This window comes from Schistocerca gregaria, chromosome 3 (genome assembly GCF_023897955.1).
Source record: "Schistocerca gregaria isolate iqSchGreg1 chromosome 3, iqSchGreg1.2, whole genome shotgun sequence".
NCBI lineage: Eukaryota > Metazoa > Arthropoda > Insecta > Orthoptera > Acrididae > Schistocerca > Schistocerca gregaria.
Window position 1 is genome coordinate 435209820 of NC_064922.1, and position 1153433 is coordinate 436363252.

Here is a 1153433-nt window from a genome sequence, read left to right on the forward strand (position 1 = left end):
ATTAGAGTTCGGTATGCGAAATGGGAGAGGTGCAATGTAAACCATAGTATTAACCGCAAAATCTATACTTAATGCTCTCATAAGAAGAAATGTATCATAGGCATATTCTCAGGTCTTTCTATAGTTTTTTATACTGCCGACCAAAATTTTTTTTCTAAATTAGCTAGAATCAACATAAAGATAGTGAGTAGCTCATGACTGATTCCAATTATACAAGCCAATTATGTTAATATAGGAGTTTCTCAGAGTAGCACATTAGGACCACTGTTGGCCTGATATACAACAATAACTTTCTTAATAGCGTTATTCACGGTCCAGATATTATCTTTAGTAATAGCTGCAGTATTATAGTTACTGAAAACAAGAAGACCTAGCAAAGAAAGTAAATTAAACTCTCAAGGATGTTTGCAGTCGATCAGTATGCAGTTAAGTTAAATTGATCGTAAAGAAAACAAATGCCATGAATTACAGTTTGAAGAGAAAAACTGCTTGTGTAGGTGGTACCTCTAATGACTGCATTATAATCACAATATTTCTAAGAGTGAATACTGATTCTCAGGCGACGTGAGTACACAAAGATATTTGTCAATAGAATGTCATTAGCATCTTATGCCATTAGTCGTATTAGCAGTATGTAAACAGCATGTCTTTAAGTTACATTCTATACATATATGTACTCTATTCTTGGCTATTAAATTCTTCTCTGGGTAACAAATTCCTAAAATGTGAACAATGTTTCCTAATTCCAAAAAAGCCAGAAGAGAAATAGACAAAACAAGTAATGTGACTCACTCTAAAGATATGTTGTAAATATCGGAAATTTTAACCATACCATCAGAGTTCATTTAACTATCTCTCACATTCATCAAAAATAACCTTGGCAACTGCTGCATAAACAACTCTGTTCACAACTCTCAAACAAGAACTAAACTAAACTAATATTTAGCAAAAAGGAATAAAAGATCTCAGAATATCTTTTATACCAAGGAATGAAGTTTTACAGTACAATATACTGCCCAAGAGATTCCTGAAACATTTTAATGTGCAAGTGAAAACGTCATTTACGCAATAAATTCTATTCTTTGAACGATTACCTAAAATATATGGAGTAGGGACTTTGTGAAAAATGTGATACAAGTACATAATAATAATAATAATAATAATAATAAAACCCGTGGAGGCCCGGGAAAAGAATAGGCCTCCAGTATGTTCAGTCGTAAAAGGCGACAAAAAGAACAAACCACTAATAGGGCTAACCCCCCGATTTTAGTGTGATTAGTTAGTTCAGGACAGAACTAATGAAGCCTCGGACAAGCGCTGTCATGGTCAGGAACGAAGCATGAACACTATGCCCGTCCACAATGGTAACAACACTGCTAGCCACACAGAAAATAATTTAAATCCAAATAGAGGTGTTTTACAGGATATGCTTCCTGCAACCACTCTAGAAGGAAAACAAAGACAGAGGATGAGATGGTCAGATAGAGTTAACCAACACCTCATGTTCTGTTATTAGCAAGCAACAAACTTAGGAACCAACACAATTGGATACAGATCACAAGTATACTCAAAATGTATTACCAGATAGCCAGAATTAAAATTTTTAACAGAACAACGACTAGCTGATCAGATCTGTCTAATAATCAAAAATAACAGGACACCCCAGTCAGAATTAGAAAACATCAAACAACAAGTACAACAAGTACTGGAACAAAATAATTTGCATTCAGAAGAAGAAAATACAATAATGGACTCAAACAACACAGAGCAAACAAACAAAGAACAACACACATCAATTAAACGGTCAGAGGAAAACTAAATCTTAAGACAGCCACCAGAACAAGCACAAATACACTCCTGGAAATTGAAATAAGAACACCGTGAATTCATTGTCCCAGGAAGGGGAAACTTTATTGACACATTCCTGGGGTCGGATACATCACATGATCACACTGACAGAACCACAGGCACATAGACACAGGCAACAGAGCATGCACAATGTCGGCACTAGTACAGTGTATATCCACCTTTCGCAGCAATGCAGGCTGCTATTCTCTCATGGAGACTATCGTAGAGATGCTGGATGTAGTCCTGTGGAACGGCTTGCCATGCCATTTCCACCTGGCGCCTCAGTTGGACCAGCGTTCGTGCTGGACGTGCAGACTAAGTGAGACGACGCTTCATCCAGTCTCGAACATGCTCAATGGGGGACAGATCCGGAGATCTTGCTGGCCAGGGTAGTTGACTTACACCTTGTAGAGCACGTTGGGTGGCACGGGATACATACGGACGTGCATTGTCCTGTTGGAACAGCAAGTTCCCTTGCCGGTCTAGGAATGGTAGAACGATGGGTTTGATGACGGTTTGGATGTACCGTGCACTATTCAGTGTCCCCTCGACGATCACCAGAGGTGTACGGACAGTGTAGGAGATCGCTCCCCACACCATGATGCCGGGTGTTGGCCCTGTGTGCCTCGGTCGTATGCAATCCTGATTGTGGCGCTCACCTGCACGGCGCCAAACACGCATACGACCATCATTGGCACCAAGGCAGAAGCGATTCTCATCGCTGAAGACGACACGTCTCCATTCGTCCCTCCATTCACGCCTGTCGCGACACCACTGGAGGCGGGCTGCACGATGTTGGGGCGTGAGCGGAAGACGGCCTAACGGTGTGCGGGACCGTAGCCCAGCTTCATGGAGACGGTTGCGAATGGTCCTCGCCGATACCCCAGGAGCAACAATGTCCCTAATTTGCTGGGAAGTGGCGGTGCGGTTCCCTACGGCACTGCGTAGGATCCTACTGTCTTGGTGTGCATCCGTGCGTCGCTGCGGTCCGGTAACAGGTCGACGGGCACGTGCACCTTCCGCCAACCACTGGCGACAACATCGATGTACTGTGGAGACCTCACGCCCCACGTGTTGAGCAATTCGGCGGTATGTCCACCGGGGCTCCCGCATGCCCACTATACGCCCTCGCTCAAAGTCCGTCAGCTGCACATAGGGTTCACGTCCACGCTGTCGCGGCATGCTACCAGTGTTAAAGACTGCGATGGAGCTCCGTATGCCACGGCAAACTGGCTGACACTGACGGCGGCGGTGCACAAATGCTGCGCAGCTAGCGCCATTCGACGGCCAACACCGCGGTTCCTGGTGTGTCCGCTGTGCCGTGCGTGTGATCATTGCTTGTACAGCCCTCTCGCAGTGTCCGGAGCAGGTATGGTGGGTCTGACACACCGGTGTCAATGTGTTCTTTTTTCCATTTCCAGGAGTGTAGAACATGAAGTGACACACATGTTAGAAGAAAAAGAAAAAATTAAGCTGACATATATAGAATTCAAATACATAAATACAGACATTAGACCATTCTTGCATAGACCACCTATTAACCCACAAATCGAAACCACAATAACAACTATCAACACAATCATACACCACAAAATAAATGAAAATACAACTATGGAAGAGTTACAACTACTGGTTTATATAGGAGCACTCACTACACTAAATATACACACTAGGCAGAGATCAGAACCAACCAACACACAGAAGAAATCCACAAAACCAGCATGGCAACACAGGCTACAGATCAGAATAGAAAAACTGAGAAAAGACATCAGACAGCTAACACAATTTATAAGAAACGAAATATCTGACAAAAAGCAAAAAAGGTTAGGTAAAATCTCACAACAAGATGCGACAGAGAGATGAAAATAAGCAGAAATGACAAGCACTGGCCAGACGACTTAGAAGATACAAAAAAGTGAAAATAGAAGGAAACAAAACCGAACATTCAACACAAACCAAAAGAAATTTTACCAGACAGTAGATAACACACACATTAAAATAGACAATCCATCAAACATAACAGACATGGAACACTTCTGGAGCAACATATGGTCCAAGCCAGTACATTATAACAGGCATGCATGGTGGATACAGGCAGAAACAGACACATACAAGATGATACCACAAATGCCTGAAGTGATAATTTTGCAACATGAAGTCACCCGAGCAATTAACTCTACTCACAATTGAAAGCCCGTGGAAAAGATAAATTAGCAAATTTCTGGCTAAAGACGTTCACCTCAACACATTCACATCGAAGTAAATTATTTAACAGTTACATTGCAGACCCATTCCCATTCCCCGATACACTTACGCATGGAATAACTTATCTGAAACCTAACGATCAAGCAGACACAGCAAACTCAGTGAAATATCGCCCCATAACATGCCTACCAACAATATACAAAATATTAACTTCAGTCATTACACAGAAATGAATGACACATACAATACAGAACCAAATTATCTGTGAAGAACAAAAAGGCTGTTGCAAAGGAGCACGAGGATGTAAAGAGCAACTGATAGTAGATGCAGAGGTGACATATCAAGCTAAACCTAAACAAAGGTGGCTACACTACACATACAGTGATTACCAGAAAGCTTTTGATAGTGTACCCCACACATGGTTGCTATAAATATTGGAAATATACAAAGTAGATCCTAAGTTGATACAGTTCCTATACATAGTAACGAAAAATTGGGAAACCACACTTAATATCCAAAAAATTCATATAATATCACATCACAGCCAATACAGATTAAGTGTGGAATATACCAAGGAGACTCATTAAGTCCATTCTGGTTCTGTCTTGCTCTGAATCCACTATCCAACATGCTAAATAATACAAATTATGGATACAATATTACTGGAACATACCAACACAAAATCACACATTTGCTATACATGGATGATGTAAAACTACTGGCAGCAACAAATCAACAATTCAACCAATTACTAAAGATAACAGAAGTATACAGCAATGATACAAATATGGCTTTTGGACCAGACAAATGTAAGAAAAATAGCATAGTCAAAGGAAAACACACTAAACAAGTAGATTACATATTGGATAACCCCAGTGACTACATAGAAGCGATGGAAGAAACGGATGTTTATAAAAAACTAGTATACAGACAAAAAATAGGAATAGATAATACAAATATAAAACAAGACCTAAAAGAAAAATATAGACAAAGACTAACAAAAATACTGAAAACAGAATTGACAGCAAGAAACAAGACAAAAACTATAAAGACTTATGCTATACCAATATTGACCTACTCATATGGGGTAGTGAAATGGAGTAACGCAAAACTAGAAGCATTCAATACACTTACACAATCACAATGCCACAAATAGAGAATACATCACGTACATTCAGCAACAGAAAGATTCACATTAAGCAGAAAGGAAGTAGGAAGGAGATTTATCGACATATGGACAGGTAGACAATTTAAGAAAGTTCTTTATAGAACGAGCAGAAATTAGCAAAATAAATAAGGCAATCACTCATATAAATACATCGGCAACACCACTGCAATTTCATAACCACTTCTACAACCCTTTAGATCACATAACATCAACAGATACGAAGAAAGTAAATTGGAAAAAGAAAACACTACGTGACAAGCACCCATTTCATCTAACACAGCCACACATCGGTCAAGATGCATTTAACACATGGCTAAGAAAAGGCAATATATACAGTGCGACAGAAGGATTCATGGTTGCAATACAGGATCAAACAATAAAGACCAGATATTACAGCAAGCATTTTATTGAAGATCCCAATATCAGAACAGATAAATGCAGATTCTACAAGCAACAAATAGAAACAGTAGATCTCATCACAAGTGGACGTACAATACTAGCAAATGCAGACTACCAGAAGACATGACAATGTAGCAAAATAATACATCAACAACTTGCCATACAACATAAACTAATAAAACAACACGTTCCCACATACAAGTATGCACCACAAACTGGGCTTTTGAATTATGAATACAAATTATACTGGAACAGAACCATTATAACAGATAAAACAACACCACATAACAATCCTGACATCATACTCACCAATAAAAAGAAGAAATTAACACAACTAATCGAAATATCCATACCAAATACAACAAATATACAGAAGAAAACAGGAGAAAAAATTGAAAAATACATCCAACTGGCTGAGGAAGTTAAGGACATGTGGCATCAGGATAAAGCTGACATTATACCAATTATACTGTCAACTGCAGAAGTCATACCACACAATATCCACCAGTGCATCAACGCAACACAACTACATCCAAACATTTACATACAAGTACAGAAATTTGTAATTATTGATACATGTTCAATTACCTGTAACTTCCTAAATGCAATGGAAATTATACCGTACAGTTAAAAGGAAGTCTCACTTGATCAAGGTCCGTGTCACTTTCCATTTTTAACCAGACATAAAGTCTAAGAAAGGAAAGCAAGAATAATAATAAACATCTCTGTTATTTGGCGCCATAGTTTGGCATTATAAGTTTTCTTTGAATAATCTTACTTTAAAACTGTGCAATTGAGACGAAAAGGCCTTGGTCATACACAAAATGTAATCCAATGACTTCACTGCAAAACGTAATGGAATTTTATTTGGTACAAAAAAAGCTCCAGTCTGCATACAGTTATCCATATTTAGTAATTTCTTGGTTATCAAAAGTTACTTCAGCAAAAGTTGAGATATTCCTACTGGCAGGTCTCAGTCGACAATCTGTTCTACCTTGTGAATCTAGACCTGTAAGTGTGTCTGTATGTGTGACTTATGTTCCTTTCTTCATGTTTACTATAATATCACTACATGTGTAATATTAATGCAACGGTATTCTACGAATGAATCACTACCATTCCTGATACAGAAAACACCTTCACGTCATTTGCATTGTCGTACCACAGGTATGCTACTACAATAAACAAGACGCTACCAACAACATTTTCTGTGGCTCTACACCACAAAACATAGGAAGAGCAATTAACGTTGAGTTTATGACGATACAGTATCGATCACCAGTGTTTCCTCATGTATTACACTTAATATTTTTATTTTTTGTAGCATATATGGGACCAGATTAATTCAAGGCATGTAAATAGAAACAGTATGCCAAATCATTTTTCTTCAAATGATAATTTTCAAACTGTCATTCCAATGCATGTGATTTTATGGCACTCTTTTGTGACTGCAAAATATCTACTAACATAAATTTGTTTGTGGCAGAACTTCTTTTAGTGGTCATACCAAAACTGTATACGATATATATATATATATATATATATATATATATTTCCTACAAATACATTGTATCCACTGTTTTTAATTAAATATATAAGAAGTTTATATTTACCTACCGTGAATCTGAGGCTACTTCTATCTTACGCTGATGTTGTCCGTGTTCGAAGAGTACTGTGGTCAGTGTGTTCAACAAATTGCGAAACCAAGGTGCAACCACGTTCAGACGGTGCGATCACTTTTAACGATGAGCCTACGCGGCTGACAACACATGCATGTGCCAATATTAACACCAGGACAAAGGCAACTACAACAGAAATGGGCACGTGGCCATTAGCTCTTAGGGCTGGTGCCGTGGCTGAGGAGTGCATGATCTCTGAATCCTGATACCATAGTGCCTATGAGACCGCTTCCAGGGGAACAGCTCCTTTACACTTGTACTGCGGGACTGAGGCAAGCTGGCGGCGGATCCATTATTCTCTGGGGAACATCCACGTAGGCATCCATGGGACGAATGGAGCTCGTGCAAGGTGCCATGATAGCAAAGAATCATCGTACACTTGCTGCAGTCAATGTACACCCCTTCATGAAGATCAAGTTTCCCAACAGCAGTGGCACCTTTCAGCAACATAATGCGATATGATACAAGACCAGGAGTGTGACGAAGTGGCTCGAGGAACACAGTGGCGAGTTCCAACTGGTGTGCTGGTCCCTCCAATTGCTCAGATCTGAGTCCAATCCAACAAATCTGAGATGCGATAGAATTTGGTGTCAGAGCTCATCGTCCCCTCAGGAATTTATGTGAGTTAGGTGAATTACGTGTCCAGATGTGGTGCCAACTTCCTCCAGCGATCTACCAAGGCCTCATTGCTTCCATTTCACGACGTGTCGCAGCTGATATCAGTGCCACAGGCGGACATATCGGTGATTTTTAGGTGGTCAACGTTCTCGCTGATCAGTGTATATTTGTATGCATCGGACGTGTAAAATAATGTTACATTATTCAAAATAAATAATTTGCTACTTAATTTTGAACTTCATCAATCTGACCTAGCCATTGTTGTATCCCAAGGTACGTTGCGAAACATGAAAGACTGGAAATCAGTTATATTCTCCGCGTAAGTGAATTAGTCATGGATTTGGCTAACAAGGAGACGATATGACAATCAAACTGTTGAAACTTTTTGTGATTATGGTTCTGAATTCAGTTATCAGTCGCTCAAATCCGGTCGATGCGGCTCTAAAAATCTCTCGAGTAAATCGATTTTGAGGTTTTTAGAACTTCTTCAACATACAGAAATTAGGTCTATTTTCCGACAGACAACATCGCTCTCTCTCAGAATGCTCACCTGTCGCATGGGAGGCCTGGGCTCAATTTTTGGCCAATGCAATTTTTTAAACAAAGACACGTGTTCGTCAAGGGTTTCTATGAAGTATAAATTACATGAATATGGGAAAAACTCAGTAGATTTCAGGACTAGTAATCTGTGGATCATATTTAGTTATAATACCTACTTCACTGAAATATAAAATTAATCACCTATATACTAAGAAACACATATGTATCTGTCTTTTTTATAAAAAATGTGCATCTTCTTATTTATAATTAGATAATGCACACGAAAATCCAGGTTTGCTTTGGAAATATAAATTCTTAATTACTAATTTTTTATAAACGAATATTACTAAAGACTGTTATAACTATAAAAAACATTACATATTACGCTTTATTCATGTTCACTGATTTTATACCTTAGGGAAATGCACCTAGAACATACACCACCATCAAAAATTTACCATGGACAGGAATCATTCAGGCCTCACGTGTGGATGGTGAACATTCTATCATAGAGCCAACTGTCTGTCGAAAGACAGGCCTGACATTTAGTATTAAAGTTGCTCAGAGCAGTTTAAGCCCCATTGTCTCGGTAAATCTGGAGAGTTTCTTTCAGCTGCTCTGAGTGTTCAGTATTCCAATTGTGAACTTCACGTATCATAAAGACACCTAAAAACCACAAGAAACAGAACATCATTGAATCTCCTTGCATGCCATTTCCCCACAACATCCTTTCTTCCACAAGTCTCACTAGGTATGCTGGAGAAATTTGCGGAAGCATCGAAGGTTTCTGCTGGCAGTGAAGTTGTGAGGGCTTGGATAGCTTGGACATTTGCCCACAAGGAAAGATACACATTCCAATAGTTAATATGATAGAATTATTAACGCTCCAGGAAAAATGCAGATAACATTCTCTACTGCCAATGTTTGCAAAGCTAATTACTTCTACTTCTCCTTTCCTTTTGTTATGCTAAGTAGAAACTGTTACTTTCTGCAGCATTGGAAGCTTTCCTGAGAAGGCTCATAAGAGGGATGATAACTCAGCAGGTTCAGAGCATTATAAACTAGAAGGAATCTGTTTTGATGAGATAAGGATCTGAAAGCCACATGAAGCACTACGTCAATTTTCCCATGTTACGTCTGTGTGCAAGACTTTCGGATGGCTAGGTTTGGTAACTTGTCATGCAGTGGGAGAGTTTTATTGCGCTAATTCCTCCTGCACACCATTATTGGTTAACCATGACAAAATTCATGAGAAAAGGGATTTATTAAATCTGTTTGTAAAATAGTTATTGATCTGAACTTGCAAGGTTTGCTGCAATTGGTTTGCGAGATTCTTACTCTGACTGAACCAGCTCTGTTCCTGGAAGTAGAGTCAGAACACACTAGCTGCCAAGAGATCAATGATTACATCTGCTTCAGAGGCGCTAGCGAGCACACAGTTCACTTTAGACAGCCACCCCCTCCCCCCCTCCTCCCCCCCTTCCGTCACACACATACACAAACAGAGTGAGTGAGTGAGAGAGAGAGAGAGAGAGAGAGAGAGAGAGAGAGAGAGAGAGAGAGAGAGAGAGAATCTCCGATTTCGAGCAGACTACAGGGATCGATTCGGTCTGACTTTCCAGCCACCACTGTAGCAGTTTTCCACATACATTCTGTCTAAGTGCCAGCAATCCAGCTACCGAGAGAGATGAAATTTTGGAAATTTGTGGTAAGTTGCTATGGGACCAAACTGCTCAGGTCATCGGTCCCTAGACTTACATAACATCCTACTTAATGTAACTTACACCAACGTACGCTAATGTTAACACACACACCCAGACCCGAGGGAAGACTCGAACCTCAACCGGGGGAAACGCGCGAACCCTGGCAAGGTGCTTGAGACCGCGCGGCTTCTCAGCGTAGCCTAGTATGATGAAGGGTTATTTATTTTACATCACTGTTTAATTGCACATTTCTTACATTTGACTGCATCTGGTGAAACCCTTCATGCAATTATAGCGAATCTGTTGGTGCCAGTATTTGCTATTCCGGGGTTCGTTCTTCAAATCACTAACCGTTTTCGCAGTTGGCCGTATGCTTGATAAAGTTTCACACTATGCTTTCGTGTGTCCGCTCAACTGTGCCAAGACTACAGTTCACAATTATAATCTTCTGTGCATAAAAAAATATTTATGTGCCTGATTCAGTGGAAAAATAATTTTTTTAATGTTTTATGACAATAAATCAAGTTCGTGTAGTGCCCGCTAGGTTCCTTCGGTAGCCAGATTGACTCCTACGTTAAAATATCTGTGTGAGACGTGATACCCATAGTTTCTCGCTTAATTGGGCTATCCCTACTAGATTTCATTTCGTAAGAGATTAGTTGTGTAGCAGTGTTTCTCTTAAATTTGCAAAATCTTGTGAGGAACTTCTCTATTCATCACCGGAAATTGGACGTATTGCATCTGAGTGGTATGCTAAACAGCTCAATTGACATCTCACAAAAGATCCGAGGTTTGTGTCATGGTTAGGCACTTGGTACCAAACTGCCAGGAAGTTTCAACTAGTCGTCTGGTTGCCGTTTCCCGCAATCAGATTCCTCAAAACATACTAGGTGTCTCTCCAAGGAGTCGTCAGGCGCATTTCCCTGGTGTGTTTGCACTGTGTGACTGGAGACAACCCAAACAAACAGTGCTCATCACGTCTTTGATGGGACGCCCAGTGCTGATGGAAGGAGTCAGTTTGTTCCCCATTACAGACTAAATGACTATTAAAGCGGAATTTTCCTTCCGCATTCGATAGGGCGGTCCAAATCAGTCTACTGTGATATTTGTTATATCGATATGTATTAACAGGGACAGTGAAACGCGAAGTTTAACCGGTGCTGCAGCAGCTACACCACCGCCCCAATCTGCACTGACTGCTTCTGCCAGTCAGCAGCGCTACTCAGTCTCTGGTGGAGCACTGGTTCTTCATTGTGTTCTAGTGTCCTCGTTAATCCACAGCGATATAACTGATATGGCACTAGACTAATTTGGGACCGCTTTATCGATTGGGACTCTAAAATTCCACTTTAAAATTAATTTTGTTTGAGTCAGAAAACTAACCGATGTTTTTTGTCCACAATGGGCATCGCTTCACAGACGTGATGACGAGTATTTCTCTGGGCTGACACCATCTACACATTGCAAAACTAAACTGCTGATGTCTGTCAAAACATCAAAGAAAATACGCCTGACGGCTCTTAGAAGAGACATCCCATGTAATTCCTTTGACTGCTTAAGTGAATGTGCCAACTACTTCACGTTGTCTAACGAAATGACAGTAAAATTGGAAGGAATTTCCCACAAAAATTTTCGTCTTACAGGAAGTGCGCCCTTTAAAGTCAACAATCAGCAAGCTAAAAAAATATCAGTTTGACTTCTTGTCGACAGCGAAGTTGTTGAAGACTAAAAACGAATTCATTTCGAGTTTATTGGATTGGGTAAAGGCTAATTAATATATAGCCATCTCTTCAAGTCTGATAGCAGTATGACCCCGATAAAACAGAATACTGAGCAGCGACCTGTGTGCTGGCACACCTCATTAGTTCTACTCGTTGACCTAGACTGCGTCTCTACTCGTCTATTGGATATCACGACATAATAAAAATGCTCACGGTGGAATCGGTTATTTATAAACTGTCTTGCAGAGCTGTATTACAACACACACGAAGTACCTTCTAGCTTCTGGTAAACATGAAACTAATCTTATACTTACTGTTCCCCAGATCCACGCCACAATCATAGCATTTATTAACTTCCCAACGGATCTGTTATTATTTAGATAAGTACGTAGGCGTGCAGGAAAAACATACGGTATTAACATTCTATATATTTATCCTTCATACGTATATACGAGTTTGTCTACGGAAAGACGACCTCACTTCTGCTTGCACCACTTCATCGCTATCAAAGTGAAATCCTCGATGGTTTTCCTTACGTTATGGCAACAAATAGAAATCGGATGGAGCGAAGTCGGAGCTGTATGGAGGATGATCGGTGACAGTGTACCCAAGACGTGCGATTGTTGTGGGCGACTCCTTCGAATTCGAAACTCAACTAAGGCACGACATTTCTCACGCAGCAATATTTTTACGCCTTGTTCAGTGGCTGAGGGTTGCAAATACGTAGGTATGAAGAATAAAGATGTAGAATGTTAATAATGTCTGTTTCATTGAAAAAGTTTTAAGAGCTGTCACATAAGAAATTCGGAGGCGTTACTTTTCATTACTACCACGTGTGTTAACAAGACTGGACAGTTCTTAGCAGCAATAACACCATTTCAGCCTCATGATTTCCTAGATTCTACGCGCAAGTCGCCGAAGTAGTATCAAATCGAAAGACTTGCACCCGGCGAATGGTCTACCCGACGGGAGGCCCGAGTCACGCGACATTTACATTTATTTATTTTCTAGATAGAGCACATCTAATGTACATCGTTATCCATAGAACTGACGACTTTACACACAACTGGTCTGAATCATCATTAACAATCAGAATGTGAAATGTCGTGTTTTATTCGGTTTTATTTATAAAGCATCTTGCGTGGTTATTTCGCAAATTGGATACATATGTTTGTAATACGAGGAATGACCACAGAAGGTCCGTTACAAATTAAAGCGAAACTCGTCTCGAATAAAATTCTCTTTAATTAAATTGCAGTAAGCTTAAGGCAGAATAATTGATTTTAATAGTCGCTGGGAAAGATGGCCATGCAAACATATTAAATCAAATAATATTCTAAAGGCAGAAGGTCATAAAGAAATCACGTAATGTTCAGTTTTGGATCCACTAATATTCCTGCGGCAGAAAGACATTCCGAAAAAGGAATCTGAAGGCAACGGCGTAGATTCCGCTCGAATAAAATGGCAAATAGTTTTGGTGGATAAGACACATGCGTATGTGCATCTAGCCCAAAAACAAAAGTGTTCCATCTCAGAAAACTTTCGGAACACGTCATGATGTTCTTTGCTTCTAAAGAGTGGTCCTGCCTGAATACTGACCATTCCTCCAGGGACAGACTGTAGCGTGATATTAACTGAAATCATATAGTAACTAACTTCAGATTGTTTTTCCAGGAAAGGTAGAAACAAAGTCTAAGAAACACAACGGTAACTTTTCTAAATATTTCATTACATACACATCCAATAAAAATGTTAACAGAGCAAGGAGAGAATATCGCCGTTAAGAACTTTCAAGACGAAAGAGACGGAAATAATAGAAGATCTGGTGAAAACTCTTCGCAGACTCAGTCTGCAGTAGCGAAACTCGAAACCAAAAGAAAGCGAGTCGAGAAAGCCGTTTCTTAAATAGAGGTAAAGCGTGCCGCAGAGAGCCGGCAGTTACTCTCCGCGGAAAAAGGACATCACATTGGCGACGCTGTAGCACAGAGGAAGTCTGACGTATAAGACTGCCATTTTTGTGCATGACGATGTTATTATAGTATATCAAGGGAACGGATAGTTGAACCTGAACAACTGCAAAATACTTTGTGGATGGTACGATCCAGCTTCGTGTGTCAATAATGGCTTCCTGCAGACAGCGATGGGATTATAAACAGCGTCAGCTATTGATGGAGTATAGTATACACGAATAAACCGAGCTGTCATTTTGTGAGTTGCATTTTTATTTTGCACTTCGTAGCTTGTTTCAAGGCGGCTCAGCTCATTTTTAACTGGTATCACTTAACTAATAGTTGCGTTTCACCTGGCTCAATCCTCTCTGAAACGCCATGCGAAGTCCGCAGAATTTGTGGAATTGTGGAAAGGGGTAAAAAATGAGCTGCTGTCAGTTACACTGGAACACATATAACTTTAATTATTTGACCATTCATTACAGTACAAATTCTTGAAGTTACTTATCGTCTGAATACGCCACACTATCTTATGCCGTAAGGCCACAACCACTTTAATTATTAAAATAAAATAAAATAAAAATTGCTAAAAGCCATTAACTCAAAATTCAGACGCCAAAGAGAATATTTAGAGGGCAGACGGCCTCACGTTAAGTAAGTTTTACAATTTGGCTAAAGGCCAAAAATCGAACACTTGAAATGCAACAACCTTAATTTAAAGACGTCTGAAGACCCATGATTTAAGAATCAAGGTAAAATTAACTAAAAAACACACAGCAGAAGGCTTCATCTTCAGTTAGGCTGAAGGTCCCAAACGGACTGATGCTCTAAAGGCATAGATGCTTAATTTAAAAATGCCTGAAGGCCCAATGACTTAAAACGCATAATAAAATACATTTAAACAACAAAGGCTTATCATAAATTAAACTGAAGGTCCTAAACACTCTAATACTGGACAAGCAAGGAACTTTAATTTTAAAACGGGTGAAGGTCCATGACTTAAAAAGCAGCTAAAATAATTTTTAGTAGACAGGGGGCCCAAGGCTTTATCTATAAACAGTATACTCCCCGGGATGAGATTTTCACTCTGCAGCGGAGTGTGCGCTGATATGACACTTCCTGACAGATTAAAACTGTGTGCCGAACCGAGACTCGAACTCGGGACCTTTGCCTTTCGCGGGCAAGTGCTCTACCACTTTAATATACACCACTGGCCATTAAAATTGCTACACCACGACGATGACGTGCTACAGACTCGAAATTTAACAGGCGGGAAGAAGATGCTGTGATATGCAAATGATAAGCTTTTCAGAGCATTCACGCAAGTTTGGACCCCGTAGTGACACATACAACGTGCTGACATGAGGAAAGTTTCTAACCGATTTCTCATACACAAACATCAGTTGACCAGCGTTGCCTTGTGAAACGTTGTTGTGAGGCCTCGTGTAAGGAGGAGAAATGCGTACCATCACGTTTCCGGCGATGATAAAGGTTCGGATAGTAGACCATCGCGATTGCGGTTTATCGTATAGAGACATTGCTGCTCGCATTGGTGGTAGAGCACTGTTAGCAGAATACGGAATCGGTGGGTTCAGGAGGGTAACAAGGAACGCCGTGCTGGATCCCAACGGCCTCGTATCACTAGCAGTAGAGATGACAGGCATTTTATCCACATAGCTGTAACGGATCGTGCCGCCACGTCTCAATCCCTGAGTCAACAGATGGGGACGTTTGCAAGACAACAACCATCTGCACGAACAGTTCGACGGCGTTTGCAGCAGCATGGACTATCAGCTCGGATACCATGGCTGCTGTTACCCTTGACGCTCCATCACAGACACGAGCGCCAGCAATGGTGTACTCAACGACGAACCTGGGTGCACGAATCGCAAAACGTCATTGTTTCGGATGAATCCAAGTTCTGTTTACAGCATCATGATGGTGGCATCCGTGTTTGGCGACATCGCGGTGAACGCACATTGGAAAGATGTATTTGTCATGGCCATACTGGCGTATCACCCGGCATGATGGTATCGGATGCCATTGGTTACACTTCTCGGTCACCTCTTGTTCGCACTTGTTTGAAGAGTGGACGCTACATTTCAGATATGTTGCGACCCGTGGCTGTACCCTTCATTTGATCCCAGCGATACCCTACATTTCAGCAGGATAATGCACGACAGAATGTTGCAGATCCTGTACGGGCCGTTCTGGATACAGAAAATGTTATACTGCTGCCCTGGCCAGCACATTGTCCAGATCGGTCATCAATTGAAAACGTCTGGTCAATGGCGGCCTTGTAACTGGCTCGTCACAATAAGCCAGTCACTACTCTTGATGAACTGTGGTATCGTGTTAATGCTGCATGGGCAGCTGTACCTGTAGACGTTATCCAAGCTCTGTTTGACTCAATGCCCAGGCGTATCAAAGCCGTTTTTACGGCCACAGGTGATTGTTCTGGATACTGATTTCTCAGGATCTATGCACCCCTTTGCGTGAAAATGTAATCACATCTCAGTTCTAGTATAATATATTTGTCCAATGAATACCCGTTAGTCATCTGCATTTCTTCTTGGTGTAGCAATTTCAATGGGCAGTAGTGTATTAATCAGGCTGAAGGTTCAAACAATCGAACACCCGTGACTTCTGAAATTTTCCCGGCGTATTTGTTCTTCTAATAATTTCCGGGTATGCAGCCGGATCCCGTCGACATTCTGCCACGATATTTCGGCCCAGAGACGTCCGGCCATCATCAGGTGAGTACACAACTACTGAAGAGCCCAGGTGCAGTCGCGGTATTTATACCGATTCTCGCGCACGTGTTGACATGCGCGGCATAGCCGAGTTGTACGTGCTGCCCTCGGTGGTGAAAGTAAAAGATCATCTAGTCATTGAGTATCGAATGACGCTGTCTATTCCGCTGTGAATGTATAATTTTAATAACAGGATTCCAAGTTTTATCCAGTTGATAGCCGTTGTCACGATTTATAAGATTATCGGCAAGACGTATTTCCACTGATTCCTTGATTACGGAATCCCAAAATCCGGAAACCGGAGCTAAAATTTTTGTTCCATTGTATTCCATTGAATGTCCCAATGAAATACAGTGCTCTGCTACTGCCGATTTTGACGGTTGCCGCAGACGGGTGTATCTTTCATGTTCTGTACATCGTTCATGGACAGTTCTTGTCGTCTGGCCAATATATGCAGAGCCACATTCACAGGGAATTTTGTAGACGCCTGCTTTCTTCAGTTGTAAATCGTCTTTAACGGATCCAACCAGGGCCCGGTTCTTTGCTGGTGCACGGAAGATAACCTTGATTTTATTCTTCTTCAGTAATCGGCCTATTTTCGACGACACATTCCCGGCGTATGGAAGAAACGCAGTTGATTTAAAGTCGTCATCAGCGTCCTCAGTGCGCTGCTTCTTGTAATGACAGTTGCGCATGGCCTTTCTTATTTGGCGTGAAGTGTAGCCATTCTCTTTAAAAACCTTCTCCAAGTGTTCTAATTCTGCGTGGAGGTTTTCATCGTCCGAAATTACATGCGCTCGATGTATTAAGGTACTGAGAACGCCGGCTGTTTGTGCTGGGTGGTGGCAGCTTGACGCCTGGAGATACAGATCTGTGTGAGTCGGTTTCCTGTACACAGAATGTCCTAATGACCCATCATTTTTACGGCATACTAGCACGTCTAGAAATGGTAAAGTGCCATCTTTTTCAATCTCCATCGTGAATTTGATGTTCTCATGTAAAGAGTTTAAATGTTGAAGGAATTTCTCCAGTTCCTGTCTGCCATGAGGCCATACAACTGATGACGACTTTAAATCAACTGCGTTTCTTCCATACGCCGGGAATGTGTCGTCGAAAATACGCCGATTACTGAAGAAGAATAAAATCAAGGCTATCTTCCGTGCACCAGCAAAGAACCGGGCCCTGGTTGGATCCGTTAAAGACGATTTACAACTGAAGAAAGCAGGCGTCTACAAAATTCCCTGTGAATGTGGCTCTGCATATATTGGCCAGACGACAAGAACTGTCCATGAACGATGTACAGAACATGAAAGATACACCCGTCTGCGGCAACCGTCAAAATCGGCAGTAGCAGAGCACTGTATTTCATTGGGACATTCAATGGAATACAATGGAACAAAAATTTTAGCTCCGGTTTCCGGATTTTGGGATTCCGTAATCAAGGAATCAGTGGAAATACGTCTTGCCGATAATCTTATAAATCGTAACAACGGCTTTCAACTGGATAAAACTTGGAATCCTGTTATTAAAATTATACATTCACAGCGGAATAGACAGCGTCATTCGATACTCAATGACTAGATGATCTTTTACTTTCACCACCGAGGGCAGCACGTACAACTCGGCTATGCCGCGCATGTCAATACGTGCGCGAGAATCGGTATAAATACCGCGACTGCACCTGGGCTCTTCAGTAGTTGTGTACTCACCTGATGATGGCCGGACGTCTCTGGGCCGAAATATCGTGGCAGAATGTCGACGGGATCCGGCTGCATACCCGGAAATTATTAGAAGAATCGAACACCTGACAAGCAAGAAAATTTAATTTTAAAACGTTTGAAGGCCCATCACTCAAAACACAACTAAAATAATTTTTAGTAGGCAGAAGGCCCAAGGCTTTATCTATAAACAAAATTTTCATCAGGCACAAGGTCCAAACAATCGAACACTTGACAAGCTTGGAATTTTAATTCTAAAGCGGCTGAAGGCCCATGACTTAAAACACCACTAAAAACAATTCAACTTTAATTCAAAACCATTGGCTATGATGCACACAACAGAAAATAAGAAAAGCCACTCAGAAGTTTCGGGGGTCGGCCAGCACTTGAAATACTAACGATACCTTGAGTGACACAGGCAGTCGGTCCAACTATTCTCGATCCGACGACATCCCAACCAACAGACAGTCAACGGACGCACAGGCAAGGCACCTTGCACTCCACTCGACCAGCAACAACCGGGATATCAATGCAAAACCTAAAATGCATGGGCGCCAACAACCAAGCATACATTAAGCTGTCATACTACACACCGTGCTGGACAGCGACAACACGGCGAGGAAAGGATGCATCCTGAATTTACATCAACACCCCAGGCAGGTAACCGGGGCGTTAACGGCCACAAAGCAGAAAATTCCGCTGGTGCATTTCTATTGCAAATATCCAAATGCAGTTAGACTCCACTGGACGGCGGCTAAACCTTCGCCAACTCCCGCACACACATTGTTGCTCGCAGGAATGTCCCAATAGCCAACATCTAGAAACAGACGGCACAATGTGAGCAGTCTTATCTTGCTGATGCATGAAGTACTAGACAATACCAACAGCAGCGACTGTGCAATAACAAGGACGAATCACGAGCTGGCACACGCAGGCAACCCATAAGCGATCGCCTTCCATCATACTCGTCGTCCGACAATACGACCGACCGACGACCAGCCAAGGTGGTCTGCACTCAAGCGATATGTGTCGGAAACCATCGGATGAGTCACGGCTGTCCAAACCTCTACTGCAACTGCACCCCGACTTAACTTCTGCTGCGTCCTAATTCCAACATTGCCAGATCCAAACTGCAGTGCTAGCGTCTCCCAACTCACTGGGAGATCCGAACTAACTCCGAACACACGACAACCGGGAAGTAATAGCAGTCAGCAGAGATAATACGCCAGTGCTTATATCGGTGTACACTGTGTATACGCACAGATAGCCGGGCGGGGACTACTCAAGAGAATGCCATTATCAGGAGAAAGAAAACTGGCGTTCTACGGATCGGAGCGTGGAATGTCAGATCCCTTAATCGGGCAGGTTGGTCAGAAAATTTAAAAAGGGAAATGGATAGGTTAAAGTTAGATATATTGGGAATTAGTGAAGCTCGGTGGCAGGAGGAACAAGACTTCTGGTCAGGTGACTGCACGGTTATAAACACAAAATCAAATAGGGGTAATGCAGGAGTAGGTTTAATAATGAATAGGGAAATAGGAATGCGGGTAAGCTACCACAAACAGCATAGTGAACGCATTATTGTGGCCAAGATAGACACAAAGCCCATGCCTACTACAGTAGTACAAGTTTATATGCCAACTAGCTCTGCAGATGACGAAGAAATTGAAGAAATGTATGATGAAATCAAAGAAATTATTCAGATAGTGAAGGGTGACGAAAATTTAATAGTCATGGGTGACTGGAATTCGATAGTAGGAAAAGGGAGAGAAGGAAACGTAGTAGGTGAATATGGATTGGGGCTAAGAAATGAAGGAGGAAGCTGCCTGGTAGAACTTTGCACAGAGCACAACTTAATCATAGCTAACACTTGGTTTAAGAATCATGAAAGAATGTTGTATACATGGAAGAACCCTGGAGATACTAAAAGGTATCAGATAGATTATATAATGGTAAGACAGAGATTTAGGAACCAGGTTTTAAATTGTAAGACATTTCCAGGGGCAGATGTGGACTCTGACCACAATCTATTGGTTATGACCTGTAGATTAAAACTGAAGAAACTGCAAAAAGGTGGGAATTTAAGGAGATGGGACCTGGATAAACTGAAAGAACCAGAGGTTGTACAGAGTTTCAGGGAGAGCATAAGGGAACAATTGACAGAAATGGGGAAGAGAAATACAGTAGAAGAAGAATGGGTAGCTTTGAGGGATGCTTTGGTAAAAAGTCGAGGGCTAGTAGAAATCTATGGGTAACAGAAGAAATATTGAATTTAATTGATGAAAGGAGAAAATATAAAACTGCAGTAAATGAAGCAGGCAAAAAGGAATACAAACGTCTCAAAAATGAGATCGGCAGGAAGTGCAAAACGGCTAAGCAGGGATGGCTAGAGGACAAATGTAAGGATGTAGAGGCTTATCTCACTAGGGGTAAGATAGATACTGCCTACAGGAAAATTAAAGAGACCATTGGAGAAAAGAGAACAACTTGTATGAATATCAAGAGCTCAGATGGAAATCCAGTTCTAAGCAAAGAAGGGAAAGCAGAAATGTGGAAGGAGTATATAGAGGGCCTATACAAGGGCGATGTACTTCAGGCCAATATTATGGAAATGGAAGTGGATGTAGATGAAGATGAAATGGGAGATACGATACAGCCTGAAGAGTTTGACAGAGCACTGAAAGACCTGAGTCGAAACAAGGCCCCCGGAGTAGACAACATTCCATTGGAACTACAGACGGCCTTGGGAGAGCCAGTCCTGACAAAACTGTACCATCTGGTGAGCAAGATGTATGAAATACCCTCAGACTTCAAGAAGAATATAATAATTCCAATCCCAAAGAAATCAGGTGTTGACAGATGTGAAAAATACCGAACTATCAGTTTAATAAGCCACAGCTGCAAAATACTAACTCGAATTCTCTACAGACGAATGGAAAAGCTAGTAGAAGCCGACCTCGGGTAAGATCACTTTGGATTCCGTAGAAATACTGGAACACGTGAGGCAATAATGACCTTACGACTTGTCTTAGAAGAAAGATTAAGGAATGGCAAACCTACGTTTCTAGCATTTGTAGACTTAGAGAAAGCTTTTGACAATGTTGTCAAGAATACTCTATTTCAAATTCTAAAGGTTGCAGGGGTAAAATACAGGGAGCGAAAAGCTATTTACAATGTGTACAGAAACCAGATGGCAGTTATTAGAGTCGAGGGGCATGAAAGGGAGGCAGTGGTTGGGAAGGGAGTGAGACAGGGTTGTAGCCTCTCCCCGATGTTATTCAATCTGTATATTGAGCAAGCAGTAAAGGAAACAAAAGAAAAATTCGGAGTAGGTATTAAAATCCATGGAGAAGAAATAAAAACTTTGAGGTTCGCCGATGACATTCTAATTGTCAGAGACAGCAAAGGACTTGGAAGAGCAGTTGAACGGAATGGACAGTGTCTTGAAAGGAGGATATAAGATGAACGTCAACAAAAGCAAAACGAGAATAATGGAATTTAGTCGAATTAAGTCGGGTGATGCTGAGGGAATTAGATTAGGAAATGAGACACTTAAAGTAGTAAAGGAGTTTTGCTATTTTGGGGAGTAAAATAATTGATGATGGTCGAAGTAGAGAGGATATAAAATGTAGACTGGCAATGCCAAGGGAAGCATTTCTGAAGAAGAGAAATTTGTTAACATCGAGTATAGATTTAAGTGTCAGGAAGTCATTTCTGAAAGTATTTATATGGAGTGTTGCCATGTATGGAAGTGAAACATGGACGATAACTAGTTTTTGACAAGAAGAGAATAGAAGCTTTCGATATGTGGTGCTACAGAAGAATGCTGAAGATTAGATGGGTAGATCACGTAACTAATGAGGAAGTATTGAATAGGATTGGGGGGAAAAGAATTTTGTGGCACAACTTGACCAGAAGAAGGAATCGGTTGGTAGGACATGTTCTGAGGCATCAAGGGATCACCAATTTAGTATTGGAGGGCAGCGTGGAGGGTAAAAATCATAGAGGGAGACCAAGAGATGAATACACTAAGCAGATTCAGAAGGATGTAGGTTGCATTAGGTACTGGGAGATGAAGAAGCTTGCACTGGATAGAGTAGCATGGAGAGCTGCATCAAACCAGTCTCAGGACTGAAGACAACAACAACAACAAGAACGGTGTATACGCTTCCCTGTTACGAATACGAACAAACGAAATATGGTGTTGTCCGTCGGCGTAATGAGGCGGACGAATATTCTATACCACATCTCTCTCTCTCTCTCTCTCTCTCTCTGTCTGTCTCTCACTCTCCCTCTTTCTCTCTATCTAAATATCTGTACCACTAGAAGGGGTTATCATTATGCACTAATTGTCGGAAGAGCAATAGCTTCGCGAATTTTCTCTGGCGTCGCGCTGTCTTCGTAAGGTTCTCTTTGCTTTGTCGTCCGCACTCTCGCGTAATCGGTGAGTAGCCTGAGAATAATAAGAACATAATCTGAGTGCGGCGACTTGAAAAGACGCGCGGTTCAATCAAAATTGCGGACGTTAAGGTGGTGTGAATTCTGCGTTCTCTGGTGGCATCAGTAGCGCCATTCGACGTTCGGCGAGCCACCTATGGCAGCGGCCTGCCACAGTTGGTTTAAATGTTTGCTCTGCACAGTGGTGAACGTCCCAAATATAGTTACATTTCTTCGAAAGTAATAGAAATCTGAAAGTAAAAAGAAAGCCTTCTAAAGACGGAAACATACTGGGCTTTGCGCCTGAGAATCTCTAATGTACCTCGCATCTATGGTGAATATTGCCTAAGCTATGCCTCACTATTAACATACACACTTTATACTCATTTCGATTGGACAATCGCTTATATTACTTTGGATTCAATCCAAAATAAATATAATTTGCAAGAGGTTTTCCTAGTTATCATCACATGTCTTCTATTTAATGTAATTAAAGCCATATTACATTCCGTCAACCATGGTAAATTTTATGTTTTAGAGCTCGTTCTTTGTTTATGGTAGGAGGTTTCAATTTCACTGTTCGCTCAAACATGAAGTATTAATACAGGGTATTTCAAAATTAACATATGGGTTTTAAGGATCTGTAGCCTGTATTATATCCAACGTACAATTATAAAGGGTATATCAAATGAAAGAGCACCATTCGTCACACATCAAGTCGATAGGCGAGTTTATCTGAAACCTCGATCATTACATTTGGAGTAAGTGCTGCAACAATGCTGTTTCAAAAGCCATTTAGATCCTATATGAACAACCAAAGGTGAAAATCGTATGGCGTCAGATCGTGTGTAAGTGGAGGTCATGCATATCAAGGCTCTGTCATCCAGCCCCTTTCGGCCCGTCTAACGGTCGGGTGCAACCTTGTCTAACCAGACGTTTACTAATTTATGCCAGTTAAGCGGTGCATCATCTTGCTGCTAAATAAATTACTGTGGTTCAGCTTCTTCTGATTAAAGAAAGAGCCATACTTCTAGCGTATCAAGATAATAACAGTTAGAACTGATGAGTCTCACGGGTTTGCAGCCGGGTTCCATCGTCCTGACGACAACACGATATTTCGATGGACCATCTGGCCGCCATCTTCAGGTGACATTGAGTGCACAATCACGCCAGAACTGAAGAGACCTCAGATTCGGAGGCTCCTGTATACCGCGGGTACTGGCCGCTGCAGGTGCGCGAGCACCGGAAGAGCTGCCCTCTATGAGGCGAAGAATTGGCAGCGACGCCAGCGGTGAAAACTGTCAAAAGCGAGGAATCGCAAAATTAAAATGCAGCCCATCGGAAACCCCGACCTTACCGTTGTTGTTTTATCTGTGATAAAATAGGATTCCACGTCTTGCTTAACGGAACACCTTTACCTCTGTTAAGAATATCATGAGACAGACGTATATCAATTGATTCTTTCAAGACACAATCCCAGTAACGGGAAGCCGAGGCAATAATTTGCGTCTCTTTGAAGGACATATTGTGCCCTTTATTAAGACAGTGTTCAGCAACAGCTGATTTTTCCGGCTGGAGCAGACGTGTATGCCGTTGATGTTCCACACGTCGATCTTGAACGGTAGGAATAGTCTGTCCAATTTAGGTCTTGCAGCAGTGACAGGGAATCTTGTATACCCCATGTTTCCTCAGTTCCAGATCATCTTTAACCGATCCAAGAAGGGATCTAATTTTGGCCAAAGGCATAAGGACGCTTTTAATATCATATTTCCTGAGGATTCTTGAAATTTTCGAAGAAATACTTCCCACGAAGGGTAAAAAGGAACAGATTTGGAAGTGTCCACCGTTGGTACTCGTGGGGGTCCAAATTTAAAAGCACAAGTAATTTGGTGATCAGAATTTACATTCTGCTTGAAAACAACCTTAAGGTGATCCAACTCCTGTTTCAAGTTATCGGAATTCGAAACAGCATAAGCCCTCTGGACCAGTGTGCGTAAAACTCCCAAGCGTTGATGTTGTGGATGACAACTTGTGGCATGGAGGTAGTAGCCCGTATGCGTGGGTTGTCGGTGTACACTGCGGCCCAAAGTCCCATTTTCTTTCTTATGTACTACAACATCCAAAAAAGGTAATTTGCTATCATTTTCAATTTCCATCATAAATTTGATTCGTGGATGAAGGCAGTTAAAATTATCTAAAAATCGATGGAGAGATTCCATTCTATGTGGCCAAACGATGAAAATATCATCCACGTATCTCAAAAAACATGTTGGTTTAAGAGAAGATGTCCTATGTGCCAAATGCTCAAAATCTTCCATAAAGAGTTTGGTGACAATAGGGGAAAGAGGACTCCCCATAGCCACACCGTCAGTTTGTTCAAAAATTGCTTCATTAAATAAAAAATACGTCAATGTCACTACATGGCGGCACAGCTCATTAGTTTTGTCATCTAAGAGCTGACCAATTAGCAATAAAGACTCCTGCAAAGGTAACTGAGTAAAAAGTGAAACAACATCATAGCTCACTAGATGGTCAGATGTTCGAGGACGTAGAGACGTCAGGCGTTTGTTTCACTTTTTACTCGTGCTTTTCAATTTGGACCCCCGCGAGAACCAACGGTGGACACTTCCAAACCTGTTGCCTTTTTACCCTTCGTGGGAAGTATTTTTTATTTCTTATTTTATCACATATAAAACAAAAGCGGTCTGGTTTCCGACCGGCTGCATTTTAATTTTGCGATTTCTCGCTTTTGAAAGTTTTCGCCGCTGGCGTCGCTGCAATTCTTCGCCTCACAGAGGGCAGCTCCTCCGATGCTCGCGCACGCGCAACGACCAGTACCCGGGGTATAAGGGAGCCGCCGAATCTGAGGTCTCTTCAGTTCTGGCGTGATTGTGCACTCAATGTCACCTGAAGATGGCGGCCAGATGGTCCACCGAAATATCGTGTTGTCAGGACGATGGAAACCTGCTGCAAACCCGTGAAAATCATCACTATTTGATACGCCGGGAAAATCTACGTTATCACAACAGTTAGAACTGTTTCACCGAAAAAGAAAGGTCCATAATTTTCCGCCAGGATATGACAGAAAAAACATTCAATGCAGGAGAGTCTCGTTGCAGCTGCACGGTCTCGTAGGGATTTGATGACCCCTAGATGCTTATAATTATGTTTGTTCACATTTTCACTTAAATGAAATAGCGATTCATAACTGAAGACGACACGATCTAGAAAATCTTCTTCATCGTGCAGCAACATTTGCTTTACAAAGTTGGCACATAAAACATAGTCTGTGGGCTGCGGAGCTAGTGACAACTGCCAACGATAAGGACGTGCTTGTAAGCGTCTCCTTAAAAGTCTGCATAGAGACGTCACTGGAATTGCTAATTCACGACTAGCTTTCCTTACTGACTCTCACTCGTTCAATACGTTCATCAGTCACTCTTGACCGTTCCATACTCTTCCTTTGCGCACAAGTATACAAAGAAAACTGTTTGTGTTGCTGTTTCATTTGCTGTATTATTTTTATAATTGTAAAATGAACGTAATAAATGCAAAGTTTTAAAAAGCAGATACATACTTCTTGTAATTTAATGGTTACATGTGACTGAACATCAGTACCGAAATTATTTTTGTCTAAACTATCTTGAAAATCTGAGTGAAACAAAATCACAGCCAGGTTATATATTATCTAGCATATTTTCTTGTTTGCTTTGAAGTGGTAGTCTGGGTATACAATCAGTAGTGCATCATTCAGGTCTTTAGTGCCATGCTTGTTATTATTTCTAAGGGGGCAGTTTGCCTCCTGCCGTTAGGACGTTTGTTTGGAGTGGTGTTCTCCTGTTATTGTTTTATCAAATTCCACACATGTTATGTGAGTGTTCCTCATACAACGGAAATAAGTCTGAAGGCAATTCGAAATGCGAACCAGTCTTGTTTCTCAATGCATTTTTACTCAAGATAACGAAAGAATACAATATATTCAGGTACAGCTACTCTTTTACCCAGTCCACGTTCAAACTTATCCATTTTTCGAGGCGTTCCACAAGCTTTCGTATATCTTCTGCTTACTTAGTTGTGATCAAATCGTCGAATGAGTTACTAAAGTCCTCTTCAGGTCAGGAAATTGAGCTGATCATCAGTTCAAAGCGTTCTTGGCTGTTAGAATGAGCCTCGTATACAGCGCCATTAAAAAGAAAATTACGTTGGTACGTCACCACAAGTCAGTGGCTATAAAAGACAAAACCTAGTTAGTGTGTCTGAAATTTCGCCTCATTTTTCGTGTCAGTTCAGAGAAAACCGCACTTCGATGTATTTATTCGTTTGACACATGTTTTTTTTCTGCGTCTTCTTTTATCTGGGTCCCTTACGCAGAAGGCATCGCAAGATAGTACGTCCGTTGGCAACGTTCATCCCGATCGCCACGATTTTGTCTGTTGAGCTTTTGGCAATGAGTAATTAAGTAGCTTTGGGATGCAATAATATTTTTTCGTTACTCCCATACCACATTTTATCACAAGCATTGTGAAAGTAATGACACACCTGAAAAAGAGTAAAACACACTCTCGCACAATGCACCTCTTTTTCGGTGTGCTTGGTTAGTCTACGATTCATCGGAATTTAAAGTGAAACGTCCCGTTAGAAAAATTGTACAAGACTTTGCTTAAGCTGACACACAATATTTTTAGCGCAACGCAATCTGACTTTCAAAAATCCCTACAAAAGAATGGCCCTGACTAACATTAACCTATACGTTTCACAAATCACTTACCTCACAAAAATCTTCGTTACTCAAGCTACTGCAATAAAGCGAACGCCACTATTGCCAGCTAACTAAAAGATTCTAACTACGGAAGGCACTAACTACTGATAGGCATAGTTAGCAAATGAAAGATTTTAATAAAGAACAAACAATGTATTTACCTTAATACTCATAATATATATAGCAGTTCATGACATCCAGTCTTACAAATTTCAAAACTCCGTCATCTCTCTCCCCACATCCACCACTGCTGGCGGCTCACCTCCAAGTGCGCAACGCTACGCGCTGTTAGCATCCAGCTGCCGCTGCCCAACATTACAATGACAGACAACAATGCAAACCAGCCACAGACTGCACATGGCACAGCCAGTGATTTTCATACAGAGCGCTACGTGGCGGCAGCGTTACCAATAAAGAAACCTAAACAGCCTACTTACAAAAGTACTATTTGTTTACAAGTATATCACATCTAAAGACGGATGATAAATGAAAAGATACACCATGTGATCAAAAGTAACCGGATTACCCCGAAAACATACGTTTTTCACATTAGGTGCATTGTGCTACCACCTACTGCGAGGTACTCCTTATCAATAACCTTAGTGGTCATTAGATATCCTGAGAAAGCAGAGTGCGGCGCTCTGCGGAACTCACCGACTTCGAACCTGGTCAGGTGATTGGGTGTCGCTTGTGTCATACGTCTGCAGGCGAGATTTCCACATTCTGACATGACGGTGAAGTGGAAACGGGGACACGTACAGCACAAAAGAGTGCAGGCCGACATCGTCTGTTGACTGACAGAGACCACCGATAGTTGAAGAGGGTCGTAATGTGTAATAGGCAGACATCTATCCAGACCGTCACACAGGAATTTCATACTGCATCAGGATCCACTGCAAGTACTATGACAGTTAGGCGAGAGGTGAGAAAACTTGGATTTCATGGTGCAGCGGCTATTCATAAGCCACACATTACGCCGGTAAATGCCAAACGACGCCTCGCTTGGTGTGTAAAAAGTGGATTATTGAACAGTGGAAAAACGTTGTGTGGAATCACGAATCACGGTAAACAACGTGGCGATCCGATGGCAGGGTGAGGGTGTGGCGAGCCCCGGTTTATGTCATCTGCCAGCGTTGATGATGATGATGTTTCGCTTGTAGGGTTCTCAACTGCGCGGTCAACAGCTCCCTTACAAAGTCCCAATTTTTTCACAGTTCAATTTTTACACAGTTCAATTCAGCCACTGCCACGAACGATGACGATGATGTCGATGAAATGATGAGGACCACACAAGCACCCCTTCCCCGGGCAAAGAAAATTCCCAACCCGGACGGGAATCTGATCCGGCACCCTGTGATCCAGAGGCAGCAGCGCTAGCCATTAGATCACGAGCTGCAAACATCTGCCATCCTTTGTAGTGCCAACAGCAAAATTCGGAGGTTGTCGTGTTACTGTGTGGTCATGTTGCTCATGGAGGGACTTGCACCCCTTTACGTGTAGCGTGGCACTATCACGGCACAGGCCTACATTTATGTTTTAAGCATCTTCTTGCTTCCCACTATTGAAGAGTAATTCCGGGATGGCGATTCCATATTTCAACACGATCGAACACCTGTTCATAATGCACGGGCTGTGGCGGAGTGGTTACACAACAATAACATCCTTTTAATGGATTGGCTTGCACAGTCCTGACCTGAATTCCATAGAACACCTTTGGGATATTTTGGAACGCCGACTTCGTGTCAGGCCTCACCGACCGACTTCGATACCTCTCTTCAGTGCAGCACTTCGTGAAGAATGGCCTGCCGTTCCCCAAGAAACCTTCCAGCACCTGGTTGAACGTATGCCTCCAAGGGTGGAATCTGTCATTAAGGCTATGGGTGGGCCAACACCATATTGGATTCCAGCATTAGCGAGGGAGTGCGCCACGAACTTGTAAGTCATTTTCAGCTATGTGTCCGGATACTTTTGATTATTTACACTCACCAAGTTTCTGGTACATTCCACAAAGTTCATTTCGTGCATCTTTGGTCACTCGGTGCACATCCAAACGGTAATCCGTTTCCGTCATTACATCCACTATCTTGTTTCCGTCAGTGTTCGTCACAGAGTAGTTAAGCGTTCCTGTAGTTATTGCAGTTTTAATGGCATTAGGATACATAAGCTTAGTATTTAACGTAACCTCACAGGAAGAAGTCACGTGGAGTGAGATCTGGCGACCTGGGGGACAATTTCAATAGAGGAACATGATCCAAACCAGCGCTCTCTACTCAGTGACATGGCTGTTATCCGTTGAAAGAGGGAGCACACTTGTTTTCCATTGAGGAGGAGTCCTGTCCTGTTGAAAGCTGGAAGTTGAGAAGTCAGTATTGAATAAGTCCAATACATTCAGCTACTCGGTACCTGTCGCTGCTGGATGAAGATAATGGGACCATACAACATTTTCTTGGATGCAGAACAGAAAACTTTCACTTGTCTCGAATTCCTATCCACTCTACATGGGCATGTGGCATTTCAATATCCCACAATCTCACATTATGAAAATTAACTACAGATGGAGAGTCACCTAGTCTTTGAATATCAATGCCCCTGCAAAGTCATCACCATCTTCCATACCTTGCGGCATTCAGGTAGAAATCTGCTTTCGGCTGATATTATCATCTGAAGTCACCCGCTGTAACAACTGCAAACATTAGGATTTGAAACGCAACCGCTAACGCAAAACATTCCATACTGTTTTGCGCGTAACGACCGATTCACTGTTTATGCGAACAACTAATTTTTGTGGACTTTCTCACGTACTCCACTATTTCATCGGAGACGCGCTTCCACCTTGTGCTTTTTCCTTTACACAGACAACCAGAAACTGAAGAAACCCACGCAAAATGCTCTGGTGACCATTTGCAGCTATTCCAAATTTCCGTACGAATTTTCCGTCGTTTCACTTTTTCTAACACACAAAAGGATCCTTCTCCTGCATTTTCGCCATTTGTGCCGTCACAGGTCTGCCATGTAGCGAGGACGCAGGCCACGAGGTGAGCTTTAAAACTAAATTTGTCTATCTTTTCATGGGCCACCCGTCTTTCTACGTCGTGTACTTGTCAATAAGCAGTGTTCTGAGTGTAGCAGCGGTACCAAGACGAGACATCCAGGTGGGCTCATGGATTTGGAGTCATTATTACCTCGGCTACGGCCGGCTGCAAACCTTTGTACGTGAGGGACATGTACTGATAGTAGGAGCGAGTTGTGTGCTTCCAGCGAGCGACCGGAGCTGGAGCCCGACTGCGGACCGTCGTTATGCTTAAGTTATTTGTCGGCTCCAAGCTGTCCTTTCTGGATTTTGTACGGATATGTCTGGTGAGCTTACGATTTGGTTTCTCGGATGCGAGTGAGCTGATCACCAGAAGTAAAAATACCTTTCGACACCGTTCTTTACAAGCGTCTTCTAACCAAACTGCTTGCCTATGGAATATCGCCTCAGTTGTGCGACTGCACTCGTGATTTACTGTATCAGCTCCTAGTAATGAACGGAAAGTCATCGAGTAAAACAAGTGATATCCGTCGTTCCCCAAGGGAGTGTTACGGGCCCTCTGTTGTTCCTAATCTATATTAACGACACAGTAGACAATCTGAGTGGCCCTCTTAGATTGTTTGCCTGTGATGCTGTCATTTACCTTCCTGTAAAGTCATCAGATGACCAAAACGAATTGCAAAATGATTTAGACAACATATCTGTATAGTTCCAAAAGTGGCAATTTACTCTGACTAAAGAAAAGTATGAAGCTATTCACATGAGTACTAAGAGAAATCCGATAAATTTCGATTACGCGATAAGTCACACAGATCATAAGGCTGTAAATTTAGCTAAATACAATTACAAAATACCTAAATTGGAACAATCGCATAAATAATGTTGCGGGTAGAGCAAACCAAAGGCCGCGATTCAGTAGCAGAACTCTTAGAAGATGCAACTTGTATAGTAAAGGGACTACTCACATGTAATCTTAATTATTAAGTGTGGTGGGACCTGAAATTGAAGCGTCACCCATCCACCAGTGTCAGCCCAATTTGCAGGTGAATGTGAGTTTGAGTTAGTGTTTTGTTTAGGTATTTTGTAATATTTATAATTGTTGTGAATTATCTAAAGTTTTTGTATTTATTTTTATGTTTAATGTACGGAGAGGGCGGCGCAACGAACGGAGACAGCATCTTCGCTGCCGGACCAGAGAGAAAATTGCTGGCCGCGGGTCGATAGCCAAACAGCAACAGAAGATCCTGAAACCGAGTTGTTGCGTCGTGCTTCTAAAACCTGAAAAATAACAATTTGTAATGTTTCTACAACAATGTCGTCATAGAAAGTTTAATCATGTTGTAAATGTTTAGTCCTATCTTGTCAAGGCTCAGGTTCACGTCTGTATGTAGTATATAGGAAGATAATAAACTAGTGTATACTACTAAAGTTTAAATACGTGTTCCGAGGATTTATTTATGATGAATTATGTTAAGGAAGAGGTTTAACTAACTTATTTGACAAGATTATTAATTTTTGACAACGTTGGTCTTGAGTTTGGGTCTTGAAAGTTTATTCAATGTAGTTCTAATATTTATTAAAGCCGATAACTTCCATTAATATAATTTCTGAGAAAAAACAAAAGACATCTAAATTTTTAAAAAAAGTTTGCGCAATCCAGTTGGACTGAGTGACGTAATTCTGCGCATACGACTCAAATGATGATGTTTGAATTATAGTTTCGTTCAAGAACTTTTCAGCGACCACTTATAAAAAGAGTTTAAATAATTCTGTTTTGTAACTGACGTTGGTGACGAAGTCTGCACATGCTCATATGTCAAAAGAAAATTATTTATACAAAACTAACGTCGTTACACTACATAAGTCTGTCTCAGTGAGCACTTTATTTTGCTTTTGTTACTACTATATTATATGTGGCAGTAATGTTATTGAGAGGGTTATGTTCTATCTGCTATGAGCCAGTGGTTCGTTAGCCAATCGAGAGTGTTAGATTGGGGTATACAGCTCCGCTGGCGTGGCGGTTATTTGCTTAACGATCGCCCACGTTGTTCAAGTATGGTACAGTTTGTGGCTGGCAGTCGAACTTCCTGCTAGATAACTTTGTTAAAAACTGTGACTAGGTTTTGGCCACCTTACAAGTTACATTGATGCGACTCCGTTAACGCACTGAAAAATTATTTTCTTGTTTTCTGTAATTTTGACTGTCGTGCGGCAGCGTTCGGTCTATAGTAGAGCCCTGGCTCAATTCCTGTACTAAATTCTATATTTCTCTGTTAATTAGGCAACCACCTGTGTTTCTCTTGGTGGGCCTTGGGAGAAATATACCTTGTTGATAGAACAGGAGCAGCGTCTGAAAGCGGATTTCGACCGTGCAGACAGTTGTGAACAAGTGGTCCTGCACCACTTGATCGCTGTAAGCCATTACGCCTTCCCAAGACTGGGCTGTATAGCAAGTCAATGTAATCATCTGTGTATTAATAATTGCGCTCTTTCTTTGTTTGTAGCTCATGTAAATTGGTGGTGTTAACCGCCTAATTTGCCAGTTGAGTAATTACTAGATTTATTTTCTTAAATGTGTTTATGCAAATGTGGCTCGGCCAACTGAATGGTTATCAATCTTACTCCTTGTATTGTAACATGTAACTTTAAACTAATGATTCAACTTATCAAACTGACAATAGCTTGAAACACATCTGTTAGAATGGGAATGGTATGGAACATATATATTTTCTAGTCGCTTATGCACTTTGCCCTAACGAAACTTTTTTGACTGCGAAAAAGTAAACTGTCAATAACTTTAAACCAAACCAAAACTGCATGAATTTACGTGACACAAAAACTGAATCTGATGAAATACTACTGATCTGGAACTGACACTGGTAATTATATATAAAAAATCTTCATAAGTTTGAAAATAATGGTCCCTGTGCTTAATGAATGCTATCCCTGAAATAATAAAATTTTTACCTTTATCCGCGCAATGGTAACGATCTTCGCATTGCTCTCTGTTAGTACTTTAAATTGTATAGATAGCATCCAGCTATGGCGCAAGGCTGTTTCTTAGCATACATTGTCTCAATCATCACTTATCTATACGAGCACTACATTTGTAACAAAACAACTTTCTTTACCTTAACTATTTCGAGTATGGTATCTTGCAAATAAAAATCATTACTGCCCGTAACTAGAAAGTATATACCCAGCAGACAACATACAACACGCCTTCACACTTCAGAGTCCTCCATACAACCAGCTATCTAAAATCACTCTCACGCATTACCCATAATACCTTGAACCAGCGATTGCTGCTGAGAAGAGACGCTACTACACAATCGGAAAATTCTAGCAGTGGATCATACTCGTAAACAAACGAATGTAGCATACGATAAAAACGATAAAATTACAATCACATTCACGCAGTAATTTACTTAGTTTCGAAGTACATCTAAACGAACTGTAGGTAACTAAAATAATGAACAAGAAGAATTATAAACAAATTTTCATGTCTGGTAAGAAGTATTCTCGTAATTTATGCGACAAGAAAAGTACAGATAACCTTTAAGTTGCATTACAGTAAAGCACATGGTGAAGTCATACTGAGCGTTAATTTTATATTAGTTATTGAACCTAACGGAAGAACAGGAAAGTGAAAGTTTTGGGAGGGGAGAAACTAGAATGCATCAGGAAAACTTAAAAGTTAAATGAATGGCAACAAGTGTGAAACAGTAGCATAAAACGTGGAGAAACCGACACACTAAATTCTACAAGAAAAGCCAGTACATAACAAACGAATATATACAAAAAATACAAAATAGTGCAATCGATAACCAGAATTAACCTACGTAGGTAAATTGCAGTTACAGATTCCAGTTGATCCATCATTCATATGTAAATTATTTTTGCAGTTGTATGCACTGAAACGTAATACCATTTCTGCATGTATAGTTGCCCTTTAAAACTACTGCGGTGTATAACAAAAACTGGAATCGGAAACCAGAACTGATGTTCTATATAGGTCAATTCTAGTTACCGATTCTGATATCAGTAACTTTGTTGCAGTAGTTCAGAGAGCAATTACAAATGCAGAAGTCATATTACCCTACATTTTAGTGCACACACGAGCTAAAGGACGACCTAATTAACGAACCACTGAATGGCTGGAATCGGTAACTAGAACTGACCTTCAATTCTAGTCTCCGATTCCAAATTTTCGATGCTTGATCTCAGAACTACTACGAAAAACTAATAAATTTTGTAGGTACAGTTTCCAAATTTTTCTCTTTTTCATAGAAATGAAGGTAGTAATACCATATGTAGAAATCCTGTAACTTTAGTGCACAGACTTGTTGTTAGAACGATCTAAATCAAGAACCGTGGAACGATTGGAGTCGGTAACTAGAATTAACCTATATAGGTCAGTTAGAGTTACCGATTCCAGCATTTGTTGGACCCTACTTTTTTGTCAATTTTCGTTACTTGTATACTCGTCCCGTTATATTTAACAATTAGTATAAAAAACTAATGCTGATTAATAATATTGACTTCACCATGTGCCATACAGCGCTGCATTTAAAGGTTCTCTGTGCTTTCCATTCTCGCATAAATTGCAATGATAATTTATTTCAGACATGTATACTTCTCTTTTTCTGTTCTCATATATTTTCGTCACCTTTAATTCTTGTCGTTATAATTTTTGGCTAAGTAATTAATCACGTGAACTGTATTTCTAATTTTATCGTATGCTACATTTGTTTGTTTACGATTACGATCAGTTGCTTTCAATGACTGCCTCTATGTAGCGTCTCTGCTTTAGGTACGACGACAGTGCTCAAAGCCGACGGTGGAATCGCCCACGAGAATTGATCCACACAATCTATACTACACTTGACCATATATGGTTCGTTAGAAAACTGTGTATATACTTTTCAACATGCCAGGCTGGTGGTCTTTTTTTTTTTTTTTTTTTTTTTTTACCTGGCCAATCACTAGGAGATGTAAAATCTGTTAATTTCATGAAGGTTCTCACTGACTATTTGTACCATTTAGGATGTAATATTTACCATTAATGTTGTATGGTTATTTCTCTTGTGGGACTTACTCATCTCTGCCATACGGTGATAGAGCAGTTTTCTGATACGATTCTTATATGTGGACTATACTGATCTATTCATTGTAAATCTTGAAGTTTCTTCCGAGAAATAATTTTTTACTCTTTCATTGTACTGCTACAGTTTTTCTATTATCGTGTTTAACCTGCCTGCTATTAATCAGTCTCATTCAGTTTTATGACTGTAAATTATTCTGTTTCTTAGCAAACAACAGCACTGAAGTTGTTTCTCCTATAGCTGTTTAGTAAATTTAACTTAGTGTATTGTTTTAAAATAAAGAAGAAGTTTGTAACACGAATTATGTTCAAATTCCCTTAGACCCGCCCCTTCCTACCGCAGACATCCTGATACTGCGATTGTGTACCATTTTGTTAGCAAGAGCGTTGTTGTCTTGTTGTGAAGGATTCAGATCTATCTAGCACCAATCGTGTTACTACATTTACATATAGTTTAGTAATCTATTTTGTATCCTTCTAGTTTTGATACAATTGCTGTTGTTTTGAAATTTGAGTTCCAGATGCATTTTGTTCCACATGGGGTCTAGATTCGTGGTCGGAGGGGGGTGTTTGAGGATGAAATAGCTAAGTTGAGTGTCGCATCCGCGGATTAATCGAAGATGGAGGCGCAATTCAGGCGGCTGTGTGGGCTCCATCGACGTTACGACGTTGCCGACAGGGTATAGGAGAGGTGAGCGCCGTCACCCCGTGTGAGCATCTCCCCCACTGTGTGGCGGTTGGTTGGCCAAGCTTAAGGTTTATCTATTTAATTTATTTACCCTGTCTCAGAACATGGATGACGCAGTCTGAAATTATCTAACGCTGAGTAGATATTGATGGATATATTCCACATGAAATTTCCACTACATTGGTACAGCTGAGAACAAGTGGCGAAACTGTGAATCTGTTTGCCCTAACAAGCCAGAGCAGCAACACAATAATCCTTTTCTGATGCGTATTGCTGCCTCAGGTGACAATTTTGGTGCAAGTATCGCCAGAGTAGTAATGTGTGGCACCTGTAATTCATTATTGCAGACATGGAATATGCACATTGTTGAACAGGCAATCTGTCAGATGGACGGCAATTATTCTGTAACAGGGCCGTGAAATCTCAGAAGATTCCAGTGTGTGTGCCTGTCATACCACAGACAAATTTGACTCAGATATACGGCAGTGTCTACAAGGAGATCAAACGTCTAGGTGACAGACCTGATATGAACAAGACTGTCCTTGACACAGCAGGTTGCCTGAGATGGTTTACGTCCAAACTGTCAGTACAGCTATGGCTTATCTATAGCCTCCCCATTCAGGACCAGAGCCGGTACCAAGTCACGCTCAACATGTGCGTCCCAAGTGAAACCTATTCGTTACCAAAGTCAAGACCAGAATTTCCTCTCCCCCCCAATCTGAATCAGGAGATGAGTATCCTCCCCACCCATTTCCATCAAAAGTTGGTAAACTCGAAAAACGCACCTATGCAACTGCTCTCACAGGAGAATCATGCCAATCACAAGACTCCACGAGTTCTACGGCTCCAATTTGGTTCGTCTCCTCAACCTCTTCAGCCAATGCTAACGGAAGTTAATAACATTCTGTTCCCTGCTGGACAAGCAGCCACTCCCTAACTCATAAATTTCCCTGTGGGGTGGAGAAGACATTATGCTCCCAAACTGTGTTTCCCACAGACACTTTGAGCAGCATGTTTTAGAGTTCACATTTACGCCTAAAGTGAGCAACACATTTATCACAGAGATCGTTATCTTAAATGGACCAAGCGCTACTGCATGTCTAACAAGGGGCCTTGACTCTCCTAAGATAAGTGCTTTTGTGTCCCAACATAGACCACTTCAGACCGATCATAAATATTGAATCCCATCCGAAAATTCTTCCAAAGGTCGAAGACTTCATAAAAAGCTTAGTAGTCGGAGGGACAACACGATCTCGTGTTTCCCTCTATAGTGTCCGGTCCAATGGAAACTCAGAATTTTGTGAACACCAGCCCTGCATACAATGGACATTTACGACAATGTCGAAAAGCGCCGGCCGTGTAGCCTACTTTCTATCCTGCAGCACTGTCCTTGTCATAGCCAGAAACATCTAACAGCAAGATCCAGATAGGCCGTTTCTCGTCTTTTCGGCCGAAAACACTGTTTGCACACCATGCAAGAAATTCTTGGTTCCAGCATTCTGTCTCCTTTAAGAGTTTTGAGATATCCCTCTTCCTAACAGCTGCAAATGGCTTCCAAACTGTGAATGTCTACTGCAACATTTACTCTTAAATAACGAAACAGCGTGCTTGTTCTCAACTCCAGAAAATATTATTCGAAGGAGAGCTGCCATAAAGTTCCTGCATGTATTAACAATGCACGACGTCCTGTCGTCTCACAGAAAATGTTGTCGCCAGCCGCGGTGGCTGAGCGGTCCTAGACGCTTTAGTCCGGAACAGCGCGACTGCTACGGTCGCAGGTTCGAATCCTGCCTCAGGCATGGATGTGTATGATGTCCTTAGAGTAGTTAGGTGTAAGTAGTTCTAAGTTATAGGAGATTGCTGGCCTCAGCTGTTAAGTCCCAAAGTCCTCAGAGCCATCTCAACCAAAATGATGTCTGGGCTGTGACAACAACTTTAAAGAATCGTCTTGAATATGAAACTAAATAAGAGTGATATGTCCTGTCTCAATCCCCCCGCCAACCTCCCCCACGCCCCACCTGCGCTTGATTTTCACATAGGTAGTATCTCACTGTCAAATAGTATAATGTGGCTCGGAACAGAGGAAATCATGAAATGGTACTTAAATCTTGCAATGATAACGTGACAGGGGAGACCTAGCCAACAATGACTGCACATGAAAAAGCCATCCAAACTTGTCTTCATTGAGCACAGGAGTCACCCACACAAAGGTGCATGCCTACAAGAACAACATATGAACATTACTGTCTGTAATCAGATTCACGTGAACCATAAAGTACACCACAGCCTTCGGATGAACAACTACTGAGCCGTTACAAACGTCTTGCAGCAGTATTCTTTTTACCCGCTCATATAATTTCTGAGGTCAGAAACGACTTATATCACATTAATAATCTATGAGGTTTGAACGTTTCTCTACCTCAGTGATTTACTCTGCTCAGTCACCCTTAATTCAGAAACAAAAATTAATTATAATTTCAGAAACCCACTCACTCTCAAAATCTAGTCAAGCAAGCAACATGTGTCATCTGTTGTGCTTATTTCCTAGAGCAACGCAATATTATTTCAACTACCTACAATACTTTTATGTCTAGCGTTTCAAATAGATTTTACATATATGCATGAAAATTATCTTTACAAATATAGCTGTATCAAAAATTAAATCAGTTTCACCAGAACATGAAATTAAGAGTTACAAGAAACACCTTATCGCTCCTTCTGTGAAGGTCTCTGTGGAGTCTATTTACATTTAAAAATTCATATGGATAGAACACTGTGCTAGACACTTGCTCAAAATGTCTCTGCACTGGTTGAAGCATCAAGGTGCTGCACTGTTGCGCCAGAGTGAGGATTGTCTTTCACTCAGCGCCTGATGTAGGAGAAGCAGCATCTGCAGCTGCCATCTTATCCTTGACAGCATTTCGATGGCAGCTGGGCAGTTGGCATCACCTCGACCTGACAGAAATCGGCAGTCTGGCATTCTGTCGGGTATGATGGATGTGTCATCTGGTAGGAGGAAATGAAACACCAGTGTTGATGCACGGTTCCAAACTCAGGTAGTAATGTCTCTGCCTTTGTCTCGTCTCTCGACCCGGTAGCTAAAGAACTGCAGTCTTCTCTCGGATTATATGGGGAGTCAGTATTGCGTTTTATACACAACAAGTGTCCTAACGATGAGTTCTTGTTTCCCAATGCACCTGAGGGTGGGGTGAGATGTTTCCACAGTCACAAGCAAAAGCCTGCATCGTAGTGCAGGACTGCAGGAACAATCTATCCAGATAATGACCAACAGATTCCGCATGCCACCTGTAAATGGGTGTGCCCGCCTGTAGGATTTCTCCAGAAATTGTTTTGGCGCAGGCTTGTCTGCAGGTCCGTCAAGGGTGTGGTGCGATGTCAAGGACGAACCTCTTATCCGGCAGGCATAAATGACAAGTGTTCTGCGGCTGGTTGCTGTCAGCTGTCAGTTTCGCAGCGCCAAACCGTCTGCAAAGTTTTTGAGGGTGTGGTGTGATGTCAATGGCGGGCCACTCTTGTGCAGCCGACCGCCTCCAATTGTTGCTGCCAGGGATGGGCTGCTTGGGGCAGCCGTCGCGCATGGCGCAGGTACCCCTCGGCTTCCACTGTAGTTTGGCCGCTAAGGCAGCTGGCTTGCCCCCAGCTGTCCCAGCGTTCATTACGCGCTGCAGTCTGGCCTTCCACTCAGTGGCGTTCTGGGCTGTCCACACCACAAACATTTTGTAAGTAGGCTGTTTAGGTTTTTATGTTGGTAACGCCACGTAGTGCTCTGTATGAAAATCGATGACTGCGCTCTGTGCAGTCTGTGGCTGGTTGGACTCATTGTTGGAATATTCGCTTGTGTAGTGTTGGGCAGTTGGATGTGAACAGCGCATAACGTTGGGCAGTTGGAGGTGAGCCGCCAGCAGTGGTGGATATGGAGAGAGACATGATAGAGTTTTGAGAAATTACTATAAGCGAACGATTTGGACGTGTGTCCGCCAGAAAAAGGAAATTTGTATTAATGTCATGAATTGATGACTTTTGAACACTATAAACGTAAATACCATGTTTGTTCGCTATAAAAATCTGTCATTTGCTTACAATGCCTATCAGTAGTTAGTGCCTTCAGTAGTTAGAACCTTTTATTTAGCCGGCAGTAATGGCGCTCGCTGTATTGCAGTACTTCGAGGAACGAAGATTTTTGTGGGGTAAGTGATTCATGAAAGGTATACGTTATTGTTAGTCTGGGCTATTCTTTTGTAGGGATTATTTAAAGTGAGATTGCGTTGCGCTAAAAATATTGTGTGATAGTGTAGTGATGATCAGAATGAGTAAAGAGAAAGCTTTTCGAGTACGTTGAGTTTTGCTCAGCTGTTTGAAAATTAAATAACGTGGGAGTTTACCAGCACAGTTATTCTTAATTTTCAAAGGGGACGTTTCAATTTTCCTTCAAGCTACCGGGTGGTCATTGTGGCTGGCTGCAGGATGTTGCTTCGGCACGCTGCAAAGGACACATCGCCACTGGGTTTGAAAGCTTCCAAGATCTGCACAGTCCTCGTAACATGCTTGGGTGCCATGTCCTTGCATTGATTTCTTTCGGGAACAGTTTCTCATGAGTAGAACAACCACAAAAAAATGAGCTCTTTGAATAAATAATGTATGAACACATATCTGATTATCTGAGTAACTGTAATAATATGAAAAGAAGAAATAAGTGTTACCATATTGACTAAACATGTCATCCTTAACATTTACAATTGTCTTAAAAACAAGTGTGTAGAATCTCTGGTCTATGTGTGATAATTGTATTAGAAACATTTACGTCATGCATATCCATATGTTAGGCCAGTACTACATCCACTAATCACTCAAACATATTCACACCATACAACACTTAATGTTAACTATTTTGTTTACGTAACACCTGTCAATCTTACCTCTAAACCCTCCCTTCTCTTACATTATGACTACGCTATATATACTCCACCTGTTCTTAGTACTCTTGTATGGTGTTGTCACCCAATGTCGCAGTGGTCCGAAACCGCGCTGCCATTCGTCTGCATAAACGCCCTGTCTTGTAACAACTGCCGCTGGATTCGCCCATCTGAAACTTAAATGTCATTAGTTCCCACGAACGTGCTGCTTAACATGTTACAAAAATACCTCCTGGCTTCCTCATAATGGATGTCCGCTGTAATAAAATACAAAAATTTGAATTAATTCTGCAATGTATGTTGATCTTCGTCCTCAACAATGGTCACCTCCCTTTTCCTGAGCCGGAGGTACGCCACACCACACTGACTCGCACTTTTCTTCGTCACGCCTCGCAATATACAGTTCGCCCACGACGCTCTCAAGGCACCGGCAAAATACAGAGACCTCAAGAATGACTTCGTCGCACGACTGCCAATGGTCCGGAATACCAGCAGAATTAGCGTCTCGACGCACCTAACGTGGGCAGCTAAAATAACTCACAAGACATCAAAAAATCGAGACAAACATGCACAGTAGCATGGTCGGAATCTCGCCACCGCGAAACTGCGGATAGCAACATGCACTCGCCTGCTGGGCAGTGTACAGGATACCGCGAAAAAGAACAGACATAATCTCACAGCCCACAGTGATATCATAGAAGAAACTGATACGAGAATTACACATCTGAATTAGGTGTTCACACTTAGATCGTTTCTTGACTAGCATTCTTCCTCTCCTTGGAGGGTGATAGCAGACAACGACAATATGGCCGAAAGACATAATGGCCATTTGTAACAAATGTAAAAAGCTAGCTGACAAAGAGCTTCATTCATCAATATGCATGGGTTATCATGCCACATGAAAGTGCCAGTTCACACGAGGACTCGTCACTTGTGACGAATTTCTGTTCAAGACTGACTCTTATTTTCAACCAGGCAGTGTACGCGTTGATACGATGATGTAACAGCCACGCATTTCGAACTCGGGACCTTTGCCTTTCGCGGGCAAGTGCTCCACTGACTGGGCTACCCAAGCACGACTCACGACCCGTCCTCACAGCTTTAGCAAAGGTCCCGAGTTCGAGTCTCTGCCAGGAAGTTTCATATCAGCGCACACTCCGCTGCAGAGTGAAAATCTCATTCTGGGAACACGCATTTCATTCGACCACATTTCACAAAGAGTCATACCGTAAACTAATAAATGGCAAGTACAAACACAACAAATACAGGAATTCAATTAACAGATAATCTAGACGATGCTATCCGGTACCACCAAGAATTTGCTAATCCATTGAAGTTCTAGGTACTAACTAATTATTCACTCTGATCTAAATGAACTGCTGCATACACCTATTCTACAAATCTCGTGTCTCCATATTCTAACATATGTTGCTCGTTCCGATAGCTTCCGCAGCCTTGTTTGGAGCCAAGTCCGCAGCAGCCGAGCACCTGTCTCTGTTTAAACTTCTGCTACGTCTCCACAGAGCCGGATTAAGTGGCATAATTTGGATATTTTGATCTTCTTGGGTACATTGCTGACACTGAATGTTGTTCTCCCAGTTGTTTCTTTGCTGCTGTGGTTCTCCGGCATCCCGCTGGAACTGTTTTGGAATTTGTGGTTCACTCCAGTTTCCGCTTTTCTGCTCGTCGTACTTATTGTTCTAATTGCTTCATCTACCTCTGTTCTCTGACAGTGGCTGGTTATTCCATCGAGTTTTTGTTCCCCTATGACTGATATTCTCTCCCGTTTTGCCTGTCGTCGTTCCTTTTTGACGAGTCTTTCCAATTGCGGTCATTGTTTCTTTTCGAATGTCTTGCGTTTTGTATTTTGTCTCTTGAATGATTCAGTAGAATAGTCGCACCGTCCGAGAAAGAATTGCTGGTAGTGCAGAGATAATTTGACGCAACAGTGCCTCTTAATTTCCTTGGGACTGTACGGCTGGTCCAGGAAAACGATTCTTCTTAACTATCAACTCAAAGAAATACACGGGACTACGGAATCCGGACGCTTCTAGGCCTTTGCCCAGCAAAATCTCCTGCTTGATTTTTTCTTGCATGTCCTGCAAAAAATGTGTTAAATAACGTGTCCTTTAACTCTTTGTATGAGCGACCACACTCCACTCCGCTACACTGCGCATATGTCCCGCGACTTACCCCTCTAAAGATCCGCAGATAAATTACAGTTTGCATTTCAGTATCCATGATTCTGGTAGCACTTTATCGTACTGAGCTATCCAACTTTTTGATCCAATGTATTGTTATTCTCCTTGTACACTTGGGAACTTTGAATGTATGACCGACCGAGGTGGCTGAGCGCTTCTAGACGCTACAGTCTGGAACCGCGCGACCCCTACGGTGGCACGTTCGAATCCTGCCTCGGGCATGGGTGTGTGTGATGTCCTCAGGTTATTTAGGTATAAGTAGTTCTAAGATCTAGGGGACTAATGACCTGAGAAGTTAAGTCCCATAGTGCTCAGAGCCAGTTGAACCATTTTTTTGAATGGATGAGAAACGTTTGTAGTCGAATGGTTCATTTCCTCCCAACGAATTTTCCCTCGTTTCTCCACACACTGGTATCCGGACGATCGTTATGCAGTGTTAAAACCTTCTCTTGTGTCTTGAGATTCACAAAATAATGTTTCCGTTTGCCTAAGACATACACAGCAGTGTTCTGGTTCGGTTTCTGTCATATTTTGCATCAAAGAAGACGTGCGCTGTGGAGTGCGCCAGAAGGCAGACTATGTAGCCTATGTAGCCTCATAATGTGCATCCAAATGTCGTAATCCATGCTCTTCTCTCCCACCATGATCACGACGAAGTGCTGCCGTGGCAGACTGTGATTCTAATTGCGCTACCGCTCGCCCACTTCCTGGACGTCTTTTGTTTGTTCATTTTGCTGTGAGGTGATCCGATTCCTCTCTTCTTTGACTCCCGATATTCCTGCCTGATTACGATTCCTGGACGGTCCTTCTTCCCTTTTCTGTTTTTACAGAGATCGGTTTTGGCCTGTTTTATTTGTTATTTAGCTAATATGGCGTCTTTGGGTGCACCATGGTCTATCAACCACGCCGCCCTGGCATCGTGTATTTCCTCGTCTGTGGCCTCTCGCATCTCTGTTGATGCTATCTTGAGGTTTTCTCTCTCTTCCTTAACACCCGCTATTTTCTTCTTAACCTGCTCTATACATTCAGCAAGCTATTCAGGTACCACTCGTATCTCATCCGTCTCCTTAGTGATTAATGTTGTATCCTGCCCACTGTTCGAATATGGGGTGCCCAGGAAACCTGCTTTCGGATCGCCAGGCGACAGTTCAATCAAATCGTATTAAAGAAGTTTATTACAGAAAATAAATGGCAGTGCTTAGCTACGAGGATTTACAATGACGGGTCGCAAGCAAATGGCGACAGACAAATAAGAAGTCTCGACAATATAGACAATGCCTAATACAAACGAAAGGGTACAGTCGTAACTCCCTACTATACAATTCGTAGAACGACCAGTGTTCAATTGGGGCCGCGGCCAGGCTGCGCGACGCTTTTATTCTCTTCGTCTACTGACCGCTACTGTCTCGGTGTCGTCCTAGAGAGGGCCGGTCAGCGTACTATTGGCTCACATCGTCTCCCAGCTCTCTCTGCTTTACCGTTCTTGACCGCTAGCGGCGCTCGACGTTACGCCGGAACAATTAATTCATTCAACTCATTCGTGGCTATCTTCTCTCTCTCCTTTCTTCTCTACTTCTTCCCTGTTCCTTTCCGTTTCCTGCACGAATCGCGCGAGGGCCACGAATTGAGATCCTCCACTAATACCTCCAGGAATAGATGAACACCATTTCATCGCTCTGTAACGTTGTGTTCGTGAGTCTGCTCTTCCACTCTCGGTAGCAGAACGTCTTGCCATGCCTACATGGCGCTCTGCAGTGGCTTCACCTTCGCTTCATATGTATTTTATTAGCATCATCATTCCTTTGTTCTATGTTTTAAGTTCCACGATTTTTTCGCCATGTTATCATTCAAGTCTCCGATTTTATCGCCTGTTTTCATTATTTATTATGTTCATCTTCTTAAAACAAAATCTGTACGCTGAAGAGCGTTATACTAAGCTGCTGCCTGCCTGCTCCCTTCGGGGGGAATCGAAACTCAATAAAGGAAGAAAAAAACTTCACCCTCGCTGACTTTGCCTGACTGAATATTTTTGAGCCATGAGTCGTCTGAATAGTTTGATGCAACCCGCCACGAATTCCTCTCCTGTGCCAACCTCTTCATCTCAGAGTAGTGCTTGCAACCTACGTCCTCAATTACATGGTGAATGTATTCTAATCAATGCCTTCCTGTACAGCGCCCTCTAGTACCATGCAAGTCATTCCCTGACATCTTAACAGATGTCATATTATCCTGTCCCTTCTCCTTAACAGTTTTTTCCACATACTTCTTTCCTCTCCGATTCTGCACAGTTCCTTCTCAATCCTTACCTTATCAGTCCATCTAATTTTCAAAATTCGTCTGTAGCACCACATTTCAAAAGCTTCGAGTCTCTTCTGTCCCGGTTTTTCCACAGTGCTTGCTTCACCAGACGTGCGCTCCAGACGTACGCTCACCGAAATTTCTTCTCAAATGAAGGCTTATGTTTGATGGTAGTAGATTTCTCTTGGTCAAGAATGCCTTTTTGCCAGTGCTAGTTTGCTTTTGACGTCCACCTTTCTCCGTCCGTCATCGGTTATTTTGTTCCGTAGAAAGCAGAACTCCTTAACTTCATCTACTTCGTGACCATCAATCCTGATGTTAAGTTTCTCGTTGTTCTCATTTCTCCTACTTCTCGTTACTTTCATCTTCCTTCAATGTAGTCTCAATCCATATTATTTCTTGTTACACTATTCATTCCGTTCAGCAGACACTATAAGTTTTCTTTATTTTCGTTCAGGATAGCAAGATCATCAGAGAATCGTGTCACTGACATCCTTTCGCCTTGAATTCCAATTTCACTCCTCTACTTTCTTTCATTCCCATCATTGCTTCTTCGATGTACAAATTGAAAAGTATGGGCGAAATGATACATCCCTGTCTTACACCCTTTTTTATCCGAGCAATTTGTCCTATCTCGTCCACTCTTATTATTCCCTCTTGGGCCTTCTACACATTGTATATTATGCGTCTCTTACTACAGTTTAAGCTTATTTTTCTCACAATTTCGAATATCTAGCACCACTTTACATTGTCGAAAACTTCTTGCTTCTTCCAGGTCGACAAACACATTAAACGTGTCTTGAGTTTTCTTTAGTCTTGGTCTCATTATCAACTGCAACGTCAGAATTGCCCTCTGGTGCGTTAACCTTTCCTAAAGCCAAACTGATCGCCATCTAACAAATCCCCAATTTTCTTTTTCAGTAATCGGCATATTATTCTTGTCAGGGACTTGGATGATTGTGCGTTAATTATCGCATTTATCAGCTCTTTCGGTCTTCTGAAATATGTGGACAACATTTCTTCGAAAGTCAGATGATACGTTGCCACCATCATACATTCTACACACCAACGTGAAGAATCGTTTTGTTGCCACTTCCCCAATGATATTAGAAATTCTGATGCAATGTTATCTATATTTCCTGCCTTGTTAGATCCTAAGCCTTCCAAAGCGCTTTCAGATACTGATTCAAATACTGGGTCCCCTATCTCATCTAAAAAGACTTCTGTTTCTTTGTTCCATCACATCAGACAAATCTTCTTCCTCATAGAGGCCTTCAATATGTACTCTCCACCTATTCGCTCTCTAGTCTGCATTTAACAGTGGAATTCCCGTTGCACTCATAATAGTACCACCCTTGCTTATAATTTCACCGAAGGTTGTTTTCACTTTCCTATATGCTGAATCCGAGCTCCCGTCTACCATGTCTTTTCGATTGCTCCATATTTTGCATGTAGCCATTTCGTCTTTGCTACCCTACACTTCCTTTCTATTTCATTCCTCACTGACGTGTATTTCTGCATTCCTGAATTTACCTGAAAAATTTGTACTTCCTTCTTTCATCGATCAGCTGAAATACGTATTTCTTCTGTTATCTAGGGTTTCTTCGCGGTTACGTTCTTTGTACCAATGTTTTGCTCTCCAACTTCTGTGATTACACATTTTAGATATGTCCACTCCTCTTCAACTGTACTGCCTACTGAGCTATTCCCTACCGCTGTATCTACAGAGTTTGTAACTTAAGAGTATCTCGTCGTTCCTTAGCACTTCTGTATCCCACTTGTATGTGTAGTAATTCTTCCTGACTAATCTCTTAAACTTCAACCTACTTTTCATCACAATGTATTGTGATCTGATTTCGTAATCTCTGTCCCACCACGATGAAATGTAACTGAAATCATCCGGTATCACCCAGCCATTCCACTGATTTTCATTGCCTTCTGCATCACCATGCCGCTGATCATTGCTATTCTATCGTCTTCAGAGGAGGTTTCTAACATACAACGCCCAGAGAGTGCTCTTGATCTCCCTCCGCCCTTTTTGACAAGGCCGTTGGCAGAATGAGGCTGACTTCTTATGCCGGAAGTCTTTGGCCGACAATGGTGATTACGAGTCAAAATTTGGGTGGTGGTGGGTTTCGAATTCTACCGCTAGATGCTGCTCGTAGACGGCTGGTGATTGAGTTATCGTGACATAACAGAAAATTCTGTGTTCGACTTATCCTTAAGGGCTCTGCTACATTCGACTGCGAATTCTCCACAACTTTCTCTTGATCAATGCTACCGATATCACGCTGATCCATTCGTGACGATGTTCGAATTCTTGTACTAATTTGCAGCGAAAGTGCCATGTTTCATGTAAGTATGCATTCAGATCCCTTCACCCGAATGGTTTTAGTGGCATCTAATCGCAATGTTACAAATTCTATAATGAAATCTTCTCTAGCGAGCAGCTGATTCTAAATCCCTGACAACTCATATCACATAAAAGAAATCGCACAAGTTAACACAACACCGTTCTCCATCAGGAATAACCATCAAGTGACACAGAAATCACAACAACAAATGAATAAAACAAAACTAAAATATTATAGATCATTTACATATTTAGCGCCAGAAATTGTTGTTGCTACGCGAATCTAATTTACTTCAGTGCACCAAATGAATTTCAACATGGTAAAAAAGAAACCTTGTAGCGGAAATCACATCTTATGATTACAGCAGGTTCCGTCAGTTCGGGATACTAGGCAGCGGTCGCCAAAGTGGAAGACTACGCTGTTCTTGCGGTTTGCTTTGAAAGACAACAGGTGTCTGCAAGTTTACCCTCTGGCAGCAGTCGATTTAATATATAAGCCTTCCAACTTCTACCTGTCCATGCGTCTGAAAAATTAAACCTGCCCTGTGATAGTGATCATTATTATTATCCGGCATTGGAGGTTATCACTTCTATCACAATCTTAAATAAAAGATGAATAATGATAAAAATTATTAAAATGGTGGCCCCATCATTATTGTACTCAAATCGTAACGGGTGATTAATATTCTAACACAGGTTTAATCTTTTGTAGAAATAACATAAGTTTATTAATCATAAAATAGGACAAACAACACAAGTTAAGGAAGATGACAAATGAATCATGACCTTTTGGGAAGACAAATGGAAGCAACACATAAATAGCACTCCACTGGGTAGCGTTTAGTAGGCAAAGACTAAGGTTCATCTGTTTAATCTATTTGCCCTAGCTCAAAACATGGATGATGCAATCCGAAATTATTTATCGCTGAGTAGACATTGATGGATTTATTCCACACAGAATATACACTACATTGGTGCAGCTGAGAACAAGTGGCGTATCTGTGAATTTGTTTGCCCCAAGAAAGCGGAGCGGTGACACTATAAGCCTTTGTTGATGCGTACGCTGTCTCAGGTGATGGTCGTGGTGCAATCAGTAGAGTGGTGATATGTGACGCCTGTAATTCGTAATCACGGGCTCGAAACGCGCAAGGTCATGAGAATGCGATCTGTCAGATAGATCGCAATTACTCTCTAACGGAGCCATAGAACCTCGGCAGATTCCAGTGTGTGGCCTCCCGTTTGCCGTCATACAACGGACCAATTTGACTCACTTATGGGCACAAGAAGATCAAACATTAAAGCGGCAGTCATGATACGAATAAGATTGTCCTCGGCACAGCGACTGTCCGAAATGAATGAAGTCCAAATTATAGATACGGCTAAAATTTCGGAACAGGCTCCCCATTTGGGACAAGCGCCAGTCCGACGTCACTCTCAGGACGAGTGTCCCAAGTAAAACTCACTCATAATCAAAGTCAAGGCCATAATTTCCTCTCCAGACCGAAATCTGAATCAGAAGATGAGTCTCCTCCCCACCCCTTCCTATCAAAACTCGGTAAACGCGAAAAATACACCAAAGCAGCAACACCTCACATTAGTTTCATACCAGTCGCAAGACTCCACTTGCGCCACGTCTCCCCTCTAGCTCGTCTACTCAACCTCCCGGCCAATCACAACCACAGCTGATAACATTCCTTTCCCTGTTGGAGAAGCAGCCAGTCCCCGACTCGTAAATTTCCGTGCAGGGAGGAGAAGGCATTAGGTTCCTACACAAAGTTTCTCACCGCCACTTATGGCAGCATGTTTTGAGAATTTTCGTTAGGTATAAAGTGAACAACACATTTATCACAGAGATCATTATCTTGATGGATTGAAAGTTACAGCATGTCTGACCTGTTTTCCCGGCGAAATTGAGGAAAGAGCATTTGTGTTCCAAAACAGACCATTTAAGAGACATCATAAATGTTGCATTCCATATGAAATTTTTTCGAAATGCCCGACTCTTCACCCTCGGCAGGCAAAGAGAAGACAGCACCTGATGGCTCCATTTGTAGCATCCAGTCCAAGACGAACATGGAAACACACGTTTCTTGTGGGTGCTTCTGTACGCAATGCGCATTTACGACTGTGTCGAAATGCCTCAGACTGGAGACCTACCCTCTCTCTCGTCCCTCTGTCCTTCCCGTGGACAGAAATCCGTAATACGTAGATACAGGTAGGCAGTTTTCCACTTCGGCCGAAAGCATAGTTTGCACACCGGTGCTACAAAATTCTTGGGACCAGCGTTCAGTACTCAGTAAGCCCTTTGAGATGTTCCTTTCCCTGACTGATGCACGTGGCTTCCAAGCTTCGAATGTTCACTGCAACATTTTCTGTTAAATAATCAAACCATATGGTTTCTCTCAACTGCAGAAAATATATTCGAAGGAGAGCTACCATAAGGAGCCGACATCCATTAACAATGTACCTGCTCCCATCAGTGCCTGCGCGTGTTGAACAACCTCCTGTCCTCCCACAGAAAATGAATATGAAAATAAATGAGAGATTGACTTGTTCTCTCTCAAAATTAAGGAACTCTCCTACCTTGGAGGCAAAGTTACCCATGAGAAGCAAAGCGAGGAAGACGTAAAACGCAGACTAGCACAGGCAAAGAAGGCTGACCAAGAGAAGTCTACTGGTAGCAAACACATACCTTAATTATAGGGAGAAAGTTTTGAGTATGTGTGCTTGGAGCATTAGTATTGGATGCTAGTGAATCATGGACAGTGAAAAAACCGAAAGAGAAGAGATTCGAAGCTTTAGATACGTGATGCTACTGAAGAATGTTTAAAATCAGTTGGACGCTAAGGAAGGAGATGGTTCTTCATACGGTCAAAGAACGAAGGAACGTGTGGAAGATACTGACAAGGAGGGACAGGATGATATGACATGCTTTAGGATATCAAGTAACAACTTTCATGGTACTAGAGGGAGGTGTATAGGGTAAAAACTGTAGAGAAAAACAGACACTGTAAAACATCTAGCGAATAATGAACGGCGTAAGGTACGAGGGTCACTCCAAAAGAAATGCACACTGTTTTTGTAAAACTACAGTTTTCATTCTGCATGTGTGAAAGTTTTACGGTGTGTAGCTACATCCTTTCCGCTTGTTTTCAAACTTAGTCCAACCTGTTCCCGTGGGTGGCGCCATCACAACATCTCTTCAAGATGGCTGCTACATTTGACGTTCGTCAGAAGCAACGTGCTATCATAGAATTCCTGTGCTGTGAAAACGAGACGTAAGAAACATCCACAAGATGTTGAAAAAGGTGTATGGAGATGTTGCTGTCGATCGCAGTACAGTTAGTCGGTGGACAAGTAGGTTATGTGATGAAAGCGGGCACGGCAATATTGAGGATTGTACTCGCAGCGGCAGGCCTCGTACTGCACACACCCCAGACAATTTGCACAGAGTTAACGAATTGGTGCCTGCTGACAGACGCATCACAGTGAACGAATTGTTACGCTACGTTGGTATAGGGGAAGGAAGTGTTTGCAGAATACTGAAAGTATTGGCGTTAAAAAAGGTTTGTGCCAGATGGGTTCCCAGGATGTTGACATAGGCTCACAAAGAAACAAGAAAAACGGAATGCAGCGAACATTTGGAACAGTACGAGAATGGTGGGGATGAATTTCTTGGAAGAAATGTGACAGGTGATTAAACATGGCTCCACCATTTTTCACCAGAGACGAAGAGGCAATGAATTGAGTGACATCATGCAAATTCACCCAAGAAAAAAAATTCAAAACCACACCTTCTGCTGTAAAAGTTATGGCTACGGTGTTTTTCGATTCCGAAGGACTCTTCCTTGTGGACATCATGCCAAGTGGAACCACCATAAATTCTTATGCATGTGTGAAGACACTGAAGAAACTTCAAGCTCGACTCAATCATGTTCTACCACATCGGCCAAAGCAGGATGTTTTGCTTTTTCACGAAAAATGCACGGCCACATGTCAGTCAAAAAACTATGGAAGCGATCACAAAACTCGGATGGACAACACTGAAACACCCACCTTACAGTCCTGACCTGGCTCCATGTGACTATCATCTCTTTGGGAAACTGAAAGACTCTCTTCGTGGAACAAGGTTAGGAGATGATGACTCCCATGTGCACGCTGCCAAACAGTGGCTCCAACACGTGGGTCCAGAATTTTACCATGCGGGTATACAGGTGCTGGTTCCAAGATGGCGTAAGGCAGCTGAGAGGGATGGAAATTATGTGGAGAAATGAAAATATTGTTCTTAATTATGAATCTACACATTGTAAAACTTTCAAACATGTAGAATAAATGATGGATTTTAAAATAATAGTGTGCATTTCTTTTGGAGTGACCCTCGTATAAGTGCTACTTTGAGATGAAGAGGTTATCCCGGGGGAGGAATTCGTGGCTGAACAAATCAGAAGACTGATCACTCCGGAAAAAAGACGTGAGGAAGTCTTTTGTTGGTGTCATAGATAGCACCATGTCACAGCACTCTGCAGCAACCGCAATCTCCTCGAATTCCTCAGTGCAGGTGGCTGTTCCGTTCGATATATTGCTCCAGCGCGGGTGTGAGACCGTCGCTTTGCAGAGACGGCAGGTGTCACAGCTCAACGAGGCGTCCAGGCGACGTGAAATCTCCGGGGAATAGCCTCCAGCCTCAGCCCCCAGCCACCTGCTGTGAGGCGAAACATGCGTCCCGACACACCGCCTCGCCTCGCTGGCTCGCTCCGCTGGGCGGCGGATATTGGCTGCCTGCTCACAGCCTCGCTGCCTTACAACGGGCCGCACTCACTGAACACGTGTCACCTCCTACCTCTTCGCTGGACTTACAAGCTGCCCCTTAAAAGGAGAAATTTGGTCACTAATCTCCCTCAGGAGATTCAAAATTACAGTGTCGTTCAAAACTATTTTTTAATGAATTCGAAAAACAAATTCCTTAGCAGAAAATTTAAATGAAAGAACTTAATTTCCAAATCACTATAATTTGAAATTTATTTCCTTGCACGTGTTATGCAATTCTAATCTTTGCATCAATAATAAACACAAACAAACAAATTACGTAAGCTCAAAACTATTTTGTTATAACTAAACACAAGGCAAACAGTCATGAAGTCTTGACCCATTAGATTTTTGGCTTAATAATTGGTTGCAAAGCCCTTTGCGTGTATTACTGCAGCACACCTGGATAGCATTGCCCCTGAAGAGTATTCTTCCATTGCTCACACAAATCTTTGTAGAAAGACTCCTTCTTAATGCACTTCTGTTAGCGTTCATTTCTATCTAGCTAGCCTCAACGGTGCTCTGTGGGGTTCTAGTCTGGACTTTGACTTGGCTATTCGAGTACCATTACTTTGTGTTGCTTCGAAACTGCATTTACGAAGTCTCAAGTGTGTGCCGTATCGTTGTCATGTTGCAGTAGTCAATATGAGGCATATTTCGTCCTCTATGAGGTATCATAGGATCCGTTAATATTTCACCATTCTTAGGATAATCCATTACACCCTTAATTTCGACGAGAGGAACTGCACCACTTTGTAAGAGCTCCACATCACGATACTTCCTCTTCTGTACTTTATGTTTTTATCATAGGTTTTCGAGAGAGTTGCCTGCCGTTCACATCTATAGCTACTAAGCGGTGTTTAACTGCCGAAACATGGACTTTTGTCCCCTCTTTTACCTGTAGATCGTCACGTACTGTCCGGGCTGATCTTTTGGGGTTAGTCACCGATTGCCTTCAGGTGGCCGGCCCTTTAGGTGATTTTTCGGTTCCGATCACACCGTGCGTTGTTCTCTGTCGTCCCTCTTTATTCTGAAGATGGGTTCGGACACTCACAAGCTGTTGTGAAATGCCAAACATCTTAGCTGCTAAGGACTGATTTGGTCTTGACTCAGTGCCGTCTGAAAGCTACAGAATATTCTTTAGTTTTAGGCATTGTTGTAAGTAAATAAAAAGATAAAAATGAAATTTGCTTTATATAATTAGGTTTGCTGCAGTCTTCCCATTCCATAAAATACTTGTGAACCCCTTGGTAACACTTTTTACGGCTTAAGTCCATGCTTACCTTCACTCATCAATCAATACATTTTCATTCCGCTTATAGATAAACACGACTACCAAAATATTAATTCAACTACAAAATATTTTCGAGGGGTACTGCATCTTACAGGACGGAAAGTATCGCTTATGATTACAAACACTCAAAGTGCGGGAGTGTGTGTGATTCCATTGCTTTCTCCATCCTAATGAGTTAACCACTGCAGAGTCCTCCGCTTTAAACGAATGTTCTCATTCTCTTCCGGGTCTATGTCACGTTGCCATGGCCGCTGTCAGAATAACGATAACCACTTACACAAAAAGTCCTGTCATTGCTGATTATTTAAACAGTGGTCAGGATCGAACACGAGGCAGACCATGTTTTGGAAAGCTGTCACAGACGCTGCATCCTGCACCACGTCCCGCGAGATTCCTTTGCTCAATAATGGTCAGGAAAAGTTCTGAATTTGATTCTGCAGGGATATCAAGCCATAGCAGCGGTCTAGCACAATTTCCATTTTACAATTATATGTTGAATCTAGACATTTTATTATCCAACCGAATTGTTTGTTCAGCCTATTTCACATCTCAGGTTACTGTTGAGCTCGTAAAATTCCGGACACATCGCCTGGTGCAGGTACTGCAGCAGAAGCTTTTCCTATCTTGAATATTTATGCCAGTTGTAGTGTGAACATTCAGTCTTCTATCAAAGTCCATTTACTCTGCCATTAGGTTACTTACTAGTAAACCTGGATTCCTTAAAGAAGTTCCAGAAGTGTAATTACAGATGGGCTAATGTTTTAAGTATCTGACGATAAATTAGGGCAGTAAAAATTTAGAAAAGTTTGATCCTGTGCTTAAAGTTTGTTGGAAGCCAATATTTTTTTTTTCCTTTATTGATTTGCAATTTCACTCAAAGGGGCCAGGCTGACAGCAGCTTAGTACACCGCTCTTCAGCCTACAGAATTTTTTAAAACATAAGAAGAAGATAATAAACAATAAAATCAGTCGATAAAACAGCGACTGAAATTGTAAAATGGTGGAAAATTGTGGATAGTTAAAATATAAAACAAAGGGTTGGCGGTGCTAATAAAATACACAGGAAGCAGACAGGTAGAATAGTAGACAGACAATTAGATAGACATAGCGTCAGTCTGTTTTTTTTTTTTTTTTGCAAGGGATATAAAAACCACACCCAGAGACAGTATAATTTCCATTCGCAACGCTTCAGAAAAGAAGCACAACACTTAACACTCACTGGAAACACTGCACTAAAATGTTGGCACGAAGATGACACACACAGCCAAGGGCAGTTGGGGGGTGGGGAACCTGGACAGATGAGGGGAAAAAAGGGAGAGGAGAGGAAAAATGAAGAGTGTGGGGGGGGGGGGGAAATGATGGAGGGAGAGGACTCATAAGGGGTCAAGTCAGATGTGGGAGTGAATGGGGAAAGGCAGAGGAGGGAAATGCAAAATGACTCGGGGGAGAGATGGGAGGAAGAGAGAGGGTAGGCGAGGAAAAAACAGGATGGAAGGGGTGGGAGACGGAGCCCGGGAAAACTACAGAGGAAGGGTGGGGGAGGTGAGGATCAGAGTTGATAGGAGGGGTAAATGGAGGGAGAGAGGGCATCATCCAGGAGGGGGTGTGGATGGAAGCCACCTTTGGAAAAGAGATGAAGGATGTAGAGATGGAGGGTAGGGGGACACCACAGTGAAGACGTGGCAGAGGGCAGGGGATGGAGAGGAGAGGATCAACCAGAGGATGAGAGGGATGAAGGCAGCAGGAGGTGTAGAGTACCCTGATATGTTCAAGGAATAGGAGCAGATAGAGGAAAGAAATCAGGTTGTAGAGGATCAGCTTGGGGTATGGGAGGCATATGCAGAATGCAAGGTGGAGTGCATGGAGCTCGAGGATCTGGAGGGGGGGGGGGGGGGTTATTTAGGTGGGACTAGCATGACAGAGGATGGGACGGAGTACGGGTTTGTAGGTGTGGAGGATGGTAGAGGAGTTCAAACCCCACATCCGGCCATAGTTGGAAGCTAAGTGCTCTCATTATGAGTACCGAACGAAAATGCCTTGGATAATACGTTCTCAGTTTCAAGAAAGAGCAAGTTCTTCTTAAAAAGGTCTATGGCTTCATAACTTCTGTACTACATGTCATAACATTAGTAATTTTGGTTCCTACTGGCATCAGATTAGTTAAAATTTCGTCACACAATTTTTCTCCACCCCGTATAGTCTTCCATGCACACTACGACATCTATGGGTACTGTCTGCAAAATGTGCTGAAAATAGTGACGATGGTAAAGGTGTAATAATAAATGAAAATGTCATTCCTGATTTTGAAGTTTTACTGCTCACCATTTTAAGCAAAATCTAGTTTTTCATCCATCTAAATGTGTATGACGTCATTTCTCCTGAACTGTGTGTCGTACCATGATAGAATTTTGCACACAGTGTACAATCAGTGGTATATATGAGGAAACACTCTGCAAACTGTGAGGTCAACAGGGTTGGCTGTAAAGAGTAATAAATTAAATCGTCGTGTCTGATGCTGAAGTTTTACTGCAAGAACAACGAAAATGTAGTAAGTTATCAACATTTTCCTTTCGCTATTTTGTCGCTAAGCACACTGTTTCTCAAATACTGGATGACTAAAATTATTGTTTTTATGTGTCGTAGAACTTAAACAAAAAGTACAGTATGAGAGCATTTTAAATTTTTAAGCTCGGTCAATAACAAAGCGAAATACTGAAAAAAATTGTTGTCTGAGGAAGTTGTGAGATAGGCGATCTCAAACTGATGTTTGGACTCCAGATTTCTGGACAATCACTTAATTTTATAGACTCTCGAATTATTACTAGGAGAAACTCTAAGTCATCTGGTTAAACGATAGGATAAAACAGTTAAGCCTAGGTCGAATTGGTTTATCGTAGTTAGAATTTACATTCATTAGGATAAACTGGTACGTCCTAGTCTGAACTAACTTTGCCTAGGCGGAACGTGTGTCGCTGCCTGTACGAACGGGGAATCCCTGAATCATCTATGGCTCGCCGCTCGCGCCTCTCAACTGCTCTTCGCTCGCAGTGTTCTTTGTTTTGAACGGCATTTTGCATTGACTAGTGCGTGTGTTAAGTAGCTGGTTGCGTTTAAAATATGTTATTATTGTCCTAGTATAGTTATTGTGAGTCATTTCGTCATCGATGAGCCTTCCTATAATAGACAAGCCAATCAAAATATCTGGAGTGAAAAGTTTCTGGTGAAAATTTTGCAGAATGAAAACAAAAAGTCTTCTCATTATAATGCGTTAGCAGTCGACGAATATGCGGATTTTGTTAAACAAGTAGAAGACGCGGAAAAGTTGGGAAGGAAACATCATTACAAAAGAGAATACTGAAGCGATTTGCTGTTTTGATAATTGGTGATGTCAAAAAAACTCATTGCACGGTGTGAAAGGAATACAGAATACTTTGTTCTGCCTGATGTTCTTTATGATGTGATTGACACAGCTCATGTAGCTGTGGGTCAAGGTGGTCGCGATAGAATGTTAGCCGAGACATCAAAAGAATATGAAAATACCACAAAGGAAATGATATGCCTCTATTAATCAATGTGTGATGTTTGTCAACAAAAGAAGACAAAAAAGGGAAGAGGGCTAGTTTCAAAGCCAGTTCTGCATTCAGAAATGAATAGCAGATGCCAAGTCGATTTGATTGATTTCCAAACACAACCAGACGGGAATTTAAAATTCACTCTAGTTTACCTAGACAATCCCACAAAATTTGTTATTCTGCGTGCGTTAACATTAAAGAAGGCTGAAGAAGTGGCTTACCATTTGAATGAGATATTCCTAACTGTAGGGGCGCCGTGCATTCTTCAGTCTGATAATGACAGAGTATTTGTCAATAATGTTATAAGTGAAATCGCAAATCTTTGGTCAGAACTGAAAATTGTGCATGGAAAACCAAGGCACAGCAAAGTCAGGGTTCTGTTTAACGTGCCAACAAAGACATTGAAAATATGATAAGTTCTTGGTTAAAGGACAGTGGCCGGAAGGATTAACGTATGTCCAATTCATGAAATATCTAGCTTACCACTGTGCCATTTAAAGCAGTCACCCTACAAAGCATTATTCCGAATCGAACCGAAGGTAGTACTTTCCACTTCCTCGTTGCCTCAAGAAATCGTAATTGATATTCAGATGAAGATGATCTAAAGAAGGCAATCGATTATGACAGCAAAACTGAACAGTACGAAGACAGTGATGACGATAACTCTGAACATTGACGCTAACGACATTCAAAATGCTAGATAAATTGCGGCAGAAAATTTAAAAAAAACAAGGTAAAAGAATGAAAGCTTCCTCTGACAGACACCATCCACCAGCTGATATTGGAGACAACGTAACCATACCCATACCTGATGTAAATAAAGGCATAGGTGACCTTCGAAGCATAACAGGAGTAATATTTAGAAAGACTGGTGAGGGCCTCTACAGAGTTAGTATCAAATAGGGAGTACTTAGAACCATTACTTTAGTCATAATTTTATTAAAATTTTCCATAATCTTTTTCTAATAAAAAATTTAAAGTATTTGTTTTTACTTCTTTTTTATTTTTTTAGAACTGGTTTTGACGTCTGCAGTTAGACGTTTTTAGATGTGGAAGGTATTAACCAGGATACTGAAACATCTTTAAAGACTGCACCCACAAAACATTCTGTTGAATCAGGGCAAGGCTTTTTGAAATGCAGATGAGAAACTGAACAACAAACAAATGCAATTGTAAGAAAAACAAAGTACTTTACAATTCTAAGTAGCACCAAAGTAAACCATGCAAAAATAATTAAATAAGCAAATTGCAGATGAGGTGGTTTCTGTGGATGGACATATGTAAGTTGAACTAGTGATAGATGTGAAATTACTGATTAGTTAATAAATAATTTTAACGAATCGTATGCACTATCTTATTTATATTACTTTATTCAATCTACTTTGAAAAGCTTACAGAAGATACAAACTAGGGGAAATTAGTTCAAACTAGGACGTACCATGTAAGGTGTCAGGCAAATCCAACACCTTACATGAAAACCCTGACATAATAAGCAAATCTAGTAGTATGCCACATAGCTCGGAATAAATCGTGACATTAAATTAACCAAAGTAATACGAGTAACGAGTGAGCAAATGGAATACCACAGACTAACACAAGAATACCTAAATGCATGTCGTACCTTCCCACCGTGAGGCAGACGCAGTTCCGAGGGGAGAAACGAGAACAGAAGCCGAGAGCAGAACCGTGTTAAGCTAGAAGGCCCTACGATAAGGGAGGGGCTGGACACTCACGCCGCCGGACTACCTGTACGATTACACAACCCGCCCGTTTTAGCGTGAGGCTTTTTCGCGTCTCAGCAGTATAGATCTGACGATAACACAAAAAGGGTCACTACCAGCTGCAAGTTTTAGCGTGACACTTTTTCGCGTGTCTGTTACATTAGGAGAATCCTCCAGCCCATGTTAAAAGATAGAGCCCTCCAGAAGAACAGTATAGATCCCACGATAGCGCTAAAAGGACCACACCAGCTGCAGATTTTAGCGTGAGACTTTTTAGCGTCTCTCTTACGTTGCAAACTTTAAAAACATTGCCCCACCACGAAAAGTATAACGTTTCTCATTGGATAGACAGAATTTTTGTAGGCGGAGCTTGAGGTTAACATTGAGACCCTGATTGGTCAGATGAAAACACAGCCAGATAGCTTTTTAAATCTACTTCGGTAAATTGTAGTAAGGAGAAGTTAGGGGAGAGTTGGTTCCGAGACGGCGAGCTGGATGGCTACTGCGCCGGCCGCTGCCGCCCTGACGCTGCTTAAACACCGACAAGGTAATGAACGCACGCGATGCCGCATTTTTGAGCACATAAGGCTTCACTCAGAGCTGCAGAAGTCTCATCTGTTACACCCCTTTTTTTGCGTAATACTAGTGTCGATCGTTAATTAAAACTCATGGTGTTCACATTTGCCACTTGAAGTAAAAATCTGAAACGCGATAATTTTTCTGTTATATAGTTATTGAGAAGCCACATCAGCCACTGTAATTTACGACAAGTTAGATAAGTTATTAAAGATAATTGAGGGTCACTGTAGAGCATTTTGATAGTTTTCTCTTTTGTGAAACTTAATTTAAACCTAGATTATAGATGTGATATGGCATAGGTCATCCTTCGATCGATTGTAGAACTTGGAAACCCATTTAGGGAATATTCGTTCACATTTTTGTTGAACGCAGTTGGTTTTTGCCATCCTGTATTAAAACATTTCCTTTTATCAATAGTGCAATCTATAAACAATGTTTTGTGAGTAGAATAAAATTTACAATGGTAAACTTAACTGCTTTTCCGACGTTATTTTACCAGCTAACTAAAAATAGGAAAGCCTTGAACCCTTTCCACTAAATTTAGTTAGTATTAAGATTCTTTTACAGGGAGTGCAGTGGAGCTGACGCTGAGATCATTTAGTATTTGGTTATATCATCGCTAGTCTCACTGAACTCTTCTGAATTCTACATATCATGTGTGGTCTGGCGTCTCCTTACCAGCAGTAGGTCCCAGGTTCAAACTAGTTAATTCCCTAAAAAACACACTCAGAGCGTCGATGCGCGAAAGTGGTAGGGAGACACGATATAGAACAAACAGACACCACCATGAATGTTTAGAACCAGTTTATCCTAAAGCATGTACATTCTAACTAGGCTAAACTGTTTTATGGACAACATGGTTGTGGAGATTAGTATGATTAATCAATTATCTTCTGGGGTCATCTTCTGGGCGCTTACATCATTGGTCGACTGCTGGTGGTGTCACTACTGCTGTCCAAAAATCTATGTAACCTACCAAGTCAGGTAGTCGGGGATTTAAAGACTTTTAGGAACAGGAGTAACACCACCAGCAGTCGGCCAATGGTGTAAACGCCCAGAAGATGACCCCTACGTCAGGTTGAAACCGGTTGGCGGTATAGTAATAATAAATGAGATTAAGACTGTTGTTGAATAATTGATTGATCTGTTTTATCCTATCAGTAACAGGATGGAGGAGTTCGACCTCGACGAAACTAGTTCATCGTAATATCGGGTTTGGTCGGTAACATATAAACGGCTGTTCGAATCACTCACTGAGAGTACTTCCTTTTTTCCTGTATGCAGGTCATAAGTCCACGTCTTCCAGTTCCAGAGGAGATAATAGTGGCCACTCTCGGTGAGTAGTTTCACGGATAGCAGCTTTGGCTGGACCGTTATTGCTCGTGGCCGCCGACTGTTTTCCGTCCCTGGACTCGTCTCACAAACAGGCCTCATCCGAAACATTAGCGGCCTTCTCGCCGACCAAGCCGACGATCGGGAGCTGCCGCCAGTCCGTCAGTATTCTGGGCGCGCATTTATCTCCGTCTCCGGGACAGCCGCCGACGCCTGCTTTGAAGAAGGAGGAGGCGTCATGGGGTAGCGGAGTCCGCCCCGGGCGGTTTTCGCCCAACAAATTGCATCATCTCCTTCCGCTGAGGAAATTCTCTCATCATATCAGCTGCCGCAGCTGAGACCTGCTGGCTATTAATCACGTCAGAACCCATTAGAGCGACGTCGACTATTTGCGATAAACTCACACCTCAGGCGAATATTTCCTGTCACACAGAACGTAGCCTATCCGTCGTATAACCAATGCGTGCGTGACAGCGACAGCTGCTCATATGTGAGTACGCTTCCCTAGACAGTTGCTTTCCCACGCTTATGTCAGTTGTGATATATACCTACATCTCTGTATCCATCAGGCTGCAAATCCTATAATAAAAGCTCGTTTAGGAAATGCTGTAAAATGTCATGCAATAGCGAAAAATTCTTCACATAACCGCCCTGAGTTTATATTTCGTAACTAAAAAGTTAATGTAACCAAAATATTACTGCTAAAATATATTTCTTATCTAGTGTCTCTTAGCCAAGTAATGACATTCAGACATTCCTTTGACGGATTTTGTTTATAAACTAATAATTAATATATTTATGTAAGGACTACAACATGATACTTTATTATTAAATTCAAAACACAAAGAGAAAATTTCTCCCATGAGGGTATTTGAAAAATTAAATTATTATTACGTCAAGCCAAGTAACTTTTACTGAATCGTGCACTACACATCAAATTTAGATAATTACTTGTATCCGCAGCTCGTGGTCTCCCGGTAGCGTTCGCGCTTTCCAAGCATGGGGTCGCAGGTTCGATTCCCAGCGCGGTCAGGGATTTTCACCTGGCTCGAGATGACTGGGTGTTGTTGTATCATCTTAATCATCATCATTCGTCCCTATTAAGGTTGGAGGAAGGCAATGGCAAACCACTCTTCGCTAGGACCTTGCGTAGTACAGCGGTGCAAGACTCCCGCATCGTCCCTTACGCTCTGTCAATGAGTACGGGACTTCATTATCATCACTTGTATCTGATAATAGTTTGTAACATAGTAACCAGGTTTCTGTAAACAACCAGTAAGTAACCTTTTTGTATGTTGGCAGCGCTGTAGACTGTTTTAGCTCAGCGCCCTCGGCAAGAGATTCAGTGGTTGGACGGAATAGCAATTAGCGAGTATATAGAGAGCTGAATGGAAATGATTTTCTTAGTGGACACTCTGTTTTGGTATGACAAGCAATGAAAAGTGAGATGAAATTATGTGTTTATAAGAAAATGTGCAAGGGAATGTATGATGATGATGTCGCTGATAATCTTTGGGTAGTAGAATTATCGACAATTATATAATTTTTGGAACTGGATGTCACATGAATAAGGTGAAATTTTCTTAATACACTATTTGCTATTCATCAAAATCTTTCTTTTTCTAATCATGTGCCTCCTAGTAGTTCCGGTCTATAGTAGTGAGAGTCATTTTATTCAGCCGGCTGTTGTTGCTACTTCCTGTAATTGCTGTAGTTCATGTTATGAAGATTTTTTGTGAGGTAAGTAACTTACGAAAAAGAATGGGGTTTCCACTATCGGGATTCGTGATTGAAATGAGTCTGGGCAATTAACAGAGGTGGAGGTAATTTCATTTTTCTTAAATTTCATATTTTTTGGATTTGTGTTAATGTTAGGATTTGTTGCAATTCAGGACCATTCTTTTGTGTTGATTATTGAAAGTCATGTTGTGAATAAATAGCAGTCAGATTGTGTTGGGCTTGTATATTGTAGGTACTAAATGAATAGGTTAAATTTGAGTTGTCTTGTCAGGGAATACTCTGTGGGTCTGTATTCAATTAAAAATAATTAAAGCCGTAGTTTCAAACCTTCTACCAGTCTGATGTCAGTCCTTTACTTATTTGACCTAACTTTTTTAGCTCATGTCTTTCTATCATCTCTCCACTGTAACGTTTTCTCATGAAGATGGCCTTAGTTTGTATAGAAACCAAGTCAATGGACTGAGGTTTGTGTAACCGGTTGGATGTTTTTATAATTCACTAAAATTTAAGTACGGTTGGTGACCATCAGCCATGTTCAAGCTTGTTCTACCAGTCGTTCAGTTTCTCGACGACAGAAACCGGCGCCTTGGTCATGGAGCCATTCGAGAACCACTGTGTAAATATCTTCATCGTCGGAAAATCTGCGACCACTGGAAAGTATTTTCTCCATTGCCTATATATTGTGACTTGTAGTTTCTGTTGATGACCTTCCTTTCCGATGAGCACCACCACGTCTGTGCAGTCTTGGTGAAAGTGCTGGAATCATTTCACTATCGCATCTGGAACAGATACTGCCAGAATTTCACGGTGAATATGTGTACAATATAGACGTTTTGCCACGAGAATCTTACTGTCCCGCATATTTCATCTTCAGACCACTTTCCGTTTAGTGTGCTATTTCACTCCCACACTTTGATGCACTTGTTATCTCTACCGCAGGGCAGATGTGTCTACATGTACTATCTTCTGAGAAAGCGCCACTCTACAACAGTGATCGTAGTATGGGATTACAAGCGCTAATATGCTTTTTTGGTTCGTTCTGCTATTTTTACAGACTTCCAGAAAACAGTTTCTTATATTCTGCTTTACTATACAGCACAAATGTGAAACCGGTGCATCCATGTAAGCCACAATTTAAACGTCTTTTATATGTTTAATTCACCATCTGAGGTAACTGCAAGAAATGGAACAGCTTTGGTATTGGTACTTGGGTTTCTCGAGCGTATCCTCATTGAAATGACCCATCTCTAAAATGGTTCAAACGGAGCAGCCACCTGGACTGAGGAATTCTAGGAGATTGCGGTTGCTGCAGAGTGCTGTGACGTGGTGCTAAAAAATGGTTCAAATGGCTCTGAGCACTATGCGACTTAACTTCTGAGGTCATCAGTCGCCTAGAACTTAGAACTAATTAAACCTAACTAACCTAAGGACATCACACACATCCATGCCCGAGGCAGGATTCAAACCTGCGACCGTAGCGGTCGCTCGGTTCCAGACTGTAGCACCTAAAACCGCACGGCCACTTCGGCCGGCGACCCATCTCTGTCTTCATATCCCTTCTCTTCTTCTTCACGTTCTTCTTCCACTTCATTCTCTCTTGTTGTGTGTAGACCCAGTGCTACATCGAAAAAAATGTACCGTTATATTGTTATGAGGAGATGATAAATACTGGATCTAGCAGACGAGTATATGAAAAATGCGCACAGAGGTGGTTCTTTGTGGTACTACACTGATTCGCTTTACTCATAGTTTCCCTCACATTTTCAAAAACATCTAGTTCGTAGTGATATGTGAGCAGCTGTCTGATGAAAGATATTAAGAAAACTCAAGTGTCCCGCTGAAAGCGGACTGCAAGGCAGAAACGCAGTAAGTTGTCATGCTGACCCCTTATCAAAGCTTAACAACATTTTTATGCTGGAGTGGTGAATTAAAGATAGTCGTATACCCACAGAATATTTTACTGATATCAGTGAATTTGTGATAATATCAATGATTTTACAGTCGATGTCACCTAGTCGACGATGGGTTTTAATGTTTTCGCAGCGATATCCGTTAGTAAAACATTCTCGTGTTTCAAGCCTTATCAAATGGTTACTGCCCACAAGATTTTGGTAGAGATCTCCTCTACCACTGTCAAGTGGATGACATCCACTTGACAATGCCAGAGGACATCTCTGCCGAAAGCTCGTGAACAGTAAACCACTAGACACGGCTGTATTAAAGGACACAGGAAATCTGCCTTTGTGGATATTAGGGACTTAACCGAACAACGTTTTATGTTGTTATATATTTGCAGACAGCACATACTCCTACCATGATAAGCCGGGATAGAAACAGATACCTGTGAGATCAGTTGGGACAATAAAGTTTATGCAGTGGCAAGCGACACAGAGGTTTCATCTTGGTTGAAAAAGGTAAAGTATAGATTAGCTTTCGTTATGCAAAGTCATTTAGCTACTTGGTTTGTAAGCTGTCGCCGCAGAAACCATGATTAGGGAGCACAAATACATGTATAGCTTCACACATGTCAATCGTTGCTGTGCCTCTAGTTTGCTGGTAGATCTTTTTGCTATGTTGGTCGAACGCGAATATTTTTTATGAAACTTCCTGGCAGATTAAAACTGTGTGCCCGACCGAGACTCTAACTCGGGAACTTCACCTTCCGCGGGCAAGTGCTCTACCATCTGAGCTACCGAAGCACGACTCATGCCCGGTCCTCATAGCTTTACGTCTGCCAGTATCTCGTCTCCTACCTTCAAAACTTTACAGAAACTCTCCTGCGAACCAGGAGGATAGCGCGTGAGTCTTTGCTTCGGTAGCTCAGATGATAGAGCACTTGCCCGCGAAAGGCAAAGGTCCCGAGTTCGAGTCTCTGTCGGGCGCACAGTTTTAATCTTCCAGGAAATTTCATTCCATATTACGCTGCAGAGTAAAAATCTCATTCTGCGAATATTTTTTGTTTTCCATGCTGAAAATGATGACATAGCGATATGTTAGTAGGAGAGATAAGGCGGTATGTGCGCAGTTATGATGTCAAATCATTATGCAAATTAGTTAATTTAACCAATTAATTACCCCTGAAGCACGCTCGTCACCCCCCTCCACAGCCCCACATGACGTCATGTGTTTTCCTCAGCTGGCAATTGGTTCCCACTCTCTGCCCTGCTCCTTCCCCACCAACCGTATTGGTGGGAATATTAAATTTTGGGGTGAATTTCAAATTTTGGCAGGAATTTCGAATTTTAGCGGGAATTTCGTTGCGTCAGCACTGTGGTGACACTCCACCCCCCAGCCGGAAATCGGCAGAAAATTAAAAATGGTGGTACCCTTCCCGCGACTCGAACCCTGGTCGTTCTGGATGTAAATCCCAACTGCACCCCTCAACACGTGATAACTGCCGATATGCAGAAGAGGAAGCTAGTTTAGTGTGCTTTATTTACTTTTTTTGGAATCTGAAGTGAAGATTGGTACTAATTACATAATTAAGTATAAAAATCAATCCTAATTACACAACTATATGCATAGCGCTACACAAGGACTTCCTAAAATCGCAATACAGCTCAATAGCTGATGGTTACACAAACTGCAGTTATCTTGCGGGGGAAATTTCACAACACTATATGAAACAAGTGGCAGAAGTACTCAGACTCTATCCTTCACCTACAAGCTGGCGGGAAAGAGGCTGGGATATAAGGGACTATCATTATTTGCATCAGCAGAAGTCAACTCCGTACATACGTCAACTCCCTGTTGCATGTCAGTACGTGAATGAACATGTAGAACTGTGCCAGACTTCCAGTTTCCTTCAAGTGCACCTCTACATGAGTCGCCAGACAAGCTCTGTCATGTGTCATAGCAGTTCAAGAATTTGTTACCAGACTACGAGTTTCCAGTATGCAACACTCGTTGAGTCTTAGTTAGGTATGAAGAAAATATTACTATACTTTTCATGATCTTCCTGTCCAACATGCATGCATGTAGATCACCAGAAAGAGGGGAATACTTAGAATTATTTGGTAGGCAAATATCCTCATATAAAATCAAACAACACATAGGTATGCCGTCAGTATAACCATATGCTTACGGAAAAGTATTAAAAAACTGAACAAATGACCTAAAATCGGAAAAAAATCGTGGAAAACCTGGCATAAAACCGAAAAATCGATGGGGAATACGTAAAATTGTGAGAAATACGATCAAATACGTACCTCGGGACAAAAACTTACTGAATTACTTATACTGACTGCGAATACATAAAATTAGAGACAGAGTACCATGAAATGCGGGCACCTGAGGTGGGTTGGGGTACCCAGACACTCAAGACCAAGAAAAGGTTAAAAATTATGCTCTGGCTGCACTCACGTTTTACCCTCTCCCTCCCTCTGTAAAATATGTGGGTATTCGGAACACATACATCAACAAAGACAACATAAGTAATACATAGAAGGGCCATATTAGAGCATGCAAAATATATGTATCCCAAAGCATGACTTTGTTCTCACACATACAGTAGGATAACGATAATACTGAATTATGCTTGGTTCTCCAAAACAGTGTCATTCCTTAATTATTAAGGAGCAGAATTAATGCAATTGTCAGACTTTAACCATTCTCTAGAGTGCTCTGGAGGAGAGTGGACCAATGTCATACTCGAGAGACATGGTGTTACGACGAAATTTCTCTATTGACCTACAGCTGAGCAAAGCTACCTGTCATCAGCCCAGGATTTCTTTCTGCAAGAGTAATGCTACCAGAGCTGTTGTGATGCTACTGTAAACAGAAATAAGACAGTTACGTCTCCTCTGGCTACTGATTGTGGTGCTTACTCCCTTGTTAGAAGTTGTTGCCTCTTAATGTGAATTTTCACAGACCATTGCTTGGATGGTACCTCAATGTATCACCTATCGAAATTATTCATGTCGGTTTTTCCTCATTCCACTTCCCAGTGAGACATATCCGCTTCCATTAAAACCAATACTACTACTACTACTAATGATAAGCACAACTGTCATGGAAAGTATGATTAAGGGTAAATACGTTACCGACTTAAAAAGGCGTATGAAATCCATAAACCTCCTTAGAGACAGAAGGGCAAACTCCAGACTTCGTTCTAGTTGGTTTACAAGCAGCATCAACGGCGGGTATACACTGATGGTGTCTTCCTAGGATACCGGAACAATGTAGAGGAAAGTAGTTTTATCATTATAAAGTTTTTCACCATATTGATTGGATTAGGATACTTGTAGAGTGGCTGTATGTTTGATGTTGGTCAAATACATCCTCCATTAGTGTATTAGGAGCATTGCATTGCATTGCATTGCATTCTGCATGACTAATATTTCAGAAGCCATATGGCTTCGACAATATACCATTTTTAACTGCAGAATCATATAACCATTGGAGCGTGTGTTTATGCTCTATGATCAATTATCCCATACCAGTACGTTACTGTTACTGGCTCCAGACAGTGGAATAATGCTTCAGAATTAATAGCAAGGTTGATTTGTGGCAACTGTCTCAAACTCCATCTGTATGGAATGTATAAACCAACCCTCTCTATACACCGATAAGAGGTGCTATCCACCTCGACTCGCACGCATCTGGAGAAATCTTGTGCATTTGGATTTGTGCCATGGGTGAGATTGATGGTCCAGGGAGGATTGGTCAAGGAAATGTGGGAGGGTTCTGTGGTGTCACCGCCAGACACCACACTTGCTAGGTGGTAGCCTTTAAATCGGCCGCGGTCCGGTAGTATACGTCGGACCCGAGTGTCGCCACTGTTAGTGATTGCAGACCGAGCCGACTTTGCTAGCGATGGTTCACTGACAAAATACGCTCTCAATTGCCGAGACGATAGTTAGCATAGCCTTCAGCTACGTTATTTGCTTCGACCTAGCAAGGCGCCATTATCACTACTATTGATATTGTAAACCATGTATCGTCAAGAGCGACGTTCGTCATTAATAGATTAAAGCTAACTATTCCACCAGGTACGTCCGTTTTTCTCAATACTAATTCCCTTGTTATCTTCCAGACCTCACGCCAGCCTGCGTGAGCTGAGACGCGTGCATTTCGGCCTCGTTTAGTAACACGGGTTGGCTCTCCTGCCAACCACAACAGGTTCTGACAATCTCCGACTTTAGCCTACGAATGCAAGAATACTCTGTGATGCCCATCGACACAGGCAAAGATAGCCAGTCATAATCGTAAATTCTGCATTATGATTGATGCACTGGGAATCTATAGATAACCTTTAGTGTATATTGTCGAATGGACGTACTGCACAGTCGTCTATCTGCAGTGTAGTGGAGAGGTGATTTATCGATGATACAGAAATTGGGAAACATTCTGCCGTGTCATTGGCTGGCCCCGAAACTGCGGAACAACTGGTAAAATTGATCATGCTATCAACTACAGTGCATATTACGGTACATTCTCCCATTCAGCAGTGTCTTTCCCATCCCGTACCTGCTCTGGTACACTGATGAATACCACATAACAATTGACCGAAACCACTTGGTTCTGGAAGGAGGGAGCCTTGGCAGAACACTGGATATCTGCTACTTGTCATTGTGGAACATGGGATTGAATGTAGAGATAATCACTTTCAGAGAGTTGTTTGGAACTATTCCACAATGCCTTAGACTCATCCTATTTCTATGTGCTGTGATAGCCTCCACATGTTTTTCTTTTCACCAATAAGAAAACTGTACCCCTTTCCATTACTACTACCTCACACGAGTTGTAAACATTACCTCCCCATGATGGTCAACATCAGGACAGTAATCATGTACATGACTGAAAAATGCTGTGTGCCCGACCGAGATTCGAACTGGGGACGTTTGCCTTTCGCAGGCAAGTGCTCTACTATCTGAGCTACCGAAGCACGACTCAAGCCCGCTACTCTCAGGTTTACTTCTGCCAGTATCTCGTCTCCTACCTTCCAAACTTTACAGAAGCTCTCCTGCGAGCCTTGCAGAACTAGCACTCCTGAAAGAAAGGATACTGTAGAGACATGGCTTAGCCACAGCATGGGGGATGTTTCCATAATGAGATTTTCACTCTACAGCGGAGTGTGCGCTGATATGAAACTTCCTGGCAGATTAAAACTGTGTGTCTGACCGAGACTCGAACTCGGAACATTTGCCTTTCGCGGGCAAATACTGGCAGAAGTAAATCTGTGAGTACCGGGCTTGAGTCGTGCTTCGGTGGCTCAGATGGTAGAGGCAAAGGTCCCGAGTTCGAGTCTCGGTCGGGCACACAGTTTTAATCTGCCCGGAAGTTTCATATCAGCGCACACTCCGGTGCAGAGTGAAAATCTCATTCTGAAGAATGCTCTTTGAAATGGAACACTCAGAAATCTGTTAATCCTTTGCTGTGAAATATGTGATTATCTGTATAGTTCATTACCTTCGTATAGCTGTTGGAAACGCTATACAACGTCGCAAACCCATCCTATTTCCATGTGCTGCAATAGCCTCCACAAGTTTTTTCTTTCCACCAATAAGATAACCGTACCTGTTTTTATTTCTACTACCTCATGTGTGTTGTGAACAGTATCTTCCAGCGACAGTCAACACTGGAACAGTAATCATGTACATGACTGCAGAATGAGGAAACAATGCTTTTCAAAATGGAACACCGAGACATTCACTATCCTATTGCCGTGGAAGATGAGATTAACTACATAGGTCAGCTCCTTTGGATAGCTTTTGGAAACGCTCTTCAATGCCACAAACTATGCTATGTTTTCCTCACTTTCATAACTGAGAACCATCACTTCCCTATCTTATTTCTATCAATCTCTGTGTGGGAAAGGGGGGGGGGGGCAGCTGTATAGTTTACACGATGTGATGTCCAGCTTTCTGTGAGAGTCAGTGGATCGAAATGTATTAATCTCAGTGTAGCACCTGCCAGAGACCTCGAATACATGGGAGAAAAACAAAGTGTTTGGCACTGTACAGACCTGTAGTCGTTCACTGCTTGAATGTGTTACAGCCAGAAAAACAATGTATTAAACTTTTTGTGAAGAAACAATACAGGAACCGTCTCTTACGCAGAAATGTGCAAAGGACACCGACCACTGGCCACCTGCCCCAATGGAACGATGTGTGTATTTGTAATATGATCAGTGTAACATGCAGATGGTATTTGTTTTTCGGTGTATTGGAAGATAGAGGCGCAGTAAAATCTTATAGGAGCTCCTATTACAAGGAGTGGTATGACTGTTTAAAGCTTGGATGCAGATAGTTCTCTCGAAATTACACCGATTTTTCTCATAAAAGTAACAGAAATCGGGTGTATCAATTCTTGTGGGATTTTCACTGTTTTTATTGTCATCATCACAACTGCGTTTTTAAAAAATAGGTTTCCTGCAATTCCTGTGTTATTTCATAGCTCATAACCTCTAATTACAAAGTAGACACCACTTGAGTTATAGCACATTGTGGAACCTAAAATGATAGTGCTTTTTCCCGACATGCCAATAGGTTTCCTGAAACAGATCGTGAGGATCAGATCGCTGACAAAACGACAATGCGAGAATCTGTTTATGACAGAGACTTTACAGATGTTTCGGTAGCGGGGAATTATAAAGCAAAAAATGTCAAATGTAAGCACGCTGATGATAATTGGTTTCGATGTAATGGAAGAGAGAGATGTAGTGAAATCTTATAGAAGTGTTTATTAAAAACAAGCTCTCGCAATTTATTTCGTACATATTGGTGTGAGATAGCTTTGCATTGGTGAAATAGGACCTGCCATAGTGAACAAAACAGCAACTTCCTCTTGAATTAGAGCTTGTTGTTGTTGAAGGTAAAGTGATTGTGTTTTTTCGACATGTGAAAATATGGCGTGAAAGAGTGTATTATGTAATGTTATTTCCCACGTTTGAAATGTTTTTAATACAAACGTGCATGACAGTTTATTTACAGACACTGATTTGAACGCGAGAAGCGCTATCACCTCATCTAATTTGTCCCTCAAACTAAAAGGAATTGCTTAATACGTAATTGCTGCAGCAAAATAGTGGAATTTTTTTTCCACATTTACGCAGGGTGTACATGTATAGGTGTTTGTATTGTGATCATTTGTAATCGATGGTGATGCACTTTGCTGAATGTCGCAAAATACTGAGATGCGAACTGTATCCTGCAGTTGAACAAAAAACTATCTCTTTTTGTTCATAATACTAAAATAAAATTAACTGACCCTATTTTCTTTGGAAGCGATTGTGTTTCCCTTTTTAAAAGATGCTCGATTATTGGAAATGCATGGACGTTAAATACAACTATAACAGTGCAGTCTTCTCCATCGCAGAACAGAGGTCGCTTGCGCAGGGATGGTCTGAGGGTGGTAAAGTGCATATGAGACTACCATTGCAGCTGCGTTCGACCAGGGAGCGGTATGTAGAGTGGGGTGGTGTCGCTTAATTTCCATTTTATGTTGATGGATCTTCATCACCACAAGGAAACCGTCATCTTGTGGCATGCCCTAAGCATGCTCTGGCCACAGATATGGCTGGGGATCTGACTGGCAGAGATGATGATCTGCTTTGTTCCAAGCAGTTGATGTTTGAAAAACTGATCTGGAGAGTTCCCCAGAATTTCGTTTTTGTTCCATGTGGGGTTCAGTCTTCCTGAGAAATACGTTTAAAAGATTTCAGGAAGCATCCCCTTCTTGTCTTTTGTCTATCTGTGACTGGTTTCCACAAACGGGGGAAAGGATGGTGCACTAGGGCCTTCTTCCCAGAAGCACTAGGGTTTGAGTCCCAGAAAAGGTAACGCCATTTGTAATATCCTCTCTATTCTCAGGTGAGGTGTGGGTTGGAACATCAACACAGGTCTGGGACAAAGGAATTCCCGCCAAAGTTCTAAATTCACTCAAAAATTCCCGCCAAAATTCGAAATTCCGCCAATATGCTAGGTGGAGGAGGGGTCGGATGGGGCATGTAGCAGGCAGGAAACCACTTGGGGCTGAGGACATCAGGTGACTTCATCGGAAATTGGGGTGGGGGCAGGTGTGGTCAGTTCAAATGGTTCAAATGGCTCTGAGCACTATGGGACTTAACTGCTGTGGTCATCAGTCCCCTAGAATTTAGAACTACTTAAACCTAACTAAGCTAAGGACATCACACACATCCATGCCCGAGGCAGGATTCGAACCTGCGACCGTAGCAGTCGCGCGGTTCCGGACTGAGCGCTAGACCACCGCGGCCGGCAGGTGTGGTCAGATGGTGTAATTAATTGATTAGTTTAATTAACTTGCATATCAAATTTGTGTTCGTGCCACCATCTCCCTACTACTTGTGTTCATGGAATAAGGTAGTTTCTGTAACATAAGGGAGTGTTGTGTAGCGCTGGAGGTAAATCTAATTTCTGAATGAGTAAAAAGTGTTGGAAACGTAGGGAATCAAGGGAACTAAATTATGTGAAAATGACGTTTAACCTAAGTTCCAGTGTTATTTACTGTGACATCTCTTACAAACACTATACAAGGACTTCGATACATCTATCATTATTTACTGTTTTCTCTAACATTTAAAAAACCTACCTCCTTGGCCATTCACAGCACTGAATTTCCCATCTGGTCTGGGCCTCACACACTTTGCTCTGACTGTATTGTATCACATGTACGTGTTGTGCCGTGAAAAAATCCCTGATTTCAAAATTAAGTATTTCGAAAACAAGATAGTTAGACGAGTGTAATAACAGGTATGTTTATTGCAAAAACTGAAATAATTTAATGCAGCTGTTTTACAGAATTTCAAAATACTTCGAGACGCTGTTCATAGATGGAAATTTACACTGTGCATTTCGTACCGTATCAGCGTACATAACTAAACTCGTCCTCAACAAGGAGTCTTTGCAGCCACAATCTTTTCAGAATGTCCACCACTGTCGGTATGGAGGTGATGCAAAAGTACAATAAAATTTTCCACGGCATCCTGTAGTGCCTCATTTGAGATGGATTCAGATAGCACGCACATCACTGATTCAAGCCCGTCCAGTGTCGTAGAATGGTTCCAGTAGTGTCCTTCAATGCCCCCCTCAAAAAGTGATCATTAGTTGACAGATCGGGCAAATACTAAGCCTAACCGATCCTAGTGCTAGTAATTTCGCAATGCACTGCACTCTACTCCCTAAGTGTTTATCAAGAAAGCGAAACACCTGTTCAGTGCAGTGTGGTGTGACCCCGTCTTACACGAACCACTCTGGGTCTGGTCGATTCTCCAAAACCAGCTGTGTGGCAACAAACTGTAACCGAAGCTGCAACGTAAGATTCTTTAGCAAATCTACTGCTTCATTGTTAGTCACCGTGAGAATCTAGTTCGCAATGTCAAACCCCTGTCTCACACTTCGTACAGGTATTGCCTGGTGGCTTTAGATCTTGAATGAAAACATTTGTAGGCTGTGTCTCAGTATTTTTTGTGTGCTGGAATACATTCCCTGCGAAGCGCCTGTGAATTGTTTTCATATTGGGTCATTTTTGAACATTATATCGTGGTTGAAAACCGCGCCTTGTTGCCACAGGACTGTGTTCCAACCTGTGGTATTCCTGTACCAGGAAAACATGTTCTTCAATTGTATACATGATTTCAACCATTTCCTTCTGTGCGCTAAACTCCTTGCACGTCTCACTGTTGGTGCTGATCACTCCGAGTTGCGGCGCGATATTTCTAAGCACTCCGTATTGCAATTACAGCGCCGTCTCTTAGAAGATTTCCTAACAATTTCGAAACTTTTCTATAAAATTCTTACAGCTTTCGTGAGAAATATACGGTTTGTTGTTATCTTCTATCGATCGTAGTTTTCGAGATATTTAATTTCGAAATTGTGCATTCCATCGATGGGAGAACAAACACAGCAGAGTGTGTATGAAAAACAAGAAGCTAAAGTTACCATGTCAGACGATACGTGTCGAACTCTCATATTCAGATTAATGTCTGAAAACGCACCGGTTCTCGCTATACCTTTACCAAAACTTGACGTTATGTTGGCTTCAATAGAGTTAACGAAGAGGAACCTAAAAAAAATGACCAAGGAAACGTGGGCGGGACTATACGCTCAAAACAGAACACATCATTCGTGCAAACGCTCTTCATCTGCACTACGGGATGAACAGTATCTCGAAACCTATTAGCCGACGTTAATAAGGGGTTTGGCTACCTCCCACCTACACGTCGGCTTGAACTCTGGGACTCATTCACTGACGCGCATGAACGTGTGCGGAGAAATGGCAGGCCATTCTTCCTCATAGCAGGAATCAGGGAAGGAAGTTTTGAGGGACGCTGGAATGCAGAGAAAGGTCAACGTTCTGACTCACACCAAAAGTGTTCCATTGTCTTCCGATCTGTGCTCTGGGTCAAGAATGTTATTGTTCAACATCCATTGCCGCACAGATGTTGCCCTGACAGGTCACATTATTATGCGGGTACCATCGTTATCTCGAACTGTTGCTCTACTGTGCTCAGTACATAATGCTGTAAAATCTGTTCTTTCGCATTTAGCTTTCTCCCAGTCGCAGTAAGAGGACCACACACTTACCATGAAAACCACCCCCTATACCCTAGCACCACCTCCTCCGAATTCACTGTTCGCGCTACACACGATGGGAGACAAAGTTCTTCAGGCACTAGCCAATCCCAAACCCTTCCATTGGAATGCCACAGGGAATAAAGTGATTCCTTACTCCAAATCACTCGTTTCTAATTATCCAGTGTCCATTGTTGTAGCTCTTTGAACCAAATGAAGCGTCCTGCAGCACTGAGTACAAAAATATATGGCTCATAAGGGGCTGCTCGACCATTGTAAACCAGTCTTTATAACTGTCTACGAACACTTACTATGTTACCTAGACTACTGGTAGCACCTTGGAACGCACGAGTGATACCTTTCGCTGATTTCATGCGATATTTTTACAGCCGCTTTCCAAAATGCTCTAGGCAGTGTAAGACGACTGCCTGACCTAAGATTAGCTGCGGTTTTTCACGTTTCCGCTCCACATCACATCACAGACAGTGGAGTTGGCCAGAGTTAGAAGGGCTTAAATGTCTCTTATGTATTTTTTTCCCCTTCAGGTGACATGCTAGGAATAGTCGACGCTCGAAGATGCTGCGCGACTCACTCAGCTGTTGCTGCTTGGCTGCTCACCATGCAACACTCACCGCCTTCTTTTATACCGGCGAGTCTACCTCTCGTGACTTCTAGCAGTCGATTGCGCCTTTCACAGGAGTGATTGGATACTTTTCATCAAGTGGTTTACGAGTTTCCTGCAGCACTGTTCGAGTAACATTCGGAACTTAAGTTCGCGTTGGATATTGGGAAACGTTGAAACGACGTTGAAGAAAAATATAGCCACAGTCAGTCTCAAACCTGATTCAAAGGCATGTTGTAGCTGCTCTTCGTTCAAACGGTTTTGAAAATACATAATATTTTACGATGTTTCAGTAGATAACGACCATCTGGAGATCCCTACACTCAAATGTGCTACTGTACCTGAAAATAAAACAGTACGACACACACGCCCCTTGAGCCAACCGTCTTAAAACCACGGAAGAAAAGTTGAAGCGCGCGACCTCTGGAGCTTTCCACGACAGCGGTCGAATAATATCTTCACGAAGGTCACAAGAATTCCAAAGATATTACGAAGGCAAACATAGCGCACTATGGCAACAGGCATCTAGATTTTTGCAAACATCTATCTATCTAACATTGAGGTATACTCTTAGACCTTGATAATATGCTGTGACAAAGATAGTATGAGTATTTCAGATCAAAATGGATACGTGTGTTGTTTTCCGTAATGAAGTCTTAAAGCCGTCCTCACACAGGCAGCGTTTCCCATTGCCAAGCATCCCAGACGTGGTGTCCGTCGCGGCTGCTGCAAGCTCTATACGTCATAATACATATCGCGGAATATAATGTGCTTCTCATCGTCGTGTGCGATCTCAGCGCTCTCCAGCGGCAGTCTGTGACATCTTGCACGGCTTCTGGCGCATAAACCACAGTTTCTTTACGAAACTTAATGCGCATGAAACAACTGCTTGACCTCTGTTAGCGACTGTCGGTGAAAAACGGAGGAAATTGTGAAGAACGTTCTGGACTCGTCGATGGCTTGAACAGCGAATAATGCTGTACAACGATCAGCATGCATAATAACGGAAGTTATTCACTAACTCAGACGAATTTTCATCCCATTGTCCCCAGATGATGCCCTCTCTCTCTCTCTCTCTCTCTCTCTCTCTCTCTCTCTGTCTCCATTTATCCCTCCTATCAACTATAATTTTCAGCTCCTCTCCCTCCGTCTGTACTCTCCCTGGACTCCCTCCTTCTCCCCCTTCCATCCTGTTTTTTCTCCACCTAACCTCTCCTTTTCAGTAGTTGCAAGGGCAACAGTCTGGATGACTGACTGATCTGGCCTTGTAACATTAACCAAAACAGCCTTGCTGTGCTGGTACTGCGAACGGCTCAAAGCAAGGGGAAACTACAGTCGTAATTTTTCCCGAGGGCATGCAGCTTTGCTGTATGATTAAATAATGATGGCGTCCTCTTGGGTAAAATATTCCGGAGGTAGAATAGTCCCCCATTCGGATCTCCAGGCGGGGACTACTCAAGAGGACGTCGTTATAAGGAGAAAGAAAACTGGCGTTCTACGGATCGGAGCGTGGTATGTCAGATCCCTTAATCGGGCAGGTAGGTTAGAAAATTTAAAAATTGAAATGGTTAGGTTAAAGTTAGATATTGTGGGAATTAGTGAAGTTCGGTGGCAGGAGGAAGAAGACTTTTGGTCAGGTGAATACAGGGTTATAAATACAAATTCAGATAGTGGTAATGCAGGAGTAGGTTTAATAATGAATAAAAAAAATAGGAGTGCGGGTAAGCTACTACAAACAGCACAGTGAACGTATTATAGTGGCCAAGATACACGCGAAGCCCACATCTACTACAGTAGTACAAGTTTATATGACAACTAGCTCTGCAGATGATGAAGAAATTGAAGAAATGTATGATGAGATAAAAGAAATTATGCAGGTAGTGAAGGGAGACGAAAATTTAATAGTCATGGGTGACTGGGATTCGTCAGTAGCAAAAGTGAGAGAAGGAAACATAGTAGGTGAATATGGATTGGGGGGAAGAAATGGAAGAGGAAGTCGTCTGGTAGAATTTTGCACAAAGCATAACTTAATCTTAGCTAACAATTGGTTCAAGAATCATAAAAGAAGGTGTTATACTTGGAAGAATCCTGGAGATACTAAAAGGTATCAGATAGATTATATAATGGTAAGACAGAGATTTGGGAATCAGGTTTAAAATTGTAAGACACTTCCAGGGGCAGATGTGGACTCTTACCACAATCTATTGGTCATGAACTGTAGATTAAAACTGAAGAAACTACAAAACGGTACTAATTTAAGGAGATGGGACCTGGATAAACTGAAAGAATCAGAGGTTGTAGAGTTTCAGGGAGAGCATAAGGGAACAATCGACAGGAATGGGGGAAAGAAATACAGTAGAAGAGGAATGGGTAGCTCTGAGCAATGAAGTAGTGAAGGCAGCAGAGGATCAAGTAGGTAAAAAGACGAGGGCTAATAGAAATCCTTGGGTAACAGAAGAAATATAGAATTTAATTGATGAAAGGAGAAAATTTAAAAATGCAGTAAATGAAGCAGGCAAAAAGGAATACAGATGTCTCAAAAATGAGATCGACAGGAAGTGCAAAGTGTGTAAGGTAGATACTGCCTACAGGAAAATTAAAGAAACCTTTGGAGAGAAGAGAACCACTTGTATGAATATCAAGTGCTCAGATGGAAACCCAGTTCTAAGAAAAGAAGGGAAGGCGGAAAGGTGGAAGGAGTATATAGAATGTTTGTACAAGGGCGATGTACTTGAGGAAATGGAAGAGGATGTAGATGAAGATGAAATGGGAAATAAGATACTGCGTGAAGAGTTTGACAGAGCACTGAAAGACCTAAGTCGAAACAAGGCCCTGGGAGTAGACAACATTCCATTAGAACTACTGACGGCCTTGGGAGAGCCAGTTATGACAAAACTCTACCATCTGGGGAGCAAGATGTATGAGACAGGTGAAATACCCTCAGACTTCAAGAAGAATATAATAATTCCAATCCCAAAGAAAGCAGGTGTTGACAGATGTGAAAACTACCGAACTATCAGTTTAATAAGTCACAGCTGCAAAATACTAATGCGAATTCTTTACAGACAAATGGAAAAACTGGTAGAAGCGGACCTAGGGGAAGATCCGTTTGGTTTCCGTAGAAATGTTGGAACACGTGAGGCAATACTAACCTTACGACTTATCTAAGAAGAAAGATTAAGAAAAGGCAAATCTACGTTTCTAGCATTTGTAGACTTAGAGAAAGCTTTTGGCAATGTTAACTGGCAAACTCTCTTTCAAATTCTGATGGTGGCAGGGGTAAAATACACGGAGCGTAAGGCTATTTACAATTTGTACAGAAACCAAATGGCAGTTATAAGAGTCGAGGGGCATGAAAGGGAAGCAGTGGTTGTGAAGGGAGTGAGACAGGTTTGTAGCCTCTCCCCGATGTTATTCAATCTGTATATTGAGCAAGTAGTAAAGGAAACAGAAGAAAAATTTGCAGTTAGTATTACAATTCATGGAGAAGAAATAAAAACTGTGAGGTTCGCCGATGACATTGTAATTCTGTCAGAGACAGCAAAGGACTTGGAAGAGTAGTTGAATGGAATGGGCAGTGTCTTGAAAGGAGGATATAAGATGAACATCAGCAAAAGCAAAACGAGGATAATGGAATGTAGAAAAATTAAATCGTGTGATGCTGAGGGAATTAGATTAGGAAATGAGATACTTAAAGTAGTAAAGGAGTTTTGCTATTTGGGGAGTAAAATAACTGATGATGATCGAGGTAAAGAAGATATAAAATGTAGGTTGGCAATGGCAAGGAAATCGTTTCTGAAGAAGAGAAATTTGTTAACGTCGTTTCTCAAAGTATGTGAATGGAGTGTAGCCATGTATGGAAGTGAAACATGGACGATAAATATTTGGACAAGAAGAGAATAGAAGCTTTCGAAATGTGGTGCTACAGAAGAATGCTGAAGGTTAGATGGGTAGATCACATAACTAATGATGAAGTATTGAAGAGAACTGGGGAGAAGAGGAGTATGTGGCAGAACTTGACAAATAGAAGGGACCGGTTGGTAGGACCTGTTTTGTTGCATCAAGGGATCACAAATTTAGCATTGGAGGGCAGAGTGGACGGTAATAATCGTAGAGGGAGACAAAGAGATGAATACACTAAGCAGATTCAGAAGGATCTAGGTAGCAGTAGGTACTGGGAGATGAAGAAGCTTGCACAGGATAGTGTAGCATGGAGAGCTGAATGAAACCAGTCTCAGGATTGAAGACCACAACAACAACAACAACCACTCCTTGACTCCATTCTCCCCCCCTCTCCCGAAGTCCTTTTTCTTTCCCTTCCACTCTCTTCCCCGCTCCTTTCTAACATCTGCCCTGCTGACCCCCCCCCCCCCCTTTCTCTGCGCCCTCTCCCTGCATCGGCTCCCATGTGTGGGCCTTCCCCCCCCCCCCCCTTCCAATATGCCTTTATAATCTATAATGCAGTGTTTTCTGTGAGTGTTCATTATTGTGTGCCCCCTTTTTAAAGTGCTGCGAACAGAGACCAGATTTTCGCCGTATTTTTTATTTGTGCCGGTCTCTTCCCTAACTGTTTATAATGTCTCCTAATTATAGTTTTTAACTTTATGTGTAGGCTGCAGACCGGCGTATTACACTTCAGCCAGAACCCCCCCCCCCTCCCCCCATCTGGTAGGGGGAGGGAATCGAAATATAGTAAAGAAGAAAAAATCCCATTTTCGATTTTAAAATGAATATAGTTAAAGAATAGTGTCTAATGTCGGTTTTCACATTCATAATATGCATATTGTTGATGTAATGTGCTTCATGACATAGTTTTGAAGATAGAGATTCTTTTCGTAATTTCTTTTGAGTGTAAGAGGAGATTTTTTCGAATGTGCTCACCATCGTAGGAAAAGATATTTACTGACAAGATACAAATATGAAGCAATCCATAAAACCAAGAGATAGGTATAAGCACTGCAGCGCCAAAGAAACTGATACAGGCATGCGTATTCAAATAGAGAGATATGTAAATAGGCAGAATACAGTGTGGTCAACAACGGCTATATAAGAAAACACGTGTCTGGAGCAGTTGTTAGATCGGTTACTGCTGCTACAATTGCACTTTATCTAGATTTAAGTAAGTTTGAACGTGGTGCTATAGTCGGTGCACGAGCGATGGGACACAGCATATCAAAGGTACCGATGAAGCGGGGATTTTCCCGCAACGGCCATTTCACAATGTATGGTGAAGTTCAGGAATCCCGTACATCAAATCTCCGACATCGCTGCAGCCGAAAAAGATTTTGCAAGAACGTAACTGGACCAACGATGACTGAAGAGAGTCGTTCAAAGTGACAGAAGTGCAACCCTTCCGCAAATTGATGGAGCCATCAACATGTGTCAGCGTGGGAACCACTCTACGAAACATCATCGATATGAACTTTCGGATCCGAAGACCCACTCGTATACCCTTGATGAGTGCTCAACACAGCGTTTTACGCCTCGCCTGGGCCCTTCAACACTTACATTGGACTGTTGATGAATCTAAACAGGTTGACTGGTCGTATCAAGCAGATTGTGTCGAGCGGATGGACATGTACGGGTATGGAGACAGCCTCATTAATCCATGGACCCTGCATATCAGCAGGATGGAGGTTCTGTTACGGTGTGAGACGTTTGCAGTCGGAGTGAAATGAGACCCCTGATACTTCTAGATACGAATCTGACTGGTGAGACATACGTAAACATCCTGTCTGATCACCTACATCCATTCATGCCCATTGTGCATTCCGACGGACTTGAGAAATTCCAGCATGACAATGCGATACCCCACACGTCTATTATTGCTAAATAGTAGCTGCAGGGACCTTCTTCTGACTTCAAACACTTCCACTGACCACCATGCTCCCCAGACATGAACTTTATTGTATAGGCAGCTATTTCGCCGAAACAATTACTTACGGAATCCATATCTCGTCACCTATAGGATTATACGCGACAACTATCATCATGTAAGTGTAATAGCAGCTGCGAGAGAGCCGAATCCCTGTCGTGAAAAGAAATTTGGTCACCAAAGGGGGATGAAGTTGCTGTAAACTGCCAGCTTTCACATCAGATCCAAATTATTCTAGAATTTTGAGGAAAAAGGCTCAGTGATCCATCAACCTATAATCTTCAGTCTTCACTAAGTATTTAATCTCTCTCTTGCACAGAGTTAGTGGTCATACATTGCTTGTCTGACCGTGTATAATATCCGAGACACTCACCACCAAGGTATCCAGGAACTCTTGTACTCAAAATTATCTTCAAATTGGCGCAAATTTAGCGGACATATCAGTGATGGTTTTGCTCTTAACTTTTGACCTTTACTTCTGGCCTATGTTATTAAACTGCTATGCTCCCTTCGTAGTAAGTATTATATATTGCAGAGACCATTAAAGAAAGTGTCCGACGAGTCGCAGCGCGGCATGGCGTATTTACTGAAACAAATTACATATTGATGCACAGAAAAAACCATTGCATATTCCTCTTTCACATGTAGTATCTACGAGACTGGTGAAATGCCATCGGACTTTCGAAAGAATGTCTTTCAACAATCAAGAAGGATAGATGTGAAACATATTGCTCACTCATCATGACAGCTCATGCATCTAAGTTGCTGTCTAGAATAAGAATGGAAAAAAGCTGAAGGTCTGCCACATGGCTACTGGTTTGCCTCCAGGAAAAATTAAAGCACCAGGGAGCCACTAATGGCAGTGTACTTGGTAATGGAAGCAAGGCATGAGAAAAGTGTAGGCATTAACATGTACTTCTTCGGCGGAGGACAAGCGTTCCACAACATACAATTATGCAAAACGTTGAAAACGTTCTGAAAATACGTGTAAGGTACAAGGGGAAAAGGGTAATTTAGAATAAAATACAATCGCCCGTTACACAATTGTTTTTATTTCATTTACCAGTTTCTACAGATTAATTTGTTAGCTTCATAACCCTAGAAAATTTTGGAAATTAGAAATCATTAGACCTTGACCATATTTTTATGTGAACGACAAGAGGTGTATTATAAAAACTTACTTGGTATTGGTTTAACAGTTGTCAATATCTTCTCCACAGTAACATAAAGCCATGAAATTCCAAAAATGTACTTATTGTGTGTGATAATAATTATCACAGTTTATACATATTTACAATTATTGTAAATACGGATTGACAGACTGATAATCTGTGTAAAACGAATCACATTTTGATATACAATACAGTTGTTAGCAAGCAATTTATATATATATATGCCGTTTATAGAGTGACTGAAAGCACACCGCAAACCATATAGGTGTGTTTCAGAGTAGGTTGTGCTGAGAAATAATTATTAAGAAAGAAATTCGATTAGTCGCTCCGATTCATTTAAGTTAAGCCATCAGGACGTTGTGCGCAAAAATTCAAGTCTCCCGCCAGAGGCGGTGTTTGCAAATGCCTCTTAGTGTGGTTTACTGAGCCCGAACAAGCGAGCGATACAGAAACTGGAAGTGGAACGGTAGTAAGGATCGAACCCAAGCCAAAGGCTGAGCAGTCTCGTGCGCTGTCATATACACCAAGAGAACAATTGACGCTATTGGATTTGGCGGGCCACTTGAATTTGCAAACATCAATGCTAATTAAATGAAAACGTCATAACGTACCGAACTTTTTTCAGAAAATTTATTTCTCAGCACAATACCCTTAGAAGCTTTTTAGACTGTTTCTGATAACCCTATGTGCAACTACAAAGCAGAAATTGTAAGAATCAAAGAGGAATAGAGATAAATGCTTGCATTAAATTGGGCGTAACGTAGTGAAGCAATCTTTTACGCCCACTGTTCAGCCTATGTATGAAAGAAGCAATTGCAGAATTAAAAATAAGTTTCTGAAGTGACAAAATGTAGACTGACGAGGATAGCACTAAGATCCTCGGGTGGTATTGCTATACGCAGCGATAATCAGGAAGAATTTCGGGACCTGTTGAACCTGGTCGAATGAGCACAGAACTGGATCAATAATAAACAAAGGAAAAAATAAGATGTTGAGAAGCAACAAACAAGACAATAGCGATAAACTTAGCAGAACTGCTGGAGAGCTTGTTTAGACTTAGCGAAGGGATTCTGATATCTTGTAAGAGACATGAAACTTTACGGGTGGAAGAAGGAAATTAAAAAAAGACTGAAACACATTTGGCACCATAAAAAGTGCTATTTCACAGACTTTCATTTAGTCGTAGGGAATTTCCCACTTCGTTGTAAATGCTGGAAAATCGTAAGGTGCTATATATTGGTGTATGACTATTATGTAGCAACGCCAGACACATAAATTCCACGGTTTATGAGAAAAGTGATAATGAATGGCGAATAGCTGGCGGTGATTTACCAGCGCGAGACAACAGCGGCCGGCGGCCACCACGTTAACGACCGCCGCTGCCAGGGTAGGCAGCCTGTGAATTTAGATGAGACTTTCCTTTAATTATACGCTTGCTTTGGCACCGACTCCGCTCTTCCAAACAGCTGCTGGGTCCCCGTATCCATTGCATGCCGCTGTGCCCTACGCTGCAATGCCGCTAATGTCCAAATAAAGTTCGTTAATGCCATCCGCAGCGACCAAGGCACTTCCTGGGTAGCTGCCATTTACGCAACCGCAGTCGCTACTCCCCCCCCCCCCCCCTCTCACCCCCCCGCGGCTCCATACGTTTTCGGAAATAATGCAAGGGGAACTTCGGCACACCACGCATGAATTGCGTTACAGAATTGGATTGAGAAGTAGAAATAGCAAGCAATGCTGAGTCACTCTGGTGTCTTCACATACCGGCTGTTTCAAGAGGAATTCCAAATGCTAAGTCTGATAAATGTTGACGTACACTGAGGGAGACGTTCCTGATATCAAGGGAACAACTTTCGTAAGGTATCAAAAGCCTTTATTTCGGTTTTATGTCTTTGACCGTCAGTTACATAAAATTTACATTTCTTGTTGTTGTAGTAATCGGACCAAAGAGTGGCTAGAGGCAGCTCTCCAGAGTAGGAAACTCGCATCGGTCTTTTCTTATCTGCGTATTTTACACGACCGTTTTTAACGAAACTGTCCAATAACTTGGCGTAAAACGTGTAAGGAGGAACCAAATCATTTCAGAATAAACTAACTTCCGGCAGTTAATAAAATGTTAATCAGAAACCGTATTGCCCATATTTAACTAATTAGGTTCAGATTCCTATTGTCAAGAGCATGCAAAGCAAAATGAGAAGCCACTGTGAAAGCAAGTAGAATTCCGCGGAGATGCATAGTAGGGTTATGAACTACAGGAAGTCTGTCCCATTCTCCATAAGCAGAATCCCAACTCGCCTCTGTGTGAGAAGAATTCCAAGGGAGGAATGATGTCAGGACGGGCTGTGTTTTGAAAAGAGGCCACCTTGGCACCAGCGCTTCTAATACTGCAAATTACATCTTCAGTATGTGAAGCATGACTGAGTCTGTGTGATCACAACGCATTCGCTAAACGGCGAAGCCCCGGAAAAACTGCTGTTGTGGAGAAAACAGAGGGCAGCCAAAATTCTCGAAACAGTTCGGAATGATAACACAACATCTTACAAAGTGGAATCGGAACAAAAAATTTTGGACTCCTTTGCAGACTGTAAGATGCCAACACATTGTCCAGATGGCACCAAAACCAAATAGTACAGGAAATATAAAAAGACCTAAAGCAGGTTCGTGTACAGAAGTTAGAAGTGGGAGTAAATTCTGTAACTGTGGTTACAGAGATTCTTCTGTATTGCCCAGTGTCCAAACATAGGCAGAAAATGAAGACAGTTGAAAACACTTTGGAACGCAAAGTCTAACACTTCTTGTAATCACTTATCTACCTGAAATAAGAGTAAGGGAGGCGGACCAGAGTCTTGTGAGGTAACTGTTTAGTGATCGGCTGTCACAAGAATTATTACTCAGCCGCTGAGTTTTTATTGTTGGAAGCACTCTGCAGATAGTTATTTCTGCAGCGAACTTCTTACTTTAGCATCTTGATGGGCTATTGTCTCCGTGGGGAGACGTCACTTCTAGATGACTTCTCCATACTCGTCTAGGACTAAAAGCTCTTCTATCTCTGTACACTAACTTTCAGTGACCATGGACCCCTCCCGTGAATGTAAATGTTTCGTGCACATACGCCTTCACTTTAACCGTATTCAAGAGCCCATATCCAAATTCCAAGGCGCTTCTGTTCTTATTTTAATGTTTGATCCATTTACATGCACCCAGAATGCAACATTTCCCGCGAAAGGCAAAGGTCCAGAGTTCGAGTCTCGGTCCAGCACACTGTTTTCATCTGCCAGGGAGTTTCATTTGAATAATGCTGAAGATAAGATGAGTAGAACGCATAACTAATGAGGATGTACTGAATAGAATTTGGGGAAAAGAGGAATTTGTGGCACAAGTTGACAGGAAGACGGGACCGGTTGGTAGAACATGTTCTGAGGCATCAGGGGATCACAAATGTAGCTTTGGAGGGCAGCGTGGAGGGTAAAAATAGCAGAGGGAGACCAAGAGATGAATACACTAAGCACATTCACAAGGATGCAGGTTGCAGTAACTACTGGGAGATGAAGAAGCTTACATAGGATAGGGTAACATGGAGAGCTGCATCAAACCGGTCTCAGGACTGAAGACCACAACAAGAACATACTAAATTTTATTATTTGCATTCTTAATGCACTGTGGCCCTTGAGAACTTTGTATGATTTCGTAGTTTGACGAATTCCTTTCTCATTGATTTGATAGGTTATTATTTACCTTTGCCAGACACACAGGACCAAATTAAGATATTCAGTTATATATTACAGTTAAGGTAATACATCCATATGTCACACGATAGGGTGTAACCTTAAACATAACTTCAGTACCATACATAAATTTGAATCTTGTTACTGTGAACAAGAATTGGTCGTCCTCTAAATTCTTATCCCAAACTCCAGGCATTCACCAGACCTAAAGCCTTCCCTCGAATTGCCACAAGGTCTAAAACGATCCATCGCTCCGAACCGCTTGTTTTCTGTCATTAAATGGCCAATGGTGTAGCTCCTTACACCACCTCAAGCGTCCCTGAATACTGATTGCAGAAATTTGTCGTTTATGAGGAGCTGCTCGACCATTGTACCACAATATTTTCAGCTCCGTACCACAGTCACTGTATTAGCTGCGTTGTTGGTAACACCTTGAAGCTTACGGTGATTGTTTTGCTGATCTAGTGTGATTTCTTACAACCACCCTTCGTTGTGTTCGCCAGGTCTTGTGTGTCAGTACATGAGACTCGCCTAGTCTTCGATTAGTGTGTTTTGCCTTCGCGTTTCCACTTGACAGTCACATGACGGACAGTCGACTTCGGAAGCCTTAGGAGGGTTGAAATGTCCCTGGCGGATATTCTAAGTAGGTGACATCCTACGACTAGTCCACGTTCGAAGTCGCTGAGCTCTCCTGGCCGACCATTCTGCAGTAACTGTCTCTATACTCTCAATTTGTATTCGCTGGTCCACCTCTCGTGACATTCAGTCGTCAATTCCGTATTACGTCGGGGTGCCCGGACACTTTTGGTTACACAGTGACTTTGATGGGTGGAGGTACGAACGAATCAGAGGTGTGCAGGGCCTTGTGGTCGCTCTGCAAGCCCCCTTTGATTGAGACGAAACTTCCGGCCGGACTACTCACTGTGTTTTCGACGGCTTTCTACGATATACTCTTACGGTGTTCTAGGCTGTTCCTTCCGCGTGTTGGCTATGGACGACTGGTGTAGTGAATGGAAGCTGGCCACAATTGCACTACGATACATAAATTTTAACCTCGTGAATGCAGCCAAGAACTCTTCTCCTATCTACAATTTTTATCTAAAACAAGACGCTTTCGCAAACCTAAACCCTTCCTTCGGATTTCCACAAGGTGTAACACGAGTCGTCACTCCAGATCACTCGTTTCCTGTCTTCCAATGTCCAGCGGCCTGTAACGTTCACTGGCAGCACACACAACATAAATAAAATGAAATGACAGTGTACTATGTACTATGTACGCCGCTATGAAGCAATTCGAATGTACTGTAATTGTTTAACAAAAAATGTTATTTAATTTTGTACAAAGGACGTTGGTTATTATAGTAATATTTTCTGTAATAATATTCTCGATGTATTTACGATTGTAATATTTCTATACTCATAATGTAATTACGAAATATGCCAATATCTGCGATGAAAAAATATAAAATATAGCCACAGAGGAAAATAATGTAAGATTACAAAGAGACATTCACAATCACCAGTAGTATAAAAAGCGCTACATAATGTGCATTCTTTAGTCGTCTTCCTCTAGACCTGAGAGAGAGAGGAACCTGTGACGTAGACTTCGTTTGTCTGTTTCTATCTTTAGCCTCCATTAGAGGAGAAATCATCAAGGTGTGTAATTTTGAGTATTGTTATGGTGTAAATACATTATAATTTATCAAAATAGTGTATTACTAATGTAAATTAGCTTGCCCATGTCATCTATAATATTTCTTTTAAAGGATTTTCAGCACTTTTAGCGATTATGGTTGCTTTTGCTGCGCTGTGCCGCGACCGAACGATTTGCAGCGGCGGCACATTTAAAAAATTGTTCCGCTATAAAATTAACCAAACCCGTACATCGGGAGAAGGTAAAATTAGCAGTGAATTACGAAATATTTTTCTTCTACAGCGATCACGAGGCTGATTGAATTTATTACTGGTTTTACATTTGTGCATTCATAGGCGGATAATTATCGTTGAAGTTGTTAATCTGTTGGTTCTTTCCATTTCTAAAGCAAATAACTTAAACGTATAGTGAAGTGTGTTTTGTCAATGATAATTAAACGTTCAGGTCGGCTTGGCAATATTTAACCATTTTATGCTAACAGAGACAGTCTTGTGTTCTATAGCTAACGCCGGGAAAGAATTCAGTAAATATTTAAAAAACCACTGCATCTAGAAAATGTGTGCCAAGGCCGAAATACGAAAAAAACTTAATTTAAATAAGTTTCAAATAAATGTTATTAATCAGTTAGTTTAAATTTATCAGCATGAGAGGGTTGCTAAGGTTCACGTAATTTTAAATGTGCTTAATTCTGTCTAAATGAATTTTTATTAGCACACGTAAATAAGGGGTTCTACAACAAAGTTCATACTGAAAGAGTAAATAACATAAATATTTAAAGCCATTTCTCCCCCATTTTCATTTTCATCCATTTTCATTTTTTACATAATAAAAATATTTCTTTTATTTTATTTTATTTTTTTTTCGTCAAAGGCCGTTTTCATGGAGCAAGGGAAAAAGTATGGCACGACTGCGGGTCGTCCGCTGCAGTGTGGCACAATAGTTGTTTCGTGCGTTTTTCGGATCTTTAAAGTGTTTTTACCTGTTTCCAGACTTAACTCCTTTGTTCAGGCAGATAGATAGCTTTCGATAAACATAGCACAGAATCGGTTTTTCACTAACCCATCCACATTTAGCCGTGTTGGTTACATCACACTCGCGTTTGCTCCTTTGTTCCATTTTTTTTTCTTATGTGATCGTCCTTTATTCCAAGTGATCTATTTACGGACAAATGTAGTACTACATGCATCAATAATAATGATGTTTGGTTTTTGGGGCTCTCATATGCGCGGTCACCAGCGCCCGGCCCGTACAAAGCCCCAATTTTTACACGGTCCAGTTTGTACACAGTCCAATCGAGCCACTGTCACGAATGATGATGAGGATGATGAAATGGTGAGGACAACACAAACACACAGTCCTCTCCAGTGAAAATCCCCAACCCGGCCGGGAATCGAACCAGGGACCCCGTGATCCAGAGGCAGGAACTAGACGACGAGCTGCGGACTGTTGCATCAGTGGTTACGCTTTGATTCCTAATAATTATACAGGTTGCTTATAATTAAACTTTCGCATCTGGAGCCATTATAGACAGAACAGTATTTACCGTTCCGGTACCATAGTTCATAGATATGATGTTGAGACGGTGAGCAACAGAATTTTCCTTATTAGTGAAGCTAATTTCATGACTTGAGGTTAGGGGCTGGTATCGATACGGCGACGTAGGTTGAAACACAAGCATCCGTGTGTATTTCGTTTGCAAACACTCAATATGGGGCAAGCAAGAATGAGTACACCATTACTCATGAAGCTGATTTATCAAAACAACAGCAATAGTGCTGCTGCCCTTGGCGAGTATCGATACTTTAAACGAATATGAAGAGGTCTTCTTTCCATATAGTGGTCGAGGAACGTGATTCCGATGTTCAGATTAACTGGAGTCTTGGAAATTGTTTCTGGGAGAGGCCGACGACCAATTGTGCCACAAGTTGTTGAAGAAGTTACAGTAGCTACGGCCGATAATGCTGGACGCAATGTGCGGTCATCAAGCAGTGCAGCTATTCTGTCACGACAGCTGAACCTTCCGTGGTCCACCGTTCGAAAAGTTCTGCGAACAATTGCGAAACGGTATGTCTAGTGCGGTTCCAGGCTGTAGTGAGTGCAGATGGTTGTCAAATCGAGCAACGTTTGCAACTAAGACATAAACACGGTACGTAAATAAAGAATGCTGCAATCTTATGTGAAAATTAAAGTCTTTTACTTTCAGTGCTTTATTTGTGATTTCTCTTTCCCATGTCCTTACAAATTCTTCCACAAAGCTCCATTCTCATTCCGGCATTCGTTTTTCATTGGGGTGAGGGGAATCTCAAGTAGGGGAAGGTTCATTAAAACCACTCTGTACACTGAACTGCATTTTTTCCCATTCCATTATCATTGGTGGAACAGTGTTTAAAATACTTAAGTGCCGTAGTATGCTGTTTGCAGGCTACACGTAATTTCAGACAAGGACTCCAATCCATGCTCGAAATTCACCAGGAATGTTAATCATGTAAATTAGCTATGAAGCAGTCACTATAGGTTTTTCAGAATTGTAAGCAACAGAAAACTTTGTCTACTATTTGCATGATTTACAGCATGGAAGGTAACTGACGGTGTGGAGATTCCGAAACGGTTCGCTGCTTACCAGATTATGTTCGATGAAGTTCTACATCTTTGTTATTTAAATTTTGTACGAAAATGTGTTAGGTTATCAGACAGAACCAAACTTGGTCATGGCACGTAATTCGCCTACAACGTGGATCATTAACATGTTCATAGAGTCACATTGTGAATTTACTAGAGGTAACTGAATTATTAAAATTCTCTCAAATATTATTTCATTTCCGCATTTCTTACCGAATCGTGGGGTCTACCTACAATTAAATGCGTTTTTGTAAGGCGGTCAGATTGCGTTATGATTTTTTAAAATCTAAACTACTTGTAAAAAGACGCAAATATTCTTGAGCTTTTTTTCTAATTTTCGTGTACTCAGAATGCTAAAAAATAGAGAAAAAGAGTAGATGAGTTACAAAATGAGTTCCTCTAGAACTAAACTCTTTCCTATGGTAGTCAATACCGCAATATGTGCAGGTTCAGAGAACCACAAACTGACGTCTTCGTTCCTCACTCCTCTGGTATCTCACTACTTCACACAGTGAGTTTTCATGGCTAATCTCTTAATGGTCGGGCTACTCTTCACATTTACTGACTTGATACTAGAGTCTATACACCTCCTCGTAAGATGATTTTTGAACTTAGAATCTGCTGTTACTAGTTCTAATTAGGAACCGTATAATTATTAGATTATGACCTCCTTCCGTCTATTTACTTACTTACTAGTTCCCTGCCCTCACATAACCTCTCTATTTCTCTGTCTTTCGGTAGTTACATCGGCATGTAGAATGTAACTACACTTGTTGGTGCTGGTTTGGTGTTGATTTTAATTACAACTATTCGCTCCACGTAATTGGTGACAGTAATTCTTGATTAGACCTTTCTTTCTTGTCATAACGAATGCTACTTTCCTGATCTTATATTCTGCTGATGATGATAATACCCAGTATTATTCTCTCAAATATTGTTGTGTCCAGTTTTCACCGAGCCCTACTGTACGAGTATTTAGACTGCCTACCTGTTTTTAATTTTCTGGCTGCCTTACCACATTTCAAACTTCCAGCATCTCACGCTCCAACTCGTAAAACTATAACTTTTTGTTGTTTGTGCAAGCATTTTCTTATGGGCACCATTTTATCAGAGAGTCCAATGAGACAAATTCGGACGCTTTGCTGGTAGAGAGGTTTTCATACGACTTCCAGAATTGGAACTTCCTACTGTGTACCCGAACTTTGTCTTTAGCAGGCAGTTGCTCTACGAAGCACATCTGACGACCGTCGTTGGCCTAAGTGGCCGAGCGGCTCTAGCCGCTACAGTCTGGAAGCTCGCGACCGCTTCGGTCGCAGGTTCAAATCCTGCCTTGGGCATGGATATGTGTGATGTCATTAGGGTAGTTAGGTTTAAGTAGTTCTAAGTTCTATGGGACCGTCGTTGGCCTAAGTGGCCGAGCGGCTCTAGCCGCTACAGTCTGGAAGCTCGCGACCGCTTCGGTCGCAAGTTCAAATCCTGCCTTGGGCATGGATATGTGTGATGTCATTAGGGTAGTTAGGTTTAAGTAGTTCTAAGTTCTATGGGACCGTCGTTGGCCTAAGTGGCCGAGCGGCTCTAGCCGCTACAGTCTGGAAGCTCGCGACCGCTTCGGTCGCAGGTTCAAATCCTGCCTTGGGCATGGATATGTGTGATGTCATTAGGGTAGTTAGGTTTAAGTAGTTCTAAGTTCTATGGGACCGTCGTTGGCCTAAGTGGCCGAGCGGCTCTAGCCGCTACAGTCTGGAAGCTCGCGACCGCTTCGGTCGCAGGTTCAAATCCTGCCTTGGGCATGGATATGTGTGATGTCATTAGGGTAGTTAGGTTTAAGTAGTTCTAAGTTCTATGGGACCGTCGTTGGCCTAAGTGGCCGAGCGGCTCTAGCCGCTACAGTCTGGAAGCTCGCGACCGCTTCGGTCGCAGGTTCAAATCCTGCCTTGGGCATGGATATGTGTGATGTCATTAGGGTAGTTAGGTTTAAGTAGTTCTAAGTTCTATGGGACCGTCGTTGGCCTAAGTGGCCGAGCGGCTCTAGCCGCTACAGTCTGGAAGCTCGCGACCGCTTCGGTCGCAGGTTCAAATCCTGCCTTGGGCATGGATATGTGTGATGTCATTAGGGTAGTTAGGTTTAAGTAGTTCTAAGTTCTAGGGGACTGATGACCTCAGAAGTTAGGTCCCATAGTGCTCAGAGCCATTTGGACCATTTTTTTGACGACCGTCATCACAGCTTTATATCCGCCAATACCTATCACCGTATAATCTAAGATTCGTAAAAGTACTCCTGCAAACATTAAAGGAACAATACACTGGATATAGCAGAGAAATCGTTTCCAGGTGAGTGAGTCGCGAGTCGTGCTTGGGTAGTTCAGTTAGTGGGCACAGTACCTCAGCGTGTTCGGACAGGTACCGGGCCGCTATGTGTAATAAAAGCTGAAAATTGTCATCGATGGAATTTGTAAGATGTCTTGCAACATGTGGGGAGAAACACTAAGAATAAAGACGAATATTGAAATCGAAAGAAAGAAGAGAAAGGGAAAAATATGTTGGAATACCTCAATGCGAAATACGTAGGTCATAGGTTTGAGTCCTGCTTTAGCAGATAGTGTTAATCAACCAGGAATATTTAAATCACAATTAAAGCTCTGGCCGGCCGCTGTGGACGAGCGATTCTAGGCGCTTCAGTCTCGAACCCCGGTGCTGCTACGGTCGCGGGTTCGAAACCTGCCTCGGTCATGGAGGTGTGTGATGTCCTTAGGTTAGTTACGTTTAAGTAGTTCTAAGTCTAGGGGACTGATGACCTCAGAAGTTAAGTCCCATAGTGCTCAGAGCCATTTGAACCATTTTTTGTACACCCGACGTCTTAATAGGACAATCAAACCGGAAAATTTAGAAGAGCTAGTGCAGAATTTTCACGGTGTGAACTATGTAACTGCTCTTGACCTCCGATCATCTTACTAGGAAACTAAACAATCTGAAAATTTTAGAAAATACACTGATTTTGTATTTACCGGAAGAAGCTATCAATTTAGAGTGATATCTTTCGGGTATCTTTCGGGTTAAACGTTAGTGGAGGAGTTTCTATGACCGCGCTCGACATGATGTTTGGTTACGATTTACGAGAGAAAGTGACCACTTACATGGATGATTTGCTAATAGCCACTGCTAGTTGGGAAGAGCACGTTGATTTGGTGACGAGGGTGTTAGATAAGTTCAGTGAATACGGTCTAACTGTAATCTAAGTTTGGCCGAGATAAAATCAAATTTCTCGGGCATATTATTTCGCCGGATGGGATAGTACCTAATCCGAAGAAACTGGATGCGATTAGAGATGGTCCACATCCTCATAGAGGATGACTTCAGACTGTCTGGAAATAATTGCTGTGGGGTTAAGAACCACGTTCTAGCCAAAAATGTAAGGATGAGCCTGAAATAGTAGTGTAGCCAAAGACTCACAAATAGCTAGATTTTATTTGTCCAGTAAATGAAAATGAGAGCACTTAGTGACTTGCAACAAACGTTGCACATAATTACAAACCTTTAAGGAACTTTTTTCTTGCTAATAAGGAAAAGCGTGTCGTTTACTACATTTTCACTGTGACGGCAGTGATACTGTTGCATCAGGCATGCCGATTTAATTTATTATTTCTTTGCTACTAAAAGTGTTCCTGACACGTTTTGCAGGCAGTTTCCACATACGTCACTGAACGTAACTACAAAAATATGTCACTTTACGACACGTCACTCAGGAAATATGACGCCATGAAAATTGAGTGGAAACAAAACTGTCACTCCGTGGGGCGCGGTCGCTGTTGCCCGCATCGTGCTGTGAGGCTGTCTCGTCCTCGCAGTTTCGCGGTCTGCCGATAAGTGAAGCTGTCGTCGTCGTAGCCAGCTGGTGGCCAGCCAAATGGAGCTGCAGTAGACATTTCGGAGATCCTCCACGAGATGTCGAGATCGACGGCCTCACTGTAACCGTTATCACCTGCAGTCGCTATAATAACCGTCCAATGTAGTTTGTCTGCGTTGTCCACGATCCTTGCCCAGCCTGCTAGAACGTCGTGTAGTCACCTTACTGTTGTATGTTCTTTGGTCTGGCTGCTGCGTGGATCTGCATGATGATTTAAATAGCAAATCTAAGGGTAATGTGACGGTAAAATCTTCTCTGATATTCTGGTGCTGAATATTTGGCCTATTTGGTCGCGATCTCGTTCACACGTGCCTCTCGTTAGTATTCAGTTTACACTGATCGTCGTTCAGATTTTAGCGTTTACCTTTGGTAACACAGTTTGTTGATAGCGTTTCTGTTGTCTGAAATGTGGAAGTCTCTTCATTATTATGAGATTATTGTTTCCTTCCCCGGTTTTTAATTTTGCACGCTACTCGGAAGTACACAGTCCGAAGTTCGATACACGTTATTATTCATTTCCATTCACGTTAACTACAATAAAGCGTTACGTATCGAAATATTGTTATTAACTCAAAATTTTGCATTTGTTTGTGCACCAAATTAAACGTTATGTTCTGTATTCCTCTTCGACCGTAAATTGCAAACGTTTCTTAACGGAAAGCCACGATGAAACATTCCCGTTTGGTTTGGATATCATTAATCAAAGAGTGGCAGCCTAATAAATAAATTATAATAGCCGCGTCCTAAGGATGAGGGTCTGATCGGCTGATATTCCTGTGGGAGTTTTTTCGTATCAGAATTGAAACAATCAATGACATTCTGTCGTAATAAAAACTACTACGGTGTTCCACTATAATTGTGATATTCTTGACTTTACACAAATGTGAGGCAGTTACTCTCTTCGTCTTACAATTTAATTATGACTATACTCATCACAGGTTACTCTTTGATATCCTCACACGCTGTAGAATTAATCAGTACCAACATACCACAATCATCGCTACAGTCCAATTGTAGATGCCCGGCGTGGTTCACACGAAACGCCTAATCACAGTACTATGTAGAAATTAATAAAACAAAATAAACTCTTTCGTCACAATTGGTAAGTTTCTGAGAATCAACCCGCGGCGTCGGGGACACGCTCAGTCGACAATAACTATTTCGAGCGATCTTTCGCCATTACACCAAGTCCTGCACCACAACCGGGAAACTGGAGTTGGAAAACTATGATAATGATGGTGACTACGTCCTGCTCCCATAGAGATTGCCACTGTACACTGCCTGCCCTTCAGTTACTAACAGTTGCTGTATCTCTCTGACGCTCGTGACAAAACGGTTCAAATGGCTCTGAGCACTATGGGACTTAACTTCTAAGATCATCAGTCCCCTATAACTTACAGCTACTAGAACCTAACTAACCTAAGGACAACACATACATCTATGCCCGAGGCAGGATTCGAACCTGCGACCGCAGCGGTCGCGCGAATCCTGACTGTAGCGCCTAGAACCGCTCAGCCACTCGGGCCGGCCGCTCGTGACACTTGACTATCGATATCTAGCCTACCTAAACCTTTGTAGGGCAACACATAAGGAGCTGTGGTCCGCTTAGACGCTGCTTAAAATTACAAAAATCGTCAGTATTGCCGACCAAAGACATCCGGTATCAGACAACACTCACCTTCTACCAACGGGCTTGTCAAAGAGAGCAGACGAGAGCGAATAGGTTCGGGACTGCCTCTTGCCCTTGTGGTGAGAAGCTACCTATAATTAGCAAAAGAATTAGTAATGAACAATAAAACGAGGAATCAGCAGGCACTCGAAATCACTGTATTAAAGACTCAAAATGTATATTCGCAAGAAACGTGACCCATAATTGCAAAAATGTGATATGGTGCTCTACTTGCTAAGAAATTGTGGATTACTTTCAGATTCATGTATTTTGGAGGAAATTGCCAATAGGGATATATACATGAGGAAAAAAGTGAATAACCAATGCAACCGAAACTTTCTAATAGACATTATAACAGAAATTCGAAAGTGGTGGAGAAACCAGAGCATATGAAAAGGCAAATGCATTGGGTCAACATAGCTACAACTATATTGGTGCAGTGGTGGAGGAGGGGGGGGGGAGGTTCAATGAAATATTGATCGGATTATTTCAATTAGCTCAGTTGTGTACCTGCCATTGTCACAAAGAGAAGGAGAGAGAGAGAGAGAGAGAGAGAGAGAGAGAGAGAGAGAGAGGAAGTATGAGAGAATACTAAAAGGGTAATTCAATATGTAATGGGACACAATAACCTAAGAAAGATTGGAAGAGGGGGGGGGGGGGGGGGAGAAGGGGAGGATTGGAACACGGTGATATGGGAGGGAATAAATGAAAATGTTACAGGAGAATATGGTGTCTGTATTAGGAATGACAGTGGAGAAAGATTTATTGAGATTTACTATCAAGTTCAGCTTGTGATAGTACTGTTTAAAACTCACAAGAAAATCAGATATATTTGGAAATAGGCCGTAGACAGCTTTTATGTATGCAAATATAGGCACAAGGAAGGTTATGATGGAGAAAACTTGTGAGGCGTGGCACCTTATTTTGCTCATGTCTAGAGCCTGTGTATCTGGAGAATAACTCTTGCCTGCATGGTGACAGATGGTCTGAAGCAGGTTCAGTAGACTTCGTAGCTCTAATTTTTATCTGCTAGAGGACAGTAGTGCACAGAACATTCAAGAAACAAGTCAACAAAACGTTTTCTTCGATTGTTCTCTTTATTTCTTGAAAGCTTTTTTGTTTATTTATGTTTGTACAATTTTTTGACATGCTTTTAGTAGTGTGAAAGATGCATGAATGTGGCCTTAAGTAAATATATAGATCATTTTTGTACTGATAAACGTTATATGACGGGGAATTTTCTATCACAATATGTTAAGTAAGTTTATGGTAAAAGGAAAGCTAATTCTAGTGCAAATGAAAATAATTAATAACGTAAAATATAAACAAAATATTTATTTCGGGGAAAAGGACAGTTAGAAAAGGAGAACAGTGTTTCAAAAACGTGTGTGAAATCCTATGGCTCATCAGTCCCTAAGCTTACACACTAGTTAAACTAAATTGTCCCAAAGATAAACATGCTCCAGGGAGGACTCGAACCTCCGCCGGGACCAGCCGTACAGTCCATGAATACAGCGCCCTAGACCGCTTTTTTTTAGGAACAATAATATTTTATTTACTCATTTAATTTTAATGTCCCAAAAGAAAATTTATATATAAAAAAGAAGAAAAAGAAATATAAGGCTGAAGTGACATCCTCGTCACTTCACTGGGAGTACATCCTATCCCTCGAAACAACGTAAACCTGGGACTCCCCACCGCTTCGGGGGTTATGAAACATGCTAACTAGAAAGTTCGCAAAATGCGTTTTATATTTAGAGTGGCGTCGGATGATTTCGTGTTGTTCTAGTAGATAATGCCAATAGTGCATGCCCGATATCAAGGTCCGCGAGAGCACGTAGTGTGATGCGTGTCGTCCAATCCATCGGATTGCCGAAGTTTCTTGTGAGGGGGAAAATACAGCGTCAGGGAAAAATAAAGCGTCCGTCGTGATCGTGGATTCGTCGGTGCGTTGGAGGAGGGCCATGATGCGTTGCGTCAGCCGCCAAACATCCTTGGCTCACCGCACTGCAGAGATTGTTCATCGGTGTCCTGCATGCCACATATAAGGCAGAGAGGGGAATGTACCATGCGAATGTCGCACAATCGTGGCGGTTGACGGTCTTGCGGTTGATTAATGTATACCATGACGATTGCGCTGCTGTGGTGAGGAGAGGGCATGGACAGCTCGCCAAATCTGTCGCCAGTTTCGTGTTGGGTGTTTAAGTTCGACAACATTGCTGCCATGATGACGCCGCAATATCGATATATCTCACGGGCAGTGGGGATTCTTGTAGAAGGTATCTGTAGCTGAACGTCACTAAAATCAACAAAAATACGCGCTACGTGAGAAAACGAGGGCGAGATTGTGCCTACCGCCACCGGTGGTTCAAAGGACGTGGGAAGAAACACATCCAGGATGGCCGACGTGATGGCGTGTTGCCGTTGGTTCCAAGTGCGTAGCGTCGCTCGCAGGTATAGAACTAGAGCCTTGTCCCGCACATCCGTGAGGTTAAGTCCTCCAGAATGGTGTGGGAGAGTTAAAGTTTCGTATTTGATCTTAAACAACATTCCTTGGCTCACATAGTATCCAAAGACCGCCACTAACCTGTCAGCAATGCAATGTGTCATTGGCAGTACCTGTGCCAGGTGCGGCAGACGCGAGGCCAGGTGAACATTAGTGTAGTCCACCCTTTGGAGCAGGTCGTGATTTCGGAGTGAATTGTTGCGTATATGCAGTCGGACTTGCTGGAGGAGACGTCGATAACTCGCCGCCGCTGATTGCTGTAGCGAGCGGGTGAACAATACACCTAAGCATCGCAAGATGTCCACCGTCGTAAACGGACTATGCAGAGCGTCCAACACTCGACCGATGTGTATGATCTTGGTTTTATTCATGTTGACCCTGCTTCCCGTAGCTACTCCGTACGTAACAAGAAGGTTAACCACCTGACTTACTTCGTTCTCCGACAGGACGAGTATCATCAAGTCGTCGGCATATACACGACACGTGAAGGAGCTCGCACGGAGTCGGACGCCTGTTAGAGTCTAAGAGTCTGCATCAATGGTTCGAGCGCTATTGTAAACAGTATCATCGACAAGGGACATCCTTGCCTAACTGAGCTGCAAACAGGAATCGGTCCTACCTCCCTGCCATTGACTCTCACCGTCGAAGAAGCGCCGCGAAAGAGGCGCATGAGGACGGTAATAAAATCCTGTGGTTTCGCCATGCGTCGCATGGTCGAGTCAAGGAAATCATGGTTGATCCTGTCAAAGGCACGATCAGAATCCACCGATACGAACGCCACTCGCATGCGACAAGCTTCCGTCAGGGAAATTACGCCACGGTATTCGCCGAGGATGGAATGTATGTTGCTCCGAACCCCTAGACAAGCCTGGTCTGGTAGTATTGTCTTGGATATTACACTCTTGAGCTTTGCCGCCAACATTCGCGTAATGATCCTATAGTCAGTATTGAGCATTGTGAGCGATCTAAATTGATGGGCGCTGACACTCGCTGTCGATTTCGGTATTGGTATAAGCAGTCCCGCCATGAACTGCGACGGAACGTCCATGTCAGGGCTCAGTAACTCATTATACATCAATACCAACTGGGACAACATTAAATCCGCAAATGCACGGTAACATTCGAGTGACAACCTATCTGGCCCAGGGGATTTATGCACCGCACCCTTCGCGAGTGCGCCCCGGATGTTATCTTCCGTTAGGGGTTCCAATAGCGCCTCTGCATCCGGACCATCCACCTCCGTTTGCATCTGTCGCAAAATTTCTTCTCCTGTCCGATTGTCCGTCGGCGTCCCGTTGAAAAGGAGGCGGTAATGCTCCAGAAACTCAGCAGCAATGTCCTGTTGTGACGTCAAGGGCCGACCATCGTCATCATGGAGGACTGTGATTAGGGATCAGCGATTACGTGCATGTCCCTTGGACACATGATGAATGCCAATACGTTCCCCATCGAAGTTGCCCAAGCACCGAGCACGGATCGAAAGTCCCTCCAGTCGACGTCTCGTGATCGATAAAATGCAGGGTTGAATGCGATGGACTTCCGCTTGACGCTCGGGCGGTGGGGCCCTGGAGGACAGGTCGCGGAGCACCATGTAGTAATAATCAAGTGTATCTCGGAGCCATTTCGCTTTTTCCTTGCCATACGTTATGAGAGCTCTTCGTATCGCCGGTTTTGCACACTGCAGCCACCACGAAAGAACCGTACGGTGCAGCAGCAGACGGCGAGTGCAGTCTACCATGTTTCTTCGATCCGCTGGAGACGTTCGAGATCCACCAATAAGGATGAATTAAGTTTCCAGGAACTACGACTCCGCCAGCCCCGCTGCCGTGGGAGGGTTAACGTGCATAAATATGCAAGGTGATCAGTAAAAGCTGTGGGCCAACGTTCAGCAGCCAACACGTGATCTCTTAATCCGTCAGAAACATAAATCCGATCCAACCTGCTCGCCGAGTGGCTAGTAAAATACGTGTAGCCCTCACGCTGTCCATGGATCTTTTCCCACGTGTTCATAAGGGCCATGTCCCGGCAGATCGTGTTCAGTGCGTGGCAGGAGCTGAAATTTGGAGTTTGATCCTTCGGTGTGAGTACACAGTTAAATTCCCCCCCTACCAAGATGTGGTCATACCTCCCATGGAATAGGGGGGCAATCTCCTCCGAGTAGAATCGTGCACGCGCCTGGCGATTGTCAGATCCGGTTGGTGCATAGATGTTGACGATACGAATGCCGTTACCGGTCATAGCCAAACCCCGAGCCGAAGGAAGGTAACCGAGGTCACACATCGGAATCCCTTCCCGGACAAGTATCGCTGTGCCACGTCCCCCATCTGGAGTCGGCGCTAGGTAAGTGTTATACCCATGCACGTCGGGAAAAGCAGCATTGCACGTTTCCTGCATCAGCAGAATATCAACGTCTGTGGCGTAAATCATGTCCCGGAGAAGTTGCATCCTTGCAAGCCAACGTGCGGTGTTAATGTTGACTGTGCCCACCTTATATGCTTGGTTCGTCGTCGTTTTCATGGTCGTGTCATGTCATTGAGAACTCCAAGGGCTTTAGTCCACTATTCGTGCTCAGAGGGGTGCCCGCCAACGCGTGGCCTTCCTTTGTTGCCGGTCCGTGGTGTGGATGCTGTAGGTGAGTGGTCATCACTTGGGGGTGGTAGTTCCTGTGTGTCTTCGATTGGTTCCGCCCAGTCACAGTGGTCATCAATCCGAGAAACGTCCTCTGATGTATTTCGACGTGTCTGCCGAGACATTGGTGTCCCTGACTCCTTTGTCGGCAGCGCTGAATCAGTCGATGTCAATGAAGAGGGACCATCTGAAAGGCAGGTCATCCGGTCACCATCTGACGGAATCCTGTCAGCGTCATCTAAAGGCACGTGTTCTGTGTCAGACAGTTCTGCGGCTAGGATACCTTCCGTGTCCCCTAGGCTACGGGGACGGGGGACGTGTCACCCTAACTATGGCGACGCTTTTTGCGACGCTTCAACGATCGCTGTTTGCGTGTCCTGCCCTCTCCTGCCTCACTGTGTTCGTCGATCGATCGTTGGTCCGTTGCCGGCGCCACTGTCTCGACCTCTACTTCCACGCCGTATGCTACTTGTGTGTTTTCGGAAGGTTCCTCCCTCAACTGAAGTGACGTGGGTGTAGGGATATTCTCCGAGTCACCTCCATGCTCCCGTAACTCGGTCTGCTCTTGCATAAGCACGTCGTTGTCACGCTCCGAACTCGGCAACACCTCCCGGCGGGCCACCGACACGTACGTCATCGGCAGTTGCGTGGGAACTTCTCGCTGTGACGCTTCTCCATATGGCAGCTGCACGACGCGGCGTTGTATGCACTCCGAGCTGATATATCCTTTTCCACCACAGCCAGAACAGGTGCGTGGCTGGCCATCGTAGATCTCAATAGCTCGACATCCTCCAATGTATAAATAAGACGGGATATGTTTAGTAAGGACGATCCGCACCTGTCGGACGACGTTTAGCACAGGATAGGTGCTAAAACTTGCCCAGCGTCCAGGCGTATGGCTAAGTACCGATCCATATGGTCGCAGCGATTCAGTAACCATCGATTGTGGCACCTCAAACGGCAATTCATAGATCCGAATGACCCTCACACCCAATCCTGAAGGAGCTACTGTTACACCACTGATATGGCCATCAGAGGGTCGAAATTTAAATCCTCTTTGAGCAGCGGAGAGAGTTCTTTCACGCGCAGCTTCATCGGTCATCTTTACGTACATTGTACTGCTGACAATGGACAGGTGTATTCCAATTATGTCTGCAGCAGGTAAACGAACTTCTTCCCTCAAAAAACGCTCTACTTCGAAAGCTTTTGGTCTGGCACATTCGTTGTCGAACGTAAACTGGATCGTAGTCTTTCGAAAATTATGTGTCATGGCGATTGAATCAGATAACAACACGCGCGAGTACCGGCGGTGTCAACACTTCCTCGTCCACGCGAGCCCTCGGCCGGGACAGCAGGTCCGTGCCGCTCCACCGACTAAAGCAGACTTAGACCGCTCGGCTAATGCCGCGCGGCGGAATAATATTTTTCTATTGGCCTTCAACAAAACTGACCAATCTGAACCGAGTATCTTTCTTGGAGATATAGAATGCTTACAGCAGTCTAGATAGTCGGAGCCCATCCTTTCAATCGTACGGTCGTGTGTTGTATGATCTCCGAAGGAAGTTACAATTTTCTGGCTTTAGTTGTGCTACATGTTTCAAAGATGTTTTAAAGTGAACACATATTTATTCTGCTGTGTTTTTTTTACAAAGTTTAGACTTTTTAAGTAATTTTGTGTATGAGAAAAGACAGTAATTCCGGTTGGCATGGTGAGCAGATCGCTGACTAAAAACCTGAATGCGATAAATTTAATAATATGGCGAGCGTATTTATTTAAGAACAATGCGTGCTTAGTAACTGTTCAGATTTCGGGAAATACGTTACCATAAACCTGCTAACGTGAATGAAAGGGTTTGTGCATGACAGTGTTAAATTTAGCAAGGGATTGGCAGTGAAAGTGTACATTTTCAAGGTGCAGAATACACCGAAGTTTACCAAAATTTCCACCTTTCATTCAAAATTGAGACCGTTTCCCGTTTCTTGGAATAGTTACGTTCTATGTCGACTGGTTGCATTTGCAGTATGATAGGTTTCTGCTGGCCGGCCTCGGTGGTCTCGCGGTACTAGGCGCGCAGTCCGGAACCGCGCGACTGCTACGGTCGCAGGTTCGAATCCTGCCTCGGGCATGGATGTGTCTGATGTCCTTAGGTTAGTTAGGTTTGAGTAGTTCTAAGTTCTAGGGAACTGATGACCATAGTTGTTAAGTCCCATAGTGCTCAGAGCCATTTGAACCATAGGTTTCTGCTCAGCTTTCCTACCGGCGATATGTTGCAACAAGTTCACAGGTAGGTGTAGGTAAAGGATGAAAGGAACCGCGCCTCCGTACTTGGGTAACAAATGGTTCAAATGGCTCTGAGCACTATGGGAATTAACTGCTGAGGTCATCAGCTCCTAGAACTTAGAACTAATGAAACCTAACCAACCTAACGACATCACACACATCCATGCCCGAGACAGGATTCGAACCTGCGATCGTAGCAACTTGAGTAACAGAAGAAGGACTTTTACTGATGCCCAAAAGAAACAAGTACAAAAATGTTCATGTTAAGTCAGGAATTAAGCAGCAAATGCCAGTTGGGAATGAAATAAATAGTAAATGCAAGGAAACCAAGACGAAAAGTCTACAGGAAAGAATGTGAAGAAATTGGAAAACATATGGTCATCAGAACCACTGATTCAGTATATGGAAAAGTGAAAATGACCTTCGATAAAATTAAATACAATGATGTCAACATTAACTGCACAATGAGAGTTCCACTGTTAACCGCACAGTTGAGAACAGATAGACTGAAAGTGTACAATGAAGTCCTCTGCAAGAGCGAGGACGATTTTGATGTGCTTGAGGAAGAAATGAAACACGCAGGAAATCTAATATTAGAGTCAGAATATAACGGAGCTTTGAAACACTTGGGATCAAATAAGACGAAACAAACAGATAATATTTCTTCAAGATTCTTAAAACTGTTGGCGGCAGCGGCGACCAAACGCCAATAAAAGCTGGTGCGTAGAATCTATAACTCCGTAGGCATTTAATCAAACTTTAGGAAACATATCATTGACAGAATGGCGAAGGTAGCAATAGCAGACACGTTAAGCTGCTATCTCACAACCAGCTTAACATCTAATGCATCAAGTTGGACCAGAATTATATAGAGAGGGATAAAAAGGTAATAAACGGTTAGTTAGATGAAGGTAAGTTTATCTGTGGAAAGGTACAGGCACCAGAGAAGTAGTTTAGACATTGTTCTTAGTATTTGAAGTAAGACTTCAGATGGTTCAAATGGCTCTGAGCACTATGGGACTCAACTGCTGTGGTCATCAGTCCCCTAGAACTTAGAACTACTTAAACCTAACTAACCTAAAGACATCACACACATCCATGCCCGAGGCAGGATTCGAACCTGCGACCGTAGCAGTCGCACGGTTCCGGACTGCGCGCCTAGAACCGCGAGACCACCGCGGCCGGCTAAGACTTAAGAACAGTCAATATACATTATAGGATTTGTAGACCCCGAAAAAGCTTTAGACAATGTAGTGTGATAGAAGATGTCGAAATTCTGGTAAGGCAAGAGTAAGATGCAGGGATAGAAGGGTAATATATAACATGTACAAGAACCGAGAAGTAATAGTAACGCTAAAAGCCCAAGAACGAACGACTCGGTTTAAAAGATTATAGGACAATGATGCAGTATTTATCCCGTATTCTTCAACCTATACATCGAAGAAGGAATGACAGAAGCGAAAGAAAGTTTCATGAGTGGGATTAAAGTTCAGGGTGAATGGATATCAATGATATGAATTGCTGATGACATTGTTGTTCTCAGTGAAAGTAAGGAATAATTTGGACTTGCCTGGCTGGTCTAATGAGTGCATAATATAGACTGAGAGTAAACCGAAGAAAGGCGGAAGTAATGAGGAGTGGCATAAACGCTATTAGCGACAAACTTAACATCTAAATTGGGAACACCGAAACAGTCGCCGTTAAAGTATTTAGTAACTTGGAAGCAAAAAACGCTAGACAGACGAAACTAAGAGGGTATAAAAATCAGACTTGACAGTTAGAGTGTGAGGTCCTGGCAAAAAGAAATCTACTAGTTTCAAACATAGGCCGTCAAGTCATGAAATTTCTGAGCATTCGACGTTGGAACACAGCATTATGTGGTACTAAATGAAGGATTTTGGGACACTTGAAAAAGAAGAGAATCGACGCGTTCGTCATATGATACCACAGAGGGTAGTTGAAAATTAGGTGAACTGGTAAATGAGGAGGTTTTCCATAGCACTGACGAAAAAGAAATACGTGGTGAAAGTTGACAATATAAACAAATGAATGAGAGGCTAGGGATACGAGTTGAACCATCAAGGAGGGAGTTGTAGGGGGTAAAAACTGTACGGGAAGACAGCAACTGAAATAAATCTCATAAATATTCGAGGACTTAGGGTGCAAGTAGTTAGGCATAAATAAGTTTTCCTTCCGGGTCGCATCAAACTAGCCAGTATTTTGATGCCTCCCAAATACAGCATCACGTCAAAACACAATGAAGCGTATGCCATTTATGGAACTGTCTCTCTTATTCCTACTCTGATCTTCGAGGTAAAGTATCAATTGTTAACGAAGAAACAAACAAAACGTGCTATCAGACGGTATTTCGTGATGCAGGCGGAAAACTGAATAGAAATTACCACAGCTGATGATGCTTTACGAAGATGAGAGTTCTAATTGTTGACCTGATAATGGCAGTTGCGAAAACATTGTACAAATGAAAACTATCTAGAATCATATTTTTGCATCAATAGTAAAAGCTACCAATAGAGGATACTCGGTAATGGTGTTCTAAGAAATTCATCAAATACAAATACCACGTTCGTCACGGATGTGTACGAGTAAGAAGGAAAGGTTCTGATTCAGTAATCTGTCGATTAGGACACTACACGCCAAGTACAAACTCGTATTTGGAAAAAACGGAGTAGCAACCACTTCCAAAGTTCCTGAGGGTATTTCTGTTCCACAGAATCCAGTATGGGCATGGGTATTCAAATAAAGAGATATGTAAACAGGCACAATACGGCGCTGTTGTGGGCAACGTATATATAAGACAAGTGTCTAAAAAATGGCTCTCAGCACTATGGGACATAACTTCTGAGGTCATCAGTCCATTAGAACTTAGAATTAATGAAACCTAACTAACCTAAGGACATCACACACATACATGCCTGAGGCAGGATTCGAACCTGCCACCGTAGCGGTCGCGCGGTTCCAGACTGTAGTGCCTAGAACCGCTCGGCCACCCCGGCCGGCGACAAGTGTCTCGCGCAATTGTTAGATCGCATACTGCTGCTACAATGGCAGCTTATGAAGATTTAAGTTAATCTGAACGTGGTGTTATGATGGCTCAAGGGGGATGGGACACAGCATCTCCGAGGTTGCGATGAAGTGGATATTTTCCCGTACGACCATTGCACGGGTTTGCCGTTAATGTCAGTAATTCTGTAAAACATCGAATCTCCGCCATCGCTGGACCGAAAAAGATCCTGCAGGAACGGGAACAACGACGACATGTTACCTGGTCGGGCGCGTCTCATTTGAAATTCTATCGAGCGGATTGACGTAACACAACCTCATGAAACCATGGACTCTGCATGTCAGCAGAGGATTGTTAAACCTGGTGGAGGCTCTGTCATGGTGTGGGGCGAGTGCATTTCGAGTGATATGGAACACTTGATACTTCTAGATACAACTCTAACAGGCGGCATGGTTAAAAAAAAAAAATGGCTCTGAGCACTATGCGACTTAACTTCTGAGGCCATCAGTCGCCTAGAATTTAGAACTGATTAAACCTAACTAACCTAAGGACATCACATACATCCATGCCCGAGGCAGGATTCGAACCTGCGACCGTAGCGGTCGCTCGGTTCCAGACTGCAGCGCCTAGAATCGCACGGCCACTCCGTCCTGCTAACAGGTGACATGTACGAAAGCATCCTCTCTGATCACCTGCATCCATTCTTGATCATTGTGCATTCCAATGGACTTGGGCAATTTCAGGAGAAGACGGAGACACCCCACAAGTCCAGAATTGCTACAGAGTGGCTCCAGAAACACTCTTCTGAGTTTAACCACTACCATTGGCCACCAAACTCCCCAGACGTGAACATTATTCAGCGTATCTGGGATGCCTTGCAACGTGCTGTTCAGAAGAGATCTCCACCCCCTGGTACTCTTACGGATTTATGGATAGCTCTGCAGGATTCACTGTGTCATTTTACTCGAGCACTACCTTAGACATTAGCCGGGTCCATGCCACGTCGTATTGCGGCACTTCTGTGTGCTCGCAAGGGCCCTACGTATATTAGGCAGGTGCACCAGTTTCTTTGGCTCTTCAGTGTACAATAAAGGTCGTGTGTCTCTCACTAGACGCTGGGATTTTCGCCTACATCAGGAAACGCAATCTGGTAGCACGCATCTGGTTTCCTTTTTGGCCAGAGACTGATACTTGTCGTCTAATTGCGCTGTGAAAACCTAAAAAACTGCTTAGTTCTGCAAAGCAGCGAAAAATTGGAGGATACGTATCAGTGTCTAACGAAGAAATAAATCGAGGACGTGCTAACAGACGGCAATTCATGATGTAGGCGAAAAAACAGCCAATAATTACCCCCACTGATGATGTTTTACTTCAACGAAGCGAAACGCGACTGCTGAGGAAATAACACATTTTCATTTTGTTTTCACGAGAGAGCAAAACTCCCCCCAGGAATTGTAAAGCAACTACTGTCAGCATGGCCACACAGATGAAGAAACTCCTACAGCTGTCATATTTTGCGATGGAAATAACGAAAGTGTCTGGATTGCTGACTGTTAGTCGTCCCCAGTTCCATCGGTTCAAATAGTGTATGCAGTGACTTAAACATTCCAGCATACCAGTGTGATTCATTCGGTGATCAGACACCTTCATTCATTCGCTCGCTTATTCAAGTTGAAAGCAGACTGCAGTGAGTTGACGTTTATGTCACTAAAGAGATAATAAAGAGTAACACTTGGAGATGTAACATGAATCCCGAAGTTTGGACGACGTTTGGTACGTGTTTGAGCGGCTCGCTGTAAGTGTGCGTGTGTGTCAGACGATTGCAGGGTAATGCTGTTGCGACGGGGATAGCTCTGCTGCCCCCCCATGGGCCGCACTTTCCTCGCCCGGCGCTGCTCTTTAGCGGCTCTCCGTGGACGGCGGTCACGTGTCAAAGGTTGGCCGCTGTCCGGCAATTTGACGCGCATTACGGCCGGCTGATTGAGTTGCCGAGTCCATCAGCGCGCCGACCCTCGGGATATAATGAGGCCCGCCAAGTCCCATCGCTGGGGGCGCGATATCTAGACCCCCGCCGCCGCCTTTGAGTGGTGACACGGAGACTACGCAAAGGCTGCATGTTGCAGCTGTTCCTGTTAACAATGGCTGACACTCCACTTGCTTCAAGTATAAGATGCTATTCACTTGTTTCAAATATGGTATACTATAACTTTTCTTCCTTTTTCTCCGGAGTTAGTTTGCTATTGCATTTTAGACAACCTTTAAGCAGCATGCATTCAAAATTGTTAGTAGGTATTGTAAAAAAAGGAAGGAGGAAATACAAACAATTTAACATAAGTAAGATACATATACTGCAACAATCACAAATACCGTCATTTTTCTTACTGAAAACAATTGCTGATAGAATCATACACTGGAGAGATCCTGCAAGAACGGGACATACGACGAGTGAAGAGAATCGTTCAGCGTGACAGAAGTGCAACCCTTCCGCAAATTACTGCAATGCTGGGCCATCAACAAGTGTCAGCGCCAGAACTATCCAACGAAACATCATCAATACGTGCTTTCGGAGCCGAAGGGCCACTCGAGTACCCTTGATGACTGCATGACACAAAACTTTATGCCTCACCTAGGCACTTCAGAAGCGACATTGGACTGTCGACAACTGGAAACGTGTTGCCTGCTCGGTCGAGTCTCATTTCAAAGTGTATCGGCTGGATGGACGTGTACGTGTATGGAGACAACCACATCAATCCATGAAACCTGCATGTCAGCAAGGGACAATTGAAGCTGGAGGAGGCTCTGTAATGGTCGGGGGGGGGGGGGGTGTTCAGTTGAAGTACTATTTTACCCCTGATACGTCTAGATACGACTCCGACAGGTGACACGTACGCAAGCATCCTGTCTGATCACCGTCATCAATTTATGTCAATTGTTCATTCGAAGGACTCGGGCAATTCCAGCAGGACGATGCGACATCCTAGACGTCCAGAATTGCTACAGGAGCACTCTTCTGAATTTAGCCACTCCCGCTGGCTACCAAACTTTCCAGATGTGAACATTATTAAGCGTATCTGGGATACCTTGCAATGTGCTGTTCAGAACAGGTCTCCTCTTCCTCGTACTCATATGCATTTACTTACAGCTCTGCATGATTGATGGTGTCAGTTCCCTCCAGCGCTACTTCAGACATTAGTCGAGTCGATGTCTCGTCGTGTTGCGTCCCTTCTGCGTGTTCGCCGATGCCTTACGCGATATGAGGCAGATGCACCAGTTTCTTTGCCTGTTCAGTGTATAAGCAACAACCTCACTGTCCACAAAACACCTTTTTTTGAAGTAGGTTGACTGCTTCTTGAGTTCCTTAATGTCACACAAATCCCTGCGCTAATTCTTTGCACTTTCTGTCTACGCTCCATCTTAGTGTCTCTGGGGCGCTGGATTCGTCGACACGTTCTCACGTTCCAAGGCAGGTAAAAACGGCTGCTACGAGTCGTAACATTTAAATGCCTCCGCGTGTGCGTTCTTGACGCTTATGTGTCAGTGTTCCGTCCCAGTGGCTGCATGTGTTCATCAGTTTTCGGCATGCTCCTCACTGTCCACCAATGTCTGCTTTCTCTGGGCAGCGTATACTTCCTTGAGCTAGGCTGCGTGTTTACCTGATGCTTTTGGAGCTCGCTATATGGGGTCTACCTTTCCCTCGTGCTGGGCCGTTCATGCTGTGAGTCGACGAAAGCGGCCATCAGCTTAGATACCACAGTGCTGAAAGAGATTTTATTCAGTCTGTGTACCATGCATGGGACAACTGACAATTTCTGGGTTTGAGGGTCATAGGTTATGCCATATACACTGCAGAGCCCAAGAAACTGTTACACCTACCTAATATACGCAGTGCCTTCGCGAGCACGCAGAGGTGTCGCAACAGGACGTGGCATGAACTTGACTAGTGTCTGAAGTAGTGATGGAGGGAATTGACACCGTGAATCCTGCAGAACTGTAAATAAATCAGTAAGAGTACGAGGGGATGGAGATCTCTTCTGAACAGCACTTTCAAGGCTCCCAGATATGCTCAAATATGTTTATGTCTGGGGAGTTTGGTGGCCAATCGTAGTGGTTAAATTCAGAAGAGTGTTGCTGGAGCCACTCTTTTGAAATTCTGAAAATGTGGGGTGTCGCATTGTCCTACTGGAATTGGCCAAGTCGGTTGGAATGTACAATGGACATAAATGGATGCAGGTGATCAGACAGGATGCTTACGTACGTGTCACCCGTCGGAGTTGTAAGTAGACGTATCAGGGTTATCATATCACTCCAACTGCACTCGCCCAACACCATTACAGAGCCTCCACCACCTTGAACTGTCCCCTGCTGATATGCAGGGTCCATGGACTCATGAGGTTGTCTCCATACCCGTACATGTCCATATACTCGATACAATTTGAAACGAGACTCATCTGTCCAGGCAACATGTTTCCAGTCATCAACAGTCCAATATCGTTATTGCCGGCCCCAGCGAGGAACAAAGCTTTGTGTCTTGTAATCATCAAGAGTGGTGTTTCGTTAAATGGTTCACACGCTGTCACTTGTTCATGGCCTATCATTGAAGTATACAGCAATTTGCGGAGGGCTTGTACTTCTCTCACGTTGAACGATTCTAGTCATTCGTCGTTGGTCCCGTTCTTGCAGGATCTTTTTCCGGCAGCAGCCATTTCGGAGTTGTGTTGTTTTACCGGGCTCCTGATATTGACGGTACACTTTTGAAGTGGTCGTCCTGGAAAATTCCCACTTCATCGCTACCTCGGAGATGTTATGCCCCGTCGCTCGTGCACCGACTGTTACACCACGTTCAGACCCAGTTATCTCTTGATAACCTGTCATTGTAGCAGCTGTAACAGATCTAACAACTGCGCCAGACATTTGTTTTATATTGGCATCGCCGACCACAGTGCCGTATTCTGTCTGTTTACATATCTCTGTATTGGAATACGCATGTCTATACCAGTTTCTTTGGCGCTTCAGTGTAAATCACGTACGCCAGCATATTCTAGAGGCCTCATATAGAGCTAGCCCTTATAAAGAAGTGTTTTGTGGGTGCTTTCTCAACAACTTAGGAATGGAGAACAACTTCAGAACAATATTCAACAAACTCTGGGGACGGCCTTGACGGTGAAAACATAACAAAGACGCCAATGCTCGAGTCACACACCAGTCCAAAGAAGGCAGAAAATTCCGTCCGGCACTGACAGGCATGGCCATGAAAAAGGTGATCAGTCAATGGGTGGCAATGCAAATTTCGTCTGCAGTTGATAAATCCTAGCTTATCAAGGTGAGAAGGAGGGTAGTTGCAGTTGATAACTCCTAGCTTATCAAGGTGAGAAGGAGGGTAGTTGAGGAGGCAGCACACGAGCAACAGGATATGGGGGCTCCTCCATTCCTCGCCTTAATCTCTCTCCCGACACCGTGATCCTGTACCTTTGCCCACCCAACCTACAACAAGGTGTCAACGTGCAGACTGGTCCGGGCCTTCGTCGTAAGTCCGGGTGTCGCCGATGAAACCTGTCGACTCCCGCCGCACAGCTGCACAGTGACACGCTAAACAGACCGACGACATCCCTACACGACAAGTAATGACGAAGCGATCAAACTCGGCCCTGAGATTTGTAATTTTGTGTTGATGGAGTGCTGTAATAAAAGCTAATATTTCATGTTTTAATGATGTAAACAATTTGTCCCATTCGCTCATCAGTCCATTGATCTCTTACCTTTTGCTGTTTGAGTTTGCTTAATTATTTATCTCGATCACTGCCTCCCTACGTGGGGCAATATAATTAGTAACCTGGGTGTCAATTTACGCAAGAGATCACAGAAGTCTCAGTTCACAATAATAGAAAGAATTGTGAAAGAAAACTAGGGACAATACAACTCAAAGTCAAAAACTAAAGATCTAACCATATAAAACAAAGACTCAAACACGAATGAAAGTGCAGCTGCCAAAAAACGAAACTAATCCGAATGTTATTGACCACATCGTATTGCAAAGCTTGCTGTTTGGCATGTTGAACACTAGTTGTATCATAAACTTAATTTTACCTATTGCCACTGTTTATATTATAATGTCACACAGTCTCTATTAAACCTTCTAATAGATCAAACAGACGCACAGGAATTGATTTGTTACTTTCATTCACCTTAAAAGATCCATAAAGGTGTTAATAAATCAGATTTCCGCAAAACTACTAGATGAATATTTAATTTACGAGCAGTGTTAGTGAAGTATCAGTCTTACATAGTACGCAATAGGAAAGGAAATACCTCGAAAAATTCAAAGAAACTAACAGAAGTTTACAAAGTATAGTGAAATCGTCGAGGGGATCGAGCGAAAACGTTAGGTATAATGTAAAGGTTCACGCCAATACGTCGGTTAGTGGACAGACGTGCCAGTCTGTACAGTCTCTGTTCTTTCATTATCGAGCACAAGTAAGTTTTCAGTCGGTGCAGGCAGCTAAAACTTTGCTCACTGCTGCAGGTTGATACACGAAGGACAGCAAATACACTCCTGGAAATTGAAATAAGAACACCGTGAATTCATTGTCCCAGGAAGGGGAAACTTTATTGACCCATTCCTGGGGTCAGATACATCACATGATCACACTGACAGAACCACAGGCACATAGACACAGGCAACAGAGCATGCACAATGTCGGCACTAGTACAGTGTATATCCACCTTTCGCAGCAATGCAGGCTGCTATTCTCCCATGGAGACGACCGTAGAGATGCTGGATGTAGTCCTGTGGAACGGCTTGCCATGCCATTTCCACCCGGCGCCTCAGTTAGACCAGCGTTCGTGCTGGACGTGCAGACCGCGTGAGACGACGCTTCATCCAGTCCCAAACATGCTCAATGGGGGACAGATCCGGAGATCTTGCTGGCCAGGGTAGTTGACTTACACCTTCTAGCGCACGTTGAGTGGCTCGGGATACATGCGGACGTGCATTGTCCTGTTGGAACAGCAAGTTCCCTTGGCGGTCTAGGAATGGTAGAACGATGGGTTCGATGACGGTTTGGATGTACCGTGCACTATTCAGTGTCCCCTCGACGATCACCAGAGGTGTACGGCCAGTGTAGGAGATCGCTCCCCACACCATGATGCCGGGTGTTGGCCCTGTGTGCCTCGGTCGTATGCAGTCCTGATTGTGGCGCTCACCTGCACGGCGCCAAACACGCATACGACCATCATTGGCACCAAGGCAGAAGCGACTCTCATCGCTGAAGACGACACGTCTCCATTCGTCCCTCCATTCACGCCTGTCGCGACACCACTGGAGGCGGGCTGCACGATGTTGGGGCGTGAGCGGAAGACGGCCTAACGGTGTGCGGGACCGTAGCCCAGCTTCATGGAGACGGTTGCGAATCGTCCTCGCCGATACCCCAGGAGCAACAGTGTCCCTAATTTGCTGGGAAATGGCGGTGCGGTCCCCTACGGCAATGCGTAGTATCCTACGGTCTTGGTGTGCATCCGTGCGTCGTTGCGGTCCGGTCCCAGGTCGACGGGCACGTGCACCTTCCGCCGACCACTGGCGACAACATCGATGTACTGTGGAGACCTCACGCCCCACGTGTTGAGCAATTCGGCGGTACGTCCACCCGGCCTCCCGCATGCCCACTATATGCCCTCCCTCAAAGTCCGTCAACTGCACATACGGTTCACGTCCACGCTGTCGCGGCATGCTACCAGTGTTAAAGACTGCGATGGAGCTCCGTATGCCACGGCTGGCACTGACGGCGGCGGTGCACAAATGCTGGGCAGCTAGCGCCATTCGACGGCCAACACCGCGGTTCCTGGTGTGTCCGCTGTGCCGTGCGTGTGATCATTGCTTGTATACCCCTCTCGCAGTGTCCGGAGCAAGTATGGTGGGTCTGACACACAGGTGTCAATGTGTTCTTTTTTCCATTTCCAGGAGTATATTTCATGCAGTGTTCGAATTGTTGAGAAGGAAGTCTCTGAGAATGTCCCTAATGTTTCGACTGCTTTCTTCAGCATGTCACTCTGTCGACGTTTTCCCTCCCACCTCCTCTTCCATGTCTCGAATTTACTTTTTACAACAATTTCTGAACCTATGAGGTCACTACTGTAGGCGGGAGTAGTGGACTGTATATCAGAAAAATTGACTTCAGTAATGAATTTCGGGTCAATGCGATGCAACTTAATACACTCATTCTGATGTCTGGAAAGAAGTTCTGACAATTCACTGCGAACACAGTGTAAGGGATGCAAAGACTAATGCGAAAGTACTCCTAAGGTGTCGAGTGAGAACTGTTCTCATGGTGTAATAGTCTCCCAACCAGACGCGGCAATCGGATGTCAACATTTAGCCCATGACCGTGCTTTGAAACCTGTGGATACAGGTGATGGAATTGTTCATTATCAGTTTGCTTTCTTCCAGTCGGTATACAGACGACAACTTCAAGCTGGAACCAGGCAAATTTAGTATTTTTATTTCTATGAAAAATTCTTCAGGTTACTAAGGTAATATAGCCACTTATACAAATGATGGTAATGCGTTTCAGCTTAGACTCAGTACCTATTTTGAGAAAACATATATAACAATTGTTTGTGTAAGTAGTATGATAAAATCTAATTTGTTTAATGTGCACATAACATTTTCCAACGTCAACTACAGAGCAGTGGAGTAATGATGTGCAAAATAGCAGATATTTTTAGGTGATTTAAATAAAATAAAAGCGCCACAAATAAATGTGTTTACCTGTTTTGTTGCGTCAGTAATGGCAAGCTGTGGAGACCGCAACTCTGCAGAGACTGTAAGCGGATGTGAAGCAAATGATTCGATGACACACAACGCACCAATTAATTCAAGATTATACGGTGCTATTAGTAGCTCACTTGCATATGATGAACTAGTCCAGCGTTCTGACTTTCATTTTCTAGAGTAAGAAGTTCATTAAATATTATTATGCCAGAGAGGTTTTCAATGAATCTGGTAGCACAATATGGCTTGACACGCTTCCTAGCAACTTCGGGTGAGATGTCAGAAACATTATTTGTGATAGCGAAAACCCGAACATATCTGCTTTAGAGAAAAACACATATTATTTTCATTGTTGGAAGTGCATTCACAGCTGTGAATCAGTGCAAGACTGAACACGTTGTCCGAGAAACGAAGGTACAGTGCTGGTAGACACTTCTTCATTTCTGCTTGAAGAGCCTTAAATTGACCATTAATTGTATTGCAACTGTCGTATCTCTGTCCGCCCAGATATGTCAATATGACAGCGTTAAGAGTCTCCAGCGAAGTTTCTGCCAACCCATTGTTTTCTCGGTCAGTTACTTCAACAAATCTGAGAAATCGTTCACGAAGAAGGTTACACTTTATTAAGTGCAGTGCAATGGAGATCTGATGTTATTTCGCAATGTCTTGAGTTTCATCTGTTAAGACAGAAGAACTTTGCTGCTTGAACTTCAGCAGCTACTTGTTCCAATATGTTGTCCCACAAGTTGAAATAAATTTGGTTCTGTGTTCGCCAACTCAAATGACTTGCATGTTTGGAACCTGTACCTGTATCCACGGGAGACAGTAGATGTGTATCACCACTGTAAATTCTGAATCTATCAAAGAACAATTAGAATATTAAGAACACGAAATGTGTGTATCAGTGTCAAATGCAATTACTTCATCTTTAATTTTTTTACATTCTAATTTTAATTGAAATCCCTAATTTAGTGTGGTTTTAGCCATCCTGGAGACAATAATTTGTCTCAAAAATTGTGTATATTTCTAAAATAAATTTCAGATTTTGTCAGAATTCCTTCACTAGGGTGCTTTTGGAAATATGTTTCACTTCAGCTTATACTGTATGCTCAGTCAAGGCTCTTAGAACATAAATGGCGTATGCCACTTGGATTTGCGCTTTAGATTCATTGACACTTTCTCTCTCTCTCCAATCGAAGTGTCACAACCTTGTTTATTCTCAAAGATGCTAGTTTCAAATACATGCATGCCTAAGTCTGCAAGGAAGAGACTCTTCTGTGATGGTTGTGCCTGAAGGCCTACACTAAGGAATTAATGAGTTCGTATCTATACAGTGAGAGCAGCAGTTGCTAATCCAAGTGTAAGACAGTTAAAAATTATAAATATCGGCCTACTTCCCATTCATAATATCGTATAAGCCACAAAAGAATGTGGCAGATATGTGGGAATCGTAATTTGCACTGCACTTTCTCACAACAGAACAGTGGTGGATCCCTCATTGCTATCCTGATGTCACACTAATAAGGAACTAGAAACAACTGTGGATCAATTTTTATCATTAAATTACAAAAATTAACTGAAGCATTGTTTATACATACACTAAAAGTCCCAAGAAACTAGCGTCGTTACCTGATGAGAGACCGAAAGTTTCAGCCATTTCGAATGCTCCATCTGGTAGTTTTTCGAAGTCGTTAGTACCATGTAAAGCAGTATTCTGCCTTTCGCAGAAAATGACAGTTTTAATGATAGTAATAAATTGAAGTGGAATTAGGTATATAACTATTGAATATTATTTGTTTATCTAACAATTTCGTTGCCTCCGTTACATCTTTAAAAAGACGTTCACAAGATAAATACTGATTCATCCACCTAAATACTGTTTATTGGCATTTATAGTCTATTAATGCATATTTGAAAAGTTAATCAAAATAGAAAAAATATATATAAAAATGACTGTTAACAATCCTCTTGGAATTCTCCTCAACCAATTGTTTATACCCAGCGCATTGTTTGTTTGACAACATTGAACGTTGCTTCCTATAGCAGGTAATAAAATTTTGGGCATTGACCTCAACCTTGATAATTACAGGTCTCTCGAAATTAAATAACAGTTCAATTCAAAATGAAAAGTATGGGTTTAAAAATGTATTAAAATTGTAACTTTATGTCAGTGTAGAGAATGCAGACGGAATTATTCAGATTACATAAAAAATAGTACATATAAGAAAATTTCGTTTGGGTATCATTCTTAAATTAAATACAATAGTATTATATGATAACAGATGTAGTGGGAATCGATATTAATATTTTCCCATAGCAGTTTTTACAGTAGCTTCTGAGAAGTATGTAATCACTACCTGCCTCTTATGGAAGCTGTTCTCAAAGTGATGAACTCTTAGTATTTCCATAGCGTCCTTATTTCGTTCATTCGTGTTCTGATATATGTCTGTAATTTTAGATGTGCGTATTTACCAGCAGTTACTTTTGCAAATAGAACACACTTCAAACAAAAGGTACCCTCACTAACGGAGCTGTATGCAAGCCACGGAATCAAATCCAACCATGAGAGTTGGAAATAACTGCAAGTAGGTGATAATTGTATTCAACATTCATAATAGGTATACTAATCTAGAATTGAGTGATCTAATTAGGTTATAGTTGGAAAATTATCTGTCTTGCTAGGTTGCCGACAGTTTTTTGGGGGCTCAAACTTTACGCTGTAGGGTATGTTTCATTTTCCAACGCAGTGACATATGTCAAGAAGATGAAATTCGGACGGCTGCTTCCCTTCTTTCCCCTGTACTTCTACATCTGGATCACAAATGTCCACCTGCTTCTTTTGTAAATCTATTCTAGTGTTTGAAGCTGGCAACGCTGTTTTAATTCCTTAGGGTAGGCCTTCAGACACAACCATCGCAGAAGAGTCTCTTCTTTTCCGTGTTTCAAGAAACAGTTTAGTCAACGACAACTGTCTTTTTTCCTCTCTCCTTTTCACTCGTTCTGAAACTTGCACATAGCTATTTGATTACTGGGCTTACTTCAGTAGTTGATAGAGAAAGGCTGGATTACTTGAGCTGCTTACCATTCATATACCACTTGTTGATTGCGACACAGAATTAACAGACGCATAAAAACCACTTAAGACTCGAACTCGTCACACTACCACCAAGCAAAGATAAACGATTTGTCTGTAACGTCTCTGTATGATTTAAATGAAGTTCCTAAGCGAGGCTATCGGCTCAACGTTTTTAAAGAAATGATGGGAAAATAGTATACTATAGCCATTGTCACGTCAGATGCATTATTCGGCTATACGTATTGCTCATCAATTAAATTTAGCCATGACAGTAGGGCAGGTTATTCATAGAAAAAGAATTTTATGGGTCAATAAAGTTTTGAGTGTTTACTTACACAACCTTCAGATGCTAACAGAGACAATTTGCAGCATATTTCTCGGCGCTACGTCGTCTTATAAACTAAATTTGCACCTCATCGGGTATTACGTATGTATTTTATGAGTACAAGTAAGGTAACCATGAGCCTCCCTATCTCGGAAATGGATACGATGCCAAGAAAGTTTTGTAGGTTGCTGTAGATCGAGACCTTACGAATATAACGCAAAAATTCCTGCCATTTGCTGTGCATATCCGTCTTGTAATCCGCCGCCCGGTTCTGGTACCAGAAACCCCAATCTTTGGGGTGTTTCTCGATAACAGATACAATTTTTGAAAACGGGAAGGTGTCAGTTCTAGATTAATGCCCACAGGAAACACCGTGAAGATTTGAGCAATTATCTGCGGTTAGCTATTTAAATATCCACTGCTGAAAGAAACCGTCCATAAGCTCTTAAAGGTGCACCATAGAATACATCTATTGCAAAAAGATCCAACCGATTTGTTCCGTTTGCCTAAGAAGCAGGTTGTGTGTAGTATTCAAAAATCGGCTCTATACTGTAGGATGGTTACAGAACGACAGTCCGTCTGCTGGATGTACAAATGCTACCTAAACCCATGGGCTATACAAATCACTTGACCCTATCTTTCTGTCACTATTATAATTCGAGGTATGAGCTACGGAAAAGTTCCGTTTATATGCGTGGCATTTTGGAGCTTGCTGGTTGCGCATTTTTCACATGAGTAAACCCTCTTTATTTTATGCGTACAGCAAACTTGCACAGAGACTGTAAGTGCTTCGTAAATAAAAGAAAATGAATCTCTTACATGATGAAAACGGCGTTATGTTTACAGCATACATGGCTCTCATTTGTAACTTTACAATGATAGCAATAAGAAAATAGATAGCTGATGCCAGTAGTAACCAAAATTACTAATGTTGTGTAGGTCGACAAGATACAACTTTTAAACTACGGAAACTTGGCGCTATGAGCTGCGATTGCCCGCGGAATTACGCTGTTACCGGAAGTTCTGGACGATGTATGACCGCGAATGCGTTGCATTTCGGAGATCGCGATGTATCCAAGGTTGCCAGCGCGCTCGGTGGTAGCGCACCAGCCTTCGACTCTGTGGGCTGGGGGTGAATCTGCCGGGGTCCCGACACGTCAATTGTAGTTTCATGATTAAGACGTACCGGGAACAAACCCATCAACAGCTGTTAGGTTGCGTACAGAAAGTCTTTTACAAATTGTGTCGACACTGAAAAGGGCGTTTTTTGTAGCTTGGAAATTGTTTACTTTAAGCAGGTGCTCTGACGCGACACAAGCTTGGTAACGTCGAAAGGTGTTTCACAGAACTCTTTCAAAAATACCTGCGATTGCCCAGATGTGATTGACGGAATGTTGAATTCTAGGTGGTTCGCGTCCAGGCGGATGAACCAGAATCTTGAAGAATCCCCACAGGACAAAGTCCGGTGGCCTGAGGTCTGTTGATCGTGGGGGCCATGTCGTGCGAGCACCTCCGCCGATTGCCCACTCGTGTCAGAGTTCATTTAAATGTCTGTGCACAGCACGACTGTCATGTGCGGTCGCCCCGTTATGCTGCATCCATATGCGTAACCGTATGTCCAGGGGAACGTCTTCCAGGAGGCCAGGTAGAGTTTCTTGCAAAAAGTGAAGGTAATTTGCCCCGGCAAGTCGAGGATATAGACGGACCAGCCCAATAAGATAGGTACCCACAATGCCGCCCAAATGTTGAGCGAAAATCGTTCCTCGTGTCCGTGGAAGTACGTGATGTCAGAATTTACCCTTGCCCAGTAATGAACGTTTCAAGAGTTGTCAAGGCTATCCTGATAGAAGGTGCACTCGTCGTTAAACGACGCAACGGCGGGGAATTTGGGATCTCGTGCAACACGTCACAGAAATCTCCGGAAAAACCCTAGCATGAGTTCACAGTCCACCAAAGGGTTTAGGTCTTGGTCAGGGTGGAAACTAAATGGATGCTGGCTGTCACTTTTCAAAATCTCCCAGACTAACCGATGGGTGACCCCAATGTCGTGTCCAACAGCTTCAATACTTGTAGTAGGTGCTTCCTCGAAGAGCACGAAAACCTTCTCTTCAAGTACAGCATCCAATCGTGTTACAGATATTCCAGCATCACCATGATATCCTGCTAACGAGTCTGTTTCGCCAACTCGCCGGTGGATTGCTGTAAATGTCAGCGAGTGTGGGTGGCGTCCAGCTGGGCACCGTTCCTCATACAAACGTCGAGTTTCATGTGCATTACCGTCGGCTAGTGCATTAAAACAAAATTTAAGAAAAATTAAAAAAAAAAACATCACGTTGGTCTTCAAACGAATACTGTGCCGCCAAGATTACTGTATGACTAAGTCGCAGATAACGTGTGTGTGCTCCGAAGCGAAGCTTACGTTTGAGTGCCTCTCACGTGAGGTGGAGACAAACAGCAAGACCTATTCGACACGTGTAAGTAACACATTGGGCAATGACGGGGCGAGGGTAGCTTGTATGTGTGAACGACAACCACACCAAGGCAATCCCACGGCACGAGCAACTATGTGGCTAATATGTAATCAACTGCTTGATCGAACTGGTAATTTTACCTCCCAGTGCAGCTTCCATTTAATGTATCATATATGAGGCATGCATCTTAACTAAAAAAAAAGGCCATCCACATACAACAGAGCGAATGTACAAGCCAAGTCACTACTAAGGAAGCTTCTTTCCTGTAAATATTCTCTCAATATATGCATCCTACGCATGCTTAAGTTAGCACGTAGCAATTTTCCACTACGTATTGCTAAAATTGCTCTGCGCACATTAATATATGTCCTTCAATATCACGATAGTTAAGACTTAACATTTATGTACCACCACTTACATACTTGAAAAGTGTCAGAATTAAAATATTTCCGCAATGGAATCTGACATCCAAGTACAGAGATACAAACTGTTACGAAGACAACCTAAATAAAGTTCTTGAGACATCACCTCTGGTTATTTGTTCCGCTGCTAATAAATGTTCAGTATTATATACAGATTTATGTCAGTTTGTTTCTTTGGTAAACCTTTTAGAAATATTATGACAAACTCTAGTATATTATGATTAATCGTAACGTTTCAATGTCACTTTCTCATGAAACTGCTTGAAAGTGTTAAGCTATAAGACGCTAGTCCTTGAAATTAACCCTCTTCACTTGTATCTATTTTGAATTCAATTGTCTGGATCCAGCTCCTCACTCGGGTCTGCTTACCCTACCTGTTAAATGTCAGAACTAATACTTTTACTTTCCTCTTCAAATTCTTTCCCTTTTCCAATCAATTGTAGCAAAATCGTAGTGGGTTGAAAACTGGCAGACTAAACTTTATTTTTGAATGGTCAAAGTTTATTTTATATGAAGATATAAATGTTTTACATCGACCAAATGTCTACTTTGAATGGGTGACTGCAGGAAACTGATAGTTCCACACTAAGGAGGCAGTCGCAACGCAAAAAAACGGAAAATAAATCCTAGGTGCCACCACCACTGTGTATATCAACTTGAAGTTCAGATTTTCAGAATGTAAGCCTCTTGAGGTGTTGGTCTCTCGCGCTCCCTCTAGCATATCCTAAATGTAATGTCGCTCATCACTTTTATTACGGAAATAATAGTAGAAACTGGAATTTCTGCTTTGAAATGGTTCAGCTAGAGCAATGTGGTCGCAACGGTTCGCCACTAACAATAAGCAGGTGGAATATAAACTGTCTGTAATAATTTTCCTCCGGTACGTGTGTTCCTTGATTTTGATTCCCCTGTGAAGAAAAGTTTCGGCAATACCACTGTTTCTTAGCAGTTAAAATAGAGAGTCTCTCTAGCGGCTCTTCTAGTGGCCATTTCGCCCGGGGAAGATGACTAGCGCTTCCAATCTGTGCTGTAGACAAACGATGTACGGATGATCTTTGGTGTCTCTGTATTAGTACTTCCATGGCTGAACATAGTACCGATTTTTCAGTAACTTATTCATCAACACAGACTTTATTTACAACGGAATGATAAATATCATATCCTTTTCCTTGACTTATCTTACTTCTTGACTGCTGTTACGATAAACTGAAACGATGAAATTAAATCTTAACGACAAGAAAACCGATACAATTATTTTGGTCCGTCACAACAAGACCCATTGCCATTAGTTGATGATGAAGGCTTTGATCGGACATTGACACTAACACTGAGCATGCGTTCCGGACTTGTAAAGCGTGCGAAGGAACCCATTTATAATGATGTTTCTCTACGTTGCGTAGTCTAGATTACCATGTGGTCATGTGCACAAATACTTTGCAGGACCTTTCTTGGGGGCGGCTTCCCTGACTTCCTATACGTTATCAGGAGACAATCGCCCTTATCGGCTGCTACTTCGGGAGCTAGAGACGATATTAGTCGTAGAGGTAGGGCCACAAACCACAGCATAAACAAGTGTCCACAGTTAAAACCGGGTGATATCCATTCATTCAGTAAAGGCATTGCGTAACACGTCTGACCACCGCTGCTTCTAATCCTGCGTCTAACTCTGAAGCACATCGGTTGGTTAGAACTGAAAAAAATGATAACGGTAATGTCCTGATATGCTCCGTCTGCACTGACATCCCGTACACATGCTGCTCAGATACAAGCACCGTACCCCTCTCAGTCCGCTGCACCCGACCCAGCAACCCCTGCCCACCTCAAAATAACGTCCGTACCATTGAGGATATCTAGTCTCGAGTTCCAAGTAGGGCAAAACTTCGGTGTGGACCATACTGTTTTTCAAGTCTGCCTGTGGCTGTAAACGAAAAATGTGATCAGTACGGTGTGTTCTTCAGTATATTTAGATACCTAGTCCGCCATTCTCGTCCGTAAGTCAAAGTGGATATTTTCGAGATTTCAGTTCATTTTACAGCAGTAACTCTGTGTGCGGGTTTAATATTCATCATTTGAATCTAACGTTCATCAAATAAATGCTAATTAACACATATCTATTATTTTTAGAAATGTACGCCTCCTCTGATTACGTACAGCACAGAAAATTCCAGTTTTTGTTTCTAATATAAATTCATAATAACAGATCCTATGTAAAATATTGTCACTTAAGATTGTTTAAATTTAAAAAAGCATTACACATTAATTTTTCTTAATCTTAATTTATTTTACGCTTTACAGAAATGCTTACAGAATATACACTTGTGCTTAAAAACTTGCCACAGTTAGGAATGGAACCAGGGTCAGTCACATCACAGTCAAGTACTCTATCACAGTGTACTCGTAACGTGGTCCATCGAAAATTCGTTACAGCTTTAATGAATTACAGATGGTCAGAAAACTACAAAGTCGATTTCATGGAGAATATTTTAGAGTTGTGTCGAACTGATGTGGACGATTCATACTGGAGTCCTGAACTTGATGTGTCTTAATTATCAAGAATTACATAAATCCGATGGCCGTCAAGTCTCCATGTTAGATTTCGTCTGCCAAGAGATTCTGAAACTTGTATAAAATTGATGTTTTTCTTTTCATTTTTTAAAATTTATTAGCTTTCCGTACTTTTACTTACAGTCATCTCAACAGCGGAAATATGATACGACAGTATTGTGGATCGAGAATTCACAAGATGCATCAATTTACGGCGCATCCTTGTGCTAAGTTGCGTATGCTTAAGACTATTTATACTATACCATACAGACGACTTCGCGTGGACTGACGACGATACGAGGATAACACCTAGTCCAAGAGAGGGGAAAATCTCCTTGTGTGAAGTTAAAAACAGAATATATGAGTAAAGGACGTTCTGAATCCAGCCGAAGAAACATGTTAGTTCGCTATCTGGTAGAAGGAGCATTTGAGAGAACAAGTGTAATGGCAAATAAACAATAGAATACGCGAGCCGCGTCAGAGAGAATGTAGGGTGTAGCATTTACGTGGAAATGAGAAGAATAAAACGAGAGAAGAACAGATGGGTGACAGCATCGAATCAGACAGAGAAGTGGTGTCACATAACATATAAGAAAAAAATACCAGACTTCCTTATATCTTTTCTTGTCTTACTGGAACTGTTAATTACGAGACTGGCAGATCATTTACTCTTATGCTGAGCTCTGAGATGGTAATTTAATTCTAAAAGCGTTTTTGAAACTGATGCAGAATGAGGAAGAAGATTTTTTAACTGATAAACTAACTGTGGGTATCTGGTACTTCAGACATACACCTCTTGTTGAACTATCACGAGTACCGGAGGAAACGCTTTACTTGCTCCGTAGAGACATTATATCAGCATTTCCTTGCTTTCATAAATTCGATAAAGCGCTGATAAATTACAGAACTTCCACCGACACTGAGAGATAGCTTCTGCTCTCCGTGGTCATTAGGTTTGAAGTTACATGGTGAAGTAAGACTCGCTGAAATGGTGTGTTAAACGATTGGCTTCTGATGTAACAAAAGCAAAGAGATACTCAAGAGTGTAAATAAGAAGAAGTATTCGGCAAACTCGCCCGTATATCTAACGTTGTTGGCAAACAAGTCGCTGTCTTCGACGCGCGGGTCGTGGCAAAACAAACGATGCATAAATCTACCTGTCGACCGCGGAGTACTGCTTTTTCTAGTTCTATTTGAGGTAGCCATGGAAGAAAATCCGAACGGGAAACTTGAGTTTCTTCCAGCTTGTAAGATTTTCAAATAAATTAGAGGATTACGGCCAGCTGATGCCTTTGAAACCGCCGATATGTCGACAGGCACAGTTATTTCAAGTGCACAAATCCTACTCTATGGCCGGTCGGAGTGGCCGAGCGGTTCTAGGCGCTACAGTCTGGAGCCGAGCGAGCACTACGGTCGCAGGTCCGAATCCTGCCTCGGGCATGGATGTGTGCGCCGTCCTTAGGTTTAAGTAGTTCTAAGTTCTAGGGGACTGATGACCTCAGCAATTAAGTCCCATAGTGCTCACAGGCATTTGAGCCATTTGTAAACCGACGCGATGGCTCTGTGTAAGGAACATACATGCCATGAAATTGACAGGGTGTGCACCTGTCGAAAGATAGATGGTTCCAAAGATGTCACCCGGCTACATTCCCGTAAGTTATTTGAACAAAATCTGAATACTTGCAACACAGTACTCTCGTATAAGCTCCCGTTTTAAACGCTGCATGAAGTACAAAAGTAGAGAATATCCACTACGGAAACTTTGCCGTGGTATGTATTTATATCCACAGAAAACTGGTGCGTTTCTTCAGAATAATTATCGTTAGGTTTACACAGAAAAATATTGCAGATGTACAGTTCCGGAAAAATAACTTAATTTAGAAACCCATACAAAGTCGTTTTAATACTATGTTTTAGTTTCAAATGGAGAAATGAAATACTACGAATTTTCAGCAAACGTTATTACGAGAAAAACTAGGTTCTGCTTCACGGGAAATTAATTAGGCCCTGGCTTGTGGGTAGCACTTGTTAGTTTTCTATTGATGCAGAAAAACAAGGAAAACATTAATTTCGCGAAAAGCACATTGGCTGTGTCGTAAGGCTGTTCTGAACCACTTACGGTACAACGTATATTACGATGAGATTTCGCAACACTTTAGAGTTATTTACAAACTGTGTAAGATGAAGACTTCCAACATATGACGGCGTTAACCAAGTCTTAATCTGCCTGCTATAATTTACTACTGAATTCCGGAAATTTATCTTTGCTTCATGGCAGTCACCAACCGCATGACAGAAATATGCTAAAATCGCAACTGCGGACAGCGTAGTGTAGAAAAAATCATGGATAAAATTTTTGAGTATATTCGAAGCTTTAGGGTTCTCCTTATTTCTTCTTTCTATTTCTGTGCTCTTCGTGATAGTTACATTCATTGCAGATAAAAAAATCTTAATTTTAGTATGCGGTTAACAAGGCTAACATTCTTTGGACCATTTCTGGCATACAACTCAGATGATCTTTTAATTGAGACCCAGTTTAGACTTCCATTCAGGCACTGCCTAGGGTGTAGATTCAGATCTAGAAAGTAACTAATGTTTGCTGTAGCGCCAAAAAGTAGCGAATCGAACAGAAGAAGATTAAATTGTAATTGTGCGTGTGTGTTTTCGGAGCTTATGGTCACTAAACAGGCGAGGTTATCAGCACTCTTTACTCATTAACAAAACGTATGTTCGTAAAATATCTAAAATAGCTGCACACAGAAAACAAGGAAATTTATAAAATTACACTCATTCACCAACTGCTACCTTACTAGCTTTGAACCACGCAATCACTGCATCTCGCACGCCTGAACTATACTGAGAAAGGATGGAAGGTGCTGCAGCTAAGATTAATACAGATGTAAAACCATACAAGAGCTTAAAGAAAGACACAGGAAAATGGATAAGTCAGTCACACGGGTAACACATCATAAACGTCTCCCTAAAGCTTTCTGAAAATAGTGGGGCAAATTACAAAACTTTAAAAGCCTCAGTTCACTCGTTTGAGCGTCACCTTCGTTCGAAAATAAAAGACAGTCCAGCATAATGTGGCACACAATGATTTGTATGTCGAAAGCACCACACGTTGGGAGTCCTCTAGCCGGAGGAAAAAGCTATACGTCAGCAAGAAGACATGCGCATGGCTCTGTACGTCAATAGTGAGGTGACAGCTTTCAGGGGAATGGCATACAGAAATTACTGAGAATGACAACACGGTTTCTTGGCTTCTACATTCGCCCTTTCATTCCCCGCGACATCCATGTGTCCTGATATCCAGCCGAAAGACACTTCCTTCCCGATCCGTTCTAATCGCAGGAGGGCGTTCTGGATATTCTGGACTTCTTTATCTGCTGGGTACAAGCGTTGTAAAGAGGGAAGGGCACTTAGAGTATCGGAACAGACAATGATTGCAGCATTCTAAGCACCCACCATCATTTGCTCCAGCTTCCGCAAGATCGCAAGTGTCTAAGCAAGCAAACTGAAAATTTGTGGTAAGTTCTTACGGGACCAAACTCCTGAGGTCATCGGTCCCTAGGTTCACACACCAGTTAACCTAACTTAAACTAACTTATGCTGAGGATAACAAACACACCCCTGTTCGAGGGAGGACTCGAACCTCTGGCGAGGAAAGCCGCGCGTACTGTGGCAAAGTGCCTTAGACCACGCGGTTACCCGAAGCGTGTATTACTGGATTTTGTCGCGATAGGGGAAGTATCACGGCTCTCAGACAGTGCCGATTCTAGCTCGCGCGCGGAGAAAGGGCAGTTGTAAGACTCATAATTGTGGGATCTAACATCTGACCTGCCCCTCTCTGCAGCCACACGGTAGTGGCGAAACGCTGGAACCTTGCTGGCATTGACAGCAGTTGCTGCAAAACGCTTTGCCATCATCTGAGCGATGTCTCTGCGCGTTATTTGGAGACACCCCTGTTTCAGCACTGCTGGTATTGGTGCTACCCAGTATAAACATTTCTTATGGCTTCCCATATTTTTTTAGTACAAGGGAAACGGGTGATGAAGTCCTGGAACACTTTCCATGATCTTTTCTTGCTCTAATTACACTGGCTGTCGCTACACGAAAGGCCTTCAGGTTGTCTGTTGTTGGTCTGCATTCAACCGTTGAAGAGCCATACGCCTGTCCCGGATTGCTGAACCGCACTGATCGATCCGCCAAGGCACAGGTTGCCCTCTGATATCACTTGTAGAACATAGGATGGATGAGGAGGAGAAGGAGGAGATTAGTGTTTAACGTCCCGTCGACGACGAGCTCTTTACAGACAAGCACAAGCTCGGTTTAGGGAAGGATGAGCCGTGCCCTTTTCAAAGTACCATCCTGACGTTTGTGTGAAGCGATTTATGGGAAATCACGGAAACATTAATAAGGATCGTCGGATGCGGGTTTGAACTGTCGTCCTCGAAAATGTGAGTCCAGTATGCTAACCAGTGTGCATCAGTCGTGTGATGTGGTCCACCCATTCACGGATGTTGTCGAATTGTTCAAACACTGCCAGCTGGTTGACCAGCGTCCCGTTAGCCCCGCTGATCACCCATTTCGGTAGCTTCTTTTCCAGCAATCCTCCATCTGGTAGATGGATCCACAGTGGGAAGTGGTCCCTGGAATGAAGGTGATCAGTGACCTGGGTCTCCAAGGCTGGGAGAGTGTAAAAAGAGGTTGATAGGTGAGGAAGATCCAGTAGCGGACACGAAGTGAGTAGGAATGCCCGTTTTGAGGATGAAAACCTCCTGAGACATTATGTTCTCCAAGACTCGAACCTACAGCAAATGTAGCTCGAACCCCATAATACATTATGAGAAATGAAACCACACGGCAGGAGAAATGGGCCGGGTAGGGGGGGGAGAGGGGGTCTTATTCATTAAGGGCTGTGAGAGCCTCACAATCTACACTCCTGGAAATGGAATAAAGAACACATTGACACCGGTGTGTCAGACCCACCATACTTGCTCCGGACACTGCGAGAGGGCTGTACAAGCAATGATCACACGCACGGCACAGCGGACACACCAGGAACCGCGGTGTTGGCCGTCGAATGGCGCTAGCTGCGCAGCATTTGTGCACCGCCGCCGTCAGTGTCAGCCAGTTTGCCGTGGCATACGGAGCTCCATCGCAGTCTTTAACACTGGTAGCATGCCGCGACAGCGTGGACGTGAACCGTATGTGCAGTTGACGGACTTTGAGCGAGGGCGTATAGTGGGCATGCGGGAGGCCGGGTGGACGTACCGCCGAATTGCTCAACACGTGGGACGTGAGGACTCCACAGTACATCGATGTTGTCGCCAGTGGTCGGCGGAAGGTGCACGTGCCCGTCGACCTGGGACCGGACCGCAGCGACGCACGGATGCACGCCAAGACCGTAGGATCCTACGCAGTACCGTAGGGGACCGCACCGCCACTTGCCAACAAATTAGGGACACTGTTGCTCCTGGGGTATCGGCGAGGACCATTCGCAACCGTCTCCATGAAGCTGGGCTACGGTCCCGCACACCGTTAGGCCGTCTTCCGCTCACGCCCCAACATCGTGCAGCCCGCCTCTAATTGTGTCGCGACAGGCGTGAATGGAGGGACGAATGGAGACGTGTCTTCAGCGATGAGAGTCGCTTCTGGCTTGGTGCCAATGATGGTTGTATGCGTGTTTGGCGCCGTGCAGGTGAGCGCCACAATCGGGACTGCATACGACTGAGGCACACAGGGCCAACACCCGGCATCATGGTGTGGGGAGCGATCTCCTACACTGGCCGTACACCTCTGGTGATCTTCGAGGGGACACTGAATAGTGCACGCTACATCCAAACCGTCATCGAACCCATCGTTCTACCATTCCTAGACCGGCAAGGGAACTTGCTGTTCCAATAGGACAATGCACTTCCGCATGTATCCCGAGCCACCCAACGTGCTCTAGAAGGTGTAAGTCAACTACCCTGGCCAGCAAGATCTCCGCATCTGTCCCCCATTGAGCATGTTTGGGACTTGATGAAGCGTCGTCTCACGCGGTCTGCACGTCCAGCACGAACGCTGGTCCAACTGAGGCGCCAGGTGGAAATGGCATGGCAAGCCGTTCCACAGGACTACATCCAGCATCTCTACGATCGTCTCCATGGGAGAATAGCAGACTGCATTGCTGCGAAAGGTGGATATGCACTGTACTAGTGCCGACATTGTGCATGCTCTGTTGCCTGTGTCTATGTGCCTGTGGTTCTGTCAATGTGATCATGTGATGTATCTGGCTCCAGGAATGTGTCAATAAAGTTTCCCCTTCCTGGGACAATGAATTCACAGTGTTCTTATTCCAAGTTCTAGGAGTGTATTATATCAAGTGGAAGTAAATATTGACTTCTAACCCACATGAAGTACAACAACTACTGCTTGTAGGTTAGTATCCAAGAAGAGAGCAGAGGAGTGATGTGTGCTATTGAATAACACAACAACTCTTAACTCAGCTCTATTTCCCGTAAGGTCATCCTTTCAGTGAAGGACATAACCCCGTAGCACAGGGGCATCACTATCTTCAAAATGTGTTTCTTGTTAAACACAGGCACAGGGGGCATTTCTGTGTTAGCAGATTCATTTCCTCCACTTTTGTCCTGAACCGATTAATGTTCCACTGTAATACGGAGTCAACCATCACGAGGTCGCACATTCATCCTATCTTTACGCCGTGGGGTAGGGGGGGGGGGGGCATATAATGGGTGGAAGCTCAGTCATGGGGAGAGATACTTGTCCCACTCTAACAGCAAGGCCCAGAACCTCTGCAGAAGAATCATTAGCGACGTCAGAGAGGATGATGTCAACCTCATCGGACTGTTACTTTCTGACTCCAACGGTGGTGCACGCTAGACCTTTGAATTTTTGCCTCGGGCAGGTTTCGGAGCGGCGACAGTGGCAGAGTAAGGGATTGGGAATGGTGGACGGTGGACCAGACTGAACTACTGCAGGAGCACGGAGCTCTGCAACGTCAGCTACCATGGGCTTGTTTGATGTTTTGTGAGGAAGTGTAGGCTTTTAAGTAACTGTAGCAGCACAAACACAGACAAACGTAGGTAGTAGTGTTAACAGTAGCGACCTCCGTTTATGTAGCAGCATCAGTTATCTAACCGGGTCGTTTAACAGCTGAAGCAAATTAGGGAGCGAACGTGGGGGCTGCGTGGTCTTATAAATCATTCTGGCCTCACCATATGGGTCTTCTGGTTTTGATCTTCTGTATGTTTCGTTCTCAATAAAGACAGAGCACTCCCTACTCTAGACAGAATGAGCAACAGAGCAATTCGCACACTTCAGAGTAAATGAACATCCTACTCCTTCGTGGGCAGCCTTACCACATTTGCCACAAGTGGCATCTCCCTTAAGTCCAAGAGTGGTGCGCCTAAAATGCTGTAATTTAAAACAGTGCATTGGGTGAGAGACATGGGGCCGCACAGTTAACCGAAAAAAAACCTGCCTTAATATGTTCTGGGAAACTTATGCTATTAAAAATGAGGATAAATGAGTCATATTTAATCTCATCGCATTGGACACTTTTCATAATATTATGCACGTCTAGAATGCTTTCTTGGTCCCACTCAGCTTTCAGGTCTTCTTTGGGGATGTCCGCCAGGTCCTGGCATGTCACAATACATTTACTGCAATTCAGTGTGTTATGGAGCTCAGCGGCAGTCTCAGTGGCATATTCCCTAAGGTTTTTTGTCTTCTCCACGTTTGTCAGTTGTCAGGAGCTTGATATTTCCATCAATAGTATCCCATTTCGCAACCGCTTTACAGATTTTAACGTATCTGTATTCCTCTCCAAACCTTTTTGAATGTGAAAGCCTGGGATTTCGTCAAAATTTCCCTCTTTCCTTTTCAAATAATAATACACATTCTGATTACCAGCTTGTATTCTCTTACAATAAAAACTGTAATTCTGAAACAGTTCTGATTTGGGAGGCTATGTGAACCTTCTTTTCAGACTGGGTGTGAGTACCTTCCAGCGGCTCATTCTTTCCGTTGGGAAGAAGAGAAAACTTATAAGGATCCATCTGGGTCACATGAGCACCTTTGGAAGTAAAGGTCCACTCAGACAGACCCTCGTGTGCCTGAGTAAGCCTTATACAACTGAGGTACAACAGGTACCCTTTCAGATTGTCACCTTACGACTGTTCCACCTCGTCAGCCAAGCATCTCAACAGCGCACAGCTCACATAGAGACTGAAGGATTTTTATAGCTTTTACCAACCTCGCTATCCTGGTGGCAAGCCAAGATACCAGTTCCCAGTGACACACAACGTTACACCAACGCCCAGCACGGTGGTCTGTGAAGCATGCACAGAGATTGTGGTGACAGAGGACTAGCGGTGCGTACCAGTCACCAGGTAAGGCACCCCAGGGTCACCAAGCCTGTACACAGCAAACGAATGTGGAGCCCCTAAGGCCCGAACAATACTTATGAGTGTAACTAGCATACCACGCATAGTTGCATATCACCAACATACTGAAAATATTTTGTATTGCCAGAGGTCGTCCAGTGTGGCCGATCAGTCCTAGGCGCTTCAGTCTGAAACCGCGCGACCGCTACGGTCGCAGGTTCGAATTACTGCCTCGGGCATGCATGTGTCTGATGTCCTTAGGTTAGTTAGGTTTAACTAGTTCTAAGTTCTAGGGGACTGATGACTTCAGATGTTAAGTCCCATAGTGCTCAGAGTCATTTTTATTGACATAGGGGTAAATAGGATTTTCTCTACCTAAGGAGACGACAGCAATAACTACTACACCACACAACTAATAATAATAGCTTATTTCGAAATTACACTATATAATGAAGTAGCGTATCTCACATAGACTGTAGGAGAAACAGGGTTGTATTTTTAAATAAGGTTTTGGGAGTGTTTGATTGTCTTTACACGCAAATGACAAATAAGGATCGTAAGATACTCGTTTAGAAATTAAGACCTTGGAAAAACACCTCAACAATTTCTCTCAAAATCGAAGAGACTGTTTTCACATTTTTTGGACGAGCTGGACGTCTACAGACATAGCTGATCCATTCTTTCAGCAAACTGTATTTGATTAAAGTTATTACTTTGTTTATACATACGTTACTGACCATATCTGGCCGGCCGGAGTAGCTGAGCGGTTCTAGGCGTTACAGTCTGGAACCGCGCGACCGCTACGGTCGCAGGTTCGAATTCTGCCCCGGGAATGGATGAGTGTGATGTCCTTAGGTTAATTAGGTTTAATTAGTTCTACGTTCTAGGGGACTGATGACCTCAGAAGTTAAGTCCGATAGTGCTCAGAGCCATTTGAGCCATTTTTCTTACCATATCTGCAATGATAAATTATGTGAATGTACTGTTATTTGGGGCATTGTTATGTCTAATCGATTCTGCTATTTCATGATTTCTTCAAAGCTTCACTGAGTAGTGGCACCACCGTTCAGGGTGAGGAAAGTTTTTTTTTTTCGATATTCTGAGCACAAGTTAAAGCCAGGTGTGGGCCGGATTGCAGTGAGTTACGCATACCAACAGTTGCGAAGTAGAATAGAGGCCACAGGGCCATCAAATTGCTGAAAGAGTATAAGTAACTGTTTGGCATTTCCCAAGTCACAGACAAAGAAGCCCACTGGCCAAACTAGCATGTTATGAGTACATGACGTGAGGCAGAGCACTTGGCAAAACAGAGGCGCAGAGCCGAGTATAAATAGGTGCCGTATCCTAACGAGATTCATTCAAATGTGGCAGCTCTCCTGGATGGCAGAGCATGTCACACCACTGGCTACACACATCAGCAGATGGGGCGCCAGTGTCCCAATCCATGGTGGGTCATTGATTCGAACCCCTGAGGCTGATGTGAGGTCCATAGCTAGCCAGCCAGAAGTGGGTCTCTCCACAGCTTACTACCACGGGCAGTCGTCCAGGCTTCTAACACAAGCTGGAGGCATCCCAAGGCGAGGGCTGCAGAATTTGATGCCGGATCACGGGCTCTTGTCATCGCTGCGATCTCAGCCATGCCAGCAAGTAGAAGCAGCTGCTGGCCACCTGCGGCTCACACCGAGCAATGATGAGTCGGCAGGCCACAAGACCGCTGGGTCAACTGTCGGGGAATCCTGACACCATTGGAACTCCGCAGCTATCCAAGGACAGCACGACACAGCTTTGTGTTGCACGGGCCGCTGGGGTGCTTCCTCAGCACAGCAGGGGTCTGTGATGAAGACCAAGAGGAACGAGGGCACTGTAGTTGGAAAGAATAAACCACTTTCAAAGTTCTCATCGAGTTTTCATATGGCACCTTCTGGCACCAGCCACTACATTTGGTGTCAGAATAGCGGACGTTGACTGTACATCTTTATCACGGTCACAAAATGCGGTGACTATTGACCAATTTTCTTATGAGTATTGGACGTTTTCTTGCCTTTTTTTTTCAAGTATGCCTCCTCGCAAGCCGCATTTTTGATGTTTTGTGTGGCCATAGTATTAATTCTTGTCATGTGTTAGTGTATTTGGGGCAGTAAGATTTATTTTTACGTGGAATTTAATTACTTTTGTATTGGTTTGTTTATGATGTTACTGAGTATGATGATGCTGAAGTATAGGGAGTCATGTTGTACTTAAATGTTTTGTTTTGGGACTAGCTGGGAATGAAAGAAACACAATGGCAGAGTCAGGGATGCAAGGTGTGTCAGAACCAGAGGCGGCGTGGATTTTGATGGGAAAGATAGCACAATTGACAGCAGACAAAATCCAGTTGAGAAGTGAATTAACATCTAGAAGTGAGCGGCTTATCGCATCGGGTCAGTCATTGTTACATAGAATGCTGCAGCAGGAGATTGATCCAGCTGCTGTGCGTTTGATTATTCTATTTTCTTTCAAGGCATCTGAGGATGTGCGTTAGTTTGTGGAGGATTTGGAGACTTCAACAGTGATGAATGGTTGGCCTGATGAACAGTTGTTACATGTAGCCAAGATTAGATTAACAGGTGAAGCGAAGACAGATGTAAGGAGTTCTGAGGTCTTAAGGAAGGCAGGACAGTTTAAACAGTTAAAGTAAGGGCTTTTACAAGGGTACAAAAAACAGAACAGCTCTCGGTACTTTAGAGAGAGGTTAAGTACAGTGAAAAACAGACAAGGGAAGACGACGGAGAAATTTGCGGACAGGATAAGGGAAATTAGTGAGTATTCTTATTCGTTGGGTACGAGCGATGAAGCGATTAGTGTTCTGTTCCAGGAAGCCTAGCAAAGGGCATTTGATGTATTTTTGAGAGGGTTACCGGCGCATATGTAATGAAAAGTGCGTGAACGGACTCTGAAAGATTTGTATTCGGCCATTCAGCTGGCAATTCAATGTGACGAAATACACGTGGCAACATTGTTTACAGCGGGTATAAAACGTTAAAAGTGTGGTCGTACGTGACATGTGCATAGGCAATGTACCCAGTCACCAAGGAACACAGGAACGGCTGGAAATCAACAGCTTGGAGGATGGTGAAGTGGAGATACTAGAGGTGGACAGGCGTTAAACGGCAGAGGGGGCCCAAGACCCACCTAAGGGAGCACGTGTTTAATTTGAATGCTACGAATACGTATCCAGAGGTGGAATGTTCAGTGGTAGGATCCATAGGAATTAAAAAGTTTAAGATTTTGTTGGACACAGGGGCGCAAGTGTCAGTTGCTACTAAGAATATAATCGGATGAAGGAAGTTAGTCCCACCACGTTATAGGTTGCGTGGAGTGGGGGATAAGGGGGTCACACCTTTGGGGTCGGTGACAGTTGGATTTCGAATAGACAAAGTCCGATTTAATGCATGCGTGGGTAAGCGAGCGCTATGACATGATCCTAGGAGTAGATTTATTGCATCAACATCATGCCAAAACTGACCTTGGACATCGAACTGTGGAACTTGGTGAAATGTTATTTCAGCTAGGGGAAACTTGTTTTCAATGCAGAGCTGTCGTGAGGGGCGTTCAATGCAATGAACCAAACCAACTCAACCGTGTGCATAAGCATTAAGGCTTAATTCGCATGAGTGTGTTTCTAGTGGCATCAGGAAGTCGCTTTGGGTAAGTGTCGAGTCAGATCTACCTGTGGGTACGGTATGTGTTATAGAACCATTGGAGGATAATGAAGTTTTGGGTTCACTGGGTTATTTTGTGAAACGTAGTGTTTTACGCGTACAGGAGGGGAACGACGTGCGAGTAGTTCCGGTGAACGTATGCGCGAATTTGAGGAAAGGAGTTTTAGTAGCAAATTTGGATGTGCCAGATGACGAAGTCTGGTGTTCGAGAAGTGGGCGAAGCGATAAACCACTAACTGCCGATAGAACTGCATTGCGGGACAAAATTAAGCATTTGAAAGGAGGAGAAAGAGAGCATATCGAAGAATAATTGTGAGAATTTAAGGATTTGCTTTTTCCACAAGGGCCGTTGCGGGCAACTCCATTAGTTCAACATAGGATACCAACAAGGAATGAAGCACCTGTTTACCGTAAACCATACAGAATATCGAGGTATTTGCAGGCGATTGTGGAGGATTTTATTGATCAGCAGCTTGCGGACGGTATTATAGAGCATAGTAATAGTTGCTGGGGAGCGGGCATCGTCGTTGTGCCTAAAAAATCTATGGATGGATCTAAGAAATACAGGTTCGGTTGTGACTACCGGTATCTCAGTAATAAAACATTAACGGACACATACCCCATTCCAAACATATCGGAGACTTTGGATCACTTAGGACAGTGCCAGTACTTATCTACGATGGATTTGACAAATGGTTATCATCAGTTAGAGGTGGCTCCAGAGGATCGTCCAGAAACTGCTTTCTCTACACCTGGAGGCCATTCCCAGTACATTAGAATGCCATTCGGTTTGAAAAACGCTCCGGTAACGTCTCAGAGGTTGGTACACAGTTTCTGAGGGGTTTGGTACTATGGAGCAACATAGACAGCGGTTAAGGGAAGTCTTTATGAGGTTAAGAGCAGCTCGTTTGACGTTGAGCCTGGAGTAATTTTGCATTAGAAAAAGTAAAATATTTGGGTCATATTATCAGTAAGGACTGAGTGCGAACAGATCCGAGGTTGGTAGAGGCTGTAAGGTATTTTCGGGAACCAAAAACAGTTAAGGAAGTGCAGTTATTCATGGGAATCTGCAATTTCTATCGAAAGGTCGTAAACGGTTTTACAGATTTAGCACAGCCGTGGACGCGATTGTTACGGAAGGGTGTGAAATTTGAGTGGAAAGAAGTGTGTTAGAAAGCATTTCACAAACTGAAAGAAGTGTTAACATCATGTCTGGTTCTTGTGTTTCCAGATTTTGAAAAGGAGTTTACACTAACATGCAATGCATCGGATCAAGCATTATGGTGTGCTCTTAGTCAGGAAATTGAAGGGAAGGAACATACTGTAGCCTATGCGTCTAGGCAGTTGAATGCAGCAGAGAGGAATTACTCAACAACTGAGAGGGGCCGAGCGGTTCTAGGCACTTCAGTCTGGAAGCACTACGGTCGCAGGTTCGAATCCTGTCTCGGGCATGGAAGGTGGTGCACAAGCCTGTGAAGAAGCACGGTAATGCACGGCAATACAGTAAGTAGGAGGGTGGGAAAAGTAGAAGCCATAGCTTAAGACCTAGTATTATGGCAAGAATTATAGGATGCTGACAACGATTGTAAATTTTATCGGACACACCCACAACTTAATATGTACGACGGTCTTCTGTGCAGGGAAACGAAGTTAGGGCCAGTGAAGTTGAGAGATCAGGTCTTAAAGGAAGCACATGATCACGTGTTACCTGGTCATGGAGGGTGTAGAGCGACGAATTGGAGAGTGGCGGAAAGGTATTGTTGGAGAGGTAGGAAAACAGATGTGGATCAGTATGTCAAGAATTGTACAGCATGTGCGCAGAGAGCAGACTGAAGTCGGAAACAGATACAGCTACAACGAGTACCAGAAGCAACAAATCCATTTTCTTTGTTGAGGATTGATGTCTTAGGACTTTTTAGGCGAACACCATCGGGGAGCAGATTTGTTCTCACAATAATAAATCATTTTACGAGGTATGTATAGATGATGGCTGTGCCAAATCAACAGGCAGCAATGGTTACGCAAGCGTTAATAAACAACTGGATTTTGAAGTTTGGTGAACCAGAGATAATAATTACTGACCAAGGGACCAACTTCATGTCGGATTTAATGAAGGAACTGTGTAAATTGTTGAACGTTAGCACGTTGCATCCACAGGTGAACGGAACGACAGAACGGGTACACAGAACAACCGGGAAGATGCTGAGTTTTTATGTGAATTACCATCACCATGAGTGGGACGAATATTTGTATGCGCATACAGTGCAAAAGCCCATACAAATACCTGTTTGTGTCTTTATGATGCAGTTTACGGGAGAAAAATGCCGTCACGGTTTGATTTAGTGAAGCTACAGAAAGAAAGGACCGGTGAATCGGTACGTCAATTCGCAAGGACAATTCGGAAAGTTTGGAAACGTGTAAGAAACGCGAATACAAATGCTTTGGAAAGGCAGGAGGATGCAGTAAAGGGGAAAGGAGGTTTACCGCAGTACAGAGTGGGGCAATGGGTAATGTTGTCAATCCCTACAAGCAAAAAGGGAAAACGAAGAAGTTCTCCACGAGGTATTAAGGGCCATACCAAGTTGTTGAAACCACGTCTCCCGTTAATGTTACGCTTCAGATGCCAACTAGAATGACGATAGTAGATATTGGCGGTTACGGCCATTTAAGGGTTACCCTGACGTGATTACAGGCGTGTCACAGGAAGGAAAGAGGAATGAAAGAGAGAGTGAAAGAGGTGCTAAGCACAGAAGGAACCAGGAAGATAGAGCACAGCATGAAGTACAATATGCTTTACGATCCAGAAAGTAGTAGAGTATTTGTAGTTTTTGTTGTATTTCTGGTTATGTATGCATTGATTTCATGTGTGTTTTCGAGTATTGTGAGCCTGCTACGGGCAGCAGTCTTTTTGAAGAAGGAGGGAGGGTGATGGTGATCCCTGTCCTCAAGTCACTGAAAAGGGGAGTGTAGCGTCTGACGTATGTTGAGCGTTGTTGGAGGAAAAACGATGTCAGAGTCGTACGACTTACTGTTTAATTTTTTAGTTATCGACAGTGCTGTGTCAGGAAAATCGTGTTTATTGCACCATTTCATATAATTTAAATTAAAGGATGAGAGAAGTCACACAATCGGTGCTGAGTTTAGATCAAAAATAGTGAATGTTGGAGAAAAATCTGTGAAGATACAAATATGGGCGCACAGTGCAGTCATTTTTAGCCAGGGGAAAAGGAACAGACTGTCCCAGGGACAACGTGAAACCAAAATTGAGCTTGCAATGGGTAGGGGAGCATTGGATCTTCTCCACCTACGAGAATTTGTGGTAGTAGCAAGTTGTTTTGAGCGGGGAGTATTTGCAGAGACAAAATGTATAGAGGTCGAGGGAGCGGAATTTTAATCAATGGAACTAAGTGTAACATAATAGCCTTCTACCTTCCAGCATCAATTTCAGGTTCAAAAAATGATTCAAATGGCTCTGAGCACTATGGGACTTAACATCTATGGTCATCAGTCCCCTAGAACTTAGAACTACTTAAACCTAACTAACCTAAGGACATCACACAACACCCAGTCATCACGAGTCAGAGAAAACCCCTGACCCCGCCGGCATTCGAACGCGGGAACCCAGGCGCGGGATGCGAGAACGCTACCGCACGACCACGAGCTGCGGACTCAATTTCAGGAGTCATAGAATTGAATGTTACGCAGCCACAGCTGTACTGGCCGGAAGCCACTTTAGAGTTTTGCTATGGCTTAATCTGACCTTGTTAAATCAAACTCTGGAGCCAGGTCCGTTGAGATCCGTAAACCATTGGATGTTAGAGCAAGAGGGGCGCATTTCAGCTGAACAGCTCGTGCAACATGTCGCTCAGTATAGTGAAAGGCAACGGCAAATAACGACCATTTTGAGCACCTCTGGCCACATGTCATCGCAGCCTTAACTTTGTTATGTGTTGTTTTCTTTCTGATCAGGCCGAGAGAAAATTCCAAAAGGGAACCAAGGGTAGTCAAAGTCCCAGTGGATTGGATACCAAGGGCGTGAGACGAGTAGGTAAGGGGTTGATCAAGCAGTGGTCGTCCAGGAAGGAATTTTTACGTTTTGTTTCATGTCATGTTTTTAAGAGGGTAGTAGACCACATTTAAGTGTTCTAATAGTACGGTAATGTGCCATAGGAGCCGACCCAAACAAGTAAAGGGCTAGTTAATGGTCGACCCGGGGACCAGGTCTTTCCGAAGAGGGGAATAATGTATCGGCACCACCGTTTAGTAGGGAGAAAGATAGTTTTGTTCGATATTCTGAGCACACATTACAGCCAGGCGCGGGTCGTATTGCAGTCAGTTATGCATACCAACAGTTGCGAAGTAGAATAGAGGCCACAGAACGGTCAAATTGCTGAAAGAGTAGAAGTAGCTGTTTTGCATGTCCCAAGTCACAGACAAAGGGGCCCACTGGATAACCTGGTGTGTTATGGGTATGTGATGCAAAGTGGCATGCTTGGCAAAACAGAGGTGTACAACCGAATGTAAATAGGTGCCGTATCCTAACGAGATTCATTCAAATATGGCAGCTCTGCTGGATGGCGATTCATGTCACACCACTGGCTACACACAGCAGCAGATGGGACACCAGCGTTCCAGTGCATGGCAGGTCGTTGGTTAGACCTCTTGTGGCCAACACGGGGTCTGTAGCCAGCCAGCCAGTGGTGGGCCACTCCATGTCTCGCTACCGTAGGCAGTTGTCCTGCCTTTGTACACACACCAGAGGCATCCCGAGGCGAGGGCGCAGATTCGGATGCTGGATCACAGGTGTTTGTCGTGGCTGGATCTCAGCCATGCCAACGAGAAGAAGCAGCAGCTGGCCACCTGTGGCTCACACCGAGCAGTGCTGAGTCAGCAGTCAGCAGGGATGCAGACCACTGGGCCAACTGTCAGTGCATCCTGACACCACTGGAACTCCGCAGCTGGCCAAGGCCAACATGACACAACATTGTGTTGCACAGGCCGCTTAGGTGCTTCCTCAGCATTGTGGGGCTGTGTGATGCAGACCAAGAGGAACGAGGGCACTGTAGTTGGAAACAATAAATCATTCAGAAGGTTCTCACCGACTTCTAATATAGCACCTTCTAGCACCAGTCACTACAACTGCTACAACTTTCAACACACAACGTTAACACAATGCAAGACTTAAACGAAATCGGTGCCACATACAAAATCTACCATTCTGGTTGTAGGGCTAGTTACGTTGGACAAATGGAATGAATTTTAATACACAACATAAAAATCACACAATGTAAGAGCATAAACATATAAAAGTGTCCCCCATCATGTTTTTTTTTCTGCCTGTATGTGAAAGCTAATCTCAGGAACTACTGTAGTAATCATGATACGGTTTTCACTTATAGACAGTGTGAATAATTTATTATCACAGCGACAGCAAGTCACCCGATCATAGTTATTTAGCGTTACCTATGTGAAGCAGCGACAGGTTGCTACTAGGAAAGAAATTCCTCTTAGCCGTTTGCCTCATACAGACTGAAAACAACCTCGTTATTCCTGATGCAATGACGAAGTGATACTTTATGGACATGAATGAAGGAACTGAAGTTTGTGTTCATCCACAATAATCTAGAGTAAAGACGTTCTCCGTGCAGTCCACACTAACCGACACCAGTCAACTGGAGATGCCTTTTAAGGCAAGGAAAAACACCGTTCTCTATACATGGAAAAGAGTAATAATCTCAGAAATGTCATTTCGTGGACATTCCATAGCCAATGGAACGTACTTCACAATGTGACCCCTATTCATAGCATACGATGTGCGGTGTAGCCTTGTGGTCTGAGGCGCCTTGCTATGGTTCGTGTGGCTCCTCCCATCAGAGGTTCAAGTCATCCCTTTTGCACGTGTGCATGTGTGTGTGTGTGTGTGTGTGTGTGTGTGTGTGTGTGTGTGTGTGTGTGTGTGTGTTGTGGCTAGCATAAGTTAGTTTAAGTAAAGTATTGTGTAAGCCTAGAGACCGATGACCTTAGCAGTTTGGTTCCAAAGAACTAACCACATATTCACATTCGCAGCTCACCTTCACAAACTGGCGTTTCTTTTGCAACTGGAACAATATTATTGAGTGCTTAAAGTTGCTATTACATTCTCAATTTCAGATTTTAGTATTGGTAAATAGTATGAATAAAGTCATTGGTTAAGGAGCTGTGTTGGCATGGTATTTCCAAAGAGGTGCCTTTGACAACTATTTCTGAAGTATTAATGATCATTGTAGAGTGCAATTTCTAAATATAATATACTAAGCTTAGCTCTATCGTGACCTCTACTGTCTTACTTGAAAAATACCTGTGCGTGTGTAGGAGGCGGTCTTGTAAACATTTGAAACTGCGGAGGACTAATGCTACTGAAGAAAATTTCGTGAGAATAGAATTCATGTTGTGGATGATGGATGGGATACTAGGGTACATCTGCGTAAGTTGTACTATAATCTCAACCCCCATAGGTGCCAGAAAGAGGTAGATGCAGTAGTAATTAGTGTAGTAGAGGCTCTAAAATATCATGGAGTTTATCTTATCGTGTGATGATCCCATGTCTTTCAATAAATCTTGCTGTTGTGTTTTCGTATTCATTTTGGAATGTACCTCACCAATGTTGGTCCAAGCATGTGAAAGTAATATGGGAGACCACACATAACAGTATGCAAAAAGTTTGTCAGGAAAATTAAAAAAAGTAAGTGCTCAATGGGGAGAAAATTTTAGTGACTATAAACACATCTGAAGGGACATCTTGCAGCATTCAGCGTTTTACGCCCATATATGTGAATCTCCTCCCACTAAACAAATATAAAACAGGTTTAGTATTTTTTGAGGACAATACACAGAATATAACTGATCCTGTTAGAGAGAAAGCAACAGAGAAAATTCTTAAAATATAATTTTTCCTTTTTTAATACATCATTAAGTGGTGTAAATGGACATGAAAGAAAGAACACACACACACACATACACACACACATACACACACACACACACACACACACACACACACACACACACACACACACACATGAACATACCCATACAGTGTATTTTCTGCTGTACAAAAAATGAAATAACACCAACATTAACGTGGTATGTGAACATGAGATGGTAAATAGTGAAGAATGTGTCAAATTTTTAGGTGTACAAAATGCAGAAAACTTGAACAAGAAGAAATATTTTGGTGAACTACTCAAACAACAAGGTTCAGTAAATTTTACTCTTGATAAAACTACTCGTATTCGAAACAAACAGTAACATGTTTCTTGTAGTGGCCATTTTCGCAGCAGCTGTTTATATATAGCAGTTGTTTGAAACAACTGAAACAAACAATGTTACATTTTAACACACATTACCCATTTGCACACATGAGTTACTTGAGGCACAATGGTGAGGTCTACTCATCACTAAGAAAAAAAAAATTAATCAGACAGAAGCAAGCATTGCGAATAACACCTTGTTTCATTCACTATCATCTTGTAGTCAACTCCCGAATGAGTTTGGTTGGTTATCTGCTCGGTAGTGGTAACTTCTGCCACCGAATGTATCAGGATGACCAAATGTAGTGGGAAGAGGTAGAAGGCACCATATTATGACTCGCCTGATCTTACCTAATGATTTATTTGTTTCCAGTACAGTGCCCCGTTGGCCTCAGTCCACGCCGCAGGATCCTGCAATGATGAGGCCATCACCCCAGCGACCCAGTGCAACATGCTGCAGTGTGTCAGCCTTGTAGGGCTACGTCATCAAGGCCGTGCCGGCAGCCGACTCTGCGGTCTTCTTCCCCATTGACACAGCGCCGCTCCGCTGCGAGCCGCTGAGCAGCTCGCTGTGTCCTTCATTGCTGACATAGCTGAGATCGCGCCGACAACAAGTACCCACCGTGTGGCATCCAAATCTGCGGCCCTCGCCTCGGGATGCCTCCAGCGTCTGTTGGAAGCCAGGACGCCCGCCTGTGGTAGCGAGCTGTGAAGTGGCCCGCCACTGGCTGGCCGGCTACAGACCTCACGTCGGCCTCAGAGTATCGAACCAGCGCATGCCGTGGACTGGAACACTGGCGCCCCGTCGACTGCTGCGTGTAGCCCGTGGTGTGACATGTCCAGGATGGCTGCTATACTTGAATGGATCTTGTCTCACAATAACTGCCAGTGTTAAGTGTGGTCCCAGCGATTCAGATCCGCCAGCGAGGTGAAAGAAGAGGTTCATAACATTATAAACAGTATGGCGGCGAGCTGGTATGACATGGGCATACAAAAACTGCCACAGCGTCTACAAAACTGCATTGACAGAAATGGTGATTATGTCGAAAAATAGCATAAAGTTCAAGCTGTAAACCGATGTAAACCATTGTAGAAGTAAAGAAGTCTATGTACCTATAAAAGGTAGGAAACCTTATTTTTGGGATTACCCTCGTTTCTTAAACTGTGATGCCACTTCAGCTCCTTCAGAGTGTGTGTATTCTCCAATGAAATTCGTCTGAAGTAATGTTTCACGTGTTAAGAAGAATAGTTTGGGCCACTGTTAAAGCACTAGAAGAAAATATTGCCTTCATTGCTCACTAGTAAAAGTGATAGTGGCTCAGAAGAAAGATAAGTATGTAGCTACAAAAACCTACATCAGTTGACAAATAACTTGAAGTGACTTACAAGTAGTAAAGCAAATTTTAAATTTGTCCTGAGGTAACTGCTTTACGACAAGACCCTTTGTTCCATACATGACCTTTTATTAAGGTTTGGGACTACGTTTGGCTAAGCAACTATATTTAAGTGTACCGATAGTTGTAAGACTTATTTTAAATGCTAAAAAGATAATTTATAAAAATTACAACTAACTTTCTGTTTATTAACATATAAATGGCCAATGTTTATGCACACCCACAAACAAATGAAGTACATGTAACTATTAGACTCCCTCCTTATATTTTGTGCAAAATATGTAACGAAAATGGAGTTCTGTAGCTTGAGATATTAAATGGGACAGACACTTCTTTAAAAACTTATCTTGTCCGTTTCCTACCAACATATTCCAGATAAGTTCTTGTGATAGTAACACTGTGACTAGAGATATTCGAACTCTATTTCAGCAAACGTGTTGCTCTTCTGGTACTTCATTAAAATGCTATTAAAAACATTCCAGCTTTAAAATAGTTAATGTTAAAAGAATAACGTAGTTAACTTATACAGGATACCTGAAACAGTTTCTCGTAAACATTTCACCCATAACCCTGAACCGTGCGCTTAGTGACATCAGTAAATTCTTTCTCTAGCGTCGCTTAGCTACAGATTTCTAGGAGTCCCGGAGTGGTAGCGTCTGCGCGGTTCCGCAAGGAATTTATGCAAGCAAGCGCGCAGCTCAATTGCGATCAGCTGAGATTTGACTGTTTCGATGGAACGTCGTGTTGATGTTTATTTCGTTGGCGGACCCATCGCTTACTGGAGTGTTCCAACTCTATCCCTCCCCTCCCCCCCCCCCCCCCCATTCCATCTGAGCAATGACGGACCATAATCTGCAGTTGGCCTTCGGGCACGTTCGTGCTGCCTTGGATGGTGGACGTGGGCACGTACACTGTCCATTCGGCTTCATACAGGAGCGATGAGTAGCGACGTTTTTGAGGAAATTAAGTATTGGTCAGGATTCGCGAGAGAACAATCCCTCCCCGTGCAGTCCATTCTGAGTGTCGTTTGCTACTTGAACATTCAACTAATCCGGATGGTTCTACTGGCCTGAGCTTTTGTGCGGATCAACCGCTCCTAGTAGTAAGAATCTTCACTTGTAAGAGTGTCAGCTTCATGAGGCGTATGGTATTTTTCTTAATGTTTATTTTCTTACTTGATACTAGCAAGCCAGAGAGACTCAGTTATATACTAGGTGTATTCAGTTTGTGTTTAAATTTAATGTGTACTCTGTGTGTATGCTTCTGAATGTTCAGACAACTGGCTGGCAGATCGACACAATGATTAGCTTTTCAAAGCATACACCCAAGTTTGGCGCCAGTGGCGACACCTACAACGTGCTGACATGAGGAAAGTTTCCAATCGATTTGCCGCGCGGGATTAGCTGAACGGTCTCAGGCCCTCCAGTCATGGACTGTGCGGCTGGTCCCGGCGGAGGTTCGAGTCCTCCCTCGGGCATTGGTGTGTGTTTTTGTCCTTAGGATCATTTAGGTTAAGTAGTGTGTAAGCTTAGGGAATGATGACATTAGCAGTTAGGTCCCTTAAGATTTCACACACATTTGAACATTTTTTTCCAACCGATTTCTCATACACAAACAGCAGTTGACAGGCGTTGCCTGGTGAAACGTTGTTGTGATGCCTCGTGTAAGAAGGAGAAATTCGTAACATCACGTTTCCGACTTTGATAAAGGTCAGATTGTAGCCCATCACGATTGCGGTTTATCGTACCGCGACATTGCTGCTCGCGTTGGTGAAGATCCAATCACTGTTACCAGAATATGCAATCGGTGGATTCAGGAGGGTAATAAGAAACGCCGTGCTGGATACCAATGGCCTCGTGTCACTAGCAGTCGAGATGACAGGCATCTTATCCGCATGGCTGTAACGGATCGTGCAGCCACGTCTCGATCCCTGAGTCAAAAGATGGGGACGTTTCTAAGACAACAACCATCTGCACGAATAGTTCTACGACGTTTGCAGCAGCATGGACTATGAGGTCGGAGATCCTGGCTGCGGTTACCCTTGACGCTGCATCACAGACAGAAGCGCCTGCGATAATGTACTCAACGACGAACCTGGGTGCACGAATGGCAAAACGTCATTTCTCGAATGAGTCCAGGTTCTGTTTACAGCATCACGATGGTCGAATCCGTGTTTGGCGACATCGTGGTGAACGCACAATGGAAGCGTGTATTCGCCATCGCTATACTGACGTATCACCTGGCGTGATGGTGTGGGGTGCCATTGGTTACACGTCTCGGTCACCTCTTGTTCGCATTGACGGAACTTTGAACAGTGGACGTTACATTTCAGATGTGTTCCGACCCGTAGCTCTACCCTTCATTCGATCCCTGTAGGATAATGCATGTTGCAGGTCCTGTACGGGCCTTTCTAGATACAGAAATGTTCGACTGCTGCGCTGGACAGCACATTCTCCAGATCTCTGACCGATTGAAAACGTCTGGTCAATGGTGGCCGATGAACTGGCTCGTCACAATACGCTAGTCACTACTCATGATGAACTGTGGTGTCGTGTTGAAGCTGCATGGGCAGCTGTACCTGTACACGCCATCCAAGCTCTGTTTTACTCAATGCCCAGAGGTGGTTGTTCTGGGTACTGATTTCTCAGTATCTAATCACCCAAATTGCGTGAAAACGGAATCACATTTCAGTTCTAGTATAATATATTTGTAAAATGAATACCCTATTATCATTTACATTTCTACTTGGTGTACCAATTTTAATGGCCAGTAGTGTATATATACATTGTGCCTGTATGAACCTTTTCAATTCTACATTTTATGTAACTGATGTTTGTTTATATGAAAATGTACTTGAAAGACAAGAATATTGATTCAAATTTTTGCTGTCACTGATTGTCCAAACTAGTGAGCTAAGAATTTATGCTGCTGGCTTTCCTAGTGTATGTAATTTTTTTTTAATTTTTGGTGTTTTTTAATGTTAGTGTCTATTCTGTATCTCTCCTGCTTCACACACACACACACACACACACACACACATATATATATATATATATATATATATATATATATATATATATATATATATATATATATATATATATATATATATAGCAGCCTGCATTGCTGCGAAAGGTGGATATACACTGTATTTATTTATTTATTTATTTATGCATTTATTTTACCTGGCAAGATTAGGGCCTTCAGGCCCTCTCTTACACCTAACCAGGCATACTCAGATTGAACGAGCTACAGTTTCTACTTAACATTAAGGACATATAGCCTATTATGCAGTATTGATGTTAAAGAAAAAAATAGATATTATAACAGTAGTACAATGATAATTATAACAATAAAAAATAATTATAACAATCAATAATAATAATAGTAATAATGATAATAATAATAGTAATAATAATAATAATAATGTCTATGTATATGAAAGTAAACATACTTTTCCTTTCTGAATGTCAGTCACATTGTTAGTTGGGAATTTTCTCGTTATGTTCTTGCAGCTTGTGAGTTATTCTCATCGAGCACAGACATAAGACGATAGAATGGGGTGAAAGAGATATATAAGAGGTAGATAGGTTAGAGGAAGAGAAATAGAACGGTAAAATTCGAAGCTGTGATGGAGAGGAGAAAGAAAGAGATGGGAGGGGCACAAGAATGGTGGCTATACCGTCCCTAATATGTATGTTATGAGTTCCCTCTTGAATGTTGAGTAGTTCTGGATAAGACGCAGATCACAGGGGAGCGCGTTCCATAGTCGTATGGCTGAGATGGAGAATGACACGGAGAAATATTTTGTGTTATGTAAAGGTACAGCCAAGATGATAGACGTATCCGATCTGGTGTTGCGATTGTGGAATGATGATAGGTGTTTAATGTGAGAAGATAAGTATCGGGGGCACCAGTGGCTAAGAAATCGATGAAGTAAGCACATCGTGTGGAGATCGCGTGCCGTATGTGGGCGTATCCAACCTAGCTGGGAGTATGAAGGACTGATATGATCATACAACCGAATATTGCACACGTATCTAACGCAAGCATTCATCACTAGCTCGAGGCATCTAGAATTTTCACTACTTGTGCCGTGTTGAACTACATCGCAGTAGTAAAGATTAGGCAAGACTAGTGTTTGGACTAATTTTTGTTTAACATGGGTTGGAAATATTTTTCTAAATTTTTGAATTGCATGTAGGGAGGAGAGCGATTTCCGGCAAGCTGTGACTGTTTGTTCTTCCCAGTTTAGGTGTTCATCCAAGATTATTCCAAGGTCTTTTATTGTTTTTTGGTATGGTAGTTGGGTACCATTGAGGAGTATTTTAGGGACTGTTTCGCGAAAGTACCGGCTGATTAACTTTGGATGAGATATATGTATGACCTGGGATTTCTTGGGGTTTAGTTTCAGACCTAGGTTCTGTGCCCATCGAGAAACAGAGCAAAGATCTGCGTTCATTCTCGCTACTGCGCCAGCAATGTTCTTGGGGCTTGCACTTATGTACAGTTGGATGTCGTCGGCATAAAGATGGTAGTTGCAGGAGTGAATCACTGAAGAAATATCATTAATGTACAGTGAGAAGAGTAGTGGACCAAGGACGGAGCCTTGGGGAACTCCAGAGCGAACGCTTTTCCATGATGACTTTTCCGACCCACAAATGACTTGTTGACTTCTGTTTCTGAGGTAGCTGTCGAACCATTGTATTGCGCTGTTTGAGAAATTCAGCTGTTTCATTTTAATTAGTAATATATCGAAGTCAACTGTGTCAAAAGCCTTGCTAAAGTCAAGCAGTGTTAGGATAGTAGCTTCACGTCTGTCCATAGCATGTTTAATGTCATCAGTTACTTTGATTAATGCGGTTGCTGTACTATGGTGCTTTCGAAAGCCTGACTGATATTCGTCATGGATGTTATGAGTTTTGAGGTAATCCGTCAGTTGTTCATGGACGATGTGCTCTAGGGCTTTAGAAATTGCAGGTAGTATGCTGATCGGCCTGCAGTCACCTGGCGACTTAGGGTTGTCAGTCTTGGGTATAGGCTTAATTAAACTTTGCTTCCACTCCGTAGGATATGTACTACTGACAAGAGACAGGTTGAAGATGTCTGTGATAACTGGAATAATAGTGTCTACGACGTTCTTAATCATGCCAATGCTCACTCCATCATTTCCTATTGCCTCGGAAGAGATTCTCATAATTGCCTTGTGTACTGTGCCGGTAGTGACATGTTTTAGGAAAAACTTGTCTCTCGAGAGATTGATATCTTGGGGCTGGTAATTTGTCGCTCCGTGGCAGTTTGCAGCTGTTGAGAAGAAATCGTTTAATTCTTCTGCAGACGCTTGATAAACAGCGTCAGATCTTCGCTTTCCTATACCGAAACTGCGCAGCTTTTTCCACAGTGCATCAGGTTTTGATATGCCGCATACGACAGAGCGGGCATGTCTGATTTTGGCATTCCTCACGCTTTGCTTGGTTCTGTTTCGGAGTTTCCTATAAGCTTCGTACGCCTCGGGAGTTGGGTTACGCTTGAAGGCCCTATGTGCAGCATCACGTTTATTCATTAACTGACGTAATGCAGTGGTGAGCCACGGAGCGGGACCTCTCTTTACATTAACAGTGCGTTCAGGAGCATGTTTATCATACAGTGCAATAATTTTGCGACATAATTGCCGAATTTTTTCGTCTAAAGTCGGTTCATCGCTTATATCATGCCAAGGGATGTCTGAGAAATCCTTTTGAAGAGCGTCATGGTTAACATTTTTTAAGTTTCTGTAGGTTACCAGGTGAGATTTTTCTTTGGTAGTATGCACTGAGTAATTTAAAAATATCACGTCATGAGCAGAGAGTCCCGGAGCGGATGTCTGATTGGCGCGGATTATTTTATCTGGTCGCTTTGTTGCTATTATATCTATGATTGTGTGGCTGTGTGGCGTGTGATGAGTTGGGTCCAGCGGTGTTAAACTCATATCATTGGAGTGGAACAGTCGTCTTAGTTTTTCGGCAGAGGGAGATTTTAACTGTAAGTCGATGTTTGTGTCGCCCATAATGATTATGTGTTCATACTGTGACACGAGTGAGGACAGGGCAGACTGAAAGGAGGACATGGCACCGACGTTTGGAGGTTTATAGATTACTCCAATTAGCAGTTTCTGATTTGATGTATTTATTTCGAAAAACAAGAACTCTGCTTCTCCTTCGCCCTTTGCATCCGATGTGCATAGCACAGTAGGTGCCAGATCAGAGCGAACATAGGCACCCACACCACCCCCGCGTCGTGTTTCACGATCTGCCCTTAGGAGAGAGTAACCAGCGATTCGGATAGCGTCGGAAGAAATGTTTGGTTTCAACCAAGTTTCAGAGACGAGGATAATGTGGAACAGCGATTGGCAGAACAGGTCACAGAACTCGTCGAAGTGAGCCGTTAGCGACTGCGCGTTCGCGTGGGCCACAAAGAGCCCGCCGCCGGAACCGGTCCGTCCCATTGTGGCCGCCTGTAGGACCGAACGCGCTCCGTTTACCTGCTGGCCGGAAGAGGGACAAAAGCTGGATTTCGCGGGGCAAGACATATTTACAGGTGTGTCCAAGGTCGTGACTGACTCAAGCGTCTGTGGACTAAAGGTGAAAAACACGCTGGAAGTATCGAAGAAGGGAGTGAAAAGAAAGATGGAAAGTGGCAGTAGTAGTTACGAAAAAGATAGTAGTAGTAGTGGTAGTGGCGAAGATGAAAATAACAGATATAGAAAGGCGGTTGTAAGGAGATTCCTGTTAATGGAGAATGTTAATTCCCATTTGACTGACAATATGAATATACATGAGCACTTATAATAGACAAATAAAGAAACAATATTTTTGTGAAACAATTGACTGATTTTAAATAGAGTACTTATGGTACTTATAGAAATAACGGAGCAGTATTTAAGCTAAAAAAATGAAAAGAAAGAATAAAAAAAATTAACTTATATTAGACAGATTACAATATGAGACTTTGTGTCTCGCGAGATTTCGCTCAGTCTTTCAGTTCGAACATGTTTGTCACCGTTTTCCTCCCTCCTTCCGTCTTGATTACGATCCTGCCATCCTGGGTCCATACATTTTGAAGGCCAAACTGTGTGATCGCAGCGTTCAAAACTTTTAGTCTTTCGCGCGTCAGATCTTCCCTCAGGGTAACCCCACTCTTGGCGAGTTTTCTTTTCTGAGCAAACACTTCAGCTCTTTTCCGGTAAGACACAAATGTAATTATTATGGGCCTGGGTTTCATGGCACCTGGTATCCTGCACCCAACACGGTGGCTTCTGTCAATATCGCCCACGTCGATCTGCACGCCAAGTTTCTCACTCACGAGGCTAATGGCCAGGTCGTCGGTGTTTTCGCGATCGTTTTCAGCTACCCCGAACAAGCGCAAGCTGTTCCTTCGCTGATACTGCTCAATTTCGTCGGTGGCAGCAGACAGTTTAGCATCTAGGTCGGCGGCTTTTTTCTCTTGTGCGGCCAGGAACTTTCTAAGAGACTGGATTTCGGTGCTGTTGCGCCCGACAGACTCTTTTAGTTTGTCCATGACAGCGGCCGTCACGGAGTCCGTGATGGACTGGACGATTACGTCTAGCGTGTCTTTGCTGTGCAGCGCCGCACTCACCTGGGACCGGACGAGCTCCCCGATGTCGGGAAGCGGGGCCTCACCTGCCGCCGGAGACCGGGCGCCCGCGCTGCCTGCGCCCCTGTAGCCTCGCCTGCTGCCGCTTACTCGTGCTCTTCCCATTTTTCACTCACTTATCACTTATCACTTGTGGTAATCAACGGAGAACAATACACCACGGCAACTAACACTTGTTTAGTCAGATGCACACGTTGTGGACTGCCGCACTTCTCTGTAACACCTTTAATGAGCGGAAAAACTCGCGAGCCGAAGAAACGCGCGTCACTCAGTGGCCGCCATGTTTATCTTATCTTATCTTATCTCTACTTCTCTACTGCCGACATTGTGCATGCTCTGTTGCCTGTGTCTATGTGCCTATATATTCTTATTTCATATATATATATATATATATATATATATATATATATATATATATATATATATCAAATAAGAACACCGTGAATTCCTTGTCCCAGGAAGGGGAAACTTTATTGACACATTCCTGGGGTCAGATACATCACATGATCACACTGACAGAACCACAGGCACATAGACACAGGCAACAGAGCATGCACAATGTGGGCACTAGTACAGTGTATATCCACCTTTCGCAGCAATGCAGGCTGCTATCCTCAGCAAGTTCCCTTGCCCGTCTAGGAATGGTAGAACGATGGGTTCGATGATGGTTTGGATGCACCGTGCACTATTCAGTGTCCCCCTCGACGATCACCAGAGGTGTACGGCCAGTGTAGGAGATCGCTCCCCACACCATGATGCCGGGTGTTGGCCCTGTGTGCCTCGGTCATATGCAGTCCTGATTGTGGCGCTCACCTGCACGGCGCCAAACACGCAAACGACCATCACTGGCACCAAGGCAGAAGCGACTCTCATCGCTGAAGACGACACGTCTCCTCCATTCGTCCCTCCATTCACACCTGTCGTGACACCACTGGAGGCGGGCTGCACGATGTTGGGGCGTAGCGGAAGACGGCCTAACGGTGTGCGGGACCGTAGCCCAGCTTCATGGAGACGGTTGCGAATGGTCCTCGCCGATACCCCAGGAGCAACAGTGTCCCTAATTTGCTGGGAAGTGGCGGTGCGGTCCCCTACGGCACTGCGTATGATCCTACGGTCTTGGCGTGCATCCGTGCGTCGCTGCGGTCCGGTCCCAGGTCGACGGGCACGTACACCTTCCGCCAACCACTGGCAACAACATCGATGTACTGTGGAGACCTCACGCCCCACGTATTGAGCAATTCGGCGGTACGTCCACCTGGCCTCCCGCATGCCCACTATACGCCCTCGCTCAAAGTCCGTCAACTGCACATACGGATCACGTCCACGCTGTCGCGGCATGCTACCAGTAATATCTCAGCTTGTTCAGAACGCTGTGGTTGAATTTGATGATAATAAGCATCCATCTTTATTAGATATCATCTTCATCAATATAATTCCCGCTCATGTTATTCTATCCTCCAGTCTGTTCACTCTCATTAATTAGTACAGCACATTCCCCAGATGCCTTTTTGACATGAGAATTTCTAATCGTTTAGTTCAGTAATCAAATATAAATCCACAAATAAATAATCGTCACTGTGTGGTTTTACAGAGACAAGTTTATTTATCAGATGTGCACTTAAATTTCTGAGACATTAATTTCACAATGGTCGAATCTATACATTTAAAATGTTTCGTATCAGAGTGCAATACACGTAGTGACTATTTAGTTGACAAATCTGAATTATTAACCAAAAATCAATAATACGTGGTGGAAAAGCTGTCTCCATGAGGTACGGCGGAAAACGCTGTAGAATTATAGAAGTTCACACCCATATTAGCAGCCCCCTATTCGCCCATAGCCTTTTTCTGGAGAGCAGGAACCTCTTTCAGTTGACGATGTATTAGAATGTCGAGTTTCATGAAACAGTGTACTTCTTTTACTGTAATCGTACGCGATGTGGGGCATAGCTTGTTCAGCCTCTACGTGCGGTTGCCCTTTAGGCACACCGGAGCACAGTATTCCACAGCTGTACACGAAACCCGCTGCAGAGCAGCGGACCGTTTCTTCTGTTGATACCGACGAGATACTACTCAGCTTTTGGAGGAGGTTGTTCCTAGGGGGAACTTCGGCTGTTACGTTAGTCAAGTCTGACCAGTAGGTCAAGCGTCCGCAAGCCTAACACCCAAATACTACACTGCTGTGAATTGTTTCTTTCACTAAATTTCCACTAAAAACAGGGCGATTTGAATTAAAAATACAGTTTCAAAATAACGTGAAAAAGTGACAAATACTAAGAATAATGTAAAATTTCGACGGGATGTTATCGAATAAGTGGGAAATGTTACGGAAAAGAAAAATTAAAGAAAATGTTCCCCACTAGGTGGCGGTGTAAGCATCATAACTTTAATGGGTTGGGCTGAAAATGACAGATGAATCGCAGTACGACAGCTATGGTGTGTGTTGCACGTTAAATCAACCGTGCTGTGCCATCTGCACGATCTGAGTTTGTCATTCAACAGATGTTGCACTGTTAGGTAAGCCCATCCACGACGGCAACGTCGTGCCACATCTGACTGGAAAAACTCGTTTTTAACGGTCCAGAAGCCAAAACCACATAAAAATCAACATTTAAATGAATAGTTTTTATCTTCTCTTGAGACTGGCGCAACACATTTTTAGTATGCTGTACACCATTTTTTGCCGCACGTTGAAATCGAGTGAAACAGTGTTCTGCGACAGATTGGGGAGTTTCAGGGATCACGTTCAGAATGTGTGCAATTTGTGCCTTCAGTTGAGCTACATTTGTAATTGAAGCACTGAACACATCATAGCAAGTGGTTGCAATTAATGTGCTGCTACGGTACGTCATACCATTACACACCGACATCATTGCTGCTACTAAAGGGGCTAAATATGGCGTCCATCCAGAAGACTCTGACAGCTCAGGATTGCATTCTGCACAGCGGAATGAAGCATGTCCATAGGTATGCTGGTTACCTCTCTGGATATGTTGCGCTTCAGTTTGGTACATGTGTGAATGTTCGCCCGGTAAACCGTGTACCTTCAGGCAGCCCCACAACAAGAAATCACAGGTAGTGAGATCAGGTGAACGTACCGGCCAAGCATTTGGCAACGATCAACTGATAATTCGATCGTTTAAAAAAGTGTTTCAGAGAAGCAGGTGAACTTCAAGAGAGATGTGCGGTGGGGCCCAACCTTGCATTAAAACTATTGAGTTCAATGCGTCTCCCCCCCCCATGAACCATAGACCTTGCCGTTGGTGGGGAAGCTTGCGTGCCTCAGCGACACAGATAGCCGTACCGTAGGTGCAACCACAACGGAGGGGTATGTGTTGAGAGGCCAGACAAACGAATGGTTCCTGAAGAGGCGCAGCAGCCTTTTCAGTAGTTGCAGGGGCAACAGTCTGGATGGTTGACTGATCTGGCCTTGTAACATTAACCAAAACGGCCTTGCTGTGTTGGTACTGCGAACGGCTGAAAGCAAGGGGAAACTACGGCCGTAATTTTTCCCGGGGGCAAGCAGCTTTACTGTATGATTACTGTATGATTAAATGATGATGGCGTCCTCCTGGGTAAAATATTCCGGCGGTAAAATAGTCCCCCATTCGGATCTCCGGGCGGGGACTACTGAGGAGGACGTCGTTATCAGGAGAAAGACAACTGGCGTTCTACGGATCGGAGCGTGGAATGCCAGATCCCTTAATCGGCAGATACATTAGAAAATTTAAAAAGGGAAATGGGTAGGTTAAAGTGAGAAATAGTGGGAATTAGCGAACCGGTGGCAGAAGGAACAAACTTTTGGTCACGTGAATACAGGGTTATAAATACAAAATCAAATAGGGGTAATGCAGGTGTAGGTTTAATAATGAATAAAAAAAATAGGAGGTCGGGTAAGTTACTACAAACAACATAGCGAACGCGTTATTGCGGCCAAGATAGACACAAAGCCCACGCCTACAACAGTAGTACACGTTTATATGCCAACTAGCTCTGCAGATGACTAAGAAATTGATGAAATGTATGAAGAGATAAAAGAAATTATTCAGGTAGTGTAGGGAGACGAAAATTTAATAGTCATGGGTGACCGCCATTCGACAGTAGGAAAAGGGAGAGAAGGAAACATAGTAGGTGAATATGGATTGGGAGTAAGAAATGAAAGAGGAAGCCGCCTGGTAGAATCTTGTGCAGAGCATAATTTAATCATAGCCAACACTTGGTTCAAGAATCATGAAAGAAGGTTGTATACATGGAAGAACCCTGGAGGTACTAGAAGATACCAGATAGATTATATAATGGTAAGGCAGATATTTAGGAACCAGGTTTTAAATTGTAAGACATTTCCAGGGGCAGATGTGGACTCTGACCACAATCTATGGTTACGAACTGTAGATTAAATTGAAGAAACTGGACAAAGATGGGAATTTGAAGAGATGCGACCTGGATAAACTGAAAGAACCAGAAGCTTTAGAGAGTTTCAGGAAAAGCATAAAGGAAAATTGACAAGAATGGGGGAAAGAAATACAGTAGAAGAAGAATGGATAGCTTTGAGGGATGAAGTGGTGAAGGCAGCAGAGGAACAAGTAGGTAAAACGACGAGGGCTAGTGGAAATCCTTGGGTGACACAAGAAATACTGAATTTAATTGATGAAAGGAGAAAATATAAAAATGCAGTAAATGTAGGAATACAAAAGTCTCAAAAATGAGATCGACAGGAAGTATAAAATGGCTAAGCACGCATGGCTAGAGGGCAAATGTAAGGATGTAGAGGCTTACCTTACTAGGGGTAAGATAGATATTGCCTACAGAAAAATTAAAGAAAAGAGAACAACTTGTATGAATATCAAGGGCTCAGATGGAAACCCTGTTCTAAGCAAAGAAGGGAGAGCAGAAAGGTGGAAAGAGTATATAGAGGGACTATACAAGGGCGATGTTCTTGAGGACAATATTATGGAAATGGAAGAGGATGTAGATGAAGATGAAATAGGAGATATGATACTGCGTGAAGAATTAGATAGAGCAGTGAAAGACCTAAGTCGAAACAAGGCCGCGGGAGTAGACAGCATTCCATTAGAACTACTGACAGCCTTGGGAGAGCCAGTCCTGACAAAACTCTATCATCTGGTGAGCAAAACGTATGACACTGGCTAAATACCCTCAGACTTCAAGAAGAATATAATAATTTCAATCCCAAAGAAAGAAGCGTTGACAGCTGTGAAAATTACCGAACTGTCAGTTTAATAAGTCACGGCTGCAAAATATTAACGCGAATTCTGTACAGACGAATGGAAAAACTGGTAGAAGCCGACCTCGGGGAAGATCAGTATGGATTCCGTAGAAATATGGTAACACCTGAGGCAATACTGATCCTACGACTTATTATCCTTAGAAGCTAGATTAAGAAAAGGTAAACCTACGTCTCTAGCCTTTGTAGACTTGGAGAAAGCTTTTCACAATGTTGACTGGGACAATCTCTTTCAAATTCTGAAGGTGGCAGGGGTAAAATAGAGGGAGCGAAAGACTATTTACAATTTGTAAATCTGGTGATGGCAGTTATAAGAGTAGAGGGACATGAAAGCGAAGCAGTGGTTGGGAAGGGAGTGAGACAGGGTTGTAGCCTCTCCCCGATGTTATTCAATCTGTATATTGAGCAAGCAGTAAAGGAAACAAAAGAAAAATGCGGAGTAGGTATTACAATCCATGGAGAAGAAATAAAAACTTTGAGGTTCGCCGATGACATTGTAATTCTGTCAGAGACAGCAAGGTACTTGGAAGATCAGTTGAATGGAATGGACAGTGTCTTGAAAGGAGGATATAAGATGAACATCAATAGAAGCAAAACGAGGATAATGGAATGTAGTTGAATTAAGTCGGGTGATGCTGAGGGAATTAGATTAGGAAGTGAGACACTTAAAGTAGTAAAGGAGTTTCGCTATTTGGGGCAAAATAACTGATGATAGTTGAAGTAGAGATGATATAAAATGTAGACTGGCAATGGCAAGGAATGCGTTTGTGAAGAAGAGAAATTTGTTAACATCGAGTATAGATTTAAGTGTCAGGAAGTCATTTCTGAAAATATTTGTATGGAGTGTAGCCATGTATGGAAGTGAAACATGGACGATAAATAGTTTGGACAAGAGGAGAATAGAAGCTTTCGAAATGTGGTGCTACAGAAGAATGCTGAAGATTAGATGGGTAGATCACGTAACTAATGAGGAAGTATTGAATAGGATTGGGGAGAAGAGAAGATTGTGGCACAACTTGACCAGAAGTAGGGATCGGTTGGTAGGACCTGTTCTGAGGCATCAAGTCATCACCAATTTAGCATTGGAGGGCAGTGTGGACGGTAAAAATCGTAGAGGAAGACCAAGAGATGAATACATTAAGCAGATTCAGAAGGATGTAGGTTGCAGTTGGTACTGGGAGGTGAAGAAGCTTGCACAGGATAGAGTAGCATGGAGAGCTGCATCAAACCAGTCTCAGGACTGAAGACCACAACAACAGCGTCTCTCTCGTGTAGGGCGGGTATGACATGCTGGCGAAGTATATCGCAGTAACGGTTAGCCAGTCACGCTGCACTTCTTTGATCAATGAGTGCCAAACTGTTGAAAAAAAGAATGGGCTAATGATGAACATAGCCGTGAAGCCACACCATATGATAACATGTTCACCATAAAGAGGAGCTTCATGACAGTGACTGGAGGTGAAGATCCCTACACTCGGAAATTCTGTGCATTCAAATCACCCATCAGAGTAATATGAGCTTCGTCTGTCTATAGGATTGTTCACGGCCAGCCCTTGTCAACTTGAATCCTTTCGAGGAAGTGGAGAGCGAAATGAGCACGTCGTTGGCAGACTCTGGTACTAGCTGCTGTTAAAATATGGATTCTGTGCTGATACCATCTGAGAATGTTTCGAAGCACCTCCCTTACAGTGGACCATGGAATGTTCAACTGTCGTGACACAGCACGCACACTGACACAATGGAGAATTGCGTTCAGTGTTGTCTGCCATAACGACAGCGATTTCTACAACCACCTGTGGTGCAACCTGTCGCCGGCCTCTTCCCGGTGTGACACCCACTTCTCCAGTTCATTTAAACTTCTTCATTGTGCTCCTCACAGCAGGTGGAGAAAGAGAACCCTCTTGTAATCCTTTCAGCCGCCGATATTCTCGAACTGAAGTTGCAGCACTGCTGTTGTTTTGATAATTGGGCTCCACCAATAGTGCCCTGCAACTTTTGTCCAACCTCATGTTGCCACGTCAACAAGTGCACTGTGGTTCATCAAGACTGTGAGACTATGAATCACGATGACTGATCACGGTGCCTGATGCCGGTAATTGGAACTGGACGGTGGTGCTGTGACGTATGGAAAACATGCTCCCCATACACTTGACATTAATGCCAAAAAGTTTGATACGTATGCTGTAACTAGTTTCCATGTTATAATGTGTGAAATAGAGAAAGTTTAATTATAACCACGTGGTATTTCAGATAATCCAACAACCAGAAGTCACAAGAATTTAGATCAGGTGATCTGTATGGCCAGACTGTAGGGAAATGTCCACTGATAATTCTAACATTTGCAAAATGTGTCTGCAGCACCTGCTTCATTGGCTGTGCAAAGCACGGCAGGGCGCCATCTTGCATCCACGCTGTTGATTAGGTGGAATGACGTTAAATGCGCAAGAGACTGTCGTAGTGCTTAGCAATGACGGTACAGGTAACAGGACCAGTAGGATCTCTGTCCTCGAAACAATGTGACCATAAGATAAACGATGCTGTCAACCCGAACCAAGCAGCTACCTTTGCAAAATGAAGCTGTATCAATTGCTGTGCGAACGGCTTTTCCGCTGCCCATATTTTTCAATCATGTGGGGATGTAAATTGGCTATGTCTGTTCACAGAATGTTCCGTAGCTTCTCATTGCACACTTCCATGCAAGAAACTCTAGAGCAAAAGTTTGTCGTGCTGCCAGTTCAACAGAAGCAACTCCTGAACACTGATAATTATGTATAGATAACAGTGCTAAATGTTTCGTAGAACTTTATCCACAGTGCTCCCAGGCATGTCCAAAGTTCGAACACTTCTCAGTGTACAGCATGTTTGCGCACTACCGCTCGACCCCAACTGCAATGCTGTAGCCACATCTTATACTGACGTTGCGTCAATTGTTTCCCTGCCTCTGTCTCACTGCAATTCAAAAGAGCCTGTCTTTTTGACTTTCATAATCATTTTTTCAGAACCTTGGCAGACATCATACCATTTCCTTTTTTTAATGCCCCTGAGAGCCCAGAACTTCTGCGGAGTTAGTGGCGCACAGTCACCGTTCTTCTAAAACATATTTACTAGTAGTGCTCCATATTGCATTGAGACAGTAATATCGAGCGTCTCACTTGCAAACTATGGGACAGCTATGTGTTCCGCGTCTATTATTTTGAATACCCTGTCGGTTACAGAGCCGTCTAGTGCTAAAATTTTCGTGGTTTTTTCCCATAACTTTCCATTGTTATTCGATATTGCACCCTTAATATTTGACGTCATTTTGAGCAATGGTTGTTTTTTACAATGTTTGGAACCGGAATCATAATAGCCAACTGTGGGTCCACATCCGATTATACTGAGACAGGGAACCAATGCTTGGAAATGCATCTATGTTGTGTTGTGGACATACACAGCTTACATCGCATAGCAACAACGCATCTCACAGTTATTGTTCAAAGGAATGATCGCCAGTGTCAGCTCATGTATTGCAATGGCGAATGCAGCGATGCCGCACTCTCGCAAAGATCCCGGTTGTCTGTTGTACACTAGGACAGGCAGGGTGTTATACACAACAAACACCCTTGATCACCAACAGACATATTGTACACAACTTATCTCATAGCATGTATGTCATGGGAGGACCACATGTATAGCACCTGCGCATCAACCTGTGGCGCACATGCAGCAGTATCCCTGACGTCAGTTCTCCACTGCATCAGTCAGCTTGTGATGTGTCCGTGGTGAGCTGTGTTATTGTGTACAGTATATGACGAGTAGTTTAAGCTGGAACGTTACTCGTCATTGGAGTCATACGTGTAATGTAGGGTGCGCCAGGTTGTAGTGTCCGTAAAGCAGTGCGAGTGAACAGAGAAGATTTTTCCAAATGGCTTCATCCTAACTTGAAAACGTGTATCTTCTTTGACACCAAATTACGTGACACAGGATCGTTCACACCACAGATAGCTGGCCAAACCTCCCAGCAAAGACAAGCCTGTACACCAGACATTGAGAAGATGTTGTTTGATCATGTGACCAACCACGCAGCTATAAACACCAGTGAACGTGGCCGTGAAACGGACGCTTCGAAGGATACAGTGTGGAGAGTACTGGTGGAAGAGGCGCTACAGCTTCATCATAAAGAACGTGTCGAAGCACTGGGACCAAAGGATTTTGAGCTCCTCTTTCACTTGTGTCAATAGATATCCACAGCAATGCTGTATTATCGAATATCGTACAGTTTGTATTGTCATGGATGAGGCCTCATTTACCTGTTATGGTCTTTCCAACAGCCGAACAGCGATGTCTAAACCGAGGACAATTCCCAGGCCACTCACACCGTGGCCACTGGCAACAATTCTCTGTCAACGTACGGAGGGGGAGGGGGTTGGGGGAGGGGGGGGGGAATTGCCCAAGATCACTTAATATGACTTTTTATTTGCTGCCTCTCCGTTTGACTGGTCCACGTTACCTGGTATTGCTGCGAGATGTGCTGCCACAATTGTTAGAGACTGTACCCGTTGTTGTCCGCGATAGGATGTGGTTTCAACACAACGGTGCACCATCCCACTTTGATATTAATGCGTATCAGCACCTGAGCAATGCGTAGCCTCATCGTTGGTTTCCAAGGAGAGGTCCTGTCCCATGGCCAGTACGATCACCGCATCTCACACCACTCAATTTTTCCTGTGGGGTTACGTCAAGAAGTGGGTGTATGAAATCGCTGTAGAAACGGATGAAGACCTGCTTACTAGGGTCCGACCTGCCTGCCTCCTGTGACAAACGACTCCGTGGATCTGTAAAAGAGTGGGGTAAAACTTCATGTGCCGTCACCATGCATGCATTGAGACTGGGCAAGGTCACTTTCAACACTTACTATGAGCAAAGTTATTTTTATGCGGTGTACGCTATATACATCAGTAAATCAATAAATATGCATTTTCGTACGTTGCTTCCCTATCTCAGTGTAATCGAATTTTGACACACTGCCACCTGTTTCAGTTTGACCCAGAAGGTTTAAGACACCACGTACACTCCTGGAAATTGAAATAATAACACCGTCAATTCATTGTCCCAGGAAGGGGAAACTTTATTGATACATTCCTGGGGTCAGATACATCACATGATCACACTGACAGAACCACCGGCACATAGACACAGGCAACAGAGCATGCACAATGTCGGCACTAGAACAGTGTGTATCCACCTTTCGCAGCAATGCAGGCTGCTATTCTCCCATGGAGACGATCGTAGAGATGCTGGATGTAGTCCTGTGGAACGGCTTGCCATGCCATTTCCACCTCGCGCCTCAGTTGGACCATCGTTCGTGCTGGACGTGCAGACCGCGTGAGACGACGCTTCATCCAGTCCCAAACATGCTCAATGGGGGACAGATCCGGAGATCTTGCTGGCCAGGGTAGTTGACTCACACCTTCTAGAGCACGTTGGGTGGCACGGGATACATGCGGACGTGCATTGTCATGTTGGAACAGCAAGATCCCTTGCCGGTCTAGGAATGGTAGAACGATGGGTTCGATGACGGTTTGGATGTACCGTGCACTATTCAGTGTCCCCTCGAAGATCACCAGAGGTGTACGGCCAGTGTAGGAGATCGCTCCCCACACCATGATGCCGGGTGTTGGTCCTGTGTGCCTCGGTTGTATGCAGTCCTGATTGTGGCGCTCACCTGCACGACGCCAAACACGCATACGACCATCATTGGCACCAAGGCACAAGCGACTCTCATCGCTGAAGACGACACGTCTCCATTCGTCCCTCCATTGGAGGCGGGCTGCACGATGTTGGGGCGTGAGCGGAAGACGGCCTAACGGTGTGCGGGACCGTAGCCCAGCTTCATGCAGACGGTTGCGAATGGTCCTCGCCGATACCCCAGGAGCAACAGTGTCCCTAATTTGCTGGGAAGTGGCGGTGCGGTCCCCTACGGCACTGCGTAGAATCCTACGGTCTTGGTGTACATCCGTGCGTCGCTGCGGTCCGGTCAAAGGTCGACGGGCACGTGCACCTTCCACCGACCACTGGCGACAACATCGATGTACTGTGGAGACCTCACGCCCCACGTGTTGAGCAATTCGGCGGTACGTCCACCCGGCCTCCCGCATGCCCACTATACGCCCTCGCTCAAAGTCCGTCAACTGTACATACGGTTCACGTCCACGCTGTCGCGGCATGCTACCAGTGTTAAAGACTGCGATGGAGCTCCGTATGCCACGGCAAACTGGCTGACACTGACGGCGGCGGTGCACAAATGCTGCGCAGCTAGCGGCATTCGACGGCCAACACCGCGTTTCCTGGTGTGTCCGCTGTGCCGTGCGTGTGATCATTGCTTGTACAGCCCTCTCGCAGTGTCCGGAGCAAGTATGGTGGGTCTGACACACCGGTGTCAATGTGTTCTTTTTTCCGTTTCCAGGAGTGTCTTTGCAACTCAGGATTGCCCTCTGTGTTACTGAGATGGAAAGACCAGCATTCTGTTTTCGTTGCACCGGGTTTGGGTCACATCTTACTCATAAAATATCCTTCAAAACGATGGAGAATGGGGTCAGCGGGTTTCAGGTTCACACCGTTACATCTCCAAAGTACAAAAAAGACAGAGACATGTTTTCTGCTCCAGTGCTATGACTGTCGGTTACTGATGCCATGAATGCGCGACTCGCTGGTGGGAGCATCGCTGGCGGGTCTCCTGCAGTAGACTGAAGTGGGCACTCTGAGCTGCAGACGGCGCGCCGCCTCTCTGGCGCTCCCTGGAGCCCGCCTCCGCCTCCGTTCCACGCATGCGTGGCCGCTTTGTGCGCTCCCCCAGCGTCGCTCGTCATCAGCATTATTAATTCAGCTCTATTAGCAAGATATGTCCTCCGCCGCGAGCATTGTACTAAAGGTGCCATCTCAGAGGGATGGGACCACTCGTTCTGAGCAACCTCCGTTGTTTTCATTTTCTTTGTTTACTGAAAATACGAGAGTAAGAATATAAGCCGTCACCTCAGCATCCCTTTTCTGAATGTGCATGCAGTAGACATCATTTAGCACACATTACAATTCACTAAAAACATAACTGGTTTCCTGTGCACCCTCGGATAGCTCCCCATGTCTTCAGCGAATCGTATCATGCTAATTTTCAAAACACTTTCTCCATATCTACGAATTTTCAGTATTTTATTTTCTAAGCCTGGCTTCTATTACTAACCGCAATGCTTAAGTAGCTTGTCAACCGCTATGACGAACAGTTTCATCACAGAGAGAGCCCTCTATCTATTTGTGTAGGAGTGTAATTATTTCACCTGAAAAGATTAGGGCCTCCCGCTTTTCTTACATCTAACCAGACATCCTGAGTCAGTCAACATCAGTATTTTCATAATACACGAGCAATAGATAATAGTGACTTGGTGCGTAAGTTCGAAGCGTTTTCCCATAAACACTACAGATACACGTAACAGAGAATTTAGTCATTAGTAATATATTTTCCTTGACTACTTGCGAGTGTCTGCCCATGCCGGGAAACTTTTAGATTTGTGACTGTAGAACCCAGGTTGTTTTGAGGCGAATAACTCGTCGAGCCACGTTCAGAGCGTATTTTCATCCGGAAAGGAGGTTCCATGAAATTCATCCGTCAGAGAACGGGAAAGGTGAAAATCTGAGTGTGAAAGATCAGGTGAAAAAGGTGGGTGTGAAACGACCCGCCAACCCACCTCCAGTGTAGTGTTTTTTGCCAGTCTACCAGAAAGGGGGCGGTCGTTATCGTAGAGTAGCAGCACTTCACGCACTTCTCCTGGTCATTGTTCTTGGTGAACAGTGGTGTTATAGCCCAAGGATGCAATTTGTAGTACGTCGTACCGTCGCTGTCCCATCACATGCATAACATTATCTTATGTTGATGTGCATAGGTCTTTGTACTGGAGACACTACTCTGTTTCGCTTCAACGATTTATTTGTTTCCTTATGGTAACATAAAGACACCATTTCTCATCATCAGTAACCACACACGATAGGAATGGTCGGTGTTGTCTACAAATCAAGTGATGACGAGCAAGCAGAGATTCAAGTCTAAGCACCCGCAGAGTTTTGTGATTTTGGCTTGGGGCATGCGGTACTTGTACACTCAATTTCTGTACACGTCCCATTGCATGTAAATGTCGCACGGAGTTGGAACGACCACAGTTCATCGCATTTGCCAGTTCTCGAATACACTGACCTGATTCATTGTGGGATAATGCGTTTAAATGATCTCCATCAAATTCCGAAATTCTTGAACGTGGAGTCACTAATGTCAATGTGATTCTCCTTAAAACGAGAAAACTGTGTGTTTCCATGCTATCTCCAATGAAATTATCGCCATACACGGCCCAAATATTTCTGGCTGCCTCCGTTGTTGTCATCCCTCTGTTGAAGTCAAACAGAGAATACATCAGAAATGTTCCGAATTTCCACTTGGCCCTTCATAGTCTAGCGTACACAGCTCCACTCATGATCACAAAATGTCAAAATGGCAATTTGTAAACTCAAATAGCGATAGTGAACTACAAATAAAAGTTGACAGCCGTTGAATGATCTCATACCAACCTAAATACTAACCTTCAAGACCAAACACCTAAGAACATACGCTCCAACCGAATAATAACAATAATAAAAGTGAGAGCGGTCCCAGTGGTTCTCAGCTCACTAGGAACACTGGAAAAAGATCTTAGCGAACGCTTCAAAACATTTGACATTTGTGAATTATTCAACACCCAACTGCAGTTGGCCACTTTACTGGAAAATCCGTGAATTATCAGCCAATACAACATACAGTCTCAGACGCTTGCGAAGTGACAAATTACGAAAAAACGAAATCCATGGTAGTGAACTAATTTGTTGTGTTTACTGTTTTATAATAATACTAGTACAACATTTACAGTAATGACTATGTGAACCTTTAAGAAATGCCAGTGTTACTTCACGTTCTTGTCGAAGGTGAGTAATGGAGTCTAGTAGAAACATGTGGAAACAGTACAAACGCCATGAATGTAGGGAGGATGACGTCAGAGAAAGAGTGAGAAATAGCAGAGTAAGTGGAGCAGAAAAGATGAAAGAAATAAATCAGAAATGTAAAGGGATGAGAGAAGCATAGATACCTGACGTGGAGAAACAAATGGAAACACCACGAGGAATGCATCCTTGAACAGCAATGAAGCTGGTAGCCAACCCCACAATGGCATCAATGCAATAATGTCAATATCTTGCAAGAGCCAGTCGTGCTCGTAATACTGTTCTGTGCAGCTGTGTTTGCATTATTTCGGAGCTTAGTGCATTCAAAAATGGGAAAATTGTTGGTGCTCATGTAACACATTGAGCCAAAGTGTTTGGTCTTACAAGGAACATCAAATCTATGACCTGTCTATACTGCATACAGTGAAAGAGGGCAGAAATGTGTGTTGCGTGATCGTTAAGGTCACTGTAGACCGTTGTGAGGAAAATGAGAGGGCGACAGTTGCAACCGTCATTTCTCAACTGTATGCAGAATGTCGTACTCGCGAGCCCTGTCAGCAAAAAAGCAACAGGAAGGGAGCTAAAATTGTAGGGGACTGCAGGCCGAGATCGTACTCTGAAACAAAAAAAAAAAAAAAAAAAAAAAAAAAAAAAAAAAAAAAATGGTTCAAATGGCTCTGAGCACTATGGGACTTAACATCTGAGTTCATCAGTCGCCTAGAACACAGAACTACTTAAACCTAACTAACCTAAGGACATCACACAGATCCATGCCCGAGGCAGAATTCGAACCTGCGACCGTAGCAGTCGCACGGTTCCGGACTGCGCGGCTAGAACCGCGAGTCCACCGCGGCCGGCTACTCTGAAACAAGTCATCAGTGATGAAAATAAACGGAATAGCAAAACGTGGTCCCGAAGGCACAATGCATAACTGTGGAGCAATGGAAGAATATCATTTGGAAGGGTAAGGCTTGCTTCACACTGTTCCCAGCTTCTGGCCAACTTTACGCCCAAAGTGTGATATACGGCTGGGGTTCACTGACGTGATTTGCGCAGCCATATCATGGTTTTCCATGAGCACCATGCTTGTTCTGCAGGATTGCTATAGACAAGGGTGACCAGTTTGGTTCATCAGATTCATTCCATGGTACTATGTTTTTTCCCTAGTGGTGATACTGTGTTCAAAGACAACACGCCTCTGTTTCTAAACATCGCATCGACCAGGACTGGTTTTGTGAGCTAGAGGATGAGTTTTCACATCTCCCTAAACACCACAGTCCCAATATCTCAATATTATTGAGCCTCTGTGGTCGACATTCGAGAGAAGGTTTTATTTTTATTTATTTACACTTCAAGTTCCGTAGGACCAAATTGAGGATCAAATATCCAAGGTCATGGAACGTGTCGGTACATGAAATTACCACAGATAAAAATCAAATGTTTATGAGCCCGAAATGTCAAACCATAAATGTAACTAAGCGCAATCAACAATCCAACAACAATCAGCTTAATTTGTAAAGGAACTCCTCGACAGAATAGAAAGAGTGGCGCACGAGGAAACTCTTCAGTTTCGATTCGAAAGCGCGAGTATTACTGTTAAGATTTTTAATTCTTGTGCTAACTTATTGAAAATGGATGCAGTAGTATAGTGCACACCCTTCTGCACAAGAGTTAAGGAAGTCCGATCCAAATGCAGGTTTGACTTCAGTCGAGTATTAACAGAGTGTAAGTTGCTTGTACATAGGAATAAGCTAATACTGTTAACAGTAAATGACAGTAAGGAATATATATATATATATATATATATATATATATATATATATATATATATATATATATATATTGTACCTACCAACCTAATGTGATCAGCAAACAGAAATATTTTAGAGTTACCCATAATACTAGAGGGCATATCATTTGTATAAATAAGGAACAGGAGTGGCCACAACACTGATCCCTGGAGCAACCCTCCCCCCCGCCCCCGCCCCCCATTTGGCCGTACCCCACTCAGACCCCACATCACAGTCATTCTCAACTCTTTGAATAATGATCGTTTGCTGTTTTTTTGCTGAAGTAAGATGTCAACCAATTGTGAGCTACTCCCCGTATTGTGTAATGGTCCCATTTCTGGAGCAATATTTTGTGATCAACACAATCAAACGCCTTAGTTAAATAAAAAAAAGGCCTAGTGTTCAAAACCATTTGTTTAACCAGTCCAGTACCTCACAGAGAAATCAGAATATAGCATTTTCAGTTGTTAAACAACTTCTAAAGCCGAACTGTACATATGATAGCAAATAGTGTGATATAAAATGATCAGTTATCACTACATACACAGCCTTTCCAATAACTTTAACGAACGCTGATACATAGAAATAGATCTAAAATTTCTACATTATCCGTCTCTTCCTTTTCACAAAGCGGCTTTACTACTGAGTACTCCAATCATTCAGGAAACTGACCATTCCTTAAGGAAAAATTACAAATATGTCTAAATACAAGGCTAACATGTACAGCACAATACTTTAATATTCTGCTAGGCACTCCGTCATATCCATGATGGTCCTTACTCTTCACTGATTTAATCATTGACTCAATCTCCCACTTGTCTGCATCACAGAGGAGTAATTCAGACATCAATCTCGGAAAGGCATTTGCCAAGAGAGTAGGAAAAAAATTTTTATTTAATTCACCAGCAATGTTCAGAAAATGATTGTTAAATACTGTACAAACATCTGATTTATCAGTAACAGAAATATTTTTTTCTACGAACTGACTTTATATCGTGGACTTTGTGTTGCTGACCAGACACTTCCTTCGAACTGATCATACGATTTTAATTTTATCCAGTTAATTAGCTATTCTATTTGCGTACCGCATACTCTTTGCCTTCCTAATAACATTTTAAGCACCTTACAATACTGTTTGTAATGGGCTGCTGTAGCTTGAATGTGACTAATGCTTCACATTTTGATATAATTCACACTTTGTTCTACATGATATCCTCGTCCAACTAGTCAGTAACCCAGGCTACCTTCTATTGCTACTACACCGCTAGAACGTTCTAATGGAAAGCAACTCTCAAAGAACATGACAAACGTGTTAAGGAAAGCATTATATTTGTCATCTATGTTATCGGCACTATAAACATCCTGCCACTCTTGTTCCTTTACATGGTTTAGAAAACTTTCTATTTCTGTTGGATTAACTTTCCTACAAAGTTTGTAATTATATGCGACATTGTATGAAAATCACTGACTGTACTGTTTGCAGTCTGTGGCTGGTTGTCATTGTTGAAATATTCACTATTGTAGTGTTGGGCAGTTGGATGTGAACAGCGCGTAGCGTTGCGCAGTTGGAGATGAGCCGCCAGCACTGTTGGCTGTCGGGAGAAAGATGGCGGAGTTTTGAGAGCGAATGATCTGGACGTGTGTCCATCACAGACAGTAAATTTGTAAGACTGGATCTCATGATGACTTTTGCACACTATTAAGATAAATATATTGTCTACATCTACATCTACATTTATACTCCGCAAGCCACCCAACGGTGAGTGGCGGGGGGCACTTTACGTGCCACTATCATTACCTCCCTTTTCTGATCCAGTCGCGTATGGTTCGCGGGAAGAACGACTGCCAGAAAGCCTCCGTGCGTGCTCGAATCTCTCTAATTTTACATTCGTGATCTCCTCGGGAGGTATAAGTTGGGGGAAGCAATATATTAGATACCTCATCCAGAAACGCACAATCTCGAGACCTGGAGAGCAGGCTACACCGCGATGCAGAGCGCCTCTCTTGCAGAGTCTGCCACTTAAGGTTGCTAAACATCTCCGTAACGCTATCAAGGTTACCAAATAGCCCTGTGACGAAACGCGCCGCTCTTCTTTGGATCTTCTCTATTCCCTCCGTCAACCCGATCTGGTACCGATCTCACACTGATGAGCAATACTCAAGTATAGGTCGAACGAGTGTTTTGTAAGCCACCTCCTTTGTTGATGGACTACTTTTTATAAGGACTCTCCCTACGAATCTCAACCTGGTAAGCGCCTTACCAACAATTAATTTTATATGATCATTCCACTACAAACCGTTCCGCACGCATACTCCCAGATATTTTACAGAAGTAACTGCTAGCATTGTTTGATCCGCTATCATATAATCATACAATAAAGGATCGTTCCTTCAATGTATTCGCAATACATTACATTTGTCTATGTTAAGGGTCAGTTGCCACTCCCGGCACCAAGTGCCTATCCGCTGCAGATTTTCCTGCATTTCGCTACAATTTTCTAATGCTTCAACTTCTTTGTATACTACAGCATCATCCGCGAAAAGCCGCATGGGACTTCCGACACTATCTACTAGGTCATTTATATATATTGTGAAAAGCAGTGGTTCCATAACACTCCCCTGCGGCACGCCAGAGGTTACTTTAACGTCTGTAGATGTCTCTCCATTAATACAACATGTTTTGTTCTGTTTGCTAAAAACTTCAATTCAGCCACACAGCTGGTCTGATATTCCGTAGGCTCTTACTTTGTTTATCAGGCGACAGTGCGGAACTGTATCGAACACCTTCCGGAAGTCAAGGAAAATAGCATCTACCTGGGAGCCTGTATTTAATATTTTCTGGGTCTCATGAACAAATAAAGCAAGTTGGGTCTCACACGATCGCTGTTTGCGGAATCCATGTTGATTCCTGCAGAGTAGATTCTGGGTTTCCAAAAAGGACATGATACGCGAGCAATAAACATGTTCTAAAATTCTACAACAGATCGACGTCAGAGATATAGGTCTATAGTTTTGCGCATCTGCTCGACGACCCTTCTTGAATTCTGGGACTACCTGTGCTCTTTTCCAATCATTTGGAACCTTTCGTTCCTCTAGAGACTTGCGGTACCCGGCTGTTAGAAGGGGGGAAAGTTCTTTCACGTACTCTGTGTAGAATCAAATTGGTTTCCCGTCAGGTCCAGTGGACTTTCCTCTGTTGAGTGATTCCAGTTGCTTTTCTATTCCTTGAACACTTATCTCGATGTCAGCATTTTTTTCGTTTGTGGGAGGATTTATAGAAGGAACTGCAGTGCGGTCTTCCTCTGCGAAACAGCTTTGGAAAAAGGTGTTTAGTATTTCAGGTTTAACCGTGTCATCCTCTGTTTCAATGCCATCATCATCCCGGAGTGTCTGGATATGCTGTTTCGAGCCACTTACTGATTTAACGTAAGGCCAGAACTTCCTAGGATTTTCTGACAAGTCGGCACATAGAATTTTACTTTCGAACTCACTGAACGCTTCACGCTAACCCTCCTTACGCTAACTTTGACATCGTTCAGCTTCTGTTTGTCTGAGAGGTTTTGGCTGCGTTTACAATTGGAGTGAAGCTCTCTTTGTTCTCTATCAAAATCTCTCATTTGCTAACTATGCCTATCAGTAGTTAGTGCCTTCAGTAGTTAGAATCTTTTATTTACCTGGCTGTATTGGCGCTCGCTGTATTGCAGTAGTTCGAGTAACGAAGAGTTTTGTGAGGTAAGTGATTCATGAAAGGTATAGGTTTTTGTTAGTTAGGGCCATTCTTTTGTAGGGATTATTGAAAGTCAGATTGCGTTGTGCTAAAAATATTGTGTGTCCTTTTATTGATGATCTGAATAAGTAAAGAGAGAAATGTCTGTGCACGTTCAGTTTTGCTCAGCTATTTGAAAAGCAAATAACGTAAGGGGTTTATCAGCATAGTCACTCATAAATTTTTCTAAGGGGAAGTTTCAGTGTTAAAATTCGTGCATCATGGTCTGAAAAGCCATTCACCCTTTTAATAACAGGATGCCCATCTAGTAATGAAGACTGAGTAAAAATATTGTCTATGGCTGTGCTACTGTTCCCCTTCACCTTAGTTGGAAAAAACACATTCTGCATCAGATCATATGAATTTTGGAAATCTTCCAATATCCTTTTTCTTCCACCGTCAAATAAAAAATTGTGCGCCTCCCTGGCGTGCACAACTGGTGGTTGTTATTTCGCGGTGCTTGACCTTAACCAAGTCTATTACCAGATACCGCTGGCCGAGGACTGCAAACAGGTCACTGTATTTTGCACCAGTTGTGAAATACATGAGTTAAGTCGGGCGCCTTTTGGCTTACCTACCGGGGCCGCTGTGCTGTTTCGTCTGTTATATCATGTTCTGGACAACATTAAGTTCGCCATGATGATGATCTTGTATAGAGCCATTCACTTTACGAACTTTGTTCGTGTCGAGAAAGTGTTTTTACGGCTTAGACAGATGGATTAATCGTTAATCCGCCTAAGGTTGCACTGGCTAGGCGACAAATTTCTTTCTTGGGTCGCCTTCTGCTAGCGATGGAATTAGATCACAATCGTACCTCAGTCTTATGACTTCTCCTCCTCCAAGGAACAAGAAAGGGATAGCTGGATTCATTACTTCAGGAACGTTCTTCCTCGTTCTGCTCATCTCACCGCCCCTTGTACTAGTTGGCGTAAAAAGCGAGAGGCTGCTTTTGAGGGAATTCATATCGCCTTGAGTAATCGCCCACTCTTGCTCATAGCGGGCACCGAGAAAGGCTTCATTGTCCAGAATGACGCGTATAATGCTGGTGTAGCGGCCGTGTTCTCACGGGAATGTTCCGGAAATGCGTCTCATCGGTTACGCCACGAAGAGTTTAACTGTAGCTTAATTAAATTATTCCTTTTACGATTTGAGGCCTTGGCCGTACTCTTCGCCCTTAAGGGCCGACTACATGGGGGGTGTGTGAACTATTTAAGATAAGAAAACCCCATTAATCCCACCCCTCTTTCACTGAAATGGTGAAACGTTCTGTCTCGGGGAGAGGGAGTAAGATTTGAAACGTTCAACCAAGCATTAAGCTGAATCTTAGCATGACCTACAAAGGTGTCGATACGGATGTACCCATTCTGCTTCAGAGTTCGGTACATTTAGGGGCCGTCGCACTTCGATTCATGTTCGGGGAAGGCGACGAGGAAGTAGGAAGGTGTCACCCTTCGACCATAAATCCTGTCGACCATGAATCCTGTTTGTAGAGTCTTGGACGAGGTACCGGAGCATTTTGCCGATCATAAGTTCAAGCAGGGCCAGGACCCCCATTTGGAGCCCATTACAGAACATCTGCTGGCCAAGAAACCGATAGTCGGTTAGCTGTAGAAGGGGGAAATTTGTTGCGAGTTTGGGAGATCTGCTGATGTTGGGATGTGCTGTGGAGCTTGTTATTTACATTTTTCATTACTTTATGATTCTTTGCTTTGCGGTTGGGGGGGGGGGGGGCGGGGGAAGGAGGCATGTGGGGCTTCACAATACCATCGCTAAGATGGGGGAACACTTCACCTGGTCATCACTATGTAAGGATGTCAGCCCGACTGCATAGGGGGAGTGTGAACTATTTAAGATAAGAAAACACTATTATTCCCACCCCTCTCGCTGAAATGGTGAAAAGAAACCTCAAAGCCGCTCTTAGCCGCGCTTAGCAGATCTCGGAGCAAATAGGATGGCTGACTCCTATGGATTAACTTTTTTTTAAAATCTGGTCAACTGTAGTGGTGAAGGCAACCCTGGCCTCCTTAATGTTTGCCTACCCCATTAATGCCCCTCTAGCTAATTTGTGGAAAATGTTCAAATTTGTGTGAATTTGTAAGGGACCAAACTGCTTAGGTCATCGGTCCCTAGACTTACACACTACTTAAACTAACTCACACTAAGAACAACACACACACCCATGCGCGAGGTAGAACTCGAACCTCTGGTGGAAAGGGCCACGCAGTCCGCGACACTGCGCCTCTAACCGCGCCTCCACTCCGCGCGGCCTAATTTGTGGAGCGTCATTGATCTTTTGCTTCAGGATATAACTCCAGAGATCACGAAACGGAATTCGTATAAGGTTACGCGCAATGTAGTATTTGATCAGCTTTGCGAAATGAGGAATTTCAATCAGGGCAGGTAGCAATTTCATGCCAAAGCTAGGTGTGGTTTTTCCATAAGTTCAATTGCAATTGCGGCAGGCATGCGGCTATTTCTAGGATGCTTGTTCCGAGTTTTGTCCGGTCTTGCCTAATTCTTGGAGCCAATTAATCTTTTCGCTCGCAATCGTCCCACAACTAAAACCTTGACCGTGCACGTCAACACTACCCCCGCGTTACTGGAAATAATAAAGTGTTCCTTGTTTCACTGTGAGAGGTTGAACCGTGTCAGCTTGTATCGATAGCGGTTTGTAAATCGGATCTCTGGTTTGTTTTCCCTTTGGACGCCGGGCCGTGCTCTTGCACCAAGCCTTCCGGTTTGAAATGTGTACGAGGCGGGCGGGCGGGCGGTGGAACGGACAGTCATCAGAGGACAAGGAAGAGTCTGCAGCTCGTGGTCGTGCGGTAGCGTTCTCGCTTCCCACGCCCGGGTTCCCGCGTTCGATTCCCGGCGGGGTCAGGGATTTTCTCTACCTCGTGATGACTGGGTGTTGTGTGATGTCCTTAGGTTAGTTAGGTTGAAGTAGTTCTAAGTTCTAGGGGACTGATGACTATAGATGTTAAGTCCCATGGTGCTCAGAGCCATTTGAACCATTTGACAAGGAGGAAGGAAATAGGTTGGGGGAAATGTGTTTTTCACATGGAGGTGGTGGGTGTATTGGTCGATTTGCTCTGAGGGAACTGTTGCAGGGGGAACGACCTTGGTTATCATTACTGGATTCCCGTTGCCAAGCTGTGTTGCATGATCTAGGTCGGCAGCATTAGCGGGCTCTGTTGTTACCACCCCGCGCTATGTGATGATTCTTCCCTGAATTGTGAATTTCTGCTTTCCGCGAGGTTTGGATCCGGTGTAGTGTGGTCTGTGTCGCTTACATAAACTGTTGAGCCGGCCCACCTCAGTGTTCGCCGAGGGCTCCGTGTTGCTTTCCTGAAAAGTAACTTCGTTGTGATCCCTGGGTGTAATGATTGTGGTGTCAGTTTTTTAGGGTTTGGTTTTAGTAGTGTTCCTTGTTGGCAAATGACACCTAATATTATTACGGTCACCGTCTGTGCAAGCTGTGGGAAAGTGATGGTTGTCGCAGGTGCTACTGGTGCTGGCCATATCTATTAGTATACCGGGAGCACTGCTGTAGAGCTGTAAAATTTTATGTGTTGGTTCCCTTGGGTGTTGTTGAACACACCCAAAGATGTAACAACTATGCATGAATAGCGCCTATTGGACGGGGTCCCACAGCCAATCAGTTCCAGTCATTCGACCAGGAAGAAGGTACATGGCTCGTGTTGTCTCTAGTTCAACGATGCCTGGACGGTTTCATCGCGTCCGCATTACTACTTTGTGCCAGGAAGGGCTCTCAACAAGGGAAGTGACCTGGCATCTAGCAGAGCACCAAAGCGATATTGTTCGGACATGGGGAAGATAAAGGGAGACAGTAACTGTCGATGAAATCCCTCACTCAGTCCGCCCAAGTGCTACTACTGCACTGGATTATGGCTCGGAGGATACCTGACAGCAACGCCATCATGTTGAATAATGCATTTCGCGCAGCCACGAGACTCAAACTGTGCGCAATAGGCTGCATGATGCGCAATTTCACTCCCGAAGTCCATGGTGAGGTCCATCTTCGTTACCACGACACAGATGGGCCCAACAACAGGCATTGACTGCTCAGGATTGGCATCACATTCTCTTCACCGTTGAGTGTCGCATATGCCTTTAACCAGACAATCATCGGAGACGTGTTTGGAGGCAACCCAGTCAGGCTGAACGCCTTAGACACATTGTCCAGCGAGTGCAGCAAGGTTTAGGTTTCCTGCTTTTGGGGTGGCGTTATGTGGGGACGACGTACGCGCTGTTGGTCATGGAAGGCGCCGAAACGGCTGTACGATACGTGAATGCCATCCTCCTACGGATAGTGCAACCATATCGGCAACATATTGGCGAGGCATTCGTCTTCATGGACGACAATTCGCGCCCCCCATCGTGCACATCTTGTGAATGATTTCCTTCAGAATAACTATATCGCTCGACTAGAGTGGCCAGCATATTCTCCAGACATGAACCATATCGAACACGCTTGCGATAGATTGAAAAGGGAGTTTATGGACGACCCACCAACCAGTCTGAGTGATCTACGCCCAACCACCGAGAGGAGTGGGACAACCTGGACCAACAGTGCCTTAATGAAGTTGTAGACAGTATGCCACGACGAATACAGGCTGGCATCAATACAATATGACGTGCTACTGAATATTAGAGGTACCGGTGTGTACAGCAATCTGGACCACCACCTCTGAAGGTCTCGCTATACGGTGGTCCAGTATGCAATATGTGGTTTTCATGTGGAGTAAAAAGGGCGGAAATGATGTTCATGTTGATCTCTATTCAGATTTTCTGCACAGGTTCCGGAAATCTCGGAACCGAGGTGGTGCAATACTTTTTTTGATGTCTGTATATTTATAGGTTGGTTTTGTTACTCGTGGTTTTTGCCAGTGTTTGAATTGTACTATTCCTGAAATTCTTAGTTTAATCTGTTAATCGGCATTTGCCGGGGTTATTCTATCTTATTCTGGATTGCTTGTTTAGTTAGTTATTTGCTGACCATGTGTTATCGTACTAATTGACCTGCTGATGTTTCTAGGTATCTTCTTGTCGTATGTCGCTTATTTTACTAGCGCCCTGGTGTTGGCTAATGGGTCAGGTACTGTACGATTTACCGCTGCCGCTACCCTGTGTGAAGCAGCTCTTTTTCATGGTAACTGTTCTTTAACTTTTCTCTTCTCTCCTTCACAGCAATCTAAATCTCTTCAGAGGTCATGCATTTTTGTCTTTTGACTTGGATCCCCTTTGTTTCGTCCTTTCGGTATCTAGTTTTCCCTAGTCTTCCGGTCCATTTCTGGCCCTCGTGTCGCTCAAATTCGTCAGCCGTCTGAGACGGTGTCAAATTTCGATTTGTTAATTTAAAACCTTTGTCAGCTTGAACATTTAAATTTGTTTATACCTGTTATTAAATTTGTGCTAGTCGTTGTTATATTAGACCTTGAAAAACTTTGCTCCAAATTTGTCAGGATCGCCTTAAATCATGGGTCTGGGTTAGCGTGGGATCATTTTGCTATTTCTAAACGATTATTTATTTATGTTTTCTTATCATTGTATTTTTAAAAAAGAAAGTCTTATGAATGTTACTCACTTGGCAAATAATCAATGTCATAACTTCGGGCCTAGTCCTTTCATGAATTCCTGTTAGCTGGCTGGCTGGAGCATTCACAAGAGAATTCTACAATACCTGTCAATAAAATTCTTCTGGGCTGTTGGCCGGTTTGTTATTCCTGAGCTCAGCACAAAGCCCTGAGATGGCCGTTTGCAATAGTGGCCGAAACGTCGGGCTATTTTATATATTTACAATGCCTTCAACAGCCCAGAAGAATTTTATTGACAGCGACAATGGCCGCGGAAGCTTACGCTTACAATCCTATAGTCAGTTCCGGACAAAGTGTCGCTATCTCACGTAAAAATACAGTCATTTTCGTACATGACTGACCCGTGCTTGGAAAAACAGATCACTCCTTATATGATAGGTTGTATGTCGATGATGTCGAAATGGTTACACGTTCATTCAAAGTAGTTCCTCCAAAGTGTATGCCGATATGTAAACCTGGCGACGTATACTTTCGCTGACAGGTGAAGAATTATGTCCGCCGATTCAAGAAGTGCCGTAGTCTCATCGCACAGTAGACTGAAATTGCAAGTGGAAACGATGCAAATAGAATAAACAGCTTGACCTACAATAAATTTCAGGGTCTGTCTTTCGAGGAAATGCTTCGATGCACGTGGTTTTCCACGAAATTATCGCCAGGCCGCGAGGTTTTTTCCCTAATAATATTCACAAAAAAATATGAGTGGCATAACTGCCTTCGCACGTTATTCGTGTGCTCCAATTTTTTTTTTTTTTTTTTTTTTGCTTTGAATGAACTTTATGACAATACTGGTCCTGTAGAAGCGTAGAAGTAAATTACAAATCAAAAAATGAAATAGTAATATTTTATGTATTCCCTTTCGATTACTCTTAGTCAAATCTTTTATTTCTATATATTCATGTCCTGACTACTGACTCACCATTGCCCAACCCGAAACGCTAGGGCCAGAAAATTAAAATTCGAGAAGGTGTGGATCTTATAGCACAGGTATCGTTTATTTTTTGGAAATTACAGTTCTAAGGGGTGAAATAGTGCATGAAGTGTTTTTCTGAAAAAATTCGTTATTAAGGCAGTTTTGAAGCTAGACCTACAAAAATTGATATTTGGTTTCTCGGTTACAAATAAAAACAATGTCTTCTAGTAATTTTGAAAACTGAACCCCTCAGCGGGTGAAATACGGGAAGGGAATTCTTATGAAAATTTTTATTATTAAAGCATTTTTAAGGCTAAATCTATGAAAATTTAAATTTGACGTCTTAGTTAAAAATAAAAATTTTGAAATTATAAAAATACATGCTTCACTCTTTTTATAAATTCAGCCAAAACCGCTAAGGATAGAAAGTTGAAGCTTGGAGAGGGTCTGGATCTTATACTGTAGGCATCGTTTAAGAAGGGATTGTTCGAAATTACTCCTCTTCTAAGGAGGTGAAATATGGGATGAAAGCTTTTCTGAAAGTATGTCGCTATTAACCCCTTGTATGCTGTAGCTTTGTGTCCGGCTGCCCGTGTAGAGCGCGCCCTTGAGGTCGTCTAATCCCTTTACCTGCGCTAACAGCCATCTCCGCGGACTGCCGTCTGTACTTCGCTCAGCCCACCTTGTCCTGTGTTGCGTATTTCTGGAGTCAGGGCAGTCGCGACTGTCTGTCAGTCTGACACTGAGTGTGACGAGTTTTATTTGACGTACTGATACTCAATTATCAGATTTTTGTACGTAACATATGAAATAAACGCTGGAGAGTCGATCAAACGTTGACGTTCGTCTGTGCTAGCGCAATAATTCGACCGCAAACAACTTTCGAGGGATGTGGCGAGACAGACTTTGGAAGCTAATCATTACAATTTGAGCTCATTAAACCAATAAAGTATCCTCTGGAAAACTTCAAAGCCAAAAAAGTAAAAGTTTCTGAATTATTTTCATACGTGACGCAACTGTTATTACACAGTTTCTACACCATTTAATTAAACTTAATTCGGAATGAGTTCTTGCAGCTGACCGTTTTTTAAGGTTATATATATATATATATATATATATATATATATATATACTCTGAGCGTTAGTCTCACTAAAACACGAAAATGGCTTTGACCGATTTGGATGATTCTCTGTTAGTTGCGTTCGTAATTGTTGTTAACGGAACGTTTGTGTGAAAGATAAATTTGAAAAGTTGGCTAGAAAACTGGAAAATTCAGGAACTACTGAAAGAGATTTTCGTCTATGGGATTTTTACGATTTTCGCTATTCACGATTGGAACGAGTGATATGAATAATTCTATTTTTTGTTTCGTTCATGAAGCATCCAATCTGCGTATCTCAGCACAGACTGGATGTTTCACATGTTCGTACCTAAGGTGTTCGTCAGCACAGTTATTCATGTGGAGAGGCTCTTTAAGCTCAGATAATTCGCTGTTTTTATTTATTTATTTTGCCCAGTTAGATTTCCCATCCTTCTTTCTCAGCCAGGCTTCGGACCGACAATGGCGAAGTTAAAAATATATTTTCTTAATTTTTTACTTGTTTTTTTTGTTTGTTGTTTTTTAAACTTTTTAAAGTTTAAAGAATTCTTTCAGAAGTAAGTACTTAATTTCATCTTCCAGATATAGAAACTTGGCTAAAACTTCTCCTTTGTGTGACATTTTTCGATACGTGGTACAACACACAATGGTAAGTTGCATGTTTTGTAGTCATGTTTCGTTTCTCGGCTCACATTCTCTTTCGAGCAGACTGCAAATCTACTCCATAGTCCGCGTTTATGGACTGGTAACTTGGAATGACATTTGGAAATTGCCATCCAGTAAAGTGCAGAGTATTCTTGTCAACAGAGCGTCTTCCTTTCCTATCACTTCTCCGTTCTCGTACTAGACATAAAAAAATGTGCTATTAGTAGTTTTGTTTCATTCACTGATCTGTGAAGAGAGTGAACATTTAGAACACAAAGGTCCTAAAGTTTAAAAAAAATTCTGTTTTACAGATTTACGCACAGATCCAACTGATCTTAACACCATGTCAAAGCTGTCTGCTGCGCCCATACTTGCATTGTAGTGAATAACACATTGCGGCTTCATTACTTTCTCGGAAGTCTTCCTGTTTGTCTTTCCCGTGTCACTCATTTCTGTAGTGTTACAGGCAGTCAACATCAACGTTTTTCTCTTGTCGCATCACTTGATGGCAAGCATTGTGTCAGTTGACACAAATTCGACTTCTCCTCGTTTCAATTTCTTTTGTATCTTCGGCAAATTTCGCCTGTTGCTACGTGCAGTACCGCATGCTACAGTTCTACGGTTGTGAAGCCAGAGGAACGAGTGTGGACTTGTATACCAATTGTCGACACACAGGATATGTCCACGTCCACAATATGGCTTCGTTAGTGCTGCCAATATATCGTCGGATTTCTCCAAATTAGGAACTTCAGTTTCTGTTTGTGTATATAATAAAATCAAAGGCGTATCCAATTTTACAGTCGCACAACACAAATGTCTTCATTCCAAATCTACTTCGTTTCGAAGTAATGAATTGTTTAAAAGATAAGTAACCTTTAAATAATAATAGACTTTCATCGACACATAGCTTTATGTATGAATTGAACGCACTGCGGAGCGCCGTACAAACTCTACTAATTATTTTCCTAATTTAAAAAGAAACTGTCATCTCCGCGATTGGCACAGTTGTCACGAAAATGCAGCATTCTCAAATGTAACGTAAAACGGTCACTGGACATAACTTCGCTGAAAAATGGAGTGCTCAGAAGTACATATCTGGATCATTATTCCCTTATCCTCAACTTTTTGATACGGGCCGTAAGAAGCCAAGTACCCTGAAGCAATATAGTTCCTCAAAATCGGTATCTTTCCAAGTGGACAGTCTCAAATGAACTGATTCACGCATTTTCCATGGTGAAAGTGTACAATCGGTTCGTTTCAAGCGCTATAAATTTCACCATATTTTCTGATTGAAATACCATGAAAAAGGATGGAACATTTGAATCATGCGCTGGCTGGCTTTTATGTCCTGAGAATGAGTCAACAAATACATGCAATGCTGGTATGAAATCACACTTTTGCCAATCGAATTGGTCACTAAAGCGTGGCCTTTTGAAGGATCGATTCGTCTTCACTTTCAGAATCTGCAGAAGAACTATCCAGGGGAGCTCTGCTAGGGGAAGTACGTGGACGTGAATTACTGCGAGATTCTACTGAAGAATCATCATCATCGTTACAGTCATTGAAAATGTCACACCCAGAGTCACTATAACTTCTTGTGAGTATCTCCAGTATCCCTTCGTCAGTGCAACCACACTGACGTGCCATTTTTTTGACTCAAATGTGATAGCTAATTACGGACTGCGGAACGTTCGGTGCTATTTCCCGGCCTAACTCTCGACGATGGGTGTCTTCTCGCAGGCCATACGCCGGCCTACATACTGCTGATGCGCGGACTCGTTCAACCTGAGTATGCCTGGTTAGGAGTAAGAGAGGGCCTGAAGGCCCTAATCTTGCCAGGTAAAATAAATGCATAAATAAATAAATAAATAAATAAATACTTCCGAGAATGTGACGTGCGGAGGGAAACGGTACGCGCCGGCTGCACCTCTTGTTGAAGACTGGATCGCCGCCAGAAGGCAAGAGACCAGCACCTGAAGAGGTGCCTTCCCGGGTTCCTGTCGATAACAAGTCGCGTAGCTTCTGTAGTTGCTGGTATGCTCTTAAGGACTTTTGGGCTCGTAGCCCTCCTGCAGACGTCCGAAAGCAAGTGGATGGCACCTGAAGCTAGGCGACCCTCGAGACGCGGGTATGCTGCGGTTGGTGTCAGCTCGGAATGTAGGTGGGGGAAAGCACTTTCAACAACTCCGACAGATGAGTCATAGCGTACCATCAAAGTCGCGTCTACAAAGACACTCTTTACAAGCTACTCTCTAGTATTGAATAGCTTGTTCCGGAAAAATAAAGCATGGATACTGTAACCGATTGTGTGCTTCGTATGGTTATGGCGCAGTTGATAGTTGTGTAGGGAAGTGGGTAAAGAGAGTTAAAGCATCGGGCATTGTTGAACAAAGCGCCGTGACTGGCCACGATCGAGACGTCCTATCACAGCCACTGTTCCAGATACGGTGAAAAGTACGAGTGCCGTTAGTGGGGCAGAATGGGGCTTCACAGCTTGACAACTGGCTATACAACTTTCGGAGAGCTCTAGAAGTGCCTTTGCAATGAAGCTTGAATATACGAAGGTGTGCTCAAGATCGGTTCCACGATTTCTTCCAATAGCCCACAAGGTCCAAAGAAAAGCCATTTCACCTGAACTGCTGCAGTTGTTTGGCTGTCAATGTAGAGATCTTTCTATCACGAATCGTTACATGGAGCAAAACAAAATTCAAACCATGCGTGCAGCACTCTAGGCCAGAAAGAAAACTTCAGTCAATGGAGTGGCATCATCTACAATCCGACAGAAAAGAAAATCAAAGATGCAAAAGTGTTATTCATTGGTACTGTCACCAAATGAGAGCTCTTCAGAATAAGGATGGACTGAGAAATACTTTTGGGCCATTATAAAGTAAAACTAACACAGGAGTACTGGATGAAAAACTGGAAGAGGTGTTTCATATGAGAGTTGAAACAGAAACAAACTAAAAGATAAAATAGACGGTTGTAATAGGAAATACATGAATCCGGTGGTATAAAGGCTTTCTCTTGTGGCAGAAGATGTACATAGTATAAAACTACTGGATATAAGCAGTGTATACAGTCGCAGTAAAATAAATAAAAACAGTAAACATGGAGAAACAGAATTGAACAGACAGTGTTTGAAACACTGGAAATCTGTTGGGATTAAGTAAAGCTTAGAAGAGGTAAAAGTATTTAGCTGTGTTTCATTGTTTAATAGTATATCAGGACCCTGAACCGAGAGTTTTTTGATATCCAGTCCTTCCAACAAATTAAGTTCTCGGTCTATGTATGCTAAGTATAGGATCGTGGCTGGTATCTATTAACCTCACTCATTACGAGGCAGAAAATGTGGACACGTAAGTACACAGTTTCTAGCTGCGTCTTTTCTTTTTCAGCCAGTCTAGTTTCTATTTCTCTGCGTGATCGGCGAACATAGTGCCTAACACAAGTAGGACAAATAGATTGACTTGACTTAAATTTACTTAAATTTCATTCTTAATTTGATTTAAAATGTTGCATACGAACAGTGTGTCGCAGTTTAGTGTTAACAATATCTTGGTTTGTTCCGTCCATACTAATTTCGTATTTAATGTTTTTAATTACACTACCACTCCAGTCTAAAAGATGACTTCTATTCTGTGTTTCTACTACAATCTCCTTTGTAACGTCTCTTTCAATGTATCTTTGACGCCGTTAGTTAATTAATGTCTGACGATAGCCTAAGCCCAAAATCGGTGATAAAAGGATAAGTTAATATAGCAGAACATACAAGAATACTGGAGGTTTCATTTACCCTATGGAAATACAATTTACTTTCAACGCACCATTGGATTTGATTTTCAACGTAATATATCAGATATTTTTGGACATTTTACGTACAGGGCTTTTGAAACTTGCTAGTCCGTGCACCTAGTATGATCCTACCTGTCGCCTGCCTGAAAGTAATTACAGCGACGAAAATCCCTGCCCGCTAACCGGTATTTAAGTTAGCCCTCCCTGACAGCACGAAATAGCAGATTGAATGAACTGCTCCAGTTATTAAAACTGTAAGAAATATTTCTGTTCAGACACAGAGCTACAGTGAGGGAATTTGCTTAATATCTCGTAATATAAATGTCATTTTTTGCGACACATCGTTAAAATTTACTATCTCTATACGTTTTTATTCTTATTGTGTGTATCTTTCGTAAGAAAGGCCATTTAGGCGAATGTGCAAAACCATAAGTACAGCGAAAGAAAAATACTGACAGCTTCAGATCATAAATTTCTGTACATATTTCATAAGACATAACTGCGCTCCTAATGCTGAAGTGTTCCTGTGCAGCTTGTCCGCTGAGTTACAGAGTTTATCAAGCTGAACACTGTTATTTCTTCCTGTAAACAAAAAGAAAATTACTGACGTAAAGCTGGGTAATATGTGCGTGTAGCATTGACCACTCGTTTGACATCTAATAATATATCAGATAATTGAAAAACAGTTTGTTAAAGAAATACTTCACCTAAGATCCTCAAGCCAAGTCATTTTTTAAAAAAGTTTCTCACTCAGTGATGTGTAGAAAATAGTTAGTTTGTTGCCTGTAGCACTGAACCAAGCTATCAGCAACTGTAATTATAAATTTTGAGCTGCCGCATAGAGAACAGCAGGCATCGCGTTTCCAAGCAGTTACATTACGAGGTAAGATATTTTCATTTCAGGATCAGTATGCTACAAAATAACCTCCGGGTACCATTTCATGAACAGCAATATTGGGCGAACCATTAAAGCACAGGGACCACTTTGTTCAGGATTTAATCACATTGCACTTTGAAGTATTATGAAACAGGGTCAAATTCGTGACGTATTCTCGCAGGCCGATGTATTTGGTTTCAGAAATGCCCAATGTCACCCAAAACTAAACAATAGTAAAGTTACAACCTACCATCCAAGGCAGTAAGAGTTCAAAGTCAAACGAAAACAATTTTTAAAGGTGACTTTCACTATATAATGTGGCTCTACAACCTCAAGGTCCTAGAACACCATAGGTTACGAGGACTCCTTTGCAATGATATTTGATTTCCACTACTATTCAACTGTGCATTAACCATGCATCTTTTTGCCTGCATCTGCATGGAATCGATATTTACGGTTTTCCAGCATATGTGCGAGACTCAGTGAAAAGCTAATGTAAATCACATTCTGTTCTCCTGTGTCTGATTTGACAGTGAAAAATCTGAAATTTTAGGAAACACTCATGAATATGGGATTTTACCTCCCTAAGAAATCTTCTGTTTTGTTTATCAAAGGCTTCAGACTTAAAATGTGATTGTCTATTTCCCAAGCATTGTGAAGAAAACTTTATAGATTTAATGGTTTTCTTATTTACATTTCTTCGTATCGCTTGTAATTAAGTTGAAAGAATACCGTGTAATGCACATATGTCTTATTTACTTATCATTGTGAAAAAAAAATTGTAATATTTTGAGCTTTTTAATCTGTAAATATGCATTTATGAATTACAGTCATACATTTAAATACATAATGAAAACTTGCGTTTAATTGGATATTCAGAGTAATAACTCTGGAGGCCAAATCAAATTAAAAACAGTATATCGTCGGTACTGATCTGAGCTCATCAAATGTCTCAGACGGACAGATCGTAAAGTTAGAACATAACTTTACCTGCGCACTGGATAAAACACTATTTCTTTTAAATTTCTACGAAACTGGTTTTAATTCCATCATCTTATGTTATATTTCACACTCACTGTTCATTAAACAATTATCATTCCCTTTTTATTTAATTTCCGTTTGTTTCTCTACACGACAAAGCACGCAAGGAAAATGTAAAAAATGAAACATAACACTTAGTAGGGTTTCAGTCATCATAGGAATAATTATCACGTCATTAATATTGTATGGAATTGCCTCAGATAATTTTACCCCGCATATTTACCACAGATATTAATGTCTGAATTATATATCCGTCACTTATCTGTACGAGTTTCTTTATTTTGTATTATTACAGGGGTTTAGGCCTTAAGCCATTACTAAGTACATTGAAGTTGGGTCTAATTGGACTTTGTGAAGTAATCGTCCTTAGCAAAGTTTAATAGTACCCAACATTGGTGCCCACGATAATGGCTTACGGCCGAAATCATGACAGTTACGCTAGATAACGAAGTTTGTACAGTCAAATGGAGGAAATATCATTCAAATATAATGACATGACTGTAGCCGCATGCCGGTGTGCCCGAGCGGTTCTAGGCGCTTCAGTCTGGAACCGCGTGGCCGCTACGGTGGCAGGTTCGAATCCCGCCTCGGGCATGGATGTGTGTGATGTCCTTAGGTTAGTTAGGTTTAAATAGTTCTAAGTCTAGGAGACTGATGACCTTAGATGTTAAGTCCCATAGTGCTCAAAGCCATTTGAACCTTTTGACTTTGCCCCAAAATATGAAAAGATTAAAAACATTAATAGTTATTTACTAAATTGTATTTGTCAGTATACTTTCCAATAAAATACATACAATGCCTTCATATAATACTAAAAATATATTGTTTGCTCCACTGTTTGGTACATTACTTAGGCGTAACTTCCATGAAATTGCAATGTAGAGAAATGCAACTTTGAAGATACTGCATTCACCGATAATTTCGACAAGCACGTTAGTCTTGCAGTTGTTTCAAAAACTAATCTGGCACCAATTATCACAACTTTACACCACAGACTGCAAGCTATGCTTCTGCAAGAGTGCAAGTGAGGAGACAATTGTTCCTTTCTGTCGTTTCGGCTTATTACGGGAAAACCAGTTATTTTGGGTTTGAGGAGCTGGGGGAGGTGCTTTGCGGGGGGGGGGGGGGGGGGGGGGTTGGAGTGAGATGGAAGGTCTTTCCCTTCCTGTCTTCCGTTATTCAACGTACTGTGATTTACCATTTCCATTCGCCTACAGTCTCAGATTTTTGCTTGCATACTGCAAACTGGAAAGCTCTTTCACCAGACATCATTCACTTTTTTGAAACAGCTGTGGTGGTTAGACGTTAGAATTATGCATAGTTAAAACGCATTTCTATCTTTAGTGACTTAGAAAAGTTTTCTCTTAAGAACGTTGTCATTGGCTCTACCGCCACAGCTGAGAAACGCAGGTAAGAAGCAACAGCAGAGCACCTATTGCACGGTGAGAACGTTCACAGATATTTGGTAAGCTATAAGTCATATAAAGCTCATGCCACTTAAGTAAACTGTGCAAATAAGCAATGCATAATGAGCGATAAAGCTCACTAAGAAGGCACAAAGAAATGAAAGCAGAAAAAGTAGAAAGGAACATACGCTACGGTAAACTCTTTAATAAGCCATTCTTAAGCAAAATTTTATTTATTCCAGAGTAATCGTAGGAACAGTAATTTCTACCCACAATAAGTTATAGAACAATTACTACTGATGCTTTGTCCACAAAAGTGAAGACGGACGGTTGAGACGCTGAGTTTCCAGTACGGTTATGATAGAATCAGAAAGAGCAGAAAGGTTCTGCAAAGCATTGGCTCGCAGGTGCAGCTTAATCTTCCTTTACTGCCTGATAATTTCATATTAACGATGCCTGTAGGCTACCACAATCCAATGAGACAGTAGCCGAGAAATAATCTTTACAATAGACTGCTGGGTTATGTAGTAATTAGCGGTGTAAGGTATCGGTTATTGCTTTGATCTCAAGTCTTGACGCATTCGACATGGTTCAAAATAAAGTCTGTAGGATAGTGTACAGGTGTATTAATTCATTCAAGATAGCTCTTGCGCACAGTTTACGTCGCTACAGATATTACGAGGTGCTTTCAAGTTCTAAGGCCTCCGATTTTTTTTCTAATTAACTACTCACCCGAAATCGATGAAACTGGCGTTACTTCTCGATGTAATCGCCCTGCAGACGTACACATTTTTCACAACGCTGACGCCATGATTCCATGGCAGCGGCGAATGCTTCTTTAGGATTCTGTTTTGACCACTGGAAAATCGCTGAGGCAATAGCAGCACGGCTGGTGAATGTGCGGCCACGGAGAGTGTCTATCATTGTTGGAAAAAGCCAAAAGTCACTATAAGCCAGATCAGGTGAGTAGGGAGAATGAGGAATCACTTCAAAGTTGTTATCACGAAGAAACTGTTGCGTAACGTTAGCTCCATGTTCGGGTGCGTTGTCTTGGTGAAACAGCACACGCGCAGCCCTTCCCGGACGTTTTTGTTGCAGTGCAGGAAGGAATTTGTTCTTCAAAACATTTTAGTAGGATCTACCTGTTACCATAGTGCCCTCGCAATGGGTAAGGATTACGCCCTCGCTGTCCCAGAACATGGACACCATGATTTATTCAGTCCTGGCGGTTACTCGAAATTTTTTTGGTGGCGGTGAATCTGTGTGCTTCCATTGAGCTGACTGGCGCTTTCTTTCTGGATTGAAAAAAGGCATCCACGTCTCATCCATTGTCACAACCGACGAGAAGAAAGTCCCATTCGTGCTGTCGTTGCGCGTCAACATTGCTTGGCAACGTACCACACGGGCAGCCATGTGGCCGTCCGTCAGCATTCGTGGCACCCACCTGGATGACACTTTTCACATTTTCAGGTCGTCATGCAGGATTGTGTGCACAGAACCCACAGAAATGCCAACTCAGCAGGCGATCTGTTCAGCAGTCATTCGGTGAGCCCCCCAAAACAACTCTCTCCACTTTCTCGATCATGTCGTCAGACTGGCTTTTGTGAGCCCGAGGTTGTCGCGGTTTGTTGTCACACGATGTTATGCCTTCATTAAACTGTCGCACCCACGAACGCACTTTCGACCCATCCATAACACCATCACCACATGTCTCCTTCAACTGTCGATGAATTTTAATTGGTTTCACACCACGCAAATTCAGAAAACGAATGATTGCACGCTGTTCAAGTAAGGAAAACGTCGCGATTTTAAGTATTTAAAACAGTTCTCATTCTCGCCGCTGGCGGTAAAATTCCATATGCCGTACGGTGCTGCCATCTCTGGGACGTATTGACAATGAACGCGGCCTCATTTTAAAACAATGCGCATGTTTCTATCTCTTTCCAGTCCGGAGAAAAAAAATCGGAGGCCTTAGAACTTGAATGCACCTCGTATTAATCACCTGTATTTTTTTTTTTAAATTCAGGTAGAGAAGTAGTGCGAAACCGTAACGACAAAAACACATGGAGATAGTGATACACAATATGGCATACCCATGGCCAAACGTGAAAAATCGGTTGGGAATTCGAAAATGGTAAAGCACCTCGTTTGCATGATACGCTGAGGTAACAAAAGTCATGGGGTAGTGATGTGCATGTATACACTTGGTGGTAGTACCGGGTACACAAGGTATAAAAGGACAGTACATTGGCAGAACTGCCATCTGTATCCAGGTGATTCATGTGGAAAGACTTCCAGCCCGCATCTCGTGGTCGTGCGGTAGCGTTCTCGCTTCCCACGTCCGGGTTTCCGGGTTCGATTCCTGGCGGGGTCAGGGATTTTCTCTGCCTCGTGATGGCTGGGTGTTGTGTGATGTCCTTAGGTTAGTTAGGTTTAAGTAGTTCTAAGATCTAGGGACTGATGACCTAAGATGTTAAGTCCCATAGTGCTCAGAGCCATTTTTGAAAGACTTCCGACGTGGTTATGTGCTCACGACGAGAATTAAAGGACTCTGAAGGCGGAATGGTAGTTGTATATAGACACACAGGACATTCCATTTCAGACTTCGTTATGGAATTCAATATTCGGAGAGCCACGGTGTCAAGAGGGAGCCGAAAAATCAGGTTTCAGTCGTTACCTTTCACCACGGACAATGCAGTGGCCACGACCTTCGCTTAACGACCACGGGCAGCCGCGGTTGTGTAGAGTTGTCAGTGCTTATAGAAAAGCAACACTGTGCCTAATAACCGGAGAAATCAATGTGAGACGTATGAGAAACGTATCCGTTAGGACGTCAAGGCGAAATTTAGCGTTAATGCGCTATGACAGCTGAGGACTGACGCGAGTGCCATTGTATGCAGTACTAGGTGTGCGCGTCCCCGCTGGCGCGCCGCCAACGCCGGGCGATAAGCGTATTTACGTAACAAAACTGTTGCATCCTTGAGCCTCAAGTTCTAGATGTACCCTTGTCCGGTTAGTGGCTGACGCTACAGATCTTTATTTATGGAAATATAGAGTACAATCAGCTACAAATTTTACATATTCATTTACACCTTTACCTTTAACCCAAATAAATACAGACTCATTTTGATTACTTTTTCTTTTTCTATGAGTATACAAAACAAGCGGAGATGTAGAGTCATAAGCCGATTTACCAAAATCTTTACTACCAATTTCAAACATATGATACGTACGATAAGCAATTACATCTCTAACATTAAAATATGCCCTACAGGAGTTATTGTCATAGCCGCACAACTGTCTACAAAACCATAGAAAACATTTAACTTACAACAACGTCAGCAGACAAGAAAAATCGCATTCCAGTGAAGAGTGTTGCAGCCCACGCCCTCGTCGATGGACCTTGTGTATTTCTTGGATGTTCACTTAATTTTTAGCTTGGACATAAACGACACTTTCTCACATGGAAATGGATGGGTCAAGGTAGCCATGGTGAGAGGTGGTAGCGGAGTTCTTAGTGTACCTGGTCGTGAAAGTTTTAATGATAGAGATGTAATTGCCTATCGTAATTATCATATGTCTGAAATTGGTAGTAAAGATTTTGGTAAATCAGCTTATGATTCAACGTCTCCCGTTGTCTTGCATACAAGTAGCAAAAGAAAACTTATTCAAAATGAGTCTGTACTTATTTGGGTTAAAGGTAAAGGTGTATGTGAATATGTAAAATTTGTAGCTTATTACACTGTATATTTACACAAATAAAGATCTGTTGCTGGAGCACCTCTTCTGGTCTCCATATCGTGGCGCCGCGCGATGTAGCCGCGCGGTCGGAGCCTTGTCACGGTCCGCGCAGCTCCCCCGTCGGAGGTTCGAGTCCTCCCTCGGGCATAGGTGTGTGTGTCGTCCTTAGCGTACGTTAATTTAAGTTAGATTAAGCTTAGGGACCGATGACCTCCGCAGTTTGGTCCCGTAAAACCTTACCATAAATTTCCATTTCCATATAGTGGGCTAGTCAAATGAATCTCGATTTCAGTTGGTAATTGAACATGCAACACGTCAGCCTCAGTTTCAAATAGACCTTCTCCAAAAGCGAGTGACACTAAACTATTGCATGCCAAAGTTTGGCCATGCCAAGTATAAAACTGTAGCACCGTAGTAACTGGTCACAATCTACATTACTTGGGCTGAATAGAAACTGCAGAACCCACTGCGCCGACGAAGTAAGTAGGCCGCGAGAACAGTAGTTTAGTGTCGCTGGCTTCTGGAGAAGGCCAAATTATTTTGGCGGAAACCTGGGTAAAGTTTGGTCTATTTGAAACTGTGACTGACGTGTTACATGTTCAATTATCAGAGTTGCTGACAGGGACGCACAATGTTAAAAATTCTTTCAGTTGGTAATGATAGATGGTAGGGGTAGACTGTGGCTGACCCCACGAAGCCTTGAACCCAAGTTGTCGACAAGATACTGTGCAAGCTGTCGACGGTTCCATAATGGCGAGGGCTGTGGTTGCTTGGAATGGAAGCGATCATTGACTAGAAATGGTTATGTTCGCTACTTGGAGACTGTTCTCAGCCATTCATAGACTTCATTTTTATGGATGACAATGCATCATCTCGCGACTGTTTTGAAGTACATTCTGGACAGCTCAGGTGAATGATTTGGCTACCCAGATCGCCCGATAAGAGACCCAGTATACATTTATCAGATATGATCGAGAGACCAGTTCTTGCAAAACAGTTTCACAATTATGAACGGCTACAGAGGCAGCTTTGGGCAGTATTTCTGAAGGGGACTTCCAGCGACTTGTTGACGCCGTGCCACTTCATGCTGCAGCCCAACACCGGACAAAATGTGGACCGACAAGTTATTAGGAGGTATCCCATGACATTTGTAACCTCAGTGCGTGGTAAAAGAACAAAGTTAATGTTTCAGTGCCAAGACAAAACACTAAGTTTCCATAAGCTTCCCTGCGTTCATTCCCAACTGGTGACTCTGCAACTTATAAGTATCTCTCACGTCCTCTTTGAGTATTTGTGTGACTCACATTAGTAGATCGAGTTTACTCTAGCGCATGTCAACGTTGTCACGGTGCGATACGATATGCGGCTTTACTTCTTGACGCAATTATGCCATTATGTGATAAGTTATCTACAGACTCGGATCAACTCCCAGTACTTCGTTAACAACGAAATTGTGTAGATAAGATTCACCAGCTTCACCTTGTCCTTCGAGAGATGTGTAACTAACAATTGCAGACTGATTTCGTTTACCAAGTCCTGTCCTTGACACAGGAATATGCACAGCTTAACCACCATCTGGCGCCCTACGTTGTCACGAGAACTTCAGCATATACAGGGTGGTCCATTGATAGTGACTGTGCCAATATCTCACGAAATAAGCATCAAACGAAAAAACTACACAGAACGAAACAAACTCGTCTACCTTGAAGGGGAAAACCAGATGAATGTTTTAGTTGGACCAATTTTTTTCGCTTTGTGATAGATGACGCTGTAACATTCACAAACGTATAAGTACGTGTATTACGTACCCGCCAGTGCGGACGGTATTTGCTTCTTGATACATTACCCGTGTTAAAATTGACCGTTTACCAATTGCGCAAAAGGTCGATATCGTGTTGATGCGTGGCTATTGTGATCAAAATGCCCCACGAGCGTGTGCTATGTATGCTGCTCGGTAACCTGGACGACATCATCCAACTGTCCGTACCGTTCGCCGGATAGTTACCTTATTTAAGGAAAAAAGGAGTGTTCAGCCACATATTTTAACGTCAACCACGACCTGCAACAAATTATGATGCCCAAGTAGGTGTTTTAGCTGCTGTCGCGGCTAATCCGCACGTTAGAAGCAGACAAATTGCGCGATAATCGGGAATCTCAAAAACGTCGGTGTTGAGAATTCTACATCAACATCTATTGCACCCGTTCCATATTTCTATGCACCAGAAATTGCATACCGACGACTTTGAACGTCATGTACACTTTTGCCACTGGGCACAAGAGAAATTACGGGACGATGACAGATTATTTGCACGCTTTCTGTTTAGCGATGAAGCGTCATTCACCAACAGCCGTAACGTAAAACGGAATAATACGCACTATAGGCCACGGAAAATCCACGTTGGCTGCGACAGGTGGAACATCAGCGGCCTTGGCGGGGTAATGTATGGTGCAGCATTATGGGAGGAAGGATAATTGGCCCCCATTTTATCGATGGCAATCTCAATTACTACGTAATGTTTTACCGAAGTTACTACAAGATGTTTCACTGCAGAATGGCGATGTACTTCCAACATGATGGATGTCCGGCACATAGCTCGCGTGCGGTTGAAGCTGTATTGAATAGCATATTTCATGACAGGTGGATCGGTCGTCGAAGCACCATACCACGGCCCACATATTCACCGGATCTGACGTCCCCGGATTACTTTCTGTGGGGATAATTGAAGGATATTTGCCATCGTGATCCACCGACAATGCCTGACAACATGAGTCAGCGCATTGTCAATGATTGTGCGAACATTACGGAAGGCGAACTACTCGCAGTTGAGAGCAATGTCGTTACACGTATTTCCAAATGCATTGAGGTTGATGGACATCATTTTGAGCATTTATTGCATTAATGTGGTATTTACAGGTAATAATGCATTCTCAGAAATAATAAGTTCACAAAGGTAAATGTATCACATTGGAACAACCGAAATAAAATGTTCAAACATACCTACGTTCTGTATTTTAACTTAAAAAACGTACCTGTTACCAACTGTTCGTCTAAAACTGTGAGCCATATGTTTGTGACTATTACAGCGCCATCTATCACAAAGCGAAAAAAGTGTTGCAACTAAAACATTTATATTTCTTTACGTACTACACGAATATGTAATAAAAATGGGGGTTCCTATTTAAGAAATCGCAGTTGATACCCGTTTGACCTATGGCAGCACCATCTAGTGGGCCAACCATAGCGCCATCTGGTTTCCCCCTTCAAGGTAGACGAGTTTCGTTCTTTGCAGTTTTGTCGTTTGATGCTTATTTCGTGAGATGTTTGGCCCGGCCACGATCAGTGGAACGTGCGTGTGCGTGTGTGTGTGTGTGTGTGTGTGTGTGTGTGTGTGTACGTTTGCGCGCGCGCGCGCGCGTGTGTGTGTGTGTAATGAGTTTCAATGAGTTTCATAGCAACCATCAACTCCCATCGCTCTGTAAGGCTGTCTTCAGTTACAACATTGTGACCATACGCTGGAGTTATGCAAGTGTTCTGCGTAGTTCTGAGGACATTACGCTGGAGTTAAGACAGTTCGAACGTAGACAGCTTGTTAGCATACGAATGGAGGGAGCTTCTGCAAGCCAAGTAGCCGCACTATTTGGGTGATTCAAGAGGGTACGTATGTAAAACTCATTACAATACCAATGAAGTTGGAAGAATATCTCCGGCCGCTGTGGCCGAGCGGTTCTAGGCGTTTCATTCCGGAACCGCGCTGCTGCTACGGTCGCAGGTTCGAATCCTGCCTCGGACGTGGATGTATGTGACATTCTTAGGTTAGTTAGGTTTAAGTAGTTATAAGTCTAGGAGACTGATTACATCAGATGTTAAGTCTCATAGTGCTTGGAGCCATTTGATTTGGAAGAATATCATCCGCTAAGTTACAACGCGAACGAAACATTTTTGTGCGTTATCGTGGCATAGGGTCACTGAGGAGAATTGTGATGAAAAATAAGAGGACGATAGCTGCAAAGGTCACTGCAGAACTGAAAGTCGCGCTCGAAAACCCTGTCAGCACCTACACAACAAAGAGAAATCTCCAGCAGCAGTGCCAGAATGATATTTTCACTCTGGAGCGGAGTATGCGTTGGTATGAAACTTCCTGGCAGATTAAAACTGTGTGCTGGACCGAGACTCGAACTCGGGATCTTTGCCTTTCGCGGGAACTTTCTCGGTCCGGCACACAGTTTTAATCTGCCAGGAAGGTACACTCCGCTGATGAGTAAAAATCGCATTCTGGAAACTTCCCCCAGGTTGTGGCTAAGCCATGTCTCCGAAATATCCTTTCTTTCAGGAGTTCTAGTTCTGCAAGTTTCGCTGGAGAGCTTCTATAAAGTTAGGAAGGTAGGAGATGAGGAACTGGCAGAAGTAAATCTGTGAGGACAGAACGTGAGTCGTGCTTGGGTAGCTCTGTTGGTAGAGCACTTGTCTGCGAAAGGCAAAGGTCCCACGTTCGAGTCTCGGTCCGGCACACAGTTTTAGTCTGCCAGGAAGTTCCAGCAGCAGTGAATTTAATGGCAGGATTGAATTCCAAAACCATTTATCAATCACTAAATTCCAACAGTATTTAGCCTCTGGTCAGCTCTGCAGAGAAATGTGTGTGATCATTATTTATCGCTATTTTGCTGGAACAATAGTGTCAAATTTCCTTTAATACCTTACAAGGACTTTGTTTTTTCATTCCGGGACTGCTGTAAACGGTTCTGAATCCCATAGGGTTTCGTACACAATATTATGCATGGTAATGTGTTGTGCCCGCCCCCCTCCCCTCCCCCCAATTCCCTCGCCAAAATGGGGAGCCAATCATTAATTGTATACACACATGGGGTCCTGAAGCTCGTTAAATTCTGTGAAGCTCTTATAGTTAGTAGCAACGTTAAGAAAAATCATATTTGACCCATGAATCAAAAAGTGGTCGATAGAAATTACCATTCTGTTGCTCTAAGCTCATAATAAATGAAGTTTTATAAAGTAGGTGTAACTACCTTCACAAGTTACGGCATCGAGATTGCCAGAAGATATATGAATAGTTTCGAGAATCGTATGTCACATGAGATACTCGCCCTTTGTAATTGAGATTTTGACACTAAAACATGACTTGATCTGTATTTCGATCTTCTCATACCTACTAACTTAGCCATCAGTTTTCCAGTGCCATGAAACCTTGTCTCTCAGTTTATTCCATGGAACAAACTATTGAATCATCAGTAATAGTTGTAGATTTTTCAGTACCACGCGTTCGTGGCTTTCTGGCAGGATGTGTTACTCATTCAGCGGTTGCGTAACATGCCCCAAAGGAAATAGCTTTGTCCTCCTGACAATAAAACATCTGAAATGATTGTAGATTTGCACCTTCGTTACAGGATCCTGTACCAGTACTTCTGATTTGATTTTTTTCCTTATCGTCTCACAATTAAATGAAGTGTTAAAGTAAATGCGGTTAATGGGTATGGAGAACATGCTTCCATTCTTCCAACCCGATAATGCAAAACATATTGACAGTAAGCAGTACAAAAGCTATTGTGAACGAATAATTGACTGGTTTAATTTACATTGATTGCGTATTTAAAGCGAATCTGCACCTAATGTCTATCACTAAGCATCATTGTTAAGAATTGTGTTAGTTTGGAATCACAAAAGACCGTCATCAGTTTACGCTCCCTATAGTGCTGCACCAAATGCATTTCTGCACTTTCCCATGACTATGGATCGTATAGTTAAGTCTCACTATGACATAAGGTATTTCAGTAAATCTGAAAGAGGATGTCAATGATTGGTTTTAGGAGTAATTTGTTCCTCTCCCAAAACTCGTGAACCCATTGTTTTACCATTTATCAATTTATTAATGACTTTTCGGGTATTTCAAGTTATGTTCTCTATGTGATGGCCCGTCTTCATTCCTATTTGTTGTCTAGTTTTGCTCTTATTAATGTGACCCAAAACGTTTATTTTGAAAAAGAACTGGTTAGGAATAAATATTGGAGTAAAGTGAATGTGTCCAAGAGATATCTGGAGGGTTTTTGACTGGTTTGTAACCTGTCGAACAGTTCAAATATTATAATTCAACAATTTTTTTTATTTAGCAGTTGGAACATTTTTCTGCAGTATTTCTTTACTAGAAGAATTTACCGAAAACTTAGAATTCTATATGAATGAAATAATATTATATTGTGCCCATGCTTACAACGTATGAGAAACAACATATCAAGTGGGGGAGGAACGGGTTCAGATGGGATGCATGGTGGTGTCATAGTCTGTCACTCTTGTTTTTCACCTCCACGATGAGGTGAACACCTGCTCTGCAAGAAATTAAACCGTCGGCAGAAAAGTTTAGCATAGGCCATATTCTTGCAAGTAACTAGCGCATGGCTGGGCTGTGTTGTGTGTGAGATACAAATGTTTACGTACTCTTCACCCATACAAAAACACTGCCAGAAAACAAATGTGGGTTATATTCCAGGTTTCAACAACTGCCGATACAAAATTGTGGCCGAAACGTTGATTTTCTCCATTAGGTACCATACCCAGAAAACTTTTATGTTGAAAATTATGGCAGTTTGTTGTAATGAACTGTTGTCATGTAGAAACACATTGCAGCGCTGATTCCATGTCATTGAAGCCTTCAGCAGAAATAGCGTCAATATATATGTAAAGTAGCTATTTATGATTCACATACGAAAATGGTATTATTAGACAGAAAATTTAAAGCTAACTGCACTGGCTATGGACCATCGCTTTGGAAACGTGCGTCCTGCTACGCTAGTCGAATGTCTTACTGCTATTCGATGTCTTTCTGTCACAAGAATACTGCAGATTTAACGGCACATCCGTCACGAGGCTGTCACTGTTACGGACAAGACAACAGCAGTGATTATTCTGTAATCGTTACGAGTAGTAGTTACTTTCCATCTTGTGATTATCATGGAAAATTGTACTGAAGAACATTATGTGACATATCAAAATTAAAGCTAACTGCACTGGCTATGAGCCATCGCTTTGGAAACGTGCGTCCTGCTACGCTAGTCGAATGTCTTACTGCTATTCGATGTCTTTCTGTCACAAGAATACTGCAGATTTAACGGCACATCCGTCACGAGGCTGTCACTGTTACGGACAAGACAACAGCAGTGATTATTCTGTAATCGTTACGAGTAGTAGTTACTTTCCATTCTTGTGATTATCATGGAAAATTGTACTGAAGAACATTATGTGACATATCAAAATTAAAGCTAACTGCACTGGCTATGAGCCATCGCTTTGGAAACGTGCGTCCTGCTACGCTAGTCGAATGTCTTACTGCTATTCGATGTCTTTCTGTCACAAGAATACTGCAGATTTAACGGCACATCCGTCACGAGGCTGTCACTGTTACGGACAAGACAACAGCAGTGATTATTCTGTAATCGTTACGAGTAGTAGTTACTTTCCATTCTTGTGATTATCATGGAAAATTGTACTGAAGAACATTATGTGACATATCAAAATTAAAGCTAACTGCACTGGCTATGAGCCATCGCTTTGGAAACGTGCGTCCTGCTACGCTAGTCGAATGTCTTACTGCTATTCGATGTCTTTCTGTCACAAGAATACTGCAGATTTAACGGCACATCCGTCACGAGGCTGTCACTGTTACGGACAAGACAACAGCAGTGATTATTCTGTAATCGTTACGAGTAGTAGTTACTTTCCATTCTTGTGATTATCATGGAAAATTGTACTGAAGAACATTATGTGACATATCAAAATTAAAGCTAACTGCACTGGCTATGAGCCATCGCTTTGGAAACGTGCGTCCTGCTACGCTAGTCGAATGTCTTACTGCTATTCGATGTCTTTCTGTCACAAGAATACTGCAGATTTAACGGCACATCCGTCACGAGGCTGTCACTGTTACGGACAAGACAACAGCAGTGATTATTCTGTAATCGTTACGAGTAGTAGTTACTTTCCATTCTTGTGATTATCATGGAAAATTGTACTGAAGAACATTATGTGACATATCAAAATTAAAGCTAACTGCACTGGCTATGAGCCATCGCTTTGGAAACGTGCGTCCTGCTACGCTAGTCGAATGTCTTACTGCTATTCGATGTCTTTCTGTCACAAGAATACTGCAGATTTAACGGCACATCCGTCACGAGGCTGTCACTGTTACGGACAAGACAACAGCAGTGATATTTCTGTAATCGTTACGAGTAGTAGTTACTTTCCATCTTGTGATTATCATGGAAAATTGTACTGAAGAACATTATGTGACATATCAAAATTAAAGCTAACTGCACTGGCTATGAGCCATCGCTTTGGAAACGTGCGTCCTGCTACGCTAGTCGAATGTCTTACTGCTATTCGATGTCTTTCTGTCACAAGAATACTGCAGATTTAACGGCACATCCGTCACGAGGCTGTCACTGTTACGGACAAGACAACAGCAGTGATTATTCTGTAATCGTTACGAGTAGTAGTTACTTTCCATTCTTGTGATTATCATGGAAAATTGTACTGAAGAACATTATGTGACATATCAAAATTAAAGCTAACTGCACTGGCTATGAGCCATCGCTTTGGAAACGTGCGTCCTGCTACGCTAGTCGAATGTCTTACTGCTATTCGATGTCTTTCTGTCACAAGAATACTGCAGATTTAACGGCACATCCGTCACGAGGCTGTCACTGTTACGGACAAGACAACAGCAGTGATTATTCTGTAATCGTTACGAGTAGTAGTTACTTTCCATTCTTGTGATTATCATGGAAAATTGTACTGAAGAACATTATGTGACATATCAAAATTAAAGCTAACTGCACTGGCTATGAGCCATCGCTTTGGAAACGTGCGTCCTGCTACGCTAGTCGAATGTCTTACTGCTATTCGATGTCTTTCTGTCACAAGAATACTGCAGATTTAACGGCACATCCGTCACGAGGCTGTCAGTGTTACGGACAAGACAACAGCAGTGATTATTCTGTAATCGTTACGAGTAGTAGTTACTTTCCATTCTTGTGATTATCATGGAAAATTGTACTGAAGAACATTATGTGACATATCAAAATTAAAGCTAACTGCACTGGCTATGAGCCATCGCTTTGGAAACGTGCGTCCTGCTACGCTATTCGAATGTCTTACTGCTATTCGATGTCTTTCTGTCACAAGAATACTGCAGATTTAACGGCACATCCGTCACGAGGCTGTCAGTGTTACGAAGAAGACAACAGCAGTGATTATTCTGTAATCGTTACGAGTAGTAGTTACTTTCCATTCTTGTGATTATCATGGAAAATTGTACTAAAGAACATTATGTGACATATCAAAATTAAAGCTAACTGCACTGGCTGTGAGCCATCGCTTTGGAAAAGTGCGTCCTGCTACGCTAGTCGAATGTCTTACTGCTATTCGATGTCTTTCTGTCACAAGAATACTGCAGATTTAACGGCACATCCGTCACGAGGCTGTCACTGTTACGGACAAGACAACAGCAGTGATTATTCTGTAATCGTTACGAGTAGTAGTTACTTTCCATTCTTGTGATTATCATGGAAAATTGTACTGAAGAACATTATGTGACATATCAAAATTAAAGCTAACTGCACTGGCTATGAGCCATCGCTTTGGAAACGTGCGTCCTGCTACGCTAGTCGAATGTCTTACTGCTATTCGATGTCTTTCTGTCACAAGAATACTGCAGATTTAACGGCACATCCGTCACGAGGCTGTCAGTGTTACGGAGAAGACAACAGCAGTGATTATTCTGTAATCGTTACGAGTAGTAGTTACTTTCCATCTTGTGATTATCATGGAAAATTGTACTGAAGAACATTATGTGACATATCAAAATTAAAGCTAACTGCACTGGCTATGAGCCATCGCTTTGGAAAAGTGCGTCCTGCTACGCTAGTCGAATGTCTTACTGCTATTCGATGTCTTTCTGTCACAAGAATACTGCAGATTTAACGGCACATCCGTCACGAGGCTGTCACTGTTACGGACAAGACAACAGCAGTGATTATTCTGTAATCGTTACGAGTAGTAGTTACTTTCCATTCTTGTGATTATCATGGAAAATTGTACTGAAGAACATTATGTGACATATCAAAATTAAAGCTAACTGCACTGGCTATGAGCCATCGCTTTGGAAACGTGCGTCCTGCTACGCTAGTCGAATGTCTTACTGCTATTCGATGTCTTTCTGTCACAAGAATACTGCAGATTTAACGGCACATCCGTCACGAGGCTGTCACTGTTACGGACAAGACAACAGCAGTGATTATTCTGTAATCGTTACGAGTAGTAGTTACTTTCCATTCTTGTGATTATCATGGAAAATTGTACTGAAGAACATTATGTGACATATCAAAATTAAAGCTAACTGCACTGGCTATGAGCCATCGCTTTGGAAACGTGCGTCCTGCTACGCTAGTCGAATGTCTTACTGCTATTCGATGTCTTTCTGTCACAAGAATACTGCAGATTTAACGGCACATCCGTCACGAGGCTGTCACTGTTACGGACAAGACAACAGCAGTGATTATTCTGTAATCGTTACGAGTAGTAGTTACTTTCCATTCTTGTGATTATCATGGAAAATTGTACTGAAGAACATTATGTGACATATCAAAATTAAAGCTAACTGCACTGGCTATGAGCCATCGCTTTGGAAACGTGCGTCCTGCTACGCTAGTCGAATGTCTTACTGCTATTCGATGTCTTTCTGTCACAAGAATACTGCAGATTTAACGGCACATCCGTCACGAGGCTGTCACTGTTACAGACAAGACAACAGCAGTGATTATTCTGTAATCGTTACGAGTAGTAGTTACTTTCCATTCTTGTGATTGTCATGGAAAATTGTACTGAAGAACATTATGTGACATATCAAAATTAAAGCTAACTGCACTGGCTATGAGCCATCGCTTTGGAAACGTGCGTCCTGCTACGCTAGTCGAATGTCTTACTGCTATTCGATGTCTTTCTGTCACAAGAATACTGCAGATTTAACGGCACATCCGTCACGAGGCTGTCACTGTTACGGACAAGACAACAGCAGTGATTATTCTGTAATCGTTACGAGTAGTAGTTACTTTCCATTCTTGTGATTATCATGGAAAATTGTACTGAAGAACATTATGTGACATATCAAAATTAAAGCTAACTGCACTGGCTATGAGCCATCGCTTTGGAAACGTGCGTCCTGCTACGCTAGTCGAATGTCTTACTGCTATTCGATGTCTTTCTGTCACAAGAATACTGCAGATTTAACGGCACATCCGTCACGAGGCTGTCACTGTTACAGACAAGACAACAGCAGTGATTATTCTGTAATCGTTACGAGTAGTAGTTACTTTCCATTCTTGTGATTGTCATGGAAAATTGTACTGAAGAACATTATGTGACATATCAAAATTAAAGCTAACTGCACTGGCTATGAGCCATCGCTTTGGAAACGTGCGTCCTGCTACGCTAGTCGAATGTCTTACTGCTATTCGATGTCTTTCTGTCACAAGAATACTGCAGATTTAACGGCACATCCGTCACGAGGCTGTCAGTGTTACGGAGAAGACAACAGCAGTGATTATTCTGTAATCGTTACGAGTAGTAGTTACGAGGGTCAGTCAAAAAGTAATGCCTCCTATTTTTTTTCTACGTTTAATTGTCAGGAAATTTAAATGCAATTACATAGGTTGAAAACCACAACATTGAGGATCATTTTGTCATTTTTCAATGTAATCTCCGCCCATCTCTACAGTTTTGGTCCATCTTTGAACAAGGGCATGTATCCCAGCACGGTAAAAATCACAGCTCTGCTTCCTAAGCCATTGACGCACGGAAGTTTTGACGGCCTCCTCATCTTCAAAATGAATCCCACGATGAGCTTCTTTTAGTGGCCCGAACAGATGGAAGTCTGATGGTGCCAGGTCAGGGCTGTATGGGGAATGAGGCAAAACTTCCCATCCAATTTTGACAATCTCGTCAGAGGTGTGACGACTGGTGTGTGGTCTTGCATTGTCATGCAAAAGAAGAACATCTGCCATTGATTTTGTAGGGCGAACTCGCTGAAGACGTGCTATAAGTTTTTTGATGGTTGTGACGTATTGAACAGAATTTATTGTGCATCCCTGCTCCAAAAAATCAACCAGAATCACACCCTCTGTATCCCAGAAAACTGTTGCCATAACTTTCCCTGCCGATCGCACAGTTTTGAATTTTTTCTTCCTCGGCGAGCTTGTGTGACGCCACTCCATTGACTGCCTCTTTGATTCGGGTTCAAAAAAATTCACCCATGTTTCGTCCCCGGTCACAATTTTTTTCAGAAACTCATCTCCCTCCAAACGGAAGCGCTGCAAGTGTTGGAAGGCTATTGTTTTCCTTGCCTCTTTATTCTGATCGGTTAACATTCTTGGAACCCACCGTGCACAAACTTTTGAGTACCCCAATTGTTTAATAATCGTGATCACACTGCCTTTACTAAGAGAAATAATGCGACACACTTCATCTGCAGTCACCCGACGGTCACCACGAATGATGTCATCAACTTGCTGAATGTTGTGTGGAGTCACTGCACTCACCGGCCTGCCGCTCCGCTTTTCGTCAGTCAACGGTGTTTGCCCTTCAGCTTCCTTACAACGACGAACCCATCGTCTAACAGTGCTGACAGCCACAGTCACAACACCATACACCTTCTTCAGTCTTTCATGAATGCGTATGGGCGTTTCACCTTCTGCATTCAAGAATTCAATCACACAACGCTGTCTCAAACGAACATCGATGTCGGCCATCGTACAAACTTCTGCTGTGCTGCCACCTGTTGACACAGAAAGTTACTACTGCAGTGGATTGCAGAAGAAGGTTTGAGGAATGGCGCCAAATTCAAATTTTTCACTTAACTTAATTTTTTTAAGTAGAAAAAAAATGGGAGGCATTACTTTTTGACCGACCCTCGTACTTTCCATTCTTGTGATTATCATGGAAAATTGTACTGAAGAACATTATGTGACATATCAAAGAATGTACTGTGAGGGTTTTACAACACCATATTGCGCTTCTTTGGTCATCATACATTGTTTATATGCACAATTTACTCGATTGATATTTGACTTTATATTACCTGTAGTTTACAAAATATCTTTGAGGATGTTCGTGTTTTGAAGTTAATGCTCTGTTGTTATCTTCTCATTCGCATTCCCCTGTTTTGAGGGTATTGCCAATGACAGAATCGTAAGTAAAAACCTATTTACGTCTGTAAAGATCAAAGGATGTGTTAGCTACACACAATGTTTACTCCATATCAAGCACTGATGCTTCCAAAAATGAATCTTCTGGTAAAGAGCTTTCGATTTTTCAGTGCCTTTTAAGAATGAGAAACAGTAGTAAGTTTTACAGCTCTTGACTTTCGATATTCAGTTCGTCACTGCCGTCTGAGTGAGGCAGCAGTACTAGTACGTAATATCTGCAGTTTCGCTCTTCTTTAAGCGAACTACAAACTGACAGACCAGAAACTGGGTAAAAATCTTAACATTACTTCTGAATTTAAAGTCAACTTGCAAACTAGATTCAATGAAACTGGTAGGGAACTTAATTTTTTCTGTAGCAGACTGAGACCTCGTTATGGAGCCAGTAAATAATTGTTCCTGACTCTCACCACATCTTGAACCCCTCAGTGGGCGCATGGATCGTAACAAACACTTGGGCACCAAGCTAAGTACACTGTGTTTTCCTATTTTTATTTGTTTCTAAACGATACACAGACCACTAATAAGTGTCACAGACGTTTTAGAATAAGTTTGCGTTCTCATTACTTATATGTACACGTATGTGTATATAGCCAGACACAGATCAACTCTTAACAATTGAGAATTAAAGAAATAGTTGCGACAAAGGCCACCAGACTCATCATGGACGAGAATAAGGGAATGTCAACACCCATACATTTGTGTTAGCTCCGTACCATTGTGATTACATTCCGTTACATTCCTATGTCCCAATGCTAAACAGGAAACATACATTGTTATTGTGTTCCATTTAGCCCCTAAATCGTATCGCTAAAAAACGTCATCAAAAATCTCAATTAAAAAGTCCCAGGACGAATGTGGAAAGGAAGACCATCAAACAGTCAGAAAAAGTTAAACACATTAGTTCTTATGCAGACAATATAGCTCATTTTCTTTTTAAGAAGTCGTAGCTGTTTTCTTGATAAAGGTACATTCTATTAATAAGATCAGTTTTCTTTAACTCGCGACAACTACAGCACACTAAAGTTTGAACTACACAGTTAGCAAGCAGCAATTGGTACGGATCTGCCTCTGTAAAGTCTCCTGTTTCTGCACGAAATAAAAAGACTCACCTTCAAATGTTGGAAACTGCCACTGAAAAGTTAACTTTGTTTACGTTCGCACTGTACACAAAACGGAGCTTGTCAAATACCCATTAATTACTGATGTGTTGAGAAATCGATATACTGCCTAAATTAACCACTGTGCCATGAGTCTAACCTGGACGCTGAAACCTCCCTTCCACACATCCTCGACTCGTGTGTGTGTGTGTGTGTGTGTGTGTGTGTGTGTGTGTGTGTGTGTGTGTGTGTCTGTGAGCAAGAGTATGCGAGTCACCTTGTATGTTCGTGGCCTTGTTCTTAAGAGAGTCAGAGACGGAGAGAAGTAAAGGAAGAGGGAGAGAGAGAGAGAGAGAGAGAGAGAGAGAGAGAGAGAGAGAGAAGAGAGAGTTGGGAAGAACAAGGAAGGAAGGAAAACAGAAGGGTATCATCATTCCATTTATTTTAAAGAAAAGAGAATAATTAGTGAATGAAAGAGAGAAGGACAGAAATTAAATCAAAAGCTTTCGTTACTCTTACATTCGATTGCCTAGTTTGAGTTACATTTTACTGTTCTTTTCGTTTCAGTGAATTCCCTAGCTGAAACTATTAAAATCTATGCATTTTCATACCACAAATCCACTCCTCAATCAATTACAACACGGGAAGACAGAGAGGAGAAAACGTTCTCCTTGGTCACAAGCATTCGAACACTCTTGGCAGGTACATTTGGCGGTAATCTGCATTCCTAAACGTGCGAGACTATAATTTCAGTTAACAAAATTCGAAAGTAGGCGATTTTAGGAAAAAACATTTAGGTAATACAGGTCCTTAATTTTATTTATTTTCTGTTGAACAGTGTGGCCTGAATGGTAGATAGTGTTCCCATAAAAACACATTCTTCAAACTTTTATAGCTACCGTGGCTCTTATGTGTTGATATCCAGTAGCTGTCGCGGTATTTAGGCGTTCAGTCAGTTCCTTCTCCTAGCTAGCAGCCTTTCTGCAGCTCCCTCCTCCACCCTGTCAAGCAAGCTATCCTTTCTTGCGGGGCACTTACAGAGTGAGCGTTACAGATCTCACATTTCTTGCTTGACGTTATGCACTGGAGTAGTTTTTCTGCTGCATTGCCAAATAGCCAGAATTTTCTGCCGTTTTATCGGCAGTGACTTTTTTTTCAGAGGGAGTTCAGGCCGTGAATGCGTGGAATGCTTCCTGCAGGCGGTCAGCTCGCAGGCTCATCTACGTGGGCAAGCAACTAATAAATATCATGTATGAAACATACCACATAAAATTTCTAGAATTCCTTGCCATTTAACAGATTCATTGTTTTCATGCTACTTCATTTCCCGAAAATTAGCTGCGTAAATTTGCATACTTTTAAAAATAAAAATAAAAACGCCTTTACTGAAATGATTTTTGGGTATCATGACCCCCTACGACAATCTACAACACCCACTCTCCTCGGATCGCCGCCTGACAAATGCAGCTGGAGAATTCGGGAGTGACTGAACAGTGCCTAGTAAACGGAATGAAATATAACTTCAAAAGGCAAGTTTTCTTAGTCTGCATGTCATCTTATAGAGATTTAAACACATGCCAGCTGTCGGAGGTTAAACTGATTTGCAGTAATTATTCGAATCAGTAAGTAAGGCACGAGTACCGACATTTGACACCGAACGGAAGTAAAGACGAAAACACGGTGCTTATAGGCAGATGCGAATGGCAGTTTGGGTATGGGAGCACCATCTTGCACCACCTAACGCCGTTCTCTTCGACATCGGGCCACAGCTACAAGCGGCTTATCATTTCTCCGTCATGAGCATACCTCTTGTCGGCCTTCCCGTGGAAGGTTCCAGATGCCGTTGCCTCGAGCTAACAAGCTACCAAACAAAGCCAATTTCGATATTGAATAGTTTCGCCGCTGAAATTTCGCGGAAAATGTAGAAATATCAAGAAATAGTTAGGCTTGGATAACGGGTACACATTACTCGGAAATACTGTACAGTTAAATCCTCAAAAAACTATTGTTACTATTACTTTGTGACACTTGGATACTCAGGATAATTTATTGTGTCATCATACGGGTTGAAGAGTGAGATTAAAGGATAGCAATGACAGGATTCGTTGACGGTATTGGTACACTAAATGCAAGTGAAGAAGCATTACTGGACCTGTTGAATGGAATGAAGAGTCTAGTGATAACAGAATTTGGACAGAAAGTAACCGAATAAAGGCGAAAGTAATAAGGGGTACCAGAAACATGATTGACAATAAATTTGCATCAAAATTAGTGACCACGAAGTAGATAAATTTAAGGAATTATTCTACCGCGGAGCCAAGAAATATATAACGAATGCTGTAGCCGAGCGGTTCTAGGCGCTTCAGCAGGCGATCGCGCTGCTGCTGCGGTCGCAGATTTGAATCCTGCCTCGGGCATGGATGAGTGTGATGTCCTTAGGTTAGTTAGGTTTAAATAATTTTAAGTCTAGGGCACTGAGACATCAGATGTTAAGTCCCATAGTGCATAGAGCCATTTGAATCATATAACAAACGTTGCAAGATGGACTTAGAAAGGCAAAGACGGTATTCCTGTCCAAACGAAGTCTAATAGTATCAAACACAGGCTTTTGTTTGAGGAGGAAATTTATAAGAATGTGCTTTCGGAGCACTTTATTGTGTGGTAGTGAATCACTGACTGTGGGTACATCGGAAAACACGACAATCAAAGCATTAAGGATGTGGTCCTGTAAAGGTATGAATTAGGTGGACTAATGAGGAATGAGGAGGTTCTACGCAGAACTGATCATGTAGAAGGAAAAGGAAAGAAGATTGGGTATAACGTCCCGTCCACATCGAGATCTTTAGAGACGGAGCACAAAGTCGAATTGTGTCAAGATTCAGGAAGAAAATCGGTCGTGTCCTTTCAATGGAACCATCTCGATATTTGCCTTGACCATTTAGATAAATCACGGATAACCTAAATCTGGATATGGCCGGAGGCTGGTTTGAATCGTCGTCCTCCAGAATGCGAGTCCAGTACGCTAGCCACTGCGCCATGTCGCTCGGTTGCTCATGCACAAAACATTGACAAAAAGAAGGGACAGGACAGCAGAATACGAGGCAACATGGAGTAACTTCCATGGTACTGGATAGAGCTGTAGAAGGTAAAAGCTGTAGGGGAAGACATCCAGCAAATAATAGAGGGCGCTGGGTACCAGTTACAATCTGAGAAGGGGTGGTTGGTGCAGTCCATAAAACCAGTCAGAAGACCGATGACTCAAAATAAAAAACACCACTGCCATGGAGAAATTCAAACAAGAAATACTTCCTTTCCGAATTCGCGAAAATAGATTATGGCGTTTTAGTAGCTAAGTGGCAAACGAAATAAAATCCTTCTCTTACGTTCCAAGTTTTCGTAAATCATTTCAAGCGAATTCCTCTTCTCGGTCTTGTATAACTTTTCTTTGGAGCTAGCGCCACGTCTGTGATAACACTAACATTGAGAATATATTAATTTCTTATCCTAGCTTTCTTTTGTTCGATAAATAAGATCAGAGACATTCTCGTCAAATAAACAAAAAACATTTAACGAGAAGCAGTGGAACGTGAGGTTGCACTAAGACTCGAATGCACATCCATATAATCGAGCTAGCTAAGTACTAACAATCCACTCGTTAAATGGATCCAGCGTTAACGAGCCGAAGAGACAGCAGATTTGTGAGTGGGGATACGGCAATAGCAGGCGACGCGAGTGCTTCGCCGAAGGCAGTCAGTGCTGGTGAGAGGCGTGACGTCACGGCACTGTGGAGAACGCACGCGCGCTGCGTCTAAGGCGGTCGTTAAGCGACGGCACAGTCCGAAATGGAGAAGGGACCCACCCAAGCTGATCGGCGGTCGCTTCGAGACGGAAATCACTGTCAAGAGTACGCTGAGCCTCCCGCTGCAACGTCTTGTTGATAAAAGGTTGCTGCCGACCGCTGCAATTGGTAGATCATACATGTCTGCAACATCCTCTGTATGCTAGCTATAAAACGTACGCAAGCACTAGCTCCTTTCACCAGGATCGGAGATCTCACTTGTGTGGAATGCAACGTATGTTAAGCCGAGGTTGACCAAAGATGTAATTCATTCTTCGACTGGTGCTCGCAGCCTTGAGTACGTTTTAAAAACACGCCACGATGAAAATCAATAGTTCTGTCATTGAAACAAGATGTAAGAAATATCATTGTGATGCACAATTAACGATTTAAATTCTTTATATGACACAGCAATGTGCCTTGGCCGTTATTGCTGAACCGCAAAGTAATCTGAATCGTTATGCCGCGTAATATTCGTCTTCAAACGTCTACAGTGTTCAACATTTAGAACCCTCTGCTGGGATCTTCTTCAGAAATCAATTGATGTCCGCACATGGCCGAACACTCTTGAGACGCAGCGTCGTGTTTACTTATAAAAGCCGGCCGCGGTGGTCTCACGGTTCTAGGCCCGCAGTCCGGAACCGTGCGACTGCTACGGTCGCAGGTTCGAATCCTGCTTCGGGCATGGATGTGTGTGATGTACTTAGGTTAGTTAGGTTTAAGTAGTTATAAGTTCTAGGGGACTAATGATTACAGCAGTTGAGTCCCATAGTGCTCAGAGTCATTTGAACCATTTACTTATAAAGCGCCATTTTCCGTGCGTCTCCGCAGAAGTGGAGTTTCTGGCTTTAACTCGTCAACTCGTCACGCTGCCATTGGTTGGCTGTAATCGAAAAAAATGGTTCAAATGGCTCTGAGCACTATGGGACTTAACATCTGTGGTCATCAGTCCCCTAGAACGTAGAACTACTTAAACCTAACTAACATAAGGACATCACACACATCCATGCCCGAGGCAGGATTCGAAACTGCGACCGAAGCGGTCACGCGGCTCCAGACTGAAGCGCCTAGAGCCGCACGGCCACACCGGGCGGCGGCTGTAGTCGTTGATTAGATAATACATTCAGATATATTTCGGTCAAAGAAAGTGCAAGAAATCGGAAGGTCCTTTTAAGAACCCACAAGTTCGCAAAGAAAGGTAATTGCCAAAATATTATTACCATTGTGTTGCCTCGGAAATAGCGCAGCAGTTTTTTATGCTTATCGCTCGGCGCGGTAGGATGTTTACTTGGTTAATGGTGGGAAGTAACGTAGAGGGAAGCCTGCTGCCGTCACCACTTTTAAAACTGCACTCATTTTCGATATCTCAACTGCTGCACAGACTTTCCTTCTATAAATACTACCTTTTATGGCTAAAAATCGTATGTTCTTAAAATCCACCACTGGCAACCTGGAAATTTGTAGGCATTAACTTCACTTCTCCGGAAAGGCGTGGGAATATAGCCTTCCCTAAGCGAAAGCGACGTTGCATTTTGACAGTATTCAGTCACCCAGGGACACCAGTGGAATCCTAAACTCGATGTCAGCACGGGCATCGAAACGACGAATTTTGAAGATGTTTGGAGAAAAATATGACGCGATCAGACACATAAAATTTTATAATCATTTAACTTCTTTAATACGTCCTTCGATATACTAACTTACTAACATACGACACTGATGAGGAGTGAAGCTGCAGCAAACCTTACTTTCCTCCAGCAAATATACTTTTTAATTTCCTTTCTACAAGTAGTAAGTTCATACTGTGGCATGAAACCCTTTTTATGTCTCCAGTAAACATTATCAGTTATAATGGTTCAGTACTCACTGGCGGTATTAGTGAACGGGGCAGAAACAGTGATTCGATGAGGCTTTTAGCTGTTCTCTGCTCCACACTGTGGAAGCAACCACAAGAGAATTAGGGTCTCATTACCGTACAACGTACCTGTAGGCAGTATCACAAATACACCTTCATTACGATGTATATCGCTGCACGACCATGTGATTTTATCAGTCCCACTCTCATTGTCTTATATAATGATACTAGGGGAACATTGACAGTTGCCAAAACTCTTATCTAGATATATTCGAATTAGTCTGTATCTAACCATGTGGGGGTTTAATTAACAGTTTCCAAAGTAATATCGTGTGGGAATTCGGAGGAAGTTAGATATCAGTCATGAAGGCTCAACGTGGAAAAAATTCCTCATCCTTACCAGCTAGGGAGCAATAATATACTTGCGATACTGTAAACTGTCACTCCATAATGCGCCTTGGGTTCGTCTTCATGGTTGTTAAGAGATCAAGAATCAGCATCTGACAACTGAAGGAACAGAACTCTGTACAACCTGGACCTGAATTCAAGTTACAAACCTTCGCAATATTACAACTACGGGGGTTCGACATGAATGTGGAAACACCGTGGGAAATGCATGTTTCTACACTTGAACGTAAATGCAGATGGTAGTCAAGCATGCCGGTTGCGTAATTGCATTTAACCACGAATGGTAGCTGTGCAATGTCCTCAGTACATTCAGCTTTTAACACTACCGCCCACTACTGTTATACTATAACCTCAAAGCTGGAGGCAGTTCTTATGGTGAAATTATTAAAGCAATTACAGTATAAAGCGGCAGTGCAGTGTTACCCTCTGAAAGGAATATTGTTGTGTTGACCGTGATGTACCTAACGGAGACCGAGCGAGGTGGCGCAGTGGTTAGCACACTGGACTCGCATTCGGGAGGACGACGGTTCAATCCCATCTCCGGCCATCCTGATTTAGGTTTTCCGTGATTCCCTTAATCGTTTCAGGCAAATGCCGGGATGGTTCCTTTGAAAGGGCACGGCCGATTTCCTTCCCAATCCTTTCCTAACCCGAGCTTGCGCTCTGTCTCTAACCACCACCACCACCACCTAACGGAGGTGACATCGGAAGTGTAATTCAGAATTAAGTAAATATTTAAACAATAACAAACGATATTTAACCTATCCACACTGTTCAAGGAATGAGGAAAACGTTCGCCAGCCTAATTAGGCATGACAATGATTAAAATTCTTGTTCAATAAAATAGATATGAGTAACTTTAATGGACAGACACAGCCTATACTTTATCACACTAGTGGAATGAACTCCGTCACTAGCAGATATTGACGTTAAAGAAAATGCTAACAGTTAAAGAAGAACAAGGCTATTTACATAAACACAACATATAAAGACACACACATTCTGGGCTTAGTCAAACGGAATAATTTCAATAACATTATTATTAAAGCTTACTGTATAATTATAAAATTGGACATGCATTTAGTCCCTCTTTACCAAATACATTTTTACTTGACATGAAATTAATAAGTATTTCACCAGCAAACTCCTCTGAATAAAACAAATTACTATTTTATTAGAAAATGATCTTCCAGTCAATAATTTTCTATCACTGAGCAAATCAGACCATCTATTGGTCCTGTGGCACTGGTAATAAGCACTTTCAACAAATACAAGGATCAAGAATTTAGCAAGTATAGGTATATAAGTTTCAGTAGTGACAGTTTTACACTTTTACTACAATGAGACACAAATTGACATAGTTATAAAACAATGACTCACATTTTGCAGTATTTCAATAGATTACACAATAACTGTTTACTAAGAAGAACATTTCTAGCCAACCTTTAGTAATATTTACTTTTGAAACTAACGTCAAGATGATTTATTGTCTGTCTTTATTACCACAGTCTTTAGTTTAAAGTCAATGATTAAACAGGTAACTTTCAAATCCACAAAACTTTTAATTGGATTGTTTCTGTCACTGGGAGGCTTTCACATAGCTACATGTACTACCCCCCACAATTTTACCAAATCCACAGTAAATATGAATACTATCTTCTTACCAAATATCAAACAACATTACTTAATTAACTGTTTGGCTTTGAGACTTTAATTTTTCCACAATAAGGACAATCGGTAATCATAGTTCAAATGGAGAAAAAAAACTGAGAGGTGTTGTGATAAGGAAAAAATCAAGTTAGGTTCATTGATTCAGGTATAAGTTACCTTATATCTGAGCACACCATAACATCCAATGAGTTGATCCTTCACTTTTCATATTTACAATTCCTCCATTCCGTTACAGTGATTGCGCAATGTGATGGCGAGTACATCATGGCAGGTTGATTTACAGTTGGTAATGATAAACCTACGTCTTTGGTGGCGATTATAGATACCATTTCCAAAACAGATCTAGCTTACAAATCCATCCACCCATCCGAGGCTGGCACATTGGACAGTGGAACAAAAAGCCTCTCTCGGCACCAGCACAATACACGACCTGTACATAAGCTGTTGACAGTTTGGCAGCTCGTCCTCGACTAGCTCTTGGTTCCATCTTTCTATCCATGCCAACCACATTTTGCTCACGCTGCACGATTCTGTTCCCTAGGGGTACCACAACACCTTTTATATGTATAAAGTACTAAGAACCACAAGTGAGGATCAGCAATTAATAACAACAACAAACATATTAAATAAAACGGAACATTTGCACATATTAATATTTCTACAAAAAAGTATTGACACAGAAATTACAATTATATTCACGAAGTTTTGATCCTCTCCAAATGAGGCAAATAATTTAAATGATAGATACACTAAACTGCATAGAATCAAACCATGAAATCAAAGTTTTTACAAAGGAAAAAGCGAACACTCTTGTGTTATCGGTATAATAAAACAATATTTACAACAGTTTAGCTACAGAATGATAAACAAAACACAAAAAGTCACAGAAAATTAATAGTGTTTCAGAGCTTTGGTGTTACAAGCTGTCAGCCATGGTGATTTTGTGTAGTGTGAGTGCAATATGTAGGTGCTCCGTGCGTTCGAACGAGGGCAACTGTTCATGCTCATATTGTAGGTGTTTCCATAACCAAAAGAACCGAAGTAGCTAGTGTTTCTGGAGCCAACGTATGGGAGATTTAAACTGCACACAGTGTAGCATTGCTCTTGGGAGGCAAAAAGAAAAAGAATTGTTATTTTATATTTTTTTAGAAAATTGTGGAAAATGTGAATATTTTGGTGGGCCACTTGGCAACAGAATCAGGTATTGATTACACTATTATAATAACTTACGTTGAGCATTAAATACCTGAAAAAGAGAAACATTATCATTTCTGTGCATTTTTTTATTCGCGATGTAGTCATACCCGGAACAACACTAAGGGACCAGAAGATTTATAGACTTCAAAAGAAATGCAACACTACACAATTAAAAGAAAAGATTGGTTCAGAAATAATGGGGAAACGATAATGTTCCTTGTGCCTCAGCTGCGTTCGGCCCATCAGCGTCATCGTAATTTCTGGTGATGAAGTAACATAAAATAATTATCAATTGAGTAAATGAGGAGATGGATATCATCAAGGTTAATTTACTAAAATAAGCACACTTATCTTTAAAACACTTTTTTTATGCTATGTACCTTTTCATATTAAACTGCAATAGATGACCATTGTAATTAAATACTTCATACATAACAGTCAAAATGTCCTCTTGAGTAAAATACTTTATACATAACAGTCAAAATGTCCTCTTGATGCTGTCTGTTCGTAAACAGTTACAAGAAACTACATTTTCTCTGCTTGGAAAGATAGCAATTAGCATATTCACTCAATATTTTCATATTAAATATAAAATACCGTTGCGGAACGCAGCAAGTCCGAGTCCGTCTTTCATGGAATACAAACACTAACAAACACTAACAGGTGAGGCGCCAAATGCCTCATTTGCCTTGAAACAACAGAATTCTTTTCTATATCATTAATCGATTAATTGTAAGTAGGCTGTTTAGGTTTTTATGTTGGTAACGCCATGTAGCGCTCTATATGAAAATCACTGACTGTGCTGTGTGCAGTCTGTGGCTGGTTTGCATTGCTGGAATTTGCTAATGTAGTGTTGGGCAGTTGGCTGGATCTGGACGTGTGTCCATCAGAGACAGTAAATTTGTAAGACTGGATGTCATGAACTGATATATATATATATATATATATATATATATATATATATATATATATATATATATATATATATATATATATACTTTTGAACACTATTAAGGTAAATACATTGTTGGTTCCTTATCAAAATCTTTCTTTTGCTGACTATGCCTATCAGCAGTTAGTCCCTTAAGTAGTTAGAATATTTTATTTAGCTGACAGTAGCGGCGCTCGCTGTATTGCAGTAGTCGAGTAACTAAGATTTTTGTGAGGTAAGTGATTCGTGAAAGGTATAGGTTATTGTTAGTCAGGGCCATTCTTTTGTAGGGATTTTTGAAAGTCATACTGCGTTGCGCTAAAAATATTGTGTCAGTTTAGTGTTGATCAGAATAAGTAAAGAGCGAAATGTCTGAGTACGTTCAGTTCTGCTCAGATGGTTGAAAATCAAATAACGTAAGGGCTTTACCAGCACAGTAATTCAATAATTTTTCTAATGGGACGTTTCAACTTGTACATAGAGATTTACAGGCAGCGCGCAAGAACGGCAAAGATAAAGAATAATAGATTCTGTCGCTGCTATGCGATGGTTTACTATTGGGCGTAAATTAATGTTTGTGAGGCGAAAATTACTAATATGACAACAGGGAAAGCGGAAAGCATCATTCTCTAAGTCACATCGCTGATGAAAACGCGTGTTGAGAGGTCGCGACACAGGGTCACTGAAGAGGCTTATGACGAAAAATAAGACTACGGTAATTGCAAAAGTCACTGTAGCCCTGGAAGCTGCATTCGCGAACAATGTCAGCACAAAAACAACAGGAAGGAAGCTGCAGCAGCCGGAAATTTAAAGACGAGAGCGAATTCCAAAGCCACCCATCAGTGCCACAAATGCAGATAACAGGAAAACTTGAACTGTGGAAGGGAGTTAGAATATAGTCATATAGTCCTACAACCGTTTAATAACATGTTGTCGAAAGCTTGACGAGCCTATAACACTCAATTAAAATGTTTGTTGGTTGGTCGTTTGGTGAAGGAGACCAGGCAGCGTGGTCATCGGTCTCACCGGATTAGGGAAGGGTGGGGAAGGACGTCGGCCGTGCCCTCTCAGAGGAACCATCCCGGCATTTGCCTGTAGTGCTCTAGGGAAATCACGGAAAACCCAAATCAGGATGGCCGGACGCGGGCTTGAACCGTCGTCCTCCAGAATGCGAGTCCAGTGTCTAACCACTGCACCACCTCGCTCGGTAATTAAAATGTTCTGAAGATAGTTATTCAGTAGCTGAAATCAAATTTTGTTGTACAAATTTACAGATTGGATTTGCGATTGAATGTTGAATCGCTTTTTCTTTTTTCAAATGTCATTTGGTCGAATGAATTTTCTTTCATGCTGCTCCAACTTCTGGCCGAGCTTGCCTCTCATGAGTGAAACATGGCGGGGTTTCGGTGATGTTTTGGGTAGCCACGAGGCAGTATTCCATAGATCCCATGATTACTTTACAAGATCGCATTACTGCAAAGGAATAGGTGCCTATTTTGACTAATTACGTTCATCGCATTGCACAATAATTGTTCTCGAATGTTGAGGCTATGTTTCAAGACAACAGGGCCTCTGTTCGCACAGCTTGCTGGTGGTGGATTGGTTTAAAGACGAGGATGAGCTGTCCCATCTTCTGTGGTCATCATACAGTCACCATATCTTAGTATTATTCCATCTTTGTGCTCAACCTTTGTGAGAAGAATGTGTGATGCCTTTTCACCTCCATCATAGATACCTGAACTTGCCTATATTTTGCAAGATGAATGGCACAAGATTCGCTTGAAATCGTTACAGAACCTTTATTTATCCATTTCCTGAAGTGAGGAAGCTGTTTTAATGCCAATGGCTTTCATGCACGGTATTGGGTATTAGGTATGGTGATATGTCGTGTCTGTACTGTTTCTATGAAGGTCGGGTAATATCAGTCAACGGATTTTATCGGCAGGGAGCTGTTTCTAAGGTCTAAGGCTGATGACAACACATGTCGCGCCAATGCAGTGTGAACTAGGGATTATCGAGACTGCTCAAAACAAAAGTGCATTACAGAGTGCCAACAACTTATCTGTTCCTAGTGAGTTGTTCACCATGCAAACTTTAATCTGAAATTTTTGTTTTCTTTGCAAGGTAGTAATACACTGAAGCGCCAAAAAAACTGCTGTAAGCATGTGTATTCAAATAGAGAGATATGCAAAGAGGTAGAAGATTGTGCTCCGGTCGGCAACCCATATAAAAGATAACAAGTGTCTGGCGCAGTTGTCAAATAGGTTACTTACTGCTGCTACAATGGCAGATTATCAAGATCTAATTGAGTTAGAAGCTGGTGTTATAGTGGGCGCACGAGTGATGGGACACATCGCAGCGATGAAGCTGGGATTTTACCACACGACCACTTCACGATTGTATCGTGAATATCCGGAATCTGGTAGAACATCAATTGTCCGACATCTCTGCGGCCGGAAAAAAGATCCTGCAAGAACGGGACCAACGATGATTGAAGAGAATCGTTTAACGCGACGTAAGTGCAATCCTTTCCCAAATTGCTTCACATTTCAACCATGGGTCATCAATAACTGTCATGCATACCATTCAACGAAACATAATCAAAAAAGGTTTTCGGAGCCGAAGGTCCATTCGTGTACCCTTGATGACCGCACGACACAAAGCTTCATGCCTCTCCTGTGCCAGTCAACACATACATTGAACAGTTGATGTTTGGAAACACGTTGCGTGGTCGAACGAATCTCGTTTCAAATTGCATCGAGCGAATGGATGTGTACAGGTATGGAGACAACCTAATGAAACCATGAATCCTGCTTGTCAGCAGGGGACTGTTCAAGATGGTGGAGGCTCTGTAATCGTTTGGGGTGTGTGCAATTGGAGTGACATGGGACCCCCCTAATACGTCGAGATACGACTCTGACAGGTGACACATACGTAAGCATTCTGCCTGAACATCTGCATCCATTCATGTCCAATGATCATTTCAATGGACTTCGGCAATACCAGCAGGACAATGCGATACCCCACACACCCATAATTGCTACAGAGTGGATCCATGAACACTTTTCTGAGTTACTTCCGCTGGCCTCCAAACCCTCCAGACATGAACATTGTTGAGCATATCTGGGATGCCTTGCACGTGCTGTTCAGAAGACATCCTTACCCCCTCGTACTCTTACGGATTTATGGACAGCCCTGCTGGATTCATGGTGTCATTTCCTTCCAGCACTACTTTAGACTTTAGTTGATTCCATACCACGGTGTGTTGCGGCACTTCTGCGTGCTCGTGGGGGACCTATACGATATGAGGCAGGTGCACCAGTTCCATTGGTTCTTCAGTGTATTACAATAAAGGTACCACTGACGTTATTATCTATCTTCCAGGCTGTGACAGCGTCTAGATCAAGGAATAACAACGGGGATTTTAAAGCACTACAACGGATCTTTAGGGTTGTATCAAAGAATGCAATTTCAGCTTTTATCATACGAAACAGATCACATAAAACATTTTTATTGTTATTTTGTTTAATAGTAGAAGACTGTGAAGTCAGGATGTAAATGCGATGAAAAGAACCTGACTAAAACCGTATAAAAAGTCCGAATTTTTGAAATGGTAATCAAGAAAGTGAGTGGGAGATACTTAATTTTTAGAAGTACATTATGTGATGGACTTCATTCTTCACGAGGCAACAAAGCAGTGGTTACGAAACCTGTATTATAAAATAATAAGTATATCTATTCTGTGACGAATGGGAAACAGTACTGTAGGATGGTTTTAAAAATTAAGATTGCAAGCTTACGCATTTGAGTAAAGTTGAGGTCTTAACCCACTGTACAAGTATTCGCAGCCACTGAAAAGAAAGCATCACTTAAATCAGACAAAAAAGAAAGCGGGTGAAGACTTCTATTACGATTTTATGAAAAAAAAAATTAAGTAAGGCTATGGTGAGCCAAATCCACGAGTATGCAACGAACAGCAGGTTTCAGCAGGGAACAAGTAGACACATTGTTTGACAAACTGGTTGAGCCGAGCGACCACAATACGTTCACAACATTTTCAATCCAATTAAACCCCTTCATGTAACAAAAATTACATTCTTCACAGGTTCATGATCCTAAAATTTAAACGAGCGAAATACAAAACGCTGGAATAAATTTTAAATTAAGTGTACTCTCATGACCTCGATTTTTATCTAATAATATTGTTAAGTGTGAATAATATTCCAATATGGCCTTCACAAAATATAATATTGAAAAACCTTACATAACCGATACCTTCCAACCTTTCAGTGAGCCTACTAGCCCCACATGAAAAGATTGAAAACTTCTGTGACGAACTAAAACAAACTCTCGATAACAATTCCTTGGTTTCAGAATCCGCCTAAAGTGGTTTGTGGTCGGAGTATACCAGTGACTTTTCAATAGCGGCAACTGTTTTCCAACATCAGTTGGACGTTGCTAATAGTTCTTGTAGAATGTACTTCTTTCTGGAGAAGTGGTATCAGTAGGTGAAGTGAATGACCAATGAACATGAGTGAGTACTGCTCCTCCTTCTGACCGACCTATAGGCCGGAAAACGTAATGATTTTGCAAAGTTCTTTGGAAGCTCAAAAGATTTGGAAGTGATTCACCAGTCCTCTTGGATGCAGGAGGAAAGTCGTGTTCTCTCTCGGGTGGAAATCATTTAAAAAAAAATTAAAAAGTCGGTTACATTTCTGAAATCTGTAGACCCTACTCCGTGTCCTCAGCTATTAAACAGAGTTATGTTTCCTAAAGTGAAAAGCCTTCCCATATGCAAAGAGCTTTCCCATGCTCATTTTAGCATATTCTCGGGACAGGGCGCTGAGTTTCAGGTAACAAGCAGACAGAGGGCTTACATCAATCGGGTGGTTATCAGTAGGCTGCAGGTTGCAGTTGATGAAACAGATGAGCTTGGTGAGGTCGGATTAAAGGGAATAAAATACGCTTCTTCCTGTTAATAAGTGAAGTATTGATCTGCAACGTTTAAACTGTTGTGAACACTTATACCTTTGAATAAAATAATTTTTGGTATTAGGCAGCGACGTTGTACGTCACCAAGGCAACTGAAATTTCGATGATTAAACCAATGCAACAGATCTCTTTAGGGCGGTTAACGGCTGATACTGATGAAGATCTCAATCTATTTCATTTATCTCGTCGTTACTAACGGCGAGTATCTGAGATGCGATAGGAAAATTTGATGTGAAGTTGCTGCGTGGAGCGAGGTTTGGGGGGAATGGCAGTACGGTAGGCTATTGCCTACGTTTTTCTGATAGGTGACTGGAAGACGAATCTAGTCGGGGGTAGGCAACAGCGAATCGGAATGCGGGACTAAGGATTACCATCTGTGAGAAAGCTCAAATTTGGGATTGGATATAAAATGTGATGGCACAACTCCTGCCACACAGTTTAAGGTACGCTGAGGTGACAGAAGTCATGTGCTACCTACTATTTTGTCTGGCCTCCTTTTGCCGGCGTAGTGCAGCAATTCGACGTGTGGTGATGGACACAAGTCGTTGATAGTGTCCCGCAGAAATATTGAGTCATGCTACCTCTATAGCGGTCCATAGTTGGGAAAGAGTTGTGGGTGCAAGATTTTGAGTACGAAATGACCTATGGAGTATGTTTCATAACTGTTAGATGGGATTAAATTCGGGCGATACTGTTGGCCACATCATTCGCTAGAATTCTCCGCAATGTTCTTCAAAGGAATCACGAACAGTTCTGACCCGGTGAGAAAGCACTGTCAACCATAAAAAATGTCATCGTTATTTGGGAACATGAAGCCCGTGAATGGCAGTAAATGGTCTCCTAGTATCCAAACATTACAATTTCCAGGCAATGGTCGGTTGGACCAGAGGACCAGTGCATTCGATGTAAACACAGCCCACACCATTATGGAGCCACCAGTAATTTACACAGTGCCTAGGGTCCATGGCTTCGTGGAATCTGCGCTACACTCGAGTCCCACCATTAGCTCTTGCCAGCTATGAACGAGATGTCGTCTAGGATGTGACATATATGGTAACGACCCCAGGAGAGGAGCTGGAGTCGATGTCGTGCTGTTGGCAAAAGCACTCGCTTCGATCGTCTGCTGCTCTAGCCCATTAACGCCAAATTTTGCCGCACTGTCCTAATGGATACATTCGTCTTACGTCCCACATTGACTTCTACGCTTATTTCACGCTGTGTTGCTTGTCTGTTAGCATTGATAAATCTACACAAACGCTGCTGCTCTCGGTCGTTAAGAGAAGGCCTTTGGCCACTGAGTCGTCTGTGGTTAGAAGTAATGCCTGAAATTTGGTAATCTCGGCACACTATTGGCGCACTGTATCTCGTAATATAAAGTTTCGTAACGATTTCTGAAATGGATTGTCCCATGCGTCTAGCTCCAACTACCATTCCGCGTTCAAAGACTTGAATCCCATCGTACGGCCATAATGAAATCGGAAACCTTTCCACATGAATCATCCGAGTAGAAATGACAGCTCAGCGAGTATACCGCCATTTTATATCTTGTGTACACGATGCTACTGCCACCTGTATTTGTACACATCGCTATCCGATGCCTTCTGTTGCCTCAGTGTAAATGCTTCAGGACATGTGATGATGATGAGGTCTCATAGTCCGAGCAGCGTAGGGAACGTTGCGGGAGACCCACACAGCACACTAGACAAGGTCCTAGCGGAGGTGGTTTGCCATTGCCTTCCTCCGACCGAAATGGGGATGAATGATGATGATGAAGACGACACAAAACCCGAGGCAGGTGAAAATCTTTGACCCTGACCGGAATCTAACCCGGAACCTTGCGCGCGGAAAGCGAGAACGCTACTGCGGGCTGACATGTCGAAAGTGAATATAGATTAATGTCGGCATGGTACCCATATTATAAATGACATAAAGCTCACTGCCCAGAACATGGGATAGAAATCAGAGCTATGAGCAATGATTAGACGTTTTCCCCATATTCTACTACTTCGGTTACGTATCAAGTGTCCCACCAACCTGCTTCTTCTTCTCGCTAGGAGATTTCCACAGACTTCTTTTCGTGCGTTTTTTCTTTTGTTATTCTTCATTTCGTGCTTGATGTATCAACATAATCTTTTTCTTCAGTTGCACCAAATTTAAACGCTTCGAGTTGCTTCATTTCCTTACATCTGACCGTCGATGGATCACTTGTGCACAACGCTATGCTCCAGAAGTACACATTCAGCAACTTCATCCTCATTTCCATATCAAGATCCGATATCACAACAGCGTTTCCACTGGAAAATTTCTCTGTGCCAGTGTCAACATACTTCAGATATCTTCCCTATTTCGACCGACCTGTAACTTGTTCCCTATATAAAAGAATTTTTCCTCTTCTCTATTTATTTTGTTTTATCGAATTTTATGGATAAGCAATATTCTTTTCCACTAAGCATCATCAGATTTTTCTTTGCATTGTTTAATTAGAAGTAGTTATGAAATTGCATTTATCTTCAAGCCTTTCATGCTGGGACACTTAGCACCTCTCGTCAATCTTATTTCTGATGGTCTGACTATGTGACGCTGTCAGGTATGACCGCAGCTTTCGTGTTTTTTGGTACGTTATGCTGTAACATTTAGTTTTAATTTTGTCCGAAGAAGGTGTCCCTTGTGGCACCGAAACCTAGGTCACAAATTAATTGTGTTCGCGGCTGATGGGTGTGTTTTTCAAAATTTTGTAAAATTCTAAGGCTTCCATGACACGGCGATGAAGAGCTTCAGCGCCCGGGTGGTCTGTACAGAGGCCGATTGTCTACGGCGACCAGAGATATTAATGCAAAGGATTAGGGTCAGAGGAATGTCCAGTCCATGCAAATGGTCCTCCTCTACCTATCCATCTGTCGTGGTAGATACCAGCCAGTGCATCTCGAACACTGAGACTGAAAGGTGGTGCACCTCAATCGTACATAAACAACAAGTATCTTCTTATTTGCAGAGGTACATCTTCTAGCTTGTCTTGTAAGGCGTTCCGAATGAAGTCTCCATAGACAGCACATGTAAGAGGTGCTGGGAGACATGAGGACCTGCCAGACACTCACCTGTATTTCCAGCCCAGACATTAATCTTAAACTCATACAGATGTGTAGACTGTACTGTGGCACAAGGATTGCGATCGGCCCATTTGTGTTGGTTGTTGAAATTTGTTATTCCATCTCTACTAAGCGTCTGTAAATAAAACTGGAAAGACAGACAACCGATTGGAAATTTTTGCAACAGACCGCCGGAAAAGTTCTCCCTTCGTGGGTGATAGGCAGGCGTAGAGAACTGCACACGTTGAAGATGTGAGGGGTACACGAGTTGCTCGTATCCTCCAGGCTTAATTTGGAGATGCACCAGACGTCAGGGCCACCTGTCTCGCACTGATACCCGTCTCTTCTTCGACAGCCCGTGGAATGCGCTCTTCCTGGTTACCAATACGTGGTCTTCCTCGGTCAGTTGTCCGTGGAGCAACGGATCCTGTTTCGGCAGCGATACTATACACAATACCAGATGTTGGATGACATAGCTGTCTTCCGTCTGGCAGCAACGCCTGATACAGCCATGCAACCTCGTGTCCATTGATATTCGCACGACCCTTCGACGAAATGAATATCCTGTCATGTTTGAATGAAACATTTTCAGTGAACTCACTATCTGTAGTAAATGTATAGAATGGACACGGTGAAGACAAATGAATGACGAATGGAAACGAGTCACATTGGCAACACAATGCTATCTAGGATACAATGAGTCAAACAGGTCCACGCATAAGTGAATCGGTTGGATGTACACGGGAAACCAATGAACATCACCTTTCATTAATAACGCTGAAACGAACTTTTTTCGTCTTTTAGTTCAAGACGCCAGTTCCCGAAGTTAGTAAAAAGTATTTTTGAAATACTTTTTGTAATATTTCGATAACGTCATGTACGATATTTACTGACTTTGTAAGCAATGCTCCTTAAATTGTACTCATCAAATGTTATCACATTATGCCTTGCCACTTTGTTGTGTATGAGTGTTATTGGTTTCGGTTTCCACCTTGTACTTGAAAATGGCCCTGCAACCGAAACCGTGACAGCGAAATAAATAAACACCATAAACATACATTCACCTGACGTCAATGACTTAATTTAAAAAGTTTCATTTGACTGTCGTCCTTAACCAAGGAAAAGTCATCAGGTAGTTCAGTATTTCAGCATTTTAAGTAATTTTTAAGATGACACGGTACACCCGTAAGGTTTTTTAACGTAGGTAACACCAGGCGCGGAAACATACGTATTTATATGAGTCCATAGAGTCTAGCAAAGTAAAGAGGTACCTAGCCCTATGTCAAAGAGAAGGGTCACCTTAAATCAACTTTCTGAAAAATGAATTTTATGTCTTTTTATTTAGGGCTCGTGTTGCTTTTCTTTGGCTGAAAAGCGGATAAGGTTCATTTCCCATGAGGTTAGGGAGAAAAATCTGTACATTTGAAGAAATTGGATAACGTGACAATTTTCAGTAACGGCCCGATGTATTCTGCCGGAACGATGTCGCCTTACTGTCTGAAACACAGGTCAGCATCTCGCTGTTTCTCGCGCCCCATTAGTTGTCTCTCACAACACGACTTGCTAGTGGAGTTAGTTACTTTCCAGCAGAGGACGTACTCCGTGACCCCAAGAAGCTACGCAGAGAAGGACAGGGCAGATACGTTGCAAATAACAGTAAAATTAATTTATGAGACAGAAAAATAAGCGGAGTATCCCTGAAGAAACGTGGAATATGCCGTAAAGAAGTCGCACGAAGGAGATGAGAAGCACAGCGGATGGCGTGGTGTGGGGTGGAAGCGAACCGCCTTTAAGCTTAAAGGGGTGGCGCTGCACAGAGAGGAAACGGGCCTTACACCATTGTAATAACTTCGCTCTCTTTCGTACATCGTTAAGTCAAGAACAGTTTAACGAGGAAACGAGTTGCTGTACAATCATGTTATTAAAGTTTCATTTACACTCCGCTGTCTAAGGTGGCATCATTTTTTGGGGCGTTTGTTGATTTGAAACGTCCGCTCTACAAGCCTTTAACAATTTCCTGCGGTCGGGAGAAATAATTACTCCAAAAATTAAAACCATGTTTCGCTTTGTCAGACAATCCGTCTGGACAAAATACAATCGAATTAATGATATTTTAGTACATAAGTTCGGCGACAATAAAAAAAAATATTTTTATAACGAAATTTAAGAAGAGACTGCATAGTAAAAGAGTAGAATTTAATCTCACCGGTGATGATCCGTTGACCAAAGTCAAAATACATACACATTTCATGTAAACGTCTCATGCATTAAGACCAACGCTTTGACGACATGAAGGGCCATTGCAGAAGGTACAGAAAAAAATATTGCGCTAGGACTGAGTAGGACATCTTTTGTGGTCTTATCAAACAGAATTATCGCACTGTCAGTTAAACTAAGAGAATTAAAATACGAGATAGCTGGACAGTGACTTGGACGTTCCTTATTCTGAATACGAAAATACTGTCTTAACCATTATGTCACTTTCAGGAATATGATTAACAGTTCCCTTTCTTGGGCTTAAAATCGGATAGGAACGACCTATTGGCTATTTAAAGTACGGTAAAGATCAGCAAGACATTATTTTTGGAAAAATGTTGTGCCTTATCCACTGATGTGCTTAAAACATTAGTTTATAATGGAATTGAAGAGAATATAATAGGTGGACTAAATGCTCAATTTTCCCGCTATCTAAGCTTTGTGCCTACTTCTTCAGTCCGTGACACGCGATGAGCATAATATGATAAGAATCTGTACTCCACAAAGAATTTACAATTACGTAAATGTCAACATAACTGCAGTTTTTGTGACGATTATTTGCTTTTCCAGCTACTATTGTTAAATAAATGCTCGCCCCTACCATGAAACTCCAAATATGTGTTTACAAACTGCCTTGTTACTTATTTTTGCCTCAGATGCAGTAATGATTTTGTTTTCGTTTCCGAATCAGACTTGACAGTTGCATCACATTTCATCATTCATTCTTTATAGGCTGCATCTACTCCACAGGTTTAAAATTATCTAAACGTATCTCTCAGTTTATCTCTCATATTTCACCAGTCTGTCGGTTTGCCTCATCTCAGTTTGCATCTCTTACCGTTAGAACAAATTAATACTGTGTACTACAGCTGGTCACACAAGTTTTGACTTCTGTCTGACCTTAAAAAGTTATGTGTAACTAAATTTCTTCGTTAAAACATCACTTGTCTCTCTATATGTGAAAATAGTTTATTTCTTATGACAGCATACTTTCATTATCTATCCTTTCCGTACAAATATTTGATTTTCATTTCTGATGGTAGGTGAGAGCTTCATTATGTTTTTAGAAAAACGTTGGGAGTGTTTTTCTTTTAAATGATAGTGGTAAAGAATAAGTAATTGACTTAACTGCTTTACATAAATGAAACTGATTTAATTAACATCGTTAAAATACCAGCTGTACGAAGTACACTTTTATGACATAACAAAGCTTTCTTTAAGAAATGGTACCCCGAAGTTAACATCGTAATGAGTCGTAACTTGTGATGAAGGACGTTCCTATAGTCACCACATTGGATGTAATATTTATTTTATTTTATCAGAATGTCACAGAGTTGATTGTCCATAGTGAATCAGTGACCAGATGTGAAGAGTAGAAGGCCAAACATATTTTTACGAAATTTGTATCATATGAGAACCAGAATAACGTTCGAATTTTTAGGGACATTTTTAACAGTAATGCTTCATGCTGTAGTATAAAGTGCTTGCATTTATACTGAAAAAAAGTTCGTTTGGTGTGGCTTAGAGAAGATACAAACGCTCTTTACAGGTTATATTTAAATTTACGATCAAGGAAGATGCGACTTGATACTTAAAATGGCATAAATGAGACTACTGTAATAATTACTACAATTACTACAAAATCATCTAGGTGCTCTCACAGTATTCATAGTAAAAGCTATTGAGTACAAAACAGGACGATGAAAATGCTGTTAAGTTTCTTCTTTTACGATTTCTCCTCTCAAAGTGTTGTTTCAGATTTGCAGTTTCACGTATTTCTTCCACGATTTTAGGCCTGAAATTTACACAAATGGATTTTCTCTTATTAATGTCCATTTGCTGTATTTTTATCTTTCACTGCCCTTAAGTATTTATGTCAGTAACAAATTTTCTGTGACTGTTGGCTTCCTCGTTAACAATTCACTTCTTATCTATCACATTGGGGCCTGCATCCACTGCAACTGATAATAGCCCTGGTTTTAGATGGAGTGGGGTTTGTGCTGCAAAAATGGATTAATATAATGATTCAATAAATAAACACTTCCTAAGAAATACGATAAATATATTTTCAAAAAAAAGATTCTAAGATACATACATTTTAGGCACCACAATTTAAAAGATTGACAAAAAGAGCAAGGCAACATTTTTCCTTCATCAAACATACGTTTTAGGGCATACATTCGTAAATTTTCTTCAGACTGGTCTTCTTTCACTTACTCATGTAGACTACTACGTACAGTTAACAGAAAAACACTCGTTTGTATTAAAGCAGTTAGTTTGTGAATTAAGTTTAATGGCTACCACTCGTTTTAGATCCTGATGTCCTCTTGTAACATAAACTGGGCTATGACATCATAAGCACTCTTGGTTGCATCTCCAAGAACTGGTATAGTGTGAACTGGCAACTTGTCACTGCTCTACAAATTTGAGTTGTTAAAGTCAATGTTCCCCTATAGGTGATGCCTACACCTGTTAACAATGTGTTACTAGTCGAAGGTATCAAAACATATAACATACTATAGTTAGGTTCTTTCAATTAAAAAAGTAGGTACAGGAAATTACATGTATCGTTGGTTACATGTGTCAGAGGATTACTTTTCTTTAGGGTGGAGAGGGAAGAAGGGAAACGAGTTCTAGGAGAGTCTAGGGTTGAAAGAAAAATTGAAGTTGAGAAAATAGCAAAACAGCAAGCAGATTTCACAATGCAAATAGAATTTGTCAGGAAACTTTGTCCAACTAGTTGTATTTGAATCAATGTGCCCTAATTACATCAGAAGATCCGCGGAATCAGAAGTAAAATTGGTGAATTACTCATCTGTGATCGTGAAATAGATCTATCTAACCTAGTTGTCATAATACGCATGGCTGAACATCATGTGTTAAGTGATACACATACATTAACCTTTCCAGGATTTAAACTAGCTTATTACTTCTGATGATAAGACTTCAATATATAGGAAGTTGCCACATTAATTAGGAAATTCTTTAAATTCAAGAGCATTCACATTAACAAATTACACTTTGAGAAGTATTATAAGAACTTTCAAGAGAAGCAAAATTCCCTAGAGTATCCTTCATAGCAAGTACAGATATATTCTGAGTAATTGTATGAAATTGTAACTTCACGAATCGCCTTGAAACTCTGTTGGCTTATTTACAGGATAAAAGAAAGAAATCGTTGTTGATCATGTATAACACACATTTTCATAAAAATAACCTCCAGCAAATATTGTCATTAAATACAATCCCTATAATAAACTTTCCATCTACAATAGTTGGTGTTCTAACACAGCCACTGACAATATCTATATAAACAATCCCAAAAAGCAGAATTATTTCACAAAAAAATAATTAACAGACTATGACACGCAATGTCTAGTTCTACGTGTAAATACCAATCAGGTTAAAAAAACACTAAATCTAAGTGCAGCATAGTTAATCTGCTAAAAATTGAGCATTTCAGGAAACTGCAGAGATGTTTACAGCGCTCGTGATATGAATTGAAAATGCAACACATTCATTGATATAATAATTTCATTGTTTGAAAATTGTTTTGCTCCAGAAGTTACATTAAACAGAAGTCTTCACTGCAATCCTAGGTTACTCAAGAAATAATGGTATCTTATAGCACAAAAAATAAACTATATCTGTCAGCCAAGAAGATCTTCAAAGTTGATCACACAGCTCAATTAAAAGAATACTAGAGAATACTATGGATAACTATGCAGATATCTCTGAGAAGAAGATAGAAACATCAAATAACAAAATGAAAACAATGTGGGACACAATGAAAGAAGAGAAATATAGAACCAGAAATGAATAGCAACAGACAGAATAGTTGATACATTGGTTAAATATCGTTGTAATGGGGTGAATCTCTACAATAAGTGTATATTTTACTGACAGCATGAAATTGTCAGTGCCAATAAATAACGTTGTGAAACATCTGAGAATATCTGTAACAAATAGCTTTAGTTACATAAGTGTGACACTCAATTCACCAAATCAAATAAAATTGATCATAAAATCTTTAAAATCAAAGTAATGTAGTGGTTATGTTAAAACTCAACAAATTTAATTATGTAGCGCACTTGTGTTTTTGGTAAAATCTTAAGTTATTTATGGAGCAAGTATTTTACCACAAGACAGTCCTTACAGAGTAAAATATGATTAGCAGCTGCTCGAGAAAGGTGGTTAAAAAAGCCAAAGATCTACATACAAGTTTCACATTTGCCAGCATTCTTAGAACTTTATAGAGTAGATAATGTACAGGCTCATTATTGACCTTCTGATCGCAACACCCTGTCCAAGAGACACATGCGAATTGTCAGAGATTCCTATTTTGAGAAGATTACTAACATAGTTAATTTGAATGTACTTAGTAGATAATAAATTTGTAGCTGCAGGTATTTTCTGTGATTTGTCGAAGGTAACTGACTGCATGAATCACAGCATACTTTTAAAAAAATTACAATGCTGTCATTTCAGTGGCAGTGCTGCAAAATGATTCAGGTAATATCTCGCAGGCAGGAAGTAAAAGATGTTAGGTAGATACATCAATGAATTAAGGTATCTGTGTTCGTCAGATTGGGACGCAGCTAAGCATCGTTTACTGTAAATTAGAGGGCAGATAAGAGATGGGATAAAGAGAAATGAAACTCCCAAAAACGTTCTGTGCCATAATGTCGGACGACAAGTGGGAATATAATACAAAGATACGTTTCTGCACGTTGGTAGTGAACCAATCCTACAGGACAACTGTAAATCTCAATAATTGCTCAGTTGTTGATTTGTTTACTCTACGACAAACGTCAAACGTGGTGCTGAATTTCTTTATTTCGAACGTTATCTGTAAGTACCAATCTAAATTGTATCGTTTTAATTTAAGTACATGGAAAAGAAATCCACAAATACACTTCACATTTATACAATATCCACACATAGTGTGTAATCAACTTGTACATGTGCATAGCGCACAATTGTATATACAATTACAACAATCAGATCAGGCATGCACTTATGACAAACAGTTCATACAACAATTCCACCAACACAGTCACACACATCCACTATTTACAAATAAATATCCATCCACACAGTTACTTGAATGAGTAGTGTAAGTAGGAAAGGGTCCCGACCCCATCCTCACAGTTGAGCCACTTGCCATCATAAGAAACCAGGCAGACTTTCAGTTGTGTATCGGTATGTATCTCATTATCTTATGACTGAAGGACTACTTGGCACACCATAGGTGGAAGTTGAGATGGAGGACCTCCAACGCCAAACAGTAGAGTTTACCTGTATTTTCAACCCTGTAATCTTGGCGTGACCGTGGGTAGCTTTCTTATCTGTACTGTAAACATACGTTTTGGATTGGAGCCATACAAACTCTACAACCTACTAACAACTTGTCTCTTGTCAGGCTGACGAGAGGTTTTATTCCATAAGAATAATTGACCGCATATCCATAAGTGTCACATCCATCTGATGGTATCTAATTACTTTATATAGCTTGCACACTTTCATCCAGTAGATGAAACTGTTTCTATTCGTATAAAGTAACTTGGGTTCAACGGAGTGTGGTTTTGCAAACTCGTTGTGTAATCAGCGTATGTGGAGGTGGCAGATGTCCAGAACACACATGCCGCCATTCAAACGCTTCATGAACTGCACCGAAATATTAGTCATCTCCACGTCGACTAGTACCTGATAGAAGGTAGTGACTCACTTAAAAATTTCCCCGGCGACTTAATGCCTTAAAATGACTTTCAAGATGGTTTATTACATTTTCAATGGTTTTGTGGAAATGGAATTCAAAGTCACACATCATAACAGTACTCTTTTACTACTTACATCTATGGAAATGGAGCATTATTCTTGGTGTGACTTGGGTTCAAAACTTAAATGTAGTTCACTACATAGATATAACACTAACATACCTTCTTCCAAAAGGGTATCACTCAAGTACTTAACTTGAAAGTGAGCATCATGCACACTCAAATTTTGGAAGAAAATGATTGTGGGTCATGGTAGTTGAAATTTCAAATTGTATACATTGTGATCTGCACTGCAGTACTTCCCCACATGACAACAGTCGGCCATAAATGGAGTTCCCGCATTTGTATCCTATAGCAGCCAACAATTAAGACAGTCAACTGCCTACTCGTATAAGGGGTTATTCCGCTATGAGTTGGTCACGATAATGCTTTCGCCAAATATAGCAACGACACATGGTGCAAATTTTTCGAGCTCAGAGAGTAGCTGTCTTGAAGGGTTATCCTTGACATGTGATTCCAATAGACTGAAGTTAGTGTCATACAATATAACCCTTGGATGCGTGAGAGTTTGGACTGACCTTAATACGGCGCAGGGGCATCATAAACCATCACTGAGATTTCTATAGATAGGCCTATCGTTATTTTTCAGCCTTGTTAGGTTTTTTCTTTTTTTTTAACTTACCGTTTTGATCCAGTGAATGCCGTCTTATCATATCTGTAGTTAGTTTAAATTAACAAAACATTAAAGAAATGGTTTGGACATTAATGTCGATGAAAAAGTTTCAATCTAATCTTCACTAATTTTATTATTTTGCGTATAATAACTTATAATAATATTTATATAAACTAGGAATTGCTCACTTCAGAGGTAAAATGCAAATCAATATGCATGAAGACTCCAAACACAAGACGGAAATAAAGAAAATGGCTAAGTTACACATTACAAATTCGCCACAAAAATTAAGCTCGAAGTGGCTACATGTCGCAAAGGTCTGCACATTACTGGAAACAATCTTCACAAACAAGCACGCTATTTTCATCACAAATATTATTAGAACTTTTGAACAACACTGAGCAGTCTTTCTTTTCTATTCATGTGGACACAAAAAGCGTCTGTTCTGGGCACTTTTCCTTGATGTATGATATCCATTTCTTGGCTCCTTTGTCAAAACACCTAGCCAATTGTTGTAGAACATTTCGTTAAAAATTTCGAGTTTTGGCCTTGTACTCAATGTGCGGAGAAATACGTTTTAGGGCCAAGTCCTTCAAGAAAACGCTCCTTCTGCGTGATTTTCCATTGTGATACTTCATTGTGATACTCTGGATGTTGATTTGTGAATAAACAGAAAGCATTGATAGGGGCAACATACAGTACATTAGCACATAAACCACACTCCAATTACCTTGTCTGTCTTTTGCAAACTGTAAGTACGTACTTTTGGTCAAGAGAACCCACACCTAAGTTTATTTTGTTATAAGATAAAATCATTTCTGGTTTCTTCTTCTTCTTGTGAGTCTCTCCAACTGCGACGTCGTAATGCATGGAACTTAGCAACAGCACAGTTATTCGTCTTTGGCACATAGCTCACTACAGTCAAATCATCTCTGAATCCAAATGTGGAAGAGAGAACCACTCATGTCTTACATAGTTTCTTTTCAGGTGAAATTTGTGGTTCACGGAGGAGAGTACAGATCACTATAATTTTGTCCATCAATAAATCGCCAAATGTTGGTTAAGTAGTTGCCCTTCATGATATTGGCAGCGTCTTTACTGCATGAACTGCAACATTAGCTTAACGAGGGATCTCTCTTTTTTTTTTTTTTTTTTTTTTTTTTTTTTGAGAACGCTAGACCATCCACAGCGTATGATGTCAAAGAATAGCGTAGTTTGAGTATCTTTATTCAGTGCTTTCCTGGATTGTTTGGAATGAATTAATTGTAGAACTCAGCAACACCGTCAAAAGACAACACTTACTCATCTGTTCTGGAGCACTCTCCAAGACGACATCTTTGTCTGCAGTTGTTTATGAATGTTTGTCACACAATGCAGAAAACTACGCACTATATTATCATCTTGGCTCCTAGTTTGTCGGGCACGTCTGTCGTCGAAACTTAATGGCTCTCCTAACTTCTTCAGATCTGTTTGTGGAAAAGAGTTGTCATATAAACAGCGTTACCAGTAGAGCCACTAAAAGTTCTCTAGTAGGAGCATCCGAGCTTCTGTTACTGCAAGCTAATACAATGCCAAAAAAAACATTGATCTCCTCGTTTGTGACATTAGGCCATATTTGACCATTTATAGCTGCTGAGCTTCGTCCTTCCAGATTTGTGCAATGAATTATTTCATCCACAATATTATTTGTGATGAAGTAACTCCGAGCATCTTTTGGTGTTCGTGTATTTATTTCGTTAATAGAACCTAGAGAAAATTTCATTTCATTATGAGTAAGCGTTCTGCTAGAAGGAAGTGGTGTTTGGCTTCACTGAGTTCCGCCATGTCCGATAAATAAGTTTGCAGGATAGGCAGGACTTGCTGTATTATTTTCATTTCCAGGCTGTGTTGTGCTTGACATACTGTTTTTGTTTGCAGGTTGTGGTGTACTTGCCACATTATGTGTATCAGCAGGCTGCTTTGTATAGCAGGTCAGGGTGTTCTGAGTAAGCCTGCCTCATTTACGTCCCAAAATTTATCATTACTTTCTTCCGATTCTGAGTTGTCTGACCTGCATCTTCATGCACGATCAGTTTCATCTTTTGAATCAATAACAGATCCACATCGTTTAACAATTCAGAAATAACTGTTGAAGCGTTTGGATTATCTACATTTGTAGTATAAGTAGGTTGTCTTTGTGTCTTTTTCGAGAAGTATTCGATGATTCAGTAATGTAAGAAACGAACGTTTCTTGTTTAGAAAGAAAGTCTAAATAGCTACTTTTTCACAGAAAGAGAGGAGAAGGAAAGACAGAGAATAACAAACGTATTGTGGTAGGAGTAATCCATCGAACTACAGACCTATATCATTGACGTCGGTTTGCAGTAGGGTTTTGGAGCATATACTGTATTCAAACATTATGAATCACCTCGAAGGGAACGATCTATTGACACGTAATCAGCGTGGCTTCAGAAAACATCGCTCTTGTGCAACGCAGCTAGCTCTTTATTCGCACGAAGTAATGGCCGATATCGACAGGGGATCTCAAGTTGATTCCGTATTTCTAGATTTCCTGAAAGCTTTTGACACCGTTCCTCACAAGCGACTTCTAATCAAACTGCAGGCCTATGGGGTATCGTCTCAGTTGTACGACTGGATTCGTGATTTCCTGTCAGGAAGGTCGCAGTTCGTAGTAAGAGACGGCAAATCATCGAGTAAAACTGAAGCGATATGAGGTGTTCCGCAGGGAAGCATACAGGGACGTCTGCTGTTCCTAATCTATATAAATTACCTGGGTGACAATCTGAGCAGTTCTCTTAGGTTGTTCGCAGATGATGCTGTAATTTACCGTCTAGTAAGGTCATCCGAAGACCAGTATCACGTGCAATGTGATTTAGAAAAGATTGCTGTACGGTGTAGCAGGTGGCAGTTGACGCTAAATAACGAGAAGTGTGAGGTGATCCACATGAATTCCAAAAGAAATCCGTTGAAATTCGATTACTCGATAAATAGTACAATTCTCAAGGAAGTCAATTCAACTAAGTACCTGGGTGTAAAAGTTACGAACATCTTCAGTTGGAAAGACCACATAGATAAGGCGAGCCAAAGGTTGGGTTTCATTGGCAGGACACTTAGAAGATGCAATAAGTCCACTAAAGAGACAGCTTACACTACACTCGTTCGTCCTCTGTTAGAATATTGCTGCCCGGTGTGGGATCCTTACCAGGTGGGATTGACGGAGGACATCGAAAGGGTGCAAAAAAGGGCAGCTCGTTTTGTATTATCACGTAATAGGGGATAATCTGTGGCAGATATAATATGCGAGTTGGGATGGAAGTCATTAAAGCAAAGACGTCTTTCGTCGCGGCGAGATCTATTTACGAAATTTCAGTCACCAACTTTCTCTTTACAATGCGAAAATATTTTTTTGAGCCCAACCTACATAGGTAGGAATGATCATCAAAATAAAATAAGAGAAATCAGAGCTCGAACAGAAAGGTTTAGGTGTTCGTTTTTCCCGCGCGCTGTTCGGGAGTCGAATGGTAGAGAGATAGTATGATTGTGGTTCGATGAACCCTCTGCCAAGCACTTAAATGTGAATTGCAGAGTAATCATGTAGATGTAGATGTAGAATTACTTAAGTCAGCTGTGAGAGCAACAGTTTTCACTCCTGAAGTATTGTGTGTGGAATGGTGCCATGACAGGGAAGCTTGAACAGCTGCCGAATGATGTTCAAATAAGTTCAGCGACGAGTCGTTGTTTCCCGGTACGCTGGGGGATCATCATCGTCTGGTTTGTTAGCGACCTGGGGAGTGGTTCAAGTGCTCCAAAGTTTTGGAGTGGCTGAGAAGTCGTGGCTGGTAGTGACTGAGGAAACTCTGAATGCGCAACGGTACTTCATGTACATCCCGCATCCTCATGAGTTGTATCTCAAGACAAGCAGCATTGGTATATTTTTTAACTGGGCAACAGTCGCCCACAGATTACTCCTAGGGCCAGCATGATCCATAAATCTCACCGGTAGAACATGTTGGGAGTGGCTTACATGACAAATCCGTGCCATTGCCAGTATCCAGGATATCAAAGATCAGTTACAATAGTTGATGGCCATCACGTCTCAGGAGAGTAGACAACCTCTTCCTGACACCCTTCTCTAGTGCATCAAGGATAGAAGGGATGCATACTGACAAGTGGGCTTGTACTAAGAAGTTCTTTGCAAATATGACTTGATGTTGTAATCACTGAAATACCTCAAACGTGCTCAACCCATGACGTTATATTTTATGTCCTTCGCTACCTCTGGGTGCTTCCCTTCATAGTCAGACTGTGTATTTCTGTTTCTCTCTTCCCCTACAGTCTGCGCCCTCTACAGCTTCCTCTACTACCCTGGAAGTTTTTCCCAGATCTCTTGACACATGTTTAATCAACCTGTCCCATGCTTTGCTGAGTGTATCCCATATGATCTTTTCTTCGCTGATTGTGCACAGAACCTCTTCAGTAATTATCAGTTCATCATCTACTGAACATATTTCTACAGCCACACACCTTAAACGCTTTGATTCTCTTCTTCCGCGGCTTTTCGGCATTACATGATTGACTACCATACAATGCTGTGTTACAAACGTACTTTTGCTAGTTTCAGTCCTGGCCGACTTTCTCTAAATTTCACGTGGTTTTATAATCATTAGAGTAACATCAAACGCCCTCTGAACCTCTGGAATTTCATTTTGTTTGTTCTTCCCTTATGGGTGCTTCCTGTTTTCTTGGTCAAGCAGAGGTGACTTATAATTCTGTGTCAGATTTCTATTTGTAAAAGAAAATTCTATACCTTGAGGTGTCTGTTAGCAAATATTGTAGTTATGTTCCTATAACATCGTCACATTTTCTTGCACAGGTACTGCACTATCACCACTCTATGTTACTATTTTACTGCACGCAGAAACTCTCCATCCATTTCACTGCCGGTGCCTCGGAAAGCTACTCCGCCTTCTATATTGGAATTCCTGGCTTTCGCCAGCGACAATGTTTCTGCCTTTCTCGCCAGAGCAGAGGCCATTATTTAGGAAACGAGGGCGCGAAATGGCCCGTACGTCTGCCGCTCGGCCAGTTTCCCGACTGGAGTGGATTCTCTTATCGTGCTTAGGCGCATGGCTCTCCCTACCCGCGAGCCGGAGCTGCACGGCCTACTGAGTGGTGAAGCCACGTCCTCAGCCGCTGGTGGCGCCAAGTGCGTGTCCGACGTGGCGCTCGCTTAAGGGCAGTTGGAACGCCCTACCCTGATAATGTTAAATTTAGTGACTTGGCGTTCCTGTATTCAGGAGCCACTGTAGATCTCTTACAGGACATTAAACTGTATGTTTTGAGTCTACTGAACTACAATAGTTGCACAGACACTGCTTTCGAAAATGCAATTTTTTAATTACACGGTTAAAATTTTGTGTACTTTTTGTACGTTATCCCAAATAATTGTAAATATACGTAACATTATGTTCTTCTTTTAGTTCACTAGACTCAGGATATGTATGTTATTAGCCCCAGAAAATTTCAATACTCTACTCGAAGTGGTTTCTGAGATTTAGTGGAAAATGCAACAGAAAATGTAAATTTTCAGGAACGGCGTATAAAGTAACGTAATATATGCTTAATGTTTTTTTAATGACTCAGAAGTACCGTGCAACATATTGTTTATCATTCTCTTGATCTTTTCCTAAGTTTTTTCTTCTTTTCTCCTTTCTGGACTCCTTAGTGATCAACTGTGCTGCATACTCTGCTTTATCATTGCGGACCTTGTCCATTCGTTCAAGTTCTCTGTTGCAGTTTCCCCCAGGATTAATTCCCATATGCTGTAGCATTTTCACCCTACCAACGTTGCCACCATTAAAAGCAATAGAAGCATCATTGACCTCCCACTTTAGTGTCTTCATTACAACAAAAACATTTTTTGGTAAGCGAGTCCATATAAGATTACTGAACGACTCATTGGGATTTTGAGTCTGACACTACAGACACTTCTTCAGTAATTCAGGATTTGCCACATCTCTGTAAATGGGTTTTATAAAACACACAACTACTGCTGGGATGGAATGTTTATGGTTGTATGAACTGGAAACTGGTCATTACGGTAAATGCACCATGAATAAAGTCCGGGAGTGCAATGGTGGTGTATTGGTTTTTCATCAGTTCTGTGGAAGCAGGTAGCCTATACTGCCTGCTTCATTTTCAACAAATCCCCAGTATTATTTCTAATGACCATCCCATAATACTGCTGCAGTTCATCAATCATTTTGTCTGTCTGCCTGCGTCTTATGGTTTTACCATCAGAAATCTTCTTGTCTCTCAAACTTTCTTTCAACTTCCTCAAACTGGTGCCCACCCTCTTCTGGACATGACCTTTATAACACAGCAATCCACAGCTGTCCATATAAAAAAATTAACGATTTTATTAGATCTTGAAATAATGCACGTAAACATTTCAACATTTTTAACCAGTGTTGATTAAATTTAAAAAAAAATACAATAAAAAAGTGCTTGTCATGTGAGTTTATAATTGATATTATATATATCACTTTATTCGCGAAATTGCAAGTTTTACAATGAGATAAAAATCCAAAAATGTGAAAAAAAAATTTTTTCTAACTCCCCTTGAAGAGGACACCTCCTTGTACGCATGGTGCTTGGAAAGATTTTACCTGCGAATAGTACGAGAACTTTGTGACGTACTTCTATTTTGTTTTTCTTTTTTCATTATACACGGTGTTTCAGAATGACTCATCGTATTTCACCAGTCTAGTTCTTCTACATCAGGGGTTCCCAAAGATTTCCAAGGGGTTGACATAAACGAAAACTGATTTTGGGGGTCGACGACTAAAGATAGGCCCCCTTATTCATAATAGTCTGCTAACTTGAGGCATTGCTAAATCTCACTCTGTCTTCTTCTGTTGACCTAAGTCAGAATGAAAAATAACATTCTGTAGCAGATGTTTTAAGTTAGCGGACTATTTTGAATAAGGGGATTGACCTTAAAAGTAGGTAATTGGGCCATGGGGGTCTGAGGTAACAGTTCATTTTGGAAAAGGGGTCACGTATCCAAAATAGTTTGGGGATCCCTGTTCTACATCGTTACAGATAATATAGATATAGTTCAAGTGGCGTTCAATAAATAATCTAACACTTTTTTTCTGAAAACAAGTCCGTTTTATTCAAGATTCCCATACACCATGTTATTCCCCACTCTTTTGACCACAAAACCCTACACTCAGTGCTATAGAGTTACACGACCTTATTGGGAGGGCGTGTATGCCCGTATGGTGCCACTCTTCTGTTCGACGTTGGAGCCAACTTCTTACTGCATCAATAACCTCCCCATCATCCGTGTACTACTTCCCATGGAATGTATCCTTTATGGTCTTCTGTTAGATAGCGAAGAATACAGTGGAGACACTCCTCTGAGTACCCCAACTGGAGGACGAATGTGTTAGCAGTACCAACATTTTCAAACGCTTCCCCCCTCTGACTGGCTCTGGCTCCCACAAGACGTGGTCGATGCGGTTTCGGACGTCAGACCGCCATCGGCTTTGCCTGGAAGCTCCTTCTCCCTTCCGTATGCTGCTCCAAGCAGACCTTAACCAACATGCAAGCTCTTAGGCGCGCCAGGAGCGCTTGAGGCGTGCTGTGGCGAACTGTTGCGCACGGTTGGGTGTTCTAATGTGCTGTGAAACTGCTAATTAAAACGAGGAGGAGGTTAGTGTTGGGCGGTCCGACCATAGCGAGGTCCTTGCCGACGGAGCAAACGGTCGATTTCGGGAAGGGTGGGGAAGGAAATCGGCCGTGGCCTTTCATAGGAACCATCCTGATTTAGGGAAATCTCGGAAAACCTAAATCAGGATGGCTTGACGCTGGTTTGAACCGCCTTCGTCCCGAATGCTATTCCAGTGTTCTGGACACTCCGGCACCTCGCACGTTGAAACTTCTCTTTCGCGTTACAACAGACTGTGTTTATTAATGTGTTACTTGCGCCATTACTGGAATTATTTCAATACATTCTCCATACAGCGCGATTCAGCTGCGCCTACCGATGAAGTTTTATGAAACCCGCAGTGCAATATCTGGCCTCTAAAAATTTCGAGCGAGATATTCATTTCCTCTCGTACACTGCGCGCTAACTATTAGTCCTGCAGAAAAAAATAAACAGTGCCATTTTATAGCAAATTTAATGTAGCTAAATTTTGTACGCGAATACGTTACCGCTAGAGGCCGAAGTTTTCGAGTTATTCTAAAGAAACTTACAACAGTTATCTTCAGATACATCCCCATTCCAATATTCAGTCCCACCGGTCATGACTTCTGGTATGTAGTTCAGGACACTCCCTCCTACCACTGCACTGAAAATTGCGACTGCACGAGTTATTTCCCTCATTAGATCTGTGGGCTTGTTAAGCCACAGCTTACTCGAGCATTTATAAACTGTGAAATTGACGGGGGTGTGAATTTCACCTAACCATTTCGTGAACTTCAACAATATAAAATAAACGATTACGCCGTCGTATTTGTCAGGCATTCTGATTACGACACTATTGTATACATATGATTTAAGTTTCCATCAAACTGTCAACGTAATTACTTTTACCTGAACGTTTACAAAAGTCTCTTTTCTTTAGTTACCTGATGGATGCGTTTAAATTAATAGCGTTAACGAAATGTCCGAACAAGAATTTTAAATTGGATTAGAGATCACATGACTGAGAAATTACACAGTAATAGATGCAATTTGTATAACACAGGTCTGATAAAGCAGATATGTAGTGGTTTCAGCTGATAAGCATCTAGATTATTAGAGCTTGTTGTACACAACATGTTTATTGGCAGGTGGAAGGCCGAGACAACTATATGGCAGGAGGTGTAATGATGGCAACAAAACGGGCGTAGAATACCCCGATGTACTGCTGAGCTGCAAGGGTACCGAGGATAATAGCGAAGGGGTCCTGCTATGAAAATAAATGGCACCCCAAACCATAACTCCCACCAAGAGTCAGGTTGAAGACCCACCACTCCCCGGGTCATCTCCAGACATGTCTTCGCTGGTCATCGAGGCTGAGTTCCAGACGAGTCTCATCACTCAAGACAAGTCCACTCTAATTAATGACATACTAAGCCGAAGACATATCTGGAGAGAACGCACACAGCCGATGGGTATCTGCCTGAATTTCGGCTACCATATAGCCCAACATGAGGGAGTGATGGTTTGACGTCCCGTTTAATTTCGTAGCAGGACCCCTCTGGCTGTCAGCCACGGCATCCTTACAGCACAGTGGTACACGAACGATATCTAAGCCCCGTTATGTTGCCCCTCATGGCAAGCAACCCTGGGCTTATATTTCAGCAAGATAATGGCCGCCCTCACACGGGTACGGTTTCTATTGCTTGTCTTCGTGCTTGCCGAACCCTATCTTGGGAAACGAGGTAGCCGGATCTACTCCCAACTGAGATCGTTTGAAGTATTATGGACGGGTCCCTCTAACGATCTCGGGATTCTGACGATCTAGGGCGCCAATTGGACAGAATTTGTCATGACATCCTTTACGAGGACATCCAACAACTCCAACAATCAATGCCAAACCAAATAATTGAATGCATAAGGGCCAGAGGACGACCAACATGTTACTCACTTGCTCAATACGTAAAGCTCTTTGTCTTGAACTAATCATCCACTTTTTCTGAAATTCTAATCCTTTGTTAGTCTGCAGATGTACATCACATCTACCGTATCCGTCCTATTCGGTCTTTTTTTTCTTTTTTGTCTTAGAGTGTGTATTAAGTTATGCGTAAAAGTGTTAAATACAGCTCTTAGCGACTTCGGTTAAATACAGCTCTTAGCGTCCTTTTATACAGGAGAGTCGTGCACTATCGGTCGGCTGCTTTGTGTGCTCTGAGTGTTTGATGGTGTTGCTGTAGCTCTTACCACAAGGAACATATTTTGTGGCCTGTGGTACACGTCTACAAGCTAAATGGTTAATTTCGTTTGTGTATTTCGGTTATCTATATTATGCAACGAACGTCAAGTGACAAACGTTTCTTGATAATTTCTACAAGAAGACGTACGATATGACTAGACCCTACTGCGTGTTTGTTGTGCAGTACAGGCCACCCGATTGTTATTCAGCATAAACCAGAAGTAATTTCAATTTTTCAATTATATTTCCTTACTCTTACAACTTTGTAGACTGAAATGGCCGAAAACGAGGAAAACGTGAGAGGGAAATGCAATGAAGAGTTCATGAAAACGGCTGTCAACAATATTATGTCTAACAAAATGAGCAAAAGAGACGCATCTTAAGTGATTTCAACTATTACAAAAAAAGGCGCTGAAGAGAAGACAATAAAATCAGAAGGAATAAAGTGTGAGAGAGGATTTAAGAAAGCTGAACTTTAGTCGTGTGTCCCAAAATTAAATAAACACTCAAGGGGTGGCCATGGAAACACAAAGTGCAAAGAACAGGTGTATAAATTTACTTATCTGGGCAGTAATATTACCAGGGATGGAAGGGACAAGGCAGAAGCGAGAAGTAGAATTGCTCAAGCAAAGGCCGCTTTTAACAAGATGGAAAACATCTTAACATCTAAGAGCATCAGCCTTGAAATCAGCAAAAGGTTAAAAGGTTTTCGAAATCATATGTGTGCAGCGTGGCATTCTATGGGTGTGAAACATGGACTCTCGAGAGACAAAAGGAAGACCAGAAGCTAAATTCTTTAGAAATGTGGTGCTATAGACGCATGCTCAAAATAAAATATATCGACAAAGTCACAAACGAAGTGGTTCTGGAAAGAGCAGGTGAGAAGAAAAGCTTCTGGAATTTCATTGTTAAAAGAAGAGTGCGATTTACAGGTCACCTATTGAGACATAAATGGCTCCTGAACACAATCATGGAGGGATACGTCGAGGGAAAAAGACCAAGAGGAAGACCACGGCTGAGGTACATAGATCAAATCGTGAAAATTGTGAGATGTAACACCTATAAAGAAATGAAGGCAAAAGCTGAAAGACACACAGAATGGAGACAAGCGGCCATTGTAGCTGTTGCAAGCCAATCCTTGGATTGACCACTACAGAAGAAGAAGAAGAAGAAATGCATCAACAGAAGAGACTGAAGTGTGGGTTACGTGCTTGGAGTCATCTGAGGAAGACTTGATGCTGTGTACCAAGTGTAGAGGCTGGACACGTGTTGGATGAATAGGTCACGAGCACATTTTGTTGTAGTAAGATCCGCAAAACCCTGTGCTAACCATTCGTGAACTGAGCTGATATTGTGACATTAAGTTCCAGTGCTTATGTGTTCTATTATTATTCAATAATTGTCAGTACAGAGTGTCATCAACAGCCGATATTATCGCAGAAATGACAGTGGCCGATACTGTAAGGCACTTTCCGCAAGCCTTGTAATTATAGCTCCTTTACTTTGGATGTAATTAAGAACTGAAAATAACAAATCAAAATCATTACACTCTAACATTCATAGAACATGTTTTCAGGTAGCAGCAAGTATGGTTCAAATGGCTCTGAGCACTATGGGACTCAACTGCTTAGGTCATCAGTCCCCTAGAACTTAGAACTACTTAAACCTAACTAACCTAAGGACATCACACACATCCATGTCCGAGGCAGGATTCGAACCTGCGGACGTAGCAGTCGCACGGTTCCGGACTGCGCGCCTAGAACCGCGAGACCACCGCGGCCGGCTGGCAGCAAGTATGTTAATGTTTCGATTAACCAGGGCAGCTACACAGTAAACTGAAAAGACTTACGGCAGCCGATACTCCATGACTCTCCCGTAAACATAATTTGCTTTAACTACAGCGAAGAATAATTTCAAGAGAAAATAATATTTTTTGAAAATAATTTGCTGTGTTATTTTCCTTCTGACTATTTTTCTTTCTCAATCTATACTGATAATTTAACTAAACTCACAATTTGTTTTCACTCTAGTAGGAAGAGTCAGTGACTGCCACAGGCAGTGTGTGTCACCTGCAAGAGGACGGGTGATCTCAAAAGCAACCCGACGCCGCCGTCGCCGCAGCATGTCGAGGTGTCGGGTTGCCGCAGCCTACTGAACGTCCATTATGGTGTAGCTCGCCCGCCCTGCAGACGCACTTTCCGCCCCCCGCTACCCCTCGTCACCCCGATCCCTCACCCCTGGACCCTCTGCCGCGAGGGACCGACAGACCGCGAGCCTCGTGGACAGCACTGAAGAAACTTGCCTTTTCCCGTGAATATTGCGAGTAATGCGCATGAAACTTTGTAGAAAGCAGACAACTCGCAGTCTGCCCATTTAGCTTTATCCAACTTCTCTCATAAGTAAATTAGAGTCTTAATGGCACAATATCTGATCTTAGGACAGTGGAAGTAGAAACGTTGCTTTGTAGCAACGAAACTTTGTGCATGTCTTTCAAGCTTTTTACTGTTTATCTCATCTCGGTAACTCTTCTTTTATTACTCATTAAAATATAAGAGTACATTTAGCCTGAAGCGTTTCCAAAGAACTTTTTCGAACAAGTCGTTAGCTCCCGAAGAAGTTTCCCTCAAAGAATTAGCCCGGGTGCGAGAATGACAACTTATATGGAACACATATCTTGTTTTTCCCACACGATATTTAGAAAACCTAGGTAAACTGGTAAATGCCGTCTTGCTTAATTCCCGAAATGTAATCAAGAGTGCACTAGTGTGCAAGCTGTCACGAGGCCTGAAATCAGCATTACTCACAGAGTTTACGTAGCTGAAGGGGTAAAAACGTTGAGGGGTACATCAGAACTATCCAAATGGAACACCTGTTATGTACAGTATATCCCAAAAATTGTTCCTTATCTCCTGTTTTTCCAACTTTTGTGCGTTAACTGTATTTCTGTGACGTGGTATTTACTTTTGACATATTCCAAGAATTTGTATACATAACGCTTTACTATATTGTGTGATTGTGAGTTCCCGTATGTATGCCACTTTTATTCCGGTTTTCAGCAACCGATGATGGCAGCGCCCGAAACACGTGATATGCAGTGAACGCAAGTGATCTAGAACGAAATTATAAATTAAAATTACAACAGCTTCTCTGGCTCTTATTCCGAATTTTTATCCCCAATAACAAAAATGGAAATATCCTTTCTGTCAGGAGAATTCTGAGAAATTTCAGTGTTTTTGTGATGTATGCAAGACGCTTGTGTCACCTGCTCCTAATTCACAGAAGAGCTGATACAACTGTAACATTACAGTGCGATCCGCAAGAAAGATATGTGCTACTCTCGAAATGAAATCAACGCTGTACTAAGGAAAGACTATTGATCAAATTTATAGATCAGATATTTGAAAAAAACTGAACTATATTTTCATCGCCTCCGTCTCATATTTTGCTAAAGTATCATTGTTGTGGCCTACAGTTCGAAGACTGTTTGTATACAGCCAGTCATTATATTCTATTAGTTAAGAGATCGACCCATCCAATCTTCAGCATTCTTCAGCAGCACCAGATTTTAAAAGTTTCTATTCCTTTTTTGCCTAATCTGTTAATCGTACACGTTTCACTACGCTCCAGCCGCGCGGGATTAGCCGCGCGGTGTAAGGCGCTGCAGTTATGGACTGTGCGGCTGGTCCCTGCGGAGGTTCGAGTCCGCCTTCGGCCATGGGAGTGCGTGTTTGTCCTTAGGATAATTTAGGTTAAGTAGTGTGTAAGCTTAGGGATTGATGACCTTAGCAGTTAAGTCCCATAAGATTTCACACACATTTGAACATTTTTTTTGCTACGCCCCACAAAAATACTTTCAGAAAAGACTTAGTAGTACTCAGACCTATATTCGATCTTAACTAAGTTCTCTTGTTCAGAAACGATTTTCTTCCCATTGTCATCGTTCATTCATTGTCAGTTACTTTGCTGCCGAAATAGAAAAACTTATCCAAAAACCCGCACCATCCCCTGATTAAATTTGATTACATCCCATTATCCTTGTTTCTCTTTTGTTAATGTTTATCTTATATCCTTCTTTCAAAAGATTTCCCATTACTTTCAACTGCTCTCTCAAGTCGTTTGCTTTGTCTAGCAGAATTACAATGTCATCAGGAAAAATTAAAATTTTTATTTCTTCTACCTGAACTAAAATTCCTATTTAATTTTTTTCTTTGGTTTTCTTTACTGTTTGTTCAGTTTACCTGCTGAATAACATCGCGGATAGGCTACAGACCTGTCTCACTCTCTTTTTAACCACTGCCTCCCTCTCATGCCCCTCGACTCTTATAACTGTCGTCTGCTTTCTGTAGAATTTGTAAGTACCCCTATACCGCTTTCCTCCTTGTATTTTAACCCGGCTACATTCGGAATTTCTAATACAATATTACATATTGTCAAAAGCTTTCTCTAATTCTGCAAATGCTATTACCGTTAACATGGGATAAGTCGTAGGCTCAGTATGGCCACAAGTCTTCCTACATTTCTCCGTAATGTAATCTGATATTTCCCGACGTCGGCTTGTACCAGTTTTTCCATTCTTCTGTAAATGATTCGTGTTAGTGTTTTGCAATCGTGACTTACTAAACTTATAGTTGCGTACAATTGACACCTGTCAGCACCTACTTTCTTTGGAACTGGAATCATTATATTCTTCTTCATGCCTGAGGATATTTCGCCCCTAGCAAACATTTTGCCTACCAGATGGAAGGGTTTTGTCATGTGTGGCTCTACCAAGGCTTTCAGTAGTTCCAACGGAATGTTGCCAAATCCAGGGCCATGTTACAACTTCAGTGATCTGACAAATTTTCTCGCAGTATCGTATCTCCCATCTTATCTTCATCGACGTTATCTTCTATTTCTATAACATGGCATTTAAGTTCATCTTTCTTGTGCAGACTATATACACTCCTTCTCACTTTCAGCTTTCCCTTATTTGCTTAGGACTGATTTTCCATTTGAGCCTTTGATATTCATACAGCTGCTTGTCGTTTCTTCAAAGGCTTCTTCAGTTTTCCTGTGGGCCATATCTATCATAAGCTTCTAAATCCTTGCACTTGCTCTCAATTCATTCCTGCTTAGCCATTTTGTACTTTCTGTCAATGTCATTTTAAGACTTTTGCATTCCCTTTCACTTGTTTTATTTTCTGATTCGTTGTATTTTCTCATTACATGAATTAAACTAGGAAATCTTCTGTGTTATCCACCGATTTCTATTATTTTATGTTTTTACCTATAGGATCCTCTGCTGTCATCACTATTTCATCTCTAGAAGCTACCCATTCATCGTATACTGTATTCTTTCCCCTGTTCTAGTAAATCGTTGCCTAATGCTCCCTCTGAAACTCTCAGCAACCTCTGGTTCTTTCAACTTATCCAAGTCACATCTCCTTAATTTGCTACCTTATTTTTAATTTCTCCTGTTCTAATTTAACTTTCATAACCAACGTTTGTGTTCAGATTACACACCTGCAGATGGGAATATTTTTCCATTTAAAATCTGATTTCGAAATACCAGTCTTATCAATATATAATCAATCTGAAACCTTCCTATGTCTCCAGGTCTTTTCCATGTATAAAACCTCCTTTTATAATTCTTAAGCCAAGTGTTGGGGCTGATTAGTTTGTGCTTTGCGAAACATTCCACCAAGCGGCTTCCTCTACAGTTCCTTTCTCCCAGTGCATATTCACCTACTTGTTTCCTTTCTGATCCTTTAACCACTGTGAATTCTAGTCCAACATCACAATTAAATATTCGTCTTTCTTAATTATGTAAATAATTTCCTTGTCTTCTAATGCAGTTCTTCAATCTCTTCATCATCTGTGGAGCTATTTGGCACTTAAACTTGTACTACTTTGGTGGGTCTGGGAATTAGGTCTCTCTCTGCAACGATATTGCGTTCACAATGCTGTCCATAGAAGCTTACCCACATTCTTATTTTCTTATTAATTTTTAAACCTACTCCTACATTACCCCTAATTATTTTGTATATCTAAGCCTGTATTTACCTGACAAGAAGTACTGTGGCTCCTACCACCTAACGTCACTAATTCCCACTATATGTGACTCCAACCTGTCATTTCCATTTTTAAACTCTCCAACCTGCCAACCACATTAAGGGATGTAACATTCCATGCTCCGTCCCATAGAATGCCAGTTTTCGTTTTTCTTGATAATTAAATCATCCTGAGTAGTCCGTCCCCGAAAATTTGAATGGGGTACTATTTTACCTCCGGAATATCTTACCGTAGAAAGTGCCATCATAATGTAACTGCACAGGAGAGCTGCATGCCCCCCCCCCCCTGAAAAATACGGCTATAACTTCCCTTTTGCTTTCAATCGTTCTCAGTACCAGCACAGCAAGTTCGTGTTGGTCGTTGTTACAAGTCCAGATTAGTCAGCCATCCATATTGTCGCCCCTGCAATTACTGAAAAGGCTGCTACCCTCTTCAGGAACCACACATTTGTCTGGCATCTCAACAGATACCCCTCCGCGATGGTTGCACTTACGATACGGCTATTGTATCGCACGCAAGCCACCCAACCAAAGCCAAGGTATACGGTTCACGAGGACGGGGGCGGCGGTAAGTACCATGACAACAAAAAAATGGAGAGCAGGTCGCTTTCTAGGCATGGAGAACATCGTATTTGTGTCCCCCTAGCGCAATTGGGACAGAAAGTCACATTGTTTAACATGTATCAGCTTCTCCTTACAAAGACTGCATAAAGTCATGCTCTGCGTTGTTGAATGTTGATTGGTGCACCGATCTTCAAAATTATACGACAGCATGCTGAAAAAGAATTCCTTCAAATTTTTTGTGTCACAACTCGTAGAACTTTTTAAATAAATAACCGTTATTAATACTGTACATCTTTTATTTTTGTCAACTTATTTACAGCCCTTTGCCGCTATATGACTCCGAACTGTTAAGTATAACACGACGGCGCGAAATGCAACTAAATCGATATGTGAGAAACAATATGCTGCTATCGAGTTTCGAATTCTAAGAGTCGGTCCACACATGCAGCGCTCTGTCCTTCAGCATGACAATGTCATATCGTACGGGGCGCTGCGGCAGCTGCAACAACCAGACGCTTTGGGTTCACTGTCGTCGATTATCCTTCACACAGTCCCGACTTCGCCCCATCCGAATTTTATCTGTTCACAAAAGTTAAAGAACGCCTTCGAGGACTCCATCAACAAACACTCTATAGTAGTGGTATCAACAAACTAGCCTCTCATTGAGAGAAATGTATTCGTCGCCAGAGTGAGTATGTTGAGAAAGAAATGCTTAGGAATGATGAATAAATTTTAGACTGTTAGTAAAGTTTGTTTTATTTAAAAAGCTTTATTTGTTTTGACACAAAAATTTGGAACCGTAAGTTTTCAACATGCTCTCGAACACCCAAGATTTTCAGTCACTATACAGGCACTTCCAAAGCCATGGGAAAAGCGTAGCGCCAGTTCTCAAGATGTGATGCGCCGTTCTGAGATAAATATTCCAGGAAGCTTGCAGTCTTGAAAGTATAGCTCGTGTAAGGCATGTGGTTGTAAGCCGATTATGTTGAACAACTAATTGTAAGAAGTTCCTGCAGTGTAGCCGTTAGTGGTAGTAATCTGAAAGATCGTATGAGGTGTGGCGTCCAGGGCCTATTTGAAGCCCAAGCGACACAAGCTGCTGCTCGTTACGTCAAACTAATAGGGCCACCATAGGTGTCAAGGCGTAAAATTTTGTGTCATAGTTACTAGGAGAAACTGATAAGAATGCAAAATGTTGTAGTAGAAGCAAAAACGTTCCAGGAAGACTGAGTTCACGAACGAGTGAGATAACAGCGAATGCGTGGTCGCATGCCGCAGCTGCCCTGAGTAGCACACATCGTCTACTTGGTATATGGATTTGGAACGTAAACTTTTAGGCTAATTTCGTGATTAATTGGGTTCAAATTTCACCCATGGCCTACGCTTCCTTATATTACGCTGTTAGCGTTGGAAGTAGTTTATAAAAACTCAAGTTGGTGAATGTGTACCTTAAGTCAACTCAATTCAACTTTTGGATAAGAAACTTGTTGATAAGTTAAAGGCTATAAAAACATCAATATATTTTTTTACTGATCGGAATATTTAATAGTAGGTACATATATTAAACAACTCTTAATCATGACTTCATTGAGAAAATATTTCTCTTTCGTATGACACAAAAGATTGTATTGTATGCACAAAAATTTTGACCGCATTCATCAACTTCCAACTAGTTTCATAACACATTTTCTAAAATTTATCTTCTGACGAGTTTTCTTCACGTATGATAAGGTCTTACGACGTAAAACTGCACCTTACATTTCAAACACTAACATAAACTTAGATGAAATTTTTGCATCTCTACCCCGCTGTTTTCGACAGAAAGTTAAATTATTCGTACATTACATAATTAAAACGTTTCAGCCTTAAACTAGATAAAAATCTGAAAGTTCAGTTTAATGAATAATACTTTTTTACTAAAGCTAGCTCTACTTTCACTGATAACTATCAAAAATTCCTGGGATTACTATCAATAAAATTTGTCGCGTGTTTTGCAATATTTAACACTGGAATAAGATTCAGGAATTTTATGTTACAGATGAATATCTGGCTAGTACATACGTAAAAAGAAGCAGGCCTCTTCCCTGATCCCTAGATTTAGATGTAATTTCAACTGTTTCTAGCTACCACTCTGTTTAGATAACAGTATCTTGGTGGAGAATGCAAATGCATGATCTTATTTACCTTAACTGATTTTGACCCATCACTCATTCTTCTAGTCTACAAACAAATTGCAGCTGCGGAACAGTTGGCTGTTAGGAGACTTGTTAGCTCCTGTATAAAGAAATGACTGTAGCTAATGTCAACTGCATCAAATGAATTAGGTGACAAACGAGTTACCTTTGAAATTTATCAGCGTATTCTTCAAAATATAGCTCTGCTGTACCGGCACTACTTATCTCAACAGTTACAGAATGCAGCCAAGTTCGTAAATACCATTCTTGAAGTGCCCCTTGCAACTCAGGGATAACTGATCAGACTGTTACATCTGCAGTGCCTTTTCACATGTGGTCTGGTATTCCAATTATTTTGCAGTACATGACCACTTGTTTCTCAGAAGATATATCGCACACATTCTATGAAATCGCATCTGGGTCACGGTCTCCTCACCCTTTCGACTCTAAAACGGAACGGCCTCCAGTCTCGATACCCAAGACCTGCTTAATCTCCGTTAGCCCCACTATTTTTCTTACCATTTTTCTTATTGATTGCCGCTATTGTCTCTTCCCTATCATGTCACTATGTTGTGCTGAACCGCAATACATCACGATTCAATACGTCTTTCGACCAATCGGCAAACGACGATAAAAAGAGTTTGATAATAAATCGTTCTCAGAGGTGGAGCAAAATTATATCAAATATTATTTATTTAAAAATAATCGCTTCTCATAAAATATTGCATTAAAATGTATATATTCTTGTTAATGTAAGAGATAAAGAATTTGCACATTTTGATTTTTAGGTAAGGATTGGACATAGTTAAGCATGCTACGCTGTGTCATTAAATGTTCGTAAGTGTGATTTGGTGGAATTTCGGCCTATAGGTAGGCCGCTCATGGCGACAGTTTCATCTATACACCTGTGAAGATGCACCGGTGCCAGTCCTCTAAGCGCCACGGGCCCGGCTGGTTTACCTCGTCTTGTACGAGCTGCATGCGTTAAATATCTTCACCACTGTAAATCACGTACTACAGTCCGTTCGGTACAGCACCACTGTTTTGGTTCGATGAGCAAAGGTGAAACTTTCCTCACTACAAGTAATGTATGGCCAGACCTTCTTGCCTCAAACAGCACTTCTGCATTGAAGTCAAACGTATGTATAAAAATAATAGCTTAACTACTAGTGTGCCATTCTGAAGAATTGTCACTACGCATTCATTATTTGTGTAACAGAACATACACCTACGTACAGAATTGCCATTTTTCACTTAAAAATGCAATACATGTATCCCACAAGTATACCAAATTCTCCAGAATCAAAGTCATGAGAAAACTAAGAGAATTGAAATTAAGAAATCAAATAACCAGCTTTCTAACTTGTTACAAAGCAAATAAGAATACAATAACCTTAACTCTAATCACAGATTTAAGAAAATTTGCACAAAGACAACATTTTACGTTTACTATGCTTAATGTTTTCATCAACTACGAACAAAATTTGTTTGAAAAAGCAAATTTTTGTGACAAAAGTGGCCTATCAAAACTATGTACTGATGTGTTAATGAGACTGGGAATAAATTTATCGTTGCACTTTTGAAGAAAAAGCGCAAAAATGCACTTCACGAAAACATTCTTTTATCTTGTATGATGGACAAATCGATTTCCGACACATGTTGGTAGCTGGTTTTTCTTCTGACACGAGACGTGACACGGTCGTCTCACAAACGACGAATATTTGAATGTGTTTTCGGAATGAAATCTTTCCTTAAATATCGAACGTTAATGGATTTGCTCCTTCTCATTTTGTGCTGTTGTGCTGAAATCCAGGCACGTGGCACACTTCAAGATTATTATACTTTTTGCATGCAATCTTCATAGTGTTTCAATTTCAATGACCAGAAATGTAGAGAACCATCTTAACGAAGCACAATATTTTCAACTCCTCCGTTACCGGTTGCTGCAACGGCAACATGAACTGTTATCCACGTTCAGCGAGACCGAGGTCTTGAAATTCCTTAAGGCCGGTGCTAAAGTAGCTCTCTGAAAACTACTGAGCGTTGGGTACGCAAAAATATTGTCAAATAAACTATCCGTTCTGTGTTTGTTATGGAAGACTGCAGAAATCCAATCTTATTAGCAAAACATCTATATTAGATACAAACTGAATTGAGGTTGGGAGTATCAGTTTTTTAACCAAGTCTTACAGAGAATTTGACTGTTGATCGCTACCACCTTTACTGTTCTTATTCTTGACAATGTCTACAAACAGCATCTCGAAAACGATCATAACGAAGTATAGTTTTCCTATAGTTCTCAGTGAGAATGGTCTTTCCTTGCATATCGTGCACTACAGCGAAGCTCGATAAATGAAAAATCGCTATAACTATTTTGTGCTATTCAGTCGAAAACCGACATTTTGATCCCATGACTGTGTATAAAATACAGGTTGATTCTTGCAGAGTACATAACAGAAACCAGCCTCTTTGCATAACGCTGTTTATTTACATAAATAGCGCCGTTACCGGTTTCGAACGGACATATTCATCATCAGAAGGCGCGTTCAAGTATTGAGAAATGTATCTTAACGTGAACAAGCCGTCTGATAATGAACCTGTCGGTTCTAAACCTGTAAAGGCGCTATTTATGTCAATGAATAGCGTAAAAAGTGTTTAGTTGCTGTTATCTTCTCTGAAAATTCTACATTCAGAATGAATGTGGAATGAATAGTTAGTTAATTGGTCGTTGTAAGACATTAGAAAGCTTAATTTCCTGTAAGAACGGTGATTGGAGGTTTTGATTTGAAAACAACGACCTGTTGAGCCCCATTTGGTGGATATTTCCCTGGCAGCTGATGCCAGATCAAAACGAACTCGCAATACACATATGTGGTGAATAATTGCTTGTGTTCTAAGTTTCAAAGGCTGCTAACAATAAATTACGGAGCTTCAAGGTGTGGAATTGGAGTTTTTGTTTTGTCGTGAGGTGATGAAAGAACAGGTACAGCACAATGCTGAAAAAAGTTGATATCAATTGCTTTTATTGTTTTACAGAAACACTGAAGGTCTTTTTTACAAAAATACATCAATCCAAATAATAAATTGTTCTTACTCTAGTAATTCGGTACAAGTATGATTTGAACACACGTACAATCCAGTGCACCATGTAACCACATGCAAATAACGGGATGTAAAATTAAAATTAGAAAACTTGACACTTAATGATTTCTTTGTTTGTCATTATCTTTCCTCTGATATAAATATCTTTTAAACATATTTTCATCTACAGGATATTTTACAGAAGGAACATTTAATTGGACCAATTTATATTTCTCCATTTGTACTTTACGTTATCGGCACTCTTCAAAAACAGGCAGACCAAAGCATATTTTACAACGTCCTTAACAGTTTCTCTTCACGCTGAGAAAAGATTTGAACGAGACGAAAGTACGAAGACCTCAGTAAATGATGTAGTGATTTCTCATTGATTTCCACGATAGTATCAACAAGTATGAAGTGTAAGTATTTTATGTCTAATTCTGTCAGTTGACCTCCTCAAAATAAAAACAAATTTAAATGTAATTAAGATTACACATTTAGTTCTTGACAAATTTGTAAGCTATGTTACGTAACGATAACGAAACCATTGCGTGTTCGTTACTGATACGTAATTCTACACAATCATTGAGTAATATCCATTGAACCTAGGGAAGATTGTCATTTTTATTTTTTATCATCACAGTGGAATTATTTCTATGCCTCGCAATCCTAAATCCTTTCGTACAAAGTATTTCATTGGTCATTTTAACATCTGTCATATTTTGAGAGATTTATTTAATGTTACAATGAAGAATAAAATTAGATTTTTCCTCACTCGTATTTATAGCCACAACTACGCGGCCGTCTGGGCTCAGCGTATTAACAGTAGGGAAGAGATACAGTAAGAAACTAAAGACATTACGGTACATTTCAACATTTCTTTAGTACGACGCTATTTTATCATTTCTCTTGAATCGCATATATATTGGATCTAAGAATACTTCATTCCTCATAAAGATCATTTTATGGGAGCAGCCTGTCCTACAGGTCAGCTGGTGACAAAGCCAAAAATACTGACTTCTTTTGAAAAGCGCTAAACGTGCACTACTCAGCAGCACACTTTACTGTGTATCTTGTTCTTTTGGTTATGTAACGGTCGCAAATAATGGCATGATGATTTGCTGTGGAAAGTAGACATCAATATCAGAAGCTACACGAATGTACAGCCCAGGAAAAGACGTATCTGGATAATGCCGTCAAAAAGGCGGTCGTCTCAGTACCCTTCTCGGGATCATTAAAAGAAAATCTGAGAACCAGACATTTTTTACATGTCTAATTGATTTTACTGATAAGCCATGATCCACCATGATTTGAGAATTATTATGTATCTCATGTACCACAGGCATGACGTTATCATGGCCTGCTTACGGAACTCATGTGATGTGTGCAACTATATCGCATGACCATTTACTTTCTTTATGACATCTTGCTGCAAGATGTATTTAACTAACTAGCATCTTGCAAAGTAGGCCATTTCATACGCATTCTTCACACATCAGTGTGACTTTCACAATGACACACTCGCACATACAGTCCAACACACAAGTGGCAATTTCCACACTCTATACATGCTCGACTTGAAGAAGTCTGTTAACAATAACATATTACATATTGTAAAAGCAACTACTTTTATCGTAATGCAGTACAGAGATCATTACATGTAGAACGTTTGGAACTGAAATTAGTCTGCTGGATGCACAGTATGGAATAAATAAATGGAAGCGAGCAAATCTTGGATTATTAAAATCACAAGGAAAGAAGAGGGAAACAGAAGGTGTAGTGTTGTGATGTAATTTACCACAGAGATATAGAAGAAGTGTTTTATGAATACATTTCGTTATAATCAAGGAATTTATAAACCACACACACGAAAGCAAGGAAATCTGGCAAGAAATGTTTACAAGCGATGGATCTGCTACACAGAAGTACCGTACCGAATTCTTGTAAATAAATGAGATGTGTGTGTTAAAATGTGGTTCTTGGCAAAATTTTTACTTTGAAATGATAGAGAAGATACGCTAAAAGACAATATTCCAACAAGCTATTCATGGAAAAGTCCAGGAGAAAACTGACGTGTAAGAAAATTAAAAAAAATCTAAATAAATGAAACTGAAGAAGAACTAGACAACAAAGACATCGCTAAGAGTCGATGTGTTACAGACCTGCCAACAATCTATCTTTACCATTGGATGCTAACTTAAAAATTAAGGCATGTTATATACGACAAAGAGAGTGGCACTTTTAAAGATCTTCGAAGATTTCAGTAGAACTTCATATACATTCTCCAGCTATGTTTTACTATAGGTAGTAGGTCCTGATAAGGAATATGTTCTTGAAATATTGCTTGCAATCGTTGCAGATATTCCAAATTTCGAGAAAGTAGACGAACAGGAATCATGTTCATAGTTTAATATCCCACTAACGACGACAACCATACATATGGGAAAGAAAAGCAGTTGGGGACGTTAGTGAACGATGACATAAACTGGAGAAACTTGGTGAATGTGGTACTCATGGAAATTATTGCACAGGCGTCTACAGAACATAGTGACGCTGAAACGAAATTTAGAAAAAGGTTCCTGTGGTGTTTTGGCAGTGGTAGGAAAAATTTTAAATTTTATATCTGATGATAGCATCGCTATAAGTAGAATAAAACAAGGTCAAATATAATATAGTAGAACTATCAGGGCAATGCAGAAAATGAGTCAAATACAAATAAATTCATGATATTCGTTGTATTTCACTAGAACAGAAAATGGAGTGACTTTTGATGAAACTTTATTGTAAACCCTCGAATTAAAAATTATATTACAGATTATGAAAAAATATCTAACTTCAGAACAAGATACGAATTTATTATTTTTAAAGTATATTACATCAAAATCATTCTGGTCTACGCTTCAAGACGTCCTCAGTCTATTGAGGGGGTGGAATACTTCTAGGAAGAGTTACAGAAGCTGAGGCCAGAAAAGGTCACTACTGAATCACAACAGAAATCATTTTCAGAGTAGAATAAACACTAAGAATTATTCTTCACTGAGGTAGTTTATACATGGTACCTGATACTATAGAAAGCAGAATTTAGTAGAATTTTTCACGAAGAACAATGTAATGTCCCTAACAGATTTCCTAGAAATAACTAAATATACTGTATATGGAACTGGAGCTGAACAAATGGAATGCAAAACGGAATCTACAATTGTTAAAAGACACCACAAGAACTTAAAAGGTTTATTTCACTTCATACACCTTAAAATGAAGCTTCTTTGTTAAAAAAAGGATTTCTGGCTATTTGAATATTTATTGACCATTTTTATTAGAATAATATCCTCTCACTTCACCAAAATCTATAATAGATAAGAAACTGAAACTGAATATTTATTTCAAATAAAAATAGACTGTAGGAAGCTGATTTAGAATATCAAGACGTCGTAGGCTGGTTAGATACACAGAAAAGGAAGTGTGGTGATAGAAAGAAACAAAATGGCAAGTGATCAGATATTATCTAAGAATATCAGTGTATAAATTTAGTGTTTGGCAAAATGAGGGTTATAAGAACACAGACAAAGAGGGAAATTCTTTAACAAATTTATTTATGCAAACAGCAAAAGACGCAACAGGACGAAGAGAAGGGCAAAGGTAGAAAGTGAATTTCTTGTATTAAAGAGAATACACAATTTCCAAGTAAACAGTGGAAGTACATACTGAATCAGGGAATACTCCGAGAACTATCTTCGAGAGCAACGACGAAAATTTTGTAAGAAAAAAAATGAAAACAATGAAATATGACGAAACGAAAATAATAAAATGTTGTGTGGAAATCACATTTTATGTGCAAAGATAGCAGTCAGAACAGAGAGAAATTCATCCAAAAATCTCGACAGTTCTTTACATGTTTGTGTATTTCAAGAGATGAATCATAAACTGGGGCACTTGATAATGACAGTAACAATGTTTCAGAATTAATGACATATGAAGTGTATCAAGTCATTTGGGTTATTAATGAAGGACAAGGTCTGGAGATGACGGTGTTTCAGTAGAACTTACGAAAGTGGGAGCAATAAGCAACTGAAAACTAAGATAGAAAGTATTCTAGCGAATATCATGAAAGAAGGCGACTCCAGAAACCGGGAACAATGATGCACATTATTACAATGAAAGCCAGTTTCCTTGCAACTGTGTTTTCCTTTTATTTTGATGCTTGTCTGATTTATGTAAATCGACTTCAAGATATCATTGTCTGATCTTTATGTACCTTCTAGAGAGCAGAGAGTGTTTGACAAGAATTATTAAATCGTGTCCCTTGAAGGAATCACGGTCACAGTATTTATGGCACTCCATTCATGAAACAAGCGTAATAAATACCTGAAGATAAGGCAATGCTGTGTTGGAACTGATTGTACAGTAATGAGATAAACATCGAAGTAAAATAAAAAATATAACTGTAAAGCAACTGATTTTCTCGCTAGTAAATAGATAACAAATGGAAGTAATATTAATACTCAGTGGGGAGCTGATTCCACGAAAGTCGAAAATGCTACTCTTGGTCTTCGTCAAAAAATCGGGGATATACGAGGAAAAAAATCAATCAAACATACTAACCCCTTTCCCATGGTATAAGAGAAACTCAGTAACATTATACCAACAGTATGGAAAAAGCAAAAGATGTGAATCAAAGCAATAAGTTTGGTTCTGATGGTCGTAGTACAATTTACGTTTATTTATTGCTTAATTAATCTGCAGAAAGAAATAAGCAATACAAATGATTTGAAGTCCTAGAGACAGAATGGTTTCTACTGGGTGACAAAGAAATCTCAACCCTTCAAAAGCCAGACGCTGCTTCAACACCTTTTAGTGTACTAGAGAATAGTGTAGCGTGGTTGTCAGAGGGGAAAGAGGAAGGGACTATAAGAGTAATTCTTCATAAGCTTAAAATGGTAGATTAAAGGAATAAAACTTGTTAGTGAAACGTATCTGAACCATCTTCGGTCAACTCATGACACGGAAGTGTGTAATCAACAACAAATTAAAAAAATTACTATAGCAAGTTTTAAGGTAGGTTTCAAAATTACAGTAAGACTAAAATAATTCGGTATGAACACAAAGCAAAACTATACAGAATGACAATGAAGCCACAGAAACTTTATATATATTTCCACTTTTTTTTTTAATACGGGGCTTGAAGACAATGGCTTGATGGGCAATAAAAGAAATACACAGAAGGATAAAAATGGCACGGAGCGTAGTTGTTAAATTAAATAGAATTTTCAAAATAATCCATCGAAGTGTGGCTAACAGGAAGGTTTACTACAGTATAGTATCAAGATTTCACTGTGATATTCAGACTTGATATTTACTGTAAAAACCACACAACAAATCGAGAAATACTCACCGAGCAACGGAGATACGTGCGCTAGGAATTACTAGCAGGTAAGAAAGTACTAATGGATCAACCTGAAGATTTATATGAAAAACAGTTGTAGCATAATCAGAATTAAATGGAGGGGACGAAGAAACAAAGAATCTCTTTATCAGATTTCAAGAAGTGAGGAAAGGCCACGAAGATGACCTCACTGAAGATGAATGGACGTCAGGAATCATGGAGGAGCAACTTAACGTGCGTAAATCTAAAAACCTTACAGCATGAAAAGTGTAGAGGATGTCACAGCGGATGTCAAATAGCTGACCATGATGGTGATGATAATGACTGAAGAAAGTTACTCAAGATAAGTTCTTTACAGGATTCCATATTTTATGGCGCAATCAACACTAAATTCATTGTAAGATGAATTGAAGATGAGGAAAACGTGTTTGACGAAATGGGATATGAAAAGGCGGCAACCGTATTTTGTGGAAACAAAGCTGCCTATAGCAGTCAACGACTTCAACAATTATGTAGAAATATTGTTCTTTTCCTTATCGCTTAGATACTGTAGGTGGAACTAGTGAATAATATACTGACTGTCTGGTAGGACATATTCTATGGCATCAAGGGATCACTAATTTAGTATTGGAGGGCAGTGTGGAGGGTAAAAATCGTAGAGGGAGACCAAGAGATGTATACACTAAGCAGATTCAAAAGGATGTAGGTTCCAGTAGGCATTGGGAGAGGAAGAAGCTTGCACAGGATACAGTAGCATGGAGAGCTGCATCAAACCAGTCTCTGGACAAGACCACAACAACATACTGACTGTCTTGGCACTACACGAGGCATGTTCAGTTCAAGTATATGTGGTTCTGTCATTTATATTTTGTTCTTCACGCTGTGAGTTAGTGTAATGCTATAAGCAACTGCAATTTCTTTTGTACTACACCTTTTTCCCGGGAAGGGAGCTTCGAATTTTCATCATTAGATTCTCTTTAGGTTCTCCGTCTTCACACAATAGGCAAATTTGTTAATTAATAGGTTAGTGGCGCGTTTCGTATCTCATCCTTAATCTATCTGAGTTTGTACTCCGTTTGTTATGGTATTCTTGTTCTCAGCAGTTAAAACTTATAATTTGTATCGTTATTTGTTGGTATGATTGCACCAGTACAGTTTAGTATCACTGATAGCTCTGACAACTTTTCTTCGGATATCAGCTCCTGTGTAGCAAGCATCTTTTCATGTGTTAAACGGGTATTAATTACTGAAATATCCTATGAGTTGCAGAAATGTACTTTTAATATATCCTTGATTAAAACTGTATTCTTTGGGTATCCGCAGAAGCGTACTGTCGTAAACATTGATGTAGACGAAGACAATTTGTTGAACTATTGGTAACTAATTAGTTACATTGGGGGGCATTTATTACATCAGAGACGTGATGAAGTAGTGTAGTAGGTTTCCTTAGGCTCATACTTCACTCAAGGTACCGAGGCATACACATGAGAATCATTTCTATTGCAGCTGCAAAGTAGGTAACTCATTTATTACTCGGTACACAATCAACTGAATGAGTAAAAAATGATTTCTTTCAGTTCGTTTTTGAAGTCAATTACATTAACAGTTTTTGGTATTAAATACTGATGCACTGTACAAAATACGACATTTAGTATCATCAACATTAAGAAACACCAATTTACAGACTAATTTTAATTTTGGATCGTATAGGAGGGATGTGATGTTGCTACGTTTATGCACACGATCATGGTCAGTTTTTCCTGCACGCATTATAATGCCGTACAGAGCTCGTACGTAGCTCCCAAATGGGACAGCACCAGGAAATTACTACACAACACCTGGTCTCAAGTATCCTGTTGTTCTACTGTAAAACTATAGAGCACAAGCTGGACAGCATTGTGTCCTCGAGTATTCTGTTACGCTACAAACCTTGTGAACTCCATAGTACCTGGAAGACCTGGAATTTATGTCAGCAGTAGACAGACCTCGAACTGATACATCATGACACTGTGGCGGGGTGGGAGTGTGTATACGAGGAATAATGATATAGAACTGAGTTTTTCCCGTTATAATCGCGTGTATTGTAACGAAATGTCGAGGTCCGTTCCACGGCAGAGCTATACATTGCTGAAAGTACGCATGGGAAGTAGAACACACGATATTCTAAAAAGGTGGAACCCTTTTCGTTTTCGGCCACTCACTGCGTAATTTTAGGGCAGTTAGTATGATGTACACTGTGGTTTGGTGTTAATTCCACTACTGCACTTGATTTTCATATTTGTAGGTCCTGCCAACCAAAATACTGACGACAGCTATACGTACTAGTTGGTTCCCAAATAGGACAACACCAGCGAATTACTATTCGCCTGTATTGTCCGAGAGAGAGACAGCACGAACCACGTCTGCAGGGCGCCGCAGGAACACTTCCTCGCCACGTAGTGATGAAGCACGGTGATAGCGCACCAGCCGCTGAAGGCAGTGTTCCAGAGTCGCGGAGACGCTCAATTCCAGCCGGTGCGTGTGGACAGCCAGGCGATGGCCGGGGTGACGGCGCCGCCGCCGCCGCCGTTGACGTGGCTGGGGCGGGAGGCCGCCGCGCCGTCCGGCAGGTCGCAGCCGGCGATCACCGACACCCTGGACGCCATCCTGCCTCCAGGCGGTGCGGGGGCGGCGGCACAGTTACGGGAGGGCACACGGGACAGCACAGCAGGTCGTACAGCGCAACGAGCACGTAGGCAAGTGGAAGGAGGCAGGAAAGAGAGAGACAGAGAGAGAGAGAGACCTGAAGAACACTTAGATCACACTGTACATTCATAACACGAACAGACATTTATTTTAAATAACAGCTATGAAGGAAGAAGCTAGAAGTAATGCTCACAGATTTGGCGTATGCACTAATAATGACAAAAATGAGATACACAAGATGTCTCATTTATTGTGACCACCCCAAATACCTTTCTGTGCACATAAAAACAGGAAAAAAGTAAGAAAAGCATGGATACAGGAAATTATAGGTTTTCGCTGACAAGGGGCCATAAAGATAAGCTGAGGCACGAACTGGAGTTTCTATTAGAGAGGGAGACGTACTAGGGTAATGCGCGCAGCTGTGTTAGCCACAGAATGGGGGTGGCGCAGTAGTTAGTGCGTCTGTCTAGGAAGAGAGAGACCTCATTCAAAACCTGGCCTTGGTACAAGTTTTAATTCATTGCTTTGGCCAGTATTCATTGACAAGAAGAACAGCGTATCATGCAAAAGTTGTTCATCTACAAGACAGTCATCGACAAGACTATAGATACTCCTATAATGACTACTTCAGTTCGAGAGGAATAGACACGTCTAAAAAGAGCAGAGAAGACAGACATAGGTATAAGGATGGTAACTGGAAAGAAATCTTGAGTAAAAAAAGAAATACGTAAACGAAAGAATTAAGTAAAAAATTTGTTCAGAGATGTTTATGAACACAGCAATACAAGTCACACAGGAATGAAAAAAGAACTGGAAGTGCACCGAAGCTAAGGTGAAATGCACGAAAAAAGTGAAGACATCGAAAAAGAAATGATCGTAGGAAAGACTGATACATGAAATAAAAAAATAAAAACATAGTCCTGTGAAATTGAAAGTAAAGAGTGTCAACGTTAAGACTACATTGAGAATACCGTTGTTAAATGTAGAGTTTATAGGCGGAAAAAACACACATTTAAGAATTCTACCCGAACGAGGCCTTACCTGGTGAAGAAACTGAGGAAGAAGTGGGAGTCGATACGGGACACGTGGGAGATCCATTATTAGAGTCAAAGTTTCATAGAGCTGCGGAAGACCTGCCATTAAATAAGGTGGAAGCGATGTGTACCATTCCATCTACATTCCTGAAATAATTATGGGAGATGGCTGCCCAGAGTCTATTTTAGTCCGTGAGTAGAATCTTCGAGTGTGGAGACACACCATTTGCCGTTCGCAAAAATATATTCCACACCATGCCAAAGATAACAAGGGCCAGTAAGCTCAAGAACTACGGCACTATCACCATAACGACTCGTCCTCCATGTTGCTGACAAGAATAACATACAGAGGAATGGGTTTATAACTGAGGAACTGTCTGTTGCCGATCAGTTTGGTTTTGAGAAAGTTAAGGGCACCAGAGAGACAGTTCTAACGTTGCGCTTGATAATGGAAGCAATACTGAAGGAGACTCAAGGTGCGCTCATAGGATTTCTTCAGTAGAGAAATGTTCTATAATGTAAAATGGTACAAGATACTCGGAATTTTGAAACAGATATAGGGAAAGAAGAATAATAAGCTGTATGTACAAGAGACAAGACGGAACAAGAAGAATGAAAGACCAAGAACGACGTCACTTACATTAAAAGAATAGTATCGACGTCAACTGACAAATTTATTGGAAATCAGATAATAAGAGACGGAACGGATTCCCCTCAACACAGTTGCCTAACTGAAACGAACCTAAGGTCGCCAAGACAGGCAGTGTTTGACTGAAGTTGAAAACTTAGTACGTTCTTCAGTGAGAGACGCTATTAGTAGCTTACGAAACGAAATTATCTCGATCCAAAGAGATTATTGTCGCCTGGAAGTAAAACAGCAGCAAAACACAATCAATAACAATGACAGTGCTACTAAAGCCTGGTTGCTAAATGTGGTCTTCCGCTGCTCATTCACCAAAGGGGAGGAAGTAAATATTCAAAAACTCGAACAGTTGCCAACATGAGTAACTTGTGGGTAGATATCCTAGGTGCAGCAAAGCAAATTAAATCACTTAATAAAGACAAGTCTTCCAGTACACACTGTATATCAATTATGTTCTTTTCAGAGTATGCTGATATATTGTAATAGCGCTTTACTTAGCAATCATATAGCCTACAATCGCAAGCCTGACGAAAGATCAATACCTGATTACTGGGAAGTTTCGTAGGTATAATCAGTACTTAAGAAAGAAAATAAAAGTAATGCACTGTATACTGTGTTCGATCACTACGAATTATCTCGAAGAAAACGAATTATTAATGCACAGTCAACACCAGATCAGTATGTGTCGTTCTTGCGAAAGACAACTAGCTCATTATTCACACGAAGTAATTAGTGCTGTCGACAGGATCTCTCACGTTTCTAGATATCCAGGAAGCTTTTCGCACCATTCCTCCACACTATAAGTGTACTGCATGATTACGGAGTATCGTCACAGTTACGTGACTGGGTTTGTGATTTCCTATCAGAAAGGTCACAGTTCGTAGTAACCAACGGAAACCCATCAAGTAAGAGAGAAATCATATCTAGTATTCCTACAGGAAGGGTTATAGGTCCTCCACTGTTCCTGTTCTGTACAAACGATTTAGGAGATAATGTGAGGAGACCTCTTAGATTAGTTAGAGATGATGCTGTCGCTTATCGTCTGGCAAAGTCATCAGAAGATGAAAAGTAACTACAAAATTATTTAGGTAAGATATCTTTATGGTGCGGGAAGTGACAGTTGACTCTAAATGATGAACAGTCTGCAGTCATGCACATGAGAATTACAAGTAAACCGTTCAATTTCAGTTAGACAATACATCACACAAGTCTAAAGGCTGCCAATACAACTAAATAGCTATGGATTACAGCTAATAATACTTTAGATTGGAATTATCCCATAGAAAATGTTGTGGGAAGACAAAACAGAGACAGCGTTTTATTGGCATAGCAGTTAGAAGATGCAACAGGTCTACTGAAGAGACTGCCTGCACTATGCTTGTTCGTCATGTGGTGGAGTACTGCTGTGCAATACAGGTCCTTACCAGATAGGAGTGACTGAGGATATCGAAAAAGTAGAATGAAGAGGTCAAAAACATAACAAGCGAATGGAAGCGACACTCATTAAAACAAAGACTTTTTCGTAGCGGCGGGATCTTTTCACGAAATTATAGTCAACAACTTTTTTTCTCTGAGAGCAAAAACATTTTGTTGATGTCAACCTACATGGTCAACAAAAGTTTGGAATACTATCGTAAGATATCTATGATACTAGAGATCTCACTGACTTTGGCACTGGATGCATTACCCACTTAGCGCCCACACAGTGGATGGTGTTTACTACGGGCAGGCTTTGTTGCCGTTTACCAGTCATGTGGAAACACCGGTGCCGCAGTGCCACACCGCGAGCAGTCCAGAATCAATAACAGCTTCACTCAGCTTGTTTCCAGCACTGCAGTAACATGCCACGTAGAATATACAACACTTTCATAGAGTCAGGATGGTGGCTGTATTTTCAGCAAGTCATACGAAGCCAGATGTTCCCGACAACTTACATGTCACTCAAAGTGATGCGTCTAAGGTGTAGAGAAAGTACAGAGAGGCGAGAAAGGTGAACAATAGGCCTCGCAGTGGTCGTCCTCGTATGACCAGACCAACGCAGAATCGTTTCGTACAACTGTCGACTCGCAGGCGACCAACATCATGTGCCAGAAATATTGGAATTCTCTCGGGTAACTGAGATTCATACATCAGACCACACTGGGCGTAGGAAGATGCATCGGGGTTGTTTTTATTCCAGAAGACCAAAAAGAATTTTTGCATTGAACCAAAGGAACCGATGCACTCGAAGGACTTGGGCTCTTGCACATCAGCATTGGAACATTGCAGAATGTAGTAATGTCATGTTCGTGGACGAGACAAGGATTGATATGCGACCTCACTCAAGACGTGACAGGGTTTGGAGAAGCGCTAGAAGATACCAGTAAAGTATCGTTCGGGAAGTACATTCGTTTGAAGGTGGAAGAGTCATGTTGTGGGTGGAAATAATGATGGGATGGCGGAACCCTCTAATTCCCGTCTACGGCAATCTGACTGGTACCCCATACTTCCACGGTAGTAAACCCTATGATATTCCGAACTTATGTTGTAGCGTGAAGAAATGATCATCGTAATAAATTCAGAGAGGCTAGAGCTCTGGCGGAAATATTGTTTGCTTTTCCGGCGTGCTATTGGAGAGTGGAACGTTAGAGAAATAGTACGAAAGTGGTTCGATGAGCCCTCTGGTAGGCAGTTTGGTGTGAATTGCAGAGTAGATAAGCAGTGTAGACGTGGTCGGCCTAAATGATATGTAGTCCCTCACCCTTACATTTAAATCTATACATCGGGTACGCACTGACGGAAACAATAAAACGTTCAAGGGTGAGATTAAAATTCAGGGTCAAAGCATATAAATGATAACAACGATAACACTGATGACGTTACTATCTTCAGTGAAAGAGAAGAAGAATTAAGAGCAGAGGAGATGTTGAATAGAATGAACAGTCTAGTGAGTACAGATTATGAACTCAGGGTAAATTGAAGAAAGACGGAACTAATGAGGAGTAATGGAAACGAGATTAGCGATAAACCATAACATCAAAATCTGGGACCACGAAATAGACGGAATTAGGAAATGCTCTTACCTTGGAAGGGAAATGAGACATGACAGACAAAGCAAGGATATGAAAAGCAGGCTAGCACAGACGAAGAGGGCATTACCAGCCAACAGAAGTCAGCTAGTATGAAATGTTCGTTTGGAGCATAGCATTATATGTTAATGCACCACGGGCTTCGGAGAAACAGGGAACGACAGTAGAAACATTTGACTCGTGGTACTACGGAAGATTGTTGACCGTTAGGTGACTGATGCATCCAACAGTAAATTGAGGACGTATTGTACAAGAGAGGAAACCGTGGCAGGCCGCATCGAACCAGCCAGGAAGGAAAAGAAAAATGCAACGTACACGAACGAAGAGAGTGTAAGAATGCTATTCGTGTATTGATAATGTAAGTTAGCAGAACAGTAACTGCAATAATATTTCGTCATTTACTGTACGTGTACCTTTAGCACGGTGCTACGTTTTCATCTTATTCACACTTTTCCGTATGCTGTGAATGTAAAATTTGTTTTACATCGGACTATGACCTACGTAACTTCGTACCCATGGTACGACTTCAACTAATGTATGCTCTGTATTGTCAAATCAAACTCTAATATAACATTTACGGTGCAGAAGTGGCTGTGTGTGTGTGGATGGGTGTATGGACACGTTCCGAAAGCCAACAAATTAAAAAAGAACTGATGACTCATTTCACGATGTGCATTTTTTGTGTTTGCATTTGTTTACTGGCAGTTCCAGCAAGTGAACGAACACGATTCCGAGGGCTGCTGTACTGTGCGCTGGTACAAGAGAGTCAAAGTCAATTCTGTGTTACATATTTAATAATGTCATGTTTACGAGAATGAGTTCCACGGGTGTTGCACGGTATGTTGTCCTGAGAAATAAATGTTAGTAAAAAATCTGATTCTTTGCGCTGTTTACTATTTAGTTAGCACTGATGTTAGCCATCAGGACCCTGGCGTGCGCAAGTTCAAGCCCTCACAAGCAATAGAGTGCTGTGATAACAGAGTCCATGGGACAGTGAGTAACTAAATATTCACATTCTCATTTTAACAATTACAACTTTCCCGTTTTGGAAGTGACGAGAAAAATCTACATCTGTTCGGTTTGAAATATAAAGGAAATAAAAGTGTGGCGATTACGTCTCTGTCGGGCTGTTTGATTTGAACAAATATCTATCTGACTGGCTGGATTCAGTGTTAACCAAATTGGAAACGGCGCATCGATATTATTTCTTAACAATTATATCAGCACATTCTACCCTGCAGCACCCTTACAAGGTTTTTAGACCGTTTCTGACCATTCTGTGTAGGTTGTAGACGATAACTCTTTACAACGTGACACTGTGGTGTAGGGAAGGTCGAAACGAACAATTTGATATAAGACACTTCTGATCCATCAAGAAGCGATATAAACTTCAAAATGGCCTACAGAAGTCACCTAAGCTACAGCGCATGTTCGCCATGCGAGATTTTCAATATCGTCTCATACTCTTACGCTGCCGGTTTAGTTGACTATTTCGTAAGCTTTTCTGCGAAGATAATGAAAGAGAAAAAACTTTCGTAAATATTGCACAAACACTGAAGTGGTGCATTCTTCGATCCTAACTTGTCACAAGCATACTAGGTTCATGTGAAGAAGGCCCGACAAAGAAAACGATGTAACTGCTAATTTTATACCGTGACAATTGACAATATTTTGGGACAAAATATTCACAAAAGTTAATTTTAAATTTTGTAAGGGCCAGAACAAAGAGTTTTTGATATTCATGGGTGTTTTCGGTGAGAAAAAGTGAATGAACTAGCATGTCCCGCATTCCCATTAGCTTATCTAGTATTTGTACTATAGTTTGAGGCATTTTCCCGGCTTCATAGATCTCAGGTGTCCCATATCAATTTGTTCGGCTCGTCTACAGCTGCGCTACCATTGAACGTTGTAAACCGTTACCGTTGGGACCCTGTAAAGAGAAGTCGTAAAGCTAGAAAATTTAGGCAACATGCAACATGCACAACGACCTGCAGTGAATCGAGGCTTACTGAGAGACTGACAACTTATACTCAGGGTAAACGAATGTACTCTACTGCACTCACACAAATGAAAATACCCGTTATTATCTGATTACACGTTTCAAGAACAATTACTAGAAGCTGTCACAGTCACTAAATATCTGGGAGTATGTGTACAGAACGACGACCAAATAAAACTATCGTAATAAAGCAGATGCAAAAGCATGGGATACTGGGAGAATCCTCTGGATGTGTATTATACCCACGTAGGATACAGCTCACAAACCCTTTCTCGACGGTTGCTTGGTGATTGTCCCTCAATGTCTCGTACCAGAAGTATCTGAAAGGTGGGAGGATCCAAAGAGCAGCAGCTCGTTTCGCAACAGGGTGCTGCGGTAAGAGCCAAAGTGTCAGGGAGATATGCTCATCCAACTCCTTTGGCAGACGCTGCGAGAGATGCGTCGGACATCAAAGTGTGGTTTACTGTTAAAATACTGAAAGCGTACGTTCGTAGAAGAATCAACCAATACTTTATCTCCTGCTTTGTGTATCTCGCGAAAAGACCATGATGTTAAAAAATTCAGGGAATCGAGGTCACACAGACGTCTACCAAACACCTTTCTCCCTGAGCACCGTTGTCAGTTTAAATTTGAAAGGTACGGAATTGACACTGGTACACAAAGTACCCCCCCCCCCCCCCCCCCCCCCGCCTCATACTACAAGGTGACTTGAAGGTCCTTACTCCCTAAGCCATCAAACTGAAACTATAACTCAACGTTAGAGTGTAATGTTTCGGACGAGAGATTATACTGTCTACAAAAATGGAATTTGAGCCAAGAGCCTTACATACAGCTCTACTTAATGAATCATCCGATACCACCTTACAATTTCAGTCTCTAGAAGAAGTAGACCGATAAAACACGAAACGAAAAAGTATTAAAAGAAACAGGGGGAAGAAATCTGTTCAAAACACCTCAAATAAAAAAGTAAGAACGAGCTTACGGGAAAACTGAAAGGTAAAGGTGGTAGAGCGGTTCCCACGTAGTTCACACCGTTTCCTTCGGTGAAGTAGATCAAAATTAAGGTTCAAAAGCCAGAGACATTGTATGTTGAAAGTTCCTTGAAACTGTTCTGATTTAGGAGGGGTTTCAAGTATTTTTCTAAACCAAAAAGTAGCGCTTTTGTTAAACGCAATTTATCAGTCCCCCTTAAACTGTTCCTGGATGTCTTGCAAAACTGTTTAATAAGAAAACAGTTCGTTTAATGTATCACTAAATGAAATTATAAACCGTCTCCATAGTTATTCAAACGTCACTCACATTTAAATACATTTACTTCCTCACCTCTACGATATGAAAGTGTTTCATATGTATGGCTAATGATCTGATGGAGCCTAGATTGTGCAACTGTAAGGCAGAAGACAAATAGGGAAGAAAGACAAGATATTTATATTTTTGATACTCATTAACAGCAGAGAACATTACCACGTTCAGTTTCACTAGTAGTTGCCTCAGTATTAGACGCAGGCTATAATGCTGTACTATATGTGACGTCTTTCAGAGACGAGCATTGTACATTTTGTTAGTTATCAGCACCGTAAGTAGCTTCTACAGCATTATTATATACTATCATTAGAGAAAGGAAAAAAATGAGAAAAGAAAACAAGCATTTAAAAAGAAATTGAAGATAGAAACAAATTCGGAAGATGCTCATTACAAGAATAGTGAATGTTAGTTACATTGCGTACATTAAGTGTAGGACAGTACACACCGATACAATACAGAGTTCCACAACCAGGAAATGAGACACACAAACAAACGTAGTTTTATCGTCACTACACTTAGTCGTACGGAAGAATTTATAGTATGCATATAACAGGAAGGAAGAAGATAAAGAAGATGTGAGTGTGGAGCCCACACCAAAACCATGGATATATGACAAATGGTTTAGAACTGCAGGACACTTCAGGCTGAGTTTAAGTCAAAGGAATTTTTTGTTTACAATATTTTCGCTTCTGAATAGTATAATAACTATGACCAACGCCATATGTACAAAATGCATTATTCAGTCATTGCCACAAGACAGTTAGAGGCGAGAATAGCACCTGCGGTGGGTACAATAAAAACATATAGGTCGTCCTTTATCATGGGCACATTTTCGTCACATCATCAGCAAGAACTGAAGAGTTCTGAACAATTATCTGCTACGTGGTACTAACTATTAACATCACAGTTTAAAATACTATACATATACTAGCTAGCTAACTAGCACTGCAGGATTGGTGGAATTTCCAGGGAAACATCTCTTACCTGAAAGTGAATTATATAAATTTATGGCAAGCAAAGGCAACAATAAAGCACAGTACATAAGTATTTCGTGGCACAGGCAGAGATGGACATTCAGAGGCTTCAAGAAGTATTACTTAGGGTCATAAGTATAGAACACACGATTTAGTGTAAGAGTATTAACGGGGTATATGTGGACGGTCTCGCCTTCACCATATTTTTAAGGGTCGGAGCCGTCTGTCAACCTGCAAAACGATAAACGAGTTCACAGAGGAGAAACTCTATAAAATATTTCAATTGAATGATGATAAAAATAAGTACCAGTTATCATTGGATATTAGCATTTCATTTTAAGATCACATATCATATTACTATATCTGAATTTCTCTAATAATTTTTCAGGATATTTTTTATTGTTAGTCTTTCTTTCTCTTCTGAAATATTCTTCTACAGGGTGTTACAAAAGGGTACGGCCAAACTTTCAGGAAACATTCTTCACACACAAAGGAAGAAAATATGTTATGTGGACATGTGTCCGGAAACGCTTACTTTCCGTGTTACAGCTCATTTTATTACTTCTCTTCAAATCACATTAATCGTGGAATGGAAACACACAGCAACAGAACGTACCAGTGTGACTTCAAACACTTTGTTACAGAAAATGTTCAAAATGTCCTCCGTTAGCGAGGATACATGCATCCACCCTCTGTCGCATGGAATCCCTGGTCCGCTGATGCAGCCCTGGAGAATGGCGTATTTATCACAGTCGTCCACAATATGAGCACGAAGAGTCTCTACATTTGGTACCGGGATTGCGTAGACAAAAGCTCTCAAATGCCCCCATAAATGAAAGTCAAGAGGGTTGAGGTCAGGAGAGCGTGGAGGCCATGGAATTGGACCGCCACTACCAATCCATCGGTCACCGAATCTGTCGTTGAGAAGCATACGAACACTTCCAATGAAATATGCAGGAGCTCCATCGTGCATGAACCACATGTTGCGTCGTACTTGTAAAGGCACATGTTCTAGCAGTAGAGTATCCCGTATGAAATCATGATAACGTGCTCCATTGAGCGTACGTGGAAGAACACGGGGCCCAATCAAGACATCAGCAACAATGCCTGCCCAAACGTTCACAGAAAATCTGTGCTGATGACGTGATTGCACAATTGCGTGCGGATTCTCGACAGCCCACACATGTTGATTGTGAAAATTTACTATTTGATCACGTTGGAATGAAGCCTCATCCGTAAAGAGAACATTTGCACTGAAATGAGGATTGACACATTGTTGGATGAACCATTCGCAGAAGTGTACGCGTAGAGGCGAATCAGCTGCTGATAGTGCCTGCACACGTTGTACATGGTACGGAAACAACTGGTTCTCCCGTATCGCTCTACATACAGTGACGTGGTCAATGTTACATTGTACAGCAGCAACTTCTCTGACGCTGACATTAGGGTTATCGTCAACTGAACGAGGAATTGCCTCGTCCATTGCAAGTGTCCTCGTCGTTCTAGGTCTTCCCCAGTCGCGAGTCATAGGCTGGAATGTTCCGTGCTCCCTAAGACGCCGATCAATTGCTTCGAACGTCTTCCTGTCCTGACATCTTCGTTCTGGAAATCTGTCTCGATACAAGCGTACCACGCCACGGCTATTGCCCCGTGCTAACCCATACATCAAATGGGCATCTGCCAACTCCGCATTTGTAAACATTGCACTGAATGCAAAACCACGTTCGTGATGAACACTAACCTGTTAATGCTACGTACTGATGTGCTTGATGCTAATACTGTAGAGCATTGAGTCGCATGTGAACACAAGCACCGAAGTCAACATTACCTTCCTTCAATTGGGCCAACTGGCGGTGAATCGAGGAAGTACAGTACATACTGACGAAACTAAAAAGAGGTCTAACATGGAAATCAAGCGTTTCCGGACACATGTCCACAGAACATCGTTTCTTTATTTGTGTGTGAGGTATGTTTCCTGAACGTTTGGCCGTACCTTTTTGTAACACTCTGTATACGCATCCATCTCTCGCTGAATTAAGCATGTGTAGCTATATGGAACTGAGGTTCGTAGCCAAAATGCGTCTAGCAGGTGGAAACACGATATTACTCGTCCCCTATAGGGCATGGGTAAAACAGAATTCGACTTCAACAAAAGATATATCTTCAGGACAGGATGCTGAGAAAGAACATTCCTCACAGAGTATCTCTCGGAAATGCATTGAAAAAATATACTATTTTGATAGCATACTACCTCTTATTGCATTAGACCACTCCTTTTAAATATTAGAACTACGTGTCACGTTTTTCAAATGTATTATATGTAACTTCGTTATTTACCTTAGTTACACTTTTTATATGATCTTACATGTATTCCCTGCTGCTGACACAACAGCCTGAATGCTCATATATGTGATTCATTTAGTGTAAATATATGTGATTCATTTAGTGTAAATTGTCATTATGTCAATCTGTGTTTACAATTATCACGTACAACAAGTACAGTTTTTGACACGTCATGGCATCTGCTACAACAATACTAAACAAGTTTTTCTAAAGCATTTCTTATACATTACATAAATGTATGGCCATGGTCCTTCCCCATGAACCATGGACCTTGCCGTTGGTGGGGAGGCTTGCGTGCCTCAGCGATACAGATCGCCGTACAACCGGAGGTGCAACCACAACGGAGGGGTATCTGTTGAGAGGCCAGACAAACGTGTGGTTCCTGAAGAGGGGCGCAGCCTTTTCAGTAGTTGCAGGGGCAACAGTCTGGATGATTGACTGACCTGGCCTTGCGACATTAACCAAAACGGCCTTGCTGTGCTGGTACTGCGAACGGCTGAAAGCAAGGGGAAATTACGGCCGTAATTTTTCCCGAGGGCATGCAGCTTTACTGTATGGATAAATGATGATGGCGTCCTCTTGGGTAAAATATTCCGGAAGCAAATAGTCCCCCATTCGGATCTCCGGGCGGGGACTACTCAAGAGGACGTCGTTATCAGGAATAAGAAAACTGGCGTTCTACGGATCGGAGGGTGGAATGTCAGATCCCTTAACCGGGCAGGTAGATTAGAAAATTTAAAAAGGGAAATGAATAGGTTAAAGTTAGATATGAATGGAATTAGTGAAGTTCGGTGGCAGGAGGAGCAAGACTTTTGGTCAGGTGAATACAGGGTTATAAACACAAAATCAAATAGGGGTAATGCAGGAGTAGGTTTAATAATGAATAAAAAATTAGTAGTACGGGTAAGCTACTACAAACAGCATAGTGAACGCATTATTGTGGCCAAGATAGACACGAAGCCCACACCTACTACAGTAGTACAAGTTTATATGCCAACTAGCTCTCCAGATGATGAAGAAATTGAAGAAATGTCTGATGATATAAAAGAAATTATTCAGGTAGTGAAGGGAGAGGAAAATTTAATAGTCATGGGTGACTCGAATTCGAGAGTAAGTAAAGGGAGAGAAGGAAACATAGTAGGTGACTATGGATTGGGGCTAAGAAATGAAAAAGGAAGCCGCCTGGTAGAGTTTTGCATAGAGCATAACTTAATCATAGCTAACACTTGGTTCAAGAATCATGAAAGAAGGGTGTATACATGGAAGAATCCTGGAGACACTAGAAGGTATCAGATAGATTGTATAATGGTAAGACAGATTTAGGAACCAGGTTTTAAATTGTAAGACATTTCCAGGGGCAGATGTGGACTCTGACCAAAATCTATTGGTTATGAACTGTAAATTAAAACTGAAGAAACTGCAAAAAGGTTGGAAATTAAGAAGATGGGAGCTGGATAAACTGAAAGAACCGGAGGTTGTACAGAGTTTCAGGCAGTGCATAAGGGAACAATTGACAGAAATGGGTGAAAGAAGTACAGTAGAAGAAGAATGGGTAGCTCTGAGGGATGAAGTAGTGAAGGCAGCAGAGGATTAAGTAGGTGAAAAGACGAGGGCTATTAGAAATCCTTGGGTAACAGAAGAAATATTGAATTTAATTGATGAAAGGAGAAAATATAAAAATGCAGTAAATGAAGCAGGCAAAAAGGAATACAGACGTCACAAAAATGAGATCAACAGGAAGTGCAAAATGGCTAAGCAAGGATGGCCAGAGGACAAATGTAAGGATGTAGAAGCTTATCTCACTAGGGGTAAGATAGATACTGCCTACAGGAAAATTAAAGAGACCTTTGGAGAAAAGAGAACCACTTGTATGAATATCAAGAGCTCAGATGGAAACCCAGTTCTAAGCAAAGAAGGCAAAGCAGGAAGGTGGAAGGAGTATATAGAGGATCTATACAAGGGCGATGTACTTGAGGACAATATTATGGAAATGGAAGAGGATGTAGATGAAGATGAAATGGGAAATAAGATACTGCGTGTAGAGTTTGACAGAGCACTGAAAGACCTAAGTCGAAACAAGGCCCCGTGAGTAGACAACATTCCATTAGAACCACTGATGGCCATGGGAGAGCCAGTCCTGACAAAACTCTACCGTCTGGAGAGCAAGACGTAGGAGACAGGCGAAATACCCTCAGACTTCAAGAAGAGTATAATAATTCCAATCCCAAAGAAAGCAGGTGTTGACAGATGTGAAAATTACCGAACTGTCAGTTTAATAAGTCACAGCTGCAAAAAAGCCGACCTCGGGGGAGATCAGTTAGGATTCCGCAAAAATGTTGGAACACGTGATGCAATACTGACTCTACGACTTATCTTAGAGGAAAGATTAAGGAACGGCAAACCTACGTTTCTAGCGTTTGTAGACTTAGAGAAAGCTTTTAACAATGTTGACTGGAATACTCTCTTTCAAATTGTGAAGTCGGCAGGGGTAAAATACAGGGAGCGAAAGGCTATTTACAATTTGTACAGAAACCAGATGGCAGTTATCAGAGTCGAGGGGCATGAAAGGGAAGCAGCGATTGGGAAGCATGTGAGACAGGGTTGTAGCCTATCCCCGATGTTATTCAATCTGTATATTGAAGAAGCAGTAAAGAAAACAAAAGAAAAATTCGGAGTAGGTATTAAAATCCATGGAGAAGAAATAAAAACTTTGAGGTTCGCCGATGACATTGTAATTCTGTCGGAGGCAACAAAGGACTTGGAAGAGCAGTTGAACGGAATGGAGAGTGTCTTGAAAGGAGGATATAAGATGAACATCAACAAAAGCAAAACGAGGATAATGGAATGTAGTCGAATTAAGTCGGGTGATGCTGAGGGAATTAGATTAGGGAATGAGACACTTAAAGTAGTAAAGGAGTTTTGCTGTTTGGGGAGCAAAATAACTGATGATGGTCGAAGTAGAGAGGATATAAAATGTAGACTGGCAATGGCAAGAAAAGCGTTTCTGAAGAAGAGAAATTTGTTAACATCGAGTATAGATTTAAGTGTCAGGAAGGCGTTTCTGAAAGTATTTGTATAGACTGTAGCCATGTATGGAAGTGAAACATGGACGATAAATATTTGGACAAGAAGAGAACAGAAGCTTTCGAAATGTGGTGCTACAGAAGAATGCTGAAGATTAGATGGGTATATCACATAACTAATGATGAAGTATTGAATAGAATTGGGGAGAAGAGGAGTATGTGGCAGAACTTGACAATTAGAAGGGCCCGGGTAGTAGGACATGTTCTGAGGCATCAAGGGATCACAAATTTAGCATTGGAGGGCACCGTGGAGGGTAACAATCGTAGAGGGAGACCAAGAGTTGAATAAACTAAGCAGATTCAGAGGGATGTGGGTTGTAGTAAGTATGGGGAGATGAAGAAGCTTGCACAGGATAGGGTAGCATGGAGAGCTGCATCAAACCAGTCTCAGGACTGAAGACCACAACAACAGCAATGGCCATGGTCTAATAATTTATAGTCTTCCTAATTTTTAGGCTTCTGAAAACGACAAATTAATTTCTGGAAACTGATGAAGCGAAATAAAAATACCTGTGCAACTAACGATTGAATGAAATGTATACTACTGTTGCTGAAAAATTGACGGATGTAAATAAAATGATGGAGCACTGACTGGAAATAGACCTATGCCCGAACATTCATGTCACATAAGAAATTGTGTTCTCTCACTGGGTTACAATCCATGACGTTAACGGCAGTGATATGCAATTATGGAGACTTGTTACACTACTGGCCATTAAAATTGCTACACCACGAAGATGACGTGTTGCAGACGCGAAATTTAACCGACAGGAGGAACCTGCTGTGATAATCAAATGATCATTTTTTCGGAGCATTTACACAAGATTGGCGCCGGTGGCGACACCTGCAACGTTCTGACACGAGGAAAGTTTCCAACGGATTTCTGATACACAAACAGCAGTCGACCGGTGTTGCCTGGTGAAACGTTGTTAAAATGCCTCGTGTAAGGAGGAGAAATGCGTACCGTCAAGTATCCGACTTTGAGGAGGGTAATACAGAACGCTGTGCTGGATCCCAACGGCCTCGTATCACAAGCAGTCGAGATGACAGGCATCTTATCCGCATGGCTGTAACGGATCGTGCAGCCATGTCTCGATCCCTGAGTCAACAGATGGGGACGTGTGCAAGATAACAGCCATCTTCACGAACAGTTGGACGACGTTTGCAGCAGCATGGACTATCAGTTCGGAGACTATGGCTGTAGTTACCCTTGACGCTGCATCACAGACAGGAGCGCCTGCGATGGTGTACTCAACGACGAACCTGGTGCACGAATGGCGAAACGTCATTTTTTCGGATGAATCCAGGTTCTATTTACGGCATGATGATGGTCGCATCCTTGTTTGGCGATATCGCGGTGAACGCATATTGGACGCGTGTATTCGTCATCGCCATACTGGCGTATCACCCGCCGTCATGGTATACGGTGCAACTGGTCACACGTTCCGGTCACCTCTTGTTCACATTAATGGCACTTTGAGCAGTGGACGTTACATTTCAGATGTGTTACTACCCGTGGCTCTACCCTTTATTCGATCCCTGCGAAACCCTACATTTCAGCAGGATAATGCACGACCGCATGTTGCAGGCCCTGTACGGGCCTTTCTGGATACAGAAAATTTTCGACTGCTGCCCTTGGAAGAACATTCTCCAGATCTCCCACCAATTGAAAACGTCTGGTCCATGGTGGCCGAGCAACTGGTTCGTCACAATACGCCAGTCACTACTCTTGATGAGCTGTGGTATCGTTTTGAAGCTGCATGGGCAACTGTACCTGTAGACGCCATCCAAGCTCTGTTTGACTCAATGCCCAGGCGTATCAAGGCCGTTATTACGGCCAGAGGTGGTTGTTCTGGGTACTGATTTCTCAGGATCTATGTACCTAAAATGCGTGAAAATGTAATCACGTGTCAGTTCTAGTATAATATATTTGTCCAATGGATACCCATTTATCATCTGCATTTCTTCCTGGTGTAGTAATTTTAATGACCAGTAGTGTATTAACTGCACTTTGTTGAATGTGGAGTTACGTGTAAAATTTCCTATAACGGCTCCTTGTTGATCCATGACCAGGAGAATGCCTTAAAAGTGAAAAGCATTATAGATTAAAGTAGTAATGAAAACCGTTTCCCTGCTGATAAGAATCACGCGTCATATTAGAGCACGCAGAAGGAGGTGTAACGATAGGTCGTCTTAGGGCGTCTGCTTGAAATACTTACTGTGTGATCCGACTATACTGACGGTGGCAAGCTAATGCCATGGTGGATAGTCATATGTACGCTATGGAACCTGTTCGCTTGTTACACAAACCACAGTGAGACCTGTGAACCTCTTGAGTATTATTACTTTCCCCTAATCGGCCCTTTCATGGTTCATATTGGTCCCGGCTGACATTACATTTACCGCTGGTGGAATTTTCCACGAAAAAGACCATTATTGTAGTACAATGATCTTCGCATTATTATTATGACTAACTGCAAAAAATCCTGTAAAAACATTAACCGATTTGTCCTGTACTACAGTTCTGCCGAACAGGAAGCCTCTTCAGTACATAAGGGATGTAGCGCAGTATCATCTGATGGGTGAGAGTATATCACTTCGTAATATACACTCTAGGGGGAAAAATCTACGCAACGCGAACGAATCATACGAATGGCGCTCAACTTGAGGAATGTGATGTACGCCTACATATAGAGGGACAAATGATTACAATTTCGGAAAAATAACTTAATTAATTTAAAAGATAGAGCTGCACAGATAGAGCAAATCAATAAGACGTTGATCTACTACTGGTTCTTATACAAGCGGTTATTAGGCTTGGCATTGATTGACAATTCTGTCCAATGGGCACAACAGATCATCAGAATTACGAGATAGTTGCAGGACCCTGTACATTATGCCCCCACCGTTCCCAGTTGTAGAAAGATGAGGCGATCTCGGTGGTCAAGGTAGGGTTTGGCAAGCACGGAGACAAGCTACACAAACTCTTGCGGTGCGCGGATGGGCATTATCTTGCTGAAAATGTAAGCCCAGGATGGCCTGCCGTGAAGAGCAACAAAACGGGGCATAGAATGTCGTTGACCTATCGCTGTGCTGTAAGGGTGCCGCGGATGAAAACCAAAGGGCTCCTGCTATGAAATAAAACGGCACCCTGGACCATCATTCCTGGCTGTCGCGCACTATGGCCAGTGACAGTCAGGTTGGTATCCCACCGTTGTCCGGGACATCTTCAGACACGTTTTGCTCGTCATCGTAGCTCATTTCGAAGCGGGCCTCATCACTGGAGGCAGTTCTACCCCAGTCAATGAGATTCTGTGCCGAACGTGCCAGACACCACAGCAAACTGATTTGTTGGTGTACAGAGGTCAACGGTAGTTGGTGCAAGGGACGCCGTCAGCTGAACCACCTCTCTGTCAACCAGCCATTAACGGTCCTTGTGGTCACTGAAGCACCAGTTGTACGTCGGATTGAGGATAATGATGAACCCGGAGCTCTGAGTGCCTCTGACCATTTCTCTGTCCTGACGTTGTGTCGTCTCTCTACGTCGACCGCCTCCTTCTTGTCGCTGTGTTCGGCCATGGTTCACCCATTCGTGCCTGCACGGTCGAACAGAAGCATCGTCGCTCCTTTTCAATTTTCGACCGATTTACCGATAATTCTAACTGGCTCCTTGCAGCCCAATTACAAGTCCTCTCTCAAACGCTGACATCTGTGTATGTTACTCATGCGCCTATTTGCGAGGCATATGTAGTTACAGTCGGACTCAGTATACGGAATGAAATTTGATAATACCTTATGCCCTAGTATCCTCCTTCCTATCCTTGCAAGCTGCAGTCTGAAACTGAGCTGTAGCACCACACAATCATCCATCGGCCGCTACTGTCTACAATCTTACATTTTTGTTGTTGATCCCTGCATGAATATCAGTTTGTGACCAATTTGCATAACCCTTTCGCGGTGCTTCGTTTTTTGTCTTAGGTTGAACTTCCGCGAGATATGTTTGGACATCTGATGCCATCTACTGTATGCCATGTCGCATTGGCAGAAACTGTAGAGCTCTTTACCGACAAATTGCAGTTTTCTTTCACGCGAAATCTAAACCAAGAGGGATGAGTCAGTAAAAAGAGGGACCGGGAGCACTGTACTGTCACTAGAGAAACAGTAACGGCAGAATCGGACGGTCGGAAGGGCTCGGTTACTTCGGACGTGAACTAGCTATCGGGTGCCATATGAGTAACGACTGTCAGGGATCGTTCAATCCTAAGGCTGCCAAAGTCGACTGTTCATGATGTGACTGGTTGGTTGATTGGTTTGGAGAGTAAAGCAACTAAACTGCAGGGTCATCAGTCCCTTGTTGGTGATGTGACTGTGAGGGAGAAATCCGAGCTAAATAAGACATGGCAGACTCCATGTACTAGTCATTGTAGAGGGTAGTACTTCAAAATTGCCTGATATGAGCAGAAGGAATCACACGTGAGCTAGAAACTGCTAACAGCGGTCCAGCTACCACAAAAACTGTGAGCAGAGAGCTAAGAATAATGAAATTAATGGGGTACAGTGATCGTGCAACTCTTCATAAACCACACATTTCCGTAGTATTTGTTACGCAACTCTTGAGTTGACGTAAAGAGCGACGCCACTGGACACTGCATGACTCGAAACGAATGATGTGGAATAATGAATCACGCTATACGCTGTGGCAGTCCGATTGAAAGGGTTTTCTAATGGGTGGAGAACGCTACCAACCGTCATATGCACTGCTCGCAGCAAAATACAGAGGAGGTGGTGTTAGGGTTCGGAGTACTTTTCTATGATTAGTGTATGGTACCAATATTGCTCTGAAGAAAATTATAAAAGCGGGAGGATATGAACAGATGTTACTGCATTCTCTACTGCATAGAGTAGAGGAGACGATGATGATTGTATCAGTACAACAATGCAGCTTATGATAAATCACATTGTGTACAAAACATTCTTGAAATGGTCTTTCCTACCCAGATCGCGACCTGAACCCAATGAAATAGTTTTGGCATGAGTTAGTATGTAAACTTCGCTCCAGATACCAGGATCCAACGTCACATTACCTTCCATAGTTTTTGCTCTAGAGGAAGAATGGGCTACGATTCCTTCACAGACATTCCAGCATCTCACTGAAAGAGTCCCTTGTATAGTTCGACTAATCATGAAGGTGAAGGGCCATCTCACCCCATTTTAACGCCTGCTAATAGATGCCAGGATACTTTTGATCAGAAAGCGTAAATAAGAAATCTCAAGACACTGCTTTCATGTCAGCAGAAAATGTATAGAAAAACCAAGTTTTCAAACGAGGAAAAACTAAACCGTTAGGAGTGCCTTTGGGAGTAAATCCCAGAAAATGGTTGCTCCATTTAGGGCGTCATACTGGAGTGCCATTGCTTCATTTCACAGAGCTTCTCCTCTCTCTCCATACATCTCCTTCTCTTCCCAACCCCATATCTGTCCATCGGCTCCTTCCTCTCTCCCTTCGTCCTATTGCTCCTCCCCCCACTCTCATTTCATCACCTCTTCCCCATTCCCCTTGTCCATTTATTCCTATCTTCCTCTCTGAATTTTCCTTCATCCCTTCTTTCCGCCAGTCACCTGTCTCTATCGCCTCCTACACTCTCTCTACCTGTCCATCTCCCAGTCTCTATCCATCTCCTACTCACAATTCAGTCAGTGTCCTCATTCCCTTTTTCTCATCTCATCCTGCTGCTCTTCGCAATCATTTCATTCTCCTCCTGTCTCTGCTGAGCTATGCCCATCTGCACGTACAGACCCTGGTATTTATTGTGATACTACCTGGATGACATGCCAGTCATGCAGGGCAGTGCAGATGTCAGAGGTTAGCAACTCTTTAGGACCCGCAACACCACCCTTATGGGAGCTAGCTGGGACTTACCCCAAAACTGCTTCTTTCCACACAATAAGTAGCTTGTCTACCAGATATGGGTGGAATCTATCGATTGCTTTAGGAGGAGATGTGGAATACACATTCATATACGCGTACACACATAGATAATTTTTTTCTACATATAGATATTGCTGCGAAACCACGCTTTTGAGAAGCAATTTACTTTGCAGGCTGTAAAAGCGCTCAGCTGACACCAAATCTGATCTCAGAAAAAATTGTTAACTTCTATGTGTGACAATCATGTTTTAATTAATAGTTGTAAAAATTGGTTTTAGTGTTTTTCAGGAATGTTTGCAAAATATGGTGGCACAGTGGCCTGGAAAAGTCTCCCTTAATTTTTTCTCACAACAAAAATGTTGTGGAAGAGTTTGGGAAGAGTATATCACTTTTGTTAGAAATTAACAATTGTGTATGTTATGTTCGTACTTCAAGTGGCTCTGAGCACTATGGGACTTAACATCTGTGGTCATCAGTCCCCTAGAACTTAGAACTACTTAAACCTAACTAACCTAAGGACATCACAAACATCCATTCCCGAGGCAGGATTCGAACCTGCGACCGTAGCAGTCGCGCGGTTCCGGACTGAAGCGCCTAGAACCGCGAGACCAGCGCGGCCGGCGTACTTCAAGTATTTTATGGGTGGCCTATTAGGAGTCTGACTGAACGAAATTATGTAAGATCTATATTTGTTCGCCAGAACAAGAGGGTGCGAAGTGCGAAGTTTATCTTTCGGAAAAGTACCTACAGAAAAGGGCCACCTGAGTGTGCATAGGGTCCGTGTGCGCGTGGGTGTATGCGAGCTTTGCGACCAGGGGTCACTAGACTTGCCGGCAGAGCGGCCGCGCCGCCTCCTGCTCCGCCCCAGCGGCCGCTGCGCACCTGAGGCTCTCGGTGCGCGACCGCGGCGACCAGTCTTTGCTGGGGCGGCCGCCGCTGCTGCTGCGGTGCCGCCTCCGTGAGTCACGCCCCCGCGTCCGCAGCGAGCGAGCCGTCTGCCAGCTGTCCAGCCGGTGCCGCACTGCAGTCTGCACCTCCGAGTTCAGGAAGCAGTAGAACAGCGCCACCATGAAGCCCTGTCCAGCACAATAACCTGGCTCCGGATCACTGCCGCTCACCGCAAGGATGTAACACTCTAAAGGAAGATAAACATGACAAGGTCGTGTCCACACTATTGCTAGTATAGAGGTGATATTTATGAGATGGAATCCAAGAGTTCATAGCCATTAAAGAGAACTTGTAGTTGAGAAGGGACTGAGACAGGTTTGAAGCACGACCTCGACGTTATTCGATCCGAACATTGATGAAGCAGTAAAGGAATCCATAGAGAAATTTGTAATGGGAATTACAGTTCAGCAGGACGAAGAAAAACTTTGTAACTATCGGCAATGACGTTGTAAACGTCAGAGAGCAAAAAGCTTGGAGGACTTAGCTGAATAAATACAATTTTTAAGTGAATCACAGTTTGGGTTCCAAAATGGCAAAAATACGGAGTCAGCCATAGAAAAATTTGCAAAAGTTGCACTTGACGCTCTTGATAGATATATTTTTGGATCTATCTAAGACCGTTGATAAAGTTGACCACAAGATTCTATTAAATAAATTAGAAGCATTAGGAACAAGAGGGGTAGCTAATGATTGGTTTCGATCATACCTAGCAGATAGGGTACAAAGGGTAGAGATAACAAATACTTCAAATAGATCGAACCATTTGATAAAACACTTATGCGAACCAAAATAAAGAGGAAGGGGCTCCGCAAGGTAGCATATTAGGACCAATACTATTCCTGGTATACACTACTGGAAATTGAAATAAGAACACCGTGAATTCATTGTCCCAGGAAGGGGAAACTTTATTGACACATTCCTGGGGTCAGATACATCACATGATCACACTGACTGAACCACAGGCACATAGACACAGGCAACAGAGCATGTACAATGTCGGCACTAGTACAGTGTATATCCACCTTTCGCAGCAATGCAGGCTGCTATTCTACCATGGAGACGATCGTAGAGATGCTGGATGTAGTCCTGTGGAACGGCTTGCCATGTCATTTCCACCTGGCGCCTCAGTTGGACCAGCGTTCGTGCTGGACGTGTAGTCCGCGTGAGTCGACGCTTCATCCAGGCCCAAACATGCTCAATGGGGGACAGATCCGGAGATCTTGCTGGTCAGGGTTGTTGACTTACGCCTTCTAGAGCACGTAGGGTGGCACGGGATATATGCGGACGTGCATTGTCCTGTTCTAACATTAAGTTCCCTTGCCGGTCTAGGAATAGTAGAACGATGAGTTCGATGACGGTTTGGATGTACCGTGCACTATTCAGTGTCCCCTCGACGATCACCAGAGGTGTACGGCCAGTGTAGGAGATCGCTCCCCACACCATGATGCCGGGTGTTGGCCCTGTGTGCCTCGGTCGTGTGCAGTTCTGATTGTGGCGCTGACCTGCACGGAGCCAAACACGCATACGACCATCATTGGCACCAAGGCAGAAGCAACTCTCATCGCTGAAGACGACACGTCTCCATTCGTCCCTCCATTCACGCCTGTCGCGACACCACTGGAGGCGGGCTGCACGATGTTGGGGCGTGAACGGAAGACGGCCCAACGGTGTGCGGGACCGTAGCCCAGCTTCATGGAGACGGTTGCGAATGGTCCTCGCCGATACCCCAGGAGCAACAGTGTCCCTAATTTGCTGGGAAGTGGCGGTGCGGGCCCCTACGGCACTGCGTAGGATCCTACGGTCTTGGCGTGCATCCGTGCGTCGCTGCGGTCCGGTCCCAGGTCGACGGGCACGTGCACCTTCCGCCGACCACTGGCGACAACATCGATGTATTGTGGAGACGTCACGCCCCACGTGTTGAACAATTCGGCGGTACTTCCACCCGGCCTCCCGCATGCCCACTATACGCCCTCACTCAAAGTCCGTCAACTGCACATACGGTTCACGTCCACGCTGTCGCGGCATGCTACCAGTGTTAAAGACTGCGATGGAGCTCCGTATGCCACGGCAAACTGGCTGACACTGACGGCGGCGGTGCACAAATGCTGTGCAGCTAGCGCCATTCGACGGCCAACACCGCGGTTCCTGGTGTGTCCGCTGTGCCGTGCGTGTGATCATTGCTTGTACAGCCCTCTCGCAGTGTCCGGAGCAAGTATGGTGTGTCTGACACACCGGTGTCAATGTGTTCTTTTTTCCATTTCCAGGAGTGTATATCAATGACTTTTCCAGTAGTGTTAGTCATGGTGAAAAAATTCTCTCCGCTGATGACAGCATTATTATAGCCACTGACAAATCAACAGAACTCCTTGCTGAGAAAGCAAATGAAACTCTCAAGGAAGTTTATGATTGGACATTAAGCAATAAAGTGACATTGAACACAAAGAAGAATAATCCCGTGAATTACAGTTTAAAGAGAAAAAATGACAATGTTAAATGTAGATGGCACCTCTATAGACTTTGTAGCAAATGCAAAATTTCTAGGAATGAAAATTGATTCTCAGTTGAAGTGGTGTGAACACACAAAGATACTTGCAGACTGAATGTCATTAGCATGTTATGCCCTTAGAATCCTATCATCAGCGTGTAACATGCAGTGTCTTTTAGTTACGTATTATTCATATGTACACTCAGTTCCTAATCATGGCATTAATTTTTGGGGAACAAACGCACAAAATGTGAACAAAATTTTCAAATTCCAGAAAAAATACATTAGAATAATAACCAAAAATACTAGTCGAGCTCATTGTTAAGATCTGTTCAAAACACTAGTGATTTTAACTGCTCCATGTGAATACATTTACCAGTCAGTTGTACACATCAAAAATAACATTGGTAACAAACAACTCTGTCCATGACCGAGCAACAAGAGATAGATTCAACTTACATTTACCAAGAAAAAATAAACATAAGACTCAAAACAGCATTTTCTACCAAGGAATAAAACTGTATAATTAATTACCAAAATAAATTACAGATATTGCAAAAATAAACTTATTTAAAAAGGCATCTAAAAGGTGCATGTTATAGAACACATTTTATACGTTGAAGGATTACTTAGATCAAACAGAATAGGAGTTTGATAAAAAAAAGTTATACAAATAAATAATATTAACAATGATTATAAAACATCCAACATTCCACATAACACCATCACTTGAAATTTTTTTCATTATTTTTTCCATTCTAGAAATGCTAACCGCCAAGCTATGCATAGCACGGTACTAACACCTCTTCAACTTTCTGAGCTCAACACCTCACTCATTATGGAGGACTCAGTTTTTTCAGTTTTTCAGGATAGAAAATGGGAAGTTGCAGTACAGAATATGGCCTAGAGATCACCAGTGTGTGTGTGTGTGTGTGTGTGTGTGTGTGTGTGTGTGTGTAGTGAGCGAAGTTTTATGAAACAACGTGCGTACAGTGTGTGCAATGACTGATAGTGAGATATGTGTGAACAATGTGGCATTACATTATTTAATAAGTTATCTGTAAAAAAAAGTATTGTATACCAGGAGGAAATCTAACGATTGTCTCTAACTAAACGTCTGTAAATACATGTGTAAACGAATTAGCTTATTTTAAATTGGTCTAAACTTGTAAACACTTCGGACTTGAACAGAATGGGCAGTACCTTAAACAAATACTGTACGATGACCGTCAAACAAAAGTAGGATCAGAATGAGGGAATAAAGTCAAATTAAAGCAGGTGATGCGACAAACTAGGGAAATGAGACATTAAAAGTAATAGATGAAATTTGATTCTTGGGCAGCAAAATAACCGGTAACTGACGTGACAGTGAGGATACTGAATGCAAAGTGGCAGTAGCAAGAATAGCGATTCTTTTAAAAAAAATCACCTAACGAAATCTCCACTTACACCTTTACTGAATCCATAGCACATTCCAAAAAGCGATTCACAGATACATCGTCAAAAATATAAGAGCTTCAGAGAAGAAGGTACCTCCGTAAAACTGTTGGAAAATCTTAGACCAAATTTATTCAAAAAACTTACGCCAACCTTGACAGAGGTGTGGCAGGTGTAATATGTCCCGAAGACTGGAAATGTGCTCTGATTTATCCTCTGCACAAAAAATACAATTTAAATAACAATCGAGTAACTTCTCTTCTGAAAATTACATACAAAATTCTGTCAGCATATCTTCTCCAATTAGTCCAGGAGAACCTCGATTAAAAAATTAGTGAGCACCAAGCAGAGAGTTCCCTACTTGAAGTATTTTGCCGAACTCCATGAAACAACAGGTAGAGAGAAAATGACACAGAAAATTCTTATGCAAAAACTTAAAATAGCTTACAATGAAATCTACGCCTACAGCAAATTGTATGCCCACACACGCTAACATCTGTTATTATAACACACTTTTCGAGACTGAAGTCTTGTACACTAGCGAAGCCTTTAAACTATACAGAAAATGTGAACTGGAAGACATCCTAAAAAGAAGCTAACTTCTAAGAAATATACTGCACTACGATACAACAGAACATCGATACACATAGCAATCCCCAAAAACTGTGGTGGTATACATCTCGTGGTACACGTCTGAAAAAGAAGACTCATACCATATGAGTATATCCACAGATTCCCATCAACAAGAATTACTCACAAAACTGCCACATATTTTGTCTTTTTTTTCAGCTATTAGTCATCTGACCGGCCGGCAATTTCGATGCCGCCCCCCACGAATTACTCTCTTGTGATAACCTTTTCATCTCAGAGTGCTAGCTGAAACCGACATACTCAGTTATTTGCTGGATGTATTCAAACGTCTGTCTTGCACTGCACTTTTCACCCTTTAGAGCTCCCTCTCGTATCATAGATTCATTCCCTGATGTCTTAACAGATGTCCTTCAATCATGTCGCTTCTTCTTGTCAGCGTTTTCCATATTTCTTTTTCCGAATCTCCGGGGAATTTCATCATTGCTTATGTTATTAGTCCACCTGATTTACAATACTCTTCTGCAGCACCACATCTCAAATGCTTCGATTCTCTTCTTTTCCTGTTTTTCCGCCGTCCTTGTTTCATTGCCACGCAATGTTGTGCTCCAAACATACGTTCTGAGAAATATCTTCTTCCCATTAAAGCCTAAGTTTGATAACAGCGGAATTCTCTTGGTCAGAAATGCCGTTTTTAGCAGTGCTAGTCTGCTTTTTATGTCCTTCTTGCTCCGTCTATTATGGGTTATTTATATACCTTGGTTCCATGATTCCTTAACTTGATATGCTTCGTAGTCAACAATAGGGGAGTCAAGTTTCTCGATGTTCTCATTTCTGCTACTTATTATTTTCATATTTATGTGATTTACTCTCAATCCATATTCTGCACTCATTAGACTGCTCACTCCTTTCAACGGATTTCGTAATTCTTTCTCACTTTCATTGAGAATAGCGATTCTTGTCATTGATATCCTTTCACCATGAACGTCAATCCTATTCTTGAACATTTATTTTATTTCCATCACTGCTTCTTAGATGTATGGACTGAACAATAGGAGTGAAATACTTCATCCATGTCTAACGGTGTCTTCAATCCGAACACTTCGTTCTTCATCTTATTGTTCCCACATGGTTCGTGTACAAATTGTATATCATCCGTCTTTTCCTATAGCTTACCCCTATTTTTCTCAGAATTTCCGACATCTTGCGCTATTTCGCATTGTCGTACGCTTTTTTCGAGTCGACAAATCCTAGAAATTGTGATTGCATTCTTCTTCAGTCTTGCATCCATCATCAAGAACCACGTCCGAACTCCTTCAGTGGTGCCTTTAACTTTTCTGGTCGTCATCGAACAGATTCTCAATTTTTATTTCCATTCTTCTGTGTATTTATTATTCTTGACAGCAATCTGGAGGATCTGATAAGCTGGAAGTGCGATAATCCTAGCACTTGTCGGCTCTTGCTATCTTCGGAATCGTGGATGATGTTTTTCTCTATCTCTTCCTTGTCGACTCCTGTTTCTTCTTCTGACACGTCATCAGACAAGTATTCCCTTTCATAGAGGCCTCAGACGTACTCTTTCCACCTCATCCACTCTGCCTTGTGCACTGTACATCTGAATTTCCATTGCACTTTTGATGTCACCACCATCGTATTTAAATTCAAAAAAGGCTATTTTGACTTTTCATATGCTGAATCAGTCCTTGGGACAGTCATTTCTTTTCGAATTTTCCACTTTTTGATGTAGACATTTCACTATAGTTTCCCTGCACTTTCGACTTATTTCTTTCATAAGTGACTTGTATTTCTGTATTCCTGAATTTGCCTGAACATATTTGTACTTCCTTCTTTCATCGACCAACAGGAATACTTCTTCTGTTGCCTATAATTTCTTGGCAGTTTCCTTCTCTGTACCTACGTTTTTCTTTCCAACTTCTGTGATTGACATTTTAAAGATGTCCATTACTCTTCAACTCAACTGTCTACTGGGCTATTCATTATCGAAATATCGGCAGCTTCACAGAACTTCAAGCGTGCCTTTTCATGTCTTAGTACTGCCGTATCCCACTTCTTTGCGCATTGATTCTTCCTGCTTTCTCTCTCTTCATCATTATTACATTGTGATCTGGGTCTATATCTGCCCTTGGGTACACCTTAATTCCAGTATTTGATTTCTGAATCTCTGCCTGACCATGATGAATCTAACTTAAATCTTCCCTTATCTCCTGGCCTTTTCAAAGTATATCTCATCCTTTTGCGATTCTTCAACAGATTATCCGGTACTGGTAGCTGAAATTCATTAGAGAAATCGTTTAGTCTTTCTCCTTTCGTCTTCCTACAACCAAGTCCATGTTCATCCGTAATCCTTTCTTCTACAACCGTATTTCAATTCTCCATGACTATTAGATTTTCATCTACCTCTATGTGCTGAATTACCTATTCAACACTTTCACACACTTTTTCTATCTCTTCATCTTCTGCTTGCGACAGTGGCATGTGTGCCAAAAGAATTGTTGATAGTGTTGGTTTTCTGTTGGTTCTGATCAGAACAACCTTCTCACTGAGGTGTTCACAGTAACTAACTGTCTGTTCTGCGCTCCTATTCATAACGAATCCTGCTTCAGTTATACAACTTTCTACTATTATTAATATTACCATATAGTTATGTGACGAGAAATCCTTGTCTTCTTTTCATTTCACTTCACTGATCCACACTGTGTTTAAATTGAGCCTCAGCATTTCCCTTTTCATATTCTTAGTTTCCCTACCATGTTTAAACTTTTGACATTCGGCGCTCCGATTTGTAGAACGTTATTCTATCGTCAGTTATTCAATCTTTCTCTCATGGTCGCCTCCACTTGACCGTCCCCTTCCGCAGATTCGTATAGGGGACTATTCCGGAGTCCTTTGCCAATGGAGAGATCATCATGACATTTATTAGTACAGACCACAAGCCGTGTGGATACACATTATGTGTCTTTAATGCAGTGGTTTCAGTTGTATGCTGCATCCTCACGCCGTTCATCATTGTCGATTCTTCTGCCTTTCAGGAGCAAGAATAATAACGATGATAACACTAATCGTAATGATGATTTATACGGTAGGAAGTCTTGAATGAAGTGGAAATGGGTAATTAACAGCCGAAACAGGAATACAATACAAGCTGTTGAAGAGTGTCACTACAGAAGAATGGTGAATATTAGACATGTAGACGGAATACCAAATGACGAGGTTATTAATCGAATTGGTGGCAAAAGATAGTTATGGCACGGCTTGACTAAAAGAAGAAACTGGTTGATATGCCGCTGTCCGAGGCATCAAAGGGCCGTCAGTGCCATAATGAAGGAAATTGTGCGCTGGGAGGGAATGGAAACTGTACATGGAGACTAAGAGCATACAGTAAGAAGGTTCATGTGAGTGTAGGTAGCAGTAGTCATACAAAACTGGAGAGGTTTGCACAGTATAGAGTAAGGAATTGCATCAGACCAGTCGTCGGACTGAAATCCAATGATCCGAAAGTTCTAGAAATTTCAATTTTGCGAGTAAATGGTTACATGTATTCTAAAATGCCACAAGTTGTCTCCCTATACATTCTTCTTGGAGCAGTATGACAAGTGCTAGCGAGCTGAGTGATTTGGACAATAGTTGTTTACATGAGTGTGGTTTTACGACGACCGATCTTAAAGAGTTGAGTGCGTAACGTTTTCTTTAAAGGATTACAAAAACGGCTGCAGAGACGCATCAAATACTTCAGGAAGTATTAAGAGACAATGCTCTAGGTCCGATGCAAACTTATGACATGTGTAAATGATTTAAAAACGGACGGACGTAGACTGATGATGATGACCGCTGCCGTCGTACGCCAACTGTCATCACACCAGCAATATTCGGGATGCGAGGAATATGATTCTACAGTGCCGTAGCCAGGCCATCCAAGACCTGGAAGTAAATTATAGTGTAGGTGAACGTATTCTGTCGGGTGGGAACATAGACAGGATTGTCCCGAAGTTTGTGCTGTCATTGCTTCAAAATGATAAGAGAGGGATCGTCCATTCTTCGTCAGACGGTCAATAATGACGTCTGTCTCGAGGTTTTTATATATTTGAGGGAGGAATTGCGGAGGAAATTCCCACAGCAGTGGCGTACGAATGACTAAATACTTCATCACGACAATCCACTACCACATACGTTTCACATTATCCGGGAACTTTCTCCAAAAAACATGATGGCGTTCATCTCCTCACCTACCTCACTTGTTAGATTTAGTTCCGTGTGACTTCTGCCTGTTCTCCAGGATGAATCCCAAGAGGCGAAGCTTTCATAGAGTTAAGAAGATTCAAGCAAAATGATAGTGGGTACTGTAGATCTTAACAAGTTAGCGTACTATTGAATTCGGCGAAACATCTTGTGCATGTGAAAGGAACCACTTAGCAGGTCGGAAATCAAACCGATTTCAATTTCTCAAGTAAAGATCTTCGACATTATTTACGTCGATGGGTGGCCAACAAGAGTTTCCTGGTGTCATCATTCTGAGTGACGAAATTACAATTGAGAGATCGTGCAAAATAACTTGGCTTATACGATTAAGCGCATTTTCGTTCTCAGTGATGGGCGATCCACTTCTCTGTTCTGAAGGGGCGGGATTTGCTGGCTGCCTGCTGAGAAGTGAGCATCGTCCACTGTGAACGAAACATTATCTGGATGCCTTGGCTACACAGAGGGAATGGTTGTACGCAGAAGCCTGCCAGTCTGCAATCTTTATTACATAAATTAAAAAAAAAACATCTGTTTGGAAAAAGATTTATCCTGTGGCATTTCATAGTATCTTTCGTTAACTTCATGATGAACTGCGTATCATTTCGTTAATTGTCACAGTTACTGTGATATTTACATATCTTGTAAGGTGCTCTGCCAAATTTCTGCATGTTCAGTCATACATCGCTGCATACGAAATGCAGCCAAAATGTTGAACTTTTATTTAAACTTGAGACCAGCACTTTTCCGCAGTCTCGAGAAAACGTATTGAATGTAGAGCATACGCTTCCGAGCGTGCGCTCATACGACAGAGTGAAGCTGAAACATTCAGAACATCCTCAGATTTCAAAAACGGTTCCAGACACCGAAAGAAGTTTTAGGAAAATGACAGTATGCAAACTGAAGAGCATTTTCACATACAGTTAACACGTAAAACATTCTTATCTATTGCGATATGTGAGAAAGTACAGTTGTTTTAAATGAAATAGCATAATAATTTTAAGGGTCATCGATGGCAGTTGTAATTAGAGTTATTATAGGTATTTAGAAACATATGGGAATGAATCATGCTTTTATTCTTATACATTACATGCGCTTTTGATATGCTATTTACATGACTTGTCCTCAGTTGTTCGTTTGATAATAGACTGTTACAAGATTCTGTCATAATTGCAACTGCATTACCATATTATTGTGGTTAAGTTGTGTACTGTGTTTTGGTGAAAGAAGTTAATTTTAACTTGTCAACTAGAGAAGGAAAAAAAGGTTTACAGTTGACCCGAAAATAATTCGTTCCTTCTGTGGCAAATATAGCGTAATCCTGTAACCCACTACCTTTTCAGTAGTAAACGGTCTACTTGTCGAATTTTCCCTCTTACTGGCATAATCTATTATTACCTTCATTTGCAGACTCGCTAGCGCTGCGTTGAAGGTCTCCGAGATCGGCGTTTGTGTGAGTGCTTCAGTTGTACAACTACATTTCCCCTAGCAAGGTGGCCACCCGGAAAAGGAATGCCCTCCACTACTGTTGTGACCCCCTGCCCCAGCCGACTTTTCGGCTAGAAACAAAGTAACATTGTATACACTCTTCTTTCATTGCATATTACCCAGCTACTTGTCGACTAGATTTTTAGTCTTGTTCGACAGATGTTTTCCATTGAGACAAGCAACTGAAAATCTTTGTTCATGTGCAGGAGTATACAGCATGTTTAATGAGGCATGCTCTTCACTTTTAATCATAACTTGGATGTGTGTTAACTACAGGGTGATAATAATTGAACGACATAAAAGAAACGTAAATTAGTTACAAACCATGGCATGCACACAATTTATTCAACATGTAAACGTCACTACATGTATTCGGATTTACGTTATGGCATGCTCCACATGCCTGCCATGATTGGCAATGGTGTGGGGCCGACGAGTAGCGAAATCGTGAATGACCCGCTGAAGAGTCGGAACGTCCATGATGTCGATGACCTCTTGAATGGCTGTTTTCAGCTCAGCAATGGTTTTGCTGTTATTGCTGTACACCTTCTCTTTAACCTAGCCCCACAAAAACGGGTCGCAGGAGTTCAGATACGGATACTGTGGTGCCCAATCTACTCGAAGGGTACCCCACAACCAGAATGCGGCCCCTAGAGCGACATCAAACACTTTTCTGCTCTGATGTAATTGAGCTCCGTCTTGCATGAACCACATATTGTCGGTACCAGGGTCATTTTGGATAATGGGGTTGAAATCGTCTTCCAAAACCTTCACATACCGTTTGGTAGTCACCGTGCCACAAATTATTCCTTGACTGGATATCTCATCACACAGTCACCCATTGAGGGTGAAGAGAGTTCTCGATCGCGAAATGTAGATCCTCAGTCCCTCAAATGCGCCAGTTTTGCTTATTGACGTACCCATCCCAATGAAACTGGGCTTCTTCGCTAAACCGAACCATACCGCTCATACTAATTCTCATCATGGCCCGCGGCCAACCGTGCAGTTTGAACGTCCTGACGCAAACCGTTCAGAAGTTATGACTATTTTATTTCATATACACTCATGGAAATGGAAAAAAGAACACATTGACACCGGTGTGTCAGACCTACCATACTTGCTCCGGACACTGCGAGAGGGCTGTACAAGCAATGATCACACGCACGGCACAGCGGACACACCAGGAACCGCGGTGTTGGCCGTCGAATGGCGCTAGCTGCGCAGCATTTGTGCACCGCCGCCGTCAGTGTCAGCCAGTTTGCCGTGGCATACGGAGCTCCATCGCAGTCTTTAACACTGGTAGCATGCCGCGACAGCGTGGACGTGAACCGTATGTGCAGTTGACGGACTTTGAGTGAGGGCGTATAGTGGGCATGCGGGAGGCCGGGTGGAAGTACCGCCGAATTGTTCAACACGTGGGGCGTGACGTCTCCACAGTACATCGATGTTGTCGCCAGTGGTCGGCGGAAGGTGCACGTGCCCGTCGACCTGGGACCGGACCGCAGCGACGCACGGATGCACGCCAAGACCGTAGGATCCTACGCAGTGCCGTAGGGGACAGCACCGCCACTTCCCAGCAAATTAGGGACACTGTTGCTCCTGGGGTATCGGCGAGGACCATTCGCAACCGTCTCCATGAAGCTAGGCTACGGTCCCGTACACCGTTAGGCCGTCTTCCGCTCACGCCCCAACATCGTGCAGCCCGCCTCCAGTGGTGTCGCGACAGACGTGAATGGAGGGACGAATGGAGACGTGTCGTCTTCAGCGATGAGAGTCGCTTCTGCCTTGGTGCCAATTATGGTCGTATGCGTGTTTGGCGCCGTGCAGGTGAGCGCCACAATCAGGACTGCATACGACCGAGGCACACAGGGCCAACACCCGGCATCATGGTGTGGGCAGCGATCTCCTACACTGGCCGTACACCTCTGGTGATCGTCGAGGGGACACTGAATAGTGCACGGTACATCCAAACCGTCATCGAACCCATCGTTCTACCATTCCTAGACCGGCAAGGGAACTTGCTGTTCCAACAGGACAATGCACGTCCGCATATATCCTGTGCCACCCAACGTGCTCTAGAAGGTGTAAGTCAACTACCCTGGCCAGCAAGATCTCCGGATCTGTCCCCCATGGAGCATGTTTGGGACTGGATGAAGCGTCGTCTCACGCGGTTTGCACGTCCAGCACGAACGCTCGTCCAACTGAGGCGCCAGGTGGAAATGGCATGGCAAGCCGTTCCACAGGACTACATCCAACATCTCTACGATCGTCTCCATGGGAGAATAGCAGCCTGCATTGCTGCGAAAGGTGGATATACACTGTACTAGTGCCGACATTGTGCATGCTCTGTTGCCTGTGCCTATGTGCCTGTGGTTCTGTCAGTGAGATCATGTGATGTATCTGACCCCAGGAATGTGTCAATAAAGTTTCCCCTTCCTGGGACAATGAATTCACGGTGTTCTTATTTCAATTTCCAGGAGTGTAGTTCAATAACTGTCACTCTGCATGTTAACATTGAGCAAGATGCAAACGTTGTTGTTAATATGGCTATTTATTTTTCAGTATTATGGAAATGTCTGAAGCATTTAGCATTTATACTTAATTCTTTCAACTATAAAGATGAAGAAAGGTTTATCGTGACAGGAGGAAGATATATTTGGCTCTATGTACAGTTCTACAGATCCTACCTTTTTTATTGAAATAAATCTAGTCTTCAAGAATTGCCTCTACATGTTACGATTTAATACTTCTCTGTAATATAGGATTTCTTTAATTGTTCTTTTATATGAAACAGGGAAACAGTTAGTAATAAAAGAACATAAGTACACACTAGATTACGTTTATCTATTTAAAAGAGAAGAAATAATGTTAATAAAATGACTTCTTCCACGCCAATGGCAAGCTCTGAGACAGAATTTCTAGAATAACTTCACTGTATGAAGAGAAGGAACAATATATTGCAAATATCTGTAGGGAAAGACACATCAGTAATTACAAATATGCGCAAATTTACATTACAGTAAAATTACCAGAATAATAGAGAAGCTAAGAAAGGTGTCATATTTTAAAATGTCGAAGTGCACAAAAAACTCACATTTAACTCGGAAATTAATTCTCAAAGACAGCTACGCAAAATACTAGGTCTAAAACTTGGCTTCCGCCGTTTTTTTCGAAGTTCGAGACTTTATTGTGAAAAACTTACAAAATATTTTTGCGATTCAAAGTATTGGCCATTTTTGGCCACTGCTTTCTCCTAGCTTTAGGGCAGCATACGCATCCCGCAGTATATAAACTGGGTATCTTTATAGGGGAGCCATGAGTCGATCCAATTTTGCTCTTGTTCATGTGACCGCAAGTGCTGGTCCGATAGGTCGTTTGTCATAGATCGAAAAATGTGGCAGTCAGAGGGAATAATATCTGGAGAATACAGTGGGTGGTGTAGAACGTCGCATTTCAAAATTTCCAAGAATGTTTTGACGGGACTTTCGAGATGGGGTCGTTCACTGTCATGCTGCTAAATCATTTTTCATGTCTATCGCTGTAGGGTGGCCGTTTGTCTTTCAGTGCTCGGCTCAAGTACATCAATTGTTTTCGATAACGATCTCCTGTGAATGATGCCGCCGTTTGCAGTAGCATCGAAAGCTTTCTCTCTTTCATAACCATTCCGGTCTCCAACGTCAAAATCACCATTATTGAAGCACCTCGCTTGGAGCATAAAGAATTGGAATGGATTCTGCATCTATTCGGTACTGTACGGACTCTTCTTTGTTCACGGACTATGGTTGGATTCCATTATTGGTCTGTGGTTCACAGAGATCAACTCGGCTCTTGAATCATATTGTGGTTATATTTGCATCTCATTTTCTTTTGTCTCAACAGAATAATCATCTGAGTAAAGAGAATCATACATAGTTTCAAGCTCTATTGAAAAGCTGTGTGGTTTAAAAAAATACTTAGTATCGGTAGTTCTCTAAAACCAGATATTAATTAGTAGTCGTGAGATCATTAGAACGACTCTATTTAATATAAAGATAGACTACATGAGTTGGAGGTTTGTGTGTACGTACAGATGAAAATCTTAGATCACGAGAGATATAAATATATTTTTAGGTGAAATGATTTCATCAAGAATAAATTAGAAAGATGGCATGAAAGCTCTAGCTGGATATTTCCGTCAACTATAGTCACATCTGCTGAAAAAGTATTTATCAACTAATAACGGGAACGTAGTGACAATTAAGAATTGCAACATATTAATGTTTACTTAACCATAAAAAATCAAAGTGAGGAGAAGAAGTAACTGACTTCTTTTCAGCTGTCAGTCGGAACAAAAGGCCCTCCTCAGTAAAACAGGAATCTACGGCCAGTAATCTTGCTACCAAAAATGATGTTTAGCGAATCCGTACACTTCGGCTTTACAATATTTTCCTGCTGCAACGACTATAAATCATCAGTAGCTTTTCCCTTCGTGAAAATGATGGTGTGTCATATATGGCACTAACCGATGTGGGCTATGTGGACTGCCCTGCCTATGCATGTGGAACTCTGAGGATAAATGTGTTTACCTGTGGAGCAGGCTGGCTGTGAATGGAGGAGATCGGTGGTTGGAGAGAGAGAGAGGGGGGGAGAGAGAGAGAGAGAGAGAGAGGAAGGACGCAAGCACGGAGACGGGAGAAAACGGGGCGTGTGAGGAAAGCAGGGCGCCAAGCAAGTGCTCCGGTGTTTACTTAACGGAAGCTACGCTGGCACGAAGGAAGTTACGGGCACGGTTAACCAAAGCACATATTGTTGCATGCAGCATGTCTCAAGTGGCCATATACTCGGTGTCTTAATGCAGCCGCTGAATTAATGGGAAGTTTGGAAAAGGTACTATTAATCACTGATATTATAGCCTTGGTCGAACATTAACTTATGATGAGTCGGCATCACACTGCTCACTCTCGTGATCAAACCCTGGTCTCCTGCGAATTTTGCAGCCTTTGACATAGAGACTAAACGGCTGGTTACGTTGTGTTACAGTGTTTCAGGAAGAGGGGATGTCACTAGTTATGTAACTGCTCAATTGTGTCTGGTTGTCTATTAATCACGCTGATGGGGACTGTGGTGTCAAGTGACTGCAGTTGAAGCTGTCTGCCCTCTGAAAATAGTTGTCGTTTCTTGTCTGTGCTTCTTAACTGTTTGAGATGTAATAGATTATTTTGTCTTGCATTTATTTGGGCTATTCTCGGATAGAGCGCATCACAGTACAAAGTATATGCTGGAGCAATGGTTATGATACAAGCAAACGTTACTGAAAGGGAAACAACGTTCTACTTCTAAGTGTATTAAAATTAACGTTAGTGAGCATTAAGGTCAAGCATTAAGATCAACTGTTCATAGTTGAGTCTGCTATAGGTCGTTACAAAATTTGTATAGTCACTTTCATATTCTCGGAAATTCAAAGATTTAATAGTTGATTTGGTTATGCTTATTTTGCCTTGTGAGTAAGTGTGGAAAGGAGGCAGTTGATTGCTGGTTTAAGTGAGATTAAAGTAGCTGGCATTTCTGAGGAAGAACAGTAATTGAAAGATGTGCGTACGTTTCAGTTTCTTAGATGTTAAACTGTAAATATTGTTTTTTAAATATTCGCTTCGTTCAGGAAATAATTTCGTGGAAAGTATTCACGCTGGCTGATAACTATATTGAGTGTTGTTTCTGGGTTCTCAGTGATCAATTTGATGCGACTTAGTAATTTTAAAATAAATGAGTAAAATTCTAATGTTTTCTCTACTGAATCAATCGTTTCACCCTTTTCCACTGTGGCCCAGTTACCTGCCACAACGGTTACTTTGAGCAAATGAGTTCGGGCAGCACATTTTGCTTTATGACGCTCTCCACCGGCTAACGTTCTCATTTTTATTTATTCATTTAACTATATTAATACATGTCATAATGGAGTATTATCACTGTTTCTAAACGCAACTGCTTTTTGAAATAGTTCAAGATTTTTCGCTGTGCTTGTACTTCATAATTTCGCTCGAGCAAAACTTCATGTCCTTTTCTTCTGTAATATACTGGTTTTCCACAACGTGGTGGAGAGTAAATTACATGTACCCTTAATATGTTGTTACAGGAAACTGATAAAAAAAGTTACTTGAATCTGAGATGAGAACTGTTCTTAATACTTAGCACAAGACGTAAGGCAGCACATCGGTTAAGAAATAACGGGTTATGTATGCTTTCAATCATGGGTATGAGTCAGGGAAGAACTGCTTGACACAGGCAGAGCGATACTTGTAAGGGGGCTATGTGACCATAAACTGATAAGTGGAGTAGGGATGCAATGAGAATTGGTATAAAAACAACAAAAAGTGTTTGCAGTCAGCCAGGAACAATCCACAACAGGACACCTATCTTCAGTCTTATTTATGTCTCCTGTTTTCTACTTCCTTGTTTAAAAGGAAATAAGCACAATGCAGTATTTTACATGTCCTCCACATCGAGGTCTTTAGATTGAATCACAGAACTGAGTATGTAGCGTAAGGGAAGTAAGCTGTCAATGTGTGTAAAACGAGCCATCCGATTAGTCACTATGGTAAAGCCTACCCACGGTGTCTTCATGAGGGCGTAACTATGCTCCTACCTCCTTCTTCACTGTGTCACCAAGATTGGTTGATTTCTTTCACTTCTATTTCTTTTACTCTTTCTCCCTTTGTACAGAAAAATCCAAGTATAAAAGACAAACAGTAAGTGTTTGATTAAATCTCATTCCTAATATTATTTTTTCAGAATCCCATCTTAGTGTAACAGCATGAAGCACACAGTTAATACTGGAATAACAGTGTGTTTATGTTCAGAAATGTACAATATGGTTTGTCTTCAATGACCTTTGCTTCTTATTCTGACGTAGCTAAATGATAGAAGCGTAATGACTGTAAGTTAATTTGACAGCGCTATGCTACTAACTATCGGAATCCGCTGCCTCTTCTATTAGAGCGCTGTTGTCACCGTGTCTGGAATAACTCCGTGGGCGGTATTGACATTTCACAGCGCATACCAGGATGAAACTATGTAAAATTAATAACCGGCAGGAAGTCAACGCTGAACTCAGCACCGACGCTGTGATTTCATAGCAAGGAGGATCGCGTAGCAACATGCGATAGAGTGACAGTGATAGAGATCCGAGCGATGCTGCTCTGTAGAATCAGTGTGTGAACTAACAATGGGACCGTGCCTACTCGTCATCACCGATTTGTTCCAAATTTATGGTATATGCAGAGATTTCAAAGAAATGGATGTGGCCAAAGCGGGAGCAGTATTAAAGTGATTCCCTACCAAATGCACCCCGCTAGTGCAAACCTACGGTGTCTAATTTTATCGACAGGTAAAGAATTTGATCAGAAACCTTCAAAACTACTCTTACCTCATCGAGAGAGGAAACGAAATCAAATCCCGTGAAGACTGTAACAAAACACATTCCATTGCACATCACCCGCTCTCCTTGCCGATATGCGGCGAAAAGATGCGTTACGCATGGTTTTCTGCCAAACTGTGCAACAAAGAGAACGTTTTATTAACAGAAGCCAAGAAACTTTGAGGTAACCATGTAGTTATAAAATATGGCATATGTGACGTGTGCCACATGAGAAAATTACTCCGGCCCTGCTTTTATTATAAGTATCGTCCCTGCACTCGTGTAACATCTGCTGCCAAATCATAAAAGTACCTAATTTTGTATTTTAAGTTCTTGTACACGCCGTAAAATAGTTTCCTGCACATTTTTTGCAGTTTCAAGCTATCCTCTGCTTCCTCAAACTATCCTTCGCTTTTCCTTTTCATACCTTATACGAAAAGTTTAATCAATACAATAAACTCAACATTATTTCAGTTCTTTTCTTTTAAGGTTGAATAACAAGTAAACGGTTCTTGTTGTATTGATATTTGTTTATTTCTAGCTAGTGTTCGACTTGCTGGGATATCTTCATGAGACTACTGACCAGCTTCTATAAGGAACACTTGTTCTTAAGTAACCAGAGGTAAATGTTGGCTAGATGGCCGGTGTAGCCGAGAAGTTCTAGGCGCTTCAGTCTGGAACCGCGCGACAGCTACGGTCACAGGTTCGAATCCTGCCTCGGTAATGGATGTGTGTGATGTCCTTAGGTTAGTTAGGTTTAAGTAGTTCTACGTTTTAGGGGACTGATGACCTCAGATGTCAAGTCTCATAGTGCTCAGAGCCATTTGTACAATTTAAATGTTGGCTAACTGAGATCTCGAGTCCCTTGTAGACGCTATGCAGTTGTTTCCTGAACATGACCCAGTAAGTCGAAAACTATTTACAAATAAGCATACACGAGTGGAACAAAACCAGTGTACTAGTCATTCAACCGGAAGTATGGAACTGTTCGACCAAGAAGTAACGGAGGAGTTGATAAATAAGATATTTTCAGTTTATCTGCAGTGTAAGGAACGCAAAAATTAGAAATGAAAAACAAGTTTTCTTATGTGGACTCGTACCGGCGACCCTCGGAGTATTGTTCTGTAATCTTTCTGCAGCGTCAACCGCCGCCTGGAAACTACGCCACCTGACCCGCGCCAGAAACCCATCTTTCTCTAAACGCTACACTCTTCTGAAGCCCCCACCTACGTCACTTTCATTTCTGCCCATGGTCTGCGTATGCCATATGTCTCAACTAAGTCAGTGATGAGAAAAAGTCGTAGTCCCTTTCTAAGCGAAGGAGGAGCAACGCTCACATCTTCAGCTTCTTGCAAAAATTTGTGAGCGAACATGTTCATTTAAACACGAAGCATGTTTAGGGAAGCGACGACAGTAAAAGTACTGCTTAAATGCAGAACTAAAAAGACGTTGGATTCCAATTACCGCACTACATGTCGTGTACTCTTGTGTGGTCCGTATTGTGACTTTCGCGTCTTACAACTGTATATGCCGGAACAATCATAGCTTTTATGTGTATAACGCATTTCAGTTAGACTCATAATCACGTTAGCTAACCATAAGTTCAATGAAATGCGAGGATTTAGTAACTTTAATTTCCTACCGCAATGTACAATTCACAGTATTACATGTATACCATGTACAGTTTACCGTATTTGATAATAATGTCTCTCATAATCTTACTAGGGGATCAGGTCATTTAAGCGTATGAAGGTGTACTATGCCTAGCATCCTAAAGATTATATTAATTGCACCAGATCTAGATTATCTTGACCTTTAACCATACAGTAAACAGCGTTCCCTTAATTAATTGTTGCTGTGGGCTTCAGTCCAAAGACTAGTTTATGCAGCTTCCTACCTAAGATTATTCTGTACAGATCCCTTCATATCTGTATGACTACTGCAAACTACATCCATTTAAACCTGCTTGCCAAGGCTTAGTTTTCCTGTGCATTTTTGCTCTCTATTCCTGACACTCCGATCCATTATGTAAGCGACCTTAATTTGATGCCCCAGGAAGCGTCCTATCTACCGATCGCTAATTTTAGTCACGCTATGCTACAAATTTAATTTTCCCCTATTCGCTTCTAGATCTCTTCATTAGTTGTTTGATCTTCCACTCTAATCTTCACCACCCATCTGTAAGCCACTGGTCCAAAAACTTCTTCCCATTCTTCTCTGCAATGATCACCTTGCAAATTACGCGTCTGTGCAAAGCCACACTGCAGACAAACAGCCAGCAGCTGTGCCCGAGTGGTTCTAGGCACTTCAGTCCGGAACCGCGCTGCTGTAACGGTCGCGGGTTTGAATCCTGCCTCGGGCATAGATGGGTGGGATGTTCCTAGGTTAGTTAGGTTTAGGCAGTTTTAAGTCTAGGCAACTGATGACCTCAGATGTTAAGTCCCATAGTGCTTAGAGAGATTTGAAACCTTTTTGAGCAGACAACTACCTTCCAAAAAGATATTCTAAGTACTGAGGAAAAGAGAGAGCTGGTGCTGGCTGCATCGTTGCTAGATCTCCTGCATAGGCTAAGGTCAAGGTCAAGATAAAAGTCAACACCCTCCCTCCCTCTAACATCCTCTCATCTCACAATCCTGCATTCTATCATAAATACCATACATATTAGTGGTGGGACATTCAAATTGGGAAATGGGGCATTGTCCTATTGGCTGAAGCATATGAGCTCAAGCTACTTGGTCGCCCGATTTCCTATGTTTTTTTTATTATCTAATGTATTAGCTTCTGAATGTGCAGAGTGTTCAGAAATTCCCATTAGAAACCTCTACGGCTTGTAAAGGGAAGTGAGTAGATATTTTTAATTAGAACCAGTGTCCTAAAATACATCTTTTCCATACTAGAAACATTTGAAAACATGTTGGTAATGCGACCATTTTTACAATTACCTGATTAATTAATCACTTGTTTTACAGTTCCACTCATTAATAAGCAACAAAACTACTTGTGCATTCTTGGATAAGTTCTCTTCAATATAAAGCAGTACGGCCTCTTCCAGTTCAGGGAGCAGTGTCTCCCTGGAGCACCACGGTCGTGCCTGCTGATGGTGAAGGTATCCTTTCTCAAAGCTCTTTCTTCAGGGTAGGGGATGGAGTGGGACATTATGCAGAACGATCTTAAAGTGAGGAGCAGCTCTTCCATTACTGTGAGCTTCGTCATTCAGAAGGATAATGTTGGCGTATTCTGCCCCATGTACCACTAACACTCATAGGCATGTGGATGAGGTTCAAATCATGTCAGAGAGGTAGGTTAGATATAAAATAACATTAGATGATCTGACGTAACCATTCACCACCATGACTACCCCGCTGCATACCTACCCAGCAAACATGTTTTCAAATGGCTGTAGCCTGGAAACTGCACATTGCCTTACATAAGTCCCCTTTTGGAATGTTATGTATTTACTCCCCTCTACAAGTCATAGATGTTTGTAATGGAGATATTCTAAAACCTGTCATTTATGACCCTGATGCAATGATTTATAACCTGTCACTTTAAGCCATGTCCCCTATAGAAGAGTCTCTTGTTTATCACTATAATTTGTGTATTTAACACTAATAGAGGTAAGATGTGCTTTAATTAATGTTTAAACCATTACATGAATGTTTCACATGTTTCCAAAAACGTTAATAACATGTCTTGCACTACTGCATATGCTGCAGCAGTGGCCGCAGCTGGCTGCAGCTCATAGAGGAGGAACCCAAGTCAGAGCTCCCCCAGTCGCACTTAGCAATACACCCTCATGTGTAGAGCTTGTATCTTGCTCATACAGTTTCTGTCGAAAGGATAGTTACATATTCAGTTATCAGTCATGTACTGCGAAAAACATAAACTTTTCGGTGAACACATCACAGATACGTTTCCAATACACATCTCTATCTTTTTGCTGTGCGTTTAATCCATAAGACCTGTGGATCAATTGTCGTTTCTCAGTTTTTTTCCTTGGAAAGCAATAGGTAAGAAAAACTCCTATTGCATTCGAGACAAAAATTCTGACATTTCTGACATGTAAATTCGGTGGCACCTTCCACTACTGGAATTACTGTATACTTATCAACGCTTCAAAAGTTTCCATATTTTTTTCTCTTTTAAATGAACGAGTAGTATCTTGGTTTCGACTCATGGAGAGTAATTGGCAAGTGATGTAAGGTCTCTTGTGTATGTTTATAGTCCCAGTGGACACGTTGCAGAATGCTATTAGATTAAACAATAATTCTTTTAGTACTCTGAACACAGGATGCTGACCTATGTATGGCAGTATGTCAGAGTAGTATTAATTTAAACAAGCACGCAACAGGTGGTGGGTTAGGCCACTAAAGGCGGTGCTTGCTGTGCAAAGCAATGCAAGCCACAGCGGCTGGCCCTTCACTGCTCACATCAAGTGCTATCATGTGTCTGGAGGACAGAGGAAAGGAATCCCAACAATGAAAACACATTCCTCCTCCTCATCCCTCATGGAGGCTGCAGTCCCCTACCACACACCACCCCTCATCAGTGCCAAGGGCTCAGGCATTTTTCCTCCATATGGAAAACCATGGTCTTGGATGACAGAATGAAGTGCTCTATTTTTCATATGTTTGTCTTGACTCAGTTCTGTCGATCAGTTTATCTTCTTAAAGTGCTAATGTGCATAAAGAGAATAATATATTTACATATTATTTAAACGTGTACCCTGCTGCTCATCATGGACAAGAAGATAGGGTTTTGTAAGGCTGAGATGCACAGTCTCCTGCACAGGTCAGCCTGAGAACTATTTTGATTGGTTTCTGACATCTGCATATGCCTTATATGCCTTCCCTTGCTGTTTTGTCATCTCTACATCGTGGTATTTCATTACTTTACTTTGTTAAAAAAAATTAAACCACTCCGTTGACAAGCTCACCTTCATCCACAACTTATATCATCTGTAGCTCTATGTAAGCTACATATGTTCAGAAAGGACTTAAGTGTGATTTCGTGGGTGAAAGACAATGTAGTTCTAACGAAGATAGGAAAATTCTTAAGACTTATATTTGAGGAAGATAATGTGGAATGCGCATAACTGGTAGCAGAAGAGAGTTATTTTATAAACAAACCCACTGCAGCAGGTCCATTAACGTAAACATTTTACATATCACTAAGGCACACATTGAGCAGCAAGTGGTATTGTGCGCATTTTAATTGTTTCAAGTAAGTCTAGCATAACATTCTATGTTATTTACTGTCACATTATTGTTTCCATTTAGGAAAGATGGTATTTTTAAATTGACACCCTGTCTCACAGAGATGAATTTAGAGACTTTACCACATACATAATAAAATGCAGCACAAACTTCCTTTCCTAAAAAATTCTGTTACATGTGTAACACCTGCATGCCATTACGTGGTATATGGTGGTTAGTGCTTCCACTGTGTAAGCATCATCCTTCCTCCATTCAAGAATAAAGTGTAGAAATAATCCCAGTTTCTGGTATTTTCTCTTTGTGGTCATTTTGTAAGACATTTGTGGGAAGAAGCTGGATCTTACACAATTCTCCACGGAACTCATTCTAGTGTCTGCCACTGGAGTTTCTTTAGCATCTCCATAAAATATTTATTAAAGTGAGGTCATCCCCACTTACATTTTAGATTGACAGCTACATTGAATACTTGTGCAGTAAACCGAAGTCTACCGCATAGTTCCGGTCTATTTCCAATGTCTTCGATGACTGTGATCCCTTACAGAAATCATTTGCTGAATGCTGAAGCACCTCATTAATATGTAGTGTTCTGGATCACTGGTCCATATTCTGGGCTATGTACCACATTTAAAACATACTAACAATAATCCAGTAAGCCATTCTCCATTATATTATTTGGAGAGTATTGCTGTCATGCCACTGATTCCTACACTTATAAAATAAGTAATGACTCCATTTACGAAGAAAGGCTGATGCTGACTTACGTTTTTAAGAAAAGTCTTCCATTTATCATTGCATTTCATACCAAAGGTTTTACAGCCAGCAGATCAGTTTGCTACAGTTCCGCTGTAACATTGTCATTTCATCACTCTCTTCCAAAATGAGTTAGCTTTATTTTCAGACCAGTCAATTTTGTGTCGAAATCAACGAATTATGTACTAAAATCATTCAATTGTATATCGAAATCAACCAGTTTATTATGGAAATAAGCAAACTTTATGCTGAAATTAGTCAATGTTATGTCGAAAGCAGTCAATTTGCCACTACTGACGCAACCATGGTCCACAGCCGAAAAAAGTGACTCAAACTATGATAACTGACTTTGAGTCCAGCAAACACCAAGCAATAGTATTAGTCATGGGAGTGTCAAGACGAAAAGAGTGTGACCACTACAGGCTAGTCATTACATCCAAGCTGGTTAGGTGAATGGAAACCAATTTCTTCAATGAGTTTAGATGTATCTGTTACCAGCAGTTCTGGTACTGTAATCGAAGTATCCTGTTTTTTGCTTAACAATCTAGGACATTACCAGTAGTTAGCTATGGCTCCTATACATCCTTATATCCCTTTATGGTTGTGGTTTCTCTCGCAGAGATGAATCTTGATGATTTACCACTTAACTATTCTACTAGATGTGGTTTGGTTTCCTTAGCATCCAGCCATAATACAGATCCCCCCCCCCAGCCAGAGCATCCATGATGTACTTGTAGGTGCAGTTCTTCCTCCAATTGTTCGCCCAGGTATATCCATAAAAAACTCAACGCTAACTGTCAAAGCTAGCCCTCCTAGGCACTAAATAACATGGACCTTGATGGAGGTGGAATACATTACATAGAAATGCACTGTACTTGAGTGTGTTGGTTTCAGCTATTTTATATACAGCTTTATCTTTGTTCTTGTAAAATCTTTCTTCATACCCATCATCGGAGATCTGAGGTAGGATTCAGAGGTGAGTCTACTTGTGTTAGGTCTGGGATAAGACCCAGATAACCATCTACCTTCTTTAGGTCTGTATCTGGCTAGGAGATGCAGTCACCCTCGTTAAGACCGAGAGAGTGTTGGGACTACCCGTGAAATACAGTCCCTGACACACACTCACACACACACACACACACACACACACACACACACACACACACACACACACACACACACAAACAGTGGAGTGGAAGTGGACTAGCATCACCACAATCCATGTGCTATATTGTATATAAGGGCTTGCTTTGGCAGTTAGTATTCTGTGTTTACAGACGTTTCCATGGTGGATATTCAGAGGAAGAAGAAGAAGAGAAGGAGGAGGAGGAGGAGGAGGAGGAGGAGGAGGAAGTGCTCCTGCAAGCACTTTGTAGAGATTCTGGCTGGATGATGAGTCTGTATTATGGATGCATGCTAAACAAACGAACCCACTTCTGATAATGTAACTGCATGGTAGATTCTCTAGGTTCATCAGTGCAAACAGCAGCGTCATGTGGGTTACAGTTGAATGAAAAAAACGTAACGTTAATACGTGCATAGTAGTCACTTTCCTCTTATGTCATTAACCACCTGTGGAGACAAAAAGTACTGTAAACTGTTACTTCTACAACAAAGAATATTATTCCACAGTTCATAAGAAGAAGAAGCAATGCAATGAATAAATTAAGCCAGTCTCTATTTACTAAATTACTTCTTAAAGTACAGTTAATGCGGAAATTACAGTGACCAATGCCAAAAATACTGATGGAACTGAACTACTTGACAAAAAAATTTCACCACAAAGAATGAAAACCGCGCTCAAAATGGAACACGTCATTGCTGATGTGAAGCAACGCTCACACATTATTTTATGTGTGTTCTTTGATAAATATGAACCCCTAAATTTTTGCCTAGTGTATGTTTCTTGAGATAGAGTATATCAGCATACATAAAAAAAATAAAAATATTGCTTATAGTAATATGCAAGTATGACTGCTTATCTCTGGTAGCGAATGAAAAAATACATTTGAGAACTGTAGCTATGTCGAAACTGTCTGTATTACCTAGTGAAAAAATCATCTTAGTTCTGCTAAAATCAGTATCAATGTCATCCATATACAGGATGTTTGGAAATATGAAAAGTGCATTTGTATCCAAGCCTGAACCCATTTCAGTGTGTTTGAAAACGTTTAGCAGGTCGAATACAATGTTATGCCACTCTTACACAACACACTTGACACACAAAGAATTTCACTTCTTGGTCGGTTTATGTGTTAATAATACGTAAAACGTTTATTTTTATTGATCTGTCTTGATGGTGTCATATACAAAATAACTTCTTTCGGTTAGCAGTCACGACCTCACTTTTTAAATAATGTGAGCATTTCGACTGGCTCTTGATGGTTTTCATGCTCTCTACATCGTCTTCTTCATATACAGGCTCTCGAAATTGCATAAAACCGCTTCACAAAACTATGTTGTCTTTAGTTCCCAAATACCTTGGCTGTGAGAGAGCATTGCCTGAAATCAATGGGAAAGCTGAAAATTCGTGGCAAACTGGGTTTCCAAGCTGAGTCTCCTGCTTACTAAGCAGATGCTCTGACCACTGAGTCGCCAAGCACAGAGGTCATTGCAAATGCACGGACTACCCTACCACACCTCCTATCAGACGCAAATTCTCAATTTATCCACACACTAGAACGGTAGTGCCCCTTGCCCATCAACATCATTACTAGCACCATAATGATGCGAGTGAAGAGGAAAATGGGCAAAGGGGGCTAAATTTGTGGTGTGTGGATAAGTTGAAAATTTGGGTGTGACTCGAGGCGTGCTAGGATAGTCAGTGGAGTTGCAATGACCAGTGTATCCAGATGGAATGGCGGTCAGCGTATCTGCTTAGAGAAGAAATAAAAACTTCAAGGTTTGCCAATGACATTTAAATTCTGTGAGAGACATTAAAGGACTTGGAAGAGCAGTTGAACGGAATGACAGTGTCTTGAAAGCAGGATATAAGGTGAACAACTAAAAAAGCGAAACATCAATAAAGAAATATAGTCGAATTAAAACAGGTGATGATAAGAGAGGTAGATTAGCAAATGATACAGTTAAAGTAGTAGATGAGTTCTGCTATTTGGGCAGAAAAATAACTGATGATGTTCAAAGTAGAGAAGTTGTAAAATGTAATCTCGCAATGGCAAGAAAGGCATTTCTGAAGAACAGAAATCTGTTAACATCGAATAAAAATTTAAGCGTTATGAAGTCTTTTCTGAAGGTATTTGTTGGGAGTGTAGCCATGTATGGAAGTGAAACATGGACGATAAACAGTTTACATAAAAAGAGAATAGAAGCTTTCGAAATGTGGTGCTACAAAACAGTGCTGAAGGTTAGAGGGGGTCGATGACGTAAATAATGAGGGTGTACTGAACAAAACTGGGGAGACAAGGAATTTGTGGCAGAACTTGACCAAAAGAAGGGATCAGTTGATAGGACACATTATGAGATATCAAGGGATTGGACTGAATTGTGGATGGTAAAAGTTGAAGAGCGAGACCTGGGTATGAATACAGGAAGCAGATTTAGAAAGACGTAGTTTGCAGTAGTTATTCGGAGATGAAGAGGATCGCATCAAGACAGAGCTGCATCAAACCAGAATTTGGACTGAAGACCACAACAGAAATCACATCTTGTGAAACCGAAATTGGGGTCTAGGCCAGCATGTTCCTGGACGAGCCTCGAAAACCACCTAAAGACGAAACTCACGTTGAGCAGTATTGCAGACCATCAGTCATTAATCCGACGTGCCGGTTCTTTTCGAAAACTCACTTTCTCGCAAGCGCGCTGCGCATCAGGCTTCATCCGCCACTTGTATGACTGCCTTGTATGTGGTACTAATTTCCACCACTGATAAAATGAACGAGTATGGAAAATCATCAGCGTAACGGAAGTAATTGCTGAAGACCCATCTTCTGTTAGCAGTTGAACTGCATATCCCTGGAGTCTTTACTAAGTAATAAGTTTGCGCCTTGTAGCTAAATTTTTCTTGGAGCAGGAAATTCTGAGAGCAGCTGCCCCTTCACTCTAGGCTGGTGGAACACTGGCGGCCCACCTTCACCGCTGCCAGAAGATGGGCATTCCATATCTTGCGATTGCACCTAGTCCGTTAAGCAATACTTTAGCTGCACGGCAGTTGCACGTGTGAACGCCCAGTGGCGCAACTTCAGAGACACACCTTTTTTCGCCCCACAAAAAGTTCAATTTGCTTGTACATTGCTACGCCACTTTCCTTTCTCTAAAGCGCCACTGTGGCTGCATTTCGAAATACAAGTTGGTTGGTGGGTTTTTGGGGGAGGAGACCAGACAGCGAGGTCATCGGTCTCATCGGATTAGGGGCGGATGGGGGAGGAAGTCGGCCGTGCCCTTTGAAAGGAACCATCCCGGAATTTGCCTGGACCGATTTAGGGAAATCACGGAAAGCCTAAATCAGGATGGCCGGACGCGGGATTGAACCGTCGTCCTCCCGAATGCGAGTCCAGTGTGCTAACCACTGCGCCAAAAATACAAGTATTCTGTCACAGTTATTGTTGGGTAATTGCTATCTGCATTCCATCCGACTTAAGAGTATTTTCATTTTATTACTGAATAAAGTCCAAACAATGATCGGCAGGTAGTTCAAATGGCTCTGAGCACTATGGAACTTACCTTCTGAGGTCATCAGTACCCTAGAACTTAGAACTATTTAAACCTAACTAACCTAAGGACATCACACACATCCATGCCCAAGGCAGGATTCGAACCTGCGACCGTAGCGGTCGAGCGGTTGCACAGTGTAGCGCCTACACTTTCGCAATATCTGGAACTATAAGGACAACAACCCATGTTCAATTTTTTATAGTAGTGTAAGTGAGCCTGTGTGTGTGTGTGTGTGTGTGTGTGTGTGTGTGTGTGTGTGTGTGTGTGTATTTGACAACCAACGTTGTAGGCCTATCCCACCATCGTGAGAGATACTTGGATGAATACAATAACTTAAAATGTAACCAAAAACGCGAGTAGTATAACTTCATGATTTGTGAGACGAATCACTATATAAATTGTGGATTACAAGCTGCTACGGTCGCAGGTTCGAATCCTGCCTCGGGCATGGATGTGTGTGATGTCCTTAGGTTAGTTAGGTTTAAGTAGTTCTAAGTTCTAGGGGACTAATAACCACAGCAGTTGAGTCCCATAGTGCTCAGAGCCATTTGAACCATTTTTTGATTACAAGCGAGAAATACCAACCGTGTGCGATGTGGCAGCTGTTAAACTAGAAAGTAGTTCATCCAATTGCCTAGATCAATGAACACATTAAGATTACAAAATCACGAAAGAGTGGCGTGTCTACTTGTCTACAGATGATACTTACGTGGCAGCTATTATTGAATGTCTGATTAAGATCTTGCTGCATAGTACCTGACCAATACAATTTTTCTGCACCACTGGTAAATATGCATTACTGTCCATTAAAATTGTTACACCACGAAGATGCCATACTACAGACGCGAAATTTTACCGACAGTAAGAAGATGTTGTGATATGCAAATGATTAGCTTTTCAGAGCATTTACGCAAGGTTGGCGCCGGTGGCGACACCTACAACTTGCTGACATGAGGAAACTTTCCAATCGATTTCTCATACACAAACAGCAGTTGACCGGCGTCGCCTGGTGAAACGTTGTTGTGATGCCTCTTGTAAGGAGGAGAAATGCGTACCATTACGTTTACGACTTTGATAAAGGTTGGATTGTAGCCTATCGCGATTGCGGTTTATCGTATTGCGACATTGCTGGTCGCGTTGGTCGAGATCCAATGACTGTTAGCAGAATATGGAATCATTGGGTTCAGGAGGGTAATACGGAACGCCGTGCTGGATCCCAACGGCCTCGTATCACTAACAGTCGAGATGACAGGCATCTTATCCCCATGGCTGTAATGGATCGTGCAGCCACGTCTCGATCCCTGAGTCAACAGATGGGGACGTTCGCAAGACAACAACCATCTGCACGAATAGTTAGACGACGTTTGCAGCAGCATGGACTCTCAGCTCGGAGACCATGGCTGTGGTTACCATTGACGCTGCATCACAGGTAGGAGCGCCTGCGATGGTGTACTCAACGACGAACCTGCGTGCACGGATGGGCGAAACGTCATTTTTTTTTCGGATGAATCCAGGTTCTGTTTACAGCATCATGATGGTCGCATCCGTGTTTGGTGACATCGCGGTGAACGCACATTGGAAGTGTGTATTCGCCATTGCCATACTGGCGTATCATCAGCCGTCATGGTATGGAGTGCCATTGGTTACACGTCTCGGTCACCTCTTGTTCGCATTGACAGCACTTTGAAGAGTGGACGTAACATTTCAGATGTGTTACGACCCGAGGCTCTACCCTTCATTCCATCCCTTCGAAACCCCGCATTTCAGCAGGATTATGCACGACCGCATGTTGCGGCCCTGTACGGGCCTTTATGGAGAAAGAAAATGTTCCACTGCTGCCCTGGCCTGCACATTCTCCAGATCTCCCATCAATTGAAAGCGTCTGGTCAATGGAGGCCGAGCAACTGGCTCGTCACAATAAGCCAGTCACTACTCTTGACGAACTGTGGTATCATGTTGAAGATGCTTGGGCAGCTGTACCTGTACATGACATCAAAGCTCTGTTTGAGTCAATGCCCAGGCGTATGAAGGCCGTTATTACGGCCAGAGGCGGGTACTGATTTCTCAGGATCTATGCACCCAAATTGCGTGAAAATGGAATCAAATGACAGTTTTTGTATAATATATTTCTCCAATGAATACCCGTTTATCATCTGCATTTCTTTTTGGTGTAGCACTTTTAATGGCCAGTAGTGTAGCTGTACCATGACTTTTGTCACTTCAGTGTACAAAGAGGTCAAAGAGTTGCTATTGTTTCTGAGCATTTTCCATATCATGTGGAACCACTGCATAGTAACGCCCAGTGCATATAATTTTCTTATAATAGCACACCTGGGGGTAGAGTCAAGGCAGCGTTGCAGAAACAGTGGTAAACGGAGGTCAGAGCGAGCAGGAGGAACCAGGAACCGCACCTGAGTGGAGATGAGGATGGCCCTGACGTAGATGTAGCCGTCAGATGAGAGGCCCTCCCTCGGGCCAGCGATGACCAGGATGTAGGTGATGCCGAGCAGCGGGATCAGCACCAGCAGCGCCTTGCTGGCCTTCCGGTACTGCTGCGTCTCCACCGTGTTCGCCGACCGCAGCTTCGTGATCAGCACCTATGAACAGGCATCGAGCACTGTGCAAACAATCTGTTGAATTACGATCTGTGACGTGCCACATATCAACACACGGGTGCGCTATCCTGGGTGAAAGACAGGAACATGTAGGTACCAGTGACGTCTGCTCTATTGCACATGTCCGACAGAACAGTCATCACTCACTATGGAGCAGCGAATAACTAGCGTGAAAGGAATGGAAAGGAATCGAGATTTCTGAGAGTCGGAAAGAAATAATGACTTCCAGTCACACAGGACATTGCGGCAATGCAATGCCGAGAGTTGAAGATTTGTGTCGGACCGGGTCAAGAAAACAGATGCTTCGCTTCTCTATAACAGTTGTGGGGCGGCGAGCATGAAGCTGGGAGTCTGGTCTGACAGGAAGTGTGTCCGGATGGCCGAGGCACTTGAAGCAATTGTTCTAGAGGCGCTGAGTATCAGCGTTCGAGTCTCGGTCCGGCACAAATTCCTTACTCTCGCCGTAGCATTGCCACAATGCCCTCGGCGGCTGGAATTAATTACTTCTTTTCTGTCTCTTTCACATTGAGTTTCCTTTTCCTGTTTTTAATCCCAGTTATAAATCTAAAAGTCAGGAATAATTATATCAAATGTTGAATAAAGTTAACAGTCGAAAGAGCGCAGAAAATGAACTGTAAACAAAACGAAAAAAGATCAGGTCGTTACACCACAATTGGGCTCGACGTATTAGACGAAGTGAAGCATTTTTGATACCGTGGAAGCAAAGTAACGCATGATGGACTAATCAGATTAGCACAATGTCATTTTCCACCCGGTATTTCGGTGGTTAGTAGCGGCTGCAAATTTAATCACATGCAATCGGAGAATTTTCAGGCTTTTAAGTTTTTAAAATTTTCTTTTAACGGGGAATCTTAAGGAGAAAGAGGTGTAAGGTTTAGAGCTTTGAACGTATGTCTAGAATGAGTTCTATGACCCTCTTTCGATGAAAATACAGGTTTATTATATTCAGTAGTTAAAAGAAGTAATGTAAATGTAATCACTGTGTATTAGACTAAGTTCAGTTCGCATCTGCTCGGTTCGCTAGTTTAATACACTGTTTTCACTCTGTTTACTGCTGTTCTGGAAATTTCGTTGCTAAATATTAGAGGAAATCCCTTATTGGGACTCCTCTCTTTTTTCATTTCCTGCAGTGTATTTGGTAACGTAACGAGAATGAGTTACGAATGAACTTATAAAAATATTGTAAGATTCTAATAACTTTTCTTCGATATGTAAGAGCGTGGGCATGGATTGCCGAAAGGTGCTGTTATTAGACAATGCAGTCGAGCACAAGGAACAATGTGCTGAATCAGAGCAGGCGAGGAGTTCATAATAATTGCCACCGGAGAGCAGAAGCGGAACCAGAATATATCTGGAAAGCGAAATTTTCGATTTTACGCAGAATAGTGATGTAATCATGGAATTTACACAAAGAGTATATTTTTCTTGTAAGACGGAATTGGACTTTTAGAAGTACAGATAGACCTGCTGTAAATAAGACTGGAAACATAGACTGAAAGATAATGAGTATTGTGAAATGTCAAAGTAAATCCTACGTACATTTTATTTACTTTTAAGCGAAAATTTTAAATAGTTATATACCTAATAAATGTTATATGCAATCTGTCAATTTTTGTTTTAATTAAGATCCATATAGTCGGCTACTTAACGCATCCAGTACAATGAAATTTTATACTTTTCCTATTATCTCCGCAAACTCTTTTTATACCAAGACATTGAATGAGTAACAAGCACATGAAATACGACGTCTCCCTGACGCTATGCACGTGGAATATACATAGCGCACGGTCACGGGACAAATTCGTACCTGAGTCCATCCGTGATTTTATACATCGTATGCGCGAATAGGAAAAGACTTGATATTATGTTTAGGTCGAAATGCGAGAGGCCAGGGTTCACAGAAACTCGGTAAGAGTGTTGCCAATTCATTTTAACACTCTCTCCCCTACATGTGCGTAACTATAACTACTGCAAATTCATCAAAGAAAATTTCACAGTGATAGACTCGCAAAGAAATCCACTCATGCTCGTTAGCACACATGGAAAGCTGCCCACACTAAAAGTAGATATTATTGTTTCGAAACCTAATATTCACGGCTGCTGAAGTCATGCCTGTCCGAAACCGTCGTGTGATAATTTATTAATGGAGAAACTGGCTGTCGGCAAAGGATAGTTCGGGACCCCATAACGGTTCTTGTTTTTGGGCATGCTCTCGTTCTGGAAGTAATTATGCCTGGCCGGCCGGGGAGGCCGAGCGGTTCTAGGCGCTACAGTCTGGAACCGCACGACCGCTACGGTCGCAGGTTCGAATCCTGCCTCGGGCATGGATGTGTGTGCTGTTCTTAGGTTAGTTAGGTTTAAGTAGTTCTAAGTTATAGGGGACTGATGATCTCAGAAGTTAAGTCCCATAGTGCTCAGAGCCATTTGAAACATAATTATGTCTGAGATAAAAATATACATTGTTTCGACATAACCAACTGTTAGACAATGAACTTTATCCAGCGTTTTTCCGGTCATTATATACAAACACTGAAATATTACTCTGGAACTTTCATAAAATAGCCATCTACACATGACACGAGACTGTAATTCAACTGAAGCTGTTTCCCAGCCACAAACAGCCTCAGGTGTGGAGTATATAGCAGTAAAAAAAAGATGGCGGCAAATATACTGAATTTCATTAATTTGTAACTCATGTCTCCAGTGCCACGTTAACCCATGTGGAGGCCCGGGGCAAGAAGAAATGTGTGGCCGCTGCTTCTTTCGTGTAGGCCTAATACGTTTCTGTGGAAGTAAAACGGGAAAGGTATGGGAATACACCTACTTCCACGACATCAGCCATGCCGTATTAGATGACGATACTATGCCAATGGCATTTAATAAAACACAAAAAGTTACCTTATTATGTAAATACAACAAATAAAAAAAGAGTACAGACAAAATGTCTTTCCCTCGCTTTCGTTCTAGAGAAGTCTGTCACATCCTGATAGTCAAGACAATTGGTCACCTCATGTTCAGTTGATGAGGTGTCCCACCGACCCAATTAATTTTCGGTATTCTTCTGTAGTACGTCCGCCTTTGACCTTCATACAAGGCTACACCCGAGCCAAATATCTTCAAAAAAAGACTTCCTCAACTTCAATTTATATTCGGTGTTAACACATTTTGCTTTGTATAAAAGTTTTTCATTCTATTTCCAATCTGCTTTTGAATCATTTCTACTTCGGCTATCATCAGTTATCTCGCTGTTCAAACAGTCTTGACCGAGTTCATGTGTTTTAGATGCTTACGTTTTTGAAGAAATTTTAAAATATTGTGCATTCTTACATTCATCAATCTTGCTTCTCTGTTACTTTATATACTATTTTATTGGTGTTTTTAAATAATTTCAGTCAAGTGTACAACTGTTAATACTTCAGTATTACACTCTCATTATCACATAATTATTTAATGGCCACTTCTTTAGATTCGGACAAGACTGCCATTTTTGACTTGGAAGTTCATTGACTTGTATGTTGTACGTCACTTGCTGTCCTTGTGTCAATGTGCCATCATATTTCTATCTTGTTACAAATTTTGATTTTATATTATCTCGTCAATTGTGGTATCCTGTGGGAACTTACATTATAGCATGAATGACATGTGATACATCTGTGATGATTTTCGTGAGTATTTCGATCGCTTTAACGTTTTTTGCCACTTTCCTTATTTCGTTTGGCATTGTCACATTGGCAGCTTTTGTGTGCTGTACAGCTGCCGTTGATGATGGTTTAGGACTGAAGAAGGTAGGAAAGTAGAATAACATTATTACAGACAGCACAGTGTTATGCATATTCGAAAATTTGTACACGCCGTTGGCCGTCACCTAAGCATGATTACCCTTACTTTACTGATTTTGATTTTAAAATTTCAAGATGGCATCTGTTCCGTTCAACTGACCTTCGAAGCACTTTTTCGTGACTGACATAATTATAAAATCATCAGCAGATGAGGTTTTCCTTCTTGGCTTTCGTTAGTCCTTGTGTTATACCTGTAACGCGTAAGAGATTATCTGTTTATTCTTTGGAGGTGGACCTCTGACTTGTTAACACTTGTTGATAAATGTAGTTCTGTGACGAGAAACAAAGTTTGTCGTCGATGTAATACACTCCATCATAATACATATTAACGACGCAACATTTTTTTTTTCCAGAATGAGATTTTCACTCTGCAGCGGAGTGTGCGCTGATATGAAACTTCCTGGCAGATTAAAACTGTTTAATATTAGCGCACACTCCGCTGCAGAGTGAAAATCTCATTCTGGAAACATCCCCCAGGCTGTGGCTAAGCCATGTCTCCGCAGTATCCTTTCTTTCAGGAGTGCTAGTTCTGCAAGGTTCGCAGAAGAGCTTCTGTAAAGTTTGGAAGGTAGGAGACGGATACTGGCAGAAGTACAGCTGTGAGTACCTGCCGTGAGTCGTGCATCGGCAGCTCAGTTGGTAGAGCACTTGCCCGCGAAAGGCAAAGGTCCGAGTTCGAGTCTCGGTCGGGCACACAGTTTTAATCTGCCAGGAAGTTTCATTTTTTTTTTTTTTTTTTTGTCGTAATACGATACGGAGCGAGCCGGGAAGGAAAGTTCAGAACAACAAAGGAGAGCTGGACGACAAGGAAATGCAAGCGTTTGTCCTGTAACACACGTACGTACAGCTAACTCATCGTAATACTTTCATAGGCCTACGGAGGCTCTATGGCAGTAATGTAGTAATTTGATTCTCAAGCTATAAGCGCAGTCTGCTTTAGTAGGTTACCGAGAGACATGAACAGTCGTGAAATAAATTTTTAAAGCAGACGAATCTCACTGATTCACCGCCATAAAGGATGACTCATTTATAAAGAAATACTTTGCCAAGTTTATGACTACGGCTTGTATCACTGAAATCAAGAGAATGTAAACACATATTTAATGCACGAGGAGCATATATTTCGATTCTTAACTGTTATTATGAAAGCCTCTTCCTTCTTACATTCATACACTACACTCGACTTTCCAGTGCACAAATAGTTCAGTAAAGCCAATGTTTTTAATATTATTGCCGTTTGTGGGCCAGATGTAGTAACAGTGGTGCTATTGGTTTCTTCTGTGTTGTGAAAGAAGTTTTTTTTTCACGTCTGCGTGATTTTCTCTTCATCTACAGTTGTGATACTTATTTTGTACATTAAATAGTTAGACATTTCACTCCATACAATTTTCCTATGTTTCGCATGTACTGATTTGACGGGAAGTGTAGTAAACAAAACTTCACGTTGTTAAGACGATATACGACTTGTTTCCGCAAAGGTCAGATCTGTTGCTGTTAACTAGCCATTTTGGGTACTTAAAAGAAATATATATCGTTCAGGAAATATCTGTAGGTTACAAGAGCATCGTACATGAAGTGTTGTGTAACGTACCGTTTCATACTTCCAGGATCCTTAAGAAACTGAAGAAAGACAAATATGGTGTCATATTTCAGTTACTGTCGATATTTTATAGTACTACGTACACTCCCCATTACAAAAGCTATGCTTCCAGAATGAGATTTTCACTCTGCAGCAGAGTGGGCGCTGATATGAAACTTCCTGGCAAATTAAAACTGCCTGCCGGACCGAGGCTCGAACTCGTAACCTTTGCCTTTCCCGGGCAGGTGCTCTACCACATACTTTTAATGGCTCAAATGGCTCTGAGCACAATGGGACTTAACTTCTGAGGTCATCAGTCCCCTAGAAGTTAGAACTACTTAAACCTAACTAAACTAAGGACATCACACACACTCATGCCCGAGGCAGGATTCGAACCTGCATCCGTAGTGGTTGCGCGGTTCCAGACTGTAGCGCATAGAACCGCTCGGCCACCCCGGCCGACACAGTTTTAATCTGCCAGGAAGTTTCAAAAACTATGTTACTATACACGAACTATTACTTGACGTCTCCCAGCGAGAGGTGCGGGAAGCGGGCAGCGAGCACGATGGCTGTTTGGGAAGAGACGGGGTGAGGAGGGGATCAAGCTCCACCCACTTGTACTGCAAGCGCGCAGTGCAGGCAACACACACAAAAGCAGCTATGTGTAGAACAGAGTTAATCGTCAGTTAAATACTTCGTGCTACCGAAATTGAGATCACTGTTTGTACTGACATATTAAATAAAGACATAAACGTCCTACGTTATCAGTTACCGTATCAAAATAAATACGGAATTAGAAGTAGGTACAAGAGCAGTTTACGACACTAGAAACGGAAGATACTAAATTACTGTTTATTTTTTAAATTTACTGGATGCCACATATTTCAGCAAAGCTATAATAACATTCAACACAAATGTATAATAAAACAAGAATGAAACAGGCCAATTTGCTGAACCTTCTGATAATTCCGTTGCACTAACAGTTTCACTTTCGTACGCAATCGTTTTCTCTGGTTTGTCATTGGTATCTGAAGTGCCGACGTTGACAGTGAGGTTGTCAGTGGCTATTTCCATCACACCGCCATGCCTCCAGTACTTCTGCTCAAGCTGGTGTACGTTTTTGCAGTAACCTTTTCTGTCTTCCTCAGTGACAGCCTGAAAAAAAGCGCTTGCAAGAGTCCGAAGACTTTCAGATGACATGTCACCTGTAATGTGACCCTCCGAAAGAGTCAAATTGCATTTGAATATTTTCAGAAATGGGTTAAAGTGTACGATCAGTCATTACTATAAGCATCTGTCTTTTTACTGGCTCTATCAGTAAAAGAGTACACATTTTACATTAATTACAACGAAATGTGGAGCTTTTCTGAAGTATTCTCTAATAGGAATAGAACTGAAACCAATTTCTTCTTGCCAGGAGTTCCTGAAGTCTATGTGATTCCTGGCAAATTCTGTAACTCCTGCAGTACTACGCAGCCTCTTCCCAGGGTGCGTCGCAGCTCTGAGGGAAGACTGCCATATCAGGTACAACAGTGATTTTTATATTTTTTCATCATCGCAGTACGTTCATCATCATTTTACGACAACCGGTCCTTATAGCCAGATTCTTTTTGCAAAGTGGAGTCGACGGTAACTCCCGCGATGGGCCGGCAACCGGATCATCACTCATTTTCGAAGCACTGAAAACACACCTACTATACACTGACAGCAACAGCGGCCGACATAGCAGGCAACAAAGCAGACGACAAATGCAGTCTACGCCGCACAGTTGGCAACAGGTAAAAATCTGCACGCCACGCCCCTAAATCTCCCGATTGCTGCCGATAGTTCCCGATGTGGAACTAGGGGGCCCGCATGCCAAATTACAGTTCCCATACAGTGAAAATCAACAGATTTGACACTATTCGCTTTCATATAGGCACTATTGCAAAGTATGACAATAATGAGGAGGTGTGTAGTGACTGTTTATGTTAGACTGTGATATAAGTGGAACGACGCACATTCTTTGTGCTTCCGTCGCTGTTTAAATTAAAGCTTTTCTTCGCTTATAACGATAATACGCGCTTTTGGGGAATGCTACTGCGAATGCTCCAGCGCCTATAGCTAATGCTGCCATCGGACGGTTGTTCATTGTACTACTCAGACTAGCGATCTTCTGATTAGCCGATTGGTGGTAGCTGATCGCGTGCCGATGGCGGATTGGATGTGGCGCACAATACGGTAGCACAATTACAGGACCAACGACGAAATGTACGAGATGAAGCGCAAACACTACGGTATTCGTCGCGGAAGCTGAAAAGTTGGCTGACACTGCGGAACTCTAGGATTATAGATACCGTATAAGAAGACTACACGGTGTCTTGCACCGGCTCACCAACCTAGATGTGGCAACCGTTACGTGTTAGACGATGACGAATACCAGGCAGACGTTCGAAAATGCGAAGAGCATACAGACGCCGTAAAAAGCGCTATTTCATGACCCTCGCACGAGATACAGAACAGCTCAAAAAATCTGCAGCAAACTTGAACATTTCACTTAATCTCACAGTACAGTAAGTAGCAACGAGTGTTCCTTCAGTCTCAATAAGACCTCCACCGATCAAGTTTGAGTCCTTTTCAGGTTACCTGGAGAAATGGGCGCGTTTCTGGGAGCAGTTTGAATAGTTGTTCGACAAGGACCCGTCGGTAACTACATTCGACATATATTTACTTCTTCGCGGATGCCTTTCAGGAGAGCAGAAGAATTTACTTGAATTGTCGCGGTGACGACTGAGACGAACGCAGAACCGAAGAGGATCCTCCCATTTCGTTACGGTGATTCAGGGCCACTTACATTACCTAGAAGCCATAAAACCCATTCGATTGGCCGCCCCAGAGTAACTCAATTCGATATTCATTCAGTGCCAGGACTTATTCAAGCTCTCCGGGCTCTTGGGGAAGACTTGAACCGATATGCCCGAGTTCTCGCGTCGAGAATTCTCCGCCCTTTTGCGGATGAAATATGGCGCCGTTGGATAATTCATGCAAAGCGTACGGTACTATCCGAAGGGAATGCGCATACCACGCAGAAAATAGGCGATGATATTTCCACCACTTCTAGCATTGCCCCCACGGCTCCCACACTCCACTTACATGCGAATTCTAAAAGAACAACCCAGAAATGTACTACAGTACAAAAACCATTCCGCGTCTTTTGTAAGTGTCGCGACCACTCAGCGCAGGACTGTAAGATGTGTCAGTGATCGAACAGATAACGTGAAACGGGCAAACAAATGTTTTCTTTGTCCGCAATGTGGGCATATAGTTTCAGTTTGTAGGAAGAAGGCAAAGACTTGGTGTGCTACGTCTAGACAGGTCCACCGTAAGTCAATTTGTGACAAAGGAAGGGGTGCTAAGATTCTCGCGGTTCAGACTAACATTACTTCTGTGTAAAAAAGCTGTTGCTTCCCACGGATTCACGTATCTTCATATGGTGCAAGTATGCTTTTCTTCGTCTACAGGACTGAGTAGGACAGCTGGATGTGTCCTGGATGCAATCCTACTTCATAGTAAGATCGCTGACTGACGATTTGAAAATGCGGACTGTAAATCGATGAGAATTAACTGTTAATTCATTTGAATTATAGCCTGCATCCCCACGCCACGACAGATTTTTTCAGTTTAATATGAAAGCACTTTGAAAAATTCTTCGCTGTCACTCACTGTCTTTAAAAAGTCTTCATGTTCTTTCACACCAGCCACCTGTTCCACAACATGTAAGCAGTTTATCATACGCCCATAAGATTACACTAGCACATCCAAAAACCAATTCAACGCAAGTTACTCCCGTGGACGTTCACATAGCAGGTGATTTTTACTGGAAAATGCTGAAAGACCGTTTTCCAATACGTGGTTTTTGTATGTTTCATGTTAGTTCCTTCCAAATGTCTCTGGGTATTTCGTGAGACCAAGCCAAGATCCTGTGTACATGCAACTGTTGTGGTCTCCTTTACCATCTGCTAACAACTTCAGACACTCCTCGGACGTTAAGACTACAGGGATTACGACCTGTCCTCAAAGCTTTAATTCCGCCAGTACCTCGTCCGGCTCTTATCTTCCAGACTTGACAGAAACTCTCCTACCAAACTTGCAGAACTAGCGCTCCTGGAAGAAAGGATACTGTGGAGACATGGCTTTGCCACTGTCTGGGGTAGTGGAGTTCGAGAATGAAAATTTCACTCTGCAGTGGAGTGTGCGCTGATATGAAACTTCCTGGCAGATTAAAACTGTGTAAAATTCCCGAGTTCGAGTCGCGGTCCGGCACACAGTTTTAATCTGCCAGGAAGTTTCTTTGAGGTTGAGATTTCATCGTCAAGAAGCCTTTAAGCAAATATACTACGACGTAATGCTTGACTTCTTTACGAAAGGGCACGTTGTGCTCTCTCGCACTCAGCTCTCTGGGAGGGTACTATTTTATCTAATTCATCATACAGTGAGGAAAGAGGAACATGGGAAGACTAAGTGAAAGGTAGACATTGACGAGGCACCTCACGAAAGCAATGCACATTCTCCGAACGATGTTCTAGATCCAGACCTGAGATCCTAGAGATTTTACTGCGTCTCACACTAAATTCCATTGCTGTTGTCAACATTACGCAAACGTTCCTTCACCTGACCTTCACTGAACAAGACAAAGACTTATCGAGATTCTTCTGGTTCAGAATTAACCGGAACAAAACGGGAGATCTTTAGACGACAGACGACATAATACAATACTGCGTCACCAGGCTCCCATTCGGCGTAACCTGCTGTCCATTTTTACTCTCTGCAACTCAAAGAGAACACCGCGATAAGGAAAGGACATCATTTCCCACTGTGGCACTTTTCATAAACAGGAATACAAACATGAACAACTTTACGATCCCAATAGTGAGTGATAATTTGGCAATCACTATGTGCTGTCAACTTGTAGGCCTAATAATATTGATCAGTCTACCCCCTTATCGAAAATACCAACTCCTAATAACTTAAAATCATCTGCAAGGCAGAAGGGCAAGAATCCCACCCACAGAATCATGTTTTAGCTGTAGACTGAGATATGGAGGACAACTACTACTGTGTCGTTCACACTGAAATCACTCGAAAGTCATGAGAAGAGACAGCCACCGAACTATAACTCTTCTATATCTACATCTACCTGATTACTCTGCTATTCAAAATAAAGTGTCTTGCAGAGGGTTCAAAGAACCGCCTTCATGCTATATCTCTACCGTTCCAATTTCGAACGGCACGCGGGAACAATGAGCACTTAAATTTTTCTGTGCGAACCCTGATTCCTCTTATTTTATCGTCATGATCATTTCTCCCTGTGTAGGTGGATACCAAAAGAATGTTTCGCAATCGGAGGAGAAAACTGGTGACTGAAATTTCATGAGAAGATCCCGTCGCAACAGATAAAGCCTTTGTTTTAATGACTGCCACTTTAATTCACGTACAGTGGTACTATCCCCCTATTACGCGATAGTACAAAACAAGCCACCCTCCTTTGAACTATTTCGATGACATCCATGAGTCACAGCTAACGCAGATCCCACACCACACAGCAATACTCCAGAATAGGGCGGACAAGCGTAGACCTGTTGCACTTTCTAAGTGCTCTGCCAATGAATCGCAGTCTTTGGTTTGCTCTACCCACAACATTATCTATGTGATCGTTCCAATTTAGGCTATTTGTAATTGTAATCCCTAAGTATTTAGTTGAATTTACAGCCTTAAGATTTGTAGGACTTATCGTGTAATCGAAATTTGGCGGATTTCTTTTAGTACTCATGTGAATAACTTCACACTTTTCTTTATTTAGGACCAACTGCCACTTTTGCATCATACAGATATTTTATCTAAATCATTTTTCAATTCGTTTTAGTCATCTGATGACTTTGCAAGACGGTAAATGACAACATCATCTGCAAACAGTCTAAGACAGCTACTCAGATTGTCTCCTATGTCGTTAACATAGATCAGTAACAATAGAGGGCCTATAACACTTCCTTGCGGAAGGCCAGATATTACTTCTGTTATACTCGATGACTTTCCGTCTGTTACTACGAACTGTGATCTTTCTGACAGCAAATCAAGAATCCAGTCGCACAACTGAGGCGATATTCCATGGGCACGCAGTTTGGTTAGAAGACGCTTGTGCGGAACGGTGTTGAAAGCCTTCTGGAAAGCTAAAAAATATGGAATCAATTTGACATCCCCTGTCGATAGCACCCATTGCTTCACGAGAATAAAGAGCTACTTTTTCACAAGACCGATGTTTCCTGAATGCGTGCTGACTATGTGTCAATAAATCGTTTTCTTCGAGTAATTCATAATGTTCCAATACAGTATATGTTCCAGAACCCTACTGAAAATCGACGGTAGTGATATGGGCCTGTAATTCAGCGGATTACTCCTGTTTCTCATCTTGGATATTGATGGGACTTGAGCAATTTTCTAGTGTTTAGGTACGGAACTTTCTGTGAGCGAGTGATTGTACATAATTGCTAAATATGGAGCTATTTTATCAGCATACTCTGAAAGGAACCTGACCGTTATACTACCTGGACCGGAAGCATTACCTTTATTAAGGGATTTAAGCTGCTTTGTGACACCGACGATATCTGTTTCTATGTTTCTCATCTTGGCAGTGGTTCTTGATTGTAATTCAGGAATATTTATTTCGTCATCTTTGGTGAAGGAGTTTCGGAAAAGCGTGTATTATAACTCCTCTTTAGTGGCACTGGCATCAGTGACTTCACCGTTGTTATCACGCAGTGAAGATATTTGTTGCGTCTTGCCACTAGTGTGGTTTATGCATGACCAGAATCTCTTTGGGGTTTCTGTCAGATTCCGAGACAGAGTTTCGTTGTGGAAATTATTGAAAGCATCTCGCAAAGAAGTACGCACTATATTTCGAACTTCTGCAAAACATTGCTTATCTTGTAGATTTTGGGTTCTTTTAAATTTGACATGCTTTTTTCGTTGCTTGTGCAACAGCGATCTGACCCATATTGCGTACCATGGGAGATCAGCAACATCACTTGTTAAATTATGTGGTATGTATCTCTCAATTGCCGTCGATATTATCTCTTTGAAATCCATCCACGTCTTTTCCGTGCTTACGTGATCAGATCGGAAGGAGGGGATTCTGTCTCTTAAAGAGACGTTAAGAGCATCTTTATTCGCTTTTTTAAACAGATGTACTTTGTGTTTCTTTTTTATGGTTGGGGGTGTTATGGTATTCAACCCAGCAGCAACTGCCTTGTGGTCGCTAATCCCTGTATCCGTTATGATACTCCTCATTTTTCAAAGATTATTTGTTGCTAAGAGGTCAAGTATGCTTTCGCAACCATTTACGCTTCGAATGTGTTCATGAACTAACTCTTCAAAATAATTGTCTGAGAAAGTATTAAGTAGAATTTCGGATTACGGTTTATGTTCAAAAAAATTTGAGTGAAATCTTATGAGACATAACTGCAAAGGTTATCAGTCCTTAAGCTTGCACAGTACTTAACCTAAATTATCCTATGGATAAACACACACACCCATGCCCGAGGGAGGACTCGAACCTCCGCCGGGACCAGCCGTACGGTTTATGCCTTCCGGCGGCTTTAAACGTATAATTTTTCCAGCATTTCGAGGGTTGACTGAGGTCGCCACCAACTATATTGTATGAGTGGTGTACCTATTTGAAAAGAGACTCAACTTTTCTTTGAACTGTTCAGCATTTATATCTTCTGAGTTGGGAGGCCGGTAAAACGATCAAATTAATAGTTTAGTCCGACTGTCAAGTAGAACCTTTACCCATACTATTTCGCAACAGCTATCTACTTCAATTTCACTACAAGATAAACTACTTCTGACAGCAATAAATACTCTATCTTTTCTGAACAATGTTACGCCGTTTGAAAAAATTTCGGCTAAACTTATGTTCGGCTTTAGCCTGATTTTCGTACCTATAACTATTTGAGTTTCAGTGCTTTCTGTTAGCGCTAGGAATTCTAGTTCTTCCCAATACAGCTACGACTATTTGCAACTACAATACTGATCGTTTCTACAACTACCTTGGTGGGTTTTACAGCCCCCTTTAAATGGACACCCTTTCTGTGGTTCCTGATACCCTCTAACGTAAAAAACCGCCCAGTCCCTTCTACACAGCCTCCGCTACCCGTGTAGCCACTTCCTGTGTGTAGTGGATTCCTGACCTATAAAGCTAAACCAGGAAACCCACCACCCGATGGCGCAAGTCAAGGAATCTGCAGCCTACACGGTCACAGAACCACCTGAGCCTCTGATTCAGACCAAACACTCGGCTCTGCACCAAAGGACCACAGTCGGTTCTGTCGACGATGGTGCAGGCAACACTGTCAGTCTTTACCATTTCCACTAGCCGCCCGAAACCAGAGAGAACCTCCTCCAATCCAAAGCGACACACGTCTTTGGTACCGACATGGGCCACCACCTGCAGTTGGCTGCACTCTGTACTCTTCATGTCATGCGGAAGCACCCATTCCACATCCGGAATGACCTTCCCCAGTATGCACACGGAGTACACACTGGCTTCCTTCCCCTCCTTAGCAGCCATGTTCGTAAGGAGCCTCATAACGCGCCTAATGTTGGAGCTCCCAGCAACCAGCAAACCCACCCTCTGTGAAAGCCCAAACCTTTCAGACGAGAAGCTTGCTCTTGAACAGGGTGGACGATTTCATTCAGCTTAGAGACTTTCCCAGCCACAGACAGCATCCAAAACCAGTTTGTCAAATGAACTAGGAGGCCCTACGATCGGCCTCTCGGAAAGTCTTTTGCTGCCTGCCAGGCTTTGGAATGATCTCCCATTTGTCAAACTCAGAGCACGCATTAACCAGAGTGCCCACGGCAGTGGACCTATGGGGGGACATATGGGACGTGCTCGATGTCCCTCGAATCCCTGCGTGCGACCTCACACAGTGATGGCCCTCGGCAGCATCCTCAAGCTGTGTGATGGAAGCTAACACTGCCTGAAACTGTGAGCAAAGGGTCAACAACTGAGCCTTTTACAATGTAGGGCGTGTTCTATGATACATCTGGACTGTTCTCCCCTTCCCTGTTGAAAAATGTTACTACAGGACACATGGTATAAGGGAATTCACCGTGATGAACTGATGTGGAACTGTGGCACCTATTATAAACAAGAATAGAAACAAGGACAACTTTGCAATCGCAATAGAAAATGATAACTTGGCAAACATCATGTATTACCAATATGTAGCCCTAATGTTATTCATCAGCCTACCCCCTTATCGAAACTTACTACCAGCTCGTAACAACTAAAAACTATGGTTCTCTGTAAAACTCTCTCCAATCAGTTTTGTATAACATATAAAGTCCTATCAACAATTGATGTATCACTTGAGCACTAGTCGCTAAATAGAGAGCAGTGTTCCAAAGTGTTGGGTATACATATTGATGAAAACAACTTGTACTGGAAGAGGCATTTTATTGAAGATCTCAAACAATTAAGTTCAGTTATTAATGCTCTTCATATAATTTCTTGATCTTAGAATCAATATTAACTACCTCTTCACATACTTTGCGTATTTAAATTCAATAATGACTTACGAAATCATTTTCTAGGGTAACTCCTCATTTACGAAGAAAGTGTTGATTTCACAAAAGCGAGCAGTAAGAATAATATCTAATGTTTACCCACGAAAGTAATCTCAGTACATCGTCAAGGAGATAGGAATTTTAACTGCGATGCATACATTCGCTAATGAAATTCGTCATAAATAATCCATGACAGTTTCATATGAACAGTGTCCGCGCCCGGTAGCTGAGTGGTCAGCGCGACAGAATGTCAATCCTAAGGGCCCGGGTTGGATTCTCGGCTGGGTCGGAGATTTCCTCCGCTCAGGGGCTGGGTGTTGTGTTGTCCTAATCATCATCATTTCATCCCCATCGACGCAAAAATCGACGAAAAGGGCGTCAAATCGAAAGACTTGCACCCGGCGATCGGTCTACCCGACGGGGGCCCTGCTCACACGACGTTTTTTATTTAGGAAAGTGATATACATAAACATGAAACTAAAGGCAGACATTGCCTTCATTACCCATTGCTAAAGCTGCCAGTGGCACAGAAAGAAGAACTCAGCAACAAAAATTTTTGTTCATTTACCCAATAACTTAAAATATCTGACAGATAGCGCGGCAAGTCTTAAGTCTAGTTTAAAATCACTTCTCTTGGTCAGATCCTTCTCTTCCATTACAAAACCGGTAGACAGTTAAAAAATGTAGTTGTGAGAGTAGGACTAAAAATAACAATGTGTTCATTAATATTAACACTAATCATGCCTACATATCCTGTAAATTGCTGCATTTCTCATCATTTCAATAAACGAATAGTCCAAATGATCTATGGAACATCTAACCAACAGTCGACTGACTACCTCCTGAGAAGAAAATAACGAAGGAAACCCATAGCCAAGCTCTGTCTATATCTATACCCTCCAGCCTCATGAACCTATCTAAATTAAGCTCATACTCTAGGCTCGCTCGTACTACAGCAACGACTCTTTAGTTTTTTCATAACATTCGTCAGACGAAGAAATCTTCACGGGAGCTTGCAGCTACTGAACTATCAACTGCCAGACTGTCTTAGATATTGTTAGTCCCGCGAGAATCCTTCGCTGATGAGCTACAAGTACTGCAAAATAACTTACCACTCGACACGATTCCTCCTCTGATTACAGAAGTTTATTCGTCCAGGTCACACAAAAATACACAATGATTACTAGTTTCAGCGAAATTAAATAGCCATAGATGATTTTTACAGAAAAAAATTTACATAGGCAATCCATTCCGTTGACTGTTCACATCAATTGGACACAACTGTGATGTATGAGTACATAACGGTACAATTGTTAAAAATTCTAGCGCCAAATCAACATAAAATGCATTCATATTCAAAGTAAACATATCTTATAGAGACGACATTCCATATTACCACCTCTCGTCATTCAATAACAGAATGCGTTTCTTGCACAGTAGTTACAACTAAAATACATAAGACGTTTATAAAATGTGTTATTGTTGTTTCCTTGTTGATATCTGACAGGAATCTGTTTCAGGGCAGTTAACCTAACTCATCGTGTTCTGAAGCGCCAACAGACGCCAGCAGTCTTTTACAAAATTAAAACTTAACATTATGTCTTAGAAATACAATGTATATAAGTAAAAGGGTTATATACTTGGATTTTCAAATATATACGTCAAAAAATTATTAAAAAATTTCGTTACTGTATCTAAAATCAGTGCTATAGTCATCGTTACCAGATAAATAAAGTGGTAAGTATTAACGTTGCTCTAATAAATTCTTGATATACAGAGCTTAAAAATATGAAAACGGTGCTGTATGACTTTAGTACATGCGAGTGTAGAGTCTTATATAATAATTATATATTTTCAGTGATCAGCTGATATGAGCTGAATAGCCAGAGGTCTAGGTTATGTCCCAATGTAATAAAAAAAAGGACTCTGAGCATTATGGGACTTAACGTCTGAGGTCATCAATCCCCTAGAACTTAGAACTACTGAAAGCTAACTAATCTCAGGACATTACACACATCCATGTCCGAGGAAGGATTCGAACCTGCGACCATAGCGATCTCATGGTTCCAGACTGAAGCGCCTAGAACCGCACGGCCACACCGGCGGCCAATGTAATCAGCCTGTTATCTAAGTCATGGTCTAGGTTATGTTAAGTGTTAAATATTGACTCATTATATAAAATTATCGGTCCAGACTCCACATTTAAACTTAAAAAGGGGGAGAAGCGCTACTAGGCGTATCTATATAAACAACGGATATGGCATGTCGTTATTATCTATAATACACAATGTTGAGCTCAGTTTTAATCTATTGCAGCACCTTCCTGCGTAATATCACCTATAATTATGTGAAAGATAAAATATATAAAAAACTAACAATGCAGTATATAAAAAAACTTACAAAGCATACAATACCATATATCAAATCGCATGAAGATTAATATAAGTAGAATTTGGTGTTAATAGTGATGTACGAGTACAATTATGGAAAATTTTAATACCAAACCAACATGAGAAGGAATGTTACCATTTGACAAAGTGTGCCTCATATGACGTGATAGAAGTGAAGTAGGCCGTTTAATGCGAACAGTCGACGAAATGGCTTGGTCCCGTAAAATATTTTTTAATAGGAAATGATCTGAGGATGGCAATTTAATTTCTCTGAGGCTAGTAATTATTATGTACTTTTGTGCTATGTGGGCGAATAAACTTCTAAGAACAATCGTGTTTAGATTCTGAGATCGCTTCCAATACAACTATACTGTCCAAACTCCAAAATGTATGTTGGATCCTCAGAACTCGCCAAGCAATCACAAGAATCCTACACTCCTGCATTAGACGTAAGACCCTGAAGTACCCACGAGGGCAACAAAGTGAAGCACCGTCGCCATCCGAAAGAGCTCTGCATGCCAAATCTTTTGTAGGACGTCTACTCGTCAAAGCGGAAAGACAAATTCGCAAGTCACGTAACTTTCTTTTTACGTATGCTACAACACGAGCAGCGCACCTCAAACTCTGTACAGACTTGTCACCGATAATTTTCTCATGGTACTCCGCGATTCGGCGAAAGACATGGACTACCTCATACGATTTACACAGATAAAGTGAAAACACTTCAGGCTCCAAAGAGAAAATTAGCACGAGTTCGTAAGTCGTTAGCCATCACAAAGACTTATCAATTTCTAGCCGCCACCTTACCACATGGAAGCAGCTTAGTGGGAGGATGGTGGAGAAGAATGGCGGGCATTACAAAGCATTGTCCGCGGAATGTACTGGGATTCGCAAGGCTCAGTGAGGAACAATTGAATATTACTTTGACTAGTACTGAAACCCCTCTGAACTCAAAGTCCATCACACCAGAAGGCGATGCAGATGCACTGACTCTCTGCCCATTTTATGGTTCAAATGGCTCTGAGCACTATGGGACTTAACATCTGTAGTCATCAGTCCCCTAGAACTTAGAACCACTTAAACCTAACTAACCTACGGACATCACACACATCCATGCCCGAGGCAGGATTCGAACTTGTGACCGTAGCAGTCACGCGGTTCCGGACTGAGCGCCTTAACCGCGAGACCACCGCGGCCGGTGCCCATTTTATGCCTGGAGATAAATACACTACTGGTCATTAAAATTGCCACACCATGAAGATGACGTGCTACAGACGCGAAATTTAACAGACAGGAAGAAGATGCTGTGATATGCAAATGATTAGCTTTTTAGAGCATTCACACAAAGCTGGCTCCGGTGGCGACACCAACAACGTGCTGACATGAGAAAAGTTTCCAACCGATTTCTCACATACAAACAGCAGTTGGCCGGCGTTGCCTGGTGAAACGTTGTTGAGATGCCGCGTGTAAGGAGGAGAAATGCGTACCATCACGTTTCCGACTTTGATAAAGGTCGGATTGTAGCCTATCACGATTGCAGTTTATCGTATCCCGACATTGCTGCTCGCGTTGGTCGAGATCCAATGACTGTTAGCAGAATATGGAATCGGTGGGTTCAGGAGGGTAATACGGAACGCCGTGCTGGATCCCAACGGCCTCGTATCACTAGCAGCCGAGATGACAGGCATCTTATTTGCAGGGCTGTAACGGATCGTGCAGCCACGTCTCGATACCTGAATCAACAGATTGGGACGTTTGGAAGACAAAAACCATCTGCACGAACAGTTCGACGACGTTTGAAGCAGCATGGACCCTCGGCTCGGAGACCATGGCTGCGGTTACCCTTGACGCTGCATCGCAGACAGGAGCGCCTGCGATGGTGTACTCAACGACGAACCTGGGCGCACGAATGGTAAAACGTTTTTTTTTTTTTCAGGATGAATCCAGGTTCTGTTTACAGAATCAGGATGGTCGCATCCATATTTGGCGACATCGCGGTGAACGCACATTGGAAGCGTGTATTTGTTATCGCCATACTGGCGTATCACCCGTTGTGATGATATGGGGTGCCATCGTTATACGTCATGGTCACCTCTTGTTCGCATTAATGGCACTTTGAACAGTGGACGTTACATTTCAGATGTGTTACGACCCGCGGCTCTACCCTTCATTCGATCCCTGCGAAACCCTACATTTCAGCAGGATAATGCACGACCGCATGTTGCAGGTCCTGTACGAGCCTCTCTGGATGCAGAAAATGTTCGACTGCTGCCCTGGCCACCACATTCTCTAGATCTCTCAATAATTGAAAACGTCTGGTCAATGGTGGCCGAGCAACTGTGTCGTCACAATACGCCAGTCCCTACTCTTGATGAACTGTGGTATCGTGTTGAATGTGCATGGGCAGCTAGCTGTATCTGTACACGCCATCCACGATTTGTTTGACTCAATGCTCAGGCGTATCAAGGCCGTTATTACGGCCAGAGGTGGTTATTCTGGGTACTGATTTCTCAGGATCTGTTCCCCCATATTGCGTGAAAATGTAATCACATGTCAGTTCTAGTATAATACATTTCTCCAATGAATACCCGTTTATCATCTGCATTTCTTCTTGGTGTAGCAATTTTAGTGGCCAGTAGTGTATGTGATGAAGCCAGTAGTACCAGAGCCAGTCTTAAACATGAACATGGCGCCAAAATCCGACTCTTACAGCAACACTCCTCCAGCTTTTGGAAACTCTGGACGAGAGGGCTGAGGAACTACTATTAATTGAAACACCCACCAGGATGGTTCATCAAATTATGCCCTGCAGATGCCGGTCTGATACAAAAGGACATGCGCCCACAACACTTGTAGGAAGGCCAGACTAGAGAGAGCACAACCAGGGTGGGATGAGTAGGTATGTACAATGATCCTCCGCACACCAAAAGGTCCCACGACTCTGAGCAGTGTAAGATACCTTGTTGTGGGGAGGGTCAACAAAATGTTATTCAAATTAATTGGATTTATTTGTGTGTCAAAAGTTAAATAATTAACAATTAAGGCAAACACAATACTCATATAAGCTTACTGATAATTAATTATTCATACACGATAAAGGGAACCTGTGCAATTTCTTAATCAACATTTCACTATGGTAAACGATGTTATACAAATATGATGGATGTAACATAAGAGTCAGGGAGGAAAACTGAGAATAAATTATGCGAGTACTTAGTGATTCTCGTCAAACTGGTTGCACAGAATAGAACTGCTGAGGGTAATACTTGGAACTCCTGAGCGTAATGTGTCACTCATGTTGTTTATATTGGTAGCAAACTGTACACGACGTTGCAAGGCAAGTATTCAGAGTGAGGCTCTGAGATTGTACAATTATAAGTTGACTTGAAATCTCCTACATCTCATATAGTCACAGCTCTATCGCACCACAGTCTAACCGTCAGTGACTGATGTACTGAAATCTTAGTTACTGGGAACACCAGCGACACTCTCCTGTGTCTAAGTATTGGATAGCAGAAAATTTTTCGAAATCCTCCCTCCCTCCCCAAATGCATCAGATGAACTTGTGACTGAATCTCAAGAAGATAGCAGAATGGCAGCAGTTCCCCAAGATGAGAGGTAATATGACAAGATCTGAAGTTGACTAAGAAGCAAGAAAAGAAAAAGAAGGAGAAGAAGATAAGTTATTCCTGCATGAGAGCATCCAAAAAGGAAACCTCGCTTTGTCGCATTTTTCGATACACGCTCAGTTTGATTGGGTGGGCTACGAATCTTCCGAGTCCTCAGAGGGTAGGAGAGCCTTTCTCTGACTATGTTTAATTTGGTTAACTAATGGTTTCTTTCCTACCATTATCCTCTACAAAAAGTGGTTCCTCATTATTGTCGTCTCTCTCCTCAGCCAATGAGGCAGCTTCCTCTGTCAGTGTTTGCTTCTAGTCACTCTGGAAACATTTAGATGAACCAATTTTCGTATGTCTTATGCCCTTAACGTTGTTTGTAAGACCTATACATTTGGTGGCTCGTCACGGTTTTCAAAGACCTAGCTTCGGTCTGTCTTTTCACCTGCAAGATGGCGATCTACGGAGTCCTAAAATCCTTTATTCTGGGTTCAGCTGGCAACAGTGCCATTCGATAAAGATTCTTCCTCACTCCAACTAATAAAAACATTACCATCGCCTCAGGATGTCCTAACTATTCATCATTTGGTAGGTGCTTCTATGCGGCGTCACAGAAGTGAATAAGGACTCTGCAGGGTCCCTGATTATTCTGGTGCTTGGCTCTGCACCCATGTTGGTCAGCGTGCTTCCAAAACATTATCTTATTTCCATTACCAGCATGCAAATCTGTTTTCGATTACGATATGAACTGACAATAACTCATACAATTAATACCAATTCATTACACTGATTGTAATTAATTATCAAGATTGAGGGTGGATCTCTACAATGATTTTATATGAATTTGCATGTCTTGCGTGACTTTTCTGTAAAATGGCCCCATAACAGCAGCTGGTCATACCGTTAGAGGTCGACCAGGGTGGGGAGATGGGTTGTGGAATCAGATACCTGTTATAAGTGGAGACTACCTGTTTCATATTTGGAGGAGTATCTCTGACATTTTGATACATACTCAGGTGACAAAAATCATGGGATACCTTCCAGTATCGTATCGGACCTCCTTTTTCCCGGCGTAGTGAAGCAACTCGACGTGGCATTGACTCAACAGCCATCCGTAATTGCGAAAGTGTTGCCGGTGGCCGGCCGGGGTGGCCAAGCGGTTCTAGGCGCTACTGTCTGTTACTGCGAGACCGCTACGGTCGCAGGTTCGAGTCCTGCCTCGGGCATGGCTTTATGTTATGTCCTTAGGTTAGTTAGGTTTAATTAGTTCCAAGTTCGAGGGTACTGATGACCTGAGATGTTAAGACTCATATTGCTCAGAGCCATTTGAACCATTTTTTTTTCAGCACACTCTTATCACTGCGGATCTCGGAATATTGAATTTCCTAAAGATTTACGAAGTTGAACGTCCCACGCGTCTAGCTCCAACAACTATTCGGTGTTCATAGATGTTAATTTCCGTCGTGTGACCACAATGACGTCGGAAACTGTTTCACAAGTATCATCTGAGTACAAATGACAGCTGCCCAAATGCACTATGCTTTTATACCTTGTGTACCGTATGCCACCGCCTTCTGTATATCCCAAGACTTTTGTTATCTCAGTGTATGTCGTTCTGTAACGAGAAATAAAGTTTTTTGTGAATCTAATACTCTCTGTCATTACTATATATTAACGACAGAACAGCTTTGCCAATACAGGCTTTCTGAAACATCGAAGGTAGGCTGCAGTCCTGTGTCACTCACATCTCACCTACTGCCACCGTTGTGTTTATAAATTCAGAATGATAGTGACGCAATAATACCTTAATCGAGGCCTACGAGAAAGACGGGCCGCGACACGTACGTCAAGAGAATAGTCCTGCGCTCGCTCGCTCGTTCAGTCAAATCAGCACACAAACTACGCTTCTAAACCTGTTAACTCGTAACTAGGCGTGTCCGTAGAAACTAAAACTGAATCTTCCACTGGAATCCGCTACTGTTATTAGTCCTATAATGATGGAAAGTCCATTGGCCTAGTTATAATTTATTACGGCTCTACTGGCGTACAGTAAAATAAAATCATGTATATGAGTAGCATAAGCACCACTTACAGCATGTAATGAGTGCTGTTAAGCAGAAGAGACTAAATGCTATAAACACGCCGTCATACCATTTATATCGAGTATTGGTCTTAAATTAAATTTTGCTGAAGTACTGTTAATCAGTAAGCCTACATAATAGGAGATTCCAGTGGAAGATGCACTTCTCATTAGTACTTACATGCCCAGCTGCGAGTTAACAGTTTTAGAAACGCATTTTGTCTGCTGAGCTGAGCGTGCGAGCGAGTCCCGTACTACCTTAGTGACGTACGCGCCGCGACCTGTCTGTCTCGTAAGCCTCGACCTTAATCCTGATGGCATAGTGGAGTTGCAGACAATCCGGGGTGTCTCACAAAGGGGTTTACACTTATTGAACTTTCATAATTCCCACAAAAAAAATATGAATTTTTAACTCACATACATCGCCACGATATTACTGTATACGTTTTACTGATTAAGACGTCCAAAATGTCCTCCATCAGCAGCAAATAGCATCTGCGATGCTTATTGATACAAATGTGTACGGTTGCTGTTGGAGTGGATTCACAGGCAGCCACAGTGGCCTCTCTCACGTCGAACAGCGTTCGTTTCTTCCTGCCATTGACGCTGTCCGCAGAGTTCCCCACAGAGAGATGTATAACGGCGTTAGATCTGGAGATCTGGGCGAAAACTCAACACCTCCTCATCGGCCTATGCGTCTCTCAGCAAATGTTTAATCCAGAAATTGTCACACACCACGAGGGTAATGTAATGCTGCACCGTCTTGTTGGACAACAAAAAAAGTCTTCATTACAGTTCAGTTCATAAACACCCGGTACAGTTCGTTCCTGCAACATGGTAAGGTACTTTACACCTGCCACTGTTGCTTAAAAAAGGGATACAACTACAAGTCTTCTGACAGACAGAAGACACTGACAACACAGGAAGTCTAACAGGTCGTTCTTCCGTAACATCTAGCTTATCTCTTGCCCAGTGCAAACAGTTACGGTAATTGATGGTTCCATTCAATTTAAACGTCGACTCATCAGATCAAATCATGACATCCGTCAACTGTTCTTTATTGCAAACCCATTTACAGAATTCGAGGTGCCTTACCGGACGTTGTCATTCCCCACGGAAAGCAACAGGGGAATTTAGCTTTTCCACTTTGCTTGTTTCAAATTCTCGGTGAATATTTACTTACACCTGACTCCGGCGCAGCGCTGCCATATGGAATTCTTCGGGGATCTTGTGAAACCTTGATCCACTGTGTCCACTCTCTTTCACCTCCTACTGCTTTCCTCCCGCCACACTGTCCGTTCTTCAGATCACACACAGCTAAATCCCTAAGAAATTAGTCACCTAATTTAATTTATGTCACGGGTGACGAAAGTCACATACACTACTGGCCATCAAAATTGCTACGCTAAAAAGAAATGCATATGATAGACGGGTATTCATTGGACAAATATATTGTATTAGAACTGACATGTGATTACATTTTCACGCAGTTTGGGTGCATAGATTGTGAGAAATCAGTACCCAGAACAACCACCTCTGGCCGTAATACCGGCCTCGACACGCCTGGGCAGTGAGTCAAACAGAGCTTGGATGGCGTGTACAGGTACAGCTGCCAATGCAGCTTCAACACGATACCACAGTTCATCAAGAGTAGTGACTGGCGTATTGTGACGAGTCAGTTGCTCGGCCACCATTGACCAGACGTTTTTAGTTGATGAGAGATCTGGAGAATGTGCCGTATCCAGAAAGGCCCTTACAGGACCTGCAACATGCGGTCGTGCATTATACTGCTGAAATGTAGGGTTTCGCAGGGATCGAATGAACGGGAGAGCCACGGGTCGTAACACATCTGAAACACTGTTCAAAGTGCCGTCAATGCGAACAAGAGGTGACCGAGACGTGTAACCAATGGCACCCTATACCATCACTCCGGGTGATACGCCAGTATGGCGATGACGAAAACACGCTTCCAATGTGCGTTCACCTCGATGTCCCCCAACACGGATGCGACCATCATGATGCTGTAAACAGAGCCTGGTTTCACCTGAAAAAAATGACGTTTTGCCATTCGTGCACCCAGGTTCGTCATTGAGAACAGCATCGCAGGCGCTTCTGTCTGTGATGCAGCGTCAAGGGTAACCGCAGCCATGGTCTCCGAGCTGATAGTCCATGCTGCTGCAAACATCGTAGGACTGTTCGTGCAGATGGTTGTTTTCTTGCAAACGTCCCAATCTGTTGACTCATGGATCGAGACGTGGCTGCACGATCCGTTATAGCCATGCGGATAAGATGCGTCATCTCGACTGCTAGTGATACGAGGCCGTTGGGATCCAGCACGGCGTTCCGTATTACCCTCCTGAACCCAGCGATTCCATATTCTGCTAACAGTCATTGGATCTCGACCAGGGCGAGCAGCAATGTCACGATACGATAAACCGCAATCGCGATAGGCTACAATACGACCTTTATCAAAGTCGGAAACGTGATGGTACGCATTTCTCCTCCTTACACGAGGCGTCACAACAACGTTTCACCAGGCAACGCCGATCAACCGCTGTTTGTGTACGAGAAATCGTTTGGAAACTTTCCTCATATCAGCCTGTTGTACGTGTCACCAACGGCGCCAACCTTGTGTGAATGCCCTGAAAAACTAATCATTTGTATATTACAGCCTCTTCTTCCTGTTGGTTAAATGTCGCGTCTGTAGCACGTCATCTTCGTGGTGTAGCAATTTTATTGGCCAGTAGGGTAATTCCGTTGTTGTCACAAGTAACGGAAACACAGTATCTAATTCCGGCAGCCATCGTTCCTTTACGACTTTTGTGTTCTTACATATGCAATAACACTTTAAATCCACTTTCGTTGGTCCAAGGGCATGTTTCCTGTCACCGTGTTATTTCTGTGTTGTTACCGACAAACTAGTCATGAGAGCACCTTATAATCACAATTCTATCTGTTTATATCAATACCCCCTCAGCTATTAAAGTTCAAACAGCGTAAACTCCTTTGTGAGACACCCTGTCTCTCTCCAACTTAGTGTTGATTTCTTTGGACACGGTAAGGGCCCGTGATATGAATGTGTCAGTCAAAGGAGGCAGAAGCAGCGGCCACTCACCCACATAATCCTGGCGAGGAAGCCGAGGTTAGCGAACAGCACGAGCATGATGGGGCCCATGTGGATCGAGTCGTACGCGTCAACGTCCATCCACGGGCAGTGCAGGCGCAGCGGTTCGGCGCTCGGCACCTGTCACACACACAAACCATGAGCGAACGTGTCTCCGCCAACTGTCGCCCCCTCCCCTCCCCCTGTCTCTTTATATCTCTCCTCCTCCGTAACTCTTTTTTTCTCTCCCATCCGCACATTTCCCCCCTCGTTCTCCATTGCTAGCCCAGCTATACTGAACACAAATATACATAGAGTAAAAAATTAACAAAAGGCGTATATATAATATTTTAATGTAATGACAGCTGCAATCATCTGTTTACTGCAACTGTAGTTTCTAATTGCAGTGAAGATTTGTATTATGGATCAATACGCGTGGTTAGGCAATCTGGTAAAACCATTCGGACACCTGTTAGTGGACACTGATATGGTTTTGTCCAACTTCCGCCTTTACCACGGCTTCAATTCTGCTGGGGACGCTTTTAATGATGTGTCTAAATGACAGTGGAGGATGTGAGCCCATTCTTCCTCACAAGCTGGAGCGAAAGATGGTAGTGATGTTGAACGCTGGGGTCTGGACAGGCCAGTCCATCTGACGAAAGTCATTGTTCACAAATCATTGCCCTTAAAGATGCTACTTCTTGACATGTGTACATTGTCATGATGAAATAATCATTGTGTTTCTACTGTTGCTCTACCGTACTCCGTATCCAATGCTGAAAAATGTGTTCATTTCTTACTGTATTTAGCATCCTCTTAAGTGCAAATTATGGGACCACACCCTAACCACGTAAAACACCCCCATGCGAGTCATTCACTGTCCAGTCCAATTCAGTTTTTTCCAGTCGTTCCTGTTCAGTGACGTCGCTGTTTCCACCACCGCTAGGATCACTTCATACTGACTACATAAATGTGTAGTTGATGAGTAACAGCTACAACATTCTATGCCATTATGTAAACTCCATATACACATTTATTATGTTAGCCGGCCTTTTTTTTTTTTTTTTTCAACCACTCTCCGCAATTCTCGATAGTCTCTGTCAACCAGTACATGAGTTTTGGTTTATCAGTGGTTTTTTCCTTTCGTTTCCTCTTCACAACGACTTGGGCAGGTTCAGAAGGATTAAAGTGTCCCTGATGGATTTGTTTCTTAGCTGACATGCAATGACTATACCACGTCCGAAATCACAGAGCTCTTTTGAAGGTCCGATTTTGCTCTTACTGCTTGTTCTACTGACTTTGTTTTCTATTGAAGGTTCCGCTTTTCGTCTCATCTATCCGTCACCTTAAAATTACGTTGGGAGCCCGCGTACTTCTAATGTGATTGCAGATGTGAAGTAACATAAAACAACTCTCGCCTTTAGTGTCGGCTGATTGTTGAAGCCTATATAGGTAACGTACATGTAAGCCAGCTGCTGATTTGTGGTATAGCATGCATTGAAATGAACTAAAGTACATACTGTAAAAATAAACTCTCGGTAGGTGGTGAGATTTATTAGTTATTACTACCCGCGAAGGAATTCCATTTGAACCAATTTCCCGATTGACAGTGCCTGAAAATGACAATCCAAACTCTGTTTAGGTATGCTACACTGTGTTTCCCTAACGTTCCTTTTCATGAATGACTACCAGTTTCAATCTTCAGGGCTGGCTCCGAAAAATGCAGTTTGTCAACAGCTCTGTTATTCACTCGGAACCAGCTAACGCAAATAACCGAGTGACTTATAAGAGCCCACATGTTTAACCATAAAGTCAAAGATGTACCAGATATAATATTTGCCAGTATTCTCCTAGTTCCATAGCTAGCGACATTGTCAGGTGATGTGTAAAAATTCGGCAAAAATGAATATTCTGTTAAACAGGTTGTATGTTCAACTAAGTATAAATATTCATTAATTTAATTCAGATAGCTTTTTCAGATAGGGACATTCACAGTCACAGTGATGAACAATTTCAGTTTCTTGTAAATAAAGAAGTAAAAAGCCAATAAGCATGGAAAGTTCTTCTGCTTAAGAACAGCAATAATTCTGTCTACAAAACTAACGTCATTCCGACATTATTGGCCAAATATTACGTAAGTTGTCAGCTTAAAGATTCGATCATTCGGAGTAACAGTGAAAATACTATGGCAAACACTAAAATCTGCTGTAGTAGGAAAAATTACCGTGCGGTCTTGATTTTCACACTGGTGTGACTGAAATTTACAGTAAACAGCATCCAGAGAAGTTCCAGTATGTAAAATACGTGCAGTATTTAAATATTCACTTTCCCCTTCCCCTCCACACACCCACTGGACGACTCACGTATGCAGAATGTGTAGTCTTGAATAATTCAATCAGTGTCATGAATGGTGTCTATCTACTTTACCTGTAGTATATTATTATAATGTCGATGCCTTCGAATTATTGATTAACGTTTACAGCAGCAATCAAAATACAAGTGGTAGACACGTTGGTACCAAAGATAAGGTACACTGGAGATGATAGAATTGTACATGATATCTGAGTTTGACAATTTAACACCGTGTAAAGTCATCTCGCGTATCATCGCAGGCCTCTAAATGTCGTGGTGCATAACCGAGAAGGTTCTCGAGGTTTACCCTCTAGCCGAGTCCAACAATGTAGAATAAAATGTAACCAACGACATCTCAGACATTTATTGACGATAACTTGAAGAGCTGCATCAAACATAGGCACTAAAATACAGTGCTGTCCTAATTGCTCTGCACTCACATGTTTTATCTAATGGAGCCCCTGAGGATTGTACTTGAAACTGTTTAATTATTCCGCTCAAAAATTCTGGCCGACTTGTCGCAGATTAACTCTGTGCACGAAACTGTACGGTCCGTTAAAGTGTCAGACATCCCACGCCGTAGTCTCCAGAGAAACAATTACAAGATTCACTTAAGGAGATTTACGGAAAACCTACGTTTCGATGGCTAGGCAATAATTTGACTACTAATTAGAGGCCAGTGCCCCTAATCATTTAGCCACGTTTCTCCGTAGGTCATGCAGAAGTCTGCCACTAAACCCAACTGAAAAGTTTTCATATCACATTGCAATAAAACACTTAAGCGATAGTGAGATTTAGGGAAATCCACAAGCAGCAGTACAGCCGCTGTCTCGAATACTCACCGTGGGGTCTCCCGTCCCCGTAGTGAGACCTTTCGCGATGCCCCACGCGGTTATGATTACTAGTGGCACCCCTGGAAAAGAGAACAGTTCAGACAGCTTTAATTGTCCCATTACATTGTACAGTGAAACATGTGTGGTAATGGTGGATAAATTTTAGGTAGTAGTTTCTCTGGAAGTAACGGTTTAAGAAAAACACAGACATCAAATTGTACGAAGATTATCACTGTGCAAAATACGAAACATAAACAATTGACAAAGAATCGTAGCACATTATGAACTACAAAAATGAAACTTCCAGGCAGATTATAACTGTGTGCCCGACTGAGACTCGAACTCGGGACCTTTGCCTTTCGCGGGCAAGTGCTCTGCCATCTGAGATACCGAAGCACGACTCACACCCGGTACTCACAGTTTTACTTCTGCTAGTATCTCGTCTCCTACCTTCCAAACTTTACAGAAGCTCTTCTGAGATCATTGCAGAACTAGCACTCCTGAAAGCAAGGATATAGCGGAGACATGGATTAGCCACAGCCTGGGGGATGTTTCCAGAATGAGATTTTCATTCTGCAGCGGAGTGTACGCTGATACGAAACTTCCTGGCAGAGTCGTGCTTCGGTAGCTCAGCTGGTAGAGCACTTGTCCGCGAAAGGCAAAGGTCCCGAGTTCGAGTCTCGGTCGGGAACACAGTTTTAATCTGCCAGGAAGTTTCATATCAGCGCACACTCCGCTGCAGAGTGAAAATCTCATTCTATAAAAATTTCATTTAGGTTCGGTTCGTACTAGTTAATATTAAACTTCTACACCATCACGATTTGCAGTGGCGTTTTCTTCGGCTATAATGTCCCAAATCAGCTGACAGAGGTAACACTTTAATGAGGTCAGATCTGCACTCCAAGACTGATTATGTCTGGACAGCGACTGACTCCATATCAGTAGACTGTGTTTACACATGACGTTTAACAATAACGAACTATTCTGTTCATTAGTTGCTGTAAATAATATAGTAATTTTCTTGTTAATCAATTGTCTTGGTAATAGTTGATTTTGGCGAGAGAAAGTCATTCCATATCAGACTTCAGTAATCGTAATAAACAGTTTCTTCTTATAGAAGCCTGCATTCTGGCGAAATAATGTTTAGGTAACTTTTAAGTGAAGGTATTCCACAACGCCTCCCCCCATGAACCTTGGACGTTGTCGTTGGTGGGGAGGCTTACGTGCCTGAGCGATACAGAGTGCCGTACCGTAGGTGCAACCACAACGGAGGGGTATCTGTTGAGAGGCAAGACAAACGTGTGGTTCCTGAAGAGGGGCAGCAGCCTTTTCAGTAGTTGCAAGGGCAACAGTCTGGATGATTGCCTGATCTGGCCTTGTAACAATAAACAAAACGGCCTTGCTGTGCTGGTACTGCGAACGGCTGAAAGCAAGGGGAAACTACGGCTGTAATTTTTCCTGAGGGCATGCAGCTTTACTGTATAATTAAATGATGATGGCGTCCTCTTGGGTAAAATATTCCGGAGGTAAAATAGTCCCCCATTGGGTTCTCCGGGCGGAGACTACTCAAGAGGACGTCGTTATCAGGAGAAAGAAAACTGGCGTTCTACGGATCGGAGCGTGGAATGTCAGATCCCTTAATCGGGCAGGTAGGTGAGAAAATTTAAAAAATTAAAAAGGGAAATGGATAGGTTAAAGTTAGATATAATTTGAATTAGTGACGTTCGGTGGCAGGAGGAACGAGACTTCTGGTCAGGTGATTACAGGGTTATAAAGACAAAATCAAGTAGGGGTAATTCAGGAGTAGATTTAATAATGAATAGGAAAATAGGAATGCGGGTAAGCTACTACAAACAGCATAGTGAACGCATTATTGTGGCCTAGATAGATACGAAGCCCACACCTACTACAGTAGTACAAGTTTATATGCCAACTAGCTCTGCAGATGACGAAGAAACTGAAGAAATGTATAATGAAGTAAAAGAAATTATTCAGATAGTGAAGGGAGCGAAAATTTAATAGTCATGGGTGACTGGAATTCGGTAATAGGAAAAGGGAGAGAAGGAAACGTAGTAGGTGAATATGGATTGGGGCTAAAAAATGAAAGAGGAAGCCGTCTGGTAGAATTTTGCACAGAGCATAACTTAATCATAGGTAATACTTGGTTCAAGAATCATAAAAGAAGGTTGTATACATGGAATAATCCTGGAGATACTAAAAGGTATCAGATAGATTATATAATGGTAAGACAGAGATTTAGGAACCAGGTCATAAATTGTAAGACATTTCCAGGGGAATATGTGGACTCCGACCACAACGTATTGGTTATGAACTGTAGATTGAAACTGAAGAAACTGCGAAAAGGTGGGAACTTAAGGAGATGGGACCTGGATAAACTGACTAAACCAGAGGTTGTACAGGGAGAGCATAAGGGAACAATTGACAGGAATGGGAGAAAGAAATACAGTAGAAGAGGAATGGGTAGCTTTGAGGGATGAAATAGTGAAGGCAGCAGAGGATCAAGTAGGTAAAAAGACGAGGGCACCTAGAAATCCTTGGGTAACAGAAGAAATATTGAATTTAATTGACGAAAGGAGAAAATATAAAAATGCAGGAAACGAAGCAGGCAAAAAAAAAGTCTCAAAAATGAGATCGACAGGATGTACAAAATGGCTAAGCAGGGATGGCTACAGGACAAATGTAAGGATGTAGAGGCTTATCACACTAGGAGTAAGATAGATACTGCCTACAGGAAAATTAAAGAGACCTTTGGATATAAGAGAACCACTTGTATTAACATCAAGAGCTCAGACGGAAACCCAGTTCTAAGCAAAGAAGGGAAAGCAGCGAGGTAGAAGGAGTACATAGAGGGCCTATACAAGGGCGAGGTACTTGAGGACAATATTATGGAAATGGAAGAGGATGTAGATGAAGATGAAATGGGAGATACGATACTGCGTGAAAAGTTTGACAGAGCACTGAAAGACCTGAGTCGAAACAAGGCTAGGGAGTACACAACATTCCACTGGAACTACTGACAGCCTTGGGAGAGCCATCTGGTGAGCAAGATGTATGAAACAGGCGAAATACCCTCAGACTTTAAGAAGAATATAATAATTCAAATCCCAAAGAATGCAGGTGTTGACAGATGTGAAAATTACCGAACAATCAGTTTAATAACCCACAGCCGCAAAATACTAACACGAATTCTTTACAGACGAATGGAAAAACTAGTAGAAGCCGACATTGGGGAAGATCAGTTTGGATTCCGCAGAAATGTTGGAACACGTGAGGCAATACTGACGTTACGACGTATCTTAGAAAATAGATTAAGGAAAGGCAAACCTACATTTATAGCATTTGTTGACTTAGAGAAAGCTTTTAACAATGTTGACTGGAATACTCTCTTTCAGATTCTAAAGGTGGCAGGGGTAAAATACAGGGAGCGAAAGGCTATTTACAATTTGTACACAAACCAGATGGCAGTTATAAGAGTTGAGGGACATGAAAGGGAAGCAGTTCTTGGGAAGGCAGTAAGATAGGGTTGTAGCCTCTCCCCAATGTTATTCAATCTGTATATTGAGCAAGCAGTGAAAGAAACAAAAGAAAATTTCGGAGTAGGTATTAAAATCCATGGAGAAGAAATAAAAACTTTGAGGTTCGCTGATGACATTGTAATTCTGTCAGAGACAGCAAAGGACTTGGAAGAGCAGTCGAATGGAATGGATAGCGTCTTGAAAGGAGGATATAAGATGAACATCAACAAAAGCAAAACGAGAATAATGGATTGTAGTCGAATAAATCGGGTGATGCTGAGGAAATTAGATTAGGAAATGAGACACTTAAAGTAGTAAAGGAGTTTTGCTATTTGGGGAGCAAAATAACTGATGATGGTCGAAGTAAAGAGGATATAAAATGTAGACTGGCAATGGCAAGGAAAGCGTTTCTGAAGAAGAGAAATTTGTTAACACCGAGTATAGATTTAAGTGTCAGGAAGTCATTTCTGAAAGTATTTGTATGGAGTGTAGCCATGTTTGGAAGTGAAACATGGACGATAAATAGTTTAGACAAGAAGAGAATAGAAGGTTTAGAAATGTGGTGCTACGGAAGAATCCTGAAGATTAGATGGGTAGATCACATAACTAATGAGGAGGTATTGAATAGGATTGGGAAGAAGAGAGGTTTGTGGCACAACTTGACGAGAAGAAGGGATCGGTTGGTAGGACATGTTCTGAGGCATCAAGGGATCACCAATTTAGTATTGGAGGGTAGCGCGGAGGGTAAAAATCGTAGAGGGAGACCAAGAGATGAATACACTAAGCAGATTCAGAAGGATGTAGGCTGCAGAAGGTACTGGGAGATGAAGAAGCTTGCACAGGATAGAGTAGCATGGAGAGCTGCATCAAACCAGTCTGAGGACTGAAGACCATAATAACAACAACATTCCACAACCATGAATGTTTTACAGAATGTGATTTCGTCCCTTCTGATGAAAACAGAAGTTCTTAAGCCGGAATACTTTTACCTTCATTTGTTTTCTGCGTCTCAAGGCTATTATAGACAATGGTACACTTTCCGATGTTATACTCTGAAGTGATCAAGATTACAGTAGTCGGTGAAATCATTTTATAGTGAGTTTACGAACCTACTTGTATAATAATGCATAGCCAAACTTTTCCGAACCAAAAAGGGTAACAGCAATGGTCAAGTTGTTCGCTGTGATTTCTATTGTATTCGACCTCTACAAAGTTGCGATTTTTTTTATTTATTTTTTTTATTTGCAGCATTTACCTACACCTACACATTCCAGCAGCTGCAGATTCTCTAAATGGTTGCCAGGTGGACATAGATTTTTGTTGTCGCGTGGCACCAACTTCCCAACACCCTCGTCTTAGAAGTGATTTTCGTCAATTCCCTTCTCTGGCATGCCAAAACACTGCCGTCATAGCCAGCGGTTCATATAAGCAAACAGATAAAAATCAAAGGGAACTAAGTTCGAGATACATGAAGGGCTATCAAAAGTTCCCATCGAAAATGCTCCTGAGCATCTTCGTTGCGTTTGCAGTGTGCAACTGAGAATTATCATGAAGAAGATATCACATGACACTTACATTGTTTCGGGTGCACGAAATCAGGCGACATAGCTCAACAGACTTACCTATTTGGAGGGGGGCAGTATTTTCTAGGCGTCTTTATCCGCCTACTATGCTTTCAAAGCTGCAAAGTGCGACGTAACGCGATGGACGGGCATGGCAGAGACATTGCGCAACATGTCTGCCGGAAACTTTATTGGATTTTCACTCACGTTCTAATTTCGCGACTTTCCTATCCTCTTAACTCTACCACACAATTAATATCCCTTCGCGAAATTTCATAATTCAGAATTTACAATTATGTGAATACTGTAACTCCTCCATTATTCGATCACCGAGCTGATGTTAGCACAGTGGAGATGCATTCGGGAGGGTGATGGTTCAAATCTGCATCTGGTCATCCACATTTAGGTTGTCCGTGATTTCCCTAAAGCGCTTAACACAAATGTCAGGGTGGTTCCATTGAAAAGGGCAAGGACAATTTCTTTCCCCATCCTTCCATTATATAAGCTTGTGCTCCGTTTCTAAAGATCCCATTGTCAATCGGCCGCTATACTTCATCTTCCTCCCTTCCTTTCATTTGATCAAGCAAATGAGGAAGTGATCCTCATCTAGGTCTATCAACAGACTTTCAGATTATCCGCTGACTGCGTAATACACACAAAGAGATCACTGTTGTACCAAACAGCCGAAATTATTTTTTCAGCAGGTAAGTTGAAACGGAACTAAGACCGCAAAAGTAACCAGTAATGAATTAACGAAACTGACCTGCCTCATATCACAAAATTGCGGTCTGATGTAGTACAAACTGAAAAAGTAAATTCATTTTAAAGTACAGTTTCGTATATAATTTATATTCAAAACGTTACACCTGTGTCACAGAACAAATCCTACATCGAGAATATTTTACACAAGTTTTAGGGAAGAAATGCTTCCGATAATTATTACAGTATTTAAAGAACATCAAAATATAAACACGCTGAAATGAACAAACATTACATCAGATTACGTTAATCAATTTAACTGTAAAAAGCTAAGGAGCATATTATTAACAAAATGAGAAATGTGCAAAAGTGAAATACCAAAATGAGGACTTCTCAATTGGGAGTAAATCAAAAGAATCAGAATGGCTGAAAGAGAGCACAACAGCATGGGCCATAAACGAATAAGGGCTAAGCAACTAAGCAAATAAGAGACTAGGTAAGAATGAGATGCCAACAAAATTAGAGCTGGCCGAACTCCGTCGGCACTTACATACGGTTGCGCTCGTGGCGCCATCTAGCGGCGCGTACGCAAGTTGTGTGATTGCTGTCGCAGGTCGACCCTTAATCTATGATGTTACAGAAGGTAATGAGAGCTACCTACAGCGTCGTAAAACATACTTACTTGGCGTCCTAAGCCGAAAAGAGTTACGAAATCTATTGTTACTATATAAATTTCTGGACAGCGCTGTAGTCAGGAAAATTAAAGAAACTTAGAAAAATTAATCGCTACAACGAAACCTACACGCGATGTTTGAGTGTTGAACAAAGTGCGTGGTAGTTTGAAAACTACAGGGTGTTTCAAAAATGACCGGTATATTTGAAACGGCAATACAAACTAAACGAGCAGCGATAGAAATACACCGTTTGTTGCAATATACTTGGGACAACAGTACATTTTCAGGCAGACAAACTTTCGAAATTACAGTAGTTACAATTGTCAACAACAGATGGCGCTGCGGTCTGGGAAACTCTATAGTACGATATTTTCCACATATCCACCATGCGTAGCAATAATATGGCGTAGTCTCTGAATGAAATTACCCGAAACCTTTGACAACGTGTCTGGTGGAATGGCTTCACATGCAGATGAGATGTACTGCTTCAGCTGTTCAATTGTTTCTGGATTCTGGCGGTACACCTGGTCTTTCAAGTGTCCCCACAGAAAGAAGTCACAGGGGTTCATGTCTGGCGAATAGGGAGGCCAATCCACGCCGCCTCCTGTATGTTTCGGATAGCCCAAAGCAATCACACGGTCATCGAAATATTCATTCAGGAAATTAAAGACGTCGGCCGTGCGATGTGGCCGGGCACCATCTTGCATAAACCACGAGGTGTTCGCAGTGTCGTCTAAGGCAGTTTGTGCCGCCACAAATTCACGAAGAATGTCCAGATAGCGTGATGCAGTAATCGTTTCGGATCTGAAAAATGGGCCAATGATTCCTTTGGAAGAAATGGCGGCCCAGACCAGTACTTTTTGAGGATGCAGGGACGATGGGACTGCAACATGAGGCTTTTCGGTTCCCCATATACGCCAGTTCTGTTTATTGACGAAGCCGTCCAGGTAAAAATAAGCTTCGTCAGTAATCCAAATGCTGCCCACATGCATATCGCCGTCATCAACCCTGTGCACTATATCGTTAGCGAATGTTTCTCGTGCAGCAATGGTAGCGGCGCTTAGTGATTGCTGCGTTTGAATGTTGTATGGATAGAGGTGTAAACTCTGGCGCATGAGACGATACGTGGACGTTGGCGTCATTTGGACCGCAGCTGCAACACGGCGAACGGAAACCCGAGGCCGCTGTTGGATCACCTGCTGCAATAGCTGCGCGTTGCCCTCTGTGGTTGCCGTACGCGGTCGCCCTACCTTTCCAGCACGTTCATCCGTCGCGTTCCCAGTCCGTTGAAATTTTTCTAACAGATCCTTTATTGTATCGCTTTTCGGTCCTTTGGTTACATTAAACCTCCGTTGAAAACTTCGTCTTGTTGCAACAACACTGTGTTCTAGGCGGTGGAATTCCAACACCAGAAAAATCCTCTGTTCTAAGGAATAAACCATGTTGTCCACAGCACACTTGCACGCTGTGAAGAGCACACGCTTACAGCAGAAAGACGACGTACAGAATGGCGCACCCACAGACTATGTTGTCTTCTATATCTTTCACATCACTTGCAGCGCCATCTGTTGTTGAAAATTGTAACTACTGTAATTTCGAAAGTTTGTCCGCCTGAAAATGTACTGTTGTCCCAAGCATATTGCAACAAACGGTGTATTTCTAACGCTGCTCGTTTAGTTTTTATTGCCGTTTCAAATATACCGGTCATTTTTGAAACACCCTGTATAAGCGAGCACACTAACATTCTTAAAACAGAACTCTCAGTTTGGCTACTGATGAAATCAACTTGAAATTTAACTTGCACCCGTAGCTAGTAACTATATTTTTCTCAGAATACCATTGAACATCTTCTGAAACACGTAGGATTAAGGAGAAGAAAGTTTATTCTTTAAAATGCAGACTATAATAAACTCATAATATACAGTACATTCTGTACATCCAGCCGTTCAGTGCTAGAAATGATTTCGGTTACTTTTATGAACCCCAAGTTCTAATTAATGAAGAAATTACAAAGAAAATTAGAGCCTTTTTAAAAGTTCTCCCTACGTTATTACTATTACTACCATTTTTTATTGTTTCAAATATGTTGTAGGAAAAATGTTCTATGATTATTTCCTCGTTATAAACTAAATTATTTTGATTCGAAATTTATGGCAAAATTTAATATTACCGTTCCGTTGAATCACAGAAAACGTAAAACATTTATCCCAAATAATACGTCTGTGAATTGAAGACTACTCACCCCATCCGATGAGAATGTAAGCACGCATCTGCATAAGCTTCCCCGTAAACGTTTGCACCACCAGCATATACAAATAAAGTCCTGGAAGCAGAACATTAGTTGTCTACAATTAACAATGTGATTACCGGCACAGATAAAAATATCAAAGCGGTCATAAAATGTAGTAACATTAAAAAAAGTTCTTGTTATTTATTCTCACGACAGTCTCCAGTTACACTGAACAGACATACAACAGACATAGAACCTCTACATATACGTATAATGAGGGTTCAGTTCAATAGACAGGGATACACTGCCGAGTAGCAGTTTCATAGCAACATAGTAATGCTGTCGCAGTTTAACTTCCGTTTAAGTGAGAATATGAATACTTACTCTCGTGTTCGCAGTACGGCGATGTTAGTTCTGAGCAGATGTTAAAGCGTTGATGCCACATGTGAAATGGTGCTCCCACTGGGAGGAGGATACATCGTAACTGCTGTCTGTCTCTAGTCTACAAGCCAAGGTTATTTGCTTCACTTCTCGTACGTCGCAAAGTTGACTTATGTAACATAATGTAATGCAGGGAGTAACACTATTGGAAGTGCAAGAAGAATCATGACGAAATTGTCGCCGCTTAACCTTTCATCCTGTTAAGCTTTCGTTGGGCCCATAAATTGCAAATAGTCCGTCAATAATTTTCTAGGGAACATTTTTCGGGTGTTTGGTGGTGGGTTCAGAATGAGCTACAAAAGGCTTTCAAGGATTCAAGTATATAAAGAACAATAAAGCTGCAGACTAGGAACAATTATGATCAGATCAAGTTAAAATGGTTGGACCTGCTACAAAACAGTGGACGTTAAATTTTACGACTACCTGAATTTTAAAATTGTAAATTCCCCAGACATGTGGAGTACTAGCACGGCTTAAGCCTGTGAAAGAGCCAATAGACACAAAAGAATCTCTTCCAGTTTCACCTTTGTACAATTTGCATAATGTTCTGGAAAGAATGATTTTCAATCTAATATCAGAGTACGTTGAGAAAGGTCTCATGAAAATGCAATCAGATTTTCTTCCAGGAAGGTCTTACTGTGAACGTATCTTTAAGATGATCCAACATAATTCGGTTGCGTACGATTGTGGTCAAGTTACAAGTCTGCCTTCGATTGACCTCACATCAGCTTAGGATACTGTCATGCACCAACAGCTGGTTGAAAAAGTGCATTCAATCGCTAATGAGTACCGATTAACATCACTCATCCATTTCTCCAGATAAAGGCTTTTAGGAGGTGGAAATTAAGTTTACAGGAGCTCTCGATGACCTGTCTAGGTATTATCATGAAACCACTTGAAGGACAGCCCTAAAAAAAACCTAAATGTGTCCATTCCATCTACGGAAAAGGGAAGCTAAAATAAGTGGGCATCACTTGGAGAAGGGAAAGCTATTTCACGCTTACAGACCAAAAGATGGGTCGAACACACAGAAACGACCTGGGTGCTCAGTCAAAAGTCTAATATCTGCTCTGGAACGAAGTTTCTCCTCAGCAGAATATTCTGCATCAGTCTTAGAAAATTCTGAGAAAATTCGGTTCATGCCAAACAGACTGACAAAGGTTTGAAGAAGACTGCATGTATTGTGGCAGGCTTTCTACTACTAACTCCTGTTAGTAAACTGTATCAAATTATCGGTATAGCCTCAAGCTATATCCAAGTATTCGTAGGAAAGCAGTTGCTGAAGTGGAGAAGAAGAACTATGGAAACTTATCCCAGTCATCCCCTGTTTGGACACGAGCCCCAACGACGAAGACTCAGATAAAGGAAGAGACAACTACACCAATCCCTTCATCTCCTGGAATTCGTCGAGTGGGGTCTTGGAGAGATTGTTTGCCTGAAGCACACCGATCAAATGTCAAGGAGGAACCATCCGCAGTTTCACACCTGCCACATGTGACACGTAACACGCTCTACAGGTTCGGAGGTGAGGAGGCACGGTGCAGGACCTAAGAAAATGGGGTTTCAGCAGTGACGAAGAAATTTGGTAGCGCTATGATCGGCAGAGTCAACAACACAGCGTAGTCAGCTGCTGAATACATGTACTACCAGTGATCTTGGTGCAGCTAACATAACAGCATTCAAAACAGCCGATTTCTGGGCTCTCCACAGAATAGGAAAAGAATTATCTTACTGGCTATTTTATCTTTCTGTCCGTATTTTACAAATTCTTTTTCTTCTTTCGTTGCTATAAAATCTTTGTATGTAATGTGATGTAATGTGCGCATTATATCTGGGTCATTACAGAACTGTTAACTTCTTACTCTGATATATCGATATGCACATGTGTGTGAGTAAACCATGCTGCTCCGAGATCTTTGGTTGTTTCTCACAGTGAAAGCGTTATTATTAGTCGAGGTGTGTGAAAAAAAATGGCTCTAAGCACTATGGGACTTAACATCTGAGGTTATTAGTCCCCTAGACTTGGAACTACTTAAACCTAACTAACCTAAGGACATCACACACATCCATGTCCGAGGCACGATTCGAACCTGCGACCGTGGCAGCAGCGCGGTTCTTGGAGGTATGTGGAAAGCAAATTTGGAACTGGGTGGACTGAGCTGCTGAATATTGAATACAGATTTGCTGGAAATGATTAGGATGATGATGAGAGTGTGTATCGATTTAGAAAACAGCTTTGTAAATAAATGAGACTGGAGGTAAATTTTCACAAGCTGTGACATAATCGCGAATTGAACAGTGACCCAACAATAGAATAAATTTCCTTTACTTCACGTCTATGGTCACAATTTTTTTTCATCACACTACCGGTTGCGGGCTATAATAACCATCTTCAGATATACAGCAAAACATCGAAAAACACAAATATACTAGCATATTCTCTACAGTTTAAAACAATAAGATAAACCAAAACAATAAGATATACCAAATGAAAAGTATTACTAACATACATGTGCAACTGTGTGCAATAAGTATGAAGGGGCATACCTGTCCTTATGTACTGGAGCCATAGTGGTATCTCCAAATGCTAAACACAAAATCAGCAGCAGCATCGTTATATATGTGTAACTAATTAATTGTATACACTAGAATCATCTTCGCAGTAGCACTACTATTCAACACAGACTGCGGTACAGCAGCCAAGTGTTTGTGTCGCAGGTTCGTCAGATGTCGCTACAGTAAGCGAACACATATTCTTGAGTGATTAATTGTACAATGTAAAATAAAGAGAACACAATCAGTAAGGTCTCTAATGAGACTGTAAGGTGTAATTTTTTTTCTTTATTGAATTTCAACTCCGCCTCGCAACAGCCTACAGAACAGTTAAAAACATAATGAGGAGATATCAAAACAATAAAAACAGGCGATAAAACGGCGACTGTTTAAAACTGGAACATGACGAAAAGTTGCGAAGTGAAAATATATAACCAAAGGGTCAGTGAAGCTGATTAAAACACATAGTAATCAGAGAGGCACACTTAAAATACACGGCAAAATTCTGGTTTCTGTTAGCAAGAGTTGAAACACACACCTGGCGACAGGATGGTGTCTGTTTGCAACACTTGAAAAGGGGACACACAACACTGAACACTCACGTAAACACTGCACTATGGAGTAGACACGAAAACAAAAAAACGGGGGGAGTCGATGGAGGGAGAGGACATAGAAAAGGGGGGTCAGGATAGATGTGAGGAGGAGTAGGGCAGGTAGTGGAAGGGAAAGTAAAAGGACTTAAGAGGAGAGAATGAAGTCAGAGAGTGAAGGCAGGGGAAAAGCAGGATGGAAGGGGGGAGAGAGAGCACATTGAGAAGGACAAGGAGAGGGAGGGGAGGTGAGGATCAGAGTTCAGAGGAGGGATAAAGAGAGGGAGAGAGGGCGTCATCCAGGACGGGGACTTGACGGAAATCACCTTGGGAAACGAGATAAAGGGTGTAGAGGTGGAGGGTAGGGAGGACACAATGGTGAAGGCGCAGCAGAGGGTGGGAGTTGGAGAGGAGAGGAGCAACCAGGGGATGGGGGGGATCAAGTTGGCAGGAGATGTACAGGACTCACATATGTTCGAGGAAAAGTAGCAGATGGGAGAAAGGAATCAGGTCAAAGAGGATCTGTGTATGGGATGGGAGGTGTACACAGAAGGTGAGGCGAAATGCATGGTGCTCGAGGATCTGGAGGGCCTTATATAATTTGGGGGGTTGGAGGGGGGGCAGATATCCAGGGGGACTGTCATAACAAAGGATGTGACAGATCAAGGATTTGTAGGTGTGGAAGATGGTAAATGGGTGCAACCCCCATATGCAGACAGAGATGAGTTTAAGGAGATGGTGGTTGCTGTGGGCTTTGGACTGGATAGAGCAGAGATGAGGGATCCAGGTGAAGTGATGGTCAATGGTGAGTCCAAGGTAGGTGAGGGTGGGGGAGAGGCAGACAGGACGAGCGCAGATGGTAAGCGAAAATCAAGGAGCTGGAAGGAGCGAGTGGTATGACCTATGATGATTGTCTGGGTCTTGGAAGGATTGATTTTGAGGAATAAATGGTTACACCATGTGGTAAAAGATCAAGGTGATCTTTAAGAAGGCATTGGGACCGTTGAAGGGTAGGAGAGAGGGCAAGAAATGTGGCGTCATTGGCATAGAGTGGGAGTTGGACTGGAGAGGGGGGGGGGGGGGGTTGGGGCATATCTGCTGTGTACAGCAGGTAGAGGAGAAGGGAGGGGACAGAGTCCTGTGGCCCACCCATAGAGGGGTGAAAGATGTGGGAATCAGCATTATAAAGGGTAACGTAGGAGGGACAGTGAGAGATGAAGGAGGCAATCAGACAGATATATTTGATAGGAAGGGCATAGGTCTGGAGTTTAAACAGGAGACCATACTGTCATACAGGATCATAGGCCTTTTCGAGATCTACAGAGACAAAAATGACGGAGTGAGGAGAGTTAAGCTGGAGGGAAAGGAGATGTGCGAGGCGTTGGAGTAGGTCACCAGGACAGAACGAAGGTCGAAAGCTATATTGGGTGTTGGTGAGGAGGTGGTGATTGATATGCCAGGTAAGGATGGATTCCAAGAGCTTGCTTAACACTGAGGTGAGAAATATATAGCGATAGAAAAAGGTATCAAATGGAGGCTTGTTAGGTTTGGGTAACATCAGGTTATGGCAAGTTTCCCACAGGTCGTTGTAGAAGCCAGTGGCAAGGATTACATTGTAGAGGGGAGCCACGACTGCAAGGAAGGAAGGAGGCCAATGTTTGAGATGGCGTTTAGTGTGGAGTATGAGGGTGATGTGTAGTGAAGGGAGTATTAAGGTCTGATGGTAATGTGTTTCTCAAGTACTGAACGCTAGGAGCAAGGGGAGGAGTGGAGGCGTCTATACGTTCGATGGTGTCGGGGAAGAGAGAATAATCAAATTGAGGATCATCTGGAATGAAAAAGTCATCGAACAGGTGGGAAGCAAAGTGGTTGGCCTTACTAAAGTTGTCAGGAAAGGGGCGGTCATCAAGGAGGAGAGGGTACTGCAAGGTAGGGCGGTTCCCACTGAGGCGGTGGAAAGCAGACCAATACTTGGAAGAGTTTATTAGGAGTGTGGCGCTGAGTTGTGTACATGTCTGTCGCTAAGCACGGCATTTCTTCGCAGTAAGCAAGTTGTGGATGTGTCGTTGTAATAGTCGGTGGCGGGTGTGTGTATCCCAGCCAGGAGTGCAGAGGAAGGACTGCCGCATATAATCAGCGCCCTCAGTTAGCGCTACACCAGAACGCCGCATAGGCTAGATGTGATAAGAGGAACATGACTGTTAGAGCGCCTCTCGTACACTGCGGCACGCCGTTCCAAGAAGAGAATGGAAAAAACCCTGTAGCAGTGTGTGACCAAGGCTATCTATTTAATTAAGTGTATTATATAAACAGAGAAGGGACAAGAAAATACTAGAGCTATGCGTATAATGTAAGAAAACGAAGTAAATATGTAAGGAATTCTGTACCAGGTGAAACCATCAGCAAGATACATACCGTAACGATAAACTTATATCAGTTTAGACATTCCATTTTCAAAGTGCTGCGAACAGAAACCTGATTGTTGCCGTGTTTTCTAATTGTGCCTGTCTATTTCCTAAGTGTTTTTAACCAGCATCACTGACCTCTTTGTTTTCTATATTTTCCTCACAACTTTTTCGCTACGTATCAGTTTTAAACAGTCACAGTTTTCTCACCTATTTTCATTGTTATATCTTATTATTATGTTCTTTTAACTTTATCTGCAGAGCAGACTATTAAACTGCTGAAGCTCCCACCCCTCCCCCTCTGGGGGAGGGGGGGAGGGGGTATCGAAATACAATAAAGAAAAAAATCAATTTACACTTTCGATAGTTATTTTGGGGTCAAAAACAGTTCTGAGCTAGCAAATGAAATTAAGGCTATACACACACCAACTAATGCGACATTTGTATCCTTTGATGTAAAGAAACCTCTTCAGTAATGTCCCTGAAAAATAAATTATTGACATTATTAGACTAATCTCCTATCCAGTAACAAGATCAGTAACCAGTACTCCATAGCGTACAGAACTGAATTTATAGAATCTGGTTCAACTTACAGTTTTTTTATCTTCAATGACAAAACATTATCAAAAAGATGGGCTCGGGATGGGTGATAGTCTAGCTGCTACTTTAGCAGATACTTTTGTGAATAATCTAGAATGTAAATTTTTTCCCAAGTTTTCACAGCTAAAAGACAATACGATTGATTATAAACGGCATATTGACGACATTTTATCACTTATAGAAGGCGACACCAGTGAGTTCAATGGATTTGCCCAGGCGACACGACACCAGTGAGGTCAACGGATTTGGCCAAGCAATAGGAATCACGCCCACAAAAATAACTTTCAGTGCTGAAGATGAAAAAGAGAGTTCCATTGACTACCTTCAGATTACTATTAGGAAAGATGTCAACAAACAAGTTTTCGATTTTCAGAAACCTGCTTGTTCAGGTAGTATCATCATGCCAGTTCATGCCATTCGCCCCGATATAAAAAGGCCTTCTTCATCTCCATGATTACCGGCTCCTTCGTCTACATTTGGCCGAAAGCGAAATACGTGAAGAACTCAGTCTACATCTACATCTCCATCTACATGACTACTCTGCAATTCACATTTAAGTGCTTGGCAGAGGGTTCATCGAACCACAATCATACTATCGCTCTACTATTCCACTGCCGAACAGCGCGCTGGAAAAACGAACACCAAACCTCTCTGTTCGAGCTCTGATTTCTCTTATTTTATTTTGATGATCATTCCTACCTATGTAGATTGGTATTTTAAAGCAGATTGTGGTAGCTAACGGATTTTCTGTAAAAGACTTTCCGCGCCCTTACAGTGTGCAAGGTCTGGATGGCGTAGAGTACGGCAACGGAACAATGAGGGTTTCAGGTCGAAGTGTGTCGGGAGTGTTTTTCACGCTCGAGATGTTGCTGTAACATTTTAGGGGTGTTTCCCGTACCACAAATTGGACCAACTTAGTCCAGTTACCAAGACGATGAACGAGGATCAATATCCCCTCCGCAGCGTAGCTCTACGCAAGGTAACCATTAATTGGCTTCATCATGATTAGGAGGACGTGAAGAGACTTGTGAATTCTCTTCGTCTCTGAATTGTGGCTATTCTCAAGGCTAACAGTGTTGTTAAATGATCTCAACGCGACGTCTTCGGGGCTAACAGGCTTATTTGACCTATGCGCATGTCCTGTAGCCGTATTTCTTGCTTTATCTTGTTATTTACAATTCTATGTGCATAAAATCTCATCTCAGCTCCATCAAAATTATTCTCTCTAGTACTACAGGGAGAAGATGTCGTTAGAAGGGTCAGCAGCAATAGGAAGGTCTGGGGATTAACAAACCTTAAAGCATGTTAGTATCATAAAGTAGGGACAGGACTTTGATAGCCGATTCTACATATCGTGTCCTTATGTTATTGCATGTACGGCAGAATGTTCGTGCCAGTAATATTACTGGAGTGATTCCGAAGGATATTAAGTCTGGTAGAGCACTGAGAGCATAGTCAAAAATTAAATCTCGTAATGTATATCAAAAAACTTTTTGGTTTCCTTTACAAATCTGTGTCGACTCTGTTCCGAGTGGAGAACCAATAAAATTAATACGATGTCGAAGAGGAAGTCATTAGAATTGACGAGATAGGTCCGTTGGAGTAACGTGAAAACAGTAACGACCTATTAAAAGAAAGAACACAGCGTTAACCTTATACGATCAACTGATTCAAGATTACCACATGGTCATTTCTTTGAATTTCTCCCCTCGAGATCGCGAGCTCTGTTTCCTAACTACTCTGTCACCTCTCTCTATTAATTCGGAATCAGTTTCCTCGTCTGAGATTTATACATTACCCATTCCCAACTTTGCTAAAAACGTGTAAAAATATCACGGAAACCTCCTCCACAGACGCGAGAAAAGTACAAGGAAAGATAGTCACCGCCTTGGAAGCAGTTCCGAAAACGCTTACACCAATACATCTGCTCCGTGTGTCGTCTTGATTCTATATTTAGTGCTTGACTCAGTGACATAAATCGTATCGTGTCTCCCTTTTGAACATTAGATTTGCTTAACTGTTCCGAATTTCAGTGAGCCAGTATTGAGGCTACATTTCAAGTTTCTATAACTCAGATGGAAATTAAAAGCTCTTACCTTCTACAAACATCCAGAAGAAGTTAGTCATCTGAAAATAGTAGAAAAGTAGCACCAGGACGACGCATACAGAGCTACTCACTTTCTCTGATACCTGTAAAAAAAATAACAATGTGTAAGTAATCATAAAGAGCGGTAATCCTTGCTACATAAACATACATAAATCAGATAAAGCGCAGTATCCTTATATTGCCCGTTCAGCTAGCCGCGCTGCTGCTCCTGCAGAGGCAACTGCATTGAACGCTGCCAAGATGCCGTATAGAAGATATCGTCGCCGTTCCAAATACACAGTTTATAAAACAATCGAAAACATCGAGTTTGCTACAACAGCTGGAGACAAGAAGAATCGTATACCAAACAAGTCTATCGCTGCTCAAGCCTTGCTAGAGTCCAAGCGGCGGATTAGTGTCGAGGTGCGGTGCGCCGGTCAGCCGGTGGATGGATTTTAAGGTGGTTTTCCATATGCCTCGGCGAATGCAGTCTGGTTCCCCTTATTCCGCCTCCATTACACTATGTCGGTGATTGCTGTGCAAACACTGTCACCACGTAAGATTCCACAATCATTACTCTACCAAGCAAATACACTCCTGGAAATGGAAAAAAGAACACATTGACACCGGTGTGTCAGACCCACCATACTTGCTCCGGACACTGCGAGAGGGTTGTGCAAGCAATGATCACACGCACGGCACAGCGGACACACCAGGAACCGCGGTGTTGGCCGTCTAATGGCGCTAGCTGTGAAGCATTTGTGCACCGCCGCCGTCAGTGTCAGCCAGTTTGCCGTGGCATACGGAGCTCCATCGCAGTCTTTAACACTGGTAGCATGCCGCGACAGCATGGACGTGAACCGTATGTGCAGTTGACGGACTTTGAGCGAGGGCGTATAGTGGGCATGCGGGAGGCCGGGTGGACGTACCGCCGAATTGCTCAACACGTGGGGCGTGAGGTCTCCACAGTACATCGATGTTGTCGCCAGCGGTCGGCGGAAGGTGCACGTGCCCGTCGACCTGGAACCGGACCGCAGCGACGCATGGATGCACGCCAAGACCGTAGGATCCTACGCAGTGCCGTAGGGGACCGCACCGCCCCTTCCCTGCAAATTAGGGACACTGTTGCTCCTGGGGTATCGGCGAGGACCATTCGCAACCGTCTCCATGAAGCTGGGCTACGGTCCCGCACACCGTTACGCCGTCTTCCGCTCACGCCCCAACATCGTGCAGCCCGCCTCCAGTGGTGTCGCGACAGGCGTGAATGGAGGGACGAATGGAGACGTGTCGTCTTCAGCGATGAGAGTCGCTTCTGCCTTGGTGCCAGTGATGGTCGTATGCGTATTTGGCGCCGTGCAGGTGAGCGCCACAATCAGGACTGCATATGACCGGGGCACACAGGGCCAACACCCGGCATCATGGTGTGGGGAGCGATCTCTTACACTGGCCGTACACCTCTGGTGATCGTCGAGGGGACACTGAATAGTGCACGGTACATCCAAACCGTCATCGAACCCATCGTTCTACCATTCCTAGACCGGCATGGGAACTTGCTATTCCAACAGGACAATGCACGTCCGCATGTATCCCGTGCCACCCAACATGCTCTAGAAAGTGTAAGTCAACTACCCTGGCCAGCAAGATCTCCGGATCTGTCCCCCATTGAGCATATTTGGGACTGGATGAAGCGTCGTCTCACGCGGTCTGCACGTCCAGCATGAACGCTGGTCCAACTGAGGCGCCAGGTGGAAATGGCATGGCAAGCCGTTCCAAAGGACTACATCCAGCATCCCTACGATCGTCTCCATGGGAGAATAGCAGCCTGCATTGCTGCGAAAGGTGGATATACACTGTACTAGTGCCGACATTGTGCATGCTCTGTTGCCTGTGTCTATGTGCCTGTGGTTCTGTCAGTGTGATCATGTGATGTATCTGACCCCAGGAATGTGTCAATAAAGTTTCCCCTTCCTGGGACAATGAATTCACGGTGTTCTTATTTCAATTTCCAGGAGTGTATTTTGGGCTACACTCGACTGGTATGAGAGGTTCCCAGGGAGAGGGGAGGGGGTCCACGGGGACCGAACCGGACAATAACTCTGGGTTCGGTGTGGGCGGAGGTGAGGTGGGTGGACTGCTGTAGCCTGTTGTGGCGTTGTGGAAACACTGAGGGGTTCCGGGTTTAATACACAACTTCATACAGTCTTTATACACTACTGCCCATTAATGCAAATGATAAACGGGTATTCATTCGACAAATGTATTATACTAGAACTGACATGTGATTACATTTTCTCGCAATTTGGTTGCATAGATCCCGTGAAATCAGTACCCAGAGAAACCACCTCTGGCCGTAATAACGTCCTTGATACGCCTGGGCATTGAGTCAAACAGAGCTTGGATGGCTTGTACAGATACAGCTGCCCATGCAGCTTCAATACGATACCACAGTTCATCAAGAGTATTGTGACGAGCCAGTTGCTCGGCCAGCATTGAACAGACGTTTTCAATTGGTGAGAGACCTGGAGAATGTGCTAGCCAGGGCAGCAGTAGAACATTTTCTGTATCTACAAAGGCCCATACAGGACCTGCAACATGCGGTCGTGCATTATCCTGCTGAAATGAAGGGTTTCGCAGGGATCGTGTAGTATCACATCTGAAATGTAACGTCCTGTATTCAAAGCGCCATCAATGCGAACACAAGGTGACCGAGACGTGTAAGCAATGGCACCCCATAGCATCACGTCGGGTGATACGGCAGTATGGCGATGACGAATACACGCTTCCGACGAGCATTCACCGCGATGTCGCCGGCCTGTGTGGCCGAGCGGTTGTAGGCGCTTCAGTCTGGAACCGCGTGACCGCTACGGTCGCAGGTTCGAATCCTGCCTCGGGCATGGATGTGTGTGATGTCCTTAGGTTAGTTAGGTTTAATTAGTTTTAAGTTCTAGGGGACTGATTACCTCAGCTGTTAAGTCCCATGGTGCTCAGAGCCATTTTTTTTTTTCACCGCGATGTCGCCAAACACGGATGCGACCATCATGATGCTGTAAACAGAACCTGGATTCATCCTAAAAAATGACGTTTTGCCATTCGGTCACCCAGGTTCGTCGTTGCGTACACCATCGCAGGCGCTCCTGTCTGTGATGCAGCGTCGAGTGTAACCGCAGCCATGGTCGCCGAGCTGATAATCCATGGTGCTGCAAACGTCGTCGAACTGTTCGTGCAGACAGATGGTTGTTGTCTTGCAAACGACATCTTCTGTTGACTCAGGAATCGAGACGTGGCTGCACGATCCGTTACAGCTATGCGGATCAGATGCCTGTCATCTCGAGTGCTAGTGATACGAGGCCGTTGGGATCCAGCACGGCTTTCCGTGCTACCCTCCTGAACGCACCGATTCTATATTCTGCTAACAGTCATTGGATCTCGACCAACACGAGCAGCAATCTCGCGATACGGTAAACCGCAATCGCGATAGGTTACAATTCGACCTTTATCAACGTCGGAAAGGTGATGGTACACATTTCTCCTTTTTACAACAACGTTCCACCAGGCAACGCCGGTCAACTGCTGTTTGTGTATGAGAATTCGGTTGGAACCTTTTCTCATGTCAGCACGTTGTAGATGTCGCCGCCGGCGCCATCCTTGTGCGAATCCTCTGAAACGCTAATCAATTGCATATCACAGCACCTTCTTTCTGGCGTTTAAATTTCGCGTCTGTAGCACGTCATCATTGTGGTGTAGCAATTTTAATGGCCTGTAGTGTATTTGTTGATTCTTTGTTACTCTAATTAAATAAATACGACATCTCTTTTGTTTTTAAATCATCCAATTTTTCTGGTGATTACTTTTGTGTGCATACGATTAGCAGGAAGTTTAACTATTTAAAACACTAATATACACTTCAGCAGAGATTACTCTGTCATAAATATTGATAAGATTAGTTAATAGGCCCAATATCTACATCTACATACAAACTGCGCAAGCCACGGTATGGTGTGCGGCGGAGGGTACTCCCTACCGCGCTAGTTATTTCCTTTCCTGTTCCACTCCCAGAAAAGAACGAGGGAAAAAGGAATGTCTATATGCCTCCATATCAGCCCCAATTTCTCGTATCGTATCTTCGTGGTCCTTACACGCAATATATGTTGGAGGCCACAGAATCGTTCTGCAGTCAGCTTCAATTGCCCGTTTTCTGTATTTTCTCAATAGTGCTCCTCAAGACGAACGACACCTTCCTTCCAGGGATTTAGATCTGAGTTCCCGAGGCACCTCCCTAACACTTGCGTGTTGTTCATACCTACAGGTAACAAATCTAGCAGCCTGTCTCTCACCTGCTTCGATTTCTTCCTTTAATCTGAGATGGTGCGGATCACAAACACTCTAGTAGTACTCAAGGACAGGTCGAAGCCCAGAAATTTTCTCTGTCATCTTTTGTCCTCCTACGGTCACTCATAAACGGCACATAGAACCGCAGATTTCCGCCTACGCTGTCCGCCAAACGATTTATGCACATAGTAAATAAAAGCGCTCGTATCACTCTTATCTGGGTCACTGCTGTCGATAACTTGTCTCTGATTAACATCCGCCGTCGAGCACAACATACTGGGATTCAACGCTGAAGAAATTTTCAAGCCACTGACATATGTGGGAACCTATTCTGTAAGCTTGTACGTTCGTTAACACTCTCCAATGGAGTATCGTGTCATATTCTTTCCAAAAATATAGAAATATTGAATCTGCTTATTACCCTTCATCCATAGTTCGGAGTATATCATGTGAGTTAAAGACCAGCTAAGTTTTCCATGAACGATGCTTTCAAAACCGTGTTGATTCGTGGACATAAGCTTTTCAGTCTCAAGGAAAATTATTATGTTCGAATTGAGAATACGTTCTAGACTATTGCAAGAAACCGATGTTAAGGATGTTGGTCTGTATTATTGCAGGTTCATTATTTTACTCTTCTTTTATAGGGGAGTCACTTATGCTTTTTTTCAATCACTCGAGACTTTGCGATGGGAGAGAGATTCTTGATAGGGTCAAGCTACGTAAGGGGCCAATGCTGTAGCAAACTGTTCGTGAAACCGAATTGGGATTTCATCAGGACCCATCGACTTATTTTTTTAAAAATCTTTTAGCTTTTTCTCTACGACAGGGAAGTCTTTTACTATGCCGTCCATACGGAACTCTGTGCGTTGTCAAGTGACGGTATGTTTGCACGATTCTCTTAAAAGCTTCTTAAAAGCTGAGTTTATAGCTTCTTCTTTTGTTTTGCTGTCTTTAACTGTCACAACAGACAGGTCAACGAGTGACTGGACGGAAGCCTTAGACCCTCTTAGCGACTCTGCATATGACAAGCATATGCTCGTGTTCTCAGTCAGAGCCTTTGCTACCGTATGACGGTGGCTCTGTAGTTGTTTCATGCTTCGCGATATCTTTTCACATACGCAGGATTATTTACTATCTTCTGCCTGTCGTTCCTTTGTGCCTTCTCTTTTGAACCGAGAGAGCAACAGCCTTTGCTTCCTCAGCGTTATCTAAATTTCGTTGCTAAGCCACGTTGGTCTTTTCCGTCCTTATTCCACTTTCTAATCGCATACTTGCCCAGATCACGATTTACAGTCTGTTTAAATTTTGCCCGTAATTCCTCCATATCCATCATATTGGAATTAAACAATTGCAGTTCATTGTCTACACAGATCCTAAGATAGCGTTTTTAACGCATAATTAGTAAACGTTATAAAAATTGTGCAATTGCGAAAGTGGAAAAAGAGTTAATTTTAATAACAGACGTTGCAACTGACGCCTGAGTGGACTGATGCTGTCCACTCGGATGTGCAGGATGGTACGAGGCCTGTTACAAAAATTCCAGAACATTTGGAATCTAGCGCCATTCTTGTGTTGGAGCGAAATACGGTTGGCATCCTTGCACACATGTCTGCTGTTATTTTTCAGTGCTGCACTGAGTGGAACGTTTTGTCGCGCAGTTTGCGAATTTAGAGATCGCAGAGTTGCAACAGGAACGCGTCCACATTAAATATTGCGCGAAACTCCAGAAAACCTCTATAGATGCTCACAAAATAACGAAGGGGGCCTACCGTTAAGCTATACTTTTGTGTTACGACTGTTTCTCGCGGTTTAAAAAAGGCCAAGTTTGTGCGTCAGGCCAGGTCAAATATCAAAGCCACGGTGTTACGACGACTGCGAGAAAATGTGAGAAGTGTGGCGAAACAAGTTATGGCTGTTGCATCTCGATAACGCAACCACATATTCATCTTTGTTGGTGTGTTACTATTGCACAAAAAACTAAATCACTGTGCTGCATTAACCTTCGTACTCTCCAGGCCTGGCCGCTGCGGACTTTGTAAATAATAAAAAGATGCAAACGCCGCTGAAAGGACGAACATTTGTAACGTTAGACGAGATAAAGGAAAATTCGCAAACAGCTTTTCGACGATCCAGCAAGAGGCGTACCAGGACTGCTTCCGGAAGTGGAAACAGCGTTGGGAGCGGTTTATCAATTGTGGAGGGGAGTATTCCGGAGGAGACCATGCACGATGAGTAAAAGGTAAGAATGAAAAAATTTGGAGGAGAAAGTTCCGAAATTTTTTGACAAGACCTCGTACAGACGTGTCAGGTACTTTGGATCAGGGATTTGGCTTCCGCAAAAGACAGGTATCCACGAACCATGCGACAACGTTCGCAAGACCGTGAATTGTCGGCATAGACCCCCTGTCTCGGTTTCCCTTGATAGGGAAACAGGGAGAGACGCATAACGACCGTACTGTATACAAGAATACAAGACAGAGGAGTAGCACCAATTCACCTTTTCAGGCGAGTCTCGGTTCCGCGTACAGCATCGCGGTGGACTGTTTTGCGGTAACGAACGTTTCCCTTTTGATTCGTCATGGTCATAGGCGCCGAGATGATTGCGTAATGATTTGAAGATCTACTGGGTACACAGTGTCATTAACTCTTGTTCGCATAGCCGCTAGTTTTAAAAGCAAGCGTAACATTTCTTGCGTGAAAAGGGAAATGACTGTGCCCTATTTTCGGGGTTTCCGTGACTATCTTTCACCTCGATGACGCAGAAGCAGATCTTTCCTTCAATACCAGATCTACCACCCATTTAAAACATCTGGTCATGGATTTCCGTGAGTCTGGCATACCACCACTCATCATCCACTACGACTGATCCACTCTGGAATACTAGTGAAGCAACGTGGAATGACTCACCGATACCCGACATCCAGTTTTACTCGATACCCAGCCAAGTCAGAGCCGTTGTTGCTGTCAGGGATGAAATAAATTTCGCTCCCTTTATACCCACAACAAGTTACTGACAGGAAAAATACAAAGATGAATTGAAAAGAGAGTTGATGATCTGTTAGACGACGAAAAGTTTTGCTCTAGGAATGGTAAAAGCTCTAGAGAGGCCGTGTTGATGTTGCGCTTGATAATGGAAGCAGGACTGAAGAATCTAGACTCTCCCATACGACTTGTCGACCAACAATATGCGTTCTACAATTGCTGCTGGATGATAGAGTAACATAAAATATGTACAGAAGCCAAGAGGGAAATATAGGGTTGAAGAACTAAGTGCTCTGAGTAAAGAGGAGCTAAGACAGATACGTAGTCTTTCGACCCTAGTATTTTATCTATTCATCGGAAATAAAAGATAAGTTCTAGAGAGGGACTAAAATTCAAAGTTAAAGGATATAAATGATAACATTTGCTTATAACTGCTGTCCTTAGTAGAAGTGAAGAAGAATTACACGATGTCGAATGCAATGAGCAACGACTAAATAATATGGTTTGAGAGCGAACAGGCAAATGATTGAAGTAATGAAAAGTAACAGAAATGAGAATGTCGAGAAAGTTAACATAAATATGTGAACATGGACGAAGACAACCCATGACGGACGAAGCAAGGAGTACTTAAAAACCAGTTTACCACAACTAAGAGGGCATTCCTGGCCAAAAGAAGGGTAGTGTCATCAAACTAGGGCCATAATTCCAGGAATACGTAAATTTCTGAGAATGTACGTTAGGAGCACAGTGGTATAACAGGTACAGAGAAAAATCGAATCGTTGAAGTACGGTGCCTCAGAAGAATTTTGTAAACTTATTGGGCTGATACGATAAGGAATGGGAAGCTTCCGAGCAGAACGGGCGAAAAAAAGCAGCCTATCGGAAACGCTGACAAAAATGGTTCAAATGGCTCCGAGCACTATGGGACTCAACTTCTGAGGTCATTTGTCCCCTAGAACTTAGAACTACTTAAACCTAACTAACCTAAGGACATCACACACATCCATGCCCGAGGCAGGATTCGAACCTGCAACCGTAGCGGTCTCGTTGTTCCAGACTGCAGCGCATAGAACCGCTCAGCCACTGTGGCCGGCAAACGCTGAAAACAAGAAGCGACAGGATGATAAGACATTCCTGCAGACATCAGGTAATAACCTCCATGGTACTAGAGGGAGCTGTAGAGGATAAAAACTGTAGACGAAGACAGAGACAGAAAAAAAGCAACGAATAATCGAGGACGTAATTTGCAAATGCTACTCTGAGACAAAGAAGGTGGCACAGAAGAAGAACTCGTGGCAGGCGGCATCAAACCAGAGTACTGAAAACAATTAATCTGCAAAATTCATCTTGTATGCCTCCTACTACACTCTGTGTGGTGACACCGCCAGACACCCCACTTGCTAGGTGGTTGCCTTTAAATCGGTCGCGGTCCGGTAGTATACGTCGGACCCGCGTGTCGCCACTATCAGTGATTGCAGACCGAGCGCCGCCACATGGCAGGTCTAGAGAGACTTTCTAGCATTCGCCCCAGTTGTACAGCCGACTTTGCTAGCGATGGTTCACTGACAAATTACGCTCCCATTTGCCGAGACGATAGTTAGCATAGCCTTCAGCTACGTTATTTGCTACGACATAGCAAGGCGCCATGATCAGTTTCTATTGATGTTGTAAATTATGTACCGTCAAGAGCGACGTTCGTCATTAATGGATTAAAGTTAAGTATTCCACCAGCTACGTCAGTTTTTCTCAATTCTAATTCCCTTGTCATGTTCCAGACCTCACGCCAGCTTGCGTGAGCTAAAACGCGTGCATTTCGGCCTCCTTTAGTAACCATGGTTGGCTCTCCTGCCAACCACAACACTCTGTATTCAAAATATGTAGTGTTTCCTTATATGCTAAGTTTTCTGGTGTTGCAATACATATCTATATTTATCAGTAGTGAGAACCATACTCTGGAACAAATAGCACGCTCTTACCTCTACAATACCAGTCAGAATCCACCAGAAGTCGGTGAGGATATACGCCCACATGAGATTCATGTGGATGGCATTTCGGAGGCATCGCAACTCTCTGAAACAAAATAGGTGGCATAAAATAGTGTTTAATATTTTGTACTAAAACACACAAACAATGCCTAAAAGTCGCTAAAAAGGTGACATTATGGACTAACTATTAGAAAGAAATATCGTTAAATAATATGAGCCCTCGTATCCAGGCAGGCTGACTGCACGGATGTTGCTGAGCTTCTCCGAGGCTTGCGAGCAAATATGCCAGTAGGGCGCATCAATATTTACTTGTGCCGTTTCAAATGTTTCGCACTGGCCGAGGAACGAATGGAAATGCTTCTACCGCGATAAATCTCCCGGTTCTCCAGATGAGCCATTGGACGCAAATAGAAACTAAACGTATGTTTTCCTAAGGGTAATTTTCGAATCGAGAAATATATGTCAGTAAGGCACATAGGACTCACACAATGATGTCCAAAGAAACCTGTGAGTAGTAGCTGCTATTGTTTGAATGTATTCGTTATTCAAATTTGATTCACAAGAATATCCGAGAAAATTTTTGTCACATTACGAAGTCTACAACGTACGTCGCAAAGTACCTCATACGTGATATTCTAAAGTGATATAAAACACCGAAGTATTGTTTTCAATAAGTTGTAGAACTCAAACCGTACAAGTATTTTTTCCAGAGATAATATATGTAAGAGTTGTATCTTTTGATATAACGAGGGAAATAAGATCCGGTTCAGTAAAATGTTGTAGTGTTCCAACAGCATTGAGTAGTTCTCGAAAGTATGTGCACTCTGATACAACGTTTGTTACAGTGATAGTGAAAATGAGTAAAGCCGGAATAGTAAGTACACAACCTAATTACATTTTTTTCAAACGGCTTACGGGAATGCAGCCGGCTGACGTCTTCGACAACCGCTGATACTTCAAAAAGTGCTCATCCTGTTATTTTCAAGGTACAACATGCACGAAAGAGCTCTGTGGAGGCGTATGGTGCACGTATGCCGAAAGGCAACACCTGCCAACACACACACACACACACACACACACACACACACACACACACAGTAGACACACCACCTAATACCCAACTATGATCAACATCAGAAGCTGTCGACAGTGAATATTATACCAAAGGCGAGCGATATAGCTCTAAATTTATGTTGTTTGGCTAGGCACAAACGTGTTTCTCAGCAGAATTTAGGCAACAACCTCCATCGCTATTTATAAGGGCGCTTGCTAATTTAACCTCAAGTGCTTCCTTAATAACACTGTCCCAATACTCAGATGTGTATGCCAGAATTTCTATGTTGTTATATAGCATAAGAAGATTGTTGGAAAGGTAATGTTGTGCAATAGCAGATTCGCTCGGCCACTGTAAGCACGGGTGATGCTTATGCTCAAAAGACGGCTCCTCCGAGGAACTGATGGTCTGGCCAACACACGAATTGCCACAAATGCAAGGAGTACGATAGACACCTGCTTTACACAAATCAAGATCTTCCTTTTCGGAAGAAATTAAATTGATCCTAATGTTAGATCTTAGCCGAAAAATACATTTCACATGATGTTTCTGCACAATACGACCAATCCTATTGCAAACGATACCTGTGTGCGCCATAGAGGTAGTTGGTACCTCGTTGTTTTCACCCAATTCACTGTTAGTCTATAGCGCAACGCAACGCTCGTCCGATCTGTCTTAGCCAAAAACCATTTTCGCAAAAGGTGACTTCTGAAAGGGCTAGCTAGCTCAGCTGACTAACTTTCAGGATCTGAGATGACATGTGCCCTATGAAACAAGGTACGGAGTAACACTTTACTCTGAGCCAGGTGGTGACAACTGTCAGGTTGATGATATAAATCAGAGTGAGCTGGATTCCTATTCACGGCATTTCCCAAGTTACAATCCACCTTCCTCATATCATACATCGTACGTACAGTACATTTCTTACATTAAACACGTTTTTTGTAATAATTAGTAGACACTATGACACCGTTTACATATCTCGGTTTTTAGTTGTATAGTCTTAATATTTGTTAGGGTTATGCTACTACTGATGTACCTTAACGAGCAATGAGAGAACAAATCTTAAGCGTAGAACAAAGCTAATCGTAGAGTAACCTTATGTTAAACTGATTTCAATCAGAATTTCTGTATCAGCAGTCTCTTGAACTTGAGCAGCATGAAAGACCAGTAAGAGAAACTTGAAAAAAAATACGAGTATCTATTGCTTTGTGATAAAAGGTATTGGCTTGGAGACCTATCTCCGACTGTTCTGCTGCCTAGTCTAATCCTTTTTATTTGATTTGAGCCTCTTCGAAGACATACTCGTCGACGATGATGAAGTGATGGGGACAACACAACACCCAGTCCCCGAGCGGATAAAATCTCCGACTTGGCCGGGAATCGAACTCAAGCTCCACGTTCGGCATCTGCCGCACTAACAACACTTTTATCTTCATTTTGTTCGTTATCGTTTTCGTCATTTGTTCTCGGCGGACGTCATGTGACACCCCTTCAAGTCATCGCTGAATACTTCACTCCGTTCTTTTATTACTGAGGGCAGCCAATCGTCTGATCGAATATTCTGAGCTACCTTGCCGGCTCAGTTAACTACTCAGGCGGACTATGAGAAAAGAAACTTATTGTCACTGACGTGTACTACACCAGAGCATTGTCGCAGTAATCTTGTACAGGCCGATAGCCAACTGACTCCAGGAAGTATAGTTATTCACACAAATATCTAAATTACTCAGTTTCTAACAAACATCGTTATGGGTGGTAGTTCTTAATAAACACAGGCTAAATTAGATGACTCATAAAATTCCTTCGGATCCTTGTGGATAGATTTCCGTAAAGAAAGCCAAACCATGTCACCAACTTTAAAAAATGCCAGGTAAAATTGCATTCCATTCATTTTGTAGAGCTACTTACAGAAGAAGTGGCACATTTCACATGTTTAGTTTCTTCCACGACAGTCTTTTTTATTTCCTTCTGACTGGACTGACGCGCTACATCAAGAATTCTTCTGCTGTGATGACCTGTTCATTTCAGAGTAGCACTTGCATCCTACGTCTTAAATTTCTTTTTGTACCTACACCAGTCTCTTTATTACCGATAGATGTTGCCCACTGCAGCTCGCTCTAGTACCTTGGGAGTTATTTACTGATGTATTACATTAACTACCATACTGTTCCTTCTTCTTGTCAGTGTCCTCCATACATTTCTTTCTTCGCCAGTTCTGCGGAGAATCTACTCAGTCCTCCATCAGTCCACCTAACTTCCTACATCTTTCTATTGTGTTACGTCTCAAACGCTTCGATTCTCTTCCATTCCAATTTTCACACAGTCCGTGATTCCATACCTTGCCTACAATACTATGCTCCAAACGTACCTTGCGCTAACTTTTTTTAATTGTAAAATTAAGACCTACGTCTGATGCCGGTAGACTTTTCTTCGTCAGGGATATCCTTTTTGTATTGTGTTCGTCTGTACTTTGCCCTCCTTGTTTCACCCCTCCACAACAGTAATGGAATATAAATCCTAGCTACAAATCCATCCACACATTCTGTTTTGCAGTGTCGTAGAACAGAACACAGTATTCACGTGACACCCATACTAACGGATCACTGCCTACCAGTTGCTACCTCCTAAAAAGAGATTAGAACAATACCTCTGTAAATCATACATGGAGCTCTAAATGAGGATGGATGTTATGGTGCAGCAATCAAAACTAACATAATTACATTGGAATAAATAAGCTACGAAATGCATAATGAGCGAATGATTGAAAGAGCTTCTGCGATTCTAGAAAGACCTCTATGCTTGCCTTTTTTCTGACTGCACTCGCACTACTTCCGTTTGAGGTGCCTTGAGTCTAAGTGTCTCGTGTACAAAACCGAATAAATGTGTCTATAGCACAGTGCTGTCTCGGTGTTTTTGTTGACGAAACACGCTGTCAGTTCGTGAATTCTTTCTCTCCAGAGGCACCACGGTTTCACCGAAGTTAACAGTCACCATCATTTGCTCATCTGCTCTCAATCCGTGACATAATTCAGAATGGTTTGGAATTTAACCCAAGACCGTGTGGTCATAAGGAGCCGTGCGTTGTCAACTCTCTTCGTCTTGCCGGTTATGTTGACTACGAAACCTTTTTCACCTCAGAGCCGAGTGCCATTGCGCAAGACGTTTGCTGTTATCTTGGACGCTGTGGCGGGTTAGCTTGTTTATTGTAAACCTCCAGGATTCAAATGGTTCAAATGGTTCAAATGGCTCTGAGCACTATGGGACTCAATTGCTGTGGTCATCAGTCCCCTAGAACTTAGAACTACTTAAACCTAACTAACCTAAGGACATCACACATCCATGCCCGAGGCAAGATTCGAACCTGCGACCGTAGCAGTCGCACGGTTCCGGACTGCGCGCCTAGAACCGCAAGACCACCGCGGCCGGCAAACCTCCAGGGCTATCTTCTCTCACGTGATATGTGCTTGCGAATTATTGACCCAACTCTGTTAAATCACACTGGTGGAAAGAGTTTAAGCCATGGCGTTGGTCGATCACTGTCAGGTACTCCAGTAACCTGTTGATTAGGGAGGTCAAATTATTAAAATTAAGGACATAGGAGCTCCACAGCGAAATACCACTCAGTCAGTTGACTCCACTGCAACTCCGGCTGAACGAGTAGAGAAAGATTCAGCAAGAAGAAAGGGCACATGTCCTTCTGTAACAAATATTTTAGGAGAATATGGTAGGATTGTTCGACTGGCTCTGAGGAACAAGAAAAGTTGATATCCGGGTAGATGTTACAGGCAGTGTCACTACAAACACTCGGGAGCAGACTGTTATTGGAAGCAGGGCGCAGATCTCGAGCTGCCGTGACTTGTTTACCACTGACATCGTACCACAGTCGACAGGGACTCGCTTGGCGTCGAGCCGTCTTGAAAAGAGGCACTGATGTTCACAGATGAGTTTCACTTCTGTTTGTGGCAATCAAACCGACTGGAACGTGTCTGTAGGAAACCCTGTGAAAGATTCTCGAGGCCGGATGTACATCTTCGTCAATCATGATCTGGGGATCTGTTACATATGCCAACTGCACTGATCCGTTAATATTTACAGCGACACTGAATTCCATGTCAAGAGGTGATAAGAATGCTAAACCCTGTTGGGTTGGGTTGTTTGGAGGAAGAAACCAAACTAAACCCTGTTACCATAGCCTTCGTGACAAAGTACCAAATGGCGGATTCTGGGAGGGCAACTTACGTTCACACCACAAATGCCTTGGTGAAAGTGTAGATCCTTGACTGGCTCGTCCAGTCCCCTACTACATCAAATTTGCTTGGGAGACATACAGTTTAATGTCAGCCACCAGGAAGCAGTACTAATGAACCGACACAGCATATGCGACAAGCCAGCCAAGAAATTCCTCACGGTGACATATTGATTCTGTTCACTTCGACATCACAGCGAATACGGTGGGTATATTCATGCCCCTATGGATAGATGTACGTCATTTCTGAACTGAACGAAACTTTATTCATTTAATATTCGTTATGCGACGAAAACAGTCACAGAGTGTGATAAATATCGGTCTAGTGCTTCATGGTATAAAATACTACATTTATGTCAGTGTATAAAGTATCTGAATTAGGAGCCTAGTAGTCAGGTGCTGATAGAAGGCTCTGGCGTACGTAGTTCCGGCAGAATACTGTCTGTTATACGTTACTTGAAGTATAGGAAGATCGTGACGGCGACGACGAGGGCGGCGAGCGAGACGGAGTAGCCGGTGAAGTAGAGCGTCGTGGCCACCTCGACGATCACCTCGTCGATCACCTCGACCACCGGCATCTTGGGCAGCATCGCCTCGCACGACGAGTAGTTGCTGTAGCTCGACCACGTGCCGTTCGCGTGGCACCACCGGCTCGCATTTTCTGCAACAGTAGACACGTGGATAGTGAGAAAAAACAGCACGTGTTGTTCATCTGCGACAAAAATTCTGTTTGAAAACAGGAGATGATAAACACGAAGAAACCCAAAAATAATCGTGCTAGTGTATCGCCCCAATTAAAGACAAACGTGAACATGCAAATATTTGTTATCGCATTTCACCAACCAACTAGGTTCCAGGGACTTTTGAAGTCACCCTGAACATTTCGGCGCATATGCCGTTGATGAATACAACATCAAAGATAAACATATGATAATGTTTTATGAAAAGAAAATCTTCCGACGTGCGTCTATTTACAACGAGTCTGTCATCAAAGGCTGTTGAGAACAGAATGTGCAATACCAGTTTCAACTGGAACAGCGGCTGTAGCCTTAGGTTTGTTACAAACTTAAGCTGATGGTCCGCGCTCCGCCTCATGTGCGTTGTTTCCGAACAGTGCCGACGGTTTTCACAGTCGGGCGTGTGAACGTGATTCTGTGCAATAGAGGGACAGTGTAGTTCTGGCAGCTGCACATCCTGCACTTTGATCGAACGTATAGAGATGAGCTGCCCGCAATTAAAAGACACACTATCTGATATACATCATGCAACCAAATCAAAACGAGACAGATGCAAAAAGGAAGTAAACTGTCTGCTGTTTCAAATGTAATCGCAAAACCTATTACTACATTTACTCTACTGTGAGACAGAATAGCCAATGTCTTCATAGAAAAATGTTTGCGGTTGCCTGAACAATCTTGACTGTACCTCTTCTCCTTAAGTAAATCTACAGCCACGAATGAATTTCCTCAGGATTCCAAACATATGTTAATGACAGTGGAAGAAGTCGCCTGAAATAACGCACAATGGTATGAGAGCACTTGGCAAAAACTGAAGTTCGCCATCAAGTCCAGACTCCCTGGAATTCTGACGGACGGCATCACTCTGTTGCTGGATAATGCCTGCCCATATGTTGGCCAGCCGGTGTGGCCGAGCGGTTCTAGGCGCTTCAAAAAAATGTTCAGATGTGTGTGAAACTTTATGGGACTTAACTGCTAAGGTCATCAGTCCCTAAGCTTACACACTCCTTAACTTAAATTATCCTAAGGACAAACACACACACACACACACACACACACACACACACACACACACACACATGCCCGAGGGAGGACTCAAACCTCCGCCGGGACCAGTCGCACAGTCCATGACTGCAGCGCCTGAGACCGCTTGGCTAAACCCGCGCGGCTAGGCGCTTCAGTCTGGAACCGCGCGACCGCTACAGTCGCATGTTCGAATCCTGCCCCGAGCATGTATGTGTGAAATCCTTCGGTTAGTTAGGTTTAAGTGGTTATAAGTTCTAGCGGACTGATGACCTCAGATGTTAAGTCCCATAGTGCTCAGAGCCATTTGAACCATTTGAACCCATATGTTACCACGATTGTTTCGACCAAGCTGCAGACGTTTCGCCGGGAAGCCGTTATGGATCCTCCATACAGTCCCGATATCTTCCCAACCGATTTCCATGTTTTAGGGCCCTGAAGAAAGGCATTCCTGGCTGTCGATTTGCTTCGAAGAGATTCGCGGCTGGGTATCACATGGTTCTGTACGCAGCCGCAAACTTGTTTCCGTGAAGGCGCTGCCCGTCTTGTCTCACAGTAGGACAAATGTATTAACAGTTATGTAGATTACTTTTGAAATAAAAAGCAGTTTACTCACTGTTTCCATCTGCCTTGTTTTTGGTTTACTGCCCACACAAAAAGAGGAATTCCACACGCCAAGGAAGATTTGGATGCATCCCATCTTGGAACAAAGATGTACTAAACGTTCGTCACACTGTATTGCAAATTGCGTAACAACGAAGACAAATTGTATAATTAGTAACCTGTATCTATTCGTCCTTTTGCCGATCTTGTCGGTGGAATACATGTCACTTTCACACTTTAAGATCTCAAACGGATGCTTGTTACTCCGATAGATCGAGTAGCAGTAACCTTATGGTAAGAATATGAATAAGTTTATCAAAGATGATGGTGATGAAGTCCCATACTGGAAAGAGCGTAAGTGAAAGGTGCGGGAGACCCACACCACCGTAGTAGGCAGGGTTTTAGTGGAGGGGGTTTGCCATTGCCTTCCTGCGACCGTAACTGGGATGGATGATGATGCTAATGAAGACGACACAACACCCAGTCATCTCGAGGCAGGTGAAAATCCCTGACCCCGCCGGGAATCGAACCCGGGACCCCGTGCTCGGGAAGCCAGAACCCTACCGCGAGACCACGAGCTGTGGACAGTTTACCAAAGACGATTAACGTAAATGACATTTTTAATCATTCAAATTTTTCTTAATTTCGATCCTTTCGTATTGGACAATTTTACTGTTTTGTGTTTTACGTCTTAATTGCTATGATTATTGTCTTGTCACCCAAGATGACGTCAGTATTGATGGCACTGTTCTTCTCTTAGCTTCACTGATTAAAAGGTTATTAAAAGGTTATACTGACATTGTAGAAAATTTTCAAAGTACTCTGCTAAACAATCTTATTGCCTCTTGTGAAATACTGTGCTGAAATGAATTTTTCTTGAAACTTCCTTTCTGCCGGACCGAGACTTGAACTCGGGACCTTTGCCTTTCTCGGGCAAGTGCTCTACCAACTGAGCTACCCAAGCACGACTCACGACCCCTCCTCACAGCTTCACATCTGCCAGTACCTCGTCTCCTACCTTCCCAAACTCACAGAAGCTCTTCTGCGAGCCTTGCAGAACTAGCACTCCTGGAAGAAAGGATATTGCGGAGACATGGCTTAGCCACAGCCTAGGGGATGTTTCCAGAATGAGATTTTCACTCTGCGGCGGAATGTGAGCTGATATGAAACGTCCTGACAGGTTAAAACTGTGTGCCGGACCGAGACTCGAACTCGGGACCTTTGCAAATCGCGGGCACGTGCTCTACCAACAGCATAATATATTAGGAAACAGTTAATAAATTTAGATCTGAAGACTAACATACTAGGGTTATTCAGAAAGTAAGAAACGATCGGTGGCGAAATGGAAACCACACTGAAAATCCGATGAAGTTTTGCACAAGTGTGTTGGGAAGTGTCTCTAGTATGCCCGTCGATCACGTTACGTCGTTCTTGTTAGTTCTGAGATCACAGGGAGCACATAAAGATACCTAGAACAATAGTGTCTCCCAACAAGTACGAGGGCAAGGTGAGAAATTTTGCCTGAAGCTATGCATCCAACATTACATAACTGTCGTGCTGTTTCTTCTTCAAGACAATTCTCAGCCGCATTCTGCAGGAGAATGAAGATGGTCCTGCATCTTTTCCAATTGAAAATATTGGATTACCCACAATACAGCCCGTAATTGTCTCTCTCTGAGTTTTATCTCTGCTAACATTAACCGCTGGCTATGAAGACAACAATTTGGCACAGACAACGAGCTGTAGGCTAGCGTAGATAATTGGCAGGAAGCCGACATCGGTGGTCTCGCGGTTCTAGGCGCGCAGTGTGGAACTGCGCAACTGCTACGATCGCAGGTTCCAATCCTGCCTCGGGCATGGATGTGTGTGATGTCCTTAGGTTAGTTAGGTTTTAGTAGTTCTAAGTTCTAGGAGACTGATGACCACAGCTGTTAAGTCCCATAGTGCTCAGAGCCATTTGAACCATTTGAATTGGCAGAAAGCACTGGCGGCTGCCTTCTATAACGAGGATATTGGAAAGTTGGTACAATGCTACGACAAACGCCTAAGTCGGATCGGCGACTATGGAGATAAGTAGCTGGAAGTTGTAGCTAACTGTTGCAAACAAACAGTTTTGATTTTCACCGTGTTTCCCATTTCGCGACCTATCGTTCCTTACTTTCCGAATAGCCCTCGTATTTTCTAATTTTCACCAGCTGCCACGGAACCCATACATATTATAAAAATCTCCTCATGATTTGCTGGACAGATTTCCACCAAACGTCGTACACTTACTGCCTGGAAAGAATCGCTGTGGGTGTGAGAACCATCTACCGATCAGAAGGGTGGGGGTGAAAAAGAAGTGTAGCCTACGATGCGTGAATATCCAGTATTTGAGGACGAAAGCACTTTCACCCAAACCTCAAGACGTCAGACACTCAGTTCGGTACCAAACGTTGTATGTCGATAGAGTGTCAGCCAAAACTCCGATTTAGTTCGTACTAGGTTCTGCCATCACGCAGAGCGGGCGTATACATTAACTGAAAGTAAAACTTGGTTTACGGAGCAGACGAAAAGCATAAAAGTAAGTAAGTAAAGGTGCAGCTCTTGTTAATAAGTCGGCAGAGGCTGGGTTCAAAAATAAAGACGAAACTTTTTTTATTGTCTTATGTGTGAACGTGTTATAATTGACAAGATATTTACGATATACGAAAGGGCTTTTTGGAATTCACATAATTTTTTTTCTTGATAGTCTACTTTCGCTTTGCTTCTTTGAAAGTAGTAAACCTATAGATTATATTTGTAGTTTCATAGAACATGTACAGTAATTCGAACAGAAAACACTTGCATCCTAAGTTCAGAAGTAATAGCAAAAACCATAATAATAAAACTAATCGTAGTACTAATGACCAAATTAAAAAGATCAATAGTAAATACATAAAGTTCAACTAACAAAGCGAAGACAAGCTCCCAAATGAACATTGCTACAAACTCCGAAGAGTCTGTTTACCTGTCACGAAAATGTTCTACTATATACCAGTTTCCACGTAAACAGTTAGAAAAAATTCCTCAATAGTGGGATTTCAACTACTTACCATTCGTCTGACGATCGAACGTTTTACCAACTCAACCATAGGACATACACAAACTAGTTATTCGCAGATACTCTTTTCCTGCGTTCCGTAGTTCTGGTGTAACTTCTAATTACCTTTAATGCATGTCCTACCGGGCGATTTCACACAGCACGAACTAAATCGGACTTTTAGTTGATACTCTGTGGACATACAACATTTGGTACCCATCACAGTGTTTGACAGCTGAAGGTTTACGTGTTCCTGACTTGCAACGAACTTTACACATAATTTCAAACCGTTACGCAACTTTTCTCTCTGACAACCCCCACAAAATGATGAAAGGGAAAACGTTTATCGGTTACATCATTTTAAAACTACTACATGATGCATGGCTTATATATTACTTCTTTGCTACTGACTCCACTGGAAACACTTTTGGCGTATAGTTTCCACATATGGTCCGCCTGCGTAGCTGAGTGGCCATGTGGAGTATCGGTTCTATTCCCGGTACTGTTAAGAGTGGTCTGCAGTGCACTCAGCTTCGTGAGATCAACTGAGGAGCTACTCGACCGATTTGTAGCCGTAGAAATGTCAAGGAATCCGACAACCACCACGAGAATGGTGTGCTCTACACACACCTCTATTCCGCATCTAATGACGCCATGGCAGAGGATGACCCGGCGGTCGGTCAGGCCCAGCTGCCTTGTTTAGGGCTATAAGACGAACTTTTTCTTGCCCAGGTACGCTGGTGAATGTACTTACAAAATTATATCATTGTACGACTCATAATTCAGGAAATATGATATTACACACATTGAGCTACGTGAAAACCGAACTGCCGTGTGGAATACGCTAGAAATACATGTAAAATGTGAGTGAAGTATATTAAATATATGTGACACGTGAGTATGAGGGGAAAGATAAGGATAAAAAAGACTCCTCCTGAAACCTTGGATCAATTTCAGCCAAACTTCGTACACTTATTAATTACTATCTTGAAACAAATACTGCGGGGATGAGATACAGCAGCCGCCTCCTAATGGGGTGGGGATGATGTGGAGAAAGAAGGGAGAAGGAAGATACGGACAGAAAAATAGGGGCAAGGAAGACATGGAGACAGATACGAGGGAGGACGAGATGAACAGGAGGGTTGGGGGGGGGGGGGGGCAAGGGGAGGCGCAAAGAAAGGGAAGAGTAGGAGGCAGAGGGGTGGCGGTGGAGTTGAACCGAGAAACGAAAGATATGGAGATGGGGGAGTAGCTGATGGGCATTAGAGAGGTGTGGAGGCTGTGGACTGAGACAATGGGGAGAAGGAGATGAACACAAAGGAAGGTGGAGGAGATGCTCTAATGGTCTAATGAAACTGGAATACATACATACCTGGGCAAGGCTGTGTACACAGTTACAATAGTTAACTGTAAAAGTTGATTAACTGTTTTCTATCTGAAGACAAATATACGTTCTTACTTTTCGCAATAAAGAAATACGCCAACAAAATTCTTACAATGTAATTTCTGAAAAAAATTCTATATTTGTAATTTTCATCAAAGTTTCTAGTGGAATCTTCCAAATATTCCCATTTAAGTTTTCCGAGCACTTATGTTACGTTACACCAACCGGTTACGACTCTGTCAGCCCATCCCTAAACTCGATCGATCGATACCTGTGTCGTGCCTACGGGACAAGGACTCCAAAAAGTGGAACAGCAAACTAGAATAGGCCACAGTAAACGCTTCTTTGCAATTTGCCTTACAAGTTTACATCTATTTCACGGAAACCGCCCAAGAAATCTGTTTTCCATTCACCTTAACGGATGACTTTACGTGCTCGTCGCATTTCGTATTACTCCTTATAATTCCCGTAAATACTTAATACGGTGTGACGTGCTCACAACGTTCACCACTAGTCCTGTAATCACATACAATCGGGTTCTTTCTCATTGTTAGAGGCACTGACTAGTATTTACCCACATTTAAACAAAGGTAGCATTGATTATTGAAAGTGGAGATGTTATCCAAGTCTCTGTGCATTTCATTATGGTCCTCCATCGACAATGTTTCCTACAGACCACCGAATCTTCAGCAAACAGTCCTGCAGTGTTGCTGATACCATATGATAAATTATTTACGTATACTGAGCACATTAGTGGACCTATTTCTCTTTGGTGGTTACAAGCCACCAAATAGAAAACAGTGTCACACTGTCGACAAATTATTTATGTACACTGAGCACATTGGTGGTCCTGCTTCACTTCGTTGGATACATCCAATGTTACCTTAGATTCTGTAGGTCATTCACCGACCAGAACGGCATATTGAACTCTTATTTAAAAGTACGTCGAACCAATCGTACGTCTAGGAGTATATTTCGTATGATTACATTTTTTATACATATCGATGATGACGTACAGTATTCAAAGTTTCTCTGCAATTCAGGAATGAGGAATCTACTTGTCCGCACGCATTTTCTGATTGTAAGATGTCACGTACTAATACAACAATCTATGTTTCACACAAGTGTTTTTCTTCTGAAATCGTATTGATTCTTTTTGAGAAGTGTCTTTTGCTCAAGGAACGATATAACGTTTGAGCTCAGAATGTTCTCTACAATCCTGAAAAGACGGATTTAACCGTTATTGTTCTGACGTCCTGTGGATACCATCCTTTGTCCTCTTTCTAAACAGGACAACATGCAGTCCTGGAATTTCAAATATACACTCCTGGAAATTGAAATAAGAACACCGTGAATTCATTGTCCCAGGAAGGGGAAACTTTATTGACACATTCCTGGGGTCAGATACATCACATGATCACACTGACAGAACCACAGGCACATAGACACAGGCAACAGAGCATGCACAATGTCGGTACTAGTACAGTGTATATCCACCTTTCGCAGCAATGCAGGCTGCTATTCTCCCATGGAGACGATCGTAGAGATGCTGGATGTAGTCCTGCGGAACGGCTTGCCATGCCATTTCCACCTGGCGCCTCAGTTGGACCAGCGTTCGTGCTGGACGTGCAGACCGCGTGAGACGACGCTTCATCCAGTCCCAAATATGCTCAATGGGGGACAGATCTGGAGATCTTGCTGGCCAGGGTAGTTGACTTACACCTTCTAGAGCAAATTGGATGGCACGGGATACATGCGGACATGCATTGTCCTGTTGGAACAGCAAGTTCCCTTTCCGGTCTAGGAATGGTAGAACGATGGGTTCGATGACGGTTTGGATGTACCGTGCACTATTCAGTGTCCCCTCGACGATCACCTGTACGGCCAGTGTAGGAGATCGCTCCCCACACCATGATGCCGGGTGTTGGCCCTGTGTGCCTCGGTCGTATGCACTCCTGATTGTGGCGCTCACCTGCACGGCGCCAAACACGCATACAACCATCATTGGCACCAAGGCAGAAGCGACTCTCATCGCTGAAGACGACACGTCTCCATTCTTCCCTCCATTCACGCCTGTCGCGACACCACTGGAGGCGGGCTGCACGATGTTGGGGCATGAGCGGAAGACGGCGTAACGGTGTGCGGGACCGTAGCCCAGCTTCATGGAGACGGTTGCGAATGGTCCTCGCCGATACCCCAGGAGCAACAGTGTCCCTAATTTGCTGGGAAGTGGCGGTGCGGTCTCCTACGGCACTGCGTAGGATCCTACGGTCTTGGCGTGCATCCGTGCGTCGCTGCGGTCCGGTCCCAGGTCGACGGGCACGTGCACCTTCCGCCGACCACTGGCGACAACATCGATGTACTGTGGAGACCTCACGCCCCACGTGTTGAGCAATTCGGCGGTACGTCCACCCGGCCTCCCGCATGCCCACTATACGCCCTCGCTCAAAATCCGTCAACTGCACATACGGTTCACGTCCACGCTGTCGCGGCATGCTACCAGTGTTAAAGACTGCGATGGAGCTCCGTATGCCACGGAAAACTGGCTGACACTGACGGCGGCGGTGCACAAATGCTACGCAGCTAGCGCCATTTGACGGCCAACACCGCGGTTCCTGGTGTGTCCGCTGTGCCGTGCGTGTGATCATTGCTTGTACAGCCCTCTCGCAGTGTCCGGAGCAAGTATGGTGGGTCTGACACACCGGTGTCAATGTGTTCTTTTTTCCATTTCCAGGAGTGTATTTATACGGTAGTAGCTGTTAGAAACAGACCGAGGGCCGTTAATATTTTCATCACAGAGCAGCAACCAATACAGTGGTATGGCTGCAAAGATGTTCTTTATTTATAGGTTTCTTCCAATCTGAAATCCCTGCCTCGCCAATGCAGTTGACGCTGCAGGAACTGATATAGGGCTTGAATAATTTTGTTTGTATAAAATTAGATACCAAGCTGCCGGACACTGCAAATATTTTTCCCTGCAAAAGCACATACGATTACACAATACTCCAGCAAAGGTTACACTGTATTGAAGGTGGCTCTATACATCCTTCATACAAGGCCAAACCGAGCACCAAAGAATTCCTTGCTGCGGTTGTTCTTTGCACAATAGCACCAGCTCACGTTGGTGCTGGTGTTGATACTGACTCGTAACACGTAGGGCCATATGATCATTCCCCAGATCCCGTAACAGTATAGCGACAGTTTACTAAATATAGGTCACTAGAGGATGACGTGAATGAAACACCTAGCACGTCAATATTTTACTGACAAAATCAGGGACGACGGGGAAAGACCCGTTCACTCGTATGTAAGTGTACAGTATTTTCGCCGGGTATGTTGGCCAATTTCACACCATGGCTGAGTCAGTAATGTAGCTTTTGCGTGACCATTAATTATTAATAATTCCAGGTGATTGGTGATTGTACATATAACGCTCCCCCTCCCCCCCCCTCGAAAAAAGTCACTATTTTCTGTACATGACCATACTGCAGGATACCGTCGCTGAAACTATAATCAGAGCCCCAAACACACTTTGAGAATGTAGCGGCTACCATTTAAAATTTTGATACATAGAAGACACTTATTCCCGACAGAGCGGTTCAGGAACGCTATAAAAATGATTTGAGACTTGTGACAACTGTTCTGTTGTAACCAGTGGAGAAAGGTTGCAGAGCGGATGGTGCAATATGTTAATCATCAAAACTAAATTTCTGCAGTATTCCAAAACTCCCGCAGAGAAATCTTCCATTGAAGACATTCATTAACATGTCCAAACTGCTACATCCTTAGTCTTCAAAGCACTCATTCAGGACATCGCCAGGCTAGACACAAACAAAGCTTAATACAATGTACGTCAACCAGCGTAGTTGGGTTGGGTTGTTGGGGAAGGAGACCAGACAGCGAGGTTGTCGGTCTCATCGGATTAGGGAAGGATGAGGAAGGAAGTCGGCCGTGCCCTTTCAAAGGAACCATCCCGGCATTTGCCTGGAGCTATTTAGGGAAATCACGGAAAACCTAAATCAGGATGGCCGGATGCGGGATTGAACCGTCGTCCTCCCGCATGCGAGTCCAGTGTCTAACCACTGCGCCACCTCGCTCGGTCAACCAGTAGTCTGGGGACTTAATCCTGACTAGGAAGAATCCACGAATGGAGCTGCCCAAGGCTCAATCTTAGGTTAACTGTTGTTCCTCATATATGTTAAAGATCTTCCGTCTAACACACAAAAAGTGGGCCCTTTTTTTGCAAATGACACTGATATTTTAATCAACAATGATACATAGAGAACCAGAAGGAAAAAAATGTTCAAACGGCTCCGAGCACCATGGGACTTAACATTATAAGTCATCAGTCCCCTAGAACTTAGAACTACTGAAACCTAACTAACCTAAGCACATCACACACATCCATGCCCGAGGCAGGATTAGAACCTGCGACCGTAGGGGTCGCGCGGTTCCAGACTGAAGCGGCTAGAACCGCTCGGCCACACCGGCTGGCCTCAGTTCTGCACATCTATTGGAACTACACCAACGATAAGTGTAACACACAGAGAGGAATTTGTTTGGGTCACCACCAGCTACGCAACACAAACACGAAATTAAAGGTATCTGGTGAAACACCAGAGAAAATTCGCCTGATTACTCTTATAAGGGACACAATTTTGTTCATTTATATTAATGGAATCTTATATCGAAATGGGTTGGTTTCTCTTTAACAACTCATTATATTGTTATGTGGCCTCGTTCCCTGCCAGCAAACGACCGTTCCAGCTGTGCAGGATGATCTGTATTTTCTTCCTCTAAGAAAACTGTGGAAAACAGTTGCTAATATACTCCTTAATACTTCCTCTACCTAATATTACAAAAGCCAAAACGTCAGTAATAACATTAATAATAATGGAAAGTGAGATGTGAGAGAAAATGTAGAAATGAATAGAAAAGAAAGAAAATCAACAAGAAATAGATACGCCACTAGTCCTGAAACAAGAGGTAAAGAGCAAAATAATTATATTACTTTTTAGGTAATTTTGATCTCAGTGGCCATGATATTCCACATCCAGTTTAGCTTTTCACACTAGCTTCAAGAATATCAACGATCCGAAGTCAAGACGACTGTTTACAAAACTGCTGCCAATTACACGAGCTGTGCGACAGGCATTGGAGAACCAGTCTCGCTGTAAGACTCGTCTCCACATCCGAAAACTTGTTGATTGTTCACTGGAGGCTCTTCTCTTCGTCTGAAAAGTTCTCACCCTGGTATCGAGCCGTTCCCTTTCTTCTTGGCCTGCCGTGTCCCTCTGCGCTGAGCACGTGCTATCTGATCAGCACGCTCTTCTTAAGCAGTGTCTGAGAGAACAGCGCCTATTGTGTGCTCAAAGCTTTAGACTTCGCATCACACTGTGCCGAGTCGACCAGAGTTTAACGTAACATCATTATGTAAAACTTTCAACACGAGATCAAATTTTTAATAATAATAGTCAAACGGAAACAAAATGCAAACCCGTGCATGAAAAATGTGAAATGCCTAATATTCATGTCTCTCATTTCTAAAAGTAATGCAATTAAATAATTAAAATTTCAGTCTCTTATAAATACTTTACTACGAAGAATCAGACAATCTGTGATTCTATCCAACGCTACGATAACATTATTAAGTGACGGTGAAACAACTGATATCTTTCTAGTTATCACATTATTTTTGTGTGACCCTCCGTTTCATTGTGGGAATATGTAATATAAATAACTTCAATTCCACGATTACCGTAAACGTAGGCTAAATGGACAACCATGGAAATTAAAGAATATCTGATGTGTGCCGCAGCTGTCACTCACCCGTGTCATCTATGGTCGGTGATGCACCAGTGTCTTCGGCGTCGTTTTTTTGATAGCGCCATTTTGTCATGCGCGGTGCACTTTAACTACTGCGGCACGGGAACAGTCAGCAAACTTAGAAGTTTCGGAAATGCTTTGACCTCTGGCTCGAAAGTCAAGGATCATGCCCCTTTGTGCGTCAGATAAATCGCTCCGTTTTCTCATCACTGCACTGCATTCCGGGTTCACCCGAAAAGCTTTACATACGCTCCACTACTACTTTTCCCACCTGCCGTCTTTGCGTGGTTATTGGACGTCGAACATACGGTGGTCACGTGTCACAACAGCCCTCGAAGTACCAAGTGGGGGATAGTAGTGATACGTGGTGCCCACCTTTTGAAGGTATTGTAATCTACTCTGTTTTTCATGTTTTAAAATTCTGGAAAAAGGTATTTATTCTTTTTAATTAAATTCTTCTACCAGATACCATAAATATTTTACGTATTTCAGTTAAACTTAACCCAAGCCTTTTGAAGACATTGTAATCTATTCTGTTTTTTCATGTGTTAAAATTCTGAAAAAAGGTATTCATTGTTTATAATTTGTTCTTCTACCAGATACCATAAATGTTTAAGATATTTCAGTTAAACGTAACCGAAAAATTTAAGTCGTAGAAGTTGATGTCACTTTTCCAAATGAGTGTCATATTCAATTTTTTCAAGTTCAGGGCCTTACTTACACGTCAGTACTTCTTTAAAATATATATTGTGATCACAATTAAAGAAAAGTTACCGAAATTTGCATTTTAAAATTTTTGTTCTCGTCATAGTACAGCTGGCAGTACATGCCCGCTGATGAAAGGTACTAATACGTCATGTCGTGTTATTGCGCGGAATTTTCTCATCTGTTAACTGCGGCAATTTTCACACAACCAAATTATTTCCTTCTATTGCCCAAATCGATTGTGCGAGTCAGTTTTCCGAGACTGCTCAGGACCCCCACCGTTACTGCCAAACAGAGCAGCACTTCTAAAAAAAAATACTTTTCCAACCTTTCACTTTCAACATTTTGTTTATGCAGGACCAGCAACCTTTTTTAAAAAAATCTGGTAGCGTTTATTGATAAATCCTGTCACAGTTGCTGTGTCTATGTTTGGCGATTACCTTCTAACCAACCTGTTTCATTCTCAAGACTGACCTACTGAGGATGCACTGAATGAGTCTTATCTTGATAACAAACACCAAAATTCCTCTACATGCTTTAAAAGGTAATCGCAGATGACTTTCACTATCAACATGTGCCTACTTTGCATGTCAGAATCAAACTTGCTAGGTAGGCAGACTTATGTCGAATGCGACAGTCATCTGCCATTATTTTGTAAAGCGTTTGTTATTAAGATAAGACACGTTCAGTGCAGCATCGGTAAGTCAGGCTTGAGAAAGAACAAGCTGTTTCGAAACTAGCCGCCAAACATATGAGTACGTACTGCAACTGTGACGGGTTTCTTAATAAAAGCTTCACAATATACTTTTCCATTGAAACCGGAATAAAGGAGTTCAATACAGCGCAAAAAAATGAGGTCATCAGAGAAGCACCCCTTTCGTGGACTGTGGAAGAAGATCGGCCAGCTCCTTTTAGTAGGCAGCATTCCGGCGTTTGCCTTAACTGACGTTTGGAAACCACGGGAATCCTGAATCCGGATGGGAATGCCACTGTAGGTCTTACCACAGACCCACAAGTGCGTTTCCTGAGTCGAGGGATGCAACATAATTATACGATCCTGCAAGGCCAGGTGAATACGCTGTCCACTCGGGCACTAGTCGCGTGGGGCCACTGACGTCTGGCGTAACGTGGATTAAAGCTCTCTGTAACCCATATTTTCCATTTTCTCATGCCAGTATGAAATCCCTAACAACCCAAACGAGCAGCCATGTCACATAACAATAAAACGCTGTCTCGACAGGTCGTGATACAGATGCAGTTGAATTCTGACACGATATGGTAGGCATTTCTCCTTGTTACAAGAGGCATAACAGGATTTTCCCTTCAACAGCTAGCACCGAAATTCAATTTCTGAATGAAGACTCACTGCGAAATTTTTCTATATACACAGCATGTAGATGGCGCTACTCCCACGTACTCTGTAAGGTTCTTCTGAAGTACCAATAATTTGCATATTCAAGTTTGTGGTATACTATTATCAATTTAGTGGTTATTGCATGCGGCCTGCACAATGCTGCAACTTGAAGAGCCGGCAAAGTAAACTACTGGCCATTAAAATAGCTAGACCAAGAAGAAATGCAGATGATAAACGGGTATTCATTGGACAAATATATTATACTAGAACTGACATGGGATTACATTTTCACGCAATTTGGGTGCATAGATCCTGAGAAATCAGTACCCAGAACAACCACGTCTGGCCGTAATAACGGCCTTCATACGCCTGGGCATTGAGTCAAACAGAGCTTAGATGGCTTGTACAGGTACAGCTGCCCATGCAGCTTCAACACGATACCACAGTTCATCAAGTGACTGGCGTATTGTGACGAGCTAGTTGCTCGGCCACCATTGAACAGACGTTTACAATTGGTGCGAGATCTGGAGAATGTGCTGGCCAGGGCATCAGTTGAACATTTTCTGTCTCCAGAAAGGCCCGTACAAGACCTGCAACATGCGTTCGTGGATTATCCTGATGAAATGTAGGCTTTAGCAGGGATCGAATGAAGGGTAGAACCACGGGTCGTAACACATCTGAAATGTAGCGTCTACTGTTCAAAGTGTCGTCAATGCGAACAAGAGGTGACCGAGACGTGTAACCAGTATCACCCCATACCATCACGCCCGGTGATACGCCAGTATGGCGATGACGCAAACGCGCATCCAATCTGAGTTCAACGCGATGTCGCCAAACATGAGCGCGACTATCTTGATGCTGTAAACAGAACCTGGTTTCACCTGAAAAAATGACGTTTTGCCATTCGTGCGGCCAGGTTCGTCGTTGAGTACACCATCACAGGCGCTCCTGTCTGTGATTCAGCGTCAATGGTAACCGCAGCCACGGTCTCCGAGCTGATAGTCCATGCTGCTGCAAACGTCGTCGAACTGTTCGTGCAGCTGTTTGTTTTCTTGCAAACATCCCCATCTGTTGACTCAGGGATCGAGACGTGGCTGCACCATCCATTAGAGCCATGCAGATAAGATGCCTGTCATCTCGACTGATAGTGATACAAGGCCGTTGGTACCCAGCACGGCGTTCCGTATTACCCTCGTGAACCGACCGATTCCATATTCTGCTGACAGTCATTGGATCTCAACCATCGTGAGCAGCAACGTCGTGATACGATAACTGCAATCGCGATAGGCTACAATCCGGCCTTTATCAAAGTCGGAAACGTGATGGTACGCATTTCTCCTTCTTACACGGGGTATCACAACAACTTTTCAAATGGCAACGCCGGTCAACTGCTGTTTGTGTATGAGAAATCGGTTGGAAACGTGCCTTATGTCAGCACGTTGTATGTGTCGCCAGCGGTGTCAACGTTGTGGGAATTCTCTGAAAAGCTAATCGTTTGGATACCACAGTATCTTCTTCCTGTAGCAATTTTAATGGCCAGTAGTGTACTTTCTCGTTCGTCCCTCTCCTGCTCGTCCTTGGCTCGCATCCTGGCCCGCATCAGCGCGTGCCAGGCTGTGGGATGCAGGGAGCGTGCCGGCTGCAGACGGGCGCGCCCTCTCCGCGCTCGGCGGCGCCGGCGCCACGGGGTGACGTCACGGCGCCGGCCCCACCCGCTACGCGCCGCTGCTACCAGATGGCCGCCGCGCTGCACAGTGGCCGCGTCATTGTCCTCCCCGTCCCACACCTGCCGCCCAATCGCGTAACGCGTAGGGGACAGGCCGTGGGTCCGGAAGCAGTAAATCCGCGCGCCTAAGGCGCTCTGCGAGGCCTTTGTCGCGGACGGCCTCCGGCTACGTAATGAGGAACTACGGCACTGGCTACGCGATTGGAAGCCCGGCGCCCAGTCTGATGGAAACTGTCCCGTCCTGTCCCGTCCCGTCCATTCCCTTCCCAGCGGGCGCTAACCGGTCACGTGGCTTTTGGCCAAGAGACAACGGAGGAAAGAGGTTAAGAACTTACAGCTCAGGCATTGACGTCTATCACACTGCATCAGAAAAACACTAATAAATGGAAAATGTCTTGTGAGAAACAAGTCAACACATGCGCACAGTCACTCGCAGACAGCACACACACACACACACACACACACACACACACACAGACACACTCACACACATCCACCCTTCTCCCGGGAATACTCCGTGTTGTTTACAGTCTGCACTAATGACGGAGGTACCATCACTTGAACCATATGAAGTGCGTGAAGTAGCGCAAATATAACATAAAGGTGAAATTGATTGGGTTGCGGTTCAAATCACCAACCAGACATGCGGGCTTAGGATTTCCATAATTACCATAAATCGCTAGATGAAAATGCTTGGATGATTCTTATGAAAGAGAACGGCCGATTTTATTACTCAACCTTCCAAAATCCGAGGTAATTCTATAACAGTTATGTTGATGCACCTTTCCCTGTTACTCTGTCATGTGCAAGCTATTCATCCCCGAATAACTGCTGCAACTGACGTCGTTCTGAATCTGCCTGCTGTATTCATCCCTTGCTCTCCCACTACGATTTATAACCTACACATCTCCCTCCACTACTAAACTGGTAAGCATTTGATGTCTCAGAATGTGTCCTACCAACGGAACCCTTCTTCTAGTCATATTGCGCAACAAATTACTTTTGTTCCCAATTCTTTTTAGTACTTTCTCATTAGTTACGTGATCTGTCGATCTAATCTCAAGCATTCTTCTGTTTAACCTCATTTCAAAAGCTTTGAATCCTCTTCTTGTCTAAACTTTTTATCGCCCATGTTTAACTTCCAGACGCGGCTACATTCCATATATACATTCAGAAAAGTCTTTCTAGCACATAAATCTATATTCGATGTTAGCAAATTTCTCTTCTTCAGAAACGCGTTTCTTTCCATTGCCATTCTACAGTTTTTTATCCTCTCCACTTCGACCATCGTCAGTTATTTTGCTGTTCAAATAACAAAAGTCACCCACTACTTTAAGTGTCTCGTATCATAATCTAATTCACTCAGCATCATCTTATTTAATTCGACTACATTCCATTATCCTTGATTTGCTTTTGTTGATATTCGTTTTACATTTTCTTTTCAAGACAGTGTCCATTCCGGTCAACTGCTCTTCCAAGTCCTTTGCTGTCTCTGTCTTCGGTAAATCTCAAAGTTTTTATTTCTTCTTCCTGAACTTTAATTCCTACTCGATATTTTTTACTGCCTTCTCAGTGTACAGATTGAATACCACTGGGGATAGGCTACAACCCTTAACTCTCCCTTCTCAATCACTGCTTCAATTTCATACCACCGACACTTACAACGGCCGTCTGGTTTCTGTAAACGTTGTGAATAGCTTTTCTCTTCCTGTATTTTACTCCAACTGCTTTCGGAATTTCAGAGAGAGCATTCCAGTCAACATGGTCAAAAGCTGATTCTAAGTTTACAAATGCTACAACCGTAGGTTTGCCTTCCCTTAACATGTGTTGTAAGACAAGGCGTAGGGTCAGTGTTGCCTCGCGTATCCCTACTTATGATAAAGCAATTACAAACCATACAGCAGTAGTGCAGAACACCATTATCACATTACATCTACACAGCAACTGTCCAAACCAACAACAGCACCAACATAACTCCGTGTAAGGCCACCGTTGGCAGACATAAGAGATTAACTTTTGACGTCATGTCACGCAGGAAGCCTGTGAACATGATAGGAATACTTAGCACATATTCAACGTCGCTTTTGGTTACAATAGTCTTTTGTTGCTGAAACTCAGTTATTTGCGCGTTTCGGCCACAACCTTGACGTCAGAGTATCGGATAAAAGAGCTAAATTATAAAGTATTGCGTCAAGTGATAGCAGTCGAATCACTGATGCTCAACAGCACCAACGTCTTGGTTGATATCGCTTTACATAGTACTTTGTCTTAAGTTGTTTTGCTTTATATTCTGGCGAAGTATTAAATCAGAATAGCGCACATAGAAAATGTTAAACAGGAAACGGTTTGTGATTATTACCGATGAAGAAACAATGTTGGGGACGTTCTCAGAATCTATTAATGGGATATTCTTACTCGTGACAGTCGCATGAAAGTGCTGAATGATAATTAGTGGTATGCCGTACCATTACCCAGTAAGAAACTTCTGGTTCATTGACAGATTTTAGAGGACAATATTGGGGAAATGAATGCTTCTTTTTCAATTCGATCAAGACGTTTACGAATAAGAAACGTATTTTTTTTTAAAAAAAAATCACGTTCTTCAACTTGACAATCTCATATTTCATTAACTGTTTCCCCAGCGTTGACTTTCGAAATTCGTTTATATTGTTGTAGGGGTAAAACATACACGGTTTTCAGAGACATTCATCCCATTCACAACACTACATGCTCTGTGTGAATAACATAAAAACATCGGGTATGTTTTAACATACGCCTAAAAACTTAAAGTTTACTCTGGCGCCAGTAGTCAATTGCTGGTTCATATGTTTGCTGGAAACGGTCTGTCTGAGGATCCCTTGTTTTGCAATATATTTTGTTTTCTAACATTAAGGAATACGGGATCTTGGCAGACAGCTGAAGTAATTCGCTGCCTTAAGCAGCGCTGCAGAATACGATGGCAGCCATTCGGAAGCTGGTGGCCTCTAAGACAGTGTTCCTGATCGGACCATACGGCATTCTATTGAACAATTGGAGTGGGGAGAAGTATGCGAGCCCTGAAAGCGAATCTTGGTTGGCAATCAAACATAGAGGAACGACAGGTGTTCCGGCATGAAATTCAGAACTTTCTTTATTAAACGTTAGTTATGAAAGTCTACTTTTGAAATAGCAAATACTGTGCGGAGCCTACGTATCACCAGGGATTTAATACCATGTTATTGCTGTGCAGTAAACCATTTGATTCAGTTGACAAATAAATATTGCTTAATCATCCATCTCGCCAATCACCGACATGATGTGTTCGGATCCTCTTCTTATAGCGTAGTGAGTCTCACCATGCTCTCAGATTTTATTAATTTTTTGATAATAAACTAATCATAATGGCACCCCGGGAATTACTTTAAGTAAATAAGCAACCCGCTTGTCCACTTGTAATCACAGATAGTCCGCTTGCATCCTCTGAAATATCCATTACACTACAAGAGCTGCGTCGAGGGGGAAACAATTACGAGATATTAACAGGAAACAGGTAGAAGTACATCCTACGTGCCGATTCGTTAAGATAATCCACGAAAGATTGGCTTAACTAACACAGTCTTGGATTGGAAGTCACGACCAGTTACACTGTACCTTACTTATACCAAACTCAGAAACTTTTATATCGGTTTAGCACAGCGAGGGGATTTTGCACCCACCATGAGCTAGCTCACTCGACCGCTACCCAGTACGTGCCTGGTAGTTATGGCGATAGTTCAGCAACAAAAGGATTTAATCTGACACGTGGTAAAGTGCTTAAAGATCTCTAATTGCAATACTGGCCTCCATGGTCACCTGATCTCAAGGTATGTGAGTGTTATTGACAGAGTACTGGGAAACAACCAGTGTATGTTCTTCCCTCAGAAGCACTTTAGGTAACTGCGACGTTGCATAAAAATCAGTGAATTCATGAATTCCAGAATTGTTCATAAAAGTATAGACTGATTATCGTGCATCCGAGGGCTCATTCTACATTTGCGTGGCCCAAAACATAAATGTAAACAATACACGCTCGTTGTAAATGCATATATGCAAAACATACTTTGAGATCATTTTGAAAATAAAAACTTTTCACTCCTACAATTAACAACAAATTTATAAATTTGCAATAATATGTAACATTTTGAAACACCTTGTGTTCTGTAATATTTAAACCATCTTCGGTTGAGAATTGTTGTTGAGTCCGACGATTCTATTCGCTGTTCACTCGTCTCCCACTAACAATCCACTAACGCAAATTTCTTGATTTAAATGGCAACGCCTCGCTGTTACCACAGCTGCCGGTTTTTGGACAGTACTGAAGGCAACCTTTTGCACATCGAGCGTGAAAACAGACAAACTATAACGACCTTTCATTTGCCGCACGAAATACAGATATAATCGAATGCGGATGGACGGTCTTTAGCAGACTAGCCTTGTATTCAGGAGGCTCTTATTTGCATCAGCTTAATTTCTTATTTCTGCATCCCTCGATATGAAAATTCAAAATCTGGCTGATGACGATTAGTTTAGAAAAGGTAAAGGCATCATACAAGCACTAGTACTTGTTAATACAATCCCCAGTCACATTAATGCGGCTGACACCTATATTTGACGTCAACTTGCGACAGGCACTCGCAGACACCTGTTGGAAACTTTAGCAGTTAGAGTGTATAAAAAAATATGCCGAGCACTTTTTGGGCTGACTCAGCTCGCTTCTTGTTGTGTATGATACCGCCGCTTTACATTTTCTTCGCGTGGCCCACCTCACGTCTAAAATTCCGTTTCGTAGTAAAATCTGCGGCAGAACGTCGTATCTCCCTCCAGCCATCTCTTTCGATTCTGGGCTCTGGAAAATAAGCAGGCCTATTTAAAACTGCGTACTTGGCAGACAGATACAGGACGCCATCTCGCAGCGATATAAACTGTGGCCTGTAATGTAGCAATTTTGAAACTAATCGGCGCAGCTCGGTATGCGAATAAGCCAAGCAGCCGTTACAGAGAGCTGAAAATATCACTAGTACCAAGTTAATCCATTACTAACAAGATTTTCTGTCAAATATTTAGCAATGAATGTGAACTTCAGCTACCGACTGTTATGAGGCATTGAAACGTGTTTGTTCTAACACATCTACATTCAGCGTGCTTCACAAGCTAAGGTAAGCTACAGAATTCTTTGGAATGTTGTAATTTTGAATACAATAAATTTCCTTGAGAGGAAAAGTTTGTATTCACGAATAAACAACGATTTGGAAATCATCGATCGTGTCAAATTCAGCTTGCTCTTTCCTCACACAATTTGCTGCGAACATTGAATGAAGGACAACGGGCACATTCCATACCCATAGAATTCCGGAAGGTATCTGAGCCAAGTGCCACACTCCAGGCTGTTAACGTAGTTCCGAGCATACGGAATATCTTCTGACATATGTGAGTGGCTCAAGGCCTTAAGAGAGCCCGGTACTCCGTCTTGGACGGCGGGTGCTCGTCGGAGAAATGGGCATAGTCAGGAATGACCTACAGAAATTTTGATAAGACCGCTCTCGATGTCTGTATACATAAATGATCTGACGAATAGGGTGAGCACCAGTCTGCGACTGTTTGATGATGACGCTGCAGTGTACGGTACAATGGGGCTGTTGACTGACTGTGGGAGAATACAGGATGAGTAGACGACTAGGACGGAATTTCTATTTTTTGCGAAGAATGGCAGCTTGCTCTAAACGTAGAAAAGTGTAATTCAATACAGAAGACTGGCAGTTAATATTGTGTTATGTTTGAACACAGTGTTACTGGTGCGTTGTTTGGCACAGGACCGTCGGATAAATATCAGGGGGTAGCGTTGCAGAGCGACATGAAATGGAACGGTTACGTGAGATCCGTTGTAAGGAAGGTGAATGATCGACATCGCTTTGTTGGCAGTGTTCTAGTTAAGTGTGGGACATCTGTAAAGGAGACCACGTACAGAACACTTGTGCGTCAATATTAATGAGTTACCCTTAGTAACCAAATTGTTGTGGCCAACATTGTACATAGGTAGTTACTATTTAGTTAGCATGATCTGAGAATGATGCTGTTTAACCTAAAAGTTGCAGTTATATTTTATTGCGATCAATACCATTACAATTTTTAACAAACAGTATTGATCTCAGTGCCTCCTTCACTCGACTGCGCCACATCTTACGAATACTCGACTGATCGTTATTAATATTCATTTCTAATTAATCGTAAGTTTGACTGACTGAACACGCCAATACAATGTCGCTTAGTTACATCTACAATCTTCAGATCTACCGTAAGGAGAACTCCTGTTAATAATTTGTATCCCATATTACAATGATAGCAAATTAAAGAAGTTCTGGAAATGTCAGAATGAGAGCCACATCTCTAGGTAACAATTCAGTGTGCCTTTGACAACAATCGCTGCGAAGTTAACCATGGCGATAGAGAAATATCTCATTTATATTAGATAAAACACTACTTAAAAAACAAATACGTTTGCCTAATTTAGGATCCAGTGCTTCTGCTTCCGGCTTCTGTTACTGAACGGTTAATAGATTCATGAGTTATTACTTTTCTCTCCTGGTCTGCTGACTCCTTCCTGTGGATTAAGACACAAAATAATGAGGAGTTAGATATTAAAAATTCATCGTCGTACAATACGTTCTTCCTAATATCAACCAAGTCTAAAGAAAAACCAACAAATTCGTATAATTTTCCAATCTATAAAAAACAATGAAATGTTGCAAGATGATGAAATTCTCAGTAAAATGGAAGGCCAAGAACGAAGTGCTCGGATTAAAATGACTGTAAGAAAAGGAAGCACTCTATCAGTTCTGCTGGTCAATCTATACATCGAAGATGCAATACTGGAAATAAAAGAAAGGTTCAGGAATGGCTTTAAAATCCAAAGTGGAATAAGATCAATGATAAGATTCGCCGAAGACATTGCTAACCACAGTTAAAGTGAAGAAGAATTACAGAACCTCTTTATTTGAATGAACAGGCTAATGAATATATGTTACGGACTGAGAATAAACGTAGGAAATACGGAAGTACTGAGGTGAAGGAAACATGAGATTACCAATAAAATTAATACTAAAACTGGAGACACCGTATTAGAGGATTTGAAAGACTTCTTCTACCATGGGAGCCAAAATCACGTGACGGACGCAGTAACAAGGACATAAAAAGTAGACCAACACTGAAAAAGAGAGCATTCCTGGATAAGTGAACTCTACTAGTCTCAAAATTTGCCCTCAATTTGTAGAAGATATTCCTGACAGCGTACATTTGGGGCACAGCAAATGTATGGAAGTGAGTCATTAACGAGGAGGATATCCGAAAAGACGGAAATCAAAGCGTTTGAAATGTAGTTCTTGAAGATGACGTTTAAAATTTGGTGGGCTGATAAGAGATCAGGATCAAGAGCTTTACCTAGAATTGACGAGGAGACGGACTTGTGGAAAAAATTGACAAACAGAAGAGACAGATTGAAAGAACGTGTGTTAAGGCATCAAGGAATTCATTTCCTCTATACTAAATGGAACCGCAGCGACTAAAAACTGTAAGTGTATATTAACAGTGGAAGGTGAATGCAGGTGTTATTGTAAGATGAAGAGTTTGCTACAAAAGACTGATCATCCGAAAAAAAGAATAAATTTTACAAACCTGTAACTATGTTCTGTCTTATGGTAGTCATCAACGCTATCTGGAATGTATTGGTATCAAGTCATTTCTGTACGAATTAACGTGGCAACTCGCCAGTCAAATGATACTAAAGAGATGCTGGAGGAAATTGAGTTCTATTACACACTCGTCTCTCTGAAACATCTCAAATGTTTTACTCCGTAGAGAGTAGTACTCCAATAGAATCTTATAAATCGTAATGATCTGAGTTTCTTTCCAGTCATCAATTAAACAGGTAAAACGTAAAGCTATGCTACGTAAAGCAATCGGGTCCGACCGACCGCCGTGGCATCCCTTGCCAAAGACGTCGTTGATGCATTATGTATGGGCATGTGGTCAGCGCGCCACACTCCTGATCGTTGTCGGGTTTCTGTACCTTGGTACCGCTTGCAATCGGTAGAAATAGTTCCTCAGTTGGCCTCATGAGGCTCAGTGCATCCCATATCCCATACCAGTCCTTCCATCAAGGAGAAATCCGTGGTAGTACCGGGAATCGAACGTTGATTTCTAAGCAAAATGAATTTAACCTTGAAGGAAAAAGCTAAATAAAGTGTGAATTGTCACAATCCTACCTGCATTTGGGTAGTAAAATTCTTGAAGGTAACTCTAAACTGGTTACCATTAGAAGAAATACAGGGCACGTGGCTATGAAGCGACTGTGAACATCGAACCCGTGTGACAGCGATAGCCTCGCTAGCAGATACGGTAAAGGATATTAATTTAGTAGTGATTGCAGACAGCGCATCTGTTGTCGACCGACGCTGCGGCATTATCTCTGGCGTCAGCGCGTCTGTCCATTGTTTTTATCTCTGGGTGCCTGCATGCGTGGTATCGCAACGGATCAGAAATCGCTGATACCACACCAACTTCCGACCCGCATACATCCCCTTTGATCGGTGTCCGTAAACCGTGCGCCCACGCAGTGGTAGCCAAGTGGGTGCCATCTGACGTGCCCGCATTTAGTGACGTTTACTAACTTACAAGGTATTGCGGTGTATCTGGATACTGCTCGAAGTATTCCATTTAAGCTACAAATACGCGCAGTTAGTGACGTTTACTGACTTAAAAGGAGATTATATCTGCATGTTGTGCAAAGTTCTAAATACGCGGCGAATAACTCGAACATAATTGCTCCAAGACAATTCTTTTTGTCACCTCGTCGCTTCTTCAGTCTCAATTGCCTTTCGCTCCCGATAGGTTTCAACAATGAAGTTGATACACATGACTGAAATGAATGACGTCTTATTGAAAACAAAAACGAGTGCAAAAATCGGCCAACGGATGACGTTGGACTACAACTTGTCAGTGAAGTCGTATTAGAATCGGTCATAAAACGTCAGCGTGATGAATGCTAGGTATGCCGATACGTTGCAGATTCGCATCATCTATAGCCTGGCTGATAAACACGTGATGGGAGGCACGACTTTTATGTAGAATTTGCATTCCACCCCGTATTGCTATACGTGTGCAAAATCTCTTGGGCACACGTTTTGGTGAAGATCGCTGGCAGAGCCACCACTCCCGTCATGATGGTCTGCCTGCCCCCAGACCTCAGTCCATCTGATTACTGATTGTGGCGTTACATGAAGTCTCATGTCTACTGCGACCGTCCGACATCATTAGTGATGCTAAGACAAAGTCTGACGTCAGTTTCTCACCATAGCTACTGATAAGCGAACAATGGTGTTCACAATGTTGTCCCTAGACTACAGGTGCTGTTGATAAATAGAGGCCGACATGTTGGACTTTTGTCTTTGTTAAACATCAACTGTTATGCAAATTACACAGGTCTGCAAAAATATATTTTCTGAAAGTTGTTTGAAATTTGATAACTGACTTTTATGTATTTTTCAGCGCTGATTTCAAAACTGCAATCCATTTTTCTCTATCACGTCAGGTTTTCTCACAAAAAGGGAATATTTTTGAATATAGTAACAAAAATTTAAGGAATTTATCACATTTTTTCCAAAGTAAAAATTTTGTTTTATTTGTAAATCGTGTTCTAAACTACATTTACAACACACTTCCATTTCTCTTTAAGCTCATAAGGCCTTATAATAACGCTGTCGAAGCTTCTTTTATTGCTTTTCCGGCTGTGAACTCGATAAGGATCATCTCTTTTTATCATCCAGCAGTAGTCCGCTACCAAGCTTATGTTCCATCTTCCTTGACATCACCTTTCCATTTCTTTGATGTCTTGGTGGAATCTTTCGCCCTGCTCTTCACTTACATCACCAAGGTTTTGCAGGGAAGTAGTCAAGATGTGAGTAGAGAAAATGAACTTTAATGCTCATGTTACAGCCCAGCTTCTTCAAGTTGTCGAGCATGTCTGCGACGATTGTCTTGTAGTTTGGATCTCTTTTGTTTTCTAGGAAACCGGTAACAAATAATTTAAAAGATATCCATGCTGCCTTTTCTTTTGTTTCCATTTTGTCCACAAAGTTGGGATCTGTCATTAGTTTTCTAATGTCTGGTCCGACAAAGGTTTCTTCCTTTAGATTTGCCTCGGATAAACCAGGAAACTGTCCTCAAAGACATTTGAAACACTGCCCTTCTTTTGGCAGTGCCTTAACAAATTGTTTCATCAGCCGCAGCTTAATGTGAAGTGGTGGAAGTAACAACTTTATGTGATCCACAAAGCCTTCCTCTCAACATTTTTAACCCCTACCTGTAAGGTTTCTCTCAAGGGCCAAGATTTTTTTATGTAGTGTTGCTGTCTGTCTCTACTCTCCCATTCACAGAGAAAGCAAGGGAACTTTGTATAGCCACATTGTTGACCAAGCAGCATAGAAATCACTTTTCAGTCACTACGTAGTGTCCATTTGTGGTCTGAATAGCAGAGTATGCTTAAAACCAGTTCAAGGTTTTCGTAACATTCTGTTAAGTGAACCGAGTGTCCAATTAGTATAGAAGCATACTTGTTGCCATTGTGTAGAAGTACTGCTTTAAGGCTTCTTTTAGAAGAATCAATAAAAAGTCTCCACTCATCAGGAGCATATTCTATTTTGAAACGTACCATAGGTCCAGGAACACCACTGCAAAACACCAGGTCGCGTTCTTGAGAGAAGAAAGATACAAACTCCTTTTCCCTCGATCGATACCAAGAAAAGTATGTACCCGGAGCCAACATATGTTTATCTTTCAATCTAGATCCTAAAACCTCTGCCGATTCTTTAGAAAAGCCTAGGTCTCTAACTAAATCGTTCAGTTCAGATTGTGAGAATGTAATGGGATCGGTTGTGCCAGGATCGTAGCAATCTCTGTCTACTTCACTATCACCTTGCTCTGCCAATAGCTCCTGATCATCTGTATCAGCCAAAGAATCTATAGGAGAGGGTATTGGTAGTACAGGGCCAGTTGTTCATTTTGTGCACTTTGCTTTGTTTTAAATAAATTCCATATCATTTCAGGCATGTGTGTCAAATTTTTACCTCGCTGCCTACGTTATTCCATGAAGTATTACATTTTCAAACATTAGCGGACTTTCGAATCACCCTGTATTTCGCACATTAGTACTAACAAATTCATTTTCAGCAGTCTTTATTGGTTACCTTGGGTTTGTCTTTCTTGTTAAACAAATGAATTGTTCAACTATTCTTTCATTTTTGGTACAGCGCGAGGTCGCATATGTGTTCCTCAAACAACTGCAGCAGCGTGGCGGCCTTGTGACAGTGCTAGGTATCCTCGTAGAAAATGCCATCGCCGTTGGAGAATAAATCAAGCGTGAAGGGATGCAGGTTGTCCAAAATTGTGTTCATATTGTCCACAGCTGTCTTAATGGCGTCTATTACCCCCACAGGTCCAACGAAGACGCAGGTGACAGCACATCATAACGTCATACTGGCACTCTCATCCTCCGTCCGTGACGGGCTGCATGTTGAAGCAGAGGAAAGCTGGCTCTGAGCACTATGGGACTTAACAGCTATGGTCGTCAGTCACCTAGAACTTAGAACTACTTAAACCTAACTAACCTAATGACATCACACATACCCAGTCATCACAAGGCTGAGAAATTCCCTGACCCCGCCGGGAATCGAACCCGGGAACCCGGGCGTGGGAAGCGAGAACGCTACCGCACGACCACGAGCTGCGGACAAAGCAGAGGACATCCTGTATGTCTGTGGACGACAGTCAACCTGGTGTAACAAGAAACGCGTGATTCACCCGACCAGGGGACAAATACCACTGTCAAATCTAGATGATACCTGGCCCACTGTAATCGCAAATGATCATGTCCTTGGGTCAACAAGATAACACAGTGAAAGCCTCTATGAGGGGGAGGTTTTGTCTGATGTGATAGAAGATGAAACAGGAGTCGATTTAGAAGAGATAGGGGATCCAGTATTAGAATCAGAATTTAAAAGAGCTTTGGAGGACTTAAGAACAAATAAGGCAGAAGGGATAGATAACATTCCATCAGAATATCTAAAATCATTGGGAGAAGTGGCAACAAAATGACTATTCACGTTGGTGTGCAGAATGTATGAGTCTGGCGACATACCATCGTACTTTCAGATAAAATATGATCCACACAATTCCGAAGACTGCAAGAGCTGACAAGTGCGAGAATTATCGTATAATCAGCTTAACAGCTCATGTATCCAAGTTGCTGACAAGAATAATATACAGAAGAATGGAAAGAAAATTGGAGAAGGGTTAGAGGACGATCGGTTTGGCTTTAGAAAAGGTGAAGGCACAACAGAAGCAATTCAGACGTTTCTGTTGATAATGGAAGCAAGACAACAGAAAAATCAAGACACGTTCATAGGATTTGCCGACTTGCAGAAAGCGTTCGACAATGCAAAGTGGTGAAAGGTTTTCGCCATTCTGAGAGAAATAGGGATAAACTATAGGGAGAGACGGGTAATATACAATATGTACAAAAACCAAGAGGTAATAATAAGAGTGGATCACCCAGAACGAAGTGCTCGCATTAAAAAGGGTGTAAGACAGGGATGTAGACTTTCGCCCCCACTGTGCAATCTGTACACAGTAGAAGCAATGATGGAAATAAAAGAAAGCAATTAAACTTGAAAGTGAAAGGATATCAATGGTACCATTCGCTAATAACATTGCTATCGTAAGTTAAAGTGAAGAAGAATTACATGATCTTCTGAATGGAATGAACAATCTAATGCGTACTGAATATGGATTGAGAGTGCCAGTTTCTTAGGGTATGATAGATGAGAGGATACTAAACAAGAAGCCGGCCGGGGTGGCTGAGTTGTTCTAGGCGCTACAGTCTGGAACCGCGCGACCACTACGGTCGCAGGTTCGAATCCTGCCTCGGGCATGGATGTGTGTGATGTCCTTATATTAGTTAGGTTTAAGTAGTTCTAAGTTCTAGGGGACTGATGATCTCAGAAGTTGAGTCCCATTGTGCTCGGAGCCATTTTTTGTGTGGAAAATCGTTTCCATGTGCCTCAACGCGTCCGTGTACGGGACAGAGCATGTTCTGTTTCACACGTTCACATCGGCCGGGCTGCATCCAAACCGTTCGAAACATCAATGGCGCTTCTTCCAGTAGGGGAGGCAAAGTCACCCCCAAGAAACGCCGTTAGTTTCGGCTGTGTGGCGTGGACGGAAGCCACTAACTATCCCTGCCCATACATTCCGGCTGCACCGATGCTGATGATTCGCTGTCACTGTACCATGGGTGTTATGCATACTATCCCACAGATGAATTTTATGAATGTTGAAGGTACCATTCCGCGTAAGGGTGGCCTCATTTGTGAATAGAATGGATGGCAAAATCCTCGGAATCGTGGTTGCATAGTGAAGGAACCAGAACAAAATTGCTCCCGATATGGTTTGGTTCAAATGGCTCTAAACACTATGGGACTTAATACCTGAGGTCATCAGTTCCCAAGACTTAGAACTTATTAAACCTAACCAACTTAAGGGCATCACACACATCCACGCCCGACGCAGGAATCGAACATGCGCCGTAGCAGAAGCGCGGCGCCGGACTGAAGCACCTAGAACCGCTCGGCCACAGAGGCCGGCCTATGGAAAGTCTGTCGCTAGAAAGCCCTGCACACGCTGTAAGTGATAAGGGCAGTAACAATTGTCATGGAGAATGTTCCACACGGTCGTCTAGCTTTACCTGTACTGGCGGGGCAACTACCTGTTACTAACACGGCGATTGCCTTCTTCATTCATAACATATTTTGCTCCAAGTCTGGTGTCTGAAAATTTCAGGTACGTCGTTCTTGATTTCCTGCTTCCTGAAACGACCCTGTGTAAGACAAACGGTGAAACACTGTTGCAAATATTGAATACTGTGGCTGTTGTCGGCTGGGATCGGTCTCCTGATAGAACCTTGTTGCCTGCCGCCCGTTACCTGTTGCGTTTCCGTAAGTAAACACAATGTCGGAAAGCTCTCGATTCGAAAAGGGGACCATTGTGCGCAACACTGAATCACATCCTTTACAGGATGAGTCTGGAAGAGAAGTGAATCCGACACAACATTACCAAGTGCTATCACAGTAGAGGTCGCTAGGGCATGACGTATGGGGAACATTATAACCCCCCAGCAGGAAACCATGCATACTGTAACTGAAGCTGCATGGTACAGCGGGTATTAGACTGCAGTCTCTGTAACAAAGTATGACTGAATAAATGATCTCTAGCATGGAAACCATGCATTTCTGGACATAAGTTCTTTAAACCTTTTTTGTTCCGTATCCTTTCATCGATCAGTTCCTAGTGGTCGCACACGGTGTAAAAAATCACCTGTACATGTATAATACTTTTGTTTTGTCAGGTGAAAAAACTCTAATATTTCTTTTTGCGTTTATCTTCGTCATGAGAAAGATGCCCAGGAATTTCGTAGCTACATCCACTCAATAATTATAAATTTAAGGCATTGTCTCTTATTTCCGATAGGAACGGTAATGTATCACCAAAGAGTTTTCATTTTGAAAATCAGGTTTATCGGCACACTTGTTTGTTATGAAAAAACTGCTATAATGTCAATGTTTTAATTTTGGAATCCTGTTCAGTCCCACATTTACCAATTTTGTTTGATGTCGTCCGTCATGTGAGATACCTTATTGTAACTTCTCACTGCAGCTCAACTTCGTAATGTCCGAATCATGAAGGAGTGCAAATATGAATATTAGCTGTAAGTGTTTTAACTTAGATAGAGACTTACATTACAAACCGCTTTCGTCAGTCCATAAAGACTCCATACGTACTAAGAAACCGTTGATTTCACGCATACTCATTGCGAATTGGAGGTAAAAAACGGCGCAGTCACATCTCATCAGTCACAAATGCCGTGTATAGAGGCCTTCAAACGCCAAACATGGCAGAGCTCGAGAGCTCAAGTGCAGAAGAGTTCATATCTCAAATGACCGACAGTTTACAGAGGGAACCACTTGTGTATTTCCTTCGGTTAACTTGTACACTAAGAAGGACGTGCAAAGCTTGACAGTAAGTACCTCTGGACTATGGTTATTGGTTTCTAAAGCACATCTATCCACATGTACCTATGTATTGTATGTCACTCTCATTGTGACGTGTACTTGAACCTAAGGGTTCTACTACAGCAATGGAATGTGGCATTTCCGTGGTTTGTAGTTTGTAGCACCATACGTTACTGTGTATACCCGAATTTTAGTAAATTTATAAGATAGGGTAGCTTTTTTCTGGTAATTTGTTGGAGAATTTGGTAGCCCTATTCTATTTTTTACACTTCCTGTACTTATAGACTAGTGTCTGTGCTATTCTGTGTGTTCATTGCAAACACGTGAAGAAGCCATAAAAAGCAGACCTTTAAGCCAACCCAGAGCTTCATTTTCCTTTCATCGTTATATGTACCTTCTTTGTTTAACACTCAAGCATTTCTGCACTGCCTCGAACTACAGAGACCTGAAAAATCGCAGCCTGACCCCATCGCCATTTCACTCCCGTACACAGCCGTTCGAGTACCAATAAACGGATGACCTTAAATTCTCTGTCACCTCTTATCTGTGCGCGAGCTTCTAATCATGTCGCAATCCACGACAATATTTAAGAGTACTTAGCTGTCACGAATACTTTAAGTACACAAGTAATCTCCTTCTACCAACCCACAGACTCCGATGATACAGTTGCGGAACAGTTCAGAGAAAGTTTGAGTCTCGTAACAAATAAATACCCCACTCATACGGTTATAGTTGGTGGGGACTTCAACCTACCCTCGGTATGTTGGCAAAAATACTTGTTCAAAACCGGTGGTAGGCAGACAACGTCTTCCGAGATTGTCCTAAATGCTTTCTCCGAAAATTATTTCAAGCAGTTAGTCCACGAACCCACGCGAAATGTAAATGGTTGCGAAAAAACACTTGACCTCTTAGCCACAAACAATCCAGAGCTGATAGAGAGCATCATGACTGATACAGGGATTAGTGATCACAAGGTCATTGTAGCTAGGCTCAATACCATTTCTTCCAAATCCATCAGAAACAAACGCAAAATAATTTTATTTAAAAAAGCGGATAAAGTGCCACTAGAAGCCTTCCTAAAAGACAATTTCCATTCCTTCCGAACTGACTATGCAAATGTAGACGAGATGTGGCTCAAATTCAAAGAAATAGTAGCAACAGCAATTGAGATATTCATACCTCATAAATTGGTAAGAGATGGAACGGATCCCCCGTGGTACACAAAAAAGGTGCGAACGGTGTTGCAGAGGCAACGGGAAAAGCATGCGAAGTTCAGAAGAACGCGAAATCCCGAAGATGGGCTAAAATTTACAGACGCGCGAAATTTGGCACGTACTTCGATGCGAGATGCCTTTAATAGGTTCCACAACGAAACATTGTCTCGAATTTTGGTAGAAAATCCGAAGAAATTCTGGTCGTATGTAAAGTACACAAGCGGCAAGACGCAGTCAATACCTTCGCTGCGTAGTGCCGATGGTACTGTTATCGACGACTGTGCCGCTAAAGCGGAGTTATTGAACGCAGTTTTCCGAAATGCCTTCACCAGGGAAGACGAATGGAATATTCCAGAATTTGAAACACAAACATCTGCTAGCATGAGTCTCTTAGAAGTAGATACCTTAGGGGTTGCGAATCAACTCAAATCGCTTGATACGGGCAAGTCTTCAGGTCCAGATTGTATACCGATTTGGTTCCTTTCAGATTACGCTGATACTATAGCTCCCTACTTAGCACTCATATACAACCGCTCGCTCACCAATAGATCTGTACCTACAGATTGGAAAATTGCGCAGGCCGCACCAGTGTTCAAGAAGGGTAGTAGGAGTAATCCATTTAACTACAGACCTATATCATTGACGTCGGTTTGCAGTAGGGTTTTGGAGCATATACTGTATTCAAACATTATGAATCACCTCGAAGGGAACGATCTATTGACACGTAATCAGCATGGCTTCAGAAAACATCGCTCTTGTGCAACACAGCTAGCTCTTTATTCGCACGAAGTAATGGCCGCTATCGACAGGGGATCTCAAGTTGATTCCGTATTTCTAGACTTCCGGAAAGCTTTTGACACCGTTCCCCACAAGCGACTTCTAATCAAGCTGCGGGGCTATGGGGTATCGTCTCAGTTGTGCAACTGGATTCGTGATTTCCTGTCAGGAAGGTCACAGTTCGTAGTAATAGACGGCAAATCATCGAGTAAAACTGAAGTGATATCAGGTGTTCCCCAGGGAAGCGTCCTGGGACCTCTACTGTTCCTGATCTATATAAATGACCTGGGTGACAATCTGAGCAGTTCTCTTAGACTGTTCGCAGATGATGCTGTAATTTAGCGTCTAGTAAGGTCATCCGAAGACCAGTATCAGTTGCAAAGCGATTTAGAAAAGATTGCTGTATGGTGTGTCAGGTGGCAGTTAACGCTAAATAACGAAAAGTGTGAGATGATCCACATGAGTTCCAAAAAAATCCGTTGCAATTCGATTACTCGATAAATAGTACAAATCTCAAGGCTGTCAATTCAACTAAGTACCTGGGTGTTAAAATCACGAACAACTTCAGTTGGAAGGACCACATAGATAATATTGTCGGGAAGGCGAGCCAAAGGTTGCGTTTCTATGGCAGGACACTTAGAAGATGCAACAAGTCCACTAAAGAGACAGCTTACACTACACTCGTTCGTCCTCTGTTAGAATATTGCTGCGCGGGTTGGGATCCTTACCAGGTGGGATTGACGGAGGACATCCAAAGGGTGCAAAAAAGGACAGCTCGTTTTGTATTATCACGTTATAGGGGAGAGAGTGTGGCAGATATGATACACGAGTTGGGATGGAAGTCATTACAGCATAGATGTTTTTCGTCGCGGCGAAACCTTTTTACGAAATTTCAGTCACCAACTTTCTCTTCCGAATGCGAAAATATTTTGTTGAGCCCAACCTACATAGGTAGGAATGATCATCAAAATAAAATAAGAGAAATCAGAGCTCGAACAGAAAGGTTTAGGTGTTCGTTTTTCCCGCTCGCTGTTCGGGAGTGGAATAGTAGAGAGATAGTATGATTGTGGTTCGATGAACCCTCTGCCAACACTTAAATGTGAATTGCAGAGTAGTCATGTAGATGTAGATGTAGATGTAATCAGTTTCCATAGATTCACACGAAATACCATGACGGATCTAGTGCTGCATTTAAACAAGTGTTGAGAGGAGAATTAGTCAATGAAGTTAACAAAACGTTATAAAAATCAAGAGAACACTTTGTCACAAGACGGAGATATATTTGCCGCATGATTACAACACGTTCATCTCAGTGTCTTATTGAGCCTCGACAAGATTTTGGAGGGGAATTAAGAAATACAGGAAGGAGTGTGAGAGGTAACAGGTCAAAATTCAACATCACTTTGGTTGGCGGAGTGCAGTGTTTAGCCTGTGCTGTTGTAAAGACTTAAGCAGGTAAACTATTTCCTGAAGAATGAACATTAAACTCAATCCAACAGTTTCACCAAGGAATAAACTAGACAAAGGACATGAAATACATCACTAAAATGAATTTATTTAAAAAGGCTGTAGCAAGGCACTTGTTACTCAACACACTCTAAACAGTGAAGTATTACTTACACAACAATCAGTAGCATATCAGTAAGAAATATAAGACAAGGAAACAATAATAATGCTAGTAAAACATCACTTCACGCAACATCTTCACGCTATATTTTTCCCTCCTTTCTCTTTTCTGGAAAACATTAAATGCAAAGCTACGCAGAGTATAATACTAAAGCCTTATCTTCTTCGTGGGTTTGATGCATCACTTGTTATAGGGAGGAGCTGGCTCGGTTTTTCAGGCTAGCAAATGGGAAGCTGCAGTACATAACACGACACCAAACATAGCCTCTATGGTTCTGGTGGTCCAAATGGTTCAAATGGCTCTAAGTACTATGGGACTTAACATCTGAGGTCATCAGTCCCCTAGACTTAGAACTACTTAAACCTAATGAACCTAACGACATCACACACATCCATGCACGAGGCAGGATTCGAACCTGCAACCGTAGTAGCAGTGCGGTTCCGGACTGAAGTGCCTAGAACCGCTCGGCTACAGTGGCCGGCTTATGATTCTGATGTCGGCTGGTAGTGTGTGTAGTGTTAAATTATGAAATAATGTTTATGTGCAGTGCGTGTAGGGTTTACAATGGCTGGTAGTCAGAAATGATGAGAAACTGTGACGACGATGGTTTGTCACGTGTTAAGCGACAATATATGCTGACGGAAAAAATCCCAACACCAAAAAGTAATTAATGAAGAGTAATGGAATTACTGGAATACATAGGACTAACTTCAAAACCGTAGGTTAAAGTAAGCACTAGCTAAGTCATTGCATATGTGAAATGCTAGTACACTAATAACAGGTGTAACCGCCAGAATGTTGACTGCATGCACGCAAACGTGCATGCATTGTGCTGCACAGGTGCCGGATGTCATTTTGTGGGATGGAATTCCATGTGTGTTGAACTTGGTTGCTGAAAACAGGGACGGTTAATGCTGTTTGTGGATGATGCTGGAGTTGTCGTCCGATGACGTCCCGCATATGCTCGATTACTCATAGATCTGGTAATCGAACAGGCCAAGGCAACATGTCGGCACTCTGTAGAACATGTTCGGTTGCAAAGACAGTATGTGGGCGAGTGTTATCTTGTTTTAAAACACCCTCTGGAATTCTGTTAATGAATGGCAGTACAACTAGGTTGAATCAGCAGGCTGACGAGCAATGTTGCCGTCAGAGTGCTTGGGATGCTACGAGAGTGGTCCTACTGTTATAAATAGTATCGTATCCCAGACCATAACTCAAGGTGTAGCTCCAGTATGTCTCGTAGACACCTCCTCCTATCAAGCATCAGAAGAGGCAGAACCAGCTTTCATCAGAAAACACAGTAGCCCTCCACCCTATATTTCAGTGCGCTCTCGTCAGACACCATTCAAGTCGAAAATGGTCGTGGTCTGAGGACAGTGGGATGCACGCTTCAGGGCATCTGTATCAGAGTTATTCTTGAAGTAAGCGATTTGCAACAGTTCTTTGTGTCAGTGCGGTGCCAAGTGATGCCAAACTGCGGCTGCAGATGTAGTAGAATGCACCAGAGCCATACGCCGAACACGATCGTCTTCCGCCTAGGTGGCGCTTCCTGATCGTCCTGTGCTCGGGCCTTCTGTGACCGTACATTCTCGTGAACACAGTTATTACCAGTCATCTAGGATAGTTACATTCCTGCCAAGTCTTTTTGCAGTATCGCAAAAGGAACATCTGAGTATGAAAGGGGTGGTGTAATAGCGGAATGTTAAAACACCTCTTTCATACTCAGTGAAGCGTTGATAATGGCGACTTTTTCTTCTTAAAGGCATTCTTGACCAACATGAACTCCGCAAGTCTAGTCTCAAAGGTAAGGACCGCTGATGACCGTTGAAGTGTGTGTTTAAAGCAGACTTCATTTGCTCACTCATAGTGGCGCTACTGGCGCCACTCTTAAGCGACTGGCGCGAAACTGGAATAGACATCATGTTTCAGATGTGGAAACACGCCTACCAACGTTCGATTACGTCGCACAAAGCCTTCCTGGTGTTGCGAATTTATTTTCAGTCGGTGTGTATAGTCACTTTATGTTGTATTCTGGTAAACATCTTCAATGGAAAAGCCGAGACCGTGAATTCTGGCGTATTAGCTCTTGTTTTCCTCAGTTCGTGGAATGTGGCACTTGCAAGACTTTGGCAATGTGTTGACAATAGAGGAACTACGAGAGGCTTCCCAACAGCAGTTCTCACGGGCAGCAGTCTCGAGAGTAAGCCGCTTTGGGTGTCTCTAAGCCAGAGTGCTGTAAAAGTGCCTTTCAGAGCCATGTTATCCACGAGAAGAACTGAGAGATTTAAACAAAACCCACAGGTGTTCCAGAAAACGCTAGCGGAAAAGCTGGGGCGCAGCTACGTTCCCATTAACAACTTGGGAAGCCAGCTGCATTTATTTGGCCAGATATTTTTCCGCCAGTCGTAAGGCGAGGCCCGGTATTCTACCCACTTAAGCTATTTTAAAAGAGAATAAAATAAATGCTAAATGGAAAATTCTGTGGTCTTTTACTGTACGCAGGAAGAAAGAGGACAGGCTTTCAGTTGCCGCTGTGGCAAAAAATGTGAGGGAGAGTGTAGTCGGGGTTCGCTTGAAGTGTGGAGGTGTCGATTTTCCGGCGAGCGCACGACAGTTGCTTGTGTCTCGTTCATTGAAGAGCTGCTGTTCGGTGCACGGCTCCGGCCAGGCGCGCCTGTAGCGATTTTCCAGTAAGTGTCGCGTTTAGCGTTTGCGTTTGTCTTTGCATTGAATAGCTCAAAAGTTTAGAGTCGGTTTTGCAACTTGTAACTGCATTTTATCATTATTGCTTCGTCACATTCCTAAAAAGTTGATACTATCCAGTGTATCGGTGGTAGGAAATTACAACCTCGTAACCCAATTTTGTTAAATTTTTTATTAGAAGCGAGAAGGGTCTCTTAAAATACAATATAAAGTCATACAGATAAAGCTACTACAGGTGCAACTAGAAAGCTGAAGCCTAGTCATTGATATATTAGAGGAAGCCATTCGATTTCAAATATTTCATTTATAATGGAATTTCTGTTCGCTGGAATTGCGAGGGTTTCACAGACAGATGGAGTCACAAGGTTGTCATTGCCTACCATCAATATGTGCATTTTATGAGTTACCTAGACGTAGGAAAGTGATACGCACATTAATCTACAGTCTTCCAGAGAGCATTCAGGAACCTTCCACGCAGGTACAGCGCACGCTCTCTCTTCTCGATTGCTAATCACTTATGGCTTGTCTTATAACAGAACGTATTGTTACATTTAAAAATTGATATTTTAGTGATAAAACAGAGTAAAATATGTGTAAGAGTAGCCAAACATTTATGTATAAAAATTTTCTAGAAGTGAAGAATAGAAATATCTTGTTTTTGGAAAAGGAGATGAACTTCATTGTCGTCGCCGTATATCAATCTACAGAAATGTAAGTGTACAAAATTCACTAAAATACAGGAAAAGAAATGCATTAGCTCTGAGCACTATGGGACTTAAAAGAAATGCATTCTCTGTAGTTTTAATTAAATAAGTAAAAACCTCTCATAATTTCTTAATTACAGTTATTGGATTATGTTCTTGTCCGATAGTATGGTGCTGAACTCCACTGACCAATTTTGATGTAGCAGGACATGTAGTTTGAAGGAAGTTTGTGAGCCAAGAAATCTTCTTTTCTCACGTAAAGCAGATTGCTGTTTGATCTTATTTACTTACAAGAGTGGTCCCTTAGGTAGGAAAAGCTACGAAAACTTGGGCTCAAAGCTATCCCCAATACGGCCAAGTAACTAACAGAGTCGTATTTTAAACCTTAAAGAACAATAACATCCTCCAAATTATAATACGTCACCAACTGGTGCAGAAGCTGATCATTCAAGGAGGCACAACCAAAATTCAGGTACCAGTTACGACTTAAAGTAAAAATCTCAATCAAAAATCAATCTCTCTCTCTCTCTCTCTCTCTCTCTCTCTCTCTCTCTCTCTCTGTCTCCAAACACATTTATAAATATTCATATTATTAAGATAAAAGTCATTTTATACACTCTCTTGGTTATCCCACACACCCTGACTGCAAATTTGCACGTAAGTCTCTTGATTTGACCTCTTGTACTGCCATTAATAAAGAGTGTTAAAGGGGTTGTTTTCCCATGAGATAATGCTCGCCCACCTACCGTTGCTGTAACCCAGTATGCCATACAGAATGCTGACATGTTGAGCTTACCTAATCACCATATCTGACTCTAATCGAGCACATATGACACATCATTGGACGCAAAATCCAGCGTCATCCACAAACAGCACTACCCGCCCACGTATTGACCTGACAAGCACAAAAGGCACGGAACTTCATCCGACGAACTGACATACGGCACCACCACATCACAATGCATGCACGTTTGCATGCTTGCACTCAAAACAAAACAAAAAAAAACTTCAAATGTATGTGAAATCTTATGGGACTTAACTGCTAAGGTCATCAGTCCCTAAGCTTATACACCACTTAATGTAAATTATCCTAAGAACAAACACACACACACACACACACACACATGCCCGAGGGAGGACTCGAAACTCCGCTGGGAGCAGCCGCACAGTTTGCACTCAGAATTCGGCGGTTACGTCGGTAATTATCGTACCAGCATTTCACATTTGGAATGGCGTATCTCGGGCTTACATTAAACTGTGGTCTTGCAATGTTAATCATGTACATGTGTTAACTAGACAATTGTGTTACAGAAAGCTCATTACTTTACGGTAAATCCTTTTTTGCGTCAGAATATAAATTGAGCTATGTTGCTAGCAAATTCCACTACACGGTTTGTTTTAAATTACTAATGTTGGCAACTGTTCTTGATTATGATTCTGGAATATTTACTACCTCTACTTTCGTAAACCACGTAACATTCCGATGCGCTAAGCCAAACTGAGTCACTATTTAATAACGATTCCCACGCCTGGCCCTGCTTTCTGCATTTGAGCGCACCCACCTTCGGCGACATGAGAGACCGTAACAACTCAGCACCCACCTTCGGCAACACTAGAGACCGCAACAACTCAGCACCCACCTTCGGCAACACTAGAGACCGTAACAGTACAACAGCCAACTTCAGCAACACGAGAGACCGTAACAAGTCAGCATCCACCTTCCGCAAAACGAGAGACCGTAACAAGTCAGCACCCACCTTCGGCAACACGAGAGACCGCAACAAGTCAGCACCCACCTTCGGCAACACGAGAGACCGCAACAAGTCAGCACCCACCTTCGGCAACACGAGAGACCACAACAACTCAGCACCCACCTTCGGCAACACTAGAGACCGTAACAGTACAACAGCCACCTTCAGCAACACGAGAGACCGTAACAAGTCAGCACCCACCTTCCGCAACACGAGAGACCGCAACAACTCAGCACCCACTTCGCTAACACTAGAGACCGTAACAGTACAACAGCCACCTGCAGCAACACTAGAGACCGTAACAAGTCAGCACCCACCTTCCGCAACACGAGAGACCGTAACAAGCCAGCACCCACCTTCGGCAACACGGCACACCGTAACAACTCGAAACACGGCTACGGCGGCGTCCCGCGTCCAGGCGCCACACGGCAGCGAAGCCGGAAGCGCCGGCCGGCGGCCGCCTCTGAGAATAGCCTCGCGGATTCACGGCCGGCCTGCGCATCCAGTGATAGACGGCGCGGCATGCGGATCTGCCGGCGGTGTGTTGCGGCGCGGCCGTGTGGCCTTCAGGGGGTCCGCGTGGCTACCGGCCTTGACGCCGGGCGGACAGCTGCAGGCACATGCTATTACTACTCTCGCAGGAGTTGTGTCATACTTTAATAATCGATTATAGAAACAAAGTAAATCGCAACACTTACAAAAAACTCTTTTGCTCCAAACGGAATTAACGTCAAGTGAATTCTACTTTCTTTTTTCTCTTCTATGACGGCTTCTTTTCCCAACTTCGATCACTGCGAAGATAAAACCACAAAGAAAATCTGACGAAGTTTCGCGCAGCTGTGTTCTGCACTGTTTCTAGTATGCCCGTCGATCGCATCACGTCGTACGTTTCAGTTCTGACTTCACAGGGAGCATGCTAAGATGCCTAGAACTACAGTCTCCGCCAAGTGCGAAACGCGTACTGTTATTCTATATCTTCATTCTGATGGTATACTCCTGAACACGTGAGGCAATACTGACCTTACGACTTATCTTAGAAGAAAGATTAAGGATAGACCAACCTACGTTTCTAGCATTTGTAGATTTAGAGAAAGCTTTCGACAATGTTGACTGGAATACTCTCTTTCAAATTCTGAAGGTGGCAGGAAATTTACAATTTGTAGAGAAACCAGATGGCAGTTATAAGAGTCGAGGGACATGAAAGGGAAGCAGTGGTTGGGAAGGGAGTGAGACAGGGTTGTAGCCTCTCCCCGATGCTATTCAATCTGTGTACTGAGCAAGCAGTAAAGGAAACAAAAGAAAAGTTCGGAGTAGGTATTAAAATCCATGGAAAAGAAATAAAAACTTTGAGGTTCGCCGATGACATTGTAATTCTGTCAGAAACAGCAAAGGACTTGGAATAGCAGTTGAACGGAATGGACAGTGTCTTGAAAGGAGGGTATAAGATGAACATCAACAAAAGCATAACAAGGATAATGGAATGTAGTCGAATTAAGTCGGGTGATTCTGAGGGAATTAGATTAGGAAATGAGACACTTAAATTAGTGAAGGAGTTTTGCTATTTGGGGAGCAAAATAACTGATGATGGTCGAAGTAGAGAGGATATAAAATGTAGAGTGGCAATGGCAACGAAAGCGTTTCGGAAGAAGAGAAATTTGTTAACATCGAGTATTGATTTAAGTGTTAGGAAGTCGTTTCTGAAAGTATTTGTATGGAGTGTAGCCATGCATGGAAGTAAACGTGAACAATAAATAGTTTAGAAAAGAAGGGAATAGAAGCTTTCGAAATGTGGTACTACAGAAGAATGCTGAAGATTAAATGGGTAGATCACATAACTAATGAAGAGGTATTGGGGAGAAGAGAAACTTGAGGCACAACTTGACTAGAAGAAGGGATCGGTTGGTAGGACATGTTCTGAGGCATCAAGGGATCACCAATTTAGTACTGGAGGGCAGCGTGGAAGGTAAAGATCGTAGAGGGAGACCAAGAGATGAGTACACTAAGGAGATTCAGAAGGATGTAGGTTGCAGTAGGTACTGGGAGATGAAGAAGATTGCATAGGATAGAGTAGCATGGAGAGCTGCATCAAACCAGTCTCAGGACTGAAGACCACAAAAACTCCTGATTTCCATGGAGCCCACAAACGTACCTGTTATGAGTGACAACAAAGTGCGGCAATGGTGCACGAACTTTGCAACATGACGTACATCTACATGGATACTCTGCAAATCCATTTAAAGTACCTGGCAGAGGGTTCATCGAACCCCCTTCACGATTCTCTATTATTTCAATCTCGTATAGCGCGCGAAAAAAACGACCACCTGTATCTTTCTGTATGAGCCCTAAGTTCCCCTATTTTACGATGGTGATCGTTTCTCCCTACGTAGGTCGGCGTCAACAAAATATTTTCGCATTCGGGGGAAAAAGTTGGTGATTGAAATTTCGTGAGAAGATTCCTCCGAAATGAATAACGCCTTTGTTTTGATGATGTCCTTCCCAAATACTGTATCATTTCAGTGACACGCTCTCCCCCTATTTCGAGATAGCACAAAACGTGCTGCCCTTTTTGAACATCTTCTACTATCTGGTAAGGATCCCACACCGCACAGAAGCATTCTAAAAGAGGGTGGAGACGCGTAGTGTACGCATTTTCATTAGGAGATGTGTTACATTTGTAACTGTCCTGCCAATGAAGCGTAGTCTTTGGAGGTCCTTCCACACAACGTTTTCTATGTGTTCCTTCCAATTTAAGTTTTTCGTAATTATAATTCTTAGGTATTTAGTTGAATTTACGGCCTTTAGATTTGACTTATTTATTGTACAACCGAAATTTAACGAATTCCTTTTAGCACTCATGCGGATGACATCACACTTTTCGTTGTTTACCGTCAATTGCCAATTTTCGCATGCTACACTATGTGATCAAAAGTATCCGGACACCTGGCTGAATATGACTTACAAGTTCGTGTCACCCTCCATCGGTAATGATAGAATTCCATATGGTTTTGGCCCAACCTTAGCCTTGATGACAGCTTCCACTCTCGCAGGCAGACGTTCAACCAGGTGCTGAATGGTTTTCTGGGGAATGGCAGCCCCTTCGTCACAAAGTTCTGAACTAAGGAGAGGTATCGATGTCGGTCGGTGAGGAACGGAACGAAGTCGGCTTTCCAAAACATCTCAAAGGTTTTCTATAGGATTCAGGTCAAGACTCTGTGCAGACCAGTCCATTACAGGGAAGTTATTGTCGTGTAACCACTCCACCACTGGCCGTGCATTATGAGCAGGTGCTCGATCATGTTGAAAGATGCAATCGCCATTCCCGAAATCCTCTTTAATAGTGTGAAGCAAGAAGGTGCTTAAAACATCAATGTAGGCATATGCTGTGATAGTGCCACGAAAACAAGAAGGGGTGCATGCCTTCTCCATGAAAAAACACGACCACACCATATCACCACCGCTTCCGAATTTTACTGTTGGCACTACACACGCTTCCAGATGACGTTCACCGGGCATTCGCCATACCAACACCCTGCCATCGGATCGCCACATTGTGTACAGTAACCACACAACGTTTTCCCACTGTTCAATCGTCCAATGTTTACGCTCTTTACACCAAGCGAGGCGTCGTTTGGCATGTTTGGCTTATGAACAGCCGCTCGTCCATGAAATCCAAATTTCCTCACCTCCTGCCTAACTGTCATAGTACTTGCAGTACTGCCCTGATGCAGTTTTAAATTCCTGTGTGATAGTCTGGATAGATGTCTGCCTATTAAGCATTACGACCCTCTTCAACTGTCGGCCGTCAACGTCAGTCAACAGACGAGGTCGGCCTTTATGCTTTTGTGCAATACGTGTCCCTTCACGTTTCCACTTCACTATCACATCGAAAACAGTGGACCTAGAGATGTTTAGGAGTGTGGAAATTCCGCTTACACACGTATCACACAAGTGACACCTAATCACTTGACCACGCTCGAAGTCCCTGAGTTCCTCGGAGCGCCCTACTCTGCTCTCTCACGATGTCTAATGACTACTGAGGTCGCTGATATGGAGTACCTGGAAGTAGGTGGCATCACAATGCCCCTAATATGAAAAACGTAAGTTTTGGGGATGTCCGGATACTTTTTATCACATAGTGTATCTTTTCTAAATCGTTTTACAATTTGTTTTGATCTTTTGATGACTTTCTTAGTCGATAAACGATAGCGTCATATGAAAACAACCTAAGACGGCTGCTCAGATTGCCTCGCAAATCGTTTGTATGGATAAGAAACAGCAAAGGGCTTATAACAGTACCTTGGGGGACGCTAGAAATCGCATTCGTTTTACTCGATGGCTTTCCGTTAATTACTAGGAACTGTGATCTCTCTGACAGGAAACCACGAATCCATTCACATAACGGAGGCGATATTTCATAAGCACGCGATTTCACTGCAAGCCGCTTGTGTGGTACAGGCCAAATGTCTTCCGGAGATCCAGAAGTACGGAATCAATTTGGAATCCCTTGTCAATAGCAATCAATACCTCGGGCGAATAAAGAAGTAGTTGTGTTTCACAAGAACGATGCAGGCGTTCACGAAAAGAAGCGCGTGTCAACGTACGATCTTTTTCAGCTAGTGGATCTGGCGATTGGATACAATCGTCTGCGAGGTATACTTCAGAACAGGCGTAGATGAATGTTGTCAGTACATCCTGAACCTGGCTCCTGATTTCAGTGCGTTGGTCACCTGGAACGCTGGCTATGAGGGCAGTGTTTTTGGCACAGAGAACCAGCAGCAGACCAGTGTATAGAATTGGTGGGATGCATAGGCGGCCGCCTTCTATGACGAGGGTACTGGAAATTTGGCACCACGCTACAACAAACGTCGAAGTAGGGTGTCGTCTATGTATGTATTGCTAAATATAGCAAATAAAACATATTTGATAGTCACTGAGGTTTTCGTTCCAGATTGATCAGACCTTTAAAAAATAGCCGTGGCACATAAGGCATATTTATGAAAGTAGCAAGATATTGTTAATTATTTGCTGATTCCACTGTTACTAGACAATCCTTCTTGAGTTCTATTTTAGGACTACTATCAGAATTCCATATTTTTACTGTTGAGATCAATTTGATATGTTACACGATATTTTGGTACTATGAACTGAGGATGGTTAATATTTCTAGACTATTATAGGATAATATGTTTCATGAAGGAGTAACTTATTTGGCTGGTCACAAAATCGTATCACATATTAAGGAAGGATATTGACGTGCAATTTTCAAATTCAATTACGAACTGCTTTTTCAAAAGTAACATTTATTCAGCATATGCTGGAAGAAAAATACATCATGTTCTACACATAAAAGCCTAATCCAAACGTGTCAAGTGAATTAATAGTAGTGAAACGTAAACAGTAATATTACACTCTACATAATTTGGTAAATACGACAGGCTCCCAAAATCTGAGGCTAAATTTGCAATCAGCACAAAAATTCCTTCAAAATGAGACTCGCACATAAATTCTCAATTATTTAAATTTCGAATAACATTTATTTACTTTATTTTGGTAAGATGGCAGACAGTAGTAAAATCAAATACGAGAACTCGATTTTTGGTGCTCGCTTTTCAGGTCGCAGTGTTGTGCTCGCTTCTCAGTTCTCACTGCTCAGTTCTGGGTGTGTGTTACGTTTCACAGACTAAAACGAGATCAACACTGTTGATTCGCGGATTTGTGTTTGTTTCTGTTGTGTGCACGCTACCTCTTACTAGAGGAATTTGTACACTTGCTAAAAATATTAGACTAGAACGATTCACTGAATGATGTATAGAAAACATAGGATATATTTTATTTGCAACAACAAATGCATAGAACTATGCCGCGAAATATGACATTAACTTTCAAAAATGGTTATCAAATGCGAGAATGTTAAATACTTTGAAAATAAGTTCTGATGAATATAATAAAGTCGTTTAAGTACTGACGGCATGGGAGACGACAGTCTCTATGAGCATTTCCAAGTGCAATTGAGTCGCCGTTTGTCCATGCATGGTAAGCGCTCAGTGGCTGTGGTCTTGAGGTAATGTCAGCGTTTCTTTTCTACACAGGCAGGGATAACTTGAAACTAGTGCGCTCCAAAAATTTGGACGAAACATTATCATCAATAAGTACGAGTCAGGATTATGTTTCAGCCTTCGCGCAATGTAATAAGTCAATAGTTCTACTGGATATGAAAATCGTCCTACTAGGAAATCGGAACCACACATTTTCTTGAATAATTTTATTGACTACGGTGACGTTATTAGTAAGCGCGGAATCAAACACCGTAGTTCGATCATCTGTTTCTTATGGCAGTCGCAAATTGTGAAGTGAAAAAGAATTTAATTCGTGCTGCCATCATATAGTTGTGTGTGCAAAAATTGCCCATACATCTGCCTTTTATTCAAAAATCGTAACAAGTATCATGTTATGTTTATGGGACCTATTGTATTTGTCTTTCAACTTATAAAGTATTATACGGTACATTGCTATGTTTATAATGTCAAAAATTGCAAATAAAAAATAAGAATTTTATGCCCAAGGGCATATTTGGCCCTCGACTGGTACTACATGCGACCATAACTTTACTGCCTTCCCTACAACCATCAAGCAGAATTATAAATTACCCGTAGATTTTTCATTTATTAAATTTCATTTGGCAACCTCGAATGTTAGTTTTAAGTGTCTGCTAAGAGTCTAACTGTTGAGTTTCATTTTCATTGTTGATTAATGGTTCAAATGGCTCTGAGCACTATGGGACTTAACATCTGTGGTCATCAGTCCCCTAGAACTTAGAACTACTTAAACCTAACTAACCTAACGACATCACACACATCCATGTCCGAGGCAGGATTGGAACCTGCGGCCGTAGCAGTCGCGCGGTTCCGGACTGAGCGCCTAGAACCGCTAGGCCACCGCGGCCGGCTGTTGATTAATAACCATTATCTTTAGAAGTTTTTCACAGTAGATCAAAAGTCTTTCTTGTGAAGCAGATTTTCAATAATGCGGTATAGATACTTGAACGACGCCAAAATTCTTGCTGAACTTTTAGTAGACAATGAATTATCAGACTTCAGTGATTTTTGAGTCGCATTACACAAAAGTAGAAGAGAATTCAAATGAAGAAGCGCAGGACGCTGAAGAACCAAGAATGCAGGTAACGCTTCAAACAAGTACAGGGTGTTTCAATAATGACCGGTATATTTGAAATGACAATAGAAACTAAACGAGCAGCGATAGAAATTCACCGTTTGTTGCAATATGCTTGGGACAACAGTACATTTTCAGGCAGACAAACTTTCGAAATTACAGTAGTTACAATTGTCAACAACAGATGGCCCTGCGGTCTGGGAAACTCTATAGTACGATATTTTCCACATATCCACCATGCGTAGCAATAATATGGCGTAGTCTCTGAATGAAATTTCCCGAAACTTTTGACAACGCGTCTGGCGGAATGGCTTCACATGCAGATGAGATGTACTGCTTCTGCTGTTCAATTGTTTCTGGATTCTGGCGGTACACCTGGTCTTTCAAGTGTCCCCACAGAAAGAAGTCACAGGGGTTCATGTCTGGCGAATAGGGAGGCCAATCCACGCCGCCTCCTGTATGTTTCGGATAGCCCAAAGCAATCACACGATCATTCAAATATTCATTCAGGAAATTAAAGACGTCGGCTGTGCGATGTGGCTGAGCACCATCTTGCATAAACCACGAGGTGTTCGCAGTGTCGTCTAAGGCAGTTTGTACCGCCACAAATTCACGAAGAATGTCCAGATAGCGTGATGCAGTAATCGTTTCGGATCTGAAAAATGGGCCAATGATTCCTTTGGAAGAAATGGCGGCCCAGACCAGTACTTTTTGAGGATGCAGGGACGATGGGACTGCAACATGGGGCTTTTCGGTTCCCCATATCCGCCAGTTCTGTTTATTGACGAAGCCGTCCAGGTAAAAATAAGCTTCGTCAGTAAACCAAATGCTGCCCACATGCATATCGGCGTCATCAATCCTGTGCACTATATCGTTAGCGAATGTCTCTCATGCACCAATGGTAGCGGCGCTGAGGGGTTGCCGAGTTTGAATTTTGTATGGACAGAGGTGTAAACTCTGGCGCATGAGACGATACGTGGACGTTGGCGTCGTTTGGACCGCAGTTGCAACACGCTGAACGGAAACCCGAGGCCGCTGTTGGATCACCTGCTGCACTAGCTGCGCGTTGCCCTCTGTGGTTGCCGTACGCGGTCGCCCTACCTTTCCAGCACGATAATCCGTCACGTTCCCAGTCCGTTGAAATTTTTCAAACAGATCCTTTATTGTATCGCTTTTCGGTCCTTTGGTTACATTAAACCTCCGTTGAAAACAACACTGTGTTCTAGGCGGTGGAATTCCAACACCAGAAAAATCCTCTGTTCTAAGGAATAAACCATGTTGTCCGCAGCACACTTGCACGTTGTGAACAGCACACGCTTACAGCAGAAAGACGACATACAGAATGGCGCACCCACAGACTGTGTTGTCTTCTATATCTTTCACATCACTTGCAGCGCCATCTGTTGTTGAAAATTGTAACTACTGTAATTTCGAAAGTTTGACCGCCTGAAAATGTACTGTTGTCCCAAGCATATTGCAACAAACGGTGTATTTCTATCGCTGCTCGTTTAGTTTTTATTGCCGTTTCAAATATACCGGTCATTTTTGAAACACCCTCTATGTTACAAGTTCTGGTAGAGTGTATCTTGCAGAAGCTCCAAGGAACTGCAAAACGGATTTGCCACAGTGGTCCATATATATCAGGGAATACCTACTGCTGGGAATGTAACAAGTATTTGTGAATCACTCAAGAAATTTTTCACTTCTGAGAAAGCACAGAAATTGTTGACAATACTAATGAAGAAGCTGAAAGAAAAAAAAAAACGTATCTCCTGCTAGTATTCCTGCAATATATGCTTTGATAGACATTTTAATTCTAATGGGAATTACCAGGAACCAATATTTCGTTACCTTATTTATGATCAAATTTAATGGCATGGTCCGTATATAGAGGAACTATGGGGAACACAAGAGCACATCAGCTATTGAAAATTCTTCGCTTTGATAAGGGCACCAGGGCAGAAAGGCGTGTAAGTGACAAATTTGCGCAGCTGCGTGGAGTGTTTGAAGAATTAAATGGAATATTCCCAAGGTACTTCAGTAGTGAACCCTAGAATACAGTTTATAAAATGCTACGTCTTTTTAAAGGTCGTTGTCCTTTCAAAGTTTTCCTGAAAGACAAACCTGGAAAATATGGTATACTTGTTAGAATTCTTAGAATCGCATCTGAACGCTACAAAATAAAAATGGCAGTTTATGTTGGAAAAGACAGTAGCCTCGCCTGTGAATGAGGTCCTCTTAAGATTATGAAGAGCAATAACTTAAGACAACAACAGGCAGAAAGCTGTATTCCTCCAAATTTGCATTTGCAGATCGATCTACTAAGAAGTCTCCAGTAACAATTGTCTCCCATCACAAAGGAAAAACAAAAAAAAAAATGAACCTGGTGATATTGCCAACACAACATCGTGACGCAGGAGTAGAAGTTGATGCACGAAAAAAGGAAACCCACATAAACCTGTATTACAATTATACTAAAGGATGAGTGGATGCCATAGATCAAATGGCTAGGACATATTCTACAAAAAGGAGTACGAGAAGATGGCCACTGTTAATATGCTAAGCCTACTTGATATAGCTGCAGTAAATTCATACACATAGTTCAAGATGAGTGCTCCTGAGTGGAACGAAGGGAAATCAAACGCCAGGAAACTGTGTCTTCATGAATCAGGCATCGAACTTTTGAAACCATATGTAGAAGAGCGATCCAAGGACTTGAAAGGCCTCCTCTTTACGGGAGATCCTTCGAAGAAAACTAGTAGTAACCAAAATTGCTGCAAATGATGGACCAACTAGGAAAGCAAGATCGTAGATTTCTACATCTGCGTGATTACTCTATTATTCACAAGAAAGTGCCTGGCAGAGGGTTCAATGAACAACTTTCAAGCTGTTTCTCTTCCGTTCCATTCTCGAAAGGCGCGCGGGAAAAACGAGCACATATTTTTTTTGTGCGAGCCCTGATTTTTCTTATTATATCGTGGTGATCATTTCTCCCTATGTAGATGGATGTCAACAGAATGTTTTCGCAATCGAAGGAGAAAACTGGTCATTGAAATTTCAGTAGAAGATCCCGTCGCAACGAAAAACGCCTTTGTTGTAATGATTGCCATTCCAATTCATGTATCATGTCTGTGGCAATATCTCCCCTACTTCGCGATAATATAAAACGAGCTTCCCTTTTCTGTACTTTTTCAGTGTCATACGCCCCAACTGATGCGGATCCCAAACCGCACAGCAACTTTCCAGAATAGGGCGAACAAGTCTGGTGTAAGCAGTCTCTTAAGTAGACCTGTTGCACCTTCTAAGTGTTTTACCAATGAATCGCAGTCTTTGGTTGGCTCTACCCATAGCATTATCTATGTGATCGTTTAAATTTAGCGTATTTGTAATTGTAATCCGTAGATATTTAGTTGAATTTACAGCCTTCAGATTTGTGTGACTTATCGCGTAATCAAAATTTAGCGGACTTCTTTTAGTACCCATGTGAATAACTTCACATTTTTCTTCATTCAGGGTCAATTGCCACTTTTCGCACCATACAAATATCTTATCTAAATCATTTTGCATTTCGTTTTATCATCTGGTGACTTTACAAGCCGGTAAATGACAACATCATCTACAAACAATCTAAGACGGCTTCTGAGATGGTCTCCTAGGTTGTTAATATAAATCAGGGACAACATAGGGTCTATAACACATCCTTGGGGATCGCCGGATATTATTTCCGTTTTACTCGATGACTTTCCGTCTGTTACTACGATTTGTGACCTTTCTGACAGGAAGTCATAAATTCAGTCGCACAACTGAGGCTTGAAGAATACAAGTCACCTAAGAGCCAGAGACAATACCAAGAAAGCTAAGCTCACATGTGGAAACCGTGGTCTCCATATGTGTAAGAGTCATTCAGAATCAACGATTGCTTGTACATGTGGTAAATATCATCTGTACATGACAGTATTGTCTCCAAGTGCAGAGTGTTTTTTGAAAGTTTTCAGTGTACCATAACCTGTATTTGTGCATGTATTGTTACTTTTGTTTTTGAAACTTTTCATAGAGGAGAAAACTACTATTCAGTTATTAGATCAAAGAGTGCACAGTAACTTTGTACAGCCTGTGTCATCAAGTACATACTTCATAGTCCATTAAATTTCGGGCTTGCAGCCGCGCCAATAAAAATTCTTCCAGTGATATTTGTGCCGTGTATCGTCCAGCCATACTCAGAGTAAGTCGAAAGAAATTTAGCGGACGGCGAAAAGTTGAAAATAAACATACTTTATGTTTCTAGTTTAAGTAAACTTTCGTTGTCCAAGATATGACCTCTTTTGCTTGTTATTTTCATCCTATGTGTTCGAAAAATAACTTTTCAGTTATGTTGTCAATGTTTCGTGTTACACATTGGAAACATAATTACTTAAAAATAAATACATATTACAAGATGTACAGCCTATTGCAACATGGGTAAAACTTGCCCTTGGTTGGTGCTCCGTGTAACCTAAAGTACCTTAGTGCTCCTACGATTAATATTAAGTATATCTCTGTGAATTTGTTATCTAGTGTTAGAAGATCGAAAAATTATTGCCTAAAGTACCTTCATTGAAACAGAGATACGTGGTTTCTCAATGCCATAACCACTCGATGACTGCAGTGGTTCCAAACAGGTATCACATTAACCTACTGTGCTGGTATACGAATATGCACAACCGCGGAAGTTGTTAGGGTCTTGTGCCCATGTTAAGGAGATGCAGACGTATGGTTTTATTTACATCTACATCCACGCTCTGCAAACCACTGTCACGTACGTAGCAGACAGTACGCCCCATTGTACCATGTACTGAATCAGAGGCTGAGACGGTTCTGCGACCGTGTGGGCTGCAGATTCCTCGACTTGCGCCACAGGGTGGCGGGGTTTCGGGTTCCGCTAGATAGTTCAGGCCTCCCCCCATGAACCATGGACCTTGCCGTTGGTGGGGAGGCTTGCGTGCCTCAGCGATACAGATGGCCGTACCGTAGGTGCAACCACAACGGAGGGGTATCTGTTGAGAGGCCAGACAAACTTGTGGTTCCTGAAGAGGGGCAGCAGCCTTTTCAGTAGTTGCAGGGGCAACAGTCTGGATGATTGACTGATCTGGCCTTGCAACATTAACCAAAACGGCCTTGCTGTGCTGGTACTGCGAACGGCTGAAAGCAACGGGAAACTACAGCCGTAATTTTTCCCGAGGACATGCAGCTTTACTGTATGATTAAATGATGATGGCATCCTCATGGGTAAAATATTCCGGAGGTAAAATAGTCCCCCATTCGGATCTCCGGGCGGGGACTACTCAGGAGGATGTCGTTATCAGGAGAAAGAAAACTGGCGTTCTACGGATCGGAGCGTGGAATGTCAGATCCCTTAATAGGGCAGGTAGGTTAGAAAATTTAAAAAGGGAAATGGATAGGTTAAAGTTAGATATAGTGGGAATTAGTGAAGTTCGGTGTCAGGAGGAACAAGACTTCTGGTCAGGTGACTACAGGGTTATAAACACAAAATCAAATAGGGGTAATGCAGGAGTAGGTTTAATAATGAATAGGAAAATAGGAATGCGGGTAAGCTACTACAAACAGCATAGTGAACGCATTATTGTGGCCAAGATAGATACGAAGCCCACACCTACTACAGTAGTACAAGTTTATATGCCAACTAGCTCTGCAGATGATGAAGAAATTGAAGAAATGTACGATGAAATAAAAGAAATTATTCAGATAGTGAAGGGAGACGAAAATTTAATAGTAATGGGTGACTGGAATTCGAGTGTAGGAAAAGGGAGAGAAGGAAACATAGTAGGTGAATATGGATTGGGGCTAAGAAATGAAAGAGGAAGCCGCCTAGTAGAATTTTGCACAGAGCACAACTTAATCATAGCTAACACTTGGTTTAAGAATCATGAAAGAAGGTTGTATACGTGGAAGAACCCTGGAGATACTAAAAGGTATCAGATAGATTATATAATGGTAAGACAGAGATTTAGGAACCAGGTTTTAAGTTGTAAGACATTTCCAGGGGCAGATGTGGACTCTGACCACAATCTATTGGTTATGACCTGTAGATTAAAACTGAAGAAACTGCAAAAATATGAGAAATTAAGGACATGAGATCTGGATAAGCTGAAAGAACCAGAGGTTGTACAGAGTTTCAGAGAGAGCATAAGGGAAAAATTGACAGGAATAGGGGAAAGAAATACAGTAGAAGAAGAATGGGTAGCTCTGAGGGATGTAGTAGTGAAGGCAGCAGAGGATAAAGTAGGTAAAAAGACGAGGGCTGCTAGAAATCCTTGGGTAACAGAAGAAATATTGAATTTAATTGATGAAAGGAGAAAATATAAAAATGCAGTAAATGAAGCAGGCAAAAAGGAATACAAACGTCTCAAAAATGAGATCGACAGGAAGTGCAAAATGGCTAAACAGGGATGGCTAGAGGACAAATGTAAGGATGTAGAAGCTTATCTCACTAGGGGTAAGATAGATACTACCTACAGGAAAATTAAAGAGACCTTTGGAGAGAAGAGAACCACGTGTATGAATATCAAGAGCTCAGATGGCAGCCCAGTTCTAAGCAAAGAAGGGAAGGCAGAAAGGTGGAAGGAGTATATAGAAGGTTTATACAAGGGCGATGTACTTGAGGACAATATTATGGAAATAGAAGAGGATGTAGATGAAGACGAAATGGGAGATACGATACTGCGTGAAGAGTTTGACAGAGTACTGAAAGACCTGAGTCGAAACAAGGCCCCCGGAGTAGACAACATTCCATTAGAACTACTGACGGCCTTGGGAGAGCCAGTCATGTCAAAACTCTACCAGCTGGTGAGCAAGATGTATGAGACAGGCGAAATACCCTCAGACTTCAAGAAGAATATAATAATTCCAATCCCAAAGAAAGCAGGTGCTGACAGATGTGAAAATTACCGAACTATCAGTTTAATAAGCCACGGCTGCAAAATACTAACGCGAATTCTTTACAGACGAATGGAAAAACTGGTAGATGCAGACCTCGGGGAGGATCAGTTTGGATTCCGTCGAAATGTTGGAACACGTGAGGCAATACTGACCTTACGACTTATCTTAGAAGAAAGATTAAGAAAAGGCAAACCTAAGTTTCTAGCATTTGTAGACTTAGAGAAAGCTTTTGACAATGTTGACTGGAATACTCTTTTTCAAATTCTAAAGGTGGCAGGGGTAAAATACAGGGAGCGAAAGGCTATTTATAATTTGTTCAGAAACCAGATGGCAGTAATAAGAGTCGAGGGGCATAAAAGGGAAGCAGTGGTTGGGAAAGGAGTGAGACAGGGTTGTAGCCTCTCCCCGATGTTATTCAATCTGTATATTGAGCAAGCAGTAAAGGAAACAAAAGAAAAATTTGGAGTAGGTATTAAAATTCATGGAGACGAAGTAAAAACTTTGAGGTTCGCCGATGACATTGTAATTCTGTCAGAGACGGCAAAGGACTTAGAAGAGCAGTTGAACTGAATGGACAGTGTCTTGAAAGGAGGATATAAGATGAACATCAACAAAAGCAAAACGAGGATAATGGAATGTAGTCAAATTACATCGGGTGATGCTGAGGGAATTAGATTAGGAAATAAGACACTTAGAATAGTAAATGAGTTTCGCTATTTAGGAAGCAAAATAACTGATGATGGTCGAAGTAGAGAAGATATAAAATGTAGACTGGCAATGGCAAGGAAAGCGTTTCTGAAGAAGAGAAATTTGTTAACATCGAATATAGATTTATGTATCACGAAGTCGTTTCTGAAAGTATTTCTTTGGAGTGTAGCCATGTATGGAAGTGAAACATGGACGATTACTAGTTTGGACAAGAAGAGAATAGAAGCTTTCGAAATGTGGTGCTACAGAAGAATACTGAAGATAAGGTGGATAGATCACGTAACTAATGAGGAGGTATTGAATAGGATTGGGGAGAAGAGAAGTTTGTGGCACAACTTGACTAGAAGAAGGGATCGGTTGGTAGGACATGTTTTGAGGCATCAAGGGATCACAAATTTAGCATTGGAGGGCAGCGTGGAGGGTAAAAATCGTAGAGGGAGACCGAGAGATGAGTACACTAAGCAGATTCAGAAGGATGTAGGTTGCAGTAGGTACTGGGAGATGAAGCAGCTTGCACAGGATAGAGTAGCATGGAGAGCTGCATCAAACCAGTCTCAGGACTGAAGACAACAACAACAACAGTTCAGGAGTCCACTACACGCAGCAAGCGGCTACATGGGTAGCAGGGGCTGTGTGGCGTGGACTGGACGGTTTTTTAGGTTATATGGCCTCGGGCAAGTACAGAAAGGGCAACAGCTTCAAAAGATGCGGGGCAAAGTCATTACATGCGGGGACCAAGCAGAAATCGGTATTGTAATTGTAAACTGTCGAAGCTGCATTGGTAAAGTACCGGAACTTCAAGCGCTGATAGAAAGCACCGAAGCTGAAATCGTTATAGGTACAGAAAGCTGGCTGAAGCCAGACATAAATTCAGCCGAAATTTTTACATAGGCACAGACGGTGTTTAGAAAGGATAGATTGCATGCAGCCGGTGGTGGCGTATTTGTCGCTGTTAGTAGTAGATTATCCTGTAGTGAAGTAGAAGTGGATAGTTCCTGCGAAATATTATGGGTGGAGGTTACACTCAACAACCGAGCTAGGTTAATAATTGGCACCTTTTACCGACCTCCCGACTCAGCAGCATTAGTGGCAGAACAGCTGCGAGAAAATTTGGAATACATTTCACATAAATTTTCTCTGCATATTATAGTCTTTAGGTGGAGATTTCAATTTACCAGATATAGACTGGGATACTCAGATGTTTAGGACGGGTGGTAGGGACAGAGTATCGAGTGACATTATACTGAGTGTACTATCCGAAAATTACCTCGAGCAATTAAACAGAGAACCGACTCGTGGAGATAACATCTTCGACCTGCTCATAACAAACAGACCGGAACTTTTCGACTCTGTAAGTGCAGAACAGGGAATCAGTGATCATAAGGCCGTTACAGCATCCCTGAATATGGAAGTTAATAGGAATATAAAAAAAGGGAGGAAGGTTTATCTGTTTAGCAAGAGTAATAGAAGGCAGATTTCAGACTACCTAACAGATCAAAACGAAAATTTCTGTTCCGACACAGACAACGTTGAGTGTTTATGGAAAAAGTTTAAGGCAATTGTAAAATGCGTTTTAGACAGCTACGTGCCGAGTAAAACTGTGATGGACGGGAAAAACCCACCGTGGTTCAACAACAAAGTTAGGAAACTACTGCGGAAGCAAAGAGAGGTTCACTCCAAGTTTAAACGCAGCCAAAACCTCTCAGACAAACAGAACCTACACGATGTCAAAGTTAGCGTAAGGAGGGCTGTGTGTGAAGCGTTCAGTGAATTCGAAAGTCAAATTCTATGTACCGACTTGACAGAAAATCCTAGGAAGTTCTGGTCTTAAGTTAAATCAGTAAGTGGCTCTAAACAGCATATCCAGACACTCCGGAATGATGATGGCTTTGAAACAGAGGATGACACGCGTAAACCTGAAATACTAAACACCTTTTCCCAAAGCTGTTTCGCAGAGGAAGACCGCACTGCAGTTCCTTCTCTAAATCCTTGCACAAATGAAAAAATGGCTGACATCGAAATAAGTGTCCAAGGAATAGAAAAGCAACTGAAATCACTCAACAGAGGAAAGTCCACTGGATCTGACGGAATACCAATTCGATTCTACACAGAGTACGCGAAAGAACTTGCCCCCCTTCTAACAGCCGTGTACCGCAAGTCTCTAGAGGAACGAAAGGTTCCAAATGATTGGAAAAGAGCACAGGTAGTCCCAGTCTTCAAAAAGGGTCGTCGAGCAGATGCGCAAAACTATAGACCTATATCTCTGACGTCGATCTGTTGTAGAAGTTTAGAACATGTTTTTTGCTCGAGTATCACGTCGTTTTTGGAAACCCAGAATCTACTCTGTAGGAATCAACATGGATTCCGGAAACAGCTATCGTGTGAGACCCAACTCGCTTTATTTGTTCATGAGATCCAGGAATTATTACATACAGGCTCCCAGGTAGATGCTATTTTCCTAGACTTCCGCAAGGCGTTCGATACAGTTCCGCACTGTCGCCTGATAAACAAAGTAAGAGTCTACGGAATATCAGACCAGCTGTGTGGCTGGATTGAAGAGTTTTTAGCAAACAGAACACAGCATGTTGTTATCAATGGAGAGACGTCTACAGACGTTAAGGTAACCTCTGGCGTGCCACAGGGGAGTGTTATGGGACCATTGCTTTTCACAATATATATAAATGACATAGTAGATAGTGTCGGAAGTTCCATGCGGCTTTTCGCGGATGATGCTGTAGTATACAGAGAAGTTGCAGTATTAGAAAATTGTAGAGAAATGCAGGAAGATCTGCAGCGTATAGGCACTTGGTGTAGGGAGTGGCAACTGACCCTTAACATAGACAAATGTAATGTATTGCGAATACATAGAAAGAAGGATCCTTTATTGTATGATTATATGATAGCGGAACAAACACTGGTAGCAGTTACTTCTGTTAAATATCTGGGAGTATGCGTGCGGAGCGATTTGAAATGGAATGATCATATAAAATTAATTGTTGCTAAGGCGGGTACCAGGTTGAGATTCATTGGGAGAGTCCTTAGAAAATTTAGTCCATCAGCAAAGGAGGTGGCTTACAAAACACTCGTTCGACCTATACTTGAGATTGTTCGTCAGTGTGGGATCCGTACCAGATCGGGTTGACGGAGGAGATAGAGAAGATTCGTCACAGGGTTATTTGGTAACCATGATAGCGTTACGGAGATGTTTAGCAAACTCAAGTGGCATATTCTGCAAGAGAGGCGCTCTGCATCGCGGTGTAGCTTGCTCGCCAGGTTTGGAGAGGGTGCGTTTCTGGATGAGGTATCGAATATACTGCTTTCCACTACTTATACCTGCCCGTGGAGATCACGAATGTAAAATTAGAGAGATTCGAGAGCGCACGGAGGCTTTCAGACAGTCGTTCTTCTCGCGAACCGTACGCGAATGGAACGGAAAAGGGAGGTAATGACAGTGGCACGTAAAGTGCCCTCCGCCACACACCGATGGGTGGCTTGCGGAGTATGAATGTAGATGTAGATGTAGATGTACGAGAGCTTATCCGCATTCCATTCACATATGAAGTAGGGAGAAGAATGATTGCTTAAATGCCTCTGTGCCTGCCCACAACAGACCAAAATTAAAGGAACTATTAACTTGTCAAACAGGGCGATTTCAACCTTCCGTGATCCTCCATACCTACAAAATCCCTGACCTCGAGCATCTTCTGCTATGCAAATCTGGTGTGGATCTCCGCCCCTCCCTCTTTCTATCACTTCTTACAGATCCCAGAATGCCGCACACTCCTCCCCTGCCCAAATCATCTAACAACTTACAAAATTCCTCACACACCCTGCTCTACCATCTTGAACATCTGTGAATATCCTAAGCTATCCGTAAACTCAACATTAATCACGCGCTAGTGCCCCTCATGCTATCATATCCTGGTAATCTGACATGTCTGTCCCTACATTACACCTCTACACTCCCCACGTAATCTCCCACGGGAAGTTTAATTGTCCCTTACCTGACCATTAAATCCTCTCAGATATACTCCCGTCCTATCACACCCAGGAGAACCCACCCTTCCTCCCTTTGTCAGGGGTCCGTTCCTAACCAATCCTCTCCGTCGAAACAACAAGGCTTGGTTTGGAAACACATCCCTCTTCATTCTCCGAATCTCTCTGCCAAACATCCGTCCACAAAAACATCTGCCTGCACAGAGCCGCAAACGCTACAAATGCCATATCATGTTACCCTTCCACTTTCAGGCTATGTAAACTCTTTACTTCATTCGTCTGTGTACATATCTTATTTAATCAGCAAATCAGGTTTTTACTTTATACAGCTGACGACCTGCAATTTATTTTGTGAAAACACTTATTTTTTTAACACCTAGCATAATTTTACTATTTTTTACATTTTAAACATCGATTGACAGAAGAGTTGCGAACTGCAACTGATGGCAGCCCACTCCCCAATAAGGAAGAAGATATATATCTGTCTAATACTCGATCTGATCCATTTGCTCCTATGTAAATTTTGAGTGGATATGTGCTCGAGTTTTACCAGTTCCTCCGAATTCATGAATGTCATGCAATCCACCTTGCTTTCTACATCTGTCTACCATACGTCCTGTGGATACACTATCATTTTATCAAATTCCCACCCATCCTCACTCTCATCGAACACATCTACGTATCCTAAACAATACACACAAAGTAGATTCCAATAAGCCAATTGCTTCCCCTCTGATCACCAATCCTGGTACGCTGCCTGCCTTTACAAATACAGCCACCAGTGTCTGCACCTACATACACACAGAATATCCTATGCCAACGTAATTTCAACTGACTCCTTTTCCCAGATAGTGAAACCTGATCTGATATTTCTCTGTTCCATCAACCATAATTTCTTACCTATGACACTCCATTTCAGAGCGCCCATCCCCTCCCTATACTCTCCCCATCTCTACCCATCGCTTCCCCTCTCAATACCATGGACCTGCTCACCCATCAAACTCCCCCTCACCTTCTGTCTTCCCACTGGCCACCGTAACACAGGCTCTCATTTTCTATAGGTACCAATCAACAGTATACATGTTTACACCGGAATCCGCCCCCTACAAAATTTCCACTTTTTTTCTCTCCCATCTCCCCACAACCACTTTCCCCAGTGCAGGTCTTTCAGGCTTTTCATGTACTGTTACGCCAGAGAGTAGAGAAGCCGCAAAAGTTAGAATTCTTCTAATATACACCTTGGTACAGCCACAGGCAACGCCAGGGAGAGGTGGTGACATAGCAGTGCAGCATACAGAAACAATCAACACTACCAGTCGACCACATATGTGAACACACATTACTACATTGGCACAAATCGCCAAACATATTTCAAAGACTTTGTAAGTAGGCTGTTTAGGTTTCTTTATTGGTAACGCCGCCGCCACGTAGCGCCCTGTATGAAAATCACTGGCTGTGCCGTGTGCAGTCTGGGGCTGGTTTGCATTGTTGTCTGCCATTGTAGTGTTGGGCAGCGGCAGCTGGATGCTAACAGCGCGTAGTTGGAGGTCAGCCGCCAGCAGTGGTGGACGTGGGGAGAGAGATGGCGGAGTTCTGAAATTTGTGAGACTGGATGTCATGAACTGCTATATATATTTTGACTATTAAGGTAAATACATTGTTTGTTCTGTATTAAAATCTTTCATTTGATAACTATGCCTATCAGTAGTTAGTGCCTTCAGTAGTTTGAATCTTTTATTTAGCTGGCAGTAGTGGCGCTCGCTGTATTGCAGTAGCTTGAGTAACGAAGATTTTTGTGAGGTAAGTGATCTGTGAAACGTATAGGTTAATGTTAGTCAGGGCAATTCCTTCGTAGGGATTTTGGGAAGTCAGATTGCGTTGCGCTAAAAATATTGTGTGTCAGTTTAAGCACAGTTATGTATAATTTTACTAAGGGGACGTTTCAGCTTGACAGTGCAGTTAACGGTCTGTAACGAATTGTTAACCGAACACTGTGGAACGTAGACTGCTGACTATTAGTAAGTAAGTGGGCCACACTCAGTCGTAAGGAATAGGCCCTCACATCATTACCACTTGCCCACGTCCACAAATACGAAACTCTGCAGCTCAAAGTGTAGGTGGTCGTTGGGACCACCTGATTCAATGATTAATATGGTGTAGTGCCATCCTTGTGTCAGGAGAATGCTGATTATCGTTTCCAAGATGACAGCACACAATTAACGGTCATCTGCTGCTCATAGGACTTCTCTTCAGCTGCCACATACCACATTGTTAATAGGCAGACTGAGTGTCTGAATGTATGCAACCCACAAAAACGAAGTGGTGTAGAACGAATTTTGTCCCATTACTGATATTCCTTAATTTTGCCTACTTCATGATCTGCAAGCCTGATGTTAAGTTCCTCGTTGTTCTTGTTTCTGCTACTTCTCTACTTTCATCTTTCTTCGATTTATTTTCTATTTTTGTTCTGTACGCATTAGACTGTTTATTTCATCCTGCACTTCTTCTTCACTTTCACTGATAATAGAAATGTCTATCAGAAAATCTTGTCATTGATAACCTTTCACTCAGAATTTTAATCTCACTCTTTAACCTTCCTTTCATTTCTGCCTTTGCATCATCTTCGATGTATATATTGAGCAGCAGCATCGAAAGATTACATCTCTGTCTTACACCCTTTTTAGTCCAAGCACTTCGTTCTTGTTCTTCCAGTTTTGATGTTCACTCTTGGTTCTAGACCATATAGTGTACTATTCGCTTATCCCTAGAACTCATGACTCGATTTCTCAGAATTCGCAAATTTTGTATAATTTCCGATTGTTCAACGCCAACTGGTATCAAATATGATTTGTCACTTTATTTAAACAAATGTACTTACGCTGATGTGTAACTGCGGAAGTAAGTTATGTGGATGAAAGACTCTTTACGACTGCGAGAGACAGATTACCTCTGACTCGTGATTTAAAACTTTGTGGATATAATGTGGAACATTATGTGTACGATGGACTTACATACTTCTGATTTAGCAATTGCGGAGAGCAGGATCGCAGCGTAACTGTAATCATCGGAATTATTGTAAGCTTCCATTTTTAATAAGTAATGTAATTTGACTAATTATGATAAAATTTCATCTCATACCAGAGGACGATATATCCTGAAATGTAGCTATGAAGATCATTTGTGGGAAAATATAGTGTCATGAATGGGAAACGTACGTTTAATTCTTTTGTGGTTTTAACTTTTTCGTTGTCTGTGGCTCAGAACATTATTTGGTGTGTCGTACCTCGTAGGGAAATTATTATCTTGAGAGATCAGTTAAGCCTGCACTGCGATCGGTTAAGCTCATTTTGAGAGATTAACTTCTGGACTTTTATCTAAATTAATACACAACTTGGACATTGGTCACTGATTCCCACGCTGCAGAATGAGTACCTCATAGCACCAAGACGGCATTCCCACGGCATACGATTTGCCTCTGGTCATTTTAAGAATTTTCAGAGTCGACGATCGCTGTAATTCTGCAGAGCCACGGAAATTTTATTCCAGGTGCTGACGTCGACAACGAGAGGCAGACAGAGTATGATTAGGGGCGGTAACTATCTAATCATTTTGTTTTGTAAACATGAGAATTCAAATTGGGAACTAAATTTGTGTTAAGATATTGGGGAAGGACTCCTCTTGCCCAAAAGTTTCCATTCAAGAACTATATATTATTCAGTCCTAATAACTTCTACTCACTGGGGAGAGAAGTTAAAACAGTCTCTTGATTTTTCTTAGGTCTTGCTCTTGTTATCAAACGCAGCTGACTGTCTTGGCTGTTTCCTTTCCTGAATTCGTGCTGATCGTCGTCAAACAGATCTTAAATTTTCTTCTTATTCGTATCAGTAACATTAATGCATGAGCTGTTAAGCTGACTGTGTGATCTCGCACGTATCTACCCTTGTTAGTTTCGGAACTGTGTGGATAATATGTTCCCGTAAGTCTGATGGTACGTCGCCAGTCTCATAGATTCTACAGACAACTTGAACAGTCATTATATTTCAGCTTCCACCAATGATTTTATAAATTTCGATGGAGTGTGATCTGTCCTTTCTGCCTTATTTGATCTCAAGACTTCTAGAGCTCTTTTTTCCTGTTTCTTCTTCCATCCCGTCTTTAGATCAGTTCTCTCTCATAGAGTTTTTCAATGTACTCTTGCAACCTATCCGCTCTGTCCTGTGCATTCACAAGTGGAATTCCCATTTCACTCTTAATGTTAAAACGCTTGCTTCTAATTTCACCTAACGTTGTTTTGTCTTTTCTATATCCTTTCCTGTAGCTATTTCGCCTTGGCTGCCCTGCATTTACTGTTTAATCCATTCCTAAGGGATTTATATCGCTGTATTCCTCTCTTTCTCTGAACAATTTTGAACTTTCTCCATTCGTCGATCAACTCAAGTATTTCTCGTGATACGCAAGGTTTCTTCGCTGTAGGCTCCTTGCACCTATGTTTGTCTGTTCGACATCTTTGTTGCATGTTTTAGACATATCCACTCCTCTTGAACTGAAATGTTTACTGTGTTATTCCTGAGGGCAGAATCTATTTCAAGCACACCTCCTGTTCCTTAGTACTTTAGCATCCCACTTCCTTTCAGCTGTTTCTTCTAAGCAAGTCTCTTAAATTTCTTAATCTTCATCGTTACTAAATTATGCTCTGAGCCTGTAAATGCACCTTGGTACGTTCTGCAATCGAATATCTGATTTCGGAATCTCTGTCTCAGTATGACGTAATTCAGCTGGGCTGTTCTCATGTCTCCGGATCTTCTGTAAATATACTTTCTCCTCTTACGATTCTTGAACAGAATATTGGCTATTAGTAGCTCAAATTTATTGTAGAACTCAATTAGTCTTTGTCATTCTTACTGCCACGCACACATTCTCCCAAAACACTTTATTCTACTTCTTTCCCTACAACTGCGTTCCAATACCCCACTATTATTAGGATTTTCATCTCCTTTCAGATAATGAATTACCTGCTCAATATTGTTATACGATTCCTTTCTCACCTTGTGTTCTGCTTGCGACGTTGCCGTGTATACCAGAACTATCGTTGTCGGTGTCAGTATGCTGCTGAATCTGATGAGAACAATCCTATCACAGAACTGTTCACAGTAACACACTCTCTACCCTAGCTTCCTAATCATAACGAATCCCGCTCCCTTTTTACCAATTTCTGCTACTATTGATATTACCCTCTATTTGTCTGACCAGAAATCGTTGTCTTATTTCCATTTCACTTCACTGAAACCCCCTACATCTAGATTGAGCTTTTGCATTTCCATTTTCTGAAGTTCTGGCTTTCCTACTACGTTCAGACTTTTGACATTCCATGCTCAGACTCGTAGAATGTTAACCCGTCCTATGTTACCCTATGTTTTTCTCATCGTTACCTCTCCCTTGGCAGTCCTCTCCAGGAGAACCAAATGAGGGACTAATCCGGAATCTTTTACCAATAGAGAGATCGCCATGATACTTTTCCAATTACAGGTCACAAGTCCTGTGAATACACATAATGTGTCTTTAACGCAGTGGTTTCCATTGCCTTCTGTATCCTTAGCTCTTGATCACTGATGATTCTTCCGTCTTTTAGGGGCCATCTCCCACCCTAAGCGCAAGAGAGTGCCCTGACATTTTGTCCATTGCTCTGAGCTCCTTGACAACGCCGTTGGTAGAACGACTGTCATTTGTGATGCCAAGTCTTAGGCCACCATTACTGAAGATTTTTATTCAAAATTCAAGCTCAGGTGACGTTCGAATCCAGGAAGTGTTGGTTACTTGTGAAACGTGCTACCCCAAAACCACTCCGAGATACTAGCCCCAAGACTTGAGAGAAACTGGTCACATAAGCCATCATTCTGTTAAATTTATTTCTTCGGCAACATCCATCACTGAAATGCAAATGGTTTGTGAAGACACTATTGGCAAACTGCACCTCCATAAGAAAACATGCACGGAGAGAGAGGAGTAGCTAGACTAAATATGAATGTTCATTAATATTTCTCATGACGTAATCCTTTTTAACACTTTTTCTGGCTCAAATATAAGATTTTTAAACACATTTTAGCAAATTTTCTATAACTGTCCTCATTCAAAGAGGTTACAACCTACTATCTGCGCTTGTCTAAAAAGGGTTGTAAAGTATTGCAGGTTTTGTTATTATCACAGTTATTCTGATACGAATACGTCAGAAGTTTCTAGTGAAGTTTCTGACCACTGCCAAAGTGCTGCCGCTATCAGACGCTGTACACTGCCTCTTGACTCCACCGCAAAAGGCCCTCTTCTCATTGAAGTCAAATGCAGTATCCTGACGTATTCGACACAAGACGATGCTCGTAACTCTTTCGCCGACTGTGGACCGAGAAGTGGAAATGACAGCGATTGTAATACAAGAAAGAAAGCAATATGACGGGTTCGGAAAAGTGTAAATGCCTCAGTTAGCTGTACGAATTGCTATTGAATTTTTGTGTGCAGTTTTAGCGTCCTAAGTCGTAACATGTTATTGTTATGTGAAGCAACCTCAGATCAGTGAACTAAAAACTTAAATAATAGGTATAACCAAAACAACGACACGTGGACACCTGCGGTAACTTGACTGAAATGAAAACGTGGAAGGCTATTTTCTAGAAAGAATTGACCACAGATAAGGAGATTTTGTCGTATCAATACGAACCTACCGCAGAACGAAAAAGTGCATAAATGCACATCTTCCATGACAGAACCATCGTCCACGCCAATGTGACACGGGAGCTGAACAACATCCAAAACAATGATTTTCCTGAAATTTTAACTTTATAATATGTACGTTCTCTGCGTTGTACTCAGGGGGGGGGGGGGGGGTGGAAGGGAGGGGAGGAAACAGTGTAGAGCATCTGAAACATTAAAATCACAATCTTAACGTCGCTATATTTTTATTAATCCATTGTAATACATTCTTGGAACGTTTTAGGCAGACAAGATAATTGTCAACTGTTGCCATGATTTTCCACAATCTAGTTTTCATCAGCGCCGCAATTCATTATTTACCTGCGAATAATATTTCTACTTACTCAGCTCGAAGAACATCCACAGCTAAACACCCACAGCTAAAGATAGCTATAACGTAAAAGAGCACTTACTAGCAGTCATGCCACTCAAGAATATTTCAGGTGTTTGCTACCTCAGAAAGATTCTTTCCAATCCACCCTCTTGGTTCGGAGACCACCGAGCGAGGTAGCGCATCGCATTCTGGAGGACGACGGTTCAATCCAGCGTCCGGATTTAGGTTTCCCGTGATTTCCCTAAATCGCTTGGGCGAATTCCGGGATGATTCCTCTGAAAGGACACGGCCGACTTCCTTTCCCATCCATTCCTAACCCGATGGGACCAATGATTTCGCTGTTTAGTTTCCTCCCCCAAACAACCGAAGCAACATAGGACAGGTAAACAAGTTAAAGCAAATTTGAGGCAGTAATAAAATAATGTCAGAGCGACGAAGAGTAGGGCCAATACTAGCAGATATATCTTCCTTATTCCATTTCAGAGGTAATTGGGGAATTAGTAGATAGACAGAACATTTATAAGAGAATATAGATTAAGACTGAAGAAACCAGTAGCAAATAGACCCCATCAGTAAACCATGATATGAGCATTATTACATAGATTAAATAGAGAGAAAGGAATCATTCGTCTTACTAAAGCGGAAAATCTCGGAAGAAAGTTGTAGTAAGGAAGAGAACTGAAAGAAAAAGACAGCAAGAGGAAAGGGTAACAAAAAACGAAGACATTCTTTTTGCCAAATGATCGCGAAATTGGCCTATAGCTGGAGATGTTTCTGAAGCAAACGATAGAAACTCATGCTATAATCGACAATTATGAAACGCGAAAGTCACAAAAACAGGGAAAAGAAGCGAAATTCGGAGCACTCTAAACTTGACAATTACAAACCTCTATAAACGTTATTCGAGTGTATGTTACACGAAATGAAGGAACAGTAGACAAAACAGCCAAAACATGATGTTACAGGAAACTCTTGACAGAAAGTAGGGGTAATTTATTCGGATATTTACTGGGCCATATTTTAAATCTGCAAGAGGGTCATTTGAATGATCAGAAAAGAGTCCAGTGTCGTAATTAGGACAGAAACGTTCCTTCATTTACAAAAGTCCAAAAACAGCACCCGCTTTTAACATCTATTTGCAAACATTGTCGTAAGAGCACTAATGTTCATAAGTGTAATACTGAAGCTAAGTAAAAGGCTAGACACGGTAATTTGTTTCATTGCATGGGACAGATACTAACAAAATTCTTTTATCTGCTGCTGAGTCTGAAACTATCGTTTGAATGCACAGTGTGAAAAATATTGCTTGAATTGTGGTGCTGAAAATTCGCTGTTGTATCTATATTTCAAACAGCGTACAATAAGTGGAGAATTTTTCACCGAGGGCACGTGCTAACGAAACGATCAGCCTGCATGGGAGAAACTGGAGGTGATTCTACGTGTGAAACAATAATACCTCAGGAGCAGTGAAACTGGCGCGAAAATGGGATCGAGAACCGAATAAGAGATTCTTGCCAACTGCTATAGAAAGCCGCTCTCCCGTAAAGGGTACAATAAAATCTGGATTTCGCGGTATTCCCAACGCTGCGAGAGTAACTGGCGCAATGACGTTGCATGAAGCGTGTGCGTAGCGCAGTAACAGGACCGCGCGAGGGATAGGGTGGAGCAGTAAAGCCTTTTGTCTGTGCGCCTGGCTGCAGACTCTTACGGCTAGCTTTACGACGAGAGACGCGAGCTGTTTACGAGAACACGACAATGTGGCACCGGACGGACCGCGTCACCATCTCAGGGGATCCACGGCCGATCGCATCTAGCCGGGTGCAGCGCATACCAGTATCTGCTGGCGTAGAACGCGTGTCTGTAACGGTGACACCGCAAATTCGCTACGTCGCGTTAAATTCACTCTGCCCCACTTCAACACCTTTATAGAGGAGGACTTTACTGAAGCTACACGTGATGCAAGAGGAAACGAAAGCTGATGTAAGTTAACGTAGCAGCTGCTGTAGTTTACTTCAAACTACGTCGCTTTCACGGTGTGGCTCCGGAACTTTACGCACTATAGAATTAACGGATTAGACCTTAGTCCTGGTTTGACTGACCTACTGCTAATTACAAGGCAGTACGACAAACCATTTAGGGTCGTGGGACATGTGATCACAATCTCCCCAACCCCACCACTGGATGAATCCTAATGATGGAACTGCGTCTTTATTCAAACAGTCACTCACATGATTCAAATGGCTCTGAGCACTATGGAACTTAACATCGGAGGTCATCAGTTCCCTAGAACTTAGAACTACTTAAACCTAACTAACCTAAGGACATCACACACATCCATGCCCGAGGCAGGATTCGAACCGGCGACCATAGAGGTCGCACGGTTCCAAACTGAAGTGCCTAGAACCGCTCTACCACACCGGCCGGCAACTCACATGACTTGACGGAGCTGAGTGGATCACGTTCAACATCTCCTTACCTCAGAGAAAGCGGAATGGCTACGGGAATCGAAACACGTCCATTCGCATCGAAAGCAAAGACACGGAACCACTCGGCTAAGGAGACACACTGCTTCGGAAGTTTTGTATGTACACAGTAAAAAGAAATAAAAAAAAGTGTGTGACGCTACAGCACGACGTCACCGTGCAGCTGGCAAGGCTGGTAAACAGCAGACATGTCGATACCAAGAAGGAAGCGGTTCACGCAGAGACACGAAAGAACGTGAGGACAAATTTGTCGATCGAGTAGTGTCAGAGAGAGAGGCACTCAGACCCCTGGATTCATCATTATCATTAATCCAATGTGTAACTAGTGCTTCACTGACCACAAGAACAGTTAACAGACTCCTCACAGAAAGGGGGCTGATCCCACAGTGCCTCTCGCGCCAACTACTGTTGACCTCGGTACACCATAAGCCCATCTCCAGTGGTTTCAGACACATTCGAAATGGAATCTCATTTTTCTCTCTGGAGACGCCCCAGACAGTGGTGGGATACCGAACCTGACTGTCGCCCGTTATACGGCCCGACAATCAGGAGTGATGGACGGTCTGGGGTGCCACTTCTTTTCATAGAAAGACCTCTTTGGTTGTCATCCTGGAAAAAGTGTTCAACAATGTAAAATGGTGCATGAAGTTCGAAATTCTGAGGAAAGTAGGTATACAAGAACCAAGGGAGAACAATTAGAGTGGGAGACGAAGTGCTCCGATTAAATAGGGTGTGAGAGAGGGCTGTAATCTTTCGCCACTGTTGTTTAATCAATACGTCGAGAATACAATGACGGAAATAAAAGGAAAATTCAAGTGTGGGATTAAAATTCATGGTGAAACCATGTCAGTGACGGGATTCGCTGATGATTGTTATCCTCAGTAAAGGGAAAATAGAATTAAAGAAACGGTTCAACAGAATGAACAGTCTGACGGGTACAGATATATGGATTGAGAATAAATCGAAGCAAGACAAAAGTAATGAGAACTAGAAGAAAAAATAATAGAAAGAAACTTATCACCAGAATTGTGGATTACGCAGTAGAGGAAGTCAAGATATTGTGATACCTAGGCAGGAAAGTAAGCCATAACACATGCAGCAAGGAGGACACAAAATGCAGCTTAGCACTGGCAACAGGGACATTCCTAGGCAAGGGAACTCAGCTAGTGTTACTGAGAACCTTAATTTGAGGAATATGTCTCTGAGACTGTACGTTTTGAGCACAGCACTGCATAGCACTGAGACGTCGACTGTGGAAAGATCGGAATAGAAGACAATCGGCGTATTTGAGATGTGGTGCTACAGAAGAAAGTTGAAAATTAGGAGCAAAAAAAAAAAAAATGTCTCCGAGCACTATGGGACTTCACTGCTGAGGTCATCAGTCTCCTAGAACTTAGAACTAATTAAACCTAACTAACCTAAGGACATCACACACATCCATGCCCGAGGCAGGATTCGAACCTGCGACCGTAGCGGTCGCGCGGTTCCAGGCTGTAGCGCCTATAACCGCTTGGCCACTCCGGCCGGCAATTAGGAGCACTTACAAGATAATGAATGAAGAGTTTCTCTGAAAAATCGGCGAGAAAATGAATATGACAAAAACACTGACAAGAAGAAGGGGTAGTATGATATGATACTGATTAAGCGTGGAATAACTTCCTTATACTAGAGGGAGCTATGGAGGGTAAGAACTGTAGAGGAAGACAGAGATTTAAACGAATCCAGCAAATAACTGAGAAAGTAGGTTGCAAGTGCTGCTCCGAGATGAAAAGGCTGGCACAGGAGAGAAATTGGTGGTGGGTCGCGTCTAATCAGTCAGATGACTAAAAAAATCTCCAATTGGACTTAATTTGGCACGATATCCATAGGAGGACTTCCAACAACTCTATCAATCAATGCCAAGCCAAATAATTGCTTGCATAAGAGCCAAAGGTGGACCACCATGTTTGTCTTGCTCAGTTTGTGAAGCTCTTCCTGTAGAATGAATCGTAGAATCCTTCCAAAGCTGTTATCACTTGTTTGTCCGTATAAGTACACCAAATGTCTCTATTTTGATTACATCAGGGTAATTCCTTCATCGTGTGTCCTGTTTTGTCTTATGGTGTACTATTTTCGGTGCACGTTTGTCCGTATTTAAAAATGTGACAGCAAACGGAATGTCAACGTGCAACACTCTGGCTTTCAAGACAGGACGGGGTTCATATGTGAATCGGATCTACGAACCCTATGAGGGAAACACTGATGTAATTCTGCAGCCAGCCGGAAGTCTGAAAGTATTGTCTACGGAATATTGGATCAAAAAATACAAAAGCAAATTATCGCTCCGCACAAAAGGAAGTTTACACTACTCACAAACAGAACGGTGACGGAACTTTCTTCCAATATAAATGGCAATTGCGTCGACAGTATTATTTGGCAGCAACATTATAACTGTAATATTACCATATCGTACACGGAGGACTGTTGATAGTTATTTCACCCTGAAGCGAAAGGACAATTACTGGGAAAAAAACTGTAGCGAAGTGGTGGCTCCGACTTCTGTTTGAGTGCCTTGTACTTATATCTGACGTAATCTACTCCCAAATGTTTAAGCTATTGGTATGCAGGCCATATCTATTAAATCACATTTACTATAAATTAAGGAAAAGCACGATTTTGTGCTATCAATTCGTACCGTAATGTAGGTTATTACCAATAATAACATATCATCCTTCCCCTCCACATCAGAGAAATTAAGAAAAAAAGATAGTTTTCTTGAAAGGAGAAGAATACGGAAATGAAGTTCATAAAGACTCTCTCATCAACCACGTAAAAATTATATCGGTCAAATAACATTCTCGGAAAGTAGCTTGGGATGCAAAGAAATGAAACACTTGGAAAACCAAAGAAAGACAAGCGACAGGAAAAATCATTATAGGAGATGAGAAGATATAATATTGCAAATCTTTGTTGTCTCTGAGGAAAAATTCCACATAATGAGTTGGATCTCAAAGCAGTGGACTCAGCAACAGGAAAAAAGGATTTTTTAAAAATTCTGCCAACATAACAAAGTTTTCTAAATACAGACTCAGACATCTAGGAAAATTTAAAAAACATCTTTGAAGATTTTAGAAAGGGAAAATGAGCTCTAGGTGAGACAGATCAGCTTATGGGTAAGTGTTTATTCTCCAAAATGTATACTCAACACGAAGGTAATTTACAGACAATTATAGTTTGCTGCAAATTGAGATGTATTTCAAAAGTAATTAAAAGATTTCCGATTTAGTACTATTCTTTTCTGATAGTTAAAGGCCCAGTTGCAAAGAATTTTGAAATTCATTTTGAAATATCAGCAGTTGTAAAGTTGCAGTCAGAGACACTATGCACCTCATTAACGACCACGCATATTTGTGTACGTCACATCTTTAGCTCATTGACTACTTTACTTCTATGGACTTCGTAAAGTACGATGGGCTGTGCAACAAAACTATCAGAAATTAACCATAGCAGGCAATCCTAACGACTGTAAAATTACGCAGATGTATTCAGACTCCAGTATTAGGACAAATGAAAAACAAGTGCAACGAGGATACCCAACAAAATCGACTCATTAAAAAAATAAAAAAAATGAAGGGTTACCCAGAGACAAAAATAATCAGAAAGTGGCAAATTTTCGAATCCAGACTGAGACATACACGAATATGTTATAACTCCGCCGTCTTTGGATGACTGAAGATAACCTTACAGTATTTCAATACACACATCAAAAAAGTTTTCCATCATCCCGGTTCCCAAAACTCCTGAAGATACACGTTGACTGTGGATATTGTATCACAGACACAGTCCCTTTGACTGTTCAGAGACGTCACTAAAGGACCAAAGGATGAAAACAACCACGCATGAGCAGCGCCTATTAGACGGAGGGGGTACGACAGCCGATCAGTTCCAGTCATTCCACCATGAAGCAGGTACACGGCTCGTTTTGTCTGTAGTTCAGTCATGTCTAGACGGTCAATACCGCGGCTCTATCGCGTCCGCATTGTTACTTTGTGCCAGGAAGGGCTCTCAACAAGGGAAGTGTCCAGGTGAACCAAAGCAATGTTGCTCAGTCATGGAGGTGATACAAAGAGACAGGAACTGTCGGTGACATGCCTCGCACAGGCCGCCCACGGACTATGGCCCGGAGGAACGCCATCATGTTGAATAATGATTTCCGTGCACCCACAGGACGTGGTGTTACTACTCAAACTGTGCATGATGCGCAACTTCACTCCCGACGTCCATGGTATTGTCCATCTTTGCAACACGACACCATGCAGCGCGGTACAGATGGATCCAACAACATGCCGAATGGACCGCTCAAGATTTGCATCACATTCTCTTCACCGATGCCTGTCGCATATGCCTTCAACTAGACAATCGTCGGAGACGTGTTTGGAGGCAACCCGATCAGGCTAAACGCCTTAGACATACTGTCCACCGTGTAGAGCAAGATGTAGGTGCCCTGCTGTTTTGATGTGGCATTCCTCAGCAGAAAACAGCTCCGCCACAGCGGCCCGCTCGCGTTCCATTTCCTGTGTATTTCCTAATGAAGTCTTATTAGGAGTGTGGGCTCTATACTGAGATAGTCCGAATGATAAATGTGCTGTTTTGATGTGGCATTATCTGTAGCCGATGTGTAGACAATCTGGACCAAAAGTGCCTTGATGAACTTGTGGGCAGTTTGACACGAGGAATACAGGTATGCATCAATACAACAGAACGTGCTACTGGGTATTAGAGGGACCGGTGTGTACATCAACCTGGACCACCATCTCTGATTGTCTTGCTGTATGGTGGTACAACATGCAATGTATGGTGTTCATGAGTAATAAAACGGGCGGAAATGATGTTTATTTTGATTTCAGTTCCAGTTGTCTGTACAGGTTCGGGAACTCTCGGAACCGAGGTGATGTGTGTATATTCCGTCCACGATGCTAATGGAGTGAATGCTGTGCTACGCTTCATACGCTGGAGAAAATCTTTTTGGCAGATTCCCACTGCTCCAAATCGCGTTGCTGGACCACGACGGACTGAAATTTAATTCAGCTTCTGTTAGTATGTTGAATATTCAGCTGCCGGAAAAAGTCTGCGCGAAACAGCAGCAGTGGTCGTTCTGCATGTCATCACAGGGCGACGCCGCTGCCGACCGAATTACGTGCTGTGGAATTATAAAGACGGCGTGCTCTTTCACTGCCTCGCCCCTTTGTACGTTAACACGGCTTAAAGGTGAAACCTGTTCCTGCAACGCCACTTACTCGGAAACGCTACGTGAAAGAACTGTCGACGAGTACAACGAAAATCCAGCCTGTAAAAGCTGCAAGACACAAAATAATACAACCTTTTTAGTCGTCAGAAGGGGAAGAATATTGCACATTCTTGTCCTGTCACTGATAACATTAACTGAGTCATTTATTAAGAGGTTCCCGTAAAACAAAATTTTATGATAATTGCACTGTTTAAGGTACTGATGGCCTGAAACAAGCCACAGGCAACAGTGAGGCATCGAACTATCTTATACCCTCAAGTAAAACATTTGGTTGACAATATTGCGCCAACTGAAATTTTCAGATAGTGCACTGGACAGCCCTGGGAGACATTTGACGAGCGCAGAGCGCATAGAGTTGCCTATGGGAATGAAACGTTGCCCTGGAAACAAATTCTCTCTTGTCATAGGAGTCACTCTTGGGCACTTTACTGTTTCTTCATGTAGCAGTGACTTTCCGATGTTAGCCTCCAGAAAGTACAATATCTGAGCCGATAACTTCCGCTTTACTTAAATTAAGGGATTTCGTCGCAAAATAACGACACCATTCTCTTCAAATTTGTTTTTGACTCTGCAACTAGTTTCGAGTAAAGAAGTCCTGTGTCAGAATCTGGATACCATGAACGAACAATAGCATTTACTGTAATTTTAAATACTCACATTTAACATTTTTATGATAAATAGCAAATGTCTATAATTCTATAAAGTAATCCACCATTACTTATCATTGTATAAGTATGTGGCCCTAATAGCACCAGTACGATAAACGAAAGAACAAGTGTTACATATAACAATAATTACATTTACATAAGCTGAATGAAGCAACAAATGAAAATTTGTACTGACACTAGGATTCGAACCCGTGTCTCCCACTCACCAGGTAGATGCTTTAACCACTACGCCTCCCTGCCACACTGGCTTTACACAACTGCACGGATTACCTTAGCATGTATCTCTCTGTGCAAAATTCTATCAGACGGCTTCTTCTTTCATTTCTTAGCCCCAATCCATATTCACCTACTACGTTTCCTTCTCTCCCTTTTCCTACTCTTAAATGCCAGTCACCCATGACTATTAAATTTTCATGTCCCTTCACTACCTGAATAATTTCTTTTATCTCATCATACATTTCATCAATTTCTTCGTCATCTGCAGAGCTAGTTGGCATATAAACTTGTACTACTGTAGTAGGCGTGGGCTTCGTGTCTATCTTGGCCACAATAATACGTTCACTATTCTTTTTGTAATAGCTTACCCGCACTCCTATTTTTTTATTCAGTGTTAAACCTACTCCTGCATTACCCCTATTTCTTTTGTATTTACAACCCTGTATTCACCTGACCAGAAGTCTTTTTCCTCCTACCACCGAACTTCATTAATTCCCACTATATCTAACTTTAACCTATTGATTTCCCTTTTTAAATTTTCAAACCTATCAGCCCGATTAAGGGATCTGACATTCCTCGCTCCGATCCGTAGAACGCCAGTTTTCTTTCTCCTGATAAAAACGTCCTCTTGAGTAGTCCCCGCCCGGAGACCCGAATGGGGGACCATTTTACCTCTGGAATATTTTACCCAAGAGGACGCCATCATCCATTAATCATTCAGTAAAGGTGCATGGCCTCGGGAAAAATTACGGCTGCTGTTTCCCCTTGCTGTCAGCCGTTCGCAGTACCAGAACAGCAAGGCCATGTTGGTTAAAGTTACAAGGCCAGATCAGTCAATCATCCAGACTGTTGCCCCTGCAACTACTGAAAAGGCTGCTGCCCCTCTTCAAGAACCACACGTTTGTCTGGCCTCTCAACATATATCCCTCCGTTGTGGTTGCACCTGCGGTACGGCTATCTGTATCGTTCAGGCACGCAAGCCTCCCCACCAACGGCAAGGTCCATGGTTCATGGGGTGGAAGTATCCCTCGTCATTCCGAATTCCCATTCATGCCTCAGGCGTGTGTGAGAATTGGGAATGGGGGGGGGAGGCCTGTTAGGGTAGTGTGTGCAGCTGTGCAGAGCCACTGTCTCAGTGTCGCGTATTGTTTAAAGCTTCTGCCTAGCGAGAGAGAGACGCTGGGTCGAATACCGACCTTGGTACAACTTCTGATTTATTACTTCAGTCTACATATACACATCAGAGATGTTTGAGACTTTAAAAAGTCTCTGGAACCGTATAGTTTCGTTTCATAAAATACAGTTACATTCAGTCACAATATACCTTGCATATCACTTGATACCGTCAAGTCTGCGACTGCTTTAGAAATCTACGCTCAGTATATTAACAGACCAGACAGGATGTCTTAGCTCTCAAATGTATATTATAATTAGCATTAAAAATATATATATAGTCATTACAATTTATATGTACATTAACTCAAAATACAATACATATTATCAAAATGTTATCAGAAACTATTAATTGAAAATTATAAAACGGTGTGTCACAAAATATACAAAAGTAAATGTTAATGAAAATTTTGTATCGTTTTTTGGCTGGAAAAACTCTTACCCACATGTCTCTTACAAAAAATGGACATAAATCTGCGAATCATTCTATTTTATAGCAGACGTTAGTGACATTTGTTATACACTGAACTTCAATTGTTATAATTTTCCTGGAAGAGAACCTGCCCTGCCTGTCTTTATCGCTCTCTCTGAGGCCAGCGTTTAACTCGTCTGTCAAAAGGTCAGTGCAATGCTTTAAAATCACAAGTCATAATCACGTCCGGCTACCACTTTAGAAAGTTACCTCATCTAAGTGCAACACTGCTTGGGGAATGCTAAAGGCTTTCTTATTCCGTGCAGCTCGCAAATGTAAAGTAAACGAGTCCAACACCAACGAACTCATATTTTACAATTAATCAAGCAACTCAAGTTGCATAGCAAATTCCGCTAATCGTGAGCTGTTGTGAAAGTGGATAGCGCTAATGTGGAATGCAACACTCACTTCAAACTCAGCAAACGGCGCTAGACCGCGTCAGTCAGCACCGGATAAGGTCAGCTGAGATGGTGGAGATAAACGCTTGCACCAACGACCTCTGAAACAAGAGTGCTTGAGACGGCTTCATCTCGAAAAGTTCCTCTCAACTTAAATCCCGACTATGTGAAAACTTTACATGGAGTGTAACACCGTACCATTTCCATAATGACCAGCGAGAATTTCCCTTCATTTATGTGAATATAGGAAATCCCTGCAAAAATATCTCATTAGTGGCTTACAGAAAGCATCCGAATACACATTAGGTTCGCATCTGCTGCTAGCGATGTTCCGCTCATTGGTCGAGCTCTTCACGCCCCAGCACTGTGGCGGTCAAGACTCACTTGATTGGATGACAAGATTTTGAGGACAAGGAAATGCATTTTCTCACGGTAGCCCAGTCTTAGATCTACGTACAGGGAGCTGAATTCGTTAGGGACATTTATAATGTAGGGACTTACAGTGGTTCAGCAGCAAGTGCCTTCAAAGGAGGAAACCACTTTAGCCGCCAAAGCGAGCTAAAGGGGCTTAACGGAACCGCTTCCTGGAACTACTGTGCCCTGTGTACCCATTTCCTTTCTTTAGAGCCTCTGAGACTGACATCCTCTGGTCAAGCAAGACCATGATACCAACATCTGGGCCCTCTCTTTTCTTGAGAAGAAATCTGAAGCGTTTCTGCAGAGTTACCAAGCCATGTACTCTCCTCAAAAATAGACAAGAAGTGAGCAGAAAAATACACTCCTGGAAATGGAAAAAAGAACACATTGACACCGGTGTGTCAGACCCACCATACTTGCTCCGGACACTGCGAGAGGGCTGTACAAGCAATGATCACACGCACGGCACAGCGGACACACCAGGAACCGCGGTGTTGGCCGTCGAATGGCGCTAGCTGCGCAGCATTTGTGCACCGCCGCCGTCAGTGTCAGCCAGTTTGCCGTGGCATATGGAGCTCCATCGCAGTCTTTAACACTGGTAGCATGAAGCGACAGCGTGGACGTGAACCGTATGTGCAGTTAACGGACTTTGAGCGAGGGCGTATAGTGGGCATGCGGGAGGCCGGGTGGACGTACCGCCGAATTGCTCAACACGTGGGGCGTGAGGTCTCCACAGTACATCGATGTTGTCGCCAGTGGTCGGCGGAAGGTGCACGTGCCCGTCGACCTGGAACCGGACCTCAGCGACGCACGGATGCACGCCAAGACCGTAGGATCCTACGCAGTGCCGTAGGGGACCGCACCGCCACTTCCCAGCAAATTAGGGACACTGTTGCTCCTGGGGTATCGGCGAGCACCATTCGCAACCGTCTCCATGAAGCTGGGCTACGGTCCCGCACACCGTTAGGCCGTCTTCCGCTCACGCCCCAACATCGTGCAGCCCGCCTCCAGTGGTGTCGCGACAGGCGTGAATGGAGGGACGAATGGAGACGTGTCGCCTTCAGCGATGAGAGTCGCCTCTGCCTTGGTGCCAATGATGGTCGTATGCGTGTTTGGCGCCGTGCAGGTGAGCGCCACAATCAGGACTGCATACGACCGAGGCACACAGGGCCAACACCCGGCATCATGGTGTGGGGAGCGATCTCCTACACTGGCCGTACACCTCTGGTGATCGTCGAGGGGACACTGAATAGTGCACGGTACATCCAAACCGTTATCGAACCCATCGTTCTACCATTCCTAGACCGGCAAGTGAACTTGCTCTTCCAACAGGACAGTGCACGTCCGCATGTATCCCGTGCCACCCAACGTGCTCTAGAAGGTGTAAGTCAACCACCCTGGCTAGCAAGATCTCCGGATCTCTCACCCATTGAGCATGTTTGGGACTGGATGAAGCGTCGTCTCACGCGGTCTGCACGTCCAGCACGAACGCTGGTCCAACTGAGGCGCCAGGTGAAAATGGCATGGCAAGCCGTTCCACAGGACTACATCCAGCATCTCTACGATCGTCTCCATGGTAGAATAGCAGCCTGCATTGCTGCGAAAGGTGGATATACACTGTACTAGTGCCGACATTGTGAATGCTCTGTTGCCTGTGTCTATGTGCCTGTTGTTCTGTCAGTGTGATCATGTGATGTATCTGACCCCAGGAATGTGTCAATAAAGTTTTCCCTTCCTGGAACAATGAATTCACGGTGTTCTTATTTCAATTTCCAGGAGTGTATATCTGGCAAGTTGAAGTCACCCGTTATTACAATAGCTTAATTAGGAAAATTACTAATGATAATCTGCAAGTTCTGTCTGAAGCGCTCTACAACTACATATCCTGACCCAGGCGGTCTATAGAAGCATCCAATCACCATGTTTGACCGTTATTTGATGCTCAATTTCGCCCACATTGATTCACATACGGAATCTATGATAACCCCGCTACATTTTATGGATTTTTTACTGCAATAATAGCGCCTCCACCACCGGCGACTAACCTATCCTTACGATAAACATTCCTGTCCGAACTTTTGTTATCACGGACGTCTGGTTTCAAGTAGCTTTCTCTTCCCAATACCATCCGTGCATTCTAACCTTCTGTAAGCGATACTGATTCTGGGACCTTCCCTTGAATGCTCCTGCAGTTTACTAAAATCATAATAATCTTTTCTATCTCTGATCTGGGAGAACCAGGATTCTTGGAGACCGCTGTGTGTGATTTAATAGGCAAATCGTCTTTGCTCCCAAGAGAGGGGTTCCCTAACCTAAAAAGGCGTATATTAAAGGGAACAGTACAATTCTGAACCCGACAGTGGAGGTCGAGAAATTCGCATTCGATGCCGTCGCAGAGCCGTCTGAGCCTCTGATTTAGACCTTCCACTATTCTCCAAACCAGAGGACCACGATTAAACCTGGGTACGATGTCTCAAATAGGCAGCTTAGCGTGCACCCCGCGTGCATTGCAAGTTGCCTTCACCAAAACAGCCAGCTGCTGAAAGGAGCCGAGGATGGCCTCAGAACCCAAGCGGTAGGCATCGTTTGTGCCGACATGTGCCACTACACGCAGCCGGTTGCACCCAGTGTGCTCGATGGCCGCCGGCAGGGCCTCCTCCACATCAGGGATGATACCTCTCAGCAAACACACCGAATGCACACTGGAACTCCTTCCCGCCTTGCCTGCTACCTCCCTGAGAGGCTTCATCACTCGCCTGACATTGGAGCTCTCAATGACTAGCATACCCACCCTGTACACTTGTCCGGACTGGGCAGAAAAATCGACCGCTGGCTCAACAGGAGAGGCATCCCCTGCTGGCTGAGAGTTATCATCAACAATGGGTAGCACCTCGTAACTGTTGCTAAGACGTAGGCAGCCGGACGCACGGTCTGCTCCCTCTTTCGCCTTCCGCCCAGTGACACGCTGACCCACCACTGATTGCCACCCACTCTGGCGTGAGGCACGACCGGTCGGATGTTGCATATCGGAAGCCGCAGGGACATCTGGGCCACCAGGAGACTCCAGTGGCACCAAAGGTGTCGCAGGTATCGTCACTGGCGCCCAGACGTCACCGCAACTTCGAGCATTAGCTAGAAGCTTGTCGACGGTAGCCAGCGCAGCTTCCAGCTGTGTACGAACAGCCGCCCACTCTCTTTGTGTCCGCCAACAACAAGCACAGTCCCTAGCCAAATCCTACTGTGTATAAAACAGATATAAGGTCTCAAATGGCGCTACTGAGTTTGAAGAAATACCGGACGAGAATAAAACGTGCGTCCGTGCGTCGCTGCGGTCCGGTCCCAGGTCGACGGGCACGTGCACCTTCCGCCGACCACTGGCGACAACATCGATCTACTGTGGAGACCTCACGCCCCACGTGTTGAGCAATTCGGCGGTACGTCCACCCGGCGTCCCGCATGCCCACTATACGCCCTCAGATTTCAGAATATCTCAGCAGTCAGCATTAAAAATTCGGTGATCAGAAAAAGATGTGGAAACAAATGAAAAAAATTGAAAGGCATCGTTCAATATACTCTTGACATGTACGTTCCGAAAAAGGTTTTAACAGATAGGAGAGTTCCACCATATTTTAATAGCCGTGTTAGAAAAGCGCCACGTAAACAAAGAGCACTTCATCTCAGTCAAGAGAAGTAAAAGCCTAGGTGGCAAACAAAAGCTGCATGAAGCGAAAATGAGCGTAAGGAGGGAGAAAAGAAGCGTTCAATAATTCTGGTAGTAAGTCGTTGTCAATCGACCTGAGTAAATACCGTGAGATATTTTGGTCGTATGTAAAATCAATAATTGGGTCAAAATCATCTATCCATTCGGTCTTCCGAAGTTGTTTCACAGCGGAAGATAGTAACAAATGGTTCAAATGACTCTGAGCAGTATGGGACTCTATGATCATCAGTCCCCTAGAACTTAGAACTACTTAAACCTAAGGACGCCACGTACAACCATGCCAGAGGCAGGATACGAACCTGCGTCCGTAGCGGTCGCGCAGTTCCAGACTGAAGCGCCTAGAACCTCTCGGCCACTCCGGCCAGCATAATAACACTGTCCCTCCTTTCAATCATCGTACGAACATCGAAATGGCAGATCTTGAGATAACTGCTAGCGGAACTGAAAAGCAGCTACAATCGCTTAGTAGTGGAAAGGTTTTAGGATCGGATCAGATACCTACAAGATCCTATAAAGATTATGCGAAAGAACTTGCTCCCCGTCTAGCAATAATTTATCGTAGATCGCTTGAGTAATGAAAGGTGCCTAACGAGTGGAAAAAGCACAGGTCATTCCCGTTTTTAAGGAAGGCCGTAAGACGGATCCATACAATTAAAGATATATTGTTGACGTCAATCTGTTGTAGAATTATGGGAAATGTTTTATGCTCAAGAATTATGACGTTCTTGGAAAATGAACATCTCGTATATAAAAATCAACATAGATTCCGTAAATAGAGGTTCTGCGAAACTAAGTTCGCTCTGTTCCTCCATGAGATCCACAGCGCAGTGAACAAAGGCGCTCAGGTTGATGCCGCGTTCCTCGATTTCAGTGAGGCATTTGACACCCTCCCGCACTGCCGTTTAAAAATACGAGCTTACGGAGTATCGTAGCAGGCCTGTGACTGTATTGAAGACTTTCTTGCAGAGAGAACTCAACACGTCGCTCTTAACGGAACTAAATCGACAGATGTAAAGGTAATGTCCGGAGTACCACAGGGAAGTGTGATAGGACCGTTGCTCTTTACATTATATAAAAACGATCTAGCAGAAAGCTTCGAATGCACTGTAAGGCCGCTCGCAGATGATGCAGTTGTCCGTAGCGAAGTAGCAACGCGAGAATTTGCAAAATGACCTGCAGAGAACTGATGAATGGTGCAGACTCTGGCAGTTGACACTGAACGTAAATAAATGTAACATATTGTGCATACATAGGAAATGAAATCTACTACTGTACAGCTATGCGATTGATGACAAACAGCTGGAGACAGCATTTGCCGTTAAATATCTAGGCGTAACTATACAGAGGGACCTTAAGTGGAATGACCATATAAAACAGATAATGGGAAAAGCAGACACCAGACGCAGATTCGTCGGAAGAATCTTAAGGAAATGTATGTCATCCACGAAAGAAGTGGCTTATAAGGCACTTGTTCGCACGATTGTTCATCCATCTATCTAGGATCCATATCAGATAGGACTGATACAGATAATAGAGAAGATTCAACGAAGAGCGGCGCGATCGTCACGGCATCGTTTAGTTGGCGAGAGAGCGTTACGGAGATACTAAACGAACTCCACTGGCAGACGTTACAATAGAGGCGTTGTGCATCATGGAGAGATTCACTATTGAAATTTCGGGACAGCTCTTTTCAGGAGGATTCAGACAACACATTACTTCCCCCCATATACATCTAGCGTATTGACCACGAGGAGAAAATTCGAGAAATTAGAGGTAATATAGAGGCTTACCGACAATCATTCTTCCCACGCACTATTCGCGAGTGGAACAGGGTTTGAGGGATCAGATAGTGATACTTGAAGTACCCTCTGCCACACACACCATTAGATGGCTTGCAGAGTGTGATCTAGATGTAGATGTAGATGCACTATCACAAATGATATACTGGTGTCTTTCATTGAGCATGCAGGAAATATAACTGGAGGTTACAATGAGCAAAGTATAAGCTCATGTCAGCATATGAAATGCACAATGTACACCATATATGGCAATGTGCAATTATGTTGCATACAAATGTAAAGGTCACAGGTATGTTTTGCAAATATTAGATTCCTGTGGAACATTGGATGTAAGTAGTCACAAACTAATGCCAAACACTGAATGTAAATTTTACTGCTCTTTGTCATGTGGAATGGAACATTTATTGTTGATAACACGATCAGTATTTTCAGTTAATACATTTGACTTCGAGCAGCTTTGCAGATTAATCATAACAAAAGGAAACCAAATATTTGTAGGTCACAAACTCAAAGAGCAACATTGTATTTGTGATTTTTCATGCTATTGATTGCATACGAAATAATATGGAGTGTCCATTTAAAAAAAACACAAGTTTGTGTTGAAAATAGTATTTGTGTCTCACCTAACACTACCACTTGAAATATCTCTGGAACAGCAATAGATATTCAAAAACGGTTTTCACTACCATGAACGTACGGCAGGGGCTGAGGAAACCAAATACTATGCGAAATTTTAAAACGTAAACAAATACTATTATCAACACAAACTTGTGTTTTTTAAATGGACTTCCATATTATTTCGTATGCAATCAATAGCACGAAAAGTCACAAAAACAATGGCGTTGACTGCATCGCACCACGTAAATTACATCCCGCGAAATTGCAAAACGAAGTTGACGCTTGAAACAAATGAAGTGCACAGCTGGCGCATGTCCTGAGACTCAAGCGTGCACCTCACGCTGCCTTTGTCAGGGGCTCACACAATGGGATGGTATGCAAAAATTAACAAGTAACACGTCCATCGCAAGTTAGGTTTTTCAAATTGTAAATGTATGTTTATTCTAGCGAATTAGAGATAACACACTTGAATTCACTTTTCTAAACACATTTACTTGCGCCCTGTCGCCCACAGAAACTGTATTGTTGTGCATTACATCCAGCATAGAAAATACACCCACATCTTGACCAATGAAACTGTGTCACGTCAACATATGTCAGGAGTGCTCTCCGTTTGCATCAATACACGCTTGCAGACGTGTAAGGAGAGAGTGTCCGCAGTTATACGAAGAGGGAGAGAACTTCCGTGATGACGTGACTGAGGAAGAAGTGGGGGTCGTAATGGAAGACACGAATATCCAGTTTTGCAAAGGAATGCAACAGAACTGTAGAAGACTTACGATCAAGTAAGGCAGAAGGGATGGATATAATTCCCTCCAAGTTTCTCAAACCATTGGGGAAAGTGACAACCAGCCCACTGTTCAAGTTGGTATGTAGAAGCTACGAGTGTGAAACATACCGCCAGACTTCCAGGAAAATGACATTCACTTAAACCCCAACATAGGAAAGGCAGATAAGTGCGAGAACTGTCACCCAATCAGCTTAACCTCTTACGTGCCCAAGTTGCTGAAAAGAATTATATACAGAAGAATGGAAAAGAAAATTGGGGTCTATTGCCTATCAGTTTTACTTCCGAAATTGTACGGCCACCAGAGAGGTAGATCTGACGTTGTGATTGATAATGGAAGCAAGATTGAAGAAAAGTGTGTCACTCTCTATGATTTGTCAACCTGGAAAAAGGGTTCGACAATATAAAATAGTGCAAGCTGTTCGTAATTCTGAGGCATATGCGAGTAAGCTATAAGGGAAGACAGATAAATGACCATGCTTAAAATAACCAAGAGGGAACAATAAGAATGGAAGAGCAAGAACGAACAGCTCAGATTAAAAAGGGTGTAAGAGAGAGATGCATTCATGCGAGTTTGTTGCTCAATCTAAGCATCGAGAAGCAATGACAGAAGAAAAAAAATTCGAGAGAGGCACTAAAATTAAGAATAAAATGATGTCAATGGCAAGGTTCGCTGATGACATTCTTATCCTCTGTGAAAGTGAAGAAAAATTACAAAAAACTACAGGAATTCCAGAATGGAACTAAATCTATTGAATACTGAATACGGATTAAATGTAAACCGATAGAAGACGAAAGCAATGAGGACCAGCAGAGAAGAGTATAAACCTAGTATTAAATTGGAGACCACGAAGTAGACGAAGTGCAAGAATTCTGCTACCTTAGAACCAAAATAACACAGGACAGACGAAGACCGGAGGACATAAAAAGCAGATTATCAAAGCAAGGAGAGCAGTCCTGTCCAAGGGACTTCTAGCAGTATGAAATATCGGCCTTGATGATGAAGTCTTCGGAAAGGTACGTTTGAAGCACAGCGTTATATTGGAGTCAAATGGCTGTGAGCACTATGGGACTTCACCTCTGAGGTCATCAGTCCCCTAGAACTTAGAACTACTTAAACCTAACTAACCTAAGGACATCAAACACATCCATGCCCGAGGCAGGATTCGAACCTGCGATCGTAGCGGTCGCGCGGTTCCAGACTGTAGCGCCTAGAATCGCTCGGCCACTCAGGCCGGCATATGGGAGTCAATCATGTGCTGTAGGAAAACCGGATAAGAAAAGGAACGATACTTTTGAGATGCGGTGCTGCAGAAGGACATTGATCGTTATTTGGAGTGATAAGGAATGAAGAGGATCCCCGCAGAATCGACTGAGAAAGAAATATACGGAAAACAATGACAATAAGAGGAGATGGGATAATGGAACGTGTGGTAAGACATCAGGGAATAACTGTTAAGGAAGACAGAGGTGAATGTAACATAAGCTCCGTTCACAGGCCTTGCCACCCCGTTGGTAGCGACTGACTGCCGTGTCATCCTCCATCAAAGGTGTCATGGCAGGTGGTATAGTGGCTCTTTGGATGAATACTTCTTCTTGAAGTCTGAGGGTATTTCGCCTGTCTCATACATTTTGCTCACCACTGGCTCTCCCAAGGCCGTCAGTAGTTCTAATGGTATGTTGTCCACTCTGGGGGACTTGTTTTGACTCAGGTCTTTCAGTGCTCTGTCAAACACTTCACGCAAAATCATATATCCCATTTCATCTTCATCTACATCCTCTTCCATTTCCATAATATTGTCCTCAAGTACATCGCCCTTGTATAGACCCTCTATATACTCCTTCCACCTTTCAGCTTTCCCTTCTTTGCTTAGAACTGGGTTTCCATAAAAGCCCTTGATATTCATACAAGTGGTTCTCCATTCTCCAAAGGTCTCTTTAATTTTCCTGTAGGCAGTATCTATCTTATCCCTAGTGAGATAAGCCTCTACATCCTTCCATTTGTCCTCTAGCCACCCCTGCTTAGAGATTTGGCACTTCCTGTCGAACTCATTTTTCAGACGTTTGTATTCCTTTTTGCCTGCTCCATTTACTGCATTTTTATATTCTCTCCTTTCATCAATCAAATTCAATATTTCTTCTGTTACCCAAGGGTTTCTACTAGCCCTCGTCTTTTTACCTATTTGATCCTCTGCTGCCTTCACTATTTCATTCCTCAAAGCTACCCATTCTTCTTCTACTGTATTTCTTTCCCCCATTTGTGACAATTGTTCCCTTATGCTCTCCCTCAAACTCTGTACAACCCATGGTTCTTTCAGTTTATCCAGGTCCCATCTCCTTAATTTCCCACCTTTTTCAGTTTCTTTAGTTTTAATATACAGTTCACACCAATAGATTGTGGTCGGAGTCCACATCTGCCCCTGGAAATGTCTTCAGTTTAAAACCTGATTCCTAAATTTCTGTCTTACCATCATATAGTCTATCTGATACCTTCTAGTATCTTCAGGGTCCTTCCATGTATACAACCTTCTTTCATGATTCTTAAACCAACTGTTAGCTATGATTATGTTATGCAAAATTCTACCAGGCGGCTTCCTCTTTCATTTCTTAGCCCCAATCCATATTCACCTACTACGTTTCCTTCTCTGCCTTTTCCTACTCTTAACTGCCAGTCACCCATGACTATTGAATTTTCATCTTCCTTCACTACCGGAATAATTTCTTTTATCTCATCATACATTTCATCAATTTCTTCGTCATCAGCAGAGCTAGTTGGCATATAAACTTGTACTACTGTATTAGGCGTGGGCTTCGCGTCTATCTTGGCCACAATAATGCGTTCACTATGTTGTTTGTAGTAGCTTACCCGCACTCCTATTTTTTATTCATTATTAAACCTACTCCTGCGTTACCCCTATTTGATTTTGTATTTATAACGCTGTATTCACCTGACCAAAAGTATTGTTCCTCCAGTCACCGAACTTCACTAATTCCCACTATATCTAACTTTAACCTATCCATTTCCCTTTTTAAATTTTCTAACCTACCTGCCCTATTAAGGGATGTGACATTCAATGCTCCAATCCGTAGAACGCCAGTTTTCTTTCTCCTGATAAAAACGTCCTCTTGAGTAGTCCCCGCCCGGAGATCCGAATGGGGGACCATTTTACCTCTGGAATATTTTACCCAAGAGGACGCCATCATCCATTAATCATTCAGTAAAGGTGCATGGCCTTGGGAAAAATTACGGCTGTAGTTTCCCCTTGCTGTCAGCCGTTCGCAGTACCAGAACAGCAAGGCCATTTTGGTTAGTGTTAGAAGGCCAGATCAGTCAATCATCCTGACTGTTGCCCCTGCAACTACTGAAAAGGCTGCTGCCCCTCTTCAGGAACCTACGGTACGGCTATCTGTATCGCCTGTATCGTTGAAGCACCCAAGCCTTCCCACCAACGGCCAGGTCCATGGTTCAAGGGGGGGGGGGGGGGGGGGTTGTATTTGTAGATAAAGAAATTAAGCTGAAGCTGGTTGACATATTTGCTCATTCGCTAAGGTGAGGATCTATGTTACATAGAAGAATACATTCTTTATTACAGGCTTCATGTTTGTAAAATTAGATACATTTCATATGGCCTCAATGAAGGATCTGTGGGAATCGCTGTCCAAACTCCATCAGTGTGAGCACCGGACAGTGTATTCACCTCTGTTAAAATAACCTAAGCAAAATTACAAGTGCAGCCAATAACGACGATACAGAACGGACTCGTTAGACTTTGAAAGAAACAGAAATATACCTTCCACTTAACAGAATAGGACAGATTAGCCAACCGAGGACAAAGAGATGACGAAACCGCTGACTCTAAGAAATATCGGTTTGGCAATGAAAGGGTGACTCTAACTGATGAGACAGTGTGATGTAGGTATGTATCAGATATTTATTAAAATTGTCATGATGACTATCGGTGACGGGAGCTCTTAAACCCGTAAGCCTCAATAAAGTAAACGACTTTGACAAAGGTCTAAATCGGCCGAAACTGTGTCTCACAGTTAAATAAAAATGACGTTTAGACTCACATAATTTTAAACTAAGATCACTGTCACCTTAGGCAAAGTGCCTCCAATCTGAGAATAAATACGACTTGGTTATAATTAAATTTTCTATACTTGAGAGGGTCCCAATGAAAAACGAGTCATCGTAGAACAAGGAAACTGTTTAGAAACATTTGAAAGCACAGCGGAAGAGAAATAACGAATAAACCATTGGAAGAAACACAGTTTAATCTCCACGTGAGAGAGTTGTTTGTGTTGTCTTCAATCCTGAGACTGGTTTGATGCAGCTCTCCATGCTACTCTATCCTGTGCAAGCTTCTTCATCTCCCAGTACCTACTGCAACCTACATCTTTCTGAATCTGCTTAGTGTATTCATCTCTTGGTCTCCCTCTACGATTTTTACCCTCCACGCTGAACTCCAGTACTAAATTGGTGATCCCTTAATGCCTCAAAACATGTCCTACCAACCGATCCCTTCTTCTAGTCAAGTTGTGCCACAATCTTCTCTTCTCCCCAATCCTATTCAATACCTCCTCATTAGTTACGTGATCTATCCACCTTATCTTCAGCATTCTTCTGTAGCACCACATTTCAAAAGCTTCTATTCCCTTCTTTTCTAAGCTATTTATTGTTCATGTTTTCTTCCATGCATGGCTACACTCCATACAAATACTTTCAGAAACGACTTTCTGACACTTAAATCTATACTCGATGTTAACAAATTTCTTTTCTTCAGAAACGCATCCTTGCCATTGCCAATCTACATTTTATATCCTCCCTACTTCGACCATCATCCGTTATTTTACTTCCTAAATAGCAAAACTCCTTTACTACTTTAAGTGTCTCATTTCCTAATCTAATTCCCTCAGCATCACCCGACTTAATTCGACTACTTTCCATTATCCTCGTTTTGCTTTTATTGATGTTCATCTTATATCCTCCCTTCAAGACACTGTCCATTCCGTTCAACTGCTCTTCCAAGTCCTTTGCCGTCTCTGATAGAATTACAATGTCATCGGCGAACCTCAAAGTTTTTACTTCTTCTCCATGAATTTTAATACATACTCCGAATTTTTCTTCTGTTTTCTTTAGTGCTTGCTCAATATACAGATTGAATAACATCGGAGAGAGGCTACAACCCTGTCTCACTCCTTTCCCAACCACTGCTTCCCTTTCATGCCCCTCGACTGTTATGACTGCCATCTGGTTTCTGTGCAAATTGTAAATAGCCTTTCGCTCCCTATATTTTAACCCTGCCACCTTCAGAATTTGAAAGAGAGTATTCCAGTCAACATTGTCAAAAGCTTTCTCTAAGTCTACAAATGCTAGAAACGTAGGTTTGCCTTTTCTTAATCTTTCTTCTAAGGTAAGTCGTATGGTCAGTACTGCCTCACGTTTCTACGGAATCGAAACTGATCCTCACCGAGGTCCGCATCTACCAGTTTTTCCATTCGTCTGTAAAGAATTCGAGTTAGTATTTTGCAGCTGTGACTTATTAAACTGATAGTTCGGTAATTTTCACATCTGTCAACACCTGCATTTTTTTGGATTGGAATTATTATATTCTTCTTGAAGCCTGAGGGTATTTCGCCTGTCTCATACATCTTGCTCACCAGCTGGTAGAGTTTTGTCATGACTGGCTCTCCCAAGGTCGTCAGTAGTTCTAATGGAATGTTGTCTACTCCGTGGGCCTTGTTTTGACTTAGATCTTTCAGTGCTCTGTCAAACTCTTCACGCAGTATCTTATCTCCCATTTCGTCTTCATCTACATCCTCTTCCATTTCCATAATATTGTCGTCAAGTACATCGCCCTTGTATAAACCTTCTATATACTCCTTCCACCTTTCTGCCTTCCCTTCTTTGCTTAGAACTGGGTTGCCATCTGAGCTCTTGATATTCATACACGTGGTTCTCTTCTCTCCAAAGGTCTCTTTAATTTTGCTGTAGGCAGTATCTATCTTACCCCTAGTGAGACAAGCTTCTACATCCTTACACTTGTCCTCTAGCCATCCCCGCTTAGCCATTTTGCGCTTCCTGTCAATCTCATTTTTGAGACGTTTGTACTCCTTTTTGCCTGCTTCATTTACTGCATTTTTATATTTTCTCCTTTCATCAATTAAATTCAATATTTCTTCTGTTACCCAAGGATTTCTAGCAGTCCTCGTCTTTTTACCTACTTTTTCCTCTGCTGCCTTCGCTACTTCATCCCTCAAAGCTACCCATTCTTCTTTCCCCCATTCTTGTCAGTTGTTCCATTATGCTCTCCTTGAAACTCTGTACAACCTCTGGTTCTTTCAGTTTATCCAGATCCCACCTCCGTAAATTCCCACCTTTTTGCAGTTTCTTCAGTTTTAATCTACAGATCATAACCAATAGACTGTAGTCAGAGTCCACATCTGCCCCTGGAAATGCCCTACAATTTAAAACCTTCTTACTAAATTTCTGTGAGAAGGTGATGTTTGTTAATTGAGTACCATAAATACGTACAAGATTAGAAATTTTACTCAATGTGACGACCATCTGCTTCCATCACAGCTGAAACTACCAGTTCACAACTCTTCGCAGCAGTTTTCGAACAGTGGACCACGGAAAATTCTGCTGTCATGACACACAGTATATTGTGTGTATTGAACATAACACAATGCGCCTAGGATTGTCAGCCATGGCACCAGTAACTTCTCCAACAATCCATGGCGCAGTTGGCTCTCTGCCTCTCCCAGGAGCGATGATTCCAAAATTGCCAGTTAAGTTGAACTTCCAAATTACGTCTTGCAACCTCGTTACGGAATGAGGACGTTTCCGTATTCTTTCAATGCGTCGTGAACAGGAGCATAATTGCTGTTGTTTTTATAAAACAGCTTTACGAGTAAAGCTCTCACCTTGCCCAGACCCGTGTAAACTGTCTGCAATTGTAATACGCAATGAAGCTCGTGTTTCAACCCTACGTCGCCGTACAAATATCAGCGCCTAACGGCAAGTCACGACGATGACACTATTAACAATGCACATCCTGCAGCATGCAGTCTAAACATCATGCCTATAAACTTCGGTACACGTAGGGTAAATATTTTCCGTCTGCACTGGCTCAATTAGTCGAAGTTTAATGAAAATCAGCCCGTAAATCAATAAACTGATGATAGCGTCAATATAATACCCAAACCAAACTATGATGGTGTTGCTGAGGCTCTTTTTTTCTGTCGTGTCAGTAACGTATTTTTCCGATCCTTTGTGTTCTAAGTTATAAGGCTGCCTTCCTCTGAAGATTTGCAAAGCTGTGCGCTGTCACCTGACACTGCAATATAGCCTGACTGTGCCCTCAATGTCTCGCCGTGCTGCTTCTCCAACGGTGCTTTGGTTACCTTGCGCTCGCCACTAGCTGACTAACGAGAATATTCGCCGGTAAAATTATCAAGTTTCTTACATTTCTTGCAATACATGTACTCTGCAAAACTCCTTCGTAAACGGTGCATTGCATTATCAAGAAAAAACCATCAAGTTTCAGTTTAACTGTATTCAGATGCGATATTCATTCGAATAGGTTCTACAGATTGAAAATCACGTAACACACCTTGAGGAGCGGTCTGTTTACGGAAGACCTGCTGTCACTAAGTACGAGTGCCATCGACCTAAAACACAGGGTGATTCCGGGATGTTATAACAAAGTACCGTGAAACATATCTGTTCTAGTGAAAAAAAAACTCCTCATAGCTCTTAAGCTGTGCATTTTATATCCCATGCTTACTGGATTTTTTCTTTTTTTTCCATTTTACCTCCTCCCAAGATATGAAAAGCCAAGTCCTTGTATTAGAAGAGGTCGACTGAGGCACCAGAACGATTTTTGCTTATAACTTTCGATTCGGCCGCTTCCAGACCAAGGTCCCTTACCTCCAATTGATAACTTATCCTTCTCCATCATCCCTGAAAGTTTCTAATATCATCGCGGTATCACCCTTTATAAACGACTCACTCTGTTCTCTAACACTGAAGCCCACAATTTACAGAGGGAAATAGGCTTTCTTAAAATCAGTGAATACTACATCCGTCTCTAAATTCCTCGCCAGTCCTTCTTCCGTAAGCTGTTTAGGCAATAAACATTGTTTGTTCACGATATTCAGGCACTGAATCCGCTCTGGTTTTCTTCACCCAGAATCTGTATTTCGATTTTCACCTCTGTGACTTTTCCATAGAATGTAGAAATTGAATTTGTTTCACTCATATGGTCGGAGCACTTTTTTCTGTCCAAATTTTTCTATGTTTGATATGTATTTTCCATTCCTGTGGTAACTGTGTCCCCCGCTTCCTCATCCCCACCCCTTCGGAACGCAACTTAAAATTGAGACACACCAGAGATAAAAAATTCACAGTCAACTTTTACAAAGAATTCTAGGTGGTTTTCAGTAAACAGATTCCCACAGTACTTCTTTCAGTCTTCCAATGGAGTTAAGGTAATTCGAAATTTTTCTGTCCTGTCACATCACAGCGATTTCATTGTTCTCTATGCTCCATTGCTTCGACCACCTCGAGTATACTGATCTATTGCCCCACACTTTATTCTTGTTATTCCTGAATGCTTTCTTCACCTATGTTCTACATTTGCATGGTTATGGCCATTGCTGTTTTCCTTGTTCTTTGCCTTTAACCATATACTGTATGTCCTCTACTTATACTAGTTTCTCAGTGTTTCATTCAAATATGAATTTCTCTTTTGAATCCCTGGTTTACGCTGCTGTATTCCTAAAGCTGTCTTAATTGCTTCCCACGTACATCTGACAATATCGTGATATATACAATCCCGAAGAGTATGTTAAGTTATTCAGTATCAGATCAAATCCAAGACTATACAGGAATAATGTTGATTCGTTTTCCAGTTTTTAAATTTATACTTCATTTTAACATCTCTTCATCATTGCATCTTGCCTGATTTATAAAAGATTTAGCTGTTGAGAAAAATATTATAGTTTTCAGAAGGTTATGGTCAGTACCACAATATGCGGCTCTATACATTCTCACGTCGAAAAATTTTCGGAAAAGTGTTTCTATCTGCCTCTGATGTAGTCACTTACAGACTTTCTTTGGAGCATAGACTGTGTCCATGTAGATTTATGAGCATCTTTATGATTAAAATAGTCATCTTGAATTCTAGGTGAGTATGACTTCGAGCGCTTGGTGAACTCTCTGTTAATAGATTGGAGATTGGTTCTGAGCTTTTATTTCATCATGTAGTACTTTCAGTCAGTTTTTTACTTTAGTCCTACGTTTTCATTTGATTACATTTACTTAATTTTCGCCTGAAGTAAACGACCTAGTGACATAGACTTTGTTTTGTGAGGGAGTGCTCCGACGTGCACCTAAAGGTTAGTGAACGGATTGTTTCGTGCTTTAGTTCATTTCCAAATTCGCTTGAGTATTTATTCCAGAAACGTAAAATCTTTGGTATCAAAGTTTATGTGACTTTAAGATCTATGATCGTTTCAGTGTCAGTCCGTTGTTGGTGAGCACACCACATGGTCCAGACTCGATTAAACCTCGTCCTGAATTGCTTATTTGAACGTATTATCATGTTAGCCATTTCGCCGACGCGCTTTTGAGAATATGTCCATCAGTACTGAATGATTTTCGCTGGATTCTGTATCTACGGATCGCTAGCAGAATCTTCCACTTATTGTTTATTTGGAACCAAGAAGTGCTATGCTTCATATTGTGGTACATAAAATTACAATTTACAAAAAGAAAAAAAATCACTAAATAACAGTATGTTTCCAGGAGTTATTTTATTTAGATGACCAACTTCTGCATCTTATTATCGCTATCTTCACGCCCCTATATAATCCATGTATAGACAAACAGACATATCGATACATGCATAACTGAAGCCATCAATATCTGGATTCGGTGAATTCGTACTTCTAAGACCGCTCTCCCGTATCCGCGATGGATCAACAGACATAAAATCACTGACCGAACGATCATCGACATGGGTAATGAATTTCTTCTAGTCAGGAATTTGTAGAATTTAATGTCATCAAACTTCGTGGCAGATTAAAACTGTGTGCCCAACCGAGACTCGAACTCGGGACCTTTGCCTTTCGCGGGCAAGTGCTGTACCATCTTTTTTTTTTTTTATACCAAGGATAGGGTTCGAACCCGGGTCTCCTGCTCCCTAAGCAGACGCGCTAACAACAATTTTTTTTTGGGCAAGTGCTCTACCAACTTTTTTTATATTGATAGTCGGGACGTCAATCCGTCACGATGACCACGTGTTTTTCTTTTTTTCTTTTATATGTTCGCCCCGACCGGGACTCGATCCCGGGATCCCCTGCTTACATGGGAGACGCTGTATCGATATCTTTTTTTTAACTTTGCCTTTCACGGCAAGTGCTCTACTAACTTTTTAAAATTTTTTTCTCTTTTTTTTGTAAATTTTTCTCTATCAAACGTTTGTTTTTATATGTTCAGTTACGACAAACAAAAGTAGAATGTACATCCGTAGTAACAACAGAACAAGAGTTCCTTCTAAACTACGAAATAGAATTCGAAACTAATAGTATGGTGATAGATAATAAAGAAAGAAATATGTAACCAAATCCCGCACGCCATACCCTGTGCATGGCTCATCTGCGTACAGATTCCATGTTCCAATTTGATGAAACATTTCGCAGCGTTTGGAGCTCCATGGCGGCGGTCATCCTCTGCCCGGTACTCCCCAACTGTGAGGGCGGTTATCGAAGACACTGCGCAAATAGTTCGCAAATAGTTGTCGGTATCTGGGTGTACACTCAAGTGTGCTATGGCTATCCTGGAGAAATTGCCAGTAATCAAGTACCATTTTCTCATCATCTCGAAAGAGGTAGTATATGGACATGCCTTTAAACCATGTGAGAGCGTGAGTCGTCGCAGGTGGGAAATAAGTATCATCTGGACAAAGAAGGAGCCGTGGCTCAATTGTGCGTGGCGCGATACGTAGGTAGCCGAGGATCTTATGCACTAGCAGCCATACCTCTAACGCCGATCCACATATTAAACGGTGTTCGTCCGTATCCACGAGGTGACAACGTGGGCAAAGCGTGCAGTCTTTGTTGTGTTACAACCTTCCCGTTCACCACCTGGTACCACGCTGCTTGTACCCGCGTCGGGAGAAACGGCTTCTGCACCGCTCTCCACAGTGCAGGCCATAGGGTGGTCGGGCTTTTCCTCTCAATCGTATTGCGAGGGATGGACCTTAGCAGCAGCCGGTAAACGTCTCTCGCCTTGGGAGTGCAAGTGTTGGGGAGGTCTGGGTGCACGTAACTATACTCAAGAATAAATGCCGAGAGGTGCGAGAGTGAGGGTGTAATGTGCGCAATCGTGACAGGTGGCAGAAGAGACGCCGGCAGCAATTCCTCTAACAGATGTCCCGTAAGGGAAGCATCTTTGTGGGTCCACAATTTCATCATTGTGCACAAGTATAACGCGGTAGCTCTCGCTCGTACATTTATAAGTCACAGTCCGCTATCACGCGGGGGGAGGGTGAGTGTTTCGTAGCGGACTTTGAATAGTGTCCGGCGGTAAGGTAATATCCAAACGCTGCTTGCAGTCTGTGTGCCATCGCTGTCGATATCGGTAGGACCTGAGCCATGTGGATCATCTTAGTCGCCAAGTGAAGGTTGAGGTATTCCACACGCTGTAGGAAGTCCATCTGTCGAAGTAGGTTCCGGCGAACTTCTGTGCGTATTGCCTGAAGTAATCGTGCATAGTTCATGGCAGCCGTGCAGCGCACATCCTGTGTAAATGTTATGCCCAAGAACCGGATCTTGTTGACTGGTGGGAGTGGGGCTAAAGCGTCCTCTTGTAGACCTCTCCCAATGGGCATCGCTGCCGACTTGGCCAAATTCATGAGGCTGCCCGCTGCCAATCCATAGCGATTTATCCATTGTATCACCGAGCGTACCTCGTCACCAGGTCGGACAAGTAACAGAAGGTCATCAGCAGATATCCTGCAGTGAAATGTGTGATCCCTCAATCACAAGCCCGAGAGCCTGTTTTTCAACCCTCCGACAAGTGGTTCGAGTGCGATCGCGTAAAGGATCATGGAGAGTGGGCATCCTTGGCGAACTGACCGTCGGATCGGAAAGGGACCCGAAATCCGTCCATTCACCAGTACACGGGATGCAGCTCCACGGAAAAGGCGCTGAAAGATGTCGAGAAAGTCAGGCGGGAAGCTCATGCGGGCCATAACGGACAGGAGGAACTTGTGGTGCACTCTGTCGAAGGCGTGTTCGAAATCAATGGAGATCAGAGTAGCTCGAAGGCGACAGGATGTGTCGATGGCTATCAAATCCCTGCATTCGTTGGTTGCCGTTTGCATGTTGGTCACTCTGCCCTGAGTCGTTTGCTCCAAGGAGAGGAGTAGGAGCAGAACCTTCTTTATGCGTCTGGTGAGTAGTCGGGTGAAGATTTTATAGTCCGCGTTGAGAATTGTAATTGGCCTGTAGTCCTCGAACGTCCGACCTCGGGAAGGTTTGTGTATCGGTATTAGGAAACCTTCCACGAATCCAGGTGGCACGTGGGAACCGGGGGTCATCAGTTCTTGGTACATGGTGATCCATCGGGGCATCATTAGATAGCAGAAAGTCCGATAAAACTCGAGCGGCAGTCCGTCTGGCCCGGGAGATTTGTTAAGTGCTCCCTTGTTAAGCGCGGCCTCGATGTCGTCCCTCGTAAGTCCAGCTAACAGCGTCGTCGCTGCTGCATCGTCGAGGGTGTGCGACACGTGCTGCAGTACGTCGAGGGTGTGCGACACGTGCTGCAGTACGTCGTGCCCATCCACTTCCTCTGTATTCACCTCGTCGTAAAACCGGCGATAGTGATCTACAAAGGCTTCTGTAACCACCGCCTGAGTCATTACGACCCTACCACTTGGCAATGTGAGGTCCGTGACCAGCTGCTGTCGGCGTCGGCGGCTGTCGAGCACGATCTGATGCATAGACGGGTTTCCTCCTTCCGCTCGGTCTTGACGTCACGATCGCCCGACGACCCCCTCCAAACGTTTCCTCGTAAGCGACAATATTTTCCCTTTAATTCGGCGGCTTTCCATTGGTCGGTTTGGAGATGGTGGTTGGCTGGCGAGTTCGCGGAGCATCGTGTAATAAAAGTCCAATGTGTGACGATGCCACGCTGCGATATCTTTTCCGAACTGTGATAGCACAGGCCGAAACGCTGGTTTAGCACATTCCGCCCACCATACTAGAGTCGAAGGGTATCGGGGAAGACGACATTCGCAATCCATCCATGTGTTGGCGATAATCTGACGGCATTCCGGGTCTTGAAGATGTGCCACATTCAGCTTCCAGGGTCCTCGGCTGCGCCATATCCGCTGCTGCTGTAGAGTGAGTGTGCATATGAAAGCGCTATGATCGGAGAAGGCAAGCGGCCAAAGTTCGGCGTCCAATATTCCCGGCGCTAGAGCTCGTGAGACATAAATGCGGTCTAGGCGACTGGCTGAGTGACTAGTAAGATATGTCGGCCCGGGACGGTCAGCGTGTAGTGTCTCCCACGTGTCGGTGAGAAGTATATCACGAACCAGGAGGCGAAGTTCTTGACAAGTCGAGAAATGAGGGTCTTGGTCTTTGGGGTGGAGCACACAGTTAAATTCGCCGCCGAAGATATATTGATCGAAGCGACTGATAAAGAGAGGGGCGATATCCTCGGAGTAGAACAGCGACCGTTCGCGGCGTTGGTTAGTTCCTGATGAAGCGTAATAGTTAATGATGCGCGTGCCCAGTGCTGTGATCGCCAGCCCCCTTCCTGACGGAAGGTAAGTCACTCCTTCGATGGCAATTCCGTCGCGCACTAGTATTGCCGTACCGCTGCCACTCCGGTCCGCCGGTGACATATATGTCACATAACCGTAGAAAGCAGGGAGGGCCGCTATATAGACTTCTTGCAATGTCAACGTCCGAAGAACGAAGCATCTCACGCAGCAACTGGATCTTCACTGCGGTTCGTATCGTGTTGAGGTTAATCGTGGCGATACGATAAACCTGTTGCCGAACCCCAGGTGCTAAGCTACCCATTAAGACTGGACTTACGCTTCGGACTGTATTAACACCTCCGCATCTCACCAAACCTCACCTGCAGTTATTTCTAGCGAGCCGGCGCCAATGGCGTGGGTCCTGTTGGCGTAACTTGCATGGTGGCGTCGTCGTCGTGGTCATCCGCCCACGTCGGGGAACTCAAGGCAAGATCGGTTTCCCTACCTGCCTCAGGAGACAGCATGGGTGCTTGCACTCCAGAAGGTGGTGGGCAGCATCTGTCTGGCGTATCGGCATCCGATTTTGCCACTGTAGATACGTGTGGTTTGTCCTCAGTTCCGTTCGCTGGTGCCACACTGCAGCAAATGGCGGCTGCCTCTGTGGTAGCGTCGTCATTGAAGGTGGAGTCGTCGTCCTCTGGAGGCTGTGTCGCATCCGTTCGGAAGTTGCTCTACGCCTCCGCTTCCGTCGCTTCGGAGAGCGTTGCTTCCTGGTGTGTCCTTCTGTGTCAGACGATTCACGACGTTCCGGCACAAAGGCAGCCGTAGGCACAATAAGCGAGTCTACGGCCATGCTGTCGTCATGTATCTTGTTATCCGTCGACGGGGGCGGCTGCATCGGAGTTGAATCCGTAGCTTGTAGAACTGGTGTGTCGTCATCGCACTGTATTGGAGGATGGAGCCGTGACCCAACAGTGGATGTCGGCTGTGGTGGTGAAGTGGTAGCTGTCGTGAGGGCTGCTGCGTAAGTCACGGGAAGCAGCGTCGGCTGCGACGGCGGGTTCTCGGTAGCCGGCGGCAGTTGAGTGATTCGCGTTGGATACATTGTGATCTGAGGTGTCCCTCCTTCCCACAACCAGAGCAGGTCTTCGGTTGCCCGTCGTAGATGACGACGGCACGGCAGCCACTGATATTCAGATATGAAGGTAGATATCTTTTAAGTTCTATTCGGACCTCACGGACTCCGTTCAGCACAGGATATGTCTGGAATTGCGTCCATTTTTCCGCAATATGATCATGCACCGTGCCGTAGGGGCGCAGCGCTGTCACGACGTCCTCCGCCGATAGTTCGAAAGGAAGTTCGAAAATTCTGATCGTGCGAAGTTCCAAGCCAGAATAATCTACGTGCACAGTCCCCACATTGCCATCATCATGGCAGAAACAGAGGCCCTGTTTCGTTTCCCGAAGGATACGTTCACATGTTGCGTCGTTGATGATCTTGACATATACGATACTGCTCACAATGGACAAGTGAATGCCGAGAATGTCGGTCGCCGGTATTTTAACTTCTTCTCGTAGAAATCGTTCGACTTCGAGTGCTTTGGGCCGTGCAAATTCGTTGCGGAACGTAAATTTGAGCGTCGATTTTCTGTACTGGTGCCCCATGGTGACCTACCTGTATATGCTGAGTACGGCACGTGCGAAACGGCCGAGTACGATGTAAACAACACGAGCGCTCGCTCCGCGGCAGGAACACAAAGAGCGCGTCCTCACCGCAACACAGCCAAAGGCCAACTGGCCATATGAGCTACCGAAGCACGACTCACGGCCGGTACTCACAGCTTTACTTCTGCCAGTACCTTGTCTCCTACCTTCCAAACTTGACAGAAGCTGTCCTGCGAACCTTGCAGAACTAGCACTCCTGAAAGAAAGGATACTGCGGAGACATGGCTAGGTCACAGCCTGGGGTATGTTTCCTGAATGAGATTTTTACTCTGCAGCGGAGTTTGCGGTGATATGAAACTTCCTGGCAGATTAAAACTGTGTTGCCGACCGAGACTCGAACACGGGACATTTGCCTTTCGCGGGCCAGTGCTCTACCACCTGAGCTACCAAAGCACGACTCACACGCGGTACTCACAGCTTTACTTCTGCCAGTATCTAGTCTCCTACCTTTCAAACTTTACAGAAGCTCTCCTGCGAACTTTGCAGAACTAGCACTCCTGAATGAAAGGATAATGCGGAGTCATGGCTTAGCCGCAGTGTGGGGAGCTTCTGTAAAGTTTGGAAGGTAGGGGGACGAGATAGTGGCAGATGTAAAGCTGTGAGTAGAGGGCGAGAGTCGTGCATCGGTAGCTCAGATGGTAGCGCACTTGCCCGCGAAAGGCGAAGGTTCCGAGTTCGAGTCTCGGTCGGGCACAGAATTTTAATCTCCCGGGAAGTTTCATATCAACGCAAACTCCGCTTCAGAGTAAAAATCTCATTCTGGAAACATACCCCAGGTTGTGACCTAGCCTCCGCTGCAGAGTGAAAATTTCATTTTGTAAATGTCATCACTTCGATATCTTACCGGCTATATGCAAGCACTCACCATTTTGTCACCAAAGAAAGTTCCATGGTAGTAACTAAGCATCTGTAGGCCCTTGGTAGTCTCTATTTGTCAGCACTAGTCTGACAGGTTTCGTGGGTTTGCATTAAATGTTTCTGGTACCACTGTTTCGCACCGTTTTCTCTATTCACTGCGCAGTATCCTCTTGCTGTTTAATGCGAATGATGAGTTATTTTAGGGGATCAGGTAATAAAGGTATTTTTGTCTCGTTCTACGCGTTTCATTGTCTACGGCCACTCTCAGTGTCTCTTTTACTGTAAAGATGCAGGCTGTGGTTGACTGTAAGAGATGACAAATGTCCAATACCGTTCTTGAACTAGTATCGTTCATTAACGAACCAACGATCCCATGTCCACCCTGTCACTCAAACTAACGTGTCACCCTGGTGTAATGAGTGCTGACAAGACAGATTATATTAGTCACAGAGATGCATGACAAGTTTCTCCATGCGCTAGTTCATATAACAAGAAAAGCTCCATGTTAATGCTGTCAGTGGCTAAATCAAAAGAAGTCAGATTTACATCATTTGCTTACACACTTGGATCACACAAGCTCATTGGCATGCAGATACCTTGTGATCTGCACTGGAACATGTTATATTTCGTTTATAACTGATTTAAATTCATTACAATCTAAGTTCTATTCCTGTCTGTTAAAATATTTGACGCTAATAACAAATAACCTCATTGATTCTAAGAATTGAGCTGCCTCTTTCCTGGTGGCAGTTTTGCGTGTGTTATTTTCTGTAGTTTATGAGACCATCACGAAACAAGGAAAAAAGAGAGCCACAAAGCAGCCACTGAGTCATTTAAGGCTCTCCCCCCCTCCCTCCCCACCCCCCACACAACTGAGAATTTCGCCCAGAGGAGCAAGCGAGGGAATGGGAATGTGGTAAATGTCTACTAGCGGCAGGTAGATTCCAACGGCGTCTGGGAGTTGCCTCCCGCCAGTTTTTCACATAGTATGCTAAGTGCAATATGGGATCCCGTCCTCTATGCAAAGAAGACATAACGTGCTGTGACGAGCACGTGTGCATGCGCACTTTGACTAGGAATCCTTTTCTCTCTTTTTGATAGCGATGGACTGACATTCTGGCACCACTCCACGTGCAGTGAACACGGTCCTGTCTAGTATGTCGTAAGAGACCATCTCATTGATCAGTCTTTAAAAGTAGCAGAGGGGAGGAAGTCAGGACTTGGAGACAAACACATTGGTCTAAGTGAAAGCTTAACAGAAGAGTGTAGTGTAATACAGAACTCTTTAAGACCTGCGTGCATGGGCGTTCGGCAGTTGATGAACATTGTAAAACTTTCGCGTGGTTGTAAGTTTATTTCTTAACAATTATATCATTGGCCAGCACTTCGCATAGAATTTTCATTCGCTCACGGAAACTGAGCGGTCTTGGTAGAGCGGAGAGAGGCATCAGCAGTTGATGGGCTTCAGAGACCAGCAGATCACGGAACTAGCAGCTATTTGAACTGTATTATGTAGGGCATGGTGAGAAATTACAGCTTAGGCGTTCGCTTGTATGTGCATCTTTTAGAGTGATATATGTTCCGCGAATCGTATGCTTTTCTTTAGTGATTTAGAGCTTAATCATACTCGGCCAGTGGTATTTTCACGCAGTAGTTTCCGTTCTTTTAGCGAAATTAGGCCATCACCTTGTGTACACCGTGAATTTGTCTTTCAATATCTGAATTATAATATGTCGGTCTTCCCCACTCAATTTACCCATCCAGTCTTTGCCGGTCATTTAATTGTTAGATCAGATTTCATGTTCAGCAACTGTCAGCTGCCGTGTTCTCTGCATTTGTCTATCTCGAGCAGACCCTACGATTAACTCTTGTTCATGTTTATGCCAGCAGAGACCTTCATAGTAAATTGGGATAATTTGGGCCATTATTTCCTTTTCGTTATTTTATGGGAGGTGCAACATCAATGACTCAGGTTTGATAGGGCCACCCTCCTCCTCTCACTAATACGTTGTACTACAGTTCTTTTAAAGAATATGAGCCCTTAGTGAAAGATCTGACTATAGGTCAGCTCAGCCGATGCATACAATTCCGACATCCACAGTGGTATATTAATCCCTGCTGGTGCCGTACATCTGTTACGAAGAGACGAGAAGTAAGGAGCCTAATTACATAGTATTTCCCTTTTGGGTACCCCTTTTTGCGAACAGAGTAAGTTAAAATATATTAAATACATCTCTTTTAACGTGGCTTAATTGGCATTTAATGGATCAGACACTTCAATTACAACCACTTGAGTCGTTTAGCGTCAAGCTCTACCTTTATAATACAACCATCTGTTGCATCCCAATGCTTAATGTCTTTACCAGATTTTTCCTTGGTAAGCGTGGAAACCCAAACTTTGCCCGGTCTTTATCGACACCACTGCGTAGATAGATATAACAGTCCAGCTGCTTACTTTCTTTCGCCTTTCGTTAAGTCTACGTAGGGGTCACTAAGTCGATTTGGAATTGTCTTACTTTACCCCTAACCTTTTCTTTTTGCTACAGGCCTTTTATATATTTATACCAACTTTTTTTCTTTGCCGTGGAATAACGCTAGTCTGGCTGTTACAGAATGGAGGGGGTGCTGGTTCGGGACCCGATCCACCACACAGTTTTACTGTATAAAGGCGTTTCGCCTATTTTATTTTGCATTCAATTACAGTTGCTACAACTGCTACTCCCTCCTGAAATAAACTTTTAAAGTTTCAACTTGATCCTTCCCTTACGCGAGTGTCAGCAGCAAAAATGGACACGGCGTTTAGAATATGCATTTCTGCGAAGCATGTAGTTATATAAGTCAAAAGTGCGGTGTCATGGCCGAACGGGGAAGGCCGCATTAAAAAGCAGGGTGGCTTTTGCAAGGAGCTCGTGACAGCCTTGCAAGGAATGGGAAGGAATAAAACAAGTCCGCTCACGTCTGAGAATCGCCGTAAAAAGTCGGGAACGCGCAGTAAAGGCGGCTATGCAAGCATCTCGGGTACCCCAGTGTTCCCTGCGCCGGCTAACCGAGCGCGGTCGAGGAACAGCCCGTTGACCCGCAAGTACACTCCTGGAAATGGAAAAAAGAACACATTGACACCGGTGTGTCAGACCCACCATACTTGCTCCGGACACTGCGAGAGGGCTGTACAAACAATGATCACACGCACGGCACAGCGGACACACCAGGAACCGCGGTGTTGGCCGTCGAATGGCGCTAGCTGCGCAGCATTTGTGCACCGCCGCCGTCAGTGTCAGCCAGTTTGCCGTGGCATACGGAGCTCCATCGCAGTCTTTATCACTGGTAGCATGCCGCGACAGCGTGGACGTGAACCGTATGTGCAGTTGACGGACTTTGAGCGAGGGCGTATAGTGGGCATGCGGGAGGCCGGGTGGATGTACCGCCGAATTGCTCAACACGTGGGGCGTGAGGGCTCCACAGTACATCGATGTTGTCGCCAGTGGTCGGCGGAAGGTGCACGTCCCCGTCGACCTGGGACCGGACCGCAGCGACGCACGGATGCACGCCAAGACCGTAGGATCCTACGCAGTGCCGTAGGGGACCGCACCGCCACTTCCCAGCAAATTAGGGACACTGTTGCTCCTGGGGTATCGGCGAGGACCATTCGCAACCGTCTCCATGAAGCTGGGCTACGGTCCCGCACACCGTTAGGCCGTCTTCCGCTCACGCCCCAACATCGTGCAGCCCGCCTCCAGTGGTGTCGCGACAGGCGTGAATGGAGGGACGAATGGAGACGTGTCGTCTTCAGCGATGACAGTCGCTTCTGCCTTGGTGCCAATGATGGTCGTATGCGTGTTTGGCGCCGTGCAGATGAGCGCCACAATCAGGACTGCATACGACCGAGGCACACAGGGCCAACACCCGGCATCATGGTGTAGGGAGCGATCTCCTACACTGGCCGTACACCTCTGGTGATCGTCGAGGGGACACTGAATAGTGCACGGTACATCCAAACCGTCATCGAACCCATCGTTCTACCATTCCTAGACCGGCAAGGGAACTTGCTGTTCCAACAGGACAATGCACGTCCGCATGTATCCCGTGCCACCCAACGTGCTCTAGAAGGAGTAAGTCAACTACCCTGGCCAGCAAGATCTCCGGATCTGTCCCCCCATTGAGCATGTTTGGGACTGGATGAAGCGTCGTCTCACGCGGTCTGCACGTCCAGCACGAACGCTGGTCCAACTGAGGCGCCAGGTGGAAATGGCATGGCAAGCTGTTCCACAGGACTACATCCAGCATCTCTACGATCGTCTCCATGGGAGAATAGCAGCCTGCATTGCTGCGAAAGGTGGATATACACTGTACTAGTGCCGACATTGTGCATGCTCTGTTGCCTGTGTCTAAGTGCTAGTGGTTCTGTCAGTGTGATCATGTGATGTATCTGACCCCAGGAATGTGTCAATAAAGTTTCCCCTTCCTGGGACAATGAATTCACGGTGTTCTTATTTCAATTTCCAGGAGTGTAGCTACACTACAAGCCCTCATGGCTTTACAGCGCGCATTGGCCTCCGACAGGAATTACGTTTTCCGACTTTGACGCTGTCCGCAAGACAGTACCGCGCAGACGGCAGCAGTAGGTGCCGTGAAACTTCTCGTCACCAAAAGGAGGAGGCCATCGTCTACGTAGAGACATGGGTGTGGAAAATATTTCACCGCAGTAACATCAGTCTTCACATCGCAGATTCTAATACTCTCACCAAATACTAACATATTTTATTCTCAGCGTATGTATAGCTTCACCAATACGAAATCTCTATCAGAAAATCAATTCTCCCCCCCCCCCCCTCCCTCCCCGCCGCTCCCATTTTCCTCGTTCACACTCCCATATGCCGCACACCTGGTAACATCCGCTCTATTGTTGCTCTCTAATTTGTAGTCGTTGTACGCTGTCATGCATCAATGAAATCATGACGAAATCTCACATACCGGCCTGTGTGGTCGAGCGGTTCTAGGCGCTTCAGTCTGGAACCGCGCGACCGCTACGATCGCAGCTTCGAATCCTACCTCGGGCATGTACGTGTGTGATGTCCTTAGGTTAGTTAGGTTTAAGTAGTTCTAAGTTCTAGGGGACTGATGACCTCAGATGTTAAGTCATAGAGTGCTCAGAGCCATTTGAACCATTTGAAATCTCACATAGACACATTCTTTCCAACGTAACGTCGATAGAATCCAATTTTAATAACAGGATACCGATCAGATCTTCCCGTCCTACCAACATTTCGTTTCTGCGTCTTTCATCAGCACCTCCTCCTCCACTTCATGGCTGCGTCCAAATTCTCTCCTACCTTGTGACCTAATTCTATTGAACCAGCTACTCTTTTTGTTAACCCGACATCAACTGCGATCACAATTTTTTTTTCCAAATCGAATGCTTGAGATGAAATATACTCTGTAGACTATAATCTAAAATTCTATATTATATTAGTTCGTGTGGATGTATGAAGGGCGATCAAAAAGTTTGCGTTTAAGGGCGTTGCTGCAGCACATGTGCAACCCAGCGCGACTCGGATGCAAGTGGACGGTGTGGCCTTCGAACTAAAACTTTTTGATCACTCCTTGTAATGTAGCACAAATTTTCGACCACTGCTGATTGAAATTCTCGGTACGTTTTCCTACCGTTCTTTTCACTTATATTTACTTTGAGATTTCCTCGTGTAGTTAAGGTTTTCGTATTAGGCTTTGCTTTGAAGAACTATCCCCAGCTTTACTTACATATTTTTGGCAGTCATGACTACCTCTTATTCGCAGTGACAAAATAGATTTTGCACGGTATGGCCTCCATCAATCAATCTTGCGTATCTGATATGAGAATACTACTTACCTTAGTCATGACGCTTTTTAAAACATAGCCTCTTGAAGCAATTAAGTTGTATCAGCGGAAGCATGGTGTCAAAATACATCGGTTCTCATAAATAATGTTACTTAAAAGCGATTTTTAATTGATGTTAATTTATTAAATTATGTTAATTTATTAAATTACCGATAATGATTCACTGACAGCTTTCGCAACACATCACTGAGACAAAATATAATTTCACTTTCGTAATCCCCTGAGAAAACTGGATCGTTTGCTACACATCATGATAGTATGGTTTGCTTTCTGCTTGGGATTTTTGCTAGTCATTTGTGTATTTGTTTGTTTTTAGCCCCTTCAACCGTTTTAACCCAGTTCAATCAATATATTGTAACCATGACTTGCATCTGAACAGAGGTGGCAATGTTTGACGTATTCCTAGCGTAATTCGGATATACTGAAGTATCTATATAATTGATCATCAGAGTAGCTTTAAATTACGTCAAACGTAATCTGATTTATGGAAGATATCATACTTGTAACGAAGAGATTGTGCGACGCCTTGAGGAGAACATAATAAGCCACCACAATGAAAGCAGCGGCCCCAGTGGAAAGCGGGAAATAGCGGCAGGTGACGGCACAGACTTCACACGATATCAGTGGGTGTAGCAAGCAGACACTTTGACAGCCATCACTACGCACGTCTTCAAGATTGTGCTGTACTGGTTTCGCCTAGAGTGTAGGAGGAAACACTAATGCAGCGAAATATTTCAGTTCATCTTACTCGTGTTATTCAAATGGTTCAAATGGCTCTGAGCACTATGGGACTTAACATCTATGGTCATCAGTCCCCTACAACTTAGAACTACTTAAACCTAACTAACCTAAGGACAACACACAACACCCAGCCATCATGAGGCAGAGAAAATCCCTGACCCCGCCGGGAATCGAACCCGGGAATCCGGGCGCGGGAAGCGAGAACGCTACCGCACGACCACGAGATGCGGGCACTCGTGTTATTATTTTGTACCGAACATAACCAACAAACATTACTCAATGCCCTGTTTGATTTTTTATAAAGCCAAGGTAACAATAACAATAAACTGGAACAGTGGACCTGCAACTCTAGGCAACGAACCATCACAGGATCCGCGGGAATTATGGGTATGACATTCTACATTATTTATTAGTAGCCCGCAGAAGTAGCATTTCAAATAAATTGCAGGTTAATCTCGACGTTCCAACCACAGCCCATTTATATTCTCTAACCCCACCCTCTCACGACTCGGAGTCAGAACTTTCCATTTCGCGAGCATGCTCTCACCGACAGAGGTATGCAGACACCACACAAAACTCGCCCTGACTGCCACAAATTAGGCAATACCTCTCGCTCGCCGGTATAATCATACCCCACAAGGGAATGTAAGCAAGCCCCTTCAAAACTGCACCTGCGATACAGAAGAGAGAAGTGTATTTTGTGTGGCCTAGGGTTCTGTCCCTTTTAGAGGCATCTACTTGCCCGTTTACGGTGAAAATTTAAAATAACTTCGCTTATGCACCTCTCCAGAGCAGACAAAACTTTCTCCTGTTACTTTAATGGTGCTGAACTGTTTGACTCAACTGTGCTAAAGAGAAGTTTAGAAGATGGCTGTGGATGTGGTTGCTCACGGGCTAAGCATGAAGTCTTTCCCTGATAACAAAAATTTATTTCTACGGAATCGTGCTGGATACAGCTATGAGGCTTACTACTTTAATCCTAACGGTTTTTTATACACTTCCTGATGCGCTCTGTTTGTTTCCGGAAGAACGTCTAGGTGACATTCAGTTTTTTTCAATGTCTTTGCCTACTTCTCTTTCGTTACCGACACTACCGACACTACGGCACCTCCCATTCGTGCCGTAAGTGTTGGCTCCTTAGGAGTTGGTGAACTGAACACTTTTCCTTAACGTAATGACACACAAGAAGTCAAGAAGGTTGTTTCAATATGCTGGACGGCTTCCATCGATCCATCTGGTTTGTGACCTGTTAGTGTTCATCGAGGCTACTACCGAATGCAATCGTTGCCGATTCACATTGCCTGTTAAAACGACAGCCACATTATATGACGAAACAAATATTCCCGCTACTGTCGTTTCCTCTACTTAAGCTAGGAATATGCATGAGACTTTTTCACTCTCAGAGAGTTCTTGCGAGTAATACGTGTTGTGTAAATAGCGCCGATTGTAGGCTCGCCGGTAGTGCCTGAGAGGGGGCAAGACAGGAGACAGACGCGGCCTACCATTTTAGACATCTCGTGTAGACATCTATCTGTACCTCCTGAGAGCTGCTAGCAGTAGCAGAGAACTGAGAGTACTCGAAGAGTAGTCAGCGGCCATAATGCGACATGGATTTGTGGCCTATTTCTCAATATGTTCGCTACCACATGTTGCTAATATCTTTTCCCGTTCTTATGTATACATTAAAGAAAAGTATCCACGAAACTCCGTGTTTTGAGCAGCCAGTAGGTGGCCCGTTTTAGTTTCTAAATGAACAGCACGAGCAGTTAGCCTATTTCGAAAGACAGACTGAAACATGCTACGCGACAAATAACATATAAACACCATAGACATATTATACAGAAGTAACAAATGAAACAAAATTGTCACTGAAGAGATTCGATTCCATGTTAACAAGAAATTACAAATTACGGAACAGCGCGTACCTACTGCTCCGCATCAACACTGCAACCACCCGTTCTATGACGTGCACCAACACTGTCGGGACAGTTGAGATTACTATCACGGTGGATACGCATTGTCATTGCACCCATGTGTCGGCAAATAGAAAAAAAAGTGATGAAGAAAGCTGCCAGGAAGAGGAAGTAAGGCATTTAATTAATGTGTATGAGGGAAGGCCTGCGTTGGAAAGTACATTAACAGTCGTTGAGAGCATGCTCGCGAAATGGGAGGTTCTGAGTTCGGGTCGTCAGAGGGTGGGTTTTGAGAATATAACTGGGCTCTGGTTGAAACGTCAAGATAAGAAGCAAAGTTTATTGACTCAAATGGCTACAGGCTAAACACCTCCACAGAAGAAATTTACCAGAATATGGGCAGTTGAAGGTATCAAGCAAATTAGTCTTTTAAAACAGGTTAATTAACATAGAGAAACAAGTGAAGTTATGTTTGAAAATAATCATTTTGGAAATCACAAAATTGTTATTTAACTTTAAGTAATCCAGCTAAATCTACAATTTTCTATGACGTAATATTTACTGATTTCATTATTATACTGGGTGTTGAAGAGAAGATCTTCAGTAATTTGCCGGCCGATGTGGCCGAGCGGTTCTAGGCACTTCAATCTGGAACCGCGCAACCGCTGCGATCGCAGGTTCGAATCCTGCCTCGGGCATGGATGTGTGTGATGTCCTTAGGTTAGTTAGGTTAAACTAGTTCTACGTTCTAGGGGACTGATGACCTAAGATGTTAAGTCCCATAGTGCTCAGAGCCATTTCTACATTTCAGTAATTTACTAGTCGTTCCGTAAGTCAATACAGTTAGAAACGTCCAAATAAAATGTATCTCCGGAGATGCTTCATTTACCAGATATGCACCTTATTTGGCCTTTGACGTGTATGGGCATCAAGATGAAATTTGTGTAATGTCATCTCACCATAATTGTCACTTTCCCAAATATGAAACAGACTAAACATAGGTGACGGTTAGTTGATTTGGAGAGAAAGGGACCAAACTACAGAGTCATAAGTCCCTTATAGATGATGCTAGGAACATTAGCATCACAAGCAATCTGTCTTTATTACTAAGGGATTTCCGCATAATGCTACCTAGATTGGCAACTTTGGATCAAATTAAAAAGAGTATTCTTCCATCTCCATTGCTGTCATTGTCGTAAAGATTATGTGGCTTTTCCATCACATGCCCTGTAACGAGGTTCTTGCATGCTCCTGAATCATCTAACAGATAATCCAGTCTCATCCCACAGGAACACATAGTTTATAATTTTTTTTCCTTTTGCATTAACATTATTAAAAGCGCAGCTGCAGCCTGAGGCTATTCTATCGTAACCTCTTGCTTCAGGAGCAGAATTACGACCGAAAAATCTCACGGATAGTTATCTATCAGCCTTCATGCACTCTCTCACCATTCTGTGTGGAAACGCTTCCGACATCTGCTCTCGCAAAATTCTTACTTACAGAAAGTACCCGCAAAAAACTATCAGACAGTAACTATCATCGAAAATTCTGCCCTAATTTAAATAATTCTGCGTGTGCTATCTGATAGAACCAAACTGCCTGATAGCAAAAAACTCTCAGGTGTATCCCAGCACTTATCCTTATCATCTTAATTTCTTTACTGTTTTACTCAAAAGCACGATACATACTGGTAAGTTTATCAACGAAATGGAATGATGAAAGGGGTTGTATGTTAGAAGAAAGATCTATAAAGCTAGGAGACAAATGTAGTGACGCTGTAGGTGAGGGCTGGGAATGTGACCGATCAAGGAAACTGTTTATTCATGGAGATGTGAGAGCGCCAGTAAACAGCTGACAAAACCCCCAATACCGTTCGATAACAGCAAGAGCGATGCGCCGCTGCAGCTGTCATATGCAAAAGTGATAGCACGGACCGTGTGTTGCAGTTATCAGCCACAAGCAGACGGTCCCACTGTAGAATGTCAATGCATTTATATTGCATCCGGAATGCGGGCTGCGCAAACACACGCGGCGCTCACACCAACAGCAATAACGTCCACGGTTTAGCAGAGTTTTTGGCCAGCTACAAACTATATGTAATTTTATTTGTTCATTATATTTAAAGCACACCTAAATAGTTTGTACACTTCGTCGAGACAAGACGTCGAAGTTACATTGATACAGATTGGCAGCAAGTTATACATTTGCGTAAGAGGGAAGACCGCAGATTTAGGGAAAAAATTCTCCGATGGTTCATTTCAGTTCCCACGAAAGAAATGTACATAGTTGAAGAGCTGTCTTCTAAGGCCAACAAGCAAGTGACAGTTATGAATATAACTGACGTTAATTTGAGGAGGGCAGGGGGAGATGTGATGCTATCAGCGGCTACACAAGACATATCATTGGGAAGTAATCTTGGAAAATTAACATTAGGAAGGCGACTACTGTCTGTCTAATAACGCTGTTACTATTTCTAATGTACAATTGTATATCACATCTTCATCATCAGGGTTTCCGTTGTTACGTTAGGAAATATTTGAACACGGGAACTTCTCAACCGAGGAATATTCGATATTAACCAAATAAGAAATCCACTTCAGTTGCCAGTAATAGGCCTAGCATATTTATTGCATGACCTGTTTCGAAGCCTGAACCGATATTTTCAGGTGCGACCAAATAATTACGGAAACATACATGGGTCGCAGTTGGGCCAGTCAGTCATGGGAATGGAGGGTCATGCACCCACGTCAAACAAACGCGTGGGACTGGAACAAACACGCTAACACAGAAGGCTTACACAGATGGCAAAACTAATATTTGCAAATAACTTATATTGTCTGAAAGGCCAAAGAAATTGCGTCACTTGGTGGATTACAGTTTAACCTGCCTTTTCTTAACTGAAGGCAACTTACATCTGATGATTGTATTGTTAAAAAGGTTACAATGTATTACAGTTCTGTCCGCTGCTAACAGAATGAGCAACGTTTACCTGCTGTAGTAAGACAGCAGCGAACAGTTCCTTAGTACCAACGTGTCTGCAGCAACTGACACGTTTATTTTTGCTTTTTTACTGTGATCTTACACTCTATTAACTTTTCCAATAGTGCAATGCAGTTTTCAGATTCTTTTCTGTCTGTGGTGCACTTGCGAAGGACTGGCTGTATCTCAAACACTGAGTTTCTCAATGAACGCCTGGTAAAGGCCGATATTCTAGCCATCATAGGTGTTTTACAATAATAGAAATATTGCTGTACTATCGTTGACATGGAACGTCTCAGTCCAAAAGATTTATGTAAGAGCTTACATCTACGACAGTTTAGTGACGTAGTTGTATTTTCATTAGACACTGACACACCTAAACATATCATAACACAAATTCTTCAATCACTGAATATTTTACTTATATTTGCAACTTTTAGATGAGTGTAATTATCAGTTAGAATCAATGTAAAATTCAGTGACGTGTTCTGTAGGAATGGAACCAGCCCTCAAGTTTATGTCCGGGAGCCCAGAACTCCAGCAAGGTTTGGGTAGTAGTACTAGAGAGATTTTCAGAGCCATACAAAAATATGTTGCTGCTGTTGGAAAAGCTGATGGAAACATTACAAAGTTATTTGTACAGTCTGTGATCTTCGACTTACTTTCGGGGCTGAACCCGAATTACTTTTCCACATTTCATGGTTATAAAAGGTAAATACGAGACAGAACTAACTTGTTTCAGAAGTGGATGGATAGCGAGATTTCCAGAAACAGAGTCCCGAATCTGAACAGAGATGCCTTCCTCCCGGTGTCTCAGGAATTCTGATGCATGGGATAAAAGTACGGACACTTAGTCATATGGATAATAATACACTCCTGGAAATTGAAATAAGAATACCGTGAATTCATTGTCCCAGGAAGGGGAAACTTTATTGACACATTCCTGGGGTCAGATACATCACATGATCACACTGACAGAACCACAGGCACATAGACACAGGCAACAGAGCATGCACAACGTCGGCACTAGTACAGTGTATATCCACCTTTCGCAGCAATGCAGGCTGCTATTCTCCCATGGAGACGATCGTAGAGATGCTGGATGTAGTCCTGTGGAACGGCTTGCCATGCCATTTCCACCTGGCGCCTCAGTTGGACCAGCGTTCGTGCTGGACGTGCAGACCGCGTTAGACGACGCTTCATCCAGTCCCAAACATGCTCAATGGGGGACAGATCCGGAGATCTTGCTGGCCAGGGTAGTTGACTTACACCTTCTAGAGCACGTTGGGTGGCATGGGATACATGCGGACATGCTTTGTCCTGTTGGAACAGCAAGTTCCCTTGCCGGTCTAGGAATGGTAGAACGATGGGTTCGATGACGGTTTGGATGTACCGTGCACTATTCAGTGTCCCCTCGACGATCACCAGAGGTGTACGGCCAGTGTAGGAGATCGCTCCCCACACCATGATGCCGGGTGTTGGCCCTGTGTGCCTCAGTCGTATGCAGTCCTGATTGTGGCGCTCATCTGCACGGCGCCAAACACGCATACGACCATCATTGGCACCAAGGCAGAAGCGAGTCTCATCGCTGAAGACGACACGTCTCCATTCGTCCCTCCATTCACGCCTGTCGCGACACCACTGGAGGCGGGCTGCACGATGTTGGGGCGTGAGCGGAAGACGGCCTAACGGTGTGCGGGACCGTAGCCCAGCTTCATGGAGACGGTTGCGAATGGTCCTCGCCGATACCCCAGGAGCAACAGTGTCCCTAATTTGCTGGGAAGTGGCGGTGCGGTCCCCTACGGCACTGCGTAGGATCCTACGGTCTTGGCGTGCATCCGTGCGTCGCTGCGGTCCGGTCCCAGGTCAACGGGCACGTGCACCCTCCGCCGACCACTGGCGACAACATCGATGTACTGTGGAGCCCTCACGCCCCACGTGTTGAGCAATTCGGCGGTACGTCCACCCGGCCTCCCGCATGCCCATTATACGCCCTCGCTCAAAGTCCGTCAACTGCACATACGGTTCACGTCCACGCTGTCGCGGCATGCTACCAGTGTTAAAGACTGCGATGGAGCTCCGTATGCCACGGCAAACTGGCTGACACTGACGGCGGCGGTGCACAAATGCTGCGCAGCTAGCGCCATTCGACGGCCAACACCGCGGTTCCTGGTGTGTCCGCTGTGCCGTGCGTGTGATCATTGCTTGTACAGCCCTCTCGCAGTGTCCGGAGCAAGTATGGTGGGTCTGACACACCGGTGTCAATTTGTTCTTTTTTCCATTTGCAGGAGTGTAGTATATCTGCCATTACCACGCTACAGTCGTGAGCCGAGCGACCGCTACGGTCGCAGGTTCGAATCGTGCCTCGATCATGGATGTGTGTGATGTCCTTAGGTTAGTTAGGTTTAATTAGTTCTAAGTTCTAGGCGATTGATGACCTCAGAAGTTAAGTCGCATAGTGCGCAGAGCCATGTGAACCATTTGCCATTACCAGCACAGTCTTCTCAGTCATCAGTCGAGACCGGATTACATGCATTTGCATGTTGCATATGCATCTGCATATTTGGCTCCTTTTCGCCGGTGGTTGATATATTAACTAACAGCTAGTGACAATTCATATTTTCGCCCAATGTTTACAATATTTTACTCGTAAAAATGTATTCGGGCTGTCTCTGATTCGGTCTAGTTTTGTTGTCTCACAAATTGATAGTTTTATTAATAGGACGGGTGAACTTTTACCAAAAACAATAAATGCAAACATACCACCCTAATTCAAATACTGCCCAGTTACCTCAGTTGCTGTAGAACGGTACTCCTCTGCTTATAAAAATGTTTTGAATGATCGAAGACACAATCTTAATCCCGAACATTTGGAACTGTACTTGGTCGCTTCTGTCTACAATAGTAGAAACATGTAAAATAAATTGAAATGATGCTTTGATCCAAAGTTAATGCTGTTAAAAAAAATTATGATTTTATGTTGTTTTTTAAATAAAATACTACCTAGTTTTTGAGCGTGCCCCTCGGCACGCAATAGATCTCGAAGTTTGTCCTGTACATATCGACTGTTTTGATGCGATTCACTCGCATCGCATCCGCTTGTTACCGATAGCAAAAGCAAAGAAGGAACAATTCTTCAAAGCGTCCCCATTTTGCAAGTTTTAGAAAATAATCCCAGAAATGCACCCTTCCTAACATGTACCATAAAGTACTCATAAAATGACATCAGCGTTCTAAGTGTACCAATTTTTTCTGTGGCCGGTACTCTTCCTCGTATTTGATATAATTCACGCAGTAACTATCATGTTTTCTTATTATTTGATCTTGCATATATCGGCGCTTTTTATGAATTTTCTAAGCATTTTTCAGGCATATTTGCATGTATATTTTCAGGTTTTTATGATGCATATAATTCGGTATATAGTCATCAGTCTTCTGACAGGTTTGATGCAGCCGATACTGAATTGCCATTCTGAACTGACCATTTCATCCTACATTAGCAGTTGAAACCTATGTCCTCGATTATTTGCTGCATCTACAGTTTTTTACCCTCTACATCTCCCTCTCTACTACCATGAACGTCATTCTCCGCAAATGGGCTCTCATTAAACTTTGACAAAACAGTATATACAGTTCCACACAGTAAATGGAATGACACCATTAATAAATATAGACATCGATCAGGAATCGGTAGCTAAGGTAGAATATTCAAAATTTCTAGGTGTATTCATTGATGAGGGGTTGAACTGGAAAAAACACACTGAGGATCTGCTGAAACGTTTGAGTTCAGCTACTTATGCTATTACGATCATTGCAAATTTTGGCGATATACATCTGAGTAAATTAGCTTACCACGCCTATTTTCATTCTCTGCTTTCGTATGGCATCATATCCTGGGGTAACTGACCATTGAATAAAAGAGTGTTAATTGCACAAAAACGTGCAATCAGAATAATTTCTGGAGCTCATCCAAGATCATCCTGCAGACACTTATTTAAAGAGCTAGAGATCTTCACTGTAGCCTCACAGTATATATGTTCACTTATGAAATGTGTTATTAACAATCCGAACGAATTCAAAAGTAATAGCAGTGTACAAGGCTACAACACTGGAAGAAAGGATGATCTTCACTACTCAACTTTGGCTCAGAAGGGGGTAAATTATGCTGCCACAAAAGTCTTTGGTCACTTACCTAATAGCATCAAAAGTCTTACAGATAGCCATACAGCATTTAAAAGGAAATTAAACGAATTTCTTAATGGCAACTTCTCCTACTCATTAGGTGAATTTTTGGATACAGTATTTGGGTAATTTCCCCAACCCCACAAAAAAATAGTAAGTGTCATGTAATATTTTGTGTAATGTAATATTTTGCATAGACACCTTTTATTAACCTGGCACGTTCCACATCATTACGAAGTGTCGTATTCATGATCCACAAAACAAGTAATAATCTAATCTAATCACTAATGTGCTAACAGAGGTTCTATCATCCTGTGCCTTCTTCGTAACAGTGTTTTCCACACATTCCTTTCCCCGCCGATTCTTCGGATGATCTTCTCATTCCTTACCATAATTTTCGATATCCTTCTGTAACACCACATCTCAAAATCACATATTCTCTTCTGCTCCGGTTTACCCACATTCTTTGTTTCACTTCCGTACGATACTGTATTCGAAACGAACATTGCCAGAACTTTCTTCCTATAATTAAGGCCTATGTTTGATACTAGTAGAATTATCTTAGCCAGGACTGCTCTTTCAGTCTGTGCTAGTTTGCTTTTTATGCCCTCCTTGCTCCGTCTATCGCGACCTATTTTGCTTCCTAGATCGCAGAACACCTTAACTTATTCTAAACTTAAGCTCAAATTTTAATTTTTAGTTTCTCGCTGTTCTCGATTCTGCTACATCCAATTACTTGCATCTTTCTTCGATTTACTCTCAATCCATATTCTGTACTCATTATACTGTTTATTTCATTCAACAGGTCCTTCAGTTTTCCTTCACTTTCACTGAGGATAGGAATGTAAACAGTGAATCTAATCATTGATATCTTTTCATCTTGAAACTTAATTCCATTTTTGAACCTTTCTTTTATTTCAATCATTGCTTCTTCGATGTATAGACTGAACAATTGTGGTGAAACACTACATCCCTGTCTCACACCTTTTTCTAAGCCGTGCACTTTATTCTTGGTCTTCCAGTACTGTTGTTCCTTTTTGGTTCTTATACATATTGTGTACCACAAGCTTTTTCCTATTGCTTCCCATTTTTTCTCAGAGTTTCGAACATTTTGCTCCAATTCTCACAGTCAAACGCTTTTTCTAGATCAACAAATCCCCTGAAAGTGTCTTCATTTTTCTTCAGTCTTGCTACCGTTATCAGTCACCTCTCCGGTGCCTTTACGTTTCCTATAGCAAAACTGGTCATCATGTAACAGATCCTCAGTTTTCTTTTCAATTCTTCTGTACATTATTCCTGTCAGCAACTTGGATACATGAGCTGTAAAGCTGATTGTGCAATAGTTTTCGCACTTACACGCGCTTGCTATATTCGAAATTGTGTGGAAGATAATTTTACCAAAGGCTGATGGTAAGTCGTCTGTTCCATACATTCTACAAACGAACGAGAAGAGTCTGATGGTAAGTCGTCTGTTTCATACATTCTACAAACCAATGAGATTAGTCGTTTTGTTAGCACTTCCTCTACTCATAATGGAAAATCCGATGGCATGTAGTTCATCCTTTTGCCTCATTTTATCTTACGTCACCCAGGTATCTTTTAAATTCTGATTATAACACTGAATCCCAAATCTATTTCCTGTCGACTCCGATTTATTCTTCTTGTCACGACATCGGTCTCGTAGAGACCTTCAATGCTCTCTTTCGACCTACCCACGCTCTCTGCTACATTTAGCAGTGGAATTCCCACTACGCTTTTAATGTTACCACCATTGCTTTTAATGTCACTGAAGTTTGTTTTGATTTTTTATACGCTAACGTAGTCCTTCGGACAATCACTTCTTTATCGATTTCTTCATACTTTTCATGCAGTGATTTCTCCTTAGCTTCTCTGATCTTCCTGTTTATTTCATTGGTAAGTGACTTTTACTTCTGTATTCCTAAATTTCCGTGAATATTATTGTACTTCACTCCTTCGTCAATCAGCTGACGTATTTAATATTTTATCCAAGGTTTTTTCTCAGTGACTTTCATTGTACCTGGTTTTTACTTCCAGCTTCTCTGATTGCCTTTTCAAAGATGCCCATTCCTCTTCAAATGGCGTGCATACTGAGCTATTCATCATCGCAGTAACTATACCCAGATAGAACGCTGTGCCGGCCGTGGTGGCCGAGCTGTTCTAGGCACTTCAGTCTGGAACCGCGCGACTGCTACAGTCGTAGGTTCGAAACCTGTTTCGGGCATGAATGTATGTGATGTCCTTACGTTACTTAGGTTTAAGTAGTTCTAAGTTCTAGTGGACTGTGGTCAGAGCCATTTTTTAGAACGCTGCGCATCAGTTCTCCCAATCAGTTTTTTTTTTTAATTTCAGCCTACCTGTCATCATTAGTAAATTGTGAAATGTGTCCGTACCTGCTCCTCGCTACTCCTTACAACCCAATACCTGAATCTCTTACAAACCGTCATGGAATTTTCCCGCATCTCCCAGCCTTTTACATGTATACCTCCTCCTTTGGTGGTTCTTGAGCAGGGTATTTGTTATTACTAACCAAAATTCCTACTACAAGCCCATATTCTCCCTTAACCCTTTCTTCTGCTCCTTCCTCCACAACCACATCTCAATCCGCCACGACTGTTAGATTTTCATCTCTCTTTGCATTCTGAATTCCTAGTTCAATGTCCTCATAAACTTTCTCTATCTCTTCATCTTCTGTTTGCGGTGTCGGCATGTAGACCATTACTGTTGCCGGTGTTGGTTTGCTGCCGGTTCTGTGGGAACAACATTGTTGCTGAACTGTTTCCTTCAGCTCACTCTCTGCCCTACCATCCGATTCATAAGAAATTCTACTTCCGTTATACCATTTTCTGCTGCTGTTCATATTACCCTATACTTGCCTATGTAGAAATCCTTGTTTTTTTTAAATATTTCCCTTCACTGACCCCCGGTTAATCAAGACTGATCTTTCGAATTCGCTTTTAAAATTTACTAGCTTCCCTACCTCGTTCAGACTTTTGACTGTACACGCCCCGAGTTGTTTAACGCCACCCTTTCGTTGGTTATATAGCCTTTTCCTTATGGTCACCTTCCCTTTAGCGGATCCTCCCACAGATTCGAATCTTTTGCCAATAGGGAGGACATTGTGACACTGCCTCAATAGCAGGCAACCTGGACTGTGGATATACATTATATGTCTTTAATGCAGTGGTTTCCGTTGCCTTCTGCATCCTCACGCCGTCGATTATTGACGGTTCTTTCACCTTTTAGGAGTAGCTGTCACCCAAAGGGCAAGAGAGAGCGTCCGCTTCACTGTCCTCTTTGACAAGGTTGTTGGCAGAACGAGGGCGACTTCTCACGCTGGAATTGTTCAACCGCCACTGCCCATATCTTATATTCGGAATGTAAGCAGCGGCGAGATTCTAACATAGGACGTATTGTTCACTAGGAAAATTCACGTCCCTGAGGTCATGGTTGCAATCTTTACATAGCCTATGTTTCGATAAAAAATGATATAACAAAAAATGTAGCTTCAGCAAGCGTCACATGGTCAACAATGAAACGTTAGTAATTATGAAAATACTCAGATGATTAGTGTTAGGTCAGATATTATTCATACCATTTTGAAATAATGCATACCAGCGTCCATCTGACTTTGGAACGAAACATTTATCTTTGCGGTACTATAAGACATTTGGCTTATACTCTGACATGGAAAGCGTCTTCCATTCAAGGTGATTCCATGATGAAGTTACAAACATTCATAGATAATGGAGGAGTGTAAGTTTATCAGTTTGAGTTAAAGAGACCCGGGCCCGGAAACGATCGAGTTGAAAGTTGTAACGGAAAATTGTGCTGATGCCTCTGACACTCTGTCTGGGAATACACGTGCGAGTACTTTCGGTGCTACGATTGCATGGTAGATAACATTCAGAGTTGGTAGTATGGAAAAAACAAAAAAAAAAGTCTAGTAAACATGGGCTCTAAAATGCATACCGTACCGTCCCTTGTATTCCAATGTCAGCGATGTCAAAAAAAATTTTCGCTTATGATTTTCGACTCGGTCGTTATAGGACCAGTGTTCCTTAGCAGATTGATATATTTAGTCTTGTCTGTCATCCCTAAAAATTTGTAGCATCATTTTGGGGACATAGTCTCTGTAAACACATTGTCACATCTTCTAGGGGCAGCATTGTACGATCTCATGTCGTCAGTAGCATGACGACTAATTTACTCGGAATGATTTCCGATAAATTCTAGTGTGAACTTCGATTGCAAGCAGTGATACTTCTCTGCACACTCGGGTTGTGAGCATCGCATTATGGGCGCTTTTCTTCGTCTTCTTATTTCTTCACGTGGACCCATATTACTGAGTACAAACGTCTGGTATGTGCGGGCTGTACTATCTCGACTCGGACGGTAGGAAACTTATCATTTTTTGTGCGAGCTCATTTTTCACCTGAAGAAGACAAATTCAGCTTTTATAAATGAGGACCTCCGGTTTTCTTAAGGTTCAAAGTTACAGCACTGTAATAAAATCAAGCGATTCTGAGACGCGTAACTCAAAAAGTACATACACCAAAAAAAGTTTTGCGTCACCCCGGTTCCCAGAACTTCTGAAGATAGATGCTGGCTGTGGATATTGTATCAAAGACACAGTCCCTTTGACTGTTCATAGATGTCACTAAACACGCCGAAAGATGCAAACAACCAGGCATGAACAGCAATTATTAGACGGAGGGTGTCTGACAGCCGATCAGTTCCAGTCATTCCACCAGGAAGGAGGCACACGGCTAGTGTTGTCTGTAGTTCAACCATGCCTAGACGGTCAATACCGCGTTTCGACGGCGTCCGCATTGTTACTTTGTTCCAGGAAGGGCTCACAGCAAGGAGTGTCGAGGGGGTCTCGGAGTGAAAGAAAGCGATGTTGTTCGGACATGGAGGAGATACAGAGAAACAGGAACTGTCGATGACATGCCTCGCTCAGGCCGCCCAAAGGCTACTACTGCAGTGGATGACCGCTACCTAAGGATTATGGCTAGGAGGAACCCTGAAAGCAACGTCACCATGTTGAAAAATGTTTTTCGTGCAGCCACAGGACGTCGTGTTATGACTCAAACTGTGTGCAATAGGCTGCATGATACGCAGCTTCACTCCTGACGTCCATGGCGAGGTCCATCTCTGCAACCACAACACCATGCAGCGCGGTACAGATGGGCCCTACAACATGCCGAATGGATCGCTCAGGATTGGCTTTGCGTTCTCTTCACCGATCTCTTCACCGATGAGTGTCGCATACACCTTAAACCAGACAATCGTTCGGAGACGTGTTTGGACGCAAACCGGTCAGGCAGAACGCCTTAGACACACTGTCCAGCGAGTGCAGCATGTGGAGGTTCGTTGCTGTTTTGGGGTCGCATTACCTGGAACCGATGTACGCCGCTGGTGGTCAAGGGAGTCGCTGTAAAGGCTGTACGATACGTGAATGCCATCCTCCGACCGACAGTGCAACCTTATCGGCAGCATATTGGCCACGCATTCGTCTTCATGGACAACAATTCGCGCCCCACCATGCACATCTTGTGAATCACTTCCTTGAGGATAACGACATCGCTAGACTAGAGTGGCCAGCGTGTTCTACAGACTCGAACACTATCAGACATGCCTGGGATAGACTGAAAAGGGCTGTTTATGGACGATATGACCCACCAACCACACTGAGGGATATACACCGAATCGCCGTTGAGGAGGGTGACAATCTGGACCAACAGTGTCTTGATGAACTTGTGGATAGTATGCAAATCGAATACAAGCATGCATCAATTTAAGAAGACATGCTACTGGGTATTATAGGCATCGGTGTGCACAGCAATCTGGACCACCACCTCTGATGGTCTTGCTGTATGGTGGTACAACATGCAATGTGTGGTTTTCATGAGCAATGAAAAGGGCGAAAATGATGTTTATGTTGATCTCAATTCCAGTTCTCTATACAGGTTCCAGACTCTCTCGGAACCGAGGCGATGCAAAACTTATACTTGATGTGTGTATAAAGCAAAATGCTTATATAAAATTGAAACTGAGTGTAGAATTGTATAGATTGTGTTGGTATGTATGCTGCTAGAATTTAAATTTAATGTAATTTTCGTCTGGCTTCAGATTTTATGAAACATAGAATTTGAAATGTAATCAGGATTATGTCCTATTCTTCAACATTTGATTTATAATCAATATTGGTAACCATTTTTACGATATATTTAGTACACAGAATACAAGAAAGCTAAAGTAAATACAAACAGCGGCAAAAATCGCTGAGGTACGCAATCTAGGCAACACAAAACTTTGAGGTCTGTTCCCACGTTAAGTGACAGACGGAAGCCCTTAGCAGACTAAGTACACCGCAACCGTAAGTATTCGTTTTAGACAAGGGCCTCAATTAAACTTAAAACTGAAATCAATGTGCAATAAAATGAGGTGCAAGACTATGTAACTTTAATCTCATTTAGCTGTTACCCGCCGTTGCTCCCCCATTGCAGTGGTTTTGTTAAGATGAGTTATGGCACGTAAGTAAGTAAGCCAGCTGCTGTACGTGCAGTAACGTCAGCTTCTGTCACCTGTGTGCCTGTTCGGGTAGGCGAAGCACGACGCATAGATGCGCCTCTCTCCCTCCTGCTATCCCTACGCACGACAACGTGCCACGCATGCAGTGTTGCTGCCGAATGCTGCATGCGGTCAAGCGTGGGCACGTGCACGCATCTGTGCGTCGTGATATTTAAGTACTTCACAAGTGTTGACTTTCCTTTTCACTTGTTCTTCTTCGTGTTTCGAGCTATCGCCATACCAAATTTCATCTCAATTTATTCGGCGTAAAGTCATCAAAACATAACAGAGCTACTTACTTATATACAGTATGGAAGTATGGAATAAGTACTTTCGGGATTGTGTAAACAATGTTTTCATTATTAATCATTATCAATCGTAATCAATCAATGGAACCATTTACACAAAAGTGATAACATTCTAAAGTCACAGAATAAATAGGCTTTTCAAAGAGTAAACAGGGTTCCACACACCTTATCTACATATACATACATACTCCACAGTCCACCATACGGTGAGTGGCGCAGGGTACCTCGTACCACAACTAGCATCTTCTCTCCCTATTCCACTCCAAAACAGAACGAGGGAAAATGACTCCCTATATTCCTCTGTAAGAGCCCTAATCTCTCTAATCTTATCTTTGTGGTCTCTCCGCGAAATGTAAGTTGGCGGCAGTAAAACTGTACTGCAGTCAGCCTCAGATGCTGGTTCTCTAAATTTCCTTAGTAGAGATTCACGAAAAGAACGCCTCCTTTCCTCCAGAAACTCCCACCCGACTTCCTGAAGCATTTCCGTAACACTCGCGTGATGATCAAACATACCAGTAACAAATCTAGCAGCCCGCCTCTGAATTGCTTCTATGTCCTCCCTCAATCCGACCTGATAGGGATCCATAACGCTCGATCAGTACTAAAGAATAGGTCGTATTAGTGTTTTACAAGCGGCCTCCTTTACAGATGAACGACATCTTCCCTAAATTCTACCAATGAACCCAAGACGACTATGCGCCTTCCCCACAACTGCCATGAAATGCTTGTCCCACTCATATCGCTCTGCAGTGTTGCGCCCAAATATTTAATCGACAAGACTATGTCAAGCGCTACACTACTAATGGAGTATTCAAACATTGCAGGATTCTTTTTCCTATTCATCAGCATTAATTTACATTTATCTATATTTAGAGTTAGCTGAAATTCTTTACACCAACCACAAATCCTATCTAAGTCATCTTGTATCCTCCTGTAGTCACTCAACGACGACATCTTCCCGTACACCACAGCATCATCAGCAAACAGCTACACATTGCTATCCACCCTATCCAAAAGATCATTTATGTAGATAGATAACAACAGCTGCACTACCACATTTCCCTGGGGCACTCCAGATGATACCCTCACCTCATATGAACACTCACCATAGAGGACAACGTACTGGGTTATATTACTTAAGAAGTCTTCGAGCCACTCAGATACTTAGGAACCAATCCCACATGCTCGTACCTTAGTTAGGAGTCTGCAGTGGGGCACCGAGTCAAACTTTATAAAGTAGCCTATGTACTTCCTCATCATTCAAGTTACCTCCACACTAAATTTTATCAGAATCGGTTCAGCGGTTTAGTCGTGAAAAGGTAACAGATGAACAGACTTTCGCATTTATAAAACTTTAAATCGTTGTATTATTTTTTTCTTTTTCTTTCTTCTTGATGCAGTTTTGGTGAGATAAATCCTATACGATGCCCCAACCAAGTTCATGTTACCTACTAAAATCTGATCAAAATTCGTCTAGTACTTTTGGATACTAGCGTGTTCAGACAGAAAGACAGGAAGGTTTTACACAAAATTTTAAATTCTGATGTTTAGTTTTCGTGATCCAATTTTTATGAAATAAGGTCTATACGTTGCCTCAAGATAAGCTCAACGTTACTGTGAAAAATGTAAAAAATTCCTTCAAGTAGTTTGGAGATAACCGTGTTCAAACAGACAGACAGACAGACAGACAGACACACGACTATTGTGGATAAAATTTTAAATTACGATGTATTTTTTCCCGCGGTCTGATTTCGAAGATATAATGCCTACAAATTGTGTTGTTCGGAAAACAAGCACAAACTTAATCGAATTTTAATTTGACAAGTAAGTTGCTTTATTTTGTAGGAAAGTTAATGATTTAAAAAAAGAGGCCAACTTTCTCATTTTTCGTCCTGTCTGAAATGGGATAGACCCCCTCGGATCCCTCCATCCCTCCCCCCCCCCTTCAAACATACACCTCTCACTAAGGCCACAAAAGACATGGGGTACCTTCTAATATCGTGTCGGACCACCTTTTGTCCGGTGTAGTGCAGCAACTAGACGAGGCATGGACTCAACACGTCGTTGGAAGTATCCTGTAGAAATACTGAGCCATGGTGCCTCTATAGTTGTCCATAATTGCGAAAATGTTGCCGGTGCAGTATTTTATGCACGAACTGACCTCTCGATTACGCCCCATAAATGTACGATGGGATTCATTTCGACCGATCAGGGTAGCCAAATCAGTGGTTTGAAATTTCCAGAAACATATCGCCGACAATTATGGTCCTGTGACTGGGCGCATTGCCATCCATACTCATTCAGTCAATCTTCGGGGACCCGGAGTCCTTGAATGGCAGCAAACGGTCTCCAAGTAAAGTAGACGAACATAAACATTTCCAGTAAATGGTCCATTAATTTTGACCAGTGCACACAGTCAATTCCATGTAAACACGGATCACACCATTGTGGAGCCATCACCACATTGCACGGTGCCTTGTTACAACCTCGGTCCTTGGCTCCGTGGGGTCTGCGTGACGCTCGAACCCTACCATCAGATTTTGCCGACTGAAACCTGAACTCATCTGACCAGGCCACGATTGTCCAGTCGCCTAGGGTCCAGCCGATATGGTAGCGGGGCCAGCAGATGGTGTCGTGCTGTTAGCAAAGGAACTCGCGTCGGTCGTCTACCGCCACGCCCATTAACGCCAAATTTTAACGCAGTGTCCTAACGGATACGTTCGTTGTACGTCCACATTGGCTTCTGTAGTTATTTTACGCAGTATTGCTTGTCTGATAGCACCGACAACTCTACGCAAACGCCGCTATTCTCGGTCGCTTTCCATGGTGAAAGTCAATGCCTTAAATTTAGTATTATCGATACATTCTTGACACTGTGGAAGTCGGAATATTAAAATTTGTAACGATTTAGGAAGTGAAATTCCCCACTGGTGTAGCTCCAACTACCATATCGTGTTGAAAGTCTGTCAATTGCATTATGCGGCCGTAACAAGGCCGAAAACTTTTTGACATGAATTAAGAGAACACAAATGACAGCTCCACCAATGCACTACGTTTTTATACCTTGTGTACGCAATACTGCCACCATCTGTGTATGTGCATATCGCTATCCCATAACTTTTGTCACCTCAGTCTATCCAGAATGAGATTTTCACTCTGCAGCGAAGTGTGCGCTGTTATGAAACTACCTGGCAGATTGAAACTGTGTGCCGGACTGGGCCTCGAACTCGGGACCTTTGCCTTTCGCGGGCAAGTGCTCTACCAACTGAGCTACCCAAGCACGACTCACGCCCCGTCCTCATAGATTTACTTCTGCCAGTACCTCATCTCCTATCTTCCAAACTTCACAGAAGCTCTCCTGCAAACCTTGCAGAACTAACACTCCTGAAAGAAAGGATATTGCGGAGACATCTCATTCTGGAAACATCCCCCAGCCTGTGGCTAAGCCATGTCTCCGCAATATCCTTCCTTTCAGGAGTGCTAGTTCTGCAAAGGTTCGCAGGAGACCTTCTGTAAAGTTTGGAAGGTAGGAGACGAGGTACTGGCAGAAGTAAAGCTGTGAGGACGGGGTGTGAGTCGTGCTTGAGTAGCTCAGTTGGTAGTGTACTTGCCCGCGAAAGGCAAAGGTCTCGAGTTCGAGTCTCGGTCGGGCGTACAGTTTTAATCTGTCAGGAAGTTTCACCTCAGTCTTTATCAATGGTGGAGGATCACACGATAGCCTGTTCTACACGATCTACCGAGCCCCAAAGTGACTGACGTTCTCTGTTACGTGTGTGACTAATAGTTCGTCCGTTGACCTTACAATTAGTCGATAAAAATGCTCAGAGTACTTACGGCTGGTGTCATACGGCATGCCGTTGAGCTCCGAGAAGCAGGGCATCAGCACAAGTGTGTCGGCCGGCGAGGTTGGCCAGCAGGTGACGCTGTCCCAGGCTCGGGGGCAGCTGGCCCCCGACACCGCCGCTTCCAGCTCTGCCCCCGTGGCTTCCGCCAGCAGGCACTGCAGCTCCTCCAGAGTAGTGTTCTCCAGCATCGGGAACATCAGCGATGGCAGCGCCATTGCTCACGTTACGCTTTGAAGTACTTTACTCAATAGGTGGGAGGTTCTCTCTGCAGGGAAAGGGATCTATACTGTCGTTTTGCGTGCTTATACACCAGTCACCTCTCGTCCCCATTATACGCCAACTTGTCGTCCAGTGTTCCTGCACCTCTGCTACCAGTGCCAAGATTAATTTGGTGTTGTCAAGTTAGGTGCTCACAGTACTATCCTCAAAACACAATAATATTGATCAGTTGTACTGTAACACGACACAACAACGACGCTTGCACATTAAACTCTTGCTCATAGACAAGCCCTTTTTCATTTCCGAGAGTCAGTTCACGCATAAAGAATAATGCAGAAAGTGTTTATTCACGAGGAAATTTGAAAGTGCATTACATGGTAACTTTTAGGCGTGGTAAACCGATTTAAAACAGCACGTTCGTCTGAAATGATCTACTGTAGAAAGCATAATGAACGAAGCAGATCTTGTAATTAATTGTACACTTTTTTTCTACGTGCTGTGTATCTAGTTCGTAATACAAACGAACTATTGATCTTGACACGGCTTCTCGTCATAGGCGTCAATGGCAGCTGCGATGCAGCAGACAGTATTTGGGAATGTAGCATCCAGCTTCAGTATGGGTGACTGCCTCCAGAAGCCCACCAACAAGTCTCCCAACCTAAAACAGAAGATAGACAAAACACCCAGGTAAAAGGTGTATTTTCAAAGAAAATAATACATAGTTAATACGGAGGTATACAGTTCCTGCTGTAACACTCTTTTATTTTCTAGTATCACGACTGCTTTCGAAATAACAACTGCCCTTCATCACTTGTTATGTTACAGAAAACAAGAAAGAGATGAAGCTAAACAAGAATTATTTACAAATTTTAGTAACCATAGGGCAATGCATACTAATAAGAGCTACCGTAGCTAAAACTTTACTTGTGGTCGGACAAGTTGCAGTGAAAAATAAAAGACATCTCGCGTAACAATGACGATTGGGGAACCAAGAATGGAAACAGAGAGGCATACGAGACAGAATAACAGGTTGAAACTTTCGTCTCGGGACTGGGTAGAGCATATGAGGCCATCACAAGAAATAGCAAGTCACGTAATGGCGCACACAGAGAAAGGAAGTCGATGTGGCGAAGGTGTTACGATCTATTACGAAGGTTAGCAAGCGAAAGTGTCTAGCCCGGTCCACATGAATTTGACAGTCTTCCACACAAATTAAGTAAGTATACTAAGAAATGATGTAAATGACGACGAAGGAGCATAAAATGCAGAAAGGTATGATACGAAAATCATCAAATTGACCAGGTTAAAAATGAAAGGTTGAAACAGCATACTATAAAGTAAGGTGATTAACTCCGAAGACATATAAAACGTAGAAAGTAAAATAAGATAGGATAATGGACCAAATAAAACACATTACAATAAGAAACCTCGTATTTTCAAGTCCATACATACAAACACAGTGAACAATCTTAAGACCCCTTCCCCAGTACTGAGAACATGATATTTAGTAAATAAACATTTAGTTGAGATGCTGCAAGTCTACAACGGAACGTAATGGAAAATTATCCGAAGCCAGAAAATAGAAGGGATGAAGCTGGACACTGTTTCAAAAAATTAAACTTATTCATTGGGTCATGTGTTTAAGCGAGGTTTGTTCATTCAGAATATGCAACGGGTCGTGGTTGGTGTTGCAGAGTATTGCGATTCCCTCAAGAATATTCAGGACATCGCCGTCAGGCTGGAGATGTAGAATGCTGCAGACAATGTTGATGTACGGAATACAGTGGCCATTATTTTTATGTGATTGATCAAGTTCGATTTTGAGTTGTTAAGATACAGATGCTCTCTGAAACGTAGTTTAAAGGAACGACCTGTCTGGCCTGTACAGATATGCCGGCAACCGCTACACTGAATCTGATTAGTGCATGACTAAGCGTAACGATTGCACTCTCTGGTTTTGTGATGTTTCAGTTGGAGTCCAACACTACTGGGGGCGTAGGAATCGGTTTCAGTCCCTGCTTTCCTAACCTACTTACTGATCCTATCAGATGCGGGACCCTAAAATTATTTTTTACAAGTTTGTCTGTGCTAAAGAGTAATAAAGTATCCTGACAACGGTTCTTAGGCGGGACTTTTAATTGCATTGTTCGGATGAGTGAATCAACGTCATTTGGTTGATATCCATTAGAATACGCAGTAAATCTAATTGTATCGAGCTCATTCTGGGAGTCTTGTTCAGAAGGCGGAACGTTATTGACACGATGAGGTATTGCACGGAGGGCAGCGATATTATGTTGTTTTCGGTGATTTGAAGAATAGTGAATAATACAACTAGTTGGTGTTTCCTTCCCCAATATTTTAAAATGGACTCCATTAGATCTCAGGATGATTTCTACGAGTTTTTAATAACAAACTCCAAGAAAATCAGGCTGGAGACTTCGGCTGTACTTTTGTAGTTTTGTATGAAGTTGATCGTGCGCAGAAAGCATAAAATTTTCTTTCCTTCACTATATGTGTCATATGTCCCTTCAGTCCCACGGAAAAATTTCTTGTGGAAATCAAAGAAGCTTTGAATGACTCGTATAATTTGTTTACGCCAGTTTTGCCAATGCACTCTAGAACTTCAACATTCAGAGGTGTAGTGACGCTTCATAAGCCTTACGCTCCTTTAAGGCCAATTGTTAATGCTATTGACTCAGAGATTATAGGCTAGCCAAAGAACTGAAATTATCCTAAGTAAACACTATGGTTTTCACACTGATCATACTATCAAAAACATTCGAATCCTGCCTCGGGCATGGATGTGGGTGATGTCCTTATATTAGTTAGTTTTAAGTAGTTCTACGTTCTAAGGGATTGATGGCCTCAGCAGTGAAGTCCCATAGTGCTAAGAACCATTTGAACTAGCAGAAACATGGTCGGCCTCATTAAACACCTTACACAGGTAAACATAAACAAGGCCACTAACTTGGCAAACTTGGATATCGCAAACATGCATCCAAATATCCCTTTTAAAGACATGCCTCATATCATCCTGTTCAACCTATAAAAACTTTTCTACTTAGATCCGCAAATAATTAAGAAATCCCTGACTTTGCTGCGAATAGTGATGGATAATAATTATTTCTCCTTTATTAACATAGTAACAGACAAACCCGACGGGATAGTTATGGTGTCCCTCCCTGCAAGCATACCTGCTTACATTTACGTTAACTGTATCGAACATACGTTCTTTTCCTCCATCCATCCTCAGCACCTTCAAAGAATAGTGTTATTATAAAACATACGTTGACGCATTATACTCTTGTACAATGGAATCGTTGCCCAAGTACAACTCTTTCAACAAGACTTTAATAAAACGCATCCTAAAATGGAGTTCTCTTTGTAACACCATAATGGCTTCACATTTCCATTTTTGGATCTGGAAACAACCCTACGAAACAATGTAGTCCACTTTACTACGTTAGTTCTATCATTCATTATTCTTCACATCACTCGGAACAGCATAAAATGGCTGCTCTCCATGCAATGCATCAGTCGCGTCCCATTTTCAGAAGAAGACCAACAGCGCGAGCTTAATACAATTAGATTTATCGTGCATTCTAATGGTTGTCAACAGAATCTTATTCAATCACTCATACAAAAAATTCTGTATCTTCCAGCACACACAGTTTCTTACAAATTCTTTGTAGTCTCCCGTATCTGTGTATCACATTTGATGAGATCGGTAAACGGCTTAGAAATAAATCTTGAGTAAATCGAAATACCCCGCAGCACCAACCACGACCCATTGCATGCTTTGAATGAACAAACCTCGCTCAAACACATGGCCCTACTTGTAACACCATAGCTTAGACACTACATACTTTTCGTTGATTCATTTAGCTTTCTATTTTGTTCAACAATCCATCGTTGAACTTCTGTAATTAGTGTACGATTAATTCGATACTATAATGAAATGTAATCTCTGTAATATGCACAATATGAGCAAATGATCTTTTGTCTTCCTCATATAATCTCTTTGGTTATCAATTAAATAATTTTATTTAAATAATTTTGTGTAGAACTACCAATATATATGCAAATCTTCTGTTCTATTTAAAATGTTTGTTTGCTGTTACGTAAATTGCTGACCTTCACTTATGGTTTTTATGTAAAAGGTGTTGTGGTTCCCCTCGAGAACGGAACTGTGTAGTGATTGGCCTAGGTAGAAAAGGTGGAACAAAGAGTCAGTCGGGGACGAGCTACCAAACTATCAACTGCTCTTGTATAAGTTGTGTGTTGTGCTGGTTCCGAGAGAGGCTTTTCCTGACGCTTTCCAATGCCTCGGATGGATGAATAAAGAGCTGGAACTATTCTGGAATTGGTATCCATCATCGCCACCAAGAAATGACAGAGTCCAGCAGTTCTACCTGCAAATCCACCTACCAACATGCAATCGCCACTACATTGTGCAATCACTATAATGGAATAGAAGAACTGTAGTAATTTACAGTGAAGGACAAGCTCATAGGATGTTATGGTGTACCCAAATATAAGATAAAATTTGACTGAACTCTTGTACCTACCGTGATTTATCCTCAGTCACATATCCACTTGGGTCCCTCCCACGCTAAAGTGTTTACCGAGTGTCCTTTATTGAAGGTATATTAAAATTAATATGACATTACAGTGTTCTAAAATTAATATTGTTTGTTTTGAAAGGATCTTACAAATATCTCAGATTTGTGTTTCACTGCAGTGAAAGTTCAGAACTAAAACTGTTGAGAGTTATATGTTCATGCTTGGAAGTACTTGTTTCTGTAGTGTACTGAAAGTGCGTTTAGTTTCCTCTGCAACAGTGGTCAAGATTACGGGCCCCCCTTCATTGAAAGTAGTTCAAATGCAAAAAGTTACTTAATTATGGAAAGTTTCGGTTACTCTTGCTATTCAAGCCAAATTCTGTACAATATTGGGTTAATAGAAAGAAAACTAGCTATGAAAACAGTAACTTCTTTATTCAAAAGACAGTGAGAAGTTATTTGTTAGTGAAATGCATTTGACTTTCATTGTAAATAGAAACGTATTTAGCTGAGGGAAACTTAACCTATGACCAGTTCATAATTTTGCAGTAAACTACATTTACAATTTTTTTGTCTGATAGGAAAATGTTTGAAAGGTAATACTGACCCTATGTCCAATTTATGATTCTACAGTGAATATTAGTAATAATGTTATAAGGACTATTCAGTTTGAATAAGCCCTGAAAGTAATAGTGTGTATTGTTATCTGTTATATTTATGCAAATAGTTTGGTCTGCTCTGTCAGATCCAACCTTACCGTGAACATATGCAGGTGTCAGAGTTCATTGCACTCACGTGTGACAAAAAGTATAGACTGTGTTTGTCCGTTAAAGCGACTCATATCTATTTTCTTGAACAAGAATGTTAATCATTCTCATGCCTAATTAGGCGGGCGACCGTTTTCTTTATTCTTTGAACAGTACGGATAAGTAAATTATTGTTTGTTACTGTTTGAATATTAAGGTAATTCTGACTTTCGCTTCCGGTAAGTTACCTCTGTTAGGTACAACACGGTCAACATAACAAAATTCCTCTCAGAGGCTAACACTGTTCTATTTCTTTATACCACAGTTGCTTTAACAAAATAGTTTTCATTTCACGACCCGCCTCCAACTTTACGTTATAGTATAGCTGTAGCAGACGGTAGTGTTATATACTGAAGACTTAAAAAAAATACAGCGTCCAACTTCATCCCTTCTCTTTCTTGGCTTCGGATGGTTATTAGATTATGTTTGGTTATAGGATTTTTGCATCTATCCTAACTGTATATTTTTACATGACACATTCTAAGTACTTGCAAGGTTTCTTAGGATTGTTTACTGTTTTTGTATGTACTGATATGAAAAAAGTGGCTTTCTTGTTATAATGTGTTCTGTTTCTGCCATTAGTCTCCCTTGTTACACCTCCTACATTTTACATGATTTTAGGCCGCGCGGGGTAGCCACGCAGTCTGTGGCGCCATGCCACGGTTCGCGTGGCTCTCCCCGTCGGAGGTAAGAGTCCTCCCTCGGGAATAGGAGTGTCTGTTGTCCTTAGGGTAAGTTAAAGTTAGATTGAGTAGTGTGTAAGCCTAGGGACCGATGACCTCAGCAGTTTGTTCCCATAGGAACTTACCACCACCAAGTGAGGTTTCGCCTTCTGCGTTATTCACACCGCTTTGTAATATACTTTTCCAACTTTTCATTCTGTAAATTGTCAGTTTCATGGCTATCATGTCATACTTTGCTTACGTTTTAAACGCCTTTGCCATAGTTTACTTCGTTTCATAATATACCTCCACAGCTTGTGGTTAAGACTGTTAGTTTCATGTGAACGGCCGGGCTAGTCGGTTTCACGACACCTCGTATTCGTCCTAATACATGACTATAGTTTCGCCCCGTCGACTTAGAAGCTCACCTATTTACTTCCCTTATCCATGTGCACCACTCCGTGCCCTCGCATTGCTTGAGGTGGTCGTCTCTGCGCTTCACAGGTCACTGTGTTCTGGGTCGCAAACGTGATGTAAGTTTCAACAGGTTTCACCGTATCTACTTGTATAGGCTCTGTTTCTATTCTTAGTTCTTCAATGACCACTCTTCTGCGATATTTCTTCTATATTTCAATGCATGTAGCCCGACCGCAGTTAGAATTTTAACTATGAAACCTCTTATTAGTATCCTTTGTCTTTCGCTTAGAAGCATATATAAATAATGCGTCGTTAGCGTCATCTATTGTTCGTTTACAGTAACGTTGCGCCACTTGTTAGCCCGAAGCCTGTCGTGATATTCACAGAAATTATAAGAAATGTATGTATGTACGTATTTATTTATTTATTTATAGTCCAACTTTCCTCCTAATCCAGTGAACCAAGTTCAAGTCAACTGGGTACACATATCAATTACTGTCTGAAATATTCACTATGGGGGTAAGAACCACCCACCAATCAGGGGGTAGGTGAAGGTGTTGAAAGAGAAGTGTAGTCCACCACAACAGAATACCCATACCTTAGTTATCCAGTATTTGAGAATGAGAGCATTTAAAGACTCGCAAGAACCTTTACACATTATTTCAACCTTTACGGAAATTTTACAAGCTGACGACCCCCAAAAAATCATGTAAGGAAATATGTTTATCTCTTAATACATTTCCTTTGTACATGCAGTAAAACTGCCACATGAAGCATGACGTTTTAATTTATCACTTCTTTGCTACAAACTCTATTCGTAACACCGTTGGAATACAGTATCGAAATAAGCCACTGAATGGTTCCTATACAAATGTATTATCGTATGACACGTAGTTCAGGACATGTTATGTCATAAACAGTGAGATGTGTAGAAAGTGCCGCAACATGTTTGACGTTTTAATTTATTACTTCTTTGCAGCTAACTCAATTCACAACACATTTCACAGACACTAGGTATATGTTGGATTTACCTGAATAACTGTATCACTGTACACCATTTAGTTCAGGAGACACGATGCCATAAGCAGTGAGCTGCTTGAAAATGACTCTGCAGGCGAAATTGCTAGACACAGGTGAAACTTGTGTGAAATATGTTAAAAATGTGTGACATTTATTTTACAGGTGCGTATGCATTCAAAGCTCATCCTAAACTGCCGGAACGATTTCAGTCATATTTCGTACACATATTAATCACGATCTGTAAAGGAATACTGTAATGGTAAGAACCACCAGCGTCCTTCTAGGAGGTGGGGGGGGGGGGAGGCGTAATAATGTGGAGAGGGAAGAGAGAATGAAGAGAGCGGCAGACAGCAATGTGGATGAGGGGGATAGGCACAGACAGGAGGGGGAAATGGACAGAGAAAGGGGAGAGGAGGAAGTGAACACGGAAAGGAAAGAGGAAGAAATGAACATAGTGAGAAAAAATGGAAGTTTGTGGTAAAGCCTAATGGAACCAAACTGCTGAGGTCATCGATCCCTAAGCTTACACAGTACTTAATGTAACTTTAACTTACGCTAAGGACGACACATACACACATGCCCGAGGGAGGACTCGAACCTCCGACGGGAGGAGCCGATCGGACCGCTCTTCTACCCTCGTGGCATAGGGAAGATGAAGAGAAAGACATAGGCAGAAAGGGGGTGGGGTGATGGAGTGGACTAAGAGAAGATTGGAATAAATACATGCCCGAGCAACGCCACTAACTCAGTTATTTGGAAAATAATATACTTTTACAATTGGAGTTGCTTAAGTACATACTTACTACGATACAACGTTGTGGATGTTCATTCAACAGGATTGCTTGCAGCAATAATGCAGTTCCCTAATTCTGTCTTGAAACGACAGCAGAGATGATGATGCACATTGTTTTTGGCTTGCAGCTAACCAATTTTATTTTTTATAACGTTGTTACAACTACCAAGTCCTAACAAATTTCGATTAATAATACCAGGAAGTACGAAGTGCATCTTAACAGCTGTCATATGTCTGTCTGATGATTCGTTATACGACAGGGCTCTCATATCAGTAGACAACTTGAAAATTTCTTCAACTACATACTGCCAATCTCTTGCGCTTCATAATCAGAGCCAATATAGACAATATTAATAATAACAATAATAATAATGAAGTGTGGAACGCTTCAATTCTACCTATAGAAATATCTTCCGCCGACCCCATCGACAGATTCATTGCACTAGAATCGTTCTAATTCCTAATCACGAACACATCATCATTCGACCACAGATTTTTGTAATTATCATTCTGATGACTGGTTTGATGAGCCTGTCACAACTTCCTCTGCTAGCACTTGCACTCAACGCCTTCAGTTATTTTCGAAGTGTATTCCTATCTCTGTTTTCACCTAAACTATTTACCCTCTACCGTTTCCTCAAGTTCCGTAGAAGTGATTTCCCTCACGTCTTAAAATATGTCCTACCATTCTACCCCTTCTATTAATCGCCAACCCGCGGAGAAACTCTTCACTTATTAGTTTCTCAGTCCACTTACATTTCAACATCCTTCCACAACATCACATATCAGACACTTAGATCCTCTTCCTTGCCGATTTCTACACAGTCCAAGATTCACATCCATATGGTGCTATGCTCGAAAAGAATGTTTTCGGAAATCTCTTCCCCAAGTTAAGACCTATGTTTGATATTAGGGCAGTTCTTGCAAGGAAGCTACTCAGAGGTATGCCACTAGAAATGTTATCGATGGCGGGATGCTGGTGTGCCTGTGTTAAGGACCGTTTTCCTTAACAGATCAGGCACCATAGTATCGTCTTTATCCGCCGATACCAGGCAACGAGTTTCAGTTGAAATGTTCTCCCCTGGACGGAAATTACATAATGTGTATAAGAGTCAGGATGTGACGCAGGAATGAGGAATTATGTAATTTTTGGTCAGACCATTAGGCGCGCACGGACCGCCAAAGCGCGCAAGGCACCGCTGGCGTAAAGTGGGTAATTAGATTTCGAGTCATGGTCAGGCACAAATTTTCGTTGTCTTCATTCCCTAATACAGCTGAGGGTTGTTCGTAATCGCGGTTGATAATATGTTTCATATATGCTACTGGTAGGTTCAGTCTACGTGCGAGTATTACTGAAATGTTCCTTAAAGACAAATAGAGAACCGACGTTTGACTATACTTTGCACAATGAGGGCTAATAGAAAAATCAGGGATAGTACAGAAGCTTATAGACATTCATTCTTCCCTCGATCTATTTTCGCGTGAAACAGGAAAAGGAATAACTGGCGACGTTGCAAGGTACCCTTCGCCATTCACCGAGTTTCTGAGTGTGTAGGTGCAGATTTAAATAGTTACCCCCCCCCCCCCCCTCCCCTGCTACTGTTTATACGTGCCTTCAGCTGCCGCTCGCTCTTTCTACACCAACCACGAAACTCGACGTCGTCCCGTCAATCTCCCCCACCTCCCCCTCCTACACCCAAGAGCTGTACGGTATTTACGCGAAACGCCGAGTGGCGCCGCCACTATCCCCGACTCTGAAGACAAACAACGAGCGGCTGAACACAGGCCAGCGAGTCTGAGCCGAGCGAGGCGCTCCTCTCACCGCTCATCCCTGCCCCCGAGGGTGAAGGTTTTTGGCGGCTGCAGGCCTCTTGCGAGTTGTCAGCCTGCGGCTTTTCCTGTCACACTGGCGAGCAACTTGCAGCACTGCGTGTCGCGGCGTTCCGGGGCTGCGGCGGAAGTGATGTGGGACTAACATGAGCCGAGGGCCCGTGTGCTCCTGATACGACAGGCGACGCATTCGCCACGCGACATGGTGAATTATCGTCTCCTCAGACTTGACTGAAATGTCACCGAGATCCGTACAGAGTTTACGACGCACCAGTTGAGCACACGTGAGATTTATTTAGCTTAAAAACACAGAAAGACAGGATTCCATTATCGAGTTCTATAAATAAGGAAATACGAATTATTGTTTTGAATTGCTTCACGTAATAACGTGCGTATAATGGATGTCTCAGTTGTTCCTGTAGCATTACGTGCCATCAAACCGTTATGCTTTCGGCAAAGATAAAAATATGCAACTAGCAAAAATGAATTTCATACATATAAAACGCTCCATTACAAATATCATGTGCTGGCATAAGTTGTCCTCAGTACACATGTGGGCAAATCTGTAGCGCGAAGATAGATAAGTGGGGGCAGAATCAAGTGCACCTATCACGAGAGAGGCAACAAACACACCGACAAACAACATGCCGCCATGGCCCTCTCGACATCAAGTACACATATCAAAAAAAGGTTTGCATCACGTAGGTTCCGAGGGTTCCGGAACCTGTACAACAATTGGAGTAGAGATCAACATAAACATCATTTCCGCCCTTTTTATTGCTCATCAAAACCATACATTGCATGTTTACCACCATACACCGAAACCTTCAGAGGTGGTGGTCCACATTACTGTACACACCGGCACCTCTAATACCCAGTAGTACGTGCTCTTGGATTGATGAATCCCTGTATTCGTCGTGGCATACTATCCACAAGTTCATATACACACTGTTGGTCCAGATTGTCCTACTCCTCGACAGCGATTCGGCTTATATCCCTCAGAGTGGTTGGTGGGTCACGTCGTCTATAAACAGCCCTTTTCAATCTATCCCAGGCATGTTCGTTAGGTTTCATGTCTGGAGAACACGCTGGCCACTGTGGTCGAGCGACGTCGTTATCCTGAACGAAGACATTCATGAGACGTGCACGACGCGGCGCGAATTGTCGTCCATTAAGACGAACGCCTCACCAATGTACTGCCAATATGGTTGCACTATCGGTTGGAGGATGACATTTACGTACTGTACAGCCGTTACGGCGCCTTCCATGACTACCAGCGACGTACGTTGACCCCACATAATACCACCCCAAAACATCAGAGAACCTCCTTCTTGCTGTGGTCGTTGGGCAGTGTGTCTAGGGCGTTCTGCATGACTGGTTTGCCTCTAAATGCGTCTCCGGCGATTGTCTGGTTGAAGGCATATGCGACACTCATCAGTGAAGACAACGTTATGGAAATCCTGAGCTGTCCATTCGGCATTTTGTTGGGCGCATCTGTACCGTGCTTCATGATGTCGTGGTTGCAAAAATGGAACTCGCCATGGACGTCGGGAGTGAAGTTGCGCACCATGCTTCCTGCTGCGCACAGTTTGGGTCGCAACACGACGTCCTATGGTGGCACGAAAAGCATTATTCAAAATGGCGGCGTTGCTGTCAGGATTCGTCCGATCCATAATCCGTAAGTAGCGGTTATCCACTGCAGTTTTAGCCCTTGAGTGGCATGACCGAGGTATGCCATCGACAGTTCTTATCTCTCTGTATCTACTGCATGTCCGAACAACATTGCTTTGGTTCACTACGAGACGCCTGGACATTTCCCTTGTTGAGAGCCCTTCCTGGCACAAAGTAACAATGCGGACGAAGTCAAGCCGCGGCATTGACCATCTAGGTAAGTTTGAACTACAGACAACACGAACAGTGTTCCTCCTTCCTGGTCTAATGGCTGTAGCTGGTCTAATGACTGGAACGGCTTTCGGACCCTCTACGTCTAAAAAGCGCTGCTCATGCATGGTTGTTTACATCTTTGGGCGGGTTTAGTGACATCTCTGAACAGTCAAAGGGACTCTGTCTGTGATACAATATCCACAGTCAACGCCCTTTTTCAGGACTTCTGGGAACCGGGGTACGCAAAACTTTTTTTATGCGTGTATTTAGGCCGCTGCTGCTGAGCAGTGCGCCTCACTCACTGACTCACTTGACCCGTGGCGGCTGGCGCTAGGGTGTTCTACTTGCATCGCTGATATCGATATTCTGCTCTCTTGCTATCTTTGACTGCCCCCCCCCCCCCACCCCCTCCGGCCGGTTTTCCGGGTGAACGTGTGACGGAGAGTCTCCGGTCGGCGTTCATCGAGCCAGCTTGTGTGGAAAACAAGCCAGCATCCCTAACCGTGATGCATGGGCCTCCCCGTACTCGCCGTCCTTGTCTTTGGAGATATAGCGCCTTGACGTGCAAAATTGTGGTGGGCTCGTCGTCCCACGCTGAACAGCTTTTTAGCTCATAGTTTGCAAGCTTCAAGTTATTTTGTGTTTAACTAAGACGATTGCTGGAACTTATTGTGGCATGGGTAGCTGCCGGAGATGGTTCTGAACTTGGTTCCACAGTGGCTATTTTAAGGAGGCTGATATTCCTCATTTCGTTTCTCATCATGTGTGGAGTGTGTGTTTTAAGTGGTTTTCATGCTAATTTTAATTTGTTTGAGGACATATTGGACATATTGACTGCTTGGGGACTGGTTGTCATTGTGTACACGCCGGCAGCCATAGAGTTAATGGTTTAATCATTTGTTACATCAGGATTTGGTATGTTTATTTTATGCTGAAATTGCCTTAAGGCTACTGCAAGTGATCTCTAAGTTTCCTGCTAATTTACTGGGGGACAGGTAATGTTAGAGTATTGTTCCATAAGAATTTGGGGGCATGCTTATTATATATTCCAGTGTGGCTGTGATATGACCTTGGTTTCATTGCAATATATTTGTACTGCAGGCCATTTGTTAACTCTACTCGTTTCCTGACGTCGGTGAGGTTATTGATTCTTGTCAGGACCACGCATTGTGAGGCCGGTTGGACTATATATAAATATATACCATCTGCTTGTGAGCCTGTGCACAATTCGTGGGTAGTGAACGCTCGTATTGCCTGCCGGACGTAGCGTTATTGCTTCCAAATACTGCTGTGGGCCTTAACGCTGTTCTCTAAAGTTAAGTGAGGCTACGTTCTTAATATTAGCGTTTCTGCAAGTTATTTTAGTGGTTATTACTAGCCATTCTTATTCAACACTTGCGTTAATCATTTGTGTATCTTTAATGAATGTGCAACTTGTTATTTTTCCTGTGTGCCAGCTTTGCGACCTTGGTGGGCCCACTTTGCATTTTTAGTATAAGCATGTTTCACTGTGGACCTTATGTGAGCAGTTTAGTTTTATTAAGCTTTAAGATTTTCTTAATGAAGTTGTGATATTATGTGGCTGTGTAACTTGGGGTTGGAAATTTATAGTGTTACTAGCCTTTTGTGATATATTTAAACAAGAACGATTGTTTATGATTGATTATTCACCGTGCCTACTATCTATGTTTTTTGTTGTGGATGCAAAATATGATTCATATTCGTATTTATGTAATTCAATTTAAGTGAAAATTTTTATCAGTAAGAGGGCAAATGTCCGAATTGAAGTTTATAATAAAGTCTGTTTGGGTCAAATTAAAATTGTAAATCAATCACAAGCTTGTCCATCACCAGTGATCCCGTGCTTCCTGTTTTCTTTAAATAACTGTGGTGAGATTGTAATATTGATTTTCTAAAGACTTGAGTAGTATCAAGGTTCACCATTCTTCCAGTTTAGCGTCCGCAAATATACTCACGCAGCGAGTATAATCCATTGCAGGTTACCACAGTACATAGCGAGCACATTAGTGAGACTAAACTTTGTAATAGCAAGATTACCGATACTCTCTGTAAGAACTATTACTGATGAGCTTGTACCAAAAGACATGGACTCTATTGAATATAAGTGAAAGTTTATGTAAATAAGGAACGGCATTAATCCACGTGTGCATTTGTGTTGTAAGAAGAGGATACCAGCTACCCATAACATCCTCTCCCTTGCTTCCTTTCGGTACACGACTCAACATTTCACGCTGTAACGTTCACAGTTATTAGATTCTCATTATCCTAATTCCACAACTGTTTGTTAGTTAATGAAAAACCGTTCCTGTTGTTCTTGAGAAGTTTGATTCTATACAGCACGGTGTAAGTCTTCTGCTCTACATCTAATTAAATTATACATATGTATGCCCTGTTTTTCATCTTCCATTGTATGTAGTGTTTCTATATCTGTTATATTTATGGCTTAAAATCAGTTGCGCCAACCAGTGATACAGCTATCGCCTAGAAGACTTTTGAACACGTATTTCATAGAAAACTTAAAAATATTCTCACCGTTATGTTACAATGTTTGCGTCTATAGATACTTGATAGAATATTGTTACATTCACTGTTATATCATCCCATATACACAACCCTTGGCAATCAATCGGATCCTCATGACAAAGGCTTAACCCACGTTCCAAATCGTGCTCACTACAAGCATTATGATTACAATCCAAAAAATTTAAAAAAATCCATGTTGCTACTAACGGACAGTCTTGTATGTTCGACTATGCATTTTCGCTGCTTCAATGTTTTTCATTGTGTCCCATAGTACAATAGCAGTGTGTAATAATACATGTAGAACATAGACATCCATTACACATACCCTATATGTGATTATGTGCGAAAATGGTTCACGACATTCTTGTTTATAGAACTCCTCCTGAAACATCAAGTATTTTTATATTAAACGAACATATTTGGACGAAAATACAGCCGCAGTGACAATACTGATTCAGTTTTTTTTATAGGGTGAGCAGAGTCCAAAAAATCTTGAAGAGTGTTTCTGGGTAGATTTTGTTGACACGTAACAGTTAAAAAATTGATATGTTGCACCTTTTACAAGTTAACTAACATTTAAATTAGCCAGTGAAACCGTTGCACGAACAAATTGCCAGAGCTTGTGTCAACAATCGAGTAATTCGTTTTGTTTTCTAAAACAGAACATGAATGCGATAGAAAAATTGGACATTGGGAGGTACCAGGGAGGGAACCCGGGCCAAAAGATCAATAGTCTCGGCCAATTGCCGGCCGAGTACAATCCGCCAATGACCGGACGATAACGGACAGAAGCATACTCGGAAGATAGGAGAGCAGTATCGCCCACTTGGTTATAGATCATCGTTCAAGACTGACTTAGACAGGAAACGTCGTTTAGTGAACTCTTAGAAGTGAACAGACAGTTGCTGTACTGTCAAGTTTACCTACGATTATTTGCACTTAGCCATTAAGGATCTTTTCGTGTTATATTACATGAAGTGTTCCGGAATTAATCATTCAACTACCTACAGAGGAAAGTATACCCTTTTTAACTCATTTGTGTGACTTTATTACTAATTTGTTGGAGTGTTGTAGAATCTATGTTTTGCTATCCTGTTACGCGACCCTGGGGCATAGCTGTGTAATAGTGGCAGGGAGACATTAGCTTAGCGGTGCACTGCAGCAGAAGCCGTTTCACAAAGTCACAATTTGGGCCTACCCCAATAGTGGCAACTCGGCCTCCACAGCAGTAGCGACGAGGTCTTTAAAAAACCGGCGACGATGTTTTACAAAAGGATGATGTTGCACTGTGTACTGACCATCGAATCTATGAACACGGTACTCTAACCGGTCAGTGTTACTGTGATTCTATACTCCTTCCCAATGTGCGTCTTTTCAGTGAAGCGTTCGGCTCTGACTTTATTTTAACGGACTGCATTGCGCGAGCGCATCGATTTGCGCAAGTGGGGTAGCTCCTGGAAAGAGAAGAGATTCTGCGAATGGGCTGGCCTGAACATCCTCCCCTCCCCCGACTTAAATCCCACCGAGCACATCTGGGATGCGTTGGAAGACTTACTGCAGCGACGAACCTATCCTAAATCCTGCTTTCCAAGAGACTGGAGCCTGTCAGTACGCCTCCCCCTGATTAAGTATGCATTTTCATTTACCATAAGCCTCCTTCTATGCTTACGCCAACTGCCTAACTTGGTCGCTCTGTGCATTTCTTTTCCAGTCCTCTTGTCTACCCTATTGTAGGGCAGGGTGTTGTAAAGGATAGTTTACAAAGGAACACATGATGTTTTCCGGGCAGTACTTCCGCCGAGTGCATGACTTTAGAATCACTCGGGGTCCAACCATTATCAGCTTTCACCACTGGCTACACTTTCTGTGTTGCAAGATATGAGGTTGTGTTTTGCACAGCATTTGTAGCTTAAATGTGTAGAAGTTCTGCATAGTATATTAAAGCTATTTGGAATACATTATCAGTTCTTCAGTTACACTGTTTTTTGGTGAGGAAAATATGTATTTTAGAACTATTTAAGTAACATGTGGACAGTTAAGGCTTTACTTCGTCGTTCGTGCACCAACTTTTACAAAGAAACATAAAACTGACTTTTAACATTTAAAACTTGTAACTGGCAAATGAGTTAAGTGTATTCTATTCTATTTCAAAACAGTTCTGGTAATATTTCTGATTCATTAGATTTCAGTTACTGATAGTTTGTGTGTAGTACAATAACACTGTAATAGACAGGCTGTTAAATACAGCATTGAGAAAATGTTTTCGATGCAGGGCTTTTAAAATACAGTCCAGTGTTTATGCATAGATACATAGCCATGGTGTACTTTGTAACATGTTTTCACATTTGGAAAAACCTTAATTTTTTGGAGTAATTTTTGTAGCTTCAGAATGCGACAACAGCACATAAAAATAGTACGCCAGCATTTAAAAATGTAATAATGAACTAAATTTCTATCACAGGGCCGGGTAGAAGGGAAAGTCTGAAAAATGTACCAAGCTACATACTTACCCATACCGTTCGAAATATCATTTCTGTGACTCCTTCTTTCCTCACGATCGACACATCACAACGGGCGGTAGAGTTTATATGAGTACATATTTATTTCCTTCATTTGATTTCCATTTGTTTTCACCATTTCCATTTGTGCATTTCCAATTACTGTTTCAAATGTAATAGATTCTGGTGTTTGGAAACCGACAGATGTTTGCCGTTCAATTACAAAAATTTTAGCAAGATTCTGACATAATGGACGGCTTTCTTGCTGCAAGCAGTCCCGCAAAAATGCTTCCCGCAGAAACAGTTTTATTTCTGCAAATACGAAAATCATTCCTCTTTCAAACCATGGTGTGTTGGTTACCACACTTGTGGTGCACCACACGTCATTCATCTATTTTCAGGATCATTAATATGTTTTTCAATGAATCACATTTGACGTCAGCTACTAAAATCAAATAATTGAGATACATTATAAAAATGCAGCACGGTGCAGAACATCCGTAGAAACGTTACTAAATCAGTTTATCACCTTCATTCCATTTTTGTTCATAAAACAGCTGGCAACCGTGTTTGAATCTGAAGATTTGCGAAACTACTATCACCTAATTAATTAATATAGACATATAAGGGCGATATTCCTATATGCAAAAGTTACTGAGTAAGAATCGCAGCTTGACACGGTGAGAAAGCATATACAGTCGAAAACATGACAAAAACGTAATATCTATTAAAACTCTGTTACTAACTTTTTTAAATAGTTGGAGTCGAAGTATCACCAGTGTGGCTTTAAATACAAAACGTGATCCAACATATGCAATTGGGACTTGCCTGTATCCTGCCTCCACACTGGTAGAACACTGAGATGAAGAGAACAACGAGAAAAAAAAGCGTAAGAACATAAAAAAAGGGAAAAGGAAAAATAAAACAGAATAAAAAAGAACAAGTGCGAGTAAGAGTCGCTGTCTAAGGGTTACGTAAAAAGATAATTGTGTATGCAGATAACAATAATAATAATAATAATAATAATAATAATAATTTCGTGTGGTTCAATGGCCTATTGGACGCCAGTTTGGCGATTTGTTTGTCCCAGACATAAGTCCATTTATCCGACGGGGAATGGTGACCTACAGTTCAAAGTCGAAAGTGAACTATGTGCTACTTCTGGTGACTCCCCACATCGGTGAAAGGTAAAAGCCAGATTAAAACGAAGACTGTAAATTCCGTTGTCCGATGAAGATTCGATCCCACGACCTCTCGGTTTCCGCGTAGGCACTTTACACCTTTTTATTTATTTTTTTAAGGGTTCTATCAATTTCTTTTATTTTTTTTCTTCCATCACTTTATTTTTCACATCATAAATTATATGGTTACAAAAAATTCCTTCCAAGAATCTAAACGGAAAGAAAAAAAGTGGTAGAAACAGTGCCTTCTTCGCCTTCTTACGTAGGGGGAGGGGGGGGGGGGGGTATCAGACAAGAAGATGTGTAAAAATCAAATTTTTGGGCCAAATAGTTTTTGTGGAATCGAATGATAAAGTGTGTCAATGCAGTCGAAACACCATGTGTCTGCACAGGCGAGCAGTGCAGTGATGACAAAATCGCGCACAGCGCGGAATGCGAGGAGCACGTCTCCGTAGCAGTGAAAGGGTTAACGCGGCCATGGTGGCTTTACTTCACAAACTGCGCGCTCACCCCTAAACGTAAGTTTGCCAACTATACTATGGCGCTGTTTCTCTTGGCGCGTGCAGCTGGCAACGCAGCGTCTGGGCGGGCATGCGCGAACCACCAAGATAAAGGAATTGAACTATAACAGAACATTATATTCACTTTTTTCGTCTAGCATCTGAAACACTCCAACTAACCGGAGGATCCGCTAATAATGCCCCCAAGTAATAGGCGAAACTTATTCTATAATGTTCGTGAAGGATCCTATGTGCCTCTTATAGAAGTTACCAAAATACCATTTATCCAGTTCGCTACGTTTGTCATGGCCGGAGAAAATGTGTCTCTTCGGGGGAGAGTAGGGCGGTGGCACAAATTGTTGTGTGCGTAGTACGCAACAACGGGGCTACCATTCTCATCCTTCAAAGCCAACAGTCAATCGCTTTTCCATAAATCAGATGTTGTCCGTCAGAGTCTGTGACTCCAAAGTTCGGGCATAGTGGCGTGTCTACAGGGCAGATGGCCTGTCGTGGTTGACGATTTGGCAATTTGCCGTTCACCACTATATATCACAGAGCACGCACCGCCACAGGAAGAGACGAGTCAACAAACCTCACGAAAAACGTTCCTCCATCGTATCGTCGAGTGTTCAAAATGTTCACATGTGTGTGAAATCTCATGGGACTTAACTGCTAAGGTCATCAGTCCCTAAGCTTACACACTACTTACCCTAAATTATCCTAAGGACAAACACACACACACCCATGCCCGAGGGAGGACTCGCACCTCCGCCGGGACCAGCCACACAGCCCATGACTGCAGCGCAATAGACCGCTCGGATCGTCGAGTGTTTCTGTTCAACCACATAACAACGTTGGTTTTGTCGTAGGAAGCAACGATGAACGTCTTTCGTTCTGGGCTGCTTGGTCACCGGCAAATGTTCCTGAAGGTAATTGCAGTCAACATGGAAGGCCCAGACGTCAGCGAACAGCGGCATATTGTGGCCGACGTTAACCGGTGGGCGAATCGATAATTCGGTCGACTTCGTCTATCACTGTACCCATTAAAGAGGCGCACTCGCTCCACCAAAATCGATACGTTGTACTAAGAAATAACACTCGCTCTCTGGCCCTAGTGTGGATAAGTCCGATGCCTCCGTCCCACGGTGGCGACGTCAGTGTTTCGTATCGGATTTTGAATACGAGGCCAGCACTCATAATATATCCGATGGGTGGTTGTAGCCTCGAGGCTATCATGGTGGGCATGGGCAGTAAGTGTGTGAGGTGAACTACTTTTGGTGGCAAATCGGTGTTAACATACTGTACTCTCTGCAGCATATCCATGGCACGAAGCACATATTGCCGCATTAAACCACGAATCTTTCGTGATAACCTTCAATAACGTTACGTGTTCCCATGAAACACTACGTCCAAACACTTATGATGGGGCACCTTAGTAAAAAACACTGGAGTCCCTGCTCGCAGCCCCCTGCCCAAATCCATATGACGGATCTTCTGCAGGTTAATTACGCTTCCCACCATCGCCCCAACGCTGCCTGGATTTCATTTCCTGTTTTGAGTAGGAGAACGCAATCCGTAGCTCTAGTCCATCGAGGCGTTGTCGGCGTCCATATGGTGCTAGCTCGAAGGCCATTGCAAACTAAAGGACCAACAGAGTGCAACCCTATCTCACCGAGAGCAGAATTTGGATCTCTTCAAGGCTAGAAATATTCACCAAGACTGGAGAATTAGCTCCATGAAACAGCTTCCAGATCAAGTCAATGAGCTGCCGGGGGATTCCCATCGGTTCCATGACGGCGCCAATAAAAACGTGGTCCATCTGGCTCAACGCGTGGTCAAACTCTATTGCCATAAGAGCGCCCCACAATCCGCAAGCTGACATCAGTGTCATGACATTCCTTGTGCGCCTGCAGCGTCATGTGTATGCTGTATCTTCCGTCGAGAAACGTTTGATCGAAATGTATCTTGTCTGATATTACCGAAGGAATGAATACGAAGGATAAGTGAAAGATATTGCAATCAGCGGTCAACAGCGGGGATGATAATCTTGCGGTTGGCTTCGCCACATGGGTTTTGGATGGGTCTAATTATGCTCTCCGTTAGCTCTGAGGGGATTTGGAACGTAGGCATCAGCGGTTCGTTGTACATCCGAAGCCACATCAGACTCATGAAAGGAGCAAAGGCCAGGTGGAACTTAACTGGGAGCCCATCTCGTCCTAGTGATTTGTTGCCTGCACCACACTTCAGGGTAGCCTCCAAAGCGTCCTGGTCCGCAACTCTCGCAGTTGCGTTCTCGCTTCCCGAGCACGGGGTCACAGGTTCGATTTCCGGCGGGGGCAGAGATTTTCACCTGACTCGAGATGACAGGGTGTTTGTGTTGTTCTCATCATTTCATCATCATCCAGGAAAGTGGCGAAATTGGGCTGAGCAAAAGATTGGGAAATTGTACGGGCGCTGATAACCACGCAGTTGAGGGACCCTCAAACTGAACATCATCACCATCATCATCATCATCAAATCGTTTTGGGTAATTTCCGCCAAGAGGTCATTCGATTCATTGGGGCAGTCGGACGCCGGTATGTGACGGATTGTGCCCGCGATCCCTGATCTCTCCAACTGGTCCTGCGCATTGAGGCTATAATGATGATGGTAGAATCACGTGCAATGGCCCATTGTGGTGTAGTCCCTATACCTTCCTTTGCTTCAACTTCCCTAACGTGTGCTGACGACACTCCCACTTTTCCGTCAAAAAGTAGTGTAACAGTGGTCTTTTGTTGCTTAAGTCATCGTGCACGTACCTTTACTCCTTCCAACGCAGGTCGCAGCAGTTGAGCTTTTATGCGGCGAACAGCTATCTGACATGCGGGGGATGGGGGTTGCGTTGCCAGCTCCTGTAGGACCGTGAAGTAAAGTTTGGTGGTCATCCGATGCCATTGTCACTTTTCACGGTCACATCTACGTAAAACCCTTCGTGAAGCCGGCTTCACCGGAGGCACCACGTAAGTGCCGAATCGTATACTCTTTGATGCCGTAGACATCTCTGTTTTGGCAGAGCGATGATGGGTATGTAAGTTTGGTGGCACGTAAATGCCGTTGGCCGCACCACAGCATCAAAGGTTGCCGCACGTAGCCCGCGCGTCACATACATATTGTCTAAGCGACTGGCCGAATGGATCATGATGTACGTGAACCCGTGGCCGTCGCCATCATTGAGTTCCCAGTTGTCGTGCAGAGCAGAATCCTGGACCAGTGCTTTTAGCGGTGGGCAGGGAACAAAGTATGGACGCTGGTCCTTGGGCTGTAGGACACAACTGAAGTAATATTCGATTCAATGGAAAAGTAATCCAGGACACAAAGAAAGTCACCATCGATCGTAATGTCATCTGTGCCTTTTATTGTGTTGCAATCTAGATTTGAAATCGCAGTGCACCTATCATCAGTGCTATAATCACGTATAATACGGGAATCAGACATCGAAACTCCGCAGTGACGAGGCGCCTTGTCACAGATACAATTCCACAGTCACATAGCGTTATAAGTCGTCATGTAAACTGCAGGTAGTTATAATGACACATGGTGCAATTTAACTCAGACACGTACAAGCATTACTCCTACTGAGGTCGCTGTTTACAAATTCATGCAGCTAAAATCGGTTTACGTCACAGTGCATAGCCACCACTCTGAATTTATTGCCCATATCCAAAAGAAAACGTTAAGCTGAACTAATGATACATAAAAATACAGGGAATTTAACTAGTAATTATAATAAAATACAATTTCATATGGAGGCAAAAAGTTTAAGACAAATGTTACATTGCGTCATACTGGACAGTCATGCTCCCTATTTTTTGCTCTTATCCAAAGGAATGGGTTATCATAAATTTTTATATTTACATAACAATATAATGAATTCAAATAACAATTACAATAAAATGCAGCTTTGTGTAGACTCCTGTCAACTCAAAATCATTACGACAAGTGTTAACTTACTCTGATCCTTAAAACATTGGATCAGGATTAACAAGTTAGTGTAAAAATTCTAATTTACCACTCTTAACTAAATTACATAGTCTATATGTAATAGTGATCGCCACTGTACTTGTTTGGAGACACTATGTGATGGAATTTTGTAACAGGTGTCTTAGATCTACTGTTAATGTGTCATACAGTAAAAGGTTTATGAGATGTTTATAAAACAATTTCAAGCAGCATAAAAGGCATTCGTTACTGTTAAAAACAATATTGCAAAATATACATTCTATAAATGCTCAGAAGATGGTTTAGATTTTTGTTATATCGCTTGTAATCGTTTGGTATACTATCAGAACGTTACTACACTACCGAAAAAACTCCAACTCCAAGGAAGAGTTGTCTGACATAAACGAAAGTTGGTAGCCGTGTTTCTACATCTGGAAGATGATGTCTATCCAGATTTCTCACCAGTCCATAGGAGTGGCATTGGTAGCGCCACTATGAGAAAGCAAATCAGGTTTGCTTTCAAATACACTCTCTAACGGTCGTCAGCATTAGTTACCTTTCAGAATGGACTTGATGTTCGTCAATAATACCTTCAAGGTGGCGAAGACGCTATTCTCAACACCTTCCTGAGTTTGAACGAGTTTGTGTAATAGGACTACAAGAAGCTGGATGTTTCTTCTGCGATATTACAGAAAGGCTTGGTAGGAATTTAGCCACTGCTGGCGGTATGGTCAGGAGAATGTACGGCTGCAAGAAGACTAGGCTCCAGACAGCGACGTGTCACTACCGAGAGGAAAGACCATCGTGTTCGCGTCGTAATGTCTCTGCACAGTCATACAACGGACAGTAAAAAATCGGCCACTTCAAGGACAGCTCCAAATCAGACACCTTGTAGCGTGCACTCCACTGACCCAAAACCACTACCATTTGCGACTTCAGAGCTGCCAAGTGAGAGCTCATTGTAGGGAAGAGTGGAAGTCTGGTGTGTTTTCTGGTGAAATCTGGCTCTGCCTCAGTAGCAGTGGTGGCTGTGTGTTGTGTAGGAGGAGGCCAGTTGAGAAACTGCACCTAACCTGTCTCCATGCTAGACACACTGAACATATACCTAACGTTATGGTGTGGGATGCGACCAGCAAGAGCACTGTCGTGGTTATCTCACCCACCCTGGCTGCAAATCTGTACGTCAATCTGGCGATTTGACGTGTTTCTTCATGAAGAGAGTTCCATGGGGATTTTTCCAACACTATAACGCTCGGTCACATACCGCTGTTGTAACCCTACATGCTCTACAGAGTGTTGACATACTGCCTTTGCCTGCTCGATCGAGCAGAAAAGGGATATCGCTGGACCATGACTCCAGCGTCATCCACAAACAGTTTTAACCGTCCCTGTAGTAACTGACCAAGTAGATCAGGCTTGGAACTCCATCTCACAGACTGACATCCGGTATCTGTACTGCACAATGTCCGCACGTTTGCATGCTTGCATTCAACATTCTGCCCTTTACAATGGTTATTAACGTACCAGCATTCGAAATTTACAAAGGCTTCTCTTACACTTACATTAAACTGTGATCTTACAATATTAATCTCATAAATATGTTAGCTAAACAGATGTATTTACGAAATTTCATTTGCTTCTCATTGCTAATTGTTCATTGAAAAGGAAAGGGTGAGAAGTTTCCTGGTGATGAAAAATCTCTGTCTTCTCCAATAAACCCAAATAACTAACTTTTTTCTCCCCTGTGAAGTAATTTCAATTGTGAAGTCGGAGCTGCAACCCTTAAACCATTTTTTTAATTATGGGCAATAAAAGTAGAGGGCGTTGGATATCAGTCTAACGTAAGCCTAGATTAGCTCTGCGGATTTGAAAACAGTGACTTCAGTTGGATTAATGCCTGTAAACGCCTGAGTTAGATTGGAATGTGTGCCGTTATAAGTAAGTTCGGTCTACGTGACATAACGATATGTAGTTGTGGAACTATAACTGTGTACAGTTGTGACATGGCGTTTCATCAGTGTGCTGTTGCTACTTCTGATTCTTGAATTTTTTGTATTTATCGCGCTGATAACAGGTGCACTGTCAGTTGATATCTAAATCTTAAATGCTACCAAAAAAAAGTACAGATGACATTACGACCGATGGTGACCTTCGTCCTGTCCTGCATACTGTAATGCTTCATACATTGTCCAAAGAAAGGTGCCACATCCGTCGTATGAAAGATTGTCCTCCTGCATCACTTCGTTGATTCTAACGGAGCATAGACGCTCATCAAACGGACGTCTCCTACAGTAAGCGCAACATCTCATATAGATGATAAATAGGTCACATCTACCGCCACCTCTTTTTGCCGTAATAGAATGGTTTTGCCTCTGCCACCTTCACCACCCTCTAAACTACAGACGTCATAACCATCAAACTCCAATGGGGTCGTGTTACTTATCTTCTGTTGGAACACAATGTCCATGTCCACTGCCGGCAACATGCCTTTAATCATTTGTGCTTTTATTAGGTTACTAAACAATCGACATTTACTGTTCCGACACAATAAGCCTGTGACGTTGGCTGGATCAGTTGTTGGTTCAAACAGCATCAAGTTGAGTCACTTGGAGGAGCTTCCTGTTTGGCTGTCTAACGTCCTACTAGTGCTTCATCACGAGTTTAACATAAACTATGCTGGAAATAATGCAGAAATGGATTCCTGTCAGCTCTCTTGGGTCGAGTCACACAATGTCACGTACGCAAGTTCAGTTTTGTATGCTTTTAGTCACGTATACTGTGCTTAAAAAGTGAACTTAAGCGTCGCTTTTCGGCAGAAAGAGCCACTGTAGTTCGAGTATTCGGCACTAGTATGTGATGCAGCATACAAATAAACACTGCCGTGCAAACCATGAGCGACCAGAGTGAAAACACGTTCTTAACGCTACACTGCCGTAGGCAGACTGGACAGCTAGGCCATGAGGCTCGACATCTAGTTCATCTATAGTTTTCGATGAGCGAATTAGCGAGTATCAAAATATGTAACATAAATATCCGTACTTTTTGACTGCGTTGTCTTACATGCTTAAATTATTTATAGCTTAAGGGAACGTAGACCCTGATATCTGACACAAATTTAAACCTGTTCCTGATAAAAGGGGTCTTAACATTCGGACGGATGGACAGATAGACAGCAAAGTGATCCTTAATACACACCATGGACTGACAATCAAACGGAAAATCCGGTGTAGTAGAAAAGAGAATAGCGAGAAACGTAAGATCATAATTGATGGTCACGAAGTAGAGGAAGTTAAGGAATTGTGCTACCTAGGCAGCAAAATAACCCATGGCGAAAGAAGCAAAGAAGGCATAAAACACAGACTACCACAGGCACTGAGAATGTGCGTTTGGAGTACATCACTGTACGGTAGTGAAGTACGGATATTTGACTTCGAAATCTCTGATTTTACGTGAGTCATCACTCGGATACCCTGTTTTTCTTAGAGGATGAAAATTATATAAGAAAACTGTTACAAATTGAAAATCCACCTGCCATACCAGCAGCTCACCTCATAATTGGCTGCAAGAGACCTCCAGTCGATAATAGGCCGGATCTCAGTCAGCACACTTAACTCACTGGAGCATAAGTGTTACGTAAGTCTGTATCGCCACTACGGACGCCATAGTCATTCACTCTTCAGTATTCTACGTAGAAATACTAACCACTTTATAATAAACCTATAAGGCAACCTAGCAATTCTGTGTGAATTCCAGTTGTCGAAATTAAATTGAGACATGTTTCGAATATCAGGTATGTATTTTATGAAAAAATTTTCTCATATCCAAAAGGAACAAACAAAACAAGAAAGAATTTATCTGCCGCTTGCTGCATGCAGACGCATATCTGCAGGTAAGTGAGGAACTAGTAAGGAAGACCCACAAAATTTTAACGTTCAAAACGGCGTAGGGTACTGGAATATACCTGAGCCACTTCTAGCGAAGCCGACGCTGCTCTTAGGGAGCTGATGTTCCGCTAAGTGCGCAAGGCGAAGAGGAAGATTTGTAACGTCTCAAAGTGGCTCGGGCTATTAAGACGCACATGAGGCTTTTGCCAGAGGCCACGCAACTAGCGGCGAGGTGAAACTCCACCTGAGGGAGTGGACGTTGAAAGGAGGATTTATAACGCCATAAACAAGCGTGGACTATAAGGATATACGTGAAACTGCCTCTGCTGTAGCAGACAGTTCTCTCTGGTAGGCGCAGACACGTACACGTATTTCACTTAGCCAGTTCCTTTCACTGGTTGTGTGGTGAAACTGCTAAGAAATATACTGCTCAGAAATGGAAGACCTGATGAACACTACACAACGAAATCAGAGAAATCTCTCTCAGGGTGACGTACCCGTATTTTGAAAAGGGAATAATTTGCTAACGTAACAAGCCTTACAGAACCGATATGTTCGCTTTAGAATTATTCTTACAGTTTGATGTGGTCCGCATTCCTCCAAATGTCATGATCTGCATTGAAAAATAGATGCGAGACTGTCACATCGTGCCGTGGTTAGTGGAATTCGAAGAAGAATATGTCGAGACTGATTTATCTACAGCTTATTGAATTATTTATTTACTTAACCTAATCAGACTAGGGTCATTAGCTCTTCCCTTGAATCATATCTTTGCTTACATCTGTGTGGCTGGTCCCGGCGGAGGTTCGAGTCCTCCCTCGGGCATGGGTGTGTGTATGTTTGTGTGTGTGTCCTTAGGATAATTTAGGTTAAGTAGTGTGTAAGCTTAGGGACTGATGACCTTAGCAGTTAAGTCCCATAAGATTTCACACACATTTGAACATTTGCTTACACCAGACTACAAGTAGTACTTTTTACATCTTACTGTAAGTTATTTAAGAAATTACAATACTTTTCATTTTACAGTATTAATTGAATTAAAATGATTTGAAAGAGATGAGAAAGCATCTAATGTCAGTGTGAATAACAGTACCGACTAAGAAGACAGGCCCTATTATTAATAGCGGTGTATTTGCTATTGCTGCTGCTGTATTGCTCCTACTCCTGCTGCTGTTACTAATATTGATAATAATAATAATAATAATAATAATAAAGAAGAAAAAAGAAGAACTAAAAGAAAAATATAGACAAAGGCTAACAAAAATACTGAAAACAGAATTGACAGCAAGAAACAAGACAAAAGTTATAAACACTTATGCTATACCAATATTGACCTATTGATTTGGAGTAGTGAAATGGAGTGACACAGAACTAGAAGCACTCAATACATTTACACTATCACAATGCCACAAATATAGAATACATCACATACATTCAGCAATAGAAAGGAAGAAGGATGGGGATTCCTCGACATAAAAAACCTACATTATGGACAGGTAGAAAATTTAAGAAAATTCTTTATAGAACGAGCAGAAACTAGCAAAATACACAAAGCAATCACTCATACAAATACATCGGTTACACCATTGCAATTTCATAACCACTTCTACAACCCTTTAGATCACACAACATCAACAGATACAAAGAAAGTAAATTGGAAAAACAAAACACTACATGGCAAGCACCCGTATCATCTAACACAGCCACACATCGATCAAGACGCATCCAACACATGGCTAAGAAAAGGCAGTATATTCAGTGAGACGGAAGGATTCATGATCGCAATACAGGATTAAACAATAAGCACCAGAAATTACAGCAAGCATATTATTAAAGATCCCAATAGCACAACAGATAAAGGCAGACTTTGCAAACAACAAATAGAAACAGTAGATTACATCACAATACTAGCAAATACAGAATACAGCAGAAGACATGACAATGTAGCAAAATTAATGCATCAATAACTTGCCATACAACATAAACTAACAAAACAACACGTTCCCACATACAAGTATGCACCACAAAATGTACTGGAGAATGATGAATACAAATTATACTGGAACAGAACCATTATAACAGATAAAACAACAGCACATAACAAACATGACATCATACCAATAAAAAGAGGAAATTAACTAATCGAAATATCCATACCCAATACAACAAATATACAGAAGAAAACAGGAGAATAAATTGAAATAATACATCCAACTGGCTGAGGAAGTCAAGGACATGTGGCATCAGGATAAAGTTGACATTATACCAATTATACTATCAACTACAGGAGTCATACCACACAATGTCCACCGGTACATCAACGCATTACAGCTACATCGAAAGGTATATATACAGCTACAGAAATCTGTAATTATTGATACATGTTCAATTACCCGAAAGTTCCTAAATGCAATGTGACATATACAGTCCAGTTAAAAGGAAGTCACGCTTCATCAAGGTCCGCGCCACTTTCCATTTTTAACCAGACAACGTCTGAGAATGGAAAGAAATAATAATAATAGATTTACATTTATGGACATATAAGAATGATAGTGTCTGACATAGTGAGTGATAATAGAGAGAAATTTAGGTACAATTGACAAGGTAAGGGATCTGGAAAACGAAAAATCACTGTTATTAAAGAGGGGATTTACTTGTAGCGGGGTTACCGGGTGCTTATAGGCGTGATGGAACTGCACACATGGTCTGGGGTTAGCGTCTTTGACTAGTAATCAAACATCCTCGGCACCAGGTTAGTACACTGCCACAGCTTAAATCGTCAATAAAAATCGCCATCAGTGGCGTCCGAGGGCTACCGACATACAAAGTCACCCTCATCGTGCTAATGGCCTTGTCAGAGAGGGCGGAGGAGCGGGCTGAGCTTAAAAAGCAGAAGAATCAGCAACGATCAACTAATACCACTGCTTTAAAGACACATCGTATGTGTCCACGGGATATGTGGCCTGTAACTGAAAAAAAGTCATGATGATCTCACCATTGGCAAAAATGACAGACTAGCCCCCAGTCGGGTCTCCGAGAGGAGACAGGCAAGGTGGAGGTTATAATGAGAAAAAAGACTGAATAAACAAAGAAAGGGTGAAATTCTACTGATCGGGATGTGGTTTAGGTAAGCTACAAAATCTGAAGAAGGAAAGGCAGTGACTCAATCCAGATATAGCTAGGGTTTGTGAAATAAAATGGAAAAAGAAAAGGATTATTGGTCAGCCAAGTATAGGATAATATCAACAGCAGCAGAAAATGGGAATGGTTGTGAACAGAAAGGCAGGGCAGAGAGTGAGTTAAGGCGAGCAGTTCAGCGATAATGTTGTTCCAATTAGAATCGACAGTAAACAAATACCGAGAGCAATAGTGGTGTATATGCCGATGGCGCAAGTAGAAGAAAATGTGTATGAGGATTCTGAAAGAGAAATTCAATATGTGGATGGAGATGAGAGGTCATGCGGCACTCGAATGCAGTTGCAGCACTAGAAGAAAAGCTAACGAGGGTATATGGATGTGGTAGCAGAACTAATCGAGTTCTACAGTAAATTTCAGCGAATAATAGCGAATAGTCTGTTCAAGAATTAGAGAGGTATTCTTGGAAAAGACCAGGAGGTATGGGAAGGTTTCATTCAGATTACATCATGGTCAGGCAGAGTCTTCGAAATCAGATATTGGATTGTAAGGCGTACCCAGGAGCAGATATAGACTCAGATGACAATTTAGTAATGACGAAGAGTACGCTGGACTTTAAGAGACTAGCCAGTAAGTGTCAGTGCGTAAAGAAGTAGGATACGGAAGTACTAACGAATGAAGACATACGCTTGAAGTTCTTTGAGGCCGTCGCCACTGCGATAACGAAGAGCTGTGTTGGTAGTTCAGTTGAAAAGGAATTGACATCTGTGGAAAGAGCGATTAAAGAAGCTGAAAAGAAAAACGCGTGTACAAGGAAAGTAACTCCGAAGAAGCGTGAGTAAAAGAAGGGATACATCAGATGATTGACGAACAAGGTGATACAGAAATATTCGAAGGAACTCAGCACTTGGGAATGAAATAAATAGGAATTGCAAGGAATCTAAGGTAAAATGGCTGCATGAAAAAAGTTTAGAAATCGAAAAAGAAACAGTATCGGAAGAACTGACTCAGTAAAAGGCAAAACAACCTTCAGTGATATCAGTAGCGCGGGAGGATAGCGAATAGACGGTAAAAGTACGCTGAAGAGCCTTGTTAGGTGGAAGACTTGTCTCATAACGTGATAAAAGAAGAAAAATGATGTCGACAGACAAAAGTGAGAGACCCATTGTTAGAATTTAAAAAAGCTTTAGACGATTTATGATAGGATAAGGCAGAAGGAACAGGTAACACTGCATCGTCATTTCTAAAACCACTGGGGAAAGTGGCAGCAAAACGACTATTCACTCTGGTGTGTAGAATGTATGAGTCTGGCAACATACCCTACGACATCATCCACTTCATTCCGAAGATTGCAAGAGTCCCGACATAGCTGACTTAACATCTGATGCATCCAAGTTACTGACAAGGATAACATACAGAAGAATCGAAAAGAAATTTGAGAATCTGTTAAATGAGAATCAGTTTGGCTTTAGGATAGGTGGTGGCACCAGAGAGCAGACAGGCAGTTCTGACGTTGCGGTTGTTAATGGCGGCAACACCGAAGAAGAATCCAGGCGCGTTCATAAGATTTGTCTACGTGGAAAAAGCGTTCGACAGTGTCAAATGGTGAAGGTGTGCGGAATGCTGATAAATGTACGAGTAAGGTACAGAGAAATATGTACATGAGCCAAGAGCTAGTAATACGAATGGAAGACCAAGAACGAACCGCTAGGATTAAAAAGGGTGTGATTGGGATGCAATCTTTCGCCCCTACTGTTCAGTCTATACACCAAAGAAGCAATGATGAAAACTGAAGGACGATTAAAGACTGGAATCAAAATTCAAGGTGAAAGGATATCAATTATAAGATTCACTAATTACGTTGCTATTCTCAGTGAAATAGAAGAAGAAGTGAGTGAACAACAGTATAGTGGGTTCTGGATATGGTTTGAGAGTAAATCGAATTAAGACGAAAGTAATGAGAAGTAGTAAAAATGTGAACAGCAACAAACATAAGATTAGGATTGGTGATCACGGGGCAGATGAAGGTAAGGAATTCCGTTACCTAAGTATCATAATAATTCATGACGGACGGAGCAAGGAGGACATCAAAAGCAGACTAGCACTGGCAGAAAGAGCACTCCTAGCCAAGAGAAGTCTGCTAGTACCAAATATAGGCATTAATTGAGGAAGATATTTCTGAGAACGTACGTTTCGAGCACAGCATTGTATGGTAGCGGAGCATGGATTGCGGGAAAATCGGAACAGAAGACAATCGAAGCACTTGAGATACGATGCTTCAGAAGAGTGTCGGAAATTAGATAGACCGGAAATGTAAGGAGTGAGGAGGCTCTACACAGAATCAGAGGGGAAAGGAATGTGTGGAAAACACTGACAAGGAGAAGGGAAGGATGATAGGTCACGTGTTAATACATCAGGGAATAACTTTCGTTTTACCAGAGAGCTGCTGAAGACGGTAAAAACTGTCGAGGAACACATAAAATACAATATTTTAAGCAAGCTCAAAAATCTCGTATCGGACAAACTGGAAGAATCATCAGCCTTAGAGTCAAAGAAAATACGAGGACATGTGAAACCAATCGGTCAATTTTCTATCTACGTCTTAAAAATGAAAATTACGAAACAGAACAGACTGATAACACTGTATAAATTTTACACAAATTATTTAAATCACGTACTATGAATATTTTGTAAGAAGTGAAATTGTAAGAAAAGAAATGAGAACTGCCCCGAACGACTTACTCAATGAACAAACTATCCTGAAATACAATAACTACATAGAAAATTTTATTGGTGTCTTTGACCACGAGAAAAGATAAACATATGGTGTCACAAATAAAACATATACCAAAAATAATTCAATCAAATGATATCTATGCAATAAACATTGCAACCCTGATCCCCAAAGATGAAAAGCAATGAACGTGCAGTATAATTATCCTTGCTATCGAATAGCTGTTAAATCATTATCTCGAAAAATTTCACGTTATACAAGCTACCTGATTATAATAATATTATTTCATGACAGGCAGCTCACTGTTAGCCCCTGGACGCCACATGATCTTCAACTAGACCTAAGGAAAAATGAAATGTACAAAAATGACCTTATCGGTCATAAGTAAGACGTAAATAAGATTCACTATTCACAGAACCCACAGGTGCACTTAATAATGACACTGCAGGCCGAATCAGGCAGGCCGGTTGCGCGGTTGCGCAGAAATCTCTGCATGCAAGCACATAAAGCTGACGCTGCAGCTACTGGAATAGACGTCTTATAAATTGTCATACTTCATCTTAGTTCATTCTGCATGCCCTAGTGACAAAAAATATGATACTGTGTTCACACAAAATAAAAATATTCACAAGTAGTTCGTTACTCAGTTTTAAGAATAAGCAAAGGTGAAAAAATTTCTGAACAAAAGATAAAAAAGGAAAGTCTGCTGTTGCTCTAACATTTTAAGGTTTTATCGTTTCCAGTTAATTACAAAGATAACTGGATCATGATTTCCTAAGGAGTGTTAGTCTACCTCAGAGGATGGCTGCTGTTAATTAAGTTAGAGCAGCGCCGAGAAATTGTGTCTGCGGAACTTGGCTTATGAAACGTTACGGATTTACACGTAGCATTTAGTTCTTAGCGGACCAAGCCACTGGATCCTGCTCTTTGCTCTATTTCCTCAGCTGTGGGTTTAGTTGTTTACAGTTACACTGTACAGACTCTGTCCTAACTTCACTGTATTTCACAAATCGTGAAGACTAATTCTCAGGCAACAGCTTATTTAGTAACCATAGGTGGCTACAAGAGAGCAAATTGAATTCGAACTCCTGCAGCCCATTGTTATTTGCGCTATCATTCTTCTGTCGTAAAATTTAATCTCTGTACGCTTCGGAAACATTATATCTTTGTTCTACCTTTTCATCTCATACTTTTGCATGATCTGCACAAATGGCGTCAACATCTCAAATAAATTTAAATCGTTAAAATTGCATTGCAAAACACACGACTGTAATACTTTATTTCTAACGAAAACACTCGTTTTCGAACCTGAATCAGACTCCTTTTTGGTCTCAAATGTTATTCAGCTATGTACTGTCCAATTATGCCACTAATAGAATACTTGCTTATTATTAACACCTGTCTCTGAGTAATGGTTATGTCACTGATGTTTCCAGGACATAACCGATACACACAGACAGCCACTGATAAAAATGGGACATTCTGTAAGCAGCATTTGGCACTGCAATTGTATAATAAATAGCTGAATAGCTTTTTTGGGAGTCGAAGATGATCTGATGGAAGAACAAGATCGAGTCACTTCAATTAAAATACCGTAGTACAGTTGTGTATTGTAGGATGCAACACCGCTTACAAGAAATTAAACTGCTTTACGTCAGACTCTGTGTCAACAAATAACATTTAGCTGTGATTCATCGTATCCAGATTTTTTTCTAGATTCTGTTATTTTTATACGTGCGGTATTAATTTCAGTTGCTTTTTTTACTTAAGCCCTCCTCATTTCCTCAAAGACCGTTCCAGCATCCCGCTTAATTAAATACATATTACATTTGATAAAACATAACCAGTATTGTCACACAATGATGAAACAAAGCAGATACTTTTGCTGCTACCACTTAACAAATGCGCCTACTACAATTACAGTTTCAAAAAGGCTCTATTGCACCTTTTTTCTATCATCTAAAATTTTCAATTTTTTCATTTAGTGCTTTTAGCAGATTGAGACCATTCATTTCATAGGGTCTGGTCCAACAGGTACACTATAGGATATGGTCACAGTTACCAGAAAGTAACACACAACAACAATAACAACAACAACAACAACACACACACACACACACACACACACACACACACACACACACACACACACACAATATTTTGGTGTTTTTCTTGGACAATAGATTCTATTATCCAGAAATGAATTGAAGGAGTTCTAGTCCACCACCTCGGGCCAATGTTTCTGGAGCATTCCGTTGCTCTGTTAGGCAAATACTGGAGCTGGTAATCCCTTCTATTTATTCGCAACTGTGAACTGCTGTCGTCCACTACCAACTCACCCTGGTTATTGACTGAAAAGAATGTTTCAGAGCCGGCCGGGGTGGCGCTACAGTCTGGGATCGCGCGACCGCTACGGTCGCAGGTTCCAATCCTGCCTCGGGCATGGATGTGTGTGATGTCCTTAGGTTAGTTAGGTTTAAGTAGTTATAAGTTCTAGGGGACTGATGACCTCAGAAGTAAGACCCATATTGCTCAGAGCCATTTGAACCATTTTTGAATGTTTCAGAAATAAAAACAGATCCAATCCCTCCAGTTCCACCCATTCCTCTGGGCAGTTTTCATTGGCTGTAAGGCAACCCTCGTACTAGAAACTCCCTCAAATAATCCCCTTTAGGAAACTCTCCCAGATGACTGGGGTTTTGATTGAAAGAACAGAGCTCTGATATGGGCCAAAGCCGAGAACACCTCCAATGAATCAGGGCAAGGAATTTTTCATTTGGATTTCCAATACGTATACCCGAGTTCATAACGAGTAAGTCGTCCACCTATCTCTTTGGTATACAAATGAACGATTTCACGTGAGTTTTCGCATCACCAGTCACATGCTAAAAAGAGTCTTTCATACTAAGTTACGCCGTGATGTACATTCACTGAAATTTTGTAAACGGAATGCCTAATTATTATGCAGCTGTACGATGCTTGTAGTGTGTTTTATCACATTGGAGGATGGCAGCCATTTATCGATACCGGGGATGTGAATGTTATATGAAGGCTGTTCAATAATGAATGATCATAATTTTTCTATGGTCATAATTTTCACTCTAAAATTTAATCTCATGATATTTTGTTAGCTTAATGTGCAACAAACACGCCGTAGTAGTTTCATTGTTGAGACTCCTGGTTCCCGCCTGTGATAGGCAGGCCAGGTCAGACATGTTCAATATCGCCTACCGCTGCAGTGGAGGTAACACTCGAGGAACAATATGCGCTTTGAAATTCTGCTTTCGTCTCAACAAATCTTCAACTGAGACGTATACAATGTTACAGGAGATCTTTGGATAGTCTGTTATGCCCTACAGCACAGCTCGAAGCTGGTTTAAAGAGGGGAGACAATCAGTTTCAAAGACCAGACTGGATGCTGCACCACGATAATGTGCAAGCACATATTGCCAATGTTTTTGCTGAATGTCCTGCAAAAATCAATGTGAAGTGCATCCCTCACCATACCTATAGTCAGGATTTAGCATCATGTGATTTTTTCTATTCCCTAACATGAAGAAATGCCTTAGTGGGTGGCATTATCAATTATCATAAGCAGTGGTGAAGGCGGCGGAGGCGATTTTGAAGGACCTCTCAAAAAATGAATTCAAGCATGTATTTGAATACTGCCAGAAACTCTGGGACAAGTGCATCGCATTCCTGGGAGACTACTTTGAGAAGGACCATTAAAATTGTGAGGATGTTGTCAAACAAAATTGTGATCAATCTTTATTGAACAGCCCTCTTATATTCGACGGATCATGACATAATGAATTATTGTGCAAAGAATTACAAATGTCACTTACTTCCAGTTAAAAATACGTAAATGTTTAAAGAGATAGTTGTTCCATCCCAAAGTGACAATTAGTTTCCACCTCTGGTTCCAACCATAACCTTAGTGCTCTTTTTGTCTACGGGAAATGTTGGTATTGGAAATCCCATAGCACGTATTTCCAATCGGAAATCCCCATTCCAGATTCCAGTTTTCTAGTACTCACCTAAAAGGAGTTCGCGTCTAAATGGATCCAGTTCTATGAAACGGCTTGCCTGCCCCCTTGAATATGGAATGAGCGATCAAAGAAGGCAAGGATTGGTAAATATCCAATATGACAATGAAAAGAAGAAAAGTCTGCAGGCTCTGGAATTCATTGAAGGTGATCATGGTGAAGAGATTTAGGGCACTCGTCGTCATGCTCTTCTTCCTCAATAAAATAATAGATAATACATAATCATTCTCTAAAGTACACAAATCTCTCATTATAAAAATATTTCTTGAATTCTCTAAACTTTTCATCTTAGAAACAAAGAGAGATGTTAGTTTGTAAACAATGTATGGGACTGACTATATCAGATCACAATTTTACAACTTCTTATCTTAAGATCATAGTATATAGGGTGACACTCTAAAACGGCTTTCACATGTAGAAGTCACGCATTCCTATTGTCTGCCTCGTGGACTATGCTCTGAGAGAGGACAACGAGTTCTCGGAACTGGTAAAACAGTTATGCCACGGTACAGTGATTATGTGAGTCAACTAATTGCTATAAAAATGTTGTGCCAATCACAGATTTCGACCTTTCAACCTTATGTCGGTGTATGTGCCATTAAAGTGGCTCTTTTGTCTCAGTTCCGAACAAAACTTTTCGGAACTTTGCGAAAGTTGAAACTAGATGCTCTTAACCTACTATTCGCAATTCAAACCTCTTGCCCAAGGGGTGAGAGTGTAAATGAAAGCCAGACAAGACCAGAGAGGCTGAAATGAGCTGATGTCTAACGATACCACTCCAACAAAATTGTGTAAGTACTGAAATCAACAAGAGCGTCTTCCACTTGTACACCATTGCTGCTAAAAAGTGTCGTCTGCAGCAATCGGAGACTCACGGACTGAAAATCCCTTGGTTCTTAAAACTTTGGTCCTCTTTTATCTTTATGTTTTGTAATTTTTCGAGATTTCACAATTTTTCTGTGGTTACTTTATGTGTTCATTGGCTTGAGAAGTGTACGGAAAACAATTTCTACCATGAAATCTGATATTTAATTGTCGCCCAATACCTTTTTAGAATTTTGTACAGAGCACAACTTAATCATAGGTAACACTTGGTTTAAGAATCATAAAAGAAGGTTGTATACGTGGAAGAACCCTGGAGATACTAAAAGGTATCAGATAGATTATTTAACGGTAAGACAGAGATTTAGGAACCAGGTTTTAAGTTGTAGGACATTTCCAGGGGCAGATGTGGACTCTGACCACAATCTATTGGTTATGATATGTAGATTAAAACTGAAGAAACTGCAAAAATGTGGGAAATTAAGGAGATGGGACCTGGATAAACTGAAAGAACCAGAGGTTAGACAGAGTTTCAAGGAGAGCATAAGGGAACAATAGACAGGAATAGGGGAAAGAAATACAGTAGAAGAAGAATGGGTAGCTCTGAGGGATGAAGTAGTGAAGGCAGCAGAGGATAAAGTAGGTAAAAAGACGAGGGCTGCTAGAAATCCTTGGGTAACAGAAGAAATATTGAATTTAATTGATGAAAGGAGAAAATATAAAAATGCAGTAAATGAAGCAGGCAAAAAGGAATACAAACGTCTCAAAAATGAGATCGACAGGAAGTGCAAAATGGCTAAACAGGGATGCCTAGAGGACAAATGTAAGGATGTAGATGCTTATCTCACTAGGGGTAAGATAGATACTGCCTACAGGAAAATTAAAGAGACCTTTGGAGAGAAGAGAACCACGTGTATGAATATCAAGAGCTCAGATGGCAGCCCAGTTCTAAGCAAAGAAGGGAAGGCAGAAAGGTGGAAGGAGTATATAGAAGGTTTATACAATGGTGATGTACTTGAGGACAATATTATGGAAATGGAAGAGGATGTAGATGAAGACGAAATGGGAGATACGATACTGCATGAAGAGTTTGACAGAGCACTGAAAGACCTGAGTCAAAACAAGGCCCCCGGAGTAGACAACATTCCATTAGAACTACTGACGGCCTTGGGAGAGCCAGTCATGACAAAACTCTACCAGCTGGTGAGCAAGATGTATGAGACAGGCGAAATACCCTCAGACTTCAAGAAGAATATAATAATTCCAATCCCAAAGGAAGCAGGTGCTGACAGATGTGAAAATTACCGAACTATCAGTTTAATAAGTCACAGCTGCAAAATACTAACGCGAATTCTTTACAGACGAATGGAAAAACTGGTAGATGCGGACCTCGGGGAGGATCAGTTTGGATTCCGTCGAAATGTTGGAACACGTGAGGCACTACTGACCTTACGACTTATCTTAGAAGAAAGATTAAGAAAAGGCAAACCTACGTTTCTAGCATTTGTAGACTTAGAGAAAGCTTTTGACAATGTTGACTGGAATACTCTTTTTCAAATTGTAAAGGTGGGAGGGGTAAAATACAGGGAGCGAAAGGCTATTTACAATTTGTACAGAAACCAGATGGCAGTCATAAGAGTCGAGGGGCATGAAAGGGAAGCAGTGGTTGGGAAAGGAGTGAGACAGGGTTGTAGCCTCTCCCCGATGTTATTCAATCTGTATATTGAGCAAGCAGTAAAGGAAACAAAAGAAAAATTTGGAGTAGGTATTAAAATTCATGGAGACGAAGTAAAAATTTTGAGGTTCGCCGATGACATTGTAATTCTGTCAGAGACGGCAAAGGACTTGGAAGAGCAGTTGAACGGAATGGACAGTGTCTTGAAAGGAGGATATAAGATGAACATCAACAAAAGCAAAACGAGGATAATGGAATGTAGTCAAATTAAATCGGGTGATGCTGAGGGAATTAGATTAGGAAATGAGACACTTAAAATAGTAAAGGAGTTTTGCTATTTAGGAAGTAAAATAACTGATGATGGTCGAAGTAGAGAGGATATAAAATGTAGACTGGCAATGGCAAGGAAAGCGTTTCTGAAGAAGAGAAATTTGTTAACATCGAATATAGATTTAAGTGTCAGGAAGTCATTTCTGAAAATATTTGTTTGGAGTGTAGCCATCTATGGAAGTGAAACATGGATGATAACTAGTTTGGACAAGAAGAGAATAGAAGCTTTCGAAATGTGGTGCTACAGAAGAATACTGAAGATAAGGTGGATAGATCACGTAGCTAATGAGGAGGTATTGAATAGGATTGGGGAGAAGAGAAGTATGTGGCACAACTTGACTAGAAGAAGGGATCGGTTGGTAGGACATGTTTTGAGGCATCAAAGGATCACAAATTTAGCATTGGAGGGCAGTGTGGAGGGTAAAAATCGTAGAGGGAGGCCGAGAGATGAGTACACTAAGCAGATTCAGAAGGATGTAGGTTGTAGTAGGTACTGGGAGATGAAGCAGCTTGCACAGGATAGAGTAGCATGGAGAGCTGCATCAAACCAGTCTCAGGACTGAAGACAACAACAACAACAACAACAACAACAACAACAACCTTTTTAGACATCCCATACTATACTGTTAGACCGAGCGAGTTGGCGCAGTGGTTAGCACACTGAACTCGCATTCGGGAGTGCCATCCTGATTAATGTTTTCCTTGACTTCCCTAAATCTCTTCAGGCAAATGCGATATGGTCAGTTTGAAAGGGCACGGTCGACTTCCTTTCCGATCCTTCCCTAATCCCATGCGATCGATGACTTCGCTGTTTGGTCACCTCCCTCAAATCAACCAACCAACTAGACTGTTAAAAACGCAGCATACCAGGAAATTACAAACACTAGACTGCACATCATTATTTTGTTGCACATTAAGCAGTTATTGACGTATTAACGCTGTGTGCAGCTGCTCATCTATACGACATGGGCAAACGCACGAGTGGTTGTGGTAGATATTTATGTGATCCATCCAACAGGAAGAGGAACAGTTGTCAGCAATCTGAAACTGCTGTAATTCCCACTAAACTTGTCGGATAAGTGGAAAAGGACTTAAAAACTAATCAAAACAAAAACTAAAAGTAACATAAAAATACGCTGTTGCCTTCATGTGATGTGCAGTATAGGTTGGACGTGTTGTAAATCAGATGCCATGAAACTAATTTCTATCCACAAGAAGCGAATCAGGAAGATATCAAGAGGTAACTTAGCAAAGGCGAATAAAGCTAATCTGGGATCGTTCTATCGAACGGTCACGTAAAATTCCGCTTTAAAATTAATTTTGTTTGAGAAACTGTATGAAAAGTTTGTAGGGGTGTTGCAGGGTTGGTTGTGCTGAGACATAATAGTTCCACCGTTTACAAACTAATTAGCACTGAAATTAGCGAATCAGTCCCTTGCTCACGCAAACTCAAGTGGCCCCCAGATTCCATCAGTGTCAGTTGTTCTCACAGAGCACGGGATACCGCACGCAAGCGTTCAGCCGTTGGCTCTGACTCGACCCTTCCTACAGTCGCATATCCAATTTTTTTTGTCACTCTCTTTTTCGGTATTAGGAAACCAAACGTAGTGCACGTTTGCTGACACAATCTGTGGCGAGCCGCTTCAATTTGCGCCCGAAATTGCCTGCTGGGCTAACTGCAATGCTACTTAAATGGGAAACTGGTCAGTCTACCGAATTTTTTTTAATGATTATTTCTCAGCGCAACTTACCCTGCGATACTCTTACGAGCTTTTTAGAACGTCTCTGACTTCCCTGTATATCTTGAGTGCCATATCTTGGAAACTGTTAAAGCTACAGCATCGTGATTTGTTGTGAAACTTTAACAGGTATCAAAGTTTGTTCCTTTTCTGTTTTTCTGCTGTGCCAGAATTTCATTGTAGGCCTATGACCAACTCGTTAGCCGTAGAAAATCTAGGTGATATCCTAGTAATGCTCATGTATGGGTCAACATTGTAACATCAACATTTCTGATTGTTTCATTGATTCGTGCACGAAGGGTAGTAACATCACTGGTACATGAGATTCTTGAAATAACCCCAGAAAAATAAGTGTAATGGCGTGACATCGGGCGTTCGTTGAGACGCAGGATGGGACCATCACAACGTCCCGGTAAATGAGTCATGCAGCGCATCCCGCACTTTCAGACTCCAATGTCGGGTTGCCCTACTGTCCTGGAATATGACGGATGGCGGCAGCCCTTCTGTGCGTGGTAGCAGAAGCTGTTCGAGTATGTTCAGGTAAACATCTCCCGTTACGGTTTTATCTGCGAAGAAAAGGGGCCTATCACTTTGTCGAGCATTAGGGCACACCAAAAATCAAACTTCGGGCTGTCACGGCCAGCTGCATTCAAGATGGCAGATTCATTCTTGCCTGGTCTGTCGCCATTTCGATTCATTCCAATCTGCAATCAAGGACAAAAGGAAAAAGCTTTTTGAACTTGTAAACGCTCTGCAACAAACCACGATTCTCTAAAGTAGTTTACAAGATACGATTTTTTGCAATAATGGGCGTCGGGCGTCGTGAACTGAATCGTCTCGGGACAAACAGTGCACATGTTAACTCTCGTGAGGCTTTAGCAGTGTCTCTCCGGTCCACCAGAGTAAGTTGGAGAGCTTAGTACATTTGAAAAGTAGAAATGGAGAGTTACTGGCAGAATAAAGATGAGATGTGAGACGTGACTGGGTATCTCAATTGAGTCATTAGTTCCTAAAAGAAGATGTCTCATGATTCATATATTGTTAATGAATAAGACATAACATTACACAAACATTTGTTTGTATTTTCTTTCTGCCGTGTTAAACAAACCATTCTCTTGGCTGCTTAAGGTTAATTACCTTGAAACTTTGCAGCAGATTAAAATAGTGTGCCGGTCCGAGACTCGAACACGGGAGCTTTGCCTTTCGTTGCCAAGTGCTCTACCGACTGAGCTACCCTAGCACGACAGTTTTACTTCTGCCAGTACCTCAGCTCCCAGCTTCCAAACTTCGTAGTTTGCGAAAGTTGTAGAACTAGCACTCCAAGAAGAAAGGATATTGCGGGGACATGAGTCAGCCATAGACTGGGGATGTTTTCAGGATGAAATTTTCACTGTGCGTCTGAGTGTCAGGTGGAATGGAACATCCTGGCAAACTGAAACTGTATGGCACTTCCATATCTGCAGAGTGAAAATTTCATCCTGGAAACATCTCCAGTTTATGGCTGAGCCATGTCTCCACAATATCCTTCCTTCCAGGACTGCTAGTTCTGACACTTTCACATGAGCGCTTCTGTGAAGTTTGTAACATAGGAGACAAGGCGCTGGCGGAGGTACAAGTCCGAAGAGAGTTCGTGAGTCGTGCGGGATTAACACAGTCTCCTAAGTCCGTGTCTTGGTCTGGCCTAAAATTTTAATCTCCTAGAAACTTTCACATCAGCGCACACTCCGCTGCAGAGAGAAAATTCCGTTCTGTAATATTACCTTGTTCGAAAATTTTTTGTAGCAGCAATCTTGAATTTTATCACCCGTATTTCTCTCCTTGTAGCAATAAATGAGAAAGCAGATACATTTCAAGGAACTTACTAAAATTAGATGAAAATACGAACGAATGACAGTATTTCAACTACAATAAAATATAAGGTACACACATCTGTCCTGAGCCAGTTATTATACGGTAAATGCATTATTCCTTCATAATCATGCCATGAAGTACATTTAAATGATAACCAAACAACTTAATATTTGTGAATCTTCAGGTTTTGGCGGCACAAAGACTCTTCCATTAAGTTTCGGGTGTGCAGCCGCAAGAAATCTCCTTCTTCTAATATTTCGGCTGTATACCGTCCAGCCATCTTCAGAGTGAAACGCAAGACTGCCGCTCTAGTGCTCGCTTCGTCCCTTCATACTGTTGTACCGCGTGACTGTACATGCGGCCACAGCTGCAAATGCGCCAGAGATGTTGGTCGGCGGCAGAGACGTACATAATGGGCGAGTTGTATCTATGACTCTGCAGTCGATCTCTGTTGTCATATCGATATATCATTGTGAGTCGCACTGTGACCACGTCTTTGTGAGTTTATTACAGTAAGTGCCGGATTCCATGATTTATCAAGATTTAAACCACTATCTCTATTAATTAAATTCGTCGTCAAGCGAATTTCAATTGCCTCCTTCACCATCGAGTCCCAAAAGGATGATGTAGTTTCCAAAATTTCGACCTTATCATACAACATATTGTGACCATTATCAATACAGTGCTCTGCCACTGCCGACTTGTTAGGTTGTAAAAGTCGTGTGTACCTTCGGTGTTCTGTACATCTTTCTTGGACAGTACGAGTTGTTTCTCCGATGTAAGAAAGGCCACATTCACATGAAATTTTGTAAATTCCAGATTTTCGTAGCTGCAAATCATCTTTGACGGAGCCCACGAGTGCAGCTGTCTTGCGTGGTGGACGAAAAATCACTTTTACTTTGTGTCTGTCGAGAATCCGTCCTATTTTTGATGAAAGGCTATCCACATATGGCAGGAAGGCCATCGATTTAAAGGTTTCTTCATCTTCTTCTGCTTTCTTTGTGGCCTCTTTCGGTTTCATTTTCAGTGCTCTCTGTATTTGTTGTGGGGAGTACCCATTGTCTTCAAACACTCTTTGTAAGTGGGGAAGTTCATCTTGCAGACTGCTTTCGTCAGAAATAATATGCGCTCTGTTGGTCAAAGTTCGGAGAACACTCATTGTCTGGGCAGCATGGTGGCACCTATTTGCACGGAAATACAGATAGGTGTGCGTCGGCTTCCTATACACTTCATGTCCCAAAGTGCCATCCTCTCTTCTTCCTCGCTGTAATAAACTCACAAAGACGTCGTCACAGTGCGGCTCACAATGATATATCGATATGCCAACACAGATCTACTTCGGAGTCATAGATACAACTCGCCCAATATGCACGTCTCTGCCGCCGACCATCGTCTCTGGCGCATTTACATCTGTGGCCGCATGCGCAGTCACGCGGTACACGAGTATAAAGGGACGAAGCGAGCACTGGAGCGGCCGTAGGACATTCTCCGGCGGTAATTCGCTTGTATACAGCCCTTCGATTGTGCTGTTGCGGTACCAATCGAAGTGATAGGTGTTGCAGGTGCCAGCCAGCCAGCCAGCCAGCCAGCCCGTCCGTCGCCGGCAGCGAGCAGCGAGCAGCGAGCGGCCGGCAGCCAGCAGCGGTTCCCGGTAGCAGCGGTTCCCGTAACAGCGGTCCCCGCCAGTAGCGGTCTCGCCAGCAGCTCGCGAGCGCCGGTCCCCGCCAGCACCGGTCCCCTGCAGCCCTGGTCGCCGCCAGCAGCCAGCGGTGGTCCTAGCTAGCAGCAGCAGCGGCAGCAGCAGCAGCGGAGGCGTCACCACCAGCCAGCCCACCGGGTCGCCCCCACCGCCAGCGGCAGCGGAGTGGGGCTTCGGCCCCAGTCTCCTTCGTTCTTCGTCACCGTGTACTCTGTCTCTCGTCACCCTGCTCGTCTCTCATTTGTTTCCTTGTCTTGTGCTGTGTTTCTCCTCTCATTCTGATGTCAAACTCCACCAACTCCTCTACAGCCACCACCACTGCCATCATCTACACGTACCCCTCAGCTGCTGCCACCACTATCACATGGTGTGCCGCATCACTCCCCCCTCAGTCCATCCCTCCACTCCTCACTCTCCCATCTCCCTCCCTGTTTGTCGCCCCATCCCTGGCTCCTCCCTCCCATGCCTCCGACCGATCCCTTCCCTCCCTTCCCTCCCCCTGCTCCTTCCGTTTCTGCGGCCCCCGCTAGGGTGGTTGCCCAGAGAGCTACAGCTCATTCTCGACTCTCCCCTTCGCCGTCGTCGTCATCATCATCACTGTCACCTTCGCCGTCACCCTCACCATCTCCGGCCCCGACTCCAGCACCGGGACCTGCCACTCCCCGCCACATTCCAGTCGTTCCCATCCCCCACAACTCCTCGGCCGCCAGGCGCCCCAGTGGCACCCTTGCCTCCTCTACTCCCAAAAAGGCTACGCCTCGTCCCCCTTCCCCAACTCATGATGCCATGGATGTCTCCCCGCCTGCCCCATCCTCCTCCTCCTCCTCCATCCCCTCTTCCTACCGCTACCTCCTCTCCCGTCCTGATCCCTCCTTCCTTGAAGCCCGGAACCTCACCCTCTTCCTTCGCCAGAATTTTCCTGGTGCCCCCATCTCCCTCCTTACTCCTCGCCGTGATTCGGTGCTCATCTCCTCCCCCAGCCCTACTCTCCACACGGACCTCCTTTCCCGCATCCCTGTCACCCGCTTTGGGCCTAATGCCTCCCTCACCCCTGCTCCTTCCCCACCTCCCTCCCGCTAACCCCAACCCCTGCGTCGCCTGCCGACCCTCACCGCCGTGATCACTCGGCTTAGTACTGCGATCACGGAGGAGGAGGTGTTGGCAGAGCTCAAGGCGCATCCTCATCTGGAGGTGCGTGCAGTTCGCCGCATTCATAACTCCGCTGGCCCCACCCGCCTTATGCGGGTCTTTTCCGAGCACGCCCCTCCATCGACCGTCTCCTGAAGGAGGGTGGCCTTCTCTTTCACCGCCGCTACCCAGTTGACCCTTCCCGTTCCCCTCCTCTATCCCTCCGCTGCCAGAGGTGCTTGCGGTATAATGCGCACCCTACATCTGAGTGCCACGAGCCCCCCCCCCCCCCCTCTGCCTGCACTGTAGGCAAGCCCACTTTCTCAGGCAGTGCCCCAATCTCCAGTCCCCCCCTCCTGTAATACCTGTAATCTCCCTCACCCCACTTACTCCCAGAAATGTAAAGCCCGACTCCCTCCTACCACTCCTGAGCTCACCGTTCCTGTCCGCCCTCTGGACGCCCCTACCCCTCCCGGCAATTCCCTTCGTCCACCCCCTACCGCTGAGGACATCATCAGATTCCTCACCATAGTCCTTCAGAATGTTCATCCTTTTCAGCGCCCCCACACCCTGAAACAGGTATCCCTCGCCGCCCATTCCGTTTTCCACCTCAAAATGTACGCCACCTACTCCAACAACCAGGCCCATTTCACCTTCTCCTGCGTTGACACCCTTGTCTAAATCCCTACCATGGCGCGACAGTACCGTATCCTTTTCAACAACATCTGCTCCCTTCCTGCCAACAAGAACCTCTTCCTGCACACACTTGCCACCCACCGCGTGGACGCCTTCCTCCTCAATGAAACCTTCCTCCAACCCCACCACACCGTCCACACTTAGCCATACCTCCTTCAACGTTCTGACAATCCCCTCCCGATTGCGCGTGGCGGAGTTGCCATTGGTCACCACCGACAGATCCCTGTTCGGCTCCAACCTCTCCTTCCCGACCCCACCGGACACCTGATCCTTAGTCTCTTCTTCCCCGGCCTTACCATTACCTGCGCCACCATCTATGTCCGCCCTAACGCCACTATTCCCTTCGACTTCCTCTCCCACGTTGGCCGTACCTTCTCCTCCTACGTGATCGCCGCCGACCTCAACATCAACAGTCGTTCCGCCGCCCGGCTACGGCGGTGGCATCGGTTCCTCTCCTCCCTACACGGCGACCTCATCCCCATCCCCCTCACACCCATCCCGAATCCAACTCCACTCCTGATGTTGTCCTTTCATCCGCCAACCTCCTTGGCCACATAACGGTGGATGTCCTGGACCCTATTGGTAGCGACCATCTCCCTGTTCTCCTCACCGTTTCAGACGGTCGTCGCCCCCGCCCTAACCCTCATCATGACCCTCCCCCTAAGTATGTCCATAACTATTCCCGTGCCAACTGGAATGCCTACCGGGATACCCTCTCCACTCAGGTCGATAGCCACCCCTCCACCTTCCGTCGCCCTGCCGATGTAACCCATGCCGCCACCTTTCTCCAGCAGACCTTGTCTGAGGCCGTGGAGGCCCACGTCCCTACTATCGCTATCCACCCCCACCATCCTACCTTACCCCCACAGGTCGTCCTCCTCCTCCATGAATCCCGCCGTCTCTACCATGCCTTCCTCCACACGCATGACCCGGACACACTACGACGCCACCGGCAACTCCAATGACACATTCGTACTTTGCTCGCGGCCAAGAAACGCCGGGACTGGCGACAGACATGCACCCGTTTAAATGCTACCCTCCCTATCAACTCATCCAAGTTCTGGTCCACCTTCAGTCGCCTTACCAGAACTAAACACTCCCCCTACTATTCTCTTCTCCATGATGATCACCCCTTCCCTGACACCCTTAGTAAGGCCAATCACTTTGCCTCCTACCTGTCTGATGTCTTTTCCATCCCCGATGATCCCCAGTTCGATTACTCCCTCTTCCCGGATGACCGCGATCGAACTGACACCTCTATCCCTCCCCTCGCACCTGGTTTCCAGTACTTGGACAACATTACACACACGGAACTCAATGCCCCAATCACTACACAGGATCTCATCGCTACACTCCGCACGAAACGCAACACCGCTCCTGGTCACGATCGTGTCACCAATCGTCACCTTCGCGAAGCTCCTGCCTCTTTCCTCTCCATCTTGGCCAGGCTCTACAATGTAGTCCTGTCCACCGGTTACTACCCCGACCTGTGGAAAACCTTCTGTATCCTGATGTTCCTTAAACCTGGCAAACCGCCATCTGCCGTCTCTTCCTACCGTACCATCAGCCTTATCGGTCTTCAGCAAGGTCCTGGAATCTATCCTCACCCGCCGCATCCACCAGCATCTCCGCCAGCACCGCCTCCTTCCCATCATCCAGTGTGGCTTTCGGCCGTCCTTCTCTTCCGACGACCTTCTCCTTCACCTCACTCATCTCCTTTCTGAACAGCTTTTTCCCGTCGTTCTGCAATCTTCCTCTCCCTGGACCTCGAACGTGCTTATGACCGCGTATGGCATTCCGGTCTCCTCTTCAAGCTCCAAACCTTCGCCCTTCCCATTAATTACGTCCGTCTGATCGGCTCCTTTCTCTCCCACCGTCCTTCCTACGTCACCATCCATAACACAGATCCCTACACCTTTTTTCCCTCTGCCGGTGTGCCCCAAGGCTCCGTCCTCTCTGTCCTTCTGTACCTTTTGTATACGGCGGACATGCCACCGCCGTCACCCCCGTCCACCTTCTCCAGTTTTCTGATGACACCACCTTCCTTGCCCTTGCCCCCACCCTGCAGCGCTCCCAACACCTTCTCCGATCCCATCTTGACCGGTTCACCGCTTGGTGCAACCAGTGGTTGCTCAAGGTCAATCCCTCCAAAACCCAGGCGATCATTGTAGGCAAAACCACCCATTCCTTCCGCCTCCTTGATTTCTATCTTACCGTCTATGGCCGTCTTATCGCCCTCACCCCCACCCTCAAGTACCTTGGCGTCACCCTCGACCGTCGCCTCTCCTGGACCACCCATCTCTGGATAATCCAAGCCAAGGCACACTCCCGACTCCGCCTCCTCAAGCTCCTTTCAGGCCGTACGTGGGGTCTGGAACCCTCCACCATCCTCCACACCTATAAATCCCTCATCCGCCCTATCCTCTGCTACGCCCATCTGGCCTGGATCTCCGCCCCCCTACCTTTTATAAATCCCTTCAAATCCTTGAACGCCATGCTCTCCGCCTCGCCTATCGCATCCGTCTCCCCTCCCCCACGCGGATCCTGTATGATCTCATTCCTTTCCCACACCTCCTCCTTTTCCTTGAAAGGATACGGATCCTGTACACCTCCCGCAAACTCGACCCTCCTCACCCTCTTGTCTCGCCCATCCTCTCCCACCCCCGCCCGCTGCCGCGCCTGTATTCCCACATCCCACCCGGTCTCCATCTCTCCACCCTCCTTACCCTCTCCCAAAGTGGCTTCCGGCAGCTCCCCCTCCCTGATGAAGTCCTCCTCCCCTCCATCTACCCCTCTTATCAACTCTGATCCTACCCGCCCCCACTTCCTGTGGCCTCTCCACTTGGCACCCTCCCTCACTTCTCTCTCCTTTTCCCCCGTCCCCTTCCTCCACCCCTCTTCCCCCGGGCTCCCCCCTTTTTTTCCACCCTCCCCCTGTCTCCCTTACCCGTGGCATCTGCCCTCCCCTCTCCCTGTCCCACTCCCCTTCCTCCTCCCCCTCCCTTGGCAGGTCCCCGGACTTGCACACGCTCAGTGAACATTCGCGCGCCGGAGATCATCGCCGTCAGTGTCTCGTGTGTGTGCCTTCGTTTTGAGTTCAGTGTCCTTTGGCCATCACGCCACCACCGTTCACGTGTGCCGTCGCAGTCATCCGTGTTATGTGCGCTGTGTCACCAAGTGTTAGTGTTTTTTTCTCATCCAGCGTGAACGGCTTCATGTTTACTGTTTTTTTTGTATCTACATTTTTTGCCCGCCGTTTTTATTGTATTGTCTGTGCCACCTACATGTTATGTTATTGTACCACTCGAGGCTGAAGAGCAGGGTAATATGCTGCTGCCAGTCCACCTTGTATTGGGGTGATTAAAATTACAATAAAAAAAAAAAAACACTGCAGCGGCAGTCTTGCGGAAAGAATGTCACACCTGCTGCCTATTCCTTTTTATTTTAAATCAATACCGATTTGGGCACCCAAGACCATTATCTGGTGGTATCTGTATAACATCAAACTACAAAGTACAACAAAGTTAGATAAATGACAAAGAATGTAGCAACAAGCATCATCAGCAACAAATCAGATATATAAATGTTCAAAACAACTCGCTTATAAACTTCATAAAAGCAATACATTAAGAACTATTGTAGTGTGCACTGCCTACTATTAAAATGGTTTTGTCTTAAGTAAACCACATAATGTTGAAAACCAACTTGTCAACAAACATCGTAAAAGTATCTTACTAACATAGGTACAGTTTGAAGTCAGCGCGATGTAGCAAATCAGTCTCCTAAAGATATGTCTCCTAGCTTGCATGGCAGTCAGGAGTCCTGAGAATACAGGACGACTGCTGAGACGTGCTAGGAGTGGAATTTAAATAGGGGAGAGGAAGTTACAAATAGGGCCTCTAGAGGGCTGGTAGGTAAGCAGGCAGAGGCAATTCATGAGATGCAAGGTGACCAAATGCTTTAAAAGTTAAATAAACTACAAAACAAGGGTTCATAGAATTCATAAAAAACACATATAAAAAACATTATTCCGATAAGGGGGAGCGCAGCAGACGATGCTCAGAGACTTTATGATAAACTAAAAGTTGGTTTGAAAACCAACGATAATAAATAAACGGAAGGATCAGAGAATATCTCTACATGCAAACAAGATGTTAATACGAGATGTAGCCATACGGAACTGAGCATATTCTGCTCTTTACAATAAATCAGCTTCCTTTATTATTTAATGAGACATTACAGCGCTAAAATTAACTACCTTACAAAGCACCAAATACATTCTGAAAGGCATCCAGAAAAACGTCTTTCAGGCTTTTGTGTTCGTTAAGAATATTGCTTTCACTATGCTGCACATGGTTGTACATATCGATTTCCTCACGAATACCCATACGGTTACTTTTGTCCATTTCATTCAAAATTATGAGTTTATAGGCAATATTAGTGATGCTCTGAGGTTTTGAAATAGAGATGCAAAGGTAGATACGTCTTCCGCATTCTTCTTCTCTACTTTAGTACTCTCTTTGAATCTAATTTGAAAGTTCCTGGCCGTCTGGCCAATACAAGGGCGTTGCAATCTGTGTAGCAGATTTTATAGATGCCTATACGTATTATATTGTTGTTTTCAGTTTTAATGTTGTGTGCAAATAGCCGCCGTAGTGTGTTTTGAAAGCTATTCTTACATTAAATATGCAAAATAAAGCACCAAGTTTATGGGAAATGTTCCGATAAAATGATAACGAAATGAATTTTTTTTCTGCCTCGTCGTCACAATGTCGCTTTCCGGGAACTGGGTGTTTTTGTTGTCCTCGTCAACCCATGATCATCTTTTGTGGCAGTGGCTTGAGTGGACTGTGAAAAAAAATGACTGTGGACCTTTGTACGGGCGCTGAAGAGCGCCCCACAAACCAAACAGCATCATCATCAACTATGTCGCCTCTGTCTTCAAGAACCTCAAGTTTAGATTACGTATATTATGAACTATGGAAAAATGGTAGCCATTTTAGAGGCAATTTGGCGCTATATATTTAGTTCTTTCTTAATTTCTATATTATTAATGCGTAATTTAAGTAATCTGCTTCCTTCTCTGCTCTGGGTCTTAGAAATAATGGCATCAAACGAGTGGCATTGATTGACCCAAATGATGCATAAATTCAGAAAATTAGTGGACGTACTTTGCTGACGTCCTACAGTATAGTGACTATTAGAATGTAGTTCATTTGTCTTACGAATTAACAGAGCAGGGTCATCTTTATCTCCTATGTACCACAACATAATGCCCTCTAAGTATCTTTTGTAATAAAATATTTTCTGCGCCTCTTGTAAATGCTTGCTCACGAACTGGCTTTCAAGATGGTTAATAGATATACGGGTAATAATGCCGACAAGTAGAGAGCCCATGCCTCTATAAATATTTATTTTTGTTGAAGGAAAAGTATGCTCAATTACTAACGTTAGTAATTCAATAAGTTCGACAATTGCACTCTGTGATAATTTTTCGTGAGTGAGAAGATTATCTGGAATGACCTCAATGTTTTCGTCCATGGGAATGTCTTTTTAGAGGTTGATAATACAAAACGAAGCAAATATATGTGGTTGTGGATTGACAATGGGTCTGATTGACTCAGCTACCATGTAGAAATTTTTTTCTCTATAAGTGTGGCGAAAAATGTAATGTGATACTACAGTATATTCAATTTTTTAGAAATTAAAGATTCTGGGTTGTTAATTCCATTAACAATCGATAATATTGGTCCATTTTCTTTCTTCACCATCTGAGCTCACAGTCTTTGTGTCAATGGATTCACCATCTTTAGAGGACATTTTTCATATTAATTCAGCAAGGAATTACGATTTTCAGTACCCTTTCTGATTTCAATTCGAAATGTGTTGTTAGGAGCAGACTTCGTCTCAATGATGTTTCCAGATAAGAAGTTGAGTGTCTTTGAAATAACGTCCGTTTCATGAATAACGACTGTCATTTTCAGTTATCTGCTTTGGATGTTAGACCATCATTGAGTGATAATTTACCACTGGTACTATTGCAGATTACGTGTTAAAAATTAGAAACTTCTTCATTATAAACAGCGTTAGAGACAATTTCACTAGCTTTGATTCCAAGCTTAACTTGCTGACTTATTAGCTTTAATTGTGACAACTACTATTTTAGTATGAGCAGTAATCTCTTTGGCATTGGACTGTGTCAGTTTATTACACAAGACTTTGCTCAAATTCTTTACCTACCATTATCATTTCTGCTTTTACAACAACCATTTTAGTCCTGTTGACCAAACTGTCAAAAGAAATGAAAGTGTTTGTGTATCCACGTTCTCATAAAGACTTTCTTCCGACTTTAATCACTTGTCTCCGTGTACCAACATGCCCACTTCAGACCCTACGTGTAACTTGCCTCTCCACTATTTAACGGCCAATCTTGGCACGCCTCAGCCTTCATCCTGTTTCCTCTCAGGACGCCTGACACGTAAATTCGATTCCTAGAGTTAACCAACTTCATGCAATATCTACACTCCTGGAAATTGAAATAAGAACACCGTGAATTCATTGTCCCAGGAAGGGGAAACTTTATTGACACATTTCTGGGGTCAGATACATCACATGATCACACTGACAGAACCACAGGCACATAGACACAGGCAACAGAGCATGCACAATGTCGGCACTAGTACAGTGTATATCCACCTTTCGCAGCAATGCAGGCTGCTATTCTCCCATGGAGACGATCGTAGAGATGCTGGATGTAGTCCTGTGGAACGGCTTGCCATGCCATTTCCACCTGGCGCCTCAGATGGACCAGCGTTCGTGCTGGACGTGCTGACCGCGTGAGACGACGCTTCATCCAGTCCCAAACATGCTCAATGGGGGACAGATCCGGAGATCTTGCTGGCCAGGGTAGTTGACTTACACCTTCTAGAGCACGTTGGGTGGCACGGGATACATGCGGACGTGCTTTGTCCAGTTGGAACAGCAAGTTCCCTTGCCGGTCTAGGAATGGTAGAACGATGGGTTCGATGACGGTTTGGATGTACCGTGCACTATTCAGTGTCCCCTCGACGATCACCAGAGGTGTACGGCCAGTGTAGGAGATCGCTCCCCACACCATGATGCCGGGTGTTAGCCCTGTGTGCCTCGGTCGTATGCAGTCCTGATTGTGGCGCTCACCTGCACGGCGCCAAACACGCTTACGACCATCATTGGCAGCAAGGCAGAAGCGACTCTCATCGCTGAAGACGACACGTCTCCACTCGTCCCTCCATTCACGCCTGTCGCGACACCACTGGAGACGGGCTGCACGATGTTGGGGCGTGAGCGGAAGACGGCCTAACGGTGTGCGGGACCGTAGCCCAGCTTCATGGAGACGGTTGCGAATGGTCCTCGCCGATACCCCAGGAGCAACAGTGTCCCTAATTTGGTGGGAAGTGGCGGTGCGGTCCCCTACGGCACTGCGTAGGATCCTACGGTCTTGGGGTGCATCCGTGCGTCGCTGCGGTCCGGTCCCAGGTCGACGGGCACGTCCACCTTCTACCGACCACTGGCGATAACATCGATGTACTGTGGAGACCTCACGCTCCACGTGTTGAGCAATTCGGTGGTGCGTCCACCCGGCCTCTTGCATGCCCACTATACGCCCTCGCTCAAAGTCCGTCAACTGCACATACGGTTCCCGTCCACGCTGTCGCGGCATGCTACCAGTGTTAAAGACTGCGATGGAGCTCCGTATGCCACGGCAAACTGGCTGACACTGACGGCGGCGGTGCACAAATGCTGAGCAGCTAGCGCCATTCGACGGCCAACACCGCGGTTCCTGGTGTGTCCGCTGTGCCGTGCGTGTGATCATTGCTTGTACAGCCCTCTCGCAGTGTCCGGAGCAAGTATGGTGGGTCTGACACACCGGTGTCAATGTGTTCTTTTTTCCATTTCCAGGAGTGCATATTATTGTGGTGTCTATACGATTTTGGTTGAAAAGTTGTTTTTCAGCAATATTTAGTGTACGTACCATATATCCATTTCAATAGCAGACGTGTTCGGACTATTACTGTTTTAATGCTTTTTTGAAGTGTGTGGACGAGCTTGTTACAAATTTGTGTATAAGTATCTAATTAGTTCTTGGTGATGATTTTTACTTCATTCTTCACCATTTCTCTAATTCAGTTGTACTCTGTTGTTCGATGCTATGTTCGTACCTTTATACAATGGCCTTCGGAGTCGAATTCGCTTGTGGTTTAAAATAAAAAGAGAAGTACAAGTGGGCTGACAATTTATTCAGAACCATTACCACAGTTACGGAATCGCCATCAAGATGTTTCACGTGACAGAAAAGAACTTGTCCCACCCTAAGTTTACACAGAAATAAATACAATGCCTGTGAGGAAAGGTGAGTTGTTCCACTTACTTTTCAGTCGACTTCATCCACTTCTGTTGTAAGTCACGACTTCAGCTGACTATAAAAGCCTTGATACTGTAGAACCGCATAACATGTCAGCAGTTTCTCAGTATCATCTTTCTTCTCCTTGTTCATCAGAACTTCCACATCATGTGCTTCTGTTTGATTAATTCCAATGTTCTTCTTGGATATAAATGTGCTGGCCTTGGCAAAAGTGAAAATATGGAGTTCGAGTTCTCCGATATAGGCCTTAAGAACCAATTCCCCTTTCTTTTCTGAACTATACTTTGCCCTAATCATCACACTAAGTAATCAAGGTTACCTTTCTTCCTTTCTTTGTTTTCTCTTTATTTATTGAAACTTCAAACTCTGAGCTGATCCTATTATTACCTGTGGAATGTTCATTGAAGTTCGCAAGAAACATTACAGTTTGGGCCAGCATAATTCTGGTTTTGTCACACGTCTCATTTCTCAAGGGCGATAACTAATAGATTTGTCTCCTCTTAGAAATAGATACAGGTTTCAATTTGCTCTCTAGAAGCCCGAGGGAGTGACGCCCTCCCGGTTTTTAGTTTATTGTCAGTCGATGTATCTATGTTTCAACAATCCGAAACCGACAATACCTGCATTTTCGATTTCTGGGGAGAAATTTTGAGAAACGCTCTTTAATCAAAACAAACGTTATTAATATTCTACAACTTTAGTCTCTTAATGTTTACTTATTTATTTCCCTACACAGTCGCACAGGCGAAGAACATACTTCTCGCAACAAGAGAACCCGTCTACTGTTACTGTCACTGCAGAATATTTCACACTGTTGACGGATCGACAACCTCATGTCTGCTTGCATCCCTTCCTCACTATCAGAGTGAAGTCATCTAGGGTGTTCTTTAAGCTTTCCAAATAGTTGGAAGTCAGATGGGCCCAAGTCGAGGCCGTGGGGATGATGCTCGATGGCAATGAAACCAAGGCGTCAGATTGATGCAGATGTCATACCAACTGCGTGTGGTCTGGCATTGTCATACTGAAAAGACAGTGCTCCATATGTCAATGAAATTTTCGAAACTCGATTACAGCGCCCTGTTACTCATGCGCTGACATAGTTACGTTACACACCGCCATGTTACACATTATAATTCGTAGTCCTCTAGCGGCAGGGAGCTGCAAATACTCTGAAGTGACAAGTCATGGGAAAGGGATATGCACATATACAGATGGCGGCAGTATCGTGTACATAATGTATAAAAGGACAGTTTATTGGCGGACCTGTCATTTCTACTCAGGTGATTCGTGTGGAAACGTTTCCGAGCTGATTACAGCCGCGCGACGTGAATTAAGACTTTGAACGCGGAATGGTAGTTGGAGCTACGCGAATGGCACATTCCATTTCAGATTTCGCTAGGTAATTCAATAGCCTGGGATCCACAGCGTCAAAAAAGGGGCGAGAATGCCAAATTTCAGACATTACCTCTAACCACGAACATCCATTTAACGACCGAAAGCAGTGGCTTTTACGTAGAGTTGTCAAAGTTAACAGACGAGCAACACTGTGTAAAATAATCGCAGAAATCAATGTGGGACATACGAGGAAAATATCCGTGTGGTCAGTGAGGCGATATTTGGCGTTAATGGGCTATAGCAGCAGACAAACGACGCGATTGCCTTTGCTAACAGCACGACATCGCTTGAAGCGTTCCTGACCATATCAGTTAGACCCTAGACGACTGGAAGACAGTAACCTGGTCAGATGAGCCACAATATAATTTGGTAAGAGGTGATGGTAGGGTTCGAGTGCGGCGCAGACCCGATGAAGCAATGAACCCAAGTTGACAACAATGAACTTTGCATGTTGATCGTGGCTCCATAATAGTGTGGGCTATTTTTACACCGATCATTGAGTGGAGAAGTTAATGTTCGACTACTTGGAGACCATCTGCAGCCATTGTCGGTCTTCATATTCTCAAGCAACGATGAACATTTTACGGATGGCAATCCGCCATGTCACCTGGTCCAAACTCTTCGCGGTTAGTTTGAAAACCATTCTGAAGCATTCTAGTGAATGATTTGACCACGCAAGCTGCCCGACATGTATCAAATCTAATATTTATGGGACATAATGGAGAGGTCAGTTCGTTCACAAAAACGATTCAAATGACTCTAAGCACTATGGGACTCATCAGAGCTCATTAGTCCCCTAGACTTAGAACTACTCAAGCCTCACTAACCTAAGGACATCACCGACATCCATGCCCGAGGCAGGATTCGAACCTGCGACCGTAGGAGCAGCGTGGTTCCGGACTGAAGTGCCTAGAACCACTCGGCCACAGCGGCCGGCCGTTCAAAAAAGCCTGCACTTTAGCAGTTATGGATGGCTATAAAGGTGTTTGGAAATAACTGTTACAAACTTCTCGGACTTGCAGAAGGGAGTGAGTATATCATATTTTGAGTAGAAACCCATGTCCGAGACGTACCGCTTCCTTTCTAAGTCGTTTTGCATCAGAGTTTTACCTCACCCATTTCCGCTTGAGCAACTGAATAGGCTTGATGCAAGACAATTGCTAGGTAACAATTCGAAAGGAAACATAACGAAACATGCATTTATCACTTAAGCATAGTTGCTTGTTTTAACACTCAAACATTACGCGTTTGCATTATTCCAAAACAAAACACTAACAATTAAAATATTAACCTTGCGACCGAAGGTGCAACTTGATTTTAAGTTCTACGAAAAGTTTTATGGTGAAAGGGTGGCAAAAGTTCTACAAGGTTGGCCAAGTAATACTTAAGATGCTCTACAGTACACAGATACCGCCTCTCAAGATCATAGACAATAATATTAAAGTTTCCAAGGATCAAAACATATTTCATGTATTAGGCCGTAACGCTCCCAGCAATAAATTCATTAACACACCAAATCCGACAAACATGACAGAGGCAGCTGCTAACGTGCGGTAGATCGATACGGAGATTACCGAACAACCCGAACTGCAGGTTGCTCTAACCCGCCCCTACTCCACAAGGAAAAAAACGGACCACCCAATTTATAAACAACCACCTTCCCGCGGGTGGAAAAACGGAGAAGAATGATGGGACGACCCCAAAGCAAAACGGCTGGTGATCTCACCAAGAAAACAAGTAGAATTTAACAAGAGTAAATCAATCACTTAACTTCTAATAAACTGCGATTTCTCGAGAAGACCTGGCACAGCACCCCCAAATCGCTCTCCCAAACCGTCCGCTGCCAGCCGCTTCAACGGACGCAGGAAGGCGTGCCGATCTCTCGTCTCACGGCGTCGCAGCTCGCACCGGCCAGGACGATGTCGTGGGTTGACTCCTGTTGCTCTCGTGTCGACCGCGAAGCCACTACCCCTCGCTATACGCCGCGACCCACTGGACTCATGTGGCGACCTCACATGTGCCGACGTTCAACACGGACAAGTCATCTTGTGTTTCAGTGCGCGACCGACCAACCGATCGATCCAACCGCCAGTGACCATTGCCTGAGCAAACTCCAGCAAACTGGCGCCCTAACGCACAGACTCAGATGCAGGAACTAAGCCCCGACTGGGCGAGCAGCCGGCCGCTGTGGCCGTGCGGTTCTAGGCGCTTGTCATTATGCTGTCTTTAAAGGTTGATCCGAACGACGGAAATACTAGCACTCCGAACGACAGACAGACACTAACTGCCTAACAAGTGCGGACGAGAGACAGACTAGCAAACTGGGAACGAGAGACTGACCCACACTGACCGACTGGCGAGCTCATAAAGCCCCTTTCCCAACAGAATGAGACACCAAAGCTGTGATTGCCACAGCGGCGCCACCGCCAGAAACGGAGCTTCACACTACGCGCTGCGGCGCGCTCTTCGAAACAACAATTTTTACCACCGCTCATTTTGTTTACATTGTCGTTTACTACCAGTTACTGTATTGTTCCAGTAAAGTACAGTTTTTGTTGTTAGTCCAAATCAGAAATAAGCGAAAAGTTCATATAATGTAGACGCAGTTCTTTGTTTTCATTTGTCTCGTCTCGTAAATAGTGCAAAGTTATTTTATTTAGAAACTTTCGAACTAGTCCTCTGTTTGCATGGAGTGTGCCTTCAGTAAAGTCCGTTCAGTTGTAGTTACGTAGCAGTTATAAATGTGTGTCGACGGACGCCTGAAGATAGACGATAGTGTTGTCTATCGCCGTTAGATGGTGTTGCTGTTTCCTATAGGTGGCACACTGCAGTAGCACTTGATCCAGTTTGGAAGTACGTTTGTTGACATCCGTAAGACAATATGGTAGCAGACAAGCAAGGGCAACGGTGGACAGTGTGGCTTCTGTGGAGGGAAGGAGTGACTGCTTCAGACAAGCACAAGAGGCTAGTAGCCGTATGTGGGGAAACAGCATGAAGTCGAAAATCCGTGTTTCGTTGGGATCAGAGTTCAGAGAGGGCACGGACTGTGCTGAGAAATGCAAAAGCAGTGGGCGTTCAGCAACTGTACGCAAATCAATCAGTCCCGTGTCAGTCAATGTTTGATAGTGAGGCATTAGCGAATGACGTCCGATGAATTACTTAAGGCAACATGTCTATCACGGGAACCCTCCACGCCATCATCCATGAGAATATGAAGATGAAAGTGTTTGCACAATGGAGCCCCGTTCCCTCACCATTTCGCAGGAACATAAGGTTGTGAAGATATGCCAGCTATTGGTGCAAAAGTACACTGAAGGTCCAGCGGAGTTCTTTGAGCGTCTGGTCATCGTCGACGCGTTACGGTTCTTCAAAGAGACTGCAGAAAGGGCACAATAGTCACGGCTGGGAGTATTCGTGCAGAAACAAATGGCGACGATGTTCTGTTGTCAGAAAGGGTTACTGCTGGTGGGCTAGCTCCTTCCCAATGTGACCATAAGCAGTTACTGGTGCTGCAGTTCACTGCAAGACACCGCCGACGCATTCAACAACTCTGTCGCGGAAAATGGGACCGTGACGCTCTGCTCCAACACTGCAATGCTCAGCCACATGCCAGTCTCTAAACCATAGCCACGGAAAGTGAATTATGGTCCATCGTGCTGTCATATCCTCCATATTCGCCAGATCTGGCCCCTAGCGATTGTTCCCTATTTGAAGCAACAAGAGAGGTCATGCGCAGTAAGAAGTTCACCACCAGCGACAAACGTTCTGCAGTTATCCTCCACTGGCGTAAATACGGAAGGTACCAGAAACATGGAAAAAGTTCAGAAGCATTGGAGGATAATACCTATAATATAAACTCTATTCGTTTCTTCAGTATATGGTTCCTGCGAACACACAAAAAAAAGTTATAGCGCCAAAGGTTTTCATGCTCCAAGCATTTATCACCACAAATATAAATACTGTAAGACATAACTTGAAGTTTCTTGTCGTTCACTTGTTACGAAATATTCATATTACGTTCGTCCAGCAAACAAAACTGCAGACCGCAAATGTTATGCCGACAAGAATTAAAGTATGAACTACAATGACATAATACAGGAGTCGACTTTCCTTCCATGTACTTCTCTACCCTACTTTAAATCTTTGAAGTGCTAGACCCTCTGGATCGTGGAGTATATTCGTTGGCCTCGCCATCCTTTCGCCGGCACTCGAGCGGCATCTCCTGACGTTAGCGGAGGGCCTGCAGGGGAGGCGAGAGCTTCTGCGATCCGTCACTCAGTCAACGTCAGCCTTCCCTGCGGCTGCTTCCCCAAGCAGGGCACTCAAGTTCAGGCGTGCGGCGAAGCTCGACCACCAAGAGACAGACAGCACGTGACTGACTGTTGGCTGCTCCCACCTAAGTTGATGCTTGATGGATTTTCAAGCTCCCTCTCTGTGCTTTGGTGCGCAGCATTATACGAATTGGTATGCATACTGATGAGCCAAAACATCGTGACCACCTGCTTACAGCTTGTTTGTCCCTCTCTGGAACGAAATACGTCACTGATTCTGCCGATCAGGGAACCGCCAGCTGGTTGGTAGGTTTGTGGACGCATGTGTCATTAGGTGTCTACGCACAGGTCATGTAATTCGCGTAGATAACGGGCCGTTGATAGGAATACGCTGTGGTGATGCCCGATAGCTACCCAGATGGATTCCATAGGATTTACATCAGGCACATTGGTCGCTGAGACATTAAAGTGAATTCACTATAACGCTCCTCACACCACTTTATCATGGATCTGGCTCCAAGACACGGACAATTATATTGCTGAAAGATGACATAGCCGTCGAAGAAGACATCAGTCGTGAAGGGGTGGAGGTGGTGCGCAGCTGTGAGCGTGTCTTAGATTACTACCACGGGTCCCATTCAAGCGCAGAGGACTGTCTCTCTTAGAATAATATTGCTCCCACCAGCCTACGTCCGTGGCGCACTGCACGTTTCGAGCCCCCGTTCACTTTGACGACGGCGTTTGTGGAGACGACTGTCGACCTAGAATAGCAAAAATGTGATTCAAGCGAAGAGATGACACGTTTCCATTAATCGACAGTCGAATCCTGATGGTCCCGTGCCCACTGGAATCATAATTTACGATCTCGTTGGGTCTACATATGATCACGTAGGGGTGGTCTGCTGCGGAGCTTCATGTTCAACAATCTACGATGAATAGTGTACTCCGAAACACTTATGCGTGCAACACCATTGTGCTCTTTCGGCAGAGATGCAACACATCACCATCTAGCCTACTTTACAGGCCAGACAAGCCTCCGAACCCGACTTTCTGTCAAGAATCGTGGACGTCCAACCATATGGTGCCTTGTGCTAGTTCTACAGTCCTTCTGTCTTAGAGTCTGGAACCGCGCGACCGCTACTGTCGCAGGTTCGAATCCTGCCTCGGGCATGGATGTATGTGGTGTCATTAGGTTAGTCGGGTTTAAGTAGTTCTAAGTTCTAGTGGGCTGATGACCTCAGATGTAAAGTCCCATAGTGCTCAGAGCCATTTGAACAATTTGAACCTTCTATCTCTTTCCTTAGTTGCTCACTACAGTAGCATTGTACATTTGACTAAATTCGCCGTTTCCGAGATACTCGTACACAGGCTCTGCATAATAATAATCTTCCGTCTGTCAAGGTTGCTTATTTCAATGAATTACCCCATTTGCAGCCCATATCTTTGCTAGTGTGTTGCGCCGTCCCCGTCTTTTCCTCTTACATAATTTTGTTACCGTGTGACGCGCCTCGAACGCCACTAGGCGGCATCCAACGTCGCGATGGGCAGCCATAATGTTTTGGCTTAACAGAATACAAATATGGTCGAATAGTTAGCTCACATTACTAGAGAAGTGGAGGTTATGGATTGCATTCCCAGTTGGTTCGTTGACTACTTTGAAGTCTTGGGATGCAACGTGCCCACCTGTACTCTTGGTGCGAAATGAGAAGGTGCTTGTGCAAATACGTAGTAAGATTTACGCTTTATATACGGCATAAAATCTAATGGTTTGGAAGGTTACAACGTTTATAATGTACAAGGAGGTGCTGAAAAGTAATGCCACAGAATTTATGTGAAAACTCTTAAAGATTTTCAAATAAGACAAACTTCATTATCATTCTACATCTTTATGCTTCATTCCTATATACACTGAGTTGGCAAAAATCACAGGATACCTGCTGTTACCTTGTCGAACCTATTTTTCCGCAGGGTAAGGCAGCAATTCGATGTGGCATGAACTCAAGTCTTTGGAAGTCTCCAGCAGACATGTTGCATCTATAGAACGTTCGTAAAGTCCCGTTACAATCTTCTATATTCTGTTGAGGGAAGTGAATACATAATATTTTGTGTAGGAATCCGTGTCCGGAAACGTACCATTTCCGTTCTAAGAGGGTTTCAGTTCGGGTGTGTAACGTCTTCATCTCTGCTGAAGGAAAGACAAAACTATCAGAGTTGCATTTTCTGGTATGCAGTAAGGTGGCTACGATGACGTGTATAATGTCTGTAATAACGCTGGTGATCGCCACATAGAGTTGCTGTTGTAATGCATCACTAATGTTCTGTACGGCCAATACGCTGGGTTCTTTTTTGTTTTGGAATAATGCAAACGCGTAATGTTTGAGTGTTAAAACAAGCAACTATGCTTAAGTGATAAATGCGTGTTTCGTTATGTTTCCTTTCGAATTGTTACCTAGCAATTGTCTTGCATCAAGCCTATTCAGTTCCTCAAGCGGAAATGGGTGAGGTAAAACTCTGATGCAAAACGACTTAGAAAGGAAGCGGTACGTCTCGGACATGGGTTTCTACTCAAAATATGATATACTCAATCCCTTCTGCAAGTCCGAGAAGTTTGTAACAGTTATTTCCAAACACCTTTATAGCCATCCATAACTGATAAAGTGCAGGCTTTTTTGTGTGCTTGTGTAAATTGTTAAAACTCTTAAGTAAAAGTTATCTGGTGTGTTGCAGATTTGCACCAATGTAGTCTTTCAGAGGCTGTTGTGAGCGGTCGTAACTACGGCTATGTCAAAAGGAAGCGGCAAGGTTCTCTGCCTGAAGGCTCATACAGTCAAAACTTGTTTCTTTATGACTCTGAATAAATTGTGACTTTGATAATTAGAGGGTGCTGCCTGATTATAGTTTTAAATCTGTTTCTTTAAAAAAAATGGTTTTAGGCACTATTAAAGTGAATAGAATTCCCATTTGTTAAAAGGAATTTGGTTATGATTTCATCAGTTACTACCTGGCAACTACTTCCATGCTTACATAGTGTGATTAAGTGTGTTAATGTTCTTGCTGAATCGCTAGTAAATAAAATAAATTCTTAAGAATATTCTTTGAAAATAAATCACGCTCCACAAAACTTACACCAAGATATCGTGTCTATGAAATGATTTCCTTTTCCGAAAAATACGCAAATAAAAATGAAACCTTCAATAGATGGCTTTCAATAGGTACTAATTAACTTATTTATGCAGATACGTAGTTACCAGTAGCTCACTTAGACAATGAACTGGCACCACTTAGTTCAAGTAAGATGGATGTAGAGGAATTATGGGAGAAGTTTAAGCCGACTGTTAATCTTGGTCTGGTGAGTTATGTGCGTATTAAGTATATAAAGGATGGGAAAGACCCACCATGGTTTAATAACGAAAATCGGAGGATGCTGAGGAAGCAGAGGCTGCTGCACTATCGGTTCAAAAGGGAACGCACAAATGACGCCAAACAAGGTTAGTAGAGATTCATGCGTCTGTGCAGATTGATAACGAAGGTATGAGCATATGGAATACGTTCACAGATATGTGAGTTGCTCCAGGACTTCTTAAGTAATAGAACCCAGCATGTTGTCCTCGAGGGCCAGTGTTCGTCAGAGACAAAGTATCGTTAGGAGTGCCCCAGGGAAATGGGATGGAACCGTTATTGTTTTCTATATACGTAAATGATCTGACGGAGAGGATGTGTAGGAATCTGTGATTGTGGGAAGGTGTCGCAATAGAGTGGCCTAGAAAAAATTTTTAGTTGGTGTGATGGATGCCATCTGGCTCTAAATGTAGAATAATGTAAGTTGATGCGGATGAGTAGGAAAAACGAAAAGAAATGTTACAGAGATGATTCGGAGCGCAAATTGGAATCCCTGGAGTGAAGGCGATGATCACTGCGAGGAGTAATATTGAGAAAATTTAGAAAACCGGCATTTGAAGCTGGCTGCAGAACGATTCTATTGCCGCCAACATAAATTTCACGTAGCGAAAGCGAAGATAAGATAGAGGAATTATGGCTCGTATGGAGGCATATAGACATTCGTTTTTCCCTCGCTCTACTTGTGAGTGGAACAGGAAAGAAAATGACTAGTGATGATACAGCCTACGCTCCGCCACGCACGTGCGGTGGCTTGCGGAGTATCCATATAGATGTATACGCAGGAACACGAACGCTCCTCAAATAAACTGTAAATGCAATTCAAATGGCTACCACACAGACCGCTGAGGCACAGTAAACCTCCGAAATTAATTTAACTAATGGTGAGAGAAAGGCTCTCAAAGACTTAAATGCAGATGAGGAGGTAGTGGTTCTTCCCGTTGACAAAGGCAATGCTACTGTTTACATAAATTAAGAAGATTATAGGAGAAAAATTTTGAATCTTTTAACTTCATGACAGTACAGAACAATTAATAAATACCACATAGCTAGTGGCGAAAACAAATACTCTGGTAAAATCAAGTATTTCATTTCATAAAGGGGACAAGAAAGCATATTAAAGACTGAAACAATGAGTCCCAGACTTTATTGCATACCGAAAATTCATAAAATTGGGGTTTCTCTCAGACAAATTGTTATTGCTATCAGTTCCCCAGCATACCAAATATCATGGTACCTGATAACTCGTTTACAAGCATAGACTTGTGAAAGTGACTCTTATATAAACGACTCTTGTGAACTTGGAGGACTAACTTTCGCACCTGAAGATATTCTTTTAAGTATCGACATTCTTTAATAACTGTGATTCTAGTTAACGAAGTAATGATTTCTTAACGGATGTTTTTCCAGGCGACTTCACTGCTCTTTTGAGTCACTGCCTTACTTCTAGTCAGTTCCAGTGGTACAGTGAATTTTAAGAACAAGTCTGTGGCGTCGCAATGGGAAACCCTCTGGGGCCAGAGATCGTCAATTTTTATATGGAAAAATTCGAAGAAACAGCTCTAGGAAATGATATTGGTTTGTTAATAATTCGTGGTATGATCAATCGGTGAAAAAGCTTTAGAAGAATTCTTTTGTTATTTGAATGATATAAATCCAAAAATACAATTTACTATGGAGACGGAAAAAGACAGCGCAGTAATTGTCTTGAATGCGTTAGTTATGATGCAGGCTGATGGAAGATTGCAACATACGGTTTTTCGGAAAGTCACGCGTAAGGATAGATATTTGCATAAGAACACCAACCAATCACCCACAACAAAGGAGAGGTGCCAGTAAAAGTCTTGTTGACAGAACCAAGAGAATTTGCGCGCTGAAACACTTGGACGCTGGATTAAAACATCTGAAGCAGACTTTCGAGAATTATGGGTATTCAAGCAAGGAAGTAAACCAGATCCTCGAGCGAATAACAGTAGGGAAAGGACAACGATAGAACACAGCCATGGAAAAGCACGGTTTCTCTCCGTTTTATCAAAAGCAAATAACTGATCAGGTCAGCAATATTTTAGAGAAACGTGCCACAAGAGCGATTTTTAGACTGACTTAGAATATACATTAAGCACTCCGATCTCTAAAGGAGAAACTCCCTTCACTGTCAACGATTGAAGTATGTAAGATCGTGATTACGTATGGAAAAGTCTACATTAGAACTGCCAACAAGAGAGTGAATACAACACCGAAAGAATATAAAACTCTTCGCCGACCAGGGACAAGAAATCAGCTGCAGCAGAGCATGCTCTTCAGTCATGAAATCATGAAGTTCTTCGAAATTTTATCTACTATGACAAACTGTTGTCCAAGATTATATACAGAAGCCATCGAAATATATAAGCATAGGGATACTTTTAACAGAAAAGAAGAAGCCATGAAACTTAGTGATATATAAACAGTGGCTCTGCAGAATCGATAGATAACTTTTATCCTTGACAGGTGACAGTCGGTAGTTAAGTTTTATCTCTGACAGAGATCATCTCTCCTCATCACGTATAAACTCAGTCACGCTTACTTTAAGCAGTATTTATGTCGTTCTCCGACTTCCGACTCGACCGTCAGCCACTCCCAGTGCCGCCAGGAGCACCGCCGAAGAAGTCCAGCGCAGCTCTGGACGAAAATAAGGAAACGAAAAGTTTCTTCGACCACGGATATACAGCCTGGAAGATTCATCAGCATCTAAATTATTGACTCCATCTCACAGAGACAAGTGAAACAAACGCAGACCCCAAAAGCTACTTTACAGGTCTTTTCTTCTTTTCATCGCTCATCTGACAGGTTTTATGTGGCCTGTTACTAATTCCTCACGTGTTGCAACCTCTCCTCCTCAACGTACCGGCCGCCCGGTGTGAGGCACCTTGCTACATTTCGAGCGGATGCCCAGTCAGAGGTTCGAGTCCTCCGTCTGGCATGGGTGTGTGTGTTGTCCTTAGCGTAAGTTAGTTTAAGTTAGATTAGGTAGTGTGTAAGCCTAGGGACCGATGACTTCAGCAGTTTAGTCCGGTAGGAACTTAACACCACCACCATTCAATCCACCACTTGCAATCTATGTCCTCCGTTATTTGTTGGATGTACTGCAATCGTATCTTTGCCTAATGTTTTTACCCCTTGTAGCTCCTAGAACTGTGGAAGTTAGTCCCTGATGTAGTACGACACCACGCTGTCCCTTCTTTTTCTAATTTCTACATTTTCCTTTCCTTGTCTATTCTGCAGTATTGTGGGCTTATGCCTACTCTGCCTACAACCCACATTACATGTAAGTTACGCGGTCAGCCGGATTTCTTACAATCGATACTCCAGGACTATCACGCTACACGCTGCCACCACACTGCTACCAAGGAGCCAGCAGAGGTCGCTGGCTACAGGAACCTTTTCCCTACGCCGGCCACGTGACAGGAAGCAATACCGAAAGTATACCGGCGCCGTGGGCTGCACCCAAGGTCGACGCACGGGCCATTGGAGGCCAGATCACTCCGAGCCGTATTCGTGGGCCAGCCACCGATTGCTTACCCATTTCTTAAATCAGGAACTCTTTCCGGGTGAGCATAGGGCCGTCCTCGCTGTTAGAGGCAGCTTTCGCTTCCTTGAACCTGCAACGTGGACTTCCGGAAGATGATCGGGCCCCAGTGTGGGGACAACCTGTAGGGTTGCAAATTTCTGTGTATGTCTTTAAAAAGCAGCATCACCGGACTTAGTAATTTGTGGGCTTTGCATGTGTACAGAAGTGAAACGGGATCTCTAATTTAATCGTGCTTTGTTTCACCTTGGGAGTGTTATGAACTATTATCTGGAATTATCTTTCTGTACTATGAGTGTCAACAACTGATTGGACTTTGCTTCTATTCAAGTGTGGCAAGAACTTTAGGTAAAAACTGTGTTTCTTCCATCACAAGGGCTACTGCCTGTAGTACTGTTTTGTGTTCATCCCAGAAGAGTTTATTTTGTTTACGACTATTTTGTTTCCAAGAAGGAAAATTTTGTTTTCTCGAATAAACTTGGTTTTCACTTTATGCTTGGTGTTTATTTTATACTGGGCCTTTACTGCTGGAACCGCCTTCGGCGGATACTTTAGATTTTGTAGAGAAACTCCTCATTTATTCTTTACAGAACCTCCTCATTCCTTATCACAGACGTGTACTTCATATTCAACATAATTTTATAATAACAGGTCTAACACTTCGACTGTCTTCTACTCCGGCTGAAGTGATAAACGGCTCAAAGACTAATTCGTACTTATTACCAGCGCATGAGACTTACCTGGACTGTTCAGAACAATCTGTTCTTTACAGGCACATATCCAAATACGCTATAAGTGGATCAGGGGATTTCCCAGTTGAAAATATTTGGAGAGGTTTCGTGTAGCTGATTTTCAGGCCACATTAACCTACCTCCATCTCTTCCTCCCTTCCTTTCTTTTTTAGGCTAAAACCCATATGCTACCTGTAGCAGTGACTGATGCTGCAGATAGTAGAAGACTGGTTCCAGGTGACGATGTGACATTCCACACTGACGTCAGTGAAGACACGATACGAGTTGACGTGGTGATGTAACAGACGGGCATAAAGGACCTACTGCGTTCGTAAATGCTCATAACCACAAAGTTTCGGGCGTTGATAATGCATCGACACGGAGTGACTAAAGTGTCTTCACCATGACAATCGGTTTCAGTTCATACGGAAATCAATGCCTTCACTGAGCGCAGGTCCACCTCGATCACCTTCCAAGCCAACACTGCGAAGGAAATTGTTTGCATTGGACATCTCGGCTGAAATAGACTCAAGTTCCAATTTACACACATGGATTTATGTCAATGGGGCAAATTGAAAATTTGTGCCGGACCGGGATTCGAACCTGCGCCTCCAGTTACTAGCCAGATGCCCTGACACAGCGGTCACCGCAGCTACACGAACTACCCCATTCTAACACGCCTTCCATCAAACCCAAATTCTCAACACACACTACTGACGTAGTTCCCTGCTCATTAGCCTCATTACTCGCGGCGTCACACTGATTCCCCTAAGAGTTCGAGGTTGTGCATATGCACTGAAGGCATCGTTGGCTATACTCACCTTAATAATGTACGCCCGAAAGAAAACACCACATCAAGTTGCACGTGTTTAGTCTGTGAGACAACATAGGCGCTGACTGGAGACGAGCAGATTGGCCGACGAGTCCGATTTTTCCGCTTTTAAAATGACATAGGCTTCTGCACACGGTGTCAAGACGATTATAATTTTTCTGAGTGCTGTACCATGTCATTGTATAAAATAAATTTTAAAAAATTGAAGCGTTTTGTACTATAATTCGGTACAACCACCAGGAAGATTTTAACAAGCTTTTAAAATGATTTGCCTTTTGAGATGAGGCTAGTCATTGTGTTCACCAATGGTCCGACGAATTGCTTAAACCGCAGTGTGTGGAGCGGGTACTTCTATAGTGTTTTGGGGTCGTTTCGTACCAAGGCTCAGGCGTGCTCATATAGGTTACCGTGAACCATGATAAACGATTTTTATTTCAACTTTACCGTTCACCATTTGTGTCCATTCTTATATTAGGTTGGCACACATATTTTATTTATTTATTTATTTATTTGCATCTTGCTATTCCACTTGCTATGTCTTTATTTATCAATTGTCAGTTTTATTTGAAGTTCACTGTTGCTGTTTGAGTTTACATATTGTCATTGTGAAATAGTGAGTGGAACTGCGAATGCTAGAAAATCGAGTGCGAACTGGAGAAATCGGAACATATCTGACATATCCTTCGGTTTGAGTTGAATTTGAAGGAGGGGGGGGGGGGAGCTACAACAACGGAGGCGGCCAGAAACATATACGCCGTGTATGGCAATAATGCCATTGTACAGAAAAAAGAAATTGTTTTCTCGTTTTAAGGAGGCTCATTTTGATATTAGTGGCTCCCCACGCTCAAACAAAACAATTAACTCACAATGATCCATGACATCGTACACGAGAACAGTGATCATTCCACGATCGTGCGACATTTTCGTGCATTGGGGAAGGTTCATAGTTGGTTGCATGAGTACGGCATACTCTAAGACAAAATCGCAAATATCAGCGGGTGGAGATAGGTGCATCTCTGCTTGCTCGTCATTAACTGGCTCGTGAAGAACATCGACTACTCCTATCCTGTATCATTACTGGTGAGTAGAAACAGTGTATTTATGCTAACGCCCGCAACTGTGTCCCAGCGGTTCTAGGCGCTTCACTCCGGAACCGCGCTGCTGCTACGGTCGCAGATTTGAATACTGCCTTGGGCATGGATATGTGCGATGTTCTTAGGTTAGTTAGGTTTAAGTAGTTCTAAGTTCTAGGGGACTGATGACCACAGCAGTTTAGTCCCATAGTGTTCAGAGCCATTTGAACCAACAGAGCACTGCGAGAAAATGGTAACATAAAGAAAAGAAAGGAGCTGTTAAGTTGAAATGAAGTATCAAATACGCATACAAAGACGTGCGTGCACCCACAAAAGATAATGTAATGCATCTGGTTGAACAGCGATTTTGTGGGGCACTACGAACTGCTTCTCGACGTGTAGCCATTACTGTTGACATTTATTGTCAACAACTGAGACGTCTTGCAGTAGCAGTCCAAGAACAATGAGCAGGGAGATTACGTGGATTGATGCAGCTCCACGATAACGCCTGCCCCCATTCTGAAACACTGACGAAAAACGCTGCAGGAATTTCATTGAGAAGACTTTCTGCAGCCATCTTATTCACCTCATCTTGCGTCCTCAGACTTTCGCCTTTTTCACTCTCTATCGAACAACTTCGAGGAACTTCTTTTCGCCGGCCGGTGTGGCCGAGCAGTTATAGGCATTTCAGTCTGGGACCGCAAGACCGCTACGGTCGCAAGTTCGAATCCTGCCACGGGCATGGATGTGTGTGTTGTCCTTAGGTTAAATAGGTTTAAGTAGTTCTAAGTTCTAGGGGACTGATGACCTCAGATGATGAGTCCCATAGTGCTCTGAGCCATTTGAACCATTTGAACTTCGTTTCGGGATGAAAATGTGCTCCGAACATGGGTCGACGAATTGTTTCCCACAAATGATGTAATTTCTGGAACCGCGGGATCGAAAAGTTACCCCAGCGTTGGAAGACTGTTTAAAAAGTGAACTGTTAATGATAACTAAAGTCTTGGTTACATGTGTCTCCCATGTTTAATAAACTTACGGTATGAAGTGACGCACCAACCAAATAAATCTACATGTTGAGTTGCAACGATTATTTTGAGTTTGCTGTGGACACGCCAGTCTTGCAAATGACTACAGAAGTTTCCCAGCGCTATATGCATACGTTCCTCGTTTGACCACCACACATTCACTGTGACGCATCTCGAATGGACACTAAATGCTCCAATGTTAATTTGTAACGGGGTTTGCTGCAGGGTAGGAGTGGGTGGGTGGTTCTCTGCTAGAGGTAGGCGATGGGGCGGGTGGAGAAGGCAGCCAATCACTACATGGGACACTATTGTTGAACAGGAAGAGGCATTGGTCCCTCACGTCTGAGACAGACTGCAGATGACGGGAGGTGATCGTCGGACATTAGCACAATGGTACGGGCGTGCCGATGCAGGCATGTTACCCGCGGACGGCAGTGGCAGCGCGGCTACCACAGAAGGCGGACGTATGGTCGCTGACGGCTGCGTCGTGGCGAAAGCAAAGCGACGTTGCTATGAGAGATGGTCAGTTAGGCAGCGGTCGTTGGTTCGCGGCCTGTGGAGTCAGTGTCAGAGGCGCCGACGAGTGACACAAGCTCTTCGTCATTGTACGGCTCAGCTGAGACAGCTCCTTACAGGTTGAGCGCAGTGGTTTAAATGCCGTTCGCACGTGCTGCCACTTACACAAGACTCCATGTATTGATGCCGCGTCGGAACACCTGGAGGGGGATCGATGGCCTGGTGTGGCAAAACGGTACGTCGGTCGATCATGCGATCTTGTGACGTCTCTCACGAGGTAGCGCTGTGTCTGATGAAGCTGGTGAGCTGGCAAGGCACTGACCAGTAACTGCGACCTCATTTCAGGTGCTGGGCTGCGGCCCCGGCTGTCGATGTCTGAGGCGTTCCAAACCCAATTTAAAATGTCTGGGACTATATGTAACAGTTGAAGAGGCACAGCAGTCAGAATCGGCGAAACTTGGTAGCTCCACAGTGCCTACAGGTGTTTTCAGCTGTATATGGTACACCTAAAGAAACCTGTGGACACATTTCTCCACTCAGGTAAAGGTGTTATCAAAGCTACAGGCATTTTTGCACGGCGACAGCGAGATCCTGGTGATAGATAAATTTTTAGTTTAGGCTTCTTCACATTACGGTGACAAAAGTCATTGAGTACCTCCTAATATTTTGCAATACCTACTTTGGCCTGGATTAGTGAGGCAACGTCACGTGGCATGGACTCAACAAGTCGTTGGTATGCCCCTGCAGTGTTGCCGATGCATGATATTGTGCACGAATTGACCCCTCGATTATGTCCCATAAATGCTCGATGGGATTCATACCGGGCGATAAGGGTGGCCAAATCATTTGCTCAAATTGTCCAGGACGTTCTTCAAACCAGTCACTAACAACTGTGGCGCGGTGATATGGTGCATTGTCGCCCATAAAAATTCTATCGTTGTTTGGGAAAATGAAGTCCATGAATAACTGCAAATGGTCTCCAAGTAGTCGAACATAATCACTTCCACTCAATCACCGATTGAGTTGGACAAGAGGATGCAATCTATTCCATGTAAACACAGCTCACACCGTTATAGAGTCACCAACAGTTTCAGAGAGCCCTACTGACAACTTCGGTACATTACTTTACTGGGTCTACGCTGACAGCAAAGGCACTCGCTTCGTTCGTCTGCTGCCATAGCCATTACGGCCAAATTTCTCCGCTCTGTCCTAACAGCTACGTACATTGAAAGTCCCGCATTGATTTCTGCAGTTATTTCACGCTGTGTCGCTTGTCTCTTAGCACTGACAACTCTATGCAAAACGCCGCGATACTCGGTCATTAAATGAAGGCCTTCCGCCACCGTGTTGTCCTTGGTGAGAAGTAATGCCTGAAAATTAGTATTCATGGCACACTCTTCACACGGTGGATCTTGGAATACTGAATTCATTAACAATTCATTAACAATTTCCCATGCATCTAGCTCCAAGGACCAGTCTACTTTCAGAGTCTGGCAATTCCCGTCGTGCAGCGGTAATCATGACGGAAAGCTTTTCACATTAATCACCTGAGTACAGACGTTACCTCCGACAATGCACTGAATTTTTTTCTACCATGCGTACGTAGTACTTACACTACCTGTGAATGTGCTTATCGCCATCCCATGACTTTTGTCACCTCAGTGAATTTATATCTAGTAGCAAGTATAGCAGACATGAGCTTAAAAAGTACTACAGCTCAATGCCTTAACGGTTGTAGTTCATTGTCGCTTTCATTGGATATCATATAAATGGTCTTAATTAAAAACTGAAGTGAAATGGAAGACATGTTCTCAGCATTCCAATTTTTCAGAATGTTACACATTCTCTCGAAGCAACTGAAGTGAAATGGAAGACATGTTCTCAGCATTCCAATTTTTCAGAATGTTACACATTCTCTCGAAGCTTGTCGCAAGGTACGTCTGTCCTCGCAAAGTGTTAATTTCCTCTCTTGGAATGGCAAATGAAGGCTCGTTTGTATTCCCACAGGAAAAAAACCGAATGCTTCAGTCCGCCTACTCGCCTTTTAATTGTGAAATTTTTGTTATTCAGCCCGAGCTTTGTTACTATGTTCGTTTCCGTTAGCTTTGGTCAGACCACTTCACTAAGTAAGCTTTTAAATTTGAAAGTTTTGAAGCACGTACCTATCAGTGCAAATTCTGCCGAAGATTTACATTTTACAGCATTACGTATTCACAAAGTTCGGCAATGCTACTTTTGGAGGAAGCGATGAAATATTTTTTGACGGCTTTCTCCAATACTTCATGACAATAACTATAATGCGGCAACTTTTCTAAAGCGAGATTATCTCGTAATAATTCGAAATATATTTTTCTACAATTTACAAATTTTAATAATATGCGAGAGGTTTGATAGCGTGTCCCAGCTCTCCCTTTTGTGTGCAATATATTTAATGTATGCACACACACATCGTTTTCAGGTAATAATTTTAAAAATGTTCCTATCTACCACTCACTGCTCACTCTGTTCAGGACACTTACTCGTTTTAGATGCTGTAGCATAATTTCCCACAAACCGCCCTCGTCAACTAAGCTTGGTTAGATTTTTCCATCAGTCTTTCCAAGTCTTTCTTCTTCAATTCCTTCATCTTCGGTTCATATACAAGAACTTCGTGGAAGGCTCCTCAAAAGCTGCCAGCATTTTCTAGTCATGTTTTCTCGGTCTGTACGTTAACTTTCATTGTGCGTGCTATCCAAAATAAGCAATCCCTTAAACATTTGTCTAATATCAACTCCAGTATTTGACACTAGTCACATCTTCTATTGAAGCTATCCTCGCGTCGACTTTAAAAGTCATCATTATAGCTTCTATAATGTTGTTTCTTCAAATTCGGACACTTTTTTCGCATGACTCAACTTGCATTATTACTTATCCACATTGCACCTTCACGCGAACATATATCCCTTTCTATTCGTTCGTCTTATCTTGCTGACAGTTCTGAATCCTCATAAACAGCCCTTCATGAATACTTGACACCTACTGAGCACACAACATTGCAGCCAGCAAGGGTAAATCCTAGGGCTTAAAGGAACAGTAATTATGGGTGTAAAGCGGTAAACAATAGCTAACAGTAAACAAACAGAAAAAAAAACAATTCAATTTTCGAATGTATCTTAACTGTCAAAGAACACATAGACATTGGAAATAAAGTAGTATCTCTTGCTAAATTAACCAACCCCATAAAACATTCAAAAGATGAAATAAGAAGACGAAATATGAACATTATCATGCTTGTTAATATTCTACTCCACGTTATTGATTTAGAGCTGTAATGCGACATAGTACGATATGGAAGTAAGAAGTGAAGTAACATAACAATTTAACATCCCGTCCACAACGACGTCATGACAGGGGGATACTAACTTTGATTCGATAAGGACGGGGAGATAATCTGTCGAGTACATTCCAAAGAAATCATCTTGCAGTCGCCTGAAACCACAGGGGTACTAAAGAAGATTTCAAACAAAATGGTTCTAAGAACTATGGGACTTAACTTCTAAGGTCATCAGTCCCTTAGAACTTAGAACTACTTAAACCTAACTAAGCTAAGGACATGACACACATCCATGCCCGAAGCAGGATTCGAACCTGCGACCGTAGCAGCCGCGAGGTTCCGGACTGAAGCGCCTAGAACGGCTCGGCCACAGCGTCTGCCATTTCAAGCCAAATTGTTCCTAATGCGAGATCGATATTTTGTCACACAAATTTTAATAACTGATATCTCACTGCCTTGGACAAAAAGAATTTCAAATATTTATTTCTGAAGATAATATCTCCAGTTGTAACTACTTTGCTACTGTAATTGCGTAACCGATTTCGACTGAGGCACATTGTTTTCTGCGGTAAGCGTCCAACACCACGCAGTATATAGGTTCACATAGATTCATTATAAATAAACAAACTTGATTCTTCACGTGAATCGATCGGGAAAAGGTAGTTTATTCACATGCTAGGATAAACTCGAAAACTGAAACTCCAGTACACTCATGATGATCAGCCCTTGCAACAGCAGGTTGATGCACTCACAGCGGAGACACTCGGCCAACCCTTGTTTCTGCGCTTGATTCTCAGTACAGTGCGACCCCTTGCTAAAATGCTCTCATACGGGTGAAACAGAAACGCAACGTCAGCTGAAAATGTACTCATCAGTTTCCATTTACATTCATGTTCACCTTCACATTCATACTCAGTCAGTCAGACCATAAACTTGTAAACAGTTTGAAACTTGTAAACAGTTTATTTGTTGTAAACATTGCCAAAATGAAACATAAATTTGAATAGTTAGGGCTGGAGCCTGTCTCATTATTTCCAATAACGTCTGACACAATCACCTTGACAACATACAAAAAAATCTCCTTCCAAATACTTAAGTGTAGAGGCAGATAGGTTTGTCTGAAACTGAAATACTATCTGTTAAAATAAAATGTACCGAATTCGTCCGCTTTGGTAGCTGCACGGCTTAGCTCGGCGGATTGCTAATCGAAGGCGCCCGGGATTTGATTCCCTGCCAAATCTGAAGTTTTCTGTGTTCTGGGACTGCGTGGTGTGTTGGCGTCAGGTTCGTGTAGTCGTAACTGACATTCCACTCTTGTGATGGCTGTATGAGCACGTCGCGAAAACAAACAAATTAAAAAAGAAAGTTTATAGAATTCTGCTTTCCACACCCGCTGAACGATGGTAGATCCTCTGTTCACAGTAGGAAACCGCGCATATTTTCACTGTCAGGCCTCGTCTGTGTGGCTTTCAAGGCGCACAGATTACTGTCCTGTCACTTCTATCTACTCTTCCTCCAATAACCCACAATTTCTTGTATCAAAAGTGGTAACAAGGGACGAGACATGAAAATACAGAGATGGTCAGGATAAATGCAAATAGGTATTTTAATTTACACTGTTCCCAAGAAGAAGTTAATGAGCGCCCTAGAGTTATGAAAATGTGAATGGAAATTGATTAGCGCAGTATACAATCTCTGACGAAGAGAGCCGGTGTTACGGGCACTGGAAAGCAGGTGTGTCGACTGTAGTACTGGACTCACATTCGATAGATCCGAAGTCAAATAGAAATCCGAGCATAAAGATCTAAATTTCCCTTGTTTGCCTTAACTCGCTTAAGATTCAGATTTGGTTCCTCTCAAAAGCCTAAGATTTTCACTCTCATTCCTTCACAAAACTAACATCACTTCCGTTCCTAATCAAAACGTCATCGGAACGCCAATTCTACTTTTTCTTCCTTACTGCACTGCTCGAGTTTCATTTTTTATGCTTTTTCTTTTATTGTTCATTTCATTCTGAAACTGTGATGCGGGTTTTTTGGCAACAGCCACATTACTGTCTTTAGCCTAACATTATTTATTTGTTTCAACGGTATCAAACTACGTAACTATATTTTTATTCTGACAGATTTGTACAGTTGAAACGAATAAAAGTTTTGGATTAAAATAAGATAAAAGATAGTTACTTCTAGCAGCATTCCTGTATGAAACACAAATGATGAATGTGTGGGACGTGCTGCGTCTCGACAATGATGTTGCTTCCAGACAGACCATGAACTTAGATCTAGTTATGCGGAAAGACAGCGTGGGGGGATCGCTATGTCTGGGGGTGGGAATCATGATGTTGAGATGGATAATCTCTGAGCGATAAGCACGAGATGAAGCGAGAATGGAGCTATGCTGTTTAGGAGTCCGAGGAATGCTGTTGCCTCGATCGAAGCAGACAATATGGAACTAGGGCTGGAGCTGATTTAGTAATTAAATAGCGTGGCATGGAAATATCTTAGAGAGGTATATGGCCATGATTCTTAAGGGAAATATTACAGGAGGTGCGGTCACGGCTTCCCATTTATCATGTAAAGAGTGTTGGTAATGATGGCATAGAGCTGTAGGTTAGGAAGTGGGAACGTGCTGAACGTTCCCTTCGCACGAGAAATGTAGTCAAACTAGAGATTCATTAAAACGATCTTCCGCGCCCAGAGACTCATGTGGAAAGGTAGGAAACAGTTGGTACGTTTCCACACAGACCCTGAATAAATTAAATTCCTCAATTATATTATTTTATTTGGTGTTCACTTACTCATTGTCTTCTTCTTCATCTTCTGGTGTTGATATCTCAGCTAACAGGGCGCTATTGTTATACATTATTATTAGACGGAAATTTTTTGGATCATACCACTATACTGATAGGCCAGGAGCAAAGTCATTAATGTACCACAAAGTTATAGAACCCAGTAGGGAGAAGATATAGTGATATATAACGAAAGTTCTAGAAAATTTATGCATATCTGATTATACTCGTGGAGGAGTAGACTTCAACAAAGATGTACTACTGTATGAAGTAATACGGGTATCTAAGGATATATCGTTAATTTTTGGTGTTACCAGGTGCTTGAATGAAACTAACAGTTGCAGTGAAGAACAGCTGTTACTAAATGAAGACATCGCATAGCTTTTATATAAATAACAAAGAAGTGCATCAACTGTATGCTATTCCACGTCGTACAATTTTCCTTAATAGGCGAACGCTACGGGGATGTGATCTTAGAGAGAGCGATGGTGAGCGAAGGGTTATTTACATATGCGTTTATAATCCGAAAGCTACTGTACAGTGCTCGATGGAGGGCACTTTGCACCACTGCTACTTGCACTGCCCCCTCTTCCATTCGAGAATGGAGCCAGAGAAAAAGGACTGCCCGGATATCTGCATGCCTCTCTTTGAGCTCTGATCTCCCGTAATTTGTTGTGGTTGCCGTGCCTGCGTGATCAGTGCTGGATACAGTGTAGTTATTTACCAGTTAGTCGCAATAGCTGTTTCTCTAATTCTCTTGAACAGCGTACCGTAACAAGATTATATTCTTCCATCTTACCTAACTACACAATTACGTCACATTCTTGCATTTGCAAGAGTACATCAATCCGATCGGCTTGCGAGGTTCTGTTTACTTATGAGAATCGAGCTGAGCTGTTTATGTCAAGTGTACATTGTGGAGCAAAAAGAATTTTGAACTTCAAGTGAGGCGTATAAGACCTTCAGTTAAACATGGAGGAGGTTCACTACTTGTCTGTGGCGGCGTGAATGCAAACGGCGTGGAAATTATAGTCCACAAGTTTTACATAAACAACCTAAAAACGTATCTATCCAGAAATGTGAATAGTATGGATCCTCCTGGGGGCAACAACAGTTTGGTGCGCAAGTTCCTGGTGTTTTTCTATAAGTTTAACAAACACACGTCTACACGTGACACAGACCTTAATCATCAAAAATATATTCTCCTTCTCTATATACAACAGTCTGCTACCGCGGGGTAACTTTTCGATTCCGCAACTGAAGAAATCTCGTAGTTTTAAGGTGAAGAACTCGTCATGTTCGGAACGCATTTTCATCCGCAAAGTAAGTTCCTTGAACGTTGTGCGATAGAGAGCGGAAAGGTAAAAATCTGAGAGCGCACGTGAATAAGGTGGGTGCGGAATCACTTCCCAACCCAGCTACTGTATAGTTTTCTTTATCAGTCTAGCTGAATGCGGGCGTGTGATATCGTGGAGTAGCATCACTTCACGCACCATTCCTGGCACTTGTTCTTTGACTGCGTCTGCAAGACTTCTAAGTTGTTGACAACAAAAGTCAACAGTGATGATAACACCTAGAGGACACAATTCATACTACACCGCACCGTCGGTGTTCCATCAGATGCTTAGCATTATCTTTTGTGGATACTCGCAGGTCTTTGTACGGGGTCTTGCTACACTGTTTGGACTCGGTTATTCTTTTCTTTTCCTTATGTTAGCATAAAGACACCATTTATCGTCACCAGTAACAATACCTATTAGGATTGGTTGGTGTTGTTGAGTAACCAGTTGATAAGGAGCAAGCAGAGATGCATGTATAACCACCCGCTGACTTTTGTGATTTTGGCTTAAAGCAATCCGTACCCTCACACCTTTTACACTGCATGCAAGAGTCGAACGACAGTGAAATGATCACAGTCACAGTTCGTGACATTTGCTAGTTCTCGAATACGCTGACGTGGATGGTTGTGGGTTACTGCGTTTAAACGTCTTCATCAAACGGAGGTCTTCCCGAACCTAGAGAACCACTAATATCAAAACGAGCTTTCTTAAAATGAAAAAACCATTTTCTCGCCGTGCTCTGTGAAATAGCATTATCCCCATACACGGCGTAAGTTTTTCTGGCTGTCTCCGCTACTTGCATCTCTCTATTGAACTCAGATAGAAGAATATGTCGGACACGTTCCTGTTTCTCCATTTGGCACTCCATTTTGTAGCGTCCACAGCTCCACTCTCTATCTCCAAATGACAAAATTATGATATATAAACCCCAGTATCAACAGTGAATTATAAATAAAAAAATTAGAATCGATAATGAAACCCATATCAACAGGAATACCAACAGACAAAACAAATACCATACGAACTTATCTACTAACACGACAGTTTCACAGAAGATAATGATTCAAAACATACAGCCTTAGATCGAATCTGTGTTCGCTGTATAACGCTCTCTGTTGGACGCCAACACCAACGCAGTCACCAGACGTTAGTCCAGTAGAGAATTTGTGGAATGTACACGAGAAAAATATGAGAAATCATCAGACGTCCAACAGAAATAATGCAAAGGATGCTCTGCCTGAGGAATGGCTTAAAATTCCAATGGAAAAAAAAACAAAATTCCTGGTAAAATGACAAGGAGAATACAAGAGATCATAAAGAGGATTGAAGGGCCTACTACCTCAACATTCTGTGTATAGAATGTGCTTTTCAGTACAGCAGATGAATGTTTAATTGTGTTTGTGTAAATAGAAATACAGAGGGGTCCAAAAAAATCTATCCACTGTTTAAAAGTCCATAACTTTCAAACTAATTGACGGAATTGTCTCATTTTTGGTGAAAGTTTAGCTTAAAGCCCAACTTAAAGATATCACTGTAGGTGTTCGGAATGGTCACCATTAACATCCACACACAAACGATGCCGACGAACTGCAGCACGAACTACTGACTCAACGTGTTCAGTTGGATATTTGCACATGAATGTACGATGGATTCTCCAAGTTCATCCAATGTGCGTGGCTTTTGTCGGTGAACGTCGTCCTTTAGTGTTCCCCACAGGTAGAAGTCCAGAGGAGTTAGGTCTGGGGAACGTGGTGGATACTCTACAGCACCTCTACGGCCTATCCATCTTCCTTGTAAATTTTTCGTCGAGATACGCCCTAACACGATTTTGGTAGTGGGCTGGGGCACCATCTTGTTGAAAGTAAACTCTTCCGTCTCCATACGAGTCTCGGAACGCAGGTAAAATAGATGTCTGAAGCTTCTGAAGGTACACCTCACCGATAACTGTGCCACCAAGGAAGAATGGCCCAACCAAGCCCCAGTAAGACAACCCACAACACACATTTACTCCTGGCAAACTCACGGCTTTGTCTACATGGACGTTCAGATTTTCGGTGGCCCAGTACCTGCAATTGTGGCGATTTACTGTACCATTGAGTTTGAACTGTGCTTCATCATACCACACCATCGTCTCTGGAACCTCTTAATCGTTGTGCAGGATGTTAGTAAACCATTCGTAGTACTCCATTAGACGATCTGGGTCGGCTTCGTTCATTGCGTGTAGCAATCGTGGGATTTAGCACTTCCACTTTGCTGTCTTCAAAATTCGCCGAACACTTGAGCGACTCACTCCAGTTTCACGGGCACACTGTTCAAATGGCTCTGAGCACTATGGGACTGCTGTGGTCATTAGTCTCCTAGAACTTAGAACTACTTAAACCTAACTAACCTAAGGACATCACACACATCCATGCCCGACGCAGGATTCGAACCTGCGACCGTAGCAGTCGCACGGTTCCGGACTGCGCGCCTAGAACCGCGAGACCACCGCGGCCGGCACGGGCACACTGTCTCACAGACTTCTGTGGTGAGCGAGTGAATTGTTGTAACACACGACGGGAGTTGGGTGGATTTCTTACTGTTAAAGGTCGTCCAGGTCGTTGTTTGTGTACATCTTTAACACAGCCTTCGGCTTCAAATTTATCTCGAATGCGACTAATCGTTAAACGTGTCAGTGGCTCTGTATGATACTCATTTCACCAATGCCATTGAACCTCATTAATGTTTTCGTACTTAAAATACCACTTCAAAACGGACTTCCTTTGATAAAATGTGAGCCTTGCGCCGGCCGTGTTTATTCGAGTAACTAGGTGCAACTAAGAACAAAACGCTGACTATCTGGCGACTGTCGTCTGACAAACCAAAACAACGCAATACTACGCTTGTGTGGCGATTGCCGGAACTACAAACTGTTACACTGCCAAAGATGAGACAACTCCGTCAATTAGTTTGCCAGTTATGGACTTTTAAACAGAGGATACATTTTTTTGTAGCCCTCTGTATGTGCGTTTTTAATGTACTCTCCTTTTCACTGATTACTAAACAAGTCCCTGGTGAATTTCGTTCTCTCAATTTCCCACTACCCACACAGTATTTAACATGAATTCGCACGTCAGAACGAATACCTTATGGAAGTATGCGTATGTCACACTTACCGATTCATGTTTCTTCGTTTGTCAAGTTATCAGACAGTTTCTCCTCCTCATAGATACCTTCATTTTAGTCTTTCAGCGTCCTCTCGTATGCGTTTGTGGAGTTCGCATTTACCCTTAATGTTGACGCCTTTGCTCTTAATTTCGTTAAGCTTCTGGCTCTGTAGTCAGCAGCAACAGGCCACCATTTTACAGCTAAGTCATGAACGCGCCTTGCTCAAACTGCCGATGCAGTTCGCGCTAGCTTCAGTTCTGCTCCGGATAAGCCGGGAGGCGGTCTAAATGTGTTGCAGCTTTCGTCGCCGCACGCCAGTGGGAGCTCGCAGTGCCCGGAGCTCACAGGGGCAGCCATAATATTTTCTCTTATGCCTCGGCGACGCCGCCGCTTGAAGCAGCGCCGACTGGAAGCTATTCGAGCGTGCTAATTCTGTATCCTCTGACTAACCACTTTATTCTCAGGAAACGCAGGCGCTGAGATGTGCACTAGCGATGAAAAATAGGCCCGATCGAACGGCGACCTTAAAAATATCACATCTTCACGATGGATAAGCTGCAGGTAAATTTCTTTACGGAGAATTACGTCAAGAAGCTGAATATTTCACACTCTTTGATTGATTGCCTGTCACATTTCCTTCCAACCATTCCTGAATGTGCACCGAGGTGGTAAGAGTCGTAAGATCGCGATATGCACTTATACAGGTGGCGGTAAAATCGCGTACACAAGTTATAAAAGGGCAATGCATTGGCTGAGCTGTCATTTGTACTCGGTGATTCATGTTAAATAACAGACTTTGAATGGTAGTTGGAGCTAGACGCATGCGACATTCCATTTCGGAAATCGTTAAGGAATTCAATTTTCCGAGATCCACAGTCTCAAGTGTGTGGCAATAATAGTAAATCTCAGGCATTACCTTTCACTGAGGGCAACACATTGGCTGAAGGCCTTCACTTAACGACCGAGTGCAAGCGGCGTTTGCATAGAATTGTCAGTGCTAACAGACAAGCAAACTGCATGAAATAACCGCTCAAATCAACGTGGGACTTACGACGAACATATCTGTTAAACAGTGAGGTGAAATCTCGCGTTCTTGGTCAGCAAACGACCAACGCGAGTGCCTTTGCTAACAGCAGACCATCTCCTGCAGAACCCCTCCTGCGCTTGTGACCGTATCTATTGGACCCTAGACTACTGAAAAACCGTGGGCTAGTTTCACAAGTCCAGATTTCAACTGATAAAGGCTGATGGTAGGATTCGAGTACGGCGCAGACCCCACGATGCCGAGGATCCAAGTAGACGACAAGGCGCTGTCCTAGCTGGTGGTTTCTCCATAATGGTGTGGGCTCCGTAATGGCATGGACTGAGACATTCCAACCGATCATTGACTGGAGATGATCCCGCTCGGCTACTTGGAGACTATTTTCAGCCATTAAAAGCACTTTGTATTTCCTAAGAACGATGGCACTTTTGTGGATGACAATGCGCCATGTCATTGCGCTACCCCAGATTGTGATTCTTTTTAAACATATTCTGGACAATTTGAGCGAATGATTTGGCCATCAACGTCACTCGACATGTATCCCAACGAACATCTATGCTACATAATCAAGAGGTCAATTCGTGAGCAAACTTCTGCATGGACAACAATTTTTCAATTATTTACGGCTATAGAGGCAGCAAGGCACAGTATTCCTCCAGGAGACTTCCAGCGACTTACTGAATCCATGCCACGTCGTGTTGCTGCACGACGCCGGTCAAAAAGAGGTCGGACACGGTATTATGAGGTAGCAGTGACTTGTCGTCTTAGCGTATTGCGAACTGCAGCGTCAAAGAAGTTCTGCATCAACCACTTTCTTGTTCATCTAAGCCTCATTTTAACATTTATGTATGTCTATATGTTTGTATGTATGTATCTTTGGACACTTGTTTCGTAGTTTCAGCCTTATGCATTGCCTGGCATAGTTACATATTTTAATTATTTACGTCCCTCTGCAATAAAGAACTCTGTTTATCCTTTTCACCAATTGCAATCGGACTCTGCAGTTGCATTTCTTGCTTTGGCACGCTGCCCACACTGGACTGTAGTGGAAAAGTTTCAGAACCTCTAATATGATAATAGTTGGATAGATGTTAGTGACACAAGTATGACAAGTCCTATATCCTTGTAAAAAGAGATCTAAGGATGAATAAAGCTACTACTACTACTACTACATCTGTCAATTTATGGGCGCACTGGCATAAAATACTGTATTTTTGTTTTATTTGCGCCCCACTAGGAGAGAAATGACACTTGGCCTTTATCGAGTAACACCACTGCACAATTTTCAAAAAATATTGTTTATGTTTGCTTAAAAACGCTGTGAACCTTCTACAATCTGAGGCAAAGAGTCTAATCCCTGAAGAAAAATTACATGAAATTCCGATCTCGTCCTCTAGCGCCTCGGTTCAGCTTACCAGTGCAAATTCGATTACCCTGTAGTGTCAGGGTATCGTTATAAACATTTCAAAACAGTACATTAGCTTGGCGTCAACAGGCATTAGTATGTGCATAGAAATGCCAATTCATCCGTTTCGAATCTTGATTTTTGTTTGCAGTGTTGACTCTTGATAGTTAATTTGTGATGTTACAGCATGCAGTTTTATCTTTCAAGTAAGGATGAGTGGTAAGAAAGTGTGCTCGGGCAGAAAGACACGAAAACATCGTATCCAACGCGGCGTCGAAACAGAATGTCGTCAGAGCGTCCAAAGAATAGATATGACACTGAGACAAGTTTTGAATGACTCAGTGCCTCTGCTAAGAAATTGATAGACAGTGACCAGGATTTTGATATGAATTACGGACTAAGCTACCGTGAAATAAATTTTCCTGTCTTTTGCTCTGTTATTTCTCAAAACGTGAAATTTAAAACGTGCAATGAAGACGTCACGCGGCAAGGTGTTGGAGAATTACACGATTTCCACACTGCGTTGGATCGTTTTCCTGCAGGATCATAATGACGCAGCCATGACTAATCACGGCTGATATTCGATTCCAGACACGCATCCCTCCATCAGCGAAGAGCTGCAGCATCTCATAGCTTGTCTCCATTCGCATAGCTTTTTGTGCGAGAGTCAACAGACGTGGCACACAACGGGCACAAACACGTGTCATATGGAAATGATCATGCATTATCGTGAAGACACTGCCATACGAAATTCTCAACACTTCATCGACTTCAAGTAATGCTATCCGCTGATCCTCACGGACAATCGCAGTAATTATGTTGATGTCGACAGCAGATGCCGAAACACAGACACGTCGGCCTTCTTTGTAGTCCTTGAACCACCTAAAAACCGTTACACGAGATAGCGCATCTGCAGCGTAAGCTTGCTGCAGCTTTCCAGTGTATGTACGGTTCAAATGAACACAGTAATTTATAGCGCCGTACTGCTCCTCTCCCGTCACCTATATTGTTTGATAAGCGAGATGCACAGATCGTCTACAAAACAGAGCGTTACTACCAACCTATCGATACAAGAGTGCTGCCATCTATGAACATGAAACATAATAAACCGTTCTTTTCACATATCCATGGTACAGAAAGGAAACTACCACGGATGCTACAGGGGAAAAAAACCGTCACAGATTGATCAGGCTTCGTAGTTGTCTCAAATTATTCTGAAACTTGACCGCAAAATAAGAGCAACTGTGAAATGCGATGTCCAACGATATTAAAGAATTAAGACCGAAAATAAGGTGAGAGCGAGCGGGAGTTAAGCCATGACAAAGTCAGACGCTTGGCAGACGACCTTCTGAGATGGCGCGTTGATGGGCCTGCTACATTTGAGGTAATACTCTTGATATTGCCAAATAGGCAACTCTATCTCGACATGAGAAGCAGATACTTGAGTTTTGGTGCAAATATTGGAATCTGTAGACTGACAACTAAAGATCTAAATGAGTATAACTGCCGGCTGCGGTGGTCTAGCGGTTCTAGGCGCTCAGTCCGGAGCCGCGCGACTCCTACGGTCGCAGGTTCGAATCCTGCCCCGGCATGGATGTGTGTGATGTCCTTAGGTTAGGTAGGTTTAAGTAGTTCTAAGTTCTAGGGGACTGATGACCTCAGATGATGAGTCCCATAGTGCTCTGAGCCATTTGAACAATTGTTTTGAGTATAACCCTGTGAGGGAGAAAAAAATGTTTAAATGTGTGGGAAACCCTATAAGACTCAACTGCCAAGGTCATCAGTCCCTAAGCTTACACATTACCCAACCTAAATTACCCTAAGGACAAACACACACACACACATGCCCGAGGGAGGACTCGAACCTCCGCCGTGACCAGCCGCAGAGTCCCTGACTGCAGGGCCTGAGAGCGCTCGGCTAATCCCGCGCGATCTCTACAGTCGCATGTTCGAATCCTGCCTCGGGCATGTATGTGTGTGATGTCCTTCGTTTAGACACACAATGGCTTCGTAGTGACACTTGCTCGTCATGTTAATGAAATGTGTGATCGTGCACTTCGGAAATGGTATAAAGGGAGAATTGTAGATTAATGGAGCATATAACCAGTAACATTAAATTACAACACAACGGGATGGTCGACCTACATTTAAGTAGTGTAAATGACCGAATACTCAGATTGTGACCTAATCTCGTTATGGTTTCACTGTAGGCAATTAAATTGGGCAGCTAAGAGAGATTAATTTCACGTCTGCGATTCTAAGCCAAAATAATGAAACGAAATTTATTGTCCAACTTATAATAGCCCAACTTGCATGCAAAAAGCAGTGTCAAGAATAGTACATAAACGTCACTTTCTGACCTGAAATAAAGTTACCACAAATAAATAGTACGACTTCTCGAATAATACACATGCATGGTCGCAGAAATGCTTTCAGATACTCTAAATACACTGACGGCGCAGCACACGGAACTCACGAAATACTGGAAACAGACCAGCTCCAAACACGTGCGACTCGGGTGCCAATTTAGAATTCCGTGTGGGCTGCGGTTCTTAGCCACCCGGAACAAATAAATTTGTGCAAGTTCGTGCGCACACCTTATGACGGTGGTTTCCAAATCTCCTCACGAGAGAAAAAAATTGTTTGCTACGTGAGAAATCAGACTCTGCGAAACATGTTCAGAGCACTGAATGAACTGGAGTCTGCGTGCGTATCCTTTACAAACAATCTGAAAAATTGAAGGGAAGGATGTGCAGCAAGTTCCGTATTTGTATGATGTTGCTATCGCAGCGACAATGTTGTCGATCGACGGATTACAATACAACGACTAGAAAATTTAAAGTCAATACAGGTACTACATTTATCTTAAAGGGAAAACAGATACTAAATTTTATAGGAGATCAAGAAGTTTCTGTTAGAAGGCTGTACAGTCCATAATAAGAATGCTCGTCGGGTCAAATCGCCTTGAGCGTTGAAACAATCATCCCACCGACACATCAGGTTGAACACTTCCATTTGATAAAGCATTGTGTCCTTATACGTGGAGAAGTCCTAACTGCCTCCGACAAGAATCGCCGACCGCTGAAGACCTTTTTTCAAGGGACTGAAGGCGTGATAATTACAGGGGCTAATTGCATCATCAACTGCCCGCTTATAGTTTTCCCTAATGGGTAAGGCTTTACCTTGCAGATCGACCTGCGTCTTGTGTCTAATAGCTACCAGCAGGGAACTTGCCCCACCATTCCAAGACCGTGGTTTTCGATAGACATGCTCCCCATAACCTGTCTTCATTCTCCAATGGATGTTTACCAGAGTTTGTCCTTCGATAGCCTAGAAAAAACCACAGCACGTTGCTCCTGTTTGGACACTAACACTTTGCCTACTTGTCGGTGCTTATGTTCTCGCATCGGAGTCGCGCTACATTGTAAATACGCTACAGCAACGCCTTAAAACCGCAACGTTTTGGTCCACCGTCACAGTTTTGCCAATTGACAGGCTGATCTTATTTATCAAAATTCCTGTCTTAGACTGCACTCCGTCTTCAGGCCACAAGTGGTCCATCTGGACCATCCGACCGCCGTGTCATCCCCAGTTGAGGATACGGATAGGAGGGGCGAGTGGTCAGCACACCGCATTCCCAGTCGTTATGTGTGTGAAATCTTACGGGACTTAAACTGCTAAGGTCATCAGTCCCTAAGCTTACACACTACTTAACCTAAATTATCCTAAGAAGAAAAAAAACACCCATGCCTGACGGAGGAGTGGAACCTCCACCGAGATCATGGCTGCAGCGCCTCAGACCGCACGGCTAATCCCGCACGCCCCAGTTCTTATGATGGTTTTCTGTGGTCGGAGCCGCTACTATTCGGTCCAGTAGCTCCTCAATTGGCATCACGAGGCTGAGTGCACTCCGAGAAATGGCAGCAGCACATGACGACCCAAATGGTCACCCATCCAAGTGCGGGCCAAGCCCGACAGCGCTTGCCACTGCGGCAAGAGCGTTGCCCATCTTAGACTGTGTGTGACAGTGTGTCGATGACGACGGCCAGTGCCAGACTTGACGATTCTGTGTTGAAAGTTATTTCTCCAGATCCGTTATACATCTGTTGCATGTAATGACAAGAGGCTATATCGTCATTGTGAGCTTAAGCCCATAGGGCTACAGTTCAATAGTGTACAATATGAAATATGTCACATGAACGTACATAGTGGTTGGGCAAAAATATCGAGAGAAATCCACGCTTGAAAATAAATGTAGACGCCAGCCAATCATGTTGTTTGCGCTGTTGTATTTCACAGAGGACAATATGTGTGCAAAGTTGTGAACACGTTGCTCATGTCAGTCGTAGCTACGATAGAGCTACGTGTAGTTTTCAGTGCATTATGTCGGAGCTAAATTAATTCGAATGTGGGAAAATTGTTGGTACCCCTATGGTGGGTGCATCCTAACCAAGGGAACCGAAGTATTTGGTGTTGCAAGAGACACTACATCGAAAATATGTATGTTTCATAAATGGAAGCAGAAAAAAATCATCCGCTAACTCGCAATGCGGACGAAAACGTTCATTGCATGATCTTGATGCATGAACACTGAAGAGGATTGTGACGAGAAATAAGACTATAGCTGCAAAAGTCACTACAGAACTGAATGTCACACTGGTGTATCCTCTCAGCCCCACATACACATGAAGGGAGCCCATTAAGCTGGAAATTTCAGGGCGAGCTGAAATCCCTAAATGCCTCATCAGTGATGCAAATACTCGTAACAGGAAAATGGGGTACCGAAATCATAAAACCTGAACTAGGGAGCAATGTCAGAAAGTCATTTGGTAGGATGAGTCTTGTTTCACAATTTTTCCAACATTCGAGTTTACGCCCCAAGATTGAAACATGACAGGAGTTCGGCGATGACTTCGGCAGCCAAGTCCTACTATTCCGTGGGCCCCTTGGGTTCTCTGCAAGGTCACATACTGACAAGGGTTACGTCACCGTTTTGGCTGACCGGGTCCATCCCACTGTACACAGTTTGTTCCCCAGTAGTGACGATGTGTTGGAACACGACAGAGCTCGTGTTCAAGCAACTGATATCGTCGTGGACTCGTTTTGTGAATTATCGCGTCTAACCTCCAAGATCTCAGTTCTATTTAGCCCTTGCAATCTACTTAGGAGAAAAGGGTGAGGGATCACTATCCACTTCCATCGTCGTTATCTGAACTTGACACTATTTTGCAGAAAGAATGGTATAAAAAGCAGGAACTGCAGTTTTCCCCTCCGAGACGACTGGATGCTGTTTTCAATGCTAACGGGTTTCCAACATCGTATTGGACATGGTAATGTTTCGGGTTCTTGGTGTTTCTATATTTGTGTCACCCTTACATTTACGGATTATATTCGTCTATACAATGTGCTACTCAGTGGCACGTGCGAAACATTTCCGGTTCAATGACTGATACGTCTTACTTCAAGGTTTGTTCTCATCAAAGCAGTTTTCGAAATATTCAGACCTGACATCTTCCACCCGTATGGATTCGACTGTGCCCACCGATATAAGTCAATTATACATTGCACCGATATACGTAAATTATACATTCCGGAAACTTAGTTCATTCATCAATAAAAGCGCAGAGCACAGGTCACAGATTATTCAATATTAATCGCTCTCTTTCTGCAGTTGACATCAATACGGTGCACATTTTAATGTTATATCCCTTTCTTTACGCATAACAACGAACACACCACCCATGCGTCACGTCAACCAGCGCCTCTCTTCCGTCAACGTCCTACCAATCGATCCCTCAGTGCCGACAACCGTGGCCACGCGGTTCTAGGCACTGCTGTCCGGAACCACGCGACTCCTATGGTCGCAGGTGCGAATCCTGCCTCGGGCAGGGATGTGTGTGATGTCCTTAGGTTAGTTAGGTTTAAGTAGTTCTAAGTTCTAGGGGACTGATGACCTCAGATGTTAAGTCCAATAGTGCTCAGAGCCATTTGAACCATTTGAATTTTATCCCTCAGTCTCGATAGTCGAAAGCACATTCTCTTACAGAAAAGACGCTCAGAGACACGTTGAATAATGACGTCTCCTTTATCTTAAATAAAAAATTGTGCATTATACTACTTTTGAGATACATACAATTAAAGTTACATAGATTTTTTTAATATCAATTGTACAAATTTAAAAAATTATTTATGATCGTTACCACCCTTCGAAGGGGGAAGATGTTCCCAGAATGAGATTTTCACTCTGCAGCGGAGTGTGCGCTGATATGAAAGTTCCTGGCAGATTAAAACTGTGTGCGGACCGAGACTCGAGTTCGAATCTTCGAGTGTTAATCTGCCAGGAAGTTTTGGGGAAAATGTTGACTGCACATTAGTTTTTCTGGAATTACCAAAACGTAGTGAATATTCGCATCTGTAGGCCTAATACAAATACATCGCGAAACAGAATTAATGATTCACTTTTTTGAAACCACGTAATTGTCTCCCACTTCGATTTAGAAGATCAAAATTGGGCCTACAGCTGCAAAAGTGTGATAGGCGGGAACGTAAACATGGGTCTCGCCGACGCTTCGAGCAGAAAGATGTCGACACATGCCAAAAGAGCCCAAAGCTCAGAAGTTCATGTGAGGTGTAAGATGTCACATTAGCACCAAATTCCACCCCATTTCTGTCTGACGCCACATGTCACACGATGAGAAGTTCGTCACATCCCCGTTTACCCATTCTGACACACAGTTCACTACTCCTTTTGATACCTCGGCGATGGTGATCAGAAAAGCGACGCCCATCCTAGAAATCGCTCGATTTTGGTTATGGGTACCAGATGAAAACTTTTCAAACCGCCCTGCGCCTAGACTCGACACAAGCTTTGCATAAACGTTGTTAATAAAACCACCAGTTCCCTCGGGACGTTGATTTCCACACATTTCATGATCTAAAGCAACAGTTCGAAGATTCAACTCGTCTTTAAGGACTGAACCTGACCGTCCCACTTTACAGTTGCAGTGGGATTGCAATTTTTGCTGTGGCTCAGAATGGAATCACTACGGACCGTTCAAAACCACTCGAGGAAATTAGAAAATAATCCGAAGCAGCCGAGGGTGCTTTGCTTTTTCAGCCCTCCTTTTTCCCCCTCCCTCGGTGTGATATTGTTCGAGGGTGCGAGGGGTAAGAGAGGCTTGCGACATTGACCACCCATTTCGGCAACATCCTTGGTGCCACCTGCCCAGCTTCCTATAGCACCTTCAAAATGTAGAACCACTTCATAACTGTTTGGAAAATATTATGTGCAATATGTTCTGCTGCATTATCTGAACTTGATTTACAATAAGACTGAATCGTCTACCAATTCTACTTGTTGAATGTTAAGTGGAAAGTCATTTACCAAAATAAGGAATAGGAGTGGTCCCAAAACTGAAGCCTCTGGATACTTCTTTTGCCGCTTCTCCATAGTCGCTAAATTTTCTACCCATCCAACATTGGTTGAATTATTCAGTACAAAAATTTACATTCAGTTGGTTAAACATCATTCAGACCAGTTGTGTGTAAAGCCATAAACTCTATAAAACTAGAGGTTTCGGTTTTGTAATAGACTAACATGACCTATACAATAAAACACCTTGGAAATATCGGAAGAAAAACCAACTGTTGATTTAGTATTATTTAACGCTATTATTATTTGATAAGTGACAATATGTATAAATAATGTATAAATAGCATTCTCAATAAAGAACGCTATCTATAATGATACGCAAAGCAAATTGTTTCCACGTAAGTGTGATACTCTTGAATACATTACTTTTACGAATTTCTTTTTAAGGAAACTGGACCAAAATTCTTTACGTCTGCTTTTCCTATAAAGAGGTGTAACAATTGAATATATTTAACCTGTCTGGAAAAATTCCCTGTAGCAGTGTTGCATTGCATATGTCACCAAGGACATTAATTTTTTTTAAGTTCGAACAACTTTTCAAAACTCTGTTTCATATTACATCAAGCTTTTGTATTTTAAAATTTTTATAGTTCGATTACTTTCAGTGAAGGATGTTGATGCTGCTTTTAATTGCTTAAAGTTTTGTGGAATGACACTTTAAATATATTCTCTTACTTCTTCAACTAAACTATTGAATTCTATTTTTGCTGCAACATTTAGAAAGCGATTATTAAAAGTACTCACAGCTTACCGTCATTTAGCTTAATTGTTATGATCTTTTGCACGCTGGCTGATTGTTGTGCCTCCCATTTCATAATATCTCATATAGTTTTAATTTTATCACCTGCATTATTGATTTCTGTCAGAACATGTTAATGGCTTTCCTTAAAATATTGCAGTATTCTCTGTAGTACGCTGGTACTGTCGAATCTTGACTAATTATGACCTTTATGTATATATTTCCCTCTTACTTTTACTTGATATTTTAATTCCGTTAGTTATCCATAGTTTACTTTATTTCTATTTTGAAATTGAACTTTACGATAACATTTTAGGAAAGCTGGGTTCAAATATTGACACAATGTTACCATGGAATAAATTGAATTTGGCATTCGCATATCTTTCTTTATATACTTCATCACACATTACCTCTTTTAACTTATTCTTAAAACATTGTATACTGTTCTCATTCATAAGCCTCACTCCTTTTTATGAAACTGCATCAGGCGTGATGGGTGCCAAACAATTTATTTTCATCAACTGTGCATCATTACCAGATAGTCCATTAGCAGTTTCATCCTGAGCATTGCGTACAAAAATGTTATCAATGAGTGTCCTACTATCTTGCTGCACATGACTTCTAAAATAGGCTACTGAATTTAAACATCCAAATAATGATTCTACTCGTAGTTCAGTTTTGCTGTCAAGATCTTTTACGGTATCTACACTGAAATCTCCACAATCTGTTACCTGTTTCTTATTGTCTGAGAGGTAGCTTAAAAATGCATCTTAATTTTCCATAGATGATTGAAAGTTTCCTGGAGGGAATCTGCAGGCTGTTACAATTATCAGAGAATTATTCTGCAGTAAAAATTCATAAGCAATATTTTTATCTAACGACTATGTTTAGAGTGAGACCGCGTCCGGAAAGCGTGGACTGCTGATGAATGGTCACGGCCGTTAGTGACTAAGAGATCTCAGATGACAGATTTTACACATTTTCAGTTCCTCTTTTTTCCATTTCACCTCTATTTGAAAATGATGCTAGTCTACAATACCTGATATTTAACTTCTCCGTCCCTGTGTTTATGTGGTGTTCAGAGAGACAGAACATCCACCACTTCAGAATTTTTTCACATTTTCTAAGAATACAAGAAGCTTAATTATCCTGTTTTTCAATCCTCTAACGGTGTGATGAAACAATTTGATTTCATTTATCTGCAACTGTTGCATATACTATGGTCCTGTTCTTTTCTAATTTATCTCAGTACTCTGTCTACAGCTTGACTCTAAACTTAAAAATGTGTCCATCTCATCTAACTCCAATAATCACAAGGATTTTGTGTTGTGAAAGATGTACAGCTAACTTCTCTTTCTGCCTCCCATTCCGGCGCAGGCCACCATATGTGTATTCCCATCTCCGAAGCACAGTCACGTCATAGATACGAGACCTTGTTTCACTCACAATCAGTCCGCACAACTCTCTGTTAACACCGCTTACAGCCATGTTAACGCTGGTTATGGCGCTAAAAAACCTCTACAAACCCCACACGAGTGTGTAATGTTGCTACTCTTATTTCCTCTCGGCCACCTTTGATACCATATTCAAAGTAGCTCGCCAGGTTGTTTCCTTCTCCTCCTACAGGAAGTATTCCATCATCTCCACCAGAATCTCTGCACAAGTCTCGAATGTTATCTGTCACATAGGTAAGCTTGTCATTAGGTTTCACGATACTTGTAGCCTGATATTCTACACCTAGCTCTTCCTGTAGAATTTGGGTTACACATCTCCCGTGACTGCTACACTAGCGATAAGAATCTTTTGTTTCTACGTGACTTTTCTACCCTTCTAGTCACAATGTCGTGTCTCTGATCCTGCTGGACTCTACTTAGCTTAAAAATTGATTGTTTCAGAAAACAAGTCAAACTGATTACAAACCGGAATCTGGAATTTTATTTGTCAGGCTTCCTCCCTTCGCCAATTACTTGTTACCTTCTCCCAGATCCCTTTGTCTCTTTCCCCTTCAACCTGTCTATTATAATTCTGCCTGAACGACCCAAATGCTTCCTCCTAGTTCTACGACTTTCTTGTCTCGGCTACATAGTCTATAACTCCATGGAAGAGCCTCATCTGAAACTCTATTGACTTCCTCGCTGCATTCACGCCAATGAAACACCAACATATTTTTCTTATACAAATTAAGCTACGACAACATCCACATTTGTCACACAGTAAACTAAAGTCATTGCAAAAAACTTAAAAATGTTAAAAGGTGAGTTATACAGCCTGCTTTTAGATTTTATTTGGATGTGTAAAACACCAAAAAGCAAACAACGCAAAAGTGTTCGCTGAACGTATGTTTTAGGTAGCATGAGGCACGATGTGAATGGAAATTAAAAAACATGCTATTTTCGAAAGACAGTCTTAAACCGACGCTATCAATAAATTATGTAAAACACTATCATGAGTCCAAAACATCACTTAATGACTATAGGGTGGGCTAATGTTAACGTACGTTTGTAAAGACACCACCGAACATCAGTTTTATAACATAGAAGAGACAAAACGGAACAATACTAGATGAAACATATTTATAAAATAATATTACACAGGTACGATACGGAATTTACGGGAAGCACTACAACGTATCCTAAATTTCACAAACACATTTACTAAGGCTGTAGTATATTGTTCATAGGGACTCGGTTGATACAGTTAACCTTAGGCATTCAAATGTAGTCATTATTCAGTAATGGCTGAGGACTTTTTAGAAATAGAAGTGTAATTTCAGCTTTATTTGATACCGACGGATAACAAGTCAGTGTTATCGTTTAGTAACATATGTAAATTTTGTTTCAGAGTTGCTGAGTTAGGCTGCCACTGACGCTTAAGTCAGCTCACAGACAAGGTATACCGCAGAAGTTAATTAAATCTGAATCTGCGGAGGTCAAACACGAATGTTTGCTCCTTTAAAGAGAGGCTCCAGCACACCTCTAAAGAACAGACGGTGCTCCAATGTTATCCAAACATTTGTCAAGTATCTAGGAAAAATACTTTGCATTTTATTTCAGTTTAAGGTTTTTTTCATGTACTAGTGGGATTTGAACGTCTTCATTTCTTGTAAAACACGGTGACAGCAGGTATTAGTAATATTTTAGTTTTATTGTTCCTAAGGTAACGATAAGAAATATGGTGCAGTCTGGGACAGTGGAGACAGGTTATATTAGTAATAGATCACACTGTATATGAGATGAAGTATTACAGAACACTAAATTTCCGTCCCACGCGTAGGGTTTTACTAACAGTGCAACAGTAACGACTACGTCTAGAGTGAGGCCGCGCCCGGGAATCATGGACTGCTGATGAATGGTCACGACCGTTAATGACTGAGAGAGCTCTGATGACAGAACGATATATCATGGACGACCAGATTTCCCACGTGTTACCTTTCACGCGAATGTATGGTGATGTGAATTTTTCAACATGACAATGCTCGTCTACAGGTCCTACATGTCTGTGTGAACTATCTGAATGATGTTGAGAAACACCCGTGGGCGGCAAGAACCCCAGTGCTGGTATCAAGGATATCAAGCAAAAAATGGCTCTGAGCACTATGGGACTTAACAGCAGTGGTCATCAGTCCCCAAGAACTTAGAACTACTTAAACCTAACTAACCTAAGGACATCACACACATCCATGCCCAAGGCAGGATTCGAACCTGCAACCGTAGCAGCTGCACGGTTCCGGACTGCGCGCCTAGAACCGCGAGACCACCGCGGCCGGCGATATCAAGCACAAGATACAGTAGATGTGAGTTAGTTTGCTTCATAAGAGGATACAAAGGCTTTATAAGACCGCTTCCAGCGGAATCACTGCACGCCTCTTGGCCAGGGAGAGTGGGAGTGTGCAATGTCATACTGATAAGTACTCTCATATCGAAGTTATTCGCAAATTTGACAATTTTATAACGCTAATATACACTGAAGTGCTGAAGAAAGTGGTATGGGTATGCGGATTCGAATACAGAGATATGTAAACAGGCAGAATATAGCGCAGCGTTGGCAACGCCTATATAAGACATGCATTTGGCGCATTTGTCAGATCGGTTACTGCTCGTGCAATGGCAAGTTGTCAAGATTTAAGTGAGTTTGAACATGGTGGCAGAGTCGGCGCACGAGCGATGGGACAGAGCATCTCCGAGGTAGCGATGAAGTGGGGATTTTCCAGAACTACCATTTGACGAGTGTACCGTAAATATCACTAACCGGTAAAACATCAAATCTCCGACATCGCTACGGCCGGAGAAAGATCCTGCAAGAACAGGACCAACGACGTCTGAAGAGTATCGTTCAACGTGACAGAAGTGCAACCCTTCCGCAGATTGTTTCAGATTTTAGTGCTGGGCCATCAACAAGTGCCAGCATGCGAACCATTCAATGAAATATTGTCAATATGGGCTTTCGGAGCCGAAGGCCCCCTCGTGTACCCTTGACGACTGTACGAAGCAAAGCTTTACGCCTCGCCTGGGACTTGGACTGTTGATAACTGGAAACGTGTTGCCTGGTAGGACGAGTCTCGTTTCAAATTGTATCGAGCGGATGGACGTGTACGGGTATGGAGACAACCTCATGAATCTGGGGACACTGCATGTTAGCAAGGGATTTTTCAAGCCGGTGGAGGCTCTGTAATGGTGTGGTGCGTGTGCAGTTAGAGTGATATCGGACCCCCGATACGTCTACATACGACTCTGACAGGTGACACGTGCGGAAGCATCCTGTCTGATCACCTGCATCCATTCACATCCATTGTGCATTCCGACAGACTTGGGGAATTCCAGCAGGACAATGCGACACCCCAAACCTCCAGAACTGCTACAGAGGCGCTCCCGGATCATCCTTCTAAGGTTAAAAGTTGCTCAGAAGTGACCTCCACCCCCTCGTACTCTTACGGATTTATGGACAGCCCTGCAGAATTCAGGGTGTCATTTTCCTTCAGTACTATTTCAGACATTAGTTGAGTCCGGCACTTCTGAGTGCTCGCGGGGGCCCCACACGATATTAGGCAGGTGTACCAGTTTCTTTGTCTGTTCAGTGTAACATCACACACATTCTCTTCACGTGAACAGTCATTTCGTTTCCTCTTCGATATCTGTATGCAGTGTATATGCAGTGACGTGTTAGAGAGGTATTCTAATCTCTTTCGATTTACTATATTATTCATGCTTCTGAATGGCTATATACTCACTCCAGCCGCTTATACCCGGAAGATGACGGAATGCTGTACAGTGTGATTCCGTGGTGATGTAACGAACTTTCATGGATGATGGAACAGGAAAAATCTATCAATGTCAGGTAAAGGACCATGGTCTGCAAGCTATAAACAAAAGCTATAAACAAAAACTCTTCTGATACCTCTGACAGTGAAGTACATGTGGTAGTACTGTTATTATTAAGACTGTAAGTTAGGCAATTTTCAGAGGTTTCAGTGTGGAGCAAAACATGATAGCAAATTCCAGTAAATATAGTCTCTAAAATGCATACCGTAATAGCTACAAGCACTTGTACGTTGGAAGAAATATGTTTCACAGCAGCAAAGATAACAGGTGCTCATAGCTCCTGAGATATGTATTTTAGGACCTTTGCTTACTTGATTTTCTCTACCTTCCTTTGTTCCATGCTACCACCTCTGAAAGTAGCCTAACCTACAGTTTTGGCGATAACAGCTACGGTAGATTTATTACACTATCAGAGGTACCAGAACAATTTTAGCTTGTAACCTTCGACTTGTTCGTTTCCGGAGCAGGGTCCCTTACCTCAAATTAATATCTTTACCCTTCTCCTGGATTCTTGAAAGTTAGTAACATAATGATAGAATCAGCCTATATGTGGACAAGATGTAAGAAGAGAAAATATTTGTATTACGTTGGAAAAACAGCGAAGTGGTAACGCGGTGTGTCAGAAAGAGTCAGTTCCTCGGTAAGGAACAGTAAACCGCAAGGAAAGTTTTGTGCTAGTTGCGATTTTTAGTACAAGCTGATCCTCAAGACATAAACGTTTTGCCTGAAAAAAATCTGTGTGTGAAAAGGATCGTCAACTGACTACTTGGAGATCAGCAGATAACCAACAAAAATGATTGTCAAGCTATTCATTTACGTAGCCTATATATTTCAAGAATAATTTTAGCACACAACCACCACTCAGAGAGATGAACGCCAGTCTCAGCATCGGATATCCACTGAGAGAAGTAAACACAGGGTTCCAAACCATTCTGCACATTTATGTGACAGAGGTTTAGTTATTGCTTCATCAGTTCCCTGCACAAAAATACTTTGAAGAGTACACTTCTTGGGCAAGTGATGAATATTCTCCCATGCGATCCAAACCCATCTCCTTAAATTCTACAGTACGAGCACCTCAGCCGACCTCCTGCATCTCGCGAGACCCATTTTCTTGTAGATATCTATGCACAGGGAGAAATTTCTCCCAAGTAGTATGGCAGCTGCAGTGAAAATTTTTCTCTGTATACACATTCGTCTGTCTCGATCCTACACCGTACGTTACAAGCACATCTGCAACCAGTTATGAACAGTAATCAGCTACATTAAGAACGCTGCACACATTACGATTCAGCAGGAAGATGTTGGTTATATGACATAAAATGTTTACAGCAGCTGCCTCATACTCACTCTTAATTCCACGACCTCATTTCACGTGAAACATTCATTTAAAACGGTGGGTTCATATAACCAGAGACGTTAGAAACACCGTCCCTATAATTTGAGTCACACTGTACTCTGTATTCATTATAAAATGTTTGTTTAGTGTCTCAAACAGGAGACTTACCAAGAAAAATGAAGCAATTTCTCCGACTGCGGAAGCAAATCAGCCGCCCATGGGGTGTGCAACGGTCCACCCTGAAACAAAAGAAAACGAGCTTAGAGTTGACCGTCTGGTGGACGTAATGGTCATTTGAGTCAAAATACGAATTCAGACGCGGGGAGAGAGAGAGAGAGAGAGAGAGAGCAGGGAAGCAAATTTTCCGTGACATTTTTCGTAGAAACATCCCCATCCCAGTATTTACTTTACGTTACTGCTGATTATCCGGGGATTTCAACACTGTCCTGCAGAAAGCGAGTCCAATGTCTTGATTACTGATCCCGTGGATCCGTGGATCTGTTCGAGCTTTCCCCTTACGTGGTTCTCGCAAATCTGAAAACTATTTTGTATTCCGGGCACTCTCAGCTGTGGAGATCCACAATGTTAGGAAGAACTCTGCTAACAGCTCACTGCAAACATGATCAGTAGTGGCACTAAGCAAGCTTCAGATAATGTAATCCTGTCCAGGAAGCAACCATGATCTCGCACCTACTAGGATCAAAGAGAAAAAGCACATTTAGTGCTTTTATGGACTTACTTGATAGCAGAATGTAAGCTAACATGTTCGAATCTCTGAGAAGAACAGGAATACATTATCAACGTAGATGCATGATAAGAAATATAAAGAAAATTAAAAACGAAAAATCCTAATATAAATGTTTTCGGTGCAAAGCTTGTTTTAAGCGATCACCGCTGTTGCTTAACTTTTATGTCTAAAAGCAAGGAATGACGCGAAAGATTATTTTAGATTAGGGACTGTGAGGTAACCCTTTCTATAGGTAAAAGGAAAATAAATTCATCCCGAACGCAGTCTCAGTTATAGGCAGTTCTCTGATGAGAGAAAGAACCGATTACAATCGGAAATTATTTGGCAGAATATTGTTCTCATCGGCAAATAACATTAAGCCATGTGGTGCAACCGGAGAAAAGAACATCCTGCGAAGCAAGGACTTGAAACTGGTAGATGGAACGCTAAGCTAGCGTCACAACATCACAGACGCAGAATGGCCTTGGATGTTCGGAGTAGCGTACAAAAGAGTGAATCGTGACGAAAAATAATGGAGTGCTGAGGAAATGCTGAGAAAATTATCATTTTTTAAAAACAGAATACAAAGGGCATAGCATGAGCTTGACTATGGAATAAAAAATACCGAACAAGTCTAATTTCAACTAACTGCTGAAAATGGTGAAATAATGTGGTGCAATCAATGGTAATGTTGTCTGATAGCAGGTGAAGCCGAAAAACAAAGTGGGGAAAGTGGTAATGCAGGTTTGTTACTTCATTTAATCACCTGCCTACGATTCATCTTGAGAAAAGATCTATGCACTCAAGTGGAGCCCAACATTATCTTGAAGATCGGATTATATGTACGTGTAGAGGAAAACTTACTCAAAGAAGAAGACACACCAGAACACCTATTCAAGGTAATGATGCCAGAATGTCAGAGATCAAGATTATTGTGCGCATTTTTTTCCTATTTAGTCAGAATACACCATATGAACAGTTATGAAAATACGTTGCGCAAATAAGAATGTAAGAAGCAGCACTTAAAAAATCAAAACCAGTAACAACACTAGGTGTGAGTTACTAACAATATTGAAGCATATCGACAGACTCTACGTAAATCTCGGCACATTGTTCCATACAGCCAGATGGGGAATGGGTGCTTCATGCTGTTCTGCAGTTGTATCGTATTTGTGGGATAGGTGACTTACTCACCGCAACTGTAGCTCCCTTTTCTGTTTACAGAGAGACTATACGTCCCCGGTATTCCCTATCCCGTTCTCTGACGTGATTAGACAGAACTTCACCGACATTGTGTTTACATGGTGAAGTTATTTTTAGCTTTTTAACTGAACAGTGTTAAGAAAGTTTTAAAGTAAGATACGGTCCTATAAATAGTGGCTGAGAAGTTTTCAAGTTGTAAATATGATGTCAGTTACTTACAATGAGGCGACGAAAGTCACGGGATAGCGATATGCACATATACAGATGGAGGTAGAATCGCACACACAAGTTATAAAAGGCCAGTGCATTGGCAGAGCTGTACTCAGGTGACTCGTATGAAAAGATGTACGATGCGATTATGGCCGCACAACGGGAATCAGTAAACTTTGAAACAGAATGGTACTTGGAGCTACGCCCATGGGATATTCCATTTCTTAAATCGTTCAGCAATTCAGTATTCAGAGATCCACGGGGTCAAAAGTGTATCGAGAATACCAAATTTCGGGTACTTCCTTTCACCACGGAGCAAGCACTGGCCATCAGCCTTCACTGAACGACTGAGTGCAGCGGCACTTGCGTAGAGCTGTCAGTGCTAACAAACAAGGAACACTGCCTGGAACAGCCGCAGAGATCAATGTGGTACATAATACGACCGTATCCGCTAGGACAGTGGGGTGAAATATGGCGTTAATGGACTACAGCAGTGACGACCGACGCTAGTGCCTTTTCTAACAGCACGACATGGCCTGCAGCGCCTCTCCTGGCCTCGTGACCATATCGGTTGGATTCTAGGCTACAGGACAACCGTGGTCTTGCTAGATGAGTCACAATTTGAGCTGGTAAGAGCTGATTGGAGGTTTCGAGTGTGGCCCACACCCCACGAAGCCATGGACCCAAGTTGTTACTAGGGCACTGTACGATCTGGTGGTGGCTGTACAATGGTGTGGGCCATATTTACATCGAATGGACTGGGTCTCTGGTCCATATTTACCGGCCATGACATGAAATGGCTATGTTCGGCTACCTGGAGACCATTTGGAGCCGTTCTGTGATGGAATTTTTATGGATGACAGCGCACTGTATCACTGGGCCACAACTGTTCGCGATTGATTTGAACAACACTCTGGACGATTCAAAGAAGTGATTTGGCCACGCAATTCACCAGTCATGAATCCCATCTAAACTTTATGGGATCATCGAGAAGTCAGCTAGTGCACAAAATGAGGCACCGGCAACTCTTTTGCAGTTATAAACGGCTATAGAGGCAGCAAGGCTCAATATTTTTGCAGGGGACTTCCAACGACTTGTTGAATGCGTGCCACGTCTAGTTGCTGCATTATGCCAGGTAAAAAGAGGGGCGACGCTATGTTAGGAGGTATTCCATGACTCTCAGTATATATTCTTATGAGGTCCAACTGAAAGCTAATAATGCGTCTTACGACTCGGTCATGAAGAGAGATAGCCTGTATGTGACGTAGGTGGCATTCTTCTATTGTATTCGTCTACGTTCAAACACACACTCAGCATATGTGACATGCTATATACAGGGTGTTACAAAAAGGTACGGGCAAACTTTCAGGAAACATTCCTCACACACAAAGAAAGAAAATATGTTATGTAGACATGTGTCCGGAAACGCTTACTTTCCATGTTAGAGCTCCTTTTATTACTTCTCTTCAAATCACATTAATCATGGAATGGAAACACACAGCAACAGAACGTACCAGCTTGACTTCAAACACTTTGTTACAGGAAATGTTCAAAATGTCCTCCGTTAGCGAGGATGCATGCATCCACCCTCCGTCTCATGGAATCCCTGATGCGCTGATGCAGCCCTGGAGAATGGCGCATTGTATCACAGCCGTCCACAATACGAGCACGAAGAGTCTCTACATTTGGTACCGGCGTTGCGTAGACAAGAGCTTTCAAATGCACCCATACATGAAAGTCAAGAGGGTTGAGGTCAGGAGAGCGTGGAGGCCACGGAATTGGTCCGCCTCTACCAATCCATCGGTCACCGATTCTGTTGTTGGGAAGCGTACGAACACTTAGACTGAAATGTGCAGGAGCTCCATCGTGCATGAACCACATGTTGTGTCGTACTTGTAAAGGCACATGTTCTAGCAGCACAGGTAGAGTATCCCGTATGAAATCATGATAACGTGTTCCATTGAGCGTTGGTGGAAGAACCTGGGGCCCAATCAAGACATCCCCAACAATGGCTGCCCAAACGTTCACAGAACATCTGTGTTGATGACGTGATTGCACAATTGCGTGCGGATACTCGTGAGCCTAGACATGTTGATTGTGAAAATTTACAGTTTGATCACGTTGTAATGAAGCCTCATCCGTAAAGAGAACATTTGCACTGAAATGAGGCTTCACACATTGTTGGATGAACCATTCGCAGAAGTGTACCCGTGGAGGACAATCAGCTGCTGATAGTGCCTGCACACGCTGTACATGGTACGGAAACAACTGGTTCTCCCGTAGCACTCTCCATACAGTGACGTGGTCAACGTTACCTTGTACAGCAGCTTCTCTGACGGTGACATTAGCGTTATCGTCAACTGCACGAAGAATTGCCTTGTCAATTGCGAATGTTCCGTGCTTCCTAAGACGCCGATCAACTGCTTCGAAAGTCTTCCTGTCAGGACACCTTCGTTTTGGAAATCTGTCTCGATACAAACGTACCGCGTCACGGCTATTGCCCAGTCTTAATCCATACACCAAATGGGCATCTGCCAACTACGCATTTGTAAACATTGCACTGACTGCAAAACCACGTCCGTGATGAACACTAACCTGTTGATGCTACGTACTGATGTGCTTGATGCTAGTATTGTAGAGCAATGAGTCGCATGTCAACACAAGCACCGAAGTCAACATCACCTTCCTTCAATTGGGCCAACTGGCGGTGAATCGAGAAAGTACAGTACATACTGACGAAACTAAAATGAGCTCTAACATGGAAATTAAGCGTTTCCGGACACATGTCCACGTAACATCTTTTCTTTATTTGTATGTGAGGAATGTTTCCTGAAAGTTTGGCCGTACCTTTTTGCAACATCCTGTATTGCTCTGCAAAGTTGGAAATGCTTACCTACGTGCTTGTTTCGCGCTATGACGTCGGAGACATGACACGCTAGATGCTCAACATCCGAATGCACGGTCGATGTGCCGACAGCTTAAGGTCTGCAAGGGTAAGTGATCAGTTATTCATTAGTTACCCCGGTACACGCATAACTACATGGCTCTCTTTCTGCCGGACGCGCATTACGTGTGCCAGTACCAGCTCTTGCAACAGACAATAACGCGAGTCTCCGACCAACAAACTGAGCCATGTCACGCGACGGAACAGCTGTTTGCTTCCGTTGTGCGGCATTGGTCCAACGAGCAGTGTTTAGTATTCGTGACGCACCTGGGAGCGCGGCGCGGCAGGGGGTTATGCCGTTCCCGCTGGTGACTCGGCGCGGCGATAGCGGCGGCAGGTTATCACGGCAGGCGTGTTTGTTGGCTGCGGGCCGACCCCACGACCTCTCGCTATCGGAACCTCGCAGCGCCGGCCCGCCACGGCCTGTTTACTACTGCTCGGGCGAGCACTGCAAATACTGCCGCGGGTGCCGAGGAGGGCCTAACGTTCCGGCGCACGGGCGAACTGCGTGCGCGACTGTCACCCAAAAATATCGTTCCACGCCCTGCGACAGCGTCTAGAGCCGTCGGCACACGGACCGTGCTGTCGAACGTTAACGTTGAGCGTGCCAAGTTCAACGTCCTGCTGAACGCTCAGGAGCGATGTGACTTGTGCATACGGTAGGTGGACCCCAATGTGGTATACGCGATTGCAACGCACTCCAGCGGCAGCTGAGGGATGTTTCTAGTTCGTAAATCACATTGTTTACTCAACGGCGCGCTAAAATTCCCACGTTAGCCGTATTGAAATGCACGTTTCCTCTATCACCCACGAAAAGGAAAGTACCATGTCCAAACAATAAGAACACAGGCTTATAAAAGTTCCATTACAAACAGTGCGGTACAAATTTGGAATACTTCTCCCCATAAGAAAAAAATTATTTCATCATTCCCACATTTTAGTAAAACCCCAAGGTCATTCTTACTCGATCACTGTTCCTACCCAGTAGCAGAATCTTTACAACATATGAATTACGAAGCATAAAAGAAAAAGGAGCAAAATATCTTTACACAAGTAGCGCAAGCCGTTCGGTAGATTAAGCCAACCGAACAAACTTACCCCTCGATAAAAGGTGAACTTATATTTACTTAACCACAAATATTATATTATATACTTATATTAAACTAATAATAAGGTATCAGAACCTAATAAAACCGCGAATGTTAAGAGAAACAAAAATAGAAAGTGGCAAGGCGAGAACTACCGCCCCAAAACACAACTCAATAGAGTACAGTGACGCTAGTCATTATGCTACACCAACAACATGGCGTATGTTTCTAATCATAGTATGTTATCCACTGCTGAAAACATTTATCGTACATATGTTTCTAATTGAAATTTAATTATAACAAATTGTACCAAGAACAATACGTTTTGGGTGGATCTTCAGTGCGTCGCTGCCTCTAAATAGCCTACTCTCATAATACGCAAGTTACAATAATTCTTTTGCCACGAATATGATGTTTTTCATCATTTTATTGGAACGAATCACACAGTTAACAACGGGTTTTCCAGTGATTCTCAATGTGCTAGTGCTCAGAAATAGCATATATACATATAGGCTTGAAATGAGAGCCAACATGAAGCCTCGCAACTCTGTAGTGAAAGGAAACGCCGTGCGTGTGACGTAGGTGGCGTTGTGCCATCTCATTGGTCAACGCTCGAACGCACGCTCAGAATACCTGAAATGCCAGATATTGCTCTGCACGTTCGGAAAGACTCCTGAACGTGCTGTTACACGCTATGACGTCATCAACTCGGCACGCTGAACGCTCAACGTTCGGATGCAAGGTCCGTGTGCCGACGGCTTAAGGAACCAGCGTGCCGAGTTCAGCGTTCTGTTGAACGCTGAGGAACGATGCATCTCGTGCATGCGGTACTTGTTCCCAACGTTGTTTACGCCATCGCAGCGAGCTCCAGTGGCGGTGGTCGGCTGTATCTGGTTCGCACATCATCTGTTTAAGAAGTGGACGGACGTAAAGAACCTATTTTGGCTCTATTAAAATGAACATTTCCTCCCTCTTCCTTATGCTAGTCACGGTGGTATATGTAGTACACATAAATAAAAGCTTCGTTATCCGTAGACGTCTTATAGGGCAAAAAGGGAAGAACAATAGCCAGCCAATAGCGACGTTAGCTTACTAAAGTTTTATTACAAATATCGCAATACAACTTTTCAATAGTTCTCCACGTAAAATTAAAACATTTAATCAAAATGTTCTAATTTGTGTGAAATCTTATGGGACTTAACTCCTAAGGTCATCAGTCCCTAAGCATACACACTACTTAACCTAAATTATCCTAAGGACAAACACACACGCCCATGCCCGAGGGAGGACTCGAACCTCCGCCGGGACCAGCCACATAGTCCATGACTGCAGCGCCTTAGACCACTCGGCTAATCCCGCTCGGCAAATCATTTAATCATTCTCAATTTTTAGTAAAGTCTTAAGCTCATTCTTACGTGATCAGTGTTCATGTTCAGCAGCACAGTCCTTACAGTATGTGAAATACAAAACTTAAAACAAGAACGTGCAAAGTATCTTACTCCAAGTAGTGCAAGCTGTCTTACAACTAAAGACACTCGAAAACTCACTCCTCAGAAAGAGAGCGATTATATCCATTGGTTCTTATAGGATATTTTTCTATTATACTAATATGGAAGTATCAAACAGGAACGGCAGTGGGTGGTAAGGAAATATTTCGACGTAGTCAGAAGCGAATCAGTTACACATCATATGTAACACAGCTAAACATAATATAGAACACCACTAATCTGAGTCTATTCATTACGCTACACCAACCACGAAAGTTTTACAACCATATTTTGGCTCTTGCCATCTCCTGAAAGCTTTAACCGTGGGTGTATTATTAGCTAAAATTTAATTATAGTAAATTGTACCGGTAACATTGCATTTATGAAGGATCTTCAATATTTTATTGCCTTGAAACGGCATAGTACCATAGTAGGCAAGTTACAATAAATCTTTAATCACCAGTATGACGTTTAAAGTCACTTTATTACCACGAATCGTACAATTGAAGAAGGGTTTTGGAGAGATCCGCAATTTTTTGGTGCTTAGGAACGACATATCTACGTATGGGTTTCAACTGAAAGCCCAAATAGCGTCTCGCGACTCTCTACTGAAGACAGATGCCATCATGTGCCGTAGGTGGCGCTCTAATATGTGTTCGTCCAAACGCAGGTGCAGAACTTCTAACATGCTAGACGTTGCCCCACACGTTCGGAAACAATCCCCCGCGTTCTCTTTCCACGCTGTGACGTCAGAAACACCAGACGCTCAACACTTAGCCTTTGACTGCATGGTTCGTGCACCGATGGCTTAAGTCCAGTATTACACTATCAAATTTTGATGACTAAGTTGGTTTGTCAAATACATTTTTCAAATGTTACCTTTCGGCAAATTTATTTGATGAAATCTAGCGCCTCGTATTTCTGAGCTTGTGGTGGTGCTACAAATATGGAAATGCGTTTTATAATCTGGAATGAAATAACACGTTTTCCTTATTTTAGGCAGGGATACTGAAACCAACTTTCTTTCTTAAAACGAAATTAAAATAGTCTGCACTGACAGATTTATATAAGAAGTCAAAACCAGGAAAGACATAAGTTAAATTCGTTGTCACCACTGATGTTTATTTGTTGACTAAAACGGGAGCTAAAGAACTGTTGTTGTTTGTAAAAGACGGAAAATAAGTACAGTGCGACCCACTGATGATGCAACAGTAGTAGCTGAAAGTGAATAGGAACTGACTTTTGCGTTAAATGTAATGGAACATGTGATGCCTCTAGTTAAGGATATGCACATGAAGAGGAAAGCGTCACAACACACCGACTATAGAACTGAAAGTTGCAACCAGGAAACACAAAAATTCATATGTACATGCAAGGACAAGGCCAAAGGGTCTTTTATAAGACTAAACAACACGTAATTTTCAAAAATGAAAAAATTGTGCTAATCGGCGTATAGCGTCAAAAATTACTTGGCAACAAAGCGGATAAAATCATAATCTGTTTTTTTTTTTTTTTTAACTTAAACGCATCAGGTCACGAGTTATTTCTCATGTTAAAGGATTTTGAATGGTGCGATGACGACTCAGATGCAGTGAACTGTATACATTACATTGCATTCAGATTTTACTATTATATGTTAACATAAGCAGGAGTTAGTTTAATTAAATTTCGTATTCGTACTGGAAAAAGCACTGCTCATTCACTGACTGAATTGCGGAACCAACACTAATAAGAACCGTAATTTTTCAGTTGATGTTATGCGGTTGCTCTGTTAATACATTCGAACCTTATGCGGGAATTATGACGAAATATTTTACGACACTGTACGACCCCTTAAAAAATTTGATTTCTTTGTAAAAGAAATTTCATAGGGTAATACCGGCCTAATTAAAGAGCAACACTCAAGGCAGGACTCAACTACAAAGCTAAGCCGTTGCATGACAGTCCGGTTTGAAATCTAAAGATGAATGAGACAGCGTTGTCTTTCACTACCTCTGTCTACAATATATATCGAAGACTTGTTAATAAAAACAATAGAAGTAAAGAATCAAGTAGTAAGAATATGAGGCTGAAAGATGAACTGCATCAGATTTTCCGATGACATGGTACCGAAGGGGATTGCAAGACTATAGAATGAAAATTAACACACGGATAACTCAGGTGATGAAAGAAAGTGACGAAGTAGCTATTAAAGTGAAAGAAACACGAGGTCAAATTGAGCAGTGTAGATGGTTCAGATTTTCGTGGAGCAATTGACGACTGGATAACTGAAAAAGATATAAAATTAAGAACTGTAGTGGCAAAGCAAACTATCCATAACAGATCTTATGAAGTTTCTTTCAGTGCGACTGTGAAAGCTGGTCTTTGAAAAATAATGAAGGAGAGAAAACTGAAACATTGAAAATGTGGACAAGGTCGGCCAGGGTCCCTGAGCGGTTCTAGGTGCTACAGTCTGGAACCGCGCGACCGCTACGGTCGGATATTCGAATCCTGCCTCGGGAATGGATGTGTGTGATGTCCTTAGGTTAGTTAGGTTTGAGTAGTTCTAAGTTCCAGGGGATTGATGACCTCAGAAGTTAAATATCATAGTGCTCAGAGCCATTTGAACCATTTCTTGAACTTGGAGGACAATGCAGATAATCAAATGGGTCGATCAAGTGGGAAACAACGAAGTGCTGAAAAGGGTGAGAAAACAAAGAACTTGCAACACATCTGCTTAAATGCGGAGAGTGTGGCTTGTTGTAACAACTTAACAGTTCATATTAGAGTTGCAGGCCGACAAGTGCTGTGTCAGGCACACGATGCCGAAATCTGATACCTCAACTTGCGTCTTGTACAACTTGATTCCCACTCGCAGAAGATCGTTCCGTGGACAACGAGTTCATTAGATAGGCGACAAAAGCTCGGACTGTTTAAAAGCTGGGGAAGAAAATTGGCCATGTCCTTTCAAGAGAACTGCTCTAACAGAGACTTTTATTTAGCCTACCATAAGGGGTGGAGTAGGAACGACTGCCGCCCTGTCCAGACTTTTTGACAAGGCCAGTAGCGTAACAAAATTCATTTTATTTTATGACAGGAGATTCAAACTATACGCAAATGCAGGAATCATTTTGTAAATCACAACAATTGATCCGATTACTATTCGGAAGCCGAGTGGAGTAACCGTGCGGTCTCTTGCGCCTTGCTACGGTTAGCGCGGCTACCCTCGTCGGGGGTTCGAGTCCTCCCTCTGGAATGGGTGTGTGTGTGTTGTCCTTAGCGTCAGATAGTTTTAAGTAGTGCTAAAGCCTAAGGGCCGATGACCTTAGCAGTTTGGTCCCATAGGAGGTTACCACAAATTTCCAAAATTTTACTATTCAGAAACCCGATAAAAGCAATCGTCAACTACGACTGTCAAACAAATTTTCCACGGCAGTCAGATGTCACCGTGACCTTGCCTAACCACAGGATTGTGGTCTCGTGTGAGCTGAGTAATTTTCCAAGATTTGATTGAAATATTCCCAATAATTTGTAATATGGCGAACACCCTGAAACGTTGTTCGAGCCTTTATTTTGAATTTAAGACCACGGTTTCTTCGTGGCAGAGAGACACCTGTCTCTCCCTCCACTTTGGACGAGTTCCCGCCACTCCAGAGAACCCAACTTCGGAACCGTGAAAGCACGCCTTGCGTGCTGGAACCAAACTCGGCCGCCAGTCCGGTTAGGTTGACTACGGGCTTTTGTTTTTAACGGCGGACGCTTACTGAGTTACGATTCTGTCGCCAACAAAACTGGCGGGAGAGGCCCTCTTGTTCGCAGTTACTCACAGAGCTTATTTGGAGCAGATCCATGGACTACAGAAGCAATGAAGTTGCCGCCATCTGTATGTCTTTGTGCTTTCCTGCTGTTCTCGGTAGCAGCCATGGACCTTATAACTATGGTTCCAACTGTTTCAAATTGAAAGTAATGCAACTACGATTATTTCGATCGTGTACGATCACAAATGCGCCGTTTTGCGATCGGTAGACGCGAAGAAACTATTCATGTTTGCTCGATAGTACTTTTCACTGCACCATTGTGTGATTCATTTTATTCTTTCATGTGAATAATAATCAATACTCTTTTTCTCTTAGTTTATACACGCTCTACCTCTCCCTTATCAAGTATTGGACGAGTTAACAGAAGGCCCGTTTGTATTCCAGATTGTTCCCTTTGTCTAGTCCTGCAGCAAGACATTCTCTGTATCAGCATTGTGCTATTTCTACGTGTGTAGTATGCGATATTTTAACTTGACAACCTCACATTACTATGTGTTTCTTCATGGAACTACAAGCAATATTTTAACCTATCTGTCTGATTTTTTATCCGTTGAATTAACGTATTGCTACCTATATCCCTATAATTAACAATCAGAAACCCCTGTCAGAAGAGATGAGCTCCGATTCTGGCCACGGTCAAGGCAGCAGAAGATTAGCAGGTAAGGTCAAATGTACCTGTTAATTGGGAATTGTAAGTCTGGTAGCCATTTTAATTTCTACCACCCCTATTGCCACGTTGGTTTTTGTTTAAAGACAACCGGCGGAAGCCGTAACATCTACACCATGCCGGAATTTGCCTCTAGCGATTTACAGAAATCAAGAAAATGTAATTCTCGATGGCCAGATGCACGGTTGTGGTTCCGTTGATCATCTGGCTCTGTGAAACTGTTGGGGGAATATAAAGGTCTACTTTCCAGTGATGAGTACGTAAAATTTTATGAGATGACAGGAGAACCAAAGTTATCAAATAAGGTCATGATATAATCAGCTAATAGCCACGCCTTACCTCATGAGCACGATACAAAATGCTACACAGTAGTAGGATTTAAGCCATAACTCAAAAGATTACTTTTTGCACCAGCCCATTTCGCTATAAATGTTACAAACTCTCTTAAACCTGGTCAACAATAGGAAGTATACTGGATGCAACGTATATTGAGAGGAGAAAGAATCTTGTCAAGAGGTACCTAAGGTACGATGGAAAGACAGAACCTGACAATGAACAGAACATCATATGATGATGACGATATGATTTCAGATCCTCGTCGTCACCCCCCTTTTATGTGTACCGAATTTCCCTAGGTAGTTAAAAACGAGGGGCAGAATATTTCATCATTGCAGCACTGCAACCTATTACATGATGTGACATCACTTAGGAGATAGCCTTGCGTGCGAGTGATCAGTTTTTTTTTTTTTTTTTTTTTTTTTTTTTTTTTTTCGGAATTTATGAACACGAGTAACTCGATTAGATAATCCTTCCTGACAATATGTAGTACAAGCTTAAGTTCTAACAACGTCAGTAAGGCATCGTGACTTGGATTCTACGAGACGACAGATGCATTGTGGAACAGTCTATGACACAAGCATTCAATGTTCGCTTACTAATCACGACATTAGTGATTATATTTAAGACAATCTTATCTTGTTGGTTGGCATCCCAGACGTTCTCAGTATGACTTAGTTCAGGTTAACGGGACCTTGGGGCAGGTAAAGGCACAGACATATCACCATAGCATTGAAATGTTCCTCAATCCATTCTGACACAGTTCGGCTGGCTCAGTTTAAAGTCTCGCTACGTGCTCTTTTTATTTAAAGATATTTTAATTCTATGTAAGATGTGAAGTTAACGCTTAGTAAAATGTTATTTCACTAATTTAAGCACAAACAGATGACATACACCTTGGCTTTTTTCGAACCTACAGCCTCTGCGTAAAATAAACAGCAGCTAAAACGTTAAAACTGCCCATCGTAGTTGACTTTTGCTGTGTTTGCCTTGTGTACATTCTTAATAAGAAAATGGTTAATCTGCCGAGGTGGCTGATGCGTTAAAGAGTGTGGGAGCGTGGTGGTGAATGCTGCGTAGATTCAAACTCATTTCGTTCCGACTCGTCTCCACCGGCCAGTCTCGATTTGATTTTCACGGTTTCACCAGCGCTCTAACTATCAGCGTACTGAACTAACAGCTGTTGGCCGTTGCCCGTCGCTGATCTGTATGGACTGTCTTAAGACTAATAATAAATTATAACAGCTCACGTTAGAAAGCGATATGAGTTTTGTTATACAGTTTATTTGTCTGGTAAGAATAAAATATCTCGACAAACTCTACTGGCTATGCCACAGGCAAAACATCGCGACACACGATTACTAAATCCAACAGTGTTGGATGGCAACTGAACACTGCATCATTCGGCGGGAGAGGACTATAACATTGGTGTGCCTCACTGTGTTAAACGATAAAGCATTATTGAAAACCTTATAGAAACGCGTTGAAACCTAGTAGAAAAAATATTGTAAGGACGTGCCGCGACTGAACTCAAACTTAGTTAAAACAACGTAAAACAGTAAATGCAGAAAAAGCACGAATTGAGCAACATGGTCACTATCCTTAATTAAAACGAATAGAGATTAGAATTTTGGAGTATTGTGGTTGTTAGCCTGTTTTACTTATCAATCCGAGTCATTTTGTCCTACAGTATATCAGCAAAAACTTTTTTCTCGAAAGACCGGACTGTGCGGCTATGGATCCCCCAACATCGCTTCTTGCACTACGTGAATGGACTGCCTCTGCAGCTCTGGACTCATGAGGCGGACCTTGATCTTGCTCGAAGTGCAGATGACCTACAGAGTGCTTTACGCAACAAACGGAAATCGCGGTCCTGTATCTTTTGCCAGTGAGAGACGATGACGCATGAGATGCCACAACAGAAATCCGTGGCACTATTGCAGTCTACATTAGTGATGGTGACCACCGCCGCCAGCAGTGGCCACAGAAGTTGCGGCTTGCGGCTGCAGTTCTCTCTGAAGAGTGACGGTACACTGGTAGTTAACAGTCGCAGACGCAACTTCACAGGTGCTACATTCTACGGAAGTCTATTCATAGACGTTGGCAACTGATGGGATCGTGTATACGATTGGAGTGGATCCCCTCAGTGTTAGCTAAAGCCTGAAGATGGTGTAGTGAGTCAACGAAACTGGTTGATACACAATAAATAACTTAAAAAGGACGGCTGTAGGTGTCTCATTGTATTGCGTCATTGACTGATAAGGCGGTGGTGTCATGTCCGGGGTCTGACCGCATCAAATCCACTAATACTGCCCCATTTTGCTGTCTGCAGACCCCACCAGGTGGTCAGGACGTGGTGTGACGGCAACCCAGTAACGTCACGCACCATTCAGCTCACTTCCGTACACATATTTGGCAGTATTTTCCAACTCGTTTTCTTCAGAGTTTAGTATACCAAAGAACAACAATGTGTTCCTAATTACAGCAAGGTGTGTTGACATAGGTGCTGGTTATTGTCATGATAATAGAATTTCTCTGACTATATTAATATGGGATAATGCAACCCTTGGAATTTAAAATCTGAATAGAATATAGCATAAAATGTCGATCTGTATAGCGATCATGGTACAGATAATTTATTTAATTGCCTTTGATCGTAAAGCTTTTTTCGGCTATCTAATAGTCATCTTCAAACTCTACAACAGAAGTAAATGAATATATCAGTACATCACTATTTGATGCAGTAAGAGATTAAAAACAGATGACAGAAGTTATAAAAAACACAATACACCTCTCATTCTGCTGCACTGGACCAAATCATAATGTGTAAAAATAACACAAGTCAGAACTGCCATCCATCCTTGAACCATTTATGTATAGGATGCAGAGCCATCCTAGAGGTCGTTGATGCATGCACAACGTACAAATAAATATGCAAAGTAATTAAAAGAAAGTTCGTTTGAAAGTACAGTTCCTTAAAATATTATTTGCACTATATGAAAGTAGGTTTCTTAATCATATGAACACTGTATTCGTCTCCTTACAGTTTAAACTGGTCAGCACTTTAAAAAATGTTCAAAAAATAAACTGTCTGAAGATGAACACATTTTACAAATGATTAAATTTTTTTAGTCATGCTTTCTTATATGCAACTGAGAATAATTTAAAGAAGTGCACTTTTAAACGAATGTAATTTTAATTGCTTTTTATATTTATTTGTACGGTATGAATGCATGAAAGACGTCTAGGATGGCTTTGCATCCTATGTATTATCGTCCGAATCACGCATGACAATTTCTACTTATGTTATTTTTACATGTCATGACTTCTTGCGGTGTAGCAAAATGAGAAGTATAAGGGGTTTTTATAACTTCTGTAATGTGTTTTTAACCTCTTAATGTAGTGGCTAGTAATGTATATTCTGACACTTCTACTGCAGAGTCTGGTGACGACTACTGCACACGCGAAACCGGTAAATCTATTCAAAAACCTGTGCGATCAAGACAATAAATGGAATAACTTGCACAATTACAGTTCCCGAACAAAAAGCCATATTATGGATGTGGCTCAACTGGTACGGTCACCAGAAACAGTAACACAGAGATGGGGACAGGGCAACCTCTACACCAACTGACATGGAGATAGTAACACTTCGATTTCTTAGTCCCGGACGCGTCCATTGGCTAGAAGCCGACTACGGCGTGCCTAAAGATAACAAGAGGTTTCTTCGCGAGTGATGTGCATGACATTACCACTCCAGATGTGACCTGTTAACGAAAATTTGCAACACACAGAAATGCATGGGAAGTGATAATGAATGTGGAGTGAGGAGTTACAGGCTCACCATCGCCCTAGACCAACTATGCGCGATGCAAAAAAATTGCCTATCCGATACAATCAAATCATCCAGTAGCGCTACAAGCGAACAATAAATTCTCCGGTTCCTCCTCTCCCCTCGCTCCCCCCCCCCCCCCCCCCCCCCCCGCCCCCCGTAGCTTCCCTATGGTAACAAGTTAATCAGAAGTGGGTGAATCTGCTTCAAATGTTCCAGCGCGTTCACCACCCAGACTCAAGAAATTTTCAAGTGCTGTTGTCACCGAGAACCTACAAGAAAACCAGGGCCGAGCAAATGTCGCCGGACCCAGCTCAGTGGTCAACGACACCTGTGATAGCGTAAGACACATCATGCTCCAGTTGTCTTTAAGTCATCCCTCTCCATCTAGCCCTCCTAATAATTTTATCACAATAACTTCAATAAACGTTCACTAAGCGTGCTGTCATTAAATATTTGTTGTTCTCTTTTCGAGCAGCCGAGTCTAACTCTAATGCCAGCTGTCAATAGCCAGTGAAATATTTTCGCTCGCCGCACAGAGCTTGCCCATCCCGTTGCAGTAGGATAGTAAGTGAAGGACAGAGCATAGGCGACGCCAGCGTGCGGTAAACGCCAACAGTCTGCTACTTCCAGCAGCTAATACTGGAGAATACTGTTATTTTGTGATGTACCAACACAGTGATCATAATTTCTGTATACTGCTCAGAATACATTACATTCATTACCTACTCTTATAATGAAAGGGAAATTGGAATGTCGGTATCAATATTATTTGATTATGAACATCAGTTCACCTGTGTAGTGATGGCAAGGAATCCGACCGTATTATTCACGAAACTAGAAAAACCTCACTCATGACAACAAAACGGAGATTGTATCGTCCTGAGAATCAGTTGAATCGTTTGAAAGAAACGACAGACAGGTGTTACTGCGAAGTGAAAAATTTCATTCGCCCTCGCAACCTGCTGCAGACTTTTACCTTCTACACTACGATCATCCATGCAAGAGAGGTTTCTTTAAGAAATAAAAATGATGGAAGAGAAGTAAATCTGAATGGCCGGCTGGTGTGGCCGAGTGGTTCTAGGCCCTTCAGTCTGGAACCGCGCGACCGCTACGGTCGAAGGTTCGAATCCTGCCTCGGGCATGGATGTGTGTGATGTCCTTACATTAGTTACGTTTAGGTAGTTCTAAGTTTTAGGGGACTGATGACCTCGGATGTTAAGTCCCATAGTGCTCAGAGCCATTTGAACCAAATCGGAATGTTTATGGTGGTGGTGGGTAGTGTTTAACGTCCCGTCGGCAACTAGGTCATTAGAGACGGAGCGCAAGCTCGGGTTAGGGAGGGATTGGGAAGGAAATCGGCCGTGCCCTTTCAAAGGAACCATCCCGGGATTTGCCTGAAACGATTTAGGGAAATCACGGAAAACCTAAATCAGGATGGCCGGAGACGGGATTGAACCCGAATGCGAGTCCAGTGTGCTAACCACTGCGCCACCTCGCTCGGTCTGAATGTTTATGAAGCGAGGTTTTCTCCTTCTCATCATCTTCTCCCCCTTTGATGAGGATATTTGCATAAGTTGTCGTGACATTTTCTTGAATTATGTACATTCGGTTCATTTTGGCAATTTACATTGTCGCGGCTATACCTCACAAAAAGAGTTATGCGTCTCGGTAGATTCCAGAAAAGATTTTATTGACTCTTCAAAAGCGCATATAATGACATCTTGGACGTACCTAAGGCTCCTATAAGTACGAGCTGGCGCATCCGCCATTTTCTGTCCCAGAGCTCTGAGGTATAAACGTTCTGCGGTGCTATAGAATTTGCGTCACGGGACTTTAGCACGAAATTATCGGTGGTTGTGCTGTCATAAACTGTTCTAACCATTCTAGAAGTGAATTTAGAGTGCATCGTTTTCTAGCTAGTTACAGTGTAGCTTCATACAGTAATGCAAAACAGTCCTCCAAAACAGTGCATTCAATTAACAATTGCAAATTTTAGGGAATGCTTGCATCAGTTACACTAGGATGAAGTGGGCAGGGAGCCTAATGCTAATTAACCTAACCTAAAGTGTTTCATGATAGCTTTTTGAGTATATTTGAAAACTGTTTCCCTAAGAAAACAGTAAAACATAAACAACTAGCCTTTAAAATTACTACACTACGGAGCTGTGCTACACACGCGAAATTTAACCGACAGAAAGAAGATGCTCTGATATGCAAATGATTAGCTTTTCAGAGCATTCACACAAGTTTGGCGCCGGTGGCGACAAGTAGAACGTACTGACGTGAGGAAAGTTTCCAACCGATTTGTCATACACAAATAGCTATTGACCAGTGTTGCCTGGTGAAGCGTTGTTGATGCCTCCTGTGAAGAGCAAAAATGCGTACCATCACGTTTCCAAAGGTCGGATTGTAGCCTATCGCGATTGTGGTTTATCGTACCGCGAAACTGCTGCTCACGTTGGTCGAGATCCAATGACTGTCAGCAGAATATGGAATCGGTGGGTTCAGGAGGGTAATACGGAACGCCGTGCTGGATCCCAACGGCCTCGTATCACTAGTAGTCGAGATGACAGGCATCTTATCCGCATGACTGTAACGGATCATGTAGCGATGTCTCGATCGATGAGTCAACAGATGGGGACGTTTGCAAGGTCACAACCATATGCACGAACAGTTCGACGACGTTTGCAGCAGCATGGACTATCAGCTCGGAGACCATGGCTGAGGTTACCCTTGACGCTGCATCACAGACAGGAGTGCCTGCGATGGTGTACTCAACGACGAACCTGGGTGCACGAATGGCAAAACGTCATTTTTTTGGGTGAATCCAGGTTATGTTTACAGCATCATGACGGTCTCATCCGTGTTTGGCGACATCGTGGTGAACGCACATTGGAAGCGTGTATTCGTCATCGCGATACTGGCGTATGACCCGGCGTGATGTTATGGGGTGCCATTGGTTACACGTCTCGGTCACCTCTTGTACACACTGACGGCACTTTGAACAGTGGACGTTACATTTCAGATGTGTTACCACCCGTGGCTCTACCCTTCATTCGATCCCTCCGAAGCCCTACGTTTCAGCAGGATAATGCACGATCGCATGTTGCAGGTTCTGTACGGGCCTTTCTGATTACAGAAAATGTTCGACTGCTGCCCTGGCCAGCACATTCTCCAGATATCTCACCAACTGAAAACGTCTGGTCAATGGTGGCCGAGCAACTGGCTCGTCGCAATACGCCAGTCACTACTCTTGATGAACTGTGGTATCGCGTTGAAGCTGCAAGGGCAGCTGTACCTGTACACGCCATCCAAGCTCTGTTTGCCTCAATGCCCAGGCGTATCGAGGATGTAATTACGGCCAGAGGTGGTTGTTCTGGGTATTTATTTCTCAGGATCAATGCACCCAAATTGCGTGAAAATGTAATCACATGTCAGTTCTCATATAATATATTTGTCCAATGAATACCCGTTTATCATCTGCATTTCTCCTTGGTGTAGCAATTCTAATGGCCAGTAGTGTAATTATAAGAGAACATTTAAAAAGTCTTGGCTTACTAAATGAATAATAATATCTTGTAAACAGAAAAGGGAAACGTGTCTTTTAGCTGGGTAGAGTAATGATCCAGAAACAGTGAGACATTGTAAAAACTACTACACTGTATTAAGAAAAATTGTTACAATATCCAGAAGTATGTGCATTTTATCTGAGATTAGTACCTTTGTTCTGGAATATTGTTAAAACGGAAACAAGACAACCGAGAATACAGGAAGACTGTATTTCTCTCAAACTCAATGAAAAGTTTGTTAACAAAAAGTCAGAGGCAGAAAATATTTTTAATAACCATTTTTTAACTGTTGTAGAGAAAATAGGATCCAGCTGTTCACTACAAAACTGAAGTCTGTATTTGGAGGAGGCAGTACTTATGCAATTTTCATAAAACTGTAATTCAACCAACAGCTCCTATTCAAATTATAAAAATATTAAATTCACTAAAAAGTAAAAGCTCAGATAGAACTGATGGCATTTCCATCGAAGTACTATAAGCTTGTTCCCAAGAGATAAGTGGGATTCTCAGCCACATATGTAGTAGCCAACAGAAACAAGGCATTTTCCCAGATAGACTGGAATACGCTATTGTTTCACTAAACAAATATTAAATGCTCTGAATAACCGAACATCACCCATTGTGATTTTTGGCGATGTCTCAAAGTTTTTTAACTGTATGAATCATAAAATTATTCTAGATAAGGTTAAATATTGTGTCATGAGTGGGACAGTGCACAAATGGTTTACTTCATGTGTAACTTTAAGAATGCAGAAGGTTGAAACTAACAGTACAGATACTCGGCCCTTTGTCAACTTTAGTCATTTTCCGCAATTATACATAACTTGTGATTTACCTTGGAGAAGGAATTGTGTATTGTGTAAGTGTTAAGTGAGTTTTTGTATGTCCTGGAAATTTAACGAAGCAAGCCTTCATTCGATTAGAAGTATCGTGTTTGGTTGGTTTTGTATTTATACATGGTTAATGCGCAGATATGCACTTTAGATGCAGATCGCCAAATCGTACTTAAGGGAGCCTGGTACATGTTTTAATAAACGTCATTTAATTTTAATTACACGAAGAAAATAAAAAATAAACATAGTACGTGAGTCTATCACAGAAATATACATGTTCCTATCACCTTTATTCTTCATTCGTACAGCAAAGAAAAGCAGTAATAATCAAATAAAACGCGAGATTTTTGTGTCTTATCTACATATCGATGTAAACATGAGCGGAATGAAATCTCAAAATAGCACGATCTAAGGCTCTATGCCAGATACTTCTAAAATACTTCAGAAAACTTGAACAAACCAACACAGTTCGCAAAAGCAACGTGCTGCGTAGTATTCGTTGGGAAACAAAATGGTGGATGCAGCAGCCTGTGTTTTTAGGAGCTCAAGACGTACCAGTCTAAGTTTCTGTTAACATAATTGCTACATGACTTAATTCACTCTGTTGTTGTCTGAAGTACGATGTAAGTTAAAAAGCATTCAGTATGTAAAATTCAAGAATGTCTAATGTTGGAAGTGATACCAAAGTTTCCGTAAATCTTAAAGTTTCAGGAGAAGATAGGTAGATTGATACCAGTACACCAGTAAGGTACTACTTTAACGACAGTGTGTGATGATATTTCCAAGATGAGATACACCCGCACAGTATAATCAACAGACAAAAGTCGTTGTCGGGTATTAGATCATGCTAAAAGGAACACGTGTTTCGTAAGAGAACAAGATTTCAATGCGTGCAACTAGTAAGCATATCTCGCACCACAAGACAGAATTGCGTAAGTTCTCTTTGTTCAGGAGTTTCGTGAAGGTCGCACTTTCTTCATGTCGACATTAGTGGAAGAATCTGTTTCGCTTACTCCACACCACTGTATGCTTCTTGTCTATTGTTTTGTCTATCGCTGAAGGTACGAAATTCTATTGTTGTGTGAAAACATATGAAATGTAGAAGCTTTACCACCAGATCTTCAGTCAGGTGTATGGATTCAATTTTACACATAATACAGGATGTTTCAGGAGGAACACTAAATCTTTTAGGGTCTGTTAGTCCGGAATAATGCGAATAAAACATTCCACATAATATGCATCTAATTTTACAGTGTTACAGCTGTTATATCACAACACCCACAAATACTCAAAGCAGGCGTTACTTCAGGACAAATCAAATGATGAAGTTCCAAGTTGACCTTGAATGCAGTTTGAAATTCTCTTGACAACATGACGTTCAGCTCTTCCAGGGTCGTCTTGCCATTCTTTTGTTTAAGGTATCACTATTCATAAACTGAACGACCTCTTAGTCTCTTGTGTTTATTTTGTAAATTTTGCATTTCCACCATCATCACAAGCAAAAATTTGAAGGGGTTATATCCTGTGATCTTGATGGCCAAGAAACGTAATCATTTCTGCCGATGGTTGTTTTATATGATGTGATGATTGGAGATTAGAGCGTGCTGGGTCCCCGTCATACTGAAAGAACAAGAACATCCTTGTAGCCAAAGAACCCTATTCCAGTAATTCAGAAGCTCGTTATTAAGGAACACTATATAACGGGGCTCCGTAAGACGATGCTCCAACAGAACAGGGTCAATCAACTGTCTGTCATACACCACACGTTAACAGAGTAGCGTTCTTGCAAATTTCTCCACAAATGCAAATCTGTTTTGGTCCGATCAAAGATATTACTTAACGGTTTTAGTCATTCCGTCAGGAGTAAAAGTGGCTACATCAGTAAACAACATTTATGGTATTATTTAACAATATACTATTACCCAACAAAAATATCCAAGTTCAAGGACTTCATATTCTTCGCAAAGGTGTTAAATTTGATGTAAATGGTAAGGATGGTGGCCGCGCGTACTTAATTTCTCCATCGTTCTTGCGTTAGGAACACCGATGCATGCAGACACTCTGCATGTGTTTGTTGTAGGGCTACGTTCTAGTAATTAAAAACGACACTGTTCATTTGCACGTTCAGATGAATGTATGACTGTTGGTCACTGCACTGGCCTCAAGCAGTTTAGTGAAAATACAAGTAAACGTTCATGAATATGGTAAGCATTATAATGTCGTTCATATTATTCTCTACACACAGCAGCACAGTTTACGTTACAAAACCCGTCCACCAATAGTACATTGCCGCACTCACCACCTGTGGAATGCTCAAACGATACAGTGAAAGTGGCCAACAAATCAAAATCAACATTACAATGGAAAAATTCAGCTATGTAAATCCCATAATAACTTCATAATTTTAACTTGCAAACAAATATGACACTCGATAACTAAAGACATAGAGGATTAATACGCAAATTGGAAACATACCTCCGTGACCAAATGACCAAGTGTACCTCTGCACCCAATAAAATTTAGACACATGTTACATGGAAAATTCACACAGATTACTACAATATCCCAAACTTTATTGTTCCTCCTGAAACGCCTGAATTGCGACAAACGTGATCCTCGTCAGAAACTGCAAGAGAGATCTTCAACAAGCTCGCTGCGTAGACTCCAACTGGATATTTGAGATTGTTAGTCGCAACGCAAATCGAAACTCATTGTGTCAATCGCCAAAGTGTCGCCAACGATGGTGCTGGCTTTTAGTGAGAAAACCATAGAAATTGAAAAATAATTTTTCATATTTTTAGTTAGAAGGTCGTCAGCATCTATTCTCCAACTACTTTAGAATCATTCTATAGATTTGTATTTAGAATATGTATATACATATACGCATATATTTTCCGTTATAAAATGGTTGTTGAAAACTTGATGATAGTATCAGTGCCTTGGACCTTCAAAATTTATAAGAAAGCTACAATGACCAACACCACAATTCCTGCAACATCATGGCATCTATGCGTTAGGAAACAAACAACATACACGTCAATATTGCGTTCGACGAAAGAATCCTAGACCCAAGTATAAGTGCAAAATGCCACTGTTAAACCACTGCAAAAAAAAGGGGCTACGTCTGATGTCAACAACTACCGCCCAATCTCTCTTCTGACTGCCTTATCCAAAATTCTTGAAAAAGTAATGTACTGTAGAGTAGTTTCACACCTTTGTAAAAATAAAGTTTTAACAAAATGTCAGTTCGGTTTCCAGAAAGGTTTTTCAACGGAAAATGCTATATATACTTTCACTAATGAAATATTAAATGCTCTGAGTAACCGGAAGTCACCTGTTGGGATTTTTGTGATCTCTCAAAGGCTTTTGATTGTGCAAATAACGGAATACTTCTAGATAAGCTCACGTACAGTGATATGAATGGGACAGCGCTCAAATGGTTTAAATCATAGCTAACTGGAAGAGTGCAGAAAGTTGAAATAAGCAGTTCACATTAAATGCAAAAAACTGGTGATTTCTCAAACTGGGAAACAATCAAGAATGGGGTCCCGCAATGTTCCGTCTTGGATCCTCTGTGTTCTTAATATATATTAATGACTTGCCATTCTGTATTCTCGAAGATGCAAAGCTGGTACTTTTTGCCAATGATACAAGTATAGCTATCACACCCAACAAACAAAAATTAACCGGTGAAATTGTGAACGATGTTTTTCAGAAAATCATTAAGTGGTTCTCTGCAAATTAGCTGTCATTAAACTTTGACAAAACACAGTACATACTGTTCCACACAGTATACGGAATGACACCATTAATAAATATAGACTTCGATCAGAAATCGGTAGCTAATGTAGAATATTCAAAATTTCTAGGTGTATGTATTGAGAGGGGTTGAACGGGAAAAAGCACACTGAAGAGCTGCTGAAACGTTTGAGTTCAGCTACTTATGCTATCAGGGTCATTGCAAATTTCGGTGATATACATCTCAGTAAATTAGCTTACCACGCCTATTTTCATTCTCTGCTTTCGTATGTCATCATTGAGTTAAAGAGTGTTCATTGCACAAAAGCGTGTAATCAGAATAATTGCTGGAGCTCATCCAGGATCATCCTGCAGACACTTATTTAAAAAGCTAGAGATCTTCACTGTAGCCTTACAACATATATATTCACTTATAAAATTTGTTATTAACAATCCTAACGAATTCAAAAGTAATAGCAGTGTACATGGCTGCAACACTTGGAGAAAGGATGATCTTCACTACTTAAGATTAAATCTAACTTTGGCTCAGAAGGGGGTGAATTATGCTGCCACAAAAGTCTTTGGTCACTTACCTAATAGCATAAAAAGTCTGACAGATAGCCATACAGCATTTAAAAGGAAATTAAAAGATTTTCTTAATGGCAACTCCTTCTACTCATTAGATGAATTTTTGGATATAGTAAGTGGGTAATTTCCCCAACGCCCACAAAAACAAAACAAAAAAAAGGTAAAAATATTAAGTGTCATGTAACATTGTGTGTAATGTAATATCTTGTATAGACACCTTTTCTGAACCTGACACGTTCCACATCATTACGAAGTGTCGTATTCATTATCTATCGAACAAGTACTAATCTAACCTAAACATTAAGTAAGTATATTGAAACTTATAGCAACTGTGAGTGGTTGAGTCAATACTGTGAAAAGAAAAAAGAGAATAAAATACAAAGAGGAGCAAGATACAGGAACAGAGACAAAAATAGAAGTACATCTATATCTATCATCCATGCACTGAAAATATGTCGCAAATCATTGCAAATTACTTCAGAACAGCAGCAGTATTTGAATTAATAAACTTGCTGACACATGATATGAACCGTGAACCTTATCGAATTTCAGATTCTACAATGACGAAATAACATATACCTAGGCCTAAAAGGCTGAGATCTGCATACAGGCTTTACAGAGCGCGCAAGAGCCTACAATAACATCAGAATCACTTGAGTAACAGGCATGTGCATACGCGACATACAACACCCAATGGAAAAAAAAGAACACAGAGTGTAGAAGTGGTTCTCAAAAGCTCTAGGATCAAATCACGGGCAATCAGAATAACAGTAAGTAAAATTTCCGCAAGCGCTCCAAAATGTCATGAGTCCATTCCCCAATTGCATAGACATACATCGACCATAGAGAAGGGATAGGAAAACTCTCTACATTATACAGTTTTATGTGGTTTGCCACTGTGCACAGTATTGCCAAATCCCAAGTTGAAACACCTCTAAGAAGGCACAGAGCGCTCCTATCTGCAGCGAATGGCTTATGCAGCCAATCCCATAAATTCAAAGTGTTTCTTCCGAAAGTGCTGACAGGTTTTCCTCGCTGATAGTAACAACAGGCCTGTCTCCACCTCGTTCCTCGACCTGCTTAAAATACAGCACATCACCCAAATAAGCTTTACGCAACCAGCCACCTCAACTTTGCTGAAAGGCTGTTCGCGATTTTCTCTGCCTAGATCGATCGTACTCACTTATTAGCTGAATAACTCTGTGTGTCAACTGAACATGTATCCGATAGTACCACTGCACGTAGATGCAAACGACTACGCAATACTTGTCTGTCTATCTAGCGGCTATCAACAAGCCCCATACTTCAAAACTACAGTAAAATATCTGTCTGCCATGCATCTTTCAAATCGAAGTCGATGTTAGTTTGAGTAAACAGAAGATGCGACTCGCGTTGCATTTTACCTACTGATTTGTTCAAGTTCATTCCTTCCAGTATGGTATAGTATATAAACAGATCTTGATTCATCTGACATTTTCTAAATTACCTCGAACCAATTCAAATTTAAGGTCAAACAGGCAGATATTTCAGAACTCGATATATAGAATATTTAGACTGATGCAGACTGGACAAATGCAGCAATTCAGATGTGGCTACACACATTAAAGACACAGGTCACCTTTTGGAAGTCGAAGACAATCTTGAAATTTTGCACACACTCGGAAAGAAGCAAGAGACTGGATATCATGAAAGAAATGAAAATTTTCGTTCGTAATTCAAAATATGTACATAATATTCTTAATGAAAAACCGAATTCAAGAACACAAAATTCTTCAGCAGTATTAATCCAGTTCTAATGCAATAAATTAAAGATGTGCAAATGTGAAAATGTAGAAAATTTGGTGCAGTGGCTTACATCGCAAAATAGTGCCAAAATAAATAGTGTGATGTCTCACAACAGCTCCACTAGTACATCAGTGATATAAACAAAGCTCTGGAACGCCAAAGTCATAAATGAAAAATTGTCAAATGAAATTTGTATTAGATGGTTTTCTCACCGTAACAACCAATGAAAAACTATCTGCACGGAGCACAGGCCATGGTGTCATTTGTAGTAACAACAAGACACAGCTCCATACCAGCAGAGGCCATTACTGGACAGCAATTGCTCTCCCCCTTCCTCCCTCCAAATACCTCAACAGCCACACTGGCAGCGAACATTAAACGAAAAGTCAGGATGTTTATTCCAACATTGTCGGTGACCAAACTCTGCCCTTTCGTCACTATCGCTACACCTCCACCCGGTCTTCTGGTAGGACAACACAGTTGTGTTCACTGCCCAGCAACACATACGGGACGGGGGGGGGGGGGGGGGTGTTCAATAAACGGTGTCAGTAAATACTGCAACAATTTTTCTTTTGACAGCAGGTTGGTTTTATTCAGGAGTCCAATACACCATACTATTCCGCACTCTTTTGGCTACAAAATCCTATTTTTCAACATACTATCCGTCCAATGCTACTGTCTTGGACTACCTTACTAAGAGGGCCTTGTGCCTGCATAGCACCACTCTACTGGTCTACGGCGGATCCCACGCCGTGCATCAATAAACTCGCCGCCATCCACGTACTGCTTCCCATAGAGTGCATCCTTCATTGGACCAAACAGATGGAATTCGGAAGGTCTGATATCCAGATGGGTGCAGAGTTCCTCTCGTCGCTTAGACTTGTGTGAGGCCTTGCTTTGTCACGAACATGGAGAAGTTCGTTTGCATTTTGTGGCGTCGAACATGCTGAAGTCGTTTCGGTAATTTCCTGAGGCTATTACAATACACTTTAGAGTTGATCGTTGCACCCTGAGGGAAGACATTAAACTGAATAATCCCACGAGAGTTCCAGAAGGCCGTCGTCATGGCTTAACTGGCTGAGGGCGCGGCTGCGAAGTTTATCTCCGGAGGAGAGGCTGATGACTCCACCTCATGGATTAGCGATTTGTTTCCGGTTCGAAGTGGTGAATCCTTGTTTCATAGCCTGTGACGATGTCGGACAAAAAATTGTTGTAATCAGCCTGGTAAATCGTAAGCAGTTCCGCACAGGCGGTCCTTCGTTGCTCTGTCTTCTTTTAGGTGGCGAGAAACGCAGAGGGTACGTACTTATGAATACCCCAATTGGTGGGCCACTGTGTCAGTACTATCAAAGCAGACATCCACTTCAGCAGCGAAGTGTGTGTTTGTGATCCGTTGATCACCTCGAATGAGACTGTCCGCACGTTCCAACATTGCAGTGGTTACAATACCGTGTGGCCGGCCGGTCCGCGGGAGATCACCCAGGTTTGCGCGACCTTGTCGCGATAATGACACAAGCCTCACCCACAGATACACCGTGTTTTTTTTTCTGTTTTTTTTTTTCTTTTTCACTGCCAGGTCTCTATAGATATTCTGCAAGCGCCTATGAATACAGAGGGGTTGATAGTTAATATCTTTGCAACAAATTGACATATTGTTGTTATTTTGGGCGGTAACGTAGCCTATTGTTTGCTCAACAATCCTGGAGCGCGTTTTCAAGCGGCAGTGCATGAAGTGAGATTGTCGTTTGAGTAACGGAAAGCCGTATTGATGTGGTACTGGAAGTACTAAAACATGAAGGAGGTGCAACGGAAAAGGCTGTTGATCTCAGCCATCAACACTTACAACAATTTATCGTATTCGGGGGAAGTTTGCTACCGGCGGTACTGTTCAGGATGTGCATAAGAACGGGTCTGGCACACGGGGTGCATCAGAAAGTTGTGAGTGTACATTCCAGGATCACTGCACGCTATGAACGAAGATAACCCTAGTCGAAGGATGAAGTACTACGAGTGGTCTGGAGGCACAACTTCGCGAGAATGAACGGTTCGCAGGGACGGTGTGGTCTGACGAAGGAAGGGTACTGTAAACCGCCACAACTATGTGTAATGGGCTCTTGAAAATCCTAACGTTCCAGTGCACAAACATGTTAATCTACCCGGTGTCAATGAGTGGTGTGGTCTGTCATCGAGCTGCTTGATTGGCCACTGGTGAGGTGTATCTTCATATGCTGCAAACACCGATTTTACCTGTCATCCGAGAGGCGTTTGGAAATGAAAGATATTACCTACATCAAGATGGCGCTCCGACTCACTACCACAGAGATGTCAGAGCATACTTGGATGAAAATCTACCATGGCGATGGAGAAGTCGAAGAGAGCTGTTGAGTACCCGTCACTGTTTCTAGTCCCACCACAGACTTCTAACTACGCGGGATCTTGAAAAATGAAGTTTATTAACAGAAGCCAACTACACTGAATGAGCTACGAGAAACCATTGCGTCATCCCGTGTGGCTATCACAAGAGCAACACTGACAGTAATCGTTCGGTGAACAGTTGTTTGGTTGCTACTGGGTGTCATTTTTAACACACAAAACAACCTTCCCCCTGTGCAAGAACTGCAGCGGTACCGTATGTCATTTTGTTCCATTAATATTGACTATCTAAGAGTGTCTACATTTTTCTGGGTCACTCAGTACCTGCAGTGCACTGGTTATCCTCCAAAAGCTCTCTGCTTGGAACGTAACTAAAATAGTGCCAGCACCTGTTGGAACTACTTGAAGTTATAGGAGCTTAAGCAGGATTATTCCACGATGTCCCACTACAAAATTCCCAATTTGTCAACCTACACTGTCTGAGAAAAAGATGTGTTGCATTACTTAATCGACGCCCCTCGTACCTTGCTGGCTTGACGAATACGCTGGTACCCTATCGCACTTCGACTGGACTGCTAAATCAGCAGAGCTGAATGCCACAGGAAATATCTGAGAGTGTTTGGAACAGCGAGCGAAACAGTGGCATTGACAACCAGTAATTTGGTACTCCCGCAGGATCTACGAGGCGTGGCTGCAGGTGCATGCGGCATATCTGAATAAACTTATCAACTCTTTTCCTCTCCAAATTCAAACCACTATGAAGGCTAGAGGTAACATTACAACTTATTAGGGCAATGTCACGTGCCCGTGAGTAATTCTAAAATGGTTCAAATGGCTCGGAGCACTATGGACACGTCCATGCCCGAGGCAGGATTCGAACCTGCGACCATAGCGGTCGCGCGCGCGGTGCCAGACTGAAGCGCCTAGAACCGCTCGGCCACACCGGCCGGCTCAGTAATTCTTTTCTGTTCAGTGCACCATATCCCACACAACAGCAGTACTATCACACTGCTTTTGTGATATACTGTTTTACACGTGCGCTTTTGACGAATCCTAGCAATTAGGGACATATTACTTGGTTCACTTTCATATGAAGTCTATAGGTAAATCAGTCACATCTGTCAGCGTATCGTCTATGCGCCCGAGTTCTTAACTAGGCGATCCTCACCAGGCGAAGGTGCAGAAATGTAGAAGAGACATTCGTATCTTTACGAGGCGCGTGCGGTAAATGCAAAAAAGTTTAGTATGGCAATGCTATTGTCAAATACGTCCAAATAGGACCGACATGCTGTTATTCTTTTCTTGGCTGCCGAAATACAAACACGGGACACCCGTCGGAGAATGAAGAATATGTATCGGGCAGCATGTCTGTCGATAACCACCATTGTCAAATTGTGCTCCAAGTGTTGAGCTGGTTGCGATTCGACACAAAATTCCAGTCAATCGGGGAGGCCAGCTTCATCCATTAGTGACAATAAATGAAGAGGGTGATGCTCGAGCACTCGCCCTAAATTGCTAATCCCACCCCATACCATTATCATGCCTCTGGTACTTTAAAAAGGGCCTTCAAGCGTCGAGGATTCCGTCAGACGAGGATCTGCAGCAGGCGTTTACGGACTTCTTCACGGAGCATGACACGGTCTTTTACCAAATGGTTATCTTCAATCTGGTGTGCCGTTGGGATGACTGCCTCAAGGCTCAAGGCGATTTTGCCTGATAGGCATACCGATGGACTGTAACGCCTTGGAACGGAAACTTTTTGATCGCTTTTTAGATGTCAATGTAACCGCGTACAGAGTTTAATTTTAAGTGTCGCTATATGTTGGTCCTTTTTGTCTCAGAAGTTAGCTGTGGATCACAGAACCGTGGTACACCATAAGAGTCGTAGGGAGAGCTTTCGTGCATGTTCATTTTTTGGTCCATGCTTATTATACTCTAATGGTGGGCGTTATAAGCAGTAACTTTCTGTATTTTAGTTGCCAGAGTTTTTTTATTTCCACTGGATGTATGGGCCTAAAAAACAACATAGATTATTTAAGAGAGAACTTGAGTAATTTTATGAATCATGTTCACGCCACAGCTATCACTGTGCCTTCGATTACTATCATAGGTCCTATGCAAGCGTGCTTAAATGTCCCTCACAGAAAATATTACTCCCAATGGCCTGTATCCATGGCGCGTTGTATGTTTCGAGCAGCAATACACCTCTATGACGTCATATGCTGTCACGTCTTTCTATCTGCTGTAAAGTGATCAAGAAGACCAGGTGGCCAGTTTACACTGATCCACGGTCCAATCTCGGTTATACAGCGTTCTTTCCAGTCGTAACTGATCATATCGTTTGTTCAACAAGAGAGAAGGTATCGATTATCTGCTAGAGAGACCAATGTACAACAATGAGTGCTGATACGTGTTCTGCAAAACCTGGGCCAGCATTGTACTCTGTCATGAGATTTGTCACAGATCGTTGCCTTTCCTGCTTTATAGAGCGGGTAAGATTGGACCTCCACGTTCTGTGACGCACCGTGCACGTTCAACAACCGTGTTTTCGCCACCCTTCAACCTCTCTGCATATACGCTAACGACAGAACGTCGCGAACGGTGGTTACGGAACTGCTAGGTCCTAGGCGGCGGGACGTAACAAATTGCTCTTTGTCACAGTCTCTTATGTAAGTGCTTTCCCCACATGCGGCCCGTACCTTAAGTACAGTGACTCCCCATTCGTCTTCGCTCTCCCAACTGCGTCACTTGCCCGATGCCACTAGGCAGTCTCAGTGCTGTAGTTGTATCAAAATTTGGATCACTCGTTGTCGCTAATGTCGACTAATTATTCTGCCCTTAATTGCTACAAACCCACATAGCTTAAAAGAAGAAATCAAATGAAAGTTTGTCGCCAGCCACAATGGCACTACGTAATGGTCCCATTCAAAATTAATCACCACACCAGTTAAGATTTTTACTCACTGTCTCTGTAAGTCCATATTCAGTGCAGATGGTTGCGGAATCTCGGCTGTTCAATACAAAATTCATTTCATTGTCCTTCACCTTCCCTCCACATATGCTCAGGAAATAACGACGTGAAAGGTGGTTACCGAACTGGTAGGTTCATTTCACCTGTCTAAATTTCCTATGGCTAAGCAGGGATGGCTAGAGGAAAAATGTAAGGATGTAGAGCCTTATCTCACTAGGGGTAAAATAGATACAGCCTACAGGAAAATTAAAGAGACCTTTGGAGAAAAGAGAGCCACTTGTATGAATATCAAAAGCTCCGATGGAAACCCAGTTCTAAGCAAAGAATGGAAAGCAAAAAGGTTGTAGGAGTATATAGAGGGACTATACAAGGGCGATGCACTTGAGGACAATATTATGGAAATGGAAGAGGATGTAGATAAAGATGAAATGGAAGATAGGATACTGCGTGAAGAGTTTGACAGAGCACTGAAAGACCTGAGTCGAAACAAGGTCCCCGGAGTAGACAACATTCCATTGGAACTATTGACGGCCTTGGGAGAGCCAGTTTTGACGAATCTCTACCATCTGGTGAGCAAGATGTATGAGACAGGTGAAATACCATCAGACTTCAAGCAGAATATAATAATTCCAATCACAAAGAAATCAGGTGTTGACAGATGTGAAAATTACCGAACTGTCAGTTTAATAAATCACAGCTCCAAAATACTAACGCCAATTCTTCACAGACGAATGGAAAAACTGGTAGAAGCCGACCTCGGGGAAGATCAGTTTGGATTCTGTAGAAATGTTGGAACACGTGAGGCAATACTGACCCTACGACTTATCTTCGAAAATAGATAAAGGAAAGGTAAACCTACGTTTCTAGCATTTGTACACTTAGAGAAAGCTTTTGACAATGATATCTGGAATACTCTCTTTCAAATTCTAAAAGTGGCTGGGGTAAAATACAGGGATAGAAAGGCTATTTAAAGGTTGTACAGAAATCAGATGGCAGTTATAAGAGTCTAGGGTCATCAAAGGGAAGCAGTGGTTGGGAAGGAAGTGAGACAGGGTTGTAGCCTCTCCCCGATGTTATTCAATCTGTATATTGAGCAAGCAGTAAAGGAAACAAAAGAACAATTCCGAGTAGGAATTAAAATCCAGGGAGATGAAATAAAAACTTTGAGGTTCGCCGATGACATTGTATTCTGTCAGAGACAGCAAAGGACTTGAAAGAGCAGTTGAACGGAATGGACAGTGTCTTGAAAGGAGGATATAAGATGAACATCAACAAAAGCAAAACGAGGATAATGGAACGTAGTCGAATTAAGTCGGGTGATCCTGAGGGAATTAGATTAGGAAATGAGACACTTGAAGTACTAGATGAGTTTTGCTATTTGACGAGCAAAATAACTGATGAAGGTCGAAGTAGAGAGGATATAAAATATAGACTGGCAATGGCAAGGAAAGCGTTTCTGAAGAAGAGAAGTTTGTTAACATCGAGTATAGATTTAAGTGTCAGGAAGTCGTTTCTGAAAGTATTTGTGCGGAGTGTAGCTATGTATGGAAGCGATACATGGACGATAAATAGTTTGGACAAGAAGAGTATAGAAGCTTTAGAAATGTGGTGCTACAGAGGAATGCTGAAGATTAGATGGCTAGATCACATAACTAATGAGGAGGTATTGAATAGAATTGGAGAGAAGAGGAGTTTGTGGCACAACTTGACAAGAAGAAGGGACTGGTTGGTAGGACATGTTCTGAGGCATAAACGGATCGCAAATTTAGCATTGGAGGGAAGCATGGAGGGTAAAGTCGTAGAGATGAATATACTAAGCAGATTCAGAAGGAAGTAGGTTACAGAAAGTTCTGGGAGATGAAGAAGCTTGCACAGGATAGAGTAGCATGGAGAGCTGCATCAAACCAGTCTCAGGACTGAAGACCACAAGAACAAATTCCCAGTTGTTATTTTATTTTAGAACCAGATTCGGATCATCAGTTGTTGTCTAGTGATGATCGAGGGGATCGCTGTGTCAAGTACAAATACACGAATATCAGTCACTGAATGCCCGCCCCTATTTTGACTGGATCAGAGGTGGGATTCTTCCTCCACGTCTGTCAGGGGGCCAGCAAGTAGCGTAATGTAGCGCCGAATCTGGTTGCTCAAATAAAATAACAACTGGAAATTGAGACGGCAGAAAGGTGTTTTGTTTCTACATTTTTGTTTTATTTATCCCTCTCGGACGCGAGACGATCAGTTCCTGTTCCGTATAAAGTGGTCGGCCGCTGACGAATCCTCAATCACATCCACTCTGGCAGTTTCTCATCTAACTGAAACCGACGCCCACGCATGTCTTTTTTCAGGTCGCCAAGGATGTGAAAATCAGTCAGTGAAAGACCCAAGCTGTCCGGTGGATGTTGCAGTTTATCCCAACCAAGTGGCTGAAGTGAAGTTTTCGTCCGATAGACAGTATGGAGGCTTGCGTTATCGTGTAACAATATGATTCCATCCGACAGCATCCCCGGCTTTCGTCTTTATGGTGAGTTGCAATTTCTGCAGATTGTCTTCAAAGCGCTGCGCACCGATTGTGGTTCGATGCTCGAGGAACTCTACGAGCACTGATCTCCTGCAGTCCAAAGATGAGGTCATCACGATCTTTCCGAAACCTGTGCGAGAAATTTTGGACTTCTTTGGCAGGGGAGACGTGGGATGTTCCTGTTGTTGGCTATGCCGTTTGTCCTCCAGCACCCACTCTGAGCGTGACACGACAAGGTGCTAACCGATCTGTGCTTCACCTTGTGTCGATGCTATGCGCAGGGGCATGTGGTCAAAACACCGCTCTCCTGTCCGTTTTGCAGAGTTTCCAGACCATGGAAGCGTTACTACTCAGTAAGCGGCCCCTCAGTTAGCGTAACGAGGCTGAATGCACCCATACATTTCCTCATACCAAGGAAAATTCCTGAAAATTCCTTGGCAACACCGGGAATCGAACGCGGGACCTCCGCATGGCAGCCATGTACGCTGAACACACAGCAACGGAGTCGGACAGTAATAGTAGTAGCAGTAGTAGTAGTAGTGCAAAGCAATAGTCTTTTGTAACTCTAGTATATCTTCAGGTGTAACAATTATATTTACATAATCAATACGCAAAAATGTAGGGGATTGCATGATTATAGTTTTCAGGGTCTTTATCGCATCAACATCATCTTCTTTACTCATTACACAGAACATTCCATTCAGCTGCTCCCGAAATTCGTCTTCGCCTTGACTGAGAGTAGCAATGTCGTCAGTCAATTTCATTGTTGATGTCTTTTGATGAGATTTCCTCTATTTCCGTCGCTGCTTCTTCGATGTGAAAATCGAACATCGGTGGGAAGGGTCTCAGACGCTTGTACGCCTCTTACACCCTTTTTCAGCATACATTCATGGTCTTCCATTCTTAGTCTTCCCTCTTAATTCTTGTACCATTGCATATTACTCGCTTTTCTCCATGGCTTATTCTGTTTTCCTGATAATTTCGAACATCTTGCACCAGGTTACAATGTCAAACGAGTTTTCTAATCGTCGTTACATTGTCAAGCGCATAGTCAGAATTGTGTCTCAGATGCCTTCATCTTTCCAAAACCCAAAATGACCATCGTCTAACACACATCAAATTTATTTTCCGTGTTCTAGTAAGCAACTTGTATGCATAACATGTTAAGGCGTTGCGGAATAGTCCTCACAGTTATCTGCGCTTGCTGTCTTTGGTATTGCGTGGATGATATTTTTTCGAAATTCAGAGGTTATCTGTCCACTCTCATACATTCTACACACCATCTTTTGCAGTCGTTTGGTTGCCATTTCCTGCAATGATTGTATAATATCTGATGGAGTTTTACCTACTCCTTCTGATTTATTTAATCGCATGTCTTCCTAAATATGGTTAAACTCTGGCTATGTTATCGGATGTAATATGTCTGCAAGATCGACTACCATTAATTCTTCTGTTTCGTCATCAGACACTTATTTCTCGTGTAGATGCCTTATATAGGTTCCCGCTCTCTCCTTTGCACTGAACAATGGAATCACCATTTGCAGTTAGTTACATGATTGTTGTTTTGAATTTTCAGTATTTTCAATCAGTCCCTCCAACGATCATTCCTTTTTCAATTTCTACGCATATCCCCCGCACAATTACGCTTTGACTTCCCTGAACTCGATATTAATTTAATTTCTAAGTGATTTATATTGTGGCAATCCTGTTTCTTTCCCTCGAGATTTTTTTACTTCCTTCTTTCGTCAATCAGTTGACGTATTTATTCTGTTAGCCAAGGTGTTTTACCAGTTACATTTCTTGTAACAATTATTGTCTGTCGGACACCTGTGATCGCCGTTTTTAGAGATGTCCCTCCTCTCCAACTGACGTTCCTTCCGTGGTACAAATTAACGCGGTAACTACAGCCTTACAGAACAGGAAAGGAAACCTAGTCGTTCCTGAATCCTTTACTATGGCATTTATTTCGACGTCGATTCTTCCGGGTGGTTCTCTTAAACGTCAGCCTGCTCTACTAAATTACGTTCGAATTGTATATTTGCTCCTAGGTACATTTTAACAGTCTTACAAATGATTTCGGAACCACTCTCATCCAAATGGAATCTTTCTGTGTCTCTAGGCCTTTTCCAAGTACATCTCCTCCTCTTGTAATTTCTGAATAGTGTACTGGCTATTATTAGTTCAAACTTACTGCAGAACTTAGGCTTTCTCTTATTTCATTCCTACCGTCAAAGCCCACATTCTCTCTTAACTGTCTCTTCTGTTCCTTCCTGTACTACTGCGTTCCAGTCCTCCGTGATTATTTACTTGTAACATTCCTTTACATACTGCATCTTCTCAAATACTCTCTCTAGGGTCTTCATCTACTGCTTATGACGTCGGCAGATATACCTGAAATACTGTTTTTGCCATTGGTTCGGTATCGTTACTGATTAGAACAACCCCATCGCTGAACTCACACAGTAACACTCTGCCCAATCCTTTATTCATAATGAATCCAACCCTCGTTTCGGCCACTGTTGAAGTTGCCGCATACCTTGTGAACAGAAATCCGTATCTTCTTTCCACTTACATCAATGACCCCACTATATCTAGATTGAGCCTTAGCATTTACCTTTTCAAATTTTCTAGCTTCTCCATCACGTCATATTCCTGACGTTCAACGTTCCGACTCTTCGAATGTTACCCTTTGCTTGGTCACTATCTGTCCAATGCGTTGTGGATATGCATTACGTGTCACTGATGCAGTGGTTTCCTTTGCATTCGGCATCATCATGCAATTGGCCGTTGATGACTACTGATTCTTCCACCTTTAAAGGGCAGTTTTCCACCCCAGGAGCAAGAGATTAGTTATTTATTTATTTATTCCACTGTAGCCTGTTACCTATTATTTAAACACAACCTCTATTGATTTTTACACAAATTATGCGGTATACGTTAATAGTTTATATTATCCTACACAATACTATCTCTCAGCATTCGCATTGTTTCTACTATTAATATTTAAAAATACACTATTTTTGGTATGAGTAAAAATTACACCTATTACCAAATCCATGTCTACCACTATTATAACAACTTCAGTTGTTGTCTCTCATTTTTCACAATGCACTCCATCAATCGCTGGTCCACAAACACTCCCAATCAGTTCCCTGGGCACTTGGCGAGCGTTGTATTTGCCTCTGTCTCTTGGGCAAGAAACTGCTCTGAAACTCTGTCCACTTTTTCGCCCTCATTGGCAAGTTCGTTAGCAGAATGAGCTGACTTACAATGTCGGGATTCTTCGGTTGCATTGCAGAAAATCTTTGATCTAAATTTAAGAACAGTCTCTGATCAAGAATGTATCTATCCCTTTAGACATACAAGCTGATTGCTGTCCTTGTCCTTGTTGATCCTATTAAACTGTGTGATAAAAAGTATCCAGACACCTGGCTGAAAATGACTTACCAGTTGGTGGCGCCCTCCATCGGTAATGTTGGAATTCAGTATGGTGTTGACCCACCCTTAGCCTTGATGACGTTTCGAATCGCGCAATCATACGTTCAATCAGGTGCTTGAAGGTTTCTTGGGGAATGGCAGCCTATTCTTCACGGAGTGCTGCGCTGAGGAGAGGTATCGATGTCGGTCGGTGAGACCTGGCACGAAGTCGGCGTTCCAAAACATCCCAAACGTGTTCTATAGGATTCAAGTCAGGACTCTGTGCATTACAGGAATATCATTTTCAAGTAACTATTCCGCCGCTGGCCGTGCATTATGAACAGGTTCTCGATCGTGTTGAAAGATGCAACAGCCATCCCCGAATTGCTCTTCAACAGTGGGAAGCAAGAAGGTGCTTAAGACATTAATGTCGGCCTTCGCTGTGATAGTGCCATGTAAAACAACAAGGGATGCAAGCCCCCTCCACGAAAAATACGACCACACCATAACACCACTGCCACCGAACTTTACTGCTGGCACTACATACGCTGGCAGATGACGTTCACTGGGCATTCGCCATACCCACAACCTGACATCGGATCGCCACATTGTGTACCGTGATTCCTCTCCTCACACAACGTTTTTCCACTTTGTCAATCAACAGACGAGATCGGCCTGTACGATTTTGTGCTGCACGTGTCCCTTCACGTTTCCACTTCACTACCAAATCGGGAACACTGGACCTAGGGATGTTTAGGAGTGTGGAAAACTCGCGTACAGACGTATGACACAAGTGACATCCAACCACCTAACCATGTTCTAAGTCCGTGAATTCCGCGGAGCGCCCCATTGTGCTCTCTCACTATGTATAATGACTACTGAGGTCGATGATATGGAGTACCTGGCAGTGGGTGGCAGCACAATGCACCTAATATGAAAAGAAGTATATTTTTGGGGATGTCAGGATACTTTTGATCACATAGTGTATTTTCTAAAATGTTCTACCTATCTTTTTTCTAATGTCTTCTATCATTCTGGCGTTTCCTTATCTCTTGGAATGAAAAAAAAAATTCTTACATCTGTCTTCCATCAATGAACCTGCATACGTGTCTAAGTCACCTACATTTTATGTTCATTACAGTCACACTGTTCCTTGATGCATTCGTTTCTCTGTTCCTGCAATTTGTAGTTTGGCATGTTTTGGTTTTTGTACCAACGAGCAGTCCCTCATACCACATATCAATTATAGGAATACATACCGACTCTACTTGCTTTTTCAGACCGACCAAAATCTTAGAAACCGAATTACTCCTTATAGTTGTTTTTTTCTGCCTATCTTAATTGTTGTATTTGTTGCTTAAAACTATATAACAGTAGCATTAGGCGGAGATTTTCTCCGCTCAGGGACTGGATGTTGTGTTGTCCTAATCATCATCATTTCATCCCCATCGACTCGCAAGTCGCCGAAATGCCGTCAAATCGAAAGACTTGCACCCGGCGAACAGTGTACCAAACGGGAAGCCTTAGTCACACGACATTTATTTTTAGTAGTATTAGTATAATAATAGTATCCACATAACAGATGCTAATTGTGAAATAATAGCCGGCAACGGTGACCGAGCGGTTCTAGGCGCTCAGTCCGGAACCGCGCGACTGCTACGGTCTAGGTTCGAATCCTGCCTCGGACATGGATGTGTGTGATGTCCTTAGGTTAGTAAGGTTTAAGTAGTTCTAAGTTCTAGGGGACTGATGACCACAGATGTTAAGTCCCATAGTGCTCAGAGCCATTTGAACCATTTTTGAAATAATAAATAAATAATCCCCCAGTCCATTTGTTTCACATGGATAAAACTCATACACAGGACCAGAGATGAAAGCCGAACTCTCTAATTGACAGCCAAACCTGCTCAATTACCGTAGGTAAAACTATACGCACATACCTGCTGTTGGGTATGCAGCGAAGCCATATCATTGCAGCAGTATACCCGATATCAAAGATCATTAGAAGACGAGAGATCCTAAGAGCCGTTGACATTGCTAACTTGCGTAATTGTAATGGCTGGTACGGTGCCTGGGAAGATAGTAAAACGTAGGTTTGGTGTTGGAGGAGATCTGGTGGTCCATTGGCCGTGAGAAGTATGCCGAGTAATATACACTCCTCTAGTGGTTACTGAGAAGGGTCTGGCGGCGATGGAACATAGGGCGCTCATAAAATGTCGGAGTAATTCAACAATTCAGTGGCGTCATCCGGACGAGGGTACGGCACTCGACGTGGGCCGCGTTGCTGGTCTTGCCCCGGGGTCTGCAGACAGGGGCAGTGAAAACTTTGGGTCGTAAACGTCGCCAGCGCGGGCTGGTTTATCGAATCAGGCCGTGGCACGGCACTAAGTAACTCTGACTTACTTGCACGTGCAGCTACCCAACCAGCCATTCAGTCGGAAATGACATGCTCCGAGAGGCAAGAGGGCTTTCCCCGGGCGCCACAAAATGCGGGACGAGACGTAAAACCGAATTACCGATGCAGCCTCGCACTCCCGCTGTAATTAGTTCCTTTCGCCGGCGCCCTCTCTTTTTCTTCCGTCCGCCGTCGCAGCCGTGAGACGAATCCTGCTCGAGCTGGAGGCGGCGTACCCTTCTCTGCAACCGGCTGGACAGCGGGCTGGGGTAGGGGACGTCACCGACAGACGGCGGAATTAAATTAGAACGCCGCAGCCTGACTTCGGCTCTGCTCGGCGCGACTCGGCTCGGCTCGGCTTTACACTGTTGTTTGCAGTTGGCGTTTCGCGGCCGCCACTATTTGTTTGCGCCTTCGCCTCGTTTAGTGGCAACAGATGCGTGCTGCGTACTCGCTGCGTATCTCGTTCCCACGGACTTGGCCTCTAAACGGCCATGCGATAAAGGAAAAGGAAACAAACAGCACGGCAGAAAAAGAAGAAACAGAAGCACCAGGCCACGGTGAAAACTAGACTGTCGGGCAGTGAAAAATGCGCTTACGTAACGACGTACTCGCCCTGTAGGTACCGAAAGGTGTGACTGGATTATATTCTGGACGACGGCGGTTGGAACCCGCGTCTCACCGTGCAGAGTGAGGCTTTTTGTGATTTCTCTAATGCACGTAAGGGGAATTTCTCTGGCTCGGAGCCTTATTTCAAACTCACGTTCAACATTTATTTTTTGCAAAAAAAAAAAATTATTGTACAAAAATGTCTTAAGAAACAAAAGCACGTCCTTACATACAATGTAAAAATATTTTAACCGGTAAGTGGATGGGCGTATGTAGCACAAAATAGGGGCCAAAATACACCTATGCGTATTGCGCTATTAAACGTTACGCAAGATTAACGTTAAGTATAGGTCTCCCAACAAATTTAAATAAATAAACATTTCAGAATTACATGCTCTTCTGTGTAAACCTCGAAAATCAAATTTCCTGTAGTGAATTTCAATATGGCGGCCATTTGAAAACGTTGGTAGTGAAAACCTACATATTTAGTTGCCTTTAAATGTAAATGAATAACAAGCATTATGAACAACGCATTGCTTTTAGAGGTTCACGCCAAAATTACAAGTGTCTATTATTTATTTATTTGTTTTTGAATCATCTACGCTTCTGACTGGTTTGACGCAGCCCGCCACGAATCTCTCTCCTGTGCCAACCATTTCATCTCAAATAAGCACTTGCCACTTACGTCCTCAATTATTTACTGGATATATTCAGATTTCCGTCTTCCTCTGCAGTTTTCACCTTCTACATCTGTTTCTAGTTCCATGGTAGTTATTCCCTGATATTTAACCGATGTGCTACCATCAAGTACCTTCTTGTTGTGCCGGTCGGGGTGGCCGAGCGGTTCTAGGCGCTACAGTCTGGATTCGCGCGACCACTACGGTCGCAGGTTCGAATCCTGTCTCGGGCATGGATGTGTGTAATGTCCTTAGGTTAGTTAGGTTTAAGTAGTTCTAAGTTCTAGGGAACTGATGACCTCTGAAGTTAAGTCCCATAGTGCTCAGAGCCATTTGAACCATTTGAACCTTCTTCATGTCAACGTTTTCCATGCAACGCCTTCCTCGTCGATTCTGTGGAAAACCTGCTCATTCCGTACCTTATCAGCCCACCTAATTTTCAACATTCTCCTTTAACACCACATCTCAAATGCTTCGATTCTCTTCTGTTCTGGGTTCCCAACAATCCATATTTCACTGACATAGAATCCTGTACGTACTCAGAAATTTCGTCGTTAAATTAAAGCCTATGTTTGATACTAGTGGACTTCTCTTGGTTAGTAATGACCTTTTCTGTCAGTGCTAATCTGTTTTTATGTCCTTCTTGTTCCGTCGGTCATGAGCTATTATGCTGCCTAGGACGCAGAATAACTTAACTTCATCTACTTTCTGATCACCAATTCAGATATTTTCTCGCTGTTCTCGTTTCTGCTAATTTTCATTACTTACGTCTTTCCTCGATTACTCTCAATATCAGTCCATTTTACGGAGCTGATTTTCTTCCCAAGCGAAACAGTCTCGAGAAATACCCATTTAAAATTTTAATTTGTATTTGTGTGTAAATAACTTTAATTTTTTTTCTTTTCATCATTAATCTGCTATTCCTATCTCAGACTGTAAATCTTCCACTTTTTGTAAGATTTAATTTTCTTAAGCGAGTCTTTCTATTCGTAATTGTTGCCTCGACGCTTTTCTGGAACGAGAGCCTGTTAGAACGGTTGAGGCGTTTCTTGTCGCTTTTCGTGGAGAATGAGCAAACCGAGGTGTCGATAACGACTCCCATGATTTTAATGTTATGAAGAACGCGATTAAAAATTACGCACGCCCGATTGTTAGCAATTTCGACGACTTTTGCACTCGAAAAAATGTATTTTGGAGCATCCTCGGAAGTTGAAATTAATGAATTCACTGCTTGATTTTTATTCTGTGTATAGGCTGCAAGACAGCTCTCTTTCAATGGGTCTTCAGTAAGCTGTTTTTACACATAAGCAGTAGCTTCAATAATTTCACTCGTCAGTGGTGGATCGTTATCAAAAGTATCAAACATCCCGTTCATCACATCTTGCTTCTACTTACAACAACTTTCAGAACAGTTATCGTATTGAAGGTAGCCATTCTTTGAACGTCTATCATGAAGCGTCGCCATAACAGCTTTTCATATCGCACTTGCTCGTAAGCAAATACATGAAACATCTGATGTGTAAGCACAATACCTATATCCATATTTTCCTAGACTGAGATTCATTGGCATCGCAAACGGCCCAGGCGTCGAGAGCCGCTACAGTAGGCGTGTGCGCACCTCCAATGGAACGTGATTTTCAGGTGTAAACAATAACGTATCGACAAAATCCTTTTGATCACATATATCAAGACCGTAAGGAGACGAAATACGCCAAAAATGTTCTTTTTCTGAAACCTCGAGACCAGAAAACCTCCTTAAAGTGAATGCAGAGAAGTTGTAAATGGATGCCGACAGCCACTTCCCTTCTCCATCTATAATACTCAATGATTATCCCGGAACCCGCGCTGCACGTTACAGTTTCTGGTTGCCTGTCTAACGACTTCCAAAGGAAAAAAAATTGATTTTCAGTATTTCGCGTAATTATCTAATGAATTCAAAAATTTTAAACGCTGTCATAACCTACTCATTAAGGGATAAAATCTTATCTTTAACGTTTAACAGAAAAGGGCAAATACTACAGTTAGAAAATCTGTGTTGGTCCCGAGGCAGCGTAACTGACAGCGTCGATACACACAAACAAACACACACACACACACACACACACACACACACACACACACACAAACACACGCACGCACGCACGCACGCATTCAAATGGTTCAAATGGCTCTGAGTACTATGGGACTTAAGTTCTGAGGTAATCAGTCCCCTAGAACTTGGAACTACGTAAACCTAACCAACCAAAGGACAGCACACACATCCATGCCTGAAGCAGGAATCGAACCTGCGACCGTAGCGGGCACGCGGTTCAATACTGTAGCGTCTAGAACCGCTCGGCCACACACACACACACACACACACACACACACACACACACACACACACACACACACACACACACACACACACTCCGACTTCATTCATGCAGTGTTTGAGACTGACAACACATAAGGACTTCCAATAAATTTTAAACATAATTTCAAAATATACGATTTTTTTCTTTCCTCGCTCACAACGAAAGCAAAATGAAGGGAAAAAAAGTTTATCTCCTACTACATTTTCGCTGTTCGGCATGAGGCATTCCGCATTTAGCGTTGTCTTAAGAGCAGTAAGGGGACCAAGCCCTAACAAGGAAAAACACTCCCATTATGAATCACTACATTGTGCCTACTTCACTGTTCGCACTGCACATGAGAGAGGTAAGGTTCTCCAGGCAGTTCCGTACCTAAGCCCTTCCATCGTACAGCCACAGGCATTCACTCGATATCACTCATTTACAGTACAGTACAGACAAGACTCGACTGCCGAGTGGTGTCGTTCTCTATACCTCACCCGCCGCTTACAGTTAACTACAGCAATGTGTAGCTTACGAGCAGCCGCTCGTCCATTGTACCCCACTGCGTTCTAGTCCGGCGCACAGTCACAGTGATACACAGACTGCTGTTAGTGATTTGTAACTCACAAGTGAGTACTTCCGTGCAAGTTTTACAACCACCTTCCGTATTGCCTGCCTCTTATTGGTTTAGCTGTATTCATTCTAAATCTACATCTACATTCATACTCCGCAAGCCACCTGACGGTGTGTGGCGGAGGGTACCCTGAGTACCTCTATCGGTTCTCCCTTCTATTCCAGTCTCGTATTGTTCGTGGAAAGAAGGATTGTCGATATGATTCTGTGTGGGTTCTAATCTCTCTGATTTTATCCTCATGGTCTCTTCACGAGATATACGTAGGAGGGACCAATATACTGTTTGACTCTTCGGTGAAGGTATGTTCTCGAAACTTTAACAAAAGCCCGTACCGAGCTACTGAGCGTCTCTCCTGCAGAGTCTTCCACTGGAGTTTATCTATCATCTCCGTAACGCTTTCGCGATTACTAAATGATCCAGTAACGAAGCGTGCTGCTCTCCCTTGGATCTTCTATATCTCTTCCATCAACCCTATCTGGTACGGATCCCACACTGCTGAGCAGTATTCAAGCAGTGGGCGAACAAGCGTACTGTAACCTACTTCCTTTGTTTTCGGATTGCATTTCCTTAGGATTCTTCCAATGAATCTCAGTCTGGCATCTGCTTAACCGACGATAAACTTTATATGATCATTCCATTTTAAACCACTCAAAGATAATTTATGGAATTAACTGCTTACAGTTGCTGACCAGCTATCTTGTAGCTAAATGATAAGGGATCTAACTTTCTAAGCATTCGCAACACATTCCACTTGTCTACATTGAGAGTCAATTGCCATTCCCTGCACCATGCGTCAATTCGCTGCAGATCCTCCTGCATTTCAGTACAATTTTCCATTGTTACAACCTCTCGATACACCACAGCATCATCCGCAAAAAGCCTCAGTGAACTGCCGATGTCATCCACCAGGTCATTTATGTATATTGTGAATAGCAACGGTCCTATGACACTCCCCTGCGGCACACCTGAAATCACTCTTACTTCGGAAGACTTCTCTCCATTGAGAATGACATGCTGCGTTCTGTTATCTAGAAAGTCCTCAATCCAATCACACATTCGGTCAGATAGTCCATATGATCTTACTTTGTTCATTCAACGACTGTGGGGAACTGTATCGAACGCCTTGCGGAAGTCGAGAAACACGGCATCTACGTGTGAACCCGTGTCTATGGCCCTCTGAGTCTCGTGGACGAACAGCGCGAGCTGGGTTTCACACGACCGTCTTTTTCGAAACGCATGCTGATTCCTACAGACTAGATTTCTAGTCTCCAGAAAAGTCATTATACTCGAACATAATACGTGTTCCAAAATTCTACAACTGATCTATAGCTTTGCACATCTGTTCGGCGTTCCTTCTTGAAAATGGGGATGACCTGTGCCCTTTTCCAATCCTTTGGAACGCTACGCTCTTCTAGAGACCTACGGTACACCGCTGCAAGAAGGGGGGCAAGTTCCTTCGTATACTCTGTGTAAAATGGAACTGGTATCCCATCAGGTCCCGCGGCCTTTCCTCTTTTGAGCGATTTTAATTGTTTCTCTATCCCTCTGTCGTCTATTTTGATATCTACCATTTTGTCATCTGTGCGACAATCTAGAGAACTAACTACAGTGCAGTCTTCCTCTGTGAAATATGTTTGGTAGAAGACATTTAATATTTCGGCCTTATTCTGTCATCCTCTGTTTCAGTACCATTTTGGTCACAGAGTGTCTGGACATTTTGTTTTGATCCACCTACGGCTTTGACATAGGACCAAAATTTCTTAGGATTTTCTGCCAAGCCAGTACATAGAACTTTACTTTCGAATTCATTGAACGCCTCTCGCATAGCCCTCCTGACACTACATTTCGCTTCGCGTAATTTTTGTTTGTCTGCAAGGCTTTGGCTATGTTTATGTTTGCTGTGAAGTTCCCGTTGCTTCCGCAGCAGTTTTCTAACTCGGTTGTTGTACCACGGTGGCTCTTTTCCATCTCTTACGATCTTGCTTGTCACATACTCATCTAACGCATATTGTACGATGGTTTTGAACTTTGTCCACTGATCCTCAACACTATCTGTCCTTGAGACAAAACTTTTGTGTTGAGCCGTCAGGTACTCTGTAATCTGCTTATTGTCACTTTTGCTAAACAGAAAAATCTTCCTACCTTTTTTTATATTTCTCTTTACGGCTGAAATCATCGATGCAGTAACCGCTTTATGATCGCTGATTCCCTGTTCTGCATTAACTGTTTCAAATAGTTCGGGTCTGGTTGTCACCAGAAGGTCTAATATGTTATCGCCACGAGTCGGTTCTCTGTTTAACTGCTCAAGGTAGTTTTCAGATAAAACGCTTAAAAATTTTTCACTGGAGTCTTTGTCCCTGCCACCCGTTATGAACGTTTGAGTTTCTCAGTCTATATCCGGCTAATTAAAATCTCCACCCAGAACTATAACATGGTGGGGAAATCTACTCGAAATATTTTCCAAATTATTCTTCAGGTGCTGAGCCACAACAGCTGCTGAGCCCGGGGACCTATAGAGACATCCAATTACCAGGTCTGAGCCTGCTTTAACCGTGACCTTCACCCAAATCATTTCACAATTCGGATCTCCGTGAATTTTCTTCGATACTATTGCACTTCTTATCACTATAAACACGCCTCCCCCTTCACTGTCCAGCCTATCTCTGCGGTATACATTCCAATCAGAGTTTAGGATTTCATTACTGTTTACGTCTGGTATCAGCCAACTTTCTGTCCGTAGTACTATATGGGCGTTGTGACCGTTTATTAATGAGAGCCGTTCTGGGACCTTTCTATACATGTTCCTGCAGTTTACTATTAGCACATTAATATTGTTATTCCCTGTTGCATTTTGCCTACTCCTACCTTGCTGCGTCTCAGGAGGCGTCTTGTCGGGCCTAGGGAGGGAATTCTCTAACCTAAAAACCCCCATGTGCACTCCACACGTACTCCGCTACCCTTGTAGCCGCTTCCGGCGTGTGGTGCACGCCTGACCTATTCTGGGGGACCCTACAGTTCTCCACCCGATTGTGGAGGTCGAGAAATTTGCACCCCAGCTCTCCGCAGAATCGTCTGAGCCTCTGGTTTAAGACTTCCACTCGGCTCCAAACCAGAGGACCGCGATCGGTTCTGGGAACGATACTACAAATAGTTAGCTCTGATTCCACCCCGTGAGCGAGGCTTTCCGCCTTCAACAATTCCGCCAACCGCCTGTACGAACTGAGGATGACCTCTGAACCTAGACGGCAGGAGTCATTGGTGCCGAGATGAGCAACAATTTGCAGTTGGGTGGACCCAGTGCTCTCTATCACCGCCGGTAGGGCCTCCTCCACATCTCGGATGAGACCCCCCGGCAAGCAGACAGAGTGAACACTGGCCTTCTCCCCCGACCTTTCCGCTATTTCCCTAAGGTGCTCCATCACCCACCTAACGCTGGAGCTCCAAATAACTAACAAATCCCTCCCCTCGTGTGCCTGCTCGGACCTTGCCGAAGGAGTAGCCACATGTCCACTCACAGGCAGAGCGGGCGATGCCACACGGCCAGCCTCCACATTTACCCTCCGCCTCGTGCGCCGCGAACGCCGCTGAACCCGCCACTCCCCTTCGGGAGATGGTGGTCCAACCGCGCCCGGTACCCGCGAAGATGTCTGGACAGCAGGGACAGTGGGTGAAGCATGTAACACCTGGGGTGTACCTTGCAACGCACCAGACTCCCCACTGCCGTTGCACTCCGAGGCAGCAGCCTGAAGACGGCTGACCGCGGCCATCAACACGCTCAGCCGTTCGCGAAGAGTGGCCAACTCCTCCTGCGTCCGTACACAGCAGTCACACATCCTATCCATCCTAAGGAATCAATTTACTGAAGAGACTTAATCAACTTTTAACTAGACTGCTAATTCACTAAAGGCGGCTGATTATTGACTAAACTGTGATTGCTAGCCACTTCTTGTAGAAAACAATGAAAATAGCACCACCTGTCTCTGACCTGTATTGAAAACAAACACTAGCACTACTGGAACTATGGCTTCGCGTTTCTGCTTCACGGTCACACCGTCTTGGGCAATTTTGAATGGTGGAAATGTCGCTGATAGATTCATGACTCAAGTCACATCCATTGACAAATTACGTTCGCAGTCACTGAGATTTCCTGAATCTATACATCCATCTGCTACTGCCGTTCTACTGACAACACAGTACTTTCCTCCTCCTTTTACACTGGCGGGTCAGCCTAACGTGACATCTAGTGTTCAATTCGGCATTATGTATGGGTGTCCGGATGCTTTTGACCAGATTTAGATACAGTGATAATCATAACCTTCGAAATTCGGAGGTTTTTCAGGTATACTTTTAGGATTTCGCTATAAGAGACCCGTAAGTCTCATTACAGGGGACTATTGCAGTGACCTGTTCTGACGTAACTTCTCAGAATTTCGCGGCTGATCTCTTCTGTAATATGGCTCATGGGTGTGCCGCCAGATCTGTATATCCTTCGAGGCAACCACTTGACATCGTTGAATAGTTTCTGCTGATTACTGCTGGATACTACATGCCAGCAGTAACCGGCAGAAACCACCTTAAGACTTTGTGCAGTTGTTTTCGAAGATATATGGTGGGATTTACAAAACGTGATTTGGTGGCAGACTCAAGAGCCATATATTCTGTTTGTTATCGCAGCTATCTTTGTTTCCGAAATTATATCTACACAACATTGCAGAAGCAATGGGACAGTACTGTGATATGGGTGCCGTCACTGCGGTAAAATATTTACGTGGCTTCATTTGGCGACTGTCACTGTTAATGTAGCACCTAAAACTATGAGGGCGTTGCTGAAATCTAATGCCCCTGAACTTATATGTAAACAACCCTACAGCTTTTTTTAAAAAAATGGAGGTTATGAACATTCTACAAGTTTATTCTTCATGTCTACATACGAGGACTATTCGGAAAGTAAGTTCTTACGGTCACGAAATGGAAATCACTGTAAAAACCCGATGAAGCTTAGCACTTAAGTGCTGGGTAGCGGCTCTACTATGCTTGTCGACCACGTCATGTCTCTATTTTCAGTTCTGAGCGCACAATGAGCACGTAAAGGTGCCTAGAAAATAATGTAGGCCGCCAAGTATGGGTGTCCACTCAGAGATTTCGGCTGATGCCATGCAGCCCACACAGCATAACTGTCACACAGTTCCTTCTCCTTGACAATTCGCGGCCGCACTCATCAGGTGTAATGAAAATGCTCCTGCCGCTTTTTTGATGGGAAGTGTCTGATCACCTACAATTCAGCCAATAACTGGGTCCCTCTGAGTTTCGTCTCTGCTCACATGAACTGCTGGCTGTGAAGACAACATTTTGGTACAGACAAAGAGCTGTAGATAGCGCAGACAATTGGCAGAAAGCACAGGCTGCTGCCTTTAATGACAAGGGTATTGGAAAACTTGTACAAAGCTACGACAGGAAAGCTACAACGCTACGACAGAAAAGCTAAGTCGGAGTGGTGGCTATGTGGAGAATTGGCTGGAAGGCATAGGTAAGTGTTGCAAATAAAATATTTTTGATTTTCATGTTGGTTTTCATTTCGCTACCGATTGAAAGTTACTTTCCAAATAGCACTCGTACCTATTTATCAGCAGCGTTACTACGTTTGAAACGTCCCCTTTTAATAACATGTCATCTTCTTTGTAAAGATGTTTACGCATTATTAATTCTGTTCTGGTTTCAGTTCTCATGTGTGAAATTAATGTTTCAAAAACCATTCTCATTATTTTATGTATTTACCTATGTCATAATTCCTGTAACACTGATGCCTATGTTATTTCGATTCTTTTGTAAGGCCTGTATTACTACAAATGTTATCTGATTTTTTATGTTCTTTAATGATGTATTTTGTACCTTTGTTATTGTATTCTCATGTTATAAAATTTATAATTGTATAGACAACAGTTCTTCAAATTAAGTTACATTTCACTGCACACGTTTCTGTTGGTCATAGTATATGCACAATGCGTGAGAAGTTGGGACTGTTAGTGTTTGCACATGTGTTAATAATTCAGCAAGGGACTGGTTAACAGCATTGCTGGTTCTAAGGACAATTCCAAAAACTTTGTGAGTGCACAAGTGGTGGTTATGGACTTGCTATATTATCTGGTGATGTGCACCTGCACAGTCGCAGCAGATAGCAGCTGGCCATCTCTACAAGGACTGCAGTGGGTCTGCACCTCTGGTGGCCCACCAATACCATAATCTCTACCAGGACTACAGTGGGTCTGCTCTGTGATGACCTACATACCAATATTCTTCAAAACTTCGACTGGCTCTGCTGTGGGTTTGCTCAGTTGTGGCCCATTACGTGTCTGCATGTCAAGAGTCAGCATTGTCTTTCCGTTGGAAGAACAACACTACTTCTTCAAGACAGCATGGAAATCCACTACTTCCGTGTGCATTTTCTTTTACTGCTCAGACGTTGAGAAAAACAATGCAATTTTACTGTGATGAACTGTCAGGATTGCCTTTATGGATTGTGAGAAAATCTTTGCTTTTGACCAACAATAGTGTGTGCATTCCATATCTTTGTTATTGTAATTATGAAAAATTTTATCAAATAATTTTTGGCCACTGCCCAAAACAATTTGTAAAATTTTTGTGGGGAGCATGGGGGCTATGTAAGTAGGCTGCTTAGATTTTTATACTTGTAACGTCACCTAGCGATCTGTATGAGAATCACTGGCTGTGCTGTGTGCAGTCTGTGGCTGGTGGGCATTGTTGAAATAGTCGCCATTGTAGTGTTGGGCAGTTGGCTGTTAACAGCGCGTAGCGTTGCGCAATTGGAGGTGAGCCGCCAGCAGTGGTGGATGTGGGGAGAGAGATGGCGGACTTTTGAGAGCGGATGATCTGGACGTGTGTCCATCAGAGGCAGTAAATTTGTAAGACTCGATGTCTTGAACTGATGATATATATATATATATATATATATATATATATATATATATATATATATATATATATATAATGACTTTTGAACACTAGTAAGGTAAATACATTGTTTGTTCTTTATCAAAATCTCTCATTTGCTAACTATGCCTATCAGTAGTTGGTGACTTCAGTAGTTAGAATCTTTTATTTAGCTGGCAGTATTGGCGCTCGCTGTATTGCAGTAGTTTGAATAACGAAGGCAAGTGATTCATGAAAGATATAGGTTATTGTTAGTCAAGGCCATTCTTTTGTAGGGATTATTGAAAGTCAGATTGCGTTGCGCTAAAAATATTGTGTGTCAGTTTAGTGATGATCAGAATAAGTAAAATGAGAAATGTCTGAGTACCTTCAGTTCTGCTCAGCTATTTGAAAATCAAATAACGAAAGAGGTTTATCAGCACAGTTATTCATAAATTTTTCTAAGGGGACGTTTCACGTTGACGAATAACTTTCTCCCAGCAAGAGACCAGTTTGTTGATACCGCCACTCTACAATGTTCGGCTTCGTTGACGAGCCACAGTCTCACTTCTGCTAGCAGTGCTTCATCACTGTCGAAGTGAATTACTCGAAAGTGTCCTCTTTGTTCTGGAAACATATAAGAATCGGTTAGAAACAAGTCAGGGCTGTAAGTAGCATGATCTATGACAGTGAAACTATGGCACTGGATTGTTTACAAGTGTCGCAGCCCTCGTGTGTGTTCTGTCACTGTCATGCTGAAGGGATTGTGCTCCATTTGTGGACGAACTGACGAACTCTTCGAATTCAAAACTCGATTGCAGCACGCTGTTTCTCAGGCAACGACACAGTTACTTTACACACCGTCTTGTTACACAATAGAGCTCTAAGTCCTCTTGCGACAGAGGCCTGCAAATATGCAGACATGAATAAAGATGCGGAACGTTAATTTTCACACAAAAAATTAGAAGGCATTACTACTCCGCACGCCCCCATACATCCGCATCTGCAGCTACAGCTATACTCTGAAACTACCTAACGGCGTGTGGCAGAGGATACGTATGTTGTCTCTGTCATTTTCCCCATTTCCTGTTCCATTCACGATTGGTCGGCAGCAAGAATGACTGTAGATAAACTACCGTATTACCTCTACTTTCTCTGACTTTCTCTTCGTGATCATTTCACGAGAAAAAATTTCCTTACCTACTCTTTTCGAACGCATACTCTCAGAATTTCAACAGTAACTCTCTACATGAAGCACAACGCCTCTCTTTTAGTAGCTGCCATTGGAGTTCAACATCTCCGTAAGGCTTTCATGCTTACTAAACGATCTCCTCACGATATGTATCGTTCTTCGTTCTATCTTTTTTGCTTATAATTCTTGATAAGGGTCCCCAGACTGATGACAGTACTGAAGAATTGGTACAAGTCATTTGTAATCCATTTCTTCTGTCGATGAGTTACATTTCCTTAAGATTCTCCTAACGAATCTGAGCCTGCCATCAGATTTTTATATTTGTTTTATGTGGTCATTCCACTTGAGGTCGCTGCTGTTTCCAGTGATTTTCCACCAATAGAATAGCAATGAATCTCTTCACCTGGCTAATAGAAAAATCTTTTGATTTATTTACTGCCAGTACGCGAGTAAATAATCGATCCTTGGCCGGTCTTCCTGCATTTCTACACAGCATCTGGCGTTGCGTTGCGATCTTCCTATAGACAACTGCATCGCATGCAAAGAGCTTCATGGAGCTTCCGATGCTACATAGTAAATCATTTATATACCTATATAATGGAAACTGCAACGGCACCATAATACTCCCTTGTGATGCTCCAGAAATGTTTTGCATCTGTCAATTGCGTCCCGTTCAGAATTATATACTGAGTTCTACCTCCTAGAAAATCCATAAATCAGTCCTAAACCTGATCCGATCCGGTGCCTCAGAGAAACAAACCCGAGTAGGAACCGAGCAATTTGGAAAGCAAGTTTGAGCCCGAAGATTAGTCATTACTGTTGTCTGTAGTGGAGTAACGATTATTCATAACATTAACTCCACCTGTAAATCCCTCAGAACATGTCAATCAGAGAGTGTTATTCTGCCTCAGTGCTTGAAGTTCTACGAAACTAAGGTAAATAATATGCAATCTCGTTTGATACGAGGTCGTTAAGAGTTGCATTACTGAGTATTACAATTTATTTATTTAACTTTAAGGTCCAGTTGAAGGTAGCCTGTGAATTCATGCCGGGAACGCCAGCTTGGCTTGGCTGTGCAGCCGCTGACCCTCACATCCCCCGGGCTCAAATCGGGGGCGCGAGGACGGCCGGGCCATCCCATCGGCTGTGGACACAATGCGCGCTCAGACAGGTTAGCGGAACCGCTCTTGTCCGAAGCACAGCTAGCTTACCCAGTAAACCAGTTTACTGTAAGGAAATGCCAGAGTCGGAAGACTGTCAGACGTATACACTTGACGCCCCTTGAGAGACCAGGTTGCCCGCAAAATATAGGGTTTTTCCAGTTTCAGCTGCGGAAACCAGAATCCTGGGATGTTTCCCAAATTGACACGCAAGCTTCCCATTCGTCAACAACAGGAAACTGTCACGCAGAGAGCGGTTGCTACAGTCAGAGGGAGAAGAAAACTGTAACTGAGAAGACTGGTCATGGGGAGGAAAGTAAATGTTAACACTTGAAACTAGTCCCACCACAGGATGTAACAGCAAACTGGGAGTCGAGACAACATATCCAACCCCTGGAAAACTAGTGGCTAACCACAGTAAACAAAAGCACAGAAAACAAAAGTTTATAAAAGTAGCAACAATTATGATTCGCTAAAGCCCACCCCACCTAACTGGAGAGGCAGCACGCCCCATAACCCGAACCGGAAAGGTAAATCTCTTTTTGCTACCGTCAATGACGATGATGATGTCTGGTTTGCGCGTTCATCAGCGCCCGTACAAATTCCCAACTTTTTCACAGTCAAATCTAGCCACTGTCACGAATGATGTTGAAATGATGAGGACAACACAATCACCCAATCCCCAGGCAGAGAAAAGCCCCAAGGCGGCCGGGAATCGGACCCGGGACCCACAAATAGCAACGCTAGCCACTAGACCACTAGCTGCGGACGCTATCGTCCAAAAAGTTAGTTGTTGATGACGTAGTCCGAGAAGCACTACCCTGCGACACCAGGCGTAGCTGTCTACCGCTGTGATCCAGTGCGTCCACCGTGCGATTATAAATTCATACCACACGATGTATTACTTCACAACTTGCACCCATCTCGCACTTCCACAGCTCAAGAGATAACATGGTCACACCCAACCAGCAACAATTAGGGTGTAGGGGATTTTACTGGACGAGCAATGCTCCATAAGCGTCACTTATTCCAGTTGAGAATCCAGACTTAAGACTTGATCTCACCCTTAGTTTCCTCGATGCATTTTCATCAGATTCATCTGTGTGTAGCGCATTAAATTCAATTAATTAGTTCGCACTGTTCCCTTTGTCAATCACAGATGCCCATTTAACTTAAGAGTGGAATGTTTGATTTACTCTGAAGTCAGACTGCACTTCGAGGATCATTGACGTTTCCGTGTTAGATTGCATACCAAGAACCATTAATTCTGATCTGCGATCAGATTGCATATTAGATGCCACGACCCTTATTCCAAACACATCTGAACACTTTGATACTAATATATTATGCAGTTGTGTTCTTGAATGCAATTAATGAATAAGTTACACTACGTATCAGTTTAAAGCTATGCTCCCCATTCATTTACCAAACAAACATTCCTACACAGTAAATTAGCGTACCGAGACTCTCAGCATACACCTGTGGCATTTGCACTGTTCTGCGCATATTTCAGTGCAATACAAATACAAAACCGAATGTGGGTAAAGAAAAAAAAGGATTAATCGAGACCACTGGTCCCTTGCATCTAAAGAGATAGAATGCCTTAGACAGGCAATACCACGACCAGAGTGAAGCAAACTGACCAACCCGTTGCCATGTTTTCGGATGCCAAAACGAAGGGACATGGTAAGTAATAGTGTGTAAGGGAATTACGAAACCTTTGGTAAAACAATAAACTCATATATTCACGTAAAGTTAAACACGTGAAAGATTGTTCTATACTGGTGCAGAACACCAATGTATAAAACCATTAACTAGTAATATTTTTAAACAGTACTCATTTGAAATATTATAAATTCGTAACTGTGTAACGTGGCACAGCAAGGAGCTCTAAATAACGTGACACAGTCTCTCTACGTATACTCTGTCTCTTCTTTTGTACGAAGTATATATAAAAAATAGTCCTAAATAATTTTGTTTGTAGAGTTTGGGTTCACATATATAAGAAAGTTGCAAAACAAAAAATTGTAGCGAAACTCTGAAGACCTCCAGAGAATCAACTCAGGTTGTAGAAATTTTCATTTGACCTTCAACATAAATAAGGGTATCGCACTGTGCATAGACAAGCAAGTACATCAAAAACTGGCTGGAAACAATAAATTATCGAGGAGTACGAGTAAGAGAAGACCTAAACAGCCACCACAAGTAACTAGTTGTAGGATATACAGGGTGATTATAATAAAAAACTTACAAAACATTGTAGAAATAACACCAATTGTGAGAATGAAAACGAAATATTATCAGAGGAGATGTAAAACTTATGGCAAAAGAAAAAATAAAGTGCGAAAATTGATCACTAGATGGCGCTGTATGTGTCAGAATACATAAATGAAAACACCTTGAAAGGTCTCTGTTGGATTCCTTTCATATTAATTTCTTAAATCTGTTGTCATTTACAGCATAAATTCCTCTTCTAAATTTACTGTGGTGTTTCTGCCTATCTGGGAGGAGACTGAGCAGTGAAACGTGTTACTTTTACACATAAACAACAACGATCTGTCACACTACTACACTTTAAAACACAGTTTATATGTAATTCATGTTACACAGTCTCATACTGAACCTACATCCGCTTTCTTTTATATACTGTATATGATGAGATACTGTCATCCCCCTTCCCTTCTGTGTGAGAGGATGAATGAGCAAATGTATTTCTAGTTGCATGCTAGATGGTAGCAGACAAGCCTGTCTGCTAGAGAACAGTAGGACCAACGTCGGAACAGGTAGCTACGCTTTCTAAAAGCAAAGAGGTTTCTATCCTTGGTATGATCCTGTCCGTCCCTTGTCATGTTGGTATAGGAAGCTGCCTCTCTGGTCACTTCCGTTTTGTATACGGTAGCACCCTTGGTAGGAGCCCAGGTCAGTCTGTCCGCGGCGAGCGTCTGAAGTGGTAAGATCTCCGGCTAAGCGCGTGTCTGCTAAGTCCGTAGGACAATGGATTTCTTAAGTTCAGCCTAACTGAAAATTTAATCACCTTTATTTCAGTGTTATCTTAAATTGCAACGCAGTGTAATTCGAGTGTGAAGTTCAGAATATCTTCCGGTAGTTGCTTTGTCACTACTTTGTGAGTAAAGTGGAACCACGTGTTGATCAGTAACTCTAAGATCATCAATCTTAAATGCGAATGTGCGTGAGATTATAACGTCTCGTCTTGACAATATTTTTCAATATAGCAACTTTTCTTTATGTTCAACCCACGTGGGGTGTACTTTGTGAGACCAGTACCACGTGCTTATACAATTGTTTGACCCATCAGGTTAATAGTAAGACGATAGTAACCAGTTCAAGGTTTTTCTTTTGTAAATTGCTTTTCGATCCAATTTATTTTAATTATCAGAATTATTGCGGAGTTACACTCTTTGTGTAAACCAAGTTGACCACGTGAAGCATGTGGTGTAATCGTCAAAGCAGCCCACAGCTATTCTTTTCGGTAAGATTTCACAGAGAGTTAGTACGAATTTAGTATACCAGTGTGTGTTAATTACATGACGGACAGGATTGCGCTACGAACGTAACTTCTTTGGGTGAAAATTGAATCGGTTTGTTGTGGTTAACTTCCTCTTGCATATGTTTCAACGTTCTTCGTGTGTTATTTTATGAATGCACTGTGGTATGCAGTCTCCCAATCTTGGCTCCATATTTGATGTGTTCCGTAAGATTACAAACTCACATTTTCACAATCCCAAATAAGGCACCAGTTAAGTTATGAATCAAGTTTAATATGCTGAAATTTCAATCATCAATATTAAAATTTATTTCCAAATATAAACTGATTTATTTCTTTTTATTGAAATTCTCTTTTTTGCATATGTATCACCGGTTATCGTGTGACTATTAAAAGATTATAATTAATGTTAGTCTGGTTGGGAATTTGGTAAGCTGGCTCAGTAATGCAAGGTTAACTTCCCCCGACAGCTCACAGCTTTTAACCCGCTTTTATTGTCTATCAGCACCGCTTTCACATCAAATTAATGCAACAACGTTACTCATGGCGACCCTGTTCTGTGATTCCGCTAGACTCTGGAATCTCTGAAACGTTAGACTGCGAGCGTTGTATAATCTTAATTTTTTTACGTGCAGCGCTCTAACAACTTCTGCATTGTTTCTGAGCAGACTTTCAAAAGATTCACGGCGTTGCTGAGCGGCGTCGTGTTGTTTGTCTTGTTTTGTTTTCTATATTTGTGTGTTTTACATGTGTGTGTATTTTTTTTCGCTTGTAAATTGCACTGCCTTCGATCAAAGACATAAATTTGTTTTGCGTACTAGGTTGGGTACGTTTCCTGTGACTGTCGTGATTTTTGGGGGATACATTTATTCTGATTAGTGTGTTGCGTACCGGGTATAAATTGAACTAATGCAGACACGTAACCAAGCTTAAAGTAGGCGGTCCAACAATTTAAGCAACATGGACCAAGGGGATAATCTGATTTCGAATATTAACGCGTCGGACGGTTCCGAAAATGCAATGGGGAATACTTCAGACTAAATGCAAAACAGGACGAACGGGCTCACAGCAGATCCAGAAATTAATAATTTGCCTCCTAATAACCAAATTGATTTGGCACAACTCATGAAAGCCTTATTGCAACAACATAAAGAAAACACAGAGAAATCAGAAAAATCGTTCCGAGAACAAAAAGAATCATCTGAAAAATCGATTCGAGAGCTAGGCGAACAAATGACGCAGAAATCTGAAAAATCGATCCGAGAGCTAGTACCAGAAGCACCTGCCTTTTCGAAAAAAGGTTATTTTGGTGAGCAACTTGGTAGAGGTAAGAAACGAACTGATTCGACGTCAGTGGAAGCAGTGTCCACAGCAATACAGCAGGAGGAGAGAGGTGGTGTGAAAACGTGTAGTGTACGGAGAATTGCCTGAACATCGGACATACCCGTGAGCAGGGTGTGTAAAATCTTACGAAAAATCCTTCTTTTCTATCCATTCAAAATTACCCATGTGCACACGAGGTGCTTCCTGCTGGCCTGCCAGCAAGAGAGACCTTTGCTTTAGAATTTCATGCTCGCATGGAAGTGGACAATGATTGGCTGTGGGAGAGTCTGTGGACAGACAAAGCCCAGAGGATGTGTCAATACAGAGAATTGTCGAATGTGGGCAACGGGAAATCCATACGCAAATCAACTCGTACCACTTCATCCTGAAAAGTTCATTATGTGGTGCGGGTTTACGGCATTATATTTCATAAAGCCATATTTTTTTCGAAAAGGCAGGTGCTTCTGGTACTATTGCCTGTACCGTCACTGGTAAGCGCTATGAGTGTCTTTTGCGCAGCCACGTCATTCCAGCTCTCCAACAGCGTGAACGTGTGGATGAGATCATTACTACGCAAGACGGTTCGCCTCTGCACATTGCAAATCCAGTTAAGCAGCTACTGAAGCGCCATTTCGGAAATTCTAGAATTAACAGCCGCCAGATCCCTACGGCCTGGCCGTCTCGATCACCTGATCTTCATCTGTGTGACTTCTGGTTGTGGGGCTATCTGAAAGATGTGATCAATGTTCCGACGGCAAACTTATCTGCATTGAAGGCACGCATTGCGCAACACATTCTGAACGTGACCCCGGAAACACTTGGATCATTTGTGGAACATGCGGTTTCTCGATTTCAAGTTGTTGCAGACAACGGTGGACAGCATACTGACCATGTCCTGCGCCAGTCAGGTGGAAATTAAAAACCCGATTTGACTTTGATTGATGCTTTTTATGCTTTTATTGGCCACAGGATGATTAAAATCCGATGTGATTGATGCTTTTTATGCAGTTTTTGGCCTCAAGACAATTAAAAGCCGATTTTTCCCATCCGATGTGATATAACCTTACCGTAGTGAACTGAGTGACGTAACTAACAGTGTCACACATGTACACTTATGCACACTGAATAGTACAGTTTAACGTCAATCGAATACCTTAGGCATTGTTGTATGATTCATTTATCCTTTGTAGTCGACAACTATTACATTATGATGCTTACAGCGCCATCTATTGCTACATTTTGTAACTATTTAATTTTCTTCTGCCATACGTTTTCCCTCTTCTCCAATAATATTCCGTTGCAGTTTGACGTCATTCTTACCAGTGGTGTTATTTCTACAGCGGTTTCAAAGTTTAACTTTAATTATAATCTCCCAGTGCAATTAATCGACGATACAATGGCTCACGAAATCCTCCCTTAATCACCTCTTGAAGGATTCTAGGCAGTCTGCGGCCCTAACGTAATCGGATTAGGAAGAGAGATAGAGAAGATGAATGAAGAGCAGCGTGTTTCATCATACTTTATTTTCGTTAGTGTGGCGGTGTTGCAAAGAAACTCACTAAGCTCTAGTGGTGCACGTTGCAAAAGAGGCGTTATGCGTGATTTTCGATAGCGTGTCAGCAAACATATTAATTCTCCTCACACAGATCTCGAGAAATTACAATTTCGGGGAAATCAGAGAAATTAGACCATATAAAGAAGCTTATCGATAACTGTTCATCCCACGCAACATTTTCGAATGGAACTGAAATGGAGGACATGATAGGGATAACCGAAGCATCTTTCGCTACACACCATTAGGTGACAGCACAGGGTGAAGACTTAAATACAAACAATGTAGTTAGCGGCCTCTGCGGACAATGCAAACTCCACGCACATTGTCCCTCAACAGGGACAGCAACTATGTTGGAAGGGAATCCGAGACATTTCAGTAAGATTGTAGCCAACGGAAGCAGCCGGCCGCGGTGGCCGTGCGGTTCTAGGCACTTCAGTCCGGAACCGCGTGACTGCTACGGTCGCAGGTTCGAATCCTGCCTCGGGCATGGATGTGTGTGATGTCCTTAGGTTAGTCAGGTGGAAATTAAAAACCCGATTTGACTTTGATTGATGCTTTTTATGCTTTTATTGGCCACAGGATGATTAAAATCCGATGTGATTGATGCTTTTTATGCAGTTTTTGGCCTCAAGACAATTAAAAGCCGATTTTTCCCATCCGATGTGATATAACCTTACCGTAGTGAACTGAGTGACGTAACTAACAGTGTCACACATGTACACTTATGCACACTGAATAGTACAGTTTAACGTCAATCGAATACCTTAGGCATTGTTGTATGATTCATTTATCCTTTGTAGTCGACAACTATTACATTATGATGCTTACAGCGCCATCTATTGCTACATTTTGTAACTATTTAATTTTCTTCTGCCATACGTTTTCCCTCTTCTCCAATAATATTCCGTTGCAGTTTGACGTCATTCTTACCAGTGGTGTTATTTCTACAGCGGTTTCAAAGTTTAACTTTAATTATAATCTCCCAGTGCAATTAATCGACGATACAATGGCTCACGAAATCCTCCCTTAATCACCTCTTGAAGGATTCTAGGCAGTCTGCGGCCCTAACGTAATCGGATTAGGAAGAGAGATAGAGAAGATGAATGAAGAGCAGCGTGTTTCATCATACTTTATTTTCGTTAGTGTGGCGGTGTTGCAAAGAAACTCACTAAGCTCTAGTGGTGCACGTTGCAAAAGAGGCGTTATGCGTGATTTTCGATAGCGTGTCAGCAAACATATTAATTCTCCTCACACAGATCTCGAGAAATTACAATTTCGGGGAAATCAGAGAAATTAGACCATATAAAGAAGCTTATCGATAACTGTTCATCCCACGCAACATTTTCGAATGGAACTGAAATGGAGGACATGATAGGGATAACCGAAGCATCTTTCGCTACACACCATTAGGTGACAGCACAGGGTGAAGACTTAAATACAAACAATGTAGTTAGCGGCCTCTGCGGACAATGCAAACTCCACGCACATTGTCCCTCAACAGGGACAGCAACTATGTTGGAAGGGAATCCGAGACATTTCAGTAAGATTGTAGCCAACGGAAGCAGCCGGCCGCGGTGGCCGTGCGGTTCTAGGCACTTCAGTCCGGAACCGCGTGACTGCTACGGTCGCAGGTTCGAATCCTGCCTCGGGCATGGATGTGTGTGATGTCCTTAGGTTAGTTAGGTTTAAGTAGTTCTAAGTTCTAGGGGACTGATGACCCCAGTAGTTAAGTCGCATAGTGCTCAGAGCCATTTGAACCATTTTGAGTACATTCACTTCGCAATATCTCATACTCCAGGATCATCGAGATACCCCAAAAAATAGAAATACGCACCAATAGCACAATAAAAGGAAAGGCTGAATAGTAGCGTGATAATTACGCCATCGAATCCTTTAGTTGATGCAGAGGCTGATTGGTGATGATCCTATTGGCGTCTGAGAACCAAGTGTCATCGACTGGAAGTCTGTAAGATACTCCATGACTAAACGTTCACCAGATAACTTTTCATACCTCTATGTTATTTGAAATTGGAGTAAATAACTAGCTTTGCGATATTGCCTTATCAACATGTGCCTTTGGTCGTAATAAATCGGTAACGGCGCTTAGAAAAGCACAGAGTCAGACTGTTGCTGCGTGGACGAACAGCACAGCTGTTGGTGACTCACTGGTTTCTTTGTGTCTGACACTGTATTATCTCTTATTTATTACCGACAATAGAAAAATGAGGATAATTAGGGTAGCGAAGTGTAAATAAAAGGACTATATGTACGATAACAGCTCATTAATCGTGACCTTTTTTTCTTTTATATCAGTGACAGATGAATAATGAGTCATTCTAATCAGATACATGAGACAGACGTGTAACGACCTTAAACCTTACATCGATTCTTATATCCTGTACCGCCGCCGTTGCTACTCTTAACAAACGTAGCATAAGAAATAAATACAAATTCTTAGCCAGTACAGGTCCCTTCCACACTCACTCAAAGAAGCTCACAAACTCGTAAGTATGCAAACACACTACTGTAAGAACACAGACGTCCACAAGTTCGCTAAGAGTCTGCAAGAACATTTATTTGCAAGACTGAAAGCAAACGAAAATATCCCACACAAATAGAATCACGACGCACATACTTCCGGCCGATGAAACTTGATTCAGTCGCCAATCGAATAATTACCGATCAGTCTCTGTATCAACTGAAGGGTTCAATGGCTCAAATAACCCGCTATCTTTCAGTCTTTCATTTTCTTGTGCTATTGGTGCGTTTTTCTGTTCGATGGAATACGAGATTTTACGTGATTTAGAACTGTTCATGACCATGCTCGAAACTAGTGCCATCCTTTTACTAAACTAATTTTAACTGTTTCATATTAGTTTAGAAGAATATCGTGCACATAATACCGAAAATAAGAACCGCCTATCATTCAGCCAATTTGTAGACAAAGCAATAGAAAACAAATTTAAGAAACTGTTAAGTTACGATTAGTTTGGTCGATATAAATGTTAAGGCATAATAGAAACAGTTCTGACGTTGCATTTGATAATGAAAATAAAGAAAAGTGATCACATTTCATAGAATTTGTAGTCCAGATGAAATGTTCGATGCAGTGGTGTAATATATTTGAAATCTTCAAAATAATATGTGTCTAGTGTTACAGAAGGATGCTGAAAAGCAAATAGGCTGAGTAGACAAGATACTAGGACGTCCTCCGTACAATCGGTGAGGAAGAATACGTAGAAAAACTTTACGGCTTCTGAGCAAATATCTTATCAAGAGAGAAGTAACTTCTCAACTCGAGAGAGAAAACAACAGCACAGTTGGAGAATACTTAACCATTACGCGAATATCTAGAACTAATTTGAGTTTCTCCATTTAATGTCGTACCTAGATGGGCCATTCAGAGCAGTCATTTGACACAGCCTAATTACAGTTAAGCTATACGGTGAAAACCATGACGTGTAACGTACGGGACTGTATCTGATTTTACAGTGTCAGGCAGAAGCTACACACACTGCTGGGGATACTCATTTTGCAAATCCCCAAACGTGGGTTGATGTTCCCCCGACAGATCAACAAGACTGCCGTAAATTATTGTGTTCTAAAGAGACTGAACATTATCAGAGAGAAAACAAGCATGCCTACACAATCTAGAAGGCCAAATATATTAAATAAAATACTGTAAAACAATGTGAAAATCCTCGAGCTGAAGGACTGAGAATACGAGAATGAAAGAAGAATGAAACTTTCCACCAGCCGGAGTGGCCGAGCGGTTCTAGGCGCTACAGTCGCATGTTCGAATCTTTCCACAGGCATGGATGTGTGTGATGTCCTTAGGTTAGTTAGGTTTAAGTAGTTCTAAGTTCTAGGGGACTGATGACCTCAGAAGTTAAGTCCCATAGTGCTCAGAGCCATTTGAACCATTGTTTTGAAACTTCCCGAGAGATTGAAACTGTTTGCGCGACTGGGTCACGAACCTGGTGCCTGGAGCTCGATCCAGCACACAGTTTTAATCTGCCAGGAAGTTTCAGATCGGCGGACATTTCGCTGTCGAGTGAAAATATATTCCGGATAAAGAGCTTTAGTTAAATGTTTTCGGAATTAATAATTTCCATTATATTTACGTTCTTGGAAACTAAATGTAGAACAGTTAAAATGTTAGCTCTGTTTTAAGAATAGTCGTATACAAACATTGAAACCAATAACAGTAACAACAAACGACATTCCATCTCTGTGGCAAGAAAGGCAGATGGCATACCACCTCACTGAAACTTCTGCGCGGTGCAACGAAGATTAACACAACTGTATGCAAAATCTGGGTGAAGGTGATAGGAAGGAGCGATTGGGGGGGGGGGGGGGAGGGGGATGGAACGAATTTGTTATGCATAACAATTTGATGCAATGCTTGTTAGAGTGAGGTGCATAAACGAAATTGTGTGACAGAAGTTAACAAATGTTTTATTTCATAAGTCATTCCATTCTGTCATCGATCACAGACAAAATAGCCTTGAGCTCATTAATCTTATATGGATTAGGAATTGAAATACCAGTCGTGTGCACCTTTTCTCAAGCGCTTGAATTTTACAGGGTCATTTTCACTCTGATGGAGACATATCAGTCATTCTCAAGTTTCTTCCCTCCTCTAGTTTCTGTGCTCGTTTCTCTCTTCGGATAATGTTTAAGAAGGAATGCGTAGCGCTGCAGTTAGAACAGTTTATCGTTTACAGATCGTCCATTTGTTTCTGCGAGATGTGACCACAACCTTGGACCACTGTGTCGTCCGAGTTCGAAGTTTTATGTTTTATTCATAGTACAGGAGATATAAATCAACAAGTTACGGTTAAGTCGGAACATTATCACTCGCTTCTTACTTTGCTGTTTACGACACCGCTATCTGCGGGATAATAGAGTTGAGACTGAGAAGTACGTTGTTGACAGTGACACACTCGTTCTGCTGCCTCAAGATGGGATCATAGCTCATAAAAAAATCTTTATGTTTGTGATATATCAGTCGCGCGCACACTTGCCTACGTGTGTGTGTGTGTGTGTGTGTGTGTGTGTGTGTGTGTGTCACGTAAATAAACTTAAATGCTACTCTTTGCAGCCACGGAATTATAAATCATTGAAAACCAATTGTTCATTTGCTAATTGTCTAATCACCGTTAACAGTTCATATTATCACCATTTAAGCATACGTTATTTCTACAACCCATGAAAACTATCAAACTTAACTTCTTAAAGCTGATTACAATTCTAAGAAGTTATTACCTTTTGCAGCTATATCAACGACGTATAACGCGTTTATCTTTCGCTAAAATATGTTAACCAAATGACTACATATTTAGGGCAAAACACGAATTTCATTTTTTCCGGTACTCCAAGTTTTGGATAGAATTGAACGAAAATGGATGCATTTCATATAACTTAAATGAATATGATGAAGTAACATGAAACACGACGATTGGAAAACAAGGTTGTTGTTGATGATTGCAAAACAGCGTTGTCTCCAAGCCAATATTGGCATACGATACCTTTTATCACAAAGCAATACATACTCGTATTTTTTCAAGTTTCTCTTGTTCTTGTTGTTGTTGAGGGCTTCAGTCCTGAGACTGGTTTGATGCAGCTCTCTATGGTACTCTATCCTGTGCAAGCTTCTTCATCTCCCAGTACCTATTGCAGCCTACATCCTTCTGAATCTGCTTACTGTATTCATCTCTTGGTCTCCCTCTATGATTTTTACCCTCCACGCTGTCCTGAAATGCTAAATTTGTGATCCCTTGATGCCTCAGAACATGTTCTACCAACCGGTCCCTTCTTAGGGAGTGAGAAATAATGAATAGCTATCACATGGAATTTTCTTTAATCGCTATACTACAATCTTAATGGGCGTCTTGGATAATATATGGTCTTCTAATTTCGTTATGCTCGATGCACTTCTCAATTTTCACTTTCGCATTAAGGGTGTTACTAGTTCTGCGCTCTCACATGGCTCCAGTGGCTATCTGCTTCTTTTACCAAATACAAAGAAAAAGTCGCATCATGCAGGAAATATCCCAATTGGAATTAGATGTGATATACATGTACAGACAAACAAGTGACTACAACTTCTGAAAAATTTGATGATTTATTGAAGAGAAATAGCTTCACAAATTGAGCAGCTCACTAACGGGTTGGGTTGGGTTATTTGGGGGGAAGAGACAAAACAGCGAGGTCATCGGTGTCATCGGATTAGGGAAGGACAGGAAAGGAGGTCGGCCGATTCAATGGAATCATCCCAGCATTTGCCTGGAGCGATTTAGGGAAATCACGGAAAACCTAAATCAGGATTGCTGGATGCGGGATTGAACCTTCGTCCTCCCGAATGCGAGTCCATTAACGCACCGGTCCACCTCTTGCCCTCATGCAAGCAGTTATTCGGCTTGTCACTGAGTGATGCAGTTGTTGGATGTCCTCCTGGAGGATATCGCGCCAATTCTGTCCAAGTGGCGTGATAAAACATCAAACTCCAGAGTTGGCTGGAGGGCCCAGCCCATAATGCTCCAAACGTTCTCAACTGGAAGAAATCTGGTGACCTATCCGGCAAAGGTGGAACTTGGCAAGCACGAAGAGAAGCTGTAGAAACTTTGGCGAGCGCCGGTGGGCATTATCTTCGCGAAATGTAAGCCTAGGACAGTTTGCATGAAGAGCAACAAAACGGGGAGTACAGTACCGTCGATGTACCACTATGCTGCAAGGGGTCCTGCTAGAAATGAAATGACACCCCAGACCATCACTTCAGGTTGTCAGGCAGTGTGGTGGGTGGTAATTGGGTTTGTACCCCAGTGCTGTCCAGGGGGTCTCCAAACACGTATTCGGCCTGGTATGCCATTCACTGGAGTAGAACTGTCCTCACTGATGAGTCCCACTTCGAACTGAGCCCCTGTGAGCAGGAGACTTGGCTGGAGACGCATTGGATAGCTGTGGGATACCATCCTGACTGTGTGAAGGTGATAGGAAGGAGCGATTGGGGGGGGGGGGGAGAGTCCCACTTCGAACTGAGCCCCTGTGAGCAGGAGACTTGGCTGGAGACGCATTGGATAGCTGTGGGATACCATCCTGACTGTGTGAAGGTGATAGGAAGGAGCGATTGGGGGGGGGGGGGGGGGAGTCCCACTTCGAACTGAGCCCCTGTGAGCAGGAGACTTGGCTGGAGACACATTGGATAGCTGTGGGATACCATCCTGACTGATGCCCACCAAATGGCAGGACTGCCTGTACTGATGGTCGGGGGCGCCAATTCTTTTCATAGCAGGTCGCCTTCAGCTGTCATCTGCGGCGCCCTCAGACCACTCTGCGCGTTTACTTCTCTACAGATTGCACCTTATTTTTCTACCAGATGTCTAGAAGCAGTCAGTTCTATCTCAAGGTCACATTCCAGTCCGTCTTGTCACTCACTACTTTTCTTTCTTTTTATGCAGTAACAGTACCAGTCCCCTCTCCAGTTAGGCCTAATTTCCAGTGTCGCTTTAACTATCATGACATTGTGCTTCCACCTCACCGGCAAAGGCCACCGAAACCCTTCTTTGTTGGGATTGATAGTACATCTATCTCCTTATCTTCATTCCTAATAAAGATATTAATTTATTTGCACTGCAGATCTTTCAGAATAGTGTCAGACAGCAACTGAGGCGATACATATTATTGGCGGACTTATCACTTAGGAGCTCTCTGAACGAACATCGGATCTGGAATGTTCTCTCACTCAAATCTCCTTTCAGCGAGTCCACATCATAGAAGTAAGCCTAGAAAAATAGTCTTGTCTTCAGGCGTCAGTGAAAATACAAGAGTCACCACCTTTACAAATTTACGAATTGTATCAGGAATATACAGAGATGAGATGCCTCCGAGTGGAAATTACTTCCAAAACTTGAACGCTCACCAGGTACGAGGAGGAGTTGGAGAAGAGACATAGTATCTTATCTCACAAGTGAATCCCCGCTCAAGGACACTGTCACAAACAGCTACAGATGTAAGGTAGTCCAAAGTAAACAACTGCACGATTTCAACCGCGAGTCTCAACACTCTGATGGCATGGTCACGAAAACTAAGACATATCTTACCCGCTGTGACGCCATCGTACAACTGCCTCCTGAATCGGTACTGAGAATGTTAGGCCACCAATTTTCAAATGTGTGATATCTTCAACACAATATGGTTCGGGACTACGTTATACCATTGTCAAATGCTATAAAACAAGCAAACCAATCAATAAGTTTCAAATCTACATATACTAACAATAATATAATACATTAAAGTCGTCGTGTTCTATTACATATCTCAAAGCTTCAGTGCCATTATGCACCTGCGAAAGTAAAAAAAATCAGCAGCAAACATGCACTGTCACGCATAAAACTCTTCTTTTAACATTTCTTGTTAGTGTCTTATATTCTCGGACACAACTGTGAACTAAAGACAGCCGCTTTCTCCTACTAAAGGTAGTACTTTCCTTCAGCTCCTACTTCATAGCGGTCCATTCGACAACATTGATATCTGACGAATCTGGAGTCCAGAACGTCAAGTGGAACTCATTTCAATCGTCCAAAAATTATTGCAGTAGAGATATGGTCTACTGGGACGAACACATTGCCAGCCTGGAAAACAGTCATTTAATCATACTAGCGCGAGCTCTCATTCAGATTGAGACGTAAGCCACCTTCCTAAGCAGATCATCCCGTAATATATATGAGTTTACTTCTCACATTGCAGTATCAGGTGAAGCTAATCTAGCATCCGATGTATTACAACACGGCGTGATGTGACAACGTGGGAACATTTTTCCGGTGTTCCTTGGTTAAACCATTTCGGCACAATTGCGGAGCTTAGGTGCAGAGTCTCGTTCTAATTACTTGTCAATCACTTCCAGCCTGAAGTGACATTTCCCACCACTAATACATCGTGAAAGTATAAGCAGCCTGAGGTGGCGGGCGTACGGCGGTTTTTAGTTTTCTATCAGTTTGAACGTCACACGTTCAATATGTACTGTAATGCATATATTCAGAAATTCTATGCCATTATGTCATCAATTGCACACTTCTACGAGGGCGTGCTGAAAAGGCACTCAAAAAAGCACTCCATCTCCAGGCCACAAGTGGCCCATCGGGACCTTCCGATCGCCGTATCATCCTCAGTTGAGGATGCGGATAGGAGGGGCGTGTAGTCAGCACACCGCTCTCCCGGTCGTTTTGATGGTTTTCTTTGACCGGAGCCGCTACTATTCGGTCGAGTAGCTCATCAATTAGCATGAGTGCACGCCGAAAAATGGCAACAGCGCATGGCGCTGGATGGTCACCCATCCAAGTGCCGACCACGCCCGACAGCCCATAACTTCGGTGATCTCACAGGAACCGGTGTATCCACTGCGGCAAGGCCGTTGCCGCGCTGAAAAGGAATGCCCAATAATTTTTTATGTGGAAACTATTAAAGCTTTATAAATAAAACAAACATTATTAACATTCCATTTCTCAACATAGTTGCATTGGTGACGAACACATTTCTCCCAGGGAGAGACCAGTTTCTTGATACCACCGCGCTATAATGTTTGACTTTGTTGGTGGAGCCACAATCTCACCTCTGCTTGAACCGCTTCATCACTACAAAGTGAAATCATCGGAAATGTTCTTTAAGGAAACATACGAAAATTGGGCAGGGCCTAGACGAGACTGTATGGTGGGTAACCGAGGACAGTGAACCCGAGGCCTTATATCGTTGCATATACCGCAGCACTCGTGAGTGACCTTGCATTGTCACGATGAAGGAGGCTATTTTTAGACGAACTCTCAGAATTCTAAACTCTGTCACAGTACTCACGTCACACGCCGCCATATTACACGCTATTATTCGGAACCCTCTAACGGCAAATGGCTGCAGATACGTAGACATGAGGAATAAAGGTGTAGTATCTTAAAAATTTTTGTGGTTTTTAAAAAGATTTAGGAGGTTTCACATATAAAATTCAGAGACACTACTTTCCAGTAGCCCCTCGGAAGTACATCACTTTAAAACAATCAGCATTTTTTTTCACAATGCCGGATTAAAATTACAGGCAATAATTGTTCGAAGAAACTTCGGGCTTCAGCCGTCGATGGCTCACCTGAAGGTGATAGGCAGGTGGCCATTGACAATAACGTGAAGTGTAGACGACGACAATCAGCTGCAAACTCGAAATTTCTTCTTACATTCAATTCACAGGGTAAATTTTAAATCTCGGAAGTAATTATAGGCCAGTAAATATTATTTAAAGAATCTTAAATTCAAGTGGTATATTTCCATAGTTATTTGCACAATACCAAGGGAATATTGAGAGAAGAACTGACGTAAAGCACCCTCTCACATAACGACAAGGATTTCGTGACAAACTGAAGAATTTTTATTTCCTTGTTAAACTTTTAATGAGTCTACTGATAGTATTCAGATGCTAGCAGGGGAAGTGTGGAAATTTTCTTTTTTTCCAGCCTATTGGTAGCATCTTTTGTGTGAATTCGTGTACTTCTCAGGCCGGTTTCTATTCCATTATTATCCTTTTGCGTGTACTTAATGTCATCTTATGAACTGCTCGAAGAAACAAGGTTTCGGCGGTGCAACGCACTAATTAGGATGGTAATTTTAATTTAATTTTGCTATCAAGGCTCTACTTAATATCGTCAGTAAGCAGTGTTAGCAATAAGTATACTGTTAGTCGAAAGTGAATGAAATTAATTATGTGAATTAGGCTCATATTGATATGACGTTGCCACTGAACTTGGACACATTCGTACGTTAGCCATTAATACAAACATTGCACTGCTTTGTTTCATACTATTGTTTATAAGGTCTACGAAAGAAAAATGTTTTCTTAGTTTAAATGATAGCAGTAGCTTTCCATTATCAAAAATGTGCAAAGAGAAACATTGGGAAGCTATCACGAGATGATTATTATATTTAATGTTCGTCATTTGCTGACCGTCTGCCCCCGGTAGCTGAGTGGTTAACCGGCGCGGTAGCTCAGCGTGTTCGGTCAGAGGGTTAGAAGCCCTCTGTAACAAAAAACCGAGTAAATAGATCAACGATGAGCTTCAAAGGGTGTCATGGGACGTCCGCCCCGAACACATGGACCGAACAATAAAGAACAAAATGATATATAACAAAAAAAAAAGTGGTCAGCGCGGCAGAATGTCAATCCTTAGGGCCCGGGTTCGATTCCTGGATGGGTCCGAGATTTTTCTCCGCACAGGGACGCGGTGTTGTGTTGTCCTAATCATCATCATTTCATCCCCATCGACGCGCAAGTCGCCGACGTGGCGTCAACTCGAGAGACTTGCACCGGGCGAACGTTGTACCCGACGGGAGGCCCTAGTCACACGACAGTTTTTTTTTATTTGCTGAACGTCGTACTGCACAGAGAAATAGCAGTACCAAATAATGAACAGTGAATGTGTGCGAGATGCATTTACAGCAATTATCTAAGTGCTGCAACCAAACCAAGAGCTACGGTTGAAAATTTTATATACTACAGACTTTATTAAAGGTAATTTACAGAAACAGACAAACAGTTTACAGTAACTATCAAAAGAAACCTACAATATTTTAAGAATAGCATTTCTAAAGAGGGGCAGTTCCTATTTTATTGTACGTACACGACACTACAGGTCCAGTGATACAACGTAATGTCTTAAACAATAGTATGATAAATTAAGGCGAAACATCATGTCTGAACTGTTCAAGTTCAGGGAGGGACGTTTCCAGACATGTTGTTCTCTTGCCCAAACCTCCAATCAGATAATTGTGAATTGGAAAGACTACATTTACGCAGTACGTATGTACATAGTTTCTCAATCTAATAGAATAACTTTTCAGGCGAAGGAGGTCAGCTGTTTGCGTGCTACTTTCGCGGTTATGTGCGGCTGGTGACTGAAGTATGCTACGGTTAATCCATAACTAAGCGACAATGTGCTGGACATACACGCCCCATTATACAACATGAAGGTCGCAGGACGGTCGCTGTGTGCAGCAGAATAGGCAGTGATCTGCAGAAGATCTAAAGACAGAGTAAAATACTGTTGCATGCCCACATGTTTCGGAACACATCGTTTTTCGAACGTTATTGAACTAGGGATTACGCAGCCAAATCAGCAGATGACCCCTACATGTTGATACGAGGGTTGGAACTTAAATGGATGCTGTTTATTCACAACCGATACAAAATAGTTACTTGTTTGCGCTTGTTACAGTCCTTCAAAGTAGTCAGTCACCAGCGTTGTGTGGAACCCGTTGCCAGTGATGTGAAAGGCGTACTATACCGTTAGCAGAGCCTGTTCAGTTGATGGTGCGAATGGACCGGACTACTGCCTGCCGAATTTCTGGAACTGTTCTGAAGCGAATGCTACGAAGTGGTTCCTTCATCTTCGTAATCAAATCAAACGCACAAGGACTTAGGTCCGGGGAGTATGGTGGATGGTACAGTACTTCCCAATCCCATCGACCGAACAGAACAGCCCCAGCTTGCGCTGTATGCACCCGCGCATTGTCGTGCAAAATGATGGGTGGGTTGCGAAGAAAGTGTCGCTGCTTCTTTCGCAAAGCTGGTCGTAGGTGATGCTCCAAAAACGTAGAGTAATACTGTGCATTGACGATCTGCAGTGGAGGAACGTAATGCGTCAGGCTAATGCCATCACAGTCGTACACGAGAATCACCATAACCTCAGACCACTCCGTTCGCACCATGAACGCTTCTACATCGCTGGCAACGGGTGCTACACAACACTGGTGGCTTCTTTGAAGGACAGTAACACGTGCAAACCTGCATCTCTTTTGTACCGATAGTGAATAAATGGTTGCCGCTATTTAAGCTCCAATTCTCCTATGTTGACCGCACGACATCGTCAATTACGATTGCAGTGGGTTCAGATTCACACATATTTGACCGTGGATCACTGGGAAGGCATTACCTGTTGGCACTGTCACGTCAGTATATGTCGTCTTCCAAGCGAGCCGCGGCTCGAAACATGTCCCGCCCCACTCAAGCTGGCCGATGGAGGCAGTATTACGGCCCCGAGGAAATTTAGCCGAGTGTCTGTGGGATCTGTGATAATAAACCAAGGTACTAGAACAGCTGTGGACTACGTGAACATAGTTGCACACCAACTGCATCTCTTTATCCTTGATGTCATCTCCTACGACATTATCAATTCTCAGCAAGGTTCAAATGGCTCTAAGCACTATGGGACTTAACGTCTGAGGTCATCAGTCCCCTAGAACTTAGAACTATTTAAATCTAACTAACCTAAGGCCATCACACACACCCATGCCCGAGGCAGAATACGAACCTGCGACCGTAGCGGTCGCGCGGTTCCAGGCTGTAGCGCCTAGAACAGCACGGCCACTCTGTCCGGCTTCTGAGCAAGATAACTGTCCATGACACCACGGCAATATGTGCCACAGTGTTTGATGAGCGTTATAGTGAACTCGGGATGCCTTGTCAGCGAAACTCTCCTGTTCTGAATCTGATGGAACCCATCTGAGACGTTATCGTATTTCAGCTCCACTGTCAGAAACCGGCGGCCCGTAATTCACTGGATTTACGTAACCTGCGGGCAGACATCTTTTGCTGTTACCTCCAGAATGCTGCCAAGGACTTGTCGGATACGTGCCACGTTTAATCACTGGTGTATTTGATGCCAAAACTTGACCAACACACTACTAATCAAGTGGTCATAATGTTTTGGCTCAGAAACAACTTATTTTACATGTTCGTAGCTAAGAAATTATAGTTATGCCTGTGTTTTACTGACTTTCATTTCACTAAGAGTCGTCGGTGTTGCCTTGTAGGGCACTTTCTTTAAGAGGTCCTGGAAGTTATGAAAGCGCTAAAATGGAATTTTTTGTTTAATAAAATTCTGTGATTCTTCCTTATTCAAAAACATTTTACCTTACACATAGTACCTCATTATTCTCGTTTTTAAACACCGTTTTAAAGCAGACACGACGCTCAAATGATTATCAGTCACACTAGCGCTAAACACATAACATCGCCTACAATGTATCGTTATTTAGTTTTGGCACCGCTGTTTTCATAATAGCTTGGTTGTGTAATATCGTTGAAGAACATATCGACTGTACTATGACCAGGGATTTATTGCATTCGATCTTTCTGTCCACACAAGAACTTACTTGTGTTTACTGATGTTTTTCGAGTGCCTTCGTGTTGTAAATGTGGTGTTGTGACTGCGTATTTCAACGATTTTTCCATCTTATAGTGCCAAAACGTAGAAGCTTAACTGCAATAGTAAATTTTACGGTAATCAACACAAGCGTGTTCTTGTAAATCGTGAATTAAGACCAGTGAAGTGAGGTGAGGTCTAAAAGTTGGTCAGGCAGTACTTCAAAACGCAGGTTGATACATCCTACCGAAAACGAACACAATGCTGTTGCTGCAAATATTGAAAATAACGGTTGTTATTTAATTAGAAAGTGCAAGCTTTTAGAACTGTTTTTCTCAGTTGTTAAATGTAAATGCCATAATGGTGAAGTATTTCTTACGTTTAGTGAGGACTTAAGTAAGAGAAGAGTCCTATGCCGCTAAAATGTAGTTGTATGTGTGTAACATGCACAACATGTAGTGAAGTGAATATTCGCCTTGTTTCTGCCGTGAGGTCTAATGGGAAGAAAATCAGCCCACATAGTCTGTGCTATGATGTGTCTCCCACCCCAACACTTTAAATTTGAGAAGGTATTACAAACGTTCGCATAAAGGCCCAACAGAAGTCAGTGAAGTATCTATGCAGAGAGCAGCGAAATAAACTAGACATTTGTCAATCTACTGATGTTGTTGCTGCACTGAACGGTTTCTGGCAAAAGAGAGGCCACACATCGCTGAATGGAGTTGTCACAGTTACCTCGGTAGATAAAGGTAAGATGCTGGTCTATGAATGTCTCACTAAACACTCCAGGATTGTGCCAACAATGTAAATGAACACAAATGTGACAAAACTTTGAAGGCTTCAGGGATGGTAAGGAGAGCAAGGGGCAGTCTCTATTTCTAGTAGGTCTACTGTGACACGTGGTGTGCGTACACTCACTAACTTGGTGAAGGTGACTCTAAGGGATTCAGAAGCCCTGTGGCTGCTAAACTACATAGTGAAACAAGTTTAAAAAATGGAATTCACTGGACTTACTCAGATGATAATGGTTGCAAGACCTAGGAAATTTTGCAAGGACATGACAGTAAACAACCTCTCTGTTGACTAAACAATTATTGGACAAGGTAGACTCACAAAATCAGAAACAGAAACCTTCGCACAATATTAAGGTCAAGCCACTGGGAAAAACAGTGAGAACGCCACTCAGATGAGAAAAGCAATTTGGAATTGCCTCTGGCCAAAAGGAATGACTTCATGAGACGCACAGCAAGTGGTACCAAAAACGTACACCTGCGCACTCAATTTCAGAAACAGTTATGGTAGAACTAAAGCCAATATATAGACATCTTTCAGGTTCTAAACTCCTCGAAAAACGTTTACATGGAAAAATACAGGATTCGAATGGAAGTTTCGTTAGCTCAATTTGGAAATACTTGCCAAAAACTGTCGTGTTAGCATGTCAGCTTTCCAGATTGGTATTATGACGCCATAACATGTTATAATAATGTATTAAGCAGATTAAAAACCATGAACAGACTAGTCATCAAAACTGTGGACAACATGAAATGTGGGTGACTACAAGTGGATATAGGCAACGTGTGGCTGAAGTTGAAAAAACTGCTGAAAGCAGGGCAAAGGAGGCCACAATAATAAACAAAAGATAGAAAACTGAAGAAGACGAAGATTGTGGAGCTGGACTGTTTTGACATGTTATCATTGAGAAGAATATGAGATGCAAATCTTTAGTTTCAATATCCCGTAATCTAAGTTTTTGCATGTTTACGATATCATTATTTCACCCAATATTAAATCTTCAAAAACGAAATTTTTCATGAATAATATTATAGTGCTTGCCTACATAGTCAACCACATCATTCGACACTGTATTACATATTTCAAACTAGACCGTGTCATAAGGTCTTAAATTATTAGGGGAAAAGCTAACTGCTGGAAAAACACATTTTCTTAATACACATAATGACAAATTCCTGGTGTACTGTTGCAAGAAGTTAGCAATTAAAGGAATAAAATTTGTTTTGACTTTTATTTTCAATAGCGTGGAAGTGCAGCCTACTAAAATAAAAATTACACGAAATTCAGAACATAAGATAAATATCAATATTGACTCCACTATATATTTCACATTTTTAAATCATTTTCACGTAGAGGTCACAACATACTAATTACTTGGTTAAAGACGTAATGAAAATGGATGTTCCAAAACTAGCTGCAATAAGATAATACATTTTATTATTACTATTATTGTTATTTAATATTTCATACGACAGGCCTGTTTTGGCTTATTGACAATCTGAAGTGACATCTATTGGAAGTGACTACCACATTGCATCTAGAGTAAATTTTATTCCTATCACGTAAGAATAACACTTTTTGTAGTTACGAAACGTTAAAATATGTTTTCTCAGATATTTTAACACTTCAGTTTTGGCAATTCTTTACTATAATACTACATACAATAAGCCGAAACAGGCTTGTCGTGTAATTCAAAAATAATAAATATACAGCTTTGTTGCAGCTACTTTTCGAGCATTTATTTTCATTATGTCTTATGCTGACGTATACTATAATGCGGGCCGAACGGAACGTAAGATATTTGATGAATGTTTCGTTTTAATAACTATTAAGATTTTTAGTTATTAAATTTCATGTACCAGTAAAAACTACAGGCCATGACGTCCAGGTCACCTTAATCTTCTCCGCTTGTAGAAGTCCACTGGTGCTAGATCCAGTGAGCGTGTAGGCCGTGTTATATGTTCCTAACGAGCGACTCAACGATCTCCAAATCTTCTTTTGGGACTGTCTGTGCAAAATGTACAAGACATCCGTCATGTTGGTACTACATAGATTGCATAATGCTCAGTGAGCTGTCATCCAGTAAATACGGCAGCAAGAACTGTATGTACTTGTGGCATCTATAAAACAAGGAACAATACTGCGATTCTTGAAAGACCGGGCCACTCGCGACAGAACAGTGTCGTTGAGGATTCACTTATACATGCGAGAGTGGATTTTCAACAGATGCCACTAATATTCAGGTACACAAAGGCTTCGGTGGGGCTCGGTGGTTGGTTGGTTTATTTGCAGGAGCGGATCAAATAGCAATGTCATCGGTCCCAGTGGATCAGGAAAGGATGGGGAAGGAAGTCGGCCACGCCATTTCAAAGGAACCATCCTAACATTTGTCCGACGCGATTTAGGGTTCGGTGGGGTCGCCCGATTTACCGTCATTAGCTACGAGTTGACTGATACACACTGCCCTTCACTGCCACCGTTCTTGGTGCAGCAGATGCTGTTGTTGGCTGTATGAGTCGACATTTGTATCGAATGCGTGAATATTCGCGCCGTTATCGATATTCAGCTCAACACCCGTATCTGGAGTGTCGGTTGCAGCTGACGTCCTTTGGATCACAAGGCTATCAGGTAAGATTATTGAAAGGTCTCTGTTGGATTCCTTTCATGTTAATTTCTTAAATCTGTTGTCATTTACGGCATAAATTCCTCTTCTAAATTTTCTGTGGTGTTTCTGACTATCTGGATAGAGACTGAGCAGTGGACCGTGTTACTTTTACACACAAACAAGAACGATCTGTCACACTACTACACTTTAAAACACAGTTTATATGTAATTCATGCCACACAGTCTCATACGGAACCTACATCCGCTTTCTTTTATATACTGTTTATGATAAGATACTGTCATCCCCCTTCCCTTCTGTGTGAAAGAATGAATGAGCAAATGTATTTCTAGTTGCACACTTGATAGTAGCAGATAAGCCTGTCTGCTAGAGAACAGTAGGAGCAACGTCGGAACAGGTAGCTACGCTTTCTAAAAGCAGAGAGGTTTCAATTTTTAGTATGGTCCTGTCCGTCCCTTGTCATGTTGGTATAGGAAGCTGCCTCTCTGGTCACTTCCGTTTGTATCTGTTAAGCACCCTCGGTAGGGGCCCAGGCAGTCTTTCGGCGGCGAGCGTCTGAAGTGGTAAGATCTCCGGCTAAGCGCGTCTCTGCTAAGTCCGTAGGGCAATGGATTTCTTAAGTTCAGCCTAACTGAAAATTTAATCACCTTTATTTCAGGTTTGGTTCAAAAATATCTAATGTTATCTTAAATTGCAACGCAGTGTAATTCGAGTGTGAAGTTCAGAATATCTTCCAGTAGGTGCTTTGTCACTACTTTGTAAGTAAAGTGGAACCTCGTGTGGATGATCCGTAATTCTAACTAAGGTCATCAATCATAAATGAGAATGTGTGTGAGATTATAACGTCTCGTCTTGACAATGTTTTTCAATATAGCAACTTTTCTTTATGTTCAACACTCTTTGTGTAAACCAGTTTGACCACGTGAAGCATGTGGTGTAATCATCAAACTAGCCCTCAGCTATTCTTTTCGGGAAGATTTCATAGAAAGTTAGTATGAATTTCGAATACCAGGGTGTGGTAAATTCATGACGGACAGGATTGTGCTACGAACGTAACTTCTTTGGGTGAAAATTGAATCGGTTGGTTGTGGTTAATTTCGTCTTGCATATGTTTCAACATTCTTTGTGTGTTACTTTATGAATGCAGTGTTGTATGCAGTCTCCCAATCTTGGTTAAATATTTAATGTGTTCCGTAAGATTTCAAACTCACATTTTCACAATCCTAAATTCTCTTTATATATATGACTAGATATCTGGTGAAACAGTTGCTCAGTAATGCAAAGTTAACTTCCCCAGATAGCACACAGCTTGTAACCCGCTTTTATTGTTTTGAATATCAGCACCGCTTCCAGAACAAATTAAAGCAACAACATTACATTATGTCGGATTGGACAAGACTAGAGTTGGATATCCCTTCTGTTCTATACAGAGGAACCATCCTGAAATTCGACTTACGTTACTTAGATCGATAAGTCGATAGCATAAATGTGAACAGTTGGTCATGAATTTGAACTCACTCTTCCGGATTGGGAATATGAGTGTCGTAACAGAGTGCTGCTTCGCATTAGAGTAGAAAGTTATTATAAATGACTGAAGTGATTTTACAGATTTACTGTAATTACGTTATTTGATACATTTTCACAGGACTTCGCACCCATGTAAAACATTCAAAAAGTTTTATTTTTACTTATAACAAGTGCTCCTTTCATGTCCTCCTACGGACATCAAGTCGATAATCAAATTCTTCTCACATTCAGCGCAGCATTTCCCTACCAATCTATTAAAAATTACTGTTTATACGAACTCACAGTTCTGGTAGATTTGTTGGCAGAGGAGTCGTAAACACTGAATCTTTCGCATAACCCCATACCAAGAATCGGATGAGGTTATGTCGGAAGAGCGTGCAGGCCATGACATGAACTGCTGGTGATTACGCCTACAACGACCGAGCCATCGGTTTCTCAGTTACCTGTTTAAACATCGCGGTGTAAGTGGGGTGGAGCTCCATCCTGTTGTTAGATGGTGTCCATATTGTCGGTCTCTAGTTGCATGTCCAAGTAGAAGTTCATGTAACTCCTAAATAAGGCACCAGTTTAGTTACGAATCAAGTTTAATATGCCGAAATTTTAACGGAACAATGTTAAAATAAATGTCCAAATACAAACTGATTTATTTCTTTTTATTTAAATTCTCTTTATATATACGACTGGACACCTGGTGAAACAGTTGCTCAGTAATGCAAGGTTAACTTCCCCAGATAGCACACAGCTTCTAACCCGCTTTTATTGTTTTCAATATCTGCACCGCTTCCAGAACAAATTAAACCATAGGACTGCACAATAAACATTAACTTTTGGTGAATCTCGAATGTTCTGCACGACAGCTCCAGATTCACACACGTTGCGTATTCACTGTGCCATTCATAAAAAATGTTGCTACCTCACTGAAGATAAGTTTCTCACAAAACTTATTCTCTTCCATAAGCTGTTGCAACTCGGCCAACAATTCAAAGCACTTGACTTTGTAATAGCAAGTCAGAGCTCAAAGGAACCTAAAGCGATAAGGTTGCCGCTTCAGTCGTTTCATTAAGACCTTCCAAACGGTCGATTGTGTTACAGCTCAGCTGTCTGCTTGCTCTCTTCGTGGTCCGTTGTTGGCTATGTACGAAACTCGCCCGCAAGCGATCTGACCGCTCCTTAACTCACTGCAGGCCGACCCGCTATAAAGGATGGGGCCCCTCCACGCCCACAGCAACGTGGTGACCAAACCAAAAGTTCTACTGTCAGCTCCGTAAACATGTTAGTTTTTGAATCAGGCGTCACAGGATGTGGGCTGTGATGTTGTCCATGCGTCTGGGTAAGATTACTCATTAACATGGTCCATCAGGAGATAGAAGTGGTCGAAAACGATTGAAGGGTAGCGGTTGTAAGGGCAGAGGAAAAAAAAGTGCCAAGGCAAGAGCCAAGGGGAAAAAAAACCTCTGCGACAGTAGGACGGGTAGTAAGGGCAGTAGCGGCTTGCTATCTGCGACAGTGCATGCAAGGTGTGGTTGTGTTAGTTCGAGGTATCGTGCATCGTTAACTTTGTCGTTGTTGGAGCTTGTTGCGGCGCTTACTGCGGTTGCTGCGTCCCTGCAACAGTTCAAGGTCGTTGTAGATTAGTGGGCGATCGGACATAGATCGGCTCACAGACGGTGTAGGGGGGGGGGGGGGGCTGGTTTGCGTGCTGTGTACAGTACGGTTTCCCTGCGGTTGCCTGTTTTTCGGCTGGTCGCACATCTGGGTGTATGGACCATAGATGTTTAGTTCTTAGCCAGTAGTGTCTTTGGTCTGTTATGTTTCCATTTATGTTGTGGTCGTAGTTACCTAGAGAAAGGGTAAACTGGTTGCGCGAGTGTCTCGTGTTATTGTACAGTCGTGTGGAGAGGTTTTGGAATACCTGCAAGATAGTATCTAGCTGCAGAAGGCGCAGGAGAGTTGGCGCAGCGTATCCCCAGACAGGGGCTGCGTACGTCATCAGTGGTCTAATAAGTGTCATGTACATGGACCTAAACACCCTCCTGTTCAGTGTGCTACGCCTGTTAAGCATAGGGTACAGTTGTTTGAGCCTCGCGTTAGCTTTGTTGGACACGTGTTGAATGTGGTCCCCCAAGAGTAGTTTCCTGTCCAGCCAGACACCGAGGTATTTGACCTTCTCGCGGAAAGGTATTGGGCGTGTGTGTAGTGTTCTTGGGTTGCAGTGCTGATGTTTGCGCAGTTGCTTCGGTCTTGTAGTGAACAGAACGGCCTCGCACATGTCGACTTTTACTCTAACACGCCATTTCACCAGCCAAGGCTCCGCCGTTCTGAGTGCAGTCTGTAGCCGTGAGTTAATGTTAGACGGCTTCCAATCTTGCGCAAGGATGGCAGTCTCATCCGCGTAGATTGCTACCGTCGTGTTGAGTGTAGCTGGGAGGTCGTTAATGTAGAGGTTAAACAGTAAGGGCCCTAGGATACTTCCTTGGGGTTATCTTGCCCTTGCAGAGTCATCATGAAGTCTTAAACTGCGCATGGCTTTGCCGTTCTTTACTGAACTTCGTTTTGAAGTGTCGGCGCACTGTTACGGCGGACTGGTGTGAATGCATACCATGCACAACACACGCTTTCTCTGCGCCTAACATCGTCTCGCCTATCTGCTAATTTCTGCACTCTCGTGGCAGAAATCCGAAGTACGGCTGCAGCCGTATAAATCAGTGTTGAGTTCTGTGACGACACGTAATGTTTGTCAAAGTAGCTACACTGAATTAATGAAATCGCTCCAGGCGTTTACAGTAACCTTGTATGTGCTGATATTGTCGTGGATCTTTCCCATGTGAAATGAAAATGTGACGCAGGGCTTGCCACCACCACGGCAGCGGGGTTGAGACGCAGAGTGGTTGCGGGTCCCCGGCCGGGCCGGCTTGTATGCCGACGGGCGCGCCTTATCTGCAAGTACGGAGCTTAGCTGCGAGACGCGACGGCGACAAAAGCCGGCACCTGCAGCGCGCGCGCTCCTGCTTCTTCACAATTTCCTGCGGTTCCCGGGCGGCCAGCAGCCTTCGTGGACGTCATGCCGCTTTCGATTCCAGCGCCTTTTACAATTATACACACTGTCACCAGTTGTCGGTAGTTTTTCATATGACACTGTTGTTTACTGTAAAGCTTAGCTCAGTCGATATTTCTTTAATGGCTGTAGCAGTTTCGTCTATTCGGTCAGTATCATCAGCTAATAATGTTTCTCGGCCGGTGGCTGCGTCAGGGTGCGGTAGTAGTGAACATGTCCTCGAGGATCCTACCAGATCCACCAAAATCTTAGTTCCAGCAATTTTGTACGCACCCTAACTGGGAAGGATCGCAACGCGCCTTTCTGTGAAACAGAGATATCCTTGGGCATGTCGAAGACTGTAGCAGATTACATTTTGAGTTAACATCAGATTAGATTTTGAGTTAACATTTATCAGTGAATTTATGTGCTGCAGATGGATTTCGCGCAATTTGCACGAAACTCAGTGTCAACTGGTGTGAGGAAATGCTCAAAAAAAGTCGACCGAGAAATTACAAAGTCTACAAAGTTTGATGCAGTATTGTAACATTAGTCTAAAGAAGGCAATCAGCGTATGAGTCAAACTTTAACAGCATTCTATTGTCTGGGTGTTCCAAGATGAACAGTCACCAACAAAGTGGCTCATTGGATAAGCACTTCAATGCGAATCATCTCTCATTTCTTTGATTATACTGGATATATCGCTATGATTGCTCTAGAGCAACGACGAAAAATAAGTGCAAAATCTTATAAATAAATTTATTACGAATGAAACAAGTGTACTGTTTCCAGTCACTGTTTATTTATTGCTACAACGCATTTCAAAGCTTCAGATCTCCACCTGTATTTGTGTGTATTACGGAATATGTGTTATATTACGACTTTGGGATAACCAGTGACTGTTTCCAGTGATCACAAGATCCTTTTTCTCTCTTAATACATCACGTATAAACATTCATACTTTGTAAACAGAGATGATATTTATAGACAAAGATGGTGTTTACAAAGTGGGACAGTTTGTATGTGATTTATTACTTAGAGAAAGGAGCCTGGATCACTGAATGCACTACTAACGTCGAAGCACAACACACGAGTCAAAAATCACATAAACCCAACTGTTGGAGGTGTAAACCTTTGAAACGCATTGTGGTAATAAATAAAAGTGACCGGTAGAAGCAAACTTGATGTTTCATGCGTTATCAGTAACAGTCACGCTAAAGATTAATTTAAGGTAATTGCATTTAAAATCTGTCTACACGCTACAAATAAAAGGGCTCATCCGCAAACTTTGCATCTTTGTCATGATGAATAATCTCAGATTTTACACAGTACATCAAGCAGTTGTTTATTTGACGGAGAAAAAGAAAGAATTGATATCTCTTTGCACATTCTCTCCTGACTTATTCAAGGAATTATGGCGTGTAACTTTCCTATGGTGGACAGACTATAATTTCCCTGAAAACCGTTTAGAGAGACCAGATTATCTTGCAGTCCAGGAAATTTTACTGCCTTTGATAAGCATCCTTTCCTCAGGGAACACATCGGTAATTTATGAAGGTGACTGCATATGCGGGGTGACTGCTGTTGTTCCATCTTTTCTAATCCATCCCTAGAATCTGTTTTTGTGAAATAGATTTTTTTTTTAAATTGCTGATATACACTCCTGGAAATTGAAATAAGAACACCGTGAACTCATTGTCCCAGGAAGGGGAAACTTTATTGACACATTCCTGGGGTCAGATACATCACATGATCACACTGACAGAACCACAGGCACATAGACACAGGCAACAGAGCATGCACAATGTCGGCACTAGTACAGTGTATATTCACCTTTCGCAGCAATGCAGGCTGCTATTCTCCAATGGAGACGATCGTAGAGATGCTGGATGTAGTCCTGTGGAACGGCTTGCCATGCCATTTCCACCTGGCGCCTCAGTTGGACCAGCGTTCGTGCTGGACGTGCAGACCGCGTGAGACGACGCTTCATCCAGTCCCAAACATGCTCAATGGGGGACAGATCCGGAGATCTTGCTGGCCAGGGTAGTTGACTTACACCTTCTAGAGCACGTTGGGTGGCACGGGATACATGCGGACGTGCATTGTCCTGTTGGAACAGCAAGTTCCCTTCCCGGTCTAGGAATGGTAGAACGATGGGTTCGATGACGGTTTGGATGTACCGTGCACTATTCAGTGTCCTCTCGACGATCACCAGAGGTGTACGGCCAGTGTAGGAGATCGCTCCCCACACCATGATGCCGGGTGTTGGCCCTATGTGCCTCGGTCGTATGCAGTCTTGATTGTGGCGCTCACCTGCACGGCGCCAAACACGCATACGACCATCATTGGCACCAAGGCAGAAGCGACTCTCATCGCTGAAGACGACACGTCTCCATTCGTCCCTCCATTCACGCCTGTCGCAACACCACTGGAGGCGGGCTGCACGATGTTGGGGCGTGAGCGGAAGACGGCCTAACGGTGTGCGGGACCGTAGCCCAGCTTCATGGAGACGGTTGCGAATGGTCCTCGCCGATACCCCAGGAGCAACAGTGTCCCTAATTTGCTGGGAAGTGGCGGTGCGGTCCCCTACGGCACTGCGTAGGATCCTACGGTCTTGGCGTGCATCCGTGCGTCGCTGCGGTCCGGTCCCAGGTCGACGGGCACGTGCACCTTCCGCCGACCACTGGCGACAACATCGATGTACTGTGGAGACCTCACGCCCCACGTGTTGAGCAATTCGGCGGTACGTCCACCCGGCCTCCCGCATGCCCACTATACGCCCTCGCTATAAGTCCGTCAACTGCACATACGGTTCACGTCCACGCTATCGCGGCATGCTACCAGTATTAAAGACTGCGATGGAGCTCCGTATGCCACGGCAAACTGGCGGACACTGACGTCGGCGGTGCACAAATGCTGCGCAGCTAGCGCCATTCGACGGCCAACACTGCGGTTCCTGGTGAGTCCGCTGTGCCGTGCGTGTGATGATTGCTTGTACAGCCCTCTCGCAGTGTCCGGAGCAAGTATGGTGGGTCTGACACACCGGTGTCAATGTGTTCTTTTTTCCATTTCCAGGAGTGTATTATTATGATCAACTGCATAATTTCTTATTCAAATTCAAATGGCTCTAAGCACTATGGGACTTAACATCTTAGGTCATCAGTCCCCTAGACTTAGAACTACTTAAACATAACCTAAGGACATCACACACATCCATGCCCGAGGGAGGATTCGAACCTGTGACCGTAGCAGCAGCGCGTTCCGGACTGAAGCGCCTAGAACCTCTCGGTCACACCGCCGGCAATTTCTTATGGTGAAGGTCTCTTGGCCACTGCCATTCATACTGAAAATGATTCCCATGAGTGCAAGGTCGGAAGTTCAGTCTTCAGTAAGTTTAATTTGATAGTTGTATAAATAATTCTCACAGGAAAAATATCAGCTACACTCCTGGAAATGGAAAAAAGAACACATTGACACCGGTGTGTCAGACCCACCATACTTGCTCCGGACACTGCGAGAGCGCTGTACAAGCAATGATCACACGCACGGCACAGCGGACACACCAGGAACCGCGGTGTTGGCCGTCGAATGGCGCTAGCTGCGCAGCATTTGTGCACCGCCGCCGTCAGTGTCAGCCAGTTTGCCGTGGCATACGGAGCTCCATCGCAGTCTTTAACACTGGTAGCATGCCGCGACAGCGTGGACGTGAACCGTATGTGCAGTTGACGGACTTAAAGCGAGGGTGTATAGTGGGCATGCGGGAGGCCGGGTGGACGTACCGCCGAATTGCTCTACACGTGGGGCGTGAGGTCTCCACAGTGCATCGATGTTGTCGCCAGTGGTCGGCGGAAGGTGCACGTGCCCGTCGACCTGGGACCGGACCGCAGCGACGCACGGATGCACGCCAAGACCGTAGGATCCTACGCAGTGCCGTAGGGGACCGCACCGCCACTTCCCAGCAAATTAGGGACACTGTTGCTCCTGGGGTATCGGCGAGGACCATTCGCAACCGTCTCCATGAAGCTGGGCTACGGTCCCGCACACCGTTAGGCCGTCTTCCGCTCACGCCCCAACATCGTGCAGCCCGCCTCCAGTGGTGTCGCGGCAGGCGTGAATGGAGGGACGAATGGAGACGTGTCGTCTTCAGCGATGAGAGTCGCTTCTGCCTTGGTGCCAATGATGGTCGTATGCGTGTTTGGCGCCGTGCAGGTGAGCGCCACAATCAGGACTGCATACGACCGAGGCACACAGGGCCAACACCCGGCATCATGGTGTGGGGAGCGATCTCCTACACTGGCCGTACACCTCTGGTGATCGTCGAGGGGACACAATAGTGCACGGCACATCCAAACCGTCATCGAACCCATCGTTCTACCATTCCTAGACCGGGAAGGGAACTTTCTGTTCCAACAGGACAATGCACGTCCGCATGTATCCTGTGCCACCCAACGTGCTCTAGAAGGTGTAAGTCAACTACCCTGGCCAGCAAGATCTCCGGATCTGTCCCCCATTGAGCATGTTTGGCACTGGATGAAGCGTCGTCTCACGCGGCCTGCACGTCCAGCACGAACGCTTGTCCAACTGAGGCGCCAGGTGGAAATGGCATGGCAAGCCGTTCCACAGGACTACATCCAGCATCTCTACGATCGTCTCCATGGGAGAATAGCAGCCTGCATTGCTGCGAAAGGTGGATATACACTGTACTAGTGCCGACATTGTGCATGCTCTGTTGCCTGTGTCTATGTGCCTGTGGTTCTGTCAGTGTGATCATGTGATGTATCTGACCCCAGGAATGTGTCAATAAAGTTTCCCCTTCCTGGGACAATGAATTCACGGTGTTCTTATTTCAATTTCCAGGAGTGTACTTATAACTCGCTGTGTGCATCAGGAAGGCATCCAGAAGGTGAAGAGATCAACCTTCTATGGTATGTACCTATTGTACTTCACAAAATGGAGATCATTAACATTTAAGGGCTGTTAAAACAAGCCATTAATTTGCGCAATGAACACCGAATGAAAAATGGTGCGCCACAGTGACCACAAGAGTTCGTACCATCAAGATCGAAGGCGGACTCCTGTGGAGTTACAAGCCGTGCGGGACGTTCCACTAGGTATCCACTCCTAAAGAATGCTAATAGAATCATGTTGATGTAACAGGGTGATGAGAATGCGAAACACTCTGTCTTACCGCGAGGGATTAGCCGTGCGGTCTGGGGCGGTGCAGTCATGGACTGTGCGGCTGGTCCCCGCGGAGGTTCGAGTCCTCCCTCGGGCATGGGTGTCTGTGTTTGTCCTTAGGATAATTTAGGTTAAGTAGCCAAAGTCTGAGAAGGTTTATTGCGTTATAAAAAGATTGACCATCGTACCAGAGCCTGAGCTTCGGCCAGCTGTCAGATGATGTAATAACGGCTAATTGACATTGATGATGTAAAGTTTCTGCTTATCAGACTAAGCGACAAATTTCAAGACTAATTTCAGTTTCACCAATTTATCAAGTGAGGTCATGTCATGGTAATTCATCTGAATGAGGTTACCTTACATTTGGTGCTTGTCCTAAGAAATGGGCTCCTGTTCGTCATAAGGCTGGTGGTCCACGTTTCCACTGACAGATGTCAGTTGTATTTCATATCTTCTACATTCGGGGTAGCGAGCATGCCTTGATGAAAATAATGCACTACACATGTAATATCCACCATATTCTTGTATGCCGAACACCGACATGTCAAGATTTCTCCGCGTGCTTGTTGAAGGAAATAGAAAATGTTCTATGCTTCATCCACTCAGGTCATTTACACGTTCAGACGTAATATGTCTGATGGACCATGCGTCAGTCTCACGTAATTTAGTGAAAACACGAGCGAATTCCGTTTTAGAATACACACATCCCACACAATACCTGTGACAACCTTAATCGATACAGCTAATCACACTCGCAGTAGAAGAATTTAAGTATATGAACACAACACAAATCTGTCTTGCAAACTAAAATTACAATCCATAAATAAAGCAACTGCGAGTGGAGCAGTAAACACGAAATGGAAACAAGGTCCATCTTCGTAACTACAAAAAATTTGACACATGCTGTATGCAATGTTCAACTGAAATTAGTGTATTTTACCAGCACCAAAAATAGTTTTTCATCTGTAACCTAGGCACGCATGCATGTCCCAAGGAACACTGGATCGTTCTTCTTAACAACACAGGTACTGCAATATAGTATCTGTCCGCCAGTATCGGGTGGCGACTTCCAATTAATAATGTCCTCCCTTGTACGGGAATTACATAACGTATCTACGAATACAGGTTGTGACGCAGGAACGACAACATATGGAAGTTTCGGTCTTGCCGTGAATCGCTTACGGATCGCCAAAGCGGTTAAGGCGACCGCTCACATAATGCAGGATATCCGAGTTAGACTCCGGGTCAGGCACGCATTTTCACCGTCGTCATTCCGTTATACAGCTGATGGTCGTTAGTATTCGCAACTCTGAATATATTTTATGTATTTCATGCAAAAATAAGCAAGTTGAATAAATATACATTGACGGAAAAATAGTTACGACACAAAGAAGGATGGGCCAAATGGCTCTGAGCATTATGGGACTTAACTTCTGAGGTCATCAGTCCCCTAAAACTACTTAAGCCTAACTAACCTAAGGACATCACACACATCCATGCCCGAGGCAGTATTCGAGCCTGCGACCGTAGCGGTCGTGCGGTTCCAGACTGTAGCGCCTAGAACCGCTCGGCAACTCTGGCCGGCCAAAGAAGGAGTTGTGCGTCATAAACGAAAGTTGATAGACAACGTCTGAAAGATTATGTCTTATCAGATTTCGAGCCAGTCATGTATGAGTGGCGCTGGTAGCATCATTATGAGGATGCAAATCAGGTTTGCTTTAAAGACGCGCAATAACGGTTTTGGTAGTTAGTTACCTTTGAGACTGAATGTGATTCGCTGATATTAGTCAAGAATACTTTTCAGAAGACAAAAACAACATTATCAGCATATTACTGAGTTTGAACGACGTCGTAAATAGAGCGACGAGAAACAGGATGTGCCTCCTGCGATACTGCAGTATGTAGCCACCGTATAAGATTATTGGCAGGAGTAGTCACGAGAATTTACGGTCGAAGGAGACCGGGCTCCGGACGACCACGTGACACTGCCGAAGGCAAGACCATCGTGTTCGATGTGTGGGTTTGGCGCATAATATTGCATCTTCAGCAGCAATCTGAGCAGCAGTTGGCAGCTCTGTGACACAACGAACAGCTACAAATCAGTTACTTCTAGGACAGCTCCTGTAGCGTGCATTTCACTGCCCCCAAACCAACGCTGTTCTCTTTTTCACTGCTGTCAAGCGAGAGCTCATTGGACGGCATGGTGGAGGTCTATAGTGTTTCCTGATGAAATCTGGTTCTGTCTGTGTGCCAGTGATGACAGTCTGTTGGTTAGGAGGAGGCTGAAGAGAGACTGCATCCAACCTATTTGGGTACTAGACACACGGGATCGACCCGTAAAGTTATCTTCTGGTTAGAGATTTCGTATGACAGCAGGATCACTCTCGTGGTTATTCCATGCATCCTGACAGCGAATTTGTACGTCGGTCTAGTGATTCGAGCTGTTGTGCTCCCATTCATGAACAGCATTACAGGGGGTATTTGCCAACACGATAACGCTCGCCCACCTACCGCTGTTGTAACCCACATGGTCTACAGAGTATCGGCATGTTGTCTTGGCCTGCTAAATCACCAGATCTGTCTCCAGTGGAGCACATATAGAACATCATCGGACGACAACTCCAGAGTAATCCACTATCAACATTAGCCACCCCTGTATTGACCGAACATCTGCAACAGGCATGGAACTACATATCGCAACCTGACTTTTGTATCCCGCCTGGAAGGCGGCGCTTGTGTCCGCTTCTGTAGACGGAATGGGTAGGACGAATGTAGGAAGTGAGCAGGAGCAGGTGGGGTAAGATTCCCGGTACAGCTTTTTACTTGAAAGTTCATTTAATTATTAGTCAATGACATACGTAACTTTACAACTGAAGAGCCCGTAGGTGCAAAACCGTATTCCCGTCGTAAGTAGTACAAAGTGTCAATATCAAGCTGAGGTTGAAGCGATGTTTCCAGGCCTTCTGCTCTTGATCAAAATGGGCTGAATCTGGCGCTGAGCTCGTAGAGCTCTCCCGCTCCGGCTAGAGTGCGCTGTCGTCGGTGTCTGTCGTTGTGCCAACCTTCGAATTTGTACCTACGCCGTGGCATCGTTGCTATCAATACCACACTGTCATCCGGCACATGTGCAACGTAATACATGCATGTTTGCATGCGTGCATTCAACATTCTGGCGGCTACAACCTTTATTAATGTACCAGAATTTCACGTTTGCTAAGGCTTATCTCACGCTTACATTAACCTGTGCTCTTGCAGTATTAGTCAGTGAAATATGTTACCGAGACAAATGTATTCTCGAAATTTCATTTCTCTATATTAATTATTTTTTGGTACTGCGATTTTTTCCGTCACTGTGGTAATCTATGAAATAATTACAGTAAGGCTAGTGTGAAATTTAGTACATAAAGATAAAAGTCTTTAAAAAACGAAGGAAAATATAGTTTTTACAATGGGTGACAACGGAGTGGACTCTGGCTGTATACCATGCCTGAGGCACCAGACCTCAGTTTCGGCTCGATTTTGCAGAAAACAAAGATCAAAATGGAGTCCACGATCAAGGCTGCAGATCATATGTAATGGAAGGAAGTGACATTTTTCTAAGTACATAGGGGAGTAAGATTAAACTAGTCTGTTCACTACTCAGAATAAGCGACAATCAAGGGTAGGTCTCTACACCGGTGGTTCCTAACCTGGCTGTGATTACCCCCTGAGGGATAAAATGAAATTCGCTGTGGGGTAAAAACAAACGGGTTCGATTGTGTATGTGACGACACTAATTTATATTTGAAAGTTCATTGCTATTAATATTATTTTTAGAGACTGTAGTGGTGGTTACGTAAGTTGCCAATAATTGCGACTTCTTTCAAATGATAGCATTAATACATGAAATAATGTGGCGGATTTTACAGTGTGTGAAACAAACTTATGAAAATCTTCTTCACGTAGTCCATTCACTGCTTAGTACTATGCACATATGACAGTGAATCAGACACAAACACCAGACACATACTTCAACATTTCATGAAAATGTCTTCTCTGGGTAATACGCAATCCTCACAACAGACCAGAAATTGCTTCATATTCATTTCATTGCCGTACTTTTTTGCTGTTTGTACTTTTATCATGTATTCATTTTCTTTAGGTGTAACATTTGATAATGGCCTATGCTGAAATCTGCTTGCTTCGTATTTACTTCATTGTCCTACTTTTGTAATCTTGTTCTTTTCGTGTATTCATTTATTCCCATCATAACACTTGATAATGGCCTAAGGCTGAAATCTGGACCGTGTAACACAGCATATAACACAGTAAAATGGCCGTTATATCCTTCCGTAAGTTTTATATTACTGTGAATTCACATCAAGGAAAAAAAATCATCAGCTGCTTCCTATTCACTTCACAACAATGAACATACGAATTGACAGCAGAAAGCAGCAGTCAATATGTAACGGCTGCTACACTGCTATAGGGCCTATAATGTGTTATTATTATTACTGTCATTATCATTTGTGATAATGGTCGGACACTAGGCATTGACAGCCTGAAGTACTCCAATTTGTCACTTCTGAAAGAAGGAGTCCAGCAAACTAATGATATACAAACAGTAATTCGATTAATTTTAGCTGGGGGTGTAGGGTGAGGGTATAGCAAGGCAGAGAAATGTTGAAGAGGAAGCATGTTTTCTAACTAGTATTTCACTTCCTCAGAAGAAGTTGTAGGTAGCACCCGCAATGTACGAGCACTTGCTTCATCACTCTGCGTAAAAATGGCTGTAAGAAATAAGCAGCAATTGTCTCGCTGACTCGTTTCTTTGTGGCTTAATAAAACACCTACAAAATCAAACTGTCATTAACTATGGTCGTTTAAAAAATGTTGAAACAATTTTTTTTTTCATTCTAAAGCTTAGTTAGACGCTAATGTTGTAGATGATGGGGGAAGGTAGAACGGGGGGGGGGGGGCGGAGAGGGAAGCTAATTGATTCCACTTAGGCGCGTTTGTCTCAGGATGGTTGGTAGGAGAGGGGATAGGTGGGAGGGGGAGGACCTCTGCTCTACAGTAATTGTCCAAACCACACAGTGGAAACCATTTTTTGGATATAATTAGGCAGTGTTCAGTTTTTGTCTCCGTATTAAATTGGCATTAGTAATGTTGGCAGCGCGTTGCAGAAAATTTGGTGCACACACTGCTCACGGCTAGCGGAAGTCGTTGCAGTCCGCTAGAGTGGGAAGTTTGGGCTGCTCCATCGCGAACTATGGGCCCGGCAGCAACTTAATCTTCCTTCTTTCGGAAGTTGAAGGACAGACTTCCGCTGGCGACGGTGGGATTCGACAGGCGGTGATAAAGTGGTTGAGAGACAAGATGGAACTCTCATACAAAGTCACATTAGAATCTCATGTACATGGTCTTAAAAAGCGCATAGACATCACAGGTAATAACATGAAATACAAAGTAAAGTTTGTTTTGTAAGTATGTACAAAGTTAACACTAAATACAGCGTGCCGGAATTACACTGGTGTCCTAAAGCAACAAACGAAAATTTGGCCAGGTTGTGGTTATTTTGCTGCAAAACAGTATAAACAGATCATCAAAATGGTTCAAATGGCTCTGAGCATTATGGGACTTAGCATCTGAGGTCATCAGTCCCCTAGAACTTAGAACTACTTAAACCTAACTAACCTAAGGACATCACACACATCCATGCCCGAGGCAGGATTCGAACCTGCGACCGTAGCGGTCCTGCGGTTCCAGACTGAAGCGCCCAGAACCGCACGGCCACCACGGCCGGCTAAACAGATAATTGTAAAGTTAAAACAATGTAAAGAATACACAAAGTAAACAACAGTAATATGCACAACGGAAGACAAAAATGTTTTTCGTTTTTCCCAGTTTAGCGGATCTGCATACACATTCCGACTCTTGGAGAGTGGTTACTGAATGCTGAACTGATGCAACCCGTCTTCCTAGTGCGCCCAGACATGCTCTATGGGACAGAAATTTGGAGAGGCAGCAGGCCACGCCATTCGCTCAGTATCTTCCGTTTCCAAGAAAACGACAACCGCTCTTCCTATATGAGGTCGATCATTATCGTCCATCAGTACGAAGTCTTGGCCCTCACCAACTCGCAACAACCGCACATGAGTTCCCAAGATGTCGTCACGATACCTGGCAGTAGTTAAACCTTGCCGATTCACCCACACAACTTCAGAAAGAGATGTTAGTGTGGTCAACATAACCCTTGCCCACAACATTAGCTTCAAAAATGGCTCTGAGCACCGTGCGACTTAACTTCTCAGGTCATCAGTCGCCTAGAACTTAGAACTAATTAAACCTAACTAACCTGAGGGCGTCACACACATCCATGCCCGAGGCAGGATTCGAACCTGCGACCGTAGCGGTTGCTCGGCTCCAGACTGCAGCGCCTAGAGCCGCACGGCCACCCCGGCCGACCACAACATTAGGGATCAGCGTCGATATCAGTCTCTTTCCATAAAGTTTGGGCTCCGAAATCGCGTTCCACGTTCCCTCCGAATGCGAATGCGTCGAGAGATACTCTCCGGACCAAATCGGGACTCATCTGTGAAAAGAACATAGGTCCACTGTTCGACCGCCCAGGTGGGATGTTAACGACTCCACTCTAGACGTTCGATTTTGTGAAGATGCATCACACATACACGTACAGCAGGTCTCCAACGATGAAGGCCACTCTACCGAAGTCTTCTGGAGAAGTTTGCTCGATGCAACACGTCCAGTGGATGCTGTGAGATCAGATGCCAGTTGCCATGCAAGTCGGTACCACCCTAACCTTACATCCAAATAACGGTCCTCTCTTTCTAATATCACACGTGGTCGGCCTTGTCCGAGTCTTCAGGATACTATTTCAGTCTCTATAAACTGTTGCCACATTCGAGAAACAACAGAACTATTCACATTAAGCTATCAGACCTCAACAGTTTGCGACTGTCCTACTTTGATTTTTCTCATGGCCCTCCATCGCAGAGAGTCTGTTAGACGTTTTCTTTGTGCCATACTGCACCGTCGATGGTTGTATACACAGCGATTGTGGATGTGGGACCACCCAGCAAACCCTGCCCCGTTTGATAGGTACCCTGACGCCATCGTTGACATGGTTATCCGTTGACCCGAATGCCATTTTCCGTGCAGAGGACGATTTTACGGACATCTGTTGACAGTCTGTGTGATTGTACGGTGAGTTAAACACAATACGCGGAAATAGCGGTTCGTTGCTTTAATTTTGGACCCAGTGTATTTTCTATGTTCTCTTTACTAACTTCCTGGATAATGCCCATGTGAAGAAAGATGAGTGCGGTGTTTTCTGCATATATTCCTCTCTTCTGAACAAGGCCGCTCATAGTGTCGCTACGAATTCCATTCCCTAATCAACACCGGACTCTTTAAAACGAGTGGGAAGAAAGTTATAAACTGAATTATACTTACACAAGTTAACACTTAGTACAGCTGTTAATTTTGTGTATGTGTGTTCTCAGTGACTGTTGACTAAAGAATGAACAATGTGAAAACAACTTTTTAGAGACGGTATTGATACAATGAATAAATCGTGTGAGGCTGCACTGCCTTATTCGGACTGATCTTGTATTCCGGAGGGTGAAGCCTCTAACCTGACTCTTGATATCGCAATTTAGGTTTTTCTTGGTTTCCCGAAATTACTTCAGACAAATGCCGGTATGGTTCCTATTCATACATAGCTATGGCCAATTATAGGTCTATCTTTGTCTAACTAGACTTGTACTATCTAAACACATGTACGGCTGATTTTGTGCACTATAATACTTTAACACACTCTATATTCCTGTAAAAGTTATCCACTGATGAATAAAACTGCTACTACTACTACTACTACTGCTACTAGAATTAAATTTTCTCTTCAGTAACGTTTAACCTATATCGTTCACATCCCTCTGTGTCATTCTGTGATTATATATGTCACAAGCGAACAGAAGGTATGTTTCCTGTATTGTATTTAACGGTAGCATCAGCATTGTACATAGAATTTTATATATTAAGAGCCACCGAATTTCATTAATCCTAGATGTGGTTCAAATGACTCTGAGCACTATGGCACTTAACTTCTGCGGTCATCAGTCCCCTAGAACGTAGAACTACTTAAACCTAACTAACCTAAGGACATCACACACATGCATGCCCGAGGCAGGATTCGAACCTACGACCGGTGTGGTCGCGCGGTTCCAGACTGTAGCACCTAGAACCGCTCGGTCACCTCGGCCGGCTTCCTAGATTTGTCCTACGATTCACCACTGTTCCTCATTAGGATTACACGATAACCTTGTAAAGTATGTATGTAGAACTGTAAACGGATCCTAGCCAAGGCTCGACATATGTTACGTACCAAGAATAATGGAGATGTAACCCTTGAGCGCAACTTGTGGTTAAGGCACATCACAAGGACAATTATAAAATTAAAAATTACAGGGTCGCCACCAGCCCAAGCCCTTCCTATCAATTAAGAATAGACCGAACTGGAAACTATCAATTTTATTAAATTGAGAATTTAATTATAAGAATGTAATTTTTTTAAAGAAACTAACAAGATGAACAGCATTTTTGTTGTATATCAATGAGGTTGTTTAATTATATGTGATAATTTCTTAATTTTGAGACACTACACGGTTCACTTTGATTTTTCCTCCCATTTTTGTTCATCACAAACAAGCAAATTAACTTAAAAAATCAGGGACTAGAAAATTATTTTGAAAACTGACATCAATGAGAAAGATAAAGGACTCAGAGTTTATCTTTTACGTAGTACATTAATTCATTGCTGAATTTGATGCACATCCTATGAATACACATGACTGGTGCCTGAATAAAAAGTTTCAATAATTCGCAAAAAATTGTGCAATCGTTGCAATTAAAAGGGAAAAACACACAAAAGGGAAGTGGAACACAATAATTCAGTTATTCCATCTACTGTCCGAAAGGAACAAAGCAACATCCACACTTTTAATTTCAACCACCATCATCCCCGATTTTTAACAAAATAATTATGCCATTAGCTCTAAGTGGCGAGAAATGTGAGTAGGAGAAACAAGCACGTAATATTCGAGTATAAATACAGCATTAGTGGTGTGTTACTCGACTCTGTCAGGTCGATTAAATATCTGGGTGTAACGTAGCAACGCGATGTGAAACAGAATGAGCATGTAAGCATTGTACAGGGGAAGGCGAATGGTCGATTTGAGGAAGTGTGATTCATCTGTAAAGGAGGCTGCGTATAGAATACGAGTGCGACCCATTCATAAGTGCTGATCGATTGTTTCGGATCCCATCAGGTTGGATTAAAGGACGACAATGAAAGAATACACAGGCGGACTGCTAGATTTGTTACTGCTAGGTTCGAATAACAGAGATACTTCGGGAACTCAAATGGGAATCCCTAGAGGGAAGACGACTTGCTTTTCAAGGAACGCTACTGCGACTATCTGTAGAACTGGCATAGATGTATGAATTAATAGACCTTTGCGCTGAGGTCAGTATCCCGTAAATTTAAGGAATTATTTTTGTACTAACGTATTAAGACTCGGATGGATCAAATGGTTCAAATGGCTCTGAGCACTATGGGACTCAACTTCTGTGGTCATCAGTCCCCTAGAACTTAGAACTACTTAAACCTAACTAACCTAAGGGCATCACACACATCCATGCCCGAGGCAGGATTCGAACCTGCGACCGTAGCAGTCGCACGGTTCCGGACTGCGCGCCTAGAACCGCGAGACCACCGCGGCGGGCTCTCGGATGGATCAACTTGCAAAGTATTGAGCAACGATGAAATGCACTTGAAGTTCTCTGAGGCTTTACACTGTCTGATCAATATCCAGATAACTATTAGTGGACATTAATATGTGAGTATGTAATGGATTGAAGCGGTGAATGGGCCGGCCCGAGTGGCCGTGCGGTTCTAGGCGCTGCAGTCTGGAACCGCGCGACCACTACGGCCGCTGGTTCGAATCCTGCCTCGGGCGGGGATGTGTGTGTTGTCTTTAGGTTAGTTAGATTTAAGTAGCTCTAAGTTCTAGGTGACTGATGACCTCAGAAGTTAAGTCCCATAGTGCTCAGAACCATTTGAACCATTTTTGAAGCTGTGAATGAAAATTTGTACCAAGGCCCCTGAATCAAACTCGGGTCTCCTGATTAGTTAGACAGGTGCGTTAGCATCGAGGCCACCTTGGCACAGGGCTTCACACAACTGTACGGATTACACCGGCACACCTTCCTCCTCGATCCAAATTGTCACTGTCGCCGCAGCTTACTTTAAATTCCACTCTCCAATATCTTGTTTGAACTGTTCTGGGTCCATTTTCAGTGCGGTGGCGGAATGTCTGTGGAAGAATGGCAGTCAGTTTTTCCTCCAGAGCTGAAGCTAAGCAAGGTAGCGATGTTGGACGCTAGAGTCTGAAGCGAAGTCGAATGGAGTACCATAGCGTTCAACTCGTGACTCTGGGCTGGCCAGTGTATTTCAGAAATGTCTTCCTTCGCAAAACATTGACTCGCAGATCCTGCTTTATGACAGGGTGCATTGTCATATTGACGCAGTCATCGTCTCCGAACTACTCATCTACTGTCCACGGTACACAATGTTGTAAAATGTGCTCACACACTTCCACGTTTGGCGTTTTCTTAAGCGCAGTTAGGGGATTGCTCCCTAACCTCGAAAGCGTAACACTACCTGCCTCGTATTACATAGTTTACACTTTGATGGCAGGTAACGGTCATGAGGCATTCGCCAACCACAAACACTCGCATTGGACTGCCGCAGAGTACAGCGTGATTCATCACTCAAAATCAGACATTTCCTGTCATTCGCTGCCTGTGGTATCGCACCTTACATCTCCCTCACCCGAAACTTAGCATCAACAACAGAAATGTGTGGATTACGACAAGCTGCTCCACTGTTGTTACCTACTGTTATTAACTCCATATGCAAAGTCCCTAGCTAGCTGCATTGCTGGTAGCACTTTGGATATCACAACTGCTTGATTTTTTACAGCTACCCTCCGCAGTGCTCGAATGTCCGTTAATACACGTGGTCTGGCTGGTCTTGGATTGGCTGAGGTTGTCCCTTCACCTTTACACATCATAACCACATCACCAGCGGTCTACTTGGAAATCACTACAAGGGTTGAAATGACACTTTCGGGTTTGTCACTCAGGTGACATCCAACGACAAGTCCATGTTCGAATTGACTGAGGTCTTCTGACCGATTCAGTCTGCTGTTACTTTTTCTCTACTGACAACACGATACTGCCCGTCCCCTTTCATTCTGACGTCTGACGGGTACACGTGGAGTGACATATAGTGGTCCCTTGCGCATTACATAGGAGTGTCCGGATACGTTTGATCATATAGTGTAGATACTTCGATAATGAATACCAAAGATATCTGTAAAGATCAAACTTGGATAGACAAACATAGGTAAGGTGAAGCTAACTCTGAAGATACCTTGGGTGAGGGGTGACTGGTCGACGAAAGAAGATAAAGCATTTTGAGGGAAATGCAGGAACAGAGGAATATAATTTACTTACAAATGATATATATAGATAGTGCAGGGAAACTAACATATTAAGCTATAAATAAACAAAAAAATTTTTTTTTACCGAATAGTTTCGGTAAAATCGTTTGAGGAAGATTGCAGCGCGTGCACCTCGATTCTGCCATCGCCAACCAGCCGAAAGAAAGCAAACACTGTCGGCCTCCGCTTCTGAATAAAAGAATGAATTCGCCCAGTGCTTTGGACGAAAATTGGTCACTGTGTATCGCTTACCGTATCCTGTGCGGACTCTACTAGTTATAAGGATTGACGAAATCATTATAAGAGTGACATATGTGCCACAGTACATGAGAAGGAAATGGAAAGCAGTTTTAATAAACGTAAGTTATTCCGAGACCAAGCAGGATATAAGGAGAATATTTCTGATGGCATTTCGCCAACAAATCAGCATTTGAAAGTAATACAGGCTTGCCAATACCTAAGAACCTGAGTTGCAGACATCTTCCTGTTATTACTAAAACTCATTCACGTATGCCACTTCATGTATTGTAATCTCAAAATATCTCGCAATACATGCCAAATCGTATACGTAACTAACATTACTGTGTATTTCTCGTCGTTCTATCACAGCCTCTCTCCTCCGTAAAGACACAGTCTTCTACTCGGACTAACTAAATCACAAATTCTTAAATAAAAATGATTCCTTCACATATCACATCTGTGTAACTTCACGGTGGCTTGCACTCTTCCAGTGATAATATCCACGTTTGTGTCGAGTGCGTACTCGGTTGGTCATATTTTGCACTTGGCTACAAACTTAATAACCTTTACTTGTTTCACCCATATGTGGTACACGAAATCACAGCAAACATTACATACGCTACCCACGAACTGTTCGAAAACCGGTATAGTTGTCCATATTTGAACATTCACTAAGTTGTATCACGTAGCCTACTTCAGTAGTTCTACGGAGTCTCCGAGAAAGAATGGTCAACATTCAGGGATATGACAGGTACGATTATTCGAAGCAAATAAGTTTAGTAAACACAGACTCTAAGATGCATACCTTAACACCTATGAGCACTTTTCACCTTCGATGCTGTGAAACAAATCTCTTCTACTGCAAACTCCTTGCTTCCCATATTTTGAGAGGAGGTATTATGGTCCAAAACGAGAAAAAATCATCTAATAATCTGGGCTCTGAAATGCATACCCTAAGAAATATGAGCTGTTGTCCAGTGGAAGATATGTGTTTCAGACTAGTGAAGACAAAAGTGCTCATGGCTCTTAAGGTATGCAGCTTAGAAACCATGTTTCTTTCACATTTTTTCCTTGTTTTAATTCATACTGCCACCTTTAATCATATGAAAAGCAAAGAGCTTGAATTATAAGAGATTTATTTTGCAGTATCAGAGATTAACAAATACTCTTTTAGCTTCGCATGATAGTGCCTTTCAAATACCTGATTATAAACCATTCCTTCTGAACAGTGCGTATATTCACTTCATTTCAGTAGTGTTGATAAGTGGTTGTGCTACAAGGACACTCCGATTTCGCATTCAAGCAAATTTTATGTCAGCACGGTCCTCTTCCTTTAAGAATGTTTACATCAAATACTACCGGCAAGCTGTGTTCCACATTAAGCTATCGGTATGCTTACATGAACAGAAAGCTACGTCCAGGAGTACCATTACGAGGTACTACTAAAAGACAGAAGTCCACATTTCAGGAAAAATATCAGTTAACACCGATACTAACAACATTCATCAGCCGTCAGGGGTGTAGGAACACTCCATTAAGGCAATCGATGAAAGTCGAGAGCTTCAGCGGGAGTTCTGTTTATCGTCCGTTACACTCTGGCTTGCACTGAGCCTAATGGGAACTCAGAATTATGTTTTCGGAATTATAACCCGTCGTGTATGCAGTTTCATCCATCTGATTACTAAATCGACATGCTTTAAACTCAGGGATTACCTTGTGAGAAGTATGTTTAATACTGCATGCCAAAAAATAAAATAAAATGAATCCGACATGGGGTCAGAAATTTAATATTTCAAATTCCTAAGAAGTCCGGAATGCACACTGCAGTGGAGTGTATTCTGTTCTGAAACTTATTTACGTAAAAGTGTGTCGTAGCGGTAATCTAAGCCGGAACGTTATTTGCGGAAGCTCTCTCAGATTAACGTTCTTCTGAGGGGAGTATGTGGTGATAGGGTGCCTTAACACTTGTCCTGTCTTCCTGCCCCCTGTTCTTGTCAGTGTTCCTCATATGTTCCTTTCTTCGCCGATACTGCGGGAAACCTCCTCATTCCTTATCTTGTCAGTCCACCTTCTTTTTACACGCTGTAGCACCACACCCCAAACACTTCGTCTCCATTCTGTTCCGGTTTTTCCGCAGTTTATGACGCACTACCATACAATGGTGTGCTCCGAACGTACATTCTCAGAAATTTCTTCCTCAAATTATAGTCTATGTTTGGTACTAGTAGAATTATTGTGGCTTTGAATGCCCTATTTGTCTGGCGCAGTTTGCTTTTTACGTTCTGCTTGCATCGTCTATCATGGGTTAATTTGCTTCCAAGGTAACAGGATTTCTTAACTACATGTACTTCATAGTCATCAATCTTAAGGTTAAGTTTATCTTTAGTCTCAATTTCGCTACTTCTCATTCCATTCATCCTTCGATTTACTTTCCATAGTCTGTACTCATTGTATTCAGAATTGGTAGTTTATGGCAAGGACTATAGGACAAAATTGCTAAAACTTTACGCTAAGGACAACACACATACTTATTGTAGCGAGTACAAAATCGCAAATTAAAAAAGAAATGCTACGGTCATCGTTTGTAACCAACGGAGAGAGGTTTGATATAGCCGTCTATTTTATAATTCAACAGTGACAAATATTATAAATTGCTTCTGTACGTCTGAATATCCTTCGCGTTGTCTGCCATAACCTGTCCGAAAGCCGTATCCTCACACATTTATTCATTCTGGCTATATTTAGGGTTACTTCCCTTAGCTGCAACACTTTGCATTTCCCTGCAACACTGTGTCAGGAGTGACATTTTCATTCTCATTAAACCAACGGAATTTAGCGTTCTTCTGGTGGCAGCGTTAGTTTTTAAAAATCTTACAAGAAATATTTTGCCCTCGCCCCCCCCCCCCCCGCCACTATCAAATTGTACACGTGATCCATCACTCCCGATATCGTTGTGGGCCACTATGGGTGAAATCGGACGCACGTTCGTCTCCAGCAAGGAAATGGTGCGTCCACTTTTCCAGATAACCTTTGTTCACTCCAAACAATCGATGGTACCACTCTTTGACGACAAACGCTTCCATGTTGTAAGTTACAGGTGAACGTAGTTTCCCCGTCAGCCGGAGGGTCTGTACACTCTTACATCAGTTTCGCTCGCTGGGTTGTGCGCGGCTTGGTTGACGCTGTGCACGTCCGCTGGAATAGTCGAAACGTGCGGACGTGCGAAGCGTTGTATATGTTGCGCGGATGCCTGTAGCTTTGGCAGCTGCGCCACAGTTCACTGTCTTATATGGAGTAGCAGTTGAACAATACGGCAGCCACATCCATCAAGCTCTTGTGGATCTCTACAGAGGGTCACAAATCACTGGTGACGCCAGCCCTGAAGCACTGTAAATACCGTTTGAGAGATCTAAGCCCGTGATATCTCGCACACCTTACTCTGGAAAAGTTCATTATTACTCATCATACAGAAATATCGACGTTATAAACAGCCAACTACCTTTTGGCGTGTGGTGGAGGTTACTTCTGGTATCACTATCTGATTCCCCCTTTCCTGTTCCACTCGCGAATGACACGTTGGACGAATTGTCTTTCTATACAGGGTGTTCAGAACAAAGTATTGAATACCTTGGGAGGCGGTAGTATTCACAGAAACAAGAAAAATAAGTCTAATAAACATGGGTCCGGAAATGCATACTTTCCGAGACACACACCAGTTTGTAGGGAGACGTTGCGCAAAGCTTCGTTGCAGATATTAAAACACTCTGCCGCTATAAGACAATTTTCAAGCTAGAGGTACGAAAATTGGTATTTGGTTCCTCAGTCAGAATAAAAAAATACCTGTTCCAGCAGTTCTGGAAATTCAGTCACTAAGGGGGTGATTTTTTAAAAAAATAAACCTTTATTAAAGAATTATTAATACATTTTTAAGGCTACATACATGAAAGTGGATATTTGACTTCTCGGGTGGAAGTAAAAGAATACTCGTTTCACTGTACTTGGAAATTGAATGCCTAATAGGATGAAACAGGTGATAAAATATTTTAATAAAATATTTTCTTGTATTAAAATAACTTTAAAGCTAAATCTGTCAAAACAGGTGTTTTATTTCTGAGCTAGAAATAAGGAAATATGTGTTAGGGGATAAAAGATTCTATGGAAGTGTTGCCACAAGAACGCATAGTCATTATGAACAAAAACTTTGACTCCAGCAACCAGAACTGCTTTTTCGTCAGAGGTATATTCGGAAAAGGCAATGTTTCTATGGACTAAATCAGCGTGAAAATCTAGAAAGCACTGCAGTTTGTCAACAACGTAAAAATTCGATTAAGGAAAAAGAAAATGTCTGTGCCGACCAAAAAGTGTACGCGAGCAAAGTAGCGGGCGCTAAGCTGGTTGTCAATACAGCTCCTTATTTCCCGGAATTTCCCGTTGTGGTCCGTTAGCGAGACGTTCTTTGGAGCAATTAATTGTTTTCCAGCTCGTTCCGGAACATATTGTCTTGCAGTTTCAACAGTTAACATGTCCGTGATAAACAAAGCCCCTCTTTTAACTTCTGCCACTAGAGTTTGTTGAGCATCACTGCCATGCTCTCCCTTTGAGTAAACGACACCTGACCAAGTACGCCGCTCTTCATTGAATCTTCTCTATCTCTCTTGTTAAGGTAACGTTGTGTGTATTCCAAACTGAAAAGCGACAGTCAAGACATTTTGTAAAGCTACTTCGTTTTTTACGTGATCATTCCACCTTAGGTCACACCGGATGTTTACTCCTACGTATTTTACTCTACTTAGTGTTTCCAGTAATTTGTTGCCAGTAGTGTAATCGTACATCAATGGATTCCATCGTCTATTTGTGTGCAATACGTTCATTTATTTATCTTCAGCGTCAACAGCCAGTTCCTGGGTCATTCATCGATCTCCTTTGCAGGATTCCTACAATTCGCCGGTCGGAGTGGCCGAGCGGTTCTAGGCGCTACAGTCTGGAACCGCGGAACCGCTACGGTCGCAGGTTCGAATCCTGTCTCGGGCATGGATGTGTGTGATGTCCTTTGGTTAGTTAAAGTAGTTCTAAGTTCTAGGGGACTGATGACCTCAGAAGTTAAATCCCATAGTGCTCAGAGCCATTTGAACCATTTCCCTACTATTCGATACAGTCTTCTGGCTTTGTCACGTTCTTATAGACAAGCCCATCATCTGCGAACAGTCTCACGGAGCTTCCACTGTTATCCACACTATATGTGTGTGTGTGTGTGTGTGTGTGTGTGTGTGTGTGTGTGCGTGCATGCGTGTGCGTGTGTGAGTGTGTGTGGGACCGCGCGCGCACGTGCGATGGGAGTTCGAAAGTGCCGGCCTCAAGCCAACATAGTGGGAGGGTCTGTATGCCCGAATGGTATCACTCTGTTCGTAGAAGGCCTGTATTCCTACATGGAACCACTCTACTGGTCGACGTTGGCGCCAATGGCTTGCTCCACCAATAAACTCCCCACCATCCACCTATTGCCTCTTTCAGAGTGCATCCTTCATTGTGCCGAACAGATGGACGTCGGAATGTGCGAGTTACAGGCTGTAGGGTGGATGGGAAAGAACAGTGAGCTCCTCTGTGATGGGCAGACTTGTGTGAGGCCTTGCGTTGCCGTGGCTGTGGAGAAGTTCGGCTGCCTTTTTAAGGCGACGAAAACGCTTACAATTTTCTAAGGGTAGCACAATACACTTCAAAGTTGATCGTGAGCCATGAAGAAGGGCATTAAACATAAATCCTCTGAGTCCTAGAACATCGTCTCCATGGGTTTACTAGTTGAGGCTACAACTTTGAACATTTTATTCGGAGGAGAGGTGGTGTGGAGCCACTCGATGCGTTGCTGTTTTATTTTCTATTCGAAGATATGAACCCATGTTTCATCGCCTTTGACGATGTTTGACAAATTTTCACGACCATCCTCGTAGCGTGCAAGGAATTCCACACAGATGGTCCTTCGTTGTTGCTTATGATCTTCTGTTAGGCGTCGAGGAACCCAGCTGGCACATACGTTTCAGTACCTCAAGTTACGAAAGAATGCGTCAGGACTACCAACAGATACGTCCAGTCGTGCAGCGAGGAGCTTGATTGATACCAGTCGCTTACCTAGAATGAGAGTGTGAGCACGTTCCAACATCGCAGGAGTCACAGCTGTGTACTGGCAGCTGTCACGCGGGTTGATCGGAGAGGTTTGCGAAACATTGTTGTGACGATGATAGATTCCTCGCCGAACGATTCACGGTGCTTTGTTCACCGTTAGGTCTCCGTAGACATTATGCAAAAGATTATGAATATCTGCAGTACTTTGTTTACCGCCAAAACAAAATCATTGACAGGTGTTTGCTTGGAGCGCACCTCTGTTACACACGTCACTTTGAAGACTACGTATAGCGCCACCACCTATCGGAAATTCATGAATCTATATGGGCTGAAGCTGGAACATTCCACGACGTCCCAAAACAAATTCCACATTTTTTAACCAAAACTGGCTGAGAAAAGAATCTGTTGAACTATTTATTGAACATCCCTCATACCCTGAAGAGGCAAAGAGGCTGGCTCCTTGCCGCAACACGAAGTGATATGGACTCTCCTAATTCCTGAGGTAGTGCTGCCGGGAACTGACACCATGAATCCTATAGGGCTGACCATAAATCCGTAAGAGTATGAAAGGATGGAGATATCTCCTGAACGGCACATTACAAGGTATCCCATATATACTCAATAATGTTCGTATCTGGGGAGTTTGGTGGCTAGTTGAAGCGTTTAAACACAGAATAGTGTTCCTGCAGCCACTCTGTAGCAATTCGGGACGTGTGGAGTCTCGCATTGTCCTGCTGGAATTGCCCAAGTCCGTCGAAATGCACAATGGACATGAGTGGATGCCGGTGATCAGACACGATGCTTACGTACGTATCACCTGTCAGAGTCGGATGTACAAGTATCAGAGGTCCCATATTATTACAACTGCACAAGCCCCATTACAGAGCCTCCATCAGCCCCATCAATCTCCTGCTGACACCCAGGATCCATGGATTCACAAGCCTGTCTCCATCCGCTCGATACAATTTGATACGAGGCTCGTCCGGCCAGGCAACATGTTTCCAGTCATCAACAGTGCAGTGTCACTGTTGACGAGCCCAGGCAAGGTTCAAGTGGTTCAAATGCCTCTGAGCACTTTGGGACTTAACATCTGAGGTCATCAGTCCCCTAGGACTTAGAACTACTTAAACATAACTAACCTAAGGACATCACACACATCCTTGCCCGAGGCAGGATTCGAACCTGCGATCGTAGCAGTGTTGCGGCTCCGGACTGAAGCGCCTAGAACCGCTCGGCCACAGCGACTCGTTCCAGGCCAGGCATAAAGCTTTGTATCGTGGAATCATCTAGGGGACACGAGTGTCCCGTCGGCTCCAAAAGCCCATATCGTTGAAGTTTCGTTGAATGGTTCGCACCTGACACCTGTTGATGGCCCAGCATTGAAGCCTGCAGCAATCTGCGAAATGGTTGCACTTCTGTCACGTTGAACGATTCTCCTCAGTCGTCGTTGGTCCCGTTCTTGCAGGATCTTTTTCTGGCCGCAGCGATGTCGGATTACAAATTTAACCGGGTTCCTGATACCCGCGGTACATTCGTGAAATGGTCGTACGGAAAAGTCCCCACTTCATCGCTACCTCGGAGATGCTCTGTCCCGTCTCTCGCGCGCCTATTATGCCACCACGTTGAAAGTGACTTTAATCTTGACAACTTGCCATTGTAGAAGCAATAACCGATCCAACAATTGCGCCAGACACTTGCTGTTTAATATATAGACGTTGCCGGCTGCAGCTCCATATTCTATCTGTTTACACATCTCTGTATTTGAATACACGTGTCTGTATCAGTTCTTTGGCACTTCAGTATAAGACGTGAGCCAATTGTGAGCTACTCCGCGTATTCCAGATGGTGGAACTGGGAAACGCTTTTTTAAAGAGAATATATTTTTATGGTATTCACCTAGCTGTCACAATTCTGTGAAAACTGAAGGTCGAGTTGCCAGTGCTAAAAAGAATTCAGACGGATATTTGACATTGTTTATTACCAGCAACAGATTCGATATTTGGATTAAAACTGGTTACGCGTAGCCTCAGGTTACTAGCTTCATTCGGCGTATTCCTGTACTTGTATTTCAAAAAATAAAACTTGAAAAGGCTCGTTCTCCACTGAATAGAAATTCAACACTATATCCACAGTGATTGAGTGAAGTGGTGTAGAGGCTCTACTCGCTTTCAAGAGATCCGGGTTCAGTTTTCTGGTCGGCGATCCAGATATCCGTTGTGTGCGTTCATTTAAATCACTCCATGCAAATGCCGGATGGCTCCTTCCCCTCCAGTAGTAAGAAATCCGAGCAATGCTCCGTCTCCAATAATCTTAGTAGTGGACGGGACGTAAAACACTAATATTACTTTCTACCTGATAATTGTGTATGGGTATTAAATGAGCAGATAAGCGAATCGTTCTAGTGAACAATTGTGGCGAAGAAACTACAAACTGGACGTACTACGATCAGATTACGTCCTTTTTACGGTTTTCGCCATTAGCAGCCAACTAAGGCCGCACTCCTGCAGGAGGTCGAACGTAACTGTGCATCCACACTGAAGGTGGTGGATTCATGGCCCATCGAGGCGACACAGTTGTATGAAGTTGTGGTGTTTGTTCTTTCGGACATAACAGTCAGAGCAAAAGCACGGACTTCTTCAACAGTGGCGAAGAAAATCGACCGCGTTCTTTCAAAGGAACCATCCCAACACCCTCGTTCTATCTAGGAAATCACGGGAAGCTTAAGTCAGGTAGACCGGACTCTGATTAGAGCCGTCGTCCTCCTGAATGTGACTCCAGAGTGCTAACCACTGCACCACTTCGCACGGATAAGCTACAACTACAAAAAGAAAACAGTTTAGCATGATCTCAGAAACTAATCTGAAAAAGAAAGCGTATGTAATTAAAACTTTACAGGAAATACAACAGGAAGACTACACAATTGTACGAATAATGCTACGACAGTGCTAGAAACTATGGAAAAAGAAATAATGGCTGCACATCTCGTTTTCAGCATCGAAGCAACCTTCGGTATAAGTGGTGAGGTTTAACGGCACGGCATTGGAATATGGCGTACAGAAAAGTTAATTTGAACTGTTCGATGTCAACACAGAAATTGAACACTCCATTTCTCATCATCAAACTGTTTTGCCAACGACTACCTGCATATGCTCGAGCATATGAACTCGAAATGCGCATTGCTAATGTTCGCACATCGATGACTCCACATGCATTTCAGAACGTGTGTCCTCAAATGAATTATCGCTTAGATGTTTCAGGTGTGACCAAGGGGAATCATGTCGAGAGCTTGTTGTTGTTGTTGTTGTTGTTGTTGTTGTAGTCTTCAGTCCTGAGACTGGTTTGATGCTGCTCTCCATGCTACACTACCCTGCGCAAGCTTCTTCATCTCCCAGTACCTACTGCAGCCTACATCCTTCTGAATCTGCTCTTGGTCTCCCTCTACGATTTTTACCTTCCACGCTGCCCACCAGTACCAAATTGTTGATCCCTTGATGTCTCAGAACATGTCCTACCAACCGATCCCTTCTTCTAGTCAGGTTGTGCCACAAACTCGTCTTCTCCCCAATCCTATTCAATACCTCCTCTTAGTTATGTGATATAGCCATCTAATCTTCAGCATGTTTCTGTAACACCACATTTCTAAAGCTTCAATTCTCTTCTTGTCTAAACTATTTATCGTCCATGTTTCACTTGCATACATGGCTACACTCCCTACAAATACTTTGAGAAACGACTTCCTGACACTAAAATCAATTCTTGATGTTAACAAATTTCTCTTCTTCAGAAACTCTTTCATTGCCATTGCCAGTCTACATTTTGTATCCTCTCTACATCGACCATCCTCAGTTATTTTGCTCTCCAAATAGCAAAACTCCTTTACTACTTTAAGTGACTCATTTCCTAATCTAATCCCCTGAACATTACCCCACTTAATTCGACTACATTCCATTATCCTCGTTTTGCTTTTGTTGATGTTCATCTTACACCCTCCTTTCAAGACACTGTCCATTCCGTTCAACTTCCCTTCCAAGTCCTTTGCTGTATCTGACAGAATTACAATGTCATCGGCTAACCTCAAAGTTTATATTTCTTTGCCGTGGATTTTAATACCTACTCCGAACTTTTCTTTTGTTTCCTTTACTGCTTGCTCAATATACAGATAGAATAGCATCGCGGAGAGGCTACAACCCTGTCTCACTCCCTTCCCAAGTACTGCTTCCCTTTCATGCCCCTCGATTCTTTATAACTGCCATCTGGTTTCTGTACAAATTGTAAATAGCCTTACGCTCCCTGTATTTTACCCCTGCCACCTTCAGAATTTGAAACAGAGTATTCCAGTCAACTTTTTCAAAAGCTTTCTCTAAGTCTACAAATGCTTGAAACGTTGGTTTGCCTTTCCTTAACCTTTCTTCTAAGATAAGTCATTGGGTCAGTATTGCCTCACGTGTTCCAACATTTCCACGGAATCCAAACTGATATTCCTGGAAGTCGGCTTCTACCAGTTTTTCCATTCGTCTGTAAAGAATTCGCGTTAGTATTTTGCAGCTGTGGCTTATTAAACTGATAGTTCGGTAATTTTCACATCTGTACACACCTGCTTTCTTTGGGGTTGGATTTTTTATATTCTTCTTGACGTCTGAGGGTATTTCGCCTAGTTGAGTTTTCTCATATACTGGCTCTGCCTAGGCCGTCAGTAGTTCTAATGGAATGTTGTGTACTCCCAGGGCCTTGTTTCGACTTAGGTCTTTCAGTGCTCTGTCAAACTCTTCACGCAGTATCATATCTCCCATTTCATATTCATCTACCTCCTCTTCCATTTCCATGATATTGTCCTCAAGTACATCACCCCTGTATAGACCTATATACTCCTTCTACCTTTCCGCTTTTCCTTCTTTCCTTAGAACTGGGTTTCCATCTGAGCTCTTGATATTCATGCAAGTGGCTCTTTTTTCTCCAAAGGTCTCTTTAATTTTCCTGTTGGCAGTATCTATCTTACCTCTAGTGGGATAAGCCTCTACATCCTTAATTTTGTCATCTAGGCATCCCTGCTTAGCCATTTTGCACTCACTGTCGATGTCATTTTTGAGACGTTTGTATTCCCTTTTGCCCTGCCTTATTTACTGCATTTTTGTATTTTCTCCTTTCATAAATTAAATTCAGTATCTCTTCTGTTACTGAAGGATTTCTACTAGCCCTCGTCCTCTTACCTACTTGATCCTCTACTGCCTTCCCTATTTCATTCCTCAAAGCTACCCATTCTTCTTCTACTGTATTTCTTTCCCCCATTCCAGTCAATTGCTCCCTTATACTCTCCCTGAGTCTCTGTAAGGCCTCTGGTTCTTTCAGTTTATCCAGGTCCCATCTCCTTAAATTCCCACCTTTTTGCAGTTTCTTCAGTTTTAATCTACAGTTCATAACCGACAGATTGTGGTCATAGTTCACATCTGCCCCTGGAAATGTCTTACAATTTAAAATCTGGTTTCTAAATCTCTGTCTCACCATTATATAATCTATCTGCAACCTTCTAGTATCTCCAGGGTTCTTCCATGTATACATCCTTCTTTTACGATTCTCGAACCAAGTGTTATCTATGATTAAGTTATGCTCTCTGAAAAATTCTACCAGTCGGCTTCCTCTTTCGTTTCTTATCATCAGTTCATATTCACCAAATACGTCTCCTTCTCTTCCTTTTCCTACTGTCGAATTCCAGTCCTCCATGACTATTAAATTTTCATCTCCCTTCACTACCTGAATAACAATAAAGCGTTCACTATGCTGTTTGTAGTAGCGTAACCGCACTCCTATTTCCTTTATTAAACCTACTCCTGCATTACCCCTATTTGATTTTGTGTTTATAACCCTGTATTAACCTGACCAGAAGTCTTGTTCCTCCTGCCACCGAACTTCACTAATTCCCACTATATCTAACTTTAACCTATTCATTTCCCTTTTCAAATTTTCTAACCTACCTGCCCGATTGTCCCCCCCCCCCCCTCCCCATGAACCATGGACCTTGCCGTTGGTGGGGAGGCTTGCGTGCCTCAGCGATACAGATAGCCGTACAGTAGGTGCAACCACAACGGAGGGATATCTGTTGAGAGACCAGACAAACGTGTGGTTCCTGAAAAGGGGCAGCAGCCTTTTCAGTAGTTGCAGGGGCAACAGTCTGGATGATTGACTGATCTGGCCTTGTAACATTAACCAAAACGGCCTTGTTGTGCTGGTACTGCGAACGGCTGAAAGCAAGGGGAAACTACAGCCGTAATTTTTCCCGAGGGCATGCAGCTTTACTGTATGATTAAATGATGATGGCATCCTCTTGGGTAAAATATTCCGGAGGTAAAATAGTCCCCCATTCGGATCTCCGGGCGGGGACTTCTCAAGAGGACGTCGTTATCAGGAGAAAGAAAACTGGCGTTCTATGGATCGGAGTGTGGAATGTCAGATCCCTTAATCGGGCAGGTAGGTTAGAAAATTTAAAAAGGGAAATGGACAGGTTAAAGTTAGATATAGTGGGAATTAGTGAAGTTCGGTGGCAGGAGGAACTAGACTTCTGGTCAGGTGACTACAGGGTTATAAACACAAAATCAAATAGGGGTAATGCAGGGTTAGGTTTAATAATGAGTAGGAAAATAGGAAAGCGGGTAAGCTACTACAAACAGCATAGTGAACGCATTATTGTGGCCAAGATAGATACGAAGCCCACACCTACTACAGTAGTACAAGTTTATATGACAACTAGCTCCGAAGATGACGAAGAAATTGAAGAAATGTATGATAAAATAAAAGAAATTATTCAGATAGTGAAGGGAGATCAAAATTTAATAGTCATGGGTGACTGGAATTCGAGTGTAGGAAAAGCGAGAGAAGGAAACGTAGTAGGTTAATATAGATTGGGGCTAAGGAATGAAAGAGGAAGCCGCCTGGTAGAATTTTGCACAGAGCACAACTTAGTCATAGCTAACACTTGGTTTAAGAATCATAAAAGAAGATTGTATGCATGGAAGAATCCTGGAGATACTAAAAGGTATCAGATAGATTACATAATGGTAAGACAGAGATTTAGGAATCAAGTTTTAAATTGTAAGACATTTCCAGGGGCAGATGTAGACTCTGACCTAAATCTATTGGTTATGAACTGTAGCTTAAAACTGAAGAAACTACAAAAAGGTGCTAAATTAAGGAGATGGGACCTGGATAGACTGAAAGAACCAGAGGTTGTAGAGTGTTTCAGGGAGAGCATAAGGAAACAATTAACAGGATTGGGGGAAGGAAATGCAGTAGAAGAAGAATGGGTAGCTTTGAGGGATGAAGTAGTGAAGGCAGCAGACGATCAAGTAGGTAAAAAGACGAGGGCTAATAGAAACCCTTGGGTAACAGAAGAAATATTGAATTTAATTGATGAAAGGAGAAAATATAAAAACGCAGTAAACGAAGCAGGCAAAAACGAATACAAACGTCTCAAAATGAGGTCGACAGGAAGTGCAAAACGGCTAAACGGGCATGGTTAGGGGACAAATGTAAGGATGTAGAAGCTTATCTCACTAGGGGTAAAATAAGTACTGCCTACAGGAAAATTAAAGATACCTTTGGAGAGAAGAGAAACACTTGTATGAATATCAAGAGCTCAGATGGAAACCCAGTTCTAAGCAAAGAAGGGAAGGCGGAAAGGTGGAAGGAGTATATAGAGGGTTTATACAAGGGCGATGTACTTGTGGACAATGTTATGGAAATGGGAGATAAGATACTGCGTGAAGAGTTTGACTGGGAACTGAAAGACCTGAGTCGAAACAAGGCCCCAGGAGTAGACAACATTCCATTAGAACTACTGACGGCCTTGGGAGAGCCATTCATGACAAAACTCTACCATCTGGTGAGTAAGATGTATGAGACAGGCGAAATACCCTCAGACTTCAAGAAGAATATAATAATTCCAATCCCAAAGAAAGCAGGTCTTGACAGATGTGAAAATTACCGAACTATCAGTTTAATAAGTCACAGCTGCAAAATACAAACGCGAATTCTTTACAGGCGAATGGAAAACCTGGTAGAAGTGGACCGTGGGGAAGATCAGTTTGAATTCCGTAGAAATGTTGGAACACGTGAGGCAATATTAACCTCACGACTTATCTTAGAAGAAAGATTAAGAAAAGGCAAACCTACGTTTTTAGCATTTGTAGACTTAGAGAAAGCTTTTGACAATGTTAACTGGAATACTCTCGTTCAAATTCTGAAGGTGGCAGGGGCAAAATACAGGGAGCGTAAGACTTTTTACAATTTGTACAGAAACCAGATGGCAGTTATAAGAGTCGAGGGGCATGAAAGGGAAGCAGTGGTTTGGAAGGGAGTGAGACAGGGTTGTAGCCTCTCTCCGATGTTATTCAATCTGTATGTTGAACAAGCAGTAAAGGTAACAAAAGAAAAATTCTGAGTAGGTATTAAAATTCATGGAGAAGAAATAAAAACTTTGAGGTTCGCCGATGACATTTTAATTCTGTCAGAGACAGCAAAGGACTTGTAAGAGCAGTTGAACGGAATGGACAGTGTCTTGAAAGGAGGATATAAGATGAACATCAACAAAAGCAAAACGAGGATAATGGAATGCAGTCAAATTAAATCTGGTGGTGCTGAGGGAATTAGATTAGGAAATGAGACACTTAAAATAGTAAAGGAGTTTTGCTATTTGGGGAGCAACATAACTGATGATGGTCGAAGTAGAGAGGATATAAAATGTAGACTAGCAAAGGAAAGGAAATCGTTCCTGAAGAAGAGAAATTTTTTAACATCGAGTATAGATTTAAGTGTCAGGAAGTCATTTCTGAAAGTATTTGTATTGAGTGTAGCCATGTATGCAAGTGAAACATGGACGATAAATAGTTTGGACAAGAAGAGAATAGAAGTTTTCGAAATGTGGTGCTACAGAAGAATGCTGAAGATTAGATGGGTACAACACATAACTAATGAGGTGGTATTGAATAGGTTTGGGGAAAAGGTTGTGGCATAGCTTGATTAGAAGACGGGATCGGTTGGTAGGACATGTTCTGAGGCATCAAGGGATCACCAATTTAGCATTGGAGGGCAGCGTGGAGGGTAAAAATCGTAGAGGGAGACAAAGAGATGAATACACTAAGCATATTCAGAAGGATGTAGATTGCAGTAAGTACTGGGAGATGAAGAAGCTTGCACAGGACAGAGTAGCATGGAGAGCTGCATCAAACCAGTCTCCCAACTGAAGACCACAACAACAACAACAACAACAACAACAACACCTGCCCGATTAAGGGATGTGACATTCAACACTCCGATCCATAGAACGCCAGTTTTCTTTCTCCTGATAACGACGTCCTCTTGAGTAGTCCTCACCCATAGATCCGAATGGGAGACTATTTTACCTCCGGAATATTTATCCAAGACGACGGCATCATCATTTAATCATACAGCAAATCTGTATGCCCTCAGGAAAAATGACTGCTGTAATTTCCCCTTGCTTTCAGCCGTTTGCAGTACCACAACAGCAAGGCCGTTTTGGTTAGTGTTACAGGGCCAGATCAGTCAATCATCCATACTGTTGCCCCTGCAACTACTGAGAAGGCTGCTGTCCCCTTGAGGAACCACACATTTGTCTGGCCTCTCAACAGTTACCCCTCCATTGTGGTTGCATCTATGGTATGGCTATCTGAATTGTTGAGCCACACAAACCTCCCCACCAATGGCAAGGTGCATGGTTTATGTGGGTGGGGGAGGGGTGGAGGCTAGAAAGCTTTGAAACATATAAAAATAAATTTCAGCTTACAGTTTGATGTTTATGTGTTGACTGAGTAGAGCGGTTTGCACATATCAATACTATGTATAGGTGCTCCAAGGTGGACGGAGGAACTGTGACATTGCAAAAAACTGAGTGATATACAAATTTACACTTTGCTGCGCTTTGATACTAAACTAAAACTGTACAGCAACTCTTTGGATCTGCTTGTGGACAGAAAGACTCGCAGTGGCCTGTCAAAGCGTGTGTTCTGAATACATTGTCAACAAGACTATGTCTGCCCTCGGCGCCACAGTGTCAGTCACTGAGTAAACACTTGTCACTATGCGAAGGCTATCGACATCTTCACTTGTAGACTAAGGCTGATCTCAACTATGAATTGCAGCTGCGAACTGCAGCCCTGGAACTCCATACTGTTGTATGCCAACGCCGAAAACTAACTGTCCATTGCTACATTTTTCTTTTTTTTCTTTATTGTGATTTCATTCCCCTGCCCCATATGGGCAGGGGAGGTCTGTCAGCGGCACAATCCGCCGCTCTTCAGGTGAGTAACATGACAGCTAATACAAGAAGAAAATGTTACAAAGAAAGGCGATAAAAAAGTGGGACATAAAACAGAATAAGGGGAGATAATGGAGGTGAAAATACACTGACATAGAGACGCTCATTGGGGGACAATTAAAAAAGTCGACATAAAATTGAAAAAACACAGTTGGCGACCCATAGAGCAAAAAAAAGACACTGAAGTCCCATGTACAGGTTAAAAGTTGGCCACAGTACTAAAAGCACTCCAGAACAACACATTTTAAACCCACTTGGATCACACATAATGAAGAATAAAACTGCCATGTGAGACCTGCTGAGGGAGAATCCAGAGAGGATGACAAAGGAGGGGACAGTAAGGTGCAGCAGCGGAGGGAGCAGGATGAAAAGAGTAGGGGCATCAGCAGTTGCCCCAAGAAGCGGGAGACAGGTGGGGCAGGAGATGCTGAGGGAAGACAGGGCAGGAGGGAAAGCAGAGATACTGAAGGGGAGCTCAGGTGAGGGGAGGGGCGTAAGAGGGGAAAGCTACTCGCGGGAAGGGAGAGGGGGTAGGAGAGTGAGCCCTAAGGAGAAAGGTGGGGTTAGAGTTGGTAGGAAGGGTAGATGTCAGGACGAAGCTCATCATCTGGGAGGGGTGGATGCTGGGAGTTGCATAGAGAAAGGAGCCAGAGTGTGTGGAGATGGAGAGAGGGTGGGACACAACGGTAAAGGCGTGGCAACGGGCTGTGGGTGGAGAGGAAGATAGACACCATGGGTGAGGGAGTTGTAGGGGAGGACAGTATATACGGTGCAGATGTGTTCAAGGGAAAGGAGAAGGTAGGGGAAGGTGATGAGGTTGAAGAGGATGCGTGTGGGGGAAGGAAGGCGGCTGAGGAAGGCGAGGTGGAGTGCATGGCGTTCGAGGATTTGGAGGTCTTTATAGAACCTGGGAGGGGCGGAAATCCAAGCAACGCTGCCATAACAAAGGATTGGGAGGATCAAGGATATGTAGGTGTGAAGGGTGGTGGAAGGATGCAGACCCCATGTCCAGCTGGACAGGAATTTCAGGAAGCGGAGTCTGTTGTGAGCATTGTGTTGGATGGTAAGAAGATGGCGAGCCCAGGTGAGGTGGCAGTCGAGGTTGAGGCCAAGGTTTTTTGATGGTAGGGACTCCCATTGCTCCTGTAGCCGCTGCTTACAACAACGACGAAGTCCATGTCATTTGTAGCAGCCAGGAGATTTCTGATTGGGCCAAGCTTGTGGTTGGTGGCTTACTTCAAAATGCCTATGGTGCCACTCAGAAACTGTTTCAGTGCGCCAGCTCCGGTTGCCTCCACTGGCGAGAACACAACACATTTATATTTCTGTAGGTCCTATAGACATATCGCTGTGTATTAAGTAGCTATGACTGTTTTAAATGATATATCAATTCTGAATCGCCATTCTGAAACTATTTCTGAGCCTGGAAGGTTACAACGTACATACATAGAACATCTAGCCACATTTGTGTGACCACCAGACAATATCCTGAATAAGATCCTTTCGCGGAGCGTGACGTGTAGGAAGAGAGCCATAGTAGTTCTGGAAGGTACCGATGTGGATGTGCAGCCATGCCAACTCTATTGCGGTAGGTTTCTTGGTTAAGGATCCATGGGGCAAAAACTTGCTCGAGGTGATCCCAGAGATTCTCCACTGGGTTTAAATCCGGGGAGTTTGGTGGCCAGGGGAGTATGGTAAACTCTTCCTGGTGCTCTAACCACGAAGGTACACTGCTAGCTGTGTGACATGTTGCATTGCGCTGCTGGTAGATGACAGCGACCGAGAAAATGCAGACTTCATGTATGGGTGGACATGATACCAAATAATAGATGCATATTTCTCATGATCCACTGTAGCTTCCAGAAGGGCGATATCAGGTAGGGAATGCAATGAAAACGTTCCCCACATCCTAAGGCTCCTTCCTGGTCGCAGTGTGTCTGTGTTTACACGTTTCAGGCTGTGCAAGCCAACTTCCTTCTTCCTGATGGTGCAAAAAACGTGATTATCTGTAAATGCCGCTTGTCGCAATTCAATGGACGTAGAGATGCTGTACTGGTGTCCAAATTACATCATTCTTCGTTAATGAACCGCAATTAGCACGGATGCATGAACCGGGCGTCAGCTGTGGAGGCCCGTGCACAGCGACGGTCAATGAACGGCCGTTGAGAAGACGCTGTTGGTAGTCACTTGGTTCATCTTGGTGGTCAGTTGTTCAATAGTTACGCGCCTATTCGCCCGTACATATCTCCGCAGCCGTCGTTCATCCCTTTCATCTATGTCCCATGGGGCACCACAATTGACTCGGTGCCAGCTATGGATAGCGCCATTTTGCCACGCACAGTATGTTTTAATCACGGAGGCACTCAATCAAATTACAAATTTAGTCGTTTCGGAAATGATTACATTAGCCGGAAAGCCAATAATCATGCTCTTTTGCACGTCAGTTAAATCACAACTTTTTCGCTTTTTCGCGTTACTGAAACAAGTACCATGTTTCTCGCTCTCCCCTCCTCCTCCCCACCCCACCCGCCAACAAACTTTATATAGCTTCCACTGTCTGAGATGCCACCTGCCATCTGTGAGTGCGTATTGCATGCTGACGTACAACATAGTCGACTGCCACATTAATGTGACTGGACGGCGTATATTAACTGCTATTTTGTTCTTTCAAGGCAGTCTACGAACACATAAGAATTACGAATAAATGAAGACAACAATTATAGTGAATTCCAGCAGCCACTGCAGGATAATGATGCGTTTGTCTGGAATGCTGATCGGCGCCAACTGACATGATCCTAATTTTAATTTTTTAAATTGATTTTTGCGATAAGTGAATTATTAACATGACTAACACCTTCCAAAGACACCGTCATGGTTCGTGATTGCCAGTTCCGAACACTAAGCCGTGGTTGGAGCCTTTGATGTGAGACGTCGGCTCCCCTTACATACAATTAGGAGCCCTGAGCGAATCATCAGATTCGATCTCAGAACTGTCCGTTGCCGAGACCTTAACTGGGAGGTGGAGTACTAATACCTGGCACAAAGGCGCCCGCTCCCGTCTGATCACTCACGCTTAATCCACTTCCTGCCCTTGAGTTCTGCGAGGTGCGGCTTTGACGTCAGACGTCCTGCGCACTCACACAGGCGCGTAGCGTTCAATGAAGCTGGGTTACGGTACAGTGCAAACCGGAGCCCAGTTGCCCTTTTGTACTCTCTGGCATTTTAGTGGAGAAAATAGAAGTAGATTAATAAGAGAAGACGAAACGTTTCGTTACGAAGATACAATAATTTGATTAATGTAAGATAGAATATGTAGCAGGCTATTTTAAGTAACTAAGGTCGACGAAACAAAGTCGAGACCGAGACATAAGTTCGTTTTGCTATAAACTACGACAACTACACTTTTTTCTAGAGTTCAGTGTATTCATAAAATGGTCTATGATGTTTACCAAAAGAGAAATTCCATCATAGGAAACCTTGCTCTTGAAATAAAGTTTTGTTATGTCGTACTGTAACCGAATGGTCGGTGTGGGATGGTGTTTTCGGAAAGCAGTACATGGGATCGCAGTGGATCACGATTCTTTTCTGCCTGTCTCCAGTGCAGTCCCATTACAAATATGATCCTTATTTTCCCTGCCTATAGGCAACGATGTTCCAATGTCACGTAGAAAAAATACTTAAATATCTCAGATGACTGATTTAATAGCCACTACACAGATTGGAAATTTTTCTCATCATTAAAATGGCTTTACACGATCTGATGGTGAAGAGGTCCCATACTCCGAGAAGCGTTGGGGACGATGTGGGAGACCCGCACCGCCGTACAAGGCAAGGTCCTAGTGGAGGCGGTTTGCCATTGCCTTCCTCCGACCGTGATAAGGATGAATGATGATGACGACGACACAACAACACCCAGTCATCTCGAGGGAGGAAAAATCCCTGACGCCGCCGGGAATCGGACCAGGGTCCACGTGTGCGGGAATCGAGAACGCTACCGCAAGACCAGGGGCTGGGACTTTATACAATCTAATACAAGCTAAACATTTATTTTCTCGTAAGCATACCACTATCTTTCGCTATGTATCTCACACATCAATCAGGAGACTTGTTATCTCACTGGCCTGAAACCACAATTTTGGGACAAAAACTGACTCGAATACTGCTGTGACATGTAATCAGAACAACTTTCTGCCAGAAATCCCGCATTACCGCCGAACTGAATTTAGTTACTTTGAATTTAGCTACTTTTAATCAGGAACTCAATCCGGAGAAATTAATAATGGAAAGGCATCTTGGAAGAACGTGAAAAATATACTTTTGCTTTAAAGCTGCCACACTCAGTTCGTAATGCGTTCTTCCTATTAAATGATAATATTTGATTTTCTTAAATACTTTGTTTGAAATTGTTTTATTTTGTTATGAACAGAGTTCTTTAAATGTACGTCCACAGCTGTGCAGAGTTGTTTAAATCTACATCTACAGCTGTACTCTGTAAGCCACCTTAAGGTGGGTGGCGGAGGGTTGTTTGTGAGCCAGTGTTACTTCCTCGTTCTCCGGTTCCAGTTGCATAAAAGTTCGCGTGAGAACGATTCTTGGTAAGCCTCCGTGTGGGCTTCAGTCTAACTTTACCTTTATGGTTTTTTTCATGAGATGTACATAGGAGGAAAAAATACTGATCTGTTGACTCACCTAACAACTTACGCTCTCTGAACTATAGCAGTAGACCACGCCATGATGCAGAACGCCTCTCTTGCAGCTTCTGCCACTACAGGTGACTGAACATCTCCGTGACGTTTTCGCGCTTACCAAATGAACCCGTAATCCAACGTGCTGCTCTTCTTTGGATATTCTCTATATCTTCTACCAATTCCATCTGGTACGGATTCCATACTGACGAGCAATGTTCAATTACCGGACGAACGAGTGTTTTATGAGCTACTTCCTCTGCTGACGGACCATATTTCCTAGGGATTAATCCAATTAATCTTAGTCCCCCTTACTCATTTTTTTTCTTTTTTGTCGGTGGTCAGTTGCCGCTTCCTGCCCGAAGCGTCGATCCTCCAAAGGTCTTCTGAACCTCACTAAAACTTTCTAGCTTTAAGACTTTTCTGTAAATAACATCTTCGTTGCGCCATGGCACTTCCAATGTTATCTCATAGCTCATTTATATACTGGGTGGTCAGGAGCAGTCTGTAAACGTTTGTAAGGGTGTTGCAGTGTAGGCTGTGCTCAGAAATAATTGCTAAGAAAAAAAAAATGGATAGACTGTGCGTTCGCGATTTAATTAACATTGGAGTTAGCCTGTCACACCTCTACGTGCTTAAATTCAAGTGACTCGGCAGAGACGTTGTCGTCAAATGTGTTCTTCGTTTGATTCTCTAAAGCTGAACAAGAGTCCGATATAAAAAGTGGATGTGGTGCGGTAGTAAGGATAGAGCCAGAGGCAAAGGCTTAGCACTTTCTGCGCTGTCATCTACGCTGTGAGAGGAGCTGTCACTCATTGTATCTGGCGGGCCGCTTGAATTTGCGTGCGCAACAGCCTGACTGGCTAACTTCGATGCTAATCAACTTGGAAACGGCGCAACGCATTGAATTTTCTTCCTAACAGCCATTTCTCAGTACAAAATATCCTGAAACACCGTTACATGCTTTTCAGACTGTTCTGACCACCCTTCATATTGTGAAAAATAATGGTCCTGCAACACTCCCCCTAGGGCATGACCGAAGTTATTTTTACGTTTGAAGACTTCTCTCCGTTCAGAATGACTTACTGTCTTCTGTTTGCTAGAAATTCCTCAGTCCAATCACACAGCTGTTCTGATATTCCATACGCTCGAATTTTGTTCATTACACGGCTGTGTAGAGCTGTATCTAATACATTCCGGAAATCAAGGAATACGGTATCTACCTGGGTGACTGCGTCTTCTACTTTCTGGGCCTCGTGGACGAACAGAGCGACCTGGGTTTTACATGGCCGTTGTTTCCTGAACCTATGTTCGTTCCTACAGATGAGATTTTCGGTCTCCAGAAATGTCCTAATAATCGAGCGTGAAACACGTCCAAAAATTCTACAACAGACCGACGTCAGATATAAACGCCTGTAGTTTTGTGCGTCTTTCCGACGACACTTCAGAAAAACGGGAAAGAGCTGAGGTTTTTTTTTCAATCATCAATAACGCTTCGCTTCGCTAAAGAAACAAGGTACATTGCTGCTAGAAGAGAGGCGAGTTCTTCCGTATGCTTTGTGTAGAATCGAACTGGTATCCCATCAGTTCCAGTTAAGTCCCATAGTGCTCAGAGCCATTTCAACCGTTTGAACATCCATATTTTTCAGCTATTCCTCTTGGATGGTCAGAAGGATAACACTGGCAAATGGAATATACACAGCCTGAGAAGATTGATAAACTCAAAATAGACATCGTATTCCATATATATTTAGAGAAACTTAGTACAGTTCCATACATAAATAGATGCAACATTCATATGATTATACAAGGGGATGCTGAAAAGGAACGCCTCTGAATCTTTTGTATGAAAACTTTTAAAGCAAACAAAATTTATGAACATTCAACATCATTATTTTACATATCTTTATGTATGTTTCTCAACATAGTCACCACACCGATGAACATATTTCTTCCCACGAGAGATCAGTTTTATGATAGTATAGATGTAGAATGTTTTGTCTTTGTTGAAGAAGATACAACCTCACCTCTACTTGCACCGCTTCATCACTATCAACGTGAAGTCCTCGACTGTGTTTTTCAAATTCTGGAATCAGATGAAAATAGTTTGGGGACAAGCTGGGCTGTATGCAGGTCATCGATGACAGTGAACCCAAGGCGTTGGACTTTTGCGGGTGTCACAGCACTCGTATGTGGCCTGGCAACGTCGTGTTGAAGGAGACAGTGCTCCAATGGGTGGATGAAGTCTCAGAATTCGTGCTTTCAGTTTTCTGAGGGTTTGCAGTACGCTGTATCCCATGCACCGACGTAGTTACGTTACACACCGCCCTCTAAAGGCAGAGAGTGGAAACTTGCGTCGGCAGAGCGGGTAAGTAGAACGAGTAACTTGCATGACGTGTAATACCTTCATCTACGTGTCTACAATACAAAAAAGTTTCGGTGAATGTACACAACAAAACTTTATTGTATAAAGATATATACAACCAATTAAAACGTACAATTTATTATTTCATCGCAAGTGAATGATTAGCGACGGAAACGAAAGTGTTGAAAATTCAAAGAGAACGAAGTGTTTCACAGCGAACTATCGATTTAATTTGTTGGAGTGAGTTTAATGGAATTAACAGACCAGACCGACATGCTATCTGCCGGTGAACACTGCACTATCGAGAAAATGGAACGCTCCGCCAGTAAACCTCTTAACGTACTACAGTTGGTTGCAGTTCACATTTTCCGCATTAATGGACGGTAACTGAAAAGAGTAGTCGTACTGCTTGATGTATTTTTTCGCATTTTGTTCACACATGAATACATGCGTCAGCAAACAGACACACAGCACTCACCTCAGACACACAGCACCCACCTCTTTTCACTGCCTTCAACCTATGTGTCGGATATTTCCTAAGTGAATCTAAAAAAAAGAAATCCTAACGCAATACATAGAGCATCAAACAAAGTACATTATATATAAGGTTTTTGCATGTATGTAAATTTCAGCTTTTCATGCTTTGTAGAGGAGAACGACTAGACTAACAAACAGATGACATTAAAATAGTTACCAATGTGTCTTAATACACAAACATTGTTGCAATGATGGGTGTAGTAGCTGAACTATTTCGATGACAACGCATAAAGAATACTGGAACGTTTAGATTATATTTTTAAATCTGAAAACCCATCCTATCAACTAAACAGTCATTACGTGACATCAAGCTGATTTCAAAGAATCGTCTACAAGTTATTTCACGTCTACAGCTACACTCTGTGGCAGACAACGCATCTCTTTGTCATCGAAATTGGATGGCCACCTACGTCGCTCTCTTACGCTTGCTAGGGAATATTTGGCGTAACTCACTGCTCTACCTTGTAATGGGGCATCAGCCAAATGACGGTCTTATACGCTGACTCCCTCGTAGGTGAATTAAATTGCTCAGAAATCCTTCCAATGAACTTCAGTCTGACATCTGACTCTCAAAAACTAGTTTCACGTGACAGCTGCGTTTAAAAGCGCTCAAGTGTTTACATTTCCCTATTCCACTTTTGAAGTTGTAAATGATTAGCATCTATATTGGATTTTGCTCCCTGTTTATACATAACACGGTGCTGTGATGGTCTTCAGTCCGAAGACTGGTTTTATACTGCTGTCCATGCTATTCTATCCCGTGCAAGGCTCATCATCTTCAAACAAATACTGCGATTTACAGCCTTCTGAATCTGCTAACTGTACTCATCTTTTTGTCTCCTCTTCAATTTTTACTCCTCCAACATACCTCCAGTATTTAATTGGCAATCCTCTGAAGTCTCGATGCCTTCCTTTAGTCAAGTTGTACCACAAACTGCTTTTCTCCCTAATTATGTTCAGTGCCTCTTCATTAGTTGTATGAATTACCAGTCTAATCTTCAGCATCCTTCTGTAGCACCACACAACACATTTAGAAAAACTTCTCTTCCCTTCTATTCTCTTCTGTTCTCTTCTCTTCTTGTAGGTGATACTCTTTCTATCTTGGCGGTGCTAATTTAAGAAGCTGTACTTTGGAAACTACACTACAGGTTTCTCGACGGATCTCTTTCCTGCTTCTGATGAGAGCGGAGCTGCAATATGCTCCACGAACGTCTCAGTTTACCCGCAAATTTTGTTATTAATTAGAAATAGTTACGAAGCTGGACCGGAATTTCTGAAGCGTGTGTGACATTTATCACTTTAGCAAGCGTCTTCATCACTGAACCCTGTCTTGGTCTCTTGTGCAAGAAACAGACTTTTGCTTTCTGGCGTGCAGTCGGTTTAACCTTCGTGGATTCCACTTGCGACCGTGTCGCATTGTGAGCTCACCTCCTACAAGCTGATGAGAGCGTCACCACATGTAAAAATGGAGATAAAGATGCTCCTTGGAAAGTGACGTCTAACAGTCGTAGAGCATCACGAATTCTCTGTCATACTAGTGGCACCAAGCTTTGTATGGCGCAGTTGTCAGCTTGTATGACAATATTATTATCAATTCTGGCAAATGTTGAGTACAACTTCCCAAAATCATACATCGTTTCGATGTAATTTTCTGCCAATGAGAATTCACTTTTTCAAACCTACGAACTAACTGCATAAACGCTCAACGATTCCTTCTATAAACTCTTTAAACGCGTTCTTCCGTCAGCTTATTTGCTGTTTGTGGGAAACTGATATGAAGAAACGGACCGCTAGGCAATGCGTAGTCTTTTACTGATTGTCGTGGTGGACCTAGATACGGTATAATGTGTTGATTGATTTTTATTCCACATGAAAAAGAGGAATTACAGTATCAGGAATATGTTTTATCTGCATATTATCACAATGATTAATCTATAGCAAATTTTGAAAATAATAATTAATTTCAGTTTATTCATTGTCGATGACGAACTGCGACTGTGATTTAAACTGGTGTTTACCTGGTAATAAATATGCAGCTAATCGCATATTTGCTATATATTCAACCACAAACATGTTTTCGAGCCACTGCAGGCTCATCTTCAGATGGAGGTGTTACAGAAAATTATCTTGTGGACCAAGTGTAGCTAGATGCAGTGCTGATGTTGCTGGCGGAAATAACGGAAATTTAGTAATCGGTGGCGAGTTAGTATGAGTGAGAGTTAGTATGACAGCAGGAGCACTCTAGTGGATGTACCAAGCAACCTGACTGAAATTTATACGCCAGTCTGGTGATTCGACCTGTTTGGCTGCCATTCACGAGCAGTAGTCCAGGGGATGTTTTCCAGCAGGATAACGCTCTCTCGCATACCACTGTTTTAACCATTTACAGATTGTCGGCGTGTTTCCTTGACGTGTTCGATCACCAGACCTGTCTTCAGTCGAGCACATAAGGGACATGGTCGGACAACAATTGCAGCAATAATCGTCCTTATATTGACTGACCAGGTGCAACAGGCATTGAACCCCACAGCACAAACTGACATCCGGCATCTGTATAACACAATGCATGCACTTTTGCATGCTTGCACTCAACATTCTGGCTGTTACACAGGTTATTAATGCACAAGCATTTCACATTTGCAATGGCTTATTTCGTACTTACACTAACCTGTGACCTTGCAACTTCAATCACTTAAATACGTTACCTGGACGAATGTAGTCCCTAAATGTCATAACTCCACATTAAATACTTACTGGTATTGCGATTTTTTCCGTCGGTGTATTTATTAATTCTTGTATATATCCATTAGGAGCTTGTAGGGAACTATTTTGTTAAAGCGTTAACATTAAAGCCATTTAGTACGAGAGTGCAGCTGTTCTCCTAAAGTCACATTCGGTGTATATTTGAGCACTTATCCTGAATGGCGTGGAGACTGTCACTCTTGTCTCATTCGTTCTTAAATGGACATGATAGGGAAAATTGATATTGGGTGCCTAGACAACGATTGTTATTTTTCTTGATTGAAAATCCTCCACGGGGAATATCAGAGAAAGCTATAAATGCCCAACGTTATTATTTTGTAACTGTTTTACTTCGTCAACAAGTTCAACAGCGACTATGCCTCCGGCAACAATATAAAGTGTGGCTAAAAGTATATAACAATACAAGGACGGAAATCGCAAGTGTTACACCATAAACACCAGACCAAATTTTTTCAAACTTAGTAGAGATGTTCATAACATAACAGGAATATGAGCAATCTGTATTTCCATTATGAACTGATGTACTCCATCAGATTCAGTATAAATTGCTACTTACACGTCCACGAATGCACTCTTTTATTCACTGTAACATGGAAGAAAACAGCCTCCGTATGTCATCTTCAGGAACTTCTGGCCATTTCAGCAATCACGCTGTGTCAGTTCATGAAAATTGTCGTCTGGAGACTGGAAGCAAAGTATATGCCTTCTCATTGCATCCCAGACATGATTTGAGGTTGACAAACCGTGGATCTGGGCAGGCAAGTCCATGGTCCGTACATCCATCAGTGCGCCTGTGGTGAGACTTCTTGCGTTACCCTGCCGTTTGGTGTCCTGGTCGTGGAAGGCATGACAACATGGTTTACATTCGTGTGGCATACTGTCGCTCATTCAGATTCCCTGTAACAATTACTCAGTCAGCCCTACTGTTATATGCAATAGCTCCTCGCATCATGACAGTCGGTATTAGGAAGGTATGGATGTCTGGAATCTCTGCTTCCTGTGACCTCTCACCAAGTCGTCTAAGGAAACGCCGGCGTCTAATGGACCGCCACACACACAAGTGAGACTCATCGGTGTGCATCACAGAATGACAATATGTTCATAACAGCTATTCGAACGATTCCACGATGCTCTTGCCGTGTAATCCTTTTAGGAGGTCCTTTGCCTGATCTTTCTGCATTGTTGCCCTGATTCCAATTCACCACCACTCGTTCTGCAGTCATTTGCATTAGGATCAATGCCAGTGCTGTCTTATGGCATATTGCTACCACGTCCCTGATGACAATGATTAGACGTTTCTCAAAGTCCCAAAAATGTCCATAAGCTGCATGCACACCTCTTCTGGACATCTCCATCAGAAGTTTTCGAATAGCATTGGTTACACCTAATAGCATATACACTGAGATGACACAAGTCATGTCATGTCGGACCTCCTTTTTTCCGTCATAATGCAGCAGCTCGGCGTGGCATTGACTCAACAATTCGTTGGAAGTCCCCTGCAGAAAAAAACGAGCCTCTTTAGCTGATTAGAATTTCGGAAGTGCTGCCGGTGCAGGATTTCGTGCACGAACTGAACTCTCGAGTATGTCTCAGAAATGTTTGGTGGGATTCACGTCGTGCGAGCTGGGTGGCCAAATCATTCGCTCGAATTGTTCAGAATGTTCTTCAAACCAGTAGCGAACAACTAGGGCCCGGTGAAATGGAGCGTTTTCATCCAATAATGGAGTCCATCAAGTAGCCGATAATAACCATTTTCAGTCAATGATCGGTTCAGTTTGACAGGAGGACCCAGTGCAGCCCATGTAGATATGACCCACACCATTAAGTAGCCGATAATAACCATTTTCAGTCAATGATCGGTTCAGTTTGACAGGAGGACCCAGTGCAGCCCATGTAGATATGACCCACACCATTATGGGGCCACACTAGCTTGCACAGTGCGTTGCTGGCAATTTGCGTCCATGGCTTATTGGAGTCTGCGTCACACTCGAACCCTACCGTCAGCCCTTACCAATTGAAACCGGAATACATTTTGTGAGGTGGCTATAATTTCTCACCTTACAAGCACTCATCCACATACTTTGCCATGATCTACAAACACAATTAGGTTCAAAATGGTTCAAATGGCTCTGAGCACTATGGGACTTAACTGCTGAGGTCATCAGTCCCCTAGAACTTAGAACTACTTAAACCTAACTAACCTAAGGACATCACACACATCCATGCCCGAGGCAGGATTCGAACCTGCGACCGTAGTGGTCTCGCGGTTCCAGACTGTAGCACCTAGTACCGCTCGGCGACTCTGGCCGACCACAATTAGGTACATGTGATAGGTTGTACATCGTATATATGAATATATAAAGGAGACTGACATTGTCACATACGTCTTGTAAATAACTGTTAACGCTTATTGCATGAAAGGTGACGAAGTGTCTTTATTATAAAAAAGGCGTAATGAATGATTACCTATACTAGTAGAGTTTCGAACGTCAGTGGAAATGAAGTGGCTGGCGGAACGTAAGCCCTGGGTGGAAGGCCCACACAGGTGTGTTGGTCTTGCTTAAACACAGGAAATAGCAACGGACGTCGTAGCACCTAAGCGCTAGAGCACAATACAGTCGCGACCGACCGGTTTGTAGCCGAACCGGAAGCATTATACTTCGGAAACGCTGAAAATCTTGGACGCAGGTGAGAGGAACGAAGAAGCGGCACCTCGGAAACCACGCAGACTGGGTTATTTCCCAGGATTTTTACTCAGAACTGTACCGTTATATGAATATAGGTTTTTGCTCACAGACTTTCAGCGCTGGACGACAAAAGACTAAAATATCGTTGGTCGGCGTTCGGAAAAATCTGCAGACAGGGAGAATATTCCGTGGTTTCTGGAATATGATTCGTTTTCGGAATTACGAGGGTGGGGAGCCAAGCCTTGCTGGTAAGCCAGCGCTGGAGAGACAGGGTCTTCCATTGTGAGCACATGTGTGTGAAGATCGCTCGATATCAGCTTTGTTGAGACAGGGAGACTTGCTGTCTTTGCTCTCAGTAGAGTTTATAGTTAGAAAAGTTAGGAACTGTACTGTTGCAAATATATACGACTCTGGACTTCACCTCTGGGTTGGAAGTCGTTCGTTGAGTACGCAGAGTTCAGTAATTGAGAGCATTTCCTCCGCCTATACTTACGTTGACACGTTATCTGAACTCCACCCTTGTGGTTGGGAGTTCGCGTTTCTCGTCTGAAGAACACAGAGGGTAGTAGACAGTATTAGAGTATATTAGTCAGAGGACAACCTTCTGCCGTCCTGGAGTTTGAAAGAGTTTATTTGTGGCGGAAGTTCTTCCATCGTCGCAGGCGAGTACGAGAACCATCACTTCAACGCACCGGACGCAGTACATTCGGTGATATCGCAGATTGCTTCGGCTTATTAGGACTATAAAAGCTAAACAGTTCTGATCACGTTAGTTTATTTCCACTGACGTTCCACACCACCGTTTATTATCTTTGAAAGTAGAGTCTTCTAGTGTTTGGTACGTAGACGATGTCAGTGATTTCGCGTTACTGATATTAAACCGCGCATTCATAATAAGGGGCAGAGTTGGGCAACTGATCAGTAATTTTACTTAGGAAATGTAAACTTCGTAATATAAAGGTTTTCTTAATATACAATAAATATATAAACAGGAACAATGTTTATTGTTTAGTAGGATTAGTGCCTTCATCATTCATTTACGTTTAGATTACAATTTATAGAATTAAGAGATCCTAAGATCTGCTTCAGGGAGTTGTCAGACAGGACCAAATCTTCATTTTATGGTTTATTATTTTCCGTTCCGCACATTCATTTTGCACCCGCCTGGAGTAGCATCTTGGAATCTGACCAGCCCATGTTTCTCCAGTGATCAAGGATCCAGCCGATAGTCACGAGCACAGAAGAGGCGTTGCAGGGCAATATCGTGCTGTCAGCAACGGCATTCGTGTTGGTCTTCTACTGCCGCTATGTTCATCGTACGTCCCACATTGTTTTCTGCGGTTATTTAATGCAGTGTTGTTTGCCTGTTAGCACTGACAACTCTACGCAAACGCTGCAGCTCTCGGTCATTAAGAGAAGGCCATCTGCCACTGCGTTGTCCATGGTTAGAACTAGTGCCTGAAATTTTGTATTCCCGGCATACTCTTGACACTCTGGATCTCGTAATACTGAATTCCGTAACGATTTCCGAAATGAAATGTCCCATGTGTCTGGTTCCAAGTACTATTCCGCGTTCAAAGTCTATTAATTCCCGTTGTGCGGCCATAATCACGTCGGAAAGCTTTTCACGTGAAACAAGTGATTGCTAATGACAGGTCAGCCAATTCACTGCCTTTTTATACCATGTGTACGCGACTCTATCGCAATCTGTGTATGTGCATATCTCTATCCGCTGCTTTTTGTCAGTCTACTTTCCTCTTGAGCAATCCCTTGAGAGACGCAACTATGCGATGCGTTACCTCAAGTATAGTTATGGTGGATAATACTTACGTTTCTCGACACCAAAGACGTTTGTGAACAACGTAAGGAGATGTTTTCACACAAAGCACATAAACACGAGAACAGAATCTGAACGAGAAAGCAAATTTATAAGTGTTGGGTCTGCGATCACGTTCAATTTCCACAAAACTTTTGCGCACGTTATAAAACAGACCAACGTTTTAGCACTATTGTTAGCACCCTTACTGAGAGTATTTCAGATAAGGATGTGTGGCTCGTATGCGACATACGTCAAAACAATGGTTTTCTGCAAAGAACGACGTGATCAACCAACCAGAAGGACGCGATTCGCTTTGTCAGCTTTTTCGTTGCAAATTTACTGGCTGAATTCCTTTTGCTTGAGAATATTACAGCTAAATTGAATTGCAGGAGTGAAAGAAGCGAGGTCCTTTCATCCACGCCAGCATATAACGGGTACTGTTATCACTTAAGATCAATATCTGGTTGGAAAAAAACCGCAGAATTTAATTTAGTCTCCGTCAGCGCTATTACTGGCGACGAATATGCGGCAGAAATTGTCCCATCGTCTGCGGATGCTCAGGGTATCGGTGCTTCCCTGAAATGTAGACTCAGCTGAGCTGTGATGCAACATAAAATTTTTAAACACATATAAATTATCACATCAATGACATATTTTAAAGTGTAAAATGCGCTTAAATTAAGCCATTAATGACAATTATATTGGAAATTCCGGACTAATATTCTGTCGCAGATGCACATGTATCAATACTTTTAGCCATATCACATTCTGCAATTCAGCGCGATATATATAGTTGAATCCATCTGGCACGGCAGCAGAATTATTAAGCAAAATGGCTGAGAGTACTCACGACCAGCACCTATGGCACTTGAAGACACAATTATGTTCATCGAAAACAACGTATCCTGTAGAATTGTAAGTCACTATACAAGAAGTAACTGGAGGTTTCTTTTCCCTGTCTCTCGCTTTTAAATTGTATAAAAGTAACACAAATTTTCCTCTCTCTAGTGCTCAGCACTGAGATTGATTTGCTGAAGTATCGCACTCCACTCTTCCCGCTTTCCTCCTCCTTTGAGCGTATGTAGAGGACCTTGGAAGATGCTGCCACATCACTGATTGCTTCCGGCGATTCCTTTCCCAATTTACTCCTTCTGCTATTGCTCCAGTGTGTCGTACCATGCATCCTACAGTTTCTCACATCTTGTCTGAAGGTATTAGGTTGGTACAAAAGTTCGTAGCGATGAGTTTAATAACAGCAACACATACTCATAACAGCGACTTAAATCATCAATAATACATTCTCCTTCATTACTTACAACGGTCTGCCAGTCCTGTGGTAACGTTTCGATTCTGCGACTTTAGAAATCACGTATTTTCGAGGCGAAAAACACATCGAGCTACATTCGGAGGGAATTTTCACCCGGAAGGGAAGTTCCTTGAAGAATGTTGCATACATGCCGAAAACGGTGAAAATCTGAGGGCACGCGATCAGATGAATAAGATTGGTGTGGAAAGACTTCCGAAACCAACTCCTCTATGGCACTTTTTGTCAGTCTAGTATTATCGTGGAGTAGCATCACTTCACGCATTCTTCCTGATCGTTGTTCTCGGACTGCGTCTGCAAGACGTCTCAGGTATTGATAATAAATGTCAGTAATGACGGTTACGCCTCGAGCAAGCAACCCGCAGTACACCACACCTTCGCTGTTTCACCATCTACATCTACATCTACATCTACATGACTACTCTGCAATTCACATTTAAGTGCTTGGCAGAGGGTTGATTGAGCCACAATCATACTATCTCTCTACCATTCCACTCCCGAACACCGCGCGGGAAAAACGAACACCTAAACCTTTCTGTTCGAGCTCTGATTTCTCTTATTTATTTTGATGATCATTTCTACCTATATAGGTTGGGCTCAACAAAATATTTTCCATTCGGAAGAGAAAGTTGGTGACTGAAATTTCGTAAACAGATCTCGCCGCGACGAAAAACGTCTTTGTTTTAATGACTTCCATCCCAATTCGCGTATCATATCTGCCACACTCTCTCCCCTATTACGTGATAATAGAAAACGAGCTGCCCTTTTTTGCACCCTTTCGATGTCCTCCGCCAATCCCACCTGGTAAGCATCTCACACCGCGCTGTAATATTCTAACAGAGGGCGAACGAGTGTAGTGTAAGCTGTGCCTTTAGTGGACTTGTTGCATCTTCTAAGTGTCCTGCCAATGAAATGCAACCTTTGGCTCGCCTTCCCCACAATATTATCTATGTGGTCTTTCCAACTGAAGTTGTTCGTAATTTTTACATCCAGGTACTTAGTTGAATTGATAGCCTTGTACTATTTATCGAGTAATCGAATTCCAACGGATTTCTTTTGGAACTCATGTGAATCACCTCACACTTTTAGTTATTTAGCGTCAACTGCCACCTGGCACACCATACAGCAATCTTTTCTAAATCGCTTTGCAACTTATACTGGTCTTCGGATGACCTTACTAGACGGTAAATTACAGCATCATCTGCGAACAACCTAAGAGAACTGCTCAGATTGTCACCCAGGTCATTTATATAGATCAGGAACAGCAGAGGTCCCAGGACGCTTCCCTGGGGAACACCTGATATCACTTCAGTTTTACTCGATTATTTGTCGTCTATTACTACGAACTGCGACCTTCCTGACAGGAAATCACGAATCCAGTCGCACAACTGAGACGATACCCCATAGGCCTACAGCTTGATTAGAAGTCGCTTGTAAGGAACGGTGTCAAAAGCTTTCCGGAAATCTAGAAATATGGAATCAACTTGAGATCCCCTGTCGATAGCGGCCATTACTTCGTTCGAATAAAGAGCTAGCTGCATTGCACAAGAACTACGATTTCTGAAACCAAGCTGATTACGTATCAATAGATCGTTCCCTTCGAGGTGATTCATAATGTTTGAATACAGTATATGCTCCACAACCCTACTGCAAACCGACGTCAATGATACAGGTCTGTAGTTAGATGGATTACTCCTACTACCCTTCTTAAACACTGGTGCGACCTGCGCAATTTTCCTATCTGTAGGTACAGATCTATCGGTGAGCGAGCGGTTGTATATGATTGCTAAGTAGGGAGCTATTGTATCAGGGTAATCTGAAAGGAACCTAACCGGTATACAATCTGGACCTGAAGACTTGCCCGTATCAAGCGATTTGAGTTGCTTCGCAACCCCTAACGGTATCTACTTCTAAGAATCTCATGCTAGCAGCTGTTCGTGTTTCAAATTCTGGAATATTCCATTCGTCTTCCCTGGTGAAGGATTTTCGGAAAACTGCGTTCAATAACTCCGCTTTAGTGGCACAGTCGTCGGTAACAGTACAATCGGTACTGCGCAGCGAAGGTATTGACTGCGTCTTGCCGCTTGTGTACTTTACATAAGACCAGAATTTCTTCGGATTTTCTACCAAATTTCGATACAATGTTTCGTTGTGGAACCTATTAAAGGCATCTCGCATTGAAGTCCGTGCCGAATTTCGCGCGTCTGTAAATTTTAGCCAATCTTCGGGATTTCGCGTTCTTCTGAGCTTCGCATGCTTTCTCCGTTGCCTCTGCAACAGCGTTCGGACCTGTTTTGTGTACCACTGGGGATCAGTTCCATCTCTTACCAATTTATGAGGTATGAATCTCTCAATTGCTGTTGCTGCTATATCTTTGAATTTGAGCCACATCTCGTCTACATTTGCATACTCAGTTCGGAAGGAATGGAGAGTGTCTCTTAGGAAGGCTTCTAGTGACACTATATCCACTTTTTTAAATAAAATTATTTTGCGTTTGTTTCTGGTGGATTTGGAAGAAACGGTGTTGAGCCTAGCTACAACTACCTTGTGATCACTAATCCCTGTATCAGTCATGATGCTCTCTATCAGCTCTGGATTGTTTGTGGCTAAGAGGTCAAGTGTGTTTTCGCAACCATTTACAATTCGCGTGGGTTCGTGGACTAACTGCTCGAAATAATTATCGGAGAAAGCATTTAGGACAATCTCGGAAGATGTTTTCTGCCTACCACCGGTTCTGAACAAGTATTTTTGCCAACATATCGAGGGAAGGTTGAAGTCCCCACCAACTATAACCGTATGAGTGGGGTATTTATTTGTTACGAGACTCAAATTTTCTCTGAACTGTTCAGCAACTATATCGTCGGAGTCTGGGGGTCGGCAGAAGGAGCCAATTATTAACTTAGTTCGGCTGTTAAGTATAACTTCCACCCATACCAATTCGCACGAAGTATCTACTTCGACTTCACTACAAGATAAACTACTACTGACAGACACAAACACTCCACCACCAATTCTGCCTAATCTATCTTTCCTGAACACCGTCTGAGACTTCGTAAAAATTTCTGCAGAACTTATTTCAGGCTTTAGCCAGATTTCTGTACCTATAACGATTTCAGGTTCTGTGCTTACTATTAGCGCTTGAAGCTAATGCATAATGTTTTCTTTTGTGGATGTGTGCAGGTCTTTGTTCTTCTGAGTTGCTGCTTTGTTTCGCCTCAGTAATTCCTTTCTTTGCTTTATGTCGTCATAGAGGAACCATATCGTGTCAGCAGTAACGATACAGGATAGGAATAGTCGGTGTTGTTGACGAGTCAATTCATGACGAGCAAGCGGAGGTGCACATATTGTCACCCGCTGATTGTTTGTTATTTTGGTTTTGAGCATGCGGTATCCAGACATACGATTTTTGAACCTTCCCCTTAGCACGTAAAAAACTCGGCACATTTTCCAGTCATCGAGTGAACTGAGTTGGATCGTTGTGGATTAATACTTTTAAACGCTCTTCATCAACGTGGAGAGTCACTAATTCTTATTCGATCCATTAAAACGATAAATCATTTTCTTGGCATGCTCTGTACAGAGGCATTATCCCCATACACCGCTATATCGAACTCTAACAGAAGAATATGTAGGAAATGTTCCGATTTATTCACTTGGTACTCCACTTTCTAGTGTCTACAGCTTCAGTGACTATCTCCAAATTACAAAATGACAATATGTAGATTACAAATTAAGAAAATGATAACCGATAAATCATCATCATCAGGATTTCCTTCCAGCGAGCCAGGTAGAAACTTTGTGAACGATCTGCCTCCATTGGTTACTGTCCTGGTATATCTTTTCCCTCTCCACTACATCCTATGTTACTACTCTCCTGCCGGCGCGGTGGCCTTGCGGTTCTAGGCGCTGCAGTCCGGAACCGCGGGACTGCTACGGTCGCAGGTTCGAATACGACACATATAAATCACCTTTTTTAGTTTCTTCAGACATTATAGCAGCTCACGAAACGTCGCCCCACCACCGTCGCCACCACAACTTTATAAAAACTGCACCAACATTAAGAGAAGTAACAGAAACATTTCGATGCAAAGAAAGTGGATAAACGAATCAGTCATGAGATCTGCTGAATCTCCTACTCAAAAATGCTACTTTCAGCAAAAGCCAAAATTTAACACTCTTGTTTACAAAGGACCGGGAATGTTTGTTCATTTCCAGCGTAATAGTACAATTAAAAGAATTCAGTATATGGTATCTCAATATACTTACAAAAACAAGTAAAATGAGCGGATATTACGTTTCTGGGATGCTGGATTGTTTGAGGAACCCCTATTCTCAAGCAGTTTATGGTATCCAAAGTCTCACTAACAAAATCTTCACGTTTCTTTGGGTTACATCAGACAACTGTGAAAGAGTCAAAAGAATTTCGTATACGGAAATTCTGCGTGTCTTTGGTAGATGGATATCTTTTTGTCTGTTGTCAGGGACGGAATAACTTAGTTTTATTCGAGTAGGTATTGTTATAAGCCTATCCTATGAGTTAATATATGTACATTATAGCATAATGAATGTATTGAACGTTAGTAGGGCTTTTAGTCTGTGATATGTGGAACATGTAGTAGAATATTTTGTGTCTGAATTCTTTCCATTTTTGAACTGTGGACACTTATTCCAGTTTTAGGATGTTTTCCTCCAGGACTAATGCATAAACGCACGACTGACGGCAAGATGGTTCTATGCACTCAGTGTTACCGCTGTTCCCACTGGATTTTGGTCTCTGTACGAAACAGGGTTATATGGTAAGTCTTACTTCATTGTAGAACGGATAACTGCTGATTTGTTTTATCTGCCACCCAAGCGTACACTGGTATGTGCCAGTACCAGACAGAGGCTAACTGTGATCTGCAAAACGATTCACGTAACTTTTAATTAGACTCACAGTCTTGCATTAAAAACAAGACCGAGAAAGACATTTTAGCATTTCTTTATGAGCACTGATACTGCCTATTTGTATTTGCAAAACACAATAAAATTTTCTTCCTCCGAGACATACTCTCAGTATACTTTTTTAATACTTTTTAATAATCTTTGCAGTCCTGTGTGATTAGAGATAAACGTAACTGGCAACAGTTATACCTGGATCTTTGGCCGAAGTTATCCGCTTATAATTCTGCGTCCTGTACCGCCGCACCAGTGTTGAGGTCATTAACTTGCTATGACTCCGTGACAGGGAAGCGGTAGAGAAGTTTACGCTCCCATGCAGTATGTGATTTCAAGGCCGTGCCCTGTTTGTGGAGCATGTTAATCTTCACTGCTCCGGCTTAACGCTGCACTAGCTCTTCGTCCTGTTCTAGAGTAAGCACGTCACAGACTAACCGGCTTATTATACACCAACGTAACCTCGGCTTTCGGAAAGGTAAAGGTACCAGAGACGTAGTTCTGACGTACTGGTTGATAATGAAAGTAAGACTTAAGCAAAATAAAGAAAGATTCATAGGATTTGTCGACCTAGAAAAAAACCTTCTATTATGTAAAATGGTGCATTGTTTGAAATTCTCAGTAAAGTAGGCATAAATAGGGAAATACGGGTAGTACACCATATCCATAGCCGGCCAGGGTGGCTGAGCGGTTCTAGGCGCTACAGTCTGGAACCGCGCGACTGATACGGTCGCAGTTTCGAATCCTGCCTCGGGCATGGACGTGTGAGATGTCTTTAGGTTAGTTAGGTTTAAGTAGCTGTAAGTTCTAGGGGATTGATGACCTCAGAAGTTAACTCCCATAGTGCTCAGAGCCATTTGAACCATATGCATAAACACCAAGAAGGAACAATAAGGATGGAAGGCTAAGATTGAAGGGCTTGAATTCAAAAAGATGTAAAAGAAGTATGCTTTTCTCCCATACTATTCAACCTGTACATCGAAGAAGGAATGATAGAAATGAAAGATCGGTCCATAAGTGGGACTAAAGTTGAACAGGATCGTTTGTGAACAATAAGATTTGCTGATGACACTGCTATTCTTAGCGGCAGCGAGAAAGATTTACAGAACAAGCTGAACAAAATGAAAACTCTTTTGAGCACAGAATTTGGACTCAGAAAAAACTGAAGAACGACGAAAATGATGAGGCGTAGCAGAAATGAGATTAGTCGTAAAGTGAACATCCAGGGGGCCACGAGGCACACGAAGTGAAGGAATCTGCTACCTTGACAGAAAATAACATGTCACCTATGAAGTAAAAACATAAAAAGCAATCTAGTGCAGGCAAGGAGGGTATTCCTGCCCAAAAGAAGTATAGTAGTGTCAAATGTTAGTCTCAATTTGAAGGAAAATTTCTGAGAATGTACGTCTGGACCACGAAATTGTTTGCAAGGAGCTCTGGGGACAGGTGAGAAGATGATTACTGAAGCATTTGAGATGTGGTGCTATAGGAGGATGGTGAATACTAGGTGGACTGAGCGAGTGGGGAAATCAAGCTTGCCCTTTCCTTACGTGATGTACTCCGAACTATGGATGAAGGGCAACAGGCATTTTCCACATTTCTGGTTTTCCGATATGGTGCCGCATTTTAGCCTGTTAACGAAGGTACGAGCGCAAGGAATAGGTTCACACATACGTGAGTGCCTCGAGGACTTCTTAAGTCAGAGAATCCAGTATGTTTTCCTTGACGGAGTTTGTGCATCAGAGACAAGGCAGTCGTCAGGAGTGTCCCAGGAACTGGGACAGAGCCGTTATTACTTTCTACGTACATAATAGCAGAGAGGGTGCGCAGGAATCGGCAGTTGTTTGCAAATAATGCTGTTGTGAAGTGGAAGGTGTTGTAGTTGAGAGACTGTAGAAAGACACAAGATGACTTAAACAAAGTTTTTAATTGGTGTGATGACTGACATCTAGCTCTAAATGCAAAAAAAAAAAAAAATCGATGCAGATGAGTAGCAAAAACAAAAACGCATGTTCCAATACGTCATTAGGAGTGTCCTGCTGACACAGTCACTTCGTTTAATATCTGGGAGTAAGGTTGCAAAGCGATATGAAGTAGAACAAGGATGTGGAGTTGAGGTAGAGAAGGTGAATGGTCGACTTAGGTTTCTTTGGAGAACGGTGTGAAAGTATAGCTCATCTATAAAGCAGACCGCATACAGGCGGTAGGGTGACCTGTTCTTGAGTACTGCGTGAGTCTTTAGGATGCGACCAGACCAGAGTGAAGGAAGACATCGAAACAATTCAGAATTCGTTTGTTAACAGTAGGTTCGAACAAAGTGCAAGTGTTATGGTGACGCTTTGGAACTGAAGTGATACTTCAGGAGGGAACGCGACCATGTTTTCGAGGAACACCATTGAGAAAATTTAGAGGACCGGCATTTGAAGTTGACTACAAAACAATTGTACTGCCGCCAAAATAAATTTCACGTAAGGATCACGAAGACACATACGAGAAATTAGGTCTCGTACGGAGGCATATAGATAGTCGTTTTTATCGTCGCTTTGTTTGGAACAGGAAAGGAAATGGTTAGCGGCTCTAAGCACTATGGGACTTAACATCTGAGGTTATCAGTCCGGTAGACTTAGAACTGCTTAAACCTAACTAACCTAAGGGCATCTCGCACATCCATGCGCGAGGCAGGATTCGAACCTGCGACCGTAGCAGCAGCGCTTAGAACCGATCGGCCACAGCGGCTGGCAAATGATTAGTAGTCGAACAGGGTTCCTTCGGCCATGCGCCGTACGGTGGCTTGCGAACTATGGATTGAGGTCTGGATATAGCAAGAAATAAGGTTCTCCGCAGATTCGGCGAGGATGGAAGAGAATAGATGATAAGATATATGACATTAAAGAGTAATTTCCATGGTATTTGACAGAGCTGTAGAGGGTAACTGTAGGAGGATACCGGGATTGGAATGTATCCAACAAATAATTGAAGAAGATGAGTATAGGTGGTAAGCCAAGGTGAAGAGTTTGGCACGGTAGAAGTCGTGGTGAGCGGCATCAAAAAAAGAAAATTTCAATGCGTAACTCATACTGCGCTGTTTACATGATGTGGTAAGATAAAAACCACATTCGCTTGATCGACTGTGTGAAATTCATCTAGTCGCGGAATTACCGAGGATACTTGTAACATGTACGACATAACAATTAAAATCTTTGCCGTAAGATATTTTGACGTAAATCCACCACAAACTGCTTATTTTCTTTTATTATTCTGTGTCATGTTTCGAAATCAGTCATCGTCTGGCAGACTTCAGTGTTTTTATTGTGTACGCCACGTATCTATGGTTTTAAAATGTACTGAACTGTTATTTATCAGTTCGAATGTAGGTGGCCTTGGAGTATGACACGACTTAGTACTCGCGTGTTCTGAACTACCGACAGTACTCCACAGAAACTTTTGTAAACATACACACCACATCCAGGTTGATTGAAATATCTTCGGCACCGACCTTCATTTGTTTCTTCTTTTTGTCAATGAACATCTGAGGGTTTTGTTGTGGTTGGCAGGAGAGCCAACACAGGATTACTAGAGGAGGCCGAAATGCAAGCGTTTTAGCTCACGCAGGCTGGCGTGAGGTCTGGAACATGACAAGGAAATTAGAATTGAGAAACACGGGCGTAGCTGGTGGAATACTTAACTTTGATCGCTCTTGACGGTACATGATTTACAATATCAATAATAACTGATAATGGCGCCTTGCTAAGTCGTAGCAAATGACGTAGCTGAAGGCTATGCAAACTATCGTCTCGGCAAATGAGAGCTTAGAAGTCAGTGAACCATCGCTAGCAAAGTCGGCTGTACAACTGGGGCGAGTGCTAGGAAGTCTCTCTAGACCTGCCGTGTGGCGGCGCTCGGTCTGCAATCACTAATAGTGGCGACACGCGGGTCCGAAGTAGTACACTACCAGACTGCGGCCGATTACCACCTAGCAAGTGTGGTGTCTGGCGGTGACACCACAGGTTTTATGTTTTATATGATACTCTCAGTGACCAAGTGTGGGCCCGAACAGCATGGTTAGATACTTGGCTTCAGGTCCATTCTACGAAGGAAAATTAGGGGAAAATTATGTAGTCACAGAGTTTTGTACAGTGGTAGGGGTGACACTCGTGAAGAACATACGAAAGTCTCCACCCTTGTGGTGTGAACATGGAGGTAGGGAGTGAGGACGTTTAAAGGTCACTTTCTCATATTTTTCCTCAAAAACTTGAAAACCACGGCTTCTAGCAGATTGTTTCCAAGTACAAAATTTGGAGTGCATTTTGAAAAGTTACGCTTCTGAACTTTGTATGTGAAAACTCTTAAAGGTTTATATAAAATAAACTGTAATAACATTATTCATACTTGTTCTTCACGTCCACATATATGTTTCTCAACATAGTCACCCTGGTAACAAACACATTTCTTCCAACGAGAGACCAGTTTGTTGATTACGACACTATAAAATGCTTGACTTTTTTGATGGAGCCGTAACCTTACCTCTGATTGCACCGCTTGAACGATAACAATCAGAAGTCCTCGATGGTGATCCTTTTTCAGAAAGAGATGAAAACCGGATGGGGACTATACGGCGTCGTACTGTTGTAGATGTTTCAGCGCTCGTGTGTGGTCTAACATTGACATGCTAAAGGGGTGGATGTTCCATGTGAAGCCGACTTCTTCGAATTCTTACATCACGGACGTAATTTCGTTACACATCGCCATGCTACATGCTATAATTCGGAGTCCTCTATTGCCAGTGTACTGCAAACACACTCTCAGACATGAAAAAAAGACAAGGGACGGAGGAATTATCGGAATGTGACGAAAGTCGGTTGATGCGATGTACATGTACAGATAAAACAAATCAATACAATTTCAAAAAAGTGGATGATTTATTCGAAAGAAAGAGCTTCACAAATTAAGAAAGTCAATACTACGTTGGTCCACCTGTGGCCGTTATGCAAGCAGTTATTTTGCTTCACGATGGTTGATAAGAGTTGTTTGATGGCCTCCTGAGGGATATCGTGCCAAATCCTGTCCAGTTGGCGTCTTAGATCACAGAAATTTCGAGATAATTGTAGGGACTTGCCCATAATGCTGCATACTTTCTCACTGGGTGAGACATCCGGTGATTTTGCTGGCCAAGATAGTCTTGAGTAAGCACGAAGACAAACAGCAGCAAGTCTCGCCGTGTACGGGCAGGCACAGCACAGCTGAACGTCGACACATTCTACGCCCCGCTTTGTTGCCCTTCATAGCAAGCTATCCTGGGCTTACATTTCAACAGGATAATCCTGGTGTCTGTGCTTGCCAAACCCTGCCTCGGCCAAGAAGGTCACAGAATCTCTCCCTAATCAAGAACGCTTGGAGCATTATGGTCAGGAGCGTAGAATAACCTCACCATTTTGACGATATAACGTGCCAGCTGCAGAGAATTCGGTACGATATCCCTCAGGAGAGCAAACAACAACTCTATCAATCAATGAGAAACCGATAAGTGCTTGCATTAGAGCCAGAGGTGGAGCAACGCGTTATTTGGTTGTTCAGTTCGTGAAACTCTTTCCCTTGAACAAAAGAAGAACAAATCATTCATTTTATTGAACTGTGATAATTTGGTCTGTAGATGTACCTCTCATCTACCGATTTCCGTTCCACTCGTATGATTCTTTAGTGGAGCACGATTCTTTAGTGAAGCATTTTTTTTACTTTGTATTTTGATTATACGTAGATATGAAGAATAAAGATGTTCAATGTTAATTACGTTTGAGCTATTTAATAAGCTGTAAGAGTTTCCACATAAAAAACTTGTGGGTATTACTTTTTAGTACATCCTCGTAAAACAAATTAAATTGCCTACAAAGAAAAGTTATTTTCACTTTGTCTCTAGGGCTAACAGTTCTCGCGTCGCAGAGGACGGAAAAACCGCATATTATTGAAAATAGTGTTTTAATGAAAAAAATGTAATATTTATTTTTAATTGAAGAGAGTTAAGGAAAATGTTAAATATACATACCGCATCTAAGTAGAGTACAGCCGTATTGAGTGATAAAATGTGTTCTGGGTGGGGGGTGGGGGGGGGGGGGGGAATGGTTGTCGAGGGTGGAAGGAAGGAGGGTCATGGGATTGTTGTTCTGTACTTCTTTCTACATAGATCTACAAGTATAAGACCGAACAAAAGTGATTCCTCACTCTGTCTACCCAACTACGTCACAAGAATCAACTACAGTTTGTTTCACAAATCATACCGACCTCCAGAAGTATGTTTTACGATTTACTGCCGCGGCAGTCACAGACATCCTCGGGGAGGGTTATATTCCACCAACTACATTAGCACAACATGGAATGTAGACAAGAGTTACTAATAGTACTAACTCTAGAATCGCTTATCGTCAGTATCTACATTAATATCCCCATACTGCTCTACACTGATAGGGGGGGCAATTGATTCTTAGCCATCGTGTATGGCTGTTGAAACCTTCTTCCGGGAACGGCAATTTCCCCCCGCCCGAGCGCTGCTTGCTTTTCAGTTTGCACACATAGTATATCTCCCCAGCATTTCCTACTCATTTCTCTTATTTCACCAGACATATACGTCCACTGAGCTCATGTTCATGCAGTAGAGTTATGCTCATATCTAGAACAGAAGTCTGCTGTAACACTGTGCTTATGTTGAAATACGTGACGCTCCTTTACACTAATGTGCCCCGCCTCTGTTTCAGAGGTAGACAATTTAGGCCTCCAGACCTCTGCAGTTGTTGAGAGAGCTGGGGCTGGGTAATGCATTTCATACCCCTCAAGCTGTGAAAAGCATTCGAGCCAGTGGTAGTGGAGATAATGAAACTAACATTCTCATACAGTTATTGATTGCAAAGTACACTTGGTACAGGCTTATCATTGCGATAGCTGAATACTCCAGTTGTTAAGCTTTTTTTAGATGAAAGGTCACTTAACAATTGTAAATACGAGGGTCAGTCAAAAAGTAATGCCTCCTATTTTTTTTCTACGTTTAATTGTCAGGAAATTTAAATGCAATTACTCGTAAGTATCCACTTATCAAACTGAAAATAGCTCCACTGCCTAATGGCGATGCGATATGGTGAAGTTATTTTCTATACTTTCACAATTGAACTGGATAGTAAATGAAGGGAGGTATACTCTGTCTGCGGAATGAAAGTGGGGCAGTATTCGTGTGTAGGGGTGGGGAGGGGGAGGGGCAGGAGGAGGAAGTCACCTTCCCCAGAAGAACGCTACAGCTACCGTACAAGATAACTAAGAATCTATGCCCCAACAACATAGGTTGTCGGAGAAACTGTTCTCAACGGTTTCTTGAGTTATTATTATTTGTAACTCCACGGAGTGTTAATGCACTTAATAGAATATAAACAGCCCTCGCATGTCTGCTCACCAATGATGCATAAGGCGCGCTGCTGAGGTTCAGTATAACTTTTCGAAATACCCTGTAGTTGTTTCGTGTGACGTAGTGGGGTAGATAGAGTGAGGAATCACCTATTCGCAACTCAGATTGCAGACCCATGACATATGGAAGTGCGTCATCGTAATCCGGTTACATATCTTCCCTCGTAGTTCTAACCTCTTCCCCGATCCCGCGCACCCTGTTGCAGCCGTAGAGCACGGTACTACTGTACTGCACGTAAACGTGATACAATATTTAAAATTTGTTGTTAACCTACTTCACTTAACAGTAAACAGTAATCTTCAAGAACTGTTAAAACATTAGTGTTAGTAGTCGGAAATTTTTCAATTCTCTGTGACTCGAAAAGTATTAGTCCTAGACAAAAAATGAATAGCACGTTATGTTGTTGGTAATTTAATGAAATTTGATTTTGTAAGGGGAAACATTTTCGCTAGAACTCGCGATTTTCGAATTATTCCAGAAAATCGAGAGCTGACTCTTGCGGTCTGCATTCGCTACATTGTTACGCACGACGTCGGTGATCGTCCCATGAGTCAGGCACCCATCACTTGGACGAGACTAAAATCAGTGATGCGATCCAGAGACTATCAGAGACTAGCTGTTGTTATGGATCAATATAATCTCAACCGTCTGGCAAGGTAACGATAGTGCTGCTCGATGGTAGTAAGTAGTCCTCTCCACGCACGTGAAAAGGCGATATCGGCGACATTCTACGAGCATTCAGTTTCACCTCGAACTTACTGCGGCCACCGTCTAGTCCAACAACGATCCGGTTACACAGCCTTATTAAAATATATTGCGTTTCAAACTCGCCCGATTTCATAAGACTGTATCTTCTACATGGAGCAAGATAAAATCATAAGGCGAATTTTAACTTACATATGGTTGCTGAATAGTAGCCTTGGCCCAAGTTGAAAGTATCCGGTTCATGTGGTTCTTAGCAGGGCGTCCTTGGTGCAGCTAACTCACCCGTCCACTCATTCGTTATCCAAAATGCGTCGAGTCATCGAGGGTTTGTACCAATTGAATGCTGTACGGGTTGGAACACAAACTGCGCTGCAAACCATGCCAATGTGAACTAAGTACAAAAAAACTGTCGAATGCGCTCTACATATTGAAAGCCCACATCTATGAGATATGCCTTTTAAGCATGTTTCAAAGTGTATGTATCACTCCTATATGGGTGATAGATCGCGTCATGTGGGGCAGGAACAACTTTTGCTAGAGGCAAAATATTCTCTCATGCTCCCGGTGATGAAAGGTACCTTTTACTATTTGTAGACAATCTGCGGTGTGCGTATGCAGTGTGTGTTGCCTATAATCCAGTCTTCTGCATAGCGTGAAAGGGGGTACGTAGCGCAAAGTTTCTAATTCGCATCTAAAATACTTTTCACCTCTTGTAGACGGTTTGTTTCTAACAAACGTTGTTCCCCATGTCGTGATATGTTTCCCATAGATTTTTGATGCAATGACTTTGAAATGTGCTGTATAAACAACCAGTGTTTTGAGACTACCGGTGTCATCGTGGAATGGTTGGGCTGTAGGAGGGACAGTGCCGTGTGTTTGGAGCAAATCACTCCACGCAATTGCAATTGAAATGCACGAGTTGAAACGGAAACGCAAAGCACCTTTACCCTTTTTATTTTCACATTTTATTTTCTTGACTGTGCTATCGTTATTCGACACAACGCGTATTGTATAATAAGAGAGCAGGTACCGGCAAATTACAACTGCCACCAAGGTAAACATTTGGTTCAGACGCGTTAATTTACTAGCAAATACACCCCAGTTTGTGTCTCCATTCCTATAGAAGGCATAATCTTGTGAAATGAAGTGAATCTTTTTTACACGCCTTGCACAGCCGCTGCGTCAATCTGATTCGCCACGATTCCAATATTGTATGCCAAATGCTTTCGCAATTGCAGTACCAAATACACACGGTGACTGTTACACACACACACACACTAAGCTGTCTTTTAATGGCCTGCCAATTACGCACTCAGCACTTTATTTCACATTTCCCTGCATCTCAGTTACGAAAGTCGATGCAGTACTAAATACCGTACTGAAACATCTTACAGTTAATTATCATCTTAACTATTTCCGTCAGCAGCAGTCTTAAACATCTATGTGTCATAATCTAGACTGAGGTAATGTGCCACATCTAAGACGTTCTCTTTTAACAAAGATTAGACCATCACGTTTTAAATTTTTGTTAACTTCCGCCAGGAAGACGTTCTTGAGTTCCTTCTAGATTTACTGCATAAAGAGCAACTTGAGGGCCTACAGTTATATACACTGAAGTGAGAAACAAAGTGAAGAATCCTCGAAGCACGATATCTGTACAGAGTATTACCGAAAATATTAGTATTGGAGCAAACGCAACTGAAAATATAACTGAAAATTTACTTTTATTTTCGAACCTTCAAGTGTTTCTATATACATAACTATTTTTTGTAGCTATTTTGATCGTATTTCAGTTTTTAAGGTGAGTAGCTTTATCATACATGGCTAACTCTGTTAATTTCAGAATATCTCGTCTGAAGATGGCCACTTGACTAAAACTGAAAACCTCAGTAAATAAATAAATATCTGCTATTTGGTATTGCCTGTGTTGTTCAGAAATATGTTTCAATGTTTCGTCGGACATGTATCCACACAATGTTCGCAATGAATACACGAATGAAGGTTGTAGGCACATGGTTAACGACTTACGAAAGTTTGGGTCTAGCGGTGATTTGTGTTCGGGTACCCTAATAGTAAGGTGAGTGTTCGCTAGGGATAAACAGGAAATCCGGGTTTGAGTCCGGTCAGGCAGAAATTCCGTTATATGGCTAATAGTTGTCGATATTCACAACTGTGAATACATTTCAAGTAAATATATATTGTCATATGGACTGTCTGTTTTGTTATACTGTTAAACACGATAGCTGTCGTTCCAGTCTGACTTGAAAAATTAGAACCTAATTTGGCTCTGCATCACTGACAGACGTGGTAGAAAGACATATTTCCTCTACGTTACCTTCACTATCACAGCCATCATCATCACTGCAATTAATAACATCGTGGTATCTACGGTTTTTTTTCCCGAGTACTCGAGTCAGCATTCGACCGAGAAATTCATATTTTAATTTTGTTGGAAGCCTGTTTTCGAAAAACTTTTCTCATAACGTCAAGACGTCTATTACGCAAAACCGTTCAAAGAGGAGCGACTTCGTCGTAAGTTCGGAGTGGTTGTTCATTAAGAGGATAAACACTTCACGGAGCCATAAAGTGCTGACATGATTTAGTTCTCGAACAGAGCAAGCGTTCCGCTGGGGGAAAAAAGATTAAAGATGACGGACCGGACACGTCGCCTATTGTATGGAATGCGTGGAAACGGGATCAAGTACAAGAGTCTAAAGAATTAGATTAACAGACGGGCAAATAAGACGTATAGCAGAGTAGTGTACCCACGTACCTTTCTTAAATTCTCAGTTTTCCAGAATGGGAAAAATACCCTGTAGTACTCCGCATTGTAACCAGGGAAAATTAGAGGAACTTTCTAACGCAATAAATATTGCTAATACCAATCGAGTGCAAATTACTCGTTGCGGAGAGACAGTATTCGATTATTGACATCAAGTAACACGTTGATTTCACGTTTTTGTATGTATTACAGACACTTATTTCATTGGAAAATCTTCTAAATTCCCTGTCTACAGTGCCTCTGGTAACTCTCAACTACTGGTACATGAAATTTTCACAGCAGTAAGAATGCACAGAACCTTAAAAGTTTTGCCCTTGAGTCATAAGTCAACGAAAAGTGTCACAATAACTCTAACGCATATTTTGACAATCGGTCGTAAGCCATGTTACCACTAAATTAATATTTTTCCTTGTAATGATTGCGATAATATTCGTAAACAGAAATGTGCTAACGTTGGTAATAATTGCGAAAATTAAATATTTATCTGTTGATGTTAGCTCTTCAAAAGCAGAATGCAGCTTAAATTCAAAAATATTTAACGATTTTAGTTAACAACAGCTGTAAGAAAAGAAGTATAAGATTATGGCACTATACCGCGATAACTGAATAACATGAATGGCAAAACTTTTGTGCACCACGAACAGCAGCAAAAGGACAAAAAAATCTATGAGGCTCATAGATGTCCACTTTCATTCAAGCTGGTTATTCTGGAATGAACGAAGGACTCAAAGTCACAGTTGTTTCTGACAACTATCGCATGCCAAGCGTTGTACAATGATAAATTGTTATGTGGGTAGACTTACCCACACTGAGAAAGATAGCTGTGTAGCTTCTTCAATGATAGGCGCCATAGGAGTTACTGATCGCAGGATGCTCCATGTATGTGTTACGAACAACATAATAACATTATGAAAAACATTGAAGTTTGATGTACGGCAACTTCGATGTACATGACGGTCATTTTTGATACGTAAGTGTCGACAAAAGCAGATTCTATTGATTTCTTTCATTTATTATAACTTTTTTTTGGGATAAGTTTCTGACATTACCTTCCATCGCCTTTGTAATCTCATATTATATAACTTTATGTACAACTTCTAAGTTAGTATAGGAAACAACCTGGCCGAAAGTGACTGGAGTGCGCATCTACCGAAGTAAACATCGTCTTATGTTTTCTTTGGGAATTAAAAGGGAAATCAGAACAGTACTACGTTTGTAATTTATGAAATTTTGTGCTTCATAACAGATAAGAGGTGCTAACAAGAAAAGCAGAAGTAAACCAACATCCTCTAGGAGACAGCTTAGAGCGGCGTGTGGAAGTTGACAGTTTATTACAGGAAGGATCAGTAGAAATGAAAAGAAACGGTATAATATGAAACAGGCTAACACGAGATACGAAGTCAGTATTACAGTGAAAAGGACTGGGATTCTAGGAGTCTGTTTAAAAGTATCTGATACATTGATAGCGTTTAGGTTTCATAGACTCATAAGCAAGGAGACGTTAAAAGCTCTAATAGTACTTCTGTAAAATAACGTCCAATATTATGTCCACACAGTTAGCGTCTCATGAACGCAAAACGCTGTAGTAGATTATATCAGTTTATTAGCGGATCGCATTTATGTACGTAGCTTTCAAGTTTCCGAAGATTTACCTTTTAGTTCTTACAACAGGTGTCACGGCAATGAACTTTTTTATCTTTTTTACAATTGCAAATGTAGTTGTCACTTGTCAAAACATTTTGACAAATTTATACATATCCTTATTTCAAGTTCATTCACACTTACGTGAAGCTTTTTGTCTCATCAGTAGAGAAACCAGATTTTTTATACTGCATCTTGCTTTATTAGCGTTTGCACGTGGGTTACTCACCATAATGTCAGTATGATAGTTGGCCAATTTGGAATCCTTTCTAAATATGATAAAGAGCAGACAGTGAGATGATTTAGAATTTTCTGTTTGTCACGGGCTTGTTTAGTCAGAAAGACAGCGTCATAGAAGTCTTCAACAAACACGTTGCAGACTTCCCTGGAAAAATTGTGCGTCACGCGAAGACTTTCCTAAGGAACTCTTCGAAGAAAGCACTTGCTCGTTCCTATACAGATTTCGCAAAATGTGCGTGACATCAAATTTAGTGAGACTTTGGGCTTATACACAGCGTGCCTATAGTCTTTTGTCGTAACGGAGGACATGAAGCAAGGGAAGGTTAATAAAATGATAGTAGCGTACAATGGTAAAAGAAAAGCCTATTCCACGGCTAAGTCACTAGATATCTAATACAAGCATGGATCGTAGAAGGATAGAAGAGGAAATCGGCCGTATCGCTTTATCTCTTTCAAAGGAACTAATCCAGTATTTGGCTACGAAGTCTATCGCGACGGTGTCCTTCGATAGAAAATTCCCGGTAAACTTGTCGCGTTAAATTTGGATAAAATCGCAAGTTTTCGATGACTGCCTCCACCTTGTCGTCGGAGGTTATGACTGACAGACACAGACACCGGCGACTGTGATGGAGGCAGTCATTGTATTCAAATTTGACGCTGCAAGTTTACTGCGAAATCTTTATGCTATTCCAGTATTTGCCTTAGTTTCTTTAGAAAAACGGTAGAAAACTTAAATCTGGATGGCCTGATGAGAATTTTTAATCCAGGTCCTCCAGGATGCATTGCATTACCGCACTGACTGGAATACAATGTATTCAACAGCCACCGTACTGTGGCTCGATGAGCACGTATACACAATTTGATTTATACAATGTTACTGTCTTTTGTAGTTTTTATCCAGGATAATAAAATAACCAAATCAATTGTAACACTTGAGTAGAAGGTTTCCGAATCAAATTCTTCCAGTATTTTGCAAAGGAAGTAAGAGAACTTAAAGTAGTTGGATACATTTTCTACTTTATATGCGAGTGTCGCGGGTCAAATAGCAAACCTTTCCTCTCAGTCTCATGGGGACATTGGTCGGTAATGCTTTTGAAAGCAGTCTGGCAAGGGGGAGGAGGGTGGTAGTTGGAAGGATCGTTTATGTCAGTATTCTTGTTTTTGCTACTCGAGAGGACATTCTTTTGTAATAGAGGGTTTCATCTACTCCTCCTTTCTCTCCAAACAATAAATTCAAGCACCACAAACACACAAAGACAAATACACTCACACACACATACAAATTCGTGTGCGCAGTAATGTATACTTTCAGAAACTGGACCCGTAATTGGGGGATGTAAGGTTAAAATAATAGTTCTTGCATTCAGAGTATTGTTTCCGAAGACCACTTTAGGAGAGCGATGGTTCTCACATCGTTATTGTTCTTCTTCTCTGCAGTCCGAAGACTGGTTACATGTAACTTTCTTCGCTAGTTCATCCTATGCAGACCTCTGAATAATTACTGTGGTCTAATTCCATTTGAACCTGCGTATCGCAGTCGAGCCTTGGTCTCCTTCTGGAATTTTTATTCACCCGCACTTATCTCCATTACTTACTTAGTTCGTTGATTGATTGGTTGATTTGGGGGAGGGGACCAAACAGCAGTGTCATCGGTCCCATCGGAATTAGGGAAGGATGGGGAAGGAAGTCGACCGTACCCTTTCAAGGGAACCATCCCGGCATTTGCCTTAAGCGATTTGGGGAAATCACGGAAAATCTAAATCAGGATGGCCGGACGCGGGTGTGAACCGTCGTCCTCCCGAATACGAGTCCAATGTACTAACGACAGCGCCACCTCGCTCTGTCCCATTACTTCACGACACCTTGATGCCTCAGAACGTGAGCTACCAACCTATCCTTTCCTTAAGTTGTGCTGTAAATTCATTTCTCCGATATTGGATTGGGTACTTCATCATTAGTTCCTCAAATGGTTCAAATGTCTCTGAGCACTATGCGACTTAAATTCTGTGGTCATCAGTCGCCTACAACTTAGAACTAATTAAACCTAACTAACCTAAGGACATCTCACACATGCATGCCCGAGGCAGGATTCGAACCTGCGACCGTAGCGGTCGCTCGGCTCCAGACTGCAGCGCCTAGAACCGCACGGTCACTCCGGCCGGCAGTTGCTCGATGTATCTAATTTCACATTTATGAATCCTCTATTACATCAAATGTTAACATTCTACTCTTGAAAAAAGCTTTTATGTTTTCATTCTGGATTCTGTACACTCTTTGCTTGTGGCATCATTCGCTACTTTTCTGTACAAACAGTGAAACTTGCTTAGTGCTTTTATTACTATCTTATTTTCTAATTTAATTCCTTCGACGTCGCCTGATTTAAATCGGGTACACCCCTTTACCACAGTCTTATTACACTTTATGTTCTTCTTATAACCACTTTAAAATTACTATCCATTATATTCAACAGCCTCTGCTATTCCTTCGCCGTCTTTGACAGACTTACAATACCATCAGAAGAGATTGATTGATTTCTGCTTTATGAAACTTTAAATCCTTTTCCAAATTTCTCATTGGTTTCCTTAATTACTTGTTGTGTTCACAAACTGAGTAACGGTAGGGATATGCTGCAACCCTTTCTCGCTGGTTTCTCAACTACAGAAACACAACGTTAGTCTTATTCAGTGTATCTGAGAAATACGAAAACATTCTGCTTCGCTCGTTGTTCTAGGAACATGTGCGTGGCGATCTAAAGCAGGATGGCCGGACGCGGGTGTGAACCGTCGTCCTCCTGAATACGAGTCCAGTGTACTAACCACAGCGCCACCTCGCTCTGTTCCATTACTTCACGACACCTTGATGCCTCAGAATGTTAGCTACCAACCTATGCTTTCCTTAAGTTGTACCGTAATTTTTTTCCAGAAATTTCGCTGTAAGTCTCAGTACTTTTATATGTGTTGCGAAGGTTTGCTCAGTGTTCCTGTAGGTATCTGTAAGGGATCACCAATGCTCTAGACGGAGTAATGCCACCATCTTTTTACCCTGGAGACACTGCTGCGTCATTTCGATTTTGTCATATCAATCGTGAAGTACTTCCTTTAATGCTGCTTACTGATGTATCTTTATTTAAATGGACTTGATTCAATGACATTCACGATAACGAGCACGCCATCGTACAGTGAAACAAAATTAAAAGTCTGTACGTCTATCAATGGGTGACGTGGCTAGTTTAGTGAGCTGTTTACAGGATCTGATGTTTTGAGGAACTGATAACAGTAGGAAAGTGTTTTTACTGCCTGAAACGTAGATTACTTTGTCAATCACGTGATGTTCTGTTTCTTTCACAGAACGCAATGTATTATCAGCATGGTGAAATCTGTCTGCGTATTACATTTCATCTGAAACAAGGCATAACTAGCGGACCTGTGAATTAGTTGTGGTTGTGCAACTACTTCGTCACTGGTATCTCTAGATCTGAATCTAGAGATTTTAGCAATTGGGATGAATGAAGACATAATTCCACGCAAGAAAAATGCTTACGTGACATTTAACTCCTAGACTCCGTCTAGAGCATTGGTGACCCCTTACAGATACCTACAGGAACACTGAGCGAACCTTCGCAACATATATAAAAGTACTGAGACTTACAGCGAAATTTCTGGAAAGTTTGTGACCTAAAGCTGAAAGTGAACTGATGTCGCTGGAACTGCTGAAAAATATAAATTCTAAACCTCACAAATTAAAAATAACTACTAGCAGTAAACCTTTTGAAGCGTTTACCTCAGGAATGGTTCAAATGAGACGTTATGTTAGAATTTATGTATAAACTCTTTCGTTCTATACGTTTTTCCGTAATGATGTTCTTTATTCTGAGACGCTGTATACTGAATGCAACAACTGAAGTGCAGACAGAGATGTATAGAAAATGAGTTTTCTTGAGGGAAATGTACAAATACCACGGAACATTATGAGAGCTGCTTGTCTGTTTCTTATGTTTGCACAATTAGTTACATCAATTTTCTAAAGTGAGTTTCCGCTTTATTTGTGAAAGAACAAAGAATAGATTTGTTTAAAGAGGTCAAGGATGTTCTGGAAGCAAACAAAAAATAAGGGGCATTACATTAATAGTAAAAAACTAAGTTTTGGAGGAAACTAAGAAGAAAATAATAGTAAAAATCTATCGTAACGGACGGAAAACAGAGAGCTATCATGAGATGATGAATGTCACGAACTAGGGTTGAAGAAACTAGAGGGGACCAGTAACATCGTTTGTCGTCGGGAAGAGTTAATCATACTACTATTCTGCAATATGATAAATAAACTAGGGTAAGACTGTTATAGTGGACTGCATATTTCTTTTTACACACTTTTTGTGTGCTAAATCTAGCCTTTTTTGTGAAGTGTTCCATTATGACCACTGTGATCACGGTATTTCTCAGCGTACCCACTGATGTAACATGAAGTGTCCCCGTTGCCTGTTTGTATCTTCCTACCTCCATTAGTAATTACAAATCATCACAATCCATTTGGTTGCCAGCATAAGTAACATGAAAAATGCGCTACGGCTCTGCTATAAAGTAATTTCTAACTAGTGATCAGAGATGATATGTATTTGAGATAAAAATTTATATCACGTATTATTTGAGAACAACGGACTTGATAAATGAATCAGTTGCGAGTGTCATGTGATTTGACTGCTACGGAACTGCTTTGTAGGTTACTTTGGAGCTAATGCCTCGCTTCGGATAACACTTTGTACTACCTTTACGACGAATTTGACACATTCTGTAGGAAACTTCCGAAATCAGAAGCACTTTATCTATGACATTATCTGCGATCGATGTGACACTATCAGAGTGTCATGTTCACACTCGTTCCGGAAGGGTGCCTCCTAAAAGATCCCTCGTCAAACCAACAGGCGTTGAAGTATCTGAGCTAAACGAATTAGTTACGTTTATGTTCAGTTTGTCTGATGATGGTTTTTACAATTGTACAGCTTTCATCTGAAACAGACGTCATTTTCACCAAAAAAAATTATGTCACTTACATAGTTTGTTATTCTGAAAAGTTTTGAGTGAAAATTGAGATAATTTCACCTCCGAAATCTAAATGGACGTCGAGACATAGTATAAACGTACTGCGTGCATTATTTCTCATAAGATGTTATTCTTCAATGGAGCGTTCGTAATTTCCGGTGTGTTGGAAGTGAAGGCGGTCCGATATAGTGATAGTGTGCAATCTCGCGTAGTTTTCTCTAAGCATCCTGTTACAAACTTTCAAAATTTGTGACGCTTTTAAACTAGATTAATGGTCGTATCTTATGATTAATATGTGTCGAAGATTCAGTACTCACAATTTTACATTTTCATCTCTTTTCTTTGCGCCATAAAATCAGGGAAATAAATTCACTGGTTATTAGATTTACAACGAAAATGTGATATCAATGTTTAGGAACACTTGTCATGACATTGCAGAGGCGGGAAACAAACTGTAACGAAACTTAATCGTCACTACAAACTATCCCATTCCTCTTGTTTCTGCAGTGCTACCCGATATATTTGGCATAGAAAAGAAAGAAGAAAATTAGGAGAACGTAGAGAACGTGTCTACAAAATAAAACGACTTTCACAAACTGGAAGTTCCAAGCTGTGGAACAGGTTTCAGTGCTACCCTTCATAGTACATATGACATTCATATTAAAGTCGTTATACCACTAAATACTGGTGAAGGTACTGCTTTTAAGCAAGCTTTCTCAAGAATAATACCATTTATGCTTTTAAAGGATAGTTCGGTAGCATTCGAGTTTTTAGCTACGGAAAGATGCACCTGCTGTTAACAGTAAATGAATAACAGGTGAACCATGGATCTTCCAATAGGGCTGAACTTTCCTCCGATAATGGAAGAAAAACTAGATTAGTTAGGAGCGGATATGGTAGAAATCGACCATTGGTAATTATAGTATCACTCCTGATACTGCCTAAATTGATTAATGATCTCATTACATGGGAATGAAACCAATTACTCCTAGATGAGAGTACAGTGTTTCAGTTTGCGCCATCTCAATCGTTACAAGTACCACCGGAGTTGTAGACCTCCAAAATTCAATTATTAAATCATATCGCCAAGACTTGCGAATAATTTTCCCCTTGCATAATTCAAGCAGGTTTTCTCTAAGTCAAGATCCTGGATACGCAGGTGCGTTCTTGTTGTAGCTGAGATAACGTGGCAGTAACTAATTAGGACAACGACGAGGACTTTAATTGCTCTCTCTGAAGTCTCATTGGTGCGGAACAGCGAGAGAGCTCATTAGTATTTATCTCTGCTCAGAACACATAAATACTGACAGCTGGCTGCAGAAACAGCAGGCTGTTGGCTCGCTGGTAACAGGGAGATTCCTGCACGACGGGCAATACATAAATCAGACACTACTGTTTCTGGTACTGCACGAACTTCTTGCAGCGCAATAGCAGCTCCGAAACAGAAACCAAGTGTGCGCCAATTCCAACCAACAGCGATGTCCGCCTTGAAACAATTCAATATAGTTGGGTTAGTAAGTAAGAACAGAGAGTAAGGTAATCAAACATTACTGAACGCAAAGAATTTCTCTTGGCACTCCCAGAGAATGACATAGCAATGGCAAAACCTTCGTGCATTTGTTAGTCCTATGGTCACACACTCATTTAACAATATTTCCTCTTCGGCTGGTAACTGTTGTTTACTACACAGATGAGCAAATATTAAGGACAAGAATAGCTTCCGCAAGATGTGAACTGTCAAGTAACATACATCAATGAAACTTGGGCAGTACACATTAAGAATCATTGCAGCACAATAGAGAAGGTAACCGTAAGAAATACGCAATGAGATGGGCAGAAATGACACTTTTGTTCAAGCGCAATAATTACGCTGATGTCACTGCGATTCGTGATGGTTCTCTGGACGTTACAAAAGGCGAGACATGGTTCTTAATAGGGTTTGTGATCACCACGAACAGCAGTGCATTGGTCTGCAACGCGCTACCATGCTGACTACAAGGTTGGTACGGAGTTCTTCGAGTACGGCGCTGCATTCCTCCGCTGAATGGTTTTTGGTACATGTAAACAGTTGCAATATTTTCACAATTTACCACCACCATAATCAAATGCAACGAGAGAAACGCCTCTCTGTTGCCTTTACCTTTCCAAAAGCCAAACTGATCGTCATCTGAAAGACCTTCAGTTTCCTTTTCCGTTTTTCTGTATACACAGTGTCGCAAAAGATTCAACTTCATTGTCATAACTCGACTTCTAATAAACTTAAATAAACTTAGTCTGATGCTCCAACTCAAAAAGGTTTTTATGTATTGTGGATGTGTCCTGGGTCCATAATCCAGACGTCCATGAATCGTAACCACGCTCTGCTACCAGATGAAATGGTGATAGTTAAGGCCTCTTAATTCACGCAAGAAGGAAGACCAGGAAGGGCTGGACCAGTGGGAATTTTACACACTTCATTCACTACTGGAACTCAGATTAATTTTACACAGTTCAGTTACATAGTTCCCCATCAAGAATTTATTTACTTTTTTAAAATTAGATACAAGGCCGAGCAATGAGAAATTCATTTCAGATTCAATGCCAATTTAAATAATTTACAGAAAATTTAAAGTTAACTTTAACCCAAGATAACTTAATATTCTTTAAGGCAAGACACGCGCTGTATAAAGCAAAGAATGTAATAAGGCTAAGGCCGTAACCAAGGCAAACTTAAACCTAAACAATAGTACCAGAGTAGATCAGAACGGCCTTCATTATGAAATGGTGAGAATGAAGCATGATTTAAACTTGAGTGATTAGAAAAACCTAAAACAATATTTTAAAAATGAAAGGCAATTTAAGACCAATATCTAGGTAAGATAATTATGAACTCAGAAAAACACATAAATTGTAGATTTAACACATTTGTCAATAACGCAAGACTAATTAAGTTAGAACAGCCTAAGGTATGATTTGTGGTCCCAACACACGTCGAAATTTGCTTAAGGTGTGGGCAGCAAACTAACGGATAGAAATCCAAAACTATTCCAAGTGTAGACTTAACATGAACAGGAACATTAAGTAGTGCTGCCGCAGTTAGAGGAAACAGCGCGAAAGGCAGACAGCTGCGAGAGCTGCCGAGCGTATGCACTCCAAATGACGTAAACAGCTGGCTAAGCAAAAAGTGGGCCCTGATCCTAGGTACCACGTACCAGCATTGGAGTACAAGAGATCATTAACGACAATTTCCTGCAGCAAAAATAATTTTAATTAGACAGAATTCCAACACTCAACCATGCATCAAATAAATAATTCTTAGCGTAGAATCAATTAATCTGAGCTTTTGCCAAAAACCACGAAACTTATCTTCGTTTTAACAAGTTACCCAAAAGATTTAAGAAACCAACTACAAACATATTTTTAAGAACTAATTTCAGCAATAAGATAATAATATCTGAAAAATTTTCTTTTCTAGCAAACCCTTAAAGCAGCAGCGAGGACACTATCATGACAGTCAAAGCTCATCAGCAAACACTTTAGGCCATAGTGCTTCGGAGAACACAAATGCGTCCAGAAACAGACTAAAATTTATATGAGACACTTAAGTTGAACGGTCGCACTACATAATTTTTAAGACCAGAAAAACCAAAGCAAATTATAAATAGCGCAATAAAACAGCAAAACAGACACGCATTCTGACGTAAACAATTAATCATCCGTGGTAACTGGTAATACTAAACATTTCACTGCGCCTCCAATTAAAAATTACGTTACCGATTATTTACTTTAAAAACCAGAAGAATTAACGGGAAGAAGACAAGTCCGCAGTTTGCAGTACCTTGTCGATAGACTTGCACAAGAAAGCTCTGAATATGGTCTAGATGTCAACCCTCAAAAAACGAAAACAGTGATAATCAGTAAAAACAGAGTCTCCAAAATCACATAGAGCAAGTACAGAAATACACGTACTTTGGCACTAAAATAAATGACCAGTGGGATATTTGTAATGAGGTGAGAACTCGAATTGGAAAAGCCAGGGCTGTCTCCAATAAGACGAGTAACCTTTTCAAGAATCATGGCTTAGCAATGACGACGAAGATCAGACTTATACACTGCTACGTATTTTCCACCCTCTTCTATGGTGTTGAAAAAGGGGTCTGGCAGAATCATTGGTTAAGCGGCTAGAGGCTTCTGAGACTTGGCTGTACAGAAGAATGTTAAGAATACCGTGGATAGAGCATGTCACAAATGTCGAGGTTCTACGACGAATGAAGAAAGAGAAAGAAGTACTGGCCACCGTGAAAGCAAGGAAGATCCAGCACCTGGGACACATCATGCGGAACAACAACAGATACCATCTCCTCCAGACCATCCTGCACAGAAAAATACCAGGGAAGAGAAGCGTTGGCCGGAGAACAATATCCAGGCTTAGGAACATCAGAACGTGGATCTCTAAAACACCTGCACAGCTATTTAGAGCTGCAAATGACAGGAAAAGCACTGCGAACATGGTTGCCTACATCCGGAACGGATAGGAACCAGAAGGAGGACAAGAGAAATAAAAGCCTAGCTCACAAACAAAAGCTGAACGAAGCAAAAATGAGCGTAAGGAGAGCAATGAGAGAAGCATTCAATTATTTCTAAAGTAAGAAGTTGTCAACCGACCTGAGTAAAAGCCCTAAGATATTTTGGTCGTAAGTAAACTCAGTAAGTGGCACAAAATCATCTATTCATTCTCTCAACGACCAAACCGCACCGAAACGGAAGGTAACAGAGAGAAGGTTGAAATACTGTATTCAGTCTTCTGACGTTGTTTCACCGCGGAAGATCGTAACACTGTCCCCCCCTTTCAATCGTCATGCGAACGTCGAAATAACAGATACTGAGATAACCGATCTCGGAATTGAAAAACAGCTTCAATCGCTTAGTAATGGAAATGCTTCAGGACCAGATGAGACACCTATAAGATTCTATAAAGATTATGCGAAGGAACTTGCTCCTCTTCTAACAGTAATTTATCGTAGATCGCTTGAGCAACTAAAGGTACCTAACGGCTGGAAAAAAGCGCAGGTCATTCTCGTTGAAAGAAAAGCCCTAAGGCAGATCCACATACTGATAGACCTATATCGTTGATGTCAATGTATTGTAGAATTATGGAACATGTTTTATGCTCAATAATTATGACGTTCTTGGAAAATGAACAGCACCTCTATAAAAATCAGCATGGATTCTGCAAATAGAGATCCTGCGAAACTCACCTCGCTCTGTCCCTCCATGAGATCCACAGCGCAGTGGACAACGGCGCTCAGATTGGTGCTGTGTTCCTTGATTTCAGTAAGGCATGTTACAACACCTCGCAATGCCGATTAATGAAAAAAATACGAGCTTACGGAGTATCGGAGCAGACCGGCGATTGGATTAAAAACTTTCTTGCAGATAGAACTCAACACGTCGCTCTTAACGGAACTAAATCGATATATCTAAAGGTAATATCCGGCGTACCACAGGGAAGTGTGATAGGACCGTTGATATATATATATATATATATATATATATATATATATATATATATATATATATAGAGAGAGAGAGAGAGAGAGAGAGAGAGAGAAAGAGTAGAAAGCGTCGGATGCTATTTAAGGCTATTCGTAGATGTTGCAGTTGTTCGTACCAATGTAGCAACGCCAGAAGGTAGTAAGAATTCTGCAGAACTACCCGCAGAGAACTAATTAACTGATGAAGTCAGTTACACGAGTGAGTTCTTAGATGAATGAACTGTTAATCTGATTGTTCGATAGTTTTCGCACTTACCTGAACCTGCTATCCACAGAAATACGTGAAATATGTTTTTCGCTTGCTCCTATGAGTCTCGTGAGATGGCGCACTGGTAGTAAACGTGACTCGAATTTAAAGAACGGAAACTCAGATCCCCTTAGCAACAACTGCATTTTTGGTTTTCTATGATTTTTCTTCACGTGAGTACCGGTAAGATTCGTTCAATAGTGCATTGTTCATTCTTCTGCAACGCATAAACGATAAAGGTAGTGCTTCATCTTGATGATGTCTATATCCATTTAATGCTAAACTTCATAAAGATTTGAGTTTTGTTATACAAACTCACAGTACAACTGAGACCAACAGTACAACAGAGAAACTGAAGTTCAGGTAATACATTTAGATAAATTTTGCAAGATTGGTTATACAGCGTTTCTCATTATCACACGTATTCTTGATGACGAGGTACCGGATTCTCCAAACTTATGATTATCAGAGATATTTTAGTGACGAAGTCCCCAACAGCGCAGCAGAGAAAATTTAGATATTCACATCCAGATTTCACCTGATCACATTTCAGTAAACCGTACGCTCCGTTGTGGAGATGCTGAGACGAAACATCTGCGAAGAAATAGATAAGCTCCTATCCCGTCGCCATACTATTTAGAGAAGAGGAAACTCGCTCAGTTTGTTATACAACTAACTAGAGTAGATTATGTTGCTGTCTGTAGCTAGAGTGCTATGACAGATTTGTGAATGGTGTGGCGTGCATGTTAACGTGTGTATGCAAATCTGACTTTCCTATGCTTTACGGCAAAATATCGACACTGAAAACGCGAAGATATATTAATTCGGGGTCAGGGATTTTCTCTGCCTCGTGATGACTGGGGGTTGTGTGATGTCCTTAGGTTAGTTAGGTTTAAGTAGTTCTAAGTTCTAGGGGACTGATGACCATAGATGTTAAGTCTCATAGCACTCAGAGCCATTTGAACCATATATTAATTAGCTAAAACGCTGCACCACGTTCAAGCAAATTTCACGTCCATGGAGTAGATATCAACGACTTAGATTTTGAAATGCTGTTACGCCGAGCCGCATTCAACCCACACTGCTATGCAATGCAGTATTCACGGGAAATAATTGATTAGTGGTAATCCATTCAGTTGCAGACTTTTGTTCTGAGTAGTCAACAGTGGCGCCGTGTTGTATAATGTCGAATTGATTGTGGGACTATCTTGGTTGCAAGCGTCAGTGAGCATTCAAAGGAAATACATTCGAAACACGATGACGCTCTCAGCTGGCAGTAACAAAGATAAAGCGCCGTGAATGATACACCAGTTGTAAACTAGGTTGAAAACGAAACACGCATCCATGGAAACGCAAACGTAAGTGTCTGACATTGGTGCTTAGGGAAGAGGATTCTTCCCGAAACTGATACGTGCATTCCTGCAATAAATTTTTGAAGACTGACATTTATGTCATATGTACTGGATGTCCCTCCTATGAGTCGTCAGGTGCATGATTTCTGGTGTTTCGGTAGATACGTACAATTTCGTTTTCTCAACGTGTAGCGAGAGTCGGTCGAAATGAAATTCCTTCTTTAATGCTATGCGCACTGTCGACAGAAAATATCGGTTTGTATGAATTGATTTTTAAAGGGGAATATTACGTGCCCATATGTTCCGCAATACATATCCCATCTGCCATATCATTCTGAAGAAATATGATAATCAAAAGACCAATTAAAATTTTGGTTTTGATACATCACAAGAGTAAACAAATTCTATCTCCTTGAATGACGCCTTACAAATCCAGCTCACTCTATTTGCTTGCGCCCCGGAAAATTGCTGCGGTAATGACAAAGAACGCATTTTTGTGGTAAGGAACAGGTCTTCACTTAACCTTGAAAGAACAAGATAGATTATTTTACAAGGTGCTAGCAAATTGGACAGAGATGGATCCATACAGCACGAATGTCAGCATAGCAGCCTATCAGGTCAAATTTTTGCAATACGGACTGGCACCTAGCCTATTTATTTTGTCAGCTGCAATAAGGGAACTAACACTTGTCAGGAGCAATAAGGGATCCTACAGCAGAAAAACGTGACATTTATCTTGGGCTTTGCCTCTGGCTCACACATTTAGATTCTCGGGCGATTGAACGCATGATTTGAGAGGCAGTTTCGTGGCCGCACCCTTCACTACAGACTGGCACTGATCAGGTCTGACGTACAAAACCCGTACGGTACTCGCTAGGTCTTGCGACTGAACATGCAGTTCATGTCTTGGAAGTGGGATGGAATAGTATGAGGTGTGATTGGAAAGTTTTAAGAATGGGCTTGTAATTGTACAATGGTGGTACTTACATGCTGCTGTGATAAATCTCCTGCAAAATAGTTCCCTTCTGACTGAACTCAACGACTCCAATGGTGTTTCCACTTTAGGAAACATTCCTGGAATTTTTTTGCCTGAAATGTGTTAAGGACGCTCTCCGTATTTACCTAGAAGTCTTCAGCGGAGTCAAATCGCTTCCCTTTCAATGAAAATTTCAGTGTAGGAAACAAGTGGAAGACTGCAGGGGCCAAATCAGGGGAATATGGCGATTGTGGAAGCACAGGAATTTTGAATTCGCTCAAAAATTCAAAGATGGAGAAGGCACGATGAGTCATAATATTGTCATGGTGTAGCACCCAACTCCTGTCTTTCTACGGTGCAGGCCTGTTCTTCCACACTTTTTCGTCCAAACGCTCAAGGACACATTTGTAGTGTTCCTTGTTGATTCCTGTGCTCCAGGGGTAAATTCATAATGCAAAATACCGATAGAATCGAAAAAAAAAAACGCCAGCAATATTTTTATCTTCAATAGACTTTGCGACGCTTTTTTCGATCGTGGTGAAGCTGGAGTCTTCCACTGCGAAGACTGTACTTTGTTTTCAGGATAATATCCATATACCCATGATTCGTCACCTGTAATTACCCCATTTAACAACTCTACGTCATTTTTAGTTTGATTAATCAGTTCCTGGCACACATCAAATTGGTATTGTCTCTGGTCACTTGACAACACTTTTGGAATGAATTTTGCGAACTCTCGACACATGTTCAGATCCTCAGTTAAAACTGCCTGAACTGCATAGAAAGTTCATCAGCCATCTCCCTAATTGCCAGTCTATGATCAGAGTGCACTAAGTCGCAAACCTTCACAAGATTTTCATTCGTTTTTGAGGTGGAAGACGGCTGGACCGTCGTTCATCTTCAAGTGATTGAAAGCAATTTTTAAATCTGGTGAACCAGACAAAAAAAGCTGTTTTTAATAGTTTGTAAGAGACAGAAGCTGATTTCTCGTTTTTTAAGCAAAATTTCGCACAAACTCGTTGCTCCATTTTTACGTCCATTTTCACGCAGACAGAAACCGGCAACAAGCCCTAACAGATCCGCACTCAACCAGCTGCCACAACTAACTGAATAGAAGTTACGCAGTTTCCTGTCAGAGGGTGTTCAAGGACAAGTCAATGACTCACTCCCCACCATCCGCGTACCTGCCCGCCAAACCAGTAAGCAGTTGCGGATCCATTCTATAAACTTTACAGTCACACCTCGTAAGATGATTTCATCCGCTCAAACTATATGTAGCAGGGGACGTTACTGAAAAACTGCTCCAAAGGTGCCTATCTTTGAGCAAAACCTTAATTTTGCTATATCTTCACATCCAGTGGAATCGCTGCGCAATTTACCTTCCATGTCACTTGGTGAGGGCTGTTGTTCGAGAGATATTTTATCCACAAATTGAGTCTTTTCTTCCAGACTTCACAGTTCATCATCGTTGCGCATTTCCATTTGTATAGTTATAACAAATAGTAGTAAATTTGTGGACGTGCGTGCGCCTTTTGTTTGCTGTAGTCAAGTGGATGACCTCACATGGGTTGGAACTACCTGTTACATTTGTACGTTCAAGTCTGCTTCACAACTCTTTGCTTGAATTTCAGATCAGCGCACACTTCACTACCGTGTGAAATATCATTCTGAAATACGTGTTCTTCTCCTTCTTCTTATCCATTAATTGATGCTGATTGCCACACGACATACCTTTATTCTACGAACTGCGGTATGTAGTACTTGTTTGGTACTCTTGTGAATTGCTTTATGGTATCCAACCAAGATATTCTTCTTTCCCCTCCTTTTCCTCAGTCTTCTCTTCTATTACCACCTGCAGCAGTAAGATATGTCCTAGGTATGCAGTTTTCTCCTTTCAAACGTAGCTAACGTTTCTCGCTGTTCGCTTATTCGCTGCAATACTTCGGTGTTAGTTACTCTTGCTGTATACGGTATTTTAAGCATTCTTAGGTACATAAACATTTCAAAGGCTTCTATCTTCCTTGCTGTTGTCATGTTTAGTGTCCATCCTTCTGAACTTTATGGAGATTGTGATGGTAAACGTTGTTATTCAAAGTAGCAGCATGTCCCACTTCCTTTCTGCTATGAATGAAAGATAGTCCTGCGGAAACCTTAATTTATAGTAGTAGTGCTTAAGGAAAACAGGCATATTCTGTGTGCATCATTTGTTTATACGCAAATACGAACCCCAAACGTATGCACAATACAGCCACAAGACGAGACGGAGGGTGAGTGTATTACTGGTGGGATGGAGCCGTTCACTTTCACGTCGCGCCGTTCGGGGTTGATATGACTGCCAAACAACAAGAGGTTGGAAATACAATGGCTGTTGTTCCGAAAGAGGAAACAAGAGAAGGTTGTATGTAATTACTTAATTAATTACTTACTCACTATTTGAATTTGTGATACTAATGATCTGTCTGTCGACGAATTTGGATGTAAGGAGGTTTAATGGAAATGCTTCATTGATATGTTGAAAATGTTAGGTGGACTGTGGAACACAGAAGGGGTTTCAAAAGAAGTCGTTACGCGATTTCGTAGCAAGTGGGTAGCAACATAATCTTCCACTATCACAACGCCTCCCTGCAGACGGTGAAGAAGTTCGATACAGCTGCGATTGGCACTAAATACCAGGACGGACCTTCAATCAGCGGCACGAGTGCAGAAACAGAAAATTTAAAGGTAAAGGTAATTACGAACATACTACTGACAGATCACATCGATGGAATTGGTACAGTGGTTAAGTACTATCCAGCCCCGAATACTAGAGGTAACATTCCAAGGTACAGACAAGATGTAGCATCTTATAATTCGAACTCCGCCCGCCCAGGTAGCGTGCAAGGGATAAGTTCCTGCAGGCGCGCTATCCTCTGTGCCCTCGGTGGCTCAGATGGATAGAGCGTCTGCCATGTAAGCAGGAGATCCCGGGTTCTAGTCCTTGTCGGGGCACACATTTGCAACATGTCCCCAATGATGTATATCAACGCCTGTTTGCAGCTAGGGTGTCGATTTAATTGTCATTACTTCTGTTTCTTCTTGTTCTCCTCCTCTTTGATCGGCTGAGGAGGGCAGGCCACAAAGGGTAAGCAGGCTTCTGCAAGATCAAGTACTGAAAGAGAGCAGGTGACCTTCGGATATACAGCCCATGGGCCCCAAGCCCAAGTTTTGATAGCAGGCCTGAGACATACCAGCAGTATGGTTCCCAGGAGGGAGCCCTACCACCTACAGACACCAAAGAATTGGGACATTCTTCATTCATGGAGGCGGAGCAGCAGCCAGAGGGGAGGGCGTGGGACTGCAGGGGAGGGGAGAGGAGGGAGAGACAGATTGATGAGGGAGGAGGAGGAAAGGATGAAGCAGAGGCAAAAATAGAAGACACTGCCACAGGAGGAAGTCGGTTATATTTCTGACGAGCCGCAGTGCAAGATAAATGATCAACGGTCTTACACCCTTGTATCTTCTTTTCTTTCTTATAAGCTGGGCAAGCTGGTGAGTGTGTAGAGTGACAGTTGTGACAATTAACACACATAGGTGGCGGAATACAGGGGCTTCCCTCATGGAGTGGCTGTCCACATTCACCACATAGAGAAGCTGGGATACGTTGGGGAGAATGGAAACAGTGAAAGCACCTCAAGGGTGGCGGGTCGTGCACAGCCGTGGCCTTCCCTGAGAGGTTATCTCCCTCAAAAGCCAGAATAAAGGCGCCAGCAATGGCGCGATTGTCCTCATGGCCTTTCTGCATATGCCGAACAAAATGAATGCTTATTGTTCCACATTGGCCAGCACTTCCTCATGAGTTTGAAGGATGAGATGGCTATGGAAAATGACTGCCGTAACCATATTCAAAGACTGGTAAGGTGTAATGGACACCGGGACTTCGCCAAGATGATCGCAATCACAAAAGGCTGCAGATTTGGCAGGAGAAGAAGTTTTGATCAACAGGGAACCTGACCGCATCTTACTCCAATTCGCCAAACATGTCTTCGATATTTTCCACAAAAAATTACGACTTTTTGGCCACGAATGTGTCTCTATCCGTTCTAGTGCAGATCAAGTAGTATGGAAAGCGCTCCTCCCAAAGCCAGCGAGCCAGGCCCTCGTCCCAGGTTCTATCCAGAGAAGGGAAGGCCAGAGGGTCATAAGAAGCCGCGTTCAGTGACCAGTTACCAACTGATGAGATGGCTGTAGAAGAACAGTCAGATTTTTGTAGCTTGATACCTTTCATAAGCAAAGCATCCGCCATGACACCACCCACTCTCAGCAGGGGCCACACAGCCACAGGAAAGGCTGTCTGGCAAGGTGGCTGTGGTCAGGATGCTCCATAATCCAGGATCAAGCTGTGAGAACGGGACGCGAGTCGTGATAGGGTAGCCCAGATGGTAGTGCACTTGCACCAGAAATGCAATGATCCCCAGTTCGAGTCTCGTTCCGGCACACAGTTTTAATTTGCCTGGAAGTTTCATGCTCCAGAACGTCAAGCAACCACTCCTAGGCATACAGAAGGAGGCAGCAGCTGAGGTATCAGAAGTGTGCTCAATGTGTTGCCATGGGGCTCAGCCAGATGGGTACATACCACAATATGGACTGACTGCATATACTGATGACCTATCTTGTTGAAGGGAGCTACTATGGGAAAGGAAGAGGGAGGAAGGGTGGAGAGCTATCCACGCCATGGACTCAAGGGAGGGAGTTCTTCCCCAAATGGCTTACACAACGGTAAGAAAACATAGAAGTGGTGGTCAAACCCCAAAGGTGAACCAAACGCCACAAATGAAGGATGTAAAGGAAAAGGCAAGGGGAACAAAACCGCAAGGATTAGAGGAAATCACTTGGATAACCAGGTCGATATAAGTAAGAACATCGAGAGGGAGGCAATGGAGAAGGTGTGAGGACAGGGAGGGAGGGGCACGAGGAAGGAAATGCAGCCTGAGAAGGAAGAATGGGCTGCAATATCTTAGAGCCCCGTGGGCACAGGCAAGAACTCACAAAAGAACCGTGAGATCCATGGATGGTTGTTAACTCGGGCACCATATTGACGACATTTTACTATACGCAACCATCTACAAAAACGAAATAACTTAATTTGCGGTCATGTGATAAATATCTACAGTATGTCATTAAAACGTACATACTGTTCTGCAGCTCCAAATCGTAGAGTTACCTCGAGTAGGGACAAGAAGCAAAACACCGGAAGAGTTTAAGTACTGAATACTGGGTCTTTTGGCCCACAATGGCTTTCAGAAGACAATCAGTTATACTGATGAACCCTTACATTAGGGAAAGCTGCTCCATACCGTGTTGGACCACTTTTGCAACGCAATACAGTAGTAGTTCGATGTGGCAGGAAATCGACAGTTCTTTAGTACTTTACCTGAAGTATCTGGCACCATATGTGTTCCATCAGGTCTGGGTCAGTCGAATTTGATAGATAAGGCAACAACGTGAGCTCACTGTCAAGCTCCTCAAATCTCTCTAGCAAGATTGTTGCCTTGTGACATAGACAGTTATAGTCCTGGAAGAAGACATCGCTGTTAGGGAAGTCAATATGTATGAAGGGTGACAGTTGGGCTGCAGCAATGTTGAAGCTGTCCTCAGCTGTCATAATGCCTTTAATTACAAGCATCGTTCAGTACGTAAAGCATAACTTTTTTTCTGAGAGCAGATTGGTTTTATTTAGGATTCCAATACGCAGTATTATTCTCCACTCTTTTGGCTAAAAAATTCTTTTTCTCAACATAATCTCTGTTCAGTGCGTCGGCCTTACCCCACCTTTCTAGGAATACCTGTCTGTCAGCATAGTGCAACTCCACTTGTCCAAAGGGATGATCTCATATATCATCGACTGTGACGATGTTCGGCAAAAAATTATCATGATCACTCTCGTAACACGCAAGCCAGTCCGCACAGATGTTCGTTTGTTGCTCTTTATGTTTTCTGTTAAACGTCAAAGAACCCAGCAGCCACACTCTCTTTGAGTGCCCAAGTCATGGAAGAATATCTCCACGCTATCAACACAGCCGTCCATTTGTGCACCGAGGTGTTTGCTGATCACTGCGAAGGAGAGTGTCCGCACGTTCCAACATTGCAAGAATACAGCCGGCTGGCACGCAAAAGACTGCACAGGTTTGCGCGACCTTGTTGTGATGATGACAGACGTCTCGCCTAATGACTCACCGTGGTTTTGTTCACTGACAGTCTCTCTTCGTAGACGTATTTCACGCGCCTATGAATATCTGCGATACTCTTGTTTTTCGCCAAAAGAAACTCAATGACAACTCTCTGTTTGCAACGCACCTCCGTTACAAATGCCATTTTGAAGGCTACGTATAGCGCCGTCACCTATCGGAACTTCATGAAACTACAGGGGCTGAAGCGGGAATATTCTGCGATCTCCCACAACAAATTCCACATTTTCTAAACAAAAATTTAGAAGAGAAAAAGCAAAATAACATTCCTGTCGGGGTGCATTCATGGAGTGGTGCTTGTTTCGACTAGCCGTTCACGTGAAATGTGATTCACCCGTCAAGGTTGTAAGTTTAAAATCATACGCAGTCCAGTCTCAGTGATCCCGTATCGAATGCAACCGTAATATTGTCGATGTCGTTGGTTCACCATCAAAACACGGGAGTTCGTCCGCTGCGGAATTTTGTATTTATCTATGTGCACTGAACAGTGTGCTTCGAAATACTTGTACCTACATCTGCACTGCATATCGTAGTTATGTTTGATACAGATTTTCGCTGTCCTGCAAGGCAGTAAACAAATTTACTATCAAAGGAAAGAAGCCCGAGAGTAAATCGACATTCAAAAGTTTGCTTTCGGTAGCAGTTTGCCTTCAGTGGTAACTCTAAAAATGGTTTAAAATAGCTCTGAGCACTTTGGGACTTACACTACTGGCCATTAAAATTGCTACACCACGAATATGACAAGCTACAGGCGCGAAATTTAATCGACAGGAAAAAAATGCTGTGATATGCAAATGATTAGCTTTCCAGGGCATTCGCACAAGGTTGGCGCCGGTGGCGACACTTACAACGTGCTGCCATAAGGGAAATTGCCAACCGATTTCTTATACACAAACAGCAGTTGACCGGCGTTGCCTGGTGAAACGTTGTTGTGATGCCCCGTGTAAGGAGAAGAAATGCGTACCATCACGTATCCGACTTTGATAAAGGTCGGATTGTAGCCTATCGCGATTGCAGTTTATTGTATCGCGACATTGCTGCTCGTGTTGGTCAAAGATTCAATAACTGTTAGCAGAATATGGAATCGCTGGGTTCAGGAGGGTAATATGGAACGTCGTGCTGGATCCCAACAGCCTCGTATCACTAGCAGTCGAGATGACAGGCATCTTATCCGCATGACTGTAACGGATCGTGCAGCCACGTCGCGATCCCTGAGTCAACAGATGGCGACGTTTCCAAGACAACAACCATCTGCACGAACAATTCGACGACGTTTGCCGGAGCACGGACTATCAGCTCGGAGACAATGGCTGCGGTTACCCTTGAGGCTGCATCGCAGGCAGGAGCGCCTGCGATGGTGTACTCAACGACGAACCTGGGTGCACGAATGGCAAAACATCATTTTTTCGTATGAATCCAGGTTATGTTTACAGCATCATGATGGTCGCATCCGTGTTTAGCGACATCGCGGTGAACGTACATTGGAAGCGTGTATTCGTCACCGCCATACTGGCGTATCACCCGGCGTGATGGTATGGGGTGCCATTGGTTACACGTCTCGGTCACCTCTTGTTCGCATTGACGCTACTTTGAATAGTGGACGTTATATTTCAGACGTGTTATGACCGGTGGCTCTACCCTTCATTCGATCCCTGTGAAACCCTACATTTCAGCATGATAATGCACGACCGCATGTTGCAGGTCCTGTACGGGCTTTCTGGATACAGAAAATATTCCACTGCTGCCCTAGACACCATATTCTCCAGATCTCTCACCAATTTAAAACGTCTGGTCAATGGTGGCCGAGCAACTGGCTCGTCACAATACGACAGTCACTACTCTTGATAAACTGCGGTATCGTGTTAAAGCTGCATGGGTAGCTGTACCTGTCCACGACATCCAAGCTCTGTCCGACTCAATGCCCAGGCGTATCAAGGCCGTTATTACGGCCAGAGGTTGTCGTTATGGGTACTGATTTCTGAAGATCTATGCACCCAAATTGCGTGAAAATGTAATCACCTGTCAGTTCTAGTTTAATATGTTTATCCAATAAATACCCGTTTATTTTCTGCATTTCCTCTTGGTGTAGCAATTTTAATGACCGGTAGTGTAACATGTGAAGTCATCAGTCCTCTAGAACTAATTAAACTGACTAAGGACGTCACACACATCCATGCCCGAGGCAGGATTCGAACCTGCGAGCGCAGCGGTCAAGCGGTTCCAGACTGAAGCGCCTAGAACCGCTTTCCCACAACTGCCGGCAGTGGTAACTCTCTTGTTAATACTGTTGCGATAATGAACGATTATAGCAGACCATTTTATTACAAACAATATTCTGACTGGGCATAGGTGCGAACGATTACAAATTAACGTTATTAAACTCATTCACACATAAAGCAGTAATTATGGGTTCTTCAGTCTCGGCTTTAAAATTTAACGTGGCGGTCGCGATGAATTGCAATTTACATTTTACAATTAGGAGCTAGCTTTATTAACTGGTTGTAATCAATGAAATTTTTGCCGAGATTAAATGTTAAATGTATCCCGTTCAACTGTAATGAACTATCGTTAATTATACGTTGTACAAAGTAGTCTAATGGAGTGGAATGGGTGTTTGTGTTGTCCGCATCATTTCATCATCATTCACGAAATTGGCGAGTTTGGACTGAGCAACCTTTGGGTATTTTCACGGGCGCAGATAACCGCGCAGTTGAGCGCCCCACAAACCAAACATCATTATGATCATCATCTAATAGAGTGTCAGTGAAATATTTGAATAACGGCGATGTAAAGAAGATTAGCTGCATGAAGAATCTTATAGGTTGATAGGCGTTCTTATGAATAGCGCGTTGTATCAATAATGTGCACAGAATAATATGGTATCCTGTCTGGGGATTTGGAGGATCTTTCTACAACAGAAGTAAGTAGTTTCATAGAACCTCATACATATCGTCACTCAGACTAAAACGCAAGCATGATTTGCCCACAATCTTGTAAAAGAAATTTTAGATTGAGATTACCATCTCCACCTCGCGAAGTCATGCGTAAAGCGTAAATACTAACATTTTCAATTACAAAGTATAAAGAAAACCAACGAGGTATTTTGAAAAATAATCTTCAGGGGGAAATTAATGTTCAGAGAGAAGAATTAAATAGGAATTGAAAGAACGGATGAAAGTCTTGGAAAGAAGTTATTGCATGAACATCAATAAAAGTAAAACATGAGTAATTGAATGTCGCCGAATTAAATCATGCTATGCTGAAGTAAAAGTAGTACAGTAAAAGTAGTAGATAAACTTTGCTGTTTCGGCAGCAGGGTAACAGCTGATCGCCAAGTGGAGCGAATGTAAAAAACAAAACTGCAATAGCAATACATGAGGTTCTGGAACAAGAGGAATCTGTTAACATCTATTTTTAGTTTTAAGTTCCCCGTCGCTTTTTTCTTTCTATTGGTCACTGCTAATCTCACGAACTAATGAGGAGTTTTGATATAACTTTCGCTGACATATTCACTCACTCAATAGAATGGATTGTATACATAATTTCTTGTTGAGATTAATAATGAGTATAGGTAATTTTCATGTAAGTACTACCCAAAAACGTTAGAAGCAGAGGGCACTAAGCTAGCTTATAACTTGCATAATTCGGGTCAACTTCCGCAGTTCTCTGGAGTTTCGGTGGCTGTTTACTGCCTTTACACGCCAGATACCCCCTCCTTTCCAGCTTATAAGTTCGTTGCTTTCACCATTGTCACCAGATGATACTCCAAACGACACTTAATACGGAACCGGTAACAACACACATAATATCAGACAGCTGTAACTGTCATTATAATAACACCAGTCCCCAAAAATTTCAAAACATTAGTCAGCCCACTATTGTACTCGAAGATATTGACAGCTGTTGACCCGCAGGTTATCATAATTTCGAACGTAATCCCAGAAAGGACATAAATCTTTTGCGCTAAGCTCTGTATTTTTTTGCTTGTATTATAATTTTTCCCCGTTGCTCCTCTCTCTCTCTCTCTTTCTCTCTCTCACACACACACACACACACACACACACACACACACACACACCACACACACACACGGAAAGAGAGAGAGAGAGAGAGAGAGAGAGAGAGAGAGAGAGAGAATAGAAAAGTTCGTACTATTGCAATCACATGTATTTATTTCACATAACCCTTCCTCCATACTCTTCGCCTATCTTCAGCTACCCAGTAGTCCTACCCAATTAACTTTTTCGAATAAACATGCGTATCAGGATCGTATCGATGTCAAGATAAAACTTCAAAGCTAAAAATATTGGGTAGACTTGACAGAGATATTTTATCCGTTCAAAGGCTTATAACGAAACCAGGGTGAGTGGCATCTCGTTTCTCGTGTGAGTCCAAATTAATAAAGTTCTGCTATTAGAGTTCTAGAGCGCATTAATCTAGCGCAGTGATTCTCAGTGTTAATCAAGAGATGGAGAGCAAAAGGGAAATGGAAAGGTCAGTTATATACTGCTATTTCGAATATTTAATCATATCGTTCCTACTAATAGTGTAATGATAAGTAGACTTGACAGTTAACAAAAATATTGAATACCCTTAATGGATGACACATATCCCAAGACAAGGCAAATGACATGAACATATATATAGTTGGTTTGCAGGTATGTGCTGTGTATATTATCCTAAGTCATTAAGAAGAAGTGGACGTAGACGATTATGATGCTGTTTATAGTTGCTTTTCGCTTTGTTGGACTTATGAATCATAATATGTAACTGATGCTACCTGACTGATCCAATATTTACAATGACAACAAAGAAATAATATTCCATGAATCCTGCTGGGCTATCCATAAATCCGTAAGAGTACGAGGTGGTGGAGATCTCTTCTGAACAGCACGTTGCAAGGCATACTGGATATGCTCAATAATGTTCATATATGGTGAGTTTAGTGGCCAGCGCAAGTGTTTAAACTCAAGGAGTGTTCCGGCAGGTACTCATTAGCAATTCTGAAATGTACTGTTGTCCTGCTCGAATTGCCCAAGTCTGTCGGGATACACAATGGACATGAATGGATGTAGGTGATCATACAGGATGCTTACTCAAGTGTCACCTGTCAGAGTCGTATCAGAGGTTCCAAATCACTCCAAGAGAACATGCTCCACACCATTACAAAGCCTCCACCAGCTTGAGCAATCCCCTGTTGATACGCAGGGTCCATCGATTCATGAGGTTGTCTCCATAACCGTGCCTGTCCAGCCACTCGATACAATCTGAAAAGAGACTCGTCCTACCAGGCAACATACGTATTTCCAGTCATCAACAGTCCAATGTGTGTACTGACGGGCCCAGGCGAGGCGCAAAGCTTTGTGCCGTGCAGACATCAAGAGTACACGAGTGGGCCGTCGGCTTAGAAAGGCCTTATCGATGATATTTCGTTGAATGGTTCACACACTGACTTCACAGAATTGAAATCTGCAGCAATTTGTAGAAACGTTGCAGTGCTTTCACACTCAACGATTCTTGTCAATCGTCGTTGGTCCCGTTCTCGCAGGATCTTTTTCCGGCCGCAGCGATGTCGGAGATTTGATGTTTTACCGCATTCCTGATACACAGGGTACAAGCGTGAAATGGTCGTACGGGAAAATTCCCACTTCGTCGCTACCTCGGAGATGCTATGTCCCATCGCTCTTGCTCCGGTTGTAACACCACGTTCAAACTCACTTAAATCTTTATAACTTGCCATTGTAGTGGCAGTAACCGATCCAAAAACTGCGCCAAATACTTGTTGTCTTACATAGGCCTTGCCGACCGCAGCGCAGTATTCTGCCTGTTTACGTATCTCTGTATTCGAATACGAATGCCTATATCTTTGGCGCTTCGGTGTATAAAAATATCGTTACACAGCAAACTGTTATAGATTAATGAATCTCACTGTGAAATCCTATGCCAAAGATCTGTGAGGGATAAGTGCAAACTGTTTCCCTTTTCTTGAGTTCAACACTGCATTCATTATAGTGAGGTGTCGTCAGATTTTCCCCAACAGGCCGAGGGGAACAACACGAAGATCTCAACAGAATGTAGTGTGTTGTGCGGGCAGTGATCAGTGATGCGAAACAAATGAACAATGTAAAAGAATGTTTTTAGATTCATTGTAAACATGTTTGCAACTATGTGTAAAAAAACTTCGACGACTACAGGACAAAGGATAGAAACTTCATAGGACATTTAGTACGAGTGACACACAAACAATATGTATATGACACATTTGCCTTATTGAGTAAAAATAAAGTTGCAAACATCTTACGGTTAATATACACTCCTGGAAATGGAAAAAAGAACACATTGACACCGGTGTGTCAGACCCACCATACTTGCTCCGGACACTGCGAGAGGGCTGTACAAGCAATGATCAAACGCCCACCTCCACAGCGGACACACCAGGAACCGCGGTGTTGGCCGTCGAATGGCGCTAGCTGCGCAGCATTTGTGCACCGCCGCCGTCAGTGTCAGCCAGTTTGCCGTGGCATACGGAGCTCCATCGCAGTCTTTAACACTGGTAGCATGCCGCGACAGCGTGGACGTGAACCGTATGTGCAGTTGACGGACTTTGAGCGAGGGCATATAGTGGGCATGCGTGAGGCCGGGTGGACGTACCGCCGAATTGCTCAACACGTGGGGCGTGAGGTCTCCACAGTACATCGATGTTGTCGCCAGTGGTCGACGGAAGGTGCACGTGCCCGTCGACCTGGGACCGGACCGCAGCGACGCACGGATGCACGCCAAGACCGTAGGATCCTACGCAGTGCCGTAGGTGACAGCACCGCCACTTCCCAGCAAATTAGGGACACTGTTGCTCCTGGGGTATCGGCGAGGACCATTCGCAACCGTCTCCATGAAGCTGGGCTACGGTCCCGCACACCGTTAGGCCGTCTTCCGCTCACGCCCCAAGATCGTGCAGCCCACCTCCAGTGGTGTAGCGACAGGCGTGAATGGAGGGACGAATGGAGACTTGTCGTCTTCAGCGATGAGAGTCGCTTCTGCCTTGGTGCCAATGATGGTCGTATGCGTGTTTGGCGTGGTGCAGGTGAGCGCCACAATCAGGACTGCATACGACCGAGGCACACAGGGCCAACACCAGGCATCATGGTGTGGGGAGCGATCTCCTACACTGGCCGTATACCTCTGGTGATCGTCGAGGGGACACTGAATAGTGCACGGTACATCCAAACCGTCATCGAACCCATCGTTCTACCATTCCTAGACCGGCAAGGGAACTTGCTGTTCCAACAGGACAATGCACGTCCGCATGTATCCCGTGCCACCCAACGTGCTCTAGAAGGTGTAAGTCAACTACCCTGGCCAGCAAGATCTCCCGATCTGTCCCCCATTGAGCATGTTTGGGACTGGATGAAGCGTCGTCTCACGCGGTCTGCTTGTCCAGCACGAACGCTGGTCCAACTGAGGCGCCAGGTGGAAATGGCATGGCAAGCCGTTCCACAGGACTACATCCAGCATCTCTACGATCGTCTCCATGGGAGAATAGCAGCCTGCATTGCTGCGAAAGGTGGATATACACTGTACAAGTGCCGACATTGTGCATGCTCTGTTGCCTGTGTCTATGTGCCTGTTGTTCTGTCAGTGTGATCATGTGATGTATCTGACCCCAGGAATGTGTCAATAAAGTTTCCCCTTCCTGGGACAATGAATTCACGGTGTTCTTATTTCAATTTGCAGGAGTGTACATTATCTAATAAAGGAACAACGGAAACCTGTATGTGATGTGGAATTGGCCACCAGATGACACGAGAGGCCGATCTGCCACTGCAAAACGAGGCGGGGAGTACTGTTTTATCTGCAGAGAATCAGTAACAGCAGAATTAATCGACCAGGAGGAGACAGTGACTTAGAACATCTACTAGCAACTGGATGTCGCCTGAGTGACAAATACATCAGGGACATTTCAACTCTTCTGAAGCTACAGATGTGGACTGCTGGTGGTGTGATTATGAAGTGGAAACGCGAAGAAACCACGGCAACTAAATCAAGACCAGGAAGTCTTCAAATCGGAGGAAGGAATCAGTACTGAGTTTCAAACTGCTACCAGGAGTTCGGATAGCGCAATGGCTGTGCTAGGCAATTACAGAGAGCGGTGCATAGTGGTGGGGTAGTTCAGCATAAGCCACTTATTTTTGTATACAGTGCTAAGGGATTCATGATTTAAAGAGCGACGACAGCGGGCAGTATATGGCTGGAAATGAGTGATTCGGAATGATCAATCATGAGACATTCCAATGAAATGGTTGGGTTTGACGAATGCCTGGAGAACGTTACCTACTGTCGAGTGTAGTACAGAGATGGCAACGCTATGGTACAGAGGTATTTCTTGTGGTTAGGATGTGCTCCCCCTGCTGCGCTTAAAAAAAAAAAAAAAAAAAAAAAAACGCTAAATGTCGAAGAACTGAAAAGATTTTACAGCATTGTGTTCTGCATAGGAGTCGAGGAAACCAATGCAAGTGCACACTGGATTTCTCTCTCATGTTAGTTGAGTGAAAGCTGCTAATTCTTGGGAATAAGCTGGTATAGTTAACAAGAAACGACAGTAATAAATATATGTATTGAGAGTCCCACGTCAGAATACCCTCACTAACAAACAGGGGTTTCCAAGGGGTTCGCGAACTTACGCCACTTATTGCCAGAACCGGGAGCTTCTGAGCCAAAAATATCCATTGAGAATAGGAAGAGTTAATCCAGAATATAATATTATACGTCAAAGCCAAAGAAAATAAGCAAAGTAGACTACTTTTCTTGTCGAACTATTACTTCCTTCAGATACCTCTCGTATAGTAAAAGCGGGAGGGTTAAGTCTTTGAACAAGATCCTGAACGTGGGCGCCTCACGACAGTTAACTATCAACACTAATGCTCGTAAATTAAAGATAATGCTGATTCATGATGAAACAACGGTCTGGAGCGCGGTTTGCGGGTTTAAATCACCTCGCGGTATGACCATGCGGTGCAATTGACCTGCGGTCGTCACACGGTGGCGCTGACAGCAGTCCACATACGCAGAGGTGTGTTGGTGCATGCCAGAGTACGGTGCAGCGAGTAAGTGTGTAGACAGTTTAAGACGTGCTAATGGTGACTGTGTATTGAAAATGGCTCAGAGAACAGGGGTAGAATACTAGGGCGATTGGAGGCTAGTCAAACACAGCTCGTTGTAGAGCGGGCCCTCCGTGTGCCATAAAGTGTGATCTCAAGATTATGGCAACGATTGCAGCAGACAGTAAACGTGTCCAGGCGCTACAGTACGGAACGTCCACAGAGCACAGCAGCACAAGAAGACCGATATCTCACCATCAGTGCCCGCAGACTGCCACGAAGTACTGCAGGTAGCCTTGCTCGGTACCTTACCGCAGCCACTGGAACAGTTGTCTCCAGGAACACAGTCTACAGACAACTGAGCAGACATGGTTTATTCGCCCGGATACCTGCAATGTGCATTCCACTGACCCCTGCTCACAGGAGAGCGCGTTTAGCCTAGTGTCAAGAACACAGTACATGGTGATTGGAGCAGTGCTCCCAGGTTATGTTCACGGACGAGTCCAGGTATAGTCTGAACATTGATTCTCGCTGGGTTTTCATCTGTCGTGAACCAGGAACCAGATAACAACTCCTTAATGTCATTGAAAGGGACCTGTACAATGATCGTGGTTTGATAGTGTGGGGTGGGATTATGATTGGTGCATGTACACCCCTGCATGTCTTTGACATTGGAAGTGTAAAAAGGTCAGGTGTATCGGGGCGACATTTTGCACCTGTATGCGCCTTTTCAGGGGTGTAGTGGGTCCCTCCTTCCCCCTGACGGATGATAACGCACGGCCTCACCGTGCTGCCTTCGAGGAGGAGTAACTTAAAACAGAAGATATCGGGCGAATGGAGTGGCCTGCCTGTTCTCCAGACCTAAACCCCATCGAGCACGTCTGCGATGCTCTCTGTCGACGTATCGCTGCACGTCTTCACACCCCTAGGACACTTCAGGATCTCCGACAGACACTGGTGCAAGAATGGGAGGCTATACCCCAGCAGCTGCTCGACCACCTGATCCAGAGTATGCCAGCCCGTTGCGCGGCCTGTGTAGGTGTGCATCGTGATCATATCCCATATTAATGTCGGAGTACATGCGCAGAAAACAGTGGCGTTTTGTAGCACATGTGTTTCGGGACGGTTTTCTCAACTAGTCACCAATTCCGTGGATTTGAGTCGTGTGTGTTCCCTATGTGCCTATGATATTAGCGCTAATTTTGTATAGTGCCACTCTGTGTGGCACCACATTCTGCAATTATCCTTAATTTATGAGCATGAGTGTATCTGAACATTAGGAAATTTGAATTGTTCAGTTTCACTAATCATATGCCCATTCTGTGAAATTAAAACGTCGGGTTACGTTGAATTGTGTGTTAGAAACTAAAAAGTGAGTCTTACTGTTATTTAACGTTTGTTCCTTTTCTACAAGCCATGAATTTACGTCATGAACTGCACTATTTTCACCAGTGCCAGTCCTGAACACAACATCATTTACTACGAAGCTAGTTCTTCAGCAAACATAAATATTTTAGAATCACCTGTAGTACTAGACGAGAGGCCCCAACACTGATCCATGGGGCGGCTCCAATATGACCGTGCCCCACTCGGACACCACTTTACAGCCGTTCTCAGCACTGTAGATAGTGAACTTTTGCTGTCTGTTGTTGAAGTAAGAGGTGAACCAATTGTGAGCTACTCCCCGTATTCCATAATAGTTCAACTGCTGGACCAATATTTTGTGATCAACTCAATCAAACGCATTAGTTATATCAAAAAGTATGTCTGGTGTTCGAAACTTTTGTTTAATCCACCTAGTACTTCACAGATATAAGAGAATATAGCATTTTCGATTTTTTGAAGCGCTTCTAAAATCGATCAGTACATTTGATAGCAAATTATGTGAAATAAGATGATCAATTATCTTTACATACATAGCTTTTTCGATAACTTTCGGAAACACCGATGGCATAGAAATAGGTCTAAAGTTGCCTAAAATTACAAATGGCTAACATGTGCAAAACAGTACTTTAATACTCTTCTAGGTACTCCATCATATCCACGAGAGTACTTAATCTTCAGTGATTAAATTGTTGACTCAATCTCCACATGTCAGTTTTACACAGATATATTTCAGACTACACTCTCGGAAAGGCATTTTCCATGAGAGTTATATGATTGCTTGTAGGAACTAAGTTTTTATTTAATCCACCAGGAATTTTCAGAAAGTGATTGTTAAATAAAATTGTCTGGTGGACACTAACATTTCTGAAATCGGCTAGTTCCTCAAAGTCCCAAAAAGCACTAAATCGAACAACTTTGGCATGAGTTACAACGTGTTCTTCGCTCCAGACCCCCAGGGGCCAACGTCAGTATTTGCTTTGGTATCGGCTCCTCTGGAGGGACGGGCACCCATTCCTCGACAGCCATTCCGGTATCTCACTGACAGTATTCCCAACAGATTTCAAGATTTCATAAATGTGGAAGGTGGACACTCCGCATCTCAATGTCCACTAACAGGTTTCCGGATACTTTTCATCAGACAGCTCATGTTGACAATATCACTTTCAAGAAGATAAGTGTTAACAGCTGGTAATATTACGGAACTGTCACTTCAGTAAATAAGTTATGTTTCAAAATTACGGAAACGAATTGTTTACAGAAGAAGGAAAAAAACTAGTAGAAGCTGGTCTCTAGGAACATCAGTTTAGTGTAGGATACGCGATGCAATACTGAAACTACGATTAATCCTAGGAAACAGATTGAGAGGACGCAAATCTACGTTGACGGCATTTGAAAGTACTTGACTATGTTTATTGGAGTACATCCTGAAATTCCGAAGGTAGCAGCGATAGAAAACAGGGAGCTAAAGGCGAAAGTAGAGCAGTAATTCAGAAGTGAGTGAGACAGGGCAGTGGCTTATCTTCGATATTATTCAATGAGCGAGTTGTAGAGGAAGCTAAATAGAGAGGTTTTTAATGAGAAAGTTCAGAAAGAATAATTTAAAGCCTTGAAGTTAGCTGATGACACGGTAATGCTGTCACAAACGAATTGAAAAAGCAGGAAAGAATAGAGTTTTGAGAAGAGGATGTAAGATAATATCAACAAAATTGAAACAAGGACCGTTGAGTGCAGCAGACTCAAGCGGCCCTAAAGGAATTACTAGAGTCATTCTAAAAGTAAAGAATATTTACTTATCGAGACATTTTTATCACTAAAATGAAAGAATATTTTGTTATATTATATTCTACGTAGCCGCCACTCAAATCCAAACGTTTGTTATAGTGTTCATAAAGCTTTCGTATGCGATCTGCATACGCAGTTGCCTCCAAATTGTTAAAATCGTCACCAACGTCCTCTTTCAATGCGTTGCCATTTCCATAGGATTTTGTGCTCAAAAATATCCTCCAGTTTATGTAAAAAAATTGTAATTATCCGATGCCACATCTGGGCTCCATCATGAGTATTTATTCGTTTGCAGTTTAATAGGAGGCTTCATTTTAGAAATGAAGCTTCAATCATCGCATTTCCATTAACTTCGGGTATATGTCTGTAAATTTCGAATCAGCCTATACTTTTTTTTTACTGAGAAACCTCATAACGCAATGAACCTCACAGTTTGCGGGGTCATTAACTGCGATACACAGTTTAAAATCGCACGAACTCTAAACGATCGTTGCTGCTTGTTAACGTCATACTGGAACTAACATTTAGGAAGGGCTGTGGGCTGTAACACGTCGTGGCGTTCGGGGTGTGGGTGTGGGTGGTTGGTGTGGCGGGTTGGGGGGGAGGGGGGGGGAATGCAGAATTACGCGGCTCTTCGGAATTAAATGTTCTCTAGTTGTATAATGACATTCCTACATTAGAAACTCAGATACAAAAAGTAAAATAAGTGACGATGGCCAAAATCGAGACCACATGAAATGTCGATCGACAACAGCAATGCACGAGTGAAATTTGGTGAAAAAATCTCGCCATAACGAAGAAAGCCATTGGTGTAATGATTACCACTCTAACTCGCGTATCGAGTCGGTGACTTCCCCCCTATTTCGCGATAGGATAGTAACAAACGAGCTGACCTTCTTTGAACTTTTTCGATGTCCTAAGTTGATCCTATCTGATGCGGAGCTCACACCGCGCAGCAATGTGCCTACTGCAGAAGAGGAAGGGCAGGCGTAGTGAAGGCAGTCTCTTTAATAGACCTGTTGCATCTTATAAGTGTTCTGCCAATAAAACGCCATTTTGGTTCGCTTTTCCCACAACATTATCTATGTGATAGTTCCAATTTAAGGTATACGTCATTCTAATACCTAAGTATTTAGTTGAATTGACTGAATTTAAATTCGTATAGTTGGTCGTGTAACGGAAAGTCAACGGATTCATTTTACTGACCACGTCGATTACCTCACGCGTTTCATTGTGTAGAATCAATTGCCACTTTTCTAATTATACAGATATCTTGTCTAAATAATTTTTCAGTTTGTTTTGACCTTTGATGGTGGTGATGATTGGTATGTGAGGCGCTCAACTGCGCGGTCATCAGCGCCTGTAAAAAGTTCCAGATTTACACAGTCCAATCTAGCTACTGCCACGAATTATGATAAGGACAACAGAAACAGCCATTCCGCAGGCAGAGAAAATCCCCAACCCGGCTGAGAATCGAACCTGGAACCCCTTGATCCGAAGACAGCAGCGCTAGCCACTAGACCACGAGCTGCGGACGTTTTGACATCTGATGACTTTACTAGACCTTAACGTAATTGACAGTTATCATCTGCAAACAATCTAGAACGGCTGCTCATATTGTCTCCAAAATTGTTCGTATAGATTACTAACACGAATTACTTATTGGCGCAAAACGGTGTGTGCCGAGGAGCCATGTATTTTAGCTTTCGCCATAGTAACCGAATTAAGTCTATGTTTTTAAAAAATGTAACCACATTTAACAAAGAAAAAGAAAATCAGTACTTCAAAATCTTAGGGAATGCACAGCGCTTATTGGTACCGCATTATGGAGAAAAGGATATCAGAATGTTAGGCACAATGCATGTGAAATATGGAAGTAAGGGAAGTTGAAATTATGACAAGTGCCAGTTGTAAGAATACTGTTATAATATTTCGTTATATTTGAGTATTCAAGGCACTCAATCCGAGTACGATCTATACAAAATCGTATACATTTATCTCCTTGAACTGAACTGTGGGAGTTTTTTTAAAAATTTTCTCCCTCAGTTTTTTTGTACAGGTTATCGAACAATCGGGAGATAAGAAAAATATAATGAACATTATCAAGCCCAAATGATAAACGTCATCATCTGGGTATTATGATTCGCGCATAATCAGCATCATCAGAGAGCCGGCAATTTGTCAGTGGCAGCGCTAATTAGTGTGGAGTTCAGAAAGCACACAGACTTTTGGGTGACCGGCCATGTTTACAGGCCGCATCGCTTCGCCTCTCCAATAAATGAACAGCGCCATACAACGAAAAATTAAGCAGATACAACAAAAACAAACGAATGCGGCAAGCCGCCAAGCGGTCTGCATCGGCTGAAATGAAAACAGGGCCGCAGGCCGGTGTGGTTGTGAAATATTTCAAAGCTTCCGTTCCGAGGGAGACTGACAGCGCAGGTTGTTCAGAGTAGAACTTCTCCACCAGGACAGCTGCCCTCGAATGTGGGTACCGTCAAAGGAGAGATGAACAGCTCTCCTGGACCTTTTTTACGAAAAATGTTATCCGGCAACTAGTCACGTATTTCATATGGCACTGAAATCTTCTATGTTACTAACACCAAGACAACAAGAAAAATTCACGTCTTTTTTATTGCTGTAATAGCTGCCATCGAATAAGTTTCGTAAAGGTACGAAAATTAGAGTTGGAAGCCCTGTTGACTACTAGATAATTAGGGACGGAGAAAACGCCCCGAAATGAAAAGGATGGAAAAGAAAATCGGTCGTTATCTGGGTAGAATTTTACAGACATCCAGCATTCTTCGAATCATATAAACTGTTTCCAATTGGCCATTTTTCCACTTTGTATTTCATCTAAGAGGAAGGTTAATTAGTGTCTGAACTCTCCACTGCAGACTTAAATGAAGCGGCCGCTCGCAACATGGTTTCTCTACCAAATTTAACGATGGAATAATTTAACATCCGATGAACTACACTGGATTAATTCAAGCAATGAATTGTTTGGAAAAAGAATATGAAAAGTGGAGGTAACGAGAGAGATAAAATTTTTGCTGCTAAGAATGTGAATAGCCGATAGTAAAGGTCAAATCAAAGTAGCCCCGTACTCAGGAAACAGTTTAGAGGTGCAGATACAACATTCCTGCCCCTCCGTTCGAATCAAAATCCTAGTGGAGGTGGTTTGCCGCTGTGTTCGTCCGAGGTGGTATGAAGAGTAGGGTGTGTATTTGTGTCGTGTGGATGGCCGTGATGAGTTCTTTTACAGTGTAGTGTTGGGTTTGTGTTTCTGTGGAGGAAGGGTAGGTAGATGCTAAAATCTGCTTCTGGCGCATAGCTTGCGCCTTTCTAAACGCACCAAAGGGGCCGAAAAGCTTAACGTACCCTGTACAACGCAAAATCTGCCAGAATTGCTAATCTGAATTTTGTTTCTTTTATTTATTTGATGAGCAGTTTTGCCCCGTGACCCATTTTTGAATTATCCATGTAGTCAAAATGGTATTTTCAAAAATACGAAATCCGTGTCGAAGATATATACTGTATCATGAATTGCAAATGTACAGATACATTGCACGCAGATGACATATCCACATACATCACCATCAATAGTGTCACAGGCCCACACTTCATGAGTCACTACGGAGAGGTTTCGAGTCGGCCGCTGTGGCCGAGCGGTTCTAGGCGCTTCAGTCTGGAACGGATCTGCTGCTACAGTCGCAGCTTTGAATCCTGCCTCGGGCATGGACGTGTGTAATGTCCTTAGGTTAGTTAGGTTTAAGTAGTTCTAAGTTCTAGGGGACTGATGACCTCAGATGTTGAGTCCCATGGTGCTTAGAGCCATTTGAACCACTTGATACGCATCCTTCTACAAGAATGTACTACGGACTCACTAAACAAGAGGGTTGAGTTACAATGAGTGATACCAAAATTCACTGCATATTCTAACGGAAACAATTGACATAACTACATTGAACATTAAGAATGACCATTTATTTAAATACATTAAACATATTCGCAGCTGCGAATATGGACAACCGTCAGCTGTAGAATAGAATGACGACAGTGAAAATTTGTTCCGGACCAGGACTCGAACCTGTATTTCTCGCTTATCGTAAGCAGTTGCCTTACCATTTGGCTATCCATACACGACTCAGCAGTCAGACCCAAACTTCCATATGTCGTCAACAATACGTCGATAACCTGCACCCGTTCATTCATTATGTATATTTCGGTACAGGTGAAACATTTTACTTGAAAGTCACTTGCCCGGAATCGGCGGATAAATATGATATTGCAGTGTCTGTGTTATTCCGAATACGATGCAAAGTTCCTTTGACAATGCATTCATGTCCGAAGGAACTTAGCACCGTATCGGAATAACACAGGCACTTCAATATGGTATTTACGTAAATCGTCAGGAGGAGCCAGGCATTTGTTTATTACAGGAAACTGCCTCGAATGGTTCAGTGTGGTAGGTATGATGCTAAATTTCTCATGTGTTATTCGAACAGTCTAATAGAAACTTTCCAATCACTGATATAAATTGTTCATGGTTACTCCAAGCTACGTGCGGTTTCCTTGCGAATTGTGATCCCTTTATTGCCTCGTATCGGGTAGTGATGAGTAGATTTTAGTGATGCTGTTGTAAACGAAGCAATAAAGACGACTACAGGCCAAGCAGATTAATGTAAGCCCCGCGTGTCTGTGCAGTCATTCTAGTCCTATAATCCTAATAAAGTACCTGGGATCTTTCTTGTTCTATATCCATTCCTTGTAATGTTTCAGTGGCCTTTTGAATTTATGATTCAAAACATTTCATGTGATGAATCCCCTATAAGACTCACCCTACTTCTACTCTTCAATTAACACTTTCACCCAATCCATAAAGTACGGGCTGTTCCTAAACTATATCGCCCCATTTCGTGTATTCTTCATGATTCGAGGTGAATTTTATTTTATGCATCGAAACTAAAAGTATACCTTGGCGACCGTTATTGATAGCGAGATCACGTAACTGAAGATAGGGATGCAGCTATGCCGCTTGCACACTCGTTCTTACGTACCCAATGTGCTTCGAGTGGAAACGACGACCCTTCAGCATTAAGCGATATTTTTCTTTGTCCTTGTCCACAGGTACAGTTCAGATATTAAAACACATGGCAGAGAGGTGTATGAGGAGTAACTAACACACGGCTGGCACGATGAGTAGATTTCTGTGGATTACTAGCAAAAGTGTGTTGAATGCGCTCTAGGTCTTGAACGATCACACGGTGGCGACCTGTAGACTTCACCTTACAAGGACAACGAACGAACTTCTCGTCACCGATTTGATCCGTATTGACAGAGTGTGTAGCGCACGAGCAGGACTTCAACATACGTGAACAGGAAGACGAAATTCTCAACAGGTTTCGAGAAAATAGAGTGTGATAATTTTGGGCTGGCTAGATGCTTCGTATGATCTCTACTATCCTATTCGTCCGCAGCCGAGCGAGTAAGCTGGGTCTCGGTATCGAATTTCACTGTCGAAAATTTCTTTCTTGGCTTTTTTTTCATTTTTCTGCATATCCCTAACAATAGAACATGTGGTGAACCATAAAACTGTCCGATGAGCGAGGACCGTTTATGAATGTAAGTCTGTATTGCTATTAATTACACGTGCTGTATGAGCCCTTAATTGTTTGCCATGTTTCTACGATCAGTAGCTACTGATTAGTGCAGTGCTCTGTAGGTTACACGTTACACTCTTCACAAATGTGGATAAAATAACATAAATAAAATGACTGTACTGATTTGACTGAAAGTTCTTGTGTATCGTCTTTACATTTCCAGTCTCCTTACCAAAACATATTAGTCTCCATTTTCAGAAGAAAAAGTATGAAAATAATAAATATGTTGCTAGTGTGAATAAAAGGAAACGGAAATATCGGCAGCGACATTCTTTCCAGTGACCTTGCACTTATGTACCTAAGATCTTACTCATTCGGTTGCAGACTCTTGAGATACTAGTGACCATACAACGCCCGGCTGCGGTGGTCTCGCGGTTCTAGGCGCGCAGTCCGGAACCGTGCGACTGCTACGGTCGCAGGTTCGAATCCTGCCTCTGGCATGGATGTGTGTGATGTCCTTAGGTTAGTTAGGTTTAAGTAGTTCTAAGTTCTAGGGGACTGATGACCGCAGCAGTTGAGTCCCATAGTGCTCAGAGCCATTTGAACCATTTTGAACCATACAACGTATACAAGTAGGTAAAAAATTTTCTAACTTGATTTTCTAGAAACCGACTAAGTTTTTTTATCTGCCAATTTACATATGTTGAACTCCTAGTCGTGCTTTACACATCCTGTCAATACGAATCAAATCGGTGGGGAAAGTTCGTACGGTCCTCTTTTTAGATAACCTATCAGTGGTTTGAAACTACTTGTACCCAGTGGGCAGTGTGCTTCGAGTTGAAACGACGAACTCTCAGCAGTAATAGACATTTTTCTTTATCCTTGTCAACAGATACATTTCAGATATTAAAACACATGCCAGACAGGTGTATGAGTAGTAGCTAACACACTGCTCGCGCGATGAGTAGATTTCTGCGGATTACTAGCAAAAGCGTGTTCAATGCGCTCTAAGTCTAGAACGAACACAAGGTGGCGACCTTACAATGCCACCGAACGAACTTCCCCTCCTCGAATCCTTTGAGCTGTAGGAGGTGCTGTACCGCCCTCTCGACGAAAACCACACCGCACAGTTGTACAAACTTAGAAGTAACGCCAAATGAAGTTTCAATTTTTCATCTTCATTCATGTGGAAAATTTAGTTTTCTGAAATCGAATTAATATTTTTGAATCACTGTTCCTATTAATGAGAGTCTTCATGTCTGTTTTCCTTAATCTCCATAGCGGTAATCTGCTAAATTTATCTGTTAGTACGGTACATTTTCTTTCTAGATATTTAAAAAAAATTTACTTTTTTCCCTGTCTTTTAATGTAAATTTTATTTGTTGTTGTTGTGTTACTGTTTCCTGACTTTCCTGACTCTCACAGATAATATACTATAGTTTACGCAAATGAATTCGATAAATCTACACAAGCGTCGTGTAGCATCACCTTTCACCCGCATTACGACGGCGACGCTTCGTTGTGTGGACCCAGCGAGACACTGTTAGCAGTGGGGAGCCACACTAAATCATGAGAGCTCAACAGGCGCCCACTGCTCCCGTAGGTTTACTCGGAGCTTTGTCCAATGCTAGCACCCCTAGCTCGATGGGAAACAATGTAATCAGTAGGGCAGCGATCACGTGACACGGACAGACCACACAAGCACCCTCGTGTCCGTGGAGTGCCCCTTCACCTATTGCACCACATTTCGAGAAGGATGTTTTCAAGTATTAAGCTACTGAAGATGCAGAATGCTGTAGGATGTAAACGATCGATCACTAGTTTTTGTTCTGCAGGAAAGGTGACTGATTTTATGGTACGAATACCACCTGTGAACGGATGTATGAATTAACTAGCGTGGTATATCGACTATATTATGTTTTAAATTTAACAGAGTTGGCATCACAGACTGCTCGTAATAGCAAAACTTTAACAGTATGTTTTGAACTTCGGTCGTGAAAGGAACAATGGAGCACCGTAACAATATTAAGTTCGGTTTTAAATTGGATATATATTCTCCAAACACTTTTGAAATCATACCGACTGTTTACTATAGTGAAGCAATGAGTCATAAAAACGTTTTCAAGTGGTATGCAAGGTTTCATGATGGTACAGAGACCATCAGGACGTCCAGGAATATCATCGACTGCTAGAGTCGAAGGAAATGTTTATAAATTTGCTGAAATTCTTCGAAACGATCGTTCTGCAACTATCAGGTCAGTCGAAGAGCTCAGTGGAATTCATATTACGAGTAACACTAAATGAAAATTTTGGCAAAAAGATCTGTTGTGCCACACTCACTCAACGACGGTCAGAAAGATTGTCGAGTGCAACGACACAGAGGCATAAATAGACCGGCGGATAGGGATCTATTCTACATGTGTTCCACCGTAACATGTGACGAAACATCGTGTTTTCAGTATTAGCCACTTACGAAGCGCCAAAGCTCGAAATGGAGAAGTTAAGAATCTTCGAGACTGAGAAACGAGTGAGTGCGGAAAAGAAGTTATGAAGAAACTGCTCACTATTTTCGTTGTTTTAAAGGAATTAGTTATAATCAGTTCGCCTAAGATTACTGTTTGGGCGATTGTTCGGATTCAATTTGAATAGCAGAATCAAGGAACATAGTGTTTGTGCATGACAATGCACTGACTCACGAAAGGAAGATCATACGCCATTTCCTGGCTCGAGAACGTATTGTTCTGCTTGAACACGCTCCTTATTCACCTGATTTGTCTCCGAGGGACTTATGGTTAGTTCCAAAACTGAAAACGGCAATGAAAGAAAAGCGTTGCGACACGATATCAAATATCCATGAGGCTCTGACCAGGGTACTGCAGGCAATTTCAAAGATTGATTATCTGAATTGCTTCGAACAATCTTTCAAATGCTTCCAGTTGTGTACTGAGTCAGGAAGAGTCTGTCTTGAATAAAAAGCCTTGTAAACTAAAAATAAACAACGTATTGTATTTTATTTCACATCAAATATCTTAACTGTGTCACGGACTATGTGTACACATCTGACCATACAAATTGAAACATAAGGAAGATAGAGAAGATTAAATATTACTCGTTGTGCATGTACAGTATAGTAGGAAGAACACGGGATTAAACGTTTTGGTTATTTGGTGGTGTACAGGGAGCGAAATAAAGCAGAAAGTGCTGACACCTGTGACAGCAACAACAGCTCGAAGCCAGCAAGTCATCGACTCGACCTGAGCTTGCTGGTTCAACTCTACGCAAGAGATCAACAAATGTAGTGGCTAGAGAATGGTGGCATTCCAGAGTCGCAGCAACGGAAGACCGGATGTTCTTCATTAGAAGAGTATTACAAATAAAGTGTTGGTCAGGGCAACAGTTGAACATTCTTTTTATCGAGGTTGGTAAGGCAGTGAGGGCAACAACTTTGTTGAAAGAAACATCGCGGCCACATCAGAGATAGAGCATAGCCGCTGGCCTTAACATATGAGAAACACAACACTTGCTTCAGTTGAAACTTCCGGATGAGAGGCCGTGGTCGATGTATAAAATTTCTACCTTGCGTTTCGTCTCCATCTGCGGGAAACATCTTCTGAGGACATCCGGCTACTGCCACTGAGGTTCCAGGTACTCTCGCATTTATAAAGCGCATAGAGGTCACCACCATTCGTCACGTGATGCCGACGGTATGCCTATCTTTGGAAGGCGTCACCATTCTCGATTAAGAGTAATCGATTGTGATTCTGCTGGCGCAACGTCGACATCCATATTTTGTCCAACTTTAGAACTTCCTCTAAAGTTGGACAAAATATGGATATTGACGTTCCGCCAGCAGAATGACTATCAATTACTCTTAATCGAGAATGATGACGCCTTCCAAAGATAGGCATACCGTCGGCATCCGTGACGAATGGTGGTGCCCTCTATGCGCTCTATAAATGCGAGAGTAACTGGAGTCTCAGTGGCAGTAGCCGGATGACCTCAGAAGATGTCTCCCGCAGATGGAGGCGAAACGTCAGGTAGAAATTTCATACATCGACAGGGCCTCACAGCCCGGAAGTTTCAACTGAAGACAACACAGGCCGTGAAAGTCTACACTGTATGATTACAACACCTGCTGTCCAAATTACCAGCTATGCGAAGCACGAGTGATAGCAGCGTGCACCTGATGGCACTTCTTTGTATTATGCCAAGTGCTGGGCCCTTATGGCGATGACTAGTGTTAGCTAGCAACGTTCGTTCACCTTGGACTCTCCATAAGCGAAAACGTTCATCGTATTGCTGTACCCATAACAGGAACTCGCCCGAAACAGCGACATGGTACCACTCTTGTGTGCAGAGTTTTCTGCGTATCACTCTCTGCTGCAGAGCGATGTGAAGTCCAACAATGGTCACTGTGCTGATATTCCATGGGTTCTAGAGGTCATCGTACTGTCCACGCGTATACTTGTCGTGCTTCAAACAAGCCCATTTACTGACTCACACGATCCCCCACAGACGAGAGAAATGTTTGTATGTCCTCTCCGGTACTAGTCGCGTGGTACACTTGTGATTCTGCAAGACGTTGAGTGTGTCCATCCTGAACCCATCGATTCCGTGTCTGCATGACAATAGTGGAAACCTGATGAACAAGTGGCAGCACTGTCAGGGAGTGATAAAACGTCTCAACAGCCCACGATCCTGCCACAGTAGAATTCTGTTACCTGATGGTAGACTATGCTCCTTGTCATACGGCGCATAACACGATTTTGTCGCAAACAATATTCAAATGCGATTTCTGAACGAAAAACTCTTTATAAATTTCACGTACGTATAAAGTATCGGTGATGTTCCACCTACGCACTTTGTGCGGCTGCGCTGCAATGCTGATAATTTGCGAGTAGTACACATGATGTACATTTGCCGATTTTTACCTGCCAGTCTCAAGTGGTCGACATTTTAAAGGCCAGCAGAGTAGTTTGTCGGTAAGAAGTGAAGGCCTACCGCTTAGTCTTATCGTCGTATTCCGTGTAAGCGTATATAAGACTATTTCTACTACCAGCCAGAACACGCGGTTTTCTACGTCACTGCGCTGAGAGGGTACGAGATTTTCCACTATTTTAATAGTAAGGATTTCAAACACGGAAATCATGTCATTAATAGGAGAATATTTTACTAGATTGATACGTAAATGAGCAATGAGACGTAGCAGTCTCTTTGCTGCACTTTATTGTGTCTTATTTTCTCTCTATCTCAAAGTGCCTATGTTAGATTCGTTGGTATTTCTTGGAGCCGCGTGCGGCCACTGTGTTCCTCGACCCACGTAATCACGCTTCTAGTCTTGTGGCATGGTACCTAATCTTGTTGAAAAATGCCACTGCCGTTGGGTAACATGATCGTCATGAAGGGGTGTATGTGGTCTACAATTAGTGTACGATCTTATTTGGCCGTCATGGTGCCTTGCACGATTTCCATTGGACCCATGGATGCCCAAGTGAATGTTCTCCAGAGCATATTGGAGTCGCCTCCATCTTGTCTCTGCCCTCCAATACATGTGTTCCCCTGGAAGACGACGGATTCGTGCCCTCCCATTGGCATGATGAAGGTATCGGGATTCATCAGATCATGCAGCGCTCTGCCAATGCGCCAACGTTCAGTGCCGATGTTACGTTACCATTTCAGTCACAGTAGCCGATTTTGTGGTGTTAACATTGGTACAAGCATGGCTCGTCGGCTGCGAAGGAGTATTCGGTTCACTGCGCGTTCAGACATACATGTACTCTCTCCGTCACTAAAGTCTGATGTTAGTACCACCATGGTTGGTCGCCTGTCCTGTGTTACCAGAGCGCCCAGCATATTGTGTCCGACATCTGTGAAGAGGGGAGTCCGCCCAATCCGCTGACGTCAGGATGTGGTTTCACCCTGATTTCGGCACGTGTTGAAGACACCCACCACAGCACTCCTCGAAACCCCGACAAGTCGTGGAGTTTCCAAAATGCTCGTGCCGAGCCTCCGGCTCATCACGATCAGCCCTCTGTCAAACTCAGACCGATCGACAGCTTTTCCCATTTTACACACGGACAGGACGCTCCCTGCTACTACATGCACCGTGCGTGTGTCTGACAAGCACTCATTCCCCGCCAGGTGATGCTGTTATCGCCTGGACTAGTTCATATCGATAGCAGGTCGGCGGTTGTAATTATCTGGCTAATCAGTGTATACCACGCATAGCAAACTAGTGCTATCAAAACCGGCGCGGATCCAGCTATGCTTCACCATGGGCCATAGGTGACATAGATGAACGGCGGCTTCGGAGATGTATACGGGCGAATGGACGTACAACTGTTCAGTAACAGACCACCAAGCTGAACGAATGGGCTACCAACTGTCTTTTCCGAACGACATTTTAGCGAATGTTGTTGCGTATGGGCCTCCACAGTAAGCGCCTGGCTCGTACACCGACGCTGACTCCTGTTCACCGGCGACGAAGACTGGTATTTGCACGCCAATATTGCAACTGGACGTCCGCTGAATGCTGACAGGTGGTCTTTTCAGATGAATCATGTTTTATGCTCCATCGGACAGTTGGCCTTCGGCGCTTGCGGAATGAAACGACTGTTATCGTCCGGGGAATGTTTTCGCGGCATTCCCTCGGTGATTTCGTCATACTGGAAGGCACAATGGATCAACACAAGTCTGTACCTATCCTTGTGGATCTACATGCTAGGCACGATGACAATGAAACGTGTCATACAGTTCGCAGTGTACATGCGTGGCTCAAAGAGCACCAGCACAAGTTTACCGTACTGCCCTCGTCGCGAAATTCTCCGCATTTAACTGAATCTAAGTACCACAGCAATCGGACTGTTCGCGTCATGGATCCTCAATTCAGCAGCCTAGCGAAGCTGGCCACGGCATTGCAGTCGGCATGACTACGCATCCCTGTCGGTACCTTTCAGAACATTGTTGACACTCTACCTGCATGTCTCTCAGACATCCGCGGTACAAAGAGTGGTTATTCAAACTTTTGATAAGAGGTCACGTTAATACGACTGGACAATGTAAGATGCCCTTTTATGAGAGGAAACCGTACTTTTATTTATACGATTTCACTTTTGATACCTGGCCGCTGTGACCGAGCAGTTCTAGGCGCTTCAGTCCGGAACCGCGCTGCTGCTACGGTCGCAGGTTCGAATCCTGCCCCGGACATGGATGTGTGTGTTTTGTACTTAGGTTAGTTACGTTTAAGTAGTTCTAAGTCTAGGGGACTGATGACCTCAGATGTTAAGTCCCATAGTGCTTAGAGCCATTTGACCCATTTGAACCACTTGTGATACATCGAGTTGACAGAAAATAATTTCATAGGTGTTGTATCTCGGATATGAGTTAACATAAAATACAAGTTCATTTAAGAGAGCCGGCCGGAGTGGCCGTGCGGTTCTAGGCGCTACAGTCTGGAGCCGAGCGACCGCTACGGTCACCGGTTCGAATCCTGCCTCGGGCATGGATGTGTGTGATGTCCTTAGGTTAGTTACGCTTAATTAGTTCCAAGTCCTCGGCGACTGATGACCTCAGAAGTTAAGTCGCATAGTGCTCAGAGTCATTTGAGCCATTAAAGAAACAGCTCAAATGTTTGGCTCTTTCATTGAGAGTCGTGTACAATACTAGCGTCACCTGCGACCTAAAGTGTCGACTAACTTCGCAATTTTTCACTTCACACTACACATCCCTATTTCTCCTTGCAGAGCAATAATTCCTGTTTTCCTCCTTTACCTTCTGTACGGAACTCGCGCTCCTCGCGGACAGTATCATAAAAGTCATGGAAAATCGTACCCTTTCGGATTAACATTTCTACATCTTCTAACGGCTTTCGATTCAGATAGGCCGGGATGTGGGATTGGTAAGATATTGGACTCATAATCTGCAGGGAAATGGTTGAAATCTACGTCCGCCCATCCAGATAGTTTCCCGTGGTTGTCCTGAATCACTTAAGATATGTGGTTCCTTTGAGAAGGACCCTGGCCGATCTGCATCCCTGTCTATTCTCAATCGATGCTTGTACCTCTGTTCTAATGAATTTGTCAGTAACGGGACGTCAAAAAGTAATGCTATTTATTCTTATTTTTCTCGTTTGTAAACTACATAGACGGTCACAACGGAAAATTTTATTCACAAGTAATCTATCCAAAAAGACCACACAGGGGTTTTTATTTAAAATTGATGTACTAGTAAGTTTCCGTTCCAAGTCCATATACTCCAGAATCGGTACGCCTAGCAGACAAAATCGCCTTAAATACTGCGGCAATCATTCCTCCGATGCGCCAGGTAGAAGATACCCCGTTTCGTAATACACCGTGTCCTGCTGCGTGAAGAAGTCCGCAGCTGCTTGATGCACATTCTCGTCCTACAGAAAGCGTCGACCCTTGCAAGTTCTCTGTTAAGAGACCGAAGGCATGGAAACGGAAGAGGGAGACATGAGGACTATAGGGCGGGTGCTCGAGAGTCACGCACTTGTTCGTGATGGATGAGACTGGCTTTCCAGATCGACCGGTGTCTTGTGTCGAACCGCGACCAGTACGCAACTTGGTGCACTATTCCACAACGCTGGTTTTCGACAGACCTGCTGCTCCATTCTTCGATGGATGCCTCCCGTGCTTGTCGGGCAGCCAAGAAAAGAAAAGCAGCACGTTGGCCCTATATGGACGCATTTGGTAATAACGTCGCCATAGTTCAAGTTTCCGCATTTACCGGATGCACCTCACAAGGACACGAATGTCACACTGTACATTGTCTACATGTTGGTGCCTTAACAGGAGTTCGGAAATTCCCTTAACAAACTCCTACAATTTGAAGAGGGGAGTGAGTACATAAAATTTTGAATAGTAACCCATGTCCGGAAACGTGTCATTTCCGTTCGACAACAGTTTTAATTCGGATGTTTAACTCATCCTCTTCTGCTTGACGAATTGAATAAGGCATGACGCAGTACAGTTATTGAAGTGACAGTTCGAAAATAAACTTAACGAAACATCCATTCATCACATAAGTACATTTGTTTGTTTAACACTGAAACACTACGCTGCACTCCCCAGCCAGGACATCAGTTCTATTCCAGTTATACGCTGAATGGGTCTCGCAGCAAGGCAGACCTTAAGTGACCGTCTATCGTAGAACACATCATCCTCTCTGTCCCACTGCATACAAAGAAAAGGAACTCTGAGACTTTTCTTTTTCCCTCAGCAGACGCGTTACAAATCTGAACTGAAACGATTGTAGAACAAAAACGGTATGTTTCCGGACACAGCCTCCTCTTCAAAATATTATGCACTCACGCCCCCCTAAACGATCTACAGGATCGTAAAGGTAATTTCCGAACAACCTGTATACAGGCGGGCTACGTTCAATATACGGTGCACCAAAGTCCTCAAACGGAAACTTTTTGATGCCCCGTTATGTTTTAGAGCAGATCCACATTTTTTTTTCACTTCCGTTGGCATGGCACGTGCCAAGACAGTCAAAATGAAATTACTGTAATGCGATTTCTCGCAGAAGCGTATAAGAGAGCCTACGTCTTGGTATATCCTCCAGTGAGACTAGAAGTCACCTTATTACAGGTACGTGGTGCAGTAAAACGTGTCCTCACGCTTATATTATGGAGATTCATATAACAAAGAAGGATATACATGTAGATGTAATACGGGGATTCTTTTACGACCTCCGTGCGTTTGCGTAACTTTTCATTATGACAGGGAGTAGAAATAACCAATGTATTTTCAGAACGTAAGTTGCAGAGTGAATTTAATTCCTTAGGGAATTCTCCAGAATAACTAAAATATCTCTTGCAATCGACTCAATTATCCCCCGTATCGAATGAGCAGAAGTAACAGCCAACATGTCAGCCAATATGGAACGGTAAAGAGACAATCTTTCAACAACAACAACAAAATTGTGTGTCAATTGTATAGTTGTTTGTGTCGGAACAAAGATACTCCCTAAACCTAATCTTAGTCTCAAGGAAGGAAGCTCAGGGTGTAATGTCCCGTGGAAGACACGGAATGGAAACTCGGGAAAAGAAGCCAGTCGTGTCTTTTCAAAATACTATCCCGGCCATCGCGTTGAGCGATTTACAGAAAACAAGGAAAATCTGATTTTGTGTGGCCGGGCGGGAATTTTAACCGATGTCCTCCCGAATATGAGTGCAGTGACATACCACCGCGCCACCTCGATCCAGCGGCCGCCAATGTAAACGTCTGAGTGGAATGAAACTGATAACAACAATAACAACAGCAATGATTCTGTAGTTCACGAAAAATTACATTCTCTTTACTACTATGCTTGATCGGATTAGTGCCCAGGAGCTACATATAGAATTAGACAGGTATTCTTTGCACCATAAGAATTATCAGTGGATTTTGGCGTTCCAGTGAACACAAAAGTTTATACTGTGTCACTGCTAGCTTCGGTAATAACAGCAGTAAAATACTTGACAGTCTGTTAGCTTTATCTTTAGTGAAAATGATAACTGTAAAATCCGTCCTTTGATTTAACGTATCTAAAGGCTAACAATAATAAACATAAACCGCTTAAAATGACTACAATATTATAGCTAGTTAAATTATAGGAATGATTCCACATTCATTCGCTATTTTGCAGTTTAAATAAGTTGTTGGCTCTCTTTGAGTTTTATTCAGCAAAAGATTCTTCGTTAAGCACATTTAACATAATAAATGTTCAAGAAATGAATCGTCAGATACTTCCTCTGTACTTTCTCTCTTCCCATTTACCTTCAAAATTACCAATGTTTTCTGTCTTTTCACTTACAGGGGTCAACAAGATAAAAGCGGGATAGCGAACGCCGAATGTGTGTTAAGTTTACGAAAGGTCCTGTTAAGTTTACGAAAGGTCCTGCTAAGTTTACGCAATAAAACGGAAATAATTTGTATTTCAGCTAACGCAATGGAAAGCGTCAGGCTGGTAAACTTGCATCTTTTTGCTCACAATCAACATCCTACATACAGTACATAATTTGCTTTTTCAGCGGCAATTGCAGAACGGCTACACGCACAATGACGAAATTGGTTTAACAAACTATTTCTGAGCATGAAAGAAAATTCTATACTGACGACATTATCAGTAAGATAAAGCTGGTGCTCCTTTTTGTAAGGTACGATGCAATCAAGCTAGGTTATTCATCTGTGCCAGTAAATATTGGCGCCTGGGAATGTGTGTGCGTCGCTATATAGCTTCTCATTCATGATTATACAATCAACCGAGATGGAACTCGCATGTAGAGCTGACATTGTGGATCCAGTAGCTGTAAGTGCCCTTTGTGATTTTGTTATCTCCCTCTTTTCCCTTTCTACAGGGAGCGTGCATAGATAATGCACCACTTTAAGCTGTTACTACTGGAAACACTACTACCTCTTTTAACGCAAAGATCGTTATTTTTGAAGGACACATTATAAAAATGTATTCTCGATAATATTCGAATCAAATCAATGAAATGATAAGTATGAGATAGTATTCAAGATCATACACACCTAAGCTACCAATACAGCAAAAAAAGTAACGTAATCCAGTTATTCTCTTTCACCAGGTTACACATGGGTACAGCGGATCATAATTTTTAGAGATAATTTTTGTTCAAGCTTTTCAGTCCCATAAGTTCCTAAGATAACACCTACATACAGAAATTAATTAATTCATACAAGCACTTGTACGTTCACAAATACGTTCTATTCCCTTCAAATGTTTGGGACACGAGAAGAACGTAATTAATTCAACACTCACACGGTAAATGTTTCCTGTCTCAATAGTTGTTCTTGTGTAAGAGCTTAAAAAGCGTAAACAATTTTCTATGTAGATTCTTCGTTGAACAATAAAAATGAAATACCTGGGACAATTAATACCCTGAATGGAACGCATCAGCTGCTATCAAAACAAGGCTTGCGAAGGGTGGGAAGGGGGAGGAGGGGGAAGAGAAATGAAACGCTTTATAGTCTCTTCTGTTTCATTGACTAATTTTGAATAAAAGAAATCCTGTTCGCTTATAGAATATAAAAGAAGATTTAAATTACAATTGTTGATAAACTTAATCATATTTCATTGTTCTATGGACTCAATTGTAACTGGTCAGTAAGTTCTGATACACAGAGCGTGCCAAGTTGAATAGTTTTAATCTTTCTTCTTTTTCCATTGGTAGGTGATGAATGGAATTTGTAGGCAACAGCGACAATGGGGATAAAAAATGCTCACTAGGAAATGACACTTGCCCTTATCGTCCATCACATACGAAGGTGTAAAGCTACCGCTCAGATGTGACAATGCGCCGATCATTTTTAACTTGCCCGTTTCCTTAACTGTATTACGTTATTCCCTCTGTATTCCATGAATACAATCTGAAACACCATACAAGCACTTGTACGTTCACAAATACGTTCTATTCCCTTCAAATGTTTGGGACACGAGAAGAACGTAATTAATAGTTCTATAGAGACACTAAAGCTTACAATTTAAAGTGATAGGGTCATTTTAGTCCTCTGGAATCCAAGAAATTTTCTCGTATTGACTAAGCCACTGAAAGTATTACAGACTGATGCGTTTTCTGTCGTTCGCCGTTTTGTGAATGTGAGAAAATGTTTTGCAAAACACACACACACACACACACACGCACGTACGCAAGCACGCACGCACGCACGCACGCACACACACACACACACACACACACACACACACAGAGAGAGAGAGAGAGAGAGAGAGAGAGAGAGAGAGAGAGAGAGAGAGAGAGAGAGAGAGAGGGGGGGGGGGGGGGGAGAGAAACAGAGAGCCACGTTACACCTTTCATTTATTGAACAGTTCCAGATACCGGAACGAGACGTTCTGCTGATGGTGATACGCTAAGGGGCATGCACTTCAGTATGTGATAAAATGTCTTACATCTTGTAATGATCCAGGGGCTGAAATAAGTACGATTTTTAAAAATAATTACACACTTTTTTTAAAAGCATCCGATGCGCTTGAAAAGAGGAGTACAGTCATATAATACTTGTCAATGTTGCGGCTGAAACTCATTTGCAAAGAATCCGAGAATTGTACTAAAATTGGAAAGCGATATGGCTAAAGTCAGCAATTGGATTGTAAACACCGTCCAGCCGAGCTTTCATGCCCGGCTCCGTTACATGCAGCTAGACAGACCCATCCTACTAGGATAGAACGTCAGCTATGATTTTTGTACATGGATTATGGCATATACTCGCGTTTGGAGCATCATATGGGGCTTAGGAAAATCTATTTCCAGTGTGTGTACGTGTCCAGTTTTTGGTGGAAACAACTACACTTTCATCAGGCAGTTTTCCATTTAAACATCCCCGTTGCTGCTTGCTTGTCAAACCCGAAACAGAAACGTCGGTCATACATAATTGATAATTACAAACAGAACAGGGAAACTACTGTTTCAAGTTTCCTAGACTTAAAAAAAATACCACCTGACCCGTCTTTGCTTTTGCCAGGAGATGGCTGAATGTTGTCGCCCAAATAAATACTACTCAAAATTCTATTTAAGCGGAATACATTTTACATAAACTAAATAGTTTTTTTCCGAATGACTGACGACATGTCACCCAGAAAATAAACATATTCTCTACGAAACGTAGTTTTACACCTAAGTATGTGATCACATTGTCTACAACCGACAAAGCACATTTTCAATCGCCTCTCGAGAGATAGATGAGCAGATAAAAGAACATTGAATGATATGTCGTTGCATGCTGTGGTAATTCGACGGTGCATATCGTCTGGCGTAGAAAATTTTCGATGGTGCTGAGCCACGGTCTTGGTTTTTTTTTTTTTTTTTTTTTTTTTTTTTTTTTTTTTTTTTTTTTTTGAAAGAATATGCTGCCATTTCACTCATGCTGCCATTTTTCTTTTACACTCTCTAGATTTCGGCTTTTACGCTATTATCGAGTACAATGGAAAAGTTCTTAGACCTTTAAAGTCGGTACAAAATAAAAATACACTAATATACGGTCAAATGGCGTTTGGCGTAGTTGGGACTTATTTCAGTGCTCATCGCAGAAAGAAATGAAGAGACGTCAAATCAAGAGTCGTGTCCAGCTATTGTACTGCAGCATTCCGTTCTATCCAACGGTCAGAAGACTTTTCATTCAGTATCTGCGTTGCAACAGGTGAAGAGTGAGCTGGGCGACGGTCTTGCTGGAACCAAATACACTGTCGCTTATCCCGTGGTACGTGTTATAGAAGAACGGATAGAATTTTCGTAAGGCAGTGCACATAGGTATTTCCAGTTAACATCCCTGGGATGAAGCAAGGTCCCATAACGGAATTTCCTATGAAGCAGCCATAGGTTTACGCTTCACGGTCATTGTACCTGAGGAACCCAGCATACATTTTCAACTGCCCAGTACTGCATGTTACGTAAATTTATATTACGGTGTTTCGTAAACGTTGCTTCATCGGTAAAGAGCACACGGTGAAAAAACGTAGTGACGGCTCCCAAGCGATGCACGGCAAACCGACAAAATTCTATACGATTTCTGAAATGTCTGCTGTAATGACAGATAATTGGGGTGGAATTTATGTGGATGTTGAATGCGAACGACACTCCTGCCGCATAAAAATAGCATCTCTAGTTTCTTCTTATTGGTGTACACGTCTGCATGCAAGGAATGCTTAAGCAGAAATGAACTGTCGGTACCAACACAGTTCATGTTGGTTCTACAGACCACACACGTAAACAGTAGATACGACGTAGCCTGACATGAGCGTCTTTAAAACACAATGGCCGATTCCGGCCGACTTGCCTTTTAATTTCAGAATATTTCTCGGATCCTTTCGTGGAGAGGTTCAGCCTCAACATTAACGAACTTTAAATCAGTGTATTCGTATTTTGAGGCACTTTCAGATGCCATTAAAAAAGTTTATTATTCTATTTCTTTAAATCATACTTGCTTCAGTATCTCGATCGATACAAGAGATATGACTATTTTATCACATACCAAACTGGTATGCCCCTTAGCGTCCTATCTTTTGCCCGAAAACGTTGTCTCGATATCTGGAACCGTTAACGGAATAAAAGGAGTATGACGTCTATGCGTAGACCGATCAAGAACACCGCCACCAAACTTCCGGTGGGAGTAGTATGGATAAAAAAATGATAATAGTTCAGTAAACATGGGCTCTAATGTGTTTCACAGTAGCAAAAACATCACTGATAAACCGATAGTTATGTCGGACTTCAAGATCGGATTGCAGTTAAAAATACTGGTGTATCACCAGTTTCTGATGCATTAGTAGTTCCTAACAGTGACGTAACAAGTGTGCACCAGTAAATATTTGCAATTTCGATGAGAAGAAGATGAAACTAGCAGATCTAAGGGAATTTCAAACTCTGCTACGTGAATGCTTTCTGAATCCATCGCGGAAATTCGTCCTTATTATGACGATGAAAAGTGTTAGAAACGTTTTAGAAAATGGTTTTGGACTATGGTCCGTAACACGACTTAAATCAATCATGAAACACGGAGATCAGTTTTTTTGCGCAACTCGGAACACTTGGGTCTTTTTGTTTACGATAAATTTACATTAACACCAAAGAAAGTTTTTTAAAGGGAGTGGAGACATGGGGGAAATTTGGTTATGTAAAATATTTATCTACTGTGATAATTCAAGTTTTCCTTTCGTAGTTAATTATGTTGTTGTTTATTTTAGAGCCTCGGGACGCATAAATCTTTCATCGGATCAGTGATGGCGTTGTTCTCAAAAGTTTAAGAGAAAAAATCTTTTTCAGTCACTGCGTAGCGGTGACAAAAATTTTGAAGGAAATTTAAGCGTTGAGTTACGGTGGCTCCACTTTCAGCTATGACTCCTCTTGCAGTTACATCACGCTCACCCTTATCACAAACGGCAAATATTTGACACGGATTGTTCTGGTTCACCAGAGCATTAGGCAAGTAACAGAATGGTCTCGGCTACTGACTTCTCTCCGCGTTTGCAATGCTCTACCCGTTCACAAACCCAAGTTCTGATACTCTTCATGCGTAACAGCATCCTAAGAGTATTTACAAAAATGAAACATCGCTAAGTTGTGTCATAGCTCTCGCATGAAACGGCACTCTCAGAATTGTTAAACATATGAATCACAGCTAGCTGTTGAACAACACTAGCTTTGCCAGCAGCAGCTGCAGATCAACTACTTCCGAGAAGCGTTTAACTTGCGACAACGGAACTTGAAGACAGATGAAACAGACCCGTTAATGAGCGAAAGAAAATAGCCTTCCTTCTAAGATCGCTTTTGCTTTCGCACGTTTCAAGTTGGCTGGATACAATTATATTTTTACAGTAATTATAATTTCCACCTCTCTCTCTCTCTCTGTCTCTCTCTCTTTTATGAACTTTGAGAGTTTTAGCTGTCCGGCGCTAAATCCTGCGTGTTGGCGAAATCCTTTTTGTGTCGCATGTTAACGCTAAATTATCCTCTGACTTTAGAAGTAATTTCCGAACACAGTCGAAAATTACGATTTTACGATAACGCAGAGGTATACATTGGCTAAATGGCGAACTTTGGGTGTACCTGTATGCAATGATAACGTTATGCGTTCCATCGCGTGTGAAGGCGAAAATAATACGTGCCTAACGTTGGAAGAAGATGTAATTGCCAGCACTGTTGAAGAGGTAACACCTTGATTGGAAGTCTGACATTAATATGCTACTTAAAAAAATAAAATCGCTCAAGACTAGTATTTCGCAGTGGGATGGTTACAACTCGCACAATAAAAATTTGGTAGACAACATGGTGGTAAACACGTATCCACTTAACAGAAATGAAATTTAGTGGAAGCCCAAACAGTATCTTCCGCAAATTAACTTACGAAATGGTCGGCTGTGCTCTACTACTTCATACGATTTAAGCCATAGCCAAGTTAATGTAACACCATCATCAGCTGCAAAATAATAGGCCCACTTAACTTGAAATAATATTAGGTACTATCAGCCAACCCAGTGATGATGTGACAGCAGTTCTCCTGGTATTAACGTATTACTGCTACATTAGTGCATTTTTTTAATGTAGGAAAGCGGGGATATTTCATGAGAATACATTTTCCTGTACTTTAAACATGGAAAATTACTACACTTATGATGACGACAGGACCGTGGCCTCACATATGTGTCACGTACGTTGTGTTGCAGATTGGAAGAACGACGAGGTGAGAAAAGAAGGAAGGGAAATTAGGCTTTTAGGCCCGCTGAGACGAGCGGACAAACCACGAGGCTCGTCTCTTTTCAATGCGCCTGCATGTTCTTTCCCCGGGTTTTGCTCGGACCGGCAGCGGTGCCTACCTGTGTCGCCGGCGGCCTGGCTGGTGTGTGGGTGTGAAACGCGCGTCGGCGGCTGCTGGCTGCTGGTCGCGAGGAGCGGCGGGCGGGCGCGCACTGCAGCCTCGGACAGCCACTTGCTGCGCGCCGCTGGACGCCGCGACGGCGGCGCCCCTCGCGGAACCCGCCGGCAACTACGGCCACTCCGCGCCGGGTGCCGGGCATGGTCCACCGGGCGCGGGGCAAGCGTTCAGGTCTGGCGGACTCACAGCTGACTCTCCCCCGCCCCCCTCCCCTCCATCCATCGAACATGTCTTGACCCCACACGTGCCTTGATTTAATAAGTTCCATCTGGTTTACCGCTTTATCCTAATTTTAGATTTCGTTTATCGAGATGTTTCCCGCATTCTACCTTTCGCGTAGTCCTTTTTTGTTTAGATGGTCTATTGTGCAAGCAACGTTGTACCTAAACTTGACCATTGCTATCGTTACCTGTACTACAATTACACAAGCTCTACTTTATGAGCCGGCCGGGGTAGCTGAGCGGTTCTAGGCGCTACAGTCTGGATCCGCGCGACAGCTACAGTCGCAGGTTCGAATACTGCCTTGGGCATCGATGTGTGTGATGTCCTTAGGTAAGTTAGGTTGAAGTAGTTCTAAGTTCTATGGGACTGTTGACCTTAGAAGTTAAGTCCCGTAGTGCTTAAAGCCATTTGAACAATTTACTTTATGAGGTTTATTTTACTTTACCTGTGTGAACATAGCTTTCATCACCTACACGTTTGATTCTTTTGCATCTGTCTGGTTTATCGCTTCATCCTTAATCTAGATATCCCGCTTCAGAGTGATGATCCCTAAATTCTGCTGTATTTTGAATTGGATTATCGACCTGTTGACGGTTGAACTCTTTAATCACAAGAGGAGAAAGAACCTTGGGTCCCTACTGGCAATCCCTTGAACTAAATTATGAAATAAATGTGAATACACTATTGTTCTATACAGTTTCGCAGAAGTTCAAAAAATGTTAAGATCTGTGTGAAATCTTATGGGACTCAACTGCTAAGGCCATCAGTCCCTAAGCTTACACACTACTTAACCTAAATTATCCTAATGACAAACACACACATCCATGTCCGAGGGAGGACTCGAACCTCCGCCGGGATCATCCTCACAGTCCATGACTGCAGCGCCTGAGACCGCTAGGCTAATTCCGCGCGGCGCTGTAGTTCAGTTTCATTTTAACCTAAACAGGATCTTTATACGTTTTGCTCTTGTTTGTATGCAGATGTTGGATCATAAATAAATATTTATCACACAGTTGAAGCCTTCTTTTTGATCATGATACAATTCTACAGCTGTGGATGACCAGAATACAAAATTTGTTAATAATAAGTATTATTATTATTCACGTTTGAACCCTACAGCAGTTCGTGATGTACAACAAAGAACATTTCCTTTGTGCCCATATTCGTTCCATTCTATTAGAGAACAAGCTCTTATCTATTCATCGGACGAAGTACCTCTGGGCTTCTTGGAGTTCGTCTGTCAGGCCAGCCGTTCAGCCGTGAAATTTATGCCAAATCTTTTCCTCCTTGCTATTTCAATTTATTTTAGTGTTGCCTCCAGGTCTTCATTTATACCTCCGAGCAAATATTATAATTAACATTTTTGCGTTACTGCTGCGTTCGTTCAGTTTCATATCCTGTATATTTAATGTGATTGGTTCGATTCCCTCCTCGTGCTCTTGGAATTTTAACCTGCGTTTTCTTTTTGTATCAGAATAAGTTTTGGTGTGCTTTCCAATTTCTTCTGTATATACCGTTTTACGTATAATTTCGACTTCACGCTTTGCTGATTATCTGTTTAAAAACAAGGTATTTGCCAGATGGAAGTATGTGACCTTTTAAAAGTTCAGGTAATAATTTATTACCTCTAACATGGCTTAAAAATTACAATGATCGCATTACCGATTTCTACAGTTTCCTTGCCGGATTAATCACATCTGAAGATGTTTATCTAGTCCTAAACCTGGTAGTGCTAGCACTATAATTTTATGCGATCTCGGACATAACGGCTTATTATATTTTCCTGATTACTTTTCCTTCACTCTTATCCATTTATCAATTTCTCTTTCTGTTTAGAATCAATATCAGAACCTCATAAGGACCCTCTGGTTTGATAATTGTGTTGTAGTGTCTCAGGTTTGAGCATTTTGAAACGCACAACCTTTTCCAGGGTAGCCTCCTGAATGGTTTCGCCAAACATTTGAACTGAAAAACTGTCTTTGTTCTTTCGTATTCAGTTTCAGAATTGTGGGTGGTAGGTATTGTTTTTCACAATGACATTTGGATAATAGCAATAATAAAATTTATGAAATATGTTAATGTGACAATGCACTGACCAATTTTTCGTGCCACATAACGGTCATAGGCCGAAACCGGTAGTAAATAAACAAATTGTTCTGATTCAGGTCTCGTAATATACATCAACTGCTGAGAACAGCCTGAAGAAAGCATTTTAATATAGTAATAATTATGCAGTCTCAGTGAAAATCGCAATCAGTATCTCTCATTCTCATTCACATTGACCTACTAATTCATATCCATCCACAGAGAATGTAAAATTGTCCACTTTGACAACATTAAAATATGCAGTCAGAGTCTTTATTAATCCACTGAGAAACTCTATATTAAAAACTCAAATGTACATCGAATAACATTAGAGAAGCTAGAATGAAGCAGGCGCCCTCAAAACGCATTAAAACAGGAGAGATAAGCTGGTAAACTAGCTCATGTCCTCACCTCCGAATAGGAAGTACTTTCATTTACAATATGAAACACCGAAATCTGTTCACCACATGCACCGCACATTGGAGGACCCTTCCACTGGAGCACAACTCCATAAGCCTTCGAGCCGTGCCCTGTATAGAATCGAGTGAGAGAGACTTCATCTCGCCTTTGTTGACAGAAATAGATACGCACGATGTCAGTTTTTTTCCTACAGAGATTTAATTTGAGGCTGCAACCGACATCCGAAATTAGAATCGCCGCTCGGTGCAAAGATGAATCTCTTGGGTTGAGGATACGTTGCCTCCTTGCCCCCATACTCCTCTCCGCGAGCACACACATTATCTGACATGCAGAGCGAATCACACCCGTCATATTTAACTGTCGATTCGAGATCTCTAAACGATGTTTAGCCAGACATGGAGGGTAAGATGTGAATAATTCACCCTATGGCCGGTACTAATGACTTTTTCAACTGTCGAGATATGTAACCATCTATATTTCTATTTATGTTATTAATAATGAACTTTTTGATTACATTCCATCATTTTACGTCAGACTGCACAATCTGTTTGTTTATATATTTTTCTTGGTAAATAAACTTAGTAAATTTACTCTTATTTTCTTACAGTCAATTGCCACTTATCGCTTCTGTAATTATAACTATTTACTAAATATTTGCGGTCTTAATCCTAATGTGATACCAGTCTGATAATGTAAGAAGAAAAGGAAACTGATGGTATTAACTAAGCACCTCAGTTGCCCTTAATTTTTATGTCAATTGCCAACAGTAGTCGTATGTCACAAATACACAACTGTTAAAAAATGTCAGAAAAGTACCCTCCTTCAGTAAACTGACCGGCCTGGTAGTTGAGTGGTCAGCGCGACTGAATGTCAGACCTAACGGCCCGGATTCGATTCCCGGCTGGGTCGGAGATTTTCTTTGCTCAGGGACAGGGTGTTGTGTTGTCTTATCAGCATCATTTCATCCCCATCAGCACGCTAGTTGCCGAAGTGGCGTCAACTCGAAAGACTTGCACCAGGCGAACGGTCAACCCGACGGGAGGCGGTAGCCACACGGCATTTTATTTCCAGTAAACTGACATATTTCTGTCACAAGTCCTATTCGCAAATATGTAATACATTCAGAAATGCATTTCAACAGTGATTATAGGCAACAATAGTAAAAGTCTACTTGACGGCATTAGATGCCTCCATCTGTGATGGTTTACACTACTAAAGATGGATCTCCACCACCCGTATCTGATATCTACAGCACTTTTCATCCTGCTATCGTCCACTCATAGTCATTTCGGGTAGCACAGGTCACAATCTGACCTACCAACTACGTACTTCTTCCTGAATGATGGCTTTAATATGTACTTCCTCCCTTCCTACGACGTCTGAATGACAAATCACTGATTTTGTATCAGCATCTGGTAGCGCTTACTCGATGTTTTGCGTAGGTATGTTTCTTGACAATCATCATGCACGAACAGTTACTTTTGTGCCCTGCACTATTTGTGACCAGTTGTACAAGTATTTTCGGTTCTGCAGTTTTCAGCACTGTGTATCGAAACTACCGCTTATGTGTTGATCTAAGGGGCGAAGAGTTTTCACATTCACTGTATGATACTGTCCGCAGCAGACAGTACTGATTCAGGTTGTGTGGGCAAGGGTGCGTAGGGCTTTTGGGCATGTCTCTTCATGCACATACGCATCCGCGAAATTATAACACACATTGCCTTTTAGACGTCCGTCCGTTCAATTAATTTTGTACTCTCATCACGCACTACATTCCTGCAATGGGAACGACGGTTACCATTCCGCCCCGCCAAGCACCTCACCTGTACTGACCATGCTGATGCTGCCGAGAGGGTTCCACCCGCAGCTCTACCAACTTCCAGCTACCGCTTTCGTGATACGAGTATACCCTGGATCACAAAAACTTCACCCTCCAACAGACCAAAGACTGTCAACATTGGCCTGCACTCCACGTGACGTTGTGAAGAACTTATCATAGTACACTGCTGCCAAGACAAGAACAAACACCTCTCGCCGGCCGTGCCTCACCCCAGTGTTTCGAACTGGCTACGTTCTTCATATGGACAAGTCAAAATAATCTTCAGTTAGATTAAAATCAAAAGAGTCAGATTCAAAGAGACGAAATCCATTGTTAAAGACAGAGGATAGTGCGGTCAGGTGGAAGATTAGAAATTGGTGAGAAGATTTTATGAGAGTGGAGGCGTGCCATTAGACATTCGGAATAAATATCATGCACACAGTCCAGAAAAGAGCAAGGTAGATTGTCAGAATTATCGCAAAATCAGTTTCATAGCTCACGCACCAAAGCTGAAAAGCTGAAACAAGATCTATATACAAGAGAATGGAAGATAAAATTGAGGAGCTGTCAAATTATCTGTCCGGCTTTCGGAAAAGTAAAGGAACCTGACGGGTAATTCTGATGTGTTTCGTTATGGAAGCTAGTTGAACTGGCCAACCTAAAAAAAAAAAAAAAAAAAAAAAAAAAAAAAAAAAAAAAAAAAAAAATTAAAACATTCGGTGGTGTGAAATAGCGAAAGATTCGAAAATCCCAGGAAAATAAGTATGAACTATGGAAAAAGACGGATAATACTGAAATGTCCAAAAACCAAGAAGGAACAGAGAATGACAGACCAACAATGACGTTCATCAACCATTAAAAACAGCGCAAGAAACGGATTAGTCTTTGGCCGTTACTGTTCCCTCTATGCACCGAAGAAACAGTGTCGAAATTAAAATAAAGCTTCAGGAGCGCTTTTAAAATTAAGAATAAAACTATATCAATTATCAAATTGGCTGATGACGTTGCTCTCCTCAGTGATCATGACGAAGATTTACAAGACGTGTTGAATGCAGTAACCATTCTAGCTGTTAGATAATGTGAAATAAGAGTCAAATGAAGAAAGATCAAAGGAATGACGAATACCAGAAATGCAATTAACGACAAACTTAAGATGAAAATTACTGACCACGAAGTCGATGAAGTGAGGAAATTATACTACCTCGGAAACAAAATGATGTATGACGGACGAAGCAAGGAGGATATAAAAAGCAGACTAGCATGGGCCAACAAGGCATTCCCGGCCGAAACAAGTCTACTAGTTGTTGGCCTTGTCTTGAAGAAGAGATCTTTAAGAATGTCCGTCTGGAACACTACATCGAATAAAAGTTAACCGAGGATTGTGGGGACAGCGAGAGAGGAGAGAATCGAAGTGTTTGAGGTGTGAAGCTGCGGAAGGATATGGAAAAGTAAGAGGAGTGATGAGATAAGAAATGAGGAGGCGCACTGCAGAGTCGGTGGGGAAAGGAACGTGTGGAGAACAGTGAAAAGAAGAAGGAGCAGGATCGCAGGACATGTGTTAAGTCGTTAGAGTATTACTTCCTTCGTACTTGACTGAGTTGTGGAGGGTAAAAACTGCAAAAAAAGACAGAGATTGAAATCAGTAAAGATTAAGAAGTAAGAAGTTGACACAGGAGAATCATGGCGTGCCGCATCGAACCAGTCAGAAGACGGGTAAAAAGCACAACTTAATCGCTTTATTAACATGCAGTGACGATGTCAGGGAGATTAAGGCTTTTAACAGTGCTCGGTAACAAAATCATCGTCATTATACATACCTCAATGTATCGCTTATTGTTACTAGCTATTCACATTTATGGTACTCAAGAACACTATATGTCCTTTACTAAAATAACTTGATTCCTCTACTCATTTCGTAAACTCTAATGGGTGTACCGATAGTACTCAAAGGTAACCACAACTCCTTTTCATAACTGATGTAGTTCACCCAAATTACACACGTAATTGAAACGACTCTTAATGCATGCATTATTTTATCAGTATTACTAATGTTACGCGCCAAGAAAGGAAGGAAATGGGAGAGAGAAAATTTTTCTAAGTCCCTACAGCCCGGCATTGCTCAAGCACGTGGAAATATCATCAAGAGCCGGCCACTAGCCATAAACATTTCGACACGGTCAGTCGGTCACGAACAGTGCAGTATCAACATTTCTGCATGTGAGTGCGAGCAAGCTCGGTAGAAAAATGTAAGACAAGTGCAGAACGACCTGCTTCGATAACTCTTGTAACATTTTGTTAGAAGCACTATATAGGGGGTAACAACATCTATCAGGGTTTGACGATGCAGTTATGATACTGAAACAAATTTATTAAGACGATACAACAAAAATGAAGTCCGGTGACGATTCATAATGACAGAGACTGATATGGTCCTTACAAACGACGTCATACAACAAAGGCACTGCTCGATGCTATAAATACTCCACCCTGCTAGCCTAGTGTGGTGTCACCGCCAGACAGCACACTTGCTAGGTGGTAGCTTTAAATCGGCCGCGGTCCGTTAGTATACGTCAAACCCGCGTGTCACCACTATCAGTGATTGCAGACCGAGCGCCGCCACACGGCAGGTCTAGTCTAGACTCCCTAACACTCACCCCATTTGTACAGCCCACTTGGCTAGCGATGGTTCACTGTTTACAGACGCTCTCATTTGCCGAGACGACAGTTTAGCATAGCCTTCACCTCCGCCATTTACTACGACCTAGCAAGGCGCCGCCATATTCAGTTACTATAGCAAATAATATTGTGAATCATGTACCGTCCAGAGAGACGTTCATCATTAATGGATTGAAGTTAAGTATGAAACTAATTACTTCCGCTTTCTGAATTCTAATTCCTTGTCATGTTCCAGACCTCGCGTGCATTTCGGCCTCCAATAGTAACACGGCGTTGGCTCTTCTGCCAACACAACAACATTGGTGACGAGTGAAAACTGTGTTCTTACCTATACTGACATATATCGTTGGTCCTGCCCTGATTTACTTGTGTAATGGCTTCGCAACAATTTCCAGATGTATTGTCCGAATCTTATCGCTTACAGAATCAGCTGACGCAGGCATTACTGGATGCCGTTGCACAGCTCGCCCAGAGTCAACGTGCAGTGCAAAACGATGCGGCAGCCGCCGCTCCACCGCTAACGCAGCCACAACACGCCGTTGCACCGACTTTCAGACCTTTTGATGCTGCACTGGAAAGCTGGACGGAGTGGTCACGCCGATTTGGATTCCATCTCGCCGCCTACAGAATTCAAGGTCACGAGCGGCAGCCTTTTCTTTTGTCGTCCGTCGGAGTGCAAACCTACCGTGTGATAGTCGAATTATTTCCCTGACGCGACGTAGCCACTCTGTCTTACGACGAAATGTTTTTTCATTAAATGCATATTTCAAACAAGCAGTCAATGTAGTTGCGAAACGATATACCCTATTTCGTCAAACGTACGGCAGGTCAGACTAATCGGAAGTGGGTTGCAAACCTTGCAAGGCCTTACTAGGGATTGTGCTTTTGAGTGTCAGTGTGGACTCCCATATTCAGATACTATGGTACGTGATGCAATTGCACAGAACGTTTCTGATGTTCGTATAAGGGAACAGTTTTGAAACTAGTCAATCCCTCCCAATATTTGATCGGCAGGACACATTTGACTTTGCTCAGGACTCATTTGAAACTTCGCGCGCCGGGCGAGCTGCACGGAGCAGTAAACAGCCCTCGCGCCCGGCCGCGCTGCTGCCGCCAGGTTAGCAACCACGTGTGCCGCGCCGGCAAGCAAATTCAGTGCTCAAATCATGCCCACGGTGCGCTACTAAACATTCGCGTGAGAATTGCACGTCACGCCAAGCTATTTGCTTTTACTGTAATAAAAAAGGACATAATCAGAGTGTTTGACAGAAAAAGCTCAGATCGGAAACTCAAAACCACTCCAGGTCCTTTGCTTCGCGCCGGAATCGGAATTGAACCAAGGTTACTCAGGCTCGCGAAACTTCGCCCATGGAAATTCATGTCGTTCATTCCACTCCGCCCCGTGCCACTCTCTCTAATAGTGACTGAGTTCGTCCCACAAATTGTGTGCGTCGACATCGTCGGAACTTCCAACAAGTCGCAAGTGATTTCGTACCGGTGTTAGTTCACGTTGCACGAGACAGTCGCTCTTGTCGTCAGCAGGACAATAAACTTTTTGTAGACTTGGACATTAACGACAAAGTGATACCATTCCGGCTTGATACCGGAGCTGCAGTTTCACTGATCAATCAAGACACTTACAGACTGCTGGGCACACCTCCGTTGCGTGCCGCAAATGTTACGTTAACTAGCTATTCAGGTCAAGAGATCCCTGTGTTAGGACAGTGCAGCCTTCTTGCAACATACAAAGCACAAACAAATAAGTGTCATTTTACGTCCTTCGTTCTTCTTCTGCAGTGAACTTGTTTGGTTTCGATTCATTTCAGTTGTTTAACTTGTCTATAGTAAATCAGGTCCTATCAGTGAACCAGACTGTGCCTTCAGAAAGTGTTTCTCGTCTATGTGAAGAATTGCCGCTGCCCAACACTACAATGCCAGACAACAATGCAAACCAGTCACAGACTGCACACGGCACAGCCAGTGATTTTTATACAGAGCGCTACGTGGCGGCGGCGTTACCAATAAAAGAACCTAAACAGCCTACTTATAACTATAAAGCACATTTGGAACTGAAAGTAAACATGCAACCGAAATTTTTCAGAGCGCGTAATGCTCCCCACGCAGTGTGTGATGAGGTTGCAAAAACATTACGCGATTTGGTATCACAAGGTGTAATTCGACGTGTGCAGGCTTCTCTCTGGGCATCACCCTTAGCAATTTTGCCAAAACCTTTGGGAAAATTGAGAGTTTGTGTGGACTTCAAGGCAACAGTGAATACACAACTAGTGATTGCTACTTTTCCTTTACCCCGCCCGGAAGATCTTTTTGACAAACTGTGCCCGGGCAAATATTTTTGGAAGTTAGACCTCGCAGATGCGTTCTTGCAAATACTGGTGGACGAAGAATCCCAGTGCGTTTTGGTGGTTAACACGCACCTTGGTTTGTATCAATTCAAACGACTGCCATTCGGGTGTGCATCCGCCCCTGCATTGTTTCAGCAATATCTCCAAACTGTTTGTGCGTCGGTCCCTACTGCAGCAAACTATCTGGACGATATAGTGATCTCCAGAAAGACGGAAGAAGAACATTTAGCCAATCTCAGAACATTATTTCAGGTCTTGCGACATCACAGTCTTCGCTTACGGAAGGACAAATGTGTGTTTTTTACTCGTGACTTGCCATACCTGGGCCATGTACTCAATGCCCAAGGAATACATCCCAGTCCCACGCACCTCCGTGCCATACAAGACCTGCCTTCGCCGCAGAATCTGAAGCAGCTACAGAGTACGCTGGGAAAAATCAACTATCACAAATATGTGCCGCATGCCTCTTCCATTTCAGCTCCGCTTCATCGCTTAGGCCGCAAAGGTGTTCCGTTCGTCTGGACGACGGAATGCGAACGAGCCTTTCGCCGGTTGAAATCGGCGTTGCTTTTCAATACTTACCTTACGCCATTCGATCCCCGGAAGTCCCTTTTCTTGATGGTGGATGCATCGCATTTCGGGATCGGTGCTGTGCTTGCGCACAAAGATAGCTCACACGATCATCCTATTGCCTTTGCGTCCAAATTGCTCTCGTCTGCGCAAAGAAATTATTCACAGATCGAGAAAGAAGCATTGGCTCTCGTATTTGGTGTTGCGAAATTTCATGATTTCTTCTATGGTCGTCACTTTACCATAATCAAAGACCACAAACCTTTGACATCGCTTTTTCATCCGAACAACCTTCATCCAGTAATTTTCCTTTTGTTGTACAGATGTCTTCCACGACATCATCTGCCACCATCCAACCGTTATCTGCTATCTTTTCCATTGAAGGTCTTCCACAGACAATTGTTTCCGATAATGGCCCACAATTCATGTCCGCAGAATTTCCGTCATTCTGCAAGGCCAATGGCATTCCACATCAGACGTCCGCGCCGTTTTCGCCACAGTCAAACGGTGCCGCTGAACGATTGGTCAGGACTTTCAAGTCACAAATGTTGAAGTTAAAAGAGTCGCATTTTCGGGAGGACGCGTTATTGCTCTTTTTGTCCTCGTATCGCTCTCAGCCCCGAGATGATCGCTCGCCGGCAGAGTTGCTCCACGGTCGCCATCATCGCACCTTGATGTACTTGCTACATCCGCCGCATCAGGTTCCTGTGCAGCGGCAGACACCTGCTTTTTCCCCAGGCGACGTTGTCTACTGCCGCCACTATCGAGGTTCAAGGTGTTGGCTCGAAGGGCGCATTGTTCGCTGCCTCAGGCGCGCTACGTATCTGGTTTTGGGGGCCTCTTGTGAGGTGCGCCGGCATCTCAATCAGATGCGCCTCTGTCGTCGCACGGGATCTGCCGCTCGCCATCTGCTTTCAGCGACGGTACCGTCCGGTCATCGCCCCGGGGACCCATCTACTGGCTCGCCTCAGCCCTATGTGTTACCGAGGCTGCCTTGCACTTTGCGCCATGGCGACGCGCCGCTGCCGCCGACTGTTCTCCCGCCGGCGACGCCCGCAGTGGACGCGTCGCTGCAGCCGTCGGGTGCCTCCCTGGGTCACGCGCCGCCGATCGCTTCCCGTGACCAGTTGTCCTCCGATATGGAACTCTTGCCCGCTCCGGACCATATGTCGTCTTCGCCCGTCGGGTGCCCCGGCCCTATGGACGTCGACCCTTCGGCCCCTCCTGTCTCTCTACGGGCGCATACACCGCATGTTGGCGTGCACCCTGGAGCAGGTTTTCAGGCGTTTCCTACCTCCCCCCGGTCCGAATGGCAGGGTGCGGGTGGCACAGCCTCGCCTGTTGTTAGGCTCTCCACCTCGTCGCATACGTCAACATGGGGTCCTCCCCACGGCGGGTGGAGGCCTTATACCACAACCGTACGCCGATTTGCGGGGGAGGAATGTGGTGTCACCGCCAGACACCACACTTGCTAGGTGGTAGCCTTTAATCGGCCGCGGTCCGTTAGTATATGTCGGACCCGCGTGTCGCCACTATCAGTGATTGCAGACCGAGCGCCGCCACACGGCAGGTCTAGTCTAGACTCGCTAGCACTTGCCCGAATTGTACAGCCGACTTTGCTAGCGATGGTTCACTGTATACAGACGCTCTCATTTGCCAAGACGACAGTTTAGCATAGCCTTCAGCTACGTCATTTGCTACGACCTAGCAAGGCGCCATATTCAGTTACTATAACATATAATATTGTGAATCATATACCGTCAAGAGAGACGCTGCCTGATGTGATGACCCTAGATGATCACGTCTGACTACGAAACAGCATCCAGAAATGAAGCCACCACTGATGGGAAGTCCACGAGTCTACCAACACCATTCCAGATAATGGAACCAGCTGTTTCTGTTTCAATATGGCACCTCCCTCATCTGTGTGTGATGTTTGTTGATATACTCGTAACTGTAACTGAGGAAACAACTCATGTCCACAAGAACGTCACTTGCGTAGTTGTTTCTGTCGCTGTATTCTTCAACTTATTGGTTCAAATGGCTCTGAGCACTATGGGACTCAACTTCTGTTGTTATCAGTCCCCTAGAACTTATAACTACTTAAACCTAACTAACCTAAGGACATCACACACATCCATGCCCGAGGCAGGATTCGAACCTGCGACCGTAGCAGTCGCACGGTTCCGGACTGCGCGCCTAGAACCGCGAGACCACCGCGGCCGGCTGCAACTTATTAATGAGACAATGCAAGAGTGTAGTCTCGTCTCAGTGTGTAACTGACTATAAAGTTCGATACAGTTCTGACATCTAATCAACTCGTGCTGCTGGATCTGACTGATAATGGAACATTCAAAGGTGTAAATAATCGATCTTGATGAATGGTCGGTATGTAGAGGGGTCAAAACAACGCACTTCGTATTTGTCGCTTTAGTCCAATTTCAGTTTTGAGGGATGACACACAACCCAAAATGTAATTTGGTTCATACAAGAGGGAATATTTGGATAACCTTGGTATGTAACAATTCTTCTTTAGTAAAAGTTGAAAGGTAACAAACTTTTTTGAAAACCATATAACCAGCTTTTGTAATTTGAAATTTTGGAAACCAAGAATTAATTTTGCAAAATGAAATTTTTTTTAGACGACTGAAGCAGCATTCATACCATACCCATCCATTTGTGATTAAGCTGGTTTCCAAAATTCTGTTCTTGGAAAATAACCTGTACACAATGTGATGTTGGAGTATTTTCAACATACCTAATTAAAATATCGAAACAGTCATTATTATTCTAATTATTTGTTTAATTTATTTCTACGTTTTAAACTGTTATTTTGCGTTTTAAATTCAGGTTTCTGTTAGTTTACCATTTCACATATGTGTATTTTGTTAACTGAAAATAATAAGTAAATCGTTATTGTAATACAAAATCATTACCATGGTGATAATCTGCAGATAAATGGTTAAAACACTACGTTTCTTTTTTTTACAAAATGCACATAAAACTAAGGAAACTTCTCCACATAAGACACATGACGAACACACAATATAAATAAAAATCCAGTTCGAGTCTCAGACTGTTGCGGGCGATCCTTTCAATATGCTGAATTGTGCCAGGCATAATTCAAGACACTGTAAAACCTTGGCGAAGGAATGGCTTCATGACTTGATTATACTGTCTCACAAGTGGTGGCCGACATCATAATCATTCCACCGAATTAGACCACGAATATTTTCGCAAAGGCTTTCCAAAATCGAATGCCATATACGTCCAACGGATGTACCTGACCCATCGAACCTATCCCAAGAAAATATGACTTCAGAGGTTCTTGAATTTTCGGTCAAATTCTCCATTAGTTTCTTTTAAAGCTATGAAAGGTTAGTAGTCAGTGAGAGAAAACCGTTTTGAGCGGTGTATCTTACGACAGGCAGAATTTGGTGTGTGGTAAGTGATCTGTATGATGTCTAGTGTGTGTTGAGTACCTGTGATTTGTGGTTTGCATGGTGTTTGTTATTTGCGATATGCTATGAGTGTTGTGTGATTTGTTGTGTGAGGGTCTGTTGTGTGAGGCGTCATTTGATATATGATGTCATGTGGTTTGTGATGTAGTGTGAGGTACGGAGTGATTTGTTGTTTGAGATGTGGTGTGTGGTGATATGTGTGGTGCGCGATGTGGTTTAGTCTTTGGTGTATGATGTTCAAATTCAAATGGTTCAAATGGCTCTGAGCACTACGAGACTTAACATCTATGGTCATCAGTCTCCTAGAACTTAGAACTACTTAAACCAAACTAACCTAAGGACATTACACAACACCCAGCCATCACGAGGCAGAGAAAATCCCTAACCCCGCCGGGAATCGAACCCGGGAACCCGGGCGTGGGAATCGAGAACGCTACCGCACGACCACGAGGTGCGGGCGGTGTATGATGTGATTTGCAGTTTAATGTGGTATGTAATGAGTGGTATGGTGTGTGATGGGGTGTAGCTTGTTGTCACTGTGATGTACTGTGTGTAGTGTGGTATGGCATGTATTTTTGTGTGGCTTGTGTTGTGTAGTGTGGTGTCTTGCGTTGTAGGGTGTGTGGGGTGTGGTTTTTGGTGCACAGTGTGTGTGGAGTATTGTGTGTAACATTTCGGTTGTGTGGTGCTGTGTGGTATATGCAACAGACCAATGTCTGAGACATAAACATAGTGTTTTCTTCATACCTTGGAAGACTCCTTCTGAAAACGTGAATTACCTGTGCTTTTTTCCAAATCGTCAGGTACACTCTACAGAAACCTACGGTACACTGTTGCCAGAAGAGAGACTAGTTATTGTGCATACTCTACGTGGAATCCAGTTGGCATCCATCAGGTCCAGTGGCCTTTTTTCTGTTGAGCGGTTTCAGTTCCTATCTATCCCTTGGTCACTTATTTCGATATCTGTCATTTTGTTGCTGTTGCGGCGTTTTTAAAGTAAGAACTGCAGTGCAATATTCCTCTGTTAAACAGTCTTGGAAAAAAATGCGTTTATTATTCCGGCCTTTTCTGACTCACCCTCCGTTTCAAAGCCATTATGGTGTCTGGACAGATGACTTCAATCCCTTTACTGATTCAACATAAGTCCAAAATATCTTACCATTTCCTGTCAAGTCGGTAGCTAGAATATTACTTTTCTATTCGTTGAACTCTTCATGCGTCGTTCTCGTTACGAAAATTTTGGCTTCCTTTAGTTTTGTTGGTCTGTGTTGTGCACATAGTTCCGCGTAGTTAGCGCGTACACAACTTTCCCACTAGAGCGCGCCCCACTAAGCACAACAGCGCAGGCGCAGCGCTCGTCCATCTCCGCACTACGAGATGGTGCTGCCTTAGAGACAGACCAAATTCTGCTTCCGCCGATCCGCGTATTAATAGGTAACGCAGCCAATGAGATTGCTGCTAACATAGAACCTTTTCTCCTCGCGGGTCACACTCGCGCAGTGATACATGAACGCGCGAGGTATTATAATGAGTGTACAGATCTCCGATTAGTCAGTCTGCATTAGTCTGTACCAGTCTGCATTTGTCTGTACCAGAATATAGTCAAGTTTTAGTCTGCGCCTAATAATATTACCACATTCCCGTACTTAGCCATGAAGATAAATGTATAGACACTTTGTGAAGTATCAGAGATATGTGAGAATAAGCTTAAAGTACCAAGACCAAAGGAACTTCAGATTGTCAAATCTAAACAGCACCCAGAATCAAGTTACGTAATGTCTATGCTTTTTACTATTTTAATAAATGTGTGTGAAAATTAATCAAGTTCTGCTTCAAGTTGGTCATCATCAATCTGCTACTCTTAAGCGTGAAAGTGGCGTTTCTATCCCCTGACCTAACGGCAGAAGATAAACACGCCACGATAAGACCACGAGACATATTGCTGACACTCGCCTATTTCGTTAGAGCGACAAGTCAAATAATCTGATGGTGTGTGTACCGAAGGTCTTACAGTACGCACACCACAGTCTGTACGCACACCAGTCTGTGAGGCTTCTGCTACTTTTAAATTTGCGAAACGTTCCTTGCTTTCGTAGCAGCTTCTAACACGGTCGCCGAGCCACTGCGGGTCTTTTCCATCTCTCATAAGTTTTATCGGCACTCGTTACGTACTAGTCTAAAGCGTATTGTACAATGCTCTTGAACTTTGTCCATTGGCTCTCAGTACTGTCAGAGCTGGAAATGAAATTTTTATGTTGACCTGTCAGGTAACCTGAAATGTTCCTTGTCGCTCTTACTAAACAGAAAGACTTTTTTTTACCTTTCTTTGTATTGCTACATGCAGCCGTATTTAGTGGCTATGTTACGGCCTTATGATTATTGATTCCCTCTTCTACGCTGAGTCGAAATGTTCGAGCCTGTTTGTCATCAGCAATCATACAGTATTACCTTCACTGATCGCTTCTCTAATCAGTGCTCAAGATTATTACCAGTAAGTCACTTAGAACAATTTCACACGACTCCCTGTCCCTACTACCCATCCTAATCAAAATCTGTCGGAGGAACATCCGCAACATAGCATTATACCATAGTTTACAAAATACCGCCAGAGTTGTAAGGTTCTTTTATTTAACACACAACCGGTGTAGTAACTTTGTGCTGTGACCCCGAGCACCGCGGTGGACAGTTACAAGTCCTGGTGTTCTGCCAACGAGCGCAGAGCCAGCGCTCGTTGGTAAAACACTTGAATTTCATTCGTTGTGCTTCTGCCTCCATGTCCTCGCTCCTCCCCTCTGCTCTCTCCTTCCTCTCTCTCGGTGTTCTTACTTACGTCGACTAGCTATCCACCTGGTTTCCTGTATTCCTTGCAGTCTTGTTCTGCTTGCCTTTCGCTGTCATCCTTCCTTTTTGGCTTTTTGGTGCGCCTTTGGGGTTTGCCCTCCACTTCCAAATTTTCTCTCCTTAGTGAGAGCTATTTGAGAAAGATCGTACTCTCTAGATCTACTGCGTGGTTCCACTACCACTTTCCTCTTCCTCTTTTTTCCCTAACACAGCCCCCTCTGCAATGCTAGGTCACCAGCACGTGTAGGCAGTCCGTGTGGTTGGGCTGATATATACCCATCTGGCTGAGTCCCCTGACAACACAGGTATCACACTTGTGACACCTGAGCTTTGAGTGGTTGCTTGTGATTCTGGAGCATTGGAACTCCCAGCAATTGCCGCTGTGCCAGATGGGTAGCATCAGGGCGGATGCTTTGTGCACAAAGTATACCAAGTTCCCAAAACCTGGCCATTCTCGTACGGTCATCTCTTTGAGTGCTAAAGGACCATTGAATGCTGGCTCCTATGAGCCTGTGGCATACCCTTGCCTGGCTAGATCTTGGGGGAGTGTAAGTCTCACTGGCTTCAGATGAAATACCTTCCCTGCAACCTGGTCTGTACTAGGACGGACTCGGAAACAATCACCGTCGAAAAGGCCATAGATTTTTATGGAAAATATCGAGGACAAGTTTGCGGAAGTGGAGTCTGTCAGAAAGGTGCGTTCGAGTACCCTGTTGATCAAAATTCAGCTCTTCGTGCTTCTCATCTTGGCGACGTCCTGGTGTCCATTACACCAATCAGTCTTGGCTTGCGGTCGAGAGAGTCATTTTACATAGGAATCTCATCCTTCAAATGGACTAACACCGGTCCAATATGGAACGATAGGGCGTTAATTTTGTTTGGCGTGTGCAGAAAGGTCGTAATGGCAACCGCGCTGATACCGGCGCCTTTATTCCGGCTTTCTAGATAGATACCCTCCCAGACAAGGCCGAGGTTATGTGTTATCGGTGTGACGTGAAGCTGTACGTCCCGCCGCCGATGAGGTGCTTTCGGAGCTTGCGTTTCAGGCACATGTCTTCTTAATGTACAGCGGACCCTATGTATGGGAGCAGTGGTCGGCCTCTCCATGAGGGGAACCTCTGTGTTTCGCCATTTGCGTGTGCAAATTGTCACTCTCCATGCTCACCAGATAACACGGCTTACAAGAAAGAAGGTTTCCGACTTGATTATGGCGGCATATTGCTTAGTATGTTAAATATGAGATAAATGTAAATTGTCACAGCGACATTCTCTTCGTTGCAGTCGACGATATCCGACGAGATAGAACATATTTTCTATGTCACTGCCATGCCTCCAATACCAAAATTTTCACGTCCTCATTGTAGCTATCCCCTATGCCACTGAGTATTAGAGCAACTTACCAAAAGTACATACCTTCGTTACAAGCTGTCAATCTCCACTAAGCTGTCAATCTCCACTAGAGCCTACATGGCAAAAACAGGATACTAATTCATTACCTTCGATATCTCGCAACGAAAAAACTAAGCTACGACCATGAAATTCGCTCGTGGTGTCAGTACTTGTCTGCACATTTACCCTTAAAAGCGATACGTTTTTGCCAAAACTGGAGGAATTAACAGGAACGTTGGTTGTGCAATTCCGCGTTTTGGTTGTTGAGGAAACGCTCTGACTCATCTTTACTCTGGAAATGACTGACAAGCGGAGCTGCTTCATCCCAGAAAAGTGGAATAACAACCTGGATGCTATGTCAGGAGAATACAGATGGGTGAGGCAACACTTGATAGCACAAACAGATTATCATCAGCTGGGACATCACGGTAGTGCGGAATACTCTGTCGGGCAGCTTCCCGCGACGCCACGTCTTGACAGCCTGCTGTAAACTCGTCATGACTTTCGATGGCATTCTCCTGTGCGGTTTGTTCTTTAACAGCATAATCAGTTATCACTACACCATGATGGCTCCAAAAAGCACTCAGGACCACCTTTTTTGTGATGGCTACTCCATATGGTTCCAATGCTCCCTTTGTTCCCTGGTATCAGGGTCTTACTGACATACACAGCACTTGTCCATGATAATTAAGCTGCAAGTAAGTAATGTGAATAGTCCTGACACAGCTGCCACAATTCAGCTCCTGCGCTTTGACTCTAGGTGTTTTTAGAATGGGAGCGAGTTGCTATGGAATGCAGCCCGAGTCGACCTTTGTTATATTCAGTCTATCCTCTCTGCTGTATCCAGAAACTCCGTCTATCCGCAATATGGACGTGACCGGCCTGTTACCCTAGCTCAGATCCGTCACTGGCTTCACAACGAAGGCTGCATTGTACACAAAGGTGACGAAAACCACGGGATAGCGTTATGTACACGTATAGATGGCGCCAGTATTGAGTACACAAGACATAAAAGGGTAGTGCATTGGCAGAGGTGTTATTTGTACCCAAGTGATTCATTTGAAAATGTATCTGATGTGATTATGGTGGCACGACGGGAACGGTAATTGGAGTTAGACGCATGGGATATTCCACTTCGGAAATCGTCAGGGAATTCAATATTCCGGGATCTACAGTGTCAAGAGTGTGATGAGAATACCAAATTTCAGGCATTAGATAGAGCATGTGCTTCGATAAGTGTCGAAGTGACAAGGAAAACCACTCAATCCATGATAAGAAGATTGCAGCATTGCACTGCTAGCAGTGGTCATCACTACGAACACCTTCTGTAAATGGACGCTCATGACACCTCTGTGACCTTCGTTGTCCTTCAAAGACCTTACTGTCACATCATTGGATTCGTCTCGATACCCGCTATCATAATATAAGTTCCTAACCACAGCATCCCATTTAAAAAAACAACGTTGACTTTCATATCTCTGGCTCTGCCCCACGTAGCACCAACAGAACAACGTCATATTATGGCCCTCGTTGTCCCACAAAACATTTGTCCCACAAACGTTTCAGCCACTATCATACTTCCGGAGTTATTCTAGGTGGCAATAATTAGCGACTCACCCTGTATTTTCCCGCGGTAGTTAGCAGCTCCAAAGATATCTCTACTTCCATTCGAATTAAGTTACAAAACAAACTTCGATCATGAAATCTCGATCTTGAAATGTATGTGATAAATTACGTTATTTCGGAACGTTGGTAGTCAATGCAGCACCGAGAATATGGAGATTATGCATGCGCAGACTGAGCCGGCCGTTGTGCACGTGCGGCTCTAGGCGCTTCAGTCTGCAACCGTGTGACCGCTCCGGTCGCAGGTTCGAATCCTGCCTCGGGCATGGACTTGTGTGATGTCCTTAGGTTAGTTAGGGTTAAGTAGTTCTAAGTTCTAGGGGACTGATGACCTCAGATGTTAAATCCCATAGTGCTCAGACCCATTTGAGCCATGCGCAGACTGACACATTATATCGTAACTATATTCGATTTAAAACCGAAAATTGGATGAAAATTCAATTTAATTAACGAATAACTTCTGCTAGTATGTATCTCAGATGGTTTAACAGCATTCTGTAGTGGTCCTCTACCAGCAATTCACTGTTCAAGCCATCAACTAGTCTAGAACCTTTTTCACGATTATTTCCGTTCTTCTTCGACAACCGCTGACAGAGTTAACGTAGCTATTTTACTCGCGTCAATTTTTGTAAAACTGTGTAGTTTGCGAGCCAAATAAGGCTGACAACGGCCGCTGGAGAGCGCTGAGAGTCGAAATCGCGTTAACCACTTCGTCCCGTATGCCGACGGCGCTGCCGCTCCTGAAGTCGGCTATGCCAGCGACGGCAGCGTTAGCTGTCTCCCTCGTCAAAAAGCAGGTGGACAGAGTTTATGCTATTCTAACCATTGATTAATAATTTCATTATCGACAACTTCTGACATTGGTCATCTTTGGGTTGTGATGGTGGTTGCGTTAACTGTGTGTGTGTGTGTGTGTGTGTGTGTGTGTGTGTGTGTGTGTGTGTATGTGTGTGTGTTTTATATTTTCGCATTTTCTCTGAAAACCGAGGATTTATATTCCCTTGCACAATGCTTCCTAGCTGCAGTTTTGCCTTGAAAGTGGCAGGATGTGCTTCTGTCGAAATATCGGCGATTGTCGACGACTCACCGGGCTGTATTCCCGGAAGGTATTTGAGCACAAATAGAGCTGTCCACATCAAGTGCATACAGAATACTCGGCTTGTGAAAATGGGCAAAACTCGAAACAGCTACATCAATAAATAAAAAGGAGCTTTGATTTAAACAATAAATAATGACATTTCTTCGATTAAAACAATGTGTGTTTGGACTTTTTAGTCCTACGAACTCTCTCTGAGAGGATGCAGGCAGCTGTGTGTTCGAGATTGACGTCCCGTTTTAACTGGCTCAAGTCTGCTATGTCATCCAGACAGAAATCACACCTGTGATGAGGACACACTATGCTGCATTCTTATACCTCGGATCGTTAGTCTGACGTCACGTGGTCCGACCTTACTTGTGTGTCCAAAAGTTTCGACTGCAGTGTATGAATGAGTAATCTGCATAAAACTATACAGTCAAACTTAATTCATTGTTAGCTTCAACTTTCAAGAACAAAGTCGTCTGCCGCGTTTGCACCTGGCAAATTGTTTCCATTCAACTATTTTCTTTGCCCACCGAAGATCTGGTATTTTCGACAAAATGCCCACTCTATTTTCATGATTATCTTTCAGTTTTATCTATCACTGTTTCTTTTGTTCTTATTCTAGCTCTGACTTCTCTAGTTTTTTTTTCAATTTTTGATATTCTAGAGCTCTTTCGTAATTAGTCCATTTCCACAGCTATTAGCCTTCTTTTGAGGTTAGAGTTTATATTCCATAGCTCTTATAGAACAGATTCAACCATCAGCCTACCTTTTCTTCTGTTATGCTGATAGAAATGATCTTGTCCTACCTAACAGGTTTCATATACCCTACTACTTTCGTGCTTTCTTCCTTTCTGCATTTTACTTTTGTATAACCCAATCCACTTTTGTCAATATATGCCCTTCGATATTTCAGTTTTTCTTCCTGTCTCATAGCTTCTCACTACCAGAGCGTCGTTTTTCTTTTTAGGCTCATAGACAACATCTATTTGTAATATTTATGAAATAAACGTTGTGTCATGAATTCATGATAGGTTGCATCTTGTGCTACAATGGCTTGTTTATCATAAAAATTTAATGAAAGCACCTGTTTATCATTAACAATGATTCCATACCTCCATAGCTCTTCTTCCATCTTCGGAGAGCCGTTTCATGTATAAATTCAACAAAATGGATGACATACTGCAACCTTGTCTCAGTGCTTCCGTAACACTAATAATCTCTTGGAATTTCAATAATAACATCTAGAAACAGTGGCATAAGCTTTAGATCAATATACAGAGACATTGTGTAATCACTCCGCTGCTATTAATTTCGTCATTAGCTGTTCTAGAAAGAAAGAGATTATCTGTACGGGGTCTGTTCTGTCTGAATCGAGTATGTCTGGTGAATGCAAGGAGGAGGATATCCAAACTAAAGAGGCTTGGCCGAACAAAACAGGAATACGGTAAAATGTTGCTGTTGATATTTGTGCTAATTAATCCTGTAATAACAAATAATGAAAAATACTAATAATAATAACTAGAACTTCTCGACATAACCACATTAGCAGTGTCCCCACAGCAAAAATTATATCAGTTTCAGGAAAATGAGTTAACCCAGTGGGTATCACCATTGTTTGCATTGTTCGCATCGACTGTTTTCGGAATTCTGTGGAATATGTAGTTCAGCAGACTCTTCATTATTTGTAGCGGTTTATTCTTCCGGTAATTGTAATAAAGACCGGCTCGATTCATTCCTATGTTGCTTACTCCTGCTATAATATTAATACCTGATTATAGCTCTACTCGGTTTATATCTCCGTATTGCTACATTTCTATAAGAGTTCATTACCTGCACTAAGGTTTGTCATATACCTGATACTCGATTTAAATTTTTCTCATTAAGTACACAACAAATTCACTGCACTGTCGATCGTTACTACCAAGGCAGTCAATTAGGGCTTTGTTAAATAGATAAGTCCAAAGAGAGCCCATACATCGCACCGGATTTTCCATGAGGTCATGCATGATAATATGTAGGTCTGTAGGTGAAAAGCTTACGTAAGAAACACATTTACATGACTCTTGAAACCAGCGTCTGGTAACTGATTACGTTTGAGGTATTTCGTTAAGATTATTTCTAACATGAGAAAGTACCGTTCTCTTTCTCTAGTAACGCGAAAGTGTAGCGTCATAATCGGCTTTTTTTATAACTGTGCTGGATAACGTGGATTACAGGTTTTGGTGTTTAATTTCTGATGTAGTTAAATGAATAGCCGTTTTGGCGACTTCAGTGTCATATTTTTGGGCACAATTTGAACTGCAGAATATACCTCTGCGGAAATTGGGGCTCTTCGCTGCAACGTCAATATAATTAAAAAACACAAGCGTAAGTACCATAACATTCATTGCCATATTATGTAGCTAATTTTCGGAACATCTGTGGAATTTGAAGTTTTCGTGTGGGAACAGTCCTTTCAATATAAGTTTCCTGCAGTATATGAAACAATTTTTATTGCGAGAAATTTGTGCATAAAAAACTATAGCTACGTAGGTCTAGTTAAAATTACTGAAGTCAAATTTATAAAGAAAAATTACGTAAAAATATATAAATTGTCGTAAAAAAGCTTTACAGTTGAAGTGGAGATGTTGATACGCAAAACCAACAAATAAAATTGTAAACAATCTGAGCATGCGTCGCAACATAAACTTCTGCAGATGCTGCGATTCACAGTTGTGAACTACAAATACTTTACAATTAAACACACGCCAGCCTTTCTAATAAAAAAGACCAAAACTAACGCTACAATATAGGTGCAACAAAAATGTACTGTTCCTACAACTACACATCTAAAGTGTCTTCTTTACTTAGCAGAGAGTAAATGTGCTGAAGGACTCACACTGCGCAGCTTTCCCTCCCGGTCGTGTAGCTGGAGGAACGATACAGGCGTGAGGTAAGCTGCCAACACTGTGGTTTCCGTGGAAACCACGTAGGGATGGACAACAATCGCCAGCGCTCGTACGTTAACAAAGGTGCCCTCCTCTTTGAATCTCTGTAAAATAAAAGTCAGTACATATCGCCGCTGCCTCCAGGCCTCCCCCCAATCCCCTAACCCTCACCCCTTCATCCTCCCCAACCTCCCCCCCCCCCCCTCCTCCTCCGGCCACACACGCAAAGATACAAAATAATCAATAGTAAACGATGAAATACGTTTTCTCCCAGTGGATACAATAACATTACTTCGGGTAAAGTGTTTCAAACCTACAAACCGTCTCTAGTCATTACATGTTTCTGTATTTCACATTCAGACCTTTTTGCAGTTCAGTTGCCTGTTCCAGGGCTGCACTGAAATTCTTAGTTGCACTTGCGTACAATCTCTATTTATTTTGCTTCGGCCATTCAGTAACCCAGTAATAGCTGTCTTTACTAAGGGAAGTCCTCCACATAAGCACTAATATTTTACGTATGCGACATTTCATACAATGACTGATAAGATACGCAAGAACGAATGAGGATTTTCGGTGACACGGACTACAAGTATACAACGGCTACAAAAATGCATAAAATTCAAGCAAATGAACCGTTAAAGACGTGACTGCAAACTTTGGAAATTGAATTTTATGTTCGGAAAACTCGAATATCGACTTAACGTAATAAACATGTAGTAATTGACTTTGGTTAGACAGTATCAAACGCTTTAGTCTACTGCTACTGCTACTGCAGTAATAAGGTGAATTAGTCAAAATATCCACGGGTGTACTGCCGGTCTATAGTGTCCAACGGGCACAATATTTCGGCGGAGGGTATTTAAATCAGCCGCCGCCGCGACCGAACCCAGTTCCCCTGAGCAGCCATAGCGTACGGATCTCCGTGCCGGCACTTTCACAGGAGCTCAGTCCGTCAGTTCACCTGATGATGGCGACATGTTTGATCGCCGAAATATTGTGCCCGTTGGACACTATAGACCGGCAGTACACCCGTGGATATTTTGATTATCAAATACGCCGGGAGAAACTCAAGAATCACAAGGTGAATTAGGTTTAGATATCGCAAAACAATGAGAAATCAAAGCGTACAACACACTTTTTTTCGTTTCTCAAATACACAAAGAAAAATGTCGAATACACTACTGGAAATTGAAATAAGAACACCGTGAATTCATTGTCTCAGGAAGGGGAAACTTTATTGACACATTCCTGGGGTCAGATACATCACATGATCACACTGACAGAACCACAGGCACATAGACACAGGCAACAGAGCATGCACAATGTCGGCACTAGTACAGTGCATATCCACCTTTCGCAGCAATGCCGGCTGCTATTCTCCCATGGAGACGATCGTAGAGATGCTGGATGTAGTCCTGTGGAACGGCTTGCCATGCCATTTCCACATGGCGCCTCAGTTGGACCAGCGTTCGTGCTGGACAAGCAGACCGCGTGAGACGACGCTTCATCTAGTCCCAAACATGCTCAATGGGGGACAGATCCGGAGATCTTGCTGGCCAGGGTAGTTGACTTACACCTTCTAGAGCACGTTGGGTGGCACGGGATACATGCGGACGTGCATTGTCCTGTTGGAACAGCAAGTTCCCTTGCCGGTCTAGGAATGGTAGAACGATGGGTTCGATGACGGTTTGGATGTACCGTGCACTATTCAGTGTCCCCTCGACGATCACCAGAGGTGTATGGCCAGTGTAGGAGATCGCTCCCCACACCATGATGCCGGGTGTTGGCCCTGTGTGCCTTGGTCGTATGCAGTCCTGATTGTGGCGCTCACCTGCACGGCGCCAAACACGCATACGACCATGATTGGCACCAAGGCAGAAGCGACTCTCATCGCTGAATACGACACGTCTCCATTCGTCCCTCCATTCACGCCTGTCGCGACACCACTGGAGGCGGGCTGCACGATGTTGGGGCGTGAGCGGAAGACGGCATAACGGTGTGCGGGACCGTAGCCCAGCTTCATGGAGACGGTTGAGAATGGTCCTCGCCGATACCCCAGGAGCAACAGTGTCCCTAATTTGCTGGGAAGTGGCCGTGCGGTCCCCTACGGCAATGCGTAGGATCCTACGGTCTTGGCGTGCATCCGTGCGTCGCTGCGGTCCGGTCCCAGGTCGACGGGCACGTGCACCTTCCGCCGACCACTGGCGACAACATCGATGTACTGTGGAGACCTCACGCCCCACGTGTTGAGCAATTCGGCGGTACGTCCACCCGGCCTCCCGCATCCCCACTATACGCCCTCGCTCAAAGTCCGTCAACTGCACATACGGTTCACGTCCACGCTGTCGCGGCATGCTACCAGTGTTAAAGACTGCGATGGAGCTCCGTATACCACGGCAAACTGGCTGACACTGACGGCGGCGGTGCACAAATGCTACGCAGCTAGCGCCATTCGATGGCTAACACCGCGGTTCCTGGTGTGTCCGCTGTGCCTTGCGTGTGATCATTGCTTGTACAGCCCTCTCGCAGTGTCCGGAGCAAGTATGGTGGGTCTGACACACCGGTGTCAATGTGTTCTTTTTTCCATTTCCAGGAGTGTATATTTCCAAGACGTTCCGTGGATTCAAAAACACGATAGTAGAAAGCAAACAAAGCAATGCGCGTAAATACAAACGTTTAGCTATTGGTATTCCTAGGAAAACATCTGAGACTACCACCGACTCTCTCTCTCTCTCTCTCTCTCTGTCTCACCGACTCTCTCTCTCTTTCTTTCTCTCTCTCTCTCTGTCTCTCTCTCTCTCTCTCTCTCTCTCTCTCTCTCTCTCTCTCTCTCTCTCTCACACACACACACACACACACACATACAAACAGTGTGTCTTCTTTACTTGACCTTAATAGATGTGAGATTTCACAGAATTATGATACAACGAGAAAAAATCCAGAAAACAAAAGAACATTGAAGAACGAGCTGCAGTGCTTCGACAGCTGCCAGTGGAGTGCACCACTTCACAGATCTCTAGACATTAGTGACTGTTAGTCCCAAGGAGATTAGCCACGAAACTCTTAAGATCACGAGAGACCTAACCACATTGTTACAGCTTCTGCTCCCAAGTAATTTACCGTTGGCCCTGATGAATGGTGACCACTTCAGTTCTTACTGAAGATGGGATGCAGTTCGGAGATTCTAAGCTGCCTGTCAAGCAAACACATATTGTCTCTTCTTGTTGTCAGTTACTTCCGGGTGGTAGTGTGACGATTAAAATTGTCGTGCCACTGTTTACGAAGTGCAAAAGCAAACGGCTGAAATATTTTATGTCTGGTGTTTCCTCATACAAAACAGTCTAAAATTTAAAAATGCTTATCCTTCAGTTTGCTATACTTAGCAGAGCGATGCGTGCGGTTATCAGTTTTATGGCCTTTCCTGCCCTCCTGGGCACACGAAAGTGATCCAACTCCAGAAAACATTTTTCGAGTGAAGAAAATCCTGGAACAAAGTCCGACGAAATCATAAAGCTGTTTATCTGTCATAGCGTGAATAAAGAGAGGGTCGTCCCGAAACACTATCAAAAAAAGGACGTGCATCTATATCCTTACAAATTCATTGTATTGTTTGATTTACAGCTCCCAGATGAACTTGCGCATGTTTATTCTACCGGCGCTTTATGAGTGAGCGGAATCGAGACTGTTGCAACATTATGCGTCAGAACTTTGAAGAGACGCTGTGAGAATCAGTAAGTTATTGTGTAGCAAAGTGAGCAGGGGTTGTGTCCATATTCATATGCAGGAGAGCTGGCGCATCGAGAAGAATGCTACAGCCTTCAGGCATGTAAAGTGTACTGTTTCATAGTAACTACAACAAAATTTTTATAAATTTCTGGGTAGTATGGTCGTGTTGCTGCGCTGTGCAAAGAATTCGTAATAACTATGAGGTAGGATAGAAGATCTTTCCACAGCGGATTCAACGAAAAATACACACATCAAAAAAGTTTTGCATCACCTCGGTTCCGAGGGTTCCTGAACATGTTCCGCAGTTTTTATTGCTCATGAAAACCACACATTGCATGTTGTACCACCATACAGCGAGACCTTCAGAGGTGGTGGTCCAGATTGCTAATACCCAGTAGCACGTCCTCTTGCAATGATCCATGCCTGTACTCGTCGTGTCATACTATCCACAAGTTCATCAAGGCACAGTTGGTCCTGATTGTCCCACTCCTTAACGGCGATTCGGCGTAGCTCCCTCAGAGTGGTTGGTTGGTCACGTCGTCCATAAACAGCTCTTTTCAATCCGTACCAGGCATAATCGATAGGGTTCATGTCTACATAACATGCTGGCCTCTCTTGTCGACCGATGTCGTTATTCTGAAGGAAGTCATTCACAAGCTGTGCACGATGGGGTGCTAACTGTCGTCCATGAAGACGAATGCCTCGCCAATATGCTGCCGTTATGGTTGCACAATCGGTCGGAGGATGGTATTCACGTATGGTAAAGCTGTTACGGCGCCTTCCATGACCACCAGATGCGTACGTCGGCCCCACATAATTCCACCCCAAAACAGCAGGGACTCTCCACCTTGCTGCACTCGGTGGACAGTGTGTCTAAGGCGTTCAGCCTGATCGGGTTGCCTCCAAACACGTCCCCAACGATTGTCTGGTTGAAAGCATATGCGACACATATGCGACACTCATCGGTGAAGAGGACGTGATGCCAATCCTGAGTGGTCAATTCGGTATGTTGTAGGGCCTACCTGCGCCGCGCTGCATGGTGTCGTGGTTGCAAAGATGGACTTTTCCATGGACGTCGGGAGTGAAGTTCCGTACATGCAGGCTATTGCGCACAGTTTGTGTCGTAACACGACGTCCTGTGGCATCACGAGAAACATTACTCAACATGGTGGACTTGCTGTCAGTGTTCCTGCGAGCCATAATCCGTAGATAGCGGTCATCCACTGCAGTAGTAGCCCTTGGGGAGCCTGAGCGAGGCATGTCATCGACAGTTCCTGTCTCTCTGTACCTCCTCGACTACCGAAAAACATCGCTTTGGTTAACTCCGAGACGCCTGGACACTTCCGTTTTTGAGAGCCCTTCCTGGCACAAAGTAACAATGCGGACGCGGTTGAACCTCGGTACTGACCGTCTAGGCGTGGTTGAACGAGAGACAACACGAGCGGAATACCATCTTCCGGGTGGAATGATTGGAACTGATCGGCTGTCGGGCCCCTTCCGTCTAATAGGCGCTGCTCATGCAAGGTTGTTTACATCTTTGGGCGAGTTTAGTGACATCTCTGAACAGTCAAAAGGACTGTGTCTGTGATACGACATCCACAGTCAACGTCTATCTTCACCAGTTCTGGGAGCGTGGGTGATGCAAAACTTTTTTTGGTGTATGTACAACTGGAATTCAGTCACAGTCTGGCACTTTGATCATTTTGAGTAGTCTTTATTGTTTCTCCGCACCGGAGGTGTCAACATCTATATTATTCATTTGCGAGTTTTTGGGGTGGTTAAACATTGATCCTAACAAGACGCTATTGCGTGAATACATTTTCAACTGTGGTATTTATTTTCTTTTGCTTTCTGGCAGACTTCAGTTTCTACACCACTGGAGTGACCCGAAAATATCTGAGCTGTCGTAGAAGGACCATGGACACTAACCATAAGAAAAACACGAAAGTTATATAGATTTTTTCAGAATGAATTACCAGGCAATAATACTCTAAATAGTTTACAAAAATTTCAAATGGCAGTGATGACGAACGGCTTAGTCTCCAAGCAAACAGCACCTCCGGCCTTTCTACAGCTGCCTTAAAAGAACATACTAACATATATCGCGAAGAAGTAACATCTATATCACACATATATTCAAAAAATTACGAGACGTACGGTGACAAGTACTCGTTAAAAGGAAATCTGCTTGACACATACGTAACCAATCTTGGGGTGAAAGTCAAAGTAAATTAGGTGAGCTTATAAGCCTGCAATAAATCTCAGTAGTCACTAAAAAAGGAGTATCACACAGAAATTTCAATAGAAAGTACACTTTACCTAAAGTAGCAATTTTAATGCTTAAAACTTACAGTAAACTCAGTTTCGGCTGAGTATAATTAGCTCATAAAAAGCCGAAAGGTGTACAAGACAGCTGTAATTTTTCGTAACTTGCTTCAAGTTAAATTATAAAAGAACTACAGAGAGTTCAACAGCACTAAAACAAATGTCTCAGCCTAATAAGAACGTTTAAAAGCTGTTCAGTCAACGAACACAATACAAATTTTGCACAGTTTAGCCTCTATTATTAAAACAACAAATTATTTAACCAACAAAGACTTAGGTTCAGTTAAAATTCAGAAAACGAGACACGTACCCAAACGTTCTGAGCACAAATAAGGCTCTTGTCCTAATGCCAATGAAAAACTATTTGCATGCAAACGTGACGCTCACCATGCGTTGAAGTGCTGCTTTGTTCTCCATCAACAAACTTATCTCGGGACTCATCCACAGTGGGCGACTAACATTGGGAGTGGCTGACAACTCCGCCTGGTGTTTCTGATCTCCGACGTGTGGTAAGTTCCTATGGGACCAAGCTGCTGAGGTCATCGGCCACTAGATTTTGTTCAAATGGTTCAAATGGCTCTGAGCACTATGGGACTTAACATCTGAGGTCATCAGTCTCCTAGAACTTAGAACGACTTAAACCTAACTAACCTAAGGACATCACACACATTCATACCCGAGGCAGTATTCGAACCTGCGACCGTAGCAATCTCGCGGTTCTGGATTGAAGAGCCTAGAACCGCACGGCCACCGCGGCCGGCCACTAGGTTTAAACACTACTTAATCTAACTTAAACTATATCACGCTAAGGACAACACACACGCTCGTGCCCGAGGGAGGACTCGAACCTCCAACATGGGGAAGCCGCGCGAGTCGTGGCAAGGCTCCTGAGACCGCGCAGCTACCCCGTGCGGCTGATCTCCGACATGTAGACCTCTATTAATAGGCCGCATCCGGCAACTGTTCACTATGGCTACCACAGTTACTCCACTGTAATGTACACAACGTCGGCCAAGTAACGACACCACTCAACTCCGTTCGTTGTGACCTAGCCGTTCTAGGCGCTTCAGTCCGTAACCGCGTGACTGCTACGGTCGCAGGTTTGTATCCTGCCTCGGGCATTGATGTGTGTGATGTCCTTAGGTTAGTTAGGTTTAAGTCAAAAATGGTTCAAATGGCTCTGAGCACTAAGCGACTTAACTTCTGAGGTCATTAGTCGCCTAGAACTTAGAACTAATTAAACCTAACTAACCTAAGGTCATCACACACATCCATGCTCGAGGCAGGATTCGAACCTGCGACGGTAGCAGTCACGCGGTTCCAAACTGAAGCGCTTAGGTTTAAGTAGTTCTGAGTTCTAGGGGACTGATGACCTCAGATGTTAAGTCCCATAGTGCTCAGAGCCATTTTTGACACCACTTATCCAACTGGCAGAGGGCCATCGGACTACTCCCGCAGGATCTTCACTCAGCTCACAACAACAACAACTACAACTACTACTACTACTACTACAAGTGACTCAGCGGTGCAGACACTACTCGTACGGCGTCCCATAGAGTACTGCTCGCAGACGAGACCCAGAGTGCACTTAGTCGGGCAGTGCGTGCTCCTGTGTTTCGCAGAGGCTCGACTTCATTTCCTCCCTATGAGGCGGTCGAGTAGCGCGGCATGGAGTGCGGCCCGACTCGTTCATTCCCTACAAGTTCACAGTATTTTCTGGTACATCATTCTCCAGGACCTGGCTGAAAGTTGTTTCTAGCACCACACATTGCTCTTTTTATGATTTAAACAGTCGCTATTACGATTTCTCTATCATTGTACTTCAAATCGTTCTAACTGTGACATTGCGGTGGTCTCTCTACTAGCAACGTTCTCTGAATGGCACTTTCAAACCAAGGTGGGCCTTTGATGTCTTTTACTTCCTTTCTTGGACCACACTTTATGTGGACTTTCTGTTACAAAGTCTTTCAGCTTATGGCGTTGCTTTTTTGTACACTTGAGAACAACTGTGTCTAATAGTCTCACTGCAGTTTCTCTAACATGACTGTCGGCATCCAGATAATAGGGAGGCTGGACAAAAACAAGAAAACATCAAAAACACAGCACATTTCCATGCCTAATACCGTTGACATTCAAAACAGCTTCCAATAGGCACGGAATGGATAAATACAGGTCCTGTATGGTTTCCAATAGAACTTTGACAGCGGCCTGTAGATACATTCATAGGCATTTCTCTAGTGTTTGGATGTCATGAACGCTTAAGCGCATTGGTACTGTTTGAAATTACAAGCGCGCAATCTTATCAGAGGGGCTGTATCGCCTGGAGGCCTGCTTGGACCATTTCTGCTTTGCTAGATGTGCGGGAGATGATCAGCACCGCTAATCGTGAGATGAAGGAACACAGTACTCTGCAGCGGCTTGTTTGTCATGAGTAGCAGTACTGCGTAGACCGGGTGGTACGGCTGCAGTTATATTATGAGGCAGTGGAATGTGTTGATTTACTGGTTAATTATCTGAGATGTGGAAAGAGACTGAAGCATCGAGGGAAGAACGTTATAGTACGATTATTTCGAGGAGTAATATAAGGGGATTTAATTTAAAGTAATTGGTTTCAGATTTTGTACTTTATTGTGGCAGCTTGTTGTTACGCAATCTTCTTTCGAAAATCCGAAGACTTGAATATAGGGATAGATATACAGATATTGATAATTTTCAATTTGAATTCCGTTGTAGGGATAACTGTTGAACATTTAATATCATTTTTAAGGGTTGCATTTTTGAAAAGATCACATTTGATGTTAAAGACTATTTACGTTTGTCCCCTCGAGTTCTGTAATTTTTTGTGTATTAACGTTTGTAAGGCAAAGAGAGAAATAAAATTAAATATATATAACTTTTCTAATCAGAAAATTAATAACATCCGACGGCATAGTTTTTCCCAGGTCGTTGTTCGCATCCGAAGTCCATGTCAAAATATGAATTATCATTGTTACTTATTCACATTTATTTTGAACCTACTATGGATTCCTTAAAAAAAAAAACAAGAGAGAGAGAGGGAGAACACATTGCACTACGCGCATCTCTACAGTTAGTTGTAGCGCAGCAAATGCGACGCGCTTTTCAAGACAAGAGCAGTGTCACGGAGTGTAACGATGTTCCCATTGTACAACAAGTAAGCCAAAATTAAATAATAAAAAAAAGTCAACACTCATTTTTTTCCAGGGCCAATTGAAGAGTTTAAAAGTTTAACGATTCTGAGTGTTGAACTCAGATAGTTGCCATTACGAATCTTCAAGCTCAGAACCGGATAAATACTATGAAATTACTTTCTCGCAGTCAGATTTTGCAATACGTTCTCGCAGTCAAATTCTAATGTATAATGTTGATGAATTATAATGTTGGAAGCTCATTCTCTAATTAATCTTGCTCTATTGTTTCTCGAACATAGTTTGTTAACTCACAACTAAGCCACAGCATTGGAACACCAAACAACATTCCGAGAAATTCTGCCGTTTTCAGAGAAACATGTAATACAAGAAACACATACGAAAACTAGCCATTAACTTTATTATCCATAACGGCTAGATCAATAATCATCAACCTCGCATTAGCCGTAATACAAGAAACACATACGAAAACTAGCCATTAACTTTATTATCCATAACGGCTAGATCAATAATCATCAACCTCGCATTAGCCATGTCGCCGAAACAGGACGTTAAATTCAATGATTTTCTTTGGTGATTCTGCACTATCACCCGATTGGCTACGACCAACAGAAACGAAATGCCGTAACAGAAGCAGCAGCTCTTAACAGAAGAACCACCGACAACAAGCGGGGTATTGCAGTGGTTATCACACGGGAGTCACATTCGGGAGGATGACGGTTCAACCCTGCGTCCGGTGCTCGTTTAGGTTTTCCGTCATTCCCCTAAATCGCTTAAGGCAAACGCCAGGATGGTTCCTTCGGAAGGGCACGGCCGCTTTTCTTCTTCATCCTCTCCTAATCCGAGCCCGTGCTCCGTCAATAATGATCTCGTTGCCGACCGGACGTTAAACACTTATGTCCTCTCTTCAAGAGCCGCCAACACTGTATGCGAACTTTTATGATTCTTCGTACCATGACTTGGACATATTTACTCATGTTCCCGTGAACGTGAATCAGGATGTTCGTATCAACATTCTCGACGACCAGTAATTGCCCTACCTTCTAAGCCTTCATGATGAGTATGGTATCCTGTGGATAGCTATCGTCTTCCAATATGGCCACACCCGTGTTCACAGGGCAGCATGCACACGTTCCTGGTCTTACGAACTTCATGCACCCATTACACTTCCACTGGCCCCTCTAAATCAGCCTATCGTAATCCCACAGAAAATGTCTGGGACTATTTGGAGCAGGTGGTAAAGCATAGCAATCTACATCCCTGAAATTTGGTACCTCTACGAGTTGCTATAGTCCATTTGTGGAATCAGTTGTATCAGATGTACATAGCACACTGGAAAAAGCTCGTAGACGCTCTTTCACGCCGAATTGTGGCAGTTGCCGAGACCAGAGAAGTCGTTCACGATGTTAGGGAGACGGAGTTCAGAGGCGACTGAACTACTTTTGTCCGATGTGCCTATGAGCGACGGTAATCTGCGTGTAATTTTCAGAAACGACTACATGATTCTTTGTTTTGTTTTGTTTTTGGGTGCTAAAACAACTGAGGTACGACGGCATGACGGAGGAGGAGCCTATGCTGACGTACAAGCACTGTCAATGGTCGTCTTCTAATCGTGGTTTCCACGGAAACGACAAAGCTTGCAGAATTCCTCGGGCGCAGCAGTCCCCTGCCATACCACCGCGGCGGGCAGCGATGCAGCATGAGTACTTTATAATACTCATTTTCTGGTAAGTTGAGCAGACACTCTGGTCGCGTAGTGGCGGCAACAGCACTTTTTTGGTTCGCCTGTATTTGTAGCGTTAGTTTTGTTCCTTCTTTTTAGAAAGGCTGGCGCGTGTTTGAATGATGATGCTAGTTCCAGAATGTTGCTTTGAATTCGCCAGTGGTAAAAGTCAAAACTGATCTGCAGTTCGCAGCGGCTATAATCATGCAAACTCTGATTTACAGTCTTAGATGGATCTTTTTTTCAATTTTCCGTCTAAGACTGTTAATTATGTTTTGCTTGGTTACAGCCGCTGCGAACTGCAGAATGTACTGTTTAGTGTAGAGGATACATTTTTTTATTAACGAATTTGTGTAGCAGGAATGTTTGTCAAAACCTGGTCCTCAGTCACTAACGAATATTATCAGTCTTGGCTTGCCTATCGTGTTCTTTGCTTTTGGATTCGTGACAATGCCAGTGTTCATGTTTTCATTGTACTGTCTTATAAAGGCGTCTTTGTTTTTGTTTTACAAAAAAAAAAAAAAACGGTTTGGCTCACGTTTTGCAATGATCGATTTCACTCGCGTTATGACGTCGTCGTCTTTTTCTGTCCAAAAGTCTACTGAAGACTGAAAATTGCTGTTTGAATAAGACTACCAATTACTGCAAGCATACTCACAAGCCTTGCATTGATTGTGTGTCCGAATTTTTAATTTGAGTCGAGAGTACAAACCTTGTTACGCAATTATGTAAGCCTTCTTGTCTTCCAGTGTAGGAACCATTGCAAATATTTGCATATATACAGTCAGATGAAAAAGAGGGATAAAATAAGCCTGTCCAAAACGCAAAACAGACGGAAAAATATACAAATGGAACTAGTGCTACGTCGTCTACGTATAATTCCAGCGTTGCAGAGGATGATATAAATGTATAGCAAATGTAGTGATTTTAGTTAGTTACACACATTAGCAACGATGCAGAATATAGATGGCAGGTGGAAGTGAAGAACTCAGCAGCGGGGACACAGGAATGAGACTGTGCACCTCTTCCGTTCCGTCGGACGCCATCGATTAAAGCTAGAAACGTTGTGGAGGCTGTTTACGATATACCTCGAAACTCCTCACACATTTTACTGTAATGAATACTAACTCATGCTGATAGAGGTTTGACGACCGCATATAATAGCAATAATAATACACGGTGTTTATTTTAAATTGAGACAACTAAACTACCTTGAAAACGTTGAATCGTACAAAACAAAATGTTCTAGGTGAAAAGCTAATATTAGGAGACGCATCAACTGTCTGTCCTACAACTCGCCACCTCATAACGATCCTTTGTGTGTAGGCGGGTTCAACGTTGTATATTCAAGTCGGTACCCCCTATTTAATTGCATATTCGCATTTTACTCAAAACAATTCATACGATTTACTCAACGCATTGTTTCCTATTCCTGCTAGGTTGTGGTGCAATTAACAGATCTCAAGTGTGTGTGTATTTTCGATGAAGATTCGACACATTTGATTTTACATTTCGTTTAATGTAAATGTAAACCTTTGTGTTCCAACGGTTGGTACTGACGTTCAAACGTTACTTAAGTGCTGCCAATGCACAGTACAAATAATGTTGCTACACACTGATATTTCTGACAAATAAGCTACTTGTATGGTAACGTAGTTTTTTGTTCCTTACGGGGTTGATTGTGGTGAGTCCGCATACCATCGAAATGCTCGACTTCGGCGGCAGTTCTCGTACTCAGCCATCACATACTGATTTCGGTGTGTGTTTCCATACCGTCGTAACTCTCGTGCTGCCTCCACGCGGCTACCGGCGGAATACGAACCACAGTCTTTGTAATAAGGTAAAATGTCCATAAAGTTATGGTGAGAGACGCACCTGCCTCGGAAACTCACTGAAATCGTGCACCACAATGGTGAGGGAAAAGGACACATACCGAAATCAGACAGCTCAATGGTGAGAGGCAAGGGGGGTTAAGATATACGAGTGTCAAGTATCCCGATGGGAACAGAAAACTATTACATCCAAATTGTTGCTGCTGAATCATGCTAAACATATTTTATAAATACACTTTGAAATGGCTACGCAAATTGTACTGTAAATTCAAATTTGCGACACTAAATTAAATTTCAAACGTAAATACCAACGTTAGAGTACAATGGTTTAGATTGTATATGGTATGTAGAATCAAATTCATCGGCTCTTAACTGCAGAAACAGGCAAACTTGGTATTTGTTGATTACTGTGACATCTACCAGGAATGGAAATAATGATATGAGTAAACCGTAGGATCCGAATATGCAATAAAAATACGGGAAGGGATTCAATTTCAATATACAAAGTTGACATTTACATCTACATGGACACTCTGAAAACCACATTTGAGTGCCTAGTAGACGGTTCATCGAACCACCTTCACAATTCTCTATTATTCTAATCTCGAATAGCGGACGGAAAGAATGAACACCTATATCTTTCCATACGAGCTCTGATTTCCCTTATTGTATCGAGCTGATCGTTCGTCCCTATGTAGGTCGATGTTAACAAAATATTTTCGCATTCGTAGGAGAAAATCGGTGATTGGAATTTCGTGAGAAGATTCAGTCGCAATGAAAAACACCTTTCTTTTAATGATTTCCAGCCCAAATCCTGTATCGTTTCCGTGACACTCTCTCGCATATTTCGCGATAATACATAACGTGCTGCCTTTCTTTGAACTTTTTCGATGTACTCCGTCAGTCCTATCTGGTATGGATCCCACACTGCGCAGCAATATTCTAAAAGAGGACGGACAATCGTAGTGTAGGCTGTCTCCTTAGTAGGTCTGTCACATTTCCTAAGTGTCCTGCCAATAAAACGCAGTCTTTGTTTAGCCTTCCCCTCAACATTTTCTATGCGTTCTTCCAATTTAAGTTGTTCGTAATTGTTGTACTTAGGTATTTACTTGAATTTACGGCTTTTAGATCAGACTACTTCATAGTGTAACTGAAGTTTAATGAGTTCCTTTTAGTAGTCATGTGGATGATTTCACACTTTTCGTTATTTAGTGTCAAATGTCACTTTTCGCACCATTCAGATATTTTTTCTAAATCGTTTTGCAGTTTGTTTGGATCTTCTGATGACTTTGTTAGCTAGCTTATGTCTCCAGAGGAAAGGTGGGTGGGTGGGGGGGGTGGCGGGGGGGGGGGGGGGGAGCGGACGATTTGGGCATCGACATCTTTGGATTCCACGAGCCCCCATGAGTACTCTGCAAGGTCGCATTACCGCCAAGGATTATGTAGGCATTTTGGCTGATCCGATCAATCCCTTGGTACAGTGTTTATTCCCAACAGAGGTGGTGTGTTCCTAGACGTGTTCCTACAGCTCGCGTTGTCCAGGACTGCTTTTATGAGGACGAGGGTGAATTTTCGTATCTCCGTTGGCCAACATAGCCACCAGATAGCAATTCGTATTTAGCCTTTGTGGTCTACTTTGGAGAGGAGCGTGCGTGATCGCTATTCACCTCCATCATAGTTAGCATAGTTTTCCAATGCTGTGGCTTAGTTGTGAGTTAACAAAGACAATAATTGTGACTGGAGGTTACGGACGAACTAATCTGTAGCGTAGCCTAATGATAGTTTCGAAACTATGTGAGGTATTTTCGAAACGCCCAGATTTCCAAGGTGATTGTTACGCAAGAACTTAAGAGTACAGTTGTGGTCTTACGAAATATTCTGTTTTATATGACAACATTCTGAACACTATATTCCATTATGCCACCACGTAATTTCATACGCTCCACATCATCGCGGTTTTTATCGAATAATACGTCTTCATTGGTTCCCCACGTTCCCATCATTCACTATGGAAACAGCTACAAAATACAGCATGCGACGCAAAATCCGCCAACACTGTAAGTCTATTTTTACAAAAGCACCTGAAAAACTCGCAGAATCACATCTGGCGTGAACCATTTGCATTGCGGGTTAAAGCCTCACCAGATGACCGATGAACTTGGCATATTGCTTCAGTTGAAAAGAGACAAAATCGCGATTCGTCGCTTTACACTACGTACCTTAATTAATACGCACTTTATGAAGAATCCATTTTATAAAAGTGCCGCTCAAGATCAAATGCAAGAACGAATGTGGATATACGGAAGGAAAATACGCAACGGTCGAAAGAAACGAAAAATTGAAGCAGGTGTTCCATTATAAAGCTCCTCTCGAGTCCCGCGTTTCTCACTCTCTTCTGCCTTTGGGGCGCACCAAAATAAGTTTCAAAACTTAGCGGCACCTCTACAAGTTACTGTCTTTCCTAGATGCAGAAAAATCAAACACATGAAGTACATACTACACCTTTTTTATTTTTGTGTTTATAATTACGTATAAAAATGGGTGACTTCTTGCAAACTGGGCTACTACAGGAAACGATTGTGCGACAGTTGTTTTATGTTGTAGAACTTTTACCTGCATAGGATTAGAAGACATTAAAATTCTCTTGACACACCTGACATGTGTTCGAGACACACCCATCCATCGCGACACAGCGGTTGAAAAACGCTGCTCTAATATTTCATAACAGACTTTTGCCTCTAAAATGCTCCGAACATAGTTACATGATAAACAGTTAGCGACTGAATGCTGTTAATTTATTAAATACTTGAAACTAAAAACTGCAGTCTCGGTGCTGTGACAGCCAGTCAGTAAATAATGTTAGCAGTGTGGTACAAATTGGTTCTTTTACGTTCATTATACATTTCCAGGGGCAGATGTGGACTCGGACCACAATCTATTGGTTATGACCTGTAGATTAAAACTGAAGAAACTGCAAAAATGTGGGAAATTAAGGAGATGGGACCTGGATAAACTGAAAGAACCAGAGGTTGTACAGTTTCAGGGAGAGCATAAGGGGACAATTGACAGGAATAGGGGAAAGAAATACAGTAGAAGAAGAATGGGTAGCTCTGAGGGATGAAGTAGTGAAGGCAGCAGAGGATAAAGTAGGTACAAAGACGAGGGCTGCTAGAAATCCTTGGGTAACAGAAGAAATATTGAATTTAATTGATGAAAGGAGAAAATATAAAAATGCAGTAAATGAAGCAGGCAAAAAGGAATACAGACGTCTCAAAAATGAGATCGACAGGAAGTGCAAAATGGCTAAACAGGGATGGCTAGAGGACAAATGTAAGGATGTAGAAGCTTATCTCACTAGGGGTAAGATAGATACTGCCTACAGGAAAATTAAAGAGACCTTTGGAGAGAAGAGAACCATGTGTATGAATATCAAGAGCTCAGATGGCAACCCAGTTCTAAGCAAAGAAGGAAAGGCAGAAAGGTGGAAGGAGTATATAGAAGGTTTACACAAGGGTGATGTACTTGAGGACAATATTATGGAAATGGAAGAGGATGTAGATGAAGACGAAATGGGAGATACGATACTGCGTGAAGAGTTTGACAGAGCACTGAAAGACCTGAGTCGAAACAAGGCCCCCGGAGTAGACAACTTTCCATTAGAACTACTGACGGCCTTGGGAGAGCCAGTCATGACAAAACTCTACCAGCTGGTGAGCAAGATGTATGAGACAGGCGAAATACCCTCAGACTTCAAGAAGAATATAATAATTCCAATCCCAAAAAAAGCAGGTGCTGACAGATGAGAAAATTACCGAACTATCAGTTTAATAAGTCACAGCTGCAAAATACTAACGCGAATTCGTTACAGACGAATGGAAAAACTGGTAGATGCGGACGTCGGGGAGGATCACTTTGGATTCCGTCCAAATGTTGGAACACGTGAGGCAGTACTGACCTTACGACTTATCTTAGAAGAAAGATTAAGGAAAGGCAAACCTACGTTTCTAGCATTTGTAGACTTAGAGAAAGCTTTTGACAATGTTGACTGGAATACTCTTTTTCGAATTCTAAAGGTGGCAGGGGTAAAATACAGGGAGCGACAGGCTATTTACAATTTGTACAGAAACCAGATGGCAGTCATAAAAGTCGAGGGGCATGAAAGGGAAGCAGTGGTGGGGAAAGGAGTGAGACTGGGTTGTAGCCTCTCCCCGATGTTATTCAATCTGTATATTGAGCAAGCAGTAAAGGAAACAAAAGAAAAATTTGGAGTAGGTATTAAAATTCATGGAGACGAAGTAAAAACTTTGAGGTTCGCCGATGACATTGTAATTCTGTCAGAGACGGCAAAGGACTTGGAAGAGCAGTTGAACGGAATGGACAGTGTCTTGAAAGGAGGATATAAGATGAACATCAACAAAAGCAAAACGAGGATAATGGTATGTAGTCAAATTAAATCGGGTGATGCTGAGGGAGTTAGATTAGGAAATGAGACACTTCAAGTAGTAAAGGAGTTTTGCTATTTAGGAAGTAAAATAACTGATGATGGTCGAAGTAGAGAGGATATAAAATGTAGACTGGCAATGGCCAGGAAAGCGTTTCTGAAGAAGTGAAATTTGTTAACATCGAATATAGATTTATGTATCAGGAAGTCGTTTCTGAAAGTATTTGTTTGGAGTGTAGCCATGTGTGGAAGTGAAACATGGACGATTACTCGTTTGGACAAGAAGAGAATAGAAGCTTTCGAAATGTGGTGCTACAGAAGAATACTGAAGATAAGGTGGATAGATCACGTAACTAATGAGGAGGTATGGAATAGGATTGGGGAGAAGAGAAGTTTGTGGCACAACTTGACTAGAGGAAGGGATCGGTTGGTAGGACATGTTTTGAGGCATCAAGGGATCACAAATTTAGCGTTGGAGGGCAGCGTGGAGGGTAAAAGTCGTAGAGGGAGACCGAGAGATGAGTACACTAAGCAGATTCAAAAGGATGTAGGTTGCAGTAGGTACTGGGAGATGAAGCAGCTTGCACAGGATAGAGTAGCATGGAGAGCTGCATCAAACCAGTCTCAGGACTGAAGACAACAACAACAACATACTTTAGAAGTTATCACCTATGTTTCGATTATATCCGTAGGTGTCATATTTTGCACGGAACCGAGAATGTAATGTGTAAGGATGAAGCTTTGGCTCTTTACTAAACAAAATGTCATCGGCGGCTCAAGAATTCCAACACATTTAAAAACACTATACTAAAAAGGCATGTATCACAGAAAGTAAATACAGACATTGTTTAGCAATAGGAATCCTTATTGTTTGGATTTAGGGACGAATCTCGAACGGTCGAGGGTAAAAGATGAACACTTTCGGTACACTGAGGTGATAAACGTCATGGTGGACAACAGGAAATTGTCAGCTCTTAAGTTATGCATTTTAGAGCCCATGCTTGCTACACGTTTCATTCATGTTTTGGGCGAGGAACCTGTCATCAAAGTCAGCAACGGCAATTCAGTTACGCTCTGTATATACATAATTAGGATTTTACTAAACTCTCAGAGCACTAGTTGTAGTAGCACTCTTCCGGTTTTTTTTTCTTATAGGCAGTGCAAAACGTGTATAGAACTGAAACCGCTGATAGGAGAAATATTCACACTTCAGTGAAGAAGTTTCCGGAAGGGGACACTGGCTTTAAATAGAAACGGCGTCGTGAGGGTTGATACGCTACGACCTCTGGCTCTACGCGCCATAACCGGAGTGACATTTTCTCTGTGCAAAGATGGTACTCCACATTGTACCAGCGCGCAGTGTTAGACTGAGACGGCACGCTGTAATACCTGTTTGCTGTGACGGCGCCCTGTCAACGGCGAGCCTGAAACAACGGAGGACCGCTCACCGTGGCACTACTTTCATCCTCGCATTTACACAGTTCGCTCGGCAGTTGTTTAACTCTAGCAATACCAAAGCATTTACCGTAATGTGCATTACCGTTAGACGGACGGGGGCGATACTTTGTATCCACCCTAAAAAAGTTAAAAATACTTCGTTAACTGTTTTTAGATTATACGCACTAACAACATATTCTTTAAAGAGGTACTGATGTGTACCGACTGTCCAGAACTTTCAAATATCTTTCAGATCACTATTATCAATACAAGACCACAGAAAACATTATTGGTAGGGCAACCACACGTATGAGTAGCCATCTTGGGTATTAATAACCGCTTCAGCTGGTTTTAGTAATTTATTACTGAATCACAACCGCTTTCGTGCCACTAAAAGCCACATCTTCAGGTTAACATATCACTGAAAACACTAGAGCGGTAAAGCTCGGAACCTTTTTACTCAACATTAGTTGTCCGTCAGAACGAAACAACGCTAAAAGGCGGTATGTCATAAAATAAAACAGCCGTATTCCAATATAGTGGACGGGTCCGCTTCTCCTAGCTATAAGGAATTGTGTCCAGGGGTCGCGGCCGCGTGTTCTGTGTGAATCCACTATACTGGAGTCAGGCTGTTTCGTTCTATGGCATACCACCTTTTTAGCGATGTTTCGTTCTGACGGACAACGAATGTAAAAGATTCCAAGCTTTTACGCTCTGGTGGTTTAGCCATACGTTCACCCAGAGATGCGGCTTTTAGTGCCACGAAACCGGTAATGATCCAATAATAAAGGACTAAATACAGCTGAAGCGGTTATTGGAACCCAAATGACAATATCAAGACGTTTTCAATAACATCCCCTACCAACCGGGGGGTACTTTGTGACCACCACGAAAAACATTTAGGAAAGTCAAATTTCGTTAATTGTTGTCTTTTACTCGCAGCATACTTGTTAGAGATATGTAAGGTCATGAATCCGAAAATACTGAATGTTCCGTCCATTCTGGAAATTGAAATGTACTACTAAGACTTAAATTTTTGGATTAAGTTTAATTGAGAAAGTTATAACATTTTATGAAAACTGTTACAAGAATTAATTAAAATCAGTTCATATTTTTTCACAATTTTTAAATATTAAGTAACCTTTTTCAAAAAAAGGGAGGGCTTGAAGTGCCCTTCCACCCCTCTTCCCCTCCGCGCCAGCGGTATTGCGAGGGTTAATGAAAAAAAAAGATGTGACGACATATCTTAAAACTTTTTTACTTATTTCCTTTAATGAAATGTACACTCCTGGAAATGGAAAAAAGAACACATTGACACCGGTGTGTCAGACCCACCATACTTGCTCCGGACACTGCGAGAGGGCTGTATAAGCAATGATCACACGCACGGCACAGCGGACACACCAGGAACCGCGGTGTTGGCCGTCGAATGGCGCTAGCTGCGCAGCATTTGTGCACCGCCGCCGTCAGTGTCAGCCAGTTTGCCGTGGCATACGGAGCTCCATCGCAGTCTCTGACACTGGAAGCATGCCGTGACAGCGTGGACGTGAACCGTATGTGCAGTTGACGGACTTTGAGCGAGGGCGTATAGTGGGCATGCGGGAGGCCGGGTGGACGTACCGCCGAATTGCTCAACACGTGGGGCGTGAGGTCTCCACAGTACATCGATGTTGTCGCCAGTGGTCGGCGGAGGTGCACGTGCCCGTCGACCTGGGACCGGACCGCAGCGACGCACGGATGCACGCCAAGACCGTAGGATCCTATGCAGTGCCGTAAGGGACCGCACCGCCACTTCCCAGCAAATTAGGGACACTGTTGCTCCTGGGGTATCGGCGAGGACCATTCGCAACCGTCTCCATGAAGCTGGGCTACGGTCCCGCACACCGTTAGGCCGTCTTCCGCTCACGCCCCAACATCGTGGAGCCCGCCTCCAGTGGTGTCACGACAGGCGTGAATGGAGGGACGAATGGAGACGTGTCGTCTTCAGCGACGAGAGTCGCTTCTGCCTTGGTGCCAATGATGGTCGTATGCGTGTTTGGCGCCGTGCAGGTGAGCGCCACAATCAGGACTGCATACGACCGAGGCACACAGGGCCAACACCCGGCATCATGGTGTGGGGAGCGATCTCCTACACTGGCCGTACACCTCTGGTGATCGTCGAGGGGACACTGAATAGTGCACGGTACATCCAAACCGTCATCGAACCCATCGTTCTACCATTCCTAGACCAGCAAGGGAACTTGCTGTTCCAACAGGACAATGCACGTCCGCATGTATCCCGTGCCACCCAACGTGCTCTAGAAGGTGTAAGTCAACTACCCTGGCCAGAAAGATCTCCGGATTTGTCCCCCATTGAGCATGTTTGGGACTGGATGAAGCGTCGTCTCACGCGGTCTGCACGTCCAGCACGAACGCTGGTCCAACTGAGGCGCCAGGTGGAAATGGCATGGCAAGCCGTTCCACAGGACTACATCCAGCATCTCTACGATCGTCTCCATGGGAGAATAGCAGCCTGCATTGCTGCGAAAGGTGGATATACACTGTACTAGTGCCAACATTGTGCATGCTCTGTTGCCTGCGTCTATGTGCCTGTGGTTCTGTCAGTGTGATTATGTGATGTATCTGACCCGAGGAATGTGTCAATAAAGTTTCCCCTTCCTGGGACAATGAATTCACGGTGTTCTTATTTCAATTTCCAGGAGTGTATATGTATGAATTTTATGTACACATTATTTCAAGATTGTGTTTTTACATCCGTCAATGCGTTCACAGGGCATTCGGTGACACAACAGACTTTTCAAACCTGTCAAACATTTTGAACTAGCAATAGCATAGCAGTATTGGTTATTATTTTATGAGAGTGAAACAGATAGTTTTTCCTTAAGACTGGTTACTCTGTATCCATGAGAATGGTTGTTGTTGTGGTCTTCAGTCCAGAGACTGGTTTGATGCAGCTCTTCATGCTACTCTATCCTGTGCAAGATTCTCCATCTCCCAGTGCCTACTGCAACCTACACCCTTCTGAATCTGCTTAGTGTATTCATCTCTTGGTCTCCCTCTACGATTTTTACCCTCCACGCTGCCCTCCAAAACTAAACTGGTGATCCCTTGATGCCTCAGAACATGTCCTACCAACCGATCCCTTCTTCTACAGGTATTATTCTAGTCAAGTTGTGCCACAAACTCCGCTTCTCCCCAATCCTATTCAGTACCTCCTCATTAATTATGTGATCTGCCCCTCTAACCTTCAGCATTCTGCTGTAGCACCACATTTCAAAAGCTGCCATTCCCTCCTTGTCTAAACTGTTTCTCGTCCATGTTTCACGTCCATACATAGCTCCACTCCATACAAATTATTTTAGAAAAGACTTCCTTACATTTAAATCTATACCCGTTGTTACCAAATTCCTCTATCTTCAGAAACGCTTTTCTTGCCTTTGCCGGTCTACGTTTTATATCCTGCCTACTTCGTCCATCATGAGTTATTTTGTTGCCCAAATAGGCAAACTCATTTACAACGCCGGCCGCGGCGGTCTAGCGGTTCTAGGCGCGAAGTCCGGAACCGCGCGATTACTACGGTCGCAGGTTCGAATCCTACCTCGGGCATGGATGTGTGTGATGTCCTTAGGTTAGTTAGGTTTAAGTAGTTCTAAGTTCTATGGGACTGATGACCAGAGTAGTTAAGTCCCATAGTGCTCAGAGCCATTTGAACCATTTTTCTCTTTTACAATTTTGTAGCATTTCCTAGTTTAATTCTCTCACAGTCACGTAATTTAATTCGACTACATTTCTCTATCATCGTTTTGCTTTTGTCGATGTTCATCTTACATTATCCTTCCAAGAAACTCTTCCAAACCCTTTGTTATCTCTGACAGAATTATAATGTCATCGGAAACATCAAAGTTTTTAATTCTTCTCTCTGGACTTTAATTCCTACTCCAAATTTTTGTTTTTGTTTTTACTGCTTGCTCAGATTGAATAACATCGGGGTAGGCAAAAACCCTGGCTCACTCCCTTCTCAACTACTGCTTCCCTTACGTATCCCTCGACACTTTTAACTGCCATCTGTTTTCTGTGCAAATTGTAAATAGCCTTGCGCTCCATGTATTTTAGCCCTGTCATCTTTAGAATTTAAGAGACCATTCCAGTAAACATTGTCAAAAGCTTTCTCTAAGTCTCCAAATGCTATAAACGTAAGTTTGCCTTTCCTTAACCCATATTCTATGAGACGTCATAGGGTCAGCATTCCCTCTCGCGTTCCTAAATTTCTCCAGTATCCTACTGATCTTCCCCGAGGTTGGCTTCTTTTACTTTTCCCATTCTTCTGTAAAGAATTCGCGTTAGTATTTTGCAACCGTGACTTGTTGAACTGATAGTTCAACAATTTTCACAGCTGTCATCACATACTTTCTTTGGAATTGGAATTATTACATGCATCTTGAAGTCTGAGGGTATTTCAGATGTCTCGTATATATTGCTCACGTGATGGAACAATTTTGTCATAGCTGGGTCGCCCAAGTCTCTCAGTAGTTCTAACGGAATGTTGTCCACTCCCGCGGACATGTTACGACTGAGGTATTTCAGTGCTCTGTCAAATTCTTCCCTCAGTATCATATGTCACAGCTCATTTTCATCTACGTTCTCTTCTATTTCGTGCTGTCTAAGGCGCTGTAATCATAGACTGTGCGGCTGATCCCGGCGGAGGTTCGAGTCCTCCCTCAGGCGTGGTTGTGTGTGTTTGTCCTTAGGATAATTTTGGTTAAGCAGTGTGTAAGCTCAGGGACTGATGACCTCAGCAGTTAAGTGCCATAAGACTTCACACACATTTGAACATTTCTCTTCTATTTCCATAATATTGCCCTCAAGTACATCTCCCATGTATGGACCGTCTCTATACTCGCTGCACCTTTCTGTTTTCTCGTCTTTGCTTAGAACTGGTTTTTTATCTGAGCTCTTGATATTCATACAGGTGTTTCTTTTTTCTCCTATACTTCCTTTAATTTTCCTGTAGGCAATATCTATCTTACTCCTAGTCATACCCGCATGTGCGTCATAACGTTCGTCCTCTAGCCATTTATGCTTAGCTATTTTGCACTTAGAGTCGATCTCATTTTTTAGACGTTAGTATTCCCTTTCACCTGCTTCATTTAGTGCATTTTTATATTTTCTCCTTTTATCAATTAAATTAACTATTCCTTGTATTACCCAAGGATTTCTACTAACCCTCCCCTTTTTACCTACTTGATCCTCTGCTGCCTTCATTATTTCACCTCTCAAAGCTACCCATCCTTCTTCTATTGTACTTATTTCCCCTGTTCTTGTCAACCGTTCTCTAATTCTCTCTCTGAAACTCTCTACAATCTCTAGTTCTTTCATTTTTTTCATGTACCATCTCCTTAAATTCCTACAGTTCTGCAGTTTCTTCAGTTTTACTCTACATTTCATAACCAATAAATTGTGGTCGGAATCCACATCTGTCCCTGACAATGTCTTACAATTTAAAACCTGGTTCCTTAATCTCTGTCTTATCATTATATAATCTATCTTAAACCTTCCAGTATCTCCAGGCCTCTTCCACGTATCCAACATTCTGTCATGCTTATGAAACCAGGTGTTAGCTATGATTAAGTGATTATCTGTGCAAAATTCTACCAGGCAGCTTTCCTCTTTCATTTCTTACCCCCAATCCATATTCACCTACTACTTTTTCTTCTATTCCTTTTTATACAATCGCATTCCAGTCCCCCATGACTATTACATTTTCGTCCCCCTTAACTATCTGAATACTTTCTTTTATCTCCCATACATTTCTTCAATCTCTTCATCATCTGCGGAGCTAGTTCGAATATAAACTTTTACTACTGTGGTGGGTGTGGGCTTCGTGTTTATCTTGGCTACAACAATGCTTTCACCTAGCTGTTCATAGTAGCTTTTCCGCGTTCTGTTCTTTTATTCATCAATAAACCAACTCCTGCATTACCCCTATTTGATTTTGTATTTATAACCCTTTATTCATTTGACCAGAAGTCCTGTTCCTCCTGCCACCGAATTTCACAAATTCCCACTATATCTGAGTTTAACCTATCCATCTCCCTTTTTAATTTTTTAACCTATCTGCACGATTAAGGGACCTGGCATTCCACACTCCAATCCTTAGAAAGTTAGTTTTGTTTCTGCAGATAGCGACATCCTCCTGAGTAGTCCAATCCAAGAGATCCGAATGTGGGAATATTTTACCTCCGGAAAATCTTACCCAAGAGGATGCCATCATCATTTAACCCTGCATGCCCTCGGGAAAAACTACGGCTTTAGCTTCCCCTTGCTTTCAGCCGTTGGCTGTACCAGCACAGCAAGGCCGTTTTAGTTGATGTTACAAGGCCAGATCAGTCAATTATCCAGACTGTTACCCCTGCAACTACTGAAAAGATTGCTGCTCCTCTTCAGGAATGACACGTTTGTCTGGTCTCTCAACAGATACCCCTCCGTTCCGGTTGCACCTACGGTACGGCTATCTATAACGGTGAGGTAAGCAATCCTCCCCATCAACTGCAATGGCCATAGCACTTCAGAAATCAGTATTCCTATGAAGTTATTCCAATATTTTTTTATCTTTTCCCCAATTCAGACATCAATCTGTCCATAATGACTGGAAATATACTACCCGAAAATTTTCCTTTCCTTCGAAAGTAGTATCAGGATCGGCTGTTTCGTCCACTATCAGTTCTATTGACTTTTTTCTACATTTAGGTGTTTTGTGCATATTTATCTTACTTTTATCAGTGACAGCGTTCTCATAAGTATCGTACATAGAACGATTCTCTCGAACTCTTTCAAGTGACGAATTGTCCAACTTTATTGCAGTTCCAGTATCTGTGTCAACACACTCCAAAAGTTTATCCCCTCAATATCGCTGACCAAAAAGTTGTCACTAAGGCAGTTCCCAGCCTCTGCAGACTGCTTAGCATTCATTTCACCTCGCGTCTTAGTGAAACCTTTTGAGTTTCGTCATTTGGAAAATCTGCAAACCTGATATTACTTACATCCAGTTGACACAGTGCCTTTAGCAGTAATCGTGACACTCTGATCGGCGTGTTTCTGAGGGTCGTTTTACGGAGACTGAACTATTTAATTCTGTCTGCAAAATATTTCAACGACTCGTCGAAGCGCAAAACTTTGTAAATTTGTTACTACAAACGGAAAAATGAAGCCAACTGAGGACAATACTCTGCTTCACACTACGCTACTGAGTTAAGGGAGTGAGCGGCGAACAGAATACACACAGCGAGAGGGATGATTGATTTCTTTAGTTCTAGCTTGGAGACCAGATCAGTTACCGAGCGTATTTTTTGCACTATCGTATTACTGACACCTGCATAAGTGAATGTCCAAATTTAATTTACTTAATAGATCTGTCAATTGATCAGTGAATTCATCTGATATGTGCCCTGAAATTAGGGGCAAGCAAATAAATCTTTCAGCAGGAAACCCATCTTATGATAAATACCTTGTAACAAAAGTCAGCTGATCCACATGTGTAACATCATGATGAATTTTAATGTGGTGGGAAAAATATTTAGTTTCCTCCACTTCACCTCAAATATATTTCATCATTCTTTGATCCAGAAATGGTGTTAACTCTTCGCACGTTTTAAAAGAAAGATTTGATGTGCTCCCTTTTGCTTTTTTCCCGTAAAGGTCTGTATGTTTAGGCAGAAAATGATTGAGCTCTGCTATTACCTATAGTGCCATCTCATAATTTCCGAGATGTGTTGACGAAAACCCACAGTAGTAACCCCTGAGGGATAGGCTTCGTGTGTAAAAGTTTTTGACCGCAGCAATAACTCGTTTCAGTACGTACCTCCAATACATTTTACTACTGTCTGAAGCTTTGACGTTAGTTTTTATCTATTCTTCAGCTTTTGAAGTTAACACAGATTTCCTAAGTTCTGCTGTATTTTCATGGGCAATTAATAGGGACTGGCAGTTTTTCTAGTCATTAGAAAATTAGTCAACTTTGATGTTCCATTAAACAAAAAACATGGCACACAAAATACCCTTATCCTTGCATTCGGAGTATACTATAAGTTGTCTTTGTTGTTTCTCGCCATTTCTCTTGGTCCTGAAAAACAAACCGTTATTTAAGTGAGTATAATGCCCGCATAAATTTCTCAAATCACACACCGTTTTCTGTGTCACATAACCTTGTTTAGCGACATGGCTGCGAAGGAATTCATTTACGTGCTATCCAGCTCGCCAGATCGTCAGAATCTGGATCGATATCATCATTCGCTTTATACGCATCATTGGGGTCAATTGTAATTATTTCTAAGACGAAAGGCATGACTCAGATAAACCACACGTTGCACTATTTTCAGTTATGTTCACCACGTTATTACACTCCTCATTATTACACTGCGACGTTCCTAGAGCTCCAATATGGCTATGTAACACCTGGCCAGCCCATTCATGAAATTTGAGCTGATATATGTCAATGTTATTCATATCCATTAATTGTGTTTAAGTTCGCACTCCATTTACAAGAGTTGTGCATAAAAATGTTTAAAAAACAACAGGAGCAGGAGGAGAGAGGGGGGCGTCCAACCGTCTCCTCTTCACCACCACCCCCCGAAGATCCATGGAATTGTTCTCTTTCTCTCTCTCGCTTTTAAGTGGGTTTAATGTCACTCGCGTTAAAATATGGCAGTTATTAGTTTTGATGAATCTGAGATTAAATTTTGCCTGCTGAACACTTACAGTGGCTGTTGGGAGTGCGAAATTCGACAGCAGAAAGAAGTGACACAATGCGCATAAGATTTTTTAGCGCCCGCATGGTATCTAGCGGCTTTTTAGGCCCCAAGGCTCGCTTAGTTACAAAGCAACGCTTTTAATGTAGATGTAACCTTCTCATCCTCCAGATATGATAATTATGGACTATTATAACTGGGTAAGATGTTTACGGTTACTTTACAGGTCGTAGAACAATAATTTTATTTTTTTGCAACGGGTTCAAAAGCACCTGAGGTATACAGTAGATGATTTTCAATGTTATATTTCAACTTCGTTACGGAAATAGAAACACGCCAACACTGCACCTTCTAAACACTCAGTTTCATGTCCATTGCTGTAAACAATTCGTAGGATCACATACACATGCATTATTATGACAAATTAACAATTAGAAATTGCGTTTTGTTGAAGTAGGAAGTGGTGTTATATTTTATTAGTCATGGATGATGATGTAAATTTTAAAAGGGCTACAACCTCGAGCAGCCTTTACCACACTTACAGCAGAGTAATAACGAGAACGAATCAATTTTTGGAAATGATGATGACAGTGACGCTGATGTAGATGTGATAGAGGTATACGAGTCGGAGATGTAGTGGATATGAGTGAATGTGAAGAAGCTGATAATGGTATACAGAAAACTCCTGTACCCGAAAGCGGACACGTAACATAGCACCACCTAAACCGCGCAAATAGGCTTCAAAGAATGTAATACACGAAACTGCACGTATCCTACGTCACCTTACACCACAATTACAGATAAGGGCAACTTGTCTCAGAATTTTTGGCACATGCCGAGCGTAATTCCTGCCCAAGGTCAAAGGACAGGAAGGTGGATATACGATGCGTTGAGTGTCACAAATTTCTCTGTGAAGAACACACCAGACTTAGAGTGTTGAGTGGAGAGCGAGTAGAAGCTAATTTCTAATACAATTCCTAGTAACTGATATTATACAAATGGTTCAAATGGCTCTGAGCACTACGGGACTTAACTTCTGAGGTCATCAGTCCCCTAGAACTTAGAACTACTTAAAGCTAACTAACCTAAGGACATCACACACTTCCATGCTCGAGGCAGGATTCGAACATGCGGTCGTAGCGATAGCGCGGTTCCAGACTGTAGCGCGTAGAACCGCTCGGCCAGTCCGGCCGGCAATATTATACATCTTATTAATGAGTTTTAGTAGTGTTAAGTAGTATGTGGTGTATGAATATTTAAGTTAAAATAGTTTTTGGAACTAAACAAGCTTAAAAATATGTATGTTTTGTTATTTCAAACATAACTGGTACATCGTTACAACTTACACATAAACATAGCAAGCAATTACAGAGTAATAATTTCAACATTGTGCATTGGTCTCTTAATAAATCATTATTATTTTTGTAGAAATATTTTACATATTAGCGCCATTAAGTTCCTACAGTCACTTTGGGGTCAAAATTAACCCAGGCAAATAATATGTTTTTTCCAGTACTGAAACCATGCTAGGGTTAGGCTGAGGTTTGGCTCCCTACTTATTACCGGTACATGGCGGTACATTTCATGTTGACCACAGATGCTGGAATACACTGTAGAGATCACGAGATGTATGCGCAGTAGAAAGCCGCACCGCTGACGTATGAGCGAAACGAGCCAGCGCTCAGAAGCCGGCAAGTGCCATAACGCTTTGTGTTGTAATGGCGTTTACGGCAGCGTGAATTTTTCTTACTAATTGGCGATTGAGTACAGTGTTATGTCGTAATTACCAACAGGTTAAGGGATTTTTAGAGTAAATTTTTAAATGAAAAATAATGGTTTGCTGCGCGGACGGCAGTTGTACTAACCGCAGCAGACAGGTAAATAAGCTAGGCGCTAAGTTTTATATATTCCCTGAAACAATGAGATCAAACGAAAATGGCTAAATGCTTTTAAACGTGCAAGTTCGTTTTCAGTTGAAAATGCTCGCGTCTACTCTACACGTTTTGGATCTGAAAAATGAGCTGTTCAGTATTCCTCACAAACGCAAGACGAAGACTTGATGATGTTGACTCTCAATCTACCATCCTCCGGGCCAGTTTATGACGTAGATATCAACCTAATAATGAAAGAAATATTCGGGCACAAAACCGAATCTACCGTAAAAACGTAGGAGATATTTACAGGGAAATGAGTTAGTATTACCAACTAATGAAGAAGATACTACTAGACAAAACGTCGAGTATGGAAACAAACACTGCTGTGAATACGACAATGCTTGCTCACGCCAGCATTTGGAAGTTACAGAAACACAAATAATAGACCTTAGGCAAAGAATGCAGACTTAGAGGATCGTTTCTCTCGATATAGCGTTATAGCGCTGAATAACGTAAATTAAAACATGTTCAAAAAGTGATTCAGGGCTCTTTTTCTTCCTGTCAGCAACAAGAGATACAAGGAGTACTAACTGGCCATATGAAGTAATTGCCGTGACCTTACGCAGCCTATCTTGTAAAGCGTTATCTTTTGTCACGAACGTACTGAAATATCCTCTTCGTAGAAAAATTATTAGGAGAAGATTCAGGCAGTTTAGCATTCCAGCAAGTTTTATTGATTTAAGTCTCAGTGTTTTGAAAACTCGAAATTATCAACAAAATTTAAAAAATACGAAGTTCTTAGCTCAGTGTTTTGAAAACTCGAAATTATCAACAAAATTTAAAAACTACGAAGTTCTTAGCTTTAATGAAATGAAAGTAAACAATGATTATTGTTTTGACCAGGTAGAGGAGACTATCAGAGGGTCACACAACAAAGCTCAAGTTACTACTATTACAAGTGTTGTAGGAAAATGGATGCAGTCCATTTATTACATCTTTTACAAATCCATTTGATTGTCGTAAAGGGGGTGACTTTAAAAAGCAGGTGTGAGAAACGCAATTTGTCTGAACTGAAGCTGGTTTTTTATGTGGAAGTGTGAATATTACCTCCTGTGCTGCGAAGGCGGGCGCGCGTTGGTAGGTTGGCAGTCCTTTTTGTGGCACTGACACAAATGGATGAAGGAATATTAAGGCTTTCTAAAGACCAGGGTGCCGCGACGCTCTAGCGCCATCGCGGCTGCTATAACAACCCTCCACCGCCCCCCTCTCTTTCCAGTATGAAGTATCCCACTGAAATATTTTTCTCGAAATCTACTTAAGAAGTAGCTTAGAAGTCCCCATGTCCGCTCGCCACTGGCTGGCCGCAATTTTTCATTTCTGATTGGCAACAGCGCAGTTTTAGGGGCGTTCCCCTACCGCAGACGCTGAGGAGCGTACAGAGAGGAGTCTTTAAGCGGAATTCGGTTTTTGAGTCTTCGGCAAGAACAGTTTGACTTTTAGATTCCAGTGGACACCGTTGTTTGCTGTATGACGTCAGATTGCAACAGAAGCGGGCTCTATCTCTCAGCGCAGGGTTCTAATGGCAGATCACGCATGGCTCCGTGGTGAGAGTTGCTTGGACCGTGATTGATACATTAAGAAAATAGGACGCGAATGGAAGTTCGTGGCAGAAATTCTGTGAGAGATCTTATGGGGACAAGTCATTGTTTCTAGTGCTGCGATAATGTTTCTTTTTTATTTTGACTTCCGATGCAGCCATCCTAGTGGATCGCTGCCCATGCATTTCTCTCAAAGTTTTCCACTCTGTGTCCAGTCCGAACAATCAGTTCCTTGCGAGCTTGTGTAATACTAAACATAGCATAACCTCTGTAAGTGTCTCTGTTTCAGCCCTGAAGGCAGCCTAGAGCACAGTAGTTTGGAATAACGATTTTTCTTATACGTCCTCCAAGTGTATGCAACCCACCCAACGACATCTATAATGAAACCTAGTAAACTACGATTGTGTTTGTCAATGGTTTCTTTGACATATAAATTACATTTCTGTAGTTGCGTTTGCTCATTAGAGTAAGGAAAATTGGGCAACCTCGACTTATTCTGTCTTTTCGTTGCTTAGATTTCTTCGCCGATTTTTCTTACTTAAATGACAGTTTACGACCGTCATGTATGAGTCTGACCAAATAGTTTTCAGCATAATCTTAAAAAAAAAAAAAGTTGAGCCATGGTTACAGTGGCGTTCTTCTGAGTCTCCTAACATGCTCACTGAACATGACTTTACCTCATAATTTTAAAAAGGTCGTTTGTATGATTAATCTCTGTGGCGGAAGGAGCGCAGCTTTGTAATGACATACATGAAATGAATTCGCAATTGCAAATGAGGACAACCATCAGTTTTAGAATGGAATGGCGAAAATAAAAATTTGTGTCGGATCGGGACTCGAACCAGGATTTCTCGCTTATCGCAAGCAGTTGACTTACCATTTTTTAAGGAACCATCCCGGCAGTCAAATGGAGGTGTTTGGGCAAAGTGGGCACTTCCCATTCTCAACATCCAGAAACCAAAGAAAAATTGAGGAACTTGGAATAGAGGTACAATAGGCATCGTCAATTTATTTATTTTTTCTTTTCGCTCTTTTTTCATTTTATTTATTTATTTATTTAGTTTTGGCATTAAGACCACAGAGAATATCAGGAAACCGGCGTCACGCGAGGAGGATGGCGTAGCAAGACGTCAGACTAAGAACATTCCGATTACCAGTGACCATATCGGTTGTAAGTGTGGAACAGGCGGGGATCAATTCCTCATGACAGGAACACTACCATTTGGCTATCCAAGCAGGGCTCACAGCCAGACCCAAACCTCCATTTCTCGTCAACCACGTGTCTACAATCTGTACTCGTACATCCATTATGTGTATTCCGGAGACGTTTTATTTGAAAGTCGCTTGCCCGGTGTCGGCGGATAAATACGAAATTGCGATGCCTATGTTATTCCGAATAGAGATTCAAAGTTCCTTCGCACCTGCATGCATCTCCGAAGGAACAGGCAAATGGATTCGCATTTGTGAATATGGAAAAGCATCAGCTCTATAACGGAATGATGACTTTCAAGTAAAATATCTCCCCTGTGCTGGAATATACGCAATGGATGTACGAGTGCAGGTTGTATACGCATGGTTAACAGTCAAGGATCTACGATACTTCCAAACCGGGGTAAAAAGTTGATAGTGGTGCCTCCCCCCGTCCTCGAGTGTATGAGATAGAACGACAAGAATTTAAAAGAAAAGTAGATTTTTTCTAAAATATGTTCATTTTGTGGTGAACATCTTTCTGAAGAGTTTGATATATAAAACAAAAATGTTAGAGGAAATGTGAGACACATTTGGTCTGAAGTGAAGTGCCACGCCGCTTCACACAACATTCTTCTATAGCAAGTCACTGTATTTCGCAGTGTGGAATTGAAACGTGTATATTTTGTAATGGAAGCCATAAAAATAAATTCAGGACAGCGGAAATCAAAATGTCTAGTGGTGCCTCTTCTGATCCCAGCCGGACCGCACTCACTGTTATGGGCTCTGTAGCATTGAAAAGTGTGTATTTTGTAATGGAGGCCGTCAAATCTGTATTCAGGACAGCGGAAATCAAAATGTCCTGTGCTGCCTCTCCTGCTCCCAGCCGGCGTGCTTGACCTCCTACCCCCCTGTAAAAATAATCACAGTTAATACTGGGTGCTGTTACTAGTGACCGGGAGAATAAGAACGCTTCAGAAAATTTGCACTCTTTATTGCCGATTAGCTAATAACTTTCTCTTTTGTGTGACATAAAATTAAATACAGGAAACATAAAACCAGTGACGAGAAGAGACTAGCAAGACACTACACATTACTTCAATCCTTAGGTCCCAGCGTTCTTTCTCTCTAATACTGCTACAGCTTTACAAGGCGTGCTTTCCTTTCTGACGAATCTATTACCTCATCAAAGTTCGTCAAACGCTTTGATACATGAAAAATCAATATGTCAGCTTCTAATACTGGAAAAGCGGTTAATACGAATAGTACCCAAGAACGGTGTGGTTTCCCGATTTGATTACGTCTATTTTGTCATCGTCTCCTATATAGTATGCCTTCCTAATATTGCAGTAGTTGCAACACACGCCAAATAAGGAAGACGTTTTCGACACAAATGGTCATTTTTATCCACCTCATTTGCATAAGTAGCACGACACAATATAATTCACGATGTACCAATATCAAAAGCCTATTAGGCCTATCTCAAGCAAAAAGTTTTATGTTATGAAATAGTTTCACATTTCATTCACATGCTCCAATTTCTCAAGCTTGAGATCCATAAGTAGTAGCACGAAATTTTCATATAAATTTGTAATCGTCATATTCTTCTACAAATTTATCTGGGTCCCCGATTCTTCTCCTTCCTTATTCTAACAAACAGTCTTGTCATTATAAATTGTGTAGCTTTTCCTGCAATTAAAAAATTTATTCTCTGATTAACTTCACTAATCCTGGCAGAGTGACCAGTTTAGTTATCCCCCATTTATTCTCCGGTAACGCGTCATTACGATTTTGTACAACGCGTCTTCCGCTCTGTTCCGAGAATAGACCTCAAGCAGCTGCTAACCGGGACCTGTACAACTGGCCCTTAGTAGCGTGGCTAAAATCTTTCTTACCTGTTATTCCTGTTAGTCGTTCATTTCCACTCTGGTAGTCTGAATCTATGGATTTCGCTACTAATTATAACAAGCTGATCATTCGCACACCCAATCAAGAACATAAACGAACAACGTCCAGCATTCATCCGTTCGGGTTCCTCCGTCTCAGCTCGTATAGCCCCGACCCCACTTGTCTACGGGAGTCTTTTCTATTTCTAGATGCAAAGGGGATTCCCTGGCAGAGACATCACGTACACAATGCACACATTCAAAAATCAACTTATGATTCGTTCAGAAATCAACTTAGAATTGTTCAAGAATGTTCAGAAACTAACAGGGATATGTTTCAAAATCATATGCATAATCGATGGACCAAAATCGATATGTCATGTATCTACCCAAGAAAGCGAAGTTTTGTTCGCTAGACTTCCAACCAAAACAGTGAATGTGGAGCGTAGGAAACTTGTATGGAATGCAATACCTACATTATTTAACCTACCGAATGAGCCACCAAATCTGTAAAGGAAGGAGAAATCACATAGTCGTGATGATAAAACTTCAAAAGCAATAAAAGTTTTACGCAACATGGAAGAAAACAGTTCCAAAATTCGTGTTACATCTGAGATACAACCGGCAAGTATCTTCAACACATTCGCATTTGAAGCAAAAGTAATTATTGTTAGAAATTTTTTTGGGTATTTGAAAATCGAGGGAAGCAGCGAGTGTGAGAAGCAGCGAATCATTAGAGTCTATACAAAATTGTTAAGACTCAATTAATGTGCCTATCATAATGAGAACGGATAAAAACAGACCTACTATGCTTCTCACGCCTGAAATGAGTTTTATTTTCTTGCTTTTAACGGTGTAAGCTCTAGTTATGAGGAGATTCTAAGGAATTAATGGCTGACAAAGTTTTACTCATGCATACTAACAACGGGCTGCCTGCCAAAAGCTTTTAAAACTACTATAATAATTGCTGTGCTGAAACCAAACAAACCATCAGATAAAACCGAAAGTTATCGCCCTATCACTCTTCTCAGCTGCTGCTACAATCTTCTGGAACGGCTACTCCTCAACAGGCTGGGCCCACGAATCCTAGAAGTCATCCAACCAGAGCAGGCAGGTTTCAGATCCCATAGGGGCTGCACAGACCAGGTTTTAAGTCTAACGACATATGTTGAGGCAGGTTTTCAAAAACAAAAAAAGACTGGGGTAGCTTTCATAGACCTAACAGCTGCCTATGACACTGTATGGAAGGAAGGACTTCTACACAAACTGATAAAAGTAATCCCCTGCCATATGACACTGAGACTTATCAACAACATGCTTTCAGATAGATACTTCCAGGTGATACAGGGTAATGACATAAGCAAACAAAGGAAACTGAACAATGGGCTGCCTCAAGGATCAGTTTTAGCACCAATGCTCTTTAATCTTCACATCTTTGACCTGCCTGAAACCATCTCAAGGAAGTTCAGCTACGCTGATGATATGGCTCTAGCTATCCAAAACAAACAGTTTGAAGACGCTGAAAACATCCTCACAACTGACCTAAACAAAATGCATGAGTACTTCACCAAATGGAGGCTAATACCAAATCCCACCAAAACTGAAGTCAGCTGTTTTCATTTGAACAACAGAACGGCAGGATATGAGCTGAAGGTTCACATGAATAACAGTCAACTGCGATATCAGCCGCATCCAAAGTACCTGGGGATCACTCTAGATAGGACATTATCCTTCAAAAGACGCCTGGAAAATGTATCCAATAAAATAAGCTGACGGAGCAGCCTCAATCAGGGGCTCTGCAGCACTAACTGGGGAACAGCAGCAGACCCACTACGAATCTCTGCACTCGCCTTAGTGTACTGTGCAGCCGAGTACTGTGCAGCAGCGTGGTTAACCAGCAAGCATGTAAGCAAGGTGGACACCCAGCTCAACGCTGCTATGAGAACCATAACTGGATGTATAAAGACTACCCCACTATATTGGCTTCCAACACTTAGTCATATAGCTCCACCCTCCCTGCGAAGACAGGAAGCTCTGAGGAAGGAATACACAAAAATAATGAATAACCCCCTCTTCCTATCCATGAAGATTCCCAACTTTGGAAAGAATACGACTCCATTCCACAAATCCCCCTTTAAGACTGCCCCAACAACTGTCAGCGGCCAACTTCAGCGTGAATACTAAATGGCACGGGAGCTGGAGTGATATTGCCTCCTCTGACAACCGTGAACTTATGTGTGCATCAGAGTAAACTAAGGGCTTTCAAGTTCCACGACAGCTATGGAAAAGCTTAAACAGAATCCGAACAGGACATGGACTATGTAAACACAATCTACACAAGTTGGGAAATCTTCCTAGTCCTGGCTGTGACTGTGGGGAACCTAATCAAACAATACAGCACATTGCCCAGGACTGTGAATTAAGTGCTTACCAGGTTAGTCGGGCTGACTTCTTCAACGCTACACCGCCCTGCCTCGAATGGATCGCCAATTTGGACGTCAGAATTTGAAGACTTGCGTAACGCACAATATTTGCTGTGATGTTACTTTTTATTGTGTTTATGTATTATATTTTATCTGAATATATATCCTTCACTTATGTATTTTATATTGTATTTAATCATATAGTTTCATAATGTGTAAACCATGTGTGTAGCGCCATACGCTAAATAAATAAATACATCTAAGGTATTTCTCCATATCACTGGATTAGTAAGATTCAGCTGTTTTTACATTTTTCACAGTAATTCATATCTCTTGCTAATTTACTAATTCATGGAACGCAAATACATAATAACTATTTGGTTAATTAAGTAGAGAAATAATTAAAATTAAACATTATTCTTAAGACACCTGTGACTCGCTTGGAGTGCTATCGTAGCTCCGGCTGTCAAACGGTAACAAGTAATGTAGTGATGATATAACTGTGATATTACCTTGCCTCGGCGTCGGCTTAGTTCACTGGAATAAAATTGAGTTTAAGTGTATCGTATTTTTTGCTCGCTAGGAACTGGGGTGTAACGGGCACACGGTTACAGACGTCCTATAAACTACGCTATTGACAAGTTTAAAAAAGATTTTTTCCATTCATTACTGACCAGCAGTCGTAAGGTCGATGTTAACTTACCTTCCCATTTCAATAGCAGTTTCTTGAATGTTGTTGCACACCTGTCAACATGGTACCACCACTCCTTACACCCCTTCAAACCACATCAAACTGTGTTAGTTATTCCGAAATTAAAAAAGCAAATAAAACTGGATACTTCAGAACAAAATTCAGTCCCCAATTCCACATATATTTTTATTTCGCTCGATATATTTGCAAAAAATGTATTTGTGATTGACTATTGTGTTTCATTCTTAAATATGAGTTACACTGCAGTTGCTGAAAATTACAGCCGTGAATAAAATAATAATGAAGACGTTCTACTCCGAGCGACACAGAAAATGTTCAGACATTACTCGTAGTCGAATACTTTAAGTTACTGTACAAAATTCTTGAATGAGTACTTTGCGGAATTTGTGAGAAAGGAAAATGTTCAGACATTGCTCGTAGTCGAATACTTTAAGTTACTGTACAAAATTCTTGAATGAGTATTTTGCGGAATTTGTGAGAAAGGTAAACTCTTGTTTAATTACACTGGTACCATAACGTTATTATTGTACAGCTTCGTCGAGTCAGCTATTTCACACTACAGCCCTAAATTATTATACACAGATTGCTTCAGAGACTTTAGTGGTTAGACACAGGACTCGCATTCGGGAGGACGACGGTTCAATCCGGCGTCCGGCCATCCTGATTTAGGTTTTCCGTGATTTCCGTAAATCGCTCCAGGCAAATGCCGGGATGGTTCCTTCCCCGTCCTTCCCTAATCCGATGAGACCGATGACCTCGCTCTCTGGTCTCCTTCCTGAAAACAACCCAACCCAGAGACTTTCAATAGATTTGCTACAGGCATAACAGGTGAAGCCAACGGTGCCTCGCATCCGTCATCTCGCACCTGACACGGCGTCCAGGATCCGATTCTTCGTCCAGGTCTCGCTCTTCCGGACAACGGTGCCTGTCTCAGCCACGCCTATGTCTTTCGTCTCTCCTTCCATCGCCATTGTAACAATCTGGCCTGTTGTTGCAGGGCACGAACACTTGCACTGCCTCGTTTTAAATCCTCTGTGTTGCAACGTGCGTTATCCTCTGTTTTACTTGCTAGTCGGTGTTGCCCAACGTCGAGGAACCGTTCAGTCGGCAGTTTTCCATTGAGTACACACTGTGCGTGAGCGAGAAGTGCGTGTGTATCATTTCTCATCTTCCGTTCTGTAGCCCAAATACACTCTATCAACAAAAGCGACGCAACGCAAAAGAATTATCCCATAGGGGCGGCGATCTGTAAATGTGACGCACATGTACAAGAAAATAAAATGATTACAATTGCAGAAAAATTTTATGGTTTATCAAGAGAAAAATCTTCACAAACTTAGCAACTCAATAACGCGTTGGTCCATCTCTGGCCTTTATGCAAGCAGTTACTCGGCATGGCATTGATTGAGAGCTATAGGATGTCTTATTGAGGGATAACGTGTCAAATTCTGTCCAGTTAGAGAGTTACTTCATCAAAATCCCGAGATGGTTCGAGGGCCCCGCAAACGTTCTTAATTGGGTAGAGATCTGGCGACATTGCCGGTAGGATTCGGCAAGCACCAAGACAAGCAGTAAAAATTATCGCCATGTAAGGGAGTGAAATATTTTGCTGAAATGTATGACCAGGATCGCTCGTCCTGTTAGGCAACAAAACGGGGTGTAGAATATCGTTGATTTGTCCCTGTTCTGTAAGGGTTCCGCGGATGAGCAGTAAAGGGGGCGTCCTACGAAAAGAAATAGCACCTCCGATTGGTCGCGTGTCGTATGGCGGGCGACATTCACGTCGGTATCCCACCGCTGTCAGGGTGTCACCAGACACGTTTCGCTAGTCACTAAGTTCATTTCGAAGCGAGAGTCTTAAATGGAGACAGTTCTACTGCTGTAAATGAGATACCTGGCCAAAGACATGTCTGGAGACACCCTAGATTCCGGTGGGATACCGATCTAACTGCCGCCCGACAATCGAGAGTGATGTCTGGGGTGCAGTTTCTTTCAAATCAGGATTCCTTTGGTTGTCATCCACTTCAACCTCACAGCACAGCAGTATGTCGACAATATTCTTGGCCCGTTTTATTGTCCTTCGTGGCAAGCCGTCCTTGGCTTACATTTCAGCAAGGTAATGCGCGACCGCCACAAAGCGAGGGTTTCTACTGCCTGTCTTCGTGGTTTCTAAACCCTGCCTTCTGCCTAAATTATTGACTTGCTTAATTTGTGAAGCTCTTTCTCTTGAACAAATTATCCAGTTTTTCTGAAATTGTGACTGTTTGTTTGTCGATACATATACTTTACATCACATCCATCGATTTCCGTTTGGCTTAGAGTGTACCCCGCCAGAATGACAAGAAAATGTTTGCACTACATATTTCCATTTATTGGAGCGAATGTGGCTCTTACTGTGGCCAGCGTATACTCACTTCTGCACTTGCCTAGGCGGCCTGGTTCCACCACTTCGCTGAAACTTGGTGCAAAAGTCTTTGTCCATTTCGCTCTCAAAAAATGGCAGCATCGAACCATGTGGCCTCTTCCCGATCAAGTGTCTGCTCTGCAACAAACAACTGATTCCACTCGCCCGCTCCTGTCGCCAACAGATGCACAATTAAATTCTTTAATTATCCTTTCGGGTGGATGATGTGCATTCGACTGAATATGAGTAGCAGTGCACTGCCTGCAGCCGAAACACAGGTTGCAAACTGGATGACGTGACCTGTGTATCAAAGACACTTCGCTGCCCTATTGCAGGCACCTTATCGTCGAGAGCAGACACGACCGCTATTTTGGCAACAATACCTGTCTCCACGCTGTCATTTCTCTCCTAACATGCATTTTACACTACGTCCAGACCGTCGGCGACCTGCACTCATATCTTTTCAGTTTCTGCTGCCAATTCACGTCTAAATTCTTCAACCTGGTAATAAAAACTTTTCATTAAAGTGTTACAGGTCAGTTTCTACCCTCTCAGATTGTCTGTGTGCGAGTTGCTCTGCAGTCGCTGCACATTCCCCTGTTTTATTTCTGCTGCTTTCTAATATCGATAATAGGTGTTCTAGTGCGTTCTGACTTTGTACACGTTCCACATATGTACCTTGTGTTCCTCCACTGACTCTCAAACTTTCCTCGATTCACTTGTCGGCTTCCTTGTCTATCAAGTTTCCGACCAGAGAGGTGAAGATGACCCTTTTTCTGAAGAAACAATACGGGTTGGTAAAGACCTGATATTAGTCTTATCAGCTACAACGAAGGAAAAATTGTTCCATCCTATGATGTAGCTTGATATGAAAGAAAACAGTAGCAAGGCATGCCAATTGCTGAAGAATCTTGGAAACGAGCCAACAGTACATGGAAGAGGCCTCCCCGAAGATCGCAACATGGGGAAGATAAACACACAATGACATCACCAGCGATCGGTGGTACCCTGGGTAACGTTGGGATTAATTCCAACGGAAGATCCTTCCACCACCAGAACAATCTTAATACTTAACACAGTTGATATTATGTCCAGAAGTGTTCTAATTGTCTCCTCTAATGTCGTGTGGCTGCTGGTTAAGAGACATGAGTCCGCATCACCGGTCTCCCGTAACTTTTATGTTCTGAATGTCACAATGAAAAAAGTAAACGTCGCTGAAAATTTTCAAATAGCTCTGACACGAAAAAGTGGTACTATCCTTCCCTTAATTTTGTTGTTGCCATATCACATTCTAATGAGAAAAGAATGAACACTGAGTAATGAAACCTTTGCAGAAGGCTTCGAAACCGATTTGTTGGCCGGGAGGCCCCATCCGGTGAAGTTGTGTCGCCAAGTCCAAGTCTTATTTCAGTCGATGCCTCATTGGACGACTTGCGTGGCGGTGATGAGGATGAAACTATGATGACGACAGGACACCACCTAGTGCACGAGCGGAGAAAATCTCCAACACAGCCGGGAATCGACCCCGGGCCTGCTGCATGGAAGGCTAGCACGTTATTGATTAAACGTTCTCGGTTTTCCTGCCGCATCAATTTGAATAAAATGCTCGAACTTTCAATGGCCATCTCCGCCATCGTCGTCAGGAGTTCATTGACTTCCGGGATATGATTGGCTGCTGATGATGTCATCATGCCTATATAAGCAGGAGACCGTAACAGCCCCGGCAGTCAGTGAACTTCTGACGACGATGGCGGAGATGCCCATCGAAAGCTCGAGCATTTTATTCGAATTGACGCGGCTGGGAAAACGAGAACGTTTTATTCATGTATGCCGTCGCTAAAGACTCCGAGGCCACACGCACGTTATTGTTTATTCTGAGGTAAGATTTTTAAATTCTGGTTCTAGACTGTGTCACCAGTATATAACGAAACAAGGTTTACTGTAACGGCTTGAGATAAGCGAAATTTGCAATGCAATCTTATTTTCAGTAATGTTTATTCTTATTTTCGGCTACAAAGTGTGACATTCATATTTCTCATATAATTACTCAATACACTAGTGCGGTATGTTTAAAAAGGAGTCCATTACGTGATAACGTTGTGCTATGAAGTTATTTATCCTAGACATTTCGCTTTCTAGTGACCAAGAAGCAATCTGATTTTTATTTTCTCCTTGTATTATTCATAATAATTGCCAATTGCAAATAAAATATTTTTGAAATTTAGCTTATCTAATGTAAAAAAAACTTTATTACTCATTAAACAAATCATTGTTTTTATATTCTAATGTTATAATCAACTTCTTTAGACAAACCATATCTTAATGTGGAAGCTATATATGAAAAATCTTTTTTATGTAGCATATTTTAAAAATTATAGAATTTATTTTCGTAACTATATAAATATATTCTCTTTCTATTACAGTTCTGAGAGTTCTGAATTCATAAAAAATGATTTCTTTTACATTTGTCTCTGTTAATAGAACTGAAAATTAATCAATTTATTAATTTGAGTAATAGAAGCTTCTTGGTGGTCCTGGAATACATGCCGCGAAAATTCGTATCAAATAACTTCAATTCCTCACAACAGTGCAGCTCTTAGACTGCACATACAGCTCTTAGACTGCACATACATTCTTTGTTCGATTACTATGAGAAAGTAGGCATGAAAATGTTTATCACTTGTGTTAAAAATGATACAGTGTATTGAGAAAGTAGGCATGAAAATATTTATCACTTGTGTTAAAACTGATACAGTGTATTGTAAAATGCGATGTCTGTGAACAATATTGTGACGAGTGAACACAAAAATAAAAAGTTTTCAAAACTAAAGCTGAACATAATAATTCAGTCTTAATATACTCAAAAAACCGAAAGACATAAGATTTAGTCAAAATTTTTAAAGGCACGCCAATCCCTACACACTCATGCCATATACGACATAACTAGTAGTATAATTTCTTCTCTTAGATATACTGCAGATGTAGTGTTAAGTACTAAAAATGCACGAATCAAATATTAGTATCATATCGAAGGGCGACGGTATAAGTACTATCTGAGGAAACAGAGAGCAACTTCTCGGGACGCAAATCACTGGGGAGAAAGTGCAGATTTAAATAAACAAACGCCTGCAGGCAGGCTAATGAGAAGGCTGCGAAACTTGATGTCGCATGCTACCTCCAGGTGTGAGTGTGGGTGTGGGACTCGGGGCGGAGGGAAGGGGGATGCTTTGCATAAAGGATGTCTGTCCTCCAGGGAAACAGCAGACGCAACAGGTCTTTACGAGCTTGGTATTCATGAGGCGACATTTCGTAGAAAGAGCCTCGCTGACAAACTGCGAAAGTGTGCGACTCTTCGCCTACCTTTGAAGGTGAGTAGAGAGCGGCGGTGTTAGCAAACTTTCCGGCTGAAACCTGTAACATCCCTCTTCAGCTAGCAAGGAAACCAAAGATTTGGTATTAAATATTTTATTCTTGGAACTGTGTGCGCTGAAAGATAGCTCGTTCACTGTTGCCTGCGAACGCCAGGAAAGGCAGAATCTTTCGTATGACTTTCTGCAAAATACGGTGTTCAAGGATGAAACAACACGATGAGTGAGGATAGTACAGTTACCAGTCTAACAGTAGCTTGTTATTAAACGATGTCGCTATTTCCGATATACATTACCATATTGCGTGTTTTATTCGTTTATCGAATGAAATTCGATTGATAGATTTTAGTTATGCATTTATTTCGTTTGCACACTTTTGAACCAGTATGCGTCTTCTCAGGTGCGACTGATCGATTGTCATCATCTCTCCACGTTTCCTCTGGGAAACATGCGTTGCAACGTCCGCTAGATGGCACGGCGGTGGCGCTGGGAATGGTCCTGCGTCCCTGGCGTAAGGCGGTTCTCTTGTAGCCTCGGCCGTCGGTGATACATAAACCAACTGTGCAGTGACTTCAGACGGCTACTTGTGGTTCAGTGTGCTTTCAGTGATGCCGTAGTGACATCACATGCCTAGACACTTAGTGGTGATTATTTTGACCGGAGTTCCCACAAGTCAGTCAGATGTGGTGATACAAATCTGCTGACTACAGTAGCCTATACAGGGTAATTTTTCCACGTTTACAAACTCTAGGGATTGATCGATGAGAAAATACGGAACAAACAAGGTCTAATGAACTTACGTCAGGAAATGCATGGTTTCCATACTATAGACCATTTACTCAATCATGGATTATTACAGGGGCTGCGGTCTAATTCGCTCTGTACCATGCAGCCACAGTTACAGCATGCATTATTTCCTCCTAGAGGGTGGTACTGTTCCACATACGTCATGCCCTAGCGCCCTCTACTGCCATAGTTATTGGTAATGTTGTGTCCGATTCACTTCTCTTGCTGACTCACCTTATAGTGGGTGTGATACAGCGATGTACATAATGATTCCCTATTCGAATCGAAAGCTTGCCGACATACTGTTTATTGACGGAGGCGGGCAGCAAGATTGTATGAGGAGACCTCTCCTCGCCGACAACAACCACAGCTGTCAATGTTTGCAACGGTATTTCGCCGTTTGTCTGAGACAGGGTCGTTTCAGGAAGCAGGAAATCATGAGTAACGTACCTGAAATGTTCGGACGCCAGACTTGAAGGAAAATGTGATCAACACTGTGGAAGAAGACCACTGTGTCAGTACCAGGCAGTTGCCCCGCCAGATCTGGCTAAGCTAGACGGCCGTGTGGCACATTCTCCATGACAATTGTTATCACTTACAGCATGTGCAGCGCTTACTAGCGACAGACTTCCCACATCGGGAGCAGTTTGTCACTGGTTTCTTCACCAGACAACCACAGAGTCGGGATTTGTGTCATCCGTCCTATTCATAGATGAGGCCATCTTTACGCGGAGTGGTATCTTCAACGTTCATAATAGTCATCTGTGGGATATTATGCAGAACCCCCATGGTATGGGGACAGCGAATCATCAGTATTGTTGCAGACGCAATGTGTGGGCCGGGTTAATTGGCAACTGTAATTTTGGGCTAGTTCTCTTTCCTCGCCTAACAGGCCAGAACTATCGGCGTGAAGATGAGATGTATAAAGAGACTGGAGGAGGGAAAACGTATAAGAGAGGTGGAAGGTAAAGACAAAGAGTGGACAGGTGCAGAAAGAAGAGAAGGAAGTGGAGATGGGAAGAGAGGGGTGGTGGAGATATGGTCAGAGAGAAGTGAGAGGATGAGGTGGACAGACAGTGGAAGAGGTCGAAACAAAGAGGGAGAGGAGGAGGTGTGTTCAGTAGATGTGTCAGATGCATACATGGGTGCTCTTATATGCAGGTGATAGTGTGGTGCTGCTTTGTTCTCCCGGAAAATGAAATTTTCGGTAATTTTTCGCAATATTGGAGAAAGCCAATCTCCCACAGTACTTGTAACCGACTTACAGTAAAAAAAGAGAGACTTGTAAATCTTTTCTCAGGGAGAGACACGAAATTTATGAAGCCTTAGAGAGTCTCTTTCGTCCTCGACTGTAGTAACTGCCTGCTCCCATATCTTACATTTCGGTGCCTCACTTTTCCACTTAAATGTAGAGTATCACTGAGCACCAAAAGTGTGAGTAAATTGTTGTGTTCCAAGCAAGACGTGTGAAAAAAGCAACTTGAGAGATGCCATTACACAGGCAAAACCACTCGCCTGGCGTCCCTCAGCTCCACGCAGCAACCCCCAGACTGCGCCCATAAACACGGAACGCTTCCTGCTCCCATGCTATTTCATCCAATATGTCGTACATGTTAGCCGATAGAGTGGATGGCAGAGCTTTCTGTAATTTCCGGATAGTGATCCTTCAATACTGTTGTGCTTTCTCGTGTTATCATTAGTGTCATGTTTCCAGTGATTTAAAGCTACCGTTCAGTAGTGTGTTAACAGTATAGCGTTAACGTCTGTCAAACTTTTAATCGTTGCATGTTGTTTTGGGTTCATTACACGACTTTGCATAATTTCCTGATTGCGTCGGTTTAGAATTATAGTTAGAAAATACCGTCCTTCTTAGGCTTTATTCATTTCGTGTCTTGTGATACCCAAACTTTAAATTTACTTTCAGCAGACATTTGTCGTGGTGTTCTACGTCTGCCCGACCTATGGAAGTTAGTTGCACAATCCCTTGAAAAATAAGTTTTTCCTAATTATTTCTTTATTACATTTTAAGTGCGCTGCATTGCTTTTTAATTTACTGTAAGACCTGCGTCATGTGTGACGAACATGGATTTAGTCGTAGGTTAATTGGTGTGTCAGAACCATGTCAGGATTGTGGACTGATGTTGCACTGGGGAGAACGCAGCTGGGAAGCCAAAAAGGTTGTCATATGCGATTCTTCCAGGAAGTTTCAGATTATGTAGTCAGGACACGAAAATCGTGAAACACGTAAGAAAGGTCTGCGTCCTCTAGGCAAAATTAGAAACGGCAAATTTAGAACTAGATAGGCTAAAGGAGAAAAGAGAATGGGAGTTGGGAGAAGATGAGAAGTAGTAGTCAAAAGCAGATCATATTTCAAATTATTTTTAGCAATCAGTCTAACTTGGTATGTGTAGTACGAGAGGAGCCTTAACCAGTTTTTGAGCTAAGTAGAGTGCCGCGGGATCGCAGAAGCGACGTGCAGTCAAGGTTCGTAGAAAAGCCAGACAAGAAGAAAGCTTCTTGCTGCTATGTAGCAATAACGGGAGACGTATAGGCCAAATGCTACAAGAAAAAGTGTAGAACATCAGTTCACAAGCATCGTGAAACCTAGTGCCGAGTTTAGCTAGGTGACAGAGAACATGGGGGCCCTTTACAGAGATTTCGATGGTAGAGATAAGGTGCTTGTAGTAGCGCGAGAAGAAAAAAGCCTGTCCAGCAACTTTGAATATAGCATTAAACGTCACCTGGAGGAAATAGGGGCAGCAACGAACACAGTCGTGTGGGGTTTGTGGAGGCTTTGCAGCGATTTGACCAACCTTGTTTAATATGGTTGTTAGCAGTGTGAACAAAGAACAGAGCGAAGTGCTTTTGACTGAAGTAAAGTCTCAAATCTTCCCCGTGAGTGTTGCTGCAGTTGGGGGGCGGTGATACATAAATTATTACCTGCACCTGAGTACGATGAGGAAGGAAACTTTAGCTAAGCATCTTGCAAAAAGTGTTAGGGAGCCTCAAGCAAACGACAAAATCCCTGTGATTAATGGATGAAAGTGTTACATTTTTAGGTTGGACTCAGGTTACAGATAGACAGTATTCAAATATATTGAAGCAGAAGTGGACCGAGATATATCTAACAGTTTCCAGAAAAGTACAATTAATTCGTTTTATAAGAACATTGCCGGGAAAGTACAATTAATTGGTGCTATAAGGACATTATGGATTAGTAAAATGAGATAAACGAGCTTCTTGTATGTCCAGATGAGGTGGAAAATTATGCTGTGATCGATGTTTGTGCTACCCTGAACACGACGTAATCACAGAGATGGAGAAATAAAATATCAGTGAAAATAGATTAACATCATTTTCATGTAGAGTTACCATGAAAAACGGAGGAGTTGCGACATTTGTAAGACTTGGATGCAATGATATTGGAACAAATCATAATCTAGAATTTAAAACCATGTGTTTGTGAGTTGTTGCTGCTGAATGTTTCTCTGATAAATATGACAGTCTACAGATCCCCTCTAGAATACTTCAAGCTATTTATGAAAAAATCTACATGCATTACTGAGCTAATTATCAGGCAAGAAGAGACAGCTAGTAGTTTGTGCAGATTTAAATGTCGATTCCTTAAGAGACAAATAGAGGAAAAAGACGTGGATTCGGTGCTTCAATCTAATTTCAGCACACAATTTTCTAAGTCGTGTGTGGAAAAACCTGGTAGTCAAGGGAAGGCAGGATTCGGTTACGATTGTGGACGGGGCCTTAATCAATTACTATTGGTTGCTTTTTACAGTTACATACAATTTATTTTAAACCAGTAATTCCAAACTCAGGAATAAATAAAAATACCACACGGTATCAATGACGGAATAAACAACTGTGTAAATAATAGTGTTTTCAGAGAGTTACAATTTAGCAAATCACTATTAAATACAGATACAGCAGATAATATTTTAAAAGCAAGCCACTGTGATATGGACAGAAGTCCTTAACGCCAGGAATGACAGTAAATTAAGTATTGTTTACAACTCGCTGCAACTTACAAATTACAGGTATTGAAATATTAAAGCAAAGTCGCCACATACACAGCAGAAGGCATCAGACGCCAGGAATGGCACTAAATAACGTTAAGGCTTACTGTTAAAATAAACATACCTAATTAGAATTTTAAGGCAAATGACCTCAATCACGGCTGAAGGCCTTACACGCCAGGAACGGCAATAACATAAAAGAATTTAGAAACCTCCTGTAAAACAGCAAATATAATAGCAAAGGTTAATAAAAATCAAGCAACTGATCACTAAACGGCTGTTGTAACACAACCCTTAACATCCAATGAACACTACACTGCTAGATTTATTCCAGAAGGCGACCAGAACTATTAACTAGGCATATATAACCATTAGTGTAGGCATTACATGATACTGTAATAAATAATACAATAACAAAACACAAGGAACACTACATAAGTTCCTTAAAGGGTACAGAGGCAGATTACACCCGCAGAAGGCGTGTGCTGAAGGAGCGTTACACTGAACTACGGGCCATCATAACTGCTTTAAGAACACACATGTCTTACAAGAACCAGGGGGCCACTGACAGTGCTCCAGGAATCGACCTCTGAGAAGGTCTGGCAACAAACACTTTCACGAGTGATGAGATAGGCAGCCAAAAGTTGCATTTTCTTCACAAGATAGTAACTCAGACCAATGATAATCTTGCTGACGCTACCTGATGTCCGATAAACCAAATGCAACGATGGAACAATACACCAAAGCCAAAATCGGCGGTCTGCACTACGTACCCAGAATATTGTGCCTAGAGTGCCCAGAACGAGAAAAGAATCACTACCACCCGAGTACAAGATTCACTAACCGGCCTACAATCAAGAAAGCTGTCAAAACTACACGCCTTACCGGACAGCAGCGGAAAGGCAAGGAAACATACACTACCGTTACATACACTAACCCCCAGGGCAGGTAACTGGTACGGTCGCAGGTTCGAATCCTGCATCGGGCATGGATGTGTGTGATGTCCTTAAGTTAGTTAGGTTTAAGTAGTTCTAAGTTCTAGGGGACTGATGACCACAGCAGTTGAGTCCCATAGTGCTCAGAGCCATTTGAACCATTTTTTGAAGCAGGTAACTGGTGCGTTAGTGGCCACCAGGCAAGAAAAGTTACAACTGGTTGAACTTAACAAATTGTGACAAGTTGAATGCCGTAAGTAGTAAAAAGGAATCGAGGAAAGCCAATAAGATCCGCCTTCCTCAAGCACTCCACTCGCTGCTCTTCGCCTCGGCGACACTACGAACAGCAACACGAACCCGAGTCACTGGAGAATCGCTCGATATCACAATGGTGGAGGTTTTTTTATTTGGATTGAAATGCACTCATCTTAAAGCTTGCTGGATCCGGTTTGCGACGAGGTCGTGCATTCTCGTGACCACAGCCCTTTATCCAGCAGTCCATGCTTGCCGCCAGCAGTCCCAGCGTGTTTTCGCACTACACGAACCTGGGTCCTCCTGAGTCCCCAACCGAACTGGCACACTCTACACGACCTGGAAAAACAACGACGTCGCCCCAAAGACAGGGCAACAGTTACTATATGTCGATAACCGCCGCTGCTACCACTAGCGTACAGGCAACGCTTGCAAAACCGAGTGGCGTCAATCAACACGAGAAGAAGACAAACAACTGCAACCATGCCAACTAAACGATACTGTCTGGCCTCCAGCAGAGGGTCGAAACCTACAAACAGCATCAACGTGAGCCGCAGCACGGCCCAAGGACACCGACTGACAACGTTTTTATAGACATTACTCAGGCTGAAACAATTAATGTGCACCTAGTTGTGAAATTATTCAGATAGTGAAGGGAGACGAAAATTTAATAGTCATTGGCGACTGAATTCGAGTGTAGGAAAAGGGAGAGAAGGAATCGTAGTAGGTTAATATGGATTTGGGCTAAGACATGAAAGAGGAAGCCGCCTCGTAGAATTTAGCACAGAGCACAACTTAGTCATAGCTAACACTTGGTTTAAGAACCATGAAAGAAGGTTGTATACATGGAAGAAACCTGGAGATACTAAAAGGTATCAGATAGATTATATAATGGTAAGACAGAGATTTAGGAACCAGGTTTCAAATTGTAAGACATTTCCAGGGGCAGATGTGGACTCTGACCACAATCTATTGGTTATGACCTGTAGATTAAAACTGAAGAAACTGCAAAAAGGTGGCAATTTAAGGAGATGGGACCTGGACAAACTGAAAGAACCAGTGGTTGTACAGAGTTTCAGGGAAAGCATAAGGGAACAATTGACAGGAATGGGGGAAAGAGATACAGTAGAAGAAGATTGGGTAGCTCTGAGGATTGAAGTAGTGAAGGCAGCAAAGGATCAAGTAGGTAAAAGGCTGAGATCTAGTAGAAATCCTTGGGTAACAGAAGAAATATTGAATTTAATTGATGAAAGGAGAAAATATAAAAATGCAGTAAATGAAGCAGGCAAAAAGGAATTCAAACGTCTCAAAAATGAGATCGACAGGAAATGCAAAATGGCTAAGCAGGGATGGCTAGAGGACAAATGTAAGGATGTAGAGGCTTATCTCACTACGGGTAAGATAGATACTGCCTACAGGAAAATTAAAGGGACCTTTGGAGAAAAGAGAACCACTTGTATGAACATCAAGAGCTCAGATGGAAACCCAGTTCTAAGCAAAGACGGGAAAGCAGAAAGGTGGAAGGAGTATATAGAGGGTCTATACAACTGTGATGTACTTGAGGACAATATTGTGGAAATGTAAGAGGATGTAGATGAAGATGAAATGGGAGATAACGATATTGCGTGAAGAGTTTGACAGAGCACTGAAAGACCTAAGTCGAAACAAGGCCCCAGGAGTAGACAACATTCCATTAGAACCACTGACAGCCTTGAGAGAGCCAGTCCTGGCAAAACTCTACCATCTGATGAGCAAGATGTATGAGACAGGCGAAATACCCTCAGACTTCAAGAAGAATATAATATTTCCAATCCCAAAGAAAGCAGGTGTTGACAGATGTGAAAATTACCGGACTATCAGTTTAATACGTCACAGCTGCAAAATACTAACACGAATTCTTTACAGACGAATGGAAAAACTAGTAGAAGCCGACCTCGGGGAAGATCAGTTTGGATTCCGTAGAAATACTGGAACACGTGAGGAAATATTAAGGAAAGGCAAACCTACGTTCCTAGCATTTGTAGACTTAGAGAAAGCTTTTGACAATGTTGACTGGAATACTCTCTTTCAAATTCTGAAGGTGGCAGGGGTAAAATACAGGAAGCGAAAAGCTATTTACAATTTGTACAGAAACCAGATGGCAGTTATTAGAGTCGAGGGGCATGAAAGGGAGGCAGTGGTTGGGAAGGGAGTGAGACAGGGTTGTAGCCTCTCCCCAATGTTATTCAATCTGTATATTGAGCAAGCAGTAAAAGAAACAAAAGAAAAATTCGTAGTAGGTATTAAAATCCATGGAAAAGAAATAAAAACTTTGAGGTTCGCCGATGACATTGTAATTCTGTCAGAGACGGCAAAGGACTTCTAAGAGCAGTTGAACGGAATGGACAGTGTCTTGACAGGAGGATATATGATGAACATCAACAAAAGCAAAATGAGTATAATGGAATGTAGTCGAATTAAGTCGGGTGATGCTGAGGGAATTAGATTAAGAAATGAGACACTTAAAGTAGTAAAGGAGTTTTGCTATTTAGGAAGAAAAATAACTGATATTGGTCGAAGTAGAGAGGATATAAAATGTAGACTGGCAATGGCAAGGAAAGCGTTTCTGAAGAAGAGAAATTTTTTAACATCGAGTATAGATTTAAGTGTCAGGAAGTCATTTTTGAAAGTATTTGTATGGAGTGTAGCCATGTATAGAAGTGAAACGTGGACGATAAATAGTTTGGACAAGATGAGAATAGAAGCTTTCGAAATGTGGTGCTACAGAAGAATGCTGAAGATTATATGGGTAGAACACATAACTAATGAGGAGGTATTGAATAGGTTTGGGGAAATGTTTGTGGCATAGCTTGATTAGAAGACGGGATCGGTTGGTAGTACATGTTCTGATGCATCAAGGGATCACCAATTTAGTATTGGAGGGCAGTGAGGAGGGCAAAAATAGTAGAGGAAGATCAAGAGATGAATACACTAAGCAGATTCAGAAGGATGTAGGTTGCAGTAGGTACTGGGAGATGAAGAAGCTTGCACAGGATAGAGTAGCATGGAGAGCTGCATCAAACCAGTCTCTGGACTGGGGTCCACCACAACAACAACAACAACAACAACAGTTGTCGACAGTTTTATCTGTCATCATGCGTAGTTGATATAAAACTTACGGGGACTCCACATCAACACAGAGGAGATCCTGCTTAACATAAGACCAGCACATGCAAACACACATTTTACAACTGTAATTGGTCCTTGAGCTCGTAGCTAGAAAACTTGCTTGCTGTAGGAGGGATGCTGGGTTCGATTCCTGGGCCCCACAAAGGTGTCTGCGTAGAAGAGTGATTGTCCCTCACAAAAACAATACGCGGAAGGGTCAAAACATATTAATTATCTGTTCCGAGGCGTATCAACATCTAACAGCTAATTTATTAAAAACACATAATACACCAACTCGTGCTTCACAATTGGCAGTATTACATACACACTATCATATCTTTGACTGCAATAAAGAACAATTAATGCAAAGAATGATGTTAATGTAAACCTATGTTTGAGACTGACAGATCTTTATAACTGCACTATTCATAATACAAATGCATGTCCGGCTTGTTGGATGCATTGATGTTAGCGCCTCTCGGTATTAGCCTATTAACATTTCTACAGATACTGAAGGGCAAGCGTGACGTATTCGTTAACAGATCGGTATTTTCCGGTTCCGTTTCGTAAACCCTGGATTTGATAGAACTTCAGCCCGCATCTCGTAGTCGTGTGGTGGCGTTCTCGCTTCCCACGCCCGGGTTCCCGGGTTCGATTCCCGGCGGGGTCAGAGATTTTCTCTGCCTCGTGATGGCTGGGTATTGTGTGATGTCCTTAGGTTGGTTAAGTTTGTTTAAGTAGTTCTAAGTTCTAGGGGACTGATGACCATAGATGTTAAGTCCCATAGTGCTCAGAGCCATTTGAACCATTGATAGAACTTCATAATACAAAATCCAAAGCTGTTAAATCAGGCGATCTCTCTCCTTCGTTGCAACCACACGACCTATCCACCATTTGTAGTATACATTGTTGAGGTATTCCGTAACTCCTCTACAATAATGGGGTGATGCACTATCGTGCTGAAACCTGCACCTCACACCTAACTGAAGTGGGATGACTTGTAGGAGTTGCCCAAGCTTCAGCTCATTCTGTAGGAGCTGCAAACACTGCCGAAGGGTTAGTCTGGGAGCCAAATAAACTGGTCCATTGATGTAGTCTCTTATAATGGCGCACCATACATTACCACCCCAGTGTGCTTGCGTGTGATGTGATCGTAACAAGTAAGGATTTGGAGGATCCCAGTAATATACATTATGTCTATTGATAGTGGCGTCATTGGTGAAATAGCATTAATTTTCCCATTAAATCTGCCTACGATTTTTACCCTCTACGCTGCCCTCCAATACTAAATTGGTGATCCCTTGATGCCTCAGAACATGTCCTACCAACCGATCCCTTCTTCTGGTCGAGTTGTGCCACAAATTTCTCCTCAATACTTCCTCATTAGTTATGTGATCTACCCATATAATCTTCAGCATTCTTCTGTAGCACCACATTTCGAAAGCTTCTATTCTCTTCTTGTCCAAACTATTTATCGTCCATGATTCACTTCCATACATGGCTACACTCCATACAAATACTTTCAGAAATGACTTCCCGACACTTAAATATATATTCGCTGTTAACAAATTTCTCTTCTTCAGAAACGCTTTCCTTGCCATTGCCAGTCTACATTTTATATCCTCTCTACTTCGACGATCATCAGTTATTTTGCTCCCCAAATAGCAAAACTAATTTTCTACTTTAAGTGTCTCACTTCCTAATCTAATTCCCTCGGCATCACCTGACTTAATTCGACTACATTCCATTATCCTCGTTTTGCTTTTGTTGATGTTCATCATATATCCTCCTGTCAAGACACTGTCCATTCCGTTCAACTGCTCTTAGAAGTCCTTTGCCGTCTCTGACAGAATTACAATGTCATCGGCGAACCTCAAAGTTTTTATTTCTTTTCCATGGATTTTAATACCTACTACGAATTTTTCTTTTGTTTCTTTTACTGCTTGCTCAATATACAGATTGAATAACATCGGGGAGAGATTACAGACCTGTCTCACTCCCTTCCCAACCACTGCTTCCCTTTCATGCCCCTTGACTCTTATAACTGTCATCTGGTTTCTGTAAAAATTGTAAGTAGTCTTTTGTTCCTGTATTTTACCCCTGCCTCCTTTAGAATTTGAAAGAGAGTATTCCAGTCAACATTGTCAAAAGCTTTCTCTAAGTCTACAAATGCTAGAAACGTAGGTTTGCCCTTCCTTAATCTAGCTTCTAAGATAAGTCGTAGGGTCAGTATTGCCTCACGTGTTCCAACATTTCTACGGAATCCAAACTGATCTTCCCCGAAGTCGGCGTCTACTAGTTTTTCCATTCGTCTGTAAAGAATTCGCGTTTGTATTTTGCAGCTGAGACTTATTAAACTGATAGTTCGATGATTTTCACATCTGTCAACACCTGCTTTCTTTGGGATTGGAATTATTATATTCTTCTTGACGTTTGAGGATATTACGCCTGTCTCATACATCTTGCTCACCATATGGTAGAGTTTTGTCAGGACTGGCTCTCCCAAGGCCGTCAGTAGTTCCAATGGAATGTCTACTCCTGGGGCCTTGTTTCGACTTAGGTCTTTCAGTGCTCTGTCAAACTCCTCACGCAGTATCGTATCTCCCATTTCATCTTCATCTACATCGTCTTACATTTCCACAATATTGTCCTCAAGTACATCACAGTTGTATAGACCCTCTATATACTCCTTCCACCTTTCTGCTTTCCCGTCTTTGCTTAGAACTGGGTTTCCATCTGAGCTCTTGATGTTCATACAAGTGGTTCTCTTTTCTCCAAAGGTCCCTTTAATTTTCCTGTAGGCAGTATCTATCTTACCCCTAGTGAGATAAGCCTCTACATCCTTACATTTGTCCTCTAGCCATCCCTGCTTAGCCATTTTGCATTTCCTGTCGATCTCATTTTTGAGACGTTTGAATTCCTTTTTGCCTGCTTCATTTACTGCATTTTTATGTTTTCTCCTTTTATTAATTAAATTCAATATTTCTTCTGTTACCCAAGGATTTCTACTAGATCTCAGCTTTTTACCTACTTGATCCTCTGCTGCCTTCACTACTTCATCCCTCAAAGCTACCCATTCTTCTTCTATTGTATTTCTTTCCCCCATTCCTGTCAATTGCTCTCTTATGCTCTCCTTGAAACTCCGTACAACCTCTGGTTCTTTTAGTTTATCGAGGTCCCATCTCCTTAAATTCCCACCTTTTTGCAGTTTCTTCAGTTTTAATATACAGGTCCTAACCAATAGATTGTGGTCAGAGTCTACATCTGCCCCTGGAAATGCTTTACGATTTAAAACCTCGTTCCTAATTCTGGTGTAAGTGCAGCTTAAAGAGATGCTATTTTCATTCCTCCAGAATCGTTTGCATCCTGGTCCGCTGCAGCTCTTCTTTGTCCTAACTGCAATGAGAAATAGGTATTAATGGCGAGATCTGAAAGCATTCATAACATTAAATATAGTCACCTTAACAATATTATTATTATTATTAGCCCGCGTCTTGTGGTCGTGCGGTAGCTTTCTCGCTTCCCACGCCCCGGTTCCCGGGTTCGATTCCCGGCGGGGTCAGGGATTTTCTCTGTCTCGTGTTGGCTGGGTGTTGTGTTATGTCCTTAGGTTAGTTAGGTTTATGTAGTTTTAAGTTCTACGGGACTGATGACCATAGATGTTAAGTCCCATTGTGCTCAGAGCCAAAGAACCATTACTATTATTATTATTATAGTTGCAAATAATACTGCAGCTCAAAGGCAATAGCACGATAAGACTCTCGTTTTCACTGCACTGTACGTAAGCATTATTTCATGTAAACTATGTTTGCGCGTGGAATGTGCTCTAAAACGATAATATCGAGTGCGTCGTGGATTGGTCTTTTCACAACATGTTGTATCTGGAAAGCTCTCTCGGTTCCTTAACGCTTCTCTGTAAGTCTACAAACATGCGCAGAAGGTTGACGTCGCGTTTTAAAACGTTGTGAATACAAGTTTCGAGCCTGAGCTGCATTGCGATCCCCATAGAATAGAAGCACATTACTGTAGTCTTCACTGGAGTGCGTTGCAGTTGTTACCTGTTTGACTGTAGCCCCCGACTCGAACTATGGGCAGACGGCCACACGATGTTACCAAAGCAGAATCAGGAAGAAGACGCACGGCAGATGACGGCAGGTTCCCATGTACGTGCACCTACTCTTTAGTCAGCAGTGACGAGAAGCTAATATTAAATTCAACTTACTCAGTAGTAAATTTGTGCCCTGAAAGTTGCTTTCCTGTGAAGTTACCGGGAAAATCCATTTAAAGAAAATAAAAAGTATCAAGTAAGCTTTGAGTCACTAAGGGAATTAAAATACCATGTAAGACGAAGAAGGGAAATTTACATAACGGTCAGAGTAAGTCGAATGCAGACATTTATTGCACACTAAAACAGAATATTACAGTATTACAAGGACAGTCATTAAACTGCCCAGAAGAATGCACATAATATTAAAACTACATGGAATATTGTCAAACAGGAGACACAGCCACACAGTGCACAAGATACTATAACAAACTAACTGTCAATGTTGTGGCCAATAATTCACGAACTGCAAGTAGCCTTGACAATCACCTTGTAAATGTAGCAGCAAGAATGAGATTAAACGCTTGATTTGATTTGATTTTAACAGGGAAGCTAAAACAGTTAGGTCTAACCCACTACAGCCCGCACCGAAACTCTTTTCTGTGCGGTATCGCTCCCAGTATATCTAGTAAAGCCAACCAATGCCCTTAAATAGTGCAAGGAGTCCCTTTACAGGTTTTTTGTTAGACACAATTTCTTCATATCTAGTTGCCCCGAAGATTGTATATCTTTTGCTCTCCAATGCCATGCATTCGAAGATTAGGTGTGATGCAGTTTCTTCACCCTCATCACAGATCCTAAATTTAGGGTCTTCTTCCGATATACCTATTGTGTGTAGGTGTTTTTTGAAATTCCCGTGGCCTGTCATCAGTCCAGTCATGAGTTTGATCTCTTTCCTGTTCAATCCCAGCATTACAGAGCTTCTTTTAAAACATGGCTTAGGCCTCATTACCTTACCATGTTTTTGTTTATGGAACTTGGTCCAATATTCTACGTGCTGTTTCATAAGCCAGTTCCGTAGTTCTAGTTCGATCATGGCCTTGGTGATTGTCAGGACAGGTTCCGGTCCAAGAAATGGAGTCATTGCCCCCATCCTGGTCAATTTGTCGGATTGTTCATTGCCACAAATCCCTGAGTGGCCAGGGACCCACACTAGGTTTACACTATTGCTCCCCACCCCCCCTAGTTCCACCAGAGCCCTGTGGCATTCTGCAACAATCTTAGATCTTGTTGCAGGAGCTGCCAAAGATTTCAGGGCTGCCTGGCTGTCTGAATAGATATAGATGTAGCACCTACGCATATTCTCCTCCACACATGCCCTGATTGCAGAAATTTCAGCTTGGAATACAGAGGCCAGTTCTCCTAGAGAGATGATGCCTTCCAGTCTTGGCTGAACCCCGTACACCCCTGCTCCAGCTCCTTGGTATGATTTCGACCCATCGGTGAACCAAACGATATCCCCCGTATGGTGTCGAACGTTTTAGTCCCATTGCTCCCTGCTTCCAATTCTTACATTCTAAGGCTTGTTGAAGCAGTTGGGAGTTACTATATAGTCCGTATTTCCCTATTTCATCTGAAGAAGAAAAGGGATGTATTATACATGTCATTCCATAACACTTGAAACAACTAGAAGTAGCACCAACGTCCTTTACTGAAATTAAGAGCATTCTAAAAATGCGAAAAAAACTACAGCTCGTGTGGTGTTAATGGAATTTCAAATAGAATCTTGAGAACTTGTTCCAACTTAATAAGCAATGTCCTTAGTTAGACATGTAATGCACCACTGGAATAGGTACTTTTTCGAGACATTTTTATATACGCAGTTGTTAAACTTCTCCTTAAGAAAGGTGACAAGACAGTCACAAATAATTGCTGTAAAATTTCTTACTAAAATGTTTCTTCAAAATATCTAAAAAAAAGCGATGTACTCGAGTGCAGTCTCATACTTCAGTAGAAACAATTTACTTATCATATCACTGACTGGATTCCAAAAAGGTGGCTTGACTGAGAAGGCTATTTATATATTAACTCACCAAATAGAGCAGTATGTAAATAATAAAATGTCGCCAGTGGGTATTTTTTCTCACCTTTCCAAGACATTTGATTATGTACAATGTAGATCATGTTGCACACTTAGGAAACCCAAGTTTTATGGAATCGTTGGCTTTACACACAACTGGCCTTTCTCGTACTTAATAAACAGAATGCAGAAAGTTATTCTCAATAATTCAAACATCGTGGGAACAGTAGAAAATTTTATTGACCATGAAGAAATCATAAAGAGAGTCCCTTACGATTCAATTTTGGGCCTACTCATATTTCTTACATGTGAAATACCTTCCACTTAATATTCAATAAGCAGAATCGATACTTTCTAAGCCCATACTAGTTTTATGATACATCTCACCAGACAGAAAGCAACCAAAAAGATTTTAATGATATTTTCAAGTGATAATTAAATAATTCTCCGAAAACGAACTATACCAAAATTTTGGGGTGCAACACTACAGAAAATTTTTGGAAATGTTAAATTCTAAGCCACGTTCACACTGTCTTCTTGCAGTTTGCTATCGAAAACGCAAATGACTAATGGTTAAGTTAGTCAATCTCGTTTCCACCAGTGATCAACACGTGAACCCCTACGTGCATGTGCATGAATATAAAACTGAGTGATGCAAGAAAAACTGGATCCTAAAGGTGTGGGCTAATAATATAATATTTATCAGTGCAAGAATCTAAGTAAGTCAACCATCATCAACTGTAGATAAACGTAACATTCAGAAAATCCATGGAAAATGTTAAGTGCTTCAGGACACTTCTGTTTAAAAGGTCTGTGATTGCGAACGATGTTTTAACTGCGAGCCACCATCAATCTACCTGAAGAACAGTTCATAGATGTTTAGAAAACTCGCCTAACCCTAAATTATTCTGAGGCCTCAAGCTGATTTTTTTTTTGCGAACTATTTACAAGTTCCAACCAATCAGTTCACCCACCCAAGCTGAAAATATTTCAGAGCTCCTCGAAATCGTCGCACGTGAAACTTTTAAGGGTTCCCGACCTAAGGCTTGGAAAATATTTCAGTTTCCCGCTTTATACGGCTTCCACCCAGACATACATTCTGCATGTACATTAACTCCGCACGCCTGCCTGCCGAAATCTTAGCTGTCCCACGTGAAAATGGCTGCCGTTATTTATATCTTCACACTGACGGGAATCAAACTCATGCACGTCTGACTTCCGAAAACATATATAGACTATATCGTTCAAATGGCTCTGTGCACTATGGGACTTAACTTCTGAGGTCATCAGTCCCCTATAACTTATAAATACTTAAACCTAACTGATCATGCACGAGGCAGCATTCGAAAATGCGATGTAGCGGTCGCGCAGTTCCAGACTGTAGCGCCTAGAACTGCTCGGCCACTCTGGCCTGCTATAAACAATACCTTTCATGTTGTATGTACATATTACAGATGAGTTTCCAAACAAAGAAAAACGCAAAAATGTGAATTTCATCAGCTTTTCAATGCTGCTCCGCGCTACTGCTACGGTCGCAGGTTCGAATCCTGCCTCGGGCATGGATGTGTGTGATGTCCTTAGGTTAGTTAGGTTTAAGTAGTTCTACGTTTTAGGGGACTGATGACCACAGATGTTAAGTCCCATAGTGCTCAGAGCCATTTGAACCATTTTCAATGCTGCTCGTAGTTTTCATGTAGCTGTAACGCTTTTCTGGCATATAGTGTTTTTTGCTCATTTGGGCGCCATTTTGTGTCGCTATATTGGTACTAAATGTTAATCTGTTAAACTAATTACAGTCGTACATATCTAATTACCTCTGTTTACTAATGTTGCTGCTACCTTCACTGTTTCAAGTTTTATTTACTAGCGCGTTCACTTCTTCATATCCCGAAATACTCATTCCGGCCAGTAATTTGAAATGCGTAATATCCACAGAAAATCTGTTAGGATAGTTCAATAGTGTTCACTGAGCCCCCACCATTGACACTACATTTGTCTGAATCACTCAAGGCTTTACAAAGTTATTAAGTTTTATAGATCGTTTCTGATCCAAAACATTTAACATTTAGTAACTTGTAGATTAAATCTGACAGCAAGTGTGCGTCTTTACTCATGTACTCGTCTTTTCACATTTTCTTTATTCGGTTAGTTCGGGCATGGTGACTGTCGTTCACATTTTATTCATTCGATCTATTTTTACCCACCAGGCGGCCTGCGTGTCTGGCTAGCTCTTCTGATCTCCGCGTTTCAAAGATCCCGCCAGTTATTGACAGAGCCGCTACGATCGTCCATCTGGGCATGGCCCTCTCACCCGCTTGGCTGCCGTAACATTCGCCAACTGAGCTGCTAGCGTTACAAGAGCTGTCGAGCGCACACTCACGTTTATTATTGTTTTCATAGGCATTCGAAGTGTACTGTCTCAAAAAATACAATTTCAGTTCTGTACAATAACTACTCACTAACAATTGATGAACACATGAATAGAAGTCGGCAAATACTGTAAAATGCTCCAAATTTTTGGATGTGTATTGATGAAAACTGAGCTGGAAGCAGCATGTTACTGAGCTTCTTAAACAATTACGTAAGATGACCTTTGATCCGCATATAATTGCTTATCTTGGAAAGAAACGAATCAACCTACTTACATATTTTGCATATTTCCACTCAATAATGTCATACGCAATAATTTTCTGGTATAACTCATTATTTAGAAGGAAAGTGTTGATAGCAGGGGAAAGCAAGCAGTAAGTATGGTACGTGGTGTTCACCCACGGACGTCACATAGGCACTTCTTCAATGAGTTGTGAATCTTAATTGCGGCGTTACAATATAAACATTCACTAATGAAATTTCTCATAAATAACACATGCCAACGATAGAAAAACTTCTTTGCTGAAAACACCTTACTCTTATGTTTTTTGCGGTGGGAAATCCAAATATGATACTTAAAAAACTATATTGCTCGCCATTTCTTCACATTTTAAAGTTAAATTTATTAAATTAAGCGATTTTTTTAAAAAATTTAATAGCTTTTATATAGTTAAAATAATTTAAAAAGGAGGTGTAATGAATGTAGATGACGTTGGTATCACTGCTGAAAGAAAGGTCGATTCTGTTTTGTGTTAACAGGTGTGTTTCGTTTACTGTCAACCTAATCTCACTTCCCCGTTTGCTGTACATGTACCCACTACAATGTCTAATCGTGGTTGTAAAAACTCTGGTGACAGTTTTCGTACATTTGTGATGAATTTGTAATTGAAAAACTCCAAAGAAACATTACAGACTTTGTGAAAAAGGTTTAACTACCATACTTTGGAACTAAACTTGGTGACCAAGATAAATCTTGGGTGCCGCATAAGGTACGTAATGTGTGTGTTAAACATCTGAGAAAATGGTCCAAAAACGAGAAAATAGCCTTTACATTTGCCGTTCCTACGATATGAAGGGAGCCAAGAAATCATTCCAATGATTGCTACTTTTTCAGTGTTGATACTACTGGTCATAATTCGAAAAACAAGAATGTAATAAGCTACCCTAACCTTCCGTCCGCCATCCGACTGGTAGAGCATGGTGTATATTTGGTTCAAATGGCTCTGAGCACTTTGGGTCTTAACATCTGATGTCATCATTCCCCTAGAACGTAGAACTACTTAAACCTGACTAACCTAAGGACATCACACACATCCATTCCCGATGCCGGATTCGAACCTGCGACCGTAGCGGTAGCGCGGTTCCAGACTGAAGCGCCTAGAACCCCTCAGCCACACCGGCCTGCCCATGGTGTATATTTGCTGGTTCCTGAAACATCGGATGATTTAAATTCTATTCCAACAGAAGTATTTTCTGATGTACAATGTGATTTAGATGAACCAGATGATGATGAATTCCACTGTACTACAGAAAGTCTAGAGCCCAAATTTTTTACTCCGACAGAGCTTAACGATTTGGTTACTGATCTGGGTTAATGAAAGAAAAAAACTGAATTGCTTGGCTCTAGATTAAAAGAAAAGAACTTCTTTGCAATTGGAGCCAGCATATACATGTAAAGAAAGAGAGAGCACCAATTTTCCAAGTTTTTTTCAACAAGAAGGTGATTTAGTGTACTGCTCAGACATTCCCGGTCTGATGAATGAGTTTGGTATTGAATACAAAAACGAAGACTGGAGGCTGTTTATTTATTCATCCAAAACTAGTTTAAAGATTGTTTTGTTACACAATGGAACATGTATGCATCTACACCTGTTGGACACACTGTACATGTGAAAGAGAGCTACGAAAACCTAGAAATAGCGCTAAATAAAATAGTCTATTCTGCTCATGGTTGGATGATATGTGGCGATCTAAAAGTAATATGCATATTCCTTGGTCAGCAAAGCGGTTTTGCCAAATTTCCATGTTTCTTGTGTGAATGGGACAGTAGGGCTAGGGATCAAAACTGAAGCAGAAAGAACTGACCTGTGAGGAAGTCTAAAAACTGGTGAGAAGAACATTCTACACAAAAGCCTTGTGGATCCAAAAACGTTCTCTCAACACCTGTACATATGAAGTTAGGCCTAATGAAACGGTTTGTAAAGGCTTTGCCTAAAGATAGAGCATGTTTCAAGTATCTCTGCCAGAAGTTTCCACACCTTTCAGAAGCTAAACTAAAAGAAGGCGTCTTTGTCGGACCTGGCATTAGAAAATCAATGTTTGATATTAACTTTGAATCCACAATGACCTTCAATGAGAAAGAAGCATGGGTATCATGAAAGCAGGTCGTTACACATTTCTTAGGACATGAAAAAGACCCAGAATATGTTTCTATTATAGCTACAATGTTAAAGAAATTTAAAACTTTAGGATGTTTAATGAGCCTGAAAGTTCACTTTCTGAACAGTCACCTTGATTGCTTGCCGAACCATATGGGAGATGTTAGTAAGTAGCAAGGAGAGCGTTTTCACCATGACATTAAAGTGATGAAGGAAACGCTACCAAGGCTGCTGGAAAATCAACATGATGGGGGACTACAGCTGGTCACTTCACCGAGAATTTCAGCAAGCGACTCATTGTATAAAAAGCTACGCAAGAAGCTTTAAACAAAAAAAAGAGAAAGAAAATACAAACCAGTACCAGCTGACAAGTGAAACCTCTTAACACATATCATTGTTCTAAGTAGCTTACTGCATATACATACCATGCTTATGTTGTAACAAAGCGTTTCATTAAGCTCCCTGTTTACCGTGTAGCATAGGATTTTTATACTATATAAAAAAAGCATGTTGCTCGAAAACTATGGGTGATACAAAAAAACTAAGAGTACATTTGGATTCAGCTCATAAAAAGCTATAAAGACCAGCTATCAAAGTAAAAAAAGTTTTTTAAAAACAATGTCAAAATCGATCACAGTTTGAGAAGAACTGTGATGGCCATACCTACAACACTACAGGAAAAAAACGATATTTATTACAAATTATCAAAATTGTCATTGATTCATAATGTACAATATGTTGCGACCCAAATTTTTGAACGTTTTTCCAACACCACAAATTGTGTAACGGGTAGCAAAGCTAATTTTAACACTTTGAGCACCAGTGAGTGGGTTGTACCTGAACCACCATTTTACAAATTAGTTTTCGAAGTACCAGTGCACTCAGCATGAAACTACCGATGCTGTCGCATGGCAGCGACACCTAATGGTACACTGATGTACTGTGGTACCTTACAGCCATCAAAGCAACAGTCCGCTCAGAGATTGTGCTACGTGATTGTAGGAGATTGTGACATGCGATTTTTTTTTACAGTGGTCATATTCAGGAGATCTTTGAAGCGAAGTAATTACATCTAAGGTTATTGTAACGTAAATTTAACTTTGTACAACGCTTTTGTGAGTGTTTTAGAAATGACACCACTGTGCCCGTACGTAATTTGGATACAAAATTTAATAAATTTTAGGCTCAATTTTGTCTGGTGTTTAGGAATAACATATTTTTAGGCATTATGAGTTAATGGAAGTTTCGAGATGTGGGATTGTGTCCAGGAAAAATGCGAATTTGTTTTCAGACAAATGGCATGAAATGATTGTTGGTTGAAAATTGTGTGTTCTAGTGCTTCCAAAGTGAAACCACCTCCTTAACCCTTTCAGACCTGATTTTTTTCCAGAGAAAGGAAAGTTTATCTAGGTTCCCCAACGGTCGTAGGTGAATTTTTTTAATGATTTTAGAAGTATGGCTTGTAAAAATATGTTTTCAGTCCATACTTTGAACTTTTGGTTTCTTTTAATGGACTAAAATACACTCCTGGAAATTGAAATAAGAACACCGTGAATTCATTGTCCCAGGAAGGGGAAACTTTATTGACACATTCCTGGGGTCAGGTACATCACATGATCACACTGACAGAACCACAGGCACATAGACACAGGCAACAGAGCATGCACAATGTCGGCACTAGTACAGTGTATATCCACCTTTCGCAGCAATGCAGGCTGCTATTCTCCCATGGAGACGATCGTAGAGATGCTGGATGTAGTTCTGTGGAACGGCTTGCCATGCCATTTCCACCTGGCGCCTCAGTTGGACCAGCGTTCGTGCTGGACGTGCAGACCGCGTGAGACGACGCTTCATCCAGTCCCAAACATGCTCCATGGGGGACAGATCCGGAGATCTTGCTGGCCAGGGTAGTTGACTTACACCTTCTAGAGCACGTTGGGTGGCACGGGATACATGCGGACGTGCATTGTCCTGTTGGAACAGCAAGTTCCCTTGCCGGTCTAGGAATGGTAGAACGATGGGTTCGATGACGGTTTGGATGTACCGTGCACTATTCAGTGTCCCCTCGACGATCACCAGGGGTGTACGGCCAGTGTAGGAGATCGCTCCCCACACCATGATGCCGGGTGTTGGCCCTGTGTGCCTCGGTCGTATGCAGTCCTGATTGTGGCGCTCACCTGCACGGCGCCAAACACGCATACGACCATCATTGGCACCAAGGCAGAAGCGACTCTCATCGCTGAAGACGACACGTCTCCATTCGTCCCTCCATTCACGCCTGTCGCGACACCACTGGAGGCGGGCTGCACGATGTTGGGGCGTGAGCGGAAGACGGCCTAACGGTGTGCGGGACCGTAGCCCAGCTTCATGGAGACGGTTGCGAATGGTCCTCGCCGATACCCCAGGAGCAACAGTGTCCCTAATTTGCTGGGAAGTGGCGGTGCGGTCCCCTACGGCACTGCGTAGGATCCTACGGTCTTGGCGTGCATCCGTGCGTCTCTGCGGTCCGGTCCCAGGTCGACGGGCACGTGCACCTTCCGCCGACCACTGGCGACAACATCGATGTGCTGTGGAGACCTCACGCCCCACGTGTTGAGCAATTCGGCGGTACGTCCACCCGGCCTCCCGCACGCCCACTATACGCCCTCGCTCAAAGTCCGTCAACTGCACATACGGTTCACGCCCACGCTGTAGCGGCATGCTACCAGTGTTAAAGATTGCGATGGAGCTAAGTATGCCACGGCAAACTGGCTGACACTGACGGCGGCGGTGCACAAATGCTGCGCAGCTAGCGCCATTCGACGGCCAACACCGCGGTTCCTGGTGTGTCCGCTGTGCCGTGCGTGTGATCATTGCTTGTACAGCCCTCTCGCAGTGTCCGGAGCAAGTATGGTGGGTCTGACACACCGGTGTCAATGTGTTCTTTTTTCCATTTCCAGGAGTGTAAGTACTTTTGAAATTTTCACTGTTCTACTAAATAAACTGACAAGCCAGTAACTACTATGTAGTTATGCTGTGTGATATAACAAACGAACAAATTCCGTGAATGCTTGTCCTCACAAGCTGCTACTTCTTTACAATGATGTACGACAGATGGGAACACTTGGCCATGATGAAAAGATTGGATATTCACAGGTATGTAGGTGAGGTTTCCATTGACGAGAACTGTTTCTGTTGCAGCTGATACAGACTAATTATTAATGTACAGAATTGTAGCCAGAGTCTGAAAAGGTTAAAATAAGTGTTACCAGTAAGTGTTACTGCAACTCATCGTGGATAGTTTTCATCTAAATGAAAGCTGGAAGCATGAATGGTCAACAAAAACCTTGGGAACAAGAGCTCATCACCTTGATCCCACAAAGAAGCCAAAAGGTTTCGACCTACCGAGGAACCTTTGGTGCCACCTCAACAGGTTAAGGACTGGACATGGCTGTTGTAGGTACTTCAGGTACAAATGTGGCTGGATCAGTTCACCAATGTGTGAATGTAATCAAAAAGAGCTGACAATTGAACATTTAGTGCAATGCTGTCCTCTTCATTCATACCCTGGAATTCCCGAGGACTTCCTCACTCTCATACCCTAACTGGTTGAAAAACACGGACTTTAAGGTTTAATCTTGTCTAATATCATATGTATATTGTATAAAATCGTTTGCCTTTTATCAATTGTATATTGTATACAATAACCATATGATTAAATAAATAAATAAGTTACAACCTGAGGTCACTTTTGATGCAGAGTAAAGTAACCAGTGCTCGCTACATTACACAAACTACTGCCATTTCTTCTACAGGGAGGTGATGTGCTTCCTCAGCAGGACAGTGCACCTCCATCAACTACTTGAGGTGTCATGTTTCCTAATCTAATTTCCTCAGCATCACCTCGTTTAATTCGACTAATTTGCATTATCCTTTTTCCGCTTTTGTTGATGTTCATCCTTTACGCACCTTTCAAGACGCTGTCCATTCCGTTCAGCTGCTCTTTAAAGTCCTTAGCTGCCTCTGACAGAATTACAATGTCACGGGCAAACCTCAAGGTTTTTATCTCTTTTCCCTTAACATTAAATTCAGTTGAAAGCAATTCTTTGGGTTCTATTACTCCTTGCCCAGTGGGATCGGCTACAACACTATATCACGCCTTTCTCAATCACTGTTTGCTTTTCATGCTCCTCGACACTTATCAGTGCTGTCTGGTTTCTGTACAAGTAGTTAATAGCATTTAGCTCCTTGTATTTTACCGCTGCTTCCTTCAGAATTTCAAAGAAAATATTCCAGTCAGTATTGTTAAAAGATTTCTCTAAGTCTACGAATTACATAACGGTAGGTTTACCTTTCCTTAACTTATCTTCTAAGATAAGTCGTAGAATCAGTATTGTCACGCGTGTTCCTCCAATTCTCCGAAATCCAAACTGATCTTTAGCGAAGTAGGCTTCTACCAGATTTTACATTCTTCTGTAAAGAAATCGTGTTAATATTTTGCAACCATGACTAATGAAACTGATATTTCGGTAATATTAACCTTAACAACACTTACTTTCTTTGGAAGTGGAATTACTACAGTCCTTGAAGTCTGAGAGTACGCCTGTCTCATACAACGTGAAACAAGTTGATAGAGTTTCGTCATGGCTCGCTGTCCCAAGGTTATCAATAGGTCTGACGGAATGTCGTCAAATTCCTGGCCCTTGTTTCGACTTAGGTCTTACAGTGCTCTGTCAAATTCTTCTCGCAGCATCATATCTCCCGCCTCATCTTCATCTATGCCCTTTCCCATTTCTGAAACATTGCCGTCAAGTACATCTCCCTTGTATAGATCCTCTGTATAATCTTTCCACCTTTCAGCTTTCTCTTCTTTTCTTAGAACTTGTTTTCCATCTAAGCTCTTGAAATTCACACGGCTGCTTCTCTTTCCTCCAAAGGGCTCATTAATTTTCCTGTAGGTAGTAGCTATCTTTCCCCTACTGATATATGCTTCTATATCCTAACAGATCGGTACACATAGATGACGAAATTTCATTAGCCCACTTATTGGAGGCCATAACACTTCTACAAGGTATTGGCTTGTATCTACTGTTGCTAACATCTACTCCACTCAGGAACATATATAACATGATTTACATTTTAACGAGCTTTCATGTAACAAAAACATTCGGCGACACTGCATCAAAGCCTTACGCAAGGCTCGTCTAATCCGGCGATAATGATGGCGCTGTGACAATGACGTCATACCTCATGCGTAACATACATGCAAGGAAGCACTATTCAGCTGTGAGTTGTTCATTGTATTTCAACACGTGCTCGAACTGTACTGTTTTTGCATAAATAGTGTCACTGGTTATCGAATTGCTTTGTCTATACTGCGCAGTGCTTAAAGAGAAATCGCATTTATTATTTGGCTGTGCAAAAGACGGTTATAATTTTCTTTCTTGACAGATGAGATGTAAATTGAAGTTCATGAAATTCAGGAAAGTATCATGATAGCAATTACCTATGAAGCCATTTCTCCAGATGGAGCCGCTGGATACTGAAAACTTTGAAACTTTTCTTCAATGCATTTGATTTTAGGATTATTGCACCGAAATACTTCAACAGAAATTTTGTACATGAATTGCAATACAAAGTGCAGTGATGTGTTTTCAGAGAGAAGTAAATGAGGAGATCAATTCTGGCGATGGTGTTGATTCTCTATAGGGTTAAGTACTTCATTGATGGAAACTGTCACCCCATAGCAAGACTAGTTCGGCAAAATATTCCTGGAAGAGCATCTTCATTAACTGACAGCGAGTTTGTCAGACTGTGTAGAGAGTACTCTTTCGCCCCAACAATAATCTCGTTCTCATATCCTCGGTTTCAGATGAAATCAATGAAAACGGGTATTTCTTTGACACATTTTCGGATAATGGACTGAAAAAAATAATGTCGTCGGAATAGCAGCCGCTTCCGAATTTTTTTGATGTGACTCGAATTGTGCAATAGTATTTGAGTTCTCCTGTTTCTCACTCGGCTTTACGAAGGGGAAGTGAACCCAGTTTTATATAATCGTTTCCCAGAACAACATGAGATGGTTAACGGGATTTGATCTTCCGACTTGAGTGGCAGTTGGCAGCAATGCCAAGATTTGTCACAACCCTATTCAGCACCGATCCTTCGGGTCTCACTGTTTCATAATATACTATAGTTAGATAAAGACATTACGTAATGATAATGTGTTTCTCAGGTTAAACTACATGGTGCCACAGTGTCCTCTGCAGTTGCTTTAACATAACCCACAGTACCTTTTTATTTCCTCTTATTTAGTAACTTTTGTTACACTTGCTGTCAAAATAAAAACTCACGTATTTTATTTACTGGATATGTGTTACAATAAGGAGTAGATCATAACCTTGTAGCAGTTATGGCACTTGGGGTGAAAAACTGGGAGTTGTGGCTGCGTAATGTGGTTTTAATTATCATCAAAACCGACTGGAAAAACGGAAGGTAGTAGGTATGCAGCTGTCCTGCGCACAAGCTCTGTTAATTAAACACCCAAATAAACAATGCTTCAGACGTGGGCACGAGATTAAAAGTTTCGTTTCTTCAGTAGACATGTGACTTGTCATATACTGAAAGGTCGTTACTACTTTTGTGGTCTACTACTTTATCTGCTTACTCTGCGCAGCGTCTGCAGTTACGTTCAGGAATTCAGGTTGTCACTCAAAGCAGGATTTCATTTGTCGAAGCCCGCTCCTTCGGCGGCTTCGCCAGTCACCGCACATGCAATGGCTGGACTGAGTGAAGACTTAAGACACAGAGAAATTACAGACATTGGCTGGGATTGGGCACTGGTTTAAATCAATGGGGAAAGACGAAAATTTATGCCGGACGAGGATTCGAACACAGGCCTCGAGCTTACTAGGCAGATGTACTGACTACTGCGTAGCTGGACACAGTGGTCATCGCAACTGCTCGGACAACCCTAGCAATCACCCTTCTTTCTGTGAAAATAACTTCTCGGCAATGAGGAAAAATGAGGAAACCTTTACTACGCAATCACCAAAACGTACAACGGGCAATATATAGTAATGCAAGAACCGTCAGACATGTAAATAATGTGATGCGGCTGACGTCGGCGCGGGAACATCTCAGCACTGCGCCGTTGTGCAGCTCTTCCGTTGCATTCAGTGAACCGATACGAGGGAACCTGTTCTAATTAGCATCACAACCGACTGGACTAAAGGAAAGTAGCAGGAATGCAACTGTCCTGCGCAAAGTTCTGTTAATTAAACACCTAAATAAGCAATGTTTCAAAATTGCATCTCTTCTTCAGTAAACCTTTCCATACAAGTGCTGTGTATCACTGTTAACACAGTACTGACGCTGCCGGACCACAAACACCCAGCTAGCGAGGTGACGCAGTGGTTAGCACACTGGACTCGTATTCGGACATCTTGATTTAGTTTTTCCGTCATTTCCCTAAACCGCTTCAGGCAAATTCTGGGATGGTTCCTCCCCTAATCCGATGGGACCGATGACCACGCTGTTTGGTTCCCTCCCTCAAATCAACCAACCATCCAACAAAATCCTAAACAGAGCCGAGCAGTACTGAAGGCAAATTTGTGCACAACGAGGTAAGGAGGGAAATATTGTTGTCAACAACAGGTATCTCAGAGAAAGGAAACGAAATACACGGCGCAAACCGTCGACATATTCACCGTTGCGCACTGTTTTCATTGCAATATAAATACAAAGCTAGCTGCGGCAACAAAGCAAACGAAGTACAACAAGCCGCAGGAAATTGTGGGTCCCCTGTACCAAGATACTCGGAAGGTATCCCCGATCAGCTCCTGACAGTTTGTCAGTAGAGTTCTGGTTCACCCTGAATTTGCGGTGTCTGTTGTTTCGGACAGGTCCGATTGTATACATAATTAAGGCGAGGACGGGCAATGATCTATTCGGTGCGGATGCACGCCAGGCTCCAACTCTCACGGGAATCGGCAAAATGCCACGAGTAACGAGGATGATGGGTAAGGGGGCACTACATAAGTAATAGTGTGGGGATAAGTTGAGAATTTGGGTCTGATGGCCTGTGTGCTAGCGAAGACCATGGAGTTGCAATGACAATTGTGTCCGGATGGCGCAGTGGTCAGCGCATCTGTCTAGTAAGCAGGAGACGTGGGTTCGAATCCCAGTCCGGCACAAATTCTAAACTTTCTACATTGATTTCAATCGGAGCTCACTTGCCGCCAATCCCTGAATTTTCTTTGTGTCTTAACTCACAGTGACTGCTGGATCAAAATAGTGTCTCTTCTTTCGCACATGTTGGAAACAACAGTCACCACATTCATGTGCGTCGTGACTGTTTTAACCTGAAACATTAGTCTCTAACTTCTCTCTTAAATCTGAGTGACAAAGGAATATATACATGCAACGAAAATGCTAAGACCCAGTACTGCGATGTGCCGGACTGGAGAAGAGTTTGTACCTCTTTAATTATGACGAATTTTGCACGAGAACGAGACATGCACTCGATCCCCTCCTTACCTACCACGTAATTAAGTATGCACACAACGGTAACGGAGGGAAATAATGGTTGACCCTGCTAGTGGTGCACACTCACAATAATTTAATAAAAATCGTAATCTACCCAGAGGGAAGAAAAAGAGAACTTTATCACAATAAACAAAAGGATATGGGATTCTGCATATATCTACGAAATGATATACGGCTTAGAACCTAAGGACATCAAACACATCCATGGCCGAGGCACGATTCGAACCTGTGACCGTAGCGGTCGCGCCGTTCCAGACTGTAGCGCCTAGAACCGCTCGGCCACTTCGGCCGGCCGCTATATTGCAGCATCGCGATTAGTAGTGAAACCTCACATGAGATCACGTGGAGAAACAAGCAAGGTGGACTTGTGGCAAAGCGAGCGCGCGTGCTGCTGAGGACTTCAGTATATAATGTCGGAGCCAACCAATCCTGAAATTTGTAGCAGGTCGTCGGTAGGCAGCTTTCTGATGATGTAATCGCCGACTTCTGGTGTGCAGCCACTCTGTTTCAACCCCTGGCCTCGAAGGGTGCCCGAGAATTCTAAGTTTTGCCGAAAAAAGTACGATTAAGTCGCCAGACCGTCTGACTCCGACGAAGATCAGATCCTGAATCCCTAAGCCCGCGCAACGCAAGAGCGAAGCCAACATTTCTCATGGACTGTGCGGCTGGTCCCGGCGGAGGTTCGAGTCCTCCCTCGGGCATGGGTGTGTGTGTTTGTCCTTAGGATAATTTAGGTTAGGTAGTGTGTAAGCTTAGCGACTGATCACCTTAGCAGTAAAGTCCCGTAAAAATTCACACACTTTTTTTTAACAACATTGCTCAACTCCCTACTCTCCTCAAAAACCGCGAATCAGCATTCAGTGCTGATTCCAAAATCCCCCCACACTGTCTCGGAACATCATTCATTCCAATAGCGACCGTTACCTCCAGTTTTAAGCAGGGCTTTATGAGGTCAACTAGCCTCAGTTTAAGTTGACCAATCATGCCTCTGGTATTCAGCTGAGGGCACTCAACTTGCCGTTTCACCAGCTACGTAAACAACATTCCTAGACCACCGGCCATCCGGCGCCAGGCGGTCGCACCCAGCAGGGCACGGTCCACAAATATTCTTAGAACCAAGAGGACAATGCAGTCAGTCGGTGCCAGGAATCTTCGTTCCGGACGCGCCGGAACGGTAAACACATAAACTGCGGCGACACTCAGATGTCTCACAGGTCGTTTCGCCCTGCATACAATGGACGAAACTCGACCGACGTCAGTCGTTCCGCCAGGTGCTTAAGCCCATTGTACGGACCCCTCAGAATTCTGGGAAGTGCAGCCCCTAACCGGAAATGCAGTGTGCCGCGTCCTCCGATGCTCGCCTCGCACAGGCCACCCAGGGAAGTAACCCAACATGCATCGGAATCAAGTAAAAAGTTTTTTTTTTATTTTTCAGTACAAATACTCTCATTACAATAACCTTTTTCGCCTTTTACCACAGTGTAATAGCATAGAACATTAATAAAATGGATGAAAATGAGAGCGACATGCAAAAGAGGGCATGGTACCTCTAGAACAACCGTACAGTGATGAATTTCACGTAGTTTCTTTGGCAGTCATTGATACAGCAGTTGGATACTCTGGTAAGGAGAGGAACGTGGAACTATCTATTATGGCAGTTAATTTCCTGTTCAACTGACAAATTATTTACTATGGAAATTCAGCATAATTCGTTATACTAATTAAACATCATTTACCTACTATAGTTCATTACATATTGAATAGAGGTTTTGGTTTCGGTTGAGAGAAATCAGTGCGGGATGGCCTCCTAACACACAATGGCTTAAGTCTAATCTGCGTTGGGAAGCAGACATGCACACAGCAAAAGGGACCGTGTAAAAAATTATATGACATAGGAGAAACGGACATTCTTTGAACTGGCAACCTATGGCACGCTTCAATTGGGCGAACTATGGCCATTATTATAGCCTCGCATGACCAAGTGGCAGTCGATCCCATCTCACTACAAATAAAGACACGCTCGACTGGCAATTCCAAAAATAATACAGAAAGTGCTTCGCAACCCCACGTGCTAGTGATAAGACAGAGAAAAGAGTCAGTACCAGACGCTCCACTGACTTATTGCTGTGACCGCACGGGTGACACGTTGCCAGCACAAGATCCCAGTGCTTGATCTAAAACGTCACACGAAGTGATTAAAATACGCTAGTGATAAACAAAACGAGTATAGTGATTAACTCCCTACTTTCGGTGAAGCTAATGCCATTAGGTTTCAACACCAGCTAACTTATAAATTTCATCCCGGATGTACACTTACAACCACGTTCTACCAGAAACGTCTGTACTTAACGAAGCCCTCATCCCCGACCTTAACATCCCCCTCCCCTCCCCCCCCCCCCTTCCGGACGCTGAGTCTAGAGCAAAACTCTTATCGTGAGGTTGGTATCGACTAGTCTCTAAGGCCCACTACACAACGCACCACTCCGAGCCAATCAGGGTGACTGTTGAAAGCGCTGGGTGCTAACGGCCTCAGAGCTTTGAGGACACAGGAGTTTGTAGTAGCTTCTGGAAGCTTCCTCTTGGCATTTCCCCCGCACCAGCTGAAAGACTCTTTTTGAAAACAGAGGGGAACTGCATTGCCGCCTTTGTGGGTCGTTCCCGGTGGTCAAGTCTGAAGAAAGCCAACGAATTTTTCTTGTGCCTGGTGTGAGGAAAGGAAGGAGGGAATCACCTAAGACTCGCTCTAAACACGCCATGTTACTGTTTTCATGCAAGTGGCTATGCAAATAATTGGAATGTTGAATGAAATGAGGCTACTGATCCCAGCGGTCACATGAGGAAATTAAAATAAAATATGTTGTCCATTTGAAACCCTTCCCCAGGCATCGACATGTTTCAGAACTACGTAGATTGTGCAAAAATTAAATATAAACCACCAACAGCTCAAAAATTGAATTAGGAAAGATACACGCAAGTGACATCGACATTGTGAGAGATACAGGTAAGGAACACCTACATTACAGTATCACGGTGAATAAAATTAAAAATCGCAAAATGAAACAATGAGCTGCGGTACTAACTGTGAGAGGGTACGAGATCGACAAGTTCTACAAGTAAACTGCAGAGAAAATAATCATCTGACCTCATGTGTTACCGCATAAAACTGTCAGTTAATTCAATTTAATCTTCGTTACCATGCAGGACTCTAAACAGTATCACCTGGTGGAAGATGAGGTTACCATTGGTGAATATTAAGTACAGGGCCGAAGAACTTCCCCGCAGGAATCCCATAGGCACCAGGAAAAGAGACCGAAGGGAATACTCCTGCAGGCTCTCCAGTCGGTGCCGCGCTCGCCGTATTGGCTTCCACACTCGCCGTCACTGGTCTACAGCGATCCTCTATCACCCACACGACTGAAGAGAAAGGGGGAAAGTGCCAACGTTTTACCACCATTATTCGAGCCCGGTGATCTAGCGGTAAAAGGCGTGTCTCGAAATCAAGAATTCGCGAGACTGAATAGCAGTCCGAATTTCTTCAGTCTACCTCCATAAACCATGGACCTTGCCGTTGGTGGAGAGGCTTGGGTGCCTCAGCGATGCAGATGGCCGTACCGTAGGTGCAACCACAACGGAGGGGTATCTGTTGAGAGGCCAGACTAACGTGTGGTTCCTGAAGAGGGGCAGCAGCCTTTTCAGTAGTTGCAGGGGCAACAGTCTGGATGATTGACTGACCTGGCCTTCTAACACTAACCAAAACAGCCTTGCTTGGCTGGTACGGTGAACGGCTGAAAGCAAGGAGAAACTACAGCCGTAGTTTTTCCAGAGGGCATGCAGCTTTACAGAGGTGCATCAAGCCAGTCTCAGGACTGAAGACCACAACAACAACCTTTAATCTAGTCTTCATCTCTCAGGTATGTGAAAATTAGCCAGGAATAGCAGGTGTTTTGGATTCCAAGTGAAAGTGTAGGTCCTCTTTTCGCGGTAGGACTGCTGGGGCTGTCACCGAAGTGGCGTCCACTTACAGGACCAGCTGCTCGGACGTTGAGCCACACAAAATCATAATTATTAATACCACCAGGGACATGACGCAGATGTTCAGCCAACGTCTTCCCTTTAAGCAGAATTAATTGAATCACTTGCTCCAGCAGTTACCGAAGCCTCGTTTACATCGCTATGGACTTCTTCCGCAGACCTAATGAGCGCAGATGTTGCCCTTGACAGCTGTTTGTCTAGGTCAGCTACACAAGTATTGGAAGTCGGATTGTTTGCAGCATAATTTCATGTCCTGCGCTCAATCACACTCAATCTATTAAAAATATTCTCACTACTTAGGATTAAATAATCACCAGCAATCCTCCTCGATCGTGGCTAGGTTCTCCATGTCGCCGATCCAGGCGTCTTCATCGCAGCGCTGCCCGGTCTAACTCCATCCACATACAGTCATGGAAATAAGTAGTCATACAGTAGGTGGTGACAAACTGCCATGGAGTTTTGGGATAGTAAATAACCCACAGTGCCGATACGAATAAGTAAGATGATGTAGCGTCAGGTAACCATGTGTTTGGTAATGAAGCTTCCCGTATGCCATGAATCTATTCTGGGAAAATAAAATATGTTACACTCCGCACGGTCTATGACAGGGCAAAATGTATTCATATAGCGGACTACTTTCAACCAAGCAAACGGCTGACGCAGCCCCGGAGTGTATGCCACACTTGTGTAGTCGTGTGGTGGCCGTGAAGCAACGGCACGTCGGACGTGGGTACCGTGGAGCAGCAGAATGGGCCGCAAGGCGAAGGAAACGACCATTGAGGAACGAAACATCGTTGTCGCCAAATATCGTCAACACAAGTCGTATGCCGAAACTGCGAATATCATAGGACAAAGTCGAGCGACTGTGCAATCTATCTTTAAGCGAAGTAAGGACAGACATATAGTAATAACTACACGGTCGTCCACAGAAGCTTACAACAACAGAGACCAGAATGCTACTAAGAATCATCAAGAAAAACCCAAAAACGGCAGCGTCAGCACTATACACATTTGTACATGACCACTTCCGAAAGGACATCACCCCAACGGCAGTTGGTACCATTGTCAACCGTTCGGGCTACAGAGCCAGGATCCCGAGATTAAAGCCCTACATCAGTAAAAAGAACAGGAAGTGGCGCATGGAACTCGCGAAACAACATGTACCCAAGACAGCAGACTTCTGGGATACTGTATTGTTTAGTGATGAAAGTAAATGTAATATTGTGCACGATGATGGTAGGATCCTGGTCTGGAGAAGACCGAATACATACCTCGACCGAAACAGCATTCAACCCACGCTGAAGCACGGAGGTGGTGGAGTGGTGGTACGGGGATGTATATCAGCCTCCGGTGTCGGAAAATTAGTGTTTGTGGAAGGTACCATGGACAGATTTCTATATATGAACATTCTCAAACAGAACTTACAACAAAGCGTTGAGGTCTTGGGTCTTCCTAGAAATTATTATTTCCAACAGGACAATGATCCGAAACATACGGCGCAAATTGTCCGACTGTGGTTGCTCTACAACACTCCACACACTCTTAAAACACCAGCTCAGAGTCCGGACCTGAATCCCATCGAACACTTGTGGAGTGAGCTGTAAACACGAGTGAGAAAACACGACATCCGCAGTAAGGTCTCTTTGATCGAGGCTCTACTTCGAAAATGGGAAGGCATCACGTCGGAAACTACAAGAAAATTGGTCCATTCCATGCCACTAAGGGTGCGAGTAGTAATACATCGGAAGGGTAAGCATACAAAGTATTAAACATGTTCTGGCTTTGTTAGAAGTGTCATTTTCTGTTGGTGTGTGAATACTTAATTACCAGCGCAGTATAGAACTTGGCAGACGTTTTTGTATTTTATTTTGTAAAGGCTTGTTCATTCTCGTTCTATGTACCAGCATAGCTGCATTGGCGACTGGCCAATGTGCAAAGTGCATATCCAGTTAGTATTTTTGGTTTCGTATTGTCATTAAAGACAGTTTACTTTTCGACGCTCTAGTGTATGAATACTTATTTCCATTACTGTACGTCTACCAGCCGCTGCCTCTTCGGACCGTCGCGGCTGGTTGCATCCCCCCTTATGCTGCAGGCGCCCAGTCACACCATGCAGCGACAGAACTGCGCGCGAATTTAAGAATCGGGACCTCCACCGAACCGCTATTTTCACGCCATAGTTTGTACCTACATTTTCGTCATGGCTCATACCATTCAATCGTGGATTAACACGCATTAAGTGTTGCAACTTTTATACTGAAATCTTTAAAAACTTTATCAATTAGATAGTAATGATGAGTGTAGGGAGACTTCTGCTTTGGGGCTCATTGTGCATAGTTTCACTGAAAGTCGTACGGTATCAGTAAGATCTTCTGTCAGGCTGTTTCCTCAACATTCGTTTTTCAGCTCTGTTGTTGGTCAAGCATTTATATCAGGTAGTTATAAAGTTGGAAAGAATAAATGTATACAATTATTTTTTGTTCGTAAAAGGTATTTTTTTGTAACAGTATCAGTTGGAAATTGTCACGAGTGATTATTTGTTACGATCACTTAATAATTATCTTTAGATCTATAAATAAAAATAATTCATTAATAAGTTACTGTACATGTAAAAAATCAATAACTTGACTAGTTACGTAGAATATACAATGTTTCATTTGTTATTTACATTTATTTTCAGATACAGATACGAAGATCATGATGAAGAAGTCAAAACTACGAGAGGGTGCTGGAAAAAATGGCTCTTCAAATAAACAAACGCTATTAATGTTCTACATCTCTATTCTTCATATCTACGTATTTATTTGTCTACGTAGTCACCCTGGCGACGAAAACATTTCTCTCAACGACAGACCCATTTGTTGATACCGTCACTGTACAGTATTGATCAAATCACAATTTCACACCTACTTGCACCTTTCCATCACTTTTAAAGTGAAGTCCTCAAGAGTGTTCTTTAACTTTTGGAAAGATATGAAAATCTAATGGGACCAAGTCGGGATTGTATGAAATATGATCGATGACTGAATCCAAACATCGGATTGTTGGAGATGCCGCAGCGCTCGTATGTGCTCTGCCACTGTCAAGTTGAAGGAGCGGGTGCTTATAGCACCCCAGTGAAATAATACGAAAAGACTTAAAAACAGTATTTATAAAGAAGAGACATTTATAAATTGAATAATATACATTTTTATCATATACCCGTATTATAATAATTTCTCTGTGTACGTTTCGAGGGCAAAGAAATGTAACAAAATGATCTAAAGAGACGAAAGGTACGCTCTTTTGTCAATTTTTTATTCTTCTTCACTTCTTCTCTTGTCTTGGTTGCGTGTAGACGTACATCTTGTGAGTGCTGGCAAATGTAAGCATATTTGTACTAATTAAGCAGATAATATATTGATTTACTATTAATATTCACTTTTAATTTGTAAGAGGTGATCCCGATTTCATATCCGCCTTCCTTGAATTAACCTGCATTCGAGTAATTTACAGTTCAACAATCGCAGCGGCCGAGACAGCCAACGACGCCATTACGTGGCGATATTAACTTATAAAAAATTTGCGGAAGTGAAAACCTCGCCCGCTATTAACATAATATACATTTTTCTCCACAGCCGCCCGACGTTACAGAAAATACGCAGCTTTAAGATTCTTATTTTCAGTACAACAGCCGAGAGCCAGAGCCAGGACTCCGACTACAATGCAATGGTTGACGGAGGTAAGAAAAAATACTCTCGCGCGTGTGTGGGCCGCAATTGTAATTAATAACTAAAGATTTTTTGCTTTAAAGTGAACTGACTAGCCGAGGAAATTAATATGTAAAGTATATTCCGATGTCCAACTTATATGCTCATGTTTTAAGATTCAGCGAGTCTAACGTTCATTAACGTAACAAATAATTTACAGTGAAGGTTAATATTGATAAAAAAGAGGAATTCACAAAATCATTTAATTGTCAGTCAAAATTAAATGAAATATCAGTTTCATTAAGGCCCACCACGTAAGGGCGGCAACAATCAATATTACCAATAAATAATATATTAAATTACGACGGCCGACGGATGCGAGATTGGCGCCCAACGTGGGGCCGGATCAAAGAAAAAGCGAGATTTATTAAATATGATTCTATTATAATGAATGTAATTATGTATGTGCTTAATTGTTGTAAAATATTAATGCCTATATGAATTCTTTTACATGTACAACAACAAAACCACACCCTAAGGAGTGTAGAAAAAAAATGGCTCTGAGCACTATGGGACTCAACTGCTGTGGTCAATAGTCTCCTAGAACTTAGAACTACTTAAACCTAACTAACCTAAGGACATCACACACATCCATGCCCGAGGCAGGATTCGAACCTGCGACCGCAGCAGTCGCACGGTTCCGGACTGCGCGCCTAGAGCCTCGAGACCACCGCGGCCGGCGGAGTGTAGAAAAGAAAAAGGATTACGTGAAAGAGAAATAACAAAGGTAAAGCGTATTGTGCAAGCATCCTGTGCAGCTCTATGCGTAGTATCGAACCCATATGCACATGAGATACCTTCGGTGAAAAAATCGTAAGTAAGTGCAAGTTAAATAGTGCGTGTTTGTTTTTTGGAGGGGATAATTATTCGTGTGTGTGTTAGTGTTAAGGATTTGTCAGTGGCTTAAAGTGAATTTATTATGGGTAAGATAGGACAACCTAAAGCATCCGTACGAGACGAACAAAATTCTGTCAACATGGAAAGTGAGGATCATTTGCGAAACGTAAACGAATCCCAAGCCACCGCCTCGGATAACATAATTTCCTGAGTTGGGACCTGGATCCGTGGACGGTGAATGGCGCTCCACAGCAGAATGGGAATAGAGTAATAACTCTACTGCCTGGGCAGGGGGGCCAATCGGGTGCTAGATTAAGCGGGGCACCAGTATGCGACCCATTGCCGACCCATTTGCAGAATTTCTGCGCAGGTTAGAAGGAAGAGATAGGGAGAGAGATCAGAAAGTCGCTCAGATGGTCTATGAGCAAGAGAAACAAAGAGAACAGAAAGAAAGGGAAAAAGAAAGAATGTCAGAGCAGAGGGAAAAAGAAAGAGACGAAAAACTGGCTAAGATGCTACATGAGCAGGAGAAAAAGTTAACGCAAAAGCTCATTGAGCAAGAGCAGCGAAGTGAAGCGAAACCGGACAGTATCCAAAGCGAACTTGCCGAGATGCGGGACGCTTGCAAAAAAATGCCCGAACTTGTGCAAAGCTTAGCCGGCGAGATGCAAAAATTACGGATATCGCAGGCTAGGCTTGAAGAAAATGTCCAGACTTTAACCAACCGCGTTGATAATGTGGAGATAGAGGCACGGAAAAGTATTGACACATATTTGGAAGGGCAAGCTCAAAAAGTCGATAAAGAATTTAATGAATGGCTAGATGTAAAGGATCGCGAGATATCTGCAAAGATTAAAAGCGATGTAAAAACAGCTGTAGAACAAGCGACTGCGGCCTCGAGTGTAAATATGGACGCTAGCGCTGCCGCACTACACGCCGAATAAACACAGATCAAATCCCGTGTGACAGCGGAGTTGCCGAATTGGCAACAGGAGGTCGCGCAAAGACTGTCTGCGTTGGAAACCAATGTAAACAGTGGCGGACAGATAATGAATCCGACTCCGCATACTGATTACTATAGTAACGCAGACGGTATGCAGGGTTCGAGTGCGCAACCGCAGCCTAATGTGAATTACGGGCACGAACAATGTGCGATACCGTGCAGTGCACATCACAAAGTAATGAATGTCACAGAAGGTAGCAATCACATGTGCAAAAAGGAGGACAATGTGATAAAACACAGGAAATTCCAACCCTTCAATAGCGAAAAACGAAATGTCAACCCTGTGGTATTCATTAAGAGCTTCAGGACTGTGTTTCCCAGTACTTGGACGGAAAGACAAAGAATACAGTTCGTGGTCTCCTTGATTCAAGGTGACGCGGCACTGTGGGCCACCGACGTGTCCGAAAAATGTCTAACGATGCAACAGTTTGAAGGCGCTGTCTTGCAAAAATTCTGGTCCGATAGCGTCCAAGAAAGACTACGCAAGGAGTTGAACAGTCCAGAAATGTACAATCCTAAGGTGGGAACGTTACGCAAATATTTTGAAAAGTATATAAACAAAATCAGGTACTGGGACGAGGCCATGTCCGATCGTGACATAATCAGATTAATAAAAATGAAGTTGCCCAGTGAAATTAAAAGATATTTCATCAATGTGCCGGAATATGATATAGAAAAATTCATGGAAATAGTGGATTCTGTTGACTTATTGATAGAAGACAAGGAAACCGAAAACAAGTGGAACCATGCAGGCTGTAATCAACAAAAAGCCGATTACAATGGCAGTCACAGTAACGGTAGTAACTTAGTACCAAATGGTAACGAGAATAGGCAAGAGCACCGGCAACAGAATCGAGGCACAAACAATGGCAATGGTTATAACGGCAACGGTTATAATCGTCAAAATCGGAAGATACGTTATGATGGACGCGTGACTTGTGGATATAATGGTAACGGAAATCCGCAATGGCGGAACAACCGAAACCAGTGGCATGGTTGTAATGAACCGACACCACTGTGGCAACAAAACACAGCGCCACAATGGAAAAGCAATCCAGGTCCATCACAGAACACATCTGGAAGTTACAACCGACCACCGCAAAACCAGAGCCATACACAGTATCAAAATACACCACCGGGGAGGCAGGGCGGCCAACACAACAGTAGCAACAAAAACAACCAGAACGACAATGTGAGATTAGTGGAAGTGACAGACAACTGTCAACCCACTAAAGCTCATCCGTTAAACTAAAAAAGACAGCCACAATACGCTCTCCGTTGTTGGCTGCAGGATGGTGTAGTGAGCGCACATTCACGGATGGCAGCCATAAACTTTGTATGCTGAGACACAATGAGGGAATAAAAATAGAAAAGGAACTTGTAGACATACAGTAGAAATGTAACCGAACCGACAAAAGTGTTGTGCAGGCTATATTGCAAGCAGATACGTACGGAGCACCAATACAGATAATAGCCGATACCGGTGCATCAACCAATGTTATGAGCGCAAATTTTTACAAGTACTTTAATCAAAATAATAGAATACCAATATCGCCAGTGAAGAATTGTTGTGTGACAGGTGCAGCAGATGCACAATCTCATATCATAAAGCACCAGGTGCAAGTCGAGTTTACGGCAGAAAATGAAGCAATGAAAAGCTCGTTCGAAGTAGTTAAGGGATTAGGTGTTGACTGCATCCTGGGGATGGAATTTTTACGCCAGAGGGACGCAAAAATCGACGTCTTGTGTGGGGAAGTAAGGCTTATGAATGAGGGTAGACATGTCATTTTGCCATTGTTGAGGACACGGGAAGTGCACGGTAAATATTGCCGGAGCTTTCAGTCTAGATTCGAAGGAATACAGGTAATGAATTTATATTCTGACTTAAGTACAAGACAAAGAGTTTATTACTGAAGACCGGGGGGACAAAAGGAAACTGATAGCCATGAAAGTCAGGGAGTCAGAACATTTGACTGAAGCACAACAAAACGGATTGACTCAGCTGCTTGCAGAGTATGAGAATGTGTTTTCTGAATAACCGGTGCTATCGAGGGCTTCACTTATAACATCGAAGTGGTACCTCACGGTACCTTCTGTCATGCAAACCACACCATCCCGTTGTCAAAGAAGGAGACAGTTACGAAGGAAATAAGAAAAAATACTTACCAAGATTTAAAGAAGTTAGCGCAGTAGAGCAACTTTTACATATATGAGTAATAGGTTAAGTTTATAGTGTATTTTTTTCTGTGTGTAAATGTTCAGATTTTAGTGTAACAGGTAAAGATAATGAGGCACACAGGATTAGTACGATTCAATTTTGTAGATGTTAATGAATAACAGTAATTTGAAAGTAATTGCATAAAGAAATGAACGAAGGTTTAAGAATATTTTACAAATTTCATTTTTAAAAAGAAAAATGCTTTAAAAATATTTTTAAAAAATCAACAGTATGTAATGATGAAAGAATTTTTCATTAAGTGTGTCATGAATAATTTTGAACTGTAGTCATAATTAAACTTATGAAATTCAATATTATAGTGTATATGTTATTCCATGTATTTATGTCTATACCGATCCTGAAATATGATCAATCATAATTTACTAAACAACATGAGTGCAGGATGTACATCACCCAAGGTACCTCATGTGTTGTGGACAAGGTACAAAGCAAATCAGTAAATACGACTAACGCTAAGCACTGTTAAAATATGTTGCCATATCCTAGGGCAGAGATTTGTACGAATTTATCGTGGAAACAAAAGTCTCAAATCTAACACTAATCTAGGAACTTGCACGCTAGGCCTAGATTACAAAATGTGTAAAATAATGCGAGAGGCAAAGTTTTGTAAAGTAGAGCCTTGCTCTGGAGGGCAAGTACTCAATGATTAGGCAGACATGACATGAGGACTCACCTCAGATGAGGCAGAAATGCAATTGTATAGTCAAAAGTCTGAAGGCAAGTACGACTTTGTAAGTGGAAAATGGAACGAGGTAATTAGTGCGAGAGACTGGTAAAATCCAGCACGAGCCAAAATCCAGTTCAGACTGATTGAAATACATTAGTGTTTGTGAACTAATCGAAACAGTTACTTTAATCAGTGTGAAAAACTGTGAAGGTGAAACTGTGATACGGACTATGAAGTGCTAGTGTTGAACGTTTAACAGCCGTGAAGACTCCAAACGCCAATATTACGCACGAAAAACTGTGAGTTTGATTATAAATGTGAACTGTTATTTTGAAGTGAACCCACAGTCAATATTTTTGGGACAGACTGTAATTTCAGTGAGTACAGTAATGCGAGATTGGAGCGCGATGCGTAGACTGTTGGAAAACACCGACTGCAGAAACGGCGAATGTTTGTGCTAAGCTCGCATTGGGACACTCACCAGTGCTGCGAAAACATAAATAATATTATCAAAAAAAACTGACGTGTAATAGAAGCAGTATCACATCAAAACTGCATTCACGGGAAAAGATTCATGTCATGTATTCTGCAGGACAATCTTGACATTCGGAAACTGGCGAAAACTTAACAACTGCCGCTTCTTTCTCACTATCGTAACCATCTGCAGCGGGAGGGAAATATTACGTTGGTTGCGTGTATGTTTCATGTACTACGTCGGAGACGAGTAGCACAGTTGACTCCTGCAGAAAAGCGCGGGGGGCGAGACAGAAACGCATCGCCAACGGTGCAGCCGATCAGCTGATTCTGACGTTCCGCGACGGTGAGAGACACGCTGGCGTCGAGCGGGCGTTGACCTCTCCGCAGCTGCCGCGAACGCCGAACATCGAACACACCAGCCGGCGCCGTCGCGAGCTGAACGTCGCGGCGTAGATCATCAACAACACCGCACTCAATAACGACGATATATTAATTGTTATAATGACCTCATTTCTTTGCATAGTGCAACAAAATATTGTTCGTAACGCATGCACATCCTGTATTCCAATGACATCCCAGAAAGAATTAAGTGAAAGAAAAAGCAGTTAGTCTGTCGCTCCGCCGAGGTTTTCCTCAGGGTTGCCCTACGGCCGCGCCAAATGGGGAGCGAACAGTTGACACCCCTGGGACTTGCTGAATTACAGACTAACTCGTAATTCTATACCTTTGAACACTGCACAAGCTGCAACCCCAAAAAAGAAGCAACAAAATGAATGCACCAATGTAACAGGTCATAACGTAACTGTCAACCTAATTATATTCTATGTCCTTTTGTTTTGTACATGACTATATTCGTAACCAATTGTGTATTATATTGTTATGTAAATGACTTCATCTGTATTACTTTGTGTGCAAAAAACATCATTAAGTACAACGACTAAAACATACGATGTGACATATGTAGACTGTGAAGGAAAAAATCTGCGTGTGGACACTGTGGACATGAAATAGGAAATATTTATGTCAAAAAACACGAACATTTTTTATGACATAAACATTTCGGGGGGCAATATAGCGTCCCCAGTGAAGTAATGAGACAAGGCTTAAAAAACAGTATTTGTAAAGAAGAGACATTTATAAGTTGAATGATACACATTTTTATCATTTACCCGTATTATAATAATTTCTCTATGTAAGTTTCGAGGGCAAAGAAATATAACAAAATGATCTGAAGAGACGACAAGATACGCTCTTTTGTCAATTTTTTAGACTTCTTCACTTCTTCTCTTCTCTTGGTTGCGTGTAGATGGACATCTTGGGAGTGCGGGCAAATGTAAGCATATTTGTACTAATTAAGCAGATAATATATTGATTTAATATTATTGTTCACTTTTAATTTGTAAGAGGTGATCCCGATTTCATGTCCGCCTTCCTTGAATTAACCTGCATTCGAGTAATTATAGCTCAACAATCGCAGCGACCGAGGCAGCCAACGACGCCATTACGTGGCGATATTAACTTATAAAAAATTTGCGGAAGCGAAAACCTCGCCCGCTATTAACATAATATACATTTCTCTCCACAGTCGCCCGACGTTACAGAAAATACGTAGCATTAAGATTCTTATTTTTAGTACCACAGCCGAGAGTCAGAGCCAGGACTCCGACTACAATGCAATGGTTGACGGAGGTAAGAAAAAACACTCTCGGGCGTATGTGGGCCGCGATTGTAATTAATAACTAAAGACTTTTTTGCTTTATAGTGAACTGACTAGCCGAGGAAATTAATATGAAAAGTATATTCCATTGTTCATCTTATATGCTCATGTTTTAAGATTCAGCGAGTCTAACGTTCATTAACGTAACAAATAATTTAGACTGAAGATTAATATTGTTAAAAAAAGGAGGACTTCACGAAAGCATTTAATTCTAAATCAATATTAACTGAAATATCAGTTTCATTAAGGCCCATCACTAAGGGCGGCAACAATCAACATTACCAATAAATAATATATTAAATTACGACGGCCGACGGACGCGAGATGCTCCATGTGAAGATGAAGTCTTCGAATCTAAACTCGATTGCAGCATACTCTTTCTCACGCACTGATCTAGTTACTTTGAAGAACGTCATTTACACCTTACAGTTGGGAGACTGGTGTGCAAATGTATGGATATGAAGCATAAAGATGTGAGATGTGACTAACATTTCTTTTATTTAACAAGCTGTTGGATTTTTCGCCTGACAAATTTGCAGGCATTTCTTTTCAATACGCCCTCCTAGCAATCATAAAGTGACCGGTTTCAACTAAAAATGTTCAAATAAATATTTGTTTGAATAATATCCACTTGCGCCATCTCTTATGACAATAGGTCATTTAGTATCAATTTTTTTTGTGTTTACAGATAAAAGCCTGTATTCCTCGCAGACAAAGATATCCCTGCGTCGCAGTATTGTAGCACGCTAATGCAGGTCCTTAAACTAAACAGCGCAGCCCATTGACAGAGCGCAGTATTGTGAGGTGATTCGTTTTCTGCATTTGAAGGCGGACAACGCTGCAACAACGTATACTAAGATGCTGAAAGTGCACAACAACGCACCGCCACATCACAGTGTTTATACAACGCAGACGCTTACAGGGCGGTCAGACAAGTCGGAGAGACGCGAAACGAAATACAGACCGTCATACTATGAACAATCGGGAATCAGATGGCGAACGGAAGTCCTGGTGCACAAAGTCGAACATAACACAATAGAGGCGATAGTGAGAAAAGTATATCTTAATATGTGGCGAACTGAGTTAATTTAAAAACCAGACCAGAGACCAGTGTCGAAAAGTCCAAAAAAAGAGGGTCTAATTCTTCAAGCATATGTAACAGAACAGTATTAATGCTGTCAATACCTAATGTACATTGTAATGAGCTATAATGTGCGTCCGAATGCATAGTGTATTTCGTCATGTAAATAAAACGTTAAAGTTTTCATCAGCTATTTAATGTGCCACAGCAGACTGTAAAGAACAGTTCAAATGGTTCATATGGCTCTGAGCACTATGGGACTTAACTTCTATGGTCATCAGTCCCCTAGAACTTAGAACTAGTTAAACCTAACTAACCTAAGGCCCTCACGAGGCAGAGAAATGTAAAGAACAGTGACTGTGTGTACATAGACCCGAATGAACGTTGTGTCAATAGTCTGAATTCAGTGTGACCAAAAGGGACGTCATTCACGAGAACTGTAGCGTAATAGACAGTGTTCATGAAACAATATAATCGGTACAACGCCAGAGACGTTGATTTTCGTGTAGTAGGTAAAAGTTAAATGTGCCGGCCGCGGTGGTCTCGCGGTTCTAGGCGCGCAGTCCGGAACCGTGCGACTGCTACGGTCGCAGGTTCGAATCCTGCCTCGGGCATGGATGTGTGTGATGTCCTTAGGTTAGTTAGGTTCTAGGGGACTAATGACCACAGCAGCTCAGTCCCATAGTGCTCAGAGACATTTGAACCATTTTTGAACAGTTAAATGTGGTGAATAGCTTAGAGACCGTGGCGAACTAGTAAGTGTATTTCGGACAAGGATGTTAATTAACGCAGTCGAAGCACAGCTGATCTAAACGGACGTCACAAAATCAATGATCGGAGTGGAGTAAGTCAACAATGGGAATCCGTCCGCGCAAGCGAACGGAAAAGCTGATCTGCACAAGCGGGTCCGGAGATATAGGCGTGTTTTTTTAAAGTAAGTACCGTTCTGAAATTAAAAAAAGACATGCTAAGAAATCTCAATAATTTTATCTTTACATGAAAGCCTGTAGCTTAATCTACTTTTCTACATAATTTCCGTCAATGCTGAGGCACTTGTCATAACGTTGTACCAGTTTTTTATTACCCTCCTCACAGAAGTCTGCCGCCTGACTTGTTAAGCACTGCACCACCACTGTTTTGACTTCGTCACCGTCTTGAAGACGCTGACCGCCCAGGTGTTTCTTCAAGTGCAGGAACAGATGGTAGTCACTGGGCGCAAGATCGGGGCTGTACGGAGGATGATCTAGAGTTTATCACCGAAAAGATGTGATGAGATCTTTTGTCTGATTCGTCACATGCGGACGGGCATTGTCTTTCAGCAAAACGATGCCCTTGCTCAACTTCCAGGGACTGTTGCTTTGATTCTGGTGTGACGTAGGCCACCCATGTTTCACCGCCCGCAACAATTTGGCTTAAGAAATCATCACCGTCATTGTGGTACCGCTCAAGGAAAGTCAATACACTGTCTAAACGCTTGGTTTTGTGCACATCCGTAAACATTTTCGGTACCCAACGTGCGCACAATTTTCGGTAATTCAAGTGCTCGGCCACAATGCCATACAAAACACTACGAGAAACATTAGGAAAGTCATCCCGCAAGGAGGAAATCGTAAAGCGTCTGTTTTCTCTCACCTTATTGTCCACTTCCTGCTTCAAACTTTCATTAACGACCGAAGGAGGCCCACTCCGTTGTTCATCACGCACATTTGTACGGTCATCTTTAAATGCTCTCACCCACGTTTTTACATTACATCGCTCATAATGTTTTCTCCGTAAAATGCATAGATCTCAAGATGAATATAGATCGCTTTTAGGCCTTTAGCACTAAGAAATCTTATAAGAGCCAGTACTTCACAGTCGGCGGGACTCACGATTGTCGGAGGCATCTTAAACACTCAGTACAAAACATAAACAAGGAAGAATCAGACTGTAATGTCGTCAGTGCGTAGATTAAGGTACAGGCTTGCATGTAAAAAATAAAATTACGGAGATATCTTAGTATATCTTTCTTTAATTTCAAAACTTTACTTACTTAAAAAACACGTCTCGTACCTGTTCGTGACATACGAGTAGACAGTGTGGTGTGTAACAGAAGTAGTGAGACTGTGTAAATAGCCTACTCTAGGGCACAACAACTGTATGAAGCTAACGTTAACGTGTGGCAGAGTGTGAATTTGAACAGTGTCATACAGCAATACGAAACCGAAATATAAACTTCAACAGGAGTGTGACGAACTGTACTTAAGCAGTGTCATACACTGGACCTCTCATGTATTAACGAGCGAACGATTAATTCATACGCAAAACGACAGAAACCATTGCTGGATGAAGTAATAAAACAGGACGAATAATCATGTGTTTTTCCAATCCGCATGAAAAAACATCTATTTACTTATAATGAACTGATGCTCCTGTTGATCTTGCATTTCATGAAATTTTTCTGTGGAGCGGTGACGGAGGGTAGAACACGACGCACGTCCGGTACTCTGTTGTGTGCGACTCGTAGCTGTCGCGCTCCAGCTAATCGCTCGCCTCGGTGTCGTCACAATCTGCAGTACGCGCTGTCGGGGCGCAATCCGTCGCCCATTCCCTCATCAAATCACCAGCTTACCACGGAAGATAATTAATGATGAACATTTTAATTTTTGTAAAAATCGTTGATGACTGACCGAATTGAAATTATTTGCATCTGTATTTATTTGTACTGTGCAATCTTGCTTCGTGCCAAATTTTATGATTCTACATGAACGATAACTCCGCTGTAGATTTTGATGAGTTGGGGCATTGACTTAGAAGTTTCAAGTTTTTACACGGCCAAGGGACTACAGATCTTGCTATGTGACATAAATTTCAGCTTGATGCGCCAACTCGTTCGTGAGACAAAGAGTTTCTAACAGTCGGACAGACAGACAGACAGGTGGACAAGAAGGTTCCGTTTTTACCGACAGAAGAACTGAACTATAAAATGAAAGTATGCTTCTTATCAACGACTCCGGCTTTAATATCGCATATATAGTATGCTTTGAGACACTGACAAATTTTGCTTAATGCTACCTGCGACTGCTGCTATAAATTTTTTATTATTGTCATAAGGAATGAAAACAGGTTCCACACATTTTTAAAAACATTGACGAGTGCTCAGTTATAGGAATGAGTATTTTACCAAGCGTTTTTAACGCCACCTGCGCGCAGGTGTGTTTGCTCCATGACAACGTTCCAGCTTCTTCTGCAAGCGTCTGAAAAGGCTGCTTTTTTGGGCTATGAAATTATGCTCCCGTTCCTCCAACCGCCCCTCCCCTTCCCACCCTTTATGCTGAAGATATGTCACTAAGTTGCTTCTTTCTCTTCTCTCGGAGGAAGACACCATCGCATGGTAGTCACTTCCAGAGAAACGACTAGGTTACTTTCGGACGGACGGCCGAAGTGGCCGAGCTATTCTAGGCGCTATAGTCTGGAACCGCGCGACCGCTACGTTATAGTGATTCACTCCCTACTTTCGGTGACGCTCATGTCATTAGGCATCAACACGAGCTAAATTATAAATTGCATCCCAAATATACACTTACAATCACGTTCTGCCAGAAACGTCTGCACTCAACGAAACCCTCAACTGCAGCCCTCATCCCTGAACTTAACATTCCCCCCGGACGCTGAGTCTAGAGCAAAACTCTTATGTTGGGGACGGTATGTGCCAGTCTCTAAGGCCCACTGCACAAAACACCACTCCAAGCCAACCAGGGTGACTGTTGAAAGCGCTGTATGCTAACGGCCTCGCCGGCCGGTGTAGCCGAACGGTTGTAGGCACTTCAGTCTGGAACCGCGCGACCGCTACAGTCGAAGGTTCGAATCCTTCCCCGGGCATCGATGTGTGTGATGTCCTTATGTTAGTTAGGTTTAAGTAGTTCTAAGTTCTAGGGGACTGATTACCTCAGAAGGTAAGTCCCATAGTGCTCAGAGCCATTTGAACCATTTTCTAATTTTCGGACTGGAACGTTTCCTGACTGAAAAACCAGGGATTTTTACACCTAGCGTCTACGCCGATTCATCCTAAGATTTTATACATGAACGTGCACTAGCTGAATGTTGAATACATGGAAAAGGACTAACACTAATATCACCAAGTTTCATGGTTCTAGCTCGATTGGTTCCAGGCTATAATTGAAACTTCATGAGTACACTCCGTAAGAAGCACGCACTGCAATCTTTGCGTTTACTCACGAGTATGGCCGCTATTCGCTCTTCCGCTGTGTAAACACTGAGGTGTGCTGCGACGTCTGCGGCGTACCAGACCCACTGTCGGTCTGTGGCGTCCCGGCCGGCATCTTCCGGCGACCGCTGAGAGCCGCCATCCATCACGCGCAGGAGGGCGGCGCTGAGCGGCGCGACGGCCAGCTAGCTGAAATTTCACTTGAACGTAAAAGTCTGTTTATTGTATGCAAGCGGCGCCATAAATCATGCACGAGAGCGCGGGGATGCTCCATATCAACGCAGCCAGAGGCGGCGGCGTCCGTCAGCGATACTCGCGAGTCTGGAGAGCGTCGGTGTGTGGTCCGGCCAGGGCGGCGGCGCGTCTCGGGCCACAGGTCACATCGCAGGCTCTGCGAGTAAACAGCCTACTCGCTGTGATCAAATAACGTACGGGAATACAGCTGCTTGAGGTCGAGAGCGGAGTGTTTTAATTGAAATTGTATGACCTACTTTTTTGTTATTACCTTTCCCCAACATTTCAGGTATCTGAGATTACCTTAAGACAGGAAACGCGGACGAATTGGGGAAGGGGGACAAATGCAAAAGTCTGCTCACTACCACTTTCTCTTCTCAGTGTTCGTTCTAACTGTAAGTATTTTCAATCCCGAACTATTGACAGTACCACATCCAATCAGGTGTCATTACCGTTTGGTGAACTGGACAACGTATAACGCATTATGCAAGCTGCAACCTGGGTACACAGTGCACAGTGAGTCACTCTGTTTATTTCGTCCGACTCATTTCTTATCTCACTTCAACTATATTTTAGGTACAGTTTTCATAATCTACAGTGACGCTATAAAACATCCTAAGACGACGGGTACAGCATGGATTGGGGTCCAGGAAAAATGACGGCTCTTGGTTAAGAAAAAAATCGAATCCAAGTTCAAACTCATTGGAAATTTATTATTCTATCTCCCTTTGGTGGGAAATAAGACTTTAGAGAGCATCTTTTCAAACATGATACTGCGTAAGGCGAGCGTTGCCCATAATACACTCGCTCTATTACAAATCATGACTTAACTATGTTTCATAATAAGCTATTGTGTCTCTTATTGATTTTAACATGCTTGCATTGGACGGGGGTAAGGAAGTGCTCCAGTCATTGACTGTATAGCGTCCCGAGTGCTATATTACGAAAAGACTGAAATAACAGTATTTATAAAGAAGAGTCATTTAAAAATTGAATAATACATTTTATCATGTAGCCGTACAATAATAATTTCTCTATGTAAGTTTCGATTGCAAAGAAATAATTTACGACAAAATGATCTAAAGAGGTGACAAGATAAGCTCTTTTGTCAATTTTTTACTCGTCTTCAGTTCTTCTCTTGTCTTGACTGTATATAGACGGACATCTTGCGAGTGCTGGCAAATGTAAGCATATTTGTATGTGTTAAGCAAATTATAATATATATTGAGTTAATCTTATTGTGCACTTTTAATTTGTAAGAGGTGATCCCGATTTCATGTCCGCCTTCCTTGAATTAACCTGCATTCAAGTACTTTACAGTTCAACAATCGCAGCGGCCGATGCAGCCAACGACGCCATTATGTGGCGATATTAACTTATGAAAAATTAGCGGAATCTAAATACTCGCCCGCTATTAACATAATATTAATTTTTCTCCACAGCCGCACGAAGTTGCAGAAAATACGCAGCTTTAAGATTCTTATTTTCAGTACCACAGCCGAAAGCCAGAGCCAGGACTCCGATTCATATTGTCAGCTTATTATCAGATTACTATTATCAGCTTCCTGTCTGCTCGAAATTTTCGGAACCAGAGTGTGCTTCCAATTACCGATTGGATTACTGGTTAGTGTAGTCTTTTTTGCCAAACTGAAAGGCTTCATCCTCTGTGCATTCTCTGATGCATTTATTACACGTCTTTTAAGATCACAGCATGGGTTTCCATACCAACAACTCATTCACATGGTATAGTATGATTTGCCACGTGTTGTTCGAATGGTGATTGAACTTTCAATTCTTTCAGCGTGCCTAGAAATCAACGTTTCTATTTCTCATTAACTTCTTGAATTTCAAATAACTGTTTCGTATCGCTGGACAGTGGTAACTTCGATAAAACTAGCAGTTCTTTTCATTGAATCGTTCTTTTATCAAGTGAGATTCTGTCTCATATATTAATGATGCTCTGGTAGCTTCCAAATACACTTTCTTCACAAAGGTAACGAAAAGTCTATTCACGACGAGCACGTTCCCAGGATAGAATTCTACTAATCTTTGTCGTTTCATTTCCCCCAATCGAACTCTCTCATTATTTTATGTTCGCTAACTCCATCGACGATTATTTCCTGTCTCCCTCTACTATAAATTTTCATCCCTTTTGACATGATTTACCTCATTAAGAGGTAAGAAACTGAAGTTTATAAAAATCCAAAGTCTTCAAGCCAATGTAAGTAATTTGAGACAGTTGTTAAGGGATATTATATGGATACATTGATACGTTTTCATGCTTCTTGAAATTGTATGTTTTAATTACAAACAACTGAATTTTTTCAGCAAGATAAGTAAAAATGTTCCAGTTTTGAAACATGTATCAGTACTAAATTAATGTGTCTTTGTACAAACTTTGATATACCATTATTAGATATTTCTGTGGGACTGACTATCGATATCTTCTTTTGCTACATTTTTATAGCTTACTAAATTCCTCGAAAAATCAAGTCTGAGTACTTACTTTTATGGTAAATGAAAATTCCTTCCACAGAACATTTCATTATAGTATTGACTAATAGCATGCCAAATTTAAATACTATAATGACAGTGGTATTTGAGGAAATAGGTATATTAATTAGCCAAAATGTAAGTTATGTGAAAATTGAATCAAAGGTTTGACGGTGTTTGTATTAGGTCTTACCTTATCTGCGTTAACTAGTGCAAACCATACACATTCTCCACTTCGTCCAGAAGCAGTCTTTTCTTTACTAGTTCTCTTAGGTTAATCTGATTTTCAAATTGAATAACAATACAAAAAATGGCTCTGAGCACTATGGGACTTAACTTCTGTGGTCATCAGTCCCCTACAACTTAGAACTACTTAAACCTAACTAACCTAAGGACATCACACACATCCATGCCCAAGGCATGATTCGAACCTACGACCGCAGTGGTCGCGCGGTTCCAGACTGGAGCGCCTAGAACCACTCGGCCACTCCAGCCGGCAGCAACACTACTGTCAGCAATAATAACGTCAGCTGCATCAGTTCTCCTGTTAACGACTTCCTTCATTATCGACAGTGTGCACGCTCCTGGATCAAATCCTTGCCTCTGTAGAGTCCGTAGTCTGCCACGATTACAGCAGTTGAAAACTAAACATGTATCATACGATGCAGTTTCATGAGCCGTTGTGGAAACAAATGTTGCCAAGGTCATGGTTTTCAAATCAAAGAGTAGTAACTTTCATTAGGATTTTGAGTTTTTTCATGAACACACTTTTGCAGAGATCTGCATCTTTTAAACACCTAAACATTCCCCACGTTGTGACTGTATAAAACAGGGTGAAAACACTGCAGGAACAAACTTTATATGATCATTTATTTTCTCACCCCTACAAGTGGAACTGGAACGTGACATTCAGGAATTGAAATTTTAATACCGTGTAGAAAATAAAGATATTTCATAACTTTGGTGGAACTGGAACGTGACATTCAGGAATTGAAATTTTAATACCGTGTAGAAAATAAAGATATTTCATAACTTTGGTCGCTTTCACATACATCCCCTCGTAACAGTATCATACCCTTCTTTAATTACATTGTTGTGCACATCTGTGACTGCCATCTTTATGTATATAGTTAAAATGTCTGTTGGATTGTATTAGCTGTCTTGTAATAACATTTGTGTTAAATGTTGCTGGCGACATAACAGAAGATTGGATAAATGTGCAACCAAGTAGAATTTGGCTCAAAGGTATGTCTAGCGGATAGTTACATATAGCTCCATTTATCTCCTTTGGCTAAGTTGTAGAATTGTTAAATATTAATTCAGTTTCAAGCAATTTTTGAGACTTGCAAAAGATGTCAACATTTGAAAACTAAAATTATAAGATAGGATAGTTAGTTAAGTGGAGATGAAAAGCATTTATTGTAGAAACTGAAAAAAATTATTTTAATAAATAAGACTGACTCACTTCCAAATGGCGGTGGGAAGAATTCGTCAGCAAGGTTCATATCCGCATGCAGTAAAGCTAACAGTACTTCAGATTCCCATACCAAGCTTCCAAATTCACGTGAGCACTTTTTCAAAGCCCGAACCCGATAATCGGTAGTTAATGTACATTACTCAGTTCCGTAATTATTAAAAAGCAGTCATATAACTTTAGAATAACATGTGTTTAATTTTTCATCAGCGCTACTAGTCGGCGAGAAATTAATTTAAACTGGCCTTACACTTAATTGCAACAGGACGTCATACTGCGTAAACGAAATGTTTCAGCTCCCTTTCGAACACCCATCGAAAGATGAAGTTCTTACAGTGTGTGTACAGATATCACTCATGAATGATGAACAAAGAGTTCAACACAAAACGTAAAACTGAAGATCTTTCGCCTTCGGCGTTGCTGATAAACCGCAGAAAATCTCCAATGCTGGATATTCCGACTCCATTATCGAGACCACGTCAATGACCCCAGCACAAAACATCGTGCAACATTTGCACATCTTCGTTTTATTGCGTCGCTAACATCAGACGGCCTTTTTCGTCGTAAAGGAAATTCGACCATTCAAATTTTGGAAATGAAACATTAAAACTACAAATCTACTGAGATAGCCCTCTTTCTTGCAGTCGTTTTCCAAGTACAAGCTACATAATACACCTGTTGGACTCCCTTGTGATAGAAAATATACCTACTGAAACGTTTTACAAGATTGAATAAATAAAATTAACATAGTAGTACAGTGACTAGTTATTCTGAATCTTCTTTCAACGACCTTCCTCCTAGTGCCCTCTAGATCTGCAGCACATGCGCCATACTCTCATGGCATGAGGCCTTTACTAATGGCAGATTTAAATACGATTAAGGAGAGATTGTATGCCCTATACTGCCAAAGTTAAATATTGCACTTGCTAACCTATCATCTCCGAAAGTTTATAAGAGATCATCTACCAGTTTTCCAAAATTGATAACTTTTATATGTACTGCAATAGAAGTGTGATGTGATATTTTCCTCAAACACTTAATTTTTCTGGCAGAATCTTGTAAATAAATTAATTTAATCCATATAATCTTAGGATATTTTTATAATTGTTGTTCCATAGAACTCCCTTGTATAAAACAGTTTCGAATGTTTGATTACTTTAAAATTGAGTTAATGTTTTAAAAATTTGAAGTTAAGCATGTAAGCGATAAAAAGTTTGGAAAAGATTCGAAATCTTACTTAATGTTTGTTGTATGTCGCATGGTTTTCTCACTTTCATAACATGGTCTGGGTGATTTGTGACCTAATTGAAGTATAAACTAGTTTTTAATGAATCTCAGTGTATCTAATATATTATCTCCTGAACTATAAGTCGTACAACGATATAACTTTGTAGATACTTTCGACGATATACGTATATACTGCTCGCAAAATGTGTTGCTGATAGAGTTAGTAGGAAAGAAATGATAAATTATAACGTCATGTCCACTGTTGAAACTATACTGAGCACTATTTTAAGCAGACATTAGGTTTCCAGGCCTCTCTCCTTAACTTTGGGTTTTACAATAAAATAGTAGACGTAGATGGTGTCTGCAAAAGGTGTAGCGAATAGAGTTGGCAGTAAAGTATTAATAAATTAAAATGTCTTGTATGACATTTTATTTCGAGTCATTTATACGCATTTTTCATATCTTTGATTTTCGGCCGAGCTGGATTGCAGAAACGCTGTCTCGTAATTCAAACATCGTTGTAGTCATTTTTGTTCTACTCTTTAACTATTAAGAAATATGAAAGGCATATACGCTATTTTACGAAGCTCGCTTCTGCAATTGATTTTGCTTAGGCCTTACTTCAACATTAGAGCTTATTGAATGAATCAGATAATACACATATCCTGAGAATTATTCCAAGTCTAAAGATTAATTTATTATTGCAGTACAACTATGCGAAATGTATTCTGATATAAGTTTACAACAGTGAATAAAGTCATAGACAATTATTGTTAACTATACATGTGAATTACTTGCTTATGCTCATCACAAATTTGTAAAGGGGAAAAGATGACAATCCAAACAGGGCGATTAACTTAAAACTCATGTGCCAATTTCGTGCTCTTATCTGGAAGGCTAGAATTTCATAGTCGCTATTCAGACTAGATTTTTGGCTGTTATTGTCGTATTCAGTAGGAGCACTCGGAAACGAAAACCAGTTTTCGCTTTTCCCGTGGTAGCCGATATTTTATAATAGTGCCCGGCAAGGGCTATTCTAAAATGGCGTCCAATGATGAAGGTGTAAATTGTAGACGATTATTTGATGTTTAATCATACAAGTGTTTATTTTATGTTCCATGTACAAACAAAAGCCAAATGTACGAGCGGAGACCTTTTAAAATATTTTACAACGAGAGGAGGAAGGAATTCGCCGATGAAGCAGAAAAACCGCAAATTTAAATTCCAGTTTTTCAATAGACACTAACTTGTCGTCAGGGAGCTACTTAGAATAAAGCTAATTCCAGATCCGTAGATGTGTGTATGGTGTGTGACGATATTTTCCTAATATTTGCTGATGATTTGCGTATTCTGACAACACTTAGTTCAGGAGCACCTAGGTTGGTTTTTAGTACCAAGTGTGGGACTTTGCAATCATTGTTGTTAATAAATTGTGAAAAGCGATTAACTATTAGCATCCACTGAGTATCGAAAAAGAGCAATGGATGTGAAACAAGACCCATAATCTGCCGATCGATGCAAAAATTAGCAGCTGAATCATTAATGATGAAAGATAGTGTCATGTGAGTTGACAAAAATGTCACTGTCAGAAGCCACTGTTACAGAGTCAGCAAGCAGTGTTACAGAATGATCAAGTGTCCAAATTACTGCAACCGGTAGAGGAATTCTCTGCCAATGGTAACAAAATGAATTATATCCAGTATTCAACACCTGGAACTGTCCGTATTGATCCGATAGATGCACAATACGGAAGCAAATTTTTTGCGAATGTAAACAGCTACATTCACAGTATCTTTTAACTTTTGACTGCTTTTGACTTTGTTTTACGTCCTGACTACATGGATGGCTCCATGATGTTATTCCGTAGTGATGTGACCTATATTTCTGTACATCTGACATTGTGTACTCATGTTTTATGGAATTCCGTAGAATATTTATGACCGTAAACAACTATGTTCAAATTTCTTTTGAACTTCAGCGTCTTATGCTCTTTGTTTCCTGGATTTGTCTACCTCGATGGGTCAATGAGATTCATGCTACTTACATATTTTTCTCTTGCTTCACGTATTATGCACCATACTTTACTTGTTATCTTATTGGTTACTTGTTCATTTTCATCTGGTGTCTCTGAACATCTTACGACAGTCGTCTTACTTACACACCAGTATTTTGTAACAACTACTCGCCGTCACCACTCAGAAATAGTCTTCTGTTGATAAGTGCACATCGATCCTTCCACACCGCTTTGATGGCAAATAACGGCGACAGTCAATCAGCACTCTCACTGGCACTTCGATCTAGGAGCCATTATGCGATATTTGTCATGCATATCTACACTATGTGATCAAAAGTATCCGGCGACCCTCAAAAACATGCGCTTTTCGTATTATGTGCATTGTGCTGCCACCTACTGCCAGGTACTCCGTATCAGCGACCTCAGTAATCACTATACACCGTGAGAGAGCAGGATGGGCGGCTCGGCGGAACTCATTGGCTTCGAATGTCGTCAGGTGATCGGGTATCACTTGTGTCATACGTCTGTACGCGAGATTTCCACACTCCCGAACATCCCTAGGTATACTGTTTCCGATGTGACAGTGAAGTGGAAACGTCTCGGGGGACACGTACAGCACAAAATCCTACAGGCCGAATTCGTCTGTCGACTGACAGAGACCGCCGCCAGAGTCGTAGTGTGTAATAGGCAGATATATAACCAGATCATCACACAGTAATTCCAAATTGCATCAGGATCCACTGCAAGTACTATGACTGTTAGGTGTGAGGTCATCAGTCCCCTAGAAATTAGAACTACTTAAACCTAACCAACCTAAGGGCATCACACACATCCATTCCCGAGACAGGATTCGAACCGGCGACCGTAGCGGTCGTGCGGTTCCAGACTGTAGCGCTTAGAACAGCTCGGCCATCCTAGCCAGCAAGGAGCGTAAACATTGAACGATTGAACTGTGGAAAAACGTTGTGTGATGTGATGAATCACGGTACACAATATGGCAATCCGTTGGCAGGTTGTGGCTATGGGTATGACGAATGCCCAGTGAACGTCATCTGCCACCCCATGCCAACAGTAAAATTCGGAGGCGGTTGTGTTATGATGTGATCGTGTTTCTCATGGAGAGAGCTTACACCCCTAGTTGTTTTTCGTAGCACTATCATAGCACAAGCATACATTGATGTAAGCACCTTCTTGCTTTCCACTGTTGAAGAACAATTCAGGGATGGCAACTACATGTTCCAACCGATCGAGGACCTGTTCATAATGCACGGCCTGTGGCGGAGTAGTTACATGAAAATGACATTCCTGTAATGCACAGAGTCCTGACTTGAATCCTATAGAACATCTTTGGGATGTTTTGGAACACCGGTTTTGTGCCAAGTGTCACCGACCGACATCGATACATCTCCTCAGTGCAGAACTCCGTGAAGAATAGGCTGCCATTCGCCAAGAAACCTTCCACCACCTGACTGAAGGTATGATTGCGAGAGTGAAACATCTCATCAGGGCTAAGGATGGGCCAACACCATATTGAATACCAGCATTACCGATGGAGGGAGCCACAAATTTGTATGTCATTTTCAGTCCGGTGTCCAGATACTTTTGATCACATAATGTACGTATCGGCTGCAGGCCATTACGTATTTCACATCCAGCAGCTGTCACAGCTCTGAAATTCTCTTCTGCTGGATGGCGCACGTCGATATGACAACGCCGTCTCTATGAGAATCATCAGCGTCACTTAACCATCATGGCTGTCATAGTTCTCACATTAAATTATGATTAGTTATCTCTTTCATATGTACTTTTCTCACAGACTGGCGGAATGCGGTTTATAGCAGTTACTTTATATAATGTAATGCATCTATTTCTGCATTGTTTATTAGCTGTTGTGTAACCATTCTGTATATACATTGTTGTAATGACTAATCTACGTTCTGTATGCTTGATTGGATTTTGCTTAAGTAATTCGGTGTGCAGTGGGTGAAGCATCGAGTCTTTAAGCAATAGATTAGTGGTTGACATTCGTTGAGTTATAACAGCCGCTTCATTCACCGTTCCGCCTACCATATCGGTATAATGTCTTCTTTTACTATTTGTTATAGCTGATGTATTTTACATGTTACTACTATTTTCACACTCCCTCTAAATCCATTCGATAATCGTGTTTCAGCATGACTTCAGAAGCTGGTCAAAAATTAATCGAAACCAGATACCAAAAAATAATGTTTTATGCGGGTTATACTGTTTGTCCTCATTAAAAAAAGGAAAATTCACTGCTATACCAATCTTAATAATAAGGACAGCAATTTGTACAATAAACTGATACTCGGATATGTGAAAAAGAACAGGCAAATTAATAGAGAGTATTTAGATAAATGTATTAACAAAATAAGATACAAGGACAACCCAATGACCCACCATAAAGTCTTACTGATTTTAAAGTGTGTACATAATAGAACAACCTATCAGGTATCGTAACCTAAGGAATTCCGCACAATGTTAGGTTCCGCAGCTTTAATTCACGAGTGCGCAAACACAATGGTAAATTAAGTGGCCAGGGAATTCAGAACAAAAGCATCGGGTGAACCATAATGTTCCGCAAAGTGAGCCCGTAGACCGACAGAACAGTATCAACAACAGTAATCATAATAATTACAACAGTCACATCAACGAACGTGAACAAAGGCTTTGCTGCCTACAGGTTTTATTTGGGATACGGTAATGTCAATAGTAATAGCCAGTGGAAGCCGCACCCACAAAGCAATCCTGTTAAACAGAACCGGCGTAGCATAGCTCAGATGAGCGATGCGACGGACGCTGTTAGCTGTCTGTCTGCATCAAACCGGGGAAAGACTACCGACTGCAGTAAGCACCGATATGGTGGTCGTGGAGTTGAATAGCGGCAGTGATTAACGTATCAAATTGATCCGATACGATCATTGTAATAACATCAGGAACGAGTTGAACTCTGACGGTGGCCGGGGTGGCAACGCGGTTCTAGGCGCTACAGTCTGGAACCGCGCGACCGCTACGGTCGCAGGTTCGAATCGTGCCTCGGGTTTGTATGTGTGTGATGCCCTTAGGTTAGTTAGGTTTAAGTAGTTATAAGTTCTAGGGGACTGATGACCACAGCAGTTAGATCCCATAGTGCTCAGAGCCATTTGAACCATCTTTTTGCAATCTGACGGCGAAAAGTGCAATAAACTATGTGTAACGGTGTTACAGTCAGTAATCAGCGGCGTATGTAGTAAGTATCCTAACTACAGTGGTTATTGACACAGGAGATGTGATAATGTATTCTCTAATGGCTTGCACGAGAAACCGGGCGAGAAAATGCATGTAACTGCTGTAAATCCCATCATGATATTTAACAACATCGAGCTGTTGTTTACATTTACTTAGAGGTTTAATTTGAGTCTGCGAACTTTCTGAACATTGTTAAGCGAGTGCACGCTGTACTTACATGAACTGTTAAGCTAAAATGTGTGATTACTCTGGTCTTCCTTCTTGTGCAAAATCGACGTATTTATCAGATATTGTCCTTTGAATAAATGCAGTATTACTGCATGCCGCCATATTCGAATTCAGATCAGTTAGAAAGTTTTTATGTAATGCTACGGAAATAATATTATTGGATACAAGGAGACTTATAAATGAGTTTCAAGAAATTTCAGAACATTAATCATCTTTCTTGCGAAAAAATTATTTATTTATTTGAGGGTTGAGTGAAGGCCATCCTCGACCTATCGCTAAGCTCTCTCATCTTACCTCTTGAACAATAACTTAATCTATATGCCCTGCATGGAGTGTGATAGTTGTTCTGATGAAACCAATGTATAAAATTTGCCATTTCTTATTTTTCGTACATAGGAGAGTATATTTAGGATGGTATCTCAGTAGTACCTCTTCTCCTACCCCAGATCTTTGTAGCTTTCCCGATGTTCTATCAAAGTATTTCTTCCTCTCAGTAGTTCTATCACTTAATGTTACAATGGCTTTCCTCACAGGCTTAAGTCTCGGCTTAAACTTTCTTCACCGACCTCCTAAAAAACGTATATTTTGCAGAATGTAATGTAGAGATAGACAAAACGTGCTGTGGTTGCCGTCCCATACCACTCCACTGTTTTTTGATTAAAACTTATTTAATGAACTTTTTTTCGCTAGTTTCTCTGGTACAGTTTCTTACAACATTTAGCAAAAGATGAAAGAAAACGCCAAAGTAAGTTGCCTACGGTTTTCCATGCAACAATGAAAGGTTGCTAGGTAGAAACAATTAAACATTTGTAACTAAATTATCCTCATAAAGTTTCCTTGCATAATCGTATGTAACATGCTAATAACACTATTGCGAACATAATAGTATACGGTTGCCGTAGGAAACGTAGGTGAATATTAGGGTTCTCGCAATTTTCTTTCTACGTCAGTGACAGCAGAACCGAGCAACCATGTAACCGTCTAGTTCAAAAAGTGCATCTCTAAAACAGTATTATTAGCACGATTAAAAATATGGCCATTACATTTAATGGTAGTATCGCTAAAAACCTTTTATACAACATTTCTATTGGTAAAGCAGTATTTTCAGGTATTACTGATTTCCTGCTTACTGTTAAGTCAGTGGGAAAGTAACGAAAGTTAACGTTTACTTCTCAATGCAATTTGGTTACCGACAATTTGAGAAACCGATATCACGAAACAAAATTCTTAATTTCGCGCCTCAGAACACCACCAAGGGTCAGGTGAATAAAGATAAACAAGCACTGCTAAAACAGGAGCGATGCTCAGTTACTCGCAATTAGCCTAGGAAAAAAATGTAGAGCATTGACATATCCACTAGCACCAATGTGAACTGCTCTTTCCTGTTGTACCGGTAAAGTGTTAAAAAGCAGGCAACTCCACGTGGTGCAGCCAGTACAAATAGACGTTGTAATAGTAGATAGATTTTACTTCTTATATAAAATCGGATTCTCTTTGCTGCAAATCATTCCTAAATTATCCGCATTTGCTATCACTAAACTCTGTCATGCTGCAGAAATAATAACTATGTGATAGTTATTTAACGTCTTCAGACAAGAATTCTGAAGATGAAATCGACACTGGTTTGATGTCCTGTATAGAATTACAGTTTTAAGGAGGCGTTGGTAAAGTTCTCAGACGATTATTGGGAGAATGACCGTTTGGAATCCACTTTGCAAACGAATAAAGCTTTTATAACCGTTGGAAGTCAGTGCTACTCTTATCAGATAAAGATGTAAAAATCGAAAAGTAAAAGATTATGAATGTCAACATGAAGAAATAGATAATCTATATGTATTTCCTGTTAGCAAAGTGCCACAAACCTAAAATTTCAGTAAAACCTTAATATACTGAGGAACTGAAAACTATGCTGGCCAATATGTTTAATGTTTCTGAACCCCAAACTTGGTTGTGAGGTTTAGTAGTTACGACAAAAATAATAAATACGTTAGCTGCATCAATTGCATAGAATTAGTACCGATGTAGAGATCCTCTTTACGTCTTAGACTACCAGAATTCCACGCATTTATAAACCACTACAATAAAGCAAAAGTCAGACCTAAATTGTTTTCCGAAAACGAAACCTATATAAGAACTTCGGCGTCGATAACGAATGATGGAGAAATTTTCGTCGACGAAAAAACTGAGGCCGTTCAAGAGTTTACTGCTCTATATATGATACAAGGCAGTGCACATTTGTTAATAACATCAGATTTCGTATTTTCCAAACGAATGATTTAGCCAAGAAAAAAATGAGCAATTTATGAAATAAATAAGAAGCTTCAATTCAAATACGATTTCACCGTGCTGGAAACCGTTAACATAAAAAAACTTTGCGCACAATAATTGTAAATTCAACGTGGCTTAACACTGCTCATCCGTATTTCGTAAAACTACTACCTGAATCTTGCGGATGATACATGTACTGCTATTTAAAACCGAGGCTTCTTCAGGGATCAAATACCCTAACAAGTCGATGAAATTCCATACGTTACAGGCACGGGAAAATAGTGATGACAACTCCTCAGAGATGAATTTCAATACTGAACTTCTCACGCATCAGTTTCTGAATAACCATGCTATTTGAATTCTTTGTATTTTACATTTTACGACAAATTAAACTTCTTTATTACAACAGACATATAATCGATTTTTAAAGAACTGATTAGTTTTATTTCTCTCAGATTTATTAATCATACGTTGTAAAAAATGACGTAAACTTTGGAAAGCAATTGAGTAGTATGTATCACTATTATATTACACAATTATACAGTGGATATTACTGCATGCTTCAGAACACGAAACAATGAGTGTAGATTTCGGACGCCACAAAACCTGTTCCTTATTTATTAATAATCTGCTTCTTCTTAGTATCCGCCAGCTAGGAACTACGTCAATTCACCTTCCCCTTTTTCCGAGCTTTAGTTGTCGCTCCATGCTCCTTCATTCGATTTTGGTGTTGTTCTTTTCTCCCTTGCGTCCACGCCTTCCCTGTCTTCAGCTTCGGCTTTACCTGGAAACGTTTGTGCTTTTTTTTTTCCTTAAGCAGATCACGCTTTTGGATGGCCTTCAGAGAAATTTCAGTTCTCGCAGATCTTTATAGAGTTCAGTTCTGTGAACCATGCCCGTTTGATTTACTTATCTTGAAAGTATATAAAAAAATGGTTCAAATGGCTCTGAGAACTATGGGACTTAACTTCTGAGGTCATCAGTCCCCTAGAACGTAGAACTACTTAAACTTAACTAAGCTAAGGACATCAGACATATCCATGCCCGAGGCAGGATTCGAACCTGCGACCTCAACGGTTGCGAGGTTCCTGACTGTAGTGCCTAGAACCGCTCAGCCACTCAGTCCAGCTAGGTTTATATCTTTTAAGACAGCCTCCCTGGGCTCATTTGCGTTACGTGACCATAAAAGGCAAACCTTCTCCGAAACGTGTTGCTTATCTCCTCCATCTCTTTGTATAGTTCGTGGCCGTGACGCCTTCTTTGATTGGAACGAACTTTTTTTTCTACATCTTCAAGTTTCTCCATTAGACCTTCCATGTTCATTGTAACAGTGTCTGCCGGATTCCGGGGCTCCAGTATATGAGTAATAACAGGCCAGGCAGTGTCTAATTGTGACGTTTAAGGATGTCGATCTCCTATTGTAGACTCCTGCACTTGTTGACAGGCGATTTTCATTTTGTTAATGCGTGATGCGAAAGCTTCTTTCTCTGGTAGGTTTGGCCCCACCCATTCAGCTAAGTATTTGATCATTTCTTCCATCTTAGGTTTTCCTTGTCCAAATTCCAGTTCTTTTCTGCTTGTCATAAAATTGGTCTTCACAAAGAATATTTGACGCCCACCGTTCGTTGTCTGTGTCTTCAGTTAGTTAAACGGTATTTCAGGCGTATCTGTAAAGTCTTAAAAGCATACTAGATCATTCCCAAAGGTTAGACTGTAGTTTGCGAAATTTTTATACGTGTAGTCTAGCCTATTTTTAATAATATTATTTACATTTCTTGCTCCAAGTCAGATTCTTGGGTGAACGGTTGCAGATTTTTATCATTATTAATTACATAACAGTAATAACTATCATTATTGTTTCTGTTATCAACAAAAATGTTATTTACTGCAAAATAGATTATCGGTGCTATTGCAGACCTATTTTTCTTTTACATTGAAAAATGGGCATTTGTACTCTCTTTAACTTTAACTCGATGACTGTCCGACATGCAGCTGTTATTCTGCATCTTTATTATATAGGTTTCCACGTTCAATGTTCCTCTCTCACGCCACACGCTCGTACTGTAATTTTGAAACTTAAAATCGCGACACACCTAAGATTTGCCTACTTCTCCTAAGGTAGCCTTAGCCCTGGCCTCTTTTCCGATACTTGGCGTACTTTAGCAGACCACTTGTCAAGGTTTTGCTTTGCTCGTGGCTTCTGTGTGATGAGTGCCCTATTCTTATACTATCTGCTCCTGTACATGGGTCACAGTAACAAGTACCGGTAGTTTCACATCTACGTAGTGATCTCGTTGCATATTATTCTGACCTTCAATCCTGGGAATATTTACCATGCCCTGCCTCAGATTTTAACAGATCTATCTATACACTGCCTCCGTTAATAACAATGTGGCATTGCTGATAGGAAAGGTCAGGTGTTGCGTTCCCTTCTTGGAGAAATTCTGTGCCTCCGATGCAGTCAACAATTAAAAATAGTACTACTAAAAACGTGTTTAGTATGACTACCTTTTGCTAACGTGATTGGTACGCAGACCTGCACCCTAACTTCCGTGACTTAGAGACTGTCGGCCCCAGCGTTTTACAGTTATTCACTGGAAAGACAGTAAATTAACTTTCAAAGGGATAACTTCCAAAATGGAAGCTAATTTGTTTGAAAAAATAAAAAAATCTCTAAATTGCAAACCGAATAATTGAAACAGAATCTCGTGATTAAATTTCTTCAAGTGACGTTAGGTAGTTTCACAAAAACAAAAAATCAAATTCCTCTTTTTAAATCTGTAGCAATATATTGTGCACTTACTACATGTCACCTGTAATTTGTGTTGAACATAATGCAACTAATTAAGCAGCTGCAGTAAGGCATCTCCTGCCTGCTCGACAATCTCGCTGCTAAATACATCGTCACCCTGTAACTCGAAGGGTTACTTGGCAAACTCTCTATACATCACTCGGAGATTGTCGTTGTGTAATGACAATCCACGCGTCTGGAAACTGGTAGGTTAAGTCCGCCCAAGACAAACTTAATAAAAAGAGGAAACAATTCCTTTGTGGATGACAGTCTTCCGTTACAGAATTTTACCGTAGGCAGGTTCGTGGTATCAAACCAATGTCCAGATTCCAAACGTCTTTAGAGCTTAGCGATAGGTCGAGGATGGCCTTCACTCAACCCTCAAATAAATAAATAATTTTTTCGCAAGAAAGATGATTAATGTTCTGAAATTTCTTGAAACTCATTTATAAGTCTCCTTGTTTCCAATAATATTATTTCCGTAGCATTACATAAAAAATTTCTAACTGACCTGAATTCGAATATGGCTGCATTTATTCAAAGGGCAATATCTGATAAATACGTCTATTTTGGACAAGAAGCAAGACCAGAGTAATCACACATTTTAGCTTAACTGTTCATGTAAGTACAGCGTGCATTCGCTTAACAATGTTCAGAAAGTTCACAGACTCAAATTAAACCTCTAAGTAAATGTAAACAACAGCTCGATGTTGTTAAATATCATGATGGGATTTACAGCAGTTACATGCATTTTCTCGCCCGGTTTCTCGTGCAAGCCATTAGAGAATACATTATCACATCTCCTGTGTCAATAACCACTGTAGTAAGGATACTGCCTACATACGCCGCTGATTACTGACTGTAACACCGTTACACATAGTTTATTGCACTTTTCGCCGTCAGATTGCAAAAAGATGGTTCAAATGGCTCTGAGCACTATGGGATCTAACTTCTGAGGTCATCAGTCCCCTAGAACTTGTAACTACTTAAACCTAACTAACCTAAGGGCATCACACACATACAAACCCGAAGCACGATTCGAACCTGCGACCATAGCGGTCGCGCGGTTCCAGACCGTAGCGCCTAGAACCGCGTTGCCACTCGGGCCGCCGTCAGAGTACATCTCGTTCCTGCTGTCATTACAATGATCGTATCGGATCAATTTGATACGTTAATCACTGCCGCTATTCAACTCCACGACCACCATATCGGTGCTTACTGCAGTCGGTAGTCTTTCCCCGGTTTGATGTAGACAGACAGCTAACAGCGTCCGTCGCATCGCTCATCTGAGCTAAGCTACGCCGGTTCTGTTTAATAGGATTGCTTTGTGGGTGCGGCTGCCACTGGCTATTACTATTGACATTACCGTATCCCAAATAAAACCTGTAGGCAGTAATGCCTTTGTTCACGTTTGTTGATGTGACTGCTGTAATTATTATGATTACTGTTGTTGATACTATTCTGTCGGTCTCTGGGCTCTCTTTGCGGAACATTATGATTCACCCGATGCTTTTGATCTGAATTCCCTGGCCACTTAATTTACCATTGCTAGATACTGTGTTTGCGCACTCGTGATTTAAAGCTGCGGAACGTAACATTGCGCCGAATTCTTTAAGTTAGGTCTACATCTACATCTACATGACTACTCTGCAATTCACATTTAAGTGCTTGGCAGAGGGTTCATCGAACTACAATCATCTATCTCTCTACCATTCCAGTCCCAAACAGCGCGCGGGATAAATGAATACCTAAACATTTCTGTTCGAGCTCTGATTTCTCGTATTTTATTTTGATGAGGATTCCTACCTATGTGGGTTGGGCTCAACAAAATATTTTCGCGTTCGGAAGAGAAAGTTGGTGACTGAAATTTCGTAAAAAGATCTCGCCGCGACGAAAAACGTCTTTGCTGTAATGACTTCCATCCCAATTCGCGTATCATATCTGCCACACTCTCTACCATATTACGTGATAATACAAAACGAGCTGCCATTTTTGCACCCTTTCGATGTCCTCCGTCAATCCCACCTGGTAAGGTTAAAAGTTTTTTTTTTATTATGTACACAGTTAACTTGGACTATAAAATCAGTAACACTTTCTGGCGTGTCATTGAGTTGTCCTTGTATCTTATTTTGTTAATACATTTATCTAAATATTCTCTATTAATTTGCCTATTCTTTTTCACACATCCGAGTATCAATTTCTTATTCAAATTGCTATCCTTATTATTAAAATTGGTATCGCAGCGATTTTTCCTTTTTTTAATGAGGACAAACAGTATAACCCGCATAAAACATTATTTTTTGGTATCTGGTTTCGATCAAGTTTTGACCAACTTCAGAAGTCATACTGAAATATGATTATCGAATGGATTTAGAGGGAGTCTGAAAATAGTAGTAACATGTAAAATACGTCAGTTATAAAAAATATTAAAAGAAGACATTATACCGATATGGTAGGCGGAACGGTGAATGGAGCGGCTATTATAACTCAACGAATGTCAACCACTAATCTATTGCTTAAAGACTCGATGCTTCACCCACTGCACACCGAATTACTTAAGCAAAATCCAATCAAGCATACAGAACGTAGATTAGTCATTACAACAATGTATATACAGAATGGTTACACAACAGCTAATAAACAATGCAGAAATAGATGCATTACATTATATAAAGTAACTTGTATAAACGGCATTCCGCGAGTCTGTGAGAAAAGTACATATGAAAGAGATAACTAATCATAATTTAATGTGAGAACTATGACAGCCATGATGGTTAAGTGGCGCTAATGATTTCCATAGAGACGGCGTTGTCATATAGACGTGCGCCATCCAGCAGAAGAGAATTTCAGAGCTGCGAGAGCAGCTGGATGTGGAAAACGTAATGCCGTGCACGCCGATATGTACACTATGTGATCAAAAGTATCTGGACACTTGACTTAAAATGACATACAAATTTGTGGCGCGCTCCATCGGTAATGCTGGAATTCAATATGGTGTTGGCCCATCCTTAGCCCTGATGACATATTCCACTCTCGCAGTCATCTGTTCAGTTAAGTGGTGAAAGGTTTCTTGGGGAATGGCAGCCCATTCTTCACGGAGATCTGTACTGAGGAGATGTATCGATGTCGGTCGGTGACACTTGGCACAAAACCGGCGTTCCAAAACATCCCAAAGGTGTTCTATAGGATTCAAGTCAGGACTCTGTGTATTACAGGAATATCATTTTCATGTAACAACTCCGCCGCAGGCCGTGCATTATGAACAGGTGCTCGATCGGTTGGAAGATGCAGTTGCCACCCCCGACTTGCTCTTCAACAGTGGAAAGCAAGAAGGTGCTTACATCATTGTAGGCGTGTGCTGTGATAGTGCCAATCAAAACAACAAGGGGTGCAAGCCCTCTCCATGAAAAACACGATCACACCATACCACCACCGCCTCCGAACTTTACTTTTGGCACTACACATGGTGGCAGATGACGTTCACTGGGCATTCGTCATACCCATACCCACAACCTGCCATCGGATCGCCATATTGTGTACTGTGATTCATTACATCACACAACGTTTTTCCACAGTTCAATCGTCCAATGTTTACGCTCCTTGCTGGCCAGGATGGCCGAGCTGTTCCAAGCGCTACAGTCTGGGACTGATGACCTCACACCTAACAGTCATAGTATTTGCAATTTATCCTGATGCAATTTGGAATTCCTGTGTGATGATCTGGTTATATATCTGCCTATTACACACTACGACTCTGGCGGCGGTCTCTGTCAGTCGACAGACGAATTCGGCCTGTAGGATTTTGTGCTGTACGTGTCCCCCGTCACGTTTCCACTTCACTGTCACATCGGAAACAGTATACCTAGGGGTGTACGGGAGTGTGGAAATCTCGCGTACAGACGTATAACACAAGTGATACCCGATCACCTGACGACATTCGAAGCCAATGAGTTCCGCCGAGCACCCCATCCTGCTCTCCCACGGTGTATAGTGATTACTGAGGTCGCTGATACGGAGTACCTGGCAGTAGGTGGCAGCACAATGCACATAATACGAAAAGCGCATGTTTTTGAGGGTCCCCGGATACTTTTGATCACATAGTGTAGATATGGATGACAAATATCGCATAATGGCTCCTAGATCGAAGTGCCAGTGAGAGTGCTGCTTGACTGTCGCCGTTATTTGCCATCAAAGCGGTGTGGAAGGATCGATGTGCACTTATCAACAGAAGACTATTTCTGAGTGGTGACGGCGAGTAGTTGTTACAAAATACTGGTGTGTAAGTAAGACGACTGTCGTAAGATGTTCAGAGACACCAGATGAAAATGAACAAGTAACCAATAAGATAACAAATAAAGTATGGTGCATAATACGTGAAGCAAGAGAAAAATATGTAAGTAACATGAATCTCATTGACCCATCGAGGTAGACAAATCCAGGAAACAAAGAGCATAAGACGCTGAAGTTCAAAAGAAATTTGAACATAGTTGTTTACGGTCATAAATATTCTACGGAATTTCATAAAACATGAGTACACAATGTCAGATGTACAGAAATATAGGTCACATCACTACGGAATAATACATCATGGAGCCATCCATGTAGTCAGGACGTAAAACAAAGTCAAAAGCAGTCAAAAGTTAAAAGATACTGTGAATGTAGCTGTTTACATTCGCAAAAAAATTTGCTCCCATATTGTGCATCTAGCGCATCATTACGGACAGTTCCAGGTGAAGCATACTGGGTATGCTTCATTTTGTTACCTTTGGAGGAGAGTTTCTCTACCGGTTGCAGTAAATTGGACACTTGATCATCTTGCTTTACGATGGGGTTTTCGGTTTAGGACCCGGTAGTGTCCTGTCTTTGTGACAATTTTGTCAACTCAGATGTAGTCTGTTAATCCTGTAAAACTGCTTACTGACTCTGTAACAGTGGCTTCTGACAGTGACATTTTTGCCAACTCACATGACACTATCTTTCATCATTAATGATTCAGCTGCTAATTTTTGCATCGATCGGCAGATTATGGGTCTTGTTTCACATCCATTGCTCTTTTTCGATACTCAGTGGATGCTAATAGTTAATCGCTTTTCACAATTTACTAACAACAATGATTGCAAAGTCCCACACTTGGTACTAAAAACCAACCTAGGTGCTCCTGAACTAACTGTTGTCAGAATACGCAAATCATCAGCAAATATTAGGAAAATATCGTCACACACCATACACACATCTACGGATCTGGAATTAGCTTTATTCTAAGTAGCTCCCTGACGACAAGTTAGTGTCTATGGAAAAACTGGAATTTAAATTTGCGGTTTTTCTGCTTCATCGACGAATTCCTTCCTCCTCTCGTTGTAAAATATTTTAAAAGGTCTCCGCTCGTACATTTGGCTATTGTTTGTACATGGAACATGAAATAAATACTTGTATGATTAAACATTAAATAATCGTCTACAATTTACACCTTCATCATTGGACGCCATTTCAGAATAGCCCTTGCCGGGCACTATTATAAAATATCGGCTACCACGGGAAAAGCGAAAACTGGTTTTCGTTTCCGAGTGCTATTACTGAATACGACAATAACAGCCGTAAATCTAGTCTGAATTGCGACTATGAAATTCTAACCTTCCAGATAAGAGCACGAAATTGGCACATGAGTTTTAAGTTAATCGCCCTGTTTGGATTGTCATCTTTTCCCCTTTACAAATTTGTGATGAGCATAAGCAAGTAATTCACATGTATAGCTAACGGTAATTATCTATGACTTTATTCACTGTTGTAAACTTATATCAGAATATATTTCGCATAGTTGTACTGCAATAATAAATTAATCTTTAGACTTGGAATAATTCTCAGGATATGTGTATTATCTGATTCATTCAATAAGCTCTAATGTTGAAGTAAGGCCTAAGCAAAATCAATAGCAGAAGCGAGCTTCGTAAAATAGCGTATATGCCTTTCATATTTCTTAATAGTTAAAGAGTAGAACAAAAATGACTACAACGATGTTTGAATTACGAGACAGCGTTTCTGCAATCCAGCTCGGCCGAAAATCAAAGATATGAAAAATGCGTATAAATGATTCGAAATAAAATGTCATACAAGACAGTTTAAATTAATTTCTCGCCGACTAGTAGCGCTGATGAAAAATTAAACACATGTTATTCTAAAGTTATATGACTGCTTTTTAATAATTACGGAACTGAGTAATGTACATTAATTACCGATTATCGGGTTCGGGCTTTGAAAAAGTGCTCACGTGAATTTGGAAGCTTGGTATGGGGATCTGAAGTACTGTTAGCTTTACTGCATGCGGATATGAACCTTGCTGACGAATTCTTCCCACCGCCATTTGGAAGTGAGTCAGTCTTATTTATTAAAATAATTTTTTTTCAGTTTCTACCATAAATGCTTTTCATCCCCACTTAACTAACTATCCTATCTTATTATTTTAGTTTTCAAATGTTGACATCTTTTGCAAGTCTCAAAAATTGCTTGAAACTGAATTAATATTTAACAATTCTACAACTTAGCCAAAGGATATAAATGGAGCTATATGTAACTATCCGCTAGACATACCTTTGAGCCAAATTCTACTTGGTTGCACATTTATCCAATCTTCTGTTATGTCGCCAGCAACATTTAACACAAATGTTATTACAAGACAGCTAATACAATCCAACAGACATTTTAACTATACACATAAAGATGGCAGTCACAGATGTGCACAACAATGTAATTAAAGAAGGGTATGATACTGTTACGAGGGGATGTATGTGAAAGCGACCAAAGTTATGAAATATCTTTATTTTCTACACGATATTAAAATTTCAATTCCTGAATGTCACGTTCCAGTTCCACTTGTAGGGGTGAGAAAAAAAATGATCATATAAAGTTTGTTCCTGCAATGTTTTCACCCTGTTTTATACAGTCACAACGTGGGGAATGTTCAGGTGTTTAAAAGATGCAGATCTCTGCAATTGTGTGTTCATGAAAAAACTCAAAATCCCAATGAAAGTTACTACTCTTTGATTTGAAAACCATGCCCAGGACAACATTTGTTTCCACAACGGCTCATGATGCTGCACCGTATGATACGTGTTTAGTTTTCAACTGCTGTAATCGTGGCAGACTACGGACTCTACAGAGGCAAGGATTTGATTTAGGAGCGTGCACACTGTCGATAATGAAGGAAGTCGATAACAGGAGAACTGTTGCAGCTGACGTTATTGTTTCTGACTGTATTGTTACTGCCGGCTGGAGTGGCCGAGTGGTTCTTGGTGCTCCAGTCTGGAACCGCGCGACCGCTGCGGTCGTAGTTTCGAATCATGCCTCAGGCAACGATGTGTGTGATGTCCTTAGGTTAGTTAGGTTTAAGTAGTTCTAAGTTCAAGGGGACTGATGACCACAGAAGTTAAGTCCCATAGTTCTCAAAGCCATTTTTGTATTGTTACTCAATTTGAAAATCAGGTTAACCTAAGAGAACTAGTAAAGAAAAAACTGCTTCTGGACGAAGTGGAGAATGTGTATTGTTTCCACTAGTTAACGCAGATAAGGTAACACCTAATACCAACACTGCCAAACCTTTGTTTCAGGTTTCTCATAACTTACATTTTGGCTAATTAATATACCTATTTCCTCAAATACCACTGACATTATAGTATTTAAATTTGGCATGATATTAGTCAATACTAAAATGAAACGTTCTGTGGACGGAATTTTCATTTACCATAAAAGTAAGTACTAAGATTTGATTTTTCGAGAAATTAAGAGAGCTATAAAAATCTAGCAAAAGAAGATATCAGTAGCCAATCCCACAGAAATTTCTAATAACTGTATATCAAAGATTGTACAAAAACACATTAATTTAGTTATGAGAGATGTTTCAAAACTGGAACATCTTTACTCATCTTGCTGAAAAAAAAATCTGTTGTTTGTAATTAAAACATACAATTTCAAGAAGCATAAAAACGTATCAATGTATCTATATAATATCCCCTAACAACTGTGCCAAATTACTTACATTAGTTTGAAAACTTTGGATTTTTATAAATTTCTGTTTTTTACTTCTCAATGAGGTAAATTATGTCAAAAGGGATGACAATTTATAGTAGAGGGACAGTGGAAGTAATCGTCGATGGAGTTAGCAACCAGAAAATAATGAGAGAGTTCGTTTGGGGCAAATGAAACGAGAAAGATTAGTAGAATTCTATCCGGGGAACGTGCTTGTCGTGAATAGACTTTTCGTCACATTTTGTGAAGAAAGTGTATTTGGAAGCTACCAGAGCATCATAAATATGTGAGACGGAATATCACTTGATAAAAGAACGATTCAAATGAAAAGAACTGCTAGTTTTATCGAAGTTACAATGATCTAGCAATAAGAAACAGTTATTTGAAATTCAAGAAGTTAATGAGGAATAGAAACGTTGATTTCTAGGCACTCTGAAGGAACTGAAAGTTCAAACCCCATTCGAACAACACGTGACAAAACACACTATACCATGTGAATGAGTTGCCGGTATGGATACCCATGCCGTGATCTTAAAAGATGTGTAATAAATGCATCAGAGAATGGACAGAGGATGAAGCCTTTCAGTTTGGCAAAAAAGATTACACTAACCAGCAATCCAATCGGTAATTAGAAGCACTCTCTGGTTCCGAAAATTTCGAGCAGACAGGAAGCTGATAATTACATTATGAAGTTGAAGGTGTCAGAGATCTTGCTTTGTTTTGTTATGACGGACCTCGAATATACAATGCCATTCTCTGTTTTTTGCCAGACTGTAACGTGTTCATGTGATATTTTTTGTACCTGTAACTGCTTACATACCAATCTCCAGATTCATGTTTTCCAGTCTCTGTTTAGTTCCTTTTGTTTCTATTCTAACACCTAATTTTTTGTCTAATGCCATGTCAAGTTTCCTTAGCAGAATCTGTAGCTTCTATGTCAACATTTACAAAGTATTTTGAAGTTACTGTCCCATCTTTAATATTTTATATATATATATATATATATATATATATATATATATATATATATATATATATATATATATATATATATATATATGTCTGTACGCAGTTGTTGACGGTATGGTTTAATAATCCAAAGTCAACAAACATCAGGAATATTTACACAGTTGAAACGGATAAAGAAGACGTAGATGTGGAAAACAGATTTCCAACAGTAATGAAGATATGACGAATATCTACAGACTTTGAAAGTAAATAGCAACAACATAGATAACTCACAAATAAATCCGGAAATATACAAAGCCCATAGAAAAGCAGACGAAAGGGATCGTGAGGTAGAAACAAAATTTAAACTATTAACGTGGTCTGCATTAGACTTTTAAACGGTACCTTTATGGAGCACAGGCAGGGAGATGAGAAGATGGAAACAGCAGGAAAAGGATATATTTTTCGAGATAAAATTCAGCCAAGTGATAATGTTAGCACGCTACTTTAACATGATACGAGGAACTCAATATACAGGGTGCCAATTATCAGTTGACAAACCAGAATAACTCGAAAAATAAGCGTCACACGAAAAAATGTGTAGAATCAAAAGTTGATTATTTTCGAGGTCATCTGGTCGTGCCAAAGTTAGCCCGCCACACCAGCCCCATGGGGTTGGAGCGAGAGGCAACTTTAAAATTTCAAATGGGAACCCCCATTTTCGTTGCAATATCAAATTCTACATAAAAAACTACGTACATTTTGTCGTAAACATTTGTTTTGGTTCTTGTTAGTTGGCACTGTAATTCAAGAAAATCTATGTTCTCATTTTTGAGTGGAAAATGGTTAAGGATCAATAAAAACTACTTATTGACTTCGTAAATTTTGATTCGCTAAAACTAAAACTCTACCTCTCTCCCCATAGGGTGGGGTTTGAGAGAGGGGAATTAGAGTTTTACAAATGTTGACCAAGACATTAATTATTTCCACAGATTCAGATAATTTTAGTTTGTTTTGTGGTCATGAGGCTACACAACTTTTGATTAACAAACAAACATCATACTTACTGACGAGTCCACTGATTAACTAAAAAACTAACTGACTCACGAACCTAATTTTGTATTAGATTCGGAGTAATCACTCTTCTTTGTCGAGAAGTCTCGCAACTGGGCTGTTTCCTTAATTTGAGTGTTTTAGTTTCGCGTGGAAAATCGTAGAAAACGACAGTCTTAAATTTATTGATTTAAATTTCATTGTTCATACCTTTATTCCGTTTCGGAATATCGCGGCTGTTACGTTTACATTTTTAGAATTATGCACGATAATCGATATGCCACTCAGCCCTGATCGGTAATCGATGCTCTTATCCAGCCTTCGCTGATGAGTAATGTTTCGGAGTGCCGCCGACAGGTACCGCAGGGACGAGAAATTCACCCTTTCTCGTAATAAGACTAGGATTTAGAAATTATAAGTATTAATGTAATAAAAGCACTGTGTCTTTTACCCATCTGAGCGTTCAGACAGCAATACATAGTTTATAACGATTGTCTTTTGTGCGACTTATGTTTGATCGCCTTGTGTGACTGCGTTCGTGGCTTTTGCTCGCTACCAGTCGCTCTAAGCTTGTGGTTATAGCTTGATACCAGTGCCTAACAATTTTAATTGTGTATTACAGCACTGAGAACGGTCACTAAGTGACCGAAAATCGATTTTGCTGATAATAAAACAACAAAATACGGTCATGCTGATTTTCCTTCCAATTCAGGCAGAATGCTTACACCGAGAACCGAACGCGGCCACTAGGGGATGATCGCCATCCCCAAAACCGCGCGCACGCCGCTGTTCCACCGCAGCCACCCGAGGTCTAATGGAGGGGGGTGACTGCGCATACAAATAGCCCGCTCTCCGCGAACCTCAACACTTCGTCAGAAGATGGGTAGTATGACACTTCCCGAAACGTTGCGAGATATCAACGCTACCACCCGGCTGGAGACCCGAGAAATCTTCATCAATAGTTTACGCCGGGAAATCCTACAGTCACATATACACTAAGGCCTATTTTGTCGACGTTCCATACACGATCATCTGGATATTTATGTTTCTGGTATTCAGCTTGTAGCAAGTCGTAGAATGAGTTAACTCTCTCACGGGTAAAGACTTTTGCTCGAGCATACGACGTACCTGTTGGCTTTCTAATTGAAAGCTTATCTTGATGACGTCGAAGAAAATAGTCAAGCCAAACCCTTCCAGAAATTTCATTTCTGAAATTTGTTCTAATTCCATTCCTAACTGAAAGTCGGTAGGCCATTCTTCGAACATCCATACGAGTAAAATCATAGAATTTGGCCTCCATATACTGTAACTAATGCACTAGTTCACTTTCTAGGGCTGATGGTAGAGCTAGTTTTCGTCCAAGCTTTTTAGTTTCTACATCTGTCATCTGTGAGGTATTAGCCTCACACACATACCGGCACAGAGATGTTTTTGGAACAGCAAAATGTTTCAATGCTTTTTTTTAACTCCCATCGTTTTGCCTTCGACAGCAGACACTATCTCTCGCGTTTTGTTTTTATTTCACACCTGTCTATTTGGGGGTTGGTTTAGGTGCCATATTAGTCCTGGGCATCTGAAAACAAAAATAAGAACGTTTTACGGACTGCTTATAATATGGGGTCCACATTACAGACATCAATGGGGGCCATATTACAGCCACCTACACCTTGTAAACTCGTGTAAACAACTTAAAAATTTAAAAATACCACACCTTTTAATCTGTTTGAAACTGTTGCCAATACTTTCTAGGTTGTATGTATGGTACTTACATCTAATTATTAACCAATAATGGTACGTTAATAAAGTGAAATTCACATACCTCTCAAAGTTTTCAACAGGACTTGAAAAATATGGCCTCACTGTCACTCAACCACTGTACTGACCTGCTTCCAGCGCTCCTACAGGCCAGTGAGGATACTAGTAGACTAGTTCCAACTATCACCACTAGAGTTCAGCTGAATATTATTAAGATATTAAGAGGGGACATATTCATGGCAGGAGCCATATTACCACCACTTCCTCTAGTATTGCTACGCGGAATTATGCCGAGCGGGCCGCTTCTCGCTCATAAAAATTCTAACCCTGCCTTTCCCAACACCCCTTATCTTTCCTCTCTTGAGATTAATAGGTGGCATACGTCATTATGAATTATCTTTTTGTGGAAGAAAAAATTGAGATGGTATACATTTATGCAGAAGGTGGGAGGAATTTTCACGATGCAGTCGCGCTTTATGCGCAGCGTTTCCCTGGCCAAGTACCATCACGGTCCTCTTTTGTTCGAGTTATTAAACAATTTACTGCGAAAGGTAGTGTGAACCAGAAAAAAAAGAATCTGTGTAGCTACTGTTTGCGGGCAAAACAGTGAAGTGGCAGTCCTAGCTGCTGTGGCTCATAATCCATATGAGAGCACAAGAAAAGTATCAAGGCAATCAGGAATTTCACACATGAGTCTTTGGAAAATCCTGAAGGTCCACAAATTCCATCCATACCACGTATCCATGCATCAGGAACTACATGGCGATGACTTCCAAAACCGTCTAACGTTTTGTCACTGGCCAGTTCAGCGGATGCAAACAAACCAAAACTTTTTTGACAGAGTACTTTTCTCCCATGAGGCAACATCCACAAACCATGGCGAAGTTAATCGCCATAACATGCATTACTGGAGTGAACAGAACCCACATTCGATTCGAGAAATCAATCATCAGCGATCTTGGTCAGTTAATGTTCGATGTGATATAACTGGCGATAAACTGATCGGTCCACATTGTATCGACGGTTATTTGAATGGCAACAAATATAGAAGCCTACTTGAAAATGAACTGCCAGAACTACTTGAAGATCTGAGCATCGAACTTCGACAAAACATGTGGTTTCAACATAATGGTTGTCCAGCGCATTATTCATTAGTAGCGCGCGATTTACTGGATCGACTTTAGCATGGTCGCTGTATCGGCAGGGCAGGTCCTGTGAATTGGCCAGCCAAGTCGTCTGACCTTACCTCGCCAGATTCTTTCCTATGGGGTTATCTAAAAGATATAGTTTATCAAGAAACGCCTACCACTCGCGAAAACATGATGTACAGAATAAGAGATGCTTGCGCTACAATTACACCAGACATGTTATCAATATGTGTGCAGGGATTTACAGCACGAGTCAATAAAAACATCGAAGTAGGAGATCATCAATTTGAACATTTGATTTCGTAGAACGGTGAGATGCAACGGTACGGACAACAATCAGTCTGAAAGTGAGAGGTGAGGGGACTCACTGGAAATAACCACCACGAAATTCATTTACTTGCAAGTATTTGCAAATAATCAAGAATAAAATGAAACCAATCGTTCCTTTTCAGGACCACCAAATTTTAAACGGGAATACGTTCAACTTCAGTTACCGAGTGGGTTAGTCTTTTCCTCAGTTAGTCTTTTACTCTGTTTACTCTACGAGTTAATGAGTTCACTCGTTACTAAGTACGATGTTTCCTTAGTTAGTTAGCTAGTCAGATGATTTGTTGATAGCTATAAGTTGTTTGGCCTCAAGACCACAAAACGAACAAAACTTATCCGAGTCTGCGGAAAAAATTAATATTTGGGTCCACATTTGTAAAACTCTAATTCCTCCCTCTCAAAAACCACCCTATGGGGAGAGAGGGAGAGGTTTAGGAAATTAAAATTTACGAAGTAAATTAGTATTTTTTATTTATCCGTAACCATTTTCCACGCAAAAATGAGAACATCAATTTTCTTGAATTACAGTGCCAACTATCAAGAATCAAAACAAATGTTTACTACAAAATGTAAGTAGTTTTTTATGTAGAATCTGACTTTGCAATAAAAATGAGGCCTCCCATTTGAAATTATAAAGTTGCCTCCCGCCCCACTGGGGCTGGGGTGGCGGGCTAATTTTAGCACCAGCAGACGTCCCAATCGAAAATAATCAACTTTGGATTCTACACATTTTTTCGTGTGAAACCTATTTTTCGCGTTGTTCTGGATTGTCAACTTAAAATTTACACCCTGGTAGGTTAGAAAATTTAAAGAGGGAAATGGATAGGATAAAATTAGACATAGCGGGAATTAGTGAAGTTCGGTGGCAGGAGGAACAAGACTTTTGGGCAGGTGAATAGAGGGTAATAAATACAAAATCAAACAGGGGCATTGCAGGAGTAGGTTTAATAATGAATAAAAAAATAGGAGTGCGGGTAAGCTACTACAAACAGCATCTTGTGGCCAAGGTAAACACCAAGCCCATGCCTACTACAGTAGTACAAGTTTATATTCCAACTAGCAGATGAAGAAATTGATGAAATGTATGAAGAGATAAAAGAAATTATCCAGGTAGTGAAGGGAGACGAAAATTTAATAGTCATGGGTGACTGGCATTCGACAGTAGGAAAAGGGAGAGAAGGAAACATAGCAGCTGAATATGGATTGGGGGTAAGAATGAAAGAGGAAGCCGTCTGGTAGAATTTTGCACAGAGCATAACTTAATCATAGCTAACACTTGGTTCAAGAATCATGAAAGAAAGGTGTATACATGGAAGAAGCCTGGAGATACTAGAAGGTATCAGATAGATAATATAATGGTAAGACAGAGATTTAGGAACCAGGTTTTAAATTGTAAGACATTTCCAGGGGCGAATGTGGACTCTGACCAGAATCTATTGGTTATGAACTGTAGATTAAAACTGAAGAAACTGCAAAAAGGTGGGAATTTAAGGTGATGGGACCTGGATAAACCGACTAAACCAGAGGTTGTACAGAGTTTCAGGGAGAGCATAAGGGAACAATTGACAGGAATGGGGGAAAGAAATACAGTAGAAGAAGAATGGGTAGCTCTGAGGAATGAAAGAGTGAAGGCAGCAGAGGACCAAGTAGGTACAACGACGAGGGCTAGTAGAAATCCTTGGGTAACAGAAGAGATATTGTATTTAATTGATAAAAGGAGAAAAGGTAAAAATGCAGTAAATGAAGCAGGCAATAAGGAATACAAACGTCTCAGAAATGAGATCAACAGGAAATACAAAATGACTAAGCAGGAATGGCTAGAGGACAAATGTAAGGATGTAGAGGCTTATCTCACTAGGGGTAAGATACATACCGCCTACACGAAAATTAAAGAGACCTTTCGAGAAAAGAGAACCACTTGCATGAATATCAAGAGCTCAGATAGAAACCCAGTTCTAAGCAAAGAAGGGAAAGCGGAAAGGTGGAAGGAATATATACAGGATCTATACAGGGGCGATGATGTTGAGGACAATGTCATGGAAATGGAAGAGGAGGTAGATGAAGATGGGAGATATGATACTGCGTCAAGTGTTTGACATAGCACTGAAAGATCTGAGTCGGAACAAGGCCCCGGGAGTAGACAACATTCCATTAGAACTTCTGACGGCCTTGGGAGAGCCAGTCTTGACAAAACTCTACCATCTGGTGAGCAAGATGTATCAGACAGGCGAAATACCCTCAGACTTCAAGAAGAATATAATAATTCCCATCCCAAAGAAAGCAGGAATTCACATATGTGAAAATTACAGAGCTATCATTTTAATTAGTCACAGCTGAAAAACACTAATACGAATTCCTTACAGACGAATGGAAAAACTGGTAGAAGCCGACCTCGGGGAGGATCAGTTTGGATTCCGCAAAAATGTTGGAACACGTGAGGCAATACTGACCCTAGGACTTATCTTAGAAGAAATATTAAGCAAAGGCAGACCTACGTTTCTAGCACTTGTAGACTTAGAGAAAGATTTTGACAATGCTGACTGGAATACTCTCTTTCAAATTCTGAAGGTGGCAGGGTAAAATACAGGGAGCGGAAGGCTATTTGCAATTTGTACAGAAAGCAGATGGCAGTTATAAGAGTCGAGGGACAAGAAAGGGAAGAAGTGGTTGGGAAGGGAGTGAGACAGGATTGTAGCCTCTCCCCGATGCTATTCAATCTGTATATTGAGCAAGCGGTAAAGGAAACAAAAGAAAAGTTCGGAGTAGGTATTAAAATCCACGGAGAAGAAATAAAAGCTTTGAGGTTCGCCGATGACATTGAAATTCTGTCAGAGACAGCAAAGTACTTGGAAGAGCAGTTAAACGGAATGGACAGTGTCTTGAAAGGAGGGTATAACATAAACATCAACAAAAGCAAAACGAGGATAATGGAATGTTGTCGAATTAAGTCGGGTGATGCCAAGGGAAGTAGATTAGGAAATGAGACACTTAAAGTAGTAAGGGAGTTTTGCTATTTGGGGAGCAAAATAACTGATGATGGTCGAAGTAGAGAGGATGTAAAATGTAGACTGGCAATGGCAAAGAAAGCGTTTCTGAAGAAGAGAAATTTGTTAACATCGAGTATAGATTTAAGTGTCAGGAAGTCGTTTCTGAAAGTATTTGTATGGAGTGTAGCCATGTATGGAAGTGAAACATGGACGATAAATAGTTTAGACAAGAAGAGAATAGAGGCTTTCGGAATGTGGTGCTACAGAAGAATGCTGAAGATTAGATGGATAGATTACATAACTAATAAGAAGGTATTGAATAGAATTGGGGAGAAGTGGAGCTTGTGGCACAACTTGACCAGAAGAAGGGATCTGTTGGTAGGACATGCACAGGACAGAGTAGCATTGAGAGCTGCATCAAACCAGTCTCAGAACTGAAGACCACAACAACAACATTCTACAGGGTTGAATGATCCGATTTGGCACTGAAAATAATAAATATCGACAATGAATTTGGTTTTTTGATGAACGGGAAACTCAAAAAGGTTTTTTTCACACCTTTTGATAGGTGTTCAGTGTCGCCCTTTGCGGTATTCAAATTGTTCCCACGTTGCAGCGAGCATGTCTTGAGTTGCAGCTTCTACAGTTGCTGTTATGCTATGTCTTAATTCATTAAATGTTGTTGGTAACGGAGAGACAAAAACAGAGACTTTTATAAATCCCTCAATAAATAATCACATACAATCAGGTCCGGTGACCTGGCAGACCATTAACGTAAAGCTGGATTATTTGGTCCATTGTGACCGATCCGTCTTTCTGTAATCCTTTGATTTAAGAATTACCACACTGCCAGATGTCAGTGTGACGGTGCCCCATTCTTTGGTAAGTGAAATCTTTCGGATCAGACTAAAACTGTAGGAAAAGAAAGATCTCAAGCATGTCTCGATATTTGCTTCCTGTAACAGTATTATCGGCAAGGGAGAAAAAAAGGGAGAGAGAGATAGAGAGAGAGCCATACATCTTTTCCCTTGATATTGCACAAAACACATTAATCTTTGGAGAGTCCCTCTCATGTTGTATACTTCATGTGATTGTTCCGTACCCCATATTCTCACATTATGATGGTTCACCTTTCAGTTTAAATGTAGTGTTGTCTCGACACTAAGCGTGGAAGAAAACTGTCATCCTCCATCTTGCCAATAACGAAATTATAGAACCCCATACGTTTTTGTTTGTCACCTTCACGAAGGGTTTGCTGTAGTTGAATGCTTTATGGTTTCATGTGTAAACGTCGACGCAACACACGCCAGACGGACATGAGGAAATGTTGAGCTATCGAGCTGCACAGCGATCGTATATCTTCGGACCCCTTGTGAAACTATGGTGTAAGCGTTTGACGTCTGTGTCAGACATTCAGGGACGGCCCGGCGATTAGAGTTTACTCAAGCAACCTGTTTCTCAGAGTTGTTCACGCCATCATTAAACAGTCTATGCTGTAGGCGGAAACACACCATACCTAGTACGAAAGTCGGAGGATGAATGGTTGTTACTGACCCGCACTGCGCAAGACGTAGGACACAAAATGCTTTCTGTTGCCCCAACACCGTTTTCACTAGAACTGCTGTTGGCGCACCCTGCTGCTACTTAGCGGGAATCATGTGAAACTAGAGTGTTAGCTGTTTCCAACAGTGCGTTGTTGACGCAGACATCTCATATAATATAATAGTTATGATTTTTTAAAAATCGGATGATTCTTTTTGATACACCATGTAGTAATCTAGATGTTACCCGCTTGCGTATCACACGGCTGAAACACATTTGATTTATATGTACAATGATTTGCTTAGGATCTTTTTATTTATTTCATTGCTGTTTTGTGTCAATTTTTACGTAAGCATTAGCTCTATTACTGTAATTGTGTTGCTACGAAAATTGTTGTTATTAAATGCTTATATAAAATAAGCTGACGCCCGCACAACTCCAGCCCAAACCCAGCCCTACTCCTGCGTTACGTAATATGTTGTGGTTGTGGTCTTCAGTCCTGATACTGGTTTGATGCAGCTTCTTAATCTTCCAGTACTTAACTGCAACCTACATCCTTCTGAATGTGCTTAGTGTATTCATCTCTTGGTCTTCCTCTACGATTTTCACCCTCCACGCTGCCCTCCAATGCTAAATTGGTGATCCCAATGCCTCAGAACATGTCCTACCAACCGATCCCTTCTTCTGGTCAAGTTGTGCCACAAACTTCTCTTCTCCCCAATCCTATTCAATACTTCCTCATTAGTTATGTGATCTACCCATCTAATCTTCAGCAGTCTTCTGTAGCACCACATTTCAAAAGCTTCTATTCTTTTCTTGTCCAAACTATTTATTGTCCATGTTTCACTTCCATACATGGCTACACTCCATACAAATACTTTCAGAAACGACTTCCCGACGCTTAGATCTATATTCGCTGTTAACAAACTTCTCTTCTTCAGAAACGCTTTCCTTCCCATTGCCAGTCTACATTTTATATCCTCTCTACTTCGACCGTCATCAGTTATTTTGCTCCACAAATAGCAAAACTCCTTTGCTACTTTAAGTGTCTCATTTCCTACTCTAATTCCCTCAGCAGCACCCGACTTAATTTGACTACATTCCATTATCCTCAATTTCCTTTCGTTGATGTTCATCTTATACCCTCCTCTCAAGACACTGTCCACTCCGTTCAACTGCTCTTCCAAGTCCTTTGCTGTTTCCGACAGAATTACAACGTCATCGACGAACCTCAAAGTTTTTATTTCTTCTCCATGGATTTTAATACCTACTCCTAATTTTTCTCTTGTTTCCTTTACTGCTTGCTCAATATACAGGTTGAACAACATCGGGGAGAGTCTACAACACTGTCTCACTTCCTACCGAATCACTGCTTCGCTTTCATGTCCGTCGACTCTTATAACTGCCATCTGGCTTCCGTACAAATTATAAATAGCCTTTTGCTCCCTGTATTTTACCCCTGTCACCTTTAGAATTTTAAAGAGTGATAGTACCATCAGCTTCAATATGAAATAGCTCGTAACAGTAACCGCAAAAAGAGTCGCAATTCTCAGCCTCGTACATCGGATTCATCTGCTATCGTCAATCGAGCTCAGTACGATCGGGACTGATGGTTCTCAACTCGACGAGCCATATCAATCGTGTGACGTCAGTGGTCCCACCCACGTTGCTGCTTACCCATGCCGTCTCGCAGCGTTCAGATTCACTTTTGGTAGCGACGATCTCAGGATGTCGATCTCGCTGACTGAAGGTAGAGTTACAGCAGATAAGCTACAGACAGATATTTCTGAGCTCTTTCAGATCGCTTGTGACCTGGTCCCGTATCCTCGTGATTTTTGCAGTGAGCGCTCCGCCTGTGGAAGGTGAGGTCACCGAGCGGCACTCATTGACAAGACGGCCCTCTTGGGGGCGACCCGCTCACTCCTTGCACTTCTTCTGATAGTCACGTTGAGCATGTTTCAAAAACAGCGGAAAAATTATGGTCGTAGTAGATGAAAATCCTTTCGCGTGGCTGATAGTGAGGCAGAATGAGTAGATGACGCGGATGAATTGTTGAGACAAACTGACACGAGCTGGCACGGACCAACTCAGGGCATACCGCTCTGCTATTGGAGAGAACGTAACGTCGCACACCTCAGACATCGTGAAAAGTGTTCGACTACGACTACTGGCCTAGATATCCAACAACTGGAGTTGAGGTACCTTTAGCGCCTCGGAAGGAACTGACATGTCTGGCTGTGTAATGTCATCCCTTCTCAAGGAATTCGTACAGAGACTTCTGCAGATTGTGGTGGTGCTGAATTTCTTGGCTGGCTGCGTGTTTTTTCTCATAATACATGCTTCAAGCAATAACAATAAAATACACAGGCATATAATTTCTTACAGTTATTACAGGTATTTCATATTCGTTTACGAAAGTATAAGAAAGTACATATTTATTGACATAAAACTTCGCCTGTGGTCTGTAACGAAACATGTTCACAGTTTGGTTTGCTTTCTACATCTAGAAACAGTTAGCTGCGAAAGATACGGAGGTGTGATTTTACTTATGTCATTTACTGTCCGACTGTCGCTTACTCGGGTAATGCTCTCTGCTTCCTGCACATTCACGCGCTATTCTTTCGTTTCGCACAGCTGTTTCTTGCCTGATTTCACGATGGTTTGCGGCACCATAAATTGTTTGGGTGACGTGAAATAATGTAGCTTCACCACTGTTTGCTTTCATACTAGTCTCTCTGTGTTTTTGTCTAAGTAGTGTTGCCAGTTAAAACGGTGGTTTTCACATTAACTAAATTTTATATACGTTTGACATTGTGTCAACTGTTGATTGAAATATGATTCGTTATCTTATTCTTTAGAAACCAGATTCCCCAAGACCGCTTCTAAATCTTTCGACAGATTTGTTTACTCATCATTGGATTTGGTAACATGTTAATAGACGTTCATGATCTTTGCAAGTTCGTGAAGTCATGAACTTTCGTTAATATGTCACCAGATCCGGGATGACAGCACATATATATCGAAACCGGCAGTCAACAGAAAGATTTACAAGCGATCTTGGTTAACCTGATCTTTTAAGAATAATATTACCTAAAACTGCCGTCTTCATCTGTGGTATTGCAAAGGCGGTAATGTCATTTTGATTTTTGTATGCTATCGATGTGCATGTGTCAGAGAGCGAGCAAGCTATGGTTCAAATGGCTCTGAGCGCTATGGGACTTAACATCTGAGGTCATCAGTCCCCTAGAACTTAGAACTACTTAAACCTAACCAACCTAAGGACATCACACACATCCATGCCCGAGACAGGATTCGAACCCGCGACCGTATCGGTCGCGCGGTTCCAGACTGTAACGCCTAGCACCGCTCTGCCACTTCGGCTGGCTGGAGCAAGCTATCTTACTGTTGAACAATCTTTGGTCTTGTCGTGGCACGGTCTTTTGATACAGTTTTAGTTGAAGTGTGGTAGGTGTTGGACGTATTCAGTAGTGCTTTGTGCACTTGTGGTTGTATCTGTTAGGTGAAGAAAGAACAGCAAAACTGAATGTGGTGTACACAATGAAACGTGAAAGGCATATAAATTTTGAATAATGTAATCGTTGTTGAAGAGAAGAAGGTTTTAGTTAAGGCTACAACGCTGCGTGCTTTATTTGTCGGGACTACTATTGTCAGATACTTAACTTACTCAGAGCTGAGGGAAGAATCACCCCACTTCCCTGAATTAAGGATTAACATTCTATTTGTTTATTACAGAAATTCTCTGTTAGCATTGTACCCTCTTTAAATCATTGTTCAGTTCGTCAAGCATAGTATTGTTCAGACCTATGCTATGTGTGAAGTTTTACTCTGTGTTTTGAATATACACGTCATTCTAAATTTCTTTGTCTTGCCATATCATTTCATAGGAATGCTAAATCGTTCGGCTAAATTTCAGCCAGAAACAAAAATATCGTGGGGAGGTTAGGTATGTTATCTTGTATGTATATTCTCTATTATGAATTTATTTAGCATGTCAGTTAAACGGTGGAGTAATGTGGGAGGTGAAGATCCAAATGGAGAGAATGGGAGCATTTGATGGACAAAGATGAGTGTAGGTAGTGAACAATGAACGTAAAACATGAGAGTGAATTGGTAATCAGATAGAGAAAAGGTGGAGGAGACAGAAGTGGAGGGGATGCCGGTGGACGAAGAGAGACGCGTTGAAGGAAGCGTAGTTATTTGTGATTACTTGAAATTTTTTGTATGATGTCTAATTTCCGATATTTGTTTAGACTTTATTAAAAGTTAATAAACTTCCAGTAAAATTCCGCGATCGTTATGAGTATTTTAAGCATAAAACTGTCTAGACTGATTAATAAAATGTCCTTTGCATTTGACATCATCAAATATGAAATTCTTTGTGCATGGGAAACAGTGTCAATATTAAAACGTATACCTAATCGGTGCGTCAACGAACGACTGTTGTTATTTCTACCTCATCTGTTTGGACACAGCTCAAGAAGGCCTAAAGATTCAGTTAGCACAATTTTAAACTTCGCCATAATGATTTCAATTTTGGTAGAGTATGGAATCTGATCCTTGCTACAATTAAATCGAGAAGTATTCGCCACGCTGTTCTCGCCACCGTAGATACACCGGGTAAAAAATCGATAGCGTTGGCGCTTTCTGCACATGCGACAGGTGGCACGCTAGCATCTGTGACACTGACACGGGTGGGCCGTGCCGCCTCGGTGAAGCATGTAAGACCGCTCTCGTCACCATGCCCTCACTCATTTGGTTCGCTATGAGGATGGTCGAGAGATACGGGCAGAAATACAGGATTTCAAAATGAATAAACTGGTTTTAAAGCTTGGCAGCTGCGTTAATCACATTCACCTCACAAGTATAGGGAATGTATCAATTGAAAGAGCAATCAGTTTCCTTTGTATACCTGTGCGCAAAGGGAATAGTGTGATACTACCCAAAGTGGTTGAAGAAAGTTTTGAAGGAATGAGTCTTTCAAGCGTAGCCTAGAGAAATCAATTTGAATGGCTAGTCGTTAATTAGGGTTTCCAGTAAAGTCTGTGAATAAACTTCTACAGAAGCGCTTACAACTATGTCCTTATGGTTTGCAGTTCCTACAAGCTACAAAGCCCACAGACTACAGTTTACGTGATATCTTTGCGACCGAAATGTTGCAAGATTACGATGAAGATTTCCTGGATCGTGACATCTTCAGTGATGAATCGACATTTCACCTAAGTGAAATGCGAACACACATAACATGGGGATCATCAAATTCCTACAAAATGGTACAGTGTCAACGAGACTACCCTAAATTGAATGTCTTTTGTGGTTTACCCCCACGGATGTGTTATGAGCCTTACTTTTTCGGTGAGGCAACTGTAACTGGCGTTCCTTACCCTGACGCTCTAGAGCTGTGGCTCTTTCGTCAACTGGCAGAAGCCGAAGCACATAAATTTATTTGGTAGCAAGATGGTGTGCCACCTCTCTGACGTAACTCAGTACGTGATTGGTTAAACGACGTTGTACCCGACCGCAGAATTGGCCTCAAGAGGCCGAATTGCAGACCTTACTTTGCATGACCTCCACGTTCACACTCGCTCTGACGCCATCTAAATCTACATCTACGTGATTACTCTGCTACTCACAATAAAGTGCCTGGCAGACGGTTCAATGAACCACATTCAAGCTGTCTCTCTACCGTTCCTCTCTCGAATGGCACGCGGGGAAAATGAGCATATAATTTTTTCTGTGCGAGCCCTGATTTCTCTTATTTTATCGTGATGATCATTTCTCTCTACGTAGGTGGGTGCCAACAGAATGTTTTCACAATCGGAGGAGAAAACTGGTGATTGAAATTTCATGAGAAGATCCCGTCGCAACGAAAAATGCCTTTTTTTTAAAAAGATTGTCACTCCAATTCACGTATCATGTATGTGATACTATCTCCTCTATTTCGCGAAAATACAAAACGAGCTGCCCTTCTTTCTACTTTTTCGATGTTCTCTGTCAGTCCCACCTGATGCGAATCCCACACCGCACAGCAATATTCAAGAATAGGGCGGACGGGCGTGGTGTAAGCAGTCTCTTTAGTAGACCTGTTGCTACTTCTAAGTGTTCTGCCAATGAATCGCAGTCTTTGGCTTGCTCTACCCACAATATTATCTACGTGATCGTTCCAATATACGGTATTTGTAATTGTAGTCCCTAAGTATTTAGTTGAATTTATAGCCTTCAGATTTGTGTGACTTATCGCACAATCGAAATACATCTGATTTCTTTTAGTACTCATGTGAATAACTTAACATTTTTCTTTATTCAAGGTCAGTTGGCACTTTTCGCACCACACAGATATCTTATATATCCTATCTAAATCATTTTGCAAGTCATTTTGATCATCTGATGACAGCTTCACCTGCAAATAATCTAAGACGGCTACTCAGATTGTCTCGTATGTCGTTAATATAGATCAGGAACAATAGAGGGCCTATAACACTTCCTTGGGGAACGCTGGATATTACTTCTGATTTACTCGATGACTTTCCGTCCATTACTACGAACTGCGACCTTTCTGACAGGAAATCACGAATCCAGTCGCACAAATGAGGCGATAGTCCGTGGGCACGCAGTTTGGATAGAAGACGCTTGTGAGGAACGGAAATTTAAAAATATGGAATCAATTTGACATCCCCTGTCGATAGCACTTATTGCCTCATGGGTATAAAGAGCTAGCTGTGTTTCACAAGAACGATATTTTCTGAAACCGTGCTGACTATGTGTCAATAAAACGTTTTCTTCGAGGTACTTCATATTGTTCGAGAGTCTTATCTTTGGGTACTCGTACAGGATGGTAGAACTTATCTACCAACTCGGTGTGTAACGAATGGTGCTTACGATCAATATTTACAAGAAAACTGTTAGAGTTTCTCTACCATTTGACGCATTATTTATAATTCTCAGTTCACTGTAATAAATGCTAAAAAGTTTTACTACCTTATATTCATTAGTACAATAGATTGAATCTGCACTGTTCCGTGTGCGGAATTTAATGGCTGATATACATGAATTTAGAAGTCTTATCAGACAAAGATACCCTTATCAATACGAATTCAAAACTCTTTTCGTCGCGGGGTGTGCGAGGGGTAGCCCAATGATTATTTACCTTCATACCTTTTATTGCAGTTTATTTATGTGACAGCATGATTTCAATCTTTCCCCTTGATGGTCCATACCAGATTTTTTTTTTTTTTTTTTTTTTTGCGTAAAATTTCGGCCCTCTGAAGCTTTCGCGCCAGCGGACACGGCGCCAGCACAAGATAATGCTGACGCTGGAATAGGGCAGTGTGTTGCTGGGGACGGCCAGAGAGTGCGGCGGGGGAGGGGAGAGGATGATCTCGCGAAGCCGGGCGCCGCCCCTATCAGAGGCTCAGCCCGGGGCGGCGCGGCCCGACACGCGCCGCTGAGCCGCCGACCCGGAAGGAGCGTCCGTCTTGCCGAATGGCGGCCGGTATTGGCTGGCTGGCTTTAAAAGGAAGCCATTCAAAACAGTGCCATCGCAACAGAGGGAAATCGTTCCTAGTGTCTGAAACTGAGCTCCTGATATCGCTTTCACTGTTTATCAGCTCACTGTGCGTCTAGATGTAATGAAATGCCCCACGAAATCCTGACTGCAAGGTTCAATCTTAAGTCCATTATTTTTATTTTGAAGTCTTGTTCTTTGAAGATTACAATGCAGATGAATCCGTAAGAGATGCAGTGGCTGTTGTTTCAGAGACCTCTGGCGCCCAGTCACGTATGAAATGAAACTTCTTTCCGTGGTTCTGTATTGCTGGGAAATAGACTCACAGAACTGGTTTTTTGTTCAGGTAGTGCTCCACTCCTTACAAATACTTAACGAAAGTAATTTGTATGTAATGTTAGAGCATTTTTTATTTACTATCGCTTTCAATTTAATGCAACTTCGACAGTCTGGAATATAATATTGTTCTATCAGCCTACGTGGCATAATTTGTACTGTTGCATCAGTAATAAAAGTAGAGTTATAAATGTTAATGTTGCCATCCGTAAAATGCTTTAATACAGGTTGAGTAACATTGTCTCCAGCCTTTCCACGTCTCCAGTTGTGTGGTTGTATAATAAGTTGTTTGGAAACCAATAGCAAATGAAAATTTCTTTTATTAGCTGCTATTCGCGTTACATAACGCGGCTTCCACAAAATAAGGGAGATGCAAGGCTGATTGCCCTTAACAGGAAATCCGTAATTTCCATTATAAGAAGTCAGATCTTGAAATATTTAAGTGTGTTTTTAGACGAATAAGGAAACTGTTAGCCTCACCTCCGCAAGGTCGGTGACGAGGACTGCAGAACAACGGGCAAGACCGCTCAGTTTAGAACCATCATGCATAAAACAGTGTAAGAAATAACTATAATGAAGTACGCGCATTATTTTTTCCGTAAGCGCATAGACACAACCATTGTGCTACGAGCATCTGAAATCATACCTCTGACGTAGGCATCGAGATGCGCTTCTAACGTTAACTGGAACATTTGCATCCATGCTGTTGAATCATTGTTGGTAATTCTTGGAATGTGCAACTATCAGATGCTGAGATTCCTTGAGATTCCTGCCACATCCGGAGTGATGTAACTGACCATGTAAGGTAAATTAGTGGGAAACAAGTTCAAATCCAAACTTCGTCCGAGTAGTTCTCGAAACGCCTAAGGGCCGACCGCCGTGTCATTCTCAGACGATGGGCGTCACTGGATGCGGACATGGGGGGGGGGGGGGGGGGGACACATGTGGCCAGCACACCGCTCCGCTCTCCCGGCCATTGTTATCTTTCGTTACCGGAGCCGTTATTCTCAATCCAATAGTTCCTCAGTAATTGGCCTCACAACGGCTGAGTGCAGCCAGCATGCCAACAGCCATTGGCAGACCCGGACGATCACCCATCCTACTCCTGACCAAGCCCGACAGCACTTAACTTCAGTAACATGACGAGTACAAGTGTTATCACTACGCCAACGCTGTTGGCATATTATTGGGAAGCAGTTCATAAACAAAGTTGAGTTTAAGTTTAGGACAATCGAGACTCGGTAGAACAATCAGGTGTTGCACCATGAGCGGATGGAACTCTTACAAATAGACGCCACTTTGGCGACTTGGGTGTAACCAAACTACCCTAGATATTAAACCGGGGAAAATGGTCCTCCAGTTTAACGTGGAATCCGAATCGCGTCTCGCCCCTGGAAACTATTTACGGCATTGAGAGGTGGAGACAAGATTACAGGCAGACTGAAAATACCGTGCTCAAACCAGTAATTGATTGGTTGCCATGATTTAAACCTTTCTTTGCGGGGGGCAGGGGGGGGGGGGGGGCGGGCATCAGTACAGTATTCTGACTGGCTTGATGTTGTGACCCTCCACGAATTCCTCCCCTGTGTCTACCTCTTCATCTGAGAGCAGCGCTTGCAACCTATGTTCTTAGTTATTTGCTGTTTGCATTGCCATCTCTGCCTGCCCCTGCAGTTTATACCCTCTGGCAGCTCCCTCTGCTACCATCAAGTTGTTCCCTGATGTCTTAACAGATGTCCTATCATCCTGTCCCTTCTTCTTATCAATGTTTTCCATATATGAATTTCCTTGTCGATTCTGTGGAGAACCTTGTCATTTCTCACCTTATCAATGTACCTAATTTTCAACATTCGTCTGTAGCACCACATATAAAATGCTTCAATTCTCTTCTTTTCCGGTTTCCCCACAGTCCATGTTTCCGTACCATACATTCTGTGCTCCAAACGTACATTTTCAAAAATTTCGGCCTCAAATTAAGACCTATATCTCCTAGTGCTAGACTTCTCTTGGCCAGAAATGCCTTTTCTTCCTGTACTAGTCTGCTTTTGATGTCCTCCTTGTTCCGTCCATCATTGGTTATTTTGCTGCCTAGGTAGCAGAATTCGTTAACTTCATCTACTCGTGACCATAAATCTTGATTTTAAGTATCTCGCTACTCTTATCTCAGCTACTTCTCATTACTTTCGTTTTTCTTCGATTTTCTCTCAGTTCTTATTCTGTACTCATTAGACTGCTCATTCCATTCAGCAGATCCTGTAATAATTCTTAAAGTTCTCTAAAGACAGCAATGTCATCAGTGGATCATGTCATTGATATCCTATCACCTTGAATTTTAGTTCCACTTCTGAAACTTTCTTCTACTTTCGTCGATGTTTCTTCGGTGTGTAGACTAAACAATAACAGCGAAAGACTACATCCCTGTCTTACACCCTTTTTAATCCAGGTATTTCGTTCTTGGCCTTCCACTCTTATTGTTCCCTCTTGGCTCTCGTCCATGTTGTATATTACCTGTCTGTCCCTAAAGCTTACCTCTATTTTCCTCAGAAGTTCGTCCATCTTACACCACTTGACTTTATCAAACGTTTTTTGCAGGTCGACACATCCTATGAAACTATCTTAATTTTTTTGAGTCTTGCTTTCATTATTAACCGCAACATATTCTCACACTCACGAAAGAACTAAATTGACAAAGTAATTTGGGAGCGAGGAAAAGTCCGTTTAGTGAAAGATATATTGTTAAACTGTCCTCTAAAAGGTTGTATAAGGAGGCAACAACGCTACGAAATTGACCCTTTCTCACTCTGAACAGAGAAGCAGATATTCGTGACCAAAATCGGTAATATCGCCAAATGAAATGTTCTATATAGACTTCCAAACGAGGAACGTCTTGAGTGCGAGGTCGCAAAATGCCAATAATGTTTACAGCATCCGAAGATCCATATATTGTGCACCATGCAACCACAATATTGGCTGGTAATGTCAACAGGTGGCGGGACTGAAGGTATCTGGTGGTAAGCACAGAATGAGGCTACAGAGAATAGCTGAACTGCTTAAGCGACGAGTAACTCACAACAGTGCAATAGTGGTTTTGACACACAGCAGAGCAATATCAACGATAAATAAAGGAAACATTGCATTATGAATACAACAACAGATACCGAAGTTGATATTTCGTCAGAAAGAACCAAATGAAATTTGTAGAGCGAGAAAGAAGTGGCAAATCAAACATTAGCGTCTCTGTAAGATGAGTCGGTGGAATTTGTGGTGTCGTATACGCTCGACTTTGCAGACAATGTACACGAGGAGTACAAAGACGGTATGTGCTAAACAAGAGAAAATGATATTGAAACAGGTGTCGAAGTATGTAGTTAATCATCCTTGTCGGACAGGGACCCACAAACCCAGTCTCCAGCGAAACGTAGTAAAGGACTATCGTCCAAGTTTCGAGTGCTAAACATAAATACGTACATGGAAGATCAACCGCAGCATAGTAAACAAACCGTTATGAACAGATATCGAAGAAGTCCACAGTAATATGACGTGCAGTACATTATAAAAACTACGGGTATTCAAGTGAGGACAAGAAGCACTTGTCAAAAAAGTTGGTGTTTGTACGTTTCAAGGATGCGCGATACAGTTTGCAGCATGTGCATGATAGTGATCTATTACGCTATGCACAAGAAACTGTGCACGACATAGATTACAGTGGTTTCAAGAGAAGTGGTGTATGGTTGTATAACTTCAAACAGTGCTATAAAACTGCGAGAAGTAACGTAACGAAATTTCAAACAAAGAATCAACTTGACGATGCACAAGAAACTTCAGAATTGGCCCGATAATTTGTAGATGAAATAAAAATACAAATCCCATCGTTCCGTACGGAATTTCTTTGCAGTTACAACTAACCTGGATTCGAAGAGAAAAAGCATATAAAAGGGACCCTAGAAATCAGAGGGACCAAAATTATTGTATCTAATCAGCTAACATCAAAACCTTAACGCATTCGTATACAACTGTGTTGACGGTTAATTAGGATGGTACAGTGTCTGGAAGCTTATTTGTTGTGCCGCGAAAAGTTGGAGTTGCTCTGCCCCCAACGGTTCTTTCTCGTGTGACTGATCTTGCAAGGGCAGTAGGGAATATTTATTTCACAGCAAGCAAGAATGGGGAAGTGCGCATAATAGAACTACAATGACGGTATGAGCATTGATTTTGGCTAACAGCTAGTCAAAACAAGTTGCTTTGCTAGCTTCCAGGTATGCGTATAAAAATCATACCCTTACGAGTAAATTACCCACCTAAAAAGCGTGTGCCATTGCAATTCATACCATCCGAAACCACTGAACAAATTCAGCCTCTGGATGTATGTTTTTTCATCTACATCTACATGACATCTACATGACTACTCTGCAATTCACATTTAAGTGCTTGGCAGAGGGTTCATCGAACCACAATCATACTATCTCTCTACTATTCCACTTCCGAACAGCACGCGGGAAAAACGAACACCTAAACCTTTCTGTTCGAGCTCTGATTTCTCTTATTTTATTTTGATGATCATTCCTACCTTTGTAGGTTGGGCTCAACAAAATATTTTCGCATTCGGAAGAGAGAGTTGGTGACTGAAATTTCGTAAAAAGGTCTCGCCGCGACGAAAAACGTCTATGCTGTAATGACTTCCATCCCAACTCGTGTATCATATCTGCCACACCCTCTCCCCTATAACGCGATAATACAAAACGAGCTGCCCTTTTTTGCACCCTTTCGATGTCCTCCGTCAATCCCACCTGGTAAGGATCCCACACCGCGCAGCAATATTCTAACAGAGGACGAAAGAGTGTAGTGTAAGCTGTCTCTTTAGTGGACTTGTTGCATCTTCTAAGTGTCCTGCCAATGAAACGCAACCTTTGGCTCGCCTTCCCGACAATATTATCTATGTGGTCCTTCCAACTGAAGTTGTTCGTAATTTTAACACCCAGGTACTTAGTTGAATTGACAGCCTTGAGAATTGTACTATTTATCGAGTAATCGAATTCCAACGGATTACTTTTGGAACTCATGTGGATCATCTCACACTTTTCGTTATTTAGCGTCAACTGCCACCTGACACACCATACAGCAATCTTTTCTAAATCGCTTTGCAGCTGATACTGGACTTCGGATGACCTTACTAGACGGTAAATTACAGCATCATCTGCGAACAGTCTAAGAGAACTGCTCAGATTGTCGCCCAGGTCATTTATATAGATCAGGAACAGTAGAGGTCCCAGGACGCTTCCCTGGGGAACACCTGATATCACTTCAGTTTTACTCGATGATTTGCAGTCTATTACTACGAACTGCGACCTTCCTGACAGGAAATCACGAATCCAGTCGCACAACTGAGACGATACCCCATAGCTCCGCAGCTTGATTAGAAGTCGCTTGTGAGGAACGGTGTCAAAAGCTTTCCGGAAACCTAGAAATACGAAATCAACTTGAGATCCCCTGTCGATAGCGGTCATTACTTCGTGCAAATTAAGAGCTAGCTGCGTTGCACAAGAGCGATGTTTTCTGAAGCCATGCTGATTACGTGTCAATAGATCGTTCCCTTCGAGGTGATTCATAATGTTTGAATACAGTATATGCTCCAAAACCCTACTGCAAACCGACGTCAATGATATAGGTCTGTAGTTAAATGGATTACTCCTACTACCCTTCTTGAACACTGGTGCGACCTGCGCAATTTTCCAATCTGTAGGTACAGATCTATCGGTGAGCGAGCGGTTGTATATGGTTGCTAAGTAGGGAGCTATTGTATCAGGGTAATCTGAAAGGAACCTAACCAGTATACAATCTGGACCTGAAGACTTGCCTGTATCAAGCGATTTGAGTTGCTTCGCAACCCCTAACGGTATCTACTTCTAAGAAACTCATGGTAGCAGATGTTCGTGTTTCAAATTCTGGAATATTCCATTCGTCTTCCCTAGTGAAGGAATTTCGGAAAACTGCGTTCAATAACTCCGCTTTAGCTGCACAGTCGTCGATAACAGTACCATCGGCACTGCGCAGCGAAGGTATTGACTGCGTCTTGCCGCTTGTGTACTTTACATACGACCAGAATTTCTTCGGATTTTCTACCAAATTTCGAGACAATGTTTCGTTGTGGAACCTATTAAAGGCATCTCGCATCGAAGTACGTGCCAAATTTCGCGCGTCTGTAAATTTTAGCCCATCTTCGGGATTTCGCGTTCTTCTGAACTTCGCATGCTTTTTCCGTTGCCTCTGCAACAGCGTTCGGACCTTTTTTGTGTACCACGGGGGATCCGTTCCATCTCTTACCAATTTATGAGGTATGAATATCTCAATTGCTGTTGCTACTATATCTTTGAATTTGAGCCACATGTCGTCTACATTCGCATAGTCAGTTCGGAAGGAATGGAAATTGTCTTTTAGGAAGGCTTCTAGTGGCACTTTATCCGATTTTTTTAAATAAAATTATTTTCCGTTTGTTTCTGATGGATTTGGGAGAAATGGTATTGAGCCTAGCTACAATGACCTTGTGATCACTAATCCCTGTATCAGTCATGATGCTCTCTATCAGCTCTGGATTGTTTGTGGCCAAGAGGTCAAGTGTGTTTTCGCAACCATTTACAATTCGCGTGGGTTCGTGGACTAACTGCTCGAAATAATTTTCGGAGAATGCATTTAGGACAATCTCGGAAAACGTTTTCTGCCTACCACCGGTTTTGAACAAGTATTTTTGCCAACATACCGAGGGTAGGTTGAAGTCCCCACCAACTATAACCGTATGAGTGGGGTATTTATTTGTTACGAGACTCAAACTTTCTCTGAACTGTTCCGCAACTGTATCATCGGAGTCTGGGGGTCGGTAGAAGGAGCCAATTATTAACTTAATTCGGCTGTTAAGTATAACCTCCACCCACACCAATTCGAACGGAGTATCTACTTCGACTTCACTACAAGATAAACCACTACTGACAGACACAAACACTCCACCACCAATTCTGCCTAATCTATCTTTCCTGAACACCGTCTGAGACTTCGTAAAAATTTCTACAGAACTTATTTCAGGCTTTAGCCAGCTTTCTGTACCTATAACGATATCAGCTTCTGTGCTTTCTATTAGCGCTTGAAGCTCAGGGACTTTTCCAGCGCAACTACAACAATTAACAACTATAATTCCGACTGTTCCTTGATCCAAGCACGTCCTGTAATTGCCAAGCACCCTTTGACATTGTAGCCCATCCCGCACTTTCCCGAGGCCTTTTAACCTAAAAAACCGCCCAGTCCACGCCACACAGCCTCCGCTACCCGTGTAGCCGCCAGCTGAGTGTAGTGAACTCCTGACCTATTCAGCGGAACCCGAAACCCCACCACCCTATGGCGCAAGTCAAGGAATCTGCAGCCAATACGGTCGCAAAACCGTCTGAGCCTCTGATTCAGACCCTCCACCCGGCTCTGCACCAAAGGTCCGCAGTCGGTTCTGTCAACGATGCTGCAGATGGTGAGCTCTGCCTTCATCTCGTAAGCAAGACCGGCAGCCTTCACCAAATCAGATAGCCGCTGGAATCCAGAGAGAATTTCCTCAGATCCAAACCGACACACGTCATTAGTGCCGACATGTGCCACCACCTGCAGCTGGTTGCACCCTGTGCTCGTCATGGCATCCGGAAGGACCCTTTCCACATCAGGAATGACTCCTCCCGGAATGCACACGGAGTGCACACTGGATTTCTTCCCCTCCTTAGCCGCCGTATCCCTAAGGGGCCCCATTACGCGCCTAACATTGGAGCTCCCAACTACCAGTAAGCCCACCCTCTGCGATTGCCCGGACCTTGAAGGCTGAGAATGATCCTCTGAAACAGGGCAGGCAGCTGCATCTGGCTCAGCCAGAGACAGTGCCTGAAACCGGTTTGTCAGACGCACCGGGGAGGTTTTCTGATCAGCCTCCGGGGACGCCTTTCGCTGCCTGCCACGCTTTGGAACGACCTCCCAATCAACCACAGGCGAGGGCTCAGCCCCACTGCGGGCAGCAACCGGGGCAACCACAGCGGCAGACCGATCTGGTGACAGACGGGACGAGGTTGACATCCCCGTGATACCCGAGTCCGGCTCCCCACAGTGGTGCCCATTGGCAACAGCCTCAAGCTGCGCGACCGAAGTCAGCGCCGATTGCAGCTGTGAGCGAAGGGATGCCAAGTCAGTCCTCATCCAAACACAGCAATCGCAGTCCCTGTCCATTCTAATCGATGTTTAACAACAGTTACCGAAACACGAGTCCGTGCCTAGATAACGCAAGCGGAACACGCAAAGAATGTATCAACTAACCTGTACAAATGCCTAACGACTGTACTACAATCTGCTGAATTTACGATTACAGTAACTAAAACTCGAAATTGTACCTCCTATACGAAACTCACACGCAATTTAAATAAGAATCTACGAAGTAAACACTAAAGCGCGATGCTACAACTGTCAAATACTATAATACGCCCGAAATATATGAATTAAACAATGCAAGTACCCAAAAACACGCAAAGAAATTAATTAAACTATCTAACAAATAGGTAAGCTAGGGTTACACGACTTGCTGCTGCAGCTGCTTACCCAACGGCGGCAGGGAGGTGACTATAAACCATATTATCGCACTATCTCCAGTTACGCCTTAAAGGATAGTCAATTTCACGATAAATTCCACGACAGACTGTTTTGCATTCGGTTGAGTGCCATCACAGTCCATCAGTTCTCATCAGCCCGTTACACCTTCTCAGAGAGATGTAGCGATAGTTCACACTTTCAGTACAATATTTTGCGTTATGTATCAAGTAATTGTCTTCTCTCAAAGTGCATAGAATGTTGGATTGAAGACATTCCTCGCTTACAGGGCGGAAAAAAAACTTGTACATACCAAACCCGATGAGAGGGACTCAAAGGGCATTTGAAAATTACGAAACAACTGCTTTGATTTCACACGTGAGCGAAGTATTATTGAAATGTCCATGACTTACAAAAACCATATATGGTCAAAGTTTTGCCAAGGGAGAAGTAGGGTTCGAGGATGAAATGCTATCCAAAGACTTGTAAACATGCTTCACAGATTACAGAAGATAATTTCACCTTGTACGTCACACAAATTGTGGCAAACACCTGCTTTTATGTGCATACTGTTGCAGCTAATACAGATAATTACAAATCTGTACACAAAGCAGTAAGCAGTAAGACTGGAATAAAGGGGAATAGTGATATGGTACGCACTAGTATACATCACATTCGCTCGAATACAAGCTGGACCTTTCGCCAAACATTATGCCATGAAACATTACGGGGCGTGACCCTACAAATAAATACTGGTGCATATTAGCAGCTCGGAAAATTTAATTGTAACACTCGTTCCTTAGCTCGAAACTGAGCGACAATAATGCTACTCGTTGTAAATTAATAGTTATGTATAAGGTACCAACGAGCCGGTCTTCTGTTGACGATCAATCTAGTTAGTGGGTATTATCTTGCTCACAGTCGTCACTGTTCTTTTCCACGACATGACACACAAAGTTTTTCTTTTGATTATGAATAAAAGTTAGTCCATCAACGAGTAGTAATAGCAAAACTAATTCGGTGCAATTATGATACAAATTTCTAACTAACAGATATTTGTTAAGCAAAGATTACACCAAATGAATGAAATGACAAAAAGTATGGTTTGCAACAGTCTAATGTGCGGTGTTAGATCGTACAGGATAGTAAGCTGCAATATGCCCTTTCATCAAGGAAATGCTACATAGGTCCAAAAATTGCCACAGTTGTATATACACTGATGTGAGAGGAGTCATGGCATACCTCCAAATATCGTGTCAGACGTCCTTTTTCCCGACATAGTACAGCAACCCAACGTGGCCTGGACTCAACAACTCGTTGTAAGTCCATTGCAGAAATATTGAACCATGTCGCCTCTGTAGCTGTCCATAATTGACAAAGTGTTAGCGATGCAGGATTTTGTGCACGAACTGATCTCTCGATTATGTTCCATAAACGTTCTATGGGATTCATGACTGGAGATCTGGGTGGCCAAATCATTTGCATCGAACTGTCCACAATTTTCTTCAAAACAGTTGCGGCCCGGTGACAAATTCTATGTTGTTTGGGAACATGAAGTTCATGAATGGTTCCAAATGGTCCCCAAATAGCCGAACATAACCATTTCCATTCTATAATCTGTTCAGTTGTACCGGAGAGCCCAGGCCTTCAGTTGCAGCAGAGGTCCCAGTCCATTCCGTGTAAACACAACGCACACAATTATGGAGCCACCACCAGCTTACACAGTGCCTCGTTGCCAACTTGTATTCACGGCTTAGGGGTCTGCGTCACACTCGAACCCTACTGTCAGCTCTGAAATTGGGACTCACCTGAGCAGGCAACGGTTTTCCTTTGGTCAAGAGTCCAACTGATATGATCACGACTCAAGGAGGGCGCTGCAGGCGACGTCGTGCTTTAGTAAAGGCACTCACTTCGGTCGTCTGGTGCCGTAGCCCATTAATGCAAATTTTCGCCGCACCGTCGTAACGGATGCGTCGGTCGTACGTTCCACATTGGTTTCTGCGGCTATTTCATTCACTGTTGCTTGTCTTTTAAAACTGGCTGTTCTACGCATACGTCGCTGCTCTCGGTCGTTAAGCGAAGGCCGTTGGCCACCGTGTTGTTCGTATTGAGAGGTAATGCCTGAAATGTGATGTTCTCGAATCACTCTTGAAACTGTGGATCTCTCAATATTTAATTCCTTAACAATTTCCGAAATAGAAGGCCCTATGCGTCTAGCTCCAACTACCATTCCGCATTCAAAGTCTGTTACTTCCCGTCGTTTGGCCATGATCATATCGGAAACCTTTTCACACGAATGTCCTGAGTACAAACGACAGCCCCGGCAATGGATTTCCCTTTTATCCGTGCGTACGCGATACTTTCGCCACCTGTATATGTGCATATCGCTGTCCCATGACTTTTGTCACTTCGTTGCATATTAGCCCTGAGGGTAGTCTTTTGTCATTTGTACGAGGTAACCCGGAGGAATGTGTATCCATCTCTCAAAAAATAGTCCAGTTAAAGACCTTGTACGTCGGAGGTTCGAGTCCTCTCTAGGGCATGGGTGTACGTGTTGTCCATAGCGTAAGTTAGTTTTAGTTCCATTAAGTACTGTGTAGGCTTAGGGACTGATGACCTCTGCAATTTGGTGCCATAAGACCTTATCACAAATTTCCAAATAAAGACCTTGTAAATTGCAAAGATCTGAAATATAACACATGCAGAATTTGGAGTAATATCGGCTGGTATCGCAGCGTTAAGCATAGAAGTTCCCTAGAAACTTAGTAAAATGACACTTACCGATCTCAGAGCCAGCCATAAAATTTTACCGAGACAATCGCAAATCTCCAGGCACATTAAAAAGCTGTAGCGGCAATCTTACTCGCTGTACCAGGCCAGTTACGCCGACAAGGCGCCCGTCTTTCGGGTCATGTCCAGCAATACAACAGTGAACTGTAAATGGGCGGAAATTATCTCATTAAAGAAGCTGGAAACGAAATACAAAGCATTGCCTTGATGCTAGCAGGTTCCCCACGAGGAATGAAGCTGCCTTCGCCCCCCTCCACCGTAATGTTATTCCGAAGCGTAAAACTTCGCCCAAGAAAAATTTCCCTAAGGAAATTTTCTGCCAAGAAGGAGGCTCCATGACAACGTAATGAATGATGAACCAGCTAGCTACTATTTTGGATGCCAGATCCGGTGCGCTGATCAGTGCTTGTGTTGGATTTCGTTAAAGGGCACGTATCACCCGAGGTGAAGAATAACGTTCCTACATTCAGGTTAGAGCTAGTCTTTATTCTTGGAGATATAGCTTGAAAACTCTAGGTACCTGATGTCGTAGTATACAAGGCTTTCGAAGACCGTGTCTAGAAACACTATTCCGATTGGCTTTTAAAAGTAGGTCGTGTACTGACTCCTCCTGGCAGGATTATAAAGGCAACATTCAGGCTTACGTTAGTGAGTACTCCCTTCTTTGTGCACAAGACCACCATTTTCAAAGAGTTCATAAAGTGCTGCATGTCCATTGTCCTGGACAGTAGGCAGGGGAGCATACCTTTAGAGAAGATTGACGTAAATACTGACAGTGATGGAAGAAACACCAATGGTGAAGTTAATGGCGATATCAGCGGAAACTTAGAAGGCTGGTATTCCTGAGTAATTTGTCAATACTACAGTTTTAAAATGTGGCTTAAGACTGACCAAATTGTAACTTGTTTTTGTAAATGTGTACTGTGACATAACGTTTTCTCCATTGAGTTTTTTCTCAGTTTCCGCACCTCAAAAGCAAGAATGCGGGTAATATTGGGACCAGAAAGAATTCTAGAATTAATATCAGACGGAGCCCATATTTGGCGGTTTTTCAATTTTTACTATCGTCGGAAAGTGAAAATGAATAGGAACAACAGAATTTTTGGTTAGCTCCACACAGAGATAACTGATCACAGAGAACCATGAATTGTGCTATTTGTGTTGAAAGCAGTTCCCGCAAGATAGATTTACCACCCTTGCTACGTAATCATCGCCTGATATGCTCCTGGCCAGTGAAGGAACCAGTACAAACCAGCTAGTACCTGTCGTCCGCAGTTACTGCTGTCTCTGCCTTTATTGTAGTACACATCGGCTGAAATCCACTGACGGTGAAAAACTGAACCTCTAGTGTGGTTGCTAACTGATAGTCCCTATCACTGTAAACTTTAACAGGAATTTCGTGGTTATTTGTCAGCATAAAGAGCAACGTCGGACAGGGGTTAACGCAGTGAACTTACATTCGATAGGAATGGGTTTCCGACTCCGATTAAAACTTTTGAAGATCTCTGTACATCGACTATGATGTCAGTTGGAACGGAACCTTTGAAAATGACGTCACTAATCTCGTTCCTTACACGTCGCCAATCCGAGGATAAGCTTTGGCACTGACGAGACGGTTAATACTAGTTTCTCTTTCTTCAACATAGCATTTGAGTATGATTTCATTGGCGTGATTCTAAATGTTAAATTTGACACAGTGTTCAGGTATGGAGCGAATTCCTCACTAACGCAAGTCTATTAGTGTCAAATTCGGTCTTAATATGAGGAATATATTTTCTGAGAACGAAAGTTTCGGAAACGACACCGTATAAAAGTGAATCGTGAACTGTGATAAATCGGAAAAATATGAGAACTGAACCGTTTGACATGCTGTGCTGTAGAATGATGTTGAAATTAGGTGTGATAATAACATTAATTCTGCGCAGAAGCTACGAGGAAAGCAATATGTGGCAAACACTGTATAGGACTTGAAATCGACAAATAACATATTTTGTACTTGAGGGACCTGTAGAAGATAAAAGCTGTTGGAAAGACTGGAATTTATCCATCAAATAACTTGGGGCGTTGGGCGCATCTGCGACTGAGCGACGACGAGGTTGGCACAGATGAGCAACTCATAGCAGGCCGCTGCAGTCGGAAGACTGAAAACCTTCCCAAAAACTTGTACAGCCGGTGTTATAGTAAGCATGGCGTCGTCGTAGACCAAAGCTTCAAGCACGTTCTACCTCGAGATCTAGACATGCATTTTATTTATTTAGTACTGCAGCTGCGGAAGGAGAGAACTGGTTATTGTCAGGTATACTTGTTTTAATTGGTGTTGAGACTGTGCACAGCTTCCTGTAGGCACATATGGCAGCGTGGAAGTAGTTCTATGATTTGCAGGAAACAGTCACAGTCTGTCAATGCGTCTGCCGTATTGTGTTAGTGAAACTCCTAAGTCTTGAAAGACGCTAACAGCTGCATTCTTCTGCTCGAAGGAAAATTATACCAGCAATCAGGAAGAAAATTATTGGTAGTGCTGTAAGTAATACCACAGCAGTGGCGACTACTAACACTAACGAAATGGCAACAGTAATCGGATTTCTCTAGCGCGTAACTTCTAAGACCTGCATGCTGTCAGGTCCAGGAGTTTTCGTACATAATTCCAAAGCCTCAACGAATCTCTTAATTTAGTCTCTAGAGCGATTGTATACGTACTCCTGAGAACGAAGTATGTCAACTATGGTAGATGTGAGTAAAGTCTCGCGCGCTTTAAAAAGCCGCACCAAGTTTTGAACTGATTGCTATCGATTTAGATTTGAGAATAACGTGGCAGGTTTGTCTTATTGTAGCTTGTTGTTCCACAGAAGTTCGTTCCAGCAGATCGCACAAGAGGTGATAAAACGTCGTAAGACTGTTTTTTTTTACTATTTACATTTTTTATTCTTTTTCATTTTTTATTTGAAGATTGTATAATTTAAGGTATGGAAAAAGGAATCAACGAGTTACCCGCTGACACTACAACATTTAACCTTCACTTTCGTGTGGAAATAATCAGCAACGGTGCAAATGGTGAAATGGGGTAAATCCCGAAGCTTCAACAAACTCACAACTGTTCTTCAATGTTAACGCCCGCAAAAGGTTACATTAAACACACACACACAGCGAGACAATATCTTACCTGTAGATATAATTCCGCTTGCGGCCGGTGGGGATCCGTCGTCTGCATTGGCTATCAAGTATGTATTTAATATGGTGAAATGTTATCATCCAAAGTCCACTGTCTGTATAACAGATATTCACTCGAAAAGCAATCTGAATTTTACCAAGTACGACACGACTGATCATCACATTCTACTAGTCACAGAACTATTCGCAAGTTAAACATTCGGTCGTTTCAGTGGTCTTCTTCGTAAGAAATGCTTTCCAAAACATTCCGTACAGAGCACCGGAGTTGTTGCTACGATCAGAAAGTTAATACGCTCATATCTCTCAAACTATTCAATTTAGAAATACCAAATTGTCATTAAAATTTTCATAACTCCAGTCCCTTCAGTCACGAAATGTTGGAACCGAAATTAGCTCACTATTTCCTCATCTTACAGAGTATTTTTAAGGAGCAATGTAACATCGTGTTATCCGTAGGCCGGCCAGCAAGCGACTCACCCTGAAGTAATATCCTCTCTCCACACTTCTCTATTCGCGAGGAAACAGCTTAATTCTGATTGGCTGTTGATCTAAACGACCAATCAGAACCTTCCTTCCTGATCATTCTCACGGCAAATCTTGACTTACCTAATCACTAATTTGATGCTGATTTATGTCAGCAAAACTTCAATTTCTTGTATCATGTTTAATCAAAATAAGCAAAGTGCGAAATATTCTTGAAAAAGATAAATAACTTATTCCGCATCTAACTGCCATTCTCACTGCGCTTATTCGAAAACATGGTTGCACAGACATACGTCACCTGAATCGATGTTGCAACACAACTTTCCCACGGTTCTTTTCTACAAGGTTTCACCTAAAATGAAATATTAAATTTTAACGTATGTCCCACATACACTCTCTGTCATTCGCACGCACTCACACAACAAAATATATTCAAATAATAATTTTGACCGATTTTTGTATACGTAATGCAAAGTGACTAAAGTTTTCAAAAGAAAATTCTAATTAATTGATTTTTATGCATTGACAGCTTAGTAATCGGTTAAAATTAGAAATTGAATTTGTTATTGTTCCTAACTTAGTTGTAAAAAACAAGCGTAGGTTTTAGGACTTTTACGTAATTCTCTTTATTTTTGTAACTTTAATAAATAAAAATCTCAAATTTTGACAGCATCATTCCATTAATAACAAAAGGCTGTGTACCAAATTTTAGCAAAATCGGATAGTAACTAATATGGATTACTTAGATTGGTAGAGGGTATGAATTTTCGTATCGACTGAATGTTACGCTGTGCAGTTCTCAAGGCAGGCAGCGTTAGCTGTGCTGAGAGCAGAGCGAAAAGAAACATAGCCATCCTGCATACCTTACTGCAACGAATGTTATCTCTTAATAACTTGCTGCATTACACGCTGTGAGAAACAAATTTTTGGCGAAACTTTATGGGAAAGCACTGAAATCTGTGCTTGTAACGTCGACACTAAATAAACAACGAATGGAAGATAAATGCATGGGAACAGAGAAGCTTACTACTGAGACGGAAAGACGCGTCAAAGAAAGAGAACATCGTGCTATAGAAACAAAAGGGCGGTAAGTCAGATTTCGTTACATGATGCTAAAAAAAGGGCAGAAAACAGATAAAATAGCCTACTCATTATTCTTATGAGTCAGATTCAGAACTCTCACATAATGGCAATAGTTCCGAGCAGGACGGAGTGGCCGAGCGGTTCTACGCGCTACAGTGTGTCACCGCGCGACCGCTACGGTCCCAGGTTCGAATCCTGCCTCGCGCATGGATGTGTGTGATGTCCTTATGTTAGTTAGGTTTATGTAGTTCTAAGTTCTAGGGCACTGATGACCACAGCAGTTAAGTCCCATAGTGCTCAGAGCCATTTGAACCATTTTTTGTAGTTCCTATACAGATATAGACTTACTATTTGGCGCCGAAGTATCCGAAGAAGAAGAACAAAAGTATGGGACTACAAGAAAGAACCGGAGAACTAACAAAGCACACTATTTACTAAATACTTGGATAGCTTAGCTAAAGTACTTGAATTCTTTCATGTTAACCTACCAATACTCATTTCGTGAAGAAAAAAGTATTATTTTTATAAAGGTATTTTTAACCTTCCTATTGTGTTTCAAACAGAAACACACATAACTTATGTGATCAAAAGTATCCGGACACCTGGCTGAAAATGACTTACATGTTCGTGGCTCCCTCCATCGGTAATGCTGGAATTCAGTATGGTGTTGCCCCAGCCTTAGCCTTGATGACAGCTTCCACTCTCGCAGGCGTACGTTCAATCAGGTGCTTGAAGGTTTCTTGGGGAATGGCAGCATATTCTTCACGGAGTGCTGCACTGAGGAGACGTATCGATGTCGGTCGGTGAGGCTTCGCATGAAATCGTCGTTCCAGAACATCGCAAATGTGTTTTGTAGGATTCACGTCTGGACTCGGTGCAAGCGAGTCCATTACGGGTGTGTTACTGGGAGATGAAGAAGCTTGCACAGGATAGAGTAGCATGGAGAGCTGCATCAAACCAGTCTCAGGACTGAAGACCACAACAACAACAACTGTCGTGTAACCACTCCATCATATGCCGTGCATTATGAACAAGTGCTCGATCGTGTTGAAAGATGCAATCGCAATCCCCGATTTGCTCTTCAACAGTGGGAAGCAAGAAGGTACCTATAACATCAATGTAGGCCTTTTCTGTGGTAGAGGTGCAAGCTCGCTCCATGAAAAACACGACCGCACCATATCACCACCGCCTCCGAATTTCACCCATACCGATACCTACACCCTGCCATCGGATGGCCACATTGTGTACCGTGATTTGTCACTTTACACAACATTTTTCCATTATTCAATCTTAGAATGTTTACGTTCCTTACATCAAGCGAGGCGTAGTTTGGCATTTACGGGCATGATGTGTGGCTTACGAGTAACTGCTACACCATGAAATTCAAGTTTTCTCACCGCCAGCCTAACTTTCGTAGTACTTGCAGCCGATCCTGATGGAGTCTGGAATTCCTGTGTGATGGTCTGGATAGATGTCTGCCTATTACACATTACGACCCTCTTCAACTGTCGGCACTCTCTGTCAGTCAACAGGCGAGGTCAGTCTGTACGCTTTTGTGCTGTACGTGTCCCTTGACGTTTCCACTTCACTATCACATCGGAAACAGTGGACCTATGGATGTTTAGGAGTGTGGTAATCTCGCGAACAGACCTATAACACAAGTGACACACAATCTTCTGACCACATTCGAAGTCTGTGAGTTCCGTGGAGCGCCCTGCTCTCTCACGATGTCTAATGAGTACTGAGGTCACTGATATGGAGTACCTCGCAGTAGGTATATGAAAACGTACGTTTCTTGTGGGTGTCCGGATACTTTTGATTACATAGTGTATTGTGAATGGTTCTGTTAGACTTGCAACTTTAAAGAAATGATATATTCTTAATTGGTTCTTCAATATATATTTTGTATTTAGTTTTTTATGTATAAAACATAAGTTTGAACCTTTCCACATTTATTGAACATATTTAATACAAAAAATGTTTAATAAAATTTTCGTTTGAGAAAGAAATATTGATACACGGTATTCGAAATAGTGTTTGTATCAGGGTTTTTGCATATAAGTACCTTTAATAGATTAAATTTTAACTTTTGCTATACATAATAATTATCGTAAAATTTAATTCCGATATTTGATTTTGAGGAACTCGTATTTAACTCAATTTCTATGGGTATGGTATTAGCGTACACAATTATTGCAGTACTTATTTGCATGCCCTTGGCCGAGGAATGATTGACAACTGTCACCCTTTTTGTTAGTCTTTCAATCTTTCTTCGGTCCATACTATTTGTACCGCCCCCTCTTCTGTTCTTTTGCTGCTGAAATCATTGCGGCAATATTTTCCAAACTTACCTTGATTTTGTTGGGAATGTTTTTAGCCATTCTTTCCTCTCGCATTGGTTTTGTTAACTCATATTCAAGTTCTCATAGAAATAGCAGTCTTTTGTACAATTTGTTTTGATTGTAGTCAGACTCAGTGTGTACACTTACTGCAGCAATGTCTAGCGTGTTGTAGAACAAACAAGCCATCTCTTAGTACAGCTTTTACAGGAATAACTGCTAGCAAGTTTATCTGTTGTGGCCACTACTCCTTCGGGTTTGTTGTAATGCAGTATTACTTCAGGCTTCTTAAGCTCTTCTGAAGACAAGCTACAGGGAGCAATGCTACTGCTTTATTCTTCTTTGGCACGTACGAAACAAGCTATATATCCATCCGAAATCGAAAGATGGTTGAAAACACTGGTCTGCTATTGTTTGCCAGCACTACCTTCGGAATCTCAGCTTTGTTCTTTCTGAGAGCTCCAACAAATGTTAAAGTTTTTCCCAATTTTCTGTATAATTTTATTCCATATTTTCCTCTCAGTTTTGAAGGCATGTACTGACGGAAGGGACACCTTCCTCTGAATAGAACCAATTGCTCGGCCACTGTGACATTTCCGTGAAGAACCAACATTTTAGGAAATTGTTCCACAAACGCTTCAAAAACAGTCCTGGTAGCAGCCAGTTTATCATGGCGTCACCTACCTGATAAATCTGATGATTGTATGGAAACTCTGAAGTGACTTCTCTGCAAGAAAAACTGGTCGACCGGTCATGTTGTCCCATAGCTCTTCAAAAGATTCTCCAGCAGATCTGTACACACCAACCAATATGAGAAGTCCAAAATACGCCTTCAGTTCCCCATTTGTAATATAAGTGATCTTTGGCTTGGGATACGTGGGACTTTTCTATGTTGGTTTCATTCAAAATCAATGTCAACATCTTCAGTTATAAAAGTGAAAATGAGAAGACCTTAGATTCGTTAATTGGCGGAAGAGCAAACCGGGTAGGTCCTGGAACAGGACAAGGAATGTTTCCAGCCCTAAAGAAATAGAAAATAAAAAAACTAGTTGTGAATTAACCACAAACCAATAAGATAAACTGCAAAGAAACACAAGAAAAGTGAATCTGGCGTTAGATAAAAAATAATGATATGTTGCATACGATTATAGAATATGAATGTTTTCATCTTTCTAGACAATCAGCACACTGCCTTCCCCACCACAAAAATCAGCTTTGGCTGAACCGAGTTTCGAATCCAATACGACAGTAGTGATAAGCTAATGTGTTAGAAACTTTCTTACGACGCAGATTTATAATAATAATTATATACTCTTAAAATTTATTTGTACGTAATATATTTATTATGCTCACCTTGCCTTTGACGCAGCTGGTGGATTTGTAGACCACTCTCTATCATTTCCCGACTTATAAACATTTCCGACGACATTAGTTTCGTTAGACAACGTAGCTGCGCCTTCATCTGCTTCAATAACAACACTCTCCTCACTTTCAGCTGATACACTATCAACATCACTTGAACTATCAACAGCATCTTGAAAATCTGAATCAGTGGCAGGATCATCTACTATTTCGTCATATGACTCATTCAGAAGCCTTTACAATTGTTGACCGCGTAGAAAACGACTAAATCAGACTGACGGTGCAGTTTTTATACCAATTCTTACAACAATATGAAATACCTCTGAGCCATTCTAGACTATACGACAGCAATCGAGGGTATTACAAACAATTTGTTAGAAGAATTCAAACGAATAACCGCCTGTGTTAAAAGACCCATTCACAAAAAGTGTGTCAAAGCTATTCACCTCAAAAAGTGTTTCACATTTTGAAACAAAAATTAAGGATAACATAAATTATTACTTACTTGCAGATTACATAAGACCCTGCCACAAAATAAATATTATTCGCTGATTTATGTTAATTTTAGCAAACCAACTGGGACAGTTAGACCCATTCACAACAGGAATATTAAGGACTATGTCCAGATTTTCGTGACATTTCAGTTCAATATTGTGTTGAGTAACTTGGTTAGAATATAACCTTGTTACAAAGGGTTATTTCAAATGTTCTTATTATGCAGTCATCTATTTTTAACCATGTTTATCTCGAGAGGGCAAGGACTCGCACTGCAGGTCTTTAGCCAATTTTATGACGTAAAACTCCGCAATTTTTGTTTGATCTAAATTGTAAAGTTCTGTGCAATTTTTAATCAGAATTCAGCCTATGACTTCTATTTGAAATCGCGGAAACTTCAACGACTCATTGACCAGAATATTTGAAAAACTGAAGATTTTGGGGGTTTACACCCACCTACCTGACCTGTGGCTTTAAAACAAAATGCTATTATAGAGATACGCCAACGAATGCAGAGCAAGAGATTAATGGGAGGTTCACTATCTTTGGCCCCAAAAAAACATGTTCTTTGAAAAATTTTTCTCGGGATCTGTTATGGGTATCAATGTCAAATTTGGTCAAAATTGATATTTTCTCTAAAAACAGAAATTTTTTCGACCGGAAATGTCGAAGAGCAAAGGCAGAAGTGCCGTCGGAACGAAACAAAACTCTTAGACAATTTAGTTAGCTTCATCGTTTAATATTTTTTGGGGAATCTAAAAATTTAAAAACCTCTCTCACACCGGCCTGATTTACCTTCACTGATCAGGATATTAAAAACATGAGTATGTTAACGGAATTTTCATTCACAAAGCAGACTTGTCACATTCACACAGTTCAATACTGTTCTATCCTGATTAAATTGAGCTTAACTTAAATTCCATAAGGCAGTGAAGCAATTTCGAAGTCTCGGTGCGACGAAAATTGTTAGTCGATCTCCTGGAAACATTTGTAATAATTATTAACTTTCGGTGATCTCATGGGGAAGACCGGAGATCTGCTGATAAGACCGTGTTAGCCTATTTATTTGAAGTAACTGGATATCTTGAGCATACAAATCGGCAGTGTAAATCAGACGTTCCCCACTGATCCCGTGCAACACAGCGTAGTAATCAGACACTGTCAATAATAATCAGTTAAACAATACGCGAACACACTTACTTTACTTTAGTTCATGTATTAAATTTCTTCTCATTCAGAATCTCATCAAGATGGCGACTAGCTGAACAACAGCCGGCCGCGGTGGTCTCGCGGTTCTAGGCGCGCAGTCCGGAGCCGCGCGACTGCTACGGTCGCAGGTTCGAATCCTGCTTCGGGCATGGATGTGTGTAATGTCTTTAGGTTGGTTACGTTTAAGTAGTTCTAAGTTCTAGGGGACTGATGACCACAGCTGTTATGTCCCATAGTGGTCAGAGCCATTTGAACCATTTTTTTTTTTTTTTGGACGAGCTCAACAATACATTCATATACATCCTCCTTCTTTCACGACTAATCGGCAAGAATTCCTCCATTGTTTTCATAAGAGAAAACATAGATAGCAGAGAAGCTATTCCATGGAGTAAATGGACGCTCCAAGGAATAATTGGGCATGAAACTACTATGCATTGATAATCGGTAAGATAAAAAGAGATATTCCGAGGTATGTACTGAGTTATAAATTTATAAAATTTCTGAAAATATCGCGGAGAGACCGCTGCAAGAGACATCACATCGCCTCTCGCAGCGATCAAAGTTGATACGTATCCACTTTGCGAGCTAACTATTGGCTTAGCTAACTCGTTAGATTTTGTGGAACATACGTTCCTATAAATTTTAAGAAGTTAGTAAGATTTTTTTGATTACAAGAATTGAAATAGATTTGGTATCTTCGTTACCTAGATACCTAGTTGTTGCTTTCACGTGTACTGGGGCATATCGGCATCCCACGTACACATTTAGGGAAGATGGACTTATATAGTTGTTAATCAGGTCTACCTATTCAGGAACTGGCCTTCACAGGGAAACCCCTGAAAACCTGGAGGCTTAGACCCCAACTAGGTATCACAGATGATAAGAAAGACAGAATAATTTAGAAATTTGAGAGATATTCTAGAATTCATAGGAAAGATAAAATCTGCCTCATAGCCAAAAAAAAAAAAAATAACTACACATGCAAATTTTCTACGATCTTCTGAAAAAATTTAAGATCGATGTCTTGCTGAACTGAGGTGAAGCTGATCGAACAGGAATATGGGACACGGCACGGAGGACAAGCGTCGCATTGGCGTACCGGACAGGAGACGTAACGGATTTGAGAGACCAGAAGGAACCTCAGGAACAGGTACTCAGGATTGTGGCATGAAACAATCGAAATTCGTCTAAGGAATGGTCAACTATTAAAGATTCCTGGAAGAGAAGGGTTAGTAGAATTTCTCCAGATTCATTTTGAACTCATATATGGACCTGATCCATCCAATCTTCCATCTGAGGAATGGGAAAATCCATTCCTCTTATACTTTCCACACCTAGGTGTCTTAATCGATACTGTAGCTGCACAATATCACAACACCAGATCGGAAAATAATTTTGAAAGCATGGATAATTCCATCCATCTTCTTGAGTAAACCGAAAGGTTCTAATCCTGGTTTTAATTTTTTTTTTCGTTGGCTTTTCCAGGTGGAAGTAGATCTGAATCTTTCCTAATTTGGTTTCAAGTACGAATGTGGATAGCATGTCAAAATGTTAAAAAATTTATTATTTGAGACAATTTCCAAAAAAATTATATCTTACTCATACATGATGAAAATGAAATTTTGCTGAAAGAGAACGTTGAATTAAGTCTTGCTGAATGACCTCTCCAGCTGAAACTGATCTTTGTTATTATTGATTGACGATCAAATTTTTCTCTTTTATACTCCGATTGCCGCATTTTCTCATGAACATATATGAATGCAATATAACAATAAACAAATCCAACTGGAAAATGACACATTATTATAAATTCAATGAAGATCTTTCTTATTAACTCTAATTTTATAAACACACACTAAGCTAGTTAATTAAATTCTCTTGAATAGAATATAGCTCGCGCCAAAAAAAACAGCGAGTCTTTATATCTGTGGACAGTAGCAATCGATCCTAATTTCCTAAGGCGGATCATGTGTTCTCCTGTGAACTGTCAGTTTACAAACACTAACTTCACACGCAAGCGCCGTATTCGATCACATAGTTTCAGTAAACTTATTCTTACTGGAGATTAACACTCCCTGAATGTATATTATTTCACACGCACAAGCTTCTTTGGTGATCATCGTGTAGACAGATAATCCGCAAGTCTTCACAGCAGCAATAGCTACAGTTCCACTTACTTTTCTAAATATTCCTATACTATCACAGAAGCAGTCGCTTAGTGTTCATTAAACTATCGCAGATGCTTGGCATGCTGTCGTTTAACCTATCATAGTAGCTGAGGCATACTATCCTTCGCACATTTTGGTGTCCTCGAGTTTAGGCAAGTTATCTACCCAAAAGTTTTTTTCATTATCTCTGAACGTCAGTTCATGCGGGGTAACGTTTGTAGAATTATGTGGTAAATTATTATAAATCTGCTCAAACTCGGTCAAATAGTTTATTCAGGGAGTTTGTCTATCATGACAGTACGTTCTCATGAATCTATTTAGTTCTCTAAAAACCCGTTCAATTAAATTCCCTTGTAGATGATAGCAAGATGTAAATATCTGTTTTATTCCTAGTTGTGATACTAATTTTCTCCATAAATATCCAGTAAATATCTTCGCATTGTCAGAGATTATATATTTTGGAATCCCTGCATGAGGAATGTAGTCATTTACGAACTTTACTGCGGCAGCTCTTGCAGTTGCTGATTTTATAGGATATAGTTCAACATATTTTGTAAACACATCACAGAATCCAATAATGTACTTAACAGCACCTCGGGCTTTAGGAAGTGGTCCACAAATATCATATGATATAAGTGATTTTGGTGCTTCAGGTATTATTGAGTGAAGCGCAATTTTATTTCCCTTGTTGTCCGGCTTAGCCTTTTGACAGAGAACACATTTCTGTATGACTTTGTGCACTTTTCGCCTTATATTTGGGAAGTAACAGTAATATATAATCTTATTAGCACACTTTACAACACCAACATGACCCCAGGTCAAATGTGTAAACCAAGTTATTCGTTCTTCATATTCTTCGGGTATGCAGACACACCACTTTGGATTCTCAGCCTTCCCAGATTTAAAAACTAAAATATTATTCACAAGCCGGTAGTATTCCAAATTGACCATAGGTTTTTGTTGATTGAATTGTCGTATTATAGCATTCCATCGTCGATCCTTCTTCTGAAGCTGAGCCATTGTCTTACATAAATGAACATAATATAACTTGTAATTATTTTCTTGACGAAGAAGCACTGGAAATTCTGCCTTATTATTTACATCCAGTTCAGGTGTTATTCCTTCTGGAGATGTTGACATCGCGTCAGCTATAATATTTTCTTTTCCGGCTACATGAATAATTTGAAACTGGTATTCTTGCAGCGCCAGCGTCCACCTTGACAAGCGAGGATGCAGCAACTTACAAGTTTGTAAGAAGTCTAGTGATTGGTGTTCACAATAAACGGCTATCCTTGAGCCACATACATAATAATTAAACCTTTTCAAAGACCAAATAACTACTAAAGCTACCAATTCCGTAGTGGTATATGCTAGCAAATGCAATTGGACAAAAGGTTTTTACACCATCGATGTACCTAATTTGAAATAAACAAGATCCTAATCCCACATCTGATGAATCAGTGGCTAAACAGAATCCGACATTCATATCAGGGTGGTATAATAACGAAGCATTTATCAGTTGATCCTTAATTTCACAAAAAGCCTTTTCACAATCATTAGACCATTGCCATGGCACATCTTTCCTCAGGAGCCTGTTTAGTGTTTCAGAGTTCATTGCTTGAATTTTAATAAATCGACGAAAAAATGATGCCAAGCCTATAAAGCCTTTCAGTTGTCTTCTGTTTCTTGGAGTTGGAAAATTTTTTATCGCACTAATCTTCGCTTCTGTTGGAAGAATGCCTTTTGCATTAATCATATGTCCTAAGAATTTAATTCTCCGTAGAGAAAATTGGGATTTTTTTAGATATTCAGTTATACCAGTTTGTTTGAACACAGCAAAAATCCTCCTAATAAGTTGTACATGTTCCTCCCAAATTTTAGAGGCAATTAATAGACCGTCCACATAAATTGTTATACGACTACGTAGTTCCGGTCCTAGGGCATAGTCCAACGCAGAAATAAAAACTCCAGAGCTGATATTGAGACCAAACGGAACGACCTTGGACTGATAGCTTCTCCCGCCATACATAAAAGCAGTATATTTTCTTGAGTCCTTGTCTAGTCTAACTGGACTTGCCAGAACGAACTTCTCAAATCAATACTGGTTAAATAGGATACATCTTGAAATTTCTGTATTAACTCATCGATGTTCTCCGGATGTGATCGCACAGGTACTATAATTTTGTTAATTTCCCTTGCATCTAATACCAATCGTACTTTTCCTTCTGGCTTTGGTACAACAAGCAACGGAGAACAAGATGGGCTGTTCGACGGTTCAATAAGATTCCAGTTTAACATTTTTTGTATCTCCTCCTGAACTGGTTGTTTTAATCGCCAGGGAATGGGATAGTGTGTGCGGCAAAATGTCTTATGGGGCTTAATCTGTAATGTACAAACATATCCTCTAATAATTCCGGGCTTTTCATCGAAAACTGACTAATATTCTGTTAATATATTGAATAATTGTTCCCTGTGACTATCCGTTAGGCAATCTGACACAGGAATCTTCTGTTCGACTGTTTGTCTAAAAACCTCTACTTGAATTGACTTGATCGGTAGTCGGTACATATTATTATTTTCAGCACAAATCAACTGCAGAGCAGCACCACGGAAATACCGCTCATACGCTGCCTCCTTTCTCAGTAAGATCAGTGTAACAAATTGATCTTCGATCTTAAAATGCACCTTTCCTTATACCAAGTCCAACTTGCAATTGCAGGCTTGCAAAGTTCCAATGCCAAGAATACATCTACTAACAACTTTTCCACTACAAGGAATATGCATTGTTTAGCTCCATTTCCCAATTTCATCTCTATAAGCGTTTGTATCTTGATGTTCCGGGATTTTGCTCCCACTGCTCCCATAACTCGGCCATTTTGTACTGGTAGGACAGGGATTTTCTTAATTTTAGTAATTCTGCGAAACAAAGTTCCGGATACTACGTCTGTAGATGAAGCTGTGTCCAATACAACATTGGTTAAAATTCCTCCCACTTCTGTGATGATCTCAGACACAGGAACCCTTTTATCTTCGACTGCATAGGCTTCTAAGTCTCTCGTCAATTCATCTGTCATTAATTCGCCTTCATTATATCTCAACATTGCCACGGAATTAATTTCGTTTAAAACAGGTTTGCCCCTTTTGTATTCCCCGGCCGGCTTTACGGAGAATAAAGCGGCCCTCTTCAGTTTAAATGTCGACTATTATTTCCTCTTGAATCATCTACTACTTCTGTTATGACTGGTAGTTGTTGATGACTGGTTGTATTATTTGCTTCAAATAGATGGTCAGAATTTCTGTACGCATTATTATTATTTGAAAACGGCTGGTTCTGATAATCTCTTGCATTTCCAAAAATTGGGTTGTATCTGCGACCTGTTCGATTGTCTCTGAATCTGCCCCTCGCAGCACTGTTATTGAAATTTCCATTTCCGTTGAATCTCTGACTATTTCTAGTATAATAATTATTAAATCCGTTTCCGTTCCGGTTTGCGTTTGGCGCCTCAATCGCTCTCCTCTGCATAAACGGTTGCCTTGGCCGATGTTCATCTTCCTCGATCATATCTTTAGTGTCAAGGGTAGTCACGGAAGACTCAAGGTCATGCTCATTAATATACAGCATTCTATTTCTGATGCTGGCCCGAAGTCGAGATTTTAATATGCCAATCACGTCTTGTAGAGGCATAGGCTTATCCCAATACCGCGATTTGTTTATATATTTCTCAAAGTATTTCTTTAAAGACCCAAGTGAAAAGGAAAAAGGTTCCGGGTGTAATACCTCCTGCCTTAAACGTTCTTGTACTCCTTCGGACCAGAATTTGGATAAAATGTTCGTTCAAAATCTTCATATGTGTCCCAAGTTGATATCATGTCAAATGCCCATATAGCTCCTGACCCCTGAATATAACCGGTCAAGAAACTAACCTTTTGCCACTCACTCCAATGTTTTGGCAATGCTCCCCTAAAACTTCTTATAAACAATACGTGATGAACATTTTTCTTGTCTGGGTTGTAGATCTGGAATTGACGTTGTTTCGGCATTTTCTCCTCAGTATTGCTTTTATAATTACAGTCATTATGACTACCCTAATTGTGTTGTGATTGATGTTGATTACAAAAACGAATGTGTGCATTAATATTCCTGTCTGTACTTGTTCGGTTAAATAATGCAGCTACATTGATAGTTCTTGTTATTGGGTTCATTTCCTTGAGTGGAACACAATTCATCTCGAGATAGATTTCCATTGTTCAAGTTCCTCGCCCAGTTGTTCTCTGGCTTCTTGAAAAGCTTTGTTAAATAAATTTTTTTCTGAACTTATGGTAATAGATTGTACAGCCAATATTGTCTGCAGAAATGCTTCGCCTTTCCAAACTTCACTGTGAGAATTTTCCCGCGAGAATGTTTACCTTATGATCAACCTCGTCTTGTCTCTCCTTTATGTTACTTACGGATTTATCCAAATTTTGGATGTCCTTGGGGATCTTGTCTTGTGACAGCCTCGAGTCCAGCATATCTGCTGACATCTCATTTACTTCTTGCTTTAATTCCTCTTGAACTTCAACTAATACCGGAATTACCGCCATAGAACATTGCATCTGTTCTTGCGCTTGAACTGTCTGTGGGATTGACTCGACCTGCTCTTTAATAATATTAAGCTTAGTAGCAACATACTCAGCTAGCTCTAGGCGTAACTTCTTCGTATTTTCATTACACTGCTGGGTGACTTGCTCAATTTGAGCAGCTAATTTTAATTCTGTCTTTTCATTCTGAATTCTCAATTCTTCCGCAGCTTTATTTAATTTATCATCAAGTTTCTGAAAACTCTCTACTAATTTATTATTTAATTCCGCTTGATTAGCTTCTAATTGCTCCTGGACTGTCACTTGATTGGCTGCTAATTGTTCATTCAATTCCCTTTTAGTCTCTATTTGCGCTTTAGTTAAGTCTGTTACATTTTTGGCTAACAGTGTTAACGGCTGAATGATTACAGTCAATGGGTTTATTTCGTCCTGCTCAGATGACATCGAAACACTTAAGCTTTGTTGTGGGGCCTGACTAATGCTGCCGCTAGACACTACTTCAGTTAAGCTAGCGTCTTATGTTTCACTAACCTCTGCAACAGCTGAGGGCTGTTGTGATTCGCTCTGCTGTTGCATTGCCATTTTATAAGCCGCCCTAGTAAGAACCATTAATGCACATAACGACAAATATATAGTATCTCGCATCTGAGTTAATAATGTCACTGACATAAACTTTGCATAATACTTACTTAGAATAAACACTTCCTATCTAAAGTTCAACCCAACATTCACTCAATCAATATGATTCAAACAGATGGAAATTTGAATAGTTATTCTAAATTTCTATCTACAAAAATTTAATCGTAGGTTGTGGCGAAATTGTGGCTTCTGGAACAGGCCTCGTCTTCTTTTCTCTCGTGCACATGCAACATAAAATTCACACAATGTTTAAGAAATGCTCAAAAATGTGTCCTGTCACAGTGAAGCCAAATTTAATATTTTTTGTGGGGGATCTAAAATTTAAAAACCTCTCTCACACCGGCCTGATTTAGCTTCACTGATCAGGATAGCAAAAATATGCGTATGTTAAGGGAATTTTCATTCAAAAAAGCAGACTTATCACATTCACGCTGTCCAATACTGTTCTATCCTGATTAAATTGAGCTTAACTTAAATTCCATAAGACAGTGAAGCAATTTCGAAGTCCCGGTGCGACGAAAATTGTCAGTCGATCTCCTGGAAACATTTGTAATAATTATTAGCTTTCGGTGATCACATGTTTCTGAAAATATCGCGGAGAGACCGCTGCGAGAGACATGACAATTGGAAACAAAGAATCTTGCCAATCGGTTCTGTAGATTTGAAGTTACCATACTGCGTGATAAAAGAAAGCATTTCGAGGAAAACGCGTTTGACGTTTTGACTACATATAAATGTAATATGCAACTTACGTTCAATCTGCTATACCGGATCCAGAAACTAGACCTTCGTCTTCCTCACAGAGGGCGTTTTGTTCGATCTGGGCCATCCTGCGCTGCTCCAAAGCCGCTCGTTCCGTCGGTGACAAGCGGTTTCCGGCCGCTTGAATCCGGTGGTCGTCCGAATGCTTGGCGAACTGCGCCGAAGAGAGTCCCAGGGTGACGTTCATGGTTGCCATGGTCTTCAGAATTACTGAATACCCTTCGTTGAAGGTGCTCACTGCCAGGAAAGTCGCAGTCTCTTCAGTCTTCGCACCAGAATGCAAATACTTGGGGGCTAGCTTCCAGACACACTCGTTCAAACTTTCATTCTATTTTGTGTGTTTTCTCCCAAGAAGCGGTACAATAACTCGTCCTCCGAAAGAAAAAAAACTGGTGCGTGAAAAAACCCGTTTTTTGGCAGGTGCATTTTTTAGTTCAACCGTGAATAATAAAACATTTCCGTTCCGTATTCGGAAAAACCGTTCAGGGGTGGATTATAAACAGTTTTATGGATCCAAAAACGCAATTTAAAAAATCGATTTTTTTAACCAAAACATAGTAAACCTCCCCTTAACCGATAACTAGACGCATCACAGGCCGATTACTTCCTCTAGACACGAGCCGACGACAGCTAAAAGGACACGAGGTGCCCTGAAAGTCTCACAGGCGCATTTAGTGTAGCTATTCCACAACACTCCACGTCACCAACGCAGGTTCTGCTGGCACCGCAATTACGGGAAGGTAAGCCGTCCAGCCATGGAGGCAATTACACGTGCCTGACCACAGCAACCATGAGGTCAACGAAGGCGCTTCGCAGTGTTCTCTGTGTGCTGCCAGTTTGCTGTACGCCACACTTGTCGGGGTTAATGTAGCACCAGACGTACCTGCACCCAGACAGGTGGAATACACGTGAATGGGAGTGCTTCTATCACTTCAATTTTACCGATAGTACGGAAGATAGATTTTACCATTCACTTCCTGGTCGTCACTCCATCATAAACTGCAAATTTCTCTGCAGTATTCCAATGAATGAAATCATGTCACTATGTAAATGGTAATCCAACCGTCATCAGACGTGTCTGTTACTATTCGAAGTCGATTATCATACAGCGAAATTAAGTGGATAGTTCCTGCGAGCTAGTATGGGTGGAGTTTATATCTGACAACAGGAATAAATTACTAATTCGTTCCCTTTATCGACCTCCCAGCTCATATGATATAATTACTGAACAGTTAAGACCTGAGTCTCATTTCAAACAGTTACGCCACTTACGCAGTTATACACGTTGCGGCAAATAAAACTATCCCGAGAACAGAGTTCTAGGGTAGAAAGACACACAGCAGAGGAAATTAAATACAGTACTAACGTGACTATAGCAGATGTTGAAAGTGACCATCGTACATCTCTTGGCACTACTGGGCCCTGGTTAGTAAGTCTCTGAAGGTGGATCGAAGCTGGACCGCCGGAACTGCTGCAGTCTCAACCGAAATGTTCTGCTGCAGTTCTTGAAGACTATGAGGGTAGTTGCGATACATCTTAGACTTGAGGGCTCCCAACACAAAGCAGACTGACAGATCAGGTGACCTTGAGGGCTAGCTAGACCTGTGACGAGACTGACTTGTGCTAGCCACTCTGTCAAGAGTGAAGACAGTGTAAACGTGCTCCAAGTTTCGGCCATCTGTATGGGCAATTGCTCCATCCGGTTGAAAGTAGCTCTAAGCCTTTTCCTCCTCCGTTAACGCTGCCACAAGTGGTTTGAAAATGTCCGAGCCACTTGCATTTACCTCATCCTATATTTGGTGGTCACTTCAATTCACCTTCGATACGCTGGCAAAAATAAATGTTTCAAGTTAAAATAGGCATAAAACATCGTCCGAAATCGTAGTAAATGCTTTCTCCGAATATCTTTTGAACAATTCAGGAGCTAATCGAAGTGTAAATACTCAACCTCTTAGCAAAAAATAATCCCGAGCAAATAATTAAACATTATGATGGGCATTCAGATTAGTGACGACAATGTATCGTAGCGAGGCTGAATGTCATGATACCCAAACTCAACAAAATCACCGATTTTACGGACTATGTGACGCTACAGAATACAAGACGCATCTTAATTTTTAAGCTGTTTATTAAAAAATAACATTTTTACCATTCTTATTATTAGATTGCAAGGCCAGACTAAGAAAAAAATTCATAGTTTGTAAAACCGAACTGACTTTTAAATCCCCGAAAACCGTCATCTGATCTTCCTTTTTTCTCATCTTCTTTTTCTTCGTCGTCATGGTTGTCCTCTTCGTATATAAGACGGTCTTGACTTACTAATGCCCAACATCCTGAAAGATTTAACAATAATGTCTTCTCTCACTCTAGATCACAACTCTTTTATCTACTGACACACTAATTGTAGGTTGTTTTAAAACTCCCTCCAGCGAGAATTCATGTTGGCTATCATACATTTGTTCGACCCTCTCTCACATAAACTTTAAATGGTTTATTTACGGAGACATGAAGAGGCTGTGGTTGTGAAGTAACTCCTTTCGGAATACCAGTTTGTCTTTCACAGAAATTTTCAAATGACTTCTTACCTGATTTAGCACGAGAAAAGCACTCTTCTTCAATAATGTAAAACATCTCTCCTTCTCTACCAGACTCTATTAATCCATAATTTCATACCAGCTTCGTCGATCCAGCACTTGGCATGTACGTGAACAACACCTGGTGGTATTACAGAAGGTTTTCGCATTGTTTTGCTTTGGAAAATGATTATTGGGTTAAGTACCGCACCGTCAACACAACAAGAAAGAACGACAGCGTATTCCATTGTATCCATATCCTCTTCATTTCATTCTTACAGGTTTAGCACCTTTCATAGAAACAGTTCCGTTACTCGGCGCATCAAATGTTAGAGGAATTGTGTACATATGCGCTGTTTGTCGTAGTTCCACACTGTTTTTCTTTACATGTTGAATAATAAAGCGATGTGGAATTTTCTGAGATACCTTGGTTGTGCTCCGCATACCACGTCCATGACGTTCCATAAACCCCTAGCACGAGCCAACTTCATCCCCAAAATCCGTTACGTTCCACTGCAGCGCTAGGTCACGAGCGTTTATTTGAATCATTTTTGTATTAATTCTAGTGCCATTTTGACAGTGTCCTTGAACCGTTTTCAATACGTCATCTTTCACTCTTGGCTGTTTTGCATTCAGTCCTTTACTTGCACATTTAGTCCTCCTAATGTTCTTTACCAGCCCGCCAATCGCGAATGTCTTTTCCTGTTGGTGGAGGGCCAATGAGCCACTCAGCTGCTCTGTTTCCACGTTCTTCTGCGTATGCTATTACATTCAGATTATAGGCTGCATTACATGAACACTTTTTATTTGTTTCTATTTAGAAACTAGCTTCTAACAAATGTTTTGTACTGTTAAAGTACTCCGTCATCAGGCCACATGTGGCCCACTGGGACCATCCGACCGCCGTATCATCCTCAGATGAGGATGCGGGTAGGAGGGTTATGTGGTCAGCACACCGCTGTCCCGGTCGTTGTGATGGTTTTCCTTGACCGCAGCCGCTACTGTTCGGTCGAGTAGCTCCTCAGTTGGCATCACGGGGCTGAGTGCACCCCGAAAAGTGGCAACAGCGGATGGCCGCCCAGATGGTCACCCATCCCGACAGTACTTAACTTCGGTGGTCTGACGTGAACCTGTGTATCCACTGCGGCAAGGCCGTTGCCTTTGTACTGTTACCGAAGACACAAATAACTTTCAATTCAAGTTCACTGGTACCATAGACTGTAGTGTTCTGGGTATGTGATGGTGGAGCGGGAGGTATACAGTGTTAGCAAGCTTGTGAGTTCCCCCAACTTATATTCGTTGTATCGATGCATTGCTGCTCTCTGTTGAACCCAATATTGCCAAGTAGAGACAGGTTTCACAAATGGTTCAAATAGCTCTGAGCACTATGGAACTTAACTTCTGAGGTCATCAGTCCCCTACAAGTTAGAACTATTTAAACCCAACTAACGTAAGGACACCACACGCACCCATGCCCAAGGCAGGATTCTTACCTGCGACTGTAGCGGTCGCGCGGTTCCACACTGTAGCGCCTAGAACCGCTCTGCCACCACGGCCGACAGACAGGTTTCTCACGGCATCGAATATATGGATATTTTTAAGATTGTCAGGGAATTTTAATTCAAACATTTGACATTATTATTTTAATTTCGAGTATAAGACATACCTGAAATTTGGAGGCAATTTGTTGAAGGAAAAAGTGAATCTTATAGTCCGTAAAATACGTAAACGCAAAATACATGTTTCAATACGCAGATAAAAATCCACTTGACTGTTTTCTAAGCAGCCACTATTCATCCCGCACTATGTAAGACTAGAGCAGATGTCGCTTAAAACCAAACAAATAATATCGGCAGCACTGCAAATTCACTCCTGGAAATGAAAAAAAGAACACATTGACACCGGTATGTCAGACCCACCATACTTGCTCCGGACACTGCGAGAGGGCTGTACAAGCAATGATCACACGCACGGCACAGCAGACACTCCAGGAACCGCGGTGTTGGCCGTCGAATGGCGCTAGCTGCGCAGCATTTGTGCACCGCCGCCGTCAGTGTCAGCCAGTTTGCCGTGGCATACGGAGCTCCATCACAGTCTTTAACACTGGTAGCATGCCGCGACAGTGTGGACGTGAACCGTATGTGCAGTGGACGGGCTTTGAGCGAGGGCGTATAGTGGGCATGCGGGAGGCCGGGTGGACGTACCGCCGAATTGCTCAACACGTGGGGCGTGAGGTCTCCACAGTACATCGATGTTGTCGCCAGTGGTCGGCGGAAGGTGCACGTGCCCGTCGACCTGGGACCGGACCGCAGCGACGCACGGATGCACGCCAAGACCGCACACGCGCCAACATCGTGCAGCCCGCCTCCAGTGGAGTCGCGACAGGCGTGAATGGAGGGACGAATGGAGACGTGTCGTCTTCAGCGATGAGAGTCGCTTCTGCCTTGGTGCCAACGATGGCCGTATGCGTGTTTGGCGCCGTGCAGGTGAGCGCCACAATCAGGACTGCATACGACCGAGGCACACAGGGCCAACACCCGGCATCATGGTGTGGGGAGCGATCTCCTACACTGGCCGTACACCTCTGGTGATCGTCGAGGGGACACTGAATAGTGCACGGTACATCCAAACCGTCATCGAACCCATCGTTCTACCATTCCTAGACCGGCAAGGGAACTTGGCTGTTCCAACAGGACAATGCACGTCCGCATGTATCCCGTGCCACCCAACGTGCTCTAGAAGGTGTAAGCCAACTACCCTGGCCAGCAAGATCTCCGGATCGGTCCCCCATTGAGCATGTTTGGGACTGGATGAAGCGTCGTCTCACGCGGTCTGCACGTCCAGCACGAACGCTGGTCCAACTGAGGCGCCAGGTGGAAATGGCATGGCAAGCCGTTCCACAGGACTACATCCAGCATCTCTACGATCGTCTCCATCGGAGAATAGCAGCCTTCATTGCTGCGAAAGGTGGATATACACTGTACTATTATTTTTTTATTCTCTTGGTTAAATGTCACACTAAAATCGTCTCATACATTGTGTTGTTTTAGGTGACACTCACGCGATTGACATGATGACTGAGTTTAAGAAAATATTTATGGGAGACAAACGTGAAATGCAACGACGTATACTTCCATATGTAAAAGAAGTAATGTTTATTTTTTTATCCAACGAATCACGAATAGACCTACTCATATGAACGTTCCACCCATTCTTTCTTCCCCCAGAATTGATATTTTAGTAATATTTGAACCAATGTTTTCGTCTCCCGTTTTGGAAATTTAAGTTCCTGATAGTGAGGTGAGAGTATGTGTGGAACGTGAGTGAACAGAAACGGACTGGCAAATTCGACTGCACAACCATAAGAATACAGTAGTATGCAACGCAAGTACAAAGTGGCACCAACACAACAATTACTCTAAGTCTGAAACCAGTGAAACCTGAGGAACGTTCGTTGCACTGAAAGATAATCATGGTTCAAAAGGTTCAAATGGCTCTGAGCACTATGAAACTTACCATCTATGGTCCTCAGTTCCTAGAACTTAGACCTACGTAAACCTAACTGACCTAAGGACATCACACAACACGCAGTCATCACGAGGCAGAGAAAATCCCTGACCCCGCCGGGAATCGAACCCGGGAACCCGGCGCGGGAAGCGAGAACGCTACCACACGACCACGAGAAGCGGGTAGAAAATCACGCCACTAGGTATGTATATTTATTGAAGTACAATATGCTACAGTTTTCATATCTTTTGTGAGTTCATACGAAAGACTACTAAACTTTTACGTAAATAGCGCAGTTCAAAAGTGTCCATATAATTATCAGAAACGAGACATCTCTCATTTTTACAGAGTTAAAAATGGCTCACTACTTTTACATGTTTTAAGATTAAGGCGACCAGTTTAGATGGATAGCCATTTGGAGATAGTCAAGTGGTGATGAACTGTGCTTGCTCATAGATGTACCAAGGAAGAGTCATTAAACATTCTGATAGCAAAATCAATAATTATTGCTATCAAAAGGAAGGAGCAAAGTTGAGCTACAGCAGTTCTCAACGAAACATTGAAAGCAAAAAAATTAATCTGACTTCTTTCATTTTTTACATGTATGATAATAAGAACAAAGTATAAATGAGGTATATTTCTTTACAATGAACTCGCATTTCTTATCAGGCTTCTTACATTCGGTCATAACGTACCAAGCTGAAAGAAACCACGGCCTCTTGTTGCAATGTGTTCCAACACTCATAATGCTCAATATCTAGTGATCAGTTGACAGTGTGAGGCAGCAAAGACAGGCCACCCTAAATACGTCCAGAATGAGTAAAAATGTCGAAGTTATAGCGGTCAATACGGAAAATTTCTCGACGTTTGCAGGTAATTTTTATTGTTATAATCGCCCAATTACGACACTGACTTTTTTTTCTAATGGAACTATTTTTTTCTGTGGCAATTTAAAAAAGCTTCTAAGAGGATTACAAAGACATGTCATTCATGGGACCTGATCATCTAGGATAAAGATATCAGAGCAGCAAAACACTGTCCTTCCGTTGGGAGAAGAGGTTCCACAGGCGTCTGCCCTCTAATACCAAATGTAAGCTAAAGCGTAACTCAGGTGCGGTTCGCGTGTTTGTTATCACGGCTGTCGTACCAAGAGGAAAAATTGTTGATCTAGAGCATTTCTACACACTATAAGATGATTCTGGAGAAACAATTCTGCACGTTGAATTTCATCTGGAGTTAACGGCAGCACACGTCCGTGTTAAGGCATTACATGCCTTCAGGAGTCGTCGCTGCTTCCTAATAGACCTCTTGTTTTAATTTTCATCGCAGATAAAATTACAGAAGTCTTAAGTTTGGTGGGTGCGCAGACCATTCTGTGTTTCCTGAAAGACCGTTCCAATGCTCTCCATATGTTGTCTCCAGAGAGCCTGTCATTCCAGTGGGAGACATATCCATCGTGTTGGAATCACGCTGATTGCATTATGCCAGTTGTGATGGCTTCCAATAACTGCGGCAGCAGCTTACCTTAGGAACTCGACATATTTGAGTGTACTGTTTAGATTCTTATCAATAAAACAGGGACCACTGATGCAGGTCTTGAAAAACACGCATGAATCTTTGATAGACCAAGAGCGTTGTTTTAACCACTTCTTTGAGTCAGCGTGATTTTTCAATTGACGATTAGTGCATATTGCGAAGTTTGACTTGCCCCTGGTTTGTAAACGATGCTTCTTCGTTAAATAAACTTTTACATCGATGTGCCACATCACGTTGCACTTTCAGTAGATAACATTTGGAGGCAGTGAAATGTGAAAAGGATGAAATGCAATGGAATGTAGTGTTCGCAGAATACTCATTTGGTTGCTCCTTCCCGTACTTACAGCTTGTTTCTTAGTGACATTTTATTTGTGCTGCTAAGATATTAGTTTCATTTTTTTCATCAGTTGTTATCCTTTTTCATTGGCGTATTTTATTCTCTACACTCACAGTCTCTAGAAATTATTTATAATATTTCAAAAGACAGATAGTGCGTGCTTGGCACATCTGTTTACCAGGCAGCGTACAACTACACCGCTGCTCTGACAGTTTGACGACATTCGCCATAAACGATATTAGCTTTTCCGGCTCTCGTATACACTGTGAATGTCTGAACAGCCTTATGACCAGGTTACCTAATTTCTACAACAGCCGAACACAGAGTGATGGGCTTCAAGCGCGCAGATAAACACAAGAAAGCGGGGGCTGTTATCGTGATCCTATATGACGATGTCTCATACCTGTTATGTTACTCATGTTCTCTTTGAAGCTTCTTTCAAATTCCAAAGATAAAAGTGTGTAGAAAACATAAGTTGCTGTCGTAATTCGGCGACTGTGAATGATAGGAGTTACTTGCGAACGTCAGTATACTCGCCATATTGATTACCGCGGAAACCACACCTAGATATTTCTGTTCATTCCAGGTGTATTTGGGGTTGCCTATCTTAGGTGCCTCACCCTGTATACTCATTTTGAATTCTCCAGCGAGTCCTCTGACGTCATCTCCGAACTCTCTGTCTCCCTGTGGTCGATTCGCGAGACTCCGCCGCTGTCTGTTTCACTGAAGAACTATCACTCGAGTGTGTTGTCGGGTACAAGTGGACTCAACCTGCGCAGAAAGTAGAGCGCGTACACGGGTTTGCAAATGTAACCTCGGTCTCACGGCACTGCAACTACATCCACAACCACTGTGCATCACGATTACCATATACCAATACAGAGAGTGACCAGTTATCAGTAAATATTGTTCTCTGTCTATATCACAGGGTACCCCATAAAGGGGTTTACAGTGTTTGAACTTTGATATCTCTACAAAAATAACAAAAACCTTAAATGTTTAGGCAAGACAGATCGTCACGACATTACTGATGAAGTTTTAGTGCTGCAGATGTTTAAAATGTCCTCCGTCGGCAGCAATACAGCGTCTAAAATGCTGCGAAACAAATCGAAACTCTTTGTATTTTGGTCGTCATTAGAAAGGATTCACAGGCAATCACAGTCGCCTCTGTCATGTCATCCAGCGCACGTGGTTTTGTGGTGTACGCGGTGTCCTTCAGAATTTCCCGCAGAAAGAAGTATAACGGCGTTTTATAGTGAAATCTGGCTGGAAATTCAACACCTCTTCGTCGGCCTACTCACCTCTCAACAGATGTTTCATCTAAGAGCTGCCACACGTCAGGATGGTAAGGAGACAGTGCATCATCTTTTGAAAAAAAGAAGTTCTAATCTTGGTATAGCTAGTGAAGAGCTGATGCAATTAGATCCTGCAACGACCTAGGGCACTTTACACCGGTCGGTGTTTCGTCAAAGAAGAATGGTCCTCCAATTCACTGACAGACACACCGCATCACACTGATAGCCCAGGAAGATTAACAGCTCGTTCTTTCGTAGGCTTAACAACGGGATTATTTGTTGTCCAGCACAGACAGTTATGGCTATTGATGGTTCAATTCAATTTAAACGTCACCTGATCAGACCAAACAATGACATTAGTAAACTGTTCACTATCGCCAAGTCCACTCACAAAATTTAAGGCGCCTGTCCATATCGTACCCATCACGTGAAGCCACCTGGGAATGTTGTGTTACCACTTTTCTTGCTGTAAAATGCGAAGAATGTTTAATTTTCTAACACCTGATTCTCGCGCAGTGTGGTATATTGACTTCTTTGGGGATATTGCAAAAGCTTGTACCACTGCGTCCCTATCTCTTTCGTCCGCTACTGATTTCTTCGTGCCACACAGTCCCTTCTTCAGATCACGCACATTTTCTTCCCTTTCAAATTTATCGCGTACGTTCGTTACTGTTATATATGACGGTGGCGCGGTATAAATTTACAGTTGACTTAGAAGAAGTTACAGAAATGAATGATAAGCTACACGACTCGCTGTTAGCCCATATACGCAAGCTGTCGTGGTCAAAAGGATACAGAAATACCGAGCAGCGATGTTCCTTGGTCAGGGGAGATGACAATGACGTCTCTCCGAACCCAGTTTTCGTTTCACGCAGCACATACTTCTTCTCATGGTAGAGATAGAATAAACAAGAATACAACTACTATGTTGACTTTGGACGAAATTTGAACGTTTTCGTCTGAAGCATGGCTTATAGCATAGAACTCATCTCTCCTTCTCTAATGGAACAAATTTGCAGTTGTATATATTGCATCATTTTATTTTCGTCTTACGTCCTCCACAGTTTCCCAAAATACAGCTCTGTAAAAAGATGTGCAGATCCCGACAAAATGGTCATTTCGCCTTGTCACTGCTACTTTTCAATAGCAGGATCGATTACTGAAGCTCTATATGAGCTCACAACTAGCCTGCTGCATGTGTCATAAGAGAGAACGAAACGATGAACTGAAGCGATCGTAGCGCCAGAGATTCCAGACTTTTCATACTCGCGGTTGGTTGGTTGGTTGATTTGGGGTGACTAAACAGCGAATTCATCGGTTCCCTTCGGATTACGGAAGGATGGGGATGGAAGTCGACCGTGCTGTTTCAAAGGGACCAAAGCAGCATTTGCCTGAAGCGATGTGGGGAAATCACGGCACATGTAAATCACGCTGGTCGAACGCGAGATGTACAGTCGTCCTCCCGAATGCGAATCGAGTGTGCTAAGCACTGCCCCACATCGCTAGATCACCCTCGCGGAACTACAGCAGTGATGAAGGAAGGCGGTATATGGGGCCCACGGGAGATACAGTTCCTGCAATTAACTTGTGACGTGACATAAATAATCTTGCCCCACAAATATAGCGAAAGCTCAGCTACGTCCTAGGCCAGGCAGAAAATCAGTGTGTCAATGGAAAGGTATTCAATAGTGTTCTTAAAGTTGTATTATGTTCTCGGGAGCGTGGGTCTATTTAAACGTGCAACTACGAAGTATTAAAATTACCTGAAACGGTAACTCCCTCCTGCCTAGAGACGGCCTCTGCAGTTCGTGAGACTCTTAGTGTCACATGCTGTGATGTACGCCACAGGGTCCGTACATCTCGCTGGCCTGTCTACCTCGCTAGCTGGGCGGACAGCGCAGCGTATTGCCAACTAGGGGCGCTGGTTCGATTCCCGGCCGGGTCGGAGATTTTCTCCGCTGAGGGATGGAGTTTTGTGTTCTCCTTACGTTCCTATCGCCATAATTGACATTACACTATTAAGAGGGCTGTATTGGTATTTCAATAACTTGAAGAAAAAAAAAAAACCTTGTTGGCCATTGGCGATGTAGCACAGACGAAACAGCGGCAACTTGATTTGTAAACGATGTAACCCGCAACGTTTGTCTCGTAGTAGTTATGCTTCTGATCTCTGCTTCAAATTGTCAATATTCAGTCATCTTCTCCTTCTTCAAGATGAGGTCTTTTTACCTGTTCCGCACTTACCGTCTCTTCTTCGGCTTTCCCACACTCCTTCCTCACCGCTGTTCGAGCGATTTTCGAAGGCAGCATACGCAGTACATGCTCTTGCCAATAGTGCATTACTTTCTGTTGATGACAATACCCCTACTTCATTCCCTACTTCTTTATTTCTTAGTTTGTCTTTTCTTGTGGAGCTTCCCGCTGATCTACGGAACTTCATTTCTATGTTACAAGTTATCTTAGGTGTTTTTATCTTAACGTCCAACTTTTGCTCCATACAAAACTTTACCCATCACTGTACCCTTCAATGTTCTTCTTAACGTGTCACTTATATGTTGATGGCTGTCATATTTATTATTTATTCCTTTCTCTTAATTAAAAGCTATGTCATATCCTAGAAACCAGAAGTGCTATCCTGTTCTGTAATAACTGACGATTATCTTGGTCCTTATTTGGTATTTTCTTAAGAGAGCTGTTGATATCTTCAGGTTATGATATAGGCTTATATTGTTTAATCTACGAGGGTCGGTCAAAAAGTAATGCCTCCCATTTTTTTTCTACTTAAAAAAATTAAGTTAAGTGAAAAATTTGAATTTGGCGCCATTCCTCAAACCTTCTTCTGCAATCCACTGCAGTAGTAACTTTCTGTGTCAACAGGTGGCAGCACAGCAGAAGTTTGTAAGATGGCCGACATCGATGTTCGTTTGAGACAGCGTTGTGTGATTGAATTCTTGAATGCAGAAGGTGAAACGCCCATACGCATTCATGAAAGACTGAAGAAGGTGTATGGTGTTGTGACAGTGGATGTCAGCACTGTTAGACGATGGGTTCGTCGTTGTAAGGAAGCTGAAGGGCAAACACCGTTGACTGACGAAAAGCGGAGCGGCAGGCCGGTGAGTGCAGTGACTCCACACAACATTCAGCAAGTTGATGACATCATTCGTGGTGACCGTCGGGTGACTGCAGATGAAGTGTGTCGCATTATTTCTCTTAGTAAAGGCAGTGTGATCACGATTATTAAACAATTGGGGTACTCAAAAGTTTGTGCACGGTGGGTTCCAAGAATGTTAACCGATCAGAATAAAGAGGCAAGGAAAACAATAGCCTCCCAACACTTACAGCGCTTCCGTTTGGAGGGAGATGAGTTTCTGAAAAAAATTGTGACCGGGGACGAAACATGGGTGCATTTTTTGGACCCGAATCAAAGAGGCAGTCAATGGAGTGGCGTCACACAAGCTCGCCGAGGAAGAAAAAATTCAAAACTGTGCGATCGGCAGGGAAAGTTATGGCAACAGTTTTCTGGGATACAGAGGGTGTGATTCTGGTTGATTTTTTGGAGCAGGGATGCACAATAAATTCTGTTCAATACGTCACAACCCTCAAAAAACTTAAAGCACGTCATCAGCGAGTTCGCCCAACAAAATCAATGGCAGATGTTCTTCTTTTGCATGACAATGCAAGAACACACACCAGTCGTCACACCTCTGACGAGATTGTCAAAATTGGATGGGAAGTTTTGCCTCATCCCCCATACAGCCCTGACCTGGCACCATCAGACTTCCATCTGTTGGGGCCACTAAAAGAAGCTCATCGTGGGATTCATTTTGAAGATGAGGAGGCCGTCAAAACATCCATGCGTCAATGGCTTAGGAAGCAGAGCTGTGATTTTTACCGTGCTGGGATACATGCCCTTGTTCAAAGATGGACCAAAACTGTAGAGATGGGCGGAGATTACATTGAAAAATGACAAAATGATCCTCAATGTTGTGGTTTTCAACCTATGTAACTGCATTTCAATTTCCTGACAATTAAACGTAGAAAAAAAATAGGAGGCATTACTTTTTGACTGACCCTCGTACGTATCGTTGATCTTCATGTCCTGTATGACTCCCTTGTCGTCGGCAGAAAGCACTGTATTTCGGAATTTATCTGTTCTAGTTATTATGCCCTGAGGTATTTTGTCCTGCATCAGTTTCCTGACCAGTGTCGGTTGTTGCTGTTTGACAAGTGAATATTGCCTGGTGGGACACTTGTCCCGAAGTGACTACTGGATTTCATTTCTGCTCGTCATTTGAGCGTCTGGACCAGTTGTGGTGACGTGTTTGCTACCTGGCAGTCAGTTCCGATCAGTGGTTACAAAGGGCTGTCTGCGAATTAGGTCCTGTTGGTTCCTGAACGATAGCTTTAAGGTGGAAACGCCCTCTTGCTGCCAGTTTTTGTTGTTTGGGCTGCTGTTGATTTATACACCGATACTCAGAAATGACCGATGTTCTAAGAGTAGCACCTTTGACTGATAATAAAAATGTGTAGAGTCCAGAGTTCTAACCTCACCATCACTTAAATAAAAATAGTCTCCCATTCGGACCACCGAAAGTGAGCTACTAAGGGGGTCGTGGCTATCAGAAAAAATCTGAATAACCAACGAAAGGGTGACATTCTATGAGTGGGGATGTGATATGTGAGAAGTTAGAACGTGATAGAGAAGCTGAAAAATATGAAACGAGAATTGCGGATGCTCAATCTCGATACAGTGGGGATCAGTGAAGTGAAATGGAAAGAAGACAAGGATTTGTGGCCACTCCAGCACAGAGTGATATCAACAAAAGCAAGAAATGGTGTAATGGGCATAGGTTTCACTGTGAATATGAAGGTAGGGCAGAGAGTGAGTTTCTGTGAACAGTTCAGTAACGTGGCTCTTGTCATCAGAATCGATAGCAAAGCAACACCGACAACAATAGTTCAGGTATACATGCCTATGTTGCAAGCAGAAGACGAAGAGATGGAGAAAGTATAATTATGAGGACACTGAATGGGTATTTTTTTTTGTTCATCAGCCTTCTGACTGGTTTAATGAGGCCCGCCACAAACTACTGTCCTGTGCTAACCTCATCATCTCAAAGTAGCACTTGCAACCTACGTCCTCTATCATTTGCTGGATGTATTCCAACCTCTGTCTTCCTCTACAATTTTTCCCGCCTACAGCTCCCTCTAGTACATTGGAAGTCATTCACTCGCGTCTTAACAGATGTCCTATCATCCTGTCATCCTTATCAGTGTTTTCCATATATTCCTTTCCTCTACGACTCTGCGCAAAACCTCCTTGCCTTATCAGTCCACCCAATTTTCAACATTCGTCAGTATCACCACATCTCAAATGCTTCGATTCTCTTCTGCTCTGTTTTCATACAGTCCATGTTTCACTACCATACAATGCTGAAATCCAGACGTACAATCTCAGGAATTTCTTCCTCAAATTAAGGCCGATATTTGATATTGGTACACATTTCTTGGCCAGAAACGCCCTTTGTGATATTGCTAGACTGCTTTTGATGTCCTCCTTGCTCCGTGTGTCACTTGTTATTTTACTGCCTAGGTAGCAAAACTCCTTAACTTCACCTGCTTCGTGACCATCGATCCTGATATTAAGTTTCTCGCTTTTCTCATCTCTACTACTTCTCATTACCTTCATCTTTCTTCGATTTACTCTCATCCATACTCTGTACTCATTAGACCTTTCATCCCATTCAGCAGATCATGTAACTCTTCTTCACTTTAAAATACTCAGGAAAGCAATGTCGTCAGCAGATCGTATCATTGTTATCCCTTCACCTCAAATTTTAATTCCACTCATGAACTTTTCTTTTATTTCCATCATTGCTTCCACGATGTACAGATTGAGCAGTAGGGATGAAAGACTACATCCTTGTCTTACACCTTTTTTAATACTAGCACTTCGTTCTTGGTCCTCTCCTCTACATCGACTCCTGTTTCTTCTTCTATCACATCAAATCTTCCCCCTCATAGAGGCTTTCAATGTATCCTTTCCACCTATCCTCTCTCTCCTATGCATTTAACAGTGGAATTCCCGTTGCACTCTTAATGTTGTCACCCTTGCTTTTAATGTCACCAAAACTTTCCTGTGTGCTGAATCAGGCCTACCGGTAAACATTTCTTTTTCGATTTCTTCACATATTTCCTGCAGTCATTTCGTCATCTTCCTGTTTATTTCATTCCTCAGCGACTTGTATTTCTGTATACCTGAGTCTCCCGGAACATTTTTGTAGTTCCTCTTTCATCGACCAATTGAAGTATTTCTTCTGTTACCCATGGTTTCTTAGCAATTATCTTCTTTGTACCTGTGTTTTCCCTACCAACTTATCGTCCTCTTTAGGGAAGTCCATATCTCTTCATCTGTACTGCGTACTAAGCTATTCCATATTGCTGCATCTATAGCCTCAGAGAACCTCAAGCTTATCTCGTCATTCCTTAGTAGTTCCGTATCCTACTTCTTTGCGTAATGTCTTAAACTTCAGCCTACTCTTCATGACTAGTGTGTTGTGATCTAGTCTGTATCTGCTCCTGGGGACGCCTTACAATCCAGTATCTGAATTCGGAATCTCAGTCTGATCATGATGTAATGTGAAATATTGCCGTATCACTCGGTCTTTTTCAAGTATACCTCCTCCTTTTATGATTCCTGAACAGAATGTTCGCTATTACTAGCTATTACGTAACTCGATTAATAGTTCTCCTCTCTCACTCCTTGTCCCAAGCCCATATTCTCCAGTAATCTTTTCCTCTACTCCTTCCCATACAACTGTGTTCCAGTCCCTGATGACTGATAGATTTTCATCTCCCTTTACATACTGTATTACCCCTTCAATATCCTCATACACATTATCTATCTCTTCATCTTCAGCTTGCGACGCCGGCGTGTATAACTGAACTATCGTTGTCGGTGGTGGTTTGCTGTCGACTCGGATAACCTATCACTGAACTGTTGACAGTGATACACTCTCTGCCCAACTTTCCTGTTCATAACGAATCCTACTCCCGTTATACGATTTTCTGCTGCTGTTGATATTACCCTATACTCATCTGACCAGGAATCCTTATCTTCTTTCAACTTCACTTCACTGAATCCTACTATATCCAGATTGAGCCTTTGCATTTCCCTTTTCAAATTTTCTAGTTTCCCTACCAGGTTAAAGCTCCTGACATTCCACGCCCTGACTCGTACAATGTCTAATAGTCATAGAAGATTGGAACGCGGATGGAGGGGAAGCAGAAGAAGAAAAGGGTTACTGAAGATTATGGACTTTGTAGTTGGAATGAGAGAGGAGAAATACTAATACTTAATACTTAATTCAACAATCAGAGGAGGAGGAGGTGAACTAGGAAAAGGCCGGGAGATACAGAAAATGCCAGTAAGATTACATAATGATCAGTCAAAGATTCCGATATCAGACACTGGATTTTAAGGGGTACCCAGGAGCAAATGTAGACGTATCACAACTTAGTAATTATGAAGAATTTTGGCTAAAGTTTAAGATACTAGTCGGACTGAATCAGTGTATAAAATAGTGGTATACGAAAGTACTAAGGAATGAAGAGACATGCTTGAAGTTCAGATGCTACAGATCCTGCTATAGCGAATAGTCCCACAGGCATTTCAGTTGAAGAGGAATGGAAATTTCTAAAATGGGAAATCATAGATGGTCGAAAGAAGAAGAACATAGGCACAAAGTAGACAGTAGTGAAGAAAGCGTGTGTAACGGAAGAAGTACTTTATAATATAGATGAAACAAGGAAGTACAAAAATTGTCAAGAATAGACGTATGTAAGTCACTTAGGAATGAAATAAATAGAAAACACAGGAAAAATAAGGCAAGAAGGTTGCATGAAATGTGTGAATATATCTGAATTGAAACGATTATCGAAAGGACTCACTCAGCATATAGAAAAGTCAAAACAATCTTCAGTGTAATTAAAAGCAGGGGCCTTAACATCAAAAATGCAATGGAAATTCAACTGTTAAAGGCGGACAGGTGGAAACAGTATAATGAAGGCCTCTGTGAGGGGAAGGACTTCTCTGACTACGTAATGGAAGAAGAGATGGCGTATCTACTATTAGAATCAGAATTTAAAAGAGCTTTGTACGATAAAGCACAAGCGGTAGACACAATTTCATCTGAATTTCTAAAATAATTTGTGGAAGGGACTATTCAGGTTGGTATGTACGAGTAGAATGAATGAGACTGGCGGTATACCATCACACTTTAGAAAGAATGTCTTAACTCCGGGCGGAGCAAGAGTCGATAAGTTCGAGAATTGTAGCACAGTTAACTAAGTTACCGACATGGATAACATACAGAAGAATGGAAAGAAAATCGAGGATGTCTTACATGACGATCAGTTTGGTCTTAGGAAAGGTAAGGACACAAGAAAGGCAATTCTGACGTTGCAGTTGATTATGGAAGCAAAAGTAAAGAAAAATCAAGACACGTTCATTGGATATGTCGACTTCGAAGAAACGTTCGAAAGTGTCACACGGTGCAAGATGTTCTAAATCCTGAGAAAAATAGGGTTAAGCTATAGGGAAAGACGGGTAACATACAATACGTACAAGAACCAAGAAGGAACTATACGAGTGGGAGACTAAGAACGGAAAGTTCGGATTAAAAAGAGAAAAAGTCAGTGGTGTAGTCTTTTGCCCCTATTGTTCAATCAGTACGTCGAAGAAGCATTGATGAAAATAAAGGAAAGGTTCCAGAGTGGGATAAAATTCAAGATGAAAGGATATCGTGACACGATTCGCTGATGACATTGCTATCCTGAGAGAATGTGGTTCAAATGAATCTGAGCACTATGGGACTTAACACCTCTGGTCATCAGTCCCCTAGAACTTAGAACTACTTAAACCTAACTAACCTAAGGACATCACACAACACCCAGCCATCACGAGGCAGAGAAAATCCCTGACCCCGCCGGGAATCGAACCCGGGAACCCGGATGTGGGAAGCGAGAACGCTACCGCACGATCACGAGATGCGGGTGAGAGAATGTGAAGGACACTTGTTGAATACAAAAAACAAATAAGAACAGAATAAAAATTGAGAGTAAATGGAAGGAAGACGAAATAATGTGGAGGAGCAGAAATGAGAACAGCGAGAAACTTAACACCAGAATTTCGAATCACAAAGTAACGTATCTGCTAACTTGGCAGCAGGATAACACACGATGAACAGAGCAAGGAATCAGGCTAACACTTGCATACTTGGCCAAGAGAAGTCAGCTACTATCAAAGATGGGTCTTACATTGGGGAAGAGGTTTTTGAGAATGTACGTTTGGAGCACAGTATTCCATGGTAGTGAAACATGCACTATAAAAAACCGGAACAGAAGATTATACAAGCATTTGAGATAGGATGTTGCAAAATAATTTTGAAAAATCGATAGAGTGATAAGGTAATAAATGGGGAGGTGCTCCGCAGAATCAGTGAGGAGATGAACATATGGAAAACACTGATAAAAGAGACAGGATGATACGACAGCTGTTATTCATCAGAATAAAACTTCCATGGTGCTAGTGAAAGTTTTAGGGGGTGGAAACTATAGGGGAAGAAAGGGATAACTCATGACGTGCAAGTGCATCCCAGAAATTGCTTTGCACATTTATATTTTGTTTTATGGCTGTTATACCGTTATGTGATGTTGTCATCTGCGTGAACACTCTACTGTTTACTAAAGTTTTGTCAGGATAACGAGAGAGTCAGTGAACTAGTTATGACAGGTTGGTTATTAAGTGATTGTAATGTGCTTGCTTGTAATTGATCCTGCCGAATTTGTAGAACCGTTTGGCCAAGGGGGTCGAATCTCATATAATTTAAGTCATTCCTGTGATTTGATATCTTAAGCTTAATGTGAAGTTGTTCATGGTAACTTGTGAGGACGAGCGGATCTTTATGTTCTATGTATGTATAGTCTGTTCAACTGTGTTTCGTGTACTTCCGAAACGGGACATTGTAAGTCTATCGGTTCATTTTGTGTATCCCATGGTCCCTGTAACCGAGGCCAGGGTATTATAAATAATGTCTCTACTGAAACAGATGGGTGGCTCGCAACGAAAAGGCTTTATGGTATCGATAAACTGTGTAATGGAGATAAGTTACCTAATTAGTTAGGCTGGCTAGCTTTTTATCCTAGTGCAGCTAATTTCTGTATTGGCTCTGCTTCGGTTACCTTTAGGCGATTCCGTGCTACAGAAAGAATTTTGTATTATTGCATGTATTATGTTTTGAGCACGCTAAAATCTGAGTGCCTAGTCTGTAGTTAAGTTTTCTGATTGAAGATGTGTACGCTTGTTTCGGCTTTTATTATTTAAAGGTGCCTTCCTGGTTCGGTACTAGTAAACATATTTGCTCCGCATTTCGGTGAACTTCCCGCCCTGAATTAAATTTGACTTTCAATGAAGCTGTCAGGGCGCAACTAATTTTTTAACTATACCTAAGTTTTTTTAACGATTCCTTTGATGTGCTGATTTTATAATTCCATTTAATTGTGCCAATAATTGCTTTTCTTTCGTTATGATAGTTTTAATACTAAATCATGTTGGCAGTTGCTGTTTAACTTCACGTTCATTCTACTAATTTGATGTTAATCAGTTGTTGTGGTGGGATTTTTAGTAAGATCTGTCACCGACAGCATTTCATAAAGTGATATTAATAAATTCTGGTGGTATGTGCTGTTCTGACGTGATGTGTATTGCACTTGTCTCACAGTTTGTTTTGTTGTGAATTTTTTTACTTTATTAGACAAAATGATATGCTTAAGTTATTCTGGTTAAGTTATCTGGTCCAGTACCTTACCACTCAATACCCTCTCCCTACCGCTTTCAGCCTCTTAATTCTGTCAATTCTATTAGACGTGTTTTTTTTTTGTCTGCTTTTTCTTCCATTGCTTCTTTTATATCTGGATTACATCACAATTACTTTTAGTTAATTACCTGAACTTCTGAAGGATTGTTACTTATATTTGAAGTACCTTTATCGATTATGTTTGTCTGTCTCACAGCATTACAATATCCTGTCTGCAATAAATGTCATCTATAACCCTGCTTATAAATGTATTGTTTCCAATGAAAATTCATATGCATGTCTTACTAAATTTTGGTTTATTTTTGATTTTATTAAATTTTTCTTTAGCTTCCACAGTTTGTTTCTGCTAGAACCCCCTATATACTTAATTTTTCTTTTCTATCTCTTCATTTCACGTTTTAAGTCCTCTTCCTCGAGTCGTTTTGAGTTTTTCACTTAGTACATTTTTCACTTAGCACATCTTTAATGACTTACAAAAATGGTTCGAATGGCTCTGAGCACTATGGGACATATCATCTATGGTCATCAGTCCCCTAGAACTTAGAACTACTTAAACCTAACGAACCTAAGGACATCACACAACACCCAGTCATCATGAGGCAGAGAAAATCCCTGACCCTGCCGGGAATCGAACCCGCGAACCCGGGCTCGGGAAGCGAGAACGCTACCGCACAACCACGAGCTGCGGACTAATGACTTACATTATGATGTGTTTAGTCTTAGGCTATTTTTCAGTTAGATATTCACTTTACAGAATTTTTTGAATTAGATTTATTAACGTGCACTAGATCCACTAAAAATCTCTTCTTTTATCAGGAACAACTTGGAAGTTTTGTTTGAATTTCTTTCATTTTTCCAATTCTACCGTTTTTTCCATCTTTCCCACACCTGGATCTATGGTTCAACACGATAGTCATCTGCACTCACGTTACCTGTCCCTCCCCCTCCCCCAAAGACACTCTCGTGTGGCTGTCACACTTGAAATTAGACTTTTCTTTGCTATTGCGTAATGTATTAAAGATCTATGGTATCATACACACCGTGTCTATTTGTATACATATTTATTTTTAAAAATATATTGTTTACTTGCAGGACATTAAATGGGACAGACTCTCTCAGTTTGTTCCATTGTTACTAGAGTGGAGAGCAGCTACGAAGGCGGGTCAGGGTCGGATGCGCAGAAGCATGCGGAAGTGTACCACGTGACTCACAGCCAATAGCGTGCCAGTGACATTCTTGTCTTCGTTCTGTACGGGTCGTGCTGTGTTCGGAAATTCTAACTGTTTATTTCAGTCATAGTATTCAGTGCTGAGTGCTGACTGCCTTCATAGTGTTCATTATGAGTGATGGTAAGCAATCACGCCAAGTGCTACACAAACAGGCAAGAGGAAAAGTGTTCTGTGTGTACCGATACGTTAAGAGACAAGACAACTGAAGCCTGTGGTGTTTGTTTGAGGACCGTTCAGAGAACATCCAGAGAAGCTAAGACGTCTGTGCAAGACTGCGGCTCAGCTATTTTCAAATCATTAGGGAAGGAACACAACGGAAAAAAAAGAGAAGTGGGTGAGCTAGACGATTTTACGTAAAACGTTTTGCGGCATAGTGTTCAGCATGTAAGCTCAAGGTGATTATACAACAAAGGAGAAAGTAGTTTCGAGTATGAAACGAACTGAAAATTTTAACGGAAGCAAACGGACCATGATGAGGATGAAAAACATGGAGTGCACTTGTCAGAAAACGAACGATTGCAGGGAATTATTAATGGAACGAAGCGATATTGTAGTTGCAAGGAATGAGTTTTTGAGAAAAATGGAGGAGATCAGAGAAGCTGGAACATCTCGAATTTATTACTTAGATGAACCTTCCGTTTATCAGAACCACGCAAGGGCTATGTGCTGGAAAATGAACGACGGGTACGGCGGATTAGAAGTTCCTGTTGGTAAAGGTGACAGGATTACAGTGCTTCAAGTTGGATCAGCAGATACTGGCTTTATATCCCAGGGTAAGCTGAAGATTACCAATCTGAAATTACGTACAGCGTCTTCAAAATGTGGTTTACACAACAATTATTGCCACATATTCCTGCCTCTTCAGTTATAGTCATGGGCAATGTGAGCATCCACTCAGCGCACGTGAACAAAGCTCCAAATACAAACTCCAAAAAAGGCAGACATTATTGCGTGGCTGTCATCTAACGGAATACCTCTTAACTGGTAGCATACCAGAACAGAACTGCTGGTTCTCGTCAATCAACACAAGCCTGCATACAGAGTTTGTGAGATAGATGAAACTGCAAAGCAGTATGGATACCATATCGTTACAACGTGGAAATTGGCAGGAACACGGTTATGGAACCATTCGTCATAAATCTTGCTGACTGATTAATCTATGTCGGATAGCGAAGACAATGGCGCGGATATCTTGCTGTGAGGTATGTTAGTACCAATTACTGCTACTTATGACTTTATTTGTGTGACTGTGCCTGCAGCAGCATAAAATATTATTAGTAGCTCAAGTTTCATTTGACCTCGTAACAATGCCGCTTACTTCATAAAACATATTTCGTTCAGGTAAACACACTCACTACAACGCCGTAGCACGTTGAACAGAGAAAGAAAAATAGCTTTTAGTAACGCATTAATCGATCTGTCACTGATATCCTTACGGTCACAAATTATTAAAACTTGAAAATGGTTTAAATCTTTTCGATCACTGTGGGTACCTAATGAAAGCAACGCAAAAATTCGTTTGACTAACGTAACATAACATTGTTGTTCAAAAGACGGAACATTAAAAATTAACAGTATTTAAAGAAAGAATGAAGCTACATCACTATTACTGACAGAATAGTGTATCGTCTTGAGGTTCTAGCTCTTCTGTCAGTGTTTGCTTTACAAATAAAGTGGTCTTTTGGAGGCGATCCGCCTTTAGCAAAATACAATTGTTTCTTTTGTGCTATCACCCAGAGACGTTTCGTTGAGGCTTCAGCATCATCGCTGGGCTTTTATTTGCCTTCTGTTATACAATAAAATAGGATATATATATATATATATATATATATATATATATATATATATATATATATATATATCTGTGTGAATGTGTGTGTTAGAGTTTTTAAGAAAGTTTTTACGCATCTGCAAACAGCATAAAGTTTTGCGTATATCCCTTATAACCACATACAGTAGTTTTCCTGGTTTTTATTATTTTCTTTGCAGCTCTTTTACTTTTACTTTTAGAGTCTGTCGTCTTCAACCATATAGAACTTAATGTAGAGAAATTATTTATATCGATATTTTATACGCTTGGAAATGTTGTGATTGACTTCAAAATTAATCAATTAACTCTCGTTACCAAGAGTGTACTTCTTAAAGTTCACTTTATAACGATGTTTATGCTAGCGCGCCGTCAGCTGTCTCAGTGCATGAACTGACGGAAGGAAATTGGCAGCGTTGCAACGTATCTTCCCTCTCTCTCTGCGCAAAGCGCGCGAGGCACACGCCTTCGTAGCTGCTCTCCATTCTAATGAGATCTTCTCCATTGCTGCCGATCAACTGCTGTTATTCATCTAATTTTGCATTTAGGTCCGCGGCCAAGATGAAAAGATCAGTGTAGTTTATTTTATTGAGTTTATCTGCATCCTCAGCTGTATACTGTGTCACAGCTGCAGACAACACATCACAGTTGACTTCGCCTTTTCCTCCATAGAAAAGAATGATATAGATCTGTGACTGGCACCTTACGTTCCCGCCACCAACCACACAGCGAAGTGCCGCGGGTTGCCGCACTGCCAGGACAGCCGCAACTTAACTTCACCGCGACCTGCCTGAGACAGCTGCTGCTATATCTGGAGGGGTGCTACAGTTTTGCTGCTGATGGGCACTAGGTTGCCTCCGTGTGTCACGTGATCCAAGTACGACCTCCAAGTATTTCTCGATGGGATGACTTTGTAAGACTCCGTCCAGCAGCTCGCCAGTCAGTCTGCAAGTGCCCGAGATCCTATTTCATTTCGCGAGCTCGATACTGACGTTCAACGACCTCTATTCATTAGAATGTAGCTTGTAACAGTCGGAACGAAGATATTGGTAGCTCAGGAGATACAGACATTGCCTGTGGCAGGGATTCCTGTGACAGACTGTGTACTCAACTGTACCTTCAAGAACTGTTATCGAATAGCCCAGTTCCTCATCAGATCAGAACGATCTTTCAGTTGCATCCTTTCAGAAGCTGTTAATTTGTCTAGTCAGGTCATAATGTTAGGGTGTAGTCTCTATGTTGGTGCCAGCCTTTGTGGCCGAGGGGTTCTAGGCGCATCAGTGCGGAACCGCGCAGGTTCGAATCCTGCCTCGGGCATGGATGTGTGTGATGTTCTTGGGTTAGTTAGGTTTAAGTAGTTCTAAGGACTGATGACAACAGATGTTAAGTCCCATAGTGCTCAGAGCCACCTCTATGTTGGTAATAAAGTTTTGTTGTTCTGGCTATCTGAGCACACACATAACGCGATACAAATGTGTCGATGAGGTAGTAAATGGCAACTATTTTGCTTTCTGGAATTTCACCGGTACCAGCAAAGTAAATTTCCTTCGCTGCGTTTTTCTATGCTACTCATTGTGTTATCATGGTTCTGGTCGACATTCTGGCATCCACCAATCGTTGTTGTCTGTTTATCTGACATCCTCGCCATTGTGCGTGCACACTTTAAGGTCTCTCACATTCCATGATTCTTTATCTTACTATTAATTGTTTTGCCTTGTGATTGTCTCGTGCTAGAGCTACTTCATTCCTTCATCTTCTCTTTTTGCTTACGCCGTTTCACTGCGCCTATTCACTTTTCGTGCCTGGTGTCAATATTGGCTCCTTTTCGTGTTTTCGTCATTAGTATCGCTTGCCCATTTGCCATGGCTCCTTTCACATCTGACTTATAACTCATGCGGTTTCTCAGTTAACGGCCACCAACTACAAAATTTGACCCAATACATGGCTCACTTGATTCATTGGTGTTCAATAACAACATCGCTACGTGCTACATATGGGACAGCACAGTTTCTGCATCGTGATCGACATATCCTGCATGCCACTGACGTTCTCCAGTGGTGCCGTATCTGTCCTGACGCTCTCCGAGCCAGGACTCATCTCCTCTGTCCCCATTCTTCCATAGTTTGGTAATGTCTTTAATCCATGTTACACCTTCCTTGTTGCACTGAACCACCTCCTACACGTTCCTACTCTCTAGATGTTTCTCTTCTGACCACCTCCAACCCATCAGCCTGCAGCACCTTTGCCTCAAACACACTCGCCAATTCACTGCCTTTCCTGCCCTGGAACATCCTGTTCTAGCGTCCACTGGCCCAGTCGTGCTCCCCCGTTGCCATGGCGGCCCTCGCCCCATTACCCCCTATTCCTGCGCCGCCAGTTGTTGCGCTTGTAGCCCCTGCACTACTAACTTATGTGCTGGCAGATCCCGCATAACCATATCTTGCGCTGTGGGCTATGCCAGCTCCTATACCTTCAGCTTCTCAGCACCAAGAGCTCTTCTGACATCTGCACCACTGGCGCCATCATTTCTGGGGCCACTGGCGCCATTCATTTCGACGTCACCGGCTCTAGTCCAATGGTTTCTGGTGCCACTGACTCCAAGGCCACTGGCTCCAGCGCTACCTGTTCTGGGGCCATCTGCACTGACGCCATCTGCTGTGGCACCACCTGCTAAAGCGCAGCCTACTCCAGTGACGCCTGCTGTGGCCACACCAGCTCCGCTCTCGCTTCCTCCGGCATCTTTAGCGGCGGTGCCTCCTGCATAGGTGCCTCCTTCTCTGGCGCCTTCTGTCCCAGTACCTCCTACGTACCTACCTTCTGTCCCAGCGCCTCTTCCTTCACGTCCTGATACAGAATCTCCTGTACAGCTGTCACCTCTTCAGGCTGTTGGCCCAGGCGCCTCTTTCGGTTGGAGCGCCACCACCACCCTTGATGCTGCCTCGGTGTCTCTTTTGTTTCCAGCCACTGACCAGCACATCATTGGACTGCACGCCTCTGGCCACCTTGACACAGTCCTCCATCGACCCCTCTGATGTGTTTCCTGTGCTCAGTTTCTTGTCTTCTTCGTTCTTCGAGACCTCCGATCCACCGTCTGAGGGTGATATCAATGTGTCGTTGGTCGTTTCCATTGACCGCACCTTGTATCTTACAGACACGTTGCCCTTGGCACAGTCAAACTTCCTGCCTGGCACCAACGTTCAGCCAACATCCTTGGCGTCCCGCTTCCTCTCCTGGGCTTATTCCTATCGGAGTATAGTCACAGTCATCTCCTGTTTTTGTAATATTTGAGAACATTTATCGTGGAGAAACAGCGGTCTTGCTAAAATAACTTTAAAAATGGATTACAGACAGTATCGAGTGCAATATAATTACATTTCAATCATTACCGGTTCCGTCAGTGAGCAGCTATCCTTAGACCCTTTATAATACACTCCTGGAAATGGAAAAAAGAACACATTGACACCGGTGTGTCAGACCCACCATACTTGCTCCGGACACTGCGAGAGGGCTGTACAAGCAGTGATCACACGCACGGCACAGCGGACACACCAGGAACCGCGGTGTTGGCCGTCGAATGGCGCTAGCTGCGCAGCATTTGTGCACCGCCGCCGTCAGTGTCAGCCAGTTTGTCGTGGCATACGGAGCTCCATCGCAGTCTTTAGCACTGGTAGCATGCCGCGACAGCGTGGACGTGAACCGTATGTGCAGCTGATGGACTTTGAGCGAGGGCGTATAGTGGGCATGCGGGAGGCCGGGTGGACGTACCGCCGAATTGCTCAACACGTGGGGCGTGAGGTCTCCACAGTACATCGATGTTGTCGCCAGTGGTTGGCGGAAGGTGCACGTGCCCGTCGACCTGGGACCGGACCGCAGCGACGCACGGATGCACGCCAAGACCGTAGGATCCTACGCAGTGCCGTAGGGGACCGCACCGCCACTTCCCAGCAAATTAGGGACACTGTTGCTCCTGGGGTATCGGCGAGGACCATTCGCAACCGTCTCCATGAAGCTGGGCTACGGTCCCGCACACCGTTAGGCCGTCTTCCGCTCACGCCCCAACATCGTACAGCCCGCCTCCAATGGTGTCGCGACAGGCGTGAATGGAGGGACGAATGGAGACGTGTCGTCTTCAGCGATGAGAGTCGCTTCTGCCTTGGCGCCAATGATGGTCGTATGCGTGTTTGGCGCTGTGCAGGTGAGTGCCACAATCAGGACTGCATACGACCGAGGCACACAGGGCCAACACCCGGCATCATGGTGTGGGGAGCGATCTCCTACACTGGCCGTACACCTCTGGTGATCGTCGAGGGGACACTGAATAGTGCACGGTACATCCAAACCGTCATCGAACCCATCGTTCTACCATTCCTACACCGGCAAGGGAACTTGCTGTTCCAACAGGACAATGCACGTCCGCATGTATCCCGTGCCACCCAACGTGCTCTAGAAGGTGTAAGTCAACTACCCTGGCCAGCAAGATCTCCGGATCTGTCCCCCATTGAGCATGTTTGGGACTGGATGAAGCGTCGTCTCACGCGGTCTGCATGTCCAGCACGAACGCTGGTCCAACTGAGGCGCCAGGTGGAAATGGCATGGCAAGCCGTTCCACAGGACTACATCCAGCATCTCTACGATCGTCTCCATGGGAGAATAGCAGCCTGCATTGCTGCGAAAGGTGGATATACACTGTACTAGTGCCGACATTGTGCATGCTCTGTTGCCTGTGTCTATGTGCCTGTGGTTCTGTCAGTGTGATCATGTGATGTATCTGACCCCAGGAATGTGTCAATAAAGTTTCCCCTTCCTGGGACAATGAATTCACGGTGTTATTATTTCAATTTCCAGGAGTGTAGTATTAACATGTGAAATACATCGTATATAACCAGTATTAAAAGAAGAGTTTTTCCCCTTAACAGTAGGCTTTGGCGGTAGTCGGAGCAATTGACATGACTACACGAATGTTGTTGCTTAAAAATGCGATGCTCCACCCACTGTGCACCGAACAATGTCAGCTACAGCCATCGTGCGTACAAGACGTAAAACAGTTGTTGCAGTAAGGAATACACTTAACAGTTACACGAAAGCTAATAACAAATGGAGAAATAGGTACAATACATTATATGAAGTGACTCGATAAACACCATTTCGTCAATATGTTATATATATAATAGAGATAACCAATCATAATCTGTTGTGAGAACAACGATAGTCTCCTGTGGGGACTTATCGCAAACTCGTCGATTATATTCCAATGAAGACAGTGGTTATGGAACACAATTTTTTTCCATTGAGAAGGCGTTCTCGTATGGATATGCGCCATCAAGCAGAAGACGATTTCACAGTTGAGACAGTGACTGGAAGTTAAACATGTACTGGCATGTAGGCCGACATGAAGAAATGCATACCAGAAATTTCACATCGCTACTAGATCGTAGAGCCAGTGAAGGTACTGCTTGAGTGACGCTGCTACTTATCATAGAAGAGGCGTGGAAGTGTCGATGTACACGCTTCAACACAATACAATTCCTAAGTGGCGACAGCAAACAGCTATTACAGAATACTGATATGCTGTAAGACGACTGTCGTAACGCACCCGATCGGATCTTACTTTCCGAATAGCCCTCGTACATCAAAAGAACTACGACACAAAATGTCATTTACCCATCGGGCTAGTCAAAAACGTAAAACAACGAGCATAAGAAATTGAAGTTTAAAAGAACTGTGAACATAGTTGTTTACAGTCACAAATATCTCACGAAATTCCAAAAACAGGTCTACATAACGTCAGTTGCACGAAAACATATTTTACATCACTACCATGTAATGCATCATGGAGTTATCTAAGTAGTCTCAAGTGTAAAACAAACAGATAAACCGGCAAAGTTTAAAAGATGTTGTGAATATAGCTATTTACAATCATAAAAAGTCCATAAAGTACAAATAAAAACCAAGTTAAAATTATTATTTGGAGAAATTAAAGAGGAGCAAAAACGAACAGAGATGAAATATAGTTCTTCGATTCGCCTACATCAAGGGATGCATTGCACAGTAATTTTCATAACAAACTGGACCTATTAAGATCGTCATGAACAAAAAGTAAAAAACATAAAGAGCCAAGAGTCTAAAATAAAACGAATAATTTTTTTATAATCATGAAAACATTCTACAAACATAAAAGGAAGAATGAAAAAGGAGCAGGAACTTTCTATAGTAAGTATTCGAAAAGAACATAGAAATATTTTTCTCTGAAGCCTAATTGTTCGTTCAGTATGGACGAGGTCTACTTTTGCAGTGAGCATAAATTTCTATCTCTTGAATGTCTTAAATAACAATTATTTAGTTTCATTGAAAATAATTTTAAGTTAGTCGTTATAGATGCTTCCTAGTGATTATAATGTGTCAGGTGTTCGCCAAATACTGACTTAGTAGAGACGTACCTGAAATCTGTTCCATATAACGAATAGTAAAGTTCAGACCTGTCTAGTCAATGTAGTGTTTGTCAAATTATTTACGTAAAGTCTTATAAACATCGGAATTTAGACAGATTTATTTGAAGTTTACAGATGTATGTTTCAACCTATTCTGCAAAAGGTTAGCAGTAGTAAAGACCATTGCCAAATCACTGTTCTTGTGCAATGTATTAATTTTTTGAGAAACAAAACCCATGTACGTCATTCTGTTAAATTTCCTATTGGGTGTTGTAAGATCATTGTCAGATTGTTGTTGTTTAGAAAACTAATGATCAGCTTCATTGGGGTTAAAACAGTTAGTTTTGACAGTTTGCTTTAAATGGTTTAGTTCCTTTTGAACTGTATCCTTTCCTAAATGTAATTAATTTGTTCTGTGGATCATAGATTTACGAAAAGTCTTCTTTGTATTTAGAAGGATGACATGAATTTGCGTTAATAATTACATCAGTGGTTGTTGGCTTCTTGTAAATGGTAAAACAATGCTTACCGCTGCAATTTGAAATGGTTAGATCACAAAAATTAATGTTATTGTTGTTTTTATGTTCTATCTAAAACAAGATGGGAATGAACGTTATTTAGAATGTTAGTGACTAAATCCACGTTGTATCTGGAACCTTTATATAACAATAAAGTATCATCAACGTATCTTTATAAAATTTTATTCATAAAGTGCGGACCTTTTTTGAAAAATTGTAATTCAGAATGACTAACAAAGATGTCAGCTATGTTACTTGCTAGTGAACTGACCACTGCCAATCCACCCTTTTGAAAATAGATTTGGTCACTGAATGAAAAGTAGTTGAAAGCAAGTAACTCAATGAACTCTGTTATTTCTCCTGTACGCATAATCTTATTCTGAGGTAAATTGATGTCTATTGCTTCGAAGACTGTTACCTTACTGTACAGGCTCGTAATGTCTATTAGGCAAATTTTGCATTCTCAGAAATTTCAATGTTGTAGATTAACTGTGCTATTTCATAGCTATTATTTATTTTAAAAGCTTTAAATGTATGATTCAGCTTTTTCTTTAGGTTGTACATTATTAACAATTGCACAAACGATAGGTTTAAGTTTATATAGCTTAAACTGGGATCTTAATTTAGGTAACTGGGAATTCATCATCTTCAAAGAAGATTTTTCTTTGTATAAGAGAAGGAAATTGTTATCATCAGTCAGTTTTTCCATCGTATCTTGAAATTTCGTCAAAGCCTTTGCAATTTCGTCACATTCATTAACAAGGACAAATGCATTATATTTATCTGCCTTTGTTACAATTTCTTTATTAATTTTAACCTCGCCTTTAACATTTTTAACTATTAGTGATTCATTATGTGTTTTGGTCTTACATATTTCTTCGGTGAAAATGTCCAATTTTAGGATAATTTTCCAGACGTCTAAGTTACTCAAATGGGAACATTTCATTGCAGCTTTAACATTTGCAATGAAGTTTTAGTGTTAACGTCGTTATATTTTAGCTGTTTGTTTAAAAGGGATGTTTCAGCAGGAGTAAAATGAACACTAGTGAGCTTGGAAACCATTGGATCGATTGGATGCTAATTAATGAAAGAATTATGTGCAGATTTTTAGTGCGGGCTGATGAGAGTATCTATTTTCTTCTGATGCTTATTCATAACTGTTTCCCATAAGAAATTAATTTTCTCATCAATAACATTGAGCAGTCCAGAGAAGATCGCAGGAGACGTCTTTCTACCTAAAAGTATTTGCTTTCTCTTCCAACAGGCACCTTCGTGGCATGCGAAGCACCTAGTCCTGCACAGCTCCACCATGGTCGCTGGCATCACATGTTTCGGTAGTGGTCGCCTCCTGTATCCTCCATGTCCTCATCTCAGCAGACAGCCTGCCTCTTCTCCTCGAGTTACCCTGATGGACTTCTTGTTGCTCTGGTTCGCCGGTCGAGGAAGCTTCGCTGCGATCCTGGCATTGCCAGGTCACGCCACCTTTTCGAATCCAGTCACACCTCTTTTACGAGAACCCTACATGTATCTTATTTTACAGGTCAGGCCCTCTTTTTTTCAACTGGTTAGCCTCTCTTCGTGGGTACCTAGACACTGCTGGCCTTCACGTCCACGTCTCTACTGCTGCAGGCAGCTCTTCCAGGATCTGCCGCCCATCGTCGTCTCCATCCTCTTCGAGACGATTCGTCTACATGGTGGATTTGCTGTCTCTCCATTGGGGAAGAAGAGATGCTGCATCCACGGCTGTCATGTACGTCACAGCCGCCGACTCCATCGAGATGGTTCTACCATCTCCTCCGTAACAGAAAGGCTGATGCCTACATCAAAGCCGCCGACTATACAGAGAGATGCCTTCGTTGAAATTCCTGTTGAAAATCTTCAGCTGTCTTTTATTTTGTACACTGCTGATGCCCCATTCCTTTCTACATATCGAAATTAAACACATAACCAGTTTTTTGTTGCCATACACTTTTTTATTACAAACACATGCTGTTAATGAAACCAAGAGTAATACGTTTATAATAAAAGGCACCTGGCTTACAGAACCAGTAGCAGTACTCAGATTGAACATTAATGGATTTGAATGTGTCAAACCCAGATATTTCACAATTCACTCAAGCAATATTCACTAAATAAAACAATGTTCATAAAACCCCATTAATAAAACTAAACTGACGTTACTGAATTCTTTATGACTTACATTGGAACTGACTTTCACACAACCCATATCAAATTCTAAAACAACTTCCATGGATTGATTTTAAGCAAATGGAACAATTAAAAGTAATATCAGATTAATACACTCGACTAAGGTACTCTTTAGTATTACTCACAGGTACGAGGTTCACATATATTTCATGGCCACAATATAATAATAGGATATAAATTAGTCTTAACATGCAGCCATTACATTTCTTAGGTTGAAAATTAGTGATGGAAGCCAGCAGACGGCAAGGAGCTACCAGACAGAGGAGATTCACGGACTGGAAGGTAAAATGGAGCTTTACTCAAATTTGGGCTACAATTAAGCTTCCAGAAAGCCACAACGCTCCACCTGCAGCATGGCATTGCCGGACACTAACAACGTAATCACAGACACCGATCCAGGTGCTTAAATTTCCCTCTTCCACCGTGATACCCCGATTGGAGTTTGCTCACGTCGACCTCTGTAATCTATCTGAAACATAAACACATCAGCGGCAGACAACATTCTAGCACATCAGATAGACAAACATATCGGCCCAACTGGTTATAAATAAACCTTTAATTATACACGGCGCCTATGAACCCAAGTCTGACTAACCTAGATGAGCACTTGCCCAGTAACGGCTCTTAAAATTTGATTAGCCAGTTCTGTAGTACAAAGAAGTAAAATAATAACATACGTACAGGAAATAGGAAAATTATTTCTGCCCGCTCTTGAACGTCAGGCACAGACTTAAGTACTATTTGGCATGACGTATAGCTACGCATTAAGCACGGCTTCATGTCTATTTGTTGTGCGAAGCTAGCACTCCCTCATATACCATCAACATATCAGGCGCCCAGACCAAGTACAATGACAAATAACTGAAACAACCAAGATAGTTTTAAGTGTACTTGGGTATTCAATTAATGTGAGCAGAACCCACCAAGAAACAATTCGACGACTCCAGTTCGTTCACTTTGAGTAACATATAACAGACGCGAAGGAAATCCGTCCTTCAAATCTCCAAGAAATCCCAAGCACCATCGGCAGCGGATCTGCATTAAAACGCCACAGCAGCTGCCCACGTTCCTTCGTCGTACCGACTCGTCACTGTCGCTGACACAGCTAGTAGCCGAACGCAAGTCCCATCAGAGCGTGCTCGCCGCAGTTAAAAAGCCAATCGCCAAAGATGTGAAGAAGACAAGCAGGCATCGAAAATCGACTCACAACGATAGTGATGACAATCGATGTAGACTGGCGCCAGCAGCGTACCAGCTCAAGTGCTACTAGTTTCCGTCATAGACCGTTTTCAAACTTGGCAGGCACGAATGGTAGGAACGTTATAGCCTGATGTAAACGATTACAAGTTGCTGTTAGAGACCAACCATCTCCTCCGTAACAGAGAGGGACATGGTATATGTGCCTGGCATTTAACGACGCAGCAAACAAACACACGGGCAAAGAGGTACAGGTTGCCAACCTGCCAAGGTGCCCTCAAATTAACTGCAACTCGTCCTGTATGCGACAGCTCCTGCGTTATATGTGGTCACCTTCGTATTGATGTTTCTTGCGCCAGCTCGTCTCCATTTACCACATGGTGCAAGCACGACTCCCAACTATTGTTTTTGAATGGATAGTGACTGTTCCTTCGAAAGAATGGACACCACGCAGATCCTGCAGCTGTGAAACACTAACTGTAAACTGAAACGAGATCACTGCTATCAGCTGCAGCGGGGCAATGAGCGGAATCAGCGGCCACGAACGAAACGGTACACCGCGCATGGCTTCTAACTCGGATCTCGTGCTTACTAGCAAGTGCGATAACCACTGCGTCATCCCGGACACAGCGTTATCGCAACTGCACAGACTATCTCTGTACGCCTCACTGCCGATCCACAGTCTCACCGAGCGCCACCAGTCTGCAGTCCCTGTACATTGTCCCGCTGCGGCTGCGGCTGATAGCAGTGATCCCCCTTCGATTTACATACAGTGCTTCACAGTTGCAGGATCTGCGCAGTGTCTGTTCTTTCGAAGGAACAGGCACCTTGTATTCAAATAATTGACAAAGCTGTCTGGGCAATGGACCCACTTTCCTCACTGTGAATGCACAAATACATCCGACCTTCCGTGGGGATCTGTAAGTAGCGAACAGGAGTACAATGGACAGGGGATGGTGGCGCTTTATGGGAGTGTGTATCGACCGTGAGGTGCAGCGAGACAGTCCGTGCAGTTGTGATAACGCTGTGTCCGGGGTGGTGCAGTGGTTACTGCACGTGCCTAGTAAGCACGAGATCCCGAGTTCGAATCCTGGTCCGGTACACATTATCGTTCGTCGCCTCTGATTCCGCTTAATCTCCCACTACAGTTGGTAGCAGTGATCCCCGTCGTCTGCCGGAAGGCTTTATAAGTTTTTTTGCAAGTGGGAGAGTTCCAGTTCGCAAGTTTGACATTGATATTCAACGAACCCTATTCGACAAAATTGCGGCATATTCCAGTTGGAACCAAGACATTGATAATTTAGTTTTAGTTATGTCATGTTCCGTAGATCATTTTCCCGATTGTTTTATCGATATGATGTGGAACAACTCAGTTTATATATATACTTGAATAGCGCTAATATTAGTATTACTGAAATTTTTAGTTCTACACATGCAACTACATGTAGAGGTATAATATTTTTTCCATTACTGAAACAGAAATGCGTCCATGGAATAGAAGGAGTTGTCCAAAAGAAATGATTTTAAGCTAGATTTAAAACTTGATCTGCTACCTGCCAGACACTCTATGTTGTTGGGCGAATGATCAAAGATTTTTGTTGCTGAATAATGTACTCCTTTTTGAGCAACTGACAGCTTCAATAACGGATAGAGGAGGTCATTTTTCCCTCTAGTGTTGTACATATGAGCACCGCTGATCTTCGCGAACTTAGATGTATTAGTTCAAATGGTCCAAATGGCTCTAAGCACTATGGGACTTAACATCTGAGGTCATCAGATCCCTAGACTTAGAACTACTTAAACCTAACTAACCTAAGGACATCACACACATCCATGTCCGAGGCAGGATACGAAACTGCGACCGTAGCAGCATGGCGGTTCCGGACTGAATGAGATGGATTATTTGCAACGAATTTCATTGGCGAATATATGTACTCTGATGGCGCAGTTAAAATACCTAACTCCTTGAAAAGGTGTCTACATGACGACCTTGGGTGAACACCACTAATCATTCTCACAGGTCTCTTTTGTGAAATCAATACTTCATGTCTAAGTGGTGAGTTGCCCCAGAAAACTATTCCATTACACATTATTGAGTGGAAATATGTAAAAAACATTAGGAGGCTGATCTGTTTATTACCAAGACTAGCGATTATACGAAGAGCGGAAGAAGCTGAACTTAGTCGTTTGAGAAGCTCAGTAACATTCTTCTTCCAGGTCAAGTTGTCTTTAATGTGAACACTCAAAGGTGTCTTTGCCTACTGCTGTGTTTCCTTATTGTGACTGATTGTGTACTCAGCTGTATCTTCAAGAACTTTTATCGAGTAGTCCAGTTTCTCATCGGATCAGGACGGTCTGTTAGTTGCATTCGTTCAAAAGCTGTTCACTTACTATTCAGAATCTAACGTTAAGGTGCATTCTCTGTATGAATATGTTCTAGTGTTCTGATTACTTGGGAAAATTTGGAATACAGGTGCTTGCGTTACCCACAAAGCGGGATTCAAAAAGGCTTTTCTTTTATTCTGAATGGTATTTCTCTTCCCTTCCTTCTTTCTTTCTTCTGGTGCATAGGTTCCTATAATTGTTGTATGAATTCTACCACTTTTCAGTCCCACTATTATGACCCTTTCCTTCACTAGTGCGTACCGCCGTATGTTACTTTTCCAATTTCTAGCAATGCAATTACTCCACTATATGCTCTTCGATCAGGTGGTACACCACTGTATAATATAAGGTAATGGTTTAGATATATAGAACCTTACAACTTTATTTTATTTCGGTAATAAATGATATGTAGGGTTAGTCACTGGGAACACCTCCCAAACCACAACAGGCACTGGATAACCAATTCCACAGACCGAAAGTGAAGAGATGGGCTGGTGAAAATTGGTTAATACAAAACACTGAGAAATGTACGGAAGTATGATTTCCAATGCATACTTATGTTTTTTTAAATAGAAACCTGTTAGTATTTTTAGCACAACTGAAAATAGAAAAAAATACTTAATCAGTGTCGTTTCCCACATTGTAAAATGTTAATTATATCCAGAGTAATTTGTAACGTGAAGTTGACGCTTGAGTAACTCCTCAGCAGTTCAATCGTGTGTGTATAGGAGAGAATCGAATTAATCAATGAACAGTGATGTAAAGTAGGTACAGAAGAAACATGAACAGCACGTTACGCCCACCTCCTAACATTTTTATTAGTCTTTTTCTCTGAAAAATACTGTATGGCACTGATTTGTTAGAAGAAACTGTAAATTAACACGAGAATGTGGTTAAGCTCACAAATTTGTTCTTTGTTTTCAATAGCAGCGTGTAAAAGAGTGCGTCCTGACATTTCAGGCCAATAAATGTTCAAAGTGGTGTCTATCATTCGCTGCACACATTTGCAATCTACCGCGTAATGAATGTCTTACACGACGCAGTACACCTGGTGCAATATTGCCACAGGCTGCCTCAATACGATGTTCCATATGCTCAGGGATTGCAGGCACACCACAGTATACGTTCTGCTTTAACGTACTTCACAGAAAGAAATCTAAAGGTGTAAGATCAGGAGAACGGGCTGGCCAATTTATGCGTCCGCCACGTATTATGAAACGCCCGTTGAACATTCTGTCAAGGGTCAGCCTAGTGTTCATTGCAGTTTGTGCAGGAGCACCATCATATTAATACCACATACGTCTACGCGTTTCCAGCGGGACATTTTCTAGCAATGTTGCAGATCATTTTGTAGAAACTCTATGTATTTTGTAGCTGTCTGGGTGCCTTCGATGAAGTGAGGACCTATGAGATTGTCGCCAATTACTCCGCACCATACATTTACATTCCACGGTCGCTGTCGCTCTACCTGTCGAAGCCAGCGAGGATTGTCCATATACCAGTAATGCATGTTTCGAATTTCACTGCAACGTGGTGTGTAAAACCTGCTTCATCGGTGAACAGGTAGAAGTGCAACGCATTCTCTGTTAATGACCATCGACAGAAATTCACTCGACTATTAAAGTCAACTCCATGTAATTGCTGATGCAGCGACACATGATATGGGTGAAATTTGTGACGATGAAGTATACGCTTTACACTGCTTTGACTTATTGCATTGCCTGTAGCGATGTCACGTGAACTCAGGTGCGTGCACGGCAACAGCAGCTAACACACCAACTGCACATACTTCTCTTGTGTTGGGTTTGTTACCGAACCGTTTGCGTGTTACGACCATACCTGTTGCATACAATTATTTGTAGATGTTTTCAAATGTACTGCACGTTGGATGATCTCTGCCTGGGTACCTCTCTGCATGCAACCTGCAGGCTGCAGCTGTATTTTGTCTACACTCGCCATAGATTAGTATCATCTCTGACTTTTCAGATTTAACATACACCATTATCACAGTTCTTACAACACTGTGCACACTGTTGTACTTGCGACCTTCTGACATTCCTACTGTACGTACTTTTGTTCTTACTTGTGTACAGTACACTGTCACAGACGTACGATAACACAGTGTACTACAGATACTATGAGTACAAGGACTAATTCGACAAGCACTACATGCAGACAATGAGACAGCCAAACCCGGAAACATCGTAGTCTTCTGTAAATATACCGCTGCAGATGTTGTTTGTTACAACTGAACGTCTGAGGCGCCAAGCGTCAACTTTACGTTACAAAATACTGCAGAAGTACTTAACATTTTGCAATGTAAGAAACATACAAATAATAACAGCTCTCCATTTAAAAAACATAAGTATATGCTGGAAATCATACTTCCGTACATTTCTCAGTGGTTTGTATAACCAATCCCACCAGTCTCTCTCCTCAGTGGAATTGGTTATTCAGTGTTTGCTTTGGTTTGAGAGGTGTTTCCAGTGGTAATGTTAGGTGACACACCCTGTATTGATATTACGAGCTTTCAGTATTTTGTTAAGTTCGATCTCATTTGCCACCAGACCCAGTACGTTACATGTGGCAACATTGAGCATGTCTTTTATTCCGTAACTCTTAACCATTTCCTTGCGTGGTCGTCGTCCTGATTTCCGGTTGTTATTAGAGGCATATTTTGGGGAATGTGAATATGGAGATTTTTACATGCGTAGGTTACTGGCCTTATTGCACAACCCCTCCCCTTTGGGTGATCAGACTTTGTATTATGGAATTTTAAGAACGACATTATTCCAGCAGACTGTATAATATTTTTATTTTTCACACTACCGGTTTCGTTTTTCGCCGGTTTTCACGTGTGTCTCCAGTGGCATATGTGGCTATATAATCGTTATTAATTTAAAAATCGATGTACCCACATGTGTTGCTAGAGATACATTTAACAATGGCAATATCGGAAATTTTCTACACATTCAAATTTATTGATACTGTGGAGCCAATGCAGAAGAAAATGATCTGTCTAGCAGATTTGCTCCCTTAGGAAAGGTGATTTCTTCATTCCTGAGGACGCCTTACTTCAGTATTGAAAGTAAAACAAAAAAGTGAAAATGAAAGACAGTCTCGCGTCTCGCAGCCTAACACGGTTGGAGTGAAGAAAGCGATAGCTGACCAAGACAGGCCGGCAGGAAAAGAAACAAAAATCTGACACAAGTAAGTGGAAGCAATGTCAGACTGAACTTAGAGCCCATGTGGTTATGGCACACACGCTGCCAAAATGGGAGAACATATGAGGCTACTATCTCGCCTACTGACCAATCTAGCTTGGGTGACGCTACCAGGGGCATAGCTTGTGCCAGCATAGCTACGCATATCACTGAAACACACAAACACCCTCACTAAGTTGCGGTGATAGTCTGTGAGGACTTCATTCTTTTAAAGTACAGTGGCTTTACCAATGAAAGTGCCATGCATTTGACCCAGCGCCACTGGGAATTTGATACGAGTTTTGTGGGGTGAATGATGTCCATTCAAATCTATGAAGATGTCCACACCGCATTTTAAAGCATTATGGTGCTGGCCTCTCTATGGCCTAGACCCTTTCGCTGCAGCCTTGATAACCAGCGCATACATGCAGCCCTCCATATAAAACACAGACACAGATGATCAACGATTAAAACGTATCATCTTGCTAATCAAGAAGTAGTATGAATAGAGAAATAGTTGCCAAGATTTGAAAGAAGTCGTTTAATTTAATTAAACACGAAAAGTATCATTCACATTTTAACCGATCCTACAAGTTACTAAACACAAGTGCATTTTACATAAACTTCAAAGGAATCATTGTCTCTCTCCCGGGAGTATAGTATTGCTTTGTGGCAGAACTTTGGCAGGCAGGTGTTTAGCTGGGCTCTCATGTGTGTATCCTTACCAGGCGGTACATAGCTGGCGTGTTTAGGTGACGTCATTTGTTATAGAAGCGTGATGAAAAGTCAGCAGTGGTTGGTATTTATCTCTGGCTCCTGGCCCTGTTGGCCTCGTTCAGACGTCTGCTAGCGATGTCTCAAACTGATAGCCATTGCCTACTCACAAAAGCAAAATCGTGAGCGACATTAAAGGGAGTTTCTGACGTCAGGTCCAGCAACCAAAAGTTTCCAATGGAAATATTCAGGAGTTGGACAAAAAATGTAAACACAGCGAGAAATGCACCAACATCTACATTTACGTGATTCCTCTGCTATTCACAATAAAGTGCCTGGCAGAGGGTTCAATGAACCACCTTCAAGCTGTCTCTCTAGCGTTCCACTCTCGAACGGCACGCGGGAAAAACGAACACATAAATTTTTCTGTGCGAGACCTGATTTCTCTTATTTTATCGTGATGATCATTTCTCCCTATGTTGCTGAGTGCCAACAGGATGTTTTCATAATCGGAGAAGAAAACTGATAATTGAAATTTCGTGAGAAATTCCGTCGCAACGAAAAACACCTTTGTTTTAATGATTGCCACTCCAATTCACACCATCTCCCCTATTTCGCGATAATACAAAACGAGCTGCCCTTCTTTCTACTTTTTCGATGTTAACCGTCAGTCCCACTTGATGCGGATCCCACACCGCACAGCAATACTCCAGAATAGGGCGGACAAGCGTGATGTAAGCAGTCTCATTAGTAGACCTGTTGCACCTTCTAAGGGGTTCTGCCAATGAATCGCAGTCTTTGGCTTGCTCTACCCACAATATTATCCATGTAATCGTTCCAATTTATTTTAATGTAATTGTAATCCCAAGGTATTTAGCTGAATTTACAGCCTTCAGATTTGTGTGACTTACCGCGTAATCGAAATTTAGCTGATTTCTTTTAGTACTCATGTGGATAACTACACACTTTTCCTTATTCAGGATCAACTGCCACTTTTCGCCCCATACAGATACTTTATATAAATAATTTTTCAAGTCGTTTTGATCATCTGATGACTTTACAAGACGGTAAATGACAGCATCATCTGCAAACAATCTAAGACGATTACTCAGATTGTCTCCTATGTCGTTAATATAGATCAGGAACAATAGAGTGCCTATAACACTTCCTTGTGGAACGCCGAATATTACTTCTGTTTTACTCGATGACTTTCCGTCTATTACTACGAACTGTGTCCTTTCTGACAGGAAATCACGAATCCAGTTGCACAATTGAGGCGATACTCTTTAGGCACTCAGTTTGGTTAGAATACGCTTATGAGCAACGGTGTCGAAAGCCTTCTGGAAAATTAAAAATATAGAATCAATTTTACATCCCCTGTCGATAGCACTTATTAGTTCATGAGTGTTTGACAAGAACGATATTTTCTGAAACCGTGCTGACCATGTGTGAATAAATCGTTTTCCTCGAGGTACTTCATAATGTTCGAATACAGTATATGTTCCGCAACCCTACTGCAAATCGACGTTGGTGACATAGGCCTGTAATTCAGCTGATTACTCCTATTTCCCTTGTTGGATATTGTTGGTGCCCGTTTAGTGGGTACGTCCATAAACAAGGGAGCCGAAGTGCCTCAAGAGATACAGTATCGAAGATTTATACCTCATACAGAGAAAGTGAAGCAACATCACAGCTCAATATATCATCATCCGCTAAGTCACAATGCGAACGCATCTGTGTAACAAGTGATGGTGACAGATGGTCATTGAAGAGGTTTGTGACGAAAAATACGAGGACACCATCAGCAGAAATCACTGCTGAACTAAACGTCGTATTTGTGGAATCTGTCACCTTCAATACAATAAAAGGGAACTCGATAACCAGTGAATCGCAGGGCGAGATGGAATTGTAGAACCATTCATCAAAATTAAGAATTTTTCATATGTTGCCGACCTGTCATCAACTGTGATAAATTCATATGCCAAAAATCCACCTCAGTTGCAAAATGTTACTGGCCTTTATCCAGGTTTAGCTAGTGTAATCTAGCCTTCTTCAGAAGCATAAAATAAACTAATACATGCCAGAATAAGGCACGATCAAGCATAAAAAAGCTAAAGTACCGTGGTACCATACCAACCTACGTTACGAAGGTAAGGAACAGCCCCGATCCCACTTCGTGGAAAGCGGTCGTTTAGCCGCGGACGCTACGTTGAACCTCGTTTTATGTTTGACCGTGCCATGTATTAGTTTATTTTATGATTCTAAAGAAAGCTAGATTAGCTGAAACCTGGGTAAAGACCAGTAAGATTTCGCAACTGAGGTGGATTTTTGACATATTGATTCATGAAATGGATCTAATGGCTCTAAGCACTGTGGGCTTAACATCTGAGGTCATCAGTTCCCTAGACTTAGAACTACTTAAACCTAAGGACATCACACACATCCACGCCCGATGCCGGATTCGAGCCTGCGACCGTAGCAGCAGTGCGGGTCCGGACTGAAGCGCCTAGAACCGCTCGGCCACAGCCGCCGGCAACCATTCATCAGTGATGCAGATGCCCGTAACAGCAAAAGTGGTGCAGAAGCCAGAAAACCTAGACTATAAAGCGACGGAAGGAAGTAATTTGGTTGGATGAGTCTTGTTTCAAGCCTTTCCAAATTCTGGGTGAGCGTACGCCCCAAGAAAGGAACATGTAGGTGCTTCGGTGATTAATTCTACATCTACATCTACAGCTACAAACATACTCTGCAAGCGACTGTACGGTGCGAGGTGGGGGTACCGTGTATCATTACTACCTGTTTCCTTCCCTGTTCCGCGCGTAAGAAGAACGAAGGAAAAATGACTCTGTATGTGCCTCCGTACGATCCCTAATATTACTTACGTTCGTGTTCCTTAAGCGAAATGTATGTTGGCGGCGGAAGGATTGTTCTGCAGTCAACTTCAAATGACGGTTTTGTAAATTTTCTCAGTTGTGTACCTCGAAAAAATCTTTCCTGTCCTCCAAGAATTCCCACTTGAGTTCCCGAAGTATCTCTGTAACACCTGCGTTTCGTCCGGACCTGCCTATAACAAATCTACGAGCCTGTCTTCGAATTGTTTCGCTGTCTTCCTTCAATCTGACCTGGCGCAGATCCCAAACACTCAAGCAGTACTCAAGAATGGGATGCAAGAGTGTCCTTTACAGATGAACGACACTTCCCTAATATTCTCCCAATAATCATAAGCAGACCATTCCCTACTGTAATCCTTACATGCTTGTTCCATTTCATGTCGCTTTGCAACTTCAACATCAACAAACAGCTGCAGAATTTTGCTCATACTGTCCGCCAGATCATTTATGTGTACAGAAAATAATAAGGGTGCTATCATACTTCCCTGTGGCGACCCTGACGCTGGTCTCTGCTGAACACTTGCTGTCAAGGCCAACGTGCGGGGTCTTTCGCTATAAAAGTTTTCGAGCCACTCATACATCTGGTTACCAATTCCGTATGTTCGTGGCTTCGTTAACAGTCTGTAGTAGGGTACATGTATCAAATGCTTTTCGGAAATCTAAGAATACTGAATCTGCCTCTTCCTCTCGTCTACGTTTTTCAGGATATCATGTGAGAAAAGCACAGGTTGAGCTTCTCGTGAGCGATGATTTTTCAATCTTATTAATGGAACTGTATTGTATTTCAGTGAAATTCATGACATTCGTACTGAGAATATGCACAAAAATTCTGCAGCAAACCAATATAAAGGATATTGGTCTGTAATTTTGCAGGTCCGTTCTTTTACACTTCTTATGTAGAGGATTTGGCAGTCTTATCATGCTAATCATGGGCACCATGGTTACCCTGCAAGGACACATTCCTGCCAAGGAATTTGTAACCATTTCGGTTGATCAGGTTCATCCCATGGAACAAGATGTGATCCTCAATGGTGATGTTGTGTTCTAAGATGACAAATCCCCTGTTAACATGGCTCACATCGTCCAGGACAGGTTTTTTGAGGACGAAGACGAATTGTAGCCTCTACTGTGACCACCACAGACACCAGTTAACATTATTGAGGCTTTATGGTCTACGTTGAAGAAAAGAACCTAATGGCTATCCAACGCCATTATCACAACCTTGATCCATGCAGGACCTACATCTATCCTTTCCCAGACGACCGGAAGCTGTTTCGAATGCCAACGGATTTCCTACACCGATCATGGGTTCTGATTTTGGGTCCACATATTTATTCATCCCCTGTAACTTCGCTCCTCCACCCTTACGCATATTTCCCCTTGGGATACTATACATTTGATTAGCCAGCTGTGATTCTCTCTCTCTATGGTAATGATTTATTTACTAGCAAAAAAAATAATGATTCAAATGGCTCTGAGCACTATGGGACTTAACATCTTAGGTCATCAGTTCTCTAGAACATAGAACTACTTAAACGTAACTAAGTTAAGGACATCACACACACCCATGCCTGAGGCAGGATTCGAACCTGCGACCGTAGCGGTCACGCGGTTCCAGACTGAAGCGCCTAGAACCGCTCGGCCACTGCGGCCAGCTTTTAGCAACATATATTTTTCTTGACACATTTAAAGAAACACACGTTTTCCAGAAAATGTTCGTCCTCATGCATTATAGGTTAATATTAGCTTTGGTGATACCAGTATTAAAAATTCGATATATGTCTCAAAAATCTAAAGATCGTATATACTGTTATAAACCATGTAAAGTCAAGTGGAGTGTCCCGCTCGTTGTACATTATCGTCGCTGACTTACGGAGGCAACAAGTAGAATTCCTGCCGCAGATACAATGGCATGTTACTCCACAGGCCACAACGTACTATCTCGTGTGTGGCTTGGAGTCACCAATCACAACAATACCGTTCTGTCAAACGAGATAAGCCATGGAGTGTATTGTGACAAGATCTTGAGCATGGAATCAAATTATACGGATCTTTTACGTAAGTGAGCTGAAAACATTTTGCTATGCATTTCGTGGATGAGTGTGATCATTTCAGAGCGCATTATTAATTCCCATTGCTTCATTAATATATTCCATTTAAGATAATATGTGGGACATTTACGCACATTATTTAAGAATTCTGAAACATTTCTAAATGTCCATCGTAACTTACAAATTGTTTATATGAGGTGTCTTCTATTGCGTCAAGTATTACGTTGTATCACTGGCCACTTCCGGTCTTTGGCCATTTTAAAATCCAGTTGCTTTGATGATATTTGTGTTTATCACCAGCGCCAATCGAGTACGATGTCGTGAACGTAGCCCATATTAAGCGAAAAAATAACCATTGTTACATTATCCTTTTAACATCCTAGCGCATATGTTTTATGTCTTTTAATTTACTTAACATGAACCCATTAAGCCGACTTTAAAAAGTAAGCATACGGTAAGACCACTGTGCAATAAGAGTAGCGCATTCTCTGGACATAATAAATGTTCTGTGTTTCCTACAGAGACAGTCCTGCTGCGTTACTGTCAACAGGAGTATCATTATGTGCTAAAGAAATGACGTCGCGCTGGAAATACAAAATAAAGTTCGGGTACACGAGACTGTATGATTCTTGTAGCTGAAGCTTCTAAATTGAACACAGATTTACAGAAAATATCCTGGTGATACGTGCACCAAATGCAATGTCGCTTCCAGTCGCAGTGAAATGGTGACAGCAATCTGACCGAGGCTGTGGAAGAAGGGGCCGTCGAAATCGACCATGGACGGCAATGTCCAGGCAGGCGAGGAAATATTTCAAAGCAATTGCAGCTTTTACAGCGATGATGACATTTACAGCGTTTCTGGAATGGCTCTGTGACGAAACAACGGATTTCTATTATCGATGAGTCAACGATATTAAACGTTCCGACCGTTGTTCGTTGTTTGGTTGACTTGGGGTATAAAGGGACTAAACTACAGGGTCGTCAGTCCCTGACTGATGTTTACAGAGATTTGGTAACTATGTTGAAGAGCAGCGCTATGCATCTGTGTCACTCTGATGCGTAATGTGAAGAGCAGCGCTATGCATCTGTGTCACTCTGATGCGTAATGTAACATAAAGTAAAAGTAATCCGTAGTAGAGTGTAGTTTACTTGTACATAGATTGCTATTCAGCTCCCCCTACCGATTCGTTTTATGTAACCTGTACTACGTCTGTATCAGGAATGGCGAACAGATAGGTATCAGCCACGTAATCGATATGTTTCCCTTAAGAGCTTTGAGCGACTGTTAATAAAGGCAACCAAACTGTATAAAATGCAAGTGAGGTTTATCCATGAGTTCCACGGTATTTTTGAAAGAAGGTGTATCTTACATCTGCCACTCTTACCAAAGGATCTCCAGTCTTTATTTGTGTAATTAGCGCTGCAGTCACAGAGGTTTAGGATGTCTTTGCAATGTTATTCCGTTTATGCTCCTAAGTTTTTCGTAAATGATTCACAGGTTATATACCAGAAAGTTATTCCTTTCAAACTTCCCATCGTAGTATCTACACTACTGGCCATTAAAATTACTACAAGAAGAAGAAATGGTGATGATAAACGGGTATTCATTGGACAAATATATTTTACTAGAACTGACATCAGTAGAACTGACATCTGTATTCGAACATTATGAATTTGGTAACTCCGCCCTAGTGACACTGTTCTGGTGTAACATCAAGCGCGGCCACAACCATCAGGAACGGAAACAGAAAGGCAGGGAATCTTATGTTTGACCTCTGCTTAAGACAGTGTTACTACTCAGGGCACATATTCGTTGAAAAGCACCGATGATGGCTGTTAATCAGTTGAAATCGATTTGCAAAAGTAAATAAAGAAAACGCGATTTTGCGATGTATGCTGCTTATTTGCTAATATTATGAAATAACTCGATGAAAATGATTTATTGATAAACAGCACGGGTTCAGAAAATGTCGTTCTTGTGAAACACAACTAGCTTGAAAGCTAGGGGATCTCCAATTGATTCCATTTAAACCTTCAAATACTGATAAATGGATGTAAGCCGAAATGTTTGGCCCCATGTACCAACATGTGTCATTTCCTGTTACTACGTGATTGACATAAATACCTCTGAACAATTAGGCCTTTAGCAATCACAATTACAGTTAATTACAACAAAGCTTGAGTAAGATATGAGCTCTCAATAACAGGGCAATAAAAAGAGATGGGCCTTCACTAATAATAGCTCTTAATATGCTGAGAATTTTTCCGGGCTGTATGGTCGTGGTCCATGGAACTCTCCAATCCATGACGTTTCTTCAAAGACTACGGTGGACATCTTTGGAGGTGCTCCTGGTTGTGCTGAGTCTTGCCGAATCAGTCGGCAAAGCCGGCCAGGGTGGCCGAGTGGTTCTAGGCGCTACAGTCTGGAACCGCGCGACCGCTGCGGTCGCAGGTTCGGATCCCGCCTCGGGCATGGATGTGTGTGTGACGTCCTTAGGTTAGTTAGGTTTAAGTAGTTCTAAGTTTTAGGGGACTGATGGCCTCAGCAGTTAAGCACCATAGTCCTCAGAGCCATTTGAACCATTTTTTTCCGTCGGCAAGACAGCATAACCAGGAGCACCTCCAAAGATGTCCAACGTAGCGTTTGAAGAGACGTCATGGATTGAAGAGTTCCATGGACCACGGCCGTACAACCCGAAAAATGCTCAGCAGCTGAAACATCCGGTCGTGAATGCCTTCATTGTTTGAGCTCTTAGTATAAAGGGAACAGGTAGGCCTTCAGTTCAAAAAACGGTTCAAATGGCTCTGAGCACTATGGGACTTAAGTTCTGAGGTCATCAGTCCCCTAGAACTTAGAACTACTTGAACCTAACTAACCTAAGGACTTCACACACATCCATGCCCGAGGCAGGATTCGAACCTGCGACCGTAGCGGTCAGGCCTTCAGTTAAGTAAAATTCTCAAATAGAAACGGGTATGACTTCTATAATAACAGCTCCAGTTAATTACTGAATTATCAACTACAGAACAGGTGGGCCTGTAGTAATAACAACTTCAGTTAAGTAGAATTACCGAACAGAAAACAGATAGGCATTCAATAATAACTGCTTCAGTTAGGTAAAACTACCAAATAGGAAACAGGCAGGGTTTCCTTAATAACAGTTTCAGCCAAGTGAAACTACCAAACAGAAAAGATGTAGGCCACCCTGAACAGCCTAAACCGCCCCCTCATAATGGGCTCTCCAGATGTTCCACATGCAAGGATCACAATTCAGATAAAACAGGAAGGCCAAGAGAGGCTAAAACGAGAGGACCGACCCTCTAAACCTTCCATGCCCCCTCCCCTCCGGGCGCAGATCGGCAAAACAAACGTCAACACAGCAAGGCCAATTACGTTAACGCAACAACAACCAGCGAAACGGTGCACCCGCGTGACCGCAAGACACCGCATCTACAATGACGGCGAAATGCCCGGATAAAAACCAGGCTGCCAAACCCAAATGCACATCCTCAGAAGTTGCAAATCCCGAGATGTAGCAACTTACAAGCCAATACAGTTAACACAGCAATGACGCCTGCAACGCCCGAAGGCATCACGAAACCGGAACACGTCCGCACTGCAAGAAAAAGGCACACATCCGTCGTTCGATGACGCTTCGCAGGAAGGTCGACCAAAACCCAACCATCCAGGCACTGTGCGATTATGGGGATCCCGGCCATAACATAGAAGAAACACGTTATCTCGCCAGCTCAGGAGACATCATCGGCTCACATCGTTTAACATACCCTGTTAACAGACAGCCAAAGCCAATATCGACTCAGGAAAAGCAAATAACAGCCACAATTCAAGGAATCAACTAATGATGAAATAGATCGGCTAATAAATCGCAATGATTGCAGCAGACCTACGGGTATCAATAAGAAAATAACAGTTAAGACCTTAAAATCCAAAACCTAACTGAAGTTTTCGAATCGAAGCTGAAGCTTGCTGGTTCCAAAGGGGGGCCAGAATTCAGCATAGTGAAACTCGCTTCAAGCGTCTCATCGGTTTGTCACGTCCCAGAGCTGGCTGGCCAGCCTACATTCAAAGGCGGCACTCGAAGTAAGCCACGGTTTCAAATCGACCCACAAATATGCCCAGCAACCCCTCGTCGGACTTCGTACTCAATATTCTTGCGCAAGTGTTCGCCTTAGTCGCCGGGCAGGCCTCTCATGCCGTTCTCCTCTCTCTGTTACCACTCCCCAACTCGCCAAGGCACAGTGCAGTATAAATCTAGAGTAAAGATCTAAGTGGCGCCACACCAGAGGGACATCGCACGACAGATCGAAGCGCCAGGAGTTCGAAAGGCGACGCCAGCATCCTCGTCACCGCTCATCCGTATTTCTAGAATTCGAGATGAACCGTTCCTCAAAAGCGACTTCAAATCATATGAATGTCTATGGAGTATTGTCTTGGTTATATCACTCGATTCTTCATTTGTTGTAGAAAGGTTGTATAGTTCGTAGTAAGTGACGTAATGTCATCGAGTAAAAAAGAAGTGATATTTGTCGTTCCCCAAGGAAGTGTTGCTGGCCCTCTGCTACTTCTAATCTATGTATATGATTTAGGAGACAATCTGAGCAGCCCTGTTACAGTGCTTAGAAATGATGCAGCAATTTAGGGTCTAGTAAAGTCATGTGAAGGCAGAAACCTATTAGAAAATGTTTTAGACAACACATCTGTATGGTGAAATTGTGGTAATTCTCTCTGCTTAACGAAAAGTCGGTCTCGTAAACCGACATACGGCTGGGAAATCGATCTGCTGAGCACGTGACCTTGCGAATCCACATTCAGTAAAGCATGTGGACTGAGGATGACACGGTGACCGATCGGTACTGTTGGGCTTTCGTCGCCTGTTTCGAGCGTAGTTTAGTTTTTGGTTTCTTAATTAAAAGTGTGAGGTCATCCGCATGATTACAAAAAGGAATCGTTAAATTTCAGTTACAAGATAAATCATACAAATCCATAGGCGGTCAAATCAACTAATTACCTAGGGATGACAGTTACCAACAGCTTAAATCGGAACGATCACACAGAAAATGTTGAGGGGAAGATAAACTAAAGACTGCCTCTTACTAGCAGAATACTTAGAAGTCACCACAAATCTACTAAAGAGATCGCGTTGTTCGACTTCTGGTAGAGCACTGCTATGCGGTATGGTGTCTTTACCAGACAGGATTAACGGACGACATCGAAAAAGTAAAAACATGGACATCTCGTTTTGATTGTGGCGAAATACGGGAGAGAGTGTCACGGGTATGATGACTTTGAGTGACAATCGTTAAAACAAAAATATTCTCCATTTGGTCTAAATCTTTTCACTAAATTTCAATCCCCAACTTTTCCCTCGCGAATGTGAAAACATTTTGTTGACACCTACATACAAAGGGTGAAATGATTAATGTAATAAAATAAGTAAAATCGTAGCTTGCACGGAAATAATGAAGTGTTCGTTTTTCCTGCGCGCTGCTGGAAAGTGGAATGCTACAGAAATAAACTTAAAATGGTTTCATGAAACTTGTGGCACGCGCTTAAGTTAAAACTGTAAAGTATTTATGATTACGTTTATGTAGATAAGAAATTCCAAAGAAGAATGTTATTCGGCAGTTTTGGTTTCACTGTCTCTCATTGTCAAGAACAATGTTAGCATGCTGGTGCCTTTTTAAGAGCGTCAGTTCAAAGCAATATAAAAGCATTTAATCGAAACCCAGCAGGGATTATTCCGGAACGTGACTGTGGTAATAACTGTAGTAGCGTGACGAATATCGTCACATAACTAAATCTACTGCAGCACTCTGCAAGCCTTTTATTGCCGGCCGCGGTGGTCTCGCGGTTCTAGGCGCGCAGTCCGGAATCGTGCGACTGCTACGGTCACCAGTTCGAATCCTGCCTCGGGCATGGATGTGTGTGATGTCCTTAGATTAGTTAGGTTTAAGTAGTTCTAAGTTCTAGGGGACTGATGACCACAGCAGTTGAGTCCCATTGTGCTCAGAGCCATTTGAACCATTTTGAACCTTTTATTCGGTGAACAGTACTTCTGGCGATAATGCCCATTCCTGTCCAATTCAAGAATTATGCCTGTGAAGAATGACTGTCACTGTGCTGGTTTCCTAGCCTTTTGTGACATGTTTGTTTGTGGATGTAAGACGTTGTCTGAGGCTTCTTGGAACGTATGCTCCCAAGATGTATAACATCTTTCTTGAAGAGTCTGCCATTGGGGCCTCATAAGCATATGCGTAAGGCTTTCACTCTTACTGACGAGATCATGTCCAAACTCACCGCTCTACAGAATGTCGAGAGACTTCTGTGTGAAGCCATTGTAGCTGCTGGGAGTATTTGAAGAGTTCAGTATTTTACTCTCGATGGTTCCAAGTCGTTGTTCACCCGCAGCAGCCTCGGCTATTGCTCACCTGGCTGTATGTTGGGTTCTAGCTGACGTCCGTCGAGTCAGCTCAACGGTTGCACTCCCGGGAGAAGATGTGAGCACCGACCGTGGCGCCGCGGTGGAATGCCCACGGCAAGGCGCAACCCTTTCCTCAGCGAAAAGAGGTTATCACGATGGTTGCTGGAGTGTACTCGGACCCACTCCATATTCTAAACTGACCTTCAATTACCTTTCCGCGGTGTATCTGGTGTCGGTGGTCGTGTGGTCGATTGATTTCCTTCCTACGCTTGGTAGGTGACAGCACCTGAAGACACCTGAATTTTGAACAGGAACGTGGACCCCAAGAGCCCATGTTGCTCATTTCCATACAGAATTCCCGTGCTAGTGGCACTCCGCGATGTGGTGTTTTCGGAAGACAGTCGGTTTCTCCATCAGTAGGACATAGGTTCACTACAGTACAGTGATCATGTACTCGACTGCTATTACTGTGAATGACATCTATCCCAATGATCAGCTCATGAAGAGAGCTGAAGTACACTACTGGCCGTTAAAATTGCAGGAAGAAATGCAGATGATAACGGGTATTCATTGGACAAATATATTATACTAGAACTGACAAGTGGTTACATTTTCACGATATTTGGGTGCATAGATCCTGAGAAATCAGTACCTAGAACAACCATCTCTGGCCGTAATAACGGCCTAGATACGCCTGGGCATTGAGTCAAACAGAGCTTGGATAACGTGTACAGGTACAACTGCTCATGCAGCTTCAACACGATACCACAGTTCATCAAGAGTAGTGACAGCGGTATTGTGAAGAGCCAGTTGCTCGGCCACCGTTGACCAGACGTTTTCAATTGGTGAGAGATCTGGAGAATGTGCTAGCCAGGGCAGCAGTCGAACATTTTCTGCATCCAGAAAGGCCCGTACAGGACCTGCAACATACGGTCGTGAATTATTATCCTGCTGAAATGTAGGGTTTCGCAGGGGTCGTAACACATCTGAAATGTAACGTCAAATGTTCAAAGTGCAGTCACTGCGTACAAGAGGTGACCGAGACGTGTAACCAATGGCACCCCATACCATCTCGCCGGGTGATACGCCAGTATGGCGATGACGAATACACGCTTCCAATGTGCGTTCACCGTGATGTCGCCAAACACGGATGCGACCATCATGATGCTGTAAGCAAAACCTGGATTCATCCGAAAAATGACGTTTTGCCATTTGTGCACCCAGGTTCGTCGTTGAGTACAACATTGCAGGCGCTCCTGCCTGTGATGCAGCGTCAAGGGTAACCGCAGCCATGGTCTCCGAGCTGAGAGTCCATGCTGCTGGAAACGTCGTCGAACTGTTCGTGCAGATGGTTATTGTCTTGCAAACTTCCCCCTCTGTTGACTCAAGGATCGAGAAGTGGTTACAGCCATGGAGAAAAGATGCCTGGCATCTCGAATGCTAGTGATACGAGGCCGTTGGGATCCAGCTCGGCGATCCGTATTACCCTCATGAACCCACCGAATCCATATTCTGGTAACAGTCATTGGATCTCGACCAACGCAAGCAGCAATGTCGGGATACGATTAATCGCAATCGCGATAGAACACATGCCGACCTTTAGCAAAGTCGGAAACGTGATGGTACGCATTTCTCCTCCTTACAAGAGGCATCACAACATCGTTTCACCAGGCAACGCCGGTCAGCTGCTGTTTGTGTATGAGAAATCGGTTGGAAACGTGCCTTATGTCAGCACGTTGCAGGTGTCACCACCGGTGCCAACCTTGTGTGAATTCTCTGAAAAGCTAATCATTTTCATATCACAGCATCTTCTTGCTGTCGGTTAAATTTCGCATCTGTAGCACGTCATCTTCGTGGTGTAGCAGTTTTAACGGCCAGTAGTGTACCCAAATGGGGCTGGCGTGAGGCTATGACGCAAGGCTCGGTTGGTAATGACAGCACGAGTCTCCCTTGTTGTGCTATAATCACGTAGTAGACTAAACTGCATTGACAGTCCCTCGTTATGTGCTCTAATGAAAGAGATAGAGTTTCTTGCAACATGCCTTACGAGCTGACGAATACGCCTATATCTCTTCCTCTAGGTTTCTGTCGAAGTTTCCTTTCAGCGAAACGCGTACCTTCACTCGGCAGACGGTCTCGCATTGTGTTGTCGAACTGACCCACTTGCGACATACTGGCTCCTTTCCCGCTTCCGCCTTTTTCTGGCATGACATATGTCTGTGGCGATGTCAACGAGTTTTAGCAAAAGTTTTCTAATTTCTACCCCTAACTATTCTGTGTCTTTAGAGTTAATTATTGGATCGTCTGTGATTTTTCTGTTACTTTCAACTAGCAAGGATCTCAGACTGAGGACCAATACTCACCAATCGTCCGAACGTATGTTAAATTAGTTTGTTCTTTCGTGAGTAAATTTCAATTCTTTTTGATTTCTCCTGGCATCTGCCACAAATAGTTTTATCTGAAACAAAGAAGGTTAAGGTTTAAAGTTCTGTCGTTGGAGACGGTACAAACTCGGCTAGGGAACGGGATCGGCAGTGTTCTCTTCGAAAAAGCCATCCAGGCATTTGCCTTAAACGATTCAGGAAAACACAAATCTTGACGGCAGGAACCGCGAGTGCAGTGTCTTACCAGAGGCCCTCCTCGCACGGTTGTTTAATGTGGCCATCTCACTTCAGGCCTATTCATACCATTATTCTTAGGCATGTCCGGCCCCCGTAGCTGAATTGTCAGCGTGATGGATTGTCAATCCTCTGGGCTCTAGTCCGATTCCCGCCTGGGTCGGGGAATTTTCTCCGCACAGGGACTGGGTGTTGTGCTGTCCTCATCATCACCGTATACCTCCTCATGGACTGCAGGTTGCTGAAGTGGCATGAAACTGAAAGACCGGCATCCGGCGAACGGCCTGCCCGACGGGGGGTGCTAGCCATACGATTAAATAAAATAAAAGCTTAGGCAGTTTACTTCGGTTATAGTTTCCATACATTTATCACCAGTAGCGTAAGCGAACAAAACTGAATTTTTCGGCTATTCAGACGCAGTACTCTACATTTAAATATGTTCAGTTTTGACGTCCAGTCCCTACAGCAATCGTCGCTTCTCTACATGTCTTCCTATATTTAGCTTCAGCCTCCTGACATTGTAACGATAGCACAAGAATAAAGTTTGAATTTCAGAAGAGCTTCTCCGCTGAGAATGCCGTTTACATGTGCACTCATCAAATTGTGGAAGCATTAAATTATAAAATAGCACCTGTTGGCATTTTCTGCGATCTATCTAATGCGTTTGACTCTGATGGTATAGCCAACCAGTGTATAATGTCAAATCCAATCGGAATAGTGCCGAAAGTAAAAGTAAAGTAGTAATTCAGCCAATATAGTCCGGGGGCATTACTCTGTCCTGGAGAAATCACGCATGTGGTTTATCACTGCTCAATCTTAATTTCACTATTCTTACTCACGTATGCAAACGATCTTTCGTGAAGCACATTTTGGAACTCCTAAAACAATTCAGTTCAGGCAAATTTGAACTTAGAATTATTATAAATCTTGACAAGAGAGCCGGCCGCGTTGGTCTCGCGGTTCTAGGCGCTCAGTCCGGAGCCGCGCGACTGCTACGGTCGCAGGTTCGAATCCTGCCTCGGGCATGGATGTGTGTGATATCCGTAGGTTAGTTAGGTTTAAGTAGTTCTGAGTTCTAGGGGACTGATGACCACAGATGTTAAGTCCCATAGTGCTCAGAGCCATTTTGACGAGAGACAAACCAGAGCCTCGCGGGATTAGCCGTGCGGTCTTGGACGCTGCAGTCCTAGACTGTGCGGCTGGACCCAGAGGAGGTTCGAGTCCTTGCAGTTCAAAAGGAAGTATGATGTACATAACTACAATACTAGAGGGGAAAATGACATTTATTACTCCGAATTAAAATTGTCTTTATTGCAAAATGGAGTGCGTAATGGTACGATTAAAACTATTTATAGGTTACCCAGTAATATAAAACGTCAGACAGACAGCAAAGTAAAAGTTGAAATAAGTTGTTCCTTGACAACTCCTTCTATACTGTAGAAGGATTGCTGTTAGCGTAATGTGCAAAAGGCGGTGGGCAGAAATTACTAACATATCTATGTACAAAAAAATAACTTATCAAAGTTCAGCATACTGTTACACTTACAAATTAATTTGCAATCTGAAGGTAAAATGACTAGTTCCTCATCATTACGATTTATCATGCATATTATCCACGGAACTAGGTAACATGCTCACAGCATCGCCTAGTGATAGCCCCGACATTAACCACGAGGTAATTAATTTAAATTGTAAACAGTAACGTCTCTGTCTCACCCATTTTGACTGCTGCCACAGTTACTTTTACACATGTCGATTTTATCCCATTTATAATGACATTTTATGCCTGTAAGCTAAGAAATCTTACACACAGTTACATAGTCTGATATTCGACAAGCTCGTGTCTAGTTCACTATACGACACTGAGTACCTATACGGAATGCCATCAGAAAATACAGGACACGGCGTCAAAACGGATGTTGTTGTCTACGGCGTGGTCTGCGGCTCACGGTCGTGCGGTAGCGTTCTCGCTTCCCACGCCCGGGACCCCGGGTTCGATTCCCGGCGGGGGCAGGGATTTTCTCTGCCTCGTGATGACTGGGTGTTGTGTGATGTCCTTAGGTTTAAGTAGTTCTAAGTTCTACGGCACTGATGACCATAGATGTTAAGTCCCATAGTGCTCAGAGCCATTTGAGCAATTTTTGTTTTGTTTACGGCGTTCTGGACTTGAAGGAGGGACAGAGCGAGTTGAGTTTTGCAAAATTTCTGTTTACGAGGACCATGTTGCTTTTTATACTGGAGATTTATGTTCTCCAAAGAAAGTTCATAATATGTGATCATAGAAAGTATCCTATAATTCTACAAAAATCTGACAGCTGCGATATAGGATTATAATTTGCTGCATCTACACGTCTTAGGAATAACCTGTGTTAATCTTCCGACACACTGTGATAGTACTGAAGGACGGTACTACCCTACCTTATCCATTTGAAAAAAAATGTCGTGACAGCGAAGCTAAGACAGACAGAATCGTCCAAAGTTTACTACTAAATTACAAAATAATTTGGCTGGCTATAAAAGTTCAGTGGAAAGGTGCGCACCTTGTTGTAAGGATGACGAACTCGCTGTACACAAATTTTGAAAAATTCCGACAGCATTCAGAAGCCGGTTGTAGAATTCCTCATTAATAACAGTTGTATGTTAGAACTTTCGAGCTACCTTTAAACCTTATTCGTGAATATGAAACCATGTGACATCCCTAAATGTAATACGTGGATCTTCAGTGAAAACGCGTTGGTTCTGAGCACTGATTATATTCGGCCGTGCTTGATGATGTTCCACGATAATTTTCTGTCTATGTAAACCAGGAGTTTCATAGCGACTGAGTGTTTATCTCTTTTTTTCCATGTTTGGTGTCGCGGAAAGCTTAGACACTATATTATGTCGACCCAGCGCCATATGTTGATTATCATTTTATACTTTTAACTTTCATTAAACAAATATTCCTTACAACATCTACGTGTAACTTCTGTAAATGTCAAGTCTATTAATGAAACATCGGTACGAAGGACTTAGTGTCTGGAGCTGGATATAATTTAATTTGTTTTGCTAAATAATTGAAATAATCTTGTATAGTCTTCGAATACTTGTTCCATATAGTGTTTCAGTGTACTAATGTTTCTGCTTGGCCGCTCCTTTCAAAACAGATTACTTTCCTCTGTTTTTTTTTCCTAGCACAATCTATTCACCCACAGATTAATTTTTCACTCTTTCAGAGAGGATTTAATGTTAATACAAATTGTAAAGATAATAGGAAATTATCTAATTTATTCATATTGCAGTCAATTCCGAAGAGAACTACTTAGACAACAATTTTATGGATTCATTCCACGTGCATACTTTCTTGCAAACCTGATACGCTTCAGCGGAATAATGTTACAAAATTACGCAAACACATACACACACATACGTACACACACACACACACACACACACACACACACACACACACACACAAACAAACAAACAAACAAACATTTTCAGCTGACATCAGGAACTCAACAATAAAGTTGAATTTTAATCGTTTTGTCCGTCTCTTCCCATTTGACTGTGTAAAATACTGAGCCAGTAGCCCTCCATAAAGAATTATATCTTGAGGATGGGAACATACAAGAAACTTACTATTAGTGTCCTCGATTAATTGTTTTGGACATAGGGTTTTTGAATTTCCTGGTAAGATAAATTGTTCTATGAAATGGTATTGTAGAATGAGGGACTTGTTATTTTTCGAATTTCTGCTCTGTATTATCCAAATAATTTTTGAATGTTTGACTTTATTATTTCTGAGGTAAGCTGTAACCACCTTTTTCAAGTACGACAATACTGATTTTCGATTTAACCACTTCGAGTAATTTATTTTACAGTTTTAATTCAAAGTAAAAGTGTTTCGCATTATTTGTCTCTTGGAGATTTAAAAATAAACTGCGGATTAACTCACGGTAGGAATTAAAAGCGGCGCCTGGGACTATAAAATTTTGAGCGCGCCTGTAACGTTCTGGGCGTGGCCAGGTGTAATTGATTGGTCTGTAGCTGTGGCCACAGCACACCTAAAGCCTCGCCGTGCTGAAAGCCCCTTTCCTATCGACAGGCTTCGCTGTATCGTGACTGGACGAAGAGGAGGAGGAGACTGTGGGAAGGGAATGCTTTTCTTGAGATGCCGACACGCAGTGCTTCTAATTTGGGCTCCACGAACCTCAAAAGATGTGGAAAAAGGGTGTGTGTGTGTCTGTTCTCAATGGTAACGTCTCTCAGGACACAAGTACACTTCTCAAAGAACACAAAACTGCTATTCTGATCCTCTGCAGCCTCAGTCAGATTCAGTAAATACAATCACGTGATTCTGTGCTGACTCAAAAGATTAATTGTATTTGCTCTTCATCCTTGACAAGAATGAACACTGTCAATAGGCTGTCATATCGCTGTATGTATGAGAAAATGTTAGTTCCTGAAATTTCATCTGTTTCTAGTTATCACGAAAGGAAATCGCGTGATTGCTTATTTTCCGCGTAACAGATCAACTGGCTACACCAGTGATATAAAGGGCGGTTCAGCTGGCCTGTAATCGTTTCATGCAACCTGTATTAACCTACATCTGTATCAGGTACGGCGTCCAGACAGGCGTCAGCCACGTAATAGGTATAAGTTACCTTTCAGAGCTCTTGGTGACGTTTAGCAAGCGGAATCATACCGTAAAAAACACAAGTGAGAATTGTCCATGACTTACCCGTTATACTACACTACTGGCCATTAAAATTGCTACACCACGAAGATGACGTGCTACACACGAGAAATTTAACCGACATGAAGAAAATGCTGTGATACACAAATGATTAGGTTTTTCAGAGCATTCACACAAGGTTGGCGCCGGTGGCGACACCTTCAACGTGCTGACATGAGGTACGTTTCCAACCGATTTCTCGTACACAAACAGCAGTTGACAGGCGTTGCCTGGTGAAACGTTGTTGTGATGCCTCGTGTAAGGGGGAGAAATGCGTCCCATCACTTTTCCGACTTTGGTAAAGGTCCGATTGTAACCTATCGCGATTGCGGTTTATCGTATCCCAACATTGCTGCTCGCGTTGGTCGAGATATAATGATTGTTAGAAGAATATGGAATCGGTGGGTTCAGGAGGGTTATACGGAACGCGTTACTGGATCCCAACGGCCTCGTATCACAAGCAGTCGAGATGACAGACACCTTATCCGCATAGCTGTAACGGATCTTGCAGCCACGTCTCGATCCCTGAGTCAACAGATGGGGACGATTGCAAGACAACCATCTGCACGAAGAGTTCGAAGACTTTTGCAGCAGCATGGACTCTCAGCTCGGAAACCATGGCTGCGGTTACCCTTGACGCTGCATCACATGCAGGAGCGCCTGCGATGCTGTACTCGACGACGAACCTGGGTGCACAAATGGCAAAACGTCATTTTTCGGATGAATAGAGGTTCTGTATACAGCATCATGATGGTCGCATCCGTGTTTGGCGACATCGCGGTGAACGCAAATTGGAAGCTTGTATTCGTCATCGCCATACTGGCGTATCACCCGGCGAGATGGTATGAGGTGCCATTGGTTACACGTCTCGGTCACCTCTTGTACGCAGTGACTGCACTTTGAACAGTTGACGTTACATTTCAGATGTGTTACGACCCGTGGCTCTACCCTTCATTCGATCCCTGCGAAACCCTACAATTCAGCAGGATAATGCACGACCGCAAGTTGCAGGTCCTGTACGGGCCTTTCTGGATACAGAAAATGTTCGACTTCTGCCGTGGCCAGCACATTCTCCAGATCTCTCACCAATTGAAAACGTCTGGTCAATGGTGGCCGAGCAACTGGCTCTTCATAATACACCAGTCACTACTCTTGATGAACTGTGGTGTCGTGTTGAAGCTGCATTTGCAGCTGTACCTGTACACGCCATCCAAGCTCTGTTTGACTTAATGCCCAGGCGTATCACGGCCGCTATTACGCCCAGATCTGGTTGTTCTGGGTACTGATTTCTCAGGATTTATGCACCCAAATTTCGTGAAAATGTTATCACATGTCAGTTCTAGTAAAATATATTTGTCCAATGAATACCCGTTTATCATCCCCATTTCTTCTTCGTGTAGTAATTTTAATGGCCAGTAGTGTAGATACTACGATGGGAAGTTTGAAAGGAATAACTTTCTGGTATATAACCTGTGTATCATTTACGAAAAATTTAGGAGCATAAACGGAATAAACTTGCAAAGTCATCCAAAACCTCTGTGACTGCAGCTCTGATTACACAAATAAAGACTGGAGATCCTTGGGTAAGAGTGGCAGATGTAAGATACACCTTCTTTCAAAAATACCGTGGAACTCATGGCTAAACCTCACTTGCATTTTATACAGTTTGGTTGCCATTATTAACAGTCGCTCAAAGCTCTTAAGGGAAACATATCGATTACGTGGCTGATGCCTATCTGTTCGCCATTCCTGATACAGACGTAGTACAGGTTACATAAAACGAATCGGTAGGGGGAGCTGAATGGCAATCTATGTACAAGTAAACTACACTCTACTACGGATTACTTTTACTTTATGTTACATTACGCATCAAAGTGACACAGATGCATAGCGCTGCTCTTCAACATAGTTACCAAATCTCTGTAAACATCAGTCAGGGACTGACGTCCCTGTAGTTTAGTCCCTTTGTACCCCACATCAACCAAACAAAGAACAACGGTTGGAACGTTTAATATCGTTTGACTCGTCGATAATAGAATCCGCTGTTTGGTCACAGAGCCATTCCAGAAACGCTGTAAATGTCATCATCGTTGTAAAAGCTGCAATTGCTTTGAAATATTTCCTCGCCTGCCTGGACATTGCCGTCTATGGTCGATTTCGACGGCCCCCTCTTCCACAGCCTCGGTCAGATTGCTGTCACCATTTCACTGCGACTGGAAGCGACATTGCATTTGGTGCACATATCACCAGGATATATTCTGTAAATCTGTGTTCAATTTAGACGCTTCAGCTACAAGAATCATACAGTCTCGTGTACCCGAACTTTAGTTTGTATTTCCAAAGAACATTTATTATGTCCAGAGAATGCGCTACTCTTATTGCACAGTGGTCTTACCGTATACTTACTTTTTAAAGTCGGCTTAATGGGTTCATGATAAGTAAATTAAAAGACATAAAACATGTGCGCTAGGATGTTAAAAGGATAATGTAGCAATTGTTATTTTTTCGCTTAATATGGGCTACGTTCACGACATCGTACTCGATTGGCGTCGGTGATAAACACAAATATCATCAGAGCAACTGGATTTTAAAATGGCCAAAGACCGGAAGTGGCCAGTGATACAACGTAATACTTGACGCAATAGAAGTCACCTCATATAAACAATTTGGAAGTTACGATGGACATTTAGAAATGTTTCAGAATTCTTAAATAATGTGAGTAAATGTCCCACATATTATCTTAAATGGAATATATTAATGAAGCAATGGGAATTAATAATGCGCTCTGAAATGATCACACACATCCACGAAATGCATAGCAAAATGTATCAGCTCACTTACGTAAAAAGATCCGTATAATTTGATTCCATGTTCAAGATCTTGTCACAATACACTCCAGGACTTATCTCGTTTTACAGAACAGTATTGTTGTGATTTGTGTCTCCAAGCCACACACGAGATAGTACGTTGTGGCCTGTGGAGTAACATGCCATTGTATCTGCGGCAGGAATTCTACTTGTTGCCTCCGTAAGTCAGCGACGATAATGTACAACGAGCGGGCCACTCCACTTGACTTTACATGGTTTATAACAGTATATGCGATCTTTAGATTTTTGAGACAGGTATCGAATTTTTAATACTGGTATCATCAAAGCTAATATTAACCTATAATGCATAAGGACGAACATTTTCTGGAAAACGTGTGTTTCTTTAAATGAGTCAAGAAAAATATATGTTGCTAAAAGCTGGCCGCAGTGGCCGAGCGGTTCTAGGCACTTCAGTCTGGAACCACGCGACCGCTACGGTCGCAGGTTCGAATCCTGCCTCGGGCATGGATGTGTGTGACGTCCTTAAGTTAGTTAGGTTTAAGTAGTTCTAAGTTCTAGAGGACTGATGACCTAAAATGTTAAGTCCCATAGTGCTCAGAGCCATTTGAATCATTATTTTTTTTGCTAGTAAGTAATTCATTTCCATAGAGAAAGAGAATCCCAGCTGGCTAATCAAATGTTTACTAGCCCAAGGGGAAATCTGCGGAAGGGTGGAAGAGCGAAGTTACAGGGGATGAACAAATATGTGGACCCAAAATCAGAACCCATGATCGGTGTAGGAAATCCGTTGCCATTCTAAACAGCTTCTGGTCGTCTGGGAACGGGTAGATGTAGGTCCTGCATGGATCAAGGTAGTGATAATGGCGCTGGATAGCCATTAGCTTCTTTTCTCCAACGTAGACCATAAAGGTTTCTATAATGTTAACTGGTGTCTGTGGTGGTCACAGTAGAGGCTACAATTCGTCTTCGTCCTCAAAAAACCTGTCCTGGACGATGTGAGCCATGCTAACAGGGGATTTGTCATCTTAGAACACAACATCACCATTGAGGAACACATCTTTTTCCATGGGATGAACCTGATCAACCGAAATGGTTACAAATTCCTTGGCAGGAATGTGTCCTTGCAGGGTAACCATGGTGCCCATGATTAGCATGATAAGACTGCCAAATCCTCTACATAAGAAGTGTAAAAGAACGGAACTGCAAAATTGCAGACCAATATCCTTTATATAGGTTTGCTGCAGAATTTTTGTGCATATTCTCAGTACGAATGTCATGAATTTCGCTGAAATACAATACAGTTCCATTGATAAGATTAAAAAATCATCGCTCACGAGAAGCTCAACCTGGGCTTTTCTCACATTATATCCTGAAAAACGTAGACGAGAGGAAGAGGCAGATTCAGTATTCTTAGATTTCCGAAAAGCATTTGATACATGTACCCTACTACAGACTGTTAACGAAGCCACGAACATACGGAATTGGTAACCAGATGTATGAGTGGCTCGAAAACTTTTATAGCGAAAGACCCCGCACGTTGGCCTTGACAGCAAGTGTTCAGCAGAGACCAGCGTCAGGGTCGCCACAGGGAAGTATGATAGCACCCTTATTATTTTCTGTACACATAAATGATCTGGCGGACAGTATGAGCAAAATTCTGCAGCTGTTTGTTGATGTTGCTGCGGTATACGGGAAGATATCGTCGTTGAGTGACTATAAGAGGACACAACATAACCTAGGCAAAATTTCTAGTTGGTGGGGTGAAGGACAGCTGGCTCTAAATGTGGAAAAATATAAATTAAATTAGATGAGTAGGACAAACAAACTTCTAATGTTAGAATACAGCGTTAGTGTTTTTCTGCATAATACAGTCACATCGATTAAATATGTAGGCATAAAGTTGCAAAGCGACATGAAATGGAACAAGCATGTAAGGATTACAGTAGGGAATGGTCTGCTTATGATTATTGGGAGAATATTAGGGAAGTATCATTTATCTGTAAAGGACACTCTTGCATCCCATTCTTGAGTACTGCTTGAGTGTTTGGGATCTGCGCCAGGTCAGATTGAAGGAAGACAGCGAAACAATTCGAAGACAGGCTGGTAGATTTGTTATGGTAGGTCCGGGAGAAACGCAGGTGTTACAGAGATACTTCGGGAACTCAAGTGGGAATCCTTGGAGGACAGGAAAGATTTTTTCGAGGTACACTACTGAGAAAATTTACAAAACCGTCATTTGAAGTTGACTGCAGAACATTCCTTCCGCCGCCAACATACATTTCGCTTAAGGAACACGAACGTAAGTAATATTGGGGATCGTACGGAGGCACATACAGAGTCATTTTTCCTTCGATCTTGTTACGCGCGGAACAGGGAAGGAAACAGGTAGTAATGATACACGGTACCCCCACCTCGCACCGTACAGTCGCTTGCAGAGTATGTTTGTAGCTGTAGATGTAGATGTAGAATTAATCACCGAAGCACCTACATGTTCCTTTCTTAGGGCGTACGCTCACCCAGAATTTGGAAAGGTTTGAAACAAGACTCATCCAACCAAATTACTTTCTTCCGTCGCTTTATAGTCTAGGTTTTCTGGCTTCTGCACCACTTTTGCTGTTACGGACATCTGCATCACTGATGAATGGTTGCCGGCGGCTGTGGCCGAGCGGTTCTAGGCGCTTCAGTCCGGACCCGCGCTGCTGCTACGGTCGCATGCTCGAATCCTGCATCGGGCGTGGATGTGTGTGATGTCCTTAGGTTTAAGTAGTTCTAAGTCTAGGGGACTGATGACCTCAGATGTTAATCCCACAGTGCTTAGAGCCATTTGAACCATTTCATGAATGAATATGTCAAAAATCCACCTCAGTTGCGAAATCTTACTTGTCTTTACCCAGGTTTCAGCTAATCTAGCTTTCTTCAGAATCATAAAATAAACTAATACATGGCACGGTCAAACATAAAACGAGGTTCAACGTAGCGTCTGCGGCTAACCGACCGCTTTCCACGAAGTGGGATCGGGGCTGTTCCTTACCTTCGTAACGTAGGTTGGTATGGTACCACGGTACTTTAGCTTTTTTATGCTTGATCGTGCCTTATTCTGGCATGTATTAGTTTATTTTATGCTTCTGAAGAAGGCTACATTACACTAGCTGAAACCTGGATAAAGGCCAGTAACATTTTGCAACTGAGGTGGATTTTTGACATATGAATTTATCACAGTTGAAAAATTCTTAATTTTGATGAACGGTTTTACAATTCCATCTCGCCCTGCGATTCACTGGTTATCGAGTTCCCTTTGTATTGTATTGAAGGTGACAGATTCCACAAATACGACGTTTAGTTCTGCAGTGATTTCTGCAGATGGTGTCCTCGTATTTTTCGTCACAAACCTCTTCAATGACAATCTGTCACCATCACTCGTTACACACATACGTTCGCATTGTGACTTAGCGGATGATGATATATTGAGCTGTGATGTTGCTTCACTTTCTCTGTATGAGGTATAAATCTTCGATACTGTACCTCTTGAAGCACTTCGGCTCCCTTGTTTATGGACGTACCCACTAAACAGGCACCAACAATTAATCTACTTTTACAGGAGTTCGAAATACTGCGCGTACTTCAATGCGAAATGCTTTTAATTATTTCCACAGGAAAATTCTGTCTCGAAATCTGGCAGAAAACACAAAGAGATTCTGGTCATACGTAAATCACACCAGTGGAAAGACGCAATCAATACCTTCACTGCGCGATAACAACGGTGAAGTCATTGATGACAGTGACACTAAAGCAGAGTTATTAAACACGGTTTTCCGAAATTCCTTCACCAAATAAAACGAATTAAATATTCCTGAATTCCAGTCAAGAACAACTGCCAAGATGAGAAACATAGAAGTAAATATCCTCGGAATAAGGAAGCATCTTAAATCACTTAAAAATGGCAAGGCCTCCAGTCCAGATTGTATACCAGTCAGTTTCCTCTCAGAGTATGCTGACAAAATAGCACCGTATTTAGCAATTATATACAACCACTCGCTCACAGAAAGATCCGTACCTAAAAACTGGAAAATTGCCCAAGTCACACCAATACCCAAAAAGGGAAATAGGAGTAATCAGCTGAATTACAGGCCTATATCACTAACGTCGATTAGCAGTAGGGTTGCGGAACATATACTATATTCGAACATTATGAAGTACCTCGAGGAAAACGATTTATTCACACATGGTCAGCACGGTTTCAGAAAATATCGTTCTTGTCAAACACTCATGAAGTAATAAGTGCTATCGACAGGGGATGTAAAATTGATTCCATATTTTTACATTTCCAGAAGGCTTTCGACACCGTTGCTCATAAGCGTCTTCTAACCAAACTGAGTGCCTACGGAGTATCGCCTCAGTTGTGCAACTGGATTCGTGATTTCCTGTCAGAAAGGTCACAGTTCGTAGTAATAGACGGAAAGTTATCGAGTAAAACAGAAGTAATATTCGGCGTTCCACAAGGAAGTGTTATAGGCACTCTATTGTTCCTGATCTATATTAAAGACATAGGAGACAATCTGAGTAACCGTCTTAGATTGTTTGCAGATGATGATGTCATTTACCGTCTTGTAAAGTCATCAGATGATCTAAACGACATGAAAAATTATTTAGATAAGATATCTGAATGGTGCGAAAAGTGGCAATTGATCCTGAATTAGGAGAAGTGTGTTGTTATTCACACGAGTACTAAAAGAAATCAGTAAAATTTCGATTACGCGGTAAGTCACACAAATCTGAAGGCTGTAAATTCAGCTAAATACCTTAGGATTACAATTACAAGCAACCTAAATTGGAACGATTACATAGATAATATTGTGGGTAGAGCAAGCCAAAGACTGCGATTCATTGGCAAAACACTTAGAAGGTGCAACAGGTCTACTAAAGAGACTGCTTACATCACGCTTGTCCGCCTTATTCTGGAGTATTGCTGTGCGGTGTGGGATTCGCATCAAGTGGGACTGACGGATAAGATCAAAAAAGTAGAAAGAAGGGCAGTTCGTTTTGTATTATCGCGAAGTAGGGGAGATAGTGTTACAGACATGATACGTGAATTGGAGTGGCAATCATTAAAACAAAGGTGTTTTTCGTTGCGACAGGGCCTTCTCATGAAATTTCAATTACCAGTTTTCTTCTCCGATTATGAAAACATCCTGTTGGCACCCAACTACATAGGGAGAAATGATTCTCACGATAAAATAAGAGAAATCAGGATTCGCACAGAAAAATTTATTTGTTACTTTTTTCCGAGTGCCGTTCGAGAGTGGAACGCTAGAGAGACAACTTGAAGGTGATTGATTGAACCCTCTGCCAGGCACTTTATTGTGAATAGCAGAGGAATCACGTAAATGTAAATGTTGGTGCATGTCTCGCTGTGTTTACATTTTTTTGTCCAACTCCTGAATATTTCCATTGGAAACTTTTGGTTGCTGGACCTGATGTCAGAAACTCCCTTTAATGTCGCTCACGATTTTGCTTTTGTGAGTAGGCAATGGCTATCAGTTTGAGACATCGCTAGCAGACGTCTGAACGAGGCCAACAGGGCCAGGAGCCAGAGACAAATACCAACCACTGCTGACTTGTCATCACGCTTCTATAACAAATGACGTCACCTAAACACGCCAGCTATGTACCGCCTGGTAAGGATATACACATGAGAACCCAGCTAAACACCCGCCCGCCAAAGTTCTGCCACAAAGCTATACTATACTCCCGGGAGAGAGACAATGATTCCTTTGAACTTTTTGTAAAATACAGTAGTTTTTAGTAACTTATAGGATCGGTTAAAATGTGACAGATACTTTTCGTGTTTAATTAAATTAAAAGACTTCTTTCAAGTCTTGCCAACTATTTCTCTATTCATACTACTTCTTGATTAGCAAGATGCTACGTTTTAATCTTTGATCATCTGTGTCTGTGTTTTATATGGAGGGCTGCATGTATGCGCTGGTTATCCAGGCTGCAGCGAAAGGGTCTAGGCCATAGAGAGGCCAGCACCATAATGCTTTAAAATGCGGTGTGGACATCTTCATAGGTTTGAATGGACATCATTCACCCCTCAAAACTCGTATCAAATTCCCAGTGGCGCTAGGTCAAATGCATGGCATTTTCATTGGTAAAGCCACTGTACTTTAAAAGAATGAAGTCCTCACAGACTATCACCGCAACTTAGTGAGGGTGTTTGTGTGTTTCAGTGATATGCGTAGCTATGCTGGCACAAGCTATGCCCCTGGTAGCGTCACCCAAGCTAGATTGGTCAGTAGGCGAGATAGTAGCCTCCTATGGGCTCCCATTTTGGGAGCGTGTGTGCCATAACCACATGGGCTCTAAGATCAGTCTGACATTGCTTCCACTTACTTGTGTCAGATTTTTGTTTCTTTTCCTGCCGTCCTGTCTTGGTCAGCTCTCGCTTTCTTCTCTCCAACAGTGTTAGGCTGCGAGACGCGAGACTGTCTTTCATTTTCACTTTTTTGTTTTACTTTCAATACTGAAGTAAGGCGTCCTCAGGAATGAAGAAATCACGTTTCCTAAGGGAGCAAATCTGCTAGACAGATCATTTTCTTCTGCATTGGCTCCACAGTATCAATAAATTTGAATGTGTAGAAAATTTCCGATATTGCCATTGTTAAGTGTGTCTCTAGCAACACATGTAGGTACATCGATTTTTAATTTAATAACGATGATATAGGCACAAATGACACTAGAGGCACACGTGAGAACCGGCGAAAAACGAAACTGGTAGTGTGAAAAATAAAAATATTAGACAGTCTGCTGGAATAATGTCGTTCTTCAAATTCCATAATACAAAGTCTGGTCACCCAAATGTGGAGGGGTTGTGCAATAAGGCCAGTAACCTACCCATGTAAGAATTTGCATATTCACATTCCCCAAAATATGTCTCGAATAAAAACCGGAAATCAGGACGACGACCATGCAAGGAAATGGTTAAGAGTTACGGAATAAAAGACATACTCAGTGTTGCCACATGTAACGTACTGGGTCTGGTGGCAAATGAGATCGAACTTAACAAAATACTGAAAGCTCGTAATATCAATACAGGGTGAGTTACCTAACATTACCACTGGAAACACCTCTCAAACCAAAGCAAACACTGAATAACCAATTCCACTAAGGAGAGAGATTGGTGGGCTTGGTTATACAAACTACTGAGAAATGTACGGAAGTATGATTTCCAACAAATACTTACGTTTTTTAGATGGAAAGCTGTTATTATTTGTAGAACAACTGAAAATAGAAACAAATACTTACTCAATGCCGTTTCTTTCATTACAAAATGTTAAGTACTTCTGCAGTATTTTGTAACGTAAAGTTGACGCTTGGCACCTCAGACGTTCAGTTGTAACACACAACATCTGCAGCGGTATATTTACAGAAGACTACGATGTTTCCGGTCTTGGCTGTCTCAGTGTCTGCATGTAGTGCTTGTCGAATTAGTCCTTGTACTCAGAGTATCTGTAGTACACTGTGTTATCGGACGTCTGTGATAGTGTACTGTACACAAGTAAGAACAAAAGTACGCGCAGTAGGAATGTCATAAGGTTGCAAGCACAACATTATGCACAGTGTTGTAAGAACTGTGAAAATGGTGTATGCTAAATCTGAAAAGTTAGAGATGATACTAATCTATGGCGAGTGTAGACAAAATACAGCTGCAGCCTGCAGGTTGCATGCAGAAAGGTACCCAGGCAGAGATCATCCAACGTGCAGTACATTTGAAAACATCTACAAATAATTGTATGCAACAGGTATGGTCGTAACACGCAAACGGTTCGGTAACAAACCCAACACAAGAGAAGTATGTGCAGTTGGTGTGTTAGCTGCTGTTGCCGTGAACGAACACTTGAGTTCACGTGACATCGCTACAGGCAGTGCAATAAGTCAAAGCAGTGTAAAGCGTATACTTCATCGTCACAAATTTCACCCATATCATGTGTCGCTGCATCAGCAATTACATGGAGTTGACTTTAATAGTCGAGTGAATTTCTGTCGATGGTCATTAACAGAGAATGCGTTGCACTTCTACCTGTTCACCGATGAAGCAGGTTTTACACACCACGTTGCAGTGAATTTCGAAACATGCATTACTGGTATATGGACAATCCTCGCTGGCTTCGACAGGTAGAGCAACAGCGACCGTGGAATGTAAATGTATGGTGCGGAGTAATTGGCGACAATCTCATAGGTCCTCACTTCATCGAAGGCACCCAGACAGCTACAAAATACATCGAGTTTCTACAAAATGATCTGCAACATTGCTAGAAAATGTCCCGCTGGAAACTCGTAGACCTATGTGGTATCAATATGATGCTCCTGCACAATCTGCAATGAACACTAGGCTGGCCCTTGACAGAATGTTCGACGGGCGTTTCATAGGACGTGGCGGACGCATAAATTGGCCAGCCCGTTCTCCTGATCTTACACCTTTAAGTTTCTTTTTGTGAAGTACGTTAAAGGAGAACGTATACTGTGGTGTGCCTGCAATCCCTGAGCATATGGAACATCGTATTGAGGCAGCCTGTGGCAATATTGCACCAGGTGTACTGCGTCGTGTAAGACATTCATTACGCGGTAGATTGCAAATGTGTGCAGCGAATGATAGACACCACTTTGAACATTTATTGGCCTGAAATGTCAGGACGCACTCTTTTACACGCTGCTATTGAAAACAAAGAACAAATTTGTGAGCTTAACCACATTCTCGTGTTAATTTACAGTTTCTTCTAACAAATCTGTGCCGTACAGTATTTTTCAGAGAAAAGACTAATAAAAATGTTAGCAGGTGGGCGTAAGGTGCTGTTCATGTTTCGTCTGTACCTACTTTACATCACTGTTCATTGATTAATTCGATTCTCTCCGATACACACGACTGAACTGCTGTGGAGTTACTCAAGCGTCAACTTCACGTTACAAATTACTCTGGATACAATTAATATTTTACAATGTAAGAAACGACATTAAGTATTTTTTTCTATTTTCAGTTGTGCTAAAAATACTAACAGGTTTTTATTTTTAAAAAAAAAACAGAAGTATGCGTTGGAAATCATACTTCCGTACATTTCTCAGTGCTTTGTATTAACCAATTTTCACCAGCCCATCTCTTCACTTTCGGTCTGTGGAATTGGTTATCCAGTGCCTGTTGTGGTTTGGGAGGTGTTCCCAGTGACTGACCCTACATATCATTTATTACCGAAACCAAAATAAAGTTGAAAGGTTCTTTATATCTAAACGATTACCTTATATTATACTGTGGGGTACCACCTGAGCGAAGAGCATATAGTGGAGTAATTGCATTGCTAGAAATTGGAAAAATAACATACGGCGGTACGCACTAGTGAAGGAAAGGGTCATAGTAGTGGGACTGAAAAGAGGGAGAATTTATCCAACAATTATAGGAACCTATGCACCAGAAGAAGGAAAGAAGGAAGGGAAGAGAAATACCATTCAGAATAAAAGAAAAGCCTTTTTGTATCCCGATCTGTGGGTGACGCAAGCACCATTATGCCAAATTTTCCGAAGTAATCAGAACACTAGAACATATTCATACAGAGAATGCACCTTAACGTTAGATTCTGAAGAGTAAGTGAACAGCTTTTGAACAAATGCAACTAACAGACCGTCCTGATCCGATGGGAAACTGGACTACTCGATAAAAGTTCTTGAAGATACAGCTGAGTACACAATTAGTCACAGTAAGGAAACACAGCAGTAGGCAAAGACACCTTTGAGTGTTCACATTAAAGACAACTTGACCTGGAAGAAGAATGTTACTGAGCTTCTCAAACGACTAAGTTCAGCTTCTTCCGCTCTTCGTATAATCGCTAGTCTTGGTAATAAACAGATCAGCCTCCTAATGTTTTTTACATATTTCCACTCAATAATGTGTAATGGAATAGTTTTCTGGGGCAACTCACCACTTAGACATGAAGTATTGATTGCACAAAAGAGACCTGTGAGAATGATTAGTGGTGTTCACCCAAGGACGTCATGTAGACACCTTTTCAAGGAGTTAGGTATTTTAACTGCGCCATCAGAGTACATATATTCGATAATGAAATTCGTTGCAAATAATCCATCTCATTCAGTCCGGAACCGCGATGCTGCTACGGTCGCAGGTTCGTATCCTGCCTCGGACATGGATGTGTGTGATGTCCTTAGGTTAGTTAGGTTTAAGTAGTTCTAAGTCTAGGGATCTGATGACCTCTGATGTTAAGTCCCATAGTACTTAGAGCCATTTGAACCATGTGCACTAATACATCTCAGTTCGCGAAGAACAGTGGTGCTCATACGTACAACACTAGAGAGAAAAATGACCTTCTCTATCCGTTATTGAAGCTGTCAGTTGCTCAAAAAGGAGTACATTATTCAGCAACAAAAATCTTTGATCATTCGCCCAACAACATAGAGTGTCTAGCAGGTAGCAGATCAAGTTTTAAATCTAGCTTAAAATCATTTCTTTTGGACAACTCCTTCTATTCCATGGACGCATTTCTGTTTCAGTAATGGAAAAAAAATTATACCTCTACATGTAGTTGCATGTGTAGAACTAAAAATTTCAGTAATATTAATATTAGCGCTATTCAAGTATATATATAATCTGACTTGTTCCACATCATATCGATAAAACAATCGGGAAAATGATCTACGGAACATGACATAACTAAAACTAAATTATCAATGTCTTGGTTCCAACTGGAATATGCCGCAATTTTGTCGAATAGGGTTCGTTGAATATCAATGTCAAACTTGCGAACTAGAACTCTCCCACTTACAAAAAAACCTGGCGAGCTTATAAAGCCTTCCGGCAGAGGACGGGGATCACTGCTACCAACTGTAGTGGGAGATTAAGCGGAATCAGCCTCGACGAACGATAATGTGTACCGGACCGTGTTTCGAACTCGGGATCTCGTGCTTACTAGGCACGTGCAGTAACCACTGCACCACCCCGGACACAGCGTTATCGCAACTGCACGGACTGTCTCGCTGCACCTCACGGTCGATTCACACTCCCATCAAGCGCCACCATCCCCTGTCCATTGTACTCCTGTTCGCTACTTACAGATCCCCACGGAAGGTCGGATGTATTTGTGCATTCACAGTGAGGAAAGTGGGTCCATTGCCCAGACAGCTTTATCAATTATTTGAATACAAGGTGCCTGTTCCTTCGAAAGAACAGACACTGCGCAGATCCTGCAACTGTGAAGCACTGTATGTAAATCGAAGGGGGATCACTGCTATTAGACGCGCAGGACAATGTACAGGGACTGCAGATCGGTGGCGCTCGGTGAGACTGTGGATCGGCAGTGAGGCGTACAGAGATAGTCTGTGCAGTTGCGATAACGCTGTGTCCGGGATGCCGCAGTGGTTATCGCACTTGACTAGTAAGCACGAGATCCCGAGTTAGAATCCATGCGCGGTGTACCGTTTCGTTCGTGGCCGCTGATTCCGCTCATTGTCCCGCTGCAGCTGATAGCAGTGATCTCGCTTCAGTTTACAGGAAGTGTTTCATAGCTGCAGGATCTGCGTGGTGTCCATTCTTTCGAAGGAACAGACACCATCCATTCAAAAACAATAGTTGGGAGTCGTGCTTGCACCACGTGGTAAATGGAGACGAACTGGCGCAAGAAATGGTTCAAATGGCTCTGAGCATTATGGGACTCAAGTTCTGTGGTCATCAGTCCCCTAGAACTTAGAACTACTTAAACCTAACTAACCTAAGGACATCACACACATCCATGCCCGAGGCAGGATTCGAACCTGCGACCGTAGCAGTCGCACGGTTCCGGACTGCGCGGCTAGAACCGCGAGACCACCGCGGCCGGCGCTGGCGCAAGAAACATCAACACGGTGATGACCACATATAACGCAGGATCTGTCGCAGACAGGACGAGTTGCAGTTAATTTGAGGGCACCTTGGCAGGTTGGCAACCTGTACCTCTTTGCCCGTGTGTTTGTTTGCTGCGTCGTTAAATGCCAGGCACATATACCATGTCCCTCTCTGTTACGGAGGAGATGGTTGGTCTCTAACAGCAACTTTTAATCGTTTACATCAGGCTATAACGTTCCTACCATTCGTGCCTGCCAAGTTTGAAAACGGTCTATGACGGAAACTAGTAGCACTTGAGCTGGTACGCTGCTGGCGCCAGTCTACATCGATTGTCATCCCTATCGTTGTGAGTCGATTTTCGATGCCTGCTTGTCTTCTTCACATCTTTGGCGATTGGCTTTTTAACTGCGGCGAGCACGCTCTGAAGGGACTTGCGTTCGGGTACTAGCTGTGTCAGCGACAGTGACGAGTCGGTACGACGAAGGAGCGTGGGCAGCTGCTGCGGCGTGTTTCGCCGTTTGAATGCAGATCCGCTGCCGATGGTGATTGGGATTTCCTGGAGATTTGAAGGACAGATTTACTTCGCGTCTATAATATGTTACTCAAAGTGAACGAACTGGTGGGTTCTGCTCACGTTAATTGAATACCCAAGTGCACAGAAAACTCTCTTGTTTATTTCAGTTATTTGTCATTGTACTTGGTCTGGGCGCCTGATATGTTGATGGTATATGAGGGAGTGCTAGCTTCGCACAACAAATAGACATGAAGCCGTGCTTAATGCGTAGCTATACGTCATGCCAAATAGTACTTAAGTTTGTGCCTGACGTTCAAGAGCAGGCCGAAATAATTTTCCTATTTCCTGTCCCTATGTTATTATTTTACTTCTTTGTATTACAGAACTGGCTAATCAAATTTTAAGAGCCGTTACAGGGCAAGTGCTCATCTAGGTTAGTCAGACTTGGGTTCATAGGCGCCGTGTATAATTAAAGGTTTATTTATAACCAGTTGGGCCGATATGTTTGTCTATCTGATATGTTTGTCTATCCGATGTGCTAGAACGTTGTCTGCCGCTGATGTGTTTATGTTTCAGATAGATTACAGAGGTCGACGTGAGCAAACTCCGATCGGGGTATCACGGTGGAAGAGGGAAATTTAAGCACCTGGATCGGTGTCTGTGATTACATTGTTAGTGTCCTGCAATGCCATGCTTCAGGTGGAGTGTTGTGGCTTTCTGGAAGCTTAATTGTAGCCCAAATTTGAGTAAAGCTCCATTTTACTTTCCAGTCCGTGAATCTCCTCTGTCTGGTAGCTCCTTGCGGTCTGCTGGCTTCCATCACTAATTTTCAACCTAAGAATTGTAATGGCTCCATGTTAAGACTAATTAATATCCTATTATTATATTGTGGCCATAAAATGTATGTGAACCTCGTACCTGTGAGTAATACTAAAGAGTACCTTAGTCGAGTGTATTAATCTGATATTACTTTTAATTGTTCCAATTGCTTAAAATCAGTCCATGGGAGCTGTTTTAGAATTTGATATGGGTTGTGTGAAAGTCAGTTCCTATGTAAGTCATAAAGAATTCAGTAACGTCAGTTTAGTTTTATTAATGGGATTTTATGAACATTGTTTTATTTAGTGAATATTGCTTGAGTGAATTGTGAAATATCTGGGTTTGACACATTTAAACGCATTAATGTTCAATCTGAGTACTATTCGTTATATGGAACAGATTTCAGGTACGTCTCGTACTAAGTCAGTATTTGGTGAACACCTGACACATTATAATCACTAGGAAGCATCTATAACGACTAACTTAAAATTATTTTCAATGCAACTAAATAATTGTTATTTAAGACATTCAAGAGATAGAAATTTATGCTCACTGCAAAAGTAGACCTCGTCCATACTGAACGAACAATTAGGCTTCGGAGAAATATATTTCTATGTTCTTTTCGAATACTTACTATAGAAAGTTCCTGCTCCTTTTTCATTCTTCCTTTTATGTTTGTAGAATGTTTTCATGATTATAAAAAAATTATTCGTTTTATTTTAGACTATTAGCTCTTTATGTTTTTTACTTTTTGTTCATGACGATCTTAATAGGTCCAGTTTTTTATAAAAATTACTGTGCAATGCATCCCTTGATGTAGGCGAATCGAAGAACTATATTTCATCTCTGTTCGTTTTTGCCGATATGTTTGTCTATCTGATGTGCTAGAATGTTGTCTGCCGCTGATGTGTTTATGTTTCAGATAGATTACAGAGGTCGACGTGAGCAAACTCCAATCGGGGTATCACGGTGGAAGAGGGAAATTTAAGCACCTGGATCGGTGTCTGTGATTACGTTGTTAGTGTCCTGCAATGCCATGCTGCAGGTGGAGCGTTGTGGCTTTCTGGAAGCTTAATTGTAGCCCAAATTTGAGTAAAGCTCCATTTTACTTTCCAGTCCGTGAATCTCCTCTGTCTGGTAGCTCCTTGCAGTCTGCTGGCTTCCATCACTAATTTTCAACCTAAGAATTGTAATGGCTCCATGTTAAGACTAATTAATATCCTATTATTATATTGTGGCCATAAAATGTATGTGAACCTCGTACCTGTGAGTAATACTAAAGAGTACCTTAGTCGAGTGTATTAATCTGATATTACTTTTAATTGTTCCAATTGCTTAAAATCAGTCCATGGGAGCTGTTTTAGAATTTGATATGGGTTGTGTGAAAGTCAGTTCCTATGTAAGTCATAAAGAATTTAGTAACGTCAGTTTAGTTTTATTAATGGGGTTTTATGAACATATTTTTATTTAGTGAATATTGCTTGAGTGAATTGTGAAATATCTGGGTTTGACACATTTAAATGTATTAATGTTCAATCTGAGTACTGCTACTGGTTCTGTAAGCCAGGTGCCTTTTATTATAAACGTATTACTCTTGGTTTCATTAACAACATGTGTTTGTAATAAAAAAGTGTATGGCAACAAAAAACTGGTTATGTGTTTAATTTCGATATGTAGAAAGGAATGGGGCATCAGCAGTGTACAAAATAAAAGACAGCTGATGATTTTCAACAGGAATTTCAACGAAGGAATCTCTCTGTATAGTCGGCGGCTTTGATGTAGGCATCAGCCTTTCTGTTACGGAGGAGATGGTAGAACCATCTCGATGGAGTCGGCGGCTGTGACGTACATGACAGCCGTGGATGCAGCATCTCTTCTTCCCCAATGGAGAGACAGCAAATCCACCATGTAGAAGAATCGTCTCGAAGAGGATGGAGACGACGATGGGCGGCAGATCCTGGAAGAGCTGCCTGCAGCAGTAGAGACGTGGACGTGAAGGCCAGCAGTGTATAGGTACCCACGAAGAGAGGCTAACCAGTTGAAAAAAAGAGGGCCTGACCTGTAAAATAAGATACATGTAGGGTTCTCGTAAAAGAGGTGCGACTGGATTCGAAAAGGTGGCGTGACCTGGCAATGCCAGGATCGCAGCGAAGCTTCCTCGACCGGCGAACCAGAGCATCAACAAGTCCATCAGGGTAACTCGAGGAGAAGAGGCAGGCTGTCTGCTGAGATGAGGACATGGAGGATACAGGAGGCGACCACTACCGAAACATGTGATGCCATCGACCGTGGTGGAGCTGTGCAGGACTAGGTGCTTCGCAAGGCGCGAAGGTGCCTGTTGGAAGAGAAAGCAAATACTTTTAGGTAGAAAGACGTCTCCTGCGATCTTCTCTGGACTGCTCAATGTTATTGATGAGAAAATTAATTTCTTATGGGAAACAGTTATGAATAAGCATCAGAAGAAAATAGATACTCTCATCAGCCCACACTAAAAATCTGCACATAATTCTTTCATTAATTAGCATCCAATCCATCCAATGGTTTCCAAACTCACTAGTATTCATTTTACTCCTGCTGAAACATCCCTTTTAAACAAACAGCTAAAATATAACGACGTTAACACTAAAACTTCATTGCAAATGTTAAAGCTGCAATGAAATGTTTCCATTTGAGTAATTTAGACGTCTGGAGAATTATCCTAAAATTGGACATTTTCACCAGAGAAATATGTAAGACCAAAAGACATAATGAATCACTAATAGTTAAAAATATTAAAGGCGAGGTTAAAATTAATAAAGAAATTGTTACAAAGGCAGATAAATATAATACATTTGTCCTTGTTAATGAATGTGACGAAATTGCAAAGGCTTTGACGAAATTTCAAGATACGATGGAAAAACTGACTGATGATAACAATTTCCTTCTCCTATACAAAGAAAAATCTTCTTTGAAGATTATGAATTCCCAGTTACCTAAATTAAGATCCCAGTTTAAGCTACATAAACTTAAACCTATCGTTTGTGCAATTGTTAATAATGTACAACCTAAAGAAAAAGCTGAATCATACATTTAAAGCTTTTAAAATAAATAATAGCTATGAAATAGCACAGTTAATCTACAAAATTGAAATTTCTGAGAATGCAAAATTTGCCTAATAGACATTACGATCCTGTACAGTAAGGTAACAGTCTTCGAAGCAATAGGCATCAATTTACTTCAGAATAATATTATGCGTACAGGAGAAATAACAGAGTTCATTGAGTTACTTGCTTCCAACTACTTTTCATTCAGTGACCAAATCTATTTCCAAAAGGGCGGATTGGCAGTGGTCAGTTCACTAGCAAGTAACATAGCTGACATCTTTGTTAGTCATACTGAATTACAATTTTTCAAAAAAGGTCCGCAGATTACGAATAAAATTTTATAAAGATACGTTGATGATACTTTATTGTTATATAAAGGTTCCAGAGACAACGTGGATTTAGTCACTAACATTCTAAATAACGTTCATTCCTATCTTGCTTTAGATAGAACATAAAAACAACAATAATATTAATTTTTGTGATCTAACCATTTCAAATTGCAGCGGTATACATTGTTTTACCATTTACAAGAAGCCAACAGCCACTGATGTAATTATTAACGCAAATTCATGTCATCCTTCTAAATACAAAGAAGACTTTTCGTAAATCTATGATCCACAGAACAAATTAATTACATTTAGGAAAAGATACAGTTCAAAAGGAACTAAACCATTTAAAGCAAACTGTCAAAACTAACTGTTTTAACCCCAATGAAGCTGATCATTTGTTTCCTAAACAACAACAATCTGACAATGATCTTACAATACCCAATAGGAAATTTAACAGAATGACGTACATGGGTTTTTTTTATAAAAAAATTAATACATTGCACAAGAACAGTGATTTGGCAATGGTCTTTACTACTGCTAACCTTTTGCAGAATAGGTTGAAACATACATCTGTAAACTTCAAATAAATCTGTCTAAATTCCGATGTTTATAAGACATTACGTAAACAATTTGACAAACACTACATTGACCAGACAGGTCTGAACTTTACTATTCGTTATATGGAACAGATTTCAGGTACGTCTCGTACTAAGTCAGTATTTGGCGAACACCTGACACATTATAATCACTAGGAAGCATCTATAACGACTAACTTAAAATTATTTTCAATGCAACTAAATAATTGTTATTTAAGACATTCAAGAGATAGAAATTTATGCTCACTGCAAAAGTAGACCTCGTCCATACTGAACGAACAATTAGGCTTCGGAGAAATATATTTCTATGTTCTTTTCGAATACTTACTATAGAAAGTTCCTGCTCCTTTTTCATTCTTCCTTTTATGTTTGTAGAATGTTTTCATGATTATAAAAAAATTATTCGTTTTATTTTAGACTATTAGCTCTTTATGTTTTTTACTTTTTGTTCATGACGATCTTAATAGGTCCAGTTTTTTATGAAAATTACTGTGCAATGCATCCCTTGATGTAAGCGAATCGAAGAACTATATTTCATCTCTGTTCGTTTTTGCTCCTCTTTAATTTCTCCAAATAATAATTTTAACTTGGTTTTTATTTGTACTTTATGGACTTTTTATGATTGTAAATAGCTATATTCACAACATCTTTTAAACTTTGCCGGTTTATCTGTTTGTTTTACACTTGAGACTACTTAGATAACTCCATGATGCATTACATGGTAGTGATATAAAATATGTTTTCGTACAACTGACGTTATGTACACCTGTTTTATGGAATTTCGTGGGATATTTGTGACTGTAAACAACTATGTTCACAGTTATTTTAAACTTCAATTTCTTATGCTCGTTGTTTCACGTTTTTGACTAGCCCGATGGGTAAATGACATTTTGTGTCGTAGTTCTTTTGATGTACGAGGGCTATTCGGAAAGTAAGATCCGATCGGGTGCGTTACGACAGTCGTCTTACAAGCATGACAGTATTCTGTAATAGCTGTTTGCTGTCACCACTTAGGAATTGTCTTCTGTTGAAGCGTGTAGATCGACACTTTCACGCCTCTTCTATGATAAGTAGCAGCGTCACTCAAGCAGTACCTTCACTGGCTCTACGATCTAGTAGTGATGTGAAATTTCTGGTATGCATTTCTTCATGCCGGCCTGCATGCCAGTACATGTTTAACTTCCAGTCACTGTCACAACTGTGAAATCGTCTTCTGCTTGATGGCGCATATCCATACGAGAACGCCTTCTCAATGGAAACCAATTGCGTTCCATAACCACTGTCTTCATTGGAATATAATCGACGAGTTTGCGATAAGTCCCCACAGGAGACTATCGTTGTTCTCACAACAGATTATGATTGGTTATCTCTATTATATATATAACGTATTGACGAAATGGTGTTTATCGAGTCACTTCATATAATGTATTGTATCTATTTCTCCATTTGTTATTAGCTTTCGTGTAACTGTTAAGTATATTCCTTACTGTAACAACTGTTTTACGTCTTGTACGCACGATGGCTATAGCTGACATTGTTCGGTGCACAGTGGGTAGAGCATCGCATTTTTAAGCAACAACGTTCGTGTAGTCATGTCAATTGCTCCGACTACCGCCAAAGCCTACTGTTAAGGGGAAAAACTCTTCTTTTAATACTGGTTATATACGATGTATTTCACATGTTAATACTATTATAAAGGGTCTAAGGATAGCTGCTCACTGACGAAACCGGTAATGATTGAAATGCAATTATATTGCACTCGATACTGTCTGTAATCCATTTTTAAAGTTATTTTATCAAGGCCGCTGTTTCTCCACGAGAAATGTTCTCAAATATTACAAAAACAGGAGATGACTGTGACTATACTCCGATAGGAATAAGCCCAGAAGAGGAAGCGGGACGCCAAGGATGTTGGCTGAACGTTGGTGCCAGGCAGGAAGTTTGACTGTGCCAAGGGCAACGTGTCTGTAAGATACAAGGTGCGGTCAATGGAAACGACCGACGAAACATTGATATCACCCTCAGACGGAGGAACGAAGAAGACAAGAAACTGAGCACAGGAAACACATCAGCAGGGTCGATGGAGGACTGTGTCAAGGCGGCCAGAGGCGTGCAGTCCAATGACGTGCTGGTCAGTGGCTGGAAACGAAAGAGACACCGAGGCAGCACCACGGGTGGTGGCGGCGCTGGAACCGAAAGAGGCGCCTGGGCCAACAGCCTGAAGAGGTGACGGCTTTACAGGAGATGCTGTAGCAGAACGTGAAGGAAGAGGCGCTGGGACAGAAGGCGCCAGAGAAGGAGGCACCTATGCAGGAGGCACCGCCGCCAAAGATGCCGGAGGAAGTGAGAGCGGAGCTGGTGTGGCCACAGCAGGCGTCACTGGAGTAGGCTGCGCTTTAGCAGTTGGTGCCACAGCAGATGGCGTCAGTGCAGATGGCCCCAGAACAGGTAGCGCTGGAGCCAGTGGCCCTGGAGTCAGTGGCACCAGAGGCCATGGGACTAGAGCCGGTGACGTCGAAATGATTGGCGCCAGTGGCCCCAGAAATGATGGCGCCAGTGATGCAGGTGTCAGAAGAGCTCTTGGTGCTGAGAAGCTGAAGGTATAGGAGCTGGCATAGCCCACAGCGCAAGATATGGTTATGCGGGATCTGCCAGCACATAAGTTAGTAGTGCAGGGGCTACAAGCGCAACAACTGGCGGCGCAGGAATAGGGGAAGCGCGACTGCGCCAGTGGGCGCTAGGACAGGATGTTCCAGGGCAGGAAAGGCAGTGAATTGGCGAGTGTGTTTGCGGCAAAGGTGCTGCAGGCTGATGGGTTGGAGGTGGTCGGAAGAGAAACATCTAGAGAGTAGGAACGTGTAGGAGGTGGTTCAGTGCAACAAGGAAGGTGTAACATGGATTAAATACATTACCAAACTATGGAAGAATGGGGACAGTGGAGATGAGTCCTGGCTCGGAGAGCGTCAGGACAGATACGGCACCACTGGAGAACGTCAGTGGCATGCAGGATATGTCGAGCACGATGCAGAAACTGTGCTGTCCCATATGTAGCACGCAGCGATGTTGTTATCGAACACCAATGAATCAAGTGAGCCATGTATTGGCTCAAATTTTGTGGTTGGTGGCCCTTAACTGGGAAACCGCATGAGTTATAAGTTAAATGTGAAAGGAGCCATGGCAAATGGGCAAGCGATACTAATGACGAAAACACGAAAAGGAGCCAATATTGACACCAGGCACGAAAAGTGAATAGGCGCAGTGAAACGGCGTAAGCAAAAAGACAAGATGAAGAAATGAAGTAGCTCTAGCACGAGACAATCACAACGCAAAACAATTAATAGTAAGATAAAGAATCATGGAATGTGAGAGACCTTAAAGTGTGCACGCACAATGGCGAGGATGTCAGATAAACAGACAACAACTATTGGTGGATGCCAGAATGTCGACCAGAACCATGATAACACAATGAGTAGCATAGAAAAACGCAGCGAAGGAAATTTACTTTGCTTATACCGGTGAGAAGTCCAGAAAGCAAAATAGTTGCTATTTACTACCTCATCGACACATTTGTATCCCGTTATGTGTGTGCTCAGATAGCCAGAACAATAAAACTTTATTACCAACATAGAGGTGGCTCTGAGCACTATGGGACTTAACATCTGTTGTCATCAGTCCTTAGAACTACTTAAACCTAACTAACCCAAGAACATCACATATATTCATGCCCGAGGCAGGATTCGAACCTGCGCGGTTCCGCACTGATGCGCCTAGAACCCCTCGGCCACAACGGCTGGCACCAATATAGAGACTACACCCTAACATTATGACCTGACTAGACAAGTTAACAGCTTCTGAAAGGATGCAACTGAAAGATCGTTCTGATCTGATGAGGAACTGGGCTATTCGATAACAGTTCTTGAAGGTACAGTTGAGTACACAGTCTGTCGCAGGAATCCCTGCCACAGGCAATGTCTGTATCTCCTGAGCTACCAATATCTTCGTTCCGACTGTTACACGCTACATTCTAACGAATAGAGGTCGTTGAACGTCAGTATCGAGCTCGCGAAATGAAATAGGATCTCGGGCACTTGCAGACTGACTGACGAGCTGCTGGACGGAGTCTTACAAAGTCAACCCATCGAGAAATACTTGGAGGTCGTACTTGGATCACGTGACCCACGGAGGCAACCTAGTGCCCATCAGCAGCAAAACTGTAGCACCCCTCCAGATATCGCAGCAGCTGTCTTAGGCAGGACGCGGTGAAGTTAAGTTGCGGCTGGCTTGGCAGTGCGGAAACCCCCTGCACTTCGCTGTGTGGTTGGTAGCGGGATCGTAAGGTGCCAGTCACAGATCTATATCATTCTTTTCTATGGAGGAAAAGGCGAAATCAACTGTGCTGTGTTGTCTGCAGCTGTGACACAGTATACAGCTGAGGATGCAAATAAACTCAATAAAATAAACTACACTGATCTTTTCATCTTGACCGCGGACCTAAATGCAAAATTAGATGAATAACGGCAGTTGATCAGCAGCAATGGAGAAGATCTCATTAGAATGGAGAGCAGCTACGAAGGCGTGTGCCTCGAGCGCTCTGCGCAGAGAGAGAGGGAAGATACGTTGCGACGCTGCCAATTTCCTTCCGTAAGTTCATGCACTGAGACAGCTGACGGCGCGCTAGCATAAACATCGTTCTAAAGTGAAATTTAAGAAGTACACTCTTGGTAACGAGAATTAATTGATTAATTTTGAAATCAATCACAACATTACCAAGCGTATAAAATAGCGATATAAATAATTTCTCTACATTAAGTTCTATATCGTTGAAGACGACAGACTCTAAAAGTAAAAGAGCTGCAAAGAAAATCATAAAAAACCAGGAAAACCACTGGATGTGGTAATAAGGGATATACGCAAAACTTTATGCTGTTTGCAGATGCGTAAAAACTTTCTTACTATGACTGAAATAAACAGTTAGAATTTCCGAACACACCACGACCCATACAGAACGAAGACAAGAATGTCACTGGCACGCTATTGGCTGTGAGTCACGTGGTACACTTCCGCATGCTTCTGCGCATCCGACCCTGACCCGCCTTCGTAGCTGCTCTCCACTCTAGTAACCATGGAACAAACTGAGAGAGTCTGTCCCATTTAATGTCCTGCAAGTAAACAATATATTTTTAAAAAGAAATGTGTATACAAATGGACACGGTGTGCATGATACCATAGATCTTTAATACATTACGCAGTAGCAAAGAAAAGTGTAATTTCAAGTGTGACAGCCACACGAGAGTGTCTTTGGGGGAGCGGGAGGGACAGGGAACGTGAGTGCAGATGACTATCGTGTTAAACCATAGATCCAGCTGTGGGAAAGATGGAAAAAACGGTAGAAGTGGAAAAATGAAAGAAATTCAAACAAAACTTCCAAGTTGTTCCTGATAAAAGAAGAGAGTTTTAATGGATCTAGTGCACTTTAATAAAGCTAATTCAAAAAATTCTGTAAAGTGAATATATAACTGAAAAATAGCCTAAGACTAAACACATCATAATGTAAGTCATTAATCCGCAGCTCGTGGTCGTGTGGTAGCGTTCACTCTTCCCAAGCCCGGCTTCCCGGGTTCGATTCCCGGTAGGGTCAGGGATTTTCTCTGCCTCATGATGACTGGGTGTTGTGTGATGTCCTTAGATTCGTTAGGTTTAAGTAGTTCTAAGTTCTAGGGGACTGATGACCATAGATGTTAAGTCTCATAGTGCTCAGAGCCATTCGAACCATTTTGTAAGTCATTAAAGATGTGCTAAGTGAAAAATGTACTAAGTGAAAAACTCAAAACGACTCGAGGAAGAGGACTTAAAATGTGAAATGAAGAGATAGAAAAGAAAAATTAAGTATATAGGGAGTTCTAGCAGAAACAAACTGAGTAAGCTAAAGAAAAATTTAATAAAATCAAAAATAAACCAAAATTTAGTAAGACATACATATGAAATTTCATAGGAAACAATACATTTATAAACAGAGTTATAGACGACATTTATGGCAGACAGGATATTGTAATACTGTCAGACAGACAAACATAATCGATAAAGGTACTTTAAATATAAATAACAATCCTCCAGAAGTTCAGGTAATTAACTAAAATTAATTGTGATGTAATCCAGATATAAAAGAAGCAATGGAAGAATAAACAGACATTTTCTCTAAACAAGTAAAAAAATTCACAACAAAACAAACTGTGAGACAAGTGCAATACACATCATGTCAGAACAGCACATATCACCAGAATTTATTAATATCACTTTATGAAATGCTGTCGGTGACAGATCTTACTAAAAGTCCCACCACAGCAAATGATTAACATCAAATTAGTAGAATGAACGTGAAGTTAAAAAGCAACTGCCAACATGATTTAGTATTAAAACTATCATAACGTGAGAAAAGCAATTATTGGCACAATTAAATAGAATTATAAAATCAGCACATCAAAGGAATCGTTAAAAAAACTTAGGTATAGTTAAAAAATTTGTTGCGCCCTGACAGCTTCATTGAAAGTCAAATTTAATTCAGGGCGGGAAGTTCACCGAAATTCGGAGCAAATATGCTTACTAGTACCGAACCAGGAAGGCACCTTTAAATAATAAAAGTCGAAACAAGCGGACACATCTTCAATCAGAAAACTTAAGTACAGAATAGGCACCCAGATTTTAGTGTGCTTAAAACTTAATACATGCAATAATACAAAATTCTTTCTGTAACATGGAATCGCCTGAAGGTAACCGAAGCAGAGTCAATACAGAAATCAGCTGCATTAGGATAAAAAGCTGGCCAGCCTAACTAATTAGGTAACTTATCTCCATTACACAGTTTATCGATAACATAAAGCCTTTTCGTTGCGAGACACCCATCTATTTCAGTAGAGACATTATTTATAATACGCTGGCCTCGGTTACAGGGTCCATGGAATACACAAAATGAATCGATAGACTTACAATGTCTCCTTTCGGAAGTACACGAAACACAGTTGAACAGACTATACATACATAGAACATAAAGATCCGCTCGTCCTCACAACTTACAATGAACAACTTCACATTAAGATTACGATATCAAATCATAGGAATGAATCATATGAGATTCGACCCCTTGGCCAAGCGGTTCCACAAATTCGGCAGGATCAATTACAAGCAAGCACATTACAAGCACTTAATAACCAACCTATCATAACTAGTTCACTGACTCTCTCGTTATCCTGACAAAACTTTAGTAAACAGTAGAGTGTGCACGCAGATGGCAAGATCACATAACGGTATAACAGCCATAAAACGAAATATAAATGTGCAAAACAATTTCTGAGATGCACTTGCACGTCATGAGTTATCCCTTTCTTCCCATATATTTTTCACCCCCTAAAACTTCCACTAAGACCATGGAAGTTTTGTTCTGATGAATAACAGGTGTCGTATCATCCTGTCTCTTTTATCAATGTTTTCCATATGTTCCTCTACTCGCTGATTTTGCGGAGCACCTCCCCTTTTATTACCTTATCACTCAATCGATTTTTCAAAATTATTTTGCAACATTCTATGTAAGTAGGCTGTTTACGTTTTCTTATTGGTAACGCCACGTAGCGCTATGTATGAAAAATCACTGGCTGTGCCGTGTGCAGTATGTGGCTGGTTTGCATTGTTGTCTGCCATTGTAGTGTTGGGCAGCGGCAGCTGGATGCTAACAGCGCGTAGCGTTGGGCAGTTGGAGGTGAGCCTCCAGCAGTGGTGGACGTGGGGAGAGAGATTGCGGAGTTTTGAAATTTGTAAGAATTGGTGTCACGAACTGATATATATATTATGACTATTAAGGTAAATACATTGTTTGTTCTGTATTAAAATCTTTCATTTGCTAACTATGCCTATCAGTAGTTAGTGCCTTCAGTAGTTTGAATCTTTTATTTAGCTGGCAGTAGTGGCTCTCGCTATATTGCAGTAGCTTGAGTAACGAAGATTTTTGTGGGGTAAGTGATTTGTGAAACGTATAGGTTAATGTTAGTCAGGGCCATTCTTTCGTAAGGATTTTTGGAAGTCAGATTGCGTTGCGCTAAAAATATTGTGTGTCAGCTTAAGCACAGTCGTGTATAATTTTTCTAGGGGGACGTTTCACCTATCTCAAATGCTTGTATAATCTTCTGTTCCGGTTTTTTATAGTGAATGTTTCACTACCATGGAATACTGTGCTCCAAACGTACATTCTCAAAAACCTCTTCCCCGACGTAAGACCCATATTTGATAGTAGCTGACTTCTCTTGGCCAAGTATGCAAGTGTTAGTCTGATTCTTTTTACGTCGTCCTTGCTCTGTTCATCGTGTGTTATCCTGTTGCCAAGTTAGCAGATACATTACTTTCTGATCCGATATTCTGGTGTTAAGTTTCTCGCTGTTCTCATTTCTGCTCCTCCACGCTACTTTCGTTTTCCTTCCATTCAACTCTCAATTTTTATTCTGTTCTTATTAGACTGTTCATTCTATTCAACAGGTGTCCTTCACATTCTCTCAGGATAGCAATGTCATCAGCGAATCGTGTCATGACATCCTTTCATCTTGAATTTTATCCCACTCTGGAACCTTTGTTTTATTTTCATCAATGCTTCTTCGACATACTGATTGAACAACAGAGGCGAAAGACTACACCACTGTCTTATTCTCTTTTTAATCCGAGCTTTCCGTTCTTGGTCTCCCACTCTCATAGTTCCCTCTTGGTTCTTGTACGTATTGTATGTTACCCGTCTTTCCCTATAGCTTACCCCTATTTTTCTCAGGATTTAGAACATCTTGCACCGTGTGACACTTTCGAACGTTTCTTCGAGGTCGACATATCCAATGAACGTGTCTTGATTTTTCTTTACTCTTGCTTCCATAATCAACTGCAACGTCAGAATTGCCTTTCTTGTGCCCTTACCTTTTCTAAGGCCAAACTGATCGTCGTGTAAGACATCCTCGAATTTCTTTCCATTCTTCTGTGTGTTATCCTTGTCGGTAACTTAGTTAACTGTGCTACAATTCTCAAACTTATCGACTCTTGCTCCGCTCGGAGTTAAGACATTCTTTTGAAAGTGTGATGGTATATCGCCAGTATCATTCATTCTACTCGTACATACCAAACTGAATAGTCACTTCCCCAAATTATCTTAGAAATTCAGATGAAATTGTGTCTACCGCTTGTGCTTTATCGTACAAAGCTCTTTTAAATTCTGATTCTAATACTAGATACGCCATCTCTTCTTCCATCACGTAGTCCGAGAAGTCCTTCCCCTCACGGAGGCCTTCATTATACTGTTTCCACCTGTCCGCCTTAAACAGTGGAATTTCCATTGCACTTTTGAAGTTACGGCCCCTGCTTTTAATTACACTGAAGATTGTTTTGACTTTTCTATATACTGAGTGAGTACTTTCGATAATCGTTTCAATTCAGATATACACTCCTGGAAATGGAAATAAGAACACCGTGAATTTATTGTCCCAGGAAGGGGAAACTTTATTGACACATTCCTGGGGTCAGATACATCACATGATCACACTGACAGAACCACAGGCACATAGACACAGGTAACAGAGCATGCACAATGTCGGCACTAGTACAGTGTATATCCACCTTTCGCAGCAATGCAGGCTGCTATTCTCCCATGGAGACGATCGTAGAGATGCTGGATGTAGTCCTATAGAACGGCTTGCCATGCCATTTCCACCTGGCACCTCAGTTGGACCAGCGTTCGTGCTGGACGTGCAGACCGCGTGAGACGACGCTTCATCCAGTCCCAAACATGCTCTATGGGGGACGGATCCGGAGATCTTGCTGGTAGTTGACTTACACCTTCTAGAGCACGTTGGGTGGCACGGGATACATGCGGACGTGCATTGTCCTGTTCGAACAGCAAGTTCCCTTGCGGGTCTAGGAATGGTAGAACGATGGGTTCGATGACGGTTTGGATGTACCGTGCACTATTCAGTGTCCCCTCGACGATCACCAGAGGTGTACGGCCAGTGTAGGAGATCGCTCCCCACACCATGATGCCGGGTGCTGGCCCTGTGTGCCTCGGTCGTATGCAGTCCTGATTGTGGCGCTCACCTGCACGGCGCCAAACACGCATACGACCATCATTGGCACCAAGGCAGAAGAGACTCTCATCGCTGAAGACGACACTTCTCCATTCGTCCCTCCATTCACGCCTGTCTCGACACCACTGGAGGCGGGCTGCACGATGTTGGGGCGTGAGCGGAAGACAGCCTATCGGTGCGCGGGACCGTAGCCCAGCTTCATGGAGACGGTTGCGAATGGTCCTCGCCGATACCCCAGGAGCAACAGTGTCCCTAATTTGCTGGGAAATGGCGATGCGGTCCCCTACGGCACTGCGTAGGATCCTACGGTCTTGGCGTGCATCCGTGCGTCGCTGCGGTCCGGTCCCAGGTCGACGGGCACGTGCACCTTCCGCCGACCACTGGCGACAACATCGATGTACTGTGGAGACCTCACGTGTTGAGCAATTCGGCGGTACGTCCACCCGGCCTCCCGCATGCCCACTATACGCCCTCGCACGAAGTCCGTCAACTGCACATACGGTTCACGTCCACGCTGTCGCGGCATGCTACCAGTGTTAAAGACTGCGATGGAGCTCCGTATGCCACGGCAAACTGGCTGTCACTGACGGCGGCGGTGCACAAATGCTGCGCAGCTAGCGCCATTCGACGGCCAACACCGCGGTTCCTGGTGTGTCCGCTGTGCCGTGCGTGTGATCAGTGGTTGTACAGCCCTCTCGCAGTGTCCGGAGCAAGTATGGTGGGTCTGACACACCGGTGTCAATGTGTTCTTTTTTTCCATTTCCAGGAGTGTATTCACATATTTCATGCAACCTTCTCGCCTTATTTTCCCTGTGTTTTCTATTTATTTCATTCCTAAGTGACTTACATACCTCTATTCTTGACCATTTTTGTACTTCCTTGTTTCGTCTATATTCTCAAGTACTTCTTCCGTTACACACGCTTTCTTCACTACTATCTACTTTGTGCCTATGTTCTTCTTTCGACCATGTATGATTTCCCATTTTAGAAATTTCCATTCCTCTTCAACTGAAATGCCTGTGGGCCTATTCGCTATAGCAGGATCTGTAGCCTCTGAACTTCAAGCATGTCTCTTCAATCCTTAGTACTTTCGTATACCACTACTTTATACACTGATTCAGTCCGACTAGTACCTTAAACTTTAGCCAAAATTCTTCGTAATTACTAAGTTGTGATACGTCTACATTTGCTCCTGGGTACCTCTTAAAATCCAGTGTCTGATTTCGGAATCTTTGACTGATCATTATGTAATCTTACTGGCATTTTCTGTATCTCCCGGCCTTTTCCTAGTTCACCTCCTCCTCTTGTGATTGTTGAATAAAGTATTCGCTATTACTATCTGAAATTTATTACAGATCTTAATTAGTATTTCTCCTCCCTCATTCCAACAACAAAGTCCATAATCTTCAGTAACCCTTTTCTTCTTCTGCTTCCCCTCCATCCGCCTTCCAATCTTCTATGACTATTAGACATTGTACGAGTCAGGGCGTGGAATGTCAGGAGCTTTAACCTGGTAGGGAAACTAGAAAATCTGAAAACGGAAATTCAAAGGCTCATTCTGGATATAGTAGGATTCAGTGAAGTGTAGTTGAAAGAAGATAAGGATTTCTGGTCAGATGAGTATAGGGTAATATCAACAGCAGCAGAAAATGGTAAAACGGGAGTAGGATTTGTTATGAACAGGAAAGTAGGGCAAAGAGTGTGTCACTGTCAACAGTTCAGTGATAGGTTATCCGAGTCGACAGCAAACCACCACCGACAACGATAGTTCAGGTATACACGTCGGCGTCGCAAGCTGAAGATGAAGAGATAGATAATGCGTATGAGGATATTGAAGGGGTAATACAGTATGTAAAGGGAGATGAAAATCTAACAGTCATTAGGGACTGGAACACAGTTGTATGGGAAGCAGTAGAGGAAAAGATTACAGGAGAATACGGGCTTGGGGCAAGGAGTGAGAGAGGAGAAATATTAATCGAGTTCTGTAATAGCTAGTAATAGCGAATACTCTGTTCAGGAATCGCAAGAGGAGGAGATATACTTGAAAAAGACCGGGTACGGCAATATTTCACATTACATCATGATTAGACAGAGATTCCGAATTCAGATACTGGATTGTAAGCCGTCCCCAGGAGCAGATACAGACTAGATCACAACACACTAGTCATGAAGAGTAGGCTGAAGTTTAAGACATTAGTCAGGAAGAATCAGTACGCAAATAAGTGGGATACGGAGCTACTAAGGAATGACGAGATAAGCTTGAGGTTCTCTGAGGCTATAGATGCAGCAGTACGGAATAGCTCAGTAGGCAGTACAGTTGAAGAGGTATGGACTTCCCTAAAGAGGACGATAACAGAAGTTGGTAGGGAAGACATAGGTACAAAGAAGATAATTGCTAAGAAACCATCGGTAACAGCAGAAATACTTCAATTGATCGATGAAAAGGAACTACAAAAATGTTCCGGGAGACTTAGGTATACAGAAATATAAGTCGCTGACGAATGAACTAAATAGGAAGATGACGAAATGACTACAGGAAATATGTGAAGAAATCGAAAAAGAAATGTTTGCCGGTAGGGCTGATTCAGCACACGGTGACATTAAAAGCTAGGGTGATAACATTAAGAGTGCAACGGGAATTCCACGGTTAAATGCATAGGAGAGAGCGGGTAGGTGGAAAGGATACATTGAAAGCCTCCATGAGGGGGAAGATTTGTCTGATGTGATAGAAGAAGAAACAGGAGTCGATGTAGAGGAGATAGGGGACCCGGTATTAGAATCAGAATTTAAAAGAGCTTTGGAGAAGATCCAATAAGGCAGAGGGTATAGATAACGTTTCATCAGAATTTCTAAAATCGTTGGGGGAAGTGGCAACAAAACGACTATTCACGTAGGTGTACAGAATGTATTAATCTAGCGACATACCATCTGCCTTTCCGGGAAACATCATCCACACAATTCCGAAGGCGGCAAGAACTGACAAGTGCGACAATTATCGCACAATCCTCGTAACAGCTCATGCATCAAAGTTCCTGACAATAATAATATACAGAAGAATGGAAAAGAAAATTGAGGAAATGCTAGATGACGATGAGTTTGGCTTTAGGAAAGGTAAAGGAACGAGAGAGCCAATTCTGACGTTGAAGTTAATGATGGAAGCAAGACTAAAAAAAATCAAGGCACGTTCATAGGACTTGTCGAACTGGAAACACCATTCGACAGTGTAAAATAGTGCAAGATTTTCGAAATTCTGAGAAAAATAGGGGTAAGCTATAGGGAGAGTCGGATCATATACAATATGTGCAATAGCCAAGAGAGAATAATAAGAGTGGGCGACCAAGAACGAAGTGCTAGTATTAAAAAAGGTGTAAGACAAGGATGTAGTCTTTCATCCCTACTGTTCAATCTGTACAACGTGGAAGCAAAGATGGAAATAAAAGAAAAGTTCATGAGTGGAATTAAAATTTGAGGTGAAGGGATATCAATGATACGATCTGCTGACGACATTGCTTTCCTAAGTATTTTAAAGTGAAGAAGAGTTACATGATCTGCTGAATGGGATGAAAGGTCTAATGAGTACAGAGTATGGATGAGAGTAAATCGAAAAAAAGCGAAAGTAATGAGAAGTAGTAGAGATGAGAATAGCGAGAAACTTAATATCAGGGTCGATGGTTACGAAGCAGGTGAAGTTAAGGAATTATGCTACCTAGGCAGTAAAATAACAAGTGACACACGGAGCAAGGAGGACATCAAAAGCAGACTAGCAATATCACAAAGGGCGTTTCTGGCCAAGAAATGTGTACCAATATCAAATATCGGCCTTAATTTGAGGAAGAAATTCCTGAGATTGTACGTCTGGATTTCAGCATTGTATGTAGTGAAACATGGACTGTGGGAAAACCGAGCAGAAGAGAATCGAAGCATATGAGATGTGGTGATACTGACGAATGTTGAAAATTGGGTGGACTGATAAGGTAAGGAGGTTTTGCGCAGAGTCGTAGAGGAAAGGAATATATGGAAAACACTGATAAGGATGACAGGATGATAGGACATCTGTTAAGAAGCGAGTGAATGACTTCCAAGGTACTAGAGGGAGCTGTAGGCGGGAAAAATTGTAGAGGAAGACAGAGATTGGAATACATCCAGCAAGTGATACAGGACGTAGGTTGCAAGTGCTACTCTGAGATGATGAGGTTAGCACAGGACAGCAGTTCGTAGCGGGCCTCATTAAACCAGTCAGAAGGCTAATGGTCCAAAAAAAAAAAAAAAAAAAAAAACATTCAATGTCCTCATAATTATACTTTCTCCATCTCTTCGTCTTCTGCTTGCAACATAGGCATGTATACCTGAACTAATGTTGTCGGTGTTGCTTTGCTGTCGATTCTGATGAGAAGAACAACGTTACTGAATTGTTCACAGAAACTCACCCTCTGCCCTACCCTCCTATTCACAGTGAAACCTACGCCCATTACACCATTTCTTGCTTTTGTTGCTATTACTCTGTACTGGAGTGGCCACAAATCCTTGTCTTCTTTCCATTTCACTTCACTGATCCCCCACTGTATCCAGATTGAGCATCCACAATTTTCGTTTCATATTTTTCAGCTTCTCTATCACGTTCAAACTTCTCACATCCCACATCCCCACTCATAGAACGTCACCCTTTCGTTTGTTATTCAGCCTTTTTCTGATAGCCACGACCCCCTTAGTAGCCCACTTTCGGTGATCCGAATGGGAGACTATTTTTGTTTAAGTGATGGTGAGGTTAGAACTCTGGACTCTACACATTTTTATTATCAGTCAAAGGCGCTACTCTGAGAACAACGGTCATTTCTGAGTATCGGTGTATAAATCAACAGCAGCCCAAACAACAAAAACTGGTTGCAAGAGGGCGTTCCACCTGTTGGTTCAGGAACCAACAGGACCAAATCCGCAGACAGCCCTTTGTAACCACTGATCGGAACTGACTGCCAGGTAGCAAACACGTCACCACAACTGGTCCAGACGCTCAAATGACGAGCAGAAATGAAATCCAGTCGTCACTTCGGGACAAGTGTCCCACCAGGCAATATTCACTTGTCAAACAGCAACAACCGACACTGGTCAGGAAACTGATGCAGGACAAAATACCTCAGGGCATAATAACTAGAACAGATAAATTCCGAAATACAGTGCTTTCTGCCGACGAAAAGGGAGTCATACAGGACATGAAGATCAACGATACGTAGATTAAACAATATAAGACTATATCATAACCAGAAGATATCAACAGCTCTCTTAAGAAAATACCAAATAAGGACCAAGATAATCGTCAGTTATTACAGAACAGGATAGCACTTCTAGTTTCTAGGATATGACATAGCTTTTAATTAAGAGAGAGGAATAAATAAGAAATATGACAGCCATCAACATATAAGTGACACGTTAAGAAGGGTACAGTGATGGGTAATGTTTTGTATGGAGCAAAAGCTGGGCGTTAAGATAAAACACCTAAGATAACTTGTAACGTGAGAAATGAAGTTCCGTAGATCAGTGGGAAGCTCCGCAAGAAAAGACAAACTAAGAAATAAAGAGGTAGGGAATGAAGTAGGGGTATTGTCATCAACAAAAAGTAATGCACCGAAAGCACTTTTGGCAAGAGTATGTACTGCGTATGCTGCCTTCGAAAATCGCTCGAACAGCGGTGAGGAAGGAGTGTGGGAAAGCCGAAGAAGAGACGGTAAGTGCGGAACAGGTAATAAGACCTCATCTTGAAGAAGGAGAAGATGACTGAATTTTGACAATTTGAAGCAGACATCAGAAGCATAACTACAACGAGACAAACGTTGCGGGTTGCATCCTTTACAAACCAAGTTGCCGCTGTTTCGTCTGTGCTACATCGCCAATGGCCAACGAGGTTTATTTTTTCTTCAAGTTATTGAAATACCAACACAGCCCTCTTAATAGTGTAATGTCAATTATGGCGATACGAACGTGAGGACAACACAACACTCCATCCCTCAGCGGAGAAAATCTCCGACCCGGCCGGGAATCGAACCAGCGCCCCTAGTTGGCAATACGCTGCGCCGTCCGCCCAGCTAGCGAGGTAGACAGGCCAGCGAGATGTACGGACCCTGTGGCGTACATCACACCATGTGACACTAAGAGTCTTACGAGCTGCAGAGGCCGTCTCTAGGCAGGAGGGAGTTACTGTTTGAGGTCATTTTAATACTTCGTAGTTGCACGTTTAAATAGACCCACGCTCCCGAGAACATAGTACAACTTTAAGAACACTATTGAGTACCTTTCCATTGACACACTGATTTTCTGCCTGGCCTAGGACGTAGCTGAGCGTTCGCGATATTTGTGGGGCAAGATTATTTATGTCACGTCACAAGTTAATTGCAGGAACTGTATCTCCCGTGGGCCCCATATACCGCCTTCCTTCATCACTGCTGTAGTTCCGCGAGGATGATTAGCGAGGTGGGGCAGTGCTTAGCACACTCGATTCGCATTCGGGAGAACGACGGTACATCTCGCGTCCGACCAGCCTGATTTACATTTGCCCTGATTTCCCCACATCGCTTCAGGCAAATGCCGCTTTGGTCCCTTTGAAACGGCACGGTCGACTTCCATCCCCATCCTTCCGTAATCCGAAGGGAACCGATAAATTCGCTGTTTGGTCCCCCCAAATTAACCATCAAACCAACCGCGAGTATGAAAAGTCTGAAATCTCTGGCGCTACGATCGATTCAGTTCATCGTTTCGCTCTCTCATATGACACATGCAGCAGGCTAGTTGTGACCTCATATAGAGCTTCAGTAATCGATCCTGCTATTGAAAAGTAGCAGTGACAAGGCGAAATGACCATTTTGTCGTGATCTGCTGATCTTTTTACAGAGCTGTTTTTTTTGGGAGACAGTGGAGGACGTAAGACGAAAATAAAATGATGCAGTATATACAACTGCAAATTTGTTCCATTAGAGAAGGAGAGATGAGTTCTATGCTATAAGCCATGCTTCAGACGAAAACGTTCAAATTTCGTCCAAAGTCAACATAGTAGTTGTATTCTTGTTTATTCTATCTCTACCATGAGAAGAAGTATGTGCTGCGTGAAACGAAAACTGGGTTCAGAGAGACGTCATTGTCATCTCCCCTGACCAAGGAACATCGCTGCTCGGTATTTCTGTATCCTTTTGATCACGACAGCTTGCGTTTATGGGCTAACGACGAGTCGTGTAGCTTATCATTCATTTCTGTAACTTCTTCTAAGTCAACTGTAAATTTATACTGCGCCACCGTCATATATAACAGTAACGAAAGTACGCGATAAATTTGAAAGGGAAGGAAATGTGCGTGATCTGAAGAAGGGACTGTGTGGCGCGAAGAAATCAGTAGTGGACGAAAGAGATGTGGACGGAGTGGTACAAGCTTTTGCAATATCCGCAAACAAGTCAATATATCACACTGCGCGAGAATCAGGTGGAAGAAAATTAAACGTTCTTCGCATTTTACAGCAAGAAAAGTGGAAACACAACATTCCCAGGTGGCTTCACGATATGGACAGGCGCCTTAAATTTTGTGAGTGGACTTGGCGATAGTGAAGAGTTTACTAATGTCATTGTTTGGTCTTATCAGGTGACGTTTAAATTGAATTGAACCATCAATAGCCATAACTGTCTGTGCTGGACAACAAATAATCCAGTTGTTAGGCCTACGAAAGAACGAGCTGTTAATCTTCCTGGGCTATCAGTGTGATACGGTGTGTCTGTCAGAGAATTGGAGGACCATTCTTCTTTGACAGAACAGCGACCGGTGTAAAGTGCCCTAGGTCATTGCAGGATCTAATTGCATCAGCTCTTCACTAGCTATACCAAGATTAGAACTTCTTTTTTTTCAAAAAGATGATGCACTGTTACCTTACCATCCTGACGTGTGGCAGCTCTTAGATGAAACATCTGTTGAGAGGTGGATAGGCCGACGAAGAGGTGTTAAGTTTCCAGCCAGATTTCGCTATAAAACGCCGTTATACTTCTTTCTGCGGGAAATTCTGAAGGACACCGTGAACACCACAAAACCACGTGCGCTGGATGACATGACAGAGGCGACTGTGATTGCCTGTGAATCCTTTCTAATGACGATCAAAATACAAAGAGTTTCGATATGTTTCGCAGCATTTTAGACGCTGTATTGCTGCCGACGGAGGACATTTTAAACATCTTCAACACTAAAACTTCATCAGTAATGTCGTGACGATCTGTCTTGCCTAAACATTTAAGGTTTTTGTTATTTTTGTAGACTTATTAAAGTTCAAACACTGTAAACCCCTTTATGGGGTACCCTGTGATATAGACAGAGAACAATATTTACTGGTAACTGGTCATTCACTGTATTGGTATATAGTAATCGTGATGCACAGTGGCTGTTGATGTAGTTGCAGTGTCGTGAGACCGAGGTTACACTTGCAAACCCGTGTACGCGCTCTACTTTCTGCGCAGGTTGAGTCCACTTGTACCCGACAACACACTCGAGTGATAGTTCTTCAGTGAAACAGACAGCGGCGCAGTCTCGCGAGTAGAACACACGGAGACAGAGAGTTCGGAGATGACGTCAGAGGACTCGCTGGAGAATTCAAAATGAGTATACAGGGTGAGTCACCTAAGACAGGCAACTCCAAATACATCTGGAATGAACAGAAATATCTAGGTGTGGTTTCCGCGGTAATCAATATGGCGAGTATACTGACGTTCGCAAGTAACTCGTATCATTCACAGTCGCAGAATTACGACAGCAACTTATGTTTTCTACACACTTTTATCTTTGGAATTTGAAAGAAGCTTCAAAGAGATTATGAGTGACATAACAGTTATGGGACATCGTCATATAGGTTCACGATAACAGCCCCCGCTTTCTTGTGTTTATCTGCGCGCTTGAAGCCCATCACTCTGTGTTCGGCTGTTGTAGAAATCAGGTAACCTGGTCATAAAGCTGTTGATACATTCACAGTGTATACGAGAGCCGGAAAAGGTAATATCGTTTATGGCGAATGTCGTCAAACTGTCAGAGCAGCGGTGTAGTTGTACTCTGCCTGGTAAACAGATGTGCCAAGCACGCACTATCTGTCTTTTGAAATATTATAAATAATTTCTAGAGACTGGGAGTGTAGAGAATAAAATACGCCAATGAAAAAGGATAACAACTGATGGATAAAAATGAAACTAATATCTTCGCAGCACAAATAAAATGTCACTAAGAAACAAGCTGTAAGTACGGGAAAGAGCAACCAAACGAGTATTCTGCGAACACTACATTCCATTGCATTTCATCCTTTTCACATTTCGCTGCCCCCAAATGTTATCTACTGATAGTGCAACGTGATGTGGCACATCGATGAAAAATTTTGTTTAACGAAGAAGCATCTTTTACAAACCAGGGGCAAGTCAAACTTCGCAATATGCACTAATCGTCAATTGAAAAAATCACGCTGACTCAAAGAAGTGGTTAAAACAACGCTCTTGGTCTATCAACGATTCATGCGTGTTTTTCAAGACCTGCATCAGTGGTCCCTGTTTTATTGATAAGAATCTAAACAGTACACTCAAATATGTCGAGTTCATAAGGTAAGCTGCTGCCGCAGTTATTGGAAGCCATCCCAACTGGCATAATGCAATCAGCGTGATTCCAACACGATGGATGTGTCTCCCACTGGAATGACAGGCTCTCTGGAGGCAACATATGGAGAGCATTGGAACGGTCTTTCAGGAAACACAGAATGGTCTGCGCACCCACCAAACTTAAGACTTCTGTAATTTTATCTGCGATGAAAATTAATACAAGAGGTCTATTAGGAAGCAGCGACGACTCCTGAAGGCATGTAATGCCTTAACACGGACGTGTGCTGCCGTTAACTCCAGATGAAATTCAACGTGCAGAATTGTTTCTCCAGAATCATCTTATAGTGTGTAGAAATGCTCTAGATCAACAATTTCTCCTCTTGGAACGACAGCCGTGATAAAAACATGCGAACCGCACCTGAGTTACGCTTTAGCTTACATTTGGTATTATAGGGCAGACGCCTGTGGAACCTCTTCTCCTAACGGCAGGACAGTGTTTTGCTGCTTTGATATCTTTATCCTAGATGATCAGGTCCCATGAATGACATGTCTTTGTAATCCTCTTAGAAGCTTCTTTAAATTGCCACAGAAAAAAATATAGTTCCATTAGAAAAAAACAATGTCAGTGTCGTAATTGGGCGACTGTAAACAATAAAAATTACCTGAAAACGTCGAGAAATTTTCCGTATTGACCGCTATAACTTGATGAAAACCACACTTCGATATTTTTACTCATTCTGGATGTATTTAGGGTGGCCTGTCTTTGCTGCCTCACACTGTCAACTGATCACTAGATACTGAGCATTATGGGTGTTGGAACACATTGCAACAAGAGTCCGTGGTTTCTTTCAGCTTGGTACGTTATAACCTAGTGTAAGAAGCCTGATGAGAAATGCGAGTTCATTGTAAAGAAATATACCTCACTTATACTTTGTTCTTATTATCGTACATGTAAAAAATGAAAGAAGTCAGATTAATTTTTTTGCATTCAATGTTTCGTTGAGAACTGCTGTAGCTCAACTTTGCTCCTTCCTTTTGATAGCAATAATTATTGATTTTGCTATCAGAATGTTTAATGACTCTTCCTTGGTACATCTATGAGCAAGCACAGTTCATCACCACTTGACTATCTCCAAATGGCTATCCATCTAAACTGGTCGCCTTAATCTTAAAACATGTAAAAGTAGTGAGCCATTTTTAACTCTGTAAAAATGCGAGATGTCTCGTTTCTGATAATTATATGGACACTTTTGAACTGCGCTATTTACGTAAAAGTTTAGTAGTCTTTCGTATGAACTCACAAAAGATATGAAAACTGTAGCATATTGTACTTCAATAAATATACATACCTAGTGGCGTGATTTTCTACCCGCTTCTCGTGGTCGTGTGGTAGCGTTCTCGCTTCCCGCGCCGGGTTCCCGGGTTCGATTCCCGGCGGGGTCAGGGATTTTCTCTGCCTCGTGATGACTGCGTGTTGTGTGATGTCCTTAGGTCAGTTAGGTTTACGTAGGTCTAAGTTCTAGGAACTGAGGACCATAGATGGTAAGTTTCATAGTGCTCAGAGCCATTTGAACCTTTTGAACCATGATTATCTTTCAGTGCAACGAACGTTCCTCAGGTTTCACTGGTTTCAGACTTAGAGTAATTGTTGTGTTGGTGCCACTTTGTACTTGCGTTGCATACTACTGTATTCTTATGGTTGTGCAGTCGAATTTGCCAGTCCGTTTCCGTTCACTCACGTTCCACACATACTCTCACCTCACTATCAGGAACTTAAATTTCCAAAAGGGGAGACGAAAACATTGGTTCAAATATTAATTAAAAATCAATTATGGGGGAAGAAATAATGTGTGCAACGTTCATATGAGTAGGTCTTTTCGTGATTCATTGGTTAAAAAAATAAACAATACTTCTTTTACATATGGAAGTATACGTCGTTGCATTTCACGTTTGTCTCCCATAAATGTTTTCTTAAACTCAGTCATCATGTCAATCGCGTGAGTGTCCACCTAAAACAACACAATTTAGTGTGACATTTAACCAAGAGAATACAAAAGTAATAGAATGAACGGCCGTGAGCCATAAGTAACATTCAAGTTCCTAAAATGAACATAAACACTTATATCTATAACCCCTGCCATCAGCGGAATATTCAGTACCTGCACTGTGGTACTTTTTTGGCAGGAGCTGCAATGTTATTTTCATTAATTATCTGCTAATACCGCGCGTTTGGTTGTTCACGCGGCTTACTCGACATGATATGGCTGTTTTCACACGAGAGTATTACTAATGAGCTCTGAGTGCCAGACAGCTGCGCTGTCATGGGTATTAGCCTTTTTTACGCAGTTCATCCGCATTTACACGAGCAGTTTGCTTGTTTCCTGTGAGTGCACTTCTCAGGGCTGCCTGATCCCCAATAGCGCTAAATGATGTGCTTAACCGTTATTTTATATTGAATTCATAGGATGAGTGGAGTAATTTCAAATTCTATCACTGTTACATGCAATAGACACAGGGAGAAATATGTCTATTATTGGACGTGTTTGTTCCTACTACACGGAAATGATAAGTGACCGGAGACTGATTTTCGTTTAAAGTTTCGTATGCCCGCTATCGTGTAGGCCCTACACCTATGAATTTATGAGAAGAAATTAGTAACATTTCTGAATCAAGGAGTTTGGCACAGTGCATCACTCTTTGAACTTCATTGATGACTGACAGTGCTTTAACGGATGTCAGGATCATCATTGTTTCTACAGGGTAAGTGATTTAAACTACTTCAAAATTTTAAACATGGCTGAAGCAGCAACTGTTGAAAATCTTCACGGTAAATGATGGCAGCCAAACAGGTGCAGGATAAAGATTTATTGAAATACTTAGCCACTATTTCGGTATATCTAAATATACCTTCATCAGAAGCCGAAATACACTAAAATCACATCCTGCAGTGGAGGTGTATAAAACAATCGTGCCAAAGGCGTCGTCAGTAGTTAAAAATTAAAATATCACTTCCATCAGCACAGCATATTTATGAAGAGACTATCAGTACTTAGCCTTGGAGTTCACTGGCTAAGTACTGATGGTATGCCGTGTTCGCATCGACCATCTTTCCACAAATATGCTGATGGAAACGACACTTTAATTTTTAACTACTGACAGTGCCTTTGGCACGATTGTTTTATACACCTTCACCGCAGGAAGTGATTTTAGTGTACTTTTGCTTCTGATGAAGGTATATTTAGATATACCGAAACCGTGGGCAAGGATTTCAATAAATCTTTATCGTGCAACTGTCTGGCTATCATTCACCGTGATGATTTAAACTAGTTGAGAATAACTGAGGTGACTACGTATCTATGGCTGAGAACAGGCCGAAGAGAGTATGGATAATCTGAAAGGATGCAAACGAAAAATGTTAAGGTCTTTCATTTAAATAATTCATGTTTAAGGGAAGTATACCGACTGTTTCTTATTTCTGCATCCATGCAAATATCTGTGGAGGCGGATATCTGTCATTGTATCACTTATTAGGGCGTCTTCCCTCTTTATTAGCACATAGTCCCCAAGAAGAATGATTGCTTAAATGCGTATGTGGACGCCACAATTGATCTTGTCCTTGCGATCTCTATTAGAGTAATACGTATGGCATATAGTTTATTCCCTAGCTCAATTGCGCTTGAGACATTGAAAGGTCATGTTGTTTATTTCCGCGAACTCGTAACTCGAGCTGTTCACACTTAGCGAACGATTGAAGGATTCGTTTATAGTCCGCGCTTATTGGTTTTACGTTTGGTACGATTATCTGTCACTCACTTTAATATTTGATTTTCGTATCGGTGGCGAAAAGCCCTTCAGTGTCTGGTGGGGTGTATGGATAAGGGTGTGGTGATTTCGACGCAATGCATGCGCTATAGGAACGCGGGTACGCTGCACATTTTGAGGTCCACGTATGAAGTCATGCAGATCGCTGATCCAAAGTGATGTTTAAGATACTGAATTAGATTTAAGCCAATAAAACTGTCAAATTTTTGAGCCTACCTTGAGTGCAAGGAATTTTGTATCGTCGGTGTCAGCAAACGTGTACAGAGGTGCCTAAATGCTATTGCACTATACTCAGTTCATAACTACTCCCCTGACATACGGGTTCTACGTGATGAACAGAACTCAAATTCGTATCATTGACGGTCGAGCCCGTGCACTTCAGAGATGCTTTTATAGAAAAAGCTTGGCATTCACAAAGCAGAGATATATGACTATCAATACATTTTAAAAAGTTGAGTTTGTAAGAATACTTGTAAAGGTTTTGTTCAAATTTTGTTAAAAAGTATTTCCTAACAATTTTCAACACCATTCATAAAATGAAAAAGAAGCTATAATGCATTGATCTGCATCGCGATTACAGCGAAGAACTGAGGCCATCCTTGCATCAGAAAACAAGTGGAACTGCTGAGCTAATGAGACGCTACTGGGAGCTGGACTCTCTCATCGTAATAGTGGTTGCTGAGATCAGTTGTTACTTCTGTGAAATACAGCATTCATGGAATCCAGGAATTAAATGTTCTACCTGTCTCATCTTACATGTGCACTATGTAGCAAGTCATCAGAGTGGAAAATGAATGCCAAGTGAACTTAGTGGAACAGTTCAGGACAAAATGCTGGAACAAATAGTCTGTCACAAGGTTGCCAAATATTTGCAGTCACGTTGCCAAGTCTTTGCCGTGGTAGGGGCAGCTGTGTAGAAGAATGCTCGTTGTTCTATTCTTATACTGGCTATCAGAGGGAAGGCGCGAGCGGTTTTTATTCAGCGTAATCTCCTGATGCTTTGTAACGCCGCCTCAGCTTGGAAGACAGATTTTAAATGTCGGTCTTATATAATTTTAAAGTACGGAGCACAAGACAGGTGATATTATTTTTCTGACAGATACTGAGATATATAATTTTCAATCACGATTACAATTTCCCCGAAGTACCAATGAACACTTTCTTTCATAGGATGTAACGAAAATTTATTTCGATAGAATAAGAATTAATTGGAGATTAATCTTACCCCACATCTCACGAAATAGTAAGATCTCAAACACTTTGCATCTCTAATCGACTATGTCATGTTGTGCCACACGACTACAAAGGGAATGTAGAAGTATGTTGATGGTGATGGAAGCAAGAAGAAATGCTGTTAACTGATTATTCGGTGGCACCCAGCAGGCAATTCATTTGAGGTTTCAGAAGAGAGAAACTGAATACTTGTTGATTAACACAGAAACTTAATTGCAAATGTGTGAGGACAGTGTGTAGTTATGTGCCCTTACATTTTTTTGAGATATGCACATACATACAAACTGCCCTGTTCATAGCTTTCATAATGTTCCCTTCTTGTTTGGTCACTAAATGATGAAAATGACCCAAATCCGTCTCACTGTCCTTTCCACTGACTTTTATGTGTGTTTTTGCTTGCTACCTGTAAAGCAGACCACGTTGCCTGCTCCAGTGAGGTACTGTAACTACGTTGCCAGAAGACTTACGAATTATATTCGTAGTCGAACGTACATGTGAAACACGCAGTTCGTTACACGGAATTCGACATTATTTTGTGTAACTGCGTAAATTTGGCACATTGGATCATTTTTCACGCTGCACTCGATCTCCTCATCAAGCACGATTCCAGTTATAAACACGTACTTTTCTTGCCACTAGCTTAGTCAATACTTTGCAACGAACTGTGTTGTCATGACAGTGATTTGCTGATGTGGGGCCTATTGATCCCGCTAAATTCGTTTGACTTTTTCTCGTCAGCTAGATGAAATATTCTGGATAATTCTCACTTAAGATATCACTTTTGGTATGAATGGGTCTCATATTACTTATTTGATTTACTTCATCGCAATACAACTTTCAGTGCAGTAATGTGTTCATTGTAAATAAGTATTATAGTAGTTGTATTACACGTTTATACCTTACAAATAAATAAAAATATTTTTTTATTTTAAATTCAGTGCATTAGTATTTGTAAAATGATTCTTTCATATAGAGTTCGTTAAAAAATGACGATCATTCCACTTGGGACCTGTGGAATGGTACATTAGCTTATTTGTTTGAGTTGTAAATATTTGTCTTGTATTGTTGTTTTCTGACATGTTCTACATCCTGGAGGACCTCCTCACTACGGATAAATTGGAATGAAAGTAAATCTAATCAAATCTAATCAGATCCACTAGGATATGGTACGGATGTTGTAAGATCCTCCACTATCATCGTCTCGCTGGGTATGATCGTCGTCCTTACATAGGAAGAGAGCTCACAAACTTTACTGATATGATACTGTATTGCCGGGTTCAGGAAAGGTCTACGTCAGTCGCAAATTAACACTTAAAAGTCGACTTGTATGGAAGAAAAAATACTTTTATTTTATCGGTTCCACAAAACATTTATCATAACACGATTAAAAGACTGGAAGCTGAGATAAAACTGTTCAATCAAAAGATTGATCAGCAGATCACTGAAGTTACGCAAGAATTGGGAACCAAAACCGAAAAGACAGGAACGGAGATCTTAAACAGCCTGGACAACGAGAGACAAGATGGTGAAACATAGGTTGACAACCTAGAATTGCCTGTAGAAAGGAAGATGACTGGCATGTACGCACACGTAGATGAGGAAAGTAAACCGTCCAGGGAAGCGGAAGAAAGTGTGTCAGACAACAAGTGTCTCCAATGCGACAATGTAATGTCCATGTAACGCAGGTCACGCCAACAGGCAGCATACCCGATGCACAGGATGGACCTACCACTGCCTAAGTTCTGTCGATCGCGCAGTACCCACCCGAAGGAGTACCTGAAAAATTTAGATGCGTATCTGCGTGTGGAAGTAGTGGTGCTTTATTTATTGCAAGACAGACGCTCAACCTGGTTTGACATATGAGTTTCCGAGAAAAGTAGTTACAAGGATTTCTGCATCAGGTTTCTGGCAACGCACTGGAACCTGACCGCAAAAGCAAGTGCAACGATGCGCTTATAATGGAGACAGTATGAGCCAATGCATGGCAATGTACTCTTCACACTTTGTCGTTCTGGTTGGTTGGTTGGACAACAAAACGATAGATAAGAAATGGTGTAGCGCTATGCGCTCACATTTTCCTGCTCACATACACTGAAACGCCAAAGAAATTAGTATAGGCATGCGTATTCAAATACAGAGATATGTAAACAGGCAAAATACGGCCCTGCAGTCGGCAACGGCTATATATGACAACAACTGTCTGGCGCAGTTACTAGATCGGTTACTGCTGCTACAATAGTAGTTTACCATAATTTAAAAAAAAATGTTCAAATGTGTGTGAATCCCTAAGGGATAAAATTGCTGAGGTCTTCGGTCCCTAGTCTTACACACTACTTAAACTACCTTAAACCAATTTACTCTAAGAACATCACACACACCCATGCCCTATGGAGGAATCGAACCTCCGGCAGGAGCGGAAGCGCCTAAAACCACGCTGCCACTCAGTGCGCCATCAAGATTTAAGTGAGTTTCAACGTGGTCTTATAGTCGGCGTACGAGCGATGGGACACAGCAACTCCGAGGTAGCGATGAAGTGGGGATTTTACTGTACGGCCATTTCACAAGCGTAACGTGAATATCAGGTATCCGGTAAAACATCTAATCTCCGACATCGCTGCGGCCAGAAACGATCCAGCAAGTACTGGATCAACGACGGCTGAAGAAAATCGTTCATCGTGTCAGAAGTGTACACGTTCCACAAATTGCTCCAGATTTCAATTATGGGCCATCAAAAAATGTAAGCGCCTGAGCCATTCAAAGAAATATCATCGATATGGGCTTTCGGAGCCGAAGGCCCACTCGTATACCCTTGATGGCCGCACGATACAAAGCTTTACTCCTTGCCTTGGCCCGTCAACACCGACATCGGACTGTTGATGATTGGAAACACGTTGCTTGGTCAGACGGGTATCGTGTCAAATTGCATCGAGCGGATATGGAGACAAGCTCACGTATCCATGGACCCTGCTTGTCAGCAAGGTCTGTTGAAGCTGGTGGAGGCTCTGTAATGATGTGGGGCGCGTGCAGTCGGGTCGGTAAGGGACCCCTGATACGTCTAGATACGATTCTAACAGGTGACGCATACGTAAGCATTCTGACTGATCACCTGCATTCATTCATGTCCATTGTGCATTCCGACGGACTTGGGTAATTCCAGCAGGACAATGCGAAACCCCACACGTCCAGAATTGCTAGAGAGTGGCTAGAGTAACACTTTTCTGAGCTTAAACACTTCCGCTGGCCACCAACCGCCACATACATGAACATTATTGAGCGTGTCTGGTATGACTTGCAAAGAGCTGTACCAAGGAGTTCTCCACCCCTTCGTACTCATATAGTTTTATGGACTGACATGGAAGATTTATGGTACCACTTTCCTCTAGCACTACTTCAGACATTAGTTGAGACCATGCCAGGTCGTGTTACAACACTTCTGCGTGCTCACCGGTGCCCTGCACGATATAAGGCATGTGTAGCAGTTTCTTTGGTTCTTCAGTGTATAACATGCAGTCGTTGGAGCACAAGGGAAAGAACAATTCCTCTATACTTTTAGATCCTTGGACGACACTGAAGAGCAGGAGAAACAAACGCCGGCACACTTTAACGCAACACGTGCAGACAGTACATCTTTAATGTGTTTGTGCACCACCATGACGTGCGAAAACGGATAATGAAGGGAAGAAGAAAATAGCCGAGGGCGGAATATGCGCCATGGTCCATACCAAGCAGACCAAGGCAAGATCGAAGTGAGGGACGTGCAGGAGTCGCATAATGAGAGAGGCCGTGTAAACAGTGGGGGTTCACCACGACTGGTCATACTCATGCACAGGTGCGCGAGGTCGCACAACTGAATGACCAAAGACAATAAGATATCGCACGGGATTCCTCAGCAGAGAAGGGACATCACACACGCAGTGTGCGGTACTGGCAGTCGTAAGCACAAGATGACCTTGGCTAATACTGTAATTGGCCACCGTTGCCGAAAAAAGCACACAGTCAGTGATCCTGATTGAGATTAGCGTGGATGGAATTAAGATGAGAACATTTCTGCAATCTGGATCGGAAGTAACTGTACTTTAAACGTCTATTTACGCAAAACTAGTGCAAAGTGGTAGTAACTTAGCTAAGGAATCTCATTAATTCCAGATTTTGGGACGAAAAGAAAGAATGTGGAAAAGGAGATCTTGGGGTCGCTAAGCGACAGAGGTGGCTTCCTCGTGAATGCAATTGTCATCGGTAGATTGTCGCTAGATTTTAGAATTGGCGTTGACTCTCGAGTAGAGTAGTGATGATCGACTGGACCACTGAAACTGTCGTTAACTTGTTCAATGATCCGGTCGAACTGGATGCAGACAGCTCTAAGGACGCAATTAGTTTCGTAATGTGTATGGAGGACAAGGAAATATTCATAGATAAGCCACGGGACCTAGAAGGTAATATGTTAGAGGAAATATGGGTTCCAGATGAAGTCATTTTGCGGTCCGCATGCCATGATGATAATTCCACTGACGAAGCCGACGAAAGAGAACTGACGGACGCGATGCGAGTGGTCGTGGGTTAGAAATCCGCGCATGTACTTGTCGGATTTAGAGGCCGTTAATGATTACGGTCCCCTGAACGCCACGCTGCTCATGCGACTATAGAAGACACGCTGCAAGCCCCGTAAAATAAGGCTGAAGGTGAAGCCCTCGCAGCAACGTTGTGGCTCATGTGGAGCGGAGAATGTCAAGGAGATTGTAAATTTGCTGAGAAGCACTGTGATGTGTGCCACAAAAGTAGGCTATACACCCATTCAGAATACACCCATTTGCCAGTAGCAGAAGATGATGTTCCTTCCTTGGTAGAAAAAGGTGCAGAAGTAGGTCGATTTTCGGAGGACTGCAGGTATCTCGACGCGTCAAAGTGGCGTGAGAAATTAATGACGCCTCAATCGAAAGCGGGGGACACTGTAGACAACATCGAATGCTTATGCTGTTTATGACGACGAGTGTGAAGTTGGGGGTATTTAACGCCTGCAGCCTGAGGCCATATGTGGCTCAGTAGTCTAGTTATAGCAGTAATGGTATAGAAAATGGGAGGCGACATTTAACACCACTGTGAATTCTGTCGTAGTAATTAGTACGTTTTTATTGTGCTTGAACGGTCAATTTTATGTGTGCCTTGGCTGTGGGATATTTGGTGGAAATGCGGAGAGGTGACGTGACTTTCACGTGTTTGTGAGCATGGGTTCCTCGCGAGTCGAAGTCCGCAGCGCGAGGCTGAGAGGAGTCACCTGCATTTCTCAACACGAGAATTCCCGTATTCGGGATTGCAGTGCAGCTCACGCATAACATTGCTATTTCCATGGACGTTAATACAGTGTGTTGTCTCAGTGGTTTATAATATCACCGTGCGACGTGTCGAACTGAAAGACACTAGCGCCGATGGAGAGAATCACCCCCCCCCCCCCCCCCCATATTAGATGACATTTTTCTTGCAGCATACAGAGAAGCACCAAAGGTATCTTGTGATCGGCGGAAAAAATATTCATCTTTCCAAATGAACCATTGCGCGATCGATAGGTCAAGATCATCGTTCCATTGGAGGGGTGGTTCATTGGGATATCGGATGCGCGAGGGGAGTGGCAGTGAGACTGGGAAGGTGAAACAGTTCGCTTGAGGTGAGGCGGCCGAGTTGGAATCTGGCGGCGAGGAGAGCAGTCTACCCGCAACTGTTGGCCTGTACAAGTTCGCTAGTTGATAGTCATAGAGTGTAAGCATTGCAGCGATACTGTGAAGAGGCACTCATTTGGGTTCCTGGATTGCGAACCAATACCACCTTGGTTGCGGCTGGCTTCAAACCTTCGGAAATGTAGGGCTCGTACCGAGGGAAGAAACGTGTTGTGTTCCTCAGCGACCGACCGGACCTGGAGAGCGATGGCGGGCCACCGCTGTGCTGAAGTTGTGTGCCGTCTCCATTCTGTCCTTCCTGGATCGTCGTACAGATATGTCTATATGTCTGGCTACCATTCGTGTTTCTTTTGGTGGAACTTGGGTGAAAGCTGCCAGGTTGATAGAGCAGGCACAGCGTCCAAAAGCAGAGCCAAGTCCGTGCCCAACCGAACGGCCAGCAGCGTTCAGGACCACTTCCATCACTTAACCTGTCTGAGCCAACTACACGTGCCAAGACACGATTACATAGCACGTCGATGTATTTATTTCTGTCTCAATCACTGCGAACCTACTGCAGCTCTCCTTTTATTTTTTTATTTCTAGGCCATGTAAATTTTTAAAGTGTTAAGTGGCTAATTTGCCAATTGAGCAATTACTATATTTATTTACTTATGCAAATGTACCTTTCCCAACTGATTGGTTATTAATCTTACTGCTTGTATGCAGTGTTGATTTTTGAAGTGGCCACAAACTGGGAGATTTAAGATTTTTCATGAAAGTTCTCAATAACTATTTGTGCCATTATGGACGCAATATTTAACGTCAGTTTTGTCTGTTTATTTCTCTTGTAGGTCTTGCGTACCTCCGCTATCCAGCTTGTACGATGCTCATTTGTGGAGTATACATCTATTCTGGATTGTAAATATTGAAGTTTCTTTTGAGAAGAAATTTTTAACTCTTTTATTATAGTGCTACATATTGTGACGTCCTAGCGACTGTTGTGTCGTAAAGATATTTAATACATAAAAACTTGGAACGAGAAGTCTATTTCGTGAAGAAATAAATGTACACGTACCTTATGTGTTTCACCGACCGCATAGGCGGCGTAAAATTTTCCTCTTTTATAGTAGATATTAAATTTAATATTAGTACCAAGAATAAACTCATTAAATGTAATAACCTCTATGCTATTAATATGGGAGAAGAGCGCTCAGCGACATTCTTCTTTTTCTCTCTCTTCGCTTGTTTCTAGTAACATGAAGCAGACATCTTGTATCACGAAAGTAATGTAAGCATTTAGACTGTTAACCTTGCTAATGCAGTACGTTTAAGTTTATATGTGAGTTATTTCGATGTACAGTGAGCCCTCTGTCATGTTCCTTGCGTTGAATTAATTTTTCTTGAGAAGTTTACAGCCTAACTATTTTAGTGGGCCCAGCTTCAACGGACGCCATTACGCGTCGACCTAAAAAGTGAAATCATAGCGGAAGAGCAAAGATAGCCCGCTTTAACATTTAACAAATATTTTTTTACAGCAATGAGCCGCAGCAGAGAGCAACATTAATTTTAAGATTTTAATTTTCAACTCACGCCGAGAACCAGGTTAATTAAAATTAAATTACCTATTGACTAAAAGAAGTACTTTATTAATGTACCGAAATATGAAACTGAACGGTTTATGGAGGTCGTTCAAAAATGATCCAAATGGCTCTGAGCACTATGGGACTTAACATCTGAGGTCATCTGTCCCCTACAACGTAGAACTACTTAAACCTAACTAACCTAAGGACATCACACACATCCATGCCCGAGGCTTGATTCGACCGTAGCGGTCGCGCGGTTCCAGACTGAAGCGCATGGAACTGCTTGGCCACACCGGCCGGCTATGGAGGTTATTGACTTGGTAGATTTGCTTATCGAAGACATGAAAAGTGAGAGTAAACTTAATCATGCTGGTGGTAGTTAGCAAAAAGCTGAAAACAACTGCAACAGTATTAACTAAACAAGCAACGGTAATGGTCACTGTAACGTATAGAGGCAACCGAATCGCGGGCCGAATAATGGTAATGGGTATACGAATCAATGTAGGAAAAGGCGGCAAGACAGGCACATGAACAACGGATACAACGGTAACGTTAACCTGCAATGGCAGAGTAACCGTATCCAAGGGCGGAAGTACAATAAACAACCAGCACAGTGGCAACCATATATGACGCCACAGTGGACACAGAATTCCAACCAACCTCCGAACATGACAGCTGGTTACAGCAACCAGCAACGATATCAAAATAATAAGGCTTATAAAACCACACCACAGGGAAGGCATAACAGCCGACCCAACAATCATAAAAATAATCAAAACGATAACGTGAGGATAGTGGAGATGACACATAACTGTCAACCCACTTCAACCGACGCTTCAGACTAAAACCAGCAACAATCTCCCCTCCATTGCTGGCTGTGATAGGGTGTAGTGAGGCCACATTCCAGACACAAGACGCAAATATAAAAATGCTGAGGTACTATAACAGGGTTGACAATGAGGATGAATCAATGAACTTACCTCATAAGTGTCAACAAACTGATAAAGACGTTGTGGAGGCCGTATTACGAGTAGAAGCCTACGGCTTTCCGATCCAGGTGACAGTGGACACAGGTGCGTCGGCGAACGCCCGGTGTCTAGAATTGTATAAGCACATAAGCCGAAATAACAGCCCGCATCTTGTGGTCGTGCGGTAGCGTTCTCGATTCCCGCACCCGGGTTCCCGGGTTCGATTCCCAGCGGGGTCAGGGATTTTCTCTGCCTCGTGATGGCTGGGTGTTGTGTGTTGTCCTTAGGTTAGTTAGGTTTAAGTAGTTCTAAGTTCTAGGGGACTTATGACCATAGATGTTAAGTCCCACAGTGCTCAGAGCCATTTGAACCATTTCGAAATAACAGTACACCTGTCTTACCGGTTAAAAATTGTCGAGTGACAGGCGCAACCTGCGCACAGTCTCAAGTGATAAGGCACCAGGTGCAAGTTGAGTTCAGAGTAGGAAAATAAGCCATAAGGTCTCGTTCCTATTAGACAAAGGGTTGATGGTTGCTTGCATCCTGGGAATAGAGCTCCTACGCCAGAGCAACGCAATAATAGATCTCTCGTGCGGAGAACTAAGTCTTGTAAACAAGTATAAGCGAATTGTATTGCCAATGTCACGCACATAAGAAAACCACGGCACGTACTGCTGAAGCTATCGAGCAAATTATGAAACTCTACAGGTTATGCATTCAGAAGCAGGCTTATGTGAACCAAAAGAAAATTACAATGAATTTTTAAACTAGAACACCGAATAAAAGAGGGATCTCATAATTAGTTAAGTGTTGGAGTCGGAATATTTGTCTCCTGCACAACAAAAGGAACTGAATCAGTTGCTAATACAATATGAGAATGTGTTCTCAGAGAGGCCGGGTACTATCAAGGGGTATACCTACAAAATAGAAGTAATGCCTCATAGCACGTTTTGCCATGCTAATCACACAGTCCCATGGTACAAAAAGGAGGCAGTAACGGAAGAGATATATAAAGATTTAAAAGGATTTGCCCAGTAGAACAGTACAAAAATTTGTAGATAGTAGTTTAAATGTATGATTTATTTTCTAATGTGAAGACCGAATATTTCAATACTTGTATGCAAAGAAAACCATGCACTAGAAGTTAATTTATGTGCGTAATTGTACCAAGTGCAGAGCAATACTGCTATTGAAATCATTTCAAATGTTGAAAAATATGATATATGCCATAAGTTTGTGTATATCTTAAAGACTTATTCAAGCGTAAATGACAGCACAGAATGCTGAAAGAATTTCTTTTTGATTTTTCCTTTGCTTTCTAGACAAAGATTTATTTCTTGTTAGTAATTAAGTATGTAGATATAAATGTTGTATATTATGCCCTTAGGATATATGTTGAAAAACATGTCATATGTTTGAGCAAAAGGCGAACGTGAAAGTAGGGTGTGCTCACACCAAAGATACCTCATGTATTGTGTGTGCAGGAAATTACTCATTTAACAAACGTATCTAAAGATTGGTCCTTGTAAAATGCAATCTTTATTGAAAATACTAAGATTTTTTATTTACGTAGTTATGTTTGATTTTCGATTCGTTAGGTAGCCATAAAAATAGGAGCTTGCATTTTTGAGCCTATGTGAACGTCTTAGACGTCAAAAAATAAATAGATAACAGCAAGGACAATGTTTCTGTAAAGTCGAGCCTGGCTTAAATTGGAACGATCACATAGATAATGTCGTGGGTAGAGCAAACCAAAGACTCCGATTCATTGGCAGAACACTTAGAAGGTGCAACAGGTCTACTAAAGAGACTGCTTACACCACGCTTGTCCGCCCTATTCTGGAGTACTGCTGTGCGGTGTGGGATCCGAACCAGGTGGAACTGACGGATGACATCGAAAAAGTACAAAGAAGTGCAGCTCGTTTTGTATTATCGCGAAATAGGGGAGATAGTGTCACAGACATGATACGAGAATTGCAGTGGCAATCATTAAAACAAAGGCATTTTTCGTTGCGAGGGGATCTTCTCATGAAATTTCAATCACCAGTTTTCTTCTCAGATTGCGAAAACATCCTGTTGGCACCCACCAACATAGGAAGAAATGATCATCACGATAAAATAAGAGAAATCAAGGCTCGCACAGCAAAATTTATGTACTCGTTTTTCCGCATGCCATTCGAGAGTGGAACGGTAGAGAGACAGCTTGAAGGTGATTCATTGAACCCTCTGCCAGGCACTTTATTGTGAATCACGTAAAAGTAGATGTTGGTGCACTTCTCGCTGTTTTTACATTTTTTTGTCCAACTCCTGAATATTTCCATTGGATACTTTTGGTTACTGGACCTGACGTCAGAAACTCCCTTTAATGTCGCTCACGATTTTGCTTCTGTGAGTAAGCAATGGCTATCAATTCGAGACATCACGAGCAGACGTCTGAACGAGGCCAACAGGGCCAGGAGCCAGAGACTAATACCAATCACTGCTGACTTGTCATCGCGCTTCTACAACAAATGATGTCACCTAAACACGCCAGCTATGTACCGCCTGGTAATGATATACACAAGTGAACCCAGCTAAACACCAGCCTGTAGGAGAGATAGTATCACAGACATTATAGGTGAATTGGAGTGGCAATCATTAAAAAAAACGCGTTTTTCGTTGCTGCGCGATCTTCTCATGAAATTTCAATCACCACTATTTTCCTCCGATTGCGAAAACATTCTGTTCGCATCCACCTACATAGGGAAAATGACAATCAGGATAAAATAAGAGAAATCAGGGCTCTCACAGAAAAATCTAAGTGATTGAAGGTGATTAATTGAAACCTCTGTCAAGCAATTTATTGTGAATAGCAGGGTAATCACGTAGAGATAGATATAATGTAGATGGGCAAAAAGTGCAGAGATGACATGGGACTCGCCACAGATAGGACGAAAATACAATATTTTTGTTTAAAATCTGTTGGAGACATATTGTATATATGCAAGCATAATTATTAACTCTAATTTGTGAAGGAGCTAACAATGTGAGTGCTGCATTTGCTAACAAAGACAATTATCCTTGAACCACGTGAAACTGTGAAAGTTAAACTTTTTATTGTAGGCAGTGAAGTGCATATATTTAACGCTATAAACAGAAAAGACACGGAAGACGACAAGACCGTGCACGAAAAACTGTGTGTAAAAGTGTGGTAACTTTAACACAAAACGAACATAAGGCCAATGTCTTTGAGACAGATTATACTTTCATTTAGACTAACAATACGCATTTCTCTGCTATGTGGGGAATGTTAGAATTACAGTGACCACAGAGGAGCAACGAATCCTTGGTAAATAGCGTACTCGTCATAGGACTCTAAAATGTGCCTGTGAGTGCGACGTGTGCAATAAAGTGACATTCACGGAACTAAAGTGAGACGTATACACTAAAATAACATAGCATATGAACTGCGCGTCAATACAAAACATGTCATGAGCTCTGCCACAGCGTGCTAGCTTGTCTTTTCAAGACTGGCGAAAGCTTCACATAAGCTGCCAAATTAATGATTCGTCGTTTTCCCACTAGTTATAACGTCTGTAGCGGGAAGGGAGTGTTATGTTGTATGTTTGTTTTTCCATGTGCACTGACGGAGATGAGTTGCTATGCAGGGTCTTGTCGCTTGTCAGCGAGCGGTTGTGGTGGGGGGGAGAGGAGGGGGGGAGGGGGGGAGGGGGGCGGACCTCACTCCACCTCGACTCGCCAAGTTTCGACAGATGACGGGGGCGAGGAGTTGCATCAGCTGGCCTAAACCGACGCACCAACGGGTACTGCACCTGCACGAACCAGGCGTCGATCTCTCCACCTCCAACGGTTACCGACCAGCGCCTACCAGCACTGCCAGAAGCCAGCCTTGACAACACAACGCAGAACAGCTTTCTCCGCACCGAATGAACAATTTATCATTCACATTTCACATTCACCAATATCACTGCAAATATCAAACACATCCTATTGTATGTTAGGGATCTTGCAATAAGAAATAATTCCTTAACTATGAAAATGGGTCAGTCCATCGCTCCGCCTAGGATTTCACCCGGGGTTTCCCTCAGGCCTTGCCAAATGGGGAGCGAATAGTCACAATCCCTGGGAATTTGCAAAATCTTAAACTATGCCATATATGAATACCTGTGAGCACAATCTGAGCTGCAACAGCGAAAGTCAAAGCAGCCAAAGTAAGATACGACCTCGGTATAGCAATTTAGTTAACCGCTTCACAGAATCAAGGCACAGAAGATTTATTCACCGTAATATCACTACCTGCGTATGTAATGTTTATCTTATTTAAATACTTTGTAATTTTGTCTGAATGACTACGGATAAAATGAGAACAAAAGAACCTGTAAACTCGACGAGATGTTGAAACTGTTACTAAACTGCGAACAGTAAAGACTTTACAAAGTGTGCGAGTGCTGTGGACGCACAAAAGGAAATGTTAGTGACACAGAATTTAAAAAAATTCATGTGCCACGAACATTTCGGGGGGGGGGGGGGGGGGGGGAGGGTCTATGTACCGTCCCAACGACTATTGCGTCGTAAAGACCTTTAAAACAACGAAACATGGAACGAGAAGTCTGCCTCGCGACGAAATAAATGCACACGAACTTTGCGTGTTTCAATGACCGCATAGTCAGCGTAAAATATTCCTCATTTATAGTAAATATTATATTTAATACTAGTACCAAGGAGTAAACTCCTTAAATGTAATAACTTCTATACTATTAATAAGGGAGAAGAGAGCACAGAGATTTTCTTCTTTTTTCTCTCTCTTCACTTGTTTCTAGTAACATGAAGCAGACATCTTGTATCACGAAAGCAATGTAAGCATTTATACTGTTAACCTTGTTAATATAGTACGTTAAAGTTTATATGTAAGTTGTTTCGATGTACAGTGAACTCTGTCATGTTCCTTGCAATGAATTAATTTTTATTGAGAAGTTTACAGCTACACAATTTTAGTGAGCGCTGCTCCAATGGACGCCATTACGTGCTGGCCAAGAAAGCGAAATCATAGCGGAAGCGCAGAGATGGCCCACTTCAACATTTAACAATTTTTTTCACAGTAATGTGCGACAGCAGAGAGTAACATTAGTTTTAAGATTTTACTTTTCAGCTTACGACGAGAGCCAGGATTCGACTACCACAGCCTGCATACAAGAGGTGTATTCTTCGAGTATTTTGTGAGTCCACAATAATTTCAGTATTTGAGTCCATGCTCTTAAAATACAAATACGCCGAGGCTAATTATAATACTGCTTTATTTTCATTCTCAAGTAATATTCTTGGAAGTGAGTCAGTCCATTATGTTTGATGATTTTACTGCTCAGTTGTGAGTTACGTAAAAGTAAAACCAATTTTGAAATAATTTTCTGAAATAGTTAAGTAATTCAAAAATCAAAAATTGAAGTGTGTAATTAAATCTCTTCGAATGAGAGATTTCAAGTAGAAATCATTTAACAATTTTTGCCCTTTGGACCATACAATTACATTTACGCGGGTTTTTAGACTCCGACGAATGTGAAAAATATAAATAAATAAACAAGTATACTCCCTTCGAAGAGCCACTTCAATTTTTATTATTTTATATAATCTTTTTGCTGTTAATTATCCTGGTACAGTATTATGATTGTAAAGTATTTTGTTTCTTTGTGGTCAGTTCGACGGAAGGGCTTTTCGAATAGATATTTAATAAATTGAACTTAGTGTTCTGTTAAAATGAAGAAAAAATTCACGAGTGATGTTCAGTCATCATATGACCCTGTCCTTCCTACCGCAGACAGTCTATTGCGTGTACTGCGTGTCATAAACTCGCACAACTCGCACGATTGACACTATAAACTTAGTCAGTAAGATTATTTTGCATGTTATAAGTTAAAGGTAGACTAAGATCTCTCTAGTACTTCTTTTTTTAATTGTTGACATTCTAGAGCATTCACATATTTTGCACAGCTGACAGTACACGACCTAATAAGTAAGAGGGAGGCCTTGCAAAGGTCGGTGATTCATTCATTATAGATAACTGTAGGTTTTGTGACAGAAAACAAGGTACCAATCTTATTTTTGTTTATGTTTGTTGAAGGGAACCAAATCCACTGAGGGGAACATGGTGCTTTGTTGGTAAAGACGTTAAGGTGTCACCCATCCCATCCTATCTGGCTTGGCCCATGGAACTTGTACAAGGTATGTGTTCAAAAATTTATTGTTTTGCGTGACCAAGTGCTGACACCTAATTATTCGTTTTTAGAGCTCGTGGACGAACATTAATACTGTGTAAAGTCATATTTTGTGTCACATGCGTTAATTCATTGTGTCTTTTGTTTTTCCCATTTTCACATTTGTGACGTATAATTCCTGGATAAGCATCATTCTCGTGAAAAGCTAGTTTGTGTGTCACATGTCTGAAGTCTATGAGCTGTGTACGTGTATAGTATTTTTTCATTTGTGACATATATCTCCGTGATTTACAGTCTTATTATGTATGGTTTACTTTTATTTTCACATCTCTTTTTCCATGTTTATTTTGTATTTATCTTACGTAAATGTGTGACATTATCACCATGTTCAGTGTGATTTATGTTCCTCACATGTTGTTTAATTTATTTGGTCTTCGATTATTTGTGCATGTCTTGTATCTCTTTATGAAGGGCAACCATTTGTGTAAATAGTCGACACAATTGAAAATGTAATACACCCACAAAACCCCTCATTAGTGAGTGAAGTGTTATTGTTACTACACTCCTGGAAATGGAAAAAAGAACACATTGACACCGGTGTGTCGGACCCACCATACTTGCTCCGGACACTGCGAGAGGGCTGTACAAGCAATGATCACACGCACAGCACAGCGGACACACCAGGAACCGCGGTGTTGGCCGTCGAATGGCGCTAGCTGCGCAGCATTTGTGCACCGCCGCCGTCAGTGTCAGCCAGTTTGCCGTGGCATACGGAGCTCCATCGCAGTCTTTAACACTGGTAGCATGCCGCGACAGTGTGGACGTGAACCGTATGTGCAGTTGACGGACTTTCAGCGAGGGCGTATAGTGGGCATGCGGGAGGCCGGGTGGACGTACCGCCGAATTGCTCAACACGTGGGGCGTGAGGTCTCCACAATACATCGATGTTGTCGCCAGTGGTCGGCGGAAGGTGCACGTGCCCGTCGACCTGGGACCGGACCGCAGCGACGCACGGATGCACGCCAAGACCGTAGGATCCTACGCAGTGCCGTAGGGGACCGCACCGCCACTTCCCAGCAAATTAGGGACACTGTTGCTCCTAGGGTATCGGCGAGGACCATTCGCAACCGTCTCCATGAAGCTGCGCTACGGTCCCGCGCATCGTTAGGCCGTCTTCCGCTCACGCCCCAACATCGTGCAGCCCGCCTCCAGTGGTGTCGCGACAGGCGTGAATGGAGGGACGAATGGAGACGTGTCGTCTTCAGCGATGAGAGTCGCTTCTGCCTTGGTGCCAATGATGGTTGTATGCGTGTTTGGCGCCGTGCAGGTGAGCGCCACAATCAGGACTGCATACGACCGAGGCACACAGGGCCAACACCCGGCATCATGGTGTGGGGAGCGATCTCCTACACTGGCCGTACACCTCTGGTGATTGTCGAGGGGACACTGAATAGTGCACGGTACATCCAAACCGTCATCGAACCCATCGTTCTACCATTCCTAGACCGGCAAGGGAACTTGCTGTTCGAACAGGACAATGCACGTCCGCATGTATCCCGTGCCACCCAACAAGATCTCCGGATCTGTCCCCCATTGAGCATGTTTTGGACTGGATGAAGCGTCGTCTCACGCGGTCTGTACGTCCAGCACGAACGCTGGTCCAACTGAGGCGCCAGGTGGAAATGGCATGGCAAGCCGTTCCACAGGACTACGTCCAGCATCTCTACGATCGTCTCGATGGGAGAATAGCAGCCTGCATTGCTGCGAAAGGTGGATATACACTGTACTAGTGCCGACATTGTGCATGCTCTGTTGCCTGTGTCTATGTGCCTGTGGTTCTGTCAGTGTGATCATGTGATGTATCTGACCCCAGGAATCTGTCAATAAAGTTTCCCCTTCCTGGGACAATGAATTCACGGTGTTCTTATTTCAATTTCCAGGAGTGTATTTGGGAGGTAGGATTTTCGTTATCTTTTTGAGCGTGTGTGCGATGGGCCATGTAAACATAGATGGGCCACCTTGCCATGAGACTCAACCTTACGTATCAAATGACAAATATATGTGTGCTACTTCCCTAGTGGTCAGTTTCGTCGACTTACAGCATCAGGACGAGGGGAAAGTCAGACCCTATAGAGCGAGCACCAGAGACACATTCTGAAAACACTCTGTGGGTAGCCCAGATGACCTCGCCTCACTTAAGAATGGACACCTTGCGAAAATCGGGGCAGAAAATGAGAAGCGTGCAAATAACTGATGGATCCCTGTAGCCGCTCTGAAGGACCACAGACAAAAAAGTGCCAAGAATAAACACGTGGAGGCGTGTGAATCTTCCAGCTGGCATCAATTGTTTTTGCCCGCCTTAGAAAAAGAAAACGTGTCAAGAATTCAAACGCCCGACAGGCAATGGGACGGAGCACAGACAGAAGGCGCCAAGAATTCGTACAGGGAGGTGTGTGAGACTAAACAACTGCAGATGAAGTCAGCCAGCTTAAATAAAATATTTTATAGACTGTAATGAGTTCTTATAAATGACGAATGCCAGCAGGATCTTAGAGGAAGCACAAACATGAGACTGTCGGGAACTCACACAGAAATAGCCATTAAAAAAAATTGTTGTAGGGGCTACTTTCACAGCAACTATGGAATGCAGAAATATTTCGGAGCAATATGTCACAGCACAGTGATAGGATCGTTCTCATTAGAATCGGCAGCAAATCAACTCCGACAACAATAGTTCAGATATACTTCCTCAGAGAGTCGCAAGCCGAATATGAAGATATTGAGAAAGTATATGAAAATATTGAATAGGTAGTTCAGTACGTAAAGGAAGATGAAAATCTAATTGTCACGGGGGTTTGGAATGCGATTGTAGGGGAAGAAGTACAAGAAAGGGTTGCAGGAGAATAAGGTCTTGATGCTAGGACCGAGAGAGAAGAAAGACTAATTGAGTTCTGCAATAAATTTCAGCTAATAATAGCTAATACTATGTTCAAGAATCCCAAGAGGAGGAGATATACATGGAAAAGCCCAGATGTTTCGGAAGATTTCAGTCAGGTTACTTCGCGGTCAGGCAGAGATTCTGAAACCAATTACTGGATTGTAAGGCATATCCAGGAGCATATATAAACTAAGATCACAATTCAGTAGTGACGAAGAGTAGACTCAAGTTTAGGAGACTAGTCAGCAAAAATTAATGTACAAAGAATTGGGATACTGAAGTACTAGGGAATGTGGATATATGCCTAAAGTTCTCCAAAGCTATAGGTACTGCAATAAGGAATGGCTCAGTAGGCAGTTCAGTTCAGGTGGAATAAACATCACTAAACAGGGCAGTCACAGTAGTTGGAAAGAAAAACATAAGTACAAAGAAGGTAACTGCGAAGAAACCATGGGTAACAAAAAAGATATTTCATTTGATCGACGAGAAAAGGAAGTACAAGAATGTTCGGGCAAAGTCACAAACACAGAGGAACAGTTCGTTTATGACTGAAATAAATAGGAAGAGCAGAGAACCCAAGCAAAATGGCTACATGAAAAATGTGAAGAAATCGAAAAAGAAATGACTGTTGGAACGACCGACTCAACATATAGAAAAGTCAAATCAACCTTCGGTGAATAAGGGTGGTAACCTTAAGAGTTCAGTGTGAATTCCCCGGTTAAAAGCAGAAGGGAGAGTGGGTAGAAGACGTACACTGAAGGCTTGTATGAAGGGGAACACTCTTCTGATGTGATGGAAGAAGAAACATCAGTCGATATAGAAGAGATAGAAGATGCACTATTGGTATCACATTTTAAAAGTGCTTTGGAAGACTTGAATTTAAATGAGGCACAAGGGACAGATAACACTCTATTAGAATTTTTAGAATCATTGGGGAAAGTGGCAAAAAAGCGACTATTCAGGTTGATGTGTAAAATGTACGAGCCTGCCGATATACCATCTCACGTTCGAAAAAATATCATCCACACAAATCCGAAGACGACAAGACCTGTCAAGTGAGAAGATTATCGCACAAGCAGCTTGACAGCTGCTGACAGGAATAATATGTAGGAGAATGGAAGAGAAAGTTGATGACGATCAGTTTGGCTTTAGGAAAGGTAAAGCCAACGGAGAGGCAATCTGACTTTGTGGTTAATCGTGGAACGGCGACTAAAACAAAATCAAGACACTTTTATAGGATTTGTTGACTTGTAAAAAGCGTTCGAAAATGTAAAATGGTGCCAGATGTTCGAAATTCTGAGGAAAAAATGGGTAAGCTATAACGAGAGATGGTTAATGTAGAATATGTACAAAAGCCAAGACGGAATAATGAGAATGGGAAACCAAGAATGAAGTGTTCGAATCGAAAAAAAAGTAAGACAGGGATTTAGTCTTTGGCCTCTAATGTTCAGTCATTACATCGAGAAAGCAGCGATGAAAATATAATAAAACTTCAGGAGTGGTATTAAAATTCAAGGTGAAAGGACATCAGTGATCTTCGCTATCCTCAGCGAAAGTGAAGAAGAATTACATGATCTGCTCAATGGAATGAACAGTCAAATGAGTACCGAATAAGGATTGTGAGTAAATCAAAGAAAGACGAAAGCAATGAGAAGGAGCAGAAATGAGAATTGCAAGAAACTTAACATCATGATTGATGATCACGAAGTAGCTGAAGTTACCTTGATAACGAAATAATCCATGAGTATCGGAGCTAGGAGGACATCAAAAGCAGACTAGCAATAGCAAAAAGGGCGTTTCTGGACAAGAGAAGTCTACTAATAACAAACATAGGCCTTAATTTGAGGAAGAAACTACTCAGAATGCACGTTTGGAGTACAGCATTGCACGGCAGTGAAACATGGAGTAAGGGAAAGCCGCAACAGAAGGGAATCGAAGCATTTGAGATTTGGTGCAGCAGCCGAATACTGAAAATTATGTGGACCGATAAGGTAAGGAATGAGGAGGCTCCACACAGAATCGGAGAGGAAAGGAGTATTTGAAAAACATTGACAAGAAGGACAGGTGATGAGACATGCGTTAAGAGATAAGGGAATAACTTCCACGGTACTAGTGGGAGCTGTAGAGGGTCAAAACTGTAGTGGAAGACAGAGACTGAAATAGACATAGCAAATAATCGAGGATGTATGTTGCAAGCACTACTCTGAGCTGAAGAATTTTCACAGGAGAGGAGTACGTGGTGGGCCGCATCAAACCAGTCAGAAGACTGATGCTTCAAAAAAAAGTGGTACCAACGTTGGAAATGACTATTCCTGAGTCTCACAGCTCCCTACACTGCGGGGCGTGGTCATGGAATGGTGATCATTTACTGAGTGGCATTGGAAATATTCCTCCAGTGACGCAGAAAATAGGAAAAGTGCAACGAGTCGACGACCTTGGAGAGGAGAAGTGACAGAGACTGTCCATAAGACTACGTGGCAGCAAACGGCTGTGTCGGCTCTACCATCCACGCTTATATCAGCGCCGGCCGGAGTGGCTGAGTGGTTCTAGGCGCTACAGTCTGGAGCCGCACGACCGCTACGGACGCCGGTTCGGATCTTGCCTCGGGCATGGATGTGTGTGATGTCCTTAGGTTAGTTAGGTTTAAGTAGTTCTAAGTTCTATGGGACTGATGACCTCAGAAGTTAAGTCCCATAGTGCTCAGAGCCTATATCCGCCTCCCGACACGTGACATCACTGCGTCGGCTACGGCAACACACGGCATTATACATCAGCCTGAGCGAGTCGCTGATAAGAGCTACAGAAGCACAACTGCTGCTACGAGGCAACGCGCCATAACAACTCAGTGTCGTTGCTGACACCACCTCGAGAATAATTACTATGAATAATTGTGATATGATTCATTCCTCCTAATAACTGAGTCGTGTCCACATCCAGTTAAATTGGCCCTGAGATAATTTTAAGTAGATAAAGTACATTAATAAAAGCCAATATTTTATATTTAAGTCATCTAAACAATCCCTTTCATTCACTTATCAGTCCTTTAATCTTATTAGCTGTCTTAGTTGTAACTAGTTTGTAACTTGCACATCATTTTATGCAAGAGATCAAAGAATCCTCGAGTCATTACATTTTTGCCCCCCCCCCCCCCAGTTCCAGCTTTGAAGCGATCTCATTGGTAATTTGCCTGTTATGTGATATCAGAGAAAATTTTAAAAGAACTCTCAGTTCACTACAATATATCTGCAGCTAGAGCAGCCTTTTATTAATCGAATATACATTTATGGAACAGCATACTCTAAAAACGGCGAAATTAATAATATATTCTCACTATTCAATTATTTTTCCGTACGCAGAGGCTTTTTTGTTCAAAATTTCGTAAATCAACCTTTATTTCTGAACCACATACCAATGGTTTGTCTCACTCAAATCTAGATAACCTTTTAATTCAGTTTTCGTTTAACTCAAAACGCCCGCAATGCTGGAAATTGATTTTCAAGGTACAAGTGTTTTAGTTTCCTTTTTACGATGCCCGGCCAGAGGTAGGCTAATACAGACTTCTGACGAGTGCTAAAACTCCGTTGTTGTGATCTTGAAGAATTTGTTCTACGGTCTCCTCGATAATGCTAATACTTTCAGCAGTTTTCTTTTCTGGACATGATACCTAACTGCTCGGCCCTGGATCTATTAACTGTGGTAATAAGCATGCATACTGACAACGGTGGACCTATCATAAGACCGTAAACAATTCGAGGTCTGACACAAGTACAAGGTGAGCACGTATATTATGCTAAATATATCACACGAGTACACAACAAGTTTGTTACTTACCCGACGTCTAGCGCAGAGAAAATCTGAGAAAAAATACAGCTCACAACTCCAGCAACATAGCATTCCAGATCATAAGCTGCAGAGGCAAGAGCATAAGTTGCAGAAGCATCCAATAACAATAAATTAAACTTTTGATATTTGTACTCTATGTAGCTTTTGTGCATAATAGCTTGATAGCTGCATAATAGCTGTGAAAGGCAGAATTTGTATTTCCATTTTTCGTCTTGTTCAAGGGGAATGGCAAAATTCTACATCCCCCCCCCCCCCCCTCCTGTTTCAGGGGTTAGAATAGGCGGGAGGTATTCCTGCCTAGCGTAAGAGGCAACTGAAAGGAGTCTCTTTTTCTTCAGCCTTCACTATCATGGTCCCCTTTAGTGTTTGACTTCCACCCTTTTCAAACTTTTAAGAAGTGCAGACTATTTGGGGAAGCACACCTTACGTGATGCATCATTTATATATTGTGTACTGAGGTTTTCTGCAACTATTAGTGTCATGGCTCTGCGACTCCACCCGTAATCCAGCTACTAAGACGAGGACACCTTACGGGATGCATCCTCTACGTCCATTGTCTGTTGTCCTCTTCTGCACGCATAACATGAGGGATCCTTTCACAATTGATATCCAGCGAGGTAGCCAGTCCATCACAGAGGGGTCGTCATATACCCTCTCGGTTGTAGACCCCTAATAACACAGGAATCGCACTGCTGATGCGTGAGCTGCAAACTCCCACATATGCCAAGGAGTAGATGCCCATCTTATTGGGACATCAAGACACCCGGCAATGGCCATAACACTAGGTGGCCTTTGCTGTGGCTTGGAGGCGCCTGTGGGGAGAGTTCCTGGTTGGAGTGGCAACATCATGGCAGATGACCCAAAACGAAATTGCAAGTCAACTTTTACTTGTGTCAAAAGCTACAAAGTGTTACCCCAAAAAGAAATGGTTCCCTTACCTAGGGACACCATGAGAGGAATGTAGGACTACAGAAACAAGACAGCCATAGTTAGTTTGCAGCAGAACCGAGGAGAACTGCATTTGGAGTAGAAAGCCTCTATTTTTTGTGGAACACCTGGAAGATAAGTTTGTGGAAGTAGCTGTGCCGTCCAAAATGAGAAACGGGTCAGTCCTGATTAAGGCAACATGCTCAGTCCAGTGACAGGAGTTGCTCACATAGACAAGATGGGTGATATTCCTATTTCAGTGACTCTCCATAAAAGCCTAAACATAGTCCAGCGATTGTTTTTCATCGAGATGCCATATTGCAGTCCGACGACGAGCTAAGCAGCATTTAGAACTACAGGGTCTTTACTTCGTTCAGCGCTTTATAGGGGTCCAAAATATAATAGGATTACTTCTGGTGGCTTTATCTTCGCCTTTGAGGATAATTCACTGTCTGAAAAGGTCAAGGTGATGGTGTACCGTTGCGATGTAAAAGCAAATGTCGCTCTCACGTGCTGTGCTTTAAATGCTGGCAATTCGGGCACATGACTTCCTGGTGCAATTCCAGCGCCACTTGTAGAGATTGTGGATGTCCATTGCATCTGAGTACTCCATATGCCCCTCTTCCCACCTGTGGCAACTGTGAAGAGCACAACTCCCTCTGCTCCCAGGACTGCAGACTTCTATAAATGGAGAGGAAAATTATGGAATAAAAGACCCTGGAGAGACTGACTTACCTGGAGGCAAACAGGAAATATGACCCATAGACTGATGTTGTCGTATGCTGCAACTACAATGACGTCGTCGTCGCTGGCACGGGTAGACCCCTCCTTTATGCCTGCTACAGTAAGCTCTCAGAGCCACCTAACTACATCCCCTCCTCCCTTGGTAGTTGGGGGCATTTCTTCTTCCTTTGCTTCAGGATTGGCCAGGAGGGCAAAGCAGTAGGCACCCATTGAGGTGAAAATCAAACGTATTTTTAACTGGATGAATGTTTAATGCTGTAAAAAGGAAAGGCAAACCTAGAGAAGCTGCCGAGACTGAGTGTGCTGCCGCCCAAGAGAGCAGGAGACGAGAACGTCTGGTCGGAAGCTGCCAGCAGAAGAGACCGGACGGCGTGTGACTCCCAGCGGCTGCTACCAGTCCCGCCCCCTCTTGACCACCTCCAAGCCTCCCTATTGGTCGGCCAAATCGAAGACGCGCAGTTCGGTAGCGTTACCTCGTCAGAAGCACGTGAATTTAGCTGCTGATGTTTCAACAAGTGAGATTCAAAGTGGTTGCGTCTGGTTCTGGGCAATGTGACTGAGACGCTGCAACTAGCCGCCAGGCACAAGGCACTGACGAACATCAAGTGAAGAATAAAAATCAAATTTTTATACTAATAAATCCATTCAGTAAAGTCCTTCACTGCACACAAAGCACCTACTTTTGGAGCAGTGCCAGCCCAAACGCCAGGGACGTCGGCACCCACCCCCAGGTGGAGAAGCAACAGCTTCACTCACACAGAAGGGACTCTACCTTCCACCTGTACTAAAGTGGACACCAGCCAGTGACTAAAGGAGGCATAAACAGCTGTTCGAAGAGCTTCAAGTCTTCATCTGTACCTGAAGCTACTTCAGAGAAGCACTCCCAGTGAGTCTCTAAAGAGCAACAAGAGGACAAACAGCCGAAAATGAAAACTGTCAAGAAACAAGAGACTCCGGTGGCCCTCACACCACCACTCCCTACGAGTTCTGCATCTTAGATATGGAGATTCTAGCATTCCTCAAGGATGTAGAACTCTCCAATGCCTTGTAAGCAATGATATTGATATGAGTATTCAGGCAGTGGCAGCAGGTGACCCCTTCATGCCTTCCCAGGCTACAGCGTCATCCTCCAGTGGAATTGTGGCGGTTTTTTCCACTACCTGGCTGAGCTGTGACAACTCTTAAGCATTGCACCAGCATTCTGTGTTGTCTTTCACTACGGTTTCCAGCAATGCAAAAATCGTGATGAGTATAAAAGGGTGCCACGTGGAGAAAGTATATATGTCAGTATCTCTATATGTAGCGAACCTGTGCCCTTTCAAACACCTTTAGAAGGTGTGGCTGTGCGGATGTGGATAATGCAGGAAATTACCAAATGCAATATCTACCTTCCTCCAGATGAAGTACCACAAAATGTGTTGGCTTCAGTAATTTCTCAATTCCTCCAACATTATCTACTTCTCGGAGATTTCAATGCCCAAACCCTTCGTGGGGTGGCAAAGATGTGGAGAATATATTAACCCAGATCGACCTTTTCCTCCTAAATACAGATGCCCCCACTCATTTCTTAGATCTCTCAGTTTACAGTCCTGGCCTTCTAGTATCTATTGTCTGGAGAGCTCATGTCGACTTGTGTGGTAACGTTCACTTTTCGCTCTTCCTGTTCCCCCTCCCTCCCCCCCCCCCCCTCCCCAGCGTCACTTCCCTGGATACTTCCCCAGACGGGCTCTTGCCAAGGCTGACTGGAATGCTTTCACCTCTGCTAGTACCACCATTGCTTGGTAATGTCGATGTGGTGATGCAGGATGTTACTACAAGCATTGTTTCTACATATGAATCGGCAATCCCTTGTTCGTTAGGTTGGACAGGTGGAAGACAATGCCTTGGTTGTCGCTGGAAATCGCTGCGGCCATTAGGGATTGCAGGTGGTCCCTATAATGTCATAAGTGGCACCCGTCAATGGGGCACTTCATCGCCTTCAAACTGCTCCATGCCCAGGTCTGTCAACTATTCAACAGATGGCAGACGGAGTGCTGAGAATGGTACGTTTCCACCATTGCAATATGAACCTCTCCTTCCCAGGCTTGGACTAAACTCAGACATCTTTACATATATCAGACCCTTACAGGCATACTTGCGATTTCCACACAGAGAGCTGTACACTCCAACCAGTGTTTTGCAGAGGATTATGTTCGAACCTTTGCATCTGAGAATTATAATGCCACCTTTTGTACCCTAAAACAGCGAGAGGAATGAGACGCCACCATGACCCATATAATTCTCCTTTTAGTGAGTGGAAATTTCTCACGGCCCTTGCAGATTGTCCTGACACAACTCCTGGGACAGACTGCATCCATCACCCAATGATTAATCATCTGTTAGCGGATAACCATTGCCATCTCCTTGCCATCTTTAACCGCATTTGGAGCGATGGCAAATTTCCTTTGCAGTGGCGAGAAGGTATCATCTTTCCAGTACTAAAACCTGGTAAGAACCTGCTAGATATGGACAGCTGTCGTCCTATTAGCCTCACCAACGTTCTGTGCAAGCAGCACGGATATATGGTGAGCCAGAAGTTGTGTTGTCTCCTTGACCCTCGGGGCCTTCTGGCTCCTTCCCAGGGCGGGTTTCACCAAGGTCGCTCCACCATTGACAACTTCGTATACCTGGAGTCTGCCATCCGAACGGTCTTTTCCCGCCATCACTTTATTGCCGTCTTTTTGTCCTGACGAAAACCAATGACGTCACTTGGCGACAACACATCCTCACTACAATGCACAAGTGGGGCATTCGGGCCCACTCCAGATTTTTACACAGAGCCTTTGAAACCTTCCCGTCTAATATTGGATGAACGTTTGCTTGCTGACTGAACGCTGCGTCTCTTAAAATCTTTTAACTGCTGCTCTGTCAAGACTACCTGCTGATTATTACGACGAAACATAAAATGTGTTGTCGCCGTGGCCCTCAGTCGTTACCTGAAATTATTAAGACTGATTCTTACCTTTAATTATTTATACTGGATCGCCATCTGACTGCTACAGCAAACTGTGGAATGAATATACTTACTTCTCTTTAACATAATTATAAGCTGCTGGTGGAGTTTCATAATACTTTGTGACTGGAATTCTTTAAGTTGAAGTTAATTTAGATTTGATAAAAGCTGAAGCTCAGTTTAGACTTTTCTTTTAAGATAACAATAAATTCCGTAAAGCATTTACGTGAATGATTTTGGGATAGAAAATTCTTAATCCATTTCATCTGGTAGAAGTTAACTATATTCTGAGAACGATCTTGACAAACAATTACAAGGGGTATAGTTCTTTACAAAAATTCTTAAAAAGTAGCTTTGCGCTACATACCTAATTTTCCATCAAAATTACATAACTATATTCTGAGAACGATCTTGACAAACAATTACAAGGGGCATAGTTCATTACAAAAATTCTTAAAAACTAGCATTGCGCTACATATAGCGAGTGGCTGGCGAGCACACCGCTTCTTTCAAAGTGTTAATTCATACCTCGCTTACAGCGACCTCCTCTCATGTCTCGCTAGCTACGACTGCCTCGTTTCACATCTTACTCGCAACTGCACGCTTCCAACGCTCAATGCTACAAAAGTGCGGTCTCGCCGCCAACAATGGTTTTTGGTGCAGACAATCCCTGCTACCATTACAGATGTATTACTGCGCGCTGTTTCCCGCTCTTTCTCACAATGTATCTATGCGCGGTTTCCCGCTCTTTCTCAATAATACACAATGCAATTTAATTAACAAAACAATTTAAATAAGAAACAGTTCAGATAATTACATGCTAAAACAGTTTAAATACGCCTATTACATAATTACATATGCCGCTACTCGGCTTTCTTAAAATTTTACTACGTTGTTGAGTCATATGGACTCAACATAAGTATAAAATTTGATTATAGAAAATAGTTTGAACAAAGTGTATACACAAATGCTGTCATACGAAATGATTTGTCTATCTCTAATAAAGAGAATATGTAAATAGAAAGGGTTTTAGTAGGAATTGTACATCAAGTAAAATTTGGTTCCCTTAAATTTAACAACAAGAATAAGAGTAAATGTGAAAATCAATATACAGATCATATGAAGCAATTGAAAGTTTACATTATGAAACATTTAATTCAAATTGGCATCTCTTAGTACCACAATTAAGGAAGGTACAAAAGGAATTGGATAGCATGGTCAAAGCACTGGCAACTGTCTGTGAATGCACTCAAAAGTCTGTTCCTTTCCCTCACATAGCACAACACCAGGTTTCGCCATGTGGTTCCATCATCGCCTTGCTCCATAGTTTTAGTACACCCAAACACTAAGTACGTCGTCGAATAGCCTGAGTTGCCGCAGCCACATCAGGATTAAGTTCCATCTCCAATGGTCCATTAAGGTTGGTGGTGTGCATCTTGGTATGCAAACACCTATTGTCGTACATCATACTGTGGTGTGTATCTAGGTATGCAGGCACCAATTGACATACATCGGGCTGTGGTGTGCATCTAGGTATGCAAACACCTCGTCGAGAACATCATTGGTTGAAGTCACGTGTTTCACAATTCACTGATTCTGTGCTCAATAACCATGGGGATGCACAGGAATTAAGGTACGGGTAAAATTGTTTTGGCAATGGGTTCACGGACATTGTTGGTACCATAATTTGACTACCAAATAATTTTCCCTTTGACAAAATATGTTGTGTCGTAATTTGTAACAATATGTAGTTTTAATTTAAGAATTCTTCCAGAAAATTATTCCCATATATAAAAGACATAAAAGTTCCTACTTATTCAGTATTTGATAGTATACAGATTTGTTATAGACAAGTACATTATTACTTATTCTGTATTTACATATCTTAGTTTCTTACATCATTAATTATAAATTTTGTTTACAATGCATTTCTTGACTTACTGTCCTAAAATTTTATCTTCCATTCAGGGGTGTAGTCGTCAGTTATGAGTCGTCAAATGTCAGGTCATAATATACAATAAAATTACTGTCATAAAATTATTTAAAGTATTCTTTTGCAGCTGAAAATTAAGGTAAACATTATTCTGGTTAGACATTGTAATGTGTGGTCCCCATCCATAGTGTTGCAATGTGTCACATGCTAGCAAAATTATTTCTTAACATTATACATTTCTTATATACTAACATAACATACACATTCTTCTTCTGCATCTGTGTCAACTCTCTGCATAACCTGTTATAAACATTCAGCATTAATTAACGTCAGCGCACGGCATGACTTATTATAAAACATTCAGTATTAATTATCGTCAGTGCACGGCATGACTTCAATAAACATCTTCTGGTACTTCTCGTCCGCTCCTGGCATGACCTATAAAACACTTTATCATAATATTAACTGCTGCAAAATCACGTCAGCTCCCGGCATGACCTATAAAATTTCTGTAATGACAATTAGCGTCAGCTATCTGCGTGACCTAAAGATTCACATCCTTATTCTAACTAAAACTACGTTTCATTTTGATGATGTGTGACAACAATGCTGCATTCTGGAATAAAGAGTACATGTTAATGTTACCACTAAAATAATTGATTAATGAACGATCTATATTATCAGTTCAGCTATTGCAAAAATCGACATTTTCTTAAGTAATTATGTCACGTTATAAAAAAAATTTCTTTCATTTATGAGCTCTCAGTGCACAAATTCATACGTCGTGTCGTCTGCATGTTCTCTTTAAGTTAGGAAATGTTTCTCGTGTTTTTATTTGTCTTGGCTGGCGTAGCATCATTAAGTACTGCTGTGTTCTTTAAGGTACGGTGAAATATTAGCGGCCCGCTGCGTGTCGCGGCTTTGTTTGTTACTGAATCGCGCTGAAACTACCATTGTTGCATACTTACGTGTCACGCCGTCCTTTCGTCAGCTGAAATGCAAAAATTTAAGTCAAGAAATGTTTCACGTTGGATACATGATGATTCCCTAATGATTTCTTCTTACGTAGCGTTTCCACATGCACTACATTAGCGTGTGGAATATTACGAACTCTGTAAGGGCCTGCATACAGAAGTTCGAATTTACGGCATCTGTGCTTACCTTTGTTGGAAAGAAAATGAGTGCGAATCAGTACTTTGTCGCCAATCTCGTACTTCTGTAGTCGACTTACCTGCTTCTGTTGTTCCTTCCGCCGATCTGCAGCTCTTTTAGTGTTTGCTAATGCTGTGTCTATTATTTCACAATGTCGAAGCCTACGCGTCTTAGGAAAAGTAATTAGTTCGGTAATTTTGTTCGGTGGGTCTTTATTTGTCAGTATTACGGTTGGTAATAGCATCGTAGATTCATTGGGTATTGCATTTATCACTTCTTGAAACTGTAAAATATATTTATCCCATGTTGTATGTCTTTTATGACAATAAATTCTGCATAACTTCCCGATCTCTTTCATTATTCTTTCTGATGGGTTGGAAGAACTGTGATATCTTGATATGTAAATAGGTGTTATGTTCTTACTTTCTAACATTTTCTTCCATACGTCTGACCTAAACTGCGGACCGTTATCCGAAATAACCTTCTGTACACGTCCTACTACTGATAGAAAATCTCTTACAAACGCTCTTGATACTGTTCTTGCTGTTGCTTTCCTTAGTGGAGAAAATGTTACAAATTTGGATGTTAGTTCTACAGCTACAAAAATAAAACTATAACCATTATTTGTTCTGGGGATTGGACCGGAAAGATCCACTGCTGCCATGTGTCTTAACTTAACCGGTATGATGGGATACAATGGTGGAATGTGTGACACTGTTGATGATTTAGCTTTTTGACATATCTTGCATGATGCTATTACTTTTCTTATGTGTTTTTCATATTAGTTTATTTACGATCCCTTCCGGAATGCATAAAAGCCAATTATTACCGTCTCGGTATGATCGAATAAAGAGTATATTTTGATGTACAGTGTAATGAAGTCTGACTTTAGCGTTACTTCTGTCTTTCCAAAGCGTTACAATCTCTTTCAGTGTTTCATCTTTCTGCTGTTCTCTCTCTATATCCTGTAATGCTGCTGATATAAAGTTTTCGAAAGCTACTTGTTTAATATACATAATACTATGGTTGTTGTAGCAAAAGGTATTTTCTTTCTCCATGCGTTTATTGTGAATGGACCTCGACAATGCGTCGGCAACAGTATTCTGCGTGCCTGGAATGTGTATAATGGTAAAATCAAACTCTTGTAAGTATAATTTCCAGCGGCTTAATCTATCGTGCGTAAGTTTTGCTGACAATAAAAACTGGATTGCTCGGTGATCGGTATATATTGTTGTATGTCGGCCATATAGAAAATGACGGAATCGCTTAAAAGCGTAAATTACACATAGTGTCTCTAATTCTGTTACAGAATAATTGCGCTCTGCTGGAGAAAGTATCCTGCTTGCAAAAGCAATGTGTTTCACGACTGTCTTATCTTCTTCCTTTATTTCTTGGAAAATATGTACTCCTAGTGCTGTGGTTGAACTATCTGTTGCAACGGAAAAGTTTTGTGTTGGGTCAGGGTGTGATAACAAAGGTGCTTTTAATAATGCTTCTTTCAAGTTCTCGAATTCAGCTTCAACGTCTTCATTCCATGACCAAAGTGTGTTTTTACTTGTAAGCTAGTATAGCAAGGGCGTGTCTAATGCTTTGTAGTGGAAAAATTTTCTAAAATAATTGATAAGACCTAAAAAGCTCCGAAGTTCCTTTTTGTTTGTTGGCACGTCGATGTCTTTCAGTGCTTGCAATTTGTTAGGGTCTGGTGCGATACCTGTTTGTGAGATAATGTGCCCTAGAAATTTTATTGACGCTTTACCAAATTCAGATTTACGCAAGTTTATAGTTATACCATTCTGCTCGAATGTATTCAGTAATTGTTGAAGAGTATGATTGTGTTGTTCCCAGTTTTCTGCTGCAATTAAAATGTCATCGACATATGTAGTAATTTTGTTTTTCAGATCTTGTGGTAGAATAGTATTCATGCCTCGTATAAAGGCGGCAGACGAAATCGTTAGTCCAAACGGAAGTTTACAAAATTGATAGCATTCCCCAAAGCAAAGGAATGCCGTATATTTTCGGCAATTTGGGTGTAGTTGGATTTGCCAAAACCCTGATTTGAGGTCGAGTGTAGTATAAATGGAGGTGCCATGAAATTTTTGCAGTAACTCTTCTAACGTCTGTGGTCGGTCGGTTTCTGTAATGATTATTTTATTAACTTGACGTGAATCTAAAACTAAACGTAGTGATCCATCCTTCTTTTCAACAATGTGTAGTGGATTTATATATTGGCTGGCTGCTGGTTCTATTATTCCTTGATCGATCATTGCTCGTAATTCTTTCTTAACTGCTTCTGTGTGTATGTGTGGGATTGGATAATGCTTTGCTTTGAAAGTCTCGTGTGGTTTCACCTGAAATTCGTACATAAATCCTGTCATTGTTCCTGGAACATTGGCAAAAACTGCTTTGTGTTGTACCAGAATATTTTCAAGTTCTGTGCGTTCTGCGCCGCATTTTGCTACACTATTGTCTACCTTGCGTGTAATTGTCTCGAACATATTGTACTCCTGTTCCTCTACCAAGTCATTATTAAGTGTGTTCGTGTATAGTGCGATATAACAATCGTTATCTTGAGAATCAGTAATAATCTCGATCCTGTGCATATTTTGTTCTTCGGAGGATACTGTGTTTTGAAATCTTACGATCACTTCCCTGTTTTCCTTTTGTAGTGTGAGGTATGACGATTTGAAGTCAATCTTCGCATCGTACTGAACAAGAAAATTTATTCCTAATATCATGTCTGTTGTTAAATTCGGAACTATCCAACAATCACTGTGGAACGTTTCCCCTGCAAAAACAAATGTTAATTGTGTCTGTCTTTTAACTTCAATGCCTTTTCCTGCAAAAGCTCCCTTGACCTTCGTTCTGTTTAAAGGAAATACTGGGTAATCATTATTGCTATTGCATCTGTTAAATGTGTCTTCGTTAATTACGCACATAGGTGAACCTGAATCAATTATCGCTAAAATATTGTGCGACTGTAAATTTATCTCTATTATTGGGTGATATATTGTTTTCTGTAGGATTGGTTTTTCCTGTAACAATGTGTCTCTCACGTCGTCAAATGTAATGGCATTTTCGGTCGTTATGTTTTCTCTGTGTGATTTCATAGTATCGACATTAAGAGATTCATTGCAGGTTTTCTCTAGTCATAATTCTTCCGATATGTGATTTTCAGCTTGGGAGTTTGGTATGTGTTCTATCAACTGTACAGTTCTGCCGTTTTGATTATTAGCAGTGTCTGGTGGATGAAATCTGGTGTCTGGTACATTCATACGGTAACGCAGCTGTTGGGCCCTGTTGTAGTTTCCGTTAAAATTGTCATTGTGGAACGTCCTCGGCAGTCTGTGTTCGTTTTCTTTTCTCCTGTCGTTATAACTGTGACTGTACGGCAGCCCACCTGCACCCCGTAGAAACGTTTGTTTTTGTTCATTTTGCGGTCGACCCGCGTAATGGCCTTCCCCGGTCGCATTATCTGAGCGATGATTCATATGGAAATTTGACCTATTCGGTTGCGTGTTAAGTCTCGGATTCTGTTGCTGTCCTGAATATAAATTTACCGTGTCAGTATAATGTTTTTCATTACTCCTGTTTTCGTTGTCATTTTCGCTGCGAAAGCGTTTACTCGGATTGTTATTACCAAATCGTGTTTGTTCAAAAGTAGCTGAGTTTGTTTGTTTTCCGTTCTGTCGTGAAAAATTTTTGTTAACAAATGCGTAGTCTGCCTGGTGTGCTTCTAATAGTTGTAAGATGTCTCTAAAAGCGGATACATTGTCCTTTTGTTGCCCTGTCAGTAATGACACTTTCAAAGCTCTGGGCAGTTTTGAAATGCAAAGCTGTATTAATGCCGATTGACTGTATGGCTCGTTGAGGTACTGGTTCTGTTCCACCATGTACTCGAAAAATTGTGTGATTGTTGGAAAGGTAGAATTTTCAAAGTTTGGCAAACTAAGTAGCCGATCTTTGATGCTGTTTTGTGTAGTGTCAGACCAATATGCTGATAAAAATGCTTCCTCAAATGCTTCTACGGAAAAACATTGTCTAGCAATTGGTCGCATTCGTCGTGCTGGTTCTCCTTCAAGAAAACTGACAATAAATTCTAACTTATGTTGTACTGGCCATGATGGTGGAAGTGCTCCCCTGAACTGTTGGATAAAATCCAACGGATGTATTTGCGCCCTGTCGTTTTTAAATGTTTTAAACTTTCTAACTGAAAGAAAATGTTTGTGATCAAAACTGTCATGTCTGTGTGTGTAAGTGTTGTCGTATTGTCTTGAATATGGATTCGGGTGTCTTTCGTCCTGGGTAAAATCTCTTACTCTCTGAAGTCTACCAACATTATATGTATTATGGATCTGAGGCATTTCGTAACGGTGTGTGTTCTGTTGAAAATGATTATGTGCGGCGGTTTCTTGTGCGTCCGCTATCTCTTGCTGTAGAGAATTTATTTGCTGATGCAATGAATCATTACGCGATTTTAGATCTGTGATAGTTTGTTGTATATTTGTCAATGGCGTGTTATTACTATTAGAGTTCTGTTGCACTGGGACTGGTGCAGTGTCGTCTGATCTCTCGTCATTGTTAGTATCTAAAAGATCTATTCTTGTAGTGAGTTCATTGATCTTTTCTGTCAGTTCGTTTCGTAATTTACGGTTGCTTTTGGTGACTTTCTTAAAATCTGCCTTTAAATTTTCTGTGTCATGGTTAATTTCTATGTGTTCTATTTTGTCAGTTAGTGTCTGAACGTCCTCTGTTAATTTATCTTTAACATTCTGGATTTCAGTGTCTGTAGAAGTTTTCACATCGATTGTCTGTGTTTGGATTTCTGTAAGCCTGTCTTGTATTTGATTATTTGTTTCTTTGACCGTTTCGATTTCTTCCGAGATCGACTGTATGTGATTGTCTACATATGTTTTGCCCTGGGCAAACACTTTCTTTTTGTCGTCCTGACGCTGTTTAGTGATTGTTTGTAGTAATTCTTTTCGTTCTTTATCCTGCGATCGCACCAGTTTACGGTGACGTATCAAACAGTTTTCTGTGTGATTGTTAAAACGTTCATCAATCTGAGCGTTTTGTTTAGCAAAGTTTTCTGTCATTGTTTCCCGTATACTAACTGCAAATGTTGCTTGGTTATCGGATATTTCTTGAATTTTGTCGCGTAATTCTTGTGTTGATTGTGAACATTTTTCAGCGACTGTTTGAATTTCTACTTTGATTTCGTGTTTTAGATTTTGGTACATGTTGTCTAATTTCTGATCTGTGTGTGCGTGTTCTGCCTTAATTTCGTTTTTTAGATCTTGTGACCTTTTTTCTAATTCTTGTGACCCTCTGTTAAAGTTTTGATTCATGTCTTGTCTCATTTGTAGCAAAAATGCCATTATTGGATCCGTTTCGGATTGACTTCTGTGTGTATTTGTATTCGTTGTTAAAGGCTGTAGATCTGTGTTCATTTGAACATCCTCAGATGATTGTGACTGCGTCACGTTTTCCGTAATTTCGGAATTTTGGTCATGAGAACTGTTGGATCTGCTACGCAGGTTGTGTAGCTGTGTACCGTTTGAATCTAAATCAGTGCTTAATGGAGTCTCTCTGTCTGACTGCATTGTAGTGGTTTCGTTACTGAAACTGTTATGTCTACTATGCGGAATTTGTGACTGTGTACCGTCTGTTGCGTTTAATGCCAAATTATTTTGCACTACCGTTTCATTGTCTGTGGGCATTTCTGAAGTTACTTGTTCGTTAAACGCTTCCATATTGTTACAGTTATTAAATGTCTGTTCACCTAACGTTTCAGAATCAGGGTTTTCACACGTATTATTACTGCCTATTCCAGAAAAGAATCTCTCGTCAGTATTTTGTACAGTTTTATCAGTTTGAGAACGAGTAATTATTCTGCGGGACATTGTCTATAATCATCTCACGCAACAAAAAGTTTTATCAGTTTGAGAACGAGTAATTATTCTGCGGGACATTGTCTATAATCATCACACGCAACAAAATATATCACTGTTCAAAGCGGATTCAACACTGAACAAACACTTTTCAACGCCGAATCAATAAAGCAAACAGAATTGCCGATGACCTGTGAATAAAAGTTATACACTTTAGTATATGCGTTGCGCCACTTAACAGTAACTTATTCACACTATTATCAAAGTCAGTATATTCATATCCACAGTAGATTCACTAAAATGTCGTACTGAATGGATATCGCCAAGTGAAATCTTCCCGTCTAATATTTGATGAAGTTTGCTTGCTGACTGAACGCTGCGTCTCTTAAAATCTTTTAACTGCTGCTCTGTCAAGACTACCTGCTGATTATTACGACGAAACATAAAATGTGTTGTCGCCGTGGCCCTCAGTCGTTACCTGAAATTATTAAGACTGATTCTTACCTTTAATTATTTATACTGGATCGCCATCTGACTGCTACAGCAAACTGTGGAATGAATATACTTACTTCTCTTTAACATAATTATAAGCTGCTGGTGGAGTTTCATAATACTTTGTGACTGAAATTCTTTAAGTTGAAGTTAATTTAGATTTGATAAAAGCTGAAGCTCAGTTTAGACTTTTCTTTTAAGATAACAATAAATTCCGTAAAGCATTTACGTGAATGATTTTGGGATAGAAAATTCTTAATCCATTTCATCTGGTAGAAGTTAACTATATTCTGAGAACGATCTTGACAAACAATTACAAGGGGTATAGTTCTTTACAAAAATTCTTAAAAAGTAGCGTTGCGCTACATACCTAATTTTCCATCAAAATTACATAACTATATTCTGAGAACGATCTTGACAAACAATTACAAGGGGCATAGTTCTTTACAAAAATTCTTAAAAACTAGCATTGCGCTACATATAGCGAGTGGCTGGCGAGCACACCGCTTCTTTCAAAGTGTTAATTCATACCTCGCTTACAGCGACCTCCTCTCATGTCTCGCTAGCTACGACTGCCTCGTTTCACATCTTACTCGCAACTGCACGCTTCCAACGCTCAATGCTACAAAAGTGCGGTCTCGCCGCCAACAATGGTTTTTGGTGCAGACAATCCCTGCTACCATTACAGATGTATTACTGCGCGCTGTTTCCCGCTCTTTCTCAAAATGTATCTATGCGCGGTTTCCCGCTCTTTCTCAATAATACACAATGCAATTTAATTAACAAAACAATTTAAATAAGAAACAGTTCAGATAATTACATGCTAAAACAGTTTAAATACGCCTATTACATAATTACACCTTTTGTTGCTCCACACCTTCGAAATTCGAGTCAGTGTTTCATACAGTTCCCCCGATATCCAAAAGAATGTGATTCAACAAGGCTCTGTACTGGGCATTCCATTCTTTTTAGTGGGCATTAATGGTCTCGCAGCAGCTAGGGGGTCATCAGTATCATCCTTCTAATACGCTTCTGACTTTTGCAATCTCTTTTGCTCATCTACTACTGGTGCAGCTGAACGTCGACTGAAGGGATCCATTCGAAAGGCAGATGTCGTGGACGCTTACCGATCTTTAGAACTGGTTTTCGACACCCACTTAACTTGCCTTCCCCATCTTCGTCAGCTTAAGGAAAATACTGGCAGTACCTCAACATTCTTCGATAACTGAGTCACGATGACTGGGCTGCAGATCTCCCTACACAGTATCACCTGTGCAAAGCCCTTTTACAGACTCGTCTTAACTATGGGAGCCTTGCATGTGGTTCAGCATCAGCTGGATGCTGTACCCTATATATCACTGTGGAGTCTGACATGCGACAGGAGCTTCCTGAACGAGCCTGGTAAACATCCTATTCGTGGAAGCTGGCGTTCCTCCACTGTGGGTCAGGTGACAACAACTTCAAAACTATACCACGCACATTCACAGCTCGCCTAACCATCTGGCAATCCATCCCCCGAAATGGCGACTCAGATAAGAGATTACAGTTGCTGTCGGTGTCCAGTCCCTTCTCACTGAATTCGAGACTTTCCCTTTACGACCTCTCCTCTCGGTTCACTCAGGTACACCTCCATGATGTATACCTTGACCACAGCTTCGCCTGGACCTCTCCAAAGTCAGGTCCTCTGCCGCCTGTTTCTCTCTATTCTTGACACTCCTCAGGGTACAGAGGTTTACACAGATGGCTTGATAGTGATGGCCACGTTGGTTCTGCTTATTTTTATCCAGGACATACTGAACAGCGATCCTTGTCAGATGGCTGCAGTGTTTCCTTTCAGAACTGTTGCCATCTCTCGCGTTCTTGAACAGGGAGTCTTTCCTCATTTGTAGCGACTCCTTAGGCGTCTTACGAGTTCTCGACCAGTGCCATCCTCGCCATCTTTTGGTAATAGCCATCCTAGAGTCCGTTTCCGTCCTCGAACAACGTGACCGTTTAGTCCCTTTATTCTCCAAACCAATCAACCAACCGACCTACATCCGCCATTATAACGACAAAGTGAGTGATCGGAGAGTCTGTCCGTAAATAGAATGGTTATATCTTCAAACTGTTATATCTTCAAACTTGTTCTCGAAACTTGCATATGGCATCCTTAGCTTTTCAAAAGTCCCATTTTCCCTCAAGACGCTCCCTTTCACCTGTATGTTCCAAGTTACCCATTTTTCAATTTAAGTGAACCACTTTCTTATCAAATTCAGAAGACATTTCCACAATTTCTGAGAAGAGTAACACATCGATGACCGATGTCCATTGAAAGCACAAGAAGTACTCGAAGCTAGGGGCCAGTCACTTTGAAATGGACAATAATAAAGTCGCCCACTAGTGATAACAGCAGCTTGATATCATCCAAGCGACTGTGTGCACCGAGACTTTGAAAATACTATCGTCATTATTCGAACAAAAGTAGCAGTATTCTGTCATGACGCAGCCAATGTTGGCGTCACACACTGAGTACTATTGACTCAATAATATTGTGCCAATATATTACGCGAAGGGGCATGACCAAGAACGACACAGTATTGTTTCGCAAATTTCATCTCCGGGAAACGTCAGTTATTATTCTTCCGTCATGGCGAACACGTCGGCGCTCTATGATGTGGATATGTATTGCTACTGATTCGTTTGCCTTGTAAAGCACAAGCAAAATTAATCTACAATGTGCGAAACCAAACCGGGAGGGTTTTTGTTAACATTTAAATGGTCAAGGATTCTTTCATGGTAGAGTATATTCATATACCACAACAACTAGTTACAAATTAAACAGGTAGTTTCCTATGTCTTTAATTTCGCCATTTACTTTTATCAGTTCTTTGCGGAAAAATTGCTCGGAGCGAACTGGTTTCTCTCGATCTCGGCATGAACAAACAAGTATTGCGCAATACCATCATTACATAGTTGAGTGCAATGCGTAATATCTCTGACGAGCATCAGTGTTTTTAAAGCTCTGTAGTTTTCTTCAACAAATTATGCAAACCGTCAATACCCATCTCAGACGGTCAATATTATTGCGCAACGATCAGTATTGCGATATATATATTGACCCTATGTATCCACCAGAAGTACGGAATTTTAGAAAAACTACGTTTTCGTTGGCAATACATGCGCCTTGCACATACGATGTTTGAAGCTTTTGATAATCGTGCATATCCTAGTTGAGTTAGCTGCAGATCCAGTATCCGAACTACATCTGGATGAAGAAACTATGTAAACGTTAAATTTCTGGAAGAAATATTCTCCATAACAAGGTTAATTTTCGATGCTCAAAGAACTTGCAGCAATGTAGCAGGGTAACGTCGTCGATAACTACCAGTATTTCGACAGCGGAACTCCTTGTCATTTTCAAGGCACAAATGTAACGAATGAAAAGGATGATCTTAGTTTGCGTAAGGCTATTGCCTACCGCTCCCCGAGCTATCATAGCGTGTCACCCATTCACAGGGCTGTGGAGAAACATCATGCATACTCTTACGACGGCCGACCATATCTTGCTGCACGTAGTCCGACAGAATTAACAACAGTGAGATTCTGGCGTGCACTTCAAATTACAAGAATGGTGTCACTAAGGGAGTTGTTCATATTGAACTAGCAAGTGACGTTATAAGTGAATGTTTCCACTGCATTCGGCCTGGTATTCTGCTCTCTCCTTGGTCAAATAAGAGTATTTTTAAGTAAAAACCTTGTACCTGGAGAACAATACATGATATCGACGAGAGACTTTCGTGGAATGCGGGGGTAGTTAGTGGCAGGTCCGACTGCCAAAATTTTCAACCTAGAACAAAATTTAAAAACTGCTTTGAAACATAACACTATGTAACGTAGTACTTAGGGACATTTAAAAAATCGTTTTCAACAAAATGGTGGCACTCTGAAATAAACCTTAATTTTTTTGACAAAAAAGTCGTTATAGAAACCTGCACGAAAAGTCGAAATTGAAATGTATAGCAAAAATCCTATGTATTACAGTAGAAAGAATATCGACTCACAAGTTACAAAAAGGTATAAGGTAATTGCATGTATATTTCTTGATTTACAGCTCTCATCGACTTGAAAAAAGTTGTTTTCAAAAACCAACCGCGTAAGGTTTCAAACTGTGTCTATTAATATTGACATTGAACAAACCTGCAACCGTACAGTTGGCCCTGTTCCGCCGATGTCGAAACACTCTCATTCTGAAGAAATTCTATCGATTAACTGGCTTCCGCTTACCAGTCGAAGCGTGTTTTGCGCGACTGGAATTACTTTTCGAACCTTTCTATTTGCATAAATACGTTTCTTTGTCATTTTCAGGCACTCACGTTTTACTTAGTATGAAAAACAAGCGAAATGCCAAGCTACGCAGAATCAAGAGAAGTGCGTGCTTCCAGACTGTTTAGCAAAAATGAATCTTGTTACGAAGAGAAATGTTGTTGAGAATAGTATAGGGTGTTGCATAAGTAACTATGCAGTTCATAACTTGCCATATTAAAGTCATAAGTTGTAAGAGATGCTGGAAGTGATACCCTTGAAGCTGAAGACACAGTTGGACATTTTTCTGCATGTTCTCGAAGACGTTGTGCAGAACATCGGGAGTGATGTTTCGAACGTGACGTGTAAGTGCACCTTTGAGTTCTTGTATGGTGTGCGGATTGCCTTCATAGAACTTTCCCTTCAACGTACCCCATTCAAAGTAATCCTGTCGATCCAAGTCGGATGAAAGTGGAGGCTAAAATCCTCGAGTTACCAAAGACGTCCTTTAAAAAGTTGCCGCGTGTGGTAGCCGTGCGGTCTAGGGCGCTTTGTCACGGTCCGCATGGCTCCCTCCGTCGTAACTTCGAGTCCTCCCTCGGGCATGGGTGTGTGTGTTGTCCTTAGAATAAGTAAGTTTAAATTAGATTAAGTTCTATGTAAACTTAGGGAGTGATGACCTGAGCGGATTGGTCCCATAAGATCTTACCACAAATTTCCAAATTTCCTTTAAAAAGGTCATCGCCTTGTGGGAGGTATGTGCAGTCGCCCCATCCTGTTGGAACCAAGCAGTCTCAATTTCATTCTCATTCGGTTCACCTAGGAAGGGCTCCAGAATGCAGGTGCAGTAACGTTCTGCATTTATGGTGTCCTGAAAGAGGATCGGCCCACTGATGCGTTTTGAGGCACGGTGCACAAACACCAACTTTTTGATCATGCAGTGAGGACATCTTAAATTCATGCGGATTCTCCGTAGTCCACACACGACTATTCTGGCTATTTACGTCCAAAAATTTCGTGTGGATCTCGAAATAACCAATGACAACGTAACTTTACTCTTTGATTGTGCAAGTGTCCAGACAATGGCTGTGTCGCCATACAGAACATATTTTACTATGAAGCAGAAGCATGAGGTGATACCATTCTGAAGGTTACAGTATATTGTCACCTAGATAAAAGTACCAGATTTAACAGTACTGTCGTTAACACTGAAAGCAGTTTTATTCGACACACACCAAGTACACATGGAGTTCAGCAGCCTGTCTCTACAAAGAGTATTCCATTTCTTACATACATCGAATGTTCTAGCAAATCATAAAATTTCATAAATAATTCTCAAAGCGTCCCAGACATCTGAAACGTCAAGTCATAAATAATTACAATAAGCAGGAAAGAACCGATGGCCCGTACGTCGCCAGCTAGAGAGTGAAACCGTTACACCGCGGCGGACGACCCCTACAACGCAGCTCTGATCCCCCTTGTGACAAAATAGCAAACTACTGTTTCGGAATGGACTAAGGTTGCCTGAATGCGGATGTAATCGCTGCTCCTGGCGTTCTGATCCTGTCTAGTCGCCATGAAACTCAAATATAGTTACTGCCCTAAAAACGGCGAACGTCGGACAGGTTCTCATGTCCCTTGCGTCGATCTACGTCTCCAGATTACCATAGGGTTTCATGCGAAGGACGTGATCGACGCCACCGCTCGTTTGGCTCTTCAATGGAGGATGATGATCGACATCGTAGGTGATGACGGACAAGCTACGAATAATTTGTTACGTGCCAAAGTAGGGATTTAATAATTTTTTGAATATCTCGACCTTCTGCAAAGATGTAAAAGAGACTCTAGATTTCATTAGATTTAGCTTACAGATCTGTATTGGAAATTATAAAGTGCGTGGTCCATACCCTAGTAGTTTAAGATGGGTACACATTTCAGTTGCGTTGGTACTTCAGCTCTAATTATGAACTGTTTCATGTAATCTTCTGGATGCACAGGCTGAAACAGAAACAAAGTCTCAATACTGATTTAGCCTCTTGGAAATGAAGTAGGACAATATCCTAATAAAATATTATCAGGTTTCCAGTCGTCGAGAGAGTATACCTCCTCTTGCTTTTGACCGAGGACACTCAGTTATTGTCATGTTGTAACTTGACAGTCATGCAGGTGTTTGGTCTTGTTCTTATATAGCCGTGACACTGGTTGTGACGTCATTGGTTCGTGTAAGTCAATGATTCCCAACCGCGACTGCAGTGCACACTTTAACCCCCCAATGCCCAGACTCCACATTGTACACAGCTGCTTACCGCCGTCCTCACTAGTGTCAGCAGATGTTTTGATCTCTGCAGCTGCTTTAATTGCTGCATACCGTAAACACAAGACTCTATGATGATGTGTTAATGTCTATTTTGCAGTGCATGTTCAGCTGCCATTCATTTATCTAGATATCGTTACTGAAGACACCTCTCATATTGAGTTTTCTACCATCTGCATGGTCTCCCTGATACAGAACTCGTGGAGATTACTGTTACACGGCAGGTGCTGTGTGTGGCCCTACCATGCTGATCATGACCTATTCGGCTGGGCCAGGGTTTAAGTGCAGCAGCTGACCTCGCAGAAGAGTCTGCGTTTCTGTGTCACTGCGGAAATATCTGTAATAGGGTCTGTGCCAGACGTCCGTCATGTGGAAGTGTATCAAACTGCGAAGCTTCCGAACATCTCACACCGTTGACACGTACAAGTCTGACGACGCGGAGGTGGCTGCTTGTGCTGAGTAGCTGATCTCACAGGGGCGTCGCCGAACAGTTGCAAGGACTGGGTCTCAGTAATCTGTCCCTGGCTGTGGCACTGTCTGTTCTCTTGCAATAGGTTTCCTGTGTTGTCCTTCCCCTTTCGTATCAAGCTGAATAATTACATTATTCCAATTACGGAAACAACGCTCCTTTCACAATCTGCAAATTAATTTGCATTTCACTTTTGTATTATAATTTTTATTTCAGCACCATCGAGTCCAGAAAACTTTCCTTTGTTCACACCTTGAATGGCTTTATACACGTCATCTGGAGTTACTTCATGAAGTCCTTCTTTTATTACAAATTAGGCCTACTTGTATCTGTGCTTGATATCTTGCCACATATAGAAATATTTAAAAAAATATTCCTGTTATTTATAAGTTAATTTGACTTGAGTCACATTAACCGATAAATGTGGCATGACTCAACATACTTCTATTTTCAGCTGCTACTATTACTATCCCCCACCATGAACCATGGACCTTGCCGTTGGTGGGGAGGCTTGCGTGCCTAAGCGATACAGATGGCCGTACCGTAGGTGCAACCACAACGGAGGGGTATCTGTTGAGAGGCCAGACTAACGTGTGGTTCCTGAAGAGGGGCAGTAGCATTTTCAGTAGTTTCAGGGGCAACAGTCTAGATGATTGACTGATCTGGCCCTGTAACACTAACTAAAACGGCCTACTCAATAGGACGTTGTTGTCAGGAGAAAGAAAACTGGCGTTCTACGGATCGGAAGAGTGGAATGTCAGATCCCTTAATCGAGCAGGTAGGTTAGAAAATTTAAAAAGGGAATGGGTAGGTTAAAGGTAGATATAGTGGGAATTAGTGAAGTTCGGTGGCAGGAGGAACAAGACTTTTAGTCAGATGAATACAGGGTTATAAATACAAAATCAAATAGGGGTAATGCAGGAGTAGGTTTAATAATGAATAAAAAATAGGCGTGCGGGTAAACTACTACAAACAGCATAGTGAACGCATTATTGAGACCAAGATAGACACGAAGCCCACACCTACTACAGCAGTACACGTTTATATGCCAACTTGCTCTGTAGATGACGAAGAAATGGATGAAATGTATGATGAGATAAAAGAAATTATTCAGGTAGTGAAGGGAGACGAAAATTTAATTGTCATGGGTGACTGGAATTCGTCAGTAGGAAAACGGAGAGAAGGAAACATAGTAGGTGAATATGGATTGGAGGAGAGAAATGAAAGAGGAAGCCGTCTGGTAGAATTTTGCACAGAGCATAACTTAATCACAGCTAATACTTGGTTCAAGAATCATAAAAAAATGCTGTATACATGGAAGAATCCTGGAGATACTAAAAGGTATCAGATAGATTACATAATGGTAAGACAGAGATTTAGGAATCAAGTTTTAAATTGTAAGACATTTCCAGGGACAGATGTGGACTGTGACCACAATCTATTGGTTATGAACTGTAGATTAAAACTGAAAAAACTACAAAAAAGGTACTAAATTAAGGAGATGGGACCTGGATAAATTAAAAGAACCAGAGAGTTTACAGAATTTCAGGGAGAGCATAAGGGAACAATTGACAGGAATGGGGGAAAGAAATACAGTTGAAGAAGAATGGGTAGCTTTGAGGAATGAAATAGTGAAGGCGGCAGAGGATCAAGTAGGTAAAAAGAAGAGGGCTAGCAGAAAGCCTTGGGTAACAGAAGAAATATTGAATTTAATTGATGAAAGGAGAAAATATAAAAATGCAGTAAATGAAGCAGGCAAAAAGGAATATAAACCTCTCAAAAATGAGATCGACAGGAAGTGCAAAATGGCTAAGCAGGGATGGCTAGAGGACAAATGTACGGATGTAGAGGCTTATCTCACTAGGGGTAAGATAGATAGTGCCTACGGGAAAATTAAAGAGACCTTTGGAGAAAAGAGTATTACGTGTATGAATATCAAGAGCTCAGATGGAAACCCAGTTCTAACCAAAGAAGGGAAAGCAGAAAGATGGAAGGAGTATATAGAGGGTCTATACAATGGCGATGTACTTGAGGACAATATTATAGAAATGGAAGAGAATGTAGATGTAGATGAAATGGGAGATACGCTACTGCATGAAGAGTTTGACAGAGCACTGAAAGACATGAGTCGAAACAAGGCCCAAGGAGTAGACAACATTCCATTAGAACTACTGACAGCCTTGGGAGAGCCAGTCCTGACAAAACTCTACCATCTGGTGAGCAAAATGTATGAGACAGGTGAAATACCCTCAGACTTCAAGTAGAATATAATAATTCCAATCCCAAAGAAAGCAGGTGTTCACAGATTTGAAAATTACCGAACTATCAGTTTAATAAGTCACAGCTGCAAAATACTAACGGGAATTATTTACAGACGAATGGAAATACTGGTAGAAGCCGACCTCGGGGAAGATCAGTTTGGATTCCGTAGAAATATTGGACCACGTGAGGCAATACTGACCTCACGACTTATCTTAGAAGGAAAATTAAGGAAAGGCAAACTTACGCTTCTAGCATTTGTAGTCTTAGAGAAAGCTTTTGACAATGTTGACTGGAATACTCTCTTCCAAATTCTAAAGGTGGCAGGGGTAAAATACAGGGAGCGAAAGGCTATTTACAATTTGTACAGAAACCAGATGAGCGTTATAAGAGTCGAGGGGCATGAAAGGGTAGCAGTGGTTGGGAAGGGAGTGAGACAGGGTTGTAGCCTCTCCCCAATGTTATTCAATCTGTATACTGAGCAAGCAGTAAAAGAAACAAAAGAAAAATTCGGAGTTTTGAGGTTCGCCGATGACATTGTAATTCTTTCAGAGACAGCAAAGGACTTGGAAGAGCAGTTGAACGCAATGGACAGTGTTTTGAAAGGAGGATATAAGATGAACATCAACAAAAGCAAAACGAGGATAATGGAATGTAGTCGAATTAAGTCGGGTGATGCTGAGGGAATTATATTAGGAAATGAGACAATTAAAGTAGTTAAGGAGTTTTGCTATTTGGGGAGCAAAATAACTGATGATGGTCGAAGTAGAGAAGATATAAAATGTAGACTGGCAATGGCAAGGAAAGCGTTTCTGAAGAAGAGAAATTTGTTAACATCAGTATAGATTTAAGTGTCAGGAAGTCGTTTCTGAAAATATTTGTATGGAGTGTAGCCATTTATGGAAGTGAAACAAGGACGATAAATAGTTCGGACAGGAGGAGAATAGAAGCTTTCGAAATGTGGTTCTGCAGAAGAATGCTGAAGATTAGATGGGTAGATCATATAACTAATCAGGAAGTATTGAATAGAATTGGGGAGAAGTTTGTAGCACAATTTGACGAGAAGAGGGGACCGGTTGGTAGGACGTGTTCTGAGGCATCAAGGGATCACAAATTTAGCATGGGAGGGCAGCGTGGAGGGTAAAACTCGTATAGGGAGACCAAGAGATGAATACACTAAGCAGATTCAGAAGTATGTAGGTTGCAGTAGGTACTGGGAGATGGAGAAACTGGCACAGGATACGGTTGCATGGAGAGCTGCATCAAACCAGTCTCAGGACTAAAGACCACAACAACAACAACTTTTTCTATAAGAGGTAGTCAAATGAAAACGAGCCGGATTGAAAATATCAAGTACACCGTTTCTCATTTCAAAAGTAATCGTCATAACCGACAATAAATTTAGCCCAGTGTGAGACAAGATGGTCAGCATCTTCACTGAACAGTGACTGCGGTTGCCTATAGAACCAACCCATGATTGCACCTAGCCGTGCACCTCTTCATCTGATGCAAAGCGTCAGCCATGAATGCCTTTCTTCAGGCCTCCGAAAATATGAAATCAGATGTAGAGAGATGGCCATTGAGGAATTCTAAGGGCTTCCCAGAAAAACGTCTGTACCATGCTTGAAACAACCCGTTAACTAACTGTTCTTCCATATTTTGCCAAGGTTGTTTCGAGTACGCTGCAGAATTTTTGCTAGGAAGCCCTTACACATCCTCCACACACACCCGATCCCTCACCATGTGATTTCTATATTTTTAGAGCCCTGAAGAAACACAATTATGCCCGTCGATGCGCTTCGGAAGAAGAGGTGCACACCTCGGTACAAACATGTTTTGGTCGGCCGCTATTTCCGAACGGTTTGAGGCACTTCAGTCCGGAACCGCGCTGCTGCTACGGTCGCAGGTTCGAATCCTGCCCCAGGCATGGATGTGTGTGATGTCCTTAGGTCAGTCAGGTTTAAGTAGTTCTAAGTTCTAGGGGACTGATGACCTCAGCTGTTAAGTCCCATAGTGCTGAGAGCCATTTGAACCATTTTTCTCCCTATACCTTAACCCTATTTTCCCCAGAATTTCGAACACCCCGCACCGTTTTACATTGTCGAACGGTTTTTACAAGTTAAAATATCCTATAAACGAGTCGATTTTACTTTAGTCTTGCATCCATGATCAACCGCAAAGTCAATATTGCCTCTCTGGTGCCTTTATCTTCATCTATCAACTACATCCGGACAGGCCTTCGAAGGCCCAACCGTACCGACCGGCCACAGTGTCATGCTCAGCTCACAGGCGTCACTGGATGCGGGTATGGAGGGCATGTGGTCAGCACACCGCTCTCCCGGCCGTATGTGAGTTTACGAGACCGGAGCCGCTACTTCCCAATCAAATAGCGCCTCAGTCTGCCTCACGGGGGCTGAGTGCACCCCGCTTGCCGACAACGCTCGGCAGACCGGATGGTCACTCATTCAAGATGATAGCCCAGCTCGACAGCGCTAAACTTCGGTGATCTCACGGGAACCGGTGTTACCACTGCGGCAAGGCCGTTGACCGTCATCTACCAAGTCCTCGATTTTCTTTTTCGTTCTCCTGTGTATTATTCCTGTCAGCAGCTCTTAAGCTACTTGTGCGATAACTCGAGCACTTTTCAGCTCTTGCAGTCTTCTGAATTGTGTGGATATATTGTTTCGAAAGTCAGATGGTATATCGCCAGGCTCATACATTCTACACACCAATGTGAATGGTTGTTCTGTTGCCACTTTTCCCAATGATTTTAGAAATTCTAATGGGGTGTTATCTGTTCCTTGTGCCTTCAAAAGCTCTTTTAAAATCTGATTCTAATACCGGATCCCCTACTCTTCTAAGTCAACTCCTGTTGCTTCTTCTGCCACATCAGACAAATCTTTCCCCTAACAGAGGCATTCAGTGTCCTCTTTCCACCTATCCGCTCTCTCCTCTGCATTTAAGAGTCGTATTCCCATTGCATTGTTAAGGTTACCACCCTTGCTTTTAATTTCACCGAAGATTGTTATGATTTTCTTATACGCAGACTCAGTCTTTGCGATGACCATTTCTTTTTCGATTTCTTCACATTTTCCATGCAGCCATTTCATCTCAGGTTTCTTGCACTTCCTATTTATTTCATTCCTCAGTTTCGTTTATGTCTGTATTCCTGAATTTCTCTTAATATTTTTGTACTTACTTCTTTCATCGATTAACTGAAGTATTACTTCTGTTCTCCGTGGTTTCTTCTAAGTTATTTTCATTGTGCCTATGTTTTTCTTTCCAACTTCTGTGATTACTCTTCTTAGAAATTATCTTCCTCAACAGTACTGCATACTGAGCTATTCCTTATTGCTGTATCTATAGAGTTAGAGAACTTCGAGCGTATATCTTCATTCCTTATTATTTCGTATCCCAATTCTTTGCGTATTGATTTCTCCTGACTGTTCTCTTAAAATTCAGCCCACGACCTGGACCACCTATATGTTTTCCGTCTGACAGTTTTTTTTCCCACTGAAGTCTTTACATAATTTTCTCAGCTGAGCTCCCATTCTTTTTTGTACATGCTCATCACATTCAGGCTTTTCTATCAGAGTGTTCCCATATGGTCCGTCATTAACAACAGTAGGGTGTCATTTACAGTCTCCATCCCCAAGGTAGCCTACATACCTCACACCACGACTAACCTCTGATATTCTAAAAATGTTTAGAACGCCTTTTGTTTCGATATTTCCACTTGGGCCATGAAAGTTCTTTACACAAACATAGGTGCCAATAAATTTACTTGAACAGCCCGGGCAGTGCTTTGTTAGACATTCATAATCTAGTATTTTACCAGTTTCAGTAAATGTGGCAGTTACAGTCCCATTCAGCGAAGTATGACCTCTCTTCTGCCAAGATCCATTAAATGCTGCTGCAATGTCTCTATTCTCAGACACGGCTCCTGCTTGTTCTGCTGCTCTTTTCACTGTATGTTCAGTTACACCACATACAGTATTATGTATTAATTTATTGTATCTGTCAAACCTCAGTGGAGGTGGAGGCAAATCCACCACTGCACAAAAAGTCTGGGCATCTCTTCTTCCCCTTCCAGTACATCGTATTGCATAAACAAGCTGAATATTTACACTGTAACGTAGAATATCAGTTACTGGCGATGTCACAGTATCACTGTGCATCTTACACGAGTTATAGGCAATCACTAACCGACTTGAAAGACCATTCCTTGCTGGAATTTTCTCAGAAATTTCAATACTATCTTCACAATTGTACTATTTACATTTCGCAACACTCTCCAAAAGTCTTAACAGCACATTTAGGTTCACAATAACATTTCCATCGTTATTGCTGCTCACAATAGTACTAGGCTTGTTCTTATTACAATCAGAAAGCAAAAGTTAACGTCTAGAACCACTGCCTGTAGACACAGTTTTCGCGGGCGAGTTTCGATGCAACTGCTGAGTATCATTCGGTTGTGTTTGGAACTCGTTATCGCAAAACTTTCGTTCGGGGCTGAATTTCTTTACTCTCGGCATTTGTAGCATAGGAAACACACACACAGGAACAAAGCAACACACTAAAACTACAAAACCACACGTGTATGAAATTCCGAAATTGTTTGCATTCGTACCACAGCCTTCTGGACATGCCTGTAGGCCTACTATGGTTCCGGGAGTCAGTGACTTCTACAACACACCTGTATTAACGATCCGTAACTAACGACGGAAAAAACGGAAGAACAAAACAATGCAGCACGTATTCTGATGCTCTTGAAATTGACAGATGGGTGTGACCCCTGTGCAACATCACGTTCAACTTCAACTTTAGAGCGAGCGGAAAATGATAATGCCCATAAACTATACATTTTTGAAATCAGCATAAAATGGTCTTTTCTATTGATGAAGAAATTTTTTTTTAAATTTTTGGCCATTTTTCATGAGCATGTCCCCTTCACAGTTCCATATGTTTTTTTCGTGACACATGTGCGTTATCTACAGTGTCATTGTAACGTAATTGATTAGAACAGAGGTTTGACAATAAGAATAAGTGCAATAAAAAAATAAAAAAAATTAATGTTGGAAGTCACCTCCTATCCCATTACAGAAAAACGTAAATAAATTGGAATATAGGCTATGATACTGTGACAAGAAAGCTGAGTATCATTGTTCTTTACATATTTCGTATACAAAGTTTCACAGTACTTATGGAGGTGACCTACCTGTAGCAGCAACGTAATAACACTCTAAATACGCAAAGTGCTATACAGACTGGAACGTGCCGTCCCAAAATCGCGCAACTTGAGCTGCAGGAGATGTTGCGGACAAAATTCTCGTTCTGCCCAAGCGAATGCTCACTCCATAAATATTTATACTCTGTGGATGTGGCGCGTGATTTACGGGCAGCCGCGATGGTCAGCGGTCTCATTAAGTTCCGAGCAGGCAATCAGCAGCGAGAAAGGGCAGTATCTTTGGTGCCAGGGCTAGGCTTGGGCAGCGGCTACGCTTAAAATGCTAATATGTGCTGTTCCGATGTGCCGGTTGTTGCTGTTCGGCCAGTGAATATTGCCAGGTGAAAAACTTGTTACGCCGTTAGGGCTATACCTTTACTGGCAATGATTTTGAATGTAACAGGCAACCTTGTATCAGCTGTGGTGGCGGGTTCCGATCATTGGTCGTAAGGGCAGCCTGTGGCTTACAGCCTGTTGACTCTTTAATGACAGCTGTGTGCTTAAAGCACCCACTCACTAACAGTCTCGATTTTTTGGGGCTGTTGTTGGTTCCCTCATTGATGCTCACAAATGACGATGAGAATTTTGTTTTATGACTGAAATGAAATGATCGTATAGCATTTATTTACCGAGATATGCCCTTTAGGGTTCAGCCTCCGTAATGCAAGTCTTTTTAGTAGAGGCCACTCAGTCCCCTGCCCGGGATCGAAACCGGGCCCCCTTGCGTGGTAGGCGGTAACGTTACCGCTACCCTATGGAGCCGGACTGTATTATGGCTGTTATGTTGTCATGTGATATGCGCGTCTCTGCAGTCACCGTCCTGCTCACCCATAAACCTGTCAGGAGACAGCAGTTTTACTTAACTAGTTATGTCAGGTCGGCTACTAACCAATTTCCTACCCATACTTTTTTTATTAGCCTTAAGCTCCTAGGTGAAGTCGGGTCACATTAAGTGTGGGCTCAGTTCAAATGGCAAAGCCGTATTCGAATTAAGTCACTTAAGTTATGTGGTATTTAAACTTCACGTATTGTGGATTACTGTACCTTGTGTGGACAAGTGGTCCCTTAATTTCAGCCGGCCGCGGTGGTCTCGCGGTTAAGGCGCTCAGTCCGGAACCGCGTGACTGCTACGGTCGCAGTTTCGAATCCTGCATCGGGCATGGATGTGTGTGACATCCTTAGGTTAGTTAGGTTTAAGTAGTTCTAAGTTCTAAGAGACTGATGACCACAGAAGTTGAGTCCCATAGTGCTCAGAGCCATTTGAACCTTAATTTCAAGGTGGTCTGTTCTGTGTATGTACAGTTTGTAAATTTGATTGATCATCTGTGTTTCGAGTGTTACAGAAGGGGGCTCTTTTAATCTGTCTGTTCATTTGGTGCGCTCATGTACCCCGCAACCGGAGCTAGCATACTATAATATGTATGAGTAAATCCGTTACATTTTAATTCATTGGATGTATTTATTAAATTCTACCACTAGTTGCTTTCTGACAGCAAACCTGATGGATAGTTGATGGTTAATTAACGGGATTATTTTATTAAATTCTGCCACCAGTTTCTTTTCGCAAATTCTAACTGTTCATTTGTGAGACAGATGGTGTTTAATTCATTGGATCATTTTATTAAATTTTTCCATCAGTTGATTTCCATAAGTTATAACAATAAATCTGGTGAGCAGCTGCTGTTTAAGTCATTGGATCATGTAATTAAATTCTGCCACCAATTGTTTTCTGTAAGTTATAACTGTCAATCTGGTTGACAGTTTCTTTTTAAATCATTGGATCATTGTATTAAATTAATCCACAAGTTGCTTCCTTACAGCGAACCTAATAGTTAGTTGTTGTTTAGTTAATTGGATCATTTTATTTATTATGCCACCAACTGTTTTACGTAAGTTGTAGCCATTAATCTGGTTGGCAGTTGCTGTTTAATTCTCTGGATTGTTGTAGTAAATTCAGCCACCAGTTGCTTTCAGTAAATTGTGACCGTAAAAGCGGAAAACAGTTGCTGCTTTGTCCAAAGCATGGATTATCCTATTAATTCTACCACCAGTTGCCCTTTTTAGTTACAACACTAAATCTTCTTGTCAGTTACTATTTAACTCATTGGATTGAATCATTTAGAGATATCTGTCAATTGTTGCTTTGTTTAAGTCGTAACAGGAAATCTGGTTTGCAGTCAACACTTAACTCAGAGAAATATTTATGAAGTGCTGCTTATCTTAAATTTTGATAGAGTCACTTTGGCAACTGCTGTTTTAATATTCATCTTGAAATTTCTTTCGAAAGTTAAATTGTAGCGATAAATTATCTCGGAATACTTACATAATATTAAAGCCATTAAATTGCTATGTTGAGGTTTTGTTTCGTAGGTTCTGCCACCAATATCTTTTGGTAAACCTATATTACAGAATGTTAGATGTGTGATCTGTCCTTATCTGGTATATTTTACACTAGTGCAAATTTCTGCTTCTTTAAATGACATGGTTTGCTTAAATTTGAATAAACGTCTTCTGGTAGAGCAGCTTACCAATCGACACCACCTCGCTACCGCTTCCAGTAATAAAATAAGAGAAATCAGGAATCGATCGGATAATTTAGCTGTTTATTTTTCCACAATCATTTCGAGAGTGTATCAGTGGAGCAGTGATTCTATGAATACTCTGCGAGACAGAATCGGTCCATTTTTCTGTGAGATCGGAAGCAAGCAAAAATTGTATGAGGATTCCGCCAACGCTAGCAAGATATGTGTTAGAAACCTTTTAAACCAGCGCCGACAGAAGAACCTGCCCTGCCATAGCAGCAGTCGCTATATTTCGTGGGCGTATTTCCACATTCACAGGATATCCGGAACACGGCGGCCGGTTTCGGTACAGTGCCGCCGGCTGGGTTAATTGGATGGGTCCGTGAGTCACGTCAGCAGCCGATCACTCATTCCACAGAGACCGACACGGCGCAGGCACCAGTTCCGTGTCCTCAATCCCCGGCTTTAATTGATTGGCCGCCGTGTCTACTGCAGAGGAGGTACAACCCATTCCAAAATTAGAGGGAAAAAAGGAGCGATAAAAAACCTATTGAATGCTTTCCAGTTACACTACTCTTCCTTCGCCCACCGAGTTTTATTTTTCTATGGAATATATCAGGGCAGTAGTATAAGAAATATAATTACTACCGTCGGGCGTAAGACATTAACAGTGAAATACAGATACGTAGTTGGAATTAATTGACGAATGTGCTTCTCGTAATTTTCCGACAGGAGCATAGCCTTCTGTGAACTGGGTTTAAATACAGTAAGAATCATATTTTTGGTGTATTAGAAAAATTTTGTGTTTCTGATGTACTGCTCTCCATTGTCATCCAGTTAATGAGGGAACACGACTACAAATACATATTAAATGGAATACGAATCATCTATTTCAGAGACGATCGTGTCTAGGTCTTCTGACTCGGTACCGATCTCACAAACTCAAGAGAAATCAACTGACATTATTTCAATTTAGAGAGTGTGCAGCACCTCATGTAGTGTCAACGAGTGTGAAGACTTCGTGGTTGGACGTGGAGTGGGAGGTCACTCCCGTTTAAAAACTTTTATTTGCGAAGTGTTATGGTTTAGCTTTTATGGCAACATATGGTCGCATAGTGCAAAAACTCTACGAATTTTCCCATTACGAAGTTCTCGTGAGTCTAGTCTACAGTATTTTCGGATTTCATACCGCATTAGTGATCATTAAAGATTTCAGAGGCATGTGAAAATTGACATTGTAGACTGTAGTACTAAATTTATTTTTACGTTTTGTGTGGGACATATGAGCAGCTCTTGTGAAATTGGATGCCAATTTGCGCTACAGACTAAATGCAACTGCTACTATAGCAGAGTAGTTATTAATATTTCTCAGTAAGCAGTTGATTTTAAGGACGAGTGGTTCGTGTCTCGTAGCTTATTTTTCAACAATTTCGTTTCTAGTTTCCTTTAATTATTATTGTTGTACTTCAAAAGTCTACAGAGAACTATGAAAAATAGTTACTGTCAAAAAAAGGAACTGTTTTGCACAGACACATGATCGGACATGTTCTTCACAAAAGTGGTAGCAAATAAATCAGGGTGTAAGTGGCAAACTGATGCAATTTCTTAGGGTTGCAGACAACACAACCTTCTTGGTGGGAAGTACGGAAAATTTTGAAGCCCTGCAGAAAGGAATGGATTGCATACTTAATATAGAAAAGGGTATAATGTGAACACCAGCACAAAAGATAACTGCAAGAAGTGTAAATACGATAGACGCACATTAATTAAAAGATTCGGGGTAAGGCAATGTAATGAGAAGTTATGAAACATGAGAAGTTATGAAGAATTCTACTGAGCCAAGCGTTAGGTAATCGTGTACAAATGATAGGAAATGGTAACTGTTCTAAACGGTGTCTCATTTGAGCTTCAGTACTTTTCATGGGAAATATTTAGTGTTTCAAACCAATGTAAAAACAGTGTTATAAATGCAAGGACGAATACATTGACAGTAACTCAGGCAGAACTACTATTAATTGAAATTTTTGTGTAATGAACACTGACTTCAGTCACTATTGCTCCTGGCTAACTATTAAGTAAAATACAGCACATTATACTACCTAAACAATTACTACGAAGAATTCGAGAAATGAACCAGATTTTACCTCCTGATGAGACCTGTGACCTTTATGTAATGAAATATTATCAAAGTCAAAGTCTCGGCCACATGATATTTCATTAAAATTTAGCAGCACGACATAGGCGCGTAGTCAGCTGACTACATGCCTATGTGACATTGCTAGATTTTATACTGCAAAAGCCGAAGCCGGTTATCAGTTATAACAAAATACGCTGACGGAAAAAAATCGTAACACCAAAAAATAATTAATGTACAGTATTCAAACTTCGTGAACACTTTTTTCTAGGTAACATACGTAAACGATTAAAGTTATAAGATCACAGGTTAATGTAAGTGCGAGATAAGGCATTGCAAATGTGAACTCCTGGAATATTAACAATCGGTCTAAACACCAGAATGTTGAATGCAACAATACAAGCGCGCACGCACTGTGTTGTACTAGTGCTCGATCTCAGTTGTGGGACAGATTTCCACGTACTTGTTAGGTCAATATAGGGACGCTTAATGTTGTTTTTGGCTGACGCTGGAACTGTCGTTCCGCTTATGTCCAATAAGTGCTCGTGATCAAGTAGACCAAGACAACACGTCTACACTATGTAGAGCATGCTGGGTTCAAAAGTTGAATGCGGGTAAGCGTTATCCTGTTGGAAAACACTTCCTGGGAAGCTCTTGATGAATGATGGCACAACAGGTCGAACCAACATATTGACGTACACATTTGCAGTTAGGGTGCGTGGAATAGTCACGAGACGACTAGTGTTGTCTTGAGAAATCGCACCCCAGAGCATAACTCCAGGTGCAAGTCCTGTGGGTCTAGCACGCATGCAGGTTGTTTGCAGAACTCAAGTGGCCTCTTGTAAACCAACACGCTGCAGTCAATGGCACTGAGGCAGAACCACCTTTCATCAGGAAACATAACAGTCCTTCACCCTGCCCTCCAAGGAGCTCACGCAAATGGCGGTGGTTTTGAGTCAGTGGCATGCACACTACAGGGTGCCTGTCTTGGAGCTGTCCTTAAAGTAGCCGATTTGCAACAGTTTGTTGTGTCATTGTGGTACCAACAGCTGCTCAGATTGCTGCTGCAGGTGTACTACGATGCGCCAGAGCCATCCGCCTAACACGATGGCATTTCCCCTCTGTAGTGTGGCATGTGGACATCCAGAGCCCGGTCTTCTTGCGACTGTACCATCCCGTGACCACTTCTTCAAGCAATTATGTACAGTGAATACATTCTTGCTAAGTCTTTTATAGTG

At 42.3% G+C, this 1153433-nt stretch overlaps 1 protein-coding gene and 2 non-coding genes across 3 annotated transcripts; 1 reads left to right on the forward strand and 2 right to left on the reverse strand.

Annotated features, from left to right (window-relative positions):
* Window positions 1–255087: 255087 nt before the first annotated feature.
* Window positions 255088–808275, reverse strand: LOC126354276 (diuretic hormone receptor-like). Its single transcript, XM_050003816.1, has 12 exons — window positions 808103–808275; window positions 603778–603848; window positions 503892–504779; window positions 377305–377509; window positions 371537–371630; window positions 362260–362353; window positions 353587–353667; window positions 344883–344953; window positions 341701–341829; window positions 315250–315435; window positions 284491–284684; window positions 255088–263191 (listed from the first exon to the last, which is right to left on the reverse strand). The coding sequence occupies exons 3-12, from the start codon at window positions 504115–504117 to the stop codon at window positions 263047–263049; spliced, it is 1425 nt and encodes a 474-aa protein (XP_049859773.1). The 5' UTR covers window positions 504118–504779; window positions 603778–603848; window positions 808103–808275; the 3' UTR covers window positions 255088–263046.
* Trnas-aga (transfer RNA serine (anticodon AGA)) lies at window positions 380102–380176 on the reverse strand. The gene has a single exon. It is a non-coding gene; the product is annotated as a tRNA-Ser (tRNA).
* Window positions 808276–902611: 94336 nt separating the features above from the next.
* On the forward strand, window positions 902612–902684 carry Trnat-agu (transfer RNA threonine (anticodon AGU)). The gene has a single exon. It is a non-coding gene; the product is annotated as a tRNA-Thr (tRNA).
* Window positions 902685–1153433: the final 250749 nt, after the last annotated feature.

Bases quoted from the DNA above. Each gene is read 5' to 3' on its own strand.
- LOC126354276 (XM_050003816.1), bottom strand. From the start codon at position 504,117: ATGGCGCTGCCATCGCTGATGTTCCCGATGCTGGAGAACACTACTCTG. The intron at 353,668-362,259 runs GTAAGAGCTTTT...TTCTGCTTCCAG, and splicing joins CTTCTGGATGTTTGTAGAAG to GACTTTATTTGTATATGCTG. The intron at 341,830-344,882 runs GTGAGTATTCGA...TGTGTGTGACAG, and splicing joins CGGGGACGGGAGACCCCACG to GTGCCGAGCGCCGAACCGCT.